A 987,644-nucleotide genomic window follows, 5' to 3' on the forward strand; every position below is an offset into this window, starting at 1 on the left:
GTCAGCAGGTGAGTCTGTCCTGCCTCATGACGTCAAAACGCGGACGGTAAATTGTGAGTATCTACTAGCCAATAGGATTACCGTTTGTGCGTTAGTCCCGCCCTCAAACAAGGCTTTGCACCTGAGTATTCTATATGTAAGATAAATAGTTGCAATAACTTCAAATGATCAAATGGCAGAAATGTAACTCTAGCGTACCACCTTTTTTATGGTGTGTCGAGCTTTTTGTATAGTAGGCTATATAACAACAAGGTAGTATATCATAATACAAATCATTTAGATGAGAATTAATTTTACACACACAACACAACCTGTTATATGGATTATGCATCTAATTTATTAGCCCACGTTTTTTCTTGATTAAAACCATGATGTTTGTCTTAGCATATTTCCATTGCATTTATTGTTATTCAGACTCCTCTTGCTGATGTTTTGCAATTGTAAGCTCTAATAAACCCCACGTGGATTTAGCAAATTTGGTCTGCTAACAAAAGCTAATTAAAAGCAGAATGGTGTTGTCTGACCTTTGGAAACAGAGAGAACGTTTTAATCAAAGATTGTTTCCTAAGAAGGCAAAGCTGCATCCTGACTTTTTCCAGGCTTTTGAAGACAGCTGCAGTAACTATGACGGGGATGAAACCACATCTGAAATACATTTTGCAGTACTAGGTCATTTACTAAAACCATATGTCCAAAGACTGGTCTTGGTATTATTCTTGCATTTTTCATTCTTGTATGTTTTTCTGTTGAGATGCACACAAAAGTAATTTGCTTTTTATTTCTTACCGGCATTAACAGGAACTCTGCATTTATTGCTATTTCACTAATAGTTCTGTGATTGCACATCACACCAATCAGTCTGACTCGTCTCGCTGATTGATTTAACATGTTAGTTGATCGTTGATGTGGTTTATTGTTACCTTAAAAAGTGAGTCATTGTGCGCCAAAAGTGCTAGGCTAGACCACAAAGAAAGACTATTAAAATGTATTACTTATTTTCAGAGCATGCACTATCAACATTAAAATGTATCACTTCATATGCCATTGTTAAAACAGCTCTGTCAGCACCGACTGATGTGTGTATAGCTGGTATGGATATGCCATCATCCAAGACCAACTCTGTGAAATCAGTTTGACAGCTGAAACATAAGAGATTTGTTAAAGTTATTGTTTCATATCACAACCATATTGAAACAAATAAGAAAAGCATGCCTAGGTTGGGATTCTTCTCAAAACACAACATAGATAAAATGAAGCATAAAAGCAACAATTATCTGTATTTGGCAGTCATGTCTGAGGATGCAGACAGTTTGATTAACTCTGACAGTCTATTGTACTCATCCATGCAATCGTTTCCAGAGCATGGCACATAAATCATCTGAAACATGGCAGTGAAACCGGCGTTTATTGAACTTGTGCTCATTGTTGATATAAGACTGTTGCAACATTCCAGACAGGATTAACATGCTCGAAAAACATGCGGTAAGAATGAATACTTAATTTTATTATATATTTATACATTTTGAAGTAATTTCACTTTGTGAATAATTTATGTTGGCCACAGCATATGTAGTCTTTTCTCTGTAATTATGTACCAGTCTGTGTGTTTGGCCTGAACTTTCCAGCTGCTACCTGTCATGGCACAGCCCTCATTATGAAACGTCATAGGGCATCATAGTTCACAAAATTCACAGATCAACTCAAATCAACTAGGCAAAATAAATGAAAAATAATCTGATTGTGCAAACTGAGTTTTGTAATAGTGTGATTGGGAAGTTTTTTTTACATATTGACCACTTAAATTCTCTGCATTGGACATTGACTGTAAATGACCATGACACACACACACACACACACACACACACACACATATATATAGAAACACTTTGAATAACTAGTTTAATAAAGACTGGTGTGCAAAAGACATTAACATTTTTATAGTCTTTATTTTATATTTGTGCTAGAATTTTTTGTTCAAAATGATTGGCAACATAAAAATGGGAACTGAGAAACATTTAAACTAATAGTGCTATGCCACAACAAGATTATAACTTTGTGGAAAACAGGAAGCAACACTTCAGCATTTCAGACAAAACTGTGGACTAAAATGTCAAGAGCTTTGCAAAACCTCCTTTCACCTTCGACGCTAACAGCATTATGCACTAATTACATTAAGTTGTGAGATTACATGGACAAATGTCTTGTAGCAATGAACATTTTTATCAGTATTGTTTATTGTATATGTTATTGAGTAGGCTACTGTTCTTTTCTAATAATTTTACTAGTCAGAAAACAGTTTGGTCTACAGCAGATAAAGTATAGGCCTATGTATACAATAATCTATTATCAAACATGTCTATAATCAACTCAGTTATATGGGATTGGGCAGCTCAGTTTGTCATAAAAATGGCTTTAGCAGTGCAATAAATGTTATGCATATATATCTTGGCAGTAATTAAGCAAAGCAGACCTCTTAAACTTCACCAGAGTTAACAGAGAACTGCCAAACATGTTTGATTACCGAATGGTTCAGGTCACAGAAAGGTCTTTGACCAATGCACATTGCAAAATAATGTTGTCTGTTCAACTTGGAGTAACTCCAGTAAAACAGACTCAATATGCCCAAAGAAATGGCTTATATGGTATGTACTTTCACAGTGTACACAATTGTATCAATACATTTCAAAGACGTTTGGCAGAGAACTATGCTTCGGAAATCTGTTGTAATATGTTTCTTAAAAAATGTTAAAAGAAAAGGGTTAGGGATGAATTGCAGGTGAATTTTGATCATTTTACAACATATTATCAAACAGTTTTAGATATATACAAAAGTGATTAGTTGGTTGTGGTGGAGAGATTGTCTACTGTATCTTTCATTACCTTTTCAGTCTTAAACAGCACAGATCCAAGACAGAACACCCCAAGTGTTTGATCTATAAAATACATGGGAAATATATATATATATATATATATATATATATATATGAACAATGGAATAAAACAATATTACGCATTGCCTGGATGTGCAAGTTCATAAAGTAAGTGGGAGCTGTAAGAATGCTTATTTGAAGACATTCTCAAAGGCAGGACACTTGTGGCTTTTGAGTTTTTTCATGGTCTTTTTTAACTCCTTGCTGTTTTTGTCCCACTTGTGAATGCCGGTGAGAAGGTACTGTTTGTCCACCTTGCGTCCCATTATAAGGTACATGTTTCCAAGATTTTCTAGCTGCGTGCAGGGGCAGTCGGCGCCGTTCTTCAGGTACAGAGTGAGTTTCTTCAGGTCCTTCTTCTTCAAAGGGCCCAGTTTTACGGGTTTTCTCCTCTTCTGCAGGATCACCTTGCGATCCGAGTTTTCCCGTTTTACTTCCTTGATCTTGGTCTTTATGGCTAAAGAAAACAGAGATTTGGATAAGGTTGAGAATATGGATAAAGACAAAAGTGAGAACTGTGATCAGCTTTCTGAAACTTCTACAGTGGGTGGAAAGGAGACTGAAGATTACATCATCCTGCCAGTAAATATTAGTTTTTGATATTTCTTCAAATAAAGCCTTGTGTTTATTTCCATAATGACATGTGGATTTTGAGCTGCCTGGAAAAGCCCCCACAATGTTTTTAAACACTGCTCCCACCTACTGCCTCTGTTGTGGTCTATGATATTGCAAAGCTTCGTTCAATCTTGCATCGTATCCCTGAACTGTGCAGCGCTCTCTGATCCACACAAAGTCATTAATTCCTCAGGCCATATGCTAGGTTCAGAGAGGCCAAGAAAGGTTTGGGTTGCAAGCGGTATCGCTGACGGTTCCCAAATGTCCGAGGCCATAAAAGAGAGATTAGACTGCCAGGTAATGCAGGGGACAAAAAGAGATGGAGGAATGGAGAAAAAATATGAGGAGAAGGTGTAATCAATATCAGGCCTGTCTTCTCTGCCAATGGTCTCAGGGCAAAGCCATCATGATACTGGTCTCTCTGTCATGAACACCGTCAAGTTCAAGAAAAAGCATTGATATCCTTGCAAACCAAAACCGCTCTCATTGCAATATTCTTTTCCCAGGGGGCAAGAATGTCCCAAATTGCAGCTTCACTGCCCTCTGCCCCTCTAGATGTAACTGGATACTAGGTTTTGTTCCTATGAATACTTCTCTTATAAGCTTAGGGCAATTAGTCAAAGGTCAGAAGTTTTCTAGATGGATATATTGGCTGTAGGTGAAATGGTTCCCCATTCAATTGCATCTCCACTGGAAAAAAGCACTAAAATAACCAGGGATGCTCTGATAATTAAAATTCTGGTTGACAAGCGGAAAAATAAATAAATTAACAATAAAAACTAAAATAACTCATTTTAAATGCTAGAAATTAATTTAATTTAATTAAATATAAATAATTAATCTTACATTTTAAGATCATTTTAAGAGACCATTGTTGGACTGCAAAGGTAATCTAAATATTAAAAATAAATAAAAATAAAAATGGGGGGTTAGAATGCCATTAGCAATTAAATGTTTAATACCAATTGATACTGCTAAATAAAAAACTATATCTAATATCAAGCTACACAGCTCAGCATAAAAATATAACTAATAACTCATATGGGGAATTCATAAATGTAACAGAAAATGGTTGTAAAAACCTCTGCAAAGATTTCATAAAATGATGTACCTTATCAGACTCTTGACTTTGGGGAAAACATGGGGAAATTCTGTCTGACCATTTAACTCCTGGTTTTATCTTACTCCACATTCTTAGATTTGCCTTAATCTGTCTGATCTGTCAGTAAACTCTCTTTAACCTGTTAATCTTTTCATTTCCTTAACCTTCCTATGCACGAGTCAGCTCCACGGTGGTCTTGCCAGATTGAAACTTCAATTGCTGTTCCTCCCTCACAGGTGATTTTTTTTTCTTCTGGGTTAACGATGGAGAAACATGCTTATCAACTTCAACAGTGTAACATCAGTGACCCACAAGTGAACTTCAGGCAGTCTGCCACCTACAGAGGAATTTGGTCCAATTAGCAGGCCAATCCTGAAGACCCGTGGAAATGAGCAGACATCGGGTTTGAGATTTACTGCTAATTATGTTTTAACAACCTGATCAGTCTCCATTGGCTGTCATTGAGCAGACCACAATGAAACTAAATCCTCCTCATATCCTCTTGAACCTTGACATATATATATATCCTCAGCAGCCTGGAACATGAAAAATATAACGCTTGCTTATTGCCAAGGGAAGTTAAAGTCCCCCATGGGGACCCCATTTAAGTCATGAGAGCAGCTCTTCACACCGTTACACTGTTATTCAAAGTGCTACATGATGAAATGTATTTTAGTCGGCAACCCACAACCTCATATCTCACACCTCCTCACTTCTAATTGACTCTTGCAGAAAAATAAGCCAGTCTTCCAAGTATTATTAGTGCACATGGAAGGGATTACAGCTTGATCTGAAGTCTATAAAGGAGCTTAGTGTTTGATGAATTAAAAAAAATGGTCTGAAGGTTAAAGAATTATCAAGTCAGGCCGAGTCTTGCCTACCTCCCACCACTTTATCTCAGTCCAAATCCCACTTTAATTCCACCGTGAACTCCATTTGCACCTTGTGTTTGTGAATGTAATCCTTACAAATGCAGGTACATGGGTACAGTTGAAAACTTTCAGATGTAGCTTTACAGCTAATACGCGTAAGACCACACTTTCCGAAAAATAACAATGGGAAAGCTCACTTGTTCTCTGTAATCCAGTGTCTTGAAAAGGGCATGCCACAATAAAGCACCATATAAATCAAGCCGTTTGAGATGCCTTTCCAATCTTCCTCGTATAGTGATAAGACACTATCAGTAAACGAGGGGGTGCTGACTGGCATACCACACTGCAAATACTTCACAGATAGATCTGCATCAGTAAAACCAGTATACTGAACCATGTGAGGATAGTAAACAAACACTGCGTGCCAGGATCGCACATAAATGCTGCATTCACACTACATGCTACAAAAACACGAAGCAGCCACCATTTCCAAACACAGGCAGTGGATCAGATTCTAAACACAAACCCAGGTCAGATAATGTCTCAATCTCAGATGGTCCAAATAAGTACTTCATGCTTGAAAGCTCTGGTAAATATTTGATAAATAAGATATAAACAAAGAAAGCATATCTCAGAAATCGTGTGGTCACAATCAGTGTACTTTCCAAACTGAAATTAATCATTTTTGAAAGTATTTACATTTCATATGTGATAAACTATGCTTTAAAAAACCTTTTAACCTTTGTCCCTGATCTTTGACCAGTCGTTTTGGAGACATGTCCACAGTCAGATGTAACGATGTCATAAAATCAGTAGGGAGAGTTTGGGCTGAAACAATTCACAAACATGGCACCTGTGGCTCGGGGTTAGCTCGCATGAGCATGCATCACTGAACACGGGATAGACAGCCAACTTAAGTTTGTTAATGCGGTACTGTTCTGGAGAGACAGAAAAACAATGTTTTTCTTCTGTTTCCATATTCTTCAAATATCTAAACTTTAATCAGATTTTCTGAGTATCCAGGGCTGTTCGAAATTACTTAAAGCAATACTTCGCAGCGTGAACCCGATCTTCATTCACTGTCTGTCTCTGGCAATATCCCGGAGAATTAATGTAGTGCTGAGGTCACAGAGAGAGTGTCAGTGGGGTCGGTTTACATAAAGCTGACCAGAGAAAGGCGGCAGCTTTCCAGAAATAGCTTACCCATTTCAAACACTGAATGAAACTTTATGGTTTTGTCAGAGGCTAACCAAAACCAGCTTTTGTTTTCCAATTCAGAAGAAAGCAGGAAGTCACTCTCGCACTGCTCTCCTTTTGTTGAGGTAACTCCTGCTGTGATTGGCTTTAATGGCTGCAGTTATAGGCTCATTTAACAGTCATTGTTGTTAACCATCTTCAAATCTAAATGTGCAGACACACTGAAAATCCAATAACAAGAAATTAAACCCAACTTTCTTAAGATTAGGGAAAAACATCACCAATGTACCAAAAGTATGGGTCTCTTATGTTACCTAAGGCAGCATTTATATGATCAATAACAACATCAACATTGTCAAATATTATTAATATTATAAAAATAAAAATAATTGTTATTTTATTTTTATATATTCTAAAATATAATGTATGTACATTAATTTTTTTTTAAACTGCGTTTATTTGAAATATTTTGTAATGTGATGAATTTCTATACTGTCACTTTTGATCAATTGAATGCATGTTAAATGCATGTAATCATTTCTTTTCTTTTTTTATGTATTGACCATCTGAATATATTATATAAGAAAAAGTGCTAAGCATCCCAGACATGTAACGTGATATATATATATAGAATGGACAAAATCCAGTAATAATGAGAAGGAAATTGTTGGTAATGACAACAAATATATACTGGACACTCCAGTTTACTCCAGTGACCAAAGAGCAAACTCAGACTTTGTCAGTGTCTGCCCAGAGGTCAACCCCTGGGCTGTTGTCACATCCAGACAGGAGAGCAAACATCCCAATTTAGAGCTGTTAGTAACAGCCAAATAAAGACTTTAGGGCTTCTGTGAATTACCTCAATTCATTAGTTAAACAGTCGTGGACTCTCAAAGGGTAATCCAAGCCATGACATAGATTTACAAGGGTTAAAACATTCTGCTGCTGCTATTTTAACTGTTTAAAACCATTGCATTGTACTATAAAAAGTGGATTTGGCAGTCAAAACGGTCAAATATGTGCAAAATAACAAAATTGTGATCCAGTAACTCTAAAGTGCTTGAATCTGTCCCAAAAGCAGTGTTAATGGCCGTGAAATAAAATATCATTCTGGCACTCACCATTCATGGCTAAAGAAAGTTATGTCTCAACATGATGACTTAACACTGGTGAAAGGTTAAAACTTAACGAAACTGAAAGATTTAATATACCGGTAAGCAAGTCATTATGTATTTAAAAAAAATTCATTGCTATGGTTTCCGCTTCTGGAAGAATAAAGTTTTCCCTCATTATTCTAACCCAAGACCATGAGAACTAAATTTAAGATGAGCAAAACATTAAACTACAGGCTGCTGGAGGGGAAGCTGAAAGAATAGGTGAATACCTTTGGGTTAAGACTGTGTGGTTTTGGCTGTTCTTTCAAACTAATATATATCAGTCTTGGATCTCTTGCATGCCTATTCCATTTCCAGAATACAGAAGATGAGAGGGGAAGATGGGCTGCAGTCTTGGCACGTTCAGTATGTGAGTGCAAGATACAATGAATGTGCATTTTTCTGTGCGTATAGGCATGCGTGATGTACTGTATGCACTGATGTTCTTACCAAATTCACTGGCACACATGTGCTCCAGAATCACATCCGTTTTCATTTCATTGTCACAAGGAGGACAAACTGGAGAGTGTCCTAAAACAGAGAAAATGCAGTCAGACAAATTCACCATCGGTATCAAAATACAGAGTAATTCTGACCAAATGTTTTAGTTTTTCGTCTACTTTGGTGTTTGTCCCAAATTGTTTTTGAGTGCATTACTTTGGAAGGTTTGCAACTGGCTTTTAACAGCGGGGAACCAATCACAGTGCAGTTTTCTTTCAAAATGAAGAGAATCCAAACTTGTCCAACTTTCTTTAATTATCTCCCCGTCAGACAGGCTACGGGATTTTCTCCTGGCTTTCTTCTATTTTTGTTAGACATTCTGTGCTTTGAATTGTTAGTTTACGTCTTTTGTTTGGCTTGCTTTTCTCACAGCACTAAAATATTAGAATCAAGCCTTTTTACATAGACATAAAAATGTTTGCTTGTTTCTTTCTTTGCCTGTCACATGGTAATTTGACATGAACGAATTGGATCTGCAGAGTTTACATTTGTATATAAAGCACTGTTACAAGTTATGCAGGTTAGAAAAAGGAGGCACAGGACAACACCCTAATAAGTGGGGCTGACTGTAATTAGGACAACTATTGTTCCACAGAAACCTCCCTATAGTCATTGAAACAGAGAAATTAACCCTTGAAAGTAATTATCTCGGTACCTTTTAAGATTTATAATTAAATTATAAGTTCAAACAGTATAATCTAATTCTGTAAACTTGTGTCTTTATGCTATTTGACAATACTTCGATTTAATTTTTGGTTTTTCATTTGCATCTATTTAACAAATTATTGTGGAAGTTGCACTTCAGTTTTTACAGCTGTTGGATAGGAATTGTAAAAGTTTTTAAAAAGCCCCATGTTTTCATAATGTAAGCTGCCAGTGGATCGAAACTGTGCAAAAACTACTATTTTAAAGCAGTGCTGCATTTTTGTATGGTGATGTCGGCAATAAACTTAAACTACCCTGTGGAGAGTTTCAATTTCAGTGGCTCTTGTTGAGTGTTACTTTCTCCACATGTATTATTAGCACAGAATCACATGAAAACAGCGGACAAATGGTTAGAGCTAATCCCTGGTAGAGAGTAGGAAGAGAGAAAATCCTTTCTTCTCTTTAACCCAGCACTGCTTGAAGCTTACAGTTGGTCGATATGTGAGGGAGGGTCTAATGTATCTGTGGCATTGGGTTCATCTGACCGTGATGCTGACAGCATGTGATAACAGCTGACGGGATCTCTGTGGGATACTTATTAATTGAACTTCTCTGGTATTCGGACTTCCAAGCCACCATGCTAGTGATCTCTCACTCAGGACTGTGCGTCAGTAACAGCAGGCTAGGGCAGATGGCTGAAGTCACAAAAGTATCTTCTCTCAGTGTGGTACATCGTTCTGGCACAGTCTGTTCATTCTAAAACACCATGCTGTAACTTTTGAAATGGAAATTCCCTTGTAATTTATGAGCCATCTACATAAGCTAGTTGTACTTTCCCTTGTCTGGGACATACGACTATAGGGCCTGAGTGTTTCCATAGGGAAAGTCTGACTGGTGCCAGATGCCCTGACTTACCTGGTAAAACAGTCCGCGTGACTACAAGAAGATACGTTATAACATACCTAATTTGCTTTCAATTATAGGGGAGGTTTTTAACAGTATGAGTCTTTTTGAACGTATGGAAATGTATTTATTAAAATTTTCTGCTTTGGTGCCGCCAGTAAATAAAAGCAGCTGTTCAAATCTCTGCCTTTGTCTGAACTAAAGTACTATCCTCCTACATTACCTTATGAAAAAACGACAACAGAAAAACCTTGTTATCAGGCACAGTGGGGAAGCCTGGCAAAGTTCTTGCTAGTGTCGTATTTGAATAGCATTAAATTTTCTGAAATAATAGGGTTAATCCTGAATACAGTGAGACTCATTTTAAGTCATTTTTACAAAGAGAAACTGCGCTAAAGAAAAGTATCTATTCTCCAAATTAGGTGCTGCAGTTGCGAAATAAAACCAAATAAATTGATATGTACTGGTCTGTTGTTGGAACACATCCTAGTGTTGTCCTGGAACTCAGCTAACACACTGAAATCAATTGCTACCAGCTGCTAAACAAGCAAAAACTCAATATTCATACCGAGAAGCCACATCCCCTGCATCCTCTACGGATGTTATTTTAAGGAGCGTGTTACCTAGAAATGTTCCCAAAACTGAATCATTTGTCAAATCAGACACAAACACGAGGTATTGGGCTGAAGGCAACAAAAGGTGTGATAAGTCTATGAAAACTCCCAAATGGAAACCAGTCCCTGAAATAACATTGCAACTGCCGTTAAAAAGTCTAGGTGTTACTTCTCACACACAGCAAAAGGGTGAAATGTTGTAAAGTATGTAAAATTATACTAAATGTATACAATATACATTGAAACAGTCAGTATAACCTTACATGTTCAGCAGCATAAAAAATAATTTGATATTTGCAAAATAATTAGAAAATTTTGCATGTCAAAATATGCATCTTGGTACATTTATTTTACAGGTTTTTGATTAGCCAATAGCTACACATTTATTTTAGTGAAATCACACTTGATTTAAATGTATAAGTTTTCGTGTTAAGTAATTTGGACTTACCAGTGGGCTTTGAGGCCTCTGTGGCATTGGGTGCACTGATGCACACATCACCTGTCGGAAACTTATCGCAAGAGAGCATCTCTGGCCAGGGGAACCCAAACGCTTCCATGATGGGTGTGCAGCCATCACGCACATTTTCACAGAGCCAGCGGCAAGGGTAGATGGGCCTATCCAGGCACACGGGCGCAAAAAGGGAGCACAGGAACAGCTGAGTGCCCGGGTTGCAGTTCTTGTGCACCAGGGGCACCCAACTCCCAGCCTGCTGTTTGACCTCAGATATACTCTCGTGCTCAAGCAAGTTTGGCAGCAGCATCTTGTCGTAGCCCACTCCATGACAGAGCTTCAGGTCTTCTGGGATGTCCATACACTGTGGAGGCTTGTCGTAGATACGGCCGTTATTGTACTCTCCCTTCCAATCATACACATACTCAGATGTCTGGCCTAATGAGACCATTGGCATCATCAAGATGATGATCCTCCAAAGCAACGAAGATGCAAGGGACTTCATTGTGAACTCCTGGTCAGGATCCCCAGTCAATGCAGCCCCCAAAGCGGTGAGCCTTGAATGAAATGAAGTCCTCTTTGTCTAGAAAATGAGGAGGGAGAGCCAAATACCTCTGAATGTTACAAGACTTTGCAGTCAAAGTATTGAAGTTGTGGAAACTCCACCTCTGAAGCCCCGTAGCTGTTGCTGACTCACACGGCTGAGTTGCTTGAAATGCGCTGCGCTCGAGACCAGGGGAGACCGAGACCGCGTCGGCGACCAATAGGAAACTTTCTGCACCTTTTGCTTCTCATGTGTCAATCAAACTATTCAATGACCCAATGAATGAGCCAATATCCCCGCCCGCCTGCGTTTCTCTCACTCGCCTTCTGTGGAAACAGATCCTTAATAACTTCATTTCGATTACATTATTAGAAGCATTGAAATGCATGAGGAGTAACTCGCCGAAGGCTCAAGATAATTGCATTTACCATATTCTGAAAAGCCGACAAGAGCCATTACCTGAGTATAACGTGCACACGTTTTTAATTCCATGCAATGTAATCTGTGTGGAATAATTTGGGCTACGTAATACTTATTTTCTTGTTAAACCGTCATATAGGTAAATTATTTTCACAGAGCGATTTTTTAAAGGTGTAACGTTATATAATTTAATAAGACTTTATTTGCTCTGCGTTCGTGGTCTCATTTGTATTTCAACGAGCCAAATTAAGTTAAAATGTCAAGTGTGAAATCTTACGACGCATGTTAGCTCTCCTCTGTTGTTTTGCTAATCACATTGGTTGGTGAGATAATGAAGTCTGAAGATAGCTCAGGGCTCATTACCACCAAACTCCCGTTGTCAAGACATTTTTTAAGCAAGACGGTCATTATAATGTGCTCAGCACCGTTTAACTTCAACTAAGAGTAAGAAAACGTTAGAATACATGCAAAATATTTTCTAAACTCTGTAACATTAGAAAATTAGGAAGCTGTCAGGATAGATAAAATGTGTGTACATTAAAACACATTCAGTCAAAGGTTATTTTACTTCTTAGTTTATTTTTAAAAGACGATTAAATCACCACAAGCGGGTGATAGTCCTGGTAATGTTTATTTTCTTTTTTTTTCCTTTTTTATAAAAATTAATTGGCTATAGCTATTTTACTTAATTTACTTTACACAGCACAATAATAACCCTATAAAGCACACTCTATCATTTGTAACATTAATTTCTAAGCCCTCTAAATATCTTCTGGGTTGTGACTGATAATACAGTAAAATTATAAAAACGTCCACCTTTAGGTTGTGGCATGTGTGTTTTTGATGGAAATTGAATAAATTAAATGCAAAATAGGTTTTATATTATCAGTTTTTTAAGATAAGCATTTAGGCTACTGATCATAAAACTAAACATTTAGATATTCTCACTACGATTTATTAAGATTTATTCATTTTTATTTGGGCCTCTAAATATAACAGATTTTTACAACCATAACTGTTATTATTGTAATTTTAGGTGACAATTACTGCTACCAGAATAGGTCCAACTGGTGACACTTTTGATTTTCAACTTTTGACAAACTAAAATATTAGATTAAATATGCTGACTCTGTATTTGTTTGTTTACTTCAGCAGCTTTCAGGAAAAAAAGTGATTAAGGTGAAACTGATATCTAGTTTGTCAAAATGGTTTAAAGAAACACCATAGGCTTCATTTCCACAAACACTACTTATGCATAATCTCTTATAGCATTAAACAGGCTACTATATGTTTCTATGAATTTGTTTAAACATATGTCAGCTGAGATTGCACTTCATCTGTGCTAAACTAAACAACATGAGCTACATGATGGTAAACCTATCTGAAAGATATAGGGCTAAAAAAGCAAAAGTGTCAGGAAAAGGGAGTTCTCCCTTATCGGAAGAAACAACGTGAAGCCCTTAACAGCTTTTCGACTGAAGCATTTTTCAGCCAGCACCTTTCCAGAGAATTTTTTGGCCGGCGGGTTGGCTGGCCTGGGAGTTTAGGGAGTCTCTTAAGCTGAATAAATGAATGCCTTTTCTGTTTGTATAGCCTCTGGTATAGGGGGAAAAAGGCTTGATCAAGCTAATATCACATGGAGAGATGCCTGCATGAATGCTAATTGAATGGCTGTGAGTGGAAAAGTGACCCAACAGTAGGCCTCTTAACATAACATTTAAACTAACAAAGCAAAACTGTGGTGGTTGTATTGAGTGCCCATTGGACCTTATGCAAAGCGGTTTCCTCAGCCACAATAGAGATCATTATCAGTAAAATGCGCATGCGGGTACACGAAAGGTCTAAGCTTATACTAACCAGAGCACCTAAACACAGCAACTTTCCTAATTTAAAGGAGAATGGATGGCTAGATGCATTAATGTGATGTTGCATAATGGGAGGTCTTTGTCTCCCGTTTGTAGAGTTCCACGCCCATGTGTGAAAAGGAAGAATTCTTAATTAAGTTGCTCATCAAATTGCATTAGGACTTATTAAACCTGTGTCACAAGAATTCCAGAATAGCTCATGTGTTCTGATAAAGTGAAAACACGCATGCCACTTGATTTACTCACAGCTTATGCCACTTTAATATAATTAAAGACTAAGGCCTCATTTAAAATAATGTTGTCCTGACACCTCCTGGGGAATTCACAAGATTGTATACCACATTTCCACATTTTACACCAACCTGTGAGTGCTTGTCTGCATGTGTTGCAAAGCCAATGACTAACATGTACAGATAGCTTAAACTTTCATGTTGGGATGAGGAAGCAGAGAGAGAGAGAGAGAGAGAGAGAGAGAGAAATAGCCGTTCTTACGCTCCTGTTGATTTAGGCTGAGAGATTCATTTTTTATATGTCACATGTCAAGTTATAAAACATGTTCACACTCCATCATCACTCAGTAGGGAGAAAGCATTCAGCTTTACCATAGAGAAATGGATTCTGGTTTATTGCTTGTCTCTCAAGGCTCAGCTGGACTTGAATCAGTTGCTTTATTTGTTTCTTTGTTAAGGCTTGTCAAATGAGTTGAAGCAGAGTGTCATCCTTGTGCCCTTTGGGGGTTGGCTGCTCTGTAAATCTTTAATTTTATTGTTTAAAATAGGCCCAAATTACAAATTAATTATAGCCAACTCTTTCTTTGTCACATTGATTTTCAAGGTTTGATCATAGCAACCTTTATCTTTACAAACAAACAACTAGTTTATATAGGAGAATGTTGGAGTAGGAAAAAGTGACTGCATAATGAAAAGGAAATAATGACAGTTGAGCGTTAGTACTCGAAAACCCCTTGAATGTGAAGCCATATGAATCTTATAAAGAGGACTCAGGACCCTCAAGCTGCTTTGGGTGATGTATTTTAAGTTGATCTTTACAGGAGACAGCACTTAAAATATTCATTTTTAATTGGGCATAGCAATTGAATGCTTTTTCTGTAGCCCACCATAACATCTCCAGGGCTTTTCGGAATAAAGAGACAATATATCCACCACACTGCACCGCAGACCTTCAGAAAGTTTGCCAAAAAGTAAAAGATGGACTCGCAGACATTCGCAGTGCTCTCTCCAGCCGCCGGCGAGGATGACAGATTGATTTGCACTGAGGAGAAAAGAGGAAAATGTGAGGAGCAGTAAAACAAACATGCTGTTACTTTTCTTTCACAGCTCAAAGCCAAGCAAAAGCGGAGAAAATCCATTTCCCCTGAATACATTTAGGAGCCTGTCCTGTGTAGGTAGTAACATTGCAACTGATAACCACTCTAGTCTACCAACCCCATTTTTTTAAAGCAATGATATCATAATCTAACCTCACAGGCATGATTACCATCTTGCGTTTGATTAAATCAGCTCAGATTAGATGTGGGCATTTTCTAAATTTTATGTCCGTTTATAATCCCAAAACAATGATAGCATGCATTATAAACCAAGCCAAATGGAGCATAACAATATGACCGCATTTTATCTTCTAAGCCACTTGCAAGCCTTACCATCCATTTTTTATGATTTTGAATATTTATTTGTAAAACAGCAGTTTTCGGTAAATGGGTTGTATATTGTTAAAAAAAAAAAAGGGTCACAGACAACAGGGATTTAAAAAATGTTAAATGGAAATAATACAATTCAACCAACAAGTCAGGATAGCTAGGCTTATCATAAATAAAGGACTTATCTGAGTTTTGAGTTATTAGCCTACATCTCTCAATCACAGCAGGCACTCATATCGAAACAGTTTTACATTCCAAAGAGCTCCGCAAACTGAGCTTTCACCAAATCCATGTCAGAACATCTTAATAAATATGGGGAACGAGTTTGTGACTGGGAGGGAATGCTGGAGCTCAGAGCCATTTTGACATCCATCTGTTTATAATTACAGGAACCTCATGCCACCAAAGAACACACTTTTTCCTCGTCTGTATTTTACCACCAAAACATATTTTCATCTGTAAATCATATTCAGCTGGTTTGTTGTTTTATTTCCTTCTCCCATATAAGTGCTTCAATATTCCTGAGGGATTTTTTTTGTTTAATCTGATTTTAATGGGACAAACTTTCAAAAGAGAATATGTGGTTATATATATAGTTTGTCTTTTTTAAATTCCTTCAAAAATCTGTTTTGATCCATTACATGTACATACAGTGCTGTCAGCTGTAAAACAACAAAAAAAAACAAACAAAAAAAACCCTGTAAATAATCATTATGATCTATAAATGAACAGTATAATTATAAGGCTTACAAATAAAACCCACAATAGATTTTTCACCCATGGCTCTGAAACCTCCAGCACAAAGAAGGAATTAAAAGTAAAGAGGAATTAGGTCCGCTGATGCATGACATTCACCAGACATAGAAACATGTGTTGCAGTGGCTCTGTGACTTCATGCATGGGCAGAGACATTTGCCTCAGGGCTCTCATCTTTCTTTTGCACGCTACTTTAGAGTAGAGGCTAAACAGGGCTCTTGGGACACCCTGTTTAACATCAACACATATAAACCAGCACATAAACAACATTTCACAGCAACGCTAGCTTAAATGAGTGCCAGACATATCAGCTGTCATTTCAGCGCATTTAATTGCGAATCACTGGTCGCCTGAGACTATTAGCAAGTAAGTAAATTACTACAAATCATCCCCTGCTAACTACAAGCGCTCAGTAGATTTACTTTCTAATCAGTTGAGATTTGCTGTGAAAGTAGTGCCTTTAATTAAAGAAATTATAAACCTTAATGGCCCTCACATTTAGTGGCTGCTGATTATTGAAGATAAGGCTATTTATGTGGCAGTTCTTCATTGTCCAATGAACTGAACGGAATGTAACGGGCACTGTGTTCTTTACAACAAAGAGTTAAGTCATTGGCACTGAGAGCAACACCTCACTGGTGACCATTTGTAAACAGAATGGGAATCTGTCCAGCTCTATGCATTTCTTTTTTTCACAAAGCAGCCTTAATGTGGTCTCATCAGGAACTCATTGCTTTTTAACGAGGAAGGCATGGTGTGTTGCATTTAGTTATTCCAACCACTGAATAATCTGTCCTTCCAGAACCTCCACATTTTACCCCTTCCCCCTGTTTACATACATTCTTGCATATGTGCAATAGTTTTTGTACATTACATTATATCTCCCAACAAAAACATTATCAGATTCTATTAGTATTATCAGGCTTCATAAAAATTCAACAAAATTTAGGATGAAAAAATTACTCTTTGTTATTGTAACGTTCTTTAGACATTACTATGGGTCAGTTTGACCATTTTTATTTTATATACCTTCATGATTAATGAACAAACATCAGTTTATTAGGTTAAAGACAATTAAATTAATTTCACTATACTTAAAAGTTGCAAGACACTTTAATTGCTGTCAGAATTAATTCAGGGGACCTGTTACCAAACTTAAAGTTTTAAGTGAATTCAAATTTATTGATTTAATTAAACTTTTGAAGTTCCAAAATTTTTATGAGTTCTGCTGACATGATTATTATTGTGTGTAATGCATTAATTGAGATTTAATAATAAATAAGCTGTAGTAAGTTTTTTTTTTATTTTATTTTATTTTTTTGTCATGCCATTACATTGTTTAGAGCATAAGGGAAAATAAAAATTTTGAAATATTATATTTTATACATATATCATACCATGTCTATGTAAAGGACTTTAAAAAGTCCTGTTTTAAAAAAAACAAACAAAAAAAAAAAACTATAGAATAGACATGAAAAGGCAATTTTTTTTAAATTTAACCCAAATCAGTTTTCATTCATAAAGAAGATTCTGAACTCTGTTATGAAAGAACAAAAAAAAAAAAAAAACTTTTTCTTTATGCAAAATCTGTGTAAAATGTCCACAAACTAGTTTATCCATTATATGCAATTTATCTATAAACTGTATCTAATTTGCATATTAATGTAATTTTGGGGCAATAAGTGCAATAATGGGTGTAATTACTATAGCAAGATGTTAATAATAATATCTAATATTTCATAGAAATATATATATATAATTTATTTTTTCTCTATCCATTTGTTGTGTCTCCCAAAATGTGTAGTAAACATTCTTTAAGTCCTTGTGTCCTCTACATTGGATGTCCTGTTTCATAACGGAAGGTCATATTTTGATTTGAAAGCATAACATAACATAACATAATTTGAAAATTTGTCAGATTTAAATGATAATTAAAAAATATTATCATATTTTCAGAAGGATCTTACAGTTAATCACTATTGTCTGCCTTTTTTAAAGACCAAGGAGTGTGAGTGGTCATAGACATAATGTCACCATCATCTGGTATCTCTGAAAAGCCCTGAACATGCTCTGTACAGGACATCCAAACTTAAAAATGTAACGTCTCAGAGAAATCGCTTAAAAATGATGTCCTCTGCAGGGGACAAAACTCCATAGCTGTTAGTCAGGAAGATAAGAAGGAATAAAGAGAATGAATCATGAAATAATCAAATCCTCAATGTAGTTTGTTGTTTTTATATGATGCCCTAAAATATGGATGCAAACTGTTGTGTTAACACGTTTGTTTAAAGAAGGTTTTCATAGCATACCCATTTAGTTGTAAATAAAATTACTTCTAAGAGTGAAAGATTAAATATATTTTTATTTAATTTTTTACCTTTCGAACATTTTCGAGTGTAACACGAATGTGCATGAAAACATAGGCATAAACACTCTGAAAATAAAGTTGTTAGCTGGATAGGGGAAGCAATGTCTAATGTACAAAACAGAAGCTAGCAATATAGTGGATCAAACTTTAGCGATTCATTCATATATATTTCTGACTTACATGTATGGTATACCAGTGTGGACGTATGATTAATGATAGGTCCAGGTGCTGCTAAGAGTGAAGGAGAGGCCCAGGAAGAGGGAGGTCACCTGCCTGGTGGCAAAGTTCCCAGAGAAAACAAGGTCCAGATTCTGAGACAGGCTGGATGTGACAGGAAAAGGGAGGGTTTTCCAGCCCACAAGCTTCATGGGAGTGCTGCCTCCACTGGTGCGCAGTAGGTCATCCCGTCATCTCAACTGACTGTCAAAATAATGTGAGTTTTGGCAGCCCATGGGCAACTTGATGCCATTAAGTGCGGTTATAATCTGACTTGTCTGGTCAAGAGTGTTCCAATGATTACACTTAACCATGGTCTCTAAATCTATAGGCTACAAGGGAACCTAAAACCGTTAGGATATAAAATGTTTGGCAGTGATTTCATGTATTTTTTTCTCGCCCCTTAGAGCTTAGTCCAGGGAGAGCATTTCAAGGCACTGGAAAAGCAATTAAATCAAACATGGATGAGTGATTACAGGACAAATGCCTTGTCAGCACTTCTCAACATAGCAAGAGAAAGCTAGTCGGCTTTTTGAGGGAAGGGGCACCGAAGGAGAACCCAAACAAAGAGAAGGAGAGAGAGAAACAGAAAAAGAGAGAGTACGAAGAGACAGACAAGAGGTCAGTTACATGCTGCCTCGGTTTGAGGACCCCCTTCAAATTTGGGGTCAGGCACAGAGATTGACCTTTGACCTCACAGTTCACATCAGCCCATAATTGCCTTTTTGCAGCAACCCTGCTGCCATCCATGGGCAAAGACAATGTAACAATTTGTCTTTTCAATTGTCTGTCACTCATTCAGGCCTAGAGTCTTTCAGGGGGCATATGCGGTTTCTTTCTCCATTCCTATTTATTTATTTTGAATGTTGAATGGCAACAGTGGGGGTCGTCTGGACCCTGGAAAAATGGGCTCTTTGTCTAAGTTGGTTTCACATCTACCCCCTCCGCTGTTCACTACCACTCCATATTCAATCCTTCTCACTTTATGCTTAGGGGTCTTTAAGAGGGCTACGTAGACTCTGCTTTGGGTCATTTCAAGGTGGATTTCAAACCCATCAATAAGGCTTTTCTTTCCCTTAAATCCCAACCTGTGTATTGTAAAGATCGGGATTTTTGGACATACCCTTGTTTTTCTCAGCATTATCTAAACAGACAAACACATTTGGCAGTGTGTTTTCGTCCCCTTTTTGTGTCTTCCTCTTCTTGTAAACAATCAAACTGTCTTGATTGTGTCATTTGAAGCATTAGGACACTCTGTGCCAAATCTATCATTTAAAACGGCGAGGAAAGTTGCTTTGCTTGTTGTTTCAGTCTAAACATGTACTGGAGTTCATAAATCTTCAGATGGCTACATTCATCTCACTTGATGATAAAATGAAGGAATTCTAAAGAGGCAAAATTATATTCATTATTGCCTCACAAGAAAAATATACCTGTCACCCAGTGAGTTGAGATGAAAAAGGGAAAAAAAAAAATGTGTGATTCAATTTTCTTTGCTTATATCAATATAAGTGTTTTCAAGTGAAAGTAATTAGAAGAGAATGAAAGACAACATGATTGTTTGCTTGCTTAGGAACAGCTTGACATGCCGGTAATTGAAACAAAATATTTATCGAGAAATTTCAGCTTGCATTAAAATGGTAGGATAATAAAACAGGGATTTGGAGAAGTCTGAAAAGTTCTGGCTTCTTTCTTTCTCTTATATAATCGCTCATGCAAAGATGAGCTATTTATCTTCAGATACCAATAGCATGATATTGCCTTTTCCTTTTTCCTTTGCTTCGTTTCTTCCCTGTGCTGCTTGTCAAAACCTCTAAGTTCTGTTCTTATCCACATCCTTCCATTTTTATGGAGATCCGATCTTATTGTTAATATAATCAGAAGATTAAAAGGCTTTGGAAACATGCTACATTCCTTTTACACTACTAACCAAAGTTATACATCAGATGGAATGATGTAGTTTGTCTCTTCAATTAAAATTTGGAGAGGCTGTTTGTATTTTTAGATATGAAACTTCGGTTTTTATCTCGGTGTCATCAAATTTATTCTAATATAGTTCTCCACTTCCTCGTAAAACTACGTATAAGTTACCAATTCAGCGTAATCAGAACAGGGAATGTATTTTTGGAAAAAGCATACATAGATATTTCCTAAAAGCGTCTTATGCTTGATGATTTTTTTTATTTTTATGATCCTGATGAAGAGGTCTTGACAATGAGCAGGCAGAAAAACGTGTCCTTGTTTGGAGAAGAAATGGCTTTAAGCAATATAAATGCATTCCAGAGAAATATCTGCTACAGATACTGTTACAGCTGAGATAGAGTGATAAATGCACTCTGAGACACAGAGTCTCTTTGCTAGATACCTGATGTTTAAACACAGCATATTCCAAATGAAATGAATGTGACTGTACTGAACATATCTACAACCCTAATAACTTCAGTAATCAAATCCAGAGGACGGAAAATACGTTTTGAATTTTGGACTGTTTAATATTTATTAGTTCTGGAGGGGGAGAAACACACTTTTTATTGAGCACTTTAAGCCTTGCTTCTCATAAATCACATCATTTTGAGAAGAACAAATAATGTAAGTATGATCATTTGTTGAATGCATGGGAAGAAAATGGGGCAATAATGTACAAGACCACAGTAAACAACCCTGATTAACATGTAGAAAAAACTGTCTATATTCTAAGGAATATAACAGTATGTTGCATAGTCTGAATAGTAACAAAGGAGAATGTCAGAGGACACATTCAAGGGTCCAAAAATAATGTCTGCATCTATCACTGTTTGCCATTTGCAAAGCATATTCATGATAATTTTATCATTTGCAACATTGGTCTCAGCATTTACAGCTGAGCTGTCAAAGACAAAAAGGGGTTTTCAAGCATCAAAACAATAAAAGTTCAATACAGCTTTTTTTTCTGTACATAATAATGTGTCCTATTTGTATAGGACATTATATATTATCATAAATGTTTACCAAGACACCCACTAAAATATAATTCAGAGTAACAATAGTTCATACCAAACAAATAAGAGCAAAATATCACATTGCAGTAATTTGAAATCTTGAACAATCTTTGTCACTATCCTTCAAACCACTGGGTTTTACCTATTTGTATTGTCAGCACTAGGTTTTTAATTATTTAAAATGTAATGGAAATTAGTATAATCCCTTTTTCTTTCATATAATGTAATAAGTACAGGTAAGAATATGTATGTTGTTTCATTTTTAGATAAATACTGTATATATTATGCTGAATGGAATATTATTTCACCCATATGTTGACGTTTTATTTTCACAGTTAAAGTTATTTGAAACAATAGAGCAGACACTTGTATTTAATATGCATAATATGCACTTTTGCTAATTTAATTTGATGCAGACACCAAAAGAGGATGTCTTGTCTTTGACTCGAACAATCAAGGGAAGGTTTGCTTACTCAGTCAAGCAGTTTCCACACATTTACACACGCACAAACACGCAGTTTGGAAGAGCGAATAATGAAACTGTCAGATTTCACAGTAACTGTTTGATTAACAGCTTTTATAGAGATGAGTGCAACATGAAGTAATTCACCTCTGGTTCAAACATGCAACTTCAATTAAATTCACTTGTTGGGGTACAACATGATCCCGGAGTGCCAATGAATGTCATCAGCAACATGCAAATGCTTCACCGCAAGATGTGAAACCTTATACTCCATTCCCAGTAAACATTAGAGAAGTTTTGTTTTGAAGGACAAGGGTCATTATAAATCACTTTTGATGGTGGCAAGACTTTGACCACAAGTTCATTGTCACAGCTGAAGCTAGAATAACAAGGCTTAATGTTACCCTTGATTGTAGGAAATGGAGAGCAAAAGGACCCAGTGGGTTAAAATAAGTGGGGAATGTAATGACTAAAAAGGAATCAAATGTAACCGAATGATAAAAGAGACTCAAAGCAGGATATTAAACAGCTAATAAACATTAAGAGACATGCTTTGCTTCTCTTTAATGCTTACCAGCTTGACAAAACAACATGGCTCACTAGTACAATTAACGTGTTTAGGGAACTTTTTCTAGTAGCCTTCCATGTGTTGCAAAAAAAGCCTCATTATTTCCAAACCAATGGTTGAGACAACCTAAATGCAGGATACTGTATGTCAAACACATGTCATTACTTTCGTTATATATTTATTATTCACAAAAACAAATTCTGTGTATGTGTAAACATAGTTCATTCTGATTCTGAGTCGGATTCTTTTGTGCCAAGTACTGTGCGGTTGCATAGTTGTAAAAATATGATTTATTGAATATCATTTCTGTTACCACAGGACGGCATGCTTGCCGTGTTAACACATTTCATACATCAGAAGATGCAGCTTAAAGCAATTGATCAAAACACAAATGTAGTTTGTCAGAAAAAGCCGGGAAGACATTTAAATCCATCAGAATGTGAAACAGACCTTTGGTTCATATTCTGGTAAATAAAAGTGAAAATGTGTTCCAGTTGTGTGTCTATATTTATTAGTCTCACAATTATAAAACGCATTTTAAAAGGAACCAGCTGGCACATCTACAAGGCCACGGGGCAGCAGCCAAAAACCTTGTCTAGAAATCTATCTATACTCACTCCAATTGAAGTCGTCTATAAACAGTTGGATGGCTAGTTTAATACATGACTTATTCAAGTGTGAAAAATGCTGGGCAGGGAAGCGCTCGAAGGTCACTTGTGTCAGTATTGCACGCACAACTGGATGAGATAGATTGACCTGAGATTCTACTCTTTTTGGGTCCAGACTGTAATATGACCACAAACAAAGGCTGCATTGAAGGTTTACACATTGTTCTTTCTTTAAACAGCTGAAATTGTGTGTTATTTGTCTTTGACCAAAATATTATTTTACTGTTTAAAGTCACTGCTCCGTATTTGGCTTTCTATGAAGCTGACTGGCCTCAGGTAACTCTTTTCACGCTTTCCAATTAATGGTGGAAAAGAACAAGCAAAGACCTCATTTCTGTCACGACCATTTTCTTTCTTTCTTTTCCAGCTTGTACACTGAGCCATCCTGACGTTTGGCATATTGAAGTTCGCTGTTGGACTGGATCCAGATACGGTTGAAGGGAGCTTTCTCTGTGCCCTAAATTCACTACATCTGTTGCCGATTGTTTTTGTGTTTTTTATTTCGCCCGTAAAGCTACCATTTTAAGCGCTCATACTCATCCCTGTGTTACTATGATATAACAGGACGTTGCCTGGAAGTTGAGATAACATAACATATTTAGATTATTTTCCAGAACAACAGGTATTACTCATTATAATCCAAGCCCAAATATTTTGTTATATTCTTTCATGGTCAGTCTAACATCTGTTGTTTACACCATCAAGCAATCAGCTAAAATGGAGTGGATGGGTTTTGATATGTAAATGGGTGCTGGAATTGAGACATGTGGAATTGCAAATGTGCTGCAAATAAAATATGAGTCACAGTGGAATAAAATTTCAATTCCATTATGATTTTATCTTTTTGATTTACATCACTGCACTGCATTATTGCCACTATTTCCATTTTTGCGTCTCTCAAACATTTACATAGCACTTAGTGCCATCTGTAGCACAGATAAGGTACTGCTTCAATAGAGCAGTCACGTCTCCTTGGAAAATGTTGCATTGTTTTTCACTTACACCAGATTGTTGTGTGTTGCCATAATTATGTCATGCTTACCTTAAGTTTGTATTGCAAACTGCAGCTTGGACTCTACTGCAGGGTCACTGACTGTTACATGAAAATTTTTATACATGTTGATTTACAATTTATTATCTGAAACTTCACTATTGCATTTATTCCGAACCCTCAAATGTGCAGGCTTGATATAATGAGGCTTTATGAGTAGGTCATAAAGTACACATTCACATGCCATAATAATACCTGGCTTTCTCATGAAGCTCTAGTTCTCATGAAACACTTGCAATACACAGCTTGTAATATTTTTTATATTCCTCCAATTCCGAAAACACATGAGCCATTTGAAAATCTAACAACTGTAAGTGAACTGATTTTGAAAGGAGTATATCAGGACAACAGTACTGTCCTTGTCTTCAGGTCCATCAGGGGTTATGGTGGATGAGTCTGGTGAAAAGCTGAATACATTTACTGTGTTTTCCATTGGCACATCACTGCTCTGCTGACATGAAATGAAAGCGAAAGTTGTATTTCCTTCGCAGTTTTATACACGTTTGAATTTAATTCAGTCTGAACGTTATCCACTCGTTCAGACTGGATTCTATTTGCTGGCTGTATCGGTCAGTTCCCTTCATCCGCATCCAAATTTAAACTCTTAACATCCTTTCCATTTAACGTATCAGATATTGTTACCATTAGATCTAAACTATATGCACAATCCCAAAATATGAAATTAAATAATTTCCTATTTATAATTGATCTATATTTTCTGTCAATACTGTAAAAAGATCAGATTTCATTACATTAATAAGAAAATTGCTGAGCACCCATTAGAAAATGACCTTTACTTAAAATACTGCATCTCATAATTATTGATTCAAATGTCTTCATCTGGCTTCTCACAAAAAAAAAAAAACTAAATAAATAAATAAATACAAATTTTGAAATTTGATTAGAAATTCAGAAAGACCTACAATTATTTTAGTAATTTAAACTGTATATTATCTTAAAGCGTCCACTAAGAAAAAAATACAAATCCACGTCAGCATACAAAACAATTTGACGTAACCTGCCAATAATAGTAGTAATACTTTAATTTTCTACAATCAAAAAAATATAATATGACATGGTTTTAGTTTGATGAGTGTACTGATTTAATTTACTCCATGTTTTTTTTTTTATAGTCATATTCACAATTCACATTGTTTCAAAGCAAATATACAGAAATGTATACTGTATGGACTGATATACAGCATTGTCATGAATGATAGAAAATGTCTTACCGCTGAATGCTGCGACTGACCAATCAGAATCAGGTATTCTAGAGAGCAGTGTAATAAGTGACACAACAAGTAAAAGATCTGGATCTATGCCTCACTATCCTCCCTGTCCTATAAATAAGGTCTTTCATTACTTCTCTCAGGGCTTATTTGTCCTCTGTGCGTGGCCTTCTTCAGGATCAGAGCATCATCTGGGGTGGCCATTTACATGCCTTGCTGCTAAATGGCTGGTTTTATTGCTCAACCCGTATTATTGCTCTTTTATGGAGGCAGCATATCATCACAGACTGACCAGTTTGACCCACGACCTTGGTTTATGCTGGGACGACACAACCGTATAGCACAGAAAAACCTACTTCTGAGCGGTCATTAAGCTCTGTCCTCATTGTACTTTTTTATGGATGAAAAAAAGATTGAGATGCACAATAAATCAGGAAAATAATGATATCCACAGTCTGAGGGTAGTTTTTACATTTGAATTAATAATTCATGGGAGCTGTCTTAAAGTCACACTGTAAATGTAGTATTTGAATATACTCCGATTTACAAATTTAAATGAATTCTAATTAATTAAGTAGAAAATCTAGGTTTCATTTTAGGATAAAATAAACTACACATAAAAATATTTTCTAAGAAATAGGTGCTAAAAGACATTCATTAAAACAACAAATGTGCTCTTTTTCATTGGATGTTACAATAAATGACATCTTATATTAATTTGTTAATAAATAATAAATAATGCATTCTCCCTTCTGTCTATCTGCAATAGACAAAAAAAAAAAACTCCTTTTCTGACATGTTAAACATTTCTCACTTTTATGAATTATATGAACTGCAGTTTCAATTCTCCAATACAAACGTATTTTGTTTTAATTATTATTAATGTGTATTTTTACTACTTATCCAAAACCAAAATCTAATATTTGAATTTGATGATGATGAAGCTCTAGCATGTTATTATCGGCTCTAAACAAAGTCTGATCTTGTGTAACAAGCTATTGACATATTATTTCAAGTTGATTTTAGAATGGCCTGCTGTTTATTTTGCTCTCAATTTGTCTGTCATTGCCTACTAAAGGTAAATACTCCACTGAGACATTTAGTAATTGTCTAGGATTAGGCAGAATGGTTACTCTATCAGTTGAAATATGTCAAGCCTCTTTAGGAAATCACTCATCCAAGCAGAGTAACAGTGAAGTCTGCGTGATAAAACACCTTGTCTAATTTAGCTGAGACATAATTAATCATACTAAATCTATCTGCCATGTTATGCAATGCTATACTATCCAGCCTTACTCTGTTCCTAATCAATGTGGTAGACCACTGTTTATCTACGTTATATAACTTCATTTCTGCAAATAAAATCATTATCTATCACTGTCTTTTCATTAAGGCCCCTATGACTTAATTATGCTTTATGTAACAATAACTCACCATTAATTATAAATCTGTCTGTGGTAAAGTTCAGTGAGGACAAAGATCAAACCCATAGTGGAGTCAAACTGATTATCCATTTTAATGACGGGTTTGTTATTTTTATTATTATTTTATTTTATTTGGAGTCGTTTATGATGGGCTGTGGGGCTATCTAATATCCTTTAGCATGTATAACAAATCTAATGTAATTGTATATACACATGTAAGAGCTTATTCTTCAAAAAATATATAAATAATACAGAATTAAATATTCTGTTTTTTTTTCTCCTGTCCTATAATGACTGCTATATTGTCAACAGTTCAGCCATTTCATCCTATATTATATTATATTATACATTATATATTATACATTGGTCCACAAGTTCCAAAAGAGAAGAAGGAAAGAACAAATGTTCCTTGATATGAGTGATCACACAAAGAGATGTTCTGATTGATGATCACATTGAGAGGTTTTCAAAATTGTTTAATCATTAGACAGAGAAGCATAACTTTGAGTTTGAAAAAAAGCCTGGCTACTTACGCTGTGCAAATTCCACGTTTCTGCATGCTCTGTTTCTTCTCCATACAGGCCAAAGCCTCAGCTAACACTTCATCATAAAAAAAAACTATATTATTAATAATAATTCTTAGTCAGTCTGGCCATCATCTGTCCTGCATGCAGATGTTTCAGAGTGGTTTTAATTTGACTTGCTCTTTTCTTCATCTGGGATTTGTTTGTTTAAGCTCTGGAAGAGACATGGTGTTCTTCTTTCTTCAACTGGTAAGTCATCGTCTCATGACAGCGAACATTAAATTCTACTCTTCACACTGTATGCAGCAACAATTCCCATTTTAATGTGGTATTTAAATGAAAACAAGCAACAAAGACAGTGAAATTAGATATGACTCCACTTACGTGCAAAAAAGAAATCTATGCAACTATTATGAAGACGAGAATCTGAACTGAAATCAGTAAAGTGGTTGGTTCAGTCATTTCATTATTTTTGTTTTACTAAAATTCTTTGAATATGTTAAAAGCGTTCAACTGCTTGACTGCACAAAAATATCTTTTGTGAGGTCTGAAAAACAAACCAGTTTTGTCTTTACGATTTAAAAGAAAGATCTATGAAAGGTTTGGAAAGAAAGCTTTGAATGTTCCTGCATGCATTAACTGCAAGCTATGTTCAAGCCCTTAAACCATATAAGCAAAATAGTTTCGCAAGCTAGTATCGACCAGAATCAGTGAATTCCAGGTCATTTACCATAGAAATATGAGGTTTACCTATATCATAATCTTAAAGGGGGGGGGGGGGGTGAAATGCTATTTCATGCATACTGAGTTTTTTACACTGTTAAAGAGTTGGGTTTTCCATGCTAAACATGGACAAAGTTTCAAAAATTAAGTTGTACGTTTGAAGGAGTATTTCTGTTCCAAAAATACTCCTTCCGGTTTGTCACAAGTTTCGGAAAGTTTTTTTCGAGTATGGCTCTGTGTGACGTTAGATGGAGCGGAATTTCCTTATATGGGTCCTGAGGGCACTTCTGCCGGAAGAGCGCACGCTCCCGTATAGCAGAGCACTGAGAGCACAGACATTCAGTGATCAGAGCGAGAGCGTCGCGAAATGTCACAAAAGAAGTGTGTTTTTGGTTGCCAGGGCAAGACAACCCTGCACAGATTACCAAAGAAAAAACAGTATTAAGGGACCAGTGGATGGAGTTTATTTTTACAGAGCATCAACGGAGTTGCGCAAGTGTTTGTGTTTGTTCCCTGCATTTCGAAGATGCTTGTTTTACAAACAAAGCCCAGTTTGACGACGGATTTGCACATCGTATATTTCTTAAGGATGATGCAATCCCAACGAAAAAGGGTCACGATCGTGTGTTGGAACCACAGGCGGTGAGTAAAACTGCTTCAAATATCTCTGCCTCCTTGTTAGTTTGTCCGCCTCCCATAGGAGACCCGGGTTCGAGCCCCGCTCGGAGCAAGTCGTTGCTGCTGCTGCTCTCGTTCAGTTTCAGCCTTCACAGCTGTCACAGCTTCCAAACACTCTCAATGCAAAAGCCTACTGGCGCTCGTGATTCTTTAGCTCCGCCCACACGTCACGCCTCCAGGCGCTCGTGTTTTTCTGGGAAAAATCGGTACAGACTATCTTTCTCTTATGAATATAATAAAACTAAATACTTTTTGGAGTTATGAAGGATGCAGTACTACTCTATAGGTACTCAAGATTAACAGGATATTGAGTGAAAACGAGCATTTCACCCCCCCTTTAATGAAAGTTCTTTAGAACCATATGCTTCATGTGCTAACCTAGTTTCAAGTAATTTTTTTGTTTTAGTTGATGACCTTTTCTAAATGACTGCTATATCTAACCAAGGTGTAAAGATCTTTTTTTTTTCTTTTGATAACAATAATAAATTAATTATAAAAGAACAGACACCAAGATATTCCTGTCCTACCCAAACTGAACAACTGGACAACGATAATTGGCAGAAAAGTGACGGATTATAACTCTGTAAGAATGTTAGAGGGTTTGGCTGAAGTGAAGCCTTGGAGAGGCAAATATTAAATCATGTCTTAAGTTTTCTAGATTCCAAAACACGAAACCTTTTGGAAGAAACTTTTGGTGGTCTAGTGAGATTTAAATTGAGCTCCTTGGCTTGAAAGTAAAGTTCTCTGTTAGGTGCAAACCAAATACAGTGCACAGTGATAGAAGCATCTCGGTCTGAGGTTCAGCAGGAGAAACTGAAAAGATTGCTACAGTGGGTTTTTACATAAATAATTTTGTACAATTTGCATATTTATGGGCCCATGATAAAAATCTCTTTAAAAAAGAAAATCTCTAGCGTTGGTGCGCCTGGATGAATCTTGAGAAGGAGCATGCCCGCAGCTAGTAATTTGCCTTGAACATGCCAAAAAAGGTCCATAAGACATATGCTTTGTGCATTTAATTTTTCTGTTAATTATAATTTATTGTTCATGCCATCCTTGAAATTAAAAAATGTATTCGGTTTCCATTCTTTCATTCCATTTCTCCTGGTTGAGTTCTGCACAATTATTGTGTGCATGAAAGATTAAGCCTAACATTTATTGTAATTATTCTATAAACTGACAACAAACAGTACCACATTAAAACAACAGACCATGTTACTAGTTCCAGAGAGAGTGCATATGAGGTTGAGAGTGAAGGTCTCCATTGTCCTGGAAATCGGATTCAGTAATTAATATACTTACCTCATTCACTGTTGTTTGTGAACAGTTAAGCCACTCGTTTTGTGTGGGTGGTCTTTCTACATTTAACGCTTGAGGTTAAACCAATGAGAACAATGACCATTCTTACTGTCCCTTTAAAAAGACCTCCAACGTATAATAGGAAAATCAAGAAAAAATTATCTGTCATCGAGAGGAAATGGCTCTGTTCCCATATCCCCTGCAGCGAAAAACATTCATCTCAAAACTAGGCATCATTACAAGAGTTTTAATCTGTTAAACCTAACAGAAATTAAGTATGCTCAAATTCAGTGACACCGGTGTATAAGTTTACCCTGTTATGTATGTTGTTTTTGTAAAAAATAAAAAATTCATTAATCATCTTGAAGTGCATATGAGCTGTTAAGTAAACTGCTGAATGCTTTAACAAGCAAAGCACAAACAGACATTAATCTTCACATAAGCTGAGTTATATGGTGTCCAAGTAAAACACAAGTTTCAGGTTGCAAGGAGTTTTGCTGATCCGAATGAAATACTCCTGTGCTACATATCGGGTGAACATTGCATTCTGCCTACTAGTACAATGTTATCTTGATACATACTGTATACTGCAGAAAAAGTCCAAAATTCCACCTTTTTAATTTTGTTAGAGCACCATTTAGAGGAAGAAGTGAATATAGCATTTAATACAAAGTGCTAGCCATATTACAATACACCACAAGAGGGTGCAATATAAAATATCTTAGGCATCCCATATATTGTTTTTCTTTGCCAAATAATGCATGTTTATTATGCTACATTGCATACATCCATGATTTTTACATCCATAAAATTAGCTGATATGGTCCCTCAAAAAACAGAGGATAACACTATGTTAGCACCATTGACAGACAACAAATGAAAGACATTCCACAATGAAAAAACTACGAAATTATGAAATCCCTGTCTTAAAAAAGTAATTTTAATGCTAATGAATATTCCCGTATGAATGGTTGGAAAGGATCAGACTGCTTGTGATGTTTCCAGTCAGCTTCAATAGAGTTAGCATAAATAATTCATAAAGATTGTCCACTATCAGAAGAAAAAATCCAAAACAAGACTAAAATGTAAGACTTTTCACAGGTTCAGTGTTTATGAACCGCTGATCTGAACAGGTAGGCTTAAGGTTACTGGGAATATTCAAAGTTTTCTTACACTGCAATTCATCATGTAACAATATATAATTTCTGGAAATACTTTTGGACATTGATAAAAAATATTGTAAGGCTCTTTATATCTTTCTAATGTATTGGTTGTTTCCACTACAAACCCATGGAAGTACTTAAATCATAACCAATAATATCTATAAGCAGAAGTCATCAGCTTAGTTTTCCAAATGCCAAAGTATATAGCTGATATGCATGACACTAAAAAAGGAAACAGGCCTTTATTTTTCTGTAGATTTGTGTAATATAATATTCTTTTAGAAGACCCATCTGAGAAAAGTCCTACGCCTAAACCACAAGTCCTGTCAAGTTAAAAAAGATCAAATAAAAAGTGCACCGGAGTTCCTTTCATGTCTGAAGTGAGCTCAGTTGAGAGTTAACCCCAATTTCATCTTCAACACCAGCAGCAAACAGAGAAAGAATGAGGTTTCAGAGTTGCTACTGGCTCAGCGGCGAGAGGGAATATCAGTCTGTAAATCTCAGCCAAAGAGCTGTTTTCAGAGTCAGTTCCTTTCTCAAATCTGAGTTCTCAGTTTTAAAAAAGGGGATGTTTAGTCTTGTGATACGGTAGAGGACTGTGCTGGCTATGTGGTGACACTGAGCATAGTAGAAAGAGTACCATGGAATTACGGCTGAGAGATGAAAGGTCCTCTAGAGAGGTGTAGTGGATCAGGGCTCTTGATGATCTCACTGGTTGGCCGCAGTTTTTTGACTGTTCTGCAGCGCTCCTCTTTTACCTATGGGTCACCTGGTTGTTGATCAGGCCAGGAAAGGTGTCTTCTGTCTCTGCACTGAAGGAGCCCCCTAAAAGAGACACAGAATCAAAGTGATGTTCGATATACTGCAATACCAGGGTACTATACTTTACAAACATTTGCATTATTTAAGGTGTTTGCAAGATTTTCAATGTTTTTGAATGAAAATCTCCAATCATTTATTTGATAAAAATAAAAGTACAGTAAAAATACAGTAAAACCAGTAATGTTGTGAAATATTATTACAATTCAAATAACTCTGTTCTATTTGAATACATTTTAAAATGTAATTTATTCCTGTGGTGGCAAAAGCTGAATTTTTACCAGCCATTACCTCGTCTTCAGTGTCACATGATTCAAATATGACTGATTTCTTATTATTATCAAAGTTAAAGACAGCCAAATTCCCAAAATATTTAAAATTGGTAAATGTACATTTGCATCAAAAAAAAAAAAAAAAAAAAAAAACAAGTTTAAAAATAATACAATTGGTATAATACTATGCTTAATATAGTATTTAAATAGTAAAAATAGTAAAAAATTAAATAAAAAAATAGTATTAAAAAGTATTATATAGTATTTAATATAGTATTTACTTTCTGGTAGTTAAACCTTACAGGAAATACTTAGAATCATATCCAAAATTAATCCTGCATGTCGAAAAAGTAATTTTCATAAGACAACGTGAAGAGGCATAAGTCATAAATGTCTGTTTACCTATATGGCAATTATACATCCATATCCGGTGACCATCATATCGACATCTGCATTTGACAATGTTATTGGTGTAATCCGACTCAGCAACCTCATAATTGGGGTTAATTACGATCTGTCAGAAAGAGTGAATACAGTCTGTAAAAACAATTCATCACAATGTCCATTTCCAAGAACCAGGGTAATATGATTCAAAAGAATTTCTCTGGCACTAAAACGACTACCACTTTGGAAATGGCATTATTACCTGGAATATGTAGTCTCCCGGTTTAACATCTGTAATGTCCACCCACTGGCAGTCAATATCATGTCTGTATGTATCCCAGCAGCCCACTGTGATCCCCTGCTCACCAAAGTTTGCACACTCATACCTCTTTTCAATTCCTAATAAAGTTAACAATACAAAGGGCATATCGTCACACTACTGTAATGTAATACCAAATTCAATCCCAAAAATACACAGTTAAGAGTGAGGTGAAATTCTTTTCAGTTGTGAACTACAAAAACTGCTACATTCTTTCATACCTTCATCACATTCTGAGTCCTCCAGACAAAAGCTTGCTTTGTGTCCCTCTGCCACCTTGGTGCCATTGCTGCTAAGTAGGTCATAGTGGGTGAATACTTCCATGCTATGATAGTGCCTGTAACAGTAAAAAAAAAAAAAAGTATTTATATATATATATATATATATATATATATATATATATATATATATATATATATATATATATATATATACACACACACACACACACACACACACACACACACATTATGGTTTTGAATGAACTCTTATGCTCACAAAGGCTGCATTTATTTGATCAAGAATACAGTTTACTGTCTAATAATATATTTCAAAATGTAATTTACTTCTGTGATGCTGAATTTTCAGTAGCCTGAATTTACTCTAGTCTTTAGTGCCACATGATGCTCTAGAAATCAAATGAAAATGGTTTCAGTTATCAGTTATCTGACCCATCACCTGTGGCAGTCATGCCAAACCCAGGTCTCTCTGGAGGCTTTGGGTCTGAAGTCAGATTGGCCATTGTTGTGGATCTGGGAGGAGAACCGGAGGAGCCGGCGATAGGAGTTGGATGGGGTGGAACTGGAAGTGGAGCCCAGGCAGTTCTCCTCATAGGCGCACTGTAACATGAACATAGGACGGTCCTCTAAGTATGTGGTCTGCTCCACCACCTGGGGGTTGAGCACTAGATCTGGGGCAGCTGCAGGGATCATAAAAAAACACTGAGCTGAAGTTTTAAAGCAGATGTTGAATGTGTAGCCTACACATTGACCCCAAACGTTGCATCTTCAATTCATTTTGCAAAGCATCCCATACCAAAAACGTGTTTCCCTAATTTAGTACGAATGCTGAAAGGCTATATGTATATAATACTATGTATAGTTAGTATTAGTGTTAATACAATGCAAACACATAACAGGCTTGTTTGTTATTTTTTAAAGTGACCAGAAGAGGTCAGTGTTTCTCCAGAAACTGTACATTAGTCACAAGAATTATACAGTCACCGAATCACTCTCAAAGTCAAGACAAATATACATATCAGTAACTGGATCTGAGTATTTGAATATGATCATAATGATAATAATCTTACTCTCAGAGCAGGAAACTCCAGCAGCAAAACGTCCTCCACCTTTAGGGCAGCTGAGATATTCTCCATGATGCAGACAGTGTGAGAGAGACATCTCTGTTCCTGCACACCTCACCCCACTCATTACCACTGAATCTGCATTCACTGACCCGGGCCAGATCCAGGTCTCCTATATAAACACATAATTACACCTCAGTACAAACATTCATCCAATCCACAGGGGAAATTAAAGGAAGTGCAGATACACTGAATATAAACACATTGTTTATCATTAGACAGATATATATATATATATATATATATATATATATATATATATATATATATATATATATATATATATATATATATATATATATATATATATATATATATATATATCAGTAAAGTGTTACTATCATTAACTTAATCTAAAATTACAACTAACTGTTGTAACTGAAATGAGAAATATAAAATCTTATAAAAACTTCAACTTTAGAAAATTAAGAAAAAAATGTTGTTTATAACTAAAATAAATTATTTTAAGTTGAAAAACTAAAGGTACTTAAACTAAAACTGAAGAAAAAAAGGCACACAGCAAAATTACAAAAACTAAAATTAAAATAAAAACCTAAACTCTAAAAATAAAAGGTGATTCAAAATGAATACTCAGTAATATATCTTTTACTGGTAATCTGACTTTGATTAAGATGATTGTGAATATCACAATCCAATGCTTTTTCGTGAAATTACTATCACGTCACTAGGCGTCGTTATAAGACTGGCAAGCAGAAAAAAATCCATTGGCCGAATGTACCCTTAAAAAGAAACAGATGTTAAAAAATAAAATCTGAGGGAAAAGGTCAACAATAGTAGACGGGACATAACCACAAGATGGCGCTATTGCATCTCAACCCCATCAAAACCTAAGCGTCTTCTTTGTTCTAATGGAGAAAAGTCCTCCGCACCCAAGACCTAGCTTAGCAAATCAGTGAAAAAGTCAAAAAGCTAAATAGTACCCATAGGAGAGTTAAACTCAATATCCAGGATGATAAAATATTCTCTTTGATATTATGTTTTACAGGAAGTTACTTAAAATTCCAAGTCATGAGCCTATCTGTTTCCTATCAAACCATTTCATTTTTTAAAAGAAACTCTTTTTTCTTTTAAAATAAATGGCTATTGTTTAACCATTTCCAGTCATGAATCACTCAACACCAGCAACATCGTCACCAGCAAACCTCTCCTTCATTTTCCAACCCTGCGGCAGTCAATGTTTCGTTCTTGCTTATCATCTATTTAAGATCCATTTGATGAAGAGATATAATTTCCTCTTGGAACAAAGAGTGTCTACCTCTCTTAAGTGCTTCCCAGGTGTAACAGTTTATCTTTAACACTGTCAAACCAGAAGGGAGAAATGCTTTCTTTTGGCAATGGTAAACACAGGCATCTATAACTGTCAGAAAGCATGTATTTAAGAAGGTTAAGTTTAGAATGTCTTAAACAGCTGGTTGTTCTACTAATTTCCCTTGTTCTAATTTCCATCAGAACCATCATTCTCACAAGCAGAGCTGTGCATAACGGATCAAAGCAACGTGAAAACACATCATTCTCTAACAGAACTGGGATTCATTTCAGACTTCAGCGATACAAGTACACAAGTTTTCTTGCAGTAATTCATTTGTCCCAGGCTGTAAAAAGAAAGAATTTCATCTTGGACGTGGTACAAGTCAGTAGAGAGAGAGAGTTCACTGCTGGGAGAAACACTGAAAAACAGTTTCTTTATGGACATATTTGACAAACAGAATCAGGGGACATTCTTTAGAAGGTACACTGGTCGGCTATGTTTATAAAATCCCATCTGTGGATAGACAGAAGTGATGTCATTAGACTAGACAACGTGCCTGAGGAATGGAACGCTGTGATTTATTATTTACAACCAGCAGGAACAGTTAATGTGTACAAAAGGAATCAAGTTGACATAAGACGATCAATAAAGGCCCGAAACATTCCAGAACTGATATGATCTGCTTTTGATAAACCTACTTAGGATCTCTCAAGATTATTCAGAAATCACAGTAGGGCGACCATCAGCCCACACAGAGCTTTGATTTCACTTACAGTACAGCAGTCTTCCACCATCCCTGCTTATAAAAAAGAGCTGAATAGTAGTGTGGAGTTAGAATACCGTGAAGGTCCAACATCCAATTTACTAAGATCAAGGGATGATCTGGTAAGAGGGATAGACATGCCTTACCATAACCCGGGGTTAAACACAGTGTGATAACTCCTAATGTGAGACAAAATATCAATTTCTGATGAGGTTTTTGAGAGTAAAAATACCTGGAAAGCATGGCTTGCGAAGCCCAGGCCGAGCTGTCTGCAGACCACCATGGCCTCCATAGTGCCCCAGCCCTCACCACACACAGTCCCCCACACCAGAGAACCGTTGCGCTCCATGAGAACCTCCACACGGCCTTCAAAGGGGTTACGACCTCCGCTCAAACGCAGCTGCAGTAATGAAGAGCACAGTGGCTATGTTACACTATGACAGTAAAAATGCATTTCAATGTTTAGTCATTTAAAGGTACCACAGACGCAGTTCTTACCCTCTGTTGGAAGCCCATGGCAGGAACATTGCATCTGACGCCTGCGTCTTCCTCATGACTGCAGCCTTCAGAATCTTTGTCCATATTGAAGGAGCACTCAGTGACAGACTTCTCAAAGCCAGAACATTTAACTTCATTCATATGTACAGGGCCCATTCCTGGAAAATACATGTTTTCATACAGACACACCCATAAATCTGAAGTCTTAAAAACAAATAGTCATAATAACTTTTTAAAACTCAAACATTAAAGCATGTTTAAAAGGTATGACAAGAATCATAAAAACATAAACCATGCAATTTGTCAAAACCAAACACCTTTAACTGACATACAGTAGCATGGTGGGTGGGACTACTACAAAATAATGTATTAATTATTTAGGCCAGGGGTCTGAAAACCCCTAACACATGATGAACATATAAATACATGTATAAAACATATTCATAATATATTTTATATTTAATAAAAAAATTTACCCAATCCTAGTTCATAAACCCTTTAAAAACTGGCTTTTAAATCGCTTATATTTACTATTTTTACTATTTTGACTTTATTCTTACAAATATTTGAATCTTATATTGCTACAACTTTATTGCAATAATACCTGAAGCAAATGCACAGAAGTCAGAAAGTTTGTAATGTTCTGTCTAGAAACTTCTGATCAATTGAACTATATGCACCTTGTCCAAGTAGACCTCCAGAGAGCGCTTCTTTGGCACTCCCAAATCCAAGCTCACGGCACACCACAGTAGCTGCTACGAGATTCCAGTTGTCATCACAGATCGTGCCCCATTCTCCATTTTTCAACACCTCCACACGCCCCTCTCCAAATACAGCTCCACCTCTGAGGCGCACCAGGGGTTGCTGTAAAGGAAGAGGACGAGATTCCTCTAAGCAGGAGAGCCGAAATTCTTTGGTTATAACTAACAGAAGGAAATTCATATTTGAGAAGTTTCCAGAAACTCAGGCTGTTTTCAGGATTCTTTGATAAATAGTAAAAAAAAGAAAATAGAAATAATGAATTTAAGAAATTTTTTTTGGAATATTATAATAGTCATGTAATATTTCATCTTAAAATGTATTGTTCACCCAAAAATTACAATTCTATCATTAATTACTCACCCGCATGTCATTCCATAAGGCTTCAGAACAGAACTTCAGAACAGAAGTTATGATATTTTTGATTTAAAAAAATTTGCTTTGCAAAATTACACTCTCAGAAAGAAAGGTACAAAACTGTACCTTTTAAGGTACAAGTGGCCGTCGCTGGGGTGGTACCCTGAAGGGTACAATTTTGTACCTCTAGTCAGAGGTACAAAATTGTACCTTCTATCTTTGTACCATTTAAGGGGCAATTTTGTACCCCAAGGAACAATTTTGCAAAGAAGGCAAAAACAGTATACCTTATTAAAAGCATCCTCAGGATACTGTCTAACCATTTTGGTGTCTGTGTGCATGCATAAATAAATAAATACCTTGGCTAACAAATAGACAATTTTATTTAGAAATGTTCTTTTAAAAAGATTTCATTACATCTCACAACAGCAAGCATGTCAAGAAAAAACTAGCTATTCAATAAAAAACTCAGAAAAACTCAAACAAGTAAAACAGCCTTATTACACAGGCTACATCAAGTACTGCACATTTTGACGTTTGCAGCAGTTTGTCTTCAGCAAGTGTATCTAGTGCTAATAAATAACTTGTCATCAACGTGGTACGTGTCTAATGCCTTGTAATCAACCTCTTCACCTGGCAAGAGGATAGTCCATTCATTCTCACATTTCACACAGTATGAATAAAAATGACAACAAAAAGAAACCGGAATTAAAAGCTTGCCACACAATAACCAGTCTGTGTCTATGTTAAGAATGTTCTTAATCTGAAAAAACAATGGAACAGCTTCTGCATGCAGATGACCCACAGTAAACACATCTTTAACACAGTATTTGACATCATTAAGCACTACTTCTGTTACTCGTTGTTTGAAGTTGTTTGCCTTCAAAATTGACATGGCTATACTTCTTATTTGCTTTCACTGAATGCTGTAGAGCCACAGGCAAAGTTCGAAATGGTGTGCTCACAAAACATCCAGCAACTCTCTCATATTCCCCCAACATATTAACAGAAGACAATTCCCAACATTGTCTGTGTTGATGTCGATTACTTAAAGTGGATGAAATGTTAACAAAATGTCAACACGTGCTGGCAACCTGTTTAAAATATTGATGTTTTCCTTCAAATCTTAAACACCATAAAGAACGCAAAGATTTGCCTGGCAGATTTCGATCCCATCAACTTTGATGACTGCAGTGACTCTTCTTGTAAACACAGTTTTCCAGTCAGTGGTCTCCTGTACTTGAACAGTAGGATATGGTGAGGATGGTTCACTCTAAATGACAAAGCTCAAAACAGATTCTGTATCAGTAAAATTTTCTCAGCAGTTGACTTAACTGATGGAGAGAAAATTGACATGCATAAAGACTAAGATGATTAATATTCACTCATTTGCATTTTACCAAAATACAGTTTAAGGATTGCACAGAAATTTAAAACTATATACGCACCTCTCCAAGCACAATGAAATGTTCAAGTTTCTCTCTGAACAAGGCTGGCAACATGAGAAGTGCTGCTTTAAAATCAATTCCTGGAACATAAAATGTGATACACAAATATGTAAAAATCTATCAAAGGCAAGAATTTAATAGGCTTAATAAAGTGCTAAATAAAAGTTTAGGAGTCAATTACCAATATGGTCTTCAAAGGGAGATTCTTCTCTAGCTTCTTTGTGCAGCTTTGCTAGAGGGGATTTCCCTTGAGCACGCCGTAGCACGCTGGATGTAATGTGTCCAAAATGTTCTCGAAAATGGCGGCTCAGTTGAACACATTTATACAGGAAACCAATTTCTTGATAAAGCTGCAGTTAATTGAAAGACAAGCATAAGTAAATCAGAGAATTTTATACAGTTTTAGTGTGTTACATGTTAATGAGATTTTGTAATTTCATAATTATAATTTGCACACTAACCCCTGATGGACTCTTCAAGAATGGATATTTGTTGACGACATCTTCAACAGTCATACCACTAGTAATCTCCTGCCGCCTCCAGGCAAAGGTCCTCCTCATTCGATCTTCAACAATGTGAGTCTCTGGCTGTGTCCTTCTATATTGGTCCTGCAGGACTTTCACATGTCCCTCTATTGATGTAGCATCCTCTCCAACAGCATTAATCTCCTTGTGCATAGACAAAAACAAAACAGAGAATTTTATTTCTAGAGATGCACCGAAAATTCTGTGCTGAAAATTATTGGCCAAAAATGCTATTTTAATTTTTTGTCCAAAAGAGAAAAATGGCCAAAAATATGAGCTGAGCATGTACACAGGTTTCACTCTCTGTCTAGCTGCTGTCACCGAACAGTGTGATGCTCCACTCAATATTTTGCTCCATAAAAATGTATTCCACTTGTGTATCGCTCCAACGAAATAACACGCTGACAGGAAATTTCTGTGCATCTAGAATTTTTCTGTTTTGGCCAAGAACTTTTATTTTGGTGCATTCCTAGTTATTTCTAATTTTGGGCAGGAGAATAATGAAAATTTTTGCATCTTGTCACTTAAAGGGTTAGTTCTTCCAAAAATGAAAATTATGTCATTAATGACTCACCCTCATGTCGTTCCAAACCCGTGAGACCTCTGTTTATCTTCAGAACACAGTTTAAGATATTTTAGATTTAGTCCGAGAGCTCTCAGTCCCTCCATTGAAGCTGTGTGTACGGTATACTGTCCATGTCCAGAAAGGTAAGAAAAACATCAAAGTAGTCCATGTGACATTAGAGGGGCAGTTAGAATTTTTTGAAGCATCGAAAATACATTTTGGTCCAAAAATAACAAAAATTACGACTTTATTCAGCATTGTCTTCTCTTCCGGGTCCGTTGTGAGCGCGTTCACGCCGCTGTTGACGTGTTTTCTGGTGCACCCAGTAACAAAGAAAACAAGTCAGCAGCGTCATACGTCAACTGTCACAGCAGTCAGTCGCACTCACAACGGACACGAAAGAGAAGAGAATCCTGAATAAAGTTGTAGTTTTTGCTATTTTTGGACCAAAATGTATTTTCGATGCTTCAAAATATTCTAGCTGACCTTATGATGTCACATGGACTACTTTGATGATGTTTTTCTTACCTTTCTGGACGTGGACAGTATACCGTACATACATTTTCAATGGAGGCACTGAGAGCTCTCGGACTAAATCTAAAATATCTTAAACTGTGTTCTGAAGATGAACGGAGGTGTTACGAGTTTGGAACGACATGAGAGTGAGTCATTAATGACATAATTTTCATTTTTCGTTGAACTAACCCTTTAATTTGAGAACAATACACTGGTAACAAGTGTAAAAATATTAATATTATAAAAATATGCTCTCACCAAAGGCCTTGTAATTTCTTTGCAACTGCTTTCTTCAGGTTGCAGAGACTTTTTTTGAATGACCAAACTTCTGTTTAAGTCTTTTCACTTCTTCAACTTCAGCCAAAGGTGTCCGCTCAAATTTAAACTTGCGTTTCAGAGACATGTGCCAAGTGTGCTATAAAAACAGGAAAAAAAAAAGAAAAGTAGTTTCACAAAATAAACTCCATTAACCAAGAACCAAAAGTAGAACATTAAAAGGTAAACCAGCTACTTACATATCCATTGCCCTCTTTGTCTTTTAAAAAGGGATACCTCAGAGTCAGGGCCTTAGCCACTTGAACATACTCTTCTGTAGTTGGATACCTACAAAAATATTTTAAACACATTAGTGTAGCATTAAATGTTGTATAAAATGGAATGTAAGCAATTAAAACAGGTATAGGTAATGAGAAATACATTTTGTACTGAGCCATGATTTCATACAACGTTCTAATAATTTTGTTTCGGTCTGATGACGATAGTCTGCATTCTTTTCGGTCCAACTTGGCCTGAACATCAAATGGAAACTTCGGAACTTCAAAAAAAAGCAGGAAAAGCTGTTGATGGGCTGATATGACTATTGGCAAAAGAGAAAGTAATATTTAGACATTGCAGAGTTGCAGGTATACATAAAATAGCACAAATACAGTAAAGTAACGGTTTCAGTACTGAAAAGACAAATAATTACATTAACAAACAAAAACACTAACTTCAGAATTTTACCAAGTTTTATTTAAAATATGTGCCATACCTATTACTTGATCATCTTAGTTGTCAATTCATACACTGTGGTAACCTAATAAATAATTCTATAGTAAACATAAATAGTGATGCACCCTGGGCTGAGACTGTACACTCTCCATGTCAAAGCTTCTGTTATCTTATCTGCTCAAGTTGTATTTTCTGTTGATATTTTTGACAAAGAAAATGGCAGAAATTTTAGAGCACCTCTAATACATTGTTGCAGATGCAAGAAATTAATAAACTAAGCACTAGTAAAAGTACAGCAAAGCAAAATGTAGAGAAGCATGCATGGGAAATAACCTAGCTACTTTTAAGATTTGCTTTAAGAATAGCTCTCTGAAACAAATGAAATATTATTAAACAGCAATTACCTTGCTCCAGCTCTTGACTGGCTTTCTACAGGCACAGGTTCAAGATTCAATGTCACTGTCTCCTTCATCTGCTGAACAAATCGATGAAATTTTGCTTGTTTTTTTAAATGATCCCTCAAAGAGGAATGAAATCATTGACTCAGTCAGTCCGATGTCAACAGTCCCTCCATCCACATCATTGTCTATAACATAAAAAAGAAGAAAAGTATCATTTAATTACCCATCAAACTGAAGCATGTACTAAACCAGTGTTTTTGAAGCTTTTCCTATTAATGTTTATTGTTTAAGAAATCAAATACACTGCTGGATAAAAAATAAATAAATAAAATAATTGATATTCTATATATTAAGTATGAGTAAAAACACAATGCATTAGTCTCCAACCCTGCTCCTGGAGAGCTACTGTCCTGCAGATTTCAGCTCCAACCCCAATCAAACACACCTGAAGCAGCTAATCAAGGTGTTCAGGGCTAACGTTACTTGATAATTACAGACAGGTGTGTTGGAGCAGGGCTGGAACTGAAGTCTGCAGGACGGTAGCTCTCCAGGAGCAGGGTTGGAGATCCCTGCATTAGAGTGTTCAGCGCTTAATCCATGATGTTCACGTTCCCTCATTTGGGATATGAATAAAAAGACTGCAGAAAAATAAAATCTCTCCGTTAACACACGTTACCGAAAAAAAAAAAAAAAAAAAAAAACTAACGTTACGGGAGACGAATTTCATTTTAAAAGTGAGAGAGACACCTCCCCCACTTACAAACATCTGAAATTAACGTTACTGTCATGTTTGTAACGAATAAATATTCGCTCGGATGCTGTCCTTTTACTTAATTAATCAAGTTGCTTTGCTGTATCTAACGTTACACAAAATGTCTGTGTGATAAGGAGTGCGTTGGGCAACTCTCCTGCTGCCCATTACAAAATGTTGTCATACTCGCAAAGGCGGGAAAATTTGCCTCAAAATGTAAAACGTCAATCACTAAGTAGCTACTGTACAAATGGTAATATTGCAAATATATTCCGTAGTGGCCATAGGTATTATTATTTAAGCAACAAGGTATGAGAGGCGGATAAAAAAAAAAAAGATCACGGATATCACCGGGAAAATCCTCAAGTACACACTTCAAACTTTTAAAAAATGTAACAGCATAACGTTACTCACCTTCAAACTTTTTCCTCTCCTCTTCAGTGACTTCGATACCAAATTGTATTAACTCCTTTATTAATTTAGCTGTAGACATTCTAGTCAGCTCCATCCTGCAGGCCAACGAACCTTAACTTACACCAGCCAGTCTGACTCAAGCATTTTTAGCGGGCTAGAGCAGGGGAACATCAAGTTCAACAAAATTAACCGAACATGGCGTCCCACGTGTATAAATAAGATTATATAACATTATTCCACATTTACCTGAGAAATATTAACTCCAAAACAGACTCCGCGTTGAAAACCGTGCGAGGTTCCGTCAGAGCACGTCCGCATCAATCGCCTAAACTGAACGACTCGAGCCAAGCGAGGGAAATTTTCTTAAAGCGACATCAACGGTAACGTCTGCATAAGCAGGTTTTGAATATAATTACTTGAGTATAATTAAATCTTGACATTCCGCATTGTCCTTATTCCAAATGTCATTCACCGATTTAAAAATGTAATAATTCAAAGGTCAAAATGTAAAAGTTTTAAATTAATAAAAATACATTTAATAAAAAAAGCTTTTCTGACTACTATAATATTACAACAATAACAACAAAAAACCTTAACAGTTATTCAAAAGATTTAATTTAATAATTTCATTAGCTTTATGGGTTTTTTTTATTATATCTGTCTCATTTTACAGGTAGGGGACAAGTACACTGTTTGAAAATGTATTTTTTACATTTAAAGAAATGTAATATGTATTGATGTTATCATGAGTTGAGGCACATTAAAGTAATAAAACAAACAAAACAAAAAAACCACATAGGCCTACTCTAATTGGGGCTAAACTTAAAATAAATATATATATATATAAAAATAATAAGTAATTCCAAGGTACAAAAATGTACCTTTCACATCTGTATCTCAAAAGTTGTACCTTTATAACTCATTTTGGGACCATAATTGTACCCTTAAGGACCTACTGTGTACCTTTAAAGGTACCATTATATTTTTTGTTCCCCTAGGAACAAAATTGTACCTCCACAGTACCTTTTTTTCTGACAGTGTACTGTTGAACCACTGATGTCACATTGACTATTTTAACAATGTTCTTACTTCGTTTCTGGGTCTGGGAACATTTGAGTTACATTGTTGTCTATGGAGGGTCAGAAAGCTCTTGGATTTTAATCAAAAATATCTTAATCTGTGTTCTGAAGGTGAACAAAGGTCTCATGGGTTTGGAACAACACTAGGAGGAGTTATTAATGACAGAATTCCCATTTTTGTATGTACTATCCCTTTATCCATAAAATCAATGTATATGCTCTGCAGGAATTCTTTCAGGAATACACAAAAGGCGCCTAAATAGTGCAGATCTGCATCATGCTAATGAACTCACTGACCTCACTGAATGGTATGTAACGGGCAAGCTTCCACATGGACTAGTTAAATATATAATTTGGAAAGAGTGATGTCATTTTCGGCTAAAATGTCTGTCATCACAGTGCTTTAGGGATTCAAAAATATCCTCGTCTTCGCTCTCTAACCTTAGTATTCATATAATCACAGTTTGCGGCAACTTAAAATATTGGACTCGAAAACTACCACTTTTGCCATCTTTAAATAAGTAGAAACTTAAACTTTAAATTATCCGCTTAGTCTAGATCGAGATTCAATATCACAATGTTGATCAATTGTGCTGAGCTCCGTTCCACACTTAAAAGTCCCCTTAAAGGTGAGAGTCAGAAGTTCAGCACAAAGCAATACCTCATGTGGACATGTGGCTTCTTGTATTTTTGGAAGAAATGGATCATTTGGCCTCACCCCCTGTCTGAAGGCCTTCCTGTATCCTTCCATGGGAGTTGGGGCGAAAGCTCTGCCAGGGACGCAGCTGACTACCACAGGAGTGCCCTGCTCACACGTGCTATTGGCTTTGATGGCGAGTGCGTGGCCCAGTTTACAGCTAGACAAGTGAGCTTCATTTCCCGTGCAATTTATGGAGTAATCCCAGTATACTGGCTTTCTCCGGCGGGCAAACAATCTGAGAAATAAAGCAAAGGGAATTTAAGAATTAAACTGAACAAGCAGAACTCACACAAAGCCCATGTACAGGCCCAAGTGGAAGATTCTAGTAATATGGCTAGTAATGATTCATCACGGCACTGAAGATTTAATACACATTGAACAGTAAAAAGATGAAGCACTGCTGAAGTGACGTCAAATATTCCTGCAGGAAAAATGGTGCTCATCCTACAAACAGAATATTTAACGAGCTTCATGTGAAGTGCAATGATGATTACAGTTTGCTGTTAGAAGTCATTTACAAAAAATACACAATCATATGTTTTCAAATGTTTTTTCAAATCAAATGTTTTTTTTTGTTTTGTACTACTAAAGTCTGTTTCATATCCCTACTGAAACCCATATTGGGAAAGCCAATGTGGACACAAACACACACGTAGGCTTTGGTAGACACAAAGAAATGCTAGACATTTAACTCAAAGATTTTATTTTAAAGATGAAAAAAAAAAGTTTTGTTACAAAAGCCTGAACATATAACCAGGTAGCTGATTTATATTGTTTGGGAGAACAGCTGTAGGGAAAGCCGTTATAATTCCATGCCAGTGCTTTATCATCTGAGAACATCGTCTGCATGTTCCAGCCAGCGAAAGAGCCGTATTATTTACAGGAGCCATTCATGTACGGTCCTCTGAAAGGATAGTCCAAGTTTTCTTATGAAAGCACAGTTTAAAGCCACAGGACAGACAGAGGTAGTTGAAAAGAAGCCCTTTTTGGCTCCACGCTGAAAAAACGACTGCCTTTGGCTACGTGTCCCCCCTCCCCCCAACATCAAGCACCGGTTAAAAAAAAACAGACAGCGCCTGCACATTTCATAAGGCACAGCATGTGCGGGGAAGCACGTAGCTTAGCCAAAGAGTCTGAGATCATACAAGCAACTATAATGCTTTAATTTCCATTGAGCCTATGTGATTTCTCATATAGCAGATTAATTACAAACTAGGCATTTTAGTGATGATTTCCACATAGTTATGAAAGTGCTCATGAAGATTTATGCAACTCTTGAGTCATACAATACGAACACAGTATGGAATGTAATAGCTTAGCAGAAAGTATTAGTTTGAGTTGCCCTCTGCAGATTTTTTTTTATTTATTTGCAGAATTTCTAACAGGAGTAGCCTACTGCAGATATTAATCTGCACGAAAAGAACATCCTTCATGGTGTGATTCAAATAAGGTACATTTGCCTAGACTTGCTTGAGAAGCCACCAGTGGTTTCTCTGACCAGTGCTGGTGGAAAAGCAGCATGCCTATATTTATTTATTATTATTATTATTTTTTTTCAAAAAATTATATTTTCTTTCAGGCTTCCTACCAACAGCTAACAGATTAAGATTAATGTCTGTCAAACAAAAAATAACTGTTATGGTATGACAGTATCAAGCAGTATTGTATTTAAACAAGATTAGATAAAGCAAATTAGATAAAGGTTTTATTTCAGTTTTGTTTATAAATCAAAATGTTTTGGGGAACAAAATTAGAAATGCTGAACAACAGAATCAAATGTAAAAAGTTTTCAGTGATACTTTATTTAAAGCCTTTATGTATAATGTATTATAAAAGGGTATTTAAAGTGTACAGTATAATGCATTGTACTTATTCATAATGTGCATTGTAATACATTATGTCTTGTTGCAAATAATTATAACCAAATTAAAAACACATAGTGTAACAATGAATTGATAAGTGTTATAAATTGTGGTTACAATTTTTCATGAGACTGTACAATGCATTATAAGATCAATTACAAGGCATAATTAATGCATTAAAATTACTTTCATAATGCATAAAGGCATTAAGTAAAGTTTTCCTCTCCTGTATTGTCCAAAAAAGAAATATATTCACATAAGAAAGGCAAAATTAAATTTAGAAAAACTAAAAGTGTGAAAATGCACACTTGGACATTCTCTCAACCAACATCATAAGATATGTTTTTGTATCTAGTTTTATTTATTAATTTATTATACAATTATAAAAAAATAAAAGAAAAAAAGAACTCTAACACTAGCTTGCTATATTCTTTTTCTATTCTGTTTTCTTTTTTTTATTATATTATTTAAAAGGCCTTGCTACGTCTACTGAATTTGGGCGAACTGAGACTTGTTATAGCACTTCTATATCATTGCTCTTCTGTTGTTTTTGATTGCTTCCATTGTCCTCTTTTGTAAGTCGCTTTGGATAAAAGCATCTGCTAAATGACTAAATGTAATGTAAATTTAATATGTCCTGCTTTTTAGACAATATTTTAGAATGATTTTCCTTGAATTTACAGTCCATCATCATTCAGAAAAAAAATTGTTTAGTGATAAAACTCGTATATTGTATAACTTAGTTCACTTGTCCACAAAACTAAAACATGTATAGGTTTTCATATATTTTGAGAAATGTGCATATGTTTCATACGTCAGTTCACAAAGTCCCTGGATCTATAAAAGACTTGACTCCATCTGCACTGTGTTTCCATTTTGCCGTCGTGGAAGTTGACTTGAGTATGATATTTATTACCACAAAGGGAGTACCTCCATGTAAATATTTTCTCTGAGGTCACCAAAGTTACTTTTGCTTTTATGTAGAAAAAAAAAATCAATCTTCTAAAGGAAGAGAAACTGAGAACTCACTTGTACACACGGGTATTGTATCTCTTGTCTCCAGGAAAGCCAAACATGCCACAGATAACCCTGCTGTTCATGTGTGTCCACTCATCATCACAAATCTGCTTCCATTTGCCTCCATCTTTCACCTCCACATAGCCCTGTGTCACTGGGATACGTTTACGATATGATGACAGGACGGGCCGTATACGAACATCCTCCACCTGAATGTTTAGACTCTAAGGGGCAAAAGAAAACAAGTATTGTTACAGCAAAACTTAAGTCGATTTATGATATACATTGATTCTTGTATTTGCAATAAAACTATTTGCAGGGTCACAAACTTCAGGCCAGACTGACATATTAGACCTATTTAACAAGGTTCCCTCTAAGTTTCAATTTGTTCTAAGTCGGCATTATTCAATATACCCATGTTGTGAAACTTTTTACTGGACACTTTAACCACCGCTAAGATAAAACTAAATTGGTTTTACAGTTCTTCACTTCATTATAAACATCCCATCACAGGACCTGCTGACCTGCTCCACCTGTGAAAAAAACTTCCAGCCACATTTCCCCTTAAGCCAACGAAAATTCACGTCTGTAGCCAGACTGTAAAAATGCACTTAATGGGTTCTGACGTATATAGTAGATGGATAAAAAGGCAAAGAAGAGGTTAATGCTTTCAAGCTCACATCAAATAATCCCAGACACCTTGATAATCAGGCAAAGGTGTGTGGTGGAAATTCTTTCCCCAAATTTATTGGGGAGTCTGGAAAACTGTAGCACATGGAGGACATATTATGCAACACTGAATATCAGATGCTACTTCATCATATGACATTAGATTTGTATAACAGCATCTTAATGCAGTTTTTTTATTTATCATTGACTATAAGGACTAACAGCAAAGTCTTTCAGGGAGTATCTAATCTATAGTAGTCAACATTTGAAGTGGATCAAAAAAGTTAATCAAAGTTGTCCTAAGACAAGAACACATTTTCGTTTAAGGTTTTAGGACAACTTTGATGAAAGGTTTTGATCCAATTCGAATGCTGACCAGTGTAGGCATGTCAGAAGGAATGAAGATAACCAAATTCTGTAGACTCTAAGACTACATGAAGAGCTTTAGCAGTAGATACCGATGCAATGAGACCATGTGGGTTGAGTTGAGAAAGACTGTATGAGATGCTGAGCTCAGCAAATATAGTGGCCTAAACATTCTATTGCCCTTTTTACCTTATGATGTAGAACAAGAGTCTTCAACAGAGGAGGTTTGCTAAAAATGGTTTGACCTAATATTTATGAATTATGTTTACATTTGTTTTAAATACACTACCATTCAAATGTTTGGGATCTGTAAAATTTTAGATTTTTAATATATATTTTATGATTAAGGATCTATTAAGTTGAGAGTAAAGACATTCTAATTGTTCCAAAGCATTTCTACTTTAAATAAATGCTGTTCTTTTGAACTTTCTATTCGGCAAAGAGTTCTGAAAAAGAATTATCATGGTTTCCACAAAAATATTAAGCTGCAAAACCGTTTTAAGCACCAAATCAGCATAGTAGTATGACCGACTGAGGTTTCAGCCTTTCATCATCACAGGAATAAATTACATAAAATTTAATTAAGACAATGAACATATATTAAAATAGAAAACAGTTATATTCAAAACCAAAAAAAAATAAAAACAAAGCATTAAAGTTAACTAGAACCAAAGCTGAAGATGTTAATGTTGTCTTTTATTGTCTCTCACACAATACAATTGTAGTAAGTAAAATTAAAATGAAAAAATAATTACTTTGCAATGGACAGGTATAAAAGGACTCCTTGGCCTGAAAAATGTTGAAGAACCATTGCTGTAGAACATAATTTTTTCTTAAATGTATAGAAGAATATGAAGTGGTCACCATTGGGAGGCTCTTTCCTCTCGGATCCCCCAACAACTTAAGTTTTTCACGAAGAAAAAACAAATCAACCAATTAATGCAAGCTGAAGTCAGTAAATTCAAACAAGGAATGAGAATGCAGTATAGTGGATTAACATGTGGCAAAACAAAGCGGACAACTGAACAACCAAACACTCAAAAATATCAAATGGTATTTCTGTAAATGAAGAGAAAGGCCATTTTTGTGAATGGGATAGTCAGTGTTTTTTTCTAATGTCTCTGACCAAGCAGTTACAGCTGTAGATTGACGGATTTAACAAAGAACTATGTGTTTCCAAAATCTAAATCGGACTCTGTGGTTAGCAAAAGACATGAAAATATAGACGCGGTTTCTGTGACTTGGCACAAAAACAGGTAAACTTTTCATAAACAGTTTGTGTTATCTAAGCTACTGTGTGATGCAACAAAGAATTCCCAACAAAGGCTGAAATAAACAAATAAAAAACTACAGGAGAACACCAACTAAAATTGCATATAAAGGCAAAAAGGAAACTTCCCAACACACCATGAATTTTTTAATATGTTGCACAACAAACTGTTTGATGGATAATAAAAAAAAGATTTTCCATGTGTTGTAGGAAAGTAACTTTGTAATTTTGATAAATGAGTTTTTCCATTTTTTGAGGGACTTTGTGACTTGACCAGTGAGTTCAAAGACCAGTGCACACTTCCGAGCTACATGGGGTTCGAATTAACTCTTTTCTAAACAGGCAAACAAACTTCTGATGTGTGATTTATTAGCACAAAAGAGGAAGAAAAAGATTTCCTAAACAAGTGTGGCTGGCTTCCATGGTAACTAAGAGGAGGGGATTTTGCAGCTAGGAAAGAAAAACACAGCAGCTGGGATATCGATTTGTGAGGGCTTGTCTTTCTATGGATGAACGTAAGTGTCTCAGCAGGCTAGTCCGTCTTTCAAAAAGAAAAAAAAGAAACCTCCTACTGCTCATACAGGAGAAGGAGTCAGAGGCGCAAGTGGTGAACTGACAGGCCTTCTTCCACTGGCCAGTGGACAGATTGTGAAAAGGAAAATGTTACACAGCCCACACTGTTTTCCCTTTAAATGAGAAGAAGAGTGAGAGAGCATGTTCTCCAAATCTAAACCGAATGCAAATTACAAAACTATATATATATATAAAAAAAAAAGACTAGCAGAAATGATTTTTTGCATCTTTAACCACTTTTAATAACTTTACTGAAGAAGAAAATTTAATGAATCCCTTTTGAAATCCATAAAAGGAGTACAAATGGTAGATATTTTTGTTGATTGATGGATGAAAGGCATTGTAACAAAAAAACTCTTCTGTTGTTAAAGGATGGCTATTGTTTTTTTTTTTTCAACTTTTGCAAAGACATGTTAAAGAATGCCTCCTCTGCAGATGGAGCCCATTTCCTATTAGCAATTCCCCTCCCCCAACTTGTAACAGAACAGTCTGTAAACAAAATGCTTTTCCATATTCTTGTCTGTTATTGAGCATTTCAAAACAGGGTAGATGGACAGCAGTTAACAAACAAAACTTGGACTTTGCTGGACAACTGCCCTGGCCTGTCTTGTTAGACAGACTGAGAGCCAAAGCACAAGCGACGATTATCTGTTTCCTAAAATAGCAAGATTAGAGTAGCATGGTCCATTCCACTGATCTGGTGCCCATGTTTAATTGGCTTTTTATTCTTTTACTGACTGCAACTCTGTGAGCAATTCATGCAGACCTAACAGTCTCCTACAAGAACTCTGAGGAAAAAACAACATTGAAAACTGGTGTCGGTTTTCAAGGAGAACTTTTAAATCTACAGAAATCTTGGAATCCTCAGGAATGTAAAAAATGTGTTATTCCACGTGGGTCAAAATCAAAATATGCTTCAAAAACCACAAGCAATAGTCACATGATATACTGAATGAAAGATGACAAAGTATTGAATGCAAGGCTTAAGACTGAAAGAACAACTCTTCCCACTGTAAATGATACCGCTAGTCACATTGCTGTGGTTTGATTTTCAATTTCAGAGTTTACACATGCTACTTAAGAGATAAACATCCTGCTTAATGGGGAGTGTCATTCCCCTAAAGAATGTAACTTCAAGGGGAGAAGAGACAGATGAATAAACAATGAAAACTGATTTAAACAGACAGAAAAGCAACTGTTTATGATAGCAAAGAAACTGCTAACTGAGCAAATGACAGATCATTGAAATGTAGAGTAGTTTAAGGAATATTATGTTGTGTTTTTTTTTTTTTTATATGACACACATCGAGCATCTACGGCATTCTGTTCATTACCTCAAATTTACTTTAGACTCCTTTTAACCAAGAATATTACCCTTTATCTACCCAAAGGTAAGGAATGACAGTCACATTTCGACCTTTGACGTGTGCAGTTAATGCATAGGGAATATAATGCATAACATTTACATAATAAAGGTTTGCGATTCATGGAACCTGTAGAGTAAGAATAATTGTTCATGCTGGGCCAGACTCCACAGATGAGGAACATATTAGTCACTAGAAAAACAATGCCTTAGAGTTTCCGACCTGATCAGCAGCATCTGTTCAAGATTAAGTGGTGGTGACCATTTTTATCTTTAATTGCTGTAAAAGTTTTAACAATTTCTAACACGCATTTCTTACCTTAAAAATACTAGAACTGTATGCTGTATCACTTTGAATGTTCTATAATCCTCGATAGCTGAAAGAAACACAGTCATCACTCTTCAAAAAATAAATAATGCAACTTCCCCTGAAAAGCTGATGGAAGTAGATGGAAAAGTTGAACCTCATAAAGTGCACAAACTCCCTGTGATTGTAATCAAGGTATTGCATAACATGTGTCTGCATGGTACAGGCTTCCAGCTGCTTCTGCGTGTCCCACTCTTACATGATAATGGTGGACAAGAGCATTGGTCCTGATTTATACAGGGCTTGGACTGCCTGGATTTATAAGAATTAACTAAATGGATTAACTTAGTTTTCATGTATACAACTAAATAAATGGAGTAAAGGGCATCAACACAATTGGCTAACTCCCTAACCATCCAAAGTTCTGCCATGAAACACTAGATGAAGCAGTCCGATAGGTCTAACTCAATCTCACATAATGACATCATCACATGGCACAGCTGATTGGTTCTTTTTGTATCAGCAGCCAAAGAGCTTCCTGCACAACATTCAAATACTTGGCTAGAGCTTGCTGTAGCAGTTGCAGCGTGCTTCAGAAACCCTCCACCTTCCCCAGCGCCATCTGTATAGATCTGTGTGACGAGTGGGACGGGGCCGAGAGCCATGGGAATGGAGCGAGGCCGGTGGAGTGATTGGACATGAGCGACACCTGCTCGAGTCCCACGGAGGAGATCGGAACGATACAAAAGAGGAGCGATGACAGTGAAGGACGAGAGAGGACCAGGCCTGGGCTTTATTCTGTGTTTGATTTTTATTTGTGCGCGACACTCATCAGTGAGGGGCTGTCGCACTGTTTTGTGTTTATTTTGTTATTAAAGTTGTGATTTTGATTATCCGCCAGTTCCCGCCTCCTTCTTCCCAACGATTATGAAGTTTATATAATTCCAATCTGCTATGGGGTGATTCATGTATGATATGGGGGTTATTACACATATATTACAGTATTTCTTACATGCTCACAGCAGCATGTTGTGGATATATCGGCAGTCACAAGTTTTGGTACTTGCTCTACCGCAGCAGCAGCAGCGTAGCAGATCTATTCCTTCAAGATGAAACACATTAACAATGTCATGTAAATCACCATGCCAAAACATCAAAGAGTGGCAAAGTTAGAAATGTGATTCTTTCCAAACAGGGAGAACATCTTGTTTATACACAATGAAATTAGGTGGTAGAAAAATATCCACAGATTTGACCAGCCAATCCTCTTAGTCTTGCTGTAAACAAGTGGACAACTGCTTTTTTTGGATGGGTTCAGAAAAGTACATTGTATCTTTGATCAGGTTTTTTGGTCTAAAACAAATGGACAAGATAATTTGATCCGTGCATCTGATAAAGGGGATCAGCGTATTATTACACATACTGTCAAAATATAACACTTTTTATGACAACAGTTATTCCATACCACTACCTTGGAAAACATAGTTTTCATGTATTCCCTCAAGACTTGTCTGCCTGTTCTTTTGAAGTCTCAACTTTGGACTCTCCTCCACTATTTCACCACCACACTTATACATTACATCATTTTTTCCCATTTTAACTCGAGGAAGGCCACAGTGGGCTGCCTATGAACATTCCCACATGACTTGAACATAGCCGGCATTATGGTAAACCTCCCTGTGATTTAACTGCCTTAATGTGGGGCCTGTGTAGGCTATCAGTAGATGGAAAAGCTGACTCTGGCTTTCTCTCCAGGTTTCTCAGCTGGAAACCAAATAGAAGCTAATCTAAGACGTCTAGACTACCCCCAGCCCTTGCTTGACTCATATATTCCCGATAATACTTAAAAACTTTATGTGTAAGTATATTTTCAGATATTTTCTCATTGCAAATTAGAGTTGTGATGAATGCTGAGATGGGCATTCATTGAGGTTTCCATTTGGCTTTGGCTAAGAATTACAATACTTTCTGAAATCTTATTTGTCACATCTTCTAGAATCTGTGGCTGGAATTACAACTTTATTTGTTCAAAAGAGCGACTATTATGAACAAATTTTCTGCATGCTTAATGCATTCTTTCAAGATGACACTGCCGGCTCTGAGCAGCTTGTGCTTGAAAAGAGACAGAGGATGGGGACAAATCCTGTTATTACTCTTAACTGGACATAGAAATGATTTTAGACAAAGCCAAGTAGCATAAATCTGGGTAGCATAAAATATGTGACAAAAAGGCGTTGGAACATTCCATTGTCTCATAACTAGCAAAAACAAGCTACTTAGCTCTGGGTGAGAAAATTAATGGAAAAGAATGCACTGAGCAATTGGAAAAGTGATCAGAGGAAAAAAGCAACAATAGTTTCAGAAGCTTCCCACACCTAATTTCTTCTGCCTGGAAAGTTATATCTTGGGGGGCCTGTAGCAGAAAACTTTACTGCCAACAAGACCCAATTATGAATTATGAACCAAATTAAAAACACATAGTATGAGTATGAGTATGTAGTATGAGTTTTAGGCCTATAAGTTCTGCATAGATTCAGTCCTCCATGAATTCTTTAGCTTACAGAAACAAGTTAACTTAAACCCTTCAGGACTGAACACTGCAAGGTTAAACGACAGGTCAAACTTATTTCTGCATTTTAAAGTGCATTTGTGAATCAGAGGTTGCGCTGCAAAAAGATATTCTAGCATGCATTTCAGCTGCAAAAGTCATTTTCACAAAAGGGGGACACTTAAATTAATATATAATACATTTTTCAGTAAATGCTAAAACTGGTTGCGTTGACAAAGTAATATTTTGTAAAATTTTGCACAGATTCTCCTAACCACACACACACACGTCAGTGACATATTTAGGCCTCAAAAGACTTTGGGGCACTATTAATTTTGTACCTACAATAGTCATGTAACATAATTGTACAAATATTTTGTCTTTTGGATGTTGATTTCTATATCCATTTGCCTTAAAAAAATAAATGGACATGACACCTCTGAATAGTCTAAGACAGTGACAGAAGCAACACATCTGTACAGAATTCACTTACATTGATGTTGTTGGTCAGGGTGTTAACAAACTTGAATCCTGGGATTCTCTTGTCGCTGCAAACCACCCCGACATCCTCAGTATGCTTACAATCAGACACACCTATGCCATTAGACTCACACTGGGCCAAGCTCTTCTCATTCCCCGTGCAGTGGACATTGTCAAACCAGATACGGCCTAAAAACACAGGAAGTTTTTATTTTTACTCAGTCCATTTATTTTTTGTTTTTAATCAGTGCATATAAATTTTCATTGCTGACATTCACTATTTTGATAATTCTTTCGTAATTATTATGCATGCAGCTTTTATGACCTAATAGTCCACAACACTGGTATTTAATGAAGTCAAAAAGGTGTTTTTTTTTCCAAAATGTACTCCACTCTCAGACTTTTTAAAATGTAGATGAGTTTGCTTCTTCGTTCAAACAGATTTGAATAAATTCAGTATTATGTTACTTGCTCACCAATGGATCCTCTGCAGTGAATGGGTGCCATCAAAATAAGACTGCAAGCATCTGACAGAAACACCACAGTAATTCACATGACTCTGAATTATTGTGATGCTTTTATCAGCTATTTGGACTCTTGTTCTGATGGCAAACAATTCACTTTGTCAGTGAGCAGCAATACGTGGCTTGAGGGTGAGTAAAATTTGGTGACTGCAAGTGCTCTGCAAATCATTTTAATTGTGAAAAATGCATCAGTTTCACATGATATCATTCCAAACACTATAGCTTACCTTCTCCCTTTCCATATTTAGATGATGGGGACCAGGAGACTGCTTCAGAATAACCCAGTTCTCTGCATACAACTTGGGCTGTGTGAATTGTGAAATCATCATCACACACAGTCCCCCACTCCCCGTCATAGAAGACCTCAACACGCCCTTCATTGTGCTTGCGTTTCTCTCCTGCCAGACGTAGCTGTATCCTGGGTATATCTTTAGGAAGCTCTGGAGCAGTATAAAGGTCCGGTGCGGGGTCTTGGTAGCCAGGGAGGTAACCCAAGTGCTCATACTGTGCGTGACTGAATTTCCATACGCACAATAGTACAAATGACACAGACCAGAGGGCCAGCATAATGATAAAGACTCAGAAGGTTTTTATGGCCTGCAAAAAAAAAAAAAAAAAAAAAAAAAAAAAAGTTAAAGTGAAGCAATGGAATTAGTTTCTATTGCTATTATTATTTAAAATGCAGCACAAAAAGACATTATTGATGCTAACAGTTGTAATACATGCATTTTAAGACTTCCAGCTGGTCATTTTTCTGTACTTTTTTAATCAAAAGCACTTTTATCAAAGTCGTGAGCTCAAAGGGAATAGCATGGGAATTCTCATCCATCACCAAATCAGCTCACATCAAAGAACGCAATACCGATGACACAGAGACTTGTTTAGTCCACACTGTGGCATGCTATTCATCTACATTAGCCACATCCTAAGCAAAAAAATATAAAATTCACTTTGAATACCAATTAAAAGAACCATGTTCTTATCTGAATATACAGTTAACACTTTGATTGGGGTGTTAGATATTCTCTTTCTGAGATCACAGGAGGATGTACTGAAGGAATTATGGTAAGCATGAGTAGATGAGGTAATTGGTTTCATGAATGGGGTGACAAACATTTTATGCAAAATTCTAATTGATTTTTTTTTATTAAATTTAGAAACATAGATTGTTTTAGGATGTAAACTGGATCATAATTATTTAGGATTATACACTAGTTTTACATTAAAACAAATAAGCAAATTTGTGACATTGTGAAGTCTTTGAACAAAAGGCCATTTTCAAATATATATACAGTACATACATATATACATTGCTTATAAGGTTTTGCACCAACATGTGCAATGCTGTTTTTCCAATTCAGTTACCTTTAATTCTAATGCTGATAATATAATTTGACAATAAATATTATTTAAAAAATTACATTTAAAAAATAAATACATGCTAGGATTGTAAAATATTTGAACCCCACTGTGCAGAAATAAATATATATATTAATAATGATTTTTCAAGACATGTTGGTTCTACAGTACCCACTGGAATGTAAGCATCTGTCTTTCACGAGTTCACCCTTACATCTAATCTGAAGGCAAATAGTAGGCATATTTTGGCGTGCTGTCCTGGGGGAGGGGTCCGGGCCCGGAGCATAGCCCGAACCTAAATAACTCCCCCTATCCCTAATTTGGGATAAATAGATTAGAAGTGAGGAGTTGGGGTGGAGGAGGGTTGCCGAAAAACTGTCGTGGGACAGTAGGTAGGAAGACTGGATATATATACGCTTGCGTGCTATTTAAGATGATTAGCTAAACGAGATGCACCTGTGCCAAATTGGATGATTATCTGATCGTGCTTCTCCCGAACTTTGTTAATAAAACCACATTAAAAGTCACAAAAATATATATATAATAAAACATGCTTCCAAGTGTTCCCTTAAGATTGCCACTCCAAGATAAAAGAGGCACTTCTACAAAAGCACTTTTTAAGACTTCCGCTCACTTTCTCAAACACGCTCAAACGTTATTGATGTTGAAGATGTTGAAAATGTTGAAGCCTGTAACATAAACTAAACTTAATGAGTAAACTAAATTGCACAATTATAAATAAATCTTTCTAAATATTTTCAGTGTCTCAGGACTGTCCAAATGCGTGTGGCAAACAGACATGGACCCCAGAAGTCCCAATGAATTAGCCAAAATTCCCATCCTCTTCTTTACAGCAGCTAATTTGGCAGTTCTTTCAAAAATGCTAATGGTATAAAAGTGAATTTGCATAAAGCCCATCACACAGACAAAGGGGAAATGTTCAGAAGTTTATATGGTATAGGTTTGTTCGCCAGGACAAGACCTATTGCTCTGAACCATTTTTGGAACTGCCTCACATTCCTGTCCTAATTATCCTAATACCGGGTTTTTGTCTTGTTCTATTTTGCACTTCCAGACAGCAATTCCCCAGATCACCATGAACAGGATTCAGACAGGATAGGGTTCACATGTCAAGGGGTCACAGTCCTGTGTAAAACTACCCAAACACAATAACCCAGTGTTCTACCTGAACCAAAAGCAAAGGCACATACCCACTTTCGCAGAGGATGTACTGTTTATTAATAATGTGAACAGGTTGTTAAAACATCTGAGTGAAAATTTTATCTTAAGAAATCACATAAACCAAGACCATGACACAACTTCTCTCATTTAGTCATATAGCTACATCTTGCATGCTATCCCACTGACTCTAGCATGACGTCATATGTAAGCATTGTTTTTCTCGTTTCTATCTTACAAGAGAACATGCTGTATGTCAGGTAACGCATTTAAAGCGTAATATTCAGTACAACTATGATTATATTCTTTGAAGTAAGCAAAAACTCGATTATAAAATATACCTTAATGAAGTAAAGCAGAGGCTGCTGTTAGCTTACTTTTGCTGCGAGTTTCACAGTAGAATAGTCCTCCGAATGTGAATGTCTGCTTCTCTCAGCTGTTGCACATCCCCTAAACTTTCACTGGTTGATCTCCTACAATTTCAGGAAAGTCGAAACAAAGTTACGCCTTGTTGAACTGCCCCCTCACGCCCACCTCTGTGGGCTGGTGACCTCACGGACCACAACATAACTGCAATTCTTGAAGAAACAGACATTATGTACGTGCCTAAAATAACTGTGTTGTTTTAGATCAAAATAATACTAATAATAATGGTGTTGGATTAAATTATTTATTATGTATTATTTTAGAGCACTTATTTTAGAGAGTTTTCTGGAGGCAAACTACATTTAAAGACTACTTCTGTAGGTTGGTGTTGTTGCTTGTATGGTAAAATAGATACAAATAAGTTTTGGTGTATACAAACAATTTTGGTTCGGATGAATGTAGCCTATTTCATTAGTTGTTGAACCTCAAAGATATGTTCAATTCTTGACCAAAATTTTTTTGATGCGATATGCAGTGAATCCGTTGTACCGGTTCACAAAACCGGACTGAAGTATTCGTTCTGGAATTCTGGCTGAATTCTGCATAGCAAACTACTATCCACCCATTTATTTGCTTTAATATTTCTGCCATATAAAAATAATGCAGCAGAATGTTTTGCCGTTTTAACTCACATACGAAATTGCTTAATGCCAATGCATTAAAATTATTTTAGATTCTATTAACTGAATCATGGCTGTAAGCTGATCTGAATAAATAAAAGTTGATCAGGGAGCACGTGATGACATAATTACGCAATGACGTAAAACAACAGCTGAACATAAGGGTTTCTTTGAAACGAACACTTCAAAAGAATCGTTTCTCCGAATTGAGTCGGACCTCTCATTACTAGAACAGATGTATGTTCTAGTGTGTGATATTAATGTATGTAGGCTATACTGCCATCTTGTGGATAACGGTCCATTTAGGGGGACAAAACTGTAAATTAATCCAGAAATGCTAATTAGACTTCACTGGTCGGATAGCAGATGTTTCCTGAGAAGCACGATTTTCCACTTTACTTATTTGTTTAATAATAAATATAAGAATGGTTTCTAAAAGGCCTGATGATTTAAAACAAAATATATAAAAAGTAAATAAAAAAAAAACATATCCCATTATATACATGACAGCAGTCACAGTCTCCCTCTCTCCTGTATTTAGGCTCCTCCCCGTAGTCCTACTTCCAAGATCATTAGTCTCACCCTCTGCACTGTATCCTCACGCACTTCTCTGGTTGAAGGAAGGAGCGAAGGTTATTTCAGAAATGTTCAATTACAGGCAACTCTTTCATTAATGGATGAACTCCTGAAGTCTTTCGATATTAAACTCTCTGCAAATGCACCCCGAAGAACGGATGCTTGATCAAAAGCCTTCATTTTTCAGGCTGCAGCCAGGGTAATAAGGACATCCCGGAAGATGGTAAACCAGACTGAAGGTTATGTCTCAGAGCTAATAACTCGCTCCACGACTGCTTGTCTGCTTTTCATTTTCGTGCTCTCCACCTTTCTAGGGAATGCTCTGGTGTGCACCGCAGTGGTACGGTTCCGTCATCTGCGCTCCAAAGTGGCGTACGTGTTTGTAGTGTCTTTGGCCGTCTCTGATCTCTTAGTTGCCTCTCTTGTAATGCCATGGAAGGCAACTGCAGAGATTGTGGGTTTCTGGCCATTCGGCAGTTTCTGTGAAGTATGGATAGCCTTTGACATCATGTGCTCTACCGCCTCTATTCTTAACCTGTGCATCATAAGTGTGGATCGTTACTGGGCTATTGCTATCCCACTGAGCTACGAGCAGAAAATGACAAGAAGAGTGGCATATGTCATGATTGGAGTGGCATGGGCACTCTCAGTTCTGATCTCATTCATTCCTGTGCAGCTGAGTTGGCATAAGAGTCTCCGCCATAAAGAAGACCTGGGAGAAATGGCTGAGAAATGCGATGCCAGTTTAAACCGCACTTATGCCATCACTTCATCTCTAATCAGCTTCTACATCCCTGTCTCCATAATGATTGTCACTTACACTCGCATCTTCCTCATAGCGCAAAAGCAGATCCGAAGGATATCAATGCAAGAGTGCACCATTAAGCATGTTCAGTCCTGCCAGAGCTGCAGTAAAGCACCTGAAGAGAAGTTAAAAAGCTCATTTAAGAGGGAAACCAAAGTCCTGAAAACCCTGTCAATGATCATGGGTGTGTTCGTCTGCTGTTGGCTCCCTTTCTTCATTCTTAACTGCATGGTGCCGTTTTGTGACCCTGGCCTCCACAACGCCGGGCAGATCCCATGTGTCAATAAGACAACTTTCGATGTGTTTGTGTGGTGTGGGTGGGCGAACTCTACCTTGAATCCTGTTGTTTATGCATTTAATGCAGAATTCCGCAAAGCGTTTTCCAGCCTCTTGGGATGTGGGAAGCTGTGCTCTCAGAATACGGTTCAAACGGTTGACTTCAGTAATGAGCTGGTGTCTTACCATCGTGACTCCACAAACCTTCGAGATGCTCACCTCTTCGGTCATCCCTGTCTGCATCCGCACGCTGTCAGAGAGGAAAGTGATAAAGACGTGCGCTTTGATACAGTGTCACAGATGGCTGAAGTCCCTTATGAGGCTGAATGCAACTTTGTATATGGGGAAAGGCCTCGTATGATAAGTCATGGAGAAACAGAACTATCATTGGATAAAATCCTACCATTTACAAAAGATGATTTAGTGTCTCTTGTGGCTCATAATGAAAGCGAATCTCCAAGTATCTCTGGAATATTGTAATCTGTAAATATGCTGTGTGGTTTTAAAATAATTTTACTTTTGTGTATTAAACTGAGTAAGAATATGAGTAATTGAAAAGGCTAAGACAAATTTTTGAGTGCTGTATCTATACTCTGCTCATGATACTCAATGTGAGGTATCCATAGAAAGATTCTATAAAGAGCTTTACGTATAATTCTCATGATGCAGTATCAATTCATTTCTACATTAATAATATGCAGTCTTTTTCAGTTAAATGTGTTCATGGAGGAAATAATAATCATGTCTGTCAGCTTGAAGATTTGACTGAAAATTATTAACACCTGACTTAGAAATTTCCTCTATTCACTCCAGAAGGGAAAATGCACTGACAGACTGACAGGTTGATTTTATTCCCCCCCAACCCCCCTTTATTTCTGAGCATGGCATATGAGATCAAATGAAAATATGAGATCAAGTGATTTCATGCAATTATTCTGAGAATTGAGAATCTTTACTTATCAGTCTGTCATAACAGTCACCTTTTGTCTGAAAAAAAGATTCTGTTCATTGAATGGATTTGTTCACTTTAAGTTCAATTATTCAAGCTAATGCAAGTGATACTGAAAAGTCATGTTTCTTTTAAAATCATGTTTCCATCAATTTTTTTACACACACACACCAAAGGTCAACCCAAAATATTGAATGACTTTTAATGAGAAAATACATTTCACCTTAATTTAAAAACATTAAAATTAACACTAATGTTCCTTCTCTTAAGCAGATAAAGAAAACAAACGAGCACTCATCTTCTGATAGCATATTTGTTTTTATTGGGAGTTTTGTACTAAAACAGATTTTGGACAAAATATAGGTTTATGAGTAAATGTTAAGAACAGTAGTATACAAAAAAAAAGGGGGGGGGGTGCATATTGCCTCTGGTAGCAAATTTCAACATACCATTAACAATTAATAAATTAAATGTTTGTTCTGTTTTGCTGTATTTACAGGAAAGTCTAGTATAATCCAGTACAAAATATAAATATACCCTGAATCATAGTGACATAGTGATAAAACGCACTCATCCTGTTAAGTCACATACAAACTTTAAACAAAATTTACTTATATATGTTAATGTATGCACATTTTGTACGCTTCCCAACCAGCGAACTCTTCTGTCTAATCTGTGAAGGATTGAAAATCTACACCAAGTAATCGGCTTTGTGCAACAGGTACAGAGGTAGAGACTGTCACGTGTTTATACAAACCGATCTTGATAAAAGTCTTTCACTGCAATATTTGTGCTGCTCGTTCGCGCTGGTGATATTTAGAAGCAGTAAGACTCCATACAACAAGACAGTTCAAAAAGTGTCACATCCCACCCCAAAAAACCATTTTCTCAGTCTCAAAAAGGCATAAGCCTTCTTACATGCATTAGGAATATTTGCACTGCTGTGAAGATGGGGTGGCTCTTATAAGAGCCTTTGGTTTATGGAGTAAAGTCTGGCAGTTTACTTCTTCTTAGCAGCCGTCTTCTTCGCTTTGGCAGCCTTGGGCTTTGCGGCTTTAGCCTTCACTGTTTTAGGCTTCACTGCTTTGACCTTCTTAGGACTCTTTGCAACTTTCTTCACTGCCGGTTTCTTCACTTTCTTGGGGCTTTTGGTGGCTTTCTTAGGCGCAGCCGCTTTCTTTACTTTCTTAGGAGACTTCTTCGGGGCAGGTTTCTTTACTGCTGCCTTCTTGGGCTTCGCCGCCTTGGCCGCCGCCTTCTTCACGGCTGGTTTCTTCGGTTTCGCCACAACTTTCTTGACGGGCTTCTTGGCGGCTGGTTTCTTGCTCACCTTGAAAGATCCGGACGCTCCGGTGCCTTTAGTTTGAACAAGCGCCCCCTTTTTCACCAGAGATTTCAAAGCAATCTTGACGCGAGAGTTGTTTTTCTCAACGTCATATCCACCACCTGCCAAAGCCTTCTTCAGAGCCGCCAGTGAAACTCCTTTGCGCTCGTTGGAAGCGGTGACCGTCTTCAAGATAAGGTCGGACACGCTTGGTCCAGGCTTCTTCGCCTTTGTCGCCTTCTTCTTCGGGGCTTTAGCCGGAGCAGCCGCGGGAGCAGGAGCAGTTTCTGCCATAGTTTCAGTAAACTTGGAAACGACGTCGCGTAGTACAGAGCTGTCAAACAAACAATGTTTACATCCAGCTGAGGGCGGGATTTAAACGGGAGATGAGAACCATATAGACTCAACCACCTCACCCGACGCTCTAGACAGGACAGAGTCGTTCGTAGATGTGTTTTCTGATCTTGAAAAACACAAGGTTTTTTGCGATAGAGAACGACGGATTTTAGACTTTAAACAACGTAGTGATAGCTGAGTCTTTCCTTTTTGTGGGCAGCTTGTGTTTTGTGCAAAACATCGCTTGGTTTATTATAAAATAATAAAAACGCGTACAAATTTGGTGCGAGTCACAGCGGGAAATATCGCACTTCCTCTGTTCTTTTGTAGATTATATATTAAAATTCGAAAAGCACAATTAAAATGATGGACATTTTGCATAGAGAAGACCCTAATCTATACATCTGCGGTGGTTTTAGACGAAGAAAGCTCACGGAATAAAAAACTGACACGTTTTTCTTTAGTGAAGGTAACACAGATCCGCGCTGTCGCCATTTCAGCCTCCCCTAATCTCATGGCGATTCTTTCGACAATGATCTATTAATAATCAAATCTGTACATCCAGTACGTGATTCGAGTAACTTATATATTTGCAACGTTGCCAACATTTAACACATAAAGACGTTGCCTGTTAGTAATAAAACGGGTGCTTGTGTTGTCTAAAGGGAAAGTGTTCTCCTCCGTCGAGGAGTGCCATAACAGGGGGAAGCTATTTTAGTGTTTAATGTTGTATCGATCAATTTATGGCCATTTTTGCAACATTATAATATGTACAAACACCTATTCTTATAATTAGATTAAGTGGTTGTAAAAGGCCACTTAGACACTTTTATCCGAACAGGCTTAATAACGTCGAGGATTTTATCCACATTCCTTCATTGTCCCGCGGAGAACAACTGCTGCACGCAATTTGTGCACTGTGATCGACATTAAATAATAAAACTATTGCTTTTATCTGTCACACGTATTAAATATTTCATAAATTCGTGTTACAGAATCTTCACTCTTAGGTGAAGGCCTACTTCTTTAACATCTGATCACTATAGCATAGCCTACCTGGAGGCTTGTGGAATAGTGACTAAATTTATTAGTACGAAATATTAAACATGGCCCAGGGCACAAAAATCCAATTTCTGTGATAAATACGACTTAATCGTTAACTTGCCGTAAAAAAACAAATTAAAAAACGGATGGTGATCGGTCAGTAGCCGTTACTTCGACTCGTTTATGCCAAGCGATTATTTTTGTCTGCTTTCTGTTACGTCTGCCTGCGAAAGAATGGAATACTACTTAATGAGTTCGCTTAATAAAATTATGTTTTAATGAAAATGTGTCTTTTTCTGTAAGGCCTAGAAGTAGCCTAGCATTCGTGAATACGGTCAATCCCGCTGTATGTTGTGCCTAACAACGCCATTTAAAGCATGGTTACCATTTAGAAAGACTACACCTTGTTTGTGTATTGAAATCCACAAATTACAGGCCGAGACTTTCGATTATCCAAGATAAATGAATCTTGTTGTGCTTAATCGATTGTGTTGTTTGGAATTTTATTAAACCATTTTACTAAGCAAATATGTTAAGCGCAATTCCTCCGCTTGAAGATAAAGTCCCGGACATTAAAAAACATTTACGCAACAAAATAACCATCCTCTATCGTCCGTCCTCTGTGTAGTGATATTGGATGATGTTGTTGAGTGTAACATGATAGGCAATATAAACCGATAAGCAGAGAAAGGAAAGGCACGCTTTATGATATCAGACACCATTTTAGACCGCAGAAACTCTTTATGATGCAATCGTTTTATAAAGGCAATAACAAAAACAAGTCACTCGAGATTGTTCCACGTGACAAACTTTTTAGCTATAAATAACAATACGGCACAACTTCTAGTGCCATATTGCTTATTTATGATTAAGAACATATTCATTCTTATTATTAAAATCAATTTCTTATTACTCAAAACTAATTATAATTGGTAGTTTTTATAATTAGTAATTATATAGTATTTTAAGTAAATTTATAAGTAAATATAGAAATAGCAAAAGGTTTACTGATTTCACAAATTAATTCATGATCAAATCATAAAGTCTGATACTAGAACAAGTACTAATTCATGTATTAATGACAATTATTACATGACCATAAACAGCTCGATTTTGTTTTGCTATTTTAAAACCTGAGTAGTGATCTAATTAAAACAAGACAGTGTGTTGTGGGAACAAACCGTATAAAATAAAATAATGCATTAATATGGATTCATTTGCTCTTTCAATTGAACCTTTGGGCGGCTCTTAAAAGAGCCTTTTTTGTTTAGCAAATCCGGTCCAAGTGAAATTTAACCGCCAAAACCATACAGCGTTCGGCCTTGGCGCTTCAGAGCGTACACTACGTCCATAGCAGTCACTGTAGTGATGGGAAGTTCGATTCTTTTCCGCGAACCGGTTCTTTCGGACGGTTCGATTCAATAAACCGGTTGAAAAAACCGGTTCATCGGTTCTTTCACGCTCGACGTAATGACGTCATTGGCGATGACGTAATGGCGTCACGTCTATCAAACATTCAAATATATAAAGTCAGTAATCATAACTTTAGTCAGTTAAAACCTCATAATCATGAAAAGTTTACATTTGAGTTTTGCAACAACACCTAAATACAGTAACAGCAATAATGTGCATATGAGGATTTAAGTCTTGAAGATATAAAGTAAATAAATTAGGTGTCATCAGTGCAGAAACCATGATCCACTTACTAAACATAATCCATTGCGATGTATTTGTTATTAAATTAACTTACGTTTCGCCAGATTGCCCTTCATCCAAGCCCTCAAAATACCCGCTCATAACTACTAGTACAGAATCAGAATCAATCACCAAAAGAATCCCTTCGGTTCAGACATGCTGTGAGTCAGTTGGCTTCACGCTGATTCGCGCATGCGCAGTATCATCAGTTCATCGGTTCTCAATTCGGACGCGTCCGACAGAAACGATTCTCGGTTGAGTGTACTGATGATCCGAAAACCGATGCAACCGGTTCTTGACTCGAGAACGAGAATCGCTCTAACCGGCACGTGCTGCAGTTCAGTGTCATCAGCTGCTACTCGTGTTCATGTTCTGTTTACTACAAACTCAATTTGTGAATGTCATCATTAACTATAAATACAGTACAGATATCTCATAAATCATCCCTTCCTATTAAACATAAGAGTCTTTAGAGTCTTAATTATTGTCCAACTTCCCTGAAAACCCATTTGGCCTATACATTATATACAATATACAGATTGGAAACATTAATCCAAAAAAAATAATAAAAAAAAAATCAAAATAAAATATAGTTACTTTATCACACTTTCCGATGTTTAACAAAATACTTACAAAATTACACGCATGCGCAGTATCATCAGTTCATCGGTTCTCAATTCGGACGCGTCCGACAGAAACGATTCTCGGTTGAGTGTACTGGTGATCCGAAAACCGAAGCAACCGGTTCTTGACTCGAGAACGAGAATCAGCTCATCGGTTCTCAAATCGGACGCGTCCGACAGAAACGATTCTCGGTTGAGTGTACTGGTGATCCGAACACCGAAGCAACCGGTTCTTGACTCGAGAACGAGAACTGCTCCAGCAGTGGGCGTGTTTGTTCATTATCTGGCTCGGCTCGGTGTTCATCTTCAGTTCGGTCTTCACAGCATTTCATTCAGTGTACTGTTTGAGTAAATGGATTACCCCGGGATATTGGTTTATTCTGACTCAGAGGGAGTGTCAGTCACGTTAAAAAAGTTAACAGCTTAAGTAATTTGTGGATTTATGCTTATTGGAGACGTGAACCGTTTCAAACGATTCAGTTCGATTTGGTGAACTGGTTCAACCGGTTCACTAAGAAGAACCGGTTAAATTGAACGATTCGTTCACGAATCGGCCATCACTAAGTCACTGTCTTGCGCTTGGCGTGCTCGGTGTAGGTCACAGCGTCGCGAATGACATTTTCAAGAAACACTTTTAATACACCTCGCGTCTCTTCATAGATCAGCCCAGAAATACGTTTCACACCACCACGACGCGCTAAACGGCGAATAGCTGGCTTTGTGATTCCTTGAATGTTATCTCTCAAAACTTTGCGGTGACGTTTTGCACCACCTTTCCCAAGCCCCTTACCGCCTTTTCCTCTGCCAGACATGGTCGCTTACAGAAAACTCAGAGAACGCGAATAGACCCGAAATGGGAGGGACTGTGGTGGAAGTCTGACATGAATATCCTTCAAGCGGACCTAGTTGAAACCATACTTGCCGCAGCGCCCCCCCCCCCCCCCCGGCGGGCGGGGCTGATGTAACAATGCAGAACGATTCTGAAATATTTCCTTTGAGCGTCATTTTTTAAATATTTAATTATAGATAATGGAATTGAAGAAAGATAGAACAAATATAAACCTATCAATTGCGATATTCCTTATGTTGTGGCATTCGTGTGGTATTTAAGTAATTAGGATTGACCTGATTGACATGAGGTCTTATTATGGTTGTTTGTGACTTTACAGTTTTCTAAAAACTTCAATGACATTACTTTTGGGACCTAATTCAGTGCGGATTTGCACTACATTTGTTTTAGTGCGTAAATTCAAACAATCAAAGAATAACTGACTTAGAGCAAAGATATGTAAATTTCATACACCTCAGCAGGCTGTTTTGATTTGGTGCGAGACAGCCTCGATTTCTATTGGTTATTCGCTGATGACGACGAATGGTGATTTGAATGTCCTTCCCAGTAGTGTTGCCAAGTCCGCGGTTTCCCGAGGGTTGTTCTTCATGTCAGTGGGTTTTGGCGACCCCAATAACCTGATATTTAGCCCCTAAATGTGATTTTTACCAAGGGAACCCCACCAAAAACGTGTATTTTACCCCACCGGAATACGTTTTTTTTTTTTTTTACCGGGGAATCCCCCTCGAAACGTGATTGGACTAGTTTTGAGTAGTAATTGGGCGGGTTTTGGCAACCCTGTTTCCCAGCCAGTTTGAACTGGTTTAACGAACAAAGAGGAAATACTTTCTTCTCTGGTCTGACTTCGTTCACAGAGGCAAACAGCTTGTTTAATGAAATTATTTTAATCATTTATTATAGAAGTCTTCTCAAATAATAAATAAGCACAAACCACCGACAGTCAAGCAGTGATTTTTACACTCGATAATTTGTCTTATGCTTTACAACAACAACAGCAGCGCAATCAAATCAAACATAAAACATATAATAAAGAGAAAATTTGCATCGCTCTGTATAACGTAATTAGGAGCAGGAAAGACGAACTGTTGTTACATCGGGGGACTTTGATTCCATTGAAGAGTGCAGATCAGTCAGAATAGACATAATATTTAGCTTTCAGCCATTTCAGCTTTAGCACATCAGCTTCCATCATACCCCAGTGGCTGAAAATGAGAGCAAAACAACAATATATATATATTTTTTTTAATCACTCTTTGTATACTTTATTGACCACTACTTTATGAAAATAATGAGGTTTGTACTAAACCAAGATAATTAGCATTACTATGCCGCAATATTATGCACACCAAACTCAAAGAACAAAGATAGCATGAAATCCTTTGTCTTTTACCTGATAAACTCCCTCTTCATAGCCTGGTTCAGGACGCTGCCATGTCTGATTGGATAAGATTTTCAAAACAACCAATCCAAATGCAACAATGATGACTCCCAATGCATTTGCAGTTATTGCCTCTGGTGGTAATGCAGAGTAAGGCAGCGTCCCATTGGTGATTCCTTTTCTGAGGAAAGAACCAATGAAACAACACATTTGCTGTGACATTACACTAAATCTTTTTTCGAGTTCTACATTTATGAATATGTGTTTTTAACCCTCTTCTTTCTACCTCATACCTCAAAACATATTGATTAGAGCATAATGATCAGATAGTCACCACAGCACTGAAAGCTCCATGAAAATTAATAGCTATATATAATAAAGTTAAATATGTTATTCATGTCTTCACTGCAATAGCACATGCATACCACTCAGTTTATGTAGTGTGATCACTTACAGTGCAAAAAATAGTTTTTCGTTGATCCCCGAGATGCAGGACACAATGCCTAGTACCAAGATGATTCCTCCCATCCAAACATGAGCCGGCTTTACAAGAGCACGAGCCGTCATTGGAGTACAAGGTAAGAGAAACGCGGTAAAACCCATGACCCACTAGAAAAGAATCAGAAAAAAAAATTAAAAAAAAATTTAATTCTTGCATCACTGCTGTCATCTATCTACCATATGAAATACGTGAAACTACATTCTCGGTAACCGAAATGTTTGAAGGAACAGTTTCTTGCAAATATTTGGGATACAAACAATGTAGTTTAACATATTCATATGTTGATGGTTCATTGTTCATCCACTATTAAAATGTCTTACTTACAGAAACAACTGTACTACTAACACTGTACTTGAACAACTTTCAACCTGATACGCACCTGTGCAGCAAAAAGTGCAGTGGTACAAATCCCCACCCAGCTGTGGAGGGAATAGAGATTGGCTGTGTGGTTTGCATTGTGGTATTCGAACACTGCACAAAGCCCGATAACAGACAGAACAAAAGAAAGGAGCAGAAGCCCAGCATGTAACAGCTTCCATGGGAGCTTATTGTGACCCCACGTCAGAGGAATACGGTACACTATAGCAGCTGGTTAACAGAGGAAATAAGAAACTGATGACAACTGTCATGTAAAATCTGTAAAATCATGTAAAATCTGAATTCGAAATTTCAATGTAACATGCCAAACTTAAATCTAACAATAAAACAACCATACACTTTTTACAACATATTAACTTTGCAATGCCGTGTTATATTACAGCTACAGTAGTATGAAACACAAGCTATGACAATACTGAAATCAAACCTACCATTCCCATAAAGCACCACCATGCCAATGACCATGAAGACTGGGTGCCAGTTAAACTGCTTGATTGAGCCGTCCCATGCAAATCCACCTCTATAGCTGTAATTCCAGTAAGCTACTAATGCCACACAGGTGATCCCCAACATCAGGCACAGCAGATAGGTCAGGTAAAATGTAACGATTCCTCTCATTCTGTGAGTGCTACAGAAACGATGCGCATGAAAAAATTTAAGCTTTTTAGTGTGAGAAATGAACCTTACCTGACAAAAAGACATTAATAGCCATTTTCTAATATTTGACTTACCTTATAGAATGTCTCAAATTCAAATAGTCTAGAGATTTTCAAGTATAATTTTAAACAGAACAACCGTTTTTAGAAGAGCAGCACATCTGAATGTTCAGTAGGTACCTTTAACTGATATCTTAAAAAAAAAAAAGTCAAACAGCCTCGTGACAGCGATTTTTGTTGATCTCAGTTCCTCTTTCCACGATTCCCCATAATGATTTTCGATTTCACCTGCCAGCAGACCAGATGGCACCCAAACAATAGCAGAAATGAGGAACAGCAAAAAGGGACCAGCAATGATAACGATTATGTGTGCCATCAACTTTACAAATACCGTACAAATAGAGAACTTTATAAATAGAGAACTGTTCAAATTACTTTCACGACGCAGGGAAACACTGTAACCACAATTATCTTCTAAAAATAAGATGGTTTAATGCATATGCGTAGGGAGTGTTTGTGTATTTTTAAAGTTGTGGGGTTTTACACTATTATTGTCGTTTGCATCTTTAATTTTTTTTCTTTCTGTGACTCTTTCTGAGGACCAGAGGGGTTACCAGGATGTCATGTTTGGGGGGGGCATTTGGCTTTTTTGGGGGGGCAACATAAACAACTGAAAAAATCGGCGCAAAATAATCTATAGTCTTCTACACACAATCTGTTTTAGTGCATATCTTTTTCTAAGCCAGGAACCCAGAGATAGGTACAGGGCCCCTCTTAGACTATAGGGCTGTCACATAAAAGTTAGTTAAACCCGGTCAACATTAATAATATGATGATGATATTATTATTATTATTCACAGATTAATATATAGAACAGATCACAGTGATTGCCTGATGATGAGTGACAGGTGTTTGCTTGTGAGAAGACTTGCTACACGAGTAGGCCTTTTTAAAATGAATCTGAAGTCAGGTTTGTATAGACAAGAGGTAAATTAATTTGTTTCTTCTAAGCTGTTCCAGACGTAGGTGCTACCATAAATTCGCCAGTTAGCCTCATCTTTGTGAATGCGGCCCCAGGTAAAAAAAAAAAATGCATATGCTCATTTGAACAGTATGAGAACAGTATTTGAATGGTATTCTCTGGTTGTAAGTGGCTTTGGATAAAAGTGTCTGCTAAATGAATAAATGTAAACATGTAGGCCTAGATAAAAGGGAACATATTAGGCAACAGGGGGTAAGGAGACTTAGAGAGTTGAAATAAAATATATTTTTGTGAAACTATAAGAATTTAATTTATGATCTCATTAGCAGAGGCAACATAACTGTTTTTAAATATGGTTTTATTTTTATTTTATTTGCTTATTTAATTTTATTTATTATTAGTGGTGCTTGACATAGGCAAATGTTATCATTATTTTACAGGGGTGTGGAGTCTGTATTGGTTTGTTCTCCCTCAGGGGGTGGGGGATATAATACAAATCTAATAAGTCTGTTTTTATTTTGTTTTTTTAGAAATCATGATTTTATCCTGATTCTTTGTCATGTTGGTTTTTCTATTTTGCAAGCTGTTTGAGCATCACAGCCAATCTAATTTCCCTATTATAAAGCATTTTAAGGTAACAAAATATGAAAAAGTATGGCGGATATTTAGGCCAAAGTGCATGGGTGAAGATAAAAATCTTTGTAATTATTTTATCTTTGTTATTAAAAAATGAGAACAAAGATACACATTAAAAATACAGATATAATACAAATAAAGTGTTTTATTTTCAGGTACAAGAGATGTATTTAGCAGGAGCATTAAAAAAAATTATGAACAAATATAAAAATAAAACACTATATACACTGATTCCTATTAAAGCAACTGTATTAATTTTTTTTTTTTTTCAGTGAAGAGTAATGAGTGATTTTTCTCTGTGGGTTTGGTGTTTTATTAACATTAAAGGAATAATTCACCCAAAAATTTTTATAGTGAAGAAAAAAACCTGAATGAGTTTCTTTCTCCTGCTAAAAATAAGCATTATTTTGAAGAAAACCAAACAGTTGCTGGTTCACAGTGACTTCCAGAGTATGGTTTACTACTATCAAAGTCAATGTGAACCAGAAACCGTTTGGTTACACAGATTCTACAAAATATCTTCTTTTGTGTTCAGCACAAGAAAGAAGTTAATAGGTTTTGGACAACATGTGAGTGTACAAACAATGACAGAAATTAAATTTTAGGGTGAACTATCCCTTTAATTCACACGGCAGCATGTATCCTACTGTCCCTTTAAGACCTGCATGCATACAGACATGCATCCTCTTTCAGTTGTTTACTTTCATTTTAGACATATCCAACTTAGTCTATACATAAACCTTGTGTGTTTCGACAGTATTAGCACAGAACATAACTTAGAAATCAGGCACAGTTTGAAGGGCTTTTTCGTTTTCGTGCCTCACTTTGTGCTTAGAAAAACCGAACGTGAGAAAAGCACACGAATGAAACTTTTAAATAAGCAGTAAGCATTTAAAACATATGCAAAAAAAAAAAAAAAAAAAAAAAAAAACGTGAATAAGTGCAGTATCCTGTTTGAGAAACTCTACCGCTGAGATAACACTTATGTTAATGTATTATAATAATTCTGTGGCGCCAGAACTGCAGCCGATAGAATGTGCGCTGCGGCACAATGCAACAATATTTCTTCAAAAGCAGATCGTGGAGACATTTTTATCGTCCACAACCAAAAATATTAATATACTACCCTCGGCAGAAATTGAGGACAGGGGGCAGACCGGACCGCGAGGGCACTTTAGCGTTGGACCTCAAAGTCGTAGTCGCAAGTCGCAGAATTCTCTGACTTTCAAAAAACCCTGTTTCAGTCAAAATCACGATGTTCCGCTCTCAATGCACTTCGATCCCATACGCTGTTTTGGGGTGGCAACTGGAGTGGCAAAGCTCATTTGTGCCACCCTTGTGAACACGCCACTGCTCTAAGGCTCTGCAAGGTAAACATTTCATTGGCGTTCTATTCTCACATGATGCACTTTTTCTGAGCCCGTAAGCCTGAAGCGCGCGCGCACTGTCAAACAGCGCCAAACTGGATTTTTGGGTCAGACTCATCTGCTACTGATGGAAAAATATGCACAAAACAATCAACTTTTAAATGTTTATTTATCATCAGAGGGACAGTCCGTTTCTCGGGGAGGCAGGGCTTATCCTAGGGGAGGCACTGCCTCCCCCAGCCTCCCCCTAGACACGCCCCTGCTGAGGACACTCACAAACAGGCGAAATTCCCTCGCAAACTACTTCAGTATTGCCTGTTAAAATAATAATAATATTGTCCGTTAACATAAGATAATGTGATTTTACTTAATGTCATGCTAGAGACAAAACCAGTGTTTACAAACTTTTAACGACGGACGGAGCTTACGATGTTTTTGAGAAAAGCAGCCCTACGCTTGCCGAGTCGACACAATTTCCTGTTTAAACGCAATGCAGCATGGGAACTGTAGTGAACAGAACCTAATTCGCGAATGAAAGCTTGAGTAATTAGTAGAGTTCTGGCTTTAAAGTTTAAACGGAAATTAAACTTTGCTGCGGGGTTAGTTAATGGTTGTTCTGGAACTAATTTCCCATAACCATTACATAGGCTAGGTAGGACAAATGTCCCAAAATGATGAATTCGGTATTATCACAAAGTTATGGATTTTGCACACTATCACCACAGTGCACACCACAAAAGCACACACACATTAGCATTCCAATGAATCTGCATAATGCAGAAAATGATCGACAAAAGCTTTTGAACCACGGCTAACATCCTGGAGCAAAACCCAGAATTGTTATTTAGTATCGTGTATTTTATTCTACATTGCTGTGGTTTGAAATTCCACTCTCTCTGATCAGTCTCATCCCCAGTTCAGGTGACCTCTGGTGGCGAGCTGGCTGAAATGCAGTTTTTAGATGTTCGCTTTAGATTTAGAACGTTAATGTAAAATCAAAATCATTAAAGGAAAAACAAATATACAAATGAATTGCTTTTATTAGTTCACAAAATAATATGTAACATTCAAGATCATTATATGCATCACATTTTTATACAAAACAGGAAATAAGGCATTTAAACGTAGTAAGACTACACATTTCATAATATTAGGAGTCTTAAATATCTATTTTTATGACTACCCCAATGTTACTAATGTTTGTAAACAGCGGCATAGCATCATAGCAAACTGCACACACGATTGGCCAACATAATAAATATTATGTCAGTGAAACATTTTCCTTTTTGGAATTGTTGGAGAATAATACTGCATAAGGTAAGCCATGAACAAAATCAAAATCAAAAGAATACCTTTGCCCACTGAGAACATTAAGGTGTTGACAATATTTGCATGCTTCCAATCACTCATCTTCATATTTAAAGTAACCATTAATAATTGCCTTTGTAATTATATTTTCTGCAGACATCCTTTGGTCTAAATAGATCAATGCTTCAATTAGACTGTTGAAATCTGCCTTCAGTCCCTCCTTTTCCATCCAGATTTTTAACAGTTCATAAACTCTGTCTTCCGGAAAGAAAGACTCGGCACTTTTGATTGAATTATCACTCAGTCCAATGAACCTGAAAAACCTGCTATGATAGTGGACGTCCATTTCTTCAAAGAAATCAAAGCTTTTCTTCAGTGATTCTTCTCCTGAAAAGGTGAGACAGAGTGAAAAACGCTGCCACCCATATTTAGGAATGCTAATTTATGGACAAGTTCACCCAAAAATTAAAGCTCTGTCTCACCCTCAAGTTGTTCCAAACCTGTATGAGTTCCTTTCTGCTACTGCATAAAAACAGCTATTTTGAAGAATGATGGTATCCAAACAGTTGCCGGTAGCCATCGACTTCTATAGTATTTTTTATAGTACACTATGGAAGTCAATGGCAACTGTTTGGTTGCCAACATTCTTCAAAATATCTCCTTTTATGTTCAACTGAAGAAAGAAACTCACAGAGGTTTAGAACAATTTGAGGATGAGTAAATTACAGGCTTTTTAATTTGGGGTGAAGTCTCCCTATAAGTCCACATGAAAGTTCACAACATAAAACCATGTAAGAAAAAAAGGTAAGGCATTACCATTTAAAGGAACAAGTCTTCTTATTGGCTTTCTTTCCTAAAGGAGATGGAAGTATTTAACATCTTATAGGCATAGTGAGACAGTTAAAATAGAGATTATTCCAGGCCATTTTAACTAGAAATTATATTAAACATTCAGAGCAATTTGATCATGTGTTTAACCAAGATGACACTCAAAGAACGACAAACCAACTGAGCACAGATTTATATAAGAGGCTTATAACATGATTCAATCAATTAACCGTAGTCTACCTAACATGCCCCATCTACAACAACCACTATCTATGAACTAGTGTTAATATATAGTATTATGAACCATTCCAGATATATTGTAGAGAAAAATCTTACTTTATTGTATCCCTCATTCTGTTAAATATTTAAAACAGAACAAATAACAGTTGGGCAAAGGAGATACATTCAGAATGTATAGTTTCTAAATCAAAATCAACATATGGTACTCATTATTCAATAAAGCAATACTTATTTTCCTAAACAGCACACAGATCACTTTTCACTGAAGTGTATCAGGAGATACAAGAGACATAGGTCCGTCCAAAAGAGCTGAACCAAGACAAAATTGATCACCAAAATCTACAGGAGCTTGTCTCCTCAAGTGTGGAAAAAATAAAATATTGCGACACATGAACACAGCATTTCAATTTCATGTTAAGAAAGCCTGAAAGTGAAAATACTTCAAAACTTGGAATGGAAGCAAGCTTTGTTATCTTGCCCCCACACATCAGCCACAAGTATTTAGGCTTAGAAGCAGAGAATTTAGATTTTCAGACGGTTATGATAGCAGAAGTGGTGTTAAGACAAAGAAAGCTACAACTCTCACCAAAGTGTGAGGCTGCAGGGTGGCAGAGCTTGGAGGCTGGTTAGTGTGGCAGAACTGGAGATCACTAGGCACAGTAGACATAACCAGGCTAATCTGTGAAGAGTTGGCAGTGTCGGGGAGGCTGTCCCCTAGTTCCTTATCTTTCTCAGTCTCCGCTGAAGCAGGAATGTTGGTACCCACCGCATAGTTTTGGTCAAGGAACGGCTGGAACTGAGAGTCATCATCCATCTTAGAGTTTTGGGCATTCTGGTTCTCCTCTTTCACCTCCTCACTGTCACCCTGCAGGACAAGAAAGATGTCGTCTGGTCGGTCACGTGCACAGTGTAGTTACATCCAAATGTTTATGATTTTCTCTTTTAAAGCCAAGAAATACTAGCAACAGTTTGTTGACCTACCATACAGATCCTAACCATTTCCCTTGGACTTCTTGAGGTTACTGTAATTGAAGAAGATCAATAAAGAAACAACTAAAATAAGAAAAAACATTGAAAGATTTCAAGACATGCCTACCTGCTTTTCTATTTGGTTTTGACTTTGTCCAGTACACGATACCCACAATGAATGCAAGCACTGCAATGAATGCCACCACTACAATGACAGTCACTGCAGGACAAATAAGATGCAATCACTATGTGGAAAACTATGAAAACAATGTCTTTATACACAACTCAAAACATTTTCTACTACCTGATTTAGAGCTGCCCGAAGAGCTTCTCTTTCTACAAACTGTGTTGGATATGTCTGTACAGCTTTTTTCAACCTCTTCATCATCTCTGCATCTGGTTTTAATAAAAGAAATGATCTTGAGTTCACCTAAAAATTAAAAACTGGTCATTAACTACTCACCCTCATGTTGTTCCGAACCGTTTACTCATCTTTGAAACAAAGAAAGATATTTTTAATGAAACCTGAGAAAATGTCTGTTCTTCCATTAAAGTCTTTGACATTTTAAAAACTTCCTAAGACATCATAAAATAAATCTATATGAATCAGGCTGTTTAATTCAACTTCGTTCTGAAAAGACATGTTTGCTTTCTTTGATGAACAGCTTTAACCTTTATTCACATTAAAACAATGATACATAAACACACATACATAAGTAGAGTAGGCATGGACCCAGTCATTTAAAAATGGAAAATTTCAGAGCTGAAACCACAATACTGTGATACTGTGAAACCGTGATATTTTTGCTCAAGGTTATCATACATTCCAAATCTCATACCAGCCCATGCCTAAAGTAGAGTACATCAAATATATATTAAATAAAAATATATATTAAATATCCCTTTAACATTCATGGACAGCTAGTGATCCAGCTTGATTAACAGGACACATTTTTTACCAAAACCTAAGTGTTAATGAAATGGTACATTTAGAACGTACCTACTGCATTTCTTGCACACCTCACATGCTTGGTCAAGTGAACAAAATGAACCCTGTTTGCACTTGCACTGTGTGTCCTGGGTATTTGTGCATTTCTCTTTCGTTTCCTGATCTGCAAAAGTAATGAAGTTGCAAAAATAGCATGCAAGTTAGAAATTAAATATGGAAGTCAAACATTGGGTGAACCAATGAAGCTTGAATGTGAAGCTTGCATAGCCTTAGAGATTGTCTGTTGTAAAGATTTGTGCAAAACTGTGAGACAATATTGACTGTTCCACATCACAAAATTACCTATACGGCACTTGGTGCATGATAAACACTTCGGCAGTCCATTGTCATGCTCAGTGTATTTGTCAAACTCACACGGCTCACACACTCCTTTTTCTGAAGGAGCAACACAATACTTTTTCACATATGTTCCTGCAAAAGATGCGATGGTAGAATGTGAATGCACGTACAAGAAAACATTGTCTAATCAGAATAAAATTATTAAAAAAAAAATTATCGCCCACCAGTAGGGCAGTTCAGGCAGCAAATGTTATCATGTTCATGCTCCATGCCCTCGATGCAGGAAACATCACGGCTTGATCTGTTCTTGATGGATCCTTGAGCCCAGGCCAGATCCAAGTGACTTTTTGCAGCATGAACGGCATTTAGTAACAACAAAATCTACACACAGAAGAAACATAGAAAAAAAAAAAAAAAGATACATGCAAAACTTTTTGGTTAATAATTATGGTCTGGGACGAAGAGGTGTTGGATTTATACTGACACCTATTGGTATAAAACTTTAATGTACGTCTCAGGCATAAGTTTGTTTGGTTCCTATTGGTCTATAATTTAAGGCTTTGCTTTTGTTTTATGAAGACATTTTCATATACATTTTGTATAGAATTTTTTTCGGAAATTATCTTCAGTATTAAAAGTAAATTTAAACATGAACTGTTCTATTATTTCTAGATAAATTCGATTTTATTGCCATTTTAATGTCAAAACACTGTATCTATAATTGTCCGAATCTTTTATATATATATATATATATATATATATATATATATATATATATATATATATATATATATATATATATATATATATATATATATATATATATATATATACACACACACACACACACACACACATTTATATAATTCTGTTAAATAAAATCAATGTCATTCTATTGTTAAAACAGTCTAAAGTGTATGATGATCTGTATCTGGAGAGAGATCAAGTTTCTCTAAATCTTGATCCAGAGTTACTGGTCTTAACGTAATTTATACTTTAAATCATTTTCTAATTATTATTATATTTTTAAAAGTTGTTGTTATTATTATTATTATTATTATTTTATCGACAAGGATATGCAGTGACAGGTCATTAATCGCCTGCATCGACTAACTTAGTCCAAACACGTCTTAATTTAACGCGTCTTGAAGCAAACTTAATATTTCAACTTCCTCTATACTGACATATACTGTATAAAACAAATTAAATGTCATGTTCACTTACCAAGAAAAGTATGTATCTCATAGCAGGCAAACTATTGAGTCACTTTCTCCGGATAAACTGAAAGAAGCTCATGTCCCACTGCCATCCTACTGATAGCGCACCTCTGAGGATTTAGCTGTTTAAAACTTCCGGTCTTATATTATGGAATTGAGCGCTTCTTTAAAACAGAACAAACCGCAAACGTAGTTACGAATCCCACTATGGACGAGGTCAAGCTTATGAGTATTAATTAGTTTCTGGTGACGTTGCTTTTATAAGTTGCGTAGCGGCGAGTCACGTGATGTAATTAATATTCATGAAGCCTTCGCTTCGCTATAGTGCGATTAATAAATTCGCAAAACAACCTGTTGCCACATGAATCGCCTACAGGCTTCACGTTGTGTTGAATAGCTACTTAAAAGGTTTAGGTATTTTCTTTTTTATTTCTTGTGAGGTAATCAGGGCCATATAATCTTTCTCCGTGCAAACTTTGGTGTCAGTCAAATAACAGTGTGAGCTGAATCTCCAGCAGCCACGCGTCTGAATTTAGGATGTGTCCCTCTCGCTTGCTCTCTGAACGCACATACAATCGTAAACATTATTATCAATTTCCGAAATGCAAGGACTTTTCTGTCAGTTTGGCGCTATCTAGCAGACAGTTGACTGTGACAGTGCGATACTATGAGTGCTGACACAGTGTAAAACAGGAAACTGGCCGATACTCCGGTAATATGCGCGGAAGAAGGTGGGACTCCTGTTTGTTTATTCATTTACCAAGTCTAAGGGGAATTTCACTATTTACCAAGTATAAGGGGAATTTCATACTGCTGCTTCAAAACGCAGCCAAAGGTCAACTCATTGACTTACAGCAAATACTATCCACCACGTGATCCATTCATTAGCTATATTAGATTACACTGATTTTCAACAGAGTTTTAATTGTTTGTTTTCTAGATAAAGTAAAATATTTGTATGGTCTGTTGTAAGGCATTACTGTGGCTCCCTGAAAGCATCTTTCTCTCGTTCTTTTCCTTCAATACATCTAGTCACTACATTGTTTTGTTGCTTCCTGGCAGCTGATTTAGTTTAATTTCCCCCATCCTTTTTAGCTGGAGAAGCCAGACAGCCAATTATGTATACGTTTACTGACAAAACCACTTTTCTGTAATGTAATTGCCTGCATATGGCAATACCTGGTTGTATAACTTTAGAAATTGGATTTATTAAGATGTATTTTTGATTCAGATTTCTGAATGTTGTTCTTAGAATAGATTGAGAATTAATAACAAACAGACATTTTGGTTACCATGGTTATGAGGGCTGAATCGTTAGTCACTCATGTGTCCTTTGATAAGAAAGTTGTGAAGGAGGGGGGGCTGTTTGAGATAAGACCAACTGTGGACTTTGCATCAGCTATTTATGAGCCTTAAATTACTGCATGTCTGAGACTTTCAAGCATTGTTGAAATGAACAGTTTTATCGTTAAATGTGTATTAAATTATCAGCTACAGTTTTGTGAGAAGAGTCGGCTGATTTTTTTTCTCACATGTAGAAGTGCATAATCGCACAGATTTTGTTAAGATACATCAGGATGTTAGTTTAATTGGTAAGAACTACATCTGGAACATACCAACAAAAAAAAATTCTAATAAATTAATTGCAGACATTCCATGCCATTTTTCTAAGGCACAGAAAAAGTCAGGCATACAGTGCATAATTGTCCCATAAGAGTGCCTGCCTTACACTAAATGGAATATAAAGGAAACCAACAGCACTTGGAAATAGAATAAAGTCAAGAGGCATGTTTGCTAGAGTTGCAGCTCTCTTCAGCTGTACATTTATTTCCAAAAGACTGCATATAGATCAGCAAACTCTACTGTACAGAAAACATCCAAAATGTTCATAATCATAGATACGGTATACCACAAAGCTGGCCTGGCGATACCAAACAAGTATATATAGCACTAGAAAAGCTCTTGACCCCTGCATATCACTGTAATATAGTGTTTTTTTTTAATATAACTGATATCTTACAGTACATTTGCATGATTCAGGACCATCTTAACCTGTACAACATTCATCATTCACAGAAGTTATACAAGGCACAAGAATCATAATTTGAAGCAAAGGCCTAAATATAACATAAATGTGGGACAGATAGACATTGTTGACTTAAAGGGTTAGTTCATTGAAAAATGGAAATTATGTCATTAATGACTCACCCTCATGTCGATCTTCAGAACACAGTTTAAGATATTTTAGATTTAGTCCGAGAGCTTTCTGTCCCTCCATTGAAAGTGTGTACGGTATAGCTACTGTCCATGTCCAGAAAGGTAATAAAAACATCTTCAAAGTAGTCCATGTGACATCAGAGGGTCAGTTAGAATTTTCTGAAGCATCGAAAATACATTTTGGTCCAAAAATAACAAGAACTATGACTTTATTCAGCATCGTCTTATCTTCCGTGTCTGTTGTGAGAGAGAGTTCAAAACACAGCAGTTTAGTGATATCCGTTTTGCGAACGAATCATTCATTGTAACCGGATCTTCTTGAACCAGTTCACCAAATAGAACTGAATTGTTTGAAATGGTTCGCGTCTCCAATAAGCATTAATCCACAAATGGCTGTTAACTTTTTTAATGTAGCTGACACTCCCTCTGAGTTAAAACAAACCAATATCCCAGTGTAATTCATTTACTCAAACAGTACACTGGCTGAACTGCTGAGAAGAGAGAACTGGAGATGAACACCGAGCCAGATAACGAACAAACGATTGACTCGTTCTCGAGTCAAGAACCGTTTTTGTCGGACGCGTCCGATTCGAGAACCGAGGAGCTGATGATTCAGTGTGAAGCAGAATGACACACAGAGCGTCTGAACCGAACTGATTCTTTTGGTGATTGATTCTGAACTGATTCTGTGCTAATGTTATTAGCGCAGGTAAACCAGAAGGCTTGAATCAAGGGCAATCATCGCCAGTGACGTCATTACTTTGAGCGCAAAAGAACTGGTGAACCGTTTTCTTCAACCGGTTTATTGAATCCAACTGTCCGGAAGAACCAGTTCGCAGAAAAGAACTGAACTTCTCATCACTACTGGTGATCCGAAAACTGATGCAACCGGATCGTGACTCGAGAACGTTCGTTCATTATCTGGCCCAGTTTGGTGTTCATCTTCAGTTCTCTCTTCACAGCAGTTCAGTCAGTGTACTGTTTGAGTAAATGAATTACTCTGGGATATTGGTTTGTTTGAACTCAAAGGGAGTGTCAGCCACATTAAAAAAGTTAACAGCTTAAGTCATTTGTGGATTAAGGCTTATTGGAGACGTGAACCGTTTCAAACGATTCAGTTCGATTTGGTGAACTGGTTCAAGAAGGTCCCGTTACATCGAGTGATTCGTTCGCGAACCGGATATCACAAACTGCTTTGTTTTGAACTCTCTCTCATAACAGACACGGAAGAGAAGACAATGCTGAATAAAGTCATAGTTTTTGCTATTTTTGGACCAAAATGTATTTTCGATGCTTCAAAAAATTCTAACTGACCCTCTGATGTCACATGGACTACTTTGAAGATGTTTTTCTTACCTTTCTGGACATGGACAGTATACCGTACACACACTTTCAATGGAGGGACAGAAAGCTCTCGGACTAAATCTAAAATATCTTAAACTGTTTTCCGAAGATGAACGGAGGTCTTGCAGGTTTGAAACGACATGAGGGTGAGTCATTAATGACATAATTTTCGTTTTTGGGTGAACTATCCCTTTAACCGTTCAAAGGCTTGAACGTAGCACTATAAATGCAGTCCTCAATAATAGGGAAAAATCTTAAGTTTGGTTTGTAGCCATCTCTAGAATTGTGTTTCTTCTTCTTTTTTTATACAATTTTCTCTGCAAGTTTAACATCATGTTCAAATATTTGGACATTAATGTGAACATTAAAGTTTAATGAGCACCAAAGGGATTTTCTTTAAAATTCATTAACATGACAAAAAAATTAAATGTTTAAATTAAATTTAAGAGGAGTGACAGAAAATGTGCTATTAAATTAAAATAAAGGAAATATCATAAAAAAATGTTTGGGCTATTTAATATAGTTGTTGACAACTACAGTAATAAACATGTCAAACAGGCTGCTGTTCTCAGTGCTTCTTAACATAAAGTGATCAGCAAATCATTAAATCCTTCATCGAACTTATATTAAAAATACAAAAAAAGAAATATTTATATGAACAGAATATCCAGAGTAAGAGATAAAGCTTCACATTTGAAACCAGTGGCAAGCATTGTAGTGGCTAGAACACTGAAAACCAACCAAAATGAGCTCTTGGAGGCATTTTTGTTTAAGAGAGAGAAGGTTAATGAAGTAGATGACTTGGAAAAGGAGGACAACTTTTTTTTTCCTGCACTTCTGACAGCATTTTTCCACACAGCTCTTTTTCTTTTATCAGACCTTAATTATACCTCTCACTGCTCACCGGTCCATGTTCCCCCATTGTGTTTCCCACTGCATGCTGGAATTTGGTCAGAGGAGATAAGAGAGGCTTCATTTCAAAGAGGTCTCTTGGAGCTCTTCCTTTTCAGATGGATTTCAAAAGAAAGCTATATGTTTTAACAAAAGGGATGTGCTGCTGTTTGCATGGCTTAAGTAAACGCTTCTTCTGGTCAATAATAGTCTCAGGCCTAACGCTCTATAAAAGGCATGATACCATCCTGCTGTCTGCCCTGATGACTCAAACATGCTCACAGGACCAGAGTAATGCATTTGAGTGAGTGGGTTATGCATTTAGTTTTTTAAGGAAAAAAACTCAATGGATTTTTATCCTCATAACCTGTGTAAATGAGGTTCTTTTCTAATACGAAGTAAATCCCAGTGCTCTGCCATAGCCAAAAACAAGGTTATAATCTTTATATTACCATATATTATTCAGAATTGTTCTTCAACCGATCCCATTAAGACAGAAATAAAAGAAAGTCATGAGTCATGATCACAATGATCGATCACAAAAGTTTATATTTTGACAGTTTTGGATCAAAGTGTATTTTTTGTCCACATAATACAAACAAAAAATGAAACGGTTTGTACTGTTTGGTAGTTTTTGTTTACAAAATATATGTGTTTGTACCATGTATATTTATTATGCATGTATACATTTAAAAAATATTATGTTTATTTAATATATTTAGATATAAATGATATGAAAATATATATATATATATATATATATATATATATATATATATTGCATATATTAATATATATTACATACATACATACACACAATTATTCAGTACACTCACATATATTATGTAAACAAAAACTTGTTGAAATTTTGTATGCGATTAATCAAAATTAATAATTTGCACCACTAGTTCCAAAGAAAACATGTCATATGTTTTTGGAACAACATGAGAGTAAATGATGATAGAATTTAATTTTTTGGATGGACTATTCCTTTATTTATTAATTAATAATTATTTTATTGGATGGACTTTTCCACTGACACAAGGAAATACTCAAGAACATCCCAGTCTGGCCACCCATAAAATCCCACACAATAATAAAAATACTAATAATAAAATCATAAACACCAAGGAAAGGCTAAGGCGGAATTTTATGAAATTGGTGATGGCTTGGCACTTTTAGAAAAGCATGTTGAATCAGTGCCGAATTCATACCAAATCATCCTTCCTTCGCACATGTAATGAGTTTTGTGAAACCTTCTGGTTAGTCGCATCTTGTCAGTCTTGATCAGTCTTCTGTCAGACTGGATATGGCTCCACTTGGATTTTAAATTGAAGATGCTGGGGAATTGCACCTGGTGGAGTACATGTCGTCTTCAGTAGTCCCTCAAAACGTAAAGTCTGTTTCTTTGTCATCTGGACTCTGAGGCAGACTTTTACAGTGGATCTTTCCGATCTCCTCCAAAGCACTTGCAAGGGAGTCAAGATCTCCACTGTCCTGATGCCTAGCCTCCCAGAGACTGAGAATGACAGCAGAGGGACTCTTCTGCTTGGTAAAGTAGGACAGGTTCCTGTGCGGAAGGAAATGCAGGTTTCACAAGAGAAGATGACGTTATTTGAGTACATAGCAAGATCATATTATATATCTGAACTTTCTTTCCCATAGACAATGTTTGCATTCACATCTGTATAACTTTGTCTTATATTTGCATTAAATTATATGCGCATTATAGCCTTATTCTGACTATCCCTATGTATCCTTCTGTTGTTGTTGTTTTTTAAGGCCTATGTCTGAAATGAATACATGACGTAAGAGCTGTTACTCGTAATCTACCAGTAGATGGCAGTGTTGTAATATAATTCCATACTCAAATGGTCATGTGATAGGTCATAGGTTCCAGAAAACGTAACAAGATGTTTGCTTACTGAATAAATAGGAATTTTCATTTATTTCAAATGGCGCAATTTATAGTGCTACAATACCAGTTTATATGTTCATAACTGTGATGCATTTATGTATTAGTAGTACAAATATTAGTAGGAATCAAAAACAGGTTTTTCGATTTTATGGTTTCCTTTTGTAAAGTTACTTGAATGCAACTCTTGTTAAGAAAATAAAAATAATAATATAATAAAAACTAAATAGACCAATTTTAGACCAAACTGACAAATACAATGTTCAGATTTAAAATGAAAGTTTAGGGTTTGTATTACATTCAGCTCATAGATCTACACCGACAATAAAAATCTGTATAAACTTTCAATGTGCCATACATTGGCCTCATAGATAAAGGGAAGGTTGTGGCTCTTATATCTCTCGAATCTCTAGTGGTTCTTTATCTTCTAACTGTTGTAGAAACTGAATTCAATAAAAATGAAAAGCCTGAGGAGTATGAGTTCTGAGTGAAATGATCGAGCAAAGTGGAGTGCAGTCTCAGCTTATTATTCAAGGGCATTGTTAAAGTGAGCACTGCTGCAAGAAGTTTCAATCAGTCCCGTTGCCTTGGCTACATCTCTCTCCGGCGCTCACCTTTGAATGTGGAGTTTCTGAGCTAAGAGCTGCCAGTCCTTGCCCTTGGCGTTGGCAGTATCGAAGGTGGTGCATATCCGCTGACGTATGGACAGGGGGATTTTGAAGGCTTTGGCCCCCGTCTGTGAAGTCACTGTGCAATCTGCCTGCATAAAAAATGGGACCATCTCTTTCTCACTCTGAAAAACAAAAACAAAAACATGGTTTTGGCATGCAATTTTATATCCTACAAAGGAGCTTGAAAAAACACTTATGCTTTATTTTACCCATGTACAAAAAAAAAAAACAGGGCAAATTAATGTGAGACTGCAATCCTTATAAAAGTGCTGATGGGAGTGGAAATTTGTGGTAGAACTACTTACAATGAGTGTGCAACGGTGCAAATTAGCAATTATTGTAGCCATGGCAAGCGCAAAATGGGCTGAAATTAATTGGGGGGAGGGACATTTAATAATGGCAGTAAATAGACTACTGAAAACCTAAGTATATCACACTGCATGACTGCACAAATACTCTCCTCCAAAATATTTTGCATCTAAAAGAGAATCTCTTGCAAAAACATATGTCAGCTGCAAAATTAACTACCACACCTTTTCATCGCTTATTTTTCACTGCACTTCTTTATTAAATCCTGACAGTAGTTTTTTTAAATGCCAAAAGCTCACTGGCACAAGCTTTAAGTAAATCTGGCCCCAAATGACAGTAACTTTTAGGGGAAGAGTTCAATAAAATGAAAACTGCCATTTTAACTCATTTAGTTTTTTCTTTGGAACAACTGTAAATTCAGACTTTTGAGCTCCAAAGTCCAAATAGTCCACACAACTCATGCATTATATTTCAAACTTTGCGTGAATATGAACTGAATTTCAAGTCATTATTCACATTATTATTTAACTCTGCTGTGATTCTGAATCCAAATAGGCACCTTCTCAAGCACTGATGCCATAGAAAAACTATTCTTGCTGTTCAGTGAGCAGTTCTTGACATGAAGAACATTTCAAAAACTAAAGAAACTTTTCCCACTGTCTTCTGCACAATGGAACGTTTCCATAGATGTTAAACGTTCTTCATGGAACCATAGATGCCAGTAAAGAATCTTTATTTTTAAGAGTGTATGGTACAGACTAAATATCAATAGCAGCATATTTGATATGAGAGCTGCACTGAAATCATTAATCATTTGTTCATGGTGCTCCTTTTTAGAGCATGACAGCCTGTCACTAAAAACTGTCCCTGTTTGTAAGACTCTTTAAAATTCTTTTTTTGTTCCACAGAAAAAAATAAATAAACATGAGGTTGAGACAGGGACAGACAGAGATGTTATTAAACCCAGTGACATTTTCCATCTGACCTCTCCCACTGAGGTGTAGACCTGCAGGATCTGCTCATGACCTTTGACCTGCCGCACACTGATCTTGCAGGAGAGCTGGGTGGTTGAGGCGCTATGTCTCTGCAGTGAGAAGGCACAGTGCACAGGCTGCTGGTTACTATACCACAACTGGGTGAAGGAGAATTCCTGCAGTGGGATGAGGACACCAGAAATAAAGAGAAGAGAGAGAGAGAGAGAGAGAGAGAGAGATCAGAGAGCCGAGTCAGGGAAAGTGCCTTGATCCATGAACAATGTGGAAGCATGCGTGTTAAGAGACACATCTTTTAGACCATCAGTACAAAAGAGACACCAACTCTAATCCCTGTTAATTCTGATGATAGGGGTCAGTGCTGGGTTGTGTACAACACACCATATCTGGGAGCAGGGCAGCAGAAGGAAAAGCAATTGCCTTTGATGTCTAATTAATTTCTGTGAAGCAGCACGTCTGCAGGGAGTGTCCTTGACCTCTCCTGTACTGTTTCTCCAGCCCTGCATATTGAAATGACCTGCAAGATGCTCCATGTCAACAGTAATAGGAACCCTGAGCAGAAGAGATGCTTGATGGGACAGCAGATGCCTTAATGCTGGGATTAATTTCTCCCTCGAGTAGGCATACTTAAACCATGTTCCAGGAGGCAGAAGCACCTCTGAACTGATGAAATGCCTGAACCTAGAACCAAACAATTGACACTCTGTATCTGCAGGCTAGGTAAGACAGTGTTGGTCTTCAGAGTTGAAACTCGTAGTGCTGAATGAACGAAAACTAAAACTATTACTCTATGCTTCCTATAAGAGATACACACATGGGCTTTCTGCTCGTATCATAGTCAGGAAAGCATATTTAAAACATTGTATTTTTGTTAAAACATGACACAATTACTTTACAAAATTGCATAAAAAATTAAGACTTGTTTTCAGAGAATAGTTTTTTCTCTTAACTCACTTGCTAATTGTTTTTATCAAATAATAAAAATGAATTAAAAATTTTTTTTGCCAGTAAATACATCTAACATCAAGATAGCGGTTTAATGCTTAAAAAAAGAAATATTTAATTGAATTAATGTTCTCTAAAAACAAGCTTTAATATCTTACTAAATGACTGGAAAAACAGAACAAAAATCTCGATTGCATAAAATTACCTCATATTATGTGTATTCTACAAAAGTTCTGGGTTATTTTTTCCATAACCCAAATGCTGGGTACAGCCCTTCTGGTCATTTCATTGGGTCAGTTTACTGTTTTTTACCCAAGTGCTGGATAGTTTTTGGTTAAATCCATTGCTGTGTAACCCAGTGTTGGGTAGCCAAACCAGAAATTTTTTTGGTGAGGAATCTTCTTAAATGAACATTGCTTCCCTATCAAACTATTAATGTAAATACAGGAAAATCCATTTAGTCTCACATTATAGCTTTTTTTGTTTAGATTTACATTGCAGCTAATGTCTGCAGGCTTACACTGGATCTACACAGAGCTACGGCTGGATGATTTATCGAAAATTAATTGAAAGCGAAATTCAGAACTTGTAACCGACGTAATTTTCCCATGATCGTTCTTAAATTATTTTAATCCTATTAATAATTTTTTTCCCATTAAAAGCATACTACCAAGTCAGCGCTATACATTGTGATTTTTTTTGCAGCATCTCGCACATAAGTGGCACTTTACAAGAATTTAAACTTTTAGACCCATGGACCAATCAGAAGACCTCGGAGGCAGGGCAAGCATTGCAAGCTTTTGTTTACAGTAGCAGGTTGGCTTAATACAAAATAGTAGGCATTCTGCAGTGTGCTTTTTTAAAAACTTTTTCTGAGCGCTGTCTCACGGCTTTAGACACAAAGACATGTTCTGTGTGAACAGCCATTAAGAACCAACAGTAAATACAGATAATAGAGTGGCAGGACAAGATCAATGAGATGGTGCCATGCTCTTTCTCTTAATCAGCAGTCTTCTACTTGCATACATCAATTATTTAAAACATTTGTTTACAGGAGATGCAAGTTATTATTTTCTACTTTTCACATGACAATATTGAAAATGTATTTTGTTTGCAAGAGATGCTGGTTATTTTCTACTTTTGACATGGCACAATTAATTTATTTTGTTTGCAAATTTTTTGTATTTTTTAGGAAACTTGCTTTTTAAAATAAAATTGAAATGTCACTTTTTTTCATAAGATATATATATAAAATGATGATAATAATAATAATTATATATATATATATATATATATATATATATATATATATATATATATATATATATATATATATATATATATATATATATATATAAAATAATAATTATTATATTACTATTATTATTATTATCATTATCAATAAATAATCGTAATTGAAGTTAAGTGTTCAATTAATCAAGGTTTTGATTTTAGGTCAAATCGCCCAGCCCTATTTAGACTCACATGCAAGCTCCACTTCCTGTCAAACATGAGAACATAACAGAGAACAGGTTACATTGATATTATTTGAAATGATAAACCTTCAGCTTCAGGTTGTTTAAACCAACACTGTCAAAATACGACCCTAAAAATGTGTATAAAACCCAATGAGCTGGGTCGCAATAACCCAGCATGTGTTCTGTCCATATTTTACCCAGTACCAAATAGCCCGAGAGTGGTCGTTTTTTAATTTAGTTTATAGAGTAGCTTCACTTCGGATGTCTACAACACAGTTGTGTACATTACAGCACTAGTCAGAGCAGGTTACCAATTTTAGCATGTTACCTGACAGGTGGTGAATGGTTTGATGCTCCACAGAAACTGAGGGATATCCTGGATGGACACCTGCAGACTGAGGCAGTTTCCTTTAAAAAACAGCATCTTGGGCTCCTCAAGAAGCTGACCTCCTCTACTGGTTTCAGCAGTAACCACTCTCTGTAAAAAGGAAGGAAGGACAGGAAAAAACAGAGTGAGAACACTGGGAAAGTGGTATAGAAAGAAAATGTGGACAGACTAGAAAACCATAACAAAGTAGTTACTACAATGGCTAAAAAGGCTAAAACACTAAGGGCCCTTACATAGTCAATGCGAGAAACGCAAGCAAGTAACGCGAGCGACGCGCTCCCTTTCATAGTCTAAGGGCCGTTACATTGTCAGATACAGAGCAACGCGAGCGATGCGAGCGACACGCTCGCTTTCATAGTCTAAACAGTGGACGCAAGCGTCACGGGCGATGAGTGTATGCAATACAAAGCACCGCTCACGCAACAGGGGGTAGTAGAGTAGGGTGATATTAGTAGAGTCGGGTCGCGTGAAATTCAGATCACAATGGCAACTGAAGAGGAGTGTATTCTGTTGCTGATTTTACATCGGCGGCAACAAAGGCAACGCAGAGATAGATGGTGGTATGTTCGCCCTTTAAATCAAAAAAGAGATCAGGATGGAGAGTTTGTGTCTCTGGTGCTTCCCATGCGAAGCCTGGACGAGGAGAGACATTTCCAGTATTTTAGGATGCCAAAATTTGATTAATTGCTTTCACAAGTCTCCTGCTTTCTCTCGGACACTCACTCGCATAATTTTTCCTCTTCGCCCGCCATTGTATTCAAACCTTCTTCTTCTGTAAACACAATATACTTGAATTAATGTACAATACTTGCAATGTCGCCCCCACCGACAACGCATAGTATTGCGTGCATCGGCGCATCGCGTATCAAAAACTAGGACGACACATTTGGCTACGCACCGACGCATAATGGCGGCTGAAGTGTAACGATGCGTAGCCTCGGAGACGCGTATGCGTACAGATGCGTTGACTATGAAACGGCCCTAAACAGTGGACGCAAGCGCCACGGGCGATGCGTGTATGCAATACACCGCTCACACAACAGGGGGTAGTAGAGTCGGGGTGATATTAGTAGAGTCGGGTCGCGTGATATTCAAATCCCAATGGCATTCTGTTGCTGATTTTACATCGGCGGCAACAAAGGAAACGCAGAGATAAATGTGGATGAATACGTATAAGTTCGCATAATTTTTCCTCTTCGCCCTCAATTGTATTCAAACCTTCTTCTTCTGTATACACAATATACTTGAAATAATGTACAATACTTGCAATGTCGCCCCCACCGACAACGCATAGTATTGTGTGCATCGGCGTGTCGCGTATCAAAAACTAGGATGACACATTTGGCTACGCACCGACGCATAATGGCGGCCGAAGCGTAACGATGCGTAGCCTCGGGGATGCGTATGCGTACAGATGCGTTGACTATGAAACGGCCCTAAAGCCAATTTAAAGTGTAACACCTTATCAATCCATTATAGTTAAAATAAATACTATCTGAATTTGATTTTGAGTAGCTAAAAAAAGGTACAGCGTTTTGAAGGAAAGTTCTACAGCTAATAAACATTTATAAATATAAAAAAGAGCTTTCAAACAAACTGCTGGTTAATGCTTTGAAAAGAAAAAGGAATTTAAATTGATTACTGGCTTCTTTGATTTCAAGCATGGCAGTGTTCATCTGTCAAAACTGCTTTGTGTTTCACTGCATTGCAAAGATGAGTGTTCTCTTTGTGTGTGTGTGTCACAGGAATACGAGCACTCATGCAAGACAACAGTAATTGACTTTGACATTTGTATCCTCTGGTTGTGTGTTTGAAAATAGCACTGACCAAAGCAGACATTCTGATCACACAATTAAACCATAATTCTAAAACCACTCTTTCACCAGTGGTCTCAGACTTTAGGACCCTACTGCAAATGCAGTCTAGCATCACTATGTTCTTCGTGTGATGGGCCACAGATTTATGTTAAAATACTTAAATGTAGGAAGATATTTAAATATAGAATGCTACAGTGCCTGCCTAGTTTTTCAGCAGCCTAGTTTTGCCCACAGGGATAAAAAAAAAAAGTCTAAGAGTTATAAGCCATGAACCAAACCACCCAGCTGCAAGGTGAACCACAACTTAGAAACTTTGATTTGAAGCAAAAAAGTGTCTGAAAAGTATTTTAAATGATCTTGGATGACCTGAGGATGAGTATATTCTCATCAAATTGGTATTTTTGGGTGAGCTACAATTCCAAGAAAGCACTGTCAATGACAACTATATTAAAAACAACGGAGCACTATATAAAACTAGAATCATGGATTAATGTGGTTTATCACCAAGAAATCAGTTGACAACATGTTGAATAATAAATAAATGTAATTAAATATGTTTAACAAATGTGGCCTAACAAAAGCCTACATCACTGACAATCTTGTAGCTCAGTAAGTTATCATTAAAAATGAGTTCCTCTACGGAAATTAATGGGATTTTTACTTTCAGAACCTGATTGTTGAACTCTGTTTGAATAATGTGATTACGACCACATTAACTGTCACCTGAAAGGCATGCGGTGTGTCGTCTACACAGTGCACTCGCAAGCTGTAGTCCATGGAGGAGGCTTCCATACTGCCAAACACAGCAATCCTTAGTCTCTTTATGGCAGCATCGGTGATGGGTTCCCCCACTAGTGCATAACAGCCCGGCTGATCCAGCAACAAGTGACAGCTATGTGAGTCCATCAGGCAATAGCAGGATGTTGATTCATCGTCTACTGACATTATTTCCTGTGAAACAAGAAAGAGATGATCAAATCATGGTGACATGACTCGTTTTTTAAAACTTTCTAATGAATAGAATGTATGCAATAGTTCACAAGATGTATGAACTTTGAATGGACAAGTTAAGTTATGATTAAACGTTCTCCAAACATCATGCATCGTAACCTGGATAGTTATGAGATATATCACAGATTTGTATTATTTTTTTGGTCCATACAATGCAAATCAATGATAAGCTTCTTCAAACACACACACACACACAAAGATTTTAAGTTATATAATTGATGATCGAATTTTCATTTCTGGGTGAAATATCCCTTTAAGCAGATTTTATGCCTGTTTTAAAGCTTGAAGCTTATCATAATTCCATAAGGAAGAGCCACCAGTGCAATAATTAAAATATACCTTTTTTTGTTCCATAAAGGGGAAAACCATCATTAACTATTCCTTTAACTGAGCAGCCATTTCTTTCTGTCAAAATAAAACCGTAGGAAACAGTAGCATTTAAAGTTAATTAACCTTGTCAGTTCTCTATCAGCTAACAAGATTATCAGAAGCTGCTTGTCAAAGAGTTGTCTACAAAGTCTAATTCTAACATAGGAAATAAGACTATACGTAATGGTACATATGATTATAATTTTTTTTATGATAATTTAACCAAGATGTAGGATGCAGTGAATTTATTTTGGTGCCCAGTACTATGAAAAGTTCAAAGTGAAACGATACTCCCTGCAAAACATCTCATAACTGTAACTTTAAATTCTCATTGAAATGGAAGCCTTCAAAGAAACCATCTTCATACAGACTGACTTGCAGCTAGCGCAAGATTTCTTTTTCACCTCAGCATGTGAAATAATCTCAGCTCAGCCCATATTTTTGCCAGTGATCAGTGGAAAAAGCTCAATTCAGTCTGCCACACTGACACAGAATCACTCACAAATCACGTATCATCGAGGTCACCTCTGTATTTCTTTGACAAGGTTAGGCTAACATCAAGTCAAGCACAGACATTCATACAATACAGGTTCTATTCATTTTTTTCTGACAGTCGACCATTTATTTATGTGACTGCAGCTCTTCAAAGCAACATAAATATAAAAAAGAATGACCTCCTCAGAAAAAAAAACACTCTTTGTAAACTGAAAAAGTATGTGGCGCATGTGGAAGGGATAGAATTCGTACTACTGCATTCTTTCTTTGACAAGTCTGTGATTTAACCAGCGGTTTTTATGTAATTACTTCAGTCATCACCAACACTGGAGCTGTCACTGGTTCAAATAAAACTGCTAAAAGCCAGGGAAAAACTGTCAGCAAATGCATTTTCGTGAGGACTGCTCAAGGATAAGTACCGTGCTTTGGAACAATCTAAAATTCATCTAAATAATGACTCAGGCTGGTGGTCCGACACAAAAAAAGGTTATTATCTAATCACCTTCAATAATGCTAGTGGCTCGCAATAAACAAACTCTGTGTCTCTACAGTAAACTTTCATTAGTACATCAACTTTCAAACCGTGATGACAGTTTTAGGTTTTCCGATGCTGACGCCGGAGTAAAACACATGGGACTAGGACAAATGTGAGTGATTGTAGTAGGGTCAGGAGGGAGGTCGAATCCATGACTTCTGTCCTGATTGCCTCGTGTCAGCTCTTATTTCAGGTGGTCCTCTAGCACAACCAGATCGATATATCCTGGGTCTGATGGGGCGCCTTGTCCCAATGCTCCTGCTGTTTGACTGCCATGAACTGTGTCTTCCCAGCTATTACAGGCTGTAATTGTTTTTTCCTTGAGCACTTCATTGCCGTAGCCTCCTCTGAGGAACTGCTATCCCCGGATCTCTTGTTGTCAAGACCACACAATCGCCTAATCAACACATTTCTAAAACACACACAGCCTCAAGGGCTGCCATGAGCTTTTACAGGACGTGGTTCAAATGAGTTTCATTCATAATTGGTTCATTGCACATGTTGCCAGGTTAACTGTATCAAACGACTTCATAAATATATCCAAATGGCAACATAATCTTTTAATCATCAGGGGATGGCAGAATATATTTAACTGATTAAAGTGTTAAATCGTTTTTTTTTTATGTTATTTTGACAAAGGTTGCCAGAGCATTGTACTATATTGGCCTATTGCTGATAATTGAGAATATTTTAATTCTGGCATGCATGTGACAGGCTATCACACAGAAAAGAATTTAAAATGAATTTGCTGTAGGAAAACACAGAAGTCATGTCTTTGTTCCTACCTCCCACTTGTTGTCCTTGGTTTGTCTCTTGAGTTTAATGTTCCAGTTTTCAGCGCTGACTTCAGCACAGTGAGCTATCGTCATGGCAACAGGACAGGACAGGTTTAGCCCCGGAGGTCCATACGTGATCTCTGGCCCTAACAGGATCTCACACCTTTCCTCTGATTGGGAACTAGCAGATAAAATGAAAAAACAAAAAGATAAATATTAATGTATCATTGATAACTGCAAGATAAACCACAACATTATTTTTCAGTTATTTATTTATTTATTTTTTAAAGAAAATGCTACTTTTACTTTATTAACAAGGTAGCATTAAAATTGATGCATGTGACGGTATGTACAATTACTATTTCAAATAAATTTTCGGTTGCACTTTACTTTACAGTATTTGTACTAACATGTACTAATAGTGTCCTTACAGTGTATTTATCTAAGAAAGTTCTGGTAATACAAGGTAACTACATGGAGTAGGGTTAGGTTTAGGGATAGGTTCAGGGTTAATACCTAGTTATTACATAGCTATTGTAATTACTTTAATAAGTACATAGTATGTACATGAAGAATAGGACTGTAAAATAAAGTGCTACCAAATTTTCTACTTATCAAAAAATCTTCATTCACTCTTTACTCTTTTTGATTAAATAAATGCAGTCTTGGTTAGATATTCCTTTCAGAAAATTTTGAGTGGTAGTTAGAACAAACAAACAAACAAATGTGTGCATTTGGCAGATGCTTTACTCAAAGTAGGTTACACTGCATTCTAAGTTATTAGTGCATGCTATGCTTTGCAATAAAAAATGTATATCATTAGCTTTACACTTGGCTGTTCGAGCTATACACTCGGCCCCTTTGGCCAATAATTAAAATAGTCAACACATTTAGCTAAATCAAATAAAAATGAAAATGAAACACAATAAAAATACACAGACAGAAAAATTTGCTCACAACTCTTGTTATACTGCATAAATAATACAATGATGAAAACTGTCACATCTTCAGTCTACAGAATCATTACAAACACGACTCAAAGAACCTTGATTTAGGGGAAGCTACTGATTCTCTGAGGGCACTGGAGTCGTTTAGCAGCTCTTGCATATTCATTAGTCATTGCTAATGATCTTCTGGCCATTATCTCTACCTTCAATCTCCTTGTGGTGGTAAACCATAACATAAAATGCATTAATGAGAAAGAGTTAATGAAGGCTTTGGCCTTTAATGCAAATTTAAAGGTAAAAAAAAAAAAAAAGGAAACAGAAAGAAAGGGGAAGCCTTTCAGTTGTCAAAACTGCATAGTCTGTACAAAATGAAAATATATACAGTACATAATATGGCTCTTATGATTTTATTTTCTAGCAATACACATTGGATAGACATCAATATTTAATAGGAAAAACTGAGCCAATTAAAGCTTTAAACTGTGAACAACAGTTGTATACACTGAGCTAGATAATATTAATAAATAATTCTGTTAGTTAAATAGTTTGTCAAAATAGAAAATACAAAAGCTAAAAAAACTGCTTCTCATACTTTAAATAAAGCACTAAAAGTGCCATGCATATCCAAAGTTTTGTTCTTTTTGTCTTTCCAACTAACCACTTTGTAATAGAAAATTCACTCCAAACTGAAAATCTAGACACACCACAGCAGCAGAACTCACTTTAAGGACTTTTGCAGTATGCCCAAAGGACGCCATAAGCTTTTACAGTTTATCAGAATTTTTATTAATTCAGCTTTGCTGAAGAGGGAATAAGCACTAAAACACTCTTTACAGCCAATCAGTCTGTCCTCTTCCAAACTCTCTTCAAGTGTTCTTCTATTTACATCTAATTACTATTCAGGCATGTCAGGTCTGTAGGAACTTCAGTGTGATTCCCATCTCATTCAGGTTTAACTAAAAGAGGCTGTATGAAGGACAATTCATGATGAATGTCTGAAACATCCTTGAGACAAAAACATTGTCCTTCAGTAATGTTTTCATTTCCAGGGTGTATTTGAACAACAACCAAAAAAAAAGAAGAAAGAAAAAAATAAATACGGTCAAGCAAATGGTTCATTGCCTTAATGTAATTCAAATAATATCATACTGGTTTAAATGTGTGTGTGTGTGTGTGTGTGTATAGGTGCTGGTCATATAATTAGAATATCATCAAAAAGTTGATTCATTTCACTAATTCCATTCAAAAAGTGAAACTTGTATATTATATTCATTCATTACACACAGACTGATATATTTCAAATGTTTATTTCTTTTAATTTTGATGATTATAACTGACAACAAAGGAAAATCCCAAATTCAGTATCTCACTAAATTAGAATATAACTTAAAAGGGACAATAAGTAACTTTTTAGGTATTTTATTATCTAAAATCAATATTTTTATTCATAAATATGCCCTCAATGGTGTACAAATACCTATGCCAATGTTTAAACTAATCCTTGTAAATGAAGAATTTATTATCTTTATATACATGGGACAGGTAGGTTGACGGAGGCTTCCATGTAGTTCCGCCATCTTGCAAAACTATAATAGCAGAGAGGGACAAAAAGTACTAAGCCAACGCGTTTCCACAACGTGTTTTCGGTCAGAGCCAGAAACGCAGGTGCAGAGCAGTGAGAGGCGCTTGAAACTGCACCGGCAAGTTTAAAAGTCTGGATTGCATTCTTATTATGGACCATACATATGCCGCGCCACAGGAGAAGAAAACATAGTCGCCAAAACAGTCAAAAATAGAACGTAAAAGGAAACGTGACCGTAGATTACAGTAAACAAGAGTTAATGTCGGGGAAGCTTTTTCTAGGTGGAAAGAGCTAATGCTTGATAAAGATTTCAAAAGAGACGCTGAAGTGGCCAGTTTTCTTCTCGACAGGTAAGTCAGTGTTACAGTCTATATTATAATATTTTTTTTATATCTAACAATGCATATAATTCAGAAAATATAACGAATAAATTAGACATAACTACTAGTTACAATATTTCATGTTTTCCACAGTCAGTAATTCATACTGTAACATTCGTTTGTTAGTTGTCATGTTGCAGTTTGTTTGAAATAACACACCTGTTCACCTGAAGGAAAACTCGACGAAGTGCTATTAGAATACATCCTGTCAAAGCTTTTTGGTACATATCGCCTACCGTAGATGCAATGCGCATTTGAAAAAGCGAGGCGCTGGAGAGCAAAATTAGTTTGAATGCAAAATACAATTTCACCACTAGATGGGAGTAATTCCTACTCAGTGTCCCTTTAAGACCAATACAAAGAAAGGATTTTTAGAAATCTTGGCCAACTGAAAAGTATGAACATGAAAAGTATGAGCATTTACAGCAGTCAATACTTAGTTGGGGCTCCTTTTGCCTGAATTACTGCAGAAATGTGGCGTGGCATGGAGTCGATCAGTCTGTGGCACTGCTCAGGTGTTATGAGAGCCCAGGTTGCTCTGATAGTGACCTTGAGCTCTTCTGCATTCTTGGGTCTGGCATATCCATAGACAGTAAAAGAAATGGACACAGCTACCCCATTGGATTCAGCGGAGATAAGTGAAGTCAATTAGAAGCACGCACTTCCTGGGGGTCGAGTGTATTCACAGACTCAAACTGAGCTTGATGACATAGATGTGACGTGAGCAACCTGTCTGACAATTGTAAGTCTTCCAATAGCTGTGCTAAGAGAAATCTTCATCACCCACCGAATCTTGCAAAGACAGGAGCAAATTTTGGTAAGTATTCTGATTAATTATTTTGTCATTTTGCATAGTAGACTTCATTCCTCCACGCTCCCCTTGTTGCACTGCATAAGGATACTGACTGGTTTTCGGAACCCCAGTTAAACTACACATTTTAGAGTGGCCTTTTATCATGGCCTACCTAAGGCACACCTGTGCAATAATCTTGTCTAATCAGCATCTTGATATGCCACACCTGTGAGGTGGATGGATTATCTCGGCAAAGAAGAAGTGCTCACTAACACAGATTTTGACAATATTTGAGAGGAATAGGCCTTTTGTGTACACAGAAAAGTCTTAGATCTTTGAGTTCAGCTCATGAAAAATAGGGGCAAAAACAAAAGTGAAAAAGTTGTGTTTATAATTTTGTGCGTGCGTGTGTGTGTGTGTATATATATATATATATATATATATATATATATATATATATATATATATATATATATATATATAATAAAGATAAAACAGCAATGCGAGGAAAGACCTCTGTTATTTACATCACAGATGACCAACTTTTTCTATGTGAACAGTTCTTTATTGCTACAAAACGCTCGTTTACATTTCTGAGTCAAGGATGGGGGCAGATTATATGGGTTGCATAAGGAACTGCGTTTCTAAATGAGTTTCCACTCTAGTACCTTAAGTAGCTCATCATGTTTTTTTACTACTCTCAGTCTCCTTCTCATCATCATGGGTCTCAACCTACAAGCTTCTAGGCCTATATGGAGAAGCATTATTCAAAAAGACTGATGAGTCACTGCTAAAGGGTCAGACGGCAAAATGCTGGAGCATTTGCAGTCACTGTAGGAGGCGACAGGCAAACTTAATGCTTCCATTATGTATTAATTCTTTCATTTGGGCATCTAACCGTGACTTCAGTGTGGCACATTGATCAGTAACTTGACTTGAAGTAATAGTTACACAAAAATGAAAAGTTCATAATCACTTACTCATCCTTGTGTCATTTGAAACTTCTTTTTTTGTGAAACACGAAAGGCGTTGTATAACAATTTCCAAACTGCTCTTCTAGCAAGATGTCAAAAGCAAAGATTTCATAAAGATTATCTGTGAATAACGACCCAAACTGGCATGACTTAAACAGGCTTTGAATTACAGTGCATTCATTTTATAGTGGACTAATTTTTTGGATGTTTTTGTAATGCTTTTGTCGTTTTGGGAGCCTGATTATCCTGATCCACTAGCATTGAAAGAGAAGAGCAGCTACACGATAATTTTCTCTATCTGTCCTCCACAGAAGAAAATCATACAGGTTTGGAAGAACTGTGTTTTGTCAGTTTAAACTGAACCCTTTTAAGATACAATTTTACAATGCTGCTACTATCATTAATCACAAGAATCTTTTAAAAATAGTATTCAATACTGTGCAAATCTATACAAAATCGCAAATGCTAAATCTGCTGTTCCAAGATAATATAATTGTAGATGATTTTATAGGTCAAAAACCATGAATAAAAAACAGACCTAAAGACACATAAAAATGTCATGAAACATTGTTATATAAAATATTGAGCTCAAACATGAGATAAAATGCCTTTGCTAAAGCAATCATGCCATTTTAGCATGCTTATACAAGTATTTGAGCTCTTTTATCATGACATGAGCACAAATACAATGCTGTTTACTATGAAGGAAAGGCCATACAAATGCTGCTCATGTGATGCAAATTAAAAAATGTTTTAGTATACAAATCACACGCTATGTTAATTGTTTTGAAAAGGATTGTGCAAAAATAAGTCTTGATAAATCGATAATCTGCCCACATACTAATAATTTGTGTGAAAAGGAAAGGGAAGATGTTGCAGGTTTACAGTAGTTAATTGCAAATGCAATTTTTTGTGTTTTGCAAAAACAGGCAAAGACACACATTTAAAATAAGCTTATGTTGCACTTCTGGAAAGTGATCTCATTAAGTCACAACCCACTCCATGTAGGCCACTGATATATCTGAAGCACTCACCTCATGTGCATCATTTAACACAATTTGTAAAAACCTTGAACTCAAGGCTCCAGGCTAAATCCGAGTTCTGCCACAGACTCACAATGTCCTCATTTTGCACTCATTTGTTGTAACTGTTTCCTCCATCATCCTGTGTCGTTATGAAGATGTATTCAGTCTGAGCAATGACAGCAAGTTGTGTTGGATCTCCTTCAGGTTTTGGCAGAGTGCAACAGTTATATTTTCTCCAGAGACACATCAAGTCTCACGCAGGGTCATTACCTTTTACATGCTGAGAATACATAATACACAATGTGTCAAAACCAAAGACCTTCAGAAACTATCAAGAAAGTTTTATGGGGAAAGATTCAGGTGGGGGTGTAGACCATGACCTATATATGCCAAAACAACTCACATAAAATGATCACTCAATGATCAGGATAAAAAGACTCACATCTGGGAACCATGTTCGATGTGATAAAAGGAAATCAAGTCACAGCTGGTGACATAATCAGACTTCAGCTTTTCACCTAAAAGAGTTCAATAACTCATAAAGTCAGAATTCTGCTTGTTTGACAGAGCTTTTATAGCATTAGATGTTACCGTTTGAAGTCAGAATCCATCTCTAATCAATTCTCGAGATCAATTTAAGCTGAGAGAGTCTTGATGATAAATTTTAATTCTGATATCAAAATTCTATATTCATTAGTTCCAACTAATGGAATTTCTTCCCATAAAACAGACAACCATACCTATAGCCATATACCACAACCACCTCTAAAAACTTATAACGTCAATATATATGAAATTTTCATTTATCTAATAAGAATCTATTTCAACTAATGTGTAACTATTTAAAGCAGTAGCATCTGACTTTAAATATGTAACCTTTCAAAGCAGTACTGTTAATAAACCACTGCATAAACTAGACTTCATATTGATTTAGTGATATACAGTTAAGTGCATTAACAATATAAATCACATCCTAGTGTTTATTATTTATTATTTTATCGTGCATTCACACAGGTTTTATTTGTATTATTTTGAAAGATTTTTGCTTACTGGTCTGTATTAGGGGTTGCACTGACTAATCGACTAGTTGACTAGTCGACGCTTTAAGATTGACGTCGACTAGTCGCTGGTCCTATAGAGGGCACAACAGGATAAGAAATCTTTGAAGGACTTCCACATTTACGCTCCGTTTCTGAAAAGTTAAAATTACATAAATGCATGCTCTGAAAGCACTCCACAAGACATCTGTGATTATATTACTGGATGCTCAAAACTGAATGGGAGAATGCACGTTTTAAACATTCTATTGCACAGTAAATTAATTGTATTATAATATAATGCACTGCTGCACTGTAATGCACACACATAGGCTACAGACAGTAGCTCGTACCTCACGCGCTGATCTCGCGTACACAGAATCATTCAGCATGGAAATGTATTGTCAACACTGTTCTGTGATTTCTCAATAAAATATGGGGCTGTGCAAAAAATCTAATGCGATTTTCATGCACATGTCATCAGTAAAGACGCTCCTTTAATTAGAAGTATTATCTCCAGCACGTGTGTTCAGATCAGGGTTGCCAGGTTTTCACAACAAATCCTGCCCTGTTGCTTCTCAAAACTAGTCCAAAACTAGTCGCGATTCCAGGAGGATCCCAGATAAAAAAAAATGCTTCCTCGGGTTAAAATATATGTTTTGTTTTTTGGCATGGTTGTCTTGGTAAAATTCGCATTTTAGAGGCTAAATATCACGTTATTGGTATTGGGGTTGCTTCAAACCGCGGACACGAAAAACAACCGCAGACTTGGCAACACTGGTTCAGGTGGAGCGGCAGTTACTAAACAGAGCCGTAGTCTACCGACAACTAACACAAAATCACTTTCAAAATCGACAAAGAATCGCCACCGATTTTAAAATCGATTTTGTGTAGATTGTCAGTGAATTACGGCTCTGTGTAGTAAATGCCAACGAATGTTGCCAAGTCTGTGGTTGTTTTTCATGTCCGCGGGTTGAAGCGACCCCAATACAAATAACGTGATATTTATATTTAGACCCTAAAATGCGCATTTTACGTTCTGGCGATAATACTTCTAATTAAAGGAGCGTTTTTACTGATGACATGTGCATGAAAATCGCATTCGATTTTTTGCACAGCCCTAATAAAATAGCTTAGGAACTGAAAAGTTAAAGCATATATTTCTTAATAACTAAATCCCACAGCTTCACTACTAGTAGAGAGACACTGCCAGGTAGAATTAATTCACACACGCAATCGGTCTCACTAACGCATTCACATGAATGTAATCTTTACTGTGCAACTTTATCTGTATCTGATTTAAAACGAGCAGAAATCTGTGAGAAATATAACGACCCAAAGACAAAATAACTGATACAAATGAGCTGTTATAGGAGCAATAGCCATGTGGGCAGTGCTGTGTCATATGTCATAGCTGTGCACAAGATGTTTGAGTCTCAGCTCCTGAAGTACGTGAAGACAGAAAAAAAGCATTCTCGCGCAGCACAGTGGAGTGCACTTTGTGGTTTATTTTGAGTTGTTTGGGATGCAGTGACACATGGCCCTCTCACAATATATTGCTTTACAGATCTATTGCTTTTGCTGCTCAAAAAAGGTTCATACAATTGTTCTGCACGTAACAGAAGTTTCGCACTCTGGCACGGTTAGAAATCACACTACATGAGTACCACGCCCAAACCCAACTGAACCGTGCTCTGGCCCACCTTTTCCAACCGAGCCAGGGATGGCTGAATTAACTGTGTCTGAGTGTAGCAAAGAGCAGTCGCACTAGTCAAACGAACTGGGCTTTGGGGGTCAAACGTGTTCGGACACGGTTAAGACTGCCTAGTGTAAGTTCACCTTTATTGTACTGCATCCTGCACTCTGAGCATAACTTGTTTTTTAACAATATATATATATATATATATATATATACATACATATATTTATATATTCTTTTTTTTTTTTTTTTGCTAATGCCAATGCTTATACAACAATATGAAAGTGATACAGATATGTCACCTACAGTCTTACCTAGACTCTTCTTGATTTATGAGCATGTACATTTCCCAAGAGGTGTCATCAGCAATTGCCCCGTGGGGTACCAGCAAGCTCACTCCTGGAAAACCAACACCATCAACAGTGAGATATTATTTATGTGCACCTACATAATAAGCATTGATTCCTATGCCTCATGAAATAATTAACAATATAAGAATTCATTAAAACAGTAAGGGTTCAAATTAAAATATACCATGCTCTTATATTTACATATTAATTACTCATATATTATATCTGACTACAATCTTGCGAAAGGTGAATATGTACACAATACCCTCAGCAGCAGATATTTTTAATGTTTAGAAGACAAATTCTTTGTAATCTCCTTCTTCGTCTCTACTAATTTATTCAAGTCAGTCTAAAGAAAATAACAGTACTCATGAATTTTAATAACAATAGTCATGTTTTATGTAGTCTGCCTTTATTTTCCTCACTTCCTCATGCACACTCAAAAGTAAAAATAACAATAATTGTGTTTTATGTAAACTAATAAAATCCTCTTGTTCTCTGTAGTTTCTCTGAATCTGATATGAAACAAAGTGTTTTTCTTTGGCCCTAAAAACCTTTCAACACAAGGACATCAGAGAGTGGATTCAGTGAACTGTTGACCTTTACAAGCATCAGCTAAAGAGAACATTTGGTTTTAGTGCACTTATTAGATGCAAACAGATGTTTTGATATTTTGCATACTGTTCACAGATACCAAAGCAATTGTTTGAGGGTGTGGAAGGATATGAGGGTGAACGAATGACAGTATTTTTATTAGTTGTACTCCATCTAATCCAATTGCTAACAGGATACAAATGACTACAGCTGTACTGTACCTTAAGATTAAACCCATTCATGCTCATTGTTGCATAAACATAACTTAATACCAAATACCTAATATCAAATAAAAACACATACTTTCGCTCACCTGCATTTGGAATGACTAAACGTCCACCCAGGTGCCCAAACACAGCGCTTGTCTTAAATTGAGTCTTCCTGAGTGTGTGAATGCCATTAGGAGCAATCATAGTGGTCTTCTTTCCTTCCACTGTGCTGTAGTTTGGGTGAAGGTTAGCAGGAAGGGTCTCCGGATGAGATTTCACATGGTACTCGGCCCGGTCTGCCACACCTAGTGAAACCACAAAGGAGCTCTGAACTTTGGCCTTGTCTGGAAGGGGGTCAAAAAGCTCTTTGTCTATGGAGTCCTGAAAGCAGATCGGGCTGCTGAACGTCTGGCCGACAGTTATATCCGGCTGCATGGAGGAATTCAGCAGAAGTGGATTGCCTGGGGAGATGAAAACACAGTTTCTGATATTTTGGGTGTTTTATAGGAGTTTTCAATACAGTTAAAAAGAGAAGAATACAGTTAGATCATGTGGTCTTGACAGGCCAGCTACAGTGCAGCAGACCATGGGCTGAAAATCAAGGCATGAGAATAGAAAAGGATTAAATATTTAATTTGCTGTTTTGGTTAAAATATTCATTTTAAGAGTGCTGGAAAAGTAAAAAAAAAAAAAGTCTAATCTTAAAAAATACAACAGTGAAAAGGACTATTTTATGAATGTGAGAAAAGATAGTGCCTTGGCACCTATTAAAATATTTATTTAGGCTTATTTTTACCATTAAATCATTGTTCCTTCAAAGTCTAACAACCTGAAATATGGGTTTGAATAGGTGTTAGATTAGTATAGAGTTCTAATTCCAAAAGTTTCTCTGATATAATAAATTTTAAACTGAAACAAGGTCAGTGAACTGGTTTATTAGCGAACTGCAGAGGGTTCATGAGTTTAAGAAACACTATTAAAATATTAAATATTTTATGGTACAACTGTAATTTGCAATAATACATTCATGTCTCCTTTTTAAAATTAGAGCTAAAACTAATACTAAGAAAGGTCCTATTTAGTTTCAGCAGCAGAAATATGAGACTTTTCTTATAAAAGGTCATTGCTGTTAAAATCACGATGTATGACAAAATAATTGGCCAATATATATATATAATCAAAATAAAACATTCCCCCTAATAAGATTAAATATTTTATTTCTCTACTGTACCTGCATGACATTTGACCATGCAAATATGTGTCATTGGCATATGTTTTGAATATTATTGAAATATTATTTCAAGGAGTGTGTAGTTTAATGGGTTCATATGATGACAGAAAAGTATGCATTGCTAGCTGGCATCTTAGATTTAGGACACAGGCAGCAAATTTACTTGTTTTTATAAATGTTTATCAAGGATACACTGCAGACACTTGACAGCATTCAGCTTAGTTGCTACCATGTTACTGTTTTTTTTTTTTTTTTTTTCAGCAGATTGTTTGTGGAATGAGTTGCTTTTATGCACTGACTCATTCTGATAGGCACATCCTTAAATTGCTCATCATTACCAATAAGCACAGTTAGCATTAGTTCTCCAGTGACATCACGAGAGATTTGAGTGCTTTGAGTTCATGAGTGTTTTTCTGTAAAATGAATTAATTTAGCTACTCAGGAGGACATACATTTATGAACTAAATGACCTTTTTGTTTTTCAAGTTTTTAAATATGTCACCTCCCAGCTTGAAGTCAGAACAGCTCTTGGAAGGGGGTCTTCATCCCTTGCTGTTGCTCTCTCACCTTTTCCTGTCCAAAGCAGGCACACACCGTCACCGAGCCCCCACGAATCATCCCGGTGCCAAAGTAGCTCTAACACTCAAGTCACTTAGTCCTTGCTGGCCAGCTGCTGCACAGTGAGCGGTGGGAGGCAGGAGGCTAATGGGTCTTTATTTTTAGGAAAATCGTTAATTACCCCAGCCTGGGTTGATCGGTGTCAGGCGTTTGGGATATTTCTAGTCGCCATGTTTGGGCAGGTCAAGGTTTCGCAATAGGGTGATGACAGGTGTGCCTTTTGAATTTGAATGGTCCCATAAAGTTCAAAGGTGTCGGAATGGAACATATTCTGGTGGAAAAATGCTGATGCATATGCATATTTGGAATTATCAACTTAACCATTATCCTTTTAAGATATATTCAAAGTTAAAGTTTTTTCATTGTTTACTTAATTTATTATTATGCAGAACATTTTAGATATTGTGAAGAACATTCCAACTGTTTTTGTCCATACACAAAGAAAGTCAATGGGGACCAAAGCTATTTTTACATACACTGAATGGACAAAAAATAAATAGTATGAGACATTTCTCAAAATGTATTATTCTGTGTTCTACAGAAGAAACTACAGTACAGACCAAAAGTTTGGACACACCTTCTCATTCAGAGAGTTTTCTTTATTTTCATGACTATGAAAATTGTAGATTCTCACTGAAGGCATCAAGGGCTATTTGACCAAGAAGGAGAGTGATGGGGTGCTGCGCCAGATGACCTGGACCCACAGTCACCGGACCTGAACCCAATCGAGATGGTTTAGGGGTGAGCTGGACCGCAGACAGAAGGCAAAAGGGCCAACAAGTGCTAAGCATCTCTCGGGGAACTCCTGCAAGACTGTTGGAAGACCATTTCAGGTGACTACATTTTGAAGCTCATCAAGAGAATGCTAAGAGTGTGCAAAGCAGTAATCAAAGCAAAAGGTGGCTACTTTGAAGAACCTACAATGATATATTTTCAGTTGTTTCACACTTTTTTGTTATGTATATAATTCCACGTGTTAATTCATAGTTTTGATGCCTTCAGTGTGAATCTACAATTTTCATATTCATGAAAATAAAGAAAACACTTTGAATGAGAAGGTGTGTCCAAACTTTTGGTCTGTACTGTAACTGAATTAACCACTAGCAGGGGTAGGTAACATCAGTCCTGGAGTGCCGATGTCCTGCAGAGTTTAGCTCCAACTCTGAAAAAAAACCCTCACTTGTCTGTAACCTTAGTAATCCTGAAGACCTTGATTAGCTTGTTCAGGTGTGTTTGATTAGGGTTAGAGCTAAACTCTGCAGGACAGCGGCACTCCAGGACTGACGTTGCCTATCCCTGACCTATGGCATAGAATTGAACCTGATTTAGTTTCACCAGACATATAAAGAAATTAAAGCACATTAAATGGTTCGACTTCTTAAATTCTCATCCACAACAAAGTGGTTTTCCCCTCTTCAGAAGCAGGATAGGATCACTGTGGGACAGAAAATCTAAAGAAAAAAAATCACATAAAATTGAAAGGAAGAGGCAGCAGGATGATAGAAGTTAATGAAACAGTCATGTAGTGGGCACCTTGCGGGGAAAGATCTGGAATTAAAGTTGTGATTAAAATGACTCAGTGGCTCAGATTTCAAGAGCAGACAAGCGGGCAAAGGTCTGGAGTGTCATGCTGTCACCTGTGATTTAGAGAGTCAGCTGGAATACTTCAGAAACTTTAACATAATTACATACTGAGAAAAAATGCAATAGATATAATGCAGATTGAGTTGAAAAGAAAAGTGAGAGAAAATATAATGAATAACTCAAAACCTACCTTAATAAAAAGAAAAGCAATCAAAATGACATCAAATGCATTTGGAACTTCTGAACTTTTAAAATGAAAAACTGTTTAGAGAAGCTTCTATTGTCTCATTCTACATCCTTGAATGAATGAACATCCAACATGTTCTCATTTCCATTCCATGGGGTTTGGTCTTGCCTATGAGCTCTGATGGGAACCGGATTGGCTGTTGGAATAAGGCGCAGTGGGAGCCTGGAAGAAAGTTGGCCTTTTTAAATAGGATTGATGACCTGACAGACGCGGCTCAGCTGAGCCTTGATCCCCTCTTTCCTGTTGTATGCAAGTGTCGGAGGGGAGGGGGGTTTCACCATCCCAAGCCTTGAGCACAGTAAACACAAGCTGCTAGTCGCAGCCTTTCACTGTGCTGTCACAAGCAGGCAGGATTGATTACCCTGCGAGGCGATGGCTATCACTTTCTCTGACCCAGAAGTGTCAGCGATGGTAATATGGACGCATGTAGTGGAACCAAATGTGGGTCATGTGACTATAGTCGTGGTCTTATCAACAAAAGTTATCGGCACAGCTGACAAAAAGAGAGAATTGAAGTCAATGTAGCATGCCTTCCACATCTACTCTTCAAAGGGTTTTGAGTTTTTTGTGTGTGAATGTGTGTTTGCTCAGGGGAGGCTATTTGTGTAAGTGAAATTTTTTAGTGTCTTACTGTGGAATAAATTACTCTTATAGCATGTTTGTCTGTATGCTTTTACAAGCAATTAATTTATTTGGAATTGTCTGAATATTCATTATGGCCTGGCCTGTTATTGTGACAAGCGGCACATCAATTTTAGTAACATTAAATCATTTAATCCAACCGAACTGCTTCATCTACAGTGAACTCTTACCCTGTCTGGTGGTTTTGAAGTTGAAGGACTGGAAGCCCCCAGCAAGAGCAGATGAGTCAATGACGTCCACTCCATACTCACTTTGACTCTTCCTGTAGAGGGTGATGGCCACTATAAGGACGACCACAGCGATCACCCCCGCAGCCAGACCAGAGTACAGCGCAACATCAATAGAGTTCTCCATGCCTGGGAAACAGCCATAAACACACACACACACACACACACACTTAGGCTTCATCATTTATTGCGAAAACATTTAAGAAAAATATGCCAAATAGCACATACATACATGTATGTATATATATATATATATATATATATATATATATATATATATATATATATATATATATATATATATATATATATATATAGCTTCGCTATCTTTGATCAAATAAAATACCATTGTAATAATAATAATTAGTAGTAGTATTAGTATTTTAAAATATAAAATATAACTTTAAAGATATCTAATAAAGTCAGTGAAAAGTGAAGTGACTTACTAATCTTTTACACTGTCATAACACTAATATTATTACTACTATTATATTGTGTATGCATTTATTGTTATAAGTATTATAAGAAGGTGTGATGCGATAATATAAAGAATTACTCTGTAGCATAATGAAAGCACTGTTTTATATTATTATTTATTATTATTATTGTTATTATTATTATTATTGCTGTTGTTGTTGCGCTATGAAATAGTAAAAACAAGATATGTTTCTTGTAATAGTTTTGTAGATTTGTGCAACTGTAATGTTTTCACAGTGCCAGATAATAAAATATATATTAATATAATAAGAAGAAGAATTGTATAGTCGTAAATCAAATATATAATATAATATATGAAAATATAACATTGTTATGAAATAGTAGTGTTGAGAAATCATTAAAAACACTAATTATTACTAATAAAACTAATAATTAAAAGACTAATATTATTACTGTCATTAGTTTTATTATTATTTTATGAAATACTATTAAATAAGTACTTTTTAATAATATGTTATTATTCATAATAATAATTTTATCATCATCATCATCATCATCACTACTGTTATTACTATTATAACCATTATTATTGTTGCTATTACAGTTAAGAAATACACCAAAAAAAAGACAGTAAAATAGGATAATCAAGATAATAAGATAAAGTTCAGTTTTGTAGTTGCGTGCAAGTTAAATGTTTTCACAGTGCCAGAAAAAGAAAAAAATTTGGTGACAGGGAAACATTTAAAGCCATAATGCCTGCATGCCTGGTCACTGCGGTTAGACTTGCAAATCTTTTAGACACCTGTGTAAATGGAACAGGTGCAATATGCACATGTTTAGCAGTGTATAAAGATATGCTTGGCACGTGAGGGCAGTTTGGGAGGTGTGAATTCCAGGGCTCTTACTACTTTAATAACTGGCATGTTGGTGTGCCAACACCCCACGCATTGATACATCTGTTCAGCTGGCATCTACAGCACTGGCCCAAGTGACCTCTGCAGCAGGAGGGTTGAGCGGACAGAACTCGCCAGATCACAAAGGACACAGAGGACATTAATCATGCCGTGAGAGGAAGAATATGCTTATAAAACTACAGCACTGCATTTCAAATATCCTGACGCACTACAGAAAGTTGAACAGGATTACATGCTGCAAGCTGGAAACAAGATTCTGTCCAAGGGTAAAGGTGAATTAATTGCATGTCCATCATGGAACAGATTTAATAGATTAAATTAGAAGCATTATAACCCAGCTCACACATCAATGCACACAGAGGAGTCTCAGAGTCACATCACTGTAACAATGCAGAAGCACCTGGTACTAATACATATTTAAAATCATGTTTTGCAAAGTGCCTCAATATGGTTAAAATAATACATGAGGAGAAATTAAGACATAATATGCTTGACGAGGTGAGTTAATATTCAATGATTACACCTCATTGCTTCCTCTAAATATAGCACATGTTCAAATGCCACATCCAATCACTCACTCTCTATAATCTAAAAAGGACACAATACATTGACTAGCACTTTGTAATTCTTTGTAAAATCTTGATAAGGACACCCGCAGAATATTTAGGACTTCATCACATTCTTAATCAGCATCTTTGTCTTTTCTGATAAACTTAGTTAAGAAGAAAAAATGGCCACAAGGCAATAAGACTTGTTTTTAAAAATACTTTGATACTTTCCACTGGCAGAGAAAAAAAATAATCAAATTATTCTTTTTGTTTCAATGGCAATGAAAATTTGGAAAAATATTATTTTTCTCTAATTATTTTATGTTTTATGGGCTACTTTAAATGTATAATATAAATGTATTATTTAATTTCATATTTTCAAATAACTATTTTTGCATAGTGTAGTTTACATGCTGTGGAGGCTTCCGATGGCTTGCAATTTCCATACTAAAATTCTAATTGAGACAGATTGGACACTTGCTAATTAATCTTCTGCATCTTTTTTTTCACTTTGTTGAGAATGACACCTGCTGTCAGCATAATGATACAGGTAACCAAGCGTAGAAGTGAAGACATATGTGGGGTTTTAGCTTATCTTAATCAAGGAGGAAGAGAAAAAAATAGCTATCACGCAAATTCTCACAAAAAAAAGGATATTTAAATATTTAAATGGATAAAATAACTCAAACAGACGCTCTCTCGACAGTAGCAATAGCTTATTTTGTTGTTGTTTTTTTCTCTCATCTGTATGGCAATTATGAATTCACATGGAGGAGGAACTCACTCTGAGGCTTAACATCATGCATCAGCTTCCCGTCTGCAGGGAAAAAGAAAAAGAACAAGAGAGAGAGGGAAAAAGAAAGGGAGAGAGAATTACAGTCCATCCCTGTAATACTTATTACAAATCTGCTCTCTGATTCACATCACGGGTAGATGTCCAACTGCAGGCTATGCCAACATCAGCTGTGGATACTGTTGTACGGCATTGTTGCCATGAGAAGCTACTGGCAGATGGTTTTGGATCACTTAGGCTGCAGGATGTTTCCATCCTTCATTAAGGAGAAGAAAACAGAGAGGGTTCTCATCATAACAGCTACGAGGGAGATATTGAGAGGCACGCGGGGGCATGATGTCCTCTCTTTCATCCACTTTTAGCAGACAATTATAACAGTTCCCAAACCAGTGAGCAACATCATTACCAACATGTGATGACAATGCTGTTGTCATCGAAGATTTGACTGTGTTTATGATGCATCATGGCATTATACACTACTCACTTTGCGTACACAGTCCTCCTGTGCAGTTCTCCGTGCTTTGACCTTCTCCCTCACACACCTTGCCTCTGTGACGGGGCGGTGGGGCATTGCACTCCCTCCATCGCTGTCTCTCACACTGTGCACTACACATCGTCCACTCGCTCCACTCCTCCCAGACTCCATCCACTGCAGAGCACACCACGGGGTTGCCGTTTAAAGAAGGTGAACAGCTGCTCTGTGCATTAACTGCACTCAGCAATGGACATACGAGATTCCTAGAGACTTCATAAACTTAATTAAAAGTGTTGTAATGGTCTAACTCCTGACCACATTGGCGGGGTTGCATGTATTACATCAGCATACTTTTAGCCAGTTGATCAAATTCTCAATATTATCTATAGCTCGCTCAGTTTCAGTCTATTCTACATCTTATTTTTAAGCCAGAATTTTTTTCTGTTTAAATTATTGTTGTGTTCAAACATTTGTTTTTTTTTTCTTTTAAGAAATAATACATTTATTTAGTAAAGACGCATCTAAGCAGCATTTTATAATGATTTCTGATGCCAGGTTCACACATACTCTGTTTGCCGTGTGTGTGCAGTCCACGTGTGGTTTGTAAGTAGTGAAGACGCTTCACGGACTCGTTGTACTTTCACACAGGATGTGTTTTCATTCCACTCCTGATCCATGGATGTTTACCACAACCAAAACATTTACCCATTATTTTGGTTTCAAATCTTATTATTGTAAATGCTTTTTCAGCATTGTGATTTTTTTTTACACAGTACAGTAATACAATCATTCATTTACATATTCACGTTTAAATGCAATAATTATAAGCTACGTATTATTCATTGCGTTCTACTTCTAGATTTATATATTATGTTGCTCAAGTGAGTGGCAAAATGTTTAAACTATAGTCTATTTTTTTTCTTATGCTATAGTCTATTATTTTTCTTATGCTACCACAAACATTTCAAATGAAACATTCAGCTCTCCTGCCTCTTTTTTGCATTTAAAACCAGCAATCCTGTGGTTCATGAAGAACTTTGTTTTCTACCTATTTCATCTATTATTGAAATTTTTTTTCATTTAAAAGTGTCCTTGTCCTCGATTTAAACCTAGCCAAAAAGCCATACATGTTTTTTACATGACTAATTATGAGGTAAAGGTGTAAATAGTCAATTTTCGTGTCAATCCATGTTTATTTTTTACCACTGTCACTTTAATTCGCCATGTGTAGCACAGCAAAAATACACTTTGTGCAGAAACAATCGCTGCACTGCTGGAGACCCACCACTCTTGGAAAGCACTGCCGGATCGCAACCTTTTTCAGTGTAAATTATCCAATCCATTAACATGCATACAAAAAAAAAAAAATGCACCACATACGCACTGCAAACAGAGTATGTGTGAACCTGGTGTGAATGATCATGTGGCACTGTGTAAATTCTACTGAAAATTTAGGTTTGGCAGCAAAGGAATTAATTAAATAAAAATAAAAAAAAACATTTATTTCAAACTGCAACAATGTTTCACAATGTTACTATTTTTACAGTATTTGTGATCAAGGATTTGTGAGTGCAAAAGACTTTAAATAACCATTCAAAAATCTTATGAAACATCAAACTTTTGTATGGTAGCATAATACTGTCAAGCTGAATATGCAAAGGCACTTCTGTTGTTGATATTGTTTTGCTGCTTAAATAGATGCATTTCCACAATATGTGAAGAAAATACATACTGTGAGATTTAACTCTAATTGGACAGATGCTTAAGAGGTTTTTAGAAATTAAGAATTTTATTATAAACAAGTAATCAACATGGTATATTGTGTCATTTAATTAACATTTGATAAATAAATTACCTATATTAGTGACAACAAATTTCATACATTCTCTACTCATGACTGACATGATTTTTAATCAAAAGAATGGATTTTTGCACCACGACCTAAATGGTTCAAATACTATGAACATGTTCTCCTATTTAATTTAATTTCAACAAATAATTACTTGATTGTAATCACATACCATATATCAACTCAATGCATGATTAATTAAGAATTAAGCAAATTAAATGTGTTTCACTCATTTGAAGCCTAACTGTGAACAAATTGTTAAAAAATGAAACCAACAGTAACCATGCGTGGTCAAAAAAAAAAAAAAAAAAAAACAACGGTTAGCAAATTGATTTAAATATCATGAAGACAAGAAAACAACTGAGTATAACACGAATAACTAATCTAATAAAATGACACTAGCTAGAGATTATTTCTTCATTCTCATAAGAGAACAAAAGGTCTCATTTACATACATGAATTAAAGCCTCAGTAATACCCATAATGATACCCTTATATTGAATTATTACAGAATGGAAAATGTGCTACAATGTCTGATCTGTTCTGAATGTAAAACATGGCTGTTACTTGCTACAATGACACTAAAAACTGTGGTGAGTTTGGATGCAGGAGGACAACTGAACCTCAGGGGTGTGCTGCGGTTGATGAGGCTCTGACCTGGGCAGAGTGCACTGCAGGTGATCTTCTGCACAGACATGCCCTCACAGAACGCTCCCCCGTTCAAAGGAGCCGGGTTAGTGCAGGTCCGAGATCGCTTCTGAATTCCTCTCCCACAGTTCACGCTGCAAGGAGACCACTCTGTCCACAGAGACCATCCACCGTTCACTGCAGAGACAAAGAGATCTTCCGCTGAATAAGACAACAACTGACCTTGAGAGACAACCTTTCCCTCACCCTGCCAGAAAAAAAAAAAAAAAACACCAGGATGACTAACAGGCTAGAGGAAAATTTTCTCTTCATCTTTGGTTTGACTTTTTGTAGTCTAGCTTTCTAGGTTTTTTTTTAATGCTCACCAAAGCTGTATTGACACGGTGAATGCAATACAACAAAATACAATAATTAGTAAAATATTATAGGAAATTAAAATAAATGTTTTCTATTTTATTCCTGTGAAGGCACAGTTGAATTTATAGCATAAAGTACCATTAAAAAGATTTTTCAAAGAGATTTTTTTTTTTTTTTAATTTTAGAATTTGAACTTTTGACCAGATGTTTAATAATGCACTTATAAAAGCAAAATTGACAGGCTAATCAACTTTTTGTTAAAGTGTCAAAAATCTCTCATTTTAATCAAAATCAACTTCACTCTGGCAAAAATAATGTGCTACTTTCGTACAAGCTAGCTAAGGACCGTTTGAGCGGCACACACTCGTGCTCAGAAATCATAACAAAACTACAAAAGATAAAAGAAAATAAAATAGGCTTCAAAGACTACATACTTCTTACTTTCAGATTGATGTTTCCAACCTTGTCCTCACTGACTGTCTACCTCAAAAACCAACACTGGAGTTGTAGATAATTACATATCTGTCTCACTGCGTCCTATCCTCTAAACTCTTGAAAAATCTAACTTCAATCATCTTTCTGTGTTCCTTTCACAGAACATCCTAATGGATACTGGGCTTCAAGAGTGGACATTTCCCTAAGGCTGCTTCAAAGGTGAGAACTTTCTCAAGATTGTCCATCTATATTTTTTGCTGGCTTCGACCAGGTGAATCATCTGATCCTCCTATCAGCACTTTCAGAACAGTTATTGGTATAAATGTTTTTTACTAGTTAATTTTGTGGTATGTATGAATCTCAGCAAACCTCTTAAAGTGAGCTAAAGCTTGTTTAGGTAAAAATGTTTTAGCTTGTATCTTTAATTAGTTTTTTTTTTTCTGAAACATTGTTTGAACTGTTTTTGTCCATAAAATTAAAGTTTATGAGATCCATAAAAACCAATTGAACCCCAATGACTTGTATTGCACTGTGATAATTTTATTGACAAAAACTAAATTTTATTAAAGTCATGAGAGTAAGTACATAGTTCACCCAAAAGTGAAAATGATCATAAAGAGGTATATAACCTAATGAGTTAACAGGTAAAATGTGATAATGACTTCACAAGCAGAGAGCTGTTCAGCTGTATTTTTAGCAAAGATGAGGAGACACCACAACAAGTCAACGAAGCATATCAGTGTTATCTTACCAAACACAACTACAGTAGCTGTAGCACTGCGTCTTTTTGCGACTACGTTAGTGGCGAGGCAGGTGTAGTTGCCGGAGTCAGAGAGTCTGGCTTCATTGATGATCAGATTGTGGTCAGCACGAGTGTCAATGTTATCGTCTTCAAAGGAGCTAACCAATTCTTCATTTTTCAACCATTCCACCTGACAAAAATAGAAACATTTATTAACCAATCCTGAAATTAGATCAGTTTCTACACTCAGCAGTATAAACTGTAATTGAAAGCACAGCAACCATTCATCTTTGACACTGCACTGCACACTTGTTGTACTTATTCAAAGAAGAAACTGTTGTTATCGCACATAAATAATGAAAACAGCTGTTAATTTAATTTTTGGTCTGTTTGTAATTCATTACTTCATAACCTTGGAAGGAACACAAAGCTCTTTGGGTAAATTTCCATCTTAAATCCATCTGATTTGGTTATTGCTTTCAACAGAAGATGGTTACTAAAATATAAAATAACATTTGCATTTATGCTGAGCAGTAGCTGCAGTGATGCCCTCTTCACCCTCTCTTCCTCTGCATTCATCACAGCACTTTAAACTTTGCTCTTTTCACAGATTATTTCTCAGAATCACATTAGCTCTCATGTTCATAGATCATAACATGCTTTAATTATTTTGTGAGCCATATGACTAACCCAGATGCATAATTAGAGTGATTGAGTTCGTGATGCTGCACTATAAAGCTGTAGAAATACAGTCTGTGAAGTCTAAAGTCAAATTGGTACAGTGTAAAAAAAAATATTACAGTTTGAATTCCCTTACTTTTCTAATTCCCTTACTTTTTTTTTTAGTTTTCCTTACTTTACATGCTGAAAAAATGTAATAGATCTAATGGGATAATTTGTGTAAATTTTCAGTAAAATACTGCTATATATTTTTGGAAGAGGAAAAGAACAAAGTATTCTTATGATTTACAGTGTAAAACATTCACATTTAATGTTTTTTTTTTTTCACAGAAATTGTTTTCTCTCTCTCTCTCTGTGTGCGTGTGTGTTCAATCAGATTTTATGTTACATCTTATTTTGTTAAATTAATGTTAATTGCATTATGTGTCTATGACAACATACACCTTCTATACTTTAGTATTTAACTGGGTTTGTGAAAATGCTATTGTTAATAAGCTTTTATTTACAACATGACCGTCTGATTATTGCCTTTGTTTCTCAGGCATTTGTCAGCATAAGGGGAAAAATGTATACTAGTAATTTGATATATTATCATCTTAGTGAAATATATGTTTGTTTGTTTTTTAACTGTAAATGTTTAATCTGTAAAACCTAAAAATGTGGCTACAGTATTTTTCGGCTAAGTTTTGGCAACAACAGCTGCCTTTTTTACTGCCGCAAATGCCAGATTCTTGTTTTTTCAAGCACTGTATTACTTAGAATTGGGACGCTTTACAGTTAAAAGACTGCAAAGACATCTGGCAAACCAGTTTAACCCAGCTAAGACCAACAAATCAAGCAGTTTAAGCTGCTGCTTTTTCAGCAGGGAATGATACTACTTGTGCATGGAAGTGAAGAGTACACTTCTCCTCTAATGTATTTACTCAAGTTTTCAGGGAAACTTGGGAGTTGAAATAGGCAATTAGCACACAGTGCAAGCAGACCTCTCTGTTGAGACATTTGCCATGCTCTGCATTCTTGAGCACCACTTCCCCTCAGCCTTTGAAAAGGTGTAGAGCACAGACATGAAGAGGAGAGGGAGAAAGAGAGAAAGGGGGAAAACAGGATAGAAGTAGAGAGGGAGTGAGAAGAGGAAAGGTAGGGGACAAATACAAATTAGCTGTGTAAATGTGTGGCAGACAATGTGAGAAATGAATGGCCTAATTGGCACATTTGTTTCAATTACAGCATGGCTAACGGTGGCAGGGCTGACGGAGGAGGTTCCACAGTCTCAAGAGGATCCCATGATTTCATTAGTGCCTCCATCCTGCCTGATTAAGGTCCTTTTGACAGGAAGAGATCAGTCGAAGTGAAGACCTCGCTGTTATCGTGAACAAAAGGGCTATTTGGCTGTCTGGACAGGAGGTCAGAGCCACTTAAAAATTCAGTACACTTTTGAACTCAGTAAAACAAGGTATCAGAAAATGTTTGGATCAGTTTTGCAGGTGGTGTTAGAGGAGGTTTTTACCTGTGAAGTGTGTGTATGGTGGAGAAGAGGCTGTTGAAACTGCTTCATATTTCAGCAGGGTAATTACTAAGATTAAACAGCTCTGATAGACGGCCCTCAGGGAGCAGAAATATAATGCCGCCTCACTGACTGTGAATTCAATCAAACCCACATGCACACAACACACCGACAAGACCGGCACCAGCAGACACATCTACAATCGCTTTGAAATTGCTTTTGACACCAACCTTTGATAGACTGGTAAATCAAAATTTATGCAACTACTTTAGTTTTGATCTTTGCTAAATAATGAGCATAAAACTTTCAAATGGTACTCAGTTTAAACAAAACACTGCAGTTTCATCTCTAGAATATATTTGTGCAAAATAATTCACATAAATAAAATGAATGAGTTAATGAATATTCTTGATTGTTCTTGATAGCTGCCCAAATAAACAACAAATTTACTAAAAACAAGGTTTCATACAACATAGGGAGTGATTTACACACTGTTTTTGATACTGTACCTTTAAGACTTCCATGTGTAAAAGACGTCTGATTGGATCACCTCTTCACATGAAAAATAAGATCTTTATTAAATAAAAATGAACCTACATACTGTGGTTTATTTGTGGCAACAGAATCTTGCTTGGTGACTCTTGCAAGAGCTTGGCAGAAAGGGCTTACTCCAGTCTTGAGAAAAACAGACAATGAGCTGGAGAGTGTGGGCAACACAAAGTGTCTGCTTTTGTAGAAAATGGTCCAATTTTTTAAGTAATTCAAGGGCTGCCAAGTTCTCAGGGTGAGTAAACTGCTGAAACGCTACAGTGAGTTGGGATTCTAATGCTATTAAGCTCAAGCACTCAACTGCAAAAATCCCACGGCTCTGGATTCATTTATCTGACCCCTAACCCTTTTCTATGCCTCAACATATGCAAGAGAAATCACTATTAACTTACTGGATAAGTCCACCCAAAAATTTAAATTATGTCATTAATTACTCACCCTCATGTAATTCCAAACCTGCAAGACCTTTGTTCATCTTCAGAACACAAATTAAGTATTTTTGATGAAATCCAAAAGCTTTCTGACTCTCCACAGACAGCAATGTATCTACCACTTTAATTTTATTAATTTTAATTTTATGAAGCTACAAAAATTATTTTTGTGCACAAAGAAAACAGAAATAATGACTTTATCCAACAATTGGATTTACAGGTTTGGAATGACATGAGGGTGAGTAATTAATGACAGAATTTTCATTCATGGTTGAACTATATCTTTAACATAATCCCTGTAAGTGGTCAGTTTCTCTTTTAATTAAATTGTTTTATTACATTTTGGATATAAAGCCCTACTTAGTGCAAGCTGTCTACTTTTTGGTACATGTACAATGTCTTTGCAGCGTCTTGATATTACCAATTACACATGATTTTACACTTTATTAATATAGTGTAAACTATGGTTTGAGCAATATAATTAACAGATTTTGCAGTTCCCATTGCCAACATTGCCAAAAGTTACTAGCATAAATTAGCTTTACATCATGCTTTAAATTTTTTTTTAAAGAGTGTGATTAATAACTTTAATTCCAGTGTCTCTATAATAAATTAACACTGAAAATAGGGCTGCATGATATATCGAAATTATTGAAATATTGCAAATGTATAATATCATGATATGCATATCGCAACGGCCTGCGATATTTGAATAATTGTATTAATAGGCTACTTAAATCAAAATGTTGCAAAAGGTCACAATTTTAGTTAAATGCATACAGAATAGAATAGCTTGACGTTAAAAAGAGTTATTAAGTGCAAAAAGTAGCAGAAAACTACTCTTTGCCATCTCGTCTTGCAGTTTGATTCACCCCTGAAGTGCGCGCACAAGCCGCATCTCGCACAGCTTATTTTCAGCTCTTCTGCACACGTGCAAAGAGCACACGCGCACACACACACACACACACACACACACACACAGAGACACATTTCAGACGGTATGCGAACACCGAGTTGATTCGTCTTTCCCATTTCCTTAAGTATGAACAGACACATACACACAGAATTGTCAATAGTACCCATTTCGACAATCATTCTTGTAATTGCAGTCAGTTATGTTTTAAATGAATGTAAGCAGCTGAGAAAGAAATTGGATGTGTATCATTACACTGTATCTGTGAAGTCAGATTTAAAGGGATAGCAGCCATAAATTTGTTCTGCTGAATATGTCACTAATGTTAATCAAACAACAAAACACCTATAACAAAGATTAATCTCAATTTAATTCATACAGTGAACACAATGCAGTGCTATTTTACACTTAATTATTAAATTTCTGTACTCAAATACTATTGTTTATTTTATCAATGCTTGCAAATTGTTCTTTCAACAAATTGGTTATATAATTTTAATTTTTAAATATTTTGAAATATAATAGATATTTATATCTTAAGCAATATCTTTTCGCATATAGAATATCACATTTTAATAAGGTATTATGTAATGCATTTTTTTCAATATCACACAGCCCTAACTGAAACATAGCTGATTTTCTTTTTTTAGTTGTACTATATCTAAACACTTCAAAATTCAAAAGTTTAAAATGGTTGGGCTTTTACATGCCAATATATTAATCCACAATCATTAACAATACAGCTATCAACATATCATAAACAATATATATATATATATATATATATATATATATATATATATATATATATATATATATATATATATATATATATATATATATATATATATATATATGAACTGGATATCTAAAGAAAATAGATGTAAAATAATATATGCAATATATATATAGTCTTGCCACTCAGAAATTATATCTGCAATATTATGCAGTATATACAGACCATTTTGTAATGAAAAGAAATATCAGTGGGCAAGTCAAGTGATCCCTTTAATCCAAGCCATGTATGTTAAATTACTCCCCGCAGCCTCAATCCACAAATTAGTTCTGACTCATTGTTTCCTTATTCTCACCAGCTCAATTTCAAAAGTTAGAATTTCTTCTGATTCCCAATTATAGACCATTAATATCCCCTTGGCACACTATGAATTCCAATAAAATATTAAAATAAAAAGAAAGAAAAACACACACACACACACACACACACACACACACAAGGAATTAACCCCATACCTGGCAAACACTTCTATGACTATTATGGTGTTGGTCAATCACGCAGAAGTAAAGGCAAACAAAAGCATAAAGCACAGGGTAGTCTCTTTCATCCTCTCCTCTCCTGAACACACAACCACATTACCATTCTTCCCAGATCAGTCTTATCACAGCTAAACACATAGAAACAGGATACCACCCAGCTTCAACAGGCCTGTAATTGGCTTGTTATATCATGAGGATCATCACTCACTTTCATGGTGGCGGGAACAGGACAGGAGAGAGAGGAGGAATAAACAGAATACGGGTAGGAAAACATGAAGTGAGCAATGAGCCACGGCTTTTTGAATGGATATGCATCTCCTGATGCATATTAAAAATAATTCGAAAAAAAGTAAAAGAAAGGTAAGGAAACTATTTAATTCTCAGATGTTCAAATCTCAGACGTTTCTCCAAAATAATTTAGATTATGATTATCAGGCAGTAAGGGTATAGAGTTATGAAAAAAAAAATTGTTTCATAAAAATACGTACCCCTGTGCACTTTTTATGCAACAACATTTTTATGTACCTTACTGCACATTTCACCACAGTTTCAATGACAAATGGCCCTAAAACACAGGTTCAATTTGTGAGCCCTGGCACGTTTTTATAACGTTGAAATATCTACGTATTGCTGTGTTTTTATTATGTTGCTTCTGGAATTTATTGCAGCGGTTCAGAATCCAAATATTTGGGGACTGTTAGAGCTAAAAGTTAATGCTTGTTTTGTAAATATGCCTTACACCAATCCCAACCCTAAACCTTCCCGATAGTGTTAACCAATGCAAAACTGATCTAAAAACCGTGCTGATGCAACTGTGCCATTTTAACTTCCTTAAATGCAGATTTGAAGTGCTTTGTTGAACGATGGTTCCACGGGATTCGAACCGGAGCTCCTTGACTCTCAAATACGTCTCTTTACTCTGAGCTACCAAACTAATTGAACGTCTATAAAATCCAATTGATATGAAGCAGGATATGTGCGATGCTAACGTTAAAAAAACATCAGTTTTCAAATTTCCCAGCATGTTAATATTAAAATCATGCTTTATTAATCGAAACTGTGTAAATTTGTATGAAAAGGAATTAAAGGTGTCTGAGTTTTATTGCCTAGTGTTCATTTATTTTGGAAACTGCAGTGATGCACTTATTGGTACATATTTCGCGTCTAACTGAAAAGTACATTTCTGCCATGAGACCAGGTAGCATAAAAATGTATATGCTCAGATCATTTGGCCGTTGCTGAATTTGATTTAAGCTCATGACAAAATACTTGGTTTTTGACAACAAAGCCTGGTTTTTTACAGATCTGAGCACAGCCTAAGACATTTTAAGAGTATATATGAACCATGTAAAATTTACACAAATAAGATACTGAATAGATCTTATTTGTTATTTTTCTTTCCTCTTAACGATTTCAAAGTCAATAGCTAGAAAACAAAACCCAGTAAAAGGGAGGGTGAATATATTTCACAGAAAGTTTTGGGAGCAAAATCTCTCTCAAAATGAAGACATTGCCTCAGTAGCATAACTCAGAGTGCATAATCTCATTAAAAAGATTTTTATGATAGCACAGTTTAGACCAACTATGCAGAGAGACTTCAGAGGCTCTCTGGGGAAACTCATTTACATTTTCAGTTTCGCTCTAAAACAGGAAACTTGTTCTTTTTCTAAAAGGTTGTTTCACAATTTTTTCTTTTTTTGTTGTTATGGTTTTTGTTTTTTAGTTGTGTTGAGAAGCCCCCCAGCTTAGACACAGTATCATGTCACTGTATAATTCACCATTTAGATTCAACATATCAATACTGCTAATATTTGAAAGGACAAAACACACTTTTAAGGTATCAGATTCCCCATAAATTAAAGTTATTACAATTTATGTAATTACTATCTGTTTTTTTGTTTTTTTAGTACATAAGTATGAGCTCAACACTATATATGCTATTAAAAGCTATATCCATCTACATGTGTTTGTGATTATAGGGTTTGGTTCTTGGCCGCCACCAATGCTTTATAAATGATTCAGTGATGAAATGGAAGAGCTCTGTCTCTTGGAGAGTGCGTTGGACAGAAACAAAGGAAATCTGTGTCTATACAAAATCAGAAAATACAGAAAATCTATACCATTCTATACCATACTATATAAGCCATAAAAGCATGATGCATCAAATACATCATACACGTTTTTTTTTTAATTCTGTTTGAAGGTTCAAATCTCGATCACTTTTGACGTTTGACTTTTTGTCTGTTTTGGAGCTGGGCTGTATAACACATCATATACTTTTGTTGTATAAGAGAGCAGATCTGAGAGAACGCATGTAAATTAACAATGGCCAACAGCATTTATTCCAAAACATGATGGTATATGCTTACTCATTAAAACAGAGATCAGGCTGGTTAATTTTCTAACAGTGATGACAAACTGACTGTATCTAGAAGGACGTGAGTCCCATTAGCTTTGTGACCACAGAAATCTTACAGAGCTATTCTCAGAGGGGGTGTTTATGACCTTTAAAAACCACAAACACATTCTACTACGACAGACAGAGCAAGAGAAAGAGTCAGCATCCAGCACACTGGTAAAATGATGCCGTATAAATCTTTGCCCTCTTCCTCTCACAGCTTGGATTTAAATTTTTTATGACAGAGGTGTGCTGGAATGGACCTGATCGCCAATTGCTGGTCTGCACTCTACATTATTCACTAGCCCCTCTTATAGCTGACTTCATTTATGTTGACAAAGTACTTGAAGGGTGATTCTTGTCTTCTAGTACTTCCCAGATTTCCTGCGTTTCTGTCCACCGCACTCTCCAAGAGACAGACGCTGACAGAGCTCTTCCATTTCATCACTGAATCATTCATAAAGCATTGGTGGCAGCCAAGAACCAAACCCTGCTATAATCACAAACACATGTACACGGATATACTGCCTGCTCATAATCTATGATATATGGACCTGTCGTTTTTGTCCCTTACTTGACCCTTGACTGCACGTGAATGTGTATTAAATTGAAATCAGTCTATCAAATTTGATGACAGCTCTCAGTGCTCAGTCAGCTGGAGTTCTGTTTAAAGGAACAGCTCACTCAAAAATGAAATTCGGCCATCATTCACTCACCCTCATGTCATTCCAAACCAGTATGACTTTCCTTCTGATCTTCCATTGTGTTCTACATAAAAAAATTCATATTTTGAGAAATAAACTGGAAGGCAAAAACGATTCCATGTTCTGACCTTCATTACATGGATCAATTTTTTTTTTTAAATATCTGTATTCTTTACATTTTTGTGTGTGGAAAACATACGAAGATACTTTGAAAAATATTTGTTAATATAGTCAAAATGTTCCCATGTTGTTTTGGACCCCACTAAATTTCATTATGTGGACCAAAAAAGCCTCCTTATAATATAATAGAAGAAAGAAAGTGATACAGGTTTGTAGCAACATGAGGTTGAACTATCCCACAGAGTTAGTATAGATGTTATACAGAGCACTGATGTACTTTTCCAGTTACCAGAGAGCATGCACTGCCCTTCCCAGATATCCTCCCTGTGGCAATGATGTCAGAGGCTGAGAGGACGGGTCTTACCTCTGCCATGGGCACTCCCTCCGGGGGACGGCAATGCAGCACAATCATGCCCTTGATTGGCACTTCCTTCCCTTGAGGATCCTGCTCGAAGTTCTTGCGGAGGTCTGTTTGAAAAGATAAGAGACAGCTGTCACAGCGGGAAGAGTCAGAGCCGATATTTGGCCTATCTACGCCAATCGCTTTCATCACTCCATATCCTGCTCTATCTATGCCCCCTGCCCTTCGTTTTGGCAACCTTGGAAAGGCAGGGCAAGAGAGCAGGAGAGTGCAGGCATTCTCAACGGTGCTCTGGCCATCTGCTAGAGTTGCAGGTGTCATGGGTTCAGTTCATTTGGACATTTCTGCCTCATCCCCACTGTGCTTGTACAGCAATGAATTTTTTTTTTTTTTTGTTCTACTGCACACTGGAAATTATTTCAATCTGAAGAAAGGAAAAATACAAAATGTCCAAATCTATGTTACCAATATTAAAGTAAAATAAAAAAGTAGTTATTTTATAACTACTTAATAATAACTTGATAATGATAATGAATGATTATTATTATAATAACAGCAAATCAAAAATCAAGATGTCAATAGACTACAAAATGTATTAATTATTTTTTTGGCAATAATATCAATAATTCAAAAATTGTATATGCTTTTAGATTTAAAGCATTAAGGGGCACTGTTTAATGAAAGGAATTCAAAAAAAGGAAATACATAAAGTACAAGGTAATACATAAAACAGATTTTCTCATAGCAGTACAGCTGTGTTTATATCAAATTTCAATTGTAGGTCATATTTTATGCATTTCAATGTTTGTTTTTTTCTAAATCATTTTTAGAAATAGAAAGATAAAGAAAAGTTCAAATAATAAAAAAAAGTTTGAGTAAAAAATATGTATTTTTGAAGCCCATGACCCCAAATATGTTGATCCCACTGTGAGGGACTCCTTTAGTAAAATAAAAAGAAAGCTATAAAAAGACCCACTGAAACTTTGTGTGAGTATAATTTTTTCCATTTAACAGTTAGGGCTTTCAATACAAAGAACATAACAAAAATAACCCCAATACAATAAAATAACCATTGAATATTCTCATAATTTCCAAAAGCAGTCTTTGCAAATTTAATAATATAATATAAAAAATTTGGTTGGACAGCCTTAAAAATATATTTTGTATTCTTTTCCCACTTGCAGACCACTGGGGGTCCCTTGAGCTAGCATACTCACAGGCTATCCTCACTGTGGCCTTACGGCTCTTCGAGGTTCCTAGGTGACTCCAGGCCACACACAGGCACCAGTAGTCTTCTGGACCATGGAAATCCTCCACCTGCTGCCTGGTAACATTGATCGTCACTTCACGGATTTTCAGCCCTATATAGTAAGAAACACAAAGCACAAACATCTGAATTGACTTCAGGTCAATGACCATTAAGTATTGATTTTCAGTGTTTGGTCACTTCAGTCAGCGTTCTTAATGGCAATTGACTGTAAGAATATACACTGGGTGTCAGAAGGATGAAAGGGTACCAGAGCTCAGTCAATTCTGAGACTGAAGTTTAAAAATATCTTATGCATTGTTATATATATAAAAATCTTCATGACCAGTGAAAAATTTAATGGCCTCGGGTTGCGTTTCCCTTCACGAGCTGCCCTACATAACTCCAGTTTCATGTCTCTCTGCTCAAAGTTTTTAAATGCATTACTGATAAAAACCTTTTTTCCCCTCTCCCTCTCCCAGGAGGTCCTTCCTTGTTGTCTGTGCCACAGATCGTTAGCAAGATGAAAATAGCTAGCTGAAGTTGCATTAGCCTAAAAGCACAAGAGCCAGGAACGCTTGTTACCCCTGAGGCTTCATTTCATTTATTTTCAGATGAGATGGTCACAACCTTAACCTTTCAAACTGTCAAAATCTACGGTCATTAAAACTGTAGAGATGCAATTTTATGTTCCTAGATTTTCAAAATGTCTAACTTCCCTGCTGTGAGCCTAAGTCACATTTTGCAGGTTTGTTGCATCAGTAAAGGCTTCCACTGTTAATCGGTTTCATCTCCTGTTTTTCAGAATCTCTACCATACAAACGTAAAAAAAAAGAGGATTAGAAGCAATATGCAATATGTTGAGAACTATAATAAACGATTCAGATTGTTTGCTCCTTCACTTGAACTTTCTCTCAGACAAATACTCTGTAATCTGAATTGCTCCTGTATCGTGAGACTCCTAACAACAGTGCCAAGAACTGAACACTTTTACCAGATAAATATCAAATAGACCTGAAAGTGCCTGGTAACTATACAGAGATTACTACTGCGGCTCCAAGGGAAAACGATGGCATGCATTTTATGTAAACAGATCAGTTCTAGAAGGCTCAGCTCATTTTGAAACTATTTTTTTTTTCTTGTGAGATTAGGATGAGCCCCATTGTGGTGGAATAAACAGAAGAACTGATGGTGACACTGTATTCTGAAATTTGCTCTGGAAGATGGCTATAAAGCCCAAACAAACATGTTAGTTCTTGTTTGAAAATGTTACATTTCGTATGCTTAGTTTGACTCTCATAAACTATACAAGTGGGCATTATGGCTGTCTATAAAATCTACAATACCGGTTGAATGTTTCGGGAAGGTATGATTGTTGTAAAAGAAATTCATATTTGTATTCAGAGAGTATGGAGATAAAAACACCAAACTGATGTATATATCATTACAAAAGATTTCTATGTAAAACAAATGCTTCTAATATTCTCAAAGTATCTTGGAGAAAAAAAAGAGATGGAAGAGATGCAGAATTTCAGAGAGCATGCTGACAGAGAGTGTGATGTGCTTAAGGGTTCAGTAACAGTAACTGTTGGACTGTCAGCGCACAGAAACCTTCTCTGAGCAGCCATCTCTAGATCCATCCCTTTTAAAACACCACTGCTCTAGCCATCAAACACCACTTTTTCAACAAATTCACCACCATCAACAAAGACAATTGCTGTTTGATAATAATTTTTTATTTCTTTTTTTTAACCTGCTCAACTGATGGCTACTGCATAGTATATTGTTGTTTTTCAATGTCTCAACTGTGTTTTGAACCGTTTAATGCACACAGTGAGGGAAATGATTATTATTATTGTTTTTGTTGCTCCTTGGGGCAATAACCACAAAATTAATCAAGTTATGTATTGATTCTTAACTGGTTTGGTAAATATATTATGTATTGATCCTGAGATCTAGCATCTATATAGAGAATATTAGTTCATAAAATCTGCTATACAAGTAATTTATTGATGAAAAATTAAATGTGCAAAGTCATGCAAAAATTTCAATAGCATATTTTAAAAGATAAAACCAAGTTGTCAATCAATTCAAGAGCAGTTGAATTACAATTTCAATCAATCTAGTAAATCTCTTTAAAAAAGCAACTAGTCAGATAGTCATTCAGTCGAACCATTTTTAAAATTATCCTATAATTACTCTGTAGGTTTTCCAAAATTCACCTTCCGTCATTATGTGGTTAAGAAAATAAAGTTTCGCTAATGATAACAAATCTTTAAAGGCAGAGCCTGCTGAGATGATGACACACAATGAATGTTGTTCGGACCACACACAGCACTTATGTCTGCTTTAGTAGAATTGGATGTGATGCTACCCTTAATAAATGAGCAGCTCTCAGCCACTGTGGAGAGGAGTCACGGGAGAGCGGGAAGGCGAAACACTAACTTCTCATTTAATCAAGTGCCTTCTTGAATTGGTTTTCTCCCAAAAATGAATGGCACTGCAAATAAAAAAGCAGACCAGAACAGCATGGTGTATCCTGCCTGTCCCACAGGTTTATTGATCATGAAAGCAGACTGCCTTCACTTCTGAGCTGACTCTACATGGTCCTGTTAGTCAGGGGTAAACAAAGCAAGACAGACGCCTGTGTTTCATGGACACTCTGAGAGACACAGACATTATTCATCATTCCCCAGCTGAGATGTTCCATCGACGGCTTATTGTAGGGGGTAAAATTCAGCAGCAGGCAAGAAAATCATGACTAATGATGGCAAAATATGAGTCCTATGTTAATAGGAGGTGGTCTTTCTCTCTTTTAGAAAGTCAAATTCCGGCAGGAATATTGACAGCTGATGGGTGATAGTCCTGAGAGACACAGCTGACAAACTTTCAATTGTCACATCATTTTTACAAAGAAACTACTGTTGACAGCAGAGTGGGAAACTGGTCGTCACTTAAATTCACACATCTTTGCTTAAATTTTCATGGGTGGGCCCCCTCATCACTGGGCTCTTGTGGGAATCAGCAGGGACCTGGAAATACAATGTTGATTTGATATATTGCATTCAGAACTAAATATACACTGCAATCTATTACTCCAAGTTTCTAATTCATCTACAACTGAGTGATTTAATAAACCTACACACCTTAAAAAAAAAATTAGGATCTGATTATTCTTGAGGGGAGGTTCTTATTTTGAAAAATAATGTTTGCATTTGAATACAAAATCAAAGTAATTTAAGCCGAATTTTCAAAAGTCTTTAATGTCACATGATCCTTCTGAAATAATTCTAGAATGTTAATTTTGTGCTGAAGAAACTATTCTTACTATTATCATTGTTCAAATCAGTTGGGCTTGATAAAATATGGAATCCATAAAGCATTTTTCATGGTTATTTGATGAATATACAGTTCAAAAGAACTGTGTTTATTTGAAACCATAATCTTTTGGAAGTTTTAAAGCAATCTTTTAAAATGTCAAACATTATAAATGTTCTGTTGCTTCTGATCTTTCCTTTCTGATCTTTTCATCATTCCATGTGCTGCCTGGAAATCAAACCCAGGACTTTGACTGCTGTTAACACCTTGCTCTAGGAGGTGAACTACAGGAATTGCAGTCACCCCTATTGGAATAGTGTGATTTCTACACTTCAGAATCTCATTTGCCTTTTGGCAATGACCAAGACGATCAGGAAGAGTCTTAACTATGTCTATGTAACTAATGTAAAAAACATGCAGCAGCAAATTTTGGGTCTCCTTAAAGCTTTATTTAGAGTTAGTTAACCCAGTCTGTCTCAGCTGCAGCATGTGACACTGCTATGACACAATTTAGGGGCCAGAAACTGAACAGACGCAGCAACCATTTGAAGCTTTGGCTCAACCAGTATTAGATTTACTAAGTGGAGGCTTCTGTTGCTCTATGTGCAATGGACTGCTAGAGGAAGGTCTTAAAAGAACTGAATGAAGAGCATCAAGACAATAGGTGTGCTCCATCAACAAGACATTAAGCATAAATTGATGCTAAAATAAATGCACCTCAGATCCTAATAAGACATTTAGATCGGTGACACATAGGCCTAGTTTTGACAGCAAAGAATATGAAAAGCAGTACTCAAGAAGAATCACACTTTCAAGTTCACAATAGCTTCACATCAATCAACAACATTTGCAAGTCACTTTTAATGCGCTTTGATTTACACTGGTTCTTTTCGTAACACTTCACTAGCAAGATTTTAAAGAAAGCTGCTTACATTACATGACAGTAGCCACAGGGAATGAGTTTAGTAGTATTTTAGCGTTTGAACAGACCATGGAGCAGCAGAGACAGTGTAATGTTTTGTTACATGTGATTTCTTCAAAGGCTTCCAGCAATTGATTTTGCAGCTTTTGTTTTCCCTGTTGTAGCAGAGAGAGATTATTTCAGCACCATGGAGAGCGACAACCACTGCAGAACCAGCAAGTGGAGCTGCTGCGGTCATACAGTATTTGTTGTATTGTAAGTCAGATTTTCCAGTTTTTGCTTAGGTGAGAAATTTGGACAGGACAGTAAATTAAATTAAAGTACTTACAATAACTAACGGCAGCTTAGCACCTATACAAACAACGGAACTGAAATGACCTGGGTCGTGTTTCCCGATAACGGTTGATCTTAGTGCTTAATGGCATTTTCTAAGAGTAATTTTATGATCCTTCGTTTCCTAAAAATGCATGTATTTTTGTGCACTTACGCAAGTCTTTGACATACTTTTTTCACCAGTTTTTTCTAGTATTTCCTACATTACATCTTTTATAAAAAAAAAATTCTGGCATTTAATTTAGATGTGTATTTCTATTTTTTTCTGCCCTTTATAATTATTTAATTTATAAATTAATAAAAATATAAAGAAAATGAGTCATAAAGTGTACAATAAAGCTCAATCAAATCCTTATATTATAATCACATTGCATTTGAATCAAGTTAAAGGTGTAATCTCCCGATTGTCCTGCAGGTGACTGCATAAATCTGTCATAGATCTACAATGATTTTCAAGTGCTACTTAAGTTACGATGCTTTTGGGAAACAGACCGCAATATTAAGATCAGTCATACGATCATTTTTTTTTTACATACTTCTTAGGCTTACGAAGCTTTTGGGAACTCAGCCCTGAATGACTGGATCTCAAAATAGTTTCAATTGTGATATCAGTGTGACATGCTAAACTCTAAATTATGCTTGAGCCTAAACTTGAGCTCATATGAATTAACAGACCAAAAATGTTACTTTAAGGGCCAGATTTACTAAACAGGGCAAATTAGCTTTAGAGTGCAATTCCATGAAAGCGCCAATGAGAGTGGAAAATTCTTTGTGTGATTTACTGACAATGTGCATGTGCACATTAAAGAACACAGGCGCAGCCAGATAATTTCCATAATGACCAGCCCAATCTACCAAGAGCAACGCAAATTATCACCTGCTTTAAGAGCTTATTTTTTATGGCATTAAATAATGACACAAATACCAGTAATTTGACAAGCACACAAACATTGGTAAATCACATTGCATGACTCATTTTAATACTCTCTTCCCATAAATTTTTCACCTAAAAGGGAAACTCCAACAAATGCATATTCTAAAAGGTCATGTGCAAAAATAACTGTGTCCAGGCCTTTTCGGTGCTAATTTTGTGCTTATTATTCATTGTGCGTCTTTAGTAAATCCTGACAATACTATTTTAACACCAAAAGACGGTTTGTGCTGGTGCAAGCTGTTAGTAAATCTGGCCCTTAGAAATCTATTTGTCATATTAAGTAGTAAAATGCCCATTCAAACTAGAAGAAGCCTTAGATTTTTGAGACAAGATAGATTTTAAAATGCAAGTCCTTCAAAAAAATATATGAAAATCTTAGGAAATTAAGTTGCACACAAATAAAACAAAAAAAACGAATTGTCTAAAGCTGTCACTGGTAATTCCAGACAAAATAAATAAATACATTGAAATATGAATAAATTGAAATATAAATAAAATATATAATCAAACTCATGATATATACATCTATTAATATATATACATACACAGATTAATTAACTGAAATAATTAGAAATACGTACAACAAACAGATGTGAGTGTATTTAATGTATGCACACACATTAATTTAACAAATTTTATCATTATTAGCAGATTCAAACAAGGAGCTACAACCCGTTGTGCCCTTGAACAGAGTATTTAACCCCAGCTTGCTCCAGGGGGATTGTCCAAATAATAAGAGTTGCTTTGAAAGAAAAAGAAGAAGAGAAAAAAACATCTGTTAAATGACTACTTGCACTCATTACTAATGTTGACTGGATGGGATTTTAAAGGCTGCATTCTTCCCAACAGGTCATTTCTCAACTAACTTCCACAACATTGGTATGACCTCCTCCAAATGACTCATCTCATTATGTGCATGTGTGCGTTCTTGAGCTCAGAGTGGCGAATGTGACACTTTGCTCACGGGGTAGAAGCTTAATCGCACATTAATGTCATCCTCCATCACACGCTCATGTACACCCCACCCGCTCTGCATGGCAGCTCCCTCCAGCGTAACTCCAAATAAATAATTATCATAAGAGTCTACGGCACAAAGTGCTATTAGAGCAATGAAGGAAAGACTTCCTGAATGAACTGAAATAAATATATATGCACCAATTCAAGGACATGTTCCTTCAAGTTAGATGCTTGCTTTTGCTAAAACTTTAAAGGCAAAGGTTTAGCAAATCTGATTTACACACATAATTAAAGAATTATATCCTTCTTTTGTAAAACAAAACAAAAAAGCTACTGCCCCGTGTTGTGCTCTAGACATGTATGTTGCAGGACGGGTGTTGAGTGTGCAATTGTCTGTGATAATGCTTTTATAGGCCCAGAGAAGAGGAACATCAACACTAAAATGCATCTGTGTTAAGTGAAATGAAGGGTGATGCCCTTTACTTGTACTCTTTCTTTGCCCTTGCCTTGCAGTCAGCTTCCATTTGTTGTATTGCAGAAGTTCTCTCTCTCTTTCTCTTTCCTTCATTTGCAGTCAGTTTCCATCTATTGTAGCGTAAAGGCAAAGAAGCTTTTTTTTCTGAGAAGCTGTCGCTAGCAGATGTCAACACCACATCACATGTCAGCTCTGACATATCATAACTATACTCGCAGTGGTCAGCTGGCTCCCTCTTCCATGACAGAAAGCTGGACTGAGCCACGAGAGCTACAAGTGCCCTGAAGCTTTGCTGTGCAGTCAGTGGAAACTGATTCCATCAATATGAGACAGAGGAGAGAAGAAATGAGTATAAATAACAGAAGTGACAGAGTAACAGGACTTTAACTCTAAGATTGCTGTTTAAGAGCACTAGTAGCACTAAAAGAAAATAGTCATGGGTACAATCAAACATGTTTTTAAAATATGTAAATCAGACAAATCAGAAAATGAATAATGTAATAACGAGTAAATGCAGTGCGCTTTATAAATTTAAATGCAATATATTTAAGTAAAAGCAGACTACAACAGAAAGATAATCAAAAATATGTGATGTGGCATATGATAAATTATATCTTTTAGTGCACATAAATGACTTAAACTTTTTTTATTGGTTACAATTTGCTAAGGTTAAAAATTGCTAATAAATAATTACATTTGTTATTTGAGGTTACCTACGACAACAAATAAATATGTAATAAATACCTAACAAAAAACAAACAAATTAACAAATCCATATGGTGAATTCGACTAAGGTTATTAAGCCACTTTATATTTTAGTAATATTCAAAATAAATATAAAGTAAATATGAACATACCATTATAAACATTAATATTCATCATACAAGTATGCATAATTCTAGACCCTTCATATTTGTATGCCTCACCAAGCTTTTTCAGGCTTTCTCTGTTGACTTGGAAAGGAACAAAACTAGGGGAAGCATGATATTGGATTTTTGCCAATATTCAATAATTTTCAGCTCATAAAATAATAATTATTTTATACTAAATATACAATTTGCTGAAAATTTTCTCACTGTTTTTTTTCTTCATTGGAACAGATTTTGATCAATTTGGATTTGGATTATTTTTATTATGACATTCATTTTGATTAAGGATTTAATCAAATTAGTTTTGCCAGAAGTGATGTTGGATAGCTTGAGGGAGAGTACATTTTCATTTTTGGTTGAACTATGCCTTTTAAGTAGCAAACACCTCAAATTGTATTCTAGTTCCTAGTTAACTCTCACTCATTCAAATCGCAAGACTCCAGGAACATACTGACTTAATTCCTGATGATAGCAGCCATTAGAATGTGACACTCAATGGCAGAGAAGAAAAGCATGCAGACACAGTGCCAGAGGAAAGATCTTGTCATTGTTAGTTTGTCACTGCTGCCTGGTAGCCAGGAATCAAGGCCTTCACTTCAGGTATGACAGAAACACAGAGCTCATTATCAGGTCTAGGCAGCATCTGCACCCCCTATAGTGTTTGAAACGTGTCTGGATCTGCCTCTTTCTATTTGCCTCTAATCTGTTGACCGAAAGCAAAAGCATCATCTAGTTTTTGGTCACATTCAATAGGATTCTCTTTCCACCGGCATTTTTTGTCTTTCTTTTTTTAACCACAATCCACAGGTTATAATCCTAAATGGAGTAGTCTGTGTGCTTATTTGTGTGCTGCTGCATAGAAGTTTCAGCTTGTCATTTATCAGTAAAGGACAATAATAGAGGCACAACGAGCAGCGCGGCAATCGTTTCTTCCTCCTTTGGAAAAATTTTGATAAATGACTTAGCGGAGGAAGATTTTTCATATGATGGTTTTACTCTATAACTGTCCTCATGGGCTGATATTGCAGAGCTTGGAACAAATAAAACCTGAGGTAGTGCTCCAGGATGGGGTTCGGCGAACACCTTTGAAAATTTCAGATCTCTTCCCCAGTCAACACTGAAGAATAAAAGGAAAAACATCACAAGCATTTATATATTGTTTCCCAAAGCAGTGTTAATGCTCATGTCGGAAGTAAAGCATGCATCTCTGTTTTATCAGTCGCTGAAAGGCCAGCATAAACAAGGCACTTTTCAACTCTTGCTGAGCTACAATTCAACCAAGCAAATTATTTTAGCACCAGGGATGCTCAGTAACTAGTATCATAAAACACATTCATCACCTTAAAGGTTGGATTATTAAGGCATTCAGTACATTAGCAACTGATTTGCTGAGGCAAAAACTGTAAGAGAGCATATAATTAGTTGATGTATTAAACATGTTTCTGTCACTGATTATGGCACTAATATGCAAAAATATTACAAAGCATAGATAAATCTCTCCATTCATGGAATTTAGGCAATCATGGAAATCGCAGCAAATTCTCAAGCACCCTCAATCACACTGTGCCTACAAGCAGGAATAGATGAAGGCATAAACATTGTGCTTCACATTATTAAAGAGAGAAAGAAAGAGAGAGAGAGACAAAAGAGAGAGGAAATATAAAAAAAAGAAAATTAACATTTTGGGATAGGTTGTTTTTATAAGTATCTTATGCTTACCAAGGTTGCATCTATTTGATCAAAAATTCTGTATAATATTTTAAAAAACAAAATATTGTGAAATATTTTAATAATCTTACTAACTTTGCCTGTGTGATCAGGGAAGCTGCTTTGACACCATCTTTATTGCATAAAGCACAATCTACCTTTTTTTTTTACACGGAAGCCATTTTCTGTGAATGTGTGAGATTTCTGGTTCATTAGCCACTGTAAGGAAATAACAAGAAGACTAACAAAGTGAAGGTAATGGTAAAACTGTCTGCACTACAAACCAATGTGTTCATATTTAAAATAATACATTAAAATAAAACACACCAGCAATATCAAGCAGCAAAATATATATAGCCTTGACGAGCATAAGAGACAAACTTTTAAAAGACAGTGTACATATAGGAAATCAGTTGCTTTGAACTACAGTCAATTACAGTTTTGTGGTCATTATTCAAAATCTGACTCCAGTCAGAATCAAGTATTTCATAGACCCATGTAAGAATGATTATTATAGTAAAATGGACTGGTCTATATGCTAACATATGGTCTATAAAACTGACACTAATTGAAGACAGTTTTCAGGATCCTTCTCATTAAATTGTCTAATTTTTAAAGTGTCTTCGTATAATGGCTACTGTAGGCATATTAACTGTTCCCACCAATTCTAAAACAGACACAGAAAATGGTTTGACAGCCGAAGTGTTTGCAGTATGATTGTGGTGTAATAGGATCTTTATCTGCAATAAAACACTGACATTTATGACATGAGTAAATTAATAATAAAGTAAACTTTCTGCCATTACAAACATGTTCTGTCACATCCCTATTGGTGCCTGCTCCAATTTGATATCAGTCTTAGAAAAATATCAGCTGATGCACCATGGGAAAACTTTAAATGAATTAGATTAAGATACACATTTGAGCTGATCAACAGTGTCACCCATTTGTTTGTTTATGAAGAAAATCAGCTATATTTATCAGCTATAAACATGACAGCCCCTTCTGCTGTCCTTCTGTCGACTGTTTTCTGTTCCCAACAAAATTAAAAACAAAACTGACTCCATGATCTTAATTTGTTGCCACAAATGCAAACGAAATCCCCCAAAATAAAGTAAGAAATTATAATTCCAATAGGTTTGGACTGGTACCTCTCGATCTTCACCTGGTCTAAACTCAAGGGCAATGTGTTGCTGCTTATCTGGATGGCTGGTAAATAAGAGATCTTATCTTCTGCTCGCGATGACATTGAAGACCCATGCTCTAATCGATAAAATCCAATTCTTTGTAGATCTGTGGCTCTGATTAGCGTCTCTCTAATCCAATCCCCGTTTTTGTCATCCATTATGGTGGCATGGTGGGGCGCTATAAAGGATGTCGTAATTGCTGGTTATGAGTTTAGCACTGATGTAAAGCTGGCAATGTGATTGACCGAACGGAGACTTCCTCTGGCTCTTCTAATTGCAAATCCACTTGGGCCCAGACTGATACATTTCATCGCCTTGGCAACCCTGCAGGCAGTGAACCTGGTAATGGGGGAAGTATATTCTCAGGGGAGGAAATTACTGATCTCCATATTGAAGCTGGACAGAGCAAAAAAGGAGCAGGGAATGGTGAGCAACTTGTCCTAAAAAACTGTTGTAAATGTATTGTACAACAGATAGTGAGCTAGATAAAGGAACACAACTTTCATAGGAATGAGGATGAGACATCCAGAACCTATCTTCATTTATGACCACTGAACCTGACTTGTATTTGTAATGATGATGTGTCCTTGGAGGGCAATAGTATGATGAATCTGTGTGTGATGAAAATGCTCAAGGGTGCAGAAATAGGGGCAAGAAAACATGTTGCAAAGTCTTTAGCATGTATGTACAGTATCGAAATGAAACTGAGATCGGCAAGCAGATAATCTGTGATAAATCGGTAGAAGTCACCTCATGCTTTACTGTGGATAAAAGACAGGAGAAATGCATGGTGCAGCCTTCCAGGCCAATTTCTGAGCATATAATCGATGCAAAAGCACAAACTGAGCCATTTTGTTTGGAAATGCATTTACAGAATGTGACAAGTGACAGGCAAGTTTGCCTAAACTTCTCTGACATTTCCCATACATCGACGGGAAAATAATTTGTTGTGATTTTTCATTTTCCCATTATCATGCCCACAACAATTTCACAGCACAGCAATCACACAGTAATGAACTTCCAGAAGCAATTAAGAGGATCTTTCTGGGACATAGCCTTCATGTGGAGGAAACCACCTATGTGGACTAATCATAGTGTGCTTCTGAGAAGATAGTGGATTAGGCTTTTATTTTTGGGAAAAACAAAAGATGGAATCCTCTAATCAATGCACAGTCAAATGTGTACCTCTGACAGTTCCTGTAATTCAGCCTTAACTGTACTGGACCTTACTGTAGCTGGCAAGTTGCCAAGGAAACATGAAATGAATGTTACAGAACTTAAAAAAAAAAAACAATCCGACATCTGACTTCATAAGAAAAAAATCCATAGCTGATATTTTATCTATATTTTGATTCATTTTATTCATATTTTTGGGAAAAGAAAATATTTGTTTATTTTAGCACTGGTCAGTGCACACTCAATTATTTATATTCAACCAAAATCTAGGCTCAGATCAGGCAAAAAATGCAACTGTGCAAATCGCAGACACCTAGTGAAGCCGAATGAGAAACAATTGAGAAAAAAGACTGCAATGCATTGCAGTTCTGAACCACGACTATAGCCATGGTAACCAAAAAAATCTCCATATTATTGTATCATGACAGATGTTGATATAATATCACAATGCTATATCACCCCAACCGTGAACTTATTTATTCATGAGAATATCACAATGAGCATCGAAATTTCTCGTGTAACACAGTCTAACTGGGAAATAACCATCTGTAGTGTGAAAATGGCGATAAATTATGAAGCAATTTATGGAATAAACTTCTATATAACAGTGAATAAAGTTAACAAAATTTACCAACAGACCAATTTCATCATATTTATTCTTGTCTTTTTTAGATAGCACTTTCATAATAGAACAAAGAAAAAAACAGATCAGAAAAACTACAGGAGGCAACGAGAAAAAGGATCTATTAGGGATCTAATAGATCTAATGTATTCACACCAAATGCAAATTTAATTATTTAAGTGAGTAGATTACAATCAAAATCAATGCAAAGATGTGAATAGAGGTGAATTCGTGCCATGTGACTGGATGACATGTCTTACCAGTGTTTTGATCCATGTACTCTTGTGAGGTATGTTGGTTCTGATGGACCCATTCCCCATTACATTTGAAGAAGATCTGCAGGGCAGGAGTTGCTCGACAGCGCAACTTGATTGGGTTGTTTTTGATAATGTAAGCATCCTCAGGCTCTTGCAGGAAGTGAGGTAACGTCCCACCAACTGATGACAGAGAATCGGCAAGGGCGTCACTGACGGTTCCTGTGAAATCAATGAACACATGTAAAAAACAAGCACACTTCTCTAAGACATGTACTAAGAATTTAAACCATGACATCTTATTTTTTATGGCCATTTGTTAGATCTATGCACACCCCAGATACATAATTTTCCTTGTGCCTTGTACATACAATTATTTGCTAAAAAATAAAAAATACTTCCACAATCATAACTAAATGTGGTCTGCATTTAATACAGCTTCAGGGTTGTAAATATGGTGCTTTTCCTCTGGGAGTGTTCTGAGCTTCCCATTGATTTTAAACCGTGTGCCAAAGATACAATTCCGCTAAAACAATTCAAGCCATTTTCTACTTTAAAAACGCATTAGCTTTCCCTGAGTGCTTTTGTGATGAAAAGAATAAAAGAATTAGCGATGGAAGAGAGTGCGACTGATTGCTTTGTGTTTGACTGATGAGCTAAAATGCATCTTAGAGCAGAAAAAAGTGAGAATGCTCTTCCTTATGCCTGGTGTGTTTTATTTTTCTTTCTTTCTGCCATCCTTCTTTTTAATGGAAGGAAGACTAAAATAGCAGACAGGTCGACAGAGACAGAGACAAGAGAAATAAAACAGATAAAGAGGTGTAAAGGATGAAGGGAATTAAGAGAGATTTTATTTGGAGATATTCGAATGAATACCATTTTAATAATTGTAATTGCCTACACCATCTCTGAAACTCTGGAATAAAACACTCCACCCATGAGAGACCGGCCATATACTGCGAAGTCTGTCAGATGTGTAAAATCCCATGAAAGCCATTAAACTAGCAGCTAATTCAGCTCTGCCCACTGAAATCTAATAGACTTTCATTTTTTACCTCCTCCCACATTTGCTGTCATGTGAAATGAATAAAGAATGTATGCATACACACACACACCCACACACACTGAAAGCAGTTAACTGCTTTTTTTTGTAACTCATACTCAATTCATATTCTCTTTTAATATTGATAATGCAGAAGAACAGGCATTTCTAAAAATATGTAATATACAACAATAAAACAGTCAAGTAATATTCCACAATTTAACTTCTTACTGTATTTTTGATCATATAAATGCAGCCAAAGGGGCATAAATGACTATTTAAAAACAATAAATAATACCCTAAACTGAATACAAACTTAATTATAACACGAGACAGACAGTACATTTAAAAAAATTTTTATATCAATCAATAACTAATTAATATAGTAGAGATACATCATGCTTCCCTAGTGCAAAAAAACTACAGAAATGATCAGACTATCATTGGCAGTGCAGACAGTAACCAACTATTTCATATTTCATACAGCTGGATATGACCTCATAGTCAGCTGCTAAGTGAATCACTGTAGACTGACCTAGTGACCTCCAGCAATTGAATTGCCATTACTGTGTACAGCTCCACTCAAGTATCATCTGTCTAGATTGTTTGTAAAGAAATTTAGTGTTACAATTGCCTCCGGTCTCCCCCAGTCAACTATTAGCAGACTTATAGCTACTATATTCCCCTCATCCTCCATGGTTTTCTTGACAAGCTTTTAAGAGGGGCAAAATTGCTGGAGAGTGGACGATGCTTAAAACAAAACATGCCAACAGCACTTTGACCTATGATTAAAAATCATTCGGTTATATATACAAAATATATTCTGGTTATAGAAAAAAAGCTTCGAAGAAGCACCAGAGAAACAAATGTTATCATTCAGAGTTATATTCCCAGGTGTGATACCTAGTTCACGGAGAAGTGCATTCTGGGCAGAATCACCAAGTGGAAAAGCAAAGACACACTAGGGATGTCAGGATAATGTCACAGATCACCCCATGGGTAAGGAGGCAACAGCATGACATCTTAGATGCACGATATTACACTGGGTTTCAAAGTTCAAGGTACAAAACATGGAGCTCACTCTAAATAATTCAAAATGAAATGTTACTCTGCCTCTGCAGATGTTTGCTGGCTGTCTCACGGTGGACAGAAATTTGTCTTGGTTGCACAGAGCACCAAGGATAGACAGATTGCCTGGAAAACAACACAGAATTACATCAGCATATTTAACTTCCAATTCTTCACAATTTCTGGTTATTTTGTCACCTTTGACTAAATTCTCAGCTTCCTCATGGAGAGGGCGATAAGACCATGGGTGATCAACTTCGGTGTAAAAATAAGTTCACTGCTGTTTTCTCGGTTCAGTATAGGAGCAAAAACAGCGCACAATTTTAGAAAGTATCACAGCTCAAGCCTTTTTCTGTTCATTCTATGCATAATCACTTCTAAAAGTTTGGTTGGGAAAACATGGACTTTAACAAAACAGCCATGCAGCTTCAATCCCATGCCATCAGGACACTTCCATTGTGCAAAACCATGAATATCCTCTGTTTTGTACTACCGAGACAAAGGAAGAAAGAAGGACACAATCCTGCTGTGCAGTGTTGCAGATAGGTGGGTGACAAGATGAAAATTGTATCATGAGCAGAATACGACGACTTCACTTCCCTCTGCTACGGAGGGTCAGTGGTAGAAAAGGCAGCCGCAACCTTTTGGACAGAATTCATTATTCTTCCTTGTAGATCTGCCAATCTTTAAAGCCCATGTATTATTTAAAGCACATGCATTGTCCTGCTGAATTAGCTTGTTTTCCATTCATGCAAATGTCTGCCCTTAACATTGCATGGTATTTCTCTCATTTGAATTGTACTATTAGAAGTACAGTTCCCAATGAGTAGTCTGGTCCTTCCTTTACCAGCAAAAATTCCCAACATCCGTTTCACACATTTCAGTGATGAAGAGAAGGAGCAACCTGAAATGACTCCAGATCCATCTGCCATCTGTTGCTGTGAAAAGAGTCTAAACTTTATTTCACCCAAACGGCTTTGCAATGAATTAAACATGAATCAGTCACCGCATCGCACTAAACTTCAGAAAAAATTATCATGAAATAATAATAACATCAAGAAAATATTTTGAGAGATTTACAAGCCATTAGCAGCGATTATGCTGGAAAGAACAAACAGATGCATATAGGAATTATTCTAATAAAGTAAATGGAACACAAGGTGAAGGTTAAAGCTAATTCTTATCAGCATGTTTATGTTTTTGACCTCTTGCTCTTTTATTTAAATTCAAACCTGTATTGATCTAACCTGTATTGATCTATTCAATACTGTTACCATCAATATATTAGTTACACAGAGTGGCTTAAAAATGCCCTTTTACAATATGGGTCAGTAGGTGAACAAGCAAGATCACTTTGTACTTTAACTTTGTCAGCGTATATTTAAGCAATTTCATGACTAGTGACTGCTGCTGGTTCTGCAATGAAGGAAAAGGCATTTTAAAGTGACAATTCACCCCCTTATTTGCCTATTCACCCTCAATGTTGTTGCTGTCTATTTTTTCTTCTTCAATGAAAAACAAAATAAATGATTTAAGTCTATTTCTCACACAAAATCTTTGCATGGTGCATTTTTGTTATTTGTATGGGAAAAGCCCCATGAGGATGGGTAAATAATGTGTAACTATCCCTCATCTTCCAGACCGAATTCAAAGGGAAAACAACAATACAGTCGACCATCATAAAACACACCCAATTATAAACACCTTCCCATGTTCAAAGTCAATGAGGAAAAGTAATGAAGTATAAAAGAATGAGAGGACGGTGTAGAGGTTAATGGGCCTGTGCACATCTCTAACTGGTTTTGAGTTCTCAGAGTGCTAATTGTTGGCCTTATCCTTTTAGCAGTGCCTGCACACTTACTGCAATAAAAGGTAATGGATAATTGGAACAATCCATGCTCTATAAAAACAGCAGAGCCAATTCTTTCGGCTCCTCCTATGACAGATGAGCATAAACGCAAGTCCTAATGACTCTAACAAGCAAGCCACCAATAAGTCATTCATATTCTCATTATGCTAGTTAATTTTACAGCCTCTGCAATGAATGTCCATAGTCTGTCCAATAGTTAGCAGACAGAAAACAGGTAGAGTTAAATAATATACTAATCCAGGTGATTCAATAATGTACTTTTCAGTAAAGACTGTAAAAAAACTGCATAATGCTGTGTGCTTATCACACTCTTAGAAAAACTTCAAACCCTGAGGTGAGACAGCATCACGCCAGCTCCCTAGAGCTCTAGGTGTTGTTTCTTAAGTGATGTTTCTTTTGTGCTGTTTTTCACTCTTTCAACTCATCTCTCAGTTCATTACATTTCGATGATATGATCTATTATGATTGTTAAATGGCAGCGTTGGCTGTCCCTAGTGAATTTTAGCATTTAAGAAAGTGATGACTTTGTTATCTTTTCCTGATTAGCGGGATTTCTGTTTAAACTCTGCCCTATTCTCCACGACATAATCAAGGTTGTTCTTAATTGTGGTTTTAGGCTGATTCATAAGACTCATAATATTTTCCAACCATTTTTTTTATCTTAATTTATTTCATCCACCAAAACAGGCTAATAATCATGAACAATTGTTAGATTAGCAAATTAGCATATAAGAATGATTTATGGAAAATCATGTTATTCTGAAAACTGGAGATATGGCTGCTAAAATTTAACAAGAAAAAAATTCTACAAAAAATGTAATTTAAAAATATTTTCCAAAAAAAAAAGACAAAGACAAAATCTTATTATTTTCAAACTTCTGAATAGAATATACATGCATAGCAAAATCCTTTATACATCTATATGTATAGTAACCTAAATGTTTTTTCTGTTTTTCTTCTGTACAAACAAACTCAAAATGTTAATCAATCATGCTTGAATTCAGCCATTATGAGTCAGTGCAACACTAAACCTCTAGTTCTAATAATCTCATAAAGCACATTTCCAAATAGCTCATAATGTGTCAGAAATTCCCATGTCAGCTATTTTGGCCTCTCTGGCTTCCTGTAATGAAAGTGCATGGAAAGTAGCTTGGCTTGTGAAAGTGGGTTACACGGAAATGCATTTGACATCCATCAGTCCTCATCACCAAGTAGCCACCTGATGTAGTTACACATCACTGTTTCAGCACATGCTCCAAAAGCTCCTGCCCTTTAAAACCATGTACTCTACTTTCACACCAAAGCCTCTCATGGATTTCTGAAGAGGGTTTGACACGAGAGGAGGAGAGTGTGTGTACAAGTGAGCATGTGGGGGTTACATGGCGAGGACTCTGTTGGATTTCAACACGCTGAGAATTTTAAGGCAGGAGTGTCAGAAAGTGTCAAGATAATCCCATCTAAGGTGAAGGGATGAGTGTGAGAGGAAGAGAAAGGAAGTGTGAGAAGAGAGGAAGTGAGAAAGAGTTGGAAAGGGAGGGAGGCTTTTGGGTTATAATAATTGAAGTTTCAACTATCCCTCCTTCTGTTCATTCAATCACGTACACACACACAATGGGTCTCATTCATGAAACACGAGCAGAACGAATTTTTGTGTAAATCGCGTGTAAAGTGGTTTTGGCGTAAATTTTCGGATTCATTAAAATATTCGTATTTTCCAAATGTTAGTTGGTACGAAAGAAATCTACACCTGCTCCCAGCCACGCCTAAATAGTGCGTTTAACGTCTGAACGTTTTGCTCATTAATACGGCTGCATTTTAATTCACCTTAATCTGGTACATATATACACAGAATTTTGAAAAAAATATTATATATATTAATTACATACAGTTTTTCTTTTAACTTTTATTATGAGAGCCAGTAGCTAATAGGATCTGTAATATGCTGCCAAACTTCCTTTTTTAGGACCTGATACGCCACTTGTATGCTTGAAAATAAAATGTGGCGTTTTGAATGAACTTTTGATAATAAAACTTCAATTTCTGCAGCTGAGAAATGTTTCTTTTTCAGTCGCTTTTGAGAAGACATGTTGAAATCCTTCGTTTGGTGTCATAATATGATGCTCATATATAGTTGTCAGTCGGATTTAATAGGTGGGATTTATGGTAATTGAGAGTGAGCGTGCACGCGCGTCCCATTTACGACTGATTGGAATTCATTAACACACATGCACACATTTCACTATCACATCTGACGTTTACGAAGTTTTTGTGAATCAGGAGAAGAGTTTTCGGGAAGTTCTCTTCACGCGCAAATCACTCAGATATTTACTCATATATTTACTAATGTTTCATGAATGAGACCCAATAAGTGCCCTTTAAACATTTCAGTTTAATGTAAATTAAATCTAGGCATAAGGTGAAAATAAGGTAGTTACACACAGAAACTGAATTAAATTATGAGTAAATTATACCTTTAAAATACAAGCAAACATTACATCTTGGAGATTATTTTTGGCAGTGGGTTGTCCTGTTCCCAAACTTGCTCAGGTTTAGACGAAAATGACAAATTCAAGATTCCTTGTCATTTCCAAATGGCACCCTCACAATCAAATTCGTTGACGCGCTACATGTGAAGGGCTTGGTTAAACTAAAATCTTAACTGAAAAGATCAGATGAATGCTGTAGGGCATGTCAAAAGGAATGTATTTCACAAATTTCAAAACTGTGAAAATCTAGCTGAGTAGACATTGACCATAGCCATACTTGTTGGGTGAAAATCCCACCAATCAGGGGAAAAGTTTTCTTTTTCACTTTGATATTTGCTAAAATATATACATTAAAGTGTCCACATCAGGAGCTAAAGATCAAGGTTGAGATATACATATTGAAGAAACAGTATGGAATCATCTTGAAACAGAGATCTTGTTATAATGAATGAATTGAGGGACCCAGTGGAATCTCTCATTATTTGATGAAGATCTTTAGAGCTCTAAAGATCACACTACATTTCAAGTTACTCTATGCATGTAAACTCAACAAACTTTCTGTCTTTTTAACATTAAGGAAATATGCTTTGATGGCAGTTAACATCACACTCATGCTGAGATGGTGATCCTCTCAGAGATGAGAGACACTCCATTTCCATTTTGATAAGTATCAACATGTTCAGCTGGTTTCTGGCCAGCCTGTGGAAAGCTGTTATAATTTCAGCATCTTAGGAAACAGAACTATAATTATCAAAAGCACTGCAGCCAAACTAAACAGTATAAATTAGGATTAAACAACAGTTAAATTGAGCAAAAGATGGTGTCCACCAAAAATTATTTATCAGCTCAGGGACTTCAGAAAGGACTGTCTAACTTCTGATGCAATTTCATCTGTGAGTTGGAAAGATAAGTTAGTGTAGCATTTCTGTCAAACAGCTACTGTCCTGCATCCTTCACTAATGTGACAAGGAGCAAAAAGGTTGCCACTGCAACAAGATGACTGCAATGAGCATATGGACCTTGTGGACGAAGCTGACATGTTGTCTCTGTAAGTTACTGAGTAAAAACAGGAAGTTGTGGAATGCTACTTGGATGTCACTGCCTTCACCACATACATTCTGTATTGAAAGGATATGTATTTTCATGACAGGATGAACTTTCCAGTACCTGTTGCTGCACGTACATGTTTGGTGAAGGGCATAATAGGTTTTAAGGAAGCACAGAGACTTAGAGGCTGATAGAAAGAGACGAACACTCTATTCCTCTGTGGTGAAGATTTCGACCATTGATGAATAGTCTAAAATGAAAATGGTAACATCCAATGACTAATTTTTAAACTAAACAACAACAATCTGTTAATTTAGAGTAAATGAAAATGTGAGCAAGACAAGGACTGATGCATTAATAATCCGCTTTATAATGAGTCTTTATATACTGCATGAATGTTCAAATTGTTCAAATTGTCAAACATAATTTTTCTTGGAAAATGCTGTTTATTCAAAATACAAGATAACAAAATATATAATAACAAAATATTTAACCCTATAGTAATGACTTATTTAATCATATACATACATATATGCAAATCAAAATATTTTCAAGCGCAAACTAACTACTCTGGGTTTGCAATTACTGCTTTAAAGTGGTTAAACCCAATCACTTAGAAGGCTTTGATGAGAACTACAAACTTAACCTGTTGTCATATCAAGTTGTAGAAGTACAACCCGCAGGAACCAGCAGCTCTACACATTCAAATGAGCCTGGCAGACAATATTTCCTCCACAGAATGGGTTTAGAACTCCTTCTATCACTTGAAGATCTTTGTAGAAGAAGTTTTTGTTTTAGTTCCAGTTTTGGCTCACTAAAAGATGTGTGCTGCATGTTAAGGAAGCTGTTTCACTAGCTGAACGTATGGTCAAAAGTGTGAAAAGCAGCCAGTACTTCTAACTCACAAAAAAAAAAAAAAAAAAAAAAAATTCCTTCACTCACTTCTTTTCGCTCTCTCCACTTCACAGATCTGACTCTATTCTCAATTCCACACATTCAGCACTCCGGTCACACTTTTTTCTTGTTGGGCATTCATTACAGGTGTCATTTTACCTTATCAGCAACATTAGCTATCAGATTTGTCTGCAGTGACACAGAGGAGGTTGCTGGCTCCCTCAGCCCATCTCACATTTACCTTTGATGGCATTGATGCCCATCTGCTCTCCTGGCACTAGAAACCATCAAAACAGGCTAGCAGAAGAGATCTGGGACAAAAAGCTCTGCTGTGTCAACAATCCTAACAGATTAGCCGATGTGCGTTTAGTGGCTAAAACAATAATATCAAGACCATGCCACTCACTCAATGTTTGTACCTTGCCATCTACGGTGCCACTAATGATGTCTGTTGTGGATATCAGACTTTTGCGATTCATAAATGGATGTTTTAAACATCTTTAAGGGCTTTGTATTGTCTGTGATTTTATTAAAGGGTTAGTTCACCCAAGTTTATATGACAGTTTATATGACTTTCTTCTTTCAGACGAATCCAGTCAGAGTTACATAAAAAATAGGGATGCTCCGATCGATCGGCCGGATATCGGTATCAGCCGATAATCACATTTTATGACTCGATCAGTATTCACTACACTTGGCTGATCTCACGAACCGATCTCAAATTGATAACGTCAACGCATGATGACCTACATGATGCGTGGGGTCATAAATTATTTGGAACCACAGTCATGTCATCGCCTGTGTGGAAATACTATGACGTTTCAAGAAACAATGAAGATTTAATTTGTCCTGCTTTTTGGCATGATGATATGATGGTTCATTTTTAACAGCAGATTCAGTGACGTACTGTAGAGCTGATCTGCACATCACTGTGCATGTCTGCGGTGCAATATGGCTCCACGGGAACCAGAGCTGATCATGGCCATTCTAGTCAGTGCTTGTGTTTAACAATTAACAAAATATCTTATTTGGCCATACACACACACACACACACACACACAGAAAATCGTCTGCTTGATGAAAAATAACTTTATTTAAAAATAAATGTAGATAACATTTGTATAATTTTATCCACACGTGACCCACCCACAAATAATCAGATTGCATTTTTTTTTATTACCCGAACTGCAGATTATCCGCGTCACCTGCAGGTATAACCGTAACCGAACAGTTTTGTTCTTTCAGTAGTTTAAATGTTGTCCTTCTTTTTTTTACTGTTCAGTCTTATATTGGACAGTATTAAACCTTATGTGTTACATCAGACTTCTTTTAGGAGTTTAAATGCTTTTTAGTTTTTTTTATTAAATGTTTATTTTGTCCTCCACAGTTTAACTATATTTGAAGCATTGTTGTTTTCTGCTGTTTTGTTGTTTCTGTAGTTTTTTTAAAAACGCGTCATCTAAACTTGACGCTGGCGTGTCCAGAGAGAGAGAAAGTGCACAGAGCTGAAAGGGCTTGAATAATTTAATAAAAATACTAGAAGATATAACTTTGAAATATATTTATTATAAATGACCCTGAGCGCTTGTTATGTGATCCGCTTCGCTGTTTTGATGCGCTGCTCAAAAAAAAAATGGTTCAAAAAATGGTTAAGGCTTGAGGTCAAGGTAAGATGCCGGGGTGCAGATGCGATCCGCCTTTTGAATATCAGTTATGTAAGTATTTAAGGATAAAAGACTGGAGTAACTTTTACAATTTTCCTGGAGTCGAGTCAAGTCTGGAGTCATTTCAGGTAAATTATGAGTCAAATCTGAAGTCTTTAAAAATGCCACTCAAGTCTGAGTCACTAACTCAAGTGGCCATCTCTGGCTTGAAGCATCAGATTCAGCATTGGTATTGGCTGATCATCATGACAAGAAATTGGTCCTTGGTATCGGTTGCAAAAATCCTGATCGGACCATCCCTAATAAAAAGATTTTCCTAGATATTCCAACCTATATGATTTTTATTTCTGTTGAACAGTCCACAAGATGTCAAATGAAGCTCACATCCATTATAAAATGTGCCTTACATGGCTCCAGGGGGTGAATAAAGGCCTCTTGGGGCAAATCCATAATTTTCATAAGAAAAATATCCACATTTCAAACGTAATAAACACTCTTCTCTCACTTCCGGTATCTGTCATATGTGGTAGGTGTTCCAGCAGATGGAAGCGCTACAGGAGGCCACCCTCTATTTCTGTAACTAATAACAATATTAAGTCAAGAGTGTAATTTAAATTTTATCTGTGGTATTCCTACACAGGTGATTACAAGGAATAAGTAGGGCCTGGGAACCCTCAAAGTGGGGCTAGATTAATTACATTCGTGAATGAGAAATATCTGATAATTGAATTTGCTTTCTGCTTCATGTTGCATACTGACATATCAAAAATGAAATTCTAGATAGAAACAATATGAAATGGCATCAATTAAATAACAATTGACTTGCATATCAAGAGATTTCATAAAATAGCAATACATGGGAATGAATCTTTAGCTTGGGCCCTCCAAATGCTTTCTTTTTTCATCCTCTAGATAATAACATACTCACAGTAGTTCGATACCAGACACACTTGAACAATAGAGCTTAGAATCAAATGCTGTAATGAGCAGCATAGTACAACACTGCAAATTCAGATGCAACCCCACCTTACAGACACACATTCCCATATTGCATTAGTAATCCTCTAAAAGGGAGATGAGATAAGAAAATGCATTAAATTGAAACTACTGTCATTTGCAGGAAGAAAAGTGAATAATAAATTAAATGTTAAGTGGTGAAGAAGAAAAGCTAGATTCCAAAAGAGACTCTCTCTGAGAACAATTACCTCCATATTCTGCTTCATGCATAACATTAGACATGTTTTATATTAGCACAGAGAATATTATTATATCAGCTGACTTTCTTTCATGTGGAAAAAAAACTATGAAAAAAAATACTATGGCAAATGTTATATTTTTGGCTCTTTATTTTGACTGCCATCTGGGTACAGAACTCCAGTCAATAGCAGTTTGATAGCAAATGAAAGAACTTGTAGGGATGTTTAGAAAATAAATGAAATACAATCTAATCTATGAAACACAATCCAGTAAAATTAAATAGCAGGCATTTAAGATCCTCTTGCAATAAAAAACAACAAGATGAAAATAAATATGAGCAAATGACATACAGTAGCGACTATTATCCTATCAATATGAAATCAAAACAAGAGTCCTCTGGCTTATCTTAATCTTTGTGCACACAAGAATGGAATTTGAATCATTTTAAGCAGCATTCTTAATCAGCCCTTTTCCAGAGCATTCTGTCTGAGTAATAATAAAAAGAATTTCATTTATTCAATATGAAAATGAAATGGGTCACTAAACTTCAAAAATGCAATCAGTACACACAAATAATCCAGTTCCATCTCAATTTCCAACTGCCTACTGTAAAATACAGTACCTAAATTATAAGATTTGGGGAAAAAAATTATGAATTAAAAATCCCTCTGTACCATCATCAATATTTGTTTGATAAATAAAACCAAACAAGTTTTTGGCTATATATTTTTCCAAAAACAAATCAAGCTGGTATGCCTTGTGAAAGAATAATGGAAAGGGAGGACAAACGTGTCTTCTCTGCAGAAGCTGAGAGGGTTTGACTGGCTCATTAATAATTGCAAAATGTTCGGGCAGTTTTAAGTGAATAATGAAATGATGTATTTGGTGCACTGGCTGCTTCATTTGTTCTATAAATAAAGGCATAACATTTGTCTCTTGTTTTCTAACCTCTGATTTTGACTTGTTTTTGAAGAAACAAAGAGCAAAAACAGGATTTCTAAATCAGTTGGAGTGGACGGTAACCTCAAAAGACATTACCCTTTTCTTGCTTCCTTTCTATCTCAGTCGATTATTCTGTGGCTACAGCCTCTGTTTGCTTGGTAGGTGAGTAAAATAGCCCTATCCAGCTCACTGGTTGTGAGGTAAATTAAATCTCTTCAGAGGAAAGTTGCACCGGCTGATTTATTTGCCATGTGGTGATATGAGGGCTCTCAAGGGCTAGTGAAAGATCCAGGGGAAATGACCTATAAACCCACACACAGGGCCACACTTATCAATCTTCTCTAATGCGATGCATGAAAATGGAGAACAGACAAATCTGTTTTAGCTATAAAAATAGCCAATGAGACAAATCTAGTGCCAGTTCTACAATGCAAACGCCTTGCTACAGAGTTATCATCGCCACAGCATGCTCTCCTCACTTCTGAACAACACCATAAACCAAATTATGTATGCATTAAGGAATAAACAGAAAAAAACTGAATCAAGCGTGCTAAAAAAAATAGCTAACCATGCAAATGCACTTATAGTATTTCATGAGTCAACATTACAATTATGATATACATTCACAGAGCCATTTCAGACCCATTTGCTGCATTGTAGCCAACTGCAATTCTTAATTCTGTCATTAAAGCTATCATGTATCAAACAATATGAATATAAGCCACTTAACCCGCCATAATGTGTTAAGTTTTAAGATAGCAGTGGAAGAAATAATGCAATGAACTTTAAATGAGGAAACTCTGTCACTTCATTAATCTGCTAGTTTAATGTAATAAAGTCAATTACATTCTCCTTTCTCTCTCAAGCAATTATACCTTCCAATTTTAATACATAAACAAATTGTGGTACAGAGTTTCAATATTGCAGCACTTTAGCATCACAGTTGAAGCCATTATTCAGAGAAAAGTAGCAAAACATGGCCCCATGTTCACTGAGCAGTGAACAGAATATCAAACGGATTCAGTAGCAGATCCTCTAAATGCAGAGCACATCCTGAAAACAAAGCTACCATCTATTGGATGGACATCTAGTAGATGTAACCTATTTGTAATAGTACAGAAAAATGGGCATAATACAAGCAAATAGAATATTTTGTCTATATATATGTGTATATGTGTGTGCATATATATATATATATATATATATATATATATATATATATATATATATATATATATATATATATATATATATATATATATATATATATATATATATATATATATATATAAGAAGAAGATGCTCATGACTTCTAAAAGAATAATACAGACACTTGGATTGGCTATTTGCAAACAGCTAATGGAAAGGAAGTACAAATTTTCAGTAACAATGTGACATGTAGTATAGAAATAGATGTTTAGTATAGTCAGTATAGACTGTAACCTATTTGTAATAGTACAAAAAAGGTGCATAGATAAAAACATAAATAGAACAGAGATATTTTAACAGATGTACTAAAAAAAAAAAAAATTCTGTTCAAATGATTTACATTTACATCATAGCTTTTTAAATCTTAGGTTAAAAAAAAAATACATTGTATACAGGCCTCACAAAAAAATGCGAGAGAAAGTGAGAGGTCAGCGGTCCCCGGAGTTCTCATTAAAGTTACTTAGACAACGTGTGCTGGAGCTCAGGCTCTCTAAAGCAAACCCTTTGTGTGTACAGAATGGAAGAATGAATACAATCGCATCTCTTAGCGTTGTAATCCATTTATGCTCACCATTTAGTTTATTAAATATGACATCACCCTTGATGTCTCGGTCCATGTTGTGAGCAGAATCTTCTTTGGATCCATCAATCATTCAAAATATTTTCCCCAGCAGACAATTTTCATAGGCATATCATATTTATGGACAGTGACAATCATGACAGAGCAGATATCTGATACCAAAACTCTGACACATCTGCTGTGCATCAGTTGCCAAAATGGCAAAGCGTGAACAATCTCATACGTTTCAGCCCAACGTTAATGCATCTTTCGCTTCATATCGCAGTCCACCTGCCACCACTCATCGACTGACATTTTACCGCAGAATTGTAAGTCAACACTGCAACAGATTTTTTCCTCAAAGCACATCTAACCTTCTAGAATTTGATGTCTAACCACAACAGATGAGAGCATCCAGAATGGTATACTGGCACAGCTGGACATCATTTTCTCAGATATTTTCTTCAAAATGGCATTGTTATCAGACATAATGTTGTTTCATCGTACAGATGGAAAGCAGTCGGTTTCATTTTTGTGTCAGATGCAAGATAGTCCCATCTAACATGTAATCCACAAAGTATAGGTGGGATAAATGCAGACTATGATATCAGTAGTGGCTTTTCAATCTGATTTTGACCTTTTGGTGAGTTTCCAAAATAGTATTTTAGTGTTACAGTGTGTGATACTAGAAAATCGTACGTTGGATTTAAGGGTATACACCATACTCAAGAACTACTGTCAAAAAAAAGAATCAAACAAAAGAGCTTTTCACAGTTTTAATTTGGACCTCATAATTATTTTCTGTGTTTCTATCAAATAAACTAAGGAATACTAATTTCAAAAGGAATTTTAAAAAGGCACACCACCTTTTCTTCTATGAAAGAAACCAAGCAAGTTTGTCTGTGACTAACCATCAAGTACTGTAGTACTACAGAACAAGAAATGAGGGTGGAATATTAAAAAAAGAATAATCCCTTGCAACATCCACTGTATTGCAGAAGATTCAAGATGAAGGACTAGAGCAAAGTTATAGATTTATCGAACCAGTTCAATCTTTGGTCAGTACTTCTTTATTGATCCAAACTTGGCATATGACCTTGATAGAGCTCAGTCATGGATTTAATTAAAAAATAAGAGAGAAGACTGACTGACATTCAAGACAAGATACCATATAGTAGACAAGATATACAAATCATCTCAAATGTTAAAGGGTTTTAGTGTCTTGAATACTCCACAATGTCTAATTGTTAGAAATATATCTTCAAAACAAACTAAATGTAAATAAATGACTAGGAGAACAACCTGTCCTCCAACCAATACGCTTGTATAGGTCGTTTGTCCAAAGCCCTGAAATACGACCCATCAGAGTGTATACTACAATTGCGCCCCTATCGGCAAAAGGTCGTTTTCATATTAATGTTTTGTACTCTTTTATTTGCCCTCTGGTTTGCGTTTCCTGTTGCTCAGTTAGTAGATTATTGCATTATACCTTGATATGTAATCATGCAATCATGGGTCCAATCCCAGGGAACAGATGTGCACGAAAATATATATGCTCAATAAATCATAATTTAGCATGATTTCTGTGAGGGTTAGGTTTAGGGGTGGGGTTTAGGTGTGGTCATTCGAACGATTAAGCCACCTACAGTAGTACAATATGTAGGAAATACTGTGAGATCGGTGTAAAACGCCCACACATTGCATTTAAATAAACGTGTGTTTTGATTGGTAATGGCGTTACACGTCAATTCATGACGACAGACGCAACGCAATACTTTCATTATTTTTAACTTTAACTTAACTTTAAAATGTAAATATAGGTTGTAATAAACGCTTGCACAAACGACCTATATTGTAGTTTTTTGTTGGAGGACAGGCTGAGGAGAAAGGCATACACCGACTATTTTACTAAAAGTATTGCTAAGTATGAATCAGTTCATATGGCTGACGGAAGCTAATTGAGGGCTGTGCTTTCAAAAGAAAAAAATAATGAACCAGTCCATACTCCACTGCAAAAATTTTGAAACATCCACACACAACTACTTGGAAGTACTTATTCACTATTAAAGAAATTGTTCATCCAAAAATGTACATTTTCATAATTTACTTATCCTCATATTCTCCAAACCTGTATAAATGTATTTCTTATGCTGAACACAAAATAAGATATTGTGAAGAATTTTGAAGATCCAGTTCATGTTCTTCCACTGTAGGCAAAGAAATACCATGGAATTAAATGGGCACCATCAACTTTTTGACTACCAGCATGTCGTCTTTTATGTTCAACATAATCATATAGCAGGGATAGGAAACACTGGTCCTGGAGAGCCACTGTCCTGCAGAGTTTAGCTCCAACCCTAATTAAACACACCTGATCAGTGTTTTCGGGATTACTAGATAGATACAGACAGGTGAGTTTTTATGAGGGCTGAAGCTAAACTATGCAGGATAGTGGCCCTCCAGGATCAGAGTTACCTATCCCTGTCATATAGGTTTGGAATAACATATGGGTGAGAAAAAAAAGAAAATTCATTTTTGGGTGAGCTATCCCTTTTAACCAGTTTTCCAATTTGCTACTAAAAATAGTTGTCAAGGTCACTGTTGTAGTAGCTATGTTTAGATATTTGGTTTATTTGGTATGGTTAAGGGATCTAAAATAGGGTCAAGCACATCAAGGCATTAATATGTGTTAATAAGTACTAATGCACAGCCAACATGCTAGTATTTTGCATGCCAATAAGCAACTGTGAATCTATTCGGAAATATTCCAATAACCTGATAGAAAACCATGGCATTCACTCATCATATTTGAATTGTGAGAAATGTATATGTTCAGTCTGAAAGACACTGCATACATAATAGGACATAATTATATACAGTGATACAGATCAAGTGAAGAGGAAAAGAGGAAAATTTTGAGTCATAGAATATAATGTAAATAAATATAAATTACAATATTTTACAATACCCCAAATCCTGTCAATCCATTCCAAATGATACATTTTAAGCAGTGAACACTGTGAAGGAACCCTGTGAATCAGAACGCAACTATTGACAGCACGTCTTCTTCCCCTACCTAAATGAGAATAATCACTGATAATTGGCAGCTGGCAGCTTTTACAAGGCGAGAAGTGTGAGAAGTGATTAATACTAATTAAGGCTGGTGGAAGAAAGAGTGAGGGAACCTGTGCATGACATTCACTGGAAAAACCTGTATCAGAAATGCAAGAATGCATGCTCAAGAAAAGACACAAACTTGAAAAATATACTGTAGATATGGTCATTTTCTCACCCTCATGTAATTGCAAACCTGAATGACTTACTTTCTTCCAACTTGCAGATCATTATAGCTAATTATTTTTATATATAATGCACACAAATATGATACATGTTAATATGTAATTATACTTTCACTGACATGCCATGATATTTGAAACAAGAAAAAGAACAGCATAAGGCAGGGAGACGCAAAGGAAACTGACAAGGAAGGAGAGAGTGATAAGGTGTTAATTCTGCAAAGTCTCACACTGATGTGCTGGTTTCTCTGATGGATGAAGAAAGTGTGTTGTCAGCTGAGCTGGAGGCAGAGAGCAGGAAAAGGTGAGCAGTCCACAATTTGCTCTGCGTGCCAACTACACCTCAGCCCGCAGTCCTCAAAATAACAACTGCTTAATAAGCAACGCTGTCTGCTAATGATCCCTAGGTCAAGATTTACAATGAATTTTGATAGTATAACAGCTTGTTATAGCATGCCCAGTTTAAATAAGACAATGCTTAAAGTCCCCCACAATCATTGAGGGTTTGTTTAAATATCTCTGCACTGGGCTAGACAGTATTGATCTGGAAAATCAATTACTAGCTGCATAGCTGATTTTGGACCAGGGTTTTAATAGCTCAGAGGTGATTGTACAGCACAAACTACATACATAGAAGAACATCCTTAAAGATCCACAACACCTTCTGAGTATAACTAAAGCACATATTTTCAGATATCCCACTCCTAAAGGATGCAGAAAATATCCGTAGTGGATATTTAAATATTAATGGTCATTCCCCCCATATCAAAGTTAATCTTTTAAGACACTAGTAATTTAATAATACTGTTAAAAATAATATTTATTCAATGTTTGTGCATGATTCATAAAATTATTCATGTTTGAAATATACACTGGGCAAAAATATTGCACTCTGTGAAACAGGTTATAATTAGGTCTATTGGATAAATTAGATAGTAGACTGCATTTATTTGATAAAAAAATAAAATAGAGTAAATAATATAGTAAAAATTATATTACAATTTAAAATTACTTTTTATTTTGAATTTTAAAGCAAATCACATTTGACATTTGTTTAAGAAACATGTTTGCACTTAATATTTCTTTGGAAAGCAAGATACAATTTTTATGGATTCTAAGAAGAATACAAAATTCAAGAGAAAAGGATTTGCATATTTATATATTTCTTAAATAAAATGCTACAATCCCAGATATAATGTGACAGAAACCCACATGCCATCACCCTGCACCATGCATCGTGACATTGCTAGCTTTGAACACAACAGAATAACGAGTATTTTGGTTTGGTATTCTTTTTCCGTTTGTGTCAGAAGATGTTAAGGAAAGAACCCCAAAAGCCATGGTGAAAACACGACATTTAGTGCCTGTCTATGCTCCTCACATTGTTATGGCACGATGAATGACATTTAACAATGGCCAGATGGAGAATTGACCATCCTGCTCCTGACTCAGTCTGAAACACTCTCATTATACCTAAAGACAGAGTCTAAACTGTCAGCCTGAAGGGTAAAAGCAGATATTTTAACTAGAGGGGGTGGTATAACAAGACAGTGAGTCTGAAATGACAATGACTTCAGAGAAGTTTGAACTTTAATGGCGTGGGGTCCTAACAGAGCAGGACAATGGCCTTCTGCTCATTTTGAAAGAGTCACTGAAAGATTCACTGAGGTACACAAGAGATGCTATCACTTCAGTGTAGGGGCCAATTTTCACTATTAACAAATTGTTTATTAGCATGCATATTACTAGCATATTGGCTGTTTAATTAGTACTTATAAACACATTAACGCTTTATTCTGCATGACCATATTTTAGATTCCTTAATCCGAGCCAATATCTAAATTAACTACCTATTAACTATAAACTATTAATAAGCAGCATATCAGGAGGTTACTGAGGCAAAAGTCATAGTAAATGGTTAGTTAAATGTGAGGTGAGACATAAAAGCTTTTTTAATAATCATGCTTTTTTATCTACCGTACAAAAAAGATACAAAAACCTGAACTGATGACCAAGAGTTTAAATACACAGTCACATCTAAACATCTTATGCTGAACATGCCAGTGCCTTCTCTTTTTTTACGGAGTAAATATATAAACCTACTCCTCAACTGATATTGTGTTTTCAACAGGCTTTTAACGGCCGAAGTCATCTCTTGAAATATTTGAAAACAACAAGGTCAAGGTTTGACTACCTACAATCAGAGAGGATGAGAAAACATCATATTTTAAACAGAAGCAAAAGTGAAAGCTTCATGAAGTTTCAAGATTTAAAGCCATTTGTAAAAAATTGTATTGTGTTAATTAATGCCTTAAATATATATACCAATTAAAAAAAGAAAATACTTATGCCAAAGAAATATACTCATGCCTAAAATATTCCAAGTTCTATTTTTAAATATGAAATAAATAAATACATCTAATGTCTTATTAAATATTTAGAGGAAACTGTAATCTTTCGATTTCTTTTATCTTAATTTCTCCCTGACCAATCCTGTCTGTGGGGAATTAATTAATCCTTAACTTTTTTTTTGAGTTTGCAGCTTTCATAGAAAAAAGGAACGGGGAAAACATAAACTTTGGTCAGCATCCACACAAATGAATTAAACAACATACAATTATCTTCTGCTCTCATCTCCCTTTTGTCTAAGCTGTTCCTCTCACAGAAAATGCTGACTTCTTTAAATGTGCTTTTCAGCACTGGAAACAAAGAAAAACTCACTTGCATGCCAAAACAGAGATCGCTAGCTCATAATGGATTTACACCCAGTCCTTTTCCCCTATCCTGCTATAAGCACTATAAATTGTGGCATCAGTTCAGTGTAGCATTCCTTGTAATTATATGCACAGCGTGTGATTTAAGTGCATTTAAAAGTAGACCGAAAGAAGTTGCCTGAGGGTCACCCCGTTGTAGACTTCATAAACACACTGGGGGTTTCCCATGAAACATGGAGTATGAATATGTGGATTATGGAAAGAAAAACAGCATTCACCCCATTTCGTATTGAATTTCTACAAACAAACTATAGCCAAATAATTAAACAATTAAATAAATAAATAACAACAACATATATTTTATTATTACCAGCAGGTATTTTATGTACTGCAGCTAGATATTAACTTTTCAGTAATTTTTGCACAATTAGTCTTAATTAAACTATAAATATAAAAAAAAGTTTTAATACAGCTTAATTTAATTCATATTAATTATCAAATTCACTGCATTGTTAAAGCCACATAACAACTTTGCACTGTAGATTTCTATTCGTTCTTTTCAAATAGATGTTGACAGAACAAAAACTTTAAAAAATAATCTTAAAACCAATTAATAGATAATTAATAATGTTCACTCCTACTCCACAACCAGATTTAGCCAATCAGAAGCACTCTTTTTTACAAGAAGAAAACCACCTTGGAGCTAGTACCAGTGTGATCTCAACAAAAGTGTGCAATCATCAGGACACTTCTGAAACTTAAAATGACCCATTGACTTAAGAACTTCATGGGCAAGGGTATGAGGGAGCCTACGGTTCTCAAAATTGTAAGTGCACATCAAGTGCACCATTTGGGACAAGGCCAAACTCAACAAAACGACACATTCTTCATCACGTCAGGCACTCTTTCTCCCTCTTTCTTTCCACAAAAACATCTGCCAAACCTATTACTCTTAAGCCAATAAAAGGGCTCTCTCTTTTTCTCTATGTGTCTTTATCTCTCTTTCCTGTCTCACTTTCACTCTCTATCTGATACACACGCACACACATTTTCACACAAACCATTGTTGCTGAAGAAAACCTGATTAGAGAGGACAGACAAAGACAACGCCAAGTGTAGAAACAGCCACACTTCTGACAGACAGCTATTCCTCCATTCATGATAGCCTTTGCATTCCTATAAGTAAAAAGCCTACAGCAGTCTGATTAGTCGAGCTCCAGCAAAAGAGTTAGTTCCTTGAAATAAGCAGTTAAATTAATAATAATAATAATAATAAAACATTCTTTAAAACACGTAATACTGGTTTAGAACAACATGAGTCTGAGTAAATCATGAGAGAATTTTCATTTCTGGGTGGACTATCACTAGCAAAAGCCATGCCATTTCTTTAACGCCAGCCCAGCATCCTGTAGGTATTGAGTGAAGAATGGAGAATCCATAGCTGTGAGCGAAAGAGAGTAATGAATGTCAGTGCATCTCCATCACTCAACATATAAGGTGCCATTTACACTGACAATCTGAGCTTCTTCTCTCTCACACACACACACACACACACACACATCCAGAACCTCTGTATCATTAGCCTGCAGAGAAACCTGAGGAGCGGAGGCCTCATAACACGGCTGCTCTGGGACATCACTGGGTCAGAGGATAGAGCAGGACATCCACTCATTTTCACTCTCACCTTTAGCTATTATTGATGAGGTGAGAAATGTGTAGAATATAAATGTGGAAAAACAGAAACCACAGGTTTGGTTTGAGGTAATTATGCCCATTGTGTATTTTTACATGATACGGTGCACAGCAGGATTTAAAAAAGGCACATTACAGCAAGAGACTTTATGGGTTAACCATGCATAAACCAAATAATAAACATGTTTTTATGAGCTTTCCTGGAACTTTGTTATGCTTTGAGGAAAAATCTCTCATTAATTTGCTCGAATATGTTTAATCCCTTAGCAAAAGTAGAAAATCAATATGCCATCTTCTACTGACCTATAATAACTCTAAAGTTTACTTATGCAAAGTAAGACTGGTTCTGAGATTTTTTTATTCAGCTACATCAGTTACATCATAACTGTAGATTGGCAGGTACCTATTCCTTCATTCAGTTAGTCCTTCTTATGATCTTTGATACCCTGACAGTGTGTATTGTAAAGTGTGATGTTTAATGTAGCACTGCTTTTATCATTCAAGTAATGGATCTGTCGGAACAAATTGTAAGCTATGGACAGACTCCAAATAAGTCTTTTATATATATATATATATATATATATATATATATATATATATATATATATATATATATATATATATATATATATATATATATATATATATATATATACATACACATATATATATATATACATACACATATATATATATATACATACATACACACACACACACACACACACACACACACACACATATATATATATATATATATATATATATATATATATATATATATATATATATATATATATATATATATATGAATGAAAGGTTCTGATAGTATTATTAACATTATGTTAAACTTTTATTTTGATAGTACAAACATTTGTTGAACGTTTACCTGCTCAGAATGAATACACTGAATTCACTGAAGAAACTGTAGCAGATCCTGTCCATCTGACCTGGAAGCACTCACCAGATAATCAACAACAACAATAAAAATAATATTAATTGTTGTTGTCGTTATAGGCCACAGGTGAAAAAAAGATCCTGAAACTCTACTGCATTCACATAAAGGTTCAATAAAAAACTTGCCTATTTCTTTTCCTAAGAACTTTCAGTTAGTCAAGGACAAAGGAAAATGGTAAATGCAAACGATAAAAGTTGCTGAACAGCCTTTATTGCTCGATATTAAAAGCTTTATTGATGGAAGTAAACCATTACAGAGTCAGACCACTTCAATACTGTCAGTGCCACGCAGACTAAACACACTAGTTCTAGCTTGTATACACTGTCATTGGAAAGTTTTTTTCTCCCCCAGCAAAGATGCATTTTAAATGATCAGACGTGGAAGTAAAGACTTGTTATATTGTTAAAAAGTTTCATATAAATGCAAACTTTTTTTTCCTTTCTTTCTGTAAATCACAGAAAATGTATCTGGTTTCTGAAAAAAAAGTTAAGCAGCACAACAATTTCAACAACAACAAAAGCACCAAATCAGTAATTAGAATGATTTCTAAAGGATTGTGTAAAACTGAAGACTACATACTGTAAAAATACTGATTAAGAATTATTATTTATTTTATTTTTTTGCAATTGTTTCAAACCATACAGAGGAGACCTACGGCTTGCTTGAGTGTGGACATAATTAAACAAAGATAAACTGTGTATGTGCATTCAGCACCTTTAACACATTGTGGAACTGTAGCGAGCTGTACACAAAGGGAACAGGTGTGAACCCGAGAACTTCTGCACAATGTGTTTTTTAGATAAGCATTGTCATAAGATTGCATCAGTGCCCTGCTGAAACTTACACAGATTAAAACCAACTGCTACCAGAAAACAAAAATGAGGATGGATAATAAGGACTGAATGCTTCGTTTTTTTAACTGACACCTACATACTTGAGCCTCAAGAGACCACAATGGCAGTTCTCATTTCTGCTCTTGCACCAGACCACTGGCAAGCTCCCTAGCATTTCTGGACCACAGCTGCAGCACCAGGGTCTTTGAAAGTTGGCTGTTTTGTAGCCTGTGAGCCAGAGAGTCCCAATTAAAGAGTCCCACATGTTCTCCAGAGGTTCAGCGACCCATCTGTCATCATGCTGCCCTGCTACAGTCAGCTCACCTGCTGCAAATGACTTGTGGGTGGCCCGTGTGAGCTCTAGGTCTCTACAATCATCGCAGTTTCCAAATGCTCCCCATCTCCCGCTGACAGCACTTTGCTCACTCTCACATGACAGAAGTATTTCCAAGTATTTAACATCTGTTAAGCAGACACAAAAGATCCCCCAAGGGAGCTCTTTAGAAACCACAGTAGATCAACACTCTGGGGTTCACAGAGAAGTTGTGGAATGGGATTCATTCAGACACAACAAGCAGACACCAAAAAAAGTCCTCTTAGAAAAAGTCAGAAATAAAAAGAACATGGTACTGTAGAGGCCACAAGGTTTAAAAAATGAGAAAATGCAGTGCAAGTCAATAGGTCAGCAGGAACCACGGAGACTTCGGCTCTGGGCATGACAACACAGCGAGCTCAATCCCACAGGCTTACTGGACAACCCTGTTTGATGACATAATGATGTATGAGTACCCATTCAACTCCCCTCTTTCTCCTTGCTCTAAGAAGCAGGTGTGCAGATCAGTGCCTCCTGATCTGTCAGTATGAATACAAAAATAGACCTTACAAATCAGCCGAGACTGAGGCTCCAATGAGCAAACCATTGAACTCCAAATTGACCTTGACCAGTGTTTCAAGGTTCCTGACATTTATAATTAAACTAAAAGCCTCTCAAGGTGAAACTGGCCAATGGTAGTACCCCAGATCTCTATTAGGGCTGTGCAATTAATTGCAAGCGATTGTCATGCGCATCTCGTCAGTAAAGCAGGTTCCTTGATTAGTAGTAAATCTCCATCACCTGCTTTTAGATGGAGCAGCATTTAATACACAGAGCAGTAGATCACTGACATGCTATGCAATATAGCATGCCTTATCACAGGCGTCCGTATCACAACATTATTGTTTCTTTGGACTAATAGTGCTCTATGGGATGTTTTTCGGTGGACCCATGCCTTTCAAACTAAACCAGGATTTACAGCAGTGGATGTTTATGACTTGTTATTACAATGAATCTGGTACATGCTGTGCTATTATTAAGCATGTTTTGATGTGTACTGCTTACACAAATTTAGCAAATACATTCCTTATAATCTTTCTATTGCATAACAGAAATCTATCGATTAAGCTTGAGGCTTAGACCTTTAGAATGATAAATAGGTTGTCAAGATTAATTATGTGCCTTTTCATTTAATCTATTCGTAAACATTGACACGTGCAAACAAAGAGCGTCCAGGTGCAGGTTAAAGAAAACTATGATAAATGCATTTTGAAACCAAACAAAAAATAAATTGATTCTCTGTTAATTAGACCATATCAAACTGTGTACTAAATATTAATAAATTGTTGTGCTTGCAACAAAATGCTTTTAAATTGGATCAAAACCCAAGAAACAGTGAATCGTTTAGATACATGATTCATTAAGATTCATAATTCAGTATTTCTTCGAAGGCATTTTTTATTTTATTCTTTAAAGAAGGTCAACCCCAAAATCCACTGTCCTGGTAACTGTTACCCTAAAGGTTAAAAGAAAAAAAAACATTGATTTTCAGATAAATTACAATAAAAAGTAAAAAGTACATTTGTTACTTCTTTTGTTCTTTTTGAAGCTTTGAGTCACCATCCATTTTCATTGTGTGAAAAAGTTAAGTTAAATGTTTGTTGCACACACAAAAAAACTAAACAATCCATTCAAATTTTATGCAACATCATGGAGAGCCCACTTATACTTGGCCACAAATATGTGTGTCTCTGCAAAAGAGATATAAATCCCATCCCAGTCACCGAAAGCAACATATATGTGATGCATTTTATTTATCGTTAGCTGATTTCAAGGTCAAAGACTGCATCAGATAAGACAGCGATGTTAGCACTGGTAATATACCACAGACTGAAGATCCCATGCCAAACAGCAAGTTGCATTTTCATTTTAAGAGTGGTTGCTGAACGGATATCTGTGGGAATATCAAGTGGCCAATAGGCCCAGAGAGAGCTCCTTTTTGGCTTAACTATCCATTTAACAGATCTAGGCTACTACCTCTCCGATATCCTAGCTACTTTTGCAGAACCAGTCCTGTGAAAACACACACACAACAACAAGAAAACAGCTGCAACCCAATTATTTCCCCTTATCTAAACAACCCCAGAGTGAAAACAGAGACAACAGGAGCACCTTCAGATAACCAACTCTTTTCAGAGTATTCCCTCTATGCCTATTCTACTGTCGTCAACATACTTGCTCAGTGTTCTCCGTATCAGCTGTGAGCTCCAGTGAAAATGCATCACTGAAAGCTTTCCATTATGGTTTGCTGCTAGTGGTGTTGGTGTGGACATGCAATGTCAGCATGTTGTGCCGTAATGAGGCTGAACAACTACACAGGACCTATCACCAACCAACAGCCCATGTTCTCAAACTGCTGCCTAAAGTAATTACCCCTTCAGCACTCTGGGTCTGCCCACCTAGCTCTCACTGTAAACACATCTCACTCACCACTCTCAGCGAAAAAAAGACTGGTCTGACAGTTGTGGTTTCTCCTGAACGTGTGACCTCCAACTACAGAATATTATTGACTGGACCAACTTGCCTTTAATAGGAGCAGTTTTCCATTTTTACTCAACATGCCCCCTTGTTCGGTTTGCCCCAGTGCAGTAACTGTGATGTGACCAGAGCCATTATCTCTATGGAAAGGGGAGTAGGGCACAGATAGGGGAAGCTTTGGCGAGGCCCCCTGGCACAAATAGGGGGGCAGAAGATAAAATCTTATTACAATACAGTACATTGCTGTTGGCTGTGCACTAATTATGTCTAGTGAGATTATATTATTCATATAAACTACTGTTCAGAAGTTTGGGACCAGTAAGAGTTTTCTAAATGTTTCTACAGAACATAGTAATTACTGTATTATATTTTTTTTTTTTGAAAATACAGTGTAAAAATGCAATATTGTAATTTAAATTACAATTTTTTTATGTATTTTAAAATGTAATCTATCCTCTGATGGCAAAGCATGATCATTTAAAAAAAAATGTCTTAGCATATAAGACAGATTCCCAAATTTGAACATTATGCTGTTTATGACACTGATTTCAATACTTTAATGGAAACTGTGATAATTTTTTTCAGGATTTTTTGATGAACAAAAGCATGTATTTAAAATAATTCAATAAAGACATTTGTAATGTTACAAAATATTCATCACTTTCCATCAGTTTTATGTACCCTTGCTGAATAAAATATTACATTTAAAAAAAAAATCTTACTGACCCCAAACTTTATAAATGGCATTGTATTTCATTTTAGATGAACAAATAGTTTGACACAAATTATATACCTTAAATTCACTTACCTTATAATCCTTTCAAGATTTATAATTTCATATTTGTATATTTTTATATAACCATGCGATGAAAAGCTTTCACCATGTCTTACACAGTAAAATGTAAAGTCACATAGATAGAAATGTCATAATTTTTATTAATAATTATCAATGCTGTCTTTGCCAGAATCTAAACATACAAATTTATATATACTCCACAGTTGGCATTGCAAACCCTTTTGAACACATTTCACAGTGTTTAAATCCATTTTGCCAATTTCTCCCAAAAGCATTGCAGAAAAAAAAACTGAGCTGAAAGCTAAATTCCCTCTGGGCCTGGACACGAGACCTAACATACTGCAATAATTTGAAGGAATTTTCGGTAACACTTTATAATAACTGCATGCTATTAATCATTAGTTAAGCATTAGAAAACAGTTAATTCATCATTTATAAAGCATTAATAGACATTTATAAGCAGTTTATAAATACAGATATAAATGCTTTATACCTGATTTAAAAGCATATCTATAATGTATTTAATAATTGTTTTTTTCATACTTTATTAATGATCAATTTATCATTTCTAAATTAAGTATACCATTATTTACACACCAGTTATTAAGGAGTTGTCAGTGGTTCATAAGATCACTTAGAAATTGTAAGTAATTTATTAATAAACTATTTAAATGTGCATTCATACATCTTTTTATTCAGACATATAGTAATAGTTACTTATAGTGTTAATAAATGGTTTATTAACATGTATTTATACTGTAATTCAGGGTTAATTCAGGTAGTTATAAAACATATGTAGTTGTTAGTTAACTATTTTTGTGAGCTCATCTAAAGTGAGGACTATTTATGCCTTGTACAGCTTTTACAAATGAGATTTAAAGGCTGTTAATATTTCTGTGTTCTGTATCACTGTGTTTTGTTTGTTTCCGTTTTTTGTTTAGAAGATAACTGAGCCTTTAAATATCCTTTATAAATGCTTTACAAGGCATAACTAGTCCTCACTTTAGATGAGCTCACATAAATAGTTAACTGACCACTACTAAATGCTTTATAACTACCTGAATTTACTACATTTCTTGTGATCTTATGAATCACTGGCAACTCCTAAATAACTGGTTTGTAAATAATGCTATAATTCATTGAGAAATGCTAAATTGATCATGAATAAAGTATGAAAATACAATTATTAAACACATTCTAGATATGCTTTTAAATCAAGAATAAAGCATTTATATCTGTATTTATAAACTGCTTATTACTGTCTATTAATGCTTTATAAATTATGAATTATCTGTTTACTAATGCTTAATTAATGATTAATAGTGTGCAGTTATTATAAAGTGTTACCGAATTTTCTATATATACTTATACTTTTACAATTGTTTACCTGAATTTTACACTGCATTGTGTTATGTTTTAGAGTTACAGAAATAAAAATTGAATTAAAATTAAAAATGAATGGATAATATCCTGGTAATGAGCTGCCAGGACCTTTTGCATCACCTCCACTCCAAATCATCCCTGTCTCATAGCCTAATTCAATGCTATCATTACATTACAAAAGAAGCATTCTATGTGTGTCCGGCTGTGGGGTATATGTAAACTACTGCCATGGGTGCATGCAGAAAGAAAATGGGAGGGAAGAAACAAGACAACGATACAGAGAAAAAAAAAACTGAAAGACAGCGATAGCATAAATTTAGCTGAAAAATAAACCAAGCATGGCCGTTTAATTGGCCCCTCTAACTTGGCCTGTCGCAAATCTCTAGGGAGCCAGCAAGCTCCTCATCTGGACAGGCATCAGAGAGAGGGAACTGAAGCTCAGTTGAGCTGGAAAACGTCGGATTTACTCTTCACAGGCACTGGCCAATGTTCACATGCTAATGTAACATTTATAAGTTTGTTTTCTCCTGCAACCAAAATGGAGGTTATTGTTAGTCACATCAGACAGATACTGGCTCTCAAGCAGTCAATCTCTAATACAGATAACATAATTTCAGATAAGTGATCAGACTCTGATTTTCATCTGACTGATGATAAAACAGGCTCATCTCACAGAATTCCACTAAAGGAATTAGCTTTTTTCACTAGGGCCAGTGAGAAACCACCTATCAATAAGTATTCTAAACACCATAGTTGCCCTTGGCATTGCAATTTTTTCTTTATCAAGGTTTTGAACAACTGTGAGAGTGTCAAGGATGTGAGAAGTCATTCCTGACTCTATAATGTTAAACCAAACAATGTTTTACAGCTGTGAACCGCCAGCAGATTTATTTAGAGTGAGTGTTGCGGTATTACTCTGATTGGGTTTCATTCCTTGCCGTGTTTCTTTTTCCGTTTTCGAGTTCCCCACATTCAATTCCCCAAGTCCTCCTTAGATCCTGTAATCTCAAGACACCTAATGCATTTTTTTTTCTCTTTCTCTCATCCTAACAACTATGGGTAAAAAAAAAAAATGACGTCATTGGTGATAAAAGGTCGCTGTTCAGCAATGCTTGACTCGATATGTGGACACTGCACAACAATGTTGGATTGGATTGGTGAAGAAATTCAAATGTATTGTGCTTATTTATGCAAGGAAAAAAATCTGCAAATTTGATAATGAGTACAGCACTCTCATTTACATTAAACATCATATCAAATGAAATGCAATACCAAGATTTACAGAACAACCATTACAGAACATTTGCCAAAAAAAGGTGCAGCTTCTGTGTGGACCCAATGTTGACATACAATACTAAATGCAAAGTGTGGGTCAGTCTCCTCTGGTTCCTTAGGTGCCTGGTAAATAATAACCATTTCCTTATACAGAATCTGAGAGGCCCTAAAGTACATCTAACTTATATAAATATTTAATGTAAATGTCCTTGTCTTTCTGTTGGCTTCTGGCCCTAATGGAGTCTAACACTGTGCCACCGTGCCATCCACTGTGAAAGACGATTTCCTATTCCATCTGTGAATAGAGGAAGTCAACTTATTGGCATTCAAGTGTCTCAAACATTATCTTTCAGCTGGCATAACCTTATTCTCACTTTTCCATGGCAAGGCAGATCAGATTCTAGACTTCATTAGTTATTCATTGCTTCTGATGTCCAAGCAGCTGGTCAATCAAGAAGAATGTGTCACGGATCACTAAACTCTCTGTGCAGTGCAATGCAACCAAAATGATTATGACGGCTTGAAGAAAATCCCATCTATCTTTATAGTAAGAGCAACAATTCATATACAGTGTCTGGAAATGCTTTTGAATCCTCCAAGAACAGAGTATTTGAATAATTCAAAGGAATAAGGAACAAAAAAAAGTTTTGAGGCGTGATGAACTGAAATATATTTCTCATCCTCTGTCATGTCTCAACTATCTGATATTACCATCTGATTGATATGTAACTATCTGAAAATATACCTTTCAGATGTCTGCAGTGCACAACTCAAGTGTCATAGAGGTGTAAAAAAATCTCAAAGGTATGAGATTTTACCAGAGCAAGAAAAATCCATTAGACTCATCAAACTCAAAACACTTTCCCCTAAAGCCTTTCTCAGAGCAGTGTGAACAACAAAAAGGATTAAACTTTAATTATGGTGTCACACTCCATTCTACCTCAAGGTTTTAAACCAGCCCTTTCTCTCTCTAACCCCCTGTCTATAGACAACACAGTACAGAATATGTTAATATACTGAAATATGAGAGTGATGGACTGAACACCACCTCATGATTGATTCTCCAGTTGCACAAATGCCTCTCATCAAGGAGGAGGACAACAGATGGATGTGGTACTACACTCTATGAAGGAATCCTTAGGAAAGTGAACAGAGATACTAATAACCTTGAAAAAAGTCATTAGAAATCATAGCTGTAGGTGTATCAAAGAAATGTAGGTGTCTTCGAGGCTCTTTCTGATGAAAAACGCTTGATTATGAGTCAGGGAAGGTGCAAAAAGAAAGAAATAAGACATTTGCTTTAATGTGCTGATTTAGTCGTGGGGCTCTCCACTGGCAGTTTTCTTAGGGGTCTAATGAAAACACACAAATAGGCCACTATCATTACAGATTTGTCAGCAACCTCTGTCCTGACTTATGTTATAGCCTGATGCCCGGAAACCTGCTACAATAAGATTCAATAAGATTCCTCCATTAAATCTGAGTTAAGACGAAGTGGCAGAAGGGCAAACCAAGCATGGTCAGCTAGACTGATTATATTACAGCGTAATCATTGTGGTTTAAATCAATCATTCCCTGCGTGATGAGTTCAATTACTTTATCCATACATTTGTATGATATTGCTTAGCGGGAAATTACATATTTGCTAAATTCACACAGACAGCCAGACAGTGTTTTATTAAATCAATGTGAGAGCAATTATTTATGAGGTTTGAAGGACAAAGAAGATAAAGACAATTAAAAAATGCCCATGCAAAACTCACCACCATAAGGCTAAGGTGTTTTGTTTGCTAAGGTGGTTGCTATCAGTGTGTGATATTAGGGACCATACATAGGTTCAGGTCTCTCTTTTTATTGTCTGTTTCATTGCTTGGCAGGCACTTCTTAAAAACATATCAGCAAAGCTCTCCTCAAAGCATTTAAACTTATGGTTTGTTCAAAATCAATGTATGAGCAACATTAATACTCTTAGCAGGCACAGATTATATGTACACATAAACACATATGAAGAACTCAGTTGAAAAAAGAAAAAGAAAAAGATAAGAAAAAGATAAAATAAACCATTAGTTCATTATAACATTAAATCAACATGACAACAAACCCCCGAAACATCAAAACGCAAAGAGAACAGAGTGGCATCTGCCTGAGCTTCACTCAAGCCTGCGGAGCTCCATTGAAGAGCTGTCACGAATTTGCTCAAATGAACTTCATCCGTCTCTTCACCATGTCACAACAAAGTTTATATCAATAATTCATCCAACTGCTTAACTCGCTCTTCGGTTACGAAACAAAATCTTGTTAGCTGGTCTGGGTTTAGGTATTTTTTATTAAATTCTCTCTGTGCAGTCGCTGTGGGTTATGGGGGAGATCATTTAAATATATCTACATGAGTGTCTCCTTCAAAAAAAGCAAGGGAATCAGGGCAAGTGTGGCAATGTTCCCATGAGACAGGCGATCTGACAGGCGGGTTCTGTCCCAGCTCCCCTGAGCTGTTCCTTTTTAAACATTTGTCACAAAGAGGGTCAGCCCTCTTAATGCTCCTGCTTTGTATCTACATCTCCAAAAATATATTTAAATAGCCCCAAGCTGTCAGAAAGCATATCAGCGAGACAGCAGTAAAAATAAGGGAAATGTAGAGGAGCCAAAAGACAGAAAGTATGGGCAAGACATGCCAGTAGTATCTGTATTGCTCTTAGGAATGATGTGCAAACTTCTTGTTAAGCAAAAACCTATTCTCAAAAGACTTGGTCGAGCTTTGTTACCAAAACTCATCTGGTCGAGTTTTATAAAACAATTGACGATTAGTCTGTCTCCTTACATGCTGATTAGTTGCCTAGTCGATGATGTAAACGTTCTGCAAGTGAAAGATGCATTATTGTGCCATCTTAAAGAGAAACAAAATCCCTTTCACAGACATATTTTTATTAATTGCTCCCTCATGGGGGAATGAACTGACTCAATTCGAGCAGCTGTGTCCTTAGCCATCTTCAAGAAATGACTAAAAACACACCCGTTTCATCTATCTTTGACCCTCTAACTCTAGCACTTCCTATTCTATTTTAATTCTACTTCATCTATTTATCATCTTTTTATGTAAAAAACAAAACAAAAAAAAACACTAGCTTTCGTGTATCAACATGAAATCCATAACTTTTTGTCAGCTTGGTCTGAAGATAATCCAAGCCAAATTTGGTGAAAATTTGACCAACGATCTAGGAGGAGTTTGAAAAAGTAGGTTTTCAACATGAATCAAAATGGTGGACAAGAAGTTCAGTCAATTATGGCAAAATTTAATTGATATTGTCAGCATGATGCAAGGAATCTATTAACATCAGTCTGATTACAATAGGTTATTTTAAGCAAAAATTATTAGCATTTTTCAAATTTCATCAGAACTTTTGACCTCAAGGTGGCGCTGCCCCCAAACTTTTTGAGTGCCATCAGGGCATGGAGCTGAAGAATTTTGTAATATTTTCATAACGATACACTAATGCATTTTAAAATAAATACAGCATTTTAGAACATAATTCAAAATGGCCGACGCCTAAAATGGCTGACACGGGAAAATTGGATATCATTTAACTCGACATGACCCAAAAATCTAAAGAGACAACTTTAGTGTTTTTCGGCCAAAGCCATTGTGGAGATAGAGCCTCACGTCCACTTTTGCATGGCTTTTGTAGAATTAGTTCAAGCGCTATTCGGAAATAGTATGACTAATCAACTTGAATTCCACAATTTTTGCCAGTGTGGTCAGAAGATGATCTGGTTAAAATTTCACGACAAACGGTTCAATGGCCTAGGATAAGTTTTAACAACTATTTTTTACGAACAATTGAAATAGCAAAAAAACTAAACCTTGTGATTTTTTTATTTTGGTGTGCTTTCGACTCAGAGTGAGCCATGGAATCAGAAGAAAAAATTATTTTAATTTTGTGGTTTACGGTTCAAAAGTTATTAGAATAAATTCTTTGAAAGCTTAGACAAGTGGTGTCGCTAGAGAGTTCAAATTAGAGACTCCAAATTTGCTATGGTAACTTTTCTCACTGTCCTCTATCAGTGTGCCAAATTTCACAACTTTCCCGCAAGCGGTTCTATGGGCTGCCATAGACTTGTGGGGGAAGAAAAAAATCACGCTATTAGATTAAATAGGTGTCCAAGCACCGGGCCCCTAATAAATGTTGAATCATAGTCTATTACAAAAATACTATAATAAACTAGGTTAGTGGATGAATCAGCAGCAAAAGGTACTCTAAAAATATAACGGGTGCATAATAATTGTATAAAATCTAGTGAAATATTTTATTTACAAATAAAAGTGAATAAGTCTTAAATCTGGTAAAATGTGGCACATTGCTCTTTGTATTGTTGTAAAATACATTCTTGAAAAAACAAATAAATACCTTTATATAGAAATAAAAATAGATTTATTTTAAATGCATAGCACAGTAATGAAGGCAGCAAAAAAAATAATAAATAGGATGGAACAACAAAGACCATTAATAATTTTTGATTGCACAGAAAAGTATTATAATACTAAAGGCACCAATACTGAATAGAGAATGATGCTCTTAAAACAACAAGGAGTCACAGTGCGCATAGAAAAGTTAATACAACACACATGCTGCTCGGCTAGTGTTCATCTTGATTTTTGTCTTCACAGCAGTTCCGTCAGTGTACTGTTTGAGTAAATTAATTACCGTATTTTCCGGACTATAAGTCACACTTTTTTTTTATAGTTTGGCTGGTCCTGCGACTTATAGTCAGGTGTGACTTATTTATCAAAATTAATTTGACATGAACCAAGAGAAATGAACTAAGAGAAATTAACCAAGAGAAAACATTACCGTCTAAAGCCGCGAGAGGGCGCTCTATGCTGCTAAGTGCTCCTGTAGCCTACACTGAGCAGCATAGAGCGCCCTCTCGCTGCTGTAGACGGTAATGTTTTCTCTTGGTTCTAAATAAATGCAACTTATAGTCCAGTGCGACTTATATATGTTTTTTTCCTCATCATGATGTATTTTTGGACTGATGCGACTTATACTCAGGTGCGACGCATATAGTCAGAAAAATACGGTACTCCGGGATATTGGTTTATTTCTAGTCAGAGGGAGTGTTACCACGTTACAAAAGTGAATAACTTAAGTAATTTGTGAATTAATGCTTACTGGAAATGCGAACCGTTTCAAATTATTCAGTTCGATTTGGTGAACTGCTTTACTAAGAAGAACCAGTTAAATTGAAATAATTAATTCGCAAACCGGACATCACTAGTACAAAGGGAAGAGATATTGATAAGTAGTGCATTAAATCTGTTGGTTAGTTTATTGAGCCTTTTCTTTTAACAGTTTTAAACCTCAGCTACGATGCGCTCTTTAGGAGAGTTTCATCATTTTGACTGTAGTAACCGAAATCGACATACAGTTTGATTGCTGAATGGAGGATGATAGACAGTCGCAATGAAGAGACGAGTTTGTTAACTTGAATTTAATGACTTAAAGGTCCCATTCTTCGTGATCCCATGTTTTAAACTTTAGTTAGTGTGTAATGTTGTTGTTAGAGTATAAATAATATCTGTAAAATTCTAAAGCTCAAAGTTCAATGCCAAGCGAGATATTTTATTTAACAGAATTCCCCTACAAAAAACGACCCGTTTGGACTACATCCCTCTAGTTCCTGCAGGAATGACGTCTGACGTCTGACGTCTGACGATTTTCATCTCGGAGTCCAATAATCTTTGTTTGGCCTTCCCAGGGACGCTGTACTTGGAGATTAATGGTTACAATTTATGTTTAACTCGGTTCCCGAAAATTATAATCCACATGTAAAACTATGTGCAGCACATTTTGCTGAGGACAGCTTGCTGAGGACAGCTTTCTCACTCAGTTTAATGCCGGATTCGCAAAAAGATTATTCCTGAAAGATGGAGCACAATCCATCCGCTGGCACAATCATAACTCGTTATGTATTTCTGAAGGAGGGACTTTATTGAACAAGGAAGTCATCAGCCCGTTTTTATGACAGTGAAAACAGCGGTATACAGATAGGTGAATTGTGTGAAAAATACTGTGTTTTTTTCACACACGAAACATGAACACATGTTATATTGCACACTGTAAACACAATCAAAGCTTCAAAATAGCACGAAAAACGGGACCTTTAAATATTCATCTGTACATCACAACTATGGAAACACTTTAGAACACTTGAAATAAAGTGAACAAAAACTTTTTGGTGCATTATAATGTTTTTGTGCCTTTCGTGTGGCTCAGAAACAACACAGAATAGTATACCCAAGATACTGGATTTATTGAAAGTGTCAGTATCGGAGATGATACCGATCTTGGTAAGCATTAGAGAAAAATACTTATCAAAAACAACCCCAAACTTTAAACAGTAGTGTACTTATGAAAATACACATTAAAATATGCATTTAATAACTAACAGGCCTCTGACTTGATTAGATCATATCAGATATGCAAAGTGGAGAATTCAAGCAATGGCAGGACAAATGATGTTGTGAGCAATAAAGTACAGACTATTAAAACCAAATTGTTGAACCTCATCTTCAGCTCAAAATCACTTAAGAGTCATTCAGCTTCAACAGCAGTATAACTATTGGCCCATTAATAAAATCCCAGCATGCATCAGTGTTAATGAATCTATCAAGTAGCTCAATGGACTGTAACTAAACATAAACAAATGAAAGTGCAAATGCAGACTCCAGATCTTATCTGTTTTTATTTTTATCTTTCATTTCTCTCTGAATATATGCAGTAATTTTTTTTTACAGATTGAATAATGGGTATAATTAGGACTGCAAGACATATGTTGATTGGCACAGTCAGTCTAATGCTGACTTAATGTGATTGTTATGACACACCTCGTTCATCTTGATATGGCTGCTGAAGCGGTGAATGATGCTTTGATATATTGGGCTCAAGATTTATTATCGTAAAGAATCATGTTTAGATGTCTGGTAGAAGTCATTTATCTTTGTTGGCCATGGATTGTCTCTTTGCATGAAATTTAGTGCCACAGCTCTGAATAGCGCCATAAGAGGAGTAATTTAAGAGGTCCTTAAACATCGCTGACACATAGTGAGAAAAATATTTTTCTTGCACAAACATCTTAAATATAAAATCACTACTTATAGGAAAGTGGCACTGCAGTCAACCAAATCAACTAAAATGGTTAACAAACATCTATGTTATGTTTTCAGTGCATAACACTTGCATAAGGTCAGACTTAAAAAAGCTTAGGCTATTTGTGAAAAAAATTGTGCTCTAAAAGCTCCAAAGCATAAGTCAAAAGCTGCAATTTCCCTTCATTCACAAACACCACCCACCCTGAGCTGAACTGTGTGAATCATATGATCTCTTTAGCCAGGTAAAGTGCTGCCCAGCACAGCTCCAAAATGAGCCCTCTGAGAGGACGTAATTTAAAACATTAACAATTGGTGACCTCTGGAATAACCTTAAAGGAGCCAGAGAGCCCCACTGGCAGCAAAACACAAATGGCAGTGTTTCTCCCAGGAGAAACAGTTCATTCTATTGTGCAAATCAAACACGTTTAGAGCCGGATCAGTGGTGGTGTGGAAATAAGAGTCTATGGCAAGTCCAGGAGATCGCAGGATATGCAGAGAGGAGATTGTTCCTGTGATTGAGAAGTTGTCCTGGGCTAAAATGAAGCTCCAATTCAAACTGTGTGTGGATTATAGACAAGTGTGCCAAACAGCACAGGCCAATTCACTTCCATAGAACAGCTCATTGAGCAGTGATTTCTCCCATCCTCTCTTTCCTTTTCATTTACTCTTTAGCACTTTTGTTCTCATACCCAAGCCTTATTCAATTTGTCCTCATCCATTTGGTCTGCCTGATGCATACTGTCCCTGTAAGAGGCTTCCAATAGACATAAATGGCAATCCACATTCAATGCTTCTAGTTTACCCATTCATTAAATGAGTGATAATTAGCTATGGGTAATCAGTTCAGAGGTAGGACAGAGGTATCATCCTGCACTTTCAAGGGTCCATTTGTTTAGGGCCATTAGGAAGAGTCGGTTGTAGCTTGTGGTACAATTAACTCTAATGCCCTTACACTCCACAGCATATGGCAGGGAAGCTCTCCAAAGCTTTGATAGTAGATAAACAGTTTCAGGTCCATGAGAACTACTGGGTATATATCAGCGTAAATATTCAATAAAGATCCCACAAAGGAATTCTTTAAAGCAAAGTGCACTACCTTATTCAAGGTTTAACTTAATTTGACAGGAATGAAAATGAAGCTCAGAGGGATGTACTTACAATTGCTCTCAATGGTTTATAGCCTACCACTAATTGGTGTTGATTATTCAGCAGAAAAATACTTTTCCACACATTTTTAATAGACAGAAAACCCTCCAGAAAACACAAGCCTGTCTGGATTATATACATACAGTATATATACTTACTACATACAGTGCATGACCATTAAAGAGACTGTAAGACCCAATCCCAACTCTATCCATTAGCCCTTCCCCTTTCTGTCTCGATTCTCTTTTGGTTGGAGGGGTAGGGGTAAGGGGAAGGGTCAGATAGCCCTTCAAACAAAGATTTTTCGGGACCACACTTCAAACGAAAGGGTATGAATTATCTCGGCAACATGGCTGCTACAGCGAACAAAAAGACACATAAATGTAAGCTTTTTAGCATAAATATATATAAAATAAAATTTTTAATTTATGTATAAAATTAAATTTATAAATATATAAATTTAATGAAAAGTAATCATTTGATTTATGTTACATTCAATCGTTGTTGAACGGTCATGTTACTCAAAGAAATGTTGGCATAAAAAAATGGCTAATATTTGATAACGTCATATCATTACAGACTGCATGATAGTGCCACAGCATATGTCTGATCAGGGCGATAACTGCCGTAGACATTGATGGCGGCTAATCCCCCAATAATTAGAAATCGCTAAACCATTTTCTCAAATATTGCCTATTTGAGAGAAAGAGAGAGACAGAGACGGAGAGAGAGAAAGAGAAATAGAAGTTGCGTGTATTCGCGTCTGTGCATTTATCTTTTTAGAATGAGTTTACTTAAAAACAGCGATTATATCCTCTCGTTGCTGGAAAATATAATGTAGGGATTCAGTATTTAAACTATTTAATAAAAGTCATGGGGCACCGTTGACTATTTTAATTCTCCTAGATGTGTGAGCTGCGCGATTTCCAATATGTGTGTGTGTCAGTAAGCAGCTCATTAATATAGAACGATAATTAAAGGCTCTAATGCACACCAGTATATGTGTGTATTGTAAGAGCTAGACGACGAATAATGACGTGACAGCATAGTAGTGGTGTCCCAATCCTTAGGGGAACATTTTCTCCCCTAACCCTTGAGACTCTGTTTCAAGGGACAAGGGGAAGGGGTAGGCGGAGGGTTAGGGTTAGGGGAAAGGGTATAAAATAGAATTGGTATTGGGCCTTAATCTATCCACAATGGACTCAATATCAGTCCCATCATAAATGAAATATTATGCTACTTTGAATAATGCCATATCAGAGTTCAGATAAAATGCTCATTTTTTTAAACCTTGTTTATCATTTTGATTTTTGTATGTACATTTTTTTCCACTTACACCACTGTTCGAAAGTTTGGAGTCTGTTGATTCTGCTTCAGCGTTTTGAAAAATGCTCTTATGCTCACCAAGGCTGCAATGGGCTAGGTGCACAAGACAGCACCGGTGAGCTTCAGAGACGCGAGTGTGTGCATACTTACTTCCGGTCTTGCGACGCTCGCACTGACTGTTAGGGAAACTTACATACGAAACTTGGCTAGATGTATATAATTAATGATTTTCACATTTAACAGCGGATAGTGGTATAACAAAAACATGGGGAAACATCCTCCCTACATTTTTGCGTACCTCTGTGTGGAAATTCATCAAGATACAACGCGGAGATTGCTTTATTCTTCTGTTGATTATGCGGATCAGCATCAGGTCAGGTCCACAGGGATTACTTCTTTCAAACACAAACCACTCAAATATTCTATTTCAATACTTTTCATTTTCGAAGAGCTGGTTTTGTTCTGACTGTTATGTAAGATCAATGTTTCTGACTGTCAAACAAGACACACAGAGATTTCTGATAAAGCATGTTTTATAAACTTTATTTGATAACATAATTTATAACTAACTGTACAATTAAACGTAATATAATTATGGTAGGTTTGCATTAAATAAAAGATCGCTGTTTGCATTCATGTGTGTTTTTATCTATGTTTATTTGTTTTGTGAAAAATCTGCAGCATAAATCATTATCTGTCTATGAGCAGCCATGTATATTGTTATTCTTTTGTATTAATTATCAGATTAAACAGATATTAAAATTAGTCATGTATTTTTTACTGTGTAAAATAATAAAATATGTTGTGAAAATTACGATGAAACAGACTGATGTATGTGTACAATTGAGAAATGGATACTTCTTAAGATAAAATCGCAGCCCACGTCTAACAATGTAAATATTTCATTAAAAAATTTATAAATAATGCAAATATTTTCGAGAAATAAGTAATTTGTACGTTTACATATTTGGTAAGATAAAAATACATTATGTAGCTGTGTATACACACCATGAGTTCAACTTTCATCTTGTGAACATTAGTGTATTTAATTCATTCATCAGTCCCAAACATACACAAGTTTCAAATCCACTGGCTCAGTTAACATTTATAGTATAGTAATAATAGCAGTGTATATCTTATTTGCATTTGAAGTGATATTATGAATCCTGTAAACATATAGAAGGCAATATTTGGACTTCTCCGGTTCTCTGCACTGACATTTAGCACAACCAGAAATATCTACGCACAAACTCGCAAGACCGGAAATCCAAGATGGCTTAGATATGCAACTTGCCCATTGTTTTATCAAATATATAGTAAAAACTGTGTAATATGGTGTTCTCCATTTTACTATATGTTCAAATACAATTTATTTCTGTGATGCGTTTCTGGTGTCTCATGACTCCAGTGTCACAGGATCCTTCAGAAATCATTCTAATATGCTGATTAGCTGAGAACAATTGTGCTGCTTCATTTCTGTGGAAGCTTATTTTTTTTTATTTAAAAATAAATGTAGTTTTATGACTACAAAGTTCAGAAAAACAGCCTTCATTTAGAGTAAATTAGTATTTATTCATTTTAAAAAAATGTGTGTAGCAAAAGTAGGCAAAGTTGAAAAGCCATAATTAGTACCTTTTCTAGAATATTAAATGGCCCAATTACATAGTCCACTGCTATCTATGTGTGATAACTGCCAAGAACTAGTCACTAATCCTTTAGGGGGGTGAATTAGAAATGTGAAAATTGAATCTCCACCTCAGTAACTTTTGGGGATTTACCATGGATTATTGAACTGCTTTCCTCACCACCAACACTCTGTTTTAACTGTCAATAATTTTGGAGACCATACTTCTGTGTTTACACTCAGAATCTTAAAGTCAAGCCAAGCTGGCCTTGGATCACATGCTTTGTCAGCCAGAGAAAACGGGATTTCCAAGCAAAACAGACTTGTATGCATGAACGGCTCTCTCTAGTTCAATGTAAACAACTTTTAATTTTATCTGTGCAAATGAAAAGTAGCTTATTTATTAAAAGGCAGTCTCTGGGTGTTAAGATAGCCTGCTGTTTGAACACTGATAGGACATAATGAGCAATCCTTCAATGAGACAGAAGCCGGGCCAGATGAGGTAGGAGGGCTGATTAAAACCCTTTCTTAGTGCTTTCAACTGTAACTGTTTTAGTTCAGTAGGTTCTTACGGATCATATGAATTGTCTACTCTTAACCAGACTTCCTCCTCACCCTGAGGCATTCTGTGTTTTTGTCACATTACAGCTGCACAATTCCTATACCGAGGCGGGTATACCTGAGAGGGAATTTCAGGCAGCTTCCTGAAAACCTGAGGAGCTGAAAACATCCATCATACCCTCAGCTACTTTAAATGCAGACATCAAAAATGTAACCTTTTGCAATTGATCTCTCTGATCACGTAATGGATTTTGTGTCTGCCTGACTGACGACTGTAATGGGATTCAGCTCTTCTTTTAGCTGATAAGAGACCTGACAGTTCCTCAGGCCACCACTGAAAAGTTGCACACAATAGTAAATGGAGCTCCTCAAAAACTCAACCTCTTAGGGCACATCAGGTAAAATTGGCGAGAGACTCAATCAGGGGAAAAAAAATCCCACTATCACTAATAGAGAGTAAAATAGAGAGCTCGATGATAACATAAGTGGACACACTACCATGTATACCTTGAGAAAAAAAAACATCTCTAAAAACACTTACTATTTATAGAGCTTAGTTACATCATATCTGTATCTAATGCCTAAAATTTTAAAATTTCTATTGTGAGTAAAAAAGGAATGGAATAATTTACAAATCTCACAAACATATTTTATTCACAACAGAATATAGATAAAATATCAAATGTTGAAAGTGAGACATTTTGAAATGTCATGCCAAATATTGTCTCATTTTGGATTTCATGAGAGCTACACATTACAAAAAAGTTCGACAGGTAGCAATAGGACAGGTAGCAATAAGAGGTCGGAAAAGTTAAATGTACATATAAGGAACAGCTGGAGGATGAATTTGCAACTTATTAGGTCAATTGGCAACATGACTGGGTATAAAAAGCCTTCCAGAGTGGCAGTGTCTCTCAGAAGTCAAGATGGGCAGAGGATCACCAATTCCCCCAATGCTGCTGCGAAAAATAGTGGAGCAATATCAAAAAGGAGCTTCTCAAAGAAAAATTGCAAATAGTTTGAAGTTATCATCATCTACAGTACATGATATCATGCAAAGATTCAGAGAATCTGGAACAATCTCTGTGCCAAGGGTCAAGGCCGTAAAACCGTACAGGATGCCCGTGATCTTCGGGCCCTTAGACGGCACTGCATCACATAAAGGAATGCCACTGTGGAAATCACAATATGGGCTCTGGAATACTTCCAGAAAACATTGTCGTGAACACAATCCACCGTGCCATTTGCTGTTGCCGGCTAAAACTCTATAGCTCGTCAATTTCGCTTCAAACTTTTGCTTTCTAGGTGCGTCTATTTCGCTCGAGATGCACGAATCCATTCAAAATTTTCAAGCTGCAAACTAGATGCAGTAAATGCAAATTTGACGCTCTATTCACGTTTGCCGTGAACACAGCATAATGCTTCCTTCTCAATTCTGGAGTATTTGCGTTCAGCCTGTGTGAGGGTGCGTGATGCAAAAGCAACAGTCTTTTCAGACCCGTCTGGGTGCATTTGAGTGAGAACGGTGCCCAGACCATAATTAGAATCATCAGTTGTAACGATAGTATCTCTGTAGAAAAGTGTCATTCCAGGGCTATTATAAGGTCTTTCACCCGCTCAAAATTTTCTTTGCCTCAGGCATCCAGGTGAATGAAGCAGATCGCGAGTCAACGCTCTGAGGGGCTCAACCACTGCGGAATAATCGGGTATGAAATTTGAATACCACGATGTGAGCCCAAGGAAAGATCGTAAGCCGGCATTATCAGTTGGAGCTGGAGCTTGTGAGACTGCAAGGACATGTGAAGCAATCAGCTGTAGTCCGAGTTTGTGTGTCCTCATAACGACAGCTTTGTCTGTCTGATGTGACATTTGTCAAAGTTCAATTTAAGTCCAGCTGTTTCTAGATGCAGAAGTGCTGCATTCAAGTTCTTGTCATGTTCCTCAAGGGTCTTTCCTGAGACAATGACATCGTCCAAGTAACATTGAACATGTGCAAGTCCTTTAAGTATGGTCGACATCAGTCTTTGAAAACAACTCGGCCCTGACGCCAGTCCATAAGGTACTTTCTTATAGCAAAATAAGCCTTCATGCATAATGAATGAAGTAAGGCTGCGGCTATCCTCATGCAGTAGGACTTGGTGATAGGAGCTTTGAAGATCTAGCGTTGAAAAGACAGTTGATCCCCTCAGCTCTGCAAACATTTCTTCCATGTGACGAAGTGGAAAACTGTACACTACTATGGTCTTATTTGGTTCTTGCAAGCATGTGGGGGCACTCTTGGGTGAGAAAGAGAGCCCTGAGCCAGCCATCCACACATGGAACCGAGTCTGACAAAGTTGCAACAAAAATACATCCAAATGGTTTTTTGGAGCTTTGGCCATGCTTAGCACGAGAATCCAACTCTTTAACAGTGTAAACAACTCTGAATGCATGAAACAGCATAAGACCTTCCCTTTAAATGTATAATACGTATTTTATAAAAAGACCATACATATTTTTTGACCCTGCTTTAAGTGATTACATTTTAAGTTTACAATTGTACCATACAATGTCAATGTCATAACACCAGGAGAGAAAGCTGAAGCCATGCATTGACCCTACCGCCCAGGGCACCCTGTGTGAAGGCTCTTTTGGGACATGGCAAGTGGCGGAATCGAGGCGGTGCCCACACACCACAGTCTGCACCACAAATGAGTGATGAAATACATACTGTGGTGCAAATGTCTCCAGTAAGTCCTGATAATAAACCAATGTCATTCCACAGAATCCAAGAGGGCCCCCATTAAAAATACTCACTTGGAATCTCAAAAAATTTCCCCTGTGTGTTTTATTACTGTAATCATTTTACGGCTAAAACTATAAAAAGACAGGTAGCAAATAAAAGTCGTATTGTGCCAGATTTGGATCTTAGAACATGAGTTTGGCAACGACACTACAAAATAAGGAGAATGTACATAGGTGCTTGAGTTCAAAAAGTTTAAAGGATGTTAAAGTCAAACATTTGGCTTGACTTCAGCTATGCTGCAGCTGGACAGTCGGTGTAAAACTCTGAATGACCCCATCCATTGAGGCCACACTAAATAGAAGAGGCAGGATTTATGGCCGCCTTCGTTAGTTGTGTCCTCCATCACTCAGCACAATGTCTAACCTTGTGTTATGGCACGGCAGCCCTCCTCTCGCATCCTGAGACAAATAGCATCTCTACTGCCTCAAAGCCACTCCACTAAAGGCCTCTACTGACAGGAACAGCTTCACTCTCATTGTCAGAGTGTCAAGGCATCATCCACTTCAGCTTAATCAAAAACATAAAATAGAGGAAAATAAAATAAAAATCTGAAAATAAACATGTAATGAAATAAAAAAGTACAATTAATTTGTTGTGTGAAAATTGTGGCTGGACTTGCGGTTACTTTGTTTTGCTTTCAGCTAACTTCCTATGTTCTTATTTGATTCACAACCACACAAAACTCTTTTCTCGTAATGTAAACCTTGACGTGCAGTGTTTGAATAAGAAATACAATTGGAAATGCCCTTTAGGTAAGCTTGATGGAACAGATGGCTTATGCAAGAGAAAACTGTGAGACCACAAACTAATCAATCAAACCAGGCTAGCAGTCTTATGCAAGCAGCAATTAGAGAAAAAAAAATGCTTACCGAAGCTCTAAGCATTTTAAGCATGACGTGAAATAAAAACAAATGAATATGATGCTGCTATAAAATCACCATGCTGTAATCCCTTTAGGACAATTGAGCACTTTTTTCCAGATAAGATGGGTGGAATTAGTATTCAATAATAGGAGCATAGGCAGTGCTTAACTACATCAGGGAAAAAGCAAAAAGGAAATCTCATTTACATTGCTTCAAACACAGTCCCCTAATAAGCTAAAGTAATTCAAATTCAGAAATACTGTAGTCTCGCTGGCACTTGCAGGCTTTGGGGTTCTACCATCTGTTTTTGAGCCAGCAACAGCAAAACTATAATGATTAGGGGGATGCGATGGAACCAACAGCGGTGATATGGGCATATACTGCGGCAGCATTGCACACATACAGTATATAACGCATTACAAAGAGTAAAGGTTTGGATTATGATGTGTCAATGAGCATGATTCCAGGGGGAGGTGAAACAGCTGTTGCCATTGATTAGCATGATAATTCTGGCACTAAATGGTCTGCAATAAAACAAAAATACAGAGGAAGGATTTCTACACAGAGCCGACTCTTAAGCTTCCCTGGCTCTATTTTCATGTACATCATAAGAAGCGGCACATCAGTCATTTTTTAGGTTATTGCTTATGGCTATAAATATATATATATATAATTTGTTTTTAAGATTGTCATTTATGATAGTTCTACTATAACAAAGTCTAAGATGCCAATTTGAAGTAGCTTTTGATGATTTCATCATATCTTTCAGCATCAAAGCTGCTTTGTACTGCATTCTTACTATAAGCCACTAAAGGCAGTTGGGTCCATACCACAGGTAATTAATAAAGACACTGTGAATGTCACTTATGCAGTATGCTGAAAATAAATAAATAAAATAAATTTGAAATAAATTATTTTAAAAAAAATGCTATTTGCACCCCAAGGGTTAATTTCAATTTCTTTATCTGCTTCATCCCTTAATCTCTCTCTGTAGCTCTGTAGATAAATCCAGCATTTTCAGTGATGTTTAGAACAATAATCACTGTCATATATTGAGGGAAAAATCTTGTCCTGAGAAGTTCATTCCACTCTTTATTTTCTCATTCATGCATGGTACTTTATCAGTCTTAGGTGTATATAACTTTTAAGTAGTACAGTGCTACGCGGATATATTTGCATATGCAAATTTGCTATATTGCGAAATAAAAAATATAGCAAAATCTCTAAAAAGAGACACTCCCACAGTAACAATACATACCATCCTTCCGCCAGGGCTCGCAAAATTGGTAGCCCGACATCCGGGGGCCTTATATTTTCCAGTTTGGCTACCAAAATGCATCACCACCCTGCCTGGTGGGCTATCTTATAAAGTAAGATAAAATCCCTTCCTTGATTTACATTTTTCATTTGCTTGTAGGGCTGAAATAGTTTTTAACTGATCATTTGCATGTATTTCTAAAGCCAGGCATAAACTCTGAAATTTTCAGCTCATTTTGAGCCATCATACAACTCTGTCTGGCATCTTTTGACCAGGGGTTAAAGTGAGTGAAAGTGACATGACATACAGCCAAGAATGGTGACCCATACTCAGAATTCGTGCTCTGCATTTAACCGATCCAAAGTGTACACACACACGGAGCAGTGGGCAGCCATTTATGCTGCGGTGTCCCGGGAGCACTTGAGGGTTCGGTGCCTTGCACAAGGGAACCTCAGTTGTGGTATTGCCAGTCCAAGACTCAAACCCACAACCTTAGGGTTAGGAGTCAAACTCTTTAACCACTAGGACACGACTTCCCCAAGAGTGAGAGCATCTGCCGAAACCCGGGATTAAACCATGGACCTTTTAGATCTTCAGTCTAACGCACTCCCAAATGAGCTATTTCAGCCATAAGAGGTGATTGCCGAATTGACACCATTGTTTGGGGTGAAAGTACTAACATGCCTAAGACTTTTGCACAGTACTGTCCTTTCAAATAACATTGTTGCTACTTTATAAATAATGACCATACACTCATTCACAGAACTGTTTGAAGACATTTACAGACAGCACTCATTTTAACTAAATATCAGAGAGATTGACAGAGACAGTAGAAACATTAAATAATGACCCAGATCGTTAAATACATTTATTAGACTTTACAGTAAGGGAAGCTTGGGAAATGAGAGCATCCAAGGAGCGCGTGAAAATGGATTTATTTTAAATATTTTTAATGTTATTTAATGTTATCCATAGTTTTTATTCATAGCATTGTTCTAAAAGTATCGATATGGCAACAATTGATACCCAACCTTAGTTATACCAACAATAGAACCCCTTCCAAAACACAACAGAAAATGTCATTGATATCAGGGTTATCATGAAAATTGTTATGGTTTTAATGTAAACTATAATGGTGTCTATTTGATGGATTCTATTGGTGGGATGTAATATGGCATATATCAACAAATAGAACAACAGTAATCCTATTGGAATAATACCCACAAAACAAAAAGGGAATTTTTTTCATGGTTTAATGGAAACTACAAGAATTTCTGTGATAGTTTCTATTGTTTGTTTGTTTTTTCAGCAGGGTAATGGTACTCATACTCATACTGCACATTATTGATAATATTGAGCTGAAGCTTGACTATGCTAATTTTAAATTGCAAATCAAATCGCAATCACAATATCTGTCAATAAATTAGACATTTTCCCAAATCACACAGCCCTAGTAGTTGGTGCATCTTGTGCTCCCAAATGCACATTAAAGCAACCCAAACTAAGATTAAAATGTAAAGTTATATAAAGCTAAATTTACTGAACACAGCGCTGCACTTCACTCTGAAACACAGCACATTTATTTTTTAATTAAATCACAGCCTTTGCAGTTTGATAATCACATCAAGCTTTATCATGATTTTGGATTTATTTCAATTAATTGTGTAGCCCTAAACAAACATACCCTAATCTGATCTCGTAGTGTTTGTGCTGTTCTTAAATGCAATGTAAACACACTGTGCAGATAAGACTTAAGAAAGCATTGTCATGCATGGGTAATCAAATTTCCCATATTTAAATCACTTATTGAAAACATAAATTCAGGTAGACCATCCTGCTCTTATATGCAGATCTTTATTGCAGATAAGCATAGGAGTCTAACGTGAACAGAAAGTACAATTTGAGGCTCAAACCACAGTAATTCAGAGCTCAGGGGTTAAGAGTTGAGTAGGATTCCAGCATGTTTCTTGACAAAACTCTGATTGAGAAGCAGCATTAATGTGATCAGACTCAAAAAGCTCACAAGCATCTAGATGTCATTTAACAATCCTCCTTAAAATGGGCCCTTTTCTGAAAATGCTGACTAGGGATGGATTAAACAAATGCCTGAGCCACCTCTGCTCTCAGTGAAAGTATTGTATAGAGGAAAATGCCACAAAGAAAGCTAACATCTTAAAATCAACATGTAAAAAAATTAATTACTGGTATAACAAAATTAAATTGGTCAATCAAAGCAACAGAAGTATTAAAATCATTATGGTTATATTCAACAGTCAACAATCATATTTCATCTATATTGCCCATCTTTTTTTATTCTAACACGTACAATCACAAAATAAATTATGACTTGTTATCATGCTTATGCTTGGTGTGAATACTTAAGTTCATGAATAGATTCCAGAAAGAAAAAGTTTTTAATTAAACTTTACTTTCCTCTTGGCCGCCAGCCCACCAAAAGTCTGTGAAAACAAAACTAAATTAGCTTTAGCACTCTCACACATCTCCTCAAAATGCAGAGTTAACCCGCTTACTGTAGAAAACTTGTGAAAAAACATGTTTTTGAAAAAATAAAGCTCCAAAAGGCAGCCGTAAAGGCATGTAAATTCATACTAAGAGGGACCACTGCACCATTTTGTCATTAATGTAATAACACCACCCTCATCTCGCTCCCTCTAAATGATCTAAAAAGCATTCAGACCAATTTCCAATCCCACAAGTGGATTTTGGTCCAAAGGCTTACAAGGTGCATTAGCAATACCTCTCATTCACTCAAGTGGACTGGCATGCTAATGTGACTTGCCAGTGCAGACAGTGTTCGGGAGCGCAAAGGCGGCACTGTGCTGAAGGCCTTTTATTAGAAATTATACAAGTACGATTAATAAACATCACGTCAACACTATCTCGTGGGATGTGGTGCCAGAAAAATTGGCCACTGATAATGGAGGAGTATCCAACTTGTTTGCCTGTCATGTTGCCTCCTAAAGCCACATCTGCATGAAAAAGTGCTGAAGAGATGCAAAATTAGACTGAAAAACTCAAACCTAAGTCCATTATAATAAAAGCTGAGAGGAAAAGTTTGAACTAAATTGCACAAATTAGAAACATTATACAAAAGAAAAGACTAGCGCTGAATTAAGATCATGGTCTTGCCCAATTAGTCCTCTCTTTCAAAGTGTGAAATGTCTAATGAAAATTCTTAAAAATGGGCTAAAAGAAATGAGAATGCTACTTTGTTGTGAAAAATAGAGCTGTTGGACTAAATATTGAAACTTACAGAACACTGCTTGTCAAAAGCAAATTAGTGGACTGAAATGAATTGTTGCATATAACCATTCATAGTTTAGCACATAATTACAACCATACATATTAGAAATACTGAAACAGATAGTTTGTCTAAAAATGTCATCAAGCGAGCAATGAATAATGAATTAAAGTTTTTAATTAAATCTGTTAATCATATAAAGCATTCGTGTCTCTTCAAAAGACCAGTCAAATAATATGGATTAGCCTATATTAATAAACCAGTCGATTCATATGGATTATCTTCACAATATATTTTTTGTAGTTTTTGAAGTGTCATAGGTTGAAGTGTCATTTTGGGTAAATGTTCCTTTAAGATACCAATATACTTTGGAAACTTATGAACTTTCACTACATTTCTCAAGCTCAAATAATGCTGATAGTATTCTTCCCTTGTAAAACTGAAGACTCATACTGTGTTTGAAACATCAGTGAGGATTGGAGAGGTGTCCTGTCAGAAACACATGACGAATAGGTTGATGGTTTCATTTTAAGTTGAAACCATTGAAGCCATTACACACAAGATGCGTGCTTAAATTCAAAACTGCACAGCAAAACAAAAAGGTCCATAACATGGGAAGACAAAAGTTCAACATGTTTTAATTTTACATGGCATCAAAACAAGGCATTAATGGACTGAGACACTGAAGAAGAAAAAAAATCAGTGATCCAAAGATGTCTATCTAGCATGTTTGCAATCCCAACATGTTCTAAAATAGAGACAAATCTGGCCCAAATTGTTGGGACTGTTGCAAAGAGTACTGTTTTCCGATAAGCTTTGAATAAAAACAGAGCAAGTTATGCTGTAGCTTGCTACATAGAGAGCTCAGGGATTGTTCTCCTTCAGCAGCCCTGTAGCACACCAATAGAGATAAATGTAATCACTGCACTTTGTTCTCCCCAGTGATATCACGCCTTCTTATTACTTCTCAACCAGTCTGACTCTCAGTCCAAGATCAAAATCTTATTTTGTTGCAGATTTGCTTTGGGCTTCAACCCTCTCCGATTTCAGCAGGTAATTACAGCTCAGTGCTGCTGCCTTTAGACCAAAGACACATCAAGTCACAGCTACCTTTCCTAAAGATATGGGATGCGCCAGTATCATTGTTGATTGTCCTTTTAAGGTTATCTAAAAAAAAACCATGTCTAATGAGAAGTTTAGGACTTGAAGCCAGTCTTAGATCAGCAAAAGAACTTAATTCTAGCAGTGCATGTGAATCCTGCCCTGACATTTATGTTTCTGTATTTATTTAAATCCCTATAACTGTGGCAAGTTTCAGCTCATCAAAAGGAAATGTTGATGACAAAGGTGGCCTTTAAGAAAGGCCTTTGACTGAAGACAAACCAAGGAAAGTAACATTTATCAAAGTCTAATACCAGGGCTGCTGAAGCAAATAGAAAATGTCATTTATCAAGATATGCCACAATGCTAGACAACCCATAGCATTATCATGGATTTTTCAACTAAAACGGTCTTGCCAAAAATGCAGATATTTTTAGATATCTGATTTTTTTTTTTTTTTTAAATCATGTAATGCAAGCAATATAAAATCTTAAATTTAGTCTGTTCTTTAAAGATGTCTTTAACTCAATCACAACCCAGTACTGAATAAAGAGTTTTAGCAAATCATTTTACTTGTGTTCAGTGGTGTAATTTTTTGAGTTTCTGAACTGTACTTGAGTTTTTATATTTTAAGCAACTTTTACTTTTACTCCACTACATTTCCTAATTAAAATGTATACTATTACTCTTATACATTTCCCCTAAGTATATTCGTTACCTACTACAAAATAGTCAGAAGAACACAGACTGCAGGAAAGCAGGTTTGACGAATCAGTGGTCTGGCATTTACAAGTTAGATTCCTAAAAACACTTTTGCTCATGTGCAAACAAGTGAGCGCTGTGCACAACCATGGTTGATTTCATTTCCTAATCTGGGGTGGGATACAGCATCATCTGCGATAATTTGGTAAGTGTTGTCTTAGTGGTGTGCAATCTGACGTTATAAAGTAGGCTATATCACCAAATCACACACAGAGTGTACGCACATTGATTTAATAGTCTATTAAAACATCATTGTATTTTGAGTACACTTTCTTCTAGAAAATTAATTAAAAAAATATAAATAAACAAAAAATTCAAAATTCCAGGGATTCTAAATTGTAGACAGCAAAAATGCTTCTGAATGCTTTTTATATTTATAGGTACAATTTTTAAGATATTTGCAGTAAAATATTCCAAAAACACTAGGCTAGTGTTATATATTTTGTCCAGCTGATTACTAACAATATCTCTAATGTTGCAACACTTGTAAATCTTGATAAAAATCAAGATTAGTATTATTGGGCATACAGGCCAAAATTTGTTGGCGATTGTTATTGTTTTGGTAGTGCGCCATCTAGTGGCAGGTCCTACAACCTGTACCTTTAATGTAGGCCTAGTTAACTTAATCTGTATCACACAAAGAGTATCATTTACAAGTTCAGAAAAGCAATAAGTGCGAAAAAATACGAAAAATACTTTTCATACTTAAGTAAAATAAATATCACATACTTTAAGACTTTTACTCAAGTAATATTCTAAACGGTGGCTTCGACTTCTACCAAAGTAATTTTCTGGTAAGATATCTTTACTTTTACTTGAGTATGGCTTTCGGGTACTTTATACACCACTGCTTGTGTTTGGATTTGTGACGGTGTCAAGACCATTTTGCGGGTAGTTTAGTATTTTTTTTATTTGTTTTGCTAGTTAAAAAACCTTTTGTATATTTTTCTGTCTCTATAGATTTATAATTTTCTATAGAGACAAAATCCAGATTATGCCATTTTTTCTACCTTTCAATCCAAATACCTTTAGATGTCAGCCTGCATGTTAGAAATTTAAGAAAATTTATTAAATAAAAATCATCTATAAGAGCAAAAACACACTACAAAACACCCAAGAGAGTGGTTTGTAGTAAGTATTACAATATCTAAACCCTACTATGTCTAAAGAGTCAGTAATACTACTGCTGGAAATTAATCACAGACCAAATGAACCCCAGCTAATTTCCCGGGATTCTGTGCCTTTCCCTCTGCTGATCCGAATTAAATCAGAGCCATAACCATAACCACCAAACTCATGTGGGGATTCAAAACCATGTGCACAAATGGATTGAGCTGCCTCAAGTGCCACAATGACTGGTGATCCTATGCTATCTGGCAGCCCACTAAAGAGGTTTCAGCTACGCAACACTAAGAATTTGATGTAAATGTTAAGACCACTCACACAAAAACAGCAGACTGCAAAATGATGCAAGGAAATTTTGGCATAATTATCCATTTACCAAAAAAAGGCTTAAACATTGTTACTGCTTCAACTTAACTAAAAAATAAAGTTCAATTTCTTAAAAATGAAAAGCCAGTGATTTTCCCAACCATTTTTTCAAATGATAATGCACTATTTTACAGAGATCTCAAAATAGGCCTAGATGTTATAATCACTGTTAAGTTGACAGATCCTATACTGTACCACATCTGACAGAGTGATTTATTTTTGAAGTGACATCTGCTAAATTACAGGCATGCAATTTTAGCAGCCTAGCAATGGCACTGAATTATAGGCTTTCAGTCAAAACCAAAGAATTGCAGATACAAGATGTGAAGGGTCCAAATATTTCATATTCAATAAAACTTTTAGGAAAATGTGTTGAAAATCATACCTTTTGTCCTGCAATTACGAGTGACAGTAACACCAAACCTTTTTTATGTCATGAATGTGTAGCCTCAGACATTGAAATCTTTATGACCTTTGACCACAGACACATAATAATAATAATCTAATGACAAAGCACTGCTGTTCTCTCTAGCGATGAACATAATTACTTTGATTCGGCTCTGATATTGTACCGCATCCCTCACTGATGAAAAGCAAGCTTACAGATTGATGTTTTGTTTAATATTTAGTAGATGGGCTGCGGTTTACTTTTCAATCTGACTGCTTTCAGTGAAGCACTTCATTTAGGCTGCATAAATATTTCAAAGTACCTCATTAATTATTTGAACCCTGGATGCACAATCAATGTGTTTCCATTAATTACAGTTTATTCAAAATTCATAGTCGCCTGCCCGCTCATTGATATATTTACACAAACAAATTACACCGTTAGACATGTACGCCGATGTACCCATTCTGTTGATGTAGTGGCTCATGTTTCACTGACAAAATGTCACAGCCATTAACACTGCCATTTTTGCCAGCTCTATATTCAATCGAACAGTCTCCAAATCCTGACCATAAGACATTCTAACAACAATGGAAGGACAGTTTTAAAATTCTTCTCTGACCTAGAGTCAGTCTTTACATTCAAGGAGCTCAGCTGTGATTTTAATAGTATTTCCTAATTTGATATTTGCCCTCTGGATAGTAGTTTTTTCACAACAAGGACAAGCTTTATACATGTCGTATGGAAATGGGAATGGAGGGGATCAGTCAGATGGGATAGATGGCTTTTATCCATGCGTCCTTCCACTGCATGAGACATTAAATCACTACAAATCTGCTGCACCTATGAAGATGAAGAACACAATGAAAGACAAGGTGTGCATGCCATGCGGTAAACCTCAGTCATGTGTGCAGTCCAAAAAACGTGCTTCTAGATGTGCACATATGGTGAACTGCCATAATGAACAACTGCTTAAATGCATAAAATGTTGCAAGACTAGCATTACTTTAAGCACAGAAAACATAATCTGAGAAAGAAATGCAATTTCATTAAAGCTTCACCACTCAAGTGAAACTTTACTTTAAAGGGGTCATATGATGCTGCCAAAAAGAACATTATTTGGTGTATTTGGTGTAATGAAATGTATTAATGTGGTTTAAGGTTAAAAAAAAACACATTATTTTCCACATACTGTACATAACTTTTCTCCTTTATGGCCCGCATGCTGAAACGCATAGAGCTTGCGGCAACCACATGTAACGACCCTGGGCTGGACGCTGCTTCATCCATGGTGAAAGCCAATCCAGCGATCCACAGTGCAAAGTTGATGTATTTCCTCAGGGACCAGCACAGATCAGCTCCAGGCATGACAAAGCAGATATCATGCTCTTTTCAAAGGCCAAACAAAGTAGTTCACTCTTTTTCACTGTGAAACACACAGCATCTATACGACATGGCGACAGTGGCAACAACAATAATACAACAAGAATAAAAGGTACGCCTTCTTTCTTTGCGTGAACATCTGGTCGGTGTTATGCAAATTAGGGCTGTCACTTTTGAGAAAAATCTAATTCGAACAGAAATCGAATATCATGCAATATATAAAAGCCTGTTGACTTTTGCTTTTTATCTAAGGTGAAGTTTTTTTAAACATTTGTTTCTTATTTAATTGGTTCCACATTGTTAACTGATTTTTACTTTATTAAAACTTTGTGTAATTTATTTATTTTATTTGATATCAAAGTGTATGCTGTACCTCCAGGCTTTCTTTTTCGTTTTGCTAATAAATATTCTACATTTCTTATTAAAATGCACACGTCGAATTTACAAGCTATTTAAAAGTGAAGAAAAGCGAGGAAAAGAGGTAAACCTTCACTTTGATACCGGTTTTATTAATGTTGTCACATGTCGATTAAATGGTGAGAAAATGTCTTTACATCACAATCCTACTGAACAGTTGAATATGTTCTACATCATCAAAATTTAACCTTGGATGCCAATCTGATAACAAAAATTATTCCCATCAAGTTTGCAGCCACAAAAAAAAAATATATATATAATAATAATTTGTGATATGATTTTAATGTCTGATAACACTATATATTTATATGGTCAGGAAAAAAGGAAGAATTAAAAAACACAAAAATTGAGTTATAAAATATTGCCCTTTAATATAAAAGGTCATTTCTGGTACTGACCTAATGTTTAATGTGATATTGTAAAGCACTTCAAGGTGAGAGTGTTATTACCCAGAGGTTTTCCATTTGATCCAGCTTTCTCCTGTTGTCCCATTGCTGCGTAAGCTAACTCTCTTCTGGCCCATCAGCTGACCCAGTGCTCTGACCCTTATTCTATATATATGGATGTGAGTGTATGTTTCAAGGTAAGAGCTCGAGTTGTCTACAACACCACTGTCCCTAAAGTGTTTCTGACATTTTGTACACTGTTATAACTCACCCTTACTGATGTACATATCGCTTTGACCTCATGAATACCAAAATGTCTATTTTGGACTATACATATTTATGCTGAATAAAATATCTATTCCAAATTTAACTTGAGAGTCATTTATACTGGTCACCTTTGGTTTAGTATAGAAACATTGGCTATATTTTAGCTTGATGTAATCAAAAGTGTTTAATAATTCAATAGTAAGTTATGATCTTACGATTCAAAAGGAAGATTAACCTCTAAATGAACACATTATGCTTCTGGCTTGAACAAAGAAACGTTTATTGAACTGGATGGTATTTTGAATAATCAACTGTTCTAAAATAGAAGAAAAAAAGCTAAAGCCTAATACTGTACATGAAAACCCTGTAGAAGAAGTAAGAGTTTTAGAAATAATTCCATGTTGGAAAAAGGTTCAGCATCATTTGTATTGTAGTACCATGTTTATGACCTACTTCATTCTCCTGGATCAAAGGCATCGTGAAATGATGATAGAATATTCCTGAACTACTTTGTCCTCTTCTAGTTCTATGACTCCTAAATGCAGCATCAAAAGCACCAGAATTAACATGACCCTTGGTGTGGGTGCAGGTTAAATCAACAAAAAAGCTGCCTAGCATTCTCCTGGGATAGATAAGAAGAATGTAGTGTCAGTGAGAGGCGGGTGGAGCCCACTGTAGGTCGGGCTCAGAAAAACTTAGACACTGGAACAAAAGAAAAGGGCACTTATGATCGAAACTTGGAAAGCACAGAAAAGAGAGAGCAAAAATGGCTTGAGGCACTCCAAAAAAAAAAAAACGTGATTTTATACCACTCAAAGAAGATCGGAGAAAGTGTGTGTGCATAATCTAGATGTTAGTCAAGCGGAAAGAAGAAAAAAAATCAATAAATGCCACCAGAGATGATCAAAGTTTGGTTTCTTCCCCCACACTTATTGCTTCTTTTGATCTCCTGTTATTCACTCCTACGTAATCGTGAAATAATGATACTACACACAACTTATTATCCAAAAAGTCTAATACTTAGCCACTGCATTTCTATTTCTAGATTACAGAAAAAATGGTTTAAGATTTCCATCAGAGACAAAATGGCTTCTTTAAGCTGCACTTTCGAATTACAAAATTGCATTTCTAATGCCTCGGCCGGGAAGGCCTGTAAACTGAACTATACAGCATATAGCAGTAAAATAATCTGTAAATGAGAGGAAGAACACTTTGAATATGGTTCACTTTAATGTGTGTGGATAAAACAATTTACTGGAGGACAGAGAGTGATATTCTTGCAGAGCAGACACAGATAAATCCTATAAACCTAACAACTACCCGGGCAATAGGGACTCTATCATAAAACCAGCTTATAAAAAGCTCATTCGGTCTGTGCCATCTGTAAACAACACTCACATGGAAGTGGTTCCTAAACCAGAAATACAAGGTCTACGCATTTAGGTATGATACAAATCCATGTAATGAAGCTATTTTATGAACATACATTACATAATTCAGGGAACAAGGCTACATATTATAATTCTAAACCTAAACCAAGAAAGAAATCACTTTCAAGGATTCCAACAATTGTATTTGATTTTGTTTCTATGAATATAAATTTGTTTTTTTTTCTCAGCAAGTTTGCTAAAATAAACAACTCACCACCTGTAAACCAAACACTTGTCTTTGCAGGTGGTTTAAGTTGTGCATTAGTCACTGTTACAAAACAGAGTGGTTCTTTTTTCTCTGTTTACCTCTTTGGGCAAAAGTGACTTGAAACAACTGTAGCCCTATGTAGCCACATATTAGCAACCACCTTATATTTTGCATTTAAATAAAACACTGACATTTTCTTAACATTAATTTACCACACCAAAACCTGTGTGTCTGAAAACCACATTTCTGTACCACAGTTTCCTACACCATAGTGATATATAAAAAAAAAAGTGTTGTGTGCTGATTTGTTTTTTATTTTGGTGTGATTGTAGAAAGAAAAAAAATTATGCATTGTCAAGTTTGGTCCAGTACACAAAAAGAAATGGGAAAATGGGGGCATCTCTGAGGACTGCAAACTGCAAGCTCCAGATTTCATCAGCAATGGCATACAGAGCATTTGTTTAGATTATTGTGTAAGAAGATTTGTGTTATTCTCCACTCAATGCAAAAAAGCTGGTAAATATTCATATTTAACCTTGAGGTCAAAACATATTGTGCATCTGTAAAGAGAAAAACAGTTAGCATTTCCTGACACACAACCTCTTTATTGTTGTTTTTCATATGGCATTATCTTTTTCAGCTACAGTATACTGAATCCTGCCTGAAGATATTTTGCTTCTTGGGGAAAAAAAAAGGCAGCTTTAAGATAAATAATTCTCTAAATGTAAATATTTCAGTTAGCACCAAATAAATCATGCAATGATGATGACAACAGTCATTTTTTCTGATTACAATGCTTCCGAAGATCTAACACTTATGACTAATACATAATTTCTCACATATTCAGATGTTATCGGAAGTAATCTTGCAAATGTTGTAGAATGTGCGAAAGAGCCCAGATAGTATCTTGCATCTTCAAACGTCGTAAAAATAAAGGTAATTTGAATGACAACAATTGAACATTATCACTATATCTTTTGAATATATGTCTATGTTTATACAATGCAAACACATTTACAGACTTCACATGGTTAAAATAAGAGGCTAGGCACTGCACTGATCATTTTGAAGAGGAGGTGATAAAAAAACAGAAAAAAAGCCTGAAGGTGGATAAGCCCACGTTACTTCTAATTTAGACTAATGAAGTTAAAGTCACTCTTCACCATCCAAAAAAAAAAAAATATTTACACACAGCTCTGAAGAAGAGCATAAAGAAAGCAGTCACAGCAAGCTCATATTATTTTTTGCACACTTGTATCTATGAGCTAATAATGCTTAAGGTTATACTCTCTAGGTACTTTCTCTTACCAGATTTATTCCATCTCTGAAGGCCCTGTATGAAAATTGTTTTTCCTTTCACAAAAACAAGGATCGATCATGTAATTTCCTTATTTACCAACACAGATCCCATTAGGGCCTAATAACAGTTTCAGGTAGAGAATCGTACTTTCGCATAAAACAAGAAGGTGGTGCTTTTTTACTGACGCTCATCTGTGACTGCTCAGTCATTTGGTTTCATTTAAATGTAAATTTTAGCAGTGAGCAGTACTGCATTGGCACACTGTTAGCAGATCCGAGCTGGTGATAGATTTTTATAACTGCGACGAAAATACACAGAACCTCTGTCACTTCAAGACTTCCAGGCTGCTTTCTCTCAATGAGCGGTCTACTGGTGGAGTTTGGCGGCTAGACAATTTCACTGCTAAAATTAGATTGTTGCTGCTAAAACTGCATTGTATATGAGTGCAGTCATTTAAATTCAATTTAAATCCTTTAGCACAAGGCAAAAAAAAAAGAGTTATAATCAAGCTGCAGTGAGTTTTTCTTTATCCTTCTTCCCAAGTATACACAACTCTTATACACAATGCACAATCAAGTACATGAACAACTGAATAAACATGGGCTGTCTTTTGGATCAATTGCCAAGTGTAGTCCGACTTAGCAATAACCACATTAACTAGGTTGGTAACAAAAAACAGACTGGTATGATTTCAGTTGAACTAAAGAATTTAAGTGACATTTAATAAATTAATTATTATTTTAGTCTAAATTAAATTGAACTTTTATAATGCATGTTAATGCATTCCATAAATTAGAAAATAACAGTAAAAGAGTAGTCATATTGCTGACATATTTTAAGTGTAAGGCAAAAGTGAATGACTTCTAATGAGGGTAATCTGCAGAAGGATCTAGCTTAAAAGTTATCTGATAAAGGCTGCACATCTTCATATCATAGATCTTCATATTTTTGCTAAGGAATATGTATGTTTGATAATGAGAAACCATTGGAAATAGTTTCAATAGTTAGAATGAATGAATGCACCTCTGCCAACTAATAATTAAAAAATTACGTACAGAGTTGCATTTTAACTTGTTTTTAAACTTGTGCTAGCAGACCTTAATTCACTCATGTCTACGCAGTCTGTGCCACCTTCTGCTAGTGAACCAAAGAAAGGCTAACCATTGCGTGTCATGCGTGTTCCACGGGGCATGCACACTTGACTGGATGCATTGAGAACACTTTTAAAGTTTCATATAAGCCCCATTAGGCTTGCTGAGAGCAGTGTAGCACGCAAGAGGTCTCAGTTCCTGATCTTTCACGTGAGTTGCACTCATTGTGAAGATATGATGTTCATCCACATTGATCTCTGAAAAGCGTGAACACATCTCAGACAAAAATAACAAGCTGTCGTGGCTTAAAAGCTGACCTTTTGTAGATCTTACACGGGCTTAAGGTATATCTCCAGTCTTTTGTGACAACTGGATAATTTCAAATATAGGCTAAGTTTTAAAAATAAGACTGCACTCATGAAGATCAATGTTTGATCTTTATTTTATTTTTTTATTTTTTTATTTTTGACACTATACAACAACAATAAATGTTTTATATTATTTATGAATAAAATATAAAAAATACAACAACACTGACAATACAAATACTTTTCTTTAACTTCCCCATCATATTTTCTAATAAATATTATTATAATTAGAATCATATTTTCTAATACATATTATTATAATTTTCATTATCATTATTATTATCATCATCATAATAATAATTATTATTATTATTATTATTATGTCTATAAGTAAACTTTTAAATCACTGTAATTACGCAACTGGATCACATCGCATGACAGTCCATCAGCTTCACCTTAATCCACACAAGTCAAGCGTACAGAATGTAAAAAGGCAGCGGGACAATACTGCTGAACACTGCATTTCACTACGTTATCTTAAGTGATGTTTGACTCGACACAAGTGATGTCAGTACAAGGCTAATAACAGAGTTGCATTTAGTGAATGTAAGTGCCGCAATAATGACATTTAGTAGACTACATGTGAGCTAGAAGAAGATACGTAGTCTACGTAAATATATGGTCGCCTGTTGAATATTTACTTTATATTGAAACGCTTATTGTCTTCTTATCAATTTCTTCAGTTTTCTTTTGATTTCCTAACAATCCCGACAGGGATGGTGGGAAAAATGTGCGGCTCCGTTTCAGAACACGTTACAAACTTTCCATTTCACTGTCAGTCTCACCTCAGTGTTTACATCCCACCGTTAAAACGGAAAGTATACAAATAAAAACACAAATACTCATTTAGTAGCTGTATATATATGGATAAATGCTTAACGCTATCGCATGCCAAAGCGCGTTGGCAAAGCGGGAAATCAAACAGGTCTCTTAAGATTCTCTAGCCAGTATAAAAGTTAACCTAATTTTAGCAGGGTATTTAGTGCATATAACACTGTAAATATCACAAACATATTTTCTCCCACGTACAGCTCTTACCTCGGCCGCTGACGATGGTTGCACAGAGCGCGAGAGCCAAGATGATAACTAAAAAGCGCCGACGTCCCTTCACAGTAGTTCCCATTTCTATTCTGTTTCTCTCAGTCATTTTAGAGGGTTAAATTCGTCCGGTTTTATAATGTTGAGACAGCTTCTTGCTTTTTGCTTTAATGGACTCTCTCTCACTTTATTGGGCTGACTTCTTTTCGAAAGCTCAGTGGACATCATTTCTGCGCGCCGAACTTCAGACACCGCGCCGGCTTGTGCCCTGCTTCAGAGCCTAGTTCTAGTGCACTCAGACTTGCAGGTGCCGCACGCTCACTAGCAGAACCAACCAATGGCGCATCGTGATGGGCGGAGTCACGTTCACCACACGCATCAGCACCAGTCAGGTGGGAATATTCGTGAGCTCACTTACACTGGGAAGATATCGCGTGGTCTTATAATTGAATTTGGATGTAGCTTTTTGAAGTGCGTTTGGAACCTAATAGGGAGAATATTGCTACACTGCCAAAAAAAAAAAGTTGACTTCAGTAAAAAAAAAAAAACTGTTTAATGCTTGGCAGACTTGCAGCTGCTGGATTTCCTCAGGTTAATTAAAAGAATTTAAAACCTTAGACTGTCTCTTTTCTAATTTTAAATATTTTCTTTTAGTATTTAATGTTACAAAAAAGTTTTTGTAGGCTGCTTTCTTTTTATACAGTTGAGCATTTATAAATGGATGAGAGCCTTTAATAAATATTTTATGTGGGAATTTGGTCTTTATAATGCATCTCAAAAACAAAACTATTCTACCTGTATATGTGATTTAACTGTACGCACAAGGTCACAGATAATATACTACAATATATATACGATATATTTATTACAACATAACATACAAATTCATTATAGCTATATAAAGAATTAATATTGATTATCGCATGTTTCAGATAAAAACTGCTTAGCTATTTTATATTTATTATCTGTCAATTAAGATAGAATTAAAATAAATCAAAGCATCAAGGATCCATGTTACCAACCAATAGAATAGAATCCACTCAATTCCAGCTGAACTCCACTCAAGTTTTTCCGATTCATGCTCCCAGCATGTAAGAGAGAGAAAACCAGTGTTTTTATTTGCCAGAGAAAACACAGATGTTTTGACATTCAAAAAACCTGCTCCTTGCTTTAGGCAAACTCCATTTCCACTCTGTAGCGTTCAATTATGTAGTCTGGAATGCTGTAAATATACACAAGCAGAGTGTGCAAAAAAACATTTATTCTGTTGGACTAACCTTTGGGAACATGTTGACAGTCGAACAAATCTGAGGACCAGAATGAATTGTTGTACTCTATCATAATTTAATACATGCTAATAACTTTAGTCTTCCATTGCTTGTTTGTTTGTTTGTTTTTAATTTTTTTTTTTTTTTTTTTTTCTTGTCTAATTTAATTTTTGTCTTGCAAATATTTTACTCTGCAAAATCTGTAGAACTGTAGAATCACTTAACATAAAAAACTTAAATAAATACTCAGATAGCATTTAAATGTGCAATGTAGCCTACCATAATGGAGAAATGTGCAAACATGCATTATGGTTTCATGCATAGATTCACAATAATACAATAATCTCCCCTTTAGTTAGATAGAAGCACTGAGTAAGAAATAATTTACATATCCAATAGACATAAATGATGCACCTGAGGGGGCAATATTACATTTGAGAAAGCAATTCAAATGTATAATGTGAATAACCTTTTATGGGCGGCATTTAGAAAAATAGAGTTTTTTTTTTTTCTCTAAACCGACTTATGCAAAAAAGGAATATCATGCATTCTTTGTTTACTACCAGAGGAAAACTGCATTACAAAGTTTGACGAAAAACAGTTTCATGATTTTTTATAGTGGGTACAAGTATATGTGGAATTTTGTATAATACTGTGCTTTCATATGAGGAAAGGTTGCTGTAAAGGAAAATGTCAATATTTAAATGGACATACTTCTATATCTGCAAGGAAAATTTAATATTTAAGGTTGTTCGGATGTTTAAAATCACAAAGTTAATGTCATGACTTAATAATGGTCACACCAGGCGTATTTCCTGCACATACAATACAAACAAGTAAAGCTAAAAATACCTTTATTAATAATTTTAAAAACTTTATTAATAATTAAGATTCACAACATAGGCTTGTTTTTGGATGTTCCTGTGGTGACAGCACCATAGGTTTAACAGCATGTTTAAAAAAAAAAAAAATCAGAAGATTTGTGATAACTGTACATTTGTGATAACTGTACATGATTCCTATAGAATTAGTTGCCCTAAGTTCACCCGAAGCCAATGAAAGTCTTACTCGTATTTCTTTCATTGTTACATTTTATTGTTTCAGTGATGATTGCTTCCAGCAGGCTCTGAAATGTCTTTGTTTTTCTCAGCTTTTTATGGTAAGATGAAATTTAATCTTTCAGAGGATGAATTACAGAGTGAGTCGAGTATAATTCACCATTTTTTTAAATTGTAAAGATGAGTAGGGCACCAGAAAGCACGTCTTCCATAAGCATGAAACAGAGAAGAATAGTGTTGAAGAACTACTAACAGCTGTAATATATGCTTAGAGGTTCAGAGGTCATTTTCCATTGTACTTATATCACTGAATATATAGATATGCAGTATGAAACTTCCTTCAGGGCTTTGAAGTAGCTCTCTGTACAGTTCTCTAAACAGCAAGCTTAATCAGTAAATACTTTTTGTTCTAGAGGGGCTCTGACTGGCCCACTTTGCTTCCATTTGCATGAGCTGTATCTTTACCAAAATGTTGAGAATACAGTAAGAATACACAATGGAATGCATCAAAATGAACCATGAGCTTAAGATTGAAGAAAATTTAATGAGCAATTGAGGCAGTGCTTTCGGCAGTCTTCTCATTCATCAAAATAAAGTAACGTTTACTCATTTTTTTCCATTTTACTGCTGAGATAAAACAATTGTTTTTTTTTAATTCCTTTAAATTTGATACAGATTTAGACAATACAAATATTATGTTTCCTCTCTTTGCATTTAGCCAACATATTAAGTGGTCCACGGATTATTGTCTAGTTTTGGTCATGTTGTTGTTGTTTTGAGAAAATTGTCAGATTGTTTTATATATATACATATAGATAGATAGATAGATAGATAGATAGATAGATAGATAGATAGATAGATAGATAGATAGATAGATAGATAGAGAGAGAGAGAGAGAGAGAGAGAGAGAGTAAGAGTTTTATATATATAGTTTATATGATTACCTAATCTAAAATGTCTCTGAAGGCATGCTTGTGTATGATTTCAAAGCACCATCTGGTTAGCAGCTAGGAAACTAAATATATATTAGGTTCCTGACACCAGAGACTACACTAAAACATGGATAGACAACTCTTAGATCTAACTTTTTGTCACAGAGATTCTCCATATGGTAAAAACTTGCTATTGGAGAGGTCTAGCCTTCGAGTCTCTTAAGCGGCCTTGAGCTTGCTCTGTGGTTAACCTCCTCAGGGTAAGTAAATGCAGTAATCGACTTGCAGCTGGCAGAGCAGAACAATGGAATGAAAATCTGGCATTCGAGCCGTACCCCTGAGCAGAGGAGGCAAACTGATAGTCAGCACTTAGAGGTAATCCAAGGAGGCATCAATATCTGCCTTCGTTCTGATATCTCCGTGAGGTCTTGTGGCAATTTGGCATGGCCTTTACACTTGTTTAGGCTGTGATTCCTTATACAGTATTTAGTTAAAGGAATAATTAATCCGCAAATGAAAATTCTGGCATCATTTACTCATCCATGTCATTCAAAACTTTCTTTCCATCCTTTTTTTTTCTTCCGTGTAACACAAAAGAGTATTTTGACTCTCAAACACTCTCAAAAAAGTGGTACAAAAGCCAAGATTATGAGATAACTTATAGTACAATGGTGTATACGAAAGAAATAATAATAAATTATAATGATAATTATATATATGAGCAGCAGTGAAGCTACCCACTTGATGACCTTCCATGTGCAATATAACAATTTCATTACAGTGACATCTTTTTCCACTGTCCTGTACTGTAAAAATACAATAATATTTACTTTTCATTGCATTGTTTTACTGTATGTGCTGAAATATCTGAGCGAATTAAACAAAGACATAAACTTTGAAAATTCAGGGTTACTTAAACATAATCCTTTCACAGTGTAGCCATCAAGCATGCTTAAATTAAAAATCATTTGAGAAGTGGGCCGCAGTCTATCATTCTCCATAGCTTCTAATGGGAACACTGCCTCTGCTTTAGATATGGCATTTTATGGGCACATATGTCATTCAACTCTGTTCATATAACAATCATAAACATTAAAAGCATAAAAAGTAATTAACATATAAGCTGTTCAAATGAGTTGATATGAAAGTGATTGTCTACAAGAATTGAACATCTTCAAGTGTCAATAAAGATTCTCACTGTCTTCCATTTTTAAGTCTTTCTGCCATTGCAAACAGCAACTCAGGTTGTTGAAACACTTGGATTGGTGATAACACACAAATTCTATCGACACCAATCTGACTCTTTCTCTAACTTCTCTGGCATACATCACCTTTACGCTGTTCTGAAAAGGTCAGTCAATGCCGGACTGGTTTCTGTCCACTGTTTTATATACTTCTGACATTAATGATCTATTTAAGCCGGAAAATATGTCATAGGGTGATGCGCCAGATAAGAAGCTAAGATAAATTAAACCTTTCTTGCGACAGTCTGTATTTCAAAAAGTAACAACACAGCTATTTTAAAAACTGACAAATCTGATCATATTTATGTAGGTGCTGTGTATTTGTTTGCACTTATGAGAGAAGCTTTTTTCAAAACTCTGCTCCTAGAGAGATACTCAACCACTAATCATGAGCTTCACTGCAAAACAACTACATTGCCTGACTAATGAATTCCCTTCTCAGCACGCGGTTGCCCAGATCTACAGTAACGCACTGTTGTTAGTACAGACCTCAGTATACTTTACTCTAACTGACTGTTAGGTTTTCATTACTAGGATTCAGGGCCATCACAAATGATGACCATTGACAGATATTATCAATGGCTTGAAATGAAATGATGAAGTGTGAGTGCAGCATGGCGTCTGTTGGACCAGCTGCCACTGGGACTTGATCAGACCACCAGTTAATTATTCAGCACACAGCATGTTCACAAAGAGTTTAGCATAGACTGGGAGATGGTTGACTCTCAGCAGGGGTGCCAGTGAAGTGCATCAAAGAAATTAAAATCACCAGAATCACAGTGTTAACAAATAAATGATTTTGATGAATCTGTTTAACTTCCTCAAAGATCATCATTATGCACTCTTCATTAGTGCACTTCTATTCCAGAATTGGTATTTGTTATGACAATATGTCATGCGTTCAAATTGGAAAATTAACGTGGAAGCTTTCATTTTTAAACTCATACATTTATTTAGCAATTTCAATAAACTACAATTTCTATCATTTATACATATCTAAAAAAATTGCATGAAGCAAACTGTGCAATGTTAGTGATTAACTTTACATTTATTGTCAATAATTAATATTAATGAGATGCAAAATCAACTATTCTTTCTCAGAATTGAAGGTATCAAAATAAAGAGAAAACTTGCTGATGTCACATTGTTGTCATCAGTAAATCCGGTCAATAATAAAATAACTGTGTCATCATCAGAGCTTGTGTGTATAACCACTGTGTAGAAGCTGCAAAGAGTAAGCCAGCTGACTATTCTCAAACTGCAATCAATATGCTTTGATGGTAAACGTCACAAAGGCGTGGTGTCAGTGCTGTCTCAAGTTGGACAAAATTTCTTACTGGCATGTGCTGCTTCAAGTAAGATGCCGATCAGTATGTGCTGTACGGCATGAAGTCAAACACACCTACAGATAAATGTCTGCAGTTTCAAATCGACATGCCAGATTGTTGAGTTTTCCACTTGTAATAATATATCTTCACTTGGTCATTCATGTGCTTGGATCTCATGATAATGATATTTTAGAGTGCATCCACTTGAAGGCCAGACTCCAATTCTCTGTTTCTGAAACTTGGAATGCATAAACATGATATTTCTGAGTCTGATTCTACCTGAAAGCTTCAGCGCAAGGACCTCCCACTGACTCAGATCACCACTTCACATCAGACTGTCTGATTTTTAACTTGCAAAAGTTCCAAATGCTACATTGCTGTGTTTAATGTGTAAGCAGAGGAAATCATTAAACATGCTCACCTGAATCGTTCTCTGTCTCATATGTAGCAATGGACACTCATTCCTAAAAATCATTCCTAAAAGATTTGTTCAAAATGGTCCTCTCAGTCATGTGTTACCTTGTAAACTCCAAATAATTCCAGTGAATCTGTTTGTAAAAAAAAAAAAAAAAAAAAAATATATATATATATATATATATATATATATATGTATATATTTCTCTTAGTGGTAGAAAGTCTAATTCATTATAGATAACCAGTTCATTTGGACCATACATGTAAATGAAAACATTACAACTATGTGAATATATAAAACATGCAAATAAGATAATGAATAAGCTAAAAGCAGTTCAGCATCCATTTATAGTTACATCCACATGTCAGCATCCAAAAAGCTAATTATCAAATATATCTGGATCATATCTGCCGTTATAAATCTTTAATTTACATAAGACCAACTTTTATTATATAAACTATGGAAACTGTGAAGGCTCCTGATATTTCTGCTAGAGGCCCCACTTGGAATGCTTTTCAGTTCTGCATATAATTGTCATCAATCTTGACTCTCATATTAGCACCAGCAGTTTGGTGTGTTCCACCTTTCACCCAGTGGAGGAGACACTGGGCTAGATGAGCCATAGAGAGTTATTGCCTGCTAGATATTAATTTGTCTAAATCAAGGACAAGGCTATCCAAAGGAGCTATAGACCTTCACTCATACCCGTCATCAGTCTGGCTCCCTTTTTATGCTAGTAAATCAATCATTGAATCAATGGGCTGCAAATGAGTCACAACAGCAACAATAACAAAAAAGCCAACTACAGTCAGCCAGCTCAACATATGTGGCACTATATTTCTAGGACATGATAGTTATGAATCACATAGGAACACAAGTACAACCTTAATCCTTTTGTAAAATATTAAATATGTTACTGGGGTAAAAAGGACAAATGAACTGACATTAAAATGCCAGGCTAACAAAAATATTTTTGTTTAACAACATTTTACTAACTTTCTTATTAAATATTGAAAACGTTATTTCAGAATGTTCTCTGAATGTTCTAAATGTCCTTTTTTATGCAAATGTTAATGAAACATTCCATTTTTAACACCATGCAAGCACTACTTTTTTATGTTTTCTGAACATTCTGAATCCGAAAGTGAGATGTTGCAAGAACAGTAGCCAAAGTTCCATGTTAGATGCATATTAGTTTTCAGAGCACTTTCACACAAAACAAATAAATGGTAGTCTGATATAATATTCTTATATTTTCTTGACCAAATCAAACCCACTGGCAAGTAATACCTGACTTGTGACAAAGGGTTAACCCACTGTTACATGAAGAGGAAAAAAAAGAAATTTTTCCCCAAAGAAAATTTCTTGATCAGTACTTAAGTACTGCAAATGAGGACATATGAGCGCTATGAAAGTGGTCTATTTGAAAAGAAAAAGAAAAAGCCCCAAAGACAAACTCTAAATTTGAAGAGGTTATTGGAGACAGAAATGGGAGACTGGGAAGGACGTAGGGAGAGACTCTGTAATCGGCCCAGAGATCACGTCAGTGTGTTTTATCAGCCTGACTGCCCTGTGAATCAGCCATTGTGCCTCAGCTCAGGTGATAAATACACAAGCAAGGGGTCTAACATACAAGATAGGGCTCATTGTTGGGGGAGCTCGTCCTGTATTTCATTGGGCAGGTTCAGCTTGTGATGGATGGGGTGAGCCTCAGCCATATTTCTCCCTCCGTCTTGTCCCTGGCATGGCGTTGAATCTGGGGAGTAGAGACAAACCAGAGAGTACAAGGAAAGGTGGAACATAGTATTCTGGGATAGAATGTCATCAGAACTCCTGCTCTTCAGCACTGTACTAATACGGTATAAACCAGTAAAAGAAGGCATACATTGCAAATAATTATAGTTACAGAATTTGATATTTTAATTCCGTTGATTTTGAAAAATTGCACATTTTAGCTGTAGCTAGATCACTGCCTGCAATCATATTTTACAGTTATTTTGAATGCAACCTGGGAATATGATCATTTATAATAAAAAAAGATGCACTGAAAAATATAAAGTCTATGAAATAATGAGTATTCATTCTCTTGTAAGGCATGCTAAATATGCTTTACCTGGTAAACAATTTCTATATGAATAAAGCTGAGAGTGCATCGTTCAAGTGACGTACCATAATCAGCTCCAAATATTTTTAACAAACATAAATGAACATTTATTTTAAAGGACAAGAGACAAGCGTCACACATACAAACACAAGAATAAAAACCTGGAACATTTAGAAATGGAGTTTTTCTAGTAGGTTTTGGGCATTTTTAATTCTCTCTTTTTATTCAGAATGATGTTTTGTTCCGTTATCGGTACAGGACGTACTAGAAATATATAGTCAGAATGAATGACAGAATGAATGACTCTTATTATTTAGTGTTTTTAGTTAATTAACAATCTACAGTGCAGAGTTATCCAGATTTATGAATAAACGGCTTTGATGAGTTAGTTGTTTTTAGTGAATCATGACTCACAACTTTCAAAACTGCTTTGTGGAGTTCTTGTCTCCTGAAGGTTATTTTCAGAGTGAGGTTTCATCGGCTGAACAATCGTTATGTTTCTAAGAAACACACTGTACCTCTGTCCCTCACATCCTCATTTTCATTCCTGTCAGAAATTAAATATGCTGCTACCCTGACGAAGGTCTATTGTTGGAATGCTTTTATGGCACCTATAAAAAGACTGTGACATGTTATTTAAATCTGTTTAAACATTTTTTTTTTCCTGGCAATTCTAAAATGTAATTTCTTTTTTTCCAAATGTTAATTCTCCACACACAAGTATTAAAATTGTTGAGTAGAACTGCTAAAACAACCAGAATTAGTTTAGTGTAATCTAAGTAGTATAGAGCATGGTTTGGAAAAGAGATGTCTAATTCACTGGCAAAGTCTGGCTGAAGTTCCAAAGCTTCACTCACAGCACTTTTAAAGTGTTCTGTCTCAGAGTGAGCTCTGCTTTCTATCATTCAAACACAAGCTCTATACTGTTCCTTCTGCTTCATAGTCACCTATAGAGCACGAGCACTGAAGCAGAGCAAATTGAATTAGGTAGCAGATAAGTTTGCCCTCATGGAAGCCTTAGGAGGACAAAAAAGGAATGTAGTATGAACTAATGGAACAGTTGTACAAATTAAGTGTGTTTTTAGGTGTGTCATAAGGCTCAGAGGGGTGTTCAGTACCCTCAGGCTGTCTTTGATGAGTGTGCGAGTGAGCCAGAGTCCCGCGGTCTTGTCGAACAGCAGTTCATGCATTAACCATCTCCTGATGAGCATTTGAAGGCGGCACTGCTGCGTCCAAATCCTTCTATATAGCTGTTACCTTTCATTTCCTCCTCACTGCGACTGCTTCACCAAGTCCATTCACTCTTTGAAGAAGCAATTAAAACAAGAAACTCTTTTGCGGCTTGACAGGCTTCGCATCTCTGTAGAAGGCAAAGTGTTCAAGGGATATTAAAAGCTTTTTATTCTGGTAAAACACTCAGTGGCTTATGAGAACAGGTTGGCTTTACTTTAAGGGGTCATGTTGGAATTTATCTTTATTTTTTTTATTTTTTTTTAAGTTTAATGAACTACTGCTGCATATAAACATTCTTTAAACTGAACTCAAAATTTCCGTGTGCGTTTTCTAACATCACAATAGCTAGTTTCCATCAAAGCTGCAAATGTATTTTCTGAGTATATTCAGAATCATCAAAGCAACATTTCAGATGCAAATTGAAATGATGGTAACGTCGTCACATTATAATTTTTTTTTAAAGGCTATTTACATTAACATCTTTTCACTCGCCATTCTAAGTGCTCCTTTTCCTGTTTCCTTACGTCCTTGAAAGACAATGAGCACGTTGTCTGTATTTTCAGCATAAACAACCTCCAACAACAAGCTTTATGTTCTGATGATTACAGTTCAAGGCAATTTTGCAACATTATTACCTCACCGGCACCTTACTTTCTCTCACAAAGTATCTGTGCAAATCATTGCTAAACAAAACACGGTAATAGGTCTTGGCGCAAATAATCTCTAATGGGAAGGAGTCAGCCCCTCAGAGCACTTTGATTGGCAATCATGATAAATTCCTTTAATTACTGCATGCTCAAGGGAGAGTTTAAATCTTGACTTTGGCACCAACATGACAACTTTCTGTGTACTTAAAGAGAAAAATAGCATCTCCACGCCGTCCTACAGAGGCCATTACAACTGGTAGCGCAGCTGCTAGAAAGGCACGTGAGGAATGGCTTTGGGACCAGGCCATCTATCACAATCTGGCCCTTTTTCCCTCCCTTTTTTTTCTTTCATAAGAGAATTCATCAGGCAGGTTTGGCCTGGGGTCACTTCCTCATGCAGGTAATCTCAACTGGGCTGCAGCACAGCAGTGCTGGGTCAGGACTTTACAGCAGCTTTGCTCATAATGTTGACCTGAATGGAGAAAAAGCAGCGTTGATGCAGAGGTTTACTACCTCTTAAAATCACAGGAGGCTAATGCTGGTCCAGAATGCTGATCGATCTCTGTTTACATTCTTGTAATCTCTGGAAAACTATAGTAAAACTTCTATGCTTCATATGACGAGCGTAACTCACTTTGCAGCTAACAAAAATGTTTTAAGACTGACTGACTGAATTGCTGACTTCTTCTGAATGTTCTCTAAATGTTCAAAAGGTCTAGATTTGTTTAAAATGTTTAAAACAGTTTTTCAAACATGGCAAAGCGCTGAGACATTTTTACAGACTTTAATGACACATTTCCAGATATTAACACTGTAAATCTAGCAAGGTTACACCTCATGTTAAATTACATTGGCATTCTTGGAAAATAGTTGCAGTGTGAATGTTTGTAATACAATTGCTAAATATTGGCAAATATTTCTCTACTGTGACCAAAATAATACATTTCTTGATATTTCTTGTAAAGTCATGAAAACACAAAAATAGTTTCGATTCAACACTATCAAAGTTTACCCAACTACGCCAACGTCTGCTTTTGAAAACCCCAGAAATTTTTTTCAAACAGGTTTTCCAAAAGCTACCACCGCCCCTTGTTGATTGACAAACAGACAAGACAGACAAACAGGTAGTGTTTCATGTAGGACCCCTCAACCATACTAACCTCTTTGGGATGACAACTTATGTGTGCTCTACTTAGTTGTCTCTGCACATTAAACTGGGATAAAAGAAAGTAAGTTGACACCACCGAAATTGCACACTTCACCTTAGAAGTTTGACAGATTGTTCTGGCTTTATTTCCTATTTGCCCACTCAATTATGTGTTTTCTGCATGCATCTCCAGATCCTACTCATTAGAACAGATGTGTGTCATTTCCTCACTTTGTTTTTTAATGTGATAACCTGGTAGCAGAACTCTTCCTACACCCCTCTCCTCAGTAGTCTCTAAGCAGATGAAAGATTCCAATGACAGATTGCCAATCAGAACAGTTTGGCGTACGCTGGAGCCTGTCAATGTCAAACAAAAACAACACAGCTGTTGTTCTAATATCAAACGTGTTACTCATCAGCCAAAACAAGATGCATCTTGCTTTTATCAGCCGTCACTAACCTGATCTTAAGTCAAGGGAACACTGATTTACTCCCTCAGGGGCTGACATTCAATCTGAAGCTGCTTATATGGCAGATGAAATTACTGAACAAGTTGTGAAGCTACTTTCATCTTATTCTTTATCAACAGTGTTCAATAAAGCACCTAATGGACGTCAGCAGCCAGGCCTGTGTTTGTTATTCACTGGGTTGCTTTATCCTTAATTATGTGAACATATTCCTTTTAAATTATGAATCAGAATCATGCGCATTACACTAACAGAACACAATGTATTGCATGCATATAAATGGAAGAAAATAGTACGCCTACGCAAAGTTTATGTTGTGACCTGAAGTCAGTCGATGCTTATTTGTGATGTTTTGTCTGAGAAGAAATTTCAGCACTCATCTAATATAACTTGTAGCAGTTCCATAACTCATAGTTTACAGTATGTGCATTTCACAAACTGAACACGCATTTCTGCTCCCTTGCATTTGCATGCATATGAAACGAAGAAAATAATGTCTTCTATGCTTAAAGTCAGTCATTGTCTGCCATGGTGTTTTTTCTTTAGCAGTTCACAAGTCTTCTAACTCTTACAAAACATGAACTCTGAACCTTAAGCAATTTACTTTGCAGTAATGCTGAAATGCTGTACACACACCATTTTTCAGTGTAATAATGTGATATATATTTATATTTGTTTCCTGTTTGCATTTTTGTTTTCTACAAACTGATATTGTGTAGACTTTGACTCTGTCTTATATAGCCTATAGGAAGTACATTTACCTATTTTCTTATTCTATGGGAGAGCGCTGACAATAAGCTGTGACTTGATGTGAATATATTTAATGGGACAAGTTGTGTCCAGATTTGGTTATAAATTCAACAGAGACTGGTATAAAGTGAATTATTTTCTTGTTTGTACTAGTGGAAACAACAGAGCAATCGGATGTAAACAAAGTTTTATAGGTGGGGCACTGCAACAGTAGTCAATCATGTAAAGTATTTTTAGCAGTGATGACAGACAGCAGCTAAACTCATCTTATTCACTCTGCTGCCATGCACAAGAGCAGGACACCAGCATCCATCACAGCTGTCAATACCACTTTGCAAATAACATCAGTGCTGGCAGGGAGAACTGTTGAAAACTTCGGATTGATTTAAAGTATGACTCTCTTTACATACAGTACAGTCTCCCCCCAAAAAGCTGCACTTAAAGCAATAGTTCACCTAAATATTCTAGAATACATCTTTTAAAAGATGCTTTATTGACCAAAACAATTGCTGCATTAGTACAGTATGTTATTTTCATCATCACTTTAAATATTTTCAGCTCTCAGTACTGTCATGGAATATCCTACAGCTCAGAGGATGAAGAATCATAAAATGACACACACCCAAGGTCTTGAATTTATGAACTGTAGAATCATTACTAAAGCAACCTTAGCTAATGGAACCAGTGAAGAATCAAGGTTTCTCATCAACTCCCTTTAAGAGTCATATCATGGCACAGTGATTTCAGCTTTATTATTGTCCATTTTGCTGAGCTTGTATATTTTCATCATATCTAACACAGAATCAGTTGATATAAAACATATAACTTATTAACAAAAAGTATTAGCTACTTAAAACCTATCTGCATTTGCAGATGTAGATGATATAAGTCATCTGTATTCTTACAGGGGTTAAAGCAATGTGAACACCAGACAGTGTTTTTATTTTATTTTATTGCCACAATTTTCATTTCAGTTCAGTTCAGTTTGCCTTTGATACAGCTTCTAACCTTCTAAGAAAAGAGCCATACAGTGTTTGAATAGTCTCCAGTTGAATGTTGTCAACATCTGCCCACAGTGGCTAAATAATACTGAAGTCAGGTGATTGAACTGGAGAGCGCAGATGTTGAAGTTTATCTTGGTGCTTCAACTGTCTAGATTTTATGATCATGACACTACCTTCTCTGGATTTTAGGATTGGTGTCTGTGATTAAAATTTTAATGGAGGTTGGTTTTCTCTTTTTGGAAACAGGGTCTTCAAGGTGAGTATTAAGGTTTGCTGGCACTAAGCTGCAGTTGCTCTGTGTTGCTTAGTGTCCAGCAGTCCCTACACACTGACTTTAGGTTTTTCCCCACTACTCAGTTTATTTACTCTTTTTTTTTTTGCCCATTACTTAGCAGATAAAAGTCTTAACATGCTTTGCCTACGCAGTCATAATCATAAAGACTATTGTTCTTAAAACGCAGACCAATTGGGTTAAGGTTACAAAAGCTTCTGAGACATGATGACACTGACGTGACATTAACATAACTGGTGTTAAACAAACACAAAGTTGAAATTCAGTGCGAGTATATCAGGTGACTTAACACTTTCTGATGGTGTAGGGATTGTGAGCATGAATAAGCATGTGTGTTAGAATAGAGGAGGGCATGCAACGTGTTGCCCTGACATTGACAAATAGGAGTAATCTGGCACAGGGCTATTATTTACATATTTATGTTTCGACTTTGTCCTACTATTCCTTCAGGATTAAATGAGCTTCCATTATCAACTACCGTTTCAGTGGTGAGAACATTAATAAAATAAGGCTTTGTAGTGAGTCTGGAGTCTGGATTTTTCCCCATGTGTGCATTATTTATCACCTGTCACAGTTTTAAATGCAAATCTTCAATGAACCTGGCTTTGGCTATGAGTCAAAGCACGCGGGTCTTTTTTGGGTAACCCACAAACAGTGCTGATACGGTTGCACAACATCAGCAAAATTTCCACTGAACAAATTTCCTAGCAATTAATCATATAATGTGCATACACGTGTATATGTTCCTGGGTTAAGGTTTTGATGTTTTCTGTGTTTTCATTATCTAAGAACATGTTTGGTATTAAATATGTATTCTGGTGCCATACCTTATGATGTTTTATTAACAAAGTTCAGGAAGAGCACGTCAGATACTTAGACTAATTAACTCAAGAGGAGCGCACTCAAGTTAATCAACACCAAGAGGTATAAATACAGCAGACTTACCTCTACCATTAGACATTCTCACAACCGGTATCCATACCCTCCATACAGGTTACAACCTCTCAGTACTGCCCGCACACTCAACGCTATGTTCATTCTAGCCTTTTTTTGGGTTCCTTATATGCCTGGAGCTCACTATATCTTCCAAATACAGCAGGAGCTTGCTGGCCAGAAGAGCCTATCCACCAATGCCACGAACAACTCGGGCCATCCCGATCAGGCCTACAATCATGCTGCTGCTCCTCCACCGGCCGGTAGGGCTCATCCATTCCAATGTGTGAGCTGCTCCCATTGAGCATCGCATGAGCCCTTCCGATCAAATGCCCCAAACCACGTAGTTCCATATCAGCAGCCGTTAGGGCCTACCCATCCAATGCCATAAGCTGCTCCCATTGGAGTACGTAGACTATTCTCTAAGCATCAGGCCCTGCCAAATCTCAGTGCTTTTTTTGGGAGGGGGGGGGGGGTCCTTAGTCCGTAGTCCTTAGTCTAGCGGCTGTCCTTCGCTCATTTGCTTTTCAGGGGGTTCTCTGTTTTGGAGGCCATTCCCGAGCTCAGAGCCCTTTCCCCGGACAGCACACCAAATACACATTACTATACTTCATCTTATTATATGTAATTGTGAACTTGTGAAATTAGAGTAAAAGCGTCTTCCTTCCCAGCATGGTACAGAGTAAGAGGCTTTGATAATAAGGATTAGTTTGCATTATGTGAGACATACTAAAGGCGGAAGCGCCAAACAGCTCCTCTGGGATCATTTACACAGCGTACTAAAAAACCAAAACAAAATATAATCTGACAGATCCTGACAGGGATTCAACACTACCATAATGTGCCAAACAGATGTTTAGCTCTTTACGCAGTAGCTGAAGGGGTACTGATAAAGGAAAAATATATATACGTCAGTGATAGGCAGTAGCCCACTTTAAATAACCATTAAGTGTTTGTTCACAGCTAGAAATGCTGTGTTAGATGTTTGACAACTCCTTCTGCTTTTATAACTGAAATATTCATTTTAAAAAGACTTCCAATTTTATTGGTGAGTGATTTTAAAAATGTGAGTTTTAGATCAGATTATGTGCACGTCGCAGATTCCAACAAATCCATCTTTATTCTAATATCAGAATGTCAGTTAGAAGGGAATTTTTTTTTTTATTAGATATCAACATGCATATATGAGGACAAGAGCTTATGATCGTATTTGGTTCGTAAAGTAAAACAGCTCCGTATTTAACAAAGGGTCAAACTTTATTTTAAGGTGCATTTCTCACTATTAATTATTTGTCTCAATAAACTCTTAATTGCTGCTTATACAGTAAATTGTTATTAAGATAGTTGTTAAGTTTAGGTATTGGGGATAGAAAATATAGAACCATGAAATCTATATGTGGTCTATAAGTACTGTTTAATAAGTTTACTAGTTTATTAGTAGCGAGAAGGAGTAAGAAGTGAAGGAATCTGACTATTAGATCATTTAAACAAGGTGAAGAAGAGGGCATGATCTCAATGATTGATAATTCATTGAGCATTTTATTAGAAGATTTTGGGGAATTAATTTGACAAGAGCACTGCACTGGGATCTAATAATAAGCATCTTCTGCTAAAGATATCATATAACTGTAAGTACAGTGAAAAGTAAAGGTCATTGGAAAGAAGACCAGGAGACTGGTTTTATGTGTGGTTTATAAAACTATCAAAGTGATTTATTGCATAATATTGACAGATATATGGATGAATATTGTATCCTTTTTAAATGACCCATGCCATTGTTTATGTTAATTGACATAAGTGTGTGTGTGTGTGTGTGTGTGTGTGTGTGTGTGTGTGTGTGTGTGTGTGTGTGTGTGTGTGCGTGTGTGTGTGTGTGTGTGTGTGTGTGTGCGTGTGTGTGTGTGTGTGTGTGTGGGTAACCACAAGCATGCATTCACTGTTTCTCAGGATATAATTAGCTTGATCTGACTTACTGTCTTGGTCACAACTGAACAGGACATTTTCTGTGTTTTTTTCCAAGTACATCAGAGCAGGCCAAGAACCTTTAATGACTTCTTCTCAGTGAAAGTTACTTCAAGAAAAGTGAGAAATGATCACAAGTAAAGAAAGAACTAACCAGATGGATAAATAAATGAAGAAACACATGCAATCCCAGTTGTCAATTTGCCCCTGAGATGAATCAAGCATCTCACCTCTGATAAAAACAGGCTGTCTGTGTACTCGGCTAATTGAGTTAGGAGAGCATCATATACTGTAGTAATGGCTTCATTATACGACTTGAATATCTTCTACATCTCATTATACTTTGTGGACTAAACGAGGTCATTAAGCAAACAAATGGCAATGTGTGCGCAATTCAAGTAAAGTGAAACACTACTGTAAAAATTGCTTCAATTATTATTTCGTTTTCATGCAGAAGCTAGGAAAAACACAGTTACTTATAGGTGTTTATACTGTAATTATTTTGGGAGCACCTACAAAATGAACATTTAAAGACATGGCAATATTTAAAATAAGGTTAAGTTGTAGCCTGAGAGAAAACATGCAGCCTCATAGGAATAATTTTAAGACACAGCATCTTGTTTTTTACTCAGGGAACTGGTATTACATACGTAACCCGAGACAGCTTTCACTTGGATGTGGGGTTTAATCCATAGACTCCACACTGAAATGAATAAACCGTCATTTAGAGGGTCTCTGTAGTCAGATTGCAGCTGTTTCATCCACTGTTTTGCTCTCGGCCAATGCACTTAAATCAGCAACATTCCCAAAGTGACTGACCTTGACTCTGGCCCTACAGTGTTTTTCTCTGTGTATAAATTTACATCTCTTTGTGTATTTTAGAGACATGTGGGGGAAAAAAGTCATCAAATTGATACTATATTGAAATTTTTACCTTTTGGTTTGTGCGTAATTGCTTAAAGACCCATGCATCACTTTTATGAGTAAACAAGCCTCAGTGATGATTAATGAGTTGTTATTTTATTGCTTATGACGGTGGAGCACATTTCCAACATGGACCAGCAGTCCCATTTATGAATGTCCATCTCTCAATAAAAATGTGACATACAAAGATTCAGTTGTGAGATGTAAATACATTTAGAGATGTATATGAAAAAATGCAACTCTGTACCTCAAACTATGATCTAATTTCTTGTAATTGCGAACCTATTTCTGGTCATTTAGACTTTATACCTCACAATGTGAAATCTCATGATGTGATTTCACAAAAATATCACAACATATATCACAAATCTATATCATACATCAAAAATCTTGTCACTTTATTTCTTTTATAAAACTTTGTTTCACCATTTCGTGTTGTACTTTTTTACTCTGGAAATTGGCTTCCATATGGTTCCTTAGTGTGACACAAAGCAGAACAGTTGCAGATTCTAGACCACCTCCTGAAATAAAATGATTGGGAAGCTGAGTACCACTTATGCTTTCCTTGAAGATCATTAAAGAAGCAGTTAAAGCTGAGGAATAAATCAAATCCTGACATATGTTGCGTCCTTGAGTTGATGGCGTGCTCCCTAAGCTTACACAACAACGGTTACACTGTCAATTGTTCATCTGTTTATTGGCTTTTCACCTGGTTTTCCATGCTTTTTAACATTGATGTTGCAACATTTAAGCGGTAGCTGAAGTTCTTTTAATTGAGTTTCTTAAGTTCTAGAATCTCACATTTCTCTCATTTAATGAGGCTATTAGTCAAGTGCATGTCAAAGCAATGTCCACTCACTGGAAATGCATAGAAAAATAATGATAATTCATCAGTCAGAGTTCCAAAACATCATTTTCACAGCACTGCATATCTGTTGATTGGACTGTCGTACAACTGTTGGTCCAGCATTGGTACCACACCAGAGGAGAAGTTATTTATGGCAAAGAATTCTACCCCATCTACTAGAAACTGATCTAATGACATCCACCTTACTCGCCTCTTAATTAATGTCAAAATTATCTTTGCACTCACAGAGGCATACTTTATTCACACACAATTAAATTCTCTCTTCAGAGAATCAACTCCAGCAGAATTTATCAGGAGCCCACTTTCTTCTGCAATTATCCTATAGTTAGAGCTATAGTAATTTGCAGAGCTCATGAAAGAAAGAAAAAAGAAAGCTTTGGAAATGTGCAAAAAAGTAGCTTACACATGCTGCTACCAAATGTGCAGAAAGAAAGGTGTTACTTGTCCTTTTCATTCCAGTCTGTTGACTTCAGCACCTTTCTTTCTGAACCAGGTTGAACTTTTACAATGGATAGGGTCATTATTTTTTCATTTTCGGTTCCTCATAAAGTTGAGTGGCTGCCTGCTAACACTCATAAACAGGGGGGAGGTTGAGCCCGTAAATCAATGGTGAGACATTAAATATATTAAATAGTACACTCCAAGGTCCGTGGCACAGCAATATCAATAAAATGTCATGGTCAGTGATATGTTCATGCATAGAGTCCGGTGCAAGAGCTTGATTGTAGGACGTTGCCATTCATTTTTATCCAGTTTTTGATAATCAAACACACATGAACCTTGACTCTACCTCCTCAAATGATAGAAATCAATGAATAGTCATAATACTCTATGATTTAGGTTCAGTTTTTAAAGTCAAATCTGTTATATTGGCGCTAGATCAAAAAGACTTGAAAAGGGAACTTAAAAAGAAGACCTTAAAAAGTCACACAGAGGTTAATTAAAGGTTCTGGTTACTGATCACTCCTTGAAGCTGTTAGAACAGCTTTGTTTTAACAGTTTTAACCTTTCTGACATTAAAATTATTTCATTTTGCCAACTGTTTCGTGTAACACTGTTTTGCAGAGGAAATCTGCTTTTTCTTTTTTTAATACTCAGCCTGTCATCACTAATTAATGGTTCACATTAAGACAGGAGTGTTGAAGAAGATCTTTTATTTGCATAAAATCAAACAGGAAACAGGTGTTTGCTAATTAAATCTCAGAATGTAATGAGTGACCCATGCTGCCAGATAATGAATCAATATAGCCCTTGCATCTGCTGCCCGCCTGACTATCAAGTTATTTCAGCACTTACCAAGGCTTTAATTGCACTGGTACAACGGTTTCACTCAGATAACTACAACCCTTCAATATTGTTTTAAGAGAATGGGCATCAAAAATGAAAGACTGGATCATTTACTGATGGATAAATTGACATTGAGCTACTTAGATGTTAGAAGATTGAGAGGTTAAATGGTGACAGTGTCATAAATAGATCACTTTAAAATTCAAAACCCAGTGAATCTTTGTTTAGAACTGTTTAAGACTTTGCTTGATCTGTGCATATTCATATATAGGCCTAACCTGATTCCGATTAGACAATTTATTCCACTGGAGAAAGCAATATTATGTTTTTTTAGCTAGAAGCAACAGATTAAAGTTATGTCTTAATGACAGAACTGCCGATAACAAACATGCAGCTTTTGTTTTTGCTTGACAAGATGTTAACAGATGGACTGGAGACATATGGATTACTTGTGGATTATTGTCATGTTTTCATGTGTTAATGTTTGAACTCTCATTCTTGGTGAGCAAGTGATGGAATATGAAATTTATCCAAATGTATTCTGATTAAGAAACAAACTGATTTTTAGGAGAACTATTCTTTAAGACGTTTAAAGGATGTGTCCCATTCACTATGGCCTTGACAGTGTATCCGGTAAACTACAGGAAAAAATAAATGAATCATAAAAAAAAGTTTTCAAATCATTACTAGTTTGATAAAGATAAATCTCACTGTCTCTTCACAAGAAGTCACAGAAGAGCCAGTGATATAGAGTGTATGGATGGTTCCTAATTAAAATCCATAATCTTAATGAGCATTCAGACAACAATTGGTTAACATGATTACAAAAGATAAGGGTGGTAAATCAAGCTCTTTTTAATTAAGTCTAAGATTTGCATCCTTGCAAAGATAAAGAAAAGGTGCCATTAGCTGTGCTGGCTCTGTTTTATGGGCCATGTATTGATTCACAATTATGTAAGTGCAATTCTTTAAAACAAATCACATTAACATTTAATGTGGTGTGACATGGCAGAGTAAAAGAGAAAAAGGCACATTATAATGAAATGCTTAAAGATATATGAAATAAGCATTTTAATAAGTGGCAAATTTACATTTTTTACATTTTTAAAACAATCAAATCATGTGAATAAAGCAGTTGGGAGTCTTTTAATAAAAATTTCTTCTATTCATTACGATACCCAGGTGATCCCTGCTGCTTAATTTAATGAAAGACTGTGAATACATTTCAGACACACAGTCACATATTAGCAGAATGAAATAAGCCTACTAAAAATAATTAAACAAATCTGTTTCTCTCATAAAACATCTTTCCAGCTGAGCCATTAACCATGAATTATGACTAATTCTTATTATCGATACATAAACCCAACAAATGTCTTTATAAGGTTTACATGAGCTCAACACACACACAAAAAAAGAAAACACTATAAAACAATAAAGTCATCCAGAATTTAAGGCTGTCTTCAAGCTTTGTTTTTCAAACACCCAAAAATATTTTTTTCCCCACAATATTAAATCAAAATGAAGCAGCACAACTGCTTTCAAAATTGAACAGAATAAATGTTTCTTGAGCAGCAGATAAACACTGGGATTTCTTACCGATTCCAAAATTTCAAACAGTATTTTTTTTTTTTTTATCACAAGTGCTCAATTTAAAGCAATGTGAGGAAAGCTTGAACCGTTTCTCTCCTCCTCTATATCCATACCATCTGACATTTGTATTCAGTCTCTCACTGATCCTCATACATTTCCCCACAGGAGGCAGCCAAATCCTGACACATTTTCATGCCTGTAATGGCCCTCTTCTGACCTTTGTGTTGATTCAGCACAAGGATTTTTCTACTTATAAGGAATAATGCAGCATTTGTGCTGCACAAATAGCCTCCATTTGACTGTGAACAGACCACTCCATGTAAAATACCAGGATAGTGACAGACCTGACTCTGTGTTGGATAGACAGAAAAACGCTTTTCTAACAGCTCCAAGTATGAGAAGTAAACAGTGTGATTAGGTTTGATTGGAGCACTCTGAACTTGAATTTGTAGATCCTGTAATCTACATCTGAATTGTTGCCTCGAGATCCACACAGCAGTGACTGGAGTTGTAATAAGACATCACCATGGTTACCAGAAGTGTTTTTCTCTTGCCTTCCACTTTTAGGGTACAATTGTCTCTGTGAGGAAATAAATTAGGCTTTAAAAGATACAATTATCTGTGTTTTTGACTTGGTAAACAACACATTTAGAGCTGCTGAGAGGTAATTAGATTTAACATAAAGCGGACCTTCAGGTCATGTTCCTCATGATCTGTGGAATCAGAAGAGGGTTTAATGCTATTGCCCCAATAAAACTTTTGATAGGGAGCAGTTTCTCTTCAAGAGTGATGTCACAGTACACAATATTCTCATGTTTCTTATGGACTAAAATCTGGTTAGTGATGTTGGTTGTGTGTTAAAGTGATACAGTTACTCTCAGAAACCCATGATGTACAGTGCAGAAAACCCTTTCATGAACCACTTGCAGATATAAAATTACAAAGCAGAAGGATACATAGTGTGTGAGATTTGAGAGAAGGGGGCTGTCTCATTCGCATATTCTATTCGATCCTCATGAATAAAATGACACAAGAACAAATAACACTTTTATCTGGATGGCTGGATAATTTAGAATAAGGCCGGGTTCACACCGCAAGTTTCAGCAGAGCAGAAGCAGCGCGTTAGCAGCAGGTAGGCAGAGCAGAAGCAGCGCGCGCCTATTTTGCTTTCACACCGGCAGCGGAGGCAGCGCGCAACTGAACAGCAGATTTTGGTCAGAGTGCTCTATAATGGGTACGTTCGCATTGCTTTATTTCCCATTTAAAATACATTTAAATAAAAAGACTAGGCAAGAAGCTTTTTTAATTAATAATTTAATTGTTACTTTTGTTGGATCTTTGTTTTGCTGTCTTTGTTTTCCGTGCAGTACGTGTTGTTGATAGAAGAAAGGCCATCGCGCTATATTTGTTATTAAGGAGACTAAAAAGACCCAGACTTTGGGTTCATCCCATTAACCGACGTAGGAGAGAACATGGTGCATATTACCATCTTGTCACTGGGTTTGTTTGCAATCAAATTTACCAAAAAACACCCTGAAAACCAATTCAATAAACGGTTTTAAATTATGTGTAGGCCTATTGTAGATGGTTCACAGCCTTGACTTCCTGCTCATCTTGAAATCAGCATTTACTTGTTTATTATATATGCATGTATCACCTGCTTTTGTTATTTGTGTGCTTATGTGTAATTTAGAAATTGTAAATAAATGGTTCCAATTGAATCAATTTTGAATCAAATATTGAGTTGTTTGCTCGTGTGCCAGCGAAAGCGTCAAAAACACTATAAAATTAATTACCATCTGCAATAAGAGCCGCTGCAACTTCATCCCATGCTTTTTCCTTCTCCTGCAAGTCTTTATAAAGTACATTGTGTGGATCATAAAGAACTTGATATTTCTCAACTTCCACAATGAGACGAGTGTCGTCCATTATTGTCTTTCCAGGTGCACTCTGAAGACCACCGCCTGTGACACCACGTGCTGTTGTTTATGATTGTTAGCACGACATCCGTTCTTCTGCCAATACATAGGCCTAGTTATTAAAAGAATACTACTAATAATAAATAAATCTCCAAGGCTAAGCTAGCAATATAAATTATTTAAAGTTGTTTTTGTATTTCGGCAAAAAAAAGTCTATTTTTGGATAGAACTGTAAGTACTTTAACAGATTTTGTAAAAAAAAAAAAAAAAAAAAAAAAAAAAAAATATATATATATATATATATATATATATATATATATATATATATATATATATATATATATATATTAAAAATAAAATTATAATAAAAAATATAAAAATATGTGGTTTTAAATATCATACATTTTTTATGTAATTTGCTAAGAACACAGTAGATATCATTAATGCAAATTTTGGGCAAATTTTCGTTTAAGTACATGTGTATTTTGGCCATGATCATGATCATTTTGGCCATGGTCACTTTATCTTCTATACATATTTTTTATATTAATTTCCTTTTCGTAACATACTCTAGTTCTTGTTAAAACACCCTAGATGTGCTTTTTTTGTGCAGTTAGAGCACTTTTTGTGTGAAATCATATTTATTTTGTCCATCAAAGGTGTACTTTCACTTTAACTGAGCGTCAGCAGCGCTGCAAAAATAGACCCAGCGCCGAAACGATCGCGGCACTGCTGCTTCTGCTCTGCTTCTGCAACGCTCTGCCGCGCAGCTTCTGCGTGCGGTGTGAACGCTCTCATCTGTTAACATGGGCACCGAAAAAAATACGCGCTGCTTCTGCTCTGCTGCAGCTTGCGGTGTGAACCCGGCCTTACAGTTTTAGAAATGGTTTATGTTCAGGTCACTGTTATCTTTATTATGCTAATAATGCACAGTTTTTTTTTCACAAATTTAAATTACCACAGGCATATTTGAGCTAATTTGCATTACAATTGTTGCTGGCACTATTTTAACAAACCATGCAGTAATACATATTAAAACCACAGCACTTTTACTTGTATTTACAAATCAAGAATTATACAAATTAAAAGTAAACAGTAAAGACTTTTACATTGTCACAAAAAATTCTGTTTTAAATAAATGCTGTTTATTTGAAATTTCTAACTATCAGAGTAATAATTTAGAGGAGTTTTTTTGAGAGAGATAGAGAGAGAGAGAGAGAGAGAGAGATACATTTTCAAAACAACCTTGAAAAATCACTTTACTTAAAGGTGCTGTAGGGAACTTTTGTAAAAAAAAATATTTTTTACATATTTATTAAACCTGTCATCATGTCCTGACAGTAGAATATGAGACACATAATCTGTGAAAAAAATCAAGCTCCTCTGGCTCCTCCCAGTGGTCCTATTGCCATTTGCAGAAACTCCATCGCTCCCGGTAAGAAACAACCAATCAGAGCTGCGGTCCGTAACTTTGTTTGTGTTCAAAATGTAGAAAAATGTATATAATAAGCGAGTACACCATGAATCCATTTTCCAAACCGTGTTTTTAGCTTGTCCTGAATCACTAGGGTGCACCTATAATAAGTGTTTATATTCAGACTATTTTAGATTGCTTCGGGGGCACCGCGGCGGAGTAACCCAGTACCTTTGTGATTCTTCATAGACATAAACAGAGAGAAGTAGTTCCGGCTACAATGTTCTTCCGCAAGACGCAAGCAGTTCTGTTTATTAACCGCTAGAGCGTCAAATGTTCCCTACCGCAGCTTTAAGGCCTTTATGTATAATACATTATAAAGGTTTTTAAAGAGTATAATGCATTGTAATCATTCATGATGTGCATTCTAATAAATTGTATCTTGTCGAAAATAATAATAACTGAATTTAAACTGCATAGTGTAACAATGAATTGATAAGTATTATAATGTGTTAACTGAGATTACAATTATACATGAGATTATACAATGCATTATAAGGTGTATTACGAGTAATAATTAATGCACTAAAACTACTTCTATAATGCGTTATACATGAAGGCTTTAAGTAAAATGTTACCAAAATCTTACCATAAGACTTCCATAAGATTCTGACTTAATGTAATGAACAAAAAGTTCAAATATAGATACAGTATTTACAGTATGGGGTCGCTTGATTTTATTATTAATATAATTTCCACTGAAGGGACAGCAATAGTCACGACACTTAAAACAATGCTACAATTCCATGTCTGTACTGAACAGACCATGCAAAAATTCACAGGACTGGATGAAAAAAAAAAAGGAATTTGACCATGCGATTTCATAACTGGTTGACCTCCACAAAACATTTCCTGTAACTGCGGTTCGGACCTACACAAAGATCTAGAGGAATTTAGCCCCATTCTTCTTTACAAAAGCCTTTCAGTTCAGAGATATTCTTGTGATGTCTAGTGTGAATTGCTCTCTTACCAAAGCATCTCAATCAGGATGAGGTCAGATCTCTGACCTGGCCACTCAAAAGGGCATGCTTTTTTCTCCAGTAGCCATTCTGTTGTAGATTTTCTCATTGTCCTGTTGCATCACTCAAGTTCTACTTCAATTACCAGACAGATACTTAACATTCTCCAAATGAACTTGGGAATTAATGTTTTCGATGATGATAACAAGCTGCCCAGGCCCTGAGGCAGTGAAGCAGCCTCAAACCAAGACATACAGTCCTACAGAGAGCAGACATTTATAGATTTCACTTTTGCAACCCCCGTCCAGCTTTATGCAAGTCAACAACAACATCTCATCAAGATGCATGAATAAAAGTCTACTATTAGTACAGTAAAGCTCATTTTACCCCTCAGTTTCAAAAAGGAAAAATATAAACTCAGTTTTGTATTTATACATTATGTATATTAGTAGTACTCTCTTTAACAAAAATTAATTGACTTACATTTAAGAATTATTTAAATAGCGATAACTCTAAAGTACAAGAAAGAGAAAAATCGCCAAAAAAATAATAAAAAATACCAGATCCATTAGATTTGTACTCAACTGAAAATATTGCCATAAAGCAACATTTTCTATCATCAGATTACATCTACAGGCCAAAATATTATTTGTTTTGGGGTGGAATGAAACCTTTTCTGACAGGCTTTATGAGAATCGTCAAATTTTCTTTCAGAGAGATCATTAGCACAGGGATACACATACTTTTTCACTCTGTACTGTAAAAGTTAAAATGTTATGTTCAATAAAGACATGAGAATATTAATGGTTTGTTTGTTAACTGTGTAAACATATACTGTTGTTGTGACTAATTTCTACAGAAATCTGTGGTGAATACAATCGTTTTCAGATAATCGTTCTTGCTCATTTTTGTTCATTAAGTAGCTATTTATTTTGAACTTTTTGTCGATGAGCTCTCTATAGTCTTTGTCTTATTATTCTTATTTTCTGAACCTGTGAATTTTCAGAAAACACAGAACACAGAAAAGGATCGTATTGAAAGCATTTGGTATTACGTTTGGAAATACATTGGTTTATAGTACTACAGTAATAAAATAAATGTGTTTTCGTGCTTACTTACCAAGGGCAAGCAGTCCTTTTGTACATGTGCAAGAAATTTGTCACACCTCTTTGGACGTTTTGTTGTGTTTTCTTCCCTCATATGTTCAATGACCTTGTTTCTGTCTCTCTTTCATTAGTTAGTTCCTTGTGCCTCTCTTTCATTAGTTGGTTCCATGGTTATGTTCCTGTTCTTGTAATGTCATTATTATCCCTCATCAAGCTCCCTTATATTTAGTCAAGTCTGTGCATTCTGTCTTTGTCCAGTGTTAAAGTTGAGCTGTGCGTGTGTTACCTGCCTACCTTCTGTGGATTGCTTCTGTGTGGATTATATTAAAGATTATTAGTATTCATCTTGGGCTTCATTGTGCGTTTATCACATCAAACTGTGACACGTATATATTTCAAGCTTTTAAGAATTCTTTACACTGGGTCTGCTAAACATAACTTTCATCAGCATTCAACTGCAATTTTCAACTGCTATTCACATTCTCTCCCATTAACAGCTGTGCTCATTCAGCTGTTATCCAGCATTTGTCAATCAAGCCATGCAATCAGGAGAAACAGATTACCTGAGCAATCACGCACAAAATGTTTAAGTGCAAATGTCAACATGATAACAGATTCTGCAGTGAACGTGGCTGCGGAGCAGTTGAGTATATCGATGTAACCTGCATGTGCCAACAGAGCCTTAAGAGACAAGAGAGAAGTCACAGAGAAGGTTTTCCCATATAACACTGCCTTCAAGCTCTAACCTTATTATATAGTAAGAAGATATCAGTCAAGATCAGACAAGACTAATGATTCTCATGAGCTAACTGCCCTGAGGGCCAAAGAGGAAAATACGTATCAACCTCAAGGACAATATATAAACTTCTGCTCATAACTCTACATCTTTTATATAGATTCTATATAAATTTTGTTTTTAAACCATTAAAATGCTGATTTTAAATTATGAAACTCTTTATTACTCAAGTAGCCTACTAAGTAATCAAAAAACCCTGATGTCTGCATGTGTCAGCATTTGGGCACTTCTCATTTCTTAATTGTGATCTGAGGATGAGATGCAAGGACGAAGGAAGTGAAGCAAGACGCATTTGTAAAATAGAATATCCTGCTTACTCAAGCATCACTTCAAAGCAGCATCAATTACTGATGACTTTGCACTAAAACATTATGGAAGGACTTTTGTAAATTGATCACTGAACATTTCATTGTGCACTTTTCTTTTTTAAATATGCACTGTTACCTCATAAGGTAGTTTGATTGTTTTTCATAATATAAGTAAATCAACCTTGGTTAATAATGACATGCTTCAAAAATATCATGAAGCATGTGAAATGGTTTTGGATGGTTTACTCAAAGTGCAAAAATGTGAATTAATTCTTTCCCATTCATTCATTTATTTTTTTCTTTTCTTTTTTAACCAGACACATTCATCTGTTTAACATCAGTGAGTTGTTGAAGCTGAAAACCACAAATCTCTGAAGCTTAGTTTCAACTAATGATCATGGAGAAGTGTCATCAAAATAGCAGTATTATATTTTCATGACAAATCAAGGAAAAGTTGATATTTTTTATATTTTTTATATCTCTGGGCTGCTTAGGAACCTTCACTGGCTTCTGGTCCATGCTAGTATACATTTTAAATATTTAAAGGTGTACATGGAACTGTACCATTATATATATGTGATTTAATTACACTATATATGCCCTCTCAATCTCTCCGCTCCGCCAATATCTCCTTTTTCTCCATAAACAGCCTTCTTGCAGACTAAAGGCAGCCCCCAGGTTCTGGAATACATGTCCTTTAACTTTTAGGAATGCCCCAACATTAACATTAAGTTTTAAGAAACAATTAAACACCCATCTTTTTAAGATGTTGTTTGTGTCTTGATTGGTGACACTGGATGCATATTGTATTCTACCTCTTGTTGCATTCTTAATTTTTTTTTTTTTTTTTTGTATTTGTTAATGAATTTACTTTTGTTCTGTACTTGTTGTAGCGCTTTGGGTATAAGAAAAGTGCAATATAAATAAAATGTATTATTATTATTATTATAAAATCTCACAGCACAAACAAATACAGAAACACACTACAAACACTCACAACACAAGCACATAAGCGCACTGCAAACACTCACAGCACAAACAAATTCAGAAACAAGCTACAAACACACAACACAAAATAATACAGAAACGCGCTACAAACACTCAAAACACAAAACAAATACAGAAACACGCTACAAACACTCACAACACAAGCACATAAGCGCACTGCAAACACTCACAGCACAAATACAGAAACCCACTACAAACACTCACAACACAAAATGATACAGAAACGAGCTACAAAGACTCACAACACAACAAATACATAAATGCACTACAAACACTCACAGCACAAACAAATACAGAAACATGCTACAAACACTCACAACACAACAAATACATAAGTGCACAACAAACACTCACAGCACAAACAAATACAGAAACATGCTACAAACACTCACAACACAAACAAATACATAAGTGCACAACAAACGCTCACAGCACAAACAAATACAGAAACATGCTACAAACACTCACAACACAAACAAATACATAAGTGCACAACAAACGCTCACAGCACAAACAAATACAGAAACATGCTACAAACACTCACAACACAAACAAATACATAAGTGCACAACAAACGCTCACAGCACAAACAAATACAGGGTTTTGATTGCTTCCATTGTCCTCATTTGTAAGTTGGTTTGGATAAAAGCGTCTGCTAAATATTAATATAATTTTGTTATTTTCTATTTGCATGTGTTTTCTTAAGTTGCACATGTTGAGCTCTCGTGGCCTCTCTCTAAGTTAACCTGCAAAAACATCAGGCCTTCCAGGGCAAAAAAAAAGCAATAAAAGTGGAAAGTACTATGTATGTAAAGCCTCATAAGATTTATGGTATAGGAGCTACATAAAGCGAAATAGTTTATCTCAGAACTAACAAGATGAAACCTGTGAATGTGGCTGCCATTTTTCTTGCTTGATATCCCTTTGCATTCTCATTTTGCATTCTATCGGCATGTGCATTACAGAAGCAGGACTGGAAGTCAGATGAAACATGCTCCACTCTCCTGGGGATTTGTCCTTACTAGAGGTAATGTAGGTGCACCTTGCCTTTGTGGAGTTTCAGCTGTTCATCTGCAGCTTTTTGCAAAGATGCATTGAGAGAAAAAGGGCATGTGATTCATAATTTCGACACGGGAAGAGTTGACAAAATCAATTTCAGTTTATTCGTCCAATCAGAGAAAGCACTCTGCTGTGTACTGACTTTATTGTGATTTACGTCGTGGGAAATCTTTTGTGTTTTTCCATGGTTAATGTCGTCTTCAGTAGGTTTTTCTTTGCCTGCTACAAATGTTATTGCAATTTTTCAAATTTGCAAAGTGAAAACAGCAAAAATATAGTTTTGGCAAAAATGCCTAAAATAGAGTGATAAGGAAGAGAAATATGGGCAAGTAAACCATAAGAAATTTAGAGATTACTTTAGCATCATGATAAGTACATTTGTCTATTTTTTAAATGTAGATTAATAATGACTGACGATGGTAGTTACTGAATAGGATAGGATATGATATTAAATACCTGAATATATTAGCACATTGTAATTTTCCTAGCTGGGCTAGGAGGTTTCCTCTGAGTATTTAACAAGAGGCAGGAACAAGAGAGTAAATTAATACAAACTGGCATGAGAGAAATGGTGGAGAACAGAGTTTCTTTGATGGGATGGAGGGCAGAGAATAAGAGCAAGGGCAATGACCATCACTTCTGACCTTTTAATCAGTCCCATTGTGTCAAAGAAAGAAATGAGCACAGAGTGTCCAAACTGGGTGCAATTCAGTGCCACAGAGATTGGAGCTGCTCACTAGTAAAAAAAAAATATATATATATATATATATATATATATATATATATATATATATATATATATATATATATATATATATATATATATATATATATATATAAACCTTCCACACAGACAAAAAGAGACAAAAAGGAAAATCCCAATGTATAATTGCACAAAACCACTGGATTTTGAATAATTGCTCTGTTTAAGTCAAATACAGAACCCAAAAAGACCTCCTTTAAGTAAATTATACCATGTGTTAATTTCTGTTGTGCGTAACAACAACAAAATATCCTATAGATAGCACATCTAGACAGATGTGGGGTTCTAAGAGGCAACTGGTTTCTCCCTCTGCTTCACAAACAGCTAGTTTCTGCACCCTAGCTTTTAACAGCAGGACATCTGGCAAATTATGGCAGTTTGCTCCCTGTAGTGAAATTAGCTTTTGTCAACAACCTGAGATTAAAAAAGACAAAGCAAAATGCATTAGTATACAGAGTACATAGGTTATCCACTAATAAAGCTGAGTTTTGATGTTGAATCCAGGGCAACAGTTTCACAGCTTAATAAACCAAAATAGATCTGTAAATATCCTAACACCACTGCTCTTACAAAGCCAGAACACATATGAATGCAATCAAGGTGTTTGATTAGTTCTTCATTACTACTTTTTAGTAGTTTGTTGATTGTAATCACAGGTAACGTTAACATGCCAGGTTTTATACTGCCATTATTTTGTTTACTATCCATTGCATCTCTCTTTCACGACGTATAATTTCAGCTCACTATATCACCTGCACAACAAACACATCTTACGATGGAACAAGCTGTTCCACTCCTAATCAAGTTTAAAGGCACATTACCTTCAAACTGACATGGAGAGGAACATCTGCTCCAGAAATCTTCAGAGGAGCTAAGAACGAGAGCTGACTCCTGAAAAACACACCCATGTGGCCCAAGTGACACATCATGCAAATCCAAACGGATGCCTACGACTTTATTGGAAGAAAAAAAAAATAATGCGAATTCTCCACACTTGGAGTCTACTTGTTTGAAAACACCACATGGCACCATATGCCTGTTTGTCAGAGCCAAAGATCTATTTATGAAAAGAAAGAATTGAGATACATTTTCTATTTTGGAGATCGGGACTGCAAGGTAACTAAGAGGAGGCAGTAGATTTTATATACAGCAGTGTAGAGAACATAGATGATCTATAGCAAAGACCTGAATTTTACCCAGGTGTATTACAAATGTGTGTCATTTGCACCATTGCAAAGCTGTGTAAATATGCTTCCTTCTGTTCATATCAAATATATATTAAAAAAAGGTTTCCAGAAAACCTTCAAAATCAGGCTTTTTGTGGGAAATCAAGTGCTATTCTTAGGGACGTCATATTTTGGAGCAGCTGCCACAGATGAGTAGTGCCTTGGACCAAATGTTGTCACTTCAAATACCAAAGGTCTAGGCACCAGACATTATATCTTATTGCAATAAGTTCTCTCTAAGCTCTGTAAATTTCACTGCAATATATGACTTCTATGGCTTCAAAAAATGATATAAGAAAGCAGACAACATCTCAGGAGAGCTACAGAAAAGACCTCATCCAAACTAAATTAATTATTGTTTTCTTGTGGGAAATGTAATGGTATCCTTTGGAAGAACCAAAGGCCAACGATAATGACAAATGCTGCTACAATATTGTTACTACAATATTGTTGCTTACCTTAAATGCATTGCACAGTAACACAGGGACATGCACTAACATCTTTATTATAAAATGGTATCCATGATATGTTATCTGTAGTCAAATGCAAGATTTCTTAGATTTCTAAATTAGTAGTGGACACAAATCATGCAGATATGTTCTTTTAATTAATTCCCCATCTAGGCATCTAATGTTGCCATAATCATGTTGCATGGTCGATCCATTTGGCTTAATTTCAAACAAAATTCTAGATCAAATATTGGTAATTGGTATTGTCTAATTAATAATTGAATATTTTGCTACTAATAGCTATTTATTGGTTACATTACAACTTTTGTGTTTGTAAAAAGTTGAGCGGCCCTGGTGGACCAACACCTCAGCATGAGCTGAAATAAGAATAGAGGTATATGAATGAATTGTTGTGGGTCAGGACAGAATTAACAGGATTTATCTTTGAGAAGATAAAATCAATGCAAAATGTATTACCTGTTGAATCATACTTGACCCTAATGTCTTTCTCCCCATAGTTGGAGAGAAATATAGCTGATATCTTATTGCGCAAGATTATTGGCTCTTCAGTATAACTCATGCTGGGAAAATGTGACATTTGACCTTTGATTTGAGTCAATGAGTTTATGGAAGTCTGAATATTACAGTGCTGAGAAAAGCACACCACAAGCTCAAGTATGGATGCCCAGAGAGGTCAATACAATGTTGTTGTCTAGTAGTCTTTTTAGTTTTCGTATTTTGAGTGCTCAATGTCAAAGCATTATTATTAGACATACATAGATTCAAGGAAAAGTATTGTCATACATTCACATTAATAGCGTTTCCATTCTATTTTTCCTTTCAGTGCTTTTTGTTCTTTCTTTACATCTTATTTATTGTCTTGCAGCAGCACCATGAATAACCTCACTGTCACTTTGTTTTCTTACATACATACATTCGCAAGGCAAACCGTCACTGCAGCTCCGCTTCGCGCGAGAAAAACACCTCTCGATTCACTGCCCACACATTGTGACCTGCTTTACAAGGAATAGAGAAGCGAATGTCCAAAGACACAATGAACACATTATAGATTTGTCTGTGTCTGGTTGGGATGAAACGATCACACTATTTCACAAGGACCTAGAAATACACTCAAAGAACAGGATCCTGCTGAGGGACACGCAAGGAATTGAAGATTTCATACTCTCTTAAGATATATTTTCTGTACACAAACTAGACTATGAAAAGCCAGTCCTGGATCTTTTTTTCAAATAATAACAGAGTTGGATGGGAATCAATATGTCTCAGAACTGGACGTCAAAGTCAAAGCATAGAGTGATGTAATCACCTTTCCTTATATGCATGTTGTATAACATCTTATTAGATGTCTAGCAGAACACAGTATAAACATTTCTGAACTCAATATACCCAATATACCTTGCCTCAAACATCAATCAAACGCTGCTGCAGGGCAAAAGCTCAAACACATAAGAACATGCAGAAGTGCTTGTTCATAACAATATTCTGGACAAATTCCTGTTGGCAAATCTAATCTGCATTTTTGTAACAATCAGCAGAGATCTGTAAACAGAAGAAAAGCCTATTATTAAGAACCTAGTTGATGTAGTAACAACTGGAACATATTACTGTAATATTTACTCAATTATTTTACTTAAATAATGGTGGAAATAAGAACCTGAGTACTATGACCTAGGTCATATCCTATTTCTATTCCCCACTATACCTACTTTGAAAATATGATTATAGAATAATAGTCAAATATAATATAATATAATATAATATAATATAATATAATATAATATAATATAATATAATATAATATAATATAATATATAGGCTAACCAAGAAACAGGCAAAAACCTAAAAAAAAAAATTGTAAAAAATCATATACTTAATATATTATGATATTATTATTTTTTACATCTATAAAATTTGTATAAAATTTCAAATAATGCACACATAATTAAACATTATACAGAGAGTATTAAAATATACATTAACTAAAAGTACATTTAACAAAAATAAAATAAAATAAAATACTCCGCAACCTGACTGAATTTATTCATCTAATCCTGTCACATCATCCAAAAATTGGCTGCTTACCTCTTCTATCAGCTTTCCAGCACTTTAACTACACATTTATTTTGAATATCTTAATTATTTCGTTTTTATCTACCATTAAGTAGCAGGGGATCTTAGAGCTTGAGTTTCAAGCTGAGTCAATTTGCCTGCATCACTTTTAACAATTATATGAACACGTGAACTTATATTACAAAGCAATATACTGCAATCAAAGCTGTTACATTTGAATACAAGAATAAAAGTACAAGTCATACAGGGAGATATGCAAGAAAGTAAAAACTCTAACAAGTCAAAACTTATTTTACAGAGGCTTTACAACCAATAAAACATCCAATGCACCTTAAGTCCTGTGAGGAGGGAGGATATTGAGAGTCTGTGAAAAATTGCCATGTGAACCTTCAAAACTAAATGCATACAGAAGTTAAACTCTCTGCCTGTGCGTCATATTAAATCTTTGCACTTTGAAATAATGGTCAGATAAGCATTGCTCCCAGTCTCGCAAAGTGCTCAAAGCACATCTATTTAGGGCCATAATCTCACAAAGGAGTGAGCAATAGTACACGGTTTTGTTCCAATTTCCTCGGTCTGCAAAGGGAATACAAAATGTCAAGCAGCATTGCTTTCAAGCAGCTAAATAATTACAGCAGTAGAGGACAAAGCAGGGGCAGAGGCCTTCAAAACAACGCTACAAGGATCACCTTCTACTGTCGTAGTGAAAATGAGAATCGACTCTGCCCCCAATGGCTGTCTTTTATCGTGTTCACCTGCCAGATGCTTTTTGATAACATAATAATTGGATTGAGAAAGTGTAATGAATTTCCTTTACATAAAAGTTATTGCTTGAAAACAAACGTCAACATGAAGACTTGAAACTTCCAAACTGATTTAAGGGCACTGAAGGACTAATATACAGTACATATTAGATATAATTTAGAATTATGTAAGATAACATTGTTTTCTTTATTTGCAGAGCTTATTGTGAAATGGAAATATAAGTTCTGTTTATTTTCTGTGAAAAGAGAGCTCTCCTATTGAAGCATTATGAAATTCTTGAGCCAGTTAAATCTTTGCTAAGCTAATCAATGCTTCTTTCTTAAACTAAACTGTGTTACTGTCATTCATCAATATTTTAACTACTTTAATAATTCATTCTGTTTTAACTTTTTTTCCACACACTGTCATCACTGCATTTTTAAAATACATTTATTCAGACCAATTTGACATGTCATTCTATGTTTGAACTTTTTTCACAGAGCAAAAACATCACTGCTAAATGCACAGCAGTTGGTGGCCTTCCTCTCATTCTCAGAGAAGAAAACTATGATTTTTTCCCAAATGTTGGCAACTATATTTTTCTGTATCATTAAAAAAAAAACACATATCAAATACCATGTCAGTTATCCTTTATTCTACTCTTATCTTGGACTTTATGGGCTCTTATCTTGGACTGTATTATGGAATTTATTTACTTTTATAATCTTTTTTTTTTTTTTTTTTTACTTAAATCCTTATATATTTTGACATATGCATATTGTGCCATAATTGTATTGTAAATTTTGCCTGATTTTTACACAATATTTATCTCTGTTAGTTCTACATAGAGCATAAGATAATGGTCCAGATTATTTTATTTATAAATTGCACGCACAGGTGTGAGCTTATCTAAAATTTAATCAGAATTGTAATATTTTGCTGTTGTTTTTTATTTTATTTTATTTATTTATTTTAACTGTGACATACTCCAGATTTCCATTGGAATCTAGTTCACCTAGATATGTTAAATATGTCATCATTTTGCGCACCCTCATGTCAGTTAGTCTTTAAAACACAAATCAAGTCATTTTTAATGAAATCTGAGATGTTTCTGTCCCTCTTTTAAAAGTCCAGCTAACCAAACCTTAAAAGATCATAAGGTGTGTTTAAATGACTCCTTTTCATCCAATCAATTCAAATATATTTATTTTATAAGTCATTTATGACATTGTGGATCTTTTGGTCACCTGGACTTTCAGGTTTCATTAAAAGTATCTTTGTCTTTCAAATACTAATCTTGGGGGTTTGGAATGGCATGAGGGAAGTAAATGATAACAGAAATTTCAGCTTTGGGAGAATGCTCCCTTTAATCTTGTAGTTGCACAAACATTTGTAAGAATTTGTGTTTCAAAAATATCAATACAATGTTTATAAAATATATGACATTAAATGACATTGTTTGGTACCATGCAGACAGTAAAAAATATTTTACAACATTTCAGTTGTTACTTTATGCTTTTAAAGTAGTTCAGCTTACTTGATCATTTTAAGGCAACCAGTTACTTGATCTTTTCCTAGAATTATGCAAACTATTGAAAAGTTAACACAACTAATTATTTTGAGTCAACAGGGCGTAAGTATACTTTATTAACATGTTTTCTGTACAAACTGTTTATGCCAGCTTAAAATTATTTAACAGGGTGTTCGTGCAGTCTTTAAAGCATTTCGATTTAAAGCAAACAGTGAGCAAGGGCAGTCATACTTCAAAAAAAAAAAAAAAAAACTTTAACCTCCCAATAAAAATGATGACAGAATTTTCATTTTGGTTAAATTATCCCTGAATGTATTTCTGCTCTGTTTGCTTTGGTTGCTTTATAATAATTAAAACAGTTCTAGTGCCCTGAACTGCAATCTGTTTGTTAAATTGACCACACCACTATGATCAAAAAGCATCAGAGTCATGGGGATCAGTTGTTAGTCAGTCTGAAACACAAATAATTACCACAGCACCCCAGCGGTGACACCGATAAAGCAAATCACTGGGGCTTGATCCTCCCTCTATCTTATCTTCTCTGGCAGTTCAATCTTGGAATTCTGTTTGAAGTGCATTGTGCAGCACTAATGTCAGAGTAATTTCAGTTCCCTAAAGCCAAGAGTTGCCTTGAAAGTGTGGCTTCATATTCTCTGTATCGTTTCATTGTGGATGCAGGGGAGGCGTTCAGTAGGAGAGCGCTGGAGGAGCCAGCCCTGATCTCTGGGCTGCAAACTACACAGATAGGCATCAAACATTTAATCACTGGGGTCTCATTTGGGGATGTGTGAAAAAAATGTATTGGAGATAAGAAGTGCATGTACTGACAGTGAGGAAGATTGAGTGCATGCGAGAAAGATATAAAAAATTGAATGCCATTCATCCATCATCTACACAAATTTATTTGTCCATCTATCCATCCATCCATCCAACCAATAACCATCTGGCCTATACAGTTTCAAGTTTCAATGCGTTTAAATTTTAATTGACAAAACTCACTTTTTTGTAATAATTGAAAAAAACAACAACTGTATTTTGCCTTGTTTTTGAAATCTACTATGAAATTCATTTCAGCACGCTGCCTCAAATATGCCTTTTTTATGGTAAAAAAAAAAAAAAAGTGACGGAACAAGTCCAGACTTGTGATTTGCTCTGAAAAACACCCCCAGATGACATCTAACAGCAAGTTGTGGTCAGTGGGCCTTTGGACTTCTGGATTTAATCTGCACCCATATGATCAATCTCCTTGTCCGATACCCTACCGCTGTGCCAAGCATGTCTTCACAAGCCTCCCAGCACTTCTCCAGACACACAAAGCACAGAAAATGCAACCCCACTGTCCCCTGAACTCATTCTTGGTTTCAGTGTTTAATGAGCTCACATAGTCTTAATGTATCTTACACAGCTTCGTTCCCCACTAGAGATGACTGACCTTGTTTACTAGCCTGTTCTGACATTTAAATAAATTACTGTAGCAAGTTTCCTGCATGCATTCAGCTGGACCCAATAATGACTGGCTTGTGCCATCCCAGAATAGTCCATAATGTTTAACTGATCATTTCCAAGATTCTGTGGCCTGACAGTAAAATGAAATGAAAACACAATAAACTGTAGAGAGCAAAGATGTAAAGGAGCTACAACTGGGAAGGGAAATATCTGTGAACTTTGCACTACAGAAGCCCTAACTTTAGCCTAGAAAGATTAAAATTGCAAAGCAGCCCAGCAGTCAGCCATACAGAAGAGATAAAAGTTAAGTCAAATGCTGGGGGAGATCGATTCTTACTTTTATGATGAGTTATATTCAGAAATTACTTTTAGCTTCTAAGCATTCCAGAAAGTGCGCATTTTATATCAAATTACTGTTAGGATGTACTGTACACAAAGTAATTTTCCCCAACTCTAAGCACACATCTCTCTTTGGAGCACCAAATAAAATAACATGGTTTTACAAACCTCACTCTTTGCACATCGTTACCAACTACCATTACTTTGTGCTTCCAAATTAATCTATCTTTTTGAAAATGAAAGGTTTTTCAATTTTGGGCCACATTTTGGATATACACTGACATATTTGCTTTAATTAAAAGTTGTTTTATGGTGACTGTAGTTGTGCAAATTCATGGATAAGAGTATTTGAATTCAAATATTGAATATTTATTGTAGAGTAAATGTAACTAAAGAAACATGAATAATTAACATGCTTTTGCTCCTGTGCCACTGATGATAAAATATTTACAGTGCAAAAAATTTATAATAATGCTATCATTTTCAATTAGAGGTACAAGCTATACTATAATTTATTCTGGAAAAATTAATTTTCTCATCTACCAATGGAAGGATCAGAGACTTCGCTTTTAATACAATTTCAGTTTCCACTAAATGATTATAAATGTGAGCACAGAAACACTTCAATGATTCTTTCAAATGTACTGTAATGGGAGACTGAACAGTTTCTTTCTAGTCAATCTTACTAAATTCTAATGAAACTACTTACCCCTTTAAACCCAGCGACAGAAAGAAGTTTGCTTTTACTGGAGAGTAAAACTAATTTATTATCTCAAAATCTTCAAAAATGGCTTCTGATTAGTAACAATTAACTAATTATTAACAGCTACTCTGGCAAATATTAACAGACAATGAATGCTATAACATATTCAAGTTTCTACTATATAAGAAAAAATGAAATACTAGAAAAAAATTGCATGGGAAGCTCAAGAAAGTCTTTTTGACAAGGTTTGGCACCAAGACCTCTCCAGCAGTCACCTGGAATTTAATCAAGATTAGTAGAGACAAAGCCTGGCATTTCAAAAAGCACCACGTTCAGCAAGCAAATCACACAATGAGAAAGATTATCTAGGTCTCATTCATCATATAAGGCAATGGCCAAAACTCCTTGGACATTTGCTCCTTTTGCAGTTAGCCTGAATTAGGAAGATGCCTGCAACTTTAGTACAGATGAAAATAGAGAAATGAAGTACACTCCAAGTCTTTGACTACAATATCTGCTTTGCTAGAATATTTGGTAACACTTTATTTCAATTCAGTTTGTTTATTTTTTGCGCTTTTGGAAATCATTCCAAACACTATCATTGCAATTTCTTTCCTGTATATCGCTCGCCATGCTTATTCTGAAGTCTCACGAGATTTTGCGAGATTTCCTGTGTTCACAGTCTCTGGTTGAAAATCTGTTCTTGTGTGGTGTGCGGTCTTTGTCACAGCATGGCACACCACACACTATAGGAGCAAAACGGTTAAATCTAGGATTTTTTTATCCTCATGTTTGTGGTCCATCACATTTTGTAAATCTTATAAGATCTAAAAAATCTTTTGTTGTGTACCCAACATAAGACACATTATGTGAATGCTTGGCTAAAGATATATGTCTTTAATCTAAAGTTAATCAGAGAAAGTGTGTCTGAACCACGAATATCATCAGGAAGGCTATTCCAGAATTTGGGAGACATTTGAAAAAGCTCTACATCCGTTAGTGGACTTTGCTATTCTAGGAACTGTCCAGAGTTTTGCCGCCTTAGGGATTTAATTGAAATGATTCCCTGTTTAAATAGACAAAGTGATAGAAATGGGAATGGTAGGATCTAAACCATCTTAAAGCCTGCCCTTGAATACCTGTATAGTTTTGTAACCGATCTATAAGTATAATATCATGATCTGTAATGTCGAATGCAGTACTAAAGTCAAGTAAAACTAGCAATGAGATGCAACCTTTGTCTGACGCAAGAAGCAAGTCATTTGTAATTTTAACAAGTGCAGTTTATGTACTATGAAGGGGCCTATAACCCAACTGAAGTCCTTTTTTATTTTTTTATGTATTCAATGTATTCAAGCAGGCTAGCACCCAATGCTGAGATCGACATCTGGTCATGGGGAAGTCCACTGGTACGCTCATTTGAGAAGGCCCAGCGCATTCTGTGGTTTGCTCCTGGAGGTGCTGGAGGAGTGATGGTCACCAGAGGGTTGGTTCTCTGCGGGGGTTTGCCACCACTGTAACCCTCAAAACACCCGCGCTACAGCTGGAAGTGGTTTTCATCTATCGACCACCAGAACAAGCCCCAGACTGCAGCAATTGGACTCCTAAAGGTAGCATGGCCTGGTTCACAGCTCGGAGATGGTCATCATCCCCCACCTGAAGTGCGCAACCCGTACCCTGACCCCAACCCTGATGCGCGTACCACCAACACCAAAAGCTCCCAAGAGCTCACTGAACTCATAGCTCACTGAAGACACTTGGCTGGAGCAGAGCGATGTTGTCACTCAGCTCCAAAACAAAAAGCTGGTATGCATTGCACCTGCTGCCATATTATATTCACGCTGTGATCACCGGCAGCTGGATGCAATAATTGCATGCCAATGTGCATTGGCTTGTTTAGTTTACACTCGAAGTAGACTGGTCTATCGAAGTGATATCCCAATTCGATGGTCGCCGATGTGATATATATGTATAAACTCATATATTCTTTTGTTTGTTTTATTTGTTTTTGAAGCACTGCCACAGGATTGCACTGGTTTGCGCATGAGTTAGTTCCTGTAATCTGGCTCTTCTTGGCGATTTTATTTCCCTCCTCATTGCTGTGTTTGTTTGTTCTTTGTTGTTTTGTTTGTAACTGTAATTGAATTGACTTGATTTGTATGTTTTTATTTTATTTTTATTTTTTTGTGGACTTAAGTCTTTAAAGTGGGAGGGGCTGGTCATGGTACCCTGTACTGTGTGTCCACATGGAGTGCTGTGTTCAACATTTTTTGATTTTTCACAAGAGTGTGCGTGTCATGGGTATTGAGTGAGGGGTAGAAATCTTAGGAGCTTAGGGCTCTTATGTCTCGGTGTATTCTGGGTAGCATAGTCGACTTTAGGATTTCTCCTACAACTGGTCATTTTTAAACCCCTGGCCACTCTTGCCACATTAAGAACTACATCGTAACACTGTAACAGTTTCCAATGATTAAGAAATATTTTTGTTTGCTTGGGCGATAGGCCTATAATATAAATAGGGAATGGGGGCCCAAAATATTTACTTTGCCTATGAGGTAAATCCGGCCCTGCCTAAATTTGTAAAGCACTGCAGTTTTTCTTTGGGTGCAATGAATGAAGCTGAATTACAAGATGCTCTCGATTCTACATTTGTTATAGTATTTCTGATGCCATCTATTCTATCACTGAAGAAATTCATAAAATCATCACTGCTAAACTGTGAGGGAATATTTAGTTTGGTTGGAGTCTGATTATTTGTCAATCTAGCCACTATGCTTAATAAAAACTTTGGATTGTTTTGGTTATTTTCTTTGATTCTGGGGATATGCTCAGCCCTACTTACTGCTTTTCCATGCAATTAAAAAATTCCAAGTTAGTTTTTCTCCACTTACATTCAGGATTATGAGCTTCTTTTTTGAGAGAATAGAAGAGAAGAGAACAGCTTCTAATGTATTAGAGAAGACAGGGCCCATATTGTTAGTCATTTAATCTAGTTCATGTGTATTTATGGGTACAGAGAGCGACTGAGATAAATCAGGCAGGTTGTTTGTGAATCTATCTTTGGTGTTTGAAAATAGTTCTACCCGGATGGTAATGCGGAGCCATATAGTTAATATCAATAATAGGAAGCATGCATGACACAGGGTAGTGGTCAGTAACATCATCCTTTTGAGGTACTCTATCTATATCATGAAGATCAATTCCATGCGATATAATTGAATCTAGTGTATGATTATAATGACGAGTGGGTCTGGTTATGTTTTGCTTGACTCCAAAAGAGTTCATTAATTATTTAAACTCAAGTCCTAATGCATCATTTAAATTATCAAAATAAATGTTAAAGTCTCCGACAATTAGTGCTTTATCAACATTAACCAATATGTCTGAGAGGATATCTGCAAATTCTTTTAGGAAATCTTTAAACGGCCCTGGCGGTCTATACACAGTAGCCATAGCAAGAGATTTCTTTTGCATATCTGACAGTGTAAAAATAAGTAGAAGTATTTTGAATGAGTTACATTGAGAATATAACTATATATTGTTGTAACACCGCCGCCATGACCAGTCTGACAGGGTTCAAGCTTATTACAGTATTTAATTTGTTAATCTGTTAATGTTATATACAGTTAAAAATACAGTTTTTAAAGTAACTTTGAAAGAAGCCAACATTGTCCTTCAGTGGCATCATTGCAAAAAATTCCCCAAAATTCCCTTTTGGAATGTTAGTTGTTAAAATATTAATAAATACTGTTGAGGTACTACTGTTCATCGTCAGATTGTGTTCAGTAATGCAGTCAGTTAATATTAAAAATTCATCACTATTGTAAAGCATTGCTATGTTTTTAGAACAACATAAAAGAGCAATACAAAAAGCTGCACCAGATGTAGCTTCTCACAGGTCATTAAGAGCACATGTTCACAATGAGGTGTCACAAAGATTACTGTAATGAGACTAATTAAAGTATAGAATGAGGCAGACAGAAAGTGCACAATGCCCTCATAAATAAAGCAATACACAAGAAACCCACAGCAGCAAAACATGACAAAAAAAAAAGACGTGCTGAAGGTGAAACTTACTAACTTACAAAATTACGATCATTAAAATTATAAATGTTATTATGGTACAGTGGATAAGATACGGTGGTATGACTTTACTATTTAGTATTAAAAAAATAGATTTTGATTGAGAAAAAAAGGTTAAATAAATCTTGGTTTTGAAAAAGAAATCCATTAGCATTCCCTCATGCAGGGTGTGACTTTCAAACAAGGCAAGCCTCAGTGGAAAGGTAAATGACAGTGGGGTGTTTGTGGCAATGTTGAGACATTGAGCGCTTAACAGCCTCTTTTACCTATAGTGTTCTCTTAACATATGGCACAGCAGGAGAAAAATAGACGTGTTTAGAATATGACAGGTAACATCAATCAGGTAGAAGCCCGTAAGGCAGCACACATTGGGGGAACAGGCGACTCCACACCGGGAAAGTTCCACCTCTCTGCCCTGTCAAAGCATTTTGTGTGAATACTGACAGGCTGCAAGTCAAATAGCAGCTAAACTGAGGTGCACAATCACTGCGTGCTATCTTTCCTAAGACAACATTTCATGCTGTTCAGGCTTAGGAATAAATACTATATTAACTTTTATAGCTCACCGAAGTAAATCCATCTTATTCTGGTTATATTTTTGCAGCCCAGATTTGTTAGAACCACTATAATGAACAAAATAATAAAGCTTTAGAAGACCAGAAATTTAATTGGACTGGAATAAAATCCAGTAATTGTAGGAAAACTTCCAGTATCTTTATTCCGCACAGCCTGACAGCAGCAGTCTGGCTTTGCAACTGCTCTTACAAGAGGCTGAGATACAGCGTAGGATTAAAGCCTTATACTGTAGACACAGTCAGTAAGTCCCAGGGACCAGCTGTTTGAAGCCCCCTGCTACACATGTTCTAAAGCTCTCACTATGTTCCTGGAGGGCCAATCACCATGTGACAAGAAAGTCACCACACAGCGCTGCTCCGCGGGGAGGACCGTCACTTACTGTCAGAAACAGTACCGCTAAGCTCAGTTCACAGGCGTAAATGAGTAATTGCACCGGAATGCCCGACATTTAAAAAGCACTTCATTCAGCTCTCAGTGCATGTATTTCCCACATAATATGAGATAATGTGAGAGTATTATTTTATGTCTGCAACCTATATCCTTAACCAGCGAAATGCATCCTTTCCTAACCTATATAAAAATAATGTGGTGCTTTGGACATAATCAATAAATGTCAAGGAGAGAACAATATACAGTGATATTTATTGCAGTATTATCTATTTTTACTTTTTAACATTTAAAACTACACAATTTAACATTAATCAATACATTACAATCAATTAACAATATCACTTATAAATCAAGCACACTTGATTGCATTTAAAGGCATAGGTCACCCAAAAATGAAAATTCTGCCATAATTTTGTTTCAAACCATATTATTTACTGTCTTTGTGGTAATCAAAAAGCTTTGGTGCCCATTTACTTCCATTTAATAAAAAATCTCAGAATATCTCCATTTATTTAAAACAGAAGAAAGTCAGTCATACAGGCTTGACTGACATATGGGTAAATTATGACAGACCTTTCAATTTAAGGCATTAATACATTTGTAAAGCGATCTCTATCTGGCTATTTACACAGCATTGTAATTGATCCATGTTTATTTAACAACAAGAACAAAACAATGAACATCCACTTATTTTGTAGTCGTTGTTGGGTTACTTTTTCATTGTCGCTGACATTTCACAAGCTACCTCGAACAAACTCCCAGGATCAGTCGTCACACATTGGCCTTTCTAGTACAGATTAGGAGACAATTAGCTGAAAATGTCACCTTGTCTTCTTGTGTTACCTTGGTGCATTTATCTTAAGATGTTCCACGAATGGCTTAGTTTCAGTGGATTCCCCGTGTCTGTGTCAATGCATGCTCACCTTCAGTCTAATCCATAAAGCCAGTCATATATGAAAGAGAGGTTGCTATGAGATTTGCTCTCAAAGATTTGAATTATTTCCTGCCATTATCTTTACAAAGGACTGGGAGTAATATCAATAGTTAACTAATAAACACATTATTATACATGACAACATATCTTTTCCAAAAATCAAATTAAATCTTGCAATGTGGCAATAAACGAATAAATAACAATATAATAAATGTGTAATAAATCTAAAATTAATGCATCAACACCATACAAAAAATAATTTTTTAAAATATAAAAATATTTATTAAAACATTTATTTATTTATTTATATTTAATAACATGGTACATCTTCAGCTGATGTACATAAAAATAATAAAAGTGTTTGAGTTAAACTTTTTGATTCCAAGAGACAAAGACCCATAACAACTACTAGCAGATATCATATCTGGCAGTCTTGCCACATCATTTTCAGTTCACAGGAAGATATCTTCAGTCTTCAACAAATCAACCCTGACACATACTGTGCTACAAAACCCGACAGAGCCATATGGGAAATCATTTGTAGCCACAAGGGTAGCCCATACAGAAGAAAAGGGTTTGTGCCTTAACCTGAATTGGCTCTTGCATCCTTGTTTGCCTTTAGTTTTATGTATCTACAGGGATACATGAAAGAAGTCCCTGCGTACCCAATTTTACACGGTAGAATTCTAAAAACATTTGTATATCACTAAAAAACAATAGAATAGAATGCGTGTAGAAAGGATGAAAAACAGAGACATGAAACAACAACCTTCACAGTCGACCCATGAATTTGAATACCCACGACTCTCAATCCAGAAGGTAAAATTGTAACAAAAACAATTCCGCAGCAAAGGTGGAATATGTAATGGCAACAGGAGTCCTCTGTTTTCCCAAATGGACAAAAGTGATGTGCGAGTAAAAACTGCATTGCATTTCCATACCATTTAGACAACGTCTCCCTGCTCCCACAATGACCTTCAAGCATTTACTGAATCCAATGGTGGGGCGGAGTAATGTATTCTCATATTTTCCCGCTCTTGTGGTGAGGGTGAACACACATCACATATGAGTGGCTGTCTGGCAAAAACACATGCATCCATAACTCTGCTCTTTTGTCAAATGTTTTTTTTTTTTTTTTTTTTTTTTGCAATGCAGCAACTGCTTTACCCTGTTTGCTTTACAGATTAGATGGGCAAACAGCACTGCTTTATGACAGAGAGTCTGTATGCAGGTACTGAGTGAGGAGAAGTGAAGGACTCTCCATCACACACCCGCCCGAAGGCCTTTGGAGTCTCAACGCTGAAACCAGCTGGTTTAAATGGAAATACAAGGACGACCATGTGCTACATGTAAATGCGTAATTCCCATCAGCATACATAGTCTCTACTCAGCGTGTTTGCACAAAATCCCCATGCATCCTTTATGACTAATTGGTTATTTTTCACACAAATTAAACGAGCCGAGTTTGTGTGGTACTGTGACCCCATCCACCTTTCCTCGGAATATGGGTAAAAGCATTTTGAGGAAATGCAGAAGAGTGTTCCCGTGAGACAGATTATGGAGCGTTGTCTTCCTCCCCCTCACTACATGTCATGATTTCCATGATTTTTTTTAGAGAGGTTGCATAAGGAATAACTCCGTGAAAGCACCTCGTCTGCTTATTTATAGTGTTGTTGACAAATTTCATTAGCATCTCTGTTTTAAACTACAGTACTAAATATAATAAACTAATTTGCATTGAACGTCTCTGAAAGTTTCCTAATTGTGCTATCACCTTCAATACAATTACTGGCAGATATTTAAGAATGAGTGGCAACAGATTTGTGACAGATTCTATGAATGATGCTCAAAAGGGTTTGATTAATAGTAAAAATTGTATTCTAAGTGCACCAGTGATCTGCCGACTGATACTGATTCAGCCGTCATTTACAATTCACATAATTTTTAATTCATAGCTCCGCACTTTCTCCATCTGATCCCCAAAGGCTTTGAAAAAGCAGTTCTGCTGATGTCTTCATGTAAATTTACATAGTCTACAGTCACTTGTTATTTATTATATTGGATGGAAAAATTCATGAAACAAAGTGTTTTCAAAAACTTATTAACAAGAACAAAGATCTTCAGTGTTGATTAGAATCATAAAATAATTCAAAAAAAGGGGAAAAAATCTTTAATATCAAAATCAGTAAACACTTCATTTTATCTAAATTTTCCATACCACCTCCCTACAGCCCTTTTGAAATTCACTTGTTTTTGTTTTGTTTTGTGTAATATTTTAACATTTTACTTATAGTGATCAGTTTTGATGTACTGTTATTACCCTGGGGGGAGCAAGCAGTCAGATTTCATACTACAAAATAGCAAACATGCTAGATGTCTTCAGGAAAGATGATCAATGAGGGGTCATTATGCATACATGACACACACTTTCAGACCCTGAGGAGTGTCTTGTTAACACTGTGGGAGGATTTGTCCAGACAGCATTAATATTGATCAAAAAAATCACTTTGCAGCATTTTTCTTCATTCTCCAGCTATCATTTTCACAGCTGCGCATCTGCCATATGAAAACCCGAACAAACCTTACCAGGAAAACACTGTGGAACGAAAGTGACAAAGTGATGTTTAGCAGACTAAAATTCCCTTGCCTCTATTCGGTTTTTCATTTCCAAAAGCATCTGTTAGGCTGCAACAAACAAGGGAAGATAAATTGTTCATCAACAGCTTTTGTGGGAAAGATCTGCACATTTCTTTCCTTTTACAGCAATTTACCTGAGTTCAGACAAGCTTACATCAGACAGAGGTTTTATTTCTTCAGTCATGAAAAGAGGAAAGAAAAACAAGTGCGAGTCACTTCCTGAATGAAGATGACCAACAAATTAGATTCAGTTGCAGCTCATCTGAATGCCACCGTCTTTGTAGGCCAACTGTCCCTTAAAGAGTCATTGGCTGTAATCAGTCTAAAAGACCCAGTTAAATATTCTTGGGAAATGGGTCACCTGACAACCTGCAACATGGAGACATTCAATCACATTTCTGCTGGTGTCTCCATGTCTGCAATTAGTCATTATCAACCTTTAAATAACCCCAATGTAAAAGATATAAAGTTAAAGAGATAAACAGTCCTCAAAGTCTTAGTATATAACATGTAACAGGCCCCCTAAAGTGTGCGGTGTGTTTGGTGGGGGGAGGAGGTAATTAAAAACGAATGTTTCTGAATCTCCAACAGCATGGTATTTTTTTCAGATCAGCGAGAGGACAGGTGTTGAAGGACCCCACAGAACCTGCTGGGGCAAAACTCATTAACCCTGCATAGTTCTCCCCATGCTGCCAGATTACCAGTGGTTTTCTCGCCAACAACAGTCCTTTATTCCTTCTCTGTGTTATTTCATCTACGGTTTCATCATGCGACACTAAAGACTGGAGTAACTGCTGTTGAAAATTCAGCTTTCACATCACAGGAATAAATTAAATAAAAAAAAAAAAACATTACAATAGAAAACATGAAATAGTGATAATATTTTACAATGTTGCTTTTTATTGTTCTTTTGATCAAATAAATTTAGCCTTGGTGAGAATAAGAGACTTCTTTCAAAACATTTTAAAAAATTGAAACTTGAAGTCCTTCTTATTAATAAACATGTCTTTCAGGTTTTTATGGAATGTCCTTATTTTGTGGGGAATGAATTATCTCAACAGAAACTGATGTAGCCTGATGAAGCTAAGTGTCCTCGCAGTGTAATTTGCTAAATATATCCCAGTCTCCTCCGCACTGCTTATTTTGTTGTCTTTTTCCACTTCCATATAGCTCCAATGATGACAGAGAGTTGCAGGATGACTGCTGTGAATTTAAGGATAAAGATGTACCAAGCTGTTTTCCAATCTACCCAAGGGGAGCATAACAACCGATATGCTGCATATTTCAGAGTTCAGTTTCCTGTGGTTAGGCAATCAATACACCGACAAACAACTGGCGAATGCAGAGGTGAGTACAACATTCAAATCCGGAGAGATAGAGATGAATTCTTTGTGTTGAATATGCTGACCCTAGTGTTTATTGCCTCTACAGAGGGCAGAGAGTTCACAGCCAAAAACAACAGCATGTGTAAAGTCCTGCTGCAGGAAATATGATCACAGTTCAACAGCGAGTAGATGTACATATGGGTTACAAGCCATGTGTCTTGGGCTGCACCATCTGTTCACAAAAATGACAAGTCTACCTCCTCTTTTATAGCAGTTCTCACTCACACATCTGTCTGAGTGTATAACATCAGTGAACGGGTTAGAAGCATCTAAAAGAAGCTCTGTTATGTGACACCAAAATTAACTAAGAAACAAAAGCTTGCTAAATGATGCAGCACAAAAAGATTTGAAAAATGACTAAAGAAACCGGATATGTATGTGTGTGCATGCGTGTGTGTGTGTGTGTGTGTGTGTGTATAAATATATACATATTTAAACTGAGAAAATACACTAAAAACAAGACATGTGTGATCATGGTAAAATCATAATAGGAATAAAGGGAAAAGGCTGAATGAAGGCATTTGTGATGTGACAATGTGACAAAGACTACACTCATGAAAATTTGCTCACTGTGATAATTCTAGGCAATCTTCCAATCATCTTAGCTATTTAATATTCATAAGCCAAACATGCACATTGACTTGCAATGCAATATTAAGCCAGATATGCAGATATTTTTACATTAGCTTTCATTTATAATAAATACTTAATCTGGAAATTGAGTCTGTAAAACACATTTGAAATGTAACATTAATAAATGCTGCATTTTCAGTCTGTAAAGAACTCAAGTCTTCAGTGTCACATGATTTTTCAGAAATCATTCTAATTTACTGATTTGGTGCTCAAATTAAGCATTTTCATGTTTTTCATATTCATTTTTTTGTAGAAACCGTGATACTTTTCTTTTAAGGATTATTTGGTGATTTGAATAAGAGCAGCATTGATTTGATATATAAATACAACACTATAAATGTCTTTATAACAGTTTAAACCAATTTAATGCTTCCTTGCTGAAAAAGTAGTAATTTCTTTCCATTCTAAAATTAAATGCAACCTTTTTTACATAAATGTAAATAAGTACTGTGGGGTGTAAAAATGCAACCACCATAGAAGTGTGTTTTTGATACAAGAACAGAGGTAGGATACATATTTTAATATCAGCCAAATGCGATAAAAGTGGAGGGAGCTACAGCCTGGCCAACTAAAAACAGACAGGGTAACTTCAAAATAAAATAAAAGACGCAAGACAAAATCAACGACACACTTTACACTGAGTACATGACATGAAATCAATTTGGTGCAAACATGGAGTCGGGAGAATTAGCTCCCAGCCAAGTTTCTGCAGAGTAAATCAGAGTTCAATATCACTATTCCCTATAGTTCATAGCAGCAAGAATTCATTCACTGTAGCTTGTATGCTTGCATAGCCCATAATGACTAAAGGAAGGCAAATCCATACCTATACCTTTCGGTCTTATACTACAGTATGTGCTTTGAATAATTAACATTTATGAGAACATGAGAGTATACAAGGTTACATATAGGAAACACTACCAAGTATATTTTGTACATTTCTACAGTGCCAACATTTGTAAAACTTGTATTTCTGTTTTTATAGCTGCCATTTATGCTGATCAAGATTTGATTACTTGAAAGCCTTGCTCATAATACTGCTATAACTAAGACATCGAATAAACCACACTTTCGTGGCAATTTAAATTGTCAGACCGGTGTCATCTGAATAAGTGCCAAGGATCTGAAAACGTTAGTTAGACTCACTCTTTTCAAAAACTAACCTTGATCATCATAAGCCTTTTGAAATGCTTTTGGAATCGGGAATATGTTTTGTGTTCCAGGGCCAAACATGAGTAGTTTTCTCTGAATCTACATATTGATTTATTTTAGTGGAGAGTGGGTTAATTAAATGTGAATCGTAAGCCTGAAACAAAATATTGAGCATGCTGGATGGAGGAGAGGAATCTGTCCTTTAGATGTTAAAACAGCAATCAATAAAGCTTAACCTGGGAATATCCGTCAACACACTGCAAACGAATAGTATTGAGGAAGATCTGGAGCAGGATTAAGTAGCTGGCTTCAGACACCGCAGCTCAATCGGAGGCACCGCTGAGCATTTGGAATGAGGTGTGTGTATCGTCTAAACAAATCAGATTCCCAATCAGGTGAACCAACAGAACATTTCAACAAAACAGTAACAGAAGTAGTACAAAGTACATTTCACTCAGATGAAATGCATTCTAGGAAACCTAAAGAAGTTTTAGTCACCAAAATAATAGTGTTGGCAGATAAAATGTGCTTCTAATTCTAAATCTACAGAGTAAGATGAGGCTAATTAAAGCAAAGCAGAGAAATGAGACGCATTACGAAGGTCACATAAAAATGGAGACATGGATTTTTAAGGTTTCCCTGGAAACTAACCAAAAAGGAAGTACATAATACATGTTTTTTCAAATGCAAATGCAGCAAAGAGCTCAATTAAAAATTGCTTATAACAGAGTATGTCCCTGGAAGTCATTCAATTATGTTTATGTGTAATGACAAAAGCAATACTGACACTTTTTGCTTTCATACAGCATTTATCATCCATGTAGGGCATTCTGGGGGAAAACAACTCTTAACTGTAAACTTGTGCGCAGTTGCATTACGGAAATTAACAAACTGAACATTGAGCTATATAGTGGCCTCCTGTGAATAAAGTCAGCAGTCGAGGCACTGAAAAACTACCATGTGACGTCATTTGCAAAATGTGGCACATCAACTGGTCGAGATGGTGCCTGTAGTCACCCGAGGCTATATATATGTCAAGACAAAACGGCACAATTCTGGCAGCTGGATTTAGTGATGGATTTCTGTCTCCAAAAGGTACAAGATCCTATAAGTCTTCCTCATTAGTTGCGGACAGTCTTATCACTGTGGCGAGAAATATATTCAGTGTGATTCACCTGTGAAGCACATTCTATTGATCCTCATGCAGGTCTGATTTGTGCCTGATATAATTTTCTGCATCGAGAGTCTGTGAGGCAACTTAGGCGTGGCCAGACTACATTAAAGCAGGAACATTTTGATTACGAAATAATAAACCTTTGAGACGGACGAAATTACATTGTGATGGAAAGCATGGTACCTTTAGTTCCAGGGAATTCAATGGTGCACAGTTTTTTAGGCAAACATGGTATTTATTATGTTCAAACAAACCCAGCTCCCTGGGCAGCTGTTGAATATTAAAAGACAGAAAGGTGAAGCTGTGCTGGTTGATCAAGAAAGAAGACATGTCGAGTTGCTTTAAGAAAAACAAAAAGTTAAATATTGGTAAATTACGCTCCTCCCGTGGTGTAAGTTTGATACTGGATGGAAAAGGATCGTGTAAAACAGTGTGTGAATGTTTTCCACAGCAGAATAAAATGTAACGAAAGAAGGAAAACATAAAGACACAACGAAATGGTGTAAATGGATGCACATAGATGTTCACACAAATTAAATCTATTGTTATTATTGGTATTATTATTTGATAAAGAAATTATTTAACAGTGTTGTCACAAAGCATTTCATCTTAATGTAAAAGTAACAATATATTGTACAGGTGCATAATGTCCATTGAACATGATGCTAAAAGTGCATACTGTACATATAACGTAAGTCTTCTCTCGGTCACCTTTACAGAACTATTGAACATAAGGCCTTTATTACTACCACATGCTGTTAAATTCTTCCTCAAGTGCAGTGAGTGGAGAAGAGCAGTAGAATTGAAGGTCAAGGGTAAATGTGGCAGGGTCCTTTAAGTGCCCAGCTGTCTTTCAATGTTCCATTGATTGAGTTCAGTGGGGGTATTCTCAGAAACAGCTGGACTTAAATAAAAGAACAGTAAGGATGGCAGTACTAAAGCCATCAAATGTTGGACAAAATTGTTATAGTTTTTTGTTTTTGTTTTTTTAACAGACAGGGATATGAGTTATGCTTAATGGGTATATGTTAAAGAAACTCAGTGCACTGCAACTCCCAAAAAGTGAATTTGATTCACATAAGTAATCATAATTGTATAAGTTTTACACTGTTATGTTAATATCAAAGTGATCATCCTTGGAAATGCAAAACAGGTGTGACATTAGGATACCCACAAGCTTGATAAAATCTGATATTTTCTCGAAATTTCTCTTTCTGTTATTTCACAAGAAAAGCAAAGAAAGCAATTACCTGTAAAAAAAAATAAGTATACCATCAATTTGGTGAAAATAGCATCTTGAAGGCATTGCTTATAATTGTCAATCAGTCTCCTTAAATGAATTGTAAGACATTTCTGTCCACTCTTATTCACAGAACTGCAGTACATGTGTGAATTTTGAACGTTTGTTTGCCTGTACAGCAAGCATCCCTTACAGCAATTTAGTGTCTTCTGTTATTCTTGTTGCAAGGTCCACATGGGATTCAACTTTCTGTTTTTTTTTTAAGACAGCTTTAACGCTCTTGAGCAATGTGGAATTTCTAATTGACTATATTATGAAAGTTACAAAGGGGGAGGGGGAGGAGGGGGGTGGGGGTTGGCTAAATATGATGCCACTGTGACCATTAGTATTAGCTTTGTCTCATCCATCCTGAACATCGCTGACAACAGCAACTTCTTTGAGCACATCCAAGAACAACTTTTCCAACAGCATCTCAACATCATACATTTTGTTAGAAGCTTCAAAAGATGACTTAGAACACACACACAAATGTAAATCCATCTGATTTATACAACTCATATAAAAATAAAATATTTTACATTCTTTTCTGTTCTTTCCTTTACTGTTTTTCTCTCTTTTATATCAGTAATATCAGAAAATAAGATATTCAGCACATCAGAGGTGAATATGCACAAAAGGGCAAAACATGGAGCTAGTTTAAATGCCTTTTGAAATCCATGTGGACTAAAATTCTAAATGTTCAAAGCAAAACCACAGTCAGAAGAATTTCTCTTCATGTTTTATTCCATTCATCTATGGCATACCAGAGAGCGAGATCTTACTTTGGACATTTGCACCCTTCACTTCATGAAATATTAAAGCCTAAACACACCAGACAATAACTAGTATTCTGTGCACTGTCTTTTTCACAGAGCAACATCATAGACACGTCTCACAGAAAACCAAACACACTATATCACACGACAGAGTCACTAAAGCCATTTACATCCAAGTAATGTCTTCATCACAGCTGAATAAAAAATTTGATCAATATGCAATAACAATTAAAAGAGACCATAACACAATTAGCTCTTACAAATGCCTCTTACTAATTAAATCAAATGCAACAGTAAAGACATTTATAATATTACAAAATATATATATTTTTAATAAATGCTGTTACTTTGAACTTTCTATTCATCAAAGAATCCTGAAAAAAATGAGTATGGTTTCTACAAAAGCCTTAAGCAGCACAACTGTTGAATATGAATAATAACAAAACATGTTTCTTGAGAACCAAATCAGCATGTTAGGAAACGATTTTTGAAGGATCATGCTGCACTGAAAATGCTGGAAATTCAGCTTTGCCATTACAGGAATAAATTATACTTTAAATACATAGTACAATACAAAAAATATATATATATATATATATTTACAAGTCCAATATTTCATAATATTACAGTTATTAACTATATTTGATTGCATGCAACCTTGGTCAATGTAACAAAAACCAAAAATCTTCCAAGCCCCAAACTTTTGAATGGTAGTGTATTAAAACAGTTTATGATTATTTCACTCATTGATCATATCTTAATAATTCATATTTTATGATGCAATTTCATAGATTGAAAGTCTGGATCTAAAATCTGTTCATTTTAATCAACCCCTGGGACATAAAAGTGCCAAAAGTTAAAGAAACAGCCATCAATAAGAATCCACATTCTGCCTATAAAAATCTGCAATTCCTTGCCTGGATGGTCCAATTCTGCAGACCCACGCTTTGATTGAATGCCATAAGCACTTTCAGAAAGAAAAAAAAAACCAAGTATACCAAGGCACAGAAAACAGACATATGATGACTGTAAGATGGCTGCATTAAACTATCAGAGTCACAGTGCCAAACCGAACACATTTTTGCTTATCAGTCTAATTAACCTATCTTGAGTGAGCCACCAACTCCAAATCACTTCCCATCTGTCAATGCTATGAATGTGTCATCTTTGTTCCCCCACCTCTGTTTCCACTGACATGCCAGCAATCAGTCTGATTCATGAATGTGTGCAAGTGTCTGTCGCCGCTCGCATATTAGCACAGCGGTGTTGAAACCAAATATAATCCCTGCGAGTCTGCACATCCATTAGCATGATACACTTCCTGTTCTATTGTTGTCTTTTTTCATCACTCCAAAGAAGGTGAACCACAAAGTACTTTGTAAGGTCAGAATTATGAATGTGTTGGAAGCTGTTTCTAAGGGCAAAGATATTTGTCAGTGAAAATAGTCTGTACGAGAACAAAGTGAACAAAAAGAGAGTCACTCTCTTGGCACACTATAGCCGAGGATTTGTTTTCAATGAGGGCAGGGTGGGCATTTCTTTATCTAACAGGAGCCAGAGCCCAGCTGTCCACACATACCTGTCATGCCGGCCAATTGCACATGCTTGAACACACAAACACTGCTATGAGAACAGCATTGGGGTAATATTGTACCTTATTTTATTCTTGTTATTATTCAATTTAAATCATCTTAGAAATTATCATCATTAATAATATTAATTATCATTATTATTTAATTTTTAATTATTTATTCGTATTATTAAGATTACACTGCAGCAATTATTCATTTAAAGAACCTGTAGTGCAATGGAACACTGTTAAAAAAGGTGAAAAAGTTTCCAAATGTGTTTTGTGTTTGTTTTTTGATTGTTTTTTACAGTGATGCCATAGAAGAACCGTTTTTGGTTACTCAGAGAATCTATCAGTCAACAGTTCCTAAAAGTAAAAATGTTTCTTATTGTGGAGAATAGAAAAGGGGAAAAAAATAACCTTTTGTGGAAGAGAAAGGCTCTATGGATTTTGGATCTTGGAACCATGCGAATTACAAAAAAAAAAAAAAAAAAAAAAAAAAAATATATATATATATATATATATATATATATATATATATATATATATATATATATATGTGTGTGTGTGTGTGTGTGTGTGTGTGCGTGTATATGTATATATGTATATATATGTATGTGTGTGTATATATATATATATTATGACTTAATTGACAAAATTACAGACTAAGCATGACCAATCTTCAAATTCTAAACACATTCGCCAGATCCTGTCTGAAGGTTGGGATCTGAAAAACCCTTTATTTATTTAATTTATTTAAGGGTCGGACTGAAAAACAAAAGCAGAGTGTGACAACAGATGTATATCTTTCAAATCCATCACACACAGGGACATACGCTGGCAAATCATGAAAAAGCAACATTCTGTCATGCCAGATTTGTGTTCCCCTTGCAGATGGTTTGATGTTACAACTTGTACCTTAGTTTTTTAGTCCTGCTTACATCTATATTCATCATGTACACAATGAAAGCCAAAGCAATTAGACAGAGCTGCACTTCCTTAAAGATTTCAAAAATAATAATATTGCATACTCAAGAGTTTTAATTAATCTTCTTAAAGGTAAATGCCATTCTTCATTTCAAGGGTGCTACATAATAATTGGTTAAATCACAGAGGAAGGCACTACTAGGGATTCAGACTGATGTTTCTTCACAAAGACTGGCCTTTGTGGCTAATTCTCAGGATCCATTGATATTGCACAGGGAAAGTGGGACACCTGTGTCCTTTCAACAGCATTTCAAGTGTTATCAAGCAACTTCAGTTTAAGACCAGAGTTGCTAGGAAAAAGATGATTCAATTAAATTCTGACAACCAAACAAGCAATAAAATCTAATACTGGCATGATCTCTCCAAAGTCCTATGAATGGAAACATCTGTATCCACTTCAAAACATGTTATTTCATCCGATCCCCCAATTTCTAAACTTTTCCAAGACAGAATCTGGGAGGTGCCTCTCTGGGATTATCAAAATGCATGACATATAGATTGAATCAGCACTGTTAGTAAAGTACATGAATGCTTGTTTCTCATTATGTCTCTCTTGACAGCTAATGCAAAGTGCACAAAAGTGTTCTCCTTGTTTCCCACTGAACTCTACAGTGGCCTAATGTCATCTCTATAACCTTCTCTCCTACAATTTCATATAACAAGCATCATGTGGATACCTTAGGGAACCAGTACAGCAAGAAAAGCATTGGGTCAACTATATGTTTATGTTGATGCTCAAGGCGTCATGTTGGTCCTAGACCACTAACACAAGGTGATAAAGAACAAGGTACAATCAACAGAAGACCATCGTTCTATGTTATTAACATACTGTGGGTGTATGCAAACATGATATCTCTCTACTACCATTGTGCTCATCTCAAAGAGAGCACAGATCACCACTGCCCCCTGTTGGTGCAATGACACTCAGTTGATGCTGTGTTCTTTGCTCTCGATCTTTAAAACTGTGCAATAAGTAATGCCAATTATGAACAGAGATTTTGATACGTCTCATGCATGCTTTCAAAATAGAAAACCGCTACAAAATACCAATTATAACAATGAAATGAAAAAAATTAATGATTACCCTGCTTTAAAATGAAAGCCTAACCTTGTTTACTAGTGTTATTAGCATTTTTAACAGATTGTCCGTCCAAAAATAAAAAAAATCTGTTCTCATTTACTCACCTCCATGTTACTTTCTTTCTACTGTGAAACACAAAAGAAGATTGTTGACAAAAAAATAAATAAATAAACAGTAAACTGGAACCAAAACTGGTTGCTTATTGACATTCTACAAAATACTGTGTATTTTGTGTTCACCAGAGAAAAAAATAAATGCATACATGAAGTAGGGTAAATAAGTGATAATATGTTATCAAGATTTGTACATATCTGAATAGGTGTAGTGGATTGAAGACTCAGAAGTAAACGTCCACTGCTATTGTTGGCTAATAAATGTTTGTCAGCCTATGTCCTTCACAGATGGAAGCTGCAGTGATTTAGGTTAAAAGCACATAAATACTCATATCAAACAATATGTTTAACAGAGAAAGCAATAGAGACTATGTAATGAAAAAAATTACTCACACTTGTGTTTTGCCACATTACTGTTGGATCCACTTTAGTCAACACAGCATCTTGGGGGATCAACGCCATTTCAATCTTTCTGAAAATCCCACGTCTCCTTGTTTGTAAAAGAATCCAGGGATAAATTAAGTGAACAAAGGGCCAAGTTCTCACTGATGCGGTCTGGATCTTCATTAACAATGGAATCAGAAGGAAGACAATGTAAAGACTGTTTTCCACAACTTGGCACTGCACAGTGTCTTTTTTCTTCAGAGCCATCTTTATTGTTTGATTTCTGTTTAGATCTGCACGATTGCCACTCTTGTAAACATTACATGCATTAATTGGTGGGCGGGGCTAAACAGGCAGCGATGTAGAAGCAGACATTGATCTTCTTCTGTGGAGGTGGTGTTTAGCTACACTATTACATCACAGGGTGGTATATTCCACAAGCTGTCATTTCGGTGGACTGGATTCAATATAAACTGTAAGTTTCAGAACTCAAAACTTTCTTGTTAATATCAAATTAACATGACCCCTTTAACATGCCATCAGTATACACATGGATAGACACCCTGTTAACTTATCCAGTTCACAGGCCAATCCTAGCACTTTAATAGTTCTAAGAAAACCACACCAAAGCCATGAAAAAACCTGAACCAGAAAAACTTTCTTTCAGTCAGTTTGTGACTTCTGAAACTGGCACACTTCTAGTTAGAAAATTGACCAAAGGCTTATTCAGTCTTTCTAACAGGCTTATGAATTATGAGTATTCCATTTAAAATGCTGTGGATTTCTACAAGGCAGAATGAAATAGGTTGAAGAATGAAAAAAAAAACTGGCTGCAAGATTTATGATTAAGTAACGTGTCTGAAGTCGGTCCATCATTATTATTGACACTGAAACAGCAGGGGTTCAGATAAAAAATCGGCAGCTGGCAGCAGGAAGTGGCTGCCATTGACAGCCGGAAGGCAGTAACTGACAGCCGGAAGGCAGTAACTGACAGCCGGAAGGCAGTAACTGGCAGCCGGATGGTAGGCGGGACCTGCCATTCGGTGGGAGCCAATCAGTATCGACCAACGTGAGCACAACCAATCAGATATAACTGCACCCAAACGCTTCAGTAATGGTTGCGATTGATCAAACGGTAAGTTCAGAAATTGGTCATCGGAGTAATTAATGTTTTTTTGCGTTGTAAGTTTGATTTTAATTGTTATCTTGGTGAACGACAGTGTAATTTTGCCTACTTTGGTTTAATTGTTCAATGAAATCTAATTAGTGGTAGCAACGTTGTTTGTGTACCTTGTTAGGGGCCTACCATTAACTTCAAATAATTACGTTTGACGTACCATTAAATATTAACGTTTGTTAGCGTGTTAACAGTCTATTGAATAATATAAAAGAATATTGTTTGACTGGAATGATAGAAGATAAATGTGCAACACTAACCATATATTTTTGCATGTTTAGTCTTTCAGGAGATTGTGTGATATACATTAACTTAAGAGTTCTTAAAAGAAGAATCCTTTTTTTTTTGCACTATTGAGGTGTTTTTTCTCTAATACTATGCATGTGCAGTATGCGCATAACTGTTCTGTGTACCAGTTGAAGTTGTAAGCATGTGAATGCGAAACAATTTTTTTTTTTTTTTTTTTATTATCTATACAAAATATAATGGACCGGTTCATAATTCCTTATAACTTTTAGGTCTAGTTTCACAGACAGGGCTTGGATTAAGCCAGGATTAGGCTGTAGTTAAATTTAGAACATTGAAGTAGCTTTTGTAAACATGCATTTAGAAAAAAAAACAAAAAAAAACATTACTGGATGTGCATCTTGAAACAAAACCATGGCACTGACACCTTTCTTTCTTTTTTTGTAATACCCAATAGTTGCCAGATGCTGTCCTGTTGGAAATTCTTCTTTATGTGATCCTGGAGGACGGTGATGCTACATTAAGTCCGTCTTTGGTTTGTTCCAAATTCAGAAGTCTGCTGTACTGTATACAGACTCCTTTTGAAAGAGGGCACAATCCAGCTACCTTGACGGAGTGTTTTCTTTTACCTATTTGATTAGAGGTTTAAAAAGGTGCCATAACATTACATTTCTCAATTGCCATGTCTGAATGTTTATCTTTGTAATAATGCTGTTTTCATGCTCCTCATCTCAATATACAGGTGGAACAAAATGGAGAACAAGTCTAAGCCATGCCAGGAATTCAACAAAATGTACACCCTGCAGACACTGCGACGAGGTTTACAAAAACTGCTTACCAGGTGTGCAAATTATGCATGAAAATGTAATCACTGCTCTGTACATGACAAGATGCAATGGGAATAATCATTAATATGGCTGTGCATGCATGTCTACTGTTAATAAAGCAATTTAGGTATTAATGTCACCATTTTCTTATGAATAATAAAATGCAGCAGCTAGAGTTCTTCCTAGAATCAGGAAGTATGACTGGATTAGCCCAGTTCTGTAAACACTGCACTGGCTTCCTATCAAACATCGTATAGATATTAACATCTTCAATTATATTAATCTGTTTCTTTCTTATTCGGAGGTCACTGCAGTCACCCGGATCCAGTACATATCCAGAACAGATGGTGGATCCCCTGTAAAGACCTTGTTTTTTCTCCATTTTGTCACCGGTGGAGTTTTGGTTCCTTGTCGCCTCTGGCTTGCTTCGTTGTGGTCACTTCATTTACAGCGATATCATTGACATGATTGCAAACGATTCCACAGATACTATTTAAACTGAACCGAGCTGAAGGATGACATCACTGAATTCAATGATAAACTGCCTTTTAAACTGACTAAAAACTGAGTTTACTAATGTCCTTCTGCATTATTGACTGACACACTATTTTCCTTTTAATACTGTAAAGTTGCTTTGCTTTGATCTGTATTATTAAAAGCACTATATAAATAAACGATGCTTGACTTGACCATGTTGCAAGAGGAAAATGAGGAGAGATGCACATCCATCCTGGGTTTTACAGTGATTGGTGCAAGATGCTGGAGAAGTAACTCCGTATACCTCATCAGTTCTGATCTAAGAGTCTTGAAAATACCTCCGGATTGTTGTTAGTGATTCTGATTGATATTTTTGTCTGCTTGCTTACTGAATATATTTTATACTGGTTACATTGTAAAGCACTGACTTTGACAACTTACTAACCCAGTTACAAATTTAACAGCTACTTTATACTATATATATATATAGTTGTTTCTTGAAATACTACAAATATAACCGCAAAATATGATTTTAAATAAAGGTTTCTGAGACCTCTCTCTTTTCAGTCATTTGTGTATATAGCCTATAATAAATATACAACATACACCCAGTAAGTGCCACTCTCGTATGTAAATAAATATAAATGTGTTTGTGTGCATTTATTTCACACGAACAATGATACATGCATGCATAAACATTCAGCTGGAAATTAACGTTTAGCAAAATTATCTTATTTCTTTGTTTATATTTGATCAATATTTTAAATCAAATAATACACAATACTGACCTTTATACTTTGTTTAAAAAAGTTTTAAACATAATCATAAGCGTATATAATTATTTATTTGTCTTGTTGCCGCCGGCAGCCTCCTCCAATTTCCGGGTATTAGCGACAGCTGCCATCCGGTTTTATTGGCAGCCACTTCCTGCTGCCAGTGACAGCCACTTCCTGCTGACAGCTGCCGATTTTTCGCTGAACCCCCTCTCCACTGAAAGCAACTCACATATAACTCAAATGTGCCTAATGTATTCAGGCTGATTTATTCATAACATTCACATCCACGTTTAAAATTAGGTAGTTTAGATGTTGCCCAGAAAGAATGTTTTAGGCTATGTGATTATAATTTTTTTTATAGTGTAAGATCTTACCTGTTTCTCTCAGGTATTAATGGACAGGTTACTGGTGAGTTTTCTCTGGAGATTGTCAGAATTCATATGTAAAATTCTTTTGAAGTACAAAACATCCACATCAAATCTGAAGTCAGCACAATTCACACACCCTGTCGGCAGAGCAAGAGAGAGGCAAAGTGAAATGCTGCTGTAAACACAAGATCAAGGCAAGGAGTTTGTTGCTGCTGTAAGACACATCTCTCTGTGCTCATTTACAGTGCAGTTGTTTAGACGTCAGCAGGAGTTAAGTGAACACGGCAAACTTTTCTTCAGGAACATGCCAGAGAGTGGTCATGAAGAATAAACTTTCAGAGAGCACAGAAGGATGAAACGAGCACAGCGATATGTCTAAATCATTTTCATTTAAGCAACGATACACAATCAATTTTCAGTTCGATTCTGCTTGCTTTCTTCTCAAAAAGAAGACTGCACAATCTATGTACATGTATTTATGTGTGTATATATATAGCGGGAACACACTGAATATAAGAAGACATTTTCAATGTTAATAAACAAAAGTTGTATAAATAAATGCTTTTCTTTTGAAAACTGAAGAACAATGAAAAAAGGTTTCAGCAAAAACATTAAGAAGCAAAATTGAAATGTTTCTATATATATATATATATATATATATATATATATATATATATATATATAGAAAGAAAGAAAAAAGACGCCATAACTACATAATAAAGACAACATAATTAAGCACTTCCAAAATATAAATTAAATGCAAGTTCTGCTCAAAAGAGCATTATTAGATTGCATCTATCATTATCGCTTCATTGTAATGACCAGCTATGAGTTGTTTGACTAATAACAGGCACAGAGAGAGGTAAACTTTAAGCTCCTCCCTTAATTCCTCTCCTGAAAGACCCCAAACTATAACCAAACTCAGAAGAGCCGCGTTCCAACGTGCTGTCCGTTCATAATGAGATGTACGTACGACATCTCACAACGAGCGACATGACATTTCAGCAATATGCAACTGGTGTTTTTAAACTTGAATATTTTCACTGTGGGGATAAGCAAATGGACATCTGTTGATTTTGTAAAAGCGAAGTTTACTTGAAACTGAAATTCCATCGGCCAGAATATACCCTGACCCTTACATCGATTGAGATTATATTTCATCATGTGGAGACTGCTGGCCTGTGTTCTCATGGTCTCTGTGTTGCAGGCGCGTGATCTTCGGAAGAGACAAACTGCATGCCCTAATGTGTGCGACCTGTCCCGCTGCTCATCTGCTCTGAAGTCTTGTTATTTCGGCGTGGTGAAGGACAGATGTGACTGCTGCACGGTGTGTGCGGCGGGAGAGGGGGAGTATTGTGGGGAACGCGGACGTGTAGTTTGCGGTCAGGGAATGACCTGTGAATATCGAGACAGCGCGCGCGGCACGTGTGTGTGTGAATCCCACGAGCCAGTGTGCGGCAGCGATGGGAGAACTTATCCTACTGTCTGTCGACTGAAAGCGGAGAACAGACGGGCTGAGATGAGCGGCATACCTGCTGTCATTTTCATCCAAAGAGGCCCCTGCGAGACCGGTGAGGGAAGAAAAACAGTTTGTTCTGGTGTTCATAACACCTGGCCAACTTGACAGAAGTTAATAACGAATAAATGGTGTAGCTGTTCCCCCTCTTGTAGCAGAGGCAACCAGTTATATTAAAAGTAATGTATCAATTTGACGAACTGACAGAAAGTGTCATAAAACAACCAATAACGTTTTGCTAAAACAAAATTCTGTACAGTATAAACCTGTTTGCTTTAAGTTACCTATCAATTTAGTATTATATTTTAATCAATAACAGAGCTACTGTATTTTTGTAAAATAATATTATTAAATAATATTGTAAAATAATAGAAACAACTATTATTTTACCTTTATAGGCCTATTACTTTTACTGTAAAATATTGTTTTAGCGTGTATTTACAAGTAACAAACTATGAATCGCCTTAGAATAGGCATATATGGGGAGAAGTCTTTGTGATTATTTTGTTATTATTGGTATAATCATGTATTTGAAGGATTCCTGTTATGCAGTACATTGTTGTCATAATCATCATGTATAATTTTTCCTTTTCTCTAATCAAAACATTTAAAACAAAACAAATGATTGATTGCTCATAAATTTACTGTGGTCTAGTTCCTAATTTCCGTTCAGATAAAATTCCTTTTATTTATCAAAAGCCAGTTCTTTCCATCCTGATGGAATGTTTTTCACAACTCACAAATCTTCAAAACACAAGGAAATGTTATTATTTAATTTGAAGTTGCCGCTTTACAGGAATTACACATTTAAAACCAGATTTTTGCATATTTATCATATTTCCCATTTGCCATGTCTAGCGCAGAAATCACTGGAAATACTTAGTTTAGCAATACTGAGGTGCAAATTAAAAAGTAATTGAAGGGGCTTATCATATCTGATTTGATTGAGTACAGCTTAACTTTACAGCTTCATGCAAAATTCAACCGAATCCCCTCATAAAAAAGGAAGAGGAGGCATTTATGTGATAATAGATTTATGACTTAAGCCACAAACCTCTGCAGTAAAAGAGGTACAGCATTTCAAATCTATTTCAATGTCAAGGAGAACTTTGATAGAATTCATTTCAGCATGTCAGTGCTGGAATTCAGCAGCTTTGCATATTGCGAAAGCTATTTCTTTGTCATTTGTTGTTGCAACCCAAATCATGGAACATCTTTTGAGCATCAGTATAAATGAACTGATAGCTTGAAATGATATTGCTATAGCTACCAAAAATGTTATCATATTAGGACAAGATAGTATTATTGACATTTTTAAATGCCTTCTTTTTATCGTGCCATAATACCTGCGGGGTAGCATGGATGTATGTCATCATATTGTGTTCTTTTCTCATTTTCACAGCTTGAGATATTATTTGACAAACAAATGCTTGTATCATATGGTCCCCTTACAGTCTTAGTACAAATAGTCCTGTATTGAGAAACTATTTTTATTGTTTTCTTTATAAATGAAGGTGGTGCTAGCGGCAATGGTCTATGTTTGAGTTCTACACAATCCCACAACACCACTGACACCAGAATCATTCCAGCTGATATGAGAAGAGTGAGGGAACTTCTAGAGAAGGCAAGAAGTTTATGTAAATTAATAAGTTAGCATTAATGCCTACTTTTTAAAGGAATAATTCACCCAAAAATAAATATTCTGCATTTACTCACCCTCATGTCATCAAAACTCACACGACTTTCATTCATCCATGGAGAACCTCTGAGCTGTTTTCTTCTAGACAGTAAATGTGGATGGGGACCAGAGTCTGTCAAGCTTCATTAAGGACATGACACATGCACTGCATTCAAAGTCTTTAGAAGTCATGTGATAGCTGTAATGGAAGAAGCTTAAATTTGAGTTATTCACTGAAAATTGTGCCTTGAAACTCTTGCTTGACAGACAGGGTCACTTTTCATTTTCAATGTATGCAAAAAAGCAACTCTTTTCTTACACACACACACACACACACACAGACACACACACATATATATATATATATATATATATATATATATATATATATATATATACAATCATCTAATCAACCAATCACGTGGAAAATGCTTCAATGCATTTAGGGCTGTGGTCCTGGTCAAGACAATCTCCTGAACTCCAAACTGAATGTCACAATCTGCTCAGTTACTGGGATTTTCACGCACAACCATTTCTAGGGTTTACAAAGAATGGTGTGAAAAGGGAAAAACATCCAGTAAGCGGCAGTCCTGTGGGTGAAAATGCTTTGTTGATGCTAGAGGTCAGAGGAGAAAGGGCCGACTGATTCAAGCTGATAGAAGAGTAACTTTGACTGAACAGAATGAGAACATGGATCCATCATGCCTTGTTACCACTGTGCTGGCTGGTGGTGGTGTAATGGTGTGGGGGATGTTTTCTTGGCACACTTTAGGCCCCTTAGTGCCAGTTGGGCATCGTTTAAATGCCATGGCCTACCTGAGCATTGTTTCTGACCATGTCCATCCCTTTATGACCACCATGTACCCATCCTCTGATGGCTACTTCCAGCAGGATAATGCACCATGTCACAAAGCTCGAATCATTTCAAATTGGTTTCTTGAACATGACAATGAGTTCACTGTATTTAAATGGCCCCCACAGTCACCAGATCTCAACCCAATAGAGCATCTTTGGGATGTGGTGGAACGGGAGCTTCTTGCCCTGGATGTGCATCTTACAAATCTCCATCAACTGCAAGATGCTATCCTATCGGTATGGGCCAGCATGGGCCAAGATATGTAAATGTTTGAAAAATTTGCAATGAGAAATACACTTATATCAAAAATATCACACATATAAATATATATTCACCTCCATATATTTTTATTTACATATTTACACAAACATTAACATATTTTTCAATCAATAGTTAAGAGTTGCATTATGTTTTTTGTTATGTGTGTGTGTGTGCTGTATGCTTTTATGCACACAAATGTTCCCTGGCTTCTGGCCAAGAGGTTCAAATTTATTTTGTTTTGACAGTTATGCCTTGGGATATATGATCCATCTATAAAAACCATGTGGCATGTTCTGTCAGCTGTGCCTTGCCAAATTCAGGGGTCTCAAAAGGGCTGGAAAACTCATTGTCACAAGCAATTCAGCTCTGAAAATGGACTCCGTATGCAAAAAATAGTCAAGGGAACAATGATTTTGTCAAGTGGTAACGTGTATTACATAACCTTTATCCACATCCAGTGCAAATTTGCATATATGTAGCATCAGCCATGCTGGCTTCTTTGGCAGAAAAGTAAGAGAAAATATGATTTAAACAAAGACGTCTTAATTCATTAAGACAGGTTTTTATGGCACTGCATCTGTGGTTTACTGTCATGATTTCTCATTTCTCATTATAGAAATATTTTTTGTGTTTACCTGTTGTGGTTTACCTCCGTGAAATCTATACATGCAATGTCGTGACCCTGACTTTCTCTCAGATGAGCAAGGCTGCTGTCAGCTGCCACAGACTTGGAGATAAGCATGTAACATCAATTTATGCAGAGACTGTGTGACAAGTTCTCCCCCAGTGCCTTCAGGTAGCAGGGTGAAGAAAAGAGCTCCAAAGGGCTGTTTGCTTTACACATAGCTTGTGCCCACACATTACTATTGTAGATGTGCAACATGTTGGAAAGCAACATTGTGACATTGATAATGTATTTTAGATTTTCCAAAGTTGTCAACCCATGTTTTATGCACATGTTTTCTGGCTCGGTCTCTATTTAAAAACAGGCAATTATAACTTTCTAAGTAATTTGTGTTGTTTCTCTCTGTTCTGATAGGCTCTCGAAATCCAAGCAGCATGCGCTTCAAGTTTAACTTCATAGCAGATGTGGTGGATAAGATTGCCCCTGCAGTGGTCCATCTAGAACTGTTTAGTAGGTAAGGACAGATGGTGTTGGTTGTTTAGATGCTGAGCACAGAGTGACATGCTGATTATAATGCTTGGTATTCTTAGCTGGCACAGAATGAACTCTCCATATGTGATTAAATTATGACAACATAATAGTTTTTGCTTGTTTAGACAGAGATTCAAAAATGAGTGAAGAATAAGTTATGTAAACACTGCTGTTTGGATTGGAATTTTTGCGTGCGGCAAGATAACTGTTACTACATTTTGCTTAAATTTAACTTTAGTGTATAATAATGTGAGAAAATATGCACAGTGTCATCACAACTAAACATTTACAATAAACATTTGTTGTGTAACATTTCATAGCACAGTCTAAAAATGTTTTTTTTGTTTTTAATGCTCACCAGGTTGCATTTATTTGATACAGTAAAACAGTAATATTGTAAAAATATGATTAAAGTAACTGTTTTCAGTTTTAATTGATTTTAATTATTGTAATTTATTCCTGTGATGGCATAGCTAAATTTTGAACATCTGTTACTCCAGTACTGAGTGACACGTGATACTTCGATGTATCTAATATGCTGATTTGGTGCTCAAGAAACATTTTTTATTGTTGTTATTTTAAAAATAGATACCAGGATACATTATTTTAGGATTCTTGGATGAACAGGTTTTATAAACGTACAGACAAGAAGTTGGAATTTGCCTGTAAACATGGCGTGCTTCAAATCCTAGAAATATCTCTCAACACACTTATTTTCTATGAACTCATACACCAAGGAACTATTTCCCCAATGTTTCCTTCCAGAGTACCATTTTCCAACCAAGAGGTCCCTGTTTCCAGTGGTTCAGGGTTTATAGTGTCAGAGGACGGATGGATCGTCACCAATGCACATGTACTGACCAATAAACAACATATCAAAGTGGAGCTGAAAAATGGCATGCTCTACGATGCCACAATCAAAGATGTGGATCAGAAATTAGACATCGCTCTCATTAAGATCGACTCAGAGGTAAGTAAGCCAAGATGTCCAAAACCTGTTCAGGGGACATGGATAAATTACTTAACAAGTGATAACCTCCAGAGGTCTAAAATGCATGGTTAAAATACCTTTTGTTGCAAAAATGTTGTCTTTGCATTTTACTGCTCAGATCCACTGGTTTATCATCAGTGACTATAGCACAGCTGCTGGAAGTAAATTAATCTTGGGGAAGCAGTCCAGCAGATGTTTCTGGAGTCAGCAAGGGCTTGCGCCACCAAAAATTAGATTCTGCTTTTTGACATGCTTAATTTGTTTTCTAATTTTCTCAGTTTTTTCAAATTCCAACTTTCCGCCTATTTTCGCTGTGCGCTTGTGACCATGCAAGATAACATGTCTATTTACCATTGACAGCCTGCCTTTGTAAACAGGACCAGCACAATGCCCTGAAATATCTCCTGGCAGAAATATAAAACAGCCCAAGGAGTAAAAAAAAAGTCCTTTCAGAATGATTTAGAACCACCTAACTCCAGAGACAAGCTTTGATCAGCAGCAAGAGCATCCTCTGCCAACAACAACGTCTCGCCATAACCCAGACCATAGCAACAGCATGTAGCACAATGATTGGTAATCACTTTAATTCAGTCCCAGACTGTGTATGGCTTCCTGTGGTTTCAAAAAGGAGGAGAAAAGTGAAGAAGAAGTGCTGGGGAGGCAGATGGCAATCTGTTATTTTGCAGTGCTCAGCCCCCCAGCATGTGACCGCAGAGTCAAGGTTGGGACAGAGTGTAAAGGCGTCCTGCTCCAGAAGCCCCGGTAATCAAACCTGGTGCATCAGCCTGAAGTCATAAAAATACACCCTACAGAGCACAAGCAGGCAGGGGCAAGCTCAGGCCCAGACTGGCTGCTGGCTTCAAACATTTCAGGGAAACGTAGTAGAGTCTTCTAAAAAGGTGACAGCACAGAAGATATTCAAGTTGTTTTTCTCTGAAAAGTCTCTCGGAGTGTGATTTGGAGTTGGAGATCATAATGAGTTGTTTGTGGAAAAACACAAATATTAAAAGTATGATTTTGATAAAGTGAGTGCCCACTAACAAAATGTGTAAATATTATTAAGCAATCCAGACAAGAAAAGTTGTTTGACTCTCTTTAATATGCTGTGAGAGATCACTGCCATCACTGAGCGCGCACAAACCAACAGTCTTTCCACTTTGCAACTTCCTATTTACAGCTCAAATAGTAATGGATGAAGGTTCAAAGAAGATATATACAATTTTAAAAGATACAGTTCATCTTACCAACATACAGAACTCTATTTCCTCTAATGTAATCGCCCAGTCATAGATTCCACCGCGGAAATACATCAAACAGCTTATGAACAAACATGTCACCTGACATTACATTTACTTCAGGAAAGTAATTAATAATTTGAGATGTTATAGCTAAAACATATAGCTAAAATCATAAATAGTATATTACAAATGTATGCTTGAATCAGAATTATAGAGAAAGAGAGTATTATATTAATATTTTGAATTAGTTTATATTTTTATATTTTCATTTAATTTTTAAATAATTCTATTTTACTTTTAGTGTTTTAATAAACTATTTTTTATTTTTATTTCAGTTTCTCATTTCAAATTTTTATGTTATTAATTTAATTTTAATATTAAAAATTAATTTCAGTTACTAAATTTTGTATTGTTTTCAATTTACAATAACTGGCTTTAATGATTTTATAATATAATTTCTTTTTTTCTTTTTTTTCAAAAGTTAACAGATTGTTTGGGGTGCTTCCTCAAAAGGTTTTATGACAGCCATCCTTTAAACTGTTATATCAGAACATCAGAACATTAATTATATAAAAAGACTAATCTATTTTTTATTTGTGCACAAAACTGTTTTGTTGGTCAAAACAACTTAAAAAATGGTGCAGGTCTTATTTTCCTTTGTTTAAAAAAATCAGGAAGCTGGAAAAATATGTATTACAGGAATGAATTAAATAATACACTATGTCTCTTTGTGTTAAACAGACTCCCCTGCCAGTGCTTTTACTTGGTCGTTCATCAGAACTGAGGCCAGGAGAGTTTGTAGTGGCTGTGGGAAGCCCGTTTTCTCTTCAAAACACAGTAACCACCGGTATCATCAGCACTACCCACCGAGGAGGTCATGAACTTGGCCTGCAGAACTCTGATATGGAGTATATTCAAACAGATGCCATTATAAACGTAACCATTCAATATATAGGCATTATCAATACAGATAATTTAGCAGTGTGGCCATGAATATGAATAGGATGTTAATGTTTTCTTTCACAGTATGGAAACTCAGGAGGACCTCTTGTAAACTTGGTAAGAACCTTTTATTCTTCTTCTCGTATTTGGCATTGAGTATATTTTGAGCATAATTCTCTCTATCTCTTTCTCGCTCTCTCACTCACTCACTGCAGTTAATATAAATTACCTGCAGTGGTTTATATTATTCTATTGATCTTTTTAAAGGAAAAGACAGCATGTGTCCTTGAAGGAGCCTCAGGCTTAAACAAGCATCTGGCTTTGCAATAAAAAAATATTTCCATTTATAGTGCACAACGGATACTTGATAATATGTAAAAATCATTGCACACATGCACCATAAAACTGGAAATAAACAATGCAGTAATATAAGCAAAAAAGGCTGTTTTTACTAATGGTATACGGTATACTGTACATATACATATAACTATGTACATGCAATAATCTTTCATTGTATTTGTTTAAACAATAACCTCAATATTCCCTATTACTCTTAATTATTTAAACTCATTACACCAAGTGATCACCATCCCTTGTGTGTCTCAAGGTAGTGGTTCATTCATTTCAGTGCTTTTCAATATTATGCTCCCTGTTTGCGGTTTCAAGGATGGGGATGTCATTGGCATAAACACGTTGAAGGTTACACCAGGAATATCATTTGCCATTCCCTCAGACTGCATACGCCAGTTCTTTGCAGACTCTTATGACAGACAAAGAAAAGGTTTGCAAACTTCTTTTGATCTGTTTATTTGCTTAAATCCTGATTGAATTTAGTTAGGGTTTTTTTTTTTTTTTTACATTTCAGGAAGAATGCTGACTAAAAGGAGATATATAGGAGTGCGAATGCTCCAACTTTCAGCTGCGTAAGTTTCATTTTTTTTTCTTCTTTTCAAATACGCTTTTATTACAATATAAAGATAAATGTAGTTTTTTTATTATTATCATGATTGTTTCATCAGTTTGATTGGGGAGCTCAGAGAGAAGGAGAGCAACTTTCCAGATGTGAGCTCAGGGGTGTATGTGTACGAGGTTATTCCAGGGACAGCTGCCTTCAGGTAAAGGAATTTACCTGCACCTCCTCTTACACCTCCCGATTAACCCAACGACACCTCTTTCTTCACTCATCTAGGCCCAGAAGCTCCTTTCATACTGCCATAACCTTCAATCAAATCAAGATTTATATCCTCATCATATACCAAAGGCCTTTACAATTTTGTCCTATTAATATATTTTTCCTGTAGCATCTCGTTCCTATTATGACATTCCTCCTGTGGTCTGCCATTTGAAGAGGTGGTTCACCTAAATATAAAAATTATCACCCTCATATCATTCCAAATATATATTACTTTCTTTCTTCTGTGAAACATAATAGAATGTTGGTAACCAAACATAACTTATGACAGAATTAAAATTTCCAGGTAATTTATCTTTTTCTGTGGAGAAGTTGGATTGTCCCCTTGAACATACTACAGATACCGTATTTTTCAGACTATAAGTCGCACCTGAGTATAAGTCGCATCAGTCCAAAAATACGTCATGATGATGAAAAAAACATATTTAAGTCGCATTTATCTAGAACCAAGAGAAAACATTACAGTCTTTTTTTTTTATTTTGATAAATAAGTTGCACCTGACTATAAGTCGCAGGACCAGTCAAACTATGAAAAAAAGTGCGACTTATAGTCTGGAAAATACAGTTATTCAAGATTAACCCCTTGGACTCTATTGCTTTCTTATTTTAGATCCAAAGCCTGATCAGTTAACTCTTGCAATTAACCCTCACACTACAAGAATAGTAGAATAAAGAAGAGTATCACAACATATTGCAATTTGTTTTGTAGTGCTGGCTTGGTTAACCAAGATGTGATAATCAGCATTAACGGACAACCAGTGCATTCTACAGAGGACGTGAGTCAGGCTGTGCAGTCAAACCAAGTTCTTTCTTTGGTGGTGCGACGTGCCAATGAAGAAATCACACTAACAGTGGTTCCTGAAGAAGTGGACTGATAAAGCTTTCTGGTGCTACATCTACATACCTCCAAACAGTATATTATCCACACACGTGCATTACTTAAAAAGGGCATTATATTAATAGCATACATTATAATGAAGCATCAAGACCAAGTGATGCTTTTTGATATTAATACACAAGTGTCACAAGTCTTGTTAAGATTGCATTGTTCTTCTGTATATATAATTCTGATTAAGTGTATCTTCAGTACACTACTGTTCTAGTGTCTTGTTCTCATCGAGGCATTTATTTGATCAAAAATACAGTAAAAAGTCATGTGAAATATTGCAAATTAACATAACTGCTTTCTATTTTTATATATTTCAAATGGATGTTATCCCAGTGATGGCCAAACTGAATTTGCAGCAGTCATTATATTCTAGTCCTCAGTGTCACATGACCTTTCAGAAATGCTGATTGTGCTCTAGAAACAAGCATTGTGTTTTGATAGAATTTTCTTGTAGTGCATGTAAACATTAAAGCTGATGAACAGTCAGGCTGTAATCCACCACATGTTCAACATGCACATCGCATGCACTTACTGCCTTTCAATTGTTTTCAAATCAATCTTGAGTCATTTTCATCAGTCAAACAAGTGTTTGTACCCATGTGATTTTATCTGAGCCAAAAGTTGAAAGTAATTGGTTTTTGAATTATAAGCACATGTTGTGCAATATAACCCCAAGTGCTTAATTTTTTCAGAACAACAGTAAATAATACATAATGTACAAGAAGCACGCAAGCCACAGAACATGAATGAGGAAATTAATAAAAAAAACTTTGAACAGCTTCTCACCAAATTGCGTTTTGAATGGTGTGTGAAAATAGCCGTGGGAATTCTGCCAAAGGATGCATGTTTAATAGAGCTATTATTGTATGTATATTTTAATTGCAAGCTGTTTTATAACATCTGTCCCTTGACAGCTTTTTGTATGTATTCGGTCTAAAACAAGATCTGTAACAACCGAAAACAAAATTAATTCGATGTCAAACATAAATTTGTAAAAGAGAGCATGTCCAGAAAGACCATATAAACAGTACAGGATAAAGACAAGTGTAGTCTATTTTGAAAATATCTGACTAATTTCCTATATGACTATGTTGATTGTTTAATAAAAAGACTACAATCAGATCATCATAAATATTGATGTATCAATTAAGAGTTTTACTCTTAGAAGCTGGCATTTATTTACAACACTGCTTCACATAAACACTTTACAAAGGAAAGAAGAGGAACAGTATTTTACAAATAATAAATGGCGGATAAGGCCCATGCAAGCTCACATGCATACAGTGTATTAAATTTAACTTGTGAGCATGAGAGAGGAGAATCAGATACAGCTCTTAAATCAGTAGAAAGTGCACCAGTTGCTGCTGTCGCTGGGGGTCAGGCCTCCTGTTATCAGGAGAATGAGGTCCACAAACCACCAGATGCCAAGGCCTCCCAGTGTAAGCAGCTTTCCCACCGCAGTCCCAGTGTGCCCGAGACAGAACCGATCGACACCGAAACACCCCAGGAAAAATGAGTACAGTAGGGTGGTGATGAAGTAGTGTCCTGTGTATCTTAATAAATCACAAAGGAAAACAGTTAACAGTGGGAATAGTTTATGCTTAGTGTAAAGCTTGAATTGCTGTAGCTCTGTTTACTGAAGGCCAGTCTTGAGATTTATACAGCATAAAGTACAGTACAGTACATTGAATCTGAGATCCACAGTACTTTACTGCCCTCATGTGGTATAGAAATAAAAAATTATTTGACGCTTTGTGTAACTGGCTTCCATCTCCAGTTAGTGATAGTTTTCAAAACTAATCCCATAAGCAGGCGTTCTTGACCATTTAATTTCCCATAACCATTTTAGTCAATTGTGATAACTGAATGAAGATTTATAGGACAAATTCGCTAATGAATTGTTCAGACAATTTTGTGTCAGTTTATAAGCAATAACTAGATTATTAAATAATTTTACAGCTGATCATAACTAGAAAGATGCATATTTATTATAGACAATTCCATGACTAAACTTATTATATTTCAGTGTTTCACTTTCTCTGCCCATCAATGATCTGGTTGAGCCAGTTACAAAATAATGATAGTGGATTTTCAAATGCCTTATCAATCATGAGAGAAGTTCATTTTAAATAATAAAAATAACAAAAATAATTGAAAAGTGGAAATAAAGTGCCCTAATGGGTATTTAATAGGGCTATAACTGAAACTGGATTTGATGTCCTCACATTGAGGAGGCACACTGACCGCAGACCTGGACCTACAAGGACACCTTTATTGATCAGCAGGTTACAGGTCAAACAAAATAAACCCCAATCCAGTCTAACTTGTAACCCATAGGTCACAGGTTCAAGTCTCGGAACTGACAGGGATTGTAGGTGGGGGGTAATGAATGAACAGAGCTCTCTTCCACCTTCAATACCATGACTGAAGTGAGACCCTTGGGCAAGGCAACAGACCCCGAACTGCTCCCTGGGAGCGGCAGCAAAAATGGATGTCCACTGCTCTGTGTGTGTGTGTGTGTGTGTGTTCACAGTGTGGTTGTGTTCACTACTCACTGCTGCATGTGTGCACTTCAATGAGTGAAATAAACAGCAAATTCTGATTATGAGAGGGACACCACATTGGCTACACGTCACTATAACACTTTATAAACTTTTCCTTCCACTTGTGTAAACTATTTAACATGCAAATAACCTAATATATTCTTTTATATTATCTATTTTATATTTCCAGTTGGACTAACCCTGTTACTTACTTAATGCATGGCACATTGCCTCTGAAAAACTCCCGTGGTCCAGCACACTCTATTCCATCCAGTGCTGTGCATAACACCTGGGTATGGTTCACATCTTTGTAAGCTTGACCGCCAAACTGCGAGAAAATACAAGTTTTCACACATTTCTAAACACAACATCGTTTGGGACGCAAATTGTTGAAGCAACATGTCTTTACATTTAAAATGTACTTGCCTTTACACATCCATAGCCCAGTTCCTGAAAGGCAGAGACATTTCCTCCGTGATCGACTGGATCTTGACAGAATATGAATTCCTCCGGTCTAAAAAAAAGATACAAGAGCAGGAGATATCATAAACCAGTGACGACATGACTGTACTTCTGTGATATTTACTAGAAACAGGCCGCGTGCTTCATAAAGATGAGATGTTTACTCACAGGTATCGACAGAGGACGACAGGGGATGGAGGACTGTACTCATACTGCTCCGTGTGATTTGATGGTTCTGTGGGTAACGTTGTAACACTCTCCGTCACATTTTCTTCTGGCTGTTCGCTGATCAGAACTGTTTTGCTGGTCGTTACTCTGTTTCCGGGAGGCTCGGTTGAGTTTTGCGAGTGAATTCCTTCTAGACTCTGTAAAAGCAGCACTGTGAAGAGCAGCAAGAACTGTCCGAATAATAAAATATAGTTGACTGAAATCTGCGGCATGATTTCTGAACAGAAGTTATCGGCAAGATGATCGGCAAAATAATATCCCAGCTAATTAACGCGACAGCAGCTAACGTACTTTAGCGGTAATTTTGTAAGTTAGTTACATCTGAAAATGCGAGTCGACATATTACTGGCCGTTTCATTCCATAATATGTGACTTATGTACCGTATTAATCTGCTGCACGTAAACAAGCCAAAACTGAGCTGTACAATAGACAACACAGGCGGCGCATTGTGATGACGCAATGTTGTGTAACGTTACGTCATTTCATATTTATTTTCAGTGCTATTGATATCAAGAAATACGTAAATATACTATATAGAAACATTTAAATATACTATATAGAAATATTTTGCTATTTAAATTATTTAAAAATTTGTGTGATTAAAGTTTGCCGTCAGTTGCAAATGTAGCCCATTAATGGGATAATTCTTTTGATATCAGTTTGAAACTCTTTTTACCAGACTCTTTTCGAGGTAACTGTTAGACTGCTTGATTTGATACTAATATTAAGTTAGTAGGTTCGTGGATTCCAATATATTTAATGGATTATAGGGCACACTTAGGCATTGGGGTGGTAGGCTATATATTTGATTTAGAGTTGTAAAAAAAATCATTTTGAAATGTATGTGTGTGCTATATAATTTTTTTATACCTTTTAACTAATTTTAAATACCTTTTGAACTTTTTTTTATTATTATTATTCAGTAGCCTAGCTAGCAGACCTGGTTCCATCATACGGTCATGGGTGACCTCTTGTGGTGAAATGTTGATCATCATAGAGATTTTGGCCGCATAAAAAAAGAATTGAGGTGCGTAAATGTAAAATACAAGTAGGCTACTTCATGTAAAATATATATTATCTATTATAAACCTAATTTTATGTGAAAAGTTTAGGCTTAACTTTTAAATGAACTTCAGGAAAACAAGATTATGTGGAAAAAAGTTATAATAGTAATAAAATAAGAAAGTGTAATTATAGGTTGACTGAAATGAACAGTCATATATTGCCTATAGCCTAAAATATGCTTAAGTGAGATGTATGTTAGTCATATGTCTACTTTCATTGATTAAAAAAAAACAAGGAGAAAAACACAGAAAAACGGTATTAAATTTATTTAATGGTTGCTCTGCAACTTCATGTATTTTACACATTTTCACACATTTACACAGCAGATAAAGACTAAAGAATAAATAGTATATATTAATTTTTAATCCAGATCTTCACCATAGAATTTAACCGAACCACAATGCACATCATTACAGCTGAATTTGTTGTTGTTCTTGTTGAGTCATCTCTAGAGATCCCGACACAGTGTGTTTTGATCCTCATTAGGTTTTGATCTGCACTCTGCTGCTGATCCAGGAGTTGTAATACCAGCATGCTCATTTGTATCAGTTTCACCATATGGTACAAAAACAGAGGTTTGTGGCATTTTTCGGCCATGCACCCACATTGGAAAAGGGTAGGGTCTGTATCGGGATCGGTAGCTAGCACTGAACAAGGGTGGGCCTTGAACCTGGCATGATACAGCAGAGGATGTGGCAGCAGATGTGGTCATGTAACTCTTTGGAAAAGATAAGACATTTCCATGCGCTGAGACAAACACACCCTGAAAAATATCAGATCAAAATATTATTTTATGATTTTCTTTTTTTATTATTATTATTTTAGCTGTTACATGCAAGTTAAAGTAAATAAAACAACATCTTGTTTAGCGTTTACGTCTTTTTTATTTCTAAACATTATCATATATTTTTATTATTATCTTACAATAAATAATTGTAAATTTGTTTTTTTTGTAATATTCAACTGAATTGGCTTAGATCATAAATTATCAACCTACTTGAGAGGTTGTTCTGTGCTGCTGCATGCCAGTAAATCTTTGTTGTGAGAATGGGACTGAAGTGGTGTAATCTTGACCCTCCCCTTCATTTGACCTTCTAGATAACCATGGACCTGTTGTTTCAGATGCCAAAAACGGAAGAGTTCCGACATAATTAAACTGGCATAAATTTGACAAGACATGTGGCGGCACACACAGAGAATTAATTAGGCCAGGAGTGGGGATGCAATAGTGCCGAGTGAGCGAAGCCTTCTGAGAAACGTCAGTCACATTGTCTGCAAACTTGTGCTGTTCAGCATGTTTTCTATCCAAGGTTAAATGTTCATTACTATGCTTTTCTTTGCTGTTGACCCTCATGTTCCTTTCTCCTTGTATCTCCTCTTGTACCGTTGTTGAGATTTCTGTGGAATTTTGCTCTTCTTGAAACACTGAATGTTTTCTATCTTCATTGCTTTCTTTCTCATCTCCATATCCATCAATGTCACTCTCATTCGTATCTGTAGAATAAATATCTCATAAATGTTTGTTAGGAATAGCAAGAATAATATCGTCAGTAATAAAACAAAGAATAAATCAAATTAATAATTTTAGTATCGTAAATGTAAAAAATTTATACCTAAGTATAAAATTGTTTACAATAATAAACAGTTTGACATTTATTATAGATTATTATAAAGTGTAAATATAGATTTAGGATAAATCCCAAGTGAACACCTGTTGAAGTTGATGTAACGACATTCGTTTCTTGAATTAAAGGATTTGATGACTTTTGGTCACAAGACGAGTTGTCTGTGAGCACATTGGCTTTTTTTGGTGCCACATCACACCTCTGATGCAACATCTGTTTCCTAATTATTGAAAAATACATATGTCAGTGGATGATAAAAATGATTATTTTCAGACAGTGCTGCTGACATTGAAAATCTGAGGTTTTAAAATCTAATTTAATCCTGGAAATAAATCAAATGTATTAAACAAAAAAGCATTATATAAATTAGAAGACAAAGAAACATAACGTAAATAAGAACGATTTTGCACAATTCAAATAATAAGTAAATTTGGAATATTGATCATGTGAACAATTTTTTTTACAAAGGTCTGATTTGCTTAGTGCAATGTGCTTTGAATCATTCTCAATTAATGCTGGAGAAGTCTGTTTTCTTGTAGCTCCAATACTGCAAAATGGGACAGACTCTGAAATTAACATAGTTTAGTTAAACTTTTCACTTTAGTATGCTGACAATATCATTTGTTCTGGGAAAACACTTTTAAAAGCATCATGTATTTTAGAAGTGAACTTTTAAAAAGGTCTGTATAAGCATAAATCGAAAAGAAAAAATACCTTTTCTCTCGTCTCCCATTTCCAGTATCTCGGAATCCTTTCGCAAATGGGTTATTATCGATTTTCAGCTGAGTTATCTGTAAGGGTTAACATATTAATGAAGATACCACATTTCTTAAGTGTTGTGAAAATTGTTTACAACTTTATTAGGCTAATATGTGGTTTGTGTCACCGATGAAACATTGAATCTGTCACCTTTTCGTTTTGGTATGCTGTCACAGCGATAAACTCAGTCTCAGGAAACACATAGGTTTTGAATGTGCTGTAAGGAAGTTTGAGGATGTCGTTGGCTCGAACGATATGAAACCTTGGCTGATATTTGTGCATGGAGTTTAATATGGTCTGCAAAACAAAATAATTTCATTTTGCATACTTATTCCATTATTATTATTTTTTTCAAACAATAATGAAAAGAAACATTTCTATTCAAAATCCACAAAATGAGGATTATTTTTTAAATCTTTTATTTTCACAGAATAAAAAAAAAAATTTGATATAGCTCTCGCTACATGCAACTTGTTAAATGCTGTAGCGCTTGTTAACTTAAGCTAGGCTGGCCTACTTGTTTATTTGTGTAAAATAAATTATTTTGAGGAGAAAAGTCGTCCATAAATTGTGAATCGCATCTACGATATTAAATACTCACAAATCCATGTTTGTCAGATATATTATTCGTCAGTTTGAGCTTATGAAAAGTCACAGCTTTGGACATCCATTGCTCTCCGGTAGCAGGACTGTCCGGGTGGATGTACATTCGTTTGGGCATTTCTGGATCGGCCTTTCCAGCCACCATCCAGCGCGAGTTGTAAAACTTGTATCTGTAGTCATCAGCAGCGACTATATCCATCAGCAGGATGTACCTCGCCTTCCCGTCCAAGCCGCTGCAGCGCACTTTGAATGCTGGAAACATGCGCCTCAGAGAAGCAAAAGACGTGTTACTTGTTTTCAAGTGTTCTGTTCAAAATACATAGTAGCCTAACACTTAGAGAAATAAACAGCATGAACAGTAATACCTCATTGCCGTCCAAAAAAAAAAAAACTTTTTAATCACTCCTCGCGGAGACTGGTCTCATGGTGAATCTCATTCTTACCTTCCAGACTTTGTTATGACCATCTCCGTGCCGCTTATGTGAAACTGCCCCCACAGATCCTTGCCTTCCAGGTGAACCACGGGGTCATCCTCAGGTGCAGGTCCAGGGTTTCTGGTCTCCACAGAGAGGTGCGCTGGAGACGCGGCGTCTTTGAGCCCCAGACGAACCGAGTTATGGAGCACGTTCCCAAGCTGTTTCCCGTATCCAACAGGGAATAAAAACTGGGGCTGCTGTCCAAGCATCGAACTAATAGTGAGGTCAGTATGACTGGCCGGTATAAAGTGGTGATACGCCATTCTCTCAACTTGTTTGTGGGGTTATTTCATAACGTCATCATCAATAATCACTTCATCCTCACATTGTAGGCAGCTAATAACTCCTTTCTGAGGTCTTCCGAATTCTGTGGAATTAAGCTAGTTTCAGTATGTTAGATGTTGCAGAGTTTGTCAAAACGCATCTCGCCCTTTTCATCCATTTTCATGCTTTCATAGCTTTGTCCTGTTGAGTGAAGGTTGTTTTATGGGGTCTCGTGCGCACAGATGATGAACCCTGGGGACCTTATGCCGGATCTCAGGACAGCATGGTGGTTTGTTGTCGGGACGGGTCAGTCAGGGGTTTCTGATTGGCTCCGTGGACACATCCATACCAATTGTGCTTGGTAAGGGCGTGGTAAATCGATTTGATAAAGAATCAACTGCGACAAAGTGATTTTATACAAATGGAGCATCAGCTGTCTAGATTTTAGTGTTGCTCATGCTTGTGAATAAAGAAAAGAAAGTAGGGCAGATTGGGACTTGTTGTCACACAAAAGTCCAATTACAGAGAAAAATGTTGTATATTCAAAATGCTTGCGTGTGTGTGCGTGTGTGTGTGTGTAATTTCTGACATGTAAACGAAAATTCCCTTTTTGTATTTTTGCTAGTTGTTTGGCAGTTAAAAAATGTAAACAAACTCACAAACACAATAAAACAATAAACTTAATAAAATAACAAATTCAGGATTTAATAAAAAATGAAATGTAAACAACTTATTAATTCAATTTATTTAATTACAGTACAAGAAAAAATATGATCAAAAAAAAAAATAAATATATATATATATATATATATATATATATATATATATATTATTTTTTTATTTTTATATGAATATACAATTTTATATATGAATAACATATACAATTTTATATATGAATATTTATATTGGCCTAACTGATGCTCTCTTTTATGACTGTCACATTTAATTACTCCTCCCCCTCACCTCCCACATGACCACCCATAATCAATCTTACATCTCTAAAGTAGATGCTTGATGCACAATAAACTTGGGAAACTCTTTCCCGTCTTTTCTTTACTCCCAGACTTCGTCCCATAATATCATGCTCAGACATGAGTGGGAAGTGACTGAGGGTTCAGCTGATGTATGCTTTTGATTGTCTTAGCTGGATTAGTGAGTGTATTCAGTTACAAGTTTTTATTACAGAAGAGTTTTGGCTGCACATTCCACAAAGGCTCAAAAACGCCACAGTGGACTGAGAGAGAGCAGCACTCTTGAAACCTCTTGAAGCCTCTTGAAACCATCAGTTGTGCAACTTTGTAATCAACACAAACCATTTCCCTTTTCTATATGTCAACAATCACATATTGAAAGCTAAACCACTCCTAGTCATTTATAGATATTAAGCTTTGATGTTTTTTAAAGGACGTGGCCAAACTTTTGCGGTGCCAGTTTGACAGTCCACATAATGGGGAATCCCCATCAGACCCTCCATTTCAATGTTTTTAATAAGGATCTATTTCTGTTTCTGGTCAAGGCATAAGCACTTTAGCACAGTGTTTTTCTTAGTGGGAGGCTAACTGGTGTCACTTTTGTGTTGTTATTGTATTAATGTATAGTATAGTGTAAAATACCTGACAGAACATTGCTTCAGTATCAGTGCAGGGTTCTATGTCCTGCCTAACATGTTCATTTAAATGCAGCTTGTCTGGTGCAATTTTCCTGTCTCTTATCTCAGAGATTTCTATATTGAATCATAAACAAAAATTAGCCTAGTTGTATACACTACCATTTAATCATTTGAAAAGAAGTATCTTATGCTCACCCAGGTTGCTTGTATGTGATGAAAATCATATTATAAATTCAAATATTTCAAATATAATTTCAATTTAAAAAACATTTTCTATTGTAATTATATTTTCAAATCTAATTTATTCCTGTTATGGCAGTCTGAATTTTGAATTCTGAATTCACAGCCACAGCTTCAGGTTTCAGTGCACAATCCATCAGAAACCATTCTAATATGCTGATATTCTGTAACAACAACATCAAAAACACTTTTGGAAAAACATGGAAAACAGTGGTGCCTAATATTTTTGTGGAAACCATGATAAATATATTTTTAATGAATATAAAGTTAAAAATAATATATATATATTTAACTTTAATATCTTAACTATCATTTTTGATCAATTTAATTCAAACACTTGATCTATATCAATATAAGGGTGGTGAAAACTCTCCTCACAGAGATACAGCTTTATTTTCGAACATTGCCTACATTCTGAAGCATTTAAATGATTTCACGCCCTGCTTCTGTAAAGGGTAAATCTGTGAATTTATGATGACGCTGTTCTATGACAGCTTTATGTCCTGTGTTCAGCTGCGCTGCCTCGGTGGCTGAGAGTACAGAGAAACATCCATACACCGGATTATGAGAGATATGCCATCTGCAGCCATCCACTACTGATGACCCAATCTTTATTGGACAAGGAGCAACCCTGGCTGTCAATCATCCCTACTTCAAAGAGGGAGCGGGCAGAGAGCGGTGGGAGGGAAAGGGTACTGATGCCAGTCTGATATTTGTGAGAACACTAACAGGCATTGTGTGTAACTTAACACCGGATTGCTTTAAACTGCTCCTCAATTGACCATTGAGGTGTGGCTGGTTGGGAAGCAGTGAGGTTTTAATCCTACATATTTTTGTTTGTAATGTTATAGTTTCTTCTACATTTTACCAATGCATAAGCTTTGTGCTATCTTTAAAAAAAAATGCATGAGCAGTCTGTATTTCATTCATGCATTTTTCCCCTTTGTTTGTTGGATAACATTCAGCTTCCAAATCTGAAGAGACAACCTTGGATAGAAGGATTTCAATAAAGCGTTATAACAGTAAAAAGAAGCAATTCATTTTGAACTTGAGCTGAACAATTTGCAGATGTGAAGGTGAAGTGATTCGGTTTTGTGAATATATCTGAGAAGGAAAATGCAGTTACTTCATGTGAGTAATTGGGGTTACTTTCCTCCAGTGAACGAGCAATGAGTGGCCTCAATGTGGCCATCTCTCAAACACCTCAGCTGTTTATTTAGAGGGGCTGTGATGAATAGTCGGCCGCTAACAGACCGGTGCGACTGGACATGCTTGGACTGTGGAGGTGGGAGGAATGTAGTTAAACAGTGGCACTGAGAAGGTGTGAGGAGAGAGAGAAGTCGAAACGGAGCACATCATGCTGACCAGTAGATGGTACAGTTATGGAAACCAAAACAGGACAGGCAGGAATGCCCCAACCCCATATTTTTAAATGATGCACATTCAAGAGTATGTAAACCATAGAAATCAGCACATCGCTTCAGACAGGTTTTCTGGGAGCAGATCCAACAGAAGATGAATGAGCACTGGGGGAAATGAAAGTAAATTACTGATTGTCCAGCAAGTCTGCAGTCATTAGTGTGATTCAGTTTACATCCTAATGAAGAACACTTTGTTTCATAACATTCAGCACAATTTTATTTTTTTGTTCTTCTTCTTTTTGTGTACAGCTAATTGGTATATTAGAATAATTAATTTGACATTGAAGACTGGAGTAATAGCTGCTGAAAATTTAGCTTTGCCATGACAGGAATTATTTTATAGTATATAACAATAGATAAATAAATATTTAGAGATCAAAAAGTTCAGTCTATGAGAACAAATATGTAACCATAAACGACAAAAGCACAAAATAAAAAAATTATAAGGGTATATTTTATAAGTTTAGATTTCATCATCTGAAAGCTGAATAAAAGTTTTCCATGTCGTATGGTTTGTTAGGATATAGGACAATATTTGGCCAAGATACAACTATTTCAAAATCTGTAATCTGAAGATGCAAAAAATCTAAATATTGAGAATATCACCTTTAAATTCGTCCAAATAAAGTCCTTAGCTATGCATATTACTAATCAAAAATTATTTTGTTTTGTGGTCCAGGGTCACATATTTGAAGATATTTAATGAAATATTGTAAAATATTATGATCTGTCAGTAAGCATTTGAGCTTTTGAGCTTTTGATAACCATTTTCAGATATATATATATATATATATATATATATATATATATATATATATATATATATATATATATATATATATATATATATATATATATATATATATATATATATATATATATATATATATATAGTGTTCTTGTGATATTCTTATAAATGGATCTATTATTATTACATTAATCTTTAATGTTCCAAGTTCTTATTCCCACTCTAAAGAACAAAATAAATGATTGAACATAAATTACAGCCAGCAGGGCCCAGGCTTTATTATTATTTCATTTTTTTTATTTAATTATTATTTTCTGATCTGTATTTTCAAACAGCAAAAAAAGACTCACGGCGACAAATACTGTTCTGAAGGTTATTTCTGTGAATTTCCTTTGAGAAATGCTTCAATTGTTTGTCTCGTTGTAAGAGGCGATGAGAAAAACATCTTATGCGTTTGTACTTGATAAAGAAAGAAATCAATTTCATTGCCACATGTGTCTGCTTTTTGGGAATCAAATACAACTTTTCCTGCACAAACATTGATCGATGTCAGGAGGGCAATGATAACTGGCAGTTTTGAATGTACCTTCAGTCAGATGAAGGTCGGTCCTCAAAAACCATTGAGGCAATTTTAATACTGGCTTTTCTTTGAAACGGCAACCATAATCTGCCTCATAATAAGTGCAAATATATATAAGCTATAATGCTGAAATCTTTTGAATGTGTTTTTGTTTATTTATTTGATGTATGAACATTAAGCTCTTTGCTGACCATCCATCCCAAAATGGCTTTTACAATGTGTGTAATGACAAATAAGTGAAGTGAAATCAAAAAGATTTAATGGGAGTTACTCTTTAGCTTATCTGGGTCCATTCTTGAAGTATGTTTTAAAAATGTAAAAGTTTGCATGTTCTTTGAGGAAAACTGGCTTTGCAACTGCTCTTTGGGGGCCGTTGTGTGAGGCTCAGGGGGTCCGGCTCATTGAAACACAACTAATCCCATGAACACCGCGCCAAAAAGACAGTATTGATGTTTTTGAGCAGTGAAAACCTACTCTGGTAGATTAGGAAAGGTCTGCCAGGCTCAGTAAGCCTGTGATTAAAAACTGTAGTAGTCCTTAGAGTATTAAACATGAATCTGGGTAATGAACACAGAGGGAAGGGGTAAATAAAGGAAGCTTTTCGGGAAATTAAATTAGATGTAAACATTTGTTTACTTTGGGTTCGTTCAGCATCTGATATACATTTATGAAAATATCAGAATATTTCAGACTGTGTCCTGCATTATAGCAGTATTGTTTTTGGGTTTTTTTTTACAGTATACTGAAAGTAAAGTCATGCAGAGGTTTTTATTTTGTGATTTTACTATAGTTTTCAGATGGACAATCTGAAGAAAGGTGTTAGCAAGCATCTGAACAACTTGCAAAATTCAAGTATTTTCCAAGCAAATGCACATGTGAGCAAAATTTTTATATATTGTTTTCTATATATATTTCAAATCATATTTGTTTATATAATTTTTATATATTTAAAAAATATATTTTCAGATATATTTCATGTAAATATTTTATTTCAGATTTTGTTATACCCAGTAATTCAACAAGTTGATAGTACTGTTAAGGCTGAAAGCATTTTAAAACGTTTTTTTTTTTTTTTTATTATGGATATAGCACACATTTCATGCAATCTACAACTTTGTTTTTTCAGATGAGACTGTTCCATGTCATACAGAAAGACCTTGAGGCTTCTGTCTTATATTTGTAATAAGATAATAGTTCTAATGTGTGAAAATTGATTCCCTTCTCTTTGCCCCGTGTTTTTTTTTTCTCTGTTTGCTTCATGCAAGTGATTTACTCCCTTTATATTAAAATGCCTGGATTGATTTTGCAATGCAATAAAGCCAATAAAAGTATGTTTACTTAAGCTTTGCAAGGGCTTTGATGCATTTATTTGCCAAATAGTAGGGGTCAGGACAAAGTACACTGTGAAAGGGAGAAAGGCATAAGCTTGACTATCATGGATGTCAGTACAGTGTAGCTTTATTAAAACATTTACATAAAAAAAAGAAAGAAAATGTCTGATTTGTTCAGTTTAAAAAAGTTTTTTTTTTACAAATGTTTTATGTCCTGAATGATATTGTGAAAATATAGTTAAAGGAAAAAAATGTAATTGCAAGTTGTCATGACAAAATGTTAACAAGTAAGAGCCTAAGAGCCAGTATTCTGTCTGTGAAGGTCCAGTCGACTATAGCACATAGTTGTATCCAGCTCTTCAAACAAAAAGTAATAATTACTCTTATACCTTTAATTTGTTTTGGTATTTATTTATACATTTTGGTGTGCATTCTTTAAGGTCAAATATTGAACGTAAACCGTATTAAAAAAAAATTATCAAAAAGGGTTTGGGTTGTGCTCAAGACATTGTATGCATGAGTGTGTTTGTGTGTCTTCTGTACTGTGTTGTGCAGAACCACATGCACGAAGGTTTTCATGTCACAGTAGGATCTAAGAGCTTGAGAAATGTTTGGAATTTGTCATGTCTGCCTGTGAATCTGTCATCAAACCTACAATTGTCTCCCAACTTCCCGTTTATTCTAGTTTCAGTCCCTGCACAGAAGTGGCTTTTCTTCACCAGACTCATTGTAGACTCTAAGAGGGAAACTGTCTTCTCTTTGAAGCGGCTCTCCAGACACATTTGTGGAAACTATTTGTAATGCTTAAATGAACAAACACATGAAGTATCACTTAAAAAAAAAACTGCTAAAAATAATGTGCTAAAAACAATTGCATTCTTGGAAGCGTGACTGAATCAAAAGTGAGTAAAGACAAATTAATAATATTACAAAAGATTTATATTTCTAATTAATGCTGCACTTTTAAACATTCTACTTATCAAAGAATACTGATTCAAAATCTTTTTACCATGTTTCATCATGATCAGCATATTAGAATAATTTCTGAAGGATTGTGTGACACTGACGATTGTAGTTATTAATGCTGAAAATATTACATTTTTAAATATATTAAAATACAATGCTGTTATTTAAAAATGTTATACTTTATTATTGTTATTATTATTACTGTTTACTGTATTATTTATCCAATAAATGCAACTTTAGTGAGCAAAAGACAGCTTTCAAAAGCATTAAAACGTCTTATTTTAAACAAATTTCTACCCTGAAAAAAAGAGCCAGAGTCAGACAGCCAAAGGAAGTCAGCACAACATTCATCGGTATGATGGAATAAATAAATACAATGAGCAGACGACAGGCTTGCTTTAATGTTAATGAGGCATATTGATCAAAGTCAACAGTAAAAATCGGCAGACAGATAATGGGTGAGTGGAGGCTTCCTCTGGGAGAAGACGTCAGATCTGGAGTGAACAAAGCCCTGATGATAAGTGCTAACTATAGTGATGAGATATTATACTAATATTCCTTAGCTTAACAGCAGGTTAACCAATTAACCAGAGTTTTATATTTATTTTAAATTATAAACTATATATATATGATGCAATTGTATGAAAACATTCATTTTAATAAAATATTAATTTAAAATTACTTTTATATTATTTACATAGAATAAAATAAGAGCTATAATGATTCATTATTTATATACTTTTAAAATGCCCAAATTCAATAAATAAAAACATGCACTTTCACTGTCTAACAGACACTTAAGGAATCACCACTGGTGTGAATTATTGATTGAGAGAGACATTCTGATGAGGATGGGGTTTGGAGCGCTGCTGTTTAATTAAGGAAATGTACTCTTTCTCTTCCGTTTTCTTTTGTCAGCACAAACACCTCAATGGAAGAAGAGGAGCACTGAGAACACTTTAGCACAAAGAGGCCCATCATTCCTCAAGCAGATCTCTTTCCTGCCTCTAATTATGGCTTCTGATTCAAACAGCGTCAAAATTTATGTCTGAAGGTGTTCTTAATGTCTGCTCTCTGCGCTGAGATATACAAACTGCAGATATTCCTGTGACACCCGCTATAGAAAGAGAATTAAGGCTTATTTATGATCACATTATTCACGGGTGGACAATATCTCAGTGTAGCTTACTTTAAAAACAAAATAAATCCAAAAGACTTACCATTTATATAATGGAGATGTCCTTTAAAACAAACACTCCGCTTCGTTACAGTGTGTTCAGCGAACTCAGTGCTATATGAACAGGTGCAGCCTGATGCGAAATGATCTGTTTCAAATTCAGGATTATGGAGCCTGAGTAATTGGTGATGGAGTATAAAACAGCAGGTGATATCGACCTCACAAATATGGATTACACTGAACGAGGGCCAGTGAAGCAGCTGCTACTTACTGAATGACAACAGAAAGTTTTTAAGGGTTAAACTTTTGTGTGTGAACATTTACTTACTGGTAAACCTTACCCAACCCATAGATCTGCATTGATTGTTTCACTTCTCTTCTAGGAAAACGTCACATAAATGTGTCAAAATCAATTATAGCTGCAAAATCAAGAAAGAGGACAAAGTCTTTGCTAGACTGAATGAATTTGTTGATTCCAAATGGTTGATTTTCTGTAGCAGATCTGTCCATGGTATACAGTAATCGAGAATGAGAAACATACTTTGAATTGTGATTCTTAAACCATAATCCTACATCTTCTTATTTTGTATCTTGTTAAATGAAAAGGTCTGGCAAAGACATGTTAATCATGGATTGGTTAACAGAGAAAGAGAAATGCAAGTATCAGAAAACCAAAGAGTCATGATTCAAAGATTTTAAAGGTTTGGCTGTAAACCCTTTTTTAATTGTGTTATGATATTACGTTTTCTTCGATGCACATACAGTACTGATAGATTCTTGGGATATTCCACTCTGTGATATATAGAGAAAAATTCGGACTAATTAAAATAGTTTCTACACTTAGTTATCCTTCTTATGGTAGGAATATTGCATTAAAATTAATCTGTGATCGTTTTTTCTTACTAAGATTTGATTTGAGAAAAAACTGTAAGGTCAATCGATAAGAAAGAAATGCAATCAAGCTAAATGCAAAACAGAAATTATAAATTATACATTTTATATTAGAAATTAGAAATTTTTGTTGTAAAAAAAAATAATAAATATTATATCATTTTAAATAATACTGTTGATTCACTATAATTTCTTAGTTTCATTTTATTCATTTCTATTTTATTTCATTCAATTATTTTATTTTATTTTTACAGTCTTATTTTTTTACTTATTATAGTTTGACTTGCATAACTGGGTCGTACTCATTACACTGCTGGTAATCAAGCCTTCATAAGCCTGCCAGAGGAAAACAGAGTGTGTGGGAAGATCAGAGGGGTCGACTCAGTGAAGTAACCTGAACTGGTATATATGGAATTCTCTGTCTTGCCTGATTAGGTATGACAGCTTAGGCATGAACATGTTTCCTTCTGATTATAGTCTAAAGAGTCCATCAAACTCAAGGCCACACTTTATTTCAGCATGCTGTCTGCTAGCACAGTCAGTGCGACCTGCCACTGTATACAGTTACAGGTTGGACTCAACAAGGAAACCTAATAACTTCATGTACACCCACCAAAATGGGCCAGACATCATATTCTGAAACAGCTGAAGGAACTGCTGGGCTTAAATGCAGGTCTATGAACCTCCTCACATGCTGCCACCAGGTTTTTTTTTTTTTGAAAAGGAATTCCCTCCTTACACAGTGCTGCTTTAAATCTGTGAAGCTTTAAAAAGATTTGTGACACGGGAAGAATATGCGCTTAGGAAATCCACAAGTAGCGAGGATTTGTGTGCAGAGTGTATAACTAATAATCGAAGGTGTCATAAAAAAAATCTGTAACTCAAAATACAAGAGGTGTGAGCAAGTCATTCCAGTCCTCTGGTGACCTCTAGTGGAGAGTAAATTAAACTGCAGACAGATTGAAATGCAATCCATCTTGTAGAAAGAGGCATTTGACATTTCGTCATAATAAAAAAAACATTAGGATAATTCATTATATATACAGAGTGTTCTAGTTTACTTCCGTAGCAAGAAGATCACGTTTAATCAATCGCTTATCGAGTCTTTAGGCACTTCTTTTAGTAGGCTAACTACAATGAATGGGCATGGACTGTTCACAAATAAAATTCTGCCACAAGAACTTTATATTTCTGTCTTGTACGGATCGATTTCACCCTAAGCAACCTATGCAATTAAAGTCATCTGCTCACCAGACGAATATGAACAGAAATTAACTTAGGCTATGTTAATGTATGTTGATTTAAAATAACTAGGTCAGAATCCTTAATTTTCTCAAAATAGCATCGCATTTGTGCAATATTAAAAGAAAACACACACAATAAAGACAAAAACTAAAAACTACTAGAGCACTTTTTGAAGTAAAAAAAGTATGAGCTTGGAATTCAGTTTATTTGAATAGCAAACATTTTCTTATCTGCCAAACAAACACAGCCTAGGGATATGACAATTTGCATAATAGTGTAGATAAGCAAAGTAAATATAAACATCTGGATTTACGTTTAGATTTAGAACTCAGATTTAAAATAGCATTTTAAATAACCTCTTAACATTATATTGTCTCAGGATTCACTTACTTTATTGGCACACATACTCGCCAAACGTATTGCATGGAAAACCGTGATTGGTCGAAAAAATGATTGACAATATTCTAAACCACTTATTGCAGCGCAAGAATGAAAATAGACGAATAGCGGCAAGGGGCGGGCATTTTGAAGTGAGCGAGGAAAAATGGCGGCCATCGTGATGAAGTTGAACGGGACTATTTCCACAACAGTAATGAATTTACCGTACAGTCTGCCAAACAAAATAAGATTATCTACGTTATTAGTATTCATACTCGCCTTTATGAGCTATATCTCAGGCGAAAACACATATGAAGATAATGCTTACGAATTTCTCAAGCGAGAGTATTCGCTGAGTAAGCCATACCAAGGTAAGCGTCCATTCCTGTTCCCTCAGTGACGTTAAACCGGTGCCCTGCCGAAAGTTACACCGGGTTAAAGTCAATTAATGTTAGTTAAATACTTGAGTGAGACCACAAGCAACCGCTGTGTCCTTTATTTCTTTTGGTGTTGTTAGTTGCCATTTTCTTGCTTTAGTGACAGTGGCAGTTTTATTACTGCAGTGATTTAAGTCAACAGGGCGGAAGTACGGGACAGTACACAGTTATAGATATTTCGGTTTATATGCTTTATTAAACAATATGGACTCTGTGTATTTATTACAATAACATTTATAGCTATTCATTTAGCAGATGCTTTTATCCAAAAACGACTTAACAATTTAGGAATACAACTAGTGTACCGTTCATCATAAAGAGGCAAATAAACACAGGAAGTGCTTATTATTTAAAGTTCAGTTCAAATTAGTACAAACTAGACAATGATTAAGAAAAGAGAAAGCAAAGTTTTGTGTTTTTTTTTATTGGGATGCAGTCAGATGTTGACGGATGAGATGTGTATTGCAACTTTTATTTATACCAGCTTTTATATTTAACTGTCCATTTTGTGCATATTATATATTTAGTGTGAAATGTTGATGTGTGTACACAGGACTAGGATCCTCCAGCTCCTCACACTGGGAGTTCATGGGAAACACCATGATCATGCCCGAACACATACGGCTGACACCAGACTTGCAGAGCAGACAAGGAGCTGTATGGAGTCGTATTGTGAGTCTGAATGACAAGAAAACCTGAAACCCCACCAATTAGACAAAGCACCCCGTTTAGACTAAGAGATTCTTGAGCTAATGGGTTATAGTCAGGCTTGTACATCAGTGTGTTTGTGTTGTGTGTGCAGCCCTGTTACCTCAGGGACTGGGAACTCCGGTTACAATTTAAGATTCATGGTGAGGGCAAGAAGAACCTGAATGGGGATGGCCTTGCGATATGGCTTACCAAAGAGCGAATGCAAAATGGTACGGGATCATCACCAATATTACAAATCTTCAAAATATTGATACTCTGTGATATGACTATGATGCAGTTTTTTAAAATATATATTCTTTTTTTTTCTCTCTAGGTGAAGTGTTTGGGAACACAAACTTTTTTACAGGTCTGGGTGTTTTTGTTGACACTTATCCCAATGATGACAAGCAGCATGAGGTATATAAAATGTAAAATGTATGCATTTAGGAGATGCTTTTATCCAAAGCAACTTACAGTGCATTCACGCTACCAATTTTTACCTATATATATATTATTATTATTTATTTATTTTTTTTTTTTTACCTGTTAAAAACAATAATAATCTAACCTGTTTAATTTCTGTCTTTCGTTCAGAGAACGTTTCCTTTTATCTCTGCGATGGTCGGGAATGGGAGTGTTGCATATGATCATGACCGTGATGGACGGCCTACTGATCTTGGTGGCTGCGCTGCTCACGTTCGCAATGTTGAATATGACACATTCCTCCTGATCAGATACATGAAGAACAGACTCACAGTAAGAAACCTCTTTACAATCTGTTATTCTTAGTTCAGTCAAAAACATACTTGCATACATTGCTAAACCTCTTTCATACTGCTAAGGGAGAGGTTAAATTTGCTTACTCTTCTGATGATTGAGATTAAGGAAGTGTTGTTTAGATGGATGTTGGAAAGCAGCCTTTAGTTCTGTATGAACATCTGTTGTTCAGGTGATGACAGATATCGAGGGGAAGCAAGAGTGGAAGGACTGTCTGGATATCCCTGGAGTGAGGCTCCCACAAGGTTACTACTTCGGCGCTTCATCGGCCACTGGAGATTTATCAGGTTTGGACCAGTGTCACTCCATTTTAGTCCACCAGATGTTCAGATCTTATGCCAATGGATTTTATGTGTCATACTCATTTCGGGCCAATCCGAAAATTTCCATAGAATTAATGGTAAACTAATTACAAAACATAAACTAATAGGGGTGCTCCGATCACGATCGGCCGATCGTTAATGCGCATCTCATCAGTAAAACCGGTTCTCTAATCAGCGGTTAATTCCATCAGGTGCGTGATTTCACATAGAGCAGCTGTTACTACACAGAGCCGTTGTTAACTGAGAAGATGCGCCAAAAAACGCTGAAAATGAAGTGGATTTGCGCATCTTCGCTATTAACAATGGCTCTGTGTAGTAACAGCTGCTCTATGTGAAATCAGGCACCTGATGGAATTAACCGCTGATTAGAGAACCGGTTTTACTGAGATGCGCATAACGATCGGCCGATCGTGATCGGAGCACCCCTATAAACTAAGTTAAAAGGGCCAGTAAACCCATCACTGCTAGTATACTTAGCTAAATAACACAAAATAAATGTAAAATCATTTTGTTGTTGCCTTGAATTGGAAACATAGTGGTTTGCATTCTTTAGATGTCATTTTATTTTTTATAGCAATAGGAATTAAAGCATTTTATTTACTTGTAATTTTATTTATTCATTTTTTATTTTTTTATAAATTTTTTGCATGTTTTGTTTCTAGATAACCATGACGTGATCTCCTTCAAGCTGTATGAGCTCACAGTGGAACGGAGTCCTGAAGAGGAAGAGGACCAGCAGGAGATCACGGTGCCTAGTGTAGACTACCGAGTGGACCCTAATGGTAATACTGTAGTAACAATAAGATTTTCTTTTCTTTTCAGTATATGGTTTTTCATAGATAAGCCCAAATATTCGTATCTTACAGCATCTTGTTTTCTGTTTTCTTGACACAGTTCTTGTGGAGGATGAAGGAAGGAGCATCATCACCACCTTCTTTCTCTTCATTGTTTCAGTCGTTGTGCTGGTTGTAGTGGTTGTGGTTATTCTCTTTTTATATAATCACTATAAAGAGAACCGCCGCAAACGGTTCTACTGAACAAATTATAGAGCAAGTGACAGGAAGGAAATGGGACAAGAGATCTAACACGAATGTGACTGGCATTTTTGCAATGAGCCACTTCTGGTCCTCACCTCCGCTCCAAACAGGAAGGGCCTGAAGGCCAACTCTGAACTAAAAAGCCATACCCGACCTCTCCGAGTGAAAAGCAACCACCTCAATCATGATTATGATTTCAAAAAAACTATTCAAGGGTATTTGAATGGGTGTGCATCTGTTTTTGAAGGTCTCTTCAGATTTTCGTGTGCGTTTGCTGTATTTTTATACCAGTTACACTGACCTTGGCCTTGACCTTTCAATCCAGAGGCAGCACTGAGAACTATGTGTGACCGCATGTACAGAGACACAATAGTTTTACAAACTATTGTATTCTCAGGTTGTCCACTGTAATCCCAAAAGCCCTTGTTTTTTTCAATTGGACTGAAATGAATTAAAAGAAAATATGAACATCACCCTGACCTTGACCTCCATCAGTCACGATCATCTCATCAGCTGTCAGCAGTCACTTTTTAACTTATGTCAAACTGATTAAACTTGATTTTCATAAGTAATGCTGCCCAACTGTACTGTCTGTTTTAAACACGCAGTAACAACCATCAATGTGAACGTGGAGAATGTTTTCCCCAAATGTCTGTTTTGTAATATTCCATATGATGTCTTTTGTTATATGTGATCCTGTTTTATGTATCAAAAGCTGCACTGAACTGCTCAACCAGACGTAGCTTATCTGGAGTTACTTTAGTTTGTCGTGATTTAACCACTTTATCTAATAGTTCCTGTTAAACCTTTATATTTCATGTTTTCATGGCCTTATTTGCATACTTTGTTTAATAATTTTAATGATGGTGACTATTTCTGTATCTTAAAATCTTCCGGAAAGAGGCAGAAATGAAAAGCTGGTTCAGCAGTTTGACAGTTCCTGATTTTTCCAGTAATTGCACTATTGCAAAGATATGCAAGGGGTTTTGCTTTTCTGTCTATGTTCCAGTCTTTCCTATCACTTCTAGTCACTGTTCTTTACAGTTGTGTAGCTGTCCATTGTTTTATACTGGGAGAGATTACATTGCTGCTCTCATCAGCTCAGTGATTGAGCAAACTGCTGTAACAAACTGATATTTTCATGTTTGTCACCAACATGCTGAATATCAAGAAGTCTAAATTAAACATTTAAAGTTCATCTTATAACTGGAAGTTTAGTGTTGTTTTCTATATCAAGTTTTTAGTATTCAATTCAAGTTTATTTGTTAAGTGTTTTTTACGATACAAATCATTGCAAAGCAACTTGACAGAAAATTTAGTTTCTACAGCATTTAGTAGTAGCTTATAAGTGGTGACTGTCAGTTTATGTGCATTTGACAGGAATTTTCAGAAAAATGAATACAAGACGTAGTCAGCCAGACGATGAACATTATTAACCAATTATTATGTGATTGCATACTAAGTAGCAATATTTGTTAGTTCTGTATGTTGATTCAGGGATAGCATCATCTGAGGTCCTCTGAGGGTCAGCATCATCTCTTCTCAGGTGTTCTGGATCCAGACTGGAGCTTGTGTAAATCCTAGTTACCACGGGATGCAAGTCCCATGGCAAAATAGAGAAATAATTAGCGTAGGTGATGTTCCAACAATGTAAAATTAATTCGTTTAACCCAGAATAAGAATGTGCATTTGTTCAGTTACAACTGCAGTCACAAATTATGAGATGCATTATTCGAATGCTTGGTGAAAGAGATGTGTTTTTAACCTAGGTTTAAACCGAGAAAGTGTGTCTGAACCCCGAACATTATCCGGAAGGCTATTCCAGAGTTTGGGAGCCAAATGTGAAAAAGCTTTACCTCCTTTAGTGGACTTTGCTATCTTGGGAAAAGTCCAGCATTGTGTGACCTTAGGGAGCATGATGGATTGTAGCATGGTAGAAGGCTAGTTAGGTACGCAGGAGCTAAACCATTTAGCGTCTTATAGGTAAGTAATGATGATTTGTAACTGATACTGAACTTAATGGGTAGCCAGTGAAGAGACTGTAAAATTGGGGTAATATGATCATATTTTCTTGACCTGGTAAGGACTCTATCTGCTGCATTTTGGACTACCTGTAGCTTGTTCATTGAAGATGCTGGACAACCACCTAGAAGTGCATCACAATAGTCCAGTCTAGAGGTCATGAATGCACGAACTAGCTTTTCTGCATCAGAAACAGATAACATGTTTCGTAGCTTGGCAATGTTGGTTTTCAAAAGACAAATTGCTGTCTAATATAACACCCAGATTTTTGACTGTAGAGGAAGTAACAGTACATCCGTCTAGTTGCAAACTGTCTTCTACTAGATTCTGTGTACTGTTTTTTTGGTCCAATAAGTAATTTTTGGACATCCAATCTTTTACATTTTTAAGAGTCTATTAGCTTAGATAATTTAGAAGTTTCATCTGGTCTCCATGAGATATATAGTTGAGTATCATCAGCATAACAATGGAAACTAATCCCGTATTTTCTAATAATATTACCAAGGGGCAACATGTTTATTGAAAATAGAAGAGGACCTAGGAGAGATCCTTTTGGCACTCCATATTTTACTGGTGATAAATGAGATGACTCCCCATTTAAATAAGCAAAATAGTAGTGATCGGACAGGTAGGATCTAAGAGCCTGCCCTTGAATACCTGTATAGTATGATTGAAGATAAAATGTTAGGAATAAATAATTAATTATTTTACAATTAGCTCCATCTTCATAGCATTTACAACCCATAATTATTTGTATACACATAAAAATTGTGACAACTGATAATAGCCTAAACTAAAACTACACCGAGTTATAGGAACTTACATTTTAAGCTGATCACTCAAAAAATAATAATAATAATAATTTACTACTTTGAACATAATTGAGAGATGGCACTGAAACCAATGAAACTTAACTTTTCCATTCTTTACAAACAACTAATGAATTACTTTCAGCAACATTAGTGCAATATTAGTTTATCTGGTCAGTGTCGTGCATAACTTGATGTAGCCACCCACAACCTAACCACAAGCTCTACTCTTCAGCACAATGGTAACCACAAAAAACTTGCAACATAACAGAAACTCTTTTAGGAGAGCTGAAACACATTTTCAGATCAATATTTCTCTGGTGTTATCTCCATCCATCACACCACTATTTATTTATTTTATTGGTTGGAAAGAATGTTATAATGCATCACCTTCAAGTCAAGCAAAGTGATTAAATTGCAGCCCAAGCTTCTTTATTTTAGGATGGTGTTCTCTGGTCTGTGTTTTCATATACAAAGATCTAAAACAATATGATTTACCTAAATAAGACATCATAACCTTTCTAGAGCATACTTGGTTCAAGTACATTGTAATATATAACTCTATAATCTGATTATGGTGTGTAGATAATTTTTGCAATGTTTTTACATCAAACATCCTGTGTTTGGTACTTGAAAATCGTTTCACAATTCTCAGGGTTGTCACCTAAAACTGAGAGGTTGAATGAAATTTCAGACCACTTTTTTTTCTCATCAGTCATTTCCCTTTCTCCAGTTTCTATGCATTTACTGTCTGTCCCTGTCTACTGTTTACCAGTAAAAAAAAAGGAAGCATGCAAATTACTAAAAAAATAGCTGACACAATGACACATGATGAGCAGTGTTGGGAAGGGAAATGCAATAGGTATTTAAAATGTAATAAGTAGTGTAACTATTTCAGTTGCTTTATTAAATAAATGTAACTGTTTATATTTCATTACTTTTTGATTGCTTTTCTACAATACCTATTTTTTTTAGCTGTTAAGCATTTAATTTTAAACCAGGAAAGGTTAACCTTCCAATAGTACTCAACGCTACAACCCCAATTCCAGAAAACTTGGGACGTTTTGTAAAATGCAGTAAAATCAAGAATCTGTCATCTGTTCATTTTGTTTCACTTTTAGTTAACCAACTTAAGTGTATTTTGTAAATATAAACAAATTTAGATTTTGATGGACTACAAAAAAGTTGGGGCAGAGAGAAAAAGTTCAAATGTAACATTTTGAAACATTTTGAGTTCCTGGTAAGCAGGTGTAACAGGTCAAGATATCATGTTTGGGTATATATCATGACATATCACTTTGTGCCAAATGTCATGAGAGCTGTCAAACAAATCTATAGCCTTAGGTATTTCACCAACTACCTTACATAATATTGTGAATTGATTCAGGGAATCCAGAGAAATCTAAGTAGATTTAAGGCAAGGCAGAAAACCTTAGGTGAATGTGTGTGACCTTTGAATCCTGAGCTCTTTTAAGCCCTCAGCCCTCAGCGCATAATAAACCGTCATGCTGCGGTGTGAAATATAGCCACATAGGCTATAGTTTGGAAAACCACTGTTTTTACCATTGTGCGCTGCATCAATAAATGCTACTTGAATCTCTATTACTCTGGGAGAGAGCTACATCAATTCTATGGATATGCTGGGTCTAAAAGACATTTTACATTACTATTATAATAATAATAAATTATGCATAATTACATGCAACATACAAACACCGTCTTAAGAATCACTTACTTTTGTTTTCATGTCAGTGCTTTTAATGAGAAGACAGTTTACCAAGAAATTTGGGTGACTGGTGAAACATTTTTAACTAAATAACTTAACAGCACAGGCGCTTCCTGTCACTAAAAAGTGTAAACACAAACACATGTGACCCTGGACCAAAAAAAACATTCATAAGTAGCAAAGGTATATTTATAGCAGTAACCAATAACGTATGGGTCAAAATGATTTTCGATTTTTCTTTTATGCCAAAAATCATTTGGATATTAAGTAAAGATCCTGTTCCATGAAGATATTTTGTAAATTTCCTGCTGTAAATATATCAAAACTTAATTATTAATATGCATTGCTAAGAACTTTATTTGGACGACTTTAAAGGCGATTTTCTCAATAATGTTTTTTTTTCTTTTTTTTTTCTTTTTACTTTCAAGTGATGTATAAATCCCAATTTCAAAAAATGTACCTTTCTTACTGGTTTTGTGGTCTAGAGTCACATTATGTGTTGGTCCATTATATTGAATATACAATTGCACCTTTACTATCTGTGCAAAATATATGCATTGGTGTTAAGATATTGCTAGTAAATTGTTACATTTATTTCTGATGCACATTTTATTTGTGATAAGTGATCCTGTGTGGGTTTTAGCATGAAGTATTGCAACAGGTGTGCACAAAACTAGAACAGACTAAGTTGCTTCTCTGTAACAGATGTATTTTGGGCATGCACCATGTGGTATAATGACGGTGAATCACACTTTTTTCATAGCGCCTCTTTCTGTATTTGCGTCATTGGTCTTCTTAAACACAACTTGCACTGTCTGTTAGACACTGAGACATTCACAAAGGAAGTAAGATGATGCACTCCCACTGCCAGTGACAGATTTTATGAACAACACGATCACAAAGGGCGAGTCCAACTGTCTTAATTGAGGATTATTCTTTACAGAGTAAATTAAAGGTAAGAATATACCATTTTCTTGACGTTTATGTTCATTCTAAAAGTGATACTTTTGTTAATGTAGTACTCACATTGTTGCTTTCTAAAAAGAGGGTCTTTTTAATGATGTATTTTATAACATAGACATGTTTTCATAAAATGTCCAGTTTATGTTTTATGTAATTTTACATTTTTATTTATCTTAATCTGTGTCTGTTTTCACGAAGTAGTGTTGGAAAAGTCGATTGCTGTTTGTTCTGGTAAAGGAAGTTGCACAGGAAACACACGACAGCCCGTCAAATTCTACACAGGGCTCCATTTAGCAGTTTCATGTGTTAGATTGCCACCTTAGGTTTTCTGACTTTACTGAGTCAGTGATCTTTAAATTGTGAATGTAAGCAGTTTGGGAAATACCACAAGTTCTTAATGTGATATAGGGCTGTCAAAAAAAATCGAATTTCGAATATTCGTCGAATTTAAAATAAAAATCCACATTCGAATGCAAAAATGTTGCATACGAATTTTATGTGTGCCTTAAGGAGGCTGCTTTAAGGCCCGTCCCAGGTATACTTCACATTCCGTGTTCTGTTCTGTCTTGCCCCCAGCAGTATCGCACAGTTTCCAAAAGGCGGACGAGCTCGACACACAGTACCGCTTCTGTCTCATCATTCACCTCGTGCGTTCGCTGATGTACGCGCACCGCCCGCGCGGTATGAAAAATTGCCTACGCAGGGCCGGGGTGCGCGCCGCTCGATGATGAAAATGACATTATGCAGACGGTGCGTGGACGAGGACAGCCGAAGTGTATTTGGCCTTTATCAGTGGCCCACGAGATGCGATGACAATGTTAGTGTTCCCATCGCTACTTCGATGTTCTTTCAAAATTTTGTGGAATTGCGGAAAAAGACACATTTTCTAATGGGGCATCTTCTATAACCATTGCACTCGCGTCTTGCAAAAGAGAGCCGCATGTTTAGAAAGCCATGTAAAATTAATGTAAGTTCAACTCTGTAAAAACACATCTCGATACTTTATGGTGGGGTTTTCTAAATCCCAATGCCTCTCATGTTTTTAACATGTTTTTACCTGCAAAATGTACTCTGTGAGATTGGCTTTACGCCATTTGTATCATGAATGCATACATGATGCTGTTTTGTTTATGGTTGTTCAAGCAACTTAATTATAATTGGTTTATAAACATTAATTTAAATATTATTCACTAAAAATTCATGTATTCCAATGCTTTGAATAAATGTGCATTAGTAATATTTTGCTTGATGCGCACTCTTGTGGCCTCGGGGGAAGCCAAATGCTTTTTTTAACCCTAACTGAAATTATGCATTTAAAATTCTAATGTAGTTTTCCAACCATGTTGACAGCCCTAATGTGAGATAACAGTTTAACGTGAGCTCAGTGTTTTTGATAACTTTGCAGAACGCAGTGGAAGATGTCGTGCCTGAAGTGCCTTAAGTACACCATGTGTGTGGTGAACTTCATCTTTTTTGTATGTATCCTTTCTCAGAATGTCTCATCATGATAACTCAAAACTGTTCATCTCAGGCCATTCTAAACTCTGGGTTTGGCCCACTCTCTTGTTTGGGTGAAATGACCATTACAGGTCTGTGGGGCTACAGTCTTTGGATTGGGCATCTATTTGATGACATCCTCCAGGTTCTCTTCCTTACTCCCCACTCTTCAGGCTGTAAACATCGCAAACTCGCTTTTCATCATTGGGATCATTATCACCTGTGTCTCCTTCTTGGGCTTTCTTGGAGCGCTGAAGGAAAATCGTTGCCTGCTTATATCTGTGAGTCTCAATCAGAACACTGTTAACATCCATCATCACTTATACTTGCATATTCACTGTTGTCCACTAAGGCTTGATGATTCACTAGGCAACTTTGGTTAATCTAAATTGTCTAAATAGGAATTTGTTACCCATTCTCAGTGGGAAAGTGCCCAGGAAACAAAATTGCTCAAAAAGTCTGTGAATCACCAGCCTAGGTTGAACTTTCTGGGTTCTTAAAAAACACACACACACACACAAAAAACTCAGTATCTCTTTTTGTTTGGTTGGTTTAGTTCTTCATACTGTTGTTCCTTCTAATGTTGGCTGAGCTGGCTGCTGCCTGCCTTTTGCTGCTGTACGAGAATCAGGTAAGAAACTGAATTTGAGTATGGAAGCAGAGTCCATGTGAGGACAAATTGATCAGACTGTGCTTTTTACTCACAGATTGGGGCTTTCATTGAAAAAGATCTTAAGGATGGTTTAGAGAAATCCAAAGACAGCAGAAACAATACAATAGTTGAAGATGACTGGGACCAAGTACAAAAAACTGTAAGTGCCTATTTATGAGTGGTGCTCAGTGTTGTGCACGAGTCCTGGGAAGAACAACTCATTTTCTTGAGAAAAGTCAGCTTACTCATAACACTTCAAAATATTATGCTGTTTTTTCTTTACAGGCACACATTTGTTCTTAATAAAATAAAAATAAAAATCAATTACAGCTTTTCTTATAAATCAACAGTTGCATTGCTGTGGAATCAGTAACCATACAGAATGGGGGCCAGATGTGCCGGAGTCATGCAAAACTCATAATAATGAAACAGTTTATTGGCAGGAGGTAATACTACACTTATTTCCATCTCTATATTAGTTATATAGCAAAACTATAATAATGAAACCGATATCTGGAGATGCACATCAAATGTACACATCTGTGTAGCTGATTCAATCTTAAATCACATGTATTGTCTCATTTAGGGTTGTTACACAAAGCTGAAGAATACATTTGAAGGAAACCTCTTGAACACAGGGATTGGTGTCATTGTTGTCTGCGTTATTGAGGTACTCAATCAGTTTTGTTTAGCAGCTACTTTTACACTTCATGCAGATCAATAATGTAATATGATAATTAAATGGTATTTTTTATTAACGTGACTAAACATGATCTCTCCTCTTGTAGGTCTTGGGTATGTGTTTCTCAATGACCCTGTTCTGCCACATAAGTCGAAGCGGGTTAGGATACAAATGACCAAACTCAATGTTTCCATATTTCACAGTTTGTGTTTTTTTATAACTATTGCCCCACAAATACCCAAAGACAGCCAGTAAAAGACAAGATGGATTGCAGTTCTTACACGGATGCTTGATTCTTGGTTCCATGTTTATGGTATGTGGTAGAAACTCCAGAATTCTTTTAACTGCATTATTGTTATTATTATTTTGCATGTATGAATTGGTATAAATAACTAGTTAAAAAAAACTTTGCCTTTGGCCATCACAGCTTAAAAGGAAACATTCTAGGGGGTTTTAGACACTGAATTCTTCCACTTTCATCTGAATGTCAAGTTATAAAGTGTGACGTGTAAGAGAGATTTTCCATGATGAATCATCTTTACACAAAAATGTAATGGTATATTAAACTGTATAAAAGTAATGATTCTTTCATGTCATAGACTTATTTTTGACCTATGTTCCTATAATTTACTTTTGTAGACTATATTTGAACAATGCAAAGCACTTATTTCTGATCACTTCCTTTTCTGACTAGCTGTAGCAGTGACAAAACCATGTGATTTTCCACAATGTGCACAGGGTGGAAACCACACATGCTTATTTAAAACTATTTACACCATTTGTAATGCACATTGTTTTTGTCGCTTTCTTTTCTCTGCAAACTGATATGAATTAAAACTTAAAGACCATGAAAAGGTTTTCTCTGCTTTTTGAAACATTAAGAAAAATAGCAGCATTGTGCTTGTGGTTGACAGAGGCAGTGGCACCAATTGCAAATCATCACTTCCTTTAGTGTCATGGTCATGATGGGTGGCTTGAAATGACGCTTTCGGTTATGCCATTGCATTTAAAGTTCATGAATGATGAAATATATGTTGTCAACAGCATTGAAACAAAAATGTAATGAAACCAAACATCAGAATTCAACAGTTTTATTTTAGGACAAAATCCTGTCTCCACAATATTTAAGACCCAAAATAACTATAAAATACTAAATGTTTTAAAATAATTTTGTTCTTTTTGAACCATCACACAAAAAATAGAAACAAATACAATTTAAAGTAATCTTTAAAAAAAAGAAACAAAAGAAAAAGTAACTGTACACGGCAGAATACACCATTTTTCGCAAACACCTCTTAAGACATCTTCAACTATACACACATTATTGCAGTTCACCTAAAATATGCTAAACTAATCTTTTTAAACAAAATTGATCTTTCACTATATTTTCTGTTCTTCTGGCTTGTATACCAATCTAGTTTCACCTTTTTGCATTCGTGCCCTTGTGCAAAAGCAGAATCTGAATCTCATATACCAATTATCTTATTTTGGGCTTAATGCAAACTATAAAAGTGTGAACAAATGAGGTGCTGCAAAGATACAAGGGGAGAAAAAGTCTTTGTTCCACATGTATCCAGAGGGACGTTGAAGTCATTAAGGCAATGCTCCAAATATCCAAAGTTGGAAGAAGTAGTTACTGTATTTAATGATCTAGGACCAGATATGGTTTCTCATACAACAAATAAGGCTGAAATTTGGTGGAAAAAAACCTAAACCAAAGTCTAATTCTATAGAGGATCCTGGGCTGTTGTTTTAAAGACACATAATTCAATTATAGCTTAAATTGCATCACAAATCTCATTAGGACTAGCTGTGCATCCAAACCTATACAAAAATAAACTGATAGTCTTGCTTTCTCAACCGTTACGAATAGAGAAGAGCATATAGTGCCATCTAGAAATGCTTGATAACGCAATTACCTCCTTTTGTACTGAGCACTATTATTACCACTGGTTTCTTAGGAAAATCCTACACTTGGAGTACCACATCATCATTCTACAAAAGTCCAGAAGCACTTCAGCTCTGTTAATAACAGAGGAAGTGCGTAATCAAGCAGAAAAATATAAAGATAGCCAAGTTTGTCTGAAACTACAACATATTGATTTCCATTAGCCAATGAAGTGATGTGAAACCATCTCTCATGAACAAGAGACATAGAATCGCCTAGTGCATCTTCCATAGGCATTGTATTTGGAATGAGTGCAGCTCAACGAGGGACCCAGCCCCATTCGAATATTGCTAGATAAGAACCAAAGCTCTGCCTTTAGTACAATTGTCAGTTATGAATCAATAAGTTACATATATTAAGACTCCATTAAAAGGACAGATATCACATAAGGCCCCATCATTTAAGGTTTCAGTCAGTCCTATTGAAACCATCTGAATGGGAGGAAAAGGAACTTTAATATTGCTATGTTAGCACGACTGTATTGCAAAGACATGCTTTAGAGTGTATGGTGTGAACTGAACTAACTGAAAGAAGAATACAGCATCCAGAAGCACTCCTTAAACCCCATGCTGCCACAAATGTGATCTGAAGGAAATGTTACGAACTGTACGTCCTTCCTTGGTCTTATCAGAGCCCTGCGAGATTTGGCGCTGCAGAAGGGAAAAGCACATCTTGTGTTTGATCATCTCACTCAAAACTAAAACTAGTCAATTAATCAGCCGGTCTAAAGTTAGCAGCCTTATTTAAGAAGTCTAGTTTCTTTGAAAACTCTGAAATCCACCTTAAAAGCTGCTGTGTGACTGCCAAATGAAGAACATTTATGGACCTCATTCAGACAAATGAATGACACTTAAGCTTCAATATGCAAAACCAAGCCTCATTCTCTGAACTATTGCTCAACACTATCTGAATGTAGAGCTATGAACAAAAAATCCCTTCAGCAGTGGTTCTTCATTTTTGTCCTGCTGATCCCCTACTTTGTGATGTTTTAGATGTCTTCTTTATTTAACACACCAGATTCAGATCATCAGCTCAACCCTGGACCAGGATTAAGAACCTCTGCACTCCAGTAACAGCACGGGTAGAAACATCACCACCACATGCAAACAGAAAGCATTAGTTCACAAGTTAGACTGGGTTGAGGTGTCAGTACTAGTTCACCAGTCTTGCTTATGGTCATCATGTGCCATTTTAGTTTACTTTGTGAATTCTTACTCCATTTTAAAACGAACAAATCCATCTTGTTTTAAATCCAGAAAGCCAAATGTACTCATTTCAAAGCAACGAAAGAAAAGTGTATATTTTTCCTTCCCAATAACTTCAGGAAGTGCCCCACTGTTTTGTGCCATTTTCTTGAGACTTCATTAAGCTACACAATTTAAAGCTCACCAACGGAAAAAGAGAAAGCACAAAGGTAGAGCCAAATCAGATGTTTTTTTTTTTAAATATCACAAATGCACAGCATAATTATTAAGGGCAAAAAGATCCAACCAAATCTGACACCAATATTTTACACTTAAAAGAAATATAACGGAATTAAAAAAAGATGCCAAAACAACAGCAATGGGCGTATGATCATGTTTATGATCATTAACTGAGTGCGAACCAATCTGTGAGCAGAAAGTCTCTGTGACTGATGTAGAAGAATGGACTCATCAACATTGTGTTATCATTGGCCAATGATTTTCAACCAAGGAGAACAGGTAAAGAAAAAAAAAAAGAAGAAAATCTCCATGCTAAATTGCTTGTTCTAAAGTAAAACGCTACTTTCATCTTAAAGTAAAAGAGGTAACGTGTAAGCAACCATAACACATTTTGAAATATACCTCAGAAAAGGAGGTCATTAAGATTGTGCCGATATATTGCTGATATGATGCTTGGATTTGGAAATCCATTAAGTGTAATAAGAGAGCACAGTTAACTTCCTGCTTCTGTTTAAGAAAGCAGCTGGTCCAGAAAGAATCTGAAATTCTCTACAGGCAACTTTAGGGAGGAGCAGCTGGAATGGAAAAGAGGAAGGAGGGAACATGAACAAGTAGATAATGTTATGTGTTTGACTATATGTGTGACCGAATTTGGGTGCTCTCTGTGGAATAATGAGAGGAACACCATGCTGGGAATGATCCTGCACGGCATCTGGGAGAGAAGCGGATCGTCTCCGGCAGTCTCACAGAGGCATGAGGCGTGTGGTGTGAAGGAGAAGCGGGTTCAGGTCCTCGGCGTGTACAGCACGGTGTAAAGAGGGCTCAGAGGCACTCCGCTCAATTTTTGGCAACAGATCCTGGACCTGCTCGATGCCCACCAAGATCTGAAAAACAGCAGAGACGAAACAGGAGGCTATCACTAGGGCTATAATGGTTGTCAGCTGCCACCAGCAGTAATGCACGCGAGGTCACGCACTCTATAGCAACCACAATGCAAGTGTAATAACAGTTATAGATGCAAATTGTTTTATTTAGAATCTAAGTCTACGGTAATTCACAAATGACCTCAAACACCATACACAGCGTTTCTTTTAGATTGGCAGGTTTGAGCGCAGGAAAACAGTTTATGCATTCAGCAAATTCATTTTGTGTTGGACGATGGACCTCGTTGGGAATGCGCCGCTTGCTTGGTGGCTGAACCGTGAATGGTGTCTTCACATGGCAACTGGTTTTGTCTGTCTAGTGTCTACATAGGACATTTGAACTGTGTCAGTACCTCAGAAATAGGACGAGGCAGTATTTCTGAGGGGATTTGTCATCCCGTGTTGTGCCGCATCCAGTGTAGCATCACTAATTATGAGCATTTTGTCGCCATGCCCTGCTTGCGTCCGTTAGAAAGGTTGTATTTAACTTTCTTATTTAGGCTACTTCCTTGTTAACGGTATTATTTCTTTGATATTTATTTGAGTGTTTTGCAGGCTGCATCTTCACTGACGGAAATACTAAAATAAACACAAGCAGATGAGTTAAACTGGGTGTGTTAAATGAGTGTTGGGCTGATTTCAGAGACATGTATACATATATGTTATCTAGAATATTTATATATTACATGCATGCACGGCAACTTTCCTTTGTGCAAGGAACATAAGAGCATGCGCTGCGAACTCAGTACCGTTTCAGCGAAAAACGCTGACTTCTGTCAAGTCAAGTCTCAATCATTTTGTGACTGAATAAATAAACTTTTTGACAAGAGAAAAAGTGACAGAGGCAGTAGTTGTGAGTGGGGTGGCTAACCCCCGCCTCTGCATTAACTATTTTTAACGCATTAAACTGAAATTAACAGTCCATTACCACCATCACAGTCCTAGCTATCACTTAATCTGACATGATTGCACTGGAAAGCAGAGAAAGGCTCTAGTCAGGTTTACCTGTGGGAAGAGGGGCCGTTCATCACGTTTGAATTTCAGACAGTCGATGATGAGCCTCTTCATTGATTTAGGGCAGTTACTGTATAATTTACTGAGGTCTGGAGACAAAAAGCCACGACCCACCATGAAAATAATCTACAGGAAGAGAACAACCACAAATCATAGTTAACTTCTGTGCTACAGGAAAGAAAGTCATACAGTCATGATGAGGGCGAGTAAATGATGATAGTTATTTTGGGCTTCGTTCAAAACTATTTAAAGGACAATCTATCAGAGTGGTGGCGAATAGCTGACCTGGTCGCGGTTGTTGATATTCGTATAAGGCAAAGTCCCAGACATCAGTTCATAGAGCACCACTCCATATCCGTATACATCTGACTGGAAGGTGTATGGGTTAGTGTCCTGCATTCTGATCACCTCAGGGGCCTGAAAAACAACCGCAGAGTTAAACAAGCTGTACTTTTCAACAATAAATGCCGGATTAAACTACTTCAATTGAGTGGTAAGCTACTAAGTTTTAGATTCATTGATGAATGAGGTATTGAGCTGGGTGATGACTACTCACCATCCACAGGATGGAGCCACTGGGCTGTTCGACCTGCTGAGAGCCACTCCAGCGAGACTTGACTGTGGCCAGCCCAAAGTCACCGATCTTTACCGTCCAGCCTTCGTGGAGGAAGATATCTGACACATGAGCTCAGGAGGAGTATCATGCAGAACAAAGAATGACTACAATATCACTACAGAGAATGCATTAGCACTATTATTCCAGTAAACCAACAACCTTAGCCTTCCATCTCATGCCAGTAATTAAGGGAAATCAGACAATTATTTATTAATTATTTACAAGCATTAAGACCGAAAGCGGCTTGGCAATTTACCAGTATAATAAGATGCAACCATGATGCCATCTACTGGCAGCAAATGGGTTCAATCTGATCTATCCTGCAACAGATATCTCACAGTACAGACAAAAGCACTGCTAATCCATTATAGAAAGGATACTATTAGATTTCAAGTCCCGATGAATGATATTCTTGGCATGAAGATAACTGTAAAGGAAAGATAAACAGCAAATGATGTACAAAATTGAGATTTTCTACACTTTTTCAGCCATTATACCAGTCGTCAGTGTCACATGAGGCTTCAGAATCCTTCTAATATGCTGATTTCTTATTATTATCAATGTTGTACACCAGAGGTTTTCAGCTCTGGTCCTCGAGGTCCATTCTTCTGCAGAGTTTAGTTCCAGCCCTAATCAAACACACCTGAGCAAGTGGCTCAACATCTTCAGGATCTCTAAAAGGTCACAGGCAGGTGAATTTGATCAAGATTAGAGTTAAACTCTACAGGAACTTGGACCCTGATGGCTAGAGTTGTGATTCCCTGTTGTAAACAGTGGTGCTAATGTTACAAATGTTTCACTGTCACTTTTGATCAATTAAATGCATCCTTGCTGATTAAAAGTTATTTTCTTATGCCAAACCTTTTAACAGTAGTGTACATTAAATGGCACAGCATACAGCAAGAAAAAAGAAAACTCACTCCATGCCCTGTGCAGTCTGGCGAGCAACATCGATACGGCGCATGGTGTCAAACTTGGTCTCAGTAACATGCAAGTGGCGGTAGAGGCTGCTGCCTTCACACCACTGCGTGATGATGGCAAAATTAGGCTTCGTCATGAAGCCCATGAACAGCAGAATGTTGACATGGCGTGTTTTTCTGAGAAGCAAAAGTCTCAAATTAGTCATACTGAACAGAAGATCTGAACGGGAGATTAGCCGATTGTAGCAGCAGATGACATTACTAATGCAGTCAAGCAACATTAATGAGAACCACTGTTACTTTGTAGATAGGATCGTGCAGATGACGACTCACCGTAAAACCTGCATCTCATTTTTAAAGGCCTGGAGCTGCTCCGGTGTGGGCTCTGTCACTTTAAGAATCTTGATAGCCACGTCTCCATGCCACTTGCCTTTAAAGACGGTCCCAAAAGAACCCGCTCCAATCCTCTTCAACATGGTCACCTCCTTTGAGTGCACCTCCCAGTAGTAACTGGAGTCTCTGTAACCTCCCCGGTACTAAACACACACACAAAAATTGATTTTGAAAAAAAAAAAATGTAAATTGGGTTGTGTCTTCTGGGCTCCCTATTAAAATAAGACACACTCACCACTTTCTTTTTATCATCTGATGAGGATTGTTTTCTTTCCTTGGACTCAGAAGGGGATTTGGGGGGTCTTTTTCCTGGTGAACCTATGTGGGGAGGGCTAGTGGAAGGCTTTGGAGACGACTCTGGCCCTGTGGACAACATTAGAATGTGAAGGCCAGTTCACACACAGAGATATTTGAGTCATTGTAATCAGATATGGTTAAGTAACAAAAATATATGTAGTGTAATGTGGGTGTGTAGAAACAAAAAAATACATAAATAAATAATAATATATTATATATACACACACATTATAGGCAAGTAGTCAAAGTGGAAAAAAATGAGAGGAAAAACTAACCAACAACACTCACCCATTGTGCTGATTTTTAATGACTCCTGAATGAGAATGGGGGAAAAAAATGAATGAATAAATGCGATTGAGGCATGCAGAACCTCCACTGTCATTTTCCGTGAAGTAACATATCTTGACATTTGATATCTAAAGTAACATATATTGACATTTGATATCTAGGCAGGCTAATACTCTAGTACAAAGGCAGTTCACCCAAAAAATGCATTTTAATTTCAAATCTGCACAACTTCCTTTCTTCCGTGGAACACAAACACAGAAGTGTAGCAAACTTTTTAAATGCTGATTTTCTGGTTTCAGATATTGACAGCCATTTTCACTGTACGGAAAATATCAGTGTGAAAACTCTAACATCACCTTTTGGGTGCATAGAGGAAAATTTGGAAGCATAGAGGGTGAATTCTTTTATTTGTGGGTGAACTGTTCTTGGGAACTAAAAAAAAAAAAATGAGAAAAGGTATGTGGACTTGATGATCCTCTAGTCCGGTCTCTAACCTCCATGAGGCTAGCAGCGCCAGGGTCCAGCGTGCTGACCATGTGGACGTTGGGGGTTGAGGTGGAGCGATGCCTCTGGAGAGACTGACCGTCCTCTCCTCGCATGATCAAACGGAAGGATGGGGTAGACTGCAGTTCCTCTCTACAAGGGGTAAAACATGTCGGCTAGTGTTACATTTCCCCTAGGGGATCAACAGGTACATCTATTTATAGGTGAAGTTAGAGAGTACCCAGGAGAATCTGAAGTTAAGGGAATGTCGCTCTCTGATATAGAATTGGTGGCCGGATATATCATTATCGAAGGGCAGTCTTCTGTATTAGGAACACACCTGAGAGAACAGAACACAAGTTGAGTTACACAAATTAGGACAATCACACATAAACAGACAATTCCATTCAGAGCATACCGTTTTGTCATGGTGTCCATATCCACACACACTGTAGGGACTTTACTGCTGCAGTGCTGGTGAAATTTATACCCACACGTCTGACACCTGAAGCCGTTGAACAAGAACTTGTGGCAGAAGTCACAGTAAGCTAATTTAAAGAATGTTTTACGTACCTGTGAAAACAAAATTGAGCCATTTAAGTGTGAAGCTGATTTGGCTTGCAAGTTAATGCCGATATGTTCATGTAACTGGTATAGAATACCATTCAACATCTGAGGTCGGTATGGTTTTTTAAATACCTTTCCTCAGACGGGTTTAATTAAACTGATCGAAAAATGACAGTATAGAAATATATGCTACTCTTTCAATTTCAATTAATCTAAAAATCCTAAAAAAAAAAGATGCATCACAGTGTCCACAAAAATATCAAGCAGCAGAACTGTTTTTAATATTGATAAATCTTGCTCAGCATATTAGAATGATTTCTGAAGAATCATGGGATACTGAAGACTGAAGAAATGGCTGCTAAGAATTCAGATTTGCCTTCAGAGTAAATAACATTTTTAAAAAAATGTAATTTTAAATCATAATATTTCAGAATGGCACTTTTTTTAATCAAATAAATTCAGCCTTTTTTATTAAAAGAAAAAATGCAATAAATGAGCATAATGTTAACCTCAAACTTGAAATTATCCTAAAATTAGCTAAAAATTTTAATCTATTAGAATGTTAGAGCTGTGGTGCAAAATAAAATATATACATAAAAGAATAAGTAAACAATGTATTAATATTAACCAAGATTCATAATTGCTGTGGAACGTTGTTCATTTTAACTTCATCATAACTAGTGAATTTTCTAATATTACAAATTTAACCTTACTGTAAAGGGCTACCAATTTAATTTAAGCATCAGCAGTTCAAATTTAAACCAAAAGTCCCAGAATTGCTGGAATGAGCTCAGAGCAGGATCTGGGTAAAAGTAATCTTTATTTACTCGTCATAATCATCCTACATACACATCCAGATTATTTGCTGCAAATATTCTCCAGTACATCAGTACCAACACCCCCCCCCCCCACCCCCTATTGAACTATGAAGGCCTAAAAATGAGAACGTAGCTCTTACGAAGTTGTGCATGGTAAGAGGAACATCATCCAGCACTTCCACCAGAAGCTCTTCCCCTACGAGAGGTGTTATGTCAGTGTCCCATTCTGTAAGTCTCTTCCGGCTGGCCAAAAGAAGAACAAAGTCAAAACAAATGAGTATAAACTTACTAAGGAGAGATTTTGCCATTTTAAGAGCCAAATTCTTAGGCACACCTACCCTTCAAGAAGGCGAAAGACAGCACAGCAATCCTGGCTTAGGCCTCTGACCTTCAGGGCTTTATCTAGACTGTCATAGACCGTTTGCCCAGGCCGAACATTTACCTGAACACATGGTCACACCGTGCTATCAATATATGATCACAAACACACAACCTCCGATTACAAATATATGCATACACAGGTTATATTAGCGGTTCCAAATGTTTGTTAAAATCAATAAAGGGCATTTTAAACAAATCAGTCTCCAGTGAACCCTCACCACCGTCCGCTGCTTGTTGGGGAGGTAGACACGAATGGTGCCCCCACCTCGGGGTGTGTCATCCGGGCTGTTTTCCCCCGAGGAGGAACAGGAGGAGGTGTTGGACATGGTGTCTCCAAAGGGGCAGTGAGGGACTGGCAGCACTGACACTCAAGAGTTACACACCAGGGCAAAGCAGGAAGAAGCCCTCATCTGGAGCCTGGGATGAAAAAAATAAAAATAAAAAAGAATAATTATATATATATATATATATATATATATATATATATAGGTGTGGGCATTTGAAATTACACTCTATTGAGAAAAAGCACACAAACTGATAACTCAGAACCACATGTCAGTGGAGCTTGTAATTGCGTAAATAAATACTAGTTTCTACACTGGTCTTTTAATGTAATAAAACCAATATGAAACAGATGTAGAAGGAAATGCCTCAAATAAAGATATCCGATGTCGTTCAAACTCCTTTCAACATTTTAGTCTATAATTACAGACTATAATTTAAGTCTTAAGGCTATCAAACTCTGAAATGAAGCCATTTAATCCAGACATGTAGGAACAAGTACTTTGGATTGAACGTTTTATGATATTTAATGCAGTATACAGTCTTTGCAACCTTAAACCACAAGTATTGTGCACACTGGAAACCACTGCAGTTGCACCATCAAGCAAAACATCACTGGTGTTGTATATGAGCAGTATATGAGCATGTAATAACCAAATACTGATCTTACACTTACATTCCGCAATATAATAACTAATATATATTAAACATTTACTACCTTGATATAAAAATACAACAGCATAAATGTATACACACACACACATCTAAAACTGCAAATATATACACAGACTCAAACTATATAGATTTCATAAACATCCACGACCTCGTTTTATGTATGTACATTATTATTATTATTATATATGCAAAAAAATCTAATTTCTAAACCAGTCCTCTGTGATCAATCCTTGATCAAAAGCGCTTAGAAAGGTAAAAGAACCCAAACACACCATGCTACATATGCAGTATAAACGCAGGACAGAGAATTATAAAGATGTTTTACACAAACACCTCCCCTCCTGAAAGTGTAACCACAGAAATGTGTATCAGCCTGCAATGAAGATGACTGGCTGGGTTTAGCTAAGAGTGATGTGTCTGATCATTTGCTCTGCTCTTTTACTGTATAACAGGCCATGCACTCCTAGCTTGTTCAATTTATCAAGACATTACTCAATATTGTGACTGAAGTATAAAAGCATATTAGCTCAATATAGATCCTTAAGTCCTGTCAGGTGCCGTTTTCGAGCTGAAGGAGGGAATGCTGTTTTCGTAAGGCGGAAAGGGATTAGACGACTAGCTGCTAGCTAGCTAGTATTGCTAATGCTGTCTAAAAGTTCAAAAACTAGTCTTAATCTGAATTTCGCAACCGCCGAGGTATGAATTGACACGATTTACACCTGCAAAAAGTATTTCTACAAACTACGCAGCCCGTTCGCGAGACCCACTTAGCAGTTTTTTGCTTCAGAGTAAATACTCACCTGAGACAGCCATCTTGAACTCTCTCAGTCTCAAGTCAGATCAGCAAAGAATTTCAGGGAAAGCGGAACAGCGAAAGCTCGCGCTCTGATTGGTCGAGATTTGTGAATCGAGCCACTGATTGGTCGTCCATTGTTGTACTTTGCAGCAAGGGAATGAGAAAGGGGCGTGTGCTGCGGGTAACGAATGTAATGTTTTTCCAAGCAACTTTACACAGCTGCTACTTACATTCTAAACATACTGTTCAAAGTGTTAAAACAATAAAATAAATTTGTAAAATCAACAATAATAATAAAAAAAAAGTTAAAAGCAAAAACTCAGTTTAAATATTCAATAAAAGCCAATTCATACGTAATAACGAAGCAACAATAATAAACAGAACACAAAACATACAAATGTAATGAACGTTTTTTAATGTTCAGGTGACTGTACAAAACATTTAATTTGCAGAACATTTTAATATTGAAAGGATTTCATCCATGTTTTTAAATGTCACAACGTAATGTAAAAAAGTCCACTATGTCGGTGGAATTACATTGAAAATATCAATTCTGACAGAAGAACAGGTTTCTCATGAGAACACTGGGCTATTCCACACTTAAGAATTTCCTTTTTTTGGCAGTGCGTGTGTAAGAATGGAGTCGCCACTCAACATCTGCTGTATTCTCGTTCTCCAGTGTGCCGAGCTTGATCATGTACACTGAAAAAGGAAGATTAATCACAAATAAATTATTAGCAGAGAACATAAGTGCCTTTTCTGTATTAATATTATCAATTAAATTTAAAACCAAATAAAACGGAGCTGCTTACATTTCATTTCAAATCTGGGTCCAACCTCTGTCAACTCAACGTTCTTGTGATCGGTTTTCTTGTAGGTATGGTGTCTGCAATATACAAAGTCATTTCAAAATTATTAAAACCAATCTTCTTAAACTCAAAACCTTAAAAATAACACGGTGGTTAAAGCAAAAAAAAAAAAAATCCTGAGCCTGAACTTTTTTCCGGAGGCGGGGCATGGGCAGCACATGTCAAGCATGCAATGACTTTTACAACTTTAACATTTGAAAGGATACTATGGCAAAGTTATTGCTTTCTTTATTCAAACTGATTATATATATATATATATATATATATATATATATATATATATATATATATATATATATATATATATATATATATATGCATGACCTGCAGAATGAAAGCTGTATCATACACTTGGATAGTTATGAGCTATATCATCACTTATCGACACTAGGGGTGTGACAATACACTTAGCTAATGAGATGATACAAAGTACAGATACTTGGTTCACTAGAATGTGACAATATTTTAATGCTGTTTTTAAGAAGTTTTCAATAAAATGTTTGTCTTTTTATTACAAAAAGTAAAACAATGCAGTTGTATTTAGAAATATTTTAACTAATCTAGGGCTCTAACGATGTAATGATTCTTTTGGTAATAAATTCATCTACTGAATTTTTTGACAACTGAGTAATCCTATTTTCTTTTTTTTCTTTTTTTGTAACAAACAAACCTAAGTGAAAACCAGGCTTTAGTATGACTATTTATGTATAAACTAACAATGAGGCAATAACAATTGGCTCAAATAAAACATCAAAACCACGAAATTACAAGATTGTATTGAACAACACTGTTAAAATACATAATGTAGGATGCCTATATATAACATGAACATAACTTAAGTACATTATGTATTAAAACAAATACCTGCAGAGGGCGCCAAGGGCCTGGTGACGTTTTATTTTACAGCTTGATTAAACAATGTTTAAATCCATTACATTTTAATATTTGGTCACGTGCAGAAACATTTATTTTGAAATCGCGATGTACAATACAATGGCATATTTAGACATAGGTTGATGTAAAAAGGTTTATAAATGATTTACGTTACAAATAAAGAGTTTAGCCCCTTTCACACACACAGTCTTTACTGGTAAAGTTACCATTAATAGATGAACAGGTGAAATAGTGAACAGGACCTTTTCAGAAATCCCGGTAAATATGTTATGGCAATCATCGTTCTTATGGAGATGACATGATTACTCTGAGCTGTTCACAAAGCTCCGCTGCTTTATCATGAGCTTTTCTATGTAAATACGTGCTAGATGGATATATTTGACCATTCCTCACAGCTTTTTGTCGTGCTTCTCTATCATCAAGGCTGCAACTCTGCAATTGAATACTATTATGCGTTTCTCGTGTTTCTAAAAGCAAAGCATTCTGACTGGCTACTAATGTTAGTTTGGTTGAGAGTGAAAGTTGCACCTCTCATACCATTGGTAGGTGAATGCATGGACTCAAAAGTGATTTCAATCAACAAGATTGTATTTTTTTATGTAAGATTAAACGCTGCACGCCGGAAATCCGGCACGGTGCCGGAGAACTTTAAGCCCTGATAACAGACTATCACTCACCTGAAAGAGATGAAATCATCTGTATTTGCAAATGTAATAACACGTCTGCTATCCTCTTTGGGTACAGGAAACAGATACTTCAGGATGTTAGAGACCTAGAGAGGGAAACATTTTTTTATATACATTATTTTCAGCTTAACACATAAATTCCTTTACTAAACCAAGAAGGTTTTCAGAAGCCTTTATTATGTCACATGGAGATTTTCTTTTTTTCTTTCAGTAAAACCTAGTCTCTTTCTATCACATATGGCAAGACAATAATTATGTTCTTTTTATTCAAATAGGAAACTGAAAATCAAACACTTTTCACTAATGTTCAAAGAAGTCCCTTAAATGAACCAAGTCTGAATTTATGAGAACAAGCAGTAAAAAAGCAATACTGTGGAATATTACAACTTAAAATGACTATTTTAATATAAAATGTAATTTATTTATCTGATGGAAATGCTACATTTCCAGTATTCAGTGTGACATAGATCTTCAGAAAGCATTCAATACACAAGAAACTATCAATTATTAAATGTTGAACAATCGCGCTACACAGTACTATAATTTTTTTGTAATATTATAAATGTCTTTACTGGCCCTTCAATAAATTTTATGCATTTTTCCATAAAATAATAAAAGCATTACTTTGTTTAAAAATTTATTAGTGACCCTTTGAAATGATAGTGTGAATGAGAATCTAATTTATTACGGTTTACAAGGACACCAGAAGTTATTTCCTGCATAACTCACCCTTCGGCCAAGACGTGACGTGAAGCTGTGGAAGATGAGGTGAGGGAAGGCCTCAGACATAGTGCCGATGTCTGGAACATCATGTCTCATTACCACATTATATAATGTGAAGTAGGCTGTCGGCCCAAAAGGAAGGTGACACACCACCAAACCATCTACAGAAGAAAGATGTAATGTTACAAAAGAAAAGATCTAATGTACCTAAAGTGAAAAACTGCACATTAAAATGGATATGCAATTAAAGCAATAATAAAAATAAAAAACCTTTCATAATATACCCAATGTTTACTAGGTTCTGATACACTGTGCAATAAAACAAGAAACAGATGAAAACCATAAACGTCCAAACCTGGTTGGCCTCTGGTCTCATGAACTATGACCAGATCACTGACATTATTAGCTTTGCATGCATGCACTAATGTTTTAACTTCATGGTTTCCTCTGTTCATACGCTGGGCCCCTGGAAACATCAGCTTCATTTCCTGGAAAAAAAAAAGAATGCCACCTAAAGAAACCACAACCACTGAAAGAGGAAGGTTTCACTTACGTCATTATGGTAACATGAACATACAAAACATCAGATTAGACCTAACTACATGCAACTACATGCATTCACACACAGAAACATTTTATCCTGTCAAATATTAATATTAGGATTTTACATACTTTAGCAAACATCTTGAGTCTAGAGCTGGGGTCTCTGGATGTTGTGACCATAACTTTGGGATCTTCCACTCCTGCCCATTTGTACTCATCATCCATATGAGAACTAACACCTATGTGATGTCACAAAATATTTTTACATATGGTGGCAGATAAAACTGGATTCCGATATAAGTGACAGAAAAAAATAGTCACCTTCTCCACCCTCATCATCAAACTCCAACAGTTTCTGTAAGTCTAAAGCCTCCTTCCGAACTTCGGTTGGTAAAAGGCGATTTTCTGCAAATAGATATGAACAGTGTAAAATAAGAGAAGCGCGATATATATATATCAGATCGCTTAGGAGAGTTTGATGAGATGATTAAGATATGGCTGGAGTCTCACCATCTAAAGCAGATTTGAGCTTCTGTTTCTTCTCTTCAATAGTGTACAGTCTGTCCTCCTGGGCTTTCCTGTACAGGTATTCCTTTCTCAGTCTCACCTCTCGCCGCAGCTACAGCACAAAATCCATTTCAGAAACAATATGAATTGTAGGAAATACACTACCGTTCTTACTGTCAGTAAGATTTTTTATGTTTTTAAAAGGAGCCTTGTATGCTCACCAAGCTGTCTAGTAAACAGATTGACAGATTACAGTTCCAAAAAGCAATCATAATGTGAAATATTAGTACAAATGAACACTGTTTTCTAACATTTCAATAATGTAATTTAGTCCTGTGATGGCAACGCTGAATTTCCAGCAGCCATTAGTCTTTTAATCCTTAAGCAATCATACTAATATGATTATTTGGTGCTCAAAAAACTAAATTATTATTACAAATCTTGAAAGTAGCCGATTAACCAGCTTGTAAAAAGCTTATCAGGATTCTTTGATTAACAGAATGTTGTAAAAAAAAAAAAAAAAAAAAAAAAAAAAAAAACAGTTTATTTGAAATAGAAATCTTTTGTAACATTGCAAATTAATATACAGTCACTTGTGACAAATTTAATGCAATCTTGCTGAATAAAAAAATAATGATTTCCATTAACAAAAAAATAAATAAAAAATAAATACTAAACCAAAATGTATGCCCTTAACGGTAAGAGATAACGTTAAATAATTGTTAGCAACGTAGCTACCTAGACTTGGCATGTGGTAACTTACTATTATATTCCCAAGGAAAATAAACGGTAAAACATGGCTAAGGCCAAAGAATATTTAGGAAATTAGTTTAAAAAAGTTAGCTGACACATTTGTTTATAACAAATTAGACTGTTGAGTGTGTTCATCTATTCAACACTTTATTATGGAGCATGACTACGTTACACTACAGAACAAACAGGAAAGCATTGACTCCCTTGATAAACTACTGCTCTATGTAGCGCGAGATAATTAAACCACGTTAAAAGAATTACAGGCAGAAAAAAAAACATGTCTTAATATATTTTATCAGGATAATTTAAATGCGTTATGTTATACTTACCATTTTGAACAACTACACGTGACAATTCAGCCTTACAGTCTACTATCACGATTTCCTGTTGGTCAATCCGCTCATCCAATCACTGACAACGAACAAAAGTGTCACGAGCTTTCAAAATAAAAGTTCATAACTGGCCCTTTGAGCGCGTATCAGAAAGCTGGTCTTTAGGAACAGTAATTGCTTAGTATGAAAGATTATTATTATTATTATTATTTAAAATCACCTATAATACATAGAAACTACCGCAAGAATGCAAAAATTTACCAATAATGACATTAACACAGTGTCCTATGAGCTTTTCCATGTTAACCAGAGTTTTTGTAACAACAAGCCTCAACTATGCGACAAGACAGTCTTTGGAGAGGAGCGACAGCAGAAACTGTTTTCTGATTTCAAATAAATGCTGTTCTGTTATTGTCATTTATATTCACCAGTCAATAAATCAATTAATAATTAAACACTGAAAGGTACGGCGGACGGTTTCACCAAAATAGTCATATAATTAATTATTAACCCTTATGAAACAAAAATATATTGCAGTATATTGGAAAATATCATGTAATATATTAGGCATATATTCTTATATATATTTATTTTTTCAAGTATATTGCAATATATTGAAAGTGGCAATCATTTGTATATTTTGCAATATATTATATAATATATGTATCATTAATATATTATTAAGTGTATTCAAATATATAATATATTAGGAAATAACAAGGGAAAATAATATATTACAATATATGACAATATATTTTAAGAAATATATTGGTAAATATATTTTTCTTTCGTATGGGAAATATAATTATAATACTAAATACTTTTTGAAAGATTGATCAAAAATGTTTCTTGAAGACCGAATCAGCATTTTCATATGATTTTAGATTAAGAATAATCGTGTGACACTGTAGATTGTGAAATGGCTGCTAGAAATGTTTTGCCACCACATAAAACTATTTAAATTGTATTCATATTTTAGCAGTAGACCTATAAGGCTTACTGTTTTTACAGTTTTGGTCTTCAGATAAATGCAGCTTGTGAGTATTAGAAGCATAAGAGACCTGAGAAACTTTAAGCGTTATTCAAAAAATAAACAAATAAAAATTGTTAAAAAATTGGCAAAAAATGTGACACTGTCCTTCGAAAGATCCAGTAATGTCATGACCATTAGAGTGATTTCTGCTGACTGCATAATAAAAATAGAGAACTAGTGGCATGTTCCTTTTTAATGTGTTTGTGGCGAGTTATTTCCTGTATGTGTTTCCTCCTCTACAACATTTAAGAGCAGTACATCCTTGCAGACTCAAAGCACTATCTGTCGTCCATCGGTCATCATGAATCTAATAACCGCATTTCTGCTAATTATCCTAACAGGTAAGGTGAAAACACACATAAACAACCCAAAGGCTCTTCTCAGGATGTATTTTGTCCAACATTTGTTGATTTTATTCCCTTTTAAAAATATCATAGAGGAAAAACTTGATTTTTATCCACAGGACATAGCACATCTGAATATCTGCAGACACTCATCTGCCCCTATGAGAACAAGAGTATATCTCTGAACAAACAAAGGGTGTGGTGCAAAAGAGATGCCCAGGATGAAAACTGCTGTACAGGCTTCGCTTTCCAGCCAGGCGTCACCGTTTTGGAGCAAGGCAACATAGATGTGAAGGATGATGGAAAGTCCTTCACCATCTCAGTAAAGACTCTCACGCAAGGAGATGGAGTTTATTGGTGTGGGCTCATGACTGATAATAAGAACATCGTTAAACTGGCTGAGAATTACTTTACCAATGGTAAGACGAAATACTACTTCTCTATTTCTCTTTAGATGGTTTCCTAAGAGCAAGAGAGCACCATGTTAAAAATATTTTCAGCATGTTTTAATTTCCTTCATTTTAATTTTAAATTCCTAAAATGTATTTTAAAATAAATATCTCTGGAATTTACGGTAAAGAAAAAAAATGCAATTGCGGTTACCAAAACTTTACCGTAGCAACATTTAAGGTTTTACAGATTTAAATAGTAGAAATTTTATGTTAAAAAGGTCATGTTAATATACCATCCTCCTGACGGACTTCTGTTTTGTTCCTGAAAAAAATATCAACTGAGAAGTGCCACAAGGCAAATTTAGGAAATTTTAGTTTACACTTTTTTAATATAAAAATTAACTTTTTTTTCCACATCCAACAACTGTTAATTTAACAGTATTTTACTGTTTAAGTACATGAAATACCTTGTTAGATTTCTTACTGTTTTTCACCGTAACATTAACTAGTTGCCAGATTTTTACTGTAGCATTTTAACTGTCTTAAAAGTAATTCAATTCAGTTCAAGTTTATTCGTATAGAGCACTTTTTACTATACAAATCATTGCAAAGCAACTTTACAGAAAATTAAGTTTCTACAATATTTAGTAGTAGCTTACCAGTGGTGACTCAGTTTATGTGCATTTGTGAGATAATTTTTTAATGATTTTATGATCATGTCATTTGCAGCACCATTTAACTTTGCTTGGTCCATCATTCGCTGGATTTTATTTATTTTGCTTCCAGCGACGATCATTGCAACTCACATTTATTCAAACAGTGAGTCCTCACAAACCACCACAATATTAAAAACCACAACTAAAAAATGCTTTGAACACGTCTTTAACATCTGTAAATGTTTATTTTTATTTGATTACATGTCACTGTTTTGCTGACCATAGGAAAGCGTGGCGATAGAAAGGTAAGAGCACATGGTCCATTTTTCTCTCATTTAGTCTCTGCTGTTAACATCAATAAAATTTGTTCTTTAACTGAAATTATCCAATTTGCAGACAACATAATATATCAGACTACATGATGTCATATGCCAAAGAAAAGTGGCAGAAGAATGAGGCCTTCACCTTTACTGAAGAATAAACGAAATATTGTTTGTCTTAAGTCACCATCAGGGGAATAATGTAGTTTTTGTTGTTGTAATTCCTTATAATTGTTTTTTTTTTGTTTATACAAAAATGTCCACAGTAAAAACAGCAGCATGACAATATTATGTTTCATTTGTTATGTAAATCAACATACAATTTGGTGTTTATAATTTACCTTATTGTTATTGCATGTCATTCATGTGAAATGTTTATCTTATACACATTATATATATATATATGTGTGTGTGTGCTTTCTTCTTTTAAATAATATGCCTGATCTTATTACATTTTCTTTATATAAAAAACAAAAACAAATGTCAATGCAACAAAGCATCAATGAACACACAATTCAACATGATTTTGATGTAAGAATGCATATATAACAACCTTTTTTTTATCATTGCACAAACTGTATCAGACTTGAAGCTGAAGTCAAGTCGAACATTGTCTGGCGTCTTTGCTAACTTTCTTTCATTATTAGTAGAGAAAGAGAAAGTAAAAAATAAACAAACTTAAAGTAATATAGCCTCACTAAAAAAACAACAACAACCCAGTTACATTACAAAAAAATATATGATAGTATTTTTGTACAGATTTAAATCTTCAAGCAACTGCACAGTTTCAATCGATAGTGATTTAATCAAATATTAGGCCAAAAATAATCATAATAAAACTCAAATGACAATGCATTATAGGTATTTTCTTGTAATTTACCATCATAAAACGGTAAAGTAGACAAGAAAGATGGAGTGCAAAAATTCAAAATGGCATAATTACAGAAAAATAAAACCTTAAACACAATTTTGCATAATTACACAGTAGAAAGATCTCATTGTTTTTTACACGCACATTTTTAACTGGTCTATTTGAGTTCTTTTAAGTCTTGCATTTGCACCATAGTATCCTTTAAGGCATTTCCTGATTTATAGATTGCGAAAATAATCGGCAATGTCGTAACTACTCTTCCCCCTATCATGAGAGCATTTACTGACAACCTCCTTTATATTTAGAAAATATTTTTCTTGATATATTTTGGAAAAACAAATAATCCTACCATGAAATACAGTATATTTAATTAAACACCAAGCACATGGCAAAACTACACAAAGCCAAGCTCTCAGAACATCTATTGAGCAAAAACACCAACTAATCCACATACACAAGGCAACTAACAATGCAATAAAATAATGAAAAGCATTGTATCAGAGTGGTAATGGTTCACATATGTGATGACAAAAATGCAACCATATAAAAGCAACCATGTAAACATTCAGAAAACACAAATTTATGAGTGACAAATTCATTTCAATCCGAAAAACATCAAAGGTCAAATTACATGCAAGTGACAATTTTGCATGGCTTTTCCACTTATTGCAGTTTAAGGCCCAAAGAGTGTGAACTACGCTGGCAAATCCCAAACTCTTCAGGGATAGTGGATGGACTGCCAAGTGTTTGTAGCACATGGAAACCAGTGTGAAGCAGTTTTGTAACCTGTCAGACAGATCAACACATCATCACATGTTGGGCTGCTAGAAAAAGCATGTTTTTGTGGTTTTTGATGAGAACATTTCAAGCTTGTGGTACCAATGCACAGAGAGAGAGGGAGAGAGAGAGAGAGAGAGCGCGAGAAAGTTACAGTTCCTCATAGTCGCCCTCCTCTCTTTTCGCTGAGGCTTCTTCTCCAGCCAGAAAAGCTTCAAGATCATCAGTTTTCTTGCTTCGTGACTTTCTTTTTCTCTTGTCCTTTTCTTCTGCGGTCACACCTGCCTCATCTCTTTCCTTTTTCTTGTGTTTGTGCTTCTTCTTGCTGCTTTTGTCATCATCCTGAGATGAAATACAAAGTAGTTATAAAACAAGAGTCTGTAATTTCATCTCTGAATGATTGTAATCGAATATATTTCACCTCTTTGCTCCTCTTTTTCTTTTTCTTCTTTTCCTTGGAATGTTTGCTTTCTTTTTCTGTGAGGAGAAAAGTAGCACACGTTTATTGATGCAAATACACACTACATTCAAAAGTTTGGGTTTGGTAAGACTTCCTATCAGACAGTCTCTTATTCTGACCAAGGCTGCATTTATTTAATCCAAAATACAGCAAAAACCTAAACTGAAACCTAAATTGAACGTTTTGTTTTAATATATTTTAAAATGTAATTTATTTGTGTGATGGCAAAGCTAAATGTTCAACAGCCATTACTCCAGTTTTCAGTGTCACATGATCATTCAGAAAGCACTGTGAAATCATCACTCAGTGCAGATGAAAATAGAAGTGCAGCTTAATATTTTTTCTGTGGAAAAAGTGATTCTTTTCCCCCCAGGATTCTTCGATGTATAAAACATTTAAAAAGAACAGCATTTATTTGAAATAGAAGATAATTTTACAATATTTTGTAACATAAAAAATGACTTTATTCTCACTTTTTATCAATTTATTGCATCCTTACGGATTTTAAAAAAACTCCAAAAGACTCCAAATTTTGATTGTGTATATTTAACATAATATTAAATAATATTAACATAATATGTATAATGTAATGTAATATTAATGATCTATTATTCATATAATAGTTATTATTAATCAAATATAAAATTTTATGCAACATACAACGTCTACCACTAATATTCTCCATTCAAAAAAAGTGACTTGCCATCTTGTTCCTCACTGCTGTCTTTGCTTTTGATGGGCTTTTCCTCGATTCCTAGACCAAAGAGGTCACCGTCATTCTTGCTTTTAAAGGAGAGTACAGTAGGCTTCATGGGCTCAGGAATTTTAGCTGCGGTGATGTCATCATCCGAGAGGTCAGGAATATCATCTCTAACTGTGAAAGATTCCTGGATCAAACAAGAAGGCAAAGGTCTTTTGGGTTAAATTATCCATCCAGACAAAGTCACCCAAAACGTGAACTACAATGCTCATCATCATCATCATCAACTCAGTACCTTATTCACTTTCTGTATGACTTCCTCCTCACTCTCAAAGTCAGGGTCATCCATGACGAATGAAAGCATCTGTTTGGCCACAGGCTCGTCTGGGTCGGAGTCAGAGGACTCCACCTGAGCTGATTTTTCTTTCTGTTTAACGACCTGTGCTGGGGGATCTGACAGGGCTCCTGCTTCTGACGCTGTCTGCAGTGGTTGTGTAATGTGTACCGGAGTGGGACTAAGAATGGAAGCCTCTACGTTCTGACTGCTGACAATCACCTGGGCCTGGATCAATGGCTCCTTGTGGATAGGTTTTGGTTTGTCCTCCAGTGATAATGAATCCATAGCCACCCTGAATAAACAAATATTATAAACAAACACCATGAAAACCAGACTGTGTTCAGGAAACTAAAGAAATGATACCCACAACACAAAATTCGAATTTCATTGAGGTCTCACTCATTAAATATAGTTTCATTTGATAAAAAATGAAAATCAGGATTCGAAGCTTACAGGTGAGGTCCAGGGTTCAGATCTTCATCCTGAGCTACAGAAGGCTTTGGAGCGTCCTCATCACTGGAGAGAGTGAGGTCCAAGTCTTTAGTGGGGATAGAAGCTCTGGGTTCAAGTTCTGCATCATCAGGGTCCAAATCATCCTGGAAACCAGCGACCATGGGGTTCCCGTCTTTTCCTTCCCCTTCACTAAAATAAATGTTACAAATATGGATTTAAATTCTAATTTTGTACTGATCAGCTATATTGTCTCACAGAGAAAATCACAAAGAAACAACAAGCTAAGTTCATTTTCTTGTAAGAGTACACCGCCAGTTAAAAGTTTGGGAGATTGTTTTTTTTAAAGAATGAATACCTTTATTCTGCAAATGATCAAAATTTCCAATAAAGAGATTTATATTGTAACAAAAAAAAAACTAAGTAAATGTAGAGTATACTCTAAATAGCATATCACATAATAAAAGTTTATAAAGAATGCCTTATATATAAATGTACCTGTCACTATCTGCAGCGCCCGCAGCAGAGGGCTGGGTGTTCATAGCCAATTTTGGGTTAGAAGGGAGACTGTCCTCCAAGAAGCTTTTGTCTAGTCCCTCGTCTGGCACAAAATCATCCACGCTCTGAACTGTAGACGGAGCCTCTGCAGAGACTGAATCTGGCTCTGTGGAAATCCAAGAAGTGAGAGGTCACATGATCTAGGGCAAAAACAGCTTGCACTAAAAATATATAAACAACAGCAATTACAAAAAAACTCCAAAGAAGAGGAATGGTAATGCACGAAAAACAAAAAGGTATATAGTGAATTCTTATTTTTTCTAAATAGCTACTGTTAGCTCCTTCAGGTGGTGTGCAAGAGCTAATAAAACCCTCTCCATAACCCAGGAATGCACAAGGTCTTGTGATTTTCTATTGATCCACAACACATCCTTATGATGTGCACGAGTCCTAATCCTCCCCATTTTTCACGGCTTTGAGGGTCTCGCTCGGGGGAAAAATCCCTTTGAGATTGTGTGTGTGTGTGTGTGTGTGTGAATTCCTCTTAGCCTTCAAATCTCTTCTGTATTACATAGCATTAGAACAGTCCTTTAGCAATGAGTCACTGAGACACTGAACATTTGAAGAGAAAAAAACATAAAAGCTGTGTATAAAAGCTCAGTGTTTCTGTTTTCAGCGTTTTGTCATATTTAATACAGCACAATATAATAATAATAATATAAAAGAAGAATGTGAGAATGTCAAAAATGCTGTTGGTTGGAGAGCTTGCAATCACTGCAGCTAGAAGCACCATGCTAAAACTCACCCTGGGTGACTTCTGGAGGATCCTGGGTGGGAGCGGAGCCAAAGAGCCTGGAGATGAAGCTGCGTTTCTGGGTTTGAGGAGCAGAGGCAGACGCCTGAGCTGGAGCAGAGACCGTCGGGTCGGGGAGAGCAGAGGAAGGGGAGGGAGAGGCCGCAGCCGCTTGGGTTGAGGAGAGAGGGGGAGGAGGAGGGGATGGAGAGGGGGATGGAGACTTCACGGTCTGGGAGGGAATGGGAGGCTGCTGGGGGCTACAGGGGCTAGAGCTGCTGGTGGAGCATCCGCTCTGAGGAACGATGGGAGACTGCGAGCCTGAGGAGGGGCTCTGTCCATTAGCAGGGCCGGGAGAGCTGTAGCCTTTACTACGAGACTCTATCATTTCCAGGAAACTGAAAGTTATAACAGACACCTACTGTATCATAAAAGTCAGACGCCACTGACTGCAGTTAAGAAATCTAAGAATAGGCACTTTTGGATGTTCTCATAATTTCAAACAATGTCACTTTTGTGAAGGAACTTCTGCTACTGTCCAAATGTTTGGGGTTGGTAAGATTCTTTTGAATGTTTTTGAAAGAAGTCTCTTATGCTCCCCAAGGCTGCATTTATTTGATCAAAAGACGTTAATATTTTTCTAGAAACCGTGACAAACTTTTATTCCTCCAATAAATAGAACATTTGAAAGAACAGTATTTCTTTTTAAAATAAATAAATAATATTTTGTATTTTATATAAAATGTATTTACTCTCACTTTTGGTTTATGCAGTAATTAATTAATATAAAATAATTAGAACATTTCTTAAAATGAGTGTGATTGTGAAGTACTATTTAAAAATAAAAATCTTATTGACTCCAAAGTTTTGAACAATTGCATAACTGTATTTACATGGAATGTTGCTGATATTTGATTTAGAATAATGTTTGGCTGTCTAGTAGATGAAATGAAACCATAGGATGTTAATGTGGGGTGTTCTTTAGTTCTTACATCTCATAATTCTGGTCTTCTGTCTCCTGCTGAACTGTTAGCTCCTCTAGCGTGGCATCAATGTCCAACTGATTGGTCTCTAGCTGTCGTAACAGGGTCTCTCTCTGTGGAAGTTGGCAGTAGAAATTTAAATTAAAGTTTAATTCACTATCATTTCAATGAAAGCTAATGAGAACAAAGATAAAGGCAAACCCGCAGAGAAAGATTTCTGTCAGATCTCATGACATATTATTGAGCATAGACGAATTAAAAATGACGACTGATAGCTGTCTGGTAGCTGGTTGAGGTTTGATTTAAATAAACCATTAGCCTTGAAGAGACACTCTAAGCTAGACAATTAACCTGCTTACCTGAAGCTGTAAGAACGGAATGTTGAAGAATCGGTGCAAGTATTTTAAACCAAAACCATTCTTCATTGAAGATTCTGCATAATGGATGTAAGAGGAGCCAAGGGGTCTACAAAATCATGGAGACATCAAACATCAACAAAGCCCACGGAGTATAATCCAAAAACAATATGTGAACATAGTCCATTATTTATAATCTTAAAGGGGGGGTGAAATGCTCATTTTCACTCAATCTCCTGTTAATCTTGAGTACCAATAGAGTAGTACTGCATCCTTCATATCTCCAAAAAGTCTTTAGTTTTATTATATTTATAAGAGAAAAATAGTCTGTGCTGATTTTTTTTCGGAAAAACACGACCGGCTGGAGGCGTGACGTGTGGGCGGAGCTAAAGAATCACGAGCGCGAGTAGGCTTTTGCATTGAGAGCGTTTGGAAGTTGTGACATTACTGTGAGGAACAAAAACCATCATCCAAATCAAACCATGGCTAACAGTCCGATTCAGCCGTTTATTTATGATCCAGAATCAGATCCCGAGGCTGAAATTGAACAAGAGCAGCAGCAGCAACGACTACAGCAGGACGTCTCTATGTGGTATGTAATTAAACTGTATATATTTGCTTAGCGGTTTTGGAAAATGACTAAGTTCCACTTTATGTCGTCTTTTTTTTTTTTAAAGGTGTACAAGGTTTACTTGATGTGCTTACGCCGATAGCTAAGTTAACAACACAGAGATATTTGAAGCAGTTTTACTCACCGCATGCGGTTCCAACACACGATCGTGACCCTTTTTCGTTGGGATTGCATCATCCTTAAGAAATAAACGATGTGCAAATCCGTCGTCAAACTGGGCCTTGTTTGTAAAACAAGCATCTTCGAAATGCAGGGAACAAACAAAAACACTTGCACAACTCCGTCGATGCTCTGTAAAAATAAACTCCATCCACTGGTCCCTTAATGTTTTTTGTTTTTTTTGGTAATCTGTGCAGGGTTGTCTTGCCCTCGCAACCAAAAACACACTTCTTTTGTGACATTTCGCGACGCTCTGATCATTGAATGTCTGTGCTCTCAGTGCTCTGCTATACATGAGTGCGCGCTCTTCCGGCAGAAGTGCCCTTAGGACCCATATAAGGAAATTCCGCTCCATCTAACGTCACTCAGAGCCATACTCGGGAAAAAACTTTCCGAAACTTTTGACAAACCGTACAACTTCAAACGTACAACTTAATTTTTGAAACTTTGTCCATGTTAAGCAAGGGAATCCAACTCTTTTACAGTATAAAAAAAAAAAAAAAAAGCATTTCACCCCCCCTTTAAATTCATCATTAACCCACCACAATGCATAAAGCATAAGCAACGTATTTGAATGGATAGTGAAACTAAGTGGTTTTAAATAAGAAGGCAAATGTCAAATATTATTTTAAAGAAAGGCTATGGAGACTTTTTATGTGGATAAACTGACCATTTGTTTTAAAAATGATCAGAAATGTATACTAAGACAGGGTATACTAAGGTCTATTTAGCCATTTTTGTTGACTGCAATGATCTTACCTGTTAAGACCGGCAATGAAGTCACTGATGTCATCAGGCAAAATGACTCTGTGTTCTCCCATGTCCCGGTAATTTCCCAGTACACACACAGGCACATGAGTGGGTACTTTAGGCAACTCCCGCAGAATGTAATTATAAGTCCTATTGGATCGTGAAAAAGCATAGATTTGTAAAACGAAGTGTTTGTTGCGAGTTCTGCATGATGGAGAAGTGGTCTTTAGAGATCATGCTGATTGTCTTTGTTCCCTTACCACTGCTTGGTGATGTCAAACATCAAGATCACACCATTGCAGTTCTTATACACGTCCAAAAACTCAGCATCCAAGGCCAGTTCACTCTCCGTCTGCTAAAGGCACAGAGACAAATATGGAGATTTGGTGCACAGGGTATATTTTGCATTATTATTGGTCTTGAAAATAGTAGTTTAGTGTAGTAGGGAAACGGTAAAAACCTGATAGATCATGACTATTGACTTACCTCTTGAGGTTCGTTCTCCAACTTCAAGGTTTCACCTCTCTTTTTCCCCTTTCCTAGAGAATGTCAAAGCCAAAATATTGTAAGAACACATCAAATTGGACATTTTTCACTAACTTCAAAAACAGCATCAAAAATAGGTCACTGTTTTTGTGGCTTCTTCCTTTTCACAAAGGAAGTGACATTAGTGGCAATAGCAGTAGATGGTGTTCTGTGGTATGTTCATGTTCTGTTTTTTTTAATACTATGTACATTTGTCTGCCACAATGCAGCGAGCGAAAAGTCAGTCAACACAAAATGTTGGCACTCAGATAACAGAACAAACGGATCAATCACAGGCAAGTCACATCCTAAAGTCTACAATCTCTGAAGTTTCTCACCTACACCTTCTGGAAGGGGGATTTTTTGGCCTGGTTGGACAGCAAGTGAGAAAAATATAATTAATATATATATGATCGGGGATGGAGGAGGGCTGGATAAAATGGCTTCATGAATGACCGACCGTCAGAATGAGATGGGAATGTGAATTAAACAATGACATGCAGTACCTGTACACTAAACTTGCCATTAAAAGGAATAAACAAGAAAACGCATAAAGGCTAAAACACACTACATTCATTTTAAAACCTCAACAGATTTTTGAAAATATAGGCATTATTCCAGACTTTGTAACACGGAAGCACGGACTCCACCAGACTACAAAACTGAGCAAAACTTTTGTAATATGTTCCAGCTTTAGGATAAACATGCAAATGATGTCTACAAAGTTGCCTGATTTGAATGCTTATTTGAAATAGACTGGAGGAAACTCACCTTTATCCACCACATCCCAAACCTCTACCTTCACCACATCATCAGTAGCTGAAGAGAAATGACAAGAATTTGAGCAGCTCTGAAAAACTGAGGTCGCTTCCTTACATTACTTTCAATACCTTTATTTTGAAAGAATTCTTCTAAAGCAGCCGCAGTACAAATACACATTTTTTTGAACTAGTTAGCCTTTTTCTTAAAGGGATAGTTCACCAAAAATAAAAACGTACCCTCAGACCATTAATTTTCTTCGTTAGTACCCATTTGGAGAAATTTAGCTCTACATCACTTGCTGTATCACAATGAGGGTCCAAAATAACTGTTTAAAAATCCTGTTCTGATGAAGAAGCAAAACTGTATTTTCATTTTTGGGAGAACTATTCCTTTAATTTTTACTCTGCCAGAAGTGCTTTGCAATGAGCACAAGTAACATACGGATACAAGTACAGCCATGCCCGCTTTCAAAAGCAGGATGCCTCACAGTAAATTACAGCCAACAGGTTACAGATGGATGTAAATACAGAGGGAAAACATACTCTAGATCAATTGCTAGGCCTCTAATGTTTGATGCAGGCCATTTAAAGACGTACACCAAATCTACTCATCCTCTACCTGACGGACTGCATATTTACCTTGATGTAAATCTATTTTGACATATTAAAGATGCATAGATGGAAACAAATGATTAATTAGATAAAAATAAAACTCACTTATTTACTACAAAAGCCTGTTAAAAAAATTCAAAAAAGCTTACTTTTGTAATTCCAGTGAATACTAGTGACCTGGATCTCCTGAGTGGGAATGTACTCTTCCTGGAACTTCTTACCCTGCAGCCGATGCCACAGGGTGCTTTTTCCAGTGTTTCTATCTCCTCGAATAACTATCTTCACTTTAAGAACACACATAACATGTTAGAGCTTGCGTCAATAATCTTGCCTCTAGCACACAGTAACTACGGGCTCCAGCCACACAGACTTGATTTGTCGTGACATGTTGTGTGTGTTATGATTTAGTCCAATATGTAGGCCTTTTATGGATTAAATCTTGGTAAGAATTTAAGGCAAAGCAAAGAACCATTAAGTAAGTAATCTAAAAACTCACACGTTCTAATTATTTATCATTAATAACACACTTCCCCTGAGGGTTTTAACTTACTGTTGTACTGAACCCCTTTAGCAAATCTTCTCTGCAGACTCTGGTTCATTGACTGCAGGCCAGCAGGGATGTTCTTGTCCTTTACCTGACCAGTGGGCTCAGAGCCAACGAGCTTCTTCAGAGCGGAAAACATCTTGACCAAAACTATGCTTTTAGGTGTATATTATAGATATCGAATATTCTTCTCTTAAATAGGCTTCTATGATGTCCCGAGGTTATCTGTCTGTGGGTGGACAGTTTTCTTGCAATGCTCATGAAGCATTTCTACATTCGTTTGAGAGGTGAATGAGTCCTGTTTGGGCACAGCATAATATATCTCAGAATATATTCATCTCAGGATCCTCTTCCAAAGGACACAGCTACTGCAGTCTAGCATTACAAGACCCTCATTCAAGTGCTGATCAGCTTCTGCTTCAACAACCTACAAGAAAACAACAACAACAGTAAACCAATCTGAATGAAGCTGCAATGTATTATATGAAAACATGCAGCTGTAGACATATAAATGACATATAACAAGCCTCTTTCATGGTGGATTGATATGCTGCAGAGCTCTGCAGTAACTCACATTTTCAGTGCTGCCAAAGGTTGTGTCTCAAAACCTAGTAAGCTGCCTAACATACCTAGACAACATTTTGGCACACCATAAGCAGCTCGCTAAGTTTGAGACAAAACTGATACAACGATTTCTACCATAACAGAAAGGACTGTGATATTTATAGCGCAAAGCATTTCTTCAAAATAGCTTTTTAAAAACGCAAATTGTACAAAAAAAAACATACTATTGTGGATTGCTGTCTAGTCAGATTTTTGACAGCTGCTTGTAACGTTACACACTAGCCTGCTAAAGAGGAACTGACTCGTTAACTCTACATCTAACCGAATTTCTCTCAGATTTTTGATGCTCTTGTACTCACAGTGGTATTGTCGTCTATACTAGACCAACTGAGTGCTTGGATCCAAAGTTCCACATCTTAAATTTGTGACTTGCTGTGCAGTATGCTCATGCTAAATCCTCTACACCTTATGAATATTGAAATCATTGAAATGTTGCTGTGTATTGTGAAGTACGTTGCGGTAAGGTTAGCTACACTCGCGGAGATTGCATTTCAAAATAAAAGTTTGGCTGAAAAGCCAAGACTCACTAAAGATCTAGAGAATGTAATATGACACATATCGCATACAGATGGACAGTAAAACAAAAACTCTATGCGGTTTAACGTTATTTAATTTATTTTCATTAGAAATCATGCACAACACAGGTGTTGCGTAAGAGTTAATGTTACCTAAAAAAGTAACTTCTGCTTCTGTAGGCTGATTTCACATTCTGTCAGTATGGCTAGAGTCTGAAGGTTGAAATAGCAGAGCAATATCACAGCTATACACAAAATAATCGAACTTTTTTGCGACGCATTCCTCTCAGCTGCATCACAAAATGGTTCGTTACAATGAAGCTTTTCGGAGTACTGTGTGGCCATCTAGTGGTCATAACCATGTCTAGCACGTAAACCAAAGTCCTGCGTTCCGCTGGTTCCCTTTCATACGTAACCGAGATGTTTTAGTTCATATTAGGGAAAATATGTTCGGTGCTTTGTCATTGTTTTCACCCATCTCCGTTACTGTAGTGCAACTACATGAAACCATGTACTACAGTGAACATTTTTTATCTCCATGGTGTTAATGAAGCCACACATTTTAAAAATATTGGTTATATTTATTTTATATTTGTTTATCTAGATTCGTAGCAGCTGCAGAATCACACAAAAATAAATATGATTTTCAAATTATATATGTGTATTAAATCTCTAAAGTAAAATACAGACAATGTTAATATGTTACGATTCTTGTTTTCATGAACCTTAAAACATTCAGGCAAACTGAGGCAACAATCAGTGAGGCAACCTTCAAAGTTATTTATGGCAAGAAAATGAAATGAAACACAATTATATCCATAGAATTCATAAACATATTAAGGCGTCATCCCATTCATCTCTTCTCTTGCATCCAGCAGGGGAATCAATATCCAGTGTTCTTAATGGTGATTTTTTGAGCTAAATCAATCTTATAGTCTTTGATACCTGAGGAGAAAAGCACAGTTATTAATATAAGATACACTGAGATGATAAAAAACAGTCCGTAAGATACCATGCAATAAATTTTTATAGACAAGTGCACTGTTACACCTATTTAGCGTAGAATTCTCTCACCCTGTGTCAGAGAAGTGCCATCTGAGGAGATATGCCAGTATCTACGATCAGTCTGACGTGCTTGTTCTTCATTGACCACACTGAGAAACGCTCCCCACAGGCTGTCCTCTGTGTTAAAGCTGTGATACATGGGGCAAAAGGGTTGTTCTTAATCAAAATTAATTAAAAAAAGACAGTAAAATACAGTAAATAAAAGAAAACAAAGTAAATACAGTAGAAAAGCAAACAACAATTGTTGACAATATAGTGCAAATAAAGCATCCAGAGAAATCAAAACTCACGTGAAACCAGTTTGTTTGTCTTGGAGAAGGTTGAGGGCTTCAAAAAGCGAGGAGCCCCTGGGTACATGAATGGAAAACACAGACGATGCACCGCTTGATTTCATAACCTCCACCTGGAGTGACACCTGCCTGTGACTTAGGAGGACTTCGGCAGGGGAATCCGCATCAAGAGTCAGAGTGTCTAAAGCAGGGACATCATGGAGCACATGGAAAATCAAAAGGGAAAGTTAGAAACAAAAAAATACTAAAACTTAGTTTGCTGCTTACCATATACTATTTTTGCATATAATATATAACATTGAAAATAAAAACCTAGGACTGCAAATCCAATTCTGCTGACAATACTTAATTGAGCTTGCATGCAGGTTGTACAAACCATTCTCATTGCGGCATTCTTGGCTCTTCAGATGAAGGTAAGTACGTTGGTGTAGAGCTGGGAGGACTTGAGAGATGGCCATAGGGTTATGGTATGTTCCTTTCTTAAGATCTGCCCTTAAAGCCTCCATAGCAGAGCCACATTCCTCCATCTGACTGCCCATAGCTATCAAGGCCTGTAAGACAGAGAACATTGAGAACCTGTCACTCAGATAAGGCTTTTTTATTTAACCAAATATCTTTATTCTTACTTGCACTGCCAATCCTGTACTGAACTCATTTCCCATGTGACCATCAGCTCTCTTTGAGTCAAGAAGCCTCTGCTTAATGGTGGCAAGAGCCCTGTCTAGCTCTGCATTATCTTTAACAGCAATTCCCTCGTCTTTTAGACACTGCAGGGCCATGCCTGCCACTGCATGTGAGTCTGAAGGGTGAAGGAGGAAGTCATACTGGTTAGTGACCTCAGGACAAATGAACTTCCTTAAATTTAATGCAAATGAAAGACACAACTGTGCTGGACATTACACTTAAATGCTGTCTGTGTGTGCTTCAGAATCTTCAAAATCTGAAATATGGGATACTTTGATGGTACTTTGCAGCCTTTTTGAAGTATGAAGGCTTTAGTTTCCATTCATTGTAATTACTGGAAATGTTTTGTGTAACACTGAAGAAAGTAAGTCACATGGGTTTGGATTTACAGTGATCCATTTCTTTAAACCAAAAACGAAAACAAAGAGTTGATTTAAGCTCACCGACACATAAGGACTCTCCGGGTTTTAACTGTCTGTGTTCCACAGCATGGATGAGTTTTTGGCTGACATGTGTGCTGACTCTGACACCGCTCACACACAGAGCCAGAATGCCCAGAGAGTACTGGTAGTAGTTGGTCTTTGGACGGTGACCGACTGCAGAAAAGAATTTTCAAATGAAAAAAGTACAGTACAACAAAATGCATGCATGACATATATACCTGTAGATACAGATATTAAATAACACTTTTATTCAGCAAGGATACAGTAAAATGAGTTTGACAAAAGATTCCTATTTCAAATCAATGCTGTTATTTTGAACTTTGTGTAAAAATGTACTAGTTTTCCAAAAATATATATTTATATTTGATAAATATATTATATATATATTATAAAAATATATTTATTAAGCACCGCAACTGTTTTCAACATTGATCATATCACTGTTTTGACTGTATTTCAGTCTTGTTGGTAAGCATAAGAGACATTAAAAAAATCTTCCGGACCCTATTACAAAAAAAATGTCCCCTTACATGCAATGTTCTGTTTTTCTTCCTCCATCTCTTTCTTGAGGTGAATGAGGAGAGACTCCTTCATCTCATTATGAGTGAGATGTACACTCTCCAGGTCATGACAGGAAGACTTTAAAGCCAAGATGTACAGAGCTAGATGGCCAACCACTAACTCATTATTTCTGAGAGATCTGCAAGCAGATATATAAGCTAGTAATAATACAAGCAGAACCAAAATCAGTTGAAATAGAACAATATTCTAGAATAAATGACCACAGAACCAGAGCAGGTTGGATTTTTTTTCCACTACAGTGACAGTCGTTCCTGAAGTAATTTACAGCTGTTTTAAAGTTTAATGAGAAAGGTGTTAAATGTGTTCCATACTTCTCAATATCATCATGAAACTCTGCCTTTATGCGGTTGAGATGTTCACTCTCTTTAGCTAGATTATGGTGTGTAGAGAGCCGTAGGGCGATGTGCACACTGGGATTGGGTAGAGTCTCTTGCGTGTCCACTGACTGCAGCAGCTGTTTACTGAAGGAGAGGAGAAGAGCCTCATGATCTGAAGCTGAAAGATGATAGCAAGAAAACAGAGTATAAAATTAAATGCAGACTGTCATAAATGTTGCATCACTGTTCTCTTTGACCACTGTTGATTTTTTTAAAGTGCCACTGTATAGTTGCTTTATTATGTTCACTGCTGTCTCAGCAATACAGGTCACAGTGACCTTTTTCAGCTACTCATTCAACCCATAAAACACACTTTGTCTCAGAATTGTCACAGTCACAAAAGAGAGGGCAAAGAACAGAGAGAAATTATTCTGAGCAGAACTTCTGCTGACAGGACAAACAGAAATGACTCAGTAAGAATATGCAGAATGTTATTAATATGGTAGAGTAATTTGACTACAGAATAGTGCATTACATGAATTGGTTACAACATAGTACATAATAGGTTATTATATACACATAAATAATTTATAGACTTTATAACTGTAGACAGGATAAAAAAAATCCATACAAGATGATAAACAATAAAAATAAATAAAAACATTTTGGAAAAACATCTAAACCTGCAATAAAAATAAATAAATAAATTACACCAAAAGACTAATATTCTTTTGGACATATCGTATTTATGTGGCAATCTTTCATTTAAAATAACTGAATAATATCTATATATGGTAATGATTCAGTATCTTTTTATATACCAAATAAACTTTTATGTACATAATTTATACTATGGTACTGTTAACTTTTACAGTAATTTTAAAGTAAAGGTATTCCGCCTTACACTTGCCCTATTTCTACAGCAATGACGAGATTTCTGTCATTACCCCACCACATGACTAAATGAAGACTAAAAATCTAAATCACATAAATAAAAAATAAAAGGGGGAAAAATAGGAGGGAAAAGAAAAATTAATGGTGCACTGAATCTTACCACAAGGTTTTCCAACAGCCAGCGTTAGTAGCAGTGCACTCACAATGACAAGAGTAATCTGAAAATGACAATACAGACAAATGGTGAAATTTGTTATTAAAACAGAATATTATTATTTTTATTTATTTATTGCTAGCAGTTAACTAATTTCTAACTTCTAATGAGTTTTGAGCTTAAACATACTGTATCATACTAACGCAAATTTAGTCAATGTGCTTAGAAAGTGGTAGTGGTTCTTACCATTTTAAGACCAAGATAGGTATCCTGTTGAATCCAGTTAAAATGAGCTAACTGTCTAATAACACGTTATGGCAGTAGAGGCGGAGTTAGTTACTCATCTACAGAGTTTGTAATTTTTCAACTTATTATCGACCTGTGCTCTAAATCTAAATCTGTTCTGAATTGTTTTCTTTTGAATTTATATATTTGTTTATTTTTTTGGTTTTGTTTAATGTTTCACAACAAGAACATTTCGCCTCTTTTATCCCAAACGTGAGTTTGTTTACGGTCATTTTAGCGCACTTCCGGTTAAAGAACTACAAAACCAACGAACTACAAATCCCGTGAAGCCCAGTTCACTTTCACTGTTCTAGAAAAGCGTCTTAAAATCTAGGCTCGTGCAACTTCTCATGCCAGTTGTCTTGAGACACTTTTCCACATTTCAAGCAAATTTGGCTTTCCGCTTTTGTGGGGGCGTTTGAAAGGTAAGTGTTTGTGTTTGTAATGGAAGAACAGATTGTGTTTTGTTGTGCATGTTGTGGTGGGGCGTATGACTGGAGGACGTTTCAAACTGCAGCCAGCGATCTATTTGAGTTATTCTTATCCAGAGAACCAAAATATTTCTAAATGGAGAATTATTAAATATAATTAAAATCAAACTAAAAAGAAAATCAGAGCGTTACAATGTAATGGCCTACTGTGGAGGAAAATATGAAATTACCAAGTTAGGAATGAATTAGCTACTAGTTATCTTATTACATCTAGAACTCCAACTCACACCTGTAAATGAAAGTTTTGTCCTACTTAAAACAATAGCCATTCATTATTTAGATATTTATCATTTATGTACAAATCTTTTTTGTAGGTTAATATAAAATCTTTGAGTTTGCCTTTGTATTAATTCTCAAGTCATGTTGTACTGAACGTCTCGAGCCATTGATTTATTCATTTGTCTGTTTTCCAGATTCTTCTACTGCTGCAGTCACGCAGTGCGAATAGTTGCTGTTTAGTCTGGTTGTTTTCAGCCCATCTTCGGCTGGAGGATGATGCAGAGCACCAGGTCTGGAAGCAGCGAGCTGGAGTTCATCACATTCCCCCCCCTCGCTCCTTTTAGTAACCCTGATTTTGCCACAATCCGAGACTTGAGTCATCTCACAGGGGGATATATGCCAAATACGTAAGTATAATGGTCTTGTGCTTTTACACAATCCTCATTTATGCTATGAAGTGAAGACTGCTCATCTTCGCTGTCTGTGCATTTTTCATCTTAAAAGCTGGGATAGAAGATGCATGAGGAAACAGAGGAGAAGGACAGATAAAGAGTGAGTAAACTATGTCCACTCATGAGATTTGCTCTATGCTGCAGTGGCTTTTTTATGACCCTTTCCCTTTACAGAAGCTGCAGTCCTAAACGGCAAAAGCTGATGGGAGAGGAAGGAGCGCATGGGTATCCAAGTCCTAAAGTGAGCCAAATATGGTCTGTGGAGACTATCGCCTTTTCACCTTCTGAGAACAGCCAGGTTCAACTGCACACTGAAACCAGGACAGAAGAAATGTGTCTGCCCTTTACATCCACTCCGTCTCCACTACCCAGAGTTTCCACAGAAGGCTCAAGCATGGAGGTAGAGGCCACTCAGAAGAGACTGCAGGAGATAGAAGACCGGTGAGACAGAAATGAAGTGTATCTCTGCTTTTGTTTGTATAGTCACTGTTCAGAAATGAGATGTCTGAAAGATTTTAAAAACTGTATTTTTTTATAGGCAGTCTTCCTGATGTATCATGTGTGTTTGGTACAGGATAACTTTGGAGGATGATAGTGATGAAGAAGAACTTGATGTGGAACCGGCTCAGCGCAGACCAGTACTGGTGATGTCCGACAGCTTAAGAGAGGGGCTACAGCGGGGGATTGGTGACATTCTACCCCAAACAGTAGCGCAGTCATTGTGCGTATCTTATTTTCATCTAGGCATCCTGAAATGTTTATTGAGCAAAAAATCATTATATTAGAATGATTTCTAATAGATCATGTGAAAATAAAAAAAAAACCACAGCTATATCAATACAAAATGTATTTTATAATAATATTTCACATGACTGTTTTAATGTATTTTTGATCATGCAAATGCAGCCTACTTTTTCAAAAACATGAACAACTTGAAAAATCTTCTGGACACCAAACTGAGCTCATTGTAAAAAAAATCTAGCTTAGCAAGGTCTTCTTCATTCACCTCTGCAGGAGCTGCTCCTGTATGGAATTGGTGTTGTGGCGCCCCCCAGAGGACCCTCTCACCCAGAGGCTGAAGCACTCTTTACAGAAACAGCAGCGCAAGCAGTTGGCAGTGAGCAGACAGACACCCACCCCAGTGCCACCTATCAGCAGCCCCCCACCCCAACCCCAGTTCACAGCACCCACTGAGCAGACTTTCAGCCAGCTGTTCAGCATTCCTGCGCTCCTCAACTCTGGAGAGGAAGACATGGAGTTATAGAAGGAAATCTTTACCAAAACCCTTAGCATCATGTGTGTGAAAAAAAGCTTTGAACTTTATCAGTGCAAACAAGGAATTACCATAAAGGGAGAAAATGAGCAATTCACAAATGCTCATATGAGATCTGTTTTAACCTGCTGCTTTTGTAGATGGGACCATATTTGCACTAGACTAAATATTCCTGTGGCTCAGTGGTAGAGCATTGCGTTAGCAGTGCAAAAGGTTGTGGGTTCAATTCCCAGGGAACACACATGACAAAAATGTATAGTCTGAATGCACTGCAAGTTGCTGTGCATAAAAGCGTCTGTCTTATGCATAAATGTAAAAGGGTAAGTGGTACATTGGTTGAATGTGCAGTTGCAATTTCACATCCACTCCGTTTGCTGTTGAAAGCTGTGAATATTCAAACACATTACTGGTTAACAATGCAAAATATTGTAGGTTTTTCTTTAGGCAGTTAGTAGTATTTCAGTGTCATGTGTTTTTATTTTTTTTTTATTTATTTTTTTAGATTCCTTAGATTCTGGAAAGTGACGATTGATGGCTTTGATTAAATTAATGTGTACTTGACAGAGTACAGAGGACAGACAGAGACAGCATCATTAATCTTTATAAACGGTTTAACTATCTACACAACAGAAATATGATTGTTGTTGGAGATGCATGGGTATACAAATTAAAACCTATTGATTTCAGTTGTTCATATAACCTGGTTCTGTTTTTCAGCTGAAGAACTGGCTGCAATTATTAAACAACAGTAAAATAAGCTGCAAATCCATTTTGCCTGTGGTTTAAACATTGGCCTAGAATGATTGTTTAAACATTTTGTTTGACCTTTTTGCAATTTATACATTTTGCCAAATGTCAAAATATAACATTTTTTAAATATTGACTATATCCCACACTGACAGATTTGTTTTTAAATAAAATCAGTTTGGAATTATACTTCTCTGCTTGTTTTTCTTTATGCAGAAAAAAACATTCATTCAAAATCATGAATTGTCTGCTTTGAGTTATGTTGTCCAATTACAATAATAATTCGTAAAAAAAAAACACATAAGAAAACAATTAACAGTTAAATTACCATTTGTAAATACTGTTAGCTACACACTACATCTGTTCATTATTTCACAGTAAACTCAATCACAATTCTAAGATCAAGAATAATTAATTTTGTATCAAAGTTCACTGCTTCTGAGCTTCGCAGAGGTAGTATGAAAGGGATAGTTCACACAAAAATAAAAATTCTATCATTAATTACTCACCCTAATGTTCCAAACCCGTAAGACCTTACATGCATCGTGGTAACTCTCATGATCGTGCGGCAGAGCATGAAATGGAAGAGAATTGTTTTCCTTGTGCATAAAAAGTATTCTTGTAGCTTCCTAAAATTACGGTTGAACCACTGATGTCACATGGACTATTTGAAAAATGACCTTACTACCTTTCTGGGCAATGATCATGGTAGTACCCTTGCTTTCTATGAAGGGTCAGAAAGCTCTCGGATTTCATCAAAAATATCTTAGTTTGTGTTCTAAAGATGAACAAAGGTTTTATGAGTTTGGAATAACATGAGACGAGTAATTAATGACAATTTTTTGGGTGAATTATCCCTTTAATAATTATTTTCCTATAAAATCAACAATTTAGGAGGGATGTTAACTGGAGATGGTCTTTGCTGGTAAGTGATCTTCTGTCCTATAGCTGACCTGGGCTGGAGCAATCTGCAAAAAGAAACAAATATATATAATAATAATAAACTTATACAAATATTTTGATTAACTGAAATAAAGTAAAACATAAATGTTAAAATATTAAACTCAAAATGTAAACTGAAAATAAAAGTCAATTCAAATAAATAAATATCTCTATCTATCTATCTATCTATCTATCTATCTATCTATATATATATATATATATATATATATATAACTATATAAATCTATAACAACCATTAAAAATATTTATAAATAACTATAATATATAATTCATACTCGATCGGCATATTTTGTGAAGCGTGTGCCTGTAGCGTGCATGCAAAATAAAAAAGGATTATATAGCATCAATAAAATCACACACGCATTCAGCACACATGACACTTGACACACATAAGTTAATATGTTGCCCACACTTGTACTTGTCCTGTTGCTGATTGCAGAACCGGTTCTGAGCACACTGTGTCCAGATCAATGTCTACAGTGACTGAATCAAAACTCTGCATGGGGATTCCTATCAGAGACAAGGTTTTATTTGAGCATGTTTTCTGTCGCACTTCTTCAGTCTTGCTTCACTGATGTCTGTAGTTACTTTTAGAAAAATTAGGCAAACATGCATTAAAAACATTAAATTCCTTTTACACATCTACTGTATATGCTATAATACTGAACACTGACTACACATGAGTGAAGTATACTCTTAAAAGTAAAAAGGTCATATATTATTCTATGAAGAAGCTTTAACATCTATAGAACCTTTCCATTGAACAAAAGGTTCTTTATAGCGGTAAAAGGTTCTTGAGCTTATTAAAATTTTCTTCACGCTACAAAAAAAAAAAAAAAAAAAAACTGTTCACTGAAATGATCTTTGAGAAACACAGACTGGTTCTTCTATGGCATTGCTGAGAGAAAAAAAAACCTTTGGAATACAGAAATGCAAAACTCAGATTTCAGATTTTCAAATGGTTGAATCTCAGCTAAATATCGTCCTATCTTACCGAACATCAATGGAAAGCTTATTTATTCAGCTTCCAGATGATGTATTAATCTCAATTTAAAAAAATTGAGCCTAATGACTGGATTTGTGGTCCAGGGTCACAAATATGAATGGGAAAATCCAAATGCAGACCTTCTGCAGTGCTCTGCTGCCACTTGTCAAGGTTGGATGGTGTTTTATCATTGGTTGGAACAGTGCTCCCCAAGCCTGTGTCTTTACTAGAACTGACTCCGATCAAAATAGCCTGGAATATGTAGAAGTGCAGGAAAACAACTGCATTTACAAATAATAAATTAATAAAATAACATAAGAATAAATACATAGGAAATTAAAAAATTTACTAAAAATTTGATATGATTATTATTGCAGAAAAAGGGTTCATGCTTACCCAAGAAAGGAAATTCATATCTCTTGGCATTTGCTCCATGCATCCGGCTTTGGCTGTGGATCTGTTGATGGAATACAAAATTGGGACAAAATTCTACTCTGGCTATGACAAAAATATTACACCATGCTTATCAATATTTCATCAGACTCTAAGTACTTGACCTGTAGATGACTCAGTTGTGTGTCTATTACGTCCAGTAGTCCATCACAGTGGTCATGGGACAATGCCAGTGGTATAAACCCATAAACATCAACCTCCTCATCCACATCTGAGAAGAAAAGCGGTATACAGCAGTTTGTACTACAGCAGAAACAGGATAAGCATGAAAGGGAAATCTCGATGGTTTCTGACCTACGGAGAGCAGCTCATCAACGTTTTCTCTAGTTCTGTCATTTTCCATCATTGTTCTAAAATTAGAAAATTCATCTCTGCATGAGAATGAAATATAGAATTCAGCTCTTTGGAATCTAAAGCATATGAGTTTAAATTAATGTTGCCAGTTTTAAGGGGGGAGTTATTGGGTACATGGTTTCCTAGGAAACACAGCAGAAAGGGTCCCCAAAAAACACCAGGGACTCTTAAAGAATCTCATAAAGTATAATAAATGTTAGATTATATCATGATCTCTGTCAGATATTATTGGGAGTTTGCCTCTTAGTAATTTAACAATAAACTACAAGACTTCACAGATTTAATACAAGGATGATACAAAGCTGCATATCTCGCATATATGTATTTACTTATGTTAATTAATAGCTATTTACATTTACAGTTTTTAACAGTAAAATTACAAATACTTTTCCCCTCTTGCTGGGAAGAAAAACTAACGTCACACACATAGTGCAGCATGGTTTTATTCGTAGCTCTCACTGAATTAACAGTAATTAAATCAGTTTTTGCTTTCTAGCTTTCAGAACTCTCCAGTGTTGGGTATAGTTACTTTGGAAAGTAGTTAGTTAGGTTACAACGTTACCATCAATTAAAAGTAATCAGTTATGATACAGCGTTACCTATTCATAAAAGTAACGCGTTAGAGTACTCATGCGTTACCAAAAATTAAAAGCCGTTTGCAGCGGCTCACACATGACAGACACAGCCCCCGGCCCCTTTAAATGCACCTAGAAGTCGTGACTCCCGACAATGAATAACGTCAGTCATCCGACTAAATTAACACTGCAGGATAACAATAACAGGAAAGACAGTCAGCAATCGGCTATTCCACATGGCGTTTTATTTATTTATTATCACAGAACATATTATTAATCAAAATTCGCACCTAACGTTACCCAGCCCGGGTAGCCTAGGCTACTGTATATTATGAGCACCACAAGATAACTCCTGATTTTTCTTTAACTTTAAATAATGCAGTTATCAAAGTACAAGTATGCTTACTTGTAAACACAACCTTAAACAGGCTTGCAGATTTAAATCCATTTAGAAATTATGAACAACCAGCCAGCCAATGATCTAATAGAAATTAACAGCTGCCTGTCAAACAAAAATGATAACAAACCGAATTAAATCCTTCACTGCCACACAGGCAAATGACAAATCGCTTAATAGCCGAACTAATTATTATTAAAGTGTCACTCACAGTCACAAGCATAAATTCGCTTTAACACAGTCCTCTTACATTTACTCTTCAAAGTAGTGATTAAAACGTAGCGTTAAATTTGAGGTAGAATTTTTGGCGGTCGACAGAAGCTTTTCACCAAAGCAGAGTGTGCATTTTACCGTTATGTTCTTTTCTTTTCGTTGACACATTGAAAATAATGTGCGTACTTCCATAAACCAAACGCTGTCCTCTCTGCTATCTTGCCGGGAGTTCGAAAAAAAAAAAACGCCCACACACACACACAGTATGGCGGGTGGAATGTGACAGGATTACCTGCCGAAGTCGAAAGTCGTGTTCTTTTACGTGAGAGAAGGGTAGCCGCCTCAACTGACGCGTGATAAGCACGCCTCCTCAACTGACGCGTGATAAGCACGTCGCCTCAACTGACGTGTGATAAGTACGTCGCCTCATCTGACGTCTGCCAAAAAAAAAAAAAAAAAATATTCATTAAGTACATCTCTGCATTACACTTACTCTCTAAATAATACATAATCATCGGAGGTGTAATTTTACCAAGTATTAAACAGTAATAAAATGAAAGAGAACATGTTTTTCTATAATCCAGTGATATAAGTTAAAATAAGTAATATCTTAAGTATAATTTCATGCATATAGTAATGCATTTGATTTTACTTAAAGGGATGTATTTGTATTTTACTTAAAGGATAGTTTACCAAAATCAAAAACTTCATAATCAAGTAGGCTAATCACTGAGTAATCATTTACTCATTTTCATGTCTGTCCAAGCCTGCAGGATTTTATTTCTTCTATGGAACATAAAAATTATTCTAAGACCTTCCTATAATCCAATACTTTTCCCATGTCCCTCAAAGATATGATTTTTGGCTTCCGATAAGTACAATGGCTCATTTCACAGAATTTTACAAAAAACTATCATGACTAGTAATATTTATAAAACATATCATATATGGATTCGTTTAAAAAAAAAAAAAAAAAAGAGAGAGAGAGAGAGAGATGAGATAACATGATAAACAGCCAACAAGTATGACCCATGCTCAGAATTCGTGCTCTGTATTTAACCCATCCAAAGTGCACAGTGAACACACACTCTGAGTGTGTCAGAAGTGCCACTTTGTCACTTTAGTAGTTTATCAATTTATTTTCTGGTATTGTTTCCTCCATTTTAATTTGTTGACTTCTGCTGTTTTCAGATTTTATTACTTAAACATTGTTTGTACTCTGCTTGCTCATGGAATAAAGAAAAGTATAAAAAAATGACACTGCTTTATTTAATATTGTGGGAAGAGGTCTTAAAGCCATCACATTTCACTGAATCATAATTTTGGATTGTGAGAAATCTAGATAAACAAAAAAAAATATTAAGAATAAAAATCAAAGTATACTTTCATACTGTTAATTAATTGATGACTTAAAAAATACAAAATAGACACATTTTTTTTTTTTTAAATGGTTATTAAACATTTAAAAGTCACAACAAGAAAACCATGTGATGTTTCAGATGAAAGTTTAATTATTTAATAACAAATATATTATTGGCTGGAGTTTTTGTAAATGTTTTACAATAAAATCTTTAATCTTTAACTGTTATTTAATTAACAAAAGTACAAATAAAATAATTTAAAAGATTAAATATATTTTGTAAATATAACAACATTTTAATTTTGATGTCTGCAAAATAATAATAATAATAGTTAAAAAAAATAAAATAAAAATTAAAGTGAAAGAACACCTCCTGCATGAAAAATAATCAAATTAGTAAGTAACCCCTGAATGAAATAACCAAGAAAATATTTAAAAGCTTAGAATATCTCAGCTCTAATGAATGTAAGTAATATAATTTTTGGGCTTTATTTATTTATTTTTTTGCTCATAAAACATAAAACAAAAATAAACACCATTATTTAGATTCTCCTGATTAAAAAGGGCCCAAAATCACCATAATCCATCATTATCTAAAGATATTCCTCATTAAGTTATAACACATATTAAACTACACAGGAGCTTGGCAAAACAACAACAACAAAAAAAAAACACCAAAGGTGTCTGTAATGGCGATTTCGTTCGTAACCTCATGAAACATCATATATCATAGAAAAAGGCATGTCATTATTTGCAGAAAATCAATCATTTAGATCCTAAGATATCTCTCATAAATCTATAATACATAAAAATTAATTATGACATGTAGCTGAGCAAAATATAAATTAATTAAATAATATATATAAAAAAAATCAGAGGTTGCACTCCTGCCAAACATGCATAGATCTTGAAAAATGGCACATTCTTTTCAGAAAATCCTTCCGATTAATAATCCAAAATTTACCATGATCAGTCGATCAGATTGATAGATAGATATTCCTCATAAAGCACAACACATTAAATCAGACAGGGTCACAGGGACACATATGGCGCAGCAAAGAAAAAAAGGCCCAATGCTACAAGTTGTTATTCGTAACTTCTCGAAACATGAACATAATTTGATGTCATTATTTTCAGGAAATTCTCCTGATTAAAAAGAGTTTACCATAATCTGTCATAGATCTAAAGATATTCATCATCTAATTATAAACTCCAAGTGTGCACATTGTGTAACTTTCTTTTATATAACTTATATAACTATATATAATTAAAGCATACAGCTCAGTTAGTCGTTGTCATATGTAGTTTGAAAGGTCTCATAGTAAAATAAAACAAGTGTAATTATTTAGGACTTTGACTAAACTTGAAATTCAAAACAATTTCTAAACTGTCAAGGACTAAGAGAAAGGCTACCTTGGTCCCAAATGCTGTAACTTTTGATTACTTCATGATATCACCATAAAATGTTATTCACATATATGAATGAATCATGTAGAACATCCCCAAAAATTATTTCAGACAGGAACCACTTTGGCAAGTTTACTTGAGTATATTGAACACAATTTATCTTTGGCGGTATGGTTCCTTGTGGGGGTTCTTTCTCCCAGAATAATTGAACATACAAGAGCTTTAACATTAACCCCCCGGAACCATGAATTTAGAAATACATAACAATTAAGACTTTTAATAAAGTCTTTAAAGCAAACGGTGATAATCATATAGATGTGGCACGTCTATCCTGTAGCCTGGTTGTGAAGATGGGTGTCTCTCAGCAATGAGGTCCATACCAGCTAAGATTTAGGAAGCCTTAGTGATCTGAAACAAAGAAGACGACAGCCAGAAGGTGCGCAGTAATGAGGTGAGAGGGTTGTGAGCCATTGAGCATACTTACTGAGCAGTAGTGCCACGTGTATATATATGTCCTGTGTCTAATAGGAGAGAGGTGGTGATTGGAGTGATTTGACAGCTGTTCACAGCCTTTCCTCCATGGCCTGACTGAACTAACGCTGCGCTCGATTTATCTTAAGATAAATATTGAATGCCATTTAAGAGAGATATAAAAAAAAATCCCTTGACCACGCAAATTTCTCTTACATTTTATCATTTAATTCTCCACATGAGAATATTCAGAGGGCAAAGATTTTCTCCCCTAAAAATATAGAAAGATTTCTGTCAATTGATAGTATCCTTTTGACTCTCCTTGCTACAGTTTTTGAGTTATGAGTCATTATTTTTGTGTATGTCAAAGCAAAACAATACCTTCACTGAGGTTAAGCTTCAGGGCCAAAAGGGTTCAAACGGTCTATAATCAGAGTAAATTGGTAATAGGTCAGGGTATCAGGTTTGACTCATCAGAAAGCTATACATGAATTCTATGCAGTGATGCCATGGATTCTCTCAGATAGTCAGAGACAATGGAAATGTGTGATGTGCTCAGATGAGTCCACTGGGAAAAACAGATGAGTTCTTAGTCCCAAAGACCAATGGGCCATCCAGAATTTTACCAGTGACAGATGCAAAAGCAAATATTTGTTATTGGATGGGGGTTTATCAGAGCAAGAGGAATGGGTGACTGGCATGTGTGAGGGTACACCGACTTGGAGGCATTACATGTCATTGGTATTGTACAGAGACATATACTGCCATCAAGATTACATCTTTCAAGAGAAGTCCATGGTTATTTGACCAAGACAACACCAGCTCTCATTCTGTCCTTCTCTCATTCATGTGCTACAACAGCAGGGTTTCGTAGAGACAGAGTGAATGTTCTAGATCAGTCCAGATCTGTCTCCTATATTAAACATCATGAACCCTGACCCATCATGAAAAGGACATCCAGGCAATGATGACCACATTCTGATGAGCAGCTGAAGTCTTGGAAAAAAACTATTAATATCTTCGATTTACAAACAATTAAACATTGTAATTTAAAAGAGTTGCTGGGACACAGTGTTAAACATGTCTTTGTCCCAGATTACCAATTATTTGGTCAGTGAAAACATTGAAAATCTTTTCTTTGCACTTTTACCAATCAAATAAACAATAGAATTACGATTTTATTATAAGATCTTGATTTTATTGCATTTTTAAAATCTTTTTTTCTGATTTGGGGTTGTATTTAATCATATCTTGATGTTTTTGTCTTATTGATGTCTAAAAGTTAATGTAATGATAAATATAAAATTCAAAGATTTCAATGTACTTATATAATGTAATTATATAAAACTATACTGTAAGCGCACCATAGTTATGCAAATGAAGTAGATCATCGCGTTTGATTCAATTCATAAGGAATTAAAACTTCTCGAAGCACATTTGGGTTAAAATCAATCCCATGGCGCCATCTAGTGGACAACCTTAATATCACAGCCTTACCGTCCCAAATATCATAAATTTATAAACCTAAGCATGTTTGCTTAGAACGACTTTGTTCTCCACGCAATTTAATGTTAAAGATCGAATGTCTAATGAATATCTATTATAAATACAACTTTATTTCTGTTAAAATTACACTCTTCTATGTCAAGATCACAAGGAACCAAGAAAGAAATGTAATTCAAGCAGCAATCATGCATTTCCTCTCAGTTTTTCCCTACTGTTTGTAGCATCCAAGCAAACTGAACATTAATGTGTTTGTACTTCACTTCAACACCAACTTAACAGATAAACATAATTTATCAAACATAAAATAGACTTTATGCAGTTATTATTATGCACTTTTACCACGTTTTGGTAAAAACAACCTGTTACAAATGCATCTACTGTAATGCAAACTTTACATTTCGTGTAAAGCGAAGTATACTGAGACGATGTATATATCAGGCGTCTTGTGAGGCGGCGTATATTGAGACTGCGTATATATCAGGCGTCTTGTGAGGCGGCGTATATTGAGACTGCGTATATATCAGGCGTCTTGTGAGGCAACGTATATTGAGACGGCGTTTATATCAGGCATCATCTAAGGCAACGTAGCTAGTTCATACGTACTTATAACACGTATTATTTTTGATAAATTTCTTACGTACGCCGTCGTCACGTCGCCGCCTATGATTGGATCCAACAGTGACGTCGCCGTGACGTCGCCGCGGGTCTGTCGTCTGCCCTCCCATTCAATCCCATTCAAAAATGGACACGGACTGACAGCGACGGAAGGGTCGACTGCTCCTCCTCCTTCTCCTGCTAAGCCTTAGATTTGGCAGATTTCACACTTCATACACACAGGGTCAGGCGCAGGGCACAGACGCATCACAGCCATTGCCTTTACGATCACAGAGCTTCGGCTCCGCTGATACATCCGCAGGTGGCACAGTAGACCTAGGCTTACTGTCTGACAAAAAGCAGGCTGCAGTCGGGATTTTCTTTTCCTTAAAATAACGGATTACTTTTTTAAAAAAAATAACGAAGTTACTGATTACTTACGCACGAAACTAACGCGTTAAGTTACACATTTCAGGAAAAAAGTAATTAGAGTACTCTAACGCGTTACTTTGTAACGCGTTACCCACAACACTGGAACTCTCAAACACTGGCCGTGTTTTTACATTTTATTTTACACTTACGTCAACGTGTATCCACTCAAAGTTTTCTCTAGAAACGGGTTTGATCAGCAGAAATTGGTTGACATGTAAACATCCATGGCCCTCGGCGTCATGGCAACCACACACACCCACTAACCTTCTTCAGGACTAGAAACCTGAAGAGATGTAGTTTTGTTTGTGCACAATGCAAAGCTTTTTAATCAAATCTATATGTGTTGCTAAGTTTCCTAATTAAAAATAAACCTTTATATAATTACCAGTGACGTACATCTGCTGTGTATCTTATTTAACACTAACAATTACACTAGCAATGCTGGTTGATTTTTTAACCACAATCTGGCAACTCCATTCCTTTCGCAAATATCGCGATAGAGTTCCTGTGTTCGCGCTGACAGTGCAGTGAAACAAGTTTCCATGCTGATGATTAGCAATTTCATAACTGTGGGTGAATTTACAGTAGGTTGAATTACGTTTATTTATGTATATTAATATATTTGTTTAAACATTAAGACGAATAAGGTTAGTACATACTTTTTGAGATATATTGGTGTTTGGTAAATTAGAACTTTGAATTGTTATGCTAGCCAGCTAACGTAGCAGTGGATATTGTTGTCAGTAGCCAGTATCTTTTCAAAGACGCTGGATCTGTGAAAAGCTCAAATCCAAACATTAACGCAGCTTTATGCCCAACTAATATGATGTCTCTGTCTGTAGTAAGTCTGAGAAGAGAAAGAGTATAATGTTACCTGACATTTTGACAATGTCTGCTCTTGAATAGTAAGTTAAGCAGTTTAAATGTACGTTAGTAAATATAATAACGTTAGCATCATCGTGAAATCGTCACTTTGTTGGATCAGTGTAACATTGGTTATAAAAGATAGTGGCTTTAACTCTCAATTCTCCAGGCTATTTTTATGTGAGAGTGAACTAGCAAATTCATAGTTTGAACCGACTCTGAACCTTCAGGTTTCCACAACCACTCTGTTAAATGTCATCCAGATGGTCTATGTGTTTATCAGGTGAAGTAGAAAATGGCCTCATATTTTGATGAGCATGACTGTGAGCCCACGAATCCAGAAGAACAGTACCGACAGAACGCCCTGCTGGAGCTCGCCAGGTAACGTAACTAACACGACAATGCCATTTAGACCAACTTATGAATATTACTGTTGAAGGGCTTAATTATTTTCTGTTACACAACAACATAAGCATAATAGTAGTTAGTATTTGTATGATTTAGTATTAGTATATTTATAGTTTTTGTCAGCAATTTGGATGAGAATGTAATGATATTGCTAATCGTTTTTGAACAACTATGCTGTTATAGGTCTCTGATGCAGGGTCTTGACATAGACTCCGGTTCATTTGATTTGTCGGATTGGGACCAGCGGCTCCCGCCTCCTGCAGCCAAAGCTGTGGTTCAGAGTCTTCCTGTGGTCATCATCTCCCCCGAACAAGCAGGTTACGCACTTCACATTCGTAATCATCTACAAACACATTCATAGAGGACATTATTGCAACGGGATAATTGGTAATAATTTGGCACTGGCAGCGAGTTTGATTGAATTAGAAGGTCTTGAATCCTTGGTGTCTATGACTGTCATTCTTCTTTTTTCATTTGACAGATAAAGCACTGAAGTGTCCGGTGTGTTTGCTGGAGTTTGAAGAGCAAGAGACCGTGAGAGAGATGCCCTGTAAACATCTGTTCCACACGGGATGCATCATGCCTTGGCTCAGTAAGGTATGTTTAGAGGTTTTATTTTCTCTATGATCCTCCTGTAAGCAAAATAGGGTTACATTTGTGTTGTATTGTAAACCGTGTTTATCAAACTCTCTCAATCAAATTCTGAAGAAAACCTGTCACAGTTTTCTCAAAAAAATATTGAGCAGCACAACAGTTTTCAACACTGATAACTATTCTGAATATCACTATATTGGAATGATTTCTGAAGGATCATGTGACACTGAAGACTGGAATAATTCAGCTTTGCCGTCACTAGACTAGATGCAATCTTGAAATATATTAAAACCGGAAACACTTACTTTAAATTATAATATAATTTCACAATAGTACTGTATTTTCGTTAAATAAATGCAGCCTTGGTGAGCATAAGAGACTTCTTTCAGAAACACGAAAGAGTCTTACTAGCCCCGAACTTGGCTATGTGGATAATATTTCACGTTTGGTATAATCATAAGTGTTTCTACATAACATTACAGACCAATTCATGCCCCTTGTGTCGACTTGAACTACCCACTGACAATCCAGACTATGAGGAGTTTAAAAAAGACAAGGTAAGACTTAAGATCTGTTTAATGTCATTCTTCTTCTTCTGTGACTCCTTAAGAATATGACAGAGTATTTAGTGTGTTTGTTTGTGTTTACAGGAACGGAGAAGGCAAAGAGAACACCGACTAGAGGATCTACATGGAGCCATGTACACATGACCTCAGCACCTTCAAGATTTGAATATGGTTTCAACTTTCAGTTTGTTGGAAGTGAGAGTTTACTGCGCAGGGACCAGGCTTTGAAGTGATTGCGTTTGTGTGTACTTGAAAACAACGTTTTTAATATTATCACTTTTAAGACTGCTTTGATTGGCTATGCACTGAGAACTGTTTGTATGAAACTGTAACATAGCCCTATAGACCTTTCTGATTTCATTAAACCTTTTAAATAAAGCAGTTGCTTTTTTGTTTTAGTGTGAAATTGTGTTTGTTCGCTCTATGATTTCATATTCATTCGTTTTATTCCCTGAAGAGATTTCTTGCCTTTTAAGTACTGAAAAAATATTGTGCTGATAAGCGATGCCATAGTTAATATAATAATTTCTAGGATGTACAGTGGCACACTTGTCACTTTAGGCGTGACTTTCCCAGTTAAGAAATGAAACCCTCCTTATGTAAAACGGTAGACCTCTACCTCATGAAAAATGTATGTGATTTTTAGGTGTGTAAATTATTACAATGATTCAACATGCTTGTACTGACTAATGATGGAGCAAAAACACTCTCTGAATTTGTAAAATGTTAAACTATCTTTTCCATATTTTTAAATAAAAAGTGAGCTTCGCTAACATAGTGTGTATTATTTCAAGTGTGTTGAATTTGTCTTTAAATGATCACAGACAGACGTACAGATACACTTGTTTATTTTCCATCAGACATTTTGGTAATTCAATATAAACCTTTGTCAAATAAAAACATTGAAATTATCCGTAGATCTTACTTATTTACAGAAGTAATGTATAAAAGAAAAATATTCTCTGCATTGTTTTTATTTCGATTTTGGAGTGTGAACCTCGCGTCATTGTTGTTCTTAATAGACACACTGTGTTGATAAAAATACTTTGATTACATCATTTAAAGGCATCAGAAAAATAACTTCTATCCAGACAACTGCTGAAACATCAAACTTGTAACATCAAAAAAAAAAAAAAAACATCAATGAAAATATCTGACAGTGTTTTCTTGTGACTTTGAAGTCTTTGACCAAACCTTATGTGTTCAAATTAAGTCAGTTCAAATTGTAACATAGATTATCAATAAACCATTCTTACTCAACCTTTTGCTCTTAGGTGACCTAAAAATGACTGATCTGCTATTCGGATCATATAAGATGCATTGACAAATATTGCATGTAATTTATACCAAATGTAACTGGAATATGGCAAAAATGTCAATTTAATGAGAAATGACATCAACATTGACTTTAGGTTCATATGCACATACTTTATAATACCCAAGATTTTATGCCCTTTTGTGTTTGTTTAATCTTGACCCGTTATGTTACTGTACCTCTATATGCAGTTTGGTTTGAGCTGAATGTATTTTGTAATGAGCAACTATTATTAAATTAAATGGATGGTTTCAGTTGTACAGTGCAGCCCTGTGAATATTTCCTTGCACGAGTGGAGTCAACAGAGATAGACATGTATTATGGCTAGAGACCACATCTAAATGTACAGTCTAATCACTGACATGAAATGTATCCGTCCCATTGAAGGACAGCAAACAGACAATACCTGGCACATTTCTGTGTAAAATATAAATGTTAAAGCACAATAAACCTGGAGTCACTTTAAAAGCAGTGTGGACCCTTTGATTGACAAAAATACTACAGAAACATTAAGGCCACCATAACCACTCAACCCTCAGAAAGTTTAGAGATGGTTTCCTAGGTTCCAGCCTGGAGACCAATCAGTTTCATTCATATAATCATTTAAAAATTTGCTTATATTGCAGTACTGTCATTTTCTCAGTGGCTATATGTCCTGCTACACACACAAAAAAATCAATGAATCAAAGGCATTAAGTACATATTTTGAAATGCATCCTTTGGCAACAAAGTTAAACAAAAACTGATTTGCTGCTTATGTAAAAAAAACAACAAAAAAAGTTATTTTAGTTATGTCACTATGTAACTAGACAAAATAATCGGCGAAGAAATGCAAGTAAAACTACAATGTAAAACAATTAATAGATGTGGCATTTTTCGAGTTGTTTTTATGGCCCGGCCTTGACAGAGGAAAAAAAAAAAATTATATATAAAAAGGTACATTTACAGTCAATATGAATATACTTCTTCTACAACTAATCGACTGACCAGGAAGGCAAGGATAGAGCTGGTGTCACTTTACATAATTTCCTCCTGCTCGAAAATGAAAAACAAAACCCACCTCACCAGAGACTAAAAACAAGCATGAAACAGAACAGAAGCAAGCCAGCATTGCAAAAACATTTACCCACAGCATTGTTAAAAAGGCCACCAATACCAAAAAAAAATAAAAAGTAATTTTTTTCCAATTCCAAAATAAAAGGTGCTCAAAGGTTATAGTTTGATCCGTATCTTAGACATTCTTGTTACAAAAATGATAATACTCTGAGATCCCGATAGTCTGCAACTCCAAATAAAAGTGAAAATAACTTTATTCTTCAAAATTCATTCATTGTGTTATGTGCAAATCATCCATTTGCAACAATGTGTGTGGGCAAACAGTAACAAGCTCTGAAAGAGATACCCCTGAACCAGTTGTGCAAACGTAACAGTAAAAATGTACCCCATCGCCCAGTGCAACAATTCTAACCTCACAAACCATTTGATCGGTGCTAACAACAACCTTAAAGTGGAGCTAAAATTCCTGCTCCTTTAAACAAGTGCTCATTCTGTCCTTCTCACGTACAAACAACCCAACAGAAGCTTCTCGCAAGGCATTACAGGACTAGAAAAAAGACAAATTTATCAGACGAAACTTAAAATCTGAAATTATAGTATACAACAGTCACACCTGTAAACCTGATGAACCTGCCTCGACTCCAGACTGGACGGTTTCTCTAAATGACTTTGATCTCAGCCTAAGTGTGGTGTTAAACGCAGGATGCCCCATCTTGAGGCTTCCCACCTGGCAGTATGTGACCGTGTGTGCTGAGGTGTTTAAAGCATTGATATGTTCTCAGGAGTGCAGTTCAGATGGGTGGAGGTGCTGCTTCCTCCGGGAGATTTCAAACCCTTTGTGGTGGCACCTACCAGGGTGTCTGCTTGGACATCGTCTCCGATCATGACGCCGGATCCGTGCAAGAGGTTCAGCTGGAGGCCAGCCAACATGGTCTCGGTGGTGACGGTGCCGAACTCATAGGTGAAAGTCCCGTAGAACACGAGGATGACTATAGTGAAGACCCACTCACAGATGGCCGCTGCATGTTGTAAAACAAAGCTCTCATGGATGAAGAATATCCCACCTGAGAGGAACCATTAAGGATTCAAATGTCTTAAAAAATGAAAGCTTACAAGGCAAAGTGGCCCACTATGGAATTAAAGAGACAGTTCACTCAAAAATGATCATTATTCAGCTTTCAAGTTGTTCCAAACCTGCATGAGATTCTTTCTAGTTTGAAGAATGTGGATAAGCTGGTCTCCATTCTACAGTAAGGCTATTAAAGTCAATAGAGGCTTTCACACCAGAAAGAACAAGCCACCAATCCCAAGAACTTCATTTTTCCCTAGGGCAATTATCCTGGTTGAACCATTCTACAACATCAAGAACTGAAGAATGGATGTCAGAAAAATAGCTGGACTTGGGAGTCAGTTAATCTATTGGAAGTAAGTATGAAGCTTCTTTCCAGTCCATTTTTTTCATGCCCTCCATCTCGTTTACTCAGATGTACATCATTTATTATGTTTCATGTGTGCCCACTACTGAACCCTTGGAATTGACTGAATCGGAATGTCCTGAAGCCTTGATCACTTAGAATCCACTATGGAGTTGGTTTATTGCTTAATTTTTTTCCCTTGCATATTTGTTTGGTGCAGCATTCCGTCTGTATATAGATATGCTTGGGCTGTTATATATATTTATATATTATGGAGTTGTTTGGGGTGGGTATAAATTAAACGCAATCTGCGATGACGTCATAATCGTGTTGCATTGTAGTCTATAGAGTGGTGTGAATGAAGCACACTCGCTCCCTCAGTCAAAATTGAGGGGTGGAGGGTCCGTCTGTCCATATGAACTTCCCTCGTCCATTTCAGCAGCGGGGATTCCCCCAAGGGGAAGTGCTTAGGGAAGTTCACGAGTGCGTTTTTAAAAGAGAAGTGGATCACTGAGCAGAACACAGCTCTTTTAAAATAGCTGGTGTCTGCATTTGCCAGTATGGCATGCATTCAGTTAATCAGTGTCCACTTATGCTACATTGTAGCTCCTCCTGGGTTAGTCTGAAGTAGAAGCTGATTTATTCCCACCAAAATTTCTAACATAATTCCCATGTCCCAGGGTGCAAACATGCCAAAAAACGTGTATTTCCACCAATAATTATAAGAACTATAAAATGTTTTTTTTCTGTGCAAAGGCTCCTAATTAGGACTTGGTTACCAAGGCTTGTAACAACTTAAGGGTGAGTTAATGATGACAGTTTTTTCATTTTTGGGTGAACTATCCCTTTAACTTACTTAAAGCCATGTATTATTTATATGGATATACTGGTTAATTAGCTGCTCTCATAGTTACATCACCCAGCAACCCTTTAGCTAGCCACCCCTTTTCCTCCAGTTGGGGAAAAAAATATTCATAAATCATTGATGAACACAGCAGCGATAAAGCAGGAAGGCCGGGAGACTCCAGCAGGGCTCATCCATCTCCTCAGCAACATTTACACCAAAGAAATTAGATTATACCTCCAGTATTACAGTATATGAGTCAGGGGCTTCATGATTGTGACCATAACCTCAGCAGGAAGAGAAACGGATAAAAACTCAGTGCTACATCTTACCTTGCACTGATTTTGTCATGCTTTTTTATTTAAACAGCTGGTGCTAAATGGGATAGTACACCAAAAATGGCAATTCTGTCATCATTTACTTATATTAAGAAAACAAAAGGTGTATTTTTAGATATCATTGTTCTTTTCCATGCAATGATGATGAATGAGTAGCTTGCATATATAACAGTATCATAAAACCAATCCCTAAAAACCATACATATACTGTAAGTCTTTTGGAACCATACAATAGCTTGAATTTAAAATAGTAACAGATCTTAGCTTCAATATTGAGATGTACATCCAAGTACGATGGATTATCAGATTTTGTTCTTTCGTTTGGATATTTTCAATTAATCTGCGGATCCATTTAATAAAACGAAACTCTTAATTCGACTGATCTGGTTCTTGAGTTCAACTCAATGATTTAATGATTAGGTCACAGATGACAGAATAGATTTAAACGTATCATCAGTATCACTTCATGTTTGTATGTTCCTCAAACAAAGCTACTGTATGACTTTAAACACATCGCATAAGTCATATAGATGCATTTGTGTTCTTTTTTAATCCTAAGCCCCTTTCACACTGCCATTCTGGCAAATATAGGGGTAAAGTGTTCCTGCAATTGTTCCCTGGTCACTAGATTTTGCACTTGCACACTGCCAGTGATGACCCGGGATATGTGCGTGCTTTCACACACAACTCTTGAAGATGCCGTAACGACACGTGACATCAGAGCGTGACGTGTAATGTACGATTAGACAACGCTAGGCACGTTATACTTTAACTGAAGCAAGCAAACGATCTCGGCGTCAGCGCGGAAAGTGAGGAACTAACTGATCTCTGCTTCATTACAGTTTGCACATATGTTTTCGTCGCGAACGTTGATCTTCCTTCAAAACAGCCTGTAAAAGAGTCGCGCTTCGACACGGAATTAGATCTGGCTTTTGTTCACAAAGCACTCGTCCCGGGTCGAACCCCCGCAATGTTACTAGGTCCCCAACCCGGGTTCAATTCGGTAATCAATCCCGGTACGCGGTTGCTTTCACACAGAAGGCGACCCGGCAATGTTCCGGAAATATTGCGGGTCCGACGTGCAGTGTGAAAGGGTCTTTAATGGAATAGTTTAACAAAAAGGAAAGTTCTGTCATCATTTACTCATTTTTATGTTGTTCCAAACTAATCTTTCTTTCTTCAATGAATGAATGTCATTCAGTTTGGAATGACATGAGGATAAAGAAGTTTTCATTTTGAGTGAACATTACCTTTCAATTTGACACATAAGTGGCATTATTTAAATAAACAAGACAAATAAGCAATCCATATAAAGAAAAATCATATACACACACTACATTCATAATTTTCCAGTCATACTGGACAAGGAAGGATACTGAGAACCAGTGTGATGAGAGCACCAGTAGCCAGTGCCACCCGCACATGAGCCATCCAGTAGTCCAGAGCTGTGACAGCCATCCGGTAGGTCAGCAAACACTGCAAACACACGAACAGAATGCCTGCTGGGAAGGCGACACCCGCACCTACATAGTGAAGTGTTTTAGCGTGGTCCACCTAGTCGAAAAGCAGTAGAGTGCTATTCAAATAATAATAAATCAAAGCACTGAAAATACAAAACAACAACTTTGAAACATGATGACTTCTTGACTTGTGACATCTAACCTAGAAAAAGTTGACTGAAAAACACTGCAAACTTCGTCTTCCTACAGCAAGAAACTTCCCTATTGCACACTCAGCATACGGATGGAGCTGCTATTAAAGTTAAGGGAGCAAAATGCCCTCTGAAAGAATGAGATGGTTGCATGAATGGATCAATACTAATCACTTTGATAACATCAGCTTCTCTGAAACACTCTGATGCTGATCAACGCATCAGTCTTATGCACTGAATTTATGGCCGGTGAAAAGTCTAAGGGTGAAGCTTCAGCCCTTAATATCTTCTCATGCAGCACAACAGATGCCCAAATGCTTGTGAATGATGTGAATGGGGAGTAGGGCAGTCTATTATGAGCTACTATGAGATGTGTTTATCAGATGATAATCATACATGGAACTGTGTTTAGGCCAAATTGTGTGACTGACCTGGAAGTTGCCCACCATGACCAGTCCCACAGCATTGGTGCATCCAGACACAAGTCCACTGGTGTTGAGCCAGCAGTGGTTCCTGTGCTCGATGATCTGAGCATAACGTAACAGACACACCAACACCACTACACATAAAAACAGAACAGGAACACTAAGCAAAGCAACCAGGAAATTTCACAAGAATGCAATTTGTGGTTACAAAGTTCCTTTTCGTTTCATTTCTGTTCATTTTTGTTTAACAGTGTATAACATTTGGACACTAAGGATTTCATTTCATTAGATAACAAAATATAAACTCAAGTAGCGTCTACAAAAAGCTGATGCTAGAACTTTTCTCATAATCCACTTTAGTTTGAAAGTATCCAAATACATAAAAAAAGTCTTAAAAAATAATTACATTTATCAAATATGACACTAATAACTTTCATCTAAGAATCCTATAAATTCAGCAGCAAATTTGTTTTCAATATTGATAATGAAAAGAAATGCTTCTTGAGCACCAAACCAACACAATCATCATGACTTCTGAAGGATCATGACAATTTTACAGCACAGGAATAAATTAATTCTAAAATATATTAAACAGTTATTTTAAAATGTGATAATATTTCAAAACATTATTTTTAACTGTATATTTAATGAAAAATATGAAATTTTGATGTTTTTTTTTTCTTTCAGAAGTCCCAAACTTTTGAATGTCAATGTCGTAAACCTGAAGTTTGAACTTTGATTGTGTTCCGTAATGCAAATGCATTCACACATTTTTTAACCATTTCTTTAGTGTCCAAATACTTTGCCTACACAAATCTTATAGTTTTTATTTCCATTCATATGATTTATTATATTTAGGTTATAATGTGATGTATAAAAGTTTGTAATAACACCCCTGATTTCATGTCACGACAGAAATAGAAGCAGAGGACAGCCAACATTCAACAAGACAAGGACAATAAACCCTAATCACACAATTCCAACATATCATAACACAACACATAATGAAGCGACACAGGAAAACATCCAATCGAGATGACGCAATACGTAATCTCATGCAGGTATCTGTTTTTGTGACACCTCTGCCATACTGTATGCTTCCATTCATGCATTTGTTCTCTGTTATTTGATATGTCACTGCCGGTGTAGAATATGCGGAATATGAGAACAAGCAGTCTTACCCATGAAAGCTCCCACATTACCAATGAGACTGAAAAGACAGCTCTCGGGAGGGAAAGATCCACATTTACTGAATCAAAGTGAAGACAAAGACACTGTCAGATCACACTGGAAATAAACACAGACTAGATATAAAGGGAAAGAGCTCCAAACAAAGTGCACATGACTACCTGATGAGGGGGATGTCTTGAATGGTGCAACATGTTTTTGGGAAGCCCAGTTTAGCCGTTTCCTCCATGCATGTTACATTGTATGACCTTCATAGAAAACAGCATTATCAAATTACATACGCATGACCGAGGGGCCATTTACATGACAAAAAAAGGGAAACTTTTTATGCATTTTCCCTGTTCGTTTACACTGTTTGGGGACTGAAAACGCATATTTTTGAAAACATGTTTTTGAAAATGCCATATTTATCGTTTCCGTGTAAACACCCAAAATGGTAATCTTTGAAAATGGTGACTTCTCTTCAGGCACGGTTTACTAACAAGGTGGAAGCACCAACTACGGGTCTGGCATACGTAATACAGTGTTTTTGCACTTTTTTGCAGATATGTGTAAATGGGTATCGTATGAAAACGTTGTCGTGTATACCGGAAACGTATTAAAAATGCAAGGGAAAAACTTTTCCGTTTTTGACTACTGTCCATAGTTGACGTGTAAAGCATCCTGTGACAAACAAGCCCAACTTACCAGTTTTCGACAGGACAAACATGGTGGTTCATTAAAGCCATAGCATATCTGAGGACACAGCAAAACAACACTGTATTGTACGTGCTGGCAATTTGATAAATTTGAATTTCTATATATGGGGGGGGGGGGGCAAATTTTAACTTGTAAAAACTTTTTGATGTAACAAATTATAATTAATGCATTTTAAGATGGATTCAAATCATGGGTTGCAGCAAATTAAAACTCACACTATCCATATCCCGGTGATAGAGAAGGCAGCCAGGCTGACAGGCAGTATGATCCAGGCAGTCATTGGTCTGACAGTGAGGCCAGTCTGTCCCAAGCATGAGGGGGAGGAACACAGAGGGCTGGCAGGGTGAGACACGGGGAGGATGACGAGGGGGCACTGACATGCAAGGACACACAGGGAGGGGACATGAGAGGAGGAGAGGGATGCCACGCTGCACCTTCCTTCTGGCCGCCAAATCCAGGCCTATCAGTGTTTTCAGGAAACAAAAGGAGGTGAATAGTGAATTAGACAAACGATAATTAGACAAACCATTTTAGAAATGCTTCAATTGAAAAAAAAAAAACACTTTAAAGTCATGGAACAAAATTGGCAATCCGTTTTACTTCCATAACGTGACATTTTGCAAAGCGAGAAGTTGGAATAATGAACACTGATAAATCATACCAAAAATTAAGAGCATGAACGTGCATTAAATTCACAAAGAGACGGAAGTAGCGACAGATCTTTTCTTTCATGTTGTGAGGAATCTCCAAAGTACAACGTGTTACCAAAAAGTCAAAAATGAAGGGCAGCGTCTTATTTCGATCTGGTTGTTGATTGGATGAATTGCTTGTAGTCCAGCATATGTTACTAGAAAGAAGTCTGTAGTTTCACTCAAAGGTCCAGTTCTCCACTTTTTTTTAATAATTCAAAATAATAAATAAATAAAAATGCATAAGATCGGAAAAAAGATACAGTATTTTTTTACTTTAAAAAAAACAACGATTTTGACATCAACTAGAGCAGCCAAACAAATGTTCATGTATTAATCGTCAGTCTCTGTGTTTTTAGTGCTGGATTCCATTTGCAATTTGCCCTTTTGACACACTGATTAAGTATATAAAGCACTTCTAGTCCAAAGTCAATCCTGCAGTTTGAGTGCGTGTGCTGCGGTGAACTTTCTTGTAAAAACATAAGCTTTTCTGGAATTCTGAAACACATGACTGCCACATGATGCTGTCTGAAAACCCAAGAAGCAATACTGATGAGTGGTTGACCACTAATGAGCTGTGGTACAATGACTACAATCTGTCTAGACAGGCAGCACACTAGGTTTTCAAGCATATACGTAACGTTAGTCAAAAATACTGAACCTTATTTTAATATACAGTACACTACATGCATCAGTACACAAAAGGCTGCCACTGATGTTCACATAGTCAGAGAGGTGAGAGGTGATGAATGTGCTGCTGTGTTCGTGTCACTCTTTTGCATAAGTTCAAACTAAAGTGTCATAACGTTACAGGTGGCCTTCGTCGATCTCACTGTATTTTTCTATAACCAAACAGAGTTTGCAAACCTTCTGGTTCGTTTCTAAATGTAATTTCTAAATGTAACGTTAACTTACAGGATGATTGTTTCAATTCTCAAGTAGCAGCAATTCCGTGTTCACTAGCAATAAAGCTAACGTTGGTTGGGGTCTGAAACCTTATGAGCCGCCTTCCTAGACAGCATTTCGGAAAACAGTCAAACGCAGCTGAGATGTCCTAAAATGCTGTCTAGGTAGGCAGCTCACTCGGCTCAGAGACAGCCAAAGAATCCGCCAAAATCTTGAAACAACAGCTGCCGAAGAAAAAGCGAATTCATTATTGCTTGTAAGCGAGTTCTAACGACGACACCAATATTTGTTAAGATTTTATGTTTAACAAGCAGACAAGACGTTTATATTTACATACCTTAAGCCCTGCTACTCCCTGCTTCCAACCTCACGCAACCTTGGTTGTGTCGCTTTAAGATAAGGCACTTACTGAAGCTGCTCTTCGCGCCTCACTGTAATTGTAGTTCTTCGTGCATTTAAGAAGAATGCCTTGCAAGCTGTCGCAATATTTACTGGACTACTTCACCCACAATGCCAATGTACGGCGGCCGAGGGGTTCGACAGAAATCGTCAAGATTGGTAACACAGCGACGTTCAAAGGCAAACAGCGTAACTGCAAGAAAAAAATGACTTGAGATTTCATGTATACATGTGTGGTTATGTATCTAATATTTACTGGCCAGAACAATGATTTTCCTTGTTATAACCATGGTACAAAAAATATATAAAAGTAATAACATACCCGTTGCTGAGACAATAAGTTTTGTCATAGCTAGTAACATTTTATGATTAAAAAAATAATTATTTTGAGATTGGGCTTGCAACGTTTTGTTTTAGGTTTATAATAAGGTAATTTATTAAAGAATATTTACTGTTTAAGTGTTTATTGTGTCTGCCTAAATGCAGCAAACCCATTTTAATACAAATTACAATATGTCATCAATACAGCCAAAATGAAATGAATATGGTGAATTTGTATTTTTATTGCATTGCGTAATCGAGTAAATTAACAACTTTCTACTGTAAGTACATATCAGATTCAGAGGCATGTGGACGCAACTGAATTTGTGCATTCGCAAATATTTTTTTTTTTGGCAGTAGCTCTCATGTTTCTGGGTGAAAGGCATTACATTGGCTCCCTACCACACTGAATAGCAGTTTACATTGCTCAAGTTTATGTATATTTTTTAATTTTCATTTGTTTTCTCGTGTTCTCTGTGATTGTGAGTGACAACTTTCTTTGGCAGTAGACATCTTGCTCCCAAAATGATTCTGTCCAACAACATTCCATGCCAATGACAGTTTGTGATAAAATGAGATTCAGTAGCTGAATAAAACAACATTTTATATTCTTCATATGCAGACTGAATGACATGCACTCAAAAATCACACCTCATGAGTAGATTCAGATGGAATCTGCAGACCTTTCTGTATGGATTTGAAAGAAATCTAGGGTTTGGGTCCACAGATTCCATCTGGGCCTCCTCACGAACCACTGGTAATAAAAAAAAAAAAAAAAAAAAAAGTTCTATCAAGATTCCTCTCGGAACAGAGCTGTAGCAATAATTAGCTGCTTTCCAATTTCAACAGGAAAGTCTGCATTAAGTCTTGACGTTCATATTAGTTGAAACAGTGGTGCTGCGTGGCTTGAGCAGATAGTGGCTGGATAAAGGCACGATGTGAGAGTCTTCTTCTCTTTGCCTCGGGCCCTCATTCTTGCAATTTGAAGTGAAAGCTATTTGTGCTCCACTGAGTAATGTCACAGTTCAGCATGGTGCGCTCTGTAAAGCTCACGTTTCCGTCTCGGTCGATGAGGATGACTGTATTGGTCCTGGGATAGACAAACACAAATATGACACTGGTTAAACTTCACAAGTGGAGGTAAACTAGAAAGTGCAGAGAGAAAGAAGTTAAAGCATGATGGGACCTTGTGCCGTATCCTGGTGAGCGCACACAAACTGCAGACAGGGCTTGGAGTCTGGCCTTACTGAAGCCTACACCTTGACTCTCCTGTGCGAGGTCCGGGGTGTTTCTGAAAAGAGCAGAAGTGAGATTCTTATGACTCTTAAGTGACAAATCAAGTCAAATTAAGATCTGAGCTGTTTTAGAATGCACAGAAATGCTACAAGTATTCACATTGTTTCTAAAAAAATATTGATAAACAATAAGCTGTTATTTCGAAACGTAGATCTTTTGTAACATTACAAATGCTTTATTGTCACTTGATCAATTCAATGAATCCTTGCTGGATGAAAGTGATATATTCTAACTTACTTTTGAATGTAGTGTATATATACTTAGTATATATACTAACTTAATCGGTTAGTTTCTAATACTAACTGAATAGTTGCAATGCAAAGCTTAGAAAATATAAGATATAAGAACTGACACAACTGCCTATTTACTTAAACATCATAGGTGGTTTTAAATTAATTCCTCTTACTGATGAATACATAATTAAATGATGAATGCAAATAGGTCCATAATGTCCAATCAGATGGCTCTCACTTCCATAACTTCAAACAGATACACAGTTATAATGCAGAGAATTAATTTATTAAGAAGAAAACATATAACACTGCTGTCTCTAAAAATGTAAAGTGATAATACAAAAAAAATAATAATCTGTAATAAAAAAAAAAAAAAAAGTGTAAAACATCAAAGCAAGTAAGCTTTGGACTCCTAAGAGCTGCTTTTTAATATCTAAATTCATTATGATATGCTGCCCGCATTCACCTTAGAAAACCTGTAGAAATGAGACTTCAAAAATCATACTGCTTGTTCTTCAGAGTAACTTTCTAAAAATCAGTTTGCTTTGTGTCTCAAGTGCTTCTTGAGGATCAAAAAGGATGGATGGTGGTTTGACGAAGAAAGGTAAAGATGAATAGAAAAAAACAAGAGAATACTCATTTTCTTAATGAAGGAGTGTGCACACTTACAGCTCCTCATTATTGAGGATATGGAGCAGTTCGTGCATTAAGCCATCAGGGGGCAGTGTTTTGTTCACTACACTGGTGAACAGATGTTTGCCGTGCTGCAGTTTTCTCCACGGAGTTTCCAGAAGAGAGTTACTCAACCCATAGACTCCTGCTGAAACAAACACAATCATCCATCACTTCCTGTGAGCTCTGAGTGAGACACACCCACCAATCTGGTGCTGAACGAGCGAACGTGCTCTGTATTGCAGACGGTAGGTGTAACACTGCATCAGCGCTTTATGCAAGACCACTGGTGTCTGAACACAGAGTGCTAACTGAGGGACTGAACAAACCTGCTTTGAGATGAATGGGCTCTGAACTGCCCTTGTTTCCATAGTAACACAATGTGTCTTCATTGGCCCTGCATCCAACAACACGGAGAGAAAAAAATAAATTGTGTTAGTGCTGAAACACAATTAAACACATATTTACAGTTATTTTTGCATCATTTGTCACTGTAAACACAGGAACGATTTCCATAGTTATGCAATGCATGCATAAAGAAATGTAGTAGAACACATCCTAATTAATAAAGTAACAAAACTCACAAAAAAAAAAAAACCAAGTCAATTATTTTACATATACTGTATACTTTATACTGAATACACATTTTTCACATGCTGTGTTACCGATAGACAGACAGACAGATATATAAAGAGACAGATATATAGACAGTGAGAAAGACAGAGATACACACACACACACACACACACACACACACACAGACAGCCAGATATATAGACGTACAGACAGTCTCTGTCCTTCATCAGCTCATGAAAGAAAGCTTCCTAAATCAGCCTGTAATTAAGGAGAGTGAATCTCCTTTCAGTTTGTTTGTATGAGCTCAGTCAGTCCATCATTAATTTATGTGATTAGACATGTTCCTGTTTTCATACACATGAATCTAGTGGATGTATCCTCAGTGAAGCTCATTACTCCTGATGGAACTATGGTGATATAGTGTGTTTCAGAGGACGTTTTATTGGCCCAGGAGACAAAATAGGATGGCTATGAAAGGAGAAATGGCCAATTTAGTGCTTTTGAAAGCACTTCGAGAGGGACATCAATAATGCCGGTTGAACAGTTTGGCAGAGATGGCAAACCACAATGAAGAGAACGTCAGACAGCGAGGAAAGGACTTCAGAAGCCTCAGAACTCTGGAGACCAGACTCCGTTGTGTAAGTACTAGGGATAAAGTAAGTATGCAGAGTAAGTATGCAGAATGCTGACTTTCCGTTAAACCACATCTGTTTTAGGAATCTTAAAAATTAATGTTTATTAATGGCATTTTGCTGAACTGCACTACATTTTCTTTTTTTTGGAGGATTAAGTGCACCGAAGAGATGCAATTAAAAGGTTTTTTCCTTTTCCTCTGTATTCAGTTTCATTCATCTACAGTCATGGCCAAAAGTTTTGGCCGTGACATAAATTTTATGTTTAGCAAAGTTTGCTGCTTCAGTATTTGTAGATTATTATTTCACGTTTCTATGGTATACTGGAAAAACAATGATAAACATAAGTTTTAAAGGCTTTTATTGGCAAAAAAATATGAGTCAATTTACAGTGTTGACCCTTGTTCTTCATAACCTCTGCAATTTGCTCTGGCGTTCTGGATATTAGCTTCTGGGTCAAATCCTGACTGATGGTGATCCATTCTTGCCTTATTAGTTCTCGGAGATGATCACAATTTGTGGGCTTCTGCTTGTCCACTCGCCTTTTGGAGGACTGACCACAGGATCTCTATGGGATTGAGATCTGGAGAGTAGCCTGGCCACAGATATAAAATTTTAATGGAACGATCTTCGAGCCACTTCTTTATCCATCTTGGTTTGTGACATGGTGCTCCATCATGCTGGAAAAATACATGGTGACACAATTCTGTAGCTGACTCCTCAGGAGGAGACTGTCCTGGTGCTTGCTGGACACTCCTGAAGACACGTCCCGAAGACTGCAGTCAAACCCTTAAAGATCTTGATGATCCGGTAAATGTTTTAGGTGCAATATTCTTTGTAGTCATTTCCTTGCATGCAAGGCTATTCTTTGTTTCTTTGAAGGTAACCATTACTTACATAAACACAATGATTGGAAGCGCTTCTTCACTTCTTTTATAGCAATCAGTCTGCTCTTACTACGATAGTGATTTCACGTGAATCTATAGCGTCTTATTAACTCACTGTCATCCATTGTCTGCAACACATTTCTTCTGCCTCTTCATCTTTCTGCCATTTTCTCCTCTGCTAAAGAAACTCTTAAGCCTCTTAAAAGTTCTTGTCTGTGCTCCTAACAAGTTTGACCTTAAGAACTCTTTTAAGGGTTAAAATGCTTTCTGAATTACTTTTTTTCTTTACTAGGATTTTTTCTTTAATTTTAAGAGTAAAAGCCCACATTTCTAAGAATTTTCTTAAAATTTTGTCAGTAGGAGCTACTTTTTGCATTAAGATTCTTTATGAATACGGGCCCTGGAGCTACTGTTTATATATCTTGTAAATATACACAACTCCCCATCACACCAGCTGAGCCTATACAAAGTACCTAATTTGAGCAATCTACACTGGCACAAACTCAATATCTTCTAATAATGGCCTTATCTATCTCCACTAATGCATTAAATACACTGAAAGACTTTAAACACTGGGGCATAAGAGCCAAATAGCCTTCTAATGATGTATTAATGCAGCACAATAAATGCTTACAAATGAATTTTGTACTGGAGACATGCTTTGACTAATATTCTTTTCACTAAACACTCAAATAGCAAACTGTTCAGTTACCAGAATTAAGCACCATGCCAAGGGCATTTCTGCTTATACAGCTAAAACAGCCAGTCAACTCAGCAGACAAAAATTTTAGGGTTACACACCCTTCTTTCATACCAGCTTTCAGGGATCTAATTTTAACTACACCCATAACAGTAACACTATCCAGCTACACCCATGAATGCCATTCACAATATATAGTAATATAATATGTGACCCTAGACCACAAAACTAGTCATCTGTGTAAATTTTTCAAAATTGAGATTTATACATAATCTGAAAGCTGAATAAACAAGCTTTCCATTAATGTATGGATTAAGATAAAACAAAAACAAAAATCTGACCTAGAATGAGCTCCTTTTTGCAGCCCTGTTTCAATAATTGTCATTTTTCACTGCGGGAATCAAATTCTGAAATTTGTAGAATGAACCCTTTAATCTCCAAAGATATAGAACAATTTGATTCCTTGAAATGAGCCCTTGAAAAAATCTTTATAATGTTTAAGTGAAAGCTGGGGGCAGCACACTCAAGGAGGAATTTTAGTCCCATATCCGATCTGAATAAACAGAAAAATAAATGTCTCATTGGTCTGAAAACATCACATAAAACACAAAGGCTATTATAAGTGTTGTCAGTCACATCCCTGTAGAGGAACAAACAAAACCTCTTTATTCTATTGGAAAGGCCGTCTCTATTTACAGAAGACAGCTATATTGATTTCAGCACATAATGCCCATTGTAATTCCTCAGAGTTTATCTGGACATGTATCATTTTGTCCTTTGTGGCTGAGGAAAGAAAGCGAGAGTCCGATAAGCTCAATAATGATCTGGTTTATTAAAAGGGTAAACAAAGGAATAACACTCCCCATGGCTATTGCTTTCTGTTTTATTACTGGGTTTGGGAGTCTGAGTGGCCTTCCAATGTATTTTCTGTTCATAAATATTTGCTTGAAGAGACAAATGGACAAATGTTATCCCTCCAGTCCATCAGATGACAGCATGGACTTGAGTAATACACTACTAAATTAGCAGACAGCCTTTCAGCAAGCTAAGGGATGGAGAGATTATGACTGGTTTTAAGTATATCTCGTTAAATAAACACAAATCCACTACTCAGCTATAGTATACGTGTTCACTCCTATAGCTAATGTCACGGTCATTGTGAATGTATCCTCAGGCAAGCATAGACATCCTCTGCACTGAACCATTATTATGATATTATACACACAAAAACATGAATTATTTCAATAAACGTCATTATTTTTGACCTTTAATATGTGGAATCATGAAACCCATCTTTTTAAATCGCCTCAAATTACTATGCACTGAGATAATCACGCTGCTGGAAACACGCCATCTGTTTGAAATCTATTCTAAATAGACTTCTTGAGCTTTGGTATATGGAGAGCAGGTGGCGGCACCAGTGCCTGCTGTCCTTCTGAAGGACTCCAGAGCTTAGACAGTATCATCACTGTCATGTCATACTCATAACAAATGATAAAGAACGTGAGATCACGATTGGCTGGCACTTCACTTGTAGTAATTTCAGAGCTATTTTTCAAAACTCTGTGTCTCTTTAAACAGGCTTGATATAGCACCAAGTGGTTTTAATTAGAGAACTGACAGCTTAGAAGTACATGATTTAATTGGATTCAAATGAACGATTGTGTAAGAATGCATTACATTATGATTTATTAATAATTTAATACTGAAACAGTATAATTAAGGCAGTTCAGGTTTTATTATTTGACAGCATTTTAATAAGTAGGCTGATTTGAACAAAATCGTATCATGGAATATCTATATCTAAATAATTAATTTGATGTAGATGTTTGAAAACTATATTATGAACATAGATGCCACCAACAACTTTCACAAATAAAACAACTTCACTGCTGAAAAATATCAAAACACCAATTAGGTGTTATTTGAACCTGTTAGTTTGAATAAGCTTGCTTTCTCAAATTGAGGGAAATCACTAACAGTCATCAATTAGATTTATTTGATGCATTCACCTTTTAAGCAAGGTTATATATATTTGGAAAGAACCAAACAAGATTTGCTTTTCACCACTCACCTGAAGTCAGCAGTAAGGAGATTGAAGCCATTATATAAATGAGCTTCTGAAGACACTTTACGGAGGTACGCGAAACTGTCCAAGTTATCTGTCAAGTAGTTGGACACCAGGAAACCTGAGTAAAAATGATAAATGATATCAATAATCCAATTTTTACCAACCATGGATTGTGAAAGATGAGGGATAGGTTGTGAACTGCTTGGCGAAGGTTATTTTAATTTTGTCCCCTCTCAAATATGTCATTTAAGCAGATTTAGAGAGCTAATTGCTCAAATTAATGCAATTTGTTGAACAACATGTACCAAGCCATATTTCTCCGGCTCTGGCACGCAGCTGTTGTGTACAGCTGGGTTGTTTGCATTAGTTTTAGTGGCATGACTTTGGAACAGAGGGGTGGGGTGTGTTCGACATGCTTTTGATGGTGAGTGCTAGTGAGGTGTCAGCCTATAAAGAGGCCTTGAAGACTAAACAGACACTGGAGTGATGACAGCAAGCAGTCTAGTTCAGTTGAGTAGAGATCTACAGTGAACAGCTGTTCGCATCTCTGGCCTCACCACCCATATTCACGCGTTTATGAGAACATGTCAGCAATCATTAAGAAGAACATAATTAAGGCAACCCCACTTAATATTCAGCCTAACTTCTTCAGTATTGTGGGTTATGAGTAAAGACCTTTCTAGGAAGCATGTTAACAATGTAAAAAACTAAAACTGCATCATTAGAAAAAGGTTCATTTTGGATAGGGGTGCTCTGATCAGGATTTTTGAGGCCGATCAACCAATCGTCGATCACAGAAAGCAGTATCTGCTGATACGGACATGTAGAATTATTCATAGTTATGATCCAATCAAGACTTTTAGACATTTATTCAGGGCTTGAATTTAATTTTTTTAAATTATTCCCCTTTTAGGTCACTCTTTTGAGAAGGGATTTTTTAATTTGGGGGGGGGGGGGCAACTTTTAAACATTTTTCAAAAATATATATTTATCTCACCTAAACGTTTGATAGTACACTGCATTTTGACAATCGTGCAAATTAGATATTAAATATTAGAGTCAGGTCTAGCAACACCTACTTCTATATTTGGGCTAGGTGACAAGACAATCGGGTGGTGCTCGCAGACGAAAACCTGCAACTTGCAGATGCAACTAAATTTTGATATTGAAAAAGGTTGAGAAGCTCTACCAATGGATGCTGGAGTCTATCACCACACAATTTGATCCAGAACAAATTTTCTTCCTACCTTATTTCCTTCCTGAGATATTGCATGTCAAATAACAAAGATAAGTGAAATTTCCCTTGAGAGCACATTTATTTCCTGTCTTTTATCAGAGGTTTCTCAGCATGAGAAAGTCCAAATGTAATACAAATTTATTTTCTAAATAAAAAAAGGTTTTCTATCAAATAATACCTACAATATGCCTCTTATTATTATAGTTTTGAAGTTATGAGTCATTACTTTGTGTATATCACTTAGAAAACAACCATTTTAAAAATGACAATTTATTCAGCAGGAAATTTCCATAAACCATCATAGACGGAGGGACCTAAGTCCTATCCAGGGAACAGAGACTTAGTCATGGGCTCTTGCGATTTAAATGCTTTAACAACCACCCAGAAAATCCTAGAAACCACTTAGCAATGTCCTAACCACCCCTCAGATTGCCTAAAAATAGAAACATGCTTAAATACAGTACGAAGTCCTTAATACCTTTCTATAGCAAATTTAAAACAACTACCGTTGAACAAAGTGCTTTGCAGGACACATAAAAACAACAAGTATAAACAAGAATCCAGTGCTTTGTGATTGGCCGAATACCTCAAGTGTGTAATGGAATTGTTACGCCCCTTGACATACTGTGATGGGGGTCCCAGGAATGACACTGGCGCGACAAGACAAAAACGATAAAAACCCATTACAAACGAGCCATTTGTTACATCCAGTGGGGACATAATTATGGATTATAATGACTTATACTGTGTTTTTACAAGTTGCGTCCTCTTTTGGAAGGCCAAACTAAGTATTTTCGCTTCCACAATGAAACACAGAGTGTCTCCACAACATGGCGGCAGCAACAAGACTACAGAGAGAATTCAAGTTATGCCTTCTTTCTTTGCGTGAACATTTGGGCAGCATTATGCAAATCTTCCCACATTGTGACATACACATGTGGGGGCGTGTTTAAATGAGGGGTTTTAGGAGGGTGTGGGTGAGTCTTAACATTTATAAAGAATATATCTTTGGGTTTGAGACTTTAGTCTTTGCAACTTTAGGGATCTTATCTATGCATGAACAGTTTTTAATACTCCAAAGAGAAAGGAAAATTTGAAATTGCATCATATGACCCCTTTAATGTGACCACAAGCATGTGACCACAACTTAACTACCATAAAGCAACAACTTGATAATATGGAGAAAGATTTCTAGTCCAGTCCCCAGCCATATCGACAATGAACTATTATAGGAAATTGTGAAAAATGTGGCCATTTTCTATCATCATGTGTGAGTTTTGCATAGCCAAGCACCACTCACATCTTCTTTAGAAAAATTTAAGAATCTAGATATTTCTATTATATCTTTTGCTGATTTGAAAATCTAATTTATTTTTTATTTGTAAGAAAGCATTTTGTACAAGCCCCTTTGGGCTGTTTTTACTTTCTCAGCACTTCTGTTCTTTGGTAAAATTTATTTAAGCTTTATGTTTGTATATTATAAGCAAAAAAAAAAAAAAAAAAAAAAAAAAAGATTTGGAGGTGTGCATGTATAGGAGACTCATATATATATATATATATATATATATTAATTATTTATTAAGGGTGAAAATAATGCAGCAAAATAATCTCTGCATGTCTGCTTACTTGAACAGAAAGTAGATTGACGATGAAGGCTTTTCAAAAGGTAAATTATGCTACTATTAAGAGTAATTTGTCAGGGTAATACATTGATTAAGTGTGTCTAGTCAATTGCTCAGTAATAGTAGAGTACTTTAATACAAACGGGTGAAAGATCTGCACTACCTCTCCCCTGAGCATCTGGATTTTGCCGTGCTTCCAGGTAATTGGTCAGTGCCGCCAGTTTCCCTCGTTTGCTAATTCCCAGCCATGATCCTCCTTCTTTCCCCTCTTCCAGGTCTAGACCTAATGACAGAAAACAAAAAGTCACATTGTGTTTTAATGTGACATTATATCCTGTCTACTGGCTATAATAATAAAACCAGCAAGAGAACCGGATTTAGATGTGTTGAACAGCTCTGGAATGTTCACTGAGAATGATCTGAACTGAAAGTAAAGAATAATATTTTTCATCTTGATACTGAAAAGAAAGAAAAAGTACTTTATAGGCCCAATAACACTGATCGGTCTAGTGCTTTGAAAGGAGGAGAAATTCTGAACAACATCACTAAATTCTACCATAAAAAAATAAAAACTGTGCTAGATGGTTTCATGCAAAACTACACATCAAAACCACAGAGTGATTCATGTTAAGGAATAGGCCGTTAATAACGGTAACATTTAGCTTAGTATCCTTAAAAACACCTGGCCTTCTCATCTTCACCAAAATACTCCAACATTTTTCATCCATACCCTACACTTCACTCCTCCGGACAGAAAAACGCTTCTTTGTTTGCAGCAAAAGTTATTTCCACCACTACACTAAAAGCACCCATGAACCATTCAATTCTGTCTGATCCAAGGATTGAATGGCAGAAAATGGACAGAAAAAAAAAACAAATCAAAAGCCTCATGATCTTTTGGAGCCAGGGGAATGACTGATGTATTGTTTAGCAGACTCTGGGTCATCAGTCAATTAAACAGTTCTTCTTATGGGTGGTCAGCTGAATCCTGATAATGGACACTTAATCAAACGTGGATGATTACCTTTTCCTCTTCTAATGTCAGATTGATTATGACTGAATTTGCACTACTAGGGCATGATGCCAGAGATTTCATGCTGATAGTCAAATGACTGGCTCTGTGAGACACAATAAAAAGACTATTTAAGAAACCATTGTTCATCCTAAACTGCAGAAACTCTATTTGCAGTTCATAAAAACTCTTTAAAGCTGACATAAAAATCACCATCTGAATTCCTCAGTGACACAGCAAAGACAATAATTTGCAGAATGTTGGTGGGAAAAAAAAACTGAACTTTGGATATTAAATATGTCTCTAATAACTGAAAAATAGGAGTGATATTTACCACTCAGGATCTCATTGTTGCTGCCCCAGAAGTCTGCAGCTTTGGATGGTCTGCTGTAGACCTCATCTCTGTTAGCAGCCAGAATAAGCCTGCATAAAAAAAAAAAGAAAAAAAAAAAAAGATGAAGGTGACATCACACATTCTTTTTCACAGCATCCTTCCAATGCAATGCTGATAATACTGATAAAACTTCATTTCTATAATAGCACACACATCACTATAACAAACCACCTTTAGAATCAATCTTATGGTCTCATAAATAAATAAAAAAACCTGCAATGTTACCCACAGTTAATGGACATTGTGTTAACCAATAAAGGGCTGATTTTTAGTCAGACTTCCTGTGGGAGAGGGAGAGAAGGAGGCTGGCACTGTTGAATGGGCTCATACAGTAGGTCACATGTGCACCTAAATGTGTTTATCTCAGGCTGATCCCAGGAGAGCGCTGGATGCTGTGCCAGCTCCACACCTAAGGCCCAGAGAAGACTCAGCTGTGATGTTGAAAGCTGTTGTGTGTGGCTTTATTGTCTCTGCTCAGGCCTGATGCTCTGTAGAAGCCTCTCTGTCAGTAATGGGATATTTATTTATACCTTTGCATGCTGAACTAAGTAATTTGGGGTTTATGAGATGTCAGGCAGCTGGGAAATGTCAGTCATGCATTCTGCAAGGATACTTTTTTTTTTTTTTTTTTACAAATTGAAGAATTATAAATCTACAGGCAACTATAGATTGAAAGGATTAATAAATAATTAATTAATATAAAGTGATACACCACCCAAAAATTTAAATTGTGTCATTAATTACTCACCCTCATGTTGTTCCAAACCTGTAAGACCTTTGTTCATATTTGGAACACAAATTAAGATTTTTGATGAAATCCGAGAGCTTTCTTAGCCTCCACTGACACAAACACAACTGAAAAGCCCAGAGAGGTAGTAAGAACACAATAAAATAGTCCACGTGACATCAGTGGTTCAACCTTAATTTTATGACGCTAGGAGAATACTTTTTGTGCACAAAGAAAAGAAAAATTATTATTTTACTCGACAATTTCTTCCCTTCAGTGTCAGTTTTCGACGTGGGTTCACGAGAGCACCACAATGTCCCTTCAAAAACTTTTGAGTAGTGGTCATTCCATACAGATTTCATTATTGATGGCTGATATTTTAGAGATCAGGGCGGCCGATATAAAGCTGACATGTATTATAGCACACCATTTCATTTAAAGAAGTGAATAACATGCTATATAAATTAAGTCATTTATATTTATTCTACATAATTTACGCTAAATTTGATATAAGTAATTTGAAAATGAGTCAATGAGAAAAATTATTTAAACTAGCTCAAAGTAAAGCTCTAACCTCAAGGTTGCAAGGCATAAAAATGGAAAGTTCAACAACGAATGTAAAATGAAATGGCTCAAAATTCTCTCAACACGGGCTCTGGGCCAGTGGGCCATCCTTAAAATTCTGTCAAACTTTACAATAGATAGAGATGACTGTCAGCTTATGCACCTTGGTGGGTCATTAATGTAAACACAGCCAGTTGAGTGAATGTAAACTGTCAGGTCAAAGAAAAACAGTCAAAAGTTATTTGTGATAAGCCGCTCATTTTCCAGGGGCACAGGTTTATCATTCTGCCTTGCTGGCCACGCTTACAGAAAAGGCTAAACTTGCACTAACTGCTTCACAACAGCATGGAGAGTCTAATGTCTACTGTATTTCCACCCTGTGGAACCTGACAGGCTGACAGAGAAAAAGAAAACTGGAGAGACAAAGAGTGATGCAATATCCTGGAGGCTTCGCAGATTGATCTGCAATGGTTGATGCACCCCAGGAATATATGTGCTCTGTACTGGAGACAGCTTGCAAAGCAGAAAAGCTCCTCTCCATCTGAAAACAACTTACTGGCTTGACAATGTCAATTACGCCAGACCTTGGGCAAGGTTATCACCCTCTTTGTCAGCCTAAATGGAGAGATATTCTTTCTCACTGAAACAGTAAAATGGCAAAAAGATGACTGGACACGGCAAGACCTGAAAAGAAGTTAAGGGCAGATGCAGAGAGAAGAAGGGAGTCCCTGAGTGATGCAGACAGACAGAAATTCTTTATGAGAGAGAGAGAGAGAGAGAGAGAGAGAGAGAGAGAGAGAGAGAGAGACAGACAGTCAGTTAGATTTTTTAAATGGTTTTGAAAGAAGTCTCTTATGCTCATCAAGGCTATACTTATTTGATTACAAGTTCAGTAAATTTAGCATTAAAGCATTTATTTAACATAAAATCTTTGGAACAATGTAAAAAGAATAAAATGCAAACGTTTTCTGACCCCAGTCTTTTGAACATTAAGGTATATGTCACATTATGGAAGTAAAATGGGTTACGAATAGTAATTCATACTGACTTTAAGACATAGGCATTTTAACATAAAAGAAATTGCACACCTCACCTTTAAAGGTTTCCTTGAATTTTGAAAGACTTCAGAAATAGACTTAAATGCCAAGTATATTTCCGTATGTTACTCCAAAGTAATTTTTTATGACTCACATATAAACATGAATTTCACTGCACACACTTTTACTTTCTTAATATACATAGTGAGTGTTTCTCAAGTTCAGTTTCTGTTTCATTCCATCATGTCTGTGTTAGCATCATGGTAGCAAAGCATCATGATGATCGACTGAAACATTTTAATATTTTTAACATCCAAGTCATCAAGGAAAAATAAATGAGCACCATGGCAATGCTAAGATATGTCATGAGTATGAATATAAGATCTAGGTTATACTGTGTCTCTTACAGTTGCACACTAGCAGAAACAAAATTCATTTCATCGAAACGATCGATAGCTAAAATTTCTGACTATGTTGTATTTCAGGATCTTTCAGCCTCTCTGACAGGCTCCATTTGTTCCAAAGATAAAATATTAAGTTACGTTAAGTGGAACCATTTCAGTGACATCAAAATCATCACAACCACATATAAGTAAACTAACCCAGACCTCCAGCCTGTTTTCTCTCAAAGGGCTGCTGGCTGGGAATGTGAGGTCAGAGGTTAACATGACGAAGATTAAATCATTCCAAAAAGAGGCGCTGATTTCCAATAATTGTAATAATTGTACACTTGTTTTGGGTATTGTGACAGAAATCCTCATTAATCAAAGGCATTTCTGTTTTTAAGATTAATTCCCATGATCTAAATATTCTCAAAAATTTAAAGTTTGTTGTCATTTGGAAGTGTGTAGGCCTTCTTGGATTTTATGTTGTTACATTATGATTTTATATTCATTGGCATAAAATGGTCTTTAAAATGACAATAATATCTATTATCGCAATTACTTTTGGGGCAATATATCACACAACAAAAAGTCGTTAACCTCACAGGCCTAAACATAGCAAAAGATTACGGTTTCAAATAAATGCTGTTTCTTTAGAAACATTCTATAGAACAGAAACCTAAATCCTAAAAATCACAGCTTCCAGAAAAATACAAAATGAAAACATATTTAAATACCCCTTAGATCTGCTCAAGCACCCCATTGGGTATACAGACAGTACTCTGGTCTAGGTGGATCCAAGCAAATTATAATGTTGCTAGGTTACATGTTGCAATATAAATAGAAATGCACTCTGTATTCTGTAATATTGTTAACATATTTACCTGACTTTAGTACATTTTGGCAAGTTAATGCTAAGTTGATTCCTAAATCTGAGGAACCAATGCATCACAAGACAACCTTCAAGACACGTAGTCATTGATTAGATTTTACAGCCTGGGTTGAGTCATCTGCATGTGACTCTGAACCACTGTGACTGACTCAATATTAGATAATCAAATTACAGCTTGCTGGGCAATAATCCTGATTAGAGTAGCATGTTTCAATCTGACAGTATTAACAAAAGTAACCTCTCTGCACTGAAGGGGAAGGAGACACAGAACACTAGCACATGCAAATTGATTACAGTACATACACATGATTCATTGCTCACCAGGCTATTGACAAAAAAAAAAAAAATTACTGACTTTGCTCTCTCTAGCTCTTTAGAAACTCCTGACATTTGGCAAACCCTGACCTAGAGGCATATCCTTTAGGGACTGTCAGCTTAAACTGTGGTAGAGGTGACCTGGGACTAGTTCGTCAGCTTGGTAACCACAACACTATTGCAGTAATGCACATTCATTGTTTTTCTGGCATTTTACAGTAAATGCCCACCACATTTTGAACAAAATTACAGGTTAGACTAAATGCAATGATATAATAAAGCCACCTGGGATTTAATGTAACCTTAATGTAAATAAAACAAATCATTTTCCTGAAACAAAAACTGCTCAAACAGTTTGGAGTCAGTAAAATGTACTTTCATTTAGCAAGGATTCAAGAAATTTATCAAAAGTGACCGTAAAAACTTTGTGTGTGCGTATAATATATATATATATATTAATACCGAATATATTAATTAATTCAATCGATTTTTCGCCCAGGCCTAATAATATATATATTATATATATATATATATATATATATATATATATATATATAGAATGTTTCTTCTAAATGTAAGATTCTAATCATGTGATAAAAAAACATGTCTTGTCTTAAACCCTATTCGCATGGGATTAGTATTACCTGGTGACCTCCAGTCATTTGTAATAATTGCGGAGGTTGTCTTTGATCTTAATCCCATGCGAATCGGCCATGACTGTAATTTTTTAAGTAAAAATTCCCCCGCAAATTACCTACCAGATTTCGCCGAACACTGAGGTCCTGGGATAATATTAGTCCCACGCCAATCAACATCTCTGTGATTTGGCCAGCATTTGGCAGGTCGTATATATATCTCATTTTTATTTTTTTTCCTGTGCTCCTTTTTAACCATCTTTCGTGAAAAATGGAGCTGCGTTGTAGTATTTGATAGTATTTTGCGTGCAGTCATATCTCTACACCATACAATTCGCAGAAAGAGAAAGCGGAAAATGTTTTAAAGGTTAATGTGTTACAAATAAATCAAGCATAAAGCTTGAGATATTATTTTAACCTGGTGAAATGTAAATGACGCAGCTTCACAAGTTTATTTTAGTTTCTTTTTTTGAAATCCATCTAACCGAAGCATAGAACGGGACTTGACATCCGGGTTTCTGGGAGATAAGTCAGTAAATTTGAGTGAAATCACAGGCTTCACTTATCTGAAGTACAAAGGGCTAATCACAGGTTTTACTACACACAGAAAAGGTTGCCTCAAGGGGACCGACATGTTGAGATCACATGACCAGGTGAATAATACTGATGAGAGTGATTTTACCAAGTACTTGTTTCTGGATTGATATCCTTGTTGATCCTGGAACAACATTCCAATCAACCAGTCAGAATAGAGGGTTAACTTTTCAGGAAATATCTGTTTAAGGTTTATGATCAGGATTAGGTGCTTCAGCGGCCTTGTTAATTAGCTATCATTTCACACTGATTTTTAAATTATGGGTAGGGTTAGGTTTAGGGGAAGGGATTGTTGATCCAGGAACATATCTTACTTGGCAAAATCACAGCAACTAATAATAACACCTATTTTCCTTTTTCCCATCTGTGGAATAAATTAATCATGGCTCAGTGTGCATTTATACAATGTCATCTGTAACTGAAAACATTTGCTTTTCCCTGATTCAGCATCAGCTTGTTCCCACACATTTGCAAGAACTTTCCCTATTACTATTTGCAATGGACACAGACAATAAAGCTTCTGGGAGCAGGTGCACTACCTGTAGGCATTTTTGGATGCAGGCCGAGGGTCAAACTTCAAGAAGATGATGCACATGAGGAGGTTACTGATGGCAGGAGTTTTCAATCACAGTGAGGTCAGAGTTCAGAGATGGGACGTGCTATGTGCTAGACTACCAGATGAAAGAGAGAATGAGACAATTAATTTTGGATGAGAGGAGACAAAAGCTGTGCTTGTAAGCACAGAGGACAACTTTGAAGGGGATCCGTCAAACTATTCCAGCAACAGTGCTCATGCATTTAACAAAACCCAATCTGAGGATAAAATGAAACAGTAATCGAATAGAGAATCTGTATTAATATTTCAGACCACATGGTAACAATACAACCATGGTCTCCTATTTATATTACAAAAAAATATTGTGCTGAATAGCAATGAACACATGGAACACACATTTGTTGTGATGTGGAACTAATCTATACTTAAGAACATTGTAGAGTCCAGCCAATTTACACTGAAAACATGTTAGCTTATGAACACAGACATACATGAAAACAATCATACACAGTCACATCACAAATCATATCTGGCACTTTTTTTTTGCATAATCTGACAGTGTTCGGATACAAATACATATAGGTAACAATAAGCGTTTTAAGATAATGTTATGTGTATAAACGTATGGTATTAGAAATAGATTAACTATACGCAGCTGTCATTGTTCCCCAGTGTGCTTTATCCATAGAGAATGATCTAGTAGGTTTAAAGTCAGGCTTGTGAAGTGTCTGACAGCAGGCTAGCAGTAGCCTAACAACCTTGCTAACCGGTCGGATAACTTGAAGGTACGTTAGACAGCTAACAAAAACGAACAAAAAATCTAACTTGTTTTCTCTTTAGTTTATAACAGGTTATGCGACATGTTACTTACGGATCCATATGTTGTCAATGCTCATAATTCATTGTGCCGCTACCGTAAGAGGCAACTTAAAGCACAGGAGGCTAATACAAAGGGCTAAACCAACCTCGCATTGACGTCTGCAGAGAAGACCGGAGCTGATTGGCTAAAACCAGACATGAAAACGAGGACAGGACCGCCCACAGCGTTGCAACCGTTCACAAAAGTTTATTTTCATTTTTCAAACATAATATTATTTAGAAGTTAAAACTGAACCCGGATCAGAATCCTAATCGCGTTCGCTTATTGTCACCTCTCAACTGTTGTCAAAAAAAAGGAGTGAGTTTCTGGACTATTCTAATTATTGTTTATTGAATATGCTAATAACATTCCATATCATTAAATTAATACATACTGATTCAACATTGCATTATAAATGACTGATATAGACAGATATTAATAATAAATCATTAGTCCGTGTACCATCACGATATCATTCTTCAGTCATTCTGGTGTAACCTGCTGAGGTGGAGAAAATCAAGATAAAGTGAGGAAAAAATATATTAATAATAATATAATCAGTTGTTATATTGGAGCAAGAATGAACTAAGTTTACAATTTTTGTCATCGATTTGGATTCAAACACTGTTTAGCACTAATCATAATAATGTTATTGAACATGATAATTTTGGAAGAGATATTATTTTGTTGATAGTGATGTAACCATTGAAAATGAAATCATTCATCAATAAACAGGAGCGTCTTTAATTATACTTTAAACAATACTGATACTACTCTCAAATAATAGGCCTACTCCTCATTATTATATTGCCAGTGATATTAAAACTGCATCTCATACAACAACTGCATCCAATAGGATTAAACTGACTGACTACCCCTCATTCTCATATTTAGTAGCCTACATATCAAGTAGAAATGATAGAAATTAAAGAAATATTATTTTTAGATAATAACAGTGTGTTTTGATCTAAAAATAATATTAATTTAATTTATATTTAATTGATTCTGATGCACACTTGCCTATAATATAGCATATTATGTTCCTGATGTTTGCTAATTATTTTCTTTTTTTTCAGTTTTGCTTGTTTGGTAGCCTATGCATGAATTTGTCTATTTCAAAACGTTGCAATATTTCTGTAGAGTATGTATCAGAGAGATGCGCTGCACTTGTAGTAGTGTGCAAAGCCTGCCTTGGAAGAATCCAATGACACTGAGAGGGTTTTTGTTGTCTACATTGGAAAGCATCGTATCATTTTACAAGTACCGTTTTTACATTTAAGATGAGGCATTTCTTTTGAATAATCACGATTTGTACGAAACATAATACGACTGTTTCGAAAAAGTAAGCAGTGATTTGTTTATTTTTTTCGCGGAGATGCTTGAAGCTAATCGTGGAATCATCCGCTGATAGTGTTGACAAGTTGAACGTGTGTGCTGCTGCTGCTGCTGCTGCTGCTGTCCCTACAACTCACAGAGAGCAGACAGGTAAGATTCTTGTTCGCCGCTGTATTCTTTATCTATGATCATTTAAACTCGACATTTAGAAACTTACTTCGCAACCCCCTATAAACTACTGCATTCGCGTTCACGCGTATCTCAACTGATCGAGCGATTCGTCTATTTACTGTCTATCAATTGAGAGCAGTTGCTTGGCAGTAGTTAAACATACATTTTGCTTTAGTGCGTTTTAGATGTCGCGTTTACTTTAAAGCATTTGAAGATGCATCACATGCCTACAACTGATATTTATCTACGTTATTTTGAGGCACGCGCGTCATGCTTGATAGTAACACGCGCGCACAATGAGCTGCTAGTGAAATGCAGCCCTTTAATTTGACCGTTGTCGTTTTGATTAGGATGCAGAAGGATGTGTTTATCAGTGTTCTCTCACCCAGATCTGTAAATTAAGGGGATTGTTTAGAATAATGTGCACAAATCTGAATAAAGTGTTTCTGATTCGGTTACTCATGAGGAAGGAATTGACCATTTAAAATACGACCCGAGGCTACGGCATCTGTCAGAAAGGGTGATCCTGGTGTCAGTGCATATGGCACAATTTCAGTTGTAGCAAAGATACCGTGCTACTGGCAGAGTTGGTATTGTTATATTTTATGCACCAAGTTGTAGATTTTTATTGTATTGTTTAATAGGACTTGTCTGGGCTAGTGATTTCTTTGGGGATCATACTGTTTGATAGAAATTGTACGTTTTGGCACATTTACTGACTAAATCCCACAGGCCTACATAACTGTAGCGATTTAAAATATGTGTTGCAGCTGGAGTTCATCAAATATTTGTGCAATTTCTTTCTTTTTTTCGTTTTTGCATTTAACTTGCACTGCAGCAAACCCCCCAAATAAACGTAATCATGGGTTTTTCACACTGTTCACACATAAGCTGTGTTATTAATGAATCATGGGTAATCATCATGTTTGTTTGAAAATTTCACCCTTTACTGTACAATTGATAAACAGCGGAAGAACGTTCTTATTTGCATATTCATGAGTGAGTAACGCTGATTGGACGACAAAGGTGTGCGAAATTGATGGCCACGCGACCTGTTTTGGAAAGGCGTGTGTGGTAAAGATGTGAAATCTAGACACTACGCATTTGGAAGTTTCTGCGACTATACAAAACACAATTGTTTAGTAAGGTAGGCGCTGTTTATGATTGGGTGGACGTTGCTAGACTGTAACCATGCAGGTGTTCACACTGTTACGTTATAAGCTACACTTGACACTGGAATTCGCTGGAGAACCATCATAGCCTAGATTTTTCGGCCCTTTCTCACCAAGAACGATACGGTAACTGTAAAAATAAGCTTTCACATCAATAGACGTCGTTATTTGTAATACGTTATGTTTACAATAAAAGTGGAGCATGTCCTGTGAACATAATTGTTGAGGGCTTTAAAGCCATGTGTCAGTTTTGATTTTATTTTATGTTTTTAATCGTTCATCTGCTAAAAAAAAATCGTTTTTAAGTGCAGGGTGAAAGCAAAATTACAATATGAAAACATAGCTGGTGAGATGTTTTGTAGTGTGATGTGCATTAGCAATATATTATGAATTAATGTAAACAAATGTCATCATCAGTTTTAAGGTTATACTTATATACATTTCTGAGACTTTACCTTAATAAGCAAAGTGCAAGTGCAATTTCATAGGTGAGGTGAGAATGCACCATGTTCATGTTAACCTTTTAGGCCTGATGTGATGTGTAAGCACAACCCTCTTTTGCATGTTGGCTAATTACTACTCATCTTTACTTTAAAGTACATGTACATCTTATTTACTTTCTGTAATATGTCATTGGAAAGGCCCAGTGTCGTACTGATTGCATGTTATCGTAACTGTAAGAAATATTAAAGTTGTTAAAACTCTCTTACCCCAGCTGAGATGAGGAGCTTGTTAAATTAGGCAGCGCTGTCACTCTTGGCACATTGAGCAGCTTTGCTTGTCAGGAGAATTTCCGCGCCATGTAAAGATCTACCCTTTGTTCCATTTTATAATTACAATAAGTTGTACATGTTTTTGAAAACTTTATTTTAATTTGAGTCAAGGATGGAAGCTGTCAAAGTAATTTCATTGCTTCTTTCATCAGGAGGAGAATTTGGTGCATTTATGTAAGTTCATAAAACGACAAAACAGTGTTGCAAAGCAGGCCACTGGGGAGCATACCCACATTTTGCAGTTCATCCCACTGTGATGTTGCTTTAGTCAGATGGATGAAAGCTGACAGAGCTGAGCTTGAGTTTGCAAAAAGATCTTTTGTACAGAGAAGGCAGGATGAGCCTTGGGATGAGTTTCCTTTTGGTTGGTAGCTCCCTGCGAAGCAGACTTAACAGGGTGTTTGTCCATCTTAAGTGAGATGTCAAATTATAGGGAATTTTACATGTATATTCACAGTCCGAAAAGCAGCGTAAAGTGCTTGGCAATCAAGCGCACAATACATTATAGGCTTATTGGAAGGCATTTTTATTTTTAGATTTCAGTAATTTCAGACCTCCTAAAGACTAAATTTATCTAAAATAAACACAGTGATAAAGAGTTGAGAGTCTGGTACGTTTAATCAACCTAATTCACATCACGGTGACCTCAGTGTTGCTTTATAAACAATTTTTCATTGGTGAAATTGTTTTAAATTTATTGTCAATGTTGAACATGTGCTGCTTAAATTTTTTTTTACTGAAACAGTGATACTTTTTTTTTTAATGATTACTTATGGATAGTAATTTTTTTTTATAGTAATAAGAATCAAGCGGATGCAAACTTTTGAATGGGGTCCTTTTTCTAAATACAACCATTATTTTCTTTTCTAAATGTTCTAAATTAATCTTATTCAGAGAAAATAACATGCATTTTATATGATCCCTTTTATTTTGGTACAATTATTAACATTTTGCAGATACTGCAGACAAAGGGTATGTAAATTTATGACCTTTTATTTTGCCTTGGTGGTCAGTTGCCTTTTGAAGTGTCTAATAAGATGAACTATGTGAAGGAAATCTTCATAAAGTTGCTTTTTGATAAACTTTTCATATCTCACTTTTAGAATATGGTAATCTTTGTGAAAGTTTTAGAGTTTGAGTTCTGCTTTGATGGGTAGTCTCTAAAGCTTCTCTTTTTCTCTCGCCTCTCTTTCAATCTTTGTCTTGGCCTTGACTATCAGTGCCCTATAGTTTTTTTTTTCTTCTTCAGTTCTTTGGAACAATAGCTGTGGAATGTAATTTCGCAGTCCCTCCTGCCTGGAACTCATTTCATATGTTAATGAAGTGTCTTCATTATGTAAGCTTTTCTTTTACTGAATCTAATTTCAGGCCTGCTTATGTTTTGTACACTCAGACATACACTAAGGCTTTGTTCACACCATACCCAAATACAATTTGGTTTTCAAATCCAATCTTTAGGTCTGATGGTCCGCATTTTCATTTTGCATGTGATTTGATCCATTTGTTCAGACTGTGTAGTTAATATCTGGTGTGTCTGCATTGGTTGCTATAGTAATGATGTAAGCATCAGTCACTGCGATGCCAAGAGAGTAGCTGTCAGCATGCAAAGCGATGGCAGAAAACTGCTCATGTCTATCATGACATCTCGCTGCAGTGCTGAACTCACAAGATGCTTGTGAGAACATAAGAGGCATTTTGTGCACACATGTATATGTTGTTTAAAACACCTAACACTTTCAGTCATTCACTATTCACTACATCGTTCCTGTGGATCAGTGGTAGAGCATTGCGTTAGCAGCACAAAATCTTGTGGGTTCAATTCCCAGGGAACCCACATACTGTAAAAAAATACAATAAAATGTATAGTCGAAATGCAGTTAGGGCAGCAACTAATGACTTTTTTGATTATTGAGTCGTTGGCCGATTACACACACAATTTTCTTTATTTTCCATTTTCAAAAACACACTATTCCACATTCTGCCCAATGTCCTTCAAACAACTGTACCAACTGAATGCTATGAAAACACAGTTCTTAACAATTTGTTAGACCACCTGTCATAATAGATAAAACACAAATATTTTAGGAATCTGTCAAAAAAAGTAAATCTAAAGATGTCATTGTCATTTATATGACAAATAACAAACCAAAGCAACTAAATAGTATTTATTCACATATTTAAAAAAAATGGCCTCCTTTGATAACAGCTTGCATGCTTGCTGGCATTTTTTGTATACATTCTGGCTAATTGGGTAACTTAAAAAAAAAGCACTTGATATTTTTTTTTTCTGCCTTTCTTTAATAGATAACAGCAATAATTATATTATAACATTAGAAATAGCCCACTACTGAAGCTAAAGAGCCTATGCATATTGGAAGACTAACCAATACAGAAAGCTAAAAAAATATTTTGGTAATTGCCAGTACTGTAAGTTAAGAGCAGCAGTGACACAAACCTTACAAAACTGGCTAAAAACTTAACATAAATTTGTTTTTATAAATTTGTTAATCACTGTAGGCAATATAGTTTAAATCTCTAGATCAAAAATAAAAAAAATAAAGATAATTAAAGAAGAAAATCAGCAGATTATTGCAAAGTGGAATTTTTTCTAAGAATTAAAGGATCAAAAATGTATAGAAGTTTAAATGTACTGTAAATAAAATGTGATATTAAAATGTAATTTCTATTTATTTATGATAAATATTTTAAGCTACAGGTTTGTTGGTATGAAATTAAAGCCTTAAAAATTAAAGTTCTAAGAAGTCTAAAAAATTCAAAATTGTGGTTCCTGTGAGATTTTATTTAGGGCGTCATATGAAATATGGAATCCTGAGACTCAGACCTTTCCAATGATATGTTTGTAGCCAAGATTATGAAAAGTTTTGGTTCTAAAAGGCCGTAATGCATTTTGTAATATAACACTTGACACTGCCCACTAAGGGGGAGGAGACCGCCATAAGTACCATTTCCAATGCAATATCCGATTTTAAAAATGCTTTTCAAGGGATAAATCTTCTAAGGCCCCATTTACACAAGTGCGTTTTCATTTTAGAATGCATAACTTTAGGTACGTTTATGCCTATCGTTTACAATACTCCGGCAACAAGACCCTGTTTTAGTTTGAAAAGGGTTGCGTTTCAGTGTAAACAGACTAAAACGTAGACTTCTGGAAACAATGGCCATGGCTGCCCACATTCACTTTGTGTATCCTTGATGACCGTGTAAATAATAATATCATGCGCACTGTTGTACCCATAGATGTATAGTTAGATTCCCCATTCGATCGCTCCAAGCACGTAGACGCATCGGTGATCTAAATAATAGGGAATCTACCTATTCATATTTATGTTTGTACCTGCATGAATGGTCACGTGACAAGCGTTTTAGGTTGATTAGTGTGGATTGACAGTTAACTGTTATTTTTTTAAAGTAGGCATGAAAGTGCACTATCTATACTTAACTTGTTGTAATTTATGAACACTTTGGAATATAGACCTAAGGTTGGTCTCTTTTTAACTGTGCTCAGGGTGTGTAGCTGGTAATGTATCCAAATAGCTGTACCAAAATATAAGCAAATCATATCTGTGGCAGTAGTCATACCAAACAATGACTTCATTGTTATACATACGTAATTATTTGTATAATAACAGTGAATAGTTTTGTTGGTTTGTTTGACCGCCTTTGAATGAAATGACCACAGGATGAAAAGAAAGGACAGTGAGAGGTTTCCGTGTGAGGGTGAATGATTCTTTATGGCCACACACCTGCTTGATAGCTCTGCTCGCCCCGTCTCTCCCAGGCCATTTGGTATGCTGCAAAAATCCACGACTGGGCGATACTGACTCTCCTTGGCACAGTTTGTGGCACCTGCTCTGAATAATCCTTCCTGCTAAATAGCCTTTTTTGGTGGCATTTCAGAGCAGAAATGTGATGTTTCATTGTCCTAAATATCCTTAATCAAGGTTTATCAGCTCATAAATCATGTAAAAGTGTTTGTGTATATTTCCAAGAATCAGGAAATTAGTATTAAGAGCACAAATTCCTATTGTTTATTCTTCTGTAGGACTGTTTGTTTGATTGAGAAGGTCTAAAAAATATCAGGCCCACTTTAAGTTGAGGAATGGTGCAAGTATAAAGTTTGCTTCTTTGTTTTCCATGTCCTTCCTTTTGTTTTTTTTGTGACCTTTGCTAATTTGGCATTGACTAATTGGGCAGTGTTCTGCCAAAGCAGGCTTGCTCACAATACTAACTACTCATACTAATACTACTTTTATTTGAAGCACTTGACTGTTACCACTGAACACTCTTTTACCATGGACTTTCCTCTCAGATAACTCAAAATCTGCCTCTCCTGAGCTAGATATGATGGTGGATATATTTGACATTCAATCTATGTATTTCATTGCCTTTCGGTAGTGTCTTCATGTTAAGCTATAAGCTAATACAGATAATAATAAAGAATGCACCAGTCCAGAATATCTTTTGATATTGCAATAAACATTTTTCTATTTGAAAGAATACTGTTCTGAGCACTGTCATTTTAGACTTCCCCAGCTTCACAGTTTTGCTCTTGCACAGCAAAGTCATCGCTCGTCTGTCCTCACGTTCTCGTATGAATGATATTGGATAACATTTTAACTCCAGTGTTTGGGCTGCACTCAACTAATCCTCTTTTCCCAATTCCTTCTGCTCTGCACTGTGCCGGGACAAGGGCTTGATTTATGAAAATGTGATCTGGTGGAAATTTCCAGCTATTTCCCAATGCCCTTCTCATGTCCCAACCCTTTCTCCCGTCACTCGCTCCACATCCTAGTTGGCTGAGGAGACGCTTCCTGTCATACTTGACCCTGTTCCAACAATGACACCGTCCAAGCAGCAGCCTGGGACTTGTCATGTGGTGGTTGTCATGGTGTGTGTGGATTAACCCAGGCTTGATTATGTCCAAGGATAAGAGCTGCTTAATTGTAATCACTGGAACATCCAGGGAGGTTAAACACTGCACTGTGTGCTTCAGGACAGGAGCTAAATAGCTGATTCTAGTTGACTTGGCTATGCCAGAGAAGGCACCTGGAGGGTGGCAAGTGCTGATATTTAAGGAAAGGTGAAGTTCAGAATGATCTTTTAGGGATAGTTCATGCAAAAATGAGTATTCTGTCATCCATTAAGTTGTTCCAAGCCTGTATAAGTTTCTTTCTTATGTTGAGCACACAAGAAGATATTTTGAAGAATGTGGCTAGCTACCAGCAACTGTTTGCACTATCCATTTAATGGATAAAATATAAAATAATGAAATATTAACATATTTTGCTTGCAAATTATTTTGCTCACAGTATGTTCCAAGTTTAATTTCAAGAGTGAATTTTTCGTCAAAGTTTGACATGCCATTAGTCTCTGAATTGAAATTGATTGCCCCTGTTGTGTTTCTTTGGAATTCTTTTTTTTGTGTGTGTGATTTAAATGTTTGTATGTGTTGTCTGTTGGAAGAAGAGCTGTGGGAAAGGAATGCCCTAATGATCCAGTCTGCTTTGTGGGATCATGACCCAGAAGCCCCAGTGCGGCATGCCTGATCTTGGCCCTCCCTGAAACGGATCTTCACTCAGAGCCGAGATGAGCACTTTCCCTACTCCCAGTAGTGTGCCATTTGTATCTGGCCAATAATTAGTCTAATCTTTTCAAGTTGTATCCTTATTTATAGCTGGTTTCTCTTCCTCCTTGAGTACCGAATGCAATTATGATGTGAGAAATGACTTTTTGGAAAGGTTTGTTTAATTAGCAGTGCCCTGAAAAACACTCTGCTCAACGCTGCAAAGCCACGCTCTCTCCAACTCACCGTGGCTGTGCCAGAATTGCTGGGGATTAGCTAAGACTGCATTTTGAATACATTAAAAAAACTAGCTTTCCTAAAGAGGTCATTTCCTAATATATATATTTATTTATTAAGGTCCTTTATTTGCACCAAATATAGTCCTAATTTAGTTTTTCCTCCGTCTCTCTGAAACTTTAAATTAAACAGTCTTTTTTTTCTGCAGTGCCTTTAGGACTTATTCACCTATGAAATGAGATACAGTGTTTTGCTTTGCTTCATGGTCTGCAAGTTTGCAGTTGGGTCAAATATAGCTGCCTTTAGCCCATCTTTCAGTAGTAGCCTCTGTGCAAAGCCTGTAACAGGTTCACAAAATGATCCACTCTAAAATGAGCCTAATAAGTTTGAAATAATCATGGGGGCCTTGTTTAAATAAAAACTGCAGGTGCTTTTTCCTCGTCTGGATTTTTCATAAGGATATGCAAAATGGCAGCCAGGAACAGAACAGTATTTGCAGACATTTCATTAGGGGTGCTCCGATCACGATCGGCCGATCGTTAATGCGCCTCTCGTCAGTAAAGCCGGTTCTCTAATCAGCGGTTAATTCCATCAGGTGCGTGATTTCACATAGAGCAGCTGTTACTACACAGAGCCGTTGTTAACTGTGAAGATGTGCCAATAAACGCTGAAAATGAACGTGGATTTGCGCATCTTCTCAGTTAACAACGTGCAAGTGTTTTTGTTTGTTCCTTGCATTTCGAAGATGCTTGTTTTACAAACAAGGCCCAGTTTGATGCCGGATTCGCATATCGTTTATTTCTTAAGGATAATGCAGTCCCAACGAAAAAGGGTCACGATCGTGTGTTGGAACCGCAGGCTGTGAGTAAAACTGCTTCAAATATCTCTGTGTTGTTAACTTAGCTATCAGCGCGTAAGCACATCAAGTAAACAACATGCGATGTTGTCATCAAACTGCACTTTCCACATGTACAGCTTAAAAAAAAAAAAAGACGACATAAAGTGGAACTTAGTCATTTTCCAAAACCGCTAAGCAAATATATACAGTTTCAGTACATACCACATAGAGACGCCTTTGCTGATGCTGCTCTTGTTAAATTTCAGCCTCTGGATCTGATTCTGGATCATAAATATAAGGCTGAATCTGACTGTTAGCCATGGTTTGTTTGGGATGTTTTTTTCCTCACGGTAATGTCACAGCTTCCAAACGCTCACAACGCAAAAGCCTACTCGCGCTCGTGATTCTTTAGCTCCGCCCACACGTCACGCCTCCAGCCGGTCGTGTTTTTCTGGGAAAAATCGGTACAGACTATCTTTCTCTTATGAATATGATAAAACTAAAGACTTTTTGGAGTTATGAAGGATGCAGTACTACTCTATAGGTACTCAAGATTAACAGGATATTGAGTGAAAATGAGCATTTCACCCCCCCTTTAAATGTAATTGTATAATGCATTATTGTTAATGAATAAAAACAAGACCAAATGTGGTTAATAAAATAAAAACTATGCTAAAAATGTGTTTCGTTGACCAAAATGAGATGAAACAAAAGGTTATAACGTTATTTTATCTCATTTAATCACATTATTATTATTATTTTGCAGTTTTTCTGTTTCCTGTGTCTCACATCGGGAGCTGCATCAGATAGCACTGCGCAGAAGCGGGCAACATCACTTCCTCAAGCCCCACTCGCGGCATTATTTAGAAGATGACATTAAACAAAGCTAACTCTGACACAGAGAAAGGGACCGCTGTATGTCCTCCTAGCATGTTTGGTTGGTAAAATAAATGTTGTAAATTCAAATCAGAGCATTTTCCGTGTCTGGAATGGATGTATTCTTGAGTCTATAAAGTAACAATAATATAATAAGATTTAATTAAATTTTTCTGGATTTCTTTTTTTTTTTTCATTTTAATTTTCCTTGACTCCTTTTTTTTTTTAACGGTTAAATTACATTTTATTAATCAAAAACCTTGTCTAATTAATTAAAATCAGGAAACTTATACATTTTCACATCAATTTATTAAGTTTAACAAAAATGACATGTTTAGGGCCCTATGACCATGTTTTATTCTGACCTAATTCTGTTTTAGCATGTCTAATTATTTTAATGCATAAAAATACTTAATTTATAAATTTTTTTTCTTAAAGTAGCCTTATGAAATGTTTTTTTCCCCCTCAAAAATCCTGTTGTGTTTAAACATTTTTCTAGTTATCAAATGAGTGCATAAAACATTAATTTAATTTATCTTTTAATTACAGAAAATTAAGCAAACATAATTTTTTGGTAAACAATGGGGATTTACTATTAAAATTAAAACATGGAAAAAATGTGTGATTATTCCTTAAAAATAATGTTTGTTTCTTTTTAGTAGTAGTAGGCTATGAACATTCTGCTTAACAATAGTAATACATTTCTGGCAAATACTTTTATTTTGACGGGTTACCGTGAATACATTTACAGTTCAGTGTATGTTACATGACACTAGTTTTACTCAAATCAAATGGTCAAATGCTCATGAAGTCACTCTCAGAACAGTTTTGGAGATTCTCGAACAGCAGACACTGTTATGTGTGTAATAGACGTAACCGCGCTTCTGCACCATTCATTAACAGAAACACGCAGAACCTGCATCTTAAATATGATTATTTTCATATCGACATTTCCGGCTTAATATTTACACATACTAGTCCATATTGTGATTTGATTTAAATGTAATGACCTACTTTTTATTAATTCATTCAAAAGTTGACAAATTCTGTGACATTCCTCGTTAAACTGCGAATTCCATTTTTAGGACTGAATTCCACGATTCTGTCTGCGTTTTCTGCATCGCATAAATCATAGGGCCCTATAAAATGATGTTTATTTTATACATTTCTTTTTAATCCATTATCAAATTATTTAAAATGCCTTCAATATTATTATTATTATTATTTTCTTATTTATTTATTTTTAATTATATCTGCTTTTTTGAAAACTTTTGTAGCTAGATTTAGTTTTGATGTGAATGTTAAGCGCTTGCTTACAGCCAAATGTGTAGCTTTTCAAAGTGTCATTCATCGACTTTCGTCAGGTTAGACCAGTGTTTCCCAATTTGTGCCGTGGACAATTATCAAATCAGTGCTATAAAGGTACTTTGTACCACATAATTCTCACATTTTTCTAAATTGCTTTGTGGCGTTCTTGTCTACTGAAAGTTATTTTCGAAAATATGTTTTGTCATCCGAATGCACTGTACTTTTATCCATCAAACCCTCATTTTCATTCCTTTTAGAAATTTTATATTGTTTGTGAACACAGACAGTCTACATATACACGCTAAAAGTTTCATCTTTGTCCAGTGTTTTCACTGTTTCTGTCCAGCAACACTGTCTCTTAACCACCTTGTGTTGCTGCGATCTCAAATAATATTTCTTGTTCCATCTCCCCCATTTCCGTTCGTCACATGAACTGCAAGGAAATACAATTGTTTTCTTTGCATTTGAGTTAAAAAAAAAGTGTAAGAACTTGATTTCCCATGCAGTGACCTTAAAAAAATTCAGTATGCTTTGGTTGATTTTGCTCTTTGTTTTCGCCTTGCATAGTGCACAAGGCAAGTTTTAACTGTACCACCTTATTGTAGCCTCTTTCTTTTAAAATGCATCTAGTGAAGGTCTGAACATTGTCTGCCTCACACTAAATCTATATTTGAGGAAAGTAATTTTTTAATGAAAGGATGTTTACCGTTGCGCTCCTCTGTTGGATCTGTGGCTTCCCACTGTATTTCAGGGACATGAAGAGCTATTGATGGCCATTGAAGTGTTTAGCAAGAGACAGGATTGCTGGGCTACATGCAGGTTTGCCTGAATGGTCTAATAAAGGAGCTGTCAAATAAACGTTTTTCTGCTAATGCTTAAGACTGGGCAGGAAATAAAAGAAAGCCTCTGTCAGAGCCTGGATGTGGCAGGATGAACTGCCAGCGTTTTTATCACTGTGTCTTTATGCATGTACCAGGCTCCTCAGCCAACTCTGAAGCCTGGTCCAGTGTGTACCGAGGAAAGGGGGAAATGAAGGACGCTGGACCAGCTGGACTTGAATACGAGTGGATGACTGGATATAGAGGTGTTGCATCTGTGATGGTGAGACGTCCACCACAGAACAGTGTGTGCTGACAGTGTACGCCTGGCAAGGCTGAGACAGTCTGGGAGTAGAGATGGGCAGATCAATCATGAAGTATATTGGTACTTAAAATAGTGATGTTTCATTAAGAGCTTTCACGCATGAAAACACTGATCCCAAATGTAATTTTTTTAATAGCTAAATGGTTTAGTTTTCATGCTGGATGACAATATAATCATTGAGTTGAAAAAATTTAGGTTTACTAGCAAATGGCTGAGCGACTACTACTTCTGCTCATTTGCACACAAACAGAAATGCTGAAAAGCACAAGCAGTCACAGGACACACTGAAACAGAGGGAGCGGTGTCTGCCAGAGGTCATGATGGAGAAAAGACGTATCATCTGACACTGCTAAAGAGCAACCCAGCTCAGTGTTGAAGTCTGTTTTTCTGCCTGTCTATAGAAAGATTAAATTAACATAGAAAAAAACAGTACATCAGATAAAATGCTGAAAATTCATAATGTACAGTATACTACATTTCTTTTAAAGAAGTTGCTTATGCTCACTAAGGTTGCATTTATTTGATAAAAATACAGTGACAATATTGTAAAATATTACTGATAATTAAAATAACACTTCCTGTGCTGCAATGCTCCAATTTCAGTGGGCTTTACACTACTGTTCACTCTCACTTTATCCTATGGAAATCATTCTAATATGCTGGTTATTCAAGAAATGGCAATGCTGAAATGAGTAGTAGTTATTTTTTGTCATATTGTCTTGTTTCTGCAGAAGCCGACTGTTTCTTTGACTTTTAGTAAGTGGAAATAGGAAGTGGAAGATCTGTCTGAAATGTGACATTTATCATAGCCTAATAGGCTTCTGTGATGTTTGATTTAAGTTTAAACTTTAGAAGATCTTAAATTACTACACATATTCTATAATTGTTAATAAAGAATGAAAAACCCAAAAGGATCATTTGCAGTTTTAGGTCTATTTAATGTGAATGGATTTTTAATATTCAGTGAACATAATTAACAATTTTATTCTCATAAATAATAATAAATAAATAAAACTATTTAATATAGGCAATTGAAAGTTTGATATTGGCCTTGATGGTGATTTATATCAGATCGAAAGAAAGTTAGTAGTGTCATCCTTCAATTAAAGAAAGACACGTCAAATGATGGAGATTTTGAGAGCAAGTTCAAATCTCATCTGTTATGTTGGCACAGCAAATGACTCTTGCTTTCTGGGGTTGTGAGACTATTTAAGCTTCTGTAAAGATGACCGTGTTCCCATTCCCAATGTCGGATCTTTAGCCAAATCCTCTCTGCTTCATCTGCAAACCATTTCTCTCCTTTACAGCCACACCAACTAAGAGTTTTTTACTTCAAAACATTGATGAAATGCATTGTAGCTTTAACTGAGGCATGGTAAATTAGAATGGAGTAATGGGAATATGCTCATGGCATGTGTATGCAGATTCAAACCATAAATCATAAAATAGTATGTTGGCTGCTTTATTGGTGCACAGAAGTACCATATACTGGAAACATCAATAACATATTTTATGATCTTGCAAGTGTGTCAGTTAATATGTAGGAATAAATCAAAGTACAGTTACAGTAGGCTTATATGTTTGTCATTATTTACTCTTCTTCATGTCTTTGTCTACGTTTTGTCCATTGAAAAAAAAATAGAAATGTAGAAATGTTTAAAGAATCTTTAAGCAGGTCTCTCATCGTTTGAGTTCTTTTGAATTATTAGTTTTTTTTATTTTTTATAAATAAAGCAATTTAACAATGAGGCAGGCACCATTGATTGCAGCCTGTGAATCTTGTCTCTAGCTCCTAGCTTTTGTATTATTTAAATGTAAGCCCTGTGAGCTCATTCTGTTGGCATTATTGAGAGAATTATTGTTTTATGGCGAGGCTACACTGTAAAAAGTTTAACTATTATTTACTCAATTTTTTTGGTGAAACATTTTTACACTCAAAAAAATTGAGTAAATTTTAAAGCTGTGAAATCAATGAAATATACTGTTTAAATTGAGTAATTGTCAGTAAAAAAATTAAGTAAATCTGAATAACTGAATTACTTTATATGAGAAATAAAATTAATTAGATATAATCAAAATTATAAAACACCACAACTGTAATTCTATGTAAAATAAACAAAAAATATTGAGTAGATATAATTGAAATATTGGATGAAATTTAACAAAAAAAAATTGCTACGTTTACTACATGTAAAAGTGAATTTAACTTAATATTGGACTATAAATTATCAAAATGTTGCATTCACTTTTTTTTTTTTTTACACTATTTACCCTTTATAATTAATATAATAAAACCAAATAAAGAAAGAAACACATTTTTTATTGAAAATTTATTTGTCAATTAAACATAAGACAAAGTCTAAAATCAACCTTTGAAACATTTTATCCATTTTAATATTCCAGTAGATTGCAAAAATTTTAACTGTAAAGTAGCCATAAGGGAAATGATTAAACCTTATGAAACATTTCATCCATCTTAGTATTCAAGTAGATTACATGTAAAATACGATAGCCGTAAGAGAAATGACATCTTTGTTCCTGGTGCATACCAGCCATTTGCAGTCACACTCAACATTAAACCATAAAAAAAATAAAAGCAACACTTACATCAATATTAAAGGGATAGTTCACCCAAAAAGATGATGTTGTCATAATGTACTCGCCCCCCGGGTTGTCCCAAATCTGTACGAATTTCTTTCTTGTGTTGAACACAAAATATATTTTAATGAATGTTGGTTAACAGATAGTTGAAAGTTGCCATTGACTTCCATGATAGGAAAAAAAAAAAGTATACTATGCAAAGTCAATGGCAACCTTTAACTGCGTTAACAAACACTCTTTAATACTTGGCTGAATGTCACGTCACTTCACTTAAAATATCTTTTGTGTTCAACAGAAGAAAGAAACTCGTACAGGTTTGGGACAAATTGAGGGAGAGTAAATTATGACAAAATCATCTTTTTGGGTGAAATATATCTTCAACAGAATTAATCCGATAACAGAAACACTTCCATCAGGAATACCCATTCTGTGGGATGACCATGAACCACTACTATGCAAGAAGATAATTTTTTAACCTCTGAACATTAACAGAGTTTTGGAGAATCCAGCTCAAGAAACAGTTTTTGGAACAACTCAAGTGAGTACAGGTCCTTCTCAAAATATTAGCATATTGTGATGAAGTTCATTATTTTCCGTAATGTAATGATAAAAATTAAACTTTCATATATTCTAGATTCATTGCACACCAACTGAAATATTGCAGGTCTTTTATTGTTTTAATACTGATGATTTTGGCATACAGCTCATGAAAACCCCAAATTCCTATCTCAAAAAATTAGCATATCATGAAAAGGTTCTCTAAACGAGCTATTAACCTAATCATCTGAATCAACTAATTAACTCTAAACACCTGCAAAAGATTCCTGAGGCTTTTAAAAACTCCCAGCCTGGTTCATTACTCAAAACCGCAATCATGGGTAAGACTGCCGACCTGACTGCTGTCCAGAAGGCCATCATTGACACCCTCAAGCGAGAGGGTAAGACACAGAAAGAAATTTCTGAACGGATAGGCTGTTCCCAGAGTGCTGTATCAAGGCACCTCAGTGGGAAGTCTGTGGGAAGGAAAAAGTGTGGCAAAAAACGCTGCACAACGAGAAGAGGTGAACGGACCCTGAGGGAGATTGTGGAGAAGGACCGATTCCAGACCTTGGGGGACCTGCGGAAGCAGTGGACTGAGTCTGAAGTAGAAACATCCAGAGCCACCGTGCACAGGTGTGTGCAGGAAATGTGGTTTTATTAACAAAGTTCGGGAGAAGCACGATCAGATAATCATCCAATTTGGCACAGGTTCATCTCGTTTAGCTAATAATCTTAAATAGCACGCAAGCGTATATATATCCAGTCTTCCTACCTCCTGTCCCACGACAGTTTTTCGGCAACCCTCCTCCACCCCAACTCCTCACTTCTAATCTATTTATCCCAAATTAGGGATAGGGGGAGTTATTTGGGTTCGGGCTATGCTCCGGGCCCGGACCCCTCCCCCAGGACAGCACGCCAAAATATGCCTACTATTTGCCTTCAGATTAGATGTAAGGGTGAACTCGTGAAATGGGCTACAGAGAAGCAGCACTGGACTGTTGCTCAGTGGTCCAAAGTACTTTTTTCGGATGAAAGCAAATATTGCATATCATTTGGAAATCAAGGTGCCAGAGTCTGGAGGAAGACTGGGGAGAAGGAAATTCCAAAATGCCTGAAGTCCATTGTCAAGTACCCACAGTCAGTGATGGTCTGGGGTGCCATGTCAGCTGCTGGTGTTGGTCCACTGTGTTTTATCAAGGGCAGGGTCAATGTAGCTAGTTATCAGGAGATTTTGGAGCACTTCATGCTTCCATCTGCTGAAAAGCTTTATGGAGATGATTTCGTTTTTCAGCACGACCTGGCACCTGCTCACAGTGCCAAAACCCCTGGTAAATGGTTTACTGACCATGGTATTACTGTGCTCAATTGGCCTGCCAACTCTCCCGACCTGAACCCCATAGAGAATCTGTGGGATATTGTGAAGAGAAAGTTGAGAGATGCAAGACCCAACACTCTGGATGAGCTTAAGGCCGCTATCGAAGCATCCTGGGCCTCCATAACACCTCAGCAGTGCCACAGGCTGATTGCCTCCATGCCACGCCGCACTGAAGCAGTCATTTCTGCAAAAGGATTCCCGACCAAGTATTGAGTGCATAACTGAACATAATTATTTGAAGGTTGACTTTTTTTTTGTATTAAAAACACTTTTCTTTTATTGGTCAGATGAAATAAGCTAATTTTTTGAGATAGGAATTTGGGGTTTTCATGAGCTGTATGCCAAAAGCATCAGTATTTAAACAATAAAAGACCTGAAATATTTCAGTTGGTGTGCAATGAATCTAAAATATATGAAAGTTTAATTTTTATCATTACATTATGGAAAATAATGAACTTTATCACAATATGCAAATTTTTGGAGAAGGACCTGTATTTGTGGGTCTTGGGATATCTCAAATCCAATGTGACTCCCAAAAGATGGCAGCAGGCTCTGCTGTGATTCCCAAGATTACATCGCTGACTGCCCCATCATTGTTCCGAAGGATGTAGATTTTTATGACCTCCTCTGCCAACTCTGCTTGTACGAAGACGGGTAGATCAGCTGAACCCTACAGGCAAATTTTAAAGATAACTGGTTAGAGCTAACATTCAAACCTGAATGTTACAAGAAAGTGACAAATACACAAAACAAATAGCACCTGAAGAAGCAAACATTCTGTTGGACCATATGATAGGTAAAATCTCAAACAAAGTTTACTAGGGGGAGGAGTTGCAAAAATTAACAGCATTCTTCTTAACAACAGGACAGGTTAATTTTCTACATAGGGACATTTATTTTTAACAATAAACCTAAAAGAAAAATGAAAAGAGACCAACTGCGAGCTTCTATGCTGTAAATCAATGCTATAGGCTTTTACTGAGGTCCGCATTATTTCAACCAATTTCTTTATAAACATGTTTAATATTTAAGTAAAATGACTAATGGTTTTGAAACAAAAAAAGCTTGTTTAATTTCACTACTTGAAAAAAATATGCATTGCATTAACCCTCACACTCAACCCTTAACCCTCTAAATAATTCTGTGACTTAGTAAATATTACAGTAATATTTAACTTTATTAACTTAATAAAATCTCTGAATATAGTTTAGGCTACTTGATTATACAAAAGATGGCTTTCCTGTAGCTCAAACAGTAGAGCATCAACGCTAGCAAAAATTGATAAAATTGTAAATGTGTACCTGGAAATGCAATGTAAGTTGCTTTGGAAAAAAGCGTCTGCCAAATGCATAAATGTAAACATATTAACTGACTAAAAATACAACAGTTTATTTTATCTAAAATGTACAGATATATTTTATTTTTTCCACTAAAACAATTTAGTATTTGACTAACAAATTGTTTATTTATAATACACATAATATATTTGTGAAATTTCTATCAAACTATTTAAGGATGGAAAATTAAACTGATCTGTTTCAGGGAACAAAAATATTACTTAATTCAAATCAAAATGAATATATTTAAACACACTCTTAAGAAATTTAGTAAGTTTACTCAATTAAAACAACGTACCCCTCACCCAGCCTCGGCTGTCCTTCAATACCCACCAGGTCTGGATTTGTTACATTAAAAAGCTTAATGTTTTCAAACTTTTGACCGATATTGTATGTGATAAGTTTCAGTGTACTAGAATGATTTTACAATGGAGCATATAGTGGGAGCTGATTAAAACGCACCAGTCAATGTTATGTCCACGCCATTTTAAATACTTTTGCATGGCGTATTTGTAGTGGTGATTTAAGAGCTCATACTTGAGTTCATGTAGTAGTTATGATGTTTTACAAAAAAATGACAGCTTTTTACAAAACAGAATGTTGTCATTTGAAAGTTCATAAATGATGTGTTCCCTTTTGACAAGCCACTGACCCCAAAGGGGAACCTGTACAAAATCGTTTTCCATTGGGCATGTATAGTTATAGTTGCTGGACCACGGTTACACTTATCGTTAGACTTTCAAATGGCGGTTGAAATAAACGGTGATCAAAATAGTACGAACGTTAACCCACTCCAAAAAAAAAAAAAAAAAAAAAACTAACATACATATGGCTGCCCCACTAACTAACTTAGAAAACTACACTGTTATGTACACGTACACACGGTCAATGTTTAATCAACTTTTGAATACATTATTGCAAATATACATAGTTATAAAATGACTACGTTACTTACAGGAAATTCGAGTAATGTTCACGTCGTTGCTGAGAAAAGCAGTCCTTCAGTGACAGGTGCCTCTTGCTTGAGCCGCGAAACTTGTTAAACTTCTTAAGATGACGCAAAATACAAACACAATTGTTAGGAAATCCTTAATAATTAACTTCTGAATTAAACATTACAAACATAATTAGTATTAACTAGCTGGATAAATTATAATAACGTACCATGATATGAGAGGAGTGCGGGTCTTGCCGTTGCTGAGGAAAGCCGTCCTTCACGTGACTTCGATTAAGCTACGAAACTTGTTGAATATGACGTAAAATACAAAGACAATTGTTAGGAAATGCTTAATAATTATTAACTTTTTAATAAAGTGTTACAAACGTAAGTAGGATTAGCTGACTAACGTTACTTACCAGGAGTTGTGAGGTGTATGGCTAGTCGACGTCGCTGCTGAGGAAAGCAGATTTTTTTTTCCTGCGGAGCGGAGCTGCACACGTGATCACTTTAGCCGCGAAATTTAATCAATTTATTTAACTGTCATTTATTAAGCTGGAACTTTATTTAGGAAAATTGGTAGGAAATACTTAATAATTTTAGTTTCTAAAACAGATCAGTACAAGTAAATAATTATCAAATATTTCTATTAGAATTCACCAGAAATATTGAAGGTATATAAAAAAAATAATTAGTTAGTTAAATACTTATTTATTTTCATTACATAAACTTAAATAATATATGTAAATTTTAGAGAAATTATTTGTTGGATTTTTAATTATTATTTTTAATCTGACCCACTCAAAATATCACTTAAATGATTTCAAAAGATTTTATTAAGTTAATATAGCTCTTTATTTTTGTGAAATTTACTAAGCCACTGAATTATTTTTTACAGTGTAATATCTACACTTTTCTTTCTCTCTTTGTTCCAAAGGCCATTAGCCAATTCACAAGTCTTAGGGCAACATAGCTTAGTTTACTCCCAGTATGGTTGAAGGATTGTTTGGGAAAGCTTCCTAATCAGAAGCTTTCTAATTCAAACTCACACAATTGAGAAGAGAATTTGAGAGGGGAGGGGAGGGGAGGCAGAGAACAGTGAACAGAATACTGTATGCATTGGAGGAGAAAGAACAGATGATGACCGATGAGGCTGCAAGATAGATTTATTATAAGGTTTATAATAATAGAGAAAGGAATAATAGCGTGCATATTAAAGGCCAGTTCACACTGCACTGATAAATGTAGACTACTGACAGTCAAGAGATTACAGTATGCCATTTCTCAGAACTTGTCAGACCATACAAATGCAGATTTAGCATGTCGGCGGAAATAGGCACTGACTACACCAACAGATGTGGACATGAAAGTGTCTGTTGACATTTATCTGTGTCTGTTGGTACAGTGTGAATTAGTCAATGTTAACATAACAGCAAGAATATTCTGTCAGAAAAAGCTACTGAGTCAGTTGATTAAAGAAGTTAGAAAGCATCAGCATCATACGCCTCTTTGTAATTGCCATGTTTGCCTTTCTAACAAATCTAAAAATATGCCAGAAAAGCTTTCTTCTCATGTTGCTTGTTTAACAAATGGGGCTCGAATAAGCAATCAAAATGCTATGGGCTTCATGCCCTTTCCTTCTTAGTATGAGTTCATTTAGGTACGTATCAAAGATTGTTGGATGATTTGTCTTACAATGTTCACGAATGTAAGGTATTCTTGAATCTGAGTGTGTAAGTAATTGGTTCAGATGGCAGTACTTCTTGTTTAATGGATTATTTAAAGAATAGTTCACCCCTAAACAAAAATTAAGTCATTAATTAATCACCCACATGTTATTCCAAACCCGTAAGACCTTCCTTCATCTTGGGAAAACAAATTAAGATGTTTAAGCTTTCTGACCCTGCACTGACAGCAACACAACTGACACATTCAAGGCCCAGAAAGATAGTAAGGCAATTGTGAGTTTCTTTTTTTATCTGAAATCAAAGACAAATCTTGTCATATATGAGTTTTGTTATGCAATGCAACATCAGACAGTTGTGAAACTGGCACACTGGGGAAGTGGAATGCCAATCTGAATTGAAACTGATCTTTGGAAACAGGAAGTTTCCATTTTAGAGCAATCCAAAATTGAATACAAAACTGGTAATTTTTGGCTGGTGGAGGCTGGCCTGACCACAGTAAAAATTTCTGCGCGTCTCTGTGTTAATGAATGGCGCAGACACATGGTTTTGTTTGCTACTTGTACTGAAGTGCACATGATGCTCCCTGTGATATAAACGTCTTTCGTCTCACTAAATGAGGACATTTATACATGAACAGCACCTCCAGATTTACTCTGAGAGACACTTTATGAGCATTTGACCGTTTCATTTGAGTAAAACGATCATCATATCATATACACACAGGAATGTAAAGGTATTCACAGCAACCCGTCAAAATAAAAGTTTAACTTGAAGCCATTACTATTACTATTGTTCTGCAGAATGTACGTAATAGGCTACCACTACTACTAAAATTATTAAAACCTTATTTTTAAGGAATAATCATACAATATTTCTTCAATGTTTTAATTGTGATAATAAATCCATTTGATTGTCCAAAAAATTACATTTGTTTAATTTTCATGAATTAAAAGATAAAATAAATGAATGTTTTATGCCTTAAAAAAATTTAAATACACAACAGAGAATTTCTGAGGGAAAAAAATCATAATGCTATTGTGAGAATAAATGAAACTTGTTTTTTTTGCTTTCAAATAATTAGACATGATAAAACAGAATTTGGTAACAATAAAACATAAGTTTGGAAAAAATAAAAAATTTATTTTAGGGCCCTAAACATGTAATTTTTGTTAAACTATTAATGCATTGATATTAATTTGTTTAAGCTTCATGATTTAAATTAATAAGACATGCTATTTGATTAGTACAATTTTATTTAACCATTATATAGCCATAAAAAAGGGGAAAGCCTAGGGGAAACACTTGTGCAGCTATTTTGTTTTTTCAGTCCTACATTCTATGCGTCACCTCATCGGAGATGGTGTCATCATTTAAATAAACTGTGCTACATAAACAGGGCAAGATCACAGACCTTAGAAGGGGACTGTTACTGAGGTCTCCAAGGCTGTCTGTGGTAGCGGAAAGCATTACACGCAGCCCTTTCCATACGTCCCTGGAGGGAGTCAGCAAGGCTTTTATGAGCATAACCCATGACATATCTGTGAATAATGTTACGGGCCCATTACGGCCAGCTGTGTGGCATACTATAAGTCAGGTGCATTGTAGTGATGCTCTGATCAAACTACTGCCATTTCCTCCCACACTTGCAGGGTGTTTGCAATGCAGAAGATCTGTGGATATGTGGAAAATCTGACCTCCTCGTGGTCACGTTCACCACAAAGTCTTCTGAGATACAGTTTTTCTCAGATGTATCAGATGAGAGGCAAAGGTTTATGGGAAGTTTTGTGAAGGGTTGGAGCGATTTTGGAGCTCTCTATTACAAACACTGCGCTTCATATCTGTGGCAAAATAGAGTTAAATAACTTGGAAATGGAAAACTGTGAAATAAACTCAATGTATGACTTATGAATTTTAAACTTCAAGCTTAATGTATTTTCTGTGACAAAGCTGTTTGTCATGCCCTTCTAAATGGTTTTTAAATGTCCCCTCAGTAGTAACGGAGTTCAGTCTCATTTGAAAAGCTCACAGATGACTTGAGACACAGTAGTTTTTAACTTAAATGGTTTTCAGCCAGTTTTAGGCTTCCAGTTATTCCAAGTTTCTCTTTCTCCTTAGCTCTTTTCAGAGAAACCTTAAGAAGAAAAAAATCAGGATTTCATCAATGTTCTCGTATTTTTTATTCCTTCAATTATCTTTCCTGAAATCTCCAAGTTTGACTTTTGAAAGCCTCCCAGAGTAAGAAAAGAGTTGAATAAAAACTGTCTGGCATGATTTTCATATGAATACACTCTTGTTTGACCTTGTAGGGTGGCATTAATTCAACAGTCTCCCACTGCTGCGCTAATAATCCGTTCCCATATGCTGCAAATCCCTCGCAGCTTCCACTACAAACAATTCTCCCCGCAGTCTTTAACGCTCGACTCCCCGGCCTCTGATCCAGATGTTCTCTTATTGCTGCTTTTTAATATGCAGGAAGTGGATCAGAAAATAATTAAACTCTGCGACAAGTGATGCGACCCCAATTATCTCGTACCGTTGTGGTCGTGACAACATGGGCAAGATGAAGAGGAAGAACAACTGAGCTTTCGGTTTGGGGAATGAACATTTTAAGGGTGTGTGGGAGTGCGGATGAAGAAACATCTCGGGTCTTTCCTGTTTAATTCCTTCTCCTGTCAAAACTGTGGAAGAAACTAGAGGCGTCAAACTGAAACGAGCAAGTATCTGTCAATCGGGTTGTTTTAGATCTGTGACACTTGATTTCTCGGTCTTGACATGATTAGGATGACATGACACAGCTTGTTACTGTTACTGCGATATGTGTAATGCTCTGGTGTGCACATCTCAGAGCTGTTAGTTTTACTACTACTTACTAACTTGCCCTAACTAAGGGATGCATCACGTTTTGAGTGCCAGGTTATTTCTTGGCCTCACTGAAAGCAGGGTGAAGCTGATGTAACCAATTCGACTTTGAATTTGGATCAGTGATATGTCACAAGAAATCAAGCCTTTGTCAAAATGTCAGATTAAAGGAATAATTCATCCGAGAATGAAAATCCTATGCTCACCCTCTTGACGCTCTAAACCTGTATTTCTTTCTTTACTGGAGCACCCATTTTTAAAAGTTTGGCTCTTTTGAGTACAGAGTGATGGCTTACAGGTTCTAAGAAAGACAAAAAAGCACTCTGGAAAAGAGCAGCTTGGACATTCTTAATGACAGAATTTTAATTAGAATTATACTTTTTTTTAAGTGAAATGATTTGCAATAGGCTGACGTTGTATTGTGTGGTGCTTAGTTTTTATTGTTTAACAACAATATCAGCAACCACTTTATAGTCTACAAATGGCTGTCCTTTTCCTCTTCTTCCTCTGCACCAGCCACACTTCTTCTCTCCCTTCTAAGCCGAGCTTACATGGATGCCTCTGGCATTCGCAGTGAGCGCTCCAGCTCCAGCAGATGGTGAAGCGAGGGAGAAGGCGAGAGATTAAAAGGGGGTTTCTCTTGTACTTCCTCTCCTAGTGTTCTTTGATCCTTCACGTTTTTGTTGCATATTTAGAATTCTGCACTCAGATGGGTAAAGATTGATGCATGCATGCATTCATATCTCACTGGAGAGGCATGTATCATCTGTTGTTCAGTGCACATTGGTGTTTTATTTATTTATTTATTTTTTATGTATTTTGCTGCCACCTAACTTGGCTGACCTTGAAACCTGTCAATCCATAACACAATCATTTATGTGTGTGTGTCTATATATATATATATATTTTCCCCAAAACCATCATGGTGGTAGTGGACACATGATTTGTTATCCTGTTATTTATGGGTTCTTTCTTTCTTCTTACAGAGTTACCAGTTGTGTTGGTCAAAGTATCTTTGCAGGGTACCTACTCTTATAGGGAGAGTAGCAACAGTTCAGAATTTCCCATATTTGTGCATCTCTGTAATGTGTTTTTAGGTTTGAGACATGGTTTACACTATTCAGCGTCTCCTAAGAAAACCTGAATTGTCAGTAACTATAGGCTTTGTGTGCCTTTAAAGTGCAGGGCACCTGCGAGACCCACACTTTCATTCTCATTTCCCTAATTGACTCTAATTAGATTTTGGAGAATTAGTAACACAGAGTTTCACATACTTTTTCTAACCTGGCCTCTCAATGATCATCACAGTGTGTTCAATGAAAATCCGTAACATACAAAAATGTGTGTAGTTTGGTCAGATTGGGTTTGTCTGCGATTGTGACTTCATTTTGTGACATTCTTATACAAGTTTTACATATAAATGGCAAGATTAAGTTTGTGAACCCTCAGAGTATCAGCACCGCAGTCAAATCTTGATTTTACCTCAAAAACTTTGAAGTTTTTTAATATATATATAGTAGGGGTGTAACGATACGCGTATTCGTATTGAACCGTTCGGTACGACGCTTTCGGTTCGGTACGCGGTACGCATTATGTATACCGAACGGTTCGTTGGAGTAATTAATTATATTTGAAAAAAAAAAAAAAAAGAGAGAAATATAATGATATGCGTTCAACAAGGTAGCCCAATAACCCAAACGACGTAACAGGCAACGCCCCTGACACTCCCGAAGAAGAAAAAAACACCATCTTATATGTTTATGTTAGGGTACTACTCAGTCAGGCGCTCGCTCACTCAGTACGCGCTGAAGGCTCGTTGCAAAATAGCCAATGCGTTTAACAGACCAGAAAAAGAAGATCCTCCAGTAACCAACAGGTCTGGTGTTTGGGTGCACTTTGGATTCCCTTTAAGCTATAATGGTGATGGCAAGAGAGTGGTGGATAAAAAAACAACGGTATGTCGCATCTGCAACATGACAGGGAATACTTGAAACATGTCAACTCATTTACGCTGACATCACCTTATTGTGTCAGTATCTGGGAAAAGACGAAAAAAAGGAGAAACATGCACGCAACAAACTATCCCTGCAGCACACCGGTATTATAGCTTACAGGGAATCCAAAGTGCACCCAAACACTAGACCTGTTGGTTATTTTAGGATCTTATATTTCTGGTCTGTTAAATGCATTAGACATTTTGCAACGAGCCTTCAGCGCGTACTGAGTGAGCGAGCGCCTTAGAGGCCGTTCACATATCGCGCCTAAAAACGCATGGAAAACGCTAAGCGCGTCTTTCTCCTCCTTTCCAAAGCGCTCGGGCAGAAGCGCTCATGAGGCGTCTGTCTTTGCTAAGCAACAATGACGTGCTCTCTCCATGAGACGCGGAAATTTCAGCGAAGGATAAATGGATTTGCAGCTCTAAAAATCGCTTGCAGTAGCTCTGCTACTAAATTTATTTCAAAATTGCAATCCATATACAACTATGATCAGCTGTTCCTTCATCTTGGCTCAGTTTTCAACGTTGTTACGGGAAAGGATGAAGCTGATTGGTTATTTCTTGTCACATGACACGCGGTGCGCTTGCGGCATTCTGAAAAGTTGAGATATTTTTACATTTTGCTGTATCTAAAACGTACCGAACCGAACCGAACCGTGACATCAGTGTATTGTATCGAACCGAACCGTGAATTTTGTGAACCGTTACACCCCTAATATATAGTTATATTATATATCCACACATTATTTCCAAGGGTTAACGGACCAGCCTGACCTCTGCTCACTCTTGGTATTAGAGTGCCATGTGAAATGGCTGTTCTCTGATGGCTGGTGTCTGGGGAGCCTCTTTTTGCTCTCATTAGAGCCCTGCAATTTATAGCATGGATGGTCCTGAATTTCATGCATCAAAGTGGAGGAGAGTCTGTGGACGTTCTGTGAATTAGCTTTTATGACAGGGGGAAACATGGACCTGTTAGTGAAATCTCTCATTTATCCACTCTCTCATGCTCTTTCTTCCTCTCTCTTCTATTCGCTTCAGCGCTCTTAACTGCTTTAACGTAGACTCTATGTATTATACTGTGCGAACAGAAAGACCATTGTTTTCTCGATTAATGTAGTGCAGTGTGCAAATTATTCAGTGATTGGTTTATTATTAAAAAAGGATTTGTGTTTTTTTTTAAGGGAATGTTAATCCAAATTAAATAAAATTTGCTTGCAGTAAAGTTATCGGTGTAGTTGATTCAGAGAGTCCTAAAGGGATTTTTTTCTTCTTCTGTTGCACTATGGGTCTTTTGTGTTTGCTCTAAGACACCTCCAGATTGATGGTGTGCATCTGTACCATGTAATTTCAGCCCTCCGCTCTCCAGATCTGAGCTCTTTTGAAAAGTCCATTAAAAAAAAATTACAGCATCAGTCTCAATTATCTCAAGTCGAATGTAAAGGTTTGACGGTTCATCCATCGCATTTCATTAAGAGAGTCTGCTTTGCCTTTTAATTACCTGACATATTTTTTCCTCAGTTGAAATGGCAGAATGTATTAAATGGAAATTCCATTTAGAAATGGCATTAGTAATAGGCAATCCTTTACAAAGAGTTGAAGCAATGTAAATTCATGGGTATTTGCTGTATGGGCTCTGTAGGTGGATTATAAGCACATAAATTAATGCGTCTATGCAGGGCTGATCACCAGAATAACTTTAGATCAGAGCTCGTCTTGGCGGGCGGCACAGTGTCGACTCGACTGCATAATTCTCCTGTCTCCTATCACATTCTAAATACATTTGACTGCTTAAATTTGCTGTTTTATATAATTCAGTGATGTATTTTATCATGGAGACAGCAGCACCTCATGCATTATTTGGCCTCCATCTCGCTGCAGTCCCGGCAGTAATACAGTATGCATATGCTAATAGGCTTCTATTCATTGGGTTTGCAGTGGGTTGATGTAGCCTACCGAGGGGACAGAACCCTGAATGTGTGACCTTCTCCTCCTCCTGTGAATAGATGTGATGGATTTATAGTCAGATATAACCGCTCCCTAAAATGCTGAATATTTCAATCTTCTCAGTTCTCCTGATACACAGATGACTGGCAAGACGTTGACGGCCACAGAATGCATGTGTTGTTGGGGCTGGCATCAGTCTGTGCAAAAATCATTTGAAAGAGCATTTCTAATGTGCAAATGCTAAATCAAATAAAACAAAGTGGGACAAGCAAGTAAAAACAGTAGGTTGTAGTTAAAAAATTTCTAGTTCCATTTTTTTTTAAATGTTTTAGAAACGGCATTTGTGTGTGTGTGTGTGTGTGTGTGTGTAAAGGTGATGTGCAGAATACTTAATAGAATTACTAGAAACTTACTTGAAACTTATATTTTTTCATGGTACAGAAATAAAAAAAATAAGAATTGTGAATAGCATATCATTCTGTAGGTTACAAGTAATTGCACAGGTGTGTCATCTCATCTGTTGGTTCAAAATATCATGGAATTTGTCAACATTTGGATGATTTGTCTACTACACATACTCAATACAAAACACTCTTGGTATTAAGATATGCTTTCATAGGGCACTATGAAACTATTTTTCATCATTGTTGCCATACTATGGAGTGTGTGGATGTGTTTAAGCTATGTTGAAAAGAGAGCCCTGGTGGCGGCAGCAGTCTCACTTTGCTCTATTGCACGTTCTGTTGCTCTAAACAAGGGTTTGAAAGGTGACTGAGCACCTGACCCTAGGTTGCTTTCCATTTCTTTTACTAAAACTATTATATTTCTCTGTGTGTCCATTGCACCCCCTGTAGCCACATACACACACATTCTGCAGCCTGATCCCTCTCAGCCCATGTTAATGTGAGTGCAGGGATTAATGAGTGTTTATTGCGGGTCAATTAGCTCACCTCTACTCGCGGCTCAGTGTACGATAACTACATGGTGATGGGTAAACTACCTGTTTTTCCTTTTTATTTTATTCTGGGAAGAGGCAATTCAGTTGGAATGCATGAATAGAATTGTAGGGTTGTTGTTGTTTTTTGCTGAGGATGAGAGGATTTGTTATTAACTTAATTATAGACTGATAAAGATTATGAATTCTTTTAGCATTTCAACTGACCAGCAGCTTACAGGCTTTGAGTCAGTTGAGGTTTTATTTCCCTGTTTCTGGCAAATGGATGTCTTTTATATTTTGTGCTGCTGTCCTCATTGACTGGAAGAAAATCTTACATTTCCCTCTCTTCTTTTCTCACTGTGTGTCTGCTGGTGCGGAAGAAATCCACTCAATGCCACCCAAAATACCAGAGGGCGTTTGTGTCTGAATACCTTACCAAAAATGTGGTTGTCTTTAGTATGACTATTGATTTCTTAAATATACGTTCAGTAAAATCTCTCATAAATGAGGGATAATTTGTAAGCATTTTCTATAAGATCTTTTGTAATTTTGTTGTATTCACATCCTTTGATTCTTGCAAACTAAAAATTTGTTTGCGATCAGATGATAATTGCCAGACCCCTACAGTGCCAGACCCCCTGTTGAGGACCTTTGATACATGCACATGATTACAGTTAGTTAAAATGCAGAATTTATTTCTGATTTAAAAAAAGTATGCATATGCTTTAAAATAAATGTGCTAATATGTGACATTGTGCTAAAGCAAATTGATTGGAAACTGGACAGATTGGACTTTTGCCTTGACCATTTTTCAGCTTTCGTTTACATTAAGTTTCACCACTTGCTCCGATCCAGTGTTGATCCCACAATCTCCTATGTCCCGTAGAGAATGAACTGGAAAGGCCTGCTTAGTGGACTACATTCAGCCACTGAAATATCCCAGATTGTCAAAGCACTCATTAGTCCAGTTACCACATTATCTGAGTGTCTACACACACATACTCCTTCCAGATAAGAGAATTTAAAGGGCACCCAATTACCTCTGAATCCAAGGTTATTTCCTATTAAGATCTCTGCCTCTTTTACCTTGGGGATTTTCAGGTTTTGCTCAGATTTTCTGCAAGCCTCAGAGGTCATGCAGTCTGGAGAGGAAAAGAGGTGATTACAGAAAAGTTGACCCTTTGTTATTTTAGGACTTGGGGGCCATAACAGCCCTGGGAAAAGATAGATGGGCATTGCTCTTTTTCATCTTTATCTCTTTACCTCCCCCCATGACAAAAACTCCTATAGTTTTTTTTGCTGCTCTAATGCATATTTCCAAAGTTTTATAGCAACTGAGTTTCAGTTTTGCACAGTTTTGCAGTTATGTGCTTGCATTGATTTATATTCCATTTGGTCTGTCTGTTTCTTGGATGAGGGACAAGGTTAGAAGAAGGTATGTGTGTATTCTTATCTGGCCACAGTGAATTTAACCTGTAATCCTGTGAATCTGTGTGTGACAGAGAAATTTTATATGAATAAACCAAGAATTTACCAAAGAGACAAGCACCTCTGAGACTGTGCAAGAATATTTGATTTGGTCACAAAAAAAGAATGAATGAATGAAATGAGCAATTAAATCATATTATGAACAGATTAAATACAATAATGCCTATTTCAGTGATTATTGACAACCAAAAATGAAAATTACATGCACACTCTAAGCAATTTGCATGCTTATTTGAGAAAAGCAATTATTGCAGAAGTATAGATGGTGTTATGTGGTTCAACAGTCCATTGGCTGGTCTTGTTGGCTCTTCTGTTGGTTTATTTTAGGAGCGTTTTGTCATTTGTTCTGGTGCTCTGGCTGGAATACCAGCTAGACTAGATTAAACTGGCGAAGACCAGCAGACCAGCTTAGTCTGATTTACAGTTATATATATATTTTTCCAGCAGAGTTATTGCAATGTGCCTCACAAAAGCTCTTTTTTCTCAACTCAGTATGTTTAAATGCCCCACATTGAGATCATTGCGAAGTCCCCATTGATTTTTCTCTTTTCCCATGGCCCTACTGGCCTGTTGACTTCTTGCCTGTAATCGTGTTTTTGTTTGAATAATTTTTTGATCCTGTTCTTTTAAGAACATTACCATAACATGAAGGTCAGCACTCCCCATAAAAACACAAATTAAAATTAAATTCAGCCAATGTAGCTTTGCAGATTGTTTTTAAATTTAAAATTAAATTAAATTAAATGTATGCATTTAGCTGAAGCTTTTATCCAAAGCGACTTACAGTGCATTCAGGATATCAATTTTTACCTATCATATATATATATAATTCCTTCTGCCTTGACAGACTTTGTCCACATTGTCCAAGAAAATGTATGGGTAATTACTATGTTAAGCATGATTGAAATCTCATTGTAGTGCAGTGCATAATAGTGCTGTTGATTTTTATAAATAGGCAATATTCTGAAGTCAAAAAGGAACAGTGCAGTACACAAGACTAGTAGAACTGCCTGAGGACTAGTCTTCATGTCTTTCAAATCTGCATCACCTACATGAAGGTCAGTGTGTCTGGAGAACACAGCACACTGTTTTTAATTGGTTTTTAATTGTTTCTTAATTATTTATTTAAATGTTTAAACATCTTTAAATTAGGACATCTTTAAATAAGGAAGGGCAAACAGGCAATTATTTTTCGAGAATATATCTACAGATAAAACATTATTTTAAACATTCAAGGTTCATACTTAGAAAAATAATTGAAATAAAAAAAGATTCCATTCCCTGAAATCAAGACCAATAACTTAACTCCGACGTACAAAGTATTGTAGTAAATTAAGCTCAAAAGGGAAATGTATATAAATAACTACAATTAATTATGATTAATTACAATTATTTATATGAGATGCCAGTAGTAACTGTAGCAGAATTAAATTGCAATCAACTAATCTGTTCGTCCAGCGAATATTTAGCATAATTTCATATAAACTCTAATAAAGGATTTTTTCATGGCCACAGAAAGTACGTTCATACAATATTATTGCATTAGAGCATGTACCAAAATGGGAATCATAAAGGGACATTGATTTGTAAGGTGGAATCAGAAACACATGCAATTTGTGCGTAAGAGTTTGATTAACTATACACTAACGCAAACTAGTCTAACAAACGAACAAACAAACATACAATCACTCATACAGGGGAAAGGGCAAATGAGTGGTTGATTTTATTGTGTGGGAAACAACATCTGTTATCTATAGAAAGTATTTTATTCAAAATCATCCTTGACAGTAAATTATAATTTTCCCTCCTTTATCCACAGCCATCACGATAGAAAAATGGACATTTATGAATTTCAGTTTTGGGGGGAGTTCATTGGATTGTTGTCAGTTTTTTGAAGAATTTCAGGATTTGGAGGTTTGTTTTCGCTCATTTTGCAATTTTTTATTGATGTTGATCTTAGAGACAGGACTGGGAATTATTGGGTAATGAAAGAGAAATAGGATCAGGACATGGTGGATTTAAAACTGCTTGTTCATGTCTGAAGAATGTGCACATAAGCCATGGCCTCAGCTACAGTAGATTTCATGTTTTAAGGAGCGTATCAATTGCTACAGTTAGAGCAACGAAGAAGGTCTTAGAAAAACCCACATGGCAAGTTCATCAAATAAAAATCTCCTTATGTCCACGTTTGACTTTATAGCCTCTGCTCAAGCTTGTAGCCTTTTACGTAACATTGTAATCAGCTTACGTTTAACGTTATCACTCCACTCTCACCCTCTCAGCCTTTGGAACCGACTTCTGGACAGTTATTTAAACAGCTGAGATATTAAGAGAATCGTGGGTCAATTAAACCAGAGCATAAATAGTAAGGCTCTATATGTTAATGTCATGCATGCTGTTTGAAAGACTGCAGATAGCGGTCTCCATCTCTACGCTTCCTGCTCTGTTGTAATAGGTCATAGGCTCTTAGTTTATCATCATTCTAAAGGCCGCAAATTAATACTTGTCATGAATTGAGATTTTTTTTGCTCTTTTCAAAGAGCACTGGACGCTTGTTAAATGCCCATCCACAAGCCGATAGTTGTTCACAACAAGCATGTTAATCATCAACTAAAGCTGCCAAATATTCAGGGGACTGCTTTGGTCTTATGAAACGTCCTAGGCCTTGTGGGGTCTAATCTTATCACACAGCATACCGGTTAAAAAAAGTCACCACTCACCACTAATGTATTGTACAATGTGTATGTGTTTTAAGAAACGGGTTGCTCAACAGTCACAGATTAATGGATTTCAGTGGGTTGTATGTGGTTCTGGCTTTGGATGATCTTTGTTTCACTCAACTCTCTTTGAGATTCCCACTAAATAGCCATCACGTTTCCTATTATGCTCTGGCCACCTCAGGATTTCTGAAATGTACTCTACATAATAACCAAGTGTTTTAAAAAGCATTATTGTCAGTCAGTGCTGGATTTAATTTCCACCTGATCCTCTTAAATGTCAACACTTTTGTGGCCTTTTCATCTCCATAAGTCTTTCTACGCTTATTTTGTGGGCTATATCTGCTGAGTGTGAAGGTTTTTGAAGTGTTCTCCTAACTCCTGTTTTAGACAGTGTTCCAAAGTTCAGACAAACACAGGCGCCGTTCTTTTGAAGCTGTGTTTAGAAGAGAGCTGGAAGGCAGACTGGAACAGCAGCCTTGACCAAGCGGACAGGTGGAGGAGTGGCTCACTGGAGTTCATTTGGATTAAGCCTTTGGTCCTGCAGTGGAGGCATTTTCATGGTACTGTAGTATCCCACACAATTATCCACGGAGCTTTAATGTTTCTGTGCGAAACGCGGACCCGAGGTTGTAGGTACAGCCGTTCTCTTTACAAAACCGATATGTGGAGCTTTTTCTGTCTTACTGTTTTTGGAGGGAAATTCTTCTTTTTCATTACATGATCTTAAGGAAGTGTGTGTAGGCTTATTTCAACTGATACAGACCAAAAATACCTAGTCTAGATTTCCATCTTCATCACTTCAGAATTAGAACTTTTATCACTTTAGGCCCCGTCCACACGGAGATGGAGCTTACCCCAATCCGATCTTTTTTTTCCTCGTCTCAAGAAATATCCGCGTCCACACGAAACCGCATAATGATGTAGTATACATGCCAGACCAGTATGTGGCGCTGTAATTCTGCCACAGAGATACACTTAAAACAGAGAAGAAGACTTGGACTATGCTCATAAACCTTGCGCGTGGTACACAAACTAACATGGAACAATACATTTATTTATCAGTGTTAATGTTAGTTAATAAAAAGACAATCGTTCAGTGTTTGTTCATGTTTTTGTTGCTGTTACATGACCTAGAGGTGTCTGACTAGGGGGGAGACGTGGGCTGATGACGTCATTGTTTCAGAAAATTTACGGATTAGCCGTCCAGACAAAAACGCAAAGACGGCGTTTTCAAATTTATCCACTCTGGGACCCGGTTTCAAAAAATAGCGGTTTCACCTGATGAAAACGCCGGATCCGTGTGGACGAAACGCCTATCCGATAAAAAATGTGTGAGTATACACAGAAACGCGTCTCGTGTGGACGGGGCCTTAGTCTTCAGTGTCACATGACCCTTTACAAATCATTCTTATATGCTGATTTTGTGCTTAAGAAACTTCTTATTATTATCACAGTTGAAAACAGTTGTGCTGCTTAATATTTTTGCGGAAACAATGATTTTATTGATTATTTAATGAATATAAATGTTAAAAGAAAAATATTTATTTGAAAATACTCGATAAAGGACTATCATCATTTACTCACTCTCATGACATTGCATGCCTCTATATATACAGTATATATTATTGTAAAAAACGAATGGCTATCTCTCAGCGTGGTGTCTTCAGAGCTGCCTGCATGCCGTTGGCCCTCCTGTATGTTTGTTAGTGATTTTCTCACCTGTGTGTCCTCTCAGAGTCAGTCTGTGACAGGAGGTGCTCTCCAGTCAACAGATTTAGAGAGAGAAAAAGAGAGATAGAGAGGATGAGAGGCCTCGTTTGACTTCCCTCCAAGCGCTGGGAGCTTCCACAGGGCCATCCATCACTCAGTCCCTGTGCCAGCAACTGTGTGTCTTCCCATCTATCCTCAGCACCTGTTCTATACTTTCTATACTAAGAAGGCATTCCCACAACTGCAGTCAGGATCAGTATAATTTTGCGAAATATTACTACAGCATTTCAACTGGAGCGCATTGAGCAAGAGTTAAATGTTTATATATATATTTTTTGACTGTGAATATGGTTTAATGTAAATAGGTTAAAGATGTACTCAATATTTTGTTCATGTTGTTTTGACCAGTATGCAATATGTGAAATATCCTGGATATACTGACAGTTAATTAATTAATTTATTTATTTATTCGTAAAAAAATATATTTTGGGTAATTCCATATTTTTTTCTAGTGAAAGAAATACATGAATAAAGAAATGTCACTGATGTATATTTACAGAGTAAACCTCTATTTCACCTGAGATTCTGAGCCAAATTCAGAAAGATGGCAGCATCATTGTCATTTTTTTACAGAGATTGGTAGAGATATTAGTCATATTTGCTGACTTTAACAAGCTTTGTTGCATTTTGTGTCAATGCTGGCCAATCAAAAATGTTTTTTTTTTCTCCCTCTATAGTTTAGAAGAATTAAAGATATCTTAACACTATTTTAGATATTGGGCCTTAACAGACTTTCCTTTTAGCATCTTCATTTTTAAATGGTTCAGTTCCAGAGATATTGGAATTTCAATATGGCTCCAGGAGTAAATTGTTAAATTGTACACATTTTCAATAGTCAAAATGTCTGATAAATAAAAATATTGAAACTAGAAATGTAGCCTATATTGTTTCTTTCTGTCAAAACAACTGCATTTTACACACCTTAACATTATAGCTTCTAGTTCTTAATGCATCTTTCTTTTGTAATCTTTATTGTCATGGTCCTATATTATTCAGCCCCAGAGATTTGGGATCTCAATGCAGCTCCATATTAAGATTGTTGAAATTTACCCATTTTCAGTGGTTGAAAACCAAACATTGGTCACTTTGCACACAGCTGATACTATATATATACAGTACAGACCAAAAGTTTGAAAACACCTTCTCATTCAAAGAGTTTTCTTTATTTTCAAGACTATGAAAATTGTAGAGTCACACTGAAGGCATCAAGGGCTATTTGACCAAGAAGGAGAGTGATGGGGTGCTGCGCCAGATGACCTGGACCCACAGTCACCGGACCTGAACCCAATCGAGATGGTTTTGGGGTGAGCTGGAACGCAGACAGAAGGCAAAAGGGCCAACAAGTGCTAAGCATCTCTCGGGGAACTCCTTCAAGACTGTTGGAAGACCATTTCAGGTGACTACATCTTGAAGCTCATCAAGAGAATGCCAAGAGTGTGCAGAGCAGTAATCAAAGCAAGAGGTGGCTACTTTGAAGAACCTAGAATATGACATATTTTCAGTTGTTACACACTTTTTTGTTATGTATATAATTCCACGTGTTAATTCATATATATAAAATGTCTGAAGAACAAACAATGTTGAAACTAGAATCGTAGCTCGTTTTCCTTATCAAAACAACATGAATGTAAAATTTTGAGCTAGGGTAGTTTCTAACATTTGAAACAATTTTTTTTTTTTTTTACATTTGTAATCATTACATGACAATATTTACAAGCTAGCATCAGTACTATTTTAGTTATATTTTGTTTAGTTAGTTTATTTCTTTAAAAAACTTTCATATAGCCATTTAATCTTGCTTTCTTGCTAACCCTTTGTCCTGCTTTGAGGCCGCTTGGTTTCTGCCCTACAGTTCTTTTTCCGCCCTTCAAAGAGAAGCAGTTGGTAGTGAAGTAAAGCTTTTAAGGAACTGAGTGATTTCATTGGATAAAGGCTTGTAAGTGAGCAGATATGTGTTCATAGCTATCGACCTGATCCCAGGCAGACGGGACTGCAGTATGGCCAGCAGCAGGGGTGACTCTTGTTGTGAGAAGCATGCTGGTGTCTCTTCTCCTTACAGGCACTTCAGAGATGTTTATTTTTAAAGTTCTCCTGACAACCTCCAGGCTGACCAACCACATCTGACATGCGTGCAGCAGTAGAATTTCCTGACCCAGACACACACATATATACGGCTAAAAAACTCATCTCACATGGTGCTCCCGTTTTAGCCTTCTCATTTCCTAGGTCTGACCTCATAAAATAAAAATGTGAGTTTTGTGGCATTTAGTCCTTGTTTATTAGGTAATGTTCTTGTAAAAGCTGACACAAGTTTACTTTAAGAAAATATATGCATTTCAGATACATCAATATGCCAAAAAAGACTGCTCATCAATCAGTTTCATGGGGTCTTTGGCATATTTGCACTCACTCACTCACGCACACACACACACACACACACACTCACAAACAGTCAACCTTCAGGCTCTAGGTCTGAGCTGCCAAATGGCTCCTGTCAAGGTGACAGGCATTAGTGTGGCAGGCGTACTAGTGCGATACTGTATAAATGTCATTAAGAGCCTGTCTTTCAAGAGCTTTCGACCGCATTCCCGTGGTGTCAGCTCCATCCCATCATTACACACTGTGTGTTGACCCCAGCCAGACATTTGATCAAGCACGGTCATCCTGTTGGGAGGATGTGAATGCTTGCATACGCACATTATTTTTTTGTACACAAATTTAACAACGTGTATTTTTTCCCCAATTATTATGAATATTTAACTCTTAACAGAAACTTATGAGATGTTTGCATATGAATAAACAATGAACAATACATTCAATTCCAAATGATGTGCTCTTTTGCAGATGCCTTGTCCATCTACAAGCTATTCATGAATTAGAGCAGTTGAAGTTGTAATACAACATTGCGGATGCTCAAATGAGAAAATCAGTTTTCTTTAAACCTGTTCAAATTAACTGATTCTCTTGGAATTGTAATTTTCATCAGAATGGTTGAGGCACTAAAATTGATAACTTTTTTAATCATGTTTTTTTGATTATTGCTCATTGCAGTGCTGTTAATAATCGGCACAGAATCGTTTTCGTGTAAGCCAAGCTGACTGCATCTGTATCGTATAGTTATAGTTATTCACATGTATAATTATCTTTGTCTACAATAGACTTTTCATAGGCTTTAATTTATCACTAATGTTAGATAATTCTGGATATGTTTAAAAGTGTTGTTTAAAGCTCTTAGAAATCTTTCTTTCATAGACTAAACATAGGTTGTTCTAAGAAATGTATCCAGGTACAGTAGGTAGGAAGCCCTTTAGTTTTCCAGCTGTAGCGTTAATAAATAATCTGTGTGTAGTCTGAATTCTAATGTGGGATTTTACTCTGCCCTCACACCACGAGGGGAATTTACAGAGCCCTGCCACATCTTGGGATGCAAATGAGTCTGGGCTTCTGCCAATTTGTGCTCTATTTTCCCCGCTCTCTTCCTTTCTCTCATCTCCTCTCCAAAGAGAGGAGCGCAGCTGACAGCTCTGGCCACTCATCTGTTTAATCATTGGCACTGCATACATGCTGCTGAATAACGATGCTCGCTTCACGTCCGATTGTAACCGTGATTGAGGATTCGCTCTGTATTTTGAAAGTATAATGCATGACAAATAAACACTATGTGCGAGTGTCTCACAGCTGCATGGTTTTATCATCACATGTGTTTGTTGTTTATTGACATGTTTTGAAATCAAAAGACTGACACTTTTAATGAGCTTGTTGATGGTTTATTAGGAAGTTTGGTTGATACACTGCTAATGATTAGTACTGAAAGATGATAGGTGATTTCTGTGTCCAAAATGTTTCTTGAGCACCTAATCACCATATTTGAAGAAACGATGTCATGAAAACAAAAATCTAGTAGTCGGTACCATATACACATGATATTATATACACAAGTTGATACAATGATAAAAAAAAGAACGGTGATGCTTAAACAATAGCTTCTTAATATTACAAAAACACAACATGAGTAGCACTCGCACTGAATGAAAACTCCCGTTACAATAAAAAAAAAAAAATCTGTTAATACTGTACAATGAATCTCATATTTATGCTGTGTTTATACTTGCTTTGTTCGCTCAAGCTAGATGAACTTAACTGTGGATTCTGACGCCTATGATTGGACATTGGCTACAAGGCTCAGTGTTGCAAAAATACATCGTAAATTGAAACCTTTGATGCTCTCACAGACACTTACACAAATACGGGAGCGTTTGAAAGCCTCCTCACTGTCGTCACTCCTGTTTTATGTTCTTCCATCTCCTCCGTGGGACTCGAGACCAGTGGGTAGAGCAGGTGTCGCTCATTTCTCAATCACTTCCCACAGCTCTCGGCCTCGCCCCACTCGTCACATACCCCCATTGCCCCTTGCAGGCCGGGGGGTACCCACCATACTGCACTCCCCCCCCCCCCCCCCCCCCCGCCACCCTCCCTCCGGGTCAGTAGGTACACTGTAGGGACAGTATTGTTACATTGTTAAAATTTAAGTATTGACTTGTGTGACTTAGTGGGGCGGGGCCGATAGCCGTGGGAACGGGGCTCGGCCGGTGGAGTGATTGAGAAATGATGGGCTTCATTCCCACAGAGGAGATGGAAGGATATAAAACAGGAGCGACGACAGTGAAGGACGAGAGAGGACCAGGCTTGGGTTTTAGTTTGTGTTTTGATTTTGTTTGTGTGCGGCAGTCGGCCGTGAGGGGCTGTTGCGCTGTTTTGTGTTTATTTTATTATTTTATTATAAGTTTGAATTGATGGTCCACCAGTTCCCGCCTCCTTCTTCCCGATGATTATGAAAGTTTGTACATTGTTACAACTTGGTACCAAAGTACCAGTACTTTTGACAACACTAATTTGAATTATTTCTGGAGAATCATGTGACACTGAAGTAGACAGTGATGGCTGTTTTGCAATCATGAGAATAAATTACATTTTAAAATCTATTCAAATATAAACGGTTACTTTAAATTGTAATATTTTCAATTTAATTGTGATATTTCATAATATTACTGTTTTTACTGTATTTTTGATCAAATAAATGTGGCCTTTGTGAGCGTAAGAGACTTAACTGAGATTAAGCAGAAAGACAATCATATATTTTCACATCAAAAAATGACATAGTTGTTCAGTGGCTGAAATTTTCGATGAAAGCCACTGAGAGAGAGCTTATCCTACATCATCCCAGCCCAACCATAGCAACCCAAAAAAGCCTTTTTATTTACTTGTGGAAGGCTGCTAGATTGCAGTTCCATACTCATTTTTGAAAGCGCGCAGTGTACCGAGGACTGTCTGTTAAGCTCTGTCAATCTATAACAGAAGGCATTTCTATTTATTTCTCACCCTGTCTGTCTCTTTCTGCATCTGTTTTCACTGCTGAATGTTGCAGGAATGTGGATTTCACAAAGAGCTGAAAAAGCAAAGCAAATAGTGCTGGTGCTTGTAGATTTGGGATGAACACACTCACCCAAGGTTGTTATTGTACACATTGATCATGATAATTTACATTAAGAATGGCCTCATTAATTTGTAGAGAGTGGTTAAAATTAAAGTGTAATGAAGCGTGTACAGGGAACGGTAGCTCAGCAGGAGTTGTTAAAGCTTCATGACAGCAGTAAAGTATAATTGATTTTTTAGTTCTTTTTCTTTATGTATGCATGTATATTTGTTTTGCAGAGGCAAGATAAGTATATACTATGCAATGAATCACTGTTTTTTTTTAGTTGGCAGCAAAACCTCAGAATTGGAAGAGAGATTTATTTCTTGCCTGCATTATCTTTCATTTTTCACCCATAGGGGGCAGTTTCACTCTCTGTATCTGAGTTTCTCTTTCTCTGCAAGAATGCTGAATGGGCTGACAGTACTCGGGACAGTGGACTGTTTCTTTCAGTGGTGCCACAGTGGCGATCCCTTATTAATCAATGTGCTTCCTTCTTGCGCCTGCTATATTGTGGAAAGATAGATGGCAGGACCCTAATGATGTTTAACATCAGCTGGAGCTAATGAAGAAAATACTGCAGCCATTTCACTCTCTCTCTCTCTCTCTCTCTCTCTCTCTCTCTCTCTCTCTCTCTCATTTCAGTTTTTCAGATTTAACCCCGAGAGCATGATCCTGATTAGAAATTTCATAAGCATTTGTATATGGGTCATTCCGTGTCAAATCAACCTAAGTTCTAAAGCTTCCCCGACTCAAAAGTTTGATTTTTCTAAAAAAAATTTCGGAAGAAAGATAGACGTGTATAGGGATGAAAGAAAAAGTATAAAATGTCATGTATGAATATTTATTGAGTGATCCACTGTTTTGTAAGGGGTGGTCAAAATTGCAACGTTGACCTGAGATTTAGGGGTGTAAAAATGACTTCAGAAAGATGACGACACCATAATGTTATTTTTAAACGGAGATTGGTAGGTCTGTTAATAGAATCTGTTGAATTTAGCAATCTTTGTTGGTTGCATTATGTGCCAATGGTGACCGATCAAAATTTTCTCCAAAGTTTGCATGCCTGTAACTCAACAATTGGAATGCTATTTATGATCGCCACATCAGCATATTAATGATTTCTGAAGGATCATGGGACTGAAGTAATAGCTGCTGAAACCTTTTCCACCACAGGAAAGAATTTATACTACAATACAATAGAAAAGAGTTATTTTAAATTGTAGTATTTCACAGTATTATTGATTTGATCAAATAAATGCAGCTGTGTTGAACATAAAAGACTTCTTTCAAACTATGGGAAAACAAATCTTGGCTATAACAAACCATGTTTGTGTGTTTGTAAGCGAGTGATTGATTGCATGAATGACTGTCATGCTTGTCTGTCAGACAGTGTCTGTGAATCAGATTGGCTGTAATTACCACACACTGGGCTCTGACACATACTTGAGCTCATAATAAAACAACAATGTCAAATTATTGCCTAACGTCCTCCAGTAATGACGCAAACTGCTGTGCTGGCCTGTCGCTCTTCATGTACTTCCATTCACTGGCCTCTTTCAAAATCTCCATAAGATAATTATTGAGTTATCTGCTTCTCTAGCAAATCCGACTTGTCAGATATTTGCTACAATATTACAAATTAATGCACATTTGCAAGTCGTATGAAAGCAGGCAGGAGGAGATTTCTGCAGGCCGATCCAGATATTCAATGGCCTCTAACTTAGAGAGTTACAGCACTACAGATTAATTATGCACAGCGAACTGGATAAATGCAAAGTGGGCCAATCGACAGTGCCATTAAGGCATACTCATTACTGAAGCACTGAGCAAAGCGAGATCTATGAGGCTTCTCTCTCCAACGGCAGGAGAGGAAGTGAAAAAAAAAACTCTTCAACTTCCTGAGCTGTTGCTGCTTCCTCTCATTCTCTCATGTTGCTGGAAGCAGGGGAGGGACGTTAAGGAATAATGTTCATACAGATGCTCTTCCACTAATCGGAGTTCCAGTTTGACAAGTGTTTTGAGTAGAAGTTAAAGGGAGAGAATCTGAAAGCAAACAGAAACAATGAGAGTTCCTAGTTTCGTTCTGCTCGTGAACCAAAACCAAAGCACACTGCATTGCCACTTTCTCTTTTCTCGTCTTTCTTTCTTTGTCTTTAGCTACCAGTTTTTTCAGACTGTATCTGGAACTGCTGAATAAAAGCAGCACTCATTAGCATTTCCTTCCTTGCTCGACTCTTATTACTCTGTGAGATGCTGTCTCAAACCTCCACAAATGCAGATTTGACACGGTGCATTGTTTACATTGAGTTAGCCGACACCATTGCCACTGTCCAAATGAAGCTGTTTGGGTGCATAGCATCAGTGGATCAGTTCAGGTTTGGATCACTTTGTCTTAAAGTGTTTGTGTATGGGTTTGGCTGCTGTGGGTTATTTTTTAGGGGATGAGAGCAGGATGCGGTAAGGACTTGCGTACATACACAGTATGTTTTTAATTCTATTTATTACCTATATAATTTCATGTCAACAGGATTTTAAAACGGTAGTTTTAGGTTGCAGGAATACATCACTGTTCAAAAGATTATTATTATTATTTTTAAATATTCAGCAAGGATGCTTTAAACTAATCAAACGTGACAGTAAAGACTTTTGCTATTTAATAGGAATTCTGTTCTTTTATACTTCAGAGTGTTGAAAAAACTTTCTCTAAAAAACAGTTTTCACAAAAAATATTGATAAGTAATAAATAATACTAAGTAATATTTATTGAGCAGAAAATCTGCATATTAGAATATTTTCTGAAGGATAATTGTGACACTGAAGACTGGAGGAGAAGCTGTCAAATAAATCAGCTTTGTCAAATTAAACAAAAAAAAAAACATGTATTTAAAAAAAACTTTTAAATTGCAATAATTTTAACAATATTGCTATTTTTATCAAATAGTATATCATTTCCTCTTAATTTTATTTCCATACAGAAACTCATTTTTATCAATAATGAATAAACAACAGTCCTACCATAATAACCTAATAATAAAGCAAGATCTACCAATAAGGCCTCGTTTATACTGCCAGTTAAATGTGACCCAATTCCGATTTTTTTGCTCATGTGACACAGATCGGATCGGTTTTATGACAGTGTAAACAGGAAAAAAGCACATGCATTTCAAGATTGGTTTCGGCCTCATTCATATGTGGAAATAATTTGGATATAAATCAGATATGTGCCAATGTGACTGTCATGTAAACATGCAGATCGGATTTTCTAACGCATTGCGTTCTGATCTGTACATCATTAAAACTGCGACAATTTTGTACTCCACGGTTTAACGACGTCATATGTGACGTGCTGGCAAAATGAGTGTAAATTCACGATGTTTCAGGCGGTATGGCAAAGTGTAAACACATGAATCGGATATGGGTCGCAATTGAAAGAACATGTAAACGGAAAGCCAAAAACATCGGATATAGGCAACAAATCAGAATTGGGCATCAAGACCTGCAGTGTAAACGAGGCCTAAGAGAAACTGCTGTTTCCATGGAATGGAAATCTAAACAGTCCGTTTGTGATTACGATGCATTGAGAAAACACAAATACATAAGTTCAGTGTTTAGCACTCTATTAATAAGCAGTGTTTTAAATCACTGTTTAGTGACAACTGTGATGGGACAGCAAAACACAATTTGGGATATGCAAAATGAACCATAACATAAGAATTTATTTAAAATTTAGGATTTGTGCTCTGACCTGCACTGGGTCTAGAACAAGACTGGTGTTTATGAACCTCTCCTGGCTCATTGCAAAGTGAACAAACTGCAGTTTTCATTCAGAGTCTGCATGACATCTTAAAGTATTGTAATTTATCATAATTTGTTACATTCAATATTTGTGTTCTATTGATTTGTGCAGACTATGAATGTGGAATGAAGAATTGCACTGTTGTGGAGGGCTGTGCGCGAGTTCATGTGAGGTAAAGACCGTGGCTGAGCCCCGTTCCGGAGCTCATTAGGCATATCTGACAGTGTTGAATTCAGCGCTTGTGTCTTCGGTCATGCATCAGCTGGTCTCTGCAGATGCGAGAAAACTGAGATCTACCAACACACACTCACAAAAGTCTGGCATCTTGTGAAAAACTTGTGCTCTGTTGGAATTCTTATTTTATCCCCCTTCAACCAGAATGCTGGACTTCTGAGGAGGAGCATGCCAAATTTGATTATGAGCTGAATTTGAGCATTACCATCTGAAAGTCGGCTCGCCCAGGTCTCGTCAGTAGATAACGAATGCAAGCTGTTGAAGAAAGTGGAAGATGTAGAGGAAAACAGAAGGATAGAGTGTGTTCGATGTGGATCACCGCCAGTATTAAACAATTAACATTTATAATTTGTTTTTGTAATGTTGAAAGGTAATATAATTAACCAGTGAAACTAATCTCAGGTCCCTGCCAGACTGAAAAGCTTCTGTAAATGATAATAGCAGTTGGTCCAGTTAGGCTCATGGGACAGGATAAATCTGCCTCCCCCTTTGCACAGAACTGGCATCTATTCAGTCATTCCTGTGTGTAGAGGGACCCATTGAAATGCTTTCCGTAAGCCCATCTGTGTGTGTTTGAAGAGTTCAACACTGTTCTGTGACAAAGCTGCAGTTGTTGCCCTCTCACAGTGACCAGTGTGGTTTCACTCTCTATCGCCACAGCAGTCAGTCAAGATTAGCCCACCTAACCCTTGCCATCAGCCATGAGCTTTATTTAAACCCTTTAACTCTGCCCCCAATGGTCCCACACTTTGCCTTTCAGCACAGAAACTGTTCTAAAAACTCTGAACAGGAGAACATACTGTTTTTGTTTCTTTTTCTGTCAAGCACATACAGCCATACATCCATTCTCACATACACCATTATTAGTGTTATTTTATTTGTGTATTAGTATATTATTTATATAATTTTTTTGCTTTTCATTTTATATTTTGTATTATTTTAAGTACTTTGTACTGTGTAGTAAATGCTGCTCCACCTGAAAGCAGGTGATGGAGATTTACTGCTAATCACAGAACCGGCTTTACTGACTAAATGCGCTTGACAATCGCGATTAATCCCATTCAATTAATCTTGCAGCCCTATTATTATTATTAGTATTAAATGATGAATTTATTACACAAAAAAATTATTTAATTAATTACTCACCTTCATGTCGTTCTGAATCCATATGACCTTTGTTCATCTTCGGAACACACATTGAGATATTTATGATCAAATTTGAGAGCTCTCTGACCCTCCATTTACAGCAAGGGTCTTACCACAATAAAGGCACAGAAACGTAGTAAGGACGCTGATAAAATGGTCCATGTGACATCAGTGGTTCAACCACATGTGTCCATAATCGCGGAAAACCCTATTAAAAATTTAATATATTTAAAATACATTTATTTCATACCAAGTAATGGTGATATATAAATTATAATTTAACTTTATTTGGCATAATGCATACATGTGCACAATACACATTTCTTAATATTAAGTCTAAAATGTGTTTTAATAACACTTGATGAGGATTGTATGATCTTTGAATAATATCGGACTTTAAATTCAAAATATTTAAATTGTACCTTTTAAGTATAGGCTCTACTTACAATAGTTCCACTTTAGAACAATCAAATATACTTCAGTATATCTTTAGTTGGATTTCAGCAATACTTTCGCATAATTAAAGTGCATTAATTAAGTGCAAAACAAAAAGTACACAATTATTTCAATTTAGCAGACTTTAACTATACCAGTTTAGTATACATAAATATGAAAATGTATTTGTAATATACTTAGCATGAAATAAATGTATTTTAAATTATTTTTTATTTTTCACTAGGGAAGAAATCATTGAATAATCTTTATTTTTGTTTTCTTTGTGCACAAAGTATTCTCGCACCCACTTTATATTAAGTGGCCTTAACTACTAATTTACTAATAATACTAATAATACTAATAATTTAGTACAATGTACTTATTGTGTACATACATGTTTTTACAATGTACTTATATTTAAAAAAAACTACATGTGATTACATCTGTATTTATTTTCTGTTATTACATTTATAATTACACTGTTGACCCATACTTTACACCTTAACCCACCCTTAAACTTACCCATACCTCCAACCCTCTCCCTAACCATACCCCTATCCCACCTCAATAGCAGCAAAAGTGTTTTACAATACAATTTGAACACAATAAGTACATTGTACTTATTTTTTATGTTAGTACGTAGTAGTTAAGGCCACCTAATATAAAGTGGGACCGTATTCTCGTGTGTATAATTACTGTTCAACCACTGATCTAACATAGACCATTTTAACAACGTCCTTACTATATTTCTGTGCTTTGATCATGGTATAGGATTGCTGTCTAATGAGGGTCAGGGAGCTCTCGGATTGCATCAAACATTTTTGAAATCTTTAGTCTTAAATTGTGTTCCGAAGATGAACGAAAGGTTGAGTTTGGAACAACATGAGGGTGAGAAATGAATGACAGAATTTTCATTTTTGGGTGAACTAATGAAAAAACAAAACAGTAAGAATTTATGTATTTTTTTTAATAAAGCATAACATTTTCAATATAGTATATACTGAGTTTGTCCCAGTGGGGTATACATTTGTAATATTTAAAAATGTGTTATTTTGCCTTTTTCATTTTGGGGTGAAATATGTCTTGACCCTGTTCTTGACAGGTTTTGTGAGAAAGGTCTGTCTGCGGGTGTCTGGTCTATACGCTTGAGGAGATCCCAGGTGCCTACCAGACTATAACAATGTTTTCCAGGGCTTCTGACCCCTCTCTGCTCCATCTCTGTTAGTGGGCTGTCATTTTATAAATACTTGGTCGGACCCTTAGAGCAACTGACTTTAATTGATTGATGCCTCATAAATGTTGCACCCTCCCCCACTTCCTGAATAAGTTCCACTCAGCGGCCCATATTTCTCAACCTCCTTTTCACCCTTCACAAATGTTCTGTGCACAGCCCCATGTAAGGAAGTGTGGAGGAAGTCTCAGCTCTCCTCAGGCTTAACCTTTGAGCTGAACAATACATGTGTGTGAGAGTTAATTTGTGTGTGTGCTTCAATGCATCCCAGTGGAGAAGAATTCTTAAAGTCTGAATTTTCATGAAGGCTTGTAGTCTTGTTGCCCAAAAATAACAGGAGAGACCACAGACTAGCAGAAGAATGCCGCTCTGTGTGTACGGTGCTTGAAACTTAAGCTTCCTCGCTGGACCGAGCCTCATATTTCTCTTTCTTGGCTTACCAAACCTCTCATTCGAGCTTTGAATAATGCGAATAACTACATTTAGCACTGAAACCAAAAGATTTTAAATAGAAAATAAGTGTTTTTTTTCCTCAATACTTGGGCTAAAATTGTCTGTCCTGCCTTGGGCCTTTTCTCATTTTAGAGCCCTGAATGAAGCATTGATTGCATTGAATAAAATTCAATAGCTCTGTTATCAAAGTATCACTCTAAATGTTTCAAATAGCATCAATTTTAGACATTTGAGATGGTATTGTGAATATATTGTGCATGTAGCATCTGTGAACAAGGCCTCTGCTGTTGGCTCATATGCTTTATAATTCTCGATGGCATTGTAAATGTCACATTTAAACTAAGGTGGCATTTTTATCTTTAACCCCAAATAAGATATTTTTCTGTCCGTGTTGCTCCCTGGAATATGAGACCCTCATTTCTCTTCCATTTGGCATTTGGGGAGATGGAAAAGCAGGAGTGAAATGATTTGGTGTGACTCTAAAATGCTGTTTCTAAATCTGTAATCTGCAGTTGAACCGCTGCACACAGTTTTTGGGCTTGACAGATGTGTACGGATGGCTCTCCACTTTACATGTGTGTCTGAATGATCCGTTGACCTGATAAGTTTAGTGGTATGGCAGAATGTCCGTCCCATTTTCACACATACTGTAGCTGAAGCAGTTGACATGTTATATCATACACTGCCTGACTTTCCAATATGTAAAGTAAACTTAATTTTCTCAGACTACATTAACAGGAAGTCATTGCATAACATTACATTTACTTTTATGCATTTAGCAGACGCTTTTATCCAAAGCGACTTGCAGTGCACTCAGGCCATACATTTTTTTACCTAACGTGTTCCCAGGGAGTCAAAGCCACTACCTTTTGCAATGCTAATGCAATGCTCTACCACTGAGCTACAAGAACTAGTCATCAAATTAGGGATGTTCAAATTAACCGTTAACCGAAGGTGAAAATAAAATTGAGGTAGGCCCGCTATTTATTTTTATGTCTGACAAAAAAAAAGACATATATTTAGTGCATGCCTATTTATTTGATTCTTTTTATTTATTTATTTTTCAGTTTTTCTCTGTTCTCAGAAGCGCTGCGGGTGTGTGATAATTTGACGATGTGTGAATCCAGGTTCTGTTGCTCTGTTGTTCTGTATGCTGCTTTTTGCACATTAAAATAAACCGGTGAAAAAAAGTGTATTTTAATTGCATCACAGACACTCATCAATTCTATTTTTATTTAATACTAATTTATTATTCTGATCTTATCAATTAACAGTTAATGTTCGGATAGCAAGCAACGGTTGTCAGTCGGGAAAATGAAATGAAATGAACATCCCTACAGTACATCAAATGCCTTGCATGTGTGTTTATTAATCAATGTTGTGTCCCTGGAGTGTTATTGTAATCGAGCATTTGTCAAAATAGATTGTATTGAGTAGGCTTGTCTGTTAATTACTGTCTGTCTCATTCTGACTCACAGTCTATAATCTTTAGCCAGTACTAAATGAAATACAGGAACTGGTGTAAATATACACTTAATAAAATTACATCTGTAATTATGATTCACTGAAGACGTTTCATCTATACATTTACAATTGATATATATATATATTAGTAAAATATAGTAACATATTTTATTTAGATATCAGATCCTCTAGTGTTTTTAATGGTATTTGTTGTGGTGTGTTTCATAATTCATAATTTTCTTGTCTGCAGGAATATAATATAATAACTGCATATTATGTGGCTTTTTCTCCCCACTTCACATTTCTAAATGCATGTTTCTTGGGAACAAACACAATTTCATATTCATAAATTAGATTTGTGAGATACTTGTACTCCCTCAAATGGGGACTCTCATAAACCATCATTATGTAAGGGATAATATGAATGACTAAAATGTCCTGCTTATCACATGGCTTCTTACCAGGTAAATAAATAAATAAAGATTGATTTGAAATTATTTTATTATGTGTGAAAAAAATTAATTGCAGAGTGAGTGTCATGAAATTCGGATATTGGTTGCTAAGGACTGTGCTCATTTCTATTGTTTAGCACTCATTATACAATGATTTTGTCTGCAGCATACTATAGTCTAATCAGAAAGAGCATTTTACCTGCTTGGATAGTGCGGCTGCAGCTGTGTGCTGGACCTTTAAACATCCCTTATAATGAGGCAGTAAATTATCCACTGGAGCAACATCAAGACATTATCATGTTATGTATCTCACATACACCATTAGTCCAAAACAAATAGATGGTCTCCTCAAGTAATGCAGGGCAAATTAAATCCAGAGACATGGGGATATTAATTATGCTGGAATGGTTTTGTGAATACCCACAGAGTAAATCTGTCTGAATTATTTTGTCTTCTGTTTTGTGTGTTTCAGATGTAACAGTGTGTTAAAGGAAATAAAGGACATTTTATATGGATATTTTTTCCAAATTTAAAGGTGTATGTCATGTGATTTAAGAATGCTGACTTATACTACCAGTCAACAGTTTGAATTAGCTCTTATTCCAAAACTCATGATCTATGAAGGCTCCTTAAACATTGTTTAAAAAGCATCAGAGGTGCACTTTATGAGGTTGGGTTAGAGAATGCCAAGAGGGTGAAAACTATAATGTAGACAAATGATGGCTAGAAGATTTTGATTTGTTTCATGGTCTTTGGTCACTACTTAATTTTCATGCTTTTGCATAAAAATAAAATGGATGGGAATGTTTTTAATTGGTACTTTATAGATTTATGCAACAATCTTGGTAGTTTGGACCTTGTCCTTTGGGAAAATCAATGCAGATTTATTTTTTAACTAGAAATAAAACGTTACAAAAACATTCAAAAACTTTGCAAAAAGATATGACTTTTAAAGGGTTATAGATAGATATATAGAAAGATGGATGTATAGATAAACTGAATGTCAAGACTGCTAAAAGCTCCAGCTTTTGGTTATATAACATCCTTATTAAATGCAGTGCTAGAATGTAGTCTGGTTGTCTACTTTTGAGAAACCATTCTTGTTTTCTGGGTCTAATTAACCTTGCATCAGAATAGGAGCTTGAGTTGCAAAAATGCTTTTTTTTGTTTGAATTTTTTTTTGGCTCAAATGTAATTAATTTGCAATATACTCTAAAACAATAAAAAATGAGGCGCTATGCATCAATAAACTTAAATGATTTTTTCAAATACGCTGGGAGAGAAAAAAACTTTTACAAAGTGTTTAAAAAGTAAAAGGCAAGAGAGAGACTCCCACAAAAAGAAAGTGCCAGAGCAGGTTATGTAAGAGAATTAATATAGCTTGTTTTGAAACAGTTATAAAAATTGAAGTAACTTTTGTTTAGGAGTATGTTAGACTAAAATTAAGTGAAAACTAGAAAAATCTCTGCAAGAGATTATAAAAAATAATTATATTATTATATATGGGTCCTTGACATTGCCCCCTGGTTCTTAGTATTAAAGTTACAAAAACTAGAGTGGAATAGTTTGCTTGGTTTGAATAAGTCTTAAATATGTACTTTGAACTACCATCATCGAATTCCATAATAATATGGATGGACTTAATGAGATATACTTTATGATGAATTGCTCTGCTTCAAAAGATGCTTGTTTAATTATTTTGGCTTTGGATTTTGGAAGTAATATCCACTGTTAACACTCAACCCATTAAAAACTCTTGTTGTCACCACACTTCTAATTTAAGGCTTTACATCTGGTCCTTGTTAATGTGTGGATTTTTATTTCCTGTAATTTATTAACGCTAGAGTCATGATTCTGACATTTTTGTCCCATCCCAGTGCGTTTATCTGTCAATTTATGGTTAATGTCATTATAGATATCATTACTGTGATTTGATGGAGTAGTTCTGGAATTCAATTAGAAATGCAGTTCCAGAGTTGTGTTGCAAATAACTATGGCCACAAACACACTACAAGGTTCAGGAATGACAACTGCATATAAATGCAGGAGTGAGTCCCGTAAATTATCGTTCCATGTGTGTATGGAACAGCAGTAACTTCCGCATTTGTAACCATAGCAACATTTTTGGGCGAGAGTGAATAATTTAGCCATTTGGTATATGTAATTTTTTGGCTTAAGTCTCTTTTTGTCCGTCGATTTTAAACTAAACTACCGCTGATAGACGTGTTGTTTTGTTTATGCTCAGGAGGCTGCTTTAAACAGTGCAGTCTTGCAGTGTTGCCATGCCCATGTCCTCATATTTACAAGTGCTTTTAGGCATGTTGTTTGGTCTTAGCTCATAAAGCTAGCCACTTTATGGAGTTTTTAAGTGGTCTGTTGTGGATATGAGAAAGAAGTTGTTTTTTTGGTGTTATAAAACATAAAACTTTGGGGTGATTTAGTGTCTTTTTGTGCTTGTTCTTGTTTGTTGTTGTTTTTTTTCTCTGTGAAGATCTGGCAACCCTTTACCACAAGGTCGTGAGCGCAAATAGTCATAGGGTCAAAATGTGCTAGAGCACATACTGTATTGTTTTTTTTGTGGCCAATACCTAACCGATATTAGGGAGTAAGAAATGCAGATATCAATATATCGGCCGATATTCTTTTTGTATATTATAGTACAGTACCAGTCAAGAGTTTGGACACTTTCCCATTCATGTGTCCGAACATTTGACTGGTAGGCTACTATATATAGAATACAGTATATACATAAACATAATATATATTTTAAAAATTTTTTTTTACACCGATTACGGTCATCGCAGTTTCTCCAGCGTGGCTGGCTGCACAAACTCTGATGACTGCTAATTCACAAATTACCAGACTCACCGTATTTCACGTTGTGCTTTAAAAGGGTTGCAAACTCTTTTTCTCAAAAACGCAATTACATAAAAGGGATTTTTAAACCATGCAGCAAACATATTACATTTCTTAAATTGTCTTTAAAAAACTAGTGAACTTTTATGTGTTCGCATGAGCACGTCAGTGTTTTTTGTCATTGTGCATTATAAGTAGTGGCACCCCTCCATGGGATTGAAATGCAAAACCCCCCCCCCCCCCACCACCTTACACACACACACACCCCTGCCCTTATACCTTCCTGGCGCCGGGCCTGCCTGATTGTAACCCTTCCATTTAAAGTTACTACCCCTGACCTTTTTCTCGATTGTATTTTCTCTGTTATTTCTCTCCTGTGCACTGTGCTCTCTCTCCTCCTTCATCATGAGTGTATATGCCCCTTACTGCTGATTGGATACAAGTGTGTTTTGGTGCTCGGTCCGATCCAATTTTCAACAGCATTTTTCAAATATTTAACAAGATGTTTATCCTATGGTTTATTCTAATAAAATGTATTGCAATATTTTTAGTAGTAATAATAGTAGTCATAGTATAATGTATTTGTATACTTTAAAACGCTAAAGGAATGACCACCTTAGTTTTGACTTTGTTGTTGCTATGAGAGAATAGCTCTTTTTTTCTGAGTGCTTGTTGACTGGAAACTCCTTCGCCTGTTAGTCTGTGGTAAAGGGCTATGGCTAACTCTCAGCAGTATGTGAACTTATTTACATTGGCACACTCATTTATTTTCTAAAAAGCACTGTTCTTGGCTGTCTCTGAGCCACATAGCTGAGTCTTATTTGCTATATACTGCACTTATGTGAAACTATTAAGCTGTGTGGTTTCGGTTTTGCCTATGCTGTTGTGAATATGTATGTGTTGGAATGCAGGGTTAGAGCAGCGTGACTAATTCTGGGATGTCCTGCCTAGTGTCCTCCCAGCTTGCTGGGCTGTTTTGGAGAAACATGTCAATAAAAACAGCACATAGTTGGCGGTAAAAATCGACCAATTCCATAGTAAACATTGCTAGGCTATATCATATAGGCAATTAGTCCATTTGAACTCAATAAGAAAATCCAGTTGTGTGCAAGATGTGGGGACACTTTCAAAATATGTGGTGTTGTACAGTAAATTAATTTTTTTCATGTCTACATTGATTTAGCATTGCTTATCAATTTCAGTTTCTCATTTTTTACTGCTCTGCTCTGCTTCTTCCATGTCCCTGTCTAGGAAATTATCTGCCTCTATTGTCCTTTACTAACCATGTGCAACATGAACCACTTTCACTATTTGAAACTCGCAGCTTTGAAGACTTTAATTTGCAACCTGATGAACAAAGGTATTTGCATTCAAGTTTATGTACTATAAATAATAAATATTTGTCTATAAAAAGACTTGACGGTGTATTTAATTGAATATACTTTGTGCTGGCTTCCCAAGCTGTTTTATCAGTTTTATCAAAACACTTCCAATGCACACAGCTAAAATATTCAGTAATCCAAAGAGGCATCAGTTCTTATGCCAAGCCAAACAACAGCAGAATTATGCACTAAAATGTGCACGGCCTGTACGCCGGTACATCTTAATGGCTGTTGTAACAGTTTTATGACTTTCAAAGTGTCTTTTGTATGCACTTTCAATCTGTTATATTTTTACGATTAGCCTTTGTGGCTTATGAGCTCCGGACAGTGACTCTGATTTATCAGCTAATGTTCTGAAGGAGGATGCAGAAATGACCTTTCTAATAGTCATTTTCTTCAATCATTAAAACTCTTTAATGTTAATAATGTCCTTTTGTGAAAGTGCTGCACAATGGCACGGCTTCATTAGTGTAAAAGCAGGGAAATGTGGATTTATTCGCGTGTCAGGGTAAAGCAGCTTTGCTTTGTTTCCGATTAACAGGTTTGGAGAAATTCCTGTTGCCTTCTCAGAGAGAGTCCCAAATGGGTTTTGTTCCAGTATGTTTCATTTTGGTATTGATATGCTAATGTTTTAATTGGCAGGGTAAGACGAAATAGGATTGCCCTGTAAATATAATACAATGTGAATATACATCTGCAGGAAATTTACTGATAACTTCATAATATGTGTTGTTAGTTGGAGGAGCTGTCCTTGGCATTCATTTATTAGAGTTGCAAAAAGCAGTGTTTTTTTTTTATTTATTTTTTTTTATCTTTTTAATCCAATTTCTGCAGGGGCTTGTTTCCTAAATGTATTGTCCTAAGTATGTTTTCATAGTTTATAATCTTAATTAAATTTTTTGTAACCAAAAATGAGAATTTACAACACCAGATTTGCAAAAGACTTGAACTTGAAAAATGTTGACATGTTTCTGTGGTTGAATACCTTCTAAAATGTTTATTCATGTTTATTCTGTGCTATAACTAGTAAAGAAAGTTATAGCACATTAACAGAAATTCTAAACAAAATTTGAAAGCCGTTTAAAAACAAAATTAAACTATATTTTACAAAATTATTAGAATTGTTTTGTTAACTGCAGATGATAAAATGGGCAAAAAGTCATAGGTTTTCATTAAATACAGCCACTAGGAAACAGAATATTCCTTGGGGGTGTATTTATTTATTTATTTATTTATTTGTTTGGCTGGTAAGTAACCTCCCAGAGCACCAGAACAACTTCTTCTAAAATGCTCACCACACCATGGTATCGCAGCAACAAATATTTCACAGAGAAACACTATTGATATTTTTTTCAGTTATTATTCATTTCAGTTTACCCGGCAGCTTCACCATCAGGACATCTGTTTTTCACTATGTTTGTCTGCCCCCCACTGAAGGTGAAGCAAGCCAACAATGAGGTCACTAGAGAAATATTTTAGGGCTGAATACATTTCAGGAATGTGCACAAATCTTGTTCTTCTTGCATAGCAATAGTTCATGTCTTATCCAAAGTCTATTTTAGCATACTGCAGTCGCTCTAAGATACCAAGACTCTGTGCATGTGTGTAGAGGAGTGTGTCTCCTGTTCTTATTTTGGAACTATGAAAGTGTTTGAGAATGTTAATTGCTATGACGAGGCTGCTTTGTAGATAAAGCAGCCGAAAACCACTGTTGGCTTTTTATACACGATGAGTCTTAATGACACAACCTCTATAAAAAGAAACTGCTCCATTACGTTCTTAAAACAGACCAGTATGAAAGAGCACATATCAGAGAGTTCATATCTAAAATTGTTACAAAATGATGACACATCAGCGTCACACCTCACAATCTGGCTCTTATCATCTGTTTGGAAAGAGTCAACATAATCTTGCTCTAAACAATCGTGTGTGAGTGTTTCAGAGACATTTCCGATGTTTAAAGGCCTTGTAGATGATGTTGAATCATCAGAATGAAATTTAAACATTTATTTATGCCATTACTTATTCTCTCTTATGTTATAACTGTTTCTACGTCTATGATCACCATGCGTCTTTTACGCGAAGATTGCATTTATTATTTAGTTATTTTTACTTTATTAAATTTTTTAACTTAAAACATAGTAATAATTTGAATAATCAATATTTTAATGATAGATTTAAGTATTTATGATTTGAAAATAATTTCTGGCTTCAGTTGTTGCTAAACTTCTATCGAATGCAAGAATTTCTGCCAAACTTTTTTTCTTCCTCTCAAAATCTCAAATTTTTTTGTATTTTGTGAGGGACGAACATGCTTAATGAAATATTTAGACATGACTTAATGGGTAACAAAAACACTCGCTTTTTATTGTTTGTCATTTCCAATCATTGTAATTTTCATATTGTTCAAAAAGGATATTTTAGTATTTAGGGGCCATAAATGTTCAGCTAGTGTTGAAAACCAGCTTTGAGCTAGATCTCTGCATTATAGCCTTAGCTTTGGGAAAAGATCAGTTTAAACCAAATTAGTCGCCAAACTTTGTTATGGTACATTAATTTCAATATCGCCCCATTGTGAATAGTTGGGCCTCACTCATAACTTTTTTTTAAAGTATCAGGCATTCTCTTGCCAGAGACAGGTCACATTCAGATCACTTCCCCCTTCAATCTTTTTGTGAATGGTGTCTGTACAGAGAGCAATTTCCCTGTTCACTGGGTTGTTTCTGGTGCTGTAATGCCATCTAAACCCCGTGGAGGACCACCCATCCTGCAGGAAGAAAGGTGTCTGGGACCCGTAGCTCACCACGCACTCATCCTTGACGATTCATTCTCGGCTGTGCCTCTTGTGTTCTGACCTTGACTCTGCAGGATTCATTTTCTGGCAGCTCTCCTCTCTCTCGACCCCTCCTTCTCCCTGTCCTCCACTTTTGGGAGCTCCACCTGATTGATCTGCCACCTTCAGCACCTTCTCTGTGAAAAGTGTGTTGTGTGAAATGGTGAACATGGCAAATAGTCAGGTGATTATTCTCAGGTTCTTGAGCTGTAGGGCACAGAGAGGAAAATGACACTCTTGGTTATGTGAAAAGAGCAGGTTCCAAGATTAAAAATATCTCCAGAGAGCCATTTTTATTGTAGTCTTGAGGGTGACGGTTCTTGCTGGTGCCCAAATTTGTTGTGTCAAACTATGGAATGGAATGAGTTACTTGGCCATGACTTACTTTGTTCTTTGTTTTTCTGAAGCAACGTTGTCATTTCTAATTTCTTAATCAATAAATGATTTCCCAAATATTAGAGAAAGAGAACAGGGGTGTTAGTTTAAATGGAGATTTGGCAGTGGCCACTGGCGATGCATCAAAGTTTAACTTCATGCAAATGAGCGGGAACACGAGCCAGTGACTATTAATAGGATTATATTTTCAATTATGTATCGTCACTATGTATGGTAGAGATTTCCAACCTTTTCTTTTGGTCTACTGAACACCATTGATCTAAAATATTCCCTTGTAATGTTGCAATAATTTAACAACAATTTTGCAAAGATGACAATTCCATATTTTATCAATATGTACTTGTTCGTACTTGCTCAGGATGTGTAAAGAGATGGGGGACTGCATGAGTACTCTCTGTTTCAGTGTTACCATGATGTGTTTACTATTGTGATAACGTGTTATATGTCTGTGCTCATTTCTTGTATTATAGCTGTCAAGAACTCCAGGAAACAATGACAGTATATAGCAATCAGCGTTTATGGCCCTCCAGTTTAATATCTCAGGTAACAGTTGTTCATCACGTGTAATTTCATAAGGGATAATTAACACAGTTTTTGTAATGTTTAATTTAGCCAGCAGGTTTGTTCCAAACTCAAATAGAAATATCATCACGGTGGGATCTCCACAGGGGATTTGCAGTTGTTATTGTATACACTCTTGCAGACATGCAGTGCTGTAAACCAGAGCAAGACACTTCTATAATTAACTAATGCTAATTTCTCTCATTCCCACATACTGTGCAGGTAAATGTGTGCACATCCAGCTGCTTTGCCTGTGTGTTTACATTAGACCTAAGAGGCTTTTGATTGTAAGGAGTCTGCATTGAGCATGCGTGATTGCATTATTTTACAATGCAATACGACTTTGATTTAACAATCATTTATTTGTTATGGAAACATTCATTGATGCTTAAGAAAGTAATAGGATGATACATTTTGAAGAGGCTGATCAATGTAAACTGTTTTTTTTTTCAGTGAAAAATTTCAAATATTTCCTGAAAAGCAGTACCTTTTTTTATAAAAATAAAACCTATGCAATTAACTGTGAATGGAGGCTACAAAAATGGGTCATTTAGAAAAGTCATGGTTTTGACATCAAAACCATGGATACGTACAGTAAACATTTCAACACCTATTTAGTCTTTGACAAAAAGCTATTGAACAGTTATTCCCTTCACGAATAGAGGTTAGCCAATCATAACAGAAGTCTTAAAGCATCAGAAAAAGCCTGTTTAAATCCAATATTCAGAGAAATAGTGGAAAACGGCCATGAGAAACTGCTTCATCTGCAAAAAGCCTAATATTATAAGAGGACATTTAAGCGATGTATGTTTATCTATTACCTTAAAGGGATAGTTCACCTACAAAAAAGGAAATTTGATGTTTATCTGCTTACCCTACAAGATGTAGGTGACTTTGTTTCTCCAGTAGAACACAAACAAAGACTTTTAACTCAAACTGTTGCAGTCTGTCAGTCATATAATGGAAGTGGATGGGAATCACGGTTTTGAGAGTCAAAAAAACAAAAAAACATACACAAACAAAACCAAATTAAACCCTGCGGCTCATGATGATACATTGATGTGTAAAGACACAAAACGATCGGTCTGTGCAAGAAAATGAACAGTATTTTTATAGGTTTTTTTTTACCTCTGATTCACCCCAATGTCCAAACTAATCAAAATTAATCATTAAACAGTATAATAGCATATAATTCATTGTCTCTGTTTTACTTTGTGTTATGTATACGATTCATTGCGTTTCTTTTTTTTTTTTTTTTCTTGTGTTCTTATTTTTGCTCAGATGGCTGGCAAAATGTCCTCAATTGACATGTAAAAACATCATGATGCTCTAGAATAACTTCTACAAAATATTTAACCAGCTCTGGATATATTCCCAGAGGTTGTTTTTGCAAATTCTTTTCAAATATGTTTAAATTCTTTGCACCCCAGTTCGATCATTTTGTTTGGAAATATACTGCTGTAATTCTGTCCACCTCACTTCTATCTTTGACAGCTTGATTAACTGAGTGATGATTTCAGTCATTATGATTTTTGTGAATTAAAAATTATACTTGGTAAATAAAAAGTAATAGAATCCACAGTTATGATATTATTAAATCATAACTGGAATCTTGGAACTGTGATTACGGTTTATGTAGCCACAAACTGGTTAACCATAAAATTATACTAAATAACTGTATTGCACTAAAACTTACCAAAAATATTTAGAATTCTAACACAATAATAGGGATCATAAAAATTTTTTTGTACATGCCTGGAAAACATTTAACTGATGTGTACATACATTATGTAGTCTACAAGACCAAATAATAGCTGTATTTATAAAAAATTAACCTGTCAAAAGTCTACACTTGATTTGTAATACAGTACTAACCTGAGAATCCAGTTGTTTTTGCATTTTTTTCAGTTATCCATGAGTCCTGAGTTGCTAAACTGCCCTTCAGAAAAATCCTCCAAATCCTGCTCATTATTTAAAAAAGAAAATTGTGACATTGTTGATGTTAAACATTTTGCAGATTCTGTTAGATGTACTTTGACGGCAACTGTATTCTATTAGTTTGATGTTGAAATTTTACCGTATGGAGTAATGTTAATAGTGTGTTTATTCCATTCCCTTATTCTGTAGACACCCATCCCCCAGGCCTTTTATCTGAGTGTAACCCCCCAAACAGCGAGACAAGTGTGCTTTGAATGTGATATGCATTGACCCAGATAACCGCATCCTCCACTAGAGTGTGAGCGATACTCTCTGTTGCCCCGGAGCAGCATCAAACACAGTGCTGAGGCCAGTGGAGATAAAAATTCAGATGGGATGCTCTGATACTGTCTAATGGAGTCTTGAATAATGCACATAACTTCATGGGGAGCACTGAAAGGAAGAATGTCCTGTAAATTTGCAATTGAAATAACTGTGGTCTGAATCGCTTCTGCCCATAGTGAGAATGACCCCTAGGTATGATCATATGTAATGGAAAAGTATATTGCTTGAATATAATGCTATGGTATTCATGATTGATTGAGGCACTTAATTTCTATGTTGATATGAGAAGCATAGCAGGATGAATAGATTAATGAGAGTGATCGAGAGCTACTGGTGCATCAAGGCTAAAATATTAATGGCAGTAGGTTCAGTTCCCCTGCTATTATCACAAAGGAATTCATTTAAATTTGGATATTTTTAACTTGTGTGCGTGTGTACAATGACCAATTTTATTTTTATTAACATTTACAAAGATTAATTTAGTATTTGAATTTTTCTCTCATTGTTAGTTCATGTTAGGGTAACTGACGAAATAACGAACATTTTAAATGTTTTTGAAAGACATTTTGTATGCTCCCTAAGGCTGCATTTTTGTACTGTATATATTAAATACAGTAAAAACAGTAAAATTGTGAAATAATTAATAATTTATTCTGATTTAATTTATTTGAAACTGTAAATTATTCCTTTGATGGCAAAGTAGTATTTTCAGTCATATTATAAAACTAATTATGATACTTACTCAACAAGTCCACATTAAATTGATAAAAAGTGACAGGAAATACATTTTTATACAGTAATATTATGAATATATTTTGAATGTAGTAGCCTATACTGTATGCGCCCATTTAGTCATTGGCTGATGAAATCTGACTTGTCCTTGAGTATCTGATGAGTAAGAATCACAATGAAGTGTATTGTCACTTTGTCTTTTTCCCCATCCGTCATAGCCATTGCATGAAATAATCTTGATGCAATATTAATGTTTTTTACCTTCATTCTCTTTCAACTTTCTTTTTTTCTGAGCTTTTGGCTTCAAAGTCTGTTGTCCCTCATCACAGTCGCACAGAGTTGGTTGGGAAATAGAGTTTGAAACTCCTGGTAGAAATCCAGGGCCAGACACCAAATATTAATACTTTATCTGCCTACTTCATGGCTTTGAAGGTGGAGTGGACTCTCACTAGCATATTTAGAAAATATGGTCTCTTATAAAGCATATGTAATGTTTTTGTTATAGAAGCTTAGTTAAGATCAGTATAGGCCTAATATATTCCTCCTAAAAGTTCTGTGAGTATTTTAGTGAAGTCACAATGTTTGCCAGCTGCTTCCTACATTTCTAGACCCATTTCTCAAAAGATAGCCCCCTGTGATATGGTGCAGCATTAAGTAATTGTGTCACAGCTATCTGCAGATAAGGTAAATGGGTTTTATTAAAGACACCTTTTCTTTTGAACTTTTTTTTTTGGAATGAGAAATGTAATTATTGCACTCCACTCTTGAACATTTCTCTGAATTGTAAGGCAGAGCCCAAATAATTGAATGTGAAAGTATCTCTTGAATTGCATCTGAGCCTGCTATGAAGGAGATTGTTAATGAAGGAGAAGTACAGAGGAAAAGTGGCCTCAGCTAAGCATATTTATTCCTATGTCACCTAGAAGCCAATAAACTACACAGCTCAAAATTGCCAGACTGTCTGTAAATATCCCTTTTGAAACCAGAAAAACGGGGGTGCTCAGTTATTTAGGAAACGGGTCTGTCTGTCGTTTAGATGCAATATATAGGCCTCAAGCTGATTTCTAATACTTGCCAAAATCACAGTGGCAAGTGAGTCAGGATGAATATGACTTCATATGTTTTATACTGTGAACATACATTTCATAGCTTTTTACTAATTTGTGTATTCATTTACTATTTATGGTACGCTTGTACAAGTCGTGGCCAAAAGTTTTTAGAATTACACAAATATTGGAAATTGGAAAAGTTGCTGCTTAAGTTTTTATAATAGCAATTTGCATATACTCCAGAATGTTATGAAGAGTGATCAGATGAATTGCGTAGTCCTTCTTTGCCATGAAAATGAACTTAATCCCAAAAAAACCTTTCCACTGCATTTCATTGCTGTCATTAATGGACCTGCTGAGATCATTTCAGTAATCGTCTTGTTAACTCAGGTCAGAATGTTGACGAGCACAAGGCTGGAGATCATTATTTCAGGCTGATTGGGTTAGAATGGCAGACTTGACATGTTAAAAGGGTGATGCTTAAAATCATTGTTCTTGCATTGTTAACCATGGTGACCTGCGAAGAAACACGTGCAGCCATCATTGCATTGCATAAAAATGGCTTCACAGGCAAGGATATTGTGGCTACTAAGATTTCACCTAAATCAACAATTTATAGGTTCATCAAGAACTTCAAGGAAAGAGGTTCAATTCTTGTAAAGAAGGCTTCAGGGCGTGCAAGAAAGTCCAACAAGCGCCAGGATCATCTCCTAAAGAGGATTCAGCTGCGGGATCGGAGTGCCACCAGTGCAAAGCTTGCTCAGGAATGGCAGCAGGCAGGTGTGAGCGCATCTGCACGCACAGTGAGGCCAAGACTTTTGGAAGATGGCCTGGTGTCAAGAAGGGCAGCAAAGAAGCCACTTCTCTCCAAAAAAAAAAAAAAACATCAGGGACAGATTGATATTCTGCAGAAAGTATAGTGAATGGACTGTTGAGGACTGGGGCAAAGTCATATTATCAGATGAAGCCCCTTTCGGATTGTTTGGGGCATCTGGAAAAAGGCTTGTCCGGAGAAGAAAAGTTGAGCGCTACCATCAGTCCTGTGTCATGCCAACAGTAAAGCATCCTGACACCATTCATGTGTGGGGTTGCTTCTCATCCAAGGGAGTGGGCTCACTCACAATTCTGCCCAAAAACACAGCCATGAATAAAGAATGGTACCAAAACACCCTCCAACAGCAACTTCTTCCAACAATCCAACAACAGTTTGGTGAAGAACAATGCATTTTCCAGCACGATGGAGCACCGTGCCATAAAGCAAAAGTGATAACTAAGTGTCTCGGGGACCAGAATGTTGAAATTTTGGGTCCATGGCCTGGAAATCCCATTGAGAACTTGTGGTCAATCCTCAAGAGGCGGGTGGACAAACAAAAACCCACTAATTCTGACAAACTCCAAGAAGTTATTATGAAAGAATGGGTTGCTATCAGTCAGGACTTGGCCCAGAAGTTGATTGAGAGCATGACCAGTCGAATTGCAGAGGTCCTGATAAAAGAACACTGCAAATACTGACTCTTTGCATAAATGTCATGTAATTGTCGATAAAAGCTTTTGAAACGTATGAAGTGCTTGTAATTATATTTCAGTACATCACAGAAACAACTGAAACAAAGATCTAAAAGCATTTTAGCAGCAAACTTTTTGAAAACTAATATTTATGTAATTCTCAAAACTTTTGGCCACGAGTCACGACTTAACATTTGGTCATGTTCTTTTTAACCCTTCTTTTATCATGAAATTCCTTTTATTTTTCTTAAATTGTTTTATTAATTCCCAATTTTTTGTATCAATTACATTTGTGTATCTGAAGTGAACTTCAAATAGAAGTGTGCACTGCAACTAATGTTCTGTTACTGAATTACTCTGCGATTGCCATTAGACCTCCCTGATTTTTAATGTGTTAATATAAGTGCACCTGTAATGTTTAAGTAGGCAAGTAATAACCCTCCAGTGGTTAATTCACATTAGCATCATGACAAAGACCCCTCAGGCTGCTTTTTAAACCTCTTACCCTGTTTGTTTCTTCTTAACACATTTTCCCCTCCTCTCTCTCTCTCTCTCTCTCTCATTCACTCTCTGCCCTTTATTTTCACTTTAATGAGGTTCTGAATTGTGTTCAATTGTAGGTTTTTGATGAGAGAGGAGCATCAATCCCGTCTTTCTTCTAAAGGTTTTACATAATTGATCAGTACATGGTCATTTTCTGATCCTCTTATCTTTTATTCAGCCCGGCGGCCCATGAAAACTTTGAAAAGTTCCATCAGGGAAGTAGATCTTACTTATCCAGACCATGTATGAATATTAGACTTGAATACACAATTAGGTTTTACTGGTTAAGGCTTTCTCTCTTTTTATCATTCCATCCATATATCCTTCTGTCTATCTTAAGTTTTATTTATTATTTATATATCATTCTATTGGTCACTGAAAGGTTGACTTTGCCCATGGATGCGCATGTTCACTCCACAAGGGGGATGGTGACAGTTTCAACATTGTAAAGCCAAGTTCAGACTGCACGATTTTCAAAGTAGTTGGGTCACTGTTCTTTTCACACTGCATGACTATCTTAGCCAGCATTCAGTCACTGCTGTGTTCACACTGCACAATGGATTGGCGACAGAAGGTTTCACACTGCATGATTTTACAATAGGAAGAATCGCGACAACTCTTTCTGGCACGCAAACTATGTTTCACAATCAAACACACGCGAGATGTGACAAGGAAACAACGCGATATCACACGTGCAAGACCGGAGTTTCAGGCATGTCAAACAGGCACGGGTGCTCCTGCTAAATTTATACTAATTTATCTTCCGTTTCATGGGTCCAAATAGACATAGAAGAAAGATAGAAGATAGAAGAAAGCTTTTTTTCTGAAATTAAACCATACTTGCTGATATTATGGTTTATAACTCCTCACCGAACTCCCCGCTGCTCTGTATCTTGCTCTCTCATTGTCTGTCGGTCATCGGCGATGTAGTTTTCAGTCAGAACACTTTTCAGACAGCATGATTTTGAATCGCCGACAGGTCCAGATATTTAGCGATTTTCTCAGATCGCGTCTTTGATAAATTCACACTGCGTGATTGTCACTCGCGTGAACGAGCTCAGATTTCCCTGTGATTTCAGGCATTTGTCGGTGATTTCTGAAAACCTGTCGGCGAGCCAAAAACTGGGCTAAAATCGTGCAGTCTGAACGCGGCGGCTTAAGGGATGCCTTTGGGTGATATTTGTGAGCCCGTGCAATTTTATCATTTGAGTGCAGCTGTGGTTTAGTTGGATCTTAGGACTCAGATGACATGATGTTTAATTTCTGCTGATATGTTGGCATTAGGGGAGCACAATAAATATTGACCGATAATTAATGTGCATCTTGTCAGTAAAGCCGGTTCTCTTAATCAGTGGTAAATTCCATCAGTTGCGTGATTTCCCATATAGCAGCTGTTAATACACACAACCATTGTTAACTGACAAGCTGCGCAAATCCACGTTAATTATCACCATTTATTTGCTCAGCTTGTCATTTTACATTTTTTAGCGCTTATTAGAGAACCGACTTTACTGACGAGATGCGCATTAATTATCGTCCAATATTTATCGTGCACCCCTAGTTGTCATTTATGGTATTAAAAATCTGAAGTCAGAGGATTATGCAGGCCATGGCCAAATGAGCTTTTAAAGGTGACATATCATGAAAATCTAAAAAATTGTCCGTGTTGAAGTGCTATAATCGGATCACCAGTGCATCTACAAGCAGTTCTTCACAGACATAACCAACTGCTTTTGTAACTTGTGTTTTTTTTAACATAAACGTTTAAGTATTTAACAGTGTAAGCACAATAAGACTTGAAATAATTTAGTTTAGTACTTACATGCTGTGTGACAGCCACTTTCTCTGCACCTGCTTCGGATTTGTGCACTCAGAAAACTTATATCAGAAGTTTAAACAAATAGTCCTATGGTTTAAAACACATGATTTAAGCACACTATACATGATAATCAAAACCAAAAAGATGTTTTTGTGATGGTAGAGTAATTGAAGAATGAGTTGTAAAAGCACAGCCCTATTCTAGAAAAAGGGGTGGGGAGCAGCAGCTCATTTGCATTTAAAGAGACATGCACGAAAACAGCCATGGCAACATCAGAGACTTGTATTACATATTTTAAAAAGAGATATGATGGGTCTCCTTTAATACACAGGCCATTGGATGGGCTTTAACACTGAAGAAGCATTCATGGCTCTAGATGGTGAAAGAATCTGAAACTTTTTTTTTTGACTGCAGATCTGTGGCTGTTGATTTGCCAATTTGATTTTGCTATTGTTCTTGAAGCTTTCCAGCTAACGTTTTCGAGTTTCCATGGAAGGATTCTTGGTCTTGAAGGATAGGTGGTCTTTTTTGACGTTTTTTTTTGGCAAAAAAATTAGGGTATTATAAAGGTCTGGCTGGTCTTGAGTACTTGCTGCTTGCAAATTGACCCACGTCGGAAGATTATCACTACCTTTAGAGGTCTAATAATGATAGGTAGTCATTTTCAGTAGTTTTTCTCAATAAGCATCCTGGCCCTGCAGTGGAGAATGAAAGGGCATTTCAACACAACATGTCTTTGGCTCCAGTTAAAGCAGGAAGATGAATGGATTACTCTGATGTGGAACAAGCAGAGAGGTAGTTTTTTCTGCCAGTTCCATTGCATGTGATTTCAGACCCTGATGGTACGAAGTTGTTTATGCAGTCACAACATTCCACCAAGTGTATATTTTATTTGGGAAATATTTGCCATTTTCATTAAACAGTGTCATGCTTTACAGAAATGCTTCAGCACTGAGGAAGATGAGGATGAAGCTGCAGAAGCTGGTGGTCTAGTGAACAAATTAAATATAGAAAACATCTTAATTGTCAAGACTTTAAATTTTTTGGCATAAACTGAAATCCTAGACTATGCTTTGAGCAGTTGAAGAACTAGTTAGTGCAAAGGCTAATTGAAAGTAACTTGTTGGCATTACAAAACTAACTTTAGTTGATGAGCTGCAAAGATTTTTTTATTTATTATGTAACTTAAAAATGACTTAACAGTTACGCTTTTTTGTATTTCTTCACACTGGGAAACTGCATAAAAGGCAAAATAATAGCGCTAACAATTTATAAATTTTTAAAGTAATTTACATTGAATAATCTCATAGACAGTGAAGACCTTGACAGAATAGGCTAAAAACCACTGTGTTTAATTTCAAGTAGCCTAAGAAGTTTCCTTCACATTTAGTATGATGGAGTGCAAGAGATATGTATCTGTTAGAAGTCTCACCAAATGTTGAACTGCGAAAAAGACAAAGCAACATAAAAGACAGCTTTTGAAGGGTGTGTGAAGGTTACCAACCATAAGTGAGGGTTTGTTATCATCATTAGTGAGCAATTGACTTTGGCAGTGGATGACAGTTAGATCTGATGACTTGAAGCTGTTAGTAAAAGCAAATTAGAAATGGATGTTTTGAGGTTTTTACCCTTTCAAAGCTTTACTTTTTTTGCTTAAAAAAAACCTAAAAGGACAGGAATGGTACCAACATATAAAACAGAGGATATATTTAACCCTATATCTCCTATGTGAAGCTCACCTCACCGTAGCTCAACATTAACCCCTATGCCACAGCTCCAACATGACTTTTCTACCATAGACCACCTTGTCTGAATTTAACAAGGCAGCCCACTTTAAGTGACATAGGTATTCGCATCTTTTACCTGTTCCTTCACCCACACAACTTCTTCAGCCAAGCTTGTTAAGACACATTCTATACTTTGTACAGATGTTTCAGGTTGGCCTGACCTCAGACTAGAAGAGTTGTTCCTTTGCAGTAGTGATTCAGACTCCCCACAGCATTCAGTCTAGTCTCTCTCTTTCTCTCGCTCCTCTAATTAAGATGCTCCTGTGGGCATGCTGCCTGCAGTACTGTCTAAGCGCTCTTCCCTCCCCTCACTCCTCAGAGAGGGAAGCTACATTGTCTGCTGTTCACACAGGTTATGCTTCGAGGAGAAAAATCCATTCCTGGGCCAATCTCTTTGAAGACACTGCAATCAATTAGATCTTTCCTAGCAAGAATTCCACAAAACGATTAGTAGATCAGTTACGTGGTTACATTTTTATTTCTTCTGATGTGGACTCAATATGTTGAATAATGATGGTCCTTAGGGCTGGGCGATTTCACAATATAAATCGGATCGACAAAACTAAAAGTCTATCGTTTATTTCACGGTTCTGCAAAATACATAGTTTACGCCTTTACGTTTTCATTATTTGAACGACGGCAGTCTTGCATTATACGGTGATGCAGGCAGATGGGCGAATAACAGCATGTGTGCACTCACGTCACGTTACTGTGCACGTGGTCACAAAACGTAATGTTTGCATGCGTTTTTAAGCACAGCAGTTTAAAACAACTGATTTTAGGCTGATGAAACACAAACAACAGAGGTATATGTGCACGCTGTCTCTGTTTCTGTGTGAAAGGAGTGCATAAAGGCACGTGTACATTGTGCGATTTTTGCTGTTGTACGAGTTTACATGCAATTTTTTTAAATCGTGGGGAAACCCTGTATGCTAGTATGGTCACGGCTCATATCATGTGTGAGGAATTACGAGCCGAGCAGAGTACCTTACGAGCACTTCCCGACCTCCCGATCATTTTTAAACATTTTTAAACATGTTTAAAAATATATAAAAACGACATTACTATATTCACAAACTAGTGTGACATGCTATGGCTATGGTTATATACTTTCCCATATCTTCCACGACCACATCAAAGCATCCGCACACAGATACACTTACCTCAGGCTTTTTTTGAAGAACATAAAGTCCATGCTTTTTCCTGCTCTTCAGCCAAACTCTTTGCCATGCCCTTCGTTTTCTTTTTCTTTTTTATTCTTTCGGAAGCCATTGCTGCCACAAAAAAAGCAATCTCTTCCTCTGACTCCATGTTTTTGGCACGGAAATTCTTAATAAAACTACAGAATTTAAATGTTGCAACTTTTTTGTTTCCTTTTATCAAAAGTGACCTGCTCTGTCTGTCATGTTGCTTTTCACTCTTCAAGATAATGAACGTGTGGCATGAGAGTGCGTATATGAGAGGCTGGAAATGGGTGAGAAGAAGCCTGATGCAGAACACCAGATGCATTACATCCTTGCGTTCGATGCGAAAATAAACAGTGCCTGAGATACAACTCTGAAATCTGAGGGTGCAAAAAAAATATTGAGAAATTGCCTTTAAAGCTGCCCAAATGATGTTCTTTGCAATGCATATAGCTAATCAAAAATTAAGTTTTAGTGACATGACATTCAGCCAAGTATTGTGACCCATACTCAGAATTCGTGCTCTGCATTTAACCAATCCAAAGTGCACACACACACACACACACGGAGCAGTGGGCAGCCATTTATGCTGCAGCACCTGGGGAGCAGTAGGGGGTTCGGTGCCTTGCTAAAGGGCATCTAAGTCGTGGAATTGCTGGCCCGAGACTCAAACCCACAACCCTAGGGTTAGGACTCAAACTCTCTAACCACTAGGCCACGAATTTTTATATATTCAGGGTAGAAAATTAATAAAATATCTTAATGGAACATGATCTTAAAAGCCTATCCTAATGTTTTTTGGCATAAAAGAAAAATTTATACTTTTGAACCAGACAATGAATTATTGGCTGTTGCTACAAACCAAATAAGTATGTAGAGTGGAGTGGAGTGTCAACAATTTCCCCTCCATGCACCGAGCATTTAATAATCACTCTCACTAACAGTGAAGATTAATTCATTTACACAATGTATTTCTTATTTATTGTCGTTTTTGGCCTATTGCTTGTAATTAGTTTCCTATTCTTGATTCATCACTGACTGTTTATGTATCTCCAGTGAGTTTGAGTATTATTATTATTTTCTTGTATTAGTTTGATATTGACTTTGGCGACAAGGATTATGAAAATTCTATGGTATCAAATCTTAATATCATAAAAAAAAACTTATTAATAGAAAAAATATCTATATGAAGATATAAATCATTATCGTGATATAACATTTCTCATATCATGATTTAAGATTTTGTTCATATCGCCCACCCCTAATGGTCCTAGTAGGCTAGTGACAATGCCCCTGAATTTTCAAGATACCCCTACCGGAGGTAGAACTAAACCCAACAATGTTTTTCCTCATCTCTAAGGTCTCCCATATATGAAATGGATTCTTGGCTAAAAATATTTTACTGCTAAGATTGTTAAATTAACAGATATTGTTATACACCACAAAACCAATAAAGGACTAAAATATAGCCTGTCCGTATGGGAGTTAAGGCATATAAACTAATGCAGATCAATCACACAAGCTCTGAGAGCTTTGAAACTTGACATGTTTGTAGTCAGGAAGTTGATTTAACTACTAGAAAAGACTGGATGTGAATATCTTGATGTATGGAATAAATAGACACATGTAAACACATATCTAAAATAAGCGGACATGCACAAATTTAATATCTATGCAGAATGTTTTCATTTACTTTGTACTTGCTTTGCCTGGCATTATCATAGAAACACATATGATGGCTTGTTGGAAAGGTGGGGTTGTGCTGAATACAACAATACCAAATATGTAAATATATAATAAAAGATAAGTGTTCTGTCACTCAATGTATGAGGTGTCCAAAATGAATGAAAATGGAACACTGACATAATTGAGTCCAAACCCATTCATTATCAGTGGTGAGAAGAATGTTGAGAAATTCAAATATAAGAGACATCAAAAAATATTTAATATGGCACCTTGTACTATATGGAAACAAAGATTGAAATCGAAAGATAACACCTTACCATAGCACAAACAGGAGACCAGGAGTTTTAACTTAATGAACTTTTTAATAAAACTATAACTTAACTTCACACAATACAACTTAAATTACTGTCTTAAATAAAACAAATGGCAATCTAACTAAAGAAACAAACACTCTTCGGGGAAATGAGCCCTGTCTTCTCAGGCTGTTTAGTTTATTTTCTAGCAGCAACCATTTGGAACATCAACTGCTTTTGGTAACCATTGGAGAAGGGTCTGGCTGCAGACTTGCACTTGCACTCTCAGACACTGCTTCTGCTAGCGACGTCACTTGCAGTCTTTATTTTTTATTTTGTTCTATTTATTGATAACTTTTTGTTTGAATTTCCCAACATTTTATAACAGTTGCCATGTGGCAAAGACAAGAAAAAATAAACTAAATTACAATGTCAATTGCAATCGCTACTTGCACTCTGGTACCTGTGACTTCACTTGCAATCAACACAAATCTTGCATGTTGCCAGTGGAGACAAGATGCTGTGGTGGTGATTAAACGATTAAAACTTATTTAGTACTATAACGTACAGGGTCCTGCAAGAAAAAGACAAGCACAGACCTTGGCCACAGAACAGCAGAATATGAACGCAATGCACAAAGTCTTTCGTTAAGCATTTTCCTCCTGTAGAAAAAAAACTAACACTTAATGTGGCATAATGTATTCAGACACATTAAGTTCAATTAAAAGACCAAATTCGATATATAGTTATTATTCAATGTACTACAAGGCACGCAGATGGCTATGAACACAATGTGCAAACTTTGTCCTCCCATACAACATAACGCTTAATGTGGCCTAATAACAGACTAAGATGATAAAGACAATTTAGTAGGCCTAGGCTATATGTCTTGTTGTTGACTCAAAGTATATACAGACCAGCAAATATGAACGGGCATTATGCATTAAGTGATTTTAAAAGGATCAGCTCCGTACAGGCAAGCAGACGAGTACAGAACGCAATGCGTTAAATTGTACATTAAACGTTTTCCTCCTATAGAAAATCATTATAAATAAAACACATAATGTAGGTTAATGGACAAAGACAGTGATATAAACAAGTTGTAGACAGTGTATTCTATATGGAAAAATGCTTAATGTGAAACTTTGCGTGTTGCGTTTATTCTGGGCTCACCTGCTTGCCTGTACATATTAGTTATGTATTTTAATAAAGTAGAGAAGCATGAGTTTGGCCTTTCTCATCTATGTCCATTATGCCACATTTTGCGGTATGTGAGGAAAATACTATATACATATTCCTTATATTAATGAACTGTACATTTAATTTGATATTTTAATAGCATCTTAATATATTAAGCCATGTTAAGTGTTTTTTTTCTACGCTTAGCTAGAGACTTTGTGCAAATTTTCATATTCTGGTGTTCTGGCCATGGATTTGCCGATCTTGTCTTTTTCTTGCAGGACCCTGTACGTTATAGTACTAAATTAGTTTTAATAATTTAATCACCACCACAGCGTCTTGTCTCCATTGGCAACATGTACGATTTGTGTTGATTGCAAGTGACGTCACAGGTAGCAGAGAGTTCAAGTAGCAATTGCAAGTGACATTGTAATTTAGTTTCTTTTTTCTTGTCTTCACCACCTGGCTTTATAAAATGTTGGGAAATTCAAACGAAAAGTAATAAAAAAAAATAAAAAAAAATAAAAAATAAAGACTGCAAGTGATGTCACTAGCGGAAGTGCAAATGTCTGAGTGTGCAAGTCTGAGAGTGCAAGTACAAGCCTGCAGCCAGACCCTCTTGAAACATTTTGGGGTCAACCCCCCATGATGTTACAACTGCAACACACCACTCATCCACATTGTCATCAGTGACAAAGTGGGTCATATTTGGACAGTCAGGGCAAGAGCAAAACCCTGTGCAGGTCAAGCCCACAGAAAGACACTGGCATTTGGTGGCATCGGCACAGTTTCCGTCTGTACAGTAGAGGTGGGTGAGGTCCCATCTTCTCTGAGCCTCCATCCTCTACCAACTGGGATCCAGAGAAGAGGTTTGGCCAGGTGGCTATGATGCCACACTGCTGTTTGGTACACGGCTCTCAGCACATGTTGCTGGAAGCCATCTTCTGTTGGGGGTAGATTTGCTGCTGACATATCTGTGGTAGATGCTAGTGTGTACCTCAGCTCATCCAGGTTGGTGCTAGGATGCCCATCTTGGTGCCTCTTCTTTGTCTTTCAAGATCTTTGATTGAGTGCTGGTGGTCATATCTATCAAAAGAAGATCCATGCCATCAATGATATATGCTGATGGTTCTTTTACACTTGGCAGCTGCTGTTGTATTCTTTATGCTTCCATCATCAAAAAACAAAGAGGGTGGTACAAAATCATGTTTAATCTGAGATACGAGATTTTTATGACTTGGGAGCGGGGAGATACGAGGTTATGCACTCATTGATAAGAATGATACAGACACAGACGTCGCTGCTGCCAGCAGAGTTCATCAAAGTCTGCGGTCGTGTCGAGCCTTTTGACAAGAGATAAGGCTTTAAGGGGTAACTAAACCCCTGGTCAGAGCCTGACTCCACACACTGGCAATATTTGAAAAATGCTGAAAAGTGGGCAGAGCACAGCGGAGATAGAGGGGACAAGCCAAGGGCAGGGCTGAGCCGGTGGGGCGTGAACCTGAGACCCTCAGTGACAGATTAATTGACAGCTGCTGTTAGAGTCGCTAAAATGGAGAGTGACTCTAGTGACGCAAGTAGTTTTGCAACAGAGCGTTCATTTGAAGTAGAGGACTTTTCTCCCCCACCTTCACCTGAAGTGGAGGATGTCGAGGTGTCTGAGGACACAGGGCCAGGGCCTGAGCCATATCAATTCAAGCCACTGGCTCAAACTGCGGTCTTAACTCCCGGATTCTGATAGGCATCCGATGATGCTAGCGAAGCAGCCGTGCAAGAGAGAATGGGGCCAGTCATTGCGTCGCTTTTCAGCGTGTGCTGTGTGGAGCATTACAGCTGTGTGGAGCATTACCGAAGCATTACAGCTATGGATTTTTAACAAAACAAGCCTACTCAAATGTATCTAACCTAACGATTTTCATTCGTTATTGTAAGAAATGAAAAAAAAAAAAAAGATAGGCTTACTTGGCGCCAGTAGACAGACCTTTTTTCTCCCATAAATAAAACCTGTTAGCCTACTTGGGACATTTTACATGCACAGTGCCAACTTTGAGTCAGTAAAATAATAATAAAAACAATAATTTAATGCTGGTATCCAAAACATTTAATTCAATACAAGTAGAATTAGAAATTAGATACATTTTAAAACTTCAATGCACATGTATAATAAGCCTAGTAATAATAACCCTAGTACTATCGATCATAACATACTTCTACAGAGACTGGAAAACTGGGTTGGGCTTTCTGGGACGGTACTCAAATGGTTCAGGTCATACTTAGAAGGGAGAGGCTATTATGTGAGTCTAGGAGAGCATAAGTCTAAGTGGACATCCATGACATGTGGAGTGCCACAAGGGTCAGTTCTTGCACCGCTCTTGTTTAGCCTGTATATGCTTCCACTAAGTCAAATAATCAGGAAGAACCAAATTGCCTATCACAGCTATGCTGATGATACCCAGATTTACCTAGCCTTATCTCCAAATTACTACAGCCCAATAGGAGGATATTTGATGACATCTTTGTACGCATACGCGAGTGGTTGTGTGGCAACAAAACAAACAGTATGGCGGGCTGTAAAGACGCGACGAGCACTTTCAAGTGAGTTAAGGCCCGTTCACACCAAGCACGATAACTATAAAGATAACTATAAAGATAACGATATTAGCGTCCACACCAGCGAACGATATTGTCTGTGTATTTTAAGCGGACACGGCACGTCTGCTGCTTTAAATTCTCGAGCTCATTACAGCAGGATTGATTCTGATTGGTTGGCAATGTTTTATCGTTAATCAGGGGGAAAAAAATCGTTCTGAAAGTGATTCCAAAGATATAGTTATGGTGTGGACTCTGCTATTCTTTAATATTGAGAACGATTTTTAGAACTATATCTTTATCGTTATCTTTATAGTTATCGTGCTTGGTGTGAACGGGCCTTTAGTGGGCAAAATCCTCAATATATAAGCACTTTAACATCTGAAGACCAGTGGAGGTTTGGAGAGAAGCTCAAAATTGTATTGGTGACAAAATCGAAGCTATTCAAAGCCCATATGAGATCTGGGATGACAAAAAACGTTGGTCCGACTCGCCCGTGTCTTGGCCACCAATCTGCTGGGGAGACATTTATTCTTATTTAATAGAAACCCCAGGACCCTTCACTCATGAAAGATTAAAGGCTTTCAAAAGTCTGAAGGCATATGATTATTTTGTTTCTCGAAAAGTTGGGCCAATCTTTTCTGCCAAACAGAAAGCAGTGATTGTGCTAAAAGCAGAGGTTAGACCTGGCCAAGCAGAGTCACAGCATGATTCTCCCGTGGGTGATCGCCAAAGAGAACGGCGAAATAATCACTGCTCACTGCGACTGCAAAGCCAGGTAAGTCTTCATTGATCAGTGTTCATATTTACTTATTTATTTACTGAAAATGTAGTGACTGTTGTACCAATTCAATTGTTTTCAGTGTGAGACTTTCAATGGCGTCTGTACTAATGGTGAAAAATTGTATATCACAGCTTACACATTTCTCCTTCTTTCAAATCCAGTCTTGGAGAAACATGCAGTCGTGTAGCAGCTTTCATGTTTAAAGTAGAAGCAGCTGTCAGGATAGGACTTACAAATGCTGCATGTACTAGTGAGGCTTGCAGCAAAGCACAGCTACAGAATGATGTGAGGAACATAGTCTGGGTGCTGTGGATTGCGGTTTGGGACACCTGAATCAGAAAGCGAAAACTTTTTATCAGGCCCCCAACTAACCGTACAATCGACCACACAGCAAGAGTGAACCATCCTCTTCTCTAAATCCTCCTCCAAACGTGCAAAACAATCAAATTACAGGTATCTAGCTGTGTTTCCTGTCACACGATTCCCATGATGCAACGTGACAAACATAAACAATGACGTCACAAAAGATCCGCCTATTGACTCCCTCTGCCAATGCATTGATAAAATTAATAGTTGGATGTGCCAGAGCTTTCTTCAGCTAAACAAAGAAAAAACTGAAGTCATTGTATTTGGAAACAAATGAAGTGTTCAAGGTGAATGCATTCCTTGACTCTAGGGGTCAAACAAAACTAAAAACTAAAAACTAAAAACTAAAAATCATGTCAGGAATCTTGGTGTGATTCTGGAGACTGGTCTGAGTTTCAGTAGTCATGTCAAAGCAGTAGCTAAATCAGCATACTATCATCTCAAAAACATTGCAAGAATTAGAGGTTTTGTTTCCAGCCAAGACATGGAGAAACTTGTTCATGCCTTTATCACCAGCAGGGTGGACTATTGTAATGGGCTCCTCACCGGCCTTCCCAAAAAGAACATTAGACAGCTGCAGCTCATCCAGAACGCTGCTGCCAGGATTCTGACTAGAACCAGAAAATCTGAGCATATCACACCAGTCCTCAGGTCCTTACACTGGCTTCCAGTTAAATATAGGATTGATTTTAAAGTACTTTTACTCGTATATAAGTCACTAAATGACCTAGGACCGAAATATATTGCAGATATGCTCACTGAATATAAACCTAACAGAGCACTCAGATCATTAGGATCAAGTCAGTTAGAAATACCAAGTGTTCACACAAAACAAGGGGGGTCCGCCTTTAGTTACTATGCTGCCCGCAGTTGGAATCAGCTTCCAGAAGAGATCAGATGTGCTAAAACACTAGTCACATTTAAATCTAGACTCAAAACCCATCTGTTTAGCTGTGCATTTATTAAATGAGCACTGTGCAATGTCCGAACTGATTGCACTATATTTTCACTGTTTTTTATGTAAAATCCTTTTCTAACTGTTTTTAAATTCATTTTAGTTAAGTAGTTTTTTTTCATAATTTTAAAAGTTTTAAAATTGCTTGTCTTTATTTTTATTATTTTTCTTCATGATTATTTTACTTTATTTTATGTAAAGCACTTTGAATTACCATTGTGTATGAAATGTGCTATATAAATAAACTTGCCTTGCCTTGCCTAGTAATAAGTAGACATTTAAAATACATTAATAACTGATATCATAGTTTAAAATAGATAAAATCAGAGTTAAGGCTTGCTTTATGTGTTGCTCGACGAGGATTTCTCAATCGTTGTGACTTTAAATCCTGAGGACACAAAATGCTGTGGAAGTTCCTGCCGCGGTGTGAAGAAGAGGTGGAGTTACGAGGATTCTCAGACAGTTGAAGTGTCCAATGGAGTTAAGAGATTTGCTCTCAATCTATTTTCAACACTTTAGATTGTTTACCACGTGGGGTTTGACCAATAGCATTGAATTGTGAAAAAATATGAAATAGACAAAATTTGGACATGCGAGGATTCTGCCCGTCAGTGACAATATTTTAATAAAGGTGTTCCATTCCAATGTTAACCTGATTCAATTGGATCTGTGGTTCATATGAATTGTATAGTATACTGTGCCTTATGAAATGTATCATTATTAAATGTATCATAAATATAGATCAGCACTTACCTAATGTAAGTTACTTTGCAGTAACCATGAATTTGTCAACATTCTTCTCACCACTGATAATGTGATTTGGACATGAGGCTATTTTGTCCAGCGTTCTTTCATTTTGGACACCTCATACATTGAGTGACAGAACACTTCTCTTTTATTATATATTTACATATTTGGTATTGTTGTATTCAGCACAACCCCACCTTTCCAACAAGCCATCATATGTGTTTCTATGATAATGCCAGGCAAAGCAAGTACAAAGTAAATGAAAACATTCTGCATAGATATTAAATTTGTGCATGTCCGCTTATTTTAGATATGTGTTTACATGTGTCTATTTATTCCATACATCAAGATATTCACATCCAGTCTTTTCTAGTAGTTAAATCAACTTCCTGACTACAAACATATCAAGTTTCAAAGCTCTCAGAGCTTGTGTGATTGATCTGCATTAGTTTATATGCCTTAACTCCCATACGGACAGGCTATATTTTAGTCCTTTATTGGTTTTGTGGTGTATAACAATATATGTTAATTTAACAATCTTAGCAATAAAATATTTTTAGCCAAGAATCCATTTCATATATGGGAGACCTTAGAGATGAGGAAAAACATTGTTGGGTTTAGTTCTACCTCCGGTAGGGGTATCTCGAAAACTAAAGCACTTTTTGACCATTTGTCACTAGCCTATAGATATTTACTTGCATCACATGAGGAGTTTAAAGTGAATCTGTCATTACTCAGTCTCATGTCATTGCAAATCTATTTGCTTTTATAATATATTTAATTTAATTATTAATAATTATTAATTTAATTTAACAGCTAATTCACTAATTCAGTTGTTTTTATTCACTAAAAACAACTAGCTAGTGTCACAGAATCATGTTTATCATTGGGGACTCAGTAGTCAGACTTCTTTTTTGGATTTGGTTTCAGGGGGAAAAACAATAAAATAATTGCATGCTGGATTGGAACTTCATGAGGTTGAATAATGACAGAATTTTCATTTTTTGGTGAAACTACTCCGTTTATTACATTTTCTTTGGTTTCTTCGTTACTTTGGCAATGTTTCTTGCCTTAAGTCATCCAGCTCAGAAAATACACTGTGTGACATCATCTGCTTGGTTGTTCTAATGAGAGAGGACTGTATTCCACAGCTGCTATTAGTTGAAACAAAACATTTTCTTCCTTTGATTAGTTTTTTTGCTCATTACTTATGGTTTTGCAGTTAATTTAGCTTTTTGTGGTAGAAGTTCTGTAATTTATTCCATTTTCCTAAATAAATACTGTGTTTATTTAATATTGTGTATACAATATTACAATACAGTAGTACATGGTTCTCTGGGAAACTTGAAAAAATATCATGGCACTAACATGTTAATATCCAAAAGGACAAAATAATGCCATAGTACTTTTTCTTATTTTTTTAAGGACTTAAACACATATAACTCAGGAGTCATACTGTAAAAATAAATCCATTTTAGAGAATGAGAGTTAATGCTTTGTGACACTTACAACTTCTTTATGTTCTTTAACATGAAGTAACTGCAGACATTTTAGCTGCACACTGACATGACTTTAACACAACACACAATTGCACAGAACGCAGTAAGCTTAGTTCAGACAGAGAGAAAGAGGGACCTAGTAACAAATGTATTCTGACTTAGCTCACCTTTGATGTCAGTCCCACAAATCCAAGGTGCTTTGAGCACGTCTGTCCTTGAAGTTGAAGCAGAGAAGAGTCCCTTCTGGGAAAGATACTGTAATCCTTAGTAGAATAAGAATAAGTGTGTTGAAGAATTGTTTTGTTGAAAGAGTTTCAGAAATTACCCCTGAGTCTCTGCAGTGCCGCTCAAAGATCATAGAGAAATAAAGAAAATACGATAGCGAAATTAAAATATTACCCCAAATTTTTATGTTTTTTAAATGGGTTTGCCTGGGTCAGTCTGCCTTTTAAGGTTCTGATGTTGATGTTCAGATGGTTTTGACTCAGAGATCCAGTTTTTGATGCCTGTGCTTTTCCTGAATGAACAGAGCATACTACTAACCCAAAGATTCATAGCTGAAGAAAAACTAAACTCAGTGTACCTTTATTGTAATTATTTTTGGCTGTCTTACCAGTTTATAAGCAGTAACTTGGACCAAAGATAGGAAAACATGGAAAGATTCACCTGCATGAGCATCCCTGAACGTGTCCTTCCAGGCCACATCTCCGACCACATTATTTCCTGAATAGACGTTCGGCATTATGCACACCCTAATTTGTGGAATACAATGCTGTGGAAATACTCCGTAATGAGAAGAAGATAAACTATTTATAACTCTGAAGTAAACAATCCACAGCCACACATCCTGGCTCTTCGTATTCTCAGCTTGAACCCTGAGGGGGGTAGTGTGTAGTTGCACCGACTCAGTTGTAATATGTAAATAAACCTGCTAATGATGCAGCGTGGATTGGCCCCATCGCATGTGTTTGATTCGTGTGTGTTGTCGTCTCTCTCTTGCAGCTGCTGATAGCAGAGGTTCTTTGGAGGAGAGCTCCAGTTCCAGTCATTCCTTAACCCTCACGTCCACACGCATCCCGACTGACTGCTCAGCTGACATCAAAGGTACCCACCCAGCCCGGCTGTCTGCTTTTCACTTTCTCTCATTCATTATTGCGCATCATTTCACCAGTTGCACCACTCTATCTGTTCCTTCATTATCATCCCATGAAATGATGCTGAAAGTCATGGATGCTTTACTTTTGTATCTTTGATTGCAGATTACTCATTAAGCAGTTGAATGAATCCATATATAATAATGCATTTACACTAGTTTGATTACACCATATTTTAAAGTATGTAGGTGAGGATGAGTATTTATGTGTGTTTTAGAAACAATTTATTTATACTGTACATGTTTGCTGGTGTTGAACTAGCAGATATGAGCAGCCGTTTTCAATGCATTTTCTGTGGGAGATGAATGGGAAGGCATTCTGGAAAAAAAAACTGTCAAGTGTCATAAAATTTGAAATGCTCAATTCGATGCAAATAACTGGCAAATGTGGCAGATAGCAGTTAGAGGTTGACTGATGTATCGGTTTTGCCGATTAATCGGCAGTGATAGTTGATTGCTGGAACAATTGGTTATCGGCAAAAATCCATGCCGATAGTTGTCTGGGTTGCATCCGTTGCATGTTTAGATACATGATACTGCATGCTGAACAGAGTTAGAAATTTCAGACGTGGATTTAAAGGCAGCTGACATAAGATTGTTCCTCGCCATTCACATAGTTTTCCATTAAATTACATTATATTCACCCCGAATCATTGTTAATGTACATAATGAATTGTTTATTGAGCATTTTCATCTAAACGTTTGTCTTTCTGTGTCTCTCATAAAGTCTGTATGCTTCATTTATAGAGCTATATTATAGATCGATCTTTCCATTTGCTCCTTTTTTTTAAACACTGAACTTCACACTTATTTATGCCTCATTGTTCATTTTTTGAAGTAAACTTGTGTCCGTTTGGTGAATGAGTAAACTGTTTAAGACCACTGCTCAAGTAGAACGTGTTGCGTCCGGAGTGTGTGTGATACCGGTGAGTTCTCCTAGATTCAGCACTGCTCTTTTAGTTTGATTAGATAATCATTAAGTGTTCAAGAATTGAAGCAGTTAAAGTCTGATACATTGTTCTGGTATAATTGTAGTGCCCTGTGACTTCCATGATGCGGAAAACGCAGACTGAATCCAGTCTTAAAACCGAATTCACAGTTTAATGTGGAATGATACTATAATCACAGAACATTTTTTCCATGTTTTCATTTTGATAGTAAATAATTTTATTTTTTAAATTAATTGTCATTAATTACATTTTCAGTAATTAAAAGATAAATGAAATTGATGTTTCATGATTTGATTTAATAGAAATGTTTTAATACACAACACAGAATTTTTGAGGGGAAAAAAATCATAAGGCTTCTTTAAGATTTAAGTTTTAAGTTTTATGCATTCATATAAGTAGACATGCTAAAACACAGAATTTGGTAACTATAAAAAAAAAAAATGGCGAGGAAAAAATAAAACATTTCATATAGGGCCCCAAATTAAATTGATGTGAAAATGTATTCATGGTAATAAACTTTGACTATTAAAATGGAGTGGAGAAGAATGAAAACAGAACAAAACAGAGTCCAGAAAAATTCTAACAGAATTAACAGAATTTGGAAAAAAATAAAACAGAATTTAGGAAAAAAATAAAATGTATTTTGTGGTAATTTCTACATTTACTATTACTATTATTATTACTTTTATTATTATTACCACTACTAGTATGATTCAGTATTGTTTTTTTTAATAAAGCACTATTTTCGATTTTGTTCAGTATGCATTTTAAAAACTATCGGTTAATTAATCGGTATTGGCCAGTGTGGTCCAACCTAGCTATCGTATCGGCAAAATCCACTATCAGTCGACCTCTAATAGCAGTGATGTCTGTCATAGTTTTTACAATCAGTTGATTGACTCCAGCCTTTGGATCAGTGGTATATGTACTGTATCTAGTGAAACATGACTTGGGACTCCACCATTGGTAATTTGGAATTATGTTGGATTCTCTACATGGTATGATGTTTGTTTTCAGTGTACAGTAGGCAGTATAACTCCCAATATACACTTATATTCATCTAAAATGAAAGTTGTATCAAACACTACATTATAGTTTTTAAGTTCTTAAATTGTAAAAATATCTACTTGTTTTTAGTTTGCATGCTACATTATGAATATGACGTGCACATTTTAGTTATTTAAATTAATAATTGTTACTGTAAAATCAATTTTATTATTGGGACAGAGTGCACACTTAGCATGATGTCTTTTTTTTTTTTTTACTTGCTTTCGTATTCTGTCAGTATATCAGTCGGTGAAGATGATGTATAATTATGTGTGAAATGTGCATACTCTCTATGTAAATAAATAAAATGAGGATGCATCCTCTTTGAGAGGCGTCACAACATGACATGCCCTAAATTTTTTTCACACTGTGTTATTTAAGGACTTGGAGTGCAACTGACAATATTCTTTTAAAATTTCTCGCTGCTGGTTCATTCAGAAAGGCTCCTCACATCCAGAGTCACTTCAAAGAACAAAGACGAAGAAAAAAATAAGGGGTAAAAAAATTGCTTCACTTCCCCGTTCTTTCCTACTCCTAGAAAACAAACCTATCTCTTATGCATTTCATGGTGGAAGCTTTGAAATCCAAATTTAAGGCAATATTGACTATGACAATGTAATTTTTCTCAGCAAAATGATAAAGCAATTTTCAAAGGCAGTCCTGCAATATTAATTAATTAATGAAAAATGAGTCTGGTGGTTTTAGTCTGAATGCACTAGTTTTTTCCTAAATACATCCTCATTTTCAGAAAGGAGATTTTATTGGCTGCTGTGTCCTTATGAGTTCCTGTTCTTTAATTGCTCAGCTGTAGATTCTTTTTCATAAGTACTGTGTATTCGGACACAATGCTCATTTGCATTTTTTAAACTAGCAGGCATACACAGACTCAAGGTCTGTCTTATCACTTTAATGTTATTGCTAACCTTCATTTTGTTCCAAACCCACAAGATGATTGTTCATCTTTGAAAGATGAATACAGATATTTTTAATACATCCTATTCATTAAGGGATTGTAAAATAAAACCATATGAATAAAGCAGTTAAATACAATTCTTCCGAAGAGACTTGATCAAGATTGCTTCAAGCAAACATATTTGTGTGCTGTATGATCAAGATTGATATGTGAATAAAAGTCTAAATTAATCTTTTCATTATCAAACTCATTTTGTCTCTTCAGAAGACTTGGATTAAACCACTTGATTCCTTTTCACGTCATGAAGTTCTTGAAATGCCAGAGTTTTGGGTGAATAGACTTTTAACAAAGTGACTGAAGTCACTATTTTAATTGGTGTTTTGAAAATTAACTAATATTTCATGAATTTGCAATGATGCCGTTTTCATTTTTGAGTGAGCTAGCCCTTACATTGTTGTGTTTTTACAGTAGCTCGGTTATTTAGGTATCTGTGGTCATTAGCATATTTTAAATGATAATGTAAATCTCCAGCGCAGATACTCCACAGTGAAGCCTAGAGAACTTCTCTAACAGTCTTTTGGATTCAAGCGATTTTCCATTCCCTCTTAGGGTTCATCTTTTGACAGTCTTTGGGCTTGGAACAAAATATATTAGATTACCAAAAAGCATCGGCCCATCATTCAACATAAGTGCCTCTGGGCCCTTAACCTCTGATATTGTTAGCGTCCCTTTGATTGAATCTGAGTGATTGAACTTAATGCATCCTTAATTCGGTATCTGAATTCAGGTGGAGAGGTGCAGATGAGTGTAAAAATGAGATCAGGTGCTACTGAGAGCCTTTTATTTGGTGGTCTTTAGTCTTAGTAGGAGCAGAATTAACCTCCCTCTACCCAATGCTCTGCCATGATCTGAACCCACAAAACTGATCTCTGAACAGCACCAAATGGCAGACCCTGCACACACAGATGGGCCACAGGTGGAGCTTGACTAGTGATTTATTTATGTTGGACCTCTAGCCCCCAGAGGAGGAATGAGAGGGTTTATCTTTTTGAAGAAGGGATTGGCTGGGATTAATGAAATGAGACCATTCTCTAATTGGGGGGCGTTTCTGTTCCAACCAGTTTTCCATCTATTTGGCCACTCCTCATCCATCTTAAGCAATCCTGCATTAGTATTGCTTTGCTAAGGTAGCATTACTCATCCCTTATCATTTTCGCTACAGACATCAATGAAAACATGATAAACTGTGCAGCAGCTTAGTGTTTGGGCCTGTGATGTTTGCTCAGAAACATGTCAGGCTAACTCCAACATTATTTAGGTGAGTGTTGGATGGTAAAAATGTTATCTATATTTCCTATGCTGCCTTATATAACCGCCTTTCTCAGTGTTTCATAAGATTGTATTGTTCCAGGTTTCTTGGGTTGAGATGTAAGATTTATTTTGCACTCTAAACACAATTGTCTCAATGTTTTTTCACCTGAACAGAAGTAAAGTTGATGTTTCCTGTGTTTAGCTTCATACCGTAGGTGTTCCCCAACCCCTGATGGATTTGTTGTTGAGGTTTTTTCAAGTCAAGGCTTTTAAATATGCCACTGCTGCTGCATCTCATCTCTGGAACCACGGAGAAAGCTCCAACTGCATTTGTAAATGTATTACACAGCTATTTTTAGCACCAGGGTTTATGCTGCAATGTATTTATCCCTGAGGAAAAACACTGTGCCAGCATGAGCACAGTTCATGTTGAAGTAAAGCCAGTTCTGCACATTAGTAATTGTGACAAAACCATATGTATTGTTTATAATATAACCCATTACAGATTTGTCAGTTAGCAGGCTCTGTTAACAAAAAGTTACTTAAATCATGTTAAGGTGTATTACAGGGACCATCTCTCAGGCAAAACAATGGTAAAGGGTAAGTTCACCCAGATAGCAAATTTATGTAATTAATAACTTACCCTCATGTTGTTTCAAACCCGTAAAACCCCCTTTGGAACACAGTTTAAGATATTTTCAATAAATCACCAAAAGAATACGTTCAGTTCAGATGCCCTGTGTGTCGGTCTGCTTCACGCTAATTCACACATGCGCAGTATCATCAGCTCCTCAGTTCTCGAATCGGACGCGTCTGACAGAAACGGTTCTTGACTCGTGAATGAGTCAATGTTTTGTTCGTTATCTGGCTCGGCTCGGTGTTCATCTTCAGTTCTCTCTTCACATCAGTTCAGTCAGTGAACTGTTTGAGTACATGAATTACTCCGGGATATTGGTTTGTTTGAACTCAGAGGGAGTGTCAGCCACATTAAAAAAGTTAACAGCTTAAGTCATTTGTGGATTAATGCATATTAGATATGCAAACCATTTAAAACGATTCAGTTCAATTTGGTGAACTGAATGATTCGTTCGCGAATCGGATATCCAGAATGCTTTGTTTTGAACTCTTTCTTACAACAGACACGGAAGAGAAGACAATGCTGAATAATGTAGTCGTTTTTGCTATTTTTGGACCAAAATTTATTTTTGATGCTTCAAAAAATTCTAACTGACCCTCTGATGTCACATGGACTACTTTGATTGTTTTTCTTACCTTTATGGACATGTAAAGTATACCGTACACAGCTTCAATGGAGGGACTGAGAGCTCACGGACTAAATCTAAAATATCTTAAATTGTGTTCCAAAGATAAACGGAGGTCTTACGGGTTTGAAACAACATAAGGGTAAGTTATTAATTACATAAATTTGCTATCTGGGTGAACTAACCCTTTAGGAACATCATATTGGTGACAATTTAAAAAGCCTTTTACGGGATTCGAACCTATAACCTTTCAGTTACCAGGAATGTTTTTAACCAGTAGACAAGTCCTTCATTGTATCAAATGGACTTTTATTTACCCACCCTTACGTTGTTTCAATCCTCCATGATTTTCTTTCTTTTATGCAGTGAAAATAAATATTATTCAGATCCCAATGTTCTTCAAAATGATTTTTTTTGTTCATCAGAAGATAATAACCCATACAGGTTGAGGATAATATTAGGGTGAGTAAATAATAGAATGTTACTAGTTGAACTATCCTTTTAAATGTATCTGCATTGTTGGCAAAATGGCTCATTCATCTTTGTTAGTCTTTAGTACAATCATTAGATCAGAAATTGCCTTCAGTGCAGTATAAAACCCTTTATAAGGTTAATGCAGCATACAGATGGGATATTCCTGCCGAACACTTAAATGACAATGAACGGTCCTTTTTTGCCTTCTTCAAACTATAAGCAAAACCAGCTCCAAACCAGGACTGGAATGCTTCACTACTTTGGGCTATTTTAAGCATAGTCCGATGATAAGTCCAGTGGGCTTGTCTGACATGCCTGTCATTCTCCTGCTGATACTTTGAGAGGCTGAGACCGTTTTCCCATTAGCTCCTGAACTCCCTAAAATAGGGAGTATGGGATAGGGCAGCCTCTGTAATCCTAAAGCAGGGTTTCATCATAATAACATCTCATGATCATAGCTCAGTTAATCCCATGATGAGAGCGCTGTGCCCTGACGCTGTAAAGATTTTGATAGCTTCTTTTAAATTAAGGTTTCGGAAACCTCTTAACATTTTTGTTTATTTTTTTATTTTTTTTGCAATTCTGAATGGTAGTATTACTATAGCACTAAAGCAATTCAGCTATATTAGGTGGTGAAATTAATAAATGGTGTTTGCTAAGGAAAGAGCCACCATTACTATTGTTCATACTTGGAGTTGGGGATTTGACCAAACCCCTTTTGGCATGTACTGTAAGTCATCCTTGATCTTTTGTGATGCAGATATGAATGATACATAATTCAGCCTTTTTTTAGGAGGAGTGAGCTATTAACAGATTTGGACAATCAAAAAAAGGATGAACATTGGATGCACGGAAGGATGGATACAAGCCAGTTTCTTAATATGGATTGAGATTGCAGGATGCAGAATTGTAATTAGAATTTGAAAGTATGGAAACGAAATTAATTTTTAACTAGAAATGCAAAGAATTGTCAAAATAAAATTGGATGAATGGGTGGTTGGATAGATAAGATGTCAGTGTAATCATGTAGATATGTTCATATATATTCAACTATATTTAATATGTAACTTTTTGTAGACACAGCTGGGAGAACAGTTCATTTCTCATGAAAGGCTAAAAGTGATCTGCTAATCACATCTAACCGTTTACATCTCTGATAACGGAAGTTCATCTGTTTTCACATTGTCGCCACATTTTTATTGACTTACATTTTTCATGATAAGTTATCTCATTTTTGTAAACGTGTCTTATCTAGCAGATAAAAGTTATTTTCCAAAGGCAAGAGCAACAGCAGAGGCAGTTGTTCTTTATACCCAGGACAAGACAGTATTACAATGCCTTTGCTTTAGAGCTGTGTCAGAATGGGGCTTAAGATAAATAAATGATCAGCCAGAAACAAACATCAAAGCCTGTGTGTGTACTGTGCTGCGCTTCAAAGGGAATAGGACTTTCACACCGACTGTTCTGCAGAGAATAGCGTGTTTGTGTTACTGTGTGTGTGTTTGTCCATTTGTGGTTCTGGATTAATGGAAAATGAACAACAACAAGTATAATGTAAATATTAATCTGCACTAGAGCCCTTTTCCATTCCATACTCAAGTCTGGCCCCCTTTGTTTCTGTACACCTGTCCCCTGACAGCCCAATCCAATCTACTTTGCTCAAAGTCAGCGAGTGAGGTTTCAATAGTCATTTATCATTCTCTAGCATCTTCTCATTCATTTCTTTATCTTCATCCTCTTTTAGCCTCCAGGAAACGGAGTAGAATTCTGTCTCTTATGTTTATAATGTCAGGGTGTTATCTAACCTGTGATTTCTTCTGTCTTTCTTTCCCTCTGCAGCCAGTTCTCGCTCTCACTCTCTCTCTTTGCCTCCCGCTGGGCACATCTCCTCCCGTCTGTCCTTGTAGGGGGATGTCTGTCCTCTAACTGCCTCTCTTTCCACTAACTGCTAGGTGTGTATGCAGGTGAACTGTGTATGAACCATGCCTCAGCCCTAGGTCTTTTTCTTCTTTATGCTCTATGTGAAGCTTCCATTATCTACATTTTGTCACCTTTGACAATGGGAGAGAAGTCTGAGCTATTGTGCATAGCATGAATGATGTCATCATGTTGATTTAGAGTCCAGCATGCCTGTATTGTGTCGACGTGTGGTGAACTTAGTCTAGAACTAGCGAGTATGTTTTGTGGGATATGCATGTGAGTTTTGGCTATTTATGATTGTTAGATGCAGAAAGTATTTAGCTTCTCATAAAGGAATAGCTGTTCATCATACAGTGCAGACTCATCTGCAGCATTTGGTGCATGAATAGTGTTGCAGTGTTAGGTTTTAGGGTTAGGGATAGTCAGTATTAAAGGAATAGTTAAGCCAGCTCATCCTCATGTCATCTCAAGTTTGACTTTATTTCTAATGTGGAACACAAAAAGAGAAAGTGTAAATGGATGGGGACCAGAGGCTGTGGTTCACATGAATTTTTACTGGTGTTATGTGGTCGTTTGACAGCTTATTTGAGTGGGGAACATGGGCAGCACTAAGGGTGGGCTTCCGGACTTAAAAGTAAAATTCTCAATGTTTTTTAATCTTAACGAGTATTAGTTTAGGAATGCTCATATAAACACGACTCTACTAGACTACAGTATATGCAACTAAAATGCACACTAGACTATGGAAGCCCTAAGGGAACAAAACCTATTTGTTTTTCTTATTTATTTATTCATTAGGACTTTGTTATAAAAGTAAGCTTTTGATTTTGTTTTAATCCTAGGAAAATTAAATCTTGTCGATTTTTCTATTTTATAGTATAAAATATTCCAATATTTAGCCCTGAATATCCCCTCACCCTATAAGCTGTTATAAGCTATGTGCTTTTAATGGAAAAGAGACATGCTGCTATAAATAACTTCTTCTTTTTTAATGTTCCACAGAAGAAAAAAAGTACAGAGAGTGTGTAATGTTAAAAGAATTAAATTTTTTGGCTGATCTGTCCCTTTAAATGGCTATTTGTTTTGTCCTGGATCCTTCTCTCTCCCCTATTTACCCTGCCCTGTAATCAGCATATAATTTTGGGTGCTGCCATGGAAGAATATGACGTGCCGTCAGCCGCCAGTATTCTGGCATCAGTCAAAGAGCAGGAGGCGCGCTTCGAGCGTCTGACCAGGGCCCTTGAAGAGGAACGCCGCAATGTCTCCTTACAGCTGGAACGCGGCAGTCTGCCCTCTGATCGACTGGTAGGCGGCACCACAGGCGGGAGCAAGCAACCGCTGGCCTGGCAACAGATGGTCATGCAGGTAACCCATTCCAGCTTGGCCAGTCATGCGTCAGTCTGTGTGAATGAACAAAGCAGCCCCATACCTCTCCTCATGCTGATGCTGCATCATTTCCATTTTTTTCATGAAATCAGTCTGTCTGTATCTCATTTAGCTTGAGCTGTGTTTGGCTGTGCTGAGCTATTGCTCTGGGTGTTGTTCTGCAGTGACTCATCATCTGTGCTTAGGATGAGTTGTCTTTACACTGATTTTTTTCTTGTCATCTCTACCCGCCACATGCTTTTTAATATTGTCTCAAAGACTGTAACAATTCCTTGTGACGCTAAGGCAAATGTGTGTCTGAGGCTGTGATGTTATAAGGATGCCTTCCTAAAGTCAGTATGAGAGGAAATAAAATGTATACAGTTACAGAAAACTGTAATTCTCTATGAAAAAAGACTGATCTTTTGTCACTGCTTAGACTCAGATTATCTGTCTCTTCCATTAAAGGGTTAGTTCACCCAAAAATTTAAATTAGCGGATAAGACCCCCCTGCTCTTATTCCATGGTTTTTCCTTTTGCAGCATGGATGAGCATTTGAACCTTCTGTAATAGTTGCATATGTGTCAGCCTCAGTTGTCCTCAGTGTGAAAAGATGGATTTCAAAATCATGAAATCACTCATGAAAAGGTTCAAATATGCAGAAGATGCTGGAAAATCAAAGGTTGTGCAGGAGCTGGGGGATTTTTCTGAAGAACAGCAGGCAGTTGAACTGCTGAGGATCAATGCAGGACTCATGAACAGCTATCACAAAACAAAAAACAGTCATGGATCATCCAGGAAATGACACACAGTATTAAGATTCAAGGGCATGTAAACTTTTGAATGGAGTTATTTTTATAAATTCAGTATTTGTTTTCTTGTGGAGTGTGTGTGTATATATATATATATATATATATATATATATATATATATATATATATATATATATATATATATATATATATAAATATAAATAAATCTTATATATATAGTTCAGCTGTTATGGTTTTAATTCATATAAATGTATAGATATTTAAAATGAATAAGGATATGTCTTTCTTTTTAAGGTTGATATATTCAGATATTTACTTTAAGCAGTTCTCTCATGTTTTCATTGTATCAGTGGCTTTTCTTTTTGCCTTTTAAATCATAATGTTTTATCATTTGAAAAATGGTCCATATGCATGCAGTTTCTTGGAATGTTGTATGAATAATTGGCACTGCTGCAGTTGTTGTGGTTCTGCAGGTGCGCCTCATTTATCTTGTGTCTTGTACTCATTAATACTGCATTGGGAGGTGTATCAGGTGTTAATAGATTTGATTCCCAAAGAATAAAAGGTCTCACCTCATTCACGGTTTTATCTTCGGTCTGTTTACTGAGTGGAGACATTGATTTATTTAGTTTTTAAGCCTTTATTATTCTTCACAAGGCCTAAAAGGTCACAGAGTGACAGAGGCACACAATAGGCCTCCATCAATGACACCATAGACAGCTTTTCTTTAAAGTAACCTTAACTGTCTCACGTGTAAGTAATGTTCAGAGGTCATGACCTGAGGCAGTACGAGGAACATCACAGCTACTTCTTCCTGGAATCTAGAAACACTTTTTAAAATTCAGGAAGCGTGCCTGGAGGACTGAAGCTAGGTTCCTGTGGCCAGATCTGTCTAAATGTTTTGGGCCTGAAAAGCCTGTGGACCGCTTTGGGGAAAAAAGCCCCTGCTTTGATCAGTGCTGTCTGTGATAAGACACAAAGAGATGATATGATACACCTCTGCTCAGGTTCCTCAGTTTTACTGTACAGGTCCACAGATGTGAGGAGCACAGCTGACATTTTCACTTTCTTCTGTAAACTTCAGAGAAGTGAAAAATTCCAGGCTCCATTTTAATAAAATATGTTTTACTTATGTTAGATTATCCTTATTGAAAAAAAAAATATATATTTCAGAATTTCTGTTATTCATTATATATGTACTGTAAATGTAAGTGATGACTTTTTTAATTGTGCACTGAAAGCAGTCATAGACTATACATTCTGGAAGTACATTTTTCAGACGTACCCTATAAAGCTTTTCCTTTCTTTTTGGGTGTATTTCTTCCATGCCTGTGGACACGTTGGGTTAGTCGGAAAGCACAAGGAAGTTCACTGCGGGGAAAAGCCTGGGAGGCCCAGAGTCTTGTAAATCACCTGCTTAACAATGACTTTCTCACCCTCCTCCCACACACATACACAATCTCCCATGCCACCTCGCTTCCAGTGCCATTAGGAAAAGTCAAACCTCTTGTAAAACTATAATTAAAGCAGCAGTGAAACTGCCTGCATTGCTTATTTTCTTTTTCGCACCTCTCGTTTTGCTTTTTTCTGCTCTCACACATACATAGTGCTAAGTTTTTTCTACTCATTTTTTTCCCCTCCTTTTAGATTCCAGAAGTTTTCCTTTGAAAATTACAGATGTGACTAAAAATATTGGACAATCAGGGAATGTGGAACATTTGTGTATGTGCATAACAAAACAAAAACGAAAAAAATCAGCAAATATTATTATTAATGAGATTTTTTTTTGCCTAAATATCTTTTTATGCCAACAAAATAATGTCATGAGGAAAATGGCATATCTTAGTGAAAATAAAGTTGAAGTTTGCATTTATCAGGTATTTTTCAGTTGTGGTCATTGCAGTGATACGAAAGCTACATGAATGGTGATGTTTTATCATGTGAAGGAGTCACATGGGCATGTGATCATCAATAATGTGCTTAAATGTGCCTCACAGAGCTGATTGGAAGAAACTAACAGGTCATACTTTATTTTCAATAAGAAGTGCAAAAAAGAATATAGAGTAAAATTGCTGTGGATGAGCGATGAGAAGTGGAGCGTGAAACTTCAGGTAGTTGTCTGTAAAGCCCATACTGGATGTCATATATCAGGATCCACTTCCAGCGATATGGCTATATTTCTTTCATAATACATTAATCCTATGAGTAATCCCTATTTTTGATATGTCTGCAGGTGTTACAAAGGTGAATCTGCTCGCGTGTTTCATAATGCTGGCACACTGAAGGACAGGCGTTCTCATTGAGGAGTGGGAATAGCTGCATTCTTTGTATTCAGAGCAGCTGCAGGTGCCCACAGCTATTCATATTCTACAGAGAGCTGCTCGGACTGCTCTCATCCCCATTCCACAATCCATCAAATGATTAATCCTCTAAAAGCCCTCAAATACATGAAGAACAGTGTTTTCTTGCTTTTTTTTTTCTTTTCACAATGTTGCTTGATCTTTTTTTTTCTCACTCTCAGAGTATAAATAAGGTCGTGTCCAGCATTTCCTGTGTTCTCTGAGCGCTTGGTGATATGTTTAATGTCTGTCTTAATAGTTTTATTGGTAACCCTTTACAATCAAGTCCCATCAGTTAACATTAGTTAATACATTAAGTAATATTGAATAACAATTAGCAATACTTTTATTGCAGTATTTATTAAATAATATTAACAAAAGCAACTAATGATTTTAGTTAGTAACTATGTTGATATAACTATGTTGGAGTGCTTTAGTATTTTGAATAATTTAGTTATCTAATGTTAAAAACTGAAAAATTATTTTAAAGTGCAACCAGTTTATCTAATGGCTAAAAAGTATTTTTGTGATATTATAATAATAATAAAAATAATAAAAAACTAAAGAGCAAGCCTGGCCCAAAAAGTAACGCAAAAGTAAGATAATGCATTATTTTCAATGAAGAGTAACTATATGCAAATTGATTTTAAATTGATCTAAAGAATCAATAAAGAATCCTCAAAAAAAAAAAGAATGTGTCATGGTGTCAACAAATATTAAGCCGCATAATTGTATTTTAATATATTCATATTGAATAATCATCAAACAGCCATTGGCAAACAGTGATATTCACAATGTTGTATTGGCAAAATAATTGTGTATATACATTATATTGTAAATGTTCAGTATATAAACTTAGTAGTCTAGCTGTCTATAATATTGGACTAAAACTAACTCGTCAGCTGCTGAATGAAGTTGAGGGTCTCCTGATTATGCCATATTCTTAACCATATCAGCAGGAGTGACTTTGAAACTACTTAAAAGACCAACTGCTGTTCACTCGGTGGATCCTGAACTCATGTGTTTAAAATAAGAATCTCTTGCTTTATGAGACCCCTGAGTCACTCCAGGAATGTGACCCCTTTACTCGGCATGTTCATATATAACCAAACAAGTATGTGTGCTTGACTCTCTTATTGGAAGTCTAAATTGAAACCACTTGAAGTGTGTAAAATCCACTGTTACTTGAAAGAGTTGTTCGGATGCTTTAACACTGACTTTTAATATAGTGGTTGTCTTATAGTGGTTTAACATCACAGATGTTGATGGGTAACCATCAACAATCGAAGATATGGCTGATGATTACCTGTACGTTTCTACAGAAATAGGTTGATTTAACAACTTATTCCAATATATAGAGTTAGAAATGTTGTTTAAAATGACATTTAAACAAGAAAAGCAGAGTATTGATATTTTTTATTTGACTTTCTCCTAAAGGATTTAGAGATAGTCATCACTCTGTGTGGCAGGTAGAGAATATAGGATAAGCCAAATTACTTTGTTTTAGTCTCCTGTTGTTTTCCAATTGATATGAATTGTGTAATATTTCTGTCTGGTCTCTGGTGGCTTTATTGACTTTGTGTGTGCATGGAAAGACTCATTTCAGCTCTTTATATTTATCCAGAGATTGGTATGCATGTCCAGATTGCCAGTCGCTTACCTTATTACAGGGCCCTGGTCTATTTACACGTTATGTCATAACAAGACTTGATTTGAGCAGAGGACTGGATAATGAGCTTTGAGTAAGTCAGCATTTGGAGAGCAGCTACTGTGTGAGAATGTCAGTATGACACAGTAGGACAGCTCAGACTGAAAGCAGTGGTGTGGACATGATATTTATAGGGGTCATATTATGCGATTTCAAGTTTTCTTTTCTCTTTGGAGTGTAACAAGCTGTTCATGAATAGCTAAGATCCCTAAAGTTGCAAAGACTAAAGTCTCAAACCCAAAGTGATATTCTAAATAAAAGTTAAGACTAGTCTACGCCCCTCGTTTAACGCCCCTACGTGTCTACGTCACTGTGTGGGAAGATTTGATTTGACAGTTGACATTTTGTCAGTATTTACTTACCTTTACCTATATAGCATTCTCAAGTTCCAAAATGACAAAAAACTATCAAAGGTGGCCTGAGTTGTGAAGTATTCTCAACTCTTTGTGTGAGGAACAAACCAAATTTACATGGTTATTCCCTGATAATCTTCCCCTCCAGTGGGTTGAAGCTGAATTATTGAAACAGTGTGGGTTGAACTCAAGAACTGAATTAGTCTAATTCACGAACAAATCATTCATACCTATTTTGTGAACTGGATCAATGGATTAATCGAAAAGATCCAACGCAATAGAGTGATTCCTCATGGATCTGGCATTGTTGATTATAATATGAACACACCATGGAGAGCAAATTAAATTTTCATTGAGTATTTTGGGTTGGCTTTAGAAAACTTGAGTCATGTGGACTAGTTGTATGTTATTTTTATGGTGACTGTTGCATAATTTCAGAGCTTAGCAACTGAACTATCTTCATTCACTTTCATTATAATGAAAATAATGGCCATGATATTCTTCAGAAATTCATTTAGGTTGGAACAAGTAAGGTACATATTGATTGAATTTATATTTTTGTTGAAATTATTCATTTTAGTGCAAAATTGTATGCCCTGCATTTTCCTTTTTTTAGTTTTGATTCTTCATATTCTCTCTCAGGATCTCATTTACCAGATCTGTGTTGCTGTCAAGAACCAAGACTGACATTTTTGTGTTTGATGATGCATATTAAGAGAAACAATGTGGTATGTTTATTTCCAAAATGTCTTTGTATTAAATATAATAAGTGTTCGTTTACCGAGGTGATGCATTTAAAATGTGATCTTTGCTGAGTCGCCATCTTTGAAAACGTCTTCTAATGACGAGATTCATTACATTCCAAATCTGGGAGTGCTGCAACCCTAAGCAAACATCACACATCTTCTTGAGCACAAGCCTTCTCAAATATTCAGTTCTCATGAATATATTTATGAGACTAAAACAGTCGCATGCACATTGCGTATCTTTCTTATCCTTTCTTGTTCGTTTCATTATCCGTTTTCTCTTTTTGTCTTTCTTTCTGCAGTAGTCCACGTTAACCTTTCCCAGCGTCTTTTCCATTGCAGTAACTCCTTGGGCATGAGTCCACTGAAACCTTCTGATTACTTTCAGTTTATTTATTTATCAACACTTTTTCTGTTGATGTGTTTATACTGTTAAGCGACCACAGGGCGTTCTGCAGTCTGTTTGGTGTCAGACTCTGTAGTAGAAAAAGAAGCAAATTCATTCAGGCCGACTGCAAACAGATTCAGGCTGTTACTGCTAGATAAGACATGATGCTCTTCAGTATGGGGGTGTGTTTGCGCTGACTGTTGTTCAGAGTTTGAGAAGGATTTGGTTTTTAAGTAAAAGAGCGTGCAAGCTCCGAGGTGGAATATTTTCAGCTTTGACAGTTTTTTTTTGAAGCATTTCTACTCAGAGTTTGCACTTGAATCAGGAGTTTCTTGGTCAAATAAGTTCATAAAGTTACTTCTGACTGAGACACAGGCTTGTAATTACAAATTAGTTGTAAGCATTTGGTTTATTTTTTGAAACGTAACTTTGTGTTAGTGTAGGTGTTCAGTGTGAGACTGGCATATTGTTCTGTCAAACGAGCTGTCAATTATTTTAAACGTTTGCTTGAATTTGAACACAAAAATTGTTACAATTAACTGATTGATTTTGTGGGTTATTAATTTATTTTTACAGTCGCACTTGATTTTTTAGGTCCAATTCTCGCTATTAACAAACCATTTACTACAACTTTTACCTCAATAAACTATAGGATGATGCACGAAGCAGGCAGTTGATTCTTCTAAACTTTATTGTCTCCAAGAGCACACCAATATCCGGCCCACAACCTAGAATGAGTTTGACACCTAGGGTGTAATGTGCCCATCCTTGAACTCTCCCCACGTCCGGCTTTGTGTTAAAGCCATTCATAGATTTGGATTAAAATTCTTTCACATTCTCAGTCACTGAATGCTGTCTGAAATCATTCTGCAACCTCTTTCCTTTCCCTTCTCATATTTAGCAGGCTGAAAGGACAAAGGGACAAAAGCTGAGAGAGAAAAGAATGGGCTGAGAGAGAGTGTATGGGTTAAAAAAAAGGAAAATAACAAAGTTTTGTGGAGAGTTGCCCCCCTCTCAGGGCTCATGCTCTTTTGGCATGTTGGCTGGGTGGAGCCTCTCTCTCTTTCCACTCCAGCTGCGTCTGTCTGTCAGCCCCCTCCCCCTCCAATCCGTCTGACCCTTGTCTGCATAGATGCTCGGTGAGGAGAGCGAGAGAACGAGAGTACAAAACTCTATGCTGTGAACAGGGCAACTGCCTTCTGGGAAGATTCTATTCTCTAAACACACACACACAGACCCCCCTCTCCCCGTCCTCTACGCCCGTCCGCCCCCCTCTCACTCAGTCTCAGAGGGTTTTGTTCCAGCACCGGGCAACTTTTTTTTCCCCTCCACTTCTCCGTGTGTGAGCTGTTTTGTTTTGGTTCTCTTCAGCTGGATTCCTGAAATTACTGAAGGATTCATTGGACTGTCTAGAGCATCTCTCCTCATTTTGAAATCATTATTCACCCCAACGTTTGCAGCATCCTCGCTCGTCAATGGTGGAGGCGGGTTTCTTCTGTCCCTGAGAGGATTACGAGCATGTGTTAGAAAGAGCGTGTGTGTGAGAAGGAGAGAGAGAGAGAGAGAGAGAGAGAAAGAAGACGTAAGAAGACGAGAGAGACGGAGATCATTCGTGCATGTGACCGTCAGGAAAGGATGGCTCTGTGGCTCTGAGCTGCCTCGGCTCTCACAGGACGTACTCACATAATAAAGAACGAAAGGCTGACTGGCTGACAGACAGACAAACTCCACTCACAAGAGAATATCGTTCTTCTCGCGTTTGTCCCAGAGGCTTAACCAAACAGGATTTCCGTGATGCCGGCTGAAGTGAAGCAGGTCAGTTTGGGTATTCACTTGCTCTCATCCTCCTTTCTCTTCTGTTTATTGCTTGAGTGTATTTGTTTTTAAATGATCTCTTCACTGGTTGGGTTTGGGTTGTGTTGGATGTTAAGTTGCCCCTCAAAATTCCCTCCTTTCATTCTCTTTTACTAATCTTGCATTTTAATGTAGAATATCGACACGTTCGGTTGTGGTCACATGCTGCGTACTGTCAACATTCAGTATGCATCTATCCAGACGTGATTCAGATTCAGTTGTGCTCAGCTGTCAATAACATTCCCATAATGTAAAGCAGCATGCAAAAAGATCTAACGATCCAGCTCAGGTAAACATGAGGAATCCTGAATGATTTATAAGAGAAAAAATAGTCAGTAAAGTTGATCAAAAGAAGCCGGGATTAAAGATTTACTGCTTTGCTTCCTCTTCTCCCTTCCTTCCTCCCCAGCACTGGACACATCAGTGGTCAACTATTTGTTTTCTTTGTTTTGGAGCTACCACATTGCCATGCAAAGCTGTGAGGAGGTCAAAGGAATGTTCTTTTTAATCGGCACACAGGGATTTTCTAAAGACTCATTCCCGAAAGAGTGCTGTGTCATTCCATACCGTAAAAAATGTGCCAGGTCGGATAGTTAGGACATGTGAATAACAAAGAGGGACATGCTTTGAAAGAAACAAGCAGTTTTTGTGCTCAAATGGGTTCTGAGCTAATGAATTTTGTGAAAGACATTCTTATAACCATCCGTTTGACTGCGTTAATTTGTTAACGGCTGTCTTACGGATGATTGCTGCTACATAACTGGCACAGGAGAAGCAGTTGTTTTTTTCGGTATGCTACACATAACAAAGTCTGAAGTCAATGAATTTGTAGCATCTCCGTCCTTGAACCCTTACCTCCACAGGACAGACATTCCTGTCATTCTTTGGGGTTCACTAACCTCTGCTAACTTCATGGAGATCAAGAGGCTCTGCTTTCGGCTGGAGCGTCTGAAACAGTTGATGTTGTTGTCTGTCATCTTGGTTGTTAGATTAACCCACTGAGTGTGAAGACACAAGCTCACTAAACAGTTGCACCACTTTTTTTATTAGAAGCTTTAGAGTGTGACATCCAGTCTGTTGTGATGCTTAAAGAACATGTTTACTGTCTCAAAGCATCTCAAAAAGGTCTCAAACCTAAGTGCTTTTTCTTCACCGTAGGTGATACTTTTTTTCCCTTTAAAGCAAATTCTTTTTTTCAAAATGTTTCTAAAAAAAATAGCAGTTCTGTCACACTTTTATTTGCCTTTGTGTAATTGCAAAATATTACTTTTTTTCTACTATGGAATGCAAAAGATTTTTGTTTTATTTTATTGCATACAATGAAAGTCAGTTTCTGTGGTGTTTTGGACCCCAGGGACTTTTTTTATTTGTGGCCAGTGTTTTTTTTATGTATTATATACTGACTGCTTTACAACTGTTCGCTTCTGGATGCGCTTCTTCTTTGGTACTCTGCAATGCATCTTGAGTGTGAAGTTAGACATCTCTATAAATGAAACGCATTCATGTTCACACGTGTTACACGCATGAGACCAAAAGTAAATGCCTGCAATGTCTTGCTCTAACCGACATGCACTGCGGGCGGGTTACAGTGACTCCCAATCCAGAGTTTACCATCCTCAGCCCTCAATTACCGTGGGGTGAATCAGCCTGCCCTGAGTCTGAGTTAAATATAAATGTCTGATACTTTAACGGAGGGAGGCAGTGCCATTACTTCAAAAGAGATTTTCTCATCAAAACTGAACCTACCATCTCTAGACAGAAAAAAAATTATATTTCAAAAAACCATTTACATTTCATTTAGACTGAGGCTATTGACTTCCACAGCAATTGTACAGTATTTGCTTATCCCCAGAGTGCTTATTTTAAGTTTTGCTGGCATTTCCAGAAGTTATTTGCCTATTTTATGGGGGAACTGAACTGTTTTAACCTCCATTAGTTCTGTGGTTCTTTCTATTCCTCTTCATTCACCTTCCTGTCAGGCCTTTCTTTTATAAAGCCTTGGTCATTCACTGTACCAGAGCATGGATCAGTATTTGAAGACATATGGAGCAGAAGAGGCTGATTGTGACTGTGAATGGTGCTGTAAATGTCAATGACCCAAAAGATCTCAGAGTAATTGTGCTGGTGCTCATCCAGGCTATCAGGTTTGTTGGGCAGGGGTGGAGTAGGAGGGCATGGCGAAAAGGCTCCAGGCTGCATTGACTCCACTGGAGCTGTGCCGTCCAAATCAGGGCATTTCAGAATCGCTGGCATGACAGAACAGAGATCTACTCCACCTCTCGAGTAGGTGCCAGAGTTTTGGATGAGGTGATGGCTTTAAGATAATAGCTGGGCCTCCTAACCACTCATCTCCTCTAAGTATCTGATACCCTTTAGATGCCAAGTTGCAGCTGATTTTGTATTAGCAGCCCAAACCACACTTGTGCTGGCTCATGGGTACCTATGTTACACTGGACGCGCCGTGAAAGCTTGGCATGCTATCAGGACGTCCATCAAATTGTGCTGTCCAGTAACCCAGTTGGCATGCTGAGTACGTGCCAGATATAGACCTTCCTTACTTGCCTGCGTTTTCTCATGCAATGCAGAGCAGCACCAGCTGACCCTTCCATAACACCCGTCAAACTGCCTCTGCTTCTTGGCTGCTCACTCAGTCTCATTCAGTCAGACACCCTTTAAGATGGATGTCTGTTCTCACACTCAGTAAGCTGTTCCCAAAAGTGCTAATCAAAAGTGCTAATAAGTTTTAATGAGCTGAATATTTGTTAGCATGAAGCATTTAGCCTTTATGCCCCTCGACGGGCCTATAATATAATTATAAATTAATTCATTTATCTTTCATTAAGCCGAGTAGAATCACGTATTTATTGTTAGGCCTAAGAACAACATAGTTTTTGACAAATTGTTTAATGCAAATTGAGGCTTGGTTTAAGTGACAACAATGTAGTGAAAAACTTTTTGGGGAAGTTTTTCCCATGCGTTTTTCACACATACACAAAAACGTTTTCAAAACAATGTGCCTTTACACATATCTGCGAAAATCGCCAAAAACACTGTGTTATGTATAACAGGCCAGTAGTTGGCACTGTCACCTTGTTAGTAAACAGTACCTGTAGGGAAGTGACTTATATATGTTGTACAGTATATGATGCGTCGCCGCTGTTGGTTGTAATATTGGTGAAGTAAATCCACACTTTGCTGAAGAAGCGTTAGCAGCAACATCAGTACCATGTACTCCGCCGTTGTTGTGTATGTTTGTCCGCGCTTGCCTTTAAAATCGACACGTACTGCACATGTCTACATACCTAACATGTACTACGCACGAACATGACATCACTATTTTCATAGATTGCCTTATTGGGTGTTTACATGTAAACGATAATGGTGGCATTTTCAAAAATGTGCATTTTGAAACCCGTTTTCAGACCCAAAACACAATTGTAGTGTAAACAAACAGGCAAAACGCTTAAAAAGTTTTTGGCTGAAAACGTTGTGAAAACTTAATTATCTATCTGTCCGTCTATCCATCTGTCCATTACGTAAAGATCATTTTCCATGAAAATGTTTTGTAATTTTCCTACCGTAAATGTGACCAAATTTTTATTTTTGATTAATCATTTTTAAGATTTTCAAATAGTTGTATCTCAGCCAAATATTGTCCGATCCTAATAAACAATACATCAATGGAAAGCTTATTTATTCCCCTTTTTAAATAATGTATAAATCTTATAATGTATAAAAATTTTGAAAAAGAATGACTCTTAAGACATAATAAGTATTTCTAATATTACTTAAAATTATGTTTATATTATATTTATTTTAAAAAAAGTTAGCAGAAACCTACAGTATGTATTATTGATTTATATACTATTTCTTTAATATTTTTCTATACTACTATTTCTTTCTATGTTTCTTTAACTTTTTTGGCATAAAATGTCTATATTGCAATGCTACATTTAACATAATTATTCTTTAGTAAGCTATCTGGTAAAAAGTCTGACTGGCTGGCTTTTATTTAGTAATCTGTACTATTAACCACCAAATCAGATCAACATAGTAAATTCTAGGTGTGTTGACGCTTGTTTATTTTCAGCTAAACTATTGCATGAGAACCCAGGCCTCTCTCTCAGTCACACACAGTGGCACCACCATGCCTTTCCCGTGCCTGTTTACTCAGCCCAGTGTCTTGTTTGTTTGGGCATGTTTCTTTTCCTCTAGCTTGTTAGGTGGACCATCCTCCTGTAGTTCTCTGTTTGTATGGACGCCTGCAAAAAAAACGAAATAGTTTAGATTAGAATGATAGCGCCACAACAATCCTGTCTGTAAACATAGAGGGCAGAAGAGTGACGCTCAGAAACGGAGACTGTGTTTGTGTTTGTGCATGCGTGTGTGTCCTGGAGGATAACAGGTTATGACACAGGATTAGTGGGAATAGCCCCAGACTGCTATCTCAGATTGCATGGGTTTTCCTATATCTAGCTCTGGCGAATCTCTTCCTCTCTCATCACTGTCTGAACAACTGTTTATGTGCATGTAAAAAAGAGAATAAGAGTGAGATGAGTGGGCATGGTGAAAGAGTATATATATGGGTAAAAATGCATGTGCTAAGCAGTATTTGTGTATGTTGCCCCCCTTTTATGAATAAAGGCTGTAATTGGCTGGTGGCCAGCCAGTGAGGCCATAGGAAAGAGGGAAAGGTGCATATGTGACACTTTTGCAGGGTCTGCCATGGTAACAGCACTGGATGAAGAGCCCTCTGCCCCTGGATCTCATGATTAATGACACTGGCCTGCTGGATGCTGGCGGACAACATTGTACCACTGTGTTTGCTTTTGTTTCATTAGTTCACTTTTTTCGGCCCGTCAACTGAAATACACACACACATAACACAGTCTAGTCCAGCTTGGATGGTCACGGCAGTTCACTATAGAGCGTGATAGTGGACGTCAAAGTGATAGTGAAATCAATAATAGACCGGAATAGATTTTTCAGCTGTGTAGAAATATTTTTACAACAGGGCTGCTGTTGAGAGACGATATGCTGCATGTAAACAGCTTTGACTAAGAAATCCTCTCATTCACACTGAAGCTGTTGTAACTGCCTCAGATTGATAGACTAACTGTGCTCTGCCTTCTTTAAGAGACATTATCCCACTGTTGGCTGCATGGATCGATTAAGAGCTTCAATGCAAGTTCAATGCTCCCTCTTTCCCCCCTTACTGTCCCATTACTTCCTTCAGTTCACACTTGTCCTTATTAAGTCTTCAGGCTACATTGACAGTAATGTATAGACTGTTTTGTGCCCCACTGATAAGATAAGAGGCCTTGAGGGGGAGGTCATGTCCCTTAAATCCCGCCCCTGCATCTGCAATATTGTGCTGTACTAAAGTGGACCACATGGCCTCCGGATGAGTGGTTATTTGTGCCACTTTCTGGTCTGTTACATTTGCAGTTTTCTTTAGGAGGTTTATCTAATGATATTCTCAAATGGGAAGGTTAGGTTTGGGGGTTGAGTATTGATCTTGAGCTCTTGGCAAAGGTCTTTACTGTTCCAGGACCAGTTTAAGCTATGTTCAGTTTTGTTCATTTTTATGAGGAAATAAATGGGGGAGATGGTGCTCAGTGAATAAGTAGCTTGCTTGTTCTCCATCATGCCATCTGTCTGTGGTGGTCCTGGGGGATTAATGATGTCTTCTGACAGCTCTTTAGCGTGTGCTAGTCACCACATACAGGCATGCCAGATTAGCAGTTTGGGGAGGGGTTGTGATTTCCTGGGTGTTTTTTTTTTCTGGGTTTTGGAAGATTCATGCACTACAGCATTTTATCAATGTTTTAATGTTGCTGCAGACATATTCAGATTAATTCAGAATGCGTTTACATTCTGGGGTGCATTTCCCAAAAGCATTGATCTCTGTTGGTAGCAATGGAACTTTTGGGGAATGCATCACTGGTTACCAAAAACACACAAGTAACATGTTCAGAGAATGAAATATACATTTGATAGTTATTAATTTATTTGAGTTTAGTTCATTTAAATTGTAAGATAATAAATATATATTTTTACAGGAACCCCCAGGAATCCACATTATATATTATATTATATTATATTAATAAAGTGAGTGATGAATGCAGCAAACTTATGAGTGAACAACATCATCAGTTTAACATTAACACACTGTTAAACAGTCTTACTCCGCTCACTCCGGAGAGTTTCCATAAGTCACAGAAACAATAGAGCAAACAGGTTGAACAATAGAGCAGTTCAGATCTGCAGGGGGGAAGCTGTCATATGCTGTTAGCTGCATTTGCTCCGTATTGTTGCTCGTGTCATCCATTTCTGCTGTAGATGTATGAGCCGTTTGTTCACACTGGGGTTCAGAAGGAACAATGGTGCAAACCACAGCGTTGACACAAGGTTGTTTAATGAACCTTGACTAGATATGCACCACTGACCGATGTTGCCGGGATAACTGCCGCTCTCTTATTTGTTCGTTCAGCAGTATTTTTCATTAGCCTTTTCATTACCATTGCTCATACTTACTCTAAATATTAAACTTCAGCTCGGGTTGTTGCTGTGAATAATAATAGACATAGCCATATGAAGACTTGGGGGTAGGGTCTTTTGACTTGGGGCCACCCAGAAGGCTCTAGGGAGAATCCCTTAGCATCATGATGGCGACTTTTAACATGGACGAGCATCATAAATCTAGTACTGTTTAATTATTTTGTTTGGTCTTATCCCTTCTGCATTTCTTGTGTTAATGAGGTGTAACATCATGATTTGCTCTTGTTTGTAAGGGGCAAGAAAGCTTTCATCTCTGCTTCCAGCTATGGATGAAGTATCACACGTAGAGATAACACTGAGGAACGACCTTAAGATGAAAGAAAATCAGTGCCATGTATAACAAGCATTCTCCCACCAGGACAGAGAGACCCTTCCACCTCATCATATGAGGTTTGAGTTTCTCCTCTTGATTGTTTAGGACCTTCAAATGACACTATAGCCCTTTTGATCACATAGAGGTATGTTTTGTTTTTCTTTCTGCCTATTGTTTGTGGTCACCCGCAGCAAGGCAATCCACTCGCTTGGCCGTCCAAAATTAAAGGTTGAGAATGTGCCTTGTGTGTGTGTCTGGAGTTTATGTGGGGATGGAGAAGGGCTTGAGTAAGGATTTGGTGTGGATTTGTCAAGCAGAGAGTTCAAGAGGCAAACAGCAATATTTTTCTTTAAAATGCAGCGTGAGCAAGATCGAGGCCATGCTGAAGTTCTCAGAGTTTTTAAAAAAAGTACAGTTCACAGACCTTCACTTTCGCTGTGTCATGCTGTAGCACAGAAAGATTTAATCCAGTAAGACCACTCAGACACTGCTCTTACATCTGCTTTCCCTGCTTTAGAAGAGAGATAGAGATAGAGAGACCTAGGTGAGCCATATTGGTTTGCATTACCAAAGTCTTTAAGAGTATAATCCATTCTTCTCCTACACCTCCACCTCCTGCCTCAACAGAGCCCCATATTAAGCCTACTATTCTATTGGAGGCCATTTAGAGCTAATTTATGCCATAAACTCTGGTAACAGCAGTGCAGAGGGACAGTGAAAATGACCTCTTGTGCACGTCGTGGCCTGCATTAGTCTCGCTTGGCTTAGTTTCATGAGTCACAAGAGGTGCTTATCTCTTTCTTCATGTTCTTTCTTCAGTCAAACACACAGTAGGCTATATATTAGGGATTAATCATGATTAATTGCATCAATTCATTATATAATTTCTGTGTGTGTACTGTGTATATTTATTATGTACATATAAATACACACACATGCACACATGCAAAAAGATAAGTTTTATATTAAATATATTTATATATAATATTAATTATATGAAACGAAATATATACATGTAAATATTTTCAAACTATATGCTGTACACACACATACACACACATACCGGGGAGCAAGTTCAGTGCCTTGCTCAAGGGCACTTCACCTATGGGTATTGAGGGTGGAAAAAAGCACTGTTCATTTACTCCCTCCCACCTACAACTCCTGCCAGCACCGAGACCCGAAACGGCGACCTTCAGGCAACTAGTCCAAATCTCTAACCATTAGGCCACAGCTGCCCCACTGTTGTCTGTTCCTGCATGGCTTTTTGAAAGCCTTTTCATCCTCATGCTTTTGGTCTCCACTTCTGGGACAAAAGAGCACACTGTTCAGGTACATGCTATATATTGATTGAAAGTAGAAATCCATTTGAAGTATCTTGTTTAGAAATACGTATTAACATACAGGATTCATGTGTAATCATCACTGATACATAAAGGACGTATCATTCCTTTGATTCGGCTAAAGAGAGAGGAACCTCTCCAGGAGCAACTAGAATAAATGAAAAGCTAATGAGAATGAATAATGGATGCAGTTGAAGAGGGCAGAGTAACGTGAGTACACCTCTACCACGGTACAGACAGCCCCAGCAGGCTTACACTTTCCCAATGGAGGTCTGTGCTAAATGATTACCGCTGTCAGAAAGAGTCTTCTGATTGGTGCACCGTACTTGGCGCTTAGGAGATATGCATTACATTCTAATCTGAGGTTAATGGTTATTTTCTAGTATAATTATACTGACCCACCTGATGTACACTCTTTGGCTAACAAATACATCAATCTGTGATGCCCATGTCACTGTAGTTCTGTTTGTTGATTAATTTTTTTTATTTATTATAATCCTGATCTATCAGTAATGTAAATCACAAAATGTATAATATATATATGATTATAAGTAAATATTAAAATAAATATAAAATAATAAAAAAGAAAAGAATAATTTAATAAGTTACACATAATACAAATAAATGCTGAAAATAATAAATAAAAAGTTAATATATATATACGATATTTATAGTCACAAGATCTATCAGTATTGTAAATCACAAAATGTATGTGTGTGTGTATATATAAAGTGCAAATATAAATACTGCATATATATATATATATATATATATATATATATATATATATATATATATATATATATATATATATATATATTAGGGGTGTAACGGTACGCAAAAATCATGGTTCGGTACGTACCTCGGTTTTAAAGTCACAGTTCGGTTCATTTTCGGTACAGTAAGGGAAAGAAATGCAAACATTAAACTGCAGGTTTTTTATTACTATAAACTTTTTTTTAAACAATTTGTTTACACTTTTTTTAAATACATTTTAATAAAATATATATAAAATAAAAAAAGAATAAGAAATAAAATACTGCAACAAAGTTCTCCACTAAATAAAATACTCTGTCTCAAACCAATATCATATAATAAAATATAATGAAAAATATAAATAAATAACTATGATTACAGTGCAGCATTACTAATCCCAGGTTGTAGGCCTGCTCATATAAAAAATATATATATATAACTTTTCCAAAGTGTAAAGTGCAGCATCAACAGTTTTCAGTTTTTAGACCTGCTCAGATTTCATTATTGGGTTGGACTGATCGGAATTAAAAGCAAAGGTCTGTTTAAATGCCGACGGGAGCTGCGTTTGAATTACAATCGTTTTTTTTCCTAGTTGTAGTGATGTTCACACTAGCATGATGCCTTTTGAAAACCTTAGACCGGTGACACACTGGCATATTGCACCTGTCAAACATAGTCTATTTTGCCGTCAATACTGTTGACGGTGTCCTTTATCAGTAGTCTTTATATTTATACTCAACATGAAGTATAGATATTTTTGTCGTGAAGACAAGATCCTGGTCTGTCGGCGGTCTCCCTCTGTCACCTACAGTAGCAGCAGCGTGCCAGGCACGATTCTGGTGTGTAAAGACACAGAAAACGCGAGGCAGCAGAAACGCACGCTCGCGCCACGCAGCCAGTGTGTCGCCAGCCTTCAGCTGCAGCGCGGGATTTGCGCTGAACGCGGAGACTACCGCCACTTAATATGTTCATTTGGAAACACGAAAATGTACTTATGTTCCGCGGACAAAATATTGCATTCATTCATTCGGTACACACGTGCACCGTACCGAAAGCCCTGTACCGAAACGGTCCGGTACGAATACATACCGTTACACCCCTAATATATATATATATATATATATATATATATATACACACACACACACACACACACACATATATATATATGTATATATATATATATATATATATATATATATATATATATATATATATATATATATATATATATATATATATATATATAAATTCAGAAAAAATCAGTTTTAATTTTATTCCTTAATTTATTTTCCTGTTATAACATTTATCTATTTATTTATATTTCTTTATATTCATTTATGTATTTTTGTTTAATTATCATACTTTGCAGATGGTGAAGTGTTATGCCATGCTAAACCTGCATATCTCTACCTCAGTGTGTGTGTGCTGGGGATGTATGTATAAATGTGTAGACATTATGTGGTTTTGACACTGGACCCACCACAGCATTGCTTTTCGCCTATTTTTTGGGCTGAATTGGGTCAGCAGCCCCTGCTCAGTTATTCTCTCTCATCTCTTCTATTCTGAGTATAGGATAACACACCATCTCCCCAGCTAAGGTTCTAGCGTAAGACTATTTTTAGCGTCTGGTATGGTGCAAATATTTAAGCTGGGGATGATATAAGCTTTCAGAGAATCCAGTTTTTTAGTTTCTTGTCATGTTTCATGGAGATAAAGTGCACCGAAGACAGTAGAGATATTACTGAAATGAAGTGTGAGGGGCTTTTATCTCCTTTAAACAATCGATTATTCAGTGATTTACAAATATTTTTCTTGGCAAATGCAGAATGCCCTTAGCTGTGGAAGCAATATGAAACACTTTTCCACCTGAGCTGCTTTTCATTATTGCATGTTAATGATTTGGAAAATACCCATTTTACTAACAGGATGTCGAATGTCAGACTCTGCAATGCTAAGAGACGTAAAATGAGGTTTGAATTGATTTTCCTGCGTGCGCCGTGTTGTACTATATGCAGGAGTATGGAAGCGCCTGTGGTAGAGTCATAAATGAAGAATCCCGTTTCTGAAGGAGAGTGATGGCAGCTATTTATAGTGAAATCATATGGGGTGTTTTCCACTGCGTATGTTGTGCTAGTCTTACATTTGAATCGATTAAAATTCAGCCATCTGAAAAACAGATAATGGCTGCTCATCATCCTCTTCTCCACTTGTCTGTCAGAGCTTATGGCTAAGATAAGGAGTTGCATTTGATTTCAGCATTGCTGCCAAACCTGAAGTGTTGAAATGATGAAGACAGGCTCACTGATGCAAGGCTTTTCCAGCAGCATCCCTCAAACAGATCTCACGGGTCAGATAGTGCTCCAGCGAAAGGACAGATCCCTTTCATGCTTTCTGAGCCTGAAGGTGAATCCAGACTCTATAACTCCTTCAGATTTTGGTTTGATGAATCCACTTTTCTTTGATTTCTTATTGAAACAGAAAGCTGGGTGAGGCAATTCAAACTGATTAGCCTTTTATTTAAAGCTTCCACTATGATAGAGAATCTGTTGTTAGTTGTTGTTGTGGCACCCATTAAAGCCTTATAGTATAGATTGGATCTGATGATATGAATAATGTAGCTAAAGTATCAAGGAAGATAACCCTGTTTAGAGACCAGAATAATTTTAATATGGGACTAGTTCCTGACAGATGAACTAGTAATTTTACTTTACCAGAATTGCTCAGAATCAGTTCCCATGTGTTATTTTAGTGCACTTTAAAACCCTTCTTTATGTAAACAAATCAGCCCTAGAGCACAAGGCAACTACCTTTTTCGTAGTTTAATCCATTTCTGTGCCATTGATGTATGTTTAACCGAAAATAGACAGCATTTCCTTCGTCTCCTAGAGACAGGTACTCCAGTCCCTTGGCTTGGCATTTCAAGCCCTTTCAGATCGTAGAGAGGCAAGCACCTTGAAGCCATATGGAGCAGAAGCACCACTGAAGAGCCTCTTAATCTTCTCAACATGGATTTAACTTGAGGGCCTTGTTTTCAGACACAAAATAGGAGTCCAGTGTGGCTTTCTGCATAGCTGTTGATGCTGTGCTTCTTCAGTAAATGGAGGCAGGGGAAAGGGAAGAGAGTGGAAAAATTGGTTCTGGCTGTCCTTAACCAATGAGATGAGAGTGTAGAGATATTCCTCCCTTGCGTTTGAGTGGGATTAAGACCAGCTACTGTATTGAGTTGCCTATACAGAAGTGATTTGAGCGCTGCCAATAGATCAAAGCCGCCTTTATCCTAGACTAAACAGACCTTCCCAGACCTAATAGCATTTTCCTGGCTTGTTTGTAGGGTTTGCCAACATTATTTATGTTGTGACAGCTCATTCAGCGCCTAATGCCTTGCTGTCAATACAGTTGCATTCCAGGGTTGCTGTTGATGTGTTTGTGTTCTCCAACGCAGTTCTTTGATTATTTTTTAACGGCCTTTTATCACGGCGCTCTTAGTGATTCTCAAACAGTATTGCTTTCAGTATCTTTTATTGCATGCTCGGTCAGTCATTGTCCTGCTCCCCCCCCCCCCCTTTTAATCCCCGTTAGAGAGAAGGCTTTCTGAGAGAACCTTGACAGAATATTGGATTTATTCAATTTGATATCAATATGAAGTCTTTTGGTTTTTATTGCACCATGTAGTTCTAGTTTCATCTTACAAAGCTCACAGATATTGTTTTTTGTTCTGCTAGAACAAACTTTGGCAGATCTCATTGGCACATCTCCTATGCCTGTCGACTGCAGATGGCCAAGGGTTATGAAAGTTCCATTATCCATCTATATCATAACAAAGCACTGTTGTCTTTTCTCTATATAATATCTGCCCATGATCTAAGTGAGTCCGAAATTTTATGCCATTGGATTTTGGCAGCGCTTCATGTCCGTGACCATCCCACTGAGTCGCCTGAAGCTTTTGGGAACTTTCCAACGATTAAGGCTCCTTCAGTAAACATTAACACTCCTGTCACTCTTCAATGCAGCCGCTGTGTTTGGACAAACATATTTTGAGTGTCTAATTTTAGAGCCATGAAGACTGTAAACTTCAATCTCTGGCTTGAGTTGTTTCCTCAGGATCCCAGCCAATAATTTGCTGTATATGAAATGTTCGCCACGGTGGAAGAGTTCAGGTAAGCTGCAGATCTACTGAGAATTTGGTAGATTCTCCGACTGATAAACATATCAGTGTCTGAGAGGCTAGAAAAACAAAGAGAGTCTTGTGCGCTCTATCCCATCTCATTTAGCTGTATTGGCTGGTTTAAGCTTGCCAGCTAGCCGCACGCAATCCGCATACTTTAAACTTTAGAATTTAAAGTTTTTACTTAAAGACACACTAGGCCAGTTGTATAAACATAGCCACTATCTTAAGATTGTGTCTAAAGAAATAGTTTGGCCAACTAGCAGTTAGTCAAGAGGTAATCAGTATTACTTTTCTGACTCAAAATGATCCAATCTGTCTTTTTGTTACAGACTTTAAGAAGTTATGACTAGTCTTTCAAAAAACTAATTAGATGACTAACTTTTTAAGACTAATCTAAGCAGTTTATGCAACCAGTCAGCATCATAAATAATTTTAAAAGGAAAATATTAAGATATATTTTTTTGCATGTTTATTTTGAATATGTTTAACATGCACTATTTTGTCAAATGATTTAAAAGATGTAATCCTTTTAACAACTTTTCAATATAAAATTTTGTACACTAGTATTTTTAAGTTATGTTTTTAGTTTAACATGCAAATAGATGAAAAATATTTAGATAAGAATAAAATATTTTTAAACTCATGTTAATTCATTCATTTTATTAAATAACTTTTAAAATATGTTTAACCTTTAGAGTTATTTTTAATTCCCAAAGATCATTGTAAATTCATAGTCATAAAATATTGAGTTGAGATTGGTAGAGATAGGCTGATGTAGAGAGAGGCTGATGTGGTTCTTGTATGCAGCTTTTTACAGTATGTTCTAGAAAACTCAGGGACCTGCATGAACTGCACCGTAGCATTGGTAGTTTCAGCTCAGGCAAGCACCACCATGTTTCTTTGAAAAAATATAAATCAAGTTATTTTTGTAATTTCATTTAGTGCTTTTAGTGGCACAGAAATAACATACTTCATCTTTAATAAGTGCTACTCAGATCTGCCAGACCAACCTTAACCTGTGTTACCCAAGCAGCTCCTGTGTTGCTAGTTCTTTTACTATGATTGAGAAGTGTCGTTACATGGCTGCTAGGCTGTGTGAGAGTCTTGTTTTTAAATGTGTCTAAGGTGTACAGAAGGACAGATGTTTGCAGAATGCTGGCACAGATTAAGTGGTCGACTGTGCCACTCAAGATGTAACATTAACATAATCATGTCAGTGTCAGTGCAATGAGAGGGGGCGGACAGGACGCACCCCACATGTCTCTGTCTGCCTCCTGTCTGTCTCAGAGCAGGTGGACCTTTATGAGAAATCAAATTAGTTTTGCAGAGCTCCCCACCCACAATCCCCACACATATGGTGCATATATAAACACTGCTGGTGTGACTTAAAGGGAAAGTTCACCCCAAAATTTACATTTTGTCATCATTTACTCACCCTTATATCGTTCCAAACCTGTAGGAGTTTCTTTCTTACATGTATGCTGAGCATAAAAGAAGATATTTTGTAGGATGCTGGTAATCAAACAGTTGATGGTACCCATATTATTTCTTTCCCTACTATGAATGTCAATGGGGACCAACAGCTGTTTGGTTCTTAAAAATATCTTCTTTTGTTTAACATAAAAAATATTTTTTTTGAGTTAACTATTGCTTTAACTACCCAACGTGGCCCCACATGATGTGGCTCTTCTCTATTACTTCACACTTTGACCTTTTATGTCTGTGCTGACATATAGATTTTACGTTTGTGAGTTCACTTTCACTGCCCTGAAGAGAAAATAATCGCGTGAGAAAAATAAACAGGAAATGAGTTTGTATGGTCAAAGAGGAACTATTTGCACGTTTCGCTGTAGTAGTTTTTTTTTTAATGAGGCTGCTTAACTGTAAGACATTGGTAAGACAAGTTCTGTGTCTCACACTAGTGTGCAAGTTATAGGAACCTTCTTGACTTTGACCTCTTCAGTCTCTCATTTATATAATCCTTTCTGAATTCTGAATGTCGTATGTGTTCAGACCAGACAAAAGTTTCAAGAAGGTCAGAATTGTGTAGGCTGTACATTTCAAAGAAAATTAGAGAGAACCTCAGAGCTGATTTGCACATAGATTGGATTGGCGGCTTTAATTTGGACACAGGCCAATTCAGGTTAAAGCGATAGTTCAGCCAAAAATGAAAAAGTCTGTAATCATTTATACATCCTCAGGTTATTTCAAAACTGTATGATCTTTCATATGAATTATAATTTTAATAAGATGCCTGTATATACATTATATACAGGTATTTCATTTTAAAAAGAATGTCTTTATGAGATCACACTTACTGTTTTTCGCATAAGATAAATGAGTATTCATGCATTAAATTAAAAATACAGATTATATATTATTTTAAGAAGGGGTCCCTTGCAACAAGATCATATTTATGGGTCCTTGGCATCAAAAAATTAAAAGCCCTTAATCTGCATAATTGATACTCTAATGTTCAAAAGATAGGGATCAGTGAGATTTGTGTAAATTCAATTAATTTAAATTTTACCCAGAATTAATGCATTAAGTGATCAAAAGTGAAAGTAAAGGCTATTACATTTGCAGAAAGTAGGTTTAAAAATTTTTCAGTTTCTGTAAGAAAATTCAGCTTTAAAATTTACAATTATTTTAAAATGTAGGCTAGTATTTTAATATTGCAGTTTCTACTGGATTTTTGATCGAATAAAGTCTTGTTGAGCATACACCTTCTTTCAGAACTAGTAAATATTATAATATTTATGCCTGTATTTGTATCTATTGCATTTAATACCACAGTTTTACTTAGTGTGGAACAGTGATGTAGCAGCCCTTTAATTCTGCCAAAACGTGTTGCAGATCCACCAGCCTGCTCTTACTTCATTCACTATTTAAAAACGACATGTCAGACGGATGTATTACTTATGACTAAACTCTCCAACCACCATCCTGAATTAGTCATCACATTTCAGAACGAACATAGACATAATTATCTAGCTGTATCTCATCAAAGCTGTTCAAATGTTTGTTGTGACTATTCTATAGTGAGTCATTTTGTTTATAATTTACACTCTCATTACAATCAGATTAACTGACTTCCTCTTCAGCAGGGGTGGAGCGGAAGTCCAGGCAGTTAGGACAGGAACGTTTCGAGAGCTCTAGCATTTCCTTCCTGGACTGATACAATGCTCCAGTGCTTACAATTCTTATCTAAAAAAACAATAATAATTCTAGCTGATCATACTTGGAGTAAGCATAGTATTTCAGCTTATTCTATTTTGGCTGAGTGTGTGGCATTTAATTGCATGATTTGTGATTTGATTTATTTTCTTTCTTTTTTTTTTTTTTTTTTTTGTGCTACAGCTTTGAAAGCTCAGATTTGGTAATTTATAAAAAGAAGAATCAGATGTTGGATGTCTTATTGTTACTTGGCTCATGAATGGAGAGGTGTTGAAGTGAAACTATGGTTTTGGCAGCTGTAAGTTTGAACTGTTGGGTCAACTCTTCCAGGATTTCATCTGTAATTAGATGAAGCATGCCGGAAATCTCTGGACATGACACATGGATGTATGCACAGATATACTCCCAGAAACAAGCAATCTTTCTCAGTACTGCCCCTTCCTTCCTGCATTAATGAGGGTTTGATATCAGGCCGGCTGTGGGCAGCTGTGATATCTCTTGGAGATTTACTTAACCCTAAGGTTGTGGTTTCGAGTCTCGGGCCAGCAATACCACGACTGAGGTGCCCTTGAGCAAGGCACCGAACCCCAACCGCTCCCTGGCGCCGCAGAATAAATGGCTGCCCACTGCTACGGGTGTGTGTTCACGGTGTGTGTTCACTGCTGTGTGTGTGCACTTTAGATGGGTTAAATGCAGAGCACAAATTTGGAGTATGGGTCACCATACCGGGCTGTATGTCACATCACTTTGATCTTATTGGAACATCAGATAATGAATGTTCTGACCCTGAAAATAATTCAGATCAGTTGCTTGTGCAGCGAGTTTATCAAAGATATTAATTTTTTCATGCAGACAGCATATTATGTGTAGAATATTAAGTCTTAATTAACAGTAATTAAATTATCAAATTAAATACAAAATAAAAATTAGTAATTCAATCGATTAAATCCATTTATTAATAAATAAAACTTTTTTTTGTCTGTAGGTTTATTTATTGATATTTCTTCACACTATGGCTACATGAGAAGTAGCTCCATGAGATATTAAGAGATGTCACAACAATACCAGCATAACTGGTCTGTCTCACCTCAGCTGCATTTATAGATTTGTTTTTGTTTTTACAAACATGATTGATGCCTCAGTCTCTCTAGCACATTTCCAGAAATATTTGGTTGTCGTTCTGTAACTTCTGTGAGCTGCGGCTGAAATGATCATTTATTCAGTGCTACTTTCATAGAGACCTTGTTTTACAGGTCACGGTTTGTGCAACACTCGACTGATTGTTATAAAAGCAAGTCACGCACAATAATGCCCTTTGTTTTTTGCGTAATGAAAGAACGCTCTTTCTCCATAGCCGAGTAGAGGGAATGAATTAGCTACGCTTTAGCTATTGGTTTATTATCCACAAGCTCTTTTGTTGTGTGCCATTAATCTATGATTAGAAATCTAAACAGGCAATTAGGAGGCAATATTCCAGAAATCAAAATCCAATCTGCCACTAATCAAACACACCTTCCTAGTGGGCCGCTGAAATTGAATGGCAGTGGGCTGGAATACATTAGAACTAATGATGCCCCAGTATAACTCTCTATCTTTTTTATTCTCTTTTTCTCTGTGCGTATCTCTTTATATCTTGCCTCATTGCTTTCAGCCTGTCTCTTCACTTTCTATTCTCTGGACACTATATTACCCACTCTGTTTTGTACATGTGCATGAGTTTATGGACAAACACAAAGAGAATTTAGAAGTCTGTTACCTTTAAAATATGCACAGTTCACACAGGGGGTAAAATCATGTTTTTATAAATATATTCATCTTAGGGTTTTTTTTTGGTCAAAAATAGAATATGGTAAGACTAGTTTATTTATTGGGAAAGACTTTTATTCAACAAGGATGCATAAAATTTATCAAAATGACAAATCAGCATGTTAGAGTCATGTGACACTAAAGAGTGCTCAAACATTTTGTAATATATTATTAAAATAAAAAATAAATTTTACATTTTAATATTTCACAATATTATTATACTGGATTTTGATAAAGTAATAAATTTAATCAATATATAATAATATATTATTCATTACAGTTTTTGAAACAGTTTGTTTTACATAAAGAACAAGTTAAATTGACTTCTAGACAAGTCATTTACTTCAATTAATTTCAAATAATCATTGTTTGACACGTTGGTTTGCTGAAAGAGACAAATATCTTGTATCATAATATACAAGCAACAAGCCGTGGAGTTTTTCTCCTCCGCTGCCTCCAAAGCCCTAAGGATCAGATCCAGTTTCTTCATGTAGCTTGTGCTTTTAGGGCTCATATGGATCCTGAGAGAATATTGCTTACAGATGGGCCTTTCACTTGAGGTATGAATAGCCACATCTCGGCGGCTCAGACAGGACCGAGTGTGTCTCTAATGGATCGTCCGGCCGCTCCTCGATTTCACAGCACCGTCTCAGTGACGCCGTAACATGCAGATGGTTGATCAAGCTCCCAGACGTCTTTCCTGAATGCTCCAGACGCGCACTGCATGCATACACTGAACAGCACTGCAACGCATTAGTCAATGGGCCATGAAATGCCAGTCGCTTTTAGCATTTGTGAAGTATAGTTCAGGTGCTGAGAGGCCCTTGACATGGGTAAGTAATGTTTTAGCTCTGAGATGGATGACTGTAAGACCAGTACACAAAGCTACAGTATTTGGTATAAATCTGCGTATGTGATGCATAAGGCTTCATAAATTTAGAACTGTGAAGAATATAACCACCTTAAACAGGTCAAGGCAGAGTAGGATAGATTGCATTGAGCCCGGAGCTCTGTGTGTATGCATCTCTCAAGTCACTGGATATATTACACAGCCTTTATCTGACTGCACAATACAAGCCATGCTGTTAATCAAAGGTTTCCATGACAGCATGTCCTTCCTTTTCCTGAAGCATGTGTTAGAGAGGCAGCTTGCTCGCTGGTGGGACTTTACGCAGCCGCTCACTCGCGCACACACACACGCAATCATAAAGTCTATCGCTGATTTAATCACTTCTGAATGGCTGCGCATTAGGACGAGATAAGGATGTGATAGACAGAACGTGTGAACTGAGCAATCACTCATCCCAGTCTGTTAAAGTGTCCATGACGGCCCACCGCCGCTATCCAGCCCTCCGTCTGACTGTGTTTCAGAGGCTGGCTGGTCCCCAGGCCTGATATTTGATCTGTTAACAGCTGGACCTTCAGTGGTAGAAGCAGCAAACAGGACAGCAGGAGCAAGAGCAGTGACAGGAGGAAGTCAAACACATGTCTTTCCTGCCCTGCACATGGCCACAGCCCGGAGACCCCACATGAACTAATCTTTTGGCAAAGGCTCCCAGCGCCTCTCCCTGGAGAAAACACATTGCTGACTGGCTGCCAGAAGTACCATACAAAAACAATATTTGCATTGGGTGCTGTTGTTGATTTACATTCACATTGGCTCTTGCCCTCTGAAACCCTGGATAGCAATAGCCTGAAGTTGGTTGACTGCAGGGACACTGTGCATTACTCCCTCATTTTCACATCCTCTAATCAAACAAAGAAGCTACTACAAGACCGTTGCTCCTCCTGTAGTATGATGTAATGCAAAATGTTATCCCTCTTGGACTGCAAAGTTAAAATATTATTAACTATATATTAATATAAATATATAATTAAATATTATTTTATTTTAAGCCTGCGATCATAGTGTACTGTTTTGATTATCTGTTTTAGTTAGTTGGTTTATTGGTTGGTTTAGAAATGTAAATATAAATTAATTTATTTTATTTTTACCCTTTGATTACAGTGTAATGTTTTGATTATCTGTTTTAGTTAGTTCATTGGTTGGTTTAGAAATTTAAATATAAATTATTATTTTATTTTATTTTTACCCTTTGATTGAAGTGTAATGTTTTGATTATCTGTTTTAGTTAGGTTATTAGTTGGTTTAGAAATGTAAATATAAATTATTATTTTATTTTATTTTTACCCTTTGATTGAAGTGTAATGTTTTGATTATCTGTTTTTACAATTTTGTATTGTATATTTTTTTAACAGGTTTTACATATAGCAAACTTCTGTGTTTGTTTTGGTATTATTTAAAAGTTTTAGGTTTCTTGTTTTGGGGATTGTCCTTTTTTTACCACTGCTTCTTTCTTATTATATTTACCAAGTTTTAAAGGCAAACAGAAGTAATGTATGCTCTGGCTGTGTTGTCAGGGTTGCATTCCAGAAAGGGAGCACCGACCGCAAGCTGAATTATATGAGTGAAAGTGTGAGAGTGCGGGCGACTGTGTGCTTTTTCAAGCCTCGCTGTAAAGCCACGCTGTGCCAGAAATCTTTCAGAAGGGTGTAACTTGGATATGTGACTAATTCTTTCCAGATGTTCAAAATTACCATCGCAAAAATATTTTTAATCTAGCAAGTCTGGTGGGGGTTAATGGAATCACATAGATTGTGTATTTTTAGTCATTATGCAAACAAATCTTGAAAACCTGTGCTATACAAAAAGTTGTGCTTCGCAAAGTAAATACAATTTTTTTTTCAAAGAGGGTCTGCTTTGAGGTTCTTCACCATTTTTTTTGTCATCCAGACCTGGGAATCTGGAACAAAAGAACAAAAGGGGTGGCCAAGGGAGAGAGAGAACGGCTTTCCAAAGCTGTTGTTAGAGAAATGGCTGTGGCCGAAGTGTGAGGAATGTCTAAAATGAGGCCCCCGTGTTCAGAACCGATGAGAGGATGGAGATTTGGCACTGGATCACTCGGGAGGACAAAGAGATTAGCAGAGCCATAACAGCCCACTAGCTTCTCTACCTCGCCTTTTCTCTTTCATCCCTCGTCCTTCCATCCCTTTTTTAGTCAAGCTTATCTGCCAGCCGTCGTCACTGAGTGCTTTTGACCATCCGTTACTTGAGGCTGTCTGTGGAATGCCATAGCCCGACCCCTCCTCCCCTCCTCCTGCATCATTCCGCCCCATTGGGACGCATTTATCCGTTGGCTCAGGCCTGGCTGAAGCAGAGCTGCCCCTGAGCGGGCCGCACTCAGACTCGAGGCTTCAGCAGCTTTCGCTCACTTATTGTGTCCCCTCCGACCAATTATCCTCCTCCATTTAACTTCCGCTCCATCATCTGGAGGAGATCTGTGTGCCTTCTTTTCAGTTATTTGGTTTTTTTCGATTGTCTGATTTATTTGCTCAATTTTCCACAAGTGCAGTGCAGTGAAATGAAAGCCAGTTCCTGCTCGCTGTCGCATCCTGGCATGGCAGGTGTGACTCTCGGTCATGAAGATGGATGCAGAAAAGTTGATGGGAAACTGGTGTGACCCAAGGTTATACAAACGCTCTTGGCAGAGGGATTAATTGTGTAAGATCTTACAGATGATTGCTGTCGTGAGGTCTGAAATCCTGTTAGCCAGAGCGTGATGCATTACTGACTGTGAGGCTGTGGCCCAGGTGATGCATGGCAACTATAATGAACAAAGTGGAGGTGAGAAACTAATCTTCTCTGTTTCATTCTGACCTTCTCCGAAGGGATATTAAGTTAGTTGATGGTGACTCGCACACTGTGCAAACGGTTATGAAACTATTAATGAATCTAAACAAAATTTGTGACGTTTTTTGTTCAGTGGGATGCTAGCTTACTATGAATGGATACTGTGCAGGGTACATTGTGTATACACTTTTTTTCCTTTTTTTAAATAGTTGGTAAAACATTAGTGAAACAGGGAAAGATTCATTAAAGACAAACAAATCTAAAGGCAGTGATGCACTTTACAACTTTTTGCCTGATTTGTCAGATGAGTCTGCTCAGATTTCGCGGAAAATTGTGTAGTGTATGATGGGCACATACAGTAGTATGATTTCAACCAGTCAGAGCATATTAGACATGTTTGATATTTGATACTTCACAAAATGTATTAATTTGTCATGTGTCTCCTATCAACAAAATGTTTGGTCTTGCTTGAGTTTTGATGTGCTCAGAATTACTTGAAAGTCTGGTTTTGTTTGATGGCCAGTTTTACTCAACAATTTACAAAGACAGCAAGTATGTGATGTTTTAAAGGGGTCACAAACTGCCTTTTTTTATTAATTTGTACTGTCCTCTGAGGTCGAATTACAACAAAAACCATACTTTCTATTTTCTGTCCGGTTTTGACCACCCTCATGGCAGATTCTAGACTCTGAAGTAAACACCCTCTGATATGATTGGCTAACACTTGTCTATGTTTGACAGCCTACATCCTCCATAGATGCTGTTGTGAATTATGTTGAAAATGCATAAGTACTCAGTTCTTACTGACATGGTCTGGATCTTAATAAAAAATAAAGTTCACTCACTTTTTCCTAACATTGGGATGAGAAGGAAGGCAATGCAAAGACTGTGTTTTTCCTGTTTTTTTTTTTTCCTCTGAGCCATCTTATGTCACCTGTGTTTGCTTATCTTGTTTGCACTACATGCATGAATCGGTGGGTGGGGCTTAACAGGCAGAGATGTACCCCTGCAGAGGTGTCCAGTTGTGCTCCTGGAGGGCCAACTTCCTGCAGATTTTAGCTCCATCACACATTTGCCTAAAAGTTTCTAGTGAATCTAAAGACCTTGGTTAGCTGGTTCAGCTGCTTCATTAGCGTTAGCTCTGCCAGCTCACATGAGTCAAGCTTGCATCAGCTGATTCTCAGCTTAGCACATCTACTTATAGGAATACGATGCCAATCGTGGCATTCCTATATAAGCTCTAGTCAGTATTATTCAGCAGCTTTTCCACTTGCTCAGGAGCAAATTACCCTCCTTCATCCCCAACTCCTCCTTTCGCCACAGTCAGGACTTGGCTTTCTGAGATTCCTTGCTGAATAAGACTCCTTTTTCTTGAATAATGTGATACATAATGTAGTACATTAATGTTATCTGCCTTTTTCTGTTCTTTTTACCCTGGGTGGGTGGGGTTATAGTTGCTGCTCTCCCTGCTCATTCTTGACAGGCTGCATGGATGGGCAGGGAGTTTTTGCCCAGAACAGAACCCCCAACAGAACCACCAAACCAAACTTTATGCTAAGTGGCAATCATTTTTAGGACACTGGTCCTGACAGAAGTACAGTTTTTGTTAAAAAAGATTTATCTTAATGTGTGCATCTAGAAAACTTACATAGTGTACTCAACAGGCATAATAAATACTGCAGCTGTATTAAGAGTTGTATGAGATTCTAATCTCCAATCCTAATTTTCACTCTTTATATTTCTAGATTATGCATCAAAGGTAAAAAAACAAAACAATTACACCCTTAGAGAAATTGGAAAGGCATTGGTTAGTTGTTGTGAGGTGTGGAGAACACAAATGCTTCAGACGGGTGGTCTTTTTATCCAGTGTGGATCAGGGACAGGCCTGATAGTAGACTAAATCCACTATTCAGAAGCTTTTTAATTGCCAATCGTTTTTCTAATTTGACTATCTGCTCTCTTTGCTCCGGCCCATGTTATCTTCTTCAGCTCTGTCTCAATTTGCCATTGTGGAAGACTGATGTTTATCTCACACACCTCCGCGTCACTCCTAGCCAGAAAAAAAAGAGATGAAATTAAAACCCACCTGGTATTTCTTTTGCGTAAGAAACCATGCTGTGCAATTACCAAACCCTCAATTATGTGCAGCTTCGACACAAGAGGTTTTGAAACCTGATATAATGCTCATGAAAAGGGCCTCTGTATTTTTTCCTGTGCAGAAACCCAGTGAACTGGAGTCTTGGTTTTTCTATAGCATGTTTCCTTAACAAAGTCCTTGTTAACAATCGGTTTTTGGCATGTTGCTAAGGAACACCCGATTCTCCCACAGCTTTAAATCTGTTCTCAGTGCTCAGAGACTCTCACGTTGAAGCGTTTACTACATGCATAACTACCATAAGAAGGAAGTGTAAAGAAACCTGGGATTAATGTATTAGACATGCTCCAGATGTTTATAATTATTGTCAGTCTACTGTTTTTCTCCAGAAGAAAGGAATTATAAGTGTTCCTTTCTCTCTAAAAATAGAACGCATTAAAAAGAGGCTCATTTTCTAAAGCCCGTTGGGTTGCCCAGAAACTCCTCTCTCAGTTATGCAAGACACGCTATGCACGCACACACACAAAAACACACAGATGCAATGGTGGGTTCAGGAGTTCACCTGTGTAGTTGTCATGGAGGCAAAGCTGCTATCTGTGGCAGCAGATTTCCCCCATGCGGTGCGGATCATCCGTGATAAAGACGCTACTGAATGATGCTCGGTTTGGTGTCAAAATCCCCAGCCTGCCTTTTTGGCCTATATCTCTGTCCCCTGACTGAGGAGACTTTTTATGGGTTTTTGCCCTATCATTTAAGGGGAATTTTCACTGGAAAAGCAAACATCATGGATGGCTGCATTGTGAACATTAAACCTTTACATCCTGAAAGGTATTGGTGTAATGGTCAGCTGTCTATTCATTTTTGCTTTTGTATATTTCTATAAGGGTTCCTGTTTGGGTAGGTGGCAGTACTGTGCTGATCATAAGGTTCAAATGTAAGGAACTTTTATAGTAGTAAAGAAAAAGCCTATCAGTGCTTTAAAGGATTTCTAAGAGATTGCCAGTTAATGGTAAACAATAAATAAGTAATCAGTATGTGGATCTTGTTTTTCAGCAAGAATATCTGAATGTCCTCAAAACAAGGTCGTCTTACTTTAGAAGCAAGATTGCGTATGAGTGACTAAATTTCAAATAATATATCTTGAAGTATCACAAAGTATTTTCACTCTTAATTGCCTTAAACTCTGTTCTTCTGCGCTTCTGAACTCTGTAGCTCCTTCAAAGTGATCATTGGGCTCTCTGAAGCTGTTCCCAAGGGTATCCTCTTCGTTTTGTGGGACGACCTTTTCTAGACAGTGCCTGGAGGTTTGATGTAGCCTCTGTATCGTGATAATTTAACCAATAATGTCCCCAGAGAGATATTTTCTTTGCCTTTTTCTTTATTTTTTGAATGTTTATCTTCAACAATTTTGGAATTTGTTTTAGTTTTCAAAGCTTTTTCTGAAAAAAGAAAAGAAAAGTATCCCTTAATGTTAATATTAATGTTTTACAGATAGCTGACAATTCCAAGAATATTGTTAAGAATTCCTGAGTTTAAAAGATATCACTGAGAACTATTTTTCAGTGTTTGTAATTGCGTACAAAGAAAAGATTAACACTATATTTTGCTCCTTCAGGCTGACAATAAATTGCAATGAATTGCAACCAACTTATGTGTGGAACCGAAACCCTGCTTCGATTCTTATTAACATAATGTCATTAGAAACAGATACTTTCAGTCTTCATTTGTCATGTTATGCCATGATTCCCATATAAAAATCCATGCTGAAAAGAGGCATATTTATCTGTGCTTTCACAGGGGTGCTAATAGGCTCTTTAAAAGTCTCTCATTACTTTCTCATATTGAATTCTGCTCAAGTCTGCTTCTGGGCTGTCAGAAAGTTAATCAAAGCTTTGTTTCTGTGCGGTACGCCTGCATAATCCATGTGGCACTCAGCTATTAGGAGTGAGCCACTTCAGATGAGATGGTTTTTTTTATCCTCATCAATCATCGGTTTCAATCGATTCATGTACTGACAGTCCTGTCTTAGGCCAATTAATGGAACAATTAAAATGTAATCACTCCAGAAGGAAGAAAAAGTTTCTTTTGACTTTAGTTTCTCTTAGAAGAATATAGTTCTGAGGTTGGACAGGCAGCCGCTCGAACTGCCAGCGCAGAGAAATGATACTGACACATGAAAGGCTAGAAGTCAATGATTAGCAAGACAGGCTATGGATCAATTTGGCCCAGGCGCAGACTTTGAAGCCTTCCGCTATGCTAATCAATGAAAAACTGCCTGCTCGTTAATGCATTCAAAGATGGATGGAAGACAAATGGCTACCTCTGGCATCATCCCTCAGCGGCCCTCCTGTGGCCTCTGCCAACACACACACAAGTTCTCCCCAGACTGATTCTAGTGTTTGCTGTTGTTTCTTTGTTTTATTTGTAGTGTTTCTACAGTTGCCTCAACCACTTTGCTTCATAATTTCATTAACAAGCGCTATAGCTTCAGGAAGCATTTAATCTTTGATTATTTGTATGTTGGTTTTTTACCATCTTGCCTGATGACATGACGTCTCAAGAGCTTCATTTATTCTTCAACCAACATATTGAACCCTCTTATTTATACCCTTTCACTTTGATACGGACATCTCTGAAATGTGTGTCATATTGATTTGGTTCAGCGAGTTGATTCTGGAACAAATGTTGCTACTGTCAGACTGATTCATCATTAACTCTGAAATTCATGAGTATTCTTCAATGATTCATTATAAAAGGCAGCTTCTGAGCACATTCACTATACTGCATTGAGTGCCTGCTCAAGTCATTCCTTTGCTATGTGCACTCTTATGAGTAGAAAGGATTAGCGATATTAAAATATTCCCTCATCTATTATTAAAAGCTCTAAAAAGGTTTTCCTGAACACCCAGCTAATCCCACAGCTGTGACCTCTGACCTTGAACCACCACCCTCTGCTTTGTCCCACAGGAGCAGAGCCCCAGTAACCAGACATCCCTGGCCATGATGCAGGAGCCCCAGGAGGTTGTGGAGGAGACTGTAACCATAGAGGAAGACCCCGGCACACCCACCTCTCATGTTTCTGTGGTTACTTCAGATGATGGGACTACACGCCGCACAGAGACTAAGGTACTCCTGCTTACATCGGCTACGTTTTCATATGTCTTTTGTTTGACTTTATTAGATATGCAAATGCACACAAGTGCTCATTCATGCTCACAGCATCTCATGCTGATGTTCTTTAATGAGGTACTACAAAGAAATAGAAAAACTCCTAAGAGATTAGCTGTTTTATATTTACCTAAAGGCTTAAGAAATAGGCTTAATGTCAGATGTTACTGAATATATTCATGCATTGCATAAGATTTTAAATTATAGAGAGAGATGTTTCGATGTGGTTTACAGTAGTCAGAGGGTTCTAGAACAAGCTGGTGTTTAATTTCACCCAATCAGCTCTTTAGTGATCAGACAGAGGGATTAACATGGCAGACTAGTGCCTCTTTACCAGTAACAAGGCTTAGCTGTATTGAACCTGAGAGAGTTTGCAAAAACATACAACAAAACGCGTGAAAAAGTAAAAAGTACAGCTAAAAAGTAAAAAAATGTTGCTCCTAATATTCTAAAGAGAAACATTCTCAGTAATAGTAAAAGCTCTGTTTAGATCGATTCATGTTGTAGTTTTGTAAGCCACATGGTCTTGATTTGCCTTTGCTTTTGTTTTGTTGTTTGTAAAAGGACAATGTGACTAATATGAAGGTGAGTTCAACTCTTTCCCTCACATACGCTTTCTCACACACCTCTTGTCAGTCACCATTATTTGTGCCCATTGAAGCTCAGCAATGCACAGCATCTCAGCGCTAGTCTGAAATCACCGCATAAAGCTTCATTTGGCAGAGCGGTCACCTCTTAACGCCCTTTACCGCTGCAGTCCTGCTCGTGACTTTACATACCCCTTGCAGATTCTGCCAAATGTTTATCATTTATAAATAAATAAAAAATTGAGAGATCATACAAATTGCATTTAAAAGAAATACTGCCCTGATGATCGTGACAGTGATGATAACATAAACGGACAGCTATTTTGCCATATTGTAAGAAAGGAGTGCTAACAGCTTCTCGTTGCTATGGAAACAATGAAACTAAATTTTGAATCTACCTCCATTAAACCAAGCCCCCACCCTATTGTTTTTTTTTCACCAATGTATTTCACAATTTAGAAGAAAAGATCTGTCACTACTTTGATTACATTACAGCTATAAATATGTTTCTGAGGCTATACCAAAAAAAAAAAAAAGACTTGTGATCACTTATTTTTCAAAACATCTTACACATTCTGCAAAGGGCGTGTAAATTTATGAGAAAGGGATTATGTAAAGAGTAAAATACATACAAAATCAGTGTGCACATGAAACCAAGTAGCTGTATGCATGCACAACTATTAGCATTAACTAATGTTCACGTAGAAACAGCTCTGTCCTACAGTGTAACACAACTGACAGTTGATGCAAAGTGGGAGGAAGTGAAGGGTAAAGTATGGTCTTACTGCTGCACTGTTTCTCACCATTACACCACTCACACACTGCCAAACCTGTGAAACGCACCAAGGAATAACATCACAGAGTGTGAGGGGCATGTGTGTACAGATTTGTAGGTCCTTTTGTCACATGTTGTTGTATTTGGGCTGATATTGGGGTTGCGGAGACAAGCTTATAGTCACGTAAATACATCAGCTCCAGCTGCAGAGCTCTGGATGTATTTGAAGTACCTTTACATTCACAGTCAGCATCAATGTACTTCCTAAAGAAACCGCTGCATTTCATTACATCTAATGATCTTGATCAAATTCAGATGAGCTGTAGAGATAGCCAAGAAAATATTACAGCTGCAATGCTTATTTACTGATAGAAATTGAATTGTATGAAAAACAGATATTGATGAATTAATTTGCTTCAATCAGTCACTACAAAAGTTACTTAAAATCGTGTCTAATAAAATTAGTAGCCAACTAAAATATAAATTTTTGAGCATTTCTTTAGTTGAAAAGTTAAACAGCTTATGTGTAGAAGCCTTGGATGTTTCTTTCTCTGCTTCTGTGTTTTCTCCTCTTGAAAACCGTCCAGCTTTCTCCTGCTATTAAATGATTTCTATTAAAATGTTCTATTAAATCCTGGAATTACTCTTTTGTGAGGGACAAAATGAGACAATAAAAACAATATTTTGTCTCAAAGGCATTCTTATGTTTTCTTGCTTAGGCCAGATAATTCACATCAAAAATTAATTCTCTGGCCCAGTTTGTGTTTTGGAGTGTTCTGGACTCATTAACAAGGCTTCAAGGGAAAATTTCTTTAACTGTTTCCCTTTCATTTTTGTTATAAGACTTGACGTTTCCATATCGCTGTATACTTCTCTAACTCATGCCTCCTGAACTAACATACTTTCACTGTAGGTGACCAAGGTGGTTAAAACCATCACACGCCGAACCTTCAAGCCAGTGATCCTGACACAGTCCAAACCATCTACTCCCGCACCTCCATCTACACCAACACCATCAGAAACAAAACCTGTAAAGAGTGCTTCTGGTTGCTGTGTCTCTGCCTCCTATCTTTCATCTCACTAAGTGTGTCTGTAACTCACAGCTGGTGTGGCAGCGCTCTGTAAAACTAAATTCCAGGGAGATCATAAAACCTATATAGAACTGTAAAATCTGTCCATGACGCCTGCATGCACCTTTTAACGGGCGAACATTAGTAAACACAGCCATGTCTGCAGATAGATACCTTTCATTAGTGCAACAGTAGCCTTGGTGGTTAAGCTCAGTCTAAATATAAGCCTCAGTGTACTTCTATCTTTTTTTAATCTTTAAACTCGACCATGTTTCACACACAATTTCAGTAATCCATTTAAAGCAACTTATTGTATATATACTGTATATACATATATACACACACACACACAGTATATATGTGTATACTGTAAATATGCATTTTTACAGGGAAATTTGATTTAAAAAATGTTCATCTAAATACACACACATACATACATACATATATATATATATATATATATATATATATATATATATATATATATATATATATACACACACACACACATTTTTAAATTAACATTTATTTAATGCAAGTTCTCAGGCATTTATCAAGAAAAATCAAATAAAGATTATAAGGAGAACCCAATTCAAAATTCATTGTTGAAGCATGATTTCTGCATCTCACTTTGGTGTCTGTTTTAACATGTTAACTTCATGTGTGGGTGTTAAGGGGTGTTCACACTGACAGCGACTTGAAGAAACGGAGCAATTTAGTCATTTATTTTGAGTTGCCAGTTTGAGGCAGCATGAGCAACAGAGACAGTTGGCGATGCAACAAGGAAGCAACACTGACAACAACCAGTAGGAGTGCAGACAGTTCACCTTACAGCTGCACATGTAATTCACCTCATAAATACAGTTGGATACTGCAATCGAGTGTAAATGTCTACTTCCAAACAACTGTATAGCAGTTTGTTGATGTCTCCCAGTTAAATTGCCAACAGTGAGATCGCTGCTTTGATCTTAATGTTTGTTCAAATTAACTGCAGCTCCCCAAAAAGCTGCATACTCCATTAGTTAAACCCATACTGAGGTCTGTAACAGTGAAATAGCTGTGACTGTGGTTACAGATCTTCCCTCCCTTTAGACATAGGCACTTCCTTTGTGATGTTACGCACTGACAACTGGCCATGTGGCTTGTAAGGGTTCACATACAAATTCACGCAATCGTGGTTCATCTCCAATGATGATTAATTTTTATCAAGCTCATTAATTTCCAAGATAAATTTACAGCCATGGACAAAATAGCCAATTAATTGCTTTGCGGAATTCACTGAGCAGCATATTGGTTTCTGTATCAGCATTGAACCTTCAGGAGCAGCAGCACTCCATCCTCTTGACAGGCAGACATTTTGTAGAATAAGGGACTGGATTAGCACTCAGAGGGGAATAGTGATTTATTTAAGTTGAGTCATAAAGACGTCAGCGCCCTGTGATAGACACAGAGCATCACTCAGGTCCATGTAGTCTGGTGGCAGTTCTTATGTTGATTGATTTACTGTTGTCATGTACACTGTTCTCTCTTAGTATGGGGTAATGGTTTACTTAAAGATTCCTCTAAAGGGTGTGTTAAAAGAATTTGATGAATGCATCCTTGCTGAATAAAATAATTTCTAAAAATAAAAAAATAAAAAAATCTAAAATTACATCTGGACTGTATTTAATGTTGACAAGTCTTGTAAAAACAATATAGCATGTGAAAAGTTTTCTATAGCTAGATATGACATTAGTCCCTTAATTTAAGTAGTAAAGAACGTTTGTTGCTGCTAGGGTTTTTGTGAGTTTTTGTGATGAGAAACTTTGTAACAACTTCAACCAAGAGCGCACAAGCCTTATATTTTCAGTTCTGGCAGTATCGTTACTGATGAACACAAAGCCTTTTAAAAGACTGGAAAAGATCTCCAGTCATTTCACTGTTACTCAGCCAGCTCACAGTGTGACATCCACTTCCCTGCTGATGTTAGACCACTAAGTCAGTGTGCTGCATTTCACTCATAAATGCCTGTGGTTGTTTTGGCTGCTATGATTTGAGCAATCTGACATAACAGCTGCATTTTGAATGGTCCTCATATCACATATAGGCCATGCACAAGGCATAAAAGACATGAAATGGCTCACTCTAGTTCTGCATAAAAAGCACAAACTTTCACTTCAGGAATTACGACTTGAAATTCTGCTAACTCTATTGCTTTTTCCATCATCGTAGGTCACTAAGATGGTCAAAACAGTGACAACACGGACGGTTCGACAGGTGCCGCTGGGTCCCGATGGCCTTCCTCTTCCAGAGGGCTCGTCTCCACTGGGAAGCTACACTGACTCCATTGATCGGCGCTACATGAAAAACGGCGAGCGCTTCATCACACCCCAGGCCACTTCTACCCTGACACGCTCATACAACAATTACAGCGACTCCTACAATGACACTCCAGACAGTCAGTTTCGCCATTACGCTCTTCACGATGGATATGGAGACGTCCCCGACAACTATGGAAGTCTGTCTCGTGGAGTCAATTACAGGCCTTATCGGCCCTACATGCCCACTGGTGGATACCGGCCGGAGAACAGCTACACTCTCCCTATCCGCAAGGATGACTATGGCCATGTGGCCCAGCCTCAAGTCCCAATGGGAAGTAGCACTGTGGATCTCAATCGTTCTCAGCCTGAGCGCTTTCAACCCGAACCCTACGGCCTGGAAGACGACCGCCGCAGTCTAGGCCCAGATGATGAAGAGCCGTATGACCTAGAGCCCGATTATTCCACGGCTAACCGCCGCACACTGCCCGGACGTACCATTCGAGAGCCATTGCGCGACGGCCCCCGTGTGAGGTAAGAATCGTGCGGTTGTTTTGTTTTGTTTTTTTGCTTGTGCTGCTGTGGGTTAGCTCTCTCTTTTGTCCATAATTGTAAGCAGCTTTGATGTGATTGCCTTTTGAAGAGATTCAAAGCTCCAGCTCCTGAGAAGCACATAGATGCAGGTTCTCCTTTCATATAATGGAAGGTTATTTCTCAGCAGAACTAGCTTTCAGTATCCAATGTAATTATTAACTATTACATTAAAAAAACTAAATCTGCAGCTATATTTAATGATTAATAATATTAATTTATTATAAATAAAGACAATGTTATTTTATTATTCTGTTTGCTACCAGTAATTGCTTGAATAGGTTACATTAGACAAAATTATCAAAATCTTTATTCATAATTCTGAGACTGGATGAAATACATAAAACTATTTGTTAAAATATATTTACTACACAGTGCCGTAGTTCACTGACAAGCTACGCAATGTTGTGAATCATAATCGCAGACAATACATTGGTGATAATGAACGTGATATTGCGTAGCTTGTCAGTGAACTATGGCTCTGTGTATTAAATGCCTCTCCATCTGAAAGCAGGTGATGCAGATTTACTACTAATCACAGAACCGGCTTTAATGTCGAGATGTGCATGATCATCGCATTTGATTATTTAATAGATTATCACAGAATAAGACTAGAACTAGAATAAGGCTCTCAGCCAATCAGATTCAATTCAAGAAAACAAAAGATATTTATTATTATTATTTAATATTATTATATTATTATTTAATGTATGCTTAACAGTCTTGTATTGGTACAGTTTGATATTGGATGGATGGATGTTGAAATTAGAGATTGTACACTTTTTTTTATTGTTTTGCTAATATTTGTTTGTGCTTGAGTTAAGTAAGGGTTCAGTTTTTCTCTCCACCTCTAAATGTTCTCCCTCTTGAGATGAGCAACCTTTGCTTTCACAACCAAAGACAGTTGAAATCTATTTACCTCCTTAAAAAGGACATATTTTTCTGTTGTTCTGACCCCAGCGTGCTCTTTGCAGAGATTAGAAAATGTACAGCAAATGACAGCTGACATAAAGCAGAGGATATAAAGCAGATGTGTGTAATGAAGAGCTCTTCTTTTTGATCAGTGATTTATTTCTTTATGGTGGATGATGATAGAACATTTATACAGTATTTTTTATCTTCTAAGACAGAACAGGGAGGAAAGGAGAGATGTTGTTATCATGAAACATGTTTTCTTTGTCATACTCCTCTAATCAATATCGGCACATTCCTCATTATGACAGTCCTGTGTGTTGCGGGAACACAGATTCTTTTTAATTAGGACGCACACATATATCCAGCAGACTATCACCGTCACAAACAGCATACACAACTTTTGTCCACTTACTCTTTTTCAGCCCGTAATGTATTTGTGTACATCCGTGCAAAAATTATAGTGTAATTAGCAGTGATGTCACCCCTCTTACTCCGAATGTCAAAGTCTTGCGTTTTGCATCCATCATTAGCATTCCCATAATAACAGATGCTGACAAAAATCTCACTAATGAATGTGTAAAATGAATATGTTAATTAGAGCTTATTGCTTTGCAGTTTGGAAACCCGCAATTATAAAACAGCCAAAATTGCATAATTTTGCCAAGAAATGGTTGCCAGTGCCGTGTCTGCATGGTTACTGTGCATTGAATTTGTTAAGCGACTCTAGGTCTCTTCTTTATCTCTCTTTCTCTATCTCAGTGGAGCTGTTGTTGTCAGAGTGATTAATAGTCTCTGGTGAACCCTGCCAGACAAAGGGGGCGTCTCGTCTCCAGCTATATCTCTAATGGTTCATCACTCTTTAGCTGATCCTTCCTGCACCTGCCACCAGTGCCACAGCAGAGCAGCCATAAGCTCGTCATGCAGAAATCTCCCTGGAGACCACCAGGGACCACTTCCTATGTGCTCATGCTGAACTGAAAACAGTTATATAGTGAAGTCAGAAAGAGAAAAATATTCCAGCCTTTATATGGAAGTTTGGTCATGGGAATAAAGACTTCAGTTGAGTTGGTGAAAGTATTATATTGTAATGTAGTGCAGAATCAAGTTTTTATTTAGTACCAGTTAATTGTTTTCACACATGCATTCTTCCTCTTGTGAAGCAAAATATAATTCTAAAATATAGCGCAACGCACACATGGCAATCAGTGTAGTCTGTTTTGAGAACAAATTAAGCTTGTAAGACTTTTCTTTTTAAGTGAATTACTAACTTGCAACACTGCCATTGTAGTCGGATTCCCAAACAAATGATTTGAATGAATTGGTTCTTTCTAGTGAATCAAACAGTGTAGCTCAGTTCTCAAAAGAATGATTCTTATGAGCTGGTTCATTTTAGAGAATCAAAGTCAGATAGCACAACCACTGAAGCTCGTTTCCCGTAGAAATGACTGTAATGAGTGGACTTTAAAAGTCTTGAATGAATCACTAATGGAACTATTAAACAGTGTTTGTAGTTTTATTATACCATTAATTTCAACATGAAAGCAATGTTTTTTTTTTTTTTTTTTGCCATGGTACCCATGGTATTTTGGGGGCATTTCTATAAAGTACTATACAGTATAACCGCAAAAGCACCTGTGATTTTTATTTATTTATTATTATTATTTTTTAAGTATTATTTATTGTGATTCATGATTTATTTATAAAGCATTTCATCAGGTGACGATTTCTCAGATAAAGTGAAAGATCTGTTCCTTTTTTTCTCACTTGAATCCACAAGTAATTGCTCTTTATAAGAATTGCACGAATGATTTTTCAAATGAGTGATATCTCAGAACTGTGAGACTCTCGGAATAATAGGAAACTCTTGCAAATATGCTAATGTTCTCCTCTCTTTTTTCTATTCGGAGGCATAAGCATTTATCCAGAAAATCTAGAAATAAATAATTCAGAGAAAGGAAATTATGTCAGAACAAAATGGATGTAACATAACTGGGGCACATAACTATGTGGTTTTTGCTGGCAACGAACAAAAAACACAGACACAAATATTTCTGGAACGTGAAGAACATTTGACTCATAATCGAGGCATAAAATATGTTGTAATAAGTTCAGAGCACCACATCTTGTGGAAGAGCATCGTGTAGTCAAAGTGCTTTCATGTGCTACGAATACACTCGTATATAAATTCAAGGCATTGATGTTTGCCTACAAAACTACCCCTGGCTCTACACTCATTTACATAAACGTATTACTTCAGACTTATGTGCCCTCTAGAAGCTTGCGTTCTACACGTGAACATCGCTTGATTGTGCCATCCCAAAGTAGCACAAAGTCACTTTTACGGACTTTTAAATTTAAATGTTCCCTCCTGGTGGAATGACCTGCCCAACTCAATCCGAGCAGCTGAGTCCTTAGCCATCTTCAAGAATCGGCTTAAAACATATCTCTTCCATCTTTATTTGACCCTCTAACTTTAGCACTCACTATTCTAATTCTATTCTGTAAAAAAAAAAAATTCTAACTACCTTTCTAATCGTAAAAAGACCTCTAACACTAGCTTGCTCAGTTCTTTTTCTATTCTGTTTTCTTTTTATTTATTATATTATTTAAAAGCCCTTGCTACGTGTACTATGTTAAGCTAACTGAGACTTGTTATAGCACTTATATTACTGCTCTTTTTGTTGTTTTTGATTGCTTCCACTGTCCTCACTTGTAAGTCGCTTTGGATAAAAGTGTCTGCTAAATGAATAAATGTAAATGTAAATATACAATGACAGCAATTTAAATGCAAATCTTGACATTCCCATCGCTCAGTCCACAGGGTTTAGCATGCATCTGAACTGTTTAAGTAATTTCAGTTTGCAAAGCCCTCTGTGTTTGTGTGGGGGGGGGAGAGACACAAGGAAAGAGATAAAACTATCTGTACAATGGCAGTGTTATGAACAATCATTCTGAGCCCTTTCGTTGTCTCAAAGTGATCTTTTCACTCTGCACCTGACACCATTGTGGCATCTTTCTGATAAGTAGAAGCTTTTTGGCTGAAATAAATCATTTCATCTAGTAAATAATACTGTTCCAAAAATATGGATATTTTTAATCCTTTTATCTGGTCCTGTCTATGCAATTACACTGGCCAAGGCTGTTAAAAAGCATGATAGAAGCAGTCATGATGGCCAAAAGCTAATAGAATAATAGCTTTGTGTGCAGATCAGAGCAAAGTTTGTCAAAAGTTATTATTCACTACTAATCTTCCTCTCCAGCTAGCTGTTAGTTCTGAAACAGTAAACAGATGATAGAACACCATCTGATCATTCATTGTGATTTGTACCCCAAAACAGAAATATTGATTCATTTATTGATACGATTCTTGACTTTGAGGTTTAATTCACTTATTCATTGGTCCAGTGGTCAGTTTGAAGTGTGAACTATGTATAGACAAGAGCTGTTTCTCACAAAAAAGCTGTTGTTGTAATAGGTGCCTTTCTATCTACATGCTGACTGGCAGTGATGCAGCAGAGAAGCTGCCTTTTGTTTAAGATACAGCACATGTCTTTATTTCCAGTCTGAGTAAACCAGCAGCAAAAACCTCAAATTACTGCTGAGTTTTCTGGTGTATAAATTGATCTTTTCAATTTCAAGATTAGTTTTGAGTGAAAAGTACTTAAAATAAGATTCTGCTGAAGAGTTATTTTAAGTTATCCAGTGCTTAGTTTGACTAGTGGGTGTAAGAAACAGCAAGTCACTCTGTAAATCCTATTATACTTGGTCATACACACCATCAAACGTGAGTCATGCTGCCTAAGCCTGTCTGCCCTTTCTTCAGTTTATTAGCTGCTCCGGTTAATTATTTGCATCAGCATGAGTCTTGGTGGGAAGAGTATTGAACTTTTTAACTCAAGTAGAAATAATGTATCCTGAGTGCCAGCCGTGTTAATGTTGGTTTGCTCCCAACAGGTCTGGTCGGTCAGTTAATGATTACTTCATCATTCTGACACTGAATGGCACTTGGATGGCATTTCCAAAGCAATAAAATGCTTCCAAATTGACCATGTGGTCAGTAACCGCTCTCTTAATTTGCATGAAATCTGTTGGCATGTTACAATAATAAAGCAAACATGATTGTAATGAATGATGACCAGAGCTGGCCTTTGCAGCAGTTTCCTATGATTTCAGACCAACACTAGAAATGAGAAGTAGAGAGTAGTAGTAGTTTATCATTATGTCGAAAGTCATTTCACTCACTGGCTACATAGGATATATGTACCACACTTACCGTTTCAGTTTCTCACTTTTACATTTTTACAACTTTCACTGTCTCTGGTTACATTTAACTAAACCATGATTGGCATAATTGATCGTAATTTAATTTACTAAAGGACTAAGTGCTAGAGGATTTTTTTTTTAACATAACTAAGAACTCTGAAAATAACTAAGGAGGATAATTAAATTTGAGGAAAACTTTTCTGAACAGTTACATTAAGCCTGTTGTGCAACCAACAATTTATTTGAATGGATTTGCTATTTTAGTCAAGGTGTAATGAAAGTGGAAAACACATTTTTCATCTTTATTTAATAAATTAAGCAAACTGTAAAAGTCTTTTATGTTCACAAAGGTTGCATTTATTTGATCATAATATAGTAAAATATATGTAGCGCTATTACAATTTTTAAAAAAGCATTTGTATTTTAATATGTTTTCTATTGTAAATTTGTCCTGTGATGGCAAAGCTGAATTTTCAGCAGCCCTTACTCCAGACACATGATCAGTCATAAATCATTTTAATTTGCTGATTCGTTGCTTGAAAATGGCTGTGCTGCTTAATACTTTTGTGGGAACTTGGGTACATTTTTTTCACAAGGTTTTCTTTTAACAGGAATTCTTTGTTACACTGTAAAATCTTTATTGTTATTTTTGATCAATTGAATATCCTGGAATAAAATTACTAACCCTCCCCCCGCCCCACCCCCACACACAAAAAAAGCCACAATCTTTGTGTCTAATAGGAGACATATCACCTGACAACATGTTGTAACCCTGCTCTGTCATACATTCCTTTAGTGTGCTTAAAATTCTTTTTCCCTCTGGGACCAATCAGATGATGTGTTCCTCATGTAGCATCAGAGTTAATGCCCCATTTCATGGCCAGATCATCTCTTTATGATGTCAGATGCATGAACTGCTCATTTAAAGCACTGCCGTGTAACATCTTGCTGAGATTTCCTCCCTCTGTAATGTGCCCTCAAATCAAAGTTGCGGTACATAATTAACATAAAACTCTCATTAAAAGTGCATCCCTCACATCCGCCAACATTCTCAGCTGCGGCCCATTTTGTCAAGTCACACATCAAAGACTTTGTTCACACTGTGTGTAAATCCGATTTGTTTTTCAAATCCTGTCTTTAGCAGTCTTTTCATAACAGTCTTTTTTGCACTGGCATTTTAGAAGTGATTAAATCTGATCATATATACATGTATGTATGTGTAATATAAGAATTGGAAATGTGTTTTTTCCCCTCGCTGTTCAGACGACAAGCAAAAGATTAAGATATAAACAACATTTCCTCTGTGGATTCATGAATGCTGTCAATAGTGGTGGCTTTATATTTGCACATTTGGTCCTTAGTGCTCTGAATTTCTAGTACACCTTGTTTTTCCCACCTAGAGTGAGATGAGGACAGAAAATGAGCTGGGAATGGAGAGAAAGAGTGATGGTGAGTAAGTGGCGCAGGGGTTTAATATTTCTATGCCAATTTAGGAGTACCACCACAGGGACATCTCTGTTTTGTTCACACTGATAATAAAGCATGCTGAGACTCCTATCAGAGATTGATGTAACCTCCCTGATGTGTACAGCACAGCCCCAGACATGTTATTTCCAACTTCTACGCTATAGAGAACAAGAAATGTTGGAGTAAAATATCATGTGGGCTCATGAGAGCCTCCAGCCGCCTGCAGTCACTGCCGCAGAATAAGAATGTTAATGTTAATATAAGTTATCATAAATAACCCATATGGTATACACTGATGATGACGTGCAGAGATTCTTTTTGAATAACAAATAAAATCAGTTTCTACTTCATTCATTCTTTGAATTTGTTGGAAGTATTTTGGGTTATTTAATACGCAGCTTCAAATGTACAAGGCTGTGTATTGCTGGATAAAAATCTTACTGACTGAGTTAAAATCAGCCATTGCCACTTCAGGGTTTGTGTGATGCCTCAGAGAAATGCAAAACTCTAATTTCTAATCTAATCTAATTTCCAAGGTGTCTGAAGTAGTAGGAAATGTTCCCACTGAGCATTTGTTTGCAAACTGCATTTTCAGTCTATAGGGCTCTTTTGTCGGCTTAATGGTCACTCTATGTTGCATTAGGGCTTTTTTTCATCCGCTTTGGACTTTTATGCCTTTCTCTGCAGATGTGATGAAGTATACCATGAAAAGGTTCATTTACACTTTCTAAGACATCACAGTAGCAACATAAACAGTTGTGTGCTACAAATAGTAAAAACGTATAAATTGCATGTACTTCTCCTTTTTTTTTCAAAGCATAATCAGTCTCAATTTACAATGAATATTTCAGAAACGCACATTGATTATTCCATTTCCTACTGTATCCTACAATATCGATTGCTTGCTTGTGACAGGGAGCTCTCAGAAAAGTCCAGAGCTGGGATTCTCCCAGTGGGAGTAATGCTGTACTATTCAGATTACTCATAGTGGGGAAGCCATCCATCGCTCCCTGCCCATCTGTCTCTCTTTCTCTTTCTATCTTTGTTTCCAGTCTGTTCTATATTTGCTCTGGGCCATGCAGGCTCTCTGTTTTCCCTGATGCTGTATCCCATCCATCATTAATTAAAGAAAGAGAGAACATCACTGTGTCCTGACAGACACAATTAATAGGGAAATTGCAGCAGTTCTTCTTATTGACATGCTGTGGATTCTTTGACACCATAGTTAATAACTAAAGCGAAGAGCCTTTTCTCTGTCGGTCGTACTTACTCCAAAACATATCTCAAATACAGAGCTTTTCATGCTTTCCTGCTCTTTGTTTGGTGTTACCTACCATTGGATGACCGATAAATCTTTTTGAAACCTCTCTCTTTTCTTCACTTGTTACAGAGGCTACGAGGACCCCATTGAGGCTGAATTAATTGATGAAAGACACCCCTACATCCATGGCATGTACCCAGCACCTCTTGCCCAACCCGAGAGGGGCAGCTTGGCCAGTCTAGATCGCATGGGTGGCCGTCGTTCCCCCTCGATTGACAGCATCCGCAAAGACCCGCGGTGGAGGGACCCCGACCTGCCCGAGGTCATCGCCATGCTAGGTCACCCCATCGATCCGGTCAAATCCAATGCAGCTGCCTACCTGCAGCATCTCTGCTATGAAAATGACAAGATAAAGAAGGATGTCAGGCAGCTGAAGGGGATCCCAGTGCTGGTGGGCTTGTTGGACCACCCTAAAGCTGAAGTCCATCGCAAGGCCTGCGGAGCTTTGAGAAACATCTCCTACGGCAAGGACCACGATAACAAAGTGGCCATCAAGAGCTGTGATGGGATTCCTGCTCTCATCCGTCTGCTGAGGAAAACCAGTGACATGGAGGTTCGGGAACTTATCACAGGTATGATATGATAATTATATCCATCCGCTCTGTTCCATACTGGAATTTAGCACTGTAATCATCAAAACAAAGGATAATTTGTGTCAAAAGATATTTTATTTTATTTGAATGTATAATTTTGTCATATTTTGATCATATGACACTGAAGACTTGAGTCAAGTCTGGCAAGAATCCTACTAATACTAGCCGTAGGCCTCTCTCATGTTTTATACGTTTAACACTAGAACCGCCAGCAGTTAAATTTTACCCATGTACATTACAACTGTATTTACATGGCTAAAGAACATAATATTTCACTGTATTATGCCACTGTCTTCACAAAGAATTGTCTAGAGTCATGAAATGATTATGTCTAGTCGTCAACTATATTTTTATCCTGTTGTTTTATGTTCAAGCCTTTTTAATGCAGGCTATATGAATCCATCATTGTCAGTAGCCTAAGGTTAAAAAAAAAGCCTGCACTGACATCGGAAAATAGAAGGTAGTAGACTAAATATTCAGGTGGTACATTATTATACATTGTCATTAATCAATATATCAATATAACCCTTGCTATTTAAATAAATAATATAGCCTATAGACTATAATGAGAAATAATAATTCACCACTGCATAGGATGATGCGACGACAAATTCAAGTGCACAGCTAAATATTTATTAATTTATTTAGTTATTTCATTTATAGTTTGAATAAGAGAACTTTATAATGATGGTTCTCCAGAGCAGGCATTCAGTTTTTTCACAGATCATGAAAAAAATGTGTGACGTATAACTACTCCTCAACCTGCCTTAGTGATTAACTTTACAGCACACTGTTGCTTTCAGTCTTTCTACAGAATGGAGGGAATAAAGTGTGTAAGTTCCAAACCTAAACCCTGGACAGCCTTATGGTTTATCTGCAAGGCACCTATAAAAACACTGCCCTTGCAATAGTCTTTCAGCAGCCTGGAAAACTGGGAATGTTTTTTCTACAATTAAAAATAATTGCAGGGTTTCAAAAATAGGTTCACCGTGTGCTCTTGAACAACATGGTTGGTACTCGTCAGCAGCATTTATTTACACCTCAACCAAGAAACTTATTGGGTGGATATTGCTAGTACTTTTTTCTTTCTGTTCACTTTTTGTTCTACTTCAGAAGTATTTGCTTAGAATTTTTCATCAACCTTTCCACTTTTCAGCATTATTTTTAATTAAACTGTCTGGTTTAATTTGTTGACCCTGTGTCAAATGTTCTTCACGCCCTGTGAATATTTAGCAGTTCATATTAATATTTTTAAATTAAGGTGGTCAAGACTGATACAACTTCAAAGCATCATAATTTCCTTTTCAGGGCTCTCCAGCTTAGATTTATTATTTAATTACAACCAACCAGCTTCGGCAGTGTGTTTATACCACTAACCATGAACCTCTGCTTCCTTGTTTGCATTCTGTATCTTTGTATCTGCATCAACTCCCCATTCTCCCATTTCTCTTTATTATCTGTCTGTTGTGCTCTGATCGAGCAAGTTTTTAGAAGAAACAGATTAATGGCGTACTTCCTATTTCCATAATACGCACTTATATGACTCTCCGTGTTTTTGGCACGTTCCAGACATTGCAGATTTGGAACTCTTTTTCACTGGCGGAGCAAAAAAGATCAAGTAACTGGCACTATTTTATCAAATAACATTACATAGAGGCATCAAAATGTCAGTGTTTGACTTTGGTTCCTTTTGGACTAAATAAACCATTTTGGTAGTGTGTTGAATCCCACAGTCTGAGTGATTCCTTGTTCTTGTGAGGATTACTGATTGTGTACTCAGATCTCCTCAACACCTAATGATATATATAAAAAAGAAATGTAATGACATTAGAAAAAGGACGCGAAACATAGCTAACAAAATGACATTTGTTCAGAAATTCCAGAAGTCTAGAGTTCGGTGGCATTTCTGAGATGATTACCTCGTGTACCGTTCTTTCCCGTTTGTTTCTCTCTGAGTCAGCTGTCCAATCAGTGTATGATGAATGGCAGGGGGCAGGATGGGACTGTAATAGCCCTAAGTGAATGGCCTGTTAGAACAGCATGTCTGCTGCTCCCAGGAAATTGAATTAGCTGGAAGGCTCCAATGACAAGCAGGAAGGAGTAAACTCAATCAGGCTGCATCTCTTGCAAGGTTCAGCTTCCCTCATGTGGGTTTCATTGGCTCCTTCTGTATTAGATTTGTGGAATATCCAGGAACCTGCTAAAGATGCCAGGGGAACTGAGCAGTTATGACACTAGAGCTCTCTGAAATAACACTGTAATGGCATGGTATAGTGTGTTTTGTACAATTAATATTTCTATATTAATATTTCATATAAACATTTAGATAACCTTTATATTAGCTCAACTGGTAATAGATCAGTGTAAAAGCATGTTGTAATCAACAGTAATAATAGCCTTTGACTGCCTCAACCTGCTCCAGTTTTTCTGCCTCCTATTAAAGCCAATGAAGTGAAGTTAATCAGAATGTGCTATGTATAGACCTCCACATCTCCTCTGACTACAAGCCCATCAGACACAATAACACATGCACGAGTGCATGAGCTGGCTGGTAATGATCCATGCTCCTTAATGTTCCACTTTACCAAATAGACATTCCCATATTCAGCAAGGGCCATGTGTACGGCGTCTGTTATCAGGACTTTAACCAGGGTCTAATGGCCATTCAGCACCTAAGAGGTGATGGCGATGGAGCCTCCTTGCAGATGGAAGTACAAATTTGGTTATTATCCGAGGGTAAATAGATTTATTTTGGTGGTTAATAGAACCCAAGCCCACTTTACACAAAGCTTTGACGTGTTTATAGACCTCTTGTCTCCTTTTGGGAGTTTCTGTGAGCAGAAATGAATCTGGAAGTAATTGCTGAGCGAGAAGAACATGGAGTGATGATGTGTATGAAGGGCAGAAAAAAACAATTCAGAGTTGTATAAGGATGTAGATTTGTTTGAGTTTCTAGTCAACTATGCCATTTCAGAATGACCTGTGGTCCTAGATTTTACTGACCCAAGAAAAGGCTGTTTATTTATTCACTGTACATTTCAAAGGGTGGCAGTAGCTGTATGAGGCTTGCCAAGTTAATAAAACAAAGGACAGTCTTAACGTTGTAGGGGTATATACATCTGCTGGCTTATAGAACAAGCTTCTCTGTTTTATTGTCTAGAAAATAACAGCCTTGCCCCTTTACGTTCTGTTTACTTGGAGCAATGTTTCTCGAACTTTGGTTTTCCTTTCCTTTTTTCCTGTCCAATCCTTCTTAGTCGTGGTCTGTAATGGAGGTTCCTGTCTGAAAACTCAGAATCAATGCTTTTGTAATGCGTAGTGTGTCAACAGATCTAACAGCTCTGCCACTTCTTGTTTGTAGCTCTCGTGTCATTTTAAGAGGTGTAACAGGTCCTTTTTTCTTTTTCTGTTTCTTTTCTCTCTCTGTCTTATTCCACCTGTTAGGAACACTTTGGAACTTGTCGTCCTATGAGCCATTGAAGATGGTGATAATTAACCACGGGCTTCAGACGATGACTAACGAGGTCATTATCCCTCATTCGGGCTGGGAACAGGAGCCAAATGAGGACTCAAAGCCACGAGATGCAGAGTGGACCACCGTCTTCAAGAACACATCAGGATGTCTAAGGTACACTGGTCTGATTGACAACATCCTCCACATCCTTATCAGCTGACCTAGTATTAATGACAATGAAACCTCGTAATGGTCTCTCAGTAATTAAAAGCCTAATTTACTTGCCCCATGTCATCCAAGATGTTCATGCCTTTCTGTCTGCAGTCGAAAAGAAATTAAGGTTTTTGAAGAGAACATTCCAGGTTTTTTTCTCCATATAGTGGACTCCAATGGAAGCCAACAGGTTGAAGGTCCGAATTATAAACAACGGGTTGAAACTTCCTTCTACATCATGCGTGCCTTTCTGGTGTTCCAAGCTAGGGCAAGATGTGCATTTGTGGCTAAAAAAGTATAGAATTAGTATTATTATATATATTTTTTTTTTGCTAGATAAGACCTTTATTCCTCAGCTGGGATCGTGTAGAGTCATTTTAAGCTGCACTTGAAACTGCAGTTTGGACCTTCAACCTGTTGGCCATCATTGAAGTCCACTATATGGAGAAAAATCCTGGAATGTTCTGGTAGTGAATTAATCCTTTAAGATGACACGTCTTTTGTTTTGTAATGTTACTTTTGTATTCTTTATTGTTTGTTTCAGCTTCATGTCAACTACTAAAACTTGTTTTAATAGCGTACACTTTTGTTAACAATGACAACTTTGGTCTTTCTTGTTTAACTCATTGTTATACTGCCATATATTCCTTGATATGGTTCCTGTGCACTAGGGGTAGAATAGCAGATCTTATTGTTTAGGATTGAGATCATAATTTCTGCCTATGGGGGAAACGGCAGTTAAAATTAGCTTTTGCTGTATAGAGAGGTTACCAATAACCGTTCAAAATGGAAAACAAAAGCAGGAAAAGATGATTTTGTATAGATTATATTTTTGTCAGAAGAAAAGTTAAAAAATATCTTCACATTATAACTAAAGGCAAAAATCAATAGCCTCTGTCTGTTCTATATTTAACCATTTTTGGTATTATGTTTCGAGCCTCTCTGTAGAAACGGATCCTCTCCTCTGGGGGTCATTCTAGCAGCTCAGCTTTTGATTAAGATATCCAGTCACTAAAGGGCTTTATATCTCCATGGTTACCATGCATCTTGCCACAATAAATTGAGTTTTTTTTTTTTCTTGCACCCACTCCTGAGAAAATTGCTGTGTAAGAGTGGTCCCGGGTGATTCTGTTATTTGCCTGAAAAGGAAATGACCTTTTTTTATTCAGTTTGATCTTTGCCTGGCTCAGCAATTATAAATGGACATTCAATCCATTAATAATAAGTAATGTTTAAATCTCTAGCATAAACTGTTACGCCTTGTCAAAACTACAACCCATTAGAATGACTCATCAGATCATGAAATGCTCATCCTCGGGTTAAACATTGTGTTATAGTGCCATGATGGCGCCTACAGTGATCCTTCCGTTTCAGGATTCACATAATGTTGTTGCACTCTAAACACTGTGGCAGTTTTTTCTTGCCTTGTTTGGCTGTGACTGTCCTTGTTTGACCTACAGACTTCTGTGGCTGTTGTGGATAAGCCTCAGCTCACAGGTCTGATTGTGTAAATCAGCTTGCTAACAGCAGAAGAAGGTCAGTGTAATTCAGTTTCATGACCTCCAGTGCTCTCTTTAATCCTTTATCTTGTGATTGCATGAGTAGGTACTTCGAACGCAGTGTTGTGTGCTGGTTGTGTCATAAATTAGCAATTATGATGCATTCGGTGTATCATGCTACATTATGATATTGTTGATTAGATCAGTGACCTTTCAGAAGCAGGATTTGGATACTACACTAATTCACTTCAGAAATTGTATGTGGTATTGCATTTAATTCCTCCATCTCTTCTCTTATTTGAGCTGTGTCCTGTGTTGTGTGCGAGCTCAGCGCTGATGCTCCGGAGGGATGGGGCTGTGTTTCCACCCTCTGTTTCCTCTTTAGCAGCCAGGCCTCTAATCTCCAGCTGCTGCTGCTGGTTGTGCTGCAACCCACTGGGCCAAGTCCAGCTTCTGCGTGCTTCTGTGTGTGTGTGTGACTCTACCTCCCTGCCTTCATCTGCTCTTCTCAGTCTTTCCCTCTACTTCAAGTATACTTGAAGTTAGACCTACTGGATATCTGATATCTGCTAAATTAAAAAAAATTAATTATGAAGCATGGATATTATTGGGTCCCACTTTATATTAGGTGCACTTAACTACTTGCATCAAAAAATAAGTACAATATACAATATTGTGTTCATATTGTATTATATTGGGATGTGCGTAGGGTTAGGGGCAAGTTTGGAGGTATGGGTAGGTTTAAGGTGTAAGGGATGGATCTTTTTGGATCGGATTTTTTATAATATTTTTTTATATATAAGTACAATGTAAACGGGTATGTAACAAATAAGTGCACTGTATCAAATTATTAGTTTAAGGGCCAGATTTACTAACAACTTCTTTTTGCCCTTAAAATAGTACTGTTAGGATTTACTAAAGACATGCAGTGAAGAATTAGCACTGAAAAGCCATGGAGACAGTTTCTTTTGGGCCTGACCTTATTGAATATGCATTTGTAATGGGTTTCCATTTCAGACACAATGGGAGGAGAGTATTGAATTAAATAACACGACGGGATTTACTAATGTTTGCACTCGTCAAATTTACTGGTATTTGCGCCATTATTTAATGCCCAAAAAAGTATGTCTTGAAGCAGGCGGTAATTTGCGCTGGTCTTGGTTGATTGCGCTGATCATTATGGAAATGATCTGGCTGTGTCTCTGCACTCTAATTTGCCATGTTTAGAAAATCTGTCCCCAAATGTAAGTACAAGGCCACCTAATATAAAGTGGGACCCATTATTGCTATAGTTAATTTATGTATCTATTACTGATTGAGTTTATGCTGACTTCAACTAATATTGTTCTGAATGATCAAGAAACATTTCTTACTATTGTCATTATTGAAAAGAATTGTGCTGCTTAATATTTTTGTGGAAACCGTGATACATTTTTGGGATTGCTTGATTGAAGAATTTAGATACAGTACATTTTTTTAAAATCAATTAATTAATCGGAAATGTATTTTTCCCATGTATCACAAGGCAAGCCAAATCCAGTTTTGGTCATCCTCTTTCTCTTTATTTTAAAGAGGAGCACTGTGAACAATTTCCCTTTTCTTACTTTCTCTGCACTCTTTTACTTTTTTGCAGCCTCCTTATCTCTCTTTAGCACTAAGTTTCTCCTTTGCCAGGGCTCTCACTGGCTATTGCCGTTTGATAGGTCAGTCAATGTGATCAGGTTAACCAGTGCCTCAGCGGGTCTAAAGCTTGTATCAGAGAGAGATGGCATTACAGCCATCATGGCATCATGTGTTTCCATGCGCTGCCACCTCTCAGCAGGTCATCGCAGACATGCGGTTGTGCACAACGCCACTCCATCCTCATCCTGTCTTTTTAGCCTCAGCTCAGCCTGTATCCATGGAAACTGTATCCAGTGACATCTGTTGCCTAGTAAGCTGCTTGGAGGCAGAGTTTTGTTTCCTGTCTCTCTTTGACAGAGGGAGAGCACCCTTTATTTATTTATTTGCTCATTGGGACAAATGTGCACATTTGTAATTCCTGATTAAGTGGTGCATCTATGTCCTGTTTATATTTTAGATTTTTGAAGGATAAAAGGAATGTTTTTTGGGCTGAAAGGAATGTTTTACCCAAAAATGAAAAAATTGCTGTCAAGTTACTCATCCCCAGGCCATCCAAAATAAAGATTTGGACTCATTCTGACGGCATCCATTCACTGTGAGATAGTGATGTAATGCTAAATATCTCCAAATCTGGTGTGATAAAGAAATGAACTCATCTACTGTACATCAGGGATGGCTTTAGGGTGTGTAAGTTTTAAAGTAAAGTTTTATTTTTGGATGAACTAGAGCAGAGCTGAGCAATGAAGGGTTTTCAGTGACAGATTTGATATATTTTCATAAACATCTTCCAGTATTTCAAGGATATAATCTCATGTATCAGTCAAAGAATAATACATTCCTGTTATCGTTATATACAAAAATATTTTATAATTTTTAATTAAGATAATTTATTCCAAAAAGTCATTTATAATAAGTGATTTGCCTGGCACCTGTGTAATCACAGCTTGAAGTGCCACCAAATAATATATTACAATTATTTGTTTTATTAAATTTTCCCATAATATTATACTATTTTATACGATATAAGGTGCAAGAGATTGCAGGGAGTATTGAATATTGTGCTGACTGTCCTTCACGCATTAGGGAGGAAAAAGACAGGTAGCTGTAAAAGCGCAATCCATCTCTCTTATATCTGGACTGCCGCCACAACAGATGTACAGCTGGAAAATGTTAGATTCCATATGGGTGTTATACTGAAAATGGGTTTGAATTTCTTCTGCTAGAGAGGGGCCCATTTGTTTGGCAGGGTGCTAGTTTAATTTATGTTTTATAGATAGTGATGACTCTGGAGTTTTTATGGATAGGATTCTAACACCGCAGTTTAGTTAAAAAAAACTAAAGCTTGAACAGCTGGTAGGAAAGAAATTTCAGGGTAAAGGATGAAGAACCCAGATGGCTCCTGGTGCCATTTCTCAAGCTGTGAACACATCTGACGTTCTTTTCATTTTTCTTCTGTAATGTTAACCATGTAACTTTATAATTTTATCTGTCCTCCTTTAATTTTTTTGTTTGGTCATTTTAGCAGGTCTGAGATCAGAATGAGGCTTGAATGTGGGTTTAATTGGATTGGGTGGCTGTGTATTGCTTATCATACACTTTCCAACAAAAATGTGTGAATTACCACAATAAAATATTTTTCATATAATCATAAGAAAATGTCTGTGATTATATGATATAATCTTATTGTCAAACTTTTATCAAGCTTTTGTTAATGAATCCATTTTAGCCCATTTCTACTGAATCCAACAATTTTAAGTGATTTTTGTTTAAATGTATATATCACATATATATAATTGATTACAATAATTGTGAATTGTGTATTATTATAATAATATATGTCTATTTTGACATATTTCAAAGTTATTGGTACAGTTTCTTAACTTTGTATTGCCAGTAGCTGGTATCTTGAATCGAACTCCTTTTACAAGAGCAGTTTGGCTAAAGTTGAACTACTTCAATTATGATTAGCTTGTAGCTTGGCAAATTACAGTTTCAAAGGAGCTTCCTCAACAAAATCTTTTAATGTGTCAGCTTATGATGTATAATTAGCTCAAATGACTTGTGCTTACTCATGCTTTTGCTGTTTGCGGTAGGAATGTGAGCTCAGACGGTGCCGAAGCACGCAGACGGTTGAGAGAGTGTGAGGGGCTGGTAGATGCCTTGCTGCATGCGCTGCAGTCGGCTGTGGGAAAGAAGGACATGGACAACAAAGTGAGTGTCTTCAGCCGAGAGAGCAGCTGGAGCCTGTTTCTAGCGTTGTTTTCTGGGTTTAATTTGCATTTGGTTTGTCGCATGCAAACAAATCCACATGCAAACCCAGGCAAGTTTGCACTGGCAGGTTCACAGAGAGTCACTGCCTGTCAATAGTAGTGTGGTTAGATTATTTTTTTTTTTGCAATAATGACTGTCTGGCTGTCAAATATTACCCAGCTACTTCAAATATAAATATCTGAATTGACAAAAAAATATTGATTTGCTTGTAAGTAGTTTTATTATGAATTATTATGACACATAAACCAGTGCAGCTATGCAAGTAATCACTTGTCTGGCACAACGTCCAGCTATACAGTTTAGTGGTCGTTATACAAAGATATTTGTCCATACAATGCCATTATTATCATTGTTATTGTTGAAATAATATTCTTTAGCAGACAAATGGTATTTTTTTTTCAAAATGCCTGTATAAAAATGTTTCATTCTGTCTATTTTTCTCTCTCTTGCTGTCGCTTAGTCTGTGGAGAATTGTGTTTGCATCATGAGGAACCTGTCTTACCATGTGCACAAGGAAGTTCCAGGGGCTGAGAAGTTCCTGGATCCCTCAGCTCTTCAAGGCCCCGGCTCTGCTGGCACTCAGAGGAAGAAGAACGATGATGCAGGCTGCTTCGGAGGAAAGAAGGCCAAAGGTCATTATTGAATTCTTCTTCATCTCATCTGTGTGCTTTACACTTCTAAAACCTACACTTCTATCACTGAGCCTTGGTCATCAACAGCCGGATGCTTCCATCACTGGCAGGTTCACAGAGAGCAGTATGATCCTAGCATTTACACAGCATCATAAATAGCAGTGCAGGCAGATGCTGTAATAGGAAGCTAAATGATGATTTATGTGGCCTGCGGCTCATGATTCATAACTGGAGTGTGTGTCTGGAGTATCAATGTTGAATCAATATTAATTTTTAAATGGATGTGGGTGTAGGTTCACTGTCTGTGTTGTTGTATGTATGAGTTGAATCCATTCTTCAAAACACTTTGCTTTTAAATTGCTGAGTGTTGTTCAGTCTTTACATAATGCCAAGATAGCCAATAAATTGTTTTAATTTTCTTGTACTAGTAGTCCAGATCTGTTGCTCTCTCTTACATGAACTGATGTGAGACCTCTTGAACACTTCAGTTAGTGAACAGACCTATACAGGAACTCAATAAACAGTGCGCAGGAGAAAAAGCAAGAAGATGGGTAAACAGAAGTATGACAGCATTGATGGCATGCTGTGCCTCGTGGACCTTTTTTAACGAGGTTTGTTTATCTGTCAGCAGCCCTGGAGATGTACTTTGAAGCTGCAAGTGACCCATATTTAAACCAGAAAATGCCCCTAATAAGCATTAAGAGATGTTTTCCCAGCGAGCTATTTGGACATTTCCCCAGCAAAATCTTACCTGATTTAAAAGGCGTAATTTAGTTTTGCCCATGAAGCTGATACTTTCCCTATAAACGCATAAAAGTTCAGGTTGCCGTTATGGTTTACCACAAACTAAAGTCGAAAATGTGTCATTTCTGCACTGCTATTAGTTTAGACATGATTGGAAAATGAAAACAATAAGAAATGTTTCTATGCCAATGCTCAGTATAGCAGTCCTGCAGTAAGAATACAGTTATACACTATGAACTGTACTGACAGCATTGTGAAATGCAGTGATGCATGAAATCTGTGAATATACTTAGGTTATTTTAACCATTTAATGAATTTGTTGAAAAAGCTGCTCCTTTCTGTAATCTTTAAACTCTCCCCTCTCATTTTTAAGTGGTTCGCAAATAAGTTCTGTCTCCTTTAATACACACACTCTCTGAATCTCCTTTCTTCTTCCCTGCTTGCTTTTTTTTCCTCATTGGTCTTGCTGCTGTTCCTGCATTGGTTAACTGTAGAGGAATGGTTTAATCAAGGTGAGTGTCTCTTCCTGATTTTCCTGTGTCTGTCAGTTTCTCTCAGCATACACTCACTAAAGCATCCCTCTATCTTCATCAGAATAAACGTTTCATCGCTGCCCCTCTTTCACTCTTTTGCCTTCTATTCTTAAACGACTGGCCAGTGTTCCTCTCCTCAAGGAAATGTCAAACCTGTGCCAATTTAGCTGGTTCAAAGCCTCTTTCAGCTGGCATAGCAGTCTGTGTGTGTGCTGTTATCTGTTAAAGAAGCCTGGCTTTCGCTTTCTGTCATTTTGCCCATTGCTGTAAAGGGATAGTTCTCTGAAAAATGGCACCATTTACTCACTCTCATGTTGGTCCAAACCTGTATGATTTTTTTTTCTTTTAGAAAACACAAAAAGATGTCGTCAGGCAGAATGTTCACATTGTCCTTTTTCACAGCGAAAGTGATTGTTGACCCAGAGCTAAAGATGGCAAAACATAACATAGTATAATCCATACAAGTGTTCAAAGTCTTCTGGAAACATGCAACAGCTTTGTCTGCCAGAAAAAAAAGAAATCCTATTCTTATTTGGATTTTTGTCTCGTTTATTTGTCATAATCTTTAAATACAACACTGCATAATATATTAAGACTTGTTGTCATTAATCAACTGGCAAATTTTGAAAATATATTTTTGCCTAAAGGTCTAAAGGTTTCTAAGATGCTTTTTGTTGTTTTTGGAGCGTGTCAAATATGTTTGGAACAATATGAAGGTGAGTAAATAATGGCAGAATGTTCATTTGTAGATGAACTATCCCTGTGACATGTTTTCTGTGTCTCATAGTGGTCTTCAGTACTTAACTCTGTTATAGACAGTTGTCCTCCATGACAAAGGATCTGCATTTTTAATGAGGGTTCCCGCTTTTGGGAGCTGGTGTCATAGTTTGTCTCTGCATATCTGTGTAGTAGCTAGATTTATGTGTGGCCCGTCTGTGACTGTGTGTGTGTGTCTGAGACTTGGGCCTACTTGACAATTTCATACCAGTAAATTCCATCTCTCATAGAATGGCACTTACAACTGCTCTCTCTGTCTCGTTCCCTCACGTTCTCTCTCTCACTCTGTCTTCCCCTTCTTCACTTAGGGAGGAAAAACGGAGAGCATGACAAAAACTATGACACATTGGACCTACCCAAGCGCACAGAACCCACTAAAGGTATGTCTTCTTTTGACACCACAGAATTATTACACCTTTGAGCTGTCGCTCTTTTGAAAAAGGCACAGGAAAAGACCCAACTCTTTGGTATCTCTCAAAAAGAGTATCTTTCCCTAAGCGCCGCAGCAATATGGCTGCCAACTGCTCCGGGTGTGTGTGCTAGCAACATTAGCACCTTTATTACTGATGTGGCTTAAATTAAATAAAATATATATATTTTTTGCTATTTTTGTTTTACTTTTGCCCTTTATAAATAATTTTGTCATTTATACGATTCCATTATTGTTAGGGTGCTGCCTTAGTAGTCAGTAGGCAGCAAGCTCACTAGGTTTTGGAGCAGAGCTTCTGTTTGCACAGAGTGCACTGAATGTACATCAGAATACGGAGATCCTCTGGGAATCCTGGGTATCAGGTAACAGTGCTCTTCTGCCTAGGCCTTTTATCATTATGACAAACACAGCTAGAATCCTCAGTAGCAGAGTGCTAAATACAGTGTGTTTTAATGTGACTGATATCCCTGACTAAGTTTATACCAATAGAATGAGCCAGATTGAGACCTGTGTTGGGTTGAAACATCTGCGTTTGAGAGATGCTCAGACCTTTAGCTTGTAATTGTCTGCAAATTAATCATAAGGGACAATTTAGACGAGACATGTTGCAATGCAGTGGAACAGAACAGGGGTCTTGAGACTAGACATGCTGGAAAACATCAGTTCATGTGGCAATGGTCGAAGATGTCCGTCTCTATTTACACCCACTGAACTGTCATCGGGGAGCCACTCAATACCTCTTTCCTTCTGACTGACTGATCTAAGATCATTTTAGCTCCACTTAGTGAGACTGTTTTATTGTGGCTCATTTTTTATGTATTACTATAGATGAGTCACAAAGAGAGATGAAAAATGATTTTTTTTTTCTGCCTGTGAGTCTGCGAGGCTTGTGAGGACATCCAGAGAAAGACTGTTTACTGATCCGCCACACACGAGACAACTATCATTTGTGTTTTTTGGGGTTTAAATGAAAAAAATGAAGGTGAATAAATGTGAAGTCAAATGTAGTCATAAAGCTGGAGGAATGTTTTGCAATGTTTTGCTTGGCAGAGAAAAAAAAACAGTGGCTCATGCAACCCTCAAGAAATATGCAGAGTTTGCTGCATTTAGATTAAGGGAAGAATCTACTAATTGAAGAAAAAAAAAAAAAATAAATAAAAAAAAAAATAAATAAATATATATATATATATATATATATATATATATATATATATATATATATATATATATATATATATATATATATATATATATTTAACTCATTCATATATTTAGTCACATATAAGATTTGAGATTTGAAATCGAAAATAAAACAAACATTTTTAAACTAGAGTACTTATACTACAGTTCAAAAGTACTTTTTTAAAGAAAGAAATTTGTTTTTTCTTTTTGTAAGAATTCTTTAAATTGAATTAAATCAAAAGTGTCAGTAAAGCCATTCTGAGCATTCTGAAAAATATGGATCACTGTTTTCACAAAAAAGTATAAAAAGAAAACCATTATTGTAATAGAATTTCACAATGTTGTTGAAAAAATATTGCACAATATTACAGTATTACTGTTAAGACATGCAGCATTGGTAAGCATAAGAGACGTCTTTCAAAAATATTAAAACATCTTACTAACCTTAAACCTTTGAACAGTAGTATACGTTTACATTCAATATTTAGGTTTAAAACTCTTTAGAACATCTTGACTCTAGGTGTTGCAATCCTGCAGAAATCTGCAGAGGTCTCTGTGGAAACAAGAGTGTGTGTAAGAATGTTGATGCATCCGTGTGAAAATCTGCTGAGTATTGCAGAACATGGAGTGTCTCTCTGCTGGTGTGTATTTTCACTTTGCTCACACAGCTTTGAGACCAGTTGACCTTCCAGATACAAACAACAGACACATATTACTTAAAAGTTTCAAAAGGCCTTGTTCTCACAGAATGTTGCAGAGTAAGTAATGGATGCCAGTCAGGAGCTTCCTAGGAACAGTTTTATAAAGTTGTCAATAGCATTTAATGTCTCTTTTTAATTAACCTCTTTCTCATTAACATACAGTATGGGGATGATATTGGAACTGAATAATACTTTTTTGTAAACTGATTTGTCCTATTTAATAGCTCCAAGTCAAGCAAGCAAATTGTTGGAGGCAACAAATTAAAAAAAAGACTCCTGATCTACTTAACATGTTCATTTTTTTTTTAGGCTTTAATGATCACAGATTAATAATTTTTTGTTAAAGGGGGGGTGAAATGCTATTTCATGCATACTTAGTTTTTTACACTGTTAAAGAGTTGGATTCCCATGATAAACATGGACAAAGTTTCAAAAATTAAGTTGTACGTTTGAAGGAGTATTTTTGTTCCAAAAAAACCTCTTCCGGTTTGTCACAAGTTTCGGAAAGTTTTTTTCGAGTATGGCTCTGTGTGACATTAGATGGAGCGGAATTTCCTTATATGGGTCCTAAGGCACTAAGAGCGCGCGCTCCCGTATAGCAGAGCACTGAGAGGCTGAGCACAGCCTGATCAGAGCGAGGGCGTCTCGAAAAGTCACAAAAGAAGTGTGTTTTTGGTTGCCAGGGCAAGACAACCCTGCACAGATTACCAAAAGAGAAACAGCATTAAGGGACCAGTGGATGGAGTTTATTTTTACAGAGCATCAACGGAGTTGTGCAAGTGTTTTTGTTTCTTCCCTGCATTTCGAAGATGCTTGTTTTACAAACAAGGCCCAGTTTGACGGCGGATTTGCACATCGTTTATTTCTTAAGGATAATGCAGTCCCAATGAAAAAGGGTGAGTAAAACTGCTTCAAATATCTCTGTGTTGTTAACTTAGCTATCAGCGCGTAAGCACATCAAGTAAACAACATGCGATGTTGTCATCAAACTGCACTTTCCACATGTACAGCTTAAAAAAAAAAAAAGACGACATAAAGTGGAACTTAGTCATTTTCCAAAACAGCTAAGCAAATATATACCACATAGTACATACCACATAGTACATGTTTCAGTACATACCACATAGAGACGCCTTTGCTGATGCTGCTCTTGTTAAATTTCAGCCTCTGGATCTGTGTCACAGCTTCCACATGCTCTCAACGCAAAAGCCTACTGGTGCTCGTGATTCTTTAGCTCCGCCCACACGTCACGCCTCTAGGCGTTCGTGTTTTTCCGGTAAAAATCGGTACAGACTATCTTTCTCTTATAAATATAATAAAAATAAAGACTTTTTGGAGTTATGAAGGATGCAGTACTACTCTATAGGTACTCAAGATTAACAGGATATTGAGTGAAAACGAGCATTTCACCCCCCCCTTTAAAATGTTAAAAGACACATTTTTTAAACCGAAAGATCAATGACATTTGTAATGCCAATTGACTTTGTATTTCTAACCCATTATATTCTATTAAAAAAAAGGTTATGATGGAGACATAAGGGTATTTATTTATAGGCCTCTGAAAGCACTGGGCTTTGTTTTGGACAGAAGACGTAAACCTGCGCTTATTGGAACAGGAAAAATAACCTCTCCTGACTCTGTCTGTCTGACTCTTTGTAGTGTTATGACTACAAAAGGATTCACATTTGTCCAAGAGATCAGATGAATAGGAAGTCTTGTCTGATTTCAGATGGGATTGGCATCTGGGGATTAATATGCACTAAAAGAACAGGGTAAGTGAGGTTAGTGTGAATTGGGACTGCTCCTGTCCTGATTCCTCTCTGAGTGATATATATCCATACATCATAAACATGTGCTTGAGAGGCCGCTGTGACAGCTTAGAGTATTGAGGGATTTTTTGTCACTTTTGTAGCTGGGCCTGAGACACACAGCCATTGTTTATTCACAGAGCACCTTTGTTGCATTTTATGCCTTAAAGAGCCCGTAAGATGAAAATTCTAAGATTCCTATCACTGTTTATAAGTCCTGTACATTAGGTTTAAATCCATCTAAGGTATATATATATAAAATATCATTTTAAAATTACCTCAATTCTCAGAGATCCCCAAACGGTTCGAGCGAAGCTGTTCAAAAGAGTCAGTTTCCTTAAACCCCACCTTTCGGTAGCATACTGTGTTCTGATTGGTCAACTAACATAGTCAGGTTTGATTGGTTGTTCCGCACACACCTCCATGGTAAACTATGCGTCAGCATCTGTTTGGGGTGAATTATGTCTTATTCCTCTCACCGCGAAACAAACAGTAAAATAAAAAACTTGATCAGTCTCGCTGCTTTTTCTTGTGTGTTGGGTGTATTCAAGCCGCGCGCTTCAGTTTGAATCTAAATAGCGCGTTCAGCGTCACATTACATATAATGAAGGGAGACGTGAAAATCGGACATCACGTTGTTTTCATATGGATTACTTTATCACAGAATATTTTCGGCAGCACTTTTTTTAGTTTTAAAGTAGACATGTCAAGCTTTCTATAGATATCTCTCTCATGTCTCTTCGTTGAGAATTCACGGAGTTACACTTCATTTTAATGACGTGTTTGTAAATGAAGATCAGCGCAGACAGGCTGCAGACAGCACACATACTGAGAAGACGCTCGGGAGAAAACAAACGCATAACTTCATAATCATACTTCGCGTTGTGATTCGGAGATGCTCGTTGTTCTAAATAAAGTTGGTAATGAACCCTCTTTTCTGGGCAAACGCTTTGAAAATCCCGCCTTGTACTCACCGAGATTAGAAAAGCAGTCATCAGTGATATGTTGTGAACACAACAAAAGGAATTTGTTGTACTGCTCTGGTATTGTGGTAAAAATGAATTTTAGCCATTGGTTCTTCTGATTTTCATTCTTTGGCAGTGAAAATAAAACAAACTTGCCTTTACAATTAAAAACACACTGTCTCCTCGACATGATGCTATCACACCAAAGCAGTCATAAATCTGTTTATCTTCTTTGTCTGAGACTAATCACAACAACACATCTCCATCTAAACTACTATTTTTATTTATTTGAACCCCTGCAAAAACTGTATCCCTTAGAACTCATCTTTAATCATCAAAATGACATATTTAAATATTTTTTACTTTATGAAAATAATTTTCTCGTGCCTTAAAATGGCTTGAATGCAACTCTTCACCCTTGCCTCATTTACTATATGCGGATCTTTGAATATGCAAATTAGCTCCGCCTCCACTCAGTTACACCAGCCAGGGACTCCTGATCCACTAATTGAACTGTAATAAACGGTATGTAATGTCAAATGGAAATATTTGTTTAATTAACCCATATATGTTTGAACCAGAAATAAGCTGGTATGCTAGACGTAAGCAAGGAGACTGATGGCTAACTTTGTGAGGTAACGTATCTGTTTGCGCTGGTTCCTACATGGATAATGACTGATAAAACTACATGTTTACTAGTGGACAACTTGTGGATACTGTAACATTCGTTAAAGTTATTTACTTGATGATGTTGTGACCTAAAATGCCTTGAAGACTTGAATGCAGCCTGGTTTGTGATTCCACAACTTGTATTGATGAATGGACTGGCACATGGGTTGTCTAAAACCATATTAAAAACACCACATAGATAAAAAAAAAAAAAAAAGATTTTCACTAAAGTGGGACTTTAAGAAAATGTTAGCCTATTTATACTCTTATGTATGTATTTGTATATATGTATATGTATGTATTGTCACGGGAGGAGCACAAGACAGACACAGTGGGCGTGGCGTCAGGCCTCGGAGAGGCTTTTATTAACAGAAATCATAAAACAAAGGGAATAAAAGTGGCCAAAGGGGGAAAGTGTCCAAAATAACAGGGAATCTGGTGTCCTCGTTGTGCTGCGGGGTTTGTGTGGGTCGGGCAGTGTTCACCGAGGAAGGGTCCAGGCAAGGGGCGGAGTCCGGCGGCCGCACGCGATCCCCTCCTAGGTCCGGGGCGCGAGGGGCGGCGGCTTCTCCTAGCGGCCGCGTCTCTCTCATTGGCCGCGGCGCTGGTAGGGGATGGACGGCCCGGCATCCTGGCCCGTCGGCCGTGTAAACGGGTGCGGTTCTCCTCCGGATCGCGGGTCCGGCAGCTCACGTCTTGGTGGCGCGGGAGTCCCTCAACGCTCCCTTCCTGGACCCACGAGGACACCAGCGTGCATGCACGGGGAAGAGACCGGTCTCCCGAGGAGAGGCGCGTTGGGCTTTTAAACAGCGGCGGGGATGAGGCTCCATTCACATCAGGTGTGCCCCATCACACGCCGCCAGCCCTGACTCGTCCAGCGCCCCTCCTCTCACACACCCACTCCAGTCGGGAGCCTGGTGAAGGGCGGCGATTTAGGACGGGGTGCCGGTGACAATCAGGGAGGAGGCAGCTGACTCGTCACATTCCCCCTCCCAAGCGACATCCCCGTCCCCAGAGCGCCACCCACACGGGAGTGCTACCATCCTCAACCAGACTCCAAACGGTCGGAGTGGGCGGGGATTCCTCTCCGGGCGGTCCTCCCTCTCGCAGCGCACCAGAACAGGGACAGAGAAACCGGGTTTTAGTGACAGCCTCAACCAACCAAAGGGTAAAATGACAATGGAAAAGTCACTTACCCCTTGTGTGGCTGGGAGGCTGTCCCCAGTTTTCCTCCGTCCCAGTCTGGGTTCTCACGAACGTTTGCAAGCGAGAGGGAGTGACGTCACCAGACGTTTCCCAACTGCGCTGTCTAGGCTCCGCCTGCCCGCATTCTCCACCAGTGTCACGGGAGGAGCACAAGACAGACACAGTGGGCGTGGCGTCAGGCCTCGGAGAGGCTTTTATTAACAGAAATCATAAAACAAAGGGAATAAAAGTGGCCAAAGGGGGAAAGTGTCCAAAATAACAGGGGATCTGGTGTCCTCGTTGTGCTGCGGGGTTTGTGTGGGTCGGGCAGTGTTCATCAAGGAAGGGTCCAGGCAAGGGGCGGAGTCCGGCGGCCGCACGCGCTCCCCTCCTTGGTCCGGGGCGCGAGGGGCGGCGGCTTCTCCTAGCGGCCGCGTCTCTCTCGTTGGCCGCAGCGCTGGTAGGGGATGGACGGCCCGGCATCCTGGCCCGTCGGCCGTGTATACGGGTGCGGTTCCCATCCGGATCGCGGGTCCGGCAGCTCACGTCTTGGTGGCGCGGGAGTCCCTCAACGCACCCTTCCTGGACCCACGAGGACACCAGTGTGCATGCACGGGGAAGAGACCGGTCTCTTCCCCGTGCATGCACGCTGGTGTCCTCGTGGGTCCAGGAAGGGAGCGTTGAGGGACTCCCGCGCCACCAAGACGTGAGCTGCCGGACCCGCGATCCGGAGGAGAACCGCACCCGTTTACACGGCCGACGGGCCAGGATGCCGGGCCGTCCATCCCCTACCAGCGCCGCGGCCAATGAGAGAGACGCGGCCGCTAGGAGAAGCCGCCGCCCCTCGCGCCCCGGACCTAGGAGGGGATCGCGTGCGGCCGCCGGACTCCGCCCCTTGCCTGGACCCTTCCTCGGTGAACACTGCCCGACCCACACAAACCCCGCAGCACAACGAGGACACCAGATTCCCTGTTATTTTGGACACTTTCCCCCTTTGGCCACTTTTATTCCCTTTGTTTTATGATTTCTGTTAATAAAAGCCTCTCCGAGGCCTGACGCCACGCCCACTGTGTCTGTCTTGTGCTCCTCCCGTGACACTGGTGGAGAATGCGGGCAGTGTTCATCAAGGAAGGGTCCAGGCAAGGGGCGGAGTCCGGCGGCCGCACGCGCTCCCCTCCTTGGTCCGGGGCGCGAGGGGCGGCGGCTTCTCCTAGCGGCCGCGTCTCTCTCGTTGGCCGCGGCGCTGGTAGGGGATGGACGGCCCGGCATCCTGGCCCGTCGGCCGTGTATACGGGTGCGGTTCCCATCCGGATCGCGGGTCCGGCAGCTCACGTCTTGGTGGCGCGGGAGTCCCTCAACGCTCCCTTCCTGGACCCACGAGGACACCAGCGTGCATGCACGGGGAAGAGACCGGTCTCCCGAGGAGAGGCGCGTTGGGCTTTTAAACAGCGGCGGGGATGAGGCTCCATTCACATCAGGTGTGCCCCATCACACGCCGCCAGCCCTGACTCGTCCAGCGCCCCTCCTCTCACACACCCACTCCAGTCGGGAGCCTGGTGAAGGGCGGCGATTTAGGACGGGGTGCCGGTGACAATCAGGGAGGAGGCAGCTGACTCGTCACAGTATGTATGTATGTATGTATGTATATATATATATATATATATATATATATATATATATATATATATATATGTGTGTGTGTGTTTTTGTTTGTTTTTTTTTCTTCCCTTCTTCATCTTCCTCTAGCATTCCAGGTCTGTATCTGGTGTGGTGGAGTTGAAATATGTGTGGGTGGATGTAGGGTGGGGCTTGGGGTTTGTGTCTCCCGGCCATCTCCCTGAGCTATATATTTAAAGGAGGGGGAAAAAAGACATATACACTGGGCCCCTAGCCTGGGCTACAATACACTACACGTCTCATTTTTTTTTTTGCATCACAAACTAGCTGAGACACATACAGATCTACACACATGAGTAAATAAATAATAGATATATAAGGTAATCTTAACATGTAGGTAGTGGCCAGGGGTGGCTGGTATTTTGGGGGATGAGGGGGTGCTTTGGGCCCTGTTGCCCTGCACTCTCGTTGTGGCGTGACTTGGGCTGAGGATTAAGTTACAGTATGTTGTAGCCACAGAGGGGTCAGAGGCAACCCCAATAATTATTAAAATATTACTATTATTATTTATATAATTATTATTACTTGCTATCTTCATTGTCTTCCACCCTTTCCCAGTCTTGATGAAATTATTATTTTAATTGTCGTTATTATTACTAATAACATTTGTTGTCTCCAATGGTCTCCTTTTTAAAGTTATACTATTTGTATCTATTTGATTTGTATGCTGCCACCCCATCCCTAGATACAATGTCACATGCGCACACACACACACACACACATGCCCGCACACACACATGCATACATGCTCACAGACTCATATATGCAAAAACAGGAGCTAATCAGAATGGACTTGTATTGTTTGTAATGACTTGTTAATGGCTTCTGATTCTGGCCGTCTATCTATACTGATTCTTCTTGATCTTAGTGCCGCTTTTGACACTATAGATCACTCTATTTTAATCACACTCTATTTTTATCACCCGATTAGAGACTATCTTTGAAATTTCTTATTCTGCATTAAAGTGGTTTGAATTCTACCTCTCCGATCGCAAGCAGTTAGTTATAATGGGTTATTGCAGGTTTGAAGTTGGTGTGGTGCACTCCGGTGTTCCCCATGGATCGGTTTTGGGCCCTTTACTTTTGAGTATTACATTTTTTTCCATTTGGCCAACTTTTAAGAACACTTGGTCTTAACTTTCACTTTTATGCCGATGACACTCAGATCTACATAGATTCGAAACCTGATGTCAATTTGCCTGTGTCTCTTCTTTCTCAATGTTTTACTGAGATTAAAAAAAATAATCTTTAATCAAATTACGTCCCATGTTGACTTTTTCTGTGGCAGAAAAGTTAATCAACAATTTTTGTTTTTCACACATTGATTATTGTAATGCATTGCTGGCTGGAGTTTCTAAAGTTACCTTAAGTAAATTACAGTTGGTGCAAAATTCAGCTGCTAGAATTCTGACTAGGACCAGTGCAAGGGAGCACATCACAACTTTTCTTGGAAAAATTGAAGTGGCTTCCTGTTTTTTATTGATTTTAAAATTCTCATGCTCATTTATAAGGCCTTGAATAATTTGGCCCCTCAATATTTGTTTGAGCTTTTAACCCCCTACACTCCTACACGTATGCTCTACGCTCTTCTGAAGCTGGTCTTTTAACTGTTCAAACAACTCGGCTAAAAACTATGGGTGATTTTTACTGCCTGCACTGTTATGTGCATCTTTTAATTTCATTTTTTTATGTTAATCGCTTTGAGATGCTACTTTTGAAGGCGCTATATAAAATAAAGTTTATTATTATTATTATTATTATCATAATGTTGGCTGTCAGTATCTATGTCTGTTTGTGCAAGTGATTCTGTAATTGATGCATGTAAACACTCACATTCTTTACTTGCATAAAAAAAAGAAAAAAAAAGAATTTGACGTTAACATGTTGATAAATTAATGACTCTACATTATACATAAATATAATTATGAAAACAGTCATTATTATTTATGTGAATGAAAGCATGTTTATGATTTTTCTCAGCTTTGCCATACTCAAAGCTGAATCTATGATAAAAAAAAAAATTAAGACAATTTGTCTAAATTGAGCTCTCAGAAGGCAGCATAATCATGTACAAAAACATCTCGTAAGACTGCAGACATAAGACTGCAGACGTGATAAACTCTCAATGCACTTTTTTAAAATGCTTTTAGCACCTGAAAAGTTAGTGATTTGAAGTGAACTTGAAGTGGCACAACAGTTTAGTGAATTTGCTCAGTTGCAACTCAACACTTTCTAATAAATTCAAGTTTTGTGTGTTTGTCTGTTGATTAGATTGTGGTAATACCTTTTAAAGCTTCCACTTCTGAGAGTTTTTAATTATAGAGATTTTTTTTTCTTTGTAGAATTGTTGTCACAAGATTGTTGTGCTTGTTTGTATATTAGACAAGTTTCCCAAGGTTATACAGCAGGTACAGATAATATGCTTTCTTTCCTTTCCTGTGTGTGCCTTTCATTGCATTGCTCCATATCTCATTTAATTTGCCTCTGTTGACAGCTCGCTCTGTATTGAGATTTACGTGTTCTCCAAAGAGAGCTGAGCGGTACATACGGCTCACTTATGAATCCTCCCATCGTGCCTGGTGGCTGCATTGTTGAACCCTCCACTGAATTTAGAGGGCTTCTTAACAACAGAAACAACATTCTTAATTGGGATGTTTTACAGCCATCTACACTTGAGAAATCCATTTTTGTTATCCATTCGAGTCCTCTATTAGGAAACTGTCTCTGCTGGGATTAGGTATGCTGCTCTAAAAACCGTAGTTGCCATATTTTTCACTGATGTTTTGTTAATGAACTCGAGCTCTCTACTGACATCCCTGTTTATCAGAGCTATACATTTCACATTTATGCTGACATGCCTCATCTGGCTCTCGTTCTGTCAACACTCGTTCTCCCACATGCTGCGAGACGCCTCTGTGAATTTATTTATAAAAATATAAAAAATATTTTTCCTGACATGGCTCTGAAAAAAAGATTGTTTTTTTTCAGTATTTCATTCTCGTTTTCTATACAAAAAAAGTTTAAACATCTTTTGTTGATTGTAGTTTAAATTTTTCCTTACAAATTACTTAGCGACTTGTTTAAGGTATTAATATTTGTTTTCAGAGAATGTACTATAGATAGATAGAATGTAATCATTTATGTGTAATATTTTTATTTATTCATTATTTTTATTCCATTGGCAAATATTTTATTTATTTTTATTTATTTTTTATTATTTTAAATTTTTTTATTTATTTTGTGTAATTTTACATTTGGTTTAATGTATAAAACAAAAATCAAAAAAACTTAAAATGCAGTTTTGCTTCTCAACTAAATTTACCTACACACAGGAAAAATAAAACTAAATTCTCTTTATGAAAACAGTTTTTGCTTTTTAAATCTCAAATATGAAAACTTGACTTTAAGTTTGATAGGAAAATATGGGGGGGGGGGCAGGATGAGTGACTCATCGGTCAGGAACAATCCCATCCCATCTGGTGTTGAGCTTCCATCCTCTTGCATCTTCACTCAACCACATGGAATGAAGCACCCAGATAATGTCTCCAACAGCGCAGTGTTAGAAATCACATGCTCTTGATAGTGGACTGAAGATGACTGCAGATGCTCGTCATCATAGTCTGGTTGGAGTGGCTTACTTTTGTGCTCATTGGGTGGCCTTAGTATAGTTTAACAGCTACCCAGCTCTCCTCAAAGATAAAATATACACATAGAATGTTCCTGGCAGCTCGTCTTTCATGTTCTGAGTTTGGGGTGCTGATAAAATCAGAATTTTCTGGTTGTGCCACCCATGGAGGTGCCAGTTTGTGAAAGAAAACTGGCGTTGCCATCCTGTTGCTTGCCAATCATTATCCCACCCACTGCTGATAATATTGATTCTATTGTACCACAGTCATGATCAACAAAAGACCAGCAGCTTTTATGTGGCATGGTGCTGAGAGGCAGTGCTAGCCTTTGAGAGAGTATGGAGTCATAAGAAGAATTGAGATCAGGATGTTCTTGTTTGTCTTTCTTAGCTGTTCTATGTATTTGAATATGAAAGTTGTATATATATATATATATATATATATATATATATATATATATATATATATATATATATATATATATATTTATGACAATTAGGTTGAAGGGACACATGCACAAAAGGTAATATTTGGGAGGGACTTGTGACTCCTTTTGGTAAAATGTATTGTCCTAGTGGTGACCAGGTAATATCATACCATACCTGGGCCTTTGGGACACCAGGGTTTTGTCCAAAATAATATGTCAAATCACATCCAACTTTAAATGTTTGGGTAATTTTTGAAGGCAGCATAATTCATATTTTACTCCCTGTGCCTTCCCACCTTGTGCAGATCTGTGGTTGTTCGAAAGATTAAAAATATTCAGATTGATGGAACGGTTGAAAAAATCATAAATGTAATTTATTTCCACTTATAATTTGGACAGTTATGAAAAAAGTGAGCAATTTCTACCAATAAATATTATTCATGAAATATGTTATTGGGAATATCTAAAACTCACTTGAATTTGTTCTAGATCCTTATACATGTCATTACAATGTCTTTGAAGTCAGTTTCCTTACTATAAAACTATCTGTTAAGTCATTGACCAACTGTTTTGAACACAGCCCTGGTGAATGTACATTGTACACTACATCATTCAGACATTTAGGGTCAGTAAGATGTTTCAAGATGTCTCTTATGCTCACCAAGGCTGCATTTACTTGATCAAAATTACAGAGAAAACTAAAATTGTGAAATATATTATTATAATTTAATATCAGTTTATTGTTTTCTATTTAAAATTTTGTTAAATGTCAAAGCTAAATTTTCAAGCAGCCATTAATCCATTAAATTTCAGTGTCACATGATCCTTCAGTGATCAGATGATTATTTTTTTTTTCTCTCAGGACTCTTATATAAATGTCTTCACTCATATCAATTGAATGCATCCTTGCTGAATAATATTACTACTTTATTAAAAAAAAAATACTTTTGAGCAGTAATGTGCAGGAAATAGAAATCTCACTATGGAGAGAAGAAAATTAACTGCTCTTCCAGCAGTGTTTCATTTTCATGCCCCACTTTTGCTCCACTGGAGCTGGGCATTATCGTTCAAATGAAGGCAGATCCTCTGTCACAGCTCTCTGATTTAGGACCTGGGGAGTGATCTGATCCCAGATCAGTCTGAAATTCTAGTTTCCATCTAGGTCTTTTGAAGGAGCTTGCAATTAGCACTTGATGCCAGAAGGCCACAGAAACTTAATGATGGATGTAATAGATGATTTGCATCATTGCACATGTGTTATTGTTTGTTAGACAGTGTCTAATGGGTACGTGATTGGTGCGAGTACAATGCATGTGAAAATGAGCCATCCGAAGCAGCCATTGTCCACTGTAAAACCTCATCAGTAAATCATTTGTTTGGACTTGTTTTTTCAATGTCTATTACTAAAACCTATTAATAATTGTTCTGTTTATTACTATTGCTGTTCTATTATTGTACTGGCTGAGAAGGCGAGGGCTTGTTCATAATATTACCCAGCATCTGATGCAGCGAACCATTCTTCACTGGCCTAATGGCTTAGACAATAATTACTGGGCTGAATTAAACTACCGGGAGGGAATAGAGTGAGATTTACCCTCCCATCGGGGCCTTTGTGTGCTGCTTTTCAGCCAGAAGAGGATGTTTCTGTTTCTCAGAGAGATGCTTTACACACACGCACACATACTTGAATGCAATTAAGCACAGATTACTAGGCAAGCCGTCAGTGGCATCTACACAAAGAGCTGCCAGCGTTTATTGTTTCCTGTTTTGCAAACATGCCATTTTCTAAATGAACTTTTTAAAGTGAAAACTGTCATTTGCCAAATTCAGGAGCGAGGGGAGGAAGACAGCCTGTCTGAAAACTGGGCTTCATTCCTGAGATTATAATTTGTGGCACACACACTAGCCAGGTTTTTTTGTGCCAATGTAGAATGAGGCATCAGATGACTAGTGTATGCGAGATGAAGAGCCAGGGAGAAAAGAAAAGAGCATGTGAGAAAGAAACTGAGAGCTTGTGATTATTTGTCATGTGCTCAAGCATGGGATGGCAGGAAGGTGGGTCGTGAAGAATGGGATATGACATAAGGCCTGCAAAGGGACATCCTTCTCCAGGCAAAGCAGATCAGACATATCATCTGTTACCGGCATCCCAGCAATGACTCAAACAAGCCTAACAAAGATACTATGCAGCTAGATGAGAGAGAGTGTGATCCAGAGAGTCTGAGGGAGAAATAGATGAAGGTAACAGGAGGAGGACTGCTGCATACAAGAAATAGAAAGTAAGAGGAATTTGTAAGACTGTTCCTGTTGTGAACATACACAATTGAAACAGTTTAGAAAGCTGCCTACAGGGTCAGAACTTTAAGGCATCATTCACACAAATTATGCTGCCTTATAAAACAGCTTGTTTTGGTCAAATTGTAAGGCCGCATAATATGTATCCTTCTCAAAAAAAATGTTATATATATATATATATATATATATATAAAACAGGTTTTATACTGTACAAACTGTATCTTCTATCGCCCTACACCAACCCTACACCTAACCCTAACCCTCACAGGAAACTTTGTGCATTTTTACTTTTTCAAAAAACCTCATTCTGTATGATTTATAAGAGTTTTGAAAAATGGGGACATGGGTTATGTCCTCATAAGTCACCCTCTCCTTGTAATACCTGCGTCATACCAGTGTCATTATACAAAGTTGTGTCCTGATATGTCACAAAACTATGCCCCCCCCCCACACATGTATGTATATATATATATATATATATATATATATATATATATATATATATATATATATATATATATATATATATATATAATACGTACACATGAGTGAGTAATTAATGACAAATTGATCATTTTGGGGTGGAGTAACCATTTAATGCACTAATAAGAAGTTTATTGAGGCAAAATTTGTAGGTAATACTTAGATATTATTGAGAACTGGACATTAAAATAACGTGTGACCAAAATAGTCAGTTTAGTTAAATATATATTTTACACAATTAGTTCATTTTTTGTCACATCTGGAGCTTCATATGTAGCGTTCCACTTTGGTCACTCATGAGACTTTGATGACAGTTAGGATGTTGCCTTAGACAGCTCCCTGTGTTAGTAGTAGGCGGCAAGGCAGCTCACCAGGTTTTGTAATAGAGTTTGAGTGTGTGTGAGTGTATGTAGTCATTCACAGCATCAAAAACTAATAGATGCCATCTCCAGAATTCATAACAGATTGTTCAAACAACATGGTTGCTTTTTGTCTTGTACCACTGAAACTCGATATTCTTTCTGTCCCGGGTGAAATGGCTGTCAGACAAGATAGACAATACAAAAGTTCTCAGTGGAAAAGATTCTGACAAAACTGTGTATTTTCTCTAAAACACAATGTGCATCTGCCGTGTGCTTTTAGCTTGTGGGCATCTCTCTCTGACTGATTTGATATCAGTATGTATAATGCCTTCTTCCTATTTAATCTGTTAGATTTATTCACTTGGTATTCACTGAGCAATTTGTACTTTTGCGTTGCTAACCACTGGAATGTAAAGTGTCATTATCATATAGTGAGATCATAGCACCGGTGCTGTGAGATTGCAGTTGCACTCATGTTAAGTGCTTCGCTGTGTGTTCTGCATGCCATCTCTCGCTCCCTTCATTCTCAATGCATCACACGAGCCGCCCCTTGTGTCTGTGTGAAAGTTAAATGAGCCAGAGCTAAAGGTGAATCTTCTTTTTTTTTTCCAGTGGAAGATTGCTCCAAAGATGTAACCTGTACAACACCCAATTAGGTTTTGTTGTCCAAAGAGTGTTTTATTTTACCAGGATGCTATGCAACAGCCCTCACGTTTTTAGCCTCTCAATTTAGCCCAGACAGAAACAAAATAATTTGTTTCAAAACCTAGAATGCAGCCTTGTCATTTTCAGCCTACATAGGCTATAAGATATAAGACTTACAAAAACATTAAACAGTCTTACCAACCTCCAACTTTTGAAGAGTTGTGTCTACAGTAAGCATTTTTTTTTTCTTGGATGATTTTTTGAACAGGCTTCACATCCAGAGTGTCTGCCTTAAGATGCTGTCTAGGTAGGCAGCTTTGTAGGGTCGAATCAGAGCTAAATCAAACATTTATAAAGCATAGTATAGTCTTTTGTTACATAGAGATGTTTGTCTCTTCTTTTTTACTCTCTTGCTCTCTTTCTTAAAAGTCTATTAATTAGTAGATCTGCTGGATCCTCTCCTCGGCTTGCTTTAACTCCACAGTTGAAGTTTGTTCACAGAGTTGCTTATTTCCTCATCTCCTGCTTCCTCATCAATGCTCACTCAATCACACACCTCAACCCTGCACTATTCAAAAAGTAGTATTCTTTTAAAAAGATACAGGGATAATTCTGGACTTTATCTTACTTCTAGATCTTTAGTAATTCAATAACGCAATTCAATTTCCTCTCTCTTGCACTGATATCTCAATATGCATCTCTCAGAACATGTTTAGCAGCTGCCATTATTTTTGTTTGTGGAATATTGATCAAGGTTTTGCCAAATTCAGCCTGTCAGGTTTTTTTGTTTAATGACCAAAGAAAAATATGAGATTAGGGATATCTTTTATTGTCTACTCCATCAGCATCTCCTGATATGGATTATTACCATGACAATCCTCCATTTTCTTCACAGTTTTATAGCTATCCATTCGGAAGGTTTCGCAGCTGTTGAAAATCTATTCTTGGCAAGCTTTGTGCCTCAAATAAACATCCCCCTCACCCAATCATTGCCCATTGTGTTTAAAACCCACACAAACCTGGAGAAAAAAATCTGGTATTTCTAGTTCAACACTGCAGTCTCAATATTATTTGCGTAGAAAAGTAATTAAACTGAAAAGTTTTGTCAGTTGAAGGATGGGATGAATAGAGAGGGAAAAGCTCTTGTTAGGAAGGGTGATTTGAAGACTAACGTTCCACATAATACGAGCCATTGAGGGCTAGTGGAAATCAAAAAGACCTCCTTGGGTGAGCGGTGACAAGCTGCTCTCAGCAGCCAGGATCTGCTATGGGACGTCACAATGGGACTTGGCCAGCCAGAGTACAGGGGAGAGAGGGACATACCATTTTAGGAAGAACCAGAGCATTTGAAGAGCTGGCCAGAGGCTTTCAATCTATAAAGAAGCATTTTCCAGAGAAACTCAAATATTCAACAGGCTTGCCCATTCTGTTTCAGTGGCCTGTGGAGGGATAAGGGGTTCAGAATGAGAAAGAAAAGAAAGGTGCTTTGTTGGTGCATCCTATTCCCTGCAGACTACCCTACTTCCTGTCACTGCAGGCAGCCCATACGAGCACAGATGCTGTTATGTTGACTGTGAGCCATTACCACCTTCCTTTTGGCATTTGAAGTTCCTGCCACTTTGTGGATTCAACTCACAGGGCATCACATAAAGAGTAAGTGCAGAGTCTGTTCCACAGGTAGACTGTCATTCAGGCAAGCTTGGAGTTGAATGGACATGAGTCATTTTCCCTCTGGAGACGCTTCAGGGAAGAATCCATTCTTTCTTTTTCATCATCTGTATTCACAAATTCAAGTATACACACATTTCATTGTAAACCAAGAAGCCTAAAATGATGGAACAGTATAAACGAGACAAACAATTTTGTATCTCCAGCAAAAATAATTTTATTATATTTTAACTTTTATGATTTTATTGTAGCTTTTTTATATATTATTATTATTATTATTATTTATATAAACAAATTGTATAATAAATGTAATAATTATATTTATATACATTTATTTATACTTTTAATATTGTAATATTAATTGTTTTTATTTATTATAATATTTTAAATAAATATTATTATAAAAATGATTTCGTTGAAAATTAATAAAAATGTATTATTATTTTTATTTATTTCATTGTAATTTTAGGTTTATTATTTTTATGTGCTGTTGTCTTTTTTGTTTGGTTAGTTTTATTTTTCTTTTTAATTTTTATTTCTCTTTGACTTTCACAGTTTAGGTTATTTTAGCATTTAAAATTTAGGGTTACATTTTATTTTAAAGTCCAATTCTTCCTATTAACAAAGCATTAACTATGAGTTTTGCCTCAACAAACTTCTAATTTGCTGCTTATTAATTAGTAAGGTAGTTGTTAAATTTAAAGATTGGTTTGTATTAAGGATGTAGAACATGGTAATGCAGAATATGTGCTTTATTAGTACTAATAACAGCCAATGTGTTATTATTGTTGACTCGTTAATAGTTAGAATTGGTCACTACTACACTGAAGTGTTACCAAAATTAGAAATGAAACACTAACTGAAATAAAATAAGTTTAAGTTTGTAATCTAATATAAATTTTTATTTCAGTTATCATGAGAAGCAATAACAATAATAACACTGATTTGATCCAATTATGTGGTAATTTAGGATTTGTTGCATAGTAATTTTGTTTGAAGAATGTTTCTCCAGATATTATTTCTAAAAGTTGTGGTTATAAATGTTTTGAGAATGCTTTTCTTTCATAATCATGTTCTACTAATGGTACTACAGGTTGTTCCTTTGTAAATTGAAAATATTTTTTTCTTTTTTTGCATTGTTAGTTTCTTACTGTCACTTACTAATTTGAATTGACCTACTAAAAGAGAGTAGCACTACAAAAGCAAGAGCACGTCTCTCTGGATCCTGCTCATTATTCCTCCCCTTTATCACTTGGAATTGCAAATTACATTCATTTAATAAGGCACCAGGGGTGACATCTGGATGTTTCTACAGTGGCTTTGACATTTATGAGTATGACCGCTCATTTCATGTATTTAACAGTATAGCACAGTTCTTTCTTTGTTTAAAGAAGTGACCATTGGTCCCCGTTAGGAATCAATGATATTTGCAGAGCTGAGATGTTTTGATCTCTCTCTGAAAGACGAACGTTTTGGTAACTAATCCCTAATCACAGCTTAATATGTGCCGTTTCGCAAGTTCTGCTCAGGGGCAAATCCGGCCTCCAAGAATTGCACAAGAAGGGGAATGTGGACTTACAGACTCCCGGATATCAAAGTGCTGTCATTAATAAGTTTGCAGTAGGGTTTAACATCAATGTCAGTCATACACAGAAAACAACCTTCATTTGTGGTTATAAATCTGTCAGCCATTTCTCCACAAGACAGAATCTGATTTAATTAGCTGATTTGGTGTGTATTAACTGATTTGAGTTCAAGCTAAACTAGCAAGCAGTCATCTGTCCACAATTTAAATCATTTCGTTTTCGATGCTGACTTATTAGGGGGTGCTATTATTGTCAAAGAGAGAATATAGCTCTGTATCTGAATGACTGTGACTCATGACTTTCCACTTAACTCTGTGTAAAAAAGCATAATACTGTAGTTAGCACATGCATTAGGTAATCTGTACATACACTCGCTCTCTAAGGCTGCTCTGATGTCTTATAGCATAGTAACGCACTCAAGAAGAATTTTAAAGCATGGGGAGGAGAGACTTAAAATAGCTTTAAATGGTAATTGAGGTTGCGAATGTGTGGAAACTGAAAGAAAAAAAAGTCGAGGACAGATCTTTTGCTTAAACCATCAGTCAGACAGAAATAAAAATGTGTAGTGAGCAGCCCACATCCTGAAGGCCACTCCTCCCTCTCTAAATTATAGGTGTTAGGTGCACATTTAGAAAGTGCAGATGGGCCAGGCAGTTTTCTAATGCAGTCACACACCAGCAAACATGCATTAGTGTGGCAGCCCTTCCATCTTTTTCTGCTCTCAACTCATTTCAGACATGTTAGTGGATAACACCCTGTTGCAGTTTTGCTGCTTTTGCATGAATATCATTGCATATCAGGTTCCTTTGAACTTCTCCAGACTCCTCGATCTTGACATGGTGGCAATGAAAAAGTACACAGCCTGTTGAACCACCACATATCCGTCATGCTCAGTCTTGGCTAAATGCTTGCACAGGCCAAGTTATGTGGAGAGTTCAAGTGAACATGATGGATGTGCGGTGGTTGCACAGTAGATGGTTGCACAGTAAATGGTAGCCCTCAGACCCAGACAGGAATTTACAGAACTCAAAAGTTATCAGTGGATATTAATTGATTTGAAAGGGGTAGTTCACACCAAAATGAAAATTCTGTCATTGTTTATTCAAGATCATGTCATTCCAAAACTGTATTAATCGGAACACGCTTAAAATTTTTATTTGTAAGATGTACCAGTGTTTCTGTTGTCCATCGAGTGTAACTCAGTGGCATTGGCATTAAGTGTTGTTTTGGATTGTGTTGACTTGTATGGACAGAAACAGATAAAACATTCTTAATAGTATCTTGATTGTGTTTCACAGAATAAATTAATTCATACTGGTTTGGAACAATGTGAGGGTGAGTAAATGATGACAGAATTTTCATTTTTGAATTTAAATTTGAGTGTCTTTAAAAATAGGCCAGATTATTTGATTTATCGCAATGTGAATGCAAACGCATAAATTAGTTTCAGATCATTTAAAAAATAGAATAGAATAGAATGTATTTTAGTACAAAAATACAGGTTTATTTTTGCACTTGTTAGAATTGTAAAATTTAGGCCAATGTGAACATGGTCCATTTTGTGATGACCTCATCTTCAAAAAAAAAAGATAAATAAACAATTGTCTCAAACCCAATTGAGAACCACTGTAATACACAATGCTTTCTCTGTCTGTGTTTGTTAGATCAGTGGAATTTGTCCTGCAATTCTTAGAGCCACGGCTTATGTTGGAATGTGGAAAATGTGGAACACACACAAAAAGTCACATCCCTGGAGTAGCATACAGTGATTCGTGTGTCCGCCAGCATCATTTAGCATTTAGGCAGGAGGAAGCTAATTATCCGCTCGCTGCTATCGCTGCAAATGTCTCCAACCTAACTGGGTATTCTCAGAATGTCTTTGCATTTTGTGTTGGAGGACCTGACCCTGAATCGGCAAGAAGGAGCTTCTTCTTCAAGTCATGTCTAATGAAAGACTCCCTGATTACACTGCCTGAGATTGGGCTGCCGTTATCAACAAACCAAGCGTCCATCAGGCTATTGGCTTTTTTAGGCAGCTTGTCTATTGAATTGCTCGATGTATCTGTGAAAGTGGAGTGTCTTTGATTTTCTGTCTCTATTTCTAATAATAATCATGCATTTTTCCTACCCTGTTGTTTTGTCCACTTTTTATTTCACCAGGTGCATCTCAACACTGAAAGGAGGATATGCAATCAATTTTTATCACCTGAAAGCTAATCTGTATGTGTGTCTACTTTGTTCACCAGTGTTTTATGTGTAATTCTCGTCTATCTGTCATATACATGTGCAGGTTTTGAGTTACTGTATCAGCCGGAGGTGGTCCGACTCTACCTGTCCCTGCTTACAGAAAGCCAGAACTATAACACACTAGAAGCAGCGGCCGGGGCTCTGCAGAACCTCAGCGCTGGACAGTGGACAGTAAGTGTCTTCTCGAACTTTCCTGCACTTGACACATTTGGAAGCACCAGGAACTGGAAATTGATTCTTATTTAGATCCGTTTAAACAAACAATCCTAGATTTGAATTATATTCATGATTATTTATTTCCATTTATTTCCATTTTCAAGATGGCATCGCTCGTCTAGTTTTCAGTCCATGTGAATCTTTTGAAAATGTATGAACTAGTAGTGTATTTATTTAGATTTTATTGACTTTTTGTGGTATACATCACCATTCAGAAGTCTGGGTCTGTAAGATGTTTTTGAACAAGAAACCTCTTATGCTCACCAAGGCTGCACTAATATAAAAGCAGTAATATGAAATAGTGAAATATTTATTTTTCACCAAAAATCCAACAAAACAAAACTTTTCATCAATTTCTATGCATTCTTGCTGAATAAAAGTATGAATTTCTTTTAAAAAAGAAATCTCACTGGCCCAAATCTTTTTCATGCTATTGTGCATTAAATGAAGAATTGATTTCAGTGAAGTCTGATTTATTACTCTCTTGCTGAAATCTTAAAAAAGGGCTGATTTTCTCTGTTACAACAGTCATGTGAAGGTAGATTAAGCAATAATAATTGCTCTCCAAGCACTGGCTATTCATTCTCTCAAAATGGCTAAAAGAATGAGTTAAAAACTACATAAATGAAGTTGAAACTCACATCCCCAACTACCGATGAGATCACTTTAATGACAAAAGATGAATCAATGGTTGTGTGAACTAACATAAGACTATTTTAAACAAAGACAGCCCATTCAACCACCACCCCACTGGTCTGACTGGTCTGCAAAAATACATTATGCAAATCCATAAAGCTTAATTTGTAATGTTTTGTTTTTGTCTGCTTGCAGTGCTCCTTAAACACATTCCTAGGCTATACTTAATTACGAGTATGACATGTTTGTGCCACAGTATCGTGTTGGGCTCTCTTCTCTCTTGAGGCATAAGTCAAGAGGAAATGTTTCTAATAAACACATCTCTCTATACACCTATTGCAAGAGGAAATCCCATTAAACTGCACTGCCCTGACCCTGCTTCTTTCTCCATGTCGGACCTGAAGTGCAGCCATGCATAAGCTCACAGCTTCTTTGTGTGGTTACACCATTTCAGACCTGCCTCATCTCTATGCCTGGTGACACAGACGTGTTTGTGAACCCAGAGTCCCCAACACATCACAAAACCCTACTGAAGGGAGACGGGCATGTCACGTCTGTGCTCTATAAGAGGATTTGAGAGCTTTTATTTATTAATTTATTCTCTTTCTACCTTTTATTTATTTATTTTTTGGCAAATGCTTTTCTAGGCTCACTACCATCTCTTAGTGGCCATAGTGTAGCATTGCAATATCTTAATTACTGTCTCAAGGGCACAGGCTGAGGAATAGAGATGTCTTGTGTCACATAAAGGTTTTGTGATTCATGGGGTTGGAGGGACAAATGCACACAAGTCTAACGGGGACAAATGGCTATTTACTGGATTGCAGTTTCCCAGAATAGAGGAGCTTTTTCTCACGCACATACTCAGACAGGCATATTGCTGTTCTGGAAAATTTCATAGCTGAGCATAAGTTGACCTGACTTAATGAAATGAATGCAGTGGAAAAAATGTCAGAATCACTGGCTTAGTACAGTCTGTTCCTCTCCTTTCTGCAGTGGTCCAACTATATCCGGGCGACAGTGCGTAAGGAGAAAGGGCTGCCAATACTCGTCGAGCTCTTGCGCTCAGACTCGGACAAGGTGGTGCGAGCTGTGGCCATTGCTCTGAGGAACCTGTCCATCGACCGCCGCAACAAAGACCTGATAGGCAAGAGCAGGATTTAAGGATCATTAGTACCCATAATGTTAAACACATTTTCCATATTACTTATGTAAAGGTGCACTCAGATTATTTTCCTTATAAGTTTTGCACAAAATATCTGGAGTCTGAAAGATTTTTTTATCTTTTTGAAAGGCTGAAAATAACATTTTTCATATTATTAAACATACAGTAAAAAACAGTATTATTGTGTAAAATTTTCACAACTTAAAACAATTGTTTTCCATTTGAATACACTTTGTTCATTTTGACCCTTCATTTTGTTTTTGTCAATTATTGTTTATTGTCATTATTGGAAATTTTAACTCTGTTACTTAGTTTTTTTAAATTAGGTTTTTACCCACAATATTAAATGTTAATGCATTTAAACTTCACCCAAAAATGACAATTCTGTCATTAATAACTTGTAAGACCTTTGTTCATCTTCAGATCATCTTTTGTTCCCTTTGCATACAAAAAGTATTCTCGTAGCTTCATAAAATTACGGTTGACCCACTGATGTCACATGGACTATTTGAACAATGACCTTTCTACATATCTAGGCCATGGATGTGGGACCAGAGAGTGCTCACATTTCATCAAAGGTATCTTAATTGATGTGTTCCAAAGATGAACGTAGGTCTTATGAGTTTGGAACAGCATGAGCTTGAGTATTTTTGGGTGAACCATCCCTTTTAATATGTAAATTGGTTTGGCACAATTGTATTCTGCTTCAGAGTGGCTGCAGCTGCCTTTGTGTTCTCTTCAAGCTGAATCTTTCATCCTTTTATATTATCATCCTCAGGGAGTTACGCCATGAGGGACTTGGTCAGCAACTTGCCCAGTGGACAGCAGCGACCTGCCAAGAACCTGGAGGAGGACACAGTGGTGGCCATCCTCAACACCATCCATGAAATCATCACTGACAGCTCGGAGAACGCCCGCTCTCTCATTACTGCTCAAGCAATCGACAAACTAGTTGCCATCAACAGGACCAGGTAAGAAGGGAATAGAGAACGGACCGAGATTATGCTATTGACACAATATATGGTCTTCTCTTTGATCAGAGTTACGCTATATTCACATTGCAAGTTCCTGATTTTTGTTCAAATCAGATGTTTTAAGAAACTAACTTTAAATAAAAAAAGCGTTAACTTTTTAAAGGGATAGTCCACCCCAAACTGAAAATTCTATCATTAATTACTCACCCTCATGTCGTTCCAAACCCCTAAGACTTTCGTTCATCTTCAGAACACAAATTAAGATATTTTTGATGAAATCTGAGAGCTTTCTGACCTGGCATAGATAGCAATGCAACTACCATGTTCAAGGCACAGAAGGGTTTTAAGGACATTGTTAGAATAATTTGTGTTCTGAAGATGAAAAAAGCTTTACAGGTTTGGAATGTCATGAGGGTGAGTAATTAGTGACAAGATTTTCATTTTGAATGAACTTTCCCTTTAAACACTTTTTTTCATCTTTCTATGTTATAACTGGTTCATAAATCAAGCCAACTATCTACAGTACTCTCACTTTAACCAGTTATGATTTCTTAAGGCTCACTTAGTTCTGTATGTATACCAATAAGGTTTTTTTTGATCTGTGTAAACATCTTATGTTAGTTTAGGTCCTCCACAACTCACAGAGAAAAACAGCAACAAGAGTCGCTGCTCTTTGAAGTGTCTTATTTTTACCACCACACATGTCATCTTTAATATATGCATGTGAAAAACTGAATATTAAATGGTGTAGTGCTGTAGATATCAAAAGCAGCAGAGACCTCCGGAGAGTAAGCCATATCTTAAACAAACTTCCCCCAAGCTTTCCACATGTGACCTCATTTATATTTATTTATATAATTTATACAGTTTTGGCTTGAGAATGATTTTACCCAAAACTAAATATTGATTGTGAGAGATTAACTTTTTAAAGAGTACATGCTAGACTGGAGAGTGGCTACTCGGCCTCTCTCTATCCCTCTCTGACTCTGGAGATGCGGCTTTGAAGACATGGGATCCTGGTAATTAAGTGAGGATCACAGGAAAAGCTAATGAAGTGAAAAGAGAGAAATCTATGGCCACAGGGGTTGGAGATTGGAGCCATAGTGACTCTGCAATGCTGGGAGGGGAATAGATGACTTTGAATTTGAGAGTTATTCCACTGGGCTGTAGATTTCAACTCTCTCTCCCTCCATGTTTATGCATTGCAGCCAGTCAGCAAGGGAGACCAAAGCTGCTTCCCATGTACTACAGACGGTTTGGAGCTATAAGGATCTGAGAAACGGCCTGACCAAGGATGGCTGGAATAAAACACACTTTCAGGTAGAGCGATGCATAAACGCACACAAACACTGATTTCTCAGTTATTCTTATACCAAATTCTAAAGTGGAGAAGGGGGGAAATCTTGTGAAGAAATGTCTGGAAATGTCTATAAATATGTGATCTATTTGAATTATTTCGAGAAACGGCAACTTTAAGATGCTGACGAGAAAGTCGAGCAGTAGCTAAAAAAGGCAAATAAACTAAAAAGACTGCATGTAAACAAGTGTAAACAAGTAAGACTGCATGTAAACAAATGTAACACATAATTGTTAACTTTGATGTTACTTTATTGCACCAACTTTGCATAGATGATAGCACAAAAGACCAAAAGAATGATTCAGACATTTCTTGACGGCTTCTGTAAAAGAGTTTTTTTGTGAAGGTTTGTCATTCTGGCCTGTGTTTCTGATGCAGTCTCTTCTTGATCCTTCTCAGCCGATAGCAGCTGGAACTCCCAAAGGATCCAAGAGTTGCAAGCCTGGCTACGACGATACTACACTCCCCTTGATGGAGAAGAACCAAGGTTAGCGTTAGACCCCAAACAGAGACTTTACACACCCTGATAGCAGCAAAGCTGGGTGCTCAGGGGAGCTCCGGAGGTTCAGGTGCACCTGAGCGAGCATATCTTGTGAACTCTACTACTTTCTGTGTTTTAACACGTGGCACAATGCTTGATCTCTCACCCCCGCTGCTCAGCTGGTGTGTGCAGCTGCCGCATCTCTTGTGCTTTAATCGGTCATTTGAGCAGTTCATATGATACAGAATGATTTATGAGGATCAGACAGCAGATTAATGGGCCTCGGTGTAGGAGCCCATTATTCATTCACTCTCAAGTAAAGTGATGGTAAATTATTGCAGTGCTGCAAAAAAAAAAAAAGCACCATCCGTCCACCCAGGGCACATCTCATTGAGAGAGGAGTTAGCATGACAGCTTTGGCTTTTTCTATAATTTTATTACTGCTGTTAGCATGGATGCTCATGACAGTGATACATTTGATCACTTCCATCAGTCCCATGCCATTCCCTGCTTGCCTTACTGTGAAGAATAGAGCACAAGAGTGACCGCCCACCTTTTCAGAATCATTTTTCTCCCTCATTTTCTCTATAGCTGCATTAAAAATCTATAAAAAGGGTCTTGAACCAAATTAACCGCTATAAACTACTCATGCGAGAACTATTGTGAAGGATATTACTGAATCAGCACAACAATAAAATATAAAACATTTAACTTAAGATCATTATACTATGTTTTAAATGTATCCTTAAATGTATTTAAATACGCATTACCATTTAAAAATTAATGGACGTAATGTTTTTGAAAGCCTCTTATGTTTATCTTTATTCTGAAATATAGTAAAAGTCTATATTGCATGTAAATATAGTAAAAACAGTAATATAAGAACATTATTACAATGTAAAATGACTCTTTTCTGTTTTAATATATTTTAAAATGCAAAGCAGAGGCAGTAGCCATTCCTCCAGTCTTCAGTGCTGCATGTTCCTTCTTCCATGAGCCCAAACTTTGAATGATTGTGTAAAGTAATATATCAGTTTGTCATTCTTGTGTTTTATGGTAGTGGGTGGTTACTTGAGTCAGACTGCCACTGTTCTCACTTCCTGTGTCTTTTCTGATTGGTGTCTCTCGCTTTACAATTGTGGATAGTTTAGGATTTCACAGAGAATTGTGTATTTAAATTACTTGTTCAAGATTTCGAGATTTGATACTTAAATTGACATTCTAAAAGTGATCGTTAGTATTAGTGGCATGAAAAATCCAGCCTGTAAAATGCTTTGCAGGCAACAGAGTGTGTAGCGGTGGGGATATGATACCTATGGACGAACTCGGTCCAGGTAAGACAATATCGGCATGCCCTCAAATAAAAAAAATCCCTCCAAACTAATGTGGTTTTGTAAGAATGCAAAACCATAATCCCTCTAATTCCATTCCCCCTAAAGTTCCTTCCAAGCAATGTTGTGATTAGTTTTTAAAGTAATTTAATTTGAACTGCTGTCTGCAATACCCCTCTTTTAATAAGATGTTTGTAGTGTTGTTGTATTTGTTGTGTTTGGGCCAGTGAAAATTTGAACCGAGCACAGTTGCTTTTTCGCTACAGAGTACCACCTCTTCATTATGGTGCCGTCTCTCTGATCTTCTCCACTGAAGCAGCATCCTCTCCAAGCCTGACTGACAATAATTGGACAGAGTCTGAGGATGGGGTGCTGCTTGAGTGGGTAGAAGGAAGTGATGAAATGCGGTGCCTGTGGGGAATGGCTCATACACACGGCCCTCATGCACACAAACACAAAACCCGCACAGTAATCACACACATCACGAGAACATCTGTGCACGCAGCACGTACGGGATGCTCCCAGCTGAAGGTTGAGAGATCTGTCGCTGCTTGTTTGAAGAGCCATGCTGAGGGTTCTGACACACCGACCATGATAACAGAGCTTTTCCGCTTTCTTTCCCTCTCATTAGACGGCTATTCGACGATTGACCAGAGAGACAAAGACTCCAAGTACAAGAGCAGCGACGGTTCATCAGATCTGCAGGAGCGGGAGCCGTTAAAGGTCAGAGCAGAAGTGTCAGAAGCGAGACACGTTTCTACATCTGTCTAATCTGAGAAGGCACACTGCGTGACAGTGCTGTCTGTGGTAGTGGGTAATATCCCCGCTGTCTCATTAGCTGCTTCAGGCACCAACACTGCAATTTTGCAGCAGAAATTATAAATTAACAGTGATTTTGTGTTGGAGCCAGGGTGAAGTGGTGTGTTGTCTAATTAGTGGAAGGAACAATAAGCAAGTAGAACAATAAGCAATCTAAGACAAAAAAAGCAATTTGCTTCAACCAGAACAAACCAAAGTGGTTTTCATGCATTGGTAACGTGACTCATGACTGTCCATATTTATAAGGAGCTTAATGGAAAAAGATCCTAAAGTCACTTATAATAAGTGGACATGGCAATACTGTATGATGATCCCAATATGATGGCAGTTTAAAACAGCAGGTATTGTTGAAATATTATGCTGCCTTGTAAAATACAAGAAATAAAATTTCATCTAAGATGGAAAAAAAGTAACTGTATTCTGACTGCAAGTATTTGAAAATGTAATTTAATCGAACTACTACTGCTTAATTTTACCGTTAATTTAACGTAATCCAGATTACATGTAATCAGTTACTATACCAGACTTTCTGAGTACCATCTATATCTGTATGTTTAAGGTACTCATATCTGTCCATATTAAGTATATTTAAACTTGGCTTCTCCTCATACAGTCTGTTGTTAGCTCCATGTTGTGCTTAAATAGATAATTAAACATCAGCTTTGTGATTTTTAAAGTCATTAATGTAGAGATGATTAGGAGTGTGCCTGGTGCTGCTGTTTTCCCGCTCTGACTGGCATCTGTAGGAGAGGTCGACTTGCATATCAAGTGCCTCTGCAGCAGTGGATTGAGTTCTCTTACTCCCTCTTGACTTTCTATGGAGTCATCTCATATTACGAGTGTTATCAGAGCCCAGCGTGAGAGTGATTCACTTTTCTGCGTCTGCATTGGAGAGAGACCACACTGTGCTCGTAGATGAGCGTGTTCATGGGTCCGCTGCATTATTGACGACTACATTTCTGTACCATCTGTAGTCTGTCTCATCATTGTGACAGGGCTTTGTATCTCAACAGCTGCCTGCCGTATTTCTTTGTTAGGCTTTCCAGACGCTTTAATAGATGTCATGACAAATTCAGATTTCTATCGCGGCGACTGTCAGAATATCAACCGAACAAACAGATTCATTCTTTTCTATTGCCACAATATATGGCAGATATTAAGGGTTCATTTTCTGTCTAACACAATGAAGTTGCTCCCTCTAGGGGTCTCTGTTGGCACGACACGCTTTTGTACCTAAATATCATGCTAAACAACGGTTTGTTGTTTTCGGAATGGATCTTGCATGCATTCACTTCAGTGACTTCTCTCTTCTATTATTTCAAACTGTTTATTTTCCCCTTGAGCTTCCCCCGTTGCGAAGACTAACTCTGGCCTTTCTCTGTGTGTTTAAACTGTTGGTTTTGCTGCAGAATGACACAAATAGGAAACACTATATCAGGAGCAACAGGCCAACTGTCAGTCTGGTGGATGCTTGTGATGTTAAACCTCAGCCTGTTGACTCCTGGGTCTAAATGCATGCATGGTAGGTTTTATGTGTTTGATTTTGGATGTTTTATAGTAGTGGATGTGTTCTCACCCGTCCTGTTTATGAAATAACACCCACCCTTTGTTATCATTTGCTCGGTCTAACCCAGAGAAGTGCATCGTCTGAATCATACACTAATCTGATGAGTGCATGTTCAGATCTATATCATTTTCTAACATCATTGTGAATCAGAATAGATGTGAAGATAGGATCAGACAGATTTTTAAGTGTTAATTAAGACAGCATAATTAAGTGCATGTACACTACTCTTCAAACGTTTGGTGGGTTTTTTTTTTATTGTTTTTTAAAGTAGGGTTTTAAAATACTATTACAACTTAAAATCTTTTAAAATATATTTTAAATGCTGTGATGGGCAAAGCTACATTTTCAGCAGACATCACTCCAGTCTTCAGTGCCACATGATCCTCCAGAAATCATTTGCTGATTTGGTGCTCAAGAAACATTTCTTATTCTTATTAATGTTGAAAACAGTTTTCTGTTACCATGGTACATTTTTTCAGCATTATTTGGTGAATAGAAAACATTTGCAGTGTTATAAATCTTATCAATTGAATGCATCCTTGCTGAATATTTGCTCAAAATAAATAAATCCCCACCCAAAACCTTTGAACAGTTTTGACTTATTTTCTGTGGAAAGTGGGCTAAAATGATCAAGCTACATGTTCTCGTAGGCAGTGCTGACTTCTCTGGGTTTGTATCAGCATCATCTATTTTTTTTTCTCATGCTTGCCAAATATCTGCTCATCATCCCTGCTTTCTTCATCCCATACTGTATCTTTCTTGCAGAAGAGCATCATCAGTTGAATTCTAGTCATATTGAAACATAGAATTATTAGATTATGTTCAGAGGACCTTATTAGTTTGTCATTCATGAAAATAAATTTGGTTGAAGACATAATATCGTATTTGCTTTTAAGTTTGGCTAAACTGTTTTAATCCGATGAGTTATATAGAAAAAACATGTCATTTTGTTTCAACATCCTAACAAACATCCATCATTCAGTTAACATGCTCACTTTCATTTGGCAGACATTATCTTGTACATGTTTAGAAATGTATCATGTCTTTGTTTGTGAACATAATTGAAATCTCTCTCGTTAGAACACAAGTCTGGTAATGTCATCTGATGTCTCCGCGCAGGCTTAGCTAGCATCAGCGCCACATCTTACCACACAAGGATTTCACAAGTCACCACTGCCATTAACCGCAGAGCTCACCGTGATGTGGACTCATCTGAAGACTTTTGCCTAAAAGAGCAGCCACTGTTCATCCAACAGCCAATATTTTGAGATTTCTCAGCAAGTGAGAAAATGCCACTTCTCATATGTACATTCCCACTGGACGTAGTGTACCCAGAAGTGAGGATTTGTTTTCATGGATTTGAGTGTACAGGAAGTGCTGGCGTGGACGTGGACGTGTATTGGAAAGAATTGGATTGAGGGGTAAAAGGAAATAAGAAAAAAAACTATTTTTATGTCAAAACAAAAAAAATATATAATTTTTGCCTATATTATTTTCGGTGTATGTTTCTGCCTGATCACTGTTTGTTTTGTGGATTTGTTTTCGCCAGAAGTGCAGTGAATTGTAATTTTTTTTTTTTTAGCATTTTAATGAAAGTTTGGGCTTTCTAAAGGAGTTGAAGACACTTGTGAAAGGATGAAAAATAATGTTTTTTTTGTTGATGTTCATTATAGTGGTGTGGGGGCACATAAAAAAGTCTGGGGGGGATCTATATTGAACTGCACGCTTTTGCAATTTCTGTGTGCTGGCTTTATAAAGCAACTTTAAAGACATGTTATCACTGTGTTTGTTTCTTCTCACTGAGAACTGTTGTTCAAAAGCAGGGATTTACCCTGCACAATGACATCTGCTCATAGCGGAGCTGAGAGGAGGAGAGCTGCTATGCTTTCGGCTGGATTTGGTCTGCTGATCCCATATTCCCTTTGACATGTCGAGCTTCAGAGGCATGCTGGGTAACACTGGCACTTACCAGCTATTGCTTTGGTTATGGGGTAATGAGGGAAAAAATATCGATTTGTTAATATGTAGATTGTGGTATGAGGGATAGTAGGAGGATTCATTTGCTCCTGTTGTCATAAAAGTAGATTTTCAAAGCATTTTCTATTTTTGTTGTTTTATAAAAGTGTATATTAGGTTACAAATATTAAAAAAAAGAGGGCGCAAAAAGCTCACAATCATCTTTATAACATTGATAGTGTGAATCCATAACAGTTTGTTCAGAGCACATTCAGTATACCATACATAAAGCATGACCATGTTTGTATAAAAATTATTAATAATATAATAAACAGATCATTGCTTTAGTTAAATGTGTAGCAAAGGCTGTAGAGTCATTGTCTATTTATATTTTATACTTTTTACATCTTGTTTTGTTTAATGGAAGCATTTCTTTTCGGTGTTCCTTTTTCAAATGGAAAACGTGTTCAAAATGATCTGACTAAAAAATAAATAAAAAAAAAACGAATTAATTTCAGAAGAGGAAGCAGGGATAGATACTTCCTTTCATTTCAGCTCACATCTAAACCAGAATACTTTTACATCAAAAATGCATCTCCTGAGTATAACAAAAAGCATGACAAATTTGTAATGTTTTCATTCATTTAGTTTTATGTAATTGTAATTTCGATATTACATTGTGGACACTCAAATGTTCCGCTGTCAGTGTGAAGAAATCCTGTGTTATACATATACAAATATGGGCAAACACTGACATATGAAGTACGAAGTTTTTATTCCATACAGTTTCCTCATAATGTGAAATATGCAGCTCACACCTGCTTCATCATCTGATTTCTGTCATGTGACTCTATATCTAACTCTATAGCAAGTTTTTTTTCCATAGTGTTTTAACAGAGATTCCTAATAATGAAATAACAGTGTATTGATTTCATTTTTAAACCGGAAATGTTGTGTACATTCACATCGAGATCTTTAGCCTTGTGTAGGTTCATTATTAATATTTGACTGTCTGTTCCTGACTGCCTTTTTTTGCAGAAAACAACCAAAGGATTTTGGTACCGTGTAGTACAAGAGGTTCCCAGAGTGTCAATTTGCATCAGATTGTATATTTATAGAAAAATGGATGTTGAAATGGATTCAAGAGAAACCTACCATTGTAGATATCACTAATTCAAAGCATCAAAACTCAGTGTGTGTACAACTTGGTAGCAAATGTGTTTGTAACTATCATGTGCCTTAACCTTTTTCCATGTTAGATGAAAATAAGTGTGTTTTATATGTTTTGTTGGTCCCTAACTGCTCTTTCTCTCTCTCTCTATCTCAGTCTCTATCTCTCTCTCTGTCTCTATGACACACACACACACACACACCTCCTCTCTCTGGCTCCTCCCACTTTCACACACTCTGTGTTCTCAATGTAGTGTAGACTGGTGGTGGGTTTTGCCTTGTATTATAAACTTTTAAAAGATAGACACATTAAAAGGGTTTGATTATATAGTTGTTAATGCTTTCCTAGCGCTCAAGAACAATGCCACAGTGACCGAATGTATTGTTCATTTTACTAATACCCAGAAGAGAGAACTGCTCTTGTTAAAGATAAATACAGGTTTGTAGAATATCACTTTGGTGTGTTTTCAATAAATCATGCCTGAAAAGAGCATATTCTGTCAGTTTCTTTTTATCTCCCCCCTAACATCCCTAGTAAAAAGTTATATATTTAAAATACAGTAGTCAACATTTATAGTGGAGCAAAAAAAGTTAATCAAAGTTGTCCTAAGACAAGAACACGTTTTGGTTTTAGGACAACGTTGATGAAAGGTTTTGATCCACTTTAGATGTTGGCTATAAGGATACATTTATTTCATTTGTTTTATTTGTACTTTGTAATTAAAGTGTATTAAACACAAAATTAGTTGTGGTTTAAGCAGACTTTAGGTATAGTATACTAAAAGTATTTTTATTAAGTACATAAATTTGTTGGTAGTATACTATACTTAGCATGAAATACATTTTTTCAAATACATTTTAGTATATATATTTTTCACTAGGGTTGAAGGAATCATGCACCAAAAAATTTAATAGTGTGAATTTGTTGACTTTGACTTTCAGTGTATTGACTTTCAGTGTATAGATAAAAACAGTAAAAAAAAAAAAAAACCTGTTCAAAATGTTCTTTCGCGTTACACAGAAGAAAACCATACAGATGAACTAAGGGTGAGTAAATGATGACAAAATTCCCATTTATGTGTGAACCATCCCTTTAATACACAAGGCACTTTCCATCTTTATTTCAGACAAAATATGTTTACTATAAACCTCTTGTCAAAATGATTTTTCAGGTTTTCCCTTCATGCGCTAGGAATATGCTGGGAATGGTATTCATAACAATAATTTAGTTTTTTTTTTTTACATTTGTACATGATTTCAACTTTGATACTCCCTCTGGCTGTTAGCAGAAATATTGATTTCAAGAATTTTATTTGGCGAAAACAGTAAAATATTTCTTCCTTTGTGCATTAAATCACATCATCCAGTGTGTGTGCAGCTCCTGCGATGGCCTGTGTGATGATGGATATGTGTTTGTGAGCCTGATCCCAGTCTTCCTTCAGCCCCGTGCTCTCAGCCTTCTCTACTGCGTCTGCTAGGCCGGGGAAGGTGGGCACGCTTGATGACCTCGACGCCCATATCACATGCCTGTGTGGTGCCAAACAGCATTACAAGTGATTGCAAACAGGTGTGACATGGCATGAACAAATGGAGAGTGGTTAGGGGGGTGCTGATTAATATTCATAAGGGATTGGTCATTAGAAGCAGGATATTTTAATAATGCTGCTTCATACCTGAAACCATATTGTTCTGGGAATGCCAATGGGTCAAGGAAAGCCCTGTCCAGCAGCATGAGTTGGTCATTCATCTGGCGAACCTTTAGAGGTCTGTTGTGACAGAAGACAGAAGTTTTGTTTCTTCCATTATTACACCACTGTAGCTGTTTTTTACATCACTTTAACCCTCTAAAACTTACTGTATAATATTTGATACACATATCTCAGGCATGTAAATTACCAACATGAGCTAACTTTGCTAAAAGACCTTTTGTACACTATTCTACATGCCTTCTTGCATCTGTTTTAATAGCTTCTACTTTTTAGCAAGTAAAAGGCCTTTTAATATTTTATGAAAAATCATGTTAAAAAGTGAATATGACAAGATCAGGACTTTGAAGAATGTTTGTTGATTTACATTACAAGCTATCAGACTTTCATCTTACTTTCTGACCATATAAATATTAGCAACAAATTGTAAATGTTTGCTCAGTTTTTGGTCTCTCGTGTGCTCCATATTCTCCTCTGTAATATCATATAAGCCATAAAAGCTCATTTATATTTTTTTAAATGTTCAATTAGCCATTTCATTAAAAAAATAAAAAAATAATAATATATATTTATATATATATTATACATTACAATTATTTTCATATGTCAGGCTCTACAGTAATAACTTACGTTTCTTTTGCAAGATCTGAATCCCTGATCAAACGCTCCAGTTTGGTGGCTTTGTCACGGAATAACTGCACAGCTTTCTTCAAAGATTCTGGGATATGAAAAAGTGCTTATTCTCATTGCCACTTTGACATTTAGTATGTACTTCCATCTATCTCACCTTGTACAAACATTTAGGTTGGCAAAATTCACTTAACATTTCCCTCATCCAGAGCAGTCTGGAAAATCTTGTTAGCTCACCCATAGAGATTCCTTTAGCCGCAAGTTTTTCCTCAAAGGCTGCTACCGCCTGACTGAGGTACTGCTCAAGACTTTCTGCGTAGTCGCTGCAGTTGAAAGGCAGCAGAAGACTGTCAGCCAATCGCAGCAGCACGTTCCCTGCTGTCCTGGCTACTGCCTGGTGACTTGTGAAACCTGCAAAATGGAAAGTCATTTGAATTTAAAATAGAACAGGCAAAAATATTAAAAGAGGGATTATAGTGTTGTCTCATTTGAGTAGCTCGGTGTTCTGTTCACCTGGATCAATGTATTTAGATGCGTAGTCAAAGGTGTCATAAGCCGTGTGGTAGGCTGGGTAGATTCGTGCTCTTGTTTTGCTCTGCAAAGGGATGGAGTATGTGTTCTTAATATTAACCAACTTTTTTTAATGGTAAGTGCTTGATTGCATCAGCGCTGCTGACCACATACCCGGTCATAAAAATAGGAAATGTCCATGGATGTTATTCCAAGGTAGTGCATAAAAGCTGCATAATCACTTCCTGCTCCTGTCAAGAAGCCCACACTGAAAATACAACGAACATTATTGAGAATAATCACCTTATATTAAAATATAACGTCAAACCATGAGGTTTATTGCGAGCATACTTTGGAATGATCCCATAATTCGGACTGGTTCTGTTGGAATATTTCTTCCAGTTCTCATAGACTGTTGTGGTTGTTCCAGGTGCCTTTACCTGAAAGCACATGACTCATCAAAATATTATGAAAGTCAAATCTCAGATCCGGTAACAGATAGAGGATTTGTTCCTTACCTGTTTGGAGGCTGTGAATATCACACTCTGTGCTGCTGGAGAAGCAGAAGCCCTGAGAGTCGCATTAGCTGTGGTGGACAGACAACGTTTCAGCAAGTAGAAAACATGATGAAAATCATATTCTGGTGAAAAGTTAAAAAGCCTCAGCTGGTACCAAACACTGAGATGTCCACGTTGATGTACGCCACAGTGCGTTCACTCAGCTTACTGAAGTACTCCTGAGAACAAACGTTTCTTTTAACACCTCTACAGTGTTTTATGATCCAATTCCAGTTTTTTTTTAGTAATGCTACTGATGTCTTTGTCAACAAACCTCTGTGTATTCGGCAGATCCAATAAGACCAAATTCTTCAGCTCCCCAGCTGCCAAAGATAATAGACCTCCGAGGTCGCCATTTCCCTTTCAGGTGGAGAGATACAACTGAATATGATTGGATTTTTGATATTCCTTCAGATTATAACTGACTAGAATTTGATGCATTGTTATATTGCCACCCAGCGCTCAGCTTTAAGAACACAATGTTCCATAATACTCCTAGTGTCATAGCATATGACTTCATTTGGGTTATTACAACCAGCCCTACAGTCAAATCTAATGGCGAAAGCATTTTTCTGTGGATGTGGTTAGGCCTGACCTTCCTTCAGCATCTTCCCCAGCACTCTGGTGATCTCCAGCATCACTGCTGTGCCGCTGCTGGGGTCAATGGCTCCATGTACCCAGCTATCCCTGTGGTTCCCATAAATCACGTACCTGTCTGAATAACACACAAAAATAGGGTTTCCTCAAGATGTATATGGTAATATCTAACAAAATGTAACAATAATAATTGCTTCACTAAGGCTGTTTATATTAGGACAGCTTGTATTTTTGCTTGTTAACGTTATGACAAATCCAACATACCTGGCTCCACACTGCCTCGGATTATTCCCATAACATTTGCTGAATATTCCAGCCTCTCTGTGTTATAAATGTCCAAGTGCACATTGCTGACAGATAAAACATTCTTTTAATTCTGATCAGCCTTTCAACTTACAACCACACTTGTTCAGACATTAGAAGATTGTGAACAAATACGCAGCAGTTACCTGTTGTTGAAGGTAGATGTGGCTTTGAACCCTGGCCCACCAAGTTTGTATGTGCAGTTAAGCGAGCCTTGCCATTCAACAGGGGCATCGTCCCCATCGAGCTCACTGTCACATAATTCAGTCACGAATTAGAAGGAAACATTCTAAAAAGTGAGTAACTCAAGAAAGAAAAGGTATATTAAAACAGTTACACTTACCAGATTAATCTTTCAGCATCCTCAAACCCTATTGGCTGTGCTGGAATTGGTGGAATACCTGTTATGTCTTCTTTCGGTATTCTGTAGGTATCCTCTACAAATGAAAACATTTACATATGTCATAACCATATGTCATTTACCTTATGTGTTTCTATGTCAAACAATCTATTTACCCTTTGCAGCTAGGTACGGTGTTAACAAGTCTCCAAAGTCAATGTTGTATGAGCCTCGCTCGACACCAGAAGGTGGGAGATACCAGGAGTGAGGGTAGGTTTCACTTTCTGACACCAGGCCATCGTTTATGTCATACGGCTCAGTATAGACCAGCACCCCAACGATTCCAAACTTGGCTGCATTTATAGCCTGTTATATTCATGCCACAGGAGAGTAAAACAGTTTTTACACATTCAAGGCAATACAACTTGTATACTAACTAGATCTAGTCAGACATCTGAACTAAACGCTTATTCTGAATTATCCTTATCTTGATAAATTCTTGAAAGGTTTGGACTAGTGTTTTCTCACTTTTTTAGATCTCCCTTCTCCTCCGTATCTGGTGATGGCGATGGTTCCCCTCAGATCCAGCGTTCTGTTTAACAGCTCATAGTCACTCATTTTACCTTGGTTTGCATAGACAAGTTTTCCCTGCATATAAAAGAATGAGTCACTAAAATGGTCTACATCACAATTTGATTCAGGGATAAATATCACTTTTATAATATCTTTATTATTTTATCTTTATCATTTTATCAGCATATGATGAAGTTAGTGATAGCAAGATATTCTAACAATGAACCCTTGTTTATAAAGTCAATCATGAAACATTAGTCAAAGAAAAAACAAATAGCTATCAGTAGATGAGTTTACAATGGTGTCATATGATCTGATAGCGCCAAAGGTCATCACACGCTCCGTTTTCTTTCTAGAACAATCAAGTGTAATAAAGATATTCGTTTTCATCTCTTGCTCAGTTATGTCATAAATTACGCCTGTGTCATTACAATGTCATAAGATAACAGATTTTCTGTCGCGATAACACCTCCATCACAGAAGGCGTTTAAAAAAAAAAAGGAAAAACTGATTAATCTAATATCAAATATTTTTTTAATAAACAATTATAAGTGTGGTGTCAGTAAGATTTGTAATGTTTTTGAAAAAGGTCTTATTCTCACCAAAGGTATGTTTATTTGATTAAACTATAAGTAACATTATGAAATATTATTACAATTTAAATAACTGTTTTATCTTTCATTTGATGGCAAAAGCTGAATTTTCAGCAGCAGTTGTTTGAGCATTCAGTGTCACAGGATATGATTGATTGTCTAATATGCAGATTTTGTGCTCTAGAATCATATATTATTATATCACAAAAACAACACTGAAATCTTTACATTTTAATGTTTCATGTTTCATGTTCTCTTAATTTTGATCGAAGTTAAACTATAAACAATATTTATTAGAAGAATACATAAGAATGCATGAACTGTGAAGTAGGTTGTAAAGGACACCTTGACGTTTCCTGCGGGGGAATATGCCGCGAATGGCTGGACCACCTCCGGGTCCTCCTGGTCTGGTTTGTATACCTTCTCTCTCTCTCTTGCCGTAAACTGCACTGTGTTTGCTGGATCAACTAAATGAAACAGTTTTCATTCTTAATTTTTTTTATATATAATTTAACATTTTGTACAATATACGTTTTTGACTGCATTCAGCGTGCTAAAAGCATATCAGCAAAATTTCACAAACTAGAAGTCCACAGAGCTTTTTTGAAACCATGTGACTAGATATCCTGTCTTACCAACAGAGACTTTGTTGGGGCTTGTTTTGTTTGGGAATGACAGATACACCTTGTAGTCTTCCCTCCATGCACTGTCCAAGCCTGTGTTGGGGTCCTGCCATCTCTTCAGCATAAAATCTACGGTGGCTTCATCTCCAGGGGTGGTGGCCATGTGGGGAACCTTAGTCAGCTCCCTTTGGATAAAGGAGACCAAGTAAATTCTCAGTTCAGTTGGAACAAACAACTTCATACCAAATGAGGTTCTACAAATAGTCTTTAAATCACATACTCGTGTGCATGCCTCCATAGAAATACTTCACCTGAGGTTCTCTTTAAGTTGATTGGTATCCAGTTCTGCAAGGAATTTCTCAATGATACTTTCGTCCACATCACGAGATGCATCCCGGACCCAGTCTGGCACCGAACTGCCCTTGTCAATGGCAAAGTGTCCTAGCAGAATGCCTATAGTCAAAGCCACTGCTCCTGTAAGGACACCCAACAACACCTCCTTAAGCATAATGTTAGTTTGTCAAAGATCTCAGTGCTCCTCCTGAATGTGTCCAACCAGCCCTGTCCTCCTCTAATATAGCCTATGCTGAAAGTGGTGATTAGGAGGGTGTGAAAAAATCTTAAGTGTCAAGATCATATGGATGAAGGTCAGTGTTTTGTCATTGAACTGCTCACCAAAATTCCTATTCCTGATAAGAGAGATTCAACTAAACCATAAAGTTTAATCATTAATGATTTCAGTGAAATGTCAGACTTTATCTCTGGGTTGACTATAGGTTCGAGTCATACATCAACATGAATGCACTGAGTTTATAAGCATGACTGTCACATGTTATGACAGACAGAAAAAGTCATATTTTCCACCAACACTGAAAGAAATTTAAATACTTTGTCCCATTCTGCAGCTTTTAATGTTTGTAATCACAATGTGTCCAAAAATGTATAGGACTATACACAACCAATGACAACTGTCAACACACACACATACATATTTAACAAAAATAGAATTTCCCTTGAGTTATGCTTATTCATTCATTCATTCATTCATTCAAGTACAATATTACAGTATACAATACAGTCTTCCTGGTGGTTTTTAAAGGTTCAGGTTCACTTCCACAGACTGGGGAATTGTGGGGGAGGATCTGGCAACACGCGTCTACATGGCTACTTAACTTTAAATGTACCTTTACATACTGATTGTATTTCTTTTTGTGTAACCTTAAATTGATATTTAAATTGTCCTACAGCTAATCGGTCAGAGCAGCGCCTTTAATTTAAAAAGCAACTTCCCATGATGCAAACAAGAATTGTATTTTCACTTTCACATTCTTTGATTTGAATGCTCAGCTGAACCAAACCTGGATTCATGTTTGAACACATCGAGGATTTTAACTGAAAAGCGTAGTCCGTAGTCGTAAGTATTCTATAAAATCCTAAATATATAAAATAAAACGTGACAAAGCATACAGATGACGTTTGTTTGAGCGTGTACGCTGCACATTTGGTTCTCATCACATTTACCGCGATTTTGATCAAAAGATTATTTCCAACTCCAAGTGCTAAGAGTCCAACGCATTCGCCGTGCCCTTTCTTTTAAATAGGATCTTGTTTTTAGATAATATTAAAACGTTTTACCAAAGAGCGTTTTTTTTTTTCTATAAATGATGTTTTCATGAGCAAAATCATATTCGCAACTTACAAACACATGAAATTACAATAAAGACTCTTATTATTATACATAATCGATCAGCAAAATTGCAAAATACTGGGATTTTATTATTATTATTCAAGAAATTGGATGAAAATATACAATCACCTTCAAGAGAACACTAACAAATAAAAGAAGATAGAAGTAAGAAAATAGGAGAAATAAAACACAATAAGGGGGTATGTAGCTTACAATAAAGGAAAAAATATGATAATAATAAAAAATACCAATGAAGGAAAGTTATCTAAACTTAACTAAAATCCAAAAACCTAATACATTTTTTTTTTATTGCTAGTCAGAGTCAGACAAAAAGATGTGAGCAGCGAGTCAACCTCAATCAGAAAATGAGAAAGAGTAGGAATTGAGCCTATACATTTTTTGTTTATGGATGAAAAATTTGCCAAACAAAATAAAACAGTTTAATATACTCTTTAGACCTGTGGGCGAGTCGGAGTAATAACAAATAGTATCCTTCAAGCTAAAATATTGTGCAGAGATAGGAGGTTTGTTTAAATGGGAATACAAATCAACAAAAAACTTCTGAACAAATTCACAAGAATAGAATAAATGTATTAAGGTTTCATCTTTGTGTTAACAGGATATCCTTTATGCAGTATTTTAAAGTGGACTTCTTTGGTCTTATTAGAAAGAAAGTATTTATTAACAGAATGTCATGGCATAAATGATTGTTCGAAAGAACCGATTAGAAGAAATTAGATTTCTACAAGAGGGTATATATATATTTCTCACTTAATTATTTTTAAACAAAGGCGAAAACAGAGCTTGTTCAAAGTAATCTAGCCCATATTGAGCTTATGAGCTTATGTTGTATTATCGGAGCTTCTAATAAAATTTTCCTCCTTTTCCCTTACAGTGTATTACTATGCAGCCATGACTAGCTTTGCTCTGCTTGTGAATCTCATAGTTTTGCCCATTCACCTCTGGGCTGCAGTCACTCCAGAGACCACTTCATTCCCCACATCAACTAATGGAGAACCATTCCCATGGAATAAAATGAGACTTCCAGACACAGTATCTCCTCTACATTACCATCTCCTTATCCATCCCAACCTCACAAGTTTAGACTTTACTGGAATGGTGCGGATCCAAATTGAGGTCCACGAAAACACCAAGAATATCATACTGCACAGCAAGGATCTTCATATCTCCAATGCAAGGTTGCTAGATTCAGACATAGGTCAGCTACAGGCACTAAAGGTGCTGGAGTACCCATACTTCCAGCAGATTGCACTCATATCTGAGCATGCACTGTTGAAGAGGGGCCATGTATATTCGATTCAACTGGAGTTTGCCGCCAGCCTCTCTGAGAGCTTTCATGGATTTTACAAAAGCACATATCGCACCAGCAAGGGAGACCTCAGGTGAGAACCCTTATGTAAGCACAGCCAATATCTCTGAAAGTTATTTATAATTTTTTCAGAAGTAATTATCTGATGCTGTGCCAATCACATTCTCAGGTTTGTGGCTTCCACACAGTTTGAGCCGACTAGTGCCCGGGCAGCTTTTCCCTGTTTTGATGAACCTGCCTTCAAAGCCAACTTTTCCGTGCGGATTCGCAGAGAAGCAAAGCATATTTCCCTTTCAAACATGCCAAAGGTGTTGTTATAATATCCACAGAACCTCCATTGATCAATCCTGCTGTTTTCTGACTAAAACCTGAATAAGTCAAAAAGTGTATGAACTATTAATCTGCTGTTGGATATTCTGATTCTTCTGTTGAGTCTAGTCTCTTTTTTTCTTCTTCACTCCAGCTGAGAACATTAGAGCTGCCAGGCAGCCTGTTTGAGGACCAGTTTGATGTGAGTGTCAAGATGAGCACATACCTGGTGGCCTTCATTGTCTCTGACTTTCTGTCCATCAGCAAAACAAGTCAGCATGGAGTCCAGGTTAGAAGATGATCCAAGTCAAGCCTTTATGTACTATAAGATACCACCTCCATCAATTACTACTTTTTGTGATGCTCCATAAATGTGTATTTTTGATCTGAATTCAGATTTCAGTGTATGCTGTTCCAGAGAAGATCGACCAGGCAGAGTTTGCTCTGGATGCCGCAGTGAAACTGCTTGACTTCTACGATGACTACTTTGACATTCCGTACCCTCTACCGAAACAGGGTTAGTTCTACTTAGACAATTCATCTACTTCTTAAAGTGCAAAAGGCAGATTTCTCAGTTCACTCTTTATATGATCTGCACTGCAGATCTTGCTGCCATCCCAGACTTCCAGTCTGGAGCGATGGAGAACTGGGGTCTTACCACCTACCGTGAATCAGAACTTCTTTTTGACCCCCACAAGTCTTCTGCTTCTGACAAGCTGGGCATCACGATGGTCATCGCCCATGAACTGGCCCATCAGGTGAATTTATGACATCAGTTAACTATTATGGGATGTAGTAATTATTTTACATGTTGCTGTGGTTAATTAATGAATAGTTTTTTCTTTGTATGTTCTTGTCAGTGGTTTGGAAACCTGGTGACCATGCAGTGGTGGAATGATCTGTGGCTGAATGAAGGTTTTGCCAAGTTCATGGAGTTTGTGTCTGTCAACATCACCAATCCTGAACTGCAAGTTGTAAGTTGCCTTTATATACCTTTATTTCCATAATCGGCATTTTAAAAGCACTCTGCATGATTTGGATGAAGATCTGTGCTAATATGAAGACAAATCTTTTTTGTGCCACAGGAGGATTATTTCCTGGAGAAGTGTTTTGAGGCCATGGAGGTAGACTCCTTGAGCTCCTCTCACCCAGTGTCCACGCCAGTGGAGAACCCTGCTCAGATACGGGAAATGTTTGATGATGTTTCCTATGACAAGGTGCATAATAGTGCATATTTTCCTGTGCAAGATGTTTTTCTTCTTATACTCTTTCAAAAGCTTTAAAAAAACATTTTACTATTGTTAATGTCCTTTTAGGGGGCTTGTATTCTGAACATGCTGAGAGAGTTTCTGACCCCAGATGCATTTAAACTGGGCATTGTGAGATACCTAAAACGCTTCAGCTACCAGAATACGGTCAATAGTAACCTGTGGGAAAGTCTGACCAATGTAAGTACAAATGACACGTGTGATGCAGATGCATAGAACTCTGCAGTAAATTGTGTGGGCTTTCTTGTAATTCATTAATTGCATTTATTTTTACCTGTTAAGTTTCCCAGGTGAAATCCAGTCATCAGTCATCATTCTATGCAACCATAGTTGGTTAAGCAAATTTGCCACATGAAAGCTGCTTGTTTTCAAAAAGACTTGCTGTGCTTCTTGCTACACTGTTGATAATGGACCTTTTTTGCTCACAAAATTTCACAAAGATTGAAGAACAGGATCAAAATGTCTCATAGTAGTGAGTGTTAACACAGTTTTTCTCAATGTGTTTCTCTGTTATAGGTATGTGACTCTGATGGTCTGGATGAAGGCAGACTGAAGGGTGATGAGTCCTGCCGGCGCTCACACTCTGGAACTTCTGTGGGTTATTCTGTTACATCATTAATCTGAACTCTCTTTACACTGTTTAAGTGGTGTTGTGATGTACTTCTGTGATATTTTATCTTTTAGAAATGGCACTCTGAGGATGAGCTGGATGTTAAGGCAATGATGGAGACGTGGACATTGCAGGAGGGCTTTCCACTAATTACGGTGGAGGTCAAAGGTCGCCAAGTTAGACTAAGCCAAGAACGTTACCTTAAGAGTGATGACCCCTCACAAACATCCAGGTTTAATATTAATATCAAAGACAGTTTCTTAATTTTTATGCCTGTGATACTGATAGTGATTTAATTTTTTTATATGACTTATTCAGGGTTTATACTTTTAACCCTCTGGTGTTGTACAGTCATTTACACACACCCAAAAAAATTAAAATCATGGACATGATTTGAAAAGGTTAAACGGTACTGAAAAAAATTGTCACATGTATTGTTTGCGATAAAAATAACCTCATTTACCGAAATTATTGGGAAGCTGATTTCCTCTAGTAGAAATATTTGGTGCTGTGCCCAAACAAAAAACTTACTGAAAGCTCTTTATTTATTTTGGAGATATCAACCTCAAATTTGGAACACAACTCTTACAGTTTCAGAGTAAAACATGTTTTAGAAAATATATATTTGATATAACATTTTAAAACAGTATTTCTGTGCACTTTTCATAATAATAAACTTTTTGTTTCACTTTTTAAACATTTCTCACTTCAACATTAATTGGTCAAGAATCTTCTTTAAAAAGAGACAAAACTTAAGTCTGCGTCGAAAGCATGCAAAAAAAACCAGAGGGTTAAAATGCTGTCACAACTGAGATGTATTGCAGTCAAAATAAGATGATCGTTTTCTTGCAGCTAAAACAGTGGGGCAGCAGTGAATCATACATATCGTGAACAAGATCAATTATTATTAATGTATGGATTTCTTTAGAATTATATCCTTGTATGTACACAGATACAAAACATTTACAAAGTAAAATCACCCACAGTAACAAATGTCTCTGCCATGCAGATGTTCAACACCAGTATCTCACAGGAGAAACATTGCCAGTGATCATGAACTCTTGCTGAAAATGAATAAAATCCATTTGCTTTATCACAGCAAGTCCCTCTTTGTGCACATGGGGCTTTATAAAGATTTATTGACTTTGATTTTGATATTCTCTTTTTTTATACTTGGTTGTAAATTCTTGATCTTACAGCTTCCTGTGGCACGTTCCGTTGACTTACATAACCAGCAGCTCAATCACAGTGCACCGCTTTCTACTTAAGACCAAAACAGGTATTTGTTATAATAGAATAGAACTAATATTCTATAATATATTGTTTTGATAATAATTTACATTCATATGTTTAGACATCTCTAAACGACACAAGACTGAAAGATCATCCATAGAACACTGTAGCACTGATTTCTAACAGATCTGTTGTATATGTCGTCATAGATGTTCTGTATCTGCCGGAGGAGGTGGACTGGATCAAGTTTAATGTGGACATGAGTGGATATTACATTGTGCACTATGAGGGTTCTGGCTGGGATGACCTCATCTCTCTGCTCAAACACAATCACACAGTGCTCCGCAGCAATGATCGGGCCAGCCTCATCAACAACGCCTTCCAGCTGGTCAGGTCAGTCCTCATTCATCTGCATACACTATGTGCTCTTATTGGTCAGTGGGATGAAAATGTCTCAGATGAGTCAAACAAATAAATTTAAGGTACTGCAGATTATACAGTAAAAGTGTTGCCAAGCTTTAAAATCATCCTCCCTCTCTGTGTCGTGGACAGTGTTGGTAAGCTTCCGCTGGATAAGGCTTTAGACCTGACCCTGTACCTAAGCAAGGAAACTGAGATTATGCCAGTGACACAGGGCTTCAGTGAGCTTGTGCCTCTGTACAAACTGATGGAGAAGAGAGACATGGAGGAGCTGGAGAACCAGATGAAGGTCAGTCGGGGATCATTTACTGTATTTTTGACCTCCTAGCTTTTGGATTCATTCATTCAGGATTCAGATTTAAGAAATCAGCTTCTTTTCAGTTTGTGCAATTCCGAGAACAAAACTAAAATGCATCTTGACATTTAATAATACTGTAGATAATTCAGTGGTGCAGTAAAAACGGTTATATTTTTAGATGTTTTTACAGTTTGAAATAACCTTTTTTGTTTGTTTGTTTTAATATAGTATAATTTATTCCTGTGATTATAAAGCTGAATTTTTGTCACATGATCTTTAAGAAATCACTCTAATATGCTGATTTAGTGCTTACAGTTTTTCTCAGTCACTTTGGTGCATTTTTCAAAACAGAAATGCAATTTTCAAAACTACTTGTACAACCTCCACATCATCTAGTCATTAATACACATCATAAAACCAGTTTCTCATTCTTTTGAACAAGTTGCGATTGCTATTGTACATTCATGCAATTGATTACGCACATTTATCTGCGGTTTCCTACATTATCAGTTGCTAATGTCATGTTGCTCAAAATGTATTATACAGTTTTCTGTGCAATAGTCTTACCCCCCAAAACATCTAGTCTTTAGTTCATAGTATAAGTCATTAAATGCAAAATGGTTAATCTAGTTGTCATAAACTGCCAAGCACACTTTTTATTTGTATTTTTACACACTATTATTAGATGTTTTGTCAATTTGGCATGAATTGTGCAAGTGAATCTTTACTAATGAAGAGAATGTAGATGATAAACCAATGATAAACCATTTCTCTGAAATAGCTCAAAGGTTCATCTCATGAATCTTCAGTAGGAAAGCTTATACTGTATAGACAAAGGACAACACAAGAGTTACAAATTCTGAAAATGGAATTATTTTCATCTTTGTTCCCATATTTCCTTTTCTATATCACAATGGCATTGTAAAAGTATTTTTTATTTTTTTATTTTTTTGGTCAGACCACTAGTAAAAGTGAAACTGGGAATTCTATCCAGTCTCTTTCAATCAACATCCCACAAAGAGTAATGTGTAAATGTGTAGTTTTGAAATGGATATATGGCATACATAAGCATATGGCATACTGTTCAATACAGTAGTTTACATCAGAACATCCCTCCACTGTTAAATTGACAACATGACTAAGCAATTTGACTGTCTTATCCGTAAACTATGACACAAGGACTTGTCATTCTGATGGCACTGACATGTTCATTGACACAGATATTTATTTTTGAGAGATGAACTAAGGATTTTGAGCAAGAGACTGGCTTTTGCAGGTCATCCATTGTGTTTTGATATTTGTACGAGTTGTTTTGAGAAATGCACTTACTGTTTTGCAAATCTCAAGAATGATTAGAGAAATGTACCAAAGCGACTGAGAAAAACTGTAAGAAACATTTCAATGATGAAACCAATTGTGCTGCTGAAACAGAATTGATTTGGAATAAAAAAACAAATTAAAAATGTTTTACTGTCCCTTTTAATCAATCCAGTGCATTAGAAGTATTAATCACTTCTTCGTTTTTTTCTTCCTGATGCCAAACTTTTCCATCTTTTAAAAATGTCTTGGAAATAAATAAACTCGCCTTGCCTTGTTCCCTGCTGTAGATGAGTAACTGATGCTGGTTCTCTTGCTGTGCTCCAGGGGTACATTCTGCAGCTGTTCAGGAAGCTCATAGACCAGCAGTCGTGGACTGATGATGGCTCTGTGTCTCAGAGGATGCTGCGCAGCTACCTGCTCCTGTTCGGCTGTGTGCGGGGTCATCCTCCCTGTGTCAGCACGGCGTCCCAGCTCTTCAACCAGTGGAGGGACTCAGATGGGAATATGAGGTGAGAGGTCATCATTTTCTTTCCTTTCTGAAACTTCCTTTTGAACAATGAACACTTTGGTCTCCACTTTTAATATTAAGGATATGAAAACTCTGGAGAAGTAATAGCATGTTTTCTTTTTTCCTCCATTAATGACCGAAACCGTAAGAAGAAATTGGTTATTTTTGTCCTTTTTTGTCTTTCCGTCCTCTAGTCTTCCTAATGATGTTACTATGGCTGTGTTTTCTGTTGGTGCCCGGACTGAGGATGGCTGGGAATTCCTGTTCGAGAAGTACAAGGAATCCATGTACGTCTCCATGAAGAGCAGGATAAAGACGGCCCTCACAACCAGCCCTCTCGATCACAAGCTAAAATGGTGAGACATTCAGATAAACAGCAGTTTAGTCAAATGAGAATAATCATTCATGTCATCCTTTCTTTATTTGTTTCAGGATGATGGAGCAGAGTCTGGCGGGAGAGGTGATGAAGACTCAGGATCTGCCATATGTTGTGACTTCAGTCAGTATAAATCCTAAGGCCTACAAACATGCATGGGACTTTTTAAAAGCGAACTGGGACTCCCTGATTAAGAAGTAAGATACTGATTTAATAAGAGACACAATTGTGGTATATTCTGAGTCCCTTAATGATATTTGTTTATAGGTTTGATCTTGGCTCACCGTCTATAGCACACATGGTAGTGGGAGTGACCAACCAGTATTCCACCAGAGAAATGCTAGCTGAGGTAGGTATTGGGGTTTTTATACAAATAATAAGGACAACAAATAATTAGGAGCTTTCATCAGTTGGTCTAGACCAGTGGTTCCCAACCTTTTTCAACTCGCGGCCCACACAACCAAACACATATGTTTGCGCAGCCCACTTAAAAAAAAATTAACTGACCCCGCTATTGTTGGGTTAATAACTTAGTACTCAGAAGCTAGATTTTAAACTATATTTATTGAATAAACTAGGGCTGTGCAATATGGACAAAAAAAAATAAAAAATTGAAAAAAAAAATTGATTTTTGGATCAATTTTGCAATTGTGCTTTTACAGTCATAAATGCATTCAGGATTAATTTGAAACATATTTCCAAAAGAAATCCAATCAGAGCTTTATCAAAAAGTTGTAACATCTCTAGAACAGACATAAGTCAAAATTATCACTATAGTGAAGATGTAAAAAAATGTATAGACTTGTGGCAAAAATTTTTTTTTTTTAACTTTTTTTTCTTTTTTGCCATGCATTGTTCATAGAGCTCATTAATTGTAGCGGTTTCTCAGGTGTTTGCAGTGTGTATACAGTATGTGTATGCGGTCAGCAGTGAGAGCGCATAAATATAACGCGAAAGCACATTAAAATAATGCACGAGTGCGAATCTCTCTGTTCGCAGCAGATTTCCTTTGCTCTGTCACAAAACCGGTCGTGCTTGCTCAGATACACGCTGCTTTGCGAGGAGAGAGTGTGCACACTTAAAACGTGTCTCCTCTCACTTAAACTGCATCCTGTTCACTAACAAATTCACTCTATGCTCATGTGTTAGACATGAATTATTTTCGCACGTTTTTATTTCTAGCCTTTTACCGCAGTGAGAACGCTCTGATCCGTCAACATTGGCTCAGAAAAAAGGCGCATCACAGACAGTGTGTGAACCTGGAGTTAGGCATATGCGCACGCTCAAATCGTGATTTTAGGACGTTTTCTTTTAATCGCACAGCCCTAGAATGGACTGGAAATGAACAGAAAATAATTGGCGGCCCACCTGCAATACCACCGCAGGTTGAAAACCACTGGTCTAGACCAAAAACCCATCTTATCCTGTAATCAGGACACTTCATTACATGATGTGTTTCTCTGCTTCATCAGATTCGTAGTTTCTTCAGTTCCTTGCGGGCTGAGACCGGAGCAGAATTGAGATGTATTCAGCAAGCCCTGGAGAACATTGAAGAGAACATTCGCTGGATGGACAAGAACCTTCCGCTACTGAAGGCCTGGCTGCACCGACACTACGTCCAGAACAAAAATACAGAGCTGTGAAGCACTTATACTGTGATTGTCAGCGTGTATACATTGTCATAGGTGTATACATTTTATCAAGCATTTTAATATAATGCAAGAGTTTTGATAAGAACTTTGGTGTTCTAAAGTGTGTGAAATATGGGGTGAATATTTTTTGAAGAGCATTGCTTGTAAAGGTCGAAGTTAAGAATCTCATCTGTCTCCAACTTTTCATATTGAAATTAAATTCTTGTGAAGTTTTGTAATCTCTTTTTTTTTCATACAATGTTTTGTTCTTGCAATCAACTCTTTTAACTCTAGAAATCAAGACATTTTGCTGCAACACCTTAAACATATGTAACAGCAATAATTTATACTATATATATATTTGTATGTATATGTATATGTGTATGTATATATATATATATATATATATATATATATATATATATATAATCATTTAGTTTGCGAAAACAAGTCAGTATGGTTTTAAAAGAAAACATTTTTATTTGTTTGAACAATTCATCTCAACACCTAGTTACAGGTTTGTTTGAGTCATTGAGCACAGGCAAGTATATTAACACGGTCAGTAAGAAACAAAATATAGAAACAGCTGTCGTGTTCAATCGATTATAACTCAGTGGAATTCTTCATTCCCAGTGAATTTTTTTCCCTCTGTTGCTGGTTTTATTTGGTCCAGTGAGACACTTTTCTCCATAGGGAGCGCCCTTTCATACAGTTACAGCTTGAGCACAACTACAATGCAAGTAAACTGAAAGATGGCAAAGACCTGACAAGCATCGGCTTTCATTACATTAACCCTTAATAATCAGTAGCTGATGACTTCCTCTTTTCCTTCTGCATCTCTCAGTTTCTACTTGTACTGAAGCTCACAGTTGTCTCGGATTTCAGGCCATCTTACATCAGGACGTCCTGTCAGTCTGCATGCAGCCAGGACAGCAGTGCAGTGTGTCATGTATGAAGAGATCACACTCCACGCAGAACACTTTTTTACATGCTAGACAAATAAACACCTGCAGAGATGAGAAAATGTCATTTTAAACAAGAAACCATTCATGTTCCCATGCAAAAGATTTGGAATAAAAAAAACCTACACTTTTGTCTTTCAACTCTCCTTGGCAAGCTTCACAGAACCTGAAAAGACAGATTATGAAATAGGCTGGAATGAGACAGAGAGGTTTTCACAGAGTGAGTGTGGAGCTCACCTCTCGCCCTCATACTCCTCCAGTGGGGTCTCCTGGAAGGCCTCGAGGGGGAAGAGGTGATGGAAGGAACGGGCCAAGTGAGGTGCAGAAACCAGAGTCAGCCCTGTACCAGAGAGAAGGAGCAGACTGTGAGAACTGAACACATCGATGCTCTCTGAAAATCAGTGTACAGATTGAAGAACAGGGACATGCTGAGAACATACCACACACTTTACACTCCACTGGCAGCTCAGTGTATTTGGCTCTGCACTGTGGGCAGTAGTAGCCGCCAAGAGTGAGTCCTGGTTCACCAGCGCTGTCCAGGTGCCTAAAATATATTAGAAAATTAACTATAATGAATATTATTTCAAATTATAAATAATATAACTATACATTAAAGATATCATTCAAACAAATTTTTTAAATTAATACTTTAATTCAGTAAGGATGCATTAAATGTATTTGTTGTTGCAAAACATTTCTATTTGAAACAAATCTTTTTTTCTTCTTTTTTAAAATTCTATTCAGCAATAAAATTCAGAAAAAATATAAAATGGTTTCCACAGAAATATAAATATAAAGGGTCATATGACGCATAAAAGCTGTTGCAAATTCAGCTTTGCCCTTATATCCTATTACATTATATTAAAACAGTTATTATTATTTCATAATATTACATTTTTGCTGTATTTTGTATTAAAGCATAAGAACATGATATTTAAACACTACTCACGACATGCTGAAGGAGGGTTTGGCATCCTGATCAGACATGGAGGCTATGGCATGCTGGGGGAAACCTAAGCAAATTATTATGCACATTAATGATTTTGTAGAAGAATACATATAATATAGTGTAGCTTACACAAATACTAAATTTCCCAAACATAATTCAGGACTGCTTCAAATTTACGGGACATAAAAACCGCAGAATATTCCCAGTTATACACACAGTACTTCTTAAACATTTTAGCTAATTTTTGACTTTTAGCTACCAGTAATTTCAACATTTCACTACATTTAAATAGTGTAAATGTGGTGACAATGACTGTGTGATTACCCATGCGAATGAGGGAGCACTCTGAGGAGGAGCTGGCTGGAGGTGGCTTCACATGCAGCATCAGCAGCTCTTTAAAATGACTCTCATCCAGAATCACGTTGTAGGATCCTATTGGGCAAAAACAAATTTAGAAAACATTACACAAGTGAGGAATCATGTTAAAGTAAGACTACCAACCTCCAGTTTCTCTTGTGAGAATAGTGCACACCCGAACCTCTGCTGACAGGCCGATCACAGACACTCTGATCTTCAAACCATTCAGAGTCTGTTGATATATTAAAACACAAGAGAAATCAGTGTTCATCAAAATACACTAACCAGTGCAGTATGCAGACAATAACACCATTCAAACTCACTTTGATAAGCTCATAGATGTTGGCTGGGTCACAGGTGGTAAGACTGCTGAAAACCACCAGGATCTCTTTGCTTGTATGAGCAGGCATGTGTCTGCATGAAAACAGAAATATGGTAACAGCACTAAAGGGATATACAACACTGTTACATTTCAGTTCCAGATGGAAGTGATGTGTGCCTTACTTCAGTGTCTGCATAGCCAAGTTCAGAGAGTTGTAGAGAGACGGTTCGCCAACACAGGTGGAGTCCACGGATTTCTTCAGAGCTGCTATATGCTTCTTAGGGTTCCCTGGTAAGAGTAAAATCATGTCAAGTGAATTTGAAGATAAAGAAAACTGATCAAAACATGCAAACATGATACTAATGCATCAACCTGCAAGATCAGTGAGCTTCTCCGCCCTCTTGTTCTTGGTGGTAATGATCCCTATCTGTGACAATATGGTACAGTTAACACAAGCTGCACACGCTGTAAACACTCACAGATAGATACAGAGACAAGGGCATTACCTGACTGATTGGATTCTGGTCAAAGTATTCCTCTACAAAATACTCCATCAGCTGAAGAATGCAAAATTAAATCAGTTTGGATAGATTTGATATAATGTCAAGCTTTCATACGCCACTACAGATGCAGTGCTACTGACCTTTAAGGTTGAGGTGAGCCTGTTGGGCTTCAGGTCTTGATCTTCCATTGATCTCGACGAGTCAATGATCACAAAGAGATGCCGCATCTGGTTTGGTGAGAATTATATGCATGATTATAATCAGTCTCCAACAACAGAAAACAATGATATAACTACGAAGGACAGTAAAATTCATCTTACCATCCCAAGCCGAACTTGTCCATGACTCTCAAACACCCTGTAATGTGACAGAGAGACTGCAAGTGAATATCAAATCGATATATAATCAGCTCAAACTGATTTTAAATTATGCATTTGAGTGCTGTACCTTTTCCTCTTTGCCTGGAAAAGAATGTCTTCCACAGTAGCTTTGAGAGATCCAGATTCATCCTCCTTCAGCACCTCCCTGAGAGAGACACATGTCAGCAGCTCATTACAGTGAATGTGTTCTCATGTGCTTTAATGGATATCAGTGGCTGACAGTCTTGTGATGCCCCTTACAATCATACTAAGCCATAGATTCTGAGCCTTTATGTGTTATACTTTTAGTGACAATTATTGACGATATAAATAATATTTTATAAAATATATTTTATTTACAATGACCACTTTCTGGAGGCAATTTGATGTAAATAACGCATTTAAATTGTAAACGCACCCAAGTTAGCGCAAGCATAAAGCTCAACTTCTCACCATGTTCGTTCGTATCCTCCTTCCCAGCGTTTTGCTCTCTCTGGTTCTTCGTCCATGTTTAATAATTTTAAAAGGATGTAATTTTTCTTTAGTGGGAATGTTATACAGTTTTATTCTATTCTTCCGAAAGGTTTATACTCGCAGCTGTTTCAATAGATTTCTGCATTTGATCTCCTCACAGAGAGACTCCTATACGTTGTATAGATTTTCGTAATTCAAATAATTTAACAGCAAATACAGGAAAGGGTCAACTGTGTTTTTGAATTAAGGACATATTAACATCTATCTTGATCAGTGGACTATAAAAATAAACAATCCAATTCACTCGGTATTTACTGTCGGGCAACCCTTGTCCGTCGATTTCTTATGTCCTCCGGTACAAAAACTAAACAATAGTTCCGAGTTATGGGAGGGCCTCCGTATCAGAGCCATATAGATACGGCTCTGCTCCGTATAGATCCATAAAAACGGTTTATGATTAGCTTTTAGTTGCCCACTTGAACTTTTTTCAGAAACAGAAATGAATACAGAAGAATACATTTGGAAATTTAATGGCTTTATTTTACTATGTACAAAAATAACAAGCCAAAAAAAAAAAAAAAAAAGTACTGTACATTCAACAAGTCGCCTTCCACATTAAAATTGTTGAATTCTCTATAAATTCGACAGAACTGACGTAAAGAACCAAATTATATGAACTTTATGATTGAAATCAAATTCACACCTATTCTATAAGTGTGTACTTAAAAAAATAAAAAAATAACAATAGATTGCTATTCTGGTTACAGATCAATCAACATGAAAATAAAAAAAAAAAACCAACATCCACTAAGAAAGTATTATAACAAACAACATCGGAATGTCTTTGCTTGAAGATCCCTAAAACTACAACAAAAAGTGCTCACAGTGTCATATAAGATACAATCACTTTGACTTGACTTCATGTCTCAGGATAACGATAAAAGGTTAAAAGGAGAATTCATCCAGCTTTAAAAAATAAAACGAAATACTTCATTGGTACCACAATATTCTGATCAAGTGTAGTTTGGCTCAAAAGCAAAAAAATGGTCATACAGCAGCCATACAGTTCTTGATAGTAATACAGTGATACAGATATTTAATACAGAAATAGTAAAGCCCTAAAACAAAACATCATGCTACATAATATACACTCCTGAGTTTCCAGTGCCAGGTTTTATTGTCTGTGGTCATAGTCGCTGACCCTTCTTTTAATCACAGACAGTTTTGTCTTCAGCTGTTTACACCTTTTCTTTTTCATCTGATAGTCTGAAGACTGTGAGAAAGAAAACAGGTCAGAATTTACATTTGCTTATACACTTAACTCTTAAACGTTATGTACTATAAACTTTTTTCAACCGCTGTAACAATTTATGCAATTAACAATATTCTAAACCGAAAGAGTTTACCTTCTTCAAACTTTTAAGCCTGTTGTATACATCCATGGCATCCTTTTTAGATAACAAAACAAGAGAAATATATATTAAAGTAACATATTTGAATAACAATGATTTTATCAAAGCAGTTTGAGAAATTATTAAATTAATGCTTAATTGTTAAAAAAAGTTATTTATTATTATTTAAAGGTGAAAGAGATTACTGTGAAAACTTAGAGATTAAGCCTTGCCAACCATAATCTTAAACATGTAAATTTTTGGTCCACTTTATAGATTACATACCATGAACTGTGGGCTGCCTTCCTGGAAGCGGTCCAGCTCTCGATCTGCTTCTGCCAAGCCCTGATTAATATCATCTAGCTCAGCCTGAAGACGCTTGTACTCCATGTGGTCTCTGTCAAACTCTCTCTTGTACTCAAGCCTCTCCTGCTCATTAATGATGGGAGGATACTCACTGAGAGCATGGCAGCGCAAAATAAAGTAGGAAATATGACGAGAGTGTTAATAATTACATAAAGTCAAATGCTGAGTTTTTTTTTTTTAAAGTGCACAAGTACTACAAACTGTATTTTCCTCACCTTTGATAGTCAGTGTCCAGCTCATCTCCAGACTCTCCAGTGTCATAGTCTCTAAGTTTGCCCTTCAGTCCACTTAAAGAGCTTGTCACGTCAGAACCACTGCAACACCAACAGCAATTTTGTTAATAACTTGGGTGTGATATTATTAAAATTTTGATTGTAACTGACAGTGAGAATAGCTTTCTGAACACCGTAGTTTCAGTCAGTTCACATAATCTGTTTGTGAAACTGGTTACTCATGTTCATGACAAAACTAAATCCACCAGGTCCTATTCATACAGGGACAAGATTTCCTGGATTCCTTCACTCTGTGGCACCTAGTCTTGTGACAGACTAATACGGAGCAGACATTTTGTGTACATTTTATTTGTTATTAATAATTCAATAATTTGTGATTATTACATAAATTGCATACAGATATAATCATTACAGCAAACAACCACAAATGTAATTCACATCCATAATAATCAACATATTGTAGAATAGTCACAGGACAAAGTCTACAGAAATATGAAATGTAATGCATTGTGCACAGTTTTTGTTTTTGCAATAACATCTTCAAAAGCACTGGGATGACCTACCTTGGAAGGTAAAGTGGTTTTTGGCTGTAAACCATTGGCTGTGTAACACCAATTTTATCATTGTAGTCATTGACAAAAGCCTCTGGATGTCCGGAAACATTATTAACCTGAAGAAAAACAAAAACAAAGAAAGTCTGAGTTTCTGTCTAGACATTTTGTATACATTAAAAAAAAAAAAAACTTTACTGCAGGCAATTCCATGTAGAAAGGTAATTAGCTCACCCTTCAACTGTTTCATATTTCATTGGAAACATAATGTGCATTTAACAATAATGAAAAAAAATATCTACACACTAAACCCTGTTACAAGCCCTGTTTGTATCCTAATACTGCATCAAAAGGTTTTTTTTTTCTCCTCCAGACTGTGTCTTTAATACCCTACCCTTCCATACAGCCAGCATCACAACATTTGTCATCTCAAAACATTTTTACTCATCATTTGGTAGTCTGCACTCCTGTAAGTGTTGCTGTAGGACTCTTTTACTTGAGCTTTTCTGTTTCCCCAACGCACTGAGCTGTCCTTTTTGTATAGTAAATAGTCTGGTCAAGCATTAAAGCCAGGCAAAACCAGTTCCACCACTTCCACAAATAGCATCGTGACATAAAGGACAAAACTACCACTGCTTACATTGTCAGTTGTGTAAGAACAAAGCCAATGGAGTGACCTAATAACACTAGAACATGCTAATGTGTTTTGGTCTAACAATTCCCACCTACCAGTTTATAAACTTTTAAGTCACTATTAAGTGTTCCAAGTGTTTAATCAGGGAATTTTGGATCCTATTCACATTTTCCATCAAGTGAAAGTAGATAAGAGGACACACCCTGAAACTAGACATAAAAACACCTCTTCATGGAAATCCTTTCTCTGAGAATTTCTCTTAATGGAAGGACGGTCTTAATAGTAATGTTCAAGGCCAGTGATACTCCTAAAGACAGTGGAGAAATTATAGGCACCACATACTGTAACAACCTCTGAAAATAAAACAAGATCTATCAAGGTATTATATACTGTAGTAGTAGTAGCACAACCTAAGTGCTACAAACAGTTACATTTCATGGCACCATAAATCCACAGGTTGTACGGAATAAGAAAAAACACTGAACTAACATGCACATGAAACATATCTTTTGTGGAATTTGCTAGTGAAAATTCTTACCCATTCCCCGATGCCTTGAGACGTGAGTCCGTCTGTGATGGTCTTCACGTCATACCACAGAACACGCTCCCTGCCGTATCTCCTGATCTGCCCTCGGGTCTTCACCGCGAACACAAGTAAGATGATCAATCCAACCACAACCACAAACCCAAGAACAATGGCAATGGCCTTGAAGAAAAAAGAAAGGAAGAAGAAACTTTAAACAACACTGCAAATGAACAACAATACAGAGGAAATGTGACAGATTGGCTTTTGTGTTTGCATGAATCTCAACTAGTATTTCTAAACAACAGAAAGGTATTACGTTTTGTCTGATAATAACCTTCCTGAACTGAACAAATATTATCATGAAGATGGCGTACTCCCAGTCAGGAGAACATGCTCACCTCCTCAGGCTCCACTACACAGTAGTGGTATAAATATTGATTGATAAAGATGCCAGAGGCCTGTTCTTGGTTCTGGAATTGTGCACACATCTGCAGGACCTGATTGTACATCATGGATCCAGACGTCTGAGAAGTGGGGTTAACAGCGACCAGGTAGACGATGGTGGCGATGAGCATGAGTGCAGCCAGAATGCCACAAATAATGATGGAGGCCAGATAGAATGAGGGAGACTGTGCAGCGTTCTGTCTCGACACCACCAGGATGAAGATGATGAGCACAGTGATAAAGGTGATTGCCGCAATCGCTATGATGAAGCCCTTGCCTGATTTCGGGTCCATGTATGTACCGCCTCCATAGCCGTAGCCCACACCATAACTTCCTCCACCAAGCCCACTGCCATACGATCCACTGCCATATGTTCCACCACCATAGCTGCCTCCCATCCCTAAACCCCCGAGGCCCATGGCGCTGGCATCATAGTCCCATGCCAGTGTGGAGGCTACACAGGCAAACATAGCCACACACAAAATGATGATAATGATGCACAAAATCTTCATGACACCTGGGGGTGACGTCCAGCGGTAAAAGTGAAGCATTTCATCAGGGTGATAAGAAGGTGTGCGATGGGAGGATCGGTGGTGACTAAAATGATAAAGTGAGATAATATGGATGAGTAAAAAGAAAGTTATTAACTAATTATGTTTTAAAACTTTACTCAGATACAATGTTATTCTAAAACTAAATCTAAAACCATAAAAACACTTTTCTCAAAATTAAATAAGTGCACATATGCACACACAACTAACATTAAGGAGAAAATAGAAAATACAAATTCAAATCTAATTAAAAATATTAACAAAAACTATAATAATGTATAAATGGAACTAAAACAATGCTGCTCAGGTCATAACACCATTATGATGAAGCAGTAAAAGTTCAATAAAGAAAACTTGTTTCTACTGATAATGGAGGATTATATGTTTCTCTAATATGCAACTTACTGTCTGCTATGATGTGCAGGAGGGCGACTTGATTTTTTCTGCATGATGTTAGCTTCCTGGACAAAAAAAGGGTTATCTGAGTGAATTCTGATGTAGGAATGAAAAAACATACTTTATGAATCAATGTGATATAGCACTGTTGTAATGCACTGTTGAGGAAATAAAACCAAAAACCCAGACTTTGATCTAATCTAGATACAGAGATGGTGATAGAACTTAAGATACAAAGTGGCTCTTTACATTAGTCATTAATGGCTCTGCAATCAGAATTATTAGTTTTTTTTACATAATTGTAAAAAGGGACCAAGTGTTGTCCTGATATACCATCAGTATAGCCAGAAAACTCTCTCTTTTTTCAATTGTTTTTACTTGTGTCCAGTTCACTGATCTATAATATATATATATATATATATATATATATATATATATATATATATATATATATATATATATATATATATATATATATATATATATATAGATAGATAGATAGATAGATAGATAGATAGATATAGAGATATATAGGGAGAGAGAGAGAGAGAGAGAGAGAGAGAGAGATCAGTGGTCCAGTTGCTAGAGTAACACCACAGCCTGGTGGCAGCAGTTTGTAGCAAAACAACTTAATATCACTGTAATTTTAATTAATTTATTTTGTGTAGGGATTAGTTGCATATTTCTAACGTTTTCATTTAAGAAATATGAGAACATTAATTCAACGTTTGAGGTCAAATGGGGAAAAAAAACAGTAGACTGCATGTACTTCAGCTTGTGTACGTTCGAGAGAGAAAAAAAAACGTAAAAATATTCTCAGAATTGGGATACCTGACGCCTTGAATTTTAAACGAATAACCAATTACGAAGGTCTGGAGAAAATCATTCTTAAAAAAAATAATAATAATAATAATAAAAAAAAAAATCAACAATAGACAAAGACATAGCTAAGCGTACAACTATTTAAATTTCCTTAAATTTGTGCCGCGGAACGTAGTTTCGATGCGCAATAGTAAACAACATTCAGCTCAGAATATTTAAAAACAAATTACAAAAATAAATTAATCGTATCGAGGAAACTCACCCTCTTCCTTCCTTACCAAAGAAGTCAAAGCTGTTAAATATTTTGTAATCCGTGCTCGTTCCTACGGGAGTATTTCAAGGATCTGCAAAACGCTCAGCCTTCAGGAAACGCCCGCTGAAAACCGAGAGTTTCATAAATCTGCCTTCCCTAACAACACATCAGTGCAACCAGCCTCCACCCATCCTCACCTGCACAGGTGCAGCCCCGCCCTCAACTTGTGCGCGCGCCCCCAATTTAACAGAAGCATGACGAGCCAGGTTCATTTGCATAGCTACTTTAACAATACATTTCGTCTATAGCTTTGCAAAAGTTGTCTTGACGCATTTTATGTTTAGAACTAGCTACTTTTCAGGCTGTGTTAATTTTATACTAGAATAAACTAGTAGCTTAGACAATTTCTGGTATTTCTGTCTCTAATGCTTTCAAAAATATGTATCATAAAACACAAAAGTGTACCTCATCCATAGAAATGATCCAGTAATTAAATGCTTAATTAATCATTTTATGGGAGTCATTGCTCCCTCCCTACACCAATAAGAAAGATTTAAGACGCCTGTAATAGCTCATAAGAAAACATACACATAAATTGCAAAAAATGTATAAGACCAGTGGAATTTCTGATTGCTCAAGTCACAAATTTGTAATCTGGGAGGTATCTTTAAAATACAATTGAGTCATTATTTAATTCGAAATAGGTATCAAGTTGTTCATTTTTTTGAGTCTCCTTAGTGCAACATATTGCTCAGACCTATAATTATTGTTTCAATTACCATAAATTGCCATACAAACAATAACAATGATTAATGCAGGATTGTTCTAGATTATTACACACCATATTCAATATTCATGACACATAAGGTTGCGTGATCACCTTTTCTTCCTGGAGTTAATTGCAGCTTGTAACCTGATACCTTCAGAGCTGTCAGTAAAAGTGTGCATTACTAGAGTTCAACTATAACAGCAGGTATATAATGCTCTGAGCCATGTAGTAGAGCGTGTTAAAATATAAATAGACATGAGAGGTGGTATATATCTTGGAGTTTAAACTACTAGTTCTTCATTTAGTTAAAAAAGATGTTTATTTTATCTACTTCCAATATTAATGAAAAAAAAATGAAATAGAAGGATAAATTCACATGGTGATAAAATATTTACATATAAGTCACACATATCTGTACCGTATAAAAGACACAAAAGTGAAAATTAAACTATAAATATACCAAGAAATTTAAGATCATTAGAGATATTACTTTTTAAACAAATATCATTTGAGAGCTATTTCTATCTCCACTTAACTACAGGAAGCTCAAAGACTCCAGTGATTTTCTACAAAGGACCTACTTCTAAAATAAAAAGTTTATATAAAAACATCATATATAATATATATGATCAAAACATTGCTCATGTTGCTCCACATTAATTATCAGTATGAGAAGGGGACATTTTCACTGGGTTTAAAGTGGTAGGTGTCTTTCTTTGTATTTTCTTGCCATTGAATTCAATATGAAATTATTTCAATACCAAGACCAAACCAAAAACTCTGTTAATTCCTGAAGGTATAGCCATGGACTGTTTTTTTTTTTTGGGACAGTTGCTTCTTTTCTGGGACCCTCTTTGAAGAAAGTATAATGGAGTTCTGTTTAGCTGTAACCATCGTTCCAGTCCATTACTTTGTCATACTCCTGAATTTTCTGCTTTATGTGTGCAAGTTTACTCTTCAGATATTCACATCTCTCCCTTTTCTCCTGGTATGTCGGGTCCTACAACCAGAAACATGTAAAGAAATATTTGGCATGCACTCACACACAGACAGGAAGTATGTAAACATTTCAATAGTTCCATTTATGTCACCCTAACATTTCCAGTTTGTCAGTTTCTACGGTTTGTGGCACTCAAACAGAGACAGGTACTACACTATGTCATTATTTTGCAAAGACTAAAGAATGTAGAAAAGCAACAGTCAGATGAAGGTTTCGAAATGGGTCAGAGAAACTTGTAGAACATAGGTAAAATACATAACATAAAAACCGTACTTACAGCCTTTTTTCTATTATACTCTTGAATAATGCCATTGATTCTCTCTTGCTCCTGTGGAAGGTAAACCAAGATTAATATCTAAAATATTTCTGTTTCAATGCAAAAGCTTTTAGAGAAATATATTAAATTAATTTCTACTATGATTGGTCACCAGCTCTTTGCTGTTTTTAAACATAATTGAGTCTTAACTAATTCAGTTTAATTGTGATGACAAAATTTTTTCAATTACAAATACTTCAAAGTAGTTTCTCAAATAATATAAGCTCATAAAACCGGCAAGCATAATAATTTTGAAATAATTTGCTTTTTAAAACAATTACCATTTGACTGGAAGGCTGCTGTGGGAGATTCCTCATCAGATTATCCATTTCCTCAAACTTCTGCGTTAAGACCTGAACCTCAGCATGCAACTCTTTATATTCTGCATATTGATCATTAAACACAGCCTTGTATCGCTCCCTTTCCTCATCAGACTGGATTGTGGGATATTTCCTGTGAGGAGAAAGATTAGAGCAAACATTCAGATACAAAAGGGATAAGAGATTTAAAAAGCATGAGATAACTATAACCAGTCCTAAATATGTGGCTATTGTCAGAACTTCATTAAAACTGAGTATATTTATTTCATGAAGCCTGTATTTATTAATTGATTTCAGTTAACATAAGTACCGTACTTTCCGGACTATAAGTCACACTTTTTTCATAGTTTGGCTGGTCCTGCGACTTCTAGTTAGGTGCGACTTATTTATCAAAATTAATTTGACGTGAACCATAAGAAATGAACTAAGAGACATGAACCAAGAGAAAACATTACTGTCCCCAGCCGCGAGAGGGCGCTATATGCTGCTCACTGCTCCTGTAGCCTACACTAAGCAGCATAGAGCGCCCTCTCGCGGCTGTAGACTGTAATGTTTTCTCTTGGTTCTAAATAAATGTGACTTATAGTCCAGTGCTACTTATATATGTTTTTTTTCTCATCATGGCGTATTTTTGGACTGATGCGACTTATACTCAGGTGCGATTTAGTCCGAAAAATACGGTATTCTTTGAAACTCACGCCACATAGTCTGCAATAACCACAGGTTTTGGGATGTGGCCAGCAGGAATATGACCCCTTAAGATCTCTGGTTCCATCATAACTGGGTTGGCAGGTTTGCCATCATAAGATTCTGGACTGGACATTACTGGAGCGGTTAGGATGGGCACAGAGACACTTGAGCCGGCACCAATCTGAGATTAGATTACAAATAGTACATTACAACAATGATTTTAAAATCTGAAAATGTTCTTCTTAATATTTAAATTCAACAGCTTACCATATGGAGTGGAAGTCCTTCTGATTTCATCTAGGTACGAATAAGAACAGAAAAGCATGAAAATTAGATTTTGTTAGCTAGGCTTAAGATAATTTACTGGTATTACTAAAATGGGAAAATCATTATGGAGCATTATATTTCAAAGAACAAATGATTTGAAATTTACTTCTTGACCCATTCTCTCTCTGTACATCCTTGCTGCTTCATGTCTCCACAGCTTCAGGCACACGCATGCTCCCACGAGATACAACAGCATGTTGAGAAAGAGGAAGATGATGGCAGCATTCTGTCCAGCCTCTGTTCGGCAAAACCCCGCATTGGGTCCAGCGTTGAAATGTGGATAATAGCAGAGACCTCCACGCACTGTGTCTCGCACATACACAATTGCAGCTGACAAGTAGAGCAACGCTAACACCAAGTTTACCACACCCTCTGTGATTGGCCACCAGCCGGAGTCTAGGAGAATGGTACGATAATACATGGTCATGCCTAACACTACTAGAATGATAGTCACTATCCATGCAATTCCAGCCACCACAATAACAAAAGGAGTCAAGGGTCCCGAGTAGGAAATTCCAGTTCCAGCTCCTCCATACATCCCACCCATTGATGTTCCCCCATACATCTGATGCATGGAGTAACCAAACATATTAAACCATTCATTATCTTTGTGCACATACGCACAGACGCATGCAAAAACAGCAGCCCCTAAAAGCAACTCTGCACATCCCAAAATGCGCAGAAGTCCAGCCCAGGACTTCATATATGCATAGCGCTGGTTGTATTCCTCCACCTTCTCACTGTAAGTCATAGCCGTCTTCAAAGAGCGACCGGACACCGATTCCAGCGGCTCCCCTAATAACGTTGCCTGCTCCTTCCTTGAATTGTAGCTGCCTCCAGACCCTCCATAAGGGTCGAGGTAAGAGCTGGGGGCTGTAGGTGAGGGTGCACGTGAGTGTGGTGGAGAGCACGGGACGCCTTCGGTGGTGATGTTGACATCAGGTGGTGGTGGTGGAAAGGTCCATTTCTTGCTACCTCGGTTGCCACTGGCTCTGAAGAAGTTCTTCACAGAGTCAGGAATGAAGCGTCGGACGGGTTTGATGTCCATGGCATCATCCACCTGGTCTTCAACATCACTCGGGTAGAATTCCGGGCCAACAGGAGGGTTTCCGGGGAGAGGCGGTGGTGGTAAACTGTCATAGCTAGATGCTGCCACTTCACCACCGAGTGGGTAAGGAGCTTGCTGACCCCACGGCAGTGAGCCAATGGGCACTTGATCATAGTAAGGCATATCGCGGACCCGATCAAAGCGGGACGCTGACCCGTTTCCAAAAGACATGGGAATGGTTCTAGCAGCTGAGCGTACTGAGGATCAGAAAGTTTATCCACATTATTATAGTGTCTTGTGTCACATACAAACTGACATAATGCCATTTGCACATCTTTTACAAACATAAAAGTAAGGATTCATTGATATTTAAATGATATCTGATATTAATAAGTCAGTTATTACTGTTATGACATGGACTATTATATAACTAACATGGTGAATATTATTTATACTACATTTAACCATTCAAATCAATTGTTTTAAATATTTTGGTCAATGCAGAAATTAGAATTATGTGCATAAAAGCATTGCATACTTTATACTACAAAACTCAGTAACTGTCTTACCTAGGGTAGTTACATTGCCTCACAGGGTGAATTTAAAACCGTGTTTTTCCCCTTACAAAGCAAACTGAAATAAAAAATAAACAAGCGCGTTACACGCTGGTCAAACAAGCTTAAAAGCACTTTAGAAAATCTAGCAAAAATGTGATTTTATAGAAACGATGGCACAAAATCTGCGTTGCAAGACCTGATCTTAACGCGGTTTGAAACCATAGACTGAAACCAGCCTGTCAACAAATAACATGTAAGAAATAAAACGGAGTTTTAAGTCATTCTGATTGAATAAACGAACTAATTTTTCACTGTAAAAGCGTATTCATTATCTACACTCAAGATGTGGGAGTTTAGACTACATATTTTTGCCTAAAAATATATATTTTATTAAAAACCATCGATGTCTTACCTGGTACCGATACTTACACCTGTCTTCCGCCCTGGGGCTTCAGGTGAAGGGAAGGGAACCGATCACGTGACTTATCCTGACCCAGTGTGTGATGTCACCATACAAACCAGTTTGACAAGAAAACGATGAAACACTAGATGAAACACTTCTTTCTGAAGAAATCAGCTCATCTATCAACACAAATTGTATGGGGGATTTATGGAGGATGGCACTGTTTGTACCGTGTATGTACAAAAGGCAATTAATGACAACATAAACGGTTTATATTTACTACTCGTAAAAATTTAGAAAATATTATTATCTGTTCGTTTGGATAGCTAACCATGTAGTAATCTTCATGTAAAAAATCTGAGGCAACAACAATTATATTTCTCAGTTTTATATTTATCCTTGCACTTGATGATATATATGCCAGATAGACTGGACTAGAAGTAGATATTATGGTTTGATTGTTGATAGAGCATTAAAGGAGAGAATAAGAGAGAAAATAAAACTATAAAGCACAAATAGAAACTGCGATTTTATATGACTGATGAAAAGTGAATAAAACTGACTCTCTATCATCATGAGTGACTTTTTCCCGACTAGAATTAATATGTAGTGTAGCTACATACATCCGTTTTAGAGTTGCCAAGTTAATCTAATCTTTTGAAGAGAAACACCCATGTAATTGAACATTATTTCTGTGAATTAGATTTGATCCTAAATTCCACTTACTAACAAATGTAAAATGTTTCAGGTATTTGGTGGCAGCTAAACAATCATTTTTCAAAGAATGTACACTTTTCTTTGAAAATTTAAAAAATAAAAATAAACAATAAAACTAGTCAAATGAAAGATGCTCTTTTATATACTGTATAAAAATATTTATTTCTTCCATTCATTTTAGAAACAAGTTTAACTTATTTCAAATAAAGTTATTTTAAACAGCCCCACACATTTTAAGTCCTTAGCTCAACGATAGTCAAAAGAACAATGCTTCCACATATAATGCCTCATGTCAATTGTTGTCTTTCATCCATTGTTCAATCCACTGAACAATTTGCTCCAGATTGCTCTCCATGTCCTCAGGAGTGTTACTGGGGAGCTGGTGGACTATCTCCTCCTTGTAGGCTTCCATGGCTTCCTCATAGATAGTCTGGAAAATCTCACACTGCACATTGTCCTGGAGCTTCTTTCCTGTGTATCCTCTGAAAATAAAAGATATTTTGAAAAAAATCATTGCAATAGGAAGCATACAGTCACACTGTACGTGAATGACTTCTGAACTGTACATTAGGTCTGAATATGCTATACAAGTTATGCTCAAATAAGGGGATTTTTTATCTGCCCTAAGATGATTAAAAATATAATAATTCTCAAATGTTTGTTGCGTTGCTCATCCCAGATCTATTTTAAAGATAAATAAAGTAGTCTACCTAAACTGAAATATCACATATCTAACAAATATTACCGTTAACTGTTATAAACACAAACCTCCTTTCAAGACGATTGTAGAGATTGGTGTTGTCTGTGCGGAGGACAAAAACAATGTCAAACCAGCGTTCAGGAAAGAAATCAAAGCTTTGGTAATAAATAATCACACCATCACTCATTCTGTCCTCCAGCTCATCCACAACCTAAAACAATGAAACTGTCTTTAACATTTTGTTTTATTATGTGCAGCCGGATGGATTTGCTTTTGACTTGTGATCCGTGCGGATTCAATAACCTGCCGAATAATGAATACCATACTCCTATCTAATAAAACACTATAAAATGTATTTTGTTCAAGAATACACTGTAATAATTATACTATAACATTATCCAATTAAAGGTGGAACAATTAGATTCATTACAACAGTACATACCCTGTCCTCATCCAATATAGGACACTGGTATTCTTCGTCAAATCCTTCGAACAACTGACCTATATATATATACATATATATGTGTGTGTGTGTGTGTGTGTGTGTGTGTGTGTTTGTGTGTGTTTTAAAACAAATTCTTAAATATAAACAACAAACTTTTATTTCAAAGTACAATAACTTACCCTCCTGTGCCAAATCACCAACATTCACATAGATAAGTCATGTTCTCTGAGCCAGCTCTTTGCCTAGAGTGGTCTTTCCTACACCAGGGGTTCCTGTCCGTCCAATCATGAAAAAACATTATTTTATTATTATTATTATTGTTATTATTATTACTGCTAGTATTTTTGGTCATAGCTATACCAGCTTAATACATTCAAAATATATTTACTATTAGGAACAGCCTAATAAAATGTAGACTTACTTTACCTGTAAAAAGAATGTTTTGGTGTCTTCGTGATCCTCATTGCTAGGTATCACGCGAGGAAATAATGCAATTAACAACACAGCTCGTTTTCCACAAATCACAGCTGCTGGATGCTCACTGTCAATAAGCATACAAAAACATATATTATGTAAATAATCCGTTAGTACGGTCATATTTTATGATGTGTTTGTCACAGCATAGAGCTAAACGTGATCAACATTGTGGCGTCATCAGTATGCGCCAGAGGAGGGGCGGTTCGGCGGTTCGTCACAGCTTTAAAGGGATAGTTAGCACAATGTTACTTGTTACTTTCAAACACAAATAGTCGGCATTGTTGTTCTATAAAGATCATATTTAGAGATGATAAGGGTAAGTTTATACTGCATTGCCTAAACAGTGTATTAGCCACGGTTTGGTTGATTTGGCTTGATAACTTGACATTCGTTAAGTCGAGCTCAGCTAACGGTCGGGGCGAACTTGCTAAACTCTGATTAATAGACTTTTATTAAGTGTCTGGAGTTCTACAAAACATGTTTTAGAAGTAAAGTGTGCTCCACTTGTGATTATAACACGAAATTATACGAATTATACACACATTTACTACTGCTGTCCTCCTCTCGTAAACTCGCCGAGGGGAATCCCATCTTTGCCGTTTTATAAATTATGTAAATAATTTGGTTTTCGTCCGAGCACAGCGTTGCATGGAGTAACTGAATGGAATGTCAAAATTGATGATGTCAAAGCTGTCTCTGGGAGGAAAGCAGTCCTCTGGAAAAGTATGTAACATCTTTGAAAGTACTTTTGATCATTCTTTCTTTTTTCATTATCCAACAAGATCATCTCCAGACTGAGAATAAATGAGGATGCTCTGAATCTGCTGATGTACTATATGTGTTCTGCTTGTATTTCCTGTTAAGATAAACAGCTGGGTGGAACCATCATTTGGTGAACTTTTGGGAGGAGTGAACAGGTCAGGGGAAAGCAAAACTACCCGGTGGCCGTCTACTGGGAACCAAGCAGAAAAAAAATCCAGGAAGAGGAAAGTAGATTCTCATGTGTCCAGCAACCAGATCAGTGCGTCAAGTGAAGCATTTAAACCAGACCAGGATGAGCCTTGGGTGGATATGTACGCTCCCCAATCACAGGTACAGAAAATGTGTGGCCCAGGCCTGCTTGGTACAGTTCTTGGAAAAATTGCCTTCCTGCAGTTTAGTTCCAAAGCCTCTCTAACACTTTTAGTTGTGTGATCTAAGTAAAGTTTGATCTAAAAAATAAAATATTTGCATAAAATTCAAGGCATTGTTGTTTGGCTACAAAACCACCACTGGCTCTGCACCCATTTACCTAAATTCATTACTTCAGACTTATGTGCCCTCTAGAAGCTTGCATTCTGCAAGTGAACATCGCTTGATTGTGCCATCCCAAAGAAGCACAAAGTCACTTTTATGGACTTTTAAATTAAATATTCCCTCCTGGTGGAATGACCTGCCCAACTCAATCCGAGCAGCTGAGTCTTCAAACATCTTCAAGAATCAGCTTATAACCCATCTCTTCCATCTTTATTTGACCCTCTAACTTTAGCACTCACTATTCTAATTCTATTCTTTAAAAAAAATCAAACTACCATTCTAATCTTTTTGTATTCTATTTTCTTTTCATTCATTATACAATTATAAAAAAAAAGACCTCTATCATTAGCTTGCTCTATTCCTTTTCTATTCTATCTGTTTTCTTTTTATTTATTATATTATTTAAAAGCCCTTGCTATGTGTACTGTGTTTAAGCTAACTGAGACTTGTTAAAGCACTTATGTTATTATCTTTTGTTGTTTTTGATTGCTTCCATTGTCGTCATTTGTAAGTCGCTTTGGATAAAACATCTGCTAAATGACTAAATGTAAATGTAAAAACGGCAGAAAATTAGATGTCATACAGCAGGGCTGAGTACTCTATTCCAGGTCATTCAAACCAAAAAATGTGAAAAAAATGTACTTAGATTGTGTTCCTAAGAACACATTTGTCTGCTACTTAACATTTTCATATTGTTATTATCTCAATCTACAAACTTTGATGATTTAAATGCTTTTTTTTTTCTTTCCAAAAGGCCGAACTAGCAGTCCACAAAAAGAAAGTTGAAGAAGTTGAAAGCTGGTTGAGAGTCAATTTGGACAAATCAAAAAAGGTCTGCCAGGCATGATATACTGTATGTTGGGTGATGTATGTTTATTGAGTCATTTGGGAATGGTTTTTTATACTCTGTGTTGTATTTGGGGTTATGGCTCCACAGGGTGGCGCCATTCTGTTGCTCACTGGCCCCTCAGGATGTGGGAAGACAGCAACTGTCCAAGTCCTTGCCAAGGATTTGGGTTTTCAGATCCAAGAGTGGTCAAATCCCTCCACCACCTCTCAGTACAAAACGGAGGATTTGTTCACACAAAGCTTTGATCCGGGTCAGAAGTCTTCTTCTTGCTAGTCCTCCACTATTGTGACACCATGCCTAATATCTAGTCAATGATAATTATATAGCACCCCTATTTTATCACATATCAGAATCGTATATGGATGAAGTGATATCTCAGTCTCTCTGTATAATATGATTTTTTTTTTAGCTCATTCCTCTGACCTTTTTATTCTAACAGATTCAAGGTTTAACCGTTTCCATGGCAGCTCACAAACAGGGCTGTTCCAAGAGTTCCTGCTGAGAGCCAACAAATACAACCGTCTACAAATGAGCGGAGAGAAAGTGACTGAAGACAGGAAAATAATTCTTATAGAGGTGTTGCACAGAACTGCCCTTCAAAAATATCACTGTTGTTGAAAACCTTTTTTGTTGCATATATCTAAAATACATTATACAAAAGAGAAAGAAGTGGGAGAAACTGAACATAAATATTACTAAATTAAAATCGAGAAGCTGAGTGACACTTTTCCATTGTTTCTTATTTTATCTCAGGAATTTCCAAATCAGTTCTATAGGCAACCAGGGTGCTTGCACGATGTACTCAGGTGACCACTAGTACTATATTTTGAAGTATTGCTAATAATCAGTTGTCACTGGTATCTTGCATATCATTGTCCTTATTTTTTATTTTTGATTTAGGCAGTTTATTAAGACTGGCCGGTGTCCGCTGGTTCTGATTGTGTCCGATAGTCTCAGTGGGGATAAGAACTCCAGACTTCTCTTTAAGGATGTTCTGCATGAACTTGATATTCACAGCATTAGGTACAAATACAACCAATTTCATTTTTCAGAAAACTTTATTTATAAATATTCAAACCCAAGGTCGTCATAGGTAAAGCATCTCTTTTTTTCAGTTTTAACCCTGTGGCCCCCACCAGTATGATGAAGGTCCTAAGCCGCATCGTAACCATCGAGGCAGGAAAGGTAGGTTGTGTGGTTTACTTTTCTATGCCTTCTGAGCAGAGAGTTTTGACCCTTAGATCCATAATACTTCACTCAGCATATGGTCTTTTCAGAGCTCTGGCAGGATCTCTATTCCTGATAAAGGTGCTCTAGATCTTCTTTGCTCAGGAAGCTCAGGAGATATTCGCAGTGCCATCAACAGCTTGCAGTTTTCTTCATTTACTGGTGACAAAATAGTTACTGAACCTGTTTATATAGTATATAAAAGTGTGTTATAGTGTATTTTATGCATTCCTTCTTTTAAATTCTCAGATTGTTGTCTGGAGAAAAGACTCTGGGCTTCTAGGAAAGGCAAATCCACAGGAAAACCTGTTGCGAAGGCAAAGGGCAGGAGCAAGTCTTCAAAATCAACAGACATGCAGGATGAAAGGCCAGCGATTGGAGGGAAAGATGCTTCACTTTTCCTTTTCAGAGCTTTAGGGAAAATCCTCTACTGCAAACGTGAGTCATTTTCAACTCCCATTCCCAAAATATTTTTCTGTTGTACACCATGAACCATGTGTAAATTAATTTATATTTCTACCAATGGATGGCATGTGATTTTTAGGTGAAAGTTATGAAAGCTCTCAAGCACCCACGCTGCCTTCACATTTAACAGATCACCAGAGGGACAAACTACTTGTTGATCCTGAAGTAAATATTCATTAATGTTTTAAATTGCACCATATAAAAAGCTTAATCTGCTTTAATGTTGATTATGATATTTTCTTCAGCTTGTCATTGAGCGTTCCCATATGTCTGGGGAATTCTTCAACCTCTACCTGCATCAGAACTACCCTGACTTCTTTTCGGATGTGGAGGATATAGCACGAGCCAGCGAGTACCTCTCTGATGCAGACTTCCTGACAGCAGAGTGGAGCGTGAGTGCAAATGCTATTGGACTTCTATAATAACACACATAGGGATGTGCAGGGTTGCTCTAAGATGTAACATTTGATTTCTGAGGACTATCATTATGTAGTATCTTAGCAACAACTTTTTGCTGAAATGGTGTTCATCTTTTCACAGTCAAGGTCGACTATGGTGGAATATGGCTCATCAGTGGCCACTAGAGGTCTTATGCACTCAAACTCTTCTCGAGCACAAGCTAGCAGCCTGTCCAATGCCGGATTCAGGCCTCTTCATAAACCGCATTGGCTACACATAAACAAGATGGTATATTTATTTTTCACTTCATCTATCGGTTGTACTTGCGTTATTCAGCGTTTTAAGTAATTGTTAATGTATCATATTGATATATTTTTACCCTGGTTTTGTGATAGTATCGAGAGAATTACCTGACTGCACAGTCGCTCTTCTTAAATTTCTGCCTGACTCCTGTGAGCCTCCTGACAGAACTGGTGCCTTACCTTGCAAAGCTCACCAACCCAATGAGAAATCAAGGTAAATATGTGACCCTGGCATTCACAAAATATACAAAAACACAATTGAATGTATTTAAAAAAATCAAACTGCATACCATAATTTTTCAAGTTCAATATTTATTATTTTCCTGCCTCCTACACAAGTATGCTAGACTTTGGTCAAAAACGAATGGTGCATTTCTCCTCATACATAATTCAGCTTTTTGTTCTATTCAATATATTTTTTTATTTTTCTCATATCAGCTCAAATAGCTTTCATCCAGAATGTTGGCCATCTTTCTCAAAAGAGGCTTCCAGGAAGGTGAGAGAAACAAAAAAAGTATTATTGCATTTGAAAAAAATTCTCAAATGGTTTAATGCATGTCTTTATTTTCAGGCTGAGACTTGAAGCACTTAATGACAAAGACCCTGGCATTTTGGATGCTGACAGTGAAAATGAAGATTCTGCTGCTGCTCAGTCCCTTGACCCAGAATCCACAGCAGGAAATGCCACGACTGAGCCCACATTGCCAAACAGCCAGGATCCTGCTGGGGACCTTCCTGCCAGCCAGCCCCAGCCCACAAGCACTGAAGCCCTTTTGGATGAGGAAGACCTCTTGATTGAGGAATATGACAGTGATTGACTGATCACATCCCATGGACATATTTAATATCACTTGCCCTGATGCAATTGTTGTTGTACCTTTAGGTCATAGGTTTTTGCTATTGTTTGTTTATGTTTTAAGATGCTAATTATTAGTAGATATTTATGCGCCCCAACACAGTATGTTGCTGTTGAGAATTGTTCATATGTCCTTACATGTGTTGAAATGGACGTGTTCTGTACACAGTTTCGACAGGGTTTTTCCCCCCACAGAGGATATTAGTGAAAGTATCTCTAGAAAATAGAACATAGTATGACCATTTAAAGCCATAATTTTTTTATGTTGTCACGGTGTAACAATGCTGTGGGACTGAGAAGTAGGGAATCTACACCTCAGTCAAATAAGTGACTGCAATAAATCAATGTTTGCAACTTTGATGGCTGTTTTGTTATTTATTTGTTCATTAAATCTCTGAATCCATATTTGTTACTGTTGCTGGGGGGCTGAAGATACAGCAGGGAGTCAGTGGAAAGGTATTTGTTAGGTGTCTAAATGTGGTTACATTTGTATACAATATATTGCTATTTTTTATTCAGTTTTCTATAGCTACGATGGTTAATTTTTTTTTTTTTTTTTACAGTTCATCTATACTTGTTCTATTTTACTGGTCGTAAATGTGGAAACTCAAAATGGGAAAGGAAAATGCTAGTAGCTTGTATGAATGATTTTCATGAAGGTTATTTTTGCTACGATCTATCGTGTGCACTTCTGAAACAAAGCACCTCTAGGATCAGACACGCCCCTTTACTAGTTTCACTTCGTCACAAACTCAGCGGAAAGTCTTGAAGTGGAATTTAGCCGTAGTCCTTTTTAACGAAATACGACCCCTCAAGGTTCCCGTAAAGGTTTGTAATGGTTGTATTTTTATTGTCTAACTCTATTGTTCTAACTTTCGAGGAACGATAAAAGTTTTGTATTGCGTTGACCTCCACTAAGCTACACAGAAAAGTATGCAGCTCCATGTCTTCTGTTTTGACTGTCAAACATGATATTTACATAGACTTCAGTTTTAATGTCTTTAATAAGGCGTAGTGCTTAACATAACTGATAGCCTATACTTTTTTGTCTCTCAGATTTTTTTTCCCCCTTTTAAGTTGATTGTGATGCAAGGTGAGGGTTTATGCCCTCAGTGCCCCACAGAAGATGACATGAGAGAGGGGGATCTAGGTGATGGCTTGGGGGCCAGATCCAGAGCACATTATGACCATCTCCCACAAATGAAGAGTAAGGGAAAGTTTCTGGGCTTCCTTTCTCAGTCAAGACCCATTACAGGGAGCAGCGAAAGAAACAATGGACCCTTCTCTTGGACGTCATGCAGAGCCATGTATGCTATTTTTAGAGAAGAACTGGAAGCTGAACGAGCTGCACGGTGGGAGAAAAGGCAGTCGGGTTAGTCTCCTGGACCGGTATCTAAAATCATTTAAACCCTACATACCTCTTAGAATCTTTATTGGACATAGAGAAGACTAAGCTATACTGTACAGAGCTATACTGATATATATATATATATATATATATATATATATAAAGTGAGTCATGTTTGAAAGTTATTGATAACTTCCTGGTAATGTCTAACCAAGGGGGGTTTACTGTGCATGCTCTGTTGATTTGCAGTATTTGGTGAAGTCAACACCTGCTGTTTCTTATCAGGGAGGGAACTTTGTGTACTCCCTTGAGCAATTCTGTACTTAAACAAATATTCAACAATAGCCATTTGAGAACCACACTACTACCAGGATATGATGTGTTGGCAAACCAGTGAAACCACAAAAAAGTGTCTTATTTTTTGCATCTAACTGCGTTCTGTTGTAGAAAGCTCTTCTGAGGACACAAGTGAAGACCTGCAGAGAAGACTACAGGAGGTCACAGAGGTAAACTTACTAATGAGACTTTCCAACAAAATGTTGTCAAAATGTTGTAGAAGACAAGCTGAAGAAAAGTAGCACCCCTGTGAGTTTTTGAATGGAGTAAAGGAAAGATATACATCTTCACATATGAACATGTGCCTCATGTAAATCTTCGCTCCATATCAGGAAGTGGAGCTGTTACGCACAGAACTGGAGGTCACTCATCGCCACCTGGAGGGAAAACATGAAGCTCTTAGGATCTTGCAAGGACAGGTATTTGAAAATATTTTAATGATTTATATAACTATTAGGTCATTTTTTAAGTGGTTTAAAGCCCTGTGCTACATTTCGTCCCTTAAGGCAATCTTGGACAAAGCAACGTGTCATACTAAAATGTTGCTTCAGAAGAGTGAAGAGCGGAACAAGGCCCTAGAAAAGGTGTCCTACTCAAACAATAACTAAACTGCTTTTAATAATTTTTAATGCAGGCATTTTCCTACCAAATATGATATAATTTTTTTTTTAATTTCCTTTCCACACAGGAGGTCAATGCACTGCAATGGGAGATCACTTTCAACCAGGTGCAGTTCAAGAATGTGGAAAACTCATGGAGTTTAAAGTATGAGAGGTATACCCATGCAAAAATACACTTTTAAAGTTGAATCAAAAACGACAGTCTTCTCTCTGCTGATTTGCCACTATTTAATTCCTACTAAAAGCTCAATGTGAAATGCAATCCGCAACCATTTTTGATAAAAAAAAGTCTGTTTTTAATAACATTCCTAATAAGACTCAAGCTATACATTGAGGGTCTTGTTTATATAAATGTCATCGGTTTTAAATTCATGTCACCTTTAAAAATGCCCACGTCACTGGTTGATGTCTATACCACTTCAGGGTGTTGGCAGAAAATGAAGCCCTAAAGAAAGCACTAGAGGAGAAAATGAGAGAGCATCAGGAGCAAAGGACAGAGAATGCTTGTAAGTCACTTCATATTTCTTGCAATTATTTCAAGACCCAATTCCTGGTTTGTTTCCAGTGCATCATTTTGCATGTTGTGTCTTAGCTCTGAGCCAAAAATGTCTGGAGCTCCTGTCTATGCTCAGTGCTAAAGAAAGAAGGGACTACCAGAAGACCCAGCCTCCATGCAGCCTGAGAACAGACGGTTCGTCGCTAGAGGTAATGTTGATTTGAATTGTAGTCTAGGTTAAACAGCTTTGTTCTGGACTAAACAGCTCTCTGTCTTCTTATCTCTCAGCTGGCAGTGTATGGGGCATGTCAGTGTAACTCTAATGGGGGCGAGCCGTGCTCTTGTGCTAGAAGTGCTTATGCAAGTCGCAAACAGGTTCTCCAGCTCAAGCAAGAGGTGCTTGTCTTGTATTTGTCAATACTTCTGTTCCATTACCTTGCAAATTAACCCTCCTTTTCAGTCAATACATGTATTAAATCCATTACAGCGCTGGATTTGCTCATTTGTCTTTGAGGGTCTTGTAACACAATGCATTTGTCTGCATTAGCTGGAGGAGCAGCAGAAGAGGAAAGAGGAGGCTTATGTCATGATGGATGCTTTCCGCATCGCCTTTGAGCAGCAGTTAAGGAGAGTTGGTGAGAACGTGCTCCGGCAGGCTGAGACTGACAGACAGCCACATTACCAAAGGCATGAAAGAGGTAAAGCTTTCATTAAAACTGTCCACAGAAATTTCCAAAAAGCATGTAAAATCAGCAATAAAATCTGACTAAAATTATATTGTAAATTGGCTCAAGTTAGGGCCTTGTGTTATTTTAGTATAATTTATATAAGTTACCCTGGACTACAAAACCATGTATAAGTCACATGGGTATATTTGTAGCAATAGCCAAAAATAAATTTTATGGGTCAAAATTATTGGTCTTTCTTTTATGCCAAAAATCATTAAGGAAAGATCATGTTCTGTGAAGATATTTAGTAAATACTGTAAATATAAAAACTTAATTTTTGATTAGTAATATCCATTGCTAAGGACTTCATTTGTACAATTTTAAAGGTGATTTTCTCAATATCAGGGACACATTGTTGTCTCACAGTGTATTCAAACCCGGGTCTCTCACACCAAAGGCATGTGTCTTATCCACTGGCCAATATGGATATACATATACATATACATATACATATACATATACATATACACATATATATATATATATATATATATATATATAAATAAATAAATAAATAAATAAAAAAAAAAATAAATAAATAAATTATATATATATATATATATATATATATATATAATGTCATATATATATATATATATATAATGTCATATATATGACATTAGCAGATTTAATTTTTATTTTATGTTTTAGTTATAGTTCAAGTATTTGTTTTATGTAATGTTTTAGTTATAGTTTTTATTTATTTCCAGGAATTTTAGTAATCTTATCTAATATAAATCTAATATTTAATATTATCTAATATTTATATAATATACTAAGCTTTTTTTATATTTCATAAAATGTTTGAATAGGTTTAGTTTATGATAAAAGACCTGAATCAATCAATCAAATCAAATTAAATCAAATTAGAAAAAAAATGAATGCATATTCTGGACTTCAAACAGAAAGTACATTAACCAATAAGACCCCTGGCTCATTTCTACTGTCTATTTCTACTGGTCTGTCTTTTCCTTGTACTCTCTCTGGTAGACACCATTACTGCTGTGTGGCACAATGCTGTCATTTTACAATTTCTTTTTTTTTCAAAGGGAAGCAAGGGTCTCTCAGTGTAAGTGAGAGGCTGAAGAAATTTCTGCCCACAACAAGCGAAGGAAAGATATCGGCCGATTCAAATGAAACACTGCATATGCTGCTTGATCTGGTCAGTAAACTTTTAATTATGGCCTATGTTCAAAAGTTGTATATATTTTTCTATATAATTTCACTATACATTTTGAGGTTGTCTTCCCTCTCCAGTTAAATGACAAAGAGGAAGCTTTGGCACATCAGAGGAAGGTGAGCTACATGTTGGCGCGAAACACTGAAGATCTGGAAAAGCGTCTCCAGATGCAGCTAGAGGAGCTGGGCCTCTCACACAAAGACCGTAAAACAAAAACAGAGGCTCCTGAGGAGAGTGAGTGGAGCAGAGGAAGAGACTGTAGATGCTCTGCTGACAGCTGTGGATCACAGCCTCTCTCTGTTCCTGACAGCCCTGCAGCTCATGATGAGCAGCTCTCCACTGAAATGAAAGAAACTGACAATAAAGATGTTTAAAAGAACAAGAAAAGAATGAAGTTTCATGTTGTATTATTTCAATGTTTTCAGATATTTTCTGCCATTATCTAGGTCCTAGGATGAACCAGAACATCAGGTAACCCTGAATAACCTAGAATAACGGAACTTAAAATACAAAAATTCTAACCAGTTGATAGGATCTAATATGCATAATGCACAGCTAAATAGATTATAAAATTAAATCCTCCCTCAACTATGCATCAAAAGCCAACATGTAAAAAAATTTAAGATGAATGACAGTGCTAACGAAAACGATCTCTACAGCTTCACAACAGTTCTGTAATGCTAATGTAATGCTAACAGTAATGTAATGTTGCTAGATGCTAGATGTTGTAAATTTTATCTTTTAATTTTACATTATATACCTTTTCCAACAGTTTATGCTTGCAAATTAGTTTTTTAGAAATTAAAAGTGCCCATGACTACATTTCTTTACAAAACGAAAAACTGAAATCATGGTTTACACAGAGAATGGGAATACATGTTAGAGCTGTCAAATGAATCGCATCCAAAATAAAAGTTTTTGTTAACATTTTATATATATATATATATATATATATATATATATATATATATATATATATATATATATATATATATATATATATATATATATATACACAAATGCTTGTATATATTTCAGTAAAATATTTTATTTTTATATTAAATATATTTATTTGTAATATGAATTATATGAATATAGCTAGACGTAAATACATGTTAATATTCTCAAAATATATACTGTTTGTGTGTATTTATATATGCATATATTATCCAAACAAAAACTTTTATTATGGATGCGATTAATCGTTTGACAGCACTAGGCCTACTTTTTTACTTTCCATTTAATGTTTTTTTTTTTTTTTTTTTGCAACATTTGTCAGCGTTATTTTCATCGTTATTAATAACGGTATCATTACTATTCATATTAACCAAATCTTTGACTGGCACTGTACTTTTTTGTGAAGTGAAAGAGAGAAATACGGAATAACTACATATCCCATAATGCTTCGTGCTACCGGTTTAGGAAGTTAGAAGGCGTAATGTAGACGTTATTTTCGAAAAAAGTATATTACTCATAACAATATATGGGGTTAGTTAAACATAAATGGTATCGTTTTATCTTATGTACAACAGTTATCGCATCTTTTGTCGTTTGCTACCTCAAACTACACTCGCTGTCAAACTCCAAAGGTAAGAAAGCTAACTTGCTAGCTGTCCAAACAAATACAATCATTGCATTGTTCCAGATGAAAAAGAATCAGTGTAAATTAGTATGTTGCATATTTCGTAGGACCAATGAGAGAACATACACTGGAATATTTCCTCAACAAGGGGACGATACAAAGAAAAGATGCTGCTGATATCGAGTGGTATCATGCAGCAAACAGTAAGAGCAAACTCAAAGAGGCTATACGAGGTGAGTACAAACATGAAGAAGCATTTGCTTTGCAACTACAGTACCCTTTCGTTTTTCTTACGACCATATCATGATCGAGCTTAAGAAATAATGTGTTACATGATGATGCTTTCTCTTTATTCTTCATTGAGGTTCTGCACAGATGATCGAAGCAGATGTACTTCTCAGGGCTCAAGATCCAAAAGTGCCTATTATGGCTCACCCACCTGATAATGACAGTGATATAACTCTGCAGGACTGGCTTAAAGAAGTTGTGAGATCAGACAAGGGAATAAAATTGGATTTCAAAAGGTGGCTGGTTATTATTATTATTATTCTATATTCTTAAATAATGTTGACACTAGTCATATGGTTTGTTTAGATTGATTTCTCCCACACTGTCCTTGCTGCTAATGAATGACTGACAGATCAGCATTGATTTGCATTTTGATCCACAGTCTCGCTGCTGTATCCCCATCCATGACTCTACTGGACGAGGTCCGAGATCAGCTGCAGGGACCCGTGTGGATCAATGCTGATATTCTCCCTGGCCCTAGAGGCACAGCCACCCCTCTGGACCCACATCTGTTTTTACAGGAAGTAGCGCAAAAATCAGAAAATGATGTTCTCTCTTTAGGTTGGACCACTGGATGGGACTTAGATGGAGACAATCCCGGTAAGAATGTCACTACACTAAACTGACTAAAGTTGTGTATTTAATGGCAATCAGAAGTGAGCTATATATAAGTCTGGGGTCAGTAAGATGCAAAGAAAGTGAGAGGTTTATTCAGAAAGGATGCATTAAGTTTATCAAAAGTGAATGTAAAGGTTTCTAATGTTACAAGTAATTTCTATATAAAATTAATGCTGTTGCTATTCATCAAAGAATCCTGACAAATGCCCACTTTCCACAACAATATTAAGCTGAAGTCAACATTAATAGTAATGTTTCCTGAGCATGACATCAGCATATTAGAATGATTTCTAAAGAATCTCGTGACATTTAAAACTGGTTGCTGAAAATACAGCTTTGCCATAGCAGGAATAAAATTAAAAGATTTTAAAATAAATATTTAAACAGACAATAGTTTTAGAAAATGTAAACGTAGTAATCTTTGTGAAGAAACTTTTTTCAAAAACATTTTAAAATCTTCTGAATGGCATTATACACACACACACACACACACACACACACACACACACACACACACACACACACACACACACACACATTATTTATAATTTAAATCAAGTCAAAATCATAATGAAAAGCATATGAGCTATGTACTGTTTTGTTGTTATTAGCATCTTTTTGTTCTGTCCTTGTATGAAATAAAAGTACTTTTATTTTTTGCCCCCAGCCTTTTGATTTTACTTACCTTGGTGTATTCCAGCCTTATTATTCTGACCTTGATTATTATTTGCTGTGTTTGTGTTGTTTTGGAAAATAGGTTATAGCTGGGAGATGATTCATCAGATGGAAGAATTATGCAGATCCCTAAAGCAACCAGTCACATTTCCAGTCCGAGCAGCTCTTCTTCCCATGTCCTTCCCACAGTTCCAGTGGCTCTTGAAGCAGTCAGACCGGTGAGAAAATCTCCATTAATCAGTCTATTTAAATGTATGTCCATATTTACTATTATAGAGTCTATTAAGCCACACATCTGTGTGAAGGAGCCTTTTTATTACCTCGGCGATTGATTTGTGTTATATAGGCAAAGAAGGACACAATCAAGTTCATTGCTGGATAATTTGGTTCTGTCTTATCCATTACAGTTGTTTGTGACTGGAATAGAAACTCATTGCTTTACTGGAGGTCAGTTCTGAGGTATTAGAGGATGTGAAGGGCAGGCTTAAGCCTCCTCTACAGAGATAGTGCTGCTCTTCAAAAGTTGTTTTAAAGGTGCTTGCCTTTAATGGGAAGTATGCTCTTTATTTGTACCATAAAAGAGCATCAATAGGAATTCTTTAATGACAATGTTATTTGTGCTTTGGATTATTTGAATTTTTTTTAATAAGATGCCAAATTTAAAAGACCATTCATACATGTTTATTCAGTGGTGAAGTTGATTTGTTTTCTGCCTTAATGTCAGCCTTGTAAATGAGATTCTGTTTAACATCTCACCTTCTATCTCTCAGATACAGCCTGACTGTATGGACAGGCAAACATGATGTTCTTACAGTGGAGGATCTGTTACTCTACAGGCAAAACTTCAGCAAAACCAGGATTTACTATGATCTGTTAGAATCTCAGATCAAACAGTTTAAAGGACTACCTGGCTACACCTGAAAAGCAAATATTCACTTACTGATGTTGTTTTTAAAATGTAAAATAGCAATAAAACACAATCTATAAGTAATGTAACAAAACATCAGTGTGAACACACTAATCACGGTTTGGAATAGTGCATAAATATGTGAACTGGGATTCATTTATTAATATGTACTCTGTATTTGAGTCATACAATAAGGTTTACACATGCATTTCATTGGTTGTCATGCTTAATTACCCACTAATGTACAAAGAGACACAGATACAACTCCCAGTGAAATTTTATATTTTTGTAATTTATGTTTGCATTCTGTAACATTTTGTATCCACAAATGTACAATAAATTTATGGAAAAATGTTTATGCCTCTAACGTTCATCGCAGTTTTCAATTTTGGGGTTGGTAAGATTTTTTTTACAGTTATTATTACAGTTTAAAATGGTCATTTATTTCGGTAATGGCAAAGCTGAACCTTCAGTATCACACCATCCGTTCGAAAACAGGCGTACTTGATAAATAGAAAGATTAGAAGAACAGATATATGCACACAAAAAAGTGAAAGTGCTATTTCTTAAATTAGAACTTTTATTTTTGCAGAAAATATGTTCTCAACATGTGTAACTGCATGCAGAATAAAGTGCATACTGTACAACACATATATATGCAAGAAAGTGAAAGCAATGTTTTATACTGAATTTATTTACAGTCAATGGATAAATATATGTGACAATATTTTCTTGTTTTGTTAATTCTAAGACACTGCAGACATGAATCAGGTTTAAAGAGGAAGCAGTGCCTTAAATAGCAATAAAATGTCAATTTTCTAATTCGGTACACTAATGAGTGAGATCACAAAGAACAGAAGTAAAGTGCAGTAAAGTTTACAAATGATCAAAACAAACATGTTCCCATTGTCCAGTCTGGAAAGTGCATAAAGATAGGTGGATGAGATGTATAAATCGTATTTCTAACATGTATTCTCTTGTACATGTATTCCACACGACGCTTTCCCTATCCATTTTTCACATCATCTCAAGAAATATCTGCGTCCACACAAAACCGACACAAAACAATGTAGTATACTTGTCAGACCAGCATGTAGCACTGTAATTCTGCCACAAAGATACAATAAAAACAAAGAGGACTTGGACTATGCGCATAAATATTGTGTGCGGTATACAAACGAACATGGAACAATACATTTATAAATGTGGGTTAATGTTAATTAATTAAAAGACAATCGTTCAGTGTTTGTTCATGTTTTTGTTGACGTGACGGTGTCTGACTAGTGGTGAGATGTGTGCTGATATTATCGTTTCAGAAAGTATACAGATTGGCTGTATACACGAAAATGCAAGGGTGGCGTTTTCAGATTTATCCACTATGGGACCCGGTTTCAAAAAAATATCGGTTTCACTCTCTGAAAATGGCGCATTCATCTAGACGAAATGTCTTTATGATAAAAAAAGATGCGTATATGGCTAAATGCATCTCCGTGTTGACGGGGCCTTAGTATTCCTTTGGGGTTTTTACTGACCAAAGATCTCCTCAAAATTGACCAGCTGCTTGATCTGTTCGGTTTGCATGGAGTGTCGTCTTATCAGACTCTTCTTATTCTTGTGATCTTTAGGATGGCTTGGGGCACAGGGCACAAAATGCCTAGATCCAGAAACAATGGGTGTAGTTCCTGCCAGAGGCTTGCTTACACTGTTCAGGCCAATACTGGTATTGACTTTAATATCTGGAATGGGTGCATGTGGATTGAGAGGTGGCAGATAACCAGGCCGGGTCTGTGAGATATGATCTAGGAGCAGGGCTCCGGATCCCCTCCGCTCCAGCATGGCTGGGCTCCTCCTCTGAACGAGACTCTCCAGAGACTCTCTGGATCCAGAGAGAGTGGAGGAGCGGCTGGTAACAAGCTTGCGTTTCTCTGTCCCCCCGGTTCCTCCTCCTCCAGTCTTCCCGAGGTCCTCAGAGGGTTGGCTTCCAAATTGAGGCAACTGAGAGTCAGAACTGTAGTGGTCCATTCCAATATTGCGCCGGCGAAACACGTTGCGTAGGCTTGAAACGGCTAGGTTGGGAAGACAGTCTGGGTTCCGGTCCACAGGGGCAGCATCTGAGATGGATGTCTGTTTGAGGTTCTGATGTGAGGAAGAGTGTGGTAGCAACTCACCATCATAAGACATCTTTCTACTGAGCCATTTCTGTTCTTTTGTTAGTTCTCTTTCAGCTTCAGATGTTGTCTCAAAGGCTCTAAACAGACCAGTAGAGTCCTTGACGTCGATGCTTTGGTGCCGAGCTACTGTCGCTCTCAGTGGAGGTCTGCAACCATTGTAACCAAAAGAGAGCTCTTCTTCAGGAGTGATATCTAGAAGCTCCTCGGTTAAGGATGAGGACTTACTTTGCTGCAGGAGCAGAGATGGAGGGATCTTCAGCCAGGGTTCAGAGTGAAGCCTCTGTAGATGCAAAAGCTTTGCCACACTAGCTGCTTGCAGAGGGCTTGAATCTAGAGTCGGTGATACTTGCTTAGATGTGGACAGTGTTGATGTGGATCCCAGGGTGTCTGATTTGTTATTGGTGGATGGTGAGATAAGAGGGGTACAGAATTTAATTTCAGAAGGACACATACATGACGCAGCAGCACAGTGCAAACGGTCCTCAAGATTTGGAGGAGGTGGTACGTTCAGATACTGCTTGGTCATTTGTCTTCCGGACGGTAGTTTGTCTGTTGTAATGATGATAACTTCTTTGCCCTTGGCCTTGCAGGCGTCCAGTAGTACTCTCAGTGCATCCTTGTCTCCAGCATTAACCGCATAGACCAGGGCGGAGGAACCAGTGTGATCCTCCAAACTAGGGTCAGCTCCACTGGAGAGCAGAAGCGACAGCACCTCATCGCCTGCCCGCTCTATGCAGGCATGCATTAGGGCGGTCTTACCAGACTTATCCTGAATGTTGGGGTCCGCACCATTTTCAAGAAGATACCTGTTGAGAAGATTGATTCATCAGAGTGAAATCATAAATGAATCGATCAGTGGTATATCAGAGTATTCATGACAAAGAAAAAAAAAATCTTGTGAACTGAAGAAAAATGTGGTGTGCCTAGAAATACACTTTTGGTATTCATGTTTGTTTCAAGTGATTTAAAAAAAACTTTTTTATGCCAATTGAATTCAGTTGTTGGCATTAAGCAATTCAATATAAAATTTCTATATTTTCTTCTTCCCTTGAATAGGCATGAGTGTAAACCATAGACTGTATAAAAACATGGACGTAGTGTCCGTGACGTCATCCATAGACTCATGAAGAGCGTTTTTGAAGCCAAAAGTGTGCAGAGCGAGCTGTCGCCATCTTGGCAGCGCATCACCACGCAACTCTCCCGGACAATCGGAAATGGACAAAAAGGCGGGAGCTGGGTGCTGAAGCGACGCCCACCTAGCTTGACAGCTTTGACAGCAGCGGCAATCCACCTGTCACTCAAGTGGCCACGCCCTTAATAATGCAGAACTTTAAGGCTTAATATAATTTAAACGGATGAGTTATAAAAAAATTCACCCCCCTCACTGTTGTCATGAAGGGCAAAATTAGCTATTTAGACCAAATAATTTTTTTGCACCAGGCTGTAAACATGTTATTTTCTTTTGCAGCCAGCCTCAAGCGGCCAGTCGGTGAATTACAGTTTTAGTCACTTCCTTATTGGCTTCACGAGAAGCGCGAGGTTACCGCACTCTGTAAACACACACACAAAAATTACGTTACACTATATTTCTAAAGTTTGGAGTGTCCTGCATTTATTTTTCAAAATTAAGTAAAATAGTGATATTTTAAATTCTATTAACATCTTACAAGAACCATTTTCAGCATTCTTTAAATGAATACAAAGTTTAAATGAGCAGCATTTATTTAAAATCTTTTGTAGCATTACAAATGTCTTTACTATATAATTTTTTAGCAACTGAAAGCATTAATGCTAAACTAAATACAAATTAATTTTAAAGTATTGTTTTAGTTTATATACCTTAAAATCTATAAAAAATCTTACAGTAATGCATCTTTAATGGAAAAACTTTTCCATTTTTTTTTCAAATTTTTCCAAATTTTGAAAAACATTTGTAGTATAAAATAATTATTGTCATTGACACATATTCATGCAGGCTTGTAGTAAAGCAATCTTTTTAAATATTTATTTTCTAAGAAATAAAAATAAGTTTATGCCAAACTACTTAATAAGATTTCTTTTCTCTCTCTCTCTCTCTCTCTCTCTCTCTCTCTCTCTCTATATATATATATATATTTTATACACACACACACACATATATATATATATATATATATATATATATATATATATATATATATATATATATATATATATATATATATTTAATTAGATTTTTTTTCTTAATTATTTTATTTTAGGACACTCATCTCACCCTGATTTTTCACTTGATGCCCCCTCCAAATAATAAAATAAATTTCATTTTAGAAATTAATACACGCTCATTATACAAGAGTAATATATTTGATGGCACAATCAGCTGGTATGATTAACTTACAGTAGACCCACCTGATGATCTTGGGTTTTGGCACACTCTGAGCATCGGCATGGTGGCTTTTACAGGCCACCATCAGTGGAGTTTCTCCTCTCTCATTACTCTCATTAATGTAAGCCCCTCCTTCCAGCAGCAGACGAGTCAACCTTAGACGGCACAGATACACTGCTTTAAGCAAAGAGTTTCCGTCCGTCCGCACCTCTGTCGAGTCCTCCATGATTTAAGTGGTGAGACCGTTGAGAGGCTAATGTCGCGGCGGCTCAGTGGATCATAGGAGCTGATTTCTTCTTTGACTTCTGTCAGGAAAGAAAAGGAGAGCACTCTGAATTAGAACCACAGTTTCTCAAGGTTTTTACTTAAGTGTCTGCTTTTTATCTGATTCATTGCGCATCAAAGTAAACCTGATAACTCTTTGACATTGAAATGTTCTCTCCCTCTTTGCCTTAGAAAAATATGCTAGAGAGGCTTCCTACACTAATCTAGGGTCTCTCGCCATTCACCATTCATCTAGTTGGCACTTGACAAGAAGACATAAGAAAGCTGAATTAGTTATGTAATCCCCTTTACATAAAATGTAATTACTCCCCTTTTATATTCTTTTAATTTTTGCTGAAAATTTCTGTTCCCAACATGCAATTAGACAACATGTATGAAGCAATATTCTGGGTTTAAAACAAGTTAAGCTAAATCAACAGCAATTTGGGAATATATATATCTTTTTTAAAGAAGATAAAAAATGTGGTTTTATAGTTACCCTGCTAAAAAAGAAAGAAAGAAAAAGAAACAGCTGGAAGGCCAGGTGGCCATACAGCTAAAACCAGTTTGCTTTAATAATAATAATAAATCCCATTGTTCCCATTTTAAGTGCATTGCTGTAAACTAAGTGTTTGCTATTTAACAGAAAAAGGTCAGAGACAGAGACACATGAAAGTTATGATGCTGTCACAAGCTTAATTTACAGTACTTTCAAATTAGCGGTGTTATATAAGTGCTGTATTTAACATGTTAGCCTGCGCCAGACATGCACACTCTGTTCTTGTAAGAGCAATAGTTTTTCAGTAAGTTGAAATTCAATAGCTTGAGGCAGTCTGTATTTGCCTCGTTGAATGATGGCATTCCTTTATGCAGTCTATTGTGCGTGTGGCCTTGTTCTCTTAACTCAGAGCGCAGTCGCAGTGCACTCTTTATTTAACAAAGAGCAAGCGCGAGACTGCCTCAGTCAGGTTTATAAATGTGTATTCACTAGAGTTGAGGTAAGATGAATAAGAGGATGAATCTTTTTGTGTCCTCCAATAAAAATAAAAAGGATGAAAATCTGGGCTGACGCTTTAACTGCAGCTTTTCTTGGAAGTGGAGGCTGCATGTGACAATGCTAAATGAGAGATTGCGTCAGCGCATTGGATTTCAATACCTTTATGCTCCTAAATTTAATATTAGCCTTATGGGATAGTTCACCCAAAAATGAAATTTAAATGTTTATCTGCTTACCCCCAGGCCATCTAAGATGTAGGTGACTTTGATTCTTCAGTAGAACACAAAGATTTTTCACTCAAACCAGTCTTCAATGAATCATGGCTTTTGAGAGTAACAAAAAAAAAAAAAAAAACATACACAAACAGAACTAAATTAAACCCTGATGCTTGTGATAATACGTTGATGTGCAAAGACACAAAACGATTGGTCTGTGCAAGAAACCGTACAGTATTTATAGTGTTTTCCCCCTCTGATTTCCTGCAATGTCTAAACTGTCCTGAGCGCCTTCTCAACTGCCGTATGTTTTTTATGTGTATGCTGTGTATGTTTTGTTTTTACTCTCTAAGACGTGATTCCCATTCACTTCCATTGCTTTTCGAATCAAGTTGTGCAGACATGCTAAAGTCCTGATTGGTCTGTTACAAGCACACTGCCTGATGCCTGCAGGACATTTCGGTTCAAGCTGCTAATTCCTAGAGCTCCCCGGGCTGGCATTTAAAACCACTGCTTTATGTGCCATTCCCCTAGTCTTCAATCGCCCTTGGGAACAGAGAGAATTTTTAATGACAGGCCTCTCTCTCTCTCTGTCGCTGCCTCGTGCTAAAAAGCATGGAGCAAATGAGGCCCAAAACAGACGAGGGTGGTGATTGTTGCAGTGGCGGTGCTGAAGTGGAGCACCAAACAGACCACTTCACGCACCTGTATGCATCTGTGATTCATGCCAGATCACGCAATACTTAATTCTCCTCGCTAATGGTGGGCTGATTTTGTCCCTCTCAAAACACCTGCAGGGAAAATGAAAACCCACTCTCTGTGACATCAACTGATAACGGAATAAGAATAGTTTTTTTGTATGTCTTGATTAATGAGGGTAATGAAAGCTTTCTCACTGCGCTTTCAAGGTTCGCCAGGATCAGGAGAATAAATTATAAGCCTCCTCAGTTGATACGAAGATAGATTTCCATGACCATAAAACACATTTATATGCTAAACATTGAAAGCAGAAAGCGGAAGTTCCTTTACTTTTCTTTGTCTTTTTCAGTTCATTTGGAAAATTATTTATTTGCATGGACCAAGTATTTAAATTTGTCCATTTAAAAAAATTATTAAAATAAATGATGTTATATATAAATTATAAACATATATTTTTATAATTAATAATTTTATTTAAAACAAAGAAATATTTTAATTAAACTGAAATGAACTTTACTTAAATTCATATTACATGCAGACATATGTATATGTATATATATATATATATATATATATATATATATATATATATATATATATATATATTATATACACACACACACACATGAAAAAGTACAGTACAAGTTAAGCTTGTGACAGCATCATAACCTTCATGTGCCTCTGTCCTTTTTCTGTGAAAAATATATATAAATATATATATATATATATATAGTTGTAAAATTAAGTTTAAAAAAAACCCCACATTTATGTGGGAAAATCATGTTTAAAACTGCCATTTGGCTTATTTTTCCAAATAGAGCAGAGGTCAAATCTAATGAAAAACTCTATTCACTCACATCATAAAGTCTTGCACAGATTTGCGTCAAAAAACAAGACCAGCAGCTTCTCGAAACTATATATATATATATATATATATATATATATATATATATATATATATATATATATATATATGAATAGAATCTTTAATAACAAAAGTTAAAATGCATAAAAATGTTAAGTTGCTTATTTCATTTGAAAAAAGTATTCTTAAGGAGATGAGATTAGATCCTTACCTCTTTTAAAACAGTTGCAGTTCTAGTTTTCCAATAGCTTCCTGTGGCATGTCATCTTTGTAATAGACGAGTAATCCAGGGGTGACAATAAAGCTGGAGCTTGAAGTGGGAGATGAACATGTGCAGATGTGCACTCACTGAGGGTGAATGAAAGAGTGGCACAGATAGAGAGAGACGGAGAGAACAAGTGCCTGTGCTCTCATGTCTGGAAACAAGCTACCAACCTCAACACAGACCAAGTCCCTGTGTATCAGGAGGACAGTCAAGCTTAATAGAGCAAGGTGACGCCAGTCCCTACACATCCAGCGTCAGTAAGCGATTGCTCTATTATTCTCACATTGCGAAAGAGGGGTATTGAAGTCATATGCTGAGGTTGTGCGCAGATTCTCATTTGTTTCTAACTCTGATGTCAACACTCTCACATTATCGTGACTCCTATGGAGCAGTTACATCATGATGACACAACTGTCTCGCCTTTGAGGCAGCAGTTCAGCTCCTGAGGGATGTGCAGGGCGTGTATTGATCCATTTGAGTGATGCAGTCACTATATATAAGCCTGTTACGATGGCACTATAGAAAAGGGCAATAATAAGGCTCCTAATGGAATAACAATGGACAAAAAGTTGCTAATTTAAAAAAGAAACAAAAAAAAAAAAAATCTGCAAATCCACTGGTGTCCTTTACCTTTTGATCTGAAAAATCAACTCACTTGCATAAAATAATTAAAATGCAAACACTTCTCAACTCTCTAGGTACTGTTTGTACCCTGAAAATAAATCCAAGTGCTACTTAAGGTGCATGTGCAAGGCAATTGGAATTCCAGTCAGGTTTATTTCAGCCTGGTCGTAAACATTCGTAGTACATTAGGCTGACATACCCGAAACCAATCAGCTTAAAAAGGTTTTGCCTGATTGCGGCATTTGGCTTTTTAAAACGGGGGTCATGAAGGAGTTTGTGTGGGTGAGACAGAAAGTGCTTGTATTGTGACCCTTCTCTAAACTATATGACAACCTTTGTCAATCAGCCAGGCTGACATCATGCATATTCATGAGAGCTGTCAGATCTTCGGCTGGCTTAAGAGCAGACACTTCAGTTGCTATTGGATATGGAGATGAGCAGGTCGTCTTTTGCAGTTGGCAAGATGAAGAATAATTAACTGGATAACAGATGTGGAAAGGAAAATCTATTATCAAAATTAGGTATATTGTTTCCTGAATATTTGATATTATTATCCAGGAACTAAACCCGATACTAATACAATAAGATTATGGAAGTGACAGTGGAAAAACTGTATTTTTTATGCATATATATAAAATAAAATAAATCATTTCGAAAAGGCTCCAAATAAGCGGAGATCTAGTGGTCAGCACTCTAGCAACATGTTGAGTTGTTGTGCTCATGGGAGACTGGATCCTATCAATTACCCCCTTTTACCCACCCATCTGTCTTCTCATGATTTCTGTCTACTTTCCACTTTCTATATGTGACCCTGGACCACAAAACCAGGGTTTTGTGTCAATTTTTTTAAATATGGATTTATACATCATCTGAAAGCTAAATAAATAAGCTTTCCATTGATTGGTTTATTATGATATGACGATATTTGGTCGAGATACAACTATTTGAATATCTGTAATCTGAGGATGCAAAGTCATATCAAAATACTGAGAAAAATTGCCTTTGAATTTGTCCAAATTAATTCTTAGCAATGCATTTTACTAATCAAAAATTAAGTTTTAATATATTTATACTAGGAAACTTACTAAATATCTTCATGGAACATGATCTTTACTTAATATACTAATGATTCTCGGCATAAGAGAAAAATTTTGACCCATAGAATCAGGTTTAATTTTTATTACGAAGGAAGGTGGACAGGAAAATGTGGCAAACAAATGGAGAAAAAAAAAAAAGGTGATGAGGGTTTAAAAACAGGTCTCCCATAAAAATATCCGAGCACTCGCACTACCCGGCCAGACCACTTCTCCAACCTTAGCAACATGCTTAAAGGATCTTCTTAATGGTCAGTGCTCTCATATACTTCAAATACATACTGAACACCATTCTCCTCCTGCAAGCCCGTGGGTACACCCGGGAATCTGACCCGAAGGAAACAAGAGAGAGAAACAGAAAGAACAAAAAGACATTACCCACACATTTCTATGGACTGATTTTACAAACAAACATTTCAACTAAGAGCACAAGAAAATATCACCCAATACAGACACATACACAATTACATGCTTGTGCTTTCATAAACTTCCATCCACTTTAGACTTGTATAGATTCTTGTTCACTGTGCCATTTAACTCTTAAATGAATTTGAGAACACAAATAACAAAATCCATTTTGCTCTGTGTCAAATGAAGTGGCAGTGATGAACCTGTGTCGACATTCTGTGTACATTTAACTTCTCTTTAAATGCTTATTTTGTGCCTGAGAGATGTGACATTTTGTGCGGCCCACCTTTGATGCTAGATGCCAATTTTACATAACAAGAGAGCTTTTTCTCCTCATTAATGTAACTCTTCACTTCACTCTGGATACACAACACAACACAGCATATGTCTGTTCCAGTGCCAGTAAATCCATTAATCCCACTTTATTCAAGGACATAACCAGACAAATATTCCCAAACATACATACAAAAAAGGTGAAGAGTTTTAGCCTTGGCAAATGGCCCTTTGAAGTTTAACCAGAAACTGAAGTATTAATATCAATCCTACAAATCATGTTATGAAATAGTTCAATAATTTGGGGTTGGTACCTTTTTTTTCTCTTAGGTTTTGAAAGAGGTATCTTATGGTCACCAAGGCTGTATTTATTTGATTTCGATTTGCACAATAAACATTTATTAGCATCAATGTTCACAATTGTTGTGCTGCATAATATTTTGTAGTAACAGTAATAGTTTTTTAGGATCCTTTGATTAATAGAAAGGTCAAAACCACAGCATTTATTTGAGAGAGAAATCATTTGTAATATTATTAATGTTTTCACTGTAACTTTAATCCAGCTAAGCAGCTGGCTTCAGGAACTGCAATGCTAAACTCTCTTCACATAGACATTCATGTAAGCATAAAAACAACTGTATAAGCACTCACTCGGGCAAGAGCTTGTACTTGTCCATGTTAATGTCAGGTATGAATGTGTCACAGTCAAACTGCTTGAGGACCCTTGTTACAAAAAGACGCCTAGGACCAGAGCTCTCCATCACCTCCTGAAGAACACAGTACAACATTCACAAAGTGATCACGGTGTACAAGATATTAACAGAATGAGGAGGAAGGAGTATGAAGGAAGGGAGTCTTTTGTACATTTTGCCTTGAGGCAGTTTCCATAACAACTGATTATACAAAGATCTGACTAAACTGAGATACAACTGATGTATAGGTGGGTGTATCATTTATATTGTTGCACGCATATAAGTGGTGAAACAGCCCATTTTACCCACAAACGAGGAACCACAAACCACAATGCAAAAACAATACAATTAATTTCTAATAATTTGTATGATTGTATGATGTGTCTTAAATTTTAAAACTATGTTGCAAAAAATATATATTTTAATGTATTCAGATATAAATAAATGGATAATGTGCATTCAAACACATTAAACTGATCAAAAGCCATACAATATTGTGTGTGTGTGTGTGTGTCTGCGTATATAAATATTTATATGTCAGTGAGGTCAAACAATTAATTGCATCCAAAAATTTTATTGTTTACATAATGTGTGTGTATGGTTTATATTTATTATGTATATATATATATATATAAATACACACACACACACACACACACACACACACACACGTATATATTAAAGAAAAATCTGTTAAGTTTATAAAATACTTATATATTATATAAATGATATGAATATAAATATATACATGTAAATATTTACAAAATATATGCTGTATGTGTATTTATAAGTATAAATAATAAAATGTACACAATACACACACACACACACACATATATATATATATATATATATATATACACATATACACACACATATACATATACATACACACACACACATACACATACATATATATATATATATATGGTAACATACTAGGAGAGCCTAGTAAAAAAAAAGAGAGATTTAAATAAGTTATAAGAGATTTAATGCATATTCAACTTAGGTTTATACTTTTATCCCATTTCTCTAAATTTCTCAATATGACAGGTTTGCATAATTTTACCAACCTTGTACAGAGCGCTTCCGCCAATTATCCAAACCTGGTCCACTTGTTTTTCAAGCTCACTGCTGTCTAACAGATGGAGAGCTGAACTGAAGTCTGAAGCAAGGTAGTGAGCTCCCTCTGGGGTTGTCCTGTGTAGTGAGTGATAGAAAAAGGCACATTACTTTTATAAAGGAGAGTGATTTAATACCAGATGAAATAAAAACCCTGTAAACATTAAATGAGGATTACTTGAGCTCTCTGCTGAGAACAATGTTGATCCTGTTCTTTAGAGGTCTGTTTGCTGCAGGAATAGAGAACCAAGTCTTTCTGCCCATCAGGACCACATTCTTTTTACCTGTCAAATGACACATAATATATGATTTGGTTTAAGATTTTAATAAATTCTGAACAGACAAATAAAATATGAAAATATTAAGACACTTTACCCTCAACTAAAGGGGTCATGGTCATCTTCTGAAAGTGCTTGAACTCATTACTAAAAAGATATGAAAAGATAAGAATCAAAACGAATGGTTGGGATACTTTAAAAAGTTTAGGAATATGTTTTTGTGTGGGTTTTGCTCTTGTGGGCAAATGTGCTGAATGTCGTTATTTACCAATGGACTATAGGACAAAGGTCAAGCTTTTAACTTAAGAACTGTAATCATAAAATGTTCGCTCTTAAGTTAACTCAACGTTACAACTTCAGCTGCTTTTACTTTATTCATTTGTCAATAATCATTTAATTTGCACAAACGTTACAACTTCTAGCTGTTGCGAAAAACAGAACTCGTGACACAGGGCACTAGAAATCTACAAACACCTCTTCTGTTATTGAACCAATATATCAGAACATTAACGTTAGCTGGAGATTTAGCAACAAGCACGAGCTCACCTTAGTCTTATTGGATGCCATGGCAGATTTCCATTTTTCCCTATTCCCATGTCTGGACAAACAGCTACAATACAGTTGAGTATTCGAGACATAACTGGCCTGAAAGTAATAAACAAATAACACTTTAGCTAGCACGAACGCTCTGCCTCCCGCCAGCGAATTTACGAATAAATTGTACGTCAGACGCTTGGTTCATGAATATTAATGACGTTGTGGGACGCCGATTAGTTGATTTGCTCTAGGAATAAGTTCGCGCTAGTAAACTGGCCAATCAGCATAATATTATTGTAAAGGCTTCGCGCCATAGTAAAAGGAGCCAATGAAGAAAGAGTGCAGTACACAAACAGAAAGCAGCGTTTAGATCAAATTTCAGTGTATAAAATCAGTAGTGGATGTACAAATATATATAAAAAACAACAATACATCTGTAGAGAGTACAAGATTTATTTATACATGTATCATTATTATCGTTTCCTAAATAACAATTTATTGTACTAACACTTTTACCAGAAACATTAAAACCTCAGATGGTTTAAAGGTTGTGATAAAATAGAATTAAAAAAAATAAAGTGTTAAATTTTTTTTTACAAAAATTACATTTACTTGCTCTTATCCTGGGACTTTTGCATAGAAACATCAGTCATTCTGATATAAAGTGCATAACACTTTTTTTCTGTCAAAACAAAAACTTTACAAAGTGTGTCTTGGACAGCTGGGTCATCTTTAAAAAAAGTGCCTTAAGGGTTCCAAGTTCCAACATACAGATTGTTTGTAGTAAACATAATTCTACATTTCAAAGGCCATGTGGATATACTGATAGAAAATTACAAAGGACAATTTATAAATCGGATTATGCCAAATATCAGCACCAAATATATGTTCTAGTAATATCATATATCAATTTCATAAATACATAATTACATTACATTTATATTTTTTCTGTAATTCTAGGCAACTGTGAAAGACAAAAATATAAATCAACAAAATCACATTGTGACAACTAATTTTTAATCTTAGCATGGCCTTTTCTTTCCCCAGCTCATGCCCATGTTATTTGCAGCATATGGCGCCGCCTTTTAGCTTTGCATTGTAACTTTGTGATATTGCTCAAAGTCAATGCCCAGCAGCCACTCAAATCCAAATGAGACAAGCGTCTACAAGTGTTTACAATATGTATTATGGTCTCCATAGAGACATCTGAGCGGTTCAGGCTAGCAGATCTGAGGCAGTGCAGTGGGGGACTATCTAGGGCTCCGAGAGGTTTGGCCCGATGATTCAGGACAAGTTTGAACACAGGGTCCAGTCGACAGGGAACAGCAATTAGTGAGAGCTTCTGAAGGAGTGAAGCGCCTCTAAGAAGTGCCCACAGCACTCCCTTCAGAGACCTCCAACACAATGCAGGCTTCAGATGTTGTTCATCCAGGGAAAAACTATTGGGAAAAAAGACAGATAACAGAAACCAGGAGATCCGCGTGTAATGGGAAAGTGCATCAGCATACAATTTTTCAAGAATGACTACTTTTGACTTACTTTAGTGTTAAAGAGCGGAGGTTTGGAATGCATGGCAGATTAGAAAGAAGGCCTTCGTCTTCATCTTCCTCCTCCTCCTCCTCCTCCTCTCCATTCAGATTATCCCTGGGTGGGTCTAAATGAACAGTGAGAGTAGTGAGTCTGGGACAGGCATGAATGAGCTCCAGAAGAGGAATATGTCCATCAGCTTTGATGCCTTCCAAGGTGAGTGAAAGCAGATGTGAGCCTGTGGCTTTAAGTGCTGGAACCAGTTCGGACAGAAGACCAGCAAACTGTAGAGAAAGACAGCTTAGCTGTCCAGAAAACCTACCAAGTCCTCTGGCTAAAACTGCTGCCTGTTCAAAGCTGTCAACATTCTCATCCACATTGCTCTGGAGACAGTCCAAAGACAGGACACGCAGTTCAGGGCAGACCTTCCCTACCGCCTCTAAAGTATCCAGAGACAGCCCTTGTACATCCCTGAGAGATGTTGTCACACTATCCCTTCCATTACAAGCTCTATTTCTACATCCATCTTTTTCACAACCCTCTCCTGAAGTCCTTGTCCATTCATTTATATCAGTACAATCACTTGCCTCTATCTGACTCCTCTCTAACGATAAATACTTATCAATTTTTCCTTCCAAATTAAAACTTTCCTCTCTATCTGTACTCAGTAAACTGCCGTCTTTCAAATGGTCTTCCTGTGTTCGCTTCGCCCACATGTCTTTGAGAAGTGGCACACCTTCTCGACTAGTGAACTCCTCAGTCCCCTCAAACTGCTTGTTCTGTAAGAGAGCACAAGCCTGTCCCAATCCCTCCACTGCCAACCTCTGAAGACCAGGTAAGCCAAGCAAGAGAAATGCAACTGCAGCTGCCGCATCTCTCTCATTTTCTGCTAATCCGATATCCAGAGCTAGCAGGCTGCTGATGTTTGCGTTCTTGACAAGGGGTTCTTGGTAGGACAGAGGGAGCAGGCCTGCAGGGGTGAGGACAAGGCACCGGGACACATCCAGGTGTTTCAGTTTGGGGCACTTGCGGCAGACTACTGATATCACTCTCTGATCACACAGGGTTCCAGCCAGGGAGAGGGAACGGAGACGACTTTGGCTGCCCATGAGCTCACACAGCACTGATGCAGATATATTCTGTGCACCACTAAGATCCAGCGACTGAAGATTCTATACAAGAAAGAGACAAAAGAGTGAACATAGGAACAGTGGGAGCTTTGTATGCACTGACAACAGGCAAGACTAACAACATTCAAATGCATATTATTAAAATGTTTGTAAGTCAGCATTTTACTGACATCCCCTTAACATTCTGGTTAACAAATAAAGCATCTAACCTGTTTTCAAAATTAATAACAATAGACAGAAATGTTTCATGAGCACAAAATCAGCTTATTCAAATATAATGTGACTGAAGACTAGAGTAATATTTTAAAATATTACGATTTAGTTTTTTTTATAAATAAATGCAACTTCTGTGATTTTGTATACATACAACTTTTAAACAGTATGTTTACATTTTTATTATATTAATAGTATATTATATTTGACTATTTTCTAATGATTTTATTATTTCATGATTGTTTTTATTGTATTATAAGTATTATATTTTTGTTGTTTTGTCACATTAAAATAACAAATTATGGCTTCCACTGCAAGAAGTGTAACAGTAACAGTATTTTATTTACCAGGGCTTACCTAAAACAAATTACAATTCTATTATTTTGCTGCACTGTAGGCACTGCTAAACTGATGGACATTTGCAAGTAATGGGCAAATCTGGCATTTGCGGTCTGATATGGTTAACTTTAAATTTAGTTCACTGAAGCCTTACAAGCATTTTTTTGCAAACGGTGGGCAAATATGAAATATACTAAAGTTAGAAAGGGGTGTGTGTGTGTGTGTGTGTGTAACCTGGCAGCGTATCTGGATAAGGGAGCAGAGGTTGGCATTGACAAGGCTACAGGCTGATGTGAGGGACAAACAGCTCAGTTGTGGGAGGAGAAGGAGATGCAAGGCAGCACGTGTCAACAAATTACGCGAGGACAGGATGGACAACAGCTCTTCCAACAACTCACCAGCTAAAAGAGAAACACACAGAGAACACTCACTTATCCACACATGTTCTCAAGGTGTATATTTTCAGTACTCACGTAATGAGCTGAAGGGACCCATGATGTATCTAAAGAAATACTGGTCCATGTATTTTTGGGTATAATCTTTTGCCCACATCTCCTTCATGTTCTCGGCTATGCTTTGAAGACAAAGGCCAATCAGTGTAGATGGTTCGTCCTCATCCTCTGTCCAGTCATTCTTCTGTTTTTTCTTCCTCTGACGTTCTCTCTCCGGTGTGGGCTCAAGTTGCCGGAACAAGGGCATATTTCACCCTGACAGTTACTGATATAGATAAAGACAATGTATGAATTCATCATGACACAAAGCAGAGCGGCCATCAAGAGCCACACCTCACCTTTACAGATCTGTGCTCAATGCATAGTTCTTTTTCAAATAGCTTAAGACTTCTAAATATAGGAGAAAAACCTATTTGAAAATACACGACCAAAATACAGACTGAGGAACTAGTTAAAACAGCAAGTGAACTCTTCTGTCAGCTCGAAATACCAGTGTTATACAACAGTACATGAAGTTAAATAAAACCAAGGCTTTACAGTTTTGTGCTACGTTGTAAAGACATTACCATATTTTCAGTCTAAACACAAGTCTATACATTTGATAGATTCATAAATATATTATTGAGGCTGGAAGAATTTGCAATGTCACTCACATATGAACCACTGTAACGCGGCACCTTTGCTCTAAACGCCCAAACGCTTTCCTCGCTCCAGCAACAGCGTGTATTTCTACAGATTTGTCAGATTTAGAAATTTTGTATGACACTTCAGGGTTATTAGCAGAAAGTATACAATTTATGTTTGTCTTCTTCTTCTTGTACGATTTAATGGCGGTTGACAAGCCAACTTATGGCGAATAACCGCCACCAACTGGACTGAAGGTAGTATTGATAAAAGTTTAAACTAATTTTTAACCCTGTTATCTTCCGATAACTAAGAATTTCTCTCATAATACTCGTCTGTCCCGAGGCACAACTTAAAAGATTTAAGTTTAAATCTTTAAATACTCCTATGTTCCTCAGTTTTTGTTTTTTTAATAACTCCTCTCTTTCTTTAATACATATAATGCACAATGTAGAAGTACATGCAAAGTGTCTGCTTCACTGCATGTACATAATCCTGCCTTGATGTTTCCAAATTGTGAAAATCATGATTTAAACCAGAATGTTGAGTCGAGTCGAGTAATAATTATTTCTTCTTTTCTATTGTTAAAGCATATTCTCCCTTTGTCAACTTGTTTTTGGATATTGTAGGTGTCTGCCAGGAAGTTTACTAAAAACTAGGTCAATACCAACAGTTTGGAGATCTGATTTGTGCTTTCTTGCAAAGACACTACCTTATTTTCTGTCTAAACACAAGTTCATACGTTTGTATGGTACATTAATGTACTGTTGAGGCGGTGTAAATGAGAAATCACTGAACTGATTGAAAAAAGTCAAATACATTAAGTAAAGACAGCGTAAACTACCGCTTCCGTGTAGCACGCGCGCCACCTAGTGATCTGAAGATCAATGCACTAATAATCGTTTGATGAAATACACAAAAGAAGGAGGATAAGCAAACTATTGGGATCAAACTTGTTACCGTATTTATTTTCTATTCAGTTATGACAAAAACAGTATTATGTTTTTCCCCCTCTCCCTCTAGATACTCTGGCGATGTCTGTTGAACTTTATTTTGATATTTAAATTATACTGTATACAGTAGATGAATAAAATGTTCTTGTGTAACCTTAACTTGGTGTGACTGGATGGTCCTGCAGCATTAAGTACAACTATTCAATTTCATCTCTTGGTTAGGCCTACTGATAAAATACAGCAAATATAGGCTAGTTCATCAAAAAACAACAAACATGCCAGTTTTTCCACTTAGCCATATACAAAATATATAACATACGAAGCAAAGTAAAGCTTATTTTAAAGACTGCATAGCATGGGTTTACTTTAAATATAATTTTTTTTTTTTAGCTCATATCATTGAAGAGTCCATGAGTGCCACACGGGATGTCCACTGGAACTTCTGCTCGCCCAAGCTCTGTGAAGGTCTTGGCATCAAGGACAAGGAGGAAACTGCTCTTTTTCTAAACAAAGTTACACAGCATTATCATACCTGTCAAGACTGAATTCTTAGACTGAACCTTGACCAAATTAAGATTATATATTACTTATATAATATGTTCATATGTCATCAAATCAAGTCAGCTGAGCTGTGATGACACCGTGAACCTCACCTCTCTTGGTGTAATGACCACAGACATGACCACACCGTCATCCTCATCCTTAGCATCAGGTGCAGGAACAAAGACTGGCTCTGATGGGAACAAACCAGCGTGGCGCCACACCTACAGACAACAAGACAGGCCAAACTTTACATTCTCAATTATTCACATCTTATAAAATTCTATTTTAATTTAAGACGGTACCTTTAGCTTCTTTCCTTCTAAATCCATCTTAAGCAGAGAGTCAGCAAATACGTGTCCAAAGCCGCAGGCGTAGAAGTACCGATAAGGACGAGTATTGTAATACGTGTAGTTAATCTGTGGGAACTCAAGACCACCATACTGCAACAGGTCATCATTGTAGAGATCTTCATGGCTCAGGAACACCTTTTATTACCAAAGAAAAATGACTGTTATTGATATCCATAAATATTTTTTCCAGGCGCCCTTTTTGTTGCTCACATACCCCATTTACAGTCTTCACAGCAGTGGCAGTGGTGTACGGCAAATTGATGAGGTTGTTGTCATTAGGCTCATCTTCCTTTACATCCAGAGGCAGTACATATCTCCGTGGTAAGTTTGTGCAAAGTGAATTGAAGAACTGGAAAAGCCAACAGATAAATAATCCATTAAAGTTACAATTTCTATGAAACTAAAAGAGAGGTCAGCATTATCGACATTATGTGAAGGCGCTACCTTGTCAAGTTCTTCTCCAGATGCCTGAAGGTTCTCCATTGTGAAGTCACCAATCACATTGCCATCATCTCCACAGCACATGTCCATAATCAAATATCCATTATCCTCATATGCATTAATCTGGTGCAGTGTGAACATAGCACTGCTGTGGTATTTCGTCTTGATGAGCTGTGTGGATGAAAACATGGATGTTAGACATGAAGTGAGAGAAATACACAGTGCCCACAATTAGAAGTCAGTATGATGATCTGATTCTGCCTTGCCTGGCCAGTGTGTCTGTCTGCCACATGGAAAATGGTTTCCAGTTCCGGGTTCCAGGACATGACTTTGTGAAAGCTCTTTCCAGCAACTCTGTACAGCATGAATTTCAGCAGATCTAGTTTGATTGGCTGCTCAATGAAGACTATGTAATTCTCTGACATGACTGCAAACATAAGGTAAAAAAAAAATGAACAAACACTTTCAAAGAAAAACAGAAAAATTCATTATTTTCCATTTGCCTGTTGGTGAAGATTATAATATATTGGACAATCTGCATGAACTAGTGTGTGGCCCACATTTCCAACTATGTGAAATTCTATGTAAATAGAAGGAAAATATTTCTAATAATGTTACAGATCGATGAAGAAGCAGAAAAAAAAAACTAAAACTGCAAATATGGCAGGCAAAATCACCGAAACTGTGGTAGTATGATGGTTTCATGGGGTCAGAAGCAGGAATAGAGCAAAGAATCTCTGCGCCTGAGAGATCAGCAACATCATTCTTTTCGTCACCTGGCGGTACTCGGAGGACATGGTAGAAGAAGCCTTTGAGAAACAGAATAGGTGAAGTGTTTGTCATTGTTATTGTTCAAATATTTTCATCAGAATAATGAAAAAAAGAAGAAATTCCAATATTAATTTTCCTAAAAGTTTGGCTCTGTGGTGCATGCTTTCAAAACATTGGTTCATGTGTTTGGAGGCAGGAATATGTGTTTGTTTGACCAACTGCAGATAGGTAGATTGGTTTTTGGTTTTGAAAGAGTTTTTATTTTTGCAGTCATGTTTGGTTTGATTAACAAAAAGAAGGCATTAGAGCTTATGCATCCCACCATTTCGGCCATGTGAGTTTCCCAAGTTGTAAGTTGCTCCGTCACGGTCATAATGTGGATGAGCTGTTGCTGCATTAATTGCAATATATTCTGACCAATCCACCTTTGAAAAACAAAATCACATAGAGATAACTGTTCACTTTAGGAAAAGACCATATTTTTATTACTGTATCTGTGAAACAGTCATATTTACCTTTTCTTTGGTTTCCAGGCTCACAGGGTCAATTCTGCGCATGAAGTTGGTTTCAGTGCTTACATAGAAATCTCCCTTGTACTTAACAAAGCTCACTCCTGCATTATCAGTCGCCTCTGGTAATCAAACACAACTGAGGATTAGAATGGGTTCAGATGAAGGATTTGTAGTAATTGCATGAACGTTGACAGGCATTATACTTGTCCATTCTGATCTAATCTATATAGATTAGTCAGAGCGTTCTGTCTCAATGATCTGTATTCATGATCACATGCCCCTGTCACCTCCAACTGATGCTTACTTGGAATCTGAAAACGTGAAAAGAACCGGGCAAAAATGTTTTTGCATGGGTCAGGTGTTGCCAGGGTGCCAAATTCAGAAACCACAATTCGATTCTTCTCTGCATTTTGCAGATAAGAGTCACTGCGCAAAAAACAGCTGCTGTAGGTCACCTGACCATCTTTAATGTGGAAACGGTGCATCAAGGCCATGCCGTCAAACCAGTGGTTGAATCTGAGGAGGAACAGATGAAGCCAAATGAGCAAAGATAAAAATGAACAGATCTTGCTGGAATTAAAGCAAAATTTCGCCCTCTTACTTGCTTTCACCAAACTCAAATCTTCCGGGTCCATTTCTTAGGAAGCTGCCAGTGATCCAGGAGGGAATTTCACCTTTAATAACTGCGTTAATGGGGTCTGGGGTCTCCTCCACAGAGCTCACAAGAGGACCAATGAACTCCAGACCACTGGCAGATGGCCGTTTTTTGTTAGCTGAGAAGAAATCACACCATAACAAATCAAATCATGGTGTGAGGTGTGACACAGACAATGTGACGGGTGATTAGACTGTACAGTGTTCTGGAGGACATCAGAGTTAATGAGGAGCTGAAATGGTATCTTACTTTAATCACGAACTAAATGCAGTACACAGAGAATGAAAAGAAATAGTGGCAACCTCAAATGTTGCACTTGTGTTTCATTATCTCTTCTGTATGTGTTGCCTTAACCGTTGCCTAACCCTGAATCCTATACTTGATATTATACCTTATTTACAACCACACTAGTTTTGAAAGTATAGCATTTCATAGACTTGAGGAAGTATTATTGTATGAATGCCATTCAATTAATTAATGTACCATTTCCTTTTTACTAAATGACAACAGGAACAAGAATTACTTATGATATAGCTTAGCCTACAGTAGATAAGACAACAGATGGTGTAAACTTTAAACTGTCAGTTCAAATTTTTGCATATATTAGAATATATGTGTATCACCAGAAGTTATGGCTTGACAAAATACTAAGATCATCCATGTGGGAAAACATAGGCCTAAGAGATGTTTACATAACACTGAGATAAGGCTATAGTAATAGAGCACTGAAATGCCTACCTGACACTTTATACACCGAGTCCTGTATAGGTTTAGACATGACTTTGGATGTTAAGATTCTCAGTTTTAAAAACATAATAAACACTACACAAAAAGGTAGAACAGAAGAAGAATAAGACCAATAATATAAGACCTTCCCATAAACACATGACAGGTTGGGATGGGCTAGATCTACAGCAAAATGGACCTTGAACAGAGCCAAAGCAATACAGTGTGCCATTGTTCAAAGTGAACACATTAAATGCTCAGGTAGATTGTTAATCTCTAAAGTCAAGCTTTTCATGCCATTTGATGAAGTAAGCTGAGAGATGGTTTTCATTTCATTTTATGAATGTCACTGATAAAAGTGACTGTAATGTCATTCTTTATTTCTTTTCTGCCATCTAAAGAGATTTTCAATGTTTTTAAAGAAGTTTCTTATGATCATCAAGACGGCATTTATTTAATCAAAAATATGAAAAAAAAAATATATATGTGCAATATTATTGCGATTTAAAAGTAACAGTTTTCTATTTGAATTCACTTTCAAATATAATCTATTCCTGTGAACCAAAACTGAATTTTTATTACTCGTTACTCCAGTCTTTAGTGTCACATGATCCTTCAGAAATCACTCTAATATGCAGATTTGTAATCAAAGTTGGAAACAGTTGTGCTGTTTAGTGTTTTCTGATAGCTGTGATACTGTTTTCAGGATTATTTGATAAATAGGAAGTTTAAAAGAACAGTGTTTATTCAAAATAGAAATTTTGTTTTGCAATATACAATATTTAAAAGTTTTACGATTTTTTTTTTTTTAGAAAAGATTTCTATTTTGAATAAATGTTGTTCTTTTTTTAACATTTTATTTATCAAAGAAATTAAGTATCACATATTGAAAAAGTATCACGTTCACAGGTTCCAATAATTTTTTTTTTTAAAATAAATAAAAAATAAAGCAGCACAACAGTTTCAACACTGATAATAAATCAGCATGTTAGAATGACTTCTGAAGGATCTCATGAAACTGAAGACTGGAGTAAAGGCTGATAAAATGTATAGCTGCCTAAAATAAATCAATTATAATTTAAAGTCTAAGTCTAAGAAATTGCAGTAATATTTTTGCAGTAACATTGCAGTAACAGACGGAAATTAAAATATCATGAAAATATAACATTAAGTTACAGATTTCCTTTTTAGTCATTTTTATAAGATATTTTACATTAGATAATGTAACCTCATCAGCAGCAGGGTGACGTAACCACAGCAATCTTATCTTCTGTTTGACAGACTTCAGGATAGTGTGTCTCAATCTCTAGATGAGATTGAAGCTTCTCCATGCAGTATAATGGGCTTCTGGGTGAACATTCCCCACATTATCCTTTGAATAAGAAGAGGGCATCTAATGCATTAGGTTCTGTGAGGTTGAATCCTGAGTCTGATGTTTATAAGTAAACACTATAAGTACACTTGTGTCTGCTTTTTAATCCCCATGTCAAAGTGCAAACTATGTCCAAACTTTTGTAACTGCTTTGTCTTTAGACAACAGATAAACTCAGTGTTTGTGTGTATATTCAAGTGTCTTTGTTCACATTTAATGTTCAGTTGTAATCAGCTCTAAATTTAAACAAAACCGGTTGACAATTGTAATGTGTTAAAGACTCAAAGGTTTTGCTTTAATGCATTTTTACATAAAAATGCAAATTTTTAATCAATTCTGTTATTTAGTAGAGAGTTGTCATAAAACGCAAGCTGGGGCCAAAATGTGCTTTTATGATATCTTGACTCTCAGTCTGACAATGAATGACCATCATGCTATTCTACTTTTATGTCATAAAAAGTACATACAGTATGTAAAATCTAAGGTGTGCTGAGTAGATTCAATAGCGCAATATCCTTATGCCTAATTTTCTGACCTAAAAAAAGCTAAAGTAAATGCAGACATAGGTCAAACCCAATGTTAAACTCATTTCCATGAGAACGTACCATCTGTTGACCTCATTCAAACTTGACCAAAAGGTTTTCCTTACAGTACATTAAAATAACTAAGAGAACAAAAAATCACTAAAAACATGTTTAACACCAACACACTAAAAATATCTAATGCAGCGCAAATGTTTTCAGTATTGATACCAAAAAATGTTTCTTGAGCACCTACTGTAGTCAGCATTTTAGAATGATTTTTGAAGGATCATGTGATAGAAAAAAATAGAGTAATTCCACCAAAAGAATAAATGAAATTCTTAAATAAACTGAAGAGAAAACAGCTATTTTAAATAGAAATAACTTGTAACAAAATCACTGTTTTCACTTTATTTATGATGAAATTTATGAACAAAAAATACTTTTAAAAACATTTAAAAATTTGCTAGCTAGCTAGTTGTTATTTATTCAATTTTTATAAATATTTATTAACAATTTCAAATATTATTTTCCAGAAGAAAAAGTAGTCGGCCTGATGGCAGGAGACTCACCTGAAACTAAGTTGATCAAATATCATAACAAATATAAATTGAAGACCCTTTTCCCTACAAAAGAATGTCTTTTTTTAAACCGAATGCTAAATTGTTAAGGACTGAATGTTAATATACATAATTTAGTAAATATTAGTGAAGACAGAGGTTTGTGCATGAAGGCCGTGTGAATGGATTCAGAGAAAGCAGCTGTTCAAAAGCCGATAATTTTTTTTCCAGGCAAAACAGGTGCACACTTCATGAAGCACGTATTTCATAATTTTGTGTGGCCGATGTCACTAATAGAGAAGGTTTAAAAGCAGACAAGTGTTCAGCAAACTTACTCAAGTCAAAATGTTCACCCTCATCCTAGCATCAGTGCTCATCGCTAGCGGTAAGAAGTCTGCACACCTGAACAGATCTTAGAGGCCTGCAACATAACAATTACAGATATTGTTCTATTATATATGCACCTGATGTAAATTCTGAATTTATTCTGAATTTCTACTGCAGCCTTTGGGTGTGGAAAACCACCCATTGAGCCTCTCATCTCTCGTGTGGTCAATGGAGAGGAAGCCAGACCCCACAGCTGGCCCTGGCAGGTTTGTACCACCGCACCATTTTGTAAGCCTTTATTTCTCATTCTTTTTCACCCTTGAAAACCCTGCAACTCTTTCTGTCGAATTTCTGCTTTCCAAACTTTGTCATCACACTCATTTCCTTTCTTCATCACATTTATGCATTTGGCAATCACTTTTATACAAAGCAGTTTACATCATTCAAAGTTTAGATTTCATAGATTAATGCATTCCACTGGACTCAAACCCATGGTAATTTTCCATGGCAATCAACTCTATGATCAAATTCATGATCTTGGTGTTGCCAGTACAATGCTCCACTATTTGAGCAGTCTATATAAGTTCAGCATGTATCTGTATGCTTAATGAACTTTTTGTGTGTCCCATTATCAGATCTCTTTGCAGTATCTCAGCGGTAGCTCATGGCGTCACACTTGTGGAGGATCTATCATTGCTGAAAACTGGGTGATGACTGCTGCTCACTGCATCAGGTATAATTGTCCAATCTATTGTTCATCTTACATATTAATCTTTGGTTGGTACAGAGTTCAATTAAACAGCACTAACAACATGAATTCATTTTTAACTGTGTTCAGGGTTGTAAACTTGACATTAATAGATTTCCACTGGATTTTAAACTTGAACCATCATGCATTGTCTGTCCTGTAGTTCTGGGCGCGACTACAGGGTGCATGTTGGTAAGCATGACCTGTCAGTGTCTGAGGACGGCTCCAAGACCATCAGTGCACAGACGATCATTGTGCATGAGAAATGGAACTCCATGTCTGTGTCTCTTGGGTATGTATTCTACTTTGGAGAACTTTACATAATTATGTCATATTTAATTTTAGGCCTAACTAACAGTTAACAGGAAGGTAAACATGTCTTGTCAATACGTTGGTTAAATCCATGCATTTTAAATTTGAAATAATTAATTAGGCTTTTATGGAATTCTGGACCACTTTACTGTAAAATCGACCAATTTCTGTATGATACTTTTTTGCAGACCAATTGTTTTAAAACTGTAATAAAATATTTTTTTTTTCACCATGTTTTTAACATAATGTTGGCACAGCTATTTTTAGCTTGAACGTGAAAAGCTTTCAGAGTGTTTATTGCTTCCAGTTACTGTAGCTGGAAAAATGGAGCCCTGTTGTTTGTTTTCATAGTTTACTTCATTATAATAATAAAAAATAATAATAATTTTGTTGAGCAAATAATACTACCATTTACTGCACATTATTTTTCTTCTAGGTATATGCCTGAAGCAATAATAGATTTTAAGTCTCACTCATTCACAGGAAATAGCTCGAAAAATATGTTGGATTATAAAACAATGTGATTTTATAAAACTCAAATCAGTTTTACTTTATTGTACAGTCAGTTTGTCATTTTCACCCTGTCAGGTTTATGTTGAGGGTATAAACACAGTAAGTGTAAACAACAGCTGTCACTTGTGATCTTGTGCTCATTCAGAAACGACATTGCCCTGATCAAGTTGTCTGAGCCTGTGACACTGAGTGACACTGTTCAGCTGGGCTGTGTTCCTCCTGCGGGCTCCATCCTTGAAAACAACTACCCCTGCTATATTTCAGGCTGGGGAAGACTCTCCAGTAAGTGCTTGTGCACACAACACATGACATATACTGTATATAAACAGAGTCGTAACATTTTTAGTGTATAAGAAACCTGATTTTTCTACATTTACATGAAGTACATGAACTGAACAAAAGTTTGTATAAACCTACACACTGTGGTTGTGTCCCAGCTGGAGGCCCTCTTCCTGACAGACTGCAGCAAGCACTGATGCCCGCTGTGGATCATGCCACCTGCTCCAGGTCTGACTGGTGGGGTTCCACTGTCAAAGAAACCATGGTCTGCGCTGGTGGAGATGGCATTGTCGCTGGCTGCAATGTGAGTAAAGTTATTCTGTCTGTGATCATTTATAAATGATCTTTTAAAACATCTATATTAGCTTATATTTACAGCATATTTTTAACTCAGGCATTATCACTCAAGTAAGAGTGTTTTCAATTAATATTAATAATAATGTAATATAAATTTCATACATTTTAGATACAATGTTGTCAGTAACCTTTCTGTTTAGGCTCTGCCAATGAATATCATTCCAAACCAAACAACAAAAGAAATGAATCTGGGTTTTTGAATAAATCGGTTGACAATGACTCAATTGTATAAAATGTAATCACTTGCTTATAGGGCAAAACCATTTAAGTGTCACTAAAATGGTCTTGGTATACCATGCACAAAGCAAGTCTAATCCTACTAAAACAAATAATTGTATGACATAAATATTTTACACACTTTTGTGTGTGGACTACAAATAAGTATATATATATATTTTTTTGTTAACATCTCTCAGGGTGACTCTGGCGGTCCCCTGAACTGTAAGAACTCTGACGATGTCTGGGAGGTGCATGGTATCGCCAGCTTCGTTTCTGGTTTTGGCTGTGACACCGTGAAGAAACCTACTGTTTTCACCCGTGTGTCCGCTTTCAATGACTGGATCGACAAGGTATAAACCAATATGCTTTTACAGAAGTAATGTATTCACAACACATAGCTATACTAATACAGTTCTAAGGCCATTCTGTTTAACAAATCCCTGAGCTTTGGAAATGACCTAAAGAATATTAGAGAGATTGGCATGTGATGAATTATACATATGAATAATCAATTACATATGCAGAATATGTTTTTCATTCCTTTTTGTCTTTGTTTATTTAAGGTCATGATGAACAATTAAGATGAACCAAGGATGCCAACCTTTTTTTAATACCAGAAAACCAACTCTCCAAGAAAAAAGTAAATAAATACATAATGGTTCAACAAGGGATCAACTACTTCCATCATTTTTTTCCTTTCTCACTCTCCCACACTGCTGCAATAAAAACTGCCAAATGTTTCCCAGAATATTAATCTAAATGCCAGTTAACTGCATGAAAGCATCTCCTGATGAAGTACCTGAGAGTTTCTATGTTGCACCCATATGTCAAACACAATGAATGCAGCAGATTTGAATGTCATTTTTTAATGGTATTTAAAAGATTGCAGTACCTCAGAGAACAATAGATCATTTGGCCAAAGGAGGTGAGGCTATCTATGATCGCTTCCCACTCAAGTGTAGGAGGAAGGGATGATAATCATGACCTACTGACATGCAACAATATCATGTGAAAACAGCACATGGATGATGAGGGATCTGTGGTTTTAAGTGAAGATAATGTTAAGAGTCAGCTGTAAGAATTTTGAGCCACAGATGTTGAGGGAAACTAATCAGATTATTGCTTTTGAGAGTATGTTATTTCTCATCCCTGTTTTTTTTTTACAAGGCAAATTACAGGAAACTCTTTGCTTCTCAAAGAGCTGACATTCTCTCTCTATCTCTCTCTGCTGCTTTCCGTACTCCTAATGGCTCCATGGAGACTCCTGATGGATCCTGACTTGTTAGTGGTAAACCATAAAAAAAAAACATTTAATAGCTGCTCTAAGCTGCATTCTTCAGCACAAATGCATTTAATACTGTATTATATTTTTAAAGGAGCACCCAAGCATTTTTACGGTACTTGCTCATGTCATAATAAAATAAAATATATATGTACTTATATAACATCTTCAACAATATTACATTCCCCAAAAAAACTCAGATTAGTTCTCCAACAGTATGAGATTTCAGTGTCTTTTATTTACTTAGTCCTCCATATAACCCGTGGTTCTAAACTGGGGGTCAAGACCCATTCAATAAACTTACAAGAGGCCTTTGAAATTTTTTTTTTTAAATCAATACTTTTTAAAAATACATTACACTCTATACAATAACTCATCTGGAACACAACATCAAGAAAAAATATTTTATTGTATGAATTTCGTTTATTTTCCTTCTTTTAAAATAATTACTGTTGTCAATCCATTTTTACTTTCTATATTAACTATATAATACTTATTTGAATCATAGCTACATGGCTACTGTATAGAGTTATAGCCTGTCTATTGGGACTTAGAATTGATTTGATTGGAATAGTTAGTTGCATCTTTTAACTTGAACTATACACAGACACATTTGTAAAGCTAATATAAATTTATTCTTTTTTTTTTTTTTTTTTAAAGCAGTTGTCTTCCAGACACTGTGGCACAGCTTGCGCCTGCCCTCCAGACAGTGCAGGGACATCCACGTCGTCTGCGACGCTCGTGATGTTATTGGTTTACAGAGTTTAACGTTTGTTTTCGTTCTCAGGACAACACAATGACAACCACGCCTACAGTCACTGACTGCGGGGAGGCTCACTGAGTTATAGGTTGCGAATAACGCCACAACATCTGCATATTATCTACACTCGTAAAGTAAATATTACGTAAGCAATGTCACTGGTGAGATCTCTCAGTAGCTGACGCTTCAAATCAAATCAAATCGATTCATTGGATGCTGAACGCGCGCGGTCACGGACCAGTCTGTATCTGCAGTGTCTCGCGAAAACTTTTTGATCCGACTCCACATCTGACCGCAACTTGATTCATATAATCGGTCGGCATCAGAAGTGCTTGCAAACATCTAAGTTCACTTTGCAAAAGCAGTATCGCCATAACAGCTGAGTTTACGCTCGGGATGAAATGAAAGATTGCAGCTTGGCGCGAGGCGGCTCGCATCGTATTGTTTTGAACGGAGAGCACCATCATCACATCTTATAAACAGGCAAGTTCATCGTTTTATAGTGTTTATTGCTTAATTTTGATGTAAAGACATAGATAACCATTTTCTCATTCAGCTGAATGTAGTCTTGTCTGCTGTATTCAGCATATGTGTGGGACAGACAAGTGTTTCATTGTTCCCCTCATATTTCATTTAGGGGGGCAGGGCTGTTTTTCTCAAGGACTAGTAGACTACTTCAACTAGTTGTTTTGAAATATGTCCTATTTCTGAACAGAAAAACAACAATAATGTAAACTATTTACTTGAATTACCATATTCTAGCACAATTTGAGTAGACCTAATATATGTAATACATTTATATAGATCAGATTCTCAAATATATCTTGGCCTTTTGAACATATGAATATTGTTTCATCTGGAACAAATGCACAGGCATATATAAATACTGCCCACTATAAAAAAAATATATTCCATGTATCTTTCTTTCTTTGCATTTCAAAGCAAACTGACAAAACCTTTTGTATTTGTTGGTGGTTTTATTTGAGCTGTTTATGTTAACTTTTCACCTCTCTCATAACTGTCATAAATAAAATCATCAATAAAACCTAACATCCATCTGTTCTCCACACTGCCTTTTCTATGTGGGGTTGCAGGGAAAATTAGCAATTTACTTTTTTATTCTTTATTTATAGCCCTATATTAAAACAAAGTAAAATAAGAAATTGTGACTAGCTTGGTTTAACTGCAGTATGCATGTAAATCAAAGTGCAGTTTACATTTTCAGACCTATATATAACACCAGTGGAACCCTTTTCCCAAGATGAGAGCTGAGATCTTACATTATGTCCTCTGATTTGCAAAGAGATTTTATAGAAGCACTACTATAGTATTAGGTCTGCATTATTCTGTGTGCTGTTACAAGAGGACTGATGCAGGGAGGGTGTTTGTTTCTGGAGAGGCACTCAAAGCATATTGCTAGTAAAATTATATTGTAGCCTAAGTGCCCTCGTTAGTCTGAACCCTTGAAGTCTGTATGAGGTAAATTGTGTTCACTCCATTTAAAGTGTAATAAGACTGGGTTAAATTCTCCATTTTGTTTAGTAGAGTAACACTGGCCTAAACTTGCATTCTAACGTTGAGCAGAATATTTCTTTCTCAGCCAAAGAGATAGAAAGATTTTCACAGAGAGTATACAAAAGGCATTATTTTTCTCAAATTTTCTTGAGACTCATTTGTTTTTCTCATAACGTGAAACCTGAGCTCCCTACTGTGTCAGTGAAAGAGAGAGAGAGAGAGAGAGAGAGAGAGAGAGAGATTGATGCTCATCTATCTTACCCACGTGTTGTCTCACTTCAAGCTCGGCTCTTAACTTAAGGATGATGAGAGTGGAATTGCTCTGGATTGACCCTCCAACTGTAGTTTGAGCTCTGAAAAGAGAACTGACCTTATGGTAGAGAAAACAACTGGAGATAAGGTTAGAAACTGATTCACCATGATGAACAGTCTTGCTGTAGATACACGGACGTTAGGTAGAGGACAAACTCTCAAAATTGGTAAATCACTCTGGGTGCTACACATATATCTTTTCTGAAAAATGTGTCTGTGAGAGGAAATGGGTTTTAGGGCATTTCCATCCTCCATCACATTTGTATTTAAAAATGTGCTTGGGAGCACTGCAGAATGTCAATGTTTTGTCACATCGTTATCATTATAGCAAAGAAAGAAACTAAATACTATGACAAATTTTCACTCAAATTGAAATGCTGACAATATAATTTATAATAAATATGTTGTATTCATTTAGAAAAGAATACGGATCATTTTCACTAGTGGTCTTATGACCTTTGGGTCCCACTGTATGTATATGTTTTCTTTAGAAGTGAGTAAATGAATGACCTTTAAATCTAAATAAATACAAATTGTTGCATTAAGAAAATATTTTTGTCTTCGTTTTTCAGGAATCATTCAGATGCTGAGGATGTTTCATTTTGGATCTGGCTACATAAAAAAGACAGTCAGCCTTTGTAGAGAAGCAAACCTTTGATCAGTAGATCACTCTTACTCACTGAAGGACCAGATGGTGTTGCTGGCTCTGTCAAGAATCATGAAAAATGGCAGCAGAAATGGAAGCATGGTAACTTATTGAACTGTGATTTTATGTGTCTCCCCTAAACTTGGACATCAGATTCTTGAGGTCAACTCGCCATGGAGACAGAACTAAGAGCTGGACTGTCTGCAGCTGCCATAGTGGCCATTGTGTGTAACTCAGTAGTAGCTGTGCTTATTCTCATTCTTTTCGTCATACTCTACAAAGCCTGCAAAATTCCCTCCTCTCCTGAGAGGGCCCCAGTGCTGGCAGAGACTCAAGAGCCACAGAGAACTGAACAAAAATATTTATTAACTGCAGCTTGAAATTGAAAAAATAAATAAAACAAAATTAAAATGAATATATTCACAGGGGCTGCTGGAGGAACATTTTAATAGTCACCTTTGAAGATGGCCCTGTTTAAATGTGAAATGCACATATAACAGACAAGTTCTAACATGAATTGGAAAATTTGGTAAATCAAATCATTGGCAGGACTGAGGAATTTACCTAATTTTTGTATTTATTTTCTTGTTAAAGAGGATCACACTTCAGTAGCCTGTGATGTTTGTTCAGCAATAAATGTTGCTCATCAAACATCTAAAATATCTGATTCACTTGTGGTTTTACATTGTTGCATTTTGTCAGAATTCTCTTAGATGACGATGTCATAAATCATGCTATTGTCATTTGGTGCTAGACTCATATTTTTGTTAATGCAGAGTTTGTGTTTAGAAGAATGAAATGCATCTCACTATTTTAACATTTTATTCTTATAAAAAATAGAAGTAGAAAAAATAGAAACTCATTCATAATTTCTTTTTGTTTGAGTTTGAAATCATTACCAAAGTTATAGATCATGCATATTGAAATAAATGGATGATGCATGAGATATATTCAAAACAAAGTCCATTTAACACCAGCTTTTCTTTTTTTTTTTAAGCTTGTATCTTGCACTAGCCTTGCACTTGTGTTTGTTGATGATTTGCAACTGGAGGATCATTACGTAAAGACACCAAAGCCTCTTATCTATTTTACCATGGTTGGACACAGTCCATCTGTTAGTCTATTTATTGCTCTTCATAGGACATGTGGTCACTTTGTGCTGGTCTTGTTCCTTGTTCTCATGCCCAACCAACAAAAAGTTCATTTTTTCCCCATGTGTGCTGCTGATCTCCAGTTCAAGTTATAGCTCTCGTCAAAGATACATAATTTACCAAGCAAACAAGGAAGGTTTTATTTGAAGAAATAGAGTGACAAAAGTAGGAGACTGTGAGGAAAGGGAAAATATTTAAGTGTAATTTGAGCATGTTTATGGCATGTTGTCTATTGTTCACAGGTTAGTAGGGTTAAAATAATGAACTCTACATACAGGTTATGTCATGCATGTGTTAAGGAGGGTTTTCTATCCACTAAGACTCTACAGCATTACATCTCAGTCCTGATAGGATTATGAGACACTTCAGGAGGGCATAAGAGCTCAGCCATGTGAAAGGTTACTGGTAAAATGTACCATGATTATAACAAGCACAGCACACCAAGCGTTTTTTACTCTGTCACATTGTCAGAATAAAACATTGCAAAACATGCATGTGTAGCTTGTCAGTGAAACAATGCCCTCATAAGTGCACCTTTGTGTTTATGCACCTTTAAGAGGTATCAAATAGTGTCAGTTTAACTGTTTCATATTTGTCTATAGATATATGTCTATAGTGTCTGTCAGCAACAGCCTATTTGGTGATAATCAAAGGTTAACAAATGGTTTTTTATATTTTTGTCCTTGGATATCTTCACTGTAAATAAATTGACATGACTGCAGATCCTATATAAAAGTACAAGTTTAAATGCATGATTTTAAACTAAAATTGAGTGGTTGCACTTAATAATATGTAGTGTACAATAACTATTCATTATCTGTTCAAAACCATAACCTTAGGAAATGATGATCAGGTCTCGAATGTTTTGTTTGCAATGCACACTTACTTGGTGAAACAGAAATAGAAATCAATTTTATAATGTAGTAGCTTTAATGTTAGTTTGTTTGTTGTTGTTTTTTAACAAACATTCTCCTTCTTTTTGTTGTTACAGAAAGATTTTGATGGAAAAAAAAACTGTAGCATTTACACATACATAGTAGCTTTAGAATTGATTTGCCCTGAGGTGAAGAATTACATAACAACATTATGGGCCACTGGAATAAAATCCAGATTACTAATAAACCATAATCTGCATTCCCATGTGAGGATGTCATGGTTTCATATATTTTGCTGAGGACCGATGAAACACACATACATTCCCCCCAGAGTTACAGAAGGTATTTATGTGTCCACTGACATGTATGAAAGCAAGCATCTATGTGTATTTTTGTACATCTGACTACTTTTTATTAAAAAAAAAACTCTTATCACAGCTGGTTATATTATGTTTCACATGGACTGTTTGTATGGGTATAACCTCTTAAACCCTTAGAGAGGTTATCAAAGAGATCATAAAATCCAAATATGAACTCTCACAACACCAACAATTGCTCATTTTCTTTTTCCAGTATCGTGTTTAATGTTCTTATCTCAGTTATTGTATCTTTTACAATCAATTATCTCACAATGACAATCAATTATCTCATTTTGTATGCTCAATAACAATCAACTCCATCATCACATTTATCATAGTTTAATTTAAGCCAATCTAACCTAACCTATGCCTCCATTGTTTTATTGAATAACTGAAATATAAAACATTTCATAACAATGTTATATATATTCAGGGATGCTTTTAAAACGTACTTTTAATCCTTCTGAATGAAGATGCAACATTTACTGTCATTTTGTAATTTTACATGACTTGATGTTAGTCAGTGATATATCAGTAGGTCTATATAATGCTGAGTCCGACATTAATGCCACAGCGGATTGATCCTTTTCATATTGCTCATAACCTTTGCCAGGCTGATAATGTAATCATTTCTGAAATAATCTTCAGTAAAATAATGTTTGATTGTTTCTTAAGCTTTGTTGTTTTGCGCCATCTACTGGCCATACGTTTATTTCCACGATTATGTTCAGGAATATAACGGGAAAATACAGTTCAGCATTAAAAAAAGAAGGGAATGTAAAGACTTTTATGGACATTACATAAGACTGCTTTTATTTATTTATTTATTTGATAGGTTTGTTAAAGATTAAATTAATTTAATTTCTAGTCAGTGCTCGTTTAAAATTACCCAGTTTATGCTGAGTTGGTATTAAACATAATTAATAGAAAAGAGGAAAAAATAATTCATTTTGGAGTGTCTTATTCCAGTTATCACTGGAAATTTAAATTTTTATGTAGGCTACCTTGTTCTGAAAAAAAAAAAAAAACTAAAGAGGAGAACAAACCCCATCTAAAATGAGGGGGTGTCCTGACCTGAGAAACCTAGGGGAATTAAACAGGGCAGGACAACAGAAATGTAAAAAAAGAAAATAAAAAAAGAAGAAGAGGAAGAAACCAAATAGGTTATTAGCCTAGCTAACATTGCCTATTTATTATTCTAACATTGTCTGTTTTTCAGCTTGCTCCCATACAGGCCTTATAGGCAGTTTTATTAAGGTTCCTATCCAGAAGCTGTCCAGGGTCCTGAAGTTATTTACACTGTGCTTGGTATTGGACAGGTGCATAAAGCACGGCCTCTTTCAGTACTGTAAACATGCAAATAGACACTGTTCCTCAAATCACGTCAATAAAACATCTTTGTTTGCATTCACTAGATTCCAATCCCTGCCGCCATCCCTGATCACAGGTTCGACATGGACTGCAAAAAACACCATCCCACACAAAATCTTGCCATCTCTAGGTTATACACACACCGAGATAACCCTGCACGATGTCTGTGTCTGATGCTGGTCTTGGGTGGAGCAGACATCGCTCGATGGCGTTGATTGGGGCGGAATCCGTGGTGCCGCTCGTGTCTCCAGACTCGTTTCTCCCGGAAGTGGGTGGTTAAGTCGCCACTCGGTCACTGCTGGCAACGAGCGATCGCTGTGATGAAGGAGAGTCAGGGACATTCTTTGGGCTGACAAATATCCGACGACACAGCTGTGAAATTTCATTTTTTTTAATCAATTAGTTGCGGTATACCCGCAGGAATCCACCACAAACGCTCACAAAAAAGGCTCAGACACCCCGCCGCCAAGATGATGGAAGAAATTGACAGATTTCAAGTGCCGACCGAGGCAGAGATGCAGCCTTTTGTAAGTTAAACCAAACGGACTCTTTTAACAATCGATTAAATCCCAAATGTTTTCAGTATGCGGTTATAATAACGTTTTGATGAGCGAACGGTAGCTCAATATGAAGCAAAGACACATGGAGTAACGTTTTTTCATTAGTCTCGTGTTGTGTCACCACAAACCGTTATTTTTTTTATCGTTTTATAAAAATGGCAAATATCTTATATTACGAGAGATCGATGATGGCGCTTCTATGTCTGATGTATTTTTTGCTAGCTAATGTGAGGATGCTACTATGATGCTGCGCACTGAGACTGTGTGTCTCCCTGCAACGAAAACAACATCTGCTTCGTTTTATTTTATAACTTCAGCTCAGCTTGTCCTTATATTTTCTTCGAACTACCTTCGTAACGCTGTTTGTAATGTTCATTTGAAATACTGTCAGTATTATGTGATGTTTCACCAATCTCGTAGAGGCCTTATACAGCCTTAGACTGCTTCATCATGGAGAATACGTGCTAAGGTACCTGAATAATACCCAAACCCCTCCCGCTCCCACCCATGACAAATTCATCAATAATTCTCAGGAAAATAACCAGCTCTGCTCGAAGAGACATCTGGATGGCCCATATTTAAATCATGATCTGTACAGTAGCTGTCAGTGTACCTCTTGTTAGTTATAGCTCAGTGGCTCTCGTCTGTTTGTGCTTCAAGACACAGATTTTTCATTCTCCAACACAATACCCAACTGTACTTCAGACTGGAAATTAAAATGATTTATATCAAACGCATACGCCTAATAATATCCATATTTATTCATGCAACAGAAATAGTAAAATTCTAAAAGTAAAGAGTCGGTTCTGTCACGCTTTCTCTATTTACCACATCAAATATATTATGGCTTGAAATCAACATATATTTAAAGGTTAAGTATGCAGTTTTTGCTTACCTGTCAAGAAGTAGGCCTAACTCTGCTAGTGTGGCCTCTCTATTGGAACCATACTTTCAAAATCCTCCATCTGGTTAAAGAGCCACTTTGAACTTTGGCTTGCACTTTCTGTAACCGAATCGTATCAGTCACGGTCTCACACTGGCTAAACACCCCCTGGCTCAGCCAGTAACCACGTCCCAAACTCAGGCTAATGGTTGAACTAGAAAGAGATCTGAATATTTATAGGGTTAGTTCACCCAAAAATCAATTAGTTACTCACCATCATGTCGTTCCAAACCCATAAGAACTTTGTTCATCTACCGAACACAAATTAAGATATTTTGGATGGAATCTGAGAGCTCTCTGACCCTCCATAGACAGCAACAATATTACCACGTATTAGACTATTTTAGCGATGTCCTCGCTACGTTTCTGTGCGTTGATTGTGGGAATATCGTTGCTATTTATGGAGGGTCTGGGAGTAAAAAATATCTTAATTTGTGTTCCAAAGATAAACGAAGGTCTTATGGGTTTGGGACAACATGAGGGTGAGTAATTAATGACAGAATTAAAAAAACAAATAAAAATAATAATATAAAAACTATATTATATTATATTATATTATATTATATTATATTATATTATATTATATTATATTATATTATATTATATTATATCAAATAATGAGTATATGTACCGTTTTTGTGCTCATTGTAAAATCTGTGTCAAAATGTGTTGCACTGAACCTATATTTTTTCATCCTATTTCCACTTTTAATAGATTTAGGTCTTTGAAATTTGAAATGAGTTGCCAACAATTAATTCTTGGCCTTTTTCTTATTTGAAGATGTCAAATTGCTCCCTTTGCTTTTGAAAATGTTGTGTTTCCTCTCACATCAATCCCAGGGTGTCATAATGAGCTGGGAGAAATCAAACAGTAGAAATCAAGTAAAGCTTTGTTCATCCACACTGATCAAAATGGACAGAGCAAGTCTCTTGTCAAGAAGAACAAACATCAAATAAAATTGACTTAACTGATAAAACTAGACTGCCTTGACACTTCTTTCTTTTCCCCCCTTTCCCAGCAGGATCCAGCATCATCGACTACATCAGAGGCAGACTCAGATACCAGGGAGAGTGAACCTGCCACCCTCAACTATAAACCTTCTCCTCTCCATATGAAGATAGGTGAGTTATGGGATTGTTTATATCGCCGAATGCAAAAGCTATGTTTTTATTCAAAGCAATTTTGGCAATTGTGTGTTGCTTCTATTTGACATGATTCAAATATAAACATGTCTAATATTGTTTTTTGTTTGCACTGTAAAGACAAACAGAGAGAGTTGGTTAGGAAAGGATCACTGAAAAATGGCAATGCTGGAAGCCCTGTCAATCAGCAACCCAAGAAAAATAATGTGATGGCCAGAACAAGGTACAAACAAGAGAAAATGATCACAGCCTTCACTGTTTACATAGTCTGTTTTATTTCATATTCATTGCAAAACCTATATCTATTTCTCTTACCATCCAGGCTAGTGGTTCCCAATAAAGGCTACTCTTCTTTAGACCAGAGTCCAGATGAGAAACCTTTAGTTGCTCTAGACACAGACAGGTATGCCCTTCACTCATCCTTTACTGACTGATTTACTCCCCCATTGGCCATAGACCTCATTGTTTTTACTTGCCTTGCAGCGATGACGACTTTGACATGTCTAGATATTCCTCGTCAGGATATTCGTCAGCCGAGGTGAGGTCTCTAAGGGAACAGGTACCTATAAACTCTGGTTAATGTCCTAAGCCCCATACCACAAGCATCATGACAGTGGATTTCCTTCTCAAATGTCACTCACAATCTTGTATGCTCAAAATTCCCTCTTTTGTTTTCCTTTAAAGGAATAGCGCACCCAAATCGAACTTGCCCTCAGGCCAACCAAGATGTGGATGAGTTTGTTTCTTCATCTGAGAAATTTACCATTACATTATTTGCTTACTAATGAGTCCTCTGCAGTGAACGGGTGCGATAAAAAGATCACAAGTATTCCATTAAGATCTTGTGAAAAGCTGCATGTTTTTAATACACACACACACACTCATCATTAAGATGTTTTTAATGTCAAACCATTGCTTCCAGCTAAAATACAAGTACTCTATCATTAATATTGAATTGTCTAGTGAAAAGTCATCTTGTCTGAAGCAGCAAAAAATTTGCACACATCAGGCACCAACTCCAGTCCAAACTAATATTATAAAAATGTTTTGGCCATAAACTAATATATTTAAATAATGAATTTGTTTATTACAGACATGCAGCTTTTTACTTCACAAGACTTTAATTGGTGGACTGCATGTGACTATGATTTTTTTATTAGACGTTTGGACTCATCGATGTAATGCTATAATCCGATGAAGAAACAAACTCATCTACATCTTGGATGGCCTAAGGATGAGTAAACTTTCAGAAAACTTTAATTTTGGGTGAATTGTTTCTTTAAAGGTCACCATTGCTCATTTGTTATTGCTAATTATCTTCATGTTTTCGTTTGTGTCATTGATTCATTAAACCAATAAATGTCCCAATCAAGCTATTGAACCAACCCTGATGTCTTATTAATCTCTTAAATAACTGCTGCCAGGAGTATTGAATTCATTTATATGATTTAATTAGTGGCGGTTATACAGCCTGGCCTGACATGCTGTCCATTGCTTCCTGCAGCAGATAAACCAGGATCTGAACATCCAGCTACTGAAAGATGGCTACAGGCTTGATGAGATCCCTGATGATGAAGACCTGGACCTCATACCACCCAAATCCGTTAACTCAACTTGCATGTGCTGCCAAGCCACCTCCTCCACTGCTTGTCAAATCCAGTAAATCTGTCATCTTTTCCCCTCCCTGTGCTCCCTCTTTCTCTTTTCCTCCATCGTTTCCTTTCATAACCTCAGATAAGACATCTAATCAATATTACAGAGGGAAATGTACAGTAAACGTTATGATGAACATGGTGTACAGGAAGATGTGAACACTTACACACACACACAAAACACATTACATGTGCTAAAACACACATATAGACACATTTACACTTAACATATGATTATTAACATGACTATTATTGGTTGCTTCCTCCTATGGCAGGATTTGCTAATACGCTAGGAGAGTCTGCTCACTTTCACCTAGCTCCTAGCCGCATTGTGTTACACTGTACAAGTGAAAAGTAGAACAAACAAAGCATTCGGATGGCTTTAGTTGTGAATTAAAAACAACTTGATGTTACAGAGAGTTTGAAATAGCTTATCCACTGAATTCTCTGCTTTCATGTTGCACTCATTGCATTAACGTTGTCGTTATGGTAAGATTTGATTTCCGTACGGATCTGGTTGGATGTTTATTGTTTGTGGCTGCTGTTGAGGCTATACTTGGATTCTTTTCTGTTGAACATTTTGCATGTTGGTGCATTCGTACTGCAGAGCTAACAATAGCCTTGTCCGGCATGCACCTGGCCATCACACTTTTTGTTTACTCTTGATATCTCACATGTATTTAATTGAATCACGTTTGAAGCGACGCTGGATTTGAGATGTGCTTGAGTCATGAACGAAAAGAAAAACAGCAACCCTTTTTTTGTGGATTGGTCAAAGTCTAGATATTTGTTATTTTCACAGTAACCTCTCACAACAGACCGCAGATGATAAAATCATTACATGAAGACCTTTCAGTCTCAGAAAGCAGTTTTTCAAAGGTCAGAAATCATTGGGTATGATTTAATAACTGTTATGACATGACGTTTCATTTCTTGGATGGAATGTCCAAACATATTAAATATTTAAAATTTCCTGTAAGCGTTCTTATTGTTTTATTCTGGAAGATGTTCAGATTTCAAAGACTTGAAGGCACCAAAGAATGTTTATGTTCCTTGTTGGAATCTATGTCCATTTTAATTTAGCATTTTATATGCATACCACCAATCAGGATATATTACTGAATGTCATGAAAATACCGTTTAAAAGCACTGTTGGTCTTTGGAACTAAATCTAGAATGTTATTGTCTCTAAACGGATCAAATTCTCGGCCTATCTTGACATTTGTTATTGTTATTATTAATAATGATTCAAGCTCTCAATGATAAACCTGCACTGTTCATCTACACGACATCCTTTTACAGATTTTCCCCCTCCATTCAGCTTTGAAAGCCAAACACATTTTATGTGTTATCTTTACACTCTGCTGTCTTGATCAAGAAACATTTTTCATTCGAACTGCTCATATTCACTTTTTAGTGCGTTCTAACTATGACTAAAATAGTGTAATGACCTGATGTATTCAATTCAAAGCGTAATCAAAGGTGAGCGTTTGTTGGACAAAAGCTGTGTTTTTATGTTATAAATATGTTAATTATGTGAGAAAGTCCATTTATGTATTAACAATGTTGTTATTGGTTTCAGTGATATCAATAAAAGCAGACCTGAATTACACCTCTCTTTGTTTTAATTATTCTCCATATACATAATTTACAGGTTATGAAAACAGTTGAATGTTGCATAAATGATACCGATGGAAAAGTACAGTGCATGTATGTACAACAGTAGTGGCTCAAGGTCTGTAAGACAGATACAGTATACACACCACAACACTTGCATTCACACTATACGACTGAGAAGAGTTTTGTAAATTACACCAAAGTACTTTTATTACATTCTGCAATCTAAGAGTTCTTAAGCTCAAAACGAGGCACAGGTTGAGCATTTTTACAATTACTGTATGTTTCAAATAACCTGCTTCTTGAATTCAGACTCTCAGTCTACTAAACATGGAACATCTGAACAATAAATTAGCACAGATACTATATGACAATAAAAGCCAAACATCTGTTGATCTGTTATCATAACATCAAATATAAAAATCTATACAATTGTTATTGAATAAAGAACCAATGCATTGATTTTTGATTCACATTTAAAATTCAGTTTGTGCTTGTGTCTTTTAAAGCACAATGGCTGTTCATTACGGTAGATCTAGATTCAAATTACACTAAGTATTTCAAGTAAACAGCTGCTAATAAAACCATAGATAGTGGGAGAAATACAATATTTTGTTCTGTCTTTTTCAGCTGTTCAATTAGTGTACGGTCCTAAGGCACAGCTTGTAGTGTGTTTTCCCATAACAAACCAATAGATGGCGGTGGGAAACTATTAATGAGTGAACATTTGTTGAGTCTCACTACATCATTTGTGAAGGCTGATAAAAAAAAGTTTCAAAAAGAAATAATAAAAGTGTTCTGAATGAGGAGTATTTTCAATGCTGTACATTAAATAAGTTACATTCTTCTGCATAACTGATTAGAATATGCAAATAATTACAATTGTTAAAAAAAAAAACAATCACAAAAGCTTGTTTGTGTACGTAAAACCAATGCAAACTTTATCTCATAAGTACCCATCTATTAATATCATATCTTCAACACTGAAATCAACCACTGTCCCCGTAAATAACACAAAAGAACCGAAAAACATTCATAGCGACTATTGTAAAACCCACTTCCAATAATTGGACCACTGCAAAATTTGACACTTCAAAGTGATCAATAAAATGTGTCGGTTTCAGCACGCATAATATAGTTTTATTCAGAATATGTTCACTTCCCTTTGTCACAGTGGTTGTATAATAAATCCCCTGGCTCCTCTGTATTGAAATCTGTCATATCTGTGACATACCCCTATACATTTTAAATAATCCTCAGAGTAAATGCTTATTACATTGTTTCTGCCAAATGATTACTGTACATTCCATTGAGAAGTCCATGAGAACTCCAGCACAGCATCTCCATTATGCATAACACCTCTGTTATCTCATATAATTAACTCAATAACAGAAGCTCCGAGATCTTAGCCTCAGGAAAGAAAGACATCCAAAATGTGCAGTGGAGGGGTCACGTGGTTGCTCAAACACCAGCAGACACGTGATCGCTGGAGCCAGAGGACGATGTGGACGTTGAAGAGTGTCGTCTTCGCCCGGAGGGACCCTGGAGCATGCTGGGGTGGAAGCCGTCGTGTCTGCGGGCGTGCTTGGTGAGGTGATCGCTTCGCATGAAGCATTTGTCGCAGAGCGGGCACGTGAAGCGCTTCTCGCCGGTGTGCGTGCGAAAATGTCTCGTCAATTCATCCGATCGTGAGAATTTCTTTGCGCAGCCTGGCCAAGTACACTGAAAGGGCCTCTCACCTAAACAAAACACAAAACGTAGAGAGGAATTTAAGACTGTTGTTATTTCGTCCCAACTAAAAAAAACAGCCCGCTGCAAAAAAAAAAAAAAAAAAAACCCGGCCGGCACATCTAGATTTTTTCCATGCATGTAAGCACCTTCACCGACGTTTTGGCAGCTTTTTTGGGTGTGTCTCTGGGATGTCAAATTCGAAGAAAACGCAGATTTTTTTTTGTAGGTGTAGTTGGCGGTGGATGTGAATGCACTCATGGGCGGGGCTGCGCTTGGCCTTAGTGCTGCACCACGTGTCCAATGTTTACAACTGTGGAATCAGGAAGTGTGTGCATCGCGTCATCGTTGCGTTGTTAGGTTATGTGCTTATTTTAGTGCGTGTCCCAGTGAAGTATGCAGATCATCAGAGACCAGCGGCCAAGACACACTGCGATTAGACTATTTATAGAATTGAAAAGAATAGAATGGGACAGTATAGAACAGACATTTAATTCATGAAGCATAAACCATAGACAGATTAAAATGGGTTTGAGGCAGTTGGAAATTATTCTGGCTTTTTTTTTCACACGATTACGCAATTTTTTGATCACACAGTATCCTGTGTAACAGTGTGGTCTAAGCAACATGTTTGCTCACACTTTGATTAGTAACAGTGTGTACTGTTGAGCGCTCCACCTGCGGTTACACCCACTGTTACATGAGTGACAGTTCCCAAAGCCGAGCCTTTTCCCAGAACACGCGGGCGTGGGACGTAATAACAGACTGCGTGCCAGACACACGAACAAACCGGTGTTAGTTGATTTACTGTACACATATGCATGTTTCCTTTTTCTTACCCGTGTGTACTCTGAAGTGCGCCTTAAGATGGGATGATTTGCCGTATATTTTCCCGCAGCCAGCATAGGGACAGCAGTGTTTCTTCTCAGCGGATACACGTAATCTGTCGCGGTTCCGTGTCCTTTTCCCCCTGCTCGAGCTTTGTCTGCATTTCTCCCGGTTTTCCTTCACGCCGGGTGGATTGTCCGTATCACTGTTCACAATGCATTTGCTGCTGATGCCGCTCGGGATACACTGATTTAAGTCCAGCAGAATCTTTGCGACCATTAACAGGGTCCGGCTTTCTTGACTTTCTTCAGATCCTTCCTCGCCGGCTAGTTTGTCTGAGCGGTCACCGTTTGAGACCGTCCCCAAGGACCTTGCTGCAGTTTCAGACTCCGTCATTGTAGTTAGCCTACCCAAAATTGTCCTGGAAATGGAGAAATCAGCTGGTACTGTAATTAAAACACACTAAAACGTAGGGAGCGGGATAGTCTTCATATGCGCATCGGGAAACGGATGACTCCGGAAAACGTGGCTTCACGCCTACACGTGTCTTTCCCAATGTGACTGGGATGATTAATATTCCAAGCGAAGAATAAAAGTGCGTGTCGCTTGCGTCTGCATGCACAAGTTATGGAATAAACATCCAAGTGCCTATTCCCAATATTATTTGAACCACATCACAAATTGTGGAACTTTGCGTACTGTCATTCCCTTCTTTCCTCATAAGTGCGTGAACTCTGTTTCGCTGTCATCTCTTCTGAAAGAAACTACTTCGCGGAATCCCAAGGTGTCATCATGAAACTCGTCGCTGATTGGACACGAGGTCTTGAATGCAGTACCAGGAATCACCTAGGCAGCATGAGATTGAGGGGTTATGGATCCAATAGTCTTCTGAGCATCACATGAGGGGCGTGCTAACATAACAGGAACTACGAGTAGTATACCCTCCTCCAGCACCGGTGTACTCAATGCACTGGCTGAAATAGCTGTTTCTAAAAATAAGTAGTAGACGTTTGCATTGATAAGATTAAGCATTTACAGATTTATGTACAGTAACTGGAAGTAAAAATTAAATAAAACAATGAAAAAAAAAACATGTGATTCATTTTCACACTGTATTAACAGACACCATACATTGAAAAATATAACATATGCATAAAATATAGAATTCAGTAAATAAATCATAAACTTTTTCAGTTAAAAAGCTGTAGTAAAGATGCACGAGGCATACGTTCTGTAGACAGGCAATTCTCGAGACGTGGGACTAAACAGGACAAGTAGCCTTAATAAAAATCCAATAATTATTTTGGAATCATTTGTTCAGCGTGTTCGCCTATGTTTGGGTGCATCCCCGTTTCTGTTTTATCCAAAAATGCGTCTCTCCACGGGTCAACACCACCTTATACAAAATGCATTTCCAAATTTATATATATATATATATATATATATATATATATATATATATATATATAAATTCAAATGATTGAACTCTGCCTCACAAGGTCACGGCCACTTTAAATGTAAACAGTAATATTTTTTTTTTCTTCGAAAATGGACCCCCTATCTGCCTTCGACCTGAAATGCATTCTTTTATCTCTCAGCTTTCAGGGAAGCTGGTAGCCAATGAGAGCAAACGTAACACTACCCTTTTCGGAGTAATCTCCGGACTCACGGAGGTTCACACTGAGAGACAGTTCTAGGAAAATATGGGAACAACACTTGTGACCCCATTTCAAGAGTTTATCCGGTATGAACGTATTATGATACTGTTGATACCAAAAAGCGTAGTCACATTTTGCAACAGTAGAGAAAACAACAAGAGACTATCAACAATCCTATTGAACACACACTTAAGCAGAATACTCTATAATCATCTAAATTGTTAGCATTTCATATCTGACGTTTCTACACATTTCGTACCATAACACTTGTTTATTGCTATTATTATTATTAACAACACTTGATGGCAAGCTCTTGACATAGCCTAGGTCTGTTTACTTTTCTTGGTAAGTGTTGCCAGTCATGGGAATGAGATTTCATTATCGCAGGATAATGAAATCCAGGTGTTGTTTTTGCTGTACTATTTGAAAAACAACGCATGTAAACAACCTACGACATGTTAAGTCGTGTAATAAATCATCTAGTTTCTAACAACGCAGTCCATACGAGATGGGTCACGTTGTTGTTGTTGTTGCGCTTTAAACAGCCCCGCACACACACGTGGGTGTTTTTGTGGAACAGAATGTACCGTGAACTAGAAGTGAACTTGAACGCCTCCCTACGATGCAGAAAGCACAGTGCAAGCAACCCTTCCGCTCGAATGCAGAGTCACGCTTATGTTTCTGGAGAACAGCACGCTTAAGGATCGGTTCTGTGGAATATCGGGATGCACAGTATCAAAGCTGGTAAAAAGCTCTAGTAAAGATGCACGAGGCATACGTTCTGTAGACAGGCAATTCTCGAGACGTGGGACTAAACAGGACAAGTAGCCTTAATAAAAATCCAATAATTATTTTGGAATCATTTGTTCAGCGTGTTCGCCTATGTTTGGGTGCATCCCCGTTTCTGTTTTATCCAAAAATGCGTCTCTCCACGGGTCAACACCACCTTATACAAAATGCATTTCCAAATTTATATATGTATATATATATATATATATATATATATATATATATATATATATATATATATATATATATATATATATATATATACTGGTATACTAATGTTAAATGAGGGAAACCATCTAAAATAAAGTAGATAATTGAAAGGTGTGAAACTTTATACATGTTTAGATCTTTCAACATAATAAACCAGGTGCATGACATTCTCTACAAATAATGTGACAAACTCCTAATGATTACACTGGAACTAAAGTGAACAATAATAATAATGAACCACAATAATGTGTTTTGAGTTATATATATATATTCTTTTATTTGTTAATACATGCCAAACATCTTATTCACATTGAGGAATACAGTATACACATTTGTATTTGCATCCAAATACTTAGCCTTCTTTTGTAGGACAAGAGTCCTCGGATCCCTCTGTTCTCTCATCTTTTGGAAGAACAACATGCATTTTAAAGACACTAAGTAAGATAAGACCTTTCCGTTCAAACTACAGCATTATTGCAGAAAACATGTGCTTGGACTTGTTAGCAGACAAGTGCTCACTAATAAGTTTAAAAAGAAGTGGAGGGGGAAACTTGACTAAAGTGGTATACAATTCACAACTTTTTATGCTACAGTATAGGAAAATATTAAGAAAATACTGTACATAAAGTTATGTCATGTCATTTTGGCACACTGGGTAGGTTGTCATAGTGTAATGTCTTCTATCAAACACAGAAGCATTCTCGTAAAATCCTATTATTATATTAAACTCGTTTTTTACATCCACTGAAAGATTTACAGTTCATATACAGAACATTTACATTTGGAAAAACAAGTGTCATAAATATGCTTGCTCTTGTATCCCAAACAAAATCTCTTAACAAGAAAGCAAACCGGAGGATAGTGAGATAAACTTGCATTCAGTAACTTAAAAGATCAGATGCTTTCTCCATCTTATGCTGGAACCAGTCCAACAAGAGGCTTTGTTAAAAGACATTATCCAAAATAATACAGCATGTTTTAAAGGCCCATAATTGTTCACATGTTCATTTCACCTCCAATTTAAGGCTCATTGCAGTATAATCATCTTGTAAAAGTGTTAGCTCCTTCCCTGTGAAGGACAGCAGGCCCAAATAGGAAATCAAGCTTGAAATCATACAAAATGAAGCAAATCTGATTAACATAGTGAATGTCGTACTAATATTAATAATAAGATCATTGGATATTTGAAAACCACAGTGATTAAAAATTACTGCTATGCACAAAAAATAAAATAATGTCTTTAAGTATTTTGCTTTTGGTTCACATACAGTACAAGCTCTAACACCAAGTGAACATTTATACATCTCAGAACACTGTGACTGTAATAAATGTTTTCAAATCTCTTAGCAGTATTGCACATTGGTAAGGCAAATAAAATACATCGTATTAATGATACATATGGTGGAAACGGAATGGCTGGAGTAATTTATTTACTAAAAAGTGACTACATTGAATAGTACACTGGATTAATGCCAGAGATACAAAGCACATTTGTGTATTGCTTTAAACTGCACCGTTTCATTTGATTTAAGTCAAACAGCAATTTAAAACAGTGTATTGTCGAGTAGTAATCGTTCTACTTTAATTAAAGTGATTGATTGATGTATTTAGATGCAGTTTTTAAAAATGGACAAGTCAGAAAAATGCCCACTATGATAAAAACTTTTTTTCATTATAAACAATAATCCACACATTAATATATTTCTTGATTAACCATAAAAGAGGAAGAGAATCGTCAAGGCATATAACTTGCTTAAAATAGAAGAGAATATTATGTACTGGTGTTTATTATGTCCTTCCATAATGATAACACAGAATGACATATTTTTAATATTGAAGGGGTCCTTGTCTCAACTGTGCTGACATGCTTTTAATATCTTTCTAAATTAAACACTGCACTATCAGGTTGATTAGTGATGAGACGTGTGCATAATGAATTCCTGCTTTAAAGTGCATAACACTTCTTACTGACCGACCCGACTGACTCTCTGTGGCATCTTGCATAGCAAGTCAAAATATATTACCTGTTCTGTGTAAAACAACGTACACTTAAATAAAAACAACCAGGCATTTTGATTTTAAATCCATTTTTGAAAGGTTCTCTATGTATTTGCATCAGTCTGAAATGTATGTTTGGAATGGCATACTATCACACTACTATATATTTTGCCACTGCAGCACTTTTTTTTTATGAATGGGAATTATTAAATGACCTGCTACCTGCAGTCACAATCTGAATGCACTGCATAATACTGTTCAATGTGCTTGACTGTTCATTTGAAGTTGAACATTTTTACATTAAATTTAGTTAAATAGGTATTTCCAAATTGAACTTGCAATATAGACATGTTATATGACATCAAAGCAGCATACTACTGTTTGAAACACTTATCATCATATACTGTTTACTTCTTCCACATACTACTATTAAGTAGTATGCAGTATACAGTTTATATAGCGCGGTTAGCAGTAAACTAGCATTCCATACCAAACATGCTGTTACTGTAGGGTTCAGCTGGTTACTTTTATTTAGATATACTCAAATGGGTGCCCTGCTGTGATATATTTGGAACAATACAGACTAAAAAAAAAGACAAAACATATTCATTTAAAGATTTAAAATGTATCTGTTTAATAGTGAGAGTTGAAGTTGTGCACAAACTTATGCTTTATTCAGATACCTCATATAACGTTACTGTCTGCTGTATGATTATGAAGCTTTTTGAATGCAGATGTATACACCCACATGGGCCAAGAAGTATTTCAAGGCTCCTAAAGGTTAATTTTGTCATCATAAAACCAATTATACTCTACATTCAACATCTTCAGGAAGATATGTGTACGTTCAGCTTATCTAGTGTGTGGGTTGACAGAACAAATCTTTGTATACACAACAAACTTGAGCATTACATTTTTGTAACTGTCAAAGTCCTATTTTCATATATGTTTCAACCTCTATCTGGCCTGTAGGAGATACACAGTATATGAAGAGAGTGCATGATTCATGCTGTGTCGAGGGTGATTCATCTAAGCTAAAACAGTAAGTTGCATTGCAAGGTTGTGTTAAGGCCTGTTCACACCAACACAAATGTTCAGCACAAAAATTCAGTTCCAAGTGGAAGTTGTGTTTTCAGACCTACAGTTTGACAAAAATGGCAGACAAAAGCTGAATGAAAATAGAAAATCACTCCCTGACAGTAGGTGGCACTTATACACAAGGAGAAATGTTACCCTGGTACATAAAATGCTTTTTAAAAAATGAATACTTCTCATTTCTGAAGCTCACCTGTCACACAGAGTCAAAATAGCTCTGTTTTCGCATCCAAATACTTTTTATTTATCAAACAACATCAAATACAGGAGTACAGAGCCAATAGCTGGTTCCAAAGCAACAGTAAATATCTGAGGAAAGATCTGCAAAATACTCTGTTGCCGAGTGCCACTAAATTCGAGGTCTCACTTTGAGCATACAAAATTTGTTGTGATATGATGTCACACTCTGAAGTGTCTTTTAAAAAACTTAAATTCACCACTTAAAAATGTATGTTCTTTTAATTCAGCTACAAAAAAATTCCATTATGTTCCGATCTTCTATTGGTTGCATATCAGAGTTAACCAAACTTGAACTGTGGAAGGCAGCTAATGTTTTTTGCATGTTCATTCGCTTGCGTTTGAATGGAAGTCAGTGGAACGAAAAGTGTACTGTGACTGCCCCTTAAGTTCTGTAACAGCAGTGGCTGTGGGCATGTTTCCAAAAAGCTTATTGTTTGGCTAGTTTTTATTTATTTATATTTTTTTTGCTGTGGCATGAAAAAGTTACTGGAAACCTCTCCAAAAATAAAATCCTGCATTAACAGCCGTTCACTCAAATTACTTTTTATTTTTCATACTGAACATTCATCTTAGTATTAACAGGCCCTCAATGTTTTCACCTCTCCTGGGAACTAATGTTGGCCTTAGGGCAGTGGTCATCCGAGTCTATGAATTTTAAAGAACACTTTGCATTGCAGTGTTATAACAGAAAAGTTGACACCCATGATAAAACATTCCAGTGTACAGCTAATTACTCACTCAGACGGTACTAATTAACGGACTGGCCCTTGGATTTTAAACGAGGTAGAGCCATCCTACAGGAACTAGATCTACAGTGGCATCACTACTAGTATGCCATCATCACGTGTAGTTTTGTCTGCTGTCAAAACTTTGGAACGCCAAGGGTTTGGTCAGTTTCCTCATGGACAGCGAGTCTGTCTTACCCTCCAGACTTGTCCCGGCTCTGGCCTTCTGGAAAGGATTCCTTGAGCTCCCACGACCCTTGTCCATTCTCTCACTAATGGAGAAGCTCTTTCGGGAGTAGATGTTGGAGTGGGACTCCTCCGAAGAGGAGCAACTGTTTGCTCGCTCTAGTCTAGATATCGGCGAACAAAATGGGCCAAGCGCGAGGCCCAAGCCCAGGTCTCTACCTATTCCACCACTGCTGCTTTGACCCCCCTTACCTGTGTCTGCTGACCCCTCTGCGGGTTCCTCCAGATCAGATTCTGTGTGACTGAGCTCGGCGTCTCTCTCAGGGTGTGAGACACCCAGGTCCTGGGGTTTATCGAATGTGAAAGAGCCACCAGGGGAGTCAGACCTCTCTGGGACAGGGTAAGGGGTAGAGACGCAACGGATGTCGATGCAATCTGTTATGCTGGTATATTCGGCCGCCTTCACTTGCACACCCATGCCGCCATAGTAGCCACGTGATGTGAACATCAGGCTGTGCGACTTAACCAATGGCGGCTCGTCCAGAAACAAAGGCCCTGCTGCAGACAGGAAGCGGCTGCTCTTGGACCTCTCGAGAATGCCAGCTGATGGTGGCGGCGAGGGGTCCAGGTCCCAGGGGGGCAAGGTATCCGGCAGCAGGTTGGCAGAGCAGAGCGATAGGTCAGCGGCGGCACTGTCCTCAAACAGGACCGTACCATCCGACTGTCTTTCGCTGCCACCTGCCCTTCTGCTGCAGTCCCGCCCCCCTGAGAGCACCACCTCCATGATCTCAGAATGGAGAGATGAGTCTCGAGCGAGAGTTGGAACTGTCCGGACTGGCTCCAAGAAGCTCTCAGTGGGCGGGACGTCCTCTGAGGCAGAAACATAGATATCTATGCAGGAAGAAGGGCGAAGCTGCTGCTGCACAGATAAAGTATTCAAAGGTGTGGGCTTGGACTCTTTGGGACCTGCTCCTGAGGACACAGACTGTGAGCTGTTGGCCCGATGGAGGCTGAACAGTCTGTCTTTAAAGAAGCCTTCTCCTCGATCCGCTCCGCTCCTATCCTTGGAGGAGTGGCTTACGTAAAAGGAGTGACTGCGGACACGTGGGGCTAGAGCGGTCGGAGATGTAGGAGACATGGATTCCTCTCCACCCTGCTCCAGAGACTCTTGTAGCCTGTAGGAATTGCCTTCTTGGCTGTTGAAACTGCTCTGCCGCAGGATGTAATTTGTATCTGTGCAGTCAGATGATGTCCTGGAACGGGCTTTGTTGACTTCGCCTCGATCCATACCAGCAACTCGCTCCAGTGCCACAGCAATGCGGCCGATCATCTCCTCCATCTGGGCAAGCCGGATATCCACAGTCTGCAGGGACGCTTTCATGAAATGTTCCCTCTCGTTCACTTCCTCCAGACGCATTGCCATGTTCTCCACCCTGAGTGATCAGAGATTAGACAATTTCAGGAGTATTCCTGTGGCCATTTCACAATCTTACTGTTTTGACTGTATTTTTGTTCAAATACCGTAAATGTATCCCTGGTGAGCATGAAAGTCTCAAAACCAAAAATCTGTAGTATTGTACAGAATTAAGTGCTCATTTATAGTGATAAACATTAATTTATTTTATTTTTATTTCATTTATAATTACATATTACTTGTATGTGTGTACGTTTGAATGAAAACTGGGGCACAGGGACCCCCGGGGGCCACAAGAGGGTGCTAAAGGGCTTACAGAAACTTTAAGAGAAAAGAAAATAAGTTTACAAATTGAAATTTCAGGTTCTCAAAGTTAACATTTTACACTTAAATATTTATTAGATATATTTAATGCATGGAATGACATATATTTGTGAAAAAAACTTTACAAATAAATCTAAACTACACTAAAAAGTTACTCTTCAGTTTTATTTAAAATTACTCCAATGATGGTTAGAATATTATAATCTTATAATGGTTATATAATGATATTATAGCACTTACATATTATTGCTCTTTTGTTGATTTTGATTGTTCCATTGTCCTCATTTGTAAGTTGCTTTGGATAAAAGTGTCTGCTAAATGACTAAATGTTAATAAAAAGTAATCCTAGTTTTAATTTGCTTTGGCCGATTTTAATTTGACCACGTAAAAGCCAATTAAATAATTCAGAACACAACTTAGTATTCTTAATATTATTTTCTCATAAAGCATACATGTGTGCATAATATAAATATATATATATATATATATATATATATATATATATATATATATATATATATATATATATATATATATATAGCTGCCTTTAAATTTTAGGAAGGCGATACTTTGCAAGGGGGTTATCATATTTGAGGGCCCTTGCCATAAAATTCTTGAAGACATCTGGTTTGAAATACATTTTAAAGTGTTAAGGTTCTGTTGTGTTGTCTGAAATGTTGTAACCTTTCAGATGTCACACGTATCCTCTCATCATTGGAGGAATTGAAGCGGTCATCTTTCTCTCTGAAATACTCCTCCATGCACTGCTCTTCAAAGTCATGTACCTTCTTCAGTTCATCTTCAGTAATGAAGAGCTCTGTGGGGGGAGAGTTTTTTGTCAGTCACTCTTTCATAGCATAACCATGAAGTCCAAGTGTTTTCTGTTTTATTTAACTTTAATTTTAATTTTAAAATGTTTAAACCTTGTCTCCAGCACACTGTAGTTTTTGAATATGCAGTATGCATGCTGTGCAACACATACTGAATGTAACTTTTGCACGGTAATACGAGGCAAAAAAGTGAATGATTTCAAATAGAAATGTCTCACTATTACAAAATAATCATGTTTGGCAAAAGATGGTATCAAAGAGAATCTTTAAGTCGACATGAGTAGGTTTCACTCTCATTATCGGTATGATCTGAGAAACCAAAATGACTCCTGCTGTCATTTTGAGGCTTTCAGTATATTGCAACAGCATTTTATCACTCACTCAGCCCATAGTCCCGCTCATCCTCATCATGTTTCCTCCAGCGACAGCAAAGGTGTTTGAGGACCATAGTTATGTGGCTGAAAATGATGAGAGGAGGAGGAAGGACAGGACGTTCATGGAAGGTCATGATCAACTGGTACCTCTGGAACTTCCAAACCTGGTTGGAGATGGACTTCACTTCAAAGAATGTGTTACTGTGAGAATAAAACACAACATTGGCAGCATGCAACACTGTTTTTAAAAGGTGAGCTCATTAACCACCCACAGTCTGTTCACTGACTACCTGATGCATGGTGCAAACAAACCTGCAAAGCACTGAAAAAAAGAACTCTGACTTCATTGCACCATTAGTCAAGAGTAAAATAAGTAATATTTTGTTATTAAAAGGTTTGTCCATTGTTTAGAAAACCACATAAGATATAAATATTAATTAAACTTACTTAAAGACAGCAATGAGCAAATTAACCAGAAGGATGTTGGCCACCAGCAAGTAGCAGGCCATGATGGCTGGAATAATCCAAGCTCCGGTTTTGCAGGGTGGGAGAGACACGATGACTCCTTCTTCTGTGGTGATGTTCTGGCCACATGGAGCTGTTAAAATAAACATACAACTGAGTGTTGCCGAAATTTAAATGAACAAACAACTAGCAATTACGGTCACTTTAGAAAACAGACGATCTCTCACTCCCTCTCTGACACATGCGCAAAAACACCAAAATCAAAGAACCAGTCAAAAGCGGGTCGTGGATTAAAACTGAATGGAAAGACTATATGCACCAGTTGTGGAATTCAAATATATTAAAAAATATATTACATATGTCAAATTGCAGACCCAATATATTTAAACATATTCAATGTTTAAAATATATTGACATTGAATGTACAGCAGTCTTTTTGATGGTTGCTTGTAGCGCAGGTTAGAATGTATTGACAATACATCACACGTTTTTTCCAAATGGGATGGTTCAGTTGCTGTAGCTTTCAAGGAGAGGAAAGTCAGTCAGGTTCATATTTATTTACATAATTGTACATTTATTAGTTTCAATATTTAAAATCACACTCAGAAGCCCAAAGTGAGAGAACTGAAGTAACATGGGTTATCTTAAATTCGCAATTATTTTCAATTGAATTTTTTTTTTATTCCAAATTTATTCTGCCAAAAACTCTGACAACTGAACCACGTGAAAAAACTTTCATATTGATGAGAGGAGGCAAATGCATCTTGTTGTTAAAGGATGTATAGTGTGGACATATGAGATGGTCTTTCCAGAAGCACTGAGTATTTGGAGCTTATTTGAGGACACGCAAATGGGCACGGATGCTCATGCTCTATTAGATATGCATAACACGTAATATCAAACCAGTAGGTTTTCCACCGATAAGTTCAGTTTACATTGTGAAATGAGAAGGAAATTACACTGACTCTGAGGTACCACCAGAGTAATGGGACGTCAGTCAGTGCTAGCTGGCTGTGGGAGGTCAATGACGGGGACTTTAGCGTTATCGAAGTTTCCAGTTTCCATGATAGGGTTTTTAAAAAACTGCAATGGGACCTTGACAATTTAGATGGCATAACACCTTGAACATTTGCCCCACCACGGAAACCTGGGCTTTAGCCTTGCAGTGCCGTGCAGGGGTGTCACACACTCAATGACCACCAGGGGGTCGGAGATGAGGTGATGATATGACTGTGAAAGTATAATGGTTCTGTAACTGAGATAAATCTAGCAGAATTTGTATATTGGAAATTGCCTATATGGGATGGACCACTGTTACGCCCAGTTCCTTGAGTGCGAAAGTAATTTTCGACCAGCCAGAGTTTGTCATTCACTTTGTGCTGTAGCTTCCTACTATTCACATCTGAAACAAAGAACGAAAGCGTTATTTCAGCTCTCTTATCTTTGGGCCATCCATCTCTCAACACACACAAACAAATAATCCACAGTATGAAGACAACAAGCAAACACACTACTTAATGAGAAAACAACAAAAAAAGACACACTTAAACTCTACAGCATACACTTCATACACAAGTCCTCAAGACTGATGCACTGCATTACTATGAGTTTACTGATTTATTTCAGGCACAAGATGTAATAATCAGAAATCTGACAAGAGAAAATAACATTACTGCTACGAAACCTGATGGGTCACAGGGTAATATACAAGTCAAACATCTTTATTATTCATATTAAACTAGAAGTAGGTAGAACCATTCATTCTGATCCTAACTGCCACTATAGGCTCACCCTTTGTATGTATCTTTCTGACTGTCATTTGACTCCCTTTCATTCAATCTGATGCATGGTTCAAATCATATTTAACATGTTCAAAAGTTAAGGGTGGATAAGATTTACATATTTTTGAAAGCAATCAATGCATTTTTTTAGCAAGGATGCAGTAAGTGATTGTCAAAAAATTATATTTGAAATAAATGCTACTGTATCGTCAAAGAATAGTGGGCGAAAATGTATCATGGTTTCCACAAAAATATTAAGCATTATTACCAGTGGTTTCAACATTGATAAAAAATGTGTACCGTATTTTTCGGACTATAAGTCGCACCTGAGTATAAGTTGCATGAGTCCAAAAATACGTTATGATGAGGAAAAAAACATATATAAGTTGCACTGGACAATAAGTCGCATTTATTTAGAACCAAGAGAAAACATTACCGTCTACAGCCGCGAGAGGGCGCTCTATGTCTTCAGTGTAGACTACAGGAGCACTGAGCAGCATAAAGCGCCCTCTCGCGGCTGTAGATGGTAATGTTTCTCTTGGTTCATGTCTCTTAGTTCATTTCTCTTGGTCATATTAATTTTAATAAATAAGTTGCACCTGACTATAAGTCGCAGGACCAGCCAAACTATGAAAAAAAGTGTGACTTATATTCCGGAAAATACGGTATGTTTTTTTGTTCACCAAATCAGCATATTAGAATGATTTCTGAAGGTTTATGTGACACTGAAGACTGCAGTAATGGCTGGAAGATTCGTATTTGACATAACATGAATAAATGACATTTTAAAATATACTAAAATAACAATACTGTTTTATGGCATTTTTGACCAGGTAAATATGGCTTTAGTCAGCATAAGAGACATTTTCAAATACTTCACCCACAGAATCAATAAAAACAAAATCAAAAGTTAAGAGTATAGGGTTAAATATGGTTCAGTTAGAGCTCAGTTTAATTCTCAGCCCCGGGCATGAATAAAACAACCAGATTTGATTCTAATATCATTATGCTTTGATATAACATCAAAAATTCTAAAAGGTAAATATCTCATCAAAATCAACTGATAATTTTTTTAAATGATATGTTTTATGTTAGGAGTGTTTTTGTCATTCAGTCTGTTGCTGATTCTTCTCCATCTGCAGTCTTACAATGAACACATGACAATATAAGTGCAGCCATTTACAGAATAGGAGACCATTTCAAAACACACACACACACACAAGCACAACTACCATTCATCATATCTTTGGGAACCTTTATTCTATCAGAGACCAGCTCTCCACATTTGTTTCTAAAAGCTGATCAGTAATGAGACGTGAAACCTGAGGTGTGCTTGAGTGAGAAATCGAGTACACCCAAAATGCCCATGCCTGTACCCAAGGTAAATGTTAGCAATAAGCCAGCCTTACGGTCGATTTGGTCAGCAAACACCTCTCCGTAGATCATCCAGTACGGCATGAAGAAAATGTTGCGTGCCAGCATCCAGGACGGGTCCTCATTGGGATTGAGGATAGCCTGCCGTGCAACGCCGAAACTCATCAGCACCACCAACATGATGATCACAAAATACATCATGTCAATCATCTACGTTCACAGAAAGAAGGTGGAAAGGAAGGGAATAAGACAGATCAAGAGCATTAGAAACCATAAAACATTTAGTAATTACTGAAGCAGCGCTCTATCAGTCTCCCTCACCATCTTCCCGATCATCATGACATATGGACCCAGGTATTTGTTCACTCCAAAGATGTCAAGCAGTCTTATGTACCAATAGATTATATTGACACAGTAAATGACCCTCCCGTAGCTCATCAGGGGCGGGTCTTGCAGGCGAAGCACCATCCCAAAGGAGAAGATGAGGATGGCCATGAGGTCCGTGATGTTCCAGTACTCCTGCAACCATACTTTCACCTTCTGGAGGAGCTTCCCCGGCTCTGACATGAGGATCTGAGAGACAGGAGAACAAGTCAAAGGACAAATGACCTTTTCAAAATGGTTAACCAAAAACAAATAAGTAAAACAATAATGTTCTGGAATATTTTTACAATGTAAAATCACCGTTTTCCTTTTTAACATATTTGAAAATGCAGCTGACAATGGTGATATTTCAAGGTGGATATATTGTGCAAATTAACTTTTCAAAGGGACATACTGTAACTCCACAAAGCGAATTACTGATTTCCACAAGAGGGCAGTAATAGACTGTATATCGTTCACATTTTGGAGTTTCTAACTGAACAGCAGCTGTGTAGTTATATGTCAATTTAAATTATTAGACTTTTCCCACTTTTCAGGGATCGAAGGAAACAATTTTCTCACCTCTCTCATCTTCTCGATACCATTGGTGAAAATGTATGCAATAACAATCCACTCCTGAGGAGAGGGCCACAGGTCCATCTTCACCAGAACAATATAGTTGAAGAGCATCAAGTATCCTACATAAGCCAGCTGTGGGAAGACACAGCATCATGATTAGGGGAAAAGCTCACAGTGAAGAAGTGAAGGAATACATCATCATTCTGACACGGATTAAGTTTTACTTACACCAATGTTAATATACTTTAATTTTAAATACTATTTCTATTTAATTTTCAATGTACTCTACAGTTCAAAAGTTTGAAATCAGTACGTTCTTTTTTCAGTGAATCAGCATATTCAAATGATTTTTTGAAGGACCATGTGACACTGAAGACTAAAGTAATAGCTGCTGCAGATTCAGCTTCACAATCACATTTTAAAATTATATTCAAACAGAAATTATTTTATTTTAATTAAATAATTAATAATTATTCAATTATTTTAAATTGTAAAAATATTTCAAAATATTACTGTTTTTAATGTATTTTTGATCTTTTTTTCTTTTTGGATCAACAAAAAAACATAGCACTGAGTTCTCACCGGTGTCTTAGGGTAATGCTCTTTCCTTCTTTGCAACATTTTTTTTTTTGTGTGAAAATGGTAGAATGATTGACACTCTCACCAGCAGAGAACAGAAATACTGTTCAGTGTAAACACTACAATATTACAGTGTGTGTGTGTGAGAGAGAGAGCAACGAGAGAAAAAAGAGCAAGTAAATAATAAAGATACAGCACACAGAGCAGAATTTTTCATCTTTAGGAGCCTGGAGATTTGTCAGATTCATGACCTATATTTAAAACAGATGAGGCCAAATAAGAAAAAAAAATTGCAGCTGTTTTGATCTCTACTTGCCTGCATTTGAACATTTTTCCCCCTGGACTTGATGCGGAATCTATTGATATTAATGTCTTTGCAAGTGAAAGATTTCAGAGGACATTTCTCTGAAGAATTCATACACAAGGTATTTTGATGTTCGTATAGATTTGATATTCTAAACACACTGAACAATACTGTATGCCCTTTTATACTAAATAAGGGCACAGCTGGGACTTTACCGTGTGAAACCAGAACTTGACGATAGGGGCATTGTAAAACTCGTAAATTTTGCGACCCAATGGAATCAGCCGATGACGGTTCTGAACCTGTTCCACCTGTTTCTTACGCGATGCTTCTGAACTGACATTTCCCAGCATAGCCTGGGAAAAGTAAAGAGGACAGAAAGAGGAGAAAGATAGAAAACGTTACTTTTACACACCATTTACATAGTGTGACTTCTCACCCAGAATTGCATGCAGCTGTTTCAAACACTTCAAAGACATACTTCTGCCGAGGAAGGTGAGATATTCACTATGAACTGGGCATTGATGACTTTGCTGGGAATGGTCGTGTGGAAAAAGAGAAAGAGTGAGAGAGTGTGTGCCAAAGAGAGAGAGGAAGAAAGAAAAGAGGAATGAAAATGCCCAGTGTCATGGGTTATTTGCACACATCCTTAATCCAAGAGTGGGGAGTTTATCCCGTAAATGGAAAAATATGGTGCACTCTTGGACATCATGGCAGAATTGTATTGCAACAACTTTTCTGCTGTCGAAGGTATTTGGTTGAGCTACAGTCTTACAGACTACACATTGTCAATCTAAATGCAATGAAAACAGTTTATTTCACAGCTTATGTTAGGCACATGAAGATCTAATTTTGACACAGGCGTTTCAATGTTGCATCAGAGAAAAATTCTTGCAGTAACAGTGCACTTTCTGGAAGAGCATTCAGATAAATTGCAATACAATTGTTATCTTGTGTTGTAACCTCACATAACCACAGTATATTCATAGTGAAGCGAGGGCTAAAGCTTCAGTTTTCCAAACAGTGTTGTATAAGATCAGGTCAACCCAGTCACGTTTTATGAACTGCAGTCTTACTCAGTTGTTTTGACTCTCGGACTACATTTCTAAACTAGTGTCTTGGGCTGACCTGTTTCTGTAGAGCAGTAGTTCTCAAACTGTAGAGTATTCCAAGTGGTCCACGAGTTGATTGGCTGATTTTGAAATAAACAAGTAAATAAATATGTAACTGACAGAAAGCACCAACACTGAATTAATTGACTTTTTAATAAACTCAAAACAATGAATTACCGTATTTTCCAGACTATAAGTCGCACTTTTTTCATAGTTTGGCTGGTCCTGCGACTTATAGTCAGGTGCAACTTATTTATCAAAATTAATTTGACATGAACCGAGAGAAATGAACTAAGAGACATGAACCAAGAGAAAACATTACCGTCTCCAGTTGCGAGAGGGCGCTCTATGCTGCTCAGTGCTCCTGTAGTCTACACTGAAGACATAGAGCGCCCTCTCGTGGCTGTAGACGGTAATGTTTTCTCTTGGTTCTTGGTTCGAAAATAAATGCGACTTATAGTCCAGTGCGACTTATATATGTTTTTTAACTCATCACAGCATATTTTTGGCCTGATGCGACTTATACTATAAATACGGTACTTTAACTGGCGGTTAAAATTTATCCGTAAAGTTTTGTTGTTGTTGTCGTCTACTAGTTTAATGTTAAACTACTGTTTAGAGGTTTGATAAGATTTTTAAATATGTTTGAATAAAAGTCTTTTATGCCCATCGTAAAAGACAAAATAAATAATTTTGTAAAATTAACTAAATAATATCATATTACGAAATATTTCGTAATATGATGAACATAAAAAAAGTTTGTAATATAGTAGTGCAATCGTTCAGTCTAACTTCTTTGTCAGCAAACACGGCTCATTTGGGCTTATTAGCTAAACATAGCCGTATAGTTAATTTCAACAAAATTATAGATCCGTAAAATTGAAACTAAGATTTCTAGATAAAGGGTAAGAGATAATTTGCACATTAGTTCTTGATCTCCCACATATCTGGGGCTGTTTAAGTGGTCCGCCACCTGAAACAGTTCAAGAGCCACTGCTTTAGAGCAACACTTGATAGTTCACAATGAAAGATTGAACTGCAGTATCCTTGCAGTTTTACTGTGAAACAAAAAAGGCACTTCTGGTTCAACTTAAAAGTGAAGGTTGTCGTCATGGAGATGTCAGATCAAGGCTGCTAACACAATGCAAAACAAGCTTTCGACATGCACAATGGTGTTGTAGATGCGTGAATGATAAAAACACAGGGAGCATTCAGTCACAGTACCGTACTTCAGACGAGACCCTCGCTAAAAGAACAGAAACAGAGAGGAGACAAGGACAGAGGCAGACGGAGACACGCTACAACTCCACAACCACGCGTCTTCGCTTGGACAACGAGGAACGGAAAAAAAGGGTGTAGGGTGGGTAAGTAAAAAAAAAAACGGCAGGGTTTTGTACGGATCGCTAAGAAGAGGAACCACGACAAAATAAAGCCAGAGGCATATTTGAGAGGCCAAATTGGAGGTAGGGCTTTCACAGAGCAGAGCAGATGTGCCTAAATGTGTGAGTGCGTGTGCGTGTGCGTTAAGACTACAAGCTAAGAAACGAGGCTAAGGTGGATGCTCTCACCACGGAGTTGTACTGCGTCTCACAGTAAGATCTTACTGTGAACTCCATGTCGTCCTCCTCTTTGTCCTTAGCTTGTTTCTCAGGTTCATCCACATCCTTCTCCTGCAGGTAGGTGTCCTGATCCTGAGGCATATACGACATCTCGTCCTTATTTTTAAACTCAAGACTCAATATGGAGGGGGGTAGGAGAAGGCCTAAGATAACCTGGGGGACGAAACAAACCAACACAGAGCTTTAGAGAAAAATCCACTGTTATTTTCATTATTTAGTACTCAGTAGACCAGTTCCTGCTGTCACACAATGCTTACTCTTTTTTGATACAATAGCACCTGTGAGACATGAAACACCAATATCACCACTGAGGTCTGAACCAAAGGCAGAAATAATTCATGCAGAAAGCAAGGGAAACGCAAGGAGAAGCACTGCACAGCTTGTTGGGGCCGGCTGCATTTATTTGCTAAAACATACAGTAAAAACAGTAATATTATCACAATTTAAAATGATTGTTTTCTATAATGTTTTATTCCTGTAAAGGCAAAGCCGAATCGTAATCAGCCTTTATTCCTGATTTTCTGAATTCTGTGCTGATTTGATGTTCAAGAAACGTTTCTTATTATTATCCCAGTTGAAATCATTTGATCAGGAGCTGCAACAAGAACAACAATGTACAGCATATTCTTCTTACCAGGTATTGGATGATTTCCGAGAATTTTGATCATGTCAGTTCGTACTGCTTTCATTTAAAACAATGTAGTTTTCAATAGCTTTGTGAATTTTATTTCTGTACATAGCCAGCAAATGTTCCTGTCATTTTGGAGTATTTTGAGTAGGAATGATAATTAGACTACTGATTAAGAAATAATAGAGTGCTGAAACAGCAGTTGCTGGTCTCATAACGATGAAGACTTGGTAAATACAGTACAATTCAAATGGCAGATTCAGCTATGAAAAGACTTACTTTAGCAGACCGTTTCACCATATACTGTATATGCCAAATATATATGTTGAATATGTACCATATATTATGTAAAACAATATGAACCCAGAGTAAGCTCTCTTTAGTAACTGATATTACTGTATGTAAGTCAATGAGACTACAGTCTCAGCCATCTTTCTCTCGAATCTGACCTTTAGGCCAGAGTTCTTGCGCATACGCAGACGTCCCATCCACATGTCGGTGAGAAGCATCTGGCTACAGGTGTGGGCGATGAAGTCCCTGTGCTTGGCAGCCACTGCCAGCTGCAGACAGGTGGCATTACTCCAGTTCTTCAGCTCGTAGGTTAACAGCTTCATGGCCATCTGTTCATCCTGCTTATACGACTGATCGAGCAGCTCAACAGCCAGCTGACCAAACTCCCTTACAGATAAAAAAAAAGAAAAAAAGATGGAATTTCTGTGCCGTAGACACATTTTTATGCACATAAACCCACAAGATTAACTCTACACACACACACACAAAACAGCGTGTTTTAGGTGTAGACGCAGGATATGCTAGTCTCAAACGTCATTACTAAAAGACCATTCACATTAGGCTTTTGTGAATTTTAGAGAAGTCTTTGTGGTCAGTCACTGTGCCTTTGATGGGATGCTAGTCTGGCACATAACAGATGGTCTCCCCAAATCCTCATCTAAATGCTCATCCTTGAGGTAACTAGGTCATCATAACACATCTTTACATTCATACCTTGAGTTTTGATTGAGCTCCTGTGAAATGTCATCGACCATGTCGTTCTCTGACGCTTCGTGGGCCATTGCTTTACAAAGCTTACAAGCCACCAGCGCTTTAGCCATGGCCTCCTCGCCATGCTGCCAGAAAAACAGGGCCATCTTCTGCCGCTTCATCAGCACTGCCCAAACCATCAGCTCATGGAAAGGGAAAGGGAAGTGGTTGATTTCTGGGTCATCCAGGTCAATGTCTACTTCTTCCTCTCGCTTCTTTGTGGTCTTCTGACGTCCTCGTCTAATAGGCATGTCATCCTGTATGATAGAGATTTTTTAAGTTATTTTTTTTCCTATAAAAATAATAACCACCACTGAAAATGTAAATTATAGGCCATTCATCACCCTGGTTTGCGCTTTTCAACAGTATTTATTGAGTAACAGCAACATTATTATTATTTATTTATTAAAATTAAAATTATTGCATTAATCTATCTGCCTATCTACTGTACCTAGTTATTAAATATTATATATACTTATTATTATAAAAATATATTAATATTAAAATAGAAAAATAGGATAATAATGACCTATAATTTATATCCTTATTCTGGTTATTGATAGAAAGAGGACCATTAAACACAAATGTAAAATAATTGTAGGTAGTTATAGTATTTGTGGAAACCTCTGAACATGCAATACAAGGGGCATTTTCATTGTGGACCTTCATTACCTGAATCTAAACCTCTAAATCAAAGGAGAGCTTAAAGAAAGCGTTTCAATGAAACCCAGAGGGGATTTTATTGGAAAGCAGTGGGATACATGAAATTAAGAAATAAACCTCACCTCCATTCCAAGCAGCTTCAGGGCTTTTGGCTACAACACACACAAAAATAACAAGACACGTTAGATTTGATTTATACATTTTCCAAACCATTTCACCATCCTTCTGATGCACATGTAAAAACATGGCATGTTTAATGAGTAGATAGGATTCTTCATGCGATGCAATGATAAATTTAGAGCATCTCTCTGGTGGCACTGCAGATGTCTGATCTATTTTAAGCCTATATGGTGCCATGTGAAGAACTCTGTATGTGCGAATGTGCATGTGAGATAAAATTTACTCACAATATTAAAGTGCACAAATAGATTTATGAATACACAGACTCAGACACACATTGTGTACTAGCAATCTACAAGTACAGATAAAATGCTCCTGTGACATTGGCGTGATGGAGCAGCAATGTTTAATGTCCTCACATCTGAAATCCGCTCTGCAACAGAAGGTTGAGATTTGTGACTTACAGTAGATGTTTGAGCCATCAGAACTGTTTAAAATGTGTGAGAAAATTAGATATCATCCAGGTGTCAGTGGCTTGAGAATCTGTCTTGACTTATGTTTACTGCTGAAGGGCTTCTATATAGAAATATTGCTCTGCACAGAGTATCTAGTTTGTTATTTGCCATCTCTATCTGGAAACTCTTGATGTGAAATATTTTATTCCCTGGTGGGTCATGCTGATTTTTTTTTTTCTTTTAGTATAAAAAAGCCTGTATTGTTTGAATGTATTTGTATTGCATTTAAAAGTGAATGTATATTCCTATGGGACATCACCCAACTACAAAAATGTTTTAATGGCATATTTAAATATTACTTATAAAAAATACAATATTTTCATAATATTCGTAATATTTTGAAAAACTATTAATAGATCTTTTATGATTTTTTTTTTTTTGAGAATAAAGACAATGTTGGAAAAATAAGTAAAAAGTAAAAACTTACTATTACAGTTTTATTCATGGTATACTATGCATTTAATCTCGTAATTTTATGACTACTTTATGACTACAAAATCCTTCTTAAATGTTACGACTATATTGTATTTTTTTTAAGAAAACAGAAATAACGAACAGCATTTTTATAAAGAACATTTTTGTTATGTAAGTATTTAATGTTACTTTTTATCTTTTTCTTGCTAAATATATATATATTTTTTCAAACAAAACAAAATAAGGCAAAACAGAACAAAATAAAACAAAACGTTTCTGACACCAAACTTCGGAAACTGATTTTCAACCTTTCAACCTTTTTGTTCCTGTAGGGGATGGTGCTAAACATGACATCTTTTGTTATTGTAATGTTACAACTTCATTCTTGAAATCCCAGTACTATGCCCTTTTAGAGCTACATGCCATTTAGTTTAATAACATACTCTTTTGGGTCCAAAAAGGTTGTGATAGAGGGTCCGAAATCTCTTTCTGGTGTAATTGCAGCGATAGGCTCCGCCCATGAGGTATTCCATTACCAATCCGATGTCAATCAGGCTGATGCGGTAGTCAGGGGGCAGGTTACCCTGAAGACAAGAAGGTTACTTATGGCAATACTGTATCTGTTCAACAGTTCTGGCTATGAAAAGACAAACAAATGTTAATATCAGAAACAACCCATACGCTCAACTACATACACACCCATACATTCTCACTCCACAAACACACCAATATATTGCTAGAAGGAATCAAGACAATTGAAGAAGATTTTCTGATTCACCTTGAGGTAGATCCAACTGAACCCTGGATATTCTTGCTTGGAAAGAACACACAAGGTCAGTGAGACAGAATCACATTCAAGGGACAAACATCCCACTGAGACCAAGCAAGTCTAGAATCAGGGTTTGGTGCCATATTGAACTGATCGTAAAAAAACAATGAGCCTCTCTACAAAAATAAAGAGTTGGAGCGTAGGAGAGAGAAAGGAGAAGAATGGAGTCCAATAATAGGCAGGACAAAGAAAGAGCGGGGGGAAGTGATAAGGAGCGATGCCTCAGTTGCTAATTTAATGATTTGACACATCTTTACGTTCATACCGATATTAGCCAGCTTTTCTAATTAGAGAATCCTTATCAGGGTGTTGAAATTTTGATTGTAAGACTTAAGAACAAGAAGAGAACATGAAGACCTAACATTCCTCCTTTCATTAGATCTATGGGCCAAATCCCTTTTAGCAAAAGTACATCCCACATCCTGCCTTCAGACTATGATAACTAGACTCTGCTCTGGTTCTGTAATCACCAAAGCAAAGCGACCACAGATCTTCTAAGCTGGGCTAATTACTTCAACCTCAGCAAATGCCACAAAATGCTTTAACTGGCTGATCAGAATCACAGGTGAAGCTGCATTTCATTTGTGCAAGAAACGCTGTGATAGAATCAGTTGATGCAACACCCATTTTATGTTATACATCATGTTAATCTTTAGGGACACAGAGAAGGTTTCTGCCTTCAAAGTACAAAAAAAGTATTTTTTGGACAAAGAGAAGACTAGATGAAAAACCTCACAGTCATGCAGTTCATGCACAAAAGTCACTATATAAAGACTGTGAAAATCACCAGAGTGCAAAAAGAAGGCAACCGTTTGCCCCATTATCCCTTGAAAATGCACTTAGAAATAGTAATTAAGAAAAATGAACAACACACGAGCACCCTAAGAAGCAACAAACCCATTGTTCTGACTGTTTTTTAATCTGAAAATCACTGAAACGAGCAAGAGAGGACACAGACAGAAAAAGCAACTAATTGGCCAAATCTCTGTCGGGCTAAGAAGCAAGAAAGACACCTTTGCTAAATGTGCAACAGAAATCTAAGACTAATCTACCACCTACACTCACATTCTGACATCCACTCACACATGCATACAGACACACACACACACGCACACACACACACATACACTCCGCTGCATGCACAGTGAGTTCTTACCTTTTTCACATCTCTGACAAGGTGGAACAAGGTGTTGGATGGACCATGCCTCTATTTAAGGCACACATAAACAAATATAACCTTTAACAATCAGTTAAATCTAACCACAAATAGTACTTGAAAAACAAATAAGAACATGTGTTGTTGTTACCTAAAAGTGTCTGTTTAATTAAAGGGGTGTGTAAATGTAAGCCTTTATGAAGCTAAATCTACCTGCTATCAACCTGCTATCAATTTAATACTATCCATGTAGTATTAAATGTTAAACGCTATATTTTTGGTCTTAAACCACTAAATATTCTTTTTGCACTATAGGTCATTACACACACACACACACACACACACACACACACACACATATATATATATATATATATATATATATATATATATATATATATATATATATATATATATATATATATATAAATACATACACATACATGCATTTTACCATTAAAGATACAGTAATATAATGAAATATTATCACAATTTAAAATAACTATTTTTTCTATTTCAATCTATTTTGTAAAAGTTTTATTTATTCCCATAATTGCAAAGTTGCATTACTGCAGTCCCACATGTGTATGATGTGCTATTTTTATGTTTTATTATCAGTGAAAACAGTAGTGCTGCAAAATATTTTTTGTGGAAACTGTTATTATTATTATTATTATTTACCTCGATGAATAAAACTTTTTTTTTTTTTTTTTTTTTACTTTTGAACGTTAGTATATAAACAGTATGGTGAAGTTTTAAAATCTCTTTCAAATCTGATTACATTACCGTATTATAGAGCTCTTCAAGTCTGGACAGCGTCAGGAAGCGGTGCATGCTCACTCCATTCTCAATCAACAGCTTCACAAAGTCCACTCTGTCCAGCACCAGTGCGTCCAGCATAGACTGCTCTAGAGAGCCCACCTTACCACACACAAACAAAGCTTACAGGTCCAGAACCCACACCAACGGCACACAATAAAACAGATATACAGGTGCACAGCAATGAATCAGTTTCATGAACTTTAATCTGCTCAGATCAGCATCATTAGCATCTACTGTGTTTAATTAGTGACAGAGTTACACAGAAGTGCTTCTCATCTCCTCTGTAATCAATATCTCAGTATCTATAGTATATCTAAATGAGTTACAGAGTTGGAGTGTGTGGATATTGCCTACAGGCCACTGCTGTCCATAAATGAAGATCTGGCTTCGAGCGATGTCAACTCTGTTCCAGGCCAAAGCCAGGCTCAGCTGATCTGGAGCTGATGCATTGGCCCCTAGACAGGCAAGCAAAAGGGCACAGAATTAAGGTTAGTTCATTTGCTTTAACAAAACCATCTTTAAAAGCCCTGGGGAAAATGTTAATGAGAGCATACAGTATACAATGATGGATGCATTGTGGTGTGTAACCAAATGCCTATTAACCATTTCTAATCTGACATTCTGATGTCTTCAAAATCACTTGCATGATTTAACCCCCTTAACTCCTATTGACTGACTAGCGCCTCTCACAACGGAGAATCCTAAGGAATCCCCAGCTCTCACATCATTACAATGCATAGCGTTATGCCTGTTTAAAAAGCTGATTATAAAGATAAATCATAGAGGAAAGCACTCTCCAGGGTCTCTGGCTCTTTGCTCCGCTCCTGCTTCAAGCTAATAAACCTTCCCCCTGAGCAGCAGGACATTTGTCTTTACTTACTCTGGCCTGGAGCTTCTACATTTACTTTTATGAGGGTAATCTTTCCAGACACAGTCTATTAAATAGACACCTCCTTGGGTTGTGTAGGTGTCGCCATGTATTAAACCATATTTGCATAATCTCAGTTAAGTGCTCGAAAATATCCTGCCCCACTCCGTTTATGGGCTGTTAAACCTAAAATACGGACATGGAGGTCTGTAATACTCGGAAATGGCCATGTGGGGCACCTTGCGCTTTGAAGTTCATGATGTATTTAGTAACTATATTAATGCCAGATGAAATAAGTCCTCAGCAACAGGAAGGCACTATATCAGCAAAGATTGGTCACATAATTATGTATAATTAAGTCTCTGAGGATGAGCTTTAATTGCTGTTTTCTGTTGCTTTGAACTCTAGCAGAGGTTAGCTTTATGTTCCTGCTTTGATTTCACACTACATCATAATAAATCATGGCATTTTCTGTATTTGTCAGATATTCACAAGTGTGTTCAATTAAAAAAAATGTATAAGACTGAGCTAGTGATAAAAGCGTGATATAATATTCCATGATTCCGGTCATTAGCATTTCATATACTCTCTAAATTAGCAATCAAATGATTCCCTTAGTTGCTATAAAGACATTTAAGATAGCAACAAGCATGCATTATAAAGTACATGCAAGCATTATGGTAATATAAATACGGCCTAAATGAATCAAAAATACAATACAAATAACAGTTTTTTTTTTTTTACTATATACCAACTGATATACATCCCTTATACATTCATTTAGGAAAAAGAAGAGAGCTACTGTAGGAACTGCAAGAGTAAATCATTCTTTAGATGCGCTGCACAGTACTATGAATTATGCAAAAGCCATGCTGCTGGCTTTCAGAGCAACTCATGGAGCTCTTGAAGAAAAGGCTTCACTGGAATCCCATCTTTTGATATAGATTTAAAAGTGGGTCTTTAGAAGCACCGCCAGTAGAGCTTGCACTTTACTCACTCCTTTCAGTGTTAAATGTAATGTTAACCTGACAATTGCAGGCACTAAAAAGTTGGTGGGCAGTAAAATGGAAGTTAGTGTGTGATCCAATCGATTTATGAAAGATATCATTATAAGTAAGATGGGGAATAGTTCTTTTAGTTTTATGAATGTTTTGACAGACAGAGCCTTCTGTGACTCACTTGAGAACTCACATAAAGATGTTTGAGATAGCCCTTGTCATTATTTTACAATATTTAAACCACTATTTATTTTTTCCCCCACAAAAAATCTGATTAATATTAAATAATATCCCCACTGCAGACCCCCTGTTGAAAACCCTGATTTAAACCAAGTTCATAGATACAAATGAGTATCCACAAATGTAGAAATATTACCTTTCAGAAGTGCTGTTAGAATGGCCAGATCAATGTCCTGGTGTCCCTCTGATCCCATCCGAAACACTGTTATCTGAGGAAGAGAGATATTGCATTATTGCTGGCATCACATGTTCGTCACAACTGTTTGAGTATGATAACGTGATAAAAGAGAGAGAGAAAAAAACTTTTGACAAGAGCAAAGAGAAATGACAAGAATAGAGCTAGATGGATTTACAGAAATACACTGCAAGCACCGCCATAACCGGAATTGCAGTTTTGTAATCACTGCAATGTCACATACGAAGGGCACCTTGCAGCACCATATGCATCGTGCGTGTTCAGAATTCCAGAACATGTAGCGTACAGGCCATTAATCTATCGCATGTCATTTGAACAATCCAGCTTTCTTTCAGTAGCCATTTTCCATCTGTGTCTGGTATGGACTAATGAACTTATGTGTGGAAGTGGGAGGATTGGTTCAGCCTAATGTCAATGGTGTTTTCATTTTCATCCCCTCAAGCCACCATGAAATGATGGCACATTTAGGGTGTGTGCGAGCTTGAGGAGGGGTGGCAGCGGAATAAAGAATCGGAGCACTTCAGCGAGCTTAAATATCAGAACATATAATCCTTCAAAATGTTGTATAGTTGAGAACTTATGCATAGAAGTAATGGTGCTATGCTTAGGTCTTGCGTGGTGAGGTTCTGTGTGCACTATGAAATCTTTTTGCTGCTGAAATTGAAAAGTAAATGTAACATAATTGTATCGAACAAGCACTTCATCTCCTCTACAAAGAGTACGGTGACGGCCAATTACTGAAGAGACAGTTATTGATGATCCTGTGACTATGGAGGTCACCCAACTGTGTGTGTGTGTGTGTGATTGAGGCATGTGTGATATTGACCTTTACAATATGTCCCTGTACAGTATATATTTCAATTGAACCCTTACTGTTATAACCCTTATTGTTAATAGTTTTTATAATAAATGAAATACATTTTCTTTTTGAATGTGTGTGTGTAAACTCCAAACAATCAACCGTAGTTCATCCACTAAATAAATAAACACAATTAAAAAGTTTCATGTTTCCATACAATGAAAGTCAATGGGGTCCGAAACAACAAAGTACCCCATTGAAAAAAAATTAGTAACAATAAAGCCAAAAAGGTTAAAAGAGGATAAAAGTGAGGTTTGAAAAGACATGAGGTTGAACAGAACTGTTCCAAACATTGAAAGTCATTGGGTTTAAAAACAACACTGTACCCCATTGAATAAAATAAATAAATAAATCATGACAAAAAAATAAAATAAAAGTAAAGGTAAATAAATCATGACATAATTCACTTTTTGGGATGATCAATGCGTTTAAATTCAACACACATCACTCAAACACAGCAGGAGAGAGAATCAGACACTGTTAGTTATTCAAATTTTTAAATCCATATTGAGCACAACAGCTGACATATGGGACATGTCTGTGATTTATGAGCATGAAGTAGCTGAATAGGACAAGTCAATAATGTATATTTAAATAATCTCTGTGTGCCTCAGAGGACATTTTAACAACTTAAGCACCCATTCGCTGCTGAAACTGGTATTCCTCTACTAATATTGAGCTGTATTTGAAAGGTGGGTCATATTCTGCAGACATTACAACGATCTTGAAATCCACCTTGGCCAGGCTGTTATGTTTCAAATCAACCTCCATTTCATCTGAGTGCCAAAATGACTTTCGCCCCACTGCATTTACTCCAGTTATTGTGTGATTTTAGTGTTTTGAGAGACTGGGCATCACAAACATTAAGACCACCTTTCTACAATGGACCTCTAAGAACACACTTGCAAGCACAACATGCTCCATGGATGATGGGATTGCATTTGTCATCCTTATTGCACTTTGTTACCTAGACAAACTTGCTGCAGTTAAACTAAGCAAACAGCTCTGTCCTCCTAGACATCAGGAGCAACAGCCTTGAGGCAGTAAAGATCCACAGTTATTCGTAATACCACGAGTGTATCACCAAATATCACAGCCATCATTAAGTCTGCATTCAGCGCCCCTGTTGAGGGGCTCATTAGCATCATTAATGGAGAGACAGCCTAGAGAAGAGGTGAGACAGCTTGCAACCTTGTGCTGGAACAACAACCTCTCTATTAATGCTAGTAAAAAAGAGATGATTGTTTACTTCAGATGGTCCAGAGCAGTTCATTACTCACAGCGCATCAACAACGTGGCGGTGGAGATAACAGGAGCCTTGGGTTAATGGGTGTTCGCCATCACCAACAAATTGTTATTGGCCCTGAACACCTCTTCTTTGTTGAAAACAACACAACGTCACCTCAACGTCCTAAAGGGGTGTTCACAATGACACTGATTAAATCGCTGGAGGTCACGGCGTCTTTTTGGTTGCTAATAGGATTTCTTCTTAGTGGCAACTGTAAGACGTGGCGGATGACGACTTTATTTCCATTGGTAAATCACACAACGTGTTCGAGGCTAAATCAAGGCAAATGCTTCTCACAATCGTAAAAGTTTTATTTTTGAAGTAAGCCTCGATTAGTGATTAATTTATTATAAGTGAAAAGATGTTCTATTCGAAAACACAGTCAAATGATCTAGATCAATGTGTAAATGAAACAACGGTGTGTTTCAGGTCGAATACACTTCTTTTAATATCTGAACAGATTTTTAAACACTAGGAACCGTACACTTGAAGACTTTATATATCTTTATATATGATAATTATTCACTAATCAAACGAGTGAGGAACTGACAATTCGGTATACTACATATTTCACTGTTGTTTCCTAAAAGGAGCTGTTTATTTTTATCTACTGCCAAGGGATGTGCTAAAAATTCTTACTTTGATAGCAATTTAACTTTGATGGTCTGAAGCTAAAAAAAATTCAATACATCTGTGTCTGTGCCCAAAATAAACAACATGATTTTCTGCCAAAAATGCCCAAAATCTGCAGACTGGCTCTGACCTTTGGCATCAACTGAAAATAGTGTATTCCTTTCTTAAATCAGTGCTCTTATTGATGAAAAACAAGTCTATATGCAAATGAAATTTGGAAAAAATACCTCTGGGTACCAGTAGCATGTATTGGCAAGTCAACCTTTTTTTTTTTTAACTGTAATATTGGATAATTTCAATAAAATTGTGTTTAAAACTATCAAAATATAGAACTTCATTTGACTTGCATTAGAAAAGACCAAGAGCTCATCTTAGAAATTCCATTCCAGGTAGGACTAGTTCAGTAAAAAAAAAATGTAGGTGGGGGAATAACAAAAACCTTCAGCCGAAAAATTATGAATCAGGTTGTTTTGTCGCTGTATACAAAAACTTTAAGTAATATTAAAAGGATATGTTCTGTTTTAAATACAAGTACTGTATATGTATTGGCATTATATTTATTAGCAGCAATGTCACATTAATATAGAGAATAACACCAACAGTTTGCAAACGCTAAGGCAAAATGTGATTATTTTATACTATATCAGTTTAGTTCTTGTTGATTGAAGGGTTTAAAATGGAACTGTGTGGGTCTTATATAAATGATTCAATGATTTTATACATGTACACACGTTTTTCCTTGAGTTGAAAATATTTTCTGTGGTATCAACAATATTCTGTCGATAGAATTGTAAATATATTCCAGAATATTCCTTTAAGATCTCCCCATCCCCATCCCAGGTGCATCAAACAAAGCATAGGCTACTGACCTGCTGCATAAGTGTCTGTTATGGCAAATCACCTCAGTCCGAAAAAACCCCTGCAGTGAGTAGTAAAAAATAGCCCTGTCCATCACATAAGCTTGTCTTCCTGCTGTTAAAGGTCTTCTCTACATTGAGAAGTGTGAAATTATGGCCCGCGGGAGCTTCAGGGGAAAAAAAGCTACGGAGTTTCTCTCCTGTTATGCACTACATTTACATTTACAGAGATTAAAAAAGAGAGCCTTTTCCCATGTGGCATCAAACCTTCCTGGAAATGTTCAGGTCACACTCAGTTCAAGTCAATACTAAACCTCATCTAAATATCTGCTTTGATACTTCAGTAACCCCCGTTCTATTAATCAGTCAAAACATCTGCAAGGAATGGTTTTTAATGAAAATCCAATTGAAATATGATTCATCTGCGTAAAATTGATGGAAGCAATGAATTTGAATGTTAAGGATGAGATGGTGTGTACTGTTGGTCTGTATTTAATGCTCATTGGAGAGCAGGCGAATGCTGTTCACGCTGTATGGTGGATTTCTTCATGCATCAGTGACCCAGACCCATGGGCAAACATTCATCTTCATTTATAAGGGGCGAAATATCCTTCCTCGCCCTCCCTCCACTCCACTCGCCCAGTGCTTTCACATCATGTTAGATCCTACTGCATCGCACTACTCACTGTTCCTCACATCAGCCGGGGGTTCCTCTGTCTGTCAGATGTCCATCCACTTGTTCACCCATATAGTCACTGACGTGTTCGACATCTATCAACATCAGCTGAGAAATATATAATACCCTGAAACAGCACTCTACTTTCTTTCAAACTGTGAAAAATAATTACTGTTGTCAAGCAAGTTTCCCAAAATAGTGCTTCCTTTGGTTATTGGGATGCTAAAACCAAACAGAAAAATCAACCAATGAAAGGCTTACCTGCAGCTGATTATCGCGCGGTTCTCTGAAATACTTGGTTCTGATAGGTCAAAAGCACAAGCCAGCAGTTCGATATTTTCCAAATCTAAATATTTCAGTTATATAACCCCCCCCCCCAAAAAAAAAACCTCTCGCTTCATGACTTAAATGATGTCACCTTAAGATGACTTTAGTAGTAATATTTGTTAATTGAATAGATTGTAGATTTTTTATTTAGTGTATACAAAATTCTAAAAAAGAATTCCAACTCAAATCAATATTGCATTTTCACGTACTTATTAGTGAGTCGCTAATCATTGTGGCACGACAAACCATTTCAACATAACAGAAGGCCCTTACATAGCTATGAGAACATATTTTGACATAAAAAACTTTTTACACACCTCAGCAAGAGGTAAAACAGTGAGGTTTCCTAGAAGTGGTTATTGAAATGCTTTTGTTGGAGGGAAAACTAGCAGTGCTAACTCTTCTCTGAGCCATCGGAAACACGAGAAACAAGGAAGATGCTCAAGGAAAACAGAATGAGAGCAATAAATAGACAGAAAGGCTGTCAGTCTGATTAATTGAACCATCCCTCCCTTGGTTGGAGGAACAAAGACATCCACAGTAGGAAAGAGATTAAGAATGGAGTTCAGTCCTGAATAAGAGATGGAATGCCTACTGCAGAGAAGAGCAAAAGACTGACATAATGCTTCTTTTATGTGTCAAGTGCCAATTAATCTCAAACAGGACAGAAATACTGAATTCCTAAAAGGAACCTAATCTAATCTAATACAGCTGTAATAAATTGTAGTTTGCCAAATCTGGGGAGGTGTAGTCAGGTCATGTACTGAGAGGCAGGGGGTTATGGAAGCCTGTCCTGTTGGGTTCAGGTTAAACATCTGCTCAGGTGCTTCAAAGGAAAAGAGATGAATGAAGACACCTCCCTACAGGTCTCATTACCCTGCTCGTGATTCACCACAGAACAAGAGCTCGTCCGAGCGGAACCATTATTCGCTTATTCTTATATCTCGGCACTTCTTTATTTTTCTTACCTCACATTTTTTGTTTTGGTTTGTTTTACTAATTAGGAGCCAAATTACCAAGGTTCAGTTTCTGTTAATAATATTTAAATGCTGTTGAGAAAATATTTGTTATGACAAGAGGATGAGCAATTTTCCCTACTTCAAGAAAGTGTTTATATATTATAATATTTCTAAAATCTATTAACTTAACTTATGGGGCACGTCTTCAACTTGAGAATGTAAAAGCTATCCCACAACTAATATACTCCTCAAGACATGTTGCACCCAAATGCATTTCTCATCAAATATTGTCAAGCATTTGTCAATAGGATACATTAATGAGCCACAAAAAAAGTCAAGTTAACACTAACATCAAATTTATCCATCAAACTGGAAATGGAAAATCAAGTCAGCTGCATTGCATTATGGGACATAGCATTTCAATCTGTAAACTGCTGTATAATGCACATTTTGGCAAATCTAGTAAGCACTATGCATAAGAAGTATATCTACTGTGCACAATAAACATGCAGTACTAGAAATATAATCATACACAATTATGAAGATAGCAACAAAACTCAGGTATCTGATGCATTTTATATAATACAGTATTTTTTAAGTTTACTGTCTTCAAATAAAACGGCTAATATATGTTCATATAATATACGCACATTCACTCAACCTTACTAATTCACAGTTGTAAATTTTAAGCATTTGTTCCAATCATCAAGCATGGAAATTCTCCCACTGGCTTGTCCTTAGAGGAAAATACAGCAACAGAGAGCAAAAGAGGAGATCAAGCGCTGAGCTCAACAATGATGAATGCGAGATGAGTGCTGTGGACTAAAGATGTCTAGCTCCCAAACACAAATTCTGCACTCATCTACCAACACATCAGACACCCCACTGAGCATAAACATACATATTTGTGTGAATCAGTGACAGATTATGATGTACACTCTCAGAAGAAAGTTGCAGCTCTGGTACAAAGCTATCAATGGGGCAGTGCCTTAAGCGCAAAAGCTTTGTATCTTATTTACCCCTAAATTGTACATTCTAACACATAAAAAGGCACGTATTAGTACAATTAAAGTACATATCACTATCTGAAGTGTAGAACTTTTGAGATGGTACCGCTCCATTTTTGCTGAGAGTATGTATGTTTATTGGTATATTCACACTGGTTCAATGCAAAATCTTCAGACTGTGCTGAGACAAATTACCTATTTTATGTAACTTTTTTTTATTTGCTTCCCTTTTAGATTTAACTGCAACTCCAAGGCTTTGTGATCTCACTTCTGAGTCATCAATAAAACATGCTCAAGTGGGTGGCATGTAAACTCAAGCCAATGTGCTGTACTCAAAACCAAGTTCTCACCTTCAACAAAAAAGTTTGCATCTTAACACAATTGCATTGAAGTCAATCCAGCATATAAATACACAGGCTTAAGTAAATGCTCATATGGTGTGTGGGTACAGAGATTCATATCTAAGTTTGAGAAGGTCAACGTAATAATGAGGATTAACACATCTCATACTTCACAATGGAAATGCATGCATAACACTGAAAAACAGTTATACAATCAGTTTATTAAAAAATAAAACATATGATGTGCACATACACAAAAGTACACATGCACAGACATTGAGTGAAACCAGTACAGTGACTAAAAGAAGAACGAAAGCATTCATGATAAAAGAACAAACACAAAAATCACTTTGAGGATGTATGATTTAATGACGGGAAAAAAAACAATATCTGAATATACACACACAACATTGAAATGTAATTTCAATTACACTGACATACAATGACAAGTAGAAAAACATTCTGCATGCAAATCATGGCTCTACGAGCCTATATAGATTCTACTCGATAGAGTTGAAAAATATTAAAGCATGCTGAGATTCTCCTGGTAACACATAAGTTGATTGTTAAAACTCTTTATTGAGTTATTTCAGGACCAACAGGAGAAGGATAAATGTGAACTGAGAGCTTTTAGATGAGCTAACTGGAAAGTGCACTCTAATTTAAAAGTCATACAGATTATGGTGGCGTCAATCTGGTGAATAATTCAACAGAAGAATAGGGGATTCAAAATTTTTGCTGATAATATCTATGTAAGAATAGTTTTACATTCTGTGCATCAGGAAGATGAAGAAAGTGTATGTGTGTGAGAAGCTGATGTGAAGAGATGGTGTCAGGGCCTGAGGAAATGTACTTCATGTGGGCTGCAGAGGTAGTGACATTTATCAGCCCCGAGCTGAAGGGGCCACTTTACACGCATCTCTGACTGTCCGTTAGAATAACGGCATGCTGACATGGAGAGGAATTGTACAGCAGAAAAATCTCTTGGCTTTATCGTGGGTTCACCCTCTTACAAGGAACTCTTAAATACGGCAAAAAGGCTCTAGAGGAATGTCTTTAAATCTGTCAGATCAGGGAGGTTTAATCATTACGACTTTCACAGTCACACTCTACACACTCACCAGTTCTTTCTTCTTCATGCACTCCATCAGGATGATGAAGAGATGCTGGGCCTGCGTCCGGCTGTATGTAAACGTCTTCTGAATGGTGACTAGTAGCTGGTCTCTCAAAGATTCATTTATGATTCTAACATGTAGTCAGAGAGAAAGATTAGACTGGGATATCACAGCAAATCATTTGTGCGATGAAAACATTTCAACAGAGCACAACAGCAGGTCTACAGAAGGAAAAATCCCATTCATTTTCTCCATACAAACAGCTTTTTAATGACAACATTCAAATCACAATTAGAACAAAATCACAAAAGACCCACCATAGCTCACGTTGAACAACTTTTATTATTTTTTATTTTTATTTTTATGAAATGTCTAAAATAAATAAATGAATAAAATGTTTCTAAATTCTCTATAAATATCTATGCTACCCTTAATTCTGAAGAGAAAATGTCTTGGAGATCCTTGAAACGAGAAGAGCAGCTAAATAGCTCAGCAGTAACCTCACGATATACTGCAAATGTCATAGGTTGGCCTTTTTGTATATTTTCAAAAATATTTTGTCTCTGTTTAAATGTTTTAAAGTAACTGTAAAAAAATAAAATAAAAATAAATAAAAATAAATAAATAAATATATATATATATATATATAAATAAATAAATATATATATATATATATATATATATATATATAAAATCATTGGGTATAAATCAATAGTTCCAAATTCTATAAACATTTATATATATATATAATTGAGTAGTTCATTAGTTCAGTTTAGTTAATTAGAAAAAACAATGATTGAATTCAGAGTTGGTAGTTTTGGTTTATGTCTTAGAAGTGCTTATGGAGAAAATAAATGGGGAAAAAACTATTGAAAAAGTGGGTGCTTACTGTTGTGCTCTATTCTGTGCGACAGTTCAATCTTCATCTATATGTAAATGAAAAATCATATCTTCTTTTACTGTTACAGTGGAGAGAGATAAAGCTCACATACCCGCCCTCCTCTGAATATTTATGCCCAAAGGCCAGGATGTCAGAGGCACGACCGCTGCCGTCACACACCACCACGGGCACAGGAGGAGTGTCTCTCAGGTACTCAAGCACGATAGAGATCACATTAGGACCCCCCTCCACTATCAGAGCCACCACTGGAACACCCTGTCCAATCCCTGCGGAGAAAACAGACACATGAGCGAGAAAGGGTGTATGTGTGCGACCGCGGGGCTGCTTGTTACAAGGAAAACCAATCAAAAAGATTAAAGATGAAGTGTGCGCTTCTTCTCCTCTCCCAGTTTAATGTGCAGATACAACTTAAGGTAAGCAATTCATATAGTGTAAACACTGTGCTTATGTGGAGCTTTGTTTGTTTGAGCAGTCTGATATTTGAGTCTGACTTAACCAGTGGTGAGCATTTTACATAATACCTATAATAAGCTATTTACAAGGACTTTATAGGTTTGAAGACAAGCAGAGTGGAAAGAGCAAAAGGGGTGCTGGAAAAAACAATTATTACACACTTCACATTTAAAGGGTTAGTTCACCCAAAAATGAAAATTCTGTTTTCATTTATTCAGCATTATGGCTACGTTCATACTGCAGGCTGAAACAACCCATTTCCGATTTTTTTGCCCCTATGCGACCTGTATCTGATCTTTTCATGACAGTCTGAACGACACAGATCAGATCTTTTCAAATGTGACCCAGGCCACTTTGGTATGTGGTCCTGAATCCGATATGTATCCGATCTTTTGAAATGTGACCTCCGTCTGAACGGCCAGGCCACATGTATCTGACCCGTACATTATTGATACGCTACAAACGTCATAATTCTGCGTTGAAGTAGGCGGGAACGAGAAGAGCCACTCACATCAGTATCCCACCACTCCTGCCTGTGACTCCACACCCATAAGTTTCTCTGTACCGACGTTGCTAACACTGCTCCACAAAACGCCATGGCCAAAAACCTTGCTCTCCTCCTTCTTTTTAATTTTCTTCTTAAAACGAGAAGATTGTAATTGTGCTGGCTCCGTTGGGAAAATAATTTTAATATTGCAAAAAGAGCTCTGCTGTTGACTACACTGTTGTTGACATCCATGTTTAATGTTAGCTACTTCTGCAAACAACGAGTGACGTCGTTCACCGTTGAGTACTCTTCTGCGCATGGGGGTCACTTCTGGGTCATTTCACGTTCACACAGGAGATCACAAAAGGTCGCATTTAATTGGAAATGTGAACGGCCTTGCAAAAAAATCAAATTTAAAAAAAAAATCAGAATTGAGCATTAAGCCCTGCAGTGTGAACGTAGCCTATGTTGTTCCAAACCTTTGACTTAATTTTTTTTTCCCTGTGGAACACAACAGAAGTTATTGTGAAGAATATTTCAGCTGTTTTTGTTCTTGTAATGTAATCTAGCAGGGTCTTTCATTTCGGGGGTCTTTCAATTTGCATGAACTAAAGGTAAAGGAAAAGCATGTAAAATAAAAGTTAGAGTCATTTCAGCATTCAGAGGAACAGATTATTCTGCTGAAAGGCTGATGTGATTGACCATTTAGACATCCCTATCATAACCCAATTTGTGTCTGTCAACATAACACCCGACATCCACTTAACCACAATGAAGAGAACATATTTCTCATGAGACACTCCACAGAAAGAGAAAGTGCTTCCATTTTCTAATGCAAAACAGCAGAGCATCGTGATGCATCTGTTCTTCACAAGATGACGCATTCTCGTGCCTACTATTTTAGCATCAAAATACGGTTGCTGCCCATTAAATTACATAACTTTTCAATTTTAAACTTAAATCAAACAGACTTATTGCATGAAATTATGAGTTATAAAGAATATTTATGCCACAGCATTTACACTCTGCTTACACATGAAATAAACTCTCCCATTGGTGATGCTGTAAATGATAAGAACAGTGTCTCAGGTCAGGCAGGGATTGTTGGTGAGGGGAGTGAACGACCAGCGCTGTCTTCCACCCACAACACCAAGACTGAGGGGAGACCCTTGAGAAAGGCACCGAACCCCCAGGTGCCACAGCATTGGCTGCGCACTGCTCCGGGTGTGTGTTCACTACTGTTTGTGTTCACTTGCATGGGTTGAATTCCAAGTATGGGTCACCATAGTTGGCCACTCCTCGCCATTACCTCACTTCACCTTCACCTGAAACTGTTCTTGCCATAATTTCAGAGTACACAGTGTTTTAAGAGCACATTGAAACACAAATTTTATTCTGCTGTGTAAGTACACACTGAACAATCAGATTGTTTCTGCATTCATTAATCAGCTGCAATCTTCAGCTCTTGGTTTAATTAACAGGTGTGCATGCAGTGGGAGAGGACCTGTGAGAGAGCAGCTGAACTACTTCTGCACTCTGACTCTTTCCTACTACCTGAGTACAAGTTATGATGTTGTGACTATAATTCAAAAAGCATGTTGCACTAAGATCCTTCTACCATTGCTTAAATTATGCAAAGTGAGATAAAGAAAGATGGAAGGAGGGAAACGAAAGAAAGAGAGCGAGAGACAGAGAGGTACACCAGATCCACATGTGCTGTCATCATTGTGCCTAAAATGGGTACAGTTACATAAAGTGTCTATTTTTAGTAGCACACTGACTTCAAAGGGAACTGCTGCTCAGCTGGTGTAGAAATCAGAAACAGTGGGATTTACTTCTTCACTCCAAACCTCGTCCTCCCACTGGTATCGCCCCACGTCTCTTGTTTTCTCTCTTTATCATTTTCTGTTTTATTGAGGCAATATTTATTGATCATGAGCCTTTCTGCCATGATATTTATGGGCTTCCAGGAATGCTCGGTTCGGTTGTTTCCTCTAACACACACACACACACACGGTTCGGTTGTTTCCTCTAACACACACACACACACACACACACACACACAGGCAGTTTGCTCACATTCAGCATGGCTAGCACTCTGTCTAGACTCTTATGTTACAACAGGATAAGACATATGTTATTCATCTGCCATCTATTTATGTCCTCAAATTTTAAAAGTTATGGACAAGATCTTTTTAAAAATGCTTTATGATATACAATATCTTTCATGATGTTTCTTAGTCATACTATTCACTACATGGCATTTTAAACCATGAATTTATGTATTTGTACAGCACTTCTTGGCATTTTTATTCTAGCAACCTAGTGTTAATATATTCTGTGATACTCCTGCTGTAAACACCAGCTCAGACCATGCAGCATGGATTGCGATGCTGGTCCAGGCTGGTTTATGTTGGCTTGATGGTGGTCTAACTAGTGGACTAATATAGTCATGTTGTTTGCCAGAACAGCGCTGGCCATCTTTATTGGGATGTGCCCGGAGCCAAATATCTGATTCAGAACAACACAAATAAAGACTTCAAAGACCAGTGAGAGCAATTCCTTTGAAAATCAAAGTGAACACCTGCACAGTAAACAGTCACATTGTTGTCATTATATTAAAATTCAAATTTTCTTTAGTTTAAGTTAAAATTTTCTAAATGAAAAGTTTTGTTAATATCAAGGTTCAAGCCCCACCCACATCTCAATACAGGTAGAGAATGCAGAAACAGATCAATTAGTCAGTGCAACACATACAGTCTTCATTCCACAGCCCTAATATTTATGATGATACTGGTTGTCCAAGAATATATTTTAAACCAGTTTAAAAAGCCTGGTGGGAAAACCAATATCCAAAACATAACATATACTAGTCTTTTCAGCTGGGATACATTGTAACCACAGGCACTAAAGCAGATGCTAGGACAAGTTCATTGGGGGACAAAAGTAATATGGGCCAAAGGTTTCCAATTTAGGTGTGAAGACCAATAAACCATGCTGTCACAAGTCTCAAAGAGAGAGAGAAAGAGCAGTCTGAAGAGAAAATTAAAAGATTATAAAGCAGATGAGTGTTTTCTTGTGCTATTTCATTATAATCTCATTCAAACCTAACCTTTCTTTCCAGCAAGCCTCAGCAAGTTCCAAAGAGCCTTTGAAAACAATCTAGGTGGGCAGGGGTGACAGTGTTTGTTCTAACAGCTAATATCTTCATCTGCCAACTACATCGGTGGCCAGAGAAAGTAAACAACTCAAAGGAAAGTCCGTTTTTGAATCTCAGTACAGTCATTTGCCATTTAATCAGAGAATGTCAGATGTGTACCCAGCAGCAAGTCACATGACTTCTTAAAGCTTCTATTAAGATTATCAAAAAGGCCATCTATTAAAAAAGAAGGAATAATAGAGTTTGTTATCTCTCATTAAGATCAGATCCATTCAGAAGCATGATGATGATGATGCTGGAAATAACTGGAGGGTTTTAGTAGTTAAACACAAACAAAACGACATAAAAGACTGTAAACAAGATTTTAAAAGTTAGACTTGTTTAGTTCTGCAACGATCCCCCTGCCAAGCACTTGATGGTTCTGGTGCTATCTTTCAGAAACCCACAGTGATGAGTCCTGCGGCTCCAGTGAACTCCATAACCTCTTCACATTTACCAGTTGACCTATGGCACCACCACGAGAGGACGGCAGGCCCAGCATTAATAGAACACAAGCCCCTGTGCTCCGGGAGAGGAGGTGAGGGTGTTACGGAGACAGGGACGGGTTGATTTGTATGCCCCATGCCAAGCATGTAGATGGAAGATGGAAAAAACAGACAGTTCATTCTGTCACTCTCAATCTATTTCATTTACACCTTGTGTGAACAATCGTATCCCTTGCCTGGCAATGACAAATGCGCTTCATTTATTTATTCAAGAGATTAAACACAACAGCTAGACACAAGATCCATGTCCAAAACTGGAATGATGTGTTATTGTGAATATAACTGCCAAACAAACAATGATCAAGAACTCAAAGTGAGGAAAAAAAAAACATTGTGTTGATTTGGTGCAGAGTTTTCAATCCTTCCACAGCTCCAGTAACTGAAAATACTCACATTACAAGCTTGTTAGACTGTATATCATCACAGTCCTTGCAGCACAGAAAATGTCAGGCAGAGTATAATGCCAAAAAATTTCAAGCATTTGAAAATGAGAATGCTATCATTATTTACTCACCCTCATGTCAATCATGTTGAATAATGACTTAAATATCAAAGTGTTTGTGACACAAATATCTATTTGGCTTTAGAAGGCTTTATGCTCACCAAGGCTGCACTGGATCAAAATAATAATTGTGGACTATTATTACAATCCAATATATCTGTTTTCTATTTTAATTTATTTAAAAATAATTACTTAATTAATTTATTCCTGTGATGGCAAAGCTGATCACACGATGCTTCAGAAAACATTCTAACGTGCCCTATTTACTGCTCAAGAAATATTATTATTATTATTTTTATCATCATCATCAATACTGAACACAGTTGTGCTGCTTAATATTTTTGTGGAAATTGTGATATTATTAAATTGTGAACAGTATTAATATCTTTACTGTCACTTTTGATCAGCTGTATTCCTCCTTTGCTGAATAAAAGTCTTTCTTTCTTTTAAAAAAAAAAACAAAAACGTACTGACCCAAACTTTTGAATGCAAGTTATGGATCAAAACATGTTTTTTCAAAGAATATTCTAGATTTATAAAAGTTTGTGGCATTGACAGACAATATTTTTCATTCGTCCTTTAGTTGGTAAAAACATATTATTTTTTTTTATAAATAAAGTGATGCACGATGAAAAGGACATTTTTTTTTTTTTTGTAAAAGCAATAACATTAATTATTCAGTTTAAAAAGTTTATTTTATCTCTGCTATTGTTTAAATAGTCATTTTGTAGTGAGATTATGTTTTTTGAGGATGAATCTCTGGTTATGCATTATTGATATAATTCTTGTGAGCGGATTTTACTTTATGTAAACAGTTTCTATGAAAAGGTTAGTAATTGAGCTTAATACACTCAGGCTAAAAGTTACTGTAGATTTTTACACTAGTTATATATTTTCTGTATACTTGCCCCACAGGGACTTGCATTACAAGCGCAACGGGCTTTTGTACATGCATTTTCCTGTTTTTACAGACGGGTTGAAAATATCTTGTGCAAATCAAAAAGATTTGTATCAACAGCTTCCTGGAATTTTTCTTTAAGAAGTTAAGCACTCAATCATATAAACCTTTAAGAGGGTGGGAAAAAACTCGCTCAGCACCCTTCCTGTCTGGTCAATACAGCAGCTACTGCTCCATTATGCTAATGTGATGAGACCCGCAGAGACCAGCAGCATGGAATAAAATCCAGAAATAAACCACCAAAGTAAAAAGACCAGCTCATCATCTCATCACTTGGAGACCCAGTTAGTGCAAGGGAAAGCTAAAACAGGTTTCTAGGCTAGAAACACCATCGGCCACACGTGACTTTTAATCAGGGTGTGCATATGATTGACTAAAGTGTTGAATAAAAGGTGAAATTCATTCAAAATTAATAAAAAAAATGGAGAATATTAATTTACATGTTCATGAAATTATGGCTATGCACTCGAAGGGAAAAATTCATCAGGGTGATGATGCATCAATCAATATATTATTAAGGTAAATAGCTGAAAATTAAGTTCTTATAGAATACATTTTTTATAATTGTATATTTTATATTTTTTAGATAAGGGATAAGGTGATTTTATTAAATGCATCTATTTATATATATATATATATATATATATATATATATATATATATATATATATATATAGAAAAAATTAAAGGCATCAAATGTAAAATATTAACTCCTAATCAATAAAATCCCAGTCAAAGAGATGCACCTGAATTGCATTTAACATTTTATGTATCCACTATGAGTTATATATTTTATATACATTTTTTAATTCAAGAGATGATATTATAGCCTACAGGTTATGCTGAATAATGGAGAAGCTTGAAATATATCTAATTCCCAGAATTCTGAAATAACTCTGAGTGGGGTTTCTTAAAGCAACGATCTTCAACTTTTAAAATTAAAATCTGCAAGAACCAGCCTGCAAGATGGAGAATGGTGTGTATGGTTTGCGTATTTCTACTTTATTTGCATAAATCCTTGAGCTAATCAGTAGCTGAATTAGTTGCTATACCAATAAACAACACCACCACAAATCATTATTACTGAATTCATCCATGTTCAGTAGTCTGCAATTTCTCAACATCCATCTTAAATCACAATGGATGCATTATTCTATTCCCCATGTGAACTGGGGATTAACGGCTGATTCCAATCAAACTGCACCTAATTGTGCACAACTGAATTGATTCTCACATCCCATCTTATCCTGCAAGGAATTCTTCATTGCAACCTGTGTACGCTAGTCTTTCCTTCATCTGTGAAACACTTAAAAAGCCCTCCTCATTAGCCCAACAACAGCAAGCGCAGCACTGTAATTCATTTTAATCCAGTACAACAGCAGTGCTTGTCAGACTGTGAATATGTAAGCCGGCCTGCAGCCTGCAGCAATTCTTCCAAAACAAAGAGATTTGATTCCATGTTTGAGGGTCTCTGTAGCTCTGTGAGCCTCATGGTGATGGCTCAGAGTGTTATTGATGTTCTTCTAGTGTTAGAAAGGACAGGTAATAAAATAAAGAAATGAGCTCTGCCCAAAGCCAGAGCAAACACCACCATCACACAGCTGATGCAACAGAGAGAGAGCTGCAGGCTGAGATACGCTCAGATATATGAAGCTCCTGTCACGAGTGTGATGTCAGAGTAAACTGGTCTTATCGCAGTCTGAATATGTGTTGTGAATGTGTCTGGGGATGATTTAATTAGCTTAAACATGTTTCATCTGTTCGACATACAGGGCTCAAACATGTTTGAAGTCTGAAATTTCCACTTGCTAGAGGGTTGGATGTGTTTTCTCCAAGAGGAGATTTTGCCTGTTTAAATGTCAAGACATTTCCCGCTTTAAATGCTGATTATTTCCAGTGATCCGTTTACATGCAGCTTCCTATGGATGAATCACCGTGCGTGAGGCTGGTGTCATTTTTGATGTGAATGATGACGCCTGAGCGTCCCTTTGACTTCCCAGCCCCCTCTATTACTCCAGGCATAGGATGACAAAGGGAAGTCCACAGGTCACATGACAAGGGAGGCAGGTCAAACTCTGGCTCACTTCCTGTTGACACTGCGACTGTACAGGTGCGTTCCATTCGACAGGGTCCCTACGCAGTGTTCACTGCTCCCTACTCCCTGAGCACGGTATATCAGTTGAAGTGGACTTCACTGACAATAACCGCTCATTTGGAATGCACTGCAAACCTCATCAAAGAAAGTCACCGATGGGGTCGCGCAGATTATGATATAAATATATAAGACTACATTCATATTTTAATTTTTATTTACAATCACATTTAAAATATGTACACTATACAATAAAAAAATCATTGAGTACTATATAATGAAAAACGTATGTTTATTATAAACTTTAATTGACAATTGCTGCTATTACTTCACTATTAACAGAATTGAAGCCCTGCTGTCATGCAGATATGAAAATAAACTTTTATTTGGTTAACTGTATAGCCTATATGTGTTTTTAATAAATGGTCATATAATTGCATAGCGGTCTTGTGCGCCTTCTTCCCGCACACAGCCGTATAGTAAACACTGAGGTAAATAAAGTAAAATAAAGAAAAATGGCAGAGCTTCGTCTGCTTCTAGTCACTTTTACATTTTCACATTCACATTTTCATACCTTTTTACAATCCGTAATGAATATAAATGAAGACAGCGAAGACGGCCGTCCTGACTGGTGATGACGTGCTGCGCGCAATGATAGTTGGGGGATAATAGCTCTCCACTTCCTGTGAAGTGATGTATCGATGTTCCCTTATTCCCTGTGCCGTGTGCAGTGCCCTTCGAACTGAACATGTTCGCTCTCTTCGGATTGGAATCTCACTTAAAATGGCGGAATACCCTGTGAAGTCCACTACGCAGTACACTTACGGTCGAACGGAACGCACCTTATGTGTCAGGTTTATGACATGGCTCATTTGATGCTGAGGAAAAGTGTTACTGTGTAATAAACTGGATAAAACTGGATTGCTTGAAAGACAAAAACCCTGCAAAAATATGATTAAATAACTCTCTGAGTGATCATTCAAATAAAAAATGAACTTGTTTATCAGTAACTGATGTAATGTGTAAATCCAGTGGCCTCTGAATAATTTTAGCCACCTGACTAATAACTGGTCTTTGCTTGAATGTCCACAAAACTGAAAGACTTTCTGAATATATATACACTGTAAGTGGTTGGACATTTCAGAAAGGAACATATAAAAGATGAAAAACAATAATTAGGGAGAATCAATAAATTATGAGTAATTTATTGCTATTGAATGAATAATATGTAATCATGTAATCAATTTAAAAAAAGTAACAGTAGTCTGATTCTGAGTATTCTAAAATGTAATTTTAATCTAATTAAAATTACTTCATTTCTGAAATCTGATTATGTAATCCAGATTACATGTCACTATATTTACTATAATTTGGTTTAATAGCTCCCTGCATTTCTGCCACAATCCAGTTTAACCAGTTGCTTTATGTGCTGAAACATTCTCATGCTGTGATTAACTCATTTTTATTCTTTTCAGTTTTTATTTTACGCTTTCTATGTAATGTGAATTAGGCTCAATAACAATTATGCCTTATTCACACAACTCAACACTATTAGCCTGCTATAATTAATGTTGCATTATTATTGCCAAGGAAAGCAAGCCTAAACAGCAATTTAATTTCAAAGAGATGTTTCTATACATTTCCCTTTGATAATGACAGCATTTCTCAAATGACAGCTAATGTTATGTTATAATCGAGCATATATACAAGCGCAAGAGAGAAATTTTATGACAGCTAATCAAAGTATGCATGAGTAGGCCATAAGCAGTCTGTGTATAAATGCACTTTTCAATGACCCTAAATGATCCACATGAGAACAAACACAACAGGGGCATTCTTTTTTGAGTGTGTTCGAGATTTACTGCATTTTCATTGGCCCTAATCCGAATGTGCTTCTTCAGCTGACGTGTATTTGATATATTTATGCGAGTAAATGGACTGTATGGATATTATCTGGCAGAGTGGGGTTGAAGAGGGCTTTGTGCTCTCAGTGCAGTCAACTCTGAATCAACTCGTGTAGCATTTTGACGTTGAGCCACAAACTGATCTGTGCATCTCTGAAAGGAATCTATAGAGAAACTCCTCTGTGGGCTTTTGAAGATCAGCACAACAGAACCTAGAAATAGTGACTGAGGATATTAGACTATTATAACCTCTCTTTAAAAGAATTTAAAAGCACTATTGAATTTGCAGTTTGGAGTAATCACATTAACATTAGCATCTCTAATTATCCGCATATGTACTCACGTGTGTTGATCTTTTGTAGAGAGATGTGCTTCTCTAGCTGTCTGCGCAGTTTGACTTCTGCTCCGTACTTTCCGGTGGTGCCATTATCAGCCAAAATGAAGTGGGAGTGTAGGCTGTTGAGTACCGTTAGTTTACTAAGAGGGTTAGACATCGTCTGATATGGCCGGACCACCTGAATAAAAGTAAAAAGATGCTGATCGGGGATGTTCAGGACAAGAAAAATGAAACAAAGGTGAAAGTGCTACAAAAAGCGCATTCAGTAATCATGGATCGGCAGATAAAAAATAAAAAAATAAAAGCACTGAAACTCTACAAGTTTGTATAAAACCTGACGGTTCTGTTCTCCAGCATGATTTGAGAATGACCCAGAGAATAGTCTGTATAAAGAGTCATGCTCTCAGTTTTACTTATTTGATCAGCAACCTAGAAATAGAAATGCCACAACATTGTGTTTAAAACATTGACCAGACCAGACCAGACTAGAGAGGGGTGGGGGTGAGTGGGGTCTCGGAAGCGAGAGAGAAAGAGCCAAAATCGTGTATGAATGAGGGGGATAGAAATCAGTGGTTATAAATAAAGAATGATTATATCCCTGTGTCTCAGTTGTGCACAAGTCCCCAGAGACACATGGACAAGCTGAGGTGAAACTGAGTAGATGTGTGTAGTGGCTCACATATAAATTATTTATAGATTTCAACATGACACAGAATTCATGCAGAGACAACATGAAAATCATTCCATTGTGATCTGGAGAATCACTCTCGTAAATAAGGAATTCAATGAATATATCCAGGGTGCGATTTGCGGGGTGATGCGTGGGATTTCCCCCTTTCTGGTCAATGTATCCCTGCCTCTGCTTAATTATTTTTATCCCCGGTGATCAGTGCTACTACACTAGTGGCGAGACAGATTACAAAACTTATCACGGATCCGTGGTTTGATTAAAGTCAATTTTATTTTAAAATGCACTACTTTTGCTGGCTCATCCTCTCTGTATTCACCACTCTGCAGACTTGCTCAATGTCCCGCCCATGGCGCTATATGATTGGTTACACCTCACGAGTAATAGCCTATCAACACTTGCGAGATGGTTGAAGCCGGTCCGCTGCGCAGTGGAGTTGCCAACTTGGCCACTTTGTCGCTAGATTAATCGACTTTTTTTCCAAAATAGCGACTTGCGACTATTTTGGATAATCATTTTTTAGTCTCTGAGACTCTCTGGTGCTGGCGCACGAGCGCGAGGTCTCTCTTTCCCAGCGCGAGCCTCTCTCATTGTCTCTCTCTGCATCTGCTGTGTTCAGCAAGCACAGAGAGGAGCACCACTTTCAGGTAAAAAAATATATATATTCTGTTGCTTCTAACTCTATTTTACAAGCAAGTATAGCCGACATCAGTCACAGCACAACCACTGACTTTATCATATGTGTATTTGATTTCATTAGTGCAGATTAATGTTAGAGAGCTGGTTATGTAGTCTTAATGGACCGCGTTTCAGTCATTAATTCCATTGTCTGACAACAGAAACATTAAAATATAGTAATAAAAACAGTTTTATTGAGAATTAAATTAAATGGTTAAATTAAATTGCAGTATGTGAGCATAGGAAGGCAATACAATACTACGCACTTAAGTCACAAATATGCTAATTAGCGCATGACGTCATCTAATTAATGTTCTCATTATTTATTTTTATGAATTAACATTTTTCAAAACACCCCCCCCCCCTCTGTTTTTTTCACAAATTGCACCCTGAATATATCAATTTGAATATATCATTACTTAACAAAACTAAATTTTGTAAAATATGCCCTGACATGAACCAAACAAGGTCTTATTGGTCATTTAGAAAAATAAACTATACTAAAAGAGCTCTAGTAATTAAATAGCAACAGTCAAGTCACTTACATCTTTGCCCACCAGGTCTTCCTGGTTCTCTACAATCCCCCAGGGGGCAATACCGATAGTACAGATCTTCCCTCTCGATTTAGAAGCGTGGTCTTTTAGAGCATCACCAACATGCCTTATGACTCCTGGGGTGGCAGAAGGGAGTATAATGGAAGAGATAACAGATTCTCAATGTGAGAGATACAGTTTCACACAATGCATCAAGGACACTGTGATAGCACACAGTTAGACTTGATCTTCTGTAAAAGTTTAGATAGCATCAGCCTTCATTAGGTTTGCTCAACCTCTTAATAAGAGTAATCTAATTAGAATCTTAATTAAACTGAAAAAAAGATGAATACACACCAGTATTAACTCCTCCAGTGAAGATCCAGGCCCCAGTGGTCATGGCTGCCTTGATGAGACCCTTGCCGAAGACTTGCTTGAGTTTGGGCTGCAGCTCGAAGTTCTGAAGTCCTCCGTGAACAGAGATGAGCAGTTTGGGAAGCTCCAGTTGCCACTCCTTTGTCATCAGATGCAGCAGTAAGTCTGGCTTAGTGTCATAAGACACTCGTACATACTTACAAAACAAAAACAAAATTATCTTGAGACATTCTTTAAGAGAACACATCTAAGATGTTGCAATATAGTTTGGAGTTTAAAAGAAGTATTTAATGTTTAACAAGGCTTTGTTTTAATCAAAAATACAGGGAAGAAGTAATATTGTGAGCTATAATTACAACTTATTTTGATATATAATAAAATGTCATTTATTCCTGTGATGGTAAAGCTGGATTTTCTGCAGTAGCAGCATTTGGGACAGGCTTTGGAATCAATCAAAATAAAGTCAGATTTGCTCTTCCTTTTATACACTTTTATACACTTGTGTAATGTTAAATAAAAGCCAAATGTCTGGTATGCACTGTCCACTTATTATTATCCAATACATTTCCAATGAATAAAATCAGTTTGCACCCTACATTTTGTCTTACTGCACATCATCTAATATGTCATACATCACTTTATAATATTTCAAAGCTTGCATGATCTATAGATATTAATAAATGCCTCATAGAATTAATTTAATTCTAAAAGGGTTCATGAATATTTTATCAGAGTTCAAATATTATAATATTTTGTAGAGTTATCATCGGAATCATACGGTTGTTAATAAGAGATTGAATAGCTGTACCATTGCTTTGTTGGAATGTCCACCTCCCTGGAACTCAATGGTTCCAAAGGCGTCAGTGGGACTGAGCTGGGTGTGCTTGCTGATGGACCACTTCTCTGACAAGCCGTCATTCTTTGGCACACGCTCCGACTTCTCATTCTGATTGGATGAGATGCTGGGGGGCAGGCCAACATGTTGACCAATTAGACGGCCACAACAGCACCTGCAACAGAAGACACAGCCATTGTGAAATTAAGTGAATGCCCCTTAAATCAGAAGTCAAGGCAGTCAACAAGTGTTCTACACTCTTAAAAAAAACATTACCAGCCATGGAAACTTTTAATTACACAAAAGGTTCTTTATCATAGAAAAAGGACCTTTAGATTGTTTAAATGTTCTTCACACTAAGAAATCACCGTTCTTTAAAGAACTGTTCACTGAAAGGTTTTTGGGAAACCAAAACTTGTTCTTTTATGGAATCGCTGTGAAAACCCCCTTTTGAAATGTCTGTTTTTAAGAGTGTAAAATAGACATTATTTGAGGATTTCAAGTTTTATAAAAGCTTTGAGATTTGCATTTCAGTGCCAGATTACAGTAAAACTAACAAATTCTTAAAATTTGTATGTAAAAGAGGCAAGCTATCTTTTATAAGTGTCTAGTTCCACATTCAGTGTGACTATCTTTAGATTCTCTAACAGATTTAAACAAGTCCACACTAATGAATAATAATTTATCTTTCATTAATAGTACAAACACATTTAGTAACACCTAATGTGATTAAAATGCATATTTTGCAAAGACTACAGCAGCAGTGGTGCTACTCACCTATGGGGGTCTTTGGTGCTTACAATAATGTGCACACATTCTCTCTTGCTGAAAGCTCTCTCTATCCATGATTTCTGTGCCTGGGGAAAAACACAACAGGTGTAAGTTGCAGAAATCACTAGAGGTAGAAATGTCAGCTTCATACATCCACTTAAGAGACCAGTAAATCCCAAACCAGAAATAACCAAAGTACACATTAGACCAGTCATCTTTATACAATGCGGCACCAGGAAGTAGTGCTTTATCATACTCTAGTCCTTTTTTTAACAGAATTACCTATTCAACAATTGTTCACCAATCAGAGCTTTATGAACTGGTCCCTTGGTTTATGTTTCACTTTTTAAATATTTTAAGTAAATTATCATTAAGTATTATTGGCACCTTTTTAAAGTCACTGATATTATTATTTTATTGTTCTATTCTTGTCAGTGCTTTGTCATGTGTAATGATACTTTAGCAATACTATGAGTAACATGCCATTAAGGACTTTTTTCTTAAACTTTTCACTATTCAGGGGTATTACAGGTCCAGCATTTACCAAATTAACACACTGTCTGTTTGCTTGCTTTATTTCAACACAACAGCAGCACCATCTGTGAACGCACCTCAAAAGCAGTGAGTGGTTACACAGGCACTTACCCCATAACCAGATTTCCTACGGTCCACCATTACTCTTATGAAAAGCTAGCCTGAGGCAGAGAGGGAGGTGATACCGTGGTTTCGTTTTAACTGGGAAAACACCATGAATGTGCATCACTGACCACCCACATTCACACATCGTTACGCCAACATGAACATGGATAATGTCGATCTGACTGAACTCAATGCATTCTGACAGAACTGCTGTGAGAACAGTTCTCTGCTCTGGAGTAGGTCAAAAGCAATGCATTAACCTTTTCTGTTTGAGGTCTAAGAGACCCTAAGGCCATTTTAATTGCTCAAAAAACATACTTAACATTTAACAATTGGATTAATGGTTCCCAGGCCGTTCTAATCTCATGAAAAATAATCAACTAAATTGGAATGTTGCATTACTTATTTTCAAAGATCAGTTCCAGAGATCTCAGTAATCACACATGAACAAATATGGGATGTGTTAACATCAAAGCATAAAAACAACAACAACAACAAAAACATATACCAATAGTATTAACTTGTCCTTTTTAAAAAAAAATGGCATTACAAAATTATAAACAAGTATTTAAAAACAATATAAAAATAAGTACCGTATGTAAATTTTTTTAATTTGTAAATTACACTGAGATTACACTTAAATAAATATTTTGAAACAATACATGAGCATTAGATAAATGTAAAAATAGGCAGTATCAAGCGTGCAAAATTATATGCAATATAGACATATATAGATAAATAGTGGCGATATTTCACGTATCTCTAATAAATGCAACAATTTTTCACGTTAATATTCACTCATTGGAACCAATAAAGTGTCAAACTGACCACAAACAATAAATACTGCATAAAATACATATTACAAAAATAAACAGAAAAGTTACATTTTCAATAATATCTGCTACTGGGTTTGATTAGTCAGAGGATGTTATTTTGAGTGATTGAGATAGTTTTTATTAATACTTTACATTAGTTTTTATTTTTATAGTCTCTATTTTCATTTCAGTTACAATTTTTGTAATTTTTTCAATGTCTATTTCTTTTTAAATATGTTTAGTTTTTAATGCATTAAGTTAAACTACATAAAATTAAGAAATATATATATTTTAATTAATGTATATTTTATTTAAAGTGAAATTTTAGTTTGGTTTTGATTTTAGCATATAACAACCCTATAATAGTCCTGGTCAGAGGAAAGGAAAGGAATTTAAAGGAACAATAAAGGTTCATTGCAAAATTCCTATTATTTCCATACATACAGCATTGGGGTCTCTTAATAAAACCCAATGTTAACAACACACAATCAAAAGAACATAAGGGTTAATAGAGCCAAATGTGCTAATATTAGTTTTCAAGCAAAAGAGAGAATAAAATAGTTCGGGAAGTACCAGCCAAATTATATCAAACCCATCTGGGATCCCCAGGCGTGATACCTCAGTAATTCTGCTTAGATGTGAAGAACCTAATCGGTTTAGTCTCTAGTGTATTCCTGTGTGTGTTTTTAATGTGATAACCAGGGAAGCTATATAATATATCATAAAACTCAGCATACATTCAAAACAATTATTAGTTAAAGAGACCTCATAAACTTCTTCTCATACACTTGTTTTCTCTTTCTCATCTTGTTTGTGAGTGCTGACATGATTCGCAGGGATCTCCAGTCACAGCAGAGAGCTGCCAAAACCTTGTGGTGTAATTAAGATTTGTCCTCAGGATTTGCCCCCTGAGAATCAAAGAACAGCTTTGCTCCTTGTTGGAAATATCTCACCGTCTATAGGGGATCTGTGCCAACAGGTATTGTTATGGAGAATTTGGGCATGTAGACAACAAAAACCCAAAGGAAAAATAAATAAATAAATGAATAAAATAAAACAAAAACTGGGACATCGGATAACATTAAATTCTCAAACTATTATTTGGTAAAAAACAAAGGTTGGAAATCATTTTATTTTATTTATTATAATTATTTTGCAGTAGATTCAAATGTTCCAGAAGCTAAATGGTCCATCAAGTTTAGTGCTATTTTTTTTAAATATATGACTTTAAAATTACCATTTTAAATGACTTGCATTAACTTTAATTTTTAAAACATTATTTTAAATAATTAAAATGTATTCATTTTTTATAAACATATTTTTCTAATTTTAATAACAATAAAGAATATTGAATTATTAGAAATTACCTGCTCTTTTCCTTCATCTTCATAACTAAATCCAGATGTCAGAAACCCATCATTTTGCAATCCAAATATTCACAGTTTTACTGTAGCTTCTGTTCTGTTGAAAGGCTGGGGACTTTAGAGGCCAAACATGCATGCTCATGGCCTTGTTATCAGAACTCGAATGTGTCGGACTGCAGGATTAATCTCTTCTGAAAGACTCACAGACGAAAAAAAAAAAAAAATGTTGGGACGTCCCTCTCAAATCCTGTTCTGCTAACCCCTACAATAACAAACTCCCTACAGGGGCAACCAGATGGGAAAATCCATGTTTCCTTTTCTCATAATCGTACACGCACTGTGACACATTCAAACACACTTTTCTTTAGCATTGTTGTCTAGAAATTCTCGGTATTTCTGACTCAAACCACAGTTGTGGCTATTGTCTGTCCCATCACCCCAGGGCCTGTCAGAATCAGCACACACTTCTGCGCATCAGCAGAATCCTCACAATCACTGAATTATGTGGGGGAGGATCAAAGTATCGCACGGTCGAATGGAGAGTCACAATGGCCGTCATCTTCTTTTTTTGACATATGGTAATTAAAACAGCCCTGCCGAAATTACATAACACCCCCACCGTATTTACTGAAATAATGCACACACAAACACACACACCACCACAGTGCTGATACACCACCTGTCACCCGAGTGAAAAGGTGTCAGTCTGAGCAAAGCAGTCAAGACAGATGGAATCCTCTAAGCTGTCCATCAGGTTTCTCCTCTCAGTTGAGGAGCTCGAAAACTGACAGGACGGAAACCTGTGGTGAGGGTGAGACCCCAGATATGTGCTATATAAGCTCATTTTAGCACAGCATGTATAAAAAGAACATTTTACATTGGTAGTTCAGAAGGCAATGGACACAATGGCATAAATTACCCCTTATTTACACACTGCATGTGTATGTGGTGCATTATGGCTCTGAAAAAGTTTTGTTCTGTTAACTACCTGTTGTCAACTCACACCATTGCCAACTCACAAGGTTAATATTGCACTTTGTACTTTTGCTGAAAAATAAATGTACTTTCAGCAAAAGTACAAAGTAAAATATATATATATATATTTATAAATTATACAGATAGATAGATCCAGACCAACTGCGGGATCAGTGCATTGCTCAAGGGCACTTCAGCCATGGGTATTGAGGGTGGAAGAACGCCCTTCATTTACAACAGTGCAGTTAAACTAAAAGTACAAAGCCAAAATAAAATCAACATTAACAACACCTAAATAAGAGCGCATGCATTTTAACCTGCATCTGGCTGATAGATCAGGCATAATTTATCTGTCAATCAGATGCATTTAAAATCACTTTTTCAGTGTGTGTGCTTTGGATGTGTGTGCACATGGGCAAAGAAACAAGATGTATGACCATCTATGTATGACCTGACAATTTATTAATATCCAAAACAAGACGTGAACATTACCGAGCGCTAAACACCTTCATGAAGTGCATGTTTCATTCATACTCGAATCTGGAGGGTGCTCTCGCACAGAAAGTCCAAACCAGCTCAGTAGAAGTTATAACTTATGACATGCAGGAAATTACTAATATGGACAAAAGCATCCCACTATTGCTGTAGCTAAACAAGAGGGAAAGACCCTGGACAAGAGCCACAATTTTGTGCAAGTTGTGTCAAGCCAAACTAAAATTTGTGGAAATGCAACAAATATGAGAAACCATATTACAGAATATGCTTAAGTCTGTATTAATTTACTACAAGTATGCTGCTACATGCACATGTTTCATTTCCCGTTGGTTCTTAATAACCTTGTTGCTGACTTGCCAAATCACTTACAATTTTTCATTAATGAAATCTTGGAAGTAAATTCATTATGGGTCATTCCAGATACTCTGCTGTAATAGTCAGTAAGAAAAAGAAAATCTGTATTAAAACAAAAGATGAATTGATAATTGTTTTATCATCGCATTGCAGCCGTCAAATCATGGGTGATCTATCAGCCAGATGCAGGTAAAAATATTTATTTCAGTGTTGTTAATGTTTGGGATATTTTAGCTTTTTACATTTAGTTTAACTGCACTGTTAAAGAGTTAGATTTTTGCCATTCAACTGTGTGCATGTATTTTATGTATATATTTTATATTATACTGGGTTAAATAAACAACCTAATTTGCTGGGTAAAACTAACCCAAAATGTGTTCTATTTTATACTTACATAGCCCTTGGGTTAAAATAACCTAAATTGTGTTGTTTTAAACACAGTGTTTTTTAGAATGTTCATCAAGTTTTGATCATATAAATGTACATAACTCCTTTAAGGAATCCTAACTATCTTGCTCGACTGTTTCTTAAAAAGCCGACAACTGTCAATGGTAATGCATGTCTCCAGTATCCACCATTGCATTGCCCTGACGCCTACTGAGGTGTTGGGATCTTAATAAAGACACTCCACTGAGAGTTCGTTGTAGATTAGAGCTTCATTTCCCCACTGTTTAGCCTAATTAAAACCTCTGCAGATTAGTTAAAGACTGTTTTTACAGGGGCATTGCAGGATAGAGTATTGGCAACACCTATAGCATCACAGAAGAGCTCTCCATGGGTATATGAGAGAGCAGTGCTTTTGGACAGAGAATAGAGAGAGCCACTTAAGGTTAAGCGGTGTAAGATTAATCATTTAATTTGAGGATAATTGGCATCAGCATTCCCCATGTGAACAGAAGCTATATTTCAAGGTAATGTTCAGTATGCCAGTGATCTTTGCAAAAATAAATGACACACTGGCAAGCTACATATGCATCATAGATCGACTAATATAGTAAATAATTGAGTCATCACTGTTCATAAAATATCAATCTAGAAACAGTACCATTCGAAACGCAAAAAGCATTAAATGATTTGGAACACTATCTATGAAGCCTGTCTTAAAAATACATTATAAGGGTATTCTTAAGACTTTATAATGAATGTATAATGGATTCTAAAAAAATAAAACGTGTAATATGTTATATTGATTCATTAATAATCATAACAACAATTATAATATATCATAATACTTAAGTATTTGTGGTCATAAGTTTAAGAGTATGATTATTTATAACACAATGAACACCATATTAAATCTAATTCATTTACAGTATAATGGACTGTATCATATCTTGACATTGTTTAAGATCTGCACAGTATCTTACTACAGCTTGTGAGTGGTTAAATGTTGAGTGTAATTTGAGTGTTTCTGAGGAGCTAATATTAATTAATTGATGTGAGCTTAATACTCCAACTCCAAAAAAATGCAATGTTTTATATGCTTACATTTTATTTTGATGGTCCCCTTAATCAATCTACTATAAGTAACATTGCAACTACATGCCAACTAACTCTCATTAGAGTATTAATATGCTCAAGAATGGTAGTTGACATACTTGCAAAGACACTTATAGTCCGTTTATCTGTTGGTTGACCATCAAAATAAAGTGTTAGCACACAATTAACAGAAGCAGACATACTAATACTCTAACGACCGCTCGTTGATGTAGTCGCAGTTATTTATCAACAGCTGTCTAAAGAGTACCTTCAACATAATCAAACTAATATTACAATCAAAATAGTTCAAAGCAAATGTATTATATTACACATTCATCTGATCTGATATCTGATCGTATGGCTATTTGAGATAATTTATTATTTTTATTATTACTACTTATAACCGCTTTAAGTAAAGTAGCATAAGAAAAATGGCAAGATATGAGACTTATAATACATTATAACTATGTGAAATATATTCCATTGTAAAAGTGGATGCAATGTGTTCATTGTGTTATAAATCATCACACTCTTAAAAGCTAAAACCACAAATAAGTAAATGTTATAATATATTAAAACTGTTCTCATGAATATTCATGAGTTTGTTATAAGTTTTTTTAATAATGCATTATGCATTCATTCTAATGCCTTAAGAACACCCTTATTATGTACTGTATTATAAATAAGGGCTTCATAGAAAGTGTAACCAATGTTTTTGAGCTGCACTTATTCAATCAAAAATACAGTAAAAACAGTAATATTATAAAAACAATTATTAAATTTTTTAAGAATTCAGTTTTCTGTTTAAATGTTAAAATGTATTTTATTTCTGCAATGGCAAAGCTGATTTTTCAGCATCTTAACTCCATTCTTGATGTCACATGATCCTTCAGAAATCATTCTAACATACTGATTTGGTGCTCAATAAGCATTTCTTATTATTATCGAGGTTGAAAACAGTGTTGCCTAATATTTTTTTCCCCCAGGAATCTCTGGTTAATACACTGTTCAAGAGTATGTAATTTATTAGAAATATATAGACCTTCTGTAACACTGTAAATGTCTTTATTGTCCCTAACAATATAATGCATAGCTGCTGGATTTTTTTAGTATTCATCAGAACTAAAAAAATCTTACAGACACCAAACAGTAGTGTATGTTTAACTTAAGTTATATATAATGCAAATCCACCAGGAAAAAAAATTCTTTAGGGAACTTTAGCTCAGATGTACCTTATATTCCATTTATGAAGTTCCATAAAAGATGACGATTCTCACACACGTTGTACAGCCACTGTATTTGACATGTGTATCCCTCCCTGGCTAATAGGCCTGAGTTTAGTATGGATGAGATCATGACAATCTTCTTCAAGCACTGAAATACCTGTAAATGGATTTTGGAGCCTCTGTAGAGGACAGATCAAGACGTTTTCACAGGAAAAAAAGAGAAGGCACAAGGAATCGCTTTTCCATTCCATTAGTTCTGGAATCAGCTGAAAGCTTTTAGCAACTGCAAGGTCACCTAGAGGTAACATGAATTTACTCAGAAGGTTCATTGCTGAAATTTGCATAAGAAACTAATTGCTTGATCACTATTATCAGATGCATGTGTACACAGATTCCTTCCCCCATACAAATACCCTATATGAACACACATAAGATGACTTTCCATGTTTAATTTCATGAGTTTGATGCATACTTGGAAAATTCAAAAACCAGAGGTAAAGACTATTGATGTATTTGTCCCTTCTGATACTGCTACTTTTGCGCAGCAGAGTTCAGAAAAACTGCTGGTGAACATCATGGCTATGGTAGTCCACCAGACAAGCATCAAACTTGCATTAATCAGTAGAAAACAGCTTGGACCAGCATGGTGAAACTGGTTAAAACCACTTTCAAACAGTTTCTGATCCATAATATTGTGAAAAAGACTTTACAAGCACAACTGGCTACATAAACAAACAATCATTCTCTCTTTCAAACACACACTCAATATCTGCCTCTATAATCTACTCACTTTCTACACAGTTCTCCCCTGTTCCTTTCCTTTCCAGCATCCTGTGGCTTAGCTGCTCATTTTGGCATGAAAACTAGCAGGGAATCAGGCCAACCCTGAGAGGTCTGTGTGTACATGTGTGTGTCTATGATATGTGTATGTAATAAACCCAGCATTAGTGACTGACCTAAATGGTTTGTTTGTGGTCATCTGGTCGTTTCAAAACATTTAATCTTTGCAGAGTTAGAAAAGAAAGGTAATGCTTAGAGTTACATCTGATAAAATGCACATTAACATTCTTTTGCTTGGGTTGAACACAATTTTTTGCTTAATTGGAGCAGCAGCTACGCTCATTTTTCTCTCTTTCCTTCTCGGTTTCTTCCTAACTAGGAATCACACAAGCTTCAGTCTGAATCCAGTTCTTACAAAGACCTGAGATGCCCGAAAACCTGAGAAGAGATGATGCCAACTCCTCAAAAGACCTCAGGTGATGCCAACCCTTAGACAACATACAAAACTTCCAAATTTTGCTACAAGTTTGAGCACAACATATAATCATTGCTGCTAATAGTGTTCACTGTCTGTTTGATTACGTTAATATCTAACTGCTTGATTTTTACAATACATTTCTGCCATATTGTAGCTCAAGTGGTAGAGCATTGTGCTATGAAGCGCAATGTTGGGGGTTCGATTCCCCGGGAACAAATGATTGGTAAAAATTGATAGCCTGAATGCACTGTAAGTCGCTTTGGATAAAAGTGTCTGTTAAATGCATAAATTTAATTTAATTTTTTATTTAATATGAACATCAACTTAAAATGTTAAAGTGACATTCAGCCAAGTATGGTGACCCATACTCAGAATTTGTGCTCTGCATTTAACCCATCTGAAGTGCTCACACACAGAGCAGTGAACACACACACGGAGCAGTGGGCAGCCATTTAGCAGTTGGGGGTTCAATGCCTTGCTCAAGGGCACCTAAGTGGTGGTATTGAAGGTACATGCACTCCCCCCACCTACAATTCCTGCCAGCCCGAGACTCGAACTCACAACCTTTCGATTGCGAGTCCGAGTTGCTAACCGTCAGGCCACGACTTCCCTAGCCACTACTGATTACTACACTAGCTATTACTACATATAGTATATTGTAATGTAGAAACTTACATTTTCTGTAAAGCTGCTTTACAACGATTTGCATCGTGAAAAGCACTTTACAAATAAAATTGAATTGAATTAAATTAAATACAGGATATTAATAAAAATTAGAAGTGAAGGAAACACAAGAAAATTATTAAAGCACAGAACAGAAATGAGATTCCAATCTAGATAAATCATTCAAAACTGTGTGGGAAAAATCAGAACTTTTATCAAAAGTGGTCAAAATACATCCCAGAGCATCTTTACATGTATTTTCAGTGATTACGATATTTAAAAAAAGCGAAGCATTTTAATGTCTTACATGTCTATAGATACTATTCACAGACCAATGCCAATGAATGAACATATTTCACATCACATATGCCTTTAAAAAAAAAAAGTAATTCTTTGCTTATTTTTAATGTTTTGCCATAACACCCAAGTATGTTTCATTTCAAAGCATTAAGAAGCTCTAAACATTTATTTATGGATGCGCTCACGTTCCACAACCACAGCAATGCTCTGAAGCCAATTCAATCAGCATTCCATTTCATACGTACAGGCTCTCCTGGCTCACAAATAAGTGCTGTATTACTTGAGAAACCCCAGCAACCTCTACCAAACAAAGGCTAACTAACATAAGCTGGTATAAAATCCTGCTAGTTCCTGAGAAATGCAAATCCCTGTAGGCAGAATAGGATTAGCCTGTATAAAATAATGACCATAACTTGGCAGACTCCTTTCATGCAATAATAGAAGAATGTCACAGGATATGGAGGGAAAGGTAGATAAAGAAAAAGAAGTTACAGACTATGAGCAAATGTGTGTATAAAAAGCTACTCAGTGTGTGTGTTGTGCAGGGAAAGTGATAGGCACACATAAGCAGTAATTGAGTGACTAAAGCAGGGAGACAGAGCTTGTTTTAGCAACGTCGAGGACAATCCATCTGTAGACCTGCAGAATAAGCATGGGCTCTGTTTCCCATAGGCCTCCCCGGTCCCAGAATGCGCCACCTCAACCATCTCATAATCACTTTTGGCATGACCATTCTGCCTCTCTGCAATGACTACATGAGGACCTAATTCTCCCTGCCTATCCCAGACAGAGATGGAGAGAGAGAACAGCTACACTTCAGTGCTGCCATTATCGCAGCATTGCTACAAAATGATAAGTGTTACAGTAAATGAAGGTTGTCAGAAACGCTCTCTTCTTGGCAGAAAGATGAAATATAATGTTTCAGCAGAGGACAGATTGGCAAAGCCGTATGACGGGATCTAAGTCGACCAAAATGTAGAACATTGTTTAGCCTAGCAGGAAAAGATGATTGATGATTACAGCATATGGTGTTGTTTGAGTAGACCTATTTTTATAAAACACACATACTGAGTTTTTACTATATTATATGACATTTGCTTGGACTGTTAGAGATGTTTTTGCTTGAAATGCATGTTGCTCCAGTCGCAACTGATTTATGACAGCCAGGCCCGTCGCAACAAGGCAGGCAAACCAAGCAATTGCTTGGGGCCCCGAACTGACCTGGGGCCCCAAGACAACGACTGGTTAAGAATAAAATGCAACGACACTGTGTGAGCGCCCCTTTGATCGTCAATGCAGTAACGTAATGACACTGTTATAGCCTCTATGTCCATTTTGCTTGGGGCCCCCAAATTCCTTCAAACGGCCCTGATGACAGCATATAAGCCAGACGCTGCATATAATTTATATATAGTTAGCCGCAGAACTTGCTAACTAGCACATTATTAGGAAAGGTGATATGGATGGATGGATGGATAAAGAGACAGATTTTTTGTCATGTACATCACTTAACTTAATTTTAACAAGAAGGACTTGTTCCTGGATAAACATCCAACATCCATTCACAATAAATTTTTTTATGCATTTATTATGTACTGTATGTGTAGTGTTACATGTTTAGTTTAGAATGCTTACAATGTATAAATGAATGTGTTAAAGCGTGATTATTTGTGTAAACCCAGCCACCAATCTCACATGCACACAAAGCCATGAGTGGCATTCAACAACACGCCCACATGCCTGCGTAGAAATGTGTAAAAATAGCTTTAACTACCACTGGATACAGCCCTTACGATGTTGATATTCTCCTACATATGCACAAGAAACTCAAACAACTTCAGACAGATTATTGTCATCATTTCTAGTCAATTATACATTGCAACGGTTGACTAAAGAGTATTATTTTGCACCAGCTTGACCATCCAGGATGAGTGGGACTTTTTTTGGGTTATTTCCATTCTGCCCACTCCTGCTTCTTTTAATTGAGCGAGTATTGGTCTGTATTTTCATGTCAGGAGGTGAAAGGTGTGAAATTACCTTTCTCCCTGCCAAAGTCACCCTCCGCTTCCTCGTTAACGAGCCACTCCACTTCTCTCCTCTCCCCTCTTCTCACCCTTTGTTCTATGGATGGAAGCGTTCTCACTCAGCAGCGATTATTAAATATGAAATGCTGGAGGTCTACAGAAGACAGACACTTAGTGGAGAGTGAGGTCATATTGACCAAATGCAAGTCACAACACATCAAAATGTTGTCATATTTAGGGCTTTTTAGGTACATTTGTGGTCACTCTCTCTTTGATTATGCATAAAAAAAATTGACCCTGGACCAGAAAACTAGTCATAAATAGTAGCACAGGTATGTTTGTAGCAGAGTATGTGAGCAGAGCAGTGTGATTTCTAGTTTCATGGTTTTCACTCGCTCCAAGAGTGCTCCACCACCGCTTCATCACGAATGTGTTGTTCATGCCAAAGGCCCATAATATAACTGCATATTTATCAAGAATTCACATGTTAAACGTATTTAGGTAGCTTGACAGAAATGGATCACTCAAATCAGAAGGAATGTTAAGGCTATGATGACAGCAATGGACATGAGAGGGAAGTTGTAAGGGGTATTTCTTAAGGAATTTGTTTATTATTTCTATATATTTTCAGCTGGAAGCATGACTTAAACAAGTACTACAAAACTTATTCACAAGCAATTACTCTTTCAATATTGCATTCAAACGAATGTAATCTTACAGCGCTGCTGCATCTGTATCTGATTCCAAATGAGCAGAAATCTGTCAAAAAAATGCATCGATCCGTAGGTAACATTTTAAAAAGTGAGATATTTTTCTCCAACCGCTGGTTAAATAAGAGAAATAAGTTAATGCTGATGATACACAGGGAAAGTTTTTGGACAATGCTGCTGTCGTGACTGATCTAAACTTTGTGATAGAATATGATAGATAGAAATTTGTTACCTATTCTCAATGGGAAAGTGCATAAGCAAAACTGCTCCAAAAAGTTGCCCTGTGTATTCTCAACCTGACATTTGAAGTAACAGTATGTTTAACTAATGTTGGGTTATATGAAGTATGCAATCAAAGGATTTATTCATGCTTTTTTATGCCAGGTTGGGGTAATACACTGATTCCCTATCATGGTCTATGGACCTCTTGAATTAGCCTTAGCCACCCCCTGGCCACCCCATGTATAAAACTCTAGCTCCGCCACTGACACACAGTATATATATATCCCTAAGGAACTCTCTGCGTATCAAACTAATTTAGATAACTTTAATGTATTTCAAGTTTTTTGCATTAAGCACTATGAAAATACAAGTATCATATCAGGACAAAGTACTTAATATTCAATAACCCTGATTGCACGGGGCAGAAAAACCTAATCAGGAAATCCTTATCTTTAATCATACATGTTTGGAACAGCATTACGGTGAGAAAATAATGCCACAGTTTTCATTGAAGGGGTATTTCTGTACATTTACTGTTGTATTTACTGTACATAATGTACACAACATAGCTGCCTGTCATTATGTGGATCCATAGCTGTCTTCTATAACCTTGAATGAAGGACAAGGAAGAATAATCTCTGAAAGAAGCATTAATCAAGAAGGCACTCTACCATGACAACCATCTAATTGGCTGCTGTTATAAACCAATGAGAAACATTCAATTTAACAGCACTGAGTATGAAATAAAAAAAAAACAGTATCTTTATCTCTTTATCCTTTTCAGCAACCTTTTGTCTTATAGTTGAAAGCAAAATTATTGTAACTATCTTATCATCAACAATATCACCCCTAATGGAAGCCTTGATTTCAGGCAAAGGAGAAGGTTTCACTTTTTACATTTTAAAGAAAAATGCCCCAACACCCTTTAGCTCATTCAATCCCCTGGTATACTGTAAGTGACTTTCATTCCTTCAACCTTAATCTCATTACCGTTGCGGTTTCCTGAGAGCACTAATCCAATGTTAAAGGAGATTAAATGTACTGCATTAAAAGTATTTCAGCTGTAACATGAGGGACAGTGCGAAAACAGCTTACACACTTTGGTTTCATGGCCTCAAACGTTACAAACTGCTGTTTTCCATGGGAAATCATTAGCCGGGTTTTTTTTGGTCAACCTTGACACACTCAGAGTCAACAGACATGCTTTTGAAGGTTTTCACATTACAGAAACAGAAGCAAGGAAGCAGAAAAAAAAACCCATACCAACACACAACAGAAATGTTTCCCTCAATTCGCAGCACTGCGGTTTTTCATCTGACCACATTCGGAGGATAAAGTGAGAATGCAGTTTCAATTTGGGGGCTGTAATAGAGGGTGAGCAAAAGTGCTAGTGCAGAGAAAAACCCATTCCTCCCCATCTCCACAATGACACACACACACTCATACAAAAGGATGCATGCTTTAACTTTACTATTATGTATTTATGCTGCAGCTTTAACATCTTTTATAAGAGCATTTAGGGTCTGAATCTTTAGTACAGTATTTACATTTACATTTAATCATTTAGCATACGCTTTTAACCAAAGAGAATTACAAATGAGAACAATTTGGAAATGCTAAACAGTGCAACAGACTAACTCATCTCACTCAAGACAGCAATCCCATAAAAGCTGCCATTTAATTGTTACGTCCAAATTAAAAGAACAAGTTAGGACATCAGCACAATAGTATTTGGCTTTGTAATATGTATAATAAGAGGACTTTCAACTGACATACACAGAATGACATATTGGATTCTAATTACAGGCATTCTTATTTTTCATCATCTCAGTAATCAGCCTAACTACCAGTGAGCTGTGATTCGGATTTCAACCATGTAATTTAATCTAACCCGCAGTGCTTCTGCCACACATGGCATTGTTACAATGCCAAAGATTCTAAAGTCAAAGAATAATCAAGCACTGTTAGGCACATTGGCAAAACCAAAATCTACCAATATGATACAAATACATTTTCCTCAAGCATAGAATGCTGCTTATTTGCAAGTCGCTTTTCTAATTATTTTCATAAAATAAATAGACAAACATGGGACTAATAGGAAAGACTGTAAACAGAGATGGTGCACTATTATGAATGGAAGAAGGTGCAAATACAATATGACAGAACAAGTCCAACTTTTCTAAACAAAAGAGCCAGTTGCTGAAGTTCTTGTGTCACTGCAGCTGCTGTTAGAAGCTCTGGTTTCCATTAAAACAGAGAGTGTGCATTGGCTAAACCCTAAACCAACTTCATATATGGGTTTTTATGCTATTTCAACACAAAAAACTAAATTTTTAGAACAGTTTATGTCTGTTATTTTTCGTTTTCTTCTTTTGCTTATACGTTATTTAAATGTGAGTCTGGTTAGCAATTTTTGAGATTTCAGTATTCTCCTAAACAAAGCTGTATGACTTGACACACAACAGATATTTTGTAAGCCAAACAAAATTGTTCCAAATAGATTTATTTATTATAATTTTGTTGTTGTTGTTGTTATATTTTTGCCTTTATTATGATAGGACAGACCAGAGCAGTGTAGCATTGGTACCCACATTGTGCCCACATAGCTATCGGTGCCAACCACCATGGACTTTTAATGTAAATCTTTTCAAAATAACTTCTTTGTGATCCACTGGAGGTCTGGAACAACATTAGGGTGAGTATATGGTTACATAATTGTAATTTTTGGGTGAGTGGTCCCTTTAAAACTTTGTGGAAGGTGCTATACAAATAAAACTGACTTCACTTGATCAATGTAATACAAAAGTCTGCATGAAAACAGAGTAAAAAAACATCACTAGTTAAAACTGGGAAATTCCATATTGAAGGTGTTGCAGACACATGAAAATGCAGATTTAAAATCACCCAGCTTCCTGTTCTGCCCTCACAAAGACGTCACAGCACCGTTGCCAAACCTATTTCCTAGCTTTATCACTCAAGTGTATTTCAAGCACTGTACCACGTCACTGCTATGATAATTCAGAGGAACATGGACCAACGCAGTCACAAGGGTTTTAGGAGGGAAATTGTTGGCAAGGCTGGCAAAGAGCACATCCTCTGGGCACAGTAAGAGAGAGAGAGGATTGTGTTACGTAACCCTCTCTCTATACCCACTTTACTTCTGCCAGCCACCCTAGCTCTCCACTGCGCCCAGTCTGTTTCCTTTGAACCCAGCTTCTGTCATCTGCCAAGGGAGAGAAAGAATAGAGACAGGAGACTTTGGGATAGACCTAAGCCTCCAGCTGAGAGCCTCTTCATGATGATGTATGTAATGACTGAAATGCAGTGAGACAGAGGTCTGGGTAAACACAGCTCAGACTGGCTTCGGTCACACACTCTTTGCTGAACTGATCACACTACTGTCAAAGAAGGTCTAGGGCTGCTGTCCTCCTCCAAACATCACCTCACATTCACCTGGAAAGACTTGACAGTGCATAGAACATGACAGACAGAATAACCAAGCTGACCGGTCCATATGAAAACATCAGATCAGCGTATGTATACTTTAAATTTATGAATGGTTTTGCTTTATAAAAAAAAACAACTTTGTTAAAACAAGCCACTTGGATTTTAAATTATGAAACAACAGTCATGTGACCAGCTCAAAGACCTGCAGGGAAAAACATCCACTGAACTGTAGCACAAGCCTATGAGTTTTCCATCTGTTTCACAGCCGCAAATATTTCAAAACAAAGTTATGTGAACAAAATGCCATTTGCAATCCATATTAAGCACCCGCGGCAATATTTCAATCATTAAACAGTGCGACAAACATTGTAAAAACACTTAAAAGTGCCTTAATATTTTTAAAACAATAATATTAAAAGATCAAATTCAGTCATCATTATAGTAATGATGTATAGTTTACATAAGCAAGCAATATGGAATATGAATGCAATCCGCAATCCGAATTTTGTTTCATTGTTCAATTTAATATGAAACTTTGCACATTGTGTTTATATTCTGGGTTCATATGCTTGCATGTACAAAATACACATAATCAATAGGGTGTTTACTTAATTTCACCTTTTAATATCTGCATTTTACTTCATTACTAATGCAAACTGCATAAAAATGACTGGCGGACAGTGGAGCAGTGGTGTTTGATAATGAAGGGCCTACTTTGCATCAGCAACACTGACTCAATGAAAAACACAACTTCTTTCTTTGCCTGAACATTTGGGCGACGTTATGCAAATATTTCCACATAGTGATGTAGATATGTGTGGGCATGTTAGAACAAGCCATTTCAGGAGGGCAAGGACCAGTCTTAACTTTTATAAAGAAAATCTCTTTGGATTTGAGACTTAAGTCTTTGCAACTTTACAGATCTTCTGTATGTACCAAGAGCGTGTAACATTTCCAAAGAGAAAGGAAAATTTGAAATTGCATCATATGACCCCTTTAAAATGTAATGTTGTACAACACTTAAACACTATATTATAATTATTATTTTCTGTGTACAACTGATGAACTTAACATAGGCTGAAAGTAGCAAGTTAACATTAATTGTGGGGCTGCTGCTCGGTATAATAGTTCTCTAGAACATTGTTAATTGGTAAATTATTTAGCCTAAGCTACTAAAACGAATACCAAAACTTAACATGAACTGTTAAAAATTAAAGCAATTTATGCAACAAAACAATTTGGAAAGCTTGCATCCTGCACGTTTCTTAACTTGACCACCTTCTTCCATATGCATACATTTTCTGTTCTGATCTCAACATGTTTGGGCAAACTAGCCTATTGAGTAGGCACCAATCGGAGGCCGCATATTTATGATGTCATCATGTAGACTTCTAACAAAGTATTTTAAAACTACAAAAATACAAAACACTGAAGTATTTTGATACAAAATACAAAGCCAATTTCATCAACCTTATCAAATACAAATTACAAAATACTATTTTGTATTTGAAATACATGTATCATAAATACTGCCCACCCCTGAATATTTGAAATACAAAATAAGCTTTTGGACACAATCTGGTTGTCAGATTGTAACATGTTCATTGTTCATTGCAAAAATAAAAAAAGTTCTGAGAAAACATCTACGGTCCTATCATACACCTGGTGCAATGCGGCGCCAAGCGCAAAGCAAGTGTTTTTTGCTGACTGCATGACGCAGTTATCATTTTCATGTACTGTGCTACGTTGTTTAAATGGCAAATGCATTTGCGCCCATGGGGCGTGCTGGTCTGAAAACGAGGTGTGTTCAAGGATGTTGTTATTTTGAGGCAACTAAAATAGACTGAGCCACAGACCAACTGAAACCTGGTCTAAATTCAATGGCACAATATTTGTTTGTTGTTATTTAAAGAACACGCTAGTAATATGCTCCTATATTATTACACACACGGGGACTCAAAGCAGCAAGCAAAAAAGCCAAATATTAAAAACAAAAGGATTACTATTTTTGTCAGGGGGATTTGGTGAAATTCGGCATGTTTGAATATTAGGACACTGGAGACGAGAGATCCAAGAGCAGTGTTTATTGGGTAATCCAAAAATCTAAATCCAAAACAAGCAGGAGGTCAAAACCATGAAATCAGACAGGAAGAAAACCAACAAGAAACAAGGAACACGAGGAACACGAGGAACACGAGGAACACGAGGAACACGAGGAACACGAGGAACACGAGGAAACTGGGTGACAGAAAATAAGGACTCCATGACACAGACAGAAAACAGACCGGTTAATATAGACAGGATAATGACGATGAAAGCGAAGACAGCTGAGTGCAATTAACAGGTGTGCAATTACCGTGATGAAGGGACAAGGCTTTGTGGGAAATGTAGTGCCTGCGGTGAGGTACCTATGGGGAAGTGAGACCACTAGTGGACACCCAGGGAAACACAGACCAGACACCATGACAATGTCCCATAGATTGTCTGCTCGCATGCTTTAACCTCACATGGGCAGATCCGTTTCCTCTCTGGAGAAGCGTTCAGTATTTGCTCTTGCAAATTCCACCATGTAAATAGTGAATCTACCATGTTGCAAGCGCAATGGGCTCTTAAAGGGAATGGGAGATGAGACTCAGATTAGTTTATTAAGAGATTGGTACAAACCTTTTGGACCATGCGCCTGGCACGCCGACCATTTTTTCTGTCGTTAAACTAGCAAAAGTGATTCGGACACACCCTAAGTGCACCTGCACCAGGCGCTTCAGACCATGCGCTTAGATCATTAAAATAGGGCCCATAGTCTCATTGGTTTGATATTTTGTTTTCAGTGCAAATTCATACTTTTTTGAGTGTGTTTCCTTAGTAATACCAATACCTTGTGTTCATTTTATCCAAATGTAAGATGAAGAGACTGTGCTGCAATTTTTTTTTGTGTAAAAAATCCTAAATTGCTATGGAAACAGAAAGTTCTGTCAGTACATATCAGTATAATGATTTTCTAAAATCCCACACACACATAAGGATGTTTCTTCAACTATGTGCACTTTTCTGGCTTAATTTGTTCTAAAAGTTTAGCCAGAAAAACAGTGGGGAAAAATAAATTCATGGGAGTTAAATCTTTTCAAGATACTTGTATTGTTTTCTTTAAAACAAAATGTAAGAATCACACATTTACCCACCCAAATATAACAAATCCATTTTGCCAAGTTTCACAAACATATGACTTGTTCAACATTTACATGGAGATAACCATAATATCAGGAACAAACTATCAGGTTGTCTCTGTTCATTGGAGTCACTAGACTCTTCATTAAAATGATGGTCCGGGGGCTCTTATCAATCTTTCTGTCAGACATCTAATAGAGGTGTCACTCTCTGTTGCCTGCTGCTGAAAGACCCTGTTATGTCACATCTATGGAAATCAACTCTTTACACTCACTTTCATCAACAATAGAAAGGTAACAGCGTTACCACAAAATGCCTGATCTTATCTCTCTTGTTTCTTGAGAAAATGTTTCCTGCTTCACATCAGAAAGACAGATTCTAATTACCTGATGACCCTAGTCCAGTCTTAAAAACTATCAACCTCTCTGTCTTGTGTTGATAAAGTGAGGTAGCTCTTTACAGTCACAGCCATGGGTGTTGCTAGGCCATTTTTAGGGGGGGGGGGGGGGGGGGCTATATACACACACACACACACACACACACACACACACATAGGTGGACCTAAAAAAAAATATAATGAAAAAGCTCTTTTTTTGTAATTTAATTTTAACAAACAGATGTTCTTATATTCTAGATTCAGTGCACACAAACTGAAACATTTCAAGAGTTTTCTTGTTTTAATTCTGATGGTTATGACTTACAGCTTAGGGAAATAAAAAACCTGCATTGGAGATTTTGAAAATTTCTGTTTTGTAAATCTTTTATCGATTGATGAATTTCTTGATATTATTTGTATTTTATTTTCCTAAACTTTAAGTCATAACCATCAGAATTTAAACAAATAACTCTTGAAATATTTCAGTTTGTGTGCAATGAATCTAGAATATAAGAAAGTTAGCTTTTTTGAATGAAATTACAAAAAATTAAGAACTTTCCAATTTTCTATTCAAATTATTTGAGTTGCACCCGTGTGTGTGTGTGTGTGTGTGTGTGTATACTGTCGTCCATGAGTGTATACATTTTTTGTATTATAAACGACAAACTATGGTCAATTTCTTTTTGGCCCTCTTGTAAAGTTAGTGAAATGTCACTTAATGCCTTTCTCATTCTCACCTCTCGATATGAATGCATATACTTTATTAGTGGTGGGCATAGATGAATTTTTTTTAAACTAGATTAATCTCACTGAAATCTTGGAATTAATCTAGATTAATCTAGATTAAAATGGCTCATTTGAATTCAGGCGAAGGCATTCAGAATATGTGTGCTACCCAAATAAAATAATGACTAAAAGTAACGCTCAAGACAGGTGGTGCATTAGACAAGGGGCTCATCTCCTATTTCCAAAATGCATCACAAACTGCTTGAGAAAGCTGTAAACTAATTCCACATAGCACAAGGTGCAAACAACCTTACGCCTGTATCACACATAATCCGTCTACAGTGAGTATGCGTATTACGCACCCATGTTAATGGATTCCAGCGTTCACGTGGTTGCGGTCCGTCAGTGCATTCAAGGATATATATATATATATATATATATATATATATATATATATATATATATATATATATATATATATATATATATATATATATATATATATATATATATTAAAATTAGGGCTGTCAAATGATTAAAATTTTTCATCAAATTAATCAGAATTTTCAGTGGATTAATCAGGATTAATCACTATTTGCAATTACACCTGAATCCTAACCATTTTTTTTTCTTCTGAAATGCATACCAAAAGATAAATAACAGGACACAGATACATAATTTTCGTGTATTGATTCATCAACATGTGGTTCTTTTTTTCTGAATTTCAAATGTTTAACATTTACTTAGATCAAATTTACCTGAGCACTATATCAAACCATGCCATTTAACTACTGATAGTGTAAGAGTTTTAGGTGAACCAGTGGTTAAATATAGCCACATATCTATGAAATTATGCATAGAGAAACTCGAAAGAATGAACTCAGAAACTCAAACATGTGCCACCATCACATAAGCAGCACTCTGGGCACTCTTGTTTTTGGGAGGTGTTCATTTGCTATGCCACAATACTTTAGGATCGATATTTTCACGTTCTGAAGGCTTCAAGTGCCAGTAAAACCAAGTAAAAATGCATATGCTTTTCCAAACAGCTGTAATTTTCGCTGCATTGCATGTAGGCGTTCTGCGCATGCACAGTGTGAAACACAGGACGCTATAACAGGAAGAAGCTCCAGCGTATCAACTACCAAAGTCGTCTCTGTTTATCGAGCTTCGCATAGATGTATTTGAGAGTAACTGGGGCAAAACCTTAAGCTTCTTCGGTGTTTTCGTCGTGGCGCTCGCTGCTGTTTTTTTATTTTTGACAGCCCTAATTATAATATATTTTATATCTTCATTTGGGACTGAGCCCCCCTAAAATGAAAATCCTGGAATCGCCTCTGGTTATAGCATACAAATATCTTCTAAATTAATTAAGTTAAAACAAAGATATGATAAATTACAAAAATAATATAAGTATATCACTAATAAATACTTAAATTATAAATATTAAAATATTAAATGCCATGTGCCTAGAAACGAAGCTAAAGGGTAAACAATCAATTTAATTCCCAGTACACTGTTCCCAATGCACAGCCTCTTACAAGCAAAAACATCAATTTCTGCTTGTAAAAAGCTGCAGGATATCAAAAACATTTTACAAAACTTTCATCAATCACTCAAATGCAATTTTATGCCTACTGGAGATGATAATGCTTGAGGACTTACAAAAAGTTTTTGTGAAAAATGAGGTTTGTCTAAGCAGCGATAAATAGGCGTGCTGTGCAAATGTTGTGCGTCACGTAAACAACAATTTAACTTATTCAACATTTATCTTGAGTCCAAGCTATTCAAAAAGCTAACCGGAATCTACAAAGTAAAAAATATTATTTTACAATCTCATGATCAACTAGCTATTCCATCACAAACCATTAGGGGTTCACAAAATCTCAGTTCATTCAGAGTGACATTTTGAGTTTCCAAGAGTTTTTAAAACTCTTCATTTATTTTTAAATTAAGCACACAGTAATTTATGTTTAATTAGCTTTGCCATTCCAAAACAATTAAGTGAATATTCAACAAGACAAAATAAGACAGAAATTCCTCTTTTAAGCCAAAAAAAAAAGATCTTGGAAGGAAACAGCACACTATATGTTCTTTTGCCATTTCTGGCACCTCATTACAACTGCATTCCTGTCAACCTGAGCCTGGATTTTCAGAAATCCATTTCCTAAGAAAAAAAAATGCTCCTCTTCTTGCTTATATTTTATTCTGTGACCTAAACATCATGACAATTCTAGCCCTGCGTCACATGGCCCTGTGATGCAATGTCCAACAACAATGGATACGTCTGTCCACACCAAAAATGAAAATGGTGGGTAATGTTACAGAATAAAAGTCAATCAAGACATTTTTGATGTGAAGTTCATGAAAATGGATTTGGGGCATCTGCTTTAACAAAGCTATTGCTAAAATGAATCCAACTAAACACTGATTCAGCCTGACAAATGCTTTCAACTACAAGAGTACTCTTTGTTTAAGATTTAAGGACACATACTGGCTTTAAAAGGCCATAGCTTGAAAGAAAAAGTGCATTTTAAAAGGAATCAATATTAAACTGGCCTTTGTGCATCTCACAACAGTCATGTCCTCTTTTTCTTTCTCAAACACAATGCCGTTTATTGATTGGCCGTTACACGGCAGGTTCAGGTTCACCTGTCCCTGTGCCTTCTCCCTTGGTGCATCGGTCATTGATTTTGGCAAGTCAACAATGACTTAATGTCTTTGCACATCAGAGGTGTGATGACTCCATTAAATTATCACAGATGTATTTGGCACAACAGACTGAATTCAGGGTGACAAATAAAAATGAAACGAAATTCCTGACTAGGGCTGGGTATCGATTCAGATGTCCCGATTCGAGTTTGGTTCTCATTCTTTTTTTTTGTATAGGGTTAGGGTTAGGGTTAGTTTTTTGTATAGGGTCCTTTTTTGAACAATAATAGGGCCCTATAAAATGTTCTTCTTATTTTTTTTCTGGTAATCAAATAAAGGCATAAAACATTAATTAAATTTCTCCTAATCAAATTATAATTAAACCCTTTTATTTTTTGGCAAACAAAGTGTTGCACAACAGAGGTTTCCTGTTAAAATTAAAAAAGAAAACAAATGTTATTATTCCTTTTAAAAAAAGATTTATTCATATGTATTAGCAGTATTAGCATTTTATTTTGACGAGTTGCCATGAGGAACTTGCAGCTCCTGTGTATGTGATATGACGGTGGTTTTTCTCAAATGAAATGGTAAAATGCTAATGAAATGAGTCTCAGAGCAGGTGCAGATTATATTTTTGTATTCATATCATCATAGTGAGACGGCAGAAAGTGTCGTCCGTACTTTAGTACATGTACGCTAGTAAACAAAACAGTGTATCACGCCATCCTTGATTCATTCATTGATTGCGGAAATCATGGCGCCTTATGAAATGGTTCTGCAGATTAATAGTATTCCTACAGCATTTCACCTAAGTATTGCGAATCACGTGTACGCGCAACTTGTTTTCTTGGTTCCCATCAACAAGATCTCTACCATGATAAGCGCTGAATGAATAACAGGCTTTCCATTGTAACATCGCGCAAGGTAAATAAGGGTGACAATCTAGTGGAGAACAGTAATGATAAGTTTCACGTTAATCAGATCTTGTTTTAAATGTGTGCTGAAACAAATACTGGAAAAGATCGATTCGTGGCTTTTGAGAATAGATATTGAACGTCCTTAAAAAGAACGATAAATTGATACTATTTTTTTTTTTTTTTTGGCTAGCACTATTCCAGACACATCTATTTTACACCACATTATTTTACAGAATGAGCTATAATACAGCACACATTACCTTGTTGGATAGACCAACATTTCCAGTCACCAACATATTTTGAATGTTGGTCGACCAAGCTAGACCAGCACAAAACCAGCCTGTCTAAGGTGGCCTTACAGCAAGGGAGACATCACACTTTAAAAGAGCAGCCATGTTAAACTGTCATGCAGCAAACAACAAGAACATAAGTACACAACAGACATCTCCTGTACAATTCAAATTATTGTTGACCTTTCAGTTTATCAATGTTACAAAGTACTTGCGCAAACTTAAACAATGTAATGCTCCAAAGGCAAAGTTAACTTTAACATTACAAGAACTTTATTTAATGACTCTCTCCACTTATAAGGAAACTATTCTTCAGCGAGTCTAAAACAGTAGGAACCAGCCAGTGTCTACGCTGTAGGTTCACTGGTTCATTCACTCCATCGTTATAATATGCCTGAATGAACATAGAGCTACTTTCTCAAATTAATTACATGTGAAGGTAGGCAGCTGTGGGAGGAAAAGAAAAGGAAAAGCATGAAAGGAGTAGGTGATAATAACTCGCTTTTCGTGACTAAACTCATTGAAACATGTTGATTTAGCACAAATCATATATTGACTGCAAACTTCATTGGTGTAGACCCGAGTGGGTTCATCTAAGCAGGTTTAGCTATTAGAATTGGAGGTACAGATACAAGTGTGTGGGTTTTTCTGTGAGCTGAAAAGCAGAATTGTCATCAATAGATGAGGTTAATGAGGTGGTTCAGGAGGTGATTCACCCGAACTGAGCGTTGTGCCTTTCAGTTCTCTCATTCAGGGTGTTTTTCAGTTTTAAAGCATGATCCATACAGATCAATGATGGAATTATGTAAGTCTATACAATAGAGTATCCACCTCCTCGAGTTAATATTTTATTCATCAATATTTCTGATTTATTCATATTCCTCCCACTCTTTTTCAGATTAGCGGACGGCTGTTGCTTCATAAACATCCCATAAAATGGTTGAAAGCACCTGTTATGTCTACAGTGATCATTAATTAGTCAGATGAAATAACAGTATCTTTGTTAAGTGATACAAAGTGATTCACTAATGCGATCTAAAGCATGCTGTGTTTTGAAAGACAGTAGCATCATGTTTGATTTTCTAGGACATTTAGCACTAGCAAGGTATCTGCAGGATTGATAGAATTAAATTAAAATCTTTTTTAGCCAACAAAATAGTTGCCGTGGCCTCCAATTAACCAATTTTTTTTTTTTAACAAACTATGGCTACATTTAAAATCTTCACAAATTATAAATGACAGATTTATTTACAACTACATGAGGTCTGAAATAAAATAAAATACCAAGCAATCCCTGCTGACGCAATTATAGTGTGAATGAGCATTTACATCCAAATCAGTCAAGTCAAATCAAATCACTTTTATACTTCTGATGTAATTGCACAGCTCTGAATTAAAAACAGACTTGCCTTAACACTACATTAGTGAAAGGCAGTAAAATCCTGAAACATATTCCAAGCTCTTCGTGCTGGCAGCCAAAATTCACAATTATTTTATTTGTGATAAATCAGCTCTCCACAGGGAATAGCTGGAGCTCATCTTCCCTACGAGCTGAAAGATTCTCGTCATTAATTGATTCAGTATTGCAATACTTTCTCTGATGGCATTTCGGCTCAACACATTATCATAATTTCTCCTTGAGCAAATTTGAAAGAAGTCAAAGTCAGCATCCATTAATCTTTAAAACCTAAAAAGTCAAAGTATGTGCTTTGTTTTTAGATAGCACCAGAATTACAGTACTGTATAACTTTCAAAAGCATATTATGATCCTCACACTGCATTTCAATCAATAGCCTCCGCCCTGAGAGCTTTGGCTGATAAGTCCACATTTTCTCAATAGCAGTCACCACCCGTTTCAAGCTCAAGGCACAGTACTTTTGGACATTTGCTAGAATTTCCTCATATTCTCTGCAGGCTGCTTTACAGAGTTTCTGTTGCCTTTTGTCTTTGTTTTTGTGCTTCTATGCTTGAAATTTAGCTCCTGTCAAAGCTGGCATTTTCACTTGTGATTTCATCAACTGATGTCACAATGTGCAATGACTGTGACATTTGTTCAAGACTCTTAAAAAAAAAAAAAATCATACCAGTATATTGCGAATGATTAAACTTGGCATCACACCTGAAACTGTATATTCAGCCAAAACCATTTGCTCATTAGTAAGTAAACTGTTCAGTCTGGAACTTAAAGGTAAAAACTTGCACCAATGCTAATGAAACAGGCTTTTGCATTTGGTGCACACTTTTGCATAGTAATAATAAGCTTAGGGGAAAATAACATGTCACATTACAATTAAGCGGTGTGCATAAAGGACAGCAGATAAGAGTGTATCTATCTATCGACTTCCTGTTTTCTGCCCACTGGTCACAAATCAGCAGCTGCACTGATTGACTCAGATTGGTCCTGTCATGCTGTCAGCCGAAAGGCTGATAATGAAGTGTCAGAGTCATAAAGGCTTAAAAAGAGACAGGCTGGTGCAGAGCGGGTGTCACCAGTGCTAAAACGCTGAAATAACACCTCCTACAAACAGAAAATCCTCACCTCACTAATGGAGAAAGGGCTATCCTGAATCATCTCATATTCAATATTCAGCTCTTCTCTAGCCTTACAGAAAAGTACTGTGGCCATACTGTGAAACAAGTCTGAATCAGCATGTAATATTGTAAGCCAAGGCACTAAATTATCACTATATTCATATCATTGTATGATACTGCGATGGGCTTCAAACAATATCATGATTAATATGGTACACATAAAATGATAACAAATCAACTTTCATTATTCAGTGAACAGCAAGCTTTTATTTCGTAGCTCCACACTTAAATCATCACATCTCTAAAGCAACTCATGGGAAAACATATAATAGAGAGAGCTATAAAAAAAAGTGGTGGTAAATCTTACATATCTCTACACTTATGACTCACTAGTGGCAGGAATCAAATGCTAAGCCAATCCGATAACTTCAAGAATGAACACTTAAGACTTCTCTGCCAGCCCATTCCCCTGTTGGATGCTAAATGACTCACTGGTGAAGCAGGGAATACCTATAGGGTGCCAAGTGTGTTGCAAACGACTGCAATAGGTTTTTAATTCGATTTTCCAGATTTAGCTCAAGTGGGTCTTAAAATAGATGTGTTTTAATCATCTTTTCCATTTATTACCAATCTTTTCCCAGCTTTAGTTACTTATTAATAATATTTTAAGTGAAGACATTTAATAAATCAAATCTGATTGCCGATGTCTCTGCTGCTTTTTGCACTGGCTCTTTGCAGCAGCTCAACTTCAAGCATTACCAATGTGATCTTAGCTACTGCTTTAGATTTACACATTTACTAAACATTTAGATTCAGATTTAACATTCAACAATATCATTTACCATTTACCTAAATTTGTTACTTCAGACTTATGTGCCCTCTAGAAGCTTGCATTCTGCAAGTGAACGTCGCTTGATTGTGCCATTCCAATGAAGCACAAAGTCAGTTTTACGGACTTTTAAATTAAATGTTCCCTTCTGGTGGAATGAACTCCCCAACTCAATTCGAGCAGCTGAGTCCTTAGCCATCTTCAAGAATCGGCTTAAAAAATATCTCTTCCATCTTTATTTGACCTTCTAACTTTATCACTCAATATTCTAATTCTATTCTTTAAAAAATATTTTATTTTATTTATTATGCAATTATATATATATATATATATATATATATATATATATATATATATATATATATATATATATATATATATATATATATATGTGTGTGTGTGTGTGTGTGTATGTGTAAAGACCTCTAACTATCTTGCTCAATTCTTTTTTTTTTATTCTGTTTTCTTTTTATTTATTATATTATTTAAATCCCATACTACGTTTACTGTGTTAAGCTAACTGAGACTTGTTATAGCACTTATATCATTGCTCTTTTTGTTGTTTTTGATTGCTTCCACTGTCTTCATCTGCAAGTCGCTTTGGATAAAAGCGTCTGCTAAATGAATAAATGTAATGTAAATGTAAATGTAACATTCAGACTCGAATTAAATATCAAATGGCACAAAATTTTAACATACCTTCAAAGTCTAGTCTTGGAGAAAAACTAAGCAATTATTTGCAGAACCATTTGTTATACCTTAAACAATTGTTCATGAATAAAGAGAAATGCAAGGGCTGTGGTTTGTTGCTATGAGACTAAATACAGTATGTGACCCTGGACCACAAAACCAGTCATACGGGTAAATTTTTTTGAAATGTAGGTTTATACATCAGCTGTAAAAAGACAAATCTATAATTTTCACCCTATACAATATATTTTTGGCTATTGCTACAAATATACCCCAGCGACTTAAGGCCAGGGTCACATATTTGTTTGATTGGTTTGAATGGTGTTGATTGTTTCAGCCAATTATTGGCATGAATATTGCAGCTCATAACCTTCCATTATATGACAGCTATGTATAAGCGAATATTCAGTAAAGACAGATATTCTCTCTGTTTTACTCATACTCTGGGGATAAACATCCAGTTTTTGTAGTTTGCAGAACAAGCTGCTTGAGCTATTTTAAAAATTCATAATTCTAAATTTAGTTACTTACCAAAGTGTCCCAGTGTTTTCATGTGAAATCCTTTAAAGATTCCCCACAAAAAATTACACTGTAGAAATCTCTTCCTCTATGCATGTGATTTTCTTCATTCTTGTGCATGCTAAATTTCATTTGCACACTTGGATGCATTTGATGCCCCAAAAGGGAGATTGGCAGGCAGATTCATTACTGAATGTGATAGGATAAATGTCCCGATGTCACACGATGTGACCTTTTGATGGAAAAGCTGTGATATTACAATCTGTTCTTGACATTGATTTGTGCTGCATTGCCTCTGTTAGTAGGACATCTGACTGATCTTGCTCTTGTGTACTAGCATGTATCAATATGATGAAGCACCACTGGCCATGCATCAAAGTTGAGGTAAAACGTTGCATTTTTCATGGTTTCTATATCAGAAAATACCTCATTAATTTTTACAATCAAGTCCATATAAGGGTAAGGGTCAGCTGGTCCACCCAATCAAAACTGATGGAATATACGACAATACATAAGAAATATAACTTACATTGCTCAAGATAAGCATAGCTCACATGGACATACTGTACATGCATTTCAGTTATTTTGCATATACTGTGCTGCAGTACTTTGCATGAATTATTCATGCCGTGGGGAATATTTGGAACCACAGTTCTGCCTCACCACAGACATCTCATTATTACCTAGAGCATAACATAAATATACAACTTGATTGTGCCGTCATTGTAGTTTTACAGTTAATTGTGCAGCTATACATTAAGCTATTGAAAAATTTGCAAACATTGGCTGTTATCCAAAGCCTAGTAAGCTGCCTCATGGCTCATGCCCACTGTCTACATTGGCAGCATCCTAAATGAAACTAAACCTTAGTAAGCAAACAGTATGTAAATCTGTAAACAGTTTTGTAGGGGAAAAAATATGTTTTCCTTTCCACTGCCTCCTAATATCCTCATTAAAAGGCCATGGAAAAACACTTGGTGTGATAAGTGCTATAAAAACACATAGAAATTCTTCTCTGCAGGTATACAGTATACATATACAGATCTAGAATTACTCTTACAGTGGACAGAAAAATGATACAGTATCAACTTACAGTGTATTTTCCAGATACTATTTTAGAGCTGTTTTCAACTGTGATGATAAAGAATGTTTCTTCAGAATTTACTTCACGATTTACTAATTAGTTTCCTCGATGTACTCAAATGTGCACACGGTTACTATATTATCCCTCGATTCCAAATCATGGAAATGAATTAGTAAACTGTACGCACAATTTTAAATCGAAGTAACGAAATAGTAAATTGTGCATACGATTTAGCCTACTATTTTCTTCCTGTATGCCATTTGTGGGGCTCCGTAGAAAACTGTTTTTTAAATTGTAAAAATATCACAACACTACTGTTTTTATTTTATTTTCCGATCAAATGAATGCAGTTTTGTTAAGCACAAGATACTTTTTTTTTTTAAAGTATTTTTCCTTTACATTTAGAAGGCATCATCATATTTGGGGTTCATTGGCATCAAAACACTATTGCCTTTCCCACAATGGATACAGTTGCCCTTGCCTTAGAATTTGGACCAAAAAAAGTATCAAGAATAACCAATAAAGTAAGCAATGATGCAGCATAATTAAGTTACTATTTGGAACAGCTTTAGCATCTAATGGCTGAAAATGCATGCAGAGGCAACTGACTAGGGTTTGGAACAGAGCTATCATCTTATTAAGGCCCAAAAAAGTAAACTTTATAATTATCAGGATGAAATTAGAGAGCAGGCACAGGATAGCGATCCACCCACTTGGAAATTTCTGTTCACAAGAGTGCCCTCGCCAAAGCTTGAAACGGTGTCATGAAAAACAACAATGGTGTTTGACTGACACTGAATCGTTCTTCTTACACTATGCCTATTGCATACATGTCACAAGAATGGGCACTGAGCTCAGTGTAGAAATGGCATGGCTCGAAGGTATCCTTATGAAGGATGTCAGAATGCACCGGAGGGAGCTTTGACAGTAGTCCTTAGAGACAGCAGTATTTGCAGTCCTGTAAGGCGGCGTGAGTGATTGCTGCAGATCATGTGACCTCCGGCTTGGCAGTGATCATGGATCAGTGGTTTCAGGGTTAAGAGCCATCCAGCAACCAGAGAGACTGACGCTTCACTGAATCACTAGGACATGTGACTCTGGGAGAATCTGGAAAAGCAGATAAGACACGGCCCCAGCGAAAGCCACGGTACATCTGACACATCCACTTTCCTTTTGCTCGCTTTGGCTGTGGTTCAAGCTATCTAACATTAACTCTTTAATTCCATCTTTCTCCCATTACCTCCACCTCAAGTCCTTTGTCTTTATCTCTCTTCTTTCTCTGATAAAGTCAAGCCCAGTGACAGCTGCTTGCAGCGTCACAGCGTTTATCTATGCTTGCAGCATTGGGTGGCAGCAGACTATATGCAATCTGGATTATATAGTCAAAAAAAAAGCAACTTGTCACTGGAGCAGTGGCTTCAAAAGCAAGCCTCTGTACCTTATCTATCCCTAAAGGCTGCACTTTAGAACCTTAAGGGAGCATATTTGTACTTTTAGGGCTAGATAAGGTTCAAAGGTGTCATTTTATTTAAGGTCTATCTTGAGGCAGTTGCTCTTAATCGCAGGCTCAAAAACCTGACATTGGTTCACAGGTCTGTTCTAATCAGGCAGGATTCCTCATTCCTGGTCCTGCAGAGCCACTTTCCAGGAAAGTTTAGTTACAGCCCAAAAATGTTGATCAGTTGAATCAGGTGTTTATGTTGAGTCTGCAGGAAGGTGGCTCTCCAGCAGCAGGAGTGAGGTACTCCGTGAAGTCTTAAACAGCAGCTAAATGTAAATATTACAATAAAATCAACCACAAAATTGTGCATTCAGGATAGAAAAAAAATAGGTGCCTAAATAAATAAATAAGATTTTAAAAAGAATATATGCTTCTTTTTTTTATTGGAAAATACTAATACAAATTTGTCAGTGTTTTATGCAATTCTGATGAAAGCTCCGCTTCAATTTATACATTTCACTTTTGGCCGTTTTAATGTATTTTTTTTATTTTTTGGTCAAAACTGTACACAATTTTGTGTGTGACATCAAATTAAAGAGATCACCCAAAAATTAAAATTCTGTTATTAACTGCAGGGTGCTTTCTGACCCTGCATATACAGCAACACAACTACCACGTTCAAGGCACAAAAAGCTCAAATCTAAAATATTTCCAAAAATCCTTTTGATTTTGAGCCTAACAGTTTTTTTTAAGAGATCACACCAAAGTCTTCTTTGGTGGCTGAGGCAAATATTACTGCAGATGCTGATATATTGGACCTCTCTGCTACTCTATGCATCCCTAGTCGTCCCACTGAGCCCCAGCCGCCCTAGCTGTCCTTCGCCTGTCGGACGAGGTAATGAAATTGAATGTTGAAATGTATGTATATTATATATGTTGACAGAATATATAACACTGTACTAAATGTCTTCTCTTCTGCCAGGAAAGAGAAAAAGGGGTGACATGAGAGCATGAGTGGCTGTGGGCAGTGGCAGAGGCAAGGCGCCAACAGGCTGCTTTCATGGAGGCCTTCTGATCACCATGAACAGACTTGTAGCAGGAACACAAAGCCTGCGTCACCCAGTTCATGAGTTCACGTGTACACATAATTAGCTGTAGTATGGTAATGCATATTTGACGTGCTGTCCAGGCAAGGGCTCTGAGCTTGGGAATGGCCCAAAGAGTAACCCCCCATATATGTGTACAACAAACTCGAAGTGAGGAGATGGAGCGGAGGAGGGATGCTGATTCTTCTTTGTGGACTGCACTTTCACGTTTATGTCCATCTGTGTGTGTAGGGTGAGCATGATTTCATCAAGTAAAACATGTTCCGGGATCAACATCCTTGTTGATTTATCTTGTTGTTTTGATCTATCATTTCCCACTGATTTTAGGAATATGGGTAGGGTTAGGTTTAGGGCTAGGGATTGGGTTAAGTCTTATATTTGGACAGTATAATGTTATATAATGTTGATCCAGGATTACTTGGCAAAATCATGGTGACCGTGTGTGAAGAGACAAAGAAAGACATTGTTTTATTCCAGAGGATATGTATGTTATAAAAAATAAAAATGAATCAAATATCTTTAATTCAAGTTTGTTATGCAGTTTATTTATAGGAGTTATTTGTTTAGTAATTAGGATATGTAACATTAAAGTATGCCCTGCCACAAAACATACCGATGAGTAAACTGCAGCCTATGCTAAAAATAAATGGTTATCATGACAAAGCATTCAATCACTTGTGTTAGTGGGGGCAGGCAATCAAGTAACATCTTAAGAGGAACAAATTCTAACAACCAAAACTGATCAGACCAAATAGTTATGAAAGAAATCATGAAAAAACAACAGAAAAGCCAAAATATCTTAAAAAACTTATATTTTCATCATTGTGAAAACACTATTGTTTAAAAACTATTCTGTGAACAATTCTGTGGTATTCCTAGGGAGCCAGAATAGGGATGTGGGAGCCATCAATATCCCCCACACACTGGGTAACCCCCATCTTAGCTTGAATTAAAGGGACAGTTCTTTCAGCTTTTCTACATTTTCTACAGCTTTTCTGATTGACTTCAGGCTACAGGATGGTATCAACAGAGGAGCAGAAGTATTTAACAGTCACTGGCAGTTGAAATGCCAACTCCAACAGATGTGCAACCCTTCTGCGTTTCTCTGAGTTTCCACACCGCAACAGCAACTTTTTTTTGCAGAGGCACAGACAGATGATAGTTTGTGTCCTTTTTTTTCAGGGCTCTTTCTATCCCAACTTCTACTGTACATTTACATTTTATGTCCATCAAACACACAGCTCTGATCACGTTGTCCTCCATTCTTTTGTTGTTTAGGTTGTTAAATGTTGTGTTTAAATGACTTTCCTGCTGGCGGTGCGAATGCAACCAGGAAAACAGCCTGAGGGAACCTAAAATTCCTGGGATCTACCCGACTGGCTAGTATCTATGACTTAGTTCGTAGAACTATGCGGTGCGAAAGGGGGCTTATGTGTGTGCGGTAGCATGTGAAACATTCAGTCCTGAGCGGTGAGGAAGGATTAACAGAAGAGACTCACTGCCAGAAATTCGGGGCTCACTACTGTGACCACACACACACACCAACTGACCACCAGCACTGAAACCAAGCACAGCAAACACAAAAACTGCCTCCAACCATCCAACTTAAATACATTCAAGGGTGAAAGACTGAGGCAAGGGCTTTAAAACATTGAAGAAAACAGATGCAGTTTTTTGAGAGTGGTTTATTCCATAACAGATACAAACAATATTGTCCAAGAAGAAATGAGACGTAAACGAAGGAATTGCCATCAATATTACAACTTTATTGCTTTGTTGTACTAAAAGTGCGCTTAGAGAGGTCGTTCAGTGGACCCTTACCTTTCTAAGTAAATCGGGATTTACAGCTGTGGATGTGTTTATGACTCATTATGGTGATGAATCTAACCTTTATTATGCATGTTTTGATGTGTACTGCTTACACAAATTTACTAAATACGTTCCTTATAAGCTTTCCATTGTAAAATAGCAATTTGCATCGGTGCTTGAGGCTTAGAGCTTCATAATGATATATAGTTTCAAAACACCTGCAAAGGTTTCCTGAGCCTTCAAAACTGTCTCTCAGTTTGGTTCACTATGCTACACAATCATGGGGAAGACTGCTGATCTGACAGTTGTCCAGAAGACAATCATTGACACCCTTCACAAGGAAGGTAAGCCACAAACATTAATTGCCAAAGAAGTTGGCTGTTCAAAGAGTGCTGTATCCAAGTATGTTAACAGAAGGTTGAGTGGAAGGAAAAAGTGTGGAAGAAAAAGATGCACAACCAACCGAGAGAAAGGCAACCTTATGAGGATTGTCAAGCAAAATCGATTCAAGAATTTGAGTGAATGGAATGGACTGACGCTGGGGTCGAGGTCAAAGGTTTTTTTTGGTTTTTTTTATTGGTCTTATGAGGTATCCTAATTTGTTGAGAAAGTGAATTGGTGGGTTTTTGTTAAATATGAGCCAAAATCTTCACTATTAAAAGAACCAAAGTCTTAAACTTCTTCAGTCTGTGCATTGAATTTAATACATAAGTTTCACAATTTGAGCTTAATTACTGAAATAAATGAACTTTTCTATGACATTCTAATTAATTGAGATGCACCTGTATATGATTGTTTATAAACAATGACAATTATTTTTTGGTGAACCATCACTTTAACCAAAGAGATAATGTTTTTTAGGGACTGCTCTTCCGTGAAATGTGTCTGTGTTGGAATACTGCTTGTTTGAAATATTGCTTTGTTATGTTTCTGCCTTATCACCAAATAACATCTAATCCTCATTATGCTTTAGCCTCACAACCAATACGCATTATGTTTCACAAATTACTTGTTTACCTGAAACAAACAAGTACTGTTTACAGATATATCTGAACAAATTGTACTTAACATCCATGATAAATTCATAAAAAATGCTAAGTCATTACAGCTTGAAACTTTTTCATCACACAGATGATTTTCCCATTTTCCGCACTCTGAATTATAGAAACCTTCAGGGTCATTACCCAATGTCAGCATGTCTTCGCTCTCCAAGGGGAGGAGATGGCATCTCTGTGCTCAAATTTAGATTCCTACTGAGCTCGACTGTCACAGCATTCCCACGAAAACATTCCCTTCTTTGCTCGTGTGCCACACAAATGGAACGCCAGTATTTCTCACAAATGGGCCGCTCTTTCTGTGATATGTAAGATAAGTGCAATAGCTCCTGTGATAGCCGTGGATTCCCGTTATGCATCTCTAATGAATAATACATGCAGATTTTGCAGACCTGCGGCAAGCTTGATTTGATGTATTACTCGATAAGCAGCTGATATGAATGTGGCGATGAATGATGAGGAGGAATGATAGGGGAGTGTATGAGAAACATGTCCAGAAAAAACATATCATATTTTAATTGATCATTCATATACATTCACAGGTATCCTCACAGGTTGACATCACAATGTTGATGCTAAACAAGAACATTTGACCTCAATTGGTGCATTCATTATTAAAGTTGCTGCCTCCTTAATGTTTGTTTAAATGTGAAATGTTAAATTTCTGTGCCTCAAAAGAGAAGAGCACAAATAGTGTTTCTGGTTTCTCAAAAATTCCCTATTATTTTTCATTGGTTTGCAAAAGTAATAGTCCCGCCCCAAAATTAGACAGCCAGTAATGCTGCTGTTTTGGATGCTCAAAAATCACACAGGAAATCATACTACGATTGAATTATATATTATCGTGCCTTCAAATTATTCTAGTTTTAAATAATAAAGCACCTTTTCTGTTTGTTTTGTTTGTTTGTTCCAACAACAAACAAAACTATCCAGACAACTTATCTGAGCAATGTTATAAAAATATGAAACATATGAAATATATCATAATATCTGGTATTTTTTGTTTAATATAATATTTAGAATCTAAAAATTTCAGTAAAATTATTCACCATACATTTCTATATCTGTATATGTGCTTAGTAAGCTCATTTTCTATCTTTATGAATTATAATGAAGACACCAACTGAAAAACCTAATCAGGCTGTTGTGTATATGCCAAATAAACTCTTCATGCCAACACCCCATTACAGTTAATCTAGGAAATGCCTTCATTGTCATCTGTTTTTCGCTCGTGTCATTGGACTTTAATGGTTCAGTGCCACTAGCTCTGCACTGAGGGAGAAGATTCTGCTTCCAGGTTTTAAGATTTTACAGCATTCAGTTTCAAATTAATGCCCCAAAACAGATATTACAACAATAGATAGATAGATAGATAGATAGATAGATAGATAGATAGATAGATAGATAGATAGATAGATAGATAGATAGATAGATAGATAGATAGATAGATAGATAGATAGATAGATAGATAGATAGATAGATAGATAGATAGAAACCTTAAAAACCTGAGTCGCTGATCAGTAATCCGTAATTTATATCATTATAAAAAATGCACTAATACAAATATCTTAATGACACAGAAGACTCACAAATAATTAGATTTTTTATTTATCTAAAAATGCATAGCAATTTTTGTTTTAAATATTGCAATACGTCCAAATTTAGCCTTTCAGCATCATTAAAAACTTACATAAATGTATGTTTTTGCTTGTAAGCGTTATGTACTAAATAATACGTATGTATAAACAATGAAACCAGGCTGAAATAGAAGGGGAAGATACAGTATGTAGGGTGAAGACTATTCAAGAGAATGATTAGAAATAGATACATTAGAATAGATATAGACCGATAGAGTAGCTTTCTATGCTGTCACAGGGAAACAATCCAATCATTCCCTTTGCTCACCTTTACAGTTCAGATGGGAACTTCTGCTTCATGAGGTGTGAAGGAGGTATTTGTTAGCAGACAGGGTGAAGCCCCATGTGTTTCTATTCCTGAAAGAGTATTCTAAGCTGGGCCGGGACGTACGCAGACACGTCATGTCATTCACACCTCAGAAAAATGAGATAACACACTGTCCAGCTCCATAAGGAAGGGAAATTAATGAATAAATCAAGGGCATGGAAGGAAGGGATGATCGTGCGAGAACATGGGGGAGTGATTGAGTGAAAAAGGGGTGTGGGACAGCTGTGGTGGAGGGCTGGATCTAGGACTTAGGGGTGAGGAGACAGAAATAGCTCACTTTAAGGAATGAGAAAGAAACTGGAGCACAGGTCCAATATCCATTAAATCTGAAATGTGGGGACTGTGTGAACACACACACAAACACACACACACACACACACACACACACGCACACATGTATGCGTGCAAACATCCAATATAGAGAACCCTTGGTTCCACTCTCATTTTGTTTGTTCACACATTCAATTTATTCTGGCCACACAAATCGTACAGTGTAAATGGACACACACACACACACACACACTAAGCTTGTAAGACTGCCTCACACCTATCAAACGTGCTGACAGGGCATCTTAAAGAAAGCATGAGGAGGATATACTTGATCGGATCAGGTGCCCAGAGAGCATTTGCAAGCGCAAAGACAAGAGCAAAGGAAAAAAGATTAAAAGTGATTTCAATTCATGAGAATCTCATTGCATACATCTTGGACATGGCTATGCAGCACATTTTATCGCAAATTTTAAAGACGAGGGAAGCTTAATACTTCTGGCCAACCCATTCATGACTTGCCCATTGAGGGAAGCTAATTCCAAATCCTCCATTTAGAAAGAGGGAGGGAAGACTGTCCCGTTTTACCTCATCACTGAAACCGTGAATGTTTTCCAGGGAAATGGCGGGAAACCAGGAGGAGCTGCTTGGTGATGCAAGGTTTTTTTTAAATAAAAGCACATGGTGCTCATTTATTTTAAACCAAAATTAGGACGAACCAATATCCCGCACAAAGGCTAACATATGGAGAGCAAGTTTCTGTTGTCTTTGTGGGGAAATCAGAAAATGATCTCATGGGAAATCACAGAATATTAATTCCGAACTTTTTTTTTTTTTTTTTAATTCAGGGAAAGGGAACACCAAAATAAATCAATGGTCAATGGTCAAAACATATTTCAAAATGTTAAATTTTTATGTTCCACAGAAGCAGGCAAGTCATACATGATTGAAATGACTAAAGCTAAGAAAAATACTTAGTTTATTTTGAGCAAACTATCCCTATTTTGACAGTAATATTCAAAAGAATAAAGAACAAGTATTGTCCAAGTTTTTAATAGACATTTTCTGAAGATGTTAGTCACGCAGAGTCACGGCTAGTTCAAGCAATGCAAACTGTATTTATGTAGACATGAAGTTGTTTTCTTGGACTTGTATTTAAAACCCATGCATCATTTATCAAAGGAAGGTCAGTCTTTTGTTGTCCAAGGTCTCAGTGAACAAAGACCGGTGATTCAGAAAGTCACTCTTCAAGTATCTTTTTGGGAAGATTTACCAGGCTGTGAGCGAATAATGATAAATGTCATGCTTCCAGGGATGAGCTGGCCACTTTCTCATACAATTAACTTTTAATTGAATATAATAATGTAACTAAAATCAGAGCAGCAGTCCTACCTGAGCTCATTAAGGACCCTGTGAATTATTTATAATAAATTTATTGAACACCTCATGAGACAGTACATTACCAAAAAAAGCCCTCTGTACACTAACAGCAGAGGCCAGAACAGAATCTCAATAACTGCAATATCTAGGTCAGACATACCAAAATTACAGCTGCAAACTTTGCATAAGCCTAGATGCATAACCATTATATCGTTTTCAACATTTTATTATTACAAGGCATTGGTCTTCCTGCCATTACAATCACAAAGGAAGAGATGTCAACTTTTCCATTTACAAGAGTTTGCTGCAATCAGCATTTTACATTAATTATGTGAAACATTAAGATAAAAGCTTTTGAATAAAATTCACATTACCTACAAGACAAAGTAAATGTGCAGTTGACTTATCCTTGAGTGAAATGAAAAATGGAAACTTGACAAAGGTTTACTTGGATTCTGCTTGTTAAGGAGCTAATGCATTAATTACCGTATCTTGTACAGGAAAACATTAATTTAACTGAGTAATATATCTCTAAATCCAAGTTGCTGAGATGTCAGTGCATGAAAAATGTGTATGTGTGGTTTAATCCTTTTGAGTTTTTCTTTTGGTTGCTATTTGTGTGGTCGCTCTTTCTCTAAAGAGAAAGTACTGAATTTCAGTGTACAGCAGAATTTAAAAACCGGTCTTTTTCATCCCTACATCAATCCTTTTCCACACAGTAAGTATATTAAAGTAAATACGCTTTTGTACAGAATGAAAGGAGAAAAAGAAACATGAGAGTGAGCCACAGAGAGATAGAATGAGAGAGATGAGACTGTCAGAGTGTGTCACTGAGATGATATTCAATATACAGTATATAGTCCCAACACCTGCCACCAACCCTGAAGAGATTTGCTGTGGAGATATGTGGTTTCACTCTTCTAAAGCACCACAAGGAAAGGAGGACTCCATTTGTCTTTGGATTAAATATTTTTCTTTATACTGATAGTATGTAACTCTTGTAATCTTAAATATTAATGCAAATGGAAATGCATTAATTTAAAATAAACTGACAATAAATATTTGAATGTGACAATTAAATATTCAGTGCTATGGAGGCTGAATATCTTATTTGACATAATGAGTTTACTTAGGCTAGTAGATATATGTAGGACATATGAAAATTCATTTATGAAGCATTGCAAATAAATGGAATTGGTTTTGGCGCAAAATGTAAGGAAACATTTAATTAAACTATTCAGTGGATTCCGATCACACACAAAAAAATCTGCCTCACTTTCACAGGGGTAGCCATGAGTTAACATGATACACATTAATTATATATACTGTATGTATGCATGCATGCATGTTTCCACACAGTATTTACTCTCTCACACTTTCACTGAAGCATCGAGCATGCCCACATATCTAACTCATCTTAATTATCGCATAATTGACAGATGTTTTAAACAAAACACTACGCCACTGAGGACAATCTAATCCAGTTGAACGCATCCCTTTCTGTCAGTTGCTAAATGAATCATGAAATTTGTTATAAAACTTTACATTAACGTTTTGCGCAAATTATGCAACAGTTGTTAGACCAAAAAGCACACTTAGATTAAACATGCACACACACACAAAATATGATCAAATTTCTCTCCTTGCTCTACAGCTCATAGATCACAGTCTCTTTCACCTGCTGAGAACACAGACACCTGCAGACACACAGAAATACTTGATTGGGGAGGAAGTGTTACATCGCTACATTAATTTGCATCTCAATAGACACATAAGAAAACAACTTTACTGTTTGGATAATGTCCAATGTCATATGCTCAGAGGAAAAAAAATCCAGCACAGTGCTGTTATTTGCAAAAACAGCAAATAATCCAACCAGTAATGGTTCACCTAAAAATAAATATGTATGCTACATACACTTTTATAAAGCATAACCAATTTAAACACTACATATTGCATTATGTGTTGTATTCCAAGTCTTCCGAAGCTATATGATATACCTCATTGCTGATCTTGCTTGGGTTAAAAATGATGCCACACTGTGACAGGTCTTACATCTCTGACACTGGTTTTTGAATGTGTTGCATAAGAACACATGCAAGCTGGAAAATGAAACTGGAAACATTTTCTATTAAATAACGCTACATTTAATCTGTTCTTCACATACAGCTATTGTGTGGCATCTGAAAAAGTGTTATAGTATGTACTAATACTTATGAAATTGTTTGGAGCTTGACAACACTAAAATCTGTCAATGTATAGAAAAAGTATGAACACACTAAAAAGCTCCTCCCTCTATTGTGTTACATGAAGTGACAGAATATAGATTGGGCTGCCATGAGTGATAGTAAAAAAAAATTATTTAGCTCTACAAAGGAAGACTATTTGTACATATCCACTTCTATAGACACTTGGGAATACAAACCATGTGAAATTAGTGCAACCTGCCAAAGCATCTGATTCATTACCAGTGTTCCCTGATAACCGACGAAAGCATCAGCAAATTAGATTATCTCCAGTGCGATGACAGATACAGCCACATCAGTCACAACCCTTCATTTGCTCTGAGGTATTTTTATTATATCTGGAAGGTTGGAGGTTTGATATGCTGCTGAACCTTACACGCACACACATATATTCACAATTATAGGATTACATGCACAAATAGTCAAATACCCAACCACCTCCTTGGTGCTCTGTTGACAAACAACACCTCAGCAGAGCTGGACAAACACACAGCTGTTTACTCATCTCTGAGATGATCTCATATGTACGGCATCAGTCTTTCTGACCTGTAATCTTCAACTCCTCTGTTCAGGCACCTACACAGAACACCTGCAGCTGAAACTACATCTGCTCTCTAACCCTAATCAGAAACATTCACTTTTAAGTCAACTTATAGGTCAAATATGCTGCACTGATAAACCGTAATCAATCTAAATTTCCGCCCACAATTGTTATGTAAATCAACAATAGAATGTATTATGCACAACACATGTACAGCTCATTCTCTTATTATTTAAATTCACAAAGCAAAGAGACTGTTTACTACAAAATTCACTTACAGCTATGAAAACAGCAAATATCCAAATGCGATAATGAAAAATATGCGATAATTGTCTTTAATAGATACATTACAATTGGACTGGACATTACAAGTGCATATGTTGTTGCGTCACACATCAGTATGCGAGTGTTTCCTGCAAAAATGAACACAGGACAAGTTATGTCATGTCTGACCATGAATATATTACAGTATGGGTGGAATGGTACTCAGATGTCATGGTTCGGTAAATACCTCGGTTCAGGGCTCACAATTCGATACGATTTCGGTACAACAGGAGAAAAAAAACGAATTTACTATGCTCAGTTTTTGTTCATTTTGAACAGACCGTAGTAGATTTTTTTTTTTTAATTCCACCTAGATGTTAAAATACTAAATATTATTGCATTATGTTATATATAGGCCAACATAAAATCAGCAGTGGTCAACATATACAAGAAATAAATTCCTAAATTTAGTTTACAGATATTCAAGAAAAAAAAAAAACAATGCGACAAGTAAAGTAGCCTATATATGCTGAGTTTTAGCTCATTTTTGTGAAAGACTTAATTTGTTCACAGACAGGAAACTCATAAGGCAGTTATTTGTTTTCTTTATTTTAAAAAAATACAGTTTTGTTTTCATTGTGAGTGTACACAAATTAAAGCAGACCTTTGATGCATTATTAATTAGACAATAAGTGTTTAAAGTTGATTCTGCTGGTATATGGAAACAAGTGATCGCACGCACACACACAAAACACGTGGTCACAGTCTAGTGGGATTTGTCTTCAAGTGCGCAACTCATGGCATTCGCAGTTCTTCTGCTGGTGGTCGGTTATTAAACAGCGTTGCATTGCTGCAAGCGCCCCCTTCTGGATTGGGGGTGAATTGCCTGTATTTGTTGTAAGATCTCATGCACCGCAACAGTATCGCAACAGTATAATATTTTCGAACATTCAGAAACCACCCGCTATGGTTCTTTTGAATGAAGAGGTTCTTTTTTAATGAATGAATGAGAAAAGATTCATGAAACAACATCGAACTCGCTAGTGAGTTAGCGGGTTGAATCAGACACATTAAGTGAATTGTTTAAAAGCATGTATTTTTTGGCTGTTGAACTGGAAATCTGCAATGTTGGGGTTAATATAGAGATAATTCTTTTGCATAAGTAATTACTTCACAGCCATTAAAAATAATGTTTTATAGAACGAATATAATCCATATGTACTATAATTTACATTGTCATGTGACCTACTACCATTCATAAGTCAAAATTAAAGATATTATTCAATTCACGGCATATTCACAAATGTTGTACTCAATTATTAATGCTATTCTTAACAGCTAAAAATGCATTTTAAAAAAATGGGGCCCAATTGTGATGTTTAAACACACTGGAACTATAGACCGTGTGGACAAACCTACACAGGAACTCAGAGTTTGACTTTTATTTAGACACAAACAATAAGGGTCATTAGAGTGGTGCCATTAAATTCGCACACATTTAGTCCATAAAACCTAAATCATTATAGTCTACCTACTAAAACAACCCTTCATCACAGCACAAAACAGTGACTGTAACTGAAGTAAGAAATTCACTCTGTGAACTAAAGCATTTCAGAACAACCATCTTTATTATGAGAATCACAACATTTTCAACTATAAGTCATTTGGATCTTTAGTGTTCCATTTTAGGAGCCAGTGACTCCCTAGTCATTTCCTTTGTCTGGAAGAGCGAATAAGATCCAGTTCTCTGCATTTTACAGCCAGTGCGAAAAGCAGCTCACGACACGCTGTAACAGCTCTCTGTAAAACTACACCTCCAGAGCCGAAACACTGAACCAAGAACATAATGATCCACTCATAACAGTGTGAGTCATGACCTGGGGAGCATTTCACTCCTGGGAGTGCTAAACGAATGTAAGCACTGTCTGTGACCGATCCACACTGTACTATTACTATAACACAAGCAGAAAATTGATAATAGAACACCTCTGACTATAATATAAGAAGAAATTGCATTACAAACTGGGATTCATTACTATATTACCAGCAGAGATCTCTTTGGAGCTTTCCTTCTCGTAAAGCAACTACCATGGTCCCAAGCGTGTGCTAAAGCTTTATTACTACCTATTAGCTAACACCTCTGTGCAAAATATAAAAAACAAACCTAATCTTTTCTTGCATACAATGGCTTCAGAAATAAAAGTTTCTGATTCACGTGAAATGCTGTACTTGTAATTGAAATGATGTACAAGCTGTAAGTGATTTGTGGGTAAGCAATAAAGCATTACTCTTGAGAGGCTGACCTCACTTATTGCACAACATGCAATGCAATTTTTAATTTAGATACAAGACCTCGACACTTCAGACTCTGATAATCCACTTCCACATGAGCATAGTACCTGTCATTATCAAATAAGACGGAGAAGTTAGCTGCTTCAGCGCACTGCAAGAAAAAGCTCTTAAGAAGCACTGAATTTCCGAGCGGATGAAAATGCTTTAGAGGGAATCAATCCCATAGGTCATTGTACTCATATAATGAGGGTTTATGTATCGTTAACCTGAAAATCAGTGTTAAGGAGAGCTTTTTTCTTATGCCCAGTCTATTTTTCAGATTTTTAGCAACTCATTCAATCAATGCACGCCAAAACAAATATTTCCTAAACATTTTTCTATTCAAAAGACCTCACTGTCTCTTTCCTCCCCCTGTATTTGCCCATCCCAAGGGTACCTTAAGCAGGCGCACAGATGGAAGGAAGGCTGCATGGCACAGTTTCCGTATGGTCCAGTTGAGTGGCCGAGGAGCATCCAGCTGGTTCATCGCTCCCGGCCGGACGTTCCCGCCATCCGGAAAAGGGCCCCACATTGGGGCAGCAATGCGCGAGGGGTCTCGGTCCGAAATCCACTTAACTCATGAAGCATGACCCTCCTCAGCTCCTGCCGCAAAGCCACGCAACCTGTTTCCTCCCCGACACAGAGCTCTTCACCTGCACCCCCTCCCAGCCCTCCCTTCCCTCCCCACAAATCCACTGGATCGGGAAAACACCTTCAGGGTGTCCGGGTCCACTTCCACTGGCCACACAGACCCAACAGTGCCAGTGATGACTGGGATGACTGGGAGCATGCGGTCCGAATGAGTGGAGAGGAGCAGAGAGAAGAGGAGAGGAGCGAAGCTGAGTGGAAGAGAGGAGAGTGGGAAACAGTGGCTGTGATGTAGAGCAGCAGAGCGGCACTGTCTTGAAAAACCCGGAGAGAGAGAGAGAGAGAGAGAGAGAGGAAAGAAAGAGATGAATGGAAGGAAGCAACATGAATGATAGCATGCTTTAACAAAGAAATGGGAAAAAAAAAAAAATTTGCAAGAGATCATGCTGTAAAATGAGGTTGAAAGTTGCTGTGAAGGCAAAGCACTGGAATTGATGAGGAATATTAGAAAGCAGATGGAAAGGAATGAAAAATTGTGTTCTTTTCATTTTAATACCACTGCTTTGTCTTGTTTTAGGTCTTTTGGGTCACAAATGAAAAACTGAGAGGAAAGACTCCCTTGATTCCCTTCAAATGTCTTCTATTTGTACTCCTCTGAACTGTTTTCCTCTATTCCCTCTTTTCTCTTCCTCTAAAGCCCCCTCCTCCTCCTCCATTCCCGCACACTCCATCCTTTCCAAATATATGACGCATTGACCAACGACCGGATAATGGAGTAGAGAGAGAGAGAGAGAGAGAGAGAGCAACAACAAAAAAATAATCTTCTGTGTATTGAATTGGACTGCTCCCTTCCATTGGATGGATTTAATAATAAAGAGTTTTTTTTAATATACGGTCTGCCATTGTTTCTGAAAAACATGTTAGGGAAGAAAATCTCCCTGTGTAGAAATGGAGAGAATGCAGTGGAAGAGTCGGCCATCATGCATTATAGTCACTAGGTCGGCATCCCTGAGGATCAGATCTTAATAATGAATCTCAACAATCAAGCCCCACTCTCCACAGGCATCACCTGGCCATGCAGATGTGAGAGATGCCACAGAGACCTGGATGGAATACTAAGTAGCGCACAGAGTGGAAAGCTCCTCCTCTTCCTGCTTCCTCCTTGGATGCGGGGTTCTCCAGTCACTCAAGGTATCTTGAGATGGTGAGAAGATTATGCAACTGTTCAAGGCAAGGTGTGTATCCATAGCAACCTCCGTTTACCAGTGTCAATGGGAGACTGGGTTTAATGTGCAGGTATGTGGAAAGTCAGATCTGACAACACGGGAGAGGAGCTCCCAGAGGTTTAGTGAATGGGATTTAAACAAAGAGAGCATGAAGACGTTGGACACATGCCTGCCATATTTATGTGACAGCAATAACCATGTGGAAGGTCATTCTGCTATGCAGTATATTTTCATCTCCCCAACAAATAGGTCTTAATATATCAGACAAAATGTTAAATATGGAAATCAAATGAGTTAGATTTATCATAATGTCACAATTGAGTAGACAATGGGGTGATTTAATTAATATTTATTAAATACAATTATGAATTTAATAATTATATTATATAATAATAAATGCATTTTGAATCCAATTTTCAAAATATTTCAAAAGTAAAAATTATTCAAGATCACCTTCCAGAATATGGTTTTATTTTCATTCTGCCAGGTTCCATCCTGTTAATTGTGTTACAAATCAAGACATAATAAATACAATTTACATTGAAATTTCATTATTCTATTTAATTTCTTTATTAACTTGCATCTTAAATTATTTAAAAAAATTGTTTGCAATCTTTCATTTTACTTTTCGAATTGTATATGAAATGTGCTATTGATTAACCTACGGCACCTTAAATGCTTGAGCCTGACAAGAGCATTTTTCTGAATGTCTGAAATATCCTTTAATAGAACACACACAGGTTTAAAAGGTACTGCACAAAAGTGACCCGGTTCTAATAACAAAAAATATCTATTGGGTTTAAATTTAGACATAAAAAAATTGCCCTTTCTCTTTTTGCCAAACCTTAAACAAAATAGTCACAGCATCTGAAATTTAGGATTAAATTATATGCATGCAGATAATGAAACTACTGGGAAGGAAACGTCAACACTTTCATGGATGTGATCAGACAAGCCCCAACAAACTCTTTATAAATCCACGTGCCAAACCCCCAGCCTCTTTCAGACTGGTTATAAGTGAATGTAGCTTAGGGTAAAAGTCAACCACTTAACCAGAAGCATTTATTCTATCTTCAGCATGCATCACACAACATCTGCACAACACGATCAGGATCAGGTCTTCATTATATACACACACACACACACACACACACACAAACAAGCAATTCGCAGCAGCATCAAATTGCTTTTTGACCAACACGAAAGCAATCACACACTGTTTACATGTCACTACCTCATCGCTGTAAAACAGAGGCGAGGAAAATATGTTCCACAATCTGTTTATGTGTGTGCACGCAAATATATTTGAACGTGCATGTACATGTAAGGCGTTGAATATTGTCAGACATACACCCACAAGGAGGAAAAGCATCCCAATCTTTTTTTCTTTTTACCAGTTGTGCAGTAACCAAAGCCTCTCTGGATAATGGACAGAAAATGTGATGCTTCACGGATTCTGTCTTTCTCTTTCACTCATCTTCAGTGTAATGGCCATTCCCACAACCCTTAGACATTCATTGAGACAGTCATTGTGCAACAAAATATTTCTCATAATATTATTTTTTTATATACAATTATTTTCACTATTTACACCAAAAAAACAAAAACATACAGTAAAGCAACAAAACAAAAGGATTTACAAAAAGTTTTTAAGAATATAAAAAAATCTCCCCTGAAAACAGACTTTATCAAATAACCAGTGCAACCAAAACGGTTCACTTATCAGGGCGCAATATTGAAGATTTACTACACAACCAATTGGGTCTATGTCCAACAGGGTGATGCATTTGTGATGAAATCTGTAAAGAATATAGCAAAGCACCCTTATCATTATTCAGAAGGGATGATGGAATGAGAACTGTCTCTTTAATGAGCTCTGGTTGCAAGCAGTATTACTTTGGGAGCATGACAGTCCCAGCCAATTTGAAACAGTCACAGAAGTGAACATTCCTAGCACACTATATCATCCTTTAATCTGCACAGAACATTGTGCTTTTGCACCCTTGCTGTTTCATTGTCGAAGACATTATATGCAACCCATTTTGCATGATCACTATCTTTATATATCATACTTCATTATATGAAATCACTTAGAGCACATTAAAACAATCACTAATAGAGCTACACTGCATCTGTATCTCTTTTGACCCACCAGAAGGTCTAATTATGTAAAAAGTGTGTGCTTGTTAGAGCCGCAGAGATTGTGTTTATTGCGATGGATGCTGTGCGGTTGTGGGCAGTGAAAATCAAACGCTTCTTGGTCATCACGATAATGAGCCATTTGCTTTCTTCAGTTTTAAAAAGCGCTGGTGATTATACGTGATCTGCGTCGTGTACCGAGGGTATCTGACGGGGTGTTTGTGTGCTCTATTGTCAAGACTCCATTTAGCAAAGGTTGAAGATATTCTTCCTGATGTATTATACAACTTGAGGCTTTTTTGTCCGGTTGTGGAACTCACAGTACCTATTTATATAACGTCGCACTCTGTAAAATGATTACTGATGTTGTCTGGCTTTATAGCAACATTGGCCCATATATGTGAATAATCATGGAAGAATGTAACCTTAGAGATACGTGCACTGTGCTACTTAATGTCACTTTGAATTATAGTCACAAGTTAAATGTGCAGCAGAATAGTTTTTGTTGCCATTTTGAACCCAGGAATAGGAGACATTATGGGAATGTGTGTCACTTGCTTGTTTTTGGGACTGCAGAGGCTGTCTGCTTGTTTCAAAATAATAATTTAGTTACCTTGACATAAACGGTGTTCACTGCCACAAAAGTCTTTTGATCATTAAACTCTCCTTATGTCTGATATTTACACATTTTTGTTATATTTATCCTGTAGTCATGTCATTACTACTCATTTAAACATCCTCATATTCTCATTCTTAGTCCATGTTCTGAAGTCTCCCCTTTCTCCCTACTCATCATTTTTCTAGATGTTAACTTCAGTTGCACACAGAAAAATAAAAAATCTGTGTGTGATGCATCTTTTCAAACACTAGATGGCCATCACATAAAACAAATCCATGCACCTGAGCTGAGATGGGGAATACAAGGAAAAGTCCAACTGATCTAGCTGTTGCTTAATAATAATTTTATTTATTATGAAAGGGAACATAGAAAGGGAATGAATATAAAGATTCAGAACAGCTTGTATAAAATTTTAAATGTAAGTGCACCTGATGCTGAGAAAAATGCATTGCACAAATGTCCCCAAATCACTATAAAAAATTGGTCAACTAATACTAACTATTATATGATAACTAAAAATAAATAAAATAATCAGAACAGCAAGATTAATTAAAAACTTTCAGAAACCTTAATAACTTAATGCATATGTCTCATGATCAGAGTCTGTATGAAGTCCAAAAGAGACCACATGACCCCAGAACAGCAGTTCGTTTTTCAAAAGCACCTTTTACCATTTTAATAGAGGTGGTCGAAAGCCACTTATACCTCCACACCATGATCATCAGTTCGTACACCTGCAGAATGTTGATGTCATTCACCTCTCTCTTCCCCATCTCCTCACACCACTTTTCTCATTGCTATCACTGCTTTTACACTGAAAGGGTGCTAGCCATCTCTCTGTTTTCCACTGAGAATAATTTTCTTCAATAATTCAGCTTCTCAATCTGCCCTGAAGAAATCATCAATACATCACTTGTTTCAGACACCCTTCTGATCAGATTAAAGATGCCTTTACTGACCTCACTGCTAAAAATGAAAGTGAAAAACAGATCAACCGTTTTCCTCATGTTCTTGACAACATACTTGAGCGAGCTGTTTTTAACCCGGTCATTAGATGCCAGTAAAGCTTCTGAAGTGTCCACTTCTTGGGGACTGACCTGCTGTCTGTCACTAACAACCTGTGGCTGATCATCCGTTCTTTTCAAAGACTCATTCAGCACTGAAGAAATGGATGTTTTTTCAGTGCGAATTTGAATGGAGTTGGCCACAACACACATGAAGTTGAGTTGTAATGACAAGAACTTTACTGAATTAGAATGAAATACAAAAAAGAATTCAACACAAAGAAATTAAGCAAAAACTGCTAACTAGAATTTCAATTCTGCATCCTGTTTGCTATCTAAATTCAAATTCAGAAGCTGAACTGGAAAGGCATTCTCATTTAAAGTCTAAATTGTTAACAACCCTGGTTCTCATTCTGCTTCATCAGTGGCAGTGAATTACAAGACATTTGTTGGTCATCCTTGTCATCCCAGCAAGCCCATGGATTCAGCACAAGTTTCACAAGTGATTTTGACCTGGGCCGACCCTCCTGCATGCACAGTTAAACAGCAGATGATCCAGAATGTGGCTCCTGTTCTTCAATCAACCTAAGACGGCCGCTTAGTTGCTGTAATTGCCTGTGCTAAATTAAAGTAGCTGCCCTGATACTTTTAGACAGAACAGTCATTGCATCTTCAAGCTTCCATCTAAACTCACTGTTGCAAGACAATGCTCATTCACCTCTGCAGTCTGCGAATCAGAGGCATCACAATGATGTAGTAAGTCATTTTCTAACAACTTCTGAAGAACAGACTAGATCTACTAGATCTAAAGTTATACGGATTGTTAGAAATCTTCTGCAGTGCTTTCAATTCTTTAAATAATTTCTCAGACAACGGCAGCAACTCTATCAGGTTTCATTAATATTTGTCCTAAATTTTAACCACATTTATACCACATAATGCAAGGCATACTGGTTTTTTTAATGGCTCAAAAAAAAAAAAATCCACAAATATAAATTTAGTATTACAATTTACAGTACATTATGAACATACTTCATAACATACAAAAAATACTTCTCCATAACTACACAAAATTGCAATTGTTTGAGGGAAATGTGGAATAAATAAGCATTATTTTAAAGCATCCAATACTTTGCGTTAAGAAAAGACTACATTTCTAGATCAGTTACAGAGGTGATGATGTGTCTGAAATGGCTGTCTGTAAAACAGACTACTTAAATGCATCAGGAATTTGTTCAAAAATTTTTTAAATCAGGCACAAAAAACATAAGGGAAGTTAGAAATGCAATGCAAAACATTAAGCATTAATTAAGAGCGTTTGCATAGAAGGTAACGTGTTAAGTACCCTGAACCAAAGAGCAAAACAAACTCAGCCAGACTGTTCAGAGCCATATGATTTAGATGCAGTTGCCAGTATCATTAAGCACATTTATCAGACATTCAATCTAATGGGAATCTTTATTGAATAGATTTTGAGCAGCCATTTGCAAATGAAAATGTGCAAGTAATAGGACAAAGACAGGACTGAAAACAGTATAAAAAAGGGACATCAAGCAGAATGTACTTCTGACAAAAACATATGCAGAGGTTTTTTAGTTTGCAAATATGAGACACTTAAAGCATGTTCAGTAAGTCACTCTGGATGAGAGTGTCTGCTAAATGGCTTGCATGCTAATGACTGAAATTTACATTTAAGGCAGCAAAAGGCAATTTACAGTGAATAACATCAAAATGTCTCCCATTGTGGGGCAGCTTTGTTATTATTATTTTAATCAGAGGGTTTTGCAAACATTTAACCAATGATAAACATTAAAAGGAGCTTGTCAGTAAAACGTCTCTAGGTTACGAATGTAACCCTAGTTCCTTGAGGGAACGAGACGCTGCGTCAATGCGCTTTGGGGAACGCGCCCAGCGTGCGCAACTCTGAATATCATGTGAAATAAGAGCAATGGAAGAGCGTGCCAATTCAGCGAGCGCCGGCAGGGGTGCCGGGGGTATGGCTCAGAGACGCAGCGTCTCGTACCCTCGAGGAACTAGGGTTACATACGTAACCTAGAGATGTTCCTCTTCAGGAACTGGAGCTGCATCAATACGCTTTGGGGAACGAGTACCAACGTTGCCAGACTACCAAACCCCTGCCTAGTGTGTATCCGAAGAGCACAGAGTAGGACAGGAGGACGGAAGCGCCTGGAGTGACTGGCATGTCTAGGCCATAGAATTTAACAAACGTAGAGGGCGTGGACCACCCCGCAGCATTGCAGATGTCCAGCATGGATACACCTGCTAAGAAGGCCTTAGAGGCCGCCATACCCCGAGTGGAGTGAGCCTTGGCTCCTGACAGCGGGGGACGACCAGAGGACTCATAGGAAGCATTGATAGCGTCGACTATCCAACGACTAATAATCTGCTTAGAAGCAGGAGAACCCCTCTTGGGGGGACCGTAGCATACAAGCAATTGATCGGTCTTTCTCCACAGGGCAGCTCTGTGGACGTATGCGTCCAGCGCTCGAACTGGTCACATACAATTTAGCTTCTCCTGGTCGGGCTCCCGAAAAGGAGGAGGACAGAAGGCCTGCAGCACTACAGGTTGTGGTGTAACAGAGGGAGCCTTAGAAACATGTCCCGCTCGAGGGTATATGAACGCTTGAGTCATGCCTGGTGCAAACTCAAGATAAGTAGGGGCCACAGAGAGGGCCTGAAGGTCTCCTACTCTCCGCAGAGGGGTGATAGCCAACAGAAAGGAGGTTTTAAGTGAGAGATGTCTGTCTGAGATATCTTGAATAGGTTCAAGCGGGGGTTTGCACATTGCCTCTAACACCACAACCAAGTCCCACGGGGGAATACGGGACCGTACTGGAGGTCTCAGCCTCAGCGCACCGCGGAGGAAACGTGTAACTAGGGGGTGTCTTCCCAGAGACTGGCCATCAAGAAGGGCGTGGTAGGCCACAATAGTCGCCACATAGACCTTCAACGTGGAGTGGGTCAACCCTGCAGAGAGCCTAGCCTGTAGAAACTCCAGAACTGTACCAATCGGGCAGTTTGCTGGGTCTAACTGGCGGGCTCTGCACCATGAGGTGAAGAGTTTCCACCTCAGTGCGTACAGTTTCCTTGTTGAGGGAGCTCTGGATTGGAGAAGGGTCTCAACAACCTCGGTTGAGAGACCGGCTGCTAACAGTTGTGCCCCCTCAGGGGCCACACCCACAGCTTCCACAACTCCGGGCGAGGGTGAATTATCGTAGCCTGCGCCTGTGAGAGTAAGTCCGTCCTGATCCGTATCTCCCATGGAGAGCCGTCGAGGAGCGAGACTAGATCTGAGAACCATACTCGGCCGGGCCAGAACGGGGCTACTAACAACAGACGGACCCCGTCCCGGCGTACTCTCGCCAGAACTCCCGGGAGCAGAGCGATAGGGGGAAATGCGTACAGACGAAGCCTCGGCCAAGTCTGTACCATGGCATCCAGTCCCAGAGGAGCTGGAAGAACTAGAGTGAACCAAAGGGGGCATTGTGACGTCTCTTGAGATGCAAATAGGTCTACTTGAGCCCTGCCAAATACTCTCCATATCTGCTTCACTACTTCTGGGTGAAGTCTCAATTCCCCGGGCCTCGGCCCCTGCCTCAACAGTATGTCTGCTCCCATATTTTGTTTCCCAGGAATATATACTGCTCTTAATGAGAGGAGTTAGCTCTGGGACCACACCAGGATCTGGTGCACCAGCTTGTACAAAGGGCGCGAACGCATACCTCCCTGTTGGTTGATATAAGAGACCACCGATGTGTTGTCGGTGCGCACCAACACATGGTGACCCCTTAGGTCTGGGAGGAAGTGCTTCAGTGCACGATAAACTGCTAGCATTTCTAGACAATTGATATGCCATGTTAGATGGTGATCGCTCCACAGACCACGGGAAGGGTGGCCACTCATGACTGCACCCCAGGCGGTGAGAGATGCGTCCGTCACTAGTGTTACACGGCAACAAGGAGCTCCCAACACCGGGCCCTGTTTCAAGAACCAAAGTTACTTCCACATGTCTAAGACACGGAGGCAGCGCCGCGTGACCTTGATAGTGTGAATTAGATTGCCCCTCGGGGAAAATCCCTTGGTCTTGAGCCACCACTGTAGGGGTCTCATGTACAGCAGTCCAAGAGGTATCACGTTGGACGCAGCTGCCATCAGACCCAACAATCTCTGAAATTGTTTGACAGTGAGTGACTGGCCTTCTTTGACTCTCTCGACTGAGATGCAGATCGACTCGATACGAGCAGGGGACAATCATGCCTGCATCGCGGTCAAATCCCATACTACGCCTAGATAGGTGGTTCTCTGAACCGGAGAAAGCACACTCTTCTTGGCGTTCAGTCTCAAACCCAGCTCCCCCATGTGTGCGAGGACGACATCTCAATGACGAACCGCAACCTGCTCTGACTGAGCTAAGATCAACCAATCGTCGATATAGTTGAGAATGTGGATGCACTGCATGCGCAGGTGGACCAGAGCCGCGTCTACACATTTTGTGAACGTGCGGGGTGAGAGTGCAAGGCCAAAGGGAAGTACTCGATATTGGTAGGCTTCGCCCCCCAAAAGCGAACCTCAGAAACTTCCTGTGTTGTGGAAGGATGGATAAGTGGAAAAATGCGTCTTTGAGATCTATTGTGACAAACCAGTCCTTGGACCTGAACTGAGCTACAACATGCTTGATCAACATTCTGAATTTTAGTCTCATAACTGAACGATTTAAGACCCTCAAGTCTATAATCGGACGCAACCCCCCATCCTTCTTTGGAACTATGAAATACCAGCTGTAAAATCCGGACTGCGGTGTGTACCGCTCTTCCCCAGTAGATGCTGCCCTCTGAAACCCTGGGCTTTTGGTATCAGGGTTTCTTGGCTGAGGACTTTTTAGCTTCGATAACTGCCCTGAAATCTTGTTTGGGCTTAGAAGTCCTCGGCCGAGAGCGCTCTGTTTCTGGGCCTCGCGGTACGAGGAGCTAGGGTGCGGCAGGGGCATCTCCCGCCCAGACGACAGAATTGACTGCGACGCTGAACAGGCCAGTCGGCTGAATCGGGGCGTCCATGAGGCAGACCCTGTCCCGCTCTTTCAAGTCAGCTCTTAGCTGCCATGGACCGCCCAATCGCTCGGGCGGTGAGAGAGAGATCAGCGGTCCTTCTCAGCTCTGAAATATCGTGGGACTTGATCTACTCATCTAGCTCCTTAAGCAGGTCGGCTTGGTATGCCTGTAACACCGCCATGGTGTGCAGACACGCACCAGCCTGACCTGCAGCCGCATACCCTTTGCCCACCAAAGCTGATGTTGTTCTGAGTGGCTTTGAGGGCAATGCCGGGGCCTTTAGAGACGATGCCGCGCCAGGGGACAGATAGCTCGCGAGTGTCTGTTCCACCCGGGACATCGCTCTATAACCGTGCTCTCCCATCCCCACTACATTTCCATAGTAATCTGACAAGGGAATGTAGAGGTGGGCCGAAAAAGGACGTTTCCACGACCTGGCGATCTCTTCATGCAGGTCGGGAAAAAATGGCAGGCCCCGGCTGGGAGGTGGCTGACTCGCGTGCAGGAAGCGTTCATCAAGCTTAATTTGGACAGCGCGCGAGTAACCACCTCCAACCACCTGTCGATCGACTCCACGTCAACCTCCTCGGAGGAAGAGAGGCGGAGCGTCGACCCCTCTCCCTGACTGGAAGGAACCGCTGAGCGTGTTTCCGACTCTAGGGATTTGGGTGCCGGATCTGGCAGAAGTGGAAGGAGATAGGGACTGGCCCGTCTCCATTCCCTCCACCAGATCCACTTGCGAACCCCAAGAGTGTAGCCGCCGTTCTGGCTCAGCAGAAGCGGGACCAACACCGCGGGGAACGCTGGCGAAGGCCCCCTCCTCGAAGAGAGCCCTCCGGGAATGAAGCAGCTGCACCGACATACGCTCACAGTGCGGGCAGTCGGCCCCCTCGAGAGCCGACTCAGTGTGCTTCGAACCTAGGCAAACCACGCACATGCTGTGTGTATCCCCACACGTTATATATCTCGGGCAGGGAGGAACACACAACCTATAGCGCGATTTGGAATCGCCATCAGTGTGCTTAACTTTCGCCTTGCTCTTTGGCATGTCTAGGAGCTCTTAACTGGACAGACAACAGTAAATAAGACTCACAAAACAAACAGTTTGACATTCACACACAGAGCGCTTGCTGAAAGACGCGAAGATGACGCCAGCTGCGTGGCACGTGCTTTTATAGCTTCCTGGTCGCTTACGTCACTCCGCCGGTGACGTCACGCTCTTCCATTGGTCTGATTTCACACGATATTCAGAGTCGCGCACGCTGGGCGCGTTCCCCAAAGCGCATTGACGCAGCTCGAGTTACTGAAGAGGAACTTTGTATTGCCACTAAATCTTCAAGCTGTCAGCGAAACCTCAGAACTTCACGCCGCCTACATTAAGATTGACAGAGCTCTGCTTGTTCACAATGAAAGGGTAAATAAATAACTGATGTTTGAATAGTACAGCGCTTTCGGTTGTACTTCATTTTACAGTTTGTGTACTTCACATGTACTTATAGTGTACTTAAAGTGTATTTATCTAAGAAAGTTCTGGTAAGACAAGGTCACTACATGGGGTAGGGTTAGGTTTAGGGGTAGGTTCAGGGATAGTACCTAGTTATTACATAGTTATTGTTATTACTATAAATAAGTACATACAGTAGTATGTACATGAGGAACAGGACTGTAAAATAAAGTGCTACAGCATTTTCTTTACTGAAACATATGGGCCCTATTTTAACGTTTTAAGTGAATGGTCTTAAGCGCACGGTGCAATTGCGCTTAGGACGTGTCCAAATCCACTTTTGCTAGTTTAACGACGGGAAAAACATTTGAGCGCCCAGCTTATGTTCTTATAGGTTTTTCCCTATTTTATTAATGAATAATGAGTGTGTTTTGGGCATAACGTGCAATAAACCAATCAGTCTCATCTCCCATTCCCTTTAAGAGCCAGTTGTGTTCTTAACTCACCTGTTACTTATGCACTCTTTAAATAACAAAAAAAAAACTCTGAGCCATTGACTTTAGACCAGGTTTTAGTTGGTCAATTGCACAGTCTTTCTTGAGTTGCCTCAAAATAGCAACACACCATCAATGAACTTGAACAAACTTAGGATTCAGACCAGCAAAAACCATGTTAACTCCATTTGAGCTTGATTTTCATATAATGTTGAGTGCAAGCATCTGATACAATTCCAACATTGATAATGCAGTGTTTAATAAATTAATTTTGTTATTTATGCATTTTAGTCCTTCAGTGTGCCATGGGATTGTTTTATTTACCCCCATGTGCCACTGTGTGAAATGCCGCCTCAGATCTGCGGAACTACAGAATACCTTCAGCTAGTTTAATTTTAAGTATTAAAAATAATAGATACGTTAAGAAACAGCAGGAAGCTGAGAAGCATTGCAGGTTCAAGCTATTTTCCTCCGGTGTGCCTGTGCCAGATCTGATTTGTGAACAGACGAGTGTGAATTTGAAACCAATTCCCACCTGCCAGTCAGCAAATGACATTGTATTGCCCACTGTGAAATTGTTCTGAAAAGTATGAATTTGTTAGAATTGCTGCTTAGATGCTCTTTACTATCCAAAAATGTATTATCTGTAATAATTGTGTACGCTGCTGTGAAAAAGAGCAAATATTTGTGCATATGAATGCAGGAAGGCATATTAAATTGCAGGTGTGACAGGTATTACAAGTGTATGCTTTGTATTGGCATGCTTATTTTGTTCTGGAGGATGTGAGTGTGCATTTGGTATGAATATTTGAGTTGAATATTTGAATATTTGAGATGTGCATATAAATGTGTGTGTGTGTGTGTCTCTTTACAATATCTCACTGTCACTGGTGCTCTTCTAAGCCTATGATGCTGAGCCTGGCTCTGGAGGCAAGAGGATAATAGCAGCTCTGTGGGGCTGTGGAGGAGTCAGAGGATGGGATGAGTCTCCTACTGGGTATCCTCCCTCTCTCAGGAAGACCTCCACCGGCTGATCTCTCCCTGTTCACTGCCCCATCTGGAGCCATCAAACCCATAAGGCCCAGTGAGCCACAATCAAAAATCCTGCCTCAACACATCAGGCAAAACCAGTCACACATCATTAATACACTCACTATGTTTACGGCACTTCGTCATATAATGTGGACTGTAAAGGGGAATCGAGTTTGAAATGAAAAAGCTTTTATCTTTAGGATGTGTTTGGGAGTGTGTGTCTGAAATCTCCAGAGTCATTCTTAGCGTAACGTCAGTAATGGAGGAAAACAAATCTTCACATACAATATACATGATGCTGTACCAGGCTTAAATGCTTCTTTTTAAAATCTTTTTAATCGTCTCTATATGACCTACAAAACAGATGCACACACATTTGGTTCACTGTATCTCACAGATATCCACTGTTTTTATACCAGGTTAATTATATATTTTGATCACCTAATCTACCCCTAAACTCCTCATAGAAACCTGTGCAAAAAAGTATATTTAAATATAAGCTGATTTATAAGACTCGCTCACTAAGACTAGTCAATGTTCATTGGGTTTCACTAAATAAGTGAGAACGTTTCTGAAAAGTCTGAGCATTTTGGAAGTATAATTAAAACTTGTTCAAAGTTACTTAATGCAGATATGTACACACTCACAAAGAATTTCACAATTAATTTCTAAGCAGCACCACGTTAGTGGATCTGGGGTCACTATAGCAACAGATTACACTGTTTAACTTCACCTCAACGTTCTATTGCATCATTTAAAAGTGTACACTGTCCTGCCAGTCAAAAACATTCATGAACATTAAATAAGTTACATTTTCTCCATGGTGGCCCCAGTGCTACTTTTCTTTTCTGTAGCCTACCACTCAATATTTTTTTGTTTCTTTACCTATATTTAATTTAAATTCCCTTATTTTTTCCCTTTTCTACTTTACTTTTATTTATATATCCATTTACTTTTCGATTCACTCTGTTTATTTTTCTTTCTTTCCCATCCTTTGTGTTTATGTCTTTCCTTCACTTCTTCCCTTTCTTTCATTTCTTTTCTCTGATTTTAGTTTCATATTTTACCTTTGCTTTCCAGCTCCCTGCCTTCATACACTGCATATTAATTTGTTTCACCTGAGGGGAGGAGTTGTTTTAAACAATAAAAGCAATATTTCACTTTCAAGTATGTAAATGGTACTGCATACATCTTCAATCAATCTTTCTGGCCCTGAAACCCTGCCTAAAGCTCCATAAAGACTCTACAATACACCTGGCCTATTTGAGCACTTTCTTTTTAAATTTTTTAAATAATAACAGAAAATCTGCAGTATTAAGAAATAATGTCCCAGGCTGTTATATTTGTAATTAAATAACTTGTATACAATTTTAACTAATTTTTGAGAGAGGTCCAAATTCACCCTATGCTATTTAGTATGACTTAATCAGCAGGCTTGACATTTTGCCATAATTAAAGGGTGCTGGAGACCAACAATAGTCACGTTGCTGGTCGATACAACACTGGGGGGAAAGAAACAGACTAAAGACTTAAGACTTACTTAAGAAGAAAAATACTCTTTATGTCTGTCAGTACTTTTTTCTGGCATGTAGTCATTAACTTTAATCCATTTCATTTCTGTCTCAGCTCAGATGGGATAGCAAGTCTCTGATGACCTGAAAGTGGCAATCTGTCGAGCTAAGGAGCAAGATTTTCAGCCTTTAGCAGCCAATTAAAGTCTCAACTAATACCTTTCAAAAGTAGACAAAAAAATTACAATTAAAAATTAAATAAACTGTAAGGTTTCAATGCAGTTAGTAAAGACTGTCTCACTGCTGGAGAACACTCTAATTAGAGTCTCAACAACTCAACAGGTTTGAGTCTCGGCCTGAGGGTAATTAATCACAGACCGTCCAATCAGCATCACACACACAGGTTTTCAGACTATAGCAGTTGCCAGTCAAAGGTGGCATCATTAAAGGCTCCATTATTAAATGGTGATGATGCTTTTAGAGATCAAAACAGCTTTTTATAAAGAGAAAGTGATAAAAAGAGAAATGCGGAATTTAATAATCCATAGAAGCAATTCAATGGGGTCAAAGACACAACAAAGGACTAAGACAGACAAAGAGGTTAATGAAACAAACGTTGGCAAAAAAAAAGGACAGGACCGTTTTGTTAGTCTCATCTGAATTGGCTTTGGAAAGTGTGGATGTGTGAGGAACAAACGACTAGAAGACAAACACTAGCAGGTCTGGACAAGAGCAATTCCCACTCATCTTACAGTATAAAGCTAATGAAAGAAGAGAAAAATCATTTAATAAATGTCATGACTGTGCACATTTAATCTCTTTAACACTTTGAGAAAGTTCTGTCATATTAAGTGTCAACTCAATGACATTTAAAGCCCCAGAATATAAATGTTGTGTTTGTTCAGAGCTACAAAACTTTGAGGTTAATATTTTATGTAAATGTTACAGCCCCATAAAAAGAGCATTCACATAAGATGAACTGATTTAGTTATTGCTTTGCTCATCTTAACAGGCCCTGCATTGAGGAATCTCTCCAACTCTGCAGATTTTCACTGCAGGACTAAGTTTTTCTTGCTCTAATCTCCCTCTGCATTAATTTTTTTGTCAGCCTAATAAGGGTTGTGGCAGGATATGAAGACCATTAATTGGCCTCTTTGAACGAAGACTTTCTGTCCTGTTGGAGCAGATGAATTGATTAAGATATGTAAAATGACTGGTGCAATTGTTATTTAAATGTGGTGACATTCCTTTTACCTTCATTATGAAAATGGCAGTGCTTCGTAAATTACTTCCTACAAATATGCAGATAGATCTCATTTCTGACAATTATTTGCCATAGTAACAAACCTTTGCCGATGGCTAGTCGCTGTAGATCAAAACACTCCCAAACACATTTACTTAGCCACCTAAATTGGGACATTCAATGCTGTTTGATTGGGACATTCAACCTTTGCTGTTTTTATATGAAGCTAGTTATAAATACTATAACTTCACTCCGATAAAAAAAACTTTCTGAACTTTAACATATATATTACAATTAATTTTTTAATAAATTTTTATGAGAAATGAGAACATCTCCAAAGAGATTTTGCCAGATTTACTTCTGAGTACAAATTTGTCCCTGATATATGGTTAAGATGTAACAACACAGTGTTCTATTTACTATCAAAACAAAACAAGGAATGCATGTACATTAAAATGACAATTAATGGGGTTTCATCGATTCAATACTCTGTACTAACCCTTTAAGTACATTGGAAAAGAATGTTGAATAGTGTCTAATAATACTAATCGATTATCAAAATAATTGTTAGTTGCAGCCCTATATTACAATGTATAGTATGAAAAAATAATCATGTTCAGTTCAGGATTTTTAGGTTAACTTTAAGAAATGGCAGATATAATCAAAATATAAAACATACAGAGAAAGAATAATCAAATATCCAATATGTCTACCATAAAGTCATGCATATGAATTCAATAACAAATAACAAATCGGGGCAACTGGGCATGGGCCTGGATTTAAGTTTATTGTCATAATTAACCACTATATAAGAAATAATAAAAAAAACCTTTAACTGATGAAAAAAACTCTTAAATCTTCAAAAATACTTTTGGTAAGCTTTGGTAACACTTTAGAAAGGGAATGATTATTCACTATTAAAAGTGAAAGTGAAAGTGTGAGGTGACATTCAGCCAAGTATGGCGACCCATAGTCAGAATTCGTGCTCTGCATTTAACCCATCCAAAGTGCACACACAGAGAGCAGTGAACACACACACACACACAGTGAACACACACACACATTTATGTTGCGGCACCGGGAAAGCAGTTGGGGGTTCGGTGCCCTTCTTCAATGGCACCTCAGTCGTGGTATTGTCGGCCTGAGATTCGAACCCACAACCCTAGGGTTAGGAGTCAAACTCTCTAACCACTAGGCCACGACTGCCCGAAACTAAGAGTTTTTCCCTGAAAAAACTCCTAATTTGCTGATTATTAATAGTTTAGTTAGGTAGCTTTTAAGTTTATGTAACTGGTGCATAATGCAATCTAAAATATGGTTATGCAGAATAGGGCATTAATATGTGCTTTATAAGTACTAAAAAGAAGCCAATATGCTAGTAATATGTGTGCTAAGCAAATAGTTAATTGTGAGAATTTGCCCTTAAAATAAAGTGTAACCAAACCTTTTAGCTATTCCCAAATATAAGAGGGTAAGGTAATTCAATAGAGGTAAGCTGACAGAGCTATAAATTAACATTTAAAAACAATAAATATCTGCATCTTGGCACATTTTACAGGATGGATCTATTTTCATAGTATGGCACCCCAATTCCTGAGCTGAGTGCAACCATGCTAACAGAGCAGAGGAGGAAATGCCACACTTGCTTGACATAAATTTTACATTAGTTCCCTGTGCCAAGTGTGTTACCAAGGCAACCTGGCAATTAGCTGCTAATAGGAATAGCCAATAAAAGCAGCACTGTATAAATATAATGGTGTTTATTACAGTCTTACTCCCTTTGACCACTATAAAGGGGTCATCCACACTGAAATGAAAGATGCATCAATCCTAGGGCAATTCCAGCCATTCTGAGAAGGGAAATGCTAATGTGGAGAGCTGGTTGAGGCAGGAGTCACATGCTTTGCATTTTTCTGTCATCTCAACAAGAGTGGTTTGTTGGCTGTTACCGATGCACCATCATCTCTTTAAAGACAGTCTGTTGTGCTAGTGTGTTATGGGATAAATGGGTTGTTTTAAGGGTAGAGACTGACACCAAATAAGCTTTTTACATATATAAACATAATTTACAGATAGATAGATGAGAGAGAGAGGTGTATGGTAAAAGACTGGTTAACATTTACAGGTCATTCCACCAGCTGGGCACAATCCAGGAAAAGGTCTATGATAGTGATTTTGTGCTTCTTTGGGATGGCATCAGATGGTATCGTTTACTTGCAGAACACAAGCTACTGGAGGGCGCATAAGTTGGAACTATTGTGTTTAGCTATATTGGTGCAGCACCAGTTGTTGTCTTGTGGGCAAACATCATTACCTTGAATTTAATGTGAGCAGCTACTGGAAGCCAGTGCAAACTAATGAAGAGAGCTTTTTTTGGCTTGTTAAAGACTACTCTCACTGCTGCATTGTGGATCAGTTGTAGAGGCTTGATAGTACATGCGGGAAGGCCCGCCAAGAGAGCATTACAATAGTCCAGTTTACAGAGAGCTTGGAAAATGAGTTGTGCAGCTTGTTCTGATAGCAAGGGTCTAATCTTCTTAATGTACAAATCTGCAGGACCCGGCTATTGTAGCAATATGGTCTGTGAAGCTTAACTGATCATCAATCACAACTCTGGCTGGCCTGGAAGGGGTAACAGTTGATGAACCCAGCTGTATAGAAAAAGTTGTGATGAAGTGCTGGGTTGGCTGATACCATGAGCAGTTCTGTCTTAGCAAGGTTGAGCTGAAGGTGAAGGTCCTTCATCCAGTTATAAATGTCTCTCAGACAGGCTGCAATGCAAACAGCTACTGTCGGATCATCTGGTTGGAATAAGTTGAGTGTCATCAGCATAGCAGTGATAAGTAAAGCCATGCTTCTGGATGACAGATCCTAATGATGACATGTAGATGGAGAAGAAAAGAGATCCAAGCACTGAGCCTTGAGGAACCCCAGCAGCAAGAAGTTGTGACTTAGAAACCTTACCTCTCCAAGACCCCCTGAAAGACCTACCCTGGAGTGTGGTTCCTGAGATGCCCATCTTTATGAGGGTGGAGAGGAGGATCTGGTGGTTAACTGCGTCAAAAGCAGAAGACAGATCCAGCAAGATTAGTACTAAGGATTTGGAAGCTGCTCTTGCCAGTATCAAGGCTTCAGTAACCGAGAGTCTCTGTTGAGTGGCTGCTTTTGAAGCCAGATTAGTTGTTGTCCAAGAGGTTGTTCTGTGCAAGGAACATAGAGAGTTGGTTGAACACAACTCGCTAAAATGTCTTTGAAATGAACGGAAGAAGGGATACCGGTCTTTAGTTTTCTAAAAGTGCTTGATTTAGAGAGAGTTTCTTAAGCAGTTGGCTTACCCGAGCCTGTTTAAATAATGAGGGAAATGTACCAGTGTGAAGAGAGGTGTTGATAATGTGAGTAAGGGAAGGTATGACTGAAGAAGAAATGGCCTGAAGAATGTGAGTGGGGATGGGATCAAATGGACAGGGAGCAGGATGATTGGAAAGGATAAGTCTGGAAATATCCGTCTCCGAGAGTGGAGAGTATGAGGAGAGAGCGTGTATTTGTCGTTATGAAGTTATCATTGGTTTGTGGTATGGAGAATTGGTCATTGATATTATTTGTTTTATTTATGAAGAACGTTGCAAAATAATCAGCTGTAAGAGTTGATGAAGGAGGAGGGTGAGGAGGACAGAAAAAAGAAGAGAAAGTTTTGTAAAGTTTGCGAGAGTCAAAACAGTTGTTAATTTTGTTGTGGTAGTATGTTGTTTTAGCAGTTGCAGACATTTGCAGAGTAGGAAGCAAGGAGTGACTGATACACACTAAGGTCAGTTGTGCTTTTTGATTTGCTCCATTTCCTCTCTGCAGCCCTGAGTCTAGAACGATGTTCACATAGAACAGAGTCTAGAACATTTTAAATAAAATAAATAAAAATGTTAAGAAATAAATAAAACAGAATTTGGGAATTTTTTTTAAAACTGATTGCATGTGGGACTATAAATCTAACATGACTTCATGTAATTTTACAGTACAGTCAATATGTACAGTCTTTGGAAGTGAAAAGAACAACATGTCTTATAATTACAGTGGCATTACCAATTCCGTGTGTGACACTTCACATCTGATGTTTTTCATTTAAATAATTATGTTTCTATTGACAAAAAACAGTGGGTATCAGAAAGAAATACCATTTTGAAGCAACAAAAGAATGGGTAAGTTATGACAAAACATTCATTTTTGGGTGAACCATAATTTGAACAAAGTATTTAACAGCAGTTAAAGAGAGAACTCCGTATTAAATAGCTTTTTAAAGCAGCCGCTGTTTTCATACTGTAAAGAGAAATCACAATCACAGAGGGTGCAGACGGTTGAGCTAAATGCGTCTTTTTACTTTATGTTAATCAAATGAACAAATTGTGCAAAATTCCAATTATGTTGACTGTGTGTATTTTTAAATAAAAATTATTTTGTGTCTGAGGCCATCCTAGCAACAGGCTCCCTAGGTCCCTGTGGTGAATGGCTTTTCGAGAAAAAAGCTTTTATCAGAAACGCACACAGACAGGAGTGTGAGCTCATTAATCCGCTGAGAGGAATGCTTGGTTCTGTTAGGCTTTTTCAGCTGTCAGAGACTCTCTCTCTCCAGAGGCCATTCGGCTTTACCAGAGGGAGGACCTTTCCAATTCACGCCTGTTATTTCATCTAATGCCGAGGGACGGTGATTTGAGACCTGGGCACCTGGGTTATTCAGCAGTGGCATGATCGGTCATGGAAAAGCAGAAAAATTAAATCTTGTGTTAAAGATGAAAATAAACTTTTACAGGACATAAATAGTATTTGTGTAACGAATTACGAGTATGAAAATCACTTATTAACCTTTTCTCTATATAGTTAAATTCAAATGCCAAGACAAAGTTACACCTAAAACAACCATACAAATTATAAGAACAGCATAATAGAACAAATTATACACAAATTTGAACAGAACAGTTCATAAAATTCGAAGCACTTCTGCTTTTAAATCTTTTAAATACAGACAAGGAAAAGCCTTAATAATTTTTTATGTTAAACAACATTATGCCATAAATGTTGCTAATTGAGCTTGCATTGGACCCCGACCAATCCTTTAAAGCTAAAAAGGGTTGCAACCTTGCCCAACAAAATCATAGATTAAAAAAAGTGATGTAATCACTACAGTTTAGTGGTATTCAATAATTTAGACTAATTTAAAAAGCAAATGAACTCTAGTGACATATTTGTATCTGTAGTGAGAAGTGGACTGTTAATGTGCCGAGTGATATGTGCGACTGTTGCCATAACAACCAAAGTAAGCCACATCCACCAGGCTTAAAGCCCTGTGGTAGCAGCACAAAATTAGCCCCCGGAGGTTGCAACGGCTCCAAACTCTGATCCGCTCCTATTTCAGCTCCCAGTGTAATGTTGTTTAAGACTGCCTTAACACCAACCAAGCACAAGATAGATTTTCTGAATGTTTACGTACAAGAAAGTCGTAAACCAGTCTTTGTAGGTTAACAAAAAGGGACACATATCTGGTGACATAACATCAGACTGTGAATGAACAGGGGTGTGGTAATATGACAAGGTGCACACTTTATGCTTAATTTTTACACCTGAAGTCCGTGTGGACTACATCGGGATTTAAACAGCATGTAAACACTAAAGTACAGAATATTGACTGGTAATTTCTATAGTTTACCATACTATAGCACTATCCCTCTTAACACCTCCCACTGATAAACCCGTATAAAGAAGCAAAGATATATAAATGACTCCGTTTCCAAGATACAGTTGCCAAGGTTCTCATCAGCCTCCTTTGTTTCAAAACCATGTTACAGAACAATTAGCCTGTTTGAGCAGTAGTGTTGGCACGCACATGCTCCTCACTGTTTGCACTGCCACTTAGTGCCTAATATCCGGCCTGCAGAGCATGAAAGCAAACTTCCTCTGAGTTAGGATATAAAACTGTAAAACTCTTCGAGGAGCCTTTTAAAGTACATGTACATTAACAAAGACACTTTAAACTACACAACTTAAATTTCACTCATCACAATTCATAATGCAACACAAGTGCATAATACTTTCTTAGAACTTCTCAGTATTTCTCGCCTTAATGTCTCCCTAACACCATTTGGTGACACATTTGTTATCTTTTGTTTTTTTTAATCATGGTTCTCCAGCAGGTGCCTTGTGACAAAAATGTCTCTATTAAAAATCACAGAAAGAATTTGCACTAGACAACAAATGGATGTATGGTTTACAAACATGCAAATTTTTCAAATCAACAGTGAAACAGTGGATATATGGACAGTCTAAATGTGATAAAGATGCGAATCAAAAGATCTATATGATAAACAAACAGAAACGTTTCTATAGCAACATGACCACAAATAATTTTACACCCACCCACATAAACACAATGCTGTTAATAAGAATGTAGTATTTAACAACAGAGCTTAGGCATGAAACAGCAAGTAAACATTTACTGTATGGATTTAAATACACCATGGATGAGAGTAAACTTGACAAATGATTGTTTTTACTTCAGAAGGCATTGATATACATTTCTACACTTCATTGGTGTACCACATATCACCTTGTCCTTAAACTGGAGCTTTTTTCAGACTTGCATCAAGACTTTAGATATTCCTAATTTTGCTAAGTAAATTTACCCCATAGTGTATTTTCCTTTTTTTTTCATCCATGTATAAACTGCAAAAAATTTTAACATTCAGAACAGTACTGAATGGCATGCTGTGTGTGACAGTAACCTTAGAGTAATTTTTGAATGATGAAGAAAATATTTTCAGTTTGCATAAAATACTCTGTATAAGCTACTTAAAAATGCTACTCACTATATTTCAGTAGCCTAATTGCAACTGCACTTAAGACCAAGTAGCTAGTTAATGACTTCCATCTCTGTGATTGCAGATTTCTGTTTATGTCAATGCATACATGCTTTGGTGTGTAATGTAGGGCTCAACAAAAAGGATTTATTGTATTTGTTTATTTATTTATTTTTGACCAGTCATGCCAGTAGTTCAGATTGAAAAATTATGCAGAAAAATTATGTTACACCCTGCAAAATATTACTAGTTGCTATCCTTGCTACATCATTAGAAGAATGGCATCTACGACAATATGAGTCTGTTTCTCTCTTATTCCGAGGTCACCGTAGCCACCAGATCCAGTCTGTATCCAGATCAGAGGGTCACTGAAGTCACCCGGATCCAGTACGTATCCAGACCAGATGGTGGATCAGCACCTAGAAAGGACCTCTACTGCCCTGAAAGACAGCGGAGACCAGGACATCTAGAACCCCAGATACAGATCCCCTTTAAAGACCTTGTCTCAGATGACCACCAGGAAAGACCACAGAAAACAGATGATTCTTCTGCACAATCTGACTTTGCTGCAGCCTGGAATTTAACTACTTGTTTCGTCTGGTCAGAGGAGAACTGGCCCCCCAACTGAGTCTAGTTTCTCCCAAGGTTTTCTTCTCCATTCTGTCACCGATGGAGATTCGGTTCCTTGTCGACTCTGGCTTGCTTAGTAGGGGACACTTCATCTACAGCGATATCGTTGACTTGATTGCAAATAAATGCACAGACACTATTTAAACTGAACAGAGATGACATCACTGAATTCAATGATGAACTGCCTTTAACTGTCATTTTGCATATTGACACACTGTTTTCCTAATGAATGTTGTTCAGCTGCTTTGACGCAATGTATTTTGTTTAAAGTGCTATATAAATAAAGGTGACTTGACTTGACTATCCTCTTTGTTAGGACATGCAGTTTGTTTGATCAGCTGACCTCAGCTCTAGATTCAAAAACATTAAACAAGTTTACTTGGATATCTAAATTAGGATGCACCATAGACTTAGACTATTTAATTTTCAATAACCTAACAGACTTTCTGAATTCTTCTGCAAAAAAAAAAAAATAATACAGTATCTATCCCTCTAGCTAAGTCATTCAAACTGTGCGACTGAATTTGCATAAAAGTGCCAAAAGAAACTGTCTTTGGTGTGTGACAGATGGTTTAGAGCAAGTTTCAAGGCACACTTGTGTGCTTAGCAACAACTGACCTGACCCACTGAGTATTCCCTCATTCTGTACTAATCGACTGCTATAGACTTTAAATCAGTCAACAAAAAAGATCAACACATCAGGGGGTTGGAGTCTCCTTGCTGGAAATGTAACATGCTTGAAATTTTTGACTACAGAGATTTGATTTCCCTCCACTTAGCACACAGTATTCTATGGCCTGGCGCAATAAAGCACTTTATATCAGACAACAACAATAATGTTTTCCATAGGGCACATGGTCTTGGCAGAACACCTGATTGTGGTACATATCTGTGCAAAATAAAAGCTTCTCATTCTTTCTCGGACCATCTCGTCTCACTTCTTGCTTTTGTTCTGTGCATACGAAAGCATCATTCATCATCATAAAAACCCTTTATTGGTCACAACCTGCTGAAACCTTTCACTTAAATCCTTCAAGGCAGAAGGGGACCTTTAGATTCCCACCTGCTTCAGCCAGACTCTTTTGTGCACCCCCTTTCTATCTCTGTGTGATCCCATGCCTTCGTTCTCTGCTCTTCCTCCTTTCCATCAGCAGTCCCTCCCATGCACCCACCCCCCCTTGCTCCAAATTCAACAAACTGGGAAGAAGGGAGCACACATAGATGCTGTTCTGCTTCTTACCGCTATTTGCTGTGAGGACAGTCCTGACCTCTTGGTAGAGCCTTGTCTGGAACTCAGTCTCTTCCACGACTCGGAGAAGCGTCCTCTGGTGGAGGGGCGCCCAGGCCCCTGTGCCTCCTCCCTTGTGGAGCTGACTTTGAAGCCTTCTCTCCTCCCCTCCCACTTTCTTTTAGTCATAACTTTGAAGGTTTCCTTAACAAATGTAGAACGAAAGCCACGAAAACAAGGAACACTACACAGTGAGGTTTTTGTTTTCTTCTAAAATCTTTCCTGAGTATCAGGGCATCTCTTTCCTGCTTTTTTCTTGAACAGAGAAGCTAAAGAAATGCAGGGAGTTTGGCTTCTACACCCTGTTGCATGTGGTCCGGCTGCTTCAGTTAATGTAGGAGGCTTCACCCGTAGAAAGAACAAAACAGAAGGAGAGAGACAGAAAAACTGTGATAGGCAAAGCCCCGCCTGCAAGGTTCCTCTCCTGGTCTCAGTCTCCTGATGTCTTCAAAACTGAGCGGGCAAAGGCAAAGCGAGTCACTCTGGAACTGAGCTCTCATCCTAACGCTCTCTCCCCACCCTCATTCACACACTCTCCCCCTCCCTTCCTCCTTCCCTCCCTCTCCACTTGTTATATCTCCCTCTCTCATCTGTTTCACTAGCAGAGTTCACAGCTCACGTGTCGCCCGCTCTCGCCGTTCAGCGTTTCAGAGATTAAAAGGTTTTTCAGAACAGAAACGGAGGGTTTCTACAGTTTACCCTCTCTTTCTCCCCTGTGGTCCCACACTGGTTTTAATCGACACAAGAATGTAAGCTTCACATCAGTCCCACATGCTCTCCAGGACAAAACACTTACCACTTTGGGTTTTTAAAACCTAAGAACTTTCATGAAGGCTAACATTAAAGGCGATTCACCAAGAATCGTCATGTGTTTGACGACTTGTTGAAAACAGACCTACTTTACATTGAAAATGAGGAACTTCCTCCTGCTGAGCAGATAAAAATACAGACCAAAGCAATGAATGTGAAAATTGAAACATTCTGAATCAGATTTAGGCCTACAAATGCAACCACACAAAATCATTAAGACCAATCATTAAGACTTGTTATACTATGTCAGAGGTCGGCAACCTTTTTGGCATGACGTGCCATTTGTAATTTTTCTGGTTAGACACTATGCCAAGCCCCCCAATGCATTCTGTACAGTACATTCACATTTTTAAAAGATACGATAAAAAAAGGCCTATTTGATTTATGCAAATAGCTTCTGAAGATTTTCTTCATAAATTGTTTTTTAAACTTTTCAAAGGTATCTTGAATAACAGATACATATAGTGTGACCGTACTGAACACCGCTTAATGTCACCGTTCTATATTAATGCGCTACTTTAATTTATTCGCACACACACACACACACACACACACACAAAGATATCTGAGACTGCGTTGTGCAAAAAGTAACATTCAGAGGCTCAAAAACTACCTCGTGACTTTTATTAATCGATACTGAATCACATTCACTACATTATATTTCTCAGCAACGAGGGGGGTAAAATATGCTAGTAGTAACTAAGTAACTAAGCTCAGCTTCATTCTTTGTAGAGAGAGACACAGACGCAGATAATTTACAATATATATCTCTCTCTCAAAATGGCCATATCTGAGAAAAGATAAATTGAGTAGTTTGCGTCACTGGATATAGCTGTCGGTCATTTAACATTTGTAAAGTGTGATATACCCTGCATAAGACCCACCCACTCATAGTTACCAAGGTTACCACAAGAAAACACTATACCAGCACAGCTGGAAGTTCATTAGCATTCCAGTTTATATCCACAATTAAAAATATATATATTGAAGCAAAAATTGATTACTGCACTTGAAGCTACAAATTAAAAACTTTCCAAATTAAGAAATGTGGGATTCAAATGAGAAAAATGAGTCAGGATTGGTTTTGTAAAATGAGACTCATCATTCAATTTAGAGCTGTGATGGGCTCATGGATAATCCCACGGACTTCTGATCTGATTAGCAGTAAGAAAGTAACACGTTTCTAAAGGATTTCCAACAAGTTTAATTAAAAGTTTAAGCAAGTAGACTCTAAGGAACTGAAAGAAAAATCTCGGCATGTAACCTTGTGTAAAGCCCACAGCATACTGAGTCATCACCCTTGGAAGTAAGCATGGTATTTTATTAAAAAGGCTGCTTGTTAGATCTGAGAGAGAAAAAAATAAGACCAACATATTTTCTGACCAGAACAAAAGCCCCCCCAAAAAACATCACTAGTTTCTTTTTTTTAAATCACAAAGAAAAATGGTTCAAGGAACAATTAAAAATAAAATATCAAGCTAATTTAATTTTGAGTTATATTTAGCTTTGACTTTGCGTGACTTTTATAGCATACAGTTATGATTTGCATATAATTCTCAGGAACCATTTACTTTTCTTCTTAACAAAATTCAGAAGAGCTTGTCAAATTTTCTGATTTAAAATTGACTGTTTGATAAAACAGAATTTTTTTCTCCATGCTTCCAACATCTGACTCACAGGAGCCAATCATTAGCCATTATTCACTATGGCCATTTCATCCATTATGCCTTTACTCTCACCAGCAATTTTGAGATAAACTAAATCAGTCAGGGACTGTTTTTCAGAGTTATCTGTAACAAGAATATCCAATGTTCACACAAGGCAAAAAATCGGAAAAATTAACTTTAAAATATTTACTAATTCAAATATTAGTAGGGTTGGGGGGGAGGAAACTGTAGTCTTACCTTCATCTCTGTGCAAATAGGTTGCAAAACTCTCCTGGACTGGATTTTTCTTGTCATGGAGTCCTGTTCAATGAGGAACACAGAGCATTCACTTTATTTATTTTTTAAATGAAGATCTTTTATGTTATTAATACATACTTTTTATTTCAGTATTCTGAATAATTCATGCCTCCAAAGGATGTCTGCCTGGAGGATCATCACTTCACATCAGCTTCAGACAAATGCATGAGCCTTACCAAAACAAAAAAATAAAATATAAAATACCTTTATAAGAGACAGACATAATGCAAGTGATTGAGTAGCTGAATAATGTCACACAAGGCAAGGGTGAGTATGTGAAGCTACTTTATTATTAAATGTGAGAGGAAGTAATGAATATTTTGCAGTTATAGAACAATAAAAACCTGTTACCATCTTTATCTGTCAGCATGTCTGCAGTGATTTTAGAGAGACACATAAATGCAGGAAAATATATTTATAATGGTAAGATATTTAAATTACATTTCATTTTCTCTATGAAAAGTGAAATGATTAAATGATAATGACAGAAACCTCTGGAGTATAATGGGTTAACTGGAAGACATAAACTACTCATATGATTAAATCACACTGGCAATTTCTCCGAGGTAGCAATGGACTCTCATTTTTTTTTTAAATAATAAAACCCAGATAAATCCACTCAAGTCACTGATGAAAATGAGAGAGGAGGGATTTCCATCCTAAATAATGTGGAGCAGTGAAAACTTATACAAAGTGTGTGGATACTTCCAATGGACCACACAGTTTGCTCATTTAGTGTCCTAAACATATGTGACCCTGGACCACAAAGCCAGTCTTAAGTAGCACAGGTATATTTGTAGCAATAGCCAAAAATACATTGTACAGGTCAAAATCACACATTTTTCTTTTATGCCAAAAATCATTTGGATATAATGTAGAGATCATGTTCCATGAAGATACTGCATAAATTTCTTAACGTAGATATATTAAAACGTTATTTTTAATTAGTAACATGCATTGCTAAAGACTTCATTTGGACAACTTTTTTTTTACCAGGAACTGTGCTATTAAATATCTTTAAAAAAAATTTAATGTACTGAAGCCTTTAACACAAGTACCACTGATTATTAACAACCCGTGAGCTTACAGCGTTTCCATTTTTTAAAGTTTACAATTTATGGTTTAAAAACAATTCCTCATTTATTTTCAGAACCATAAAAGTTTTGCTTGATTGGTCTTTTCAGAGGGAGAACAGCTCCTTACTAGAACAAATATGCGTGGACCAGACTTTAGCTGTTGATCAAAAGTTTGGCTTCACCTGTAATACTGTCATCATAGTGATATGTCCTATGTCTCATATCCAGCTTGTATATTCTTTTGAGTGAATTAATTTGTTATCTGTCAGGCCCCACGATTTGAAGCTCAAAAAACATTGAAACAACACTTGGCAGAATTTTTGTAATGTATGCAAAGTCTTGTTCCCTGCTAAAACTTATTATCATAGCATAGAGTCTATTTTTCAAGCTTCATTACACATGGTTCACTCTCCCGGTCAAAATTAGAGAAGACTTCAGATTGCTCTACTAATTGGTTCTTTATTGCTGAATGATAAAAAGGTTGTGGATGCATTTTTTAGCAGTCTGGAGCCATCAATAATTCAAGCTTCACAACAGCAAAGTCAGTAGGTGGATGTGTGTGCATGTATGTGCGTATGGACTACAAAAGTCATCGAATTTCTAATCACGATTACAATTATGGATGCCACAATTACGTAATCGTTCTAAGCGCCAATTAATCATTCAATGTCCACTTATATTATTCTGCAAGCTTAAGATGTGTTTTTTTCTTTCAACATGTTATCTTAAGGGTTTTCCCATTATTTTAGTTTTAGTATAACATTATAATATCATTCATATTGTATATTTGATATTTGAGGCTTAAAACTAGAGAACAGCACTGAAAGTTTTTAAAAAAAAATATGGCATGCAATTGCATCAAACAATGGTATAAAAAACATTCAATGTAAATTGTGATAATCATAATTAATAATCGCAATTACAATTTCAATGGAATAATGAGAGGCGCATGAGTGATTTCTCTTTTGAGAGCATATGGTAGAAAGCCTTTTTGCTCTGTGCTCACTGCAGTTTCCAACAGATGGTGTATGAGTAACAGCTATCATTTATTTACCATAGCGCTAGTCAAATGCATACCACGGTGACCAATTGGTCTCATTATTAATCAGCATGAAGTTAAAAAGAAGTGGCCATCTTTCCTAACTGTAAAAACACTAATTAGAAATGAGTGAAGACCAAAACTCTGGGGTTGCATTTAAACAGCAGTGTAAAAACATAAATGTGCATGTGGCAAAACACAAAGGTAATTTTAAAGGTGTATACCTCTTACCAGTTTGATGATTCCTCTTCAAGTTCTTTATCTTTCCTCAAGGTGGTCTCTCCTGTTACCCCAAGAAGATTTAATGTTCAGAGTCTCAAGGAGACAGCAAGGCCACAAAAAACCAGAAGGCCCCTAATAAAGAGTTTTTAGAGAAAGAAAAATACGGTTTTGATTCAAAATTCACAGGTTAGTCTCTGAGAAACGAAGCCCTCATTGACCTTGTGGCTGATTTGACAGCAATGGCTCTCCCTTGGGTCTGTTCCCTGCATTCATGGCATCCAGCGGAAACAGGCAGTCCAGATTTCCCATGCGTTGTCCTTGCGTCCCAGCATCAGACCCCAACACTATGAGCGGTCTACTTCAATGGTGTTTTTTTGCAAAGTCTTTCGGCATCCATTTTAAGTTAAGCTTCACAAACTGATCTGTAATCAAGATGGATCACTGGAAAAAAAAGTGTCCGAACTTATAAGTGTCAACTGAGAGAGAGAGCGCAGGAAGGAGAGAGTGTATGTCTGTCGTTGCCCTGTCACCAACGCATGACACACGTCATCAGGGGAGGCACCTGGGCCACAGACATCCGTTTGACTCTGAATGAGACATGGGAGGTGTGGGGACCAGAGGGTGGCAGGGGGGTCTGGGAAGCCCTGTGGGCCGAGCATTGCCTGCCTGCTTCCCTGCTCACAGATGCAAGTTGCTAGGAGAGGGGGCTATAAATGCTCTCTTATTGAGGGGCTAATGATGTCAAATAAAATAAAGCAAACAGTCGGTGGCTAACGAGGGCTAATTTAGTGTGCTCTATGTAATGAATTAATGACGAGCACCCTACTGATACAAATGGTGAGTGCAAGAAATGGCAGGAGACTGTGGACTCCACCGCACATATAAGGGGGCCATTAATATACCGATTTCACTGACAGTTCTGCTCTTCTTTATGCCCTTCCTTCCTCTACTTTATTTCTAGCTTGAAGTACTAGAAATAAAAGCAGTGCAGTGCTCATGTCTATCGTCGTAATGCCTCCCTCTCTTGGTCTCTCTAATCTTTCTCATTTTCATGGTTTGTCTGCTGTTTGGACTGAGGTGGTCTGGTTTGATTTGGCTTGTCTCCGAAGTTGTCATGGCTAGGAGGAGCCGGATGAGCAAAACACATTCACTTCTATGCTACTCCATCAAAAGGGATCTCATGCAAGTGAGAAATCTTGCTTCTGTCAAGTAGACGAAGTCTTTGAGACTGGCAGACTGGTTATGAATATTTGATAGATAACCAAAAAGAAACTCACTGATGAAATGTCTAGTAAGCCACAAAATATTATGAATTTACATAGTAATGTTATGTAAGTGCGTTTCTTATGGGAAAATTCATATTAAAATCTTACAGGGATAGCTAAAAAAAGATTTACTCACCATTATGCCATTACATGTTTTAAGACTTTCTTTGCTGTGCCACTAATGTAAAAAAAATTCAATGAAGCCATACAGAGACCATGGACTTTTAAGCTACAGATAGGACCAAAAAAAAAAAAAATGATAGTATCAAGTACTAAAGTATCAAGTCATGGGAAGTCATATAATAGATTTGTAGGATGATCAGGATGAAATTTGTCATTATTCACTGAAAATCATTGTGGTGTTATACAACAGTGGATCGAGCCTTTTAAAATCTGCCAGAGGCAAGCTGAACTCTCTTTTGTGCTTTTATTCTCTCAAATACAGTCCATCATAAAAGATGGACCATTTCTAAGGGGTTATCATGAGTAAAAAGAGTTCCACCAGCCATGAGCATGCTCTTTAATAACCATAATGTGATGAGTCAATTAGCAACGGTGCCAGAGCAAGCGACAGAGAGATAGAAAGAGAGTTGAGAGATAGAAAGAGAGTGATTGGTTCCCATGGGATGGTTTCATATTCTCATTTAAGTACCTAAAACCCAATCAGCACTGTGAGTGTGGCTGTTTATATCCATTTAAAATCTTTAGCACACATGAGGGATGTGATGATACAGAGAAGAGGCCCCATATGTTTGGACCCATCAAGTCTAAACAGACCATCAGCGATTCAAATAATCCTAAAAAGCTCCATGGCAACCAGACACTGTTGCACAGAGGTCCAGTGCTTACATCGCATGACTGCACAGTTGATCAGTAGAACCAAAACAGCTTGATAGCTTTCTAAAATCACATCACAAATACTAAATATTAGGGCTCAACTATTGATTTGGATTCTTCTTTAAACAAAAAAAGGTACAATTATGTATGGGAAAATGGTTTACCAAAGCTATACGTTTCATTTACAATTAAACTGATGAAATGTTTAATTACAGTAACATTTTACAGTACAATTTTATATTATCAGGGCTCCAGACTAACATTCGAGAGCAGTGGCACCGGCACCTGATTTGGTAGCTCTGAACATGCACATTAGAACAGGAGCTTGAGTTCAGAGTACCATGAGCATGAGTTGGGATGCAGATGTACATTTATTTTCATTAACAAAAACAGTACCATCGAGAAATCTGTAACAGCCTCACCTTTCATACATTTGTATGTCATAACCAAAAGTACAGCACCTCATTACCATGGTAAAAAATTTGCATAACTATATGGTTTCTATGGTTTCTGTATTGAAAAACAGTAGCCTTAAGACATTCGATTACAAATACAAATCAACTAATATAATAATAAACAAAATAATGTAATTATATTCCATTACTCCTTTTATATATATCAATATGAATATTCTGTCACCATAACACTGTTACCGATACTACATTAAAACTATGGTAAATGTGGGTGATTTGTGGATCAAACGTCTTCTAACTGGATTGTTGTAGTACGGTTTATGCCTTTTTCTACATCAGTGTTGAAGAGAATAACAGCTTCGATTTATTTGGCTTTAAACTACTTAAAGAAACATGATTTGTACCGGAGAACTCTGCACTGACCTTAAGTGCTTCTTACTGGATTTCGCAGCGTTGTTTAGTGAGTGATCGCGACTGGTCACTGTAATAAACACATGCGCTCTAATCTTGTGCTACACTGTTTTCTTTTGAGGCTAGCGGAATAAAGGTCTGTGTGACACAGATGAGTACCGCAATTTTTTTCCACTTTTCACACATTTGGCATTTAACATAACTATCATGTGCAACAGAGTGAAAAAGGATCAGTTAGACAAAATTTCATTTATTTAGTGTGTTTGAGTTTGTTTAACCCCGTGCTGCAGAGAAAAATGCAAGTGGGCATTTTTAATTAGTTATCTACTTTTGTAATTGCGGCTTTGAACGATTATGTAATCATGTCATCAATAATTGTAATCGTGATAAGACATTAAATTAATTGTGCAGCCCTACTAAATATGTTTTTCATTTACATATTTTTGAATTGTTAGCATGATTACTTTGAATATACTCATTACTTTATTCATTTGCATTAAACAGGATGGTACATTGAACAACTGTCTTAATCAGAAATACATACCCTAAAAAAAGCAAGCCATTTACTCAAGAAACCATCGTTTAATGCATCAAGATATTAGTCCTAAGCCTAGGAAACATTGTGAACATGCCAACCTAGGAAGGAAAGAAAAGATTATAACACTCCTTTGAGCAGTTCCTGACATGCATTGTAAAGGGTGCGGAGTGCCTAGAGAAATCTCTTTACTGTCTCGCTCTATTTGGGGGTTTCGAAGGGCAGTGGGCCACATATTAGAAAAGGAGTCAGAAATTTCAACAGCCTTTTGCAGGATCACTGAATTCACACTCAAAAGCCTTTCAGAACTATCTCCTGCCTACTGAATAAAAACCTGCAGACTGACCTTACACAAGTGAAGGAGCCTGAAAAAAAGGGCAGTTTGGTGTACTTGACAAACCCCACTGACATTAGACAGAGTCGACATTTACACTACCCCACTAAGTGGCACCTCCGCGGGGGGAGAACGTTGCCATAGTAGCACACCCCTATGTCACTTTCTGAGTCATTTAATTATTAACAACCCCATGCCTGAACTGTGTAGGAATATCCTATTCTGTTGCACCACAATGTGTGATACACTCAGTCTGGTCCAAACATATACACCACACAGCACATTTCTAAAGGTCTCAGTTCAATTTGCAAATTTTGATTTGAAGTGTCTTGACTCCATTGATGTGCAATAAAAATCAGAATTGGACCATTCAAATGAGAATTCCCTTAGTCCAACATAAGTTTCAAGAAAAAAAGAAAATGCTTATTATGATAAATATATAACAATTCATAATTCTATATTTGGACGAATTGTGTCATTGTATTCCCTTAATCCCGGCATTTTAAACTAATTACACATGTCACTATTGATGGGCACTTTTGAAACACTGCTTCATAAAGCTTTGAAACATCTACAAATCTTTTGTTTTCGAATCAGTGGTTCATAGATTGTTAGCGAAGTCATGTGGTTTCTGCAAATGAGGTTTGTTTTGTCATATTGTTTCAAACCTTGGTTAGGTCTCGTAACATTTCAGATTCAGAAAATTCCGATTGTTCATTGTTACATGGTATTAATGTGGTAGACCCATGAAGATGTGTGTAATGGTTATATTTTACATTTTTTTAATTAACTTAATGAATTTTATTATGCGTGTGTAATACAAAATGGAGAAGGATATTTTATTATCTGTCTAATAACACACAAAGCTAACACTATTGGTATTTAATTATTTGTAGATTACATTTAATAGATTACACTTTAAAAAACAACAACATGCAATTGGTTTGTAAACAGTGTATTTCTGAATGTTTTTGTTACATTTACACCTTTTTGTCAATCTTGCTTTATAAGCAGCGTTGAAAAGTAAGTGTCTAAAAATCTAAGAATAAATGTATCATGCAAGCAGAGTATAACCCCCAACTCCTCCCCGGGTGCTGCAGCATAAATGGCTGCCCACCGGGTGTGTGTTCACGGTGTGTGTGTGTTCACTGCTGTGTGTGTGCACTTTTGATGGGTAAAATGCAGAGCATGAATTCGGAGTATAGGTCACCATACTTGGCTGTATGTCACGTCACTTTCATATATTTTATAAATAATTATTATACTTATAAATATTTTTAGTCTTGCTCTGTTCCTGATGGATAATTTAGCAATGTATTTTTTGTTTTTAAATTTTATAAATAAACAAATCGGTATGCCTTATAATTAAAACAAATATTAAAAACAAACTTTTCTTCATTGAGGCTTGTTTGTAGTTTATAACAGCGTTAACGCTATGGCCAGTCAGATGTGTTTAAGTTAGTGAGAATCTGCTCAACACCACTCAAAATGCAGGATTTTTTATTCAACATGCTTTCATTATGGGGGATTCCTTTCATTATGGGAGAAGTTGTGGCCTAATGGTTAGAGATTCTGACTCATAGTCCAAAAGTTGCAAATTCGAGTCTTGGGCCAGCAGGAATTGTAGGGTGCATGAATGAATGTACACGTTCAATAACACGACTGAGGTGCCCTTGAGAAAGGCACCACTTTGAAAAGTCTGGAAATTTGAGTCTGTAAAAGTAGGGAATTTTGAAATGGAAAATGTATATGTGCAGTTGTGTATACACACACACACATTCTTGCATATGTAGATTATGGGGACACTCGTAATAGTACTGTACAAACCATATGTTCCATTGCCCTACATCTAAATCTTTCAATTTCATAGAACACCTTTTATATGTTTACATTTTAGTTTACACATTTGTGTCCTCATAAACCATATATACCAGAACACACACACACAAGTGTGAGTGTATTTGACTATGCAAGATAATACCACCAGAACAGACAAGTGCGACTCACCAACTGAAACCAATTACTTCTGGGAAAAACCTAATTTCCTGTGTATTCCCCAGCATTAGTATGTCTAAAGTTATATGGATCATCCAACAGGCCTATTCGTTTGCTGCCAATAACCACTTGAATGAATACTAATAATTTGCAGTATTACAAAATTTTAGCTTCAGTATGTGAGCTTGGGAAATATATAAGACCTTTACCTTCATATAAAAAGATCACACGGATGTTGTTTGTTTGCCAGTCATCTAACTTAGAACACAAGAAATCTGCCCAAATTCACTGTGCCAATTCCAATTAGCTGCCTCACGTTCTCAGACTTCGATGAAACCGATTATCAGTGTTGAATACGGTTCACTGGTAGCATTTGAGTAGGAGTGAGCTGCTTTTATTGTTGTGGTTCTGTCAGCCCACCGCTAAACAAGCCCTGCTGAGCTCCGTGTGAACACTGTGAGGCTGCAGCGTGACAGAAGTTAATCGTGATGACAATAATATGCCCGCGCGCGGAAGATTTCGGCGGGAACATTTATTGAGAGCTTCGCATGCCTTTCGAAAAACATATACAGTACCTCACGGTCAACATGCATGTGATCTGACAGAATAGGTCTCTTTGCAAAGCTAAAATATTTTTGTAACAAAATAAATCCGTATTATTTAAATAGATACATTTAAGTGTCAAACGAAGCCACCAAGTAACATACATTTATACTCTTTCAAAAGAAATATGAAGAAGCTAAGAAAGGTAGTAAAACAAATTTGATTTTATGATGTGTGTGGTTTAAGCCTGAAGTGATTAATGAGCTCTAACATGTCCGGGTCTGTGGCTCACTTCATATTTCACATTCCCTATGATATGACAGGTAATACCTGAAATCTCATTCTCGTTATGGCCCCAGCTCGATATCCTGGAACAAGTCTGATAGTCGTCAGTTAACCGTGAAGACCCTGGTGGAAATAGTTCCAGTCCACTAAAATATAGCTGTAAAACAATCCTGACCCCTAGTGGTCATATAATTATTTAGCTTGTGCCTCACTTTCAATAATGCCACGAATACAAAAGCCAACACATGATTTACAAATACGTATTTTTGTTTTATAAGCTTTGTAATATTTTTTTCTGAATCAGAAGATTGAACTACAGCACAAAAGCATAACTAGTAAAAAAAAAAGAGACAATTTTACAAATGGAAAAAATTCTGGAGGATATAACACCTATATACTGAGGAAAACGTTTGCACCTTTACGGAACACTTTACAACACTGATCTCGGTTTCAGACTACCAATAAAACTCATTGTACAGTGATTAACAAGTAGCATAACTAATTCAACCCAAATCGTCACAAAGGCAATTCAGGCTTCCATTTCAATCACAATAATGACAATACATTTCATATGGGATGTTACATCTCTTAAATGAAGTTATGGCACTATAAAGGCAGATAAAGCACATTGTATTAAAGGGACAGTTCACCCTCAACTTTTTTACCTTCATGTTGTTCCAAACCAATATGTCTTTTTAACACAAATGAAATTATATTGCAGGCTCAGTCACCATTCACTTTCATTATTTAGACAGAAATACGGGTTTGGAAAAACAAGAAAGTAAATAAATGACGACAGATATTTATCTGTCATACAAATCTTTGATGTATTGAATGGCAAGAGACACGAAAATGAACATAATTTCACTGGTTAAACACCTTTTCCCACATACATATACTGTACATAACAGTAAACAATGTTTTTTGAAAGATAATTTAGCTGTAGAAAACACTCGTGTTGAAATGAAACATGAATACTGTCAAATACGTAATGGTGAAACTATAGTCATTGATGTGCCAACAGCAGTGAAACCCAAAATGATGCAATTAAATAATGGCACTTCCCATTAAATCAAGAGGAATAAATAACAGAAAAGGAAAGTCTGAGAGCCATTTACACCTGCAGACGGTTGAAGGAGGAAAAGAGGCCACGACATGACAAATTGTGTTGTGCTGTACTTCTGCACAGGTGGTACAGAACTGCCCTTTGATGTACTTCTAGCTTGTCCTGTCCTTTCGGTATCCAGTTTGAAATAAAGTTGTTTGGTGTGCATTGAAAAAAAGTGCATCACTTTGTGCTGGAACATTTATGACAAAATGCAACCAACAGGACAAAACAACAAACAAACAAATACATTCACTCGCTTAACAAAATACTTGTTCAAAGTCCACTAGCGCGTTCCTTAGCCGAAATAAATTACGTTCATAAGTTCACATTCATTCGCTGGTTGTGTTGTTTGTTCACATCTAGTAAAGGCTCACTTTTGGCTAAGCGATTTTCTTAGGAGTTCAAGATCCATCCTTCTAGGAGGGTCTTTTTGTGGTGGACAAGAGTATTCCTCTAGGGCCAGAGGAATGAACCTTTCCTGTAATCCCAGCACCTTGGTATCTTGGGAAGCAAACAGAGCAGCCCATGGCTGTGGTGAAGGACCTCCCTGGCCGAGGAACCCAAAGAAAGCAATGGTGTCTATAAAAAGACATAGGGATCAGCAAACAGAGTAATCCTAATCAAGGAAAAAGAGATCTGACAGCAGTTTTTTGTTTTAGAAATACCTTACCTTTCTTCTGAAGATCTGGTGTTTTAGCAAATCCCAAAGGGACCAGAAATTGTGCAGCACCAGCAATGCCAGCAGGCTGACCTCTTGTTGCAAGAAGAACTATCGACCTACACAGAACCAACCTGATTTAGTCTAAACAGTGAAATATGGAAATCACTTAGCTTAAAGGGGTCATGAACTGAAAAATCTAAACTCTGTGCACTCTGTGCAAGACACAGGCACATTGCCAAGTTGTGGAAAAACACAGATCCAGACCATGTCAGTAAGAGCTTGGTCTTTTGTTCACTTCCGTTTTACAGTGGATTTATTTACAAACAAGGTACAATTCAACACAGGGTTTTCAGAAAGACTGAAACTAAAAAAAAATGTCGTCGACTATATTGGATCTGACAGCAATGCTCCACCACACAAGTGTGAGTAACTGTTTTATTATGTGGACACTATTCTTTTGTCTATTATATGCGTTTTTAGCCTAAATCACAGCAGTGTCCATCTGTGAAGAATGGAGGATGTCAAACATACACAACTGTGGTAGCCAATCATAGCAGTGGACATTTATTTCCGTGTCTACAATCCGCCACACCTTTTCAAACAGAGCGTTCCAATGAGGAGGGTCAAAACAGGACAGAAAATACCCTATTACTTCTTAATTATGATGATCTTGATAACATTATAGGTAGACTTCAGAGAACAGTACAGAAAATAATAAAGAAGCAGTTAATGACCCCTTTAAAAATAAAAGAGCTATTAAATAAAATATAAAATTGTAAAGTGTGTATTCTAAAGTTTGGGGTTAATCAAATCTTTTAAATGTTAATCTTTTAAGTCTGGTATGTTCACCAGGGCTGCATTTACTTACTGAGCCCAAACTTATGAACAGTAGTGTATATACTAAATAAAATTGGCACTGCACAAATCCTTACCCTCATCACCAGCTCCCTCAATAAACACTTTAGGCCACCTCTCAACCTCTTCAAACAGACAACTATTGCAGTGCCAACTTCTCCCAACCTCTAGACAAACAGTTTAAAACCCCAAACCGAAATTTTCACCCCTCACCTCTTTAAAATTCCAGTTTTAAAATACTGTTCCATTTTAGTGTCCAGCGTCGTAAACAATGAGCTCTTTGTGACTTTTCCAGAGCATGCGTCCACAGTAACTATGAGGAACCCTGACTGTTTGAGGTCAAACCTCTCTGCATTCACCTATAGGACAGGAAAAAGAGAAAACAGGTCCCATAAACCATTTCTAAGTGTTAACAACTGCATGCACCACAAAGGCTAGTTAAATGAAGATCAATACATATTCTAATTTTCTTTCCTCTACACAGTGTAAATGAAAAGTGGCAACCTCTCCCCAAAGTCACAGCAAAAATGTCCAAAAGCACTAATTCAAATCAGCTTTATTATCATTAATATACAAAAAACATGCTTAAAACGAAACTAAAAAACATTATGAATGCAAACTAAAGTAGAAATGGCCACAAAATAATTTTAGTTTTTAAAAACGTTTAGTTTTTTCAAGTTTTAAAAGTCATCAGTAAACATAAAAATCGTAAAACATAGTACTAGTGATAATATTAGACATCCATGGAAAATTAGCTTTACTAATTAAAATTGATTTGTGATATAATAGTTAACACACTAACTTCGGCAGCCTCAAAATACTTAAAGTTAAATAAATCTAAACATTAACTTTTTTCTTACACTGATTAAATGAATGCTTTGAATGATCACACTCACAGTGATGAAGGCTTGTGTGTCATTACTCTGTTCTTCTTTTACACTGAGGGATTTGATCTGGGTTTGGAGGTAGCTGTTCCATGGATCACTGGAGAAGGCAAACTATAGGGAAGAAAATAAAAATCTCTCAGGGTTGACAGCTTAATGGCTCCCTGTTACGATTACTCAGAAAACGCAAGGTAAGGCTCTCGGACAGGACAGCAGATGGACAGTCTGTCTATCTGGCACATAGTTCAAAGCCAGTCCCTCTCAAACAGAGATATACAAATGATCCTTCCCGTTCATATGGAGTTTGGGCTGTACTTACCTGTGAGGCTCCACAGGCTTTGCAGGGCGCTGTGTTTGGCTTTGGCATAGGCACTATGTTGCTGGCAGGCTTTGTGTATTTAGGGTAGGCATTGGCGGTGCAGTTGCAGGTCTGAGTCTTTTGGTTGGCACGTATGGTGGCGATGATCTTCACTCTCTCGCAGCCTGCGGTGGAGCAGTAGCTATGGCCGTCTCGTCTGTGCCGAGCTCGTGCGTACAGCCATAACAATCTGGAGGTTAAACACAGGCTTACTGTCTCAGACTGATCAGGGAGCACTGTAAACAATAATTTATCTGGATTTGACCATATAATTTAAAGGGAAATAGGACAACACAAATAAAACCCAGAGGCATTGTGAGAAAATTAGCAAACAAAATGCTATAAATTAGGGTGACCATATGTCCCCTTTTCCCTGGACATGTCCTCTTTTTAGACCAAAAAAATGCGTACATTTCTAAATCGCCCAAAATATTGGGGATTCGGCTTTTACTTTGTACAGTCGCCATTCATTGTGTGCATTTTTGTATTAAATCCCTCCATGGGACCGTTTCTTAAACACGCTCCCAATTTATGACCACCAAACATTCCTGCAAAAATTCTAATGCTGAATAAAATTTTAGTGCATCTGGGAGCCGCTATCAACATGCAGAGTGTTTGAATCACTTTGGATGCAGCGTTGCCAAATACCGTTTTTTCCGGACTATAAGACGCACTTTTTTTCATAGCTTGGCTGGTCCTGCGACTTATACTCAGGTGCGACTTATAGTCCGAAAAATACGTTACGCATTTTTTCCCCACGGAATTCGGCTAATTTGAAACATTTTGTATTCTACCTTTAATAAAACCGTGGTATATGTTAAGTTTTGTGAAGGATGACCACCGGTAGGAAGCCTTTTAGCTGTTTTTAAAGTAAATCTTCAAAACAGTGACCGTAAAATAGGCCCTATGTATTTTAGTTATGGAAATGACATATTTTTAGTTTTGATACAGAATATTGTAATTGTGCTACTTTTGGAAGCTACTTTCAATCACCCTCCAACACAACAACCAAATATAACTAAGCTATTCAAGGGTCAATTCCAGCAAAAAGTGTAAACAATGTGGCTCTGTCACTATCAAAACATTGCTCTGATTGTTTGAGCATCAGGATGAGCCTGACAGAACTACATTGTCTCATTCAATGGCGTGATAATTAGAAATAATTAGAAAGGCACCTTTTCCATCATCTAATGTTTATTAATTAACACTTACATTCTTAAACAGAGCCTTCGTTTTTAGTGTTTTAGAATTGTAAAATTTTATTAAAAGCGATATTAATACTTTTAAATATAATAAAAAAAATCTATAAAATGCATAGACCTAATTTGATTACCACAGCTTTCTTGCGAAATCAATATGTTGATAAAGGTTTGTTTACATTTCAAATACATTTTTTCCTACCCGACAGATTTGTCGAAAAAGTACTTCCTCTGCTGCAGTCGTTTCTCTAGGTCTGAAATGGACGATGCAGGGCCATAGTCCTCTATGCCATCGAAGCTGTTATTCTGCTTGTTGTAGATGTCTGATGTGATCTGGAAGACTGTTTCATTGGGGAAGCAGAGGCCGAGAAGAGCCCAATCACCCCTACAGGAGCAACACAGTAATTGCTCAGTAGTAATTGTGATTGTTGACTATGGCAGAATTTGATAGTTTAGCAACTAATGTTCAGTTTCAGATATGAGGGGGATCACATTCCTCCTTTTTAACTTACTGGTCAAAATTAATCAGTGACAGGACTGTTTCTCTGGGTGCAGGTCCATTCCAGTGCACCGTGTAGCTCTTGCCCATCATCAGTACAGGTTGGTACTGCTGAGAAGGAGCAGTCTGGCTTCTGATGCCTCTGAGAACCATGGGTTTATCAGGGTATTCATCTCTACTGATAGACAGGCTCAGATTAGATGCGCCCTGCGTCTGTATATACACCTATGGAGAACATGAGTTACATTATAAAGTAAAAACAGTCAAGAAGATATACAACACTGTTCAACAGTTTGGGATTAATAAGATTGTTATAAAAAAAAATTTCAATAAAAGTAATAGTCTTATTTAGCAAGGAAGCATTAAATTGTAAAAAAAAAAACAAAAAAAAGGGAGAATGAGACACCTTTCTTTACCTGAGAGTACTTGCCACTGCACACGACCCCATTCCAATAAGGAACATTCACACATTGTGGGTGCCGGATCAGGAAGTTGTCAGCCCTTGCCACATACGTATCTGTGTAACTGCTAATCGAACCATCCAAGTCATGAAAGATGGAGTTTTTATCACCGTCCAGATCATTCTGTTCAAACCACTCGCCTGGTCGGCCAAAAAATGCTCTTAGAGTCACCTGGATGATTAAAAGGGGATCACTGGTCATGAGAAATGTTAATGAAACAACCGGAGAGACGTACAATTAATGTGGTACCATTTAGACACAAGTGAAGCAAAATATGACCACATTTAAAGATCTTTCTAAAGGCTTGTTTTTAACATATGCTAAATACCAGATGCCAGAACAGGGTCTTATTATTTAATTGCTTAGCACCAGAGCAGATGGTGATCAGTCAACAGAGAACAACCAGATGTGTCGACTCTCACAGTGAGAAGCAAGCAATAAGTACAGGCATTAGTAACACTTACGATAAATAACCGTTATTACAGACTAGACAGACTGGGTGGTGTTATCTGGGTTTCTAAAGAAATGGTCTCTATGACCTTTTAGTAATGCAATTATGTTCAGGATGCCCCAGGGGGACAGTCCCTGTAATCAGTCTATACTTTACTCTGACAAAAAAAAAAAAAATTCTAATGGTCATAAAAAAAAATATTCTAGGTAAAGGTAACTTTTTTGTTGTTTTTTTTTTTGTTTTTTGGAAACATAGCTTCGATTCTGTCCATTTTCTGATAACACTTATTCTTTTTCTTACCCTGTAATATCTATATTTATAATTTAAAAAAGCAAAATAAATAATTAAAATAAAACAAAAATGGCACATTTGTTTTTGAAATATGACATTAAAAAAAATGATCAACAGCTTTTTTTTTTTAATACCACCAAGTTATTAATATTTTGAATTAGTATTCATTTTTATATTTTCCATTTTAATTTCAGTCAAAGTTGTATATAGTTCTCATTTTATTTCAGTTTAAGTTTGTTATTGCAAGTGTTTTTTTACTTTAAATTAAAATTAAATTAAATTTATGCATTTAGCAGACGCTTTTATCCAAAGCGACTTACAGTGCATTCAGGCTATCAATTTTTACATATCATGTGTTCCCGGGGAATCGAACCCCCAACCTTGCGCTTGCTTGCTTGCTAACGCAATGCTCTAAGAACCTTTCTTTTCTTTCATTTTTATGTTTTTTGTCTGATTTAATTGTAATAAACCTGTCAGTCCCAAAATCACATAACTATATAATATAGTTATGTATATTATATATATATAAAATATATATATAAGTTATATTCTAAAATATAATCAGTGAGTAATAAACCTGACTGCAATAATGTACACAAATAAAATATAAATAAACAAAAAATATATATTTTGTAGTACTGAATAACGGAGCAAGCTGAGTAACTTGTATGTTTGTGTGTTAGCAGTCACAGTACAGTAGTGTCAGTGAGCATTTGACCAGTGTCCAGGTCTTAAATGTGTATGTGCACTCACACTCGGATGGAAGGCGAGAGACGACAGGTTATTTCTGGGTGTCAGCTGCCAGATGTTTTTCAGGCTGAATCCCACAGCCATGGTGAAGCGCTCGCTCGTGGGACTGAAGGCACGAAATGTGCTGTCTAAGATTCTCACTGGACCATCATTTATCTGAAAACCTCGGATAGGGAACGTCCTGACAAGAACAGCACAAACAGTGTTCCGATTAAACAAAGAATTTGTATTTCACTAAACCAGACAAAACTTTATTAATACTAATCTCCCTTTATTTCTTCTCTCACGTACTTGTTTCTTGGTAGAGTTCTCATCTTTCCATCTACTCCACCAATTCCCCAATATTTATTTTGCCCTCCGTTGGTGCCACGATTTCTGCTCTCCCCAACAAACAGAGACTGGGAGACCTCCTGACTGGAGCCCTCGTCTTTAGGGTAGCTGCCATCACTGCAGTGAGAAAGAGGAGGAGGGGAGGGAAACACGATTCAATAACTGCTTGCCTTAGGTGCTTGATGTAAAACACTAGCTACATTTACACACTTGCTCACATTTGCCAATCAGACTGTGACTGATTTAGTAAAATAAAAAATTAAAATATGTTCCTTTAATTAAAATATGTGCCTGCAGCCAGCCACACACAGAGCAAGAACATTTCCTCATATAGACATGCACTCTCATACAAACACTATGATTGTCAATTTAACACGTTTAATGCTCTTCACATATGTGATTAATTCAATCTCAGAGTAGCTGTCTGGCAGCTCTAACAAACAGAAAAATGCCAAGTACCTTGCAAATGAAAGTCCAACACCATTGTCTGCAAATCTATCAGGAAAACAAAACTATAATCAGAAGATTGCTATATTTTACTGATGCTATGAGCTTCTCTTAAGTGTTGAGTTTTTTACCAGGTCTACAATTAAGAGGTTTTGACCCCTACCCTGAGTTTCGTATGATGATGTCACCTCCTCGGATCCAGGCCCCCAGATCGTTGTTTTTAAAGGAGATGAGAGTGTCGATGAGTGCGGCCACCCGTGGCCTGCTTGGATCGGAGTTCTCATGAGGCCTGAACCTGAGAAAAAAATGTCACCAAAGAGAAATACAATCTTTACTTCAGAGGAAAATGTAAGAGCTGCTTGCCCAAGCAACAGTGTTAAAGGTGCTGTATGTTTTTGACTCTACTAAAGCATAAAAGTACCACAATATGTTTGCATATATTTAAGAAACATGCCATAAGTTAACACTTTTTTTTAATCAGTAAAATAATGCTACAGTCAATTATTCTGCTTTGAAAATGTGCGTTCCAGGCCGGAATGTGGGTCTCTGTTTTGGTTTGTGAAACACACCCGCTGCCAGTTTACCCAACTGTATTTCGGCTCCTTGGGTTGCCAGTTGCATTCCATTTGATATGTGGTTTGTTAGGATCAGACAATATTTGGCCGAGATACAACTATTTAAAAAACTTGAATCTGAGGGTGCAAAAAAAATCTAAATGCTGATAAAATCAACTTTAAAGTTGTCCAAATGAATTCTTATTAATGCATATTACTAATCAAAAATGAAGAAAAATCATAAAAGAAAAATCATTATCAATCATTTTGACCCATGGAATGTTTTTTTGGCTATTGCTAAAAATATACCCCAGTGACTTAAGACTGGTTTTGGTCCTGGGTCGTGTGTGTGTGTGTGTGTGTGTGTTTGTATATATATTTAACCATTCATTATATTACTGTTTTTTTATACTCCTTTTAATGTATGCCGATTTATATTAAAGTTGGCCTTAAATCATATATTGGTCTTATTGTGAACTATTCATCTGGGTATACCGTTAAATCAAGATATCATAACCAACTCCGCCAGTGAAAACTATAGTGTAAAGGTCTTTGCACACAGAGTCTTTCCTATCAAAATGCATGCTACGGATGCGAAAACACAGGAAATTGAAACTAATCTAAAAATTTTTTGAATGACAGACAAAAGTTTCGGAGGAAGTGTGAAAACATGATTGACACAACGTGAGGTCATATTTATTTTTCAATGTGTGAAAATTTCTGACTCAGTGTGCAAATACCCTAAGTCTACAGAAATGATCTGTCACTACCTTGTTTATCCTGACTATAAATAAAGAGTCACCGCTGAGAACAATGGGAAATATTTTAAAAGCTGTGATAATTAAGATTATGCAATTAAATGACTGTGAAAATGTAAAACAATAAATATATATTAAATACAAGTAAAAAGTAAACAAAATGTCTATAAACTAGGAATTGCCAAAATTATGGTTTCATGTCAAATGTGTCCTTATTGTGACATTCACCCACAAATATTACAGAAAAACATTTAACACAGAATACGGTCACAATATCTGAAATAAACAAGGGGAAACATACACCTACTGCATATATATATATATATATATATATATATATATATACACACATACACACACACACACACACACACACCCACACACTCTGACACACTGTATATTTATAGTCTGGTGCGTGGCTGAAGAAGGAAACTCCAGATATAGTGAATCCCCCTGACTAGTGCAGAAACTCTATCTCTATGTGTTTTCTTCATAAGCTGAATCAGCTGAGCCTGGACACAAAGAAATGATCAACCTGTACACTCACCTAGCACTGTTGTCCAGACAGAGGTATTCACGTGGGTCTGTTGTAGTGGCGAAGGTGCTCTTGACTTTTCTATCAATAAAGAGGCCAGCCTGACACAGGATGAAAGAAGCAATCACTGTATGTTCAGTGTCTAGTATCATGCGAGTGATACAGTGCCAGTGAAAGCATGGCCTGTAGTTTCTCTACACCTGGACAGTCACGATTCAAGACCAACATAAACATGTGGATAACAGTGAACTATTGTATAGGAAAATGTATGTGTGAGTGCAGCGTCACACAAGCACATTGTGCAGGACTTTAAAACAATGAGGCATTTCAGAGAACGAACGAGGATGCTTGTGTATGTGCAAATAAAATCCTGAACTCGTAAGTGATTGCATGAGTCTTTCCTGCAGCCACATTTAATAAAACCTTACAAATCCCAAATGATTTATGAACTGCACTATTATGAGTCACAGGGAGCTGGGTATTAAATGAAGATGGAGAAATAGCATTAGCATTGATATTGTGTGATGGATCGCCTGTAGATAATTTACAAAAAAAGATTCAGAATGCACTTATAAATCATAAAGTCTAATTATCCTGAAGCATTGTTATTTTTATTTGAAATTTAGTTTTGCCCACTGGTTTGTGAATTTGACATTAGAGTCATAGATGAGGTATTCAATTACCTTAAAGTTGGAATGAACACGGTTGTTAAAGAAGGTGCCCAGAGGCGTGAGCTCAGCTTTAGTCTCTGGAATCAGTCCATGAGAATCACCCGTAGAAGAATTGTGGAAAACGTACCAAATTCCTGCATCCTGAGAAAAAAAAAAAACACAAGGGTAATTCATGTACCAGGCATTTTCATAAATATGGTACATCTCCTAAGCATTTTCTGAAGGTGCAAATGCCTTATTTTGTACTAGTGGAAAGTGTGGTGAATAATATTCATTCCTGAGTCCTGATTTCTATCACAGAAAGAACACTGAGACTTTCTTAACCTGGTCTGCTGAAAGTATGACTTCGTGAGAAGTTTTCTTTTAATAAAAAGGGTGGAGGTTACATCCTTTTATATACAAAAGCTCAAACCAAGAACAACAATACCACCAGACCAAAAAGATTTATATTGGCAAATACATCTTTAATAAAGGACTGGAATGAGGAGATGCTATCTGTGATTATATAACCACCTTGATGTTCTCATCAATATCCCAGAGCTGTGGGCATCGTTTCAAAGAGCACAAATTCAATCAGAGAAAGTCACAGAATAATCAGTTTATGATAACAAACAAACATTTACTCACTGCTACAGATCATAGTGAAAATTATTAATTTAGCAAGGCTATATCAAGGATTATGCATACCTGTGATCCAGCTGCTGAGTTGCTGATCAAATGATTATTGGGGTGTGCGATCCAAAATGTAGATACTGCCCTAGAATACACAGGTCAGACAGAGTCATGTTAATGTGTGATCTTAAAATAAATGAAAGCATGTTATATATATGTATATATATATATGTACATAACACATCACAGTCAATATTACTCCTATTGTACTATGAAGTATTTTAGTGCATTTAGTGTTTGGTAAGCCTGGATTGTAGGCGTTTAGTGAAGAACACTCAGGGTTTTTTTTAATCTGAAATGCAGCATGGGAAAATAGTCTTGCAAACAAATACTTAAGAAAAACTTCGTATAAATACTAATAAATATATTTGTTAAATTATTAACTACTGAGAAACTGAAACCAAACTACAATAAACTGACATCAATTTATTTTACCCACAACAAAATAAAAACAGCCATACATTTATTTTAGTCTTTAGTCTTAGTTTAATATAGATTATAAAATGTATAAAATATGTTGGGCGGCACTAACATCCTAAACCTACAATGAAAATGAAATAAAAGCTAGAAAATTATTTAGGTAAAAATCTAAAATAAATCCAACAAAGATCCAATAAAACTTATTTAAAAAAAGCAAGAGAACCTGAATTAAAAAAAAAAAAATACTGTAAAAACTCAGGCATAAAAGTGCAACTGTTTACGCACCTGACCACAGCATAAACTCACTGTTTGATCAGATCTACAACTCTGAAACATATTCCATTATCTGTCTTCATCTTGAACATCTATAACTCTATATACACACACACACACACACGCTCCCAAAACATTTGTTATCCTTTTGAAAACAGCACCTCCTCAGCTATCCTCCGCCTGGGACACTGGGTGCTTTATTGCCCGGATAAGAGAAAAAGATTATCGCTGAGTCTCAGGAAATGAAAGCTCTGTTCTTTCTCCTGTTATTTGACCAAACAATACAGCAGGACACACTGTCAAGGTCAGTCACCCAGCACAGAACAAGCATCAGGAGACTTTCAGATAACAGAATGCACAATTTCAAGCTGAGAGACATCAAGCGCTGTGAATATTGGCCTCAGTTTAAGTTACAGGTCTATCCAGAAATATTAAATAAACATGTGAGTGTTTATGGTATCTTACTTGCACTCGTTAGCAGGAGATGGTACGTATCCTTTGTTAACCCTGCTTGTCATTTCTGTGCACATGCTATCATTGCGGTCGGTAGGGAGAATGGTCCCTGGCCTGGTCAACAAGCCAAGGTTATGGAAAAAGATGTTCCTTTGTTCAATCCCGTCCTCCAGGAAAAAACAATGTCCCAGCGTAACATAGCCAACAGTGTCCCTAACCTATAATAAAAGAAAGACATCACGATAAGTCAAAATGAAAAGATCATTGTAAAGAAATACATTATTATAAGGATGTGTATATTCTCTCACCAGCAGGCCGTTAGTGGCTTGTATGCCAACACATCGGGAGAAGGAGTGATGGATGGAGAGGGAGTTTAGATACGTTGGGTCACTGTATCCCCCACGCTGGTCCACATCTCCACACCTATGAAAGTTCACAGGGTATCTACCCTTCTTCTGCTGCTGACCCATGTGTTTCAGCTCCACCTGAGACAAGTGGACTGACGAGAAGTTCCCCATAATCTAAACAAGATATAAAAACAGGAGATCAAAAACACTACAAATTATCTATCTGTTGTTAATTATACAAAACTGTTAAAAATATTAATTCTAATCATAAATCTAAAATATAAGCAAACATAATGATAACAAATGTATATAAAATATATATTAAAATAATTAAATAAACCAATAGTTCTGTCATTTTCTCCACTAACACACTCTATATTAACACAACGCTGGACTTGCCAGAAACAGCAAAGACTGCTGCATAATATATGATTGGTCATTTACATAATGTAAACATTGACCCGTCAACTAGTCACACAAAATTTAGGATTATGCTTTCAGTTCCTTCCATTCAAAAAACTAAACAAAAAAAAGAGCTGTACTCAATTATCTAGTGCAAACTTCAACATACAACAGCCTGTGATTTCTCCACAGGACAGCACCAGACAGCTTAGTGTTAAATAAACACACAAGCACACACACAGAGTTTCAGACAGACCTTGATGTGTCCCCCGAAGGTGTCGTAGCTGAAGTACTGGCACCAATTTTTTCCGTAGCAGGCGTTTTCCATTTCTCCATGAATGAGGATATTCCTTGATAGAAGAGCCACCTCTGCACGCATGTCCACTCCGTCCAGTATCTCTCCCACATGGGTGAACTGAGGCTTTCCTGGAAAATTCCAACACATAAACACAAACCTTAAAGCTCAATGACTAATGACAGACTTTACCTTAAATAAACCAACTAGAAACCAACTCCAATGAAACAAAATACAATTTCTGTTTAAAGATTTTTATCATTTAATTAGATGGAATAGGAAGAACTGGAAAAAAATAGTGGATAAACTTAAAAAGAAAGTAAAATAATAATGTATCCAGGAAGGAAAGCAACCTGTCCACACATTCAGACTGCCCTTTACACACACCCAGAATCCTTCCGGAGGGAAAAGGCCTGGCAAAAGCTTTGCCAACATGACACAATGCACGGTGACATTTAAACTACATCCTTTTAATAAAGGCCATATATTGAAGACATTTCCAGTTCTCCAAGGAATTAACATATGTGCTGGGAATAATGAATATATTGTGATACATATACAATACACCCCAGAAACTATCTAGATACTTAATAATGCATGACCATTTTAGCATTATACAACAATATCAACTCAAGTGACATTTATTTTAAAGTATAAAATGCCATTCAAAACCTTGGGGTCAGTAAGTTTGTTTGTTATGTTTTTATTTGGAAATACTTTTATTCAGAAAAAGTGCATTAAATTGAGCACAAGTGACAGTTAAGAAATTTAAAATGTTACAATAGATTTATATTATTTAAAAAATCTTTTTTTTACAGTATTCACAAAAATGACATTCAGACATTTGTATGACTTAAAGCGATAGTTCACCTTTGTAAAACCTTTGTTCATCTTCAGAACTCAAATTAAGATATTTTAGATGAAATCCAAGAGCTTTCTGACCCTGCATAGACAACAATGCAACTAGGGCTGCACTATATTTTATTTTTCTGCGATAAATATTATGATATGAAATCTAATCAAATTTTTTCTTACAAACAAAAATGGGGTGAGCACACTTACATTCTCATTTTAAATGATTTAAACATCAACACCATCGTTTCAATTGATTAATATGCGGTGAGGGAGAGAGAGCAAGACAGCGCTCGTGTTGTTTGAAGACTGTGAGTTTGCGGCCGGGACTCGCTCGCTCTCTCGTTCCCTCTCGTTCTCTCTCTCTCTCAAAACTTTCACTCTATGATGGGTTAGCTGTGCAATTAATCCGCGAATCACATCAGTAAAGGGCCGGGGAGCAGGATCAACTACGACAGCCTACATCGCACATCCTGCGATGTGACTATCGTGGATTTGTACATCGCGATATCGATGCTTAAACGACACATCCGGCAGCCCTAAATGCAACTACCACGTTCAAGGCACAGAAAGGTAGTAAGGACATCATTAAAATAGTCCATGTGACATCAGTGGTCCAACTGTAATGTTATGAAGCTACGAGAATACTTCTTGTGTGCAAAGAAAACAAAAATAATGATTTTATTCAACAATTTCTTCTCTTCTGTGTCAGTCTTCAACGCACATTCACAAGTGTACCTTGTGAATGTGCTTGTAAACAAAGCGTTTGTTTTCTTTGCGCACGAAAAGTATTCTCGTAGCTTCATAACATTACGGTTGAACCACTGATGTCACATGGACTATTCTAGTGATGTCCTTACTAACTTTCTGGTCCTTGAGAGTGGTAGTTCTGTCACTGTCTATGAAGGGTCAGAAAGATCTCGGATATCATCAAAATATCTTTAATTGTGTTCGGAAGATAAACAAAGGTCTTACGGTTTGGAATAACTTGAGGGTGAGTAATTAATTACAGAATTTTAATTTTTTTGGTGAGCTAACCCTTTAAGTGTCCAAATTTTTTACTCAATAAAGACCAGCTGGGACATTAGCGCTGGAGAGCAATTACTGAGAATGTTTTTGACAGGGTGGAGAACATTATCTATATAGCCTCTGCTGGCTTCTGGTCAGAAATGACAGTTTGTTTATGTGATTCTGGTAAACAGTCCTCACCCTTTTCCCATCTGAAACTCAATGACACTGTCATTACTTGAGCTCGGCTGTATACAAATTCACAGCAAGATTCCCGGACAGATACATTGTGTCACCACACGAAATCGGAGGAAATGCATGCCGTTTACCTCACCTTGAATTCGAACCTGTTTCCTGTTACAGTGGGGACATGGGAGCAGGGTGAATTCCTCTGCCTGATGCATGGAGTAATCAGTGCTGGCCACCACAATCCGATCGCCCGGTTTCCAGCTGCTAACGTCATCCATCAGGTTCAGAACCACTTTATCCACTGCATCCACCTGGAAGCCTGTTGTCGGGTAACCTTTATAGTAGAACAAAAACCTCTGTAGGTACATTCTTGTTGAGTATTGTAGATTTTACTCTATGCTTTCAAAGACATGTACCATTTTTCCACTCGCTGTAAGCAGTAACAGTGAAACCAACACCATCCACAGTGACAAAGTCTCTGCGAGCCAGCGCCTTGCCACCTGTGTCATGGTTCTCATGTTCTCGTACGTCTTCCGTGCAAGAAACATTTCCTCCACCAATTACTGAGACCAAGGCCCATGCCTGCCTAAGATAGAGATGGAGGATGGAGAGATAGAGGTATTTATAAAAGCCAGTAATTGACAAGCAAATGCAAGAGTAAACGTGATACAGATTTGAAACAATGGTGTATTTTTAGCATATCAATCACTAAAATCAATCATTTCAACGACTACAACATTTAAACTCCATATTAGGATAAATGGCTTCTCTATTAAGACTTGTCAATGCACTTCCATGTGGAAGTGATGATTAGTTATTGCACGTAATTTAAAGGATGAGCAGCCAAAACTCTTGGATGAATGGGAAATGAATGCTAATTGAATCCTTCCTTCCTATTATTTTTCTAGTCAGCCCATTAGTACAGTGAAATGATCAGTTGTCACTCAACTGAAGGCAATTGAATTTCTGTCATCAGTCTACTGTATGATGATAATATAAAACAAAATGTGGAATTTTTTGAATAAAGTCATTTCTTTTTTGAAAGAACACTGTCTGAATATTCACAATGTTAAAGGGGTTCGAAAAAATTTGATTTACTCATCCTCAATGTAATTAATGTATATTTCAATTTAAATATACGCTTGACCCAAAAATTAAAATTGTCATCATTTACTTCCTCTTGTTGTTGCAAACCAGAATTACTTTTTTTATTTCTTCTGCAAAGCACATATTAATGTATTATGAGACATGTCTTGGTGTTTTCTGTCCAAACAATGGAATAATCTTCCAAATATTTTCCACAAAGCAAACAAAATCATACATATTTGAAATGAGTAAAGTTTGAGTAAAGATTTTTTATTTTTGGGTGAACTATCATTAATTTCAGTCTGTTCCCTACTTTGGAATGCTAAATAATGAAAGAATATGTCAACTATTCCTTTTTAAAATGATTAAAAAAAGGAGGAGGATGAAAGTCTTGACCTTTTTACCTAATTAATTCATAAATGATTCCCCCACAGAATATATCCAAACCTACTTCTTCTCTCCCTATATGGCATAATTCAGCTTTGGCAAGGACAGACCTAAAATAAGTCGGGAAAAGAGTGGGTAAAATACCAAAAAATAAAACTATTATGGCTAAAAAGGCTCTGAAGCTACTGGTGTCAGCTTCTGTATTAGCATTAATACTTCCACTATGATGAAACTGCAGTTACTTTTTCACAGCAACTGGGTCAGAAATGCCATTTGTTATACTGACGCATATGAGCTCTAAAGGCCAAGCCTCAAACACGAAACCCTCCAGAGGTTTGGAAAATAGTGTCTCATTGAACTTTCTCCCTTTAAGAAGTGTGGTTCACTGCAGTTTACAACAAGTTAATAAAATCTTTGTGGATAAACCGAGGGACTAACTACCCACATTTGAGACCAATAAGACCAACTTAGCTGCTGTGAGGTGGGAGGTCTATGGCCAGAAACTTTATTATGGTTTTATTTTTCATGTTTTCATCTTTTAGCAGCCAAAAATGCAAGATTACCTCATCTCTCAGAATAACTATCATGTCTGACTGATACAGGAATCCTATCTCATTCCTGGCAATTCCCTACCCTCAAAGTGGAGAAGAATGTCTAATATCATTAAAGCAGAATTGTCACAATATTTCCTGCACTTTAACACCCTGGACATTTGAAACAATAGTTCCATATTCTTTGCGTTGCACGAAAACTTCAGTCTTTGTTTAACAATCATGGAACGTTTTTTCGAGAACAGTCATGGAACTTTCTTGGAAAGTTAAAAAAAACAGGCAGCAATCATTTCCTTGATTCCATGTTGTCAAAACCTGTATGAAATTTGTGGAAATGAACCATTATCCACAATAGCACAACAAACTATTTCATTAACACAGATACAGACACACCAGGGATCTTATCAGTGACTCTGAAGGCCTTTTGTCATTTAACTCGTTTGATGCTCAAAAATATTAAAATAAAAAATCTAAAATCTACTCTAATGTAAAAAGGCCATTTTATACAGTGTGGGAAAAACACTAAAAATGCTATTAAAGTGCTAAGTTAAATGAAGAACTTGCAAAATGCAAAATTAAGTCACAGGCTTATTTCTACAATAACCAAAATAAATTATTGAAATGTTAAATCACATATATATATATATATATATATATGCTTTGCACTTTCTTTTTTCACTGAAATTTTCCACTGGAGGTCCCCATGCCCCTCATGTAACACATGCTTTATATCCAACATACACCTTTCTTCACTGGGACAATCCTCTCTGAGAAATCTGAGGTTAAGTGCTCTCTTAACAACACAAACAAACAAACTTTACAATAAGCAACTTTCTTTCATACCTCAACTCTAAGCATTTTACCTCCTAGTTAGTCTGAGATTGGCAGAGCCCATATGTTAGGTTTATCACTATCCAATAACAGGCTTATCAATTAATTTATACCAAAAATATGTGAGCTTCAACGCACCCCCTCACGAGTACCTATGGGGAACAGGGGGTTAGACTTGGACAGGCTGGTTTATGTTGCGCAAGTTTTTAGTTAGATTGTGCCAGATTGTGAAAGGGTGCTGCCAAGTTTGCATGTTTTCTTCAGAGATGTGATGAGTTTGACTGGTAACGGGTGCAAAGGAAAGGGTTTCTGTATGCACAATGTGTCAAACTGAAGTCTCCAAATGAGTACATTTAATTTTTGTTTTCTGTCACACCTACTACTACCCAATTCCTGCCCCACCAGAATCACTGAAAACCACATAACTGCAATGGCAGCAGAGTAGACAGATAATATTTCCTCATATGATACACTTTTTCTTTGCCTTGGAGTTTTAGTTATGTAACAGAACACAGAACACAGAGAACACAGAGTTTTCATGCCCAAGACCTCTGACCAAACTAATGTGTCTGGAGACGCAGTCAGTAGCTTGAACATTAGAATAAGCATGAATATTATTTTCCACATTTCTTGAAGTAATAAGAGAATGTTACACAAAAGTGCCTTTGCAGTAGACTGTAAAAGTAGGCTTTACGTCTGGAGGAATTTCTATATTTGACAATAAACGGTTTACAAAATATTTTCAGTTGCACGGTAGTAAATTATATTCACTGAAAATCTATACTTCTCTATCTGCAATGTAACTAGAAGAGACTGCACATCTGGTTCTTATAGCTTTGAGCTCTTTAAAAATCCTTGCATTGAGATACAGACAGATACACGTCAGCACTTTTCAAACAAATCCTGGAAATATGCCCGTTTAACCTTTCACCAGGGTTTCCTTCAAAAAACTGCCATGTCAAACATTGTGTGGCTTCTTTAAATACATTTCTGTGAAACAACCAACCAGTTAGCTTAAGCCTAAGAGTCCTGCTAAGGACTATTAGCTACTAACATTTGGCTTATATTCCACTGCTCGTACACATACTGGCAAAAGTCAACATGACAACTGAATAAATAAGAACTTTTATATTTGCTTTAAATTTCTTGTTAATATTAATGTGCTAGATGTACAGTGGCTCCAAAGTGTTAGACTGTTTCGGATACCTAAGTCACACTTTAAAATGTCTGAATGCAACTGTATTAGACAACATTATATTCAATCTAAAAATAACAGTATAAACCAAGTGGCATCATATTTTCAGAACTAACTTGACTTTTTGAGCTATTTTTGTACATATAATTTATGTTGAACAGTATTGTTTTATAATATGAAGCCTAGCATGCAGCGTTGTTTGATATTTAATTATGTAATGCAAAGTCAATCCTGCATCTTTAAGTGTTCAGCATCCATCCAAACAGACTGCATGAATGAAACTAGCAACATCTGCACAATGCACGCTGCCTTTGGGATTCATTAGCTGGGTGAGTCTGAATTTAGGATATGGTTTATGGAACAACAGGACACTTAATGTTCCTAAGCACACCGACTTCAAAGCTGTGCTCGTCATTATCAAAGCTAAAACACATCAGATTGAAAAAGATTCTTTCCTGCTTCCACCCTCCAGAGATTCAATGACGTTTGAAGCACGTTTATAGGGAAGTTTATGGCATCCCTACATCCCTATTCCTTGGTTAAAACAAACAAAAAAGCTGGTTTGAGCTGGTCTCCTAACCGAAACAGATGAAAAGTGACCAAAACTTCTCTAAAATCAGCCAAGAGACCAGCCTCACCAAACTGTAAGGCTAACAAATCAGCTTTTTTTTCAGTAGAGAAGCTTTATTCACCTGTATTTGAGATTATTGACATGGTTGCTGCCTAGAAGATCCTTGATGGTTTTTTTGGTCTCCTCCAGCAGGCTCTTAACTGCAGAGTCTCCAGTGGCCAGTGCAACAATGCGTCCTGCAGGTAGAGACTTCAGCAGCTGACTAAGCCTCTTGCTGTCATTCCGGGAATCGTGCGTGTCAAAGCGCTCGTTACACACCACCTCCGCCGTGTCTTGATCAACCACCCGCAGGTTAATTCCACGGCTGAAGTTCTTCTGGAAGCCGTGGTCACCGGTAGCTAAACCTGAAGCAGGTATAGTGCGAGTGAGGAAGGTCCAGGACAGTCTCTCTGACCCGTGGAGCTCCAGAGTTCCTCCGGCATTCACTCCCAAAAACTTGTGGCCCATCCCAGGAACCTCAGTCACGGTGGTTTCATCCGAGCGGCCGACCAAGGTGATGGTAGCCAGGGAGCGATAGCGGCATTTTGGAGCCCCGATATGTAGAGCGCCGCCATCTTCTATCAAAATGTGGCGTGTTCGTAAAGTGATGTTTTTGGAGCCTTTTTTATCATCGGCAAAGACAACTGAACCTGTAATAAAAATGAAATGACATCAGCACAAAGATGTCAGCTAAAACCCAAATAAATGTAAATAAGACATAATTTTCCTTTCCCTAGTGAAAAATAAATATACTAAAATATAATTGAAATGCATTTATTTTATGCTAAGAATACCACAAATACATTTACCGTATTTTCTGGACTATACTTTTTTTTTCATAGTTTGGCTGGTCCTGCGACTTATAGTCAGGTGCGACTTATTCATCTAAAGTAATTTGACATGAACCGAGAAAAATTATCTAAGAGACATGAACCCAGAGAAAACATTACCGTCTACAGCCGCGAGAGGGCGCTCTATGCTGCTCACTGCTCCTGTAGTCTACACTGAAAACATAGAGCGCTCTCTCGCGGCTGTAGACTGTAATGTTTTCTCTTGGTTCTTGATTCTAAATAAATGCGACTTATAGTCCAGTGCCAGTGCTCACCATGACGTATTTTTGGACTGATGCGACTTTTACTCAGGTGCGACTTATAGTCCGAAAAATACGGTACATATTTAAATACCTAATAAATAATACCCTGCAATAGTTCAAAGACCATACAATCCTCATCAATAGTGACATTAAAACACATTTTAGGTTTAATATTAAGAAATGTACATTGTGCACAAGTAGTATTCCAAATGAAGTTTAATTATTTATTTTTTTTAGCAGTAAGTCTTGAGGGATATGTCAGTACATATGTTAACAGATCTGAATTATACTTAGTATTACGGCTCCACAATTAATAATTATAATTACGGATGCCACAATTATGTTATTGCTCAAAGCGGCAATTAATCATCCAAAGTCCACTTATGTTATTGTGCATGCTTAAGACATGCTTTTTTCTATCTACAGGCTATCTCAAGGGTTTACCCATTGTTTTCATTTTAGTTTTAGCATAACATAATACTACAATGTATATTTTTACTTTTTTTAAAAATAAAGAAGAAACCAGTCCAGTTTGTAGTTGACATTTGAGGCTTAATTCTACAGAGAAGCAATAAATGTTTTTCAGTTAGTAGGATTTCAGCTTGTTTATTTTCATATAAAAATATAGAATGCAGTTGCTTCAAACAATCGACAATTATGATTTTTGTCATAATCGTGTTGACCTGCTTAGTATGAAATGCATGCATTTTAAATGTAGTACTTTTTGGCTTGTGCAATACAGAAATGTACAAGAATTAACTAGCCAAAGTGTTTTGCAAAGGTATTTTTTTACACACTGCACAAATGATCTTACCTCCAGCCTGGATAGTGATAGAGTACAGGGTGGCAGATGAATCTAGGCGATAATGCTCACCACTGCGTACCACCACCACCTTTTTGAGATCATGGCCAGGTTTCCAGGAGTGCAGCAGAGGGTTGTGATGAGGGCAGTTCTCTACAAAAGTACAAGATGATTGAGTACAGTTTTGATATTGATTGAAAAAAATTCTTTTTTATCTATTTTTACGTCAGTATTTTTTTTTACTCTTCCCAACACAAAAGAATGATGAAAATTTGTATTATTGTATTTTGATATTTGCTTTGCTAGAAATATTTGAGTAATAATAAACATTAAATGTGAAGTTTTCTTTAATTGTCATACAAAAAAATGTTGTTGTTTTTTTACACCTATTCTGCAAAAAACAATGTATCACCTTTTCAACAAAATATTAAGCAGCACAAATGTTTTCAGCATTGTTCTTTAGAAACTAAATCAGCACTTTAGAATGATTTTTTGTGATAATTAAGGCTGGAGTAATGATTCAGCTTTGATGTTGCAGGAATTAATTTACAATTTAGATTTAAAATATATAAAAATAGAAAACTCTTAAACTGTTCACAAAATTCAGTTTTTACAGTACTTTTGATGAAACAAATGCAGCATTGTTGAGCATACGAACTATGCCTAAAAAAAAAAACTTACTGACCCTAAACCTGTTTAATGATAGTGTGTTTCTCACACTTTCAAGGTGATCGTGTCTTACCATCCAACACATCTTTAGAGGCAAGACTGAGGACGACTATGAGAACCAGTAGGAAAACAAAGAAGAAGACGCCCGCACAAATATAAGTGTTCTTCCTCTGCTGGGTTTGGGCGCGTTCTCTTCTGCTCTCATCATCTGACAGATTAAAAACCGAAGGTCGTGCAGGGGGCGGGACCGGGGGCTTCAGTGGGGGTGGTGGAGGAGACTTGGCTGGGGGTGGAGAACGAACTGGAACAATCCTGCCTGGAACATATCCTGACGACCGCTGAGCATTTCCGTTGACAGGAGCCACAAAAATGGGGTGACTGCTGGGGCCATCATTCACCTGCATGGTATAACTGTCTGCCACGTCCTGTAAAACCATAAAAGATAAGCCATCATTTAAATGTGGTCTGTATTTAATGTTTTTGAAAGGAGCAAGGCCGCATTCATTTAAACAAAATACTATACTATAATATTATTAGAATTTCAAATAACCGCTTTCTATTTTAATGTATATCAAGATGTTTTTGGGCAGCCATCATTTCAGTCTTCACAGTCACATTATCCTTGAGAAATCTTTGTAATATGCTAAAAACCTTTGATGAATAGGAAAATCAAAAGAAGAGAATTTACTGGAATTTATTTATTACTTTTGATAGATTTAATGAACCTAATAAAAAGAATGACTTCCTTGAAAAATAAAAAAAATCTGAACAAATATATTTGATATAACAAAACTACACTACACCTCCTCGACAGGCATTAAGAATCTAGCTCAAAGTATCGTGGGCCAACTAAACTGAAATAAAAGTGTTCTGACTTAATTTCGATCGGGTCTCAATTTCATAGAGGCATGACAACGTACTTTGAAGTGCAAGCTTTCTGTGGGTTTTCACGTTTTCAAGTTATTTACTAAACACATGGCACCAATTACAAGAAAAAAAAAGTGCTCAGTCGTTCAATCCATGGCCCCTTCGTGCCACAAAACAACAGGCACGGGCCCTGTAAAGAAACTCTCCCAATAAAAGCCTGTCACACAAATATTTGCTTACCAATAACCACCCAGGCCAAATACCTTAATTAACATTCAAAGAGACTTCCAATTTCCAAACAGAGTCTAACTATTTGGCTTCAGTGATACCAAACAGTTGCTAATGCTTTAATAAACTTAAGTTAGACACTTCAGGGTAAATATCAATCACAAAAACTTTTCTAATCTTTTAAACATTAGGGTAGAATAGAAAAACCAAACTGACCCCAACATCTGTTGAACCGTAGCTCATTTGTTATTGTACTATTAAACTCATTTCATCGTTCCTTTGATCAACACAAAGATCGCACTATCACCAGATCCTGATCTGGCCATCTGCAGCTCCTCAGCCATAAACGCAGGGGCACAGCAATCACTATAACTGAGGAGGACATTCACCACCCCCCTTCTTTTGGGATATAATCAATACCCATGCTTTAATGAGTCCCATCCCCCACTTTTCAAACAGTTTTTCTCCCCTGGACAAATGAAATCACATTTTAAAGGGGGAAGAGCAATGAATCTCCCCAGTCTGAGGGGGTGAGTGGACAATGGTAGCCTACGGACAGAAACTGTGCCATCTGTGGTCACCCAGAAAGGCTGTGTGGTCTACTAGTGAAAGTATAAATGTGACCCTGGACCACAAAACCAGTCTTAAGTGTCAATTTTTCCAAATAGAGATTTATATGTCAGCTGAAAACTGAATAAATAAGCTTAAATAAACTAAATACTAAGAAAATCACCTCTGAAGTTGTCCAAATGAATTCTTAGCAAAGCATTTTACTAATCAAAAATTATGTTTTTATATATTTATGGCAGGAAATTTACTAAATATCTTCATGGAACATGATATTTACTTAATATCCTAATGATTTTGGCATAAAAGAAAAATGAATAATTTTGACTCATGCAATGTTTTTTTCGCTATTGCTAAAAATATACCCCGGCGACTTAAGACTGGTTTTGTGGTCCGGGGTCACAAACATGCTCAGATGATTATTCGGGAAAAGTTTTCACTGATACGAAAACTTAATTACTAAAATAAAATAACTTTCTTATGATGACCTACATTGCAAATGCAGAAACAGAAGATGCAGATGAATGCAAAAACCAGACTAAAGATGGTCTCCCAGCCTGGCCAAGCTAGTCTTCAGCTGGTTGAGATAGCCAGCCAGTTGTTCTCCCAGTCTGACTAGCTGACAAGTGTTTAAAGCCAAGCTTAGGCTGGTTTACTGTATTTAAAAAAAAATATAATAATAAAAATAAAATTAAAAAAATGAATGCCCTTATTTAAATTTAAATGCAGCATTTGGAATGGCAGCTTTGCTCAGAAGAAGAAAAAAAAGGTTCTGTCTGAACTGTTTGAATAGAAACATGCTGGCACCGAAACTGCATCGCTACATCGCCCCCCTCTAAAGTTTACACAATGCAACAAAGTTTCACCAACTTCAGATGCATGCGTAACTTCATTCCTTCTTTCAGTCATGACTCGGATGTCCCAAAAGATGCCGTAAACACATAATGCACGACTGAAAATCCGCTGAAAGACATTCCTACACTAGAGGTCTAAACTGGGGGTCCTTACAAGCAAACAGAGGTGGAGATCTCTTACCTTTCGATCTCTTTTCACTGTCGCTAGCTTGGCTCGTCCGTTATTTCTCTATCAACCGTAGAGAGCCGCACGCAACTCAGGGGGCTATTTGACTGGGAGACCGCACTAAATGTGTTTTAATCTTCTTTTACATGGTGTTTTCATTCCTTGGCTGAAGTCAGCCAGCCCCGTCCCAGGCGCGGCTCGCGGAGGAAGTGAAATTAGAGGCGTGTACTGGAGACGAGGGAGCGTCTTAAAAAAAAACGCGTGGAAGAGCGATTAGCATGATTGGAGCTCTCTGGTGGGCGGGGCTTACCGGCTTTTGTAACTGAATTCAGCTTATTGTGAAGCTCATATTAGTCGCATACAGCACAATCAGCAGCTGAAGAAGCACACAGAGACGGTCTTGTGTCGTGTGAAAAGTATTACTTGTCAAATGATTTCCAGCTAGTGAACGAATCGTTCTTGTGAATCGGATCTTTTAAATGAACCAAGTGACAAACTGGACTGGATGCACAATGAAACCGAGAAGTGAGCAGAGAAGATTCATGGCGGTAATGTAGTATGTAGTTAGTAATAATATTTATTACAACTGTTAGTATTAGTAAATAACAGCATGCTGAGAAATTTAAAATAATTTTTATATTGTTCATATAAATACACATTATAATTAGAATCTGGCTCAACAACCCCCCCCCCCCCCCCCCCAGTTTGACGTCCCTGTATTCAGTTATTTAAAAAAAAAAAATCTGTATTCTGTATGAAATTATTTTAAGTGTATACAGGGTAAATACATTAGGAAGTAAGATATGTTTCCTGTGGGTTCCTGCACATGTGGGAGTAGATGGACATGAGTAAGTGGATCATCTAGCAAAGGAGGTGCTGAAATTATCTTCTATATAATGTAATATTCCGCTTTGTAAAAAAGTTATGGCTATTATTAGAACAGCTATAATAGGCAATTGGCAAGTACAATGAAATGAAGAGGAAAGAGGAAGACATCTTTATCAGATGCAAAATAACATTGATTGTGAAAGAGGAAGTTGTTGCAGTAGAAGAGAAGACACAGTCATTACAAGACTCATCTCTCTTTCTTGTTTTCGGTTCTCATCCTTTGAACCCATTTAAGTGCCTTGTTCCCCCACACTAAAAAGAATGGGGTCACATGTGTTCTTAACTTCCATGTTCAAGGCCCTGGACTTCAAAGGTCATTGAACCCAAGAGGTGCGGATGACCTTTGGCCTGGTAAAATGGTCTTGAAAAGTGAATACATATGAGAGGTTAGGATCATTGTTAAAAGCAATTCACTTTAGCTGTTGAGTTATTTAAATGCATGCCTCTCAGAAAGATGAGACAAAATATAGCTCTAGTTCTGTTTGTGATTTAGTAAGATAAAGACCTTCCATCTCCACTTAAGATCTGACTATGCCCTTATAATCCTAATGGAAACCACGATGGTTATTAAACAGATGGGACTGTGAACTTAGGATGTCCTCTTTTTTAAAGAAAATGCTGCTTATTTATCACCACAAGAGGTTGCTTTAAAATACTAAAGCTATCATGTTGCAGACCAGCACACATAACAAAACAATACTACCACAACTGGATTTTATTCCTTTAAGCTCTTTAGTCTCGGAAATACATGTTTACTTCCAATTTTGTATTATAACTATTCAAGATCATAATTACATACAGTATAGCAATTTTCTTTTACAATGGGTGCTTACAAAAACAGAAAAACAACACATCTGGAAAAATTGAAGCACGTCAGTTTGTGCTTCATTCTGACCAGTTGAAATCTATTCTGTGCCATACATAATATAATAATCAATCAGTTTACACTGGTAATAACATGATCATCCATTTTATAGTACAGTCATTCAGGAAATTAAAAAAAAAAAAAAAGGTCATTTACAAAGTGGAATAGGGTGACAGTCCTTATTTACATTTGAGAAGTACTAAGGTCTACTTTAGAGCATTGTTCAGTTTCCATGTACATACACTAAATCACATCCTTCCAAACTTTTATCACCATGTCCAGTGCTTCTCTAAAGAGAAACTAAATGTCACTGCCTAAATTCAGAAGCAGTGTCCAAAGTAACAGCCTTATCATGGCGCAAATCAACAACTACAAAAGTTGTGTGCATTTCATCTGAGACACAAGATGGTATGAATTACATTTGAATAAAAGTCAAAGCAATGACTCCAAACAGAATTAAGTGGTAAGTTCAGTGTGTGTGTGTGTGTAACCAAGAGGTCTGACGGATTATTTCCATTAAAAAAAAAAAAAAAGGTGCAAAAGTAGATCACTAATGCTGTTTGAGCAGGTGTGTGTTTGCTTTGGGCTACTGTAAGCCACAAACGTGTCTCTTTATTTGAAAAGTCTATTTATTTGTTTATTTGAGAGTTAAAACAGATATTTACTGTCATTTTGTCCAGCATTGTTGTAAAGGTCTAGAACAGAGAATACACTTAAGAGCAAAATACAGGCAAGTGCGAGTACATGGAGAACGAAAAAAAAAAAAAACATACTGAAATTGCTTATAAATTATACACACTGCAGGTATGTTTTAGAAACATGTACATACAAAGTAACGTATCAGAGTGTAATATATTATTTGGCATCACCTGTATGGCAATTAATTATTTGTGTCAGAATGTTGCATGTGTACAGTACTCCATTGTGTACATGATTACATGCATATAGCAAAACAAAACCTGGATTCTGGAATGGGCTTTTTTCTTTAGTACATAGTATCAAGACACAGAGTCAGGTCACCGAAACATCCGCTCACACCGGTAGAAGTACAGTTACACAAACACACCCTTAAGACAGGCAGTAAAGGCACATCTCCTATTATCTGAGAAGAAGTGCAACAAAAATAAAAAATAAAAAAAAAGCACAGGTGAGAAAACCGTTATCAAGTTCACAGTCGCCTGCTGGGCACCAGGGGCATCTTCATCAAGTATGGGGAGTCCTGATCTTGAGGTCCATCTACAAGTTTACAAGTTCGTGAGCCACAAACTGTTTCAAGCGCTCCAGGTACTGTCCATACAGCTCTACGTCATTGTGTCCCGCACCCTCCACCCACAGAGGCTCCACGGGCCGCTGGCAGCGCTCGTACAGGGCCAGTCCATGGGAGAAATCAATCACCTCGTCCTCCGTACCATGGATCACCAGCACCGGAGAGGTGACTTTAGAGATTTTATCAATGCTGAGGGAAATACAAAAACACATGAAAAGAGTGTTCTTTAGTACAATGTTGTTTAAATCATTAGGTGATTTGTAAAGTAATTTCTACTTAATACAAAGTAACATTTTTTTTTGGGGGGGGGGGGATTTTGGAGGTATGAAAGTGCTTTTTTGGATATCGAGTATTTTTCTTCAGCTTTATCACTTTTTTCCGTTGAAGACAAACTAAAACAACAACAACAACTTAAAAATGCACATTGGTTGTCTTTTTAAAAGACAATTATCTATATGAAATTTGCTCCTGACTTAATGGCTGGTCAATACACACTGGTAAAAATATTTTCTTATATAATTATTTCAAAGTACTAATTGCACATATCTTCTTTTTATAATGCACTGTAGATTTACAGCAGTCTGAAAAACTATAATAAAACAAATAAAACAACCTCACATTTGAGGTTTTTCATGTTATGCTTACCAATTGTTTTAGACTGAAAATACAGTAAAATAATAATACTGTAAAACTTATTTAAATAATTTTTAAAAATGTAATATAAAAGTCTGTTACATTTCATTTTATCATTTTTATATGTATATTGCTGCATTAAAGTATATATTTAATGATGAGTGTATGTATTAAATAAATCAATGGAATATTTTTGTCACTAGAGGGCAAACGATAACAACAATGGGGCAGAAAACAGATGAACCAACCAGGCGCCTTCTTCACAACATGGCTGCTCAAAGCAAAACAAGTGTAAACAAACAGTGTGTGTCTAGTTGGTATGAGGTAATACACAAATTAGGGAAATATGTGACTGTGGTAAACATGAGAAAAAAGGAAAAGCAGGCAGGTCTAAATTAAAAACAGAGAGGCTCACTTGGGGAATGCGTCGAAGCAGTAAGTCTTCTTGGTGTCAGGAAAAGCCACCCGCATGCCTGAGGTCAGAGGGGAGTGGAGGATGACGGCAGCGCTCTCGTATCGAGAGGCCAGATCCACCGAAGGGACCGTACCAATGCTCTGGCCATAAATGATCACGTTCTCTGGCCTGATCCCGTACCTAGAACACCACATTCAAATGATGAGTTCATACACACATACACTCTCTGATGATGCTGCGAGCAGAACACAATTATCAGGAATCAAAGGCACAGGTGGTTTAACCGACTTTCAGAACCAGACAAACTGGGAAGTGGACTTGGTGTTTGGTGGTTAACGTGAAAGACAATCTTTTGAAACACTGTTCTTATACATTACGTAACCTTATTTGACATGCCCAACTTAAGTGGTATTGAGTTTATATTAAAAAAATAAAATAAAAAAAAAGCATAGGCGTGAGCCAGAATTTAAGAGCTTATACTAGAACGGAGAGTCATTAATCAAACCTTTCCTGCGATTCAAGCTGTTCGCAGTCTCTATTTCATTGCATTTCATCAAGTGATTGCTTAAAGGGGAAGTTCGAATTGAAGAAAAAATGAAAAAATATATATATTTTTTTTTTTACGTATTTTTAGACCATACAGAGAAAAGAAAAATTCTAGTTGATTTTCTGTATAAAAAAAAATAAACAAATTCCCACGATGTCTAATATTGTTTACACAAATTATGCTACAAGTGAATCATTTATATATATATATATATATATATATATATATATATATATATATATATATATATATATATATATATATCACACACACGTTTGTTTTTGTGAAAATGGGGACATCCCTTAGGTGTACTGGTTTTTATACTGTACAAAATGTATATTCTATGGCCCTATACCAACCCTACACCTAACCCTCACAGGAAACTTTGTGCATTTTTACTTTCGCAGAAAAACTCATTCTGTTTGATTTATAAGCATTTTGAAAAATGGGGACATGGGTTATGTCCTCATAAGTCACCCTCTCCTTGTAATACATGTGTCATACCCATGTCATTATAGTTGTGTCCTGATATGTCACAAAAACAAGAGCACACACACACATATAAATCTGTACATGAAGAAAATGTAAATAAAAATTGAAAAACAAATGAATAGATTTTTTTATACATCAAATTATAATGCTTTCATTTCATATTATGGCGAGCAGTAACTAAAGAACAGTGAACTTAATGACATCAGAAGTATTTCAGTTCACCACATAACAGTGATGACCTGATTACTGTCTGTATTAAAAAGCAATAAGCGCAGATGCTTTCAAGGAATCCAGTAAGATGCAAGAAACCAAGTTTCTCAGTTTCATTTCTCTTGTACAGTGATATTAGCAGGAACATTTGTTCTTAAATCAGCAAATGACAATGTGACTATCAAACAGAACGCTGGTTATCCCAGGGGGCGCTGTGTACGCATTCTATGCCTTATTTCAAGCACATGATCACTTATTCAGCTGACTGCACTAAAAGTAGGACATATACTGATAATCCTATAGCAACCCATTATACAAACATGAAATACTGCACGCTGTGCAATTAAACAATACTGTAGTGCACTAAGAATATTGCTTTCAGTTCTCTAGCAAGCGCACACTTGACTGCTGTCTTTGGTGGTAAACAGAAGGTCACACAGAACATGCTTGAAGTTTAAACTGAAAATTGGAACTGTGTGACCAAAACCAATATAAATATTTACTTCGGAGTACAAGCGGCCCTCACAAGAAACATTATAAATTACAGTTCATCCACATACAGTGAGCCTTTGAGACCAATACAGTCATCAATTTTGTCCTCAGGGTGGGAAAAAATAAAATCACATGATTCTACATTTCTCCATGAGGTCATGTGAGAGAAGAAATTTTTCAGAACCGCTCTTGGCATTGGCAGTCAATAGTGATCCACCTTAAATAAATCAAGTTTAAATAAAATAAAAATAAATTAAAGTTCTATAGCATTATTTTTAAGCCTTCTGAAGCCATAAAACAAATCGTGTGAGGAAAAGACCAAAATTCAATCTGCTCTGGAATTTTGCACACGGGTTAGACATGAGCTTTGGGAAAGTTGGACCATCAGTGAAAAATGCCTAGGATGCATTTACAGTTGGCAGGTTTGGTTTGATTAATGAACTCTGGTGCGATTGCTCTGAACCAGTTTCACTTTGCCTTATGCTTTCTGTTTTGCATCTTTAGATTTGGTGTAAAAAATGATTGCATAAATGCTAAGTAAAGCAAAACTAAATAATTAACCTTTTTAGTTTGGTACATTTACTACAAGTGTACTCACACTCCTTTTAATTTGGACTGTTCCTCACACAAATCTACTGTATGACTTCAGAAGATACTTTTATAATAGTATTGTTTTTTTAATTATTCTTTCTTTTCAGGGCATGTCAGGCATGGTAATCACAAACTGTTGAGTCTGTAATGACCAAATTGGAAAAGTCCTAACTTTTCCTTTAAAAGTACATCTTCAGGGAACAAAAAGGACATGCTTTCAGACTCAGCAGAACTCTGATGGTCTGTGGAATTACTTTTTATTCAGTCAGTGTTAGAAAGGGTTAGTAGGGCCTCAAAGACAGAATGAATAGTTTCTTCCATCACAACTTATTTTAATTTCATTTCATGCTGCAACTTCAGCACGTAGGTTATAAAGATAAGGGAATCAAATCAACACTATTTATCCCCATGGCAACAAATCATAAAATGACTACAGTGCTGATAATAAGGTAACATGTAGCAAATCACCTTTATTACATGGCTCTGTGGAATACTTGATTCTGATTGGTCAGTTGCAACATTCCAAGGTATGTTATCCCTGGATAACAAAAGATATTAACACAGGCTCATCCGGGAAACAGCAGTTGGCGCTTTACTCTTGCTTGAACTATTTATTTCTTGGAAGCTTTGCGTTTGTTTAGCTAATAAAATATTAAAACTTGATTCAAAATGGTGCACAATTGTTTAATTATGTCATCCTGGTATCGCGGACTCGCTCTCGTTTCATACAAACGCCACTGCCGACATTTAGCTATGACTTCTGTATGCTGTAATGTATTATAAGAGAACTAACAAACTGGTAAGGTTTTAAAACATTTTTGTCTTAAACATTTTTATTGCAGGGGAGCACGATATATATCGGCCGATGATTAATGTGCATCTCGTCAGTAAAGCCATTATCTAATCAGCGGTAAATTTCATCAGGTGCGTGATTTCACATAGAGCAGCTGTTACTACACAGAGCTGTTGTTAACTGACAAACTGCGCAAATCCAAGCTGATAATGAATGAGGATTTGCGCAGCTTGTCAGTAAACAACGGATGTGTGTAGTAACAGCTGCTCTATGTGAAATCACGCACCTGATGGAATTTACAGCTGATTAGATAACGGCTTTACTGACGAGATGCGCATTAATCATCGGCCGATATATATCGTGCTCCCCTATTTTACAGTCTTAATTATTTTGAGGTGAAATGTTGTGTAATGCACCATTTCCCTTAAATGTCCGTCTAGTTTGAACTTGCCACTTGTTTGCAACTGCTGTCTTCACGGAAGCTTTGTGTTCAAATCATATCAACATTTTGCGTCTAATTATTTACTAATGTGTCAAGTAGCCGTGTAATAAGCAAGATAATGTACATCCAGCCAGTTGTTTTCTGCTTCGCGTCGGGGTCCTGATCACCCTGTAGGGGTTTACTCTGTATGAACAACCGGCTGCATGTACATTATCTCTTAACACGTTAATAACGCAGCTGGCTGACAGCAATCTAAAGTGATACAAAACCTGCTGCGTGACACCATCGGGAAGTCATTTTTCACTTCCTGGGTAGACAATGTTGCAATGGCTGCAATGGGGCCTGTCCTTACAGGGCTCACTGGGAATCAGTTGCTAGGCAACCAATCAATATTTGACTTGGAGAACTGGCTGCTGGCACCTCCCCCTCACCTCTCAGAGCTCCATGAAAGAATGACAGCGAATTCTCGCAGGCTTCTTGAATGAGCTGCTCTCAGCCCAAAAATACTCACAAGCAAAATAGTCATTGTCACTTCAGGAGGAAGGGGGGGGACAGGGGTCTCATTCAATACAGCTGCTACTGCTGGCTTTCGTGGCCTTTCCTTTAGGATATCCAAGTCATCGTTTTTGGAGGAGGAAGACAAAAGTCATTTCCTTTACTTCTTCCTTCAACCGGACTTTTGGATGTGGAAGATAATACACGACACTGCCATTTTGAAGACAAAACCAGATGGATCTGTTTTGTAGACGTTTACATATACTACCAAGTCTGGTTGCAAATACCTATATAGAAATGCACACAAACTAGCTTACTGCAATGGCTAGCTGCGATAACAGATGGTCATATCTGGACCAACTCATTAGATATGAACCTGGCCCAAGTCAAGCCATTCAGGGAGCACCAAAGCATTGCAATGGAGTTCCCAGTGCCATTTGTTTTTCTTGTAATTGCTTAACAGATCAGTGCGTGTTTGTCTGTGCGTCAGCCCCACAACATGTTTGACATTGACTCACCTGGCTGAGCAGACAGAAAGGTGTGGTTGTGCTACATTAACATAACACAGTACAAACCATCCTGATCTTGATAAATGTGGTTTGACATGGCATTTTCCCTGCAGCAGGAACTGCTCTGACTGAGTACCGCCAAAAGCATGAAGCTTGGGAACTGGGAAATCACTATGCGTTTACAATGTATTGGTACCATGTTGGTTATCAGCCAATTGAGTCATTTCTCAAAAAATGTAATAGTTTTGAATATTTAATTGGTTTTACTTATTTAGAGTCAGATCATCTTCTAGTACCATATTAAATTAATGCCAAAAGATTATTAGTCCTTTTTGGTTCCTCTATGAATTTGGCATGAAATAAAAATGGATCCTATCCATTTTGAAAATGCACGTTTTAGATTTATTCACAAAAGTTTAATGAGATTTTTTTTTTACTTCATAATCTTTAAATTAAAATGTCATATACCTCATCTTCCAGTGAAATGACAGACTTCTTTCTGGAGAAGTATTCCGGAAATATCCAATCATTTAGCTCTTCTACAATTTGCTCCAAGCTTGCGTGCAATGCCCACACAATCCATTTAACAACTGATGGATAGAACCACATCCTACAGTGGCCCAGTGGTGCACAACACAATGAAATCGCCACAAAAATAACGCATAGGACTAACTGCATTGTTTTTTGCTAAATTTGATTCCATTGCATTGAGCTAATTCCATGGTGTTGTGACTTGATTCCATTGTGTTCAGCCAATTTTATTGTGTTGTGGAGATTTTGTTGTGCTGAACACTTCTGGGCCAACCATAACATGCCATCTGATATTTTTTTTCTTATTCAATAATCAAATACATGTAAATGTACATCACAATATGAAAGAAAAGATCTGTGTTTTGACCTTTAAAACATGTTGGAATGAAATACTATGCTAACTGAACACTTATACTTGTTGGTTTATCTTCATCAGCCAGAATGCTTTGCTAAAATGTATTAACCAGGTCAAGGAGCAAAAATGAAAGATTCAATTAAAATAATACTAATAAAAACAATATTCACGAAGTCTCAGTCAAATATTTTTTACATAATGCCCTCGAAGTTGTAACTGATCATTGTGTACAGTAGGGATGGATGCCCAATCCGGTTCCAAGATCTACCTACAGGAAGAGTTCAGTTCCAGCCCTGCTCCAACACACCTGTGTGTAATTATTAAGTCCTCCTGAAGATCGCAATAGCTGGCTGAGGTGTGTTTGATCAGGGTTGGAGCTAAACTTTGCAGTAAGGTAGATCTGCAGGATTTGGTCACACCTGTTGTAAGGTATAGGAGTTTCTTCTCACATAAAAGTCAAATTAATATTTAATGTTAATTTATTTATAAAGTAGCAGAATAAACATACAGTTAGCTGTACACCATCATAAAATAGTCACAGGATCAGGTCTTGAAGTAAACGGACATGGGACAATCAAAACTGTGATCATTCTACTCGACGTAAGAGCTGCTTTTTGTGACTGCAAATCATTCATCACTGGCAGCTCAACAAAGGGAAGAGCAAAAAAGCTGATTTTGTCACTCTTCATGGTCTGATAAGCACTCTCATCTCTTGAGATCAGATGGAGAATTTCCAAGTCAAATGTATTCAACAGACATCTAAAGGCAGGTGCTCTTTATGTGTGCTCTTATAGTGACATTTAATCCACCAAAACCTGAAGAGCAGATGAAAACCCAATGCCCTCACACAAATCTAACTGAAATGTCTGCCTGTAAAAATGCTATACTGCAGCATTTTTTTGTAAAAAAAAAAAATCCTATTACACCACTGCTGAGCATCACTTAAGAGGTTTGGAGACATGTTATCATATTTGGTTGTTAAGTTATTTCATAGATTTTTTTTTCTCCCTAATTTGGATTCTCAAGATCCTGCAATCCTCTAATTGAGCATAATGACATTGGGTCATAAGACATTGCTTAAAAGAAAATTGTTGTATTTGCTGTAATGCAATGCGTTTATGCATTTTAATATATATATTAAAAAAAACACCTTTCCACATACTGTACATTATTGTTTCTCCTATATGCCCGCCAGCTGTCCAGTGCCTTGTGATTGGCCGAATGTCTTGAGCATGGAAAGGAAATGTTACGCCCCTTACCATACTGTAATGCTGTGTCTCGGCGCGATGACACAAAACCAATAAAACCAATTACAAACTTGGCATTTGTCCAGTGGGGACATAAGTCATTATAATATCTTTTAACACGTTGCATATCGTGCTCAACATATATCATGTTATGATCAGAGAAATGACAAACAGCAAGCGATACTCTAAACTGCTCAAAACTTGAGTTTGAATCGTCAGTGGCAAATTATTTTAATATGAAAACGTACTTGAGTCAGAAGTGCCAGACCATCCTTGCAAAGTTGGAACTGCCTCACATTATAGAACAAGCCTTTGTGTGTAGATGGCATTTTAGGCTTCTCTTCCAGGTTCAGGAAACAGTGCTCTGTAAAATGCGCTGCACATATTTGAATATTTGGGATGAACTGTTCTGGAACAGTGTTGTAAATACAACTTTACCACTGATTTCTAGTTGTGCCCTCTTTTGGAAGACCAAGCAAAATAGTTTCGATATCTGCGAAACACACAGCGTCTCCACGACATGACAGCAACAAACTACAGCGAGAGTTAAAGTTATGCCTTCTTTCTTTGCGTGAAAATTTGGCCAGCGTTCTGCAAATCTTCCCACATCATGATGTAGACATGTGGGGGCGTGTTTAAAGAAGGAGTTTTAGGAGGGCGTGGACGAGTCTTAACTTTTATAAAGAATATCACTTTGGGTTTGCAAGTTTATGGAACTAACAGAACAGCTTGTAACACTCCAAGAGAAAGGAAAACTTAAAATCACATCATAAGACCTCTTTAACACAAAAAAAGCAGGCATGCTGCCCATCTCTGACAGAATGAGATTAAAATGCCAATTATCCTCCAAAAAAGGTGGGGAAAGAATACAATGGCGGACTATCAAGCTTTTTCTTGAAAAGGACAAAAAAAAATCGGTTTCTATGAATAAAAAAAAAAAAAAAAAAAAAGAAGAAGAAAATCCCAGCAGGAGACACAGAAGATTTGAACGGACTGGCCTACTTACTCCTACTCCTCTCTCAAAACACACTGAACACCTTACACAAACATATACGGAAGCACACAAATGATTAGAAGTGAAAACAGTAAAAGTTAAATTCTTCTGAGTGGCAGTCAGACTGGATTATCTACATGTTAATCTGAATCATGTGCTTGAGTGGGATGATCCAGCTTGATATGGCAATGCGTGGGAACATTAAAAGTGACCAGAAGAACAGCGTGGGACTGCTTCATGAGGTACAACCCAACCCCCTGGGATATGACTTGTCAAACAGCATGGACTGTGTTCAAGAGCATCAGCTGTGCTTTCCGACACCACATGCATGAAAGCACACATATACGGGTTCAACAGCAGAACAGGCACGTGGCTGATTCACAAACGTACCCAAAACATTAATGCGGTTACAGCACAAAGCTTCTTTGTAGGTTTTTCTCTCTCTCTTGCATGAATGAGGAAGCTGCTACATCGAATTGCACAGGATTAACGGAACTAAGTTCTCATGACCAGCAACCACAAAAGACGCACGCATACATAGAAAGACCGATAAGAATTTGGAGCACATGATAAAGTGAATGGCCTTGAGATAGGCTCTGTATGTCCACAGAGTCAAATACCCAGCTGACACTGGGGAAAAAAAAAACATGTGTGTCTATGAGGAAATGAAACTTTCCTTTGCTGCACACTACAGAAATCTAAACAACCGCAGTCTGAATCAAATCATGACTCTTGACTTTCTGAGAGGCACAATTTTTATTGTAAGCATTTAAAAGATGCACAGGACATTTGGATGGGGGGTGGGGCCTAAGAGGTAGAGGCCATATTAAATACATCCCCCAAGCCCTTGGGATCCACGAGGACAAAGACACATCAGATACCAGAGACCACACAAAAATATTTGAGGCTTGGCCTGAAAACCAAACCAAAACACTGACTAGACCAGAAGCATACTAATCTATTTCACAGATCCATAGAAAAAAATGGATGGGTGGGTATAAAGGATGTGAAAAACGATATATTTCCGAAACCGACTAGTTGGTGATTTGCCGTAGATTTCAGATAGTTTTAGGTTCACTTGACAAAGTGTAATGTACGCAAAACATTTTCTTGCGCTTAATAAGATCCAGACCAGAGTAAGGAAAGGAACACAGGATCTCGAGAAGCGTTTTTAAAAGTTAACGAGACGTGGCGCAGCCATGGATGTCCATGAAGTGCAGCTTTACATGGACAAACAACTTAAAAACATAGTGGAATATAAAAGTGTGTTCTGTGAGAACTAACCCCTAAGAAGCACGTTCTTGTGTTCAAACTAGGGATGTCAACGATTAATCGATGATCGATTAATTGTCGATAAGAGATGCAATCGATTAAGGCTATCGATGGTCGGTTAACCGATTCAATGTTGGGCTGCGTGCGGCTCATGCGCACTCAACACGTGCGAGCGGCTGTGAGTGACGGTGACGATATATAAAAGCATCATCATTCATTCACAATGTACAAATTAAGCTTTTAATGTGATTTAAACTTTAAAGTACATTAAAATAGAAACAACATAAAAGTTCTTCAACATTAAATGCAATAGAAATGTAGTTACTAATCATTTCATCAGATAACTGTTTTATATCGTGCGCTTTGCAGGGCTGCGGGACACAGTGACAGGACAGGTAGTCTATTCATTCCTACAACTTGTTAATTCATTCCTACGAATTATTAATGTGGCAATTGTCCATGTTTCATTAATTTTGTTCCCTAAATAACCCATGATTTAAGTGAAATAAGGGAACAAATTAATAAATCGAACGAATTCTTAATTCATGAAATCTTTAATTTCCCTTCCCATGTTTACCACAGTAAGAGATGCGAAAACAGTTATTAAAAGCGAAAGATAATAAAATAAACCTGGGAAATTAGAGGGTTAGACTATGAAGATTTAGGAAAAGAAACGATGCCTAAATATACTGAATTTGTGGAAATTCGTGACCAACCGGCAAACCAGAACAAAGCCGCGTAAATGAAGACTATGGGGTCCAAAAGCATGGTCGCGATCTAACATTTTCCAGTTAACCTATTATTCCTCTAATAAACAAAGCTTTTATACCACACTTGTCATAATCAGATCTTATCATTTCTAAATAAATAATTGCTGGATTCAAAACAGCGATTAATAGGCGCTGTGACCGACACATTCCTGGAGCATTCACTGCTGTCACTAAACGGTGACGCCGAGCATCGTTCACAAGTTTCTGCATGGACCTGACTAGGGCACAGGTTCTAAGCCCTGGGACAAAATGGGATGCTTTAAGGAAAATTTATAGCCTACTAAGTAATAGGCCCAACATAAAAATAACAATTTGTTTTCATGTTTTTTTTTTTTTTTAAATAGGCTATGCGAAATATATCCGACTTAAATAATTAAGATTAACGGATTTAAAACAGAAGTGTGGGCGCTCCATAAGTTCACAAAAAAAAAAAAAGGATGACAACGCATTCTGTTTGTTTGCTTTATTTTACAAGAGCACAAATCTTCTGTTTTTATTGTGAGTGTGCACAAATGAAAGTAAACACTTTTGCGGAAAATATATATATTTTTTAATGTCTCAGCTGTTTCGATCGCCCCGGAGCCTGCTGCACACGTATATTCTAGCTATTCAAACTTACATCGCAGTCTGTTCATTATCAAAATAAAATGTCAACTAAACATTAAAAGGTTACACTGGTCAGTTTAAATAGACCGTAGTATACCGGTCCACTCTGCTGTTATGCCAAGGACGTTTTTGCTCATATTAAGAGGATCATCTTTTCCGTCTATATGCGAATGCGTGTTAAGTACAAGCCTAGTTTACATTATAAATAATAGTTTAACATTCAAATACATTGCGAATATGGAAACATTTCGATTTGTGCCGAATGAGACATGAGCAATAACCTCCAAATAAATCTAGCCAAAGCCGCGCTCGCTCATCCTCGTCTGCACGCATGCACTGTCACGATCTAATGCGCTGTATGCCGGATTTTTAAAAATCTGACATTTTCTAGGACAGAATCCAGCAGGATCAAATTAATGTGAGCAACTGTGTTTTGGTGCAGCAGCGCCGATGTAGTTCACTTAATGTGCAGCGCAGTCACACGCGCTCCACATTTCGGATAATTTTATACAATAATGTCAGTTGAAAACATTGCAATTGTGCTTTAAAATACAACAACGAGCACCACAAAACCATTTAAAGAGGCGCGTTCAGCGTTCTCCGTGCGGGATTGGAAACTGTCAACAAAGTAAAATGACCTCAAAAGTATGGCGCGCTCTCTTCATTTTATCAAATGATCATAATCGCATCTATTCATTTTATAATCCTGCTACTAGCATTTTATTCAGACTAAAACCTCTTTAATTCAAGTGAGAAAGCGTTTTGTGTGTGTGTGTGTGGCTTTTGCACATCCTGTCATACCGCTGACTGCGTGCCTGCAATAGACGCATTTTGCAGTATTATGGTTAACGATTAATCGATTAATTGATCGTTAATTTAAACGACGATCGATCATGGAAATAATCGAGATTTGACATCCCTAGTTCAAACACAGCTAGACGGTACACAACAGAACAGAACACAAAGTTTTTAAAAGCTGAACTATATTTAACTTAACACAGTGTCTTGGTTACCTTAAGCACACAGCTGTCTAGCAGCAAAAAGGCATAGAGTTAAAAATATAAAAACGATAAGAGCTAAACATACAGAGTTACTCAGTAAGGATGCAATAAACTGATCATGAGTGAAACATTTATCTAACAAAAAAAATAATTAACTTCAAATAACTGGTATTCTTTTAAATTTTCTAGTCATCCTGAAAAAATCTGGGGAAAAAAAGTGTCATGATTTAGATAAAAAGATAAAAAAGTGTTTTAAACAAGTTTCTTGAGCACTAGGCATATTAGAATTTCTTAAGGATCATATGATACTGAAATGTCAGCAGAAAAAAAAAACATTGAAATATATTAAATTAGAAAAAATCTAAAATTCTAAATACTGAACAGTCACTCTTAGGAAGTTTGGACAGAGGCCAATGTTAGTTTAGACAAGGCAAATGTCATGCACTAACTCACCTTGTTCGTAGTGCGTGCCATGCAGCGTCCACATCAGCATACAAATTCTTCTCCGAAGGCTTCCCTGAGCTTGCCCCGTAACCCGAGTAGTCGTAGGAGAACACGTTACAGTTGATGCGGGAGCCAAGGCCGATGTAGAAGCTACTCATCTGACCCAAGTCTACAGCGTTACCGTGGGAAAACAACAAGGTGTAGCGAGCATTTGGAGAACATCGCACAAACATACAAGCGATTCGGTTCCCTCTAGATGTCCGGGTCATGAAGCACTCGATGGCGTCCTTCTCCCGGGCAGAGTACTGCCAATCCGCACGCTCGGAAAGATGGAGGGTCCAGTGGCTGCCGCTTTCATCGCACATCAGGGTGTACGTGGGCTCCGGCGGAAGGAAGGCCAGCTTGGAAGCTATTCTGCTCGGGCACGGCGGACAGCAGAAAAGGCAACATAGCTCACTCAAAGACAGGTGATTCATCCTTCACTTGAGAAGAACACAGCAGATTGGAAAATGAGTAGGGTGGAAACACAAAGTACAATACAGATGTGTCTTAAAGGGACAGTTCAAATATTTTAATCCTGCCAGTTACATTTCAAACCTGTATGACTTTTTTATAAGGAACACACAATTTGATATTTTAAAAGATGTCAGGGTTTTTTGTTCATACAATTCATGTAAATGTAATCCTATGTTGTTTTGATTCTCAGTGTTTGGAATAACAACTAAAACATAAAACGTGTTCCACAGAATTATGAGTATCATACAGATTGATGACAAAGGAGTAAATGAAAATTAATTTCCATTAAAAACTCAGTTTTTAAAGGTGAAGCATCAAGAGTGTAATCTGCATAGTCAGAGGAGATAGGAGAAAGAACTTAAACTTAACTAAATTACACATATCATCTTTATCATCTCAATAAGCACACACACCATATATGCAAACAATATGTACTCAAAGAAGAGTATAATAGTTTACTTAAAGATTAGACCTATTAGTTATTCTCCACTGAACTAGACAGTAACATCTTGTAGTCTAATACAATGGTTAAGTATGTCCTTGAATTGTTTAAATCCTCAATAACTGTTAGGACAAAAAAAATACAAATCGAAACAGCATCTAGGGTGAAATTAAACCGATTTCATTAACAAAAATGTTCAATATTCACTCCAGGTCTGCAGCGCATCCAATTTCTATCTAAATTGATGTCATTAATAATGACTCTCAGACTTCACCCTTAGGATAGGTCTTGACGTGTGCTATCATTGATCAGATCACTTTATCTCTGAGTCATAGCAGCTGAAATAACCCTCATGTTTTGGTTTCTGAGAAGAAGACATAGAAATATCCAGTGTTTCACAAATCTGGAAAACATTTCAGTGATCCACATTGCTGCTTCCAAATATCCTCAAAAAACAAAGTCTGAAAACTGCTTCACCTTAATATGAGCTCCAAGTAGGTGAAATCACATTAGTGTTTTACCAAAATAACCGTTTCATATTTTTTTTTCAACTAGCAGAGTGAAAATAACAATGTGTATATGACCCAGATCTGACCCATGATAATCAAATCCCCACCCTCAGTTTATTAAGCAGGAAACCATCTTGTTGTTTGGGTGTTTTGGACTTCATCACAATGAAGGGAAAGCAAATGCTAAAAAGCATCCTTACAATATTACATAACACACGACATCCAAAATGATTGGCTAAGGTTAATATTTTTTATATTAATTTTTTATATTAAAGATCTTAATGGGTGGGAATAAAAAAATGGTTATTTCAATCACTTTTTTAAAACATTCTTTTTCACTTAAGTATTAAACAAACACTTGGTCCGCATAAATACATAGATATTAAAATTAATATTATAGACTGGTATATTATAATAGAACATATAAGTATTCGACAGCATCATCAACATAGTTATTAAGGTATCAGAGAACGACAATAACCTCAATTGAATAAAAAGTGTTTGCTAACTGAAAAAAGCTCAGTTAACATTTTAATTCTATTATCTAAGGAGTGTAACGGCTTAATTGAAAAGGCTGAAAAGCGAGCTATTTGATTAGCTTGGTCAGCTAATTAAAACCTTACTCTACCTGTAACGTAGATGATGAAGACGTTGGTGAAGGCAGAAACGCTTTGATCTGGTGAAGTCACTGTTAAATGATTCAAATATGAGATTCACTTTAACCGATCACTCAGTCCACTTAGCCAGATCAAGAGTCCCAGAAAAGCAGCCTCTGGTCCGTCCGATTTGTCAACATGTGGTCAATGTTTCATGATCCAACGAGATCAAAGACTGGCGGTATAAATATAATCGTGACGTTATTTAATGGACCAGAATTTGTAATCTAATCCGTCCGGTGCTGGTGATCTCATCTCACACCAACGCGTGCCCAAAGCTGGCTTTCTTCTGATTTTCTTGAGGAATGCCGGATATGAACGTCAACGATGAAAGCTCTAATGACCAATCAGATTAAAGGATAGATATGCTCGACCAATCACATGCGTCCTCGCTGCGGCTGCACACGGACGGTGTGATTAATGATTTTACCGTCGTTGATTGTAAACATAGATAATTATACATTTGTTGAGCTACCAATAATTAAATACTAGAGCTCATTTTTAACGTTAGCTGTGTTTTCTGAAATTATTAATCTTTCGTTTGAAGTTAAAAAGCATTAGCCAATTGCTAACGTTATTTATTTCTGCTATTTTCGCATTGCGTCAATAACCACTTTAACGTGAGATGCCACGCGGTCAGAAAAAGAGGTAAATACTAAAAGAAGTGTTAGTGGAAGAAATAGAGAAGAAGAGGTTATAATAACTAGGATGAGACTTGGACAATCGGGATTGAACGTTTCTCTGTTAATAACTGGAATACATGAGGCTGGTCTATAGGAATCGTGGGAAGAAAGAAACGGTGGAGCATGTACATAATTACAAGGTATGATGAAGAAAGAAAGGAATTAATATCATATTTAAACAAAAAAGATGAAGGTAAATAAGGATTTGGAATATTTATTAGGATATGATTTTAATAGAGATAGAGTATGATAAAGGATATTAATAAATTACTGTAGGGAATTTACAGTTAAAAACCCAAGGACCAGAAGTCAGAGATGCAATCAATTAAAAAAAAAAAAAACCTTTGTAACTGAGCAACTTCTCAAGGACAGTCTTTGCATCTAGCACAAAAAAAATATTGCCAACACACACACATTTATCTGTACTTCAAGGTTACCTAACTCTGGGGGAAATCTTATCAGTATATGGTTTGTTACATGCACAATATGCAGTCCTCATCTTTAGAGATACAGAATAAAGCAGGATTCTTTAATGTGTATAATGCAGATAAAATAATATCACAGCTGTCTTGATCACTCATTGTTCACATAGATGGGAGGTCACCCTGACTTCCTAACATGACCCTTTGACTGGGAAAATAATAGATCTCAGCATGTAAAGGATACTGTCACACATTTCATTCTTGCTACAATGGAATCTATATTAAATAATATAGTAATCATCAAACAATCTAGGAGGTAAAATACTGATTAATCATCAAACAATCTAGGAGCTCAAATACTGATTAATAACTTGATTAATAATCACAAAAGAGATAATATAATAGATTTTATTATGAAGGCCACGGTAGATTGACATCCACTCCTTTAATACATATATACTAGTAGATTAAGTGAAAGGATAATTATTTAATTAGTAATATTTGTGTGGATACATGTGTAAGAACAGGAAAAGCAAAAACAAGGAGAAATCGATTATAAATAAACCATGACTGCATAACAGCAAAAGTAGGTGGCGATATTATCCACACAGGAGGATGCAACGCGCCAAAAAAAAGGGAAGAAGAAGAAGAAGAAGCCACGTGGTTTCTAATAGGTGATTTAAACGGTCAGTGTGTGTAAATTACGTATATTTTAGGGTTAAAATGAGTTCTCAAACAGGAAATGTTTCCCGATCGCGAGGCCAAAAAACACCAGAATGTAACTGCCTTCAAAAATGACAAGTATGGAGCAAGTGCACAAGTTAAGGTAACGTCAAGCGCCTGCTAAAATAAACAGGGTAGACTTACATTTTATGTCAGTTTCGTTGTTTCTGAGTTTATATATCCTTTGCGCTGTTTTTTTTTTTTTTTTTTTTTTTTGCTTGAGTTTTGTGTGTGTGAATTTGTTTGCATTCTTTCCTAATGATGCAACCAGAAAGCCAAATCAAAGGTTCACGATGGTCTGTGCCAGCACTGCAAAGATGTGCTAGAGTGGAAAGTAAAGTACAACAAATACAAGCCCCTTACACAGCCACGAAAATGGTGAGATGAGGAGAGATTTACTGCATAGCAACAGATGAAAGGCAAATAAACTCCTCCACAATGAACCCATTTCTGAAATGATGATTCTCTGCCTTTCCTAGTGTTAAGTGTCTTCAGAAAACAGTGAAGGATGCCTATCATATCATATGCAAGCCATGTGCACTAAAGCTGGAGCTTTGTGCAAAATGTGGGAAGAAGGAAGAGATTGTCATTCCGTAAGTAGATTCAGGCCTGAATGCATGATCCTTCAGAAATCATTCTAATATGCTGATTTGGTGCTCAGTTATTATAGATGCTTAATAGTTATTTTTATTATAAATGTAGAAAACAATTCTACACAATGTGATGCTTAATATTTGTTTTGAATGCCTTTTTCAGGATTATTTGATGAATAGAAAGATTAGTAAAGAGTGTTTATTTGAAATCTGCATCTTTTGTAACAGTGTCTTTTAGTAGTCTTGTGGTAGTATATCAGTGCAGCACATGTGCCATCTTGTGGACATACGAAGTTCTGGTAAATTTATTTGTGGCCCCAAGATATTCTAGATCTACTTTTAGGCTGCTTTCACTGCTCTGTTATTCTATTAGCTGTGCATTTTTAGGGACACTTCTTTAATAAGATTAATTGAACTTATCACTGTCATATGTACTGTATGTTGAGATGTATTACTATTAACTGTGAACACAAAATTAAGTTCTTGTAATTCACAGTTGTTTTAGAGAGTTTTATGTATCTGTCTGCTGCTTTTTGTTTTTCAGACTTGACAAGAAGGAAGAAGAGGTAGAGGATACCAGCCAGCCAAATAAAGAGAAGAGACAGAAAAAAAGAGACCAGGAGGAGGAGGATGATGACGGAGATTTTGATGACCTGGGCTTTAGCAATGATGACTATGATAGTGATTCTTGACTGTGATTCTGTAATAGCGTTTGGTCTTGTACTGAATCGTGTTCTGTGTCAGTGTCATACACTTGCTTGGGCATTTGTTGTGATAAACAGGAAAGTGTGTCCAAGCGCCAACAAGACACAGTGCAAAGATGTACTCTTTGAGACAAGCAGTCAGTCAGCAGAAGTTAAAAGCAGGTCATAAGTGTATCTATTTCTTGTCCCAGTGTTTAGCTCAGTTGTCGTTGTTAGGAAACGCTTGTTTTGTTTACTGTGTGGAGATGTGCTGAAATCACGTTTAGTTTCGTACTGTATCACGTACCTTGTCAGTGGCATGCGCTTGCCTAGCTTGGGCATTTGTTGTGATAAACAGGAAAGTGTGTCCAGCTAAATTCAATTTGAGTTTTGTTAGACGAATATAAAAAGTTTAGTATACCTCGGCAGCCCTCGTGTGGAGACCATCGACTGTACCGTTCGTCTCCGCAGAGCATGGACACCGGCAAGAGACAAGTATCACTTTTGAATCATTCTCTTTCCTACTATTTGTTTCCCTTCTGTTTTCAGTTTTTATAACCAATTCTAACTATGTGTTTCCAGATCTCTACTATCACTATTACTAGTCATTCAAGACTAAACCTCATGGCCCTGACAGAGACCTGGATCAAACCAGAGGACACTGTTACTCTTCCAGCACTCTTCAATAATTTCTCTTTTATCACAAAATCCCACTGACCTTTTAACCTGTTAATGTATATCGATCACTCCTCTCTTCATTCTCTGCTAATGTCTCCACTGCTAAAAGGACATACTATCACAACAAAATCAACAATTCACCTAACTCTTGCATTCTTTTTTAAAACATTTTCCTCCCTCCTTTGTCCTTCTCCCCCTCCTTCATCAACTCTAGCAGTTAACCACTTTCCCACATTCTTCATTAATAAAATTACATACCTCAGTGAACAATTTGCCACACATCAAACTGTCAAACACATCTTGCCATCAAACATAAATTATTCATCGTTCTCTCTCTAAGGTAGAAGTATCTAAACTCATCCTTTCCAATCATCCTACTACTTGTCTGTTTGAACCTATTTCATCTCATCTCCTTCAAGCCATTTCTCATGCCTGAACTCGTGCTGGTGTTTTTCCCTCAACACTTAAAAAGGCTTGTATAACCCCACTTCTTAAGAAATCTCTTTTAGACAACTACAGATCTCCCTTCTACATTTCATTGCAAAAACACTTGAATGAGTTGTGTTCAACCAGGTCTCTGCCTTTCTCACATGGAACAACCTCCTAGACCGCAACCAATATGGCTACAGAAGTGGATATTTGACCCAGATTCTCCTGTCAACCCTATTGGAAAATGTCATTTCAGGAACCAGACACCAGTTGTTAGAGTCCTACCTCTCAGATTGGTCCTTCAAGGTTACTTGGAGATGTGAGGTGTCCAAGTTCAAACATTTAGCTACTAGGGTGTCTCAGGGCTCAGTTCTTGACCACTTCTCTTCTCTGTCTACATGACATCACTAGGTTCTGTCATTTAGAAATATGGCTTTTCATATCACTGCTATGCTGATGACACTCAACTCTACCTCTCAATCCATCCTGATGGTTTGACGATAGTTGCTTGCGTTTCATCATGTCTAACAGACATTACTTGTTTGATAACGGACCATCACCTTCTATTCAACCTGATAAAACTGCTTGTCATCACTTTCACTGCTTGAAATCACCATCACTTTATAAAAATTTCACCATCCAGTTAGGCTCATCAACCATAACTTCTTCAAAAACAGCTAGAAACCTTGGAGTTGTGATTGATGATAAGCTAAATTCCTCAGACCACATTGCTAAAACGGCCCGGTCCTGCAGATTTACTTTATACAACATTAGGAAGATCAGGCCCTTTCTTTTAGAACATGCTACACAACTCCTTGTTCAAGCTCTTGTTCTATCCAGGCTGGACTGTTGAAATGCTCTCTTGGCAGGTCTTCCAGCCACTTCTATAAAACCTCTACAATTAATCTAAAATCCAAAAAGTCTGTTCATCAATTTGCATTGGCTACCAGTAGCTGCTTGCGTAAAATTCTGCTGAAACACATGTCCATTAAATAAACGACCTCCAAGAAAATGTTGTGTTGTCTGTTTAGAAAATAATGAATTACACTGAATGTTAAATCTACACCTGCACTGTTGCGTTTTCTGTCCTGGTGACTGTGATTTTCATCTTTTTTAAACAGATTTTGTTAGAAACGTAGACTTTGCATTTAATAAGTGGCTGAAGAAACACAGGGAACCCACTTTATATTAACAAAGCATTATTAACTACTATGTAGTAACACTTAAATTCAAAATAATTTGATGCAGTGCCCTTATTGTGTGTGTGTATGTGTGCATATATATATATATATATATATATATATATATATATATATATATATGCTTTAATTAATTTCAGTAATTACAAACCACACATACTTTCACACTACACGGTACACCCTGGACTACATTTCTCATGATCCATTGCACCAACTACAAGTTCACCTGAACAATCACACTCACACACACACACACACACAGCACAATCATCAGACATGCTTTATAAGCAACTTCTCACACAGGGCAGAGTATTGCCTGTGTTTATTATTCTAGTGATAGCATTTTTCAGAACCAGTTCCAATTTTTCATAGTTTAGTCATAGTCTCGCCTTGCCTGTTTTCCTGTGTTTAGATCCTTGGCTGGATTACCCTTTTGTCTTGCTGTTTCAGACTATGTTTGCCCCCACCTGGATTATTGATGTGTACCTGGATTATCTCTCTTTGCCTTACCCTGTTGGATATTGTTCACCGTTGATCTACCCACGCCTGTTTACTAGACTGCTCATGTCTTGCCCTTAATATACGTGTTCGACCCTGCCTGTGTTTGACCATGTCTATGAATAAAGCTTTGCGTATAGATCTGTCACTGTTACACTACCCATACCACTAAACCAGTGTATCCCTAACCTTAAACATATCCCACATCAATAGCAGCAAAAGTGTTTTTGCAATACAACACTAACACAATAAGCACATTTGTAAGTAATATTTTCTAATGTAAGTACATTTAAAGATCATTAATATAAAATAGAACCATCACAGGTCTAGAATAAAACAATAAATCTTTTGAATGAGAAAGAGTCCAGTAACACATGTTAAGTCACCATGTGATCACAGAGATAATGCCATGAGATCATTGCCAACTATTTCAAGATTTTAAGGGAAATCTCTCGTGATGTTTAAGGAACTCAAACAAAAATAGTCTGTTTTGCCCTTTGTGCAACATCTAAACCACCTGTGACGCAAAGTTCTGGAGAAGTTAACACTGAACATGATTGCTATTGCAAAAAAACAAATATAAACTTTTGTGATTTGAAGAACTGTAACTTTAATATTGGATTTATGTCATGAGGTTTAGTCACAGTTATGAAGCAAGAGGGGAGACCTGCATCACATGTCTGACTGCTTTACCATCCCCTTTACCACACACATCAAAATTATTGTGTCCAAATGCTATTGTGAAAATGTTTACAATGGCTGTATTCTTTATATGGAATACAGCTATTGATAGCATTTTCACTTTGCTTTACTCTTTACTCTTAACCTAATTTCAGTGCAGTTCTTCTTGTGCAGTGGACAATGCATACCATTTTTGCTCTGTTTCATTACAATGTCCTTTATTTTTGTCTATATGTAGTGTTTGTATATGGTGTTGTAATGTTTTATAAAAGATGCAGGTGGGATTGCAATGTCCTAATATTGCATGAATGTCATGTGTCATGTGCATTCAAGCGTTGCACAAGAATTGTCCTTTACAATAATTATTCCTCAAGCAAACGTCAACATTGTTCTAATATAAAACATTGCACCGGCAATTTGCACTGCAAGAGTGTAATGTGAAACCTTACAAAGAGGTAGCTAAGGTAACTATTGTTTATTTGTGGTGCTGTCATGCACTCTTTCATATAGTCTCCACAAACATACAATACAGCAGGCCTTTTTACCTTCATTCTTATAAATTAGCACATCTAAATAAAATATTTTACAAATACTTTGTTCAATTTGTTTGTTATAAATGCAAATAGAAAATGAAACCTAAACTATAATTTAACCAGAACCTCATGAATTTTAGAATCTCAGCTTATACCAATTGTTATTAATTTTAGCCATCAATTATTAGGCTAATTCATCCCATTTACTTAGTTTCTTATGATTCTGACAAAAGACTCCCGTGTTGTACACCTGCTTCTGCTTATGCATCACCATAACCCCACGCCCCATGAGAATGTGTACTAAACTAATAATGCACACTAGAAAACGTTTTTTTTTTCTTATGTGCAATTATTATTAATAATATTATAATATTATTTGTAGTAGCGAGTAGTGGATACATCAAAATAAAGAAAACAGGTTGTGGTGTGCCATAATTAATTACAGAACGTCCCAATGTCTCATGAGAGTTTGATTGGGTGTACACGATGACGCGCTTAGAGCTGCTGTAATGATTACTGGTTTACAGTATCCACCTCCCATGAATTCCGCAGTGCCTCATGTCCTATATAAAACTTCAGATGATTCATTTGAAATGACATTCAAAAATCTGTGCCAATAATGAATCGGAACGACACAACCGCGCGCATTGCGCACGTCTTCAGTGGAACATTTATGCACTCCACACCACGATCTGCGGTGGAAATACTGCACAGCTGTGTCTTAGGAGTCGACGATAAGGGCAAGGTTTGTTTAATACTTAACTACAATTTGTGTCATCTCATTTTGATTTACTTTCGAAGATAAATGTCCTAACCGCATAATGTGTTATACTGGATATAATTAATGATATTGGGTATAATAATGTCATTTGCCGTTGCCATATTGCTATTTTCATAATGCTATTTCTCCTTTTGAGCAGATTGCATTTATTGAAAATCATCAAGATGTGGTCAGTCTTTCAGAAAAATGGGGCTTTGAAACTTCAGACATAAAACAACTTGGACAATAGTAAGTACATCAGTCTAAATGAATTGCATATATTCTATAGTCTAACATACGTAAGTCTTGCATACGTTGCTCATTAAGAACAACCACTCAGCAGGTAACAAAATAGAGCAAGAACCTTTGTGTAAACCAGCTTTGTGGTCAAATTGCATAATAATGAGCATGTTCAAACTTGAAATCATTTTGAAGTGCCACTGATTAATTTTACTTTGGCTCCACAGTGAGTTTCTTATGCCCGGAATGATTGATACACACATCCATGCATCTCAGTATAGCTATACTGGAACTGCATTAGACCTGCCTCTGCTGGAGTGGCTCAACACTTACACTTTCCCTGTTGAAGCCAAGTATAAAGACTTGGATTTTGCAAATAATGTCTACACTAAAGTTGTGGTAAGCTCACCGAAATGGATTAAATAGAAACTGTAATACATATAAAGAATAACTCTGAAGTAAGGTAAATAATTGATGGAATTGACATAGATGTAGAATGCTTGTTGCAAATTTCGTCTGAAATTTTATGTTGACTGTTTGGCATTGTAGAGAAGAACATTAAAGAACGGCACCACTACTGCTTGTTATTTTGCCACAATACACACTGAAGCCTCTCTTCTCCTTGGAGAGCTTGCAGGTAAAACACATGCAACCAAAGATACACACGTTGAATGAATGTCCCCTGTGACATTCTTTCACATCCTTTCTCTAACCTTTGGAGTTTGTCTTGCTTTGTCCTATCTTGTCGTAGTTCTTGTTCCTGACAGTCTGTTAAGTAACTGCTTTTATGCTTACTTTTTTCATATTATGTAAGAAGAGTTGCCCTGTGACCTGTCATACTGTGTCAGAGAATAACTCTGTCTAAACTTTAATATAACTTTAAAATCATGTGTCCACTATGTTGCTGTATCATTAACTCACAAGATAATAAATCAATCATTGATTTTAGATTTTGATATACAACATTTTGCCTCTTTCCCACTAGATAGGTTTGGACAAAGAGCTTTAGTGGGTAAAGTTTGCATGGACTGCAATTCTGCAGTTCCACATTACAAAGAGAATCCAAGTGAATGTAAAGAGGAGACAGATCGGTGAGTTTTAGTGGACTGTACTGACACAATAGTGTTAGTAACCTCATGTACAATGTACAAAATGACTTATACAATTAAAATTGCTTATAACCCTAATCTTAACCCCAGTCTGATCAATGAAATTGAACATATGATTCTGTTTTCTCTTGTTTATGGCAGTTTCATCAAAGAGCTTCTCAAAAAGGAGGTAAATAACAGGTTCAGTCTCATTCATTTAATTGAGCTATTATGTAACTCTAGTCAGAGTCGGTGTTATAGTAAGTAATTGTGCCTAAATGATTTCAGGCTCTGTAAATATGAAAATAAAAACATATTATCTGACTGTTTTAGTACCTGAATGTTAAGCCTGTGGTCACTCCTCGATTCGCTCCGTCCTGTTCCTCCTCACTGCTCAGTGAATTAGGTGAGATCGCCAAAAACAACAAGCTTCATGTTCAGGTTTGTCCTCATTTCACATATTAACATCTCCTTGATAAACAGTGATTTACAAAGGTTAAAGAACATAACATTAACACTGAAGTGCATTATTGCATTGTTTCAAATTGTAGAAGTTTGAAACATGGTTTGATGACTAAGATTCCTTGATTGACACATGGCCTTATGGTGTTATGTTCGTAATTCTTGTAAAAGATTCTTGTCAAATTCTTGTCATGCGGAGAATGATGGGTGTGGTTAGATTTATGTGCTCCATGCTCCATCAGCATTTATAATAGAGATCATGTGCAATATACAAACTATAACTGTAATATTAGAAATAAATGCTTAATATATTATAAACTGATATTCTAAACTAATAGCAGTTTAGCTGCTGTAAATCATAAAACATAAACACGAATAGATACTAAGTAAAATTATTAACACCTGTTTTTCTGCAATCATTAAACCTATAGAGTCACATCAGTGAGAACAAAGAGGAAGTGGAGCTTGTTAAGACATTGTTCCCAGGCTGCAAATCCTACACTGATGTTTACCTCAAGCACAACCTGCTTACAGATAGGGTGAGTGCTGTTCAGTGATTGTCATTATACTGTAGAGAACTGGTGAAATATATGTATATATATATATATATATATATATATATATATATATATATATATATATATATATATATATATATATATATATATATTGTTTATGTCATGCATTTTTCAATATATATATTACTTTATATAAATTGTTCTACATAGATACCTTTGTTACTGATTCATTGTATAATTTTGTTATTTTATTTTCTGAGTGGTGTTGCAACAGAGTCCAAGTGTGAAAGTCTGAAGTCCATGCATGACATAAACAAATGTCAGTCTTCTATTACAAATACAGTGGTTATTGAAAAACTGCTTTATCTTAAGGTTCTATGCATCTATAATGGAGTGTATGAAATTGTTACTTGCATTTTTTATTATGTTTATCTTTTTAAAAGGTGTTGTAATATTTTAAACCACCTTTGCCCTTCAAAATAAACAGGGAGGAACTCCTGGTGTAAAATGGGTCTATTGAGCCTTTAAAATATATGCAGCTGTTGGCCGATACACAGTTCTGCGAGTTCATTTAAAAAGATATACTAATAAACTCATAAAGCTGCACATTGGATGAACCAATATGTTTTTATTGAAGGCTTTTATTTTGGTTGGTTGTCATTAGCCCTGTGGATGTGAAGGGCTTGCATGAGAGGTTATGAATCATGTGCTTTGTAATATAAGTTTGTGATCAAGAGTCCAGTACACTGGAGTGCATTGTCATTTAAGTACACAAACTCCCTGCCCTGAAAAGATGACACTCCTCATCACTGATCTGGGACCAAGTGCACTTTCTGACTATCTCTGAATGAAAAGACCCATGATTTAAAAGAAAAATTCACCAAAAAAAACATAGAATATTTACTCATGCTAGGGTCGTTGCATACTTGTCAAAGCAAAATCTTTGATGATCTTAACCAAATCAGATTATTTCAGTTTTAGATTTTGGATAACTGAGTTTAATTTGCAATGAACTGGCGTCAATTCATTGCTATTCTGAAATGTATGGAAAAGTTATTTTGATTTTAAAGCACCCTTCCAGTTGTTCAATTAAACCTTTGCATAAAAGTTTAGGTTTCAGAATTGAAATTGGTTTGGAATTCAGTTATGCAAATGACTATTGCAGACCGTAATGGCCCATGGCTGTCACCTAACTGATGAAGAACTGAAGATCTTTCGTGAGACGGGATCTGCAATCTCTCACTGTCCTAACAGTAACATTTCGTAAGCACCTCAAGCCTTTTACTATTAATATTCATTTTCAGATCTCTTTAATATATTCTAATACATTGATTGTCTCTTTTACCATTCCAGGATTTGCAGTGGGATGCTAAATGTGCGCAATGTCTTGAACCATGAAGTGAAATTGGGTTTGGGGACAGGTAAGGTTTGTTTTTGTGCATTACAGTGGTTAAATTCTTTCTTAGCGAAAGCTTTAAAGATAGTAAGCTATACATGTCAGTTGCCGATTAATATCAGGTTCAGTTTTCTGCATTTTATGGTTTTGTCTGTGCCGTCTGTAGATGTAGCAGGAGGCTACTCCCCATCCATGCTAGATGCCATGAGAAGAACCCTGGACACATCGAAAGCCCTGACCATCCTGGACCCTCAGCATAAGACTCTGAGCTTTGAGGAGGTTTTCAGATTGGCTACACTTGGAGGCAGCGAAGGTAAGTTTCCAGCTCTCATTGACAAACAGGTTATTTAATACTAGCACAGCACATTATATAAACCTGGCTGGTTGTTCTCCTCACTCCCTACAGCCCTCTCATTGGATGATCAGACCGGAAACTTTGTGGTAGGCAAGGACTTTGATGCCCTGCGAGTGAATGTTTGTGTTCCTGACGGACCGATCGATTTGTTTCCTGGTGAAGCCCCCAAGGTTCAACAGATCTCCTACTGATCTTTTCTGCCCTCATACTGAGAAAACAACATCATTTGGTTAAAAGTTTTTTGTGTGTCTGGTCATATGCAAACACACTGGTCTTGTTGCAAAAACAATCAATATCAATGAATATCCTTTTTACATACATTTTAAATTCTTTAATGTGTACAAATGATAAAGAATGCCCCATTTAATGTGCTTTTTTTTCATACAGGTCATTTTGGAGAAGTTTTTAAACTTAGGTAAGTTGCTTTAAAAAATGTTGACATGCTTAAAATTCGCCTTTAATTCAGATATTCTTGTCTTATCTAAATCCATTTTTGTTCTGAAAAGGTGATGATCGAAACATTACTGAAGTCTACGTGGCTGGAAGACAAGTGGTTCCATTTCCAGATAAATAATTACTCTCTAGTTGTTTTTACCAGAAATATAATACATCTATTTAGGAGAAGTGTTTTTTTTTTTTTAAAGACCATAACATTTTTATTAATGTATATTGTTTAGTTAACATATTGTTTAATTTCTTTATCTAGGAAATATTGTTTTTGTTTTAAAGATTTGCGCAATAATCAAATAGATTTTCTTTCATTTTTATTAAATTGTTGTCTTCTATTTACTAGTCGTGTTCATAATGGAACAAATGTGACAGAATATATTTTATATTAATCAATGACAAATTGACAATAAAAATTATATATGTTATTGTCAACCTTTTTAAATGTATGTTAGGTATGTTTATTAATTAATTTTTGATTGCTTGTATAATCATTGATTAATGATAATACATGGCAAAACAAGTATTTGTGATACTCTCTAATGCAAACAGCCCTTAGCTGTCTGTCTCACCTGTCCTTTCACTGTTTATGACAGTTCTCAAGTAGAAACAGTGCTCTTGATTACATTTGCTTCATGCCCTACGTACAGTTGAGTGGTCATCATTCCAAGCTGTGACAGCACTGTCTTGCAGTATTACATGCTATACATCTAAATTGCATTTTTTTAATTATTCTGTCATTTTTAAAAATGGAGACTGTATAATTGTTATATTCAAAATTTGTGACTTTTCACACAACAGTACTAGTTAAATGAATTGCAGTAAAATTACATAAATAAATATGCACTTTGCATTATTCATATACATTGTAACAACATTTAGGAAAGTTTGTTTATCTTCCGATTAATTGGCAAAAATAATAGATAACCACATGGAGGCCCTAAGAGACAGTTTTACACTGCAGATCTAACCAGTTTACAGCGATTGATATTAGCAAAGAAAACAAATACTGTGTGCTTTAGTGGGTATGAGTCATATTTGACTAATTTTCTTTCACAGTATGTTCATATTTGAGTCACATTTTATATTCAAATATCAGTAAACATGATTTACATTTTACATAATTTTCTGTTAGTATATGCTGATTTTAAATGATCTGAAACATATATACATAATATTATTTTATGTCATGCAAGTTTGGGTCTTTTTCAGCTGAACTATGTTGCACCACAATGCCAACATTCCAGTTCTGAATTCTCGGTTTGTCAGGTCTGTCTTGTGTGTTTGGAAAAATAATAACACATTGCTCAGCAAGCGAATCTTGCTTTCATAATGACTACTTCATCATGATGAATCTTCAGTATATATTTAGATGTCATTTACAGGAATTTTTACAAACTTAACTGCTTTCACAGAAGAAAATGTAAGGGATATATGCGACTGTGGACCACAAAACCAGTCATAAGTGGCATGGGTACATTAGCAATAGCCAGCATACATTGTTATGCCAAAAATCATTAGGATATTAAATAAAGATCATGTTCCATTAAGTCATTTTGTAAATTTCATACTGTTAATATATCAAAACTAAATTTTGATTAGTATGCATTGCTAAGGACTACATTCAGACAACTTCAAAGGCGATTTTCTCAACATGCACCCTTAGAATCTAGATTTTCAAATAGGCTTGACCTGTGCATATTTCTATTCAGACAAGATGGCTTTTCACTTGTGAAAGCAATATTATGTATGCTATCTTGGAATGTTGTTTTAGCCGAAGCAATGGCCTGAAAGTAAAAACATCTTACTGATGGTATTGTTTCTTACAAACATGAAGCCTTTCACTTCACAAGATGTTAACTCATGGACTGGAGTCATGAAAATTGTTTGTGGATCATTGTGATGTTTTTATCAGCTGTTATTCTGACATCATCCATTAACTGCAGAGGATCCATCTGGGAGCAAGTGATTTAATGCTAAATGTAAACATTTATTCTAAAAAAAAAAAACTCTATAAAAATTTTTTTGGGGAGAAATATCCCTTTAAATATAAGATATTAGCAAATGAAATGGACCTCCTGTCTGCTTTGTCGTTCTAGCCCAAGGGCTTGAACCAACAGACATCTAGCAAATAGCATAAAGTAAGTGAGAGAGAGAAGCAGAAGTGAGGGAGAGTGTATAAACACTGGAGTGAAAGACAAAGAGGCACACAGATGGTAGAATGAGACGGAGGCATGAGTAAAGCACATGTGAGTGGGCGGGGCTTAGCACGCAGACGCGGTGCCAGGCGAGCCTGTATCATATGCAATGACGTCATAGTGCATATTTAAAGCCCCGCCCTCTTCCTGTCGCCTCTCTCTCTCTTAACAGAAATGCTGAATCAGTCAGAGCTTGATCTGTCTGGATGGGAATTTCCTGGCTAGACCACACAAGGTACATTAAATAGTTGTGACAGACAGGTATATATAAGCATTTTAATAACACAACTTTAATGAAATGTTTTGTTGTTGTTTTTGTTTAACAGACTTTTGGCAATAAAATATTTTACGTTGTGTATGAAGCTCATTGACTCAGTGAGTCAAAGAGGTTTCCATATCTGTCTGGCTGAATGAACTTCCTGTGTGATCTACCCTGAGCAACACAAGCAGCGTTGTGAGCCACACCCAGACTCATGAGTAAAAAGAGTTTCACTCTGTAACGTTACTGTCAACCGAGTACCATCTTCCTGACTACGCCTCAGAGACCAAAAGCTCGGTCGGTACACAACCAAACAGTACGGGAACGTTCTGGTAAAGTTCAGAAAAAACGAGCATGTGAATTTGGAGTTTCATGTGAAGTGAGAATTGTGTCGGATTAAGAGTGTTTACTTGTGCGTGGTATTGTTAGGCTGAGAGAGATTGTGCGAGATCACAGGCGGAACTCACTGGCCTAGTTCACTGCATCTGTCATAATCTGGTTCGACTTTGTGACAGGCCAGCCAAAAAAAAACAACAACACTAAAACTGAAAAGCTAAGTCTGCTACCTTAAATTTCTCGTCACTACTGATGGAGAACTTCAAGATGAAGATTTGGAAACATTATAAAATTGAGCAGAAATTACACATTTAGCATTTCATGATGTTAAGATTAAAACGAGAGAACATAAGCAAGCCAATGGGGTAAGAAGACTTCTTTTTTCAGATAACAAGACTTAAGATCATGCCAAAATTCTCTTCACAAATGCTTCTTGATTTAAGGATGTTTAGATATTTATACTGGGAAAACAAGACAAAAATACTGAGTAAGACAATCACCTTTTGTAGGTTTTTTTTTACTAGCCATTAATATCCCCTGATGATAGTTTTTGTAATATTTACTATATTTTTATAACTTAACATTTTTTAACTTTTCATTGACATTTATAGGACCATGTAAATTAAGGATTCCGGAACCCCTTTTAGCCTAAAATATTTTCTTCAAGAAAATATTTAAATAATTTAAACTTTAATTCATATGTTCACAATACTCTGATATCAGTTAGTGGTCACATGACATGGAGGTAAACATTTTTTAAATTTATAAAAAATAATAATAATAATTGTATTAATCTTTTCAACATGCCCCAGTTAAAAAAAAAAAACTCTGATATAAAGTATTTAAAAAGTACTTAAAAAAAGAATGTTGAAAAAATTCTGAAAAATAACCCCCCCCCCCCCCCCCTCCCAAAAAGGCTTCTACCAAAACCTACATTTTTCTCATGATCACGATGCCCATTCCATAATTGCTTTAATATGAAACTCTTTCTGTAAGCTCCTCTGTCTCATGGTTCTGAGCCTTGCCCTCTTCTCCTCAGCCAAACTCACGACTGTATTTACAGCCTCTGACCTGGCACAAGGATTAACGTGGGAAGAACACGCAGAACTGTGTGAGAACCCATCTGCTCCCCGGGTGAACAATTCCTACATCCTGCAGGTCCTTTACTTTTACTCATGATATAAAGCCACACTGCTTTCCTCTTCAACTATGCCTCTATACATCTCTTTGTATCCTTGGTTAACCCCTCCCCCTGATGCATGTCTACACTCTGTGGCGTAGGCATCTGCCCTCAACATCTGTCACTGTGATATCATCCATCCAGACCGGCTGAACACCCAGCCCCCTCTGTACAGATACAGAGAGTGAGCCACAGACACTGACTAGTCACTGTATGACAAAAACACCCAATGACTGGACTAAAAGATTTTTCTTTAAGGGACAGAGATGCACTTTGAAGACAAGACAGGAAAAGTATATATGAATACCCTGCGTGTTTGAATGAGGGTGACATTGAGGGTTCACAGCAGCTGTTTGACACACACCTCTCCAGCTGTTACTAGGTCAGCCAGGATTGTCAAATCTGCTTTGGTTGCGAGTACAGAAGTGCTAAAGGTTGTCAGGACAGCTGTCGTGAAAACAGGATGTCTTTGCGTCAGCAGGCGGGACAGGTGTGCGAAACAAGCACCATCTGAAAAATCATTCGGCTGTTAGGGAATTTACAGTTTGGGCCTTCTGCTGCATGTTATTCAGATATATGCCTGGAAAATACTCACTTTAAAACAATTATCTTTATGATGTTCTGGAATTTCCCCCAAAATGACAACAGAACAACATTACTATATGTTTTCTCTCTGTATATTTTTTATTTACAATACTTTTTTCTTTAATGCCAGGTAAAAGGATTAAATGCAATACATAAATATGAACATAGTAAGGAGGTTTTTTTCCACACGAATTTGCATATAACTAAAGGCTGAAATCAAACAGATACATACTCTCAACAGATACATTTTTCTTTTTTTTTTTTTAAGGAAACCTCACTCCCTACAGAAGAAAAGACGTTTATATACACAATACATGCACTCGGACTCGCTTCCATTAATGCCGACACACAAAAATGACAGGTGCATTGTAGGTGCATTTTAAAACAAACAAAAAGAACAGTGTTTCACAGACTCGGGTCTGACTTTATGCGTACACTATTGCGGTGTCATGAATGTGCTGTCTAAGTAGAGTGAGCTCATCTCGCTTTGACAACAGGAAGAAGGTCTTGTGCACAAATTTCCCCCATGCACACAAATACGCTCACACGGAAACAGACTGTACCATCTTACAGTCTTATCAAAATGTCACACATAATTAACAAAAATAAAACTCCCGGACATCTGATACTCTAAAACACAGAATGAAGGTTATTGTTTCTAGAATGTGGGAAGAGAGTTGATGAATTGTTCCACGTCTTCTGATGAATCTCAAACTTTCATTTAAAAACATGTCACAGTAGCAAGTTCACTTTCTAAAATAATGCAAAATAAATCGTTTTAACGACTGGGCGGCCTCACATTCCAACTGATTTGCTAAAACAGACTGTAAATGACAAACTGCAGTTTAACAGATCAATACATGCTGCACACATCATCAAGTAGAGCTTTGACAAACCTCTTAAAAATCCGGCGTCATAAGTCAAAGACTTAACACTACTTACTCAGAAACTACACGGCCACTTTTGGCACAGAGTATCTGCCACTCCCATTGCTTGAGGGCGGGAACAGGCAAATTAAAAAAACAACATCAATAAAGGCTAAAATTTCCTGAAAGGTGTCCTATGCTTTAGGAAACAAGAATATGCAAGAATACAAAGCATAACACACCACAGAAAGGAAAGGAAACAAAACGGAAAGAAATTAATACCTATTCGAAAACCAAAATCTGTCAAGATCGTTCATGCATGAGCCTCAGAAGGTACAGTCCTCTCATTTTCTTCTTAAGGTGATAGAAAAACCCAAGTCCGTTTTTCAAGTCGTCCATTTTATCCACCAGTGTTCGCGGAGAAAGAGGGTAAAGCTTATATTCTCTGGATCTTATCGGCCACCACTACGGGATTCTCCTTACGGATCTTAGCAGCGGCTTCCGCCTTGTAGTCGTATGTGCAGTTGTGCTTGTCTGAGTACCGGTGAATTCCACAGAACAGATTGCCACATCGACAGCTGAAACCTGTAAAACCAAAGAAGACGTAAGACCTCCGATCACAGATATCACACCAATATCAAAAGGACCAATCAATGAAGTCTCACCTGTTAGTCCGACCCTTTTACGGCAAGTAAAGCATCTATTTTTCTTAGGTTTGGAGGAATCAGGGCTCTTGCCCTCATCACTGCCCTGAGCCACAGGGATTGGGGAGTAAGCGGAAGTGGGCTGTGTTATGACTGTGGGAAGAATGGAAAGAGAAAAATGTCAGAAATGAAAGCGTTGCAATGTGGCATGAGTGGATTCTGAAAGCAGCCCGAGACCGATTTCTGAGTATAGTCGCAATTTTATAGGGCTGTACCCTGAAATAGGCTCTCCCAAAATCCCAGATTCTGTCAGAACGAAGTGAGAACTTCATGAACTTAAGACAGTCATCGGTAAACAGCTTACACTAAGGCTACGTTTACACGACAACGATGTAGTCAAAAAACGGAAACGTTTTTCACGATTTCAAAATGATTCGTGTTTACACATATCTGCGAAAATGACCAAAAACGCTGTATTGCATATGCCAGGCCAGTAGTTGGCGCCTTTAAAATCGACACGTACTGCGCATGACGTCACCGTTTTTAAAGATTCCTTTATTGGGTGTTTACTGGGAAACAAAAACTTGCACTTTGAAACCTGTTTTAAAAAAATATGTGTTTTCCGTCCCCCAAACAGGCTCGTTGTGTAAACGAACAGGCAAAACGCATAAAAAGTTTCCAGTTTTTGGCTGAAAACATTGTTGTGTAAACGGCCTGTAAAACTGGAGCAGGCCCAAAGACTCTGTTTGCAGTAAAGTCCATTTTAGTACAAAGAAGAACTGAGAAAACGGAGCTTGATGTCTGAAGGCCTAACAAACACAAACTTGACAGTGCTTCTTTTGACATTCACACTGTAGACTTAAATAAACATTCCTTGCATACTTGAACAATGATGATAAGTAATAAAACAGATCTTGCTTTCTCATCTTGTGCGTCATCTTGCTCATCATCTTGCGCACTGCTGTAGCTGCAGACATTTGAATATATATTTAGACAGCACAGTTTTGGTTTATTGACATTTGACAGGCATTTGTTAAATATTCCGTCATACACATTATAAAATCCCCCCTGCAATCAAGCAGCAAAACGGTGCACAAATATTGGTTGTTTGTTTGTTTAACAAAATTATTAAGGGTTGTACACTTTAATGAAATATGTTTAACAATGTTTATTCACCAAGTTTAATAAGTTTATTATTTAATTTTGTATTATAGAGACTGGTGATAAATCATGAAATCAGTTATTTTATTTAATTGACAACATTCATTTTAAACAGTAAGAAGCTACATGTAGTTTTGTAAGAAAATATACAGTGTTGGGTATAGTTACTTTGGAAAGTAGTTAGTTAGGTTACAACGTTACCATCAATTAAAAGTAATCAGTTATGATACAGCGTTACCTATTCATAAAAGTAACGCGTTAGAGTACTCATGCGTTACCAAAAATTAAAAGCCGTTTGCAGCGGCTCACACATGACAGACACAGCCCCCGGCCCCTTTAAATGCACCTAGAAGTCGTGACTCCCGACAATGAATAACGTCAATCATCCGACTAAATTAACACTGCAGGATAACAATAACAGGAAAGACAGTCAGCAATCGGCTATTCCACATGGCGTTTTATTTATTTATTATCACAGAACATATTATTAATCAAAATTCACACCTAACGTAACCCAGCCCGGGTAGCCTAGGCTACTGTATATTATGAGCACCACAAGATAACTCCTGATTTTTCTTTAACTTTAAATAATGCAGTTATCAAAGTACAAGTATGCTTACTTGTAAACACAACCTTAAACAGACTTGCAGATTTAAATCCATTTAGAAATGATGAACAACCAGCCAGCCAATGATCTAACAGAAATTAACAGCTGCCTGTCAGACAAAAATGAAAACAAACCGAATTAAATCCTTCATTGCCACACAGGCAAATGACAAATCGCTTAATAGCCGAACTAATTATTATTAAAGTGTCACTCACATTCACAAGCCTAAATTCGCTTTAACACAGTCCTCTTACATTTACTCTTCAAAGTAGTGATTAAAACGTAGCGTTAAATTTGAGGTAGAATTTTTGGCGGTCGACAGAAGCTTTTCACCAAAGCAGAGTGTGCATTTTACCGTTATGTTCTTTTCTTTTTCGTTGACAAATTGAAAATAATGTGCGTACTTCCATAAACCAAACACTGTCCACTCTGCTATCTTGCCGGGAGTTCGAAAAAAAAAAAAAAAAAACACACACACACACAGGGTCAGGCGCAGGGCACAGACGCATCACAGCCATTGACTTTACGATCACAGAGCTTCGGCTCCGCTGATACTGTACATCCGCCGGTGGCACAGTAGACCTAGGACTACTGTCTGACAAAAAGCAGGCTGCAGTCGGGATTTTCCTTTCCTTAAAATAACGGATTACTTTTTTTTTTTTAAATAACGAAGTTACTGATTACTTACGCACGAAACTAACGCGTTAAGTTACAAATTTCAGGAAAAAAGTAATTAGAGTACTCTAACGCGTTACTTTGTAACGCGTTACCCACAACACTGAAAATATAAAAGAATGCATCTAAATGTAAATCTTAGATGAAATGTTATAAAAAGTCAATATTTACCAGCTAATAATTTAACAATCTACAAGTCGTTGTTCATTTTTATAATTTTTATAATTTAATTAATACGTTTGGAAATTATTATTTTAGTTGTCATCGACATTTTTTCCACAAATCATCTTTATACATGAAAATACACATATCAGAAATCAAAGGGATCATCATAGCCCCTTTCACACTGCCATTCCGGCAAATACAGGGGTAAAGTGTTCCTGTAATTGTTCCCTGGTCGCTAGATTTGGCACTTTCACACTGCCAGTGATGACCCGGTATATGTGCGTGCTTTCACACACAGCCCTTGAAGATCCCGTAACGACACGTGACATCAGCGCGTGACGTGTAATGTACGAGTCGACAACACTAGGCACGTTATACTTTAACTGAAGCAAGCAAACGATCTCAGCGTCAGCGCGGAAAGTGAGGAACTAACTGATCTCTGCTTCATTACAGTTTGCACATATGTTTTCGTCGCGAATGTTGATCTTCCTTCAAAACAGCCGGTAAAAGAGTCGTGCGGTAACGCGCGTCTTCACTTCGATACGGAATTAGATCTGGCTTTTGTTCAAACAGCGCTCGTTCCGGTTCGATTAACCGCAATCTTACTAGGTCCCCGACCCGGGTTCTATTCGGTAATCAATTCCGGGACGTGGTTGCTTTCACACAGAAGGCGACCAGGCAATGTTACGGGAATATTGCGGGTCCGACGTGCAGTGTGAAATGGGCTCATGTTTGATGGTCCTTGACATGAAATAGTCTGAAACATTCTGTGTTAGTCTAAACAAGCAGGTTTTTGTTTCTACTTTTACTATTTATTTGATCATATCCCATTCCAATTACCTGGTTCAGCAAACTCAGCTTTAGGAGACAGGGCCTTTTCTTTTCTAGAAATGCTCATTTCCGTCATCTGTTGTGTGACTGGTAAGGAGGTGGAAGGAATGCTTCTGCAAAAACAAACAGGTGGAGGTTTTAACATGCTCCGGCTTTTCTTGAAACACAGGAGATCATTCAGACGTCAAGCAGCTGAACATAAAATGCATTCTTTCCTATTCTGAGGTTTAACAACAAACACACATGAAGTACTCACTCTCTCATGGTATCTGTGCTGGGTGCAGGTGAAGAGTCTGCTTTGTTTATGCTGGCTTCTAGTCTCTGTATGGCGGAGGCCTCTGCTGAGGGGCTTCCAGCTGCTCCAACAGAACACAGAGACACATATCACAAACAGTGCACAGGTGCAGCTGTACTACACTATATACTAAAGGCCTGCGACATAAAACAAGTGTAGCTTATTTAAAATATCTCAGTTCAGCTTAGAATAACTTGCTATCACTGAGTGCTGCTGATGTGTCACGCATTTCTTAACCATGGTCTGTTATTGCTGTAGCAAATATAATATCACTGTCTTCAAGAGGTGCAATGAATGAGAGCCCTTATACCATAGTATAACTACATTTTTTGTGTGGTCTGTAACCATAGAGAGCTCTAACTAGTAGAAGGTTAGACAAACAGGTTAATGTTTCAGTGTGACTTACCCAGGGGGCTCATGGGACTACGATCACTGCTTTGCTGTCTGTTCAGGTGCTCCTTATAGCACACCGAGCACATGCCATTGTTCCTGGGGTTGCCATAAAAACCACAGCCTGTGGTACATAGTATAGGCATGGGACTCTGGTTTGTCTCTTGGGCCATTGCTAATATATCACAAAAGAAAATGGAGACAGAACAAGAGTGTTCTTGTTAACAATGACAGCACTATGTTTGGCTTACATGCACATGCAATGAGTAGAGAAGATCACTGTTTTAAAGGTGCACTCATTAGTTGATAAGGTATAGATATTCTAAGCTATTGGTATCAGATTGGCATTATTGTGGGCAGATACTCAAGGCTGCAGTATCAATTGGACATGAAAAAGCAGCATTGAACTTTTAGTACGTATAATGTGTTCATTATTATACTCTTTAGTTATCCAATTTTGTTTAGATGTATGGTTATCTTTGGTAACACACCGGTTAATGATGCTATATAAATTATAAAAAACTAAAATAAAAAAATCTATCAAAAATCAATGAAATCAAGTTCTATTAGATTAAAATATAGACAGTTGACAACAAACTCGTTGAAACTACTTATAAACTGAGCACTAACATACTAAATTAACAAAGAACTCTTATAGTTTCTCAAAAACAAATGTTATACTATTATTAGCAATTACGCTGTATAGTCACGTGACCTCATTATGGCGGCACCCATGAGGGAGACCCGCTCCACGTAGAATAAAAAAAAAGCTTCTTCTATAAAACTGTCTTTATCTGTATATAAATGTACATCATTGCAATTACATTTCATAAAATTGTGATACATTTACTCGTGTGTAAAATGTTTAATTAGTAAAAATGGACCTTTAAAGCTCAAGGGTTTCAACTGTTCTAAGTATCTAAGCGTGGATACACTGGAAACCCCGCTATAATTAAAAGTCCTTGTTTTATCTCCGCCAAAAATAAGACACAAGCTTCTCAACCACTCTCATCTGGACAGAGTAATTACAGTCAAGTGAACCGATTGAACGGACTAACACCGAGTTCTGCCGTTTTTATTCCTAACCTCATCCAAACTGAACTCGCTTCTAATCCGTCTGTCTGTATCTGTAAATTAAGTCTACACATTAAACAGCACGGCACAAGGTCTGCCACCTAACCATGACTAACCTAACGAGTGGGTGTCAAGCGTGATATGCAATTTCAGGAGGCAATAAGGGTGAGACTAAGTGTACATCTCTTATATGTAATTTTAGGTAAACAAAGCACAAAAGCAGTTCACGTGTTAAGCCACGCGAGTCAAGTCGCCGACACCAGCTGACAGACACCGCGGATCAATACCAAAACTAGTGCTAGTGGATACTAGCGGTTAGCACAATTTCAAACCACCACTCAACCGAGAATTACAGGTCATTTATCCGTCTACATGAAGGGACAGTCGTGTCCGGGTTGTAAAAGAGTGGCGATGTGGCTCAAAACCAGACGAGCTTTCGGTCTAGACAGCATTATAAGCGTATGGGTATATAGGTAAATTAGTCATCTTAACGTACTTGTGTCGAATCTCTCAAACGAATACACTGGGTGGATCTGAGAGAACAGAGTGAACCAGAACGGCGAGTAAACGCCAAAAATAGCGAGACGTAAAATATCATGACACATCGCGATTACAGAGCAGCACTGGCTTTGTTCATTCTTCCTTCTTTGTCTTTTGCTACAGGATTTCCTCCCTAGACAGACAATCTGTCATTCGAACAAGCCTAAAACAAAAAGCTAACTGGCTTAGCCAGCTGTTTGTCTGAGTGACTAGTAACATACAGCACAAAAACGCGAACAACTAAAGGATATTACCTTGAATTTATACGCTCACGGTCGAACAACAAACAAGACAAAGCACAATGAAGGTAAACCGTTGGGACTGTGTGTCTGTTTCGAAAGAAATTACAGAAAAATAATAAGTAAACAGTAAAATAAGAACAGACATCGCAAATCGATTTATGATTGTATGTACAAGGTGAAGAGTAACGTTGGCGACTGTCCGTGGCCGGGTATTTTTTTTTTTTTTTGTGCCCAGGGGAGTCACGTTCTGGGGCTTGTGATGTCCAGGAAGGTGCTGCTGACAACTTGGAACACTTTGTTTTTTTAGGGACCCACCCGTAGAACAAAAACGCTCGATACCTCGAATAACCCTGGCATTTATAGATCCGAGCTAGCGGTTTAACCCGGTGTGCTAACGTTACACGTCTTGAATCGGTAATCGTTCATCGCTTCCTTTTTCGAGGTCAGACAGTTTTTCCGTGAATCACATCGTCAAACCTTTGCGATTATCGCCTAAATAAAATTCATATAAACCTTTAGCGCTTACCTTGAATGATTTTAAAACCTAATCAGTCGATGAACGTCGGTTAAAGAGCAGGAACTCTTCGAAAAGGAGTTTGTCTTCCTCTCGAGGTTCTGTCGGTGATGTAAATAAGTCAATTCCTCTCCCGTCTTCCCCCTGATATCTCTCCCTTCTTTCACTCTGTTTGTTTCCTTCTTTAGTGAAGGGGAGTGACTGATCGCGTCATCGCAGATAGAAAGGCATTCATTGGTCATTGGACGCTCGTGGGCGGGGCGTGGTAGTAAAGAGAGAGACTTAGGTCTCTGCAGAGCAAAAGTGGGCGTTTATCACCATATGGGTGTTTTGAAACTGCTGGGTGTTTCTGAATCATGCAATCTAAATGATCCCCCTTACCCAACCCCACCCCTAAACCTAACGTCACTATTACATCAACTAATCAGGTATCATGGTGTAAAAACACCTTGATCTCGTAACTCCCATTACTTTCCTGCAGAGACCTATACTTGTAAAGAGAGGCACAATCCACTTTAAGGTTTGCCATCTAGTATCTACACACTGATGACGAAATCATACCTTCCTGATGAAAGTCTCCCAAGCCTGAAGACAAACAACAAAGTCAACAACAGGCTCATAAAATAAGGTATTGAACATTTAGTAGGTATTTATTGTGTCATATCGATGATATTTTCACTCTTACTAGATATTTTCAACATTTACCAGTCTTAAGTTTGTGTTATCTGTCCCACTCTGTTGTATCACAGCTATTTTTGTCATTGGCACTGTAACTTTTGGCATGTTGACACACTGATGCCATCTTTATACTGCAAAGGAAAGCACAGGAACCACTTCTGAAATGGTGCGTTGCACGGCCTGTATAGTGTTCCACAGAGGTGTTAAAAAATCTTTGCATAGGAATTCCAGTTTCAGAGTATGAAAAATATAAATGTTGATAGATAAAGGATTCATTTAAATATAAGTTAGAAATAGTTAAATATATTCAACAACAAAGTTTGAGGCTTACACAAAATGGCCTGTGTAAGAAGATGTCTTGCGTACATTTTCCACTGACAAATTCTTAAGATATTTTCAAAACTTTCATTCATTTTCTCACCTCTGTGCTCTCATGTGTTTTTACACTATATGCATTACTTGGTGTCAGTCAGTTAACTCTCACATGAACTTTACAAACCCACAAGCCTTGAAGCTGGTGTGAGAGAGATTCCTTTCAGTAGTGTAACCCAACTCTGTGAATCCTGAGGGTGGCTTCGCACATAAGCAAAGGCAGAAGCCGCCTGGTTGTTTCTGAGAAGAAGAGTTTGAAGTGAACGAGTTTAAAAAATGCAAATTTAGGGAAAATAAACCTGTCTGAACTAGAGTTTGGTCACACCGTGTGTGCAGTTTGCATGCAAGTGTTGTGTGTGCAAACATGCTGTACAAGAGAATGGTTTTATTGCATGCTTCACCTTTAATCTGATGTTTTAATGTGTCATTGCTTAAAGGGATACTCCACCCCAAAATTAACATTTTGTTATCAATCACTTACCCCCATGTCGTTCCAAACCCATAAAAGTTTGTTTGTCTTCAGAACACAATTTAAGATATTCTGGATGAAAACTGGGAGGATTGTTACTGTCCCGTAGACTACCAAGTAAAATACATGGTCAAGGTCCAGAAAAGTATGAAAAGCATCGTCAGAATGGTCCATCTGCCATAAGTGGTTCAACCATAATGTTATGAAGCAATGAGAATACTTTTTGTATAAGAAGAAACAAAAACAATGGCAAAAAAAGTCAACGACTCCTCTCGATCACCGTAGTGGCATTTTGGAAAATACCTGCTACTGTAAATGCAAACTACGTACACTTTTCTGTGTCTGCCGCACCACAAATGTCTTAAATTGTGTTCCAAAAACAAACTAAGCTTTTACAGTTTTGGAACGACATGGTGGGTATCCCTTTAAGTAGAGATCTCAGCCCATGTCAAACATGAGAACAAGGCAAACAAGCTCCATGTGATTTTTGCATTCTTATCAAGATGCATAGAAACCCTACCTAGACACCTATTCAGGAAAAGGGAATGTGTGCAAAAGATATTGCCTTATCTGCATGCATTCTTAAGCATACATAACTTCATAGCATTTACATTATTCATTATGCATGAAGCTCTCAAATATCCATTTGTGTATATTTAATAATATGTTTTCCTTATATACATACTCTTTATGGAACAAGTTTTGCATGTGATTCAGATACCATTGGAAATGGATGCAGTTTCTTCATCATGCCTTAAACATGGTGGACAAATAGATATTATATAATTAAACCAGAACTGTGGTGTATAGTAAGGTGGATTTCCTTCCTTACATTTTTGCTCTTACAAGTGTAAGCTCTTAGTTTACTTAATATAGAGGTGAGAATTAATATTTAGAAATATTTATTGTTTTATTTATTTTTTATTGTTGTAGTGTGTTCTTGTAGCTGTAAGTATGTTCCTGGGCCATAAAGTGTTTGATACAACATAAGTTGTATTATGGTATCAGCTGCTGGTGCCATTGTCTCGCGTGTGTCGACCCATAACAGCATCAGAAGCACATAAACACTTACACTCACGTGAGTTTTCACCTCACGATAATGAAACCTGTTAGACTAGGCAATATAGTCATTTGTTAATCAAAATGCTTTACTATGGAATGACAGACAACCATCAGTAAAGCAGCTAACTAACAATATAAAAATATATAAAACTAATTCAGTAAATATCTGCATTAATATCAGTGTTAGTCAAAACTAACATTGATATTTTAAAACAACACCGAGGTGAGGTAATATCACATTGCTAGTTTTCTAGAGGGATGGAATGTATTTAAATCTATAAAATGCACTTTTGAAGCCAGTCTTGATTCGTCTGTCAGATATGCCTTTTTATTTTGACAGCTTCTTCCTGCCCTTGTAGTTGTTTCAAGTATGCTTTCACTTTCTGTCAGTGCCCTTCCTCTCTACTTCAGCCTGCCCTCTTTATTAAGGGAAATTTTGTTCATTTGCTCAAAAGTACCCAGTATTCTGTCAGTTTTTCATATAGTTTCAGTGTTTACATTCTGCTTTTACATAAAAGAGGTCCTGCTTGTACCTGTAGACATTTCCAAATATGGCTTTAGCAATTACATCTATGCATTTTCCACTTTATTTTCAAAGTATTTCATCGATCTGTCTTCAGATAAAAGCCATCCTGTTATAATTATGAACTCTGCAGTTTATTCATGTCTTGATCCCGTTTAAAATAATGTATAACCAAGTTCAGTAACATAACAAATATGTTGAATCATATGAACAAACATTGCACGAGTGTGAAAATATTTTGTCCTTTATCACCAATGAGATAAAAAACAAACAAGCCATGCAGCACTAGTAAATCCAGATTTAATCATTGGCAATCAAATGTCCCTGTCACAAATGTTTTGTTCAAGCTATGATCAAATGGATATAGAAGAGTGCAAAATAGAAATGAATCACACTTAAATACTTTCCAGACAAACCACTCTTTTCTTTTCCTGCACAGGCAGTACTGAGAATACGGGCTGAATTAAAACGTGAGAGTAACAGGGCACCAGCCCTTCTATAAATATAAACTTTCATCCACCCAGTGTGTATTAAATATCCTGACTATAGGATTCTTCAGAGGAATGGAATGCAGCTCATTGGCTCACATGATTACCTGAAGGCGGTTTAGTCTGATGACAACAGTAAAGATGAGACACTGTAACGATTAGACTGACTCAGTCATGTCTACTGAAACTAAATAGCTCTTTATGTTGTCATATGTATACTGTACATGTAGTATAAATTAAATTATAACGATCAGGAATGTTTGATTCTATAGTTGATACTGTTAACATATCTGAAAAACCTTTTCTCCAAGACCTGAGTTGGAAAAAATAGCAACCTCTATGGAACATTTTGTGTTTCTGTGATCAAAGGTGCGCCAGTGGCTGAGAGAATGAGGGAGAGAGAAGAAGACATGCTCAGAATACAGTTACGGCCTGTGTCAGTTCTCCCAAGATGGAATCCCCAAACGCTGCTGCTAAACTTAGCCGAGGAAAACAATCTAGCTCTCTGCAGGGCGAAGAACACAAGTGCAGTGATAGACACTCAAGCTCATGGGATCACACACACACACACACACAGACTCACACAGACATTGACACAGTATGCACAAATACACTGTATGAATACAAATACCTTCTGACTGGGAGGGTAATGTGCACTGAAAATGGGTCAAACATTGAAAATGAAATGTAGCCTAACATCATCTGAATTCCCCTAGATTTCTCATTTATTTCAACAGACAGCCTAAAAAGGTTTATGTTTAGTGACATCACGTGGTCAGTATGTGTAACAACAATGAAGGATCCACAAATACTGTTGGTGTTGTTGGATTCAATGCTATGCAAAAGTAAATAGATGGAATCCCAGGAGCAAGCTGAGGTTAAATGCCTGTTTTAAGGATGTAATAATAACAAGCTTGGTTACTCTAGAAATTAATTGATTATTGAATCAAGGGAAAAGTCTCAAAGCCTGACCCACAAGAGTCACCGGTAACTTCTGGTCTTAGTAACATTTTGGGTATTTTGGAATTTTTTTCTTTATATTCAATTTCAAATATTTTATCCAAAGAGACATTGCGTTCAAGTTTTTTTTTTCATGCATTCTTTTAGGAATCAAACCCATGACCCTGACGTTACTAGCACCATGCTCTATCCTATTCCTATTATGAAATATTGTTGGGATCATTTAGAACCATAATGACAAAGATTAATTAGATTCAGTTACCTATAAATACAATAGCATATCAAGATCTATTTATAAAACCTAGAATCTTCTCTTTTTCTCCTTTTCCATACATCTAATATCTCTATTTCTATACTTCTACCACTCTTTGGAGCACCATCCCTCAGGAAGCCTCAGGCATATTTGAGTAAAATCTATCTTCTTATTAATTTCTCCAGAGACACTTTCAGACTTTCTGTTTTAAGTCTTTATTGTATGGCAGCTTTTGCTCTAATGTGCCAGTTACTCTACACTGTTTGCTCTCTATTAGTTTTGCATGCCACTTTGTATTTTATCTATGTATTCTTTTACAATCTTAATATCTAAAATCTTATTTTCCTGTACTCTAAAATCTATTTTTCCTGTACTTTTACAATGATTGCACCATTTCCTGCAAATTGAAGCAGCATTAAGACTAACTTTTGCACTGGAGGTGAAAGTACAGCTCACAATGACCCTGGTTACCCTGCGGCACTAATCGTCTATTATATCCCTCTTTGCACTTTCTATAGTCAGTCATTAGACCATCATCCTCTATTTTGGCTTGGAACTGTGTGGCCCCCTTTCTTTTAGAAAAAAAGAGTCATAATTCTGTTGAATAATTCAAAGGGGTGAAATTGAGAGGCTCTAGAGTTTCGACAGGTTATTGTTCCTGGGCAAGGTCGCTGAAGGCTAGTAAAAGTGAACTCTTCGTGCAGGGTTCTGTTCAGTCAGGGCATGGTCCACTGCTACAACATCATCGCACACACACACTCGTGTATGCATGGACACACACATGAGGTCAACCATACTGTATGCACAGAGTGAAGGCCATTCGGGAGGAGGATGCCACGCCATAAACTCATCGCATCTGAAAGTGACGGTAAAGATGACTGTTACTTTCTATGTGTATTTTATACTTTTTCTTTTCTTTTCAAAAGGCTATTTTGATAATGTGTTTGATAAGGTTTTTTTTTTTTTTTTTAGCATTTGAAATTAAATGTGTTTTTTTTTTTTTTTTGATCAATATTATTATTTTTCATTTTGAAAAATCTGATGATTTTTGATTTAAATAAAATAGTTTGAATAGTTTAAAAACTTGAAAGGCAATGTATGTTTTATGCTTTAATGTGAATTATAATTTTCTAGGTAATTTCATTTTGATGGAAACCTAAACCTATTGATTTCACAATGCCAGGGTGGTCATGCAGTTAATATGAACTTTAAGTGTGTGTAACTTATGAACATTACTTTCATTCAGTTGCCCTTTGACCCCTGTGAGAGGACACTGACACTGAAGATGAAAAGCACTATTGTGTCTATTGTAGAACACAACTAAGCATGTAATGACCCGGTCAGCACTTACCGGTCTGGTTACACTGTGGTCACAAACAATACAAGAGACGCTAAACAGCTGCTGGGAACCCTATGTGTCTGACCATTCAGGACTTAACAAAGGCTTCTTAATAATGTCCAGATCTCACATCATCCTTTTTTGTCTTATTTTCTGTTTCGTTTGTCTTTTACAGTGAGCATTGAGGTGGATGAAGGTAAAAATGTTGACTGATTTTTTTTAAATACATTTTTATTTTGAACTTTGGTAATTAATGTAAAAACGAATTGATAGGGAAGGATAATGAATTCAGCCTTTACTACGTGGAAGTTGAGGAAAACTCTAAGGGAGGTAAGGAGAAGCAGGTGACGCGAGATGGCAAACGGAGAAGAGAGAGAAATGGTGAAGTTAGCAGGAGAAGAGCTTCAGAGAAGAGATCAACTGAGATGGGTAATAAAAGAGCAGAAAAGAAACATGAGAAACACCACAAAACAACAAGGAAAGAGGGCGAGAAACACAGAAAAAGGCCAAGAAGGAGTGCAGATGAACAGGAGGCTGAGAATGAATCCAGCAAAGAGAAAAAGAATATTAAAAATGAAAGAACCAAGACAATAAAACTGGAAGATGAGCAGGAAAAAGATGTGAAGAAAAAGAGAAAGAAGCACGTTAAAAATGAGGAGGACGATGCAAATCCTGGAAAGACAAAACAGAAAGATTGTCAGGAGGTTGCCTTGAAAGAAAAGAAAAAGAAAAGGAAGAAGCCAGAGACTACGTAAGTTTGTATTTTTCACTCCCACTCATAATAATAAATTAATAAATGTATCAAACTTTAACCATATTATGGACTTAATGGAGTCTAAAAATCTGAAATCACATAAAAATATGTTTTTAAAACCTTTTTAAGTTTAAAAAATATATATTTTTTAGCTTTTATGACATTAAATAAGGAACATTATTCAGTATGTATATATATTTTATCTTATTAAACCTTTTGCATTAGAGTAAATTAAACATTTAGGGCATTTTTAAATGTATCTACAGTTTGCGTTTCAGCTTTTCTATCAAATAGTTTTACTCTCAGTATAATTAGTAGCTAATGGAAATGTCGTATTAAATTAGAAAATTCTCATTTGTGGTCTGACTCAGCATTTATTTCTCCCTCCCAGCTCAGAATCTGAGTCACAATCTGAATCGAACTCTGAGTCTGAGTCAAAAGACAATCCGGCGGTGGGAGTTTTGGGGTTTCTGACCCCCGAGGAGCTGGAAAAGTTAAAAGAAGCGGTGGATGAAAGGAAAAAGCTGATCACCACACTGAAAGGAAAACCCTGGCCCATGAAGAAAAAACTAGTTATCCTTCGGTATGTCCTGTCACTGCTGTTTTTGCTCATGTGTACACCATCTGTCATAATGCCAGTGAGCTGTGTTCTGTCTCAGGGAGTCACAAGAGTTTGTGGAGAAGTATGAAGGGGCTTTGGGAAAAGGCAAAGGCAGGAAACTATACGCCTACAAGGTCCTGATGATGAAGGTGAGGAGATGATCATTGTACAATTGATGGATACAAATATATCCTTCTGCAGCTTCATCTTTATTTTTCTTTATTAGAAATGGATGAAGTTTCAACGTGATCTTGAGAACTTCAAGACTGCCTGCATCCCGTGGGAGATGAAGATAAAGGAAATAGAAAGTTGGACGCTTCTCATTTTAAGCTTCCTTCTCTCTCCTTTCATTTTTTTTTTTTTAAAGTGAAATTTTTATTCATTATAGCTTATTTTCTCATCTCTAAACAAACTGTTTTTATATTCTTATAGGTCATTTTGGTTCATCAGTTGCCTCTTACTTTATATTTCTGAGGTGGATGTATGGCATCAATATGATTTTATTTGGACTGACATTTGGGTTAGTAATGGTTCCAGAGGTGAGAAAGTTACATATTATTAAATTTAAATGTTAATAATGAAGGCCAGATAAAAAGTTGATTTCCTTAAATGTAACCAGTCCATTCTCATTCACCTTGGAGGCTCTCATGGGAAAACCGTATGGTAGCATGCCCCGGAAGACAGTGCCCAGGGTGGAAGAGGCCAGTGCTATGAATTTTGCAGTCTTATGGGATTTTGGGGTAAATCTATATGATTATACACTACCATTCAAAACTTTTGTCTGTGGTCAGTATGATAAACACACGTTAAATTGATCAAAAGTTACATTACAGTCTTGCACTGTTACAAAAAATATATATGTTTCAAATAGATGCTGTTCTTTTGAACTCTCTATTCATCCTGACAAAAATGTATCATGGCTCCAACAAAAAAATAAATGCAACTGATTATTATAAGAAATGTAAGCACCAAACACGTAATTTCTGAAGGATCATGACACTCAATAATGCTGAAAACTCAGCTTTGCCATCTCAAAAAGAAAACATTTAAATAGTAAATGTGATGATATTTCACAATATTGCTGTTGTTTGACTAAATAAATGCAGCTATGGTGAGCTAAAGAGGCATTTCCTTAAGAGGTATTACGAAATATGACCAACTCAAACTTTTTATTTATTCACACATACAGTAGTTTACATTGCATCCTAGTCTGAATCTTGTTTTTGTCTGTTTCAGGGTTATGCTAAGTACTCAGTCCTCTTCTATGGCTACTACAATAACCAGCGGGCCATCGGGTGGCTCAAATTCCGCATGCCCCTGTCCTACTTCTTGGTGGGAGTGGGTACAGTGGCGTATAGCTACATGGTGGTAATCAGGACGTGAGCGATGACAGTCCATATCAGAAACCCTTTTTGATTATGTCCATAAACAAATTATCCTGAATTCCCCACTCTTATCCAACAGTATGGCCCGCAATGCCAATGAAGAAGGAGGGGGAGATGACACCAGTTTTAATTTCAGTTGGAAGACATTTACTAGTTGGGATTACCTCATTGGAAATCCTGAGACCGCAGACAACAAGTTCGCTTCCATCACCACTAGTTTTAAGGTGTGCTTCTCTTTAAATTCCTTGTGCTGGGCCCACATCCACTTTGTGGGTAATAAAGAAGTCTTATAATGTGAACTGAAATTATCTGAAACAGAATGTGATATTGAAATACTATTATGTGATATTTCTGATTTACTATGAAATATTCTGTTGAAAATGTCCTACTGAGTAACAAAAGGCCATGTGCCAAAAATGTCAATTCTGCCACATAAGAAAAAAATTAATATACATAATATATTTTAATATACATAAAAGACATACATAATAATGACATAAAAAGTTGACATTATGACAAAAAAAAAGATTATGAGATAAGTCATAATTATGACAAACAAACAACTCTTTATGTCATACTGATAACATTTATATTTCATATTGATCATTTAGTGTCTCGTAATTTAGACTTTTTGCCATATAATTTTGACATTGGTCATGAATGATGACTGTCATAAAACATAAATGTATTCTTCTGGTGAAATGATAAATAATAATAAAAAAGAATGATTTGATCCCTTTCATCTGGCCTCTCCCGGCTTCATAATAAATTCAGCACATTAACAGGAGGCCATTGTGGAGGAGCAAGAGAGCAGAAAAGATGACAACATCCACCTGACGAGGTTCCTTCGAGTGCTGGCCAACTTCCTGGTGCTCTGCTGTCTGGCAGGGAGTGGGTACTTGATCTACTTTGTAGTACGCAGGTCTCAGAAGTTTGCTCTGGAGGGACTGGAGAACTACGGCTGGTGGGAGAGGAATGAGGTCAGACTCATGTAACACTCTGCAATAGTAATCCTTTTGTCAGTCAATAAAAATGAATTTGGCATGACTTCACAAACCCCTCAGGTGAACATGGTGATGTCTCTGTTGGGGATGTTCTGTCCGATGCTGTTCGACGTGATCAGTACTTTAGAAAACTATCATCCACGCATTGCCCTCCAGTGGCAGCTGGGACGCATTTTTGCCCTTTTCCTGGGGAACCTCTACACGTTCATCATCGCTCTCATGGATGCCATCCAGCTAAAGGTACATGTTCATCTTTTAACAAAGACTAAAGTGCTCACAGTCCCATCTTCAGTCATTCTGACATTCAGAATAGTAATAACTTGGCTCCCTTGGGCCACAGAATCTGTGTTAAATGAATCATCTTCTTATGAAGGTCATTTATCCTCCTAACTGTCACATATTTTGAAGAGGGCTGAAGAGGAGATCGTGAAGAAGAATATGACAATTTGGCAAGCTAACCTGTACAACGGGACTGTGCCAGACAACTCAACTGCTCTTCCGATCACAGTGCACCCTGCTGATGTTCCCAGAGGGCCTTGCTGGGAGACAATGGTTGGACAGGTACTGGGGAAGAGCGGTTCAATTGAGTTCAGTTTGAATTTAATTGTATAGCTCTTTTCACAATACAAATTTCAGTACAACTGGAACTCAATATGTCCCAAAGCAGTATTGAATTACATCAAACTCACCTCCAGTGAGCAAAATGTGGCAAAGGGGAAACTCTGTAGGAGATTTAGGTATAGGATAACAAAGAAACTGTAGGAGGAACCAAGCCACCTTCAGATGGGAGGCTTCAGGATAATGGTATACACTTATGGTACTGTATTTATACATTAATAATGGAGTATGCTGCAGGTTGTACTTACTTACTGTGCCTCTGGTGGCAGTTTACATTTTAATTTTATTGTTTCACTTTATATTTTGAATCAGATTAATTGGGTGAATGAGACTTAAAAAAAAAAAGAAATTCTTAAGGACCCCAAGCTTTCGAATGGTTGTGTATTATTTTTGTAATCATTTGTCATTACAATTAATTAAAAGTATAACCTTTTTTCCCCCTGACTTAAAGCAGTTTGGTAAATGGCGAAGCAAATTCATATGCTTTGGCATTAATTTCATATTATACTGAGCAAAGTTAAATGCATATTTAAATAAATCTAATGTAAAGCATTTGTATATCCAACAAACATTTAAATAATACAAGGTTGAAAATTTGTCAGTGCTAACTTTAAAAATCAAGTTTTCAATTAATTATTATGATGAATTACACCACATCTTTTGAGATTGTCAGCATCCTCTGTGTCTACAGGAGTTTGTTCGTCTCATTATTTCTGATACAATGACGACTTACATCACTCTGCTAATTGGGGATTTCTTCCGTGCCGTACTGGTGCGATTCCTAAACAACTGCTGGTGCTGGGATCTGGAGTATGGCTTTGTGAGTATCCACAACACATGGCGTTCAGTATCAGTATCATTTATAATAACTGAGGTGCGCTTTCTTCATTAGCCGTCCTATTCAGAGTTTGACGTCAGTGGGAATGTTCTGGGGCTGATCTTCAACCAGGGAATGATCTGGTGAGAAGAGTCGCCTGTTTTCTTGCATTTCGTATGAAACCAGTCCACCATCAAATCTCTGGCATTGTGTATTGTGTATGTCATCAGGATGGGGGCATTCTACGCTCCATGTCTTCCAGCATTAAATCTTCTCCGGCTTCACGTGTCCATGTACCTGCAGTGTTGGGCCGTGATGTGTTGTAATGTGCCTCAGGAACGGGTCTTCAAAGCTTCAGGCTCCAGTAACTTCTACATGGCCATGCTGCTGGTCATCCTCTTCCTCTCTACACTGCCGGCTATATACACCATTGTCTCCATTCCTCCCTCTTTTGACTGTGGACCTTTCAGGTTCTGAAAGTTTATGTATGGATTAGAAATGGTGTGGAGTATGAAGCCGGCCGGTTTAGCATAATAACTGACTTATTTGATGTTTCTGAAATCAAATATCTTAAATTAATTTAAATACAAATTCGACTTAATAGTAACAAGCAGTATGTATGTATATTGTGTATAAACGAGCCAGTTGTTGCAATGGCAGATATTCAGCACTAGAGTGCAGCAGAGTGCAATTTTCTCAGATTATTTTTCTCATCAAACTCGGCACAAAATGCAGCCACTGTTACTTGAAGAAACTTTCTTTGTTATTTTCCATTTTATTATTATTATTTGTTTGTTTATTATACCTGCAGTGGGAAAAACCGGATGTTTGACGTGATTCAGGAGACCCTGGAGACAGACTTTCCTGCCTGGATCGGTAAAGTATTCAGTTACGCCTCGAACCCCGGACTGGTGCTGTCCTTTCTTCTGCTTCTGGTGTAAGTCGGAATGTATAAAAACATCCATATGAGTTTTCTGTACTTCTGTGAAAATGAGCGTTTGTAAGGGTACGTTTTTTCTGTTTGTTTTAGTCTTGCGATATATTATCTGCAGTCCACTTCTAAAACGTACAAAAGGGTCAACATGGAGCTGAAAAAGAAACTTCAAACTGTAAGTTAGAAAGTCCAAATGTCTTAGTTTAAAATTTTATACAGGGTTATATTAGCAGATGACATTACGTAAACTCGCCACTAGATGGAAGCAGAAACACTGAGCTATTTTTTAAATATATATTATTATTGTTATTTACCACATAGACCAATATATATTTTATAGGCAATTTGGTTCAGTTTAATCACTGTACATAGATCTGCTCTCTGCTAATGTTATAAAATCCGTAAATTATTCATAGTCATGTTACTGAATTCTCCAATTTCTTTACAGCAAAATGAGGAAAACAAGAAAAAGAACAAACTCGCAGCCTTAAAAGCAGCTAATGAACTGGAGCAGGCGAAGAAAGCAGGAGAACAACGCAGAAACAGCGCTTCCGATCTGGGTGAGAGCACACAGGACGGGTCACAGCTTCCATCAGTCAGTGCACAAGACAGCAACTTGGAACCAATGCAGAGAAACTTTCCATTAATGTCGAAGAGTTAATGTGTTGTGTTTGGACAGCAGGTGGCCACAGTCTTGAAACAACATGCCCTTGTTTCTGTATATCAGTGTTGCTGTGAGACAGCAGCTGAAAGGTCTTTCTGCCTTTTCTTTCTCAGGAGTGAATGAAGAAAGCAGCAGCATAGATGAAGCAGGGCATCGCAGACAACCTGGACAGAATGGCCGCTTCATTCACCCCTCACAGAGTCATCATACTCAAAACTCTGAACCTCCCGTCTCCTCGACCCACACAACCACCAGACCCCCTGCATCCCGGGGCCACACAGCTTCTGGACATCTTCCAGGTCACCCACAGAAAAACGCTCACTCAAACAGAAGATAAACAGCACAGATGTAAATAGATAAACAGATGCATCTGTATGCTGCATGCACAATATTTAGCACGTATATGACCATCTTTATTTCTTGTTGATTCAGTATAAATCCTGTGCCCAGGCCTGCCGCACATATCATGAATGTGTCAGTGGATCTCAAGGACTCGGTGGCTATGTAACTCTAGAATGATAAGTCTTATCTCTGTGAAAGAGAAATGACTGCTCTTGTTACACGCAGGCCAAGCTAGGGTCAAACTATTTTCTGCATTTGTTGTTTTTTATATTTATTTTTAGTTTTAGAAATATTTGCTGGATTGTTGGTTTACTTACCAAATTGCAACTAATTTATTAAACTACAGCCGAAGTTCAGGGGCGTTTCTAACCTTTAATCAGTACTGGGACACAGGCTTCCCTTTCAAATAAGTGTGCTCATATTTTCAAAATCACTTTTACCTGTACAGAGTTGTTCACACAAGCTGCACACGCAATAAAGAGCTGCTTTGTCATTAAACAAACTTTAGCTTTGTTTTCTAGGTAATATACACTAGTATAGGGACCAATTCTTACTATTAACTGGTTGCTTATTAGCATGCCTATTAGTAACATATTAGTTGTTTATTAATACTTATAAAGCATTCATTCTGCATGACCATATTCTACATCCCAAAATACTACCCAATAACTAAACCAAACTGCTACCTTATTAACTATTAATAAGCAGCAAATTAGGAGTTTATTAAGGCAAAAGTTGTAGTAAATGGTTTTTGTCAATAACGTGAAGTCTACCTTTCCCACAATGGGAAGTGGGTAGAAATCCAGTTCATCCAGAGTTCTTTTTTTGTCTTATAAATTGTCTGGTTACTATTGTGGTGTGAGAAAGTGGTGCAGACAATTCAGTGAGCGACCAGTCTTAATAAATCAAACTAAATCACAAACAGTTTAAGACCTTTTTGGAAACCTAGATCAAAAGAGTGATTCGTTCACAAATCTGACATCATTAGTTCTGTTTCTAAAAAGCGAATAGAAAAAAGCACATAAATAGATTACTGATATATCGAAAACAATATTCACCCTAAAATGTGTTTGGACATCTAAGCCCACATAGATATGAAAACAAAATCATTTTTCAACACTTCAGATTGACAGCTTGGCCCTGCCCACCATTATGCCTCTTCTCTCCATGTCATTGTTTCCCCACTCTCCAATCCATGCAGCTTTATCTTGATCAGCGTGTCTGCTGCCCCACAACGTTTCCATGCCCCTTACTGTATTCTCAAATCTGCTCTCACCTCTAGGGGTGTCTGATGTCTCGGATTATTTTCCTGCAGCCACAGATTTGGCAGTGAAGATGCATGTGGCTCATTTGTCAAGCCACGGCCCACACTGTTCTGTTTGGGGTTACACTGTGTACCATTTATGTGAGGGCATTTGTTCCCAACCCACTACTAGAGGATTGTAAAAGCATTGAGAATATCATTTGAGCACCTTCTTTGAAGCTAGATTGAAATGATTTTACAATCCCAAGAAATTTATCTCTGTATCAAATCTTGAAGATTACTTATTAGAGAATTGGCACATAAGTTTCATTAACATTGCAAATGCTCATCCGTAATTCATGAGTAGACTTCATTAAGTATTAACAGGAGTCATTTGAGATTTTGTTTATTTGATCATTTAGGGAGCCATTGTTCATTTGAAGATACAGCCCTTTTGGAATTCATTTCATATGGTCCGGAAAATGCCAGGAAATCGATATAAGTGAAAACTGATAACCAAATGACAACTTTTTGTATTGTATACCTTCTGGTGAACCTTGATGAGGTCTTCACAAGCCACCACTGAGAGAATTCTTTTATATGCGGGACATCTGATCTGTGTGATTGTTGTTCTGTTACCGGACGTTATAGTAGTAGACCTCTTGTGCATAATTAACTCAAAAACAATTACTTGTATTCGGCTGCTGTGTCTTGAGCAAGAAGGTTAGTTTCCTTAAAAGTGCCTGAATTTCCTGTAGACAAGATGCTTTATTTACACAAAATGGAATAATAAAGACACAAATTTAACCATAGCTAAACATGGTAAAACCATAGTTCAGTATATGAACTGATATAGAACCAAGCAAAAAGGGTGTTAAGAGAATATAAAATTGAAAAACAGTTACCTGTTGTACTAAGATCCATAAGGAGTTTTTTTTTTTTTAATAAAGAAGTATGCAATGTTCTAGAAGAGGCACAATTTAATCAGTACTTCACTGATTAAGAACTGAGACTCTAAGTTTAAACATTGTTATTAAAATACATATAATTCTGTTATTTTCCCAACTGGGAAAAAAATGGTAACACTTTAGAATAGGTAACACTTGTTAACTATTAACTATGACATTTCTTTCAATAAATTCTTAATTTGCTGCTTATTAATAGTATAGTAAGGTCCAGTAGTTGTTAGATTTAGGTATTTGGTAAGATTAGGGATGTTGCATAAGGTCAAGTAGAATAAGGCATTAATGTGTTCTTAATTAGCACTAATACATGGCTAATCATCTAGTAATATGCATGCCAATAAGCAACTAATATGTGTTACCTATTCTAAAGTTTAACCAAAAATATCATGATGAATAGGCATTCATCATGAATTCAGGTGCATTCAGCAGTTTTTTCAATAGGCAACCTTTTTGAGTTTAATTATCATCATTATTATCATCATGAGACATCATTATTACTCTGTTCTCTGATTGTTTGAATCTTTGATCCACCCTGTACACTGGCGTTTTGTTTCCTGGCTCTCACAGCACGGCTTTAGATCTTAGCTACCATTTACTGTAGTCAAGGAGTCATTTGATTCCTTTTTTAGGAGTGAGCAGCTGTTAAGAGAGACCCACCTGACAGTCAGGTGTGTCATCCGCTCTAGATGCCTCACAAGTCTGAATAGAAGGACTTAAACTCAAACCGGCAAGATGCCCCGCAGAAAAAATGATGTTGCGATAACTGTGGATGATGGTAAGTTGATTTATTACCAAGTAGATGGTTCAGTGTGTAATAGTGAAATAGTTAAACTAGTTTCAGATTAGCATTGATCTGCATATGAATATGTTGGATAACTAATGATTTGTTTATATTCTGATATATAACAGTTGAAAATTTGTTATGCTGTTGTGAATTATGACCCTTATTTTGCAGGTTTTTATAATATATGGTAATTGTTTTAAAACACAATATATGATTACTATTCAAAATAAAAATCTGATTATTAATTCAGAGTGTGTGTGTTACAGTTGGGATGGAAATTGATGCAGAATATGATAGTGGAAGTGATGGTAAGCTTTACAGGCTATTCCATTTTTTGTACATTTTTTTTTTAAATCAACAAAAGCATTATTATTTAGATTTCATATTATACGATATGAAATATTATGTGTTTAATTGTTTTATTTTAAAATGTCTTAAAAGACAAAACATGCACATATTTCCTATATTTTCAGTGGATTCAAGAAGAAGAGCAAAAGGCAGGAATAAAGCGAAGCCTGCAGCTCGAGGAAAGAAAGCCAAGCCAGCAGATAGCGAAGAGGAGAGTGAGGAAGAGGAGGAGGCTCCGCGTAAGAGAAAAGGCCGAAAGAAGAAGGTAGAAAGTGAGGAGGAGAGTGAGGAAGAGCAGAGAGGAAGAAGAAAGAAAGCAGCGGCTTCAAAGAAGAAGGCTGCTGCGAAAGATGACTCCGAAGAGGAGAGCGAAGAGGAGAAGGGAAATAAAAGAAGAGGAGGGAAAAAAGGAGGAACTAAGAAGGAGAAAGAGGAGGAGAATAACAAGGAGAAGAAGGGGAATGGCAAAGCAGCAGGAAAAGGAGGGAAAGATAAACAGGATGAGAAAAAGAACAAAGGGAAAAACAGCAGGTGCAGTATTCTCCAGCCTTCATCTTCTCAGACTCAACACTCCTCATTACCTCCAGTGTGAATTAAAACACAGCCTTACACATCTATCAGCATAAAAGAACTTTTGAATGTTCTCAGTTATTCTTATTATGTAATTTGTGATTATAAAGCAGTAAAATTCAGTCATTGAACTAAAACCTCTAACCATCGGAAAAAAGTATTGTTATCCTAATTTTGTGATTGTTGTGGAAAAAAGAGTATTTATTTATTTATTTGAATATTAAACTATTCAGTACATCTGTACATCATGATAAATTAATATTTTTAAAAAACTGTATTATTTATTAAAACTGGACGTTTTAATTCATTTTAGTAACCAATGTAATGCAGTATTGTTGTCAGTAGCTGTCCATTTTTGATTTCAGTTAGAAATTTTCATTCTTTTTTTCAGTCTTTTTTTATCTTTTGCCTTCCAATTGATAATCTGGAAGTGCTTTTCATGGCCATCCTGGCACTAGAACTCTCGACCTGACTTGTCTAGAATTCATTTTATCCTCCAAAACAACCCTATCCTTGTGGAATACACTGTTAAACTGGACTTTAAAGACTGACTGGTGACTGTGGGGTTTGTTCTGCAGCAGTTCAGATGACAATTCAGAAGACGAGTCTATGTCTGAGGGAGAGATGGCCCGACTGAAAGAGGAAGTCGAGGAGAAGAAAAAGCTGATAGCGACGCTTCGGAACAAACCCTGGCGCATGAAGAGGAGACTCAAGTGCCTGAAGTAAAACGGATTTCCTTCTCATTGTTTGTGTTGTGATCCTGTTGGCTCTTGTGTCCGTCACCACTACCTCAACAGAAGTTCATTTATTTAGCATGAGTTTCATGTTTGTTAATGTGCTTCATTAAAGCTCACAAGCTGCTGTGCATATACAGTATCTTAATGCACTTTTAGCTGATGTTTAAAGGAGCTCTTTTAGGCTTTATATTCTTGCTAGCTTTTAAAAAAAAAAGTTTTAGGAAGCATGGAAGTCATTTAAATTAATATAAGTATGATATGGCGCTTTTAAAAGGCGACAGAAAGCTTTCGTGTAGAATCAGCATCATCGAAAACGCATTTGATTGTACTTTGCGATAAAACGCTTGACACAGTGTCTACGCCAGTGAATTCATTACCTAGTGGCCTCTGTCTGAACCTTTACCTCAGACTGCCCAGTGGAATTGACCAGTGTGGGTGACAAGTGAGAGTTTGGACAAGTGCCCTCAAAAGTTAGTAGAGACTGACACACTGCCCAAGAAGCATCAGTAACATGGGCCCTGAGAGCCGTAGGGAAAGAAACTGTGCCACAAGGGGACACTCACTTGGCAAAGCTTCTAGATAGGTAACGTCTGCTAGGTGAGAGGTATGTTACACTTTCATGAGCTTGATGCTGTTTTGTGCATGCTGATGTCTCTTGAGAGCAGTCTTTGCATGTCTTTCAGGAATTCCATGTACAAAGTTCCATAAGGTCAAAAGGTCATATGGTCATGTCCAAACACTAAACAGATGTTGATATTCCCCGGGCGCTGGATATAGCTGCCCACTGCTCAGGGTGTGTGTTCACGGTGTGTTCAGTACTCACAGTTGTGTGTGTGTGTGCACTTGGGTTAAATGCAGAGCACCAATTCTGAGTATGGGTTACCATACTTGGCAAATGTCACGACTTTCACTTTCATATGGTCCACCACAGAGGTGCTTTGGATAACAATTTTTTTTTCTGTGCATCAGTGTTCAGTATCATTGAGATACTACTGTAATTTTTATTAGTATTTTGAATAGTTTTTTACATTTAAGTTAAAGTTTTATATTATTTATTATTGTTTTATAGATTTTATACTTTTTTCAGTTTTAGTTATTTGAATTAGTTAAGTTAAACTGAATGAAATAGAGAAATGTTTCCTTGGCAGCTAGCTGAAATAAAACAAGTTTAATATTTCATTTCATTTAACATTTACTTTTATTTTCAGTAACATAAATTGTTGTTGTTGTTTTAATGGTTTTACTTTTAGTTAGCTTTAATAACATTGGTCTCCATACTATTTCTGAAAGGGTTAGTTCACTCAAAAGTTAAAGTTTTATACTTGTGTGGAACAGAAAAAGACATATTTTTCAGATTTCTTTTTTTTTCTCTATACACTGAAAGTCATATGGGTCAAAAACAACACTGAACCCCATTAAATTTCATTTTATGGACCAAAAAAAAAAAAAAATGCAGAAAGTCATACAGGATTTAATGACATCAGGGTGAGTAAATGACGATAGAATTTTAATTTTGGGGTTAACTATCCTTTTAAGTAATATCCATTTGGCCTGCTTTTGTTCTCGCATATCTCAGTTAGTGAATGTATTCATTATTGTGTCCATCCCATCTGCACTATTCCCATTCATTATGCATTGATGAGTTAATTAATTGGCAGTATGCTCAAGTTACAGTATGTGAAGGTTGTGAGTGAAACATGATATTTTTTCTAGTGTTGTATCTGGTGCTTACTGCACAACACTGAATGGCCATGCTGCGTAATACAAACTTAACAACATGTATAGTAATGTGATGTGACTCAAAAACAAGGAGAAATACTATACAATGTTGAAAACTGAAATTAAAACGGAATGGTTGTTTTGGTAGTACAAGTGGAAACACCAAATCGCTTTGAATTGAAATACAAAAGAGTTTTAATTCCATTCCAATGAAATTTCTGTTTATATCACCTGACAGAGAAGCCCAGTCCTTTGTGGAGAAGTTTGAAGGGGCTTTGGGAAAAGGAAAAGGGAGGAGACTCTATGCATTCAAAGTCATGATGACCAAGGTACAGCACTACATTTTACATTATTGAAGTGTTTTATTTTAAATGCAATTACCAAAAACTTTTTCTTTCTTTTCTTTTTTTTTCCAGAAAATAATCAAATTCAATAGAGACTTTGAAAACTTCAAGACAGCCTGCATTCCCTGGGAAAGTCGGATAAAAGAAGTGGAGAGTCAGTTCTTCTTTGTTTTTTGTTTTTCAGTTTTAGTGAAATTTCCAGCGCGTTTCTAAATCTTTTCTCATCTTTTTCATTCTCATAGGTCACTTTGGGTCATCTGTAGCCTCCTACTTCATTTTCCTGCGCTGGATGTATGGATTAAACCTTGTTCTCTTTGGTTTCGTGTTTGGACTTGTTGTTATTCCAGAGGTAAGATGCAATGCTAATATCTTTGTTAGTACACCTTTTATACAATTTACACTACCTACACTACCTTTCTTTAAAAAAATATTTTTTATTCTTATGATGGCAAAGCTGAATTTTCAGCATCATTACGCCAGTCTTTAGTGTCACACGATACTTTAGAACTCATTCTTATGTACTGTTTTAATTATTATTATTATTATAAGTGTTGAAAACAGTTGTGCTGCTTAATATTTTTGTGGAAACTGTGATACAATTTTCCAGGTTTCTTTGATGAATGTTCGAGCATTTAATATTATGAAATACTAAATCTTTTTACTGCCACATACAATTACAATACAAAACTACACTGATTTAATCTGTCTTTCTGTCTGTAGGTACTGATGGGCATGCCTTATGGCTCTATTGCCAGAAAAACAGTTCCCAGAGAGGAGCAGGACAGTGCCATGGACTTCTCTGTCTTGTTTGAGTTTGGGGTAAGGATTTTTTACTATCGGATTCTGTGTGAAAGAGCTTGCAAGGTTGCTGTTGTCTTACTTGGATTATACCTTTTGCTTTTTTATTACAGGGTTATTGCAAGTACTCCATTATGTTTTATGGTTATTACAACAATCAGCGAAGTATTGGATTACTTCAGTTCCGGTTACCCCTCTCATATCTTTTAGTTGGAGTTGGGATATTTGGCTACAGTCTAATGGTGGTTATCAGAACGTAGGTCTAATGACTACATTTGCAGTTCTTTGAAGCGTCTTACTCACTGACAGTGCTAGGATAATCGGCTGATAATCTGAACCCTCTTTCTTTCTTTTTTAAAATCACTTTCCTTCTTCTAGAATGGCAAGAAATGCCAATGAAGGAGGAGATGGAGCAGAGGAAGGTGCCTTCACCTTTTGCTGGAAGCTGTTCACTAGCTGGGATTACCTTATAGGAAATCCCGAGACAGCTGACAACAAGTTTGCCTCCACCACCACAAGCTTCAAGGTTAATGACAGTAATAGTATCAAAGAATGGTGCTCTATGCTAAGACAGAAACATATTGTTGGGTCTGTTTCTTATTCCATCAGGAATCTATAGTGGATGAGCAGGAGAACCTAAAGGACGAGAACGTTCACCTGCGCCGTTTTCTACGTATCCTGGCAAACCTTCTCATCCTGTGCTGTTTGGGTGGAAGCGGCTACCTCATCTACTATGTGGTCAAACGATCTCAGGGGTTTGCCAAACTGGACAGGAATGAATTGACATGGCTTCAAAAAAACGAGGTACTCCTTTTTCTTTTGCCTTTTAATTGCCTTAAAAAAAAGAATTTTGAAACTCTGTTTTCTCTTCGCTCAGGTTGAAATTGTGATGTCATTGTTGGGCTTGGTGTGTCCACCTCTGTTTGAGGTTATAGCTGAGCTGGAGGACTATCACCCTCGGATCGCCCTAAAATGGCAGCTGGCCAGAATCTTCGCCCTCTTTCTGGGCAACTTGTACACTTTTCTGTTTGCGCTGTTTGATGAAGTCAATGCAAAGGTATGGGCATAGATAGATAGTCTAGTAACCATAAACACAATACACTATTACTCCACTTAAGAGTTTTGGGATGAACCAAAATGGTTACTTACCAATCCCATAACATTTTACGTAAATTATTTCTCTGGTATTGTATGTTCACAGCTTGAAAATGAGAAACAGATAAGAAATGAAACCATCTGGGCTCTTAAAGAATACTATGCCAACTACACCTTATACCATAATGTCACTGAAAACATTCCCCTTCCAAACATCTCCCCAGCTGATGTCATCAGGGGTCCTTGCTGGGAGACAGAAGTTGGCATTGTAGGTACCATCAGCACCAGCATCACCATCACCAAACTGTCATAACCAGAGCTGGGTATATTACTTACAAATTGTAATCCATTACCCATTCCAAATAACATAATCCATTACATTACACATTTCAGGTAATAGAATCGGACGACTTTTGGATTACTTTTGACCTAACTTGTTTATCACATTGATTTGAATAGGATAATCTTGTACCATATTGCTTTAACTTAATGAAAAGCTAATAATTAGATTTTAATAAAATCATAAAAGTGTAAAATATTTATTTATTTATTTTTCCCAGCTTGTCATGTGAACATAACCAATGTAATAGAACCGTGAATATGCAAACATTTACTTTAAAATCTCAGGGGTACTTCAAGTAAATATATTAGATGAAAGTTGTAGGCTGTTTTAAAAAGATTTTAAAGATGAAAATAGGAAATTAGGGAGAATCAATAAATTGTGTGATTGTGTGTATAATATATAATCATATAATCAACTGTAGTCTGATTACAAGTATTTTAAAATGTAACTTAATCTAATTACAAGTACTTAATTTTTGGAAGTAATCAGCTACTATCCAGCTCTGATCATGATTGGCTGACAGTGCCTTGGCTTAGAAATTCATGTCTTATATATGATACTCTAGGCTTTCTAGGCTTAAAATGTGCTGTTTTCTTTCTTCACAGGAGTTTGTGAAGCTCACCGTATCCGATATCCAGGTGACATACCTGACCATTCTGATCGGGGACTTCTTACGGGCCGTGATTGTGAGATTCCTCAACTATTGCTGGTGTTGGGATCTGGAAGCTGGCTTTGTAAGTTCACCCTTACACCTTGCTGTTATTTAAGTTACTCACATTACACTGTGTAAACAAGCCTCAGTCCATAAAACAGGATGACCTCTGTCGGATGCACTTTTGTAGTTTTAAGCTTAGTTCTTGGTATTTTAGCGATACAGGGTAGAAGACCAACCTGGATATAACCTTGACTTGGTTCGTTATGTCACGTTAAGGTTATGCTCTATATGGCTTTGCCCTGTTGCCCTCACTTTCCTGTCACTTGATATAGGTAACATACTACTCACTCATCCGAGGTCAACTGAACACCATGAGAAGGTGGCAGGATAGGTGATAGGGCTGCTTTACAACCAAAGTCACAGAGAGACACACTACACCATTCAGGGCACTTAATTACAGGGAGGGGTATCTTTTACTGTGACATTTATTTCCTTGTTGCCGTCTACACAGATATTTACCCACATCTGTGTGCGTTTGTGTCTCTGCAGCCGTCTTATGGAGAATTTGACATCAGTGGTAATGTGCTTGGGCTTATCTTTAATCAGGGAATGATCTGGTGAGTAAGAGTGAAAGCACACATCATCTCTATTAATGGGAAATGCGATGATTTCACATATGTGTGTTTTTTAGGATGGGTGCATTCTACGCACCTGGGCTGGTGGGCGTAAATGTGCTGCGTCTGCTGAGCTCCATGTATTACCAGTGCTGGGCTGTTATGGCCTGTAACGTTCCCCATGAGAGAGTGTTCAAAGCCTCGCGCTCTAATAACTTCTACATGGGACTGCTCCTCCTCGTTCTCTTCCTTAGTCTAATGCCTGTGATCTACTCCATTATGACCCTGCCACCATCCTTTGACTGTGGACCCTTCAGGTAGCTCCTGAACATTCATGTTGCTAATCCTTGAAAAGACACACTGTGGTAAATAAGCCAAAAAAGTGGAAAAGTACAGAATGCCCCAACTGCAATAAATGATTCCTTAAGTCAGGAAGAATAGATTTATTGTCCCTGTTTATTTATTTATTAAATATGGAAGCCCATTTCCACCACATTAATAAAAGTAGTTTTTTGTTGTGTCATAATTATTACATTAAATGCAGAAAGTCAAAAGTATGGCATTTTAGGTCATGATAAAAAGTTCACATACTGTGTCACAGTTATGACAAAAATGTTGATGGTAAGTCCTGATTTTAACTTTTTATTTCATAATTATGACATTTTATCTCATATTTATTTCTTTATCTCAATTATGTTATACCAAAGCATGATTTTTTTTTTATGGGGCTTCCATAATTAAAGACAAAATAATACAGGAAATCTTATAAAATACTTATAAAAAGCCAAAAGTGATTAAATAAACAAAAACATTTTGGAACAAAAATGTCGTAAAATGTTGCAAAAACATATTGCAACAGTATATTAACAATATGATTAATGTTGTTCCCTCAATGTGGAAAAAAATTATTATTTGTAAAAATTGTCATAATTTTTTTTGGATCAGAAAAAAAACATCTTATTTTTCTAAAAAGCCTAAACTTTGAAATATTAGAATTGTTCTGTTGAATAATGAATGTCCTGAGCAATATGAGATCCATGTCTCTTCACAGTGGTAAAGATAAGATGTATGATGTGATCATGGAGACCATAGAGAAGGACTTGCCACCTTTTATGGCTGACATCTTCAGTTATGCGTCCAACCCAGGCCTCATCATTTCTGCAGTTTTGCTCATGGTGTGAGTAGTCACCTTATCACCTAAAGTATAAAGATACATGTGATATTATTTAGCTTTTAATAAAACTAACTCTCTGTCTTGTCTCTGAAAGATTGGCTATTTATTATCTGAATGCTGTGTCCAAAGCATATCAGAACGCTAACATGGACTTAAAACGCAAAATGCAAATGGTTGGTAAATATTTTTTGTAAATGATGGCAAAGTTGTCTGACATCGGCAGTGTCAGCAATTGGTTGTTATTTTCTGCTCCATCATTAAGCAAAGAGATGAGGAGAAGAACAGGAGGAACAACAAGGACAGCACCAACCAGGTGATGAAAGACCTGGAGGATCTTATGCCGAACAAGTCCCTGATTCCCCCACCATCACCTGAAGAGACTGGTCAGTGGGCTGAACAAGCTGTTCAACTAGTCATGACTTGTTTCTTTTGGTGTTTTTACAGACATTGTAGGAAAAACATCTTGAATATGTAAGTGTCTTCATTCACAGTGAAGTTCCTGTTGCTGTGATAAACTTGCGATTTGTATTACAGCGAAACCAGCTGATCAGCTCAGCAAGTCACCAAAGGTGACGGGCAAACCAGGTGCTGCAGCCACTGGGAAAGGGGTACATGTTCAGAGGGATGTGTCTTTGGCGGCTGCAAATCCCCGAGCTCCAGTGACCCGTCCGCCAGGTCCCAGGCCACCCGGGCATCTGCCAGGTAATGCCCGCGGACCTCCACCGGGTCAAGGGATGGGAAGAGGGAGAGGTGGACCACCACCACGAAGATAGTGCATGAAGAATGCACTAACACTGTTTCTTTTTGTACTACTACATTTGGAACCAAATCAAAGTGTAATACTATTACACAATGAGGTTGACCTGTAGTTAACATTTGTATGTACAATGTAAATATTTTTGTGTAAAATGTATTTGTATGTGGTTTTAATATGTGCAATAAAATGGCTGTACATGTCTGTGGTGGTTTATTCATCAAATACATTCCATTATTTTTGCACAGATCAGGATTCTAGGATTAAATAAATACATAAATTAGGATTCCCTTATTATGGTCCCCCTTTTTGTGCTGGACACTTTTAACAATTCCAAAATGACTTTAAAAAATTGTAAAAATGAAATTTTCAAAGATTAAGATTAATTAAACATTTAATTGTAAGTGATACTTTAAGTTTTACTGAACAAATGACATTTAAATCCAAAATTGTACATATATGCAAACAGGAATTAAAAATTAGGTTTGCTCAAGCTTATTTTATGTTTTTTTTTCTATTTGTACTGTTAAATGAAGGTTTATGTAAGGAAAGCTGACCCAGAGTTCAGTCATTATTTCCACTTTTCCCTTATACCACATATTAAATAATTAAGTAGGACAGTAGCCTACTTATATTACAGGAGTTTCGTCTATGACAAATGTACTTCCACAAGGATAAAATTACTGTAGGTCACCTGTACTGAAAAATAAGTCGTTATGTACGCTTTTTTTTTTAAGTTTAATGATTTGCGTGTTTTTATTATTGTTATCGTCACGTCATAATGTTCACCAATTATAATTTACTGCGCAAAATGAAAACCAAACGTCAGAAATAAAGATCTACATTTTATTATTTAATTATAAAACCCTCCTAGTCATTTAAGGAGTCCTTGTTACACGTATTTACTATTATAATAACAATAAATTATGTATAGTTACATGCAAGTAGCCTAATCCTAACCCTAACCATAGAGTAAGTAAACAGTTTATTAATGTTACTCAGTATTTAAATGTATAATGACACTGTAACAAGGACACCTTAAAATAAAGTGTAACCCAGTCATGCACAGTTGTAAGTTTTGTTTCGTCACAGACTATCATAAGCAGTCGATTCTGTTTGTGTTTTACCTCCTAGATTTGTAATACTGTACAGTAGCCTATAGTGTGAGTGTAGAAGTGTAAACTTTAGGACACTGCCATCGTGTGGAAACACATTGTATTATTTATTTTTTTATATAATATTATCTCTCTCTTTTTTTTTTTATTCTCACTGGTTTACATTCATGCACAGTTCACTCTTGCTCGTAAATCGACCATCTCGACGCCCCTCGTGTTGTCCTCCGCTTCTGAGATCAGCCTCAGTTTTGTACTGCAGTCATTGAGACGCGCAGCCATTTTTCAGCTGGTCAAACTTTTTCTCAAGTATTTTATTGCGAACACAGGATCCGTCAGTGGTGGTCTCAAAGGTAAGATACGCATAGGACATATTCATTTACTTAGTTTACCTATTTGGCCTTTTCTGTTCGCTTCTGTCTTCTGCTTGCAGTTCATATCGATTAACGTAAACAACATACATACAATAATAAGCTGTTGTAAAGTTTTAATTTCTTTAAACCATCTTCTACAAAGCTATTTAGAGACTGAGAGTTCAGAATAGAATGGTGTATTACGATGTATGCGTCAAAACACTCTATATTTAATCAATTTTCAATATATCAGTCATTTGCAGGGTCTGCCATGTATCTTGAGGAGATCTCCCACACGACTGGAGTGACTTTGGTTCTCTGTGCCTTCGCTCTGCTTTTGCTGGTTCTCCATGGTCGACGGAGAGAACCAGGCTGCTCCTTGCCTCCAGGTCCCACACCTTGGCCTCTAGTGGGAAACCTTTTCCAGATGGAGGAACAGATCCATTTGTCATTAACAAACCTGAGGGTTCAGTATGGAGATGTGTTCCAGATGAAAATGGGTTCTCTTGTAGTGGTCGTTTTGAGCGGCTATTCTACCATCAAGGAGGCTTTGGTACGTAAAGGAGAAGCGTTTGCTGGACGTCCTGACTTCTTTACATTCTCCGCAATTGCTAATGGCACCAGTATGACGTTTAGTGAGAAGTATGGAGAAGCTTGGGTGCATCACAAAAAGATCTGCAGAAACGCCCTGAAGACCTTCTCCCAAGCTAAGTCCCGAGACTCGAGCGCTTCTTGTCTTTTGGAGGAACGTATCTCTGCAGAGGCCTTAGATATGATGGAGGCTCTGCAGAAACAAGCAGATGAGGTTGGAGATTCAGGACTCGACCCGGTTAAGTTGCTAGTGACTTCAGTTGCCAATGTGGTTTGCACTCTGTGTTTTGGGAAGCGGTATGCCCATGACGATAAAGAGTTCCTCACCATCGTCAACATCAATAATGAACTGCTGCGCCTCTTTGCTGCGGGAAATCTGGCAGACTTTTTCCCCATTTTCCGCTACCTGCCCAGTCCGTCTCTGCGAAAGATGCTCGAGTACATTGACAGAATGAACAACTTCATGGAGCGCCACATCAGTGAACATCTCATCACCTTTGATAGGGTAATAATGTTGAAATGAACCGATGAGAACAAAAAAGCATTCCTGTAGAATTCTTAACATACAGTATGTATTTCAGACGATTAGCAACCATAGAAAGGATTAAAATAAGCATTTAGGATGCTACATACTGTAATATATGCTCACCACCAATACTGCATTTATTTGATCCAAAGTACAGCAAGAACAGTCATTTTTATTTAAAATGACTGTTTTCAATTTGAATATAATTTAAAATTTAATACTGTAATATAATGTAATATAATAATGTAATATTTTGCCAGTCTCATTCTCAATGTTTTTGTACAGAACTGTATCCGGGACATTACTGATGCCTTAATAGCAATGTGTGAGGACAGGCAGGAGGACGAGAAAACAGCCATGCTCAGCGACTCGCAGATCATCCACAGTGTCATTGACATCTTCGGAGCTGGTAAGAGACCTACAGTCAAGAAAATGAATGTGCACAACATTGTGACTTTAAAAGTAGAACAGAAAAATTGTTTTCTCTCTACATATCCTGAATTATGAGCATGTGCGAATGGATCTAGAAGCATGAATGCAGATCACATTAGGTAATAATAATTTATAAACTATGTCGACATGTTTTATAGAATGTAGAGACACTGCCAGACATAATCACATGCCTTCCAGGGCTGCAGTCGTCCTCCCTTGAGTTGTTATTGCGCTAATAGCTTTGCTTGTGAGAAGCATGCATTTACTGCCAGAACCAGATGTTTTTCTTGGCTCTGTGTTGTTATCACAGGGGAGGCACTTCAGACTGATAAGACTAGAGTTCTTCTGAGAATTTGCTTTAAATGTACAGTATGTTTTTTGTCTTCTCTTGGCTCATTCTATTCAAACTTGTTTCAGTTTATGGATCTTGGTAGTTTTATTTAATTAAAGAGTGTTGAACAAACACCCACGAGGAGCTCATTGAGCAGCTCAAACTGCTCATTTTCATTCTTTTAGCTTGAGAATGTTTTGGGGGTTTCACCACAAATCATCAACCACAACATCTTTTACCAATTTGGTTGCCCACTTGCTAATTGTGACATGTCTCGTGAGGCTATTTAAAGATTTTGATCATAACCGATGCTTTTTTTTCTCATAGGTTTTGACACTATCATCACGGGTTTGCAGTGGAGCCTTTTATACCTGATCAAGTTTCCAGACATCCAGGCTAAAATCCTTCAGGAGATAGGTGATGTCTCAAAAGGGGAAATCGAAACAACATTGTGTTTACTGGAAAACAACACAAAACAATTTCCCATCATGCATATCCCTTTCTTAAGCTGTTCTGCGACATCATGGGGACATTAGATCTGCATTAGCTGTGGTTTGTGGGTTTTAGTGAGACAGACACAGGAAACCAAAATTAAAACACAATTTGATCCACTAATTTGGACGAGGAACTTAAAAGATGCAAGATTGATGGTGAAAGAAGTAAATGTTTTCTTCCTGTGGCCTCTATTTAATTTGGTCTTTTGGAAAATCAGGAGCTTGCCATAAACAGGAAATTGTTTAGTTTAAATGAAATATTATACAGGGTTATTAAGTGACTGCAACCGGAGACATCTGACAGAAATTGAGTAAGATGAACTGCATGCTATTTATGTTTTCTTTTCAGATTAAATATATTAGATCAAATTCGCAAGCTAAGGTTTACAAGCTTGTGTACTTTTTGTCCTAAAATGAAGTCTCTTTTGCAGTAGGTGGGTGGTACTTTGTAAATAATTTGCAGGGGTCAGCTACACATCTACACACAAAGAGTTCATATTTCTGGCCTTCATACCCTCAGGGTTTAGTCCACTCGCTTCTCACATGATTGGTCACAGTAATGTGTTGATGCCAGAATGCCTCTGGAATCCAGTGAAACCAATGAGGTCTGTGACGGGAGCAGAAGTTTTATTTTTTCTTTCAGTGCTAAAACAGTTTATGAGGTCCAAAATAAACCTGGCAAATCCAGTTTAAAGTTCATATGGTATTTCTTCATCTTCTGTTCTGGTCATTTATTATTTGTTGTATGCACTTTTCTAGAAAACCAGGTTGGTATGAACAGGCTACCACAGTTTAAAGACAAGCCAAACATGCCGTACACAGAAGCTTTCATATATGAAGTCTTCCGTCATGCATCCTATATGCCTTTCACCATACCTCACTGGTGAGTCCATGTTTCTCTCTTTATGTTAATGTTATTTTCACTATAACCATAGGACTGTATTGATAAACAGATACCCACATTCCTCTTTTTGTTCTCCTTCATGTTGTCCAGTACAACTGATAACGTTACACTAAATGGATACTTCATCCCCAAAGACACGTGTGTGTTCATCAACCAATATCAAGTCAATCATGACATGTAAGTATCCAGCCACATTCTTTTTTATATTTGTAAGGCTCTCTCCTTATCATTTGAATTACATATATATATATATTGTCTTTATTTAATAAAGGGATATTTGGGGTGATGCTGAGGCTTTCCGACCTGAACGTTTCCTTTCCCTGTCTGGCCATCTAAATAAAACCCTGACTGAGAAGGTAATGATATTTGGCATTGGAATACGCCGCTGCCTTGGTGACAGCTTTGCCCGTCTGGAGATGTTTGTGTTCTTAACCACCCTGCTGCATCGGCTGCACATAGAGAATGTTCCAGGGCAGGAGCTTGACCTGAGCTCTGCATTTGCCCTCACCATGAAGCCCAAGCCTTTCCGAATAAAAATCTCAACTCGTAACTAAGCTATTTCACCTCAGAATGATGGCTAAATACGCACAGATACGCTAATGTTGGGCTTCATTGAACCGCTAAGCTAATTAACCACTACAGTCTATATTTCTCATGTGGTCTGTTCAGCCCATCTGTTACTTGAATATATGCTATTGCACATAATTGTGCACTCTAAGCATGTCCCTCGTTTATTTTAGATAATACATTATAGATAAGCTTCTAAGTTACTGTTTGTGCTTTTAATTAACACTGATATTTGAAGGTGTTATTTCAGTTATTTCAGTGACACTGAAGGTTTGAAGAGGCCTTTCTGTTGAAAAGCTGCTTTGTGTTCAACTGAATAAGTGTGAGAGAATCAGAATTAATGGTTATGGTGATTTTGCATTAATGAAGAAATAATTTTAATAATTAATAAAATGTTATTCAGTTTAATATCAATTAGTATAGTCTCAAATGGTATTTACTATGAAGTTATCATATTACTGAACTCTGTTAACTGTCTAATTTGTAACATCAAGAAATGTAATATATAGGACAAAATTTGCATTTACAACTTGTTTCTTTTTTCAAGTTTGTGAAAAGAGGACTTTTTCAGATCTTACAATAATGCATAAGCTGGTATCGTTGAAGGAAAATTGAGAAGTGTGGGGTTTTAAAAGACATTTATAATTTTTTAATAATGCATTAGATTGATCAAAAGGGATATTAAAGATTTGTACATTGTTAGAAAAAACTATTTCAAATAAATGTTACTGTTTTTAACATTGATAATAATAAAAATATTTCTTGAGCAGCAAATCAGCATATACTGTAAGAATGATCATGTGACCCTAAAGAAAATTCAGCTTGGCCTTCACATTAATAAATTAGATTTTAAAATATATTAAAACAGACAAGTTATTTTAAATCGTACTATTTCACAATACTACTGTTTTTACTGTATTAAGATCAAACGAATGCAGACGTCTTAAAAAAAACATAACCACAGGGTTGAATTCTAGTGTACAATCATTAAATAAACTGAAATACAGTAATAATTATGCATGTCATTTACTTTAAAGTTAAAACTTTAAAGTCAATATAAAGTAACCCTATAGCTCTCTCTCCAGTTACTCTGGCACTTTGTGCATTAATTGCTTTATATTTCCCGTTTACAGGCTGTAAAACAGGAGTCTAAATTTATGGAGATTGCCATTGTCCTCAAACCTGTCATGTCCCCAGGCCACCCTGTGTTTTGCAGTCAGTGTCATTCAGCACAGCCATCTTGCTCTCATTTGGCCATTAAGCTTCATTTATGCTCATTACCTTTTCACACATTAACAGCATAAGTTGGCCAAGTGAGAAATTGGGTTGCATGCGATGGCCTGGACCACCAGTGCATCGGCAATAGCTTGACACGCACGCTTAAATAAGGGGTGAAAAGGGACAGACACTGGGTATAAAGAAAACCAAAATATTCTACACAAGTAGGCCACAACTAAATTAAATTACTGAAATAAAATATACCTTTGATAATTGTTTTTTTTTTCTTTTCTTTTTTAAATAATTATTATTACACGTCATGTTCAAATGTTATGAGAGATAAATATGTTGTCACATGCATACATGGAAATGGTCCTAATTTAAAACAGCCATATGTTCCACTATAGGATGGACGTTTACATGTCTTCTTCCACTGGCTGACCTGATTTCAATTTTAAAATCACCTGTGAAGTAAAAAGAGTATGTAAATAAAAGAACAATACGGTATGTGTTCACCCAAAAAAAGGCATGATTTTTATCATGTGTGCTGGTGATGGATTTCACTCGAGCTGCACAGCTGTAAGACAAACTTATTTTATTATTTTATATACCTTAACTAAAAGCTGAAGTTTAAAGATGTATTAAGTTTATGAAAAAACGATAAATATGCTTGTGTTGTAAAAAGTTGCAAATTTAATCCGGGAGTTTATTAACTTGTGTAACTGATTTCTTCTATATTTAGAGTTCTGCTAACTTTAGGTTTACTATGATATGAAGTGAAATTCAAAAATCTAAAAAAGAAAAAAAAAAACTTAATTTTCTTAAGAAGAAAAGGAATATTTAAAGGAATTAAAGAACTTTTTTCAGCAGTCAAGTCCCATTTATTTATTGAGCATTTTATAAAATACAGATTTTTTACACAATTTGAAAAATGTCAAAATCATTTTTCAGCTCAGTTCAGTGTTTTTTAATTCAATTCAGTAACTGTAAATGTTGCAAGGTCAAACGTTAAAAGTTAAAAGTTAAATTCAGCTCTACAGAAGGCAATATAGCACCATTCTTCAGCTCAGTTTAGTTCATTAACAGTGTCAGTGTTGAAAAGTGTTGCCCTCTGATTTTTTTCATCTGATGTCAGTGCAGTTAAATTGAATATATCACTGAATATTAATTGTTTTTTAAACCCCAGCTGGGCAAGACAAAGGTGACTGTGCACATAAGGTACAGGCAAGGTACTTGGTTCTGAGGTGAGAGTTTCATCCAGGTTGGAGGGAGAAATGTTGAGAAACATGTTGAAAACATAAGGCTGCTCCATTGACAAAGCTGAAATTACATCTCAGAGGGCACTCCAAGGTTTGTTAACAGAGTTTGCCTCCTGGGGAACAGATTGTTGCGAGAGGATCCAAGACTAAAGTTGGGGGTGAAAAGACTTAAAGTTACATACTTGTGGTCACAATGTTGCAGTTTGCACATCCCTGCTCAAATAATGCAAAGAATTCACCAGTGCTGGTGGTCTCTTTTGTCTCTGCTCCATGGGCGAAACACAAGCCCCTTTCTGTCCCTCTCAAATTCAATTCGCTTGCTGAAAGCTTCAGTGGGGCTCACAAAGAGATCCTGTAGGCGGTCACTGTTACAGCTCCAGCATGTAGGCTGAAACCTGAGGATGGGCAAAAGAAAGAAGTTTAATGACTATTGTATGTCATCAGCACAGCTCGAGAAACACATGCCAACTACCAAGTGTACTTAAACTCAAATTTAAAATATCCTGGATGATCTCACAGATCTTGGTGAATGTTCTTGGTCTCAAACCCCATTGTGAAGGATTTCCCTGAACCTGTATGGCCATACGCAAATAAAATGTATATGGTAAATCCATCGATCGCACACCGAATTAGCCTAGGAAAAAATAGTATCTTAACATCTTTGGGAAATCTGCCCAAAATGCCCCATTTCGTATATATTTAAAAGAAATAGATCTCTAAAAAAATCACATTTTGTTTGTAACTTAACCAGTTTATTTTTTCTGTGGAATAATGCAAATAATGTAGTTCTTCGTTCTTTTTTTTTAAAAACAATTAGACTTGTATGCGAGGTCAAAAAAAACACTTCCATTGTCTTATAATATGCATTTATTTTTACCTTACTTGCTCAATGACTCAGAACGATTTGCTCAATGTCAACGATTCATTTTTCCAAACCCCTCCTTTGCGTGAGGTTAATCTGTGGTGATAGGACGATTGATCTAATTTTCATTTCAAGAGCCTGTAATGCCTGATAAAGCAGCGCTTGTGAGCGCAGTGCTACTTTGTGTACAGCGTTACCGGGGAAACCGCTATTTTACCGCTCCAAAAGCGGCATCTAGTGGCAAAGAATGAATTTGCATTTTCATTCAGACCAACGCGAATCTCACAAGGTCCTCGAGGGGTCTCCAGGATCACAGAGTAGTCATCAAGACAAGCGATGATGGTGTGACCTCTTTTTGTCTGCTCTGGATATTCTTCATTTAAGTCTAGAAAATCATTAAAACCTTACAAGGGCAGAAAGCAACTGTAGCTAGTTTTATAAAAAACAACGTCTGGGAAAGCAGTCAAAGGTCTTGGAGATATGGCCCAAAACCGCAGATGAAATAGTACACCCACAAAAGGGATTTTCCCTTTTCTGGGCATAATTATCTGCCAACAATTCCTGTTTAAGAAACATTTTTATGTTTTCAGTCATAAACTATGTCTTTCATGTCCTCCACCATGTTGTAGTACTTTTTCCTCAAGGTTCTTTTAGTTGTGTAGTTTTCAATAATCTTCTTGTTTTCATCTTTGATTTGCTTTAAATAGAGAGAATAGTGAGAATGTGTGCAGAATAAAAGTGTGTGTGCGCCGTACTCTGACTCTTTCATCCAGCTCTGCTGTCCATGCCTCAGTCACGTCAGTCTCTAAGAATAACACGGAAATAATTTAATAAGCATTCACAAAGAGACTACTATTCATTTACACAGTTATTATTTTATCATATTTACCAATGATAGTGGGTTTAGCCCCTGGTCTGATGCAATCCAAAGCCACCTGCATGACAACCTGCACTGAAGTTTAAGAATATAGCAGACAAACTGCTGTTTAGCCTCTAGTTAACTCAGCATAAATATAATGATCCTGGAATAAATTATGCAAGAAAGTGGTGTTGTTTGGTCATTATAAATTTGTAAGCCAGATTTCAAGACTAAAAGTAAGATTTTGTTAGCAATTCTTGTTTAATTTTTGAAATATGTCCATATCAATTCATGTTTGAGCTAGCTATCACTGTGTGGAGTTCATATTGTGGAACAAAAAACAGAAGTGTCTTTAAGTAATGTTTTCAAACTTATTTTACTCATGTAAAACCTGAGGAGGTGAGCGTATGCTGACTGTTCAGGATCTGTCACACATTCTTGTCCTTCCATGAGCATTGAGATCTCTTGCTCCCTCTTCAAGAGGTTATCCTTTAAAATCTCCAGCTGAGCTTCAGCTCTATCTAGTGGTACATCTGAGTCACTGCTTTCAGTCTCAGTCTCGCATTGCCTTGCATCAGTAAAAATCAATGCCTGGTAAATACTACAACATGTCCTGCTTGCAGGGAATCCTTCAGAATGAAGATATTCTTCACTGCTGGGAATGATGTTTGTATTGATTTTCCTACCTTTTCTTCAGATGTATTTTCTGATTCTTTCTTCTCCTGAATGGCCTCAAGCATCTCCTGGACTTTCCCCATCTCTGCTCTGGCCAAATGCAGCTCCTGCTGTGCTGTTAAACAATATCTATCAGTTTTCAGCTATGAGATATAAACCTGCATACTTTTTAATATATATATTTAATCCAAGAGCATTTTTTTTTACCTTTATAGAGGGCTCCCCCCCCCAACCTCATTAATACTGCATCTTTCATTTTAAATTCTTGCATTAAATCTATAAATTCAATTAAAATAATGTGAATTTTATCTCTACGTTATCAAATTAAATCATTTACACTGAAAAAAAATACAATTGCATTGAATAATGAGATTGTTTTAAATATTCTTTCAATATTTTTATACAAACAAGAAATGATGGTGGAAGTTATACTTTTAAACTAAATTAAAACGCCAGTAGTGAGCGTTTAATGAGTGAGTCACTGAGTTGTTCATTTAAGCGATTCGTTCAAACGGCTGATTCATCAGATGTTAATGCGTGGGATATTGAGACTTTGACTCAACCGATTCGTTAAGAACACGGAATCATTCAGCAATGAATCGGCTGGTTTCTGTGGACAGTGTTGCCAGATTGGGACGAAATTTGGGGTCAGCTTGACGTTATTCATGATTGACAAATTTTTGCGTGATAATATCAGATTTTTTATGACTGTATATTCAAGTAATCTCAATGCCTAAATATAAGTTAAAGAGTGGGAGAGAGACTCAACTCTCAAAACTTGAATTATTGTGGAGTGTAACGTTTATCACTGCAACTCCGAAATCAGAGCACATTTTAAATAATTAATCAAAACCAAAACTACATAACGTTATCTTTTATAGGATTGTTTATACGATCCTATCTTTTATCTTCCAAACGCTCCAGATTGATAAATCCTTTAAAACTGCTAGACTTGATTAGTTTTGACTGTGCAAAGTTCTATATTATGTTCTAATATCTAATATTTTACTTAACCAGAGGCTGGTTTGTAAAAGAGGCTTCCTCTAGTTCTTTGTAAAATAACAGAGCGACACGAAGGTTTTTTTTTTTTTTTTTTGTCAGATTATAATTCAGTATGAATTACTAATTTTTGACTGTCATGGTGCGTGCAAAAACGAGTGTGGATACGTTGCTTTTTTACTTATATTGAGGACTTTTTTGCATTTAAATTGGATTATTCTGACTGACAATAAAAACGATGCATGTGTCTCGGGGGTATCGGTTAAATTCCTGATTGCTGTTTTGACTGTCTGCATGCATATTTTATTCATGTTCGGTAGCCTAATTCTATTTAAAGGCTATTTGCCCCTGTTTGATTCGTTAATGGGAAACTTGTTTAATGGTAGCCTATATTTAAATTATTTTGTCGTCCTTATTTTGTTTTGAGGAGTTAAAAATGGTCCTTGTCAACCTCGATATACATATTCCATCACGTTATTTTGACATTTTGGGCGGGGTTTTGTGAGCCTTTGGGCTGGAAAGTCCATCCAATCTGGCAACACTGTCTGTGGGATGCGTCGTGGTTCAGCCTAAAATGTAAGTGACCTAATATTATTGCTCTTGCTCCAACCCGTTCTCATCAGTCTGCGTATAAATAACACGACTTTACACTTTCTATTTGCGTGTAATGCATACGCCAAATGCCATTTTTGCGTGCATATGATACGCCAATCCTTCCCATTAATTTCGGTGGAGAGCAGATGCGTCCAAATAACACGCATCATCTTCAGCGGCAGTGACGTCACCAGCGAGGCTCGTTCAGTTCACCTGATGCGCGTACACCTTCAAACAGGTAAGCAAGGGTAAATATATTTTTTTCTTCTTCTTTTTGTAATGATATCACGTGGTTAAGCGTATTGTTTTTAATTATTTCAGTATTTCTGCATCACGTTAGACAGGGTCGTGTTTTTAAAGGGCAGTTTATGCTCAAATTATGGGTCAGTGGGCTGCTCAGCTAGCCTACCATTGTCATTAGCCTAAGCTAACCTGTACTGTATATAGACCTGTTGCAGTTTTAAATAAATAATGATGTGACATATGGGTCTTCAGCTTTTAGACATGAGACTAATACAAGCACAACAAAGCACCCAACCCAATATCGCGTGATAATCGTGATCGTGTAAAAAGTCCACACATTTAGCATATTTTTACAATACTAGCCTAACTTTTGCTTGACCACGTCATGTGTAGCCAATACACACACAGTAACTACAGCATATTTACCATGCTTCTCCTACTGTAACCGTAGTTTTACTCTGGAATTTGTAACGCACATAACCACAACTTTTACAGTTCGGTAAAACTGGCAAGATATTCACAGATTCGACTTTTCCGGATCAATAACTCGCGAGCAAAACGTTTTTGGTACACGAATTATGCCTCTTTTTACTCGTAGTGATGTAGTAAACGAGCTACAAGCGAGTTTGCCTGAAAACAAGCTTTCCTCCGCTCTGTACAAAATACGTTGATCTCAATGCGCTGGCGTCTGAGAGACAAGTCCTAAGGGACCGTCTGCAAAGTGCGAAACGCGAAAAAGGTTACTAATAAAATACTCAATAACTTCACAGTAACACACTGTAGTGTCACCAAATTCAGTTCACACATCACTGCTCTCGTGCTGCTTATACTACAATGTTGGTTTTAAAAATAGTTGCTTTTGCAAAATTTTTATGATTTTTTTTATTATGAAAACATTAATAACGTTACTGTAACACACTGTACTTTCACCAAATTCAGTTCACACATCACTGCTCTCCTACTGGTTATACTACAACACTTATATTGAAAATAGTTGCTTTTGCACAATTTTTATGATTTTTTTGTTATGAAAAACAGTTAATAACTTTACTGTAACACACTGTACTTTCACCAAATTCAGTTCACACATCACTGCTCTCCTGCTGGTTATTCTACAACAATCATTTTGAAATTAAATGATGTTGCACATTTTGTATTATGAAAAATAGTTAATAACTTCACCGTTATAGAACATAATAGTTAATAACTTTAATTTAACACACTGTACTTTCACCAAATTCAGTTCAAACATCACTGCTCTCCTGCTGGTTATAGTACAACTTTAATTTTGAAAGTAATTGCTTTGGCACATTTGTTTTGAATTTTTATTATGAAAAATAGTTAATGAATTCACCATTATTGGACATAATAGTTAATAACTTTAATGTAACACACTGTACATTCATCAAAATCAGATCACACATCACTGCTCTCCTGCTGGTTTTACTACAACACTCATATTGAAAATAATTGCTTTGGCACATTTTTTATTATTTTTTATTATGAAAAATAGTTAATAACTGTACTGTTACAAACTGTACTTTCACCAAATTCAGTTCACACATCACTGCTCTCCTGCTGGTTTTACTACAACTTTCATTTTGAAAGTAATTGCTTTGGCAAATGTTTAGAATTTTTATTATGAAAAATAGTTAATGAATTCACCATTATTGGACATAATAGTTAATAACTTTAATGTAACACACTGTACATTCATCAAATTCAGTTCACACATCACTGCTCTCCTGCTGGTTTTACTACAACTTTGATTTTCAAAGTAATTGCGTTGGCTCATTTGTTATGATTTTTTATTAAGAAAAATAGGTAATAAATCACAATTATTGAACATAATAGTTAATATCTTTAATATAACACACGGTACTTCCACCAAATGCAGTTCACAAATCACTGCTTTCCTGCTGGTTATACTACAACTTTCAATTTGAATGTAATTGCTTTTGCAAATTTTTTTATGATTTTTTTATTATTAAAAATAGTTAAAAACTTCACCATTATTGAACATAATAGTTAATAACTTTACTGTAAAAGAGTGTACTTCCACCAAATTCAGTTCACACATCACTGCTCTACTGCTGGTTATACTACAACTTTGATTTTAAAAGTAATTGCTTTGGCTCATTTGTTATGATTTGTTTATTAAGAAAAATTGCTAATAACTTTACTGTAACACACTGTACTTTCACCAAATTCAGTTCACACATCACTGCTCTCCTGCTGGTTATACTACAACTTTCCTTTTGAAAGTAATTGCTTTGGCACAGTTTTTATATTTTTTTGTTTTGAAAAATAGTTAATAACTTCACCATTATTGAACATAACAGTTAATAACTTTACTGTAACACACTGTACTTTCACCAAATTCATTTCACACATCACTGCTCTTCTGCTGGTTATACTACAACTTTGATTTTGAAAGTAATTGCTTTGGCACAATTTTTAGAATTTTTATTATGAAAAATAGTTAATGAATTCACCATTATTTGACATAATAGCTAATAACTTTAATGTAACAGACTGTACATTCATCAAATTCAGTTCACACATCACTGCTCTCCTGCTTGTTATTCTACAACACTCATTTTGAAATTAATTGATGTTGCACATTTTTTATTATGAAAAAGTTAATAACTTCACCGTTATAGAACATAATAGTTAATAAGTTTACTGTAACACACTGTACATTCATCAAATTCAGTTCACACATCTCTGCTCTTCTGCTGGTTATAGTACAACTTTCATTTTGTAAGTAATTGCTTTGGCACATTTTATTTTTTATTTTTATTAATAAAAATAGTTAATAAATTAATCATTATTGGACATAATATTTAATAACTTTACTGTAACACACTGTACTTTCACCAAATTCAGTTCACACATCACTGCTCTCCTGCTGGTTATACTACAACTTTCATTTTGAAAGAAATTGCTTTGGCACATTTTTTTTACAATTTTTATTATGAAAAATAGTTAATGAATTCACTATTATTGGACATAATAGCTAATAACTTTACTGTAACACACTGTACATTCATCAAATTCAGTTCACACATCACTGCTCTCCTGCTGCTTATACTACAATGTTGGTTTTAAAAATAATTGCTTTTGCACAATTTTTATGATTTTTTTTATTATGAAAACTTTAATAACGTTACTGTAACACACTTTACTTTCACCAAATTCAGTTCACACATCACTGCTCTCCTACTGGTTATACTACAACACTTATATTGAAAATAGTTGCTTTTGCACAATTTTTATGATTTTTTTGTTATGAAAAACAGTTAATAACTTTACTGTAACACACTGTACTTTCACCAAATTCAGTTCACACATCACTGCTCTCCTGCTGGTTATTCTACAACAATCATTTTGAAATTAAATGATGTTGCACATTTTATATTTTGAAAAATAGTTAATAACTTCACCATTATTGAACATAACAGTTAATAACTTTACTGTAACACACTGTACTTTCACCAAATTCAGTTCACACATCACTGCTCTCCTGCTGGTTTTACTACAACTTTCATTTTGAAAGTAATTGCTTTGGCACATTTTTTTAGAATTTTTATTATGAAAAATAGTTAATGAATTCACCATTATTGAACATAATAGTTAATAACTTTAATGTAACACAATGTACATTCATCAAAATCAGATCACATATCACTGCTCTCCTGCTGGTTTTACTACAACACCCATATTGAAAATAATTGCTTTGGCACATTTTTTATTATTTTTTATTATGAAAAATAGTTAATAACTTTACTGTTACAAACTGTACTTTCATCAAATTCAGTTCACACATCACTGCTCTCCTGCTGGTTATACTACAACTTTGATTTTGAAAGTAATTGCGTTGGCTCATTTGTTATGATTTTTTATTAAGAAAAATTGCTAATAACTTTACTGTAACACACGTTTTTTCAACCAAATTCAGTTCACACATCACTGCTCTCCTGCTGGTTTTACTACAACACTCATATTGAAAATAATAGCTTCGGCACATTTTTTTTTATTTTTTATTATGAAAAATAGTTAATAACTGTACTGTTACAAACTGTACTTTCACCAAATTCAGTTCACACATCACTGCTCTCCTTCTGGTTATACAACAACTTTCATTTTGAAAGTAATTGCTTTGGCAAATGTTTAGAATTTTTATTATGGAAAATAGTTAATGAATTCACCATTATTGGACATAATAGTTAATAACTTTAATGTAACACACTGTACATTCATCAAATTCAGTTCACACATCACTGCTCTCCTGCTGGATATACTACAACTTTGATTTTGAAAGTAATTGCGTTGGCTCATTTGTTATGATTTTTTTATTAAGAAAAATAGGTTATAAATCACAATTATTGAACATAATAGTTAATAACTTTAATATAACACACGGTACTTCCACCAAATGCAGTTCACAAATCACTGCTTTCCTGCTGGTTATACTACAACTTTCATTTTGAATGTAATTGCTTTTGCAAATTTTTTATGATTTTTTTATTATTAAAAATAGTTAAAAACTTCACCATTATTGAACATAATAGTTAATAACTTTACTGTAAAAGAGTGTACTTCCACCAAATTCAGTTCACACATCACTGCTCTACTGCTGGTTATACTACAACTTTGATTTTAAAAGTAATTGCTTTGTCTCATTTGTTATGATTTGTTTATTAAGAAAAATTGCTAATAACTTTACTGTAACACACTGTTTTTCAACCAAATTCAGTTCACACATCACTGCTCTCCTGCTGGTTTTACTAAAACACTCATATTGAAAATAATTGCTTCGGCACATTTTTTATTATTTTTTATTATGAAAAATAGTTAATAACTGTACTGTTACAAACTGTACTTTCACCAAATTCAGTTCACACATCACTGCTCTACTGCTGGTTATACTACAACTTTCATTTTAAAAGTAATTGTTTTGGCACATTTTTTATGATTTGTTTATTACGAAAAATAGTTAATAACATCTCCTTTATTGAACATAATAGTTAATAACTTTAATGTAACACACTGTACATTCAGCAAATTCAGTTCAAACATCACTGGTCTCCTGCTGGTTATTCTACAACCCTAATTTTTAAGGTAATTGCTTTGGCATATTTTTTAGAATTTTTATTATGAAAAATAGTTAATAACATCACCTTTATTGAACATAATAGTTCATAACTTTACTTTCACACACTTTACTTTCACCAAATTCAGTTCACACATCACTGCTCTCCTGCTGGTTATACTACAACTTTAATTTTGAAAGTAATTGCTTTGGCACATTTTTAATGATTTTTTATTTTGAAAGATAGTTAATAAATTTACTGTAACACACTACACTTTCACCAAATTCAGTTCAAACATCACTGCTCTCCTGCTGGTTATACTACAACTTTCATTTTGAAAGTAATTGCTTTGGCACATTTTTTTGAATTTTTATTATGAAAAATAGTTAATGAATCCACCATTATTGGACATAATAGTTAATAACTTTACTGTAACACACTGTACTTCCATCAAATTCAGTTCAAACATCACTGCTCTCCTGCTGGTTATTCTACAACAATCATTTTGAAATTAAATGATGTTGCACATTTTATATTTTGAAAAATAGTTAATAACTTCACCATTATTGAACATAACAGTTAATAACTTTACTGTAACACACTGTACTTTCACCAAATTCAGTTCACACATCACTGCTCTCCTGCTGGTTTTACTACAACTTTCATTTTGAAAGTAATTGCTTTGGCACATTTATTTGAATTTTTATTATGAAAAAATAGTTAACAACATCACCATTATTGAACATAATAGTTAATAACTGTAATGTAACACACTGTACTTCCACAAAATTCAGTTCACAAATCACTGCTTTCCTGCTGGTTATACTACAACTTTCATTTTGAATGTAATTGCTTTGGCTCATTTGTTATGATTTTTTATTAAGAAAAATTTCTAATAACTTTAGTGTAACATACTGTACTTTAACCAAATTCAGTTCACACATCACTGCTCTCTTGCTGGTTATACTACAACTTTCATTTTGAAATTAATTGCTTTTGCACATTCTTTATGATTTTTATTATGAAAAATAGTTAATAACGTCACCGTTATTGAACAAATTAGTTAATAATTTTACTGTAACACACTGTACTTTCAACCAAATTCAGTTCACACATCACTGCTCTCCTGCTGGTTATACTACAACTTTCATTTTGTAAGAAATTGCTTTTGCAAATATTTTATGATTTTTTATTATTAAAAATAGTTAATAACATCACCATTATTGAACATAATAGTTAATAACTTTACTGTAAAAGACTGTACTTCCACCAAATTCAGTTCACACATCACTGCTCTACTGCTGGTTATACTACAACTTTCATTTTAAAAGTAATTGCTTTGGCACAATTTTTATGTTTTATTTTGAACAATAGTTAATAACTTTACTGTAACACACTGTACTTCCACCAAATTCAGTTCACACATCACTGCTCTACTGCTGGTTATACTACAACTTTCATTTTAAAAGTAATTGCTTTGGCACAATTTTTATGATGTTTTATTTTAAACAATAGTTAATAACTTTACTGTAACACACTGTACTTCCACCAAATTCAGTTCACACATCACTGCTCTCTTGCTGGTTATACTACAACTTTCATTTTGAATGTAATTGCTTTGGCACATTTGTTATGATTTTTTATTATAAAAAATAGTTAAATTCACCATTATTGGACATAATAGTTAATAACTTTACTGTAATGCACTGTACTTTCACCAAATTCTGTTCACACATCACTGCTCTCCAGCTGGTTATACTACAACTTTCATTTTGAATGTAATTGCTTTGGCACATTTGTTATGATTTTTTATTAAGAAAAATTGCTATTAACTTTACTGTAACACACTGTTTTTCAACCAAACTCAGTTCACACATCACTGCTCTCCTGCTGGTTATACTACGACTTTCATTTTAAAAGTAATTGTTTTGGCACATTTATTATGATATTTTATTATGAAAAATAGTTACTAACATCACCTTTATTGAACAAAATAGTTAATAACTTAACTGTAACACACTGTACATTCAACAAATTCAGTTCACACATCACTGTTCTCCTGCTGGTTATTCTACAACCCTCATTTTTAAGGTAATTGCTTTTGCATATTTTTTTAGAATTTTTATTATGAAAAATAGTTAATAACATCACCTTTACTGAACATAATAGTTCATAACTTTACTTTCACACACTTTACTTTCACCAAATTCAGTTCACACATCACTGCTCTACTGCTGGTTATACTACAACTTTCATTTTAAAAGTAATTGTTTTGGCACATTTTTTATGATTTGTTTATTACGAAATATAGTTAATAACATCACCTTTATTGAACATAATAGTTAATAACTTTAATGTAACGCACTGTACATTCAGCAAATTCAGTTCAAACATCACTGATCTCCTGCTGGTTATTTTACAACCCTAATTTTTAAGGTAATTGCTTTGGCATATTTTTTAGAATTTTTATTATGAAAAATAGTTAATAACATCACCTTTATTGAACATAATAGTTCATAACTTTACTTTCACACACTTTACTTTCACCAAATTCAGTTCACACATCACTGCTCTCCTGCTGGTTATACTACAACTTTAATTTTGAATGTAATTGCTTTGGCACATTTTTTATGATTTTTTATTAAGAAAAATAGTTAATAACTTTACTGTAACACACTGTACTGTCACCAAATTCAGTTAACACATAACTGCTCTCCTGCTGGTTATACTACTGCATTCATTTTGAAAATAATACCTTTTACACATTTTTTATAAATTTTAAATAAGTAAAACAGTTAATAACTTTATAATAACAGTTAATAACGTTCTTTCACCAAATTCTGTTCACACATCAGTGCTCACCTGCTGGTTATACTACAACCCTCATATTGAAATAAAAAAAAAATTGCACATTTTTTATGATTTTTTTTATTATGAAAAACAGTTAATAACTTTACTGTAACAGACTGCACTTTCACCAAATTCAGTTCACACATCACTGCTCTCCTGCTGGTTATACTACAACTTTCATTTTGCAAGTAATTCCTTTGGCACATAATTTACCATTTTTTTATCATGAAAAATTGTTAATTACTTCACAGTTATTGGAAATTATAGTAATAACTTTACTGTAACACACTGTACTTCCACCAAATTCAGTTCACACATCACTGCTCTCCTGCTGGTTATACTTCAACATTTATTTTGAAAATAATTGCTTTTGCATATTTCTTTTTTATGATTGTTTATTATGGAAAATAGGTAATAACTTTGTAACTACATAACTTCACGATGTAATAAAATTACTTAATTTATGGACTTTGTTTCTGCACAATACAAACATGTATCTCAACTCCGATACCTAATGCAGTTTACTTTTTAGTTAACTGTAGAATTTAATAGCACATAATGAAAATAAGAATACTTCACACAAATGATGTTGTTACCCACCTAACATACTAGATACTCTCACAATGTCATTAAGTTTACAGTAACTTATTTTAATAAGAAAAAATATAATAAGAAATATCATAAAAAATGTGCCGGCACAAATATTTTCAATATAAGTGTTGTAGTAAAACCAGCAGGAGAGCAGTGATGTGTGAAATGATTTTAATGAAAGTACAGTCTCTTACAGTAAAGTTATTAACTATTATGTTCAATAACGGTGACGTTATTAACTATTTTTCATAATAAAAAAATCCAAAAAAATATGCAAAAGCAATTAATTTCAAAATGAGTGTTGTAGGATAACCAGCAAGACAGCAGTGATGTGTGAACTGATTTTGGTGAAAGTACAGTGCATTACAGTAAAGTTATTAAATATTGTTCATAATAAAAAATCATAAAAAATGTGCCAAAGCAATAATTTTCAATATGAGTATTGTAGTAAAACCATAAGGAGAGCAGTGATGTGTGAACTGATTTTGATGAAAGTTCAGTGTGTTAAAGTAAAGTTATTAACTATTTTTCTTGATAAAAATTCATAACAAATGTGCCAAAGCAATTATTTTCAATATGAGTGTTGTAGTTTAACCAGCAGGAGAGCAGTGATGAGTGAACAGAATTTGGTGGAAGTACAGTGTGTTACAGTAAAGTTATTAACTATTATGTTCACTAAAGGGGACGTTATTAATTATTTTTCATAATAAAAAATAATAAAAAATGTGCCAACGCAATTACTTTCAAAACGAGTGTTGTAGTATAACCAGCAGGAGAGCAGTGATGTGTGAACAGAATTTGGTGAAAGTACAGTGTGTTACAGTAAATTTATTAACTGTTTTTTTCTTATTTAAAATTCATAAAACGTGTAAAAGCAATTATTTTCAAAATGAGTGCTGTAGTATAACCAGCAGGAGAGCCGTTATGTGTGAACTGAATTTGGTGAAAATACAGTGTGTTACAGTAAAGTTATTACCTATTTTGCATAATAAAAATATATAAAGACTGTGCCAAAGCAATTATTTTCAATATGAGTGTTGTAGTAAAACCAGCAGGAGAGCAGTGATGTGTGATCTGATTTTGATGAATGTACAGTGTGTTACAGTAATTTTATTAAATATTATGTCCAATAATGAGGAATACATTAACTATTTTTATTAATAAAAATAAAAAAAATGTGCCAAAGCAATTACTTACAAAATGAAAGTTGTAGTATAACCAGCAGGAGAGCAGTGATGTGTGAACTGAATTTGATGAATGTACAGTGTGTTACAGTAAACTTATTAACTATTATGTTCTATAACGGTGAAGTTATTAACTTTTTTCATAATAAAAAATGTGCAACATCAATTCATTTCAAAATGAGTGTTGTAGAATAACAAGCAGGAGAGCAGTGATGTGTGAACTGAATTTGATGAATGTACAGTGTGTTACATTAAAGTTATTAGCTATTATGTCAAATAATGGTGAATTCATTAACTATTTTTCATAATAAAAATTCTAAAAAATGTGCCAAAGCAATTACTTACAAAATGAAAGTTGTAGTATAACCAGCAGGAGAGCAGTGACGTGTGAACTGAATTTGATGAATGTACAGTGTGTTACAGTAAACTTATTAACTATTATGTTCTATAACTGTGAAGTTATTAACTTTCTCAAAATAAAAAATGTGCAACATCATTTAATTTCAATATGAGTGTTGTAGTATATCCAGCAGAAGAGCAGTGATGTATGAACTGAATTTGGTGAAAGTACAGTGTGTTACATTAAAGTTATTAACTGTTGTGTTCAATAATGGTGAAGTTATGAACTATTTTTCATAATAAAAATTCTAAAAAATGTGCCAAAGCAATTTCTTTCAAAATGAAAGTTGTAGTATAACCAGCAGGAGAGCAGTGATGTGTGAACTGAATTTGGTGAAAGTACAGTGTGTTACAGTAAAGTTATTAAATATTATGTCCAATAATGATTAATTTATTAACTATTTTTATTAATAAAAATAAACAAAAATGTGCCAAAGCAATTACTTACAAAATGAAAGTTGTAGTATAACCAGCAGGAGAGCAGAGATGTGTGAACTGAATTTGATGCATTTACAGTGTGTTACAGTAAACTTATTAACTATTATGTTCTATAACGGTGAAGTTAGTAACTTTTTTCGTAATAAAAAATGTGCAACATCAATTAATTTCAAAATGAGTGTTGTAGAATAACAAGCAGGAGAGCAGTGATGTGTGAACTGAATTTGATGAATGTACAGTCTGTTACATTAAAGTTATTAGCTATTATGTCAAATAATGGTGAATTCATTAACTATTTTTCATAATAAAAATTCTAAAAATTGTGCCAAAGCAATTACTTTCAAAATCAAAGTTGTAGTATAACCAGCAGAAGAGCAGTTATGTATGAACTGAATTTGGTGAAAGTACAGTGTGTTACAGTAAAGTTATTAACTGTTATGTTCAATAATGGTGAAGTTATTAACTATTTTTCAAAACAAAAAAATATAAAAACTGTGCCAAAGCAATTACTTTCAAAAGGAAAGTTGTAGTATAACCAGCAGGAGAGCAGTGATGTGTGAACTGAATTTGGTGAAAGTACAGTGTGTTACAGTAAAGTTATTAGCAATTTTTCTTAATAAACAAATCATAACAAATGAGCCAAAGCAATTACTTTTAAAATCAAAGTTGTAGTATAACCAGCAGTAGAGCAGTGATGTGTGAACTGAATTTGGTGGAAGTACACTCTTTTACAGTAAAGTTATTAACTATTATGTTCAATAATGGTGAAGTTTTTAACTATTTTTAATAATAAAAAAATCATAAAAAAATTTGCAAAAGCAATTACATTCAAAATGAAAGTTGTAGTATAACCAGCAGGAAAGCAGTGATTTGTGAACTGCATTTGGTGGAAGTACCGTGTGTTATATTAAAGATATTAACTATTATGTTCAATAATTGTGATTTATTACCTATTTTTCTTAATAAAAAATCATAACAAATGAGCCAACGCAATTACTTTGAAAATCAAAGTTGTAGTAAAACCAGCAGGAGAGCAGTGATGTGTGAACTGAATTTGATGAATGTACAGTGTGTTACATTAAAGTTATTAACTATTATGTCCAATAATGGTGAATTCATTAACTATTTTTCATAATAAAAATTCTAAACATTTGCCAAAGCAATTACTTTCAAAATGAAAGTTGTAGTAAAACCAGCAGGAGAGCAGTGATGTGTGAACTGAATTTGGTGAAAGTACAGTTTGTAACAGTACAGTTATTAACTATTTTTCATAATAAAAAATAATAAAAAATGTGCCAAAGCAATTATTTTCAATATGAGTGTTGTAGTAAAACCAGCAGGAGAGCAGTGATGTGTGATCTGATTTTGATGAATGTACAGTGTGTTACATTAAAGTTATTAACTATTATGTCCAATAATGGTGAATTCATTAACTATTTTTCATAATAAAAATTCAAAACAAATGTGCCAAAGCAATTACTTTCAAAATTAAAGTTGTACTATAACCAGCAGGAGAGCAGTGATGTTTGAACTGAATTTGGTGAAAGTACAGTGTGTTAAATTAAAGTTATTAACTATTATGTTCTATAACGCTGAAGTTATTAACTATTTTTCATAATACAAAATGTGCAACATCATTTAATTTCAAAATGATTGTTGTAGAATAACCAGCAGGAGAGCAGTGATGTGTGAACTGAATTTGGTGAAAGTACAGTGTGTTACAGTAAAGTTATTAACTGTTTTTCATAACAAAAAAATCATAAAAATTGTCCAAAAGCAACTATTTTCAATATAAGTGTTGTAGTATAACCAGTAGGAGAGCAGTGATGTGTGAACTGAATTTGGTGAAAGTACAGTGTGTTACAGTAACGTTATTAATGTTTTCATAATAAAAAAAATAAAAAAAAATTGTGCAAAAGCAACTATTTTTAAAACCAACATTGTAGTATAAGCAGCACGAGAGCAGTGATGTGTGAACTGAATTTGGTGACACTACAGTGTGTTTCTGTGAAGTTATTGAGTATTTTATTAGTAACCTTTTTCGCGTTTCGCACTTTGCAGACGGTCCCTTAGGACTTGTCTCTCAGACGCCAGCGCATTGAGATCAACGTATTTTGTACAGAGCGGAGGAAAGCTTGTTTTCAGGCAAACTCGCTTGTAGCTCGTTTACTACATCACTACGAGTAAAAAGAGGCATAATTCTTGTACCAAAAACGTTTTGCTCGCGAGTTATTGATCCGGAAAAGTCGAATCTGTGAATATCTTGCCAGTTTTACCGAACTGACATTTACTATGGGTTTACCATAGTAACCATAGTTTTACTCTGGTATTTGTAGTTACTAACGAACATTAACCACGACATTTACTATGGGTTTACCATAGTAACCATAGTTTTACTCTGGTATTTGTATTTACTAACACACAATAACCACGACATTTACTATGGGTTTACCATAGTAACCATAGTTTTACTCTGGTATTTGTATTTACTAACACACAATAACCACGACATTTACTATGGGTTAACCATAGTAACCATAGTTTTACTCTGGTATTTGTATTTACTAACAATAACCACAACATTTACTATGGGTTTACCATAGTAACCATAGTTTTACTCTGGTATTTGTATTTACTAACACACAATAACCACGACATTTACTATGGGTTTACCATAGTAACCATAGTTTTACTCTGGTATTTGTATTTACTAACACACAATAACCACGACACTTACCAGGATTTTACCACAGTAACTGTGTTTTTACTCTACACTATTTGTAGAGCACAGTAACCACTAAGTTTGCCATGCCTTTAATATCTTTTTGTGATGTAATTGTAATTCAGTGTTTTTTCTGTCTTGCAGTTACGTCGGATTACATACTCCACAACAACCTGTAATCCAGCAGATCTTTAAAGAAGCCATCTCTTGTAAAATCTCTCTCTCGCTCTCTCGCTCTGCTAGAATTAACAGGGAACTTCAACTCCACGCTCCCAATGCTGATATTGAAGAAGTTGTCAAGGGGGCTGAACAAGTCCTTCAAAGGATCAACCCTTCACAGGTAATGTTGAAGACTCTTAGTTATAACTGATTTGCTTTAATGAACGCATCCTTATATTATGTGTTAATCAAATATTTTGGTCACAGATCATTTTAACACACTGTCTCAACATGTTTATATTTCAGGAAGGCCTGTCATGAGATTTGAATTTGACCATCTTGTGCATTTATGAAGAAGACCAAAAGCTGCAAAGGCAAACACTTCCAATGGTACGTCAGATACATTTTTCTCAGCATTTGATGTTTCTTAAACTTTGGTTCACATAGCCCATCAGGAAGAACACTCAACAAAGAGCATGTTGTAGTAGTAATAATTCATACAATAATCATATTATATTGTACAAGCGTACTTGTACAAAATTCTACAACTTTTACTCCTACTGCTGTTATTGGCCATTACCACAGCTCCCATCAGATTGTGCCCATTGTAAGAGTGTTTATATCATGAAGTTTAAATGAAGTCCATTGTATTCTTTATTAATCTTTACAAATTGGGGCCGCCTCTTCCTGTTTCAACAGTACATGATATCTGTCCACACCTCATAGTCTGCCTTTCTTTCTATGGTGATGTTACTGAACACATCTGTCTTAGAAGCAAGAGAATGGAAATCCTAGTTTAACTTTTCAAGTGCTACAAATCAGATCTTCAATGAATTTGGGCAATCAGATCACTTAAAGTTGTTCACACAAAGACCAATAACTATAATGAGAAGTATTTTAGCATCCACACCAACAGACAGTACTGTTCTCTTAAATCTCTTAAATGTTCCTCTCATTCTGTTAAATTTATACACAAAATTCTGCCTTTCTCTGCCTTTTTCACTTCATCTTCATCCTGTTCTCCCTCACTCACACATTCTTTTATGCTCTGTTGTAAGGCAGAAACTGAGAGTTTGCATGATGGCATTTTCTCAGACGCTGAATCTGATGTGTACAGATGAACTCAGGAGCCTACTAGAGTTGCCACGGAACTTGTGCTTGAAGTATATAATTATATCTGCTTTATTTATATTTTTAAACAACAATAATGATTAAACATGGGGTCAATAAATATTTTCTTGTTTTACAGCTGAAGACCAGAAACGCAAAGAAAATCAGTCAAACCAGTCCTAAAGAAATGAGGAATGAACATGGACTTCTTGTGCCCCAAAAGAAAAGACAGAAAGGTGAAAAGTTTCACATTTCCATTTGTATGTCTGAATTCAATGCAGTTATGTGTGGTACAACATTGATGTTGATCTCTCAAAAGACTTTTCAAGTCCGCAGTTATAGTTTTTCACATATACATCTTTTTTATAGCTCCTAAAATGAGCAAATAAGCTGTGCATCATCTCTGTGATTTGGGAAGGAAATTACTGAATATGGTGAGTACTGACACCTGCAACTGTATTCACCAACACTATTACTCTAGAATGGTTATTGCTGTTATTGCTGACTTATTGTTTTGTCTGTTTGTTTGAATTAAGATGAAGCCAGTTGATGAAGATATCAATTGAATGGCCACCGAGTGCATCACTGCTACCTGAACCCATCAGTTATCTGCTGTGAAGACTGCATTCACAAACCACTCTACTGTGACAGCTCAGATGTTACGGTCCGTAAAAGTAAACATCACAGCTAAACAACAAGAGCTAGTTGTGGTGGGATTCTTTTGGCCAATATCCCCAACAAGAATCAATGTTAAGTCCAGTGCAACAATTATAAATAAAAATACTATATATTGTTTATTGATTTACCATACCCTAAATACATGTTTTGGCCCTCCAGGACATCTAGACCAGGTGGAGTGTGAGGAGGACGGTCAGAGACTCCAGCCACCCGAGCCATGGATTGCTCTCACTGTTACCATCAGGCATGCGTTATCACAGAACCTACACCAGCAGACATTGAGACAAGTTCCTTTCACAGGCAATCAGACTGAACTGAACTCATACCAGTAAAACCATACACACCCCACCAACCTCATATGCCCTGCACTCTTATCAGTTACGCTGACTGGACTCAATATTATTATGCACCCTGACATTCTGTTTGCACTAATTCATACCGTGCTTTACTGCAGAGATGTATGTGTACTGTGATTATTATTGTTTTCAATTCATGCTCTCTGTATAGCATAATTTTTAACATATATTGTTCTCTACCTGAATTGAGTCCCTTATATATGTGTGTTGCATATATATATATATTCAGAATTTGTATTTCATATATATTCATGAATTAATTCATTTGTCATCCATACTGTCACGCTGCAGTCTGCACCCAAGACTTTCATCACCTGTATACTTGTGTTCATTGTATTGTGACAATAAAGATATTTGATTTAAATTAGTTACATGTCTTTTGTTCATCAGTTGTGCTGTAGGGTGCTGCATAACAACTGCAAAAAAAATTTATGACATGGAAGATTATGATATGTCCAGGACATGGACAAGCAAGAAGAGGAAGAAAAGCAGGAGAGCTCTAAAAACTTGATCTGATTCTTTGGGGCTCAAGACATTTCACCATGCATGCATTTGCATGGCTTCATCTGATTAGAAAAACATGGTTTTAACATAACCCATTTTTAATATTGTTAAAAATTGTATATCATTTGTCTTAATACACTACTTTAGTTGTCTTTATGTTGTATCCTCCAGTAAAGTACTGCACATGGTGTTGGATAATAAAGTAGGGTGAATATTCTATATTAAGAATGGTGTTTGGTAAATACACCATTTAATTTTGTAAACAATAAATAAATGTTTTAATTAAGAAATGAACATTTGATTACATTAATGACATTCAGTTAGATGAAGGGCAGGCTGAAAGCTGCATTAGAAGATACTGCATGGACTATAATGCTGCAGGAATTTCATGCACAACTGAAGGTGATGGACAAGGGAAAGATCAACATGAATCCAGTACTGTATAATAAGCAAGATGAGCATGCACATTACTGATGTTTAGTACCCGAGGAGGACAAATATGAGGAGTATTTTACACAGAGACACAAATTAGCTCTTAATATTATGATTCTTTGCATTGCATGAATTGTATGGCTTTGCACTATAAACTACACACTCTCTGTACCTTGTCTTACTAAATGACACATTGACACTGTGAAAGTACAATGAAGTGTCACAGTATGTATTGGTTTTTTAAATTGGTGTCTTTGTTTACTTTCAATACTGTATCCTTGCACCTGATGTAATTCAATATTTGGAGCCTATTCCAAATAGGCACTGATGTATATTTTTATGGTTCTATTCTTATTCTAAGATAAACATGACTTACAACTTACATATTGGCAATTTGTTGAAAAGAAAATCTTAAAAATTATGACTCAGCACAGTCTGTTGTCCATGATGAGAAAAGGTATGTGTATGTTTTACTGCCCTTCCATCTTCAAGGGCCCAGTAGAGTCCCCTAGAAGAGCAAAAAAATGTAAATTTCAAATGGCTGTAAATCAAAGTCTGATTATAGTGTCAAAGAAAAAATTGGCAGGACAACTACTTATGCTATGCTAATTAAATAATGTTGGACAGAGTTTTCAAACATATATGTAAAGGTGGTATAAAGGTGTTTAAAAAAGTGCACTTAGTAAAATATCGAATTTCAGCCTGCCTCTTAAATATGTCATTAATGTTTACACAATGAATATGTTTAGATGACCCTTTGTTAAAAAAGATTGCATTTTCCCATTTTTTTAATTATTAAACATTTTAAACTACATTACCCATAAGCCTCTGCCATTCTATCGTTTGAACGCGAGTAATATTAGCGCTGGTATTTGGAGTTTATTGGAGTTGTGCTTAGGGTTAGGGTTACGATTTCGGTAAAGAGGTAATTTCTCACGACATAGCAACACTGCATTGTTAACTGAAGGTGTTACTGACGTAATAATTACAGTCAAACGGACTTTGCAACATTAAGCGGTTTATAATTTGGGTTAAAAGATAGTCCAATCACAGCGAGTTCTGCGAGAGCCAAGGGAACGTCAAAGCCAATGGCAACCCAGTTGAGCAGAGGCGTCACACTAACTTGTACATATATGGTCATTTATGCCGGGAGCTTCCGGGTTCCTGTAGTGAATGGACAGAAGCTGCAATTACCCTGATGCAGCAAGAAATACGTTGATTAAAGGTGTTTTTTTGTTTTGTGTTTTAACGAAGGTATAATGATTCCCATTGTATTGAATAGGCTACATTGTTTACACTAATATTAGTGTACAGTACTTAATAGGGCTGGGCGATATGGAGCAAAAAATATATCTCGATATATTTTGCTATATCTCGATATACGATATATATCTCGATATCTTTACAGGAACAATAACCCCCAAAAAACTACTGCAAAAACAAATATGGCAAATATTATGTTAAGGGGCCTATGAAACATTTTATTTTTTTCTTCACCATATGTTTTATTGTTACCTAATTCTGTGTTTTAGCATGTGCAATTATTTAAATGCATAAAAACAACTTAATTAGTTAAAAACAATTCTTAAAATAGCCTTATGTGAAATGTTTTTTTCCCTTCAGAAATTCTGTGTATTTACATTTTTCTGATTATCAAATGAAGGCATAAAACATTCATTTAATTTATCTTTTAATTATTTAAAATTAAGCAAACTTTATTTTTTGGTAAACAAAGGTGATTTACTATTAAAAATAAAACATGGGAGAAATGTTGTGTGATTATTCCTTATAAAATTATGTTCGTTTCATTTTAATAGTAGTAGTAGTGGGCTATCTACATTCTGCTGTACAATAGTAATAGATTTCTGTCAAATACTTTTATTTTGACGGGTTTACCTTTACAGTTCTGTGTATATGATACCACAGTCTATGATGTGATATGAGCTAGTCTTACTCGAATCAAACGGTCAGATGCTCATGAAGTGACTCTCAGTGCAGTTCTGGAGATGTTCCTCATGTGTTCACGTCTTTATTTAGAGAGAGGAAAGACAATGAAATCAGCGCGAGCATTATGCGAGCTTCCGTGTTTAATGAATGAAGACGCGCTTCTGCTCCATTCGTTGACACAGACACGCAGAACATGCAGGATTCATATTTAAATAGACTTTTCCGGGTTAATATTTGCAGGTATTAGTCCATTTCGCGATTTGATGTAAGTGCATGACCGACTTTTGATTAATTCATTTAAAATTTGACCAATTCCGTGACATTCCGCGTTAAACTGTAAATTCCATTTTTATGACTGGATTCCGCGATTCCGTCCGCGTTTCATTGGGCCCTACAGTAGACATCTGCCTGCCGTTCGCCCTACGCCTTAAAACTGAAGTATCTCCATATAATGGAGCCAGTTGTCTTTTTTTTTTTTGACTAGTTCTCTACACGCGAGGTGAGAGGGGACAAAAGCAAGGAGGCGGGGGGCGAGCGAGCGGGGGCGAGCACAGCACAGGGAAGGCAAACAAGCAAAGTGTCGGAATCAGAATATAAACAATATATCGATATATACGATATGTCAAAATCCATATCGTGTTTAAAAAATATCTCGATATATTTTAAATATCGAGATATCGCCCACCCCTAGTACTTAAACTCAAAAGTTTGCATATGAATGTCAAAATGTTTCATTTGCTTAAAAAAAACACCTCTGAAGATTATTTAAACACAATATTTTTCTACTACTCAATTTTCCTTCTGTAATATTTACAATGTATTGATAGTGTATTAAAGGTAAACAATTTATAACATCTACGTTTCATGGAAATGGACCCTAAAAACTTACCATTCTTAGATCCACCAGTTGAACTATAGGAATAGAAAACAAACAAAAAACATCATGACATCAATCACTCATTGTCTAGTCATTTTACAGTGTTTATTGATATGTCAAACTTTTCGCAGACAAACAAAGTGCCCAGAACAGTCTCTCTCCAGTTTATTCCACTATGAAAAAAAAGAAAAGTTGATAAAAAAAATGCATAGAGGTAACTAAGTGAAAACAAACAAACAAAATTGCAACAGAAACTCCCTTCAAAAAACATAAGTTTAATATTCAAAAATAAAAAGGGAATTTGTTTACAGAAATCCTGACAAAAGATGCCAAAGAATAATCAAGGCTACAGTTGAAAATATATTGTTTTCTACCCTTTATCAACCAAATAGGCAAAAACGATTAAGAACAATGCTCCAATATTTTACAATTATCACCTTTAAAAATATATATCCTGTAATCATTGTTTGCTTCTATTGTGAATAAATGCAAAACAAATAAATGGTTAATAATAATTATTATTATTATGTGTATATATATATATACAGGAGTGCTTATAGTAGAGATTGGAGTGATGAATGTATAGGAAAAATTAATACAAGCAGAAATGCTAAGACTGGAGGTTGGCAGTAAAGGACTGAGAGCAGATGTGTCACACAAGAGAGGAAGATCTGGAAGCTTTTGAATGGGCTGATATTGTGAAGAGCTGATGAAGAATGATTAAGTAATCTGTGAGAAATCCTGCAAGAAGAAACAAAGATAATTTATCACATGATGAACAACAAAAACACTGACAACAACAATTGGCAGAATACAACATACTGTAACTGCAGTAATTGTACAGTATTGTCTGTTGGTGTGGATGCTAAAATACTTCTCATTATAGTTATTGGTCTTTGTGTGAACAACTTTAAGTGATCTGATTGCCCAAATTCATTGAAGATCTGATTTGTAGCACTTGAAAAGTTAAACTAGGATTTCCATTCTCTTGCTTCTAAGACAGATGTGTTCAGTAACATCACCATAGAAAGAAAGGCAGACTATGAGGTGTGGACAGATATCATGTACTGTTGAAACAGGAAGAGGCGGCCCCAATTTGTAAAGATTAATAAAGAATACAATGGACTTCATTTAAACTTCATGATATAAACACTCTTACAATGGGCACAATCTGATGGGAGCTGTGGTAATGGCCAATAACAGCAGTAGGAGTAAAAGTTGTAGAATTTTGTACAAGTACGCTTGTGCAATATAATATGATTATTGTATGAATTATTACTACTACAACATGCTCTTTGTTGAGTGTTCTTCCTGATGGGCTATGTGAACCAAAGTTTAAGAAACATCAAATGCTGAGAAAAATGTATCTGACGTACCATTGGAAGTGTTTGCCTTTGCAGCTTTTGGTCTTCTTCATAAATGCACAAGATGGTCAAATTCAAATCTCATGACAGGCCTTCCTGAAATATAAACATGTTGAGACAGTGTGTTAAAATGATCTGTGACCAAAATATTTGATTAACACATAATATAAGGATGCGTTCATTAAAGCAAATCAGTTATAACTAAGAGTCTTCAACATTACCTGTGAAGGGTTGATCCTTTGAAGGACTTGTTCAGCCCCCTTGACAACTTCTTCAATATCAGCATTGGGAGCGTGGAGTTGAAGTTCCCTGTTAATTCTAGCAGAGCGAGAGAGCGAGAGAGAGATTTTACAAGAGATGGCTTCTTTAAAGATCTGCTGGATTACAGGTTGTTGTGGAGTATGTAATCCGACGTAACTGCAAGACAGAAAAAACACTGAATTACAATTACATCACAAAAAGATATTAAAGGCATGGCAAACTTAGTGGTTACTGTGCTCTACAAATAGTGTAGAGTAAAAACACAGTTACTGTGGTAAAATCCTGGTAAGTGTCGTGGTTATTGTGTGTTAGTAAATACAAATACCAGAGTAAAACTATGGTTACTATGGTAAACCCATAGTAAATGTCGTGGTTATTGTGTGTTAGTAAATACAAATACCAGAGTAAAACTATGGTTACTATGGTAAACCCATAGTAAATGTTGTGGTTATTGTTAGTAAATACAAATACCAGAGTAAAACTATGGTTACTATGGTTAACCCATAGTAAATGTCGTGGTTATTGTGTGTTAGTAAATACAAATACCAGAGTAAAACTATGGTTACTATGGTAAACCCATAGTAAATGTCGTGGTTATTGTGTGTTAGTAAATACAAATACCAGAGTAAAACTATGGTTACTATGGTAAACCCATAGTAAATGTCGTGGTTATTGTGTGTTAGTAAATACAAATACCAGAGTAAAACTATGGTTACTATGGTAAACCCATAGTAAATGTCGTGGTTATTGTTCGTTAGTAACTACAAATACCAGAGTAAAATTATGGTTACTATGGTAAACCCATAGTAAATGTCGTGGTTAATGTTCGTTAGTAACTACAAATACCAGAGTAAAACTATGGTTACTATGGTAAACCCATAGTAAATGTCGTGGTTATGTGCGTTACAAATTCCAGAGTAAAACTACGGTTACAGTAGGAGAAGCATGGTAAATATGCTGTAGTTACTGTGTGTGTATTGGCTACACATGACGTGGTCAAGCAAAAGTTAGGCTAGTATTGTAAAAATATGCTAAATGTGTGGACTTTTTACACGATCACGATTATCACGCGATATAGGGTTAGGTGCTTTGTTGTGCTTGTATTAGTCTCATGTCTAAAAGCTGAAGACCCATATGTCACATCATTATTTATTTAAAACTGCAACAGGTCTATATACAGTACAGGTTAGCTTAGGCTAATGACAATGGTAGGCTAGCTGAGCAGCCCACTGACCCATAATTTGAGCATAAACTGCCCTTTAAAAACACGACCCTGTCTAACGTGATGCAGAAATACTGAAATAATTAAAACAATACGCTTAACCACGTGATATCATTACAAAAATAAGAAGAAAAAAATATATTTACCCTTGCTTACCTGTTTGAAGGTGTACGCGCATCAGGTGAACTGAACGAGCCTCGCTGGTGACGTCACTGCCGCTGAAGATGATGCGTGTTATTTGGACGCATCTGCTCTCCACCGAAATTAATGGGAAGGATTGGCGTATCATATGCACGCAAAAATGGCATTTGGCGTATGCATTACACGCAAATAGAAAGTGTAAAGTCGTGTTATTTATACGCAGACTGATGAGAACGGGTTGCTTGCTCATTGAACAGTGTTTTAACTATTAAACAGTCGTACTGGTGAGAAAGTTGTGTGATGTGATAACCGTATTTTAGATGTAAAACCTTTTCGTTATTTTATTTTTTTTCTTTTTCTTTTTTGTTTTTACCCCAGCATGTTTTTGCCTATATGTAGGCTATATGTGAGGATGTAATAGCACAATCTGATACCTTTTCTTAAGTCTTGTTGGTTCCTCAACTGAAGCATTTTGTGTTGCCCCTCAAGTTTTTAATTTATATCCTCTAGATTCTGATCCCAAGAAAATGAAATATTACCTGCCTTGAACGTAGTACCCTTGCTATGCACAGAATGTAAGCGAGCTCACGAATTTCATCAAAAATATCTTAATTCGTGTTTTGAAGATGAACAAAGTTTTTACGGGTTTAGAATGACATGAGGGTGAGTAATTAATAGAATTTTCATTTTTGGGTGAACTATCCCTTTAAGGTGATAAACAAAAATGTTATAGTAGCTGTACATGTCACTAAGATTACATCATGTGTTTAGATTTAGCCCTGAATGAGTAATTACATGTATTGTGTTCAAGCCAGGGGCGTAGCAACCGGGGGGGACGGGGGGGACACGTCCCCCGCACTTTTAGAAACAGGTGATTCTGACCCCTGCTAATTTTTTTTTTTTTTAGGATCCAGCGTGAATATTTCCTGTAGTGTTCTCTGATTTGTTACTTAGATTTGAGTGAAGTAACATTCAGCCAATCACAGAGCGAATCATCTCCTGGGCGCGTCTGCTATGAGCTTCAAATCTCTTGTTGCTCTTCTGAATTTTCGTTCGTTCGTTCACTTTGCTATTAGACCATCTGGGATAAAATGCAGCCCAGAAAAAAGCAAAGGACGATTACATACTTTTTCAAACACACACTGTAAGTATGTTACAGTATGTCGCGATGACACGAATCGCGCGATAAAGTTTTCATGTTATGATTTAACCTATTGAACCCGTATGGACCTCGTCACGTCGCGCCGGATTCAGTGTGTTAAATGCTCTCCTAATTGTCACTTTGGATAAAAGCGTCTGCTAAATAAGACGTAACAATGTTATTGGTTTCTGCTGTCTTTTGTTTGTCTACGTGCTGCTCGCGGAGTAAAATTATCATTTCACAATAAATCATATTTGTTTTGCAACAAATATCTTAAAATACTTTATCAAATTTTATTCTTTTAATTCATAACTGTTACTTTATGTCCTAACTAGTCTGTAGGAAAGGCAGGCTGTGACGTCACTGCCAGAGAGAGGGGTCAGGGTCAACCTCTCCAGAATGTGTAACAGGTGAGATTTGTATAAAAAAAAGCAGATTGATTATCTTAAATCTGTGGTAGGGAACTTTTGACGCTCTAGCGGTTAATAAACAGAACTGCTTGCGTCTTGCGGAAAAACATCGTAGCCGGAACTACTTCTCTCTGTTTATGTCTATGAAGAATCACAAAGGTACTGGGTTACTCCGCCGCGGTACCCCGAAGCAATCTAAAATAGTCCGAATATAAACACTTATTATAGGTGCACCCTAGTGATTCAGGACAAGCCAAAAACACGGTTTGGAAAATGGATTCATGGTGTACTCGCTTATTATATACATTTTTCTACATTTTGAAAACACACAAAGTTACAGACCGCAGCTCTGATTGGTTATTTTTTACCGGGAGTGATGTATTTCTGCAAATGGCAATAGGACACTGGGAGGAGCCAGAGGAGCCAGAGGAGCTTGATTTTTTCACAGATCATCTGTCTCATATTTTTCATAAAATGTATGTTTGTATAAAATTACTGTAGATGTAATCTGTATACTCATTTAACACCTGTTTTTGTCCAACTGTTAAAAAAAAAAGTTATTGTTCAAATGTAGTGCAACTGAAATATTGTAAATATCATAAAATATCTTCTTTTTAACAAAAATAGGTTCCTGTAAGCTATCATGTCATGTTCCCAAATTTGAAAAAGTAAAATGCCAATTGGTATTCTATTTAGAATTTATTATGAACATCAGCTTTGGGTCAAATCACCATACAGCTGTCCCCCCCACTTTTAAAATGTCTGCTACGCCCCTGGTTCAAGCCAATGAGAATTTGGGAAATTAAGGAAGTAAAACCAAGTTAATGATGCGTATGACTCACCCTGACCTCCTCCCAGAATGGGTTTTTTTCTGGCCACTTTTTCCTGGTAAATTTCTATGATTCTCTTCAGGGTGTTAAGCTTATTTTAATAATGCGTCTTCATTCTAAGAGCTGTTTTTTCCTACACACACACATGAATATTCTTAAGTGTGCATAAAATCACAGTGTAGTTGTTGTTCGTCTGACTGAATGATCAGTAAACAAGCATATCATCTGATCCTCTCATGAGGCTATGAGTAAGTTCTCCTCCAGTTCTTGGATCATCTCCTGATGTCTCCTCTTCATTGCAATCATATCATCTCTTATCTGTTGGTATGGTAACAGTCATATAGACAACTGAAATACATAGTGGCCTATGTTTCTTCATGATAGTCCCTAGAACTGTTAACATTTTATATGAAATAGTTTACTATTAAAGCTTTTGTTGAGGAAAGAAACATTAAGTCTTTTTAACCCAGAATATCACTTGTGTAAAGGTGATTCACTTTGGCCACTTTAATAAATTGAAGTACTGAATTATGTTTAGTATATTTGTTGTTGATGAAGAGGTACTTGAGCTTTACTAATTAAGTACCTACGTCAAACAGTTGTGAAACGCCTGCATACAAAATTTCTTTAATGCTAACAGCTCTGCTTTGGGTAAACAAAACCAAAATGACTCAAGGTGTGTACTGGAACCTGTTGAGATTTGTCTTTTTGAGAACTGGTGTAAATTCAGGTTTTTGAGTTGTTAAAGAATGTGTGGTAATAAATGGGCCTTGAAGAATCAACAACACGTGGCATCAGATGAGGCATCCCATTCCCACCCTCTGGCCCCAGGACAACAGAGGGAAGAACAGACATGTGACTAGTGCAAGAAGAAAACAAAAACTCTTGGATAACAAAAATAATGCATTATTGAACCAAAACATTCTGGCTTAGGTAACATCTGATGGATAAATCAGAAAACAATGCAGAGTGGACAGAAGCCATGAAGGAGTGATATCTACTTGGCTTATGCATAGCTTAAGAGTCACTTCAGGATGTCTTACACTTGCACTCACAGAAGACACACTGGCTGCTGTGATTAAAATCATTTGAAAATTAGTACTTTTTGATCAGGATTTAAGTATGCCCCATTTCCACTGACAGGACCTACCTTTGCCTTAGCTTTTTGGACCACAGTGACCGTATTCCATTTGACTCTACCTTCCCTCAGCCATGAGACTTTCAAATACTACGTGCTGTTACAGTGACATTTTACTCTTCGGGCTGGAGATTGTTATACACAGCATTGATGAGCATTTCCTCTACATGGGGGATAGATCAGTGACAGTCATTGTCTAGGTATTGATATGCCAAACAACAGGGTGCAGTAAATGTACAGTAGCAAGGTTAATTAAGTAGACTGGTAATTGTCAAATACACACACATATCCAATTAAACAATACCATTCAAGTATAGAAAAAAAAAACAAAAAAAAACGTATATATATATATATATATATATGTGTGTGTGTGTGTGTGTGTGTGTGTGTGTGTGTGTGTGTGTGTGTGTGTGTGTGTGTGTGTATACACACACACACACACACATAACAAATACATACACATTATTTTAGATTTTAATTATTATTTATTTCTTGATTTAAAACTAAATTAACAGATTTAAGGTTTAATTAATATGCAATTAAGTGAGATTTGAGCACAAATTAATTACTGTATGCACTTTATTAAATAAACAATTACATAACTATCTTTATATTTCCACAATGACACTGAATGAACTTTTTAAATACCTAAACAAGTCTGTACATGACAAAACACATTCATATTTGTACCTTGGGTTTGTCCACCCAAAAATGCTAATTCTGTCATCAACTATTCACCCTTCTGTCATTCCAAACCTGCAGAATTTTTCTTTTGCCAATGGAACACAAAGGAAAATATTTTGAACAATGTTGGTAAGCAAGCATTTTTTATTTTTTTGGTCCACTCTTGAAGTCAGCAGGACCCAAATCTGTTTGGTTACCAACATTATTCAAAATATCTCCTTTTGTGTTACACTGTATAAAAACGTGTTACACACACAAAAAAAGAAGGATTGGAGTAAATGATGACAGACATTAGATTTTTCGGTTGACTGTCCCTTTAAGTACTCAAATACAGATATTATTTTTGCTTCTTTTTTTTCTGCAGTTTCTTCTTGTAACATTTCCAGTGGCATAAATATCATGTTGAAACACTTGTTCCAGATTTGCTTGCTTAAAAGACAAAAAACAAAACAAATGTAAATAAATCAAACATTTTAAGGAAGATGGTTAATATGCCTTTTTAATGTTTTAAAATCCAGTTATAAAATTAGGTTAAAAAAGTTATTTTAGGTACAGTAAGATGTCATAAAGATGAATTAGGTGTCAGTTTAAATGTTAAGCAAATATTAGACAATATGTTTAGACTCTGGGAGGTGACAGGGACTTTCGACCCACCTCTATCTTTATCCTGGTCTAGGAGTGTGTTATGGTTGTTACATGGTCTACACCACTGGACCTCTTCTCTCAGATCAGGAACACTGCCTGGCAGTTCTTCTGATGACCCAATGGCATGAGAAAGTACCACTCGTGTGGAGACCACAGGATCTTCATGATACCGAGAAAGGTCAGTTGTCTCCCAGGCACCTAGATACACAGAAAACACTGTGTTTTAGACAATTAGATGTTCATAGCCATCATGGTGTGGGTTTGAATCCTCGCATGAAGTAATATTTAACACAGTTTTTCTACTAAAATCACCCTATTAACAGAGACAACAGCACACTGATAAACACTACTGAGTACTTAAAGTAAATCTCTGCGTCTGTTGACCAATATTTACTGAGTTTTGATGACAAAAAAAGTTATATACATATTTGAAATTGTTCCTGCCTTGAGTTATTATTAACTGCAAAATGCCTAACAAATGCTAAATTGATGAGATTCATACTTGGCTTTAATAAATAGAATGTTGATTACATTTTAACCAAGAGACATACATTTATATTCGATAAAAATACATAAAAAAAGAAAACTGAGGGCTTTGCCTTGAGAGAGAGACAGAGAGTCCGATAACACCAAACTTAAGTGATGTATTAAGATGAACGGAAGGAGTAGGCACTTGTGTGAATGTGATATTTACTTACATTGTTTTGCTGCTGGAGCAACAGTATGGTTACGTAACTTCCTGCCCATAAAGTTCAAAGACATGGACACATTTTCTGCTCCAGAATTGACATACATGATGCCAGAGTCTTCGTATCTCTGTTTTGCTTGGAAATGATACAAAGCACACGTCACAATGATACATTACAACACTGTCTGTGGGTTACACTCAGACGTGGCTGTACATGACACCAGCAGGATTCCTTCACACACACACAAACAAACATGTAACTTTAGCAGTGCCGTTCAGTAGGGTACATGCAACTTAAACAATAGCCTTTCCACATAGAAATAGTCTCTATATTCCCCATCCATTTTGCTAACCAGGATTAAGCAGAGGGTGTGAAAACTCTTTTCGCTATGTAAACAAAAGCTACCTCTGGCTACAGACAGAAAAAAAAATTACACTGAATATATTTTGGTGTATCAGTCAGATGAACATTAACATAATCAGTGAAATCATCACTATCGATTTTACCAATCAGATTAAAGGAATCAGTAAATCAGAGCGATTACCTGGATTCAGGATGACACTTAACTGTGGTTAGCTGTAGGAAGACCTGGCTTGCAAACATAATAGAGAAAAACTGGAAAGATGCTCGTTTTTGTGAGGAACTAAACTCTCAATGCTTGTTAAATATTAACCTCAGTGGATGAGGTTTCAGGTGGGATTAGTTTGCTTGAATGGCGGACACAAACTGCAGACTGTCATCAGGTTTCCAATGTGTGAGATAGAGATTGTAATTAGATCTAGACAGGTCTATCTCTCTAGTCTAGTACAATGCTAATTGAAAACCTGCATTGTGATCATCCATCAGGTTTGTGAATTACTGACCATATGATCGGACATCATGTTCTCATGATACATATATATACAAGCATTGACTTGTCAAACTTAATATAATTTTCTTCCATAAATAATCAAGAAGCCTAATTTGTGCTTTTAACTTCCAAACTTTTTTTTTAAGTGACATTCCCTGCATTTTATAATATTACATCATTCTACATTAAAGTCAAGTCATATTTATTTTTATAGTTCTTTATATAGTACAGAATGGTTCTATATAGAAAGGTACATGTTTTTTTTATTTATTTATTTTTTTGGTGTAACATTTTAGACACCTGTCTTATTAACGGCAAACTAAATATAATAATGTATAGTTCATCCTTCTGTTAATTATTACAGCATTTTAATATGGTTACTGAGTGGAGTAGAACAAAATCTTTGCAATATAAATTATATAATTAAAGCTGTCAAGTGAGTTACACTTGTTGAAAATCATAATTTAATACATATGGAGATGACATTGAGCAACTAAATCAACACACCTGGTTGTGTTAGTGGATCTTAGGCAGAAATGTTTGAATATCACAAATTAGTAGAATAGTAGATGCATGTTCATATTAAATAATGAAACAGGCTTGTTTCGACTAGAGGTTACATGATTAAGCATAGGGTGTTAGGAAATACTGGAAAAAAGTAAAAGGGAGAGAACATGTTTAGACAGTGTTAGGTCAGTCCTGTTCCTTAATATGTGTCCCAATAGCTCTGCATTCAAAAAACAGCAATGACTGGCTGTATCTTTGTAGATCAGTGGATCTTTAGTCTAAGGAATGTTAACTGATACTAAGTTGTCTCGCCATGCTATAATTTGGTTGGTGTGTATAGAAGAATGAAGTAGAACTGGAAGCATTGTATGTCTCTTTTTGTTCTTCAATGGCCTTTTCTAATATATTTGGTTAATTAACCAGTTGTTCAGACTGATACAGTACATAATGTGCCATCATATCCACTGAACTGTGGTAAAAAAAAAAAAGCTTCACATAAATTGCTTGCGAAAAATTGCGTAAAACTGTCTACATCTCGATGGTGTGCAGCCAGCAACCAGAGTATTCACATTGCACACTTTTGGCAACAGCATCTCATCCTGGGGACAAATACATTTATAAGTGAAAGGTGTTTAACATGGAGGCCCAAACATTTAATTAATAAGTAAATAGTTAAAGAAATAAATAAATTATTAATTAAATGAAAAAACAATTACAATATAATTTTAATTAAATTGGGCACTGAATTATTTTTTCTCTATTTATTTTTAAGCTTCATTATTAGCTTTATTTTTATTTTTTAACTTTATTTTGTATTACTTGCTCCAATGCATTTGGGATAAAGCTGTTTGTTTGTTTTAAACCACCTGACTAAATCAGCAGCAGTCTTTGTTCATTGCATGCATGCACACAGAATTGTTTAGTTGTGGTTTTACACAAGGTTGCACTATTTTTAACTAGCCTGCTATTAAAAAGCTTAGAAAAACTAACTCAACAGACATGCCTCTCTGCATCTAATTTCAGTTTCAAGTGTTGCATGAGCTAAGACAACGGCTGTCTGTTGAGTTCCCTGAAAAATAAATCTGAAGTGAGTTGGCCTAAGTGATCACACATTGTCCATATCTGTTACATAATTCACCTGGAGTGTGTATGCGTTGTTAATTCTGTACAGTAAACCTGTAAATTTTGTATTTTTGTAATCGTCATGGTGAGCATTTATTTCCTTTCAATTTAAAGTATGGTCATTTTAAAGTATGTGATCTTATGTAGCGACTCAAATCATGTAAAATAACCCCCCAAAAGTGTGACTATGCTTTACGAACACTTTGCCTGCTTTAATCAACGCCCTCAGTTGTGTTTGTGTGTTCATGTTCCAAATGTCATAAAAGTTTGGTAGCTACCATTCCGATGAAGAGCACCAGAGGATTAAAAACATAAAAAAAACATGGATTTCTTTATGTTAGTTATTTCCTTTTTAGCAAGAAATTAAAAACTGATACTGCATCTTTAAAAGAAAAAAGCACGCAGCCCACGGTTTTTCTTTAAGAAGCGGGTGTTTAATAGGGAAGGAGTCAACGCCCTGCTGTAGCGCGTGTTAAACTGATGTTGCTAGGCGCGGTTCTGTGAGTATAAATACAGACAACACTCTCCTCCAGCTCCCTCGCTTGCTGTGTATTTCGTCTTGGTAAGTGGGTAACTGGGATTTTCTTTACTTCTTACACGTTGTGTAACTCTCGACAGTGCTGTCAGTGTTAAATATATAATTGTTGAATATTTATGAAAGCGTTGTTTTTGTTTACTGAAAAAAATGCAAATGAGAATAAAAATTTAAATGTAGAAAAAAAAAAAGTTGCTAATGAAAGAAGTTATAGAAAACTTTGCACACTCTGTGCTATAAAATTCCACATCCTGGTTTTGTGAGTTTAACGTTTAGTTATTTTGGCAAGTCATGTATTTCCTGTAAGATTAATTAAAACCGCTAGAAAACCTGGATGATTAATTCCTAAAAAAGATTCTGCTTTTTTGTTATTCTGTGTGTATTTTAATATATTCTAACGTGTATTGTAGGTTGAGCTGGTGAGTTTCAGGTGCAAAAATGTCACTCGGTTATCTACTTCAGCAGCTTTCCTATCAGGGCATGCAAGTCAGCACCGTAAAAGACACCACAGTAAGTTTATTCAGCTTGCTGGAAAATTTGAGCAGAACCAGACTGAATGAGTCAGAGACAGGAATGTACTCCACTCCCCATTCTAGTCACTTCCATCCTGTTAAAGGCCAAGAGTTTCATTATTTCTGCATTTCCTTCCTAAAATTCATTTCTTGAATGTTATTTTTATTGAATAGGCTTCTTGCACTTAGTCAGTTTATGATTATAGGTAAGCTATTTTAAAGGATTTTAATGAGTTCTCTCGTGTCTTTAGGGGGGACAGGGCACAGTGAAGCCTTTTGCTCAGTTTAATGCAGCTGCTGATGTAGCCGTCTTGGACAAAGCTATCAAGGCAAAGGGTAGGCATATGAATTGTGAAAAGTGAAGATGAATAAAATACATCTACAAGTTTTTGCTCCGTTGAAATAAGTTTCTGTTCTCAGGTGTGGATGAGGTCACCATCATTGAAACGCTGGTCCGCAGGAGCAATGCCCAGCGCCAGCAAATCAAGGCCGCTTACCAGCAAACAAACGGCAAGGTATCACACTCACTGGACCTGATATCAACACATTTTTACTGTCTGTCTAAGTCCTCCCTCACTTAAATCACTTCTCCTCTGTCCAGCCTCTGGATGTTGCGCTGAAAGCTGCTCTTAAAGGAGAACTGGAAGAAGTGGTTCTGGCCCTGTTGATGACCCCAGCTCAATATGATTCCTTTTTGCTCAGAAGTGCCATGAAGGTAAGATTATTTTCAGACTTTTCTCCACGTGAGATTTTACATGGGCTTCATAACTTAGTCTTTTTCTCTTCAGGGTTTGGGCACAGACGAAGATACACTTGTTGAGATTTTGGCCTCCAGGACCAATAAAGAAATCCAAGATATTAAACAGGTTTTCAAACAAGGTAATATAAATGATAGTGATCATCCGGTTCAGTGTCCAATCTTCCTTCTGTAGGGCCAACAGCCTGCAGAGTATAGCCCTAACATGCTTGGCCACACCTGTCTGGACGTTTCTAGTGATCCTGAAGATCTTGCTTGGCTGGTTTTGGTGTGTTTAACTAGGGTTTAAGCTAAACTCTGCAGGACACTGGTCTCCCTATGAGCAGGATTGGATACTCATGGCTTATGGTATGTGAAGGCAGTATAGATAAAAACTTAAAATGTGTCTTGTTTTCTTATAGACTATAAGAAGGATCTAGAGGCGGAGATCAAGTCTGAGACAAGTGGAGATTTCAGGAATGGCCTGCTTTCTCTCTGCAAGGTTGGCTTCACTCATATAGTGTTTCTCAATTCTGCCCCTCCTAGTACTGCATGGTTTGGATGTCTCCTCACTCACATCTGATTCAGCTTACAAGAAGAGTGATTTTGCTAATTAAAGAAGTTCTAGAAAACTTCTTTCTAGAAGAGTGATTTGTTACTTGAATTGGCACAAAATGCTCTTGCTCCTTGCTCAACTTTTATCTGAATCCACAGGCTACCAGAAGTGAAGACAGTGTTGTGCAAGAGGATTTGGCTGACAAAGATGCCAGGGTAATTAACCGTGTATTGCAAGTATGTGGTTGGTCATTGTGTGTACATGTCTCTTTGACCTCTGATTCTGCCTGTAGGCCTTGTATGAGGCAGGAGAGAAAAGAAAAGGCACGGACTGTGGCGTCTTCATTGACATCCTCACTTCAAGGAATGCTTCTCACCTGAGGAGAGGTATGGTTGATTTCCTCCACCTCGCTGTTTTCAAAATGAGTAGTGAGCGTTCTTCTGATCCACTTTTCTTTACATTTTAGTTTTTCAGCTGTACTCCAAGTACAGTAAGGTGGATGTCGCAAAAGCCATTGATCAGGAGTTAAAGGGTGATATCGAGAACTGCTTGATTTCTGTTGGTGAGACACTTCTGAAACCTTTTTATCTGTAGATTGCATTACATGCTGCAGTTTAAAATTCATATAAAAAAAAAAATAAGATGTACCATACCTTTTAAGACTTGAATTGAATGCTATTTGAATGTGTCTTTTTACTGTATGCAATGTTATTTTAAGCTTTGAGCAGTGAAACAGAAGCTGGTCTTTGAGCGCCATTTTCAAAATAAATATTTTCATCTTTTCTTATTGTGACTCGTCTCAACAGTGAAATGTGCTGGAAACAAACCTGCTTTCTTTGCTGAAAAACTAAATGAGGCAATGAAGGCAAGTGTTAAAGGCAATCTAATGGATCCATTTTAAATTCAAAATGATATTACAGCTGTTTTAAATATCGCAATTTAAAATCTAAAAGGACCTCTCAAGTGTGAATAATTATTTATCTTTTCACAGGGCTCTGGATATAAAGGAAAGATCCTGACCAGAATATTGGTGAGCCGCTCTGAGATTGACTTGGCCAAAATCAAGCAAGAGTACCAGAGTAAGTTTGGCAAGAGCCTCTACCAGGAGATCCAGGTAAATATCTCACTTAGCAAATTTTAAATCTGGTCATTACACTATTCAATACATAAACGAAGATGAATAAATGTTAGACTGTATAGATTCAGTTGTTTAAAGATTGTTTTGTTTGTTTTAGGATGACACCAAAGGAGACTACGAGACAATCCTGCTGGCCTTGTGTGGCAACTAATTGGTGGCACTAATGAATGTATACAAATGAAGAACCACCAGCATACCAACAGCTTTCAATATACTAATTAAACACCCCATATAAACAACTGTAGTAATAGTAACACGAGCAATGTTTTTGATAAATAAAAACTTGACTAAATGTCTGTGTCAATTCATGCAGAGCTTCTAAAGTGGCGTGTTATGAATGGTATACTGTACTGTTAAGTCATGTGGACTCTTAAAAACAAACAAAAACTTGCACAAAATGGAAGTTTAATGACTCCTAGATATGAAGGGGATTACATAAACACAAATAATCACTAAGAGTTTTACTGGTTGGAGTCACAAAAAAGTTTGTTCACTGGGCTCTAATTTGTAAACCAACTCAAGTTTTTGAGGTGCCTTTAAAGGGTGCTCCAGCAAGTTCTGCAAAGTGTGGCAATCTGAGGAACCCCAACTGGTCCTTATAAATTTTATATTTTATTTGGCTTCTATATTAGAGAGTGATGAGACCACACTACTCGGTCATAAACACAAAACACCTGTTGAGTAGGTATTAACCAAGGGAAAATGTGCATAAAAGTTCTTGGTTTTTAAGTGAACATTCGCCTGTTTGCTGGCTTATAAATATAAAAAATATTTTTCATATAAATATGAATATAAAAAACACTTAATTGCTAAAATTAATCATATAATGATGATCTATCACCAAATCATAATGACCATTTGATTCAAGTAAAACTTGCATTTCTTTTGGATAAAGAAGCCTTCATGTTTATTATGGGAATCCATAAAAAAATACCCTGTAATGGTTTCTACACTAAACTATGCAGACATTTACCACAAAATATTCAGGATGACAGAAGACAAATTACGACTTGGACTGTGTGTTAGAAACATGTTTGAGTGGAGCAATGGGAGCGGTAGGAAAAGCGATAAAGTTTGAGACTTAAGGGAGAGGGCTGATATCTTAATATCACGTACTCCATGGCCTAGATTTGCCGTCTCTCCGTCTCCATCAGCCTTACGCTGCAGTACCGTTGTTATGACGGGAGGTGGCGCTGTTGGCCTATTGGCTGTGAGCACTCTCGAGGACTGTTTGGTGATTGGTTTAAAGAGCGCGTGACGTCAAGCGCTCCCGCGGAAGTACCGAGGATTGGAAAACAGAGGTTATGCTGCATAGATCACAGCGGGTGAAGGAGACATTTAACGTTCGTTACCTGTAAATACAGCAAGGTATTTGTTGTACTTGAATTGTGTTATTTGTGCATTTCAATTTACATAGTTTCTGTTGTTCTTAATCCTAATTGTTAATATCTCTCAAGTAGAACATGTTGTGACAGAATGGACTGTTTATGACTAAATTAAATCGTTCTTGAATATGTAATTCTCTAATATTTATATTTTAATATCTAGCAGTTTGCAGATTGTGTATAAAACGTATCTGATGAGACTTGCATTAGTTATGTCAGTTATATCCAGCTGTCATGAATGAATGACCACACAACACTCTTTGCCATGCTAGTTTGTGTTTTTATGGTAACGTTAAGACACTTAGCAAAGCCTTTTGCACTTGTCAATTAAAAAATTTGGTCTATTTTGATTCCATAACACGTCTTCTTTCAAACTAGTGAAAAATAAGCATCCAAGATTGATGTGTGTTTATATTATTACATATATCCACTGAACCGTGTTTCATTTTTTCTTTTATTACACATCTATTTGCGTCTGATTTCAGATACAATATCTTAAATAGGCATTTTCTCGAAATGAGTTTTTTTCCCCCAAGCAGAAATAAGAGAAATATATTGTCAGAAATATTCCGTTTAATAGCACTTCCTCACATCAAACGTTCAAGTTTTATTCCTATCATTCTTTTAAGGATTTTCTATGTTTCTGGGTGTTGACAATATCTCCTGATTCATGGATTGATTAAAAAAAGACGACCCCAAAAAATATCCTCTTTAAAAACCCTGAACCTTGATAATTCAACAAAATGATAGGAAGATTTTTGAAAACCTGCCTTTATTCTGTTGCACTAAATGTATGCATTAGATAAGATTGTTTAAACATCATTACATTCCGGAAAACGTGTTATACAGTTGTATTAATGTACAGTAATCAATCAACTGAGAAAACATGATGTTATATAATAGTTAAAAATTTCACTGCATTTAGTTGTGATGTTTTGTCTTGAATAGAAACCATCATGTTACCTTATGTCAACAAGTCCCTGTCACACACTATACTTGTGTTGTTTACAGAGTACAGCCATGAGCTGAGGCTCCCCAAACCCACCTTTCTCAATGATGAACGACAAACTGGTGTTCCTGGGTCTCCTTTACTTCATCCAGGGCATTCCATATGGCCTGCAGTCTTCTTTGCTCCCGGTGTACCTGCGCGGTGCTGGCCACTCCCTCACCCGCATCAGCTTCACCAAAATCCTCTATTTCCCCTGGGTGCTCAAGGTACTCTGGGCCCCTCTGGTGGACCGGACTGGCACCAAGCGCTGCTGGTTAGTGGGCACAGTTGCTGGTCTGGCTCTCACCTGTTTGGTGAGCGCTACTATCTCACCTAATGTTCAGTACATGGCCGTAGCAGGCTCTCTGCTCGCTATGAACGTGCTAGCATCAGTGCAGGACATTGCGGTGGATGGAGCGGCCGTGCGGCTGCTCAAGGGACAGGGAGAGCTGGGTCTGGGAAACACTGTGCAGGTGGTGGGGTATAAAGCTGGCTCTGTGTTTGCTGGAGGGGGGCTCTTGGCTGTGATTGATGTTGCAGGCTGGGGCTGGATGTTCGCACTGCTGGCATGTGTTTACGGTGGTGTTGCTCTGTTCGTGTGGGGCGCCCCGGTGTTGGATGGAGAGTCGGTGTGGGGACAGGGAGAAGGACGGTCAAAGGATGTGATGCAACCCTGGAAGGTGTGGAGGAAGCTCTTGTCTGTGCCAGGAACGCCATGGATGATGTGCTACGTTCTCACATACAAGCTAGGTGAGATATTTGTCGTAATTCAACATCAGATAGATTGAGTTAAATGATTTGGAGATCTTAAAGTATATTTACATTTCCCTCTAATTTGCTGAACAAGTTGAAACACACCTATTGTAGAGTACTGAACTGACTATATTCATACAGTAAAAATACATAAAGTGTCATTTCTACATCACCAGACAGAACAGCAAAATTTATAAATTCATAATGCAGGTTTTTCCAAGAATGTATAACTTTCTTTCAGCCCCACTATTCTGATGGTACAAATAAATGTCACTTTCTTTATAAAAAAGGTGTAATTATTTTAAATGTATTATTATTTTAAAAATAGTATGTGTGTGTGTGTACATAATATATTTAAATATATATAATAATAAAAGAAAATGTTTAAAATTATTCCTGTGCTCTGACAACTACAAGCAAGTATACAGTAATTCCTTATGTTCTTTACCAGGAAAGTGACGTTTTTATACAATATCACAATAGTGAGGTGACGGGAAAATTATACTTTAAAAAAAAATTAATTAATTACCTTGAATGACCATGAACTTGAAACGAAGTCATGGTAGTGTGTTGTTTGTCCACAAGATGGCAATCTGGGCCTTTCCCATGCTTACTGCCATCTTATTCTCATTGGCTCTGAAGTCCGTAAACATCAGGAAATTATGCACAGTGTGTTTACACAGTTCAGTTCAGAGTCTATGTACTGGAACTGATATTGAAATCTTTCATTTAACTTTGCACCAGCGTTTGACCACAACCCTCACTTCTGTGACATGATCTGAATCAGGAATATATACATAAATAGCAGCTAATAAATCACTTTCAATGAGCTGAATGTTGTGTTTGGCACCAGAAGGGGATTATGTCTGGATTAGAGTCTCTTTGTGTCTGTGGTATTTTCATTGAAAACTGAATTTAGACATTTGTGCTGCACTGCTTATGTCAGATTATTTAGTTTGTGCTTCATTTGAGTGTTATATTTTGTTCAAAACAATTTAATCAGAAAACCAAGCTTTGTGTGTTATGTGTATGTGTCTCTGGCAAATGAGGGAGAGGTGGCACTGTAATCGGATGAGCTTCAGCAGACGGGACAAGTGGCACCCCCCCTTATTAATCTGTTTTATAAGGTTTCTCCCCCGATTGTCATCATAATCACTATTAAACAACACTTTGGATGACGCAAATTAGTTTACTAATGCACTAACATCTTTAAAGTGTACAATGCAAAACATAATTTTCTTTAACAGTATGTGTTTTACTTTTTAGTAAAGATATATAAACATTTTAAAAAAATATATGAATTTACTTGAAATTAATTTGCATAAGATATTAGTACTTATTTCAGAGAATATGTTCTGCATTAAGTTTATTTTTCTTTTTTCCATTGACAAAAACAAAGTTTTTTTTGTTCTTTTTGTAAATCTCTTTCAACTTTTTTGCATAAATCTAATAGTACATTGTGCAGTCTATGCTTAAAGTAAAAAACAACAAAAAAACTAGAGAATCAACTTTCAAAAAAAAAAAAAAATCAAAATCTAGCCAAAAAAAATTTGAATGAATATGTAATGCTGTTTTGTTTCTCATTTACATTTAAGTACTTTTTATTTTTATTTTAGGAGATTGTACTTTTACAGAAAAAATTCAATAAAATAAACGTATTGATTTTGCTGGGTTTTTAACAATAAATATTAATACAAAACAATAAAATCACTTTAAAACTATTAACGCACGGTTATGGTGAATATATAATATTTTGTCCGTCCTTAGAATCCACCATGCCTTTATATGGTCGTTTTTACTTTTATTGCTTGTTTTGTGTGATAATAAATATTACATAGGAATTCACAAACTAAAGTTTTCTGTTATTTACTCCAGTTTTTTTGCAAGGTTTATTGGATTGTAGAATATTGTGTAAGATGACAAATTAATCACAACGTTGCATGCCATCTACTGTAGTACCTCTATCACATCACAGGTTGTTACCAAAATGTGTTATATATAGGTTCTCTCAGGCCAAGCGTTGATAAAGGGTGATGGGGGGACAGTGGCGGGATGGAGGAGGCTGGGATTGAGCCAGACGTGGAGCTTCCCTGGGAAGAGTCCAGCTGGAGGCGGGAGTGTTCTTCTGGGGGTTAAAGATGGATTCTCTATGGGAGTAGAAAGCAACTTTTTTGCTCTGTCTCTCTGTCTTTCACTGTCCTTCTCCAACTGTATATATACATAACACACACTCATACACACATGTATATCGCCTGATGCTGCCCTCCCTCTGTCCCGCACAGCAGGGGCCAGGGAACGGAGGGGCATGCGGGGGGGATGGAGGGGTGACGCGAGCAGGAGGCCAATATTTTCCAGAGGGAACGCAGAGGACTGCAGGGGGGATGAATTAATGAACACCCACCACATGGTCAACTATAAGAGAGAGTGAAAGAGAGAGAGAGAGAGATGGTGGGGTGCAGGGGGCATAGGGTATGATGAGAAAACATGTGAGTAGAGAATGATGGAGAACACAGAAATCCAAGAAAGAAGATAAGTAAAGTATGTGATGTCTTTTAGTTGACCTAAATTGTTTCCCCATTGTCTGGACCATTGTGTAACTCGGGTGTGAACATTAAAACGCATTCTGTTTAGATATGTGAGCTTACAGTAATGACACTTTGAATAGGATGCATCTCCTTTCCCTTTCCATACCACTGTATCTTCGCTCGCATTCACATAGTTAACGGTGCAAGTGATAGTTCTCAATGCTTTTGTTTCGTCCAAACAATTATGTCATTGTGTCCCAGAATGTAAAGGGAATAACCTAGACCTTTGCGGATTCTAACCTCAGAGGTCCGTAGAGACTTGGTAGGGGCTTGTCGTTGGTTGAGGAGCATTTACAATGGAGTTGTGTAACCTGCTCAAGTACACACAGATGCAGATACACACAGCATTGTGACCTGGGAGGGGTCCGGGTTCCTCAGGCTGTTCCCATGATGAGGACTTGAGACTTTGAGACGTATCGCAGTGCTGGTTTTAGTCAGCATCTCTAACACTTTTGAAGTTTAGTTGAGGTGGTGTTTCATTGAATTGCATCCTCATGCTGCTCCAAAGCTGTATGGTTTTCTATTTCCTGTGGAACACAATACATGAATATTTGGAGAATATCATGGACTTTCTTTTTAATGCAATAAAAACAAGTGAAAACTGGAGATGTCAAGCTTTAAAAAAGTTTTTTTCTTTTTTAAGTAGTCCATTTGATTTATCCACTGTATTGTGCAGACTGAAATGTAAATCAATATTCACAGAAATTCTTCGTTGAGAGATCTGCGGTGTTCATGAGTTTGGTGTTATTTGCTATATTTTGAGTGAAAATTAGACTTCAGTATTTCTAGTGAACCAGTTTATCCCACTTACAAAACCGGTCTCGATTTGCTGATGGATCAGGCTGGTCTTCAAATTCAGATCACTGACAGTTAACACCATACTGGAAGGGAAGATCTCAGTAAATCACTTTTTAGTCTGTCCATCACACCAAACTATTATAAATCATGTGAGCTACTGTTAATTTATGGTGCTTGTGCTTCCTTTTTGAGAATTGAAAGCTCCTGTCCTCATTCATTGTAATTGCATGTAAATAATTAGTACCGTTCCATTAGTAATTAGTACCGTTATCCTTTGGACAACCATCCTGAATCTGTTGTCCATTTTTGTCTTCATCTGTTCCCCATTATCTATCGTTGTTAACCGAGGTGAACTGATACAGCATCTCTTCTCTCTCTCTCTCTTTCTCCTCCCAGTGCCTCCCCTTCTCTGCTTTCCTCCACTGTGTTTTTGTGGATGTCTAATGAAATCCCATGTGAAATGGACAATTGTTGCTCTGAGATTATTTATAGACATAAATAAGCAGCCTTGTTGTTTGTTTTCAATCCCTGCTTAAAAAATAATTAGTTTGAAGCAGCGTAGAAGAAAAAAAAAAAACCGAGGCAGAATGCTGAAGCGCATTTCTAGCTGCGCATACGAGACGATCAGCAGCATCTGAGCTGTTCACTGATCATCTTTGGTGCTTTGTATACATTTACAACTCCATGTTCACACAATGTACACTATTTATTCTGCTGTGTTTCATTTACATACATTTTTGACTGTATTTATTGTGGTATTTTAGTGGAAATCCATATATTGTTGTTCTATAATGAATAATCATAAGGATATTTAAATAGTTATTTATTTAAAACATTTTTAAATAAAAGTGTTATTAATATAAGAGTTAAGTGTAGTTTATAAGCCTTTGTTACTGTGATTTTATTATGGTAATGAGTTCTTAATTCAAGTGAGTTATGGTTATGCTGAAACCTTGTCAAATTTTCTTAAGGATTAGGGTGTTTGACATTAGTCAAATCAGTTCTTAATGCTCTTTGTACAAACAAAGTGAAAGTGACTGGCTCTATGTGTTCATAATTATGTAAAACAGCATCCTTATTTACTTAAACGCACTGGACCTAAGTGGCATAGCTGCCTTATAGGAAGAAAAGATGCGCTGAATGTGAAAAACGAGTCCCATTGTTCATTGTTGCCACCACATTACAGACTTTACAACATCCTTTACAAATTTAGTTCTACTGTCAGACTCAATCCCCCTCAAAGAAAGCGATGTCAAAGCGCTCACGTGGCGCTGTCAGCGACCGTAGCAGAACTCCGACAGAAGCGTCTGATTTTTGATTTGATTTTCTGTTTTTGTTTCTCACCGGTTTCATCCCGGGGACCCCGGAAGCGCAGTTTCTTTTTGACGGCGGTCTCAGAGCTGTCAGTCAGCGGGCTGTCTCGCTGTCGAACTGAAGGCAGCCTCCATAAATAATGACAATGGCGTTAAATAATACACGGTGGCGGGTTACCGAGGCCTCTGTGCACCCGCTATCATGCAGCGACGCAGGACTCTGCGCAGCATTTTCACTGGCAGCTTTTGATTTTATCACATTTGTCTGGGTTTAAGTGGCAAACGTTCAGAAAAAAAGTGTCTGGAAGGTAAGGACTCAAGTGTGAAAAAACGTGGCCTCTGCTCAGGTTATGACACTTTTTTTTTTTCCATACTCGGATAACAAGTGTTTTGTTTCGACTAAGTTTGTGTTGTGACCTGTGGAACACCAGTTTTGAGAAAAGTCTGACGCAATTTGATAAAAATCCAGCACTTTTTCTATAATCTGCTCCGTTTTCTTGGTCTTCTTGTTCTGTCTATCTGAAAGAGCATTTACATTGGTTGAACTGAGTGTGTATGTGCTGATGTAACCTCATATTTTCTGAACAGGTGAACAGGGGGCTATCACCATGTTTCCTCTCTTCCTGCTGGACCACCACATGACGGCCAGAGAGCTCGGGGTGTGGAATGGGGTGGTTGCCATGGCTTTTTCCATCTGCGGCTCATCAATCGGGGGATTCTTGCTCTCTCAGTACAGGTAGGGAGTGTGTTTTGTTTTTTTCGGTAATAAAACGATGGTGAAACTGAGTCCGTTCTAGCTGCAACACCGTTTCCAGCCAAGTCACGCTTTGCTATTAATATTGCAGGAATGGTGTTGGAAGACTTTGTTCTTTGGATTTCTCCTTACACCTTTTTCTATGCCCCCTCTCGCGTTATCGGTTTCTGTAGCCCACCATCTCTCTGTGAGAGAAACGCGTCCCTTTTCTTTTTCTCAGTGTTTTCTCACTACATCTCTCCACCCATCTTGGCCCCAGGCGCGAAAGAAGGAGAGAAAGCGATCGAGAGTGTGTCTGAGAGATAGAAAGAGAGATAGTAATGAAAGTAAACACAGCCTTTTGTGGGAGCTGAGAGTAAAGCAGGCTCAGGTGTGAGCTGAAAGGCCTCCAGGATGCATAAAGGTTGAATAGAGATGTACTTGTTGCTGATACGTCGCCCTTGTCTACCGATCTGAGACCTTTTTTACCAGTTATGTTTTGTAATAGTTAAGATGGGAGTTTGGTTGACTAACCGTTCCAAGAGCAGTCGCATGCGAATCTTCCTCAAAGGCCCACACACTTGTTAGTGGCACAAGGAAGAGGATTTTGGAGAAAGACATGTGCAGTGGTTCTGTCTTTATTTCATTCCAGACTTGAGGGCAGACATCCAGTCATGTATCTGAGTTTAAAGTGAAATGAAACTCTTCATACTGGACAATTGCCATTTTCTTCAGGCTGGTTTGCTTTACCTTATGGCACAATGAAACAACATGCATTTTAATGCAGTTTTACAAACCACTGGAATGCATCACATGAGGTTCACTTACATTGATGTGTACTTTAATTAAACTGATGTAATGTTGGTCTATTAAAAGACTGAGAGAAATTCTTTAACTATCTAAACAAGTATTAGTGAGGTGATGCAGGACCACGGATCGATTTTCATTTGGACCACAGATCATTTTTCTTTCATTTATATATACTACTGTCCAAAAGTTTGGAGTCAGTTAGACTTATGTTTTAAAGAAATGAATACTTCTTTTTAGCAAATATGCATTAAATTGATCAAAAGTGACAGTAAAGACATTTATAAGCAGCACATATTTTCAAGATTTATAATAACAGGAATGGAGTGTCTGTTTCACAAGTGCAAATAGCCCGTCTTGTTGGCTATTTATACTAACTCTGCCCACGACATTGGTACAGTGCTATAGATGGTAAAGTGCGTGCCGTAGTCTTTTTAATGCAATAGACCCAGGTTCAAATCCACCTTTTGTCATAGATTTTTTCCCCTCCCTTTTCAAATCTCAAATCACATCAGAAAGGTATTTATTTTCAATAAAAATTAAGTTGAAAATGAAGTATCGGGTAGGGATCGAGTAGGTGTAGGGAGGGCTTTATTGTCCCAATATGGTAGCATGCATATAAAAATTTGAATTACAATGATAATTTACACCTAATATGTTGTAATTGCATAATGTTTTATAATTTACTACAACACTGAGGTGCAGATAATTGCCACTATATGCAATAAGTAGTAAAATTAGCAGAAACTCCTCCTATATTAATATAGTGTTAATAGAAAACTATGTATTTGCCGTTAGGGCCAGATTTACTAAACAGGGCAAATTAGCTTTACAGTGTGCACATTAAAGAACACATACACATCCAGATCATTTCAAATATAACCAGTGCAATCTCCCCAATTACCACCTGCTTTAAGACATGCTTTTTTTGTTTGTTAAATAATGCCACAAATACCAGTAATTTGACGAGTGCAAATGTTAGTAAATCGCGTTGTGTGATTCATTTTAATACTCTTCTCCCATAAATTTAGCTTCTAAAAGGTAAACTTCCACAAATGCATATTCAGTAATGTCAGGTGCAAAAATTTACTGTACCCACGCCTTTTCCAGCTATTTCTTTACTGCGCATCTTTAGTAAATCCTGACTGCACTATTTTAACGGCATAAGATAGTTTGCACTGGCGGAAGCCAAAACATCTGGCCCTTAGTGTAAATAGCATATTACTAAGAAAATACTGCTATTTTCACTTAGTGCAAATAGAATCCATTGCCTTTATCGCTATTTACACTTGATGCAAATAGCCACTGCCAATCAAGAAGTATTTATTGATCATCAAATCAGTTTATTAGAATTATTATGGAAACTAAACATTTAGCATTTTCCATAATAAGGCATTTTTAAAGATTTTTTTGATAAAGATATTTTAGTTTGAAAGATAATTTGAATACGAACAAACTTTTCTAACCCAGAATTTAATGGAGATGTCCAGTTTTTAAATTTGCGTCCGAGCAAATAACCAAACAATCACAACTTGCACTGTTCAGGCAGTGCATCAATTCTGTGCAGAAAAGGTGAGTGGGACTTATAAAATCACAATCTGAGTTAAATATCTGATCAAATTTTTCTTACCTCTCTTTCTCTCACTCTCTCTTTCTTTTCCTTTCTCTGTAACCTCTCCCTCTCTCTCTAGTACCTTCATCTTCTTTTTTTCCTCCTCTCTCTTTTGGTCTCTTTCTCCTTCTCTATGCTAAAGGCAGTGTCAGTGAATGGGGAGGAATGTAAAGTTTCACACGCAGGGAGCTCGTTCATTCGACACAGTCGTGCATTCAGGCCTTGCTTCCCACAGATCGGGTTTCTGCCGTTGTCTGTTCAGGGCCACTAAAAGCTAATTTGGACACTTATCCCGGTCCCATCTGAAATGCTTGAGTGGCCGAAAACTGACCCCCATACAATGATCGCCATCAGCAATCTGAGAGTACGAATCTTATCGGGCAAACTGCTCGTGTGATACGCCTGTTTTAGACTCGTTTTCAATCTCTCGCACCCTTCTCTCTCGCTCTCTGACTTGCTCGTTTTCCTCTTTAAGACTGTCTGTCTTTCTTACAGCTCTCTTTCTCTCTCTCTCCTCTCATCTGAGTGAAATATGAAAGAGTGTTATTGAGTGGATGCAGGGAGAGTGTTTGCATGAGAATGATGGCAGATTGGCTTTCTGTCTGACCGGCTGCTGTTGTTGACTGGGTTCATCTAGATCTAAAAGGCTGGTTTAAGATGACAGATGATTCCTTACTCTTCTCTTAAAGTCCAGTTGACCTTTACCCACATCTCCTTCTCTCTTTCTCGACTCGCTTTCTCTGTCAGAGGCCTCAGAGTCTACTCACAGGGAAAGGACTTTATATAAAGACACAATTTTTACAACCTTAAGAAAGAGTCAAACTAATATGTGTTAATGATTAAAAATATTAAATATGAAATTCCAGACTCTGTGTTTGATTGACAGGGCCCTCCGGGTGTTCTGATTGGAGCTGGGAGAAATTGAGGTGTGTGATGGTCACTAATTAGCAGGGGTTAATCAGCCCATGGCTGTGGATCTTGGCGTGCTATTGATTATGTCGTAAAGGAAGTTCCCTGAGGGATACTTAACTGTTAATAGAGAATCAATTAGAGTGTGCAAGCAAACGCACTGCATGTGAGCATGTGTACAGGAGTGTTTTTCTGTCTCAGTGTGGCAGATCTGTGTGTTTGACCCTCATTAAAGTCCTACATCGCCTTTAGTTTGCTGTAATAAAATATATTTAGTCTTGTTGATGTTCTATTACATTGCACTACCATTAAAGTTTTTATGGTTGGTAAGAAATAATGATCACCAAGACTGTATTTATTTGTGCAGAAATCAGTTAAAACAGTAATATTTATGAAACTTTATTACAGTGTTTAAATATTATTTTAATATATTTTTAAAATGCATTTTTTCTGTGCTGGCAAGGCTGAAATTTCAGCAGGCATTACTCCAGCCTACAGTGCTGATTTGGTGCTTAAGAAACATTTCTTCTTATTATCAGTTGAAAACTGCTTCCTATATTTTTTTCCGAATTTTTAATAAATAAAAATTGATACTCTAATTTATACAATAAAACTGTGTAGAAAAGGTATATATATATGTGTGTAAAATTATAAATGTCTTTCCCTCTCACTTTGGATTAATTGAATGTGTCCCCAACAAATAATAGTATTACGTTCTTAAAACAAAATTGAACTGTGCTATATATAACATGACATGAAATTACATTATATTGCATATTTGTGGAGTTTGAGAAAACATAAACTGAACTATCTGTCTTTTATCTTTTATGTCCTCAGTATTGGCATGCTAATGAGACGTGTGTTTATGATGCGGACTGTCAGCATGGTCTTCCAGAGCTCACTCCTTGTAGTGCTGGAGCCTTCGCCCTTGATGAAAGGTGAGAAATGCACATACTTGTACACACTAAAGTATACAAACATGGTATTGGACCAACATTATAAGTGCAGACTTGTTTTATTTTGTAATTCAATAAGGTACTGCTCATCTTTATGCTTTAATGGTTTATTACTGCCTGTCTTGTGGGTACAGTTTGTTCATAGCCAGATAGCTCACCTGTATGTATGAATGTATGTATGTATGTATGTATGTATTCATGTATATATATATATATATATATAGAAGTGAAACTGACCTGTTCTCTTTTGAGCTTTCTACTGTTCTCCTGCATTTAAGCATCCATTGCACCGTCTCTGGTTTCCAGTGTTTTCCACTGACAGGCTAAAGTGTCCATTTCAGCACCTTGCAGAGTAAACAGGTGTGAATAAAACTCTAAATGCTGCATTAAACAACAGCATGTGATGAAAAGGGAGAGTATTAAAATGTATGTCATTCAGACCAGTATAGAGCTCATCTCACTGTGGTTAGATCAGAAAAAAAAAAGTCAAAGGTTTATTTTTTTAGATTATAACAAAAAAAAAAAGCTATTCGGTGATTTAACTATAAATAAATCCAGATGGGTAGGACAAGACATTTACAATATTTGTACAACAGAATTTAATTATCATCAAAGCTCAACATGTATGTAAACTATTTTTTTGCTAACATTAAGATCATCAAATGACAATGGCAGAAACTTTTTTGGTACTTACATGACAATTGGAGAATGGTTTATATATTTATTTATTTATTTATTTATTATAAATAATATGTATGTATAAGAAAATACTATGCAAATATAATAATATTTAAAGATTATTTAGTTTTTTTTTTTCATTAAAAAGAGAGAAAAATGGTCACATTTAATAGGAAATTGTATTTCATTGGTTGCTTAAGGCTCTTTATTTGTTGCCTTAGGTGTCTGCTTTAATATAAAAACCAAGTACCAGAAGCTGATATCTAATCAAAGCCGAACTTTCAGTATTGATCGAACCTTAGATCAACGTTCTCTCTTTTCTGAAAAATTATCTTGAACTTTTATTTGATGAATCTTCTGTAAGACTCCTGTAGATCTGTTCTGTTAACCGTCTTCATAGTCCTAGTACTTGGATTCAGCACAATTCATGCAACATTTTATGCATGAGCTGTATAGAAGTGATCATACAGAAGTTATGTCAAACATACTTTCTCCCCGGTTCAACTTGCTTAAGTGGATTTGCGTTTCTGTTTCTGTCTGCAGAAGCCGACTCTATTTTACCTTGAGTATTCTCACGGCTCACTTTGATAAATGAATAAACCCATATTCAAACCCTCTGCCTGTTTCTCTTTTTTTCATGTGCCGTCTCTTTCTCTCACAGGTGCTTTGAATGTTTATTTAATGAAAATGAAAAAAAAGGAAATGGGGGAAACTTGCATTTTAGCTGTTTTACTCAGTATTTTTTGCCACTGTATTACTTCTTCCCTAGGATGTCGTGGCTTTTTAGTCAAGATGTTTTTGTCAGCGAGCTTCTGTTTGACAACTCCCTCATCTCTCTGTCTTTCTTATTCTCTCTCTCTCTCTCCCCGTCTTTCTTTCTGCCGCTCTCCCAAACGAAACGGAACAAAGCAACTCTGTACCCCATCTAACCCCCCTTAAAAAAAAAAAAAAGATAAAGTTCTGCAGAAAATATTTTTCAATATTGTATGAGACTGGATGCCTCAGAAGAGCTGATTTTCCTTCCTGTGGTTCCTGGGTAAGTAATGGAGAAGTCTTGTTAGGCAGAACTAAACATTTCCAGTGAATAATTCAGATGGAGCTGGATGTGAAAGCTTCATGAACAGGCAAATGGGCTGCTGGTAATGATTGATTTGAGATTCATGATTTTTAGAGGCATTAATGGTAGACCGTCTGTCTCATGCTCTGGGTGGACGTTACTGTGAATTAAATAATCAGCTTCAAAAAGGCCAAAAAGACACTAGAATCCTGAGCGACATCGTGTAGAGTCAGATTTGAGTGTCTGACATGGTTCTGTCTGCATAAATAATAGTCTGGGAGAGCTCAGTTTAATAACTAGCAAGTTTTGTTTCTTCTAACATGAGTATGACAGAGTTGAGTATGAGTAAAAACACACTATAAGACAGAAGACCATCACTCTTAATACGCTTAAAAATTCTCACAATTTCTTGTTTTCTGTCATGTCAGTGCATTCTTTCTGACTTTGCAAAAAAAGTTTTCAAACAGACATATCAACAAACAACAAGAAGGAATGGCTAGTGGTCATTTTGCACTGATTTGCTCAGAACGGTTAAAAAAACGTAGGTAAAAAAACTTGGAGATGACGTGTTTTGTTTTGGGGCTCCTGCGTCCGACTGTTTTGTTCTTCTGCTACCTTTCACAATTTTATTGCTCAGCACAGCATGCTAACACGGTGATCAGTCATGAAAAATAGTAATTTGTTTGTTTGAAATTTGTCACAGTGTTTGTTACAGCATGCCTTCCAGTGAGATAATTCACATGCATTTCAGTAACTGTCTGCTTTAGTCTACCAAATTGGACAAAAGAAAGATATATTTGGCTGTCAGAGGATTATTGGTGCCCCCAGCCCGTCCGTCAGGTATTTTACAATTCCAAATTTCAGAAATGTGTAGGAAAAATAATTTTAGACCCTCTTTGAGCATTTAGATAGTAATTTTAGGCTGAGCACCAGAACATCCAGCAACAAGAGCAGCCTCTTTCCACAGGCCTGATTTCTTGTTAACAACTTCAGTGCGATTATTTCAGAGACATTGTGCATTTTACCTTGCAGTATGTAAATTCAAAGTCACAAATTCAAATTTAAAGACAAGAAAACGCTGCAATGGGCAGTGTTGTATTAATTTGGTTTGTGTCTTTCTCCCTCAGGTATGGCAGTGCTGAGTCTGAGTTTGCAGCATTTCATAGCGGGTCTCATCACCACTCTGACGTTCACTACAATGATGAACTGCACACAGAGAGCCGAGGAGAGCATACAGGTATCACACGTTACCCTCTTCAACTGACCGCAGCTCTTCATGCTTCCTGACAGATCAGAGCAAACTGCTTAACGGCATCACACGTGTTCACCTAAGGTCAACCGCGTGACAAATGTATTGTGTTTCTCTTCAGTTTCAACAGTCAGACTCTGAAGACAACAAAACATGAATCTTCCAGTTTTTGCTGGTTGTTGACAGGTAGAGTCTCACAACAGGCAGTGAGCTGCAGAAAGCCTGAGAGTGTTTCCTGTCTGCCACATACGTGAGCACATCACAGCAGTCAAAAGCTCATTTATCTGTCAGTCAATAGCTCCACTTAGAGAGCTGAGCAGTTTTCACACTCTTTAGCTCTACACGTCAACCCCATTTCAACTCATCAATCACCTACAAAGCATATGCATCAGAAAGTATATTCACATTTTTAGATTTGACTTCTTTTTTTTTTTTTTTTTTTTTTTTAATTTGTCAAGATTATATCTTTGGTTGTAAAGTAGCCCAGTGGTTATTTCACATGCACTGACACATTAAATTATGGTGCTCATGTGAGCAATGCGAGTTTGAAACTGATTTGTGTTATTTCCCGAACCCTGTTCCCAAATCTTCTACATTTTCTTCTCAAGAAGGTCACAACAGTACCACTTTCACTTTTTTTCGTAACACTACCGTCCGAACATTTGTTGTTAGTAAGATTTATTTTAAAGATATTTTAAAGAGGTTTCTTATGCTCACTAAGATTTGCATTTATTTGATCTAAAGTGCAGTAAAACAGTAATATTGTGAAATATTATTACAATTTAAAATAACTATTTTCTATTGCTATATATTTTAAATTTGAGATTACTCCAAGAGTCACGTGATCCTTCACCCTTCAGAAATTCTAATGTGTAGAAATGGGGCTCAAGGGACCTTTCTTCTTATTTTTAATCTTGAAAACAGTTGTGCTGCGTAATAGTTTTGTGGAAACAGTCAGACTTTTCCCTAGGATTTTTGAAATGGAATCCTTTTTAAACACTTTTTTTTTCAGCTTCATGCATCCTTGTTAAATAACATAATTTATTTAAAAAAAAAACAAATATGTGTATATATATATATATATATATATGGTGGCCAGTCAGGCCAGCACCAGAAAATTATGTATTTTAATTTTTTTTTTTTTTATGTGTCTGAAATATATAGTTATTTAGAAATAATTATTCAGAAATAGTTATTTTAATGTTAATTTTTTTATGTTTACAATAATATATGAGAATTATACAACTGTTTATACAAATAGTGTTTATGTCTTCCATGCTGCAAATCTACTGTACAGACAAAGATGACTTACATTGCAAATGTTAGAAGTAGCCTAATCAATGTCTTGTTTTGTAGGTGCATGGGAAGAAAGCAGCAGATGTATTTAACATTTCTTGCTTCTTGTAATTCATATAGTTTCCAAAACAAAACTTATGCAAGGTGCATTAGCTGCTGCTTCTGTGTCACTTTTACACTGTAAAGACATCTTATCTGTCTATCATTAAACAGTCCATCCATACCAGCTCTATTCTTCACAACAATCAGCTCCCTATTTTCTCCCACTAATCTTGTGTTGCCTAATTTCTCTCCTTGTTAGTTCATTTGTTCATGCTTTTTATTTACGTGTTTCCTAAATGATAAAATGTTGTTCTCACTGTTCATAGATATCTCTCCCCTCCCATGTTCTCTCGTTTCATCCCCTCGTTCATCTTTGACATGATTGTATTGTCCTGTTTAAATGGGCCTGCGCTGCTTGCATGTGATCTTTCACTGCTCTCTCAGCTATTTGTCACTCCATCAGCTCAATACGTGCTGAATTAATGGCACTAATGAAACTCATTACACAATAGGAGTATTGAGAGTATATAATAAGTATATAATAAGTGTATGTTTTCCCCTGGTCTCTAAGCAATTAAAAACTTCAGATTCACATTCGGAGGAAAATAATCAGGAGGAGGATTGTAAACTGTAGGTTAACTCAGATGTTCCTATGACATACATACCGTAGCAAGAGCAGCTTGTGTGTGTTTGTGTGTGTTTGTTTTAAGGTGGTTTCAGCCGACTGAAAACTGATACTGTGAATGTTTGTGAAAAGGCCCTAGAGGGAGAAACTGAACACCTTAAACAAGTTTGTCGGAATAAAGGTACTTCACTTAACTTTAGTGCTGGGGCCATGTGAAGGAATGGACTTGGCTTTGCTTTCCCAACTTGTGTGCTTAGAGTATGGAGACGGTCTCTGGCGTCTAGACAGGAGAGACAAGGGATTCAGACTGCTCTTTGATCCTCCTGTTGGAATTGTTTTGATGTGAGGCAAAGTAAAAAATTGATAAATAAGTATCATGTTAAAAAGTCATCAGTTGCTTTGAAAGGTAACGCATGTGAAAGGTCGAAAGCGAGTTTTTATTGCTGTTGTTTCCAAACTATATATGATTGTTCTGTCCTATGAAGACAAAAAGGGCAATGATATTTAAATTAGGTAACCACAGTGTATATCGGACAATATTAGAGAAATTTGTAGCTTTTTGTAACTTTGCATGTTTATTTGAATTTAATTTACATATTTTATTGTGCTTGATAATTTTCCCTATTTTTACGGCTTATCTTTCGTCATCTAATGTTTACCTAAAGTTCGTGTATTTGTATTTAGCTTTGATATATTAATTTATAATTCTAAATAATTTAATTTTAGTTTACGTTTAGTTACTAAGGCATTTTTTTTTTCATCAAATTTTCAGTCAGTGGAAAAGATTATGAGTTTTAGTTTAAGTTTAACAAAACGTAAAATTATTATGTTGTGATGTCTAAATTTGCTTGTATTATTTAACGTGATTTTTTTTAAATATATTTTCTTTTTCAATGATTTAAGCAAAATAATGTGGAATTGTAATATGAGTTGAGTTCTTTATCAGCCATAGCATGAAAACATTGGTTTTTTGGGCAGATATTTAAAATGAGTGCATCTTAATATAAAGATCACTTGGATAATTAAATGCAGGACCTTTAAAGGATTTGAAAATATTTCATAAATTAGCGATTTGATGAATGGCTTGTTTCTCACACGGGTAACATCTGAATCTAGCCTTACAGCAAAACACATCTCCCTTTCTTCCTATATAAATACTGTACTGTCCCTTTTTCATTGTTCTTGAGAAAATCCCACAAATTCTCAAAGGTTAATGCTAAATGACTTTCTGTATTTCCCTCTCTATCTTTGTCTATGTCCAGGCCACCCACTACAGTTTTCTGGCCACACTGGAGGTCCTGGGGAAACTGAGTTTTAGTGCCCTGGCAGGAGGTATGGTGGACACTGTGGGCTTTCCCATAGCCTTCATCCTCTTCCTCTTCCTCACCTCCAGCAGTGCCCTGCATGTGTGGAGAGCCACAGAGACTGGTGTCCTGAAGGAGCAACTCAAGGAGCAGCCAAAGTGACCAGAGTTAGCCGATGAGAGAGAGTGTGTGTCTGGGTGAGAGAGAGGGAAGTCAAATCTTATATTTCGCATTAGATACTGGTGACCAAATAGTAGCCAGTGAAATGAATCTGTTGTTTTTATTTGTATTTATTTATAACTCAACCAGCACTGATGCGACAAGAGCCACAGAAGCACTCTCACAGAAAGCCAGTACCACTGCAAATGCGTAACAGCTACATTGCACCTCTACAGTAAACTAGCTTTAAAGCTACTTGCTTTTCAACAACAAGTCTTTCTAAATGGCAAGCGTACTGAGCTATGGCAACAATTTGGTTAATCTTTTACGTTTGTCATAACGGACAATGACAGATTTATTCCATACAATTGTACTGGTTATAAAAGATCTATATCAGGGTCTAGTCAAGTTTGGTTTAGTTACCCTAGTCATTTACAGATTTCATTATATACAGCATGCTTCGCTTTAGAAATGCCTTTAGTTTTTAATCCAATGCCCTCTGACACCTTAGATATAACTCCATCAGCTTATTGACCAATCAGCAACACACTGGGAGCACTATGAACATTGAATTATGGTACTATGCTTAGTGGAGTGCATTTTTGTATTCTCAGTGCAATACTTAAATTAAAGGGGTCATATCACCGAAAATGCATATTGCATTAAATTAAATTAAGTGTATGACAAAAAGGCACTGTACCTTTACAGTATTAAACATACATTGTGGAGCACCTGAAAATCCTTTATCTTTCCTAGGATTATTAGGAAATGTAAGGGGAAATTGGCCCAGCAGAAAATGTAATATCAAGATGGTGTCTGAATGTCTTAAAGGCACAGCAGCAAAATCAAGGGCCGGAAATGGTCATGACAAACTTAATTAGGACTGTTTCGATGCAGAGAACTTGATTAACATTGTAAGTGGACCTCAGGGAAAAAAAAGTATTTGAAAAAGCATGATATGACCCCTTTAATGATTATAAATACTGTACACTGTAACAGTTAATCTCATCAAGCTCATTTTTTGAGCAGTTACATGTTTGTTTGAAATGGGGTTTTTTTTACGAGTTGGCTTCATTTCCTATGCAATAACACAATATTACTCGTAGTTATTATTACAAACAACTTTACTTCTCGCACACAGAAACAACTAAAAACTTTAAGTTGCCTTATTGTTATTATTATTATTATTTTAAAGATTTACTGTAAAGCCAAAACATGTAGCTGTTGTTGAGACTATGTAAGCATACATGTGGGATGTCACTTTTGGAGGGGAATTCAATTTCAGTTGCAAAAAAGATCACCAAATGAAACTGCAGCTGTACATGCATATAGCACAGTAACAGTATATGTTTACCATTTCTGTTGAAAGCAGAACAATGTTTAGATATAATACACTATAGTATAATTATATAGTCTAATCTTCTTTTTTGCATTTGTTTTCTTGGAGAAATAGAAACAGACAGTCCCAATTAAATGTTACATTTTAAAAATGGTTACAGAGTCATAACACTTTATGAAATAAGTGGAAAAGCTATGGCCGATTGATGGTTATTTTGTCATTAAATCTTCTGAAAGGCAAAGCCCTTACCAAACAAGCCATTTTTGTCATTTTAGCTTGGACTAAAAGAGACTCAAAAATAAAAGCTATTACTGAACCCCGAGTGTCTGCGCATTTATGAGTTTATCAGACAAGAATTCAAAGCCATTAGTCTGCGTTATTAAGAGATTCTGGGCCATACCACTTACACTTAGTCTTTAGAAAGTCCAATATTGTCTTGTGTATATTTATGTTTTATATACAGATCTCTAGATCTACCAACTCTCAAGTATTTCCCCCATATGGAGCCTGGAGACTTTCCCCATAAGATGACGCAATAGCTGTAGAATCGTATGCTGTTGATGGGACTGAACCGTTTCCCCAGCTTATACCATGACACCGTATACTCTCCCTCACCATGAAGGAAAGATGAATCTTCCTGATCTGTTAGAGGGATTAGGAACCCTTACGTAATTCATGAATAGACCTGCACTTCACCCTTTCACTGTGACATTATTTCCTGGGTGGTTTAGCTGGAGAGAAAACACAAGGAAGAAAGGAAGGAAAGTCTTCTTCACACTCCACTTTCACAAGACCACAAGAGACCAAAAACTGTTTTTTGCAGAGTCGTCAAAAGTAGATTCAGAAATATAAATTTAAGTATACATTTTCATAAGATGTAGTTTATAGTTTCTTCAGTTCTGAGCCAGATACGGGATGCTGTTTGCTACAGTATGAAGTACATTGTGGCCCACAAATTTGACCAAGATTGAAGCACATGTCATTCACGTATTTAAACGCAAGTATTCAGGTATACATCCCCTGCACTGTGTGTTTGTATATTAAATATTCTGGGAAATTTGTCTATGGTTTCAGCTTTGAAAAAAAGATCTTAATTTCACATTTTCAAAATCTATGGACTATTTTCACAGACTGTGATGACTCCTTTCCACAGTTATTAAATGTTGGACGGATGGTTGGATGGATAGATGGATGGATGAATGTAATGCATATTTAGAACACTATACTTTGTGTTATTACTGTGGTATTACATTACAGAAAAATAGTTAATGCTGCTGTGAGTTTTTCTAATACATTGGCTGAGGGAGTGACAACAAATTTGGTGTTTTTATTTTCTTTGACCAATGTTTTTTTTTTTCGTTTTTTTTTTTTTTTTTTTTTGTACAGTTATAGAATACTACCATTCATGGCTATTTTGCAAAATAAATGTTTTATTTAAGTTGCTGTGGTTTCGGTTCACCACTTTGCCAAACTACAACCACTTCTGTTTCCGAGAACCCTATAAATGTGAAAAGGGTCCGTTCTTTAATGTTTCTTTAGCTGTTATCTGCTTACAGAGTGGTGTTGTTGTTGTTGTTTTCTCCGTAAACCACAGTCAAATAGCCAGTTAACCTCCAATTAGCTTTGAGCATGAAATGTGGCCAGGATTCTCATCTACATACAGCTGAACAAGGCTATCAACTGTTTGTAATGTAGCAAAGCTGTAGTAAATTGACTTGTCTTACCTAATAGCAACAAACAATAGGTATGACATGAAACAGACCTCAAGTTGTTTCTTGTGCTTTTCCCAGGCATTGAGTTTCCATTTTCTGGGAGCAGAAGGAAGCATTAGAGCCTTAGGTCTTTGGGAAATAAGCTGAGAAGAGAAGAAAGGACACAGTGTAGAGTGAGAAGTAAAGGGACAGTTTGTCTCGTGGTGTCGATTGGAGACAGACCCCCGACTGGGTCTGAGAAATTGGGAGGAGTTGTCCAGCTGAGTGAGTGAGTCCAGAGACCATTCTGCGGCTTTCTGTTTCAGCCTGTCTTTGCATGTCTCATCCAAACCTTGCACAGTATTTTTAACTTGAAAACTTGTCTGTTTTGTGACCAGTGCTATTTTATCATCGAGATGCTATTACAGGTTTTTTTTTTAATCTTGAATTCGTTTTTATTTTTATATATCCTATGTTTATTTTAATGTACAGTAGTTAAAATGTAGACTTTTTTAAATTTTTCAGAGAATATGTATGTGTCGTTTTTATTATTTCTATTATTATTTGGCAACTAGTTGAAATCAGATGTTTAATTATATTATTTAATGTTTTTTTTTCTAATATGTATAAAAAAAGTTTAGTTAACTATACTAACACTGCTTATGACTTAAGATGTGTTAAATTAAAATGCCATTATAATTTACTCCCCCTCATGTCTTTCCAAAACATTGATTGATTGATCCATCCATCCATCTTCCCTCTCCCCCTCGCAGGTTTTTTTTCCACTCTATGAAAGTCAGTGAGGTCCAATGTTGTTTGAATCCCACTGACTTTTAAAATACCTTCTGTGTTCCAAAGAAGAAGATGCATTGTACAGGTTTGGAACACCATGAGGCTGAGCAAATAATGACAGAATTGTATCTTTGAATGACCTGTTCCTAACAGTCTCTAACTAACCACACAGTCACAAACTGACCAGCCCTCTCCCCCAGTGATGTGCTTAGTCCCTATATTAAAAACCAGCCAACTAACAACCTCATCATGCATGTGATAAAGTTTCCTTTGTGTGACAAGGGCTGATATTGCAACATGTTTTAATATCGACTAACAAAAGTGTTTTGTGGAGCCCCCGAAGGGAAGAGGTGTTGGCTTTTTCAGCGCAGCTTTTTATGGGCAGGCCGGCAGAATGCGCTGGTGGCTCTTTGTCTTCCAGGGAAACCCTAGCCGGGAGGTGCGGACTAAGCGCAGAGCGGCGGCATCGAATAACCACGCATTTCCTCTCCTGCTATTTACCAGCCTTTTGTTTGTTTGCCGAATGCGAAATATATACATGTCGCCAGATCAGATCTGCTTTCCACACGTTGCCCCCTCTCTTTGTTTGTTTTTTTTATTCATCATCCTCCTCCTCTTCTCCTCCTCTTTCTCCTCTGCCTTTGCAAACTCTTCACGCACTGTCAAAAGTCTGTGCGCATGTTCAGGAATATTTCTGACTGAATTTGATAACCCTCTCAGAACTGTTCAGATATCATTTACATAATGCTGTCTATTATTTAGGAGGTGGAACACTTGCATTTGTGTGCCAACATTGTAGAAAATGTGTTGTTATGTGTTTGCGATGAAGAGAGACGAATAAGTTTGAGATGACCTGAAGGTCATGTTGTCACTGTTCAGTACACGAGACAGATCAGCTGTACTGAATTCCCAAAATATTTCTTCACTGCTAACAGAATGAGACAGTACAGCATGGACCAAAAGTCTGAGAATCAAGTAAATGTTCACTAGGTTTTCTATAGCTAGCGCATTTTACTAGAAAAAGCTTCAGTGACTTGGTTTTGTACACCAGTTCACAAAAATCTTTTCACTTTCATCTTTTCACAAAATTCACCAATCATTTCACCGTCTCAGACTGTTGTTTTCCTGAAATTGTTTGTCATTTGTGCATATTTCAGATATTTCAAATTTTCCATCAAATGTGGTATAAATTGTGTATGTGCTTAAAAAGATGAAATAATCACTTCAGACTCATCTTATTTCCCTGGTAAAAGGAGAGATGTTTTTTGTTTTGTTTCTTCTTTAACCATGTGCCCACACAATCACATTCAGCTATTTTTACCAACCTGACTTTAATCTGCATAAATATTCATAGGAAAGACAAGGGAAATACATGCGTAAAGGCTCAGTCTGTCATGCAGGGTTATGCTCCATTCAAAACAGAGTTGAGGATTTCAATTCATGAAGTGAAAATGTGAAACATCAATTTGAATGTTAATATATTAATATTGAAATATAATTAAAATGAATCGAAATTCTCTCTAATGTATTTAACTATAATTTTAACTCAAAGTGCAAAGTTGGTCTAGACAGACTATGCATCTTGACATTGAGGTCTAGGATGGATGGTCTGATGAACAGTTTCAGAAGCTTCATTGATTGTAAGAAAAGATAATATCAATGATGATTATTGTTATAACAAGCATTTTCGAGAGCATGTAACTGATTATCATTGGCTTGATGATGGAGCTCTGTGTGGACAAGGAATGCTGGTCGATTCTGATGTGTTTATCACACTTGTGCTGGTAACGTGAAGGGGCTGCAGAAGCAGGTCTGATCTGATGTGTAGGATAATGGGAATGTGTCGGTGTCTGCGTTTGTGTGATGGCTTGGGTTGTGACAAGCTGCCAGCTCATATGGCGTTGAAGCAGAGTCACCACCGCCTCACCCCTGGCTTCACTCCACTGCTCTCCCCTCCACCTCGTTTGGGCCATTACGGCGGTGGCAGCAGAAGCCTGCAGACCTCTCTCGTCCCCATCTCATCCCCCTCTCTTTCCCCCTCACTGCTCCCACTGTTCATCCCCTCCCTCCCTCTGCCATGTCCTGTCCCTAAATCACAGCATTTCTCACTTACCCCTGCCTCCCGGTGACATCATTGCGCATTCTTTGCTCAGAGTGTGGAGCGGGGATGTTCATCGGACCACAGCAGCGTGATTCAAAATACTATTTCGGTTCGCTTCGTCGGGCCGGCCATTGTGGCATTGCTGCTCGGGAAATGACAGGCCAAAGGGTGCTTTTCAATAGAGTGTTCATTAAAAGTAACTGCTGCAAACTGGATTTGACATTTAACAGAAATTTGAGAGATTTAATTGTTGTTGATTTTTGTGAAAATATTTGTTTTATTTTAAGGTACTGAAGCTTTCAAGCCAAACAGTACCAAAACTTATTTTCTCAATACAGTACTTAATAAAGCTAAAGTGCCGTATTTTAATCCAAATCGTCCCCTTGGAATTATAAGGTTCTATCTGCGTTCTGAGCAGTTTTGAGATATTTAGCTTCAAAGTTTTTGTGTTCCATAGACTTCTGTAGATAGAACCGTTTTGTTTTTTCAATAAAAAAAACCTCAAAATGTATACAACTTAAAAAAAACATCACATAATGTAAATAATTTGTCACAGAATAAGAATATGTGAATAACTCAATTTTGACAAAAATGTCAGATAGAACCTTATAATTCCAAGGGGACGAAATGGTATCTTGATGTTTGCGCAAGCTCATAAAAAGTAGTGATGTCCAATTTGAGAACAAATCTTTTTAGTTTATTATTCACATGAACCGGTTCACCACATGAGGAAGAAATTCAGGTAACACTTTATTTAAAGCCTTTATGTGTAATGCATAATAAAGGGATATTAAAGAGTATTATGCATTATTATTATTCGTAATGTGTATTGTAATACATTATATCTTGCCTTAAATTATAACCAAATGCATAGTTTGACAATGAATTGATAAGTGTGTTAACTGTGGTTACAATTATTCATGAGACTATGCAATGCATTAAGGTGCATTACAAGGCATAATAAATGCATTAAAACAACTCATATTGCATTATACATAAAGGCTTTAAGTAAAGTGTAGGTTTTGAATAACATAATTGTGAGTACTGTATATGATGAATGATGCATTTTCATTATTGGTTAAACTATCCCTTAAAGTAATGTAATCTGTGGTCAAATTCAGTGTTGTGACAGAGAATGTGGTTTTCCATTGGGCTGTAGTGATTGCTCTGCTAGTGGGCTAAAGCCGCTCAAGTTTCTTCTGATCTCACAATAACACCTGTAGAAAAGTTTAGGGATTACCTGTTTGACAATACAGCCCAATTAGTCTTTATAATGTGTCATTTAACCCTGTATTATTGAGAACTGAATCAGTGAATAGCCTGAATATTATCTTCTGTCATAAATCGCTGTATAGATTACTGCAGGTTTAAAATGGTATTTAGAAATTGTGAAATTTCTATAAAGTGATTGATCTTTTTTTTAATATTTTTTCCTGCTACACTGCCTTTTTCTGAAGGTACAAAAGGACCTCATTGTCTGTTTCTTGAACAGCCTGATAGTGGTTATGTGAGAGGAATGCTGTGCTTGACTTTCTGAAGTGATCACCTAAAGGACATGCCAATGAATGTGGAGATATCAGTGCATCCTGGGATATAATTGGATACTGATCCATAGACGTGTTAGAAAGATGAGATGGAGGAATCATGAGCTGTGTCTCAGTGCTTATGGGATGGCCTTGACATAGTCGCTGGTTTTATTTCATTGGCATAATTCCCTCCAAAGTCGAAAGGCGATGATAAATCAAAACATCGCGTCATGACTTATCCTTCAGATTTATAAATTCTAATTTGTTCCATACTTAAAATGTATGATTGTATATTCATGAAGATGTTTGTGTTGTATCTTGTCATCTGCATACTAAGTATGAAAAAAACATTGAGGGTCAAAAGAGACCTTAAAGGGACAGCTCACTCTTTAATGACAATTTACTCATCCTTGTGTTGTTCTAAACCCATATGATTTCCTCTTTCTTCTGTGAAACAAGAGCACAAATTTTGACTTCTTTTTTTCTCGCAGTTACAAGTAATGGGGGGGCTTCAAGCATCAGAAAGGTGGCAAAATTAGCATAATATACACAAATAGTCAAAAACTCATGTGATCAATACAAGTAGCTACTCTATATGCAAAAAAAAGTTACATTAAATTAAACATGAAATTTTTAAATAGAAAGACTGAAATTATATTTTCCTTTTGGTTTACCACTTAGAAAATGTATTTAGTTTCATTTTAGCCCATTCTGTATCATATGGCTTCAAAGGTCTTTTATGAATTTTTAGCAAATCACTTTTATGACGCAGACGGTATTTATTTCTTTTTCTTTCCTTTTACTTATTTAAATTTCTTTACATAAATTATTATTATTGTAATTTGTTTTGAGGCTCATCCAATACAGGTTAAGACTAGGCTTACACAGGGCTTTGCTTCCTCACATTGAAACATTATTGTAGCTCAGTAGCTCAAATCTGTGGCAGTGTTGTCTCACTGATACAGTCAGGCAGCAAGAACACACAGAAGTGTCTCGCTGTTACTGGAGGTGTGAGGAGTGGAGGTCTGTGTGGCCACTCACCCAGATGAGGAGAGAAACATTTCTCTCTCTATATGTGTCTAGTACATTTCTGAATTTTGTTTGCCAGTACTTCTTCCTGAATAACTAATTGAAGTTCCAGTTAATGATACCAAGTGTAACAAAACGATTTGACCAAATTATTAATTTAATTACCATGTTGTTTATGATAGAGGCTGGTATTGAAGAAATGTCCTGCCTAAACTGATTTAGACAATGGCGCTTCTCAGTGATGGGAAGGAGCCTTAATTGGGCTAATCAGAGGGTTTTCTGTGACCTGCTCATTAAGAGAGGGTGCCTTCCTGCTCCTTATGCCAATGAATAGCCTGACAAAACTATAAACAGTAATCACTCAACTGCATCACTGCAGGTGACTACTGCTTTATAAATACCAATAAACAGCTAGTATGTTAATAATAGGCATACATTTCTTTAAATAAAAAATTTACTTTCACTTACTTTCACCCCAGGTAACTATGAGAAAAATAAGTGCGTTAGCACACTGTAAAGTTTTTAAGAGTACCAGTGACTCGTCATGTGAGCATCGTAAAGACGCAATGGGCTACTGGTGTTGAATAAGACAGCCCTTTTGTCTGGTAATGAGAGAGAAAGTGTCCTCCCTTCACCAACACTAACCCCCACTCTCATTAGGGCCCTAATTGCTCTGTATTTGTGTAAAGTGTTGAGTTTAAAGAGCACTAACTGTAGCATGGACTGTTGGCTGAAGAGATGCCAAATAAACTATAAGTGTGTGGCAGTGCTTGGACTGGTTGCCTGGTCTTTAGTATTCCTAGAAGAAAAAAAAGTCTGAATATGATTTTGTGAAAAATAGAAAATATGCATTTTACAGCAAGTTTTAATTTATCGAGTTAATTGCATTATGTATGATGAAAATTTTAAGAGCATTTTTTTTTTACATATCAATATATGAAGAAATTTACATTCACTAAGATTAATAAATGATGTTAAAGTATGTATTTGATGTGTAATTTTAGATCTTAATTTATTTATTTTTACTTTTTTAAAAATAAATATGTACTTTTTGTATATGTACATATAAATATATACATATAAAAATGTGTATATAACTCTGGTCTGTGTCACTAACAATGCAGTGGATGTTTGTTCATTAAGAATTGTGAATTAAGAATACATTTTTTTGGCATGTTGATATAATTAGCTTGGTGACTTCTCTGGTCAATGCAGCAGTCGTAGTGGACAGCAACATTGGGAAGTCGTGGCATAATGGTTAGAGAGTCGGACTCACAATTGAAGGGTTGTGAGTTCGAGTCTCGGGCTGGCAGAAATTGTGGGTGGGGGGAGTGCATGTACAGTGCATGTACAGTGCTCTCTCCACCCTCAATACCACGACTTAGGTGCCCTTGAGCAAGGCATCGAACCCCCAACTGCATAAATGGCTGCCCACTGCTCTGGGTGTGTGTTCACAGTGTGTGTGTGTTGACTGCTCTGTGTGTGTGCACTTTGGATGGGTTAAATGCAGAGCACGAATTCTGAGAATGTGTCACCAAACTTGGCTGAATCTCACTTCACTTTATTAATTTTTTTCATTGCACAAACACACAATTTCGATACCTTTTGTGGTTTCAAATGTGAAAAGTGCAGGAAGCATTTTTTTTGGGGGGGATTCCCACGTGTCGTTTTCACCAAGACAAAAGATTGTTTCATGTACTTGCACTGTAGTTGGGGATGTTACCCCTGCTGATACTGGGTCAATACATTGTTAATGTAAAACAAAAGGATAAATGTGATGTCGCGTCTAGACAAAATGCAAATGAATGTTGATAAACCTTTGTTTGCTTGAGTGTTTTCCGAATGCACACAAACTGCATTAAAACTTCTTTATGATTTAAAATGCCCAGTTATGGCAGTTGCGAACATTATGCAGCAGTTTTCAGTTTATTTCAGTCTGTATTTCTGTCTGGCTTGTTATTAAAAAACCATTAGGATGAATTAGTTTGGATCCACAAACATTACCCGTGATGCCTCAGAAACATAACTGGTAAATCTATTAGTCAAAACAACAACAGCATGCTCTTTTAATTACTCTGAACTTTGCCCTTTGTCTTTTTCAGTCTGCCACTGTGACACAACTAATGCTCCATATCCCTCAGATGTGAGAGGAGGATGTGACAGCATCATCTGGTCTTTCTTTGGCAACCTGTCTATCACTCTCAGGTTTCACTATACTGTCTCTTTGTACTCTACAATGATCCACAAGCCATTAGAGACTATCTCTCTGTCCATCATCTGCCTCCGTCTCTTTGATAGAGCTTTTCATACAGACAGCTTTCACTTCATATATACTATATATGCACTTTTAAATTCTGATAACTCAAGATAAATAAGACTGAGTACTTCTACTCAAGTTCAGCACTGATCAGGTAAACCAGAGCTAGTTGCAACTCTTCTTGAGGGGCGATGAAGGGGTCGTGTAATGTTAAAGATTGGGATTGAGATGTATGTGTCTTTCCGAAGCCTACTGCCACACAAATGCTTCATACAGTAAAATTATGGAAGAAGAGACCACGGGTGATTGTAACATTTTATTATATTTTTTGTCCTTCATAACTCACAGACTACTTGAAATACACTAGTCACCTTTTGATACAAGAAACAAATACAGGCGCACTAATTAATAATACAACTGTATATTTTCAATAATAAGGACAAGACTGTAATATTAAATTAAACACAAGAACTCAGAGAATTAACCCTGTAACACTGATTGTAAAACTGAAAAATAAGTTATATTAACCCAGTGTTTCTCAAATAAAAGCCTTCCTCAAAGTAATCACTTTACTGCTGTAGTATCTAAAATGTTACTTAAGTTTTGTATGTTGTATATTTTATATTCCTTAAGATGTCAGGCATCATATGCATTTAAAAAGCAAAAGTCTATTTCTATTTTGCAGAAGACTATTCTAGAGGTAACTAGATTTGACATATTTAAATAAATATGTTACTCAAATACATTGATCAGCTGACGAGTCAAAAACAGTCTATAACCAAACTTTAATAAAAAGGTGCAAGACATATTAACAGTGTTGTTTTACATTTAAAAAGTATGTCAACACAGACATACAAAGTGCTTACAGTGGGCCATTGTGTTACAACTGCCCCCTGTGTTGCAGCCATGGTAAAAATCATGTACGTTAGTTAGCAAAACATATGTTAGCAGATTGTTAATGTTCATTTTTTTAATCAATAATAGAGATGAATATATGTATGTTTAAATTCGCCACCATCTAAACTTTAGACAACAGAAGAAAAATATTGTACATCCAGAAAAGTCAATTTCATATTTCAAAACCAGTGTTTTGCTGAGTGACCAAAGTTCTGCTGAGGAAATAATCGTGCTCCTTTTCCACAGACAGAACGAGAATCCTACTGAACATGTGCACATTTAGTGTAATCACTCTAGCTTGTTTTTGATTGGAGGAATTGAGCGTGCCCCTGGTCTCCCCTAATATTGTGAAATAGTATTACAATTTTAAATGACGTTTAAATAATTGGCAAAGTAGAATTTTCAGCAGCTATTACTCCTACACCATTCTAATGTGATGATTTGATGCATGAGTCTTTTAGTGATCACTGTTGATTTAGTTTGGAAACCATGAAACCATATCTATATATTTTTTCTGAATTCTTTGATGAAAGAAAAACTTCAAAAGAACAGCATTTATTTGAAACAGATTTGTATTAATTAATGTATTTTTATAGTACTGTCTCCAAACCTTTGACATGCATTTATTTGTCAACTTTTTAGGTCATCAACCCAGATGTGAAAAAATATGTTGATTGTGATGTTTACATTTTTCTCTATATATCTCTACATAGAGTCTTCTAGGGTGGCAGCCATATATAAAGGAGATTTCATCCCTGTACATGGCAAAACATATTTCTGAGTGGTAAAACTTAAAATGTTACAGTTCACCCTATGTTATAACCATCCTCAGCCTCCTCTGTTAGCATAAGCCTTCTTCAAAATATAAATGTCTAACCTCCAGTATGAGAACAGAAGGTTTAGATGTAATTCTGGCTGTGTATTGCGGAAGATGAGCGTTCTACGGTATTACTGCCAGCCTTTTTTAATGAAACATCTGTGCTCATATTACTTCCCATTGAAAGCTCTTTTATCATCAGGCCTCAGAATTATTTAACACAATGACTAAAAAAATGGCCGGTCAGCCTTTAACACTGTTAATGTGGTCTGATCAGGGCTTTGCTGCAGCAGCTAATGTTTAAGATTATTGTGCATGGCTGAGCAATAAATGTGAAAGTTATCAGTCGGAGAGATGATTGGTCAAAGCATGCTTTATTTGTCATGACATTTGGATTATTGATCTGTTTAGAGATGGATTGTTTCAGTGACTGACCGTCTCTGGTCATCTGAGAGGAAAAGACAGACAGATGGCTGTCATTGTGTGAGCACCGTTTTGCAGATTCTCATAATGGCGGGAATCAAACGTACTAAACATATGCACTGCCCAGCAGGACCCAGCCACTGTAAATAATGTCTATACATCTGAACCCCCAGCACACACACACACAAACACACACACACACACACGTATGAGGATACACACTCGACATACACATTAGACAGCCTTGTGAGGTCAGAGAATGTGTTTGGATTCTGATTTGGCGGATGAGATTTATAACTCTTAACATTAATTGCTTAGTCTTTGCATATATAGAGCATATGCTTTTCCTGGTTGAATATGTAAAGACTGACACGGCCTTGATCTGCACATCTCAGTTTCGGAGACATTTGCAGACACCGATGATGAAAGCCGCGGCTTTTATTTCAGGCACATTTGTATTCGTTAGTTCCTCTGACTGTGATACTGAAACTGATTTTCTCCTACAGTACCTTGAGCTTGATGGCATTAAAGTTTCCTTCATAAGATATTTATGAAGCCTATAGTGCATCAGTTAAATGCTCCCCTAGGATTACAACGTCTACTCGCATGTAAATGAAGAAGCAGGTTGTATGTCAGAATCTGATATCTTTTATAGTTTCGCCGCTGAAAACATGTGAACTTCAGTCATGCAACGGTTTTTCTGATGCAACAATTTTGCAATGTTTCACATATGGTCCAACAATACAATGTTTAATAGTGTTAGCATTGTTAGGAAGAAACTAACTAAAAGGAGTGACGCCATTACTTTAATAAATTTTTCATGACTGTATAGTAGTTCATTTGCTTTCAAAACAATTTAGCTTTTCCAGTAACAGTCTTAACTTAAAAAAAAAATGGGGAAAATACAATTTTGCTATGTTATGTTTTTTAATGGAGTCTCTCATGCTCATCAAGGCTGTATTTATTTGATCAAACATGCAGTAATTTTGTTAAATATTATTGCAATTTCTAATATGGTTTTCCTGTTTTAATATACTTTAAAATATAATTTATTACTGTGATGCAGTGCTGAATTTTCATCAGTCATTACTCCAGTCTTCAGTGTCACATGATCCTTCAGAAATCATTCTAACAATCTAATTTATTATCAGTGTTGAAACTGTTGTGCTGCTTAATATTTTTTGGAACCTCTTCTACTTTTTTCTTTGATGAATAACAATTTAAAAAGCATCATTAAAAAAATCAGCATTTATAAAAAATTGAAATCTTTGCTAACAATATGTCTTTACTATCAACTTTTTATCAATTTAACGTCTTTGCTGAATACAAGTATTAATGTCTTTAAAAAAAAGAAAGAACAAATGTACTGACTCCAAACTTTTGAATAGACAGTAGTGTATCTCTTTAACACAACATTCTTATTTTGAATAAACACTATTCTTTTTATCTTTTTATTTATAAAAGATTCCAAAAAAACCCATCAAAAATAACTTAACTAAAAAACACATCAGCAATGTGCAGGGACCAAAAAGAACTCACCAAGCACCAAATAAGAGTACAGTTTTAGGCATTATTCTAGTAATAAACTGAAACCACAACATATTGAATAGTTTTAATTGCAAGCACAATAGACTGACGTTCACGGTTTCCTTTTGTATTTACATAGACAGATTAATGGCTGGTACAGCTTCTCATTTACCTTTGGCAGGTATAACAGAAAGCTGGACCCTGAGTATGTGTGATTGTCTTCAAATAGGCTGAATTCATGAGAAAGCATGCCTATGTATCAACACGTGTGGCAGTGTAACATCCCCTAACAAGAGGCCTTACCCGCCTCTCTCTTTCTCTCTCTGTGTGTGTTTCTGTGCTGAGTGAGTGCCTAACTGTAGCTGACAGGCAGCAGCTCATTAGAGAAGACGCTCATTTTGTTTCTCTGTCCGCCAGCGCCCTGGGACTCCGCTGAAGGGAGGGGGGAGGCTGGGACCGGCTGCCCCAAACAATGCTACTGTTTGTCCACAACAGGACGGCCTTACATCCATAGCTGAGGATTTGGTCGGAGGAAAGGGGGAGTGTGTATGTGTGTGTTTAGAGGGCTGTTCTGTACTCTCCTGCACAAAGATATAATTAATGAAATGGGCAAATGGTACGAAAAATTGGCTCTTGAACATTCAGTGCTTCACTGATGTTACTATAGAAACGATAGTTTTTGTGTTTGTCCGTGTGCGTGAGATGTTAGAGACGGCTGAGTGAATGTGTTTTTATAAGTATTTATCTTTACAGAGACAGACAACTCTAGTCTGTGCATGAAGAAAGGAAAATATGAAAACAGAATTTTATAAGTCATACATGTACAAAAGTTTCATAGATGTTCTATCATTTCAAACTAGCTGTTTTGTAGTTTGTAGATATTAGGAGATATGTATCAGAGTTTAGTAGAAATTACATTTTATAGTTGTCCTGTTGTGCCAAGTCATATCAATTTTACTTAAAAAAAAAAACAAAAAAAAAACACTTTACCAAATTGTTCAATTGTGTTTTTTTTTTTTTGTTTTTTTCTGGAATACTTTTGTTGGAAAGCAGCGATGGACATAACATTACTGACTGGTTTTCAGTTTCTGCATTCCACAACACATTCTTAATAATACTTCTATTATTGAAAAAGTCATTTTTGCAGTTTTGACCACTTGGATGGCAAGATGTCAAGTTTTTGTTCAGTTGAGGTTAAAGCTTTTTCAGTGGGTCATAATACTACATTCATAATTTTAGCTGAGATGAAGTATCAAACTTTTTCGAAGTGTTTAAATATATATTTTTTCATTATAAAATTGCAATATACAAGTAACTAGTTAAAAGACCCTCTACACAAATAGCTAATTATAGAACAAGTGAAAACTAAATATAACAGAAATCTCGCCAGAGTACTGCTATTTCAATTATATGTAGCCTATGCTAATGTCAGACACATACACATGCGTTCTCACTCATGCACACACTTCTTTAATACCTGAAATGCTTCATATCTAGAGCTGAGAGCTCAACGTTGTGTTCTCGATGTCCCTGGGAGAGCTCTTTGCCCTGCGATTAACAATGATTATAGCCTCTTCACTTCCTATTGCTAGCGCACTGAAGATTTTAATTTGTAGTTTAATTAATCTGAATGACATAACATTGGGCTCAAAGCACATATAAAGAAAGGGATTGAACTGTACAAGAAAACAAAAACATCACAAGTTGGTTGCTGAGGGTTTTATGTGCTAGGTGTCTCTGTACATGTTAAATGAATTAGATAATGTTCATTTATACAGAGGAGCTCTTCTCATCTGATGACTGTAGATGTGCATAAATGGGTTTCAGAGGACAACATCAAAGGGATGTAAAGCAGGCTTTTAATTAACTACTCCATGAGTCAACCAAGCAACAAAAACAAAAAAGAAAGAATATTTCTACAATACCTGAAAAGAGCCGCAAAATCTAAGTTGTTGCCTGTTATTATCTCAGTCGTGGTGGAGAAACTCTCATTTTGCAATGTGTTCGTAACAAAAGATAATCGATAGGAGATCAATTAGTGGCGATGAGAGATGGACAGATGTCAAGGACAAACCCTGAGAGCCGATCGATTAATGAGGGCGAGTTTCAGCTGGGGTCCATGGAGGGTGTTTGTTAGTGTTGATTTATTGCATAATGGCTGCCGTCACCCTGAATGTGTGTTAGTGGAAATGTACCCAAGCCTCCTTCACAATTCACTTAGATGATTGTTTCAGTCTTATTTACGTTTTTGTACATCGCAGAGTTATGCTGTTCTCCGTAAAAATCGACTGACCTGTGACCGGCGAGGCAACTCTGAAACAATCGGTCGAGTATCTGGAGCCAGAGATGTGTTGTGATTTTAAACAAGTTGGTCTAAAGTTGTGTCCTTTGGTGTAATGGGTTTGTCTTTCTGCCTGTTTGTGTGTGTGTGTGACAGATACTGCACCCTCCTCTGTACCCCTCTCCTCTCTCTCTCAGCCCCATGAGCCAAAACAACAGGCTCCAAACAGCTTGAGCCTCTCCTTATCAGCAGAAAAAAGTGCCCCATTTTCACAGCTTTGAATCTGACATTTTTGGCACATTAAGTATTGGACATTAATAAATTAAATGTAATGAAGTGACATGAAAGCAGAACAAGTCAGATGGTACAATGCAAAAAAAGTAGAAAGGGAAGAAAAAAACTTTCTTAAAGCTGCAATTAGCTATTACTTTTTTAAAGTCATCTGAGAGTGTTTTTCATGTTCATTTATTCAGGCATATAGTGAATAATTAAATGGCCAGAGATGCAAGGAAGAAATGCAAGTGAAGTTTGAGCCAATAAATCCTTGTTTGTGGACATAAACCAAGGATGATTTTGAATTCATTTTATTTGTTGATTATCTTAACTGCTCAACCAGAGGGTATTTTGCATCATTGAAATAATCATAGGAGTATTCTAGGATGGATTTATATTTACTTCTGTTTTAATTCAGTCTTTATGTTGCTCGTTTATCACTTGTAAACTTATTTTAATACCACCTGAACAAAGTGAATATTACATTAAAAAGATATGCACAAGGTGACGCTTTAAAAGAGCCATAGAAAAAATTAACAGATAAATATACAGTATTAGAGAATCAAAGTTGTAATCATCTTTTTGAAATCATTGTGCATTCAGAGCATTAGAATTATGGTATAATTCTCTAAATTATAAAACTATATAACTAGACATCAGTCATCAAATTTGTGATTAAGTCCATTTATATTTATATTTATTAAATTATTATTACCACTATTATTGTTTATATTTATTATTGTTAATGTTACAGTTTTTACTATTTATTATTAGTACTACTTGCTTTTACATTTTGAATTATTTATTTTATTATTATCATTTGTTAATTTTTACTATTTTACAATTTGCATTATTCCTTGTATTACAGTTGCTTACTGTTATTAATAAAACAATATAATTTATGATTAAATGATTGTTTATATAACAATAACACCACTTTCTTCAAAATTTTATTATTCAATTTCATTAAGGATCATTTCATCAAGAAAATAAATACAAAATTCCAATTTGTTTACAAAGCACAGATTAAATCATCACGCCAAATATGAATTGTTTATGAAGCTTTATAAGCCTGCAGAAGGTACTGTGCATATGGAGTGTGTCAATCAGCTACAAACTGAGGGCGTAAGTTTAGGAGGAAGTAGGTCTAAGCCTTTGGGCCTTCGATTGAGGAGAGTGGATGGAGAGAATCATGGGTAGAAAAGGATAGACGAGAGCCAAAGCCGGGAGTCTCTGCAGAAGGAGAGCGACTGGACCAGTGGCCCTCCTCTGGGCACAGGGATTAGGGAAGAGTGGGTCGGCAGTGTGTTGATGAAAGGATGGTGCTGCGTCCATAGAGGAAGTGGAGGGGCGGAGAGATCAGGTCAGCACTCAGAACGAGGGAACGGAGCGGAATCAACTTCAAAAAAACAACAAGAAAAAACAACAAATAAACAAACACAAAAAGGAAAGAAGAAACAGAGGCTCCAAGGTCCTTTCGCTAATTACCAGCACTTGCATTTATTAATAAGGTCTAATGAGCACTTTCTCAATAGTTTGTTTTCCCCTAATATGAATATTTCCTTTTCATTAACATGTTACATGTGCATGGATTCTTTCCAATGATCACACCGCACTCTCTTCTTTCCCAACTGTGCACCCGCATGTGTTTATGTCAACATTAAGTGCAAGACAACACGTGAGAGTTTGTAGCGATTACAGATCAGTGCTAGGTTTGTTTCAGATTGTAGTTGCTTGTGCAGTTATGTATTATGTGCTCAACTCTTCCTATAAGTCTTTGTAATGTCAGAATCCCGTTAGATCGTATTGAGTGAGTGAGTGGGGGAGGGGATCCCATCCAACAGCCAAGTTCAGGCAGATGGTTTGTCTTTAAACTGCCTGATTGGAAGCATGTAGCCATCATTAAAGGTACTAATTTCAAAAAGAGTCCATATTGTACACATGCTTAATTAATCAGCCCCTGGCTCGCCTACTAAACCACTGCTGGTTCTGTACTGATATACACTGTACACAATCACAAACACCTTCTTTCATCTGATCAGGAGGTTGTGGATTTATGTTTGTGCTTTAATGAAGTATCTTTCGGTCTGCAGAAGCATCAGTGAAAGCTTTTGTGTTGTTTGTTCCTGTCTGGACCGAGTCTATTCACTGCAAGGGTTCAGTGATACTCAGATAAAATTAGGATGGAAGTTGTTTTGGTGCTGCTGTGTAAACATGTTACTCTGTGTGTGTATCCAGTGTGTTTGCCATGTTGGTACTTCACTTATCAAATTCATGCTGTATTCACTACTTTACCATAGCAAAAACATACCAGTTCTAGTTTTATATATATATAAATATATATATATATATATATATATATATATATATATATATATATATATATATATATATATATATATATATATGTGTGTGTGTGTGTGTGTGTGTGTGTGTGTGTGTGGGTGGGTGTTATTCTCATAATGTTGACTTTTCAACATTATTCAACTTTATTATATGTTATATATTATATATTATTATATATTTATATTAATATATTATATATTTTTTTCTTAGGCTGCTTTTTTGTTTTATTTTTTTATTTTATTGTAAAATATGATTACACTTTAAAATAACTGTTTCTATGTTATATGTTTTAATACATAATTTATTCCTGTGATGGCAAAGCTAAATGTTCAGCAGCTATTTCTCCAGTCTTCAGTGTCACATGGTTCTTCAGAAATGTTCAGATATTCTGATTTGGTGCTCATGAAACATTTTATTATTATCAATGTTGAAAATAGTTGTGCTGCCTAATGTCTTTGTGGAAACGTGCATGGTTTTTTTTCCCCAGGAAAAAAACTAACAATTTGCAATCTTGCGTAAAATTTTAAATGTCTTTACTTGTCACTATTGATTTAATTCATCCTTGCTAAATAAAATTATTAATTTATTGTAATTCAAGCAGCATCCAATAGCAAATAAATAAAATAAACTAATTCTTAAGTGATTTTTTAAAGTTTACTTATAAGTATCAATATATGTTCACCATGAATGTGCCTTTGTGTGTTCTTTAAAGGGATAAAATCATTTAAATTAATAGGTTTCATTCTCTATTTCTTTGTCAGGCTCTCAAAAATGCTCAAATCTTTGTATGTGTGCGAAACTGAACATTTTGAATCTGATTTCATAGGTTTTATCACTTAAATTCTACTTGAATTTTTCTGATTTATTACTCTCTAGGAAAATATGTGGGAATATTTACATGCCAATAAATAAATATTTAATCGCTTCCCAGAGAACAAACAATTTATGATGCTGTCAAAATCAGTGCAACAGGACTAATCCACGATTCAGTATATCCTGGAATGACAGCTAAATTGTGTAGGAGTCTGTACATCAGTACTTTCCTTTGATATTACAGTGGAGTAGAAAGTATGGTGGACGGTACAGTAAATAATCTTTCTGTATGAGCAGACAGGTGTTGGTGTGTACAGTAATTAAATCCAGTCTGAGGGGAGAGTGTGGAGCCGGTGCCAGCAGGGCTGGTTAATCTACTGTGCTCTCTGCCTGTAGGCCGCTTGTAATTAGTGATGAGATGATTGGTAATCTAGCCTCTCCTGGTGCTTTATCTGTGGCAAGTCTTTAATCTGGTCAGCCTAGTCTGCCTAGCATGTGCATGTATACCAATTGAATTGGCTGAATTCTAATCTCCGACCTCCTCCTCTGGTGCGTGATGTAATGATCTTTGTGAGATCTGGGCATAATTAGTGATGGACAGTCGTTATAAGTGTGCCTGGTAAATAGAGCACGTGCTTTCATGCAGATCTGAGTAGAGTTGGCATCCAGCTCCGTTCATTTTCTTCATGCGGTTTCTTGGAATATATTTACAGGTGATGGAGTGCAGGTGTGAGATTGGATACGCACTCGACGGCTGACTCGGCAGGGCACACAGAAATGTTACTAGGTTGCAAAGCTGAAACAATGATCCCGGAGAGCAAGGGTGGGTCCCCTCTCACCCTGGGATACTATAGTGCATGAATATATTGTAGCAGAATAATGAGGTAACCTATATACTCTCGTTGTGTCACTCTAACCTAATTACTGTTCAATACACAGAGAGCCTGCGTGTAACGCTGCCCAGCAAATCTGATATCGCCGTCCACCTCTCAGCTTCATTACTTTGCCACCTGCTACAGTACGTGTTACATGGGACTCATACACTTAGCTACTTTTTTCTATGGAAAGAAAGATAGGTAGATGATCATATACCTCTTTCTTCTTTCCTTTTCCACTCTCTCTGACTTATGACTTCTGAGAATGACCTCACATGAAAGCCCATTATAGAAATTCACCTTGGGAATCTCATAAGCAAATGAACCATAATGGCTGGAATTAAAGCTTCCCTTTGGCAGGTCCTGGGGGCCTGTAGGAATGTGGCTCCGCGTGTCCTTTTCTGCACATAAATGTTAGTGCTCCTGGTCTGAGACACAGAAATGCTAAATATGCCCCAGTAAAGATAGCATGCTGGCATTTGGAGTTTTAACACTGCATATACTTACAGCAGAGGGTTTTGCTGTCTTTGTTCATATTTAAATGGATATCAGACCACAAACAACACTTTTGTAGGCCTCTAAAGGAATCCGTAGGCTGAGGAAGGTGCGATGTGTTTTTTCTTGATCTTATTAGCATCTGAATCTGTCATGTGAAATTTAAACCATGCAAAAAACAGAATAGACATATGTCACTATTGCATTGCTGAGATGACAGTTTCACGGTTTATACAAAGTAAAACAAAAAGCCCAAGCGCGTCTGTAACCAAGCAAGATCTGAGACCTGTCATGTTAGGCTACAAATAAAGATCTATTCAGGAGGGATTTTAGAGCACATACTTAATGTTCTGTGGTAAGTCCCATTATTTAGTGCGGTAAGATGTGGTAGTTTTTGCTCATGCTGTGCTTCAGGCAAAGGGAGATGAGACAGAGGTAAAACAAATAAGCAATGTTTTTCAGTATGTTCTGGGTTTTTCCTGATATTTGTTATTTCATTTTCTAGTATTTATTTATTGATTTAGTTTAGTTTACTTGTTTCTTATCTTAATATTTTGTAAGAGTAAATATTTTTTTCCATTCCAAGTATTTATCTACATTTCTAGACAGTTAAGCAAACTTTCTAGGAGCTACAACAGGAGCATAAAATGGAAATGGAATGTAAACTGTAAATATGATTATGTTTTGGCAGATTTCATAAATTCAGAATTTCTTTTATATATTTGTAAAAAAAAATGCATTTTGAGACTTCTCTTCTATTCTTTTTAGGCTGAAATAGCTTTATTTCCACATGCATTTTTGGATCACAAACAATCAATTTTTCAGTTTCTCAATCAAGCCAATGTTGTGGAATCTCTTGCATTTGGTTGCAAAGTTCACTTAAAGTGACCAAATAAAAGGTAGAAATTACTCTGCATCATTCTCAAAGATTTTTTAACCCCTTAGTTTGTTGACAAGTTAATCATTTGTTAAATCGCCTTCTAGGAGTAGTGCTCTGATGATTTTGCAATACTGAACTGTTTCCTCTTCTACTGTATCTGCCCCAGGCAACCATTTTCGCCAGTGTCCATTGAGGGAGACATTCTGTGACTAGCCTGTGTCTCTGTCAGCTTTTAGGCAAATATAAAGTCAACGAATACATTGATCTGATCTTTTCATTTATGTTCTACTTATAGAAAAAGACAACAGATACGATTGAGACACTTGACGGTCATGAATCACAGTGCAAATACTTTTCATATATATATATATATATATATATATATATATATATATATATATATTTATGCATACATATGCACTTACTTAATGTTAGAATTGGGTTAAAACAGAGATCCATGTACAATGTGGCTTATGGGAACATGTTGGACCTGCAGGGTAAAACAACCAAGCAGACGATGCAAAAAGAAACAAGTGTGGAAAGCTTTTAAGTTGAACAGAGTGAGCTTTATGTGGAGGAATGTCTAGACACTCAGGAGAGTGATGTGCTCCTTACTCCAACAAGCCAGCAGTGAAGCCCCATTCTGCCTCTTTCAGCTCAGTCCTTTCAATGCAGGACTTCTGCATTATCTGTCTGTCAGCCGAGGCCGGCGGGCAAACTCTGCACACGCTGGGTGGGGGTGGGCTTGACCGGCCAGAGAGATTGAGACTAATTCAGCATCAGATCAGCAGAGTTTGACTCAAACTGCAGATCTCACTTCACTAGACTGTTCTACAGGGTTGTCAGTCATTCTTTCTGTAGTTTCAAAAACATTTAAAGTAATTCTCTCTTACAGTTGACCTCTAGACAATTGGAAGGACTATGTACTCTTGATTCACTCATTCATCTGGACTCAAAAATTATAAATATGTATTTTTTTTCTGTAGTTCAGACATGGAGGCCCCGGCATTATCATTTGCCACAAGAGTGGAGACTTAAAAAAGGCACAATATCAACAAAACCTTGTGCTTTTGTAAAATAAGGAAAACAAACAGGATGCACTTCTGTCGTCTTGCTCTTGAACCGAAACTCAGCAAATAGGCTACTTGCCTCCTCAACGACATGATAAATATATTTAATAGAGTGCTTTAAATCACTACTTTAAAACGAAATAAAACTGTGATACAGCTACAATTCAAGCATTTAAGGCCAGTAAGATTTTTTTTTTAAAGAAATTAATAGTTCTATTTAGAAAATACATTAAATTGATCAAAAGTGATGGTAAAGGCATCTGTGAAGTTACAAAATATTTATAATAAATCCTGCTTTTCCATTCATCAAAGAATTTCTGAAAAAAATTCTAAAATTTTTATTAATATTTTGCCAATGACCAAATAACCTGTATATTTTTATATGTTAATAAATGTATTATTATTTTTAGATTGTAATTTTTTTTTTTTGTATTGAATCACATTTCATTGGATTGTAGTTCATTTGAAGTTAATAAGTTTAAATCAAAGGTTGCAATGTTGTGATTCACCTCAGCAAAGGTTTTTTTCCCTATTTGAAAAAAAAAAAAAAAAAAAAAAAAAAACCTTTTGGAACCAGGCTGCTAAAAAAAGAGACACAAATAGTGATTTTGAACTTTTGCACTAGAGGGCCTTTCTGGGCACACATCAGCACACTCTGCCAGTGCCCAGCGTGACAGGCTGTTGAATATTGTGGGGTGCAGATCTATAAGGTAGAGACCCCTTCTGAGTGGTGAGTCCTTGACGCAGCAGGAGAGTAAGTTCCCACTCTCATGATTGGAGACATCCATTATTGATGATGTCCTGATGAGATTAATCAAGCTTGAGTCTTTTTCTTCCTCATTTCTATTTTTTTTTTTTTTAATCCAGAACCATGTTGAAACCAATAACAGCGTCATGACATCCTAAACGCTGTGTAATGAATATTTATACCCAATGGAAAATGATGCATTCCATATTCATGACCTTTCTGTTTTTGTTTTGTTCTTTCGTCTATCAGGGTTTTATTTGATTTAGTTATATTATTATTAAAAGTGTATGTTTCTGAACGATACTAAAGTACCGCATGTAGATGCGTGTTTTAATGCGTACGTTCTTTCATTCTTGAATGAATCTGTGCGTTACTGATTGTCAGATTATACTGTATCTGGTTGAGTTCTTTGCTTACTCAAATATGATACATCTTTCTGTTTTGACACAACAGCAACCACATGCTCATAAATATCATCTGACAAAAATAGCTTCTCATAACTATACATGCTGTCCAAACACATCAATTACATAAGCTTCCTCTTTCATTTCATAAAAGACAGAAATAAAGAGCCTGCATGTCATTTAAATACATGTGAATGCATCCACATTCATCCTCAGTTAATGTTTTTTTTGATCAGGGCTGGAAGCGTCTGTCTTATAGTCTTTCCAAGTTAACTATATAAGACCTAACTACTGCAAAAGCACTTGGTTGTGTGAATTATTGATTTAGACAGGCACTTTTTTTTTTTCATGCAGTTCCGTATAGCTCCCTCAGCCATTAAAAACTCTTCTCAGAATTCCTTATCAGTTCATTCACTAAGCAGGATGACAAACATATTCAGTAGATTTGCAGTGTATTCATTTTATTTGTAACTATAAAACAAAATGATATAATGTGTAATGATTTTGAGGCCAATTCAACTCTACAAAGTAAACTATTAAAAGGTCATTAAAAGCTGTTTAAACATTTTTCAAAAAAGTTTAACATGTATTATTGACATTGGCTCATTATTTGCCAATGCCAATCCAACCCCCACCCCCAAATACTTAATAAAGGAAATGTTAATGTAACCATTCAAAAATTGGTGCATTAGGATTTCATTTATATTTTCACAAGTGCTCAGTGTTTTCGAAACCATGTTATGGTCAACAATATGAGATAAAGAATGTAATGTACTAATGCATATTAAAAATACAGCCTCTAGGAGTTGAAGAGAGTAAGACATTTGTTGACGTGTTGACCATGGAAAGGTCTCTGTTAGCCTGCAGTGTCTCTTTACGCACATATTTAAATGCAAAATGCAGATGAGATATTAGAGCACATCAAATTAAAATATTTTGCATATATAGTATATATATACACATCCACATCTAGAGTCAGGAAAAAAGGGAATGTAGAGAACGCTGTAGTCAGTAGGTTAACTGTCTGAATATCTTAAAGGGACAGTTCACCAAAAATGGAAAATTCTGTTATGGTTTACTCACTCATGTCATTCCAAACCTGTATGACTAACTTTCTTCTGTGAACACAAAAAGAGCTATTTTGAGTAATGTTGGTATGGGCCAAAATACTAATAGAAGTCAATGAGACCCAAAACCGTTGATGAATAAATTAGGACAGAATTTATTTTTTTTTGTGTCCACTATCCTTTTAATACATTAATTTGTCTGTGCTTGAGATTGTAGTGTGATTTGTGAGTGTGTTTGTGTATGATGAATGATGTCGATGAGTTTTTCTTGATGCTGGACCCCTCTGCCCCAACAATTTGTTCAGTGCGTGCCCGTGCGTCTATGTTTGTGTGTTTGGCAATGGAAGGTGAATGGATCCCCTGCAGCAGTGTGTAATAACCAGTGTGTTCTAGGTAGGGGGTACAGAGGGGGAGGGAAATGGATTAGATGAGAGACATCGCCGGACATGGTGTGTTAAAGTTCTGCCTTCTGGCTTTCTTTAGTCTCCATCGGTGCTTCTGTCGCTCTCTTTCTCTCTTATGCATTTGTCCGCTGCACTGTGGCTGTGAGCCGCAGATCCCCTTGTTGGGCCGAGAAGCAGCTCTGTCAATAAGGATACATCAGTGGTTCTAGCCCACAGAGGATCCACCCATTACCCCCCCCCACCCCCCTTCTTTACTAAACACACACTCACTCACTCTGTAGCTACACTGCCAGGGGCTTCCATTAGTCCCACCACCTGCTGTGCCATGCCCCCCTCAACACACACAGTCACTCTTTTCTATTTTTTAAAGGGTCTCAAAGTGAACCGTCCATACGGTTTCTCTCTCTCTCTCTCTTGTTTTTGTCCTTTCGTATTTTCAAGTATATCTCCTCTCTGAGCACTTATGTAGAGGATTTCCATCTTCTTTAGAAGGAAATGAGCAGATTGAGACAGAGAGGAGAGAGTGGAGGTCCCCTCGACGCATCCCTCGTGCAGCCCTCCCTCTTTCTTGGACTCACCGAGCGAAGACAAGGCGATGCGGTGCAATTATTTTAATTGGTTGTGACTTCTTCATTTACATGACAAGTGCATGCACATCCTGGGAAACCGCAGTCTGCTTCTCCATCAGAAGAGACCCCTCGGTCAGCGTGGGCTCTGGGGGTCCTGAGGGGGGCGCGGGGTTGATTTTCTAGAAAATCCCACAGTCCACTAGCAGACCAGTATGTCCTATCCAAACCTGGTCTAGTCCCGCTGATTTATCCCTGTTTGAAGTCACCGCACCCTAGGTTTTTTTTCTTAAGTGGTGAAAGTTCTCATTAAGGCAGCAGTGTGGTGTGATACTGAGTGCTGTTGGTTTACTCTCGCAAGACTACTCAGCTGAATCATTATAATGATAACCATTTTTCCCCCCTCTTTGGTTTTCGTTGATGTCCACCCAGTCACCGTCAAAGTTCTCATTTCAGAATGAATCAAATTTAAATGTGGAATATGTACTTTAAAATACCCAGAATCTAATAAATGTCACACATTTATTTAGAATATTCTGACATTTTTATTTAAACTTTTTTTCATCCACGTTACATTTATTTGTTTCCCAGGTGTTATTTTAAATCAGAGAAGGAACATTATAAGCATTTATCATAAAAGCAAGCAATATTTGCTCTACCCAATGCCAAGTTTGAGCTAGAGCAGTTAAATACATGTTAGATTGTGAGATTATTTTATTTTACTTTATTTTTATATAGGATTTTTGTAGAATGTTTCTTTGTTAAGGGAATTTAATTTACCGAAATTAAATTATTACCCAAACGATGTACTGTAGTTGCATTTTTTTTTTTTTTGCTGCAAAAAAGAAAAAAACATATATATTCAGTATATTCTAAATATACTGTATATATTTTTAATTTATAAATTTTGTCCAGTTATTATGTTCCATGTGCATTATTCATTCTGGACATGCAGATGCTGTTGTATGTTTTAATTCATGATGATAACGCATATAACTAGCAAAATCATGTCTATAATATTTGCCCTATAAAAGTTGCTGATCATATTGCTAATTTGATTCTCTAAAAAGAGATCTAATATATTCTCCCCATAATCACCATTTATCATTTTTCTGTCCCATAATGTTGATTATTACAAATTAAATCACATCCTGCATTTACAATTGATCTATCAGCTGTTCTCACTTCAGGTGGTAAATGGCTTCCTGGAATCAGCCGATCGAATACTAAGAGAATGGATAGAAAGTCATGCCAAGTCAGGCTGTATAAATGTCTCTAATATCATATTACAGTACATTCCTACCAAGGTGACTTGAATGAGACTGCTTTCAGCTTGTAAAAAAAAAATATTTACATATGAAAGATAGCCTACTTGAATTAAGTAAACTTACTAAGTCTACATCCTCACATACCTACATTCAAGCTGTTTCTTATTATCATATGATAGATCGTTTGATTTAATCTCATAAATTTATTTCACAGTCCAAAACAAGATGTGATGAGGAACGAGTGTGTAATATCATGGGTGCGATTGTTTGGAGCAGACTGTCTGTAACTCTCCTCGCTCTAGGTGCAAGTTTGGATTAACTCAAATGAAAGGAAATCAATTCAGTTTGGGGACTCCCAGGGGTGTCGTCTGACTCTGGCTCATGCATACGCCACCATCAAAACATGTTGGCAGTAAAAAGACGTGTCTTCACACAGATGCCACAAAGCCACCTTTGTGCTGCATGTGAGGGAATCTTTTAAAACAGGCACTTCATAAACGGAATAGCGAGCGAAACAGAACTTCTCTAGTCTACATTTTCAGCTGACAATGAGACGAGAAAAGCACAATGTGAGTGATAGGAGTGAACAAAAGAGTGGTTTTCCCTCACAGAGACACAGGCGCTGCCAAATTTATGGTCCAAAACAAGAGGCAGATGAAATTCTAGGCTGGTGTTTGGGTTTGATTGGGTCCGGTGTGGAGTGCAGCTGGTCTGTTCTCACGCCCCGCCGGGTGTGTCTCGCGGCTGAGGGAGTGGCTGTCCGACACCTAACACAGCTCTGAACTCTGAGTTACCTGTCTCACAGACCGAGCCAATTTCACACACAAGACGAGGGAGATAATGTGCGCGATTCGGGGTCATCGCAGGTGCTTAGCTTTTTATTTGATTTCAGAGGCTCTTTTTTGATTGGGCCATTATAACTGATAGTTAAATGTCATTCAGGGCTCATCTTTGCTGTCTGGCACAAACAAAATGATTGTGAAACAAAACTCGTGTGCATTAGCTTTTGACAGACTGAGGGTGGGGGGATGTATTTGCTGATAGTGGTATTTATTCACAGACTTTCATACAGAGTTCAAGTCGATTCTTATGGCTCTGGTCATGAACCTAAGTCAAGTCCAAAGTCTTTCGAGGCCAAATCTCTCAGTGCAAGTATCTTCTTCTGTCACACACACACACACATACACACACACACTACATATAGCAAGGATACATTATATTGATCAGAAGGGACAGCAAAGACTTTTACATTGTTGTAAACATTTCTAAAAAAAAAAAAAGAAAAAAAAAAGAAAATTGCAACTATTTAATTGCAATAATATTTTTTGAAGAAATCTTTAGTGATCATGGCTGTTCTTAAAAATCCTTTATTTTTAAGTATATATATATATATATATATATATATATATGTGTGTGTGTGTGTGTGTGTGTGTGTGTGTGTGTGTGTGTGCAAATATTTCTTTTTAGTTGTGATTGAGTTTAATGTCCCTGAAATCTCTTCTCTTCCTTCTCACATAATAACATAATTTTATTTTAAGGTTCAATTCTCGCTATTAACAAACCATTAACTATGACTTTTGACTCATTTTGCTGCCTATTAGTAGTTATTATTAAGGTATTTGTTAAGTTTAGGTAATTGGGTAGGATTAGGGAGGTAGAATATATTCATGCACAATATGTGCTTAATAAAAGAAGCAGCTTTCACAGGTATGGAAGAGACACAAAGTGCTTTACAGTAAAAAATACAATCAAAATAGATTAAATACATGCTGTACAATTACCACCAAATACCAATTCAATAACAGCCGAACCATATTGTTAATTAAAAGCTTGTCCAAAAAGATATGTTTTTAATCATGCAAGTGCAGAACGCTCACTTAACAGGTAGAGGATTCTTGTTACAAGCAAGATCAAATAAAATGCATTTGTGATCACTAACAAATACAGCACTTTGTAAGGGCTAATAAACAGCCATATTGTTTACAATAGGAATACTAATAAGCTAGTTAATAGTGAAAATTGGTCCCTAGTCTAAAGTGTTACCAAATACATTTTTATCATTAGTCGAAATGTTTTTGATTCATTCAATCAAAGTCACAGGGTCATTTGTGGGTGAATTGTCACTGTAGATGCAGCACTCAGAATGAAGTGTCAATCTCTGGCTTTGACCGCACATCATAACTCCACCACGGTGAACACCTGAACTGGCTCTTTAAAATGCAAAAAGTGTGCTCATATACAACACACGCCTGGTCTATATGCCCATCTATTCTCCATCACTTGATCATTGTTTGATGAATTGCTGCTGCCATGATTAAAAGAAAATATATACACAGTTGTCTTTTTAAAAAGAAAATCAATTCAACAACGGCTCTCTGTGCCTTTTTTGTTAAAATACCTCACACAAAATTGGCAAGCTTCTTTAGTGAATTCACCCCAGTGTGTTTGAGTGTGTGTTGATGGGATCACATTTATTACCTTGTTGGTTTATTCGATTGTCCATAAAGGGAAATTAAAGATTTCTGGTGTTCTCCGTTTTTTTTTTCCGTTCATTAAACATGCCTGTATTTTATTAGCTTGGTCCCAAGCAAGGTCATTAATTGCAGTTGGGACCTGGGGTAGCCCAGCTCCACTAAGAGGTGAGAGAACGAGAGAGAAAGAGAGTGCGAGTGAGGAGGGGGAAGGATTGTTAACGTGTTACGGCACAGGCGTCTTCTGAGATTGCCTGCTTGATTGCTTCATAAGGACCCTGTGGCACACAGCAATTAGAAGCCGTAGACCCGAGGAGCACTCCGATGATTTCGCTGAGACTCTTCCAGTATCAGTCCAGCAGATCGGCACACTCAGCCTTCCCCTCACGGAGCGAGAGTCTGAGGAACGGGGCGAAAAGAGAGTTTCGGGAGAGGTTAATGACATCTAGAGCAAAGAACATGTGCTGTGGGTAATTGGTAAATGGTGGTATAATGAAAAAATTATAAACGTTGTAATGACTGTGCTCCTGTGGAAAGAGAAGTGAGTGTTTACACTGGAGAGGCTCATGGAGAAAAAAAAGTGGGTAGATGGAGGGAAGCAGAGAAAGAGGTGGAGGAATGGATGAAATGATGGCCGGGTGCAAACAAAGTAGTGATACTGATAAGTGTGAATCTGCGGAGATTAATAGAAAGCCCTCTGGCTGTAGGAAAGCTCTGAGGATCCATTATATGCTCAATTATATCAAGACATATAAAGCTACAAATATTATGTGTGTGTGTGTGTGTGTAAGCAGTGCTCTGTAGTGCCACAGCTGCAAATGTAGGAAATCTGATAGAAGGTCTTGTTTAACGCTCCCGTATGATGCAATGTAGAGATGTCATGTCTTCTGTCCTGCTGCAATGCATAGTCTTCAGTCATGTGACTGTTGAGGAGACCTGGAGGGCAAAACATCCACAGAACTGCAGCACAGGCCAGTCAGTTATCCATCTGTTTCAAGTTATGAATTTTTAGCTCACCTCTCAAAAGAAGAAAAATTAAGATATGTGAATAAACTGCAAGCTTTTACCACTTGTGATCCTTACACAGCACTTGCCAAAGTACTTCAATCCCTAAAAAAGAAGAAGTATTAATGCATTTAGTGATATTAATGGATAATATACACAGACAAGCAAGTAAGCCTTGAATATGAATGCAATGTGCTAAATTGCATGTTTACTTTATAATGGTTTCCTATGGTAAAATTTTTAAATTTAGGCTTTGCTTTCATATTCTAGGCGCATCTTCTTGTCTGTATTGAGTATGCATCATCAGTGAAGTGTATACTGAAGTATTGTTTTAGTGTCTCCGTCCTAATGCATTAATACAAGTTTGAGGAGGTAAGAAGATCGAGAAGTAAAAGGTTGGCAAGATGAGTTTTTATCTTTTAAAAATAAAGGTATCTCATGTAACAAAAATAAGTCCAAAATAATGTTTAAAATCACTGAATCAACCTAGATGAATTGGATTTAACCAATAAAACTACATTTTAAGGTTAGATCAGGCAGAACACTCAAAGTAGCTGCCATCGTTTGTATCTTTGTGTTTATATAACTATTTTTTATTTATTTATTTATTTTATATATATTTTTATTTTATTCACTAGAGTATTTGAAGATGTAGAGAAGCCGAACTTACACCAAAACCACTTGCATTGGAAAGTAACTGTAATTTGTCATGAATTAAATCATGTGTAATGTGTGTTATAACTCGATTGGTCATTTCCCGTTAGTAACCACATCTCGATGGGCGTTCCGGTGTCAGTGCCGCGGGGTGTCTTTCCACACCCTTCCCCTGCCCTAACAAACACACACCCACATACTGCTGCACATAATTGACAGCGTATTTAACCGCAGCTGATGAATGCCCTTGATTTCCCGTGTGTCCGAAACACAGCAGGAAATCAAGGTTGTGTGAGGCTGACTCGAATATAACCGCCATTCATCACAACCAGGAGGATGTGACGGGGGATGACCCAACCTGTACCCGACACATCACCCACACTTCACCCAGGCGAAATGAATAAATTACAATGAAATTCTTGAGGAATAGTCCCTCAAAGTAAGTTTACTCTATTAGCTTTACATCAAAATCTCACCAAATCAGTGTTGTATTCGATGCTAGATATTAGAGTAAGGCTTTATTGTCTTGTATTGCATATCTCATCCAGTTATTTGTACTAATGGATCCAGCTTCAAAGTGATGGATTACCGTCGATCTCAGACTTGTATTTCTTATCATAAAATCCTATCTTTTTCAGATTGCTGTTCTTCTAGAGGTTTGAAAAATCCAATAAGCAGATGTTTTCCCGAGCTCCTGTTCATGTTTATGTACTCGTTCAGTTCCTATAATGTCAATTCCGAAGCTAAAATGATCTTTTCTAAATGTTCAGATATGAGTTGAATGAAACTTTCCCACATACAGAACATTAAAGTTTACAATAACATTACCTCCGGCTTAGAAGGTTTCTGCAAGTCGATATAGAAGATCTCTAACAAAAGAGATCTAATGCACAATAGGGAAAGAACTAGCAAACTACTCAAGGCAAAGTTAACTGAAAATCATTTGAATAATGCTCAATCTAAACTTTGTTTTTTATTAATTTATTTATTTCCACCTTTTTTCCCCTAGATGCAAAAAAAGTTGCACAGAAAGTGAAGTGAGCGCAGCTCCTGTGGCTTGGGTGGCAGAATAATTTTCTTTTAAAAATATTCTTTATTCATGTGTTATTTGTTTATGTGGATAAATTATTTAAAATTTGCTGGATTTTTTTGCAAAGGTTCTAGTTTGCAGTTAATGATCCCCCTCCATTCTCTCCCGATGGGTATGGTTTGTAATTTTCTTGAATATAAAAGCTGCATTATTCATGTGTATCGGCAGACCACATCTATTAATTATGTCTTTCTTTTTAGGTGCTTACATTTTTTTTTTTTTTTTACAATGATACGTTGTTGTTTTTTGCTTAAAAGAGGACCAATAACTACATTGGAAGTGGCCCTGCAATATAAGGTTAAATATCACTTTAAAAGTTTCCGTAGTTCATTGGGACATTAGTTTCTAAAAAATAATGGCGCAAAAGAACAGAGAAGAAAAGAGAAAAAAAGAACAGAGGGAAAGAAGGAGAGAGAAGTTTGTTGAGAAACAGAGATGTAAATGCCCCTGTTTAGTAATTTATAGATGTGGGAATTGAGTGAGACTCTCTACAGAGTCATAAACTATTGATGTGTCTAATCTTTTAGATCCTGCCAACATAATAATCATGATCTGGATGACAGTGAGAGGCAGAGCCACACCCACTTCCTCCCCTCACCCCCACAACAAACACACACACACACACACACACACGCTACTCCATCAAAGCCTCCATCAGTTAAAACACAAGGTTTGCTCTGTTAAAAACCGAGCACTGCAAACGCTACACATTTCTAGTAAAATCAATGAACACATCACTCCACGTTAGCTGCACAAATGTCCTGCAGCATTAACCGTTCGCAGCCTTTTTGTTTAAACTAACACTCATCTCTGCGCTTGCTCTACACTGGAGTTTGGAG

The 987,644-nt window shown here is 36.6% G+C and overlaps 51 protein-coding genes and 4 long non-coding RNA genes across 126 annotated transcripts in view; 22 read left to right on the forward strand and 33 right to left on the reverse strand.

Moving 5' to 3' along the window:
- LOC127958029 (uncharacterized) overlaps nucleotides 1–30 on the reverse strand; it is a 6,377-nt gene extending 6,347 nt beyond the window's left edge. The window contains exon 1 of the long non-coding RNA XR_008153932.1: nucleotides 1–30. This exon is cut by the window's left edge and continues 56 nt beyond it. This is a non-coding gene — a long non-coding RNA (uncharacterized LOC127958029).
- Nucleotides 31–1,926: 1,896 nt separating this feature from the next.
- Nucleotides 1,927–11,724, reverse strand: LOC127958020 (secreted frizzled-related protein 1). Its single transcript, XM_052556802.1, has 3 exons — nucleotides 10,982–11,724; nucleotides 8,321–8,401; nucleotides 1,927–3,387 (listed from the first exon to the last, which is right to left on the reverse strand). The coding sequence occupies exons 1-3, from the start codon at nucleotides 11,487–11,489 to the stop codon at nucleotides 3,062–3,064; spliced, it is 915 nt and encodes a 304-aa protein (XP_052412762.1). The 5' UTR covers nucleotides 11,490–11,724; the 3' UTR covers nucleotides 1,927–3,061.
- A 19,290-nt stretch (nucleotides 11,725–31,014) lies between these two features.
- Nucleotides 31,015–59,793, reverse strand: LOC127958015 (lysyl oxidase homolog 2B). 2 transcript variants are annotated; one of them, XM_052556793.1, is made up of 14 exons: nucleotides 59,665–59,793; nucleotides 56,977–57,346; nucleotides 56,239–56,414; nucleotides 48,662–48,873; nucleotides 45,789–46,005; nucleotides 37,947–38,130; nucleotides 37,267–37,424; nucleotides 37,001–37,168; nucleotides 34,682–34,847; nucleotides 34,051–34,291; nucleotides 33,594–33,709; nucleotides 33,316–33,452; nucleotides 33,072–33,183; nucleotides 31,015–32,403 (listed from the first exon to the last, which is right to left on the reverse strand). In XM_052556793.1, the coding sequence occupies exons 2-14, from the start codon at nucleotides 57,314–57,316 to the stop codon at nucleotides 32,333–32,335; spliced, it is 2,298 nt and encodes a 765-aa protein (XP_052412753.1). In that variant the 5' UTR covers nucleotides 57,317–57,346; nucleotides 59,665–59,793; the 3' UTR covers nucleotides 31,015–32,332. The 2 variants fall into 2 exon arrangements, with proteins under 2 accessions (XP_052412753.1, XP_052412754.1); XM_052556794.1 differs by having other exon boundaries at nucleotides 59,629–59,753.
- Nucleotides 38,699–45,261, reverse strand: LOC127958028 (uncharacterized). 2 transcript variants are annotated; one of them, XR_008153931.1, is made up of 10 exons: nucleotides 44,238–45,261; nucleotides 43,992–44,145; nucleotides 42,830–43,011; nucleotides 42,132–42,291; nucleotides 41,951–42,038; nucleotides 41,694–41,850; nucleotides 40,292–40,498; nucleotides 40,012–40,180; nucleotides 39,831–39,910; nucleotides 38,699–39,655 (listed from the first exon to the last, which is right to left on the reverse strand). It is a non-coding gene; the product is annotated as an uncharacterized LOC127958028 (long non-coding RNA). The 2 variants fall into 2 exon arrangements; XR_008153930.1 differs by having other exon boundaries at nucleotides 38,700–39,655; nucleotides 43,992–45,260.
- A 1,065-nt stretch (nucleotides 59,794–60,858) lies between the features above and the next one.
- On the forward strand, nucleotides 60,859–62,789 carry drd7 (dopamine receptor D7). Its single transcript, XM_052556801.1, has one exon. The coding sequence runs from the start codon at nucleotides 61,130–61,132 to the stop codon at nucleotides 62,468–62,470; it is 1,341 nt and encodes a 446-aa protein (XP_052412761.1). The 5' UTR covers nucleotides 60,859–61,129; the 3' UTR covers nucleotides 62,471–62,789.
- A 449-nt stretch (nucleotides 62,790–63,238) lies between these two features.
- Nucleotides 63,239–64,629, reverse strand: LOC127958026 (histone H1). Its single transcript, XM_052556808.1, has one exon. It carries the CDS (start codon nucleotides 64,555–64,557, stop codon nucleotides 63,940–63,942), a length of 618 nt encoding a protein of 205 aa, XP_052412768.1. The 5' UTR covers nucleotides 64,558–64,629; the 3' UTR covers nucleotides 63,239–63,939.
- Nucleotides 64,630–69,676: 5,047 nt separating this feature from the next.
- Nucleotides 69,677–72,322, reverse strand: LOC127958286 (lysosomal membrane ascorbate-dependent ferrireductase CYB561A3). The gene is made up of 6 exons (XM_052557090.1): nucleotides 71,801–72,322; nucleotides 71,501–71,697; nucleotides 71,071–71,279; nucleotides 70,644–70,798; nucleotides 70,202–70,370; nucleotides 69,677–70,013 (listed from the first exon to the last, which is right to left on the reverse strand). Exons 2-6 carry the CDS (start codon nucleotides 71,685–71,687, stop codon nucleotides 69,990–69,992), a joined length of 744 nt encoding a protein of 247 aa, XP_052413050.1. The 5' UTR covers nucleotides 71,688–71,697; nucleotides 71,801–72,322; the 3' UTR covers nucleotides 69,677–69,989.
- Nucleotides 72,323–75,732: 3,410 nt separating this feature from the next.
- hdr (hematopoietic death receptor) lies at nucleotides 75,733–80,800 on the reverse strand. 3 transcript variants are annotated; one of them, XM_052557088.1, is made up of 11 exons: nucleotides 80,568–80,800; nucleotides 79,568–79,724; nucleotides 79,347–79,475; nucleotides 79,056–79,167; nucleotides 78,360–78,451; nucleotides 78,183–78,275; nucleotides 78,068–78,108; nucleotides 77,853–77,951; nucleotides 77,673–77,765; nucleotides 76,835–76,871; nucleotides 75,733–76,405 (listed from the first exon to the last, which is right to left on the reverse strand). In XM_052557088.1, the coding sequence occupies exons 1-11, from the start codon at nucleotides 80,586–80,588 to the stop codon at nucleotides 76,113–76,115; spliced, it is 1,167 nt and encodes a 388-aa protein (XP_052413048.1). In that variant the 5' UTR covers nucleotides 80,589–80,800; the 3' UTR covers nucleotides 75,733–76,112. The 3 variants fall into 3 exon arrangements, with proteins under 3 accessions (XP_052413048.1, XP_052413049.1, XP_052413047.1); XM_052557089.1 differs by lacking the exon at nucleotides 77,673–77,765 and having other exon boundaries at nucleotides 80,568–80,799; XM_052557087.1 differs by having other exon boundaries at nucleotides 77,673–77,951; nucleotides 80,568–80,799.
- Nucleotides 80,801–85,978: 5,178 nt separating this feature from the next.
- unc5db (unc-5 netrin receptor Db) lies at nucleotides 85,979–202,641 on the reverse strand. Of its 4 annotated transcripts, none has more exons than XM_052555391.1 (17): nucleotides 202,366–202,641; nucleotides 140,994–141,209; nucleotides 128,205–128,348; nucleotides 126,991–127,094; nucleotides 118,061–118,241; nucleotides 116,527–116,694; nucleotides 114,030–114,194; nucleotides 113,537–113,569; nucleotides 110,796–110,981; nucleotides 106,408–106,764; nucleotides 105,465–105,549; nucleotides 96,723–96,894; nucleotides 94,251–94,478; nucleotides 91,651–91,800; nucleotides 88,893–88,991; nucleotides 87,542–87,720; nucleotides 85,979–86,582 (listed from the first exon to the last, which is right to left on the reverse strand). In XM_052555391.1, the coding sequence occupies exons 1-17, from the start codon at nucleotides 202,472–202,474 to the stop codon at nucleotides 86,399–86,401; spliced, it is 2,760 nt and encodes a 919-aa protein (XP_052411351.1). In that variant the 5' UTR covers nucleotides 202,475–202,641; the 3' UTR covers nucleotides 85,979–86,398. The 4 variants fall into 4 exon arrangements, with proteins under 4 accessions (XP_052411351.1, XP_052411349.1, XP_052411350.1 ...); XM_052555389.1 differs by having other exon boundaries at nucleotides 88,893–89,057; XM_052555390.1 differs by lacking the exon at nucleotides 113,537–113,569 and having other exon boundaries at nucleotides 88,893–89,057.
- A 62,934-nt stretch (nucleotides 202,642–265,575) lies between these two features.
- Nucleotides 265,576–275,522, forward strand: htra4 (HtrA serine peptidase 4). The gene is made up of 9 exons (XM_052557348.1): nucleotides 265,576–266,338; nucleotides 270,118–270,217; nucleotides 271,000–271,204; nucleotides 273,205–273,399; nucleotides 273,490–273,522; nucleotides 274,072–274,186; nucleotides 274,271–274,328; nucleotides 274,425–274,520; nucleotides 275,307–275,522. Exons 1-9 carry the CDS (start codon nucleotides 265,930–265,932, stop codon nucleotides 275,470–275,472), a joined length of 1,377 nt encoding a protein of 458 aa, XP_052413308.1. The 5' UTR covers nucleotides 265,576–265,929; the 3' UTR covers nucleotides 275,473–275,522.
- A 1,098-nt stretch (nucleotides 275,523–276,620) lies between these two features.
- Nucleotides 276,621–279,183, reverse strand: tm2d2 (TM2 domain containing 2). Its single transcript, XM_052557347.1, has 4 exons — nucleotides 278,660–279,183; nucleotides 278,456–278,543; nucleotides 278,242–278,357; nucleotides 276,621–277,039 (listed from the first exon to the last, which is right to left on the reverse strand). Exons 1-4 carry the CDS (start codon nucleotides 278,929–278,931, stop codon nucleotides 276,826–276,828), a joined length of 690 nt encoding a protein of 229 aa, XP_052413307.1. The 5' UTR covers nucleotides 278,932–279,183; the 3' UTR covers nucleotides 276,621–276,825.
- Nucleotides 279,184–279,935: 752 nt separating this feature from the next.
- tbx3b (T-box transcription factor 3b) lies at nucleotides 279,936–284,183 on the reverse strand. Its single transcript, XM_052557346.1, has 7 exons — nucleotides 283,216–284,183; nucleotides 282,771–283,038; nucleotides 282,320–282,466; nucleotides 282,125–282,201; nucleotides 281,497–281,630; nucleotides 280,783–281,279; nucleotides 279,936–280,548 (listed from the first exon to the last, which is right to left on the reverse strand). Exons 1-7 carry the CDS (start codon nucleotides 283,509–283,511, stop codon nucleotides 280,234–280,236), a joined length of 1,734 nt encoding a protein of 577 aa, XP_052413306.1. The 5' UTR covers nucleotides 283,512–284,183; the 3' UTR covers nucleotides 279,936–280,233.
- Nucleotides 284,184–294,224: 10,041 nt separating this feature from the next.
- lman2lb (lectin, mannose-binding 2-like b) lies at nucleotides 294,225–298,568 on the forward strand. Its single transcript, XM_052555635.1, has 8 exons — nucleotides 294,225–294,469; nucleotides 295,089–295,207; nucleotides 295,338–295,455; nucleotides 295,560–295,642; nucleotides 295,820–295,981; nucleotides 296,175–296,289; nucleotides 296,988–297,107; nucleotides 297,220–298,568. Exons 1-8 carry the CDS (start codon nucleotides 294,265–294,267, stop codon nucleotides 297,360–297,362), a joined length of 1,065 nt encoding a protein of 354 aa, XP_052411595.1. The 5' UTR covers nucleotides 294,225–294,264; the 3' UTR covers nucleotides 297,363–298,568.
- A 4,139-nt stretch (nucleotides 298,569–302,707) lies between these two features.
- On the forward strand, nucleotides 302,708–306,567 carry zgc:64051 (leukocyte surface antigen CD53). 2 transcript variants are annotated; one of them, XM_052555636.1, is made up of 8 exons: nucleotides 302,708–302,874; nucleotides 304,288–304,357; nucleotides 304,472–304,660; nucleotides 304,936–305,010; nucleotides 305,087–305,191; nucleotides 305,382–305,477; nucleotides 305,618–305,701; nucleotides 305,820–306,567. In XM_052555636.1, exons 2-8 carry the CDS (start codon nucleotides 304,301–304,303, stop codon nucleotides 305,886–305,888), a joined length of 675 nt encoding a protein of 224 aa, XP_052411596.1. In that variant the 5' UTR covers nucleotides 302,708–302,874; nucleotides 304,288–304,300; the 3' UTR covers nucleotides 305,889–306,567. The 2 variants fall into 2 exon arrangements, with proteins under 2 accessions (XP_052411596.1, XP_052411597.1); XM_052555637.1 differs by having other exon boundaries at nucleotides 302,738–302,874; nucleotides 304,268–304,357.
- A 221-nt stretch (nucleotides 306,568–306,788) lies between these two features.
- Nucleotides 306,789–317,618, reverse strand: araf (A-Raf proto-oncogene, serine/threonine kinase). The gene is made up of 16 exons (XM_052555634.1): nucleotides 317,543–317,618; nucleotides 316,004–316,202; nucleotides 315,743–315,846; nucleotides 315,545–315,647; nucleotides 314,438–314,592; nucleotides 314,261–314,359; nucleotides 314,031–314,172; nucleotides 313,537–313,561; nucleotides 313,187–313,314; nucleotides 312,892–313,094; nucleotides 312,559–312,735; nucleotides 312,019–312,065; nucleotides 311,579–311,697; nucleotides 311,308–311,439; nucleotides 311,014–311,148; nucleotides 306,789–309,969 (listed from the first exon to the last, which is right to left on the reverse strand). The coding sequence occupies exons 2-16, from the start codon at nucleotides 316,109–316,111 to the stop codon at nucleotides 309,829–309,831; spliced, it is 1,818 nt and encodes a 605-aa protein (XP_052411594.1). The 5' UTR covers nucleotides 316,112–316,202; nucleotides 317,543–317,618; the 3' UTR covers nucleotides 306,789–309,828.
- A 318-nt stretch (nucleotides 317,619–317,936) lies between these two features.
- On the reverse strand, nucleotides 317,937–322,960 carry imp4 (IMP U3 small nucleolar ribonucleoprotein 4). Its single transcript, XM_052555419.1, has 9 exons — nucleotides 322,843–322,960; nucleotides 321,764–321,872; nucleotides 321,575–321,658; nucleotides 321,383–321,492; nucleotides 321,066–321,198; nucleotides 320,717–320,871; nucleotides 319,979–320,073; nucleotides 318,351–318,424; nucleotides 317,937–318,240 (listed from the first exon to the last, which is right to left on the reverse strand). The coding sequence occupies exons 1-9, from the start codon at nucleotides 322,843–322,845 to the stop codon at nucleotides 318,128–318,130; spliced, it is 876 nt and encodes a 291-aa protein (XP_052411379.1). The 5' UTR covers nucleotides 322,846–322,960; the 3' UTR covers nucleotides 317,937–318,127.
- Nucleotides 322,961–324,062: 1,102 nt separating this feature from the next.
- Nucleotides 324,063–325,995, forward strand: si:ch211-102c2.4 (uncharacterized protein LOC568178 homolog). Its single transcript, XM_052557407.1, has 5 exons — nucleotides 324,063–324,219; nucleotides 324,342–324,641; nucleotides 325,344–325,433; nucleotides 325,556–325,575; nucleotides 325,667–325,995. Exons 1-5 carry the CDS (start codon nucleotides 324,180–324,182, stop codon nucleotides 325,673–325,675), a joined length of 459 nt encoding a protein of 152 aa, XP_052413367.1. The 5' UTR covers nucleotides 324,063–324,179; the 3' UTR covers nucleotides 325,676–325,995.
- rabl6b (RAB, member RAS oncogene family-like 6b) lies at nucleotides 325,496–337,547 on the reverse strand. Of its 5 annotated transcripts, none has more exons than XM_052557394.1 (17): nucleotides 337,090–337,547; nucleotides 335,804–336,224; nucleotides 335,403–335,537; nucleotides 334,652–334,699; nucleotides 334,219–334,248; nucleotides 333,842–333,894; nucleotides 333,616–333,710; nucleotides 333,365–333,505; nucleotides 331,819–331,924; nucleotides 331,469–331,572; nucleotides 330,489–330,874; nucleotides 329,684–329,849; nucleotides 329,189–329,377; nucleotides 328,694–329,027; nucleotides 328,402–328,585; nucleotides 327,660–327,715; nucleotides 325,496–327,580 (listed from the first exon to the last, which is right to left on the reverse strand). In XM_052557394.1, the coding sequence occupies exons 2-17, from the start codon at nucleotides 335,934–335,936 to the stop codon at nucleotides 327,389–327,391; spliced, it is 2,352 nt and encodes a 783-aa protein (XP_052413354.1). In that variant the 5' UTR covers nucleotides 335,937–336,224; nucleotides 337,090–337,547; the 3' UTR covers nucleotides 325,496–327,388. The 5 variants fall into 5 exon arrangements, with proteins under 5 accessions (XP_052413354.1, XP_052413355.1, XP_052413353.1 ...); XM_052557395.1 differs by lacking the exon at nucleotides 337,090–337,547 and adding an exon at nucleotides 336,721–336,921 and having other exon boundaries at nucleotides 333,616–333,707; XM_052557393.1 differs by lacking the exon at nucleotides 337,090–337,547 and adding an exon at nucleotides 336,721–336,920.
- Nucleotides 337,548–337,701: 154 nt separating this feature from the next.
- On the reverse strand, nucleotides 337,702–341,719 carry tcn2 (transcobalamin II). The gene is made up of 10 exons (XM_052557398.1): nucleotides 341,612–341,719; nucleotides 341,372–341,429; nucleotides 340,312–340,495; nucleotides 339,949–340,118; nucleotides 339,419–339,571; nucleotides 338,918–339,090; nucleotides 338,668–338,842; nucleotides 338,292–338,472; nucleotides 338,011–338,129; nucleotides 337,702–337,881 (listed from the first exon to the last, which is right to left on the reverse strand). The coding sequence occupies exons 1-10, from the start codon at nucleotides 341,612–341,614 to the stop codon at nucleotides 337,820–337,822; spliced, it is 1,278 nt and encodes a 425-aa protein (XP_052413358.1). The 5' UTR covers nucleotides 341,615–341,719; the 3' UTR covers nucleotides 337,702–337,819.
- Nucleotides 341,720–341,934: 215 nt separating this feature from the next.
- On the forward strand, nucleotides 341,935–345,021 carry ccdc117 (coiled-coil domain containing 117). Its single transcript, XM_052557401.1, has 6 exons — nucleotides 341,935–342,075; nucleotides 342,555–342,767; nucleotides 342,865–342,912; nucleotides 342,987–343,253; nucleotides 343,387–343,533; nucleotides 343,827–345,021. The coding sequence occupies exons 2-6, from the start codon at nucleotides 342,634–342,636 to the stop codon at nucleotides 344,074–344,076; spliced, it is 846 nt and encodes a 281-aa protein (XP_052413361.1). The 5' UTR covers nucleotides 341,935–342,075; nucleotides 342,555–342,633; the 3' UTR covers nucleotides 344,077–345,021.
- On the reverse strand, nucleotides 344,558–355,047 carry si:ch211-102c2.8 (uncharacterized). Of its 6 annotated transcripts, none has more exons than XR_008154044.1 (5): nucleotides 354,928–355,047; nucleotides 354,692–354,825; nucleotides 347,177–347,237; nucleotides 346,921–347,061; nucleotides 344,558–345,800 (listed from the first exon to the last, which is right to left on the reverse strand). XR_008154044.1 is itself a non-coding variant. In XM_052557408.1 (5 exons), exons 1-5 carry the CDS (start codon nucleotides 347,577–347,579, stop codon nucleotides 345,775–345,777), a joined length of 387 nt encoding a protein of 128 aa, XP_052413368.1. In that variant the 5' UTR covers nucleotides 347,580–347,582; the 3' UTR covers nucleotides 344,558–345,774. The 6 variants fall into 6 exon arrangements, 1 of the variants encoding a protein (XP_052413368.1); XR_008154041.1 differs by having other exon boundaries at nucleotides 346,921–347,032; nucleotides 354,928–355,036; XR_008154043.1 differs by lacking the exons at nucleotides 354,692–354,825; nucleotides 354,928–355,047 and adding exons at nucleotides 347,338–347,444; nucleotides 349,065–349,337 and having other exon boundaries at nucleotides 346,921–347,032.
- Nucleotides 354,986–358,085, forward strand: rnf181 (ring finger protein 181). 3 transcript variants are annotated; one of them, XM_052557404.1, is made up of 6 exons: nucleotides 354,986–355,126; nucleotides 355,690–355,787; nucleotides 355,998–356,131; nucleotides 356,296–356,411; nucleotides 356,891–356,965; nucleotides 357,059–358,085. In XM_052557404.1, exons 2-6 carry the CDS (start codon nucleotides 355,702–355,704, stop codon nucleotides 357,116–357,118), a joined length of 471 nt encoding a protein of 156 aa, XP_052413364.1. In that variant the 5' UTR covers nucleotides 354,986–355,126; nucleotides 355,690–355,701; the 3' UTR covers nucleotides 357,119–358,085. The 3 variants fall into 3 exon arrangements, with proteins under 3 accessions (XP_052413364.1, XP_052413365.1, XP_052413366.1); XM_052557405.1 differs by having other exon boundaries at nucleotides 355,081–355,111; XM_052557406.1 differs by lacking the exon at nucleotides 354,986–355,126 and adding an exon at nucleotides 355,429–355,447.
- Nucleotides 357,806–367,994, reverse strand: tmem150aa (transmembrane protein 150Aa). 2 transcript variants are annotated; one of them, XM_052557399.1, is made up of 8 exons: nucleotides 367,838–367,994; nucleotides 366,121–366,365; nucleotides 365,894–365,941; nucleotides 365,368–365,454; nucleotides 365,200–365,267; nucleotides 364,025–364,152; nucleotides 363,319–363,496; nucleotides 357,806–360,409 (listed from the first exon to the last, which is right to left on the reverse strand). In XM_052557399.1, the coding sequence occupies exons 2-8, from the start codon at nucleotides 366,183–366,185 to the stop codon at nucleotides 360,105–360,107; spliced, it is 879 nt and encodes a 292-aa protein (XP_052413359.1). In that variant the 5' UTR covers nucleotides 366,186–366,365; nucleotides 367,838–367,994; the 3' UTR covers nucleotides 357,806–360,104. The 2 variants fall into 2 exon arrangements, with proteins under 2 accessions (XP_052413359.1, XP_052413360.1); XM_052557400.1 differs by lacking the exon at nucleotides 367,838–367,994 and adding an exon at nucleotides 367,510–367,740.
- Nucleotides 367,995–368,442: 448 nt separating this feature from the next.
- On the reverse strand, nucleotides 368,443–386,266 carry tango2 (transport and golgi organization 2 homolog (Drosophila)). 2 transcript variants are annotated; one of them, XM_052557403.1, is made up of 9 exons: nucleotides 386,127–386,266; nucleotides 385,239–385,370; nucleotides 379,493–379,581; nucleotides 378,310–378,429; nucleotides 375,291–375,405; nucleotides 370,751–370,818; nucleotides 370,419–370,566; nucleotides 369,407–369,511; nucleotides 368,443–369,310 (listed from the first exon to the last, which is right to left on the reverse strand). In XM_052557403.1, the coding sequence occupies exons 2-9, from the start codon at nucleotides 385,292–385,294 to the stop codon at nucleotides 369,190–369,192; spliced, it is 822 nt and encodes a 273-aa protein (XP_052413363.1). In that variant the 5' UTR covers nucleotides 385,295–385,370; nucleotides 386,127–386,266; the 3' UTR covers nucleotides 368,443–369,189. The 2 variants fall into 2 exon arrangements, with proteins under 2 accessions (XP_052413363.1, XP_052413362.1); XM_052557402.1 differs by having other exon boundaries at nucleotides 370,419–370,569.
- A 1,174-nt stretch (nucleotides 386,267–387,440) lies between these two features.
- On the forward strand, nucleotides 387,441–570,816 carry arvcfb (ARVCF delta catenin family member b). 22 transcript variants are annotated; one of them, XM_052555784.1, is made up of 23 exons: nucleotides 387,441–387,599; nucleotides 466,441–466,542; nucleotides 474,388–474,500; nucleotides 475,600–475,833; nucleotides 510,872–511,030; nucleotides 511,637–511,657; nucleotides 513,348–513,464; nucleotides 515,716–516,335; nucleotides 524,428–524,930; nucleotides 528,396–528,579; nucleotides 533,834–533,951; nucleotides 534,472–534,643; nucleotides 535,882–535,899; nucleotides 537,006–537,077; nucleotides 558,697–558,824; nucleotides 560,502–560,652; nucleotides 561,449–561,641; nucleotides 562,853–562,964; nucleotides 563,380–563,488; nucleotides 564,763–564,816; nucleotides 565,445–565,536; nucleotides 567,042–567,154; nucleotides 568,280–570,816. In XM_052555784.1, the coding sequence occupies exons 4-22, from the start codon at nucleotides 475,621–475,623 to the stop codon at nucleotides 567,141–567,143; spliced, it is 3,138 nt and encodes a 1,045-aa protein (XP_052411744.1). In that variant the 5' UTR covers nucleotides 387,441–387,599; nucleotides 466,441–466,542; nucleotides 474,388–474,500; nucleotides 475,600–475,620; the 3' UTR covers nucleotides 567,144–567,154; nucleotides 568,280–570,816. The 22 variants fall into 22 exon arrangements, with proteins under 22 accessions (XP_052411744.1, XP_052411743.1, XP_052411749.1 ...); XM_052555783.1 differs by having other exon boundaries at nucleotides 568,319–570,816; XM_052555786.1 differs by having other exon boundaries at nucleotides 387,442–387,599; nucleotides 563,401–563,488; nucleotides 568,319–570,816.
- Nucleotides 570,817–571,398: 582 nt separating this feature from the next.
- On the reverse strand, nucleotides 571,399–577,417 carry naaladl1 (N-acetylated alpha-linked acidic dipeptidase like 1). Its single transcript, XM_052556818.1, has 19 exons — nucleotides 577,069–577,417; nucleotides 576,770–576,942; nucleotides 576,480–576,601; nucleotides 575,497–575,616; nucleotides 575,145–575,334; nucleotides 574,972–575,065; nucleotides 574,775–574,879; nucleotides 574,590–574,675; nucleotides 574,324–574,443; nucleotides 574,003–574,088; nucleotides 573,844–573,907; nucleotides 573,690–573,757; nucleotides 573,523–573,611; nucleotides 573,346–573,439; nucleotides 573,175–573,256; nucleotides 572,899–573,072; nucleotides 572,662–572,749; nucleotides 571,999–572,091; nucleotides 571,399–571,852 (listed from the first exon to the last, which is right to left on the reverse strand). Exons 1-19 carry the CDS (start codon nucleotides 577,263–577,265, stop codon nucleotides 571,675–571,677), a joined length of 2,223 nt encoding a protein of 740 aa, XP_052412778.1. The 5' UTR covers nucleotides 577,266–577,417; the 3' UTR covers nucleotides 571,399–571,674.
- Nucleotides 577,418–577,931: 514 nt separating this feature from the next.
- Nucleotides 577,932–587,981, forward strand: erap1b (endoplasmic reticulum aminopeptidase 1b). Its single transcript, XM_052556817.1, has 19 exons — nucleotides 577,932–578,171; nucleotides 579,340–579,847; nucleotides 579,944–580,082; nucleotides 580,238–580,372; nucleotides 580,480–580,600; nucleotides 580,687–580,841; nucleotides 580,944–581,057; nucleotides 581,169–581,300; nucleotides 581,400–581,531; nucleotides 581,868–581,945; nucleotides 582,036–582,193; nucleotides 583,161–583,240; nucleotides 583,404–583,587; nucleotides 583,747–583,903; nucleotides 585,557–585,741; nucleotides 585,935–586,096; nucleotides 586,173–586,313; nucleotides 586,384–586,465; nucleotides 587,589–587,981. Exons 2-19 carry the CDS (start codon nucleotides 579,357–579,359, stop codon nucleotides 587,757–587,759), a joined length of 2,817 nt encoding a protein of 938 aa, XP_052412777.1. The 5' UTR covers nucleotides 577,932–578,171; nucleotides 579,340–579,356; the 3' UTR covers nucleotides 587,760–587,981.
- A 223-nt stretch (nucleotides 587,982–588,204) lies between these two features.
- Nucleotides 588,205–592,031, reverse strand: gtf2h2 (general transcription factor IIH, polypeptide 2). Its single transcript, XM_052556819.1, has 15 exons — nucleotides 591,653–592,031; nucleotides 591,288–591,365; nucleotides 591,161–591,197; nucleotides 590,981–591,067; nucleotides 590,844–590,894; nucleotides 590,710–590,764; nucleotides 590,520–590,625; nucleotides 590,339–590,429; nucleotides 590,160–590,247; nucleotides 589,983–590,090; nucleotides 589,659–589,722; nucleotides 589,150–589,253; nucleotides 588,947–589,049; nucleotides 588,836–588,875; nucleotides 588,205–588,754 (listed from the first exon to the last, which is right to left on the reverse strand). Exons 1-15 carry the CDS (start codon nucleotides 591,706–591,708, stop codon nucleotides 588,644–588,646), a joined length of 1,179 nt encoding a protein of 392 aa, XP_052412779.1. The 5' UTR covers nucleotides 591,709–592,031; the 3' UTR covers nucleotides 588,205–588,643.
- A 160-nt stretch (nucleotides 592,032–592,191) lies between these two features.
- oclnb (occludin b) lies at nucleotides 592,192–598,053 on the reverse strand. Of its 2 annotated transcripts, none has more exons than XM_052557429.1 (9): nucleotides 597,866–598,053; nucleotides 596,775–596,830; nucleotides 595,773–596,415; nucleotides 595,387–595,554; nucleotides 594,227–594,333; nucleotides 593,646–593,744; nucleotides 593,350–593,521; nucleotides 593,080–593,121; nucleotides 592,192–592,946 (listed from the first exon to the last, which is right to left on the reverse strand). In XM_052557429.1, the coding sequence occupies exons 2-9, from the start codon at nucleotides 596,816–596,818 to the stop codon at nucleotides 592,848–592,850; spliced, it is 1,374 nt and encodes a 457-aa protein (XP_052413389.1). In that variant the 5' UTR covers nucleotides 596,819–596,830; nucleotides 597,866–598,053; the 3' UTR covers nucleotides 592,192–592,847. The 2 variants fall into 2 exon arrangements, with proteins under 2 accessions (XP_052413389.1, XP_052413388.1); XM_052557428.1 differs by having other exon boundaries at nucleotides 597,850–598,053.
- Nucleotides 598,054–598,787: 734 nt separating this feature from the next.
- Nucleotides 598,788–603,863, reverse strand: marveld2b (MARVEL domain containing 2b). Of its 6 annotated transcripts, XM_052557419.1 has the most exons (9): nucleotides 603,280–603,862; nucleotides 603,064–603,103; nucleotides 602,880–602,943; nucleotides 601,369–602,567; nucleotides 601,203–601,232; nucleotides 600,944–601,116; nucleotides 600,207–600,378; nucleotides 599,887–599,937; nucleotides 598,788–599,609 (listed from the first exon to the last, which is right to left on the reverse strand). In XM_052557419.1, exons 4-9 carry the CDS (start codon nucleotides 602,539–602,541, stop codon nucleotides 599,490–599,492), a joined length of 1,719 nt encoding a protein of 572 aa, XP_052413379.1. In that variant the 5' UTR covers nucleotides 602,542–602,567; nucleotides 602,880–602,943; nucleotides 603,064–603,103; nucleotides 603,280–603,862; the 3' UTR covers nucleotides 598,788–599,489. The 6 variants fall into 6 exon arrangements, with proteins under 6 accessions (XP_052413379.1, XP_052413378.1, XP_052413381.1 ...); XM_052557418.1 differs by lacking the exon at nucleotides 603,064–603,103; XM_052557421.1 differs by lacking the exon at nucleotides 603,064–603,103 and having other exon boundaries at nucleotides 602,880–602,930; nucleotides 603,280–603,326.
- A 260-nt stretch (nucleotides 603,864–604,123) lies between these two features.
- Nucleotides 604,124–605,811, reverse strand: ak6 (adenylate kinase 6). 4 transcript variants are annotated; one of them, XM_052557437.1, is made up of 5 exons: nucleotides 605,559–605,810; nucleotides 605,312–605,404; nucleotides 604,864–604,898; nucleotides 604,756–604,791; nucleotides 604,124–604,469 (listed from the first exon to the last, which is right to left on the reverse strand). In XM_052557437.1, exons 2-5 carry the CDS (start codon nucleotides 605,333–605,335, stop codon nucleotides 604,280–604,282), a joined length of 285 nt encoding a protein of 94 aa, XP_052413397.1. In that variant the 5' UTR covers nucleotides 605,336–605,404; nucleotides 605,559–605,810; the 3' UTR covers nucleotides 604,124–604,279. The 4 variants fall into 4 exon arrangements, with proteins under 4 accessions (XP_052413397.1, XP_052413396.1, XP_052413395.1 ...); XM_052557436.1 differs by having other exon boundaries at nucleotides 604,756–604,898; nucleotides 605,559–605,811; XM_052557435.1 differs by lacking the exon at nucleotides 605,312–605,404 and having other exon boundaries at nucleotides 605,559–605,809.
- rad17 (RAD17 checkpoint clamp loader component) lies at nucleotides 605,761–611,362 on the forward strand. Its single transcript, XM_052557416.1, has 17 exons — nucleotides 605,761–605,925; nucleotides 606,252–606,332; nucleotides 606,474–606,701; nucleotides 607,660–607,737; nucleotides 607,843–608,005; nucleotides 608,195–608,331; nucleotides 608,509–608,561; nucleotides 608,656–608,778; nucleotides 608,871–608,940; nucleotides 609,033–609,144; nucleotides 609,232–609,420; nucleotides 609,527–609,612; nucleotides 609,693–609,839; nucleotides 609,988–610,134; nucleotides 610,242–610,362; nucleotides 610,587–610,644; nucleotides 610,720–611,362. Exons 2-17 carry the CDS (start codon nucleotides 606,276–606,278, stop codon nucleotides 610,964–610,966), a joined length of 2,016 nt encoding a protein of 671 aa, XP_052413376.1. The 5' UTR covers nucleotides 605,761–605,925; nucleotides 606,252–606,275; the 3' UTR covers nucleotides 610,967–611,362.
- A 353-nt stretch (nucleotides 611,363–611,715) lies between these two features.
- ccdc125 (coiled-coil domain containing 125) lies at nucleotides 611,716–616,102 on the forward strand. 2 transcript variants are annotated; one of them, XM_052557426.1, is made up of 12 exons: nucleotides 611,716–611,832; nucleotides 612,061–612,376; nucleotides 612,800–612,858; nucleotides 613,021–613,107; nucleotides 613,195–613,272; nucleotides 613,377–613,462; nucleotides 613,732–613,814; nucleotides 613,901–614,013; nucleotides 614,093–614,200; nucleotides 614,352–614,502; nucleotides 615,582–615,694; nucleotides 615,790–616,102. In XM_052557426.1, the coding sequence occupies exons 2-12, from the start codon at nucleotides 612,091–612,093 to the stop codon at nucleotides 616,084–616,086; spliced, it is 1,461 nt and encodes a 486-aa protein (XP_052413386.1). In that variant the 5' UTR covers nucleotides 611,716–611,832; nucleotides 612,061–612,090; the 3' UTR covers nucleotides 616,087–616,102. The 2 variants fall into 2 exon arrangements, with proteins under 2 accessions (XP_052413386.1, XP_052413387.1); XM_052557427.1 differs by having other exon boundaries at nucleotides 611,744–611,832; nucleotides 612,082–612,376.
- Nucleotides 616,103–617,100: 998 nt separating this feature from the next.
- Nucleotides 617,101–620,136, forward strand: fam151b (family with sequence similarity 151 member B). 2 transcript variants are annotated; one of them, XM_052557430.1, is made up of 6 exons: nucleotides 617,101–617,301; nucleotides 617,402–617,527; nucleotides 617,659–617,818; nucleotides 617,965–618,182; nucleotides 618,958–619,093; nucleotides 619,646–620,136. In XM_052557430.1, the coding sequence occupies exons 1-6, from the start codon at nucleotides 617,196–617,198 to the stop codon at nucleotides 619,794–619,796; spliced, it is 897 nt and encodes a 298-aa protein (XP_052413390.1). In that variant the 5' UTR covers nucleotides 617,101–617,195; the 3' UTR covers nucleotides 619,797–620,136. The 2 variants fall into 2 exon arrangements, with proteins under 2 accessions (XP_052413390.1, XP_052413391.1); XM_052557431.1 differs by lacking the exon at nucleotides 617,101–617,301 and having other exon boundaries at nucleotides 617,670–617,818.
- A 148-nt stretch (nucleotides 620,137–620,284) lies between these two features.
- Nucleotides 620,285–629,264, reverse strand: ankrd34bb (ankyrin repeat domain 34Bb). The gene is made up of 3 exons (XM_052557425.1): nucleotides 627,570–629,264; nucleotides 624,342–624,623; nucleotides 620,285–622,759 (listed from the first exon to the last, which is right to left on the reverse strand). The coding sequence occupies exons 2-3, from the start codon at nucleotides 624,542–624,544 to the stop codon at nucleotides 621,307–621,309; spliced, it is 1,656 nt and encodes a 551-aa protein (XP_052413385.1). The 5' UTR covers nucleotides 624,545–624,623; nucleotides 627,570–629,264; the 3' UTR covers nucleotides 620,285–621,306.
- A 147-nt stretch (nucleotides 629,265–629,411) lies between these two features.
- Nucleotides 629,412–632,849, reverse strand: dhfr (dihydrofolate reductase). Its single transcript, XM_052557433.1, has 6 exons — nucleotides 632,661–632,849; nucleotides 632,212–632,261; nucleotides 632,015–632,120; nucleotides 631,788–631,914; nucleotides 630,674–630,789; nucleotides 629,412–629,668 (listed from the first exon to the last, which is right to left on the reverse strand). Exons 1-6 carry the CDS (start codon nucleotides 632,750–632,752, stop codon nucleotides 629,587–629,589), a joined length of 573 nt encoding a protein of 190 aa, XP_052413393.1. The 5' UTR covers nucleotides 632,753–632,849; the 3' UTR covers nucleotides 629,412–629,586.
- Nucleotides 632,850–633,086: 237 nt separating this feature from the next.
- Nucleotides 633,087–637,158, reverse strand: si:ch211-214j8.12 (uncharacterized protein LOC100000539 homolog). Its single transcript, XM_052557417.1, has 5 exons — nucleotides 636,966–637,158; nucleotides 636,334–636,577; nucleotides 636,095–636,261; nucleotides 634,191–635,350; nucleotides 633,087–634,090 (listed from the first exon to the last, which is right to left on the reverse strand). The coding sequence occupies exons 2-5, from the start codon at nucleotides 636,557–636,559 to the stop codon at nucleotides 633,700–633,702; spliced, it is 1,944 nt and encodes a 647-aa protein (XP_052413377.1). The 5' UTR covers nucleotides 636,560–636,577; nucleotides 636,966–637,158; the 3' UTR covers nucleotides 633,087–633,699.
- A 719-nt stretch (nucleotides 637,159–637,877) lies between these two features.
- On the reverse strand, nucleotides 637,878–642,062 carry bco2l (beta-carotene 15, 15-dioxygenase 2, like). Its single transcript, XM_052557424.1, has 12 exons — nucleotides 641,900–642,062; nucleotides 641,108–641,279; nucleotides 640,811–641,022; nucleotides 640,510–640,625; nucleotides 640,317–640,419; nucleotides 639,901–640,032; nucleotides 639,490–639,650; nucleotides 639,227–639,394; nucleotides 638,997–639,131; nucleotides 638,735–638,917; nucleotides 638,543–638,653; nucleotides 637,878–638,392 (listed from the first exon to the last, which is right to left on the reverse strand). The coding sequence occupies exons 1-12, from the start codon at nucleotides 641,973–641,975 to the stop codon at nucleotides 638,276–638,278; spliced, it is 1,686 nt and encodes a 561-aa protein (XP_052413384.1). The 5' UTR covers nucleotides 641,976–642,062; the 3' UTR covers nucleotides 637,878–638,275.
- A 2,537-nt stretch (nucleotides 642,063–644,599) lies between these two features.
- Nucleotides 644,600–647,764, forward strand: ela3l (elastase 3 like). Its single transcript, XM_052557432.1, has 8 exons — nucleotides 644,600–644,725; nucleotides 644,845–644,933; nucleotides 645,303–645,400; nucleotides 645,579–645,707; nucleotides 646,386–646,522; nucleotides 646,678–646,823; nucleotides 647,293–647,445; nucleotides 647,659–647,764. The coding sequence occupies exons 1-8, from the start codon at nucleotides 644,686–644,688 to the stop codon at nucleotides 647,674–647,676; spliced, it is 810 nt and encodes a 269-aa protein (XP_052413392.1). The 5' UTR covers nucleotides 644,600–644,685; the 3' UTR covers nucleotides 647,677–647,764.
- Nucleotides 647,765–655,452: 7,688 nt separating this feature from the next.
- Nucleotides 655,453–661,275, forward strand: fam219ab (family with sequence similarity 219 member Ab). Of its 4 annotated transcripts, none has more exons than XM_052557133.1 (6): nucleotides 655,453–655,893; nucleotides 657,891–657,990; nucleotides 658,132–658,234; nucleotides 658,334–658,414; nucleotides 658,495–658,570; nucleotides 659,516–661,275. In XM_052557133.1, the coding sequence occupies exons 1-6, from the start codon at nucleotides 655,837–655,839 to the stop codon at nucleotides 659,672–659,674; spliced, it is 576 nt and encodes a 191-aa protein (XP_052413093.1). In that variant the 5' UTR covers nucleotides 655,453–655,836; the 3' UTR covers nucleotides 659,675–661,275. The 4 variants fall into 4 exon arrangements, with proteins under 4 accessions (XP_052413093.1, XP_052413092.1, XP_052413095.1 ...); XM_052557132.1 differs by having other exon boundaries at nucleotides 655,491–655,893; nucleotides 657,888–657,990; XM_052557135.1 differs by having other exon boundaries at nucleotides 655,504–655,893; nucleotides 658,495–658,549.
- Nucleotides 661,271–664,702, reverse strand: klf9 (Kruppel-like factor 9). Its single transcript, XM_052557131.1, has 2 exons — nucleotides 663,848–664,702; nucleotides 661,271–663,019 (listed from the first exon to the last, which is right to left on the reverse strand). Exons 1-2 carry the CDS (start codon nucleotides 664,230–664,232, stop codon nucleotides 662,742–662,744), a joined length of 663 nt encoding a protein of 220 aa, XP_052413091.1. The 5' UTR covers nucleotides 664,233–664,702; the 3' UTR covers nucleotides 661,271–662,741.
- A 2,041-nt stretch (nucleotides 664,703–666,743) lies between these two features.
- trpm3 (transient receptor potential cation channel, subfamily M, member 3) lies at nucleotides 666,744–758,821 on the reverse strand. 3 transcript variants are annotated; one of them, XM_052557412.1, is made up of 26 exons: nucleotides 758,180–758,821; nucleotides 713,633–713,712; nucleotides 712,829–713,030; nucleotides 712,003–712,216; nucleotides 711,658–711,782; nucleotides 709,753–709,924; nucleotides 699,400–699,574; nucleotides 698,414–698,537; nucleotides 690,286–690,358; nucleotides 688,398–688,498; nucleotides 688,008–688,142; nucleotides 687,222–687,272; nucleotides 685,680–685,820; nucleotides 684,310–684,339; nucleotides 683,489–683,781; nucleotides 682,933–683,161; nucleotides 681,805–682,008; nucleotides 679,340–679,480; nucleotides 678,245–678,373; nucleotides 677,621–677,872; nucleotides 677,335–677,509; nucleotides 675,454–675,546; nucleotides 674,127–674,277; nucleotides 673,687–673,880; nucleotides 673,160–673,292; nucleotides 666,744–672,170 (listed from the first exon to the last, which is right to left on the reverse strand). In XM_052557412.1, the coding sequence occupies exons 1-26, from the start codon at nucleotides 758,312–758,314 to the stop codon at nucleotides 670,667–670,669; spliced, it is 5,256 nt and encodes a 1,751-aa protein (XP_052413372.1). In that variant the 5' UTR covers nucleotides 758,315–758,821; the 3' UTR covers nucleotides 666,744–670,666. The 3 variants fall into 3 exon arrangements, with proteins under 3 accessions (XP_052413372.1, XP_052413371.1, XP_052413370.1); XM_052557411.1 differs by lacking the exon at nucleotides 675,454–675,546 and having other exon boundaries at nucleotides 681,841–682,008; nucleotides 758,180–758,819; XM_052557410.1 differs by lacking the exon at nucleotides 675,454–675,546 and having other exon boundaries at nucleotides 758,180–758,819.
- A 36,065-nt stretch (nucleotides 758,822–794,886) lies between these two features.
- cemip2 (cell migration inducing hyaluronidase 2) lies at nucleotides 794,887–820,542 on the reverse strand. Its single transcript, XM_052555587.1, has 24 exons — nucleotides 820,282–820,542; nucleotides 817,658–818,009; nucleotides 816,928–817,068; nucleotides 815,103–815,670; nucleotides 810,777–810,946; nucleotides 810,506–810,694; nucleotides 808,273–808,442; nucleotides 807,576–807,788; nucleotides 807,280–807,485; nucleotides 806,137–806,206; nucleotides 805,462–805,590; nucleotides 804,791–804,879; nucleotides 803,095–803,226; nucleotides 802,944–802,979; nucleotides 802,446–802,601; nucleotides 802,158–802,335; nucleotides 800,618–800,833; nucleotides 800,215–800,426; nucleotides 799,905–800,087; nucleotides 798,465–798,693; nucleotides 798,158–798,259; nucleotides 797,475–797,620; nucleotides 796,416–796,522; nucleotides 794,887–796,324 (listed from the first exon to the last, which is right to left on the reverse strand). The coding sequence occupies exons 2-24, from the start codon at nucleotides 817,986–817,988 to the stop codon at nucleotides 796,116–796,118; spliced, it is 4,182 nt and encodes a 1,393-aa protein (XP_052411547.1). The 5' UTR covers nucleotides 817,989–818,009; nucleotides 820,282–820,542; the 3' UTR covers nucleotides 794,887–796,115.
- A 2,088-nt stretch (nucleotides 820,543–822,630) lies between these two features.
- On the reverse strand, nucleotides 822,631–838,557 carry abhd17b (abhydrolase domain containing 17B, depalmitoylase). 2 transcript variants are annotated; one of them, XM_052555589.1, is made up of 4 exons: nucleotides 838,221–838,557; nucleotides 836,135–836,602; nucleotides 824,335–824,514; nucleotides 822,631–823,475 (listed from the first exon to the last, which is right to left on the reverse strand). In XM_052555589.1, the coding sequence occupies exons 2-4, from the start codon at nucleotides 836,599–836,601 to the stop codon at nucleotides 823,256–823,258; spliced, it is 867 nt and encodes a 288-aa protein (XP_052411549.1). In that variant the 5' UTR covers nucleotide 836,602; nucleotides 838,221–838,557; the 3' UTR covers nucleotides 822,631–823,255. The 2 variants fall into 2 exon arrangements, with proteins under 2 accessions (XP_052411549.1, XP_052411548.1); XM_052555588.1 differs by having other exon boundaries at nucleotides 836,135–836,607.
- A 524-nt stretch (nucleotides 838,558–839,081) lies between these two features.
- cb5h9orf85 (chromosome B5 C9orf85 homolog) lies at nucleotides 839,082–843,718 on the forward strand. Its single transcript, XM_052555590.1, is given in 5 exon segments — nucleotides 839,082–840,118; nucleotides 840,120–840,179; nucleotides 840,348–840,454; nucleotides 840,556–840,669; nucleotides 841,214–843,718. Coding segments are annotated over 5 exon segments (471 nt in total). The 5' UTR covers nucleotides 839,082–840,076; the 3' UTR covers nucleotides 841,362–843,718.
- Nucleotides 843,719–845,938: 2,220 nt separating this feature from the next.
- Nucleotides 845,939–851,279, forward strand: gda (guanine deaminase). Its single transcript, XM_052555753.1, has 14 exons — nucleotides 845,939–846,115; nucleotides 846,291–846,379; nucleotides 846,598–846,769; nucleotides 846,920–847,007; nucleotides 847,356–847,461; nucleotides 847,621–847,648; nucleotides 847,792–847,899; nucleotides 848,352–848,459; nucleotides 849,604–849,701; nucleotides 849,792–849,859; nucleotides 850,001–850,147; nucleotides 850,241–850,359; nucleotides 850,577–850,604; nucleotides 850,696–851,279. Exons 1-14 carry the CDS (start codon nucleotides 845,990–845,992, stop codon nucleotides 850,761–850,763), a joined length of 1,353 nt encoding a protein of 450 aa, XP_052411713.1. The 5' UTR covers nucleotides 845,939–845,989; the 3' UTR covers nucleotides 850,764–851,279.
- A 3,991-nt stretch (nucleotides 851,280–855,270) lies between these two features.
- zfand5a (zinc finger, AN1-type domain 5a) lies at nucleotides 855,271–863,392 on the reverse strand. 2 transcript variants are annotated; one of them, XM_052555754.1, is made up of 6 exons: nucleotides 863,211–863,392; nucleotides 860,845–861,003; nucleotides 860,400–860,499; nucleotides 860,153–860,256; nucleotides 856,726–856,857; nucleotides 855,271–856,645 (listed from the first exon to the last, which is right to left on the reverse strand). In XM_052555754.1, the coding sequence occupies exons 2-6, from the start codon at nucleotides 860,999–861,001 to the stop codon at nucleotides 856,497–856,499; spliced, it is 642 nt and encodes a 213-aa protein (XP_052411714.1). In that variant the 5' UTR covers nucleotides 861,002–861,003; nucleotides 863,211–863,392; the 3' UTR covers nucleotides 855,271–856,496. The 2 variants fall into 2 exon arrangements, with proteins under 2 accessions (XP_052411714.1, XP_052411715.1); XM_052555755.1 differs by lacking the exons at nucleotides 855,271–856,645; nucleotides 856,726–856,857 and adding an exon at nucleotides 856,922–857,671 and having other exon boundaries at nucleotides 863,211–863,382.
- Nucleotides 862,512–876,963, forward strand: tmc1 (transmembrane channel-like 1). 2 transcript variants are annotated; one of them, XM_052555749.1, is made up of 21 exons: nucleotides 862,512–862,749; nucleotides 867,160–868,871; nucleotides 869,518–869,538; nucleotides 869,616–870,093; nucleotides 870,488–870,679; nucleotides 870,756–870,846; nucleotides 870,924–871,005; nucleotides 871,130–871,236; nucleotides 871,339–871,437; nucleotides 871,934–872,076; nucleotides 872,162–872,306; nucleotides 872,868–873,062; nucleotides 873,147–873,326; nucleotides 873,495–873,647; nucleotides 874,396–874,524; nucleotides 874,597–874,664; nucleotides 874,752–874,991; nucleotides 875,333–875,458; nucleotides 875,552–875,630; nucleotides 875,904–876,015; nucleotides 876,233–876,963. In XM_052555749.1, the coding sequence occupies exons 2-21, from the start codon at nucleotides 868,835–868,837 to the stop codon at nucleotides 876,454–876,456; spliced, it is 2,901 nt and encodes a 966-aa protein (XP_052411709.1). In that variant the 5' UTR covers nucleotides 862,512–862,749; nucleotides 867,160–868,834; the 3' UTR covers nucleotides 876,457–876,963. The 2 variants fall into 2 exon arrangements, with proteins under 2 accessions (XP_052411709.1, XP_052411710.1); XM_052555750.1 differs by lacking the exon at nucleotides 862,512–862,749 and adding an exon at nucleotides 863,691–863,826.
- A 130-nt stretch (nucleotides 876,964–877,093) lies between these two features.
- tmc2b (transmembrane channel-like 2b) lies at nucleotides 877,094–889,066 on the forward strand. Of its 2 annotated transcripts, XM_052555751.1 has the most exons (20): nucleotides 877,094–879,444; nucleotides 879,720–879,761; nucleotides 879,927–880,332; nucleotides 880,950–881,093; nucleotides 883,066–883,156; nucleotides 883,244–883,325; nucleotides 883,414–883,520; nucleotides 883,892–883,990; nucleotides 884,083–884,225; nucleotides 884,348–884,495; nucleotides 884,579–884,773; nucleotides 884,847–885,026; nucleotides 885,171–885,332; nucleotides 886,013–886,141; nucleotides 886,612–886,679; nucleotides 886,754–886,993; nucleotides 887,728–887,853; nucleotides 887,945–888,023; nucleotides 888,113–888,233; nucleotides 888,385–889,066. In XM_052555751.1, exons 1-20 carry the CDS (start codon nucleotides 879,402–879,404, stop codon nucleotides 888,621–888,623), a joined length of 2,844 nt encoding a protein of 947 aa, XP_052411711.1. In that variant the 5' UTR covers nucleotides 877,094–879,401; the 3' UTR covers nucleotides 888,624–889,066. The 2 variants fall into 2 exon arrangements, with proteins under 2 accessions (XP_052411711.1, XP_052411712.1); XM_052555752.1 differs by lacking the exons at nucleotides 877,094–879,444; nucleotides 879,720–879,761 and having other exon boundaries at nucleotides 880,137–880,180; nucleotides 880,944–881,093.
- A 794-nt stretch (nucleotides 889,067–889,860) lies between these two features.
- LOC127958555 (cytochrome P450 1A1) lies at nucleotides 889,861–894,688 on the forward strand. The gene is made up of 7 exons (XM_052557454.1): nucleotides 889,861–890,069; nucleotides 890,323–891,165; nucleotides 891,472–891,595; nucleotides 892,277–892,366; nucleotides 893,203–893,326; nucleotides 893,438–893,524; nucleotides 893,619–894,688. Exons 2-7 carry the CDS (start codon nucleotides 890,341–890,343, stop codon nucleotides 893,899–893,901), a joined length of 1,533 nt encoding a protein of 510 aa, XP_052413414.1. The 5' UTR covers nucleotides 889,861–890,069; nucleotides 890,323–890,340; the 3' UTR covers nucleotides 893,902–894,688.
- A 5,708-nt stretch (nucleotides 894,689–900,396) lies between these two features.
- On the forward strand, nucleotides 900,397–916,570 carry LOC127958062 (uncharacterized). Of its 7 annotated transcripts, XR_008153951.1 has the most exons (8): nucleotides 900,397–900,628; nucleotides 914,048–914,243; nucleotides 914,369–914,452; nucleotides 915,121–915,225; nucleotides 915,312–915,408; nucleotides 915,542–915,606; nucleotides 915,709–915,921; nucleotides 916,010–916,570. It is a non-coding gene; the product is annotated as an uncharacterized LOC127958062 (long non-coding RNA). The 7 variants fall into 7 exon arrangements; XR_008153947.1 differs by having other exon boundaries at nucleotides 915,709–916,570; XR_008153950.1 differs by having other exon boundaries at nucleotides 915,125–915,225; nucleotides 915,709–916,570.
- Nucleotides 916,571–920,514: 3,944 nt separating this feature from the next.
- Nucleotides 920,515–923,197, reverse strand: LOC127958061 (uncharacterized). 4 transcript variants are annotated; one of them, XR_008153943.1, is made up of 4 exons: nucleotides 922,960–923,197; nucleotides 921,552–921,747; nucleotides 921,343–921,426; nucleotides 920,515–920,707 (listed from the first exon to the last, which is right to left on the reverse strand). It is a non-coding gene; the product is annotated as an uncharacterized LOC127958061 (long non-coding RNA). The 4 variants fall into 4 exon arrangements; XR_008153944.1 differs by having other exon boundaries at nucleotides 920,516–920,707; nucleotides 922,970–923,197; XR_008153945.1 differs by having other exon boundaries at nucleotides 920,521–920,707; nucleotides 921,552–921,648; nucleotides 922,970–923,197.
- Nucleotides 923,198–927,043: 3,846 nt separating this feature from the next.
- si:dkey-96l17.6 (uncharacterized) lies at nucleotides 927,044–929,319 on the reverse strand. The gene is made up of 4 exons (XM_052556848.1): nucleotides 929,036–929,319; nucleotides 928,501–928,722; nucleotides 927,812–928,000; nucleotides 927,044–927,586 (listed from the first exon to the last, which is right to left on the reverse strand). Exons 2-4 carry the CDS (start codon nucleotides 928,595–928,597, stop codon nucleotides 927,555–927,557), a joined length of 318 nt encoding a protein of 105 aa, XP_052412808.1. The 5' UTR covers nucleotides 928,598–928,722; nucleotides 929,036–929,319; the 3' UTR covers nucleotides 927,044–927,554.
- Nucleotides 929,320–931,384: 2,065 nt separating this feature from the next.
- Nucleotides 931,385–934,739, forward strand: anxa1a (annexin A1a). The gene is made up of 13 exons (XM_052556849.1): nucleotides 931,385–931,532; nucleotides 931,916–932,015; nucleotides 932,269–932,353; nucleotides 932,438–932,532; nucleotides 932,619–932,732; nucleotides 932,806–932,896; nucleotides 933,176–933,255; nucleotides 933,468–933,524; nucleotides 933,602–933,695; nucleotides 933,776–933,871; nucleotides 934,116–934,174; nucleotides 934,301–934,423; nucleotides 934,545–934,739. The coding sequence occupies exons 2-13, from the start codon at nucleotides 931,944–931,946 to the stop codon at nucleotides 934,596–934,598; spliced, it is 1,020 nt and encodes a 339-aa protein (XP_052412809.1). The 5' UTR covers nucleotides 931,385–931,532; nucleotides 931,916–931,943; the 3' UTR covers nucleotides 934,599–934,739.
- Nucleotides 934,740–935,718: 979 nt separating this feature from the next.
- mfsd3 (major facilitator superfamily domain containing 3) lies at nucleotides 935,719–955,351 on the forward strand. Its single transcript, XM_052555989.1, has 6 exons — nucleotides 935,719–935,815; nucleotides 936,844–937,570; nucleotides 942,858–943,005; nucleotides 947,168–947,268; nucleotides 950,149–950,258; nucleotides 953,496–955,351. The coding sequence occupies exons 2-6, from the start codon at nucleotides 936,886–936,888 to the stop codon at nucleotides 953,697–953,699; spliced, it is 1,248 nt and encodes a 415-aa protein (XP_052411949.1). The 5' UTR covers nucleotides 935,719–935,815; nucleotides 936,844–936,885; the 3' UTR covers nucleotides 953,700–955,351.
- The last annotated feature ends 32,293 nt before the right edge of the window (nucleotides 955,352–987,644 follow it).

The sequence above is a fragment of the Carassius gibelio genome, chromosome B5 (genome assembly GCF_023724105.1).
Source record: "Carassius gibelio isolate Cgi1373 ecotype wild population from Czech Republic chromosome B5, carGib1.2-hapl.c, whole genome shotgun sequence".
Taxonomy (NCBI): Eukaryota; Metazoa; Chordata; class Actinopteri; order Cypriniformes; family Cyprinidae; genus Carassius; species Carassius gibelio.

Bases quoted from the DNA above. Each gene is read 5' to 3' on its own strand.
- LOC127958020 (XM_052556802.1), bottom strand. From the start codon at position 11,489: ATGAAGTCCCTTGCATCTTCGTTGCTTTGGAGGATCATCATCTTGATG. The intron at 8,402-10,981 runs GTAAGTCCAAAT...TCTCTGTTTTAG, and splicing joins AGAGGCCTCAAAGCCCACTG to GACACTCTCCAGTTTGTCCT. The intron at 3,388-8,320 runs GTAAGAACATCA...TGTTTTCTTTAG, and splicing joins CATGTGTGCCAGTGAATTTG to CCATAAAGACCAAGATCAAG.
- LOC127958015 (XM_052556793.1), bottom strand. From the start codon at position 57,316: ATGCTGGCCCTCTGGTCTGTGTCATTTGTACTATTGTGCGTATGGAAA. The intron at 33,710-34,050 runs GTGATGGGTCAG...TTACTGTTACAG, and splicing joins GTTTGGCATGACTGCCACAG to GCACTATCATAGCATGGAAG. The intron at 33,453-33,593 runs GTATGAAAGAAT...TAACTTTATTAG, and splicing joins GGACTCAGAATGTGATGAAG to GAATTGAAAAGAGGTATGAG.
- drd7 (XM_052556801.1), top strand. From the start codon at position 61,130: ATGGTAAACCAGACTGAAGGTTATGTCTCAGAGCTAATAACTCGCTCC.
- LOC127958026 (XM_052556808.1), bottom strand. From the start codon at position 64,557: ATGGCAGAAACTGCTCCTGCTCCCGCGGCTGCTCCGGCTAAAGCCCCG.
- LOC127958286 (XM_052557090.1), bottom strand. From the start codon at position 71,687: ATGAGAGGAATCGTTACATTTTACCTGACCTATCTGCTGTGCCTGATG. The intron at 70,371-70,643 runs GTAAGTGATCAC...TTCTTTCCTCAG, and splicing joins GAAAAACTATTTTTTGCACT to AAAAGGAATCACCAATGGGA. The intron at 70,014-70,201 runs GTAAAAGACAAA...TCTCATTTTCAG, and splicing joins ATGAAGAGGGAGTTTATCAG to CCACTGGGGTATGATGGAAG.
- hdr (XM_052557087.1), bottom strand. From the start codon at position 80,588: ATGAGATACATACTTTTCTTG. The intron at 79,168-79,346 runs GTAATTTTGTGA...TTACTTTTGCAG, and splicing joins ATGCACCAAGTGCCGTATAG to ATCAGGAAACGAAAGAGAAA. The intron at 76,872-77,672 runs GTGAGAGTTGTA...CATCTCCTTTAG, and splicing joins CCCTGCAGCCTCACACTTTG to GAAAGAAAGCCAATAAGAAG.
- unc5db (XM_052555389.1), bottom strand. From the start codon at position 202,474: ATGACTGAGAGAAACAGAATAGAAATGGGAACTACTGTGAAGGGACGT. The intron at 110,982-113,536 runs GTGAGTTCCTCC...GCTGTTTCCCAG, and splicing joins GCATGATGTTAAGCCTCAGA to GCATGGAGAACTCTATTGAT. The intron at 94,479-96,722 runs GTAGGAACAAAG...CTTGTTTCACAG, and splicing joins CCAAGGACAACAAGTGGGAG to GAAATAATGTCAGTAGACGA.
- htra4 (XM_052557348.1), top strand. From the start codon at position 265,930: ATGTGGAGACTGCTGGCCTGTGTTCTCATGGTCTCTGTGTTGCAGGCG. The intron at 270,218-270,999 runs GTAAGGACAGAT...GTTTCCTTCCAG, and splicing joins CATCTAGAACTGTTTAGTAG to AGTACCATTTTCCAACCAAG. The intron at 274,187-274,270 runs GTTTGCAAACTT...TTTACATTTCAG, and splicing joins TTATGACAGACAAAGAAAAG to GAAGAATGCTGACTAAAAGG.
- tm2d2 (XM_052557347.1), bottom strand. From the start codon at position 278,931: ATGCCGCAGATTTCAGTCAACTATATTTTATTATTCGGACAGTTCTTG. The intron at 278,544-278,659 runs GTGAGTAAACAT...TCTTTTTTTTAG, and splicing joins GTCGTCCTCTGTCGATACCT to ACCGGAGGAATTCATATTCT. The intron at 278,358-278,455 runs GCAAGTACATTT...ATTTTCTCGCAG, and splicing joins TGGGCTATGGATGTGTAAAG to TTTGGCGGTCAAGCTTACAA.
- tbx3b (XM_052557346.1), bottom strand. From the start codon at position 283,511: ATGGCGTATCACCACTTTATACCGGCCAGTCATACTGACCTCACTATT. The intron at 281,631-282,124 runs GTATTTTTTCTT...TTCAATAATTAG, and splicing joins AATGGGAGACGAGAGAAAAG to GAAACAGATGTTGCATCAGA. The intron at 281,280-281,496 runs GTGTTCACTTGG...TTTATTCTACAG, and splicing joins CGTTACATCAACTTCAACAG to ATACGAATGAGAGTGACATT.
- lman2lb (XM_052555635.1), top strand. From the start codon at position 294,265: ATGGCGGCCATCGTGATGAAGTTGAACGGGACTATTTCCACAACAGTA. The intron at 295,456-295,559 runs GTACGGGATCAT...TTTTCTCTCTAG, and splicing joins CAAAGAGCGAATGCAAAATG to GTGAAGTGTTTGGGAACACA. The intron at 296,290-296,987 runs GTTTGGACCAGT...TTTTGTTTCTAG, and splicing joins GGCCACTGGAGATTTATCAG to ATAACCATGACGTGATCTCC.
- zgc:64051 (XM_052555636.1), top strand. From the start codon at position 304,301: ATGTCGTGCCTGAAGTGCCTTAAGTACACCATGTGTGTGGTGAACTTC. The intron at 304,358-304,471 runs GTATGTATCCTT...TGACCATTACAG, and splicing joins TGGTGAACTTCATCTTTTTT to GTCTGTGGGGCTACAGTCTT. The intron at 305,478-305,617 runs GTAATACTACAC...TGTCTCATTTAG, and splicing joins AAACAGTTTATTGGCAGGAG to GGTTGTTACACAAAGCTGAA.
- araf (XM_052555634.1), bottom strand. From the start codon at position 316,111: ATGTCCAACACCTCCTCCTGTTCCTCCTCGGGGGAAAACAGCCCGGAT. The intron at 312,736-312,891 runs GTGAGTCGTCAT...TTTGCTTCTCAG, and splicing joins AATGAGATGCAGGTTTTACG to AAAAACACGCCATGTCAACA. The intron at 311,149-311,307 runs GTCAGCTATTCG...CTCTTCCTGTAG, and splicing joins ATATCAACAACCGCGACCAG to ATTATTTTCATGGTGGGTCG.
- imp4 (XM_052555419.1), bottom strand. The intron at 320,074-320,716 runs GTGAGTTATGCA...TTCCCTCTCTAG, and splicing joins CGTCACGTCTTGGCCGAAGG to GTCTCTAACATCCTGAAGTA. The intron at 318,425-319,978 runs GTGAGTGATAGT...TGTATATTGCAG, and splicing joins GATGATTTCATCTCTTTCAG to ACACCATACCTACAAGAAAA.
- si:ch211-102c2.4 (XM_052557407.1), top strand. From the start codon at position 324,180: ATGAATCTAATAACCGCATTTCTGCTAATTATCCTAACAG. The intron at 324,642-325,343 runs GTAAGACGAAAT...TGTCATTTGCAG, and splicing joins TGAGAATTACTTTACCAATG to CACCATTTAACTTTGCTTGG. The intron at 325,434-325,555 runs GTGAGTCCTCAC...TGCTGACCATAG, and splicing joins AACTCACATTTATTCAAACA to GAAAGCGTGGCGATAGAAAG.
- rabl6b (XM_052557394.1), bottom strand. From the start codon at position 335,936: ATGTTTTCCGCTCTGAAGAAGCTCGTTGGCTCTGAGCCCACTGGTCAG. The intron at 333,711-333,841 runs GTAAGTCAATAG...CTGTGCCTTTAG, and splicing joins TGGAGAACGAACCTCAAGAG to CAGACGGAGAGTGAACTGGC. The intron at 329,850-330,488 runs GTGAGTTTTAGC...GGATTTCCACAG, and splicing joins TCCTCCAGAAGTCACCCAGG to AGCCAGATTCAGTCTCTGCA.
- tcn2 (XM_052557398.1), bottom strand. The intron at 339,572-339,948 runs GTAAGGGGACAT...TCTTTTCTGCAG, and splicing joins AGAAAAACAGAACATTGCAT to TCGGTCACCGTCCAAAGACC. The intron at 337,882-338,010 runs GTGAGAGAATTC...TTTTCTCCTCAG, and splicing joins TGGCACTTCTCTGACACAGG to GTATCAAAGACTATAAGATT.
- ccdc117 (XM_052557401.1), top strand. From the start codon at position 342,634: ATGATGCAGAGCACCAGGTCTGGAAGCAGCGAGCTGGAGTTCATCACA. The intron at 342,913-342,986 runs GTGAGTAAACTA...TTCCCTTTACAG, and splicing joins AGGAGAAGGACAGATAAAGA to AAGCTGCAGTCCTAAACGGC. The intron at 343,254-343,386 runs GTGAGACAGAAA...TGTTTGGTACAG, and splicing joins CTGCAGGAGATAGAAGACCG to GATAACTTTGGAGGATGATA.
- si:ch211-102c2.8 (XM_052557408.1), bottom strand. From the start codon at position 347,579: ATGATGGAAAATGACAGAACTAGAGAAAACGTTGATGAGCTGCTCTCC. The intron at 347,062-347,176 runs GTAAGCATGAAC...TTGTAAATGCAG, and splicing joins ATATGAATTTCCTTTCTTGG to TTGTTTTCCTGCACTTCTAC. The intron at 345,801-346,920 runs GTCTGCATTTGG...TTCTTTTTGCAG, and splicing joins GCAGCAGAGCACTGCAGAAG to ATTGCTCCAGCCCAGGTCAG.
- rnf181 (XM_052557404.1), top strand. From the start codon at position 355,702: ATGGCCTCATATTTTGATGAGCATGACTGTGAGCCCACGAATCCAGAA. The intron at 356,132-356,295 runs GTTACGCACTTC...TTCATTTGACAG, and splicing joins CATCTCCCCCGAACAAGCAG to ATAAAGCACTGAAGTGTCCG. The intron at 356,412-356,890 runs GTATGTTTAGAG...ATAACATTACAG, and splicing joins TCATGCCTTGGCTCAGTAAG to ACCAATTCATGCCCCTTGTG.
- tmem150aa (XM_052557399.1), bottom strand. From the start codon at position 366,185: ATGACTGCCTGGATCATACTGCCTGTCAGCCTGGCTGCCTTCTCTATC. The intron at 365,455-365,893 runs GTAAGTTGGGCT...TTTTCTATGAAG, and splicing joins GTTTGTCCTGTCGAAAACTG to GTCATACAATGTAACATGCA. The intron at 360,410-363,318 runs GTATCCTTCCTT...GGTTCCTCTCAG, and splicing joins TCTCATCACACTGGTTCTCA to GTGGGATATTCTTCATCCAT.
- tango2 (XM_052557402.1), bottom strand. From the start codon at position 385,294: ATGTGCATCATCTTCTTGAAGTTTGACCCTCGGCCTGCATCCAAAAAT. The intron at 378,430-379,492 runs GTAAATATCACT...TTCTGTCATTAG, and splicing joins CAACAATGAGATCCTGAGTG to GTCTAGACCTGGAAGAGGGG. The intron at 370,819-375,290 runs GTGAGTGGTGAA...TGTTGGATGCAG, and splicing joins CTCCTTACTGCTGACTTCAG to GGCCAATGAAGACACATTGT.
- arvcfb (XM_052555784.1), top strand. From the start codon at position 475,621: ATGGAAGAATATGACGTGCCGTCAGCCGCCAGTATTCTGGCATCAGTC. The intron at 516,336-524,427 runs GTAAGAATCGTG...CACTTGTTACAG, and splicing joins CGCGACGGCCCCCGTGTGAG to AGGCTACGAGGACCCCATTG. The intron at 558,825-560,501 runs GTAAGTGTCTTC...TCCTTTCTGCAG, and splicing joins TCAGCGCTGGACAGTGGACA to TGGTCCAACTATATCCGGGC.
- naaladl1 (XM_052556818.1), bottom strand. From the start codon at position 577,265: ATGCTTAAGGAGGTGTTGTTGGGTGTCCTTACAGGAGCAGTGGCTTTG. The intron at 576,943-577,068 runs GTGAAGTATTTC...CTTTATCCAAAG, and splicing joins CAACTTAAAGAGAACCTCAG to GGAGCTGACTAAGGTTCCCC. The intron at 574,676-574,774 runs GTAACTGCTGCG...TTTATCTGTCAG, and splicing joins ACATCTACCTTCAACAACAG to CAATGTGCACTTGGACATTT.
- erap1b (XM_052556817.1), top strand. From the start codon at position 579,357: ATGACTAGCTTTGCTCTGCTTGTGAATCTCATAGTTTTGCCCATTCAC. The intron at 581,301-581,399 runs GTGCATAATAGT...ATGTCCTTTTAG, and splicing joins ATGATGTTTCCTATGACAAG to GGGGCTTGTATTCTGAACAT. The intron at 583,904-585,556 runs GTCAGTCGGGGA...GCTGTGCTCCAG, and splicing joins AGCTGGAGAACCAGATGAAG to GGGTACATTCTGCAGCTGTT.
- gtf2h2 (XM_052556819.1), bottom strand. From the start codon at position 591,708: ATGGACGAAGAACCAGAGAGAGCAAAACGCTGGGAAGGAGGATACGAA. The intron at 591,198-591,287 runs GTACAGCACTCA...GTCACATTACAG, and splicing joins TTCCAGGCAAAGAGGAAAAG to GGTGTTTGAGAGTCATGGAC. The intron at 588,755-588,835 runs GTAGGTTTTTTT...TCATCTCTGCAG, and splicing joins GAGAGTTGAAAGACAAAAGT to GTGTTTATTTGTCTAGCATG.
- oclnb (XM_052557429.1), bottom strand. From the start codon at position 596,818: ATGCAGAAAAAATCAAGTCGCCCTCCTGCACATCATAGCAGACA. The intron at 596,416-596,774 runs GTAAGTTGCATA...TTATCATTTTAG, and splicing joins CCTGCACATCATAGCAGACA to TCACCACCGATCCTCCCATC. The intron at 592,947-593,079 runs GTAAACTCTTTC...TCTTTCTCACAG, and splicing joins GGCTTAAAAGTTTGAAGAAG to TCTTCAGACTATCAGATGAA.
- marveld2b (XM_052557422.1), bottom strand. From the start codon at position 602,541: ATGTCTTTTGGAAACGGGTCAGCGTCCCGCTTTGATCGGGTCCGCGAT. The intron at 601,117-601,202 runs GTAAGCTGTTGA...ATCTAATCTCAG, and splicing joins AAGGACTTCCACTCCATATG to ATTGGTGCCGGCTCAAGTGT. The intron at 599,610-599,886 runs GTAAGTACGGTT...TTCTGGTTGTAG, and splicing joins AGTATAATAGAAAAAAGGCT to GACCCGACATACCAGGAGAA.
- ak6 (XM_052557434.1), bottom strand. From the start codon at position 605,729: ATGACCGTACTAACGGATTATTTACATAATATATGTTTTTGTATGCTT. The intron at 604,899-605,558 runs GTAAAGTAAGTC...TCATTGTTTTAG, and splicing joins CCAAAACATTCTTTTTACAG to GTTGTGGATGAGCTGGAGGA. The intron at 604,470-604,755 runs GTTTGTGTTTAT...TTTTATTTTCAG, and splicing joins TACAATCGTCTTGAAAGGAG to AGGATACACAGGAAAGAAGC.
- rad17 (XM_052557416.1), top strand. From the start codon at position 606,276: ATGTCAAAATTGATGATGTCAAAGCTGTCTCTGGGAGGAAAGCAGTCC. The intron at 607,738-607,842 runs GTCTGCCAGGCA...ATGGCTCCACAG, and splicing joins ATTTGGACAAATCAAAAAAG to GGTGGCGCCATTCTGTTGCT. The intron at 610,135-610,241 runs GTATATTTATTT...GTTTTGTGATAG, and splicing joins GGCTACACATAAACAAGATG to TATCGAGAGAATTACCTGAC.
- ccdc125 (XM_052557426.1), top strand. From the start codon at position 612,091: ATGCAAGGTGAGGGTTTATGCCCTCAGTGCCCCACAGAAGATGACATG. The intron at 612,859-613,020 runs GTAAACTTACTA...GCTCCATATCAG, and splicing joins GACTACAGGAGGTCACAGAG to GAAGTGGAGCTGTTACGCAC. The intron at 614,201-614,351 runs GTGCTTGTCTTG...TGTCTGCATTAG, and splicing joins TTCTCCAGCTCAAGCAAGAG to CTGGAGGAGCAGCAGAAGAG.
- fam151b (XM_052557430.1), top strand. From the start codon at position 617,196: ATGGGGTTAGTTAAACATAAATGGTATCGTTTTATCTTATGTACAACA. The intron at 617,302-617,401 runs GTAAGAAAGCTA...CATATTTCGTAG, and splicing joins CTCGCTGTCAAACTCCAAAG to GACCAATGAGAGAACATACA. The intron at 617,528-617,658 runs GTGAGTACAAAC...TTCTTCATTGAG, and splicing joins ACTCAAAGAGGCTATACGAG to GTTCTGCACAGATGATCGAA.
- ankrd34bb (XM_052557425.1), bottom strand. From the start codon at position 624,544: ATGGAGGACTCGACAGAGGTGCGGACGGACGGAAACTCTTTGCTTAAA. The intron at 622,760-624,341 runs GTGGGTCTACTG...TCTTCTCAACAG, and splicing joins CCAAAACCCAAGATCATCAG to GTATCTTCTTGAAAATGGTG.
- dhfr (XM_052557433.1), bottom strand. From the start codon at position 632,752: ATGTCTCGAATACTCAACTGTATTGTAGCTGTTTGTCCAGACATGGGA. The intron at 632,262-632,660 runs GTGAGCTCGTGC...ATATCTTTTTAG, and splicing joins TGGCATCCAATAAGACTAAG to TAATGAGTTCAAGCACTTTC. The intron at 630,790-631,787 runs GTTGGTAAAATT...TGTGTTCTTCAG, and splicing joins GCGGAAGCGCTCTGTACAAG to GAGGTGATGGAGAGCTCTGG.
- si:ch211-214j8.12 (XM_052557417.1), bottom strand. From the start codon at position 636,559: ATGCCCTTGTTCCGGCAACTTGAGCCCACACCGGAGAGAGAACGTCAG. The intron at 636,262-636,333 runs GTGAGTACTGAA...TTTCTCTTTTAG, and splicing joins GGGTCCCTTCAGCTCATTAC to CTGGTGAGTTGTTGGAAGAG. The intron at 635,351-636,094 runs GTTACACACACA...TTTCTTGTATAG, and splicing joins TTATCCAGATACGCTGCCAG to AATCTTCAGTCGCTGGATCT.
- bco2l (XM_052557424.1), bottom strand. From the start codon at position 641,975: ATGTTTTTAAAACTGAGAATCTTAACATCCAAAGTCATGTCTAAACCT. The intron at 641,280-641,899 runs GTAGGCATTTCA...ATTTCTTCTCAG, and splicing joins CTCGGTGTATAAAGTGTCAG to CTAACAAAAAACGGCCATCT. The intron at 640,033-640,316 runs GTGGGATGCATA...TGTTTCTCAAAG, and splicing joins AAACTCACATGGCCGAAATG to GCTTCTTCTACCATGTCCTC.
- ela3l (XM_052557432.1), top strand. From the start codon at position 644,686: ATGTTCACCCTCATCCTAGCATCAGTGCTCATCGCTAGCG. The intron at 645,401-645,578 runs GTATAATTGTCC...TCTGTCCTGTAG, and splicing joins ACTGCTGCTCACTGCATCAG to TTCTGGGCGCGACTACAGGG. The intron at 646,824-647,292 runs GTGAGTAAAGTT...AACATCTCTCAG, and splicing joins GCATTGTCGCTGGCTGCAAT to GGTGACTCTGGCGGTCCCCT.
- fam219ab (XM_052557132.1), top strand. From the start codon at position 655,837: ATGATGGAAGAAATTGACAGATTTCAAGTGCCGACCGAGGCAGAGATG. The intron at 655,894-657,887 runs GTAAGTTAAACC...CCCCTTTCCCAG, and splicing joins AGGCAGAGATGCAGCCTTTT to CAGGATCCAGCATCATCGAC. The intron at 657,991-658,131 runs GTGAGTTATGGG...TGCACTGTAAAG, and splicing joins TCCTCTCCATATGAAGATAG to ACAAACAGAGAGAGTTGGTT.
- klf9 (XM_052557131.1), bottom strand. From the start codon at position 664,232: ATGACGGAGTCTGAAACTGCAGCAAGGTCCTTGGGGACGGTCTCAAAC. The intron at 663,020-663,847 runs GTAAGAAAAAGG...TGTTTTGTTTAG, and splicing joins GCACTTCAGAGTACACACGG to GTGAGAGGCCCTTTCAGTGT.
- trpm3 (XM_052557412.1), bottom strand. From the start codon at position 758,314: ATGTGGGGCCCTTTTCCGGATGGCGGGAACGTCCGGCCGGGAGCGATG. The intron at 712,217-712,828 runs GTACAGCTATTC...TTGTTTTGTAAG, and splicing joins GACATTCCAACAAAGCAATG to TATGTACGAGTGTCTTATGA. The intron at 677,873-678,244 runs GTGAGAAAATTG...CCTGTCTCTCAG, and splicing joins GTATCGAGAAGATGAGAGAG to ATCCTCATGTCAGAGCCGGG.
- cemip2 (XM_052555587.1), bottom strand. From the start codon at position 817,988: ATGCAGGTGAATGATGGCCCCAGCAGTCACCCCATTTTTGTGGCTCCT. The intron at 805,591-806,136 runs GTATGCATAATC...TTTTTTTCTCAG, and splicing joins ACTCAGCAGCTGGATCACAG to GATGCAGGAATTTGGTACGT. The intron at 802,336-802,445 runs GTACGTGAGAGA...TGTTCTTGTCAG, and splicing joins AGAACTCTACCAAGAAACAA to GACGTTCCCTATCCGAGGTT.
- abhd17b (XM_052555589.1), bottom strand. From the start codon at position 836,601: ATGAATCACCTGTCTTTGAGTGAGCTATGTTGCCTTTTCTGCTGTCCG. The intron at 824,515-836,134 runs GTGAGTTAGTGC...GTGGTGTTCTAG, and splicing joins TGGCACGCACTACGAACAAG to GTACGGGATCAGGCCAGAGA. The intron at 823,476-824,334 runs GTGAGCCTCTCT...TATTTCCCTCAG, and splicing joins TGCTTCGACGCATTCCCCAA to CATTGATAAAATCTCTAAAG.
- gda (XM_052555753.1), top strand. From the start codon at position 845,990: ATGAATCGGAACGACACAACCGCGCGCATTGCGCACGTCTTCAGTGGA. The intron at 846,770-846,919 runs GTAAGCTCACCG...TTGGCATTGTAG, and splicing joins ATGTCTACACTAAAGTTGTG to AGAAGAACATTAAAGAACGG. The intron at 847,462-847,620 runs GTGAGTTTTAGT...TGTTTATGGCAG, and splicing joins TGTAAAGAGGAGACAGATCG to TTTCATCAAAGAGCTTCTCA.
- zfand5a (XM_052555754.1), bottom strand. From the start codon at position 861,001: ATGGCCCAAGAGACAAACCAGAGTCCCATGCCTATACTATGTACCACA. The intron at 860,257-860,399 runs GTGAGTACTTCA...TTGTTTTTGCAG, and splicing joins AGCACAGATACCATGAGAGA to AAGCATTCCTTCCACCTCCT. The intron at 856,646-856,725 runs GTGAGACTTCAT...TTGGTTTTACAG, and splicing joins TAAAAGGGTCGGACTAACAG to GTTTCAGCTGTCGATGTGGC.
- tmc1 (XM_052555749.1), top strand. From the start codon at position 868,835: ATGCCACGCCATAAACTCATCGCATCTGAAAGTGACG. The intron at 872,307-872,867 runs GTGTGCTTCTCT...GCACATTAACAG, and splicing joins CCATCACCACTAGTTTTAAG to GAGGCCATTGTGGAGGAGCA. The intron at 875,631-875,903 runs GTAAGTTAGAAA...ATTTCTTTACAG, and splicing joins TGAAAAAGAAACTTCAAACT to CAAAATGAGGAAAACAAGAA.
- tmc2b (XM_052555751.1), top strand. From the start codon at position 879,402: ATGCCCCGCAGAAAAAATGATGTTGCGATAACTGTGGATGATG. The intron at 886,994-887,727 runs GTAGCTCCTGAA...GTCTCTTCACAG, and splicing joins TTTGACTGTGGACCCTTCAG to TGGTAAAGATAAGATGTATG. The intron at 888,234-888,384 runs GTCAGTGGGCTG...TTTGTATTACAG, and splicing joins ACCATCACCTGAAGAGACTG to CGAAACCAGCTGATCAGCTC.
- LOC127958555 (XM_052557454.1), top strand. From the start codon at position 890,341: ATGTATCTTGAGGAGATCTCCCACACGACTGGAGTGACTTTGGTTCTC. The intron at 893,327-893,437 runs GTGAGTCCATGT...CATGTTGTCCAG, and splicing joins CCTTTCACCATACCTCACTG to TACAACTGATAACGTTACAC. The intron at 893,525-893,618 runs GTAAGTATCCAG...TATTTAATAAAG, and splicing joins TATCAAGTCAATCATGACAT to GGATATTTGGGGTGATGCTG.
- si:dkey-96l17.6 (XM_052556848.1), bottom strand. From the start codon at position 928,597: ATGTATGTCAATTCTGGAGCAGAAAATGTGTCCATGTCTTTGAACTTT. The intron at 928,001-928,500 runs GTAAGTAAATAT...CTGTGTATCTAG, and splicing joins TGCTCCAGCAGCAAAACAAT to GTGCCTGGGAGACAACTGAC. The intron at 927,587-927,811 runs GTGGGTCGAAAG...TTGTCTTTTAAG, and splicing joins AGACCAGGATAAAGATAGAG to CAAGCAAATCTGGAACAAGT.
- anxa1a (XM_052556849.1), top strand. From the start codon at position 931,944: ATGTCACTCGGTTATCTACTTCAGCAGCTTTCCTATCAGGGCATGCAA. The intron at 932,016-932,268 runs GTAAGTTTATTC...TCGTGTCTTTAG, and splicing joins GCACCGTAAAAGACACCACA to GGGGGACAGGGCACAGTGAA. The intron at 932,354-932,437 runs GTAGGCATATGA...TTCTGTTCTCAG, and splicing joins CAAAGCTATCAAGGCAAAGG to GTGTGGATGAGGTCACCATC.
- mfsd3 (XM_052555989.1), top strand. From the start codon at position 936,886: ATGATGAACGACAAACTGGTGTTCCTGGGTCTCCTTTACTTCATCCAG. The intron at 937,571-942,857 runs GTGAGATATTTG...TTTTCTGAACAG, and splicing joins CGTTCTCACATACAAGCTAG to GTGAACAGGGGGCTATCACC. The intron at 943,006-947,167 runs GTAGGGAGTGTG...TTATGTCCTCAG, and splicing joins TTCTTGCTCTCTCAGTACAG to TATTGGCATGCTAATGAGAC.